Source organism: Pteronotus mesoamericanus, unplaced genomic scaffold (assembly GCF_021234165.1).
Source record: "Pteronotus mesoamericanus isolate MK-2021 breed Mesoamerican mustached bat unplaced genomic scaffold, CSHL_Meso_final scaffold_31, whole genome shotgun sequence".
Classification (NCBI taxonomy): Eukaryota; Metazoa; Chordata; class Mammalia; order Chiroptera; family Mormoopidae; genus Pteronotus; species Pteronotus mesoamericanus.
The window spans coordinates 16,662,700-17,747,276 of NW_026555312.1; the positions used below are offsets into that span (position 1 = coordinate 16,662,700).

The window sequence follows — 1,084,577 nt, forward strand, 5'->3', positions numbered from 1 at the left end:
AGCCCTAAAAATCCCTTCATCTGCACAAAACACTGTAATAATATCACCTCTCAGAATTGTTAGGAGGAGTAAGTGCAGAAAGACACACGGAGCCCTTAGCTCAGTGCTGGGCATTGAACAAGCACTCAGTGGCCATTAAGTATCATTGTATCATGTGATAAATGTGTGTCCTCAAAGAGATGGCATTGTGACTTACAGTTCTACCAAAAACTGGCTTCGAGGAGAGTGCTTCCTGAGAGGATGTTTGAGGAGATTGGAGGCACATTATAGGTTAAGTCATGCATTTGAAAGGAATCCCCTGGGGCCCCTGTTAAAGTGCAGATTCTGATTCAGTAGCTCTGGGGCAGGGACAGAGGCTCTGCATTTTTAACATTCTCCCTGGTGATGCCAGTGCTGCTGGTCCTCAGGACCACAGTTTGAGTAGCAAGGGCCTAGGGAGTGTGGGTCTCACCGAGTACAAGGTTTAACCTTGATTGCTAAAGAAAGAAATATGCCACAGAGGATGACACATATGTCATTTTCTCATTTTTAAATGATGAGTCTGACTTCATTTCTAGGCGATGGTAAAGATATTGCTTAAAGTTTATAGAAGCACTTCATCAAAACCTGAATCCAGTCTCAGTATTGAGCTATGGATATTCTCTATGGATTGTTCTCTCTCCCCGCTCGGTCACTGGAAGTGGTTTCACTATAACCTTAGCACAAGTCAGCTCATTACCAAGGACAGCTCCGTGGCAGGTAACCAACCATATGTACCCTCTCCGACCTCCTTACTAACCAGACCTAAATTTTATTCGAAGTAGGAATGTGTTCAGAAAACTTTATTTCCCAGATTCTTGTGCAAAGAGGAATGGACAACATGATGGAAAGCAGAGTCATTAGGTAGGACTTCCAGAAAAAGTTTTTATTTAAAGATGATTTTCTCAGCTGGCAGGTAAACTTCTCTTTTACTTCCAGCTTGGAACACACACATAATGACTGGAACTCCAGCAGCCATTCTGGAACATGAGGCAGACTCGAGGGCGGAAGCCATATGATAAGGATGGTGGGGATGAAAAACAGAACTGTGGCGCCTTGGTGGTGTCCCCAGTTAACTCCTAACTTTGTTTACATTAAAACAAAATCCCAGTTGTTTCAGCCACTGTTCGGGTTTCCTGTTACATGACACCAGTACAGCAGATGCAGCTTGGCAGGGCAGCCACAAGTTTAAATCTAGGTCTAAAACTGTCATCCTTTTCTGAGAGGCCTTTGTGGGATTCCCTAGTCATGTAGGCGCAAGGGGATGGCCTGAGAGTCAGAGGCCTGGGGTTCTGGGTTCCTTCAGCTCAGCCGTCAACTAGCAGTGGGATCCTGTTCCTTTAAGGCTTCAGTCCCCTCATCTGTAAAATGGAGATGACAAATGAGTGTGCAGCACTGTGCCGGCGTGCAGGACTCCTTCGCTGGTGTTGGGTGGGTGTTTCAGGATGGTGGTGACCCGTGCTGATATGAACAGCGAAGGGACACGCAGGGGTGAAGCATAGGGACAGGCAGTGACACACCTTTCGGGGCTGCCATTGCAGTGCCCACACCTACATGTGCCAAGGGCGGCAGACACCGCTGCCTCTGTTCTGACCAAAAGGGTTGAACTAAGTGACCAGTTGCCATTAATGTTCTACAAACGTGGTTTTGCTCACAGGGAGGTGGGACAGCACCAGTAGCTCTCAACTGGGCCTTGAGAACCCTGCCTCAGTATCGTCCCTCTTCCAGCTTCCCTTTAAGCTGAGGCCCGGGAGGCGGCTCAGGCAACATCTCCTGCATTGCTCTGCTGCCGAAACCCAAGTGACTCCCCCCAGCTCCTTGCTCTGGGCCAGCCAAATGGACCGAGCAGTTAACAAGCAGTGTTTGCTCTCTCCTGCTGACTGGAACTCTACAGTAAGAGGTTTTCAGCCACGGCCGAATGGTCCTCACACCTCTCTGTCCAAGTTAGAGGTCTTTTTTCTTTTTTGCTTCAAAGTTCTCAAAACCATCCTCTAAACCTGGAACCATTACTCCTTGTCCTTCCTCCCTTCTCCACCCCAATTAATTATGTCTGGTAGCCTGCAGTGTTTCAACTCATGTAGAGCCAACTGGTTCCCGAGGACAAAACCCAAGTCTTTACTAAGAACTGAAACTATCCAGAGGAGGAGCATTACCTCCCGCCTGGAGCAGGTGGGCGGAGCCCGGAACTAGGGCTGCTCGCTGGGAAGCCCTGCGCTGCCCTTTGGGGTGCCCAGCTGCTGGATGATCTGAAAAATGCCTGTGGTTCCTCACTGTGACCTGAGTTTTTTTCCCCTAGATTTCAAAATTTGATATGATTGAAATTAGATTTTTTTTTCTGAGTAGACATGTTACACACAGGTAGGTGTCCTTGTTCAGTAAGACTAAAGGCAACTGTGTGCACTTTCAATTATTCTTTTTTGAAAAATTGTAACTAAAATTTTTAATGGAAAAGGGATATGTGAGTGGGAATACAAGACAACCAGGACAAGAGTTCACAATGAACAGTGACTCTTTACACTCCAGCCCTGAGTTCCCTTGCTCAGAAGCACTTCTGTTAGCCTGAACGAGAGCATGATATTGCATGCACTTTTCCAGGAAGAATGAAGGGCAGCATAGAGCTTTTTCCTGCCCATTTTGGGGCTCTTGTCACCAAGTCAGTGAGAGAATTGAGGAAAACCCAAGATAGTTAAACCGCAACAACGGGCTCTTGTTGCCGTGTCTGGGTGCTCAGCAAGGCTGGGGCTGGTGCAGGTGGCAGTAAGCATTTTAACGTTCGCTTGGAAAAGTGTCGCCACCACCCCCACAGCAAGGCAGTGCCTCGTGTAAATAAGGCTTGCCTCTTGCCAGGTATTTTTGCTTTTTAACCCCAGGGCCTGGTAGAGCCAGCACACTGGAGCTTTTGTGAGGTTGCCAAGGACTTTGGCGTGGCTCAGGTGCCAAGCAGGCAGGCCCGGAAGTGCTCTGGCTCGTGGCGCCCCAGGTGGTGCAGCTGGGCAGGCCACAGGGATGCGGGACTGAGCCCTTCACCCTGGTACAGTCTGGGGGGGAACTTGCTGAGACGATAAGTTCAGCCAGTATGTCAAGTATTTTTACTTGCATAACTGAAGAGATGGATTTGCCCTCTTTTGGGTATGAGGTGGGGCTCTGAAATCACAGGCCTGTCATGGACCCTGGGCCCCATTTGTCAAGGTGTCAGTGGCAACAGACAGAATTTTTCTCTCTCCCTTTCACCATTTGTCTCTTGCTTTTTATTAAAGAAACAACAACAGTGATATCACCATGCAAGAATCATTGAACCGCTCAACCTTGAAGTCACATGAGATGTAGCCTCAATCCCTCATGAGGGAGAAGAGGAATGGGTGTCTGGATTCCCAGCTCAGTGCAGCATGCATCTTCGCTGGCTGTCCAGCCTGGGAGAGGAATCAGTTCAATTCTGCTTTCGTGGCATACTCTTCCTGTCTCTTCTGCAAACAGATTCATTTAACAAGGGCGCCTTGCTGTACCCTGGGTTGTTGCGCCATGAGTATATTGGGTGACCGTAGCTTGCTATTATGAAATAAGGAGAGCGTTTTTTGATTAATGACACATAAAGAGCAGAACCTTTTTTTTTTTTTAACCAAAAGTAGCATACAGGAATGCAACTGGCTGCACGCCCAACTGGCGGTCAGATGCTCTTCCTCTCTGGCATCAGGCAGCGTGCTGTTGTCTTCCTGCCTTTGGTGCAGCTCTAGGTGGGCCCCACGCTGTGCAGGTCCCTCCTGTGACATTATTTCCCTCTCAGGAAGCCATAAATATTGGCTGGCTGTCTCTCATTGTGGGAGGTCCCCCCTGCGGGGAGGCTCAGCCTGCCCACAGATGGGCAGCGCATGGAGGGGAGGGAGGAGCTGGGTGAGTGAAGGAAACAGCTTCTCCAAGCTGGAGGCTTGGCGAGAGTTGGGTCTCTTTCCTGATCTGTGGTTCTCCGTGTCAGAAAGTGATATTATCACTTAAGATGGGCAACAGGGATAACTGGATGGAAGCAGAGAAAGTATAAACTCAAAGAGGTGGAGGCCTAGCAGGGAGATTAAGAACAATGCTTTAGAGTCAAACAGACCCGAGTTTGGAAGCCACAGGTGAACGTAAAGATGAAATTAAATCGTGTGTGAAAGTGGCACAGCACAGTGCCAGGTATGTAGTGAGTGTTTATTATGTGGGAGCAGTGAGTGGTGGTATCAACAGGAATCAAGCGCCCAGAGAGCTGGAGTTAGAAATCAGGGGTGCTACTCCTCAGGTACCACAGGGGACAGCCATTCATCCATGCTATTTAGGATTTTTTGCAGGCATGAGTACCCTGGCTCCTCGTTAGAGTTCCAGGGTCCCTTAACTGAGGTCTCTCATGGACCTGTTCATGACTTCCCTCAGGACTCTGAGGGAAGCTTAGGTGCTCAGTCCCCAAGCCCCTTGTCAGCTCTGGTTGTCCCTGAGGGGATCACCACAGCACAGACACATCACAGGCCCCCTTGCAGGGTGGGAGGCTGATTTCTAAAGGGGGTTTTGTTGATGTTCTCAGCAAAGACATCAGCGGCACACAGTGCGAAGGCCTGCCCCGGAGTCCTAGAGCAGGAGGCCTGGCTGGGGGAGCCGCGCTGACGTTAAGGAAAGCCCACTGGAGATTGGGATTTTATCGGTAGGACAGTGGGGGCCATGGCAGACATCAAGCAGGAATGTGGGGTGAGCAAGTCTGTGCTGGGATCGAGGAGTCTGGCAGCAGGATTGGACAGGCGAAAGTCACAGGCAAGAAGACCATGACGGGAGAGGAAACCGTGAATGAAAGAGCACGGAGTAGCATCAAGAGCTAATTGGCAGGTGTTCATGATTAGCTGGAAATGGAAAGGAGGTGACTTCTTTTGCCGTTCCCTGAAAAAGGAAGTAAGAAGAGGAACATGATGGGGCAGAAGGGCGAGGTTTGGAGTTATGGAAACAATGGTCTAGCACATACTGAGTTTGGAGCACCTGTGAGAGAAACGTGCACATGAAGCTTAAGAGCTAACATTGACTAGGGCCTGACTCTATGTCAGACACTGAGCTAAGCACCTTACAGATATTATTTTCTCCTAACAGCCCTATAAAGTAAGTGCCATTATTCGCACTTTACAGATGAGGAAGTTGAGGCACAGTGAGATAAAGCAAGGGGACCAAAGTTACACAGCTAGTAAGGGATAGAGCCACCATGTGACCACAGGGCACATGGGCTCAGCACCATCTGCACTTAGTGTAACATCTATGCTGCATTGCTGCTCTGTGACATTTGGACACCGCGATCAGGAGCTCAGGGCAGATCTGAGCTACAGCTTTAGCTAGGGAGCCCTCGGAGCTCAGGATTGCTCTCGGACCTGTGGAGAGCCAGCCAGCAAGCACTTTGGCATCAAACTGTTTATTGGCTTAATGAGCAGGTATACATACCACATTACTGAGGTGCCCTCAAACTTGGGGTGTGGTAGAAGACAATAGGCTCTGTCTTAAGCACCACTGCTCAAGACCCACAACCCCCTATAGGGTGCTTTGCCCAGAGGAAGGGAGAGGCAGGATGAAGTCGAGCATGTGGTTGAGGGCAGCTTTAGGACGAGCTCCACAAAGGCTTGCAGGGAAAGGGCATGGAGGCACGTGTGCCAGACTCGCAGGAGGTCTGAAGGAGAGAAATGCAAACTGTGCTTTGAGAGACTGCCTTGGCAGGACTTACCTCAAGCTTATTCTTTCCTAAGGACTGTTTAGTGCTTTAAAAATCCAGATAAACCCAAGTCTTAGAAAGTTGATGCCCTCAATAATAGGGGACATTTAATTCAATGCCCTTGTTTTCCAGATAAGGACAGAGAGGCCCAGAGAAATTAAGTGACTTGGCCAAAATTGTCCAGTTAAATGTTACAGGGACACCAATTCTGTCACAGGATGGTGTAATCAGGTCCAAGGATGGACACGCCGAGTACCTCTACCTGAGAATGTGGAGCCATGACTTCTACTTCCGAAGGGGCTCCCCCTCGGGTAGAGGCCAGTTTCGTTCCCTCTTGCAAGACAGAGCCTGCTGGGGGTTCTGGCAAAGCTTCTCTTTCTAGCTCTTTCACTCTCCTGGATAAATGGAGTCAAATTCTGATGAATACATTTATTAAGTGAGAGCTCTGCGGGTGAGGAGAAGGAAGAACGAGGGAGAATCTCAGCCCGAAACTGAAATCCTTTCAGCAAACCTCTCGCCCTCTCCGCTGCAGCCGTCCCTGCGCCAGCATCCCGCAGCCTGCGCAGTTGAGCCCTGTGGGTGTGCTCTCATGCAATGTGGTGGGAGGCTGATTTCTAAAGGGGGTTTTGCTGATGTTCTCAGCAAAGACATCAGTGGTGGATGGGGTCACTCCGCTTTTCCCAGGCTGGAGGTTCCCAGGCAATGGAAAAGCAGCTCCCTTTGCATTGTTCTCTCAAGCCCTTGCTACTCGGAAGTGATTCCTGGGCTAGTGGCATCAGCATGCACCACCCCATGACCTGCACTTTGACAAGGCTCCTGGGTGATTCCCAGAAACGGTGCAGGAGAGCCATGCTGTGTGAGGTTGCCCTTTCCCAAAGCCACAATTGTATGTCGCGGGCCCCAGGACCTGTCATCAGCAATTTCCCCCACCTCGAGTGCAGCCAGAATGCATTGCAGCCCTGCTTGTTACGCCCAAACCTTAAAAAAAAAAAAAAAAGTTAGCACCAGAAGGTTACGTGATAAAGCTCTTTGTTTTGCAGGACAAATACTCAGCCTTCTGAAGAAAGGAGTCAGACAGCAGCACGCAGAGAGTTCAGTGGCAGGAAGCTCTTGCTTGGGGCAGTGACACGCCCTGAGGCACTGCGCTGAGAGGTGTCGGTATCTGATGCTACCTAGAGGGCTCTGAGTTACCACGTTAGCTCACACAGTCAGCACTCCCAGATTGCTATGGGGCGCAGAGAGTGGGGCAATGCATTTCAGACATTCTTAACACAAATGTATGGAAGAAGAAAGTCCTGGCACACAAATGTCATCTAGAAAATTAACTTCGGTGCAACAATCATTCCTTCCCCATCAATACCGGACACAGGGGATTGTCCTGTATCTCCAAGACCTGTACAGTTTTGCCAATGAGGTGACCTACCCCTGCCCCCGACCCCCTTCCCCAGCCAAGCTGTTTTGGGTGGTTGATAAGAACACACAGAAGGCAAGAAATGATTTTTTTAGATTTTTTTTGATTCGTTTTTAAAGAAACTGCATACATCATCAGAGACAAACAATAATTTAAATACCATGCAGTTTCTGTATGTACAAAACCTAGGCCATAGAGATCCAGTTTAATTTGTATTCTATTTACATTGTCTTCCTCATACAGCTGTCATCCGTTAAATTAGAACACGAGAGAGCGCTCCTATACAAAGAAAAACTATGTACAGACACCCGGGAAGCAACTGGAAAAAGCGACCGGTTTGGGGAGTAACAGACAAATGGGGAGAAAAACTCATTTAAGGTGACCTTCGCACACTGGCTGTGCACAGGGAGAGCTGGAGAGTCCATTCGTCGAAGCACACGCCACGGTTTTCATTCAGCAAATATAAATGCACGTTCATAAGCGGGAGAAAAATAAACTCAGAGGATTTTACCATGTCTACCATCACACCGTTTGGTTTCTCTAATCTGATATAAAGGCTAAAGTTTTAAAAGTTTTCCAGGGCTTTGAGGGCCGTTGGGGAGGAACCTAGCAATTTAGAAAGAGCACAGAGGCTGAGTGACGGCGCTGGTCTGTCATAGGTGCGACGGGGGGTCGGGCAACGGCTCATTTTCAGAAGGAAACATTCTGGTCGGAGAAATATCACATTTTTCCTTTCATGCTAATCCAAATGACAGGAGGCTCAACTGGAAATTTATACACAGATAATAAAACTTTACTTGAAACACAGCGTTTTCAGAAAAACGAATGCATTGTAAACCTGCTAGGCCATCGCTCTCCTCTCCGTCCCCCCACTGCCAGCCAATTAATGTCAATTTGTCATCTTGGAAAGTAACACACATATTTCAATCATCATAACAATGTGGCAAAAAAGAAATTTGGATAGATTTCTATAAAGACCTCAAGATTTCAGGAAAGGGAAGAGATGGCCAAGGGACCATCTGTGGTCCACTGAGGTTGCTGAGCCACTAACAATGGGTCTGAAATCGCCCACCTTCACGGTGGGTGCTCTCAGTGGCATGGAAGGTGCACCCCTAACTCCTGCAAGTGACTTCTGGAAAACGGTTCTCTGCAGGAAGAGAAGTGGAGCATGTGCTCAATTTCTTCCATGAACAAAGTGGACCGCAACAGTAGGGCACTTTGGGCGGAAAACCTGGACTGCTGGCTGGCTGGCTGGCTGGCTGGCTGCGGGGAAATTGATTTGGGCCACAAGTCCCCAGGGAATCTAAAAGGCCCAAGAGCCCAGGCCAGCAGAGAAGCCACTGGCCATGGTGGGAGGAGTCCAGGTCAGGGAATGAGTTCCCTTCGGACCGGCTCCTGGGCCGGGGGAAGGCCTGACCGTGCTGCCAGGGCACTGCGAGCCGTCGGAAGCACAGCTGCGAGTTAGAGGAAGCTCAGACTCAGCTCCTGGAAAGGCAGGCACCTCTGCCTAGAACACGTGCCCACCAAAGAGAAGTCAGATGAAAGAGCCCTACATATTTCGTCATATCATTTGCACATTCAGACGTCAGCAAGCCTTTTGGGAAGACAGTGCTCACAGCCGCACTAAAGTCCTGACCACACACATTTTCCCTGAAGAGTACTTCTATCCATGTCAGTAACTATTCAGATTCCACGTTCAAAGATAAAGGGGTCTAGTGGTGACATCCTCCTGGGGCTGGGCGGCAGCGTGCTCACTCCAGGTGTTGCGAGCAAAGCACGTGCAGCCTTGCAATGGCCGGTGGGCAGTGCCCGAAGAGCTGCCCGGAGCGCCGCCCAGATGTACACAGCTCCGCGGTAATGCTGGCCGTGGGAGCTGGGAATGCCTGCGGAGAGTGGGTGGCCTCCCTGATACATACCAAGAGTGACCTGTGTCCCACACGGTCTGAGGTGGGGACTGGTTACCTCTTTGCTGTGAAGGCCAAGCTGGCATCCGCCTACATCCTGGGTCTATGTGGCGGAGAGCGAACCACCCCCTGGAGAGATCATGGTAACTCTGAGGCCACGGCAGGAGGCCAGGCAGAGCCCGGCAGCGGAGAGCCCTACAGGCGGGCAGGAGGGAAAACAAAACTGCTGCGATGGGCCCCGTGAAGACAGCTGTTGGGGTTTGGGACTCGCTCTTCCTCTCACCGCACACGCTACCCTCGGTTAACAGAGCATGCTTTCCTGTGGTCCCAAGTGAGGGGGACAGTTAGGGATGCATCTCCAATCACCCTCACCAGCATCATGAAGACAAGGAAGGGTTCTCTGTGGATAAATATGAGCGGGGAGGTACAGCACAAGGCAGGCGTGGCTGGTGTCTGCATGATTCTGGCGTATGCCAAACCCTGGGGCTTTCCCATAGAGACTCTTCAGTGCAAAGAAAGGAGACTAGAAGGCCATCAAGTGGTTCTAGAGTACCGATCAGTCCATCAGTGACTGGAACACCAGCCTTTTAGGAATGGTCTCTGGCCTGCAGGCATTGGTCCTATACTCAGAAGCTATTAACTTCCAAGCCACATAGTCACCAGCCCTGGGGCACACAGAGAAAATGACACTCTTCAGCCAAGCAGAGTTTCTCACGGGAGGCTTCAGCCTTTGTGCCCTCAATATGGTCCTTATGCTCACACGCGTGGTACCATAGGCGCACCCTGGCAATGGCTGCTTGTGTGCGTAAGATCCTCTGGAATATTGGGCTTTGAATACAATGGGTCAGTTCACTTGAACTGAGCAGATGGCAACTTTCCCCTTCGACACCAGAGCTGCCTGGAAGGCAGCTCAGCCCTGTCTGAGGGGATGGACTAGGCATTTGGCATCAGGCTTGCACACCTGGAACACAAGCAACCTTAGGACTGACCAACTACAGGCTTCCCCAGAAAAAGGGCACTTCCCTTTTGCTCACTGTATGGAGGGTGGCCAGAGGGAGAAAGGTCAGGGCAACTGAGCCAGTGCACCCTCTCAGCATCCTCCTCCTAAGGGGACCCCAAACCAGAAGCCACGCCTGCCGCCAGTGTGTTTGGCCATGTCTAGAAGGCCAACCAGATCATTCGCTTCACAAAGTCCTTCCCAGCCCACGCCTACCGCCTTGGCTTTCTTTGGACTTAGGTGACAGACACTTTCGAGGAAGAGGTCCCCGGAGCCCAAGTGAACGTGGAGCCTGCCGGGTCCGGCTGGAGAGGACCAGGGCTGCTCCGAGTGCCAGAGAGTCTTCGGTGAGGCCCCGCCGGTGCTCGCAGTGCTGCCAGGGACGAGTGCAATCTGGGGTCCGTGGTTGTGCCATCAGCTCTGACCGCAGAGCAGTAGCCATCGCGTTTCGCAAACAGAATCCTGATTGTGTTTCCTTTTATTTTTCTTCTTCTTTTTAAAAAAGGCAGTTCAGAAGATTTACATTGTGATGGGGAAGTGAATAAATACCAGCACTTATGGTTCTTATAAATTTATGTTTTGAAGACAGCATAGCACTCAAGAGGAATTTGACTGTTAAGGTCGGTGAAACCTAGGAAAACAAATACTTAAATCAAGACCAAGTATCTGCCAAAGGTATCCAGTTATCCTGCGGTTATCCTGGCCAAGCTTTCCATCCTCAGACTCAGAGTCTTTGTTTCTGACAGCGAGAGGGAATTTTAAATCTCCAACCAGAGGCACATGCCCATGGAGCTCCTCAGGTACACGAGGCCCACCGAATTCACCTTCAGGTTTGAAACAGTTTAACCTGGACACCTAGGGACTAATCAGATGGCCCTGCAGTCCCCAGCCCCGACTCAGCAGTGAGGCGGAGAACTTGACTGCGTGTCTCCAAGCCCAGGCACAGTTTCTCTAAAGGTTCCCCAAAGGAGGGTGTCATAAGGATTGTCAATGGCTCTGTCACTGACTAGCCAAGTGACCTTATATAAGACCTGCCAATCTCTCTGTGTTCAGTTTTTCCAAGCATTATTACCACATAGGACCACCAGACAGGATGACATGGAATCCGAGAAGTGAACCAGGTTTGGCCTCTCCTGACTGGCTGAGAGTTGACACTGATCTTTTCTCCTCAGCTTAAGTTTTTGTAAAAACACCTAGGCTCTCAGAAGGTGGCTTTTAGGCTGGGCCTTTAATGCCCCTTCCCCTAGTTTCAGTAATTGCAGTGGGGACCAAATGCTAACCTTTCTTCATCTTCCCCTTCACGGCACCCATCACACCGCCTGTGATCCAGAAACAGACAGGTTGTTTGGAAGTAAATGTTACCATTTGAGGGGGGAGAACCACAATTGATACCAACCTTGTTAGATGTCTACTCAATTCGTGAACTTCCATTTCAGTACTTTTAAACTCATTGAGTTCCTTTCGAATGGCAGCCTGGAAGAAGAGAGGCCATGAGTATGCAGAGGAGGCAGATGGGAAGTTCACTTTTTATTTCATTTCTAACAATATCTTTTTTTCCTTTGACAAAGCCATACAAAATGCATTCTTTCACTGGGGTAGAAAAAAATCACCTGAGGTATCCTTTAGAACCTACTAAGGCTCCCCATACCCTTAAATTTAAATTGCAAATGATTTCGTATGCAGTCTTGCCCAGAACATCTCTTCCTTCCTCTCGTCACCGGGCTGTTTCTTCCAGACACCCACAGTGCATGTGCACCTGCCCCACCCTCCTGGGCTCCCAGGCACACGTTTCAATGTCAACCGCTCTTCTTCCTCAGGTACACCGTCTTAACTCATCTCAGCCACAGCAATGCCTCCCGACGGATATTTCTAGAAGGCGTGAGGACCCTCGCACCCTACACCCCCAGGTCCCTTTGATCTATAAAGACTCCGCTCTTTCATGACTTGCTTGACGCTAAGATAATATTTTTCACATTACGGGTATATGAGATGTCTTGAATAACCTTAGCATAGTCTGAGATGAACGTGAAGAACCTCGATCTTACAGCACTGCCCACTGACCTGGCTGGCTGCGAAGGCAGGTGAGGAGGGTCTGGAATACAAGGATGCCTAGGGTTGGAGGAAACTTCATTCCTTCCCCAGGGGCTGAAAGTTTAAACACGTGCCCTTTTGTAGAGCTCTTTCTGAGACTGATAACTTGCTTTGGTGGGAATATCACAGCAGCAAGAGTTTGAGGGTGGAAAAGCCTTTAGGTAGCATCAGACAGGCTCCCCTTAGGGAAAGTAAGCACACTAGTGTTTAACTGCCAGCTTATAAGCTTCTGGAAGGCACTGGGTCTTGTGCTTCTGTCCCCAGCAGCCTGGGAGGAACTGGATACGTTCCCCACCTAACGGTTCCTCAGAGCTTGGGCATGTGCATGTGCAGTCGCCTTGCACTTTCTTGTGGCATCTGCAAGACCCTTACGCTCGGTAAGCAAGCACGCTGCAGCACGAGTGTGGGCAAGAGGACGAGGGCCAGGGCCCTCTGCTGTTGGCACGACAGACACAACTGCGTCAGGGGCTGGTTGTGTCTGTGCCAGTTCCTGGGGGCGTGCGCCATGAATTCCTGTACAGGGCAGAGACGAGTGCTGTGTGTAAGAAGGGGGCAGTTTTCCACTCATCGGGGCCTGTGTTGACTCCCCTACTTGGGAGGCCATTTCTGGGAGGTCTGTGCCTCTGGCCATGCCAGTGTCCCCCAAATGCAGCAGCTTCCCTCCGCTTCTCTGCAATTCCTTGATCCAGCCAGAGTCCGGGCTGTACTGACGTCCGCCTGTCTGGCATGTAAAGAAGCCACTGGCTTCGAGAAGTATGGGGCCAAGAAGGCAGGACTCTTTAGGAGAAGATGCAGTGTACCCCAGAGTTACCTGTTGTCATGTGTACATTGGACAGTCATTATTTTAGACTGTTTTTTTTTAAAAAGGTCTTTAGCCCCCCATTTCCCCATGATGACTGGACTAGAATCACAAATCCAAGCAGAGTTTCATGGTAACACAGAGCCTAATGGACAGGTGAGAATGACTTATCATTCGCCTCCCTGCATTTCTTTGAAAACAAACTCAACTTCAGATTACTGTTGTTCTTTTTGTTTTCCAAATCAATGAGGGTTTCGTGTAGCAAGGCATGTTTTGTGGTCTGTGCTTTGTGTCTGGTTTTTGCCATTAGGTTACAAGAACTGCAAGCACAGTGACTTGGTTCCCTTTTGGTTTTGTGACTCCCCCGTTGGGCGCTGAGGACAGCGCCCTCCACACTGAACGTCTGCAGTGAGCTTGGAGCCTCCTGCTCTTGAGCTGCTCTGTGCCCGCCCAGGTGCTATTCTTTTCTCTGGGCACAGCCTCCCACACTCCTTTTCCTTCTGTAAAGCAGCACAGTGTATGTGCCCATTTTGTGCCTTCTCCAGAGCAGTGAAGAATCAATTTGGTGACCTCTGCAGATTATCTGGAGCCTGGGGAAAGGTTCTGGGGCAATGGGACTCTCTGCCTGCTCAGCGGGCACAGAGTGCTCCATTGCCGGGACCATGACCGTGGCTTTGCTGTTGGTTTCAGTACAGCATCCCAGGCAGCAAGCAAGAAGCCCAGTCTAGGGGCAAAACCAAGGTGCGGGTACCTGCTACCCCTCTCCTTGCCCCTCTGCTTACTTTGTCGGCAGCAGTGAGGCGGGTCCATGGCTTGTCGGCCCTGCGGTCATAGTCCTGAGCATCAGCCACCTCCACATAGTCGCTGAAGCGGATGAGGATCTTTCTTTCCCGAAGTTCTTCCACTGTGGGCCTTTGGCTGAGCTGCAGGAGGAAGAGAGTTGGACGCAGTCAACCAGAGAAGTTTAGAACTGTTTGTGGATTTATAGGTGTTACAGATGAGGCTCAGAAAGGCAACTGACACATCACACAGAGAGGGAGGGCCGGGGCCGGGTGGAGACCCGGGGCTCCTGACTCCTGCACCCAGGACTTTTCTAGAACTGAGAGAAGGAGAGGGAGAGATGCTATTTCTTGAGCTGCTTTCTAGCCCATCCAGGTGGACAGTCTGGCTGTCTCTTCCTTAGAAACACTGCGGTGTCTCGGCCTTTGCAAGCAGCTGGTCCATCTCTGAGTGTGGGTGTCTGTTGAGGATGTTTCCACATCTGTCTTGCTTCTCGCACCAGATGACAGGAATCTTACACAAAGGTTTTGTCTTATGTTCGATTTGTGGATCTACATCTGTGTGTCAAATGTAGTGCTCTCTGAAAGATGGGTTTGCAAATCATGTTTTAGATGTATGTTTTAGACACAAAAAAGTGTACATGCAAGCTCTGGGTTATGCCAGAGTGGGAATTTGGAGACTCTGCTCCTCGAGAAGTTCAAATGAAAGGTCAGCCCACTGAGGCAGAGCTGGGCTGTGTTTATGCCAAGGAAGCCTGAGGACGGGCCTCTGGATGGGTCTGTGGTGAGGGAATGAAGCACGTAAAAAGAGGATGCGAATTTACTTAACTATCTCCCTATGTCTCCCACTAGTGCCCTTTTTTGTACTTTAACAACATAAGGCTGATGTTTCTGTTCTCTCTTCCTGTCACTAGATGGGTTTCTTCTGGAGCAACATGACCGCCCTCTCTTTAGGATGTTGTCAATTCATGTTTGATTGATATTATCTAAAAGCAATTCATGTTTAACCAACATTATTTAAAAGCAATTTTTCCTCCATGCCTTAGACTGTATTTAATTCTATTAATAGAAAATGTGGTCAGATAGAATCTTACCACAAAGGCTGATAAAACAAACACACACAAGGGAATCCAAACACCCTGTCTTACTATGCACCTGCCACGCCTTGGCTGGTGTCAGAATGCTCCACCCTGCTGCCCTTGGGCCTCCAGCAAGAAGCATCATTAGGTGCCTGCCTGGTTGGTTTTAACTAGGATGGTGATGGGTTTGGAGAGGCTTAGGGCAGGACCAAGGCAGCTGGCCACGTGCTCTCGGCCACTGGTGGGAAGATCTGGGGATCAGAGGCCTCTGGGGCCCTGGCAGGGCCCGCCCGCCGGCCTGGACCGCTTGTGGCTCCCCCTCAAGGTGGCTTTGGTCTATCCTGAGGCAGCCCTGGCTTTCCTGGGATGGGACGTCTCGGCACCAGTGCTGGCCGGTTGCAGGAAACCACAGGCCTCCCAGGCTCCACAGCTGGGGTTTTTGTAAACAAAAATGGAGGTCTGGCCTGACTCTAGAATGTGAGTGTAGGGAGCTTTTGTTCTACCATTAAAATACACAAAACCATTTAATGTTTACCATATTTACCCCAGATAAAAAAGGATTCCTACTCAAAACCCCCAGTTCGTGTTGTTTAGGACTAGCAAGGTTTACCCCAGTGTGTTGGACAAAAGGTATTATTTTCTGGAAATCATGACCTGGGTTTTACTAATAGCCTGTTGATGGCAGAGTCTGGAGTGAACAGAAAACTGTCAGCTCTGAAGGTCAGGGACAATTTTTCATGCCAGAATCCCTTGGGACCTTAGACACGAGCTCCCCAGGTCAATGAGGCCTTTGCCCCTGTGCTGAGGGAGGGAGCGAGGAGGGGACCCACTCCTGCTGGGAGAGGCCCAGGTGGTGAGTGGGCCGACTGACCAATGGCCGCGGGGACTGCATGGGAGCGTGGGCTCCTACCCCTGCCATGTGGGGCTCAGGAGATGTCCCTGAAGCTTGTGGCTGGTTGTAGCCGTGGGGCATATGAACCCGAGGCCCCTTCTCAGATGCTCAGGAAACAATCTTGGTGGCCAAAGTTGATTTTCTAGGCATGATGGACTGGAAGAAGAGGTCGGGAGCAGGGGTTGGTAGCCCTATGTGTCAATCTATGGCAGCAATATAATTTGCAAACAAGTACTCAACAAAGAGCAATTAGTTGAGACCCAAATTTCAGTATTAATATAACCTGACCCAAGTGGATTTCCTCCCTCCCTCCCTTTCTCCCTCCCTCTCTCCCTCCCTCCCTCCTTCCCTCCTTTCCTTCCTGATTTCTTCCCATTCATCTATCCATTTAGCTAGCTAGCATTTTTTTTTTCCTTTGGAAGGGGAGGCAGGCCTTTACTAAAAGACAAAACATAATTTTTAGGAGAGTATAAATTTTGCTGAAGAAAATGACTGGTCTGTTGCTATCAGCATCAGTGACTATTCTATTTTTCTCCCTAGAACATTAAAATTAAATAGAACTGCATTGAGGGAATCCTTGGGCAGAGGGTAAGTTACTGAAAGGTAGCTGCCTTCACTGGCATCTGGTCTTGGTGTGACAAAGGCCCATGAGAAAAAGAACTTGCCCGGAGCCAGCAGGTGGTGGGTTCCCTACCTGCTGGCAGGCTCGCAGCTCTGCCAACAAAGAGAGAAGTGAAAGCTTCTTCTAGTCTCTCCCTTAAAACAGTGACCTCCCCACCCCCTACTCAAGCTCATTATTTCTAATTTCCCAAGCCAGTCCCTGGGGAGGGAAATGCTGAAATTGCAAGGCAGTGTTCCTGGCAGGAGGAGGGGCAGGAAACCAAGAGGGAGAGGCATTTATTTATCTTGCCTTGGAGACCAACGGAAAAGTTGGCCTCACTGAGGTGCTTGTCCCTGGGGCAATGCCCTCAAGGCATGGGTGTGGGCAGCACCCTCCTCCTGCCGGGCTATGCAGTTAGTCAAGTTTTCCTCCACAAAATTATATACTCTTTTTTAAAGAGATAAGAATTAGATGGATGTTTAAGTATTTCCCTTACGCTAGTGTTTAGAAACTCTAGAGTTCAGGAGAATTCTTAGGTCCTGGCAATCAACTCCGGTGAACTTTATGAAAACTGGATTTAAAAATTTTTCTGAATGTCTCTCGACCTTTGTGTATCTGAAATGAGCCTCTGTATGATAGCACAGTCATTTCAAGGTCACACTTAGAACACGCTTATGCGTCTCCCTTCCCCGCCCCCATCCTCCTCACTACTCAGTCTCAGGGCAAAGGGTGCCCCACGTCCACCGACTGGGTGGCCTTACGGATGTAAAGAATCAGACCGTGATTGGGGTGAGGGCACCTGGCTGAAGAGAGGTCACATAGCTCTTGTCCTGGTTCCCACCACGGGGACACTGGCCTGTCATTGGCCTTTCAGGCCCTTGTTTATCCTGCCCCTTTTGACTGGGACGGCATTTGGCTTGTCACCCGAAGTTTGGGATGCTCTAAGGGAGAGTGTAGAGAAACAGAAGTCATCACCTTAATAATTGGTAGGATATTTTAGGATCTTTGAATTTCTGCCTTTGTGTAGTATTTCTAGGGAGAAAAACCTGTTAATAAACCTTTAAAAAATAATTTTAATGGGACTCTCAACTGTCTGAGATTTGAGAATCTTTCTCTTAAGATGATCACTATAGGAGGCTGATTAAAACCACTCTCTTCAGATAGGATATAATATTACATCTTGTGTGTCATCAATTAATTAAACTTGTCAACATCATCCAAGAATAGCCTCAAATAAGAGTTTATTATTAAAAAGGACACTCAGGTAGAATTAAATCCATTTGGGTCTATAATGCATTGCCAAGCCATCTATTTTGGATGTGAAAAACATAAAAATTTCAGCTTTATGGCTTTTTTTCCCTAAGTGTTTTTCAAACATCTTCAAAATATTTATCAGTACTTTAAGATTTTTCCTAATTCAATACTCAAAATAGGAGTTAGCATAATAAAGTCAAATAGTTCTTCACTAATATGTAGGGAAAAGTCTCAGGGAAGGCAAGGAAAACTCATATGTTCCCAAGGTCATAGCAAATAACTTGTATTTGTACTACCAATTTTGACAATGAGTTTCCAAATGCTTGATGGGATAACAGTAGATTTTTAAAAATAAAATGTGCACTGTAATTGCAAATATAATGCACTTGACATCAAATTGCTTGGGGGAAGGTGAGGGTCACAAAATCAAGCAACATTGAATGTCACCAGACAAAAGGACTGAAGGTCATGCAGATGAGTTGACCACGGTCCCCTGGAAAGGTCCTGTAGAGTCAAGGCAGCTGCATGCTGACAGCGAGACGTGGAAGCACAAACGTCGCTTCCAAGGGGACGGGCAGCTGTGAGGCCACTGGGACCAGCAGGGGACACGGGAGTGGAAAGCACCCCCCGCCCCCTCCCAGCTCTCGGTGGAGAGTTTTCTCACCTTTCGAGTTAGCCTCCTCTTGATCTCTCTTTTCTCCTCTTGTTCCTCTTGTTCATTCCGAGCTGAAAGAAACATTGAAGATGCTTTTGATTTTGTAAACAGTGTTGCACGCAGGAGCTTACTCTGAACCTTTGCTGCTCTAGGCTGAGCACCTCACAATGTGGAAAGGGGAAGAGAAAGTATCCTACCCTGGCCATACTTCTGCCTTTGGGGGCACTTTCCAAACTGCCTGCATCGTTTCAAGGTGGTGGTGAGCAGGCTGACCATCTTATTTTGGTTTCTTTCTGTCACACGGGTTTCGGGTCTCCGAGGCAGAAACGCAGGGTGAGAAGGGTGGCTTCCGAGGCAAGGAGGGAGGTCCTAGAGCAGCGGGGATGCGCCACCAGTGACGGGGCGCTTGGGGAGAGGCACGGCTCCCTTCTTTGGCCAAGTCTTGGGCCTCCTTCCACTCTGCCTCAAGCCTCACAGTGACTGCAGGGGCTCATTGTGATGTGGCCCTTGTGTCTGGTGCACTGTGCAGAGTAGAACCCAAGGCCGGCCCCACGGGGTGCCTGTCACCTGTCCGGACACAGCGAGGTATGGCTAATGCCAAACACAAGTCTGGCTGCACAGAGAGGAATTTCAAAACGCTCACCTTTCGCAAGCCCTGACTCCATGAATTCTTTGAATCTTCCAAGAAGTCCACTGAGCATGTGTGAGGCCAGAGTGTGGGGCACAATTGCCTGCGTTTAGACTTTTAAGGACCGTCTCAGACGAACAGAGTCCAGAGCCTAAATGTTGTCAGCTTAATATGTGGGATGACTTATTCATCTGATGTTTAGAGGGCCGCAGGTAGGAGGGTCTGGGGAAGGGAGCAGAGATGTGGAGGGCAGAGAACGTGGGCTTATTCCTCCTTTCGAGATAACCGAACAACCTGGGTACATCAGTTGCCTTCCAGGCCTTGGAATGGAAGCATGGCTACAGGAATAACATTGTCTAAAACCATGGAAGTCCAAGAAGGTCCCTGGTTCTCACCCACTGGATTTAGGACGGCATGAGTGAACGGCAGCTCCTCCAGCTGATGTTGGTGCAGGGCACGCCAGGAGTACCCCGGGCACTTGTTCTCTCCTTGTGAAATCACTAGTGTTAAGCTATGTGTCAATTACTAAGTTGATATATCATGTCAGTGCACACTTGCCATTCAGTTGTCTCAGTACAGGGCAGACCTTTAAAAGAGGGAAGCCGCTGTGCATGGAAGCGGGGTCCCACCCTGCCCTTCCTCATCAGCCCTGACAGCAGGAACCGCAGCCACAGCCAACTCCCGCCGAAGGCGGCCTCCCCTCCCGCTGGAAGGGGAACACAGGTCAGAGCAGAACTCAGGCCCTCGAGCGACAGCCCCAGGGGCATGGTTTGGCTGCCCGTGGGGATCAGGATCTTGTCCGAAATGCCCACGGCTTACTGTGGGCCGAGGTCACCAGAGGTCCCCACTGCGCCCTGCCCCACAGGGTCCCAAACCACCCATGCAGGAGCGCCTTCCTTTGGGTTGAAAGATCCTATCTCCCTCTCAGAGTTCCTTGAAAAATGTAAATTTTTTTTTCAGATAAAAGCCCATTAAACTAGTCAGCCATTAATATCTTAATATGAACTAATCTATCAGAGACAAATAAGATGGGAGGCAGACGGCCAGACCCAGAAGAAGGGGAGCACCCAGACAGCCACGTCCGCAGGTGGGAGGGAGGGAGGGAAGGTCCAGTCTGCATGGTGGGTGCCTAGGAGGCAGCTCATGGCACGTGGCTAAGCTGCACAAGCTCACGGAACATTGAGGTTACGAGGGGCCTAAGAGGCCACCTAGTGTGCCACTCTCAGTTTGTAAATGAGGATGTGAAAGCCCAGGGGAGTTAAGTGGCTGCTCACACCACACACAGCTAATTAGTCAGACAAACAGCCCAGCTCTATTTTTCTCACTAGAAGACATGCCTCTTCCCCTGCCACCTTTTGCGTGGAGCTGGCCCTCCTCCTCCTCACTCCTGGTTACTGGCCTCAGACTCTCTTCGGGGATTTCTCACGCTGCAGGCCCCTTTCCATGCCATGAATGGCATTCTGTGTCACAGCACGGAACCATCATCTCCTATGTGCATTTCTTAGGTCCCTCTCAGGGGTGGGGCCCCGAGGCCATCTATGGAATCTATACCTGTAGTTCAAAGCCATTGACAAACCCAGGGTATGTTTTCTCAGGCCAGTGGAACCAAGACAACCCCATTGGGCAAGTGGGAAGAGAGGCCAGGAAAGGCCTACGATGTCATCGCCTGCTGCCTCCATCAGAGTGCGCTCATTATGTGCTCAGATGTGCACGGTGCCTCCCTGGGCGCTGAACAAAGCAAGCCCTGTCCACAGGGCCAGCGGGGTGGGGCTGGCAGGCAGACCCAGACTCCGGCTCACCACAGAGCCTGACGTCTCTGTGCACCTTCTCCAGGTGCCCCAGCGAGGTGGTGTTGCAAATGATTGAGAGCTCAGGAAGTTTTAGAACAATTTGTTTGAGGGTGCTTTCTTAGCCCACTAAAAATTTGTTTCACAATCAGATTGGGAAAATAAAAAAGAAAAACATAGTTAGGAAAACAATGTTCCAGGACGCAGGGAAAGAATAAGAACCAACAGGAAAAATGAGTTTATTTCCAAAAAGGTTTGGAATTGTGAAATGATCAAGTTGGATCCACTCAAGTAGTTCTTGAATTTGCAGCTATTTGAACGGGATAAGAAGAGGAAATAGAAGGAAACATGGAAATAATCTTTTAAGTCTCTTTGGTCTCCTGGATCTAAGACCCCCAGGCTTACTCAACTGTCTCTAGGATTTGAGTATTTTTCTGGGCAGAAATAAAAACCCAATGCAAGGGCCAGCCGTGATCTCCCAGGGACCCATGTAAGCTAGGTGAACTGGGGATTTGATAGTCCTTCTTTCCAAAACCCGTTTTTGTTGTGAGAACTATTTTCCAAAACCTGAACAATCCCCTGGAAGTTTTTTGCTTCTTTGAGTTTAGGAGTCAGGTTGGACACCACAAGTACAGACTGGCCCTAGTTCAGAGATTCCTTCAGAAGACAACAGGTCTGTGTTAGGCCTGTGGGTGGGGGTGAAGAGGTAGATGGAGAAGGAAGCATGTTTACCTAATTTGTGATTTTAGGAATAAATTGGCACTTTCTGTTTTTCTTTCTCTCTGACAAAGGAGAGTTTATCATAGATCAGGTATCAGGATGGGGCAGAAAAGGAGGCCTCACACAGGCCAAGCGCTCCTTGACCATGGAACTCATCTAAGAAAGTGCTAACTCTATTTTACAGCATCTTAAGCTTAGAAACTATAATGAGCACCCTTGGTTAAAAAATATATACATCGATTCCTAGAGTCCTAGGAAACATGTGAGGTGCACGCAAGACGGAGGAAGGCCAGTCCTAAAAAGAGCACCCACTGAGAGAGCGGAGATAGTGGCCCGCCCGGTGCAGGGAGGCAGGGTGTTGGTGAGAGCACACATCACGCAGGGGCAGGGGGGCTCTGGAGGGCCTCCCCCCGCACACCCCTCCCCCCCGCAGCCTCCCCAGGGGACATTCAGCAGCCTGCCCTGAGTGACCTCCCATGCTGATCGGGTCACAAGACCGCAGTGAGGAAGGGCAGAGAAGTAAAACCAAGAACACTTGAGTTTGGTCTAAGTGGAAATACACACCCATGCAAACTGAGGTTTCGCGTGATTGGGGCATGTGGTCGCGTGCGCGTGTGCTTGTGTGTCTGGGGCACACAGGCACAGCATGGCATTTCTGTGAAATTCTGCATAGCATCTACTTCCTTTTTCTGGAGAGAAATTAGAAAGGGATGTGCACATGGGAAGACAGGAGCGTGAATTAAACTATAAAACTATTATGTGTTGACCATCTTGTGTAAGTGGCGGTGAGAGCGGTGAGAGCAGTGGTCTTGACAGAGCTCTGAGCAGGATGTGAGCAGAGGTTTTCCTTTTTAATTATTCAATATCTCCCCTTAAACTGAGACATACTGGTATCCATGAGATGCTTGATTTCTTTTAGCATTTGATATATATATATATATATATATATATATATATATATATACACACAGAGGTGGGCAAAAGTAGGTTTATAGTTGTGAGTACATGAAACACAGTTCATTCTTGTATTATTAGCAGTTAATTACTGTATTTATTTGTATTAAAACTGTAAACCTACTTTTGCCCACCCCTGTGTATTTTAAGCACCGCCTAGATTCTCTGTACATGTTCAAATATCTTGGTCCTAAACCAAACAAGGGCCTCATTTATTTTTTCTGTCCTCAGTGACAGTTTTTCTGGAGTGAGAGCATTAGGCAGGCACACCAGCAGCCAGCTGGGGGGTCCTGAGAGAGGAACGCAAAGCGTTTTTTCTTGGAAATGCTTTCCTGGACTTTAGCTTGAGTGTTCAGAGGCAGAGGGATCTGATCAACTGCAGCCAGCTGCAATGGAAAGTGACGTGTTCTAGCCCCAGGTTTCAAACGGCTATTTTGTCTTCAGTGTAGTTTTGGCAGTTTTCAAGCCAATTCTGGATTAAAGGTGATGCTAACTCTCCTCAAAATCATTGAATACTTAAGTTCTCTCACAGTGAATTTTCGGCTTTCTCTGACTCTACAGCCCTCTACAGTAAAGGTGGTGGGACAGTCTGCAGCTGGGAAAGAGCCCTGTGGGTTAGAATCAGCCCTGTCTACGGGGGGCTCGTCCGGGAGGCTCTGACACACACGGATGAAGCCTCAGCTGTCAGAGGCGTTCTCAGTCATTTCCACACAGGCACAAGGGACAGACCTTGTAGCCTACATTAAATCATAAATGAAACCACCACAAACACATCAGGAATTGCCATGGGCTTAGTCACTTACGTTTCAAAATGTTCCTTTGCTCCAATTCCTCTGCAGTCGGCCTCTGGCTCAGACGCCTGCGGAAAAAATCCAGGAAAAGTTTCTGGACCATATCATATCCTCCTTGGGTCATTAATCCCTCTGGCCCTGGTAGATGCATGAGATGGAGCCAGTGGCTGGACTTCTCGTTCCATCCTGGGCTCTGAAAGACTGACTGTGGCCACCGACGCCTCCTCAGTTCCTCAATTTCAACCCCAGGAAAGGCAAGGCACCTCACGTCATGTCCCACGAAGCTGACCCTCCTCTTTCCTCCCCGCAGGCCCCTCCCCAGCCCTCTCCTCCACTGCCTCCAGGCAAGTAGACTTCTCTTCACAGAAGTTCCTTTCTTTCCTTGTGGCCTCCTCACTTGGGGACCTTGGCCTCTGCCTTTCTCTCTCAACCCTGAGGCTAGGGCTCGCTTCCTGCCCTGTCTGTGCAGACCCAGTTAGAATAGAATGAGGCCCATGGCCCCAGGGAGGAGCGAGAAAGCTTGTCTGTCTGCAAAGAACAATAACTACTCTTCTTGTCCCCACCCATCGCCACCCAGCCTTATTAGATGTGGAATGAGAAATGTACAGGAACAGAAGTGACACTTCTATTGCCAGGCATGGGCACGTAACTTAGTTGTAACAAGTGAAACACAGCAAGGACATGAACTCACTATGATGCAACAGCAGGGGTGTGGGGACAGACCCTGGGCGGGCCCCACATAGTGACAGAAGTCACGAGTGAATGGGAAGGGCACCAAAGGGAAGAACTCCGTGCTTGCATGCCAGTGTGCGGCTCCAGGGAAAGTCAAAGCAAACACCGTGGGCCCCAGCATTCACACAGGTATCCATAGGTTTGAAGCTCTTGGAAATTATTTAACAACCCTGCAATCATTCAGTATTCTGCATCACCCGTTGGGATGCGATATGTTAGACAACTGTGGGAGGCGTTTGAGGTTTCTTGAAGTCTTCCAGGGGGACCTACAGGGTAGAAAGGAGCACTCTCCTCGTAGTAAAGATTCTAGTCCCTCTCCAAGTGTTGGCAAGTTCTACTGTCTAGAGTTGGCAAGATCTTTACCTCATGGAATCTGAAGAAAGACCTAGACGTAAGTGTAAACATTTTAAATTCAATCTTGTCACTTGCAGTTCTTTTCATTGCACTGGGCCTGCAAACAATAGACTCTGTGATACCCCAGTATTGCCACACACTGCTGCGGACGGCTAGGAATGGGTTTCAGTGCCAGAGAAAGAATTTTTGGTCAGCAGTCTGGAAACTGCTAGAAATTGTATTTCAGAGTATTTTAAGTTTATGGCTGCACATTTGGAAATTCACAATATTGGAGGTTCTAAATTTGGACACAGCAGTCTTGAAGTCCTTTCTGAACTAGCATTCTCATGCTGTAGGAGGAAACTTGAGATCACACAACTGAGCGAACTGGTGTCATAGGTCTGGAATGCAGCCACTGACTCCACTCAGAGTGAGCTTCTCAGGGGCTTTACCTCACCTTTCAATTTATTTTCCCCAAGAACACTTGTTTCTTTTATAGGGATGCACAGCTACCTTGGTGAGCCCGTTTTGTAAAACCCAGGTGTTAAATAAAGCTAGGGTTTTGGGGACAGTATGTTTTGAACAAGCCCTCCAGATTCAAGGCAGAGCATGCATCTTGGAAGTTGGGCCAGTGTTTTGGAGTCTCATGCTCAGAAAGGGCTGCAGAATTCGCTCACTGGCTTGTGCAGAGCAGCCCATCTGTTCCATTATCAGATGCATTTGCCTGGTTCTGTCTGGCTTTTTGTTTTTCCTGTGGGTTATGTTTGGAGGGGACAAAACAATGAGTGACTCAATTATAACCAGAGAAAATTCTATTAATTAGGCAGGCTTTAAGTCAAACACACATGATTTCTAATGAGGACCACCTTTAGTTATGTTTCATTTCTCTTGAAAGGGTCTGAGAGCCTCAAGGCTAATCATAGCTATAAAATGTAGCTAAGCCCATCGGAAGGCCATGTGCTATAACTACTTGTTTTGCCTTCGAAAATGAGATTCAGTAGGAAAATGACATTGTGGCATTGCAATGACAAAGTGTTAAACAGCACAGAAGTTAGGGGGGTCTGAGTTCTAGTTCTGGTTCTGCTCTGAGCCTATTTTCCTTGGACAAAGTGTTGGATGCTGCTGGGCCTATGCTCTTTATTTCTGCGAACAGTAAATAGTAATTTAATAAGCTAATGCTGATTCAATGCCTAAAATGTTCAGGCATGCTTTTAAGAACTGCATGCATGCATGCTAATTCATTTAATCTTCATAGTAGCCCTTTGAGGTAGTATGCACCATCATTTCCATTGTACAAATGGGAAAACTGAGGCATAGAAATTTGCATATCTTACCCCAGGTCACACAGCTAGCACATGACAGAGCCAGGACTTAAATCCAGGCATTCTGTTTCTGTAGTCTAAATATTCTTTTCCCCTTTTTAAAAAGATTTTATCTATTTATTTTTAGAGAGAGGGGAAGGGAGAGAGAGAAACATCAATGTGTGGTTGCCTCTCACATTCACCCTACTGGGGACCTGGCCCACAACCCAGGCATGCGTCTTGACTAGGAATTGAATTGGCGACTGTTTGGTTTGCAGGCCAGCACTCAATTTACTGAGCCACATGAACCGGGGTTGAATATTCTTAACTAGTGTATTAGCTTCCTATTGCTGCTGTAACAAATTAGCACAGATTTAGTGGCTTAAAACAACACAAATTTATTATATTACAGTCCTGGTGGTCGGAAGTCCAATGCATTTCGTTGGGCTGAAATCTCAAGCTAACAGAAGTGTGTTCCTTCTGGAAGAAGGGGAGAATCTGTTCCCTTGCTTTTTTCAGTTTTAAGAGCCTTGCTGCATCCCCTGTGCCTTTTCCAAACCAGCAGAGTAGCACTTTCAGCCTCTCTCTGACTTTGACCCTCCTGCGTACTCTTAGAAGGACCCCTCCAATTACACTGGTCTCACGCAGGTAATACAGGATAATCTCAAGATCCTTAACTTAATCCCAGCTGAAAAGTCTCTTTTGCCATCAAAGGTTACACATTCATTGGTTTGGGGATTATAACATGGACATCTTTTGGGGGACTGATATTCTAACTACCACAACCATAATACCTTACTAGTCAGAAGCTACAAACTGATATCTGCTGGGCTGGATTCTACTCTTCAAGTCCTCCTTAGTTAGCATGCTCAGATGTTAGAATTCCCCCCCGAATGCCTTTAGAGAGGGTGGGTGCGCTCCTGATAGCCCAGTCCCCAGTATTCACACAGATAAAATGTGTGAGTACACTGACATCTGTCCTGCTTTCTTCCCTTCCAATCATTCCTGGCCCCTGTGGGCCTTTGAGTTTGAGAGCCCTGGATGAGATCACCAAGTCGTAAGAATTCCAACTTTTGTTTTCCTCCTTCTATCCACCAATTTATCTCGCATCTACAAAGGGCCCCATTGAGGACTGAGCACCAACAGTTCTTAAGGAGCTCTCACCTTAGAGGCATACAACAGTGATTAAAATTTGCATGTTAAAATGGGATCCACAATTTTCAGGAGCTGGACTATAATAAAATGTCCTCAAAATGATGTGAGTTGGAGATGATTTAGACTTTCACGGCAGTTCAGAAGGCACTACAGATTCTTGCAGCATCCCAGCTCAGCCCTCCAGAGAGTCGACCAGGTCAGTATACATGTGGAAGTAGAGCTGAGTGCACAGCAAAACTGAAGGAGACAACGTTGGAGTTCTGTCTCCACTCTGCCTCCTGGACCCTCCCCTTCTTGTGTCCCTGAAATTATGCCATCAGTCTTGCTCTATCTCATTTCCACCCAGACCCATTCTCAAAAAGAAAAAAGAAGAAGAAGAAGAAAAAAGAAATGCTATGTACTCAGCCATAATCAAATATAAATTTATTGTTTCATTTCACAAATTGTTTGAGTGCCAGTTCTGGGCCAGGTTCTGCGTTAGACACTGGGACACAGTGATGAGCAAAAACAGATCAAGTCCCTTCCCTTCTGGAACTTAAAGACTAGAAGGGGCTGGGGAGACAGTCAATAATCACATAGTCACACAACTAACTATAAGATGTAACTGTAGTAAGGGCTTCCATGGTGAGTCACCTGGGGCAGTGATACTGGGGTCTGATCAAATTAGGTCATCAGAAAAAGCTTCCCAGAGGAAATGACACTGCCCAGATCTGAAGGACAGAGGAGGCCAGGGTGCAGGAATGGAGGGAGCGAGGGGAAGATGGATGGTAGGGAACAGGGCAGGGGCCAGGTCATGTGGCCCATGTATGCTTGACCTTTTTCCGAGGAAGAATGTGAAGCCAATGAAGAGTTTAAGTTTTAGGGTGGGTGAGGAGAGGAGAGAATGAACATTTCAGATTTATAAGAGGTCACATTGATTATTGTGTGAACGGACTGAGGGGGACAAGAGGCAGTTAGATAGAGGCCTCAGAGGACTATTTGCACACTTGGTAGAGGATGATGGACACAGGCTAGATTATGGTGGTAGGTTTGCAAGTGCTCAGGAAGCCAAGTTGACAGACTATGGGGGCGACATAGCATATATGGATAGAGTGGGAAGAAGCAGGTACGCAGGATACCTCTTAGATTTCATAACTTACACAACAGGATAAATAATAATGCCATTCATTGAGATGGGGGACACTGGAAGGGAGCCTGGGCATTTTGGGGGAGAACAGAGGAAGGGTAGAAGAAAACTAAGTTTGAGTATGAATCCGCTGAATCAGAATGCTTGTGTGATGTCATCAAAGTAGAGATGTCAAGCAGGCAGCAGGATCTATTGAGCCCAATGGGCAGAAGCCTAGGCCAGTGATAAAAATTTGTGAGAAGTCTGCACTAGAGATAATATTGGAAGCTCTCAAAGTATGAGAAGAGGAGGGGGCTTAAGATGGAGCCTTACAGAATTCCAATACTTAATGCTAAGACTATGGAAGACAAACCTGCCTGGGAGTTAGAGGAGAGGCAGTGCATGGAGGCAGGATAAAAACTGTTGTTACCCCATGAAGGCTGTCCCATCTTTGTGGAAGCAAAGTAAGAAGCTCGGCATGGTCAACAGAGTGCTGAGTGCTGTGTGCTGCTCGAAGAACCCATGAGGCCTGAGAAAATGCCCACTGGGGTTTAGCACCAGGTAGGTTATTAGCAATCTCAGCGAGAGCTCTTTCGGCGGCTGGTGGAGACAGAAACCAGGCTGCAGTGGGTTGAGAAGAGGTGCGGAGAAGAACATAACAGTTACGGAGACTCTTGCATGAAGCCTGACTTTGAAGGGGACGAGAGAGCTGGAGTTGAAGGAAGCTGTAGATAGGTTTATATTTTTTAATGGGAGAAGACCAAACACATTTAATAGGAAAAAAATGCAGATTAAGTGGTGATGGTGATGGTGAGAAACTAAATATATAAGGAGGGAGAAGACTCAACTGATAGTGCAGGAGTCCTGAGAAGGCAGGAGGGGCTGGGATCCAAGGAGCAGAGAAAGTCTTACTTTCATCTGGAGGACAGACACCTCTTTGCTGCGATGGGGGTAGGAGGATAGAGGGTGCTGTATGTAGGTCTGTATGTTTGGGTATTGGAATTAATAAGGGCGTTCCCAATTGATGGCTCTTACCCTTTTCGGCTCTTACCCTTTCAAGATGAACTACAATAAAGATGACTTATTTTAGTTGAAAATATTACTTTTCCTTGAGGGATGTGTCTTTGAACAGAGCCAAATTCGCAAACCAGAGGGATAAAGCTCTAGCTCAGAATTCTAACCATCAGAATTTTAGGGGAACACCCAGGCAGCCTGCGATCTTCACCAAGCAAAGTGGCTATGTGCTTGGTTCCTATAAAGTCTACCTTGCGCAGAAGTGTTGCTTAATAGAAAGCTGAATAACAGCACAATTACTGTATTAACAAAGTGATAACAAGGAACCCAAAACTCCAAGAATAAAAGTAGAGATGCCTCTTGATGTATTCTATCTTTACACCCACCTTGCTAATAGATTTAAGTAATTGTATCTGATTTTGGCTAACATTAAATAAAAAGTCTTTATTCCTGACTATATATTTAGGCATGACCATTTCTATGCTAGGCGTCTACAGAAACCTTTTTAGGAATAACACATTCACATAAAATGAATCCAAATATTTATGTGAAATGAATCCAAAAGTAAACATTTAATATACTTTCAAGTGATCTATTTAAATGGCTTTTCTATTATACATGTGACCCTGGTTTATAAGATGTCCCTGTGCAGCCCAAATGACTTTTCTTTGCTATGGACCACAGCTAAATGATATCCATTTACTGTGAACTGAAGAAAGTCACCAAGTTTCCATTTAAATGCCACATGCCATCAATCACTACATATGAGCCTTTTATTTTCTTTCAACATTTGAGAGTGGATCTTTTTATCAGTCTGAACAACTGTTATCTACATCAGTAACCATAAACAAGCAAACGAACTAACTCTTTTCTTTTTTTTGTAAAACGATCAAACCTCAACACAAATAGCACTTCAGTTTCAGCCTTGGAAAAAGGAGAATGCAGGGAACATGTGGCAAGATGCTTTAAACATATGCAAAGCAGGGGAGTGTTGTCTTTGTGCATTACAGCTTCTCCCCAGAGGAAGTGGCCAAACCCTTCGAAGTTTTGCTGGTCTGCCTCTTGGAGGCCAGCAAGGATTCATTTTGCTGCACAGGGCTGACGAACCTTCTGCGGCCTTCAGAACACGTCACAGCTTTTATTAGCATTTGCAACTGCTCATTGCTGTGAGAGCTCTGAATTTAAAGTTTGCATCTCTGAAGCTGTATCTGCATTTCATGAAAAATAAAAGCAGAATTAACTTAGGTTTTCTGCATCTCAGCCCCGGAGGGAGGCAACTGCTCTTCAGACGGACGGACAGAAAGAGAAAATGCAAAAGTACTTGTGGGAGAATGAGAGAAAAGAAGGTCTTGTCTCCAAAGGCAGGAGGAACTGGTTTTCCAGCAGATGCCCTAAGCGGGAAGTGGACATGGCTTGGGGAGAGGTGCTAAATTTCCTCCTTTCCACTTCCTTCAGAATCTATCCTGGGAACCTGTCAGGTCCATGAAAACTGGGGCATTTCTGTCTGGCCTTTGTCTTCGCTACATCACCAGTTCCTGTGAGACCATGGAGAACATAAGAGCCGCTCATTTAGTAATTATTTAATCCAGATCCTACTGGTTCTAATGCCACACATGCTCTTTGGATGGTATCAGCAACAAGCATGAGTTCAGGTAGAACCCAGAGGCTGGTGGCTCTGAATTCTGTGCCCTTGGGGATATCATTGAGTTCCAGACCATCTTTCCAGTTGTCACCTTATACTCTCACAGGCTTAAAGGATCTCAAATGAATAAATTCGTCTTCTTTTCCTTCTGTCCAGGTAGTTTTGGATCCTACCCCCAGGGAGCTGCCCATGCCAGGAAACTGGCAATCACCTTCTCTGTACTTCCTCCTTGACAGCTGACCAATCACCAAGTCCAGACCATTTCTCACTCTATCCCTTCACTGCCTTCTTGGGAAAGCAGGCCACCCACATCTCTCCTGGCTGTTGCCAGCCTCTCCCACTCCAGTCCTTTTTCAGCCCAGATGCAATGGTCTTTCTAAGGGGTGTCTGATCACATGATCCCTGCTTGAAAACTGTGGGTCCCTTCCCAGCGTGTCAGGAGGGAGCCAAAACACCCAAAATCCTGTAAGAGTTGTCATGATCTAGACACTTGCCAAGAATCTTCCCCCATCCCGTCCTTTAGACGGATGGCTCCATCCTTGGTTCCTTCCAGATCTACATGCTCTTCCTTATATCTAAACATTCTTTCCATTCCCCTTTGTCTGGCTAACCAACGACGATCTCCATCGCAGCTTACACTTTAAATATCACTTCCTTTGTTCACTAACCTGTTGGTTCAGGTGCCTCTGCAGTGTGTGGTGGCAGTACCGCATCCCCCTTATCCTGGTGCTTATTACACTTCTTGTGTTTGTCCGTCTTGTTCCCTGGACCCCAGGGCCAAAGCTCTGACGGGTGGGGCCATGGCTGCCCCATTCAGCACCAGGGCCACCTCATGGGCATATGACCTGGAATATGCCCCTGGCCCCTTGTACAGGCAATCGTACAGGGGTCCCTGCTCAGGGGGGCCCCATGATTGGGGTTGAATGCTCTGCTGTCACTGAACCAGAAACCCCTCCTTTGCTCGCCATGGCGTCTGCAGTGCCTGGCGCCAACGTGGTCACTGAGATATTTAACGTTTGTGAAATAATGAAATGAATGCTGCCTCACAACTGTCACTCGCCTTTATCCTCCCCCTCTCTTCCAGCTTTCCCCCAGGTCAAACACACATGTGCTCATTTGAAACAAGACAAGGCAAAACACCACCATCCTCCTAACCCTATCTCCTCCTCCAGCGAACCCCCTTCTCCTAGCTGCTCTTGGCGGCCAGATCTTGCAAAAGTCCCATCACCATTTGCTTCTGTCCACATCACTCTATGGCACTGGTTCTCAACCAGGGACGATATTGCCACCTCCCACACCCAGGTATGTGTGGCAATATTAGGAGACATTTCTGGTTGCCACGATTGTGGAGGACACTACTGGCATCTGGTTAGAGGCCAGTGATGCTGCTAAGTATCCTGTGGTGCGCAGAACAGCCCCTATGACAAAGAATATCTGATTCAAAGCATCAACCGTGCTGAGGTGCAGAAACCTCGCTGTACTCAGTCAGTTCTTTTCAAGGTCATTAATGATTTAGCTGCCAAATCCAGTGGCCTCTGCAAAGACCCCATTTTACTTGACCTTTCTCTATTCTATGTCGCCTTTGATTAATAGCTACTTCTTGAACATTTTACTTCCCAAGACTTTCAGAGGCCTCAACACCTTCTTTTCCCTCTTCTTTATTTCCTACTCCTCAGCAGGTTTCATGTAGGGTAAAACCCCAGAGGTGCCCTCTCCTTCTGGGTGACTCCAGGGACAGACTATGCAGGCTGGTGACCAGTGTGAGTCCACCGCTTCCCTGGGTGGGAGCTCGGATGAGTTGACATTCCTCTCTAAGCTGTAACCTTTTCTTCTCTGGGCAGTGGAGCAAGGGGAATCTTTTGATGGCCAGTCTCTCTCAGACTTTCTAGAATTTTGGCGCCAAGAATGGCCAAAGGGAGGGACGGGGGAAGGGAAGGCCACAGCTAGATTGTTTCATTCCTCCAATAGCCTTCAGTGGCTTGCTTTGCACTAAGATTAGTCAAGTTTAAACTCCCTCCTTACCAAGCCCTCCAGTGCCACGTAACGTGGCCACCCCACTTTGTTTACCTTCACTCCCATATACACCTGGAGGTAACCTAGTCACACACCCATGTTTTAGGGAAGCTGCAGTGCCTCCCTAGCCGTTCCCTCCTCCCTCCCCTGTGTTCCCCTGCCTTGACCACTGGCCTCATTGTTATACCAATAATACCCTTTGATATGAAGATTTCCATCAGAATGTGAAGGCCTCACAGGCACAAAAGATGGCTTATTTATCTCTGAGCTTCTAACTTTAGTATAGCACTGGGTACACGGGAAGGACTTGATGGATTTTTGTAATTAAATAACATAATAATCCTTGAATTCAGGAGTCATGCCCCTGGGTATGACCAAGACTCTGGGCTTGGAGGAAGCCGATCCTGCCACCAGAGAGGTCCCCCTGGGTGGACTGAAAACCTTTTTGCATTTGTACCTCAGTTACTACACCCTTCTACCTTTTCTTTCTGTCATCTAGTCAGCACAACTCTTAAAATTGTTCACCCAGACACCCAAGTCTTTCCAGGTACTTCAGTCAATAATTTTCATATTCCTCCCTCATCATTAATCTCCTCAAGCTATTAACATATAGCCTGGCTAGTGCACAGGAGAAAACACAGAGGGGAAATGAATTGGGACCCAGAGCCCTAGCTCCTGGCCCCATCCACTATTAACCAGAAGGTCACTTGGGTACATTACGTGGTTTTTCCTCTGCACCCCAGAGTCACTGTAGGACAAATGGCCACGACAACAATCTAGCCTGCTTGCTGCCTAGGAGTGTTGAGCGGACCAAATGAGAACGAGATGTGAAAGTCCCCTTTAAAAATAACTATAAAGCATGAAATATTATTTTTGGTAACTTGAAAAAAGTCTCTTACCTCAAATAGATAAACAGGTTATACTTAAGAGAGAAATGTTTTTGGATTTATTTACTGGAGGTTGGGGGCCCCATGTGAGGACCCGTGGTATTATAAGATAATTATAATAAGGTATGATAAGATACAAAATAAGGTAATATGAGATAATAACCAGGGAAAACACTGAAGCAATGTTGGCCATGTTGAGTTGAAATCAGTTAGGGAATAACAATGGGACTGTATGTTGGTGGGCATCAAAATGTTTAAAAAAACCCGACAGTACAAAAACTGAGCACCTACTTAGTGAATACTTTCAGTGTTATTAGGATTATTCAACATAAATCCAATATTAGCGACCAGGAAGACCACACTTGGAAAGAGTATCTGAGTTGTTATAACAGAAATTAAGATAGTTAATGACATTAACCAAAGAATGTGTTCATTTCAATAAGGCCATCTTTACATGAAGAATTGATCAAAATAAATGCTAAAACAATGTGATGTGAAAAGATAAGGAACGTGGGAATTAAGAAAATGTCCACTTTTCTACTAATTTAAAGTGATCAAGGTGATTTGATCACTTTTAGTTTGATCTGTGTTAGTCCGTCCATCTACCCATCGGCCTGTGCATGCATCCATGCATCTATCTGTCCATCTGTCTCTCTGTTCATGCATCCATCAGCCCATCTGTGAGTCTATCCATTGTCCATCTATTACCTACTAGACATAGGTCTGGGCCTTTCAGAGCTAAGTATGAGAATTAACAATATTAGCAAGAATGACTGTGTATGGATGATATGGTAAAGTTCTGTCATCAAATATATAGTGTTTTATCTTTTGCCATTAACCTCTTCCCAAAACATGAAAACTAAAATTTAGCCTCTGATTTCTCTTTTTGTGTTTCTTTTTTTTATAAATCTTCCAACAGATAGCTCTACCGAGTCTCTATTTTAAAAGTTAACATTCTCCCTAGGAGCACAATATATTTTTTTAATAGCCCCCCATTAGTCTTCAACAAGTTTAATACAATCTGGCAAGAGGTCAAGGCAAAACACCGACTGAGGTCGAGCCAGTGCGTTAGTACTGGCCTAACTACCACACCTCACTAGTCTAGTGGGAACAAAAAACATCCTCCAGTTGTCACATTATTCTTGGTCCTCCTCCCATAGCATTTTGTCTATTTTCCTGATCTTTGACATTTCTGTGGTTCCTAAGTGATTGTTTTCAATCCTGCGGCACATTAGAATAACGCGTGTTACCTTTAAAACTACCACTAGCTGGGCCACACTCTTGACCAATTAAGTCAGACTATTCTAGGGCAGAGCTCGGCCACTGACACATATTTTTTTTATAGCTTCCTGGGTAACTTGACCATGCATTCAGGATTGTGAAGCACCCCTTTAAATCAGCGCTTCCGTGTGGTCCCTGGGCCGACACCATCACGTCATCTGGGAAGGCATTCACCATGCAAAATCTTGGACCCCCGGCCTACGGAATCAGCAGCTCTGGAAGTGGAGCAGTCCACGTTTTAACACAGGGGATGACAACACAGCAACTTCCTGGAGATTCGCATGCACATTAAAGTGTGAGAACAAAGGCTCTAGAGGGTATTATACAAAGGGGGGGGAGGCTGCCTCCATAGCTGGGTGAGGCCGTGGTAGGGCAAGCAGGTAGGTTACTGAGCGTATAAAGATTTGGAGATATTTTATATATCCTGAAAGGGGTTCAGTCATTGGTAATCTTACTGAACTTAGGGAGATCATTGAGCAATTAGGAGAGAAGTGAAATGGGCAAGATGTTGGCCTTCCACACAAGGGGAAGAATTGAGCTTTCTTTTTCTATATTTTGAAAACAAAAAGATTGGGAAGGAGTTAGGATATATCATTTAGACAAATGGGTATAACATTTATTTAGTATTTATTCCATTTCAATTCAATATGATTGAAGATATATCTATTGAACATTTTCCAGGTGAGGTGCCAGGCAGGTGGAAATTAAAAAGATGACTGTGATATATGTAAAAAAACTTTGTGGAGTTAGAGATGTGTTAGCCCACTGGCCTTGGGGAGCTCAGACGTAGGTCTTTCTTCGTTCAAAACTTATCTCCTTTCTTGACCACTGTATCTGAGAATCTCTCACATATCTTTAACTTCATGTCAGAAGAGATAAGCAGTCTATTGCTTTCTTGTTTCAAGACATTACTAACAGTAATCTTCACAACTCACATTAAAAAATAGAGATTCATATCATCTGTCCACTCTTGCCACGTGACGGAAGCTGCCTGGAGGTCTGTGCTGAGGAGGATTCTGAAGCATGCCTACACCTTCATAATTAGTCCTGTTGTAAATAAACCCTCTCCATTATCACAATGAGCAGCCCTCTGTTTCCTGTTGAAACCCTGACAGATGGGAAGACCACAGTGTGGAAAATCTTCCTTTTTGATAAAGCTATTCAGATGTGAGACACTGAGGAAAACCAGAGGAGGAGATACTTGCTTTAATAGTCACTTAAACATATCTACTCCAGTGATCAACAGAATGACGGCTGTCATTCTAACTATATTATCTTTCTCTTTGGAGGTAGAGGATCAAACTGGGTACAACGTGCCAACCAAGAAGAGTAAGTCAAGGAAAATATTCAGATGACTTACAAGATTCCCTGTGTTACATAAACACATAATCTACAATCTTGGCAAATTATCCCAATTATTTCTGGGAGACACCACTCGATTTTTAACAAGTCACCAAAACAAGTCTTGCTGTGACCAGATGGCATTGGCCATTTTTTCCTTGCATGGGTTAGCCCCTTCAGTGAGGTCTGCTGCCTTCACTGCTGGAAGAGCCACAGGATGACACCTGATCATCTCACTGCTAAAGGATGCCTGCCCAGCGCGAGGGCACAAGTGTCTACGTCAATGGAGCTGACCTCCCACAAGAACACAGCCCTTTGGTGGACCCAGGACATGTTCAGCAAACGTGCCCACAACTGTTTGAATCTCAGCAAAAGATGTGACTTAGGCTCATGCTGGAACTTCTGGCATGTATGGGCACCCAGATACTCTTTCCTTAACTTGAGTCTTACCTAGGTATCCCTGTATTTACTGTCCTCACTGCTTTGACGATTGCTTCTGATGAACACAGACCTCTGGGGCAGGGACAAAGAGTGATTCAAAAAAGGGGGTCACTGCTGAGTGGCTGCCAAGGCTAGTATCATGGTTAGGTTGATGTGCACAGCTCAGACAGCACAAACATGTAATAGAGCATATATTTAATTTATTCATCCACTCATTCATTTACATAATGCAATGGTTCCAGATTCCCCAATGCCTCTGCTTTGTTAGGCCTCTGTAAAAACACCTATAGCCCTTGATTGCTTTCCAAAGAGAGGCAAGCGATGAAAAGTAGGAAACGGGTCCCAGGACAGCTCCTCTCCTGCCCATTCTGACTGTGATGCACGCACTCCCTCAGGGGCCACAGAATACGCACAGGTCATGCTTTTTTTGCATTTACCTGGGCCATCAGCACTTCCTAGGGGGAGGTCAGAGGGTGGAAGCTGAGGCAGAGGCAGGGAGACAGTGGGCAGGAGTCCCCAGCCTCCCTATCCCTTTCAACAGATCTATGGCTATTTTCCCCCAGCTGCTTCCCAGGGCCTCTTCCGAGCTCTTATATCTGGAAAAAAATAACAACTCATATTCAAGTAAGAGCCCATGTTGTTTAGAAACCTGGAAACACAAAAACCCCAAAGAGTCTCAGGTGCACGAGTGGAGGGGTTTTGGTCAAATTCGTTTGCAAAGTTTTCTGTAGTTCTTCTTTATTAAGTCTCAGGTCCCTCTACCGTTTCCAGATCCATCACTCTACAATTTTAAATAGAGAGCTTCATTTTTAAACCAACAGTCCTAGAGCCCAACGGAGTGGTATAGCACAGTTTTTCTCATTAAAGTCAAAGTGCTTTCCCATGTCTGATAATCTTTCAGAAATACATTTTTCTACGTATGTGATGTAACAAAAAGAAAAGACTCCCCCTACTCATACTTTTTTTCCCCCAGCAGCACGATGGACTGTCTAACCAGTCTGGATTTGCATTTTTGCATTCTTTGAAAATCTTTTTGTTAATTCTAAAAAGATCAGGAAGCATGCAGTTCTAAAAATGGAATGGGTTTATTTGTCCAGGAAAAGATCTGCTTATGTGGGAAAGAGGAACAAGAATGGAAATGGAGCGTGACATGGGGGTTTTAAATAGATTTCACACACATTCTATAGGAAACAAATAATAAACGGCTTCTCATTTCTTGGCCTTATCCAATGCATTGGGAGATCCCTTGTTGAGAAGACACAGTCCTCTCTCAAGTATATTCCCAAAAAAGACTGTGAATTTATAGCACAAATCTACCTTAGGACTGTTAGCTTCCAGCCTGGTGAATATCAGTCCAAGTTCTCTTCCCTCCTATATAGTTTAAAAAAAAAATTTGTTCACATTCTGGTCACAAAAGATACATAGCATGCACACACACAGGCGCACACACACACACACAGACACACTCCTCCTCGCTGTCCTGCGGGTGCAATGTGACATGTGTGGCCAGAGGGAAATCAAAGACCACAGCCACATGGCCAGCGCTGAAATTCCCCATAAGAGATGTGCAGGGAAAACTTGGGCACAATCCATTAGCAGCCCCAGGCTGAGACTGTAATGTCCCTCACAGGAAGCTCCTGCAAAACCAACTCCTGAGGTGTAAATTCAACACTTGTTCAGAATTTACCCATCCTGAGGGAAATGGCTGAGTGCACAACAGTCCCCTCAGGATCAGGAGCGTCCTCTTCCTTCCAGGAGCACCTGCTGGTGGCCAGCATCAAACTGACATGTCTTTAATCAGAGGTCCCTGTGAGGCTGAGTGTGTCTGAAAGCAGAATCCAGCACAGGGCAGACAGGAACCCTCGGCTGCTCAGAGCCCTGTGAGGCATCCCCCTCAGCCAGGCCGGCTCTCGTGGAGAAGTGAGGAATGGCTGGAGGTGGTCGACCACAGCAAAGCACAGAGCTGCCTCTCAGTCCTCTCTCCTTTCTCTAGTCAGAAGACAGACATTTCTGACGCTGCGAGAGTATATAAAACACATGTCTTCTTCATGCATTGTGTACAGGTTTTGTCAGTCTCTTATCACCACAGTTTTATACACATCTGTGGTTTGGAAATTTGCTGCAATTGCCACTGTGGTGACAAGACCATTCCCCTTCACATCTGTGTGACACTTGGCTTCGGTGTCACCTGTATCACTGTCCTGAGGTTAGAGTTTTGAGGTTAAACCTGTCTTGTGCTTAAGAAGTCACGTGCCAGTATTTGAGTCTCAGGCATTACTGCCCCTCACACTAGCCCAGACCTTTTCCTGTGGGGCCTGAAATGTAGTTTGAGCATCTGAAACAAGAAGACATTTGTTACTCCTGTTGGCCTTTATTGTCAAGCGAGGCCCAACCAACATGGTGTGTGGCCTTCCTTTCCTGGGGAAAAACACACGTCTTCTGCTCAAACAATCTCTCCTGGGCCTGTGGAGCCCAGCCCTTTGCAGGGGCCGCAGCTGAACTGTGCTGCTCTCAGGGCTACCGCCTGTCCCTGAAATAGCTTTCTAATTCCTTAGGGGAAAAATCAAATTTAAAAGGCTGGACTGTAACCCTAGTATAATTTGTAAAGCAATATGGTGCTTCTGATTTGGACTAATAAGTAAAAGTAACTGAAATCATTGGATGATTACAGGAATTCGCCCAAAGAAAAACCTATTTATGTTAAGAAAAATTTAATTTATCTCCCTAATGGAGATATTTTAAGCTTATGCACTTGCTAAATGAATCCACTGTCAATACTGTGAAAGCAAGGCCACCGTCTCTAAATGTCCTCAGTCTAGATCCTTAAATATGTCATCTCTTCTTCAAAGGGTCACAAAAGTACATTAGGTTTGGGAGACCATAGGGTCTCAGTCACAACGACTCCCTTCTGCCACTATAATGTGAAAGTAGCCACAGACAACATATAAATGAGTAAGTATGTTGTGTTCCTATGAAGGTTTATTTACAAAGATAGGCAGCAGGCCAGACTTAGCCCTCAGGCTGTAGTCTGCTGGCTCATGAGGGTCACCGCAGAGTGTTGCCAGTGCCTGAAAACTCTGTTCTTGAAGCATCAGCCATTGGAGTAGAACCAGAAGAACTGTCGTAGCTTACTCAATTGTTTTGGTTCCTCAATGTGCAATGAAAGCGGCGATTCTTTAGTCATGTGCTGTGTAGTTCTTAACCCCGTAAACAATATGTAATGTGCAGGGTCCTATGACATATTAGATCAAAAATATGAGCACTGCCCAAAGGCCACACACAAAAAAAATAATGCTGGCGACTGACAACACAAATGCAAGTCTTTGATCATTGCATAATCTGACTTATGGACTGTGGGTGGCAATAAGGGAAGGCAGGGCTAACATCTTTATCCTCTCCCTCTTCATCATCATCATCATGAACAAAACATCTGGAAGATGTCATGTCTCTCATGCATCGGTTTTCTTAGTTGGCACACTGTTTTGGTAACTGCTGAGTTTTCTTTCCTTTTTATTTTTTAAAAATGTATCAACTCTTCCTATGCTGAGTTCTCATCCCTTACTCTGGCTTTGAACTTCTGTTCCTTGCTTAGGCTTTGGTCACAGGAGGAGTAGGTTTTTGGTGGCTCCACAGTCAGGTCAGAGCTGCAGGATTTGGCTGCAGCTTTGAGTTCCTTTGCTTAAGGCAGCTAGGAGCATATGCTTCTCTTACGAGGATTTATTGCCTCATTTACTAATTGGCCGTACAATGATTTATGTCCTCTAATGGGGTCGGAAGCCTGAGGGCTCTGTCATCAACTCAATACGAGATGACCGTGACATACATAAAGGAGATCAGAATCTCTCCCTTAAATCAAGCTGACTTGTTAAATAGGCGCTCTGAAAACTTTTATAGAAATGTTCGATGTTTAAGAAAATGTTCCATATATCTTTACATATCTCAGCATTTTATTATTAATAAATTAGCAAACCAATATCATGTAACACATGATGTAAATTTATGACAAATTTAAATTATTAGGTATTCTAAACCTGACACTATATATAGGCTACTTCATTTTTTATTTTTAAAGATTTAATTTATTTATTTTTAGAGAGGAAGAGAGGGAGAAAAAGAGGGAGAGAAACATTGATGTGTGGCTGCCTCTTGTGTGTCCCCTACTAGGGACCTGGCTCGCAACCCAGGCATGTGCCCTGACTGGGCATTGAACCAGTGACCCCTTGCTTCACAGGCCGGCACTCAGTCTACTGAGCGACACCAGCCAGGGCTATATAAGCTCTTTTAAAAAAAGGCTTTTTTAATTTTTGCCTGGACAAAGTTATATGAATTTACAGTTCCTTCGTGGGAAACACCCAAGCATATCCTGGCTGCATTATTTGTTGACCATGAGGTGAGAGTCAGATTTCACAGGCTATGGCCCCACATGGCTGGTCGGTTAAGGGCTGCGAAGAGAGAGGGTAACGTGACAGAGAAAGGACGTGGAGAGCCCAGGCTGTGCAGGGGAGGTACTCCAAGGATGTGCCCCCCGTTCAACTTCCATGGACACAAAGACAGAGCCAAGCCACTTACCCAGGATATGGTGAGGGCTTCCCTGTAAGGGACAGGCACCAGGCTTCTTGGGATGGAAGGTGCAGGTGGCAGATTCATTGGTTCAACCAAATTTGGGGAGGGCAGCTCCTGCATAGTATCATTCTAATATGCAGGAAGATATAGTTACCTGTTTTAGCATCTTTGAAGGGAGAACTTGAGAAGTTACAAGATGAAGATGAGCAAAACAAAGAAACATCATGGAAGTCAAAAGGAGGGTTCAATTTATGTTAGGTAAAACCGTTCAACACACCGATTACCTGTCAGTACCCACTATTTATCTGTCTGCCTGTTTTTTCCCCAAAGGAACTAACCAAGCTGCCCGCTTTGAAAAACTATTGTTTTAATGATTCAGTGGGCACAGAACATAAAATTTTCATGATCACACATCCTAAAATAGAAGTGTATTCACGTATATTTCAAAGGAATTGCCTTGAGAATCAGAGGGAAAAGCAATTTTCCAGGGTTTGTATCTTTGGATGATTTTTCCTGTTTATATCCTGTCTAAAAATGACTACTTAGTTACCATATATGCATTTTTTTTGAGGCCATTATAAAAATCTTTGCATTCTAACCACGAAGAGTGAAAAGGACATAATGGAGATAAATAAAATGAATTACTCTTATTAGCATTTTGTATGAAATTTGAAGTCGTTTGCCAGTAAACAAAGATGAAAACAACTGCATTGAAAATTTCTCAGTTGTGCTATTTAAATATTCAGGACAGTGCGCGAGTTCTACATAGGAGCCGTAGAAAGATCACAATTAAACCTGAAGCCAACTTTGGTGGGCGAGGAAGAAAGAGCACTGCATACCACGGAAATCACCACTGAAACATGAACAAAGAAATCTTAATTATAAATGATTAGAGCTTCATTTATCTAAATCTGAATAACAGAAGCACTAGAATAGGTCAACTTCAAACTAAAGCTCCAGCTAAAGAATCTTCCACAATACCTGCTCAGTTTTAAAAATTATTAATGAAACTTTCTCAGTTGTGGTGAACTATGAACTGTTAAGACGTGCATCACTCTTGCTTGGGCATTTAATTGAAATGATCTCTTAGCTAAGTGGGCTGGAGTGGGAACCAGTGCCCGTGAAAGAACCAACCGATGGGAGAAAAAAAGGCTTCCTTTTTTCACAGGCCTTTTGATTACTAAGAAAGTTTCTTAAAGATTTAATTTAAAACGTCTGCTCTAGGTCATTTGTTTTCCTTTCAGACTTGAATTAGAAAAGCAACTAAAATATATGACTTCTTGTGCTTCCTAACTAAGAGCTGGCCTGTTCTGCCGGAAGAAGGGAATACATCTCTCCCTTTCTTGAGGAATATTAATTTTTAGCACTGGCTTGGTGAAGGGGGCCTGTTTTCAAGTCCTAGTGCAGCCAGGGGCCTTGGCTAGCAGCTTAACCCCTTTTGGTCCCAGTGTCCTTATCTAAAAAATTAAGTATGTTAGAGGTGATGATGGTGAGTGTCCATTGATTCTAAAGTGCTTTAATTACATGACCTGCAGAGTGCCAGAAGATGCAATTATGAAGTGACTCACAAACGGTTTACTTGCGATGTAGGCACAAAGCCCAAAGACGGGGAGAGAAATCTCTGGATAAACTAATTTAAAAGCATTAGACCAGATTTTGAGGTAGCATTCTATGCAAAAAAATTGCCTTTCAACCAAAGATTGAAAAATACTTGGACCTTTCACAGGATGGTTTAACTCAGTTTATTCATTGCTTCCTGCTAAGTTCACAAGTGGTTTTGAGAAATTCTTTCATGGATAAAAGTATGATGGAAATGACATATGTGTGACTTTATGAGAGGATCAAAAGATTGTAGGAAAGAAAATAAATTTTATTGCAATATATTGCAAGAAAAGTGGTCTGACAATTTAAGTTGCACTTGTTCATATTAATGTATAGGCTTAAAAGAAAATAAACTCTGGACCAAATGTTTAGAATATTCAGTTCACATTATCCATGTATTTGGGAATATTTTAAGGGAACAAAGTAGAAAGAGAAATAGTCTATAATAAATTCAAACCAATGAAAGGCTGTGCTCCAAAAGGACCTACACTTTCTCAAAAGAACTTGTCATCAGCATCCCAGACTTAACAGAAGAACAGCTGTCTAGCGAGCTACCTTCTAGATGAAACCAGGTACAGGGCTGTGCACACAGTAGATTATTAATCTATGCATTCCAACAGAATCAGTTTGTAGAAGTTGGAGTTCCATGAGCCTCTTTAGTAACTGTTTCTCCAGAAAGTTAGCCCAAAACTCGTGGAAAACAAACTCATTCAGCTCAAGGTCCACCATTTCTTTTGGGATCTCCCAGTTGCACTTCAGCTAACTTTTTTTTTTTTTTTAAAGCAATGTTTACATTAGGTCTCATTTGTCTCTAATTGGGATGAATTTCCATGAGTTCCTTTGCTAAACTGGACCCGGGGAGCACTCCATTCACTGAGGCAGATCACGGGCACGTGGTGGAGCGGCCTGGACACAGAGCCCCGACCGTCCAGCGCCTCCCCCAGGTTAACCACGAGTGTGCGCATTCCAACCGACAGGAACCCAGCTCGCAAAAGCTGGGTGAAACTTTCAATCTAAGATCCAGTTTCACCGTCTTTGAGTGATCTTTTTACTAGACCGCTGCTCTCTCAAACTTTAGGGTGCAGCACAATCACACTTGTTAAAAAATGCAGATTCCTGGTCCTCACCCTCAGAAAATCAGATTCAGAGTCTGGGTCGGGCCTGAAAATACGAATTTTATCAAATTCCCAGGCGGTGCTGACATCACCGACCCAGGTGCCACGTTGTGGGACCCACTGCACTAGACCACCTTGCTGCTCACACTGCACCAGCCCCTGGAGACCCAGACCTGTGTCAAGGGCTACAGAGCTTCCTACTTATTGCGAACAATGTTACTGAAATGTAATAAAAAGCCCACTTAAGTTCAAGATGGAAAAAAATTTCCTATGACCTCTTCCTTCCATGTCTTATCTCTCCCTTGAGCACAGTGGCCCACACAAGCCTGAGCTATTGATGTAGAACTCACCACCCCGCACGATGCCTGCCCAACCACAGGTACCTGGGAGGGAAATTCTGTTCAGCATAATAACTAAACTAAACGAGCAAAAACATTTTTTATCAGCATGTTTGCCTGCAATAGTAAAGTCTTACATTTTGAAGATGTGTTTCTCTTTGCCACTTAGCTCTAAGATCATTAGTTTAGTTTCCTCGCCTACAGGATGGGATTCCCAATAGCAGCCACCTTGCAAGGCCAAGGTGAAGAGTATCAGATGAGGTGCTGATGGGAGAGCATTTTTGCCAACAGCAAAGGGCCCTAAAGCCTTCGATAATGTGATGTCAGAGCCCATAACATTATCTAAGTGGTCATCTTTATGATTTTTCTTTTACTTAGCAAAATATTCCAGAAAGGGTGTTTCCTTCTGCCATTGCTAAGACTAACAACAAACAAGAATAATCATTGCAGATTACTCCAATAATGAACAGGAGACAAATCACAGGAAAATGAAAGCGCTCCTTTATCTAACTATTTCAGGTCAAGGGGAACCTCTTAAAAATGTGGCCGGAGAGTAGCCTGGAGGATTCGCCTATTCACTTAGACTGTACCCTCTCCACCCCCTGCGCCCCGATTGTGAAATGCTGCAGAATAATCAACCATTTACAAAAACTATGAAAGAGAAAACAAAATAAGACTCCCTATTTCCCTACGATGGCACTTTTCTTTTTAAACCATTGCAAGTTTGAAACACTAAGATCGATTCTGTTCCTGCTAAGTGTAAAGCAGCCCCTTTGTCCTCCACACTTACTGTATCACTGAAAAATGCACAGGCGACCGGGGTGGTTGCGAGCCACAGACACAGCTCTGGAAGTGCCTGACAAGATGTGGCTTTGTTCCTCGACATCCAGCGTGGGGCTTGCAAACTGTGACTCCTGCACACACATTCTGTCAGGGCTCAGAAACCCGCCCTAGGAACACGGTGTCAAGAACTCAGTCTGTACTGCATTTCCTAACAGCTGGAGGCTGGGGTGAGAGGGCACGAGGCTGCAAATGTCCCTGGCAGGCTCTGAGACATGTCCCATGGCTGTGGGGCCCTGTGATCAGTGTGGCTCATGTCTCAGTGCCCTCTACTCATGTGGTTTTGAAGTTTCATTCCACCCCTCTGAAGAGCCTCGCTCACACCTTACTGGGACGACTTTCTCATCTTTCATTTACAAAACAAATACACAAACAAACAATGAATGTGCGGTTGTCCTTAACTTTCTATCAGACAGGAAGTGCTGTGGTCTTGACTCAGCTCAGCACCTTTCAGAGGATGTCAGCGTTTCTAAACGGCTTCTAAAAAGAATTTTCTATTTCATGCAGCAAAGTAATGGGAGATGTCAAAGGATCTGAAAGCAACTCAGCTACCTGAAGAGCTGACACGGTTGTTACACGAGCGCTGCAGGACTCAATAGCTATATTCAAGTCACGTTTTGCTTGTTCCATCCCTCGATCTTCGCTTGGACACTAGTATCTAGTTCCAGCTTTTTTAATGGGAGGTCTCAGAATCCACAGGAAAAGCCCACCAATCTGAGCGATTCCCATCCAGGCCTTGTGATGGGAGGATGAGCAGGTCCAAGTTCCCTCTTTTCATTTCCCCCAGGTCCCCTCTAAGCTGTGACCCACTCTGTGACGATGATGAGGGTGATGAGGGTGCGAGGGCCAGGCCTACCCCAAGGCTTCACTCACGCCTATTTTCTTCCCTTCTTTCTTTCAAGTGATTCACAGTGATGTGTGCCCAGTGTGCACTAAGTCAGTCAAAGTTGAATTGAATTCATACTGTCTTTGATTGTTATTCCTATTTTTAAAAAGTAATTTTGTAGCAGAAGAAATTACCTAACCTGGGCAGATGCCAGCTCACACCTAGCATTTGTCCTTAGATTTTCGGGGGAGATGCCATTTGCCACTTTAGAATGAGACTGGTGTGTCAGACTCAGCACCAGTTTTCCCAAACCATAAACAGTATGCCAGCTACAGTTAGAAGTCAGGGTTACTGTATTTATTGTATTTTTATGCTATGAGCATAAAACTGGATTTCAGTTTTCTCCCTTGAATATTGTATTGTGATTTAAAGAAACACAAAGTCCTCCGTACATATTATTTTATACACTGCCTTTAGTGACTATAGTGTTGAGAACACTAGGAACATAAAGTACAGATTTTCAATACCCTTTCTTTTTAGCATATTATTAATTTCTAAATAAGAAAGAACACCAGATTAGGTTTCATGGGATGATCAAGCTATAACTTGTCCACCTTCCCTCTCTCATTCACCCACCTCCTGCCACCAGAAAGACCACAGCTTTTTAAGTGATGGCAGTGATAAGCTGTGAGGAGGAGAGAAGAGGGAAAATCTGGTACTTCCCAAAGGAGGGTCCTACATCTGATCTCTCATATGGTGTTTAATGCTGGCTTTCATGCCTTAAGTATTGATTCACACTATCAAAATCACCACGTGCTTTAATCCTAAGTCCCTCTGATTCCCAGACTCATGGGCGGTAAGGAAAAGAAAGCAGTCACATCTGTTCCGACCAACTTCATCCAACCTAATGTATTCTTTATAGAGTCATTGGTAAACATTTTGAAAACCATCTGACTAAATTCCTAAAACAGAGCGAGTTGGATCTCAAATACTTTTTAGGAATATGGTATGTTGCTTGAATGATTAATCCATGTAAATAACTATGTTCAAATTAACTTAGATCCCTCAAGATATTAATCCCAAATTGCTACAGGTGTGCACAGGCACATCCTCACATTTACATTTACTACACACACGAGTTCTGTCTCACCATGTTACCACAATGTGTAGTGCACTCACATAGAACGTAGACTATGGCTAAGAAACACAAGAGCTTCCAGATCAGAGGTTAAAACCAGGGGCCCAGGCTCCCATGTAGTCCTTAGGTTGAATGGAGTCCATCAATATATTCTACTTGTTCTGTACAATGTTTACAATTTTTGGAATTTTCATTAAAAAAAATCCACATTTTTCTTCAGAAAATCTGACAAACTGGCCCTCCATTTCTACGAAACAGGGCACTGAAGCTGAAACAGTGGCAGCTCCTGTAGGTAAGGGAGGGACTTTCCCTCTCATCCCAGTTCTTACACTCCCTGTAGACACCCTTAGAACTGCCTGCTTCGCTTGTGTTCAACATCTATTTGGTCTTGAAATACATTTGCAGTTATAGCCCCTTTTCTAGTAGACCAACTCTATGATTTCCCAAATGTTATGAACTGAATTGTGTCTCCCCCAATATTTATGTTAAAGTCCTGATCCCCAGTACCTCAAAATGTGACCTTATTTGGAGACAGGACCTTTATAGAAGTAATCAAGTTAAAGCAAGTTCATTAGGGCGGGCCCTAATCCAATAGGATCGGTGTCCCTATGAGAGGTGGGAAATTGGACTCACGCAGAGGGAGAAGCGAAGATGAGGGCAGAGATCAGGAGGAGGCATCTACAAGCCAAGGAACACCTCGGATTGCCTGTAAACTGCCAGAAGCAGGAAGAAGTCGGGGAGAGAGCCTCCTTCACAGCCTCAGGAGGAACCAACACTGCCAACAGCTTGCTCTCAGACTTCCAGCTTCCAAAACTGTGAGACAGTGATTTTTTGTATGGTAAGCCACTCACTCTGTGGTACTTTATTATGTCTGCTCTAGAAAAACAATCCTTGGCAGTAGCTCAAATTAATTATCTTCCTTTGATCATTGGGAAGAATCCTAAGAGAGTGGCTTAAATCACTGGCTACGTCTCATCTACAAAAAGGACAAGGAGAAACATTCTTTCCAAAACCAAGCAGCCAGGCTTCCAAGATCTTCCCCGCAGAGATGTTTCTAATGATAAGCGGGGGCTTATGCCTTCTCCAGCTCAGGTAGGTGCCAAAAATCTTCTGACCAACCATGACTGCAAAAAGATGGTAACAGTTCACCCCTGAGTGCGTGGGGGATATTTCAGTGGTGAAGACATATTTTAGGGGAACAAGTGTGTCAGGGATGCAGAATGCCTGAATCCTCACTTACGCCTGAGCTTAATTTAGATTACATACTCCTACATATACACTTCAAGACACCTTCTGTTTTATTTTTCTTCTCAGGCTTTTCCTCCCTCTGTCTGATCTAAACATTACAGAGGGTGTTGGAGGGGCTTGAGGGAGGACTGGGCCGGATGGGTCTGAAAAGCTAGCAGTTGCCCCAGAGGAGGCCTGAGTGCACTGGCAGTTGAGTAAGGTCGTGTTTCAGTTCATGGTTGAGAGTCTTAGCTCCTTTCTTTTAAAATAAGTAGCCCTGGTGACTTACAGAATGCTTCACTGTCTGTGATATTCCAGAAACAGAAGCATTATTTAGTTTTTCTCCTGCTTTTTATTGTTGCTACTATAACAGATGTGCCCATTTCCCACCTTCACTTGGCCCACTTCTGCCCAGCTCCGGCCCCCTTCCCCCCGGCCATCTCCACACTGCCGTCTGTGTCCCTGAGTTAGGCCTGTGTGCTCTTTGGCTACTCCCTTCACCTTCTTTCATCCAGTAACCCACTCCTCCCCTCTACAGCTGTCCGTTATTCCCTTTAGTACCTGAAAACCCCATTTGCAGTGGTCCTGAGCTCCATCCTCTGGGGGATTTCACTTCTTCAACCAATCGATGTCCCAAGCTGCAAAGTGGAAAAGGGCCGGAAGACACTGCTCTGGCTGACCAAGGCAGATCACCCTGTGAGGTCACCCTAGCTATGAACATTGAGAAGCATGACTCCATGTCTAATTTTTTATTTTTTAATTTATTTTTATTTTTTTACATAATTAAAAAATGTATTTATTTTTAGAGAGAGGGGAAGGGAGGGAGAAAGGAAGGGAGAAAAACATTAATGTGTGGTTGCCTCTTGTGCACCCCCTACTGGGGACCTGGTCTGCAACCCAGGCATGTGCCCTGACTGGGAATTGAACCGGAGATCCTTTGGTTCGCAGGCCGGCGCTCAATCCACTGAGCCGTACCAGCCAGGGCTAATTTTTTAAATGATAATTTTTCAGGGGATGGTAAATTGGCTTTCAAATAAATAAAATGCAGTCATGTGGATTAAATATGACTCTGGGGGAATAAAAAGTTTGGTAAATGAAGGGAAGTAGAAGAGGATCTGATGGCTAAGATCATAGTTAGACTGACCAGTTACTAGGGTTCAGGCTGAAGGGCTCTGAGACGACATGGGGAGAAAAAGCAGCATGGTTTTGCATTTGATGGGGGACTCTGGTAGGGAGAGGAACTGTCCTGGCATCTCCACATTTCCCCTGACTAGAGGACTTCCCTGCTGGGGATGGAAAGGCATGCTTACAGGCCGTGAGAAGGGATCCCCAGACCCGTGGCCTCTTAAGCTTTTTGAGGACTCCATCAATAAAAATCTAAGCATGTTCCCCTACTTATTTCTTTATTTAGAGGTTGTATGCAAGTACTACTGCACTAATATACCATGTGCACAATAATATGAGGAGCATTGATTTAAAAAGAATGATATAAAATAACCAGACGTTCTACTATTTTCATCCCCCATACGCCCAAGTAGACGGCCTCATTCGTCCTTGGTTCTCTGCACCTACCTGAGTCCATACAGTGGTCCCCCCGTTATCTGCAGGGGATATGTTTCAAGACCCCTAGTGGATGCTTGAAACAGTGGGTGGTACTGAAACTTATATGTACTATGTTTCTTTCCTATACCTATAGACCTATGATAAAATTTAATTTATAAGTTAGGCACAGTGAAAGATTAACAACACTAATAACGAAATGGAACAATTATAATAGTGTATTATAATAGAAGATGTGAAAGTGGTCTCGCTCCCATAATATCATGCTGTACTCACTTTTTCACCTAAAGAAAGTACTTTATGGCTTCCCTTTGGCATATCTCAACTACTAAGTAAAATAAGAACTACCTGAACACAAGCACCATGGTACCTACATAGTAGATCTGATAACCAAGACGGCTACTAAGTGACCGATGGGTGGAAAGTGCATACAGCATAGGATGCACTAGACAAAGGGATGATTCATGTCCTGGGCAGGAGAGAGCAGGATAACATGAGATTTTATCACACTCTAAGAAAGGTGTGCAATTTAAAACATATAAATTGTTTATATCTGGAACATTCCATTTAGTATTTTCAGACTGTGATTGACTGCAGATAACTGAAACCACAGAAAGCAAAACTGTGGACGGGGGTGGGGGGACTACTGTATACAGAAGGAGCAGAATAATGCACACCCAGTTGATCATGTTCATGTCTCAAGGGCCGCCCGCACTTCTCGAGTGGTGGTTGGTTGAACTAGTTATGATCAAAACATCCAGATGACTTTTTGATTGAGATTTAGGAGTCTGCCCAAGAGCATCAGTGAGAAAACTTTTTTGGAAGAACAGTGTTTTTGTGTTCTTACATAGAAACCCTGCCTTAGAGCTTGATAACCTTTTACTTGACATTTCTGCTCCTCACTTGCAACATGGGATTACTCTTGGAGGGATGAAATTTTTGAATGTTATGAAAACTGTCAGGTTAAAATTATGTCTTATATCTTTCTTACTCCATGAGGACTATAGACTTGACTACATATTTTTCAAAGAATTTAAGATTTCCAGCACATGTTCGTTATTACAAATGGCCAAAGAACGCCACAGCCTTGTAGCTTCAGAAATGCAAACTTCACAACAGATTCCTACATCCTTTTAGTTACTTTTTACCATAATGAAGCTTAGTTTTTGCACATAGTGACCAGATGATTTAATCTAATCCCCTTGGTTTAGGTCATGAAGGCCTAGGGAAGGCAAACAATTACTTAGGAAACAGAAGAGCCAAAGCTGGAGCCCAGGGTCCTGGCTGCAGATAACTTTTCTCTCCACCATTGTCACTTCTAGTTTTCGTATTTGCCTTTCATCTGCTCTGGCTTCAGGATACACGCGTAAGCCCCTTGGGTGTCTATTGGTGGCTGCACTATCTCAAAGGAGACCTTAAGGTGCAGAAGTGGCCTATCCACCTGACTTTCTAAACTCTGAACAACCTTGTCAGCCTGCAAAACACTCCTCTAGGCCCAGTTCGTATAATCTGGCTAGAGATGTCAAAGGTCTTGACACAAGGAAACAAACTTCCCAGAAGAAAGAGTGCATAGAGATGACTGGACTTAGAGCAAGGATGCAGGCAGCTGGACACCTTGAACATGCCCAATAGTCCCTTCTGTACTTCTCCCTTTTGCTCCCTAGTCAGTGTGTCTTCTTCTTCTAATGACAAGGGTGACTGGGTGAGGAATCGATGTGTATTATGACAAGCCTTTAGTGGATTTTATGAGTTCTAAGCAGTATTGAAGTGTTGTTAGAAGAGGAAGAGTTGGAAAAGGGTTGATTTATAAGGATAAGGCTGTAAAGGCAGAACACTTTTTGCAGTCACAGTTGGGGTGTGTGAATATGGGTTCAGGCAGGAGAAACTGGTGGCTGTCTCTCTTGTTGGGAGTATGTTCTGGGAAAATAATGGCCTTTTTGTCAGTTACTTCTGGTCCACAGAAGATGCCAACTTGGGCAGCCAGATGAGCTGGCATCTCACATCTGCAGAAAAGCCTTCCATTTACCCATATACCTGGGGCTAGGCTTGTACTGTAGCAAAGCTGCGGAAATGAGACATGAAGGCAGAGAAATATGATGAAGGATGCCCACACTCAGGTGGTGGAACTGAACTTTGAGAAGAGGGGCTAGGATCAAGGATCTGCTCCTTCTCTCTTTCCTAGACTCCTCCTACCCCCTAAAACAGCCCTCTCTATATTAGGTATAAAACTGAACAGCTTCGGGAATCCTCCCACAACTATATCTACCCACCCAACTCACCCCAGAGAGAAGACCTGGCTATCTGCAGCAGAGGAGAAGACACTTGGGGAGCCCTGGGTCATTGTCTCCAAGTACCCTAAAGCATGCATGTTAAGAGGCATAAGGCTTTGGGTAGCTGCAGAAAAAGAGAGAATAAGACCCACAGGTGGGAGTTGCATGGACAGAGAGTTCCAATCAATAGAAGGAAGGATGTTTCATAATCAGGCTCTCCAACAATGGGACAGGCTCCCCAGAGTGCTGTGAGTAGCTGTCACTGAGGCATTAAGAGAGATGTGGATGACCAAGGTGTGGATGTGTACCATACTCGCTGACAGACGGGGAAGGGGGGCAGTGGGAATAGGGGGTTAGATATTCTCATTCTGTGATTCCAAAGACGGCGCAATGCAAGGACAAATCATCCACCAATGTTAATTATTTTACACAGTTCTGTAAGATTAAAACAACATCCTCCAGGAGAAAACCAAGTCAATTATGAGAAACAAGTTGTCCTTAAGAAACAAAATAGATCAGGTGGGAGGGCAGGATCACAGCACCCTGTTGCATGGCACCTGTGCCTCCATAGCCTCCGTAGGTACCAGTGTCCTCACTTGTACTTGTGAAGATGGTAATGAAAGCTACCGGGGCTGGGGGGTTGTTGGGAGAAGAAAATGAAACAGTAACAGATAACTGAATGTTTGCTATGGGCTAGGGGCTGTTTTAACAGCTTTACTTACATTATTTAATTCTTACAACTGCACATTTTACAAATATAGAAACATGGGCAAAGAGAATAAGAGAGTTACTCAAGGCTATAGAGCTAGGAAAAGGGAGAGTCGGATGAACCCTGGGAGATGTCTACACACTGCACCCAAACACTTAGCACAGTGCCTGGGACAACATAGGGGCTCATGTGATGACTGTTATTACAGAGAGGAAGAGCAATATCGTAGTCAAGGGGGGGTCCTCCGGAGCCATTCTGTGCGGCATTATACAGGTAACTAAAGTTCTCCATGCCTGGTGTTCTCATCTGTAAAGAGGGCACAAAGCGGCCATTTCATAGGAAGCCTCAAAGATTAAGTTATTTTATGCATGTAAAACGTTTAGAAAAATGCCTGGCAACTAATGAGTGCTCCACAAACGTAAGGTAATACCGTATAAACACGCTCTATATTACACACACACACGCATACACACAGGTATTTGGTATAGTAATATAACATACTCCATGCCTATGTCTGTCATAGCCATACAAAAAAGGCAATCACTCAAGAAGAGTCACAGTTTAGTGATGAGGTATTATTAACAGCCACTGATGCCTTCTGGTTGTACAATATAGAAGAAAGTGTGTTTATTTGATTGCTTTGTGTTAAACCAAACCACAACTCCTATGTCCAGAGGCCCTTAATGTTACTGCATAGTGCTAATCTTTCTACAGGTGGTTCTTGTCCTGCAAATCTGCCTCTCAGCTTCTCCCTGAACCGCCCATCAAATGACATTTCCCAGATTTGAATGAGTGAAGGGCAGGGCACTACAGAGACAACCCTGGAGAAGAAATGGAATGTTTTCCATTGACTTTTTCTGCAGTAAACCCTTCAAAAGACACCCAGAATTGAAATGGGGATACAGGCTGAAGTCCTCCACCAAATATCTGTAGAGCTGGTGGTCCTGCTGTCCTACCTGATGAGCTTGCTGCCAATCTGCTGCCTCAGCTCCAGTCTCTCTTCATCTGTCTGCCTGGGAAGGATGTTCTTTTCTTCTAGCTCTCGCTTGGAGGGCCTGTTGCTGAGTTTGATAGCTAAGGAGTCCTTCCTGCACACCTTCATGGCCAGGGAACCTGTGGGAGGGAGAAATAAGTTAATAATGCTGACATGCGTGTGTGTGGGCCATGAGGGAAAAGGCAGGAAGACAATGGGCTTAACACCTGAGGGTGGTTAAGGCCCCAAAGGGCACTTCAATAGAGTTCCTGCAATCAACATGTTCTATATACCACACAGTGTTGAGCATGTGAGGAGCACATGGGGAGCCTATGACCTGATCTTTGCTCTCCAGGAACTTTCAGTGTGCAGGTAAGATCTCATAAAGGAGGGCAGAGCAGTCTTGTGGACAAAAGAATGCAAAGTGGGAGAAAGGACTGCGGCCTTCAGCAACCACGGGCAGCTTCACGGAGCAGGAGGGGCTGCCGCCCGCAGGACAAATGGGAAGTGCCCAGGCAGCAGGTGGGTGAGTATCTGCATGTGGGACCACTGAGGTCACAGATGAGCCAGGTAATCACAGGAGACAAACGAGAACTGTGGGGGAGAGTGGGCAGCGCAGTGCAGAGCAACAGAGGGGGACAGAGGAATTGGGACAACTGTAATAGAACAGTTAAAGAAAAAAAGGAAGATCAGTGACCATGGAGCTGGGGCGATGTGAGGGGAAATAAAGCCGGGCAGACAAAGTGGGGTCCCTTTGGGGTGGAAGTGAGTTCATTAAAACAGGCCGTTTTGGGGGACTGTTCTTTTCAACGTAAGAGGTTCTGAGCAGCCACAGGGCAGGGCTTCCTCCCATCTGGAATAAATCCATGGCTCTCAACCAGGGGTGATCTTGTCCCTGCAAAGGGACACTTGGCGAAGTCTAGAGACATTTTTGGTTGTCAAAACTGGGGTTTGGGGGGAAGGTGCTGCTGGTATCTAATGGGCAGGGGCCAGGGATGCTACTAAATATCCTGCAGTGCACATGAAGGCCTCACAACAAAGACTCATCAAGGCCAAAATGTCAACAGTGCTGAGGCTGCGAGGTGCTGGTATAAAACATTCAGTTCTCTGGGCAGGAAACAGTGCTCAGTGGCTGAGCAGCTGCTCTTCGCACTCATGGATCATTTGGGCCTCAGGCTGCCCCTCTGTGGTCCTCTCCTCGACATGTCATTGCTCAGCAGGATCTCACCAAGGCAGAGAAAGAGACTGGGAAGCAGCAAGTTTGGGAGAGTTCTCTGAATTTTATTTAGTACTAGTGTTCTCTCTCCCTCCACTGGTATTAGAACGTGGGCTTTGCTATGAGACAGCTGGCATCAAACCCTAGCACTGCCACTTGGCAGATGTGAGGCTCTGGGCAAATCACTACCCTCTCCCTTTTCTTTCCTTTTCTGTAAAATGGGGCAATAGTGTCTATGCGCTGGGTGTTAAGATGTAGGTAACAGAATGAAAATCTTAGTACATGGCCAGATGCACTGTATATTCAGTGAAAAATTGATATAATATAAATTCATTTATTAAAAAGTTAACCAAACATCAGTCTCTAATCACTTAACTGTGTTTATTATTCATAGCCAGAATGACATATTTTGAACTTTGCTTTCTTTATTTCTTCTCTATTAGTACATCTGAAGGCCTTAAATAAGAAATTTAAATTCAGGCCTTTTAAAGTTGTTGAGGTCTGCTTAAAATGAATTTGCTGCACATACAGTGGTGATATGTCTTGAGTATTACATAGACTGGGATTGAAATTTAGGGTCCCCATCTCTTTTTTTGAGGGAGGGGTTGCAGCCCAAGGGAAGCAATCAAAGAAAGGAAGAGCCATCTAAGAAGGAGCAGGTGGTAGCATGATATAATTTTTAGATCTAAGAGGATGTGTAGAGGACATCTATCCTTTCATTTTACTAATGAAGAAACTGAGGCCATAAGAGGTTAACTGAGCCTGTGACCCAGGGCCAGATAACACCGGACCCTTAATTAATGCACCAGAGTGTTGGGCAGGTCATCAGTGCTCTTTCTATAAGCCCCTCGCCCTGGTTGAAGGGTTGGGTGCACGCACTGGTATACAATGAGCTGTCATCATCCTCGTCTTCCTCCTCCTCCTCCTCTTCTCTTGTGTATAGGCAAGACGAGTCTTCGTAGTCTGATTCATGAGGCACATTTTCTTTATTGTCATCACATTCAATCACAACAGTTGGCACTTGTCTTATTTCTGGAAGGCCCAGAGGTCCTGCTTTTGTGATACTGTCACCCGAGTGCAAACCAGAGCTGTGGTAAGAAGTGGAACAGGGGACCCGCTGCTCAGAGCTGTTTAAAGAGAAGGAGAAAAGAAGACATTCATTCTGGCTAGAGTCATATAAATGCATTGGAACCCTTTTAAAACTCAGTTGTCCAGTCCTAAGAGATGAAGGGTCTCCAGGGCAATTGAAGTCTCATTTCTCATCCTAGAGGTAAACATGTGAAGGACAGCAGAATTTTCTGGTAGCAGGATAGCCTAGGAAGTGGGACTTCTAATCCTCTGTGGACAGATGGTGGCATTACTAGCACAGCAATGTGAATGTACTCAATACCGCTGAACTACACACTTTACAATAGTTAAAATCATAATTTTTTGTCCTGTGTACTTAAAAATAAAAAATAAAAACACAAAACTGAAAAAGTTTTATTCCACAGGTTTTTCTGGTTAAGATTCATATGTCTGAGTGCCAGAGGAAAGTTCCTTTGCCACCCACATGTCTCATAGCAGGAGTGAAAGGATTAATTTGACGGAGGAGCTAGAGATCCACAAAGAGATAATGCATGAGGTTCTAGCTTTCAAAGCCATGCAGCATGACTGGCAGGGACTGAGTGAAGGACAGACTGCTTTCATGCATGGAGATTCAGGGAAAGAGAAGACGTGGGACCACAAGGCTGGGGACCCATTCATGAACATCAGGGTGGACGTGGTCAAGGATAACTTAGAGAAAGCTCTTTCTTTGGGAAGGTGTCAGACGCTCAGCAACCACAGGTAATGATAAGCCTGGTTTTTTCTTTTTTGCAGGTCAATTTTCTAGGAAGCAACAATGACGATATTCTTGGTCTTCCCTTTTAAATTAAGCCAACTCTGATAAAATGTATTTTTTAATTAAAAATGATTTGCTTCATAAATAGAAGCGATATAAGTTCATTGTAGGAAAATTAGGAAATGCAGAACATCAAAAATAAAGAAAATAAAGTAGTTATTTTCTTAATAGAGTCTACCTTAGGCTCCCAGAGAAATTTAGAATCTTTTTTATGACAGGTTCTGAATCAAGTTCAGCAAGAATAATGGGACAGAAACATATAGTTAAAAGTTTCTAATTTTTTTTCAGGTTAACTGGAATAAAATTTGTATCTTTCATTTATGGAATTACTGAACATGGAAAACTCAATGCATTTGCCTTCCAAAAGTGTTTGACATTCATAAAATAATGGAATGTGAGGTTATATTGATACTATATATCAATAAATTTTAAACTTAAAATATTTAATACAAAAGAAAAGTCTTAGCCATGACATAATGCATGATAGTCTCCTTTGAATCTTTCAATTATGCTATGAATTATTGCTATGTCTAATTTAAATTCAATTAACTTTCTCCCTTCCATTGTTTCCAAAGGGCTATTTTGCTCTTTGCATTTTTCGCATAACTCTTCAGTGACACAAATGGAAAATCTAGTTAACACATTATGAGCTATGATGTTCAAGGCAATGAATTCAATCAACTAAATAAAAACATCCCTTCAGCTACTAAGATTAAATCACATATTTAAAAATGCAGCACCTTATTAGACACCAGCAACTAAAGGGATCCATTTCCCACCTGGTTTAACACAAATGGTAATGAGAACAGGAAGGTGGAATGCAAGAATGATGGCCTGGGTGATAGATACAATGCTAACTGTAGGGTGACTGACTGGGGGAGCTAGTGTCTCCCCTCACAAGGTGGCTTTTCCTTCAGGCAACAACACGCGCTGTGTTCCATTGCTGCTTGGGATTCTACATTGGGTATTAAAAGAAGTATGGATAGAAGAGGCAAAATTCAATTCCACGGCTCATGTCTGCCCCACCCCCGCCTTCCTCTCCTGAACCCATAGATCAATTAACAACAGTTGCTACAGAGGCACAGAGCTGAAGGCAAGAGATGAAAGGCAGCCGATAGACATTCATTCATGTTTGGTGGGGAAAAAAATTGAAAACCAGAAGGTATTAGTTCCTTAAGGCAGAGGGCTCCACTCTGCCTCAAGAGGATAGAGAAAGGAGAAATATTATGCAGAGGAAGATAAACTCAGCCTCACAGGCAGCCTGTGATAAACAGGAGACTGTGGTTTCCCTTCCCTCAAAGACACAAGGGAAGTGTGAGACTTTGAGTAGATAGGATTATAAAGCAGACCTCACCCTCACCCCCTACCCAGTTGCTTAGGCAGGTACTAGGTATCATGATACCTACCAGCCCTGTAAAATATGGACCAGTCATGGCCATTGGCGACTCCCTGTTGGGGGAGCTATAGAAACAGCTGGAGACCTCACCTGGCCGATAAGGTCATCTTCCTGAAGTGCTGACTCCAGCATGTGACAGAATGTATAATATCCCATAAAGATGAAAAAGGTGTTTTTCAACCCAGGAAGCTAGGTAAATCTACCAAAAGGGTTTTTAAATATCCTATTAATAAATATCCCTTGACTGCCAAAACTCTAAGAAGAAGGAAGAAAAACACACAGATGATCCATCTATCCAGAGAAGCCCGGGAGAGCCAGAAAAGACAAATAAGAGTGAAGAGATGGCTGAGAAGGAGGCCGGGACGGTTATTATGTGACTTCGGTCTGAGGAGTTAGGATACAAATTTGAGTCCAAGTTTTGTCACTTACTATTGATCAAATTATTACTATTATTATTTTATTATTTTTATCCTCACCACAGGATACATTTTATTGATTTTAGAGCGAGAGGAAGGAAGAAAGAGAGAGAGAGAAAAACATCAACACGAGAGAGAAACGTTGGTTTTCTTCCGTACATGCCCCGACTGGGGGGACTGAACCCACATGTTTTTTGGTGGGAGGACATTCCAACCAATTGATCCACCGAGCCAGAGTGGTCAAATTATTTAATGTCTCTGAGCATCAGCTTCCTCAAGTGCAACACTGAGAGAGCCACACCATTTTGTAGAGCAGGTGCACATGAAGTGTCCAAATGGCCATGCCCTTATGTGAGATCCTCACTTGTTATCTGTAGAAATGGCCTTCCAAGTAGTTTCCAAACACTCCGTTTCAGTCTGTTTTCCACACTGTTGTTGGAGCAACTTTCTAAAACTCAGCTCTGGTCTCAGCCATAAGCATGCTGCCTGCCTGCCCGATCTACAATGCCAGTGCTTCACAAGTGACTCACGTGGAAATTCAGTTAACACATCGTGAGCTGTACTATTCAAGGCAAGAAACGAAATCAACTTAAATGTAGCACTTTATTATGTTTGCTCCCACCCCGGGTGCCTGTGGGCAGGGAGGGCAACACCCAGCTGAGTATCAGTCTTAGTAATGCTGGTTTTATAACACAGAGTTGTCACTTAGAAGGTGTGCTCTACATCAAAGGTCTCACTGCTGAAGAAAAGGGAAAACCTAGAAGAAGTCATTTAAACCCGGCATGACATACAATGCCTTGCACAATTTGACCCATAAATTATATGGGGACAGAACCCTGCTTTTGTCCCCATACAATCCACCCCTTGGTCACATACAACACTCCTGGCCTGGAATGTGCTTCTATCCCACCCTCACCTTAATTTGTTTACCTTTTAATAATTGTCTCAAGCAACACGTTGCCTATGTCCTTGGGAGATTCCTCAAGAGTAATATATAATTGCGAACATCTGTTTGCTTACTAGCTTCCCTTCCCCGGTCAGGCTGTAGGCTCCTTGAGGGGTAGGGACCATGTCTAATTCACATTTGTAGCAGGTGGCTAGCACCATGTTTGACACAAAGCGGACAGTCAGTAATTGTTGTTTTTGCTGAATGAAAGAAATATGGGCTGGGATCTCTGACATGTAGAGGTGCATTTGTAAGTGGCTGACAAATCATATTTATAGGGTATTAACTAAAAGATCTCTTTTTCATTTTCCAAAATGCATCTGGTGGTGTATTGCAAGGCCACGGGCGCCCCTGATGTGGTTGCCACTTTTATCAATGGCGTAATAACAAAAAAGGTATCCTTATCAAATAAATGGAGCTCTGAGGTTGAAAAGGAAAGGGGGGTGTGGGCAGTGAACATTTACTGAATGTGTCACCCACTGTTTTAGGGACTTTCACATCCAGTATTTCATTTCATCTTTATTATAACTCTGCAGGGGAGGTACCATTATCCTCATTTTAATAAGCAGGATATAGAGGCACTGAGAGGGTAATAAATAGGCCCATGAGGATGCTGGCAGTAAAGAAAGGACTAATCTGAACCCACTGTATCCAGAAATTGAGTTATGATACTTGTAAGATTGTGTACTTTGACTAAACACATGTCCTACTAATTGTACATGTGCAAGGTAGAGAGAACATCACGCCTTATCAACAACACATGTACAAAGCAGGCATTATTACTTTATAACTATTTTAAATCTTGCTAACCAGGGTAAGTAATAGTGTTCTCCCCTGATGTGGTCAGGCCACACCTGGGGCACGGAGTGTAAAGAATTCACCTCAGACACTGGATTATGATGGCCAGCACGGTAAGAGGAGTCATCTGCTCATCTATTGTCATAGTTAGTGGCTTTTGCACCAAAATGGCAGAGTTGAGTACTTACAACAGAGTCTTAAATATTGACTATCTGGATCTTCACAGAAAAAGATTTTTGACCCTGGTCTAAACCAGTATCCCTAAACCTTGATCATATCCACACTCCTTAGTTTTCTTTTGTTTGTGCCATATTTGAAGTCCATTTACAATACTATTTACCATATTTTGCCATATATAATGTGCTCCTGTGTATAATGTGTGCCCATGTTTTTGGCCAAAACTTCCAGAAAAAAAAATCTTTCGTCTTAATTTTTTAACTCAACTATTTATTTATTTTTTATTTATTTATTTATTTATATTTAGAGACAAAACCAATTATTGTATTTCACTGTATCCATTTTGCATATGGCTATCATTATTGCTTTCTTGAGTTACATTTTTAATGCATAAGCATAAATAAAAGAACTAAAAACATTTATATAGATACGTAATTAGTACTCCCCATGTATAATGTGCATCCTTAATTTTCCCTCAAAATTTTGGGTGAAAAAATGCACATTATAAATGGTAAAATATGGTACTTTGTATTTTTAAATCAACACTTAAAAAACTTATTAATTTAGCCTTATCTTAAGCCATAATTGTAATAATAGGTTTCATGTGCTAATTAAGTTTGTAACATGTTAAAATGAACATGACTATTAAAACTTTTATAAAAGGTTGTTCTAAACTGGCTTTATGTACCACCACTGATGTGTGTATCACCTTTGGGTTAAATGTTGGCCTAGGGACCCTCCTGACCGCAGCATGATGGCATTTTGGCCCAGACAATTTTTTGTGATGGGGGCTGCCCTGCGCATTGCAGGATGTTTACAGCACCCCTGCTCTAACCATTAGATGCTAGTGGCATCTGCTCTAGTTGTGACAGCCCAAAATATCACCAGACATGGCTAAATGTCTTTTGGGGGCAGGGGAACTACTCATTGGGAACCAAAGGCCTAGAGTTTCCACAATGGCTTCGCCATGTGCTGCATTCTCAGAGTTGTGTCACAAGCGTCCTTCGGTACTGCTATCGGGAATCTGCAGTACTAGTGGAATGACGAACTGTCCAGTCCCTTGCTCCTAAGTTTCTCACTTGCCGTGTCTCAGGCTGTCATTCCGGGGGCTGTACCAACAGTTCGATGCTATTGGAGTTTCACTAAGTTACTTGCCGCCCTTGTGTTGTCATCCTTGAGCAGCTACCCCGTTAAGGTAAGAGCTCCAAGTTGACTCATGAGTGAACCAGCTTTTCTCATTACGTTGCCCAGACTAGTGACTTACAAAATGACACTCTAGTGGCATGAGAGAATCACCATGTCTTCCAGAGTCTTCTTTGAATCAAGAGCTGATTCTGAATTACCTTCATTTTCAAGCCCCACTTTGTGCATATTTTTGGAACCAATGGAAAAGTTAACTCAGTACTTGGGTTCAAGTCTCTTGGATCCAGAGTTAAGTCATATTACATTTCTCATCATTTAATTTACTAAAATAATGATCCCTGATCCTTAAGGCCTTGCTGTTTCAGGGAAAGAATCCTAGTGAAAGGATAAATAAGGTTTTAGAAATAGTGATCTAGAGTTTTTTTCCTAAGAAGATAATCCAAAGAGATAAAGCACAGAGATCTATGCAAGGAAGAATGCCATGGTACCCACGTGCCTTCCGTCACAGGACAGTCTGTGTGAGCAGATGTAACGGAGAGAGTTTAAGCCTGTCCCGTGTTCTAGTTCTACACTCATGGTCTGTCAGGCCACTTCAGTTAGCACTGTCCAGGGTTAGGCCGCTTTGTAAGGAGCAGTAGAAGAGGTTTCTTCTTATATGCCATTCTATACCAAATTTAAATAAACACCAAAGACCCCAGATTATTCGACAGGGAGAAAAATGAGATTCTGTTCCCCATCTAGGTAGCTCCAAATAATGTAATTTTCCCCACAGGCATAATAGGGATGAGCATGTAAAAACCTAAGAGCATTCAAAACATTCACAAGATGTTGGGCAGCTGCACCATTTGGAAACTTCTATTCTGTTCCCTCCCCAGGGGGCTGCACAGCTCAGGGGGAAGGAGCAGGGCAACCCTCAGAACCATGCAGTAGCTAACACACACGGTCCTTTGTGGGTCCTGTAAAAGTGCTTTGTAAGTGTTCATTATCTCATTTAATCTTCACAAAAACTTGCAAAATTAGGAGTGGTATTGTTATCATCTTGATTTTATGGATGAGAGCATTAAGTTTTTGAGAAAATAAGTGAAGCAATCACAGTAAGGATGTAATCTCGGGTCTTCTCACTCCAGGGCCTGTGCTCTTTCCATTAAACCATGCTGTGGTTTCCCGGAGAACCCTCATTACATATTTTGTATATGTATATGCTGACTATGAAATGCAATTTGTACCACAAATTATAAAAACATGGAATATAATAATTACATGTAAAATGAAAAGCAAAGGTAATAGATGCTCACATAACCCAACTACTCTTTTACTGTGAATTTTGCTTTGAAGAGCCACAGGGTAAGAGGTTATTCAGAACACAGAGGTGGGTTTGAATTCCAGGTTTGAGCTGTCCAACAGTTTTGGTGGAGTGGCACATGGCTAGGGGTGAGTAGGTGTGCAGAGATAATAGGATATGAGCGAGGAGAGAACAGTTACCAAGCTGGATAACCCAGCCTTCGATAATGGAGTGCTGCCAATAAGAAGGAGGAAGGCGTGGGTTTGCTGTGGCCATGTTAATGATGGATTTCCTTGAGGATAGAAAAGTATCACCATTATGTCCTCCTAGTCCCATGCTTTATCTTTCTACAGTTACCTGTCTCCACTTTAAAAAATGTAACTGTTTTTCAGGTCTCTTCCACTAAAAAGAAAGCTTGTGAGAATGTGGACTTTGTTTTGTCCCCACTATCTCCCCAGAGGATGCAACGGCCTGAATGTCTTCCTTCTTGAAAAAGATGAAAGAATAAACGTTGTTTATCTAAAACAAGAGGCCTGCTACTTGCAAGAGATATACTAAAAATAGAAGCATTCAGAAAGCTTGAGAGTAAATGGTTGCCTTAAATTGGTAAAAAGGCAAGCATTTCAAACCCTCTTCTTCATCATGTCCCCATGGCCCATCAGGGAAGTGAAAAGCTTTCTTCTCGCCTCTCTGTTCTGTCTTCATCATGAATAACATTTGATGAGTCTTCTGTTTGGGAAGTTCAACTCTGTCGTTTAACTCTACTGAACCAAGTAGGAGACACGTAGGTTGAGAATACAATGGCACCTCTCAGATCCCCATTCCACCTTCCCACATTTCCCTACCATTTAAATGGTCACATTTTAAAGAAATTTCTAAATTTTAAAAATGAAGAGACTGCCTTACCTTTCATGTTTCTTACTAGTGAGGGAAAGGCAGGTTATTTTTTTAATAATTCATAAAGAATGAATACCAAGACATCAACATTTCAGAGTCAATACAACTGTTGGTCCCTTTTCAAGATTCATTACAACTTGGTAAAAGGCAGGTGCAGAGCAGGGCATGTGACTCAAAATGGGTGGGGATTACAGGTTCTCAAAAACCTTTGATGTTCTTGTAGAAAATCAGAGGCAGATTTTGAAATTAAAAACCACTGTATTTCAAATCCTTAATCTTCACTGAAACTACCTGAAAACCATTTCACCATCATTTATAAGGAAAAATGTATAACAAAGGAATGTTGCTTTCTGGCATCTGATTTCAAATACAGCAACTGTGAGAAAGAAAAAAAAAAGACATTAATCTCCTCGAAGGACATATAAAGTTTATTATCTACAAATATGACAGTGGAAATCAAGTTAAACTTCAAGAGGACCAGCTTTTGTAATTTAGTCTGCATGAGATACAAAGGGAGTTTTCAGAGGGGAGAGAGAATAATCAGCCGTTTTCTTCTTAGAGACCAAAAATGTGTGAGAAATTATGTTACAAATTGCAGTGCATGAGGATGAAAAATGACAGAAATAACCACTGCAACCCAAGAAATAATCAGCTTCATTTTAGGAAAACAGGCATGCATCATGAGTTTTATCATGGCCTAGGATTAGCCTTCTGAGATAAGAAACACAAATTTAGAGCTTTTGTTTTTTGTTGGACTTTGGAGAGCAAGAAACTATGCCCTTCTATAGACAGACTCACATTTGAGAAATATTGTCTGGGCTTGGGATGTGACAAATAAACAATAATACATGCAGAGTCTGACCAACAGCCCACCATTCCCTGAGTTCTCTGCTTCTGATGGAGGAACCACCCAGGGGTGGCTCTTTCATAAGACCTCACACTTAGACATCAGCTAACATCCTAGGTCATGCTTGGTTGGACAGTGGTGCCAGATGGTGGGAGGTGGAGTGAGGAGGCCTATGTTTGGGTCCCAGATGGGTGATTCACTAGTTGTGCATCTTGGTCTTTGGTTCCTTATCAGTTAAGTGCAGAAACCTATTTGCCCACATCAGAGGTTGTTGCGGGATTAATGGTGCTTTACGCATGTCAGCGCTGGTGGTTGCTGTTTTAGCTACGGATGTACTTAAACACTGGCAATTATCATAATCCAGTTATGATGGATATTATTTGTTGATTTATTAAAGCACTCCCTTTAGCGTTTTTATATTTTTGGCCTCCAAAATCTTTCTTGATAATGGTTTGCAAGATCAAAGAATCAATATTTATGTATTGGGCAAGACAGAGTTTCTATTAATGTAGAAATTCAAGGATTTTCCTTTGTGAAAACACATAGGAATTCAGGCACAGATCCTTTCTTTTGAAAATAAACTTTCTTTTTTGATCCTCCTAAGACGTCAGAAGATGTTAATGGTTTGTACAGTCTCATTTTAACCTTCTTCAAACCAGTCTGCTCACCAACCTCACAGGGAAGGGCTTTCTGGCTCACAGTGACAATAAATACCTTGCACTGAAACTCATCATGCCCCTTGGAATAGCAGTTAAACTGTAAAATAGTAGAGAATCAAGATGGCAGAGGAGTGAGTAGAAGTCACACTGACCTCCTCCTAGGACCAACCTGGAATTACAACTAAATTGTGGAGAAATCATCTGGAACAAACAACTGAATAGTGAGAGAGGAGCCTTATAACCGCGGACAGACAGAAGAATCAGCTTTAGCGCAACCTGACTGGTAAGGAGTGCAGTAGAGACTTGAGAAGGTGGGCGGGGCACCCACAGGCAGCAAGAAGGATTCTGAAATGGCCAGTTGGATCCCCCTAAGAAAAGTGAGGTCTAAACTATAAGTTGGGATCTCCAGCCTACAACACCAGAGCCCAAAAAGTACACAGATAACAGCCAGCTGCGGAAAGCGGCAGGGTTGCTCTCTGCCAGAGATGGGCGGCTGGAGACCCACAGAGCTGTTTAAAGGGCCAACGCATACATTTTCATTTGCAGCCACTTACGCTGGTCTCCCGCAAAGGCGGGGGCAGAGTGGGCTGGAGATGCCTGAGGAGAGACTGGGAAAGGAGGCTTTGGGGAGAGAACTGAGAGAGTAGCTGGTGGGATCCTGGTGCTGACTCATCCCCCATATGGCAGCAGCCATCTTGCTCAGGCACACCACTCCCCTGAGCACCAGCACAGTGAGGACCCAATAACCCTGCCCCCAGGAGGGACTCTGCTCTGCCCTGTGGTGTCTAGCTGGCCTGGTGAGTGCAGAGTGACTAGGTTAATGGCTGAAGGGGAAAGCCACAGGCAGTATATTTCTGGAAGTCTTGAACAGACTGCCTAAGGTCAGACAGGGTCTGACATCATCAGAGGCAGATCTAGGAAGAAAAAACAGCAGTCTCCTACCATAGAAGTTCACATCACAAAGTCAGGAAATCAAGACAGATCAATTTAAGAAGCAGAAGCAAACAAGAAGAATCTCACAAATAATGGGAAGACAAAGAAACACTCCCCAGTCAAAGGGAAAGGCGGACTCCCCAGAAAGAGAACTAAATGAAATAGAGGCAAGTAAACTATCAGATATTGAGTTCAAAACAACCATTCTAAGGAAGCTCAAAGAGCTCAGTGAGCTCAGAGAGAATTACCAAAATCTACAGGGAAACCACGAGAACTTATTGCAAACTATATCAGCATGAAAAAGGACATAGAAACTATCAATAAGAGATAAGAGGAAATGAAGAATACAATTTCTTAACTGAAGAGCACAGTGGAAGGAATCAAAAGCAGGCTAGATGAAGCAGAGGATCGAATTAGATAGCTGGAGGATAAGGCAGAAAAAGGCTCTCAGAAAGAGCAAGAAAATGAAAAAAGACTGAAAAAGACTGAAATGGCATTTAGGGAAATGCAGGACAATCTGAAACATAATAATATCTGTATAATAGGGATAGCAGGAGAAGAAGAGAAAGGGATAGAGAACATATTTGAAAAAGTAATGATGGAAAACTTCCCTAACTGAAGGAGAGAAAAAGTCACTTAAGTCCAGAAAGCACAGAGGGTCCCATTCAAGAGGAACCCAGTGAGGCCCACTCTAAGACTCATCATCATTAAAGTTGCAAATATCAAAGACAAACAAAGAATCATAAGGGAAGCAAGGGAGAAAGAGGTAGTAACATATAAGGGAGCCCTGGTACGGCTAGCAGCTAACTTTTCAACAGAAACACTACAAGCCAGAAGGGAATGGCAAGAAATATTCCAAGTCATGAGGCCTGCAATCAAGACTGCTCTACCCAGCAAGTCTCTCAATTAAAATGGAAGGTGAAAGGAGTTTTCCAGACAAAAGAAGGCTAAAAGAATACACCTCCACCAAATCAGCATTGCAAGATATGCTAAAGGGACTGCTTTAAGAAGATGAAGAAAAAGAGTCTATGAATACTCAGTTCCTTTCACAGTTACCAATACTTGATATTACCAATATTTTTAATACTTACTAATCTGATTGTGACAATGATGTGTTATTTCATTACCTTATTATTTGTTGAAACTAAACTTGTTTTTGTATACTTCTTGCCTATTTCTATTATTTTTAAAAAGCTTTAAATGACTTTTTTTTGTATTTTTTATCTATTTGATTAAATGTTTGTAGAATTTTTCCCCCAAAAAGGAAAGCTATTAACTCTTTTTTAGATGTGTTGCATATACTTTCCTATTCTATTACTTGCCCTTTAACTTTTTTTATATGTATATTACTCCATAGTCTTAAATGTTTAATATAGTCATATTGTCAATAATTTACTTTATAGCTTCTGGGTTTGAATATTTTACTTCAGGGTAAGAAAAGTATCATTTTGTACTTTCTCCTGAAACTCCTTAGATTTTACATATTGATTTTTAACTCACCTGAATATTTTTTGTATAATGTGTGAAATAGGGCTCTATATTTGTTTTATTTCAAGTAATGGAGGTCCATGCACCTTATTTGTTGAATTAGCCTTATTTTCCTCATTGACTTGAAATATCAATTTAATCATATTATATTGTTAGATACATATGTTTGTTTCTAGAATACTAATTTTATTTCATTGATCTACTTGATTATTTCTGTGCTGGTGTCATGTTGTTTTAACTGCTGAGACTTTATAATGGATTTAAATTTTTTAATATTTTATAATGGATTTTGACATTTAAAAAATAGATAAAATCAATCTGCATTTAAAAAAAGAAAGAAGGAAGGAACTCCTACCTTTTGCGACAACATGGATGGAACTGGAGAATATTATGCTAAGTGAAATAAGCCAGTCGGTGAAAGACAAATACCGTATGATCTCACCTATAAGTGGAATCTATTCAACAAAAGAAACTAATGAACAAAATAAACCACTGTCAAGGAAACATGGAGCAGACAGAAAGTGACCAGAGGGGAAGGTAGACAATGGTGGAAAGAAGGAGAAAGGACTAAACAAAGAACATGTATGAATGACCCATGGACATGGACAACAGAGTGGGAATTGACTGCGGGAGGGGGGAACGGGGTAGGATTGGTGGAGGAGGGAAAAAGGGGGAAAAATTGAGACAAGTGTAATAAACATGATTTAAAAAACAACAACAAAAAACACTAAAACAGTACCTACATGCAGCTACTTATAGATGATAAGTACATGCTTTAAAATCAAAGAACTGACCTAAAGTAAGAGGTTGATAAAACTCTGACCTTAAAAGGGTTAGGGACAAATGTCTAACCAGAACTGCATGAGATATTAAAGAGATGGTCATCAACATAAGAGAAAGGAATCTTTTCCTGAAAACACATTTCACTTAAAAACGTCTGCCATTTGTATGATGAAGGACAAAATTCTGAACTTCTACAACTATGCCACTTCACAAAAATAACATGTGTTCAGAGTTTAATTCTTTCTAGGGCACCAATGCACCTCTGCTTATCACCCTGAAACACTCTTTTATTTGCAGGTAGAAACATCATTAACATAAGCCAATGCAGTAATTATGTCAGATTGTTAAGGTGAAAAGAAATCCTGGGGATCATCTGTAGTAGTTCAGAATCAAGAATTAGTCTTTAGAATTTCCTGTGACCCTTGAAGTGACAAGAAGAGAAGTAACTGTCACCATGAAATGTACTGTACTAGGATAATGAATGATTTGTGGTCTTTGAAAGGCCTAAAATAATTATTGAATAATAGAATTGTAGAGATTGAGGGGGTTTTGGGGACTACTGACTTGAATTTTTTCTGTCCAATTTTGAAATTATTATATTTTTGATACTCTTGAAGGTGGTAATTTAATTTTCAGCTAATAGAACTGATCAACTGAATTAAGATGGGAATGAAAATTAGTGGCTGATTAGGATTTGAAGTGTAAATTCCAAGACCAATGTCAACTAGATCACAGAGCTTACTATAGATATTAAAAATAAACATTGCATACTATTTGAAATGATAAAATATCACCTTCAAAAAAGATATGAATCATTAGTGGAGAGAAAACAAATGAAAAACAACTAATTTGAGGAAAATGACACAAACAGAAGAAATCTACAACAAAATAGGATCAGACTATTTGCAATTTCTCTTTTAGGGGAACTGATGGTAAATTTTGCATGCTATATAATTCTGCTTAATATTCACTGCCAATTATTGGACACTTATTGTTTTGCCATCCAGTAAGATGACTGATTATCTTCACAAACAACTGTAGTGAGGTTGGTGGTGTTATTAACATTCCTGTTTTACACATGAGGAATCAAAGGCAACAAGAAGTGGTGTCTCTGAGACTGAAACCCTGGCAGCTGGATTTTAGAACCCACGTGCTCAGCTATGACGCGGGGGCTGCCTCTGGCTTGCCATGCTGCCTAGGGCAGCCCGTGACTTTGGGTAAACATGGAACTCTTCAGGTTTGCTTCAGCTGGTCTCTGGTTCTCCCTTTTGCGCCCCTCCCATCAAATCTGGTGAGCCAATGTTGTGACAATCTAACCATATGTTATTTTTTTTTTAATGTCAACAAGCAGGGTTCAGGTTAGGGTAATGATTGAGAACTTCATATAAATTAGAACAGATTTAGAATCATCTTGGGAGAAAATAAGCAAGAGGGTAAAGTGTCTAGAAACCATCTCAATAAATAATGACATAAATTTGGGATTATTAGCATAGAAGAGAGAAGATAGATAAAGTAAGCTATCCTCAAAGATCTGAAAGCCTTCACAGTAAAAGATAAAAAATAAGATTGGGCGGGAGTTTATACTAAGTAAAACTTTTAGCTTGATATAGTAAAGAACTTTGTAATAATCAGACCTTGTTGATAATGGATGGACTTCTTGGGACCTAGGGAGGTCCCCTTTATTGAAAAGACTAGAGGACAAATAGGAACACAATGCAATGGGTGGGCAAGCAGCCTCCAAGGTCTCTTTTCACTGTAATATGACTATTTATTCAAATTTATGGTCCAAAGTCAGATGTTAAAGCTGTTTAGTTCTTCACTCAATTCTCATGTTAACTGCAATGTTTCATCTGCTTCCGACTGCAGGTCTGGGCTAACGCCCTACAGGTGAGCTTCTGTGAGATCTCAGGGTCTCTGCTGGCAGAATGCCTAAGTGTTCGGTCATGTTTCTTCTTGCAGACTTTTTTTGGTGTCACCAGAAATTGCCAAGAGAGAAAAATAATTGTTTCCTTCTGTATTAAACTTGGTCAGAACAACAGGGAGAATTTTTTGAAAATAACATAAAGGATGACATCACTAGAAACAGTGGCAGTTCTCACACTAAAGTGACAAGTGGCCTGAGACCTTGTTCTGTTCCCAGATCCTGCCAGGACTCCCGGCAGACAGTGTGGATGCTCAGAAAAATCTCTCAACCTTTATTTGGTTTGGGAAGAAAGCCTCTCTTTTTCCGAAGGGAAACCTTCTCAAAGTGATATATGCATTAATTTTCTGTGTCCTGCTCGGTCTATTGGATCAACCCTGGGCCTTGACCTGGGATGACAGCGGGCAGACAGAGGAGGCAAGCAGAGCCGGGGGACTGCCTTGGCTCAGCTGCCAAGTTTCTGCCATCCTCCTGCTCACTCCCGCCTCCCACTGTGTCACGACATCCCCTCTCCTGCCACCCATTTGCTCTCTAGCGTTCATTTTGATGAAGAATCTGGCTCAGTTTAGGTAAAGACCTACCCATTAGTCTATAGTCAACTGAAATATTCTACAAATGCACAGAAATTACTGAACTGAGGAACACCGTGTAACTTGCTGCTTAGTACTTTCAACTGAACCTTTTCAAATGCCATGCTTTAAGTGGAAACGCATTTAGCAATATCCTCATTGTATACTGTCATGAGTATCTTTTTCAATTGAGTGAAGCTCCTGAGAGATACAAAAACTTACTGGGTATATAGTAGGAAATTGTATTGACTGTTAGGCCTTTAGGAAAGCGGTTGCACTTTAATAGAAAGAGTTCTGGATTTGCAGCCAGAAAAGCCAGGCTGGATGGCGCGGCCCCTCGAATTGCTACCTAGGGCAGTGCTTTCCAAAATGTCTATGGGAAGGGCCAGTCTCATTGGTGGCTTGGTTGATTTATGTATTTTAATTTTCAATCCTTCACAAATAGATGCTTTTGTAAAATATAATAAATATAAAAAATGAAATTATTTTTTTTAATTTACTTTTTAAATACATTTGTCTCTGCCTCCCCCCAACCTCTTTCCCTTGCCCCCTCCCACCTTCCCTCCCTCAGCTCTTCCCCTTTGGTTTTGTCCATGAGTCCTTGCTATATGTTCCTTGACTTTCCCCTTCCCTTCCCTTTCCCTGCCCCTCCCTTCTCTCTTGTCTCTGTTCTTTTTTAATGTAAGATTCAACAGATAAAATTAGCCTGTCTAATTGCTATAAAAGTGTGTAAAGGTTTGCTCCCATTTTTGTACCTTGCTGACTGCTGATAGGCACCAAGCAGTGTGCGGACCTTTCTTTGAGCAGCTGACACTGGGGAACTCAGGGCTCCTCACTTTCTGAGCTCAGTCTCCCAAGGTGGGGTGATGATTATAATAACAAAGGTGTGTAATCAACTAAAGAGTGTCATCCAAATTTTAAATTATTATTGTCCTCATTAACAACAGTAGTTGAAAATGATGAAAGTGGGCCAAGTACATTTTTGTTCTTCTGTGAAGGCAGCTATTAATGTGGCACAATCAAGTCAGACTTACTAGCGGCAGTCACTTTCTTCAGTCCTGCGTTTCCCAAACACAGAATACTCCGCTGAGCAAGAGGAAGGGAGAAAGCCGCTGAGAGTTGGGAAACTGCCACAGGAAGTTCCCGACAGTGTCCAACTTGCCTCTGGCTCTCTGCCTGGTGACCGGCTGGGACCCCATTGTGCAATTTCCCAACCGTAGGACCCAGTTAACGGAGGTCACTAAACTGGGACAGGCATTAAAGTTCCCAGCTTCATGGCAGATCACCACTTTTTTATTCTCATGCTAGGGAACTAGGTCAAGGAATATGCCTTGGAATCATAGTGGTGAATTTCAGCCACCTCTTGGGCACAAGAGGGTGGCATTTGAGCACACCCACACATGCATATGCACACATGTACACATGCACACACACACCGGAGCTATTCGGAATCAGCATGAGAGCTCTCCCCAGGTCGCGGGGAGTCAGGGTCTGTGCTGTGGGCCTGCGGGGTTTTCCTGGCAGACCTCCCAGCAAAGTCACTTAGAGCAGAGTCTAGTGAGAGAGGGGCTGCACCCATGGTTGAATATTAGAGGCTCCCATGCATCTGAGCAGACTATAGTGCTCTGCTTCCTCCATTGGCACGACCCAGGGCACCTCTCCGCCTTTCCCGTGCCTCTGGTTCTCCGCCACCACTCTGCCAGCTCTCATCTTTTCTGATTTTACACTCAAATGGGCATTTTTATATCATAAAAGTAACATCTATGACATAAAAAAATCAAGCAGTACAGAAAGATATGAAATAGAAAAACAAAGATTTTTCTCCCCATCTCCTTACTATTCATGATTATGTGTGTATGCTTTCAAAAAGTGTTAAAAGCTTACGGGAATACAATAGGTGCTAGCATATATGTTACTTTTCCTTACTGACAAATGTGATTGTTTTATAGGTTGGCAACTGACAACATTATTTTTTTCTTCCACATTTTCCTTGACATTCAGATTTTGGTCTGATTTTACCTGCAACCCCCTCCCCCCACCCCGCCTTCCCCCAGTGGCATAAACCCTTGCCCGGGACTTCACATCCCTCTGTCATGATCAGATCCCCAGCCCTTCTTCCCCTTCCCCAGCCAGGTCCTCCTCTCCAGCCCTCGCCCCCATTACCTTTCCAGCCTCTGCATGGTCATGGCCAGCGTTTTGTTCAGCTCGTCTATCATCCTGCAGCCCGAGGGGTGCATGGGGAGGGAGCCGGTGGCGGAGGGGAGATGCTGGCCGAGGCTGCCATACTGCAGCTGGTGCTGGATCTGGGACGGCAGAACCGTGTGGTGGTGCTGGGCCCCACCCTGCTGGCCACTCTTCTGAGCTGCGTAGGATGCCAGGGAGAGGTCTGGCCCCCCTACAGGCATACAGATCATGACTTTCTTTGGAGGTAGCGGAGGCGACAGTTTCACTGGCAGACAAGGCAATTTCACAGGGGCGCCAGGATCTGCAGCAGAAGGAGGGGAGAGGCAGATGTGAGTTTGGGGCATTGGAGGAACCCCAGGACATGGCATGTGCCCACCTTGGGGCTGTGGCCAGTGAGGGGCCCTGAGATAAAATGCACCCAGTGAAGACACCAGCAGGGTGAGTGCTACTCAGCAAGCACCCACCATCTCTCGCTTGCTGCCGGAGGTATGCTGGCCCCAGGGCCCTCGGGGATTCAGGCATCGGTGCTGTCTGTCACACAGCTGTCAGGCTGAGGCTCACAGCAGCAGGAAGTGGGGAACGAATGCAATGCACTCTTTTGTTCATGGAAACCCATGAACCTTCAAAGAGACCTTTGCTACGACGTACCATGGTGCCTAAAACTTGGATGCCGCAGTGTGAACATATCCTTTCAAACAGGCAAGAGATTAGAAAGCAGCCCTAGGTTCAAGGCCACTAACAGCATCTCCCTCCACAAGTGACTTTAATGTTGCCAACCTCCATTTCCTCCTCTGTAACCTGGGGACGATCTCCATATCTGGGGGATGCTCTGTGAGGGTCTGTTGTCACACAGAGGGCTCAGGTGCCCCATATGGTGATGAGCTGTGGGCATGGCATTTGGACTGGCCTACCCACTCATGTGGCATCTACAGTGGGCTGTTCAAACTGTAGCAAGGCTCCAACAGGCACTCCGGGGGCCTGGGGGAACTGGCCCACACTGACTTGCTGGTTCCATGTCAGCAGCACTGAAGCTTCCCAGAGATGCTCCAAATTAAGGAAAGTTTAGTGTTAGACCAGCCCTCATGGCGTCTTTGGGATGACTCTGCAGTCCTCTGAGTACTCCACATTCTTGGGCATCCCCTGGTACTGGTGCGGGGCATGGCTGAGTCCTGCGGGTTGCAGGCTCCCTGGGAGAATGTGGCCAGGAAGGGCAGGAGGGGAGGGGTGGACCGGCGCATGTGTGAGGGGGGTCAGGACACTTGGCTTCACGCCTGGCGTTCCTGTTGGGGAGCACTGTGGGGTTCTACTCTTGGTCTTTGAGGCCTTAGATTTTTCTCCAACACTCTGTCTGCTTTGAATGTGGCAGTTGCACTGCCACAGTCCTGGCAAAATGACATTCCTAGAGCACAAATCTGATCACATCCTTCCTCAGTTTAAAACATACCAATGGCCTGGAAATAAAGCTCCCCTTCCTGACACATCAGTCAAGGCTTCCATGGTCTCTTTGCTGTTCAGTCCATGTCATGTTTGCATCTCTCCCCTGTGAAGTCTGCTCTGGTTCTTCTTGCTGGAAATAACCGCTCCCATCTCCCTTTTGAGTGCAGTCTCACCTAGGACATGTATTCCCCCTGTCCCATGGATTTTACTTATTTGCTCACCCAAAAATGTAGTCTCCATCCTCAGCTCAGTCCTACCAGGTGGGCTTTGTCTCTCACTTTCTCTGCCAGGGCTGTTGTGCCTTCCCTGGCTCCCCACCCTCACTGAACCACCTCTCCTGTTTCACAGAGAAACCTGAGGTGAGCCCTCAAGGCGCCTCCCCCCTTTGGATTGGGCCTTTTTCTCACCATGACACACAGGCCTCCACCTTCACTCCTGAACTGCTGAGTTCCCCAAACCACCTGATGTTTCCACACCCCGGCCTTTGCTGCTTTCCCTCAGATTGGAACTTTCTCTCTGTTGTCTTTTTGATCAGCTCCTACTCTCCCTTTAAGATACAGCTCAAAAGTGACCTCTTCTGAACAATTTTCCTTATCATTACATCACTCCTCCCATTCTGCACCCACTGGACCTACTGTGGGCATGTCATATAACAACGTCAGCACTTACAGCAGGCTTATTATGTGCCAGATGTGGTTCTAGGTGCTGTTCATGTCTACCCAGTTTAATCCTCACAACAAGCCTGTGACATGGACACCACTATCACCTCGCTTTTACAGATGATGGCACCGGACTCTGAAGGCACTGAAATGCGCTTCCTGTTTACATAGCTGTCTCTTCGGGGTACAAAGACTGTGAATAATTTGTCATTATATCCTTAGTAGCTTGAACAAGCACCCAGCTCACAGAGAGCAAGAGGTTCAAGAAATGTTTACAGAACAAGCTGAAACTATGATGCTCTCGTGAGGGATGAACTTACACCTTCCCCAGAGAGAGTCTAGGAGGTAGATATGAACATAAAATGGATCAGAGTTTTGGGATCACGCAGCTGTGGGTGTATGGACACTAAATTGCTGATCCTACAACTGAGATACAAAAAGCCTAACCGTTCCAGTGAGCCTGATGGGATGGCTCTTCTGACACCAAAGTGCGAACCAACCGTAGCCACGAGGCTCTCTTATGCTCCCCCTGAAGGCTCATCCTGTTCAGCACCGTCCCCCATGCACAGGACACAGTGGTGCTAATTCCACAGTGGCTGAGATGCAGAAACTCACCACCTTTGTCCTGCTCCTGTTACTAAAGGGTGTGGTCCTCTGGCTCTTGAAAGCTTTAGCACAAAGCTAGCAATGAGTCTGGAAGCATTACCATTTTCCTCAGGGACCCTTAGTCTGTGATTCCTTCCATTGTGGCTCTAGGTGTCTGTTTGCCTGAGGCAGGCAGGTGCTACTAGGCTTGGGCAGGAGAAAGCAGAGCCAGGAGGGCAGCCAGGACCCATCTGCCCAGGAAGGCACAGTGATTACAGAGAGTTCAGCCCGTCTTGTTAAGCCCTAAGTTCCTGCACTCATTCCTCCACAGTGTTACTTCTTACACTTCCATAGCAAAATGTAGTTGTTTTCATTATTGGAAAAACAGCCATGTGTACACCAGGAGTTCTATCAGAACAGGCAAAGAGGAAATGACCAGTGGGACCAAATTAGTGGAGACAGTTACTTTTATTGTCCCAGGAAAGACCGGCTAGGGCCATGGAGAACCTGTTCTTCCTCTAGTCTGCCTGCATCTTCCTTCTGGTTGTTTCACTGCACATGAGCATAAATTAAATAGGGACAGACAACAAAACTGAATCATTTAAAATAATTTTTGGCTCAGTGGGTTTGGTGAAAAAGGAGGAGATTAAGAAAAAGGTTAAAACTAGGTGGAATTGTAGGCTTTCAGTCCCCATCTTTTTCTAGCATCCTGGATGATCTAGGTGAGCCTAGGCAGCTCAGATCTTTAGAAACTTGACAGTGCCTTATTTTTATATCTTTACGACATCTTAATATCAAGTCATTCCTTTTAACAGATCTGGAGACAGGATGTGAAGCCAGCTGTACAAGATCAGTCATTCTGAATTCTTGTTTATCTTTCTAACCCTTGCAAACCTCTCTGCTCTCTGCCCCCTTGACCATGACGCTAAGCCTGGGACCTCATCTTCTATTTTATGCGGATAAAAGGGTCCCAGCCCTCTCATCCATTCCCGCCCTGTACCAGCCATCTCCGTACAGCGCAGGTCATGCTTGAGGCCCCACAATGGCTCCTTGCTCCAGTCAACGCTGTAAGGCACAATGTAACTCTGAGTCACTCTGTCCAGTTCCTACATCTCCTTGGCTTCTCCAGTGAGGCCAGGTTCCCAATAACCACGCTCATTCCCTCAGGGCCTGCAGTCCTCACTTCCTGAAACACTGTCCCTGCTCCTGCCTGATGATCAAAATTGTATTCACCCTCCAAAACACAACAGAAGACTCAACTTCCTCCTTGCAGCCTTTTCTGCTCTGAACCCCTGCGACCCTGATAGTAAGCACCCCCATTTACTTTTGCTTGATTTTGTGCTGGTTCCTGGCAGCTCCTTGTCTTCTCTGCTAGCTCATGGGGGGCTCCTCCCACATGCATGGCAGCATTCCCCACAGGGTGCCCAGCCAGAGCCACGGTGAGGTGCTGGACTCCATGACCCAGAGCTCTGGCAGCCCCATGATTCTCAGTCCCAGGGGTACATTCGGGTCATACTGATGCAGACACCCCACAACCCTGCTCAGGGATCCTACATGAGATGGGGGGGGGGTTCAGCTTTGTATGTTTAAAAAGTCATGTCTGAAAACGACTCTTAGACTCTTACTCTGTTCTTTTTTCTGTGTACAAACAAAAGCGGCACTACTTCAGAGTTCTAGGGCCACTTGCAACTATCCCTTGGTGTTTGCTACAAGTTTCTATTCCTGAGCTTCATCTGACCCACTGAGTCAGAATCCCTGGGCCAGGTGTTTGGATTTTAAAGGCTTCCCTGGTGCTTCCCACACACAGGGAGTTGAGAAGCACTGATTCTGGGTGCTAAATTGCATGGACTATGATGCTGCCCAAGTTTGGGATATTCCAAAGCTCAGTGATCAGGATGCATCCATTCCATCCAGCCCCAGGGAAAATATCCATCCTGAAGTCATCATCAAGGTCCCGAGGTTCCATTTCTATACTCCCAACATGTTAAAAGCAAAAGACCAAAGTGCCAGAAACCAACTTATGCAACATAATTAGCCTAATATCTAGTCACCTAATGACTAGCTTGCCTAACTCTAAAGTTTGCAATTAAAGGCTTTGGTCAGAAACAAATTTGTCCAGTGACACTTTCAATTTAATTTTGTATCTATAAAAATCATTTATCATTGAACATTTTGTGAATGTTAAGATTTCTTAACTCCTTGTGAGTGGATTTTTCTATTTTATTTGCTTTAGAATACTTAAAGGACATCTTAGACAGGTTCGCCTAAAAAACCTGTCTTTAAAATTTTGTCTCAAGCAACAAATACTTAATCAAAAGTTTAGCTTTTCTGACAGTTGATTCAATGTATTAGACTCCTCTTGCCTCCTCCTTGCTGACTTTCGATTTTCCCTATGTGTACTGCAGTGTTTGTTAGGCGAATAAAGAAACATATCCCAATACTCGTTTCTGTTCAGTGAGGCGTTGACATTTCTGTAGTGAGAATGATGGAGTGAGATGAATGGATTGGTACTGTATTGCATGCCACCCACTTTTTCTTTCCAAGATACCAAATTCTTAGGGTGGTGAATTCATCAACGTTCTTAGGGGAACAGGGGAAAGGTACATTCCTGGGCCTCCCTTTCAGAGGTTCAGATTCAGTAGGTCTAGACTTGGGTTCAGGAGTCTATTTTGTAAATAAGCTCCCAGATCCTTCGGACCCAGGTGAAGACCACACTTTGAGAACGTGCTGTTAAGTTTTTACTGGACTAAGCAGCACACAATTATCATCATAATTTGTCTCACTGAAAAATAGAAGATAAACTGTCAAAACCACACATTCATTTAGCTCTGTTAGGATTGGAAAATTGCTTAAACTCTTTGCTGTTCAGTTTTTCAATCTGTGAAACAGGGATGAATATATATCTCATAGGACTATTGTGAAAAGTAAGATAAAATACATACACAGTGTAACATATGGCTCTTGGTTAATAAATGGTGACTGTAATTCTGGTTGCTCCCATTATCATCCCTGTTGAATTGCTTCCTCAGGAAGCCCATCTGCCCTCCCCTAGGTTGGCTCAGGCGCCGACCATGGGGCTCTCACAGGCCCTTTTGTCATAGCATTTCATGTAGAGTCCATTTAATCCATTCCACTTCTCTTGATTTGTTGCTGATTTCCTTCCTTTCTTCTCTCCTTCTCTTCCCTTCCCATCCTTTTTTTTTTTTTTTTTTTTTGTAGCAGGTCAATGTAATGCATTAATTGAATCACATTGGGTTTGGCTATTTCCTCACCTGTTCCACTAGCACAGTCTGGGCCTAGTTCGTAGTAGGTGCTCAGTAAACATTTATTGGTTTTCCTTCTCACCATGTCTTTAGAACAGTATGAAGAGGTAGAACTTAAGGATCTGCTTCTCTTAAACTAAGGCTCTACTAAGGCTGAAAGTGTGGTCCGTGGACTGGAAGCAGCAGAGCATGACAGATATGCAGATTCTCGTGGCCAAGCTTAGACCTCCTGAATCAGAATCCACATGTTTACAAGGATCCAGGGAACTCTCCACAACCCAGTCTGAGAAAGTCATCCCTTAAGAGACATTTGTTGGTGAAGAGGTTGTTTCTTCCACAGGCAAAAGGATAAGGGCCCTGGGCCTTCTGGAGGAAGGCGGTGCTTGCTTTTTGAGGGCAGGGCATGGACTTCAGGAAGCTTCTGCTGCAGACCTGGTAAAGTCACCACTAGCTTAGAGCTCAGAGGAGTTGGGGCTTAATCCCAAATCCAAAATCAAGAAGTTCTGTTCCATTGCCTAAGAGGTTTGGCCTTCTGGAGCCTTGGTTTTCTCATCTATAGAGAGGGCATGTTATCTACCTTATAGGTTTGCTATGAAAAGGAACTGGATGAATGTCTACAGAACCTCCATGCAGGGTGCTGAGGGGATGTGTGCACTGCAATCCGGCCTGCAGTCTGTGCTGACATGGGCCTGGGGTGACTCAGGCCCATGGCCCCCCAGGCCAGAGGAAGGGGCAGCTTTGTTTAGTTCATTCCTCCAGAGGGCACATTTTTATAATTTTACAAAGTCCCCAAACAGATTAGGAGAGGACCTGAGTATAAAATACTCCCAGTACAATCCTTAATATGTAACAGAATTTCAACAGATAAGGTCTTCATGGACTCTGAAAAAATAATATATTCTCTGCCTCCCCCATAGATGTTGGGAGGGGCAGACAAGATACTGTGGACTTGCTTTGTGAATTATAAAGCACTATATACATTTGCAGTGTTACTAACAGTGATCTTGCCATACCTGTGAGAGTTCAAATGGCCTCATGCTTTTCAGTTTGGGGTGGGAAGATGGAAGCCAAAAAAGCATTGAAGAGTATGGTGGTTCTATTATAAGTAAGTAGGAGAAAAAACCAGGTGAAAGAGAAGCAGTGGAGCAAAGAGGCTTCCAAAGGACCATCTTCGCAGTTTGCCGTGTTTGAGAAAGAACTGCAGGAAGAGAAAAGGTGGGATTGCCCAGGTTGTTTCCATGCACACGGCCCTGCAGCAAAACTAACAGCTAGCGGAGAAGAATGCAGACCAAGGGGTGAGAAAACCTGGGAAAGAGATCTAACCTTTTTTAGGACTTTGGCTCTTTTTCCTCTAAAAATCCAGGGGGGAAAATGCCTCCTTTACCTTGATAGTCCCTTAGTGAATAAAACTTTGCATGCCTCCGCTGCATGACAATTATGGATTGTTGGAGGGCTCACTTATCTCTTGCATTTCTAATGATGGTTAGGGCTGGTCCTTCTGGGCACACACAGAGCTCTCCACGTGCTGACTTAGAAATGGATGAGTCCTCTGCAGCCAGACTGATCATGATGCAGTATATTCATAAAACTGTCTCTGTTGATGGAGTGGAAAAAGCAAAACCACCAGTTCCAGAGAACAAGGAACATAAACCCAAACTGTGAGTGTCACAGAGCCATAAAACCCAAGAGGGCTCTATTTTCAAACATGACACAGCTCTGGACAAGGAGAATGAAACCCTCAGATTACTTCTTTAGCTGGCTCTCTTACCGCAGGACTGTAGAATGAGTCTGGGCTAAATGATTACACCCCTAGCCTCTTCTCATTTTATTAACACCTGTTGTGGAAGCCATTTGTAACTGCTGATGTATCAGTATTTGTTAATGATAATAGCACTTAGTGTCTTAATGAACAAAGATGTTGTAAGAATTTCTCAGTCATTTGCTGGTTCTGTTAGTGTAGGAAGGTAGATATTAATTAAAAAGGGAGCAAAGGAAATCAGATATTATTAAGGATAATCAACTAGAGGCAGGGAACCTCTGGTCCTTCCCTGCAGAGCGCCGAGGGAAAGGCTAGAACATAAAGGGGGACGTAAGCATACGCGCAGTGGAAGCCAAGATGGCGACCACAGAGACCGTCCATCTAGCCTGGAAAAAGGATAGGACTGGATAAGAGACACAACCCTGGAAGATCTAGGAAATGGATTGGTTAGGGGATGGACCCATCAGAAGCCTGTGAAAGCTTGGGAAGTTGACTGGTTATTTTGAAAAAGTGCCTGGTCCTTCCCAAGCCACAGATAATATCATCCCAGCTAACAAAGATCTCTCTCTCTCTAACATGTGGTTGCCCATTCATTTGTGCATTTTCTTCCCTTAGCAACCATATGGCCTTAGCAGCTGCACGGCCAGCAGCTGCATGGACTCTAAACAGGCTCCAGGTGGGAGCCTGGGTACAGCAGCACAGCAACAGATCGCAGCTGGGAAAAATGCTAAGCTACCTGTACAGGGCCTGAGACTGCTGATGCTGAACGAATAGCACAGAACTGCTCCTTGTCTTTTGTTCTTGATGAAGACGAGGCTGGACTTTTTCCAGGATGGGATGGATGGAGAAGAGGCATTGGGTACCCAGGGGCAGCCTTGTAATCTTACCACACCACATACTGCCACTTATGTGTTTCTTCAAATGCTTTTTTGGGGTCCTGTGAAAGAACACAATTTCCACTGGCAGCAATTCTAGTAGGTCAGAAATTTTGGTCTCCTTTCATAGCTCCAGACATTCCGTCCAAAGACATACAGGCCTATAAAAAGTGAACTAAGAACTTAAATAAGGGTCTAGTGTCACTGAACTACTGAGTCGACTCTTCCAGCTGCAAGAACGATGCTCAGACGAGCCCCATCAATTTCTTCAGGCCATCCCCGGGATTCTGCAGCAGTCTGGTGTTTCTCCCTTGGTAAGATGCCTGTGAAGGTAACCTATGTTGACTGACCCCTTGTGGTGAGAGGGATGGTGTGGAGAGAAGAGTAACAAAGGAGTTGTGTTAAATGTCCCTCTACCTGGCTTGCTCTCCCAAGGTTGGTCAGCACCCAGAGACTACAGTAAATGTCTGACATTTGTGAGGAGTATGTCCTAAGACCTTCCAGAGTCCTAAAATTGAGGGCTCTTAGAGCATACAGCAGCAGCACCAGCAACTGACTTTGCTTCAGAGCCACTTTCCACAAGGAAACACTTTTGTTTTTAAACTGACCCCTCCCAAGGCCATGTGGGAGGATGACAGGTAGAAAGGCACAGGTTTCACTGAGTGGGAGGGGCTGGGCCGTGCGGGGGTGGGGGGGTCACTCACCAACTAAGTCACTTGGGCATGTTACCTTTGCAGAACAAGCAATTAAATTAGATTTTTTTTTTTTTACCAAGTAAAATTACACATCATCAGGAAACTGCTCTCAAAGTGTCAAAACTGTAGATGTCCCTATAATCAGGAGAATCAACTCCTGTTGAAAGATGAGTATTTTGTTAAAATTCATAAGTCACCTATATAAAAACACATTATATTGTTTATTTTTGCAGTAATGATGAGTACTGTTGCCGCCCAGGGAGACTGAGTGAGGAGAGTGCCATTCTGTCGATAACTGAGCTGTTGAACCTGAGCCCCCCGTGAGGCCGGCATGTAGGGGGGTGAGAAGATCCCGGGATGGACAAATGAAAGGACTAAGATCTGGCCGTGCCTACTGGGGAGGATGGCAGTTTTTGAAAATCTGGGCAAAAATGAGGAGAAATAGAATTAAGATCACAAATCATGAAGGTAAGCATAAATGTGTTCACCTGATCTCAGGACACCACAATCCGAGGAATACATCTATGAAGTTTGAAAGCCGTAAATTTAGATCATATAAAATGAAATACTCTACAGAGCTGAGAGAACTGTTAAGAGGTAACACAGTCATGGTGAAGATACAGAGAAGTTCAAGTTAGATCCATCGGTATTATAAAGAGAGAATAAGGATGGCTGCAGTTCATCTCTGACCTTGTACCTACCTGATACACAGTATCTGTTCACTGTTGGGGGACATACTCAGATTTCTTGCATTTATACTGATGGTGGCGGCTGGTCTAACCATCTGCCATTGGTGTCTATGAGGCCATTCCATTTCCCGCTGAAATTACTAGTGTGCTCCCTGATAGGTAAGGCTGGACCACAAGTTTGACCAATGGATGGTTGTCATGTTCTACCTGCTAGCTACTTGTACAAGGGGTTGATTTTCCATCCAGATTATCATGTTTCCTTCAAGGACTACACAAAGCAACATAATCAGATTTCATTTATGGCAGAAGTCAGAGCTGGAAAACAAATATCCAGCTTTGAACTTGTGGACAAATGGACATCCAACTCCTCTTTCAGTGACAGAGGAGTCTCTTGCTCACAAGACCCCCTGCTCTGCTGCAACATGGTGCTGACCAAGGACATAGCAGGGAACAAGGCAGACCACATCCCTACCCTCAGGAAACTACTCCTGGGACATTTAAACAACGTCCAAGAAGAACTAAGGGCAGCTGCTTGGCACCCTTTGCAATTTCAGGTTGATGCTGGACACCCTGCAGTTCCATTCATTCATCCAGCATTGTTACCCATCTCATCCACAGTAACATCAAGGAGAAAAGTGTGTGTGAAATCAAGTAATCATTGCTAAAAGTCTACAAAACATGCCCACTTCCTCCTCCAAAGCAAAATCCTTGATCATGGCATTCAAAGTTTTCCACAGTTTTGCTTCAGCCCAATTCTGATTGACCTTTCATTACTTTTCTACCAGACTCCCATGTCCCTGACATGCTGGATTATTTGCTATTTCTTAAACATACTATGCCTCATCCTCATGTGCCTCTGTGTACCCTGCTTCTCATTTTACAGCAACCTCCTCTGCCAACACTACCCATCAAATTTTTATTCATCTTTAAGGCCTGCACCAAATACATTCTCCTTTATGACATATTTTCTGATTCTTCCAAAAGGACTTGATCTCCTAACATTTGAATTTCTTTAGAGCCATGTTTATATATCTTCATATTAACAGTTCTGCTATTTACAACTGCCTACAATGCCTATAGCTAATGAAAGAATACTTTTGTAAATTATGTAAGGGCTGGCAGAGTGCCTTGCACATAGTATGCCCTTAATATATAACTTCCATTCAGCTTTACAAGGGAAGGAAAACCTGTCACGTGCTACAATGTGAATAAACCCCAAGGACGTTATGCTAAGTAAAATAAGTCAGGCACAAAAAAACAAATACTATATGAATCCCCTTATATGAGGTACTTAGAGTAATTCTAGAATTCATAGAAACAAGAATTAAAATCGTGGTTACCACCCTGATTGGTGTGGCTCAGTGTGCTAGGCGTCGTTCTGCAAACCAAAGGGTTGCCAGTTCAAAGCCCAGTCAGGGCACATGCTTGGGTTCCAGGCCAGGTCCCCAGTTGGGGATGTACAGGAGGCAACTGATCGATGTTTCTCTGGCACATCGATGTTCCTCTTCCTGTCTTTCTCCCTCCCTTCCCCTGTCTCTAAAAAATAAATAAAAAAATCTTTTAAAAATGGTGGTTACCAGGGATTAAAGAGAAAAGAAAGAAAAAGAGGAATATTTAATAGGTGTAGAGTTTTAATTTTGCATGATGAAAAATTTTGGAAATCTATTGCACAACAATGTGAATATCCTTAACATTGCTGAACTGTACTTAAAAATGGTTAAAATGGTAAATTTTTCATTACGTGTTTTCACCATAATAGAAAAGTGCCAAGTAAATTAAATCTCCAACCTACAGTGCTACCAAAAAAAAAAAAAAAAAGAAAAAAGGTATTTTGCTGCAATCCTCATCCTGATCACAGTGGTGAGAGCTGAAAGCACCCTTTTAAAAGTGTTTTAGTCATGTGAGTTATTTATATACTTGGAGATCAAACCCTTGTCTGAGGTATCATTGACAAATATATTTTCCCATATGGTTGGCTCCCTTTTCATTTTTGTTGATGTTTTCTTTAGCTGTGTAGAAGCTTTTTATTTTGATGAGGTCCCATTTGTTTATTCTTTCCCTTATGTCCCTTGCTCTAGAGGACGTATCAGTGAAAATATTGCTGCATGGAATATCTGAGATTTTCCTGCCTATGTTCTCCTCTAGGACTTTTATGGTGTCACGACTTATATTTAAGTCTTCTATCCATCTTGAGTTTATTTTTGTGTATGGTATAAATTGGTGGTTGAGTTTAATTTTTTTGCATGTAGCTGCCCAGATCTCCCAACATAGTCTGTTGAAAAGACTATTTTTACTCTATTTTATGTTTCTGCGCCCTTAGTCAAATATTAATTGATCATAAAGACATGGGTTTATTTCTGGGTTCTCTATTCTGTTCCATTGGTTTATGTGTCTGTTCTTATGCCAGTACCAGGATTATACCCTAAGAATCCTGAAACACCAATTCAAAAGAACTTATGCACCCCAATGTTCATAGCAGCACAATTTACAATAGCCAAGTGTTGGAAGTAACCTAAGTGCCCATCAAAAAATGAGTGGATCAAAAAATTATGGTACACAATGGAATGCTACACAGCAGAAAGAAAGAAGGAGCTCCTACCCTTTGCGACAGCATGGATGGAACTGGAGAGCATCATGCTAAGTGAAATAAGCCAGGGGATGAAAGACAAACACCATATGATCTCACCTATAAGTGAAACCTAATCAACAAAACAAACTAATGAGCAAAATAGAGCCAGAGACTTGGAAATAAAGAACAAACTGATAGTAACCAGAGGGGATGAGGGAGGAGGATAATGGAAAAAAGAAAGGGAAGGGTCATCAAGGAACATGTATAAAGGACCCAGGGACAAAGCCAAAGCGGGGAAGGATTGAGGGTGGGAGGTGGGGGTGGGTGGGGTGGGGGAAAGTTGTGGTGGGAAAATGGAGACAACTTGTCCTTGAACAACAATTTAAAAAAAAGGAAAAAAAATAAAGTTACAATCTAATAAAATTTAAAAAAAAAGCTTTAATAGTCTGTATGTGCGCTGAAAAAACATTTCTGCATTTTGAAAAGAGAAAGTCAAGACTGCATGGAGAAATGGATATAAAGAGTAAATTTAGGTAAGTTTCCCATTCCTTCAAGGTATCAGTTATCAAGAGAGTGTGAACCTGTAACCTCTTCATGAGGAGGACTCTGGGTTACAGTTCATTAACATTTAAAAGCAGGGATAAGGTCCAAGGTCACAGTGGTCAAAACATCAGTTATCTTGGGCTGTCAGGGTAGGATACTGGTAGGAAAGGCAAGGACAAAAGTAATTAGATGATTTTGCAGGGTTGGAGAGAGAGGAGGCTGAAAGAGAAGAACATGGGTGGTGGGTGGGAGATTGGGAAGCAGTGGGGACAAACAGAATCAGAGCAACAGAGGAACAAAGTGAAATTACATATTGGAATGTAACTAGAAAAATCCATTTAGACAGTGTCCACAAAACTACCGAGACTGCTGTAAATAGGAATATTGGCTTTGGTTTGACAAGCACTGGATAGAGGATTCTCATTAGACCTGCACTGGGGCTGAAAAATACCATGTGGCATGGATGCCATTTGTCAGGTAAATTTGCAGTTACAAATAGTTTGTAATGTTGAAACTAGCAATCAACCAAGTTCTGATAATGTGTTAAGTTTCCTTTCATTTCACTAAAGATAGTGCGAGTAAGCCCTTGGTACATTTACATTAACAGAAGGACCTGCTTTTAAGGATCAGCAACAGTTTCCTTTTTGTGTTGAATTATGGCCAAATGCTCCCAATGGTATTTGCCTTTCCTTTTTTCCTTTTCTTTCTTTCTTTTTCTTTCTTTCTTCCTTTCTTCCTTCCTTCCTTCCTTCCTTTCTTTCTTTCTTTTCTTTCTTTCCTTCCTTCCTTACTTTCTTTCTCTCTCTCTCCCTTTCTTTTTCTTTCTTTCTTTCTCTCTTTTCTTTCTCTCTCTTCTTTCTCTGTCTTTCTTTCCTTCTTTTCTTCCTCCCTCTCTCCCTCCCCTTCCCTTCCCCTTCCTTCCTTCCTTCCTCTCTTCTCTTTCTTTCTTTCCTTCTTTCTTTCTCTCTCTCTCTTTCTTTCTCTTTCCTTTTTCTCTCTTCTTTCTATTTCCTTCCTTCTTTTCTTCCTCCCTCCCTCCCTTCCTCCCCTTCCCCTTTCTCTCTCTCTCTCTCTCTCTCTCTCTCTTTCTCTCTCTCTCTCTGTCATTTATGATTTGAGAGAAGGGAAGGGAGGGGGAAGGAGAGGGAGAGAAACACGATTGGCTGCTTTCTGCATTCTCCTTGACTGAGGACTGAGCTGGCAACACAGGCACATGCCCTGACCAGAAATGAAACCTGTGACCTTTTGGTTTGCAGGACGATGATCCAACCAACTGAGCCAGACTGGCCAGGGCTATTTGCCCCAATTCTTGATCCTTATAGGCTGTCTCCTTTTAGCATGCTCTTTGAAACCCAACCCAACTGTGCTCAGGTCCTTCTCTTTATAATCAAAGGACTTCAGAACATATCTTTATTTTTGAAAGACTGGATAATTTTTTTCTGTCTTAAACAGATTAAAATACACAAAGCAAAAAAGAAAAAACAAACCAAACAAAGAAAGCTAATGATTTTTGTTTTTGAATTTTAAGAATAGATATTTTGGGGGGCATGGTATAAACTAATGGTTATAAGTGAGGGCTCTGGAATTCAACAAAATGGACCTAGTCCATCTCTGCCACTTGCTAGCTATATAACCATGATCAAGTCATTTAACTTCTCTAAATTTCATTTCTCTCCATTGGGAAAGAACAGAAAAATGATGACAGTATCTGCCTCACAGGACTAAATGGTATGTTGTAAAGTTCTCAAAATCTGGCAGCTGCCATTTGTTACCACCCAAGTGTGAACGTCAGACTGTGAAGTCCACCTATCGCATAGGTTGATTATCCTTTATTCAAATGGCATTTGTGGGGCACCTAATCGCAGGTATTGGGTTGACCAAAAAGTTCATTTAGTTTTTTCTGTAAGATGCCTCTAGCAGTGCTTAGTTGTCTTTAACTTCATTCAAAATAACTTTGTTTCTTTGTATTGTGCATTTTAAAAAAATTATCAAAATTGGTGAACTTTTGTGCAGCCATTTTAATATTGAAGAGGGAAGAAGATATGCAACATTTTTGGTATATTATGCTTTATTATTACAAGAAAGGTAAAAATGCTGGAAAAAAAAATTTGTGCAGTATATACACAAGGTGCTGTCACTGATCAAACATGTCAAAAGTGGTTTGCAAAGTTTCTTGGTATTGTTGACATTTTGGCCAAACAATTCTTTGCTGTGGGGCTGTCTTATGCATTGGAAAGATGTTCGGCAGCACCCCTGGCCTCTACCCACTAGAAGCCAATAACAGGAGACAGCTGACATACTCAAAATATCCAGATCAAGAAAGCTATTGGTGAAAAAGAAAGTGGTATCTTTTATTTTATGGAAAGAACTAAAGGGACTTTTTGGCCAACCCAACACCTTATGCAGGAGGCAGGGATTACTCACACACTGTCTAACATTTGACTTCTGGAGGCAGGATGGCTGGAGAGGTGATTGATGAAGACTGAGAAAGAAAGAAGACAGTGGGTTTTTTGTCTTTTTGCCACAATCACCCTTTCCCTCTAGGGTCAGCCGTTATTCCAAGAAGCATGCATTTTGAGAATTATTCATCTCAGATCATGTTCATTATGCAACCAGCTCTGCTGGGCACTGCACCTCCAGAATGGAAGGGAATCTAGTTCTCAGCAACTCCTGGGCTTTATTATGTGTTACTGTGCACACTGGTGTTGGACAAGATGAGATGGAGAAGGATGAGAATGTGAGAAAAAAGAAGTAGTTTGGAGGACAGTAGTTTGGAGAAGTAGTTTGGAAAAAAGAAGGAGGGCTTTTCTCTATCTGGCTCAAGGACAGGGAAAATTTGTAAGAAATACAGTCTCCAAATTAATTATGGTTTTCCTGACAAAAGTGGAGGCAAATATCAAAGCAGAGATATTTCTGCCTCTTTCCCCCTGATTGTGCACCTGGAAGTAGCCTCCGTTCAGCCTCACGCTTCCTGCAGCACTCTACCAGACCATCAACCACCGTCACTCTCTCTGAGTCACGCTTGGTGTCTTTCAAATTGTCCTGTTTCTTTTCAAAAATGTACACAGAACAACAGACAATGAGGACATGCTGAAACTCCTAAATCTCAATCTAGAGTTCTAGAATTCTTAGCTTCTTAATTCCCTCTGACGTGGCCCAGATGTCTCTATAGAGTAATTAGTAACACAACAGGGTTAATACAGCTGCCTCACGGTGATGCAGATTCATTATGACTGATTAGTCACAAAAATTCAGCAAGTCTAACTGAGTTTAAACCAAAAGGATAGCACCAGAATCATAGCTCACAGGCTACTGCACCTGTTTTGTCTCCATCATATTTACGAGGCTACTGGGGACAATATGGTAAGGATGACGGGCTTTGATGTATTTTTATCCATTTTTTGATGTATTTATATCCATTTGATATAAAGGTGAGGTTTACAGATAATAGATAAAGTCCACTCTTCTTGGGAAAGGATGAGGGACGCCAGAGAGATGGGGCTAATTTACATATCTTCAGTCCCTCAAATATCAAGAGTGCTAAAGCTACTAGCCTACTCAAGTTCAAGGCTCAGAGCTGAAGCTACAAATAAATGGAGTGTGCCCTCATTAATTAGAAAACTAAATAAATTAGAGGCTGTTTTTGGCTAAGAAATTTTGTCAATACTTCTTTTAAAATGTCTTATCTCATGTTCTGTTCTCCCTCTTCCTACTGCCATCATCCCGATGCTTGTTAGCTCATGTTTCAACAACTGGAACTCAGCTCAAACGGTTCAATTTCATTCAACTAGTGATTTGGGAGAAAGAGGCATAGGGCTGACCTCAGCGGCTTCTTTGTTAGGCCTTCAACCTTCTGTTCTTCCTATTCAGTCTACACAATAAGTAACCCAGGAAAAAATTTAAAGGCTAGTTTTCATCATGTCACTCCTGTGCTCAAAAACCTCTGGCCTTCCACTGCTATAGGAACACAATCTAAATCCTCGTATGCCTTACCCAGTGAACCCTCTCTCAGGACTTCCAAGACAGGCCTCCCCTGGCTCAGCACCTCTTCACTGACCTGAACATTGCCACCTCTGAGTCTTTATCCAGTGTCTTCTTTCCTGGAATGGTCTTTCCTCACTCTCTGTAGGTGTCCTTCATGCTTTAAGGGTCAGCTCAAGGTCAGCCTTCTCCCGTAACCTTTTATCAGACGGCAAGCACTGAACTACAAGCATCACTCATGACGGTAGTCCTATTGCCGCTCTATTTTTTTATGTATTATGTATCTGGCCCTTGAACAACACAGGTTTGACTGCATGGGTCCACTTATATGCAGATCTTTTCAATAAATAACTGTACTGTGTTTGATTTGTGGCTGGGAATCCGTGGATGTGGAGGGCTCACTGTTTGTATTGTTCCACGTCATTTTATATAGGGGACTTGAGCATCCTTGGATTTTGGTATCCTCACGGGTCCTGGAACCAATCCCCTGCAGATTCTGAGGGACAACTTAAGTTTTTAGGGAGTCAACAGTTAAATGTGGATTTTCAACTGCATGGGGAATTGGCACCCCTCACCCATGTGTTATTCAAGGGTCCACTGTATAGATAAATAAGCAATTTTAATTCTAGAAACAAATTAGGGAAGACTCAAAGATACTTTCAAAGAAAAATGCATGCTGTTGAAGATGTTTGCTGTTGTATTTTCACAAAAGAGAAGATGGAAAGCCCCTAAAGAGGTCAATCAAGTAAATCCTGATCTATACAAAGCAGCTGACAAAATTGTGGGCACACAGTATCCATTAAATATCACTGTGTGCACAAAGCAGGTGATAAAAGACTATGTACAGCAGTACTTAATTTTTATTAGATACATAGACAGACAGACAGACAGCGGTGTTCTGTCAGAGGAAGGCTTATGAATGCATTTTCTCCTGTGTGGTTTTCTATGCATTTAAATTTTGGGGCACTGAACTAAAGTGTCATTAATCTGTTGAATGGTTCCTTTAGGTGGAAATTTGCTCTTTTAAACCATAAGCATCTGACTTGGATGGGTGCATACAAGGATGGAGTAGTTTGACACAACTCCATGTTTAAGCTGGACTGTAACAGAACTCATACCATGTGTCAGACATCCCACTATTCTAGAACAATGTTCACTGACCTGGAGTTGGGAAACACAGGGTCTAACTGTGGCTCTACCGCAGAATTCCTGCCAGCCCTGGAAAAGCCACTTATTTTTCTTGAACCTCACTTGTCCTATTATAAAATAAGTGAATATTCTTCCCAACCTCTATCTGCATTCTAGCTTACAAAAATGTACAGAGATCAATAGAAACTATATGAATACCAAAGATGTTGTAAAAAGGCAGTCAGTCAGTATCAGGTGGGATTGCTATCAAGGCTGGAAACAACCCTCTGAAATCTTTAGTCTCCGATATGCCACAACCTTAAATCCAAGTGGTATTCGATTCATGTAGTCATATGCAAGGAAATGCAATTTACTAGATGTCCAATTTAATAAACATAGTACATTCGTTGAATAACACTTGAAAAACAAAAATACAAGAATCATTTCAGGACAACATTCCTGAGCTTACTCTTGTTTTAAAACCATTTTTCACAATATTTTACAGCTTATTGTCTTTGCTTTTTAACATGTTTTAAAGAGAATAGCACAGATACAAATTTTGATAGAAGAAACATGTTGGGCTTCAGATCAATAATTTAAAGACAACACATTTAGAACTTTGACAAACTCATTATGAAGGCAACAAGGTACCACTCTTTATCTCTGCAAATATTTTGACATTGAATCTAATTCACCTAGATGGGCAAATAATCTAGAATTAGTCACATAAATGCCAATGTACATATTGACAGATACACATGACTGAAGGCTCTTGGCACATGACTGGTAGGTGTATACTGAATATTTCTTGACACAAACACACAAACCCAGGCCATGAATGCGTGTACCAAGACACACATGGAAACACCACATGTCCCATAGAGCAACCTCACCAAAGAGCTGCTTCAGATAAAAAGAACAAGAGAAGAGATTATCCCTTGAAGGGAAGGGAGGGCTGCATGCCTCCGCAGATGTGCTGACTCACCTGTTAAGTGGTTGGCAATCCTGGCAGTGGGTTTGGGAGGCAGGGCAGGGGGTTGCTTGAGAAGGGACAGCTGCTTCACTGGGGTCTCCTCATGGTCTCCAGAGAAAGCAGCAGGTTTTTTGGGGGGCAGTAGCAGGACTGGTTTGGCTGAAGGATCTTGGGACAGGAGGACTCCAGACTCACTGGCAGAGGGACTCTCTTCAGACACTGAGGGGACAACCACATGACACACAGGAGACATTACACAAATGCAGTACAGGTGGGGCTGGCAGGAGCACACAGGACAGGGACATGGGTTAGCGACACAACAGAGCGCTGACTGTTCCAGGTTGTCATGGAAGTGTGGAGAGTTTAAGAGGACACCAGAAATCCCATAAAGCGCGTGGCTGGCATGGGGCACAGCAGGAAGGCAGAGGCAGAAAAGGGAGAGGTGGAAGGACCGAGAGAGAGAAAAAGGAAGATGGCATTTTCTCAGAACTATCCAAGCTTTGTTACTTCAATCTCGGCATTTATAATACCAATTCTAGGGGTGCTCTAAAATGTGACAATCAACAGATGGCAGGTATAACAGATGAGGGGTGAAGAGCCCCCCGTGACCCACACCAGCGCCAAATGCCACCACCTTTCTTTAGGCCTGTTTGCCTTTTGCTAGGGAGAAAGAGAGCAGATTCTTGTTTTTAAAGCCTGTTGGGTCTCCTGTGTCCTTGCTCCTGGGTCTGGGACGCTAGGTAATGAAGACATCCTAGAGGCTGACACCAGGCGGCCCACTCGCAGTCCTGGGGTGGCTGCTCCTCAGGTTTGGGAGCCATCAGAGCCAGGGAGCAGCCCCCAGGGGTGCCCTGCAGTTTTATAGGCACCCCCCTGCCCGAGGCTCCTGTCAGCCGTGGCAAGGTGAAGGATGCTCCACGCCAACACCTTTTTGTCTTCCCCCTTCCTTTCTCCTTTTACTCGCCAGAATTATGGTTTTCTTGTTTCGATTTGCCCCACTTTCCTTTGCCCTGCATTGGGCCCGATTCTTCCTTTTCCTCATGGGGACCCCGACTGGCTCAGGCGAAGAGCTGTCTCGGGCAGTGGCACAGCCCTCCCTTCCATGCTGGCCTCCTGGCAGATGACAGACTGATTGATACTCTGACTTCACTGACTGACCTGTCTCACTATACGGATCAAATCCATCTCATTCAATGTGACAAGGAAGGTCAGGTAAAAAACACAGTTCACTGCTTTAGTTGGGAAAATCTCCAGAGCTTGACGGACAGGGGGCGGGGGGGATTTACTCAGCTTCATCTCCTCCCCTCACTGCTCCAATAAGAAAGCCTAGAAATGACTCCTCTCTGCCCTCTTCTTCCTCTCTGATCTGGGGAGCAGTGCTCCCCGCAGCATCAAAGCCCTGCAATAACCCTCCCGAGCGCAAAACTCTCCTGCCTCCAGGGACACTATTATCTTCAGTGTCGGGCACACTGATGGAGCAATGACTCACCGGTCCCAACGGGAAGCTTGGGAGCTGACTTTGTGAGACACCATCTCCGCCATCCTCCCACCTGAGCTCTGCTAATGCAGACTTTGCACCTGGTGTGGAGGAAGGACGTGGCCTTTCTACCACTCGATATTCCAGGAGGTCGCTTCCCCCAGGCTTGTCTCTGCACAACAAGGACCAGTCCTCGCTGCTGTGTGGGGCGGGGTCCCACCTCCAGGCTAAGGAGAACCCCTCTGCAAACCTCCTGAGGGAATGAGTGACCACTCAGAGGCTTTGGGCCAAAATGGGAGTGACAGTTTTATGGCATTGAAATCACCTGTTGGCAGGATACAAGTTAACCAGAATACTGTCACCAACTTAATGGCCAATGAACACACTGATCATATACAGTAAACTGATACCATTTGGAACATTGGTACAACCATTAACTGGTACACTGGGACTAGGGTTAAAGGGCATGCCAGGGCTTTACGAACAGGTGAATTAGATAGGTACCATATAGAAGTGTAGGATTCTTTAGTTTGATCTTAACAGAAATGAATGTTAGAAAATTTTTAAAAAATGTCATTTTAAATCATCACTATTATAAAAACAGGGATCTCTTTAAAGATACGAAAGTTATAAAAACAGTTTTTAAAAACTATAGAACAATAACTGTAAACATCCTCCATAGTTATATACTTAGCATGTACTAGTTGGTCACTTTCATCCCCATTTCCAGGAGATCCTTATGCTCAGGATGGTTCCCAAAAGAACCCCCGGTCCAGTCAGGCCACCCAACGCCACCCGCTGGGGACCTGTGCTACACCTTCCCCAGGGCATTACCTGTCCCGTCCATGATGTCTGAAGGCTGGAGCACCTCGTATGAGCAGGGATCTCTGGGCATCGGGACCGGCTCCATTTCGGACAGGGCAGGCAGGGACAGCTGGCTGGCACTCAGGGACTGTCCGTTTTCCAGGGAGTCGTCCTCGTTTGATGTGGAGAGCTCCCCATCTGCCAGGCAGGGAAGGAGAGCGCAGTTAGACAGCGCCTGCCTCCCAGGGAAGGCCGACATCTCCAGCCCGCTAACTGAGCTTAGGTGTTTCTGAACCATCTTTATCAAGGTCGGTATGTAATGTGTACACCTGTTCTTTTGCTTTTAAGTCATTGACTTCATTTTTAGAGGTGTGCCATCTAGCCACCAGGGCAACAATTTCCAACGATCTTCGGCAAACTGCCGGTTTTCTCTCAGCTGCCTAACCATAATCTACTATATTTTGTCTCTATTTTTTAATGAACATGAATAAAAATTAATTTTTCTTCTTAATTTTTGAGAACGTGAAACTACTGAGCAGGCCTCAGAGATTGGAAAGCCAGGATTACAGGTTCCTCCTTCAGGGAATAAAGGGCTTCCTATCATATGACAGGTCACAGGATCTGGTACCCCACAGCCCTAGAAAAACTGCTCCTGTCTTCTCTTCCCCTCTGCCCAAATCAAATCCCAGTGGAAAGGCTGCAGGCAGCCCAACAGCAAGGAAGCACCTGAGCTGTCCCAGGACTCACCAGAGATCTCTTGGCCCTGGGGGCAGGCAGACTCTGATCTCGCCTAAAGCTCAGCGAAACAAGGGGGCAGCTAATTAACACCATGGCGGAGGATCAAAGGTTCCCACACAATGGCTGTTTGTCAGATTGAACCTCCCCCCTCCCCAGTGTGATTTCATCCTGGCCCAGGGGAGTCCTAGATAACTAAACATTAAAGTGAAATTAATTTTTAAAGAGAACTGAAAGCTGTTCCAGTAAAATGAGTAAATAACTAGATGAAAGACTCTAAGTGATGCTTAGTCAGAAACAGAAACTAGCGAAGCAATTACCTGCCTTAAAACAGGAAGGAAGATTATTTACTTGTAGAAATGAAACAGCAAAATAACTCCAAGGTTAAACTTGGATAAATAATCCTTTCCTTTTGCCAGGCTCCTCTTGAGACTTTAGTTTTTATCACAACCATATGTGGTGACAAAGGACCCTCCTCCTGTCCCCCTCCCCGCAATTAGAATTGGCTCAATGAAACATATGTTCAACAGAGTAACCTACACACTAACAGGCTTTATAGAGCATGTGGTTCAAGGACATAGGATATTTGACCTGAATATTCTATAAACATAGGAAAAAATATAATGGATGAATGGCAAAAAAAAAATCATCTGAAGCATATAATACAAAACACAGACACTTGAAGTGTGTGTGCCCTCTTCCTTTTTTCATTTGGCCTTTTTGTATGCCCCAGATGGCAGCACTATATAACGGATTAGCCATAACTACCACCCCTCGTTAATGAGAGAAGAAAAGCAGCACAGACTCCAAAGCTAACGCCATGGAGAGTACACAGCTGAACTGAGAGTCTTTAGGATGGGAAGGGCTGCAAAGGAAGGGTTACTGCATCAACGTCCCATAATGTATGGTCCCCATGCCTCTGAACATGCTTTCATTTAGCAGGTTCAAATGGACACCGGGGAAAGCAGCTCTGCTTAAAGTTCCCAGTTGGTGGAATAATGGTGCAGCTGCCATTCAGTTTAATACATGTCAGAGACCACTTTGATTTTTGATGTTCCAACTGCAATAAAAGTCCTGGATAAGACAACCAGAGGAGGAGGGGTTTCAGTGCTATTGCCAAGATCTGCTTCTTTGGGGCAAAGATGCAATGGAATGATTGCTGTACATTTTCACAGAAGTACCACAGAAGCAACACTGGGAAGAAAGACATAACCACAGTCAGATACTCTGTGAACCCTGGTTTCACCAAGGTAGCTGGCTTAGTGCCAGAGGCTTTGCTACTCACAGAGTATATTACTCATAATTCCTAGGACTATTACCTCTCAAAAACTTTAGCTCCTTGCAAATTAAAAATACCTTTGCCAAGTCACAAGACCCAAACTGCTTTGGAGAGGAAACAACCTGAGGAATTCCACTGTCACATACATTCCCATGGAAAAAAATAAAAATAGGAGAAAAAAGAAGACATTGATCATATCACTGCCCTAACAGGCAGTTTCTTTTCCTGTACATGTTTTTCCCAGTGTCAGTCTTACTATGTATCAAATTTTGTTTGTTTTTTTTACTATTATAGCATTATAATTTGCAGAATTATCATCTTAATGATTATATTGTTGATAGATTAATATACTGTTTATCTGGCTATATCCATAAGGTTGGTCACAAAGGGATTTCAAATGTTTTAGGCTATTATGAAAAAAAAAGTTCTGCTGACCACCTTCTTGTATAAAATCTGCAATTAAAATTCTCCCCGTTTAGAAGAGATTCCAGCAAATGAAATTTATATGCCTTAATAATTTAATGTCTAGTGACACATACCTGGATCTTGTGAAACTGTCTTTGTAAAGGTTTTTTTTTTCTATTTACACAGCAGCAATGTACAGATCACACTAATTTCTTAGCTTTTGGTCATTTTTCAACATTAACATTGATAATCTCTAAATATGTCTATCTACATACATATACACTACATGTCTATACATATCTAGTAGAAATAAAATGATTCAATAATATAAAAATTCATTACTAATATCATTTATGACCAAGATTGGTAGTGACAAAAATAAAAAATCATTTGAGTTCATATAACATGGACATAGAATGATGTTGTCATTGTCAAGTAACTGTTATTTAAAAATACTTATGACATTTTTGAGCATACACAAAAGTAGAAACATTAATGTAGTGGACTTCATAAACACATCATCAAGTCAAGGAAGCCGCTGGGAATTCCTACTGTTTGGTAACTATAAGTTTAATGAACTTGAAGGCGATTGAGGTTCTCCATGTCCTTTTACTCTTTACCAGCATTGTGTATCAGCACTTTTACCAGCATTATTTTAATAGCATTATTAGAAAAACATTTTTTTCCAGGAAGATTTTAACTCTCCTGATTGAGTCTTCTGGATTATTTGTACCTTCATCTACCTAGCTCATCACCATCCCTTATATACAATCTTCTAAAATGATCTGTAATAAGGACTTTCAAAATGGCACACAATAGCCTCCAACCATAAGTTGTGTCCTCCCAGAACTGGTAAAGTGCAAACAGGAGGAAGGGAGAAGGCAGGGAAGAGAAGAGGTGGGTCGAAGCAGTGGGTTCCAAACTTCAGCAGCATCACAGATCCCTGAGGGCAGTTAAAACACAGATTGCTGGGTCGCACCCCCAGAGTTTCTGAGCCAGTGGGTTTGAGGTTGGCCCAAATTTGAGTGGGTTTGAGGCCAAGAGTGTGCAAGTCTAACAAATTCTTGGGTGATGCTTATAGGGTAAGTGGAGGCAGTCAGCCTTCCTCACCCAGGTGTCTGGGTAACTAAAGGAAGCATTTTCGCACAACCTTGGAGGGGTCTGATAAAGTGGTGTTCTCACAGTCTTGAGTCTGGGTCTCACAGCTTTGAGACTGGGTCCAATAAACAGTTCCCATAACATGAAGTGGGCTCAAAGGCGCAGAATCATGCTATGTTACCTAACAACTTGGCCTATAGCCAGCTTTGTTCATTCTAGTACTTCAGAAGACAGGGGTTCCTCACTGAGGGTGCAGACATAGACACGCAGGGGCAATGCAAGGGCCCGCACTGGGTGCTATGCAGAGGGGGCAGGTGAAATGCAGGGTGACACACAGCTTGCAGAGTGCGTGGATCATCCACCCTTGAATAAAGGCATGCCAGACATCCCAACAACTCTGTGAATATTTTTCTGTATGCACAGATCCCATGAACCTGTCCAGCCCTGATCGGTCGCAACCCAATGCTAAAGCTGCTTTTGCTGTTTGGGGTTCCACACTTTGAGAACCATTGGCTTGGCAAGGCAAGAGAACCTGAACGTCATCTCATAATGAGATTTAGGGCAGGGAATGCTGTTTATCTGGTGAATATGGAACAGAGGTGGTTGGTTTAAACCTCAGAGAGGACAAGAAAGCAGGAGGTTTCATTGTCTAATGATGGATCATGAATATGAACTTGTTATAAAGGACAAGAAGACTGGAAAGAGCAGTAGGTAAAGTCGAGTGCAGAAGTAAAATGTGGGTCAGATGCAGACATATCTAACAAGGGAAGATCAGGTCACAGAAGTGAGAGAGAAGATAATGCAGAAGTGGATCTCAGAGAACTGGCCTTGGACGTTGAGCCAGCCTGATTTGCCTCCTCTCGTGCAGCACAACAAATGAAGACGCTGGCAAAGTCAGGTTAATACCAAGGTAAGGAGAATGAAGGGAAAAGTGAGAGTGAATTAACTCACTCAATTGATAAACACCTGTTGAGAGCCTATAATTAACAACATGCACCACACTTCAGAAATTGCCAACCCTCACAATGGCTGTTCTATTAGCTCCTATGATACATGTAGAAACTACTGACTAGTCTGCTGCATCCAAAGCTCTGGGGCTTTACCACACCCTGCCCTGCCTCTCCTCCCCTAAGCTAGGCAGACATTGTGCCAAATGCTAAGGAGAAAACAGATATGCCTTGGGGAAGAGAGTGGGGTGAGATGTGGTTAAGAAATGCAGAAAAGCAGACGCAGACAGTAATTAGTGGGAGCCAGCTGGTGTGGGCAGGGGAGAAGGAACCAAGTGAGAAGTTAAGCCCTGAGACGTGGATGAAAAAAAAATAAGGGGTGAAGGAAGATAGACATGTGTTCAAGACTAGATGGAGACTAGATATTAGGGGAAGATCTTGTCTTGCGCTGAATAGTTAAAATGTTCTAAAAGTGTGATTTATGCAAAAGTTATGTTCCAGAAGATTGGCCTAAAAGATTCGATTTTTTTTTTTTTTTTTGGTTTGCTTAGGAATTGCATCCATCTATAACTGGATGTCACTGTTGTGACTATATTCCAAGAGGACTTTTAAAACTATTGTTATTGTTGTTTATTTTGCCTTAGGAATACTCTAGTTTTAGGGTGATTGACATCAACTTCTGATCAATTAAATTTTCTCAAAGCTTCAGGTAACTAAACTTTTAAAAAAATAAATAGATGAATGCCACCATAAAAAGGGGCAACTAGAATTCTTTCAGGCTCTTCTGGATACCTAGGTAATAACAGTTTCTACTTTTTAAAAATTGTATAAAAGATAGAGATTTTGTTCTCCGTGGGCTCAAGGTTCATGATACTTTGAAGGTTAAGCTAAAAAGTATTAATTTTAATTCTGAAAAACAAAAGTACTATACTATAAACTTAAGCTCACCACTGAATCTGATTTTCTAGGACATGCATTATGGTTTATATTTTTAAAAAACCTATGTTTAAAAATGTATTTCTAGTTGGGCACGACCTCCTTACTTAATAAATAATAGTTGTTGTAAGTATAAAGAATTGCTTTATACTTACATATCGAACCATTACTCAAAGATTGAGAAAAATAATTCCTCAAAGATAAAAAAACTAAAACTTAAAAACTAGAATAAACAGTGTAAATAAATGTAAATAAATGTGTGTGTTTAGGGCACATACATGCTCACATACTATTTATTTTCCAGGTTGTGTAAGAGAAAAACAAGGTGGATCGTTTTGACTTACTCATAAAACTTTTTGATTTTTAATTTGCCAGATACAATGCTATAAACCAAAAGAAAAGAATGCAGAAAAACAAGGAAATATGAGCTAAACATAGCTCATAAAAGAATAATTATTCCAAGTATGAAGAGTATTTGTACAAATAAATACAAATCAAGTCCCAGGTGCCACTTGTCAAGTGCACAGCCTTGCTAGGAAGGAAAGCAATGCAAATGGAGTGACCACGTGGGTGATGCAGACACCTAACTTGTGTTTGAAATAATGTCAAGTACAAAAGCAGTGACGGAGAACAGTACGTACACGTGGGTTATAAAAACATCAAAGTGAAATATGTATGCAGGGTGGCAAACTTCTGAAGTAAATCTGGCAAGGTTTAAGTTGGGTTTAATGATTATTAATTTTTTCTGTAAAAATGCTTACAGTTATAAAAAATAAAATGAAATCTGCATGCTTCTTTGTTAAGTGAAAAAAATAATAGTTTTTGTTAGGGGGAAGCCTCTCCCTCACTCCTCTGGTTTCCTGAGGAGGCATTTTCCTAAGCCTTTCTTATTTTTGCCTGGCTCCCTACCCCCTCCACAATTACTGCATCGCTGCGGTGCAGCCGCTGGTCCCTGTTTCTCCACTGGGTAGAGAGAATCCACACCGTAAGCACAGGGGATGGACTCCACATTCTCCCTCCCTTTGGACTAGTGCTGATTCTGGACTCACACTTCCCTTCTCGGTGGGCTGATTTTGAGATCTAGGCTTGTGGGAGGGCATGAGCAGAGAATGATCAGGCCCATCGATGACTGCTCCAGATTAGCCTTTATCAGTAATAAGGGTGACGTCCTACATTTTAATCTTTCATTTGTCTTATCTCTAAAATGGTTCAGAAACTGATATTGGCCACTCAAATCCTCAACAGTCTGGGGACTCAAGGGAAGAGAATGTTTTTCCATCTCAGGTGACGAGGAATTGAAGGAGGTGCTAACTGGTGATAGAAAAGATACTGTTGTAAACCACGCTCTCCTGGATGGTCTGTATCTCAGTAAACAGAAGTGTCCGCAGAGCACCCCTAGCTCATTCTCAGGAGAGCTGGGCGGGGAAGGAGAGGCAGCAGGTGCAGTGCACAAAGCCACACCTTGAACATGGGTAGAGCTGTCTTCTTGTTTTTGTCATCAATAGCTTGCAACAAATCACTTAACTCCTGGGACCTCAGCTTCTGTCCCTTGAAAACAAAAGGACTGTGCTAGATGGGGCCCAACTCCCTTTCAGATCAAAGTACTATCTGTATGATAACTGGAGGAACTAAGAATCAGCCCCCCCCAAATTCCTTGTAATTAATCCTGAAATTATAGATAAGCTAAAACAGTAAGTCATTTTTCATTTAGGTTTCCTTTTTATTGCATGGCTTACTCTCTTTGGGCATACTACATCATGAACTAGGAAGTACAATGATGGATTTTAGGTTTATTGTTAGCTAAATAAAGTTTTATATTTTTATTTAAAAAAGCTGGCAAGTGAAGTTTTAGTCTAGAGCTAGTGGCTTGTGCTCTACATGATGGGCTTCTATACACAGTAGAAAGACAGGCAGAGAGAGAAGAAAGGTGAAAGGGATGGTGAAAGAAACATTTTTGGAGAATTTAAAACATCTTCAGTGTCAAGCACTATGATGGACATTTTATATATAACAGTAATAATAGCAACACCTTAAACAATATTTGGGGAATTTATTGTGTGCCAGGCTTTTGCTCACTATAAATATGTATTATATGCACTATATACAGTATTATATATGTTTTATGTGTTTATATATAACAATACAATGAAGTTGATACCAAAATTATCCTCATTGTACAAAGAAAAGTAAACACTAGATAGTTTAAATAACTTGTGTAATATAGGTAGTAGGTACTCAGCTATTATGTGGTAGTAGGAGTGTGTGCGAGCTTATTTAAAGTGACATTTTGAAATTTTAATAGCTTAAGGATGGTAAAAGAACCACATAGCAATTCTTTATAGTTAAGACATAGTTGTCACAGTTAAAACTCAAATTCTGTTAGTATCAGTACTTGTAGAGAAGAAGAAAAACGACATCATGAAATTATGGCTACATTTATGTTTCCATTATAAAGAAATTATGTAACTGAAGTGTCATGTGACAATCTGGGGCTGAAAACATTAGGAAATGTTATCTTAAGTGCATCTTTATTGGTAATACAAATGTGTAGCATGTACATATGCACATGTGTGAAAATTCAAACACATTCTAACTTACTGATGATACCAAGAGCTATACAGTTGACCCTTGAACAATGTGGGGGTTAGGGCGCCAACCCCTGTGCAGTTGAAAATCTGTGTATAACTTTTGACTCCCTCCAAACCTAACTACTAATAGTTTACTGATGACAAGAAGGAAGTCTTACTGATAACACAAATAGTTAACACATATTTTTATTAAAAAATTTTTTTTTTAAATTTACTGATTCCAGGGATAGAGAGTAGGGAAAGAGGGAGAGGGGGAGAGAGGGACGGAGGGAGGGAGGAGGAGAGAGTTGGGGAGTGGCGGGGGGAGAGATGGACATTAATGTGGGAAACATCCATCAGTTGCCTCCCTATGTGCCTGGACTAGGGACTAAACCGACGACCCATTACCTTTTGGTTTATGGGATGATACTCCAACCAACTGAATCACACTGGTCAGGACAATGCATATTTTGTATGTTATACATATTATATACTGAATTCTTACAATAAAGTAAGCTAGAGAAAATGCCATTAAGAAAATCGCAAGAGAAAATACACTTACAGTATTTATTGAAAAAATCCACCTATGAGCAAACCTATGCAATTCAAACCCCTGTTGTTCAAGGGTCAACTGTAATTAAAGTAAAATAAAAACGTGAAGCCACCTATGTTAAAGCAAGTAATTATCTTTGTGAAGACATGTATGAAGAGCCTAATGCAAGCATTTGCTAATTGTTTTTGGCATTTGAGACAAGAATGTTGTTTAGCCTATTCCACGTTTTCATTTTAGTTTCCCACATAGGCTCTTTGACCAATAAGCACATCTTCATACTTAACCCCAAAGAGCTGAGGGTGTTTCTGGAGGACGTTCACTCTGGTGATGGTGGTCCTAATTTTAGCAAACCATGAAATAGAGACTTCATCCATGTTTGTTTGTTTTTTTTTGTGGCATTGATATATACTTTTCCCACCAGAGTAAGAAAAAAATCCACCCCTTGAGGAGTATGGCCATTATTTTGTAAATCACAAAAGTGTCATTTTAGCAACAATATACAGTCATTTGCCACTTAACAATGGCAACATGTTCTGAGAAATGCATTCTTGGGAGATTCCATCACTGTGTGAACATGATAGAGTGTTCTTATACCAACCTGGATGGTACAGCCCACTATACACCTAGGCTACATGGTGTAGGCTATTGTTCCTAGGCTACAAGTCTATATAACATGTTACTGTAGTGAATACTGCAGGCAAATGCAACACAAGGTAAGTATCTGTGTATTTAAACATATGTAAACATAGAAAAGGTATAGTAAAATATGGTATAAAAGATAAACATTGTACATGTATATATAGCATTTACCATGAATGGAGCTTGCAGGACTAGAAGTTGTTCTGGGTAAGTCGGTGAGTGAGTGGTGAGTGAATGTGAAGGCCTAGGACATCACTGTACATGATTGCAAGCTTTATAAACACTGAACATTTAGGTTACACTAAATTTATAAAACAACACAAGATTAAATCATGCAAAAGAGAAAATGATGCAATCAAGAGATGTCCATGAGACATACAAGGGTGCTGCTGACATAACCGGCATACTGTTTTACACCAATCTTTGTTTTTATAAGTAGAAAGAGTACCTACTAAGATGCTGATAGAAAACATAGTTTAGTAAATACGTAAGCCAGTAACATACTCATTTGTTATCATTGCCAAGTGTGTACCGTACATAATTGTGTGTGTTCTACTTTTATACGACTGGCAGCAGCAGGTCTGTTAACACAGCATCACCAGACACGTAATGCATTGAGCTACGATGTCACTAGGCAATAAGAATTTTCCAGCTCCATTGTAATCTTATGAAACCTCTGTTGTATGTTGTTGAATGAAATGTCAGTTATGCAACACATGGTTGTATTGAGACCAAAAGCAAAGCTGCGGTCAGGGTCTTGGGAAGGAGTGCTCAGTGCCCCCTAGGCCAACTGTGAGGATGGCTTCCTCAACACTTCCCCTGGGCTCTAGATGATCAGCAGAGGTCACCGAATTGGTTCTTCACTGCTCTGGAGAAGGCACAAGACGGATACATAATATTGTGTAGCTTTACAGGAAAAGGAATGGCAATGTGGGAGAAATGTATACAGGGGTGGGCAAAGGTATTACAGTTGTGAGTGTGTGAAACAGAGTTTATTCTCATATTATTATTTATGTATTAATAATTGTATTTATTATTATTAACCTATTTTGCCCACCCCTCTATGTGGTCCATTTTGACCCAAACATTGTTTTGTGGCACATGACTATACAGAGCTTTGTAAAAGCTATTGTTAATCCCAGTAACATTTTAAATCTTTGCAAGGAAAGCCACTAGCAGTTCTCACAGGCAGTAAAATGATGTGCCAAGCAACAGTTAGCTAAGAAATAATTTATCCAAGGATTTTATTGAGAGACTAAAGAGCCCTGACTGGTATGGCTCTGCAGTTGGGTGTTGTACCACAAGCCAAAAGGTTGCCTAGTCAGGGCACATGCCTGGGTTGTGGGCCAGATCCCCAGCTGGGGTGTATGAGAGGCAACCCATTGATGTTTCTCTGTCACATCGATGTCTTTCTCCACCTCTCTCACTCCCTCCTTCCCTCCCTCCCTCAATCCTCCTCTCTCTATAAATAAATTAAAAAAAAAAAAAAGATTAAAGAGCTTTCAACCTAGAAGTTGGACATGGTTCCCTGGTATTTGTCAACTTTCATCAAACATATTTTTTGCCTGAGTTCAGGGAGTTGATGTGATTAAAGTAAACAATGCTACAGATATTCTGTAGTGTTTTAAACATACATATAAAGCAATACTTTCATATTAAATATTGCTTATTTTACTAATTAATGTATTTGATGCTCCAGCATTTAAAAAAAAACAACCTTGAATTTAAAGTCTTTTTTGTAAGAACAAGTAAGACGTTTTCACTCTTCTGGTGCATTGTCTTCCCCAGTGAGGAAAAGTCATTCTCTGTATTCATGTGAGCATGTGTGTGTGTGTGTGTGTGTGTGTGAGAGAGAGAGAGAGAGAGAGAGAGAGAGAGAGAGAATGAGAATGAGATCTGTGTACCACAAGGATTTAAGGCAGACTCTGCAGGATTCTGTAGGAGCAGAGAACCTATACTTTCAGAATCCACAAGTTAGAGAATCTTTCAGATTTTGTTTTTGTTTTTGTCACTATTTGTAGCCAGAAGTCTTTGGATTACTCTGACAAGCTTAGATGCAGCAAAAATTTTGCAAGAGCCATGAGGTTTCTCACTGTCTGATACAGGCTCCTTTGTGACTCAGAATCTTTTTGAACCTAACTTGAAAATTAAATCTCAGAATTTAATTGATTCCATGATACTGTGGATGATTTCATACATGCAATACAATGGAATGATACAGGTTTTTGTGCTTGGAGAATCACCTTTTTAAATTGTTGCTATTGTTCTGGATTTAATATCCTATTTGGGTATTAATATTCTATCCACCCCCTCCCTGCCCTGTTTAGAGGCTTTTGCCTAAAATATTAAATATGCAAGTTGCAGTGATTTCCTATCACAAAAGTGGCCAAGACGTTGACCTGCATGCTTGTTTCAGTTGTATTTCCCTGTAGCTATTTCCTGCTGGACTTGCCAGCATTTGCAGCCTTCTACTGGACCTCATGGTCAACAAACTACTGCTCGCATGGATTCTCACCGCGTCCCCAGACACAAATATCTCGCCTTGTCAGACTGTGGTGTCTGTCTCCCAAAAGTGTTTCTTCCATCTGTCCTGGGTACCATTAAGCCTCCTCACAAAATTCACACCAAGCTCAGCTATGTTGCAAGTTTGATGGTTATGACCACTATTTCCAAATAATGGCGTCTGGCTCCAAGGTTTGTAGCTAAAAGAGAATTTACCCTCTTGTTATTTCTGGACATTGTCATATAAAAAAATGCAACTGGGACAGACACAATATAAAATGAACAAAATGTCACAGTTTCTCTCCTATGCTATCATATGATAGTGTGATTCTCATAGAATCTTATGTTGTTGTGTGAAGGGCCTTCCATAGCTAACAGGGGAGCCTGGCAAAGACTGCAGTCAGAGGTTTTAACAGTCCTTAATGGCTGCAGCTGGGGAGATAGGGGCTGGCCATTTCAAAATGTGAGCCGCTCTGTTTCTCTAGCTGAGCTCTCCCATAGGGTACCCACTGGTCACATGTGGCTGTTATTTAAATTACTTAAAATTAAATACAATTTAAAATGCAGTTCCTCAATCAGACTGGCCATGGTTGAAGTGCCCGAAAACCACATGTGGCTGGTGGCTGCTGTGCGGGCCAGCACGGGTGACACAGCATTTCCATGACTGCTGAAGATGCTCCTGGACAGCAGTGTTCCCGGTGGATGTGGAAATCACAGTAAGGGGCCTAGTGTCTATGCGAAGGTGAACCCATTTCTGGAACTGAGAGGTTAAAATGATGTTTTTAAATGGGTCCACATCACTATGAGTGGCCAGTGCAGTGAATAACATTTCCTTTATAAAAGCTGCAGTGCTGGAAAGCCTGGAGCTGGGGACTGGGGCGTGCTCCAGGGCACACGTGGATGGCGGGAGGCCTGAGGGCAGGGACACAGGCCTACGCAGCTGGAAATGGCCTTCAGAGAAGTCCAGAAGCCTTGTAATGGAATCTCAGCTGTGCCAGGAGGAATGAGGGAACGTCTAAGCTAAGGTGAAGGGGAATGGCGAGGGGGAGGTGGGCTGAGGGAAGGCAGGTGTCTAAGAAGAGCAGTACAACCTAGACGTCTGGTGGAGACCATCGCTAACCTTTATTAAGCACTTGCTCTGGGCAATGGCCAAAAAGCCCAGATTGGAATGTGTCCTTTGACCCTCCACAATCCTATGAGAGAACAAGCAGGGACGCAATGTAGTTAAAGGGTCCACCATTCCATGGGTATATCCAGAGACATTACGAGGACCACCTAGTTGGTGACAGAGGCCTTCAATCAGCACACTGAGCACTGGGAGGAGTGAGAGAGGATTAAAGGAAAGCACAGTCTTGCTGGCTGGAGCAGTCTAACTGGATCCTGCGGTTAGACTCAATCAGAAAGCAGGCTCAGAAAGAGGAAAAACTGCCTTGGACCTTGTGCAGATAAAAACTGGGACAGCTGGGACCAGAGTCCTAGGGTTGGGGCTCCTAGGCGAGTGCCATCATCTTATAGATATTTATGTGGGTTAGGGTCCCTCTGACTTGTCCAACTTACACAAATCCTAGGCAAAAGTGTGAGGTCAGGAAAGCTTTTCTGAGCCTGACCAGCCATCCTTTTGTTAGCTGCTAGCCTTCCAAAGTTTCGCTTGCCTTCTCACTGCCAATGTCAGTGCAGGCCAGTGGCCGTGGAGTGACAAAGCATCAGAAGGCTAGGGGCAGCCGTGATGCCCACCTGCTCAAGGTCCCCTGCCCTGCCTTGGTGTCACAGATGGGGTGCAGGACAGGCAGTTAGAAAGGGTGGCACTGGGGTGGATCTTCCAAGAATAAGTCATAGTAGGCAGCAGCTCTCCAGAGTTGATTGTACCTGTAACACTGGAAACAATGGTCAAAATAGGACAAAAAAAATCTAGTGGTCATCTCCAAAAATTTTGGTCAATGAGAAATGAGAGTAATTCTGGAGAGACTTTTGAGCAAGGTTTTCTTGCTCTTAGAGATCCCAAGATCTTCTGGATATAGTGTCTCATATATACTATATGCTGGCGTGAGTTCAGCCATGTTGTTGCCATGAGAGGTTGCAGTCCGAGGATGGTATTCCTTAGCCATGGTTATCAGTGAACCAACCCTGGAGCTGTCCTATCACTGAACTTTATTACGTGAGATTCACTCACTCACTCACTGACTCATTTACCCACCCACCCACCCATTCATGCAATAAATATTAAATAAGTAGTGACAAATGCCAAGCATTGCTCAAAGCATTCGGAATACTTTAGAGGACAAATCATGCAAAGATCATTAGTCTAAATTTGCATATTGCTTCAGCCTCCTTGAATTAGGTTTCTTATTACCTGAAAATAGAAGCATCTTAAGTTACATGGTACTGATTGCATATTGGCTTCACAGCTAACTAAAGAGGCTACAACCAAGCAGCATGAAAATGATCAAAAGGTCACTTCTTAGTCCTTATTTGACTTATCTGCATGTGACACTTTTGGCCATTCCCCTCTGCCCCTCGACCCAAACCACAGTCCTTTGTCTTGGCTTCCATAATCGTATACATTTATGGTTTACTTCCTATTTATTGGCCACTTTTCAGTCTTTGAGGGCTCTTCTTACTCCCAGACCATTTAAAAAAAAATTCTCAGATCATTCAGTGCCGGGGTTTCATAAGGTTTTCTATCAGGGCCACTTCTTTTCTCATCCTACATCTTCAATAAATGTCATTAATTTTTACAATTTCATGATTATTTATACACTGACAATTCCAAACCTGTGTCACCAACCCATAGCTCTCTCTTGAGCTTCAAATACGAGCATTTAGTGTTCTGCTTAGACATTTGGATATCTCAAACTCCACGTGGCCAAACCATTGTTATATTTTGTGCCCAAACTCACTTCCCTTGTGTTCCAGCTCAGTGAATGCCCCTTGTGTGTCCAAGCCAGAATCCTGAGCGTCAACATGCCGAAAACCTCTCGTCACTCCCCATCTAAGCAATTGCAGGGTCCTCTTGACTCCATCTTCTGTAATTCTCCAGCGTGTCTTCTCCGACCCCCCACATCCCTACTCCCCTCCTTCCTGCTACCTATCATCACGTCATCTGAATCCCAGAAACAGTCTGCTAACTCATCCCCCTGACTCATGTCTTGGTCTCCCTCCAAGACCTTCTCCCGTAGGCAGAATGATGAGGCTGCAAATCTGAACACGTAGAAACCCTTCCAAAGCTCCTCACTGTTCTAAGGATAAAGAATAAACTCCTAATAGAGTTTTCCTGCCTGCCCCGGCCTGCCTGCCCCTGATTTACCCCTGCCTTTCCTGACTGCCTGCTCCTGATCTACCCCGACTCCCACTCACCTTCCGACATGCGGGGCACTCTCAGTCTCTCTTTCCCCAACCTGGTGCTTCCACAGGTGTTAATCCTTCTGGATGTAACATTCCCCAGACCTGTCACACCTTCTGTACGATGATCCTCTTATTCCAGGATTCCTCTAAGACACCACTCCTTCCAGGATGCCTTCCCTATGTCTCCGGGCACGGGTGGGTGATGCTTCCCTGTGTCCCCGCACATCCTGTACCTTCACTATCATAACTGCTGAATGCCTGAACCAGTTCTCAGGACTGGAAATTCTGTTAGCCCCTTCCGGTGCCTTCAAGACAATAACTAAACAAATATGCAAGAGGTGAATCAATTTACTGGGGAATACTTGCTCATTGCTGTAATAATAATTGCATTACTTTTTTGGGGGCTTGGGATAGTGATTTTCTGGAAGAATAGTGTTGCTTACAAGAATTTTGATTACAATGTCTCTTTATTCTTTTTATTCTCTTTAAACCAGTGTGCAGGTACCCTACCAGGGAGAGGTTGTTGTATCAGGTGCTGAGGTGCTATACAAATGATTATATGCCACTGATGCTGAAAGTAAACACTCTTCGCTCAAAATCACAGCTTTTAGAAGATGCTGTTTCTAGGTGACACATCAGAAACAGCTAAAAATGTGACAAAATAACTGGCTGGTACAGATTGTGAAAAGCATTTCCCATACATTTCTAGGACTTTTAGAAGTTGGTGCTCCTTGGACACCATGTAAAGAATGAGATTTCAGAAGGCTCAAGCCTACAATATTATCTCTTCTGATACAGAGAATTTTTATTTTAATATTTAAAAAATGATGACCTTTTAATTTAAACACCAGGCTCTTCTCTTGAATCTCAAAGGGGAAAATGCAGCCTCTGCATAAAAGAGTTATCTGTTTCAGGGAGCTTCTGTTTCTGTTTATAATTAAAAAAAAAAAACCTTCTAAAATGTTGCTCTAACTCGCTTAAGGGGAGAGAAATTGCACCTTATTATTTGCTGTGAAATGTTATCTCTGATTCCCAGTACACAGTGAAAAGTGAAGTTGCTCACTGGCACACCATCAGTCCTGTCCTGCAGTGTCCCCCACCTGCTTCCCCTCCCTTGGGATTCTCTCTCCTCCCAAGGTCGTGCTGCACCGCAGCTGCAGCAGGTGAGCTGCCACGGCCTCATCCACATCACTGTGGCGGCTGCCCCTTCCAGCCTCACGCTCCAGGAGAGGGTGCCGATGTGTGCCGTGCACGGCGATGTCATCTCAGTCCATGATACAGAGATGGCCTCTTGCCCCTCCCCTCCCCTCCTGATAAGTGCCCATATATATTCATGTGCATTAAACAGACCCAAGCTCTATGAAGCAAATGGGATTGTAATAGAATTGTGGTTTCATAGGAAAACCTCGTGGTAAAAATATAGTACAATCACCTTTGTTATCCCTAATGTCCTTTAAGTGCACTATTATGTTTAGTTGTAGAGATGATTTGCAATAAGCACTAACAGCAATGTTTATTAACACCCTCTGACTACCAACAGACAATATATGACCAAGTTTTTCTGGGTTCCTATAACTTCCATATGGAGGACATGTGGTCTCAGTAAGGGCTTCAGAGTCAACATTCACTGGCTCTGTCCTCTCAGGCAAGTCAACAACCTCACTGGGCTTCTGCTGCTTCATATCTGCGTTGGAAAAATCACAATAGTAGGCCACGTGACCTCTTGAGATCCTTGCTAAATCCAAGAAATATTATCATTATTTTACTAATGGCCAAACAGCTCGCCGTTTTCAGTGTATTTTTCTCCATATCACTGTACAACCACTATGTGAAAGTAGGGTATTTAGAATCCATAGACATAAATAAACACATAATATAATATTGTCTATTTAAACAACTGGCAATGAAGTTTTATAAACCAGGAAACTATATAAACAAGGCAGGGTCAGAGTTCCCAGGGTTCTATACTTTGCTGGCATAGGCGAATAAACTAAGTCAAGCGGGCACACAGAGAGAGCCTTGGGCTCGCGTTTGTTGTTCTTTCAACAAGCGTTTACTGAGCACTAACTTTGTGCCAGGCATTGTTGTAGGCACTTGAACTACATCAGTGAACAAATGAGATGAAGATCTTGCCCTGCCTGGTGAAACTCACATTTCAGGAAGGAGAGAGAGAAGAGAAAAAGATGAACACAATAATTTATAGAGCATGTTTGAAGGTGATAAGAGACAAAAAAAAAAAAAGAAGAAGAAGAAAACAGTAGAGCAGGGACAGAGGACTAAGGATTTGGGGAAGAAGGTGGCAATCTAAATCTAGTGGTCCCATAGTAAGCTTCACTGACAAGGGGACATCTGAGCAAAGAGTTGAAAAAAAGTGAACCATGTGGATGGAGATCTGGCAGGAGAGGATTCTGGGAAGGAGTGGCCAGTGCCAACCTCGTGGGCTGGAAAGCTGGGCCAGAGAGGTGGCACTGAGAGGAAGTTACCAGGAGGTACAGCCAGGCAGTTGAAGCAACTTAGGGGTTGGAGGGCCAATCATTGAGGGTTTCACAGGTTGCCACAGGAACTTGGAATTTCTCTGAAATGTGGAGCCACTGCAGGCTCTGAGTAAGGTGATGTGCTCTGATTTATGAGAATGAAGAGAGAGGCAAATGCAATACAGAGGTTTTAATTTAAAAAACACACTGAGTCAATTTAAAGAACTTAAGAGCTTATGAATTACATTACAATTTCTTTTGAAGTAGTAGTAGGACCAAAGCACCCGCTTCAGCTACTGATCCTTCATTTAGGTCTGTGCCAATACCAGCTCCTCCAAAGTTTCTCCATGATTGCATTTGTCTAAAATCACCACTCCCTCTGACTTTGTCTCTTTAGCCTCCTGCTTTGTTTTCCTACACAGTGTTTATCATTCCTTGACAATATATCATATGTTTGTTTAATTATTCCCTGTAGTAGCATGTAAACTCTGAAAGGTGAGGATTTTGTTCTTTCGGTTATCACTATTGCTTGACACCTAGAAGACCACCTATCACAGAGTGGGAACTCAGTACCAATTTGCTGAATGAATGAACGAATGACTGTCCCAAGGGTGTAGAAGGCACCTTAAGTGTTAGTTCACAAACAAATAGATCATGAGATTGGAGGATAAATAGTTAAAAATAAACTGTCCATAAAATTATAGATTACGTTCCACTGTTAGTTGGTTTAACATTTTTATATTTGGAGTGATTATGGTTCATCTTAATGTTTACATTGTGTTCTTCATCATACTGCTATACCCATATCGTGGAAAATTTAGAAAATGGGAGAAAAAGATTTTACAACGTTATGTTCTTATGCACATCACATTAACATAATTTAAAATTTTTTTCTTCTGTAGTTTTCAAAGCTGGCCATATTCTTACATGGTCTCAGTACATCCAAAGATAAAATAATTTTCTCTGATTTTTAAACATTAGTCTAAAGCTACTTTTGGACTCTAAACTTCTGTGATTTTATATACAAACAATAAAAACACAAGCCATTGATGGCGTCTGTTCTTCATTCCTAACAGACTGTATTAAGTGAGGAATTCCGGTGCTATTCCTATAGACCTTCGGGATGACACTCCCTCTTCAACCCAGGCTCTCCTGTTGCCTGATTTGAATTTATTGCCCAGTTTAGGACTTTAACCTGCTAAGAAAGACATCAAGAATTTTGAGGAGCTTTAGCAGAATGATAAAACCTCATTAATTCTGAGTTCACTGTCCTGCCCCAAAGCTATGAATTTCAAATCATACAGTTTATTTTAATGCTTTCTGTGAACAAATAGGGTATTATTAAACAAAATCAGTAACATAAAGAAGTTGGAAGAGAAAATCTCGCCTACCAAAGATAAACTGCTGTCCACCATGGGAGCAGTGTCATGCACAGAACTGTCTGCCTGCCCCATAAATGGGCCGGCCCTTGCAGGCCGCACTCAGTGGGTGGCTGTCAGGGACCATACTTCTCTGGCGGGCACCATTTTGCTGCCAGGTGACACTTGCTAACACAGGAGTTGGTGCAAAATGGGGAATTAAGAGGCAAGCAACATGGAATGACTGCTCCAAATCTATGAAATTTATCTTTGAAATGAACAACTTGAAAAACGATGAAGGTCTCTTGGCCACTTGCTGTTCACTCAGGTTGTGAGAGTGGTTTTATTTCCTATACCCACCAGAATCCCAGATACAGCAAGGTGAGTGACATCACAGAAAGAGAAGAATGAATGACAGGAAAACAACCCATTTGGAGACTGAGGCGGGGAAGAGGGGAGGTATGAGACGGAAATTAAGTCAGGCCTCAGCAGGCTGGGTTCTCTTTGGCCATCAGCTTTGGTGATATCATTTTGAGGGGGTTACAGATCTTTGCACCTCAGATTAAAGGGGACAGTGATGTTCCCTCCTAACTACTGGGCTGACTGACACTAGGGTAAGGCATGCAAAGGGTTTTAAAGATGTAAATGATGATGATGATGATGATGATGACGACGACGAGACTACTACTGATAATGGTGTGTTAACAATTACTTCAGAGTTAATGGCGTGATAGCTACTGTTCTAACTTTATATGCTGTTATAGACTGAATTGTGTCACACCCCCACCCAAAAATCATATTTGAAAGCCAGACCCCTAACGTGACTGTATGTGGAGAAAGGATCTTTAAAAGGAGGTAATTAAGGTCAAATGAAGTCAAAAGGGTGGCCCCAAATCCAACAGAATTTATGTTCCTATTAGAAGAGAATAAGAAACAAGCAGTGCGTGTGCAGAGAGAAAAGGCCAGGTAAGGACACAGCGAGAAGGTGACCATCTGCAAGCCCAGGGGAGGGGCCTTCCTGGAAACCAGCCTTGCTGGCACGTTGGTCTTGGACTTCCAGCCTCCAGAACTGTGAGGAAATAGATTTCTGATGTTTAAGCCACCTTGTTATGGTAGTCCTAGCGAACTAACACATATGTGTTATCTCATGTAATCCTCATTTCAAAAGATACCCATGTATGCTTTCTTTCTTTTTTTTCCTGCCACACTTTCAGATAAAGAAATAGAAGCACAGAGAAGTTCAGCAACTTGGCTAAAGTTGCACAGTTAGTCAATGGTAAAACTGGAATTGAATCCAAGCAATCTGATTCCAGAGCCCATGTTCCTACCTGCTCATATAATGTAACATAAGATACCATGATTAATATCCACAGTGATACAAAAATGGATGCTTTTATTAGAAAAACCTATAGCAAATAAGGAAAACCTATAGCAACAAACTCATACATGTACTATGGGCAATGGATTTCTAATTTTATTCCCTTTCTTCTTCCTCCCATCATCCAAACAATAAATATTTTATGTAGCCCAAGCATTATTTGATGCTTTGGGACCTGGCAGTAAGCCTACGAGGTCCCTGTTCTACTGGAGTTTGTGTGCCAGTGAGGAAAAGCAGCCAACAACCAGACAGAAAGAGCAGACAGTGATAAGTGCAAAGGCAAAAATAAAACAGGAAGTGTGGCGACAGGTTGGGGCTGGCGTGGTCCTTTCTCCCACCACCGGCCCCTGGGTGCACACCATGAAACAACTGTGGACAGGACACAGTTCCCACCGCAGTATCTGGGCCTCCTGTTTCTTTCTCTGTAAAATGCGGCTTTTGTTCTAACAGTGCATGGCTTCTCTGATGAAATCAGGGTGATACTTAGGCAATGCTCACCTTAGCCCAGGCATTATGTATAATGAAATAATAATGCTATAGTCAAATGTATTCTCTACTTTAGAATAGTTCCACAGTGAGAAATACAAAGGTTGAAGAAAAAAAGGGAGGGGAAGGGATCACTTAACTGGATGTGAAGAGGCTTTAGCTGTGACAGTATTATTTACCCACTTGGATGCTTGCTATATAATATCGTTCCTGTAGTTAGATAGCTTCCATCTCTCATGGGAAGTGACTATGAAGGAGTTGGAATGACGCATGAAGGTTTAAGGTCGATATGGGGAATGGCTTGGGGGGGGTGGGTTATATAGAAAACAAGACATTGGAGAAAAGTGACAAAATTATAAATTCTTTTTCCCTGGAAAGCTTAATCAATCAGAGAAGTTGCTCTTTGGTGTGGCCTTACTCAGAAGTGGAATAAACTGGCTCACCATAGGGATTCCTTGGTCCCCGGAGGCTCAGATAATTATAGAATGTATTCTGAAATAGTACAACTTCATATCCTACCCCCAGATTCCTTGCCACTGGGCCAGGATAGAATAGAGCCTCTTCCTCCTTGTTGCATTTTAGGGCAGCAATTTGTGCTAACAGAAAGTAGTTGAACAGTGCCTCCAGGAATCCCCTTGTAGGAATGGATGCATAAAACATGTACCACAGGACTAAGCACCGACTCACCTAAAAGATGTGGAGTCAGAGAGGAGCCTGCAGGTAAAACACAACCTGCCTATGTGTATTAGAACTCAAGTGGGGCATGTGGAAGATCTACAGAAACATGGTAAACTGACTGTGTCAGAATTACAGGATCACTTTATTTTCAGGACAGATCTTTAAAGAAGAATATGTGATTTAATAATCTGGCTCACTAAATAAAACGAGCCCTAAACAAGAACCTGTGAAACAGACAATCACAAGATTGGAATCAACAGCCTGTCATTTCCCTTAAAGCTTTAAGTGAAGCGTTGGCCCTGCGAGAGAGAACAGAATGCAGTTCAAAATAGCAAAGCTCTTGGAAAAAAGGAGTAAAGAATACTTAGATTGTAGAAACCACTCCATACATTGACTTAAAGGCAGTAATTCAATAAACCAAAGACACACAATATTCATGGGCAAATACTTGTGGACACATTCACAGAACATTTGAATCACTGTAACCATTAGCATTTGAAATCATACATGTGTACAGTTATAAAATAAAATTTTATCCACTTTGATTTCTCCTATTGTGGTGAAATGAATGGCCAAAAAAATATCTGTTGGGGAAATTCTAAATGTTTGTGGATTTTTGACATTTGTCTTGGGAACCCCAGTGTCTGAAGAAGCCTAAGCAATTACATTTATCCAGCTGTGTGTATTCGAAGAGCAACAGGCTCACACCAGTACCTATGTCATTGCTGGAGCCGTGTCATTTTTCTTAGCATCCTGTGGTTTGATCCCAATGCTGAGAACCACCAGCTTCGTGCACCCCCCTCATATAAAACTGATAGTTTTATCGCTGTCAGCTACATTCTCTTTTCCCTCCAAAATCGTCTGGACTTTTAAAGCTTCAAACCCAGATAAAGTGATGCAGAAAACTGTATCCAACTCTGAGAAATAGGCACAGATTCCATGCACAGCTTTCTAGCCCGTGAAGGGTAGACCAGTCCTCTTACCTTTGTCATAAATTTCCTTCAAGACTCCTCTTTTTATCAGCTCCTCTCTGCTTTGCCGCATTGATATTTTCCTCTCCAGGGCTACAAGCAAAACACAGACAGAGAAGCAGTTGTGAATAGGTAGCAAAATGTCTTTTGAAGGGATCATATTTAAATATATTGAAATGTAATATATGGGAAAGCTTCTGTAAATTCTACTTTACTAACATAAGTTAATGACATCAGCTAACATTTTTATGATACGATGATAAGCATTTTAATCAGGTATTTCATTTAATGTTTACAACAGTGAACAAATTACTTGTGCGGTAGACATTAGTATTTCAATTTATTTCACCCTGATTACAGTTGAGGAGACTCTGGTGAGAGAAGCTCAGCAACCTGTCAGTCACAAGCTCATTGTGAAGAGCAACCAGGACTCAAGTCAGAAACATGACCTCTGATCTCAGTTTATCCTCTGTGTTATGGCGTGCTTGCCTGAGTGTGGTATTTTTTCATAGACGAGATTCCTTTTTAAAGATCTAGTTAATGTAGCTCATGTCTCACTGAGGATTCTTTTGCTCCCCAGCTAATACAAAAATGGTATGCAAATACCTCCTAAAGAGATCTCTGGATGGAGGGACCAAGGGCCAGCAAGGGATGCCTGGGGGACAGCCTTCCACTGCTGTCCTCTCTCCGCTCCAAGGTGGAGCAGCCGAGCGAGGGATGGACTGTTTCATTACCAAATGTGCCTCCACCGGGACCCACCACTCACTTGAGCCAAAAGCTCCCGCAGGTGGGAGCTGGAGGAGGGAAGAGGGAACATTTCCTTTTGAATCAGTGGGCACGATGGAGGGCAGTTCAAGTGGAGATAGAGGCAGGAGTGGAGCAGCGGGGGGTGGCACCGAAGGGCAGGCCTGCGGCCCAAGGCTGGGTGTGGAGATGAGCAGCGCCCCTGCCCCCTAAGAAAGCAAGCTCCACCAGCAGCTGACACTGCAGGTTCTGGGTGAATACTGAGTGCAGGAGGAGAGAGGTTATTTTAGTTGTTGCTGTCAGTTTGAAAATCTCCATATCCTTTCGACATAGAGTTATTCAGGGGAAAAAGCCAGTTATAAAAGAAGGAAACTGTTTTATGCATACAGATTCATATACGGATCTCTCTTTCTCTCTCTCTCCCTCACACACACACACTTACACACATATAATTTAATATGTGTGTTAATAACCCAGTATAATTTAATACAAGGAATGGCGATAAGAATTAGAAAGCAAGCAAGGAAACAGGGGCTGTGGTTCTAACTCAGTTTCCCACTAGCTATGTGACCTTAGTCAAGTCACTTCGTCAGTCTGGGAAAACATTCAGCCCCAGCTACTCTGATTTAATAGGTCCAGGGTGGGACATGTATATTGTAATAAAAAACTCTCCGGGTTATTCTCAGCTATATCAAGGCTGAAAATCACTGATGATCTATTTCGGGACTTAAATTACAATAAATTAAGGGGCACAAGACTGAAAAAGAAATGTTAGGTTAGGCTGCACTCACATAAAGCTTACTGAGAACATAATAATAAAACAGATACATATAAATACACCCCCCCCCCCCCAGAGGTGAGAGCAGGAAGGTTGTACGAAAGAACACGCATCAGCGGTGGTACAGGGACCACTGGAGCAGTGTTTGTTTCAGGGGAGGGAGGAGCTTTATGGCCCCATACCACGTGACCTGATACCCAGTGGCAGAAGGGCAAAGAGGTGTTCTTTATGCAGAGGAGGAACAACCGGAGAAGGGAGAAAGAACTGCATACAGTTAGGTTAGAAAGTTCTGCCTGATTTAAAAATAATTTGCTGAGCAGCACAATGGGAAAAGACTGGATAGGTCAGGGGAGATGGGGTGTTAGGTAAAAAGTTTGTTATGAGGTTTTCTGAGTAACATAAAGCCACCCAAAAAGCACACATGAAGACATGCTTTGCCATCCTGTATTGAACCACCTACATTACACAGAGGTGTCTTAAACAAAACGATTTCCAAGGGGCTATTCAAAACCACAGAATAAAGTAGACGGCCTGGACCCACAGTGCTAAACCAAGTACTTGCAGCAAGATGGGCAAAACCCTAACCTGGAGGTCTGAGATAGCAAGGATCAGTAGAACATAGACGACCTCAGGCCAAGTACTTAGCCATTAGCACCTCAGCTCTCTCGCTGCTGAGGGACAAGCTGCCCATGGTTAAAGTCACTCTGCTACGTGCTCGAGGTGATGGTGACCAAAGGGACAGTCTCTACCTTCATAGAGTTTACAGACTAATGTTCAATTCAGAGTCATCAAATGATATTACCTAATATATGATTACAAATTGAGATAAGGCCTCTTAAAAGAAAGGGACGTGGTTCTACCAGAACACATGATAAATAACCTCCCCCACGGGGGCATTAGAAAAGGTTTTCCTGAGGACGAGACCTCTGAATTCAGTTTGAAAGTTGAAAATACATTATCTCAGCAAAGGACAGGCAGGTATGGGCGTTGGGAAACACTCCAGACACAGCAAACTGGGTGATGGCTCCTGATAGAGAAGTCACGGGGCCACGGACAAAGAGAAAGCAAGCTCATGCAACTGCAGCCACCAGCAGCAGGTGAATGACTCAAGATGCGCCCAGTGGGGCAGAGGGGCTGGGTCATGCAGCGCCTCATGGATCATGCTCTTCTAAGGGCAAAGGGAATAAATGGTAAGAGTCGAGTATTTGAAAGATCAATGTCCACGTTAGCATGGAGAATGGATCAGAAGTAGGCCAGTTGTGGAGGAGATTACAGAAGCCTAGACAGAAGGTGATGGCAGCGGGCGAAGGATACATTCCAGACACATGAAGGAGGCACTGTTGCCACAACGTGAAGTTAAGGATTCGATGCGGGAAGTGACGAAAAGAGAGAGGGGTCAAAGGCAACTCCTTTGGATCCTGACTTGCATAATTGAACGGACGGTGGTGTCAATTACTAAGATAGGGGACATGGGCTAAGAATCAGGTTTGGAGGGATGATGGAGAGCTCAATGGTAGCCATGTCTAAGAGGGCATATCAGGTATGTGTGACGGAAATGCAGTCGGGTACTTCGCAACACAAGGATGGGAAGTTAAGTGAGACTGTGCTACGTGGTGCTGACTATGCCAGCCTCTGTCATGCACCAAACGTTTCCATGGAAAAACTCCTAATGATAAAGGAGCGGTCCCCAGGGGCTCCAAGGGTAGGACAGAGTCACCCGTCCCAAGCGAGGCATTTCTTTAATGTAGTGAGTTTCTCCTTAAGAACTAAGGTGACCTCACATAATGTATCTGCTCTTATTTAAATAAGAAAACGTCCTCCCACCGACTACCACAAATTTCTAAGTTTGACTGACATCCGGGGAAGAGACGGCGTAATTATTCTCTGGCTTTGTCCATTTCCTGATACAGAACCCTGTGCCCACAGGGGAGACACAGATCATTTCGAGAAGGGTAGAATGTCATGTAATTTAACTTAATCCTCATCACAATCCTGTGATGTATTAGCATCCCCATTTTACCGATGAAGTACCCGAGGCCCGGCAAGACTAACTTGCCCAGAGCCACATAGCAGTGCGTGGAAGAGCAGAAAGAGATGTTGATGCCTGTTTTTCACCCTATGGTGCCACATTATTGTTAGGATGGATATAATGTATTTAAGGCTCTGAAAATGGAAGGCAATTTCATTATTAGCTTGTTTATATTTGGGACTCAACATCACAGTAAAATGACATAATTACACTTTATTTTAAAGAGCTTTTTCTTTCTAAGGCACTCTCTACTCATTGTCTCTTTTAACAAGGGATGCATGATGCCTCTCTTCTAATGTTATTTTTAGCAGCCCTTCCAAAGTTAGAGCAAAGTTTAACTGCGGCCAAAGATAAACTCACCACCATTCCAGGCAGTGAAATAAGCGGGTTGTTTGGTGCAGAAGGGCGACTCGAAACATTCGACCTGGTCTCCTACTGAGCCACGAAACACTGGGGGAAGAGAATTTAATGTGGGGAAGAAATATAGTGACTTCCTTTCCACTAACCAAGGCTAGGTCCAATTTTCCCTCTCCAAGAATTTTGGGTTTGGGCAGAACAAAGACAAAAAGGAAAAAAAAAGCCAAGATACAGAAGTAACCTGAGTCCATTGATAGACAAATGCGTAAAAAAAGTTATGGTATATATATACTGGAATATTACTCAGCCATACAATAGAATAAAAATTTGCCACTTGTGACATGGATGGACCTAGACAGTTATATGCTAGGTGAAATAAGTCAATCAGAGAAAGACAAGTACCATATGACTTCACTTATATATATGGAATCTAAAAAACAAAATAAACAAAACAGAAACAAACTCACAGATGCAGAGGGCAAATTGCTCTTTGCCAGATGGGAGGTTCTGGGTGGCTGCGTGAAAATGGGGAAGGGATTAAAATGTGCACATTGTCAATTATAAAAACTGTCACACCCTGGCTGGTGTGGCTCAGTGGACTGAGTGCCAGACTGCGAAGCAAAGGGCTGCCAGTTCCATTCCCGGTCAGGGCACAGGTCAAGACTGTGCTGGTCCCCGCTAGGGGGGTGCGTGAGAAGCAACCACACATTGCTGTTTTTCTCCCTCTATTTCTACCTCTCTTCCCCTCTCTAAAAAAAAAAAATAGTCACAACCCAGCATAGGGAACATAGTAATATTGTAGTAACTACGTATGGTGTCAGGTGGGTACTGGACTTACGGAGATGATCACTTTCTAAGTTACATAAAAGTCTAATCACTATGCTGTGCACCTGAAACTAATATGTTGACTGTAATAATTTTTTTAAATTTTAATAAAACAAACAGAGGACAAATGAAAAGTTAAAGAAGTCAGAAGAAGAAGAACAATACACTGGGGAAGAGAGAAGGTGTAACATGTACTGTTCCTGCTCAAAGGATACCAGGAATGCGTCCAATAAATGAGAACCGAGTGTGGTCAGCCAATTCACTGGGGCGTGTTTGGTCTTGAGAGGTGGGCAATGGAAGTTAAAAGAACAAAACCATTCATTTCTCTCTCTTTTTAAAAATTGTTTCCTGAGGATATGTTTATTGATTTTAGAGAGAGAAATATCGATGTGAAAGAGAAACATCGATTAGTTGCCTCCTGTAAGTGCCCCAACTGGGGGTTGAACCAGCAACCTAGATATGTGCCCTGACCCCAGATGGAACCCACAATCTTTTTTGGTGCATGGGGCAACACTTCAACCAACTAAGCCACCTGGCCAGGGCCATCCATCTCTGTTTAAAAAAGAAAACTGAGAGACTGTCTTGTTAGATGTGTGGCAAAAAGTGGGTAATGTTTTCATATAAATGAAAAATTAAGTGAATAGGGACTTATTTTAAGATAAGAAAATATAAAATAAAATATAAGTATCCATCCCTCTAATGTTATTCAGTTATTAAAGCACTAGGCAGTCTAAAATCTGAGTGAGCACACGTGGAAATGCTCTGGTGTAAGCTTTTTTGTTATAAAACTGGGTTGTGGCAATGGCTGTACAACTCTAAATTTACTAAAATCACTGAGTCGTGTACTTATGAGTTAATTTTATGGTATATAAAGTATAACTCAATAAAGCTGTTAAGAAATGAAAAAAAGGAACCACAAGGAAAAATTTCCATAATGGCAAAAACATCTGTTAAAATTAGTAAATCTAGGCAGGCAATTAAATTAATAAACTTTAGACCATGCTAAGCAAGAGGACGACATTAAACTAAAAAGATTAGAATTATAGCAAGCATAAAATGGTAAATTTCTAAAAACAACATTTTAACCTTTAATATGATAGTACCAAAATCTAAAAAGCAGGAATCTGATTACCCCTAAAAATGAAAATAGAGCTCAGATAGTGTCAAACTCCTTGGGCCTGCAGAAAAGAGGTAAATTTCCAGACTGTAGTAAATGCAGAACCTTGTAATAGGTTTTCGAGATGGTCCTATGGCAACTGAAATATTAAAATAAAATTGGATAAGCCAGCAAGTGTACAAAGAGGGACATCCAGTCTAAGATTCTATGTCAACAATGAGCCTGAAGATTACAAAAAAAAAGAAAAAAAATCATTGATTTGATTTTATAGAGTGACAAAAAATTAGTTGAGCAAATCCAAACATATAAAGGAAAAAACATCACATACCTCTCTTGCCTGAAATGAGTGGGAGAGTGAATTCTAAATGACTGTACCAAAAATAGCCCAAAATGGCACCCCAAAAGCCATATTCAAAGGTTGGCAAGTCCAGGGAAGACTTTCTAAGTTTGCCACCAAACTTCACCTTAATATAAAAACCATGCAGGAAACTTTGACAGGCACATAGTTATTCGTGCTGTATTTTCTGTATTTTTGATGTGTTGACATTTTGGGCCCTGGCTAATTTTGAGGAGGCTGTCCCTTCAGGCCTAGCCAGTTCCTACAGATAGCAAATGACCTGCCTGTGAGCGCACCTTCATATGCAAACCAACCCATCCAGAGCCCGTACCCTCAACCACCTCCTCTTTCAGTTCTTATACTACAGGCCACTGTTCTCTGCCCTAATCACCAGGCCCTGTCCCTATGCCCCAGAGGCCGCTAAAATGATTCAAAGCAGCAGCTAAGTAAGCCTGCTTACCCCATCCTGCCCATTCCTTCCCATAGAAACCACAATAAAAGGCTCTTGCCCATATTTTCCTCCCACTCTGTCTTCTGACCAATGCTGGTGCTGCCCCATACGGCCCTCCACGCTGTGGCACGATCCTTTCTCTTAGGATCTGTGAATATAGCATCTGTCTTCTCAGTGGCAGCTATCTCCTGATCTGCTGGTCTCATCATACCTGAATAATTGTAAGACATACATTTTAAAAACACCTATCCTTACACTGGCTTGTAAACAAAGAAAAAAAAACTAGGAGGATTTTAATCTATTATTTTAAAATGTGTTTAGATTTGAGCATGTGCTTTAGAAATGGAAGGGCTGGTGAAAACCTGGCAGTAAATTCCACTAGAGCCCCGATAAGGATAATGGAGTGACAGTAGCTGTAGTCTAATTACTTTTGTAAGTTCTTCTGAGCCACCACTGGAGTCTATGCTACATTTACTGAAAGTCCATGCCCCATCATCTCTCCTTAATTATTTTCCTAGTCTCCTTATCTACATGGGTTTGTGTGAAGACAAGGAAGCCCTTGCTTCTTTGATACCGATGAGTTTAAAATAGGCATCTCCTTAGTCAATGCCTGAACTGCATGAATTTGTTAAAAATAACTAGGGACTCTTGCCCTGACTGGTGTGGCTCAGTTTGTTGGGTGTCGTTCCATAAAGTGAAGGGTCACCGGCTTGATTTCCAGTCAGGGCACACGCCTGGGTTGTGGGTTAGGTCCTGGATGGGGGCGCAGGAGAGGGAACCAATCGATGTTTCTCTCTCTCACACTGATGTTTCTTTCCCTCTTTCTACCTCCCTTCCCCTCTCTCTAAAAAGAAATAAAATCTTTAAAAAAGTAGGCATTCTCTTTTTACTTGTTTGCATACACACATCTGCTTTTATTTTTTATTTATGAAAATAATACATGAAAATATTTTCACTTTAAATAATTTAAAAAAAATAGAGAAAACGAAGTTCTTTTTCACCTCCCTCCTTCCATAGACCCAACTCACCAAATCTCACTACTGCCCTCCTTTGATATTTGATCTCTCTTTTCTTTCCTCCCTCCTTCCCTCCCTTTTTCCCATATATTCACACCCTCCTTACTATATATAAATACAGTTTTTAAAAACAACTGGAATCATTCTGCTCATGTTGTTCCATAAGTCTCCCCCCCCATTTATCAATATATTTTAGAGCTCTTCCCGTCAGTACATACAGAAGCACCTCCTGCTTTTTGAGTGCCGCATACCATTGCATTGGATATAAGTACCATACTTTATTTAACCATCTGAAACCAAAAAAATTTAAATTGCTTCAAATTTGGGGCATGCAAACATTGCTACTGTAAATATAATTGTTGAGGCATGTATGTGAACAGGTATGAGAATTTTTCTAGAATATATCACTAGATATACAATTTCTGGGTAGGGTAATAATGATGGAAGAAAAAACTCATGTTTTATAGGGTTCAATTATTGCTTTTTTTATTTTAAAAATGAGGAAATGGAAAAAGGTAATACTGATGCTGGACCAAGTCATTTGGTTCTATTCAGAGTAACAGAGCACGGACTCATTTAGATTTTTCTCTAGGATAATCTATCTGCTCAATTCTTTGCTCAACTACCTTTAAATTACATTTTATAGGGAAGAGAATTTTGAAGGGGGAAAAACAATTGAGAAATGATGAAACTGTCAGTAGCTTACTACAAAGTCTTATACCTTCAGTCATTGAAACAGTCAACCTGTAAGTAAAATCTGTGGCTTTTATCCCTTTAAAATTTTACAACTCCAGTGAAAGTGAATTTAGGCTAGAAATGTACAAGTGACTAGGTTCTCAAGTGAGCCTTATTTTTTTATAGTCGAAGTGAGCACTTCGACTCCCATCTGACCTCATGAAGGAGGATGAGGATGTGATGCCACAGCTCTGGCTTAGATGGACCCAAAACAAAACAACCAACCCACATTTATGCTGTCTCCAGAGGAAATGCTTGCATTGTTTCAAGATTAAATTTATATAAGGGAGCTAGCATTTGGAGAAGTGGGGAAACCAGGAGGTCTTCCATTATAAAAGATCAAATGGCAAATGCCAGCTGATCTTTAGTTTCAGAAGGAAATTAATGAGAAAAACAGCATAGTTGTCAATTTAAGTGCTATTGAAAGAGAAGGAGAAGGAAAAAAGAATGCAACTCTAAAGGTCTAGTTTCAGACAGGACAGATGAACATATTTAAGAAGTCACGTTTATCTAGAAGCAATTTGTATTGGCATCGAATACTGTGCTTTTTACTAACTCAGATGTTCGAGAGTACTATGAATATCTAAACATTTGCCAAATATGGGATAACTAGGCGAGAAGGTTTTCAATAACTTGATTATCAAAAAAGATGCTTATTGAATTACTAATTCAAGATGAGTTTTAAAAATTTATCAATTAAGGCCAAACGATTCTTAAAATCAGAGACAATGACCAATTGAGAACTTTTTTCCCTTTAAAAATCCAAACCATGTAGAAATTCCACCTAAGAGAATTTAAGGCTTAAGTGTCCTTTTCACACGGTAGTAGTCACAGATCCCGACTCCCCCACTGTTACCGTATGAACTTCAGTGAGTATCTAAGTGGAGGGAGCACATGGGCACTGCAGCCCAGCCACTGTTCTTGGGTAATGTTGCTTAGCTGGCTGGGATAAACTCTTCATGGCCCATGAAGTAGGAGATGAGATTGTTTATTTCCTGTTGCTTGTGATTATATGCAAGTCATCTAGATCAGCACTTTCTAAAGTCTGTTGTGCAGAATAGTAGCCCCCAGGGATGCTCTGTGAAAAGGATTTCGCGGACAATAATTTTGGGAGATGCCATGTACCATGGGAGAATCACAGTGGTCATTAGCACAGAAACACCTACAGTGAATAAACCAGCTTAACCCAGTTTAACCTGCTGTTTCTTTCAAATTCATTTGACATTATGACTCTTCAATGGAGTATCATGGGACCTCCACTCTGAGCAAAATCTCTGCAAGATGCTGATCTAAATACCAGGTTGCACGATGCGAAGGAACCAGATTGGTTAGTCCGTCTAACTCAGCAGGGACTTAAAGGGGCCTAATTCTTTTGTCGAGAGCTTTCTAGTAAATGTCTGAATCAAACACACCCAAAACCCCAAAGTCCTACAATATCAACCCAGCGAGGCATGACTGACCTGGAACTCCTAATGGAGCAGAGGACCAGCCATTTATGTACCTCTCCTCCTGGTAGAAACTTCAGGTAGTAGAAATTTGCATTCCAATGAGCTTCCTGAGAGGCCAGTCCCCTATACAATCCCCAGATAAGTAAAGACTAGACTTGCTTAACCCTGAGTGACATAATTTGACATAATTGATATTAAGTACTTCTTTTTGACAGTAATTCAGACAGTGTAATTCCTCTGGAATCTCCGAGCACGGGGGTAGCACCATGTCATGAGCAGAGACAGGCGATTTGTTCTGCTCAGTGCTGTGGGAGACGTGGCTGCAGCCAGGTCCCACACGAGCTCCAGCCACTGATTAAGTGATGAGGAAGAGGAAGAACTCATTTTAAGCTGTCAGCTGTGCTGCTACAAGTACATTCTCCATGGATCTGGAATGGGTGTTGGTTTGAACAAAGCATTCAAAACTGTAAACGTGTTTTGGGGTCAGTTGGAGAATTATGTATATGGACAAGGTATAAGAAAATATTTGGGAATTATTGTCAGTTTGTTCGTATTATAATGGTTTTATAATTAATTATATAGGACATTTCCCTTATTTTTTAAGAGATACATGATTAGAGAATTCAGCAATTTATTGTAAAACACTTCGGGGAAAAGAAAACAAATATGGCCAAATAAAGTAACTGTTGTTAGGTGATGGTTATGTAACTGTACATAATGACAATATTATATAATATTGTCATTATAAAATTCTTTTTAATAATTTTTAAAAATTTTATATTTATTCATGAAATTACTTTTTCTGGTGCAAGCCATTGTTTTGTTTGTTTTTGTTTTTTTTTAAATGTTCTTTTATTTATTTATTTTTTTCATTTATTTTCTTTATTTTTTCAAATACATTTGTCTCTCTTTCAACCTCTCTTATGTTTGAAAAATTTCAGAATAAAAAGTATAAGTGAATAAATCCTACAAGTAATGCTGAGTGAACAGAGCAACACAAAAGAACACGTACGATAATTCCATCTATGTAAAGTTCAAAAACTGGCAAAGTTAAATATGTGGTTTAGAGATGTGTATCTCTAAACTTTAAAACTACAAGGAAAAGAAAGGATATGATCACACTAAAAATCAGATTAGTGGCTACCTTTGGTGGGGAGGGCAAACTGCAATCGGAAAGGCACATTAAGGGGCTTCCCGGTGCTGTCGGTATTTTCCTTTGTGACTTAGGCAGTGGGTATATGATGTTACTTTATAACACCCATTAAACTGCATGTGGATGCTTGATGCATTCTCTCAATGTGTCCTATTTTCCAAAATAAAAACACGAAGAAGACATTCTTACTAACTCTGCTCTCTTTGCACCGTCGAAATAGTCTCTGAAGGGGAATAAAAAACTCAGCCACCATACAATGAAATTATGCAGTTGGCCAGCACACCAACTCCTGTTAATGAAAGAAAGCGTGATTATAAAGCAATAAAAGCCACAAGTCTTTTTCCTGGTCTTTTGTTTGAAGGGGTCAGACCAGATTGTAGGAGGGCTGCTCCTGACACTTGCAAGTCTCTAGGTAGCACAACAGAGACATGGAGTTTTGGGGGGAAAATGTTGGCAGCAAATTCTACAGGAAATTTTGCAGAAGTAATGATTTTGAATTTTGAAAATAGGATGACTGTTCTTGGAGCCTATCAATTGAGGTGGCAAGTAAGAAGCAACTTCTGGGAAGGAGTTTTGCAAGGATCAGTCTCCTCACTCTTGGCAGTACACGGAGGAAGGTTCTATTGCAATTTGCAAATTTCATTTTCTTTATCTCCCACGCCAATCTGCAGAGGAAACTTCAAATCAAATTCTGACAGAATTTAAGTATTAGTTTTCTCTTTTGTCTTCTATGAGACACAAAAGAAATAATCCCTTCTCCATTTACTGGCCCCCTCTTATGTCAACATGGTAAAACATGATTTAATAAAACTAAAATCTGAAAAATAATTTACGGTAATCCCTGTTTACAACCTTCACTTTGTCCTTTCACCTATATATCACCTATTATGACAGCCTTTTTCATTAAATGTGAAACAGATGGCCCTACAGTGACACAGAATGCAATGTGATGAAAGTGTTTATGCTAGAATTAAAGGTTTAATGCTTTGGGACTTGCTTCTGTTACTTGTAGGAAAGTGTTTCATAACACCTAATTTTTTTTGTGATTGGGCACTGAGTCACAATTCACATTTCCACCGCGTTCTCTGTTGCCTCTAACACTCCCCACCCCGCCCCGCCCCGCAAAGAAATAAAGAGAAAATTCATTGATTTAGGGCTAGTTAAGTGAGTTTTTCCTTCCAGATGTAGGAAGCATAATGCTGTACTGTATTTCATTCCAGACACCTAATTATTATTGATCACTTTATGATAGAAGTGTGCTGCCTAAAGCACTGAAGAATGGAAATCTGAAATCCTGCCCAGAAAAGCTTAATACCCCAGCTACCACCTGTTACCTGAAAGATAATAGGGCCCTTGTTCAAAGTGTTTTTGTGGTACCAACTTAATGGAAATACACTTGCTGCTTCACTATTTGTTTTTCTACTCATGGTCAGATCAACTCTCCTGCAAGAAAGTCTTTAGAAGGCAGCGTTAAGATATTTATGTTTTAAAATCTTACTTCTCTGACACGGTTGAGACAGAAAGATGGCAGCCTTAAATTGAGGGTTTTTGTTTGTTCTTATTATCAATAGTTGGAACTAATATCAGCCAATAATTTTGAACAAATATTTAAAAAATTTTAACTATGCAGAATTATGTGAGATCTCCACACAGACAATGTGTTGCCTGAAAGGGACGTTTCTAGTGAATACCTGATTTCTCCCTTCCACTGTCATGGTAACACAAATTATGCCTTTAAAAGCTAGGAATATGTCTCATATTTGTACAGCCTATCTATAAATAAACAATCATCTATAGATAAGCTATAGTGTATATATAGAACTGAAGATATATTTTTTGCTATTTCCTGGGCAGAATTTTACAGCTTATAAACTATGATGATTTCTTTAGTCATTATATTAAGTGTAGCAATAATGTAATTTTCACTGAATGAGGCTTCACAGATGAAGATGAAACACACTGTCATGCACATAAAACTCAACGATTATTTCTATGACTACCCTCCACTTCAGGGAACAGTTAAACTGGCCAGAGGAAATAGTCACACACAAATTTATATTTCGGTCTTTCTTTTATATGTACAGGCATACCTTGTTTTATTGTACTTCACAGGTGTTGCTTTTTTAAAAAATTGAAGGCAAGGTCCTGCACCAGCAAAAAGGTTACAATTTACTTTATTGCAATACTTGCTTTTTTATGGCGGTCTGGACTCAAACCTGCAATAACTCTGAGGGATACCTGTATATGGTAAGTAATGGTCATATTTAGAAGGGTGAGTATCTGCTCAGTGACTTCTCATCAGTCATTTCAGGTGGAGAGAACTATACAGGAAAGAAATGTGCAAGATTTCTATGCATTTTGGTGCCTCTCTTAGAAATAGTGAACTACATAAAGACATTTACACCAAAGCAGAACAGAAGTGCTCATGAAGAAGAAATACATAACTATTGTATGTAGTTAAATAACAAAAATTTCCAAATCTAAGTAATGTCCAAAGTCCATGTAATTTAGGAATGTCCCTTCCTACTCTGCACATCAAACACATTTTTTTTCATTTCTGTCTCAATCTTCTCCTCTTGTGTGAGAAGATGCTTCATGCAGAAATGGACTGGGTTTGGCTGTACTTCATACAAGCATTCACTAGCTAATGATAAAATAATATGGTCCAATATCCATTATCCTCAAATAGGACAAATGAATTATTAAACTGTATTGCGGGGGCAATCAGCCTTTAATACCTGGAAACCATCCCTGAACGCCCCCCCGCCCCTGCCCACCGAGAATAGCTGGTTTGTGAATCACTTATCCTAACAGCAATTGGAAAAATTGAAAAACAGAACCACTGTGAAGAAGAAAGAAGAAATCTCATAACATGTGCAATAAAGAAACAAGATCTAGCCCTAGATGAGTAGCTCAGTTGGCTGGAGCATCACCCTGTACACCAAAAATTGCGGGTTCAGTTCCTGGCCAGAGAATACACTTAGGTTGCATTCAAACACCATTTAATGTGCATACAGGAGGCAACTGATCAATAGTTCTCTCACATTGATGTTTCTCCCTCTCTCTACTTTCCTCTCTCTCTAAAATCAATAAACATATCCTCAGGTGAGGATTAAAAAAAAAAGAAACGAGGTCTGGAAGCACAGTGTTACTCAGAGCTTTGCTTGAGGCACTGCTTGTTCTCACAGAAAGCCATCCGTCCTCCCAGTTATGACAAGGCAGCAAGATGTGACAAGCAGCACACTGCTACCTTAAATGAATCCTCAGCCTTCGCCTTTCATCTTTTGTAATTGCAACTTCTGAATTTTGTTTCTGATGTGTACTTTTGCATTGCTTTGAAGTCACCATAGCACGCATAGCGGAAGCTGACAAATGTACAATCCTTAATTCACAAATAAAAACAACAGAAGTCAATTTGTTTCCATTTGCTTGAGAGTGATTATTTATGATACTGTGAATGGAACTTTGATCCATAATATTGCCCAGAAGTTTCTCAATTCGAGAGGTTTACTCCTCGTGATAGGGTGATCTGGGCCGAGGCAGCAGTTTAGAATTCACATCTGATTCTTAGTGCTGTCGTCACTTGAGTGAGAAGATGTAGTAGTATTCAATGACAATAGAACTGATGGGGATCCAGCTGATGTCAATAGTGTTCAAAGGCAAATCTGAACCCATTTTCTTTATTCCTGGCAAACCCATAAAAGGGACTGTGCTGGCCTCATCATCAAGCTAATAGAAAATCTTGCCCGAAGTTATACCAACACAGTATTACAGGACTAAGTACCAAAAATAGATCAATCAACTTGATTTAATTTTTTCCTTATTAAAACATCCTGTCACCTGACAGTTGACTAGATGAACTAATTGCTATGATACCACGAACACAGAGCCTAAATAGAAACTGACTGGATTCTTTCACCTGTTGCATTGAAACTATTAGTTCAGTGATGCCATAAGCTTAGTATTTTTTAACATTTTGGTATAAAATAAACACAATATAAAATTTACAATCTTAACCACTTCTATGTGTACACTTCAGTAATGTTACATATCTTCACACTGATGTGCAACTCACATTCAGAACTTTTTCATTGCAAAACAGAAACTCTATTCCTGTTAACTGACTCCCAATCCCTCCAAGCCCCTGGCAAACACCATTATGTAACAGAAATGCCCCCGTGGGCCTATTACTCTGGGTTCCTTTGCCCGCCACCAGTAAGAACTGTGGCTCTCAATGCCAACGTTTGGTAAAAAGGCACGGAACTATTTATTCAAGTTATACAGGTTTAGAGTAATGGCAGAATGTCACCGTTAAATCCAAAAGAACCTTTAAAACATCCACAAACACACACACACAATCCTGACTCCCCTTGCCAAACCAGGCCAGTCAGGTGTACCATACATATCTCAGGGAAATAAACAGAAGTCTGTAGCTCAGCTAGGCTCCTGTTTTTAATCCAAAACTGCGTGGTACTTCCTCATGGAGGGCCAGTGGGGGTCCTTCTTCATTCTTTCAAACCCTGTGGCCAAGACCTCCCAATGCTGCTACATGGTCAAGAGGCTTTTCCTTCCCCGGCCACATGGTCAAGAGCCCTGCATGGCTCCTACATCCTGCTTTTCTGCTTCTTTCTAAGTTGTGTGGTCAAGAGAGCCCCTCTCTCCACTCCCAAACTGCACAATTAAGCCCCAGCATAGCTGCTGCGCCTGGGTTTAAATTCTGGCTTGGGTCTTCTGTAACCCCATTTCTGACTCCTTCCACACTGGTTACATCTGCCAGTAGTCTGGTTTCTTCTGCCTTTCTCAGCTGTCGTTGTTAGTCCAGGCAAGTGTAACCCTGTGATGTAGAAGCAGCCTCCAAGCTGCTCACACAGGCGCAGGAAGCCCCTCTGGCACATTGCATCACAGGTTAGAGTGACGCCCATCTTCCTGGCTCCCTGCACAGGTACAGATTTTAACATTATTAAAACACTGGCCAAGTTCTTCAGATATGTAAAGTAGCTCTCAATGGCCCTGCTCAGTTTCCCTCATCCCGTAAATGATAGCCGTGGGGGTTTTCTCCATTTGGGGGAACCTCCTACTCAGCGCACTGTTACAATGATATGCTGTCTCTGTGAATTTGACTACTCTGGGTATCTCATGTAAGTGGAGTCATACAACATTTGCATTTTTTGTGATTGGTTTATTTCACTTAGAATAATGTCATTGAGGTTCATCAATTTTGTAGCATGGACAGGAACTCCTTCCTTTTTAAAGGTGAGTAAAATTCCATTGTATGGATATACCATATTTTATTTATCTGTTGATGAATACTTGGTTGCTTCCACCTCTTGGCTCCCATGAATAAGGCTGCTACAAACATGGGAGTGTAAATATCTCCTCAAGTTCCTACTTCGATTCTTTTTGTTATATACCAAGTAGAATTGGTGGATAATATGGTAATTTTATTTTTAATTTTTTGAGAAATGGCCATACTGTTTTCTGCAGTGGCTGCACCATTTTACATTCCCACCAACAATGAACAAAAGCTCCAATTTCTGCACATCCTTGCCAACATTCGTTATTTTCTGGGTTGTTTTGTTGTTTTTATGATAGTCATTCTAATGGGTATGAGGTTATGAGCTTAGTTTTAAGATGTCAAAACTCAGGGAAAGGAAAATTATGAGAATCTAGAGCTATAATATTTGGCTGTGAGCTTAAATGCTTTTAAAAGTTGTCATTTATTCACCTCCGGTCACAGAAATGATATCACAAACTAAAGGCCTCCTTGGGATTATAAAACTTGATTTCTTTATAGAGGAAAAGTCAGAATGGATTTTATGAAAAGGGATGAATAAGTGGAAAGGTTACATTTTTCAAAGAAAGAAGTAAAGATTTTATTGTAGTTACTTTTATTTTACTTTCAAAATAGACACATATTTCTTCATAATAAAAGGACAATAGCTTCACTGCAAATATTTGCATCTCCCTCCATTGTGTGTGCTGAGGGTCTTTAATTATGGGAGACAAAGTTTCTGGTGTATGATGAACCCAGGTGCACACTTGGTCTCTGAAGCTTCATTGGGTGCTTAAAACAATGCTGTCTATTCAAGTTTCCTAACATTGAAATCCTAACTTCCTCAAAAGCCAACATTTGACTTAACAAAGAAGAAAATCTTGGGTAGAAATCACAACCTTCATCACAAGTCACTTAACAAATTCTTGTTGTCAGTATAAGGAGATGACAGCACCCTAATTAATCAGGCTCCAAGGTAACTACCAGAAGGATATGCTTCTTTCTCAGAGGAGGCTGGGCCTCTGTCCCTCTGACACCCATGTCAGCTTCGAAGCTTCTTCCGGCACGATGACAGAGACTCTCTCCTTGACCAGGCTCTGGTCAGGATCCTCTGGGCCCCCTTGTTGACTAGGCCTTAAGATCAGACCGTAAGAACTCAGTTTCAACACAGATGTTTGCATCCAACCCTATACTAGGAGGCTGGAAGAAACACCAGCATGCATCCTGGCAGCTTGAGGCTGTGTCCCCCAGATGATGACTGTACCCCCAACGATCCCTGAATGGAAAGTTCAATGCTGGAAAAGCGCTTATGTTTTGTTCCAGTCAACACCTTGCATGGTCCCAAGCTCCCTTTTCTTAAAGCATTTACTTTAAAAAACTTGCAATAGTAAATCCTTTCTCTGTTTCTTCAAGATGTGTATGTATTGTCTAACAACCCGGGAGTGTCTTTCTCAAGGACCTGGAAGCCATTCCTTTGAAATGGAATCATCAAGGAAGAGATGAGCCTCTGTCTCCACCCCTTGGGGATGGATAGAAGCCTAACTTCAACAGGAGCTGGTTAAAAGGCAGACAGCTGAATCACACCCCTTAATGCCCTTAAGTTCTTTCCCTGCAGCACACTCCAGAGTTTAAAAGGCTTTCCGCCTCTTGTTGCCACGGAGTAGAGCTCAGGTTACACTGGGGTCTTTTTTCTACTGCAATAGTGAAAAGTTAAATTAGTGTTGCTACATTTAGCTAGTGTCCAGTTTTGTTTCTCTTTGACAGTGGTTACTGCTCCACATGGCCTTCAGGGTACACTGCTCCGTCTTTGATGCTGGAGCCCCAAGACAGACAAAACTTTCTTCTATTTCCCTTAGCATATCTTGAGATACATCACCCCTTCCAATCCCAGGAGGCCCAAGCAGACTTCCTGACTGATGCCTCACAGGGCAGTACTACGTGGAGCCCGACCTCTCCATTTCAGATTTCTGGAGAGATAGGCCCCTTTGTCTCAGCAAATGACACCAGCAACAGACTCACTCATTCCCATTCCCATCCCCTAATGCAAGGGTCCCCTGTGCAGTAGAACTACAAGTAAATGCAATACATGTACTAAGGATGCAAACCATAGGAAGGACTAAATACAGAAAACTGAGAGTTATTTTTAGTTTGGATAAGAGAGAGTGGAAAAAGATATCTGGATGGCTTACTCCAAATAATTCAACAAAAACCAGTGAAGTGACTTTCAAAAGTACATTTTATGTGGAATCTGAATAAGAATGGCTTGTGTCCAATCCAATTGACTCATTCATTTAGTCAGTCACCGAATACTAAGTATATTTATAGTTAAAACACTGAGCTAGCTTTAGGTAGTAGACACATTCCGTTAACTTGATTCCTGGGTACACCTTGACAAAGTACTTTTTATCTTACATATTTACTAAATAAAAACATAAACACAACTGTCCTGGTTGGATGGCTCAGCTGGTTGGAGCACCATCCCATACACCAAAAAGTTGCATGTTTGATCCCTGGTCAGGACACATACTTAGGTTGCAGGTTCCAGCCCCAACAACTGATTAATATTTCTCCCTCACATCAATGTTTCTCTCTCTCTTTCTAAAAACATATCCTCAAGTGAGGATTAAAAAAAAAAAAGACAAACAGAACTGAACACCACCAAACCAAAAAAAACAAACGAACAACTTCATGTATCCAGGCTGAAGCTTGCACATTAGGGCACAAAGACTGTTTACTGGTTAACTCAGCAGGTTTAACTAACTTTCCCCTAGTGCCTCTGAAAGATAGTTATCCCTCCATAATGAAACACTTATTGTCATTACTGTATCATTGACCAAAATGTCACGAATAGACGCTTGCTAAGTATTTACCCTATGCAGGATGCAGAGGTTGGTGGGAGGCCTTGATGTCTGCAGAATGTGCCATTCACAGGTGCCCGGAGAAGCCTGAATAGCTAAGGACCAAGAGATGGGGAGAGAAAGAAAGGGCTGCTGGAGATTCAGAGGAGGGAGGAGTCACCAGGCAGGTGTAGCCTGATGGGACTGGAAGGAAGGCAGAGCTCAGCCCTGTGACAACCTGAGCCAGGAAGTTTCACTGGTTAATCAGAACTAGAACAAAGGCCTCTGCCAGTTCTCCCACCAAGTTACTGCAACCCCTCCTGAGTTACTAGCTCTGAAAGGTTCTTTTGAGAGGGTTAGTACATGAAGCTCTACTTTAATAGAAGAAATTGATGCCTGGGATGTGAATCAATCTTCAAAGTTCCTTGTCTCTTTCAGTCCTGTGGTATGGGGCCATCTGAACTTCTGTTCCTGAAGAGGAAGGGGTCCAGTGCACTATTTTACTTACAAGGGTTCTTGGAAAGGATTTGGAAGAAAGGAGATTAGGGAATATCATGAAGGTCAAATTTTGAATGATATCTGAGTTCAGCTCTTTTTCTAAACTTCTGGCTTTGCAAGACCTCCTTTCTACATTATTAAAAGAATGTGAGAAGATTTTATGTTTTTGTTTGAGGTTCAGTGAAATCATTGAAATGAATCCTTAAAAAATAGTTAACAGGTCTACTGAATAGGTCTAACAGGCTGAGGAAGCTTTTAAAGTATTTAAATTATTATTTTAAAAGCAGAATGCCATGTTATCAAATTAAATGAAGGTAAAATTTCTCAAAACTTTGGGGAGGCTTTTGAAACAGGGAAATAGTAACTGAAGAAATTTAAACATAAAGCTGACCCTTGACTTATTGTGAGTTATAGGAATCAAATGATGTGTCTACATCTCTTGTAACTAAAATCATTTTTAGAGAAATACCAGGGAGGCCCTGGCAGGGTAGCTTGGTTGGTTGGAGTGTCACCCTGATATGCCAGGGTTGTGGGTTTGATCTCCGGCAGGGCACATACAGGAATCAATCAATGAATGCATAAATGGGTGGTATAACAAAGCAATGTCTGTTTTCTTTTTTCCTCTCAAATAAATAAGAATAAAAAAAAAAAAAAGAAATACCAGGGACAGACCTCATCAGATGTGCTCTATCTCAGTGGAACATTCATTCAGACCAGAGGCAGATTCTGCCTGGGCTCAGTGCCCTGAGCTTGCAGGGCAGGAAGGACAAGCAGACCTCAATTGTCTGCTGTGCTGCAAGTCAATGAGCAAATCCTGAATACCTTATCTGTGGATTTCATTCGCTCTTTCTTAAAACAATTTTTTGTTGTTGCTGTTTTTTTTAGTACTCCTATATTCTAGGCACTGGAGACAGAACACCAAATAAGACACCTAATCTGGTATTAAAATAGGGGCAAACCTGCTCTGCTTGAGTATTTTGATTCGGGAACCCCAATTTTGGTAACTGAGTCCTTTTTCTCAGTTTCATCCTTGAACTCTCTGTTCCTAGGGACTAAGATTCTGTTTCCCTCACTTTTGCTAGGGTGTTTTGTTTGGTTTTGCTTGTTTTTTATTCTAAGGATTTTTGTTAGGGAATGTAATGGATCACTTGGATCTTCAGGCCTGTCTGAGTTTCTGCTGTGCACTTCCCTGACTCTGATTACTCCCACCTAAAATGTATTCACATAACATTCCATTACTTTTTCATTCTTCTGGTGATGCAAGCAGCTAATTTCCTACACTAAATCCTCTTCTGCACTGAACTTGAGTGAAATCCCAACCAAGATGGGGAGGTTGGGAAGGAATCTGCTTTGGGATAGGGCTGGGATAAAGAAGGTGGTATTATCTTTTGAATGACTTGGACTGTTTCAATGAAAATGCCTCGTGGTCAACTGCATATACCATCGGAGAACTGACAAGAAATCAGAAGCAAACAGGCAACAAAACAGAGCTAAGTATAAAACTAAAGGAGGGAATGGGCTTACCAGGGAAATGAAATTAGATGAGAAACAACAGAAGGGAAGTTACTGAGCCTTAGAGACTACCACAGGGATGAGGCCAGAAGAAAAATATTCACCAAAGTTAGAGGGGAAAAATAAGGCTGTCGGAAAGTGGGCTTTAACAAATTCTAGGCATTTTGAATACTTTAAGTACTACAACCTTATTTCATACAAGGGTTCTGTAACTTTTTTGAATAATACCTTTAATGAGATTTACTATGTTATTCACTTTCAAAGTATAATTTTTACCTCTTTCAATGTTCATTGTAAAATTACTGTCATGTCCTAATTTGCATAGTTGAGGAAAGGGACTTTAATTTTCCAAATAAGGAAATTACACATTCAAAACTTATATGAATACTTCATTTATGAAAATTGTCTACAATTGACTTCTTCAGATATAGATGAAGTCCAGACTTCTATTCTCCTATCAAGATCCTAAAGTTAAGAAAAATTTATAGAGGAAAAAAAGGTGAAAGAAAATCCAAATTTCAACTTAAAAATTTGGGGAGGCAATTTTATAGGAATGGCTTCATTTAAAACGCGCTAGGTTTTGCTCTTTTAGAATATACCTAAAAGGTTAGTTCAAATTGCACCTGTCTAAAACCACAGGTTGGGTTAATTTCCTAATGAGGTCATTAAACTATTTTCAAGCCTCACATTGTTGGTTTATGCAAGGGTTCAGTTAAAATTTTAATTTGCCTCAATGGAATTGCAAAATTTATATTGGCTCATGGTTGCTTAGGAAAAATATGCAAAAAAAAAAAAAAAAGTCAGACTGTGAGTTCAAGCTAATGGAAGAAAAAGTCTTCCATATTGTGTCAATTTTTCCCTAACTCAAAAAAAAAAAACAAACAACAAACCCAAAAACCAAAACAGTGGAATATCAGGTGAATCAATTAAATTGCAATATGATTCTTCAGGTCAGTTAATACTTTTTCTTTATATTGATATATTTAAAATTAGGGAAATTTCACCTTTCTTAATGATTTAAAATAGATCCAACAAATTTTCTTCCTCTATATTAATCCAGCAATTACTTTAAAATACTTTCCAGAGTTTTAAGTCATCACAGCATTCATTTATCTAAATCACAGTCAAATTTCCAGCTAGCAAGAAGCCAAAAAAGCAATGCAGCCAGCAGAATGACTGGCACAAATCCACACATTAGAACTCACGTAGTGAGAGCTCCCCAGGCTCTGTCTCCTAGCTAGTTTACGTTAATTTTAGTTACAATTTAAATGGGCTTGGTAGTTTGGTTTCCAAGCCCATACCAGATTAGAAACATAATTTAGAATGTAAGAGGCAGCCTGATAGCAGAGGTAGCCCCTGAGAGAAATGGAAATGGGGAGGAGATTTTAAAGTAAAAAGACTAAATAGTCATACACTTTTTATTAGCCCTGTGAGCACCATTACTCAAAGTCTAGCATAGTAAGACATGTTTTAATAAGAACCCTAAAGCATCAAGAGAATATAAAATTAGGTCTACTATGCTCTAAGGAGAAATAGGAAAGTACATATTTTAAAGAGATGTCTATTGAAGATTGATTTAAAATGTTCTTTAAGGCATTTAAGAGAGATAATCTTTTGGTAAAATTACTCATACAGAACACCTAATTTCCTAATGTTTGATGAAGCATTGTATTTCCATAATGATGTAAACTGACATAAGTCATATGGAGACATATTTAGTTACAGAGCTATATAACACTGTATGCCTGTGCCTGATTAAAAATATCAAAGAAATTAACAATTTAATAAAGGTACATTGATGTTACTATTTTCTAAGCACTTCAACAATTTTATCATGTATTTTCTGAAATTCAGGACAACTTTCAAAGTGATGAAACCAGCATGCAGTTCTAATTCCACTCTATAATGCCCAAGAAGCCTAGTTTATTTAATCTAGATTCCTGAAGGCCAGCAGCAGTTAAAATATCTGGTGGCTGTCACTAATGCCATCTGCCATAGAGAGTCAGAGGATACCTTGGGGAAGCCACTGGGCTCTTACTTCTAAGTAGTATCCTTAGTTAAACATGAAAGAATGTAAATATGACTCCAAATAAGCCATAATTTGTATAAACAATTCAACCCAAAGATGGGGCACAAAAAAAAACACCATGGCAATCAAACATAATGAATCATCTCTACACAATACAGTATATTAGAGACACGCATGTGTTTATATCATCACATACATATGTCACTTTAATTCTTTGTTATAAATATAGCATACATGTCTTTATATTATATGAATATTTGGTAAATATCAAAGTGATATAAAATCAAACATTTTGCAAATAGAGGAAAATTCAGGATTTTCTATTCCAGCCTTCTAACAGAGGCTGAGAGAGGTCCCAATGATTCATGTGCTCAAGGTTTGCACTTGGCAAGCAAGACAAAAACTAAATTCTAGGATCCTTTCAACTAACCAAGAATCAATCTCAGGAAGGTCAGATGCATACTAACATGTCAAACACAAAACTCTTACTTTGTATTTTCACTTTTCAAGTCTTTTTATTTCCTCAAAATAAGCTGACAAGGTCTCATACAGACCTTATATTGAGAAGTCACATGGGAGAAATGGAAAAGGAAGAAGGAACTTCCCAGTGGTTAAGAGTTATAATTTCTCCAAGTAGTCAATATCTGCCAAAATTTTAAAAACTCCTAGTCAGATGATTTATTTCTACAGCCAACTTCCATAGCATGAGTCTTTAAAAATTGTGTCAATTATTTGTACTGTACAGAACACTTTAAAAATCCATTATTTTATGCCCCCAATACAGCACCTACTACATACAGAAATAGCAAATAATATGGAGGTCTATCACTCGTAAACAAAATAGGCATCTAGAAAAATGGGTTGATGCTTATGGTGAAGTTCTGGCATTTGGTTAGGAGTGTAGGTTTTGAAGTCCAACAGATCTGAGCTCAAATTACATTTCCACCATTTACTGGCTGTGTGACCTGGACAAGTTATTGAGCTTCACTGAGCCTCAGCCTCCTTGTTTGTAGATTACATATAATCATGTTTGTCACATAAGATAGCTTGAGTGTTAAATGAGCACAGATAGATAATACATGGTGGACATTTTGCTTGGATAATGTGGTTGGTGACATTTTCTGGTTCTAGGGCTAAGAGGCTTGTTCAAGGCCATTTCAATCTTTAGTGGGTGGGTCTCAGTCTCTTGTAAACCAGTTCTCCTAAAGTAGAGGGGTCCAGCATTTAGCAAGCTTCCATTAGCAAGTAGTGTTTTATGGGCATCTGTGGTATTTTCTTTCTTGCACACTTGAAGAATTAAGTAGCTAAATCCCTTCTCCTTCATTTTCACCTTCTCCCTTTTCTCTTTTTTCCAAAAGCATTTGTTCAGTACGTACTAGGTTCTAGACACATTGATGTTTATTGATACCTGAATGTAAAAGCAATAATGTATCTTCATGAATTAGTAGATTAAGATAATTTCTAATTTACATACACATACATAGACACCTAATTCAGCCATATCATTTGAACTGTGTTTCTCTCTTCTGTCTTCTTCCATGATTTATTGGATGGTCTGAATTCCAAGGAAAAAATCTTATTTAAATGAGAGATATTTAAAAATATTATTAAATTCTTATTATTAAATAATAACTGGGCACAGATGTGCAACCTGGATATCTTCCATGTGGAAATATCTTCATACAAAAGGCATTTATTTAACCCTATGTTCTATGTGATATTTTTTAAAACACAAGAACTATGCCTCTAAATATTGGGGACTTCTCATTTAAGTCCTTCATGAATTTTTAGGAATTATATATTTCTTATTCTGTTGGAGGGAGATAGATGAAGTCTTAGTGGTAGCAATTATAAATTATTTTTCAGTGGGTTTCTTGCATCGAAGGTATCATTACCAATGACTGAAAGATAAATTAGAATAACCTCAAAAAGCTGTTGGTCTTGAAAATAAGATTAAATCAGTTATTAAAAAAACTGTAATAGAATGACTGTCACTGGGGTTATTAGTTACAATCTAAGAATACAAACAAAAATTCGAGCAGAACAAGTACATAAAATTTTCAAGAAGATTTCTCCTATGAATATCTAAAACTACAACTGTAACAGAAAGTAATTACAGTCAATTTTCATTATTGTGGTAGCTGTTCTACAATGTCAGTGTGAACCCTGCACTAGTGAATGCCGCACCATCGCTCTTAGGGGAAATGTGGGGTGAGGTTCCTATGAGCCTCCAGTCCAGCATTTTTGTCAACTGATTAACATATTTTGTTTCAAGTGGTTTTTGTTTTTCTCAGTTTTACTGGGGTATAATTGGCAAATAAAATTGTAAGATTTACAGTGTATAATGTGATGATTTGATATACGTATGCATAGTGAAAGGATCCCCCCAACGAGTTAACACATCCATGACTTCATATATTTATTTAATATACAGGGTCTGGCAGAAATAAGGCCTACTTGAGTGTGGTTAGTAGGGTAATAATATGGGTGTAATAATTTATAGTTTTACCTAAACTTTGAACACTTCACCTAAAACGTCATATGGTGTCTTTGAATGTGATATTGTTCTGTTAAGGAATTACATGCTTATGATTTTGAAATAAAAGATTTTATAATAAAAAAGGCGTTATTTGTGCTGGACTCTGTATGTTGACCATTAATCTTGAACTCAAGGTCAACAGCACTGTAACTTGCGCCTGAATGAAGCTTATTGAACACATATATTTTCTTCATGGGCATGTCACTGCCTCCCTGCCCTTAGGAACACTAGATAGCACATCAGCACGTGCTTGGGGGCCATTTTACACAGAGAATCCTCCAACAGAAAACACTAGAATATTAAAAAAGTGGCACTAAATGAACTGCATAAAGGACCTTATTTACCATGTGAGACGGAAACAAGTGGGAAGATTATTGCCTTTTGTGATAGCTGGAAAGGTGCACACTGAGGGACTAAAATGTTTTGCTGCTCTGTACTTGATGCAAAAACGATCACAAAAGCACCATGACTACTGGTTCTGGAGTTACAAATACATTTTTTTTTTTTTAGCAAATAGGTAAACTGACAAATATGAAATCTATGAATAATGATCAGCTCTATTCTCATTACAAGTGAAGCTACAATAGGGATAAGGAAATTGTCCTAGTACCTTAAATACAGTACTTGATTACAGGAATGTGATTGGCAAAGAATCATGCCTTTGGGGGAAGATGAGGTCTGAATCTATATCCACATAAATATTAACACATTGGATCTGCTCTGATGCAGGATTACTTACTCATAAATAGATTACATTTGTGCAAAAATATGCAAGTCCTGCAGCAGTGACAAGGGCTTGAAAAGGAGAGATTAGAAGGGGACCGGTGACTTACACAGTAAGCATGTTCAACTGGCAGAAGGGAAATTCCTCAGGAATTGTTTGGTGGGTATAAAACTTAATGCCACTGCTTCAGTAAAAATTGGGGTCAGAAATTTTTACTAGAAAAATAAAGTCAAATTCTCAGTTGTCTAGGACTGTGCTGTCTGTTATGGGGGCCTCTGCCTACCTTTGGCTATTTAAAGTTAATTAAAACAAAATGAAAATAAAAATTCAGCTCCTCAGTCATGCTAGCCACATTTCCAGGGCACAGTAGTCACATGTGGCTAGGGGCCACTGTACTGAATGGCACAGAGTCAGGTGAGGGGTTTGCCAGCTGATGGGCGTTAGACAGAGAGCCCCTGTGTCTTGGGAAGGATCCTAAACTGTCTGTATCTGAAGTCTTTCCCACGGACTGAACACACTCCCTAGTTAGGAGTCCTCTAGTCTCCTGCTTGGGGAACATAAGCCTTGGCTGCCGGCATTCCTGTCCCCTGGGGGGAGAAGAGGTGGGTCCCAACATAGGTCAGCATGCAGTCATGTATCATGCATTATGATGCCAAAGGACCTCAGTACACCTGGTCCAGGTGGCCATAATCATTTTGGTTCCACCTCCACAAAGATTAAGCCCCATTTCCTGTGCTAGGGTTGGGGCATTGCAGTTGCTTCTCTATATGAGGTGAATGAGGGGAAACCTGGATCCAATTGCTCCCTCTATGATCTTTCAGAGAATCCACCTTTTCCAATCCCACCTGCACCCCTTTCTTCAGGGCTACTTGAAACTCCTGGGATAGTGCGACAGGACAGTCTGGCCCAAGACCTCCCCATGGCCAGCAGTTAACTGCCCCCTCTCTCTGTTCTGCTCGGTCCCTTCATCTGCTTTCCAGCTTTGGAAGTCTGCTGGGTTTTCTCACTGTTATGTTTCCTCTGATATCCTCTTTGTCCTAGTAGGCCCACGCCTCTATTCCCCTTTGATATCATTTACTGGTGTTTCAGGAGGGTGTGATAATAAAGTCATGTGTTCGGCCCACCATGTTACCTTGATTCCCTTAGCTAGCATTTCCAGATTTGGCTCTTGTCATGGACTGAATGTTTGTTTTCCCTCCTCCCCCAAATCCATATGTTGAAGCCCTACCCCCAACGTGATGGTATTTGGAGATGGGGCCTTTGGGAGGTAATTAGGTTTAGATGAGGTCATGTCTATGGAGTCCTCATGATGGGATTACTGTCCTTACCAGAAGAGGCACCAGCAGCTTCTTGTCTCTCTCTCTGCCACATGAGGACAACCCAGGAACAGGGCTCTCACTGTGACCCCACTGCTGGCACCCTGATCACAGACTTCTAGCCTCCAGAACTGGGAGAACTAACTTTCTGTTGTTTTGCTATCCAGTCTGGTATTTTGTTATGGCAGCCCAAGTTAATATGAATTCCTGTCTTTCATTAAAAGGCCCCTACAGGTATAATTGATACAATGTTGGACTAAGAATAAAAGTAATTTTGAACTGGATTCGTAGCCACAGGGCACATAGGTCAGTGGGGTACTACTGAATAGTAAACTGACAGTAAAGTGATGGACTATAATGAGCCTGCACATTGGGCTACGCTGACCACTGCACATATGTACCTCAATGCTCTCAAATAGTTTCATTTTCTAGGGAACATACATAATGATTTAATTGATTCACTTAGGAAACAAATGCAAACAGATATTTCAACTACTTTTAATGACCTGAACCCCCAACTACGGGAAGCTGTGCTCTGCGGTTCTTGCACATCCTTTGCAGATACAGGCCTGCCCCAGCGTTCAAACCTGAGGTGGCAGGGGTCTGCTGGGGAGAGGAGATGGCACAGGTGTTAGAGCACTGCTCATTAACCAGCACTCTGCAGTTTGACACCCCCAGGCCCCTTGCAACTCTTTGATGAGGGTCTTACCTAGCCTTTTAAATAATTGGGGGCATTTTGTTTCCTTGGGTTGTTTGAATATGGGAGGAAGGATCTGTCCCCTCCTGAGCTCCAGATGGCAAACTCTCCTGCGTCTTTGATACTTGGGCTGTCACCTCTCTACAAAATCTGCTGCCTTCATCTGCAAACCAGCAATTTGAGTCATTGCCCTTCAGGGCTGTTTGAGCCCTCGCCCCTGCCCTCAGACCCACCAATGCAATAATAATGCAAGCAATATCTGCTTGGCATGGGCCACAGGCCATAAAAGGAGGGGATGGGGCCAGCATTTGTAGTAACATATACGAACACAATCCATAATTATTTTCAGCTTCTTATTCTTTTATCTGTTTCAGAGGGATGGTTACAGACAAGGGCACTCATCAGAATTTCAGAGATTAACAACAACAAAGCACCCCACACATCCCCATCTCCCCTCTAGTCAGCAAGGACAGATACCTGCCCACTGGATGGAGGATATCAGTATCACTAATTTTTCCTGAGCAGAGCTGGCTGTAGAATCTACATTTAAGTGGCTTTCCAGTTCTTATTTTAAGAGGCACATGCCTTTGATAAGCCTTTAAATATTTAATGCTTTGCATCTGGGTGAGAGAACGGGGAAGCTATTAAGCTTCTCTCTCCTTGTCCTTCATTTCCTATTCTTGTGACAACCTCATTCAGTGCTCACTATTTTTCCAACTGTAAGACTATGCAGATTTGGATTCCCTGGCCATCTTAAAAATGTTCTCAATGTGAAATCTGATCTCTTGGGAATTTAGCTGTAATCTGGCCTCTCTGAGAGGAGAAATGCAATAAAATTGCCCTTTAAATCACTTTCACACCCAGGAGCTGGATATAGTCTGAGCTGGCTTTCGGTGAAATTAAATAAGAAACATTTGTCTTCAGCATCTGAACTAATTCTTTCACTTTTTAAGGATTTTTTTCTCCCTCAAAGTTCTGGAAGCCACACTTTTTGGGAAGTTTGCTAGGTTCTTGATCTTCATGTTACTTCTTCAAAAATTCATCCCATGAACCATTCCCTGAAAGGCCCAAACTTTATCTCTGGCTTTTAAGAAGATTTCTAATTAAACAAAATGAAACAAATAAATGACATTAAATATGTGTTACCATCTACTGAATATTTGTGGGGCATTGCATAATTTCACAGGTAGAAATCCTTGTTTTTTTTTTTTTTTAAAAGGTCTAAAGACAATGACCTTAGCTGACGGAGTTACTCTAATGGTAGAAATACCAGGTCAGATGGAGTAAGTTGTCCTTCCAATGGTCCTAAATTCACACCACATCCCCTTTAGGAAGTGGTTCCTCAAAATACCTTCCTACTTCCAAAAGATGAGTTCTCCTTAAAATTTAAAGAAAAAATAAGAAAGATCCAGTGTTTAAAAGTAGAGAGATTATTACAATGAAGCCCCAACTACTCATCCTTCATCTTCAACAATTGTCATGATAATTCTTGTAAGTTTGATGAATAAGTTAGCATATCTCTTGAGTAAAAGTTCTGTATTAGACTTTATATATATAAACTGTCAGGATGTCTTAACCTGCAAGCACTTGCTGATATACACATGTGTTTTTAAAGCTCTATTTCCTTTGACAAATACAAAGTTCTTGTCAGACCAGGCGAGGAAGAAGCTCACCAAACCTTTTCCTTTAGGAGAGCTAAATTTCATTTAATTACAGACATAAGCTGAATATGTATTTGGGGTTTAATCACTCATAGGTTATGCAACCCCAATTAAAAATAACTCTTAAAGTCACAGGACACCTAAATGTAAATAACAAAGTCCTTAGGTAATGAAATTCTTAAGAATGATCTTAATTGTTATTGGATTGTTTACTATTTAGAAAATGCTGGCAAGTATTCCAACACAGAGATGAGTCCTTACTGAAGAGTGGTAGCAATAGGGCTTAGGGACAGATTGCTTCTATATCACACAGAGGCAAATGCAAAAATCACATCATCAATACATGGCATATCATAATGCTACCTATAGTTTTTCTTATATAGCTCTGTGTATGTGGATATATAGAGACATGAATATATTATACATATATAGGTATACACATGTTTATATAGGCACACAAAGATATAATATATAGATATATATACACACACACATAAGCCAAGAGTAGTCGTGACATTCATGTTGCATGATACCCATTCTGAATCCAGGAAGTCCCCCACTCCTGTGTCCCTCTCTGAGTCACTGTGAAATCTTGTTCATGTGATGCATTATGTTCCACACAGCCCTGCTTTCCAAGCAGACTGCTGCAGCCCTGGTTATGGCCCATTTTATACCCTGTCTTGATTAAAAGAGGCATCTGATGTGTCTTTCTGCCACCAGTCTCATTCATTTCCACCTCTCCTTCACAGTGCTACCAGGGTTATTTTCTAGGAACCATGTCAGACCATATAAAATGTACTGTTAGGTCGGCTAGACAGCAAATCGAGGCAGGCAGGAGGAGGGAGACATGTCTCACCGTTGACCCAGCAGTCCCGAGCCTGGTTTGATAAGGCTGCTAGGCATTCTGAACAGCACAAGCAAAACTATGATATTGCAGGAGAGTGGGAGTCCTTGAAAGTCTGTGTGTATCATCTCAGTAGCCGAGAAAGAGAAAACCGTGAGCCGGTGTATTTCTCTCAAGGGCTGTAAGGGGGAAGGGGAGAGGTCTACAGCCCAAAGAAAAACCTCATAAAACACCTTTAGTTAATTGCCTGACTCCTGTCACGTATACAAAATGAACAAATAGAGTCCAGAGCACGATAAGGATTTGGGCTAACAGACCCCCATACATACCTACATTTGGGTAGTCACATCCTCCCGAGAAAGCTGGCACCACTGTTACCCATCAATCAATATGTAACTTCTTCACCCTCATCCTGTCAATATAAGTCCTCAAAACAAAGGACTTGCTCTCTTGGCTCTTTTCTTCCACATGAGGGGGCCCTGGCCAGCCAGCCTCTGCCTAGGGGGCCTCCCTGGCCACTTCCTTTTTGGCCATCCAGTCTCTGGCCACTCTGCTCTTACCACCCTTGCTTTTGCTCTTCCATTAGAACTTAGCACTAATAAACTTTGCATACATGATAGCAGGCTTGCTGATCTGTAATTCATTACTGTGTCAGCAAGAAGAACCCAGTTTCTGGGCGTTTCTCCTGTAACTGTACCTCGGGCCCTCTTCCAGCCTCTCCATTGCTTAAAGAATAAATTGACATTCATTAAATTAGCCTATTAGGCTCTATGCTACTGAACCTCAAATTATAATAGCTCGCTATCATAATATAATATAGTATATAATATTTTTTACATACTATATGAGCAATAATACAAGGTTACAATATAATAATCGTATAACATAAGGTTATAATATTGTATTATAGTGCTTATTACACCAACCCTATGAAGGAGGTACTATATTTCCATTTCACTGAGAGGAAAACTGAAACAGAGTTGTTAAGAAACTTTCTCAGGGTCACTCAGCTATTAAATGACAGAATTGGGAGTTGAACCGAGGCAGTCTGCCTCTGGGGTCTAACCATTACACATGCTGTCTCCCTTGCCAGGCCTCCCTCTCAGCACCTCCACTCCTAATCCCTTCAGCGCTCTAGCTATTCCCTTCAAGCACAATGGATTTCTTTGTTAACATGACTTCCCTTCTGGAAAATGTCTGTCTTCAGGCTGCCCAAGGCCTAGGTTAACATCACCTTCTCCTCACTTCGAGCACCCACATTTCCTGTATAATTTATCCGGTTCTGCCTTGGCTTGCTGTCAACTGCACTCCTGCCTGCATCCCCCACAGGCTGTACATTATTTAAACCCGGGAGCAGGACTTGTTCCTTATCACCTGGAGTGCTGGCATGTTAGCTCTCAACTACTAGCCACTAACCTGAATTATAAAAATGTGAAGGAATACAGAGTCTCCACATGCCACAATGCTGGATTAAACTTTTTGCCATGCTTTAAAATGACAGCGAGAACAAGGATGGCATAAATCCTTACAGATCACTCTTTGTCTTTCCTTAAACCCTGATATTCCCACACATGATTGGGCGGTGGGAGGAAGGAGGTGAAGGGTGGCAGGTCCTGTGCTGCCATCACCATCCTTGTCCTGCAGGATCAAATGAGAGAGGTGAATACAGTAGTCTATGGGAGAAGAAATGAGGCCCTGCACTCAGTGCTCAGCATGAAGAAGAAAGAAAACCAACTCTCCCTACCACCTGCCTCCTCCACCCACTCTTGTGCTGCTGGCTCCTTCTCCCCTTACCACCACACGCTTGCCCCCTGCCCCATGAACACAGAAGCAGCCCTCAGACCTTCCTGACTCTGCACTGAACTCATTTAAGGTAATCATTTTCCTATTAACTCTCCATGCCAAGATCATATCTCAGTAGTGTGGGTTTAGGACAACACAATAGGCACCTCATCATTCAGCTGCACTGGGTATTCTGTTTTCTCTGCTTATTTAAATATATTGTTTTTCTTTGTTTTAGGAAGGGAGGGAGAGGTTAGTTTAGAAAACCAGATTGCTGGACAGGGGAGAAGCTCTTTATTATATTTCGCCATTTACTTTTTCTATGTGGTAACAATTCATAAAAGATTTGTACACCCCTGAGACACTGACAAAGGAACAGGCAAAAGACATTTCCAGAAGCAAAACTAAGAAGAAATTAAGATTAGAGATGGAGCATGTGACCAAGAGCTCCTTTGCCAAGTATTTCATCAAGCAAGTTGGAGTTATGCTATTGCCAGGGTACATCTTCAGTAAGCAACTCTAATCATACAGAGGGGAGGTTTGATTTGGATGCCACTGTGCAAGCAAAAACCTTTGAAACATTTTCTTACCACTCAGGGTTTTGGTAAGTTGATTCCTCAGAGACGACACAGGCAATAATGAATGGGGAAAAGAAAAACTCCAGCAAGCTTTTCATGGGAATATCTGTTCTGCTGACACTTTAGAAGGTGAAAACCTTATGTCTAAATAACAAAACTTACCACGTACCAGCAGTGTGATCTGGGACAAGTAATTTAAACTCCATGTGACTCAGTTTCATCATCTGACATTGGGCATAATGACACCGTCACCTACTTCACAGGATGTTGTGAGGATGCAATGAGATAATGTGGATAGGAGGCTTAGAAGTTTCTCACTATTCTTTCCTCCTCCTTGAAGTTATAGTTTGTCTGCCTAGTCATTAAACAAACAATATTTTAACCTTCTTTAAATTGCATAATATATACTTACAAAAAGTATCTAAAGCATGAAAATATATTGCTTATTATAAAGAGCACATTTCTGTAACTACGATTGGAAGTAAGAACCCTGCGAGCTCCACAGAGACCCTCATGTGGCCCTCCCCATCCCAAATCCCTCCATTCTTCCTAAAATTAAGCACTGTTCTGGCTTCTGAAGTATTGTAATGCTCTCTCAAGGTGGACCTAAAAGACTTCATGGATGGTAAATGCTTGATAAATGTTGGCTGCAGTGTTTTTCTTTTTAAAGAAAATAAAAGGTACTCTCATACAATTTTCTACTTCCTTTTATCAACATTACTCTCATTTCATAATTGCACTTGCATGTAACCCCTCTGTTAGCCTGTCTCAGGGCCTAATCAGCTGGCATTTGTCATTTCCGAATATGGCTGCCAGATTCACAGCATGCTGGATTTGTAAAACTTACTAATTTAATGCACTTCTCTCCAATTTCCATCTAGAAAACTACTATCCTTAGCTTCCCCAAGAGCATCAACGAGGAACTGGAGCTATGATGATCACCTCTTGTTGATTGGCTTTGTCCAAAACTTGTCCAGAAAAACCAGAGTTTCAGCAGCATTTTTAGAGAAAAAAGTGGAGAGCTGGTGTGTCAAAAAGGAAGTATGCTTGCAGCACGGCCATCCTGGGCCCATCTGATCACACATCATGAGAGCTCCATGTTACACCAGCAGATCCTTTTCTATTTATTTGAAGTAGAATAATATTCAAAATTTAGTTTAGAAATCACTATACATACGCTATTTTGTTACTGTGCTGGTGAACCTTTCAGAATAAATGGGTTCATGTCTCTCAGACCCAACTCTGAAGTCATTTACAGCTGTGGTGTGAGCTCAGACCCAGTTTCACTGATACTGCCCCTTCTCAAGCAGACAGCACTCATTTGCATCTTCCTACTGTCTTTTACACTCAGCCCAAGAACAAGTGCAGCATGGATTTAAGGCAATGGGGACGGGAACTCCCAGTGCTCCCTGTGACAATCTTAACACACCTTTATATTTGCTTTTTTCCCTCCCTGACTCACTTGGCCTCATTCCTGTTTCCTGAGATCATTCCCAGATAAACTACCTGTATCCAAACCCTTGTCTCATGCTCTCCTTTCAGGCTTACCCAAACCAAGACGTGGGTAGAAGGGAGAAGTTGTAATCTCAGAAGGCATTCCTTTGGAGAGAGGGGAGTGTAGAATCAAGCGCCATAAAGACTGATACCTATGAGAGAGAGAGAGAGAGAGAGAGAGAGAGAGAGAGAAAGAGAGAGAGAGAGAGAGTGTGTGTGTGGCGGGGGGGTGAGGGGAGCTGTTCTCAGTTCCACCTTTTGCCAGCTGTTATGTTGAGTCAAGTAGTACTAAGACAAGTAAGAGATATACAGGTTTTCTGCTAGTATAAAAATAATTCTGGGTGAAACCTGTCCCATGTCATTATAGCATTTAACTATTAAGACTGAAAGAGGAACAAGCCTACATTAATATACTATAGAGTTCTCATGTATAAAATCAGGGCATTGGCCCTAACTCAGGAGGCAGCTTAGCTTAATTGAAAGTTCTGCTCCTGGAGTCACAGACCAGTTTGAAGTCCAGCTTTATCCTTAGTCCCTGGGTAATCTTATATAATTTTTTAAACCTCTTTAAGTCTCAGTTTTCTCATATGTAGAGTAGGTATAAGAACAGTTCCTTTCTCACAGGCATAGCTATTGGGAGTTTCTTGAGAAGAATGCATGTATGTGATTCATTTAGCACAGTGTCTGGGATATACTAAGAACTCAGTAAATGTTAGTTGTTATTATCGTGTTGATGGTTTAGAGTTACAACTTCTGGAAGATGAGTTGTTGGTTTAGAGCAGGTGTTTCTGCCTCAGCACTACTGACATTGTGAGCCAGATCACTCTGTGTTGGCGGGGGCCGGGGGGAATGGTTTACAAGATGTTTAACAAGATCCTTGGCCTCTACCTACTAGATGCCAGTGGCACTATCACACATCATCATCATCTCCTCAAATTGTGACAACTTTTATCTCCAGATACTGCCAAATAGCCACTGGGGACAAAAATGCCCCAGTTTAGAACCCCTGAACTACAGAAAATAGGTCCTAACTCTAAACCTATAGATTACTGATTCTTAAACATATGTGACAAATGTGTTTGGTACTGCTGTATATGTGTATATTTGTTTCTTAATACTTTTCATATCTTGACATTCTCATCCTCTAATAAAATAACACCTCTCAGGAGGAAGGAAGTTTAACAGATGCCCCAGATCAAGTCAGAGAAAAAGGACCTGAACCTGGAAAGACCAAGCAATTACTCCTGTGGATTTACCAACAACAAGAACTCGAGGGACAAGCTGAGACCAGATGCTCTCTCTGCTCTAGAGACTTCAATTTTGAGCGATCTCAAGGGAACACAGAGTTTGGGGAGAGGAGAACTGGAGTCTTCTCTGTTCTTGAGCCCACCCAGGAGAGCAGGGGGAACAACTCCTGGCAGAGTGAAAAGCCTGCTTCTGGAAGGCAGGGAACTGGAAGGGACCACAGGACCTGTGCCAGGCACACAGCTACCACCTTCAGGATCAGAAATCTGCACCAGGCATGGCTGTTAGTGTAATGTTTTTGCAGTTCTTTTTGATTCCATTTTGGATTTTCTTGGTATTTTGTTTTTTCAAGATTAACTTAGTTGTATTGCCTTTTCCCCAGTTGGAACCTGGTTTGTGATACTCATAGCTCTTCTTGCTCAACATTTTTATTCTTTCTAATAACTACATGCAGAGCTTTTTGTGTTTCTTAAACTTAAGCTCTCATACAATCAAACAGTGAGAGTTTGTTTATTCTCCTCCAATCCTCGTAATTTTAATATAAGTTTCTGGACTCAATATACACTTGCCAGGGCCACTAATTACGATGGTGAAATAGAAGCCTGCATAGTGGGCATCTTTGTCTTGTTACTGATTTTAAATGCTTTAAAATACTTCAGCATTAAAAATTACGCTTGTTCCTGTTTTTTATGTTTTTGCTATTGTCAGTAGGAACCTCCCTTTCTATTTCTAATGTTTCTGTCATTGTTAATTATGAGTAGGTGTTAAATCTGATAATATAATTTTTCTGTCTACTAAAATATGCACATATACTTTCTCTTATAATTTTTAAAATACAAATTATGAACTGGGTTCAATAGAATGAGGTACGGTAGTCCTTTCTTTATTCTTTCTCTGTAAGAGATGTATTCAGAATGTAATGACCTGCTTCTTGAAAGTTGGGTAAAACTTGCTTTGAAAACTCTGATGCATTCTTTGTTGAAAGAATTTTCTCTATTGATTCAATTTCTTATATGATTAAAAACTTATTCACATTTCTGTTTCTTCTTAAATAAGTTTTGATTATCTTTTTCTAAAATAAATTTTATTTAAATTTTAAAGTTTATCTACATAAAGTTGTACAGCATTCTACATAAAGTTGTTGTATCTCTTGTTAACTTTTAAAACTTTCTCCCTCTTTTCATTTCTAATCTCAGTTATGTTCATTTTACTTTTGATCTCTTCACCAGGTGTTTCTATTTATTGATCCTCTGTATTGTGTTTTCTGTTTTATTTCTCTTTTATCTCTGTATCCTTTGTTTTTTTTAAATTGTATTTTATTGATTATGCTATAACAGCTGTCCCAATTTTTTCACTTTGCCCCCCTCCACATAGCACTCCCCACTCTCACAGACAATCCCCACACCATTGTTCATGTCCATGGGTCATGCATATTAATTTTTGGCTACTCCATTTCTTATATTGTACTTTACATCCCCATGGCTATTCTGCAACTACCTATCTACTTCTTAACTCCCTCACCTCTTCACCCAGTCTCCCACACCCCCCTCCTATCTGGCAACCTTTTTCATAAGTAAGTCCCTTTAACATTTCATATGACAATGGTTAGGTGATGGTGAACTCCTTTAGTTTTTCTTTTTGTCTGGACAGCTCTTTATCTGCCCTTTGATTCTAAATGATAGCTTTTCTGGGCAGAGCAATCTTGGCTGCAGGTCTCTGCTTTTCATGATTTTGAATATTTCTTGCCAATCCCTTTTAGCCTACAAAGTTTCTTTTGAGAAATCAACTGACAGTCTTTTGGGAACTCCCCTATAGATAACTAACGTCTTTTCTCTTGCTGCTGCTTTTAAGATTCTCTATCTTTAATCTTTGGCATTTTAATTACGATGTTTCTTGCATGGGCCTCTTTGCAGCCATCTTGTTTGGGACTCTGTGCTTCCTGGATTTGTATGTCTATTTCCTTCACTAAATTAGGGAACTTTCCTTTCATTATTTTTTTCAAATAGATTTCCAATTTTTTGCTCTTTCTCTTCTCCTTCTATCACCCCTATGATGTGAATGTTGGACCCCTTGAAGTTGTCCCAGAGGCTGCTTATATTATCCTCCCTCATTATTTTTCTTTTTTGGATTCTTTTTTCTTCTTGTTCTCCTTGGTTGCTTTTTTCTTCCTCAAGTTCCAAATCATTTCTTTGATTCTCAGCTTCATCCACTCTATTGTTGTTTCCCCTTAAATTGTTCTTTATTTCAATTAGTGTGTCCTTCATTTCTGACTGGATCTTTTTTTTTTTACGCTGTTGAGGTCCTCACTAAATTCCTTGAACATCCTTATAGCCAGTGTTTGAACTTTGCCTCTGACAGATTGCTTATCTTTGTTTGGTTTAGTTCTTTTTCTGGGGTTTTGATCTGTTCTTTCATTTGGGCCATGTCTCCTCATTTTGGCAGCCTCCCTGTGTTCATTTCCATGTATTAGGTAAAGCAGCTTTGACTTCCTGCTTTGGCAATGTGGCCTAATGCAGTAGGCAGTCTATGGGGTCCAGTGGCACAGCCTCCCTTATCACCCAAGCTGGGTACTTGAGGTGTGCCCTTTGTATGGGCTGAATACACCCTCCTTTTGTAATTGAGCCTTGGTTGCTGTTGGTAAATCAATGGGAGGGATTTATCCAGGCCAGTCAGCTGCAAGGACTAGCTGTGACCACTGACCACCAAGCTCTGCCCTCTGTGGAAGATCAGCTGTTCAGGGGCAGGGTGATGGTGCTCCAACATGGTCTATAGCTGTCCACTGGGTGTGCAGTCTCTGGGGCTTACCAGGTGGTGCAGGCCAAGGTCAGCCCCTACCTGTGTTCTGCTGGAGTCACCCTGCTTTGGCTATAAAGCCATCTGCCGATGGCTGATACTTGTGCTGGGCTTGGAGGTTTCCAGGTAGATCCAAGCTGTGAACTTAGGCTAGCTGCTGCTAGTGCCAGGCTGGGGACCACTTAGCTTGAGGTATGGGGGCTGGGGGCTCACTGTGGCCAATGTTGCTTGTTCGAGAGGGTTTAAGAAGTTATGAAGTATGAGCCAAGACCAATCATTCATATGGAAAAGTCCCTTTTTAACAGCTTGAGTGGGCCAGTGAGTTGGATGGAATGGAGTTACAGGGGATCTCCAGGGTGTGGCAAACAGCATTAGTCAAGGTGACGGAGTCTCAGATATGGCACCTGCCTGCTGGCTCTGTGGCTCTGTGGGGGAAGGGTTGAGAAGAGGGACAATGGTCTTTGCCCACTTTTCTGTCTGGAAGAAAGCTGTCTCCTACTCTTGTCTTGATGTCAAACACTTCGGTTGCTTCTTGTATGACACTGGTGCCTTTCAAGCTGCTGCCTTGGTGCTGGAGCTCATAGGGACTGAGTCTGAGTAAGTCTGTCTGTGGGTTCTTTAAGAGGGACTGCTTGGGACTCCACAAGTTTCTTTCACAGACTCAATATCCACTGGTTTTTGCAGCCAGAAGTTGTTTGGGCTTCTCTTCCTGGCACTGGAACCTTGGGATGGAGACCCTGGTGTGGGGCTGGGACTCCTTGCTCCTGAGATATCCCTCCCAAATTTTTATCCACCACTCACAGAGGTGGGACCAGCCCATTCTGTGTCTCCACCCCTCCACTCCTCCTACCAGTCAGGGTGGATGTGGTTTCTTTAATTCCATAGTTTTGGACTTCCATTCAACTTGATTTCTGATGGTTCTGTGTGATGGCTGTTCTATAATTTAGTTGTAATTTTGAGGTGGTTGTGCAGGAGACGAGCTCCATCTCCTTCTATGTCTCCATCTTGACCAGAAATCCCAAGATCTCCTTGTATCTTTTAAATCTTCTACTTTCTTTAAAGTTATTCTTTTATTCTTTGCTGTTTGTGAAATTGGATGTTTTTTGTTCTTTTCTCCATGAACGCTTAAGGCTGTGAATATACCTGTATTTCACAAGTTTTAAATGTGTTTAAATTATGTTCTGTTCTAAACATTGCAAATTTCCATTGTAATATATTCTTTTGCCCAGGAGCTGTTAGATGTATGTTTTTAAGTTTCATATAACAGGAATTTTAAAATTTATCTTTTTGTTGCTGCCTTTGGTCATTATTTGCTTTACTGGAAACCTTACTTTAGCTTTTCCATTCTGCTAAAGAAGTTTTGTTCTGGTGTCAGTAGAAGGCTCTTTGTTTTTGCCTTCTTATTGCAGTGGTTGCCTTTTGGTGGGAGGGGAGCTCAAATTTTTTGTTACTTCCTGATAGCTCAACAATGCACTATAATATGACTTATCCAAGACTAATCATTTTGTAACAGGAGCATACTTCAGAGAATCAAGTCCATAATATAGCCAGAAGTGGAAATCTCAAGGTCTTGCTGTTAAATGCAAACTCACAGCCAATGATCACCTGAAATTTGAGGGGAAATGCTTATATGAAAGCGGGACACCATTACAAATAAAAAAAATTGGTCTTAAGAGAAATACATAATATATATTAAAAAACAACACAAAATGCCATAAAAATTTTCTGAGTACAAATGACTTGTATGTTATGGAAAAGAAACAGAGAATAAGAGCTCTTGAAAATGAAAAATGAATACCAAAATGAATAAATCCATATGTGAATGGGTTAGAAGAGAAAGTACCAGACATTAGAATTAAAAAAAAAAGACAGAAAATAGAGAATAAAGAGGAAGAATCACTCAATGAAATCTAACATCCAACTAGGAAAATTTTCAGAACGAGAGCAGAGAAACTCAAAAGGAGTAGTTATAAAAGAAATACTGTAAGGAAATTTCTCAGAGTTAAAGGACAAGGACCTTTATAATGAAAAGGACAACTGGATGCCAGGCACAATTAAAGTCAATGTGCACAATTATGAGATTCTAGAACCTCAAGGGTAAAGAGAACATCCCCAGATATTCTAAAAAAAAACACAGAAGCTCAAATCCAAAGGAATAAAAACCAGAATGCACTTGACTTCTCAAAACCATTCAAGACAACCCCCTCAATTTTTTATAATTATTAAAACTTAAAATTCTGTATTCTTTACAATTACTTGAGACTCTTATGCAGAGATGTAAAAGAGAAAAGATGTGGGATCCAGAAAAAGTAAAGGTTTCATGTGGAGAATAGCTATGGAAAAGAGTCCTGATGACAAAACAGTGTTCTCGAGCGTAAACAACCTTGACTTAAACAGAAGGATGAAAGTGATGGGGAGGAGCACTGGATAAACATAAAAATGCTGAAGCTAAGAAGTATATTAAGGAAGATACTGCAGGCAGAAAAGACTGTGCAAGATGAGAATTGTATTAACACAATGTCAACTCTGCAGAGAACATCATTACACATAAACAGCAACATAAACACTGCTCTCTGATTTAACTGTAACTGTATATTGACAGGATGGAGGAAGGAGGGCAGAGTATTGGAGAAGGAGTCTAACCTAAAAGAATAGAAAGTAAAGAGTAAACATCTAAAACTAGTAACTGAAGTAGCAGCATTGTAAGACCTAATTTAGAAATCTAAGTTAAAACTAGTTTCCTTTGAGTAACAGGACTGTAACGATGAGGTATGGGACACAGGATGGCTGTTTTCATTGTAAGAATATCCCCTCTTACATATTTAAAATATTTAAAATAATATTTTAAAACATGAACATATTTTAAATTGATAGAATTTAAACAAACACATGTAAATGGCTAGAGGTTATGCAAATTCAAGTACAGCAATAATAAAATAAGTGAATCAAGACTAATCATTTTGTAACAGGAGCTCACTTTCAGGTGAATGACATTCTAACAATAAGATATCAATTTTTACTTAAATTAAAGCTTTTAAAATATTTTAATATCCAATATTAACAAGGTCATAGTGATGTGTACCCCCCTCAGAGAGTAATGCTAGTTGTAAATGAATAATTTTTCTGGATGGTAACTCAGTGATTTGTGTCACTCAAATAGCTACTTCTTTTGACAGAGTAATTTCATTTTATTCTATGCAAATGTGAAAAATTGGACATTAATATTAATGTATCACAACTGGGTATATGTTCTTAAATAAATTATGGAGGATTCTTAAGTATATGATGGTATATCCATTTAAAAAAACTGTTCACCTGTCATTCAAAGAAGAACCTCCAGTTTATTGCTTTAAGGTTCTCATATTGTACATAAAGTGGTATAATATTATATAAAGGTAGACTGTGATAAAGAGGAATATAGTAAATCCCAGAGCAATAAAAAATAAAACAAGGAAATATAGCTAATAAGCCAAAAAATGTGGGGGAAAATGCCTCAATCCAAAAGAAGGCATGAAAAGTGAAACAGAACAGATGGGACAAGTGGGAAGAAGCATGAATAGTAGGTCAAATCCAATCATATTGATAATTCCATTAAAATAACATCCTAATTAAAATACAGAGAGGCATAAGTGCTATCATCTACTATGAACAAAACACACTATATATAAATACACAGACTGGTTAAAGTAAAAGGATGAAAGAAAGATATACTCTTTAGACACTAACAGTGGGAAGCTGGAAGAGCTACATTAATATTAGACAAAAGAGCCTTCATGACAAGGAATAGTGCCAGATATAAAACATGCTATGACACTGATACGAGTCAATTTTTGAAGAAGACATAGATAGCAATCCCATTCAAGAGAGTTTCAAAATACATTCATCAAAAACTGCTATTATGGAAAAGAGAAGTAGACAAATTCATAGTTATACCTGGAAATTTCAAACTCCTTTTGCAAGAAAAGTAAATAAAAACACAGTAAGGGTACACAAAACTTGAACAACACTATCAACCAGCTTGATCTAGTCGTACTTTAACCAAAAATACAAAATATCCATTTATTTCAAAGGCACATAAAACATTCACCAAGATATTCTATGTGCTGGGCTAGAAAATAAGTCTCAATAAGTGTAAAATAGCTGAAATCACACTAAATATGTTCTGTGACAATAAAATTAAATTATAACTTAAAAACAACACATTTAAAAAAAATTTTTTTTAGAGGGGGGTAGGGAAAGAGAAAGAGAGGAAGAGAAACATCAATGTGCAGTTGCATCTTGAGCACCTGGTACTGGGGACCTTGCCTACAACCCAGGCATGTGCGCTGCACTGGGAATCGAACCAGTGACCCTCTGGCTCACAGGCTGGCACTCAATCCACTGAGCCACACCAGCCAGGACAATATTTTTTAAATAATTAAATATTACCAAATTAGTACTACTATATATAAACAATGGGTACAAGAAGATATCATAAATTAGGTAATATTTGGTGGATAATAATGAAAATATAGTCTGTCTATCAAGTTTGTAAGATACAGCTAAAACAGTGCTTAAAGGAAAAATCACTTTAAATGTTTATGTTATAGAAAAAAATGACATAAGCTTCCCACTTTAAAGAAACCGGAGAAGCAAAACTTAATTGAAAAAGTAAGTAGAGAAAAGAAAATAACAAAGACTGGAAATCAATAAGAAAGAAAATAAACAAACAATAGGCAAAAATCAATAAAACTAAAAGCTGGTTCTTAAAAATATCAGTAAAAATGATGACACCCTGGCAAAACTGATCAAGAATAAAAGAAACAATAGAGAGAATTTGAAAAATTATTAACATCAGGAATCAGAAAGAGAAAAACCTAAGGGATAGCACTACAGCTATTACAGACATTAAAGGGATAATAAGAGAAACTAGGCCAATAAATTCAACAACTTACATAAAATGAACAGACTGCTTGAAAGACAAATTACCATGACTGATGCAAGAAGAAAGAGAAATTCAAATAGTCCTATATCTATTAAAGATATCGAATTTGAAATGAAACCTTTCCAGAAAAACTCCAGATCCCAATGGCTTCACTGCTGAATTCTATAAAACATTTTAAAAAGAAATAATATTTTTACATAAAATCATTCAGAAATTAGAGAAGAAGGAAACTTTTTTCAAGTCATTTATAAGGTCAGCTTTACCCTGATAACAAAGCCAAACAAAGACAGAAGAATTACAAATGAATATCTTTCATTAACATAAACATGAAAATCCTTAACAAATGTAGCAATATATTAAAAGTACAGCATGACCAAATTATATTTATCCCAGGAAGTGCAAGATTGGTGTAACATTTAAAAGTCATTCAATTGCAATCTTAACAGAGTATTAACAGAATGAAGGAGAAATACCAAATGATCACCTCAAAAAATGAAAAGTAAAAGGCATTTGAGAATATGCATCATCTATTTACACCTTTTAAAAAACTCACATAAAACTAGGAATAGAAGATTGACTGTATCTCTTCTAAAACCAGGAACAAGACAAGGATGTGCACTCTCACTATTTCTATTAAATGTCCTACTGTATTATAAAATGCACTTAAAATATCCAAGAGAGCCGGCACAATGAAGCAAGACAAAAAATATAAAAGGTACAGATTGGAAAGGGAGAAATGAAACTTTATTTGCAGGCAACATGAGCATATATATGGAATATCCTAAGGACAACATCAATACACAGAAATTATTTGTATTTACATATACTAAAACTAAATAGTTGGAAAATAAAGTTTTTAAAATTACTATTACAACATCATCACAAAAGTAAATACTTAGGCTTAAATGTAACAAATTATGAAAACATCTATAAACTATACCTCAATATTATTTAAAATGCAGAGAAAAACTATTAGAAATGCAAACTAGAACATGGACAGTGTACTCTCACTGTGTAAGATTATGGATGCTTTTTATTTTCTTCTTAATTCTTTCTATATTTTCCAAATGGTATGCAATATAACCATTTTACTATCAGAAAAAATAAATAAATGAAAAGAAATTAAAGAAGAAAAAAAAAGAATTTGGCCTTGAGTTCCAGCCAAGATGGAGGCATAGATAGATACCCTTTGCCTCCTCGCACAACCAAAAGAAGGACAACTACAAATTTAAAAACAAAAAACAACCAGAACTGCCAGAAAATTGAACTGTATGGAAGTCCAACAACCAAGGAGTTAAAGAAGAAACATTTATCCAGACTGGTAGGAGGAATGAAGATGCGCAGTCAGGCAGAGAGGATGTGTAGCAAGGCGGCAACTGGAGGACCAGGAGGTCCCACATTTGCATGCAGATAAACCCGGAGGAGCAACTGGGGAGTGACACAGAATGAGCAACCCAGGGTTCCAATGTGGGAAAAGAAAGCCTCAAAACCTCTGGCTGCCAAACCTGTGCGGGTTGTGGCAGTGAGAGAAACTCCCAGCCTCACAGGAACGTTTGTTGGAGAAAACCATAGGATCCCAGAATGTACACAAACCCACCCATCCAGGAATCAGCACCTGAAGGGCCCAATTTGCTTGTGGGTAGCAAAGGAAGTGACTGAAAGTTGGGTGAGAGCTGATCAAGTGGCATAGTTCCCCCTCTGACTCCTCCCCCACATACAGTGTCACAACGCAGTGAATAGGATTACCCCACCCTGGCGAATACCTAAGACTCTGACCCTTACAATGTAACAGGTGCACTGAGACAAAAAAATATGGCCCATATGAAATAACAGATCAAAACTCCAGAAAAAATATAAGTAAGCGATGAAGAGATAGCCAACTATCAGATGCAGTGTTCAAAACACTGGTAATCAGGCCTCTCACAGAAATGGTTGAATATGGTCACAAAATAGAGGAAAAAGTGAAGGCTATGTGATGTGAAATAAAGAAAAATATACAGGGAATCAACAGTGAAGGGAAGGAAACCAGGATTCAAATCAATGATTTGGAGCAGAAGGAAGAAATAAACATTCAACCAGAATAGACTGAAGAAAAAAGAAGTCAAAAAAAAAAAAAATGAGGAGAGGCTGAAGAACCTCTGGGACAACTTTAAATGTTCCAACATATGAATCACAGGGGTGCCAGAAAAAGAAGAGGAAGAGCAAGAAATTGAAAACTTATTTGAAAAAATAATGAAGGAAAAATTCCCGAATCTGGCAAAGGGAATAGACTTCCAGGAAGTCCAGGAAGATCAGAGAATCCCAAAGAAGTTGGACCCAAGGAAGGACACACTAAGGCACATCGTAATTACATTACCCAACATGAAAGATAAAGAGAGAATCTTAAAAGCAGCAAGAGAAAAGGAGATGGTTACCTACAAAGCAGTTCCCATAAGATTATCAGCTGATTTTTCAAAAGAAACCTTGCAGGCAAGAAGGGGCTGGAAAGATGTATTCAAAGTCATGAAAGGCAGGACCTATACTCAAGATTACTCTACCCAACAAAGCTATCATTTAGAATGGAAGAGCAGATAAAGAGCTTCCCAGATAAGGTAAAGTTAAAGGAGTTCATCATCACCAAGCCCTTATATGAAATGTTAAAGGAACTTAGCTAAGAAAAAGAAGATGAAAGTTATCAACAGTAAAATGACAATAAACTCACAACTATCAACAACTGAGCCTAAAAGCAAAAACACACTAAGCAAACAACTAGAACAGGAACAGAATCACAGAAATGGAGATCACATGGAGGGTTATCAATGGGGATGGCGGGGGAAGGAACAGGGAATAAAAAGCATAAATGGTAGATACAAAATAGACAGGGGATGTTAAGAATAGTGTAAGAAATGGAGAAACCAAAGAACTTATATGTACGACCCATAGACATGAACTATCAGCAGGTGGGGGAAGGTAATGCTGGTGGGAAGGTGGTTGCAGGGAGGAGGGGAATAAAGGGGAGGAAAACACTGGGACAACTGTAATAGCATAATCAATAAAATATACTTAAAAAATAATTTTGCCTTTGTCCTAGGAGAAAGACTGAATTCTCATAACTTTCTGAGTGGCAGCAGTGTTTTTGTTGGTTGGCCCTGATAGTTTATGCTAATGAGGTGACTTATCACAGCTCCTCTAGATAGTCTCAGAATGGTCATGCAGGAAGGACCACGCGATTAGAGAGTTGGGGGTTTGAGCCTTGATATTAACCTGACCTTCTGATCTCAGCGGAGGGAAGAAGAGGTTACAGATTGAAATCAATCAAGTGGCCAATGTTTTGCCCTAAAGAAACTCTTATAAAAATGCCACTCAGTGGGGCTTTCTGGTTGGTGAACATTGTTGATGTGCTAGGAGGGTGACACACCTCAATTCCATGAGGAGACAGACCTTCCTATATCCTGCCCTTTGCTTCCCTTCCTTTGACTGTTCCTGATCTGTATACTTTTTTTTTCTTTTAAGAGAGAGAAAGAAGACGCTACCTAGGCATGTGCCCTTACTAGAAATTGAACTGGCAACGTTTTGTTTTGCAGGACAACACCCAACCAAATAAGCCACATCAGCTAGGGTTCTGTATACTTTATAATGAAACTGTAGTCATAACTGCTTTGCTAAATTCTCTGCGTGGTTAACGTCAGAACTGAACTGCAGTATGCCCAGCTGGTGTCAGAACAGTAGAACCAGAATAGAAGAAAAATACAATATTAGCAATATTTTTTTCTGGTATAATTCTTCAGGCAAGTGAAACAAAAGGAAGAAAACAAACATATGGGAGTATATTAAACCAAAATGTTTTTGCACAGCAAAGGAAACCATCAATAAAACGAAGAGACAACCTACTGAATGGGAGAACATATTTGTCAATGATACATCTGATAAGGGGTTAATATCAAAAATTTATAAAGAACTTACACAACTCAACACCAACAAAACCCAAATAATCCAATTAAAAATGGGCAGTGGATCTGAATAGACCCTTTTCCAAAGAGGACATACAGAAGCCTAATAGATATATGAAAAGATGCTCAACATTAGTAATTGTGAGAGAAATGCAAATTAAAACCACAGTGAGGTATCACCTCATACCTGTCAGAATGGCTATTGTCAATAAATCCACATATGACAAGTGTTGGCGAGAATGTGGAAAAAAAGGAACTCTTGTTGTTGGGAATGCAGACTGGTGTAGCCACTATGGAAAACAGTATGGAGTTTCCTTAAAAAATTAAAAACAGATCTGCCTTATGACCCTGGGATTCCACTTCTGGGGACTTATCCAAAGAAACCCAAAACACTAATATGCACCCTTATATTCACTGCAGTGTTATTTACAATAACCAAGATACGAAAGTAACCCAAGTGCCCATTAATAGACAAATGGGTAAAAAGACCTGTAATATATATTTACAGTGGAATGCTACTGGGCTATAAAAATAATAAAATCTTACCATTTGTGACAGCATGGGTGGACTGAGGGTATTATGTTCAGTGAAATGAGTCAGTTAGGGAAAGACAAATACCATACAATTTCACTTACATGTTGAATCTAAAGAACAAAATAAATGAACAAAAAAATTGAAACAGACTCACAGACACATGGGGTAAACTCATGGTTGCCAGATAGGGGGCGCATTGGGGACTATGTGGAAGGTGAAGGGATTAACTACTACAAATTGGCACTGACAAAATAGTCACAGGGGTGTAAGTAAAGCATAGGGGAGACAGTCAATAATATTGTGACAAATATGGATGGTGCCAGTTGGGTACTGGAAATATCAAGGGGAACACTGTGTAAAGTATATAATTGTTTAACCAGCTGTACACCTGAAACCAATACAAAATAAAATTGAAAGAAAAAATCTCCCAGACCACAATTGGAATGAAAAATCTTGATCAATTTACAATTTTATAAAAACTAATGAACTAAAACCCAATCTATTTTTAAAATATATTTTAAAATTAAAATTCAGCCTTTGTTTTTACACGAAATGTTTGTGGCTTTTTTCTATTAATCTGAATTAGTGAAGTTTATTGAATAAGACTAAGCTGTCATATATCATTAATGTATTAGAAAAATCTCTAATATTTTTCTTCAAGCAAACAAGGAGTTCAAAAGCTTCCTATTCAATTACTGTGCCCACCCCCCAAAACAAATATGAGCCTTCTATATAATAAAAAAAAATTTGCTTTAAGAAACATTTTTATGAAAAAGAAAGGAATGAAAAGTATCAACTCAATTCAACTTGAGGTCCGAGGTAGAGTTCAGAAAAGAAAAGACATTAATGGAAAAACAAGATAAAGTTGAATAAATGTCTGGAGTTTAGTTGAATATGGTACCAATGTTAACATCCTGTCTTTGATCACACACTACAGTTGTGTTAAGATGCCAGCCCTGGGGAACCACGTATAGGCTATAGGGAGCTCTGTGCTATTTTTGCTATATCTCTGGAAGTCTAAAATTAGTTCAAAATTAAAAGTTGAAAACAAGGAAACATTTCTAACACATATTAACATTTTTAAATTTTTAAACAGTAGTATGTTTTAGAAAGAAACAAATTCATTTTAAGAAATCACTACCGGTACTGGAGTGTCAGTGAAATAGTGGTAGTCTTACAAATTGTAACACATCTTATATTTATATATAATTTCTTATTATAAAAGTAATATAATCATCATCCAAACACTGTGGAAAGTATCTGCAAATTCTCACAATTAACAAACCACTGCTAGGGTTTTGTTAGCCTCTGTCTTGCTTTTTTTGGGGAAAGAATTCAGATGCTATACTATATTTAAAGTTGGTATAGAACTCAGCTGTAGTCATGTCTAATTTATAATACGCCTCCAATTATATCTACTGCTTAATACTCATATGCTTGCCAGCAAAGCAATAAAATTAACAGCATGGCACTTTTTCCAGCAGGGCAAAGTAATTTATATAGGATGTTTCCAAGCCATATTTGTGGCAAGCCTTAATAGGTGGAAGTTATAAATTTATCTTTTTTCTTTTGATAGTATCATAAAATGAATTCCAATTATATTTGAGCCTGGGCAGGGTCCATGAAGAAACTGCAGTTTGGACTGCCTTACACTGCCAAGGGTGAGGAAAATAATGGTCTTGAACTCCTTTAACTGGCCACCTTCATGGATACAGGGCATAGAAGTCAACAGACCACAAAGGAGGCAGTGGGTCCCTGTCCATCTGTCAGTTTAGATATTATTTTAAAATGCATGCGTTACATATGAATAATATATAATGCAACATTAGTTACATTTTCAAGGTAGTATATGAGGTCTGTCCAGAAAAAGTCCAGCCATTGTTGATACAAGAAATGTTTGTGTAACATTGATGTAACCTGGTAGCCAAGGACAGTCGACTGGAATGCAAATGCATGAACAATGATGACTTCACTGTACTAGTCAGTGGGGGCAGTAGATGCCACTGAATGAGCATGTGTACTGTGTGGCTGTTGCATTCAAAATGCCTGAGCAAGCAGAGCAAGAAATCTGCATCCAATTTTGCGTTAAGCTCGAACATTCCTCCGTGGAAGCTATTTGGATGATTCAGAAGGCATTAGGTTTAGGGGATGATGCAACTGAGCGCAGCGCAGACAAAAGTGTGGCACAAATGTTTCAAAGATGGTTGAGAATCTGTTCAAAGTGATCTACATCCTGGAAGGCCTGCGACAAGCAAAATACCTGAGAATGTTGAACATGTATAGGCTACAATCAACAAAGTTAGGTGACTGACAGTGCAAGAACTAGAAGCTGATCTGGGAATTCCAAAAACTACTGCATCTGAGATTTTGATGCAGGATCTTGGCATGAAACGTGTGGTGGCAAAATTCACTCCATGGCTTCTGCTGCCAGAGCAGAAGGAACGTTACAAGGCAGTTGCTAATAACTTTATTCAACCGCCACCAATGAACCAGATTTCCTCAAGGTGTGAATCATAACTTTATGGTTATGATCTGGAAACAAAGGCCCAGTCATCCTAATGGAAGTTGCTTGGTTCTCCACACCCTAAGAAGGCACAGCGAAGATGTGGGAAGATCAAGGCAATGTTAACTGGGTTTTATGATTGGGAAGGTGTTATCTATCACAAGTATACTCCTCCAGGCCGAACAATGAATAAGGAGTAAGTACCTTGATGTTCTTCATTGGCTGAGAGATGTAATACGACGGAAGCAGCCTCTGCTATGGGCAACTGGTGACTGGCAGCTTCATCACAACAACCCATCCGCTCATGCATCATGTCTTGTGCCAAGTTTTTTGGCAAGATATCAAATCACCCAGGTGACTCAGCCCCATTACAGCCCAGATTTGATGCCCTGTGACTTCTGGCTTTTCCCAAAGCTAAAATCACCTTTGAAAGGGAAGAGATTTCAGATTGTTGATGAGATTCAGGAAAATACAACGGAGCAGCTGATGGCAATTGGGGGAACTGTGTGAGGTGCCAAGGTCCTGTTTTGAAGGGGACTGAGGTGTCATTGTCCTTTGTACAGCGTTTCTTGTATCTTGTATCTTCTTCAATAAATTCCTCTATTTTTCATTGCACATGGCTGGATACCTTATGGACATACCTGGTACACTGTTATTACACCAGGATGTTTTGTGAGCTTTTCAAAATAAGAACTGATCCTACTGCTAAATGCAGATATACATGAGGAAACATTTTTTTCTCTCAATGCAATTCTGTTTATCCTTGAGGCTACACACAGTCCATCTAGGCACCTACAATAGATATGGCCACAGCCTTGGTTGCTCTGCGATGTTCCCAAGCCCCCCCCTCAAAAAAAGACAAAAAATATACATAATTCATAATATGATTGCTGAAAACAAATAGGCTATGCTGTTAAATGCTAAAATTCTCCCTGCCTTGTATTTCTAATTACAGAGCCTATTGTGAGGAGTTACAGTTTTTATTCATTTCGTCCTTGATCCCTTGAGAGAAGAAAATATTCCAAATTGCTGAAGTATGATTTTTCACACTGCAGACGACCCTCTCCAACAAACCCAGAAACTTCCTTATTCTAAGTCAAGGAGAGCGGTTTTAATAAATCTCTGGAACAATTCGGTCAATGCTGAATTCTGACGATTAGTTTGAAACTTAATTGTACTTGCTTCTCCTCCAGCCCAATCGATAGCTCCTTCCATGGGGCTTGTTAGAAGCTGATTGTTAGATACTTGGCAAATGCTTCACCCTCAGGGAAAACAAAGAAAAGTACTGCTCTAATTGCAGAGGTACAACTCTGGGTCAGTGAGCAATACAAATTTTTCCCAGTTAGCCAAATGTTGCCAAGCCTCCTTTAGTTGGTGGGGAGAGGCTTTCTGGGTATCTAGAGAGTAAATGTCCAGCAGGACCTCTTTGAAACCTAGTGGTATTAACCCATAGGCAGTAAGAACCTCCCCCCCAACTCTCCATCTAACTTTAACCCAAGAGGCTCTTCCACTGGGTTAAGAGCTCTTCACTGATTTGGAGCAGCATCATTGAGCTACACCATTGAGTTTGTGATTGGCATTCTCACTGCGAAAGTTAAGCCCCTGTTTTCCTATCTATTCAGATTCTAATGACATCCTTTCTGCCTCTACATACACAATTAATTTCCAAGAGTTTCTCCCATGATCGTCCCTCATGCTGCTTAGATAAAGGTGGAAGCCTGCCACCACTCAATACACTGCTTTGATTTCCACACCCACCCTCCTCCGTGAGGTACATGACTAGAGGTTCCATATATCCTTGGCTATCGCTCCTTCCCTTTCAATAAGGGCTTATTGCAAAAACAGCAAGAGAGTGGGGAAAGGGAAAAATGTGTGTCAGCTGCTCCTGCTATTGGCTAGATCACACCAGGTCCTCAAAGTATGGTCAGACCAGCAGCAGCAGCAGCAGCAGCAGCATTTGGAACCTGTAAAACAGACAACTGATGGGCCCTATCTAGGATTTAGTAAGTCACACTCTTTGGAGGGGTCGGGGTAGGGGGCGGGATGTGTGCAGAATTCCTCCTTATTAATTCATAGGTGCACAATAAGTGCTTGTTAATTGATTAATTCAATTCCACAGAGAATTTCCTAAGCTGATAATCACACAACTTTGTGAAGGCAAGTCTGTTAAAATACCAACCAACCGGCTGGTTCACAGTTTGGAATTTAAGAAGCCGAGAAGCAGGAATACCAAAAGTGCCATGATAGGGTGGAAGAGGAATTCATGAATAAATATAACATGCACAAAGGTGGGCTTATGGTGTAGGGAACAGAAATTTGGAGGTGAAGGGGGGGAGCTAAAAAAGACATTTTTCCTCCAATCACTTATAGAATGGCCTGTCTCCACAGTTTTGTGACATTATCCACCATAGGTAGAAAATTTATCAAGTTTTGCTGGGAATTAAACTGTTAGCCAGGTCTTGGACTGAGGTTAGTAAGTTCACTTTTGCAAATCATAGAAAAAAGCAGTTTATTCCCAGAGTCTAAGATTTCTCATGTGACTGTTCAGAGGTTTGAAGACTTTCCTTGGCGCAATTGCCTGTGTTAACATGAGACAGGTGGAGAAGACAAAGATTCAGAACAGAAACAATTTGAAAACTTCACAACATTTCTCAGCTCATCAAGAGAAAATGAAACATTCTGCGGTCGGGTGGCTTAGGTGTAACAGTCCAACTGCTTGGGGCTACAGTCTTGTGCAATAGTGTGCAGTAGGGCTTCCTGTCCTTAATATTATTTCTAGTATATCTTCCCTCACCACCAGGAATTCACAGCACACTCACTGTTTGCTTGTTTGAATGCTGATGATTATTATGTAGTCGGGGCAGAGTAAAACGAGGCCTGGCTGTGACCTTAAATCAGCTACCTTCCTGATTTAGCAACATCCAAAAGACTTAGAAATTATAGAGACTTTCATTGGGGTAGGTGTTAATTTCAAATGTGTATTCTGTTTCTTTTCCCAATTTGAAAAAAAAAAAAGACTATAAACTATCATGGTAAAGTGAGAGCTGAAAAATGTGTTCAAGCATGAATAGCTCTTATGGAAACATTCTAAGTTAATACCCTTTTACTGGATCAATAAACTATGTTTGGATTTCAGTGGATGAGTTATCTTTCAGGACTATTTAGACATTTAAAGATTACATATTCTGCAGAGGCAGAAGGTAAAAGGGCTCACACATCTATGAGGAGGCAGCCTGAGCCACCAGAGTTCTAAGTCAATTCCAGGAATACTCTTCTATTCAAAACTTACTCACTGATTCACTCAGCAAGTATCATTGGGCAGCTGTCATGTGCCAGTAGCATGTTGGACTGAATAGACAGAGGACTCAGAGCTTGCAGTCTACTGGGGATGCCGAATGTTAGATAATCAGAATAGGAGACAAATAACGGTGAATTGAGAAGAGACCCATGGAAACACAACAAGTTATCATGAACAACTCTGACAGTGGTGCCTGATTTAAACCGGAGACTTCTGAGCAAGCGGCATTTAGAAAGACTGAAGGGATAAGTAAGAGTTTATCCAGATGAAGACTGGGAGGACATGTGCCAAGGCCTTGGTGTGGGAATGACAAGCACAGAGAAGGCTATGGGGCTGAGCATGAGCCAGGAAGGGTGGCAGGGGGCGCAGAGGCTTGCAGGCAAAGCTGGCTCAATCAGGGCCTCGTAGGCCATGCCAAGGACCCTGAACTTGAACTTTCTAAGTGTGTTGGAAGCTACTGAAATGTCGTAAAGAGGAAATATGACTACTTTTTTTTTTTTTTTTTTTTTTTTTTTGCTTTAAAACCATTGCTGTTGCTACAAGGCCGAGACTTGGTTGCAGGGAGCCTAAGAGGACGTAGGGAAACCGGAAGACCCTATTGTGATAGTCCAGACAGAAGAAGTTAGAGGCTGGCCTAGGAAGGAGGCATTGGAACTACAGAGAAGTGAATGGGTCCTACAGATAAATAGGAGTTAATAATGAACAGGATTTAGAGACTGACTGAATGTGAGAGGTGGCAAGTCAGGGAGATGACTATCCTGAGTGAGAGAGAGGATTGAAGAAGGAACCACAGAAGGACAATCAGGTTTGGGGAGGTGAATCACGAGTCAGATTTTGGCCATACTGCATTTGAGGTCCATGTGAGGCAGCAGAGATATCAAATGGGAGTCAGGAGCTTAGAAGACAACCTGGATGGAAATATAAACTTGGGTTTTATTAGCAAGTAGAGGATACCTGAGGCCATGTGCATGATGAGAATCCTCTAGAGAGGGGAGGGCATACAAAAGAGAAGGGGCTCGGGACCAAACCCACAGGGACTCTAAGGCTCATTTATTGGGGAGAGGTACAGGAGCGTTCAGGGAGGCAGAAAGAAAGGCAGAAACGTGCAATGAAACAAAAGCTGAGAGAAGAGGGAGTCAAAAGAGGGGACTGGTCAACTGGCACAGTGTCCCTGGGATGTTAAAAAAGAAAAAAACTGGAAAGAGCAACGTGGAGGGCAAGGGACGTTAAAGGAGCAGTTTCAGGAAAGCACTGAGCAACTGAGAAGCTCAGTGGGGGTGTTACAATGACTGCCCCGGTAGCCTCGGTGTCAGGGGAGAGTATTGAAAAGGTGCGCCACAGAACTTTTGGGGAGGGGAAAGGGCTAGTCATAAATGAAAACTGGAATCTAGGAGAGAAAGGAGATGGAGTGAGATTCTGACCAGGTGAAAGAACAGGATCCAGAGGGTTCTTTAAAAGGCAACGGAGTCTTCTTCATCGTAATAGGAGGATGCAGAGAACAGGTAGAGTATACGGTGGGAAGTTGGGAGCATTCTTACCTGAGGCCTGCTGTGACTAGGCTTGTAAGGTAAAATTGCATCGTGGGAATGGGAGCAGGGGATTGGGAGCAGGAAGGAGACTATGAGGGGAGGTGCTGAGATACGAGAGGAAGAAGAGTCACTGAGGATGATGGGGAAATGAGCATCCTGGGGACAGGCAGGCGGGTTGTTAAGATGGTGTGTGTGGAGGCCCCAACTCAGTGGCTGGCTCTACAGGAGCGCAGTCTGCCATGGTTCAGTGTGAATCTCGTTATGAACTACTCAGTGCCCATTACAGCCAGTTAGCCAGGGAAAAAGGGACATTCTTCAGCTTTAATCCAGTTTTCTTGTAGAAAGGTACATGTTTTCTAAGGCTCATCAATAAAATAACGTTCCTGTACTCTACCAACCAAAAACTCCCCACAAAACTCAGAATAGTACTACACATAACTCATGATTGAGTATAAAAATAACCATAAATTACTCCCAATAAGTCATTTGAGAGTACAATCTCTCCTTTATACCATTGCTGGTGGCAATCAGGCAGAAGGGGGAAGCGTGCTGGGGGGACAGGTGAGAAGGAATTAGGGAGGGCATAGTCATAGATGAATTTGCATTGACTTAGATAATATTTCCTTCAAAATAAAATAATCTTTAATAGGTACAATGCTTTCCATTCTTCAGGACAACATAAAAAGAAATTCAGTAGACCATTTAGTTTTAGAAAGAGTACTCCTTACCTGGAATAACAGCGGAGCTCAAAACCACAGAAGGAGACAGGTGGAGATGACAAAGATTCAGAACAGAAACAATTTGAAAATTTCAAATTTGAAATTTTGAGCTCAAAAGAGCTCAAACTGAACCTATTTGTTAGCCTGGGCTGCCAGGGGTTAACTTTGTTCTGCAAAAATAGTGTATGCCTGACTTGTCTATATTTGCATTTATGGGAAACACATTTCTAATTATTTTCCCTCTACCATATGAAGGCTTATGGTAATGAAGAGCCTGAGTGTTTTTCACCTTTTAATATCAGATTAGTTCTTCGCTATGCATCTAAAACTTATGCTATCCTGCCTTTCTATAGCATCTTTGTTTCCCTCCTTTCAAGCACAGAAGCAACAAAAGACCTTTTCAATATTCCAGAGGTCATGCGTGATAGCCGGGAGAAGCTACATGCTTCTCGAAACCATTCATAGACTAGATCTAACCTTCACTTGTTACTTTTCCTGGCACCTCTATATATGCAGATCTTCCCTTAAAGTAATAGTTACCAAAACTATGCTTAATAAACAAGTTTGTGACAACACTGCCTTACAGCCCAAATCCAAGTATTTTGAAGACAAGTGAACCACTAAAGCCGCTGGAGTCTGCACAGCTCCCGTCCCTGGGTTCTGTCCTGCCCTCAGTCTCTGCACTTGTTCTTTCCCCTGCACTCCATGCCTCTTTTAAATGGCCACAGCCTTGGTAGCGTCGCCGAGATTTGATGTGCTTTCCTAAGAAACTTGCCAAGTACAATTTCTCCAAGTTTAAAGAGTAAAAAAGATGACACCTGTGTAAGCCGCCTTCCATTCTGAGGCTCCACTCTTAAGACTCATCCATCTATTTTGAATCATCCTATGTATTTGAAGGACCTGAAACGTTAGCTCAAAATCTATTCAGAGGAGAGGCTTCTCCTTTACCTTTAGAGTCTTGTGAATCAGCCAGTCACTTGTTTGTTCTTAGGATAAAGAAATTAACCACCAGGGGTGTAGAATACAAATGGTCAAGTTTATTTCTCTTAATTTATCAATTTGCTTTTTATTCAGGAAATCATGTAGGCAAAGGCAAAAAAGGGTGGGGTGGGAAGAGTCACTTTAACATCCGCAGGCTGCCTGAACGCACTGGCTGGCTGTGGAGTGGCATAAAAACTCAAAAGTTCACATCGTTTGGGGGTGTGAGGTTTAAAAAAGAAGGAGCATAAAGGAAAAGAATGCCACCTCCAGTTGTGATTATTTCAGGCTCTAGCAAATGGGAGGCACACCATTAAAAGAAATGAAACATAAATCAAAAGAGACCTTCCTTCTACCCTTTGGGTTTCAAAAACTGCAATTGTTCCTATCCACTAGATTTTTCATACTTACAAGACTGGACACAAAGACATGAAATGTGACAAGCCAGTGGGTCAAAAATCCAACCCTTCCTCTTAGTAAGTTATCTAGTTATAATCTACTTGAGTTGTTAAAGTTAAGTATCAATTAGGTTTCCAAGTTAAGTTCAAGGTCACAATCCTTCCTTCTGCCACCCTTTACCTTCATTCTCCATGCATTTAAATCTTTGGATGACCTTCTTGTTGTGGGTAGGCTTATTTTTTCACTTTCCCTATTCCTGCATAGGAATGCCACAGTAAAGTTAGAATACTGTGGGTACGGTGGGAATCCTACAGCATACATTTGTTTTGTTTAATGACTGAAATCAACAAAAACCCCTAGAAGACATAGACCGTGCCTGCTCCACTTGTATGCTCTGCAGACTTAGCGGAGCATCACTAAAAGGGAGTCAAAGTGAGTGTCGAGGATACTGATGGCGACCACCACTAAGCACAATTTAAATCTCTCGTGCTGAAAGACGACATGCTCTGTACTTTGCTTATTTTATAAATTAATAGGCCATTAACGTTGCCACAGCCTCAACTGGGCTTCTTCTCTAGGAGTGATGTTGGAAATGGGAAGGTGTTAGTCTGGTCAGGTTGCCATAACAAAATACCACAGACTGGGTGTCTTAAACAGCAGACATTTATTTCTCACAGTTCTAGAGCTGCAAAGTCTGGGATAAACGTGCTGGCATGGTAGGTTTCATTCTGAGGCCTCTTCTCTTGGCTTGTGGGAGGATGCCCTCTCTGTGTGCTCACCTGACCTCTTCTTTGTGTGAACAGAGACAGAGCCAGCAAGCTGTCTGATGTCTTTTAATGGTGAAGTGGCCAAAAAGTTGATTTGGTTTTTTCTGTAAGATGGCTCTAGTAGTGCTTAGTTGTCTTTTACCTCATTCGAAACAATTTTGTTAGATTGTACGGTGACAGCTGTCATGTCAGCATGCATTTTAAGAAAACCTTATCAAAATTGGTGAGTTTTTGTGTAGCCATTTTAATATTGAAGCTGGAAGAAAATATGCAACATTTTTGATATAGTATGCTTTATTATTACAAGAAAGGTAGGATTGCAACTAAAATGCTAAAATAAAATAAAACAAAATAAAAGATTTGTGCAATGCATTGGAGAAGGTGCTGTGACTGATCAAATGTGTCAACCCAATATTAACAGAAGAACCTAACTAAAGCCCAACACAGATGGTATAGATTGAGGCACATTTTGGTCACAACCTTAAATGAATTAATTTGGGGCATAGAGGCCCCTTTTACCAGTCTACTGTCTTAGTGCCTTATTTTCACTAAGTTAGACCTATCAGTGCTGAAGTTATAGCTACTAATTATTGGTTTGGCCAAAAAGTCCATATGGTTTTTTCTGTAATAAAATTTTTTTAAAAGATTTTATTTATTTATTTTTAGAGAAGGGAAGGGAGGGAGAGAAACATCAATTGTGTGGTTGCATCTCGCGCACCCCCTACTGGGACCTGGCCTGCAACCCAGGCATGTGCCCTACACTGGGAATCAAACCGGTGACTCTTTGGTTCACAGGCCGGCACTCAAAACACTGAGCCATGCCAGGTAGGGCTAAATTTTTGATTTGGATATGTTGAGTATCGGCTCTCTCCCACGTGGTAGAATGCTGATTGTTTTCAATTAATGTCTCAATTTGATTGCCATCAACTTCAACTAGTATACTCGACTATGGAGCATCATCCAGTGAGAAATCTCCAGCATGAAACTTTGCAAAACACTTTTGATATGTTCATCAGTCACAGCACCTTCTCCATACACTGCAAAAATCTTTTTTTGTGTGTGTGTGTTACAGTTGCATTTTTACCTTTCTTTAAATAATAAAGCATAATATACCAAAAATTTTGTGTATTGTCTTCCATCATCAATATTAAAATGGCTACACAAAAATTTACCAATTTTGATAATTAAAAAATAAAATGCATGCTGACAAGACAACTGTCACAATACAATCTAACAAAACTGTTTGGAATGAGGTTAAAGATAACTAAGCCCTACTAGCGCTACGGAAAAAACAACAAACAAACTTTTTGGCCAACCCAAAACTCTAGCTTAAAATGTGTAACATGACTGCTGTCTTTCTGTCAAAGTACTTGGTGTGACAAGCTGGCTGGAATAATAATAACAGTGATAAGGCACATGATAACAGCAACTGGTTGTTTATTATTGATTGTTTCTACTAATTGGAAAGGTAATTTTTACATAACTTGTGGCTTAACTCTCAATTTATGAACTTGGATACATTTAATATTCTTCTGGCTAAATATAGCTGATTGCTAACACATTTTCAAGTTGTTGCAAAAAAAAAAATACATACGAAACTATATGGCTGGCTCAGAACATGCCTCTTCTATGCAATTTAATATTATTCCACTAAAAATCATGATAAAAACTAGGTGCTTTGGAGTTATTTATCTTACCCACAGCTCACAAAACCTACCATCAGTCTTAAAATTTGTAATGCCAATATTTTAGATACATCTTGCTCAATACCACTAAGCATTCTGTCAACCATATAAAGGCAAATAAAGTTTGGACTTACCCTGAGGGGTTCCCCAATTCATCACTGACATACATAAACAAGATCAGAGCTAAATCACCTTAGACCAGTGGGTCTATTTTAAAGTCCATCAGACAAGAATATTCCATAATCTCTTCTAGAAGTCTATTTTCTATTCTAAAAACTTTTAAAATATGGAAATGTTACTTCCCCACCTGAATTCCTCAGTCTGTAATTCACTTTGTTCTCAACGAAGATGAAAAACATTAGTCCTCACCTCATCTCTGTTTAACATCAAAGCATTAGCATCTTGCTAACAGGTAGAGATCTTTTTCTCTTTTTGTTCTATCAGGACTTCCTAAATTCTCAGTTTAGCTCTTTTACACACTTCCTTCCCTCTCAAAGGTCTCTTACGATATTCTCCATGAGACAGGAAGCTACTCAAATGCAAGGAGTATATCTGCCTTGTTTACCTCTATATTCCTTGTACTCAGGACAGGGCCTAGTATATAAGAAGTATTAAATAAATATTTGTTAAAAGAATAATATAAAAATAAATGAAAAGAGAGAGACCCAAGCTATTTTCCTCCTCTTCTCACTTCACTAAAGAATAAACTCAGTGAATTAAAGCTACAGCATTCAAGGCTGAATGATGGCTGGTCTACGATGCCATGTGGGATCCAGCACAGTTGTCTTGCATATATTACACTGGAGGGACCTCTGAGGGGATGAAAATGGACAACTTCAATGGAAGCCAATGTTATTCCCTTTTATTGTATTACTTGGCTCCTGGCATTTCAACTTATCTAATAGCTCGCTGGTGTCTACTTCGGATTCTAAATGATGCATCCTATTTGACAAAGGGAATTTATTACCTCACTATTCAGAAAAACCTAAGTTATGCAGGTGCTGCAGGGCATGTGGCTACATTTTTCTCTGCCTTCTACCATGAGTTTGCTCTACTGTGCTTACAATTAGCCACTTTTAATAGCAACAGAGTTAGCTATACAGTTTGCCAAAGCCTCCAGGAACTACAGTGACAGGCATGGAATCCACAGCTAGAAAAACGGGAATGAGAGGGATCTTCTGGACTCCGGAGGCCTCGTTTTCTATTGCTTGTCTAATGCTGACTGTATGCTATGACCATGGGCAAGTCAGTTCATTTCTCTGGCCTTGGTTTCTAAATTAATGAAAAGTTTGGGTAAGATAGATTTCAAAGGTCTCTTTAAGTTTTTACATATTGTGACTGTACCTAAAAAATGATAGTATGTCGAGTCAGAATTCTTTAGGCAAACAAGCCGATGTACTCCTGGTTGCACAGGAAGAAAAAAAAAGGAAAGAAAGAAAGAAAGGAAGGAAGGAAGGGAGGAAGGGAGGGAGGGAGGGAGGGAGGGAGGGAGGAAGGAAGGAAGGAAGGAAGGAAGGAAGGAAGGAAGGAAGGAAGGAAGGAAGGAAGGAAGGAAAGAAAGAAAGAAAGAAAGAAAGAAAGAAAGAAAGAAAGAAAGAAAGAAAGAAAGAAAGAAAGAAAGAAAGAAAAGAAAGAAAGAAAGAGAGAGAGAGAAAGCAAGCAAGCTCGCCCTGCACCTGGTACCTGAGTGGCCTCCCTTGCCAGCTCTGACCCTCCATGCAGGGTAGGATGTCTGGGCAAGGGTACATCCTGAGGCCTGCACCCACTTTTAAATCACATTCTGAAGACTGGGTACTTAAGACCACTGAATTCCCTGCCCAGATGACCAAGATCTTTCAGAAGATGAAGCCTGAGCTGGCATACTGGTGGCTGTCCCACACCCAGAGGTTTCCTGTGGTTGGATAATTGGCCTAGGGTGGGAAGAGAAGGAGTCTATCCTAAGGCCAAGGGGAGGGCAACTACATTTGTACTCATTTCCTGGCCTGACAAATGTTAGTGTGGGACACAACACAGGTCACTTTATGATTGTGCAGTGTCAGTAAAGGTGACAGGGACTGGGGTGGAGGGATAAAGCAGCACCTTCCTACCTGCGTGTGGAAAATCTAAAGTAAATTGCTCTATTTTCTGGATACTTAAAGTTTTGTATAATCCATTTAAAACTATAATCGGCACCCTCTTTTTGCAGTACTCTCTGTTAGGCTCAGAGGATACAAAGTTGAATAATAGCATGCTGTCCCTGCTCTTGAGAGCACATAGGAAGTATTTTATTGTTTATGGCACTGCAACTTCTGTCTACCTGCAGACAAAAGAGTCATTTAAATGTTGAAGTTAATGTTAGAAGGTCTTTTTCAGGATTACTATGGGGACAATTTTATGATATCCAAAGGCTCAGAATCAAAGATGGGCAAAGTCAGGGAGAAAAGAATGTTATCTATAGAAACTGGAGTTAAAACAAAGACTATTCAGTCTGTGTTTAGCAGGCTATGAAGAGCAGCTGTAGAGAGGAATTGTTCTAGATCTAAAAAAGGAAACTTGCTAAATGGGTAGCAGACAAAAAGTAAGTACATGAAATGTAGTAGTTGCTTTATAAAGGTTTGGGAATAAAATCAAATGGATCAATACATACACACATGGAGGAAAGAACCACCTCAGGAACAGATATTTGTAAAGAAGTCAAGAAACACAGCGAGAATCAAATTTTTCCTTGTGGAAATGTAAAGGGTCAGGTACTTTTTGGGTGAAATTGAGAATTGACTATAGAACCAGAATCATAGTTATGAGTGGTTTTGAGGGCTGTCGGGAATATTATATCTTAAAAAACTATTAGTATGCTTTATTACTTTTTGATCTCATATATGAGATATTGATCTTTAAATATACATTAATTTTTCATTCAGTAAACTTGCCAAACCTTCTATGTTAGTTCTAAGTCCTCTAGAGATTGTCTAGTACTATAGATTTCTCACTCTATACATAGATATCTTAGTAGCTTTTAAGGTTATAAATTTCCTCCATTTACTGCTTTAACTATATTTCATATGTGCTTGACATGTAATATATTTCCTGTCACTTCTAAGCATTTAATAGTAAATGTAATTTGCTCTTTAATCCATAAAGCATTTGGATGTTTATTTTTAAATTTCTAAACTTATGATGGGCTTTGGCTGCCTTACAGCTTGTTAACTATGTATTTTTATTTTCAAAATCCTTGGTTTTTTTGTCTGCTTGACCTGTCAATTATTAGACATATATGAATAGAATTATTTGTTTATCCTTGTATTCTGCCAACTTTTGCTGTATACAGAGGTAGGCAAAAGTAGGTTTATAGTTGTTTTTAAGGAAAAAGACATGCAAGTCATGACTATTGCATTAGCTTTGTTAATCAAAAGAATGTCACAATGCAACTGTACCCCTACTTCAGCTCACCCTGTATATTTTGAGACTATAAGGTTAGTGAGCTACATACATATCTTTTGAATTGTTATATCTCCCTAATGAACTGTTATTTTGAATATATAAAGACTCAACTTTATAGCTTCTTGACTTAAAATATATTTTGCCTGACATGACTGTAGATAAACTAACATTCTTAAAAAAACTTGGTTCGTGTACTTTGTCTGCTCTTTTATTTTAAACTTTCCTGTATCTTTATGTTTTAGGTATATTTCATAAATAGCTTATATCTGGATTTTGTCATATATTTTTAACAACCTCAATCTTTTAACTGGTGCATATGGACCATTTACGTTTACTGTAATTACTGATATATTTGGATTTATTCCTACTCGTATTCTATGCCAATTACCATGATTTTCCTTTTTTTAGAATGAGGAAATAAAGAAAGAGGTTTCATTTCTCACTGACTTACATTATAGATTCTACTTCTACTCTTCTGTTCTTTTAGTGGTTAGCCTTAAATACTTAAAATTCTTACTTAGAACTTTCAAAATAAATCTCTATCCCCACCTCCAGAATAATAACAGCAAGTTTAGAATGTCTTTACTCACAGCATACAATCCTATTTTATATATCGTTATTTAGAATGCAGGTTCTGCCCCTATTTAATCAATCTCCCAATTTCTCATAATTATTTTTATTATTTTAAAATAACCGGTACTTATTCATATTTATAAAATTTTACCATTTTCATTGCTCACTGTTTTCTGCTTTTTACTTTTTTATTGTGAGTTTGGTTTCTTCTCATTTCTTTTCGGGAATATCTCTTCCTTTTTGAAATAACTTTTAGATTTTTATTGCTAAAAATATTTTTTTCCACCAGAATATGGTTTATCCAGGCACAAAATTGTTGGTTAATAGTATTGCCCCTCGGTACTCTGAAGATAAAATTTTCAAGGTCAGTCATCTCCAGTGTGTTGACTTTGAGCAAAGTGATGCCTCTGAGAGCCATTGGCAACTCAGTGGAAAGGGCAGAAGATACTCATAATGGGGAAAAAAAGTATGGTGACATTACAATAAACAGAGATAGAAAGTGGAATAATGTGGAGTGGATGACAGAGAAAGGGATATCAGTGGCATCCCCAAAGGTCTGTGCTGAGACTTAACCATCCTTTCTTGGCCCATAATTCTTCTTTCCCTTTAAGTGTTAACATCTGTTCAGGTTCAAAAAAAAAAAAAAAAAAAGGAGGCAAGAATTTTTCCTGCAAATCTTTGTGAATTGTTAGTCAAACTAGGAAAGGAACAGTGACCAGAGGGCCATCACTTGTCATTATATTCCTAAATTCCCTGGAAGGAAAGCATACCGCTGCAGCATTTAAAGGGGCAAAGCAGACTTCTTTCTGGCTTGTTTAAATGTTTCCAGATAACATCAAACAGCTTTTTCAATGGTAGTAACCTGGAGCAGTGGCTGGGCAGGGTGTTGTGCAAAGAAGGATATTTAGTTAATAGGTAAATAGCATGTCTATCATTTCCCCTGTTACTATATTTGGGTAAAACTGAAAACTTAATAAAGTTTGACATGTTTTTCCCATATGTGTTGATTTAAAACCAGAGAATATTAAGGCTGGCAGGAGTCTCAGAGACCATCTATTCTGAACCCTTAGCTTAATTCATGAGAAGCAGAGCTCAAGAGGAGCGAATCTAGGAGAGAGCCCAATGGGGAAAGAAGGTGGGGTCATGTGAGGACTTCAGAAGCCGGCAGGGCTTCACTCATGATAATTGTTGCTATAACCTCACATTTTATTTTCCAACACTTTTTTGGGTACATGAAAAAAATGACACTCTTAGGTTTTTTTTTTTAACTCAGTGTTTTAAATACTGTACTTAGTTCTATTCTCTGCTCATATGAAGAACTAATCCATTGCCTATTCAACACATTCTGGTTTAATGTTGATGTAACAAATTGTCTGTACTCCAAGTCCTTGCTGTATTTTTTCTAAAAATATTCTCATTTTTAGCTCAGCTTGAAAATTCCTTCGGTTTTTCTGTTAGGGAAGCAAGCCATTACAAACTATTTTCTTTTCCAGAAAGTTCCAATCTAGGATGACATACAATTTAGGTGGACAAAGTTCTAACATTACTGTACTACTCACTCCATAACACCTCTTTATTTTCTTTTCCACCAGGTTTTCTCTTTATATTGTTTTTCTTGTGACATTGTTTATCGTCTTCAAGGACGATGTAAAGGAATTCAGTTTTCAGTGACAGCATTTCTGGCTCCTGATCAAAAGAGTTCTTTTCCAAGATAACTACTTCTAGACAGCAAACACAGGCAGTCCATAGTGATGAAATGCAGCTTTTATCCTATTTTGTTCACTGAGCATTTGAATTATTAGTTCTTGGAAGACCATCTATATATTCAGAAGGTTATTTTCTTTTTGAGGACTTTGCAGAAGGAAATCACGTGCACTTCTGATTGAGTTTTTAGCATCCTGAAAGCCTTATCCATCTGGACCCTGTAGACACCCCAGTTCCAATTAAGCCAGCTGGGTAAAAATTTCAATAGAGTTAATTTTGCCAGCTGAGCAAGTCATGCTCACCGAGAATGTAGACTCATTCCAGAGGACTCTGGCCCACTCTTGTCCTAAAGAACATGACACCCCAGCTCTTGACGTAACTCTTTAAAAGGTCCATAAAGAAATGTGTTCAATCTGCTAAATCAGGGGTGATGGTTGTATGGGTCAAGTGGGAAGGAGGGCAGGGAAGGTCAGGAGACAGCACCCATTGTCAGGACAAAAGCTAGCAATGAGGTGTTCTAACTAGAAGATTTCTCTGTGGCCATTTCTTACATCAAGCTGGATCCAGATGAATTTTTGAAGCCTTCCAACACACAGATCCTGTTCTTGGCTAGAGAAGCAGTGACACCGAGGGAAACTTGTAAAATGTCTTTTCTTTATACTTGTAGAGAAGAAAGCTTGGCTGCTGTCAAAAATGAGGAGGGTTTGATGTAACAGAATCTTGGAGGTGGTGTAGTCTAAGCCTCACATTTGGAAGATAAAGAAATAAGGTTCAGAGGGGTGAACTCACTTGTCGATGGCCACAGAGCTATTACTATCTAGCCAGACCAGTGATCTTGCTAGTGTATCATACTGCTACTCCCAATTTAACACCCAATTTAAAAAAGAGAGAGCAAATCACTGCACACCTCAATACTGGGAAATAATGCAACTTTCTGAAGGTCTAGTGGGAACCCTATAATTAGAGTGCAAGCAGGTACTGGGCATTTATTTCACTTGTCAAAATCCCTGGAGGTATGTTTCTGAAACCTATTGCCAGGCACAGCAGTGGCCTGCCAAGCATTCTTTGGCCTGCAATCCTAGTGCTGTAAATCTGTGCATCTCCCGCAGGGAGAGGAGTGAAAAATTAATGAGGAGCTCAGAAAAGCTCATTTGCAGGGCTATAGAGATTGGGAGGGCAATGAAAATGGGAAGCGAAGGGAAAGGTTTAAGCTATCAGCCTGAAGCTCTGGCAAATCATATAAATGAGGTGTAAATGTAAATATTCTCACACAAAAATGGAAAACCAACAAAGAGCTATTTAGGGAAGGACTGGATCTGAATTATAAACACCCAGGGCAGAGCTCTTTGTGATTCATTCATGGGCATCCGTTCATCTCTGGGATGCCCGAACCTGCAGCCATCTGACCAACACAGCACAGCCCTGGTCTCCTTGCATCAGCATTTCCTTTTCATGAGAGAAAAACCATGGATCTCGACCCAAATGGTTTTTCTCTAATCCTGCTTGGACATAATAGCCTATCAGCCTTTTAAGAATGAGGGTAAGTTTTTAAAAACCAGATACCTTAAATTTTTTTTTGCTTTTCAACAAGGTGATATACAAGTAATTCATTCTCCAAGAAGAAAAAAAAATTCAATTTGTGTTAAAAATTGTAAACTGTCTCATTGACAAAGCTTGATGTCCAAAGAACAAAGTGGGTGCAAATCACTTCCCACTGGGAACTGGATGTGGGACTGTTTTTTCACCTGAATACCCTGGGTACTCCCAGCGCAGGCGCCGGTCTCCACCTGTTCTTCCTCTCAAGCAATTATTCCCAAGTGAGAGTTCCCTAGCTATTCAGAACATGCTCCTGGCTGTGGAATCACTTTTTTTGGAACATGGTATCTGGGAGAAGGGTCATTGCTCAGAAGTGCTCGAGAGCTGGGAAACCAGGAGCATGCTGCTCACAGCAACAGCCAAGGTACTGACATTCTTTTGCTAATTAAAAATATTTGCGAGGCCAGTAAGCGGTTGTCAGCTGTCCAGTAAGCAGGCCTCAGCTCTTAGTGATGTGACAATATACACATATTTTTAATTTTATTTTTCAGTTACAGTTTACATTCAATATTATTTTGCATTAGTTTCAGGTGTACAGCATAGTGGTCAGATAATCATATACTTTACAAAGTGTTCCCCCGCCTCAATATTTCCAGTACCTGTATCATATAGTGATATTTTAAAGTCAATATGACTTGCTCACAAACCTCCAGAAGATGCGTAGGGACAGAAACTGGTTATCCTTTGAGAGCAAGAAGGCCTTCTTCTTTCTCATTTACTGTTGTTATGGTTCTAACTGTATTCCCCCCAAATTCACACAGTCAAGTCCTAAGCCCCCAGTATCTCAGACTGTAGTCTTACTTAGAAATAAGGTCATTAATGACATGATTAGATTAGGATGAAATCATGTTACAGGTAGAATGGGTCTTTAGTCCAATATGACTGAAGTTTATGAGAAGGGGACATTTGGACACAGAAACACATACAAGGGAACACTCTGTGAAGATGTAGGCAGGGATCAGCATGATGTATCTACAAGCCAAGTAATGACAAAGGTTGTCAGCAACAACCAGAAGCTAGGAGAGAGGCATCAAAGAGACTCTCTTGCACAACCTGCAGTAGGAATAAGTCCTGCTGATACTTTGTTCTAGGTCTTCTAACTTCCAGGATTGTAAGACAATAAATTTCTGTTGTTTACAACACTCATTTTGTGGTATTTTGTTATCGGAGCCCTAGAAAACAAACAGAACCTCCTCATCGGGTTAAAATGATTCCCTCTCTTTTCAAGACACAACGGAACTCAGTCTGGATGCCCTGCACTCCCAGTAGATGGCCTCTCCTTCACTGTGCGATGGGGGACTTCTGGATCCTCGCTGGCCAAGAGGATTCCTTGTCAAAAACAGAATGCCCTGGCCAGTAACTCAGTTGGTTAAAGCATTGCCCTGGTGTGCCAAGGTTGCAGGTTATACCTCTGGTCAAGGCACATACAAGAAGCAACCAATGAATGCGTAAATAAGTGGAACAACAAATTGATGTCCGTCTGTCTGTCTCTCTCTTTATCTTGCCGCCTTCTCTCTAAAATCAATTAAAAAATACAGAATGCCATTACACTCTCATCTCCCAAATTCGACTCTTGCCTATTCTAAAAAAAAAAGAAAAATAAAAAAAGTGCTACTAATCATGAGTCACACAGGGTCAAAACCTGAGAGCTATCTTTGATTTCTCCTCTTTCGCCCCCACATCCTGCCTCCCAAGTCCTGTCATTTCTACCTCCTCCGTGTCTCAAATCTCTCTTCTCCTTTTCATTCCTGATGTCACCACCCCATGCAGGCTCCAATTATCTGTCGCCTAGACTGTTACAATAGCTTTCTAACTGGCCTCCCCTAGCCAGGCTCTCTACTGTTTGTTTCCCTGGCAGTTATATCAGTAACTGTCAGTGAGTCACCCAAAGGCCATCTGCGATTATGTCACCTCCATGCTCAAGTCTCCAAAGGGATAAGAGCCCAGCTCGGGAGTTTTTACTACTTTCCATGATCTAATTCTAACACATCTGCCTGCATCTGCCTGTTGTGAACTCATGTTCCAACTAAGTCAGACTCCTAAAACACTTCTGATTTCCCACCTGTGCCTTTGTTTATACCATTTGCTCATTTTGGAATATCCTCTCCCTCAATTCCACCTGTCATAATTCTAGGCATTGGGTAAGGACTGTAATAGTGGTGCTATGCTGAAGTTTGCAGGTTCTGAAGTCAAAGGACAAGACTGATTCTGGCTCCCCGAATCACTGAGATGTGACATTGGCAAGTTATTGAACTTGCCTGCATTTCAGTTTCCGCAAATGCAAAACAGTGATGATAATCATACTTGCAGGGGCTACAGTAAGAATTAAACAAGAAAATGCATGAACCACATTTAGAATAGTACCTGGCATATTAAGGATTCAATGACTTTCACCTAGTATTCTTATTCACAAGCACTTTAGTGGAAGTTGAAAGTAATAGCACTCTTTTCTGACCTCTCCTAACATCCTCATGAATCTGTTCTTATGCCACTTAAGTTTCTTTTACAATTTTTTTTGGATATGGCTCTCCCTGAGTGACGCCTTTGCAGCATTTCTTCTGGCATCTAGAATGTCTCTTCTCCCCATAGATTATTAACACCAATTCCAAAGTCCCCGCAGAACCTCACTCTGCCTTCTTTGCTCCTTGGTGGTCTGTTGCCACCTCTATTCCTGCACCTGTTGGACCAGACCCACGGTACCTAATTTTTTCATACTCATGTCTAAGAGCCTAACCCCATGCTTAACACCAAGTAAGTACAAAATGACTGCTCACAAAACAAAGAGGAAGGAGAGTATTGAACCACTGGCAGGTGTGAACATCCCACTAGCCAGTAAGTCTATTGTGTTTTCTTTAAAAAGCGACCAGTGCTTGCATTTCCAGGTGCTGCATAAGTGACCATGTATGGACACACAGGTCAAGGGCTAAAATAACTCAAGGGACTAACATTTCCCAGAGGTGACTTTAGGTCATTTTCCTGTGCTGTAATTCACAGTTGGGACTAAATTAAAGCAATCACTTTTTTGTGTGTTTCCAGAGCACTTTGTGTATACCTCATGATCACTAATCTTGTAGCCTGGTAATTATTAGTTGCCAGTTGTGTTTCGTTCTAATAGTGTGCATTCAGTGTGGGCAGACTTTGTCTTATTTAGCTTCCAATTTTCTGCGCCTGGCATTTCGGAGATCTTGGGTAAGTATTTGTTTAACAAGAATTTGCAGGAGAAACCTGAGCTAAACAAACATGGGGCACTGTAAGCCATTAAGTAACATCAGTTAGAAAAAGAAAAATGCTCCCGTATATATTTTTTCAAATACTCCATTGCTAGGAAGGTATATCTGATCAAATATTATTGTTATTTCCATGACATAATTCTGAAAAGAGTGAAATTCTAGGCTGTATTCATCTAATCACCCTGGCCTGATTTCCAGCTAACTTATCATATATTTTGTTTTCCAAGCGAAATATGCAGAGAGTCAGAGAGCAAAAAGATCCCTTGGTGTATGACCTTGAGCTCTAATGCGTTCTGCTATGGGGTAATGAAAGGGCCCAGCCTGAGAACCTGCAGCTTACGGAAGACAGATGTGAATGTGTCCTGGCCAACCATTGGTGGGGGCTCACAGCATGGCTGGAAGGGCTAACTCTGTGGATTTCCCGTCCGGAAAGTAAAACTAGGGTTGATAAAGAGGAAGAAGGGCTTTAAGGAGCAGTTCCCACTTTTATGTAATAGCCTGATTATGGGGCAGATGAAGGCTGAACAAATTCTGCACCTGAAAAAGAGCTATCTATTGAAATAGGGGCCAGGACAACTTCAGCTTCTTACTGAAGAAAACTATTTACTGACTGAACAAAAAGAACTTCAAATTGGCTACAAGTAATGGTATACAGGTTGGTTGTTATCAAGACCTTTCTTTAGGAAACAGATTCCTGTTTTGATGCTGGCAAATCAAAATATTGACCAAAGGTATCATGGGCTGGGGTGCCAGACTTACAGAGTTCAAATCCTACCTATGTTATTTAACAGCTCTGTAATCTTGGGGTAAGTTGCTTAACCTCTCTGTGCATCCATTCCCTCATTTGCGAAATGAGAATAAAAACAGTTACTGTCTTGTGTGGATCTGTGATAATTAATGTGAGCTAATAAATGTAAAGAACTTGGAAGAGTGAATGGCACATAAACCACATATATGTTGATGAACTAAGATTAAATCAGGCCAAGATGATGCATGGCTATATACAGTTCAGAGAGAATGTATCTTTTGTAATTATTTTGTATAAAATTAACACATACCCATGGCAAGTGTTCAAATGCAAAGGAAGAAATGTGATAACATGCCAAACCTTCCTCCTTTGTCTAATCTCAATCTCCAGTTCTATTCCTCCAAAAGTTCTACACTCAAATGTCTCTTCTACATTTTTGCAGACAAAATTTTATTCAGAAACCAACATTATACAATTTATCCCTTAGTTAATAATAGTGCATTGAATCCTGGAAATTTGCTAAGAGAATAGATTTCAGATGTTTTTCATCAGATGAAAACTGGTGACTGTGAGGAGACAGTATGGTAATTAGATTGAATGTAACAATTATTTCACTATTTGTATATCAAACCATCATATTGCATACCTTAAATACACAAAAACTTTGTTAAAAAATAAAAAAAGATGGAATGTAGAAGTCAAAAAGTTAATAAAATTGACATGAATTATAGCAATACATATAGCACTCTGCCCCTTACCTTTCTTTTTCCACTTAACTGAACACCTTAAAGTTCTCTCCATATCTGAATATGTGACTACTCCACCTCACTTTTTTTTTTTGTGGCTCAATGGTACTCCATTGTGTAGAAAGAGCACGATTTATGTAACCAGGCCCACTGATGGCATTTGTCTGTTTGCAGTTTTCTGATATTATAAATAATCTGCAATGAATAACTTTGCACACCCATCTCACTATGCTTCTGCAAGCACACATGCAGGTTAAATTCCTGGAAATTACAATTCTTGCTGGGCATGCCCTTCTTCAAATTTGTTTTTAGTCAGCATCTTCTTTTCCTGGGTCTGGAATCTTCTTTCTTGCCTGACTGACCTTTGCTAGATGCGATCAACTTCAAGGTCAAAGGCAAGTGCGTTTAAAATTTCAGTTACTTTTGCCAAATTGTCCTCTAAAAAGCTTGCACTGATTCATCCTTCTGCCAACACTGTATGACAACGGCTGTTTCCCACTCTACTAGCTGACGCAGTGTAGTAATTGATTTCTTTTATCTTTGCGAAAATAAGAAGTGAAAAGCGCTATCTAATTAGTTCAATTTGTGTTTATTTCATTATGAATGAGGGTGCGATCTTTTTATACATATGGGGTGTTTGTATTTTTCTTTGATTTGCTATATCCTATCCTTTGCCCAGTCAGTTTGTTTTGAATTGAAAATATGAACTGTGCTACTTCCCTGAATCAGGTCTCTAGTGGTGACTCAGTGCCTATAGGATAAAGTCTGGATCCCTAAAATGACAAAAGGGGCTTGTGACCTGGTGTCTTCTAAGCCTCCTTTCTGGTTGCTCCCCTTGCCTCACAATTAGTGGTCAAGTAACACCCTGCTGCTGCTGCGTTGCCAGTCTTCAACAATAAAGACCAATGGAGTGCCTGGTTAGAGGAATTTCAATTTTCATATAATTCATCATAAATAAAGAACCCTAAGGAAACATTCTGCTATTTCCTTGAGTATTTTATTTTTTCTTGTTAATCCTGTATCAGAGACCACTTATAAATAATTATGTCTTTTATGGTTTCTGGTGGGTTATACTGGTAATGATATCCAGATCCTTTCCAGCTGGCTCTTATTAACATTCTCACTAAAGTTTACTTATTCAGATGGGGAAAATGTTAGACTATAAGTGGATGGCAATATTCATACCAGGACTTTAAAATAAACTGCAAAGGAAGAAATCAGTCCAGGCACAGGCCAACAGCTTCCCCGAGGAACAGACTGTGCCACGCTGGAGCAGCCTAGAAAAGAGCCCCCTCCCCCCTGTTTGATTTCTCACGGACACAAAGCCCCACTCCCCATCTCGTATTCTAGCCCAGCTGAGGGCAGCTGCCACTCGCCACATCACACCGCAGCCTTTTTAGGAAGCAGGAGTAAAAAAAAAATATTCACACCCAATGTACCCAGAACCAGGTCTCTACCCTAAAGGAGAAAGTGAAAGAGAAAAAACAGGCTGCACATGCAGATGTTTGTGGCAGGGTATTTATAATGGCACACACCCAAGGGAATGTTTGTTTAAAAATCCTCATCTGAGGATATATTTGTTTTTTTGGAGACAGGAAGGGGGAGGGAGAGAGAAACATGGATCAGTTGGCCTGCCATACATGCCCCACCTGGGGATCGAACCCGCAACCTAGGTATGTGCCCTGATCAGGAGTTGAACTGGAAACTTTTTAGTGTATGGGATGATACTCCAACCAACTGAGCGACCTGGCCAGGGCCCAAGGGAGAATTTTACAGTCATTAGGAAGGTGATTCAGCTGACTATGAGTAAGAGTTCCACTACAATGTAACGCTAAGTAAAAAAATTAAAATAAGAGAGAGATATAATTATATTTATACTTTGACTTCAACTATGTGAAGTTATTAAGAAAGAATACAAGGAAATATGTATGAATGATCACAATTTGTAAGCGTCAAGAAGAGTGATTTCTTTTGTTTTAAAACTTTAATGGAATCTATTATTTTTATTTTAAAACATCTCTCAAGTTTTCTTTTATGTTACATGGGGTTTCAGTTTGTGATGAACATGTTAAGTGACTTGTCGAGAGGTATCCAGTCACAAATCTATGATTAGAACCCAACGCACACGGCTCACTGGTCTTTACAGCACCCCCAGAAACTCATGCAACTGTGGCCACGAGGGAAGGCGCACTGTTATGAGTATCTCTGTAAATATCTGCCTAACCCAGATCTATCAAGCGATGCTCCAATCATTCATGAGGCAGGCGAAAATGATCCTCCTTGTAACGGCAAATTTTCTGGTAATGAATCTTGCCAGTTGTCCATGCATGAAATAGAGTTTTGTGCTACGATGGATACATTGTATAACTTTTTTTTTCACACAGGAATACGTTATTGTAAAAATGATGTTGCGGAATGGCAGTTTATAGTTACTTCATATAATTTTCATGGAAACATCTGGAAATGTAATCAGCATGATGCTCAAACTACTGCATTAAACCACCCCTTCTTGCATGCAGGGAGGCCTGTAAAGATCCTTTCACAGGTGCCCTTGACAACAACGTGCAGTGGTAGCAAGCGGCTTCCTGCAATTTCAGAGCATCTCACAGTTCCCAAAGAACCAGGGAATGTAAGGCCCAGCAATTGGAATGAACAGCTTTTCAGAGGACACAAAGATGTTGCTATGCCACAGAAGAGACAGGCATTCTCTTCAGAAACTCACACTTGGTTAATTTGGGGACGAAAATAGACTAATGTTACAATAGTCTTCTGTGCCAAAATTATATCTGCATCTGAACATCATTAGTTCTCCTCTCTGACTTCTCCTCCACAAAGACTTCTCACAGCAACCGCTTAATTATAACTCATTGTGATTCAACAGGCGAGTCCTTGGAGGCACTGCAGGTTATCACACGAGTCCTCCTTCCCCAGGTCAGACTGCCACTCAAAGCATGTTCTCGGTACATAATGCTTTCTTTCATTCATGCGACTTCATGAATGCCTCACACACTTCATATTCACACATCACCCCCACCCCAACTCCCTCTCCTGCTAAGAAAAGGAAGAAGGAAGACCTTTACAACTGACCTTCAAAAACTATTTGATTCATGTGTGGCCTCATGGTCTATCTTTTTCTCTATGAAGGTTACTTGATTATTTTAGTCAAATCCAAAAGCAGACGTGATTCACTGCCTAAGGTCATTCCTATATCTCCAACAACTTATCAAGGAAACCAATAACAACAAAATAAATCAATCAACCAATATACAAAGGAGATCATTTTTTTAAGAAGCAAGTTAACACGCATCATGGAGGTATCTTTCTCTGCCTAAGGGATTCTAGCATCAGTCACTGACATTACCTAGTTTTATCTCCAATATTATTTTATGGTTTTTTTTTTTAGTGAGATCAGCTTTCTGAATACGAGTGTGTTTAACACTGATCTACCTAGATACACATACATCTTAACATTTTCACTCTTTATGCTTCAACTCAAGTCATGTGTAACAGGGATATTTCCAAGCAAAGCACAGGAGCCTTTGGAGTGAAATAGCCTTGCATCCAAATCCTAGGATTTCACCATTCATCAGCCAAGTGATCCCGAGCAAGTTACTGACCGTTCCTAAGCCTCGCTATTCTCATCCAAAAAACAGTATCTATGAGTAAACGTCTCACAGGGCCATTGAGAGCTATATCACAGCTAGTTCAGTATTTGTCAGTTTGTGGGCACACACCTATTAGTAGTGCTAATGTGATAATATCAAGTTTATTAATTTAAAAACTCAAAGGGGAAAGGTCAAAGAATTCTGGGGAAAAAGGAGACCCAGATGAATGTCTATGTTAAAGCGATAGTGGAGAAAGGAAAGCACGCATCTGTAATTGGACAGGATAAGAAAATAAAATAGAGATTTGATTCAAAGGTACCCCCAAGGTGAATGATAATTCATTTCATAGATTCGGGGGTACTTCTAAAGGGGAAGCCTGTCAGGGCACAAAGGAGGCATTGACACAGACACACTTACTTGGGGTGAAAGCGCAGAGGGCTGGCCTTGAGGCTGGACCTGCCAACAGAGATGTGAGTCCAGGGATGCCATACAGGTAGAACCAGTGAATTTAATGAACTTTGGAGACATGCGCACTTTAGCTGGCATAAGTGAGTGCTCCGGGGACAGGGGAGGGAGAGAAGAAGATGGGAACTAGAGCAGAGAAAGAGAAATAAAGAAAGAAGAATGTGCTGAAAATAGAGAAGTGCGTAAGGCGAGTCCAAAGCGCTCTCCCGGCCGGCTGCAGTGAGGGAAGCAGCAGCCAGGGGTGAGCCTCCGGGAGGGCCTGGAGGTGGGGACAGACCTCTGGGCCTGCTGGCATGGAGCCGATGACAGGGGCGGTTCATGAACTTTCGAGAGTGAGGGGAGCATTGAAGGAAGGAGAATAAGTGACTGGTGGAGGAAATTGTCACTGGGACACAACGTCCAATCAAGACATGAGCTGAAATGTGGGAGAGGAGGCAGAAACATCACACAAGAGTTGGGAACAAAGAAATTCAGTGCTGTGAAGATGCTTAGGGACTCAACTACCATTAATTAATTTAAGCAAAATGGTAAATAATTGAAGTCCATTCTAATGACTTCAAGAGTCTTGGTGCCAATGGTCCCTTCTACTTTCTCTTAGAAGTTAACTGGCACTTCTTTTCTATTTGTAAAAGACAACTGTTCTCAGGAGCTGCAGCTTCTGTCCAGATGGCTCTGTGTAGAGCGACTATCCCCCCTGCCTTGCCTGACTCAGGTCTGTCTCATGCTTATCGTTCTGGCCTAAGTAGCAATGGCATCGCTTTACTCTCAATGATGTCTAGGTTTGGAAAATAGGGCATATGCTCATCCTGTGGATGTCTTTCTCTGTTTCTGGGCATCCTGACCTGCCTTAGAGCTCCCATTTTTCCAATAGAGACTTCATGCACGTTGTTTTCTCCCCCAAGAACGCCTCTTCGTGCATCATGCATATTTTTGTCTATGATGCAGCAAAGGAGAAACAGGATGAGGCACTTCCTCAGAGGCCATTGTGTTTGTTCACTTAATTGTAAATTCATGGAGAGAAGGAAATTAATACCTTAGTGAACTAACTTGTCGGTACTAGGAAAACATGGGATAGACTCCAACTTCTTGGAATTGTACGTACAGTGAGTCTAAAAAGAGGCTCCTGTACCCAGCACCTAAATAAACACCACATAACTCTGAGAGAAGCTCATCAGGGTTGTGATGCAGTGCATACACATTCAAAGACTGAAACTAAGAAATAGGGAGTCTCTTTATTCTTGGATGTTTGTTTTTTTAATGAATTTCTAGAAAAAGACCTCATGCTAGCTAAAATTTACATAGAGCTTATCCTCTGCAAGGTACTATTCCAAGAGCTTTCCAGAATTAAGTTCTTCGATCCTCACAACTTTAGGAGGTGCCAGTGTTATCCCTGCTTTAGATGAGGGAGGTGAGCAGTGAGTATGAGTAACTTGCCTGGGTAAACTGGCAGCCAGCCAGCCCAGTCTGGGTCGTAACCACTGTCCCTGACCATTCCCCGCATGTAGATCCTGCTGACCTTTGAAGTCAGTGGCCGACACACATCTAGTGATAAATGCTGTAAGGTTTGTGTCCTTTTATAGAATTAGTTCTGCGAATGTTAAGCCCCAAGTCTAGCAACCAACGCAGAAGCCTGTGTAATTAGTGTCTGCTTACCTATCTATGAATATTTTATTCCTATATGTCATATAGAAGAAGGAGATTGTGTTCCGTAGAAAACAAAAATGCAACAATTTCGAATGGTGTTTGTTTGAAGCCAGTATCAATTTATTCTTTCTTAGCCATTCATCAAATAGAATCTGCCTTGTACATGGCAATGAAATAGATACTGAGATACAAAGATGAGGAAGACGTTAATCACTGCTTTAAGGGCATTAAAGACACTATAACTTCCATTGTCAGTTTCTATTGATGAGCTTCTCTTCCTTCCTATTTTAGCTATATTCAGATATGTCAGAAGAGGAAAGCATCCTGTAATATCACTGTTAAGTGTAGAGGAACTGTATATTTTAAAGCATCTGAATTATGAGTTAAAGCATATGAATCATACGCAGGGGTCCAAAATGCAACATAAGTGATATGAGTCCAGGCTGAATTCAAATTCTAGCTCTGCCTTCTAACCAGAAATCACTTAGCCTCTCTAAGACTAGTGTCTTTACCTGTCAAATGGAGTTAATAACTCCAGGTAGGTCTGTTGTGAAATTAAAGTCAATAGGCATGGAAAGGGTCATGCATATTTCACATCCACAGAGAACGGAAGACAAGAGCAACCACTGCTGTTGACATCAATATGAGATTGTTGAAGCACATTCTACCCTTGTTTGTCTGGTCCAACCATGAATCTGGGCTGCTTCTGTGACTTGTTTTACCCAACAGGACACTGTGAAGGGAATACTGGGCCAATTCTGGACCCAGCAGTTCCCATGTTGGTGCTCCTGGAGGCCATGAGCTACCCCGCTGGAGAGAACATGGGGAGAGACAGCATGGAAAGGCTCTGAGAACACGTGGAGGAGGAGGGGGACCAGCTCTCCCCATGTCCCCATGAGTCTCAGTGACTCCAGATGACCCTGACTGACCCTGATTGCACCTGTCAATGGACACTCGACAGACACCAAGAGAGGCCAGCAGAACTACACAGCTGAGCCCGACCTGCAGGTCACAAGAGATAATATGACCAGGTTGTTCTTTTAAGCCACTAAGTTTTGGAGTGTTTTATTACCTAGCAGCAGATGACCCAAACCACGTTCTGCCCAAATAACCTGAGATTCAACACACACTGTCATTGAGTCTGACCTCTGATAAACTGAATGAAAGGCTGGGGACCTTCTGTCATGGGCTGTCCTTTTTTTCCTCAGATCTTGGTCAACAGAAGAACTCAAAAATACAGTGGGCTGACCACCCCACTCGGGGGCCCACAATGTCAGATACTCTGCTCAAAGTTGGGAGATAAAGGAGAAAAGGCAGGGTCACTGTCATTGAGGACTTTATAGTCTTGACATATCAGCAAAATGCGGGGTAAAGTTCACTTGGAGGGAAAACAATTACATTTTTACAACCCTGTCTCTAGGAAGGTACTAATTTCAATACTCTTTAGCCTGTATCATCTAATAAGAGATACAATTTAGAAATAATTAGGACCATTAAGTCTACTTTGTTGTCTAATGTTTAGTTGTTCCCTTTGTGGGTCACGGTGGGGCAAGAAGATTCTTTGCCTGTCCGTGCTTAACCTCTTTTTAAAAGAAACTGAATGCGTCAATTACCCAAAAAGAATGTGGGTTCCAGTCAGATGCTGAAAGCTATACAACTTGGTTTGACAATTTCTTATTAAAATCAGATGCTAAACGATGCATCAATTATTTGCATGTTTGTTTTTCCTAATCATGAGAATTGTCATTGCTGAAAAATGTGTGGAAATATATTTATTTGGCTTAATAGCCACTCTGCTGATTTTTCTGTTTTCCTTGGAATGCCAAAGTCATGTTAAGACAAGTTTTGGAGCTTGACACAACCCAGCTAGTCTTAAACAAATGACACCTCCCTCAAGCTCGTGCAGCCTTCTGGTGATTACTACATAATTTTCCTCCTTTCTAGCCAAATTTCTTAAAAGAAGAAGTCTACTTTCTTTCCCCTCATTTACTCCTCAATAGTAGGCTATCTAAATCCCAGAAATACAGCTTTCCTGATACTGTGTTCCCCAAGGACACTGATGACAAGTTGTCACTGAACCCACTGGACACTTCTTAGTCCCTACCATCTTCTCAAGACCTGGCAGAGGGGTCCTCCTCCTATCCTTCCTGGCTTTTCTCCAGACTCTCTTGTGGGCTTTGTCTGCCTTCTGTGTAGGCTCCGTTGTCTCTGCTCAGCGCTTACCGGCCAGCCGTCCTCAGGGTGCTGCTGCAGCCCCTCTTGCTTCCCATTTCACGTCCTATCCTTAGATTCTTCATCCCATGGCCTCAAAGATGCGCCAGGTGCCCATGATGTCCAGATCTGCATTTCCAGCTGGACCTACCCTGATCCCAGTTCTCTATGTTCAATGTCCCCTCCATCTGGGAAGTCACAGAAGCACACAAAAGCCAGCACTCCCCAATATAAATGATCATTTCCCCCATGGACCTGCTCCTCTTCAGTGTTCCAGATGTAGTGAGTGGTACCTCTCTGCCCATCCAACTGCTCAGCGAGAAACAGAAGAGTAGCTCTTTATTCTTCCATCATCCTCCACATTCAATCTGTAACTGAGCCTTGCTCATTCTGTCTCCTAAATATCTCTTGCAACTGTTCACAGTCTTAACTTCACAGTGTCAGTATTTTAGTCTAGGGTATCTTCACCTCTCTCCAACATTATAAGCAACTGCCTGCTAACCAGCTTCCTTTTTACTAGAATCAGTAGAAACACACTATTCTGTTTACAATGAGGTGCCTTCTTAATTCTATCACAAGGAAATTTTCTGTCACTCTAGACACAAATAAAAAGAAGTAGTTATATTAAAAACTTGAAACATTTGGCACCACTCCAAACCTTCTCCCATGCTATGGAGAATAATCTTGTAAAAAGCAAGTCTTCTGATAGCTTCCTTAGGATCCTGCATTAGGACAAAGTCTAGACTTCCTAACATATGGTGAAAGACCCTTTATGAGCAGACCCTCATTTCTCGCTACCTCTTCACCCTCATTTCTCACTACCCTCTCCTCCTCCAGTGATAATCCTTTCCAAACTATAGCCTCTTTTTAAACTACAGATGGCCAACCTCTCTTCTCCAGGCTCTCTTCTATTCTGTTCCTTCTACCAGGAGAGAGGACTCTCTCTCACATTCATTCTCTAACTCCTTTATTAAACACTCATTGCTCTAGGAAATCTTTGCTGGTAACTTGAAACTCAATTGGGTTTGTCTCCTTGGACCTCTTGGAGACCCTTGAAGTCTAAAAACCTAAGCTCTGATTAAGTAGACAACATTACTTTGTTAGCTTAAAAAGGTAACTTCAAGGAAACATTAAAGTTAGGGTAGAAAGGCCTAAAGCAGCTGCCCTCCAAATGCACATGTACTTCTTCGTGATCACCAATGTTTTCAACCCATCAGTTTTATCTGCTTGCCTAAGTGGGAAGAATATAAACTTCTAGCTCAAGGGCTGTGCCAGCGGTGCTCCATGGAACCCTAACAGTGGACATTCTTTGTCCATGCTGGATAAGAGGCAATAATCCCATTTATTAACAGTGATCTTCAATCTTATGCTATAAAAGGAAGTCCCGAAAAGCCTCAGTGTAAACCTTAGGGTATCTCTCTCCTCTAAGAATTGCAAATGCACTCCCCCAATCACACAGCACACTAGGGATTCCTAGTAGAGAAGCATTAGGAATGTGGGATTAGCAAGGGGACCAACCATCCGGGACATTAGGAAGAGTCTTCCTGAAGAGCCCAGCAGCCCATCATAGCAGGCCCAAAGGCAGAATCCAATTTAGACTGCCTTCATTATCCAAGGAGTTTTATTTCAAGAGCAATAATTCTGGAGATGGGTGTCCCAGGAAGGGACTCTTGAAACCTAGTGGTTGCTAGAGGCATCAGTTATTCTGGATAAATTGGTGGAAGAAATAAAGGAAGCAGAGTCTGGCCTTGAGGGAAAGAGGCTTCCAGGTCAGGGTTAAGGGGTGGGTTATGGGTTGACTCTTGTTTCATTGGGATATTTTGGGGTAAGTAAAACCTACAGCAGAGGCCAATGAGACAGAGGGGCCAAATGAGAAGGCTGGAGCTTCATGCTCACGTGAGTTCCTAAGAATCTTCTGCCCACAAACTGTTGCATCAGTGTTGGGTTGCACAGGAAACCATGGGCAAAAGCAAGTAGACTGTTCTGGGCCCCATAATACAAGGGGGACTCCCAATATAGTTCAGGCCTTGACCTTTACTATTACTGGCAGGTGGGTGGAGCCAGCACAAGCAAAGACGGATGCTCACAGGTTCCCAATTTTGTGGCCTGGTAGGAGGAATAGGCAATCAATTAATCCTATTTGAAATGTGCTGCCTTATTACAACACTTTTATTTTTGTTAGGTGGGTGGGATGAAAGTTTAAAAAGCAACCTTCGATTTTCTATGAATCAATTAAATTGCAATACTCTATTGGCCTAAGAGTATGATACACTGAAACACCTCAATATGAGAAAAGAAAACACAGAGAATCTTTCCAAGAAAACATTAATTCAGGAATTAGTTGAATATTAAAATCAAAGAGGAAAGTTCCTGTTGTTCCTTGATTGAAAATGGCAAATTAAATCAGCACAAAATTTTGCAAATAATTTATATAGGTTTTTATCTATTAGCAGACAGGATCATTGACCACATTTTAAATAATTTCCTGACTTATTCTTCCATCTCAGGAACCTGCTGCCATGATTGTAGTTTGTGTTTTGTTTCCCTTTTGAAAGTCACTAATTCAAGGATGCAGCTCTGCACTCACAAGCCCCTGCCCTGCGAGCTGGCTCTGGCAACGGCTGCCCCTGACTGTTTTAAAATTCTTTGACCTCTTTTAGGAGGGAAGGCTCCCAAACTCATTTTATGAGGCCAGCCTTATCCTAATTCCAAAACCAGATAAAGATACTACATAGAAAGAAAATTCTAGGCCAATAGCCCTGATGAACATAGACACTAAAATTCTCAGCAAAATATTAACAAACTAAATACAGCAAAGCATCGAAAAGATCATACACTAGGATCAAGTGGGATTTATTTTGGAAATGCAAGTTTGGTACAACATTTGCACAGCAATAAATGTAGTTCGCCATATAAACAAAATGAAGGATAAAAACCACATGATCATACCAATAGATGCAGAAAAAGCATTTGACAAAATCCAGCACCGATACAAATCTCTCAGCAAAGTAGGAAGAAAGGGAGCATAACTCAACATAAAAAGGCCATATATGACAAACCCACTGCCAGCATCACACTCAATAGGCAACAACTACAAGCATTCCCCTTAAGACTGGGAACAACACAGGGATGTCCGCTTTCACCTCTCTTATTCAACACAGTGCTGGAAGTCCTGTGGCTGGAAGCCACAGCAATGAAGCAAAAAGAAGAAATAAAAGGCATCCAAATTAGAAAGGGAGAAGTAAAACTGTCATTATTTGCAGATGACATGATACTGTACATAGAGAACCCCGAAGATTCCAACAAGAAACTACTAGAGCTGATAAATGAATTCAGCAAAGTAGCAGGATACAAAATTGATATTTAGAAATCAGTTGCATTTTTATATGCCAATAATGAACTAACTGAAAGGGAAATTAAGAAAACAGTCACATTAATAATTGTTTCAAAAAGAATCAAATTCCTAAGAATAAACCTAACCAAGGATGTAAATGACCTGTACGTGAAAAATGATAAGACATTGAAGAAAGAAATGGAAGAAGATACAAATAAATGGAAATGTACTGTGTTCACGGATAGGAAGAATTAACATCATTAAAAAGTCCATACTACCCAAATCAATCTACAGACTCAATGCAATTCCTTTCATGATTCCAGTTATATATTTCACACAACTAGAACAAATGTTTCAAAAATTTATATGGAACCACAAAAGACCCCACGAAGCAACAGCAATCCTGATAAAGAAGAACAAAGTTGGAGGAATCATGCTACTTTATATCAAACAATACTGTAAGGCCACAGTAATCAAAACAGCATGGTACTGGCATAAAAACAGACACAAAGATTAATGGAAAGGAACAGAAAGCCCAGAAATAAACCCACACCTTTACAGTCCATTAACATTTGACAGAGAAAGCAAGCACACACAATCAGCTAAAGATAATTTATTCAATAAATGGTGCTGGGAAAATTGAACAGGTACATGCAGAAAAATGAAACTAGATCACCTTACACCACACACAAGAATAAATTCAAAATGGATCAAAGACTTAAATGTTAGACCTGAAACTATAAAAATCCTAGAAGAAAACACAGACAGCAAAATCTAGGACATTGCTAGTAGAAATTCTTTATCAAGTGTGTTTCCCCAGGCAAGGGAAAAAAAACCTTAAAAAAATAAACAAATGGAACTACATCAAACTAAAAATTTCTGCACAACAAAGGAAATCACAAACAAAATAAAAAGACAACACAGAGAATACGAAAACTTCTTTGCTGATACATCTGATAAGGGGATAATATCTAAAATTTATAAAGTACTTATAAAACTCAATACCAAAAAAACAGCCCAATTAAAAAATGGATAAAGTTCCTGAATAGATACTTCTCCAAAGAGGACACACAGACGGCCAATAGACATATGAAAAGATGCTCAGCATCACTAATCATCAGAGAAATGCAAATTAAAACCACGAGATATTGTCTCACACCTGTAAGAATGGCTAACATCAATAAATCAACAAATAACAAGTGCTGGCGAGGATGTGGAGAGAGAGAAACGCTTTGGCACTATTGGTGGGAGTGTAGATTGGTGCAGCCACCGTGGAAAGCAGTATGGAGATACCTCAAAAAATTAAAAATGCACCTTCATTTAGACACAGCGATCCCACATCTGGGAATATATCTGAAGGAACCCAAAACACTAATGCAAAAGAACATAACCACTCCTATGTTCACTGCAGCATCATCTACAATGACCAAGATATGGAAGCAGCCCAATGTCCATCAGTAGATGAGTGGATAAAACAACTATGGGACATTTACACAATGGAATACTACTTAGCTGTAAAAAAAGAAGTAAATTTTACCTTTTGCAACAGTATGGACAGACCTGGGGAACATTATGCTAAGTGACTTAAGCCAGTCAGAGAAAGACAAATACCACATGATTTTACTCACATGTGGAAGCTAATGGAGAAACTGAACTAACAAGGAAAATGGAGATGGACTCATAGATGGAGAGCAGGACGGCAGCTGTTGGGGGTGTAGGTTAGGGGGCGAGTGCCGGGGGCGGGGGAGCGGGTACAAGGGGACAAAATGGTAACAAAAAAATACAATAAAGATTAAATTAAAAATGAAAACAGAAAAAAAATAAAATTCTTTGACCTCTTTGAAACTTAAAGTCTGCTGATTTTTCTAATCCATCTGAGCCCATTAGACTTTTCCTTTCTTAGCCAATTTAATTTTCAATACTGAAGTAGATTGAATCATGTCCCCAAAATGTCCTGTCCTAGTCCTAACCCCCAGTACCTGGGGCTGTGATCTTACATGGAAATAAGGTCTTTGCAGATATAACGAAGTTAAGGACCTCTGAATGAGATGATCCTCCTTTATGGTGGGCTCTAAATCCAATGTATGGTGTCCTTCTAAGAGAACTGGGATCTGAGACACTGGGGATGGCCATGTGAAGACAGAAGCAGAGATTCGAGTTTTGCGGCAGTAAGTCCTGGAACGTTAATGACTGCCCAGCAGGGAATCTAGGAGAGAGCCATGGGACAGATTTTCCCTCAGAGTCTCCAGCCCGGAGGAACCAACTCTGCCGACACCTTGATTTTGGGCTTCTGGCCACCAGAGAGAATAATTCTGCCACTAAGTTTTTGGTGATCTGTTGCCCCCTTTGTTTCTTTTTACCCATCTGGCAAACTCCAGTCCTAGACAGACCCAATTATCTGCTTCATCCATAACTGTACTTGGGCAGCCAAAGCTATTGTAACAAGCCACCGATGTGGTGTAGATTCACAATCATCAACCTGAAATGGCCTTAACTCTGCATGTCCACCTCTTCTTCTCCCTGGGAGGAGATGAACTCATCTATTATCCAGAGATGCTCAGCCATCAGACAGGGTCACTCCCAACTCCCTAGCTACCTAACGTGCAGCCAACCCCACTACTTCCCTCCACTTTAGAGGAGGTGTTCATTACTTCTCTGACACTAACCCTTCCGCCTGAGCTTTACAGCCTACCACTCCTAACTTCTCAGCACCCCTCCCCGATCTCTTTCGTCTCATGTATTTTCTAACTCTTCTCTCCCAGATCTTTCACATTGGCTTGTCATGCTTATGTTCCTTTCATCGTAAAAGGACAAAAACAAATCAGAAGGCACACATCCCACTTCTGATCAAAATACACACACAAGCCCCTATAGATACACATACGTTTCCTCCATCACCCATACTTGTCCTGTCTTGTTTCCCCACTTCACAGTCAGACTTACAGAGGACGTATCCTAATTTTCCCCCATTTCCTACTAATTTTTCATTCCACACAAATCTGGCATCTATTCCCAAATAATCTACCCAGATAGCTTTTGCTAAATCATCAATGACCTCTAGTAAATCAGAATCACTCAAGTCAATGGGCATTTTTCTGTACATCACTTGACTTCATAGCACTGAACACAGTTAATGATACCTTCCTTGAAACATTTTCCACTCCTGGTTCCTATCACACTACATTCCTCTGGTTTTCTTTCCACCTCTCTAGCCTCTGTCCTCTAACTCCTTTCCAGGTTCATCTTTCTCTATCCAGTCATTAGTGATGATATTCTTCCTTTATCTATTAGACCATCTTTGACTCTCTTTCTTCCTATTCTGCACTTGTTCCCTAAGCAATCTTAGACAAGGTCATTAGTCTAACAACATATATATGCAAGTGACCCAACTTAAGATAGCAAGCACAGACTTCTTCTTTGCTTTCCATATATATTCAACTGCCAAATATGGCTATCACAAAGTTAACTCATACATATGAAAACTTGTAGTCTTTTCTCCCCCTTACTCCTGCCCTGCCCCCACTCCTCCAAACCTGTCACTCTCCCAAAATACTCATTCCAAGGAAGGACTGTCATTAAGCCCTATCACTTGTTCCTTATAACTGCCCCCAAATCCATCCATTCCTACCACCAAATACTAGTCCGAGTCACTATCATCTGCACAATGACCTCCTAAGTGGGCTATTTGTAACCACTCACGTTCTTGTCTAATTTGTTCTACAGGATGCAGGCCCAGTGAAGGCCCAATCTTGGGGTATCTCTCCAGCCTCAGCCTTATTCCATACCACACTTCCAGCTCTCCACTCTGCATCCACGGGTCTTTCCTGCCTTCCCAGACCTCTCACCTGCTTCTCCTACTGCAGGGACCCTGCACAGGTTGTGCTGCTGCCTGGGGTGTTCCTTTTCTAAATTCCTATGCCACCCTCCCATCCCACACCAAACCACTCTTCCTCACAGAAGTTTCCCTGATCCCTCAGACTGAGTCAAGTCTCTCTCTCACTCTCCCAAGTACCTTTCTCTCACTGCCTTTTTCATTGCTGTAACCTCATGTTTCTTTTTGTGATTTGATCATCTGCCTCTCCATCTACACTGTATAGACCATGACCATGAGGTCACTGACAAGGTCTAGTTTCGCTCACAGTTACATTCCCAGGGCCAGGTACAGTTTCAGCATGTGATAGGCACTCAGTAAGTTTTGTTGTTGTTGTTTTCCTTCAAGGCCATAGGTATGCAGGAAAGCTTACATGCACAAAGGAAACATTTGTTTCCTTTGGCACATAGTAGTTTGCAGGGCCAACCCCTGTAGCTTAGGGTTTTCTGTTCAAAGGAAATGAAAGCATTACTTGGTGGGATCTTTACAGCTATTCCTGCCAGGTCCATTTTTTTTAAACAAATACAGTCCTTGTTTTCAAGAAATTTGGATAAGATGGCTGAAGTTGATTATTTGAGGAGGCACTGTCTTTTTTTATCTTAGGGAGGATGTTATCACAAGTTTTTGTTCCTGGGGCAGGTGTCAGGATGTGCTGTGGACACCCACTGCCAATTCCACAAAAGAAGTTGGGTACCAGGCTCATTGCTTGCTAGAGCCTGGGTGGAGCCTCTGAGGATAGGCTAAAAAGCTCATCAAGATCACCCCCTTAAGGACCTATTGCTTTACAATATGTTCTATGCATTACTGCTTTCCCCCTACTGACGTGTGATGCAGAGATGCTCCTGAGAGAAACTTCGTCCTGTAGTGATTTAACCACCATGCAGAGCTCAGTCTCTGGGTCTTAATGCTGAAGACCTTTTAAGGACATGGGCCTTCAGCTTGGAATAGAATGGATGAATGAGCTGCATTGAAACATGAAGATCTACCTTTGGAAAAGTCACATAGTAGCTGTTGATGCCAAAATTGAGGAAAATGTTGAGGTCATAATTTTCTAATGCAGTTTTTTTATTGCTATACAACTTGCAAAGCAATACTTCTGGGTGTACCTTTGAAGGTGTTGCATATACACAGACACACATGTCCCATACCTTGAGTTACAGTAAAACTACAGTAAAGCTCTTATGGTAAATTATAAGTGTAACTCATTGTGGAAAAAAAATCACAGGTCAAGTATGCACTGTGTAATGTAATTTCATGTGTACAAAAAAAGCACACAGTTTAAAATATAAACACATAATATAAATGCAATATATGGACTTATTTTTTGTATTTAAAGTTGTGGACATTATCACCCATATGAAAGGAGCTATATACACACACATCCAAGACAAATATATGCTACCAGCTAAAACTGGCCAACCAATTAACATTCTCACAATCAGTTAATCTTCTTGTGTATTTAATATTTGAATCTCATTTGTGCACAGGAAAGTTTGTAATTCAAAGTATTACTTGAACATACCTACAATTTATGACATTAAACATCTTTATGTTGTCAGCATTTTTCTCATTTGGGCTAAAAAAACTAGTACAGAATGTCTCTCCTTTCCAAAAATAAGAAATAATATTTCTGAATCCAGTTAAGTACAAAGAATACTACATTGCAAACCACTGACTTAAAAAAAATGGAGTAGTTTCAGTTACATCATGAACCCATCCATCAACTGTGATATAAAGATATTCCACAGTCTATCATTCAGCTTCTCTAATTCGGAACCTGAATGTCTCTTACAAACAAAACAAAACAAATCAAAAGAACAAAAACCGCATACAAATATCACTTTCAGCTGCTAATTTAATCAGTTTGGCCATAGACATCATAAGAACTTGATAAGAATAGTTAAAAATTAGAATGATTAAAGTTGCAACTTTGCTTGTCACATGTTTTTTAATTCTTTCCCCCCAACTTTAAATGAAAGTTTTTTTTCAGAGTTTTTATGATTCATGAGTAATTTGATGCCATTGTATTTGCATCTATCATAGGATGAGTTTCCCAAAATCTTGAAGAAGTCAGCATAATTGATCAGGTGACTTTTAGTGTGACAAACACTGGAGCTTTGCCTATGGCCTTGCCAAATGCACTAAGCAAAGCTCCTGATTTGCCAGGAAGAAGTGCTTCTACCACCTCATCGCACACGGAGTCATGCTGATAAATAGAAATATACATTTGAATCACTGTCATCATAAACCATTTTTCATAACAAAGCAAGGAAGAACATTATAAAGGACCTTGTTGAATCTTTGCTATTATTATTTTCAGAGCTTATAGAATACTTCTTTTTTTTTGGTTCATGTGTTTTATGCCTCACTTTGTTTAAAGAATGTATTTCATTTAGATTTCTCCACTCCAAAGCAATGGTCTAAGTGTCCCTTCCCTTGTCACCTCATGGCAGGGGGGATTCAGAGGAGTCATCCACTTAGAGAGTTTCGCTTGCTGGTAAATCCCTCAGTAGAGTTTGGGAACACATGAATGACCTGCAGGTACACCTTCACAGATCTGCCCAATGACCAAGGGGCCAGAGAATGCAGTCAGGTGAATGGATTCAATCAGAGGGCAATGGACAATTTAGAGATTCATGGGATTCAGAAGTTCATTCTAATCTCAGGAGTTAGTAGACAGCAGCTGGACACTGGGGCCTTCATCTAAGAAACAGAGTCAGAGTTTCTTCATCTGAGAAACATAAATTGAAGGCATCTACCATGAGGACTGTTTAAGATTTCAAGACTTTTTGCAACTTCCCTATGTTTGTTATTCTCTTTCATTCTCCCAAAGCAATTAGCATTAAAGTTATTGGATCTGTGGAACAGTGCTGGGTACAAGAAACAGATCATCTCCTATTTCATAGTTAGTTTGGGGGTGAGGAAAAGGGAGAGAGGACTGAAATGTAGAGGAGGTGAGAAACCTGAGGAGGACAGTGAGCAGGTTGACTTTTTAAGGGCCTAGCAGGAGAAGGAAATAAAAGGGCTAGAGTAGGCCCGGAATGACCTGGGCACATAATTAGCAATATCAAAGCAAAACAAACAAAAAGAATCTGCATAGCTCTTCTATCATTTCATCTAAAGCAGGGTGAAATCAGAACTCTTTCACTATACATTACCCTCTGCACACTCTTTCTCATTTAAAAATAACCACATAGCATGCCATATAAACTCTCCACAATTTTAAGTTATGTAAGGTACAATTCTTAACCCTGTTTTATAGATGGGGAAACTGAGGCCATATAATTACCAAGTATCAGAGCTGGGACTTGAAGCCAGGTACTCAGACTCCAGAGTCTCTGCTCTTAACCCCATAGCTATGCTGACTTGCCTTGAGTTCTTCTGCTCTTCACTAGGCTACAAACTGTACAATTATCTTTGTCATCAGTGATGCTTCATTTCCTTTCTCCCGTGTTTTCGTGCCATATCCAAGAGTCATCGATTCAAGACTCTTCCTCCATGAAATAACCTTTTCTGCCAACAACTATATATAACTTATTTTCTGCTGTGTGTTGATTTTTACTGGAGTAGTGAAAATAGTGAGGCAAATTAAGAAATGGGTTGCCAATGCTAGAATGAAACCATTCAGTTGTAGAAAAGGTGGAGTTCTAAGTTCAGCTATTTATAGATCATATAAAAGTGATGCTTCTTTCATTAAAAAACAACAATAACAAATACTTGAAACACAAGAAAACGCAGAATCTAAAAGCCAGTCTCTATCATATGGAATAATTATTAAAGACAAGAGCAATTTTAAGGTTTGATTTTTTTCCCCTTTGATTCTGACAACCAACAGTAATTAAAGTCTACTAATCAACATTCAAAGTTGAAGTCAACAAAAGCCCAGTGAGAAATGAAGGAAAAATAATCTTACCTGCAGATGTGTGTTTGAACTTTTCACTTTTCTTCTTCCTCCATTTCCAAGGCTTGAAAATCCTTCCCAGGTTGGCAAACTTACTCCTCCTCCGGATGGGTGGGGTATGGGTACCTGGGACAAGGGAGTCAGAACGCATCGCCGCCAGCCTCTCCACTTCCTCAGCTTGTTTTTCCCAAGAAAACGATGGAAATAAAGAGAGAGAAAAAAAGTGTTAAAATGGGAGCCTCACAGATGGCCAACGTTTTCCATGGTTACAGATAACAGAAACCACATGACTGAAGTTCCGTTTCTCTTTCTGTTTTTTGGAATGGAAGTTACACCAACATGTTCTAAAGCCTGGGGACAGTCAGCCAAACCCTAGGGATTTGGAAGACTGCAACCAAATTTGCCTAACTGTAACTTAGATTTGAGAAGGAGGAGGAGAAGGAGGTGAAAGAAGAGGAGGAGGAGGAGGAGTCTTCACACAGCAGAGACTTCCCGCAAGGCAGGGAGGGGGCATCATAAGAGACAAATGACAGTGAGTGTAACTACTGGCCCAGCAATTTCTCAAATAAGACTTGGCAGATATAATCACTATAACACTGACTGCTGAGAAAAGAGAGAGAAAACATTTATCAACTGTCTATTCCAGTGCCAACGTCTCCACCACCCACAACTCTCCTTCCTACTACCCAGCTTTACCTAGACCGGCAGAGGCGCTGGAATCTGTTGAGTGTGTGGCTCTATCTTAGGGTTACTGACTGATTTTAGATTACTCGTTATTTGTTAGATTTTCTAATTGCCTCAATTCCTCTACCCTTTTTGGTTTTGCTTTAACTTTTGAAAGAAGACTCTCAGAAACTGAAATTCAAGAGTGATTTTAGGGACCACTTAGACTAATCCCAATAACTTTACATTTGAGGACATTCAAACTTGTAATGCTTAGTGGGGACCCTTCCTTAAAGGCCACAAACACTCTGACATCTTTCATATCTTGAAATGAAACAAACTCTTTCCCATCTTACATGAGAACTTACACATCCCAGTGAAGTAAATATACTATGACTTGAATTTTTAAGACAGGAATAATCAGAGAAAATAACCTCCTGGGAAAAATCAAGGGGGGCAGGGAGGGACTCACCTTTTCAGAAAGTCAAATGGCATCTAGAGCTGGGGCTGGTCCAAAAACCTTTCTGTTAGACCTTTAACACTGTCTTTCAGAAAAATCACCAGGACAAGCTGTCCTGAGAAACTCAATCTTATAGTCTGGCAGTCTGCCTGATGTCATCTGAAATGGTTTTAACTCAAGAGATTCATTCATTCAACAAATATATTCGGAACCCCTACCATGTGCCAGGTAGTGTGCTGTGGTGACAGGGGATGAGAGGCTAGTAAAGGCTCCTGGCAGCAAGACTGCAAGGAAGCAGAGGAGTTTGAGAGATGTCTGGGAAGCGAAGTCCAGATGCCTTCGTGACTGATTGGGTGGCCTGATGGGGGGCGGGGAGGCAGATAATTCCTCACGCTCAGATTCACATCGGTGGAGTGGCACCCTTCGTTCATGGAAACAGGGAACACGAGGGAGGTACAGGTTTGTGGGTGAGGGTTTGGTTCTGCTTTAATTTTTGAAAGAAGACTCTTAGAAACTGAAATTCCAGCAACGACTTGGACAATGCATGGTGATGGCACTGAAAGCCTTTGGCTACATGGTTCAATGCACTGGTAGCTCCTCTTTTGAATCACTGTGTCAAGTCACTACTTACTACTGTGCCAGGCGCTGTGATCGTTTTTTGGGCAAGCACATGGAAGAACTGGACATGGCTGAGCACAGAGTCTAGAGGAGGAGACAAAGGGCTCAGTGTGTAAAACTACTGAATCAGGAAACCACGTCAAACTCAATGGAGGCAAAGAAGAGGGAGCAACTAGCTCTGCTTGGCCGTGCTGGAGAAGACATTGGGGACATAACGTCTAGCTAGATTTTGAAAGAGGAGGAACTGTTCTCCCCACATGGGGGAGAGGCAGAAATGCATCCCTGGAAGAAGAGCAGACCCAAAAGGAACAGAGAGGGCTGAGAGAACATGACAAGTCTAGGAACAACAAGAAACAGCGACCTGGGAGGGTCAGTTACACAGTGAGATGAAGTGCAGTGGGGAGAGGAGGTGGCCGGAGGAGGCTGGAGCCACGTAAGACAAGCTTTTGAAAGATTTTCTTAGGTGTTTGTATCCCATAAGCAAGGGGAAAAGAAGAGAATTTGAAAATGGAAATTGACATTATTATATCCAACATATATGTATTGAATGCTTACTATGTACCAGACGCTTAGGCTACGTTGGTAGACAGATGAGAATACCAAATTGTGGAGCTTACACTAGAGAGTATGGTGGGGAACATAAAATACACAGCGAAACTGAGGAAACTGTAGAGTTCATTAGAAGATACATGCTTTGGAAGAAAAATAAAGACAAAGTGGAACATGGCAAAGGAAATCAAGAGTGTATAGGTGAGGAGGGGTCCAATATTAAATAGCCTAATTGAGAAGGTACACCATCAGGACACAATTAGAGTTATTCCTAGGAATATTATTGTAACAGCAATGGGAACCTGAACCAGAGTGTGAAGAAACAACTGGCAGAAAAAGTAGGAGGAGTCATGATGGGTAGTGACCAGAATCCAAGTCGGGCACAGACAGAAGGGACACAGAGGTAAGAATGACATTCAGCCACATGGCAGAATCAACAGATCTTGGGAACTTCCTAGATAAACATGAGAGAGGACAAGGAAGCAAGAAAGGCAGAATTTTTGCTTTTTATGACTGGGTAAATAGCGAAGACTTTCTGTTTTAAAAATAACTTTGCAGAAGGAAGAAGCTGAATAGAATGGTAGATTAATGCCAAGGGCTTTAGAGCTAGAAAATGCAGGTTTTGGTTTTTGGGTTTTTTTTTGTTTGTTTTTGTTTTTTTAAACAAAGTCTCTTAAGGGGTTTGGATTTTATTTTTTAAAGGTAACAGAGAACTTCTGAAGGGAAACATGCCAGGATGCGATGGGAAGACTTGCTCTGGCCAGTAGGCTGAGTTCCAAGAACTAGCAGAATGTAAGAAATCGAAGATGTAGGAAAGAGGTGTAGAATTTATGAAAGAGGGATTTTAGGGAGACGAAAAGGAGGTGGGATCAAAAGTACATATAGAAGAGTTAGTCATTAGAAGGTTTCATCCTGAGTTACTGAAAGTTTGAACTTATGCCTCTGATCACATGTGGACCTCACAGAGATTAATCTAGCAGCAGCAGGTGAAAGATTATTGGCGGCTAAGGGAAGGAAATAACAGTTGAGGTAGCTTTAAGTAAGTCTGGGTTTCAGGGTGGCTGAGGAGAGTAGTTAAAAAAGAAACAGCTACAATGAGGAATGAGAAGGAAGCCAAATGGAGCAGGTAAACAGCCTCTGGAACAACACTGCATTTTAAAATTATTCCCTTTAAATGGTATCAGCTGCTCCAGTTGGTGCTTTTTTTTTTTCATTTATTTTTTAAATTCTCACCAGGGACGGGCTTATTGAGTTTAGAGAGAGGGGAAGGCAGGGTGAGAAAGAGGGAGAGAAACACAGATTGGTTGTCCCTTATATGCACCCTGACCAGGGACTGAATCCCCACCTAGGCACGTGTCCTGTCCAGGAATCAAGCCCAGGACCTCTCGGTTTACAGTACAATGCTCCAACCAACTGAGCCGCTGCGGCCAGAGCCAGCTGGTGCTTCTTCAACAATGCCCAACGGCTGGGTACCCACACAGGTGGTGATAGTTATGAGAAACTGCTCCAAGGAGGTTTTAAGTCCAGGATACTAGCCAGCTTGAGATGGTATGATTCCCACAAAATCATTTTCTCTTTCATATATACCCATAACCTAATCCCCATTTCTTACCTTAGTTTATAAACTTATTCTTGCTTGTCCAGACTTTGTAAGTCTCCAAACCTACATTTCTAAGCCCCGTCTTCTGCTGTCAAACCTGTATTTTATACTATTGCTAGATTACCCCTCCAGAAACCTGCTTTTCTCAGAAACTTTCAACGGCTTCCCACAGTTTACAGTAGAAAGTTCTCATTTCCTGTCTTGGCATTCAGGAACCTTTCCACAATAACCTGCCTAGAATTAACTTCTAGTACCTCTCTCAGCACTCCCTGCAGCCAAAAGCAACACTCCCGCCACAGCAGCCTCATCGCCGGCTCAGTGGGGACTGATGGACAGCAAACCACTGGACTTATGTGCAGAATTTCATGTGTGTTTGGGTGTCTGCATTTGACTGAGTTTCCATCTTTCTTTTGTTTCTCCCAACAGTGTAACACACAAAAAGTAAAATTTTAAAAATATACAGTTTGAGGCTTCTTGGGTTCAGTCAATCTAAAACATCTGCTAAAGGTTAAAGAGAGATTTTATAATCAAATCCTAAAAAAAGTTTCTAAAGCCAAGATATGAGTTATTCAAGCTTGATATTGAGTTTGCTCTCACAGTTGGTGCTCAATAATGATTTAAGTAAATGAATGAGTGCATTTAATCCAGCTCATGAAAATCAGTATCACTATCTAAGAAAAATAAACCACTAGGACAAAAAACTATTTCATAATCACATCTTTAAATTAATACAAATTATTCTGAAATTGCCACATTAAAATAATTGTAAGAAATTAGGAGTGCCTTGGAAAATGTTGGAGTGGCAAGAAGCTGAGAGAGCAAACTCAATAATTAAATGAATACTTAGTAAGTATACTGTTAAATCCAAGATGTTTAGTCCTAAAATACACTATATTATTGAGCACACAGGATCACTTTAAGTTTAACTCATTTATGTTTTAATCATCCACATGTCTTTTTTTGCCAATTATTTTGGCAACAGGGGCTAGCTCTCAACCTCCCTGCTTTGCCACCATTTTCTGAAATTGGAAGGTTTAACAGTGAGGAAAGAGGCCATTGTGAATACAGTTTGAAGAGGAGGAGAACAAAAGAAAACAAAACTGGGGTCAGAATAAAGTGTTCTCCGACTGACCGCAGGGACATAAGAGAGGACGGGAGGGAGGCAAGTGGGAGAAGAAAAGCGTACTGGCCGGGCATGTTTATAAAAACAGCCTTCTTTTCAAACAGATGATGAAGAGACTGCTTTGCCCAAGCCCACTGCTCTCAAAGGTGGCGTCCTTGTGCTGCTGAGAGGAGACAGCTGTCTGGAGAGAGTGCTCACTTAGAGATGAATCAGCTTGAATGTGAACTGCCTGGGCCGAGAATGCTGAATCAAAAGGTAGGCCGCTGGCTGCTGAGCGAATTCAGAGAGCTGAGGGAGAGCGGGCGGCCGGGCCCACATCATCTCTGGGGTCTTCCCACCACCACCCTCCAAAAATACTCTTCTGAGAGACCAGATAGTCTGGTCTTCCTTTGATGACATGACTGGGATTTACTCTATCTGCAGAGAGAGAAATGGTTGGGAGATGATGTTTCTTTCCTTTTAGAACAGCAGATGAGAAATACTCGATTTATGCATAAGTTTAATTACCAAGAACCCAAGTAGTTATGTCCTGGGCGGCTCGGAAACCCTCCCCTTGTTGTAGCCTGGGGCTGTTCCTGCTGGGCTCCTGGAATATGCAATGGGGGGTGGGCAAGGGGCACTTCGGCTAGCACCTTCCCGTTATACTTCTCATGGTTGCTTGGTTTTCAAAAGGCCTATCCAAAGAGAGCACCAACTTTGGTGTTCTGCTGGACTAGAAACTGTTAGCTATACGGTGTCCCCCGGAGAAGTTTCAAAAGAAGGAAGCCACAGTGTCTGTGCTGTCTGATGTCTAGTCAAGAACAGAGGCCGAAGGGCCAGGACATCTGGGGCCCCCACCGTAGGTCTCTCCATGTGCCAAGTGCTCCTGGGACTTTTGGAAGACCTGAGATTCTCTCAAATTAAATATTTGCTTTTCCACCCAAAGTGAACCCAAAATAGAATGCTTGTAGATCAGGACCTGATGAGATTTACTTTTCCTTCCAATTTCATTAGGAGGGGTAACATTTTCACCATATTTCACTGCTATATGGGTAGGGGCCAAAGATGGGGGTGGCAGTGAGGTTAGCTGGCAGTTAACTACAGTGCGCTGCCCAGGGGCTAAACTTGTCGCCTCTCTGCCGCAAGCAGGTTACCTTTCCTTACAATGGCAAAATGATGTCACACAGTTACATGAACAATTTGAAAATTCTCAATGACTGTGGCTTTCCCCTTTGAAAATGCACTTTATTTCACAGAGGTACCTCATGTCATGGAAACGAAGCATTGATATGAATTATCAGGTACAAGAGGGTAGTTTCTTTCCTTTTTCACTCCGTAAGTTACACCACATGCTCTCATAGAGGCCAGATCTCTTTAAAGAGTTTCTGTCCAGTGTAGGACTCACCTACATTAATTATGAGGTGTGTTTATAAAACAAAAAAAAAGGAGTGATGCATTTTTATTTTAAAATCAAGAGCTCCCGCGTCATCCCTTGAGTTGAGGAGTGGGATAAAGAGGGCGAGAGGGGACTGGAGGGGAGAAGGGCTGGGCTTTAGAGGAGGTGGGTCCCAGGGGCAAAGGGAGGCTGTTTTGCTCAGAGAAGGTTGCCTGGTTTCAGGCCACATGGAGGCCCATACTGAGCCAGGAGATAAAACAACATCGCCACATGGACCACGAAGCTCGGAGAGGGTTTGGTGAAAACACACACATGATGCCTGGAAACTCTCTGGTGTTAATATTGCCGAGTATGAGGACTTGCGGTGCTCTCACCTACATTCTCATTCTGTCCTGTACTTGACCTTCACCGCCCTTATCCAGTCTTCTACCCTCTGTGTGCCACCCTCCTCTTCCTCATCCCTTACTATCAGGCCGAAGATGGGTCCAATCTGTGTATTAGAAATAAGGTAGGAACACCGATACTGACCAAGCACAGTGTTAATGATAATAGAGCTCCATTGAACAAATGGTTTATGCATCTTAATCCAAAGTTGGCTTAATTTGGTTGGAGGAAGGGAAAGAGCTCTGATATCCCTGTTTTCTGGACACAGAGATGGCTACCTTCTCTACCTGGGAACCACCAGAAGAGATACCCGTAACATGCCACAACAAAATCACACTTCAAACACAACCATTACACACTAGCGTGATATTTGAGTCTTGCTCAACTCTACCTCTGGAGGGACATGTAAATGTTCATATTGAGAGAGTTGCTAGTCAATCTTTTTGCTACCAGGAGGGTATCCTTCATGGCGGAACAAGCAACAGTGAGTGTGACTGTACGATACAGCCCTGTGGGCTGGCAAATGGTGGGAGAAGAAAGTGGGGCTGCATATACCCAAGCCCATACTTCTCAGCATATTTGCTTGGGCACTTGCCCAACTTCCTCCTCTCTGGCTCCAGAGCTTTCTGCTCGGTGGGAGGCAATTCTACCCACTGCCGGAGCAGGTCCCAAAGGATGCTTTCAGAGGCTTGCTGCTGCCTTTGGCACTATGAACAGTCTGGCACCTTGGCAAAGGACCCAGGGACTATGCCAGCATGCAAAGAAAGGAGGAGAGAAAGGGAATTTATGGATCCATGTGGCCGAAGATGACCAAAGTCATGTTTCTGTTAATCATCAAGGAAGCAGTAATTGAAATCGAAGAGGAATATGAGAATGCTCCTCCATCCCATGGCCTGAGATGTACTGATTTTAAAGAGAGCGAATGGAGCAGCTCTACTGGTTCTTGGATCATAGGCCATTGTAACAGAAAGTGCCTATGACTAATGGGGTCTACAGAACTCTGTGGACTGTGAACAGGGTTTCCAGTTACCTTGTAATGGGAAAGGAGATTCTAAACAGGACAGTGCTTCCTTGGGCATGGATGCTAATGACAATGATGACTGTTACAATAATAATAATAATAATAATAATAGTAGTAGTAATAGTAATAGTAATAAAAGTATTAATAACAACTACTATTTTTTAGTCACTAAGTCTAAGCCAGGCACCAACCAAAGCACTTAAAGTATTACCGTATGTAATACCTACATTAATCTTATGAGGAAGTGTTAAGATTTTCTCCATTTTACATGTGGGAAAATTGAGGAGGAACTAGTGAATAGGAAGACATAATTCCCGGGAGAAGAGAAACACATGCTATTAAGAGTTGTCTAGCCCCTGGCTGGTGCGGCTCAGTAGATTGAGCACTGGCCTGTGAACTAAAGCGTTGCCAGTTCAATTCCCAGGCAGGGCACATGCCTGTGTTGTGCGCCAGGTCCCCAGTATGGGGCATGAGAGAGGCAGCCACATAGTGATGTTTCTCTCCCTCTCTTCATCCTTCCCTTCCCCTCTCTCTAAAAATAAAATAAATAAAATCTTAAAAAATAAATTAAAAAAAGACTTGTCTATTTTCATGAATATGCTCTCACTCAATGAGAGCCTAGTCTTTCAAATTTCCATATTACTGACTAAAGTAATAGGAAGGCTTCAGGGATGAGGGAACAAGTGAGCTTGTTTTTGAAAAGGCTACAAACATATGCCAATATAAATTGATAGTGCTCTAGTAAGAAAAAAGAAGTGTTATCTGCCTTATCCTAAGATGTCACAAAACATATGCACACCTGAATGTAGGTGCCCCGAAGGAAACCCTCCTTAGGTCAGTAGGGCACGTGGAACCATAAGGACATTCCCTACTATACACTCACACCACAAACTACAGTGAAAAACTCAGCAGGTACCAGTTTGGCCTGACATTGTGTCAGATCTGCTTCACTTAGAAAATGCTATACATTGTGTATAGTGGGAAGAATGTTAATTTTGAAAACAGGAGGATGCAAGTTCAGATCCAGAATCTATGGCTTAATAGTTATTGGTGGCTGAGTTCTTTTTTGGCTTCCCAGCAGGGAGCGTGGGCTTTCTAGTTTTCCTTTGGAGGATCACCCCTCCTCCACTTCCAGTTTAGGTGGTTCAGAAAAGAAGAATCTCACTCCTGATTCTAGAGGTGGGCACATGACCCAGTGCTGACCAATCTGAACACTGCATTCTCTACTAGTGCATTCTACTCATCCAGAAATGAGCAACTGAGCCTAGTCAGGCAATGAGACCCAATTCTGGGTTTTGTTGGGGCTATTGACAGACATGCTCTCCCAACTGGGTGGTAGATCAGACAGGCTCCGAGCCCAGTCATAGCAGGGGCCATAAATTCAAAAACCTTCACTCAGACTTGGTTGATATTAAAAGAATCTCTAGGTCACAATGGTAATTCATATGCTTTGAGAGGGAACAATCCTATCATGTCAAACACTTCATATTTTCTAAGTACTGTGCTGAAGGGCTATTTATAGTCTATGACCACAGGATTCAGTGAACAAACAGCATTGCTAATAGAGGAGACTGGTAGGGAAAAAGTCTCATTTAAATTTAAATTTATCCAGGTCTGTGTTGTTACATCTATTGAGATAATAGATGTTATCAGCAAAGTTCTTTCTGAGATATTCAATACAAAATTCCTGGTTTATCTCCCAGGAATGTACCCTTCAACCACAAAAATGCAAAAACACGTAATGACTACAAAAACTTATAAAGCATTCTATTGTTCCTTTAATCCACAGAATAAATATATTTGTGTTGGGAATGAAACTTGCTTATTTAAATTGTAAATGAATTCCCAAGTCTTGTGTTAATCCAAAGCAACAATCTTTAAATAATGTAGGTTCTTTGTTCATCTTAAAATCTCAGGTCCTAGGGTCTGATGCTCTTGAAGTCAATAAAGCAAACCTTTCAGTGGTTCAAATCAAGCCTCAACAAAACCTGGTTTCTCCTGCAGGGGCCAGCAAACTCTCCCTGTAAAGCCAAATCATAACCACTTTGGGGTTTATGGGCCACCCAGCTCTGTTGCAAATACTCAGCTCTGCTGCTGCAACCTAAAAGCAGCCACTGACAAACATACTTGAATGGGCAAGGCTGTGTTCAATGAAATTGTACTGACAAAACCATCAGCCGGCTCTGGGGACCCTCATCCTACAGCGTGGAGCTGCTGGCAATCTCTTTGTCACCTTGAAGGGAGAACCTGCCTGAGACTGAGACTTCATTACATCATTTGGGCCCCTGGATCCAGCCCTGCCTGAAACCTTTCTAACACTGGAGATTCCCTTTATATGAACTTATGCATTCTCTTTTTTATTTAAGCTAGAATGGGATGGATTCTCTCTCATTTGCAACCAAAAGGATTCTAACAAATTCACTGGGTGACCTTAGGAAAGTCAGCTTGCTCTCCTATCAAATGGGGGTAATACTGACTTGTAAGCATTAACAAATATGTACTAGAAGCACCCTGATGGGGCATAAAACAGGGGCTCAGTAAAAGTTATCTAAAAAATGAAATGTCTCTCCTGGCACCAGACAGACTGGTCCCTGTCCAATAAGGGCTCCACGAGGGTGAAATTCCTTACCACGTTACCCCTGGCATGCCCCTTAAGGGATTACATGGAATTTTAGAGCTTTGGAGGTTCTGAACTGTGCCAACGCCCTCCAGGCTGGTGGATCTCAAGTTTTAGTGTACACAAGAATCAACTAAAGTGTCTGTTAAAAATTTTGACCCGTGGTCTCCATCTTAGACCTGCTGACCCAGGAATGTGAATGTATAACAAGCAGCCCAGATAATTTTGATGCAAGTGTCCTGAGAATCACACTCTGAGAAACATACTACAGTATTCTTACAAAAGCCTGGAACCCTACTCCCTTCTCCCCAGCTAATCCAGAGCCTTGGGGAGGTTGGCTAAGGAGGAAGAGCCTTAGCATGGAAAACTGTCATGCTCCAGTGGTATCAGCCAGCCCCAAGCCCTGAAATCACGGGGAATCTTTAAAGATGTCTAGTGTTCACGTAGTGCTTTGTCCTTTCCAAGTGCTTTTATATCTGTTATCTCATTAGATCTTCCTAACATCCCTATTATGTAGGCAGGGTATCAAATTTCTTTTGTTTCCTCACAATTATGATTAACATACTATTTTCTCAAAGAATTGCATCAAAATGTAACCTTTTTAAGGCTCCATGAAGGCCTACAATAAGCCCTGTAAACTTTGTTTAATCCTGCATCCCCCAAACTTAATTTAATCACAGATATGGTTAGTTGGTTTTCCCTGTGGGGAAAATTTAAGGTCTTATAGTAGACCAGTGTTCAGTGGAACACAATTTGCCAAATGTCATGATAGTGTCTTTTTTGTCCCCTCCTATGGATGCAGAAATTAGACACAGAGGGGTCAAGTGACTTGCTCAGGATGTGCTAACTTATACAAAATTCAAGTGGCCCAGGGCTCCTGAGTCTAGAGATCAGTCAATCACTAGTCAGACCTCCTACACTCTGGGTAGCTTGAGAACACTCAAGACCAGGCAGTGTAGCTTTTTTTGATTCAGCCCTTTTCAAACTGTCTTTCCCTCCACAATACTGTCAAGGTTAATACATTCCTCAGCATTTTTCCTCCCTTGAGCTCATTCCAAGATTTCATAATAATAGCTACTGAGCTACCTATTGAACATAGGATGACAGAGAACCTAAGAAACTTCACATTTTATTGAAGTACCACTTAAAGCTCAGATATCTCAATTTGTTTTCTTGATGACATGACACAGTTCCTTTATTTACCTCCCATTAGTTCACAGACCAGTTTTTCAGTGTCATTTGTTATTTGTGTAGTGATGGTGTGAAATCTAAATAATCCTCCTGGAAAAAAAATTTAGCAAGATTGTTGGTCCTTGCTACAACATCCTTGTTTTCTCTCCCTTGTGCGTATAATTCCATGTGTGTATAATTACCATCAATAGCTCTAACATGGGTCAGCCTTGACCATTACTCAGGAAGTAAGGAACTCTGCTTATATATATATTCCTAGACTTTCACAAGGAATTCTTAATTTCTTTTATTTCAGGACACAGACATTGAGTTCTATTTGTCTTTTTACAGAGGTAAGTGTCCTGTTCTTTTTTGCCCTGTCAATAACTCTGTCGGGGACATTTTATTATTCTTTTGCATGAAAGATGTTCAGTTTCTAAAGAGGTTTTAGTAGGGAAAGTCATTGGTTAGTTTCTCTCCATAAGAAGTTTTAAATTAACATTGAATTAAGAGTTTATTTTTAATTCTTGGGTTTTTTCCCTAATGACTGAATATATTGACCTCAGAGCCTGTTATTTGAACTCCGAACATCAAGGGTTAAGTACCAATCAATCAAGTAGCTCTGTGACCATTTATTTAACAGCAAAATAGGGACAGTAACATTCACCTCACTGTACAATCACTATGTTAACACAGGAAAACTTTAGACTAAAATCAGCAATTAGGTGTTCACTAAATATTGCCTGACTCCAAATCTAGGGTGTTGATTGATTTTGCCCACTACCCTTTGTCTGAATTCACTCTAGGTTCCACTTGAAGCCCACCTGAGGATGTGGAAGGCTGGAGAGCATCAGAAAAGCACACACAGTTAACGACTATCAAGTAGGACTCATGCTCCCGAGCATCAGGGAAACAATGAATCACACCACTTCCAACCAGGAAAACTCCCCAGATTGCTGAAGTTGAATTGTTAGAGTTTTGGCTTATGATATGTCAACCACTTTTTCCCATTTTACTTGCAATATGGTATTTTAATTTATAAAGCATCTGTTCAGTTTTTCTTTGAGGTTACATAACAAAACTTGTCATAACTAAATGAGCTCTAATTGTGCTAGTTCCCTTTTCCTTTGCAAAGTTCCCGCACTAAATAATAAGGCATCGGGTCAAGGAAAGGAAAAAAGGGATGTCATAAGGCATAGGCTGATGTCAGGGCTTTGTCCTCATATCTGTCCCTTCAGGCCCTTGGAAGTAGCAAGGCCCATGAGCACATGTGGTTGTGATGCACTAACTCAGCAAACATTTGTTACACATTTATTGTCCAACTCAGATTATGGAAGAGGGAATTTGAGGAAAGAGAAGAAGAAATTCCTAATCTTCAAAACCCTAAAATGAAAAGTACCACACAAAAACAATCACTACTCCACTTTTAGAGAAATTTGAAGTTGATGTGGATGTATAAAATACATTTATAATGAAAGATAATAGGAATTCTTTGCTGTGTATGACAGAATAATCTTAAAGGTCATTATTTAATGCAAAAACATCATTTTTCTGGAACCAAACTCAAAACATAAAAAGAATACTAATATTCTGAAAATTCCTGTCTACCCTAGATGTATTTTAACAGGAAAAAGAACTTCATTTGCTTTTACCCATGCCTAAGAATCTCTAGGCACAATCAGGAGCTACAGTATCTAAAATGCCCTGTTAGCTTTGCATTCAATTCCTTAATGATCACTGTAACTAGTTTCCAAATGATAGAGCCAATCCCCTAAATGCAATTATCAGAAGGGCCCTTGGTCTGGAATCCTCATTATGTTACCAATAAGTCAGAATAGTGAGGACCAGGTGACATGAGCTACTGTCCCCACATTAATTCTCCCACTGTAACTACCAGGAAGCATTCCTTGGACAGTGCCTGCATTCAACAGACACTAGGCAATACTGATGGGATATTTTACTGCAGAGCTAATCAAATTTCAATATTGGGTATTCTGAAATTGGTTCTGAAAGCAAAGGAAAGCTTTATCATTGAAATGCAAGATTTGTAGAATATTCTCTCTCCCAAATTCACGTTTCTTGCTACAAATTAGTTAAAAATCTTTGTTCGAGATTTTCTCATTCAAACTGTAAATACCTACTGTGTGCAGGAGGAGTCAATGGTCATTCTCACAGCCGTGTTTTATCATTTATAAGCATTTGCCCAGTTATTATATCATTTGGTCCGCACAACAAACCAACAAGAGAGGTAAAGCAAATATTCTAATTCCCATTTTACAAAAGAGCAAATCGATGATGGCAGAGATGGATCGTTGCCTGCCAACATCCATTCTTTCTTCTTTTTAGTGAAAGCTTCTTGGTTTTATGCCCAGCTAAAAGACTGTTTCCCAGCTTCCTCAGAAGGTAGGTATGGCCATATTATCAAGCTTTGCCATCGAGCTGCAAGCTGAAGTTTTGTGAGCAATTTCTGGGAAGTCTTGGGCAGCGGAGAGCAACAGAGGAAAACTGGGACAACTGTAATAGAACAACAATGAAAAAGAAGTGGGGAAAAAAGAAAGGGATAAACCATTTCTTTAGTCTGCTTTCCCTTCATCCATTTTTCTAAAGCAGAGGTGCAATGGCTGGAAGTTGGCAGCTATTGTGAGGACAACGGCCACCTCAGAATAATAGAGGAGCTGTAAGCTAGGTAGCATCTTGATCCTTAAGAACTCTGTGGAGCCATCAGTTTTGAACAGGCTGTCTCTGCACTTTTCTCAAAGACAGAAATAAACTATCTTGTTTAAGTTATTACTATTTTCAGTTTATTTGTTTTATGAGGTAGAAGCTAATCCTAATGCAAAGAAATGGCTTGCATAAATTTATACAAACTATAATTTGTAAGTGGCAGCACATCATGTGCTAACATACATGTTCATATTCCAAACACTCTGGCAGAATTTTAGAACTTTTTATAACCTGTTTCTTAGCTTGTAAAGGAGCCAAATAGTTTTGTTTTTTATTTTAACACTTTTTTCTTTACTTTTATTGTTGACACTATTATAAATGTCCCCATTTTCTACTCCCCACTACTTTGCCCGCCTCCACCTGGCACCCACTGCCTTCCCTCTGGCCATAGCATTTATTTTTAAAAACCCTACCTATAGGAAGACTGTCTTCCTCTCTCCCCACTTACCTCCCTTCTCTATAGTACGTTGTGTCTCTCAGGCCCTAAATCAAATCATGGAATTTCCCAGGGCTCAGCTCTCCCTAGATGGTTTTGTTCACTCCCCATGGCTTTACTTAGCATTGATAAGCTAAGTACTTCTAAATTTATAGTTCCAATCTAGAAGGCTCTGGCAACTGACACAACACCCACTAGCCGTGTAACTCTGGCCAAATTACTTAACTTCTCTGGGTCTCAGTTACCACAGCTATAAAAGGGGGATAATAACAGAATCTATCTCATTGGGTTATTGTGAAACTTCGATTATTTCATACAAATAAATGACTCTGAATGCTGTCTGAACCACTACTGTTGTTGTTATTATCCTTCATCTCCAAATCATATTTCACAGGCACTTTAACTTTGCTTTACTCAAAGTGAATTATTTTTTACCTTTAATTCAATCATTCTTCGGCGATGGCAATGCCAGTTGTCTAACTGCTCAGAGAGAAACCCATGAGTTGTCTGTGACACCACCTTTCCTTCCCTTCCCCCACATCCAATTCATTGCCAACATTGGCCAAAACTGACTCGAGTATTTCTCAACTCTCTCCACTTCTCTTTTAAAAAGTATTTATTTATTTATTTATTTACTTTTAGAGAGAGAGGAAGGGAGGGAGAAAGAGAGAGAGAGAAACATCAACATGTGGTTGCACTTGGTTTGCTCCTCACTGCGGACCTGGCCTGCAATCCTGGCATATGCCCTGACCCAGATCGAACTGGCAACCTTTTGGTTCTCAGGCTGGCGCTCAATCCACTGAGCTACACCAGCCAGGGCTCAACTCTCTCCACTTCCCTCCTTAGGTTAAGCCACTTGTTCGCATCACCAATTTCTGTGTTCTTACTCTCACTCCTTACATTCAGGACCTTCACATAGGAGCCTGGGAATCTGTCATAAACATGAATTAAATCATGTCACTGCTGTGCTAAACCCACCGAAGTCACCTTGCTTTAGGACAAGGTCTCAGAGTCTTCACATGAACTCAGAGGGACAGAATATGCCCCACTCACTGGCTCCAACATGACTCATCTCATCTTTTAAAACACAGTAAGAAACACATTGTTTCTACCTGAAGGCCTTCATTCCTGCTATTCCCACTGCCTGGATGATTGTTCTTGTCACTCCTAAATGCCAGTTTCCATTTTTAACAGAGAATGCTGCACCCGTTTCTGCCCATATTCCTTTCTAACAGAACCCAGACTGTGCTCAGCCATCTATCCCTTCCCCACAGGGCCATGACCTTCTCAGGAGCTGACGCCTCCCACCCCCCCGCCCTGCCCCTGTCCCTGGCCACAGCACTAATGGGTAGATCTCTGATCAGTGATTGATTAAAGGACGGGTAGGCTGCCCTAGAGATCTGCATGGGATGCCTGTAAGAGGCAGGACTCCTAAGATGAGCTTCCTTGCCCTTAAAGACAGACACAAGAGAGAGTCCCATTTCTACCTCTGGTTACTGTGGAGTCTGCATATGAGGCCTGAGCTGTTTTAGCCATCTTCTAACTGGCCTGAGGATAGAGTCCTGAAGCCAAGGAGGGCTGAGCAGAGAATTGTGGGTTAACAGAATCAGGCTTGGAGCTTGCCCCTCTTACACATTTATGTTAAACAATAAGTGATTTTGTTGTTTAAGGTCAAGAGGCACAAGGTCTTCTATTACTGCAGCAAGAAGCATCCTAATCGACATGCTCCTATTGGACTGGTTACGCTGGAGGATAAGGACCACTGATGACACAGATAAAATGATCACTGAATATTTTTTGAATGAGTAAATATATGACTTTCTTACAAAAAGGCAGGATAGGCTCTGGCTTGGGTATGTATCATATTTCCCATCTCCTGGACTGTTCACGGTTAGGACAAACAACTTACTTGTAGGCAGAGCCCTGTCTGGAGGTGGGGCTATGTAACAGAAAAGAATGGCTGCCCAAGCCGTAGGTAAGAAACGACACAGGGAGAATTTTCTCATGTGCAAGGGAAACACGAGGGGCTGACATGTTTCTTGAAAGACTTGTCATGGATAGAAATGTTATCCCAAATCTGACTGAATGGAGGCTTTGCTTCAACTTGATCACTGGCATTTCACAAAAGTTTTTCTCATAAGCCACAAGGAGTTTGCTGACTTGGGTCAAGTTTGACATTACTAAAGGCTGATATCAAAAACTAAGTTCCACTTGTATTTTAATAGAATAAAAAGAGAGTAACTCAAATGTCCAACCATAAGGGACTGATTAACTAAATTAAGGAACCTACGTGGCCACTAAAAATTATGATGGATATTTCTCACTATTGACTGGAAAAAAGTGTCATGGTCTCTTGTCCAATGGAAAACAAGTTGCCAAATATTATGTATGTTATAATTCAATTTTTCTAAAAGAGTAGATACTCACCTATCTCTGTAGCTATGCATAGGCATACTATCTGCAAGAAGAAACTCAGCTAAATAGTAATTCTATTTGGGTCATAGAATCATAGATGATCTTACATTTCTCTGTAATTTTATTTTCCAATTTTGGTATGGGGAGAGGATTGGATTTAGTCCCATCTCTGCCACCGGCAAGCCATGGGAAATAGAGAAAATAAGAACCTATTTCTTAAGTTGCTATAAAGACTGAATATACGTAAAGTGTTTAGTACAGTATCTAGTATATTAGCTATTGTGATTATATTATGAAAAATGTATTGCCATTATTATAATATGATTATTTGTGTTTAAGTCTGACAGAGAGCTACAAATGGCAGTTGGGGGAGCTGTGGTGGAGTGTAGAGGGCAGAAAGGCATCACTGATCACTTTGACGGTTACCTCTCCTACCAGAGGCTGTCACTGGAGTATATATGATGCAGCATTTAAAAGCATGGCTTTGGAGTAAACAGACATGAACCTCATGACCTATAACAAGTTTCTTCACTTTAAAATATCATATTTATAGGGTGTTGTATTACATAAGATAATGTACTTAAATGCCTAGTACAGTTCCTGGCTATAATTAAGAAACTAACAAATATTATTATTGTTATAAAGTCACCATAAAATTATCTTTTAAATATAAATAATTGTCTTGATATTCCACCAGTAATCATTTTTATCCAGCAAATTTCTTGCATTTAAAAATGGAATTGTGAGAATTATTAAAACATAAACTAAAACAGTGCACTAAAATGGTTTGCTGGGTTAAAAAAATTCAATCACATACAACTTTTCTGGAATATTTGTCTTTAGATAGGAGATAAATTCCTATCTAAATAGTGGAGGGGGGAAAGGGAGGAGGCTCTTTATGAGAGGAGGTTATATAATAAAATAAATTCAATTTTAATTGGATGCCAAATTCATCTTTATTCTACAGAATTTAATTTGTAAGAGAATGGCACTATAATAAAAAATGGAAGTATAGTATTTCACAGACTAATAAAGAATAACAGAACTCACTAGCTGGTCTAATAAGACATAGCTACAATTAATTTTTGTCTTGAGGAAAATAAAATAACTTGGATTTTAATCTTATAGCTAAGTTGACAAGGAAAGTGGACTAATTCAAATGTATTCCTGATGTTAGCATGCGATATGTAAAGCAAACTCCATGAATACTTGGAGGGCTTTAGGGTCATGTATTTAAATGGGAATTGCCCAAGATCTGGTGTAGATCCAGGAAGCAGAAAGAAATTAGATACCATGATGTCAATATTTCCACAGGTTTTCTAATAGCACTTGGTATTTGTCTAACTATCCTTCAAGAAACATTGAAAATAATTTCTTGATCTATTTCTTGGCTTTTGCTACCCAGAAAAGTAAACTTCTGCCATTCACACTGGCTCAAATGCAAATATAACTGTTCTCTCAATGCCTATTTAAAAATTAGATGCAGTTACAGAAGTGAATGGATTAGAGAAAGATTCAACTCAGAAAGTTAAGCCAGTTTAAGGGGATCTTTATCTGCAAATAGAGAAGACATGGTCAGGAAATTTAAGTCAGAAAAATAACTCCTCTCTATGCCACATAGATACTCACAACCCCAACCCCCAAGCCAACGAGATTTTAAAAATTATCTGGAAAACTCAGGCACTGAGGGGAAAAACAGTGGCTGTCCATTTGAGATCTTTCTCAGCTCACCAAAAGGGCAATAACTGAACTTCTAAGATCAAAATAAAGGGGAGTGGTTTACAGGGGGGAAAATCTATATTAAGTACATTAACAAAAATTGCCTTCCCAAACAAACTGCCTTTTATGAATTCAATTCAACAAACATTTGTGAGCATCTACTCTCCGAGCAGCTTTGTCAATTAGACAAAGAGCCTCTGCTGTTCAGAAATATGCACACTATTGTGGGATACACACATAGTCCTCTAATGGCTTAGACAAGATATAGAACAATTTCTCAGAGTTCCTTGAAGATAGATCATGAAGACATTTTAGCAGAAATATTTCCTGAAATCATTTTTGCTCTATTATATTCAGTATATGGTATAGACAATTTCATTTAAATACCATAAACTAGCACTTTGTTTAGGGTACTCTGTGGGACAGGGAGAATTCAAATCAGCTCTTTACAGTACTAAGAAAGTTCTTTTCTAAAATAATTCATACTGTAGAAGTTGAAGCAACTTTTGTGCTAGTAGTTGGGTTTGTATGAATTAAGCTCCAAAATTCTGACAGACTGAATCAATACATGTACAGTATTTTCCTTTCTGGCTCTGAGGCCAACCAACTGAACAGGTGGAAGCAGCCTTATACGTTGATCTTAATTTTTTTTATCTGATTGCTAATAACTGTTAAGTATGGCTGTGTACAGAAAGAGTCAATGATATAATGATACATTTTAAAAGACTGTGCCCATACAAGATATGCATATGAAGCTTTAGCATTAATATTTTTGTATAGTACTATCATGATAACAGTAGCTAGAATAAATGTATGCTGTTATTAAATCCTAAAAATGAAAAACAGCCTCAAATAGTTACATGTCTACAATTTAGTTGGGACTGGAAAGAGGGAATAATATCCTTACTTCATTCTTCTGAGTCAGTTCCTGGACCAAAAAAAAAAAATGGTAAAGATTTTGCTGACATTAAAAACCTAACATTAAGTTTAAAGATGATTCTGTGTTATTCCAAATCTTTTGGAATCTTGGTAGGGTCGGGGGCACTAGTCATGAAGCCACAGGCCCTTCCTGTGACGAGAATCTGCACTGACACTATAGCTATACTCTAGTGCAGAAGCTTGAGCTAATTTGGTTGTTAATCATTGCTCTTCCCTACAGGTTTTTCTCCTTAAAATGTAGTTCCAAGTTGAGATGAACACCTTAGCACATTAAAGAAAAATAAAAGTCCAGGAAAAGATGAGAAAAAGGAGAAGTTAGGATAGTTTTCATGGCATTCAGAAAAAAAGTTTTACAATATTGAGACTTTAACTGGAAATTTGGACCAAGACTCCAAAATAAAAACATAAAACAATAACAACAAAAATATCTTTCTTGTATTATCATCTAAATTCTCAAACAGTATAAAAATTCATGATAGGGTCAGTAAATATCAGACCAAGGCATAACAGATATTCTGTATATACTAGTAAGAAGAATCTAGAAAATACTGTTGTAAACACAGCAACAATAGGATTCACTCCACTTCATAGCCACGACCTCACAAGGACTGAGAACTCAAAAGTAATAGAGATACTTTGTCATGTATTTATATAGTTCCTCTTCTGCAGTTAAATGTTATAAAATGGAAGGGAGAGATAAAGGTAAATTATTGCATATACACAGATTCGGGGAAAAGTAAATAGGCTGAGCTTTAAATAATTGTTTTGGGAAAACCAACATTTTAAAAATATTTAATACTATGGGCCACAATTATTTTTCAAGGTACTGATGTTCAGTGTAAAATGTATCTCTTTAATAAATGGTAAATATAGAATAGTCCAAGAATAATTTGCCAAAATTATTCCCAAGCTATATAATACCAGAAAAACATCTCCATGGGTAATTATTCTACAGCATTAGGTAAGAAATTATATTTATGAATTCCTCTACCTAAAGCTGAAAATTTGGTATTTCATTAGACTAGTAAATTCCATAGTTTCAGAATAGTGATATGGAAAATGATATACATTTTCTACTATAAATATTTTCTTTTTTTAAATTTTACTTTATTTTTCCAAATACATTTGTCTCTGCTTTCCCTCCACCACTTTCCCCTGCCCCTTCCCCCCTCTCCCTCCCTCAGACCTTCCCCACTTTGGTTTTGTCCATGAGTCCTTGTTGTATGTTCCTTGACTTGCCCCTTCCCTTCCTTTTCCCCTGCCCACCCCTCCCTCCTTCCCTCTTGTCTCTGTTGGTTTCTTTTCCTTTCAGTGTTGCTGGTCTTATTTTCCTTGCATCTTTGTTTTGTTGGTTAGGTTCCACTTATAGGTGAGATCATACGGTATTTGTTTTTTGCCCCCAGCTTATTTCACTTAGCATAATGCTCTCCAGTTCCATCCACGCTGTCGCGAAGTTTAGTAGTTCTTTTTTTCTTTCTGCATAAATATTTTCAAGACACAATTTAAACACTGACAACTTTCTCAGGATCCCCTATAATTTATCATCTTATTACAGCCTAAACACAGCCATATTACATGTACGCATTTGGTATAAATGCATATGCATTTGGTGTAGCCTTTGGTATAAAATCTACTATGAGGTACAATCTTTGATTTTGTTTTGCTTGCTACCATTGTATTCCTTGGGCAAATGCAGGTTAAAAAGAAAATTGGTAATTTTTAATACTTGTTTAAAGAACATAAGTAATTTATTGATGTTAGCCATTCTGACAGGTATGAGATGGTATCTCCTTGTGGTTTTTATTTGCATTTCTCTGATGGTTAGTGACATTGAGTACCTTTTAATAAGTCTATTGTCTCTCTCTCTATGTCCTCTTTGGAGAAGTGTCTATTCAGGTCCCTTGCCCATTTTTTAATTGGGCTGTTTGTTTTTTTGGTGTTGAGATTTGTAAGTACTTTATAAATTTTGGATATTAACCTCTTATCAGATGTATTGGCAAATATGTTCTCCCATTCCATGGGTTGTCTTTTTATTTTGTTGGTGATTTCCTTTGCTGTGCAGAAACATTTTAGTTTGACGTAGTCCCACTTATTTTTTCTTTTGTTTCCCTTGCCTGGGGAAACATACCTGATAAAAAATTGCTACTAGTAAGGTCCAAGATTTTGCTGCCTATTGTTTTCTTCTAGGATTTTTATGGTCTTGGGCCTAACATTTAAGTCTTTGAACCATTTTGGATTTATTCTTGTGTGTGGTGTAAGAAGGTGGTCTAGTTTCATTTTTCCGCACATATCTGTCCAATTTTCCCAACGCCATTTGTTAAATAAACTATCTTTAGCCAATTGTATGTGCTTGCTCCCTCTGTTGAATATTAATTGGCTATAAAGATGTGGGTTTATTTCTGGGCTCTCTATTCTGTTCCATTGATCTCTGTGTCAGTTTTTATTCTAGTCCCATGCTGTTTTGATTACTATGGACTTATAGTATAGTTTGATATTAGGTAGCATGATTCCTCCAACTTTGTTCTTCTTTTTCAGGATCACTGTTGCTTTGTGGGGCCTTTTGTGGTTCCATATAAATTTTTGGAATACTTGTTAAGTTCTGTGAAATACATCATTGAAATCTTGATAGGAATGGATGTGGAGAAAGGGGAACCCTTTTGTGCTATTGATGGGAATGCAGATTGGTGCAGCCACTGTGGAAAGCAGTGTGGAAATACCTCAAAAAATTAAAACTGGATCTGCCTTTTGACCTAGTGATCCTATTTCTGGGAATATATCCAAAGTAACCCAAAACACTAATGCGAAAGAACATAAGCACCCCTATATTTATTGCAGCATTATTTACAATAACCAAAATATGGGAATAGTCCAAGTGCCCATCAACAGATGAACAGATAAAATAACAATGGGACATTTACACAATGGAATACTACTCAGCCATAAAAAAGAAGAAAATTTTACCCTTGGCAACAGTGTGGATGGACCTGGAGAACATTATGCTAAGTGAAATAAGCCAGTCAGAGAAAGACAAATACTGTATGATTTCACTCATATGAGGAGTCTAATGAACAAAATGAACTAACAAGGAAAATGGGGACAGAATCATAGATGGAGGGCAAATGACAGCTAGCGGATAGGGGGGAGATTAGGGGGTGGAAGGATTGAGCAAAAAGGCAAAAGGACTCATGGACATGCACAACAGTGTGGTGATTGCTGGGGGTAGGGGAGAATAAAGAGACTAAATGGTAATGGAAAAATGTAATAAATATTAAATTAAAAATATAAAAAATAAAAGTAGTGATGTTAAAAAAATAAATAAAATAAAAACAAAAGTACTATCAGCCTTATTTTACAAATGAAATGTACCCTAAAGATAATTGAACTTGCTTCTGGTAGTATAGGCAATGTGCCAGCATTTACTTGGACAGGCATCCTGGTGTGTATGTGTGTGTGTGTGTGTGTGTGTGTGTGTGTGTGTGTGTGTGTGTGTGTATATATGTAAATAATATTCTTCTCATGCCTCCCAACAGGCCATCATTTGCCAGCCACTTAAAATGTGACACATTACTAAACCAATTAGTGATCATGTTACATGAGAAAGGCACCAAGAAAGCTTTGCCTTAGCACCAATACAGGAAAAAAAAAAAAGACCAAAAATTTATACTGATTTGTTTATTAAAGTCTTAAAAGAAAGTTGTTTCAATTAAGCTAAAGTCAGACTTATATCATTTTTAGGATATAATTACATTTAATTTCATCAACCACCATGAAATGCATCAATCATTATGTATTTGCGTAAGCAAAATACATAAGGCTAAAAATGAATGGTGGTACAGTAAAGTGCATTCAAACTTTAAGGCCTAAGCAAGACAAACATAACATAGGGATGGTCACCATATTTTCAAATTTAAGAAAATCAGCCTATGTGGGCTTCCAATTCTAGGCATACATGTTGAGTCAAGGGGTTGCTTATCTGAAATTAAGACCATTTTGAGAAATCTAGCAAGTATGTTCCCATGGGAATAAGTTATTGTTTAGGTATGTTGGAACATGAGGTCTCCAGATGCTCTTTGTTCATCAGTCTATACCAATGGTTCTCAACTGAGGGGAGACATTTAGCAATATCTATAGATATTTTTGGTTGTCACCATTGGGGGAGGGTGTTACTGGCATCTAGCAGTTAGAGACCAGGAGGCTGCTAAATCTTACTATGCACAGGACAACTTCCCCTAATGTAGAATTATCTGGCCCAAAATGTCAATAGTGTCAAGGTTGAGAAAATCTGCTCTACACCTTGGCTTAGAACAAAAGACTTGAAAGGAGCCAGGCCTAATTGGATAAATTCTGCTGTCACCTTTTGTATATAGTATTGAACAATCATTGGCTCAGCTCACATATGACTGCCCATGAGTGTTCCCAATATGCTGAACAGACTAGTCCTGACCAACAGACAGCTGTTTCGCATGTGTGACTTATCTTGTTTCGGCTATGATATAAACAGATCATTTGGAAAAGCAAATGCCTTGACTAATTTTAAAGTTCCTAGTTTATGAGCAATGGATTCCACTTTAGGAAATCACTGGTTAACAAAGCCAAGGAATTAATTGTTTCCAAATGCTAAAAACGAAGTCATTTATGTATACTGAGTGCTAAAATCTCCCCATCAGAATTCCTGTTTAATTGAAATTCCACAAGATTTCTAAGTAACTAGTGAATTACTTTACATTCTTCATTTTAAAAAAGACATTTCAACTTCTTTTCTTCTTCCTACTAGCTACAGTATATTGAATGTTTTGTTCCAGGCACTGTATTTATTACCGCACAGGAATTTTATAGTTACAACAATCCTAGTTGGTTGGGTAATAATAAGGTATTAAAATATCATTAAAAATAAGACGACCCTGACTGGTATGGCTCAGTGGATTGCGCACTGTCCTGCAAACCAAAAGGTCGATGGTTTGGTTCTTGGCAGGGGCACATGCCTGGTTTGCAAGCCAGATCCCTGGTTGGACGCATACAAGAGGCAACCAACCTACTGGTGTTTCTCTCACACACTGATGTTTCTCTCCCTCCCTTCCCCTCTCTCTAAAAGTAAATACATAAAATCTTCAAAAATTTTTCTAAAAAAATAATACAATGTTATTTTTCTTATTATTGTTCAAACTCAAGAAGTCTGAAAAAAGAAAAGGAGGACTGCAAATAAAACATTTGACCACAACACTCACAAGCATGAATTTGATGTGAATTAATTTAGTACCATGAAAAGCAAAAAAGAAAAAAAAAGCCAAGAGATGATAAACACTACTTATAATAATAATAGCCACCCCTTATTGAGTGCTTACTATATGTAGAGCCAGTGTCGTACATTTTATATTATTTCATTTAATCCTACCACAGCCCTGAGTGTGGATGCTGTTAGAGTCCCCATTTTACAGATGCAGAAACTGAGGTTACACTGACAAAAGCCTCACAGTGGGCAAGTGGCACAGCTGAGATCGATGCTCTGTTCTCTCTCTATTAGAGAGAGAGAACGCCTACACGATGGACTGGAAAACTGTGACACTTGTTCCAAAGTCGACTTGCTGCCTCCCTGGTAAATAAAATGTATTAGAACACTGCCCCGCTTTTTCATTTATGTATTGCCTATGGTTGTTTTTGAGCTACAACAGCAGAATTGAGTACTTACAACAGAGACCGGGTGGTGAAAGCCTAAACTGTTCACTCTCTGACCCTTTACAGCAAGTCTGCCAATATCTGTCTAACTTAAACACTTCTATAATAATGTCTACCTGACCGTGTGTGCTCCATATGGTTGGGCATGGGAAGTCCTTTACCATACTTCTCCAGTTAAGTAGCTTTACCTCCTTTGAATGGTCCCCTGCTTCTATTTTTGTAGCCAACTTTAGGGCTAATGCTATCCTTTTCTTTAGCAAAGAGCGTATCTGAATTATAGTAATGTTATACAGGTGAAACTTATCAAACCTGATTTCCTCACAGTCTGAAATCATTAAAAAGCAAAAACTAAATGCAAAAATATGTATTGATCTTCTCCGGGGAACAAGTTATGTACCAGGAATACAAAATGAATAAAACACAATCTTTCCCTCAAGGAACTCACAGATGAGCAGGGGGAACTGAGGTACACAGAGCAGAATGGCTTTCTAGGGACGAGGCTCAGTGGCCTAGGATTCCAGGGAAGGGAGGACCTTCTTCCAAGTCAACTAAGGCCTCAGAAAGAAGGCATGTGAACAGTCATTTCTCTGTTAAAGAAAACGATATCCATTATCTTGAATTAAATAACAGAATGGATGTGTTCCTTTATCCAGACACAGAATGGTAGAGCTAACAGGATTTAATGAGCTCAGCTTCTTCGTTTCATAGAAGGGAAAAACGAGAAACCTGCATACACTCCAAGCAGTGAGAAAAGACAAAGTTGCCCCGAGTGCCTGGGAGCTGAGCATTACTACAGTGCTCCAGAGGCTGCAGAGCTGGGCACCTTGGGCATGACTCTGGAGTCAGATTTGGGGCAAGTTTCTGAGCCTTGGTTTCTTAATCTGAACAGTGGAGATCATACTTAAAGGTCATTGTGAATAATATGCAAGTTCATATATCTGAAATGCAAAGAGCAGTGCCTGGCCCTTCGTGCCGGTGGTATGGGTACACATAATTATGAAAATTAAAAATGAGGCATGGCAATGAACTGAACTCAAATCTTTAAGTGAGCCCAAATTCACCGTGCTCCTCAGATCCCAGGCAGTCTGCCTCCCGATTATAGATAACCTATGCCCTTCCCATTGGGAACGGTTGGGAGGGGTTCATCATTCCTCTGGGCTTTGTCTCACACATAACGGAGTAATCATTTCTTCTTCATTTCTTTAGCCTTTCATCCCTGCTGTGTGGAAACATCTCTCTGACACCTATTCTGCTCTAATCATACTGGCACCGCCCTAGGCCAAGCACTGACCATCACGCCTGGATTACTTGATCTTGCTCAGCCCCACGCCACCCCAGCTTACCTCCAACCAATTTCCTGGGCTTGCTGCACAGCTGATGCTACGAGATGAACCAAAATACCATTTTCACCATATCGCTCATCTGCTGAATATGCCATCATTCTGAGTAACGCAGTCCTTTAAGTCCAGACACTTTGGTCTGTAATACCATCCTTTAATCTTACCTGACATTATTTTTAATCATATTAATACAGTAGTATTAAAAGAGACCTGATTTCAATCATAACACCAATACATACTACTGGTGAGACCCTGCATGTGGTTTAATCCCTTTGAGGCTCAGTTTCCTTTTCCACCACGCTGAGATAAATGGGACTACCTCATGGGACTCTTGGAAGGATTAAGTACATAATTCCCATCATTGACAGAGCCTGACACACAGTAAGTGAGTAAGTTGTTATTGTTAATGTCATTATCTAAAAAATAGCACACATCACTCTTCCTTTCCTGCATTTGTCTGTGTTCATGTGAATCTTCCTACTTAGGATGTCTTCCTTCCCAGCTGCTGCCAGCCAAAGTCAGCACCCTCACACAAAGCCTTCTGCTGGAACTTCGGTCCACATCGATCTCCGATCTCCCACTTTGGTGAACTCACTCATAGTTGGCAGAACCCTACCTGGGCCCTTAATCAGCGGTCTTAACCCAGGATCATTTTGCCACCCTCTCGCCTGCCCCTGCCCCCCCACCCCCCCGCTCCCGGCCAGGGGCCACTTGGCAATGTCTGGAGATATTTTCAGTTGTCACAACTGGAGGTGAATGTGTTAATTGCGTGTTTTACATTTTCTGTATTTTATGACACTCGGATATCCTGGGGCCTTGAGAGACTGCCCCTTCCAGGGCAATCTAATTCCTAGAGCCAGTAAAAAATTTGCCTACTGGCACCACATGCCATTCATAGGCAAACGAACTGATCCAAAGCCTATACCCCAACCGCCTCCTGTATCTAACTCTCACACACCAAGCTAGTATTTTCTTTGTCCTAAATCACCCCAGGGCCAGGGCCAGGTACCTGACAACAAGAGATCACCTTCATGGCTCTAAACCAGTTGAAATTATTCAAAACTATCTAATCTTAAAGTTGCTCAAACTTGCCTATTCTGACTCGCCCATTCCTTCCCTGCAAAACACACAATAAAGACTCTGGGCTGTGCTCTCGGCTCTGTCTTTCTGTCTCCTCTAAGACCCTGGTACTACCCCATGTGGCCAGCCCTATGTGTCATGGTGTGTCCCCTCCTCTTGGAGCCCTGCCATATGGTTCTGTTGGTCAGTCTGACCAGGGAAAAGGAGGGAGTTCCTGAATTCTGAATTGATTGAACAACAGGTACAATCAATATAATAGTTTCATTTGCAGTTATAGCTTTTTAAACCAAAAATCAATGAATAAATATGTTCAGCCAAGTGAAAATGTTTCTTCTCAGTTACTATGTAAAGTTTAACGCTAAGAGCTTCTGGTGGAAAGAAAATCCATGAATGAACCTCAGTGTTCTGTGTGATTCTGTATCTCTCACAACTGGGGAACATGTTCAATCAATAGAGTGTTATTTACTGGAGGATTCTGAAACAGCCCGTTAAATTTTCCTCTAGGGCATTTGTCACTTGTGATGCTCTGCCCCACTCCCCCTGCAAAACCCACTATGTGTGATAAAATAAATTTGGGTGAAGAAGTATATACACGCCCTCTCCAGGGTGCTCAGCTGCTTGGATTGTCGTCCTGTACACCAGAAGGCTGCAGGTTCAGTCCCCAGACAGGGCATGGACAGGAGGCAACCAATCGATGTTTCTCTCTCCTCTCTCCTCCCTCTCTCTCTTTCTTCCCCTTCCCCTCCCTCTAAAATTGTTGAACATATCCTTGGGTGAGGATTAAAAAAAAATAAGTATACGCACTCTGTTCTTGAAGTTTTACAGTGCACGTGACCATACTAAGGGGCTCAGAGACCGAAACAATCTACTTAACTCTGCTCAGCTCAGTTTCCAACACAGTGTGACTTTGAAAATTTTCACATACCATCTATTAGCATCTAATGGAGCAAGTGTCATGTGGAACATGTTTTGGAAACAGCTTATTAAAGTTGATAAAAATCTCAACATTGAACTTTAGAACTTGAATTATCAAGTTCCTCACACTGTAATCAGAGCTGTTTTGGGACACAGAACAGCAGAGAAGCATGACACAGTTGCCCTTTGGAAGTTGCTGGCAGGCAGAGCAGGGCTTCTGCAGTTCTCTGCTGGAATTCGGGCAGACCACATTTCCAGATGGCACAGAACTTGCCTTCCCCACCTTCTTACCATGGACTGGCTATAACAGTACAGACTGCAACATATTTAGACACCAGGCCAAAACTTATTATTTTGCCAAAGGCAATAAGGCTAATTTAAAATTTTGAGTGAGGGGGGACCAGATGATTTATGAATATGCCTTCAATATTCATCAGGAAGCAAAGCAAGGGAGCAAATTAAGACCAAAGGTAAAGGTGCGAAGTATGGCGATGTTCCTATCTACTTCCTGACTAGTCTCTATTCCACTCTAGCATCTTCTATCCCTAAATCACAGACTGATTTGTTCGTTTTTAAAACTCTGTGACATCTATGGATTGAGGTGACTAGCAGGGGAGTTTGGATTCTGAAGAGGATCTGTGCTTCCTAGAGCACTTCTGCCCCTCCACCCTTGCTTAGGAGGGTGTAGCCTTTGTCTTTGGGCAGCAGGAATGGCCATCAGCAAGGCACTCTGGCCTCTAGAATAGCCTTAAGCAGGTTGCTGTTCAGAGTTCGCCACAGCTCTCTGACCTGAACAGTCTGAAAAGGCTCGGCCGAGTATGGGAGTGAGGACGTGCACAGCCAGGAGCAGTGTAGCAGCAATGATTGTGCCATCTGTTCACCTCGCTCAGGGGATCCCTCTGCTCTTTCACCTTGAGATAAAGCAACTACCACTTTCCCAGTCCTACAGGCACTACAGGCATCATGCTGCCTCCTCGGTCCTCCATTCTCCCACCAGTCATCTCCATGAAGAGAGGAGAGCATGAGGACAGAAGAGAAAAACTCAGCTCCTTCCTCCCTTTGGAATGTGCAAGCCAGAACCATGGATAGAAAAGCATGATACCACCCTGTGTTTTATATGTTTGAAAATGGCCCAGATGCCTCCTGAATAGTCTCAAGACCCTCTGGAAAAACAAGCATGATCCTCTTCCTATCCCTCATCACTGTTCGCAAGGAGGAAAACCGAGCCCTGGCTGGTGTGGCTCAGTGGATTAAGTGCTGGCCTGTAAACGAAAAGGTCGCTGGTTTGATTCCCTGTCAGGGCACATGCCTTGGTTATGGGCCTAGTCCCCAGTTGAGGGTGTGTGAGGCAACTACTCATTGATGTTTCTCTCCCTCTCTTTCTCCCCCCACCTCTAAAAATAAATAAATAAAATCTTTAAGAAAATCTTAAAAAAGGAAGACAGAGGCCAGGCCTGAAAGACTGAGGCCAGTGTGTGCCTAATTCCCAGGGGGTGCTCTGTTTTCCTAACCCTCCCCTTGAGGCTGTTAATTCCTTCTCTCTGGTAGACACTGCCAGGAATTGTACTCTTAGGATTTTGCAATAAAAATAAGGTCTGTTTGCTTCCTAAAATCTTACTGTAATTTAGGCATGGTATTTTCAAAGTAAATTTGTACCACTTCTTTCACGGTGAATTACATACTTTGAGCTAGTAACACACACCAACCCATCTGGCATACTATGGTTTAAATAGTAAATGTCATTCCTGTTTGGTCTTCAACACTTGCTCATAGAGCCAGTGGTGAATTTCAGAACCATCAGCAATGTTAAGAAGGAAGCGAAAGGGACTACACACCTGATCTGATTTCACTGTAAGTAGCTGCCCTTATTTAAAATGTGATTATTAATGCTGGCACTAGCTTAAATGTTCCTATTGAAATAATTTGATTCTAAAACTGTTATATTCCTACTCATTTATATATGATGTGATATAAGTCTTTAGCCAATACAGCATACACATTTTCCAAAAACTAACTCTATCTTAGGTTGTACCCCCCCTTCCACACACTAAAAATTTATACTGTATTTGGCTATACATTATTTATGGCCCAAACTGCTCTATTAGAGGTTTCATCATCTTCAAAGGATTAAAATGTGGGGTATAATATCCCTGTTATGAGCTGATATTTATATCTTAGAAACAATAATCAATCCACAATACATTATATGTCATCCAAATGGAGAAAAGCGGAGAACAACTTTCCAACTGTGGTTCTGAGAAGCCCTAGGACAGTACGGCACCCCGTGAGGGCGAGCCCGCCCCCTTCGTCTGAAACAGAGCAGTCCCCCTTTTATCTGGTTGACACATGGGGATCTTCTAAGATAATTGTTTTTTTCCAAAAAATAGCTCTTGCTTTGGTTATGTTCATCTTTAATTCCATTTCTCGAATATAGATGCTCCTTTTTGTATATGTTCCACTCTTCTGCCTTCTAGAAAACCTTGGGAAATGAACCTAAGTATGCAGTTCAAGCTATTTCTACTGTCTTACCACAAGAAATCTGCATTTACGTTCGTAAGTCAATCTCAAAAACTCAGGACAAGGAGGGGAGGGCCCAGTATCTCATCATCTCTATTTCCAATGCAAAAGGCTGTTTCAGCTGCAAATATTAAAGTCTCTTCTTTTGTGTTCAGTTTTACTTTGGGTAGTGGTGTTTTGACCACAGGCTGCTTAACAATGCATGAATAATTCATATCATGGCCAGGAGGAAACTGCAGCACACTATTCTTGCTGGATATGAAAACACTAGGGTACTGGGCAAGCGGAAACAGTCACTGCGTGTTCATTTTGGGGATGATGAGCTCCTGTCTGTGGCTTAACTTTTGAGTGGGTTGGCGAACTGACTCACACATCAGTGAGTTACTAAAATTTGGAGAGGGTGAGTCTTGAATATGTAGCCGATCAGTAGTGGTCTCTGTCATCAGAATCTGCTTCTCTACACATCCTTTCGTCATGTGGAGTAGTCTGGCTTATCAGACAAGTGACAGTTTCCAAACATAGAAGTAAATGTTATCTACCGTATCTGTTGCATATGTCAGACAAATACTTGCCCATGAACAGACTTTAAATCTCTCAAGAAATAACCTCACCCTGGAATATGGCAGCCTGTCAGAGACGGAAGGCGGCTCGCTGAGCAGCAGATTTCATCCCTCCTTTTGTGCCAGAAAATGCTGATGCCAACTCACGTTGAGAACACCTTCAGGATCCAGAGGCCTCACTACAGTGCAGCTCTCAGTAATTCGAACCAACCAGTAATGCAGTTGGACAGGCTGTTAGTCCCTTTTTAAATTTTGTTTCCTATTACCATGAGAATTAAATCAGGCTTTGCTTTCCCCTTTTCTTACTTACACCTCTATCTTTCTGTTCGTGAAGCTGGAACAGTGTTACTGTTTGGAGGAAGCTGCATCCAAAGAAGCTGGTACTTCACTGTTCATTGCTACTGAACTTGAAATAACCGAAGAACTGAGGTAAGAGGGCCAGGCAAGCAGAACGTTACAGCCCTTAAAAAAAATGATAATTAAAGAACAGGAACTCCCCCCACCCCCACCCAAGAGCCACTGCTGGGTTTACGGCTTGTTTAGAAGATAACTATTCGATTTTATAATTACTTTTGTGGGTTGCAAAATAATTACTGTGGAGACAAATCTCTGTGTGCCAAAATAGAGGCAATTGTTCTAAAGTTCACATTGAAACAATAACAGAGGCAAGATGGCGAGGTCTTAGGTGGGGATTAGAAACCCAGCCCTTCTGTCAGAGGTGCCAGCCTGAAACCCACATGAAGGTCAGGGTGGGGCTGGGGACAGCAAAGATATTCCGCAATCCCAGTTCAGAGCAATGTTTCTTTTAACTTGATTTTCATTTAAAATGTGTCCCTCTGAGTCACTAGGACATCAAGTAGCCCTTTAAACAGACGGAAACTGCATTTCAGGTGAACCACATAGACATGGGATTTGGTTTTTTTCAAGTCCAAGATCAGATGTGGTGCTGACAGGAGGGATCTTCCAACCATAGGAAATTTGGTGTAGGGAAAGGTTGGCAAACACTTTTGATAAAGGCCAGAGAATATTTTATAAATTACTACATAAACATTGTAGGCCCGGAGGGCCTCTGTTGCAGCTCCTTGGCTCTGCAGGGGCGGTGCAAAGCCACCATGGCCAGCACCGTAATGACTGCGAGCGGTTGTGTTCCGGCAAAACTTGCATTATGCACACTGACACTTGAGTGTCCTGTAAGTGTCTTCTGTCATGAAATAGAATTCTTCTTTTGATTTAGCCAACCATTTGAAAGTGAAAAAAAAATTCTCAATGAGTGAAAACAGAGGGCTCTTGGGCTGCAGCATACCAACCCCTCATTTGGACAGGTTTTAAGCACCTCAGCAACATCCTCAGGGAAGAGAAGTAAGTTTATTTTACAGGTGGGAGAAACTCAGGACAGAGGTGACTCAAGTGCTAGCGCAGCACATCTGCGGTCCCTGAGGCTGCCTAATTCTAACCATATACACTCTCTGCCAGCTAACTTCTTTCACTTTTTAATAAATTGACAGCTTACTTGGGGGACTCATTTTTGCCCAAATTTTCATAAAAGAATCATTTTCAGATTTAATTAATTATTTTAAGAATTTAAACTTCATTAGCCAAAGGGGCTAGTCTTTCTTAAGGGTTCATATCTCAAAGGCATCCAGCTGTGGCTATGGAGGCGGAACCAGAGGGACAGCAAGGGACAGCAGCATGGTCAAGAGGCGGGAGAAGCCACAACTGCGCTGTTCTCTGACCCCTCTTCTCTAAAATGGGCACAATACTAATTCCAACTGTAAAAGGTTGTTCTGATAATTATAAGGAAATAGCACGGGAGTGTAATATAAATATATTTATGGAAGGTGTCTAAATTTTCTAAGCATAATGGCCTTCTTAAATGGGCTGAATTAACTCTCTTCTTGATTACCAACTCAGAACCTTCTGTTTTTCTTAAAAATCCTCCAGGGTGGCTATAATCCAAAACAAAGATAATAACAAGTATTGGAAAGGATAGATACAGATAGGGCTTTCATATACTCATTGCTGGTGGGAACTTACAATGGTGCAAGAAGTTTGATACAAATCTGGCAGTTCCTTAAATGGTTAAAAATGTTACCACAAGCTCCAGCAATTCTACTACTGGGCATACGTCCAAGAAAAATGAAAACATACAACCACACTAAAACTTGTACACAAACGCTACAGCAACATTATTTGTAATAGCCAAAAAGTAGAAACAACCCGAATATTTATCAACTGATTAATGAATACGCAAAATATATCATATCCATATAATGATTTGGCAATAAAAAGAAATGAAGTACTGATTTAAGCTACAGCATGGATGAACCGTGAAAACCTTGTGCTAAGTGAAAAAAGACAGGCACAGGATCATATGTAGTATGGGGCAAAAGTAGGTTTCCAGTTTTGAGTATGCAAAACACAGAATTTATTCTGTATTATTATTTATTAATTATTGTATTATTTTCCATACACACAACTGTAAACCTACCTTTGCCCCATCCTGTACTGCATGATTCTATTTATAAGAAATATCTAGAATAGGGAAGCCTTTAGAAACAAAAAAAAAAGTAGATTAGTGGTTACCTAGGGACAGCAGACATAAGAGAATTGGAAGGGATAGGTTAAGGGGAGCAGAGTTTCTTTTCAGAATAATGAAGATGTTCTCTCTGTGATGTGGTAATAGAGGCACAACTCTGTGAATATACTAAAAGTCATTGGATTGTAAAATTTAAATGGGCAAATTGTATGGCATGCGAATTACATCTCAATAAAGCAACTAAAACTCCAATGGTATTTTTCACAAAAACAGAAAAATGGAAAAAAATCCACCCCAAATTTGTGTAGAACCACAAAAGACCTAAATAGCCATTGCAATGTTGACAAGTGTCACACTTCTTGATTTCAAACTATACTACAAAGCTCTAATGAAGACGCTATGACCATGGCATAAACACAGACACACACATCAATGGAAGAGAAAAGACAGCCCCAAATAAACCCTGCATATATCGTCAATTAATTTACAACAAACGAGCCAAGAATACACAATGGGGAAGAGACAGTCACTTCAATAAATGGTGTAAGGACAACAGGAAAGCCACATGCAAAATAATGGAAATAGACCCCTATCTTACAACTCACAAAAATCAACTAAAAATGGATTAAAGACTTGATTGTAAGTACTAAAACCATAAAACTCCTAGAAGAAAACATAGGTGGTAAGCTCCCTGACAAGAGTCTTAGAAATGAGTTTTTGGACTTGGCACCAAAAGCAAAAGCAACAAAGCAAAAATAAACAGGTGGGACTCCATCAAACTAAACAGTTTCTGCATCCCCCCAAAAACCATCAACAAAATGAAAAGGCAACATACCAAATTGGAAAAAAAAGTTCTCAAATCATATATATGATAAGTGATTAATATCAGAAATATATAAAGAATTCATACAACTCAAGGGTAAAAAACAATCTGATTAAAAAATGGACAGAGGATCTGAATAATGCTTCTCCAAAGAAGACATCCCAACGGGCAACATGAGATGGTGCCCAACCTCACTAACTGTCAAGCAAATGCAAACCAAAGCCACAGTGAGAGATCACCTCACACCTGTTAGCATAACTATTATCAAAAAGACAAGAAATAACAAGTGTTGACAGGATGTGGGTAAAGAGAACCCTTGAGCACTGTTGGTGGGAATGTAAATTGGTGTAGCCAATATGGAAACTGGCATAGAGATTGAAGAAAAATTAAAATTAGAAGTATCATATGCTGCAGCAGCCCTCACACTTCTGGGTATATATCCAAAGGAAATGAAAACAGGACGGTGAAGAGATATCTGCATGCCTTTGTTCATTGCAGCACTGTTCACCATAGCCAAAACATGGAAACAGCCCAAGTGTCTACCCGTGGGTGAATGGAATGGAATATTATTCAGCCATGAGAAGGAAGGAAATCCTGCCATTTGCAACACCATGGATGGAGCTTCACAGCATTATACTAAGTGAAATAAGCCAAAGAAAAACAAATACTGCATGGTATCACTTATATGTGGAAGCTAAAAAAACAAGAAAGAAAAAGTCAAACTCATAGAAACACAGAGAAGAAAAATGGTTGCCAGAGACTGGGGTGGGGGCAGGGAAAATAGGGAGAGGTTGGTAAAAGGGAACCAACTTTCAGCTATAAGAAGAATGAGGTTTGAGGACCTAAAGTAAACATGATGACTATATTTGATAACACTATGCTATATAATTGAAATTTGCTTCAAAGAGAGTGGAACTTAAATGTCCTCACCAAAATAAAAATAAAAAAATAAATATGAAAGTTAATGGATGTGTTAATTAACTAGATTGGGGGGGATCCCTTCACAATATATACGTAGATCAAATGGTCATTACGTACGCTTTAAATATCTTACATTTTTATCAGTTATACCTCAACAAAGCTGAAACTGAAAAACCAAAACAATAACTAGCCTTGGCTGGTGTGGCTCAGTTGATTGGAGCTTCATCCTGTAAACCAAATGGTGGTGGGTTTGATTCACGGTCAGGACATGCATGAGAAGGCAACCCATGTTTCTTTCTTACTTCAATGTGTGTATGTGTCTCCCTACCCCTCTTTCTCTCTCCCTTCTTCTCTCTCTAAGGCAATAAAATAATGTCCTCAGGTGAGGGTTAAAAAAAAAACAACAAAAAGAAAAAAATTAAAGTTACTTAAAAATTCCTCCATAGAATCTTGTTTCCCACCATGGAGCAAATCCCACCTCCTCAGCATGGTGTCTAAAGCCCTTCATGATCCACCTGTACCCGTTCTTCCAGGCCCCTTTCCTCTCCTTCCCAGGCTTATATGTTCTACCCCAGTCTACAAAACTACTGTCCTTGGAGTCACTATAATAAATGGATACATATTAATCAAATAGATTAATCATTAATAAATTAACATGTGTATTCATATGTTGAACACATTTTTAAATGTCTAATAGTCAAGAAACTGAAAATACAGCAGTGAAGAGGAGACAGCAAAGACCCTTGCCTTGAGCGGTTTACATTTGATGCCCTCCTCAGGCCTCCTAACCTTTGTCTGCACATGCTCGTCACCCTGCCCAGTGACTCCCTCAGGCATCTTTGCCAGCCCAAACCTATCCTCCCATCACAATTTAGCTCAAGTGCCATCTCCTCCCACACGACCTCCCTGACTTTCTCTCTCAAGGAGATGGAGTCTCTACCTGCGTGTCCATAGCACCCTGAGCCTGCCTCCTCTATACACAGGAAATATGTTCCAAGACCCCCAGTGGATGCCTGAAATGGCAGATCCTAGCGGACCTATGTATGATAGGTTTATCATACATAACCTATGATAAAGTTTAATTTATAAAGTAGGCACAGTAAGAGATTAAGAACAATAACTAATAATAACATGGAATAATTATAACAGTATACTGTAATAAAAGTTATGTGAATGTGGTTGCGCGCTCTCTCTCTCTCTCTCTCTCTCTCTCTCTGTCTCTCTTGCTCCCTTTGACAGCCAATCTGATGAAGGACACAGCTAACTAATTAGCAGGCAGGGAGCATATACAGCGTAGAGACAATGGATAAAGGAATGATTCACGTCTCGGGTGTGATACAGCAGCAGGACACGAGATTTCATCACACTATTCAGAATGGCATGGAATTTAAAACTTATGAATTGCTTTCTCCTGGAATTTTCCATTTAATATTTTCAGACTATGTTTGACTGTGGGTAAGGAAACTGTGGATAACGGGGAACTATTGTATTAGATATGTTCCTTCCTAGACTGCAAGTTTCTCGAAGGGCAGGAACTCATCTTTTATCTCTGTATTTACACATCAAGTTCAGTGTAGGCATCAGTGCTTCTTGTGTAAGTAAATGAATGACCATGTTCTACCCTTCCTCTGGCCTTAGACACTGAAGTAGTAAAACTATAAAAACAACCAGCACATTATTTCTTTCATATGGTATACTGGTTGAGTGTTTCCCAAGCAGAAAATCTCTATTTTCTTTCATTTCTTTCCCAACCTAACAACTAGATTCTTGTTTAGCTCCTGGTTCTCTTACACAGAGCTTTGCAACTTTTGCCCCTCTGCTCTTCTCTTTTCTCCCTTATCAACTGTTTGGGTTCCAGGGAAGCACATCGCTTCTCCTACCCCTTGTTTTCTGGCCTTCAGCTGGCTCCCCTTTATCTCATTGCTTTCATCACAACTGCTTACTTGTCATTGACCTTGAAGCCTTTGAAGGTGACTCCTAGCTAGCTCTCCATGTTCCCTCCTTTCAGACACATGTTTAAACTCTAAATGCCTGCTGAAGTTCCAAAAGTTCTTACTTCATATTAATTAACAAACTCTAGAAATGAATGGGGCTAGGAGACAAATTTTGGTTCCTCCACCTCCCAAAAACATTTTATGTATATATTTTATCTATTAAGCTTTTAAAATCTCCTATAGACATATTGGTATATTTTAAGCTATAGATTTTACAAATATTTTTAACATTTCTTCTCCTGAACTAAGTGAGTATTTACAGATGTTGTCTGTAAAGTGTCAGAAAGATATTAGAATGGAAGGGGAAATTACTAGTAAAATTACATACGAGTTCAAAGTTAATAAGGCAAACTGACTGAATTGCTGGTGCTTGAAAGTGCTACTGGGCCTCTTTATGGATCTGTAACAGAATAGAAGAATCCTGTTTTTTTGACACTTTCTGTTCAAGGTCTTGAAAGGTGCTTCCTTGTGCTGTGAGTGGCTGTGGCACCTGGGCCCTTTCTCTTGCCTGGTCCCTGACTAGGCGCTGCCAGCAACACCATCACACAAAAACACTTGAATTTACTTCATCATAATACAGGAGTGGGGAGAATGTGGGTGATGAGTCTATAGGGGTCCATTATCCTCATCTGTATACTTCTGGCATAGATGTAAACTTTTCCTCTTTTTTTTTTAAGGTAACTTGATCACACCACCTCTGCTTAAGAACCCGTGGGCCACCTTTGGTGATCACTGGATGAAATCTGAACTCTTTCATACGGTGTGCCAGGATCTGCCCTGGCCAGGTGGCTCAGTTGGTTGCAGCATTGTCCCACACACCAAAAGTTAGCCGAAGTTCGAATCCTGGTCAGGGCACATACCTAGGTTGTGGGTTCAATCCCCAGTCAGGGCACATACAGGAGGTAACTGAATGATGTTTCTCTCTCACATCAATGTCTGTCGGTCTGTCTGTCTGTCTCTCTCCCCCTTCCTCACTTTCTAAAATCAATAAACATATCCTTGAGTGAGGATTAAAAAAATTGTACTAGGATTTTTCTGATCTCTCTCTTGCCCAGGTGGGACCAACCACTCTCTCTACTTTCTGTCTCTAAAATAACACTTTTCTTTCTAAAACACTTTCAACTTTCATGCATGTATTTGTCTATCTCCCTGTACTACAGTGTAAGGTCTTTGAGAGCAAAGACCACACTATCCTAGTGCTATTTATATTCTCAATGTTTAATGTGGCACATAAAAAATGCTTCACAAATATATTACTGGAAAAAAGAATGAATTGCCCCAACATATGTTTCCAGACTAATTCAAGTTATTTTCCCCCATATTCTGCAAATTCTACCTGCTGAATTTATACTTTTCCCCAAGCAAACCATGCTCCTTTACAGTTTAAATGGTCTGTGTATGGTGTTTTCCTTACAGAAATGCCCTTCCCTTTTTATTTGGAAAAACTCCTCTATTAGGTTCCAGCCCAAATATCCCCTCCTCTGGAAAGCCCTCCTACCTTACTCACATAATTATGGCCTCCTCCAATAATTTAGCAGTTTATTTTCCTGTTACTCTCACTAAAACACAAATTCTTCAAGGGCTTTGACTGGATGTTGTACCTCTTGTTATCTACCCTTAAGCTGAGACGGCTCTGTGCACAAAAGCTGCTAATTTTACAAAGAAACGTAAGAGAATCAACAGCTCAGTTGTTTGAGTGCACAACGCTTTGATAAAATTGCAAGAGCACAACTTCATTAGAACCTCCCTGCTGTGTACACCCCTTGCCGACATCCTGCTAAGCCCTTCTTCACTTTTCTTCCCTACTGTCTGAGCAAGGGCCTTTCTTTTCAGGGTCCCACACAATCTCTACGCTCTGCCCAAGTCAGAGCTTTTCCAGGCTTTCCTGATCTTAAGAAAGCAGTTTCGTGCCTCTGTCCTTTGCCTCAGGCCAAGTCCTCCATCCCTGTCCCTTTGACTGTGTCATATCTTCAGACCATGTAGTTACAATCCTCCAGTAACAACTTCCTCCAGCTATTAATCTTTCCTCTTCCTGCCTTGCCTGTTTTTTGATTACTCAACTGATCAAAAACTGCTTAGTCAGTGTCTCTATATATATCTATATATCCTTTTATCTAGAACAAACTGGTCATGATTGTTGAAACTTTAAAACAAACAAATAAACGAAAAAGACATTTGACTTGTGCCATGTTGAAGGGGCTCTTCCGCAGTTTCACTTTTGCTTCATTTGTTTTACTAGACATAGTAAAAACTGTAACTGTTAAAGTAGAGTAGAATAGGGTGCTTTCACCTTGAACCCAATCCAAGGAAGTTTGATTCCAGAAGAGGCGAAGCAGCACATTATAGCAGGAGGAAAAACCCAGCACAAAATTGGACTTGGCAGTAACAATACAAATGAGAGTAATCACAGCTAATATTTCTCCAGCACTTTCTCTTGCCAGGCTAAGTGCTTTGTACCAATTATCTCATTTAATCCTCACAACTCCATGCAGTAAATAAGGCGATGGTATCCTAACGTCACCCAGCTAGCAAGTGGACGAGCCATGATTTGAAACAGGCGGTGAGATTCCACGACCCAGCTCTGGGCCTTCATCAAGGGACAGGTTCTATCAGCAGCCCTGATGCCAAAAGGTGCTTGGACCTTTCGGGATTGCTCACCTAATCGACATGCACCTCAATTTTCTCATCTGCAAAATGAGGGATTTCACCCACAAAAATTCATAAAGGATTCTCTTTTAAAAGGCTGTCCTGCCGATGAACCCTATAGTCAGAGTAACAGAGAAGTATTATGACAAATTGTCATTCCAAAAATTCATATTGGAATATATTAGAAAAGATGTTAAATATTTCTATCCTCAAAACAAAATTTGGAAATTCATCTAGTGGGTCAATAAGTTAGTACATTTGTATAGGACTATTTAAAGAATAGAAAAAATATTTAGCAAAATAAAGATAATCTTCAAATATTGATGAATTATGTGCAATAAGCACTGAGTAGCAACTGCAATACATATATCTTGTTTCTGAACTTATTTATCATTTGATTATTATGTTAGTTAAGTTCTCTAGAAGCGATTTGCAATTTGAGTCTTTTCTATCAGGAGAGCTGCTATTTTAAAGGAAATACGTGCTGCTATAGAAAAGAGGCTTCAAAATATTTCTAAAAACTGTTTTAAAGCTGTTAATATGTTTTATTTCTGTTAAAAGTAATTGAAATTAAATCTTAAAATGTAATTATTAATGCTATTATCATTCTTATGACAATTTATCACTATTAAAGACTCAAAAGGATTTCAAATGAGAATAGAAAATATATATATAATTATATACAGAAATAACTGGCTTTCTAGAATAGATTTCTCCCTTAAGTTGATTTTAGTTATTTGTAAATTAAATTATATTCTCCTATTAACTTCTAATATGTTTAGTGATGATTTAACTATGTCTCTTCTAGTTTTACAATGTACATAATTTCTAATCTACTTAGCTAAAAATTTCTCTCCCTCTACTCCTACCGATGACAGCCTCTTTACCTGTAGGTAAAGCAGATAAAAATAATTAAGTATACTAGGAAATCCTGTAATTCATTCTAATTCTGTATCCTAATAAACCTGGCTTATCAAACCTACACAACTATAGAACACACTAACACAACACACTACCAAATTTTCTACATTAAATGTAGGTGCCATTAAAAAAAATACTTGATAGTAGGTGGAAAGCACCTTGCTTTTAAAGACATGTAAACAAGGATTTGAATCTTTGATGTAGCCTCTACTTGTTCCATAGCCTTTGGCATTGAAGTGCTATATATGCTCGTTTTCTCATCTGAAAATGGCTTCAGTGTTAAACCAAAAGAGTAGAGATAAAGTAAATGTAAGCTACCTTTGGCCATTAATGGTGAACTGTATTCTACAACTTCTTAAAAATTACTTAAGCCCTGACGTGTATGATCAGCTGCTTGGGCATCATTCTGCAAAGCGAAAGGTCACCACTTTGATTCCTGATCCTGACCGGGCACACGCTGGGTTGGGGGCCTGGGCCCTGTCAGGGAGCGAGTGAGAGGCAATCGAGGGATGTTTCTCCCCCTCTCTTTCTCCCTCCCTTCCCTTCTCTCTAGGAATGAATAAATAAATAATTTAAATAATTACTTAATAAAAGGTCAGCAAAGCATCTTTAATACTATTTAGTGGATATCGGGAACTTGAAAAAAAATACTCCTAAGTAAAACAGCACTTGCTAAAATGTAATTTCCCCTTTTATATCCACTCAACCATCCAGAAATATTTTTCCTTTTAGACTTCATTCTACATCAGCTAAATACTTTAAATTATAGATTGTCTTTAAAGTGCAAGTTAGTAAAATATGCCCTACCTATATTTAAAATACCTGCCATTTCTACATACAAAGAAATTGAGAATGAGAGAAACTCTATAAAATGTTAGCTGTATACAATTTCAAGTGAGGCTTTCCTACTGGGCCAGAATTTTTACTGTTGCCACTCAATGGCCTCCTAGGTGCTATATGAGGAGCCAAACACCTTGATGGAGCTGGACCCAATGTAGGTGTGCCCCACCATAAGAAACATACTTTTCTATGGCGCCTCACCAAACCTGTTCGCATTACCACAATCTTTACCACACGTTTCCTTTAAAATTGTGGGCTTTCCTGATACACAGAAAAGATGATTCAACTTAAAAATCACTTCTAGAGAACTTATCTAACGGAACATCCACTCGTGACAAACTATCATTACAAGGTCAACGCTTGCAGGGAGTAAAATTTATTTGAACTTCCTTTCCTTTTACAATGGGCAGTGCTGTGTTGGGCTCTGGCAGTAAAAAACAGAAGGGTTAAACTCCTGACCTCATTCTATTTCAGTGACTAAATGAGCACAGCACCCATTCGGAAGGGAGGATTCACAGTGTGGTGTTAGGCAAAAAGGGAGGTGCCACAACCTGAGGTCTCCCCTGCCAGAATCCTTCGGAATTAAATACTTAAGTCATATCAGATGATATAGGAACATCCATAGATAGGTTCTGGAGTGTCTGAGACTGCAGAGATGATGCAAGCAGAAATGCGTGCTGCAGGCTAAAGCATGCCTGCTTCCATTAACAGTGCACACCAACATGTTTGCCAGTGATCACGTTTGTAATTACATACATAAACACTTATCCTTGGGTGTAGACATAGACCCTTCCTTATTGTACCAACAGTTAGAGATTCTAATTTACATAAACTCCCAAGGTTGTGAAAGCAGTAGCCCATGTGGGAAGCAATTCTGTCAACAGAGTGATTCATTTAATAAATATTTCAGCCCACATCTCATGCTCTATTACATTTTATGGTAAAAGTCTGGCTTTGGATCATCCCATTAATCCATTTATATTCCATAGGTGTCAGCAGCTTATATCATAATCAAAGGACCAAACACACATCAGTAAATGTATGCTTCTCAAAAACGAATATCCTCTCCTAAGCCTAACTGGAGCAGCATTAGTGTGTTTTGTGCACGCCTGCCTTCCTCCAGTGCAGCGCCAGTTTTCCTCTTGGATGCCTAGTGCCATTCTGCACAGGCTCTCTCTCTCAGTTTAATCAAAGAAAAAGTATAATTACACTAGCAGGACGCTAATTTTGAAAAGACATTAGCCAAGCCACAGTCACTTCATTATTCTGCACTTTAGAGGCCAGCAATGAACACGAGGGATCCTAAGTATAATTTGTTCTTTCAAAGGGAGCATGAGAACCCGCCTGGTTGATCAGAAAAATCTGTCTGCCCAAGCAGGTGCAAGCGTCGAGCGAGGCAGTGAGCTTTAGGCTGGCCAGTAGCTGATACTTCCTCTGCAAAATCTGCTGCCTAAAACTTTTCCGCGACCTTCCGTGGCCCTCCCGAGTCTGCTCAGTGAGCTGCTTCGCAACTGCCTGGAGGATCCTGCGAAATGTACCACCACGGAGGCGCGTTCACATCTGCAGAGGCTTCCGCCCGGTCCGCGCGGAGCTGTCCCTCTTTCTTGGCTCCGTCTGCTCCAGTCTCTGGCAGCCTGGCACCCTTTCGCCGCCCCACTTCAGATCGGATTCCGGGGAGCTACTTGGCTCGCACACGCTCCGAAAAAGCCTCTGCATTCCCCTCCCCCCACCTCCACATTTTGACCATTAGGCATCATTCCAAGAGGGGACAGCTGTGGCACTCCAAAAATCACGGCCATGTTTTACTCCGAACAGACACCATGCCACAACTCCACAAGTCCCCAGGGCGCTGGGAACTGTAGCCAAGGCCAAACAAACCACCTCTCCAAAGTGAACCCACATCTGTAACGCAGCCCAGGAAAGACGATATCCTATCACAACGCAAGGATGTGAGAACAGCTAAGAAGCCCACAAAGCTAAGAAAGCAGGTGCAACAATCCTTTTAAATCTAATAATGTTGCCCCTGACAAACACCCTAAAATCCCACCTTCCCGGGAGAAAACCCCAGATTTACCCCTTTCCAAACCCTCATTTCAAACGCCTCGTTTGGGGGATTATATTATATATTATATATTATATATAATCAGTGGTATATACACGGACGCAGTCCGGTTTGGCTCCCGGCAGCACTCAGCGAAGTGCCGGGCGGGCGGGCGGTGTCACGCCTGTGTGGAGGGCTGACGTGCCCGCAGCTCTCCAGGCAGCAGACTCCGGCGGAGCCCGCTAACTGGGGACCAGCAGAGCCACCTCCCCGCCTCCCGCGCTCGCCACCGCCCAGACGAGCCCCGGCACTCACCGTCCCGGGTGTCCTCCCCTCGACTGCAGTTGCTGCAAATGTGTTTGATCTCCTTGCCTAGTTGACAATGGATCACAAAGGACACGTTGTTGTTGTTGGGGGCGGGCTCCTTCAGGGGCTTCATCCTCAGCAAATAAAAAGCTTTCTTTTTGGGTCTCTGGGCGCCCGAGCCTGGCACCGCGCCCTCCCTGCAGCGCGGCGAGCGGAGCGCAAACCTCCCGGGCTCCGTGGCGAGCGTGGGCTCCGCCATCGGGCCCCTGGACGCCCCGGGCCGGGCTTTGCTCCGGACCACGCGCGCTGCCACTCGCGCCCGGCCGCCTGGCCAGCATGCCCCCGCCCCGCCCCAAACCGGCGTCTCTACAGCAGCTCGACCACTGTGGGGCGGGTCGGGGAAAGCCGCGGAAAGGGTCTTGACCCCGCTGACCTCGCTGCCCGAGCCAATCCGAATTCCTCCGCTGGAGGAGGGTTTCCGGAGGGTACTACGCGGTCCTACCTGAGCCTCACGTGCACATCTCCCCTAGCCACCCCACCCCTCCGAAAACCTGAGCCCCAGCAATTGGAGCCTGCAGGTTTTGCAGCTACCTTCACTTTCTCTGGGGCTCCAGGGCAGAACGCCAGCCTCCCCCGCCCCTTTTCTTTCAGCCTCCAGCGGCCAAATGAAAGCAGGACATACCACACACAGAAGGCAGCTGCGCTGGGAGCCCTTGGGGTGCCAGCGCCTTTCCTGGGCCAGAAGGAACAAGTGACCATTCTCTGGTGGATCTAACCCGCAGTCCTTGACACTCGGTGGAGCCCGCAACCTGTTACAATGTAACTGATGTTTTCACCCTCAACAGAAATTTCCCAGGCGGAAGGGGACCGTATACCACTGTCACTAAAACTTTGAGTATTGGACCAGAAAAGGCCGCATTTGGTATACCAAAACTCAGAACCAACAACTTGCAACTTCGGGATCCCCGTGAATCTGAGAATTCCCCAGCTGTTTAGCAAAGTGAATAAGGCTCAGCGAGGCAGTGACGTCCATGGCCCCATAATAATAACAGCTACAAGTTACCAAGCCTTTTCTGTTCTGCACTTCAAAAAAATCGCACTATGTCCATACAATAATCCTGACTCAGGTATTGTGAATCCTACATTATTACCCTTTAAAGGCTAAGATTTAGAGAAGCCTCATACCGCAATCACCTTGGGTGCTTATTTTAAAAATAAAGAGTTTGGGGCCCCAAACCCTCAGATTCTGGTTTAGTAGTAGGTTAGCTTAGGGGCCAGGAATTCACAGCTTCAACATAACCTCCCCACTGACTTTAATGAAAAACTTAAGTGGGGAAATAGTTGTTTGCAGCCAGGTGTGTCTGACTCTGCGCCTGTCTCCCCACTCCCTGGGATCCACTCCCTGGGATCCACAATTCCTGCCCACCTCCCCGCCCACTGAAATAGTGTCGGTTAGAGGATGCACTATCGCTACCTGTTGTTTCCAGAAACTTCCCCAGAGTTAATTACATAATACCCTGTGACTGAGACTTCCACAAAAGGCAGGTCACTAGTAGTCTTTCCTCCAACTGGGCAAATTTCACATGCGTTGCTCACCTCACGGGTAAAAGCACCAACAATTCACTGGGGATGTTAAATTCTGTGTTATAATATGCTTTTAATCATTCCAATTCTACCATCCGTCATTTATAGTACTTATCATCTGCAAAATGTTCTGCCCAAATCAGCACATTCAGAGTTTCGTTTTCCTACTGTAGTTAGGAATATCTGGTGTCCAGCAAACCATAGCCTGCTTTAGGACGTATCAGGAGCTGAAGTGGAATCTAAGAGTTGGACTTGTGCTCTCTTTAATTAGATCACAACCAAGTCTCTCCTGGTGCCCACCAGGGCCTTCAGGGACCACTCTCTCCTTGCTGGAGGGATCAGCCAAACAAGCTACAGGTAAATCTCACTGTATCTGCTCATATCAGACTCATGTTGCTTGTTCCCTAGCTAATTAATATCCTTATCTTAGAGATAGCAAAGGACCCATTTGTTATCCTAGTGGAGTGTGTGAGGAAATTTATCACATTGTGTTATAAGCAAACATGTATTATTCTCTTTTTCTAATCCTCAGGTGTCTCCCCCAAACTCTGTTACCTCTTAACTTCCTTCTGCATTACATCTTTTCTTCAATGACTTTTTTTTTTAATTGCATGCCTACTCTCTGACTTGCAGGTCAGAATACTGGGCCTGCATAAAGCCTGTATGGTTTTATTAAAACAACTGAGCCCGCAGCAATCTTTTATTCACTCACCAAATACTAAACCAGACCTAAGGGCTCTGGGTATCTCTCTTAATGGGCCAAGTGGCATCATAGCATAGAGGACACTGACACAACCACCAGCTTAGGCTCCATATTAAAGGAAATGCCCCACAATCGTGGGGGCTCTTTACTAACATTAAGTATGTAAAAAGACTAAGGTGTACCTTCAGAGAGCTATTTCCTTGTTAGGTGATCCATCTTCCTAAGCTGTCTTCCCTGAGTTTACAGCTTTTAACTGTGTGTCCAATATAATATTCACTAGCCACACATAGCTATTTACACTTGAATTAATTAAAATTAAATGAAATTAAATTTCACTTCCTGAGTTGACCTGGCCATGGGTCAAGTGCCCTTAGTCACATGTATCAGCTGGCTAGTATGTTAGACAGGGTGGCTGATAGAACATTTCCATTGTTTCCAAAAGTTCTGTTCGACCATGCTGCTCTTGAAAGATGTATGAATGTGTGTGTCTCAGGCTGAATTTGGAAGGTGAGAACTGTTATCTCCTATTCTTACAACAGAAGGTGGATGGGGAGGGGACCTGGGTGGGAGGAATGTACAGTAGTGCTGGCAGCAGTTTGGAAGATGGTGGGTGAGTCCAGTAGGTTCCAGCACCACCTTTCCTCTGATCTTCAGTGGGCAGCTGGGCAGATGCACACATAAATCTTGCATTTTGTTCTTGACCCTGCTCTGTACCCTGAACGTTACCTCAGTGAAGACTCCTTCGGATACCCATTGCTAGAACGTCCCTATAAGCTCTCGATGCTGAGAGATGTCTTGCACAGAGTCTGTGTTTGTCTCATCCTTTAAGACAAAACTATATTTATGAGCCCAGTATTATAACTAAGAAAAAAATATTGTGAGATTCTGTTTTGCACTTTTATTTTATTTTATTTTTTAAAGATTTCATTTATTTTTAGATACAGAGGGGAAGGGAGGGAGAAAGAGCGGAAGAGAAACATCAGTGAGACAATGAGATACCATTTCACGCCAGTCCGAATGGTCATCATAAATAAATCAACAAACAACAAGTGCTGGCAAGGTTGTGGATAAAAGGGAACCCTAGTGCACTGTTTGTGGGAATGCAGACTCATACAGCCACTGTGGAAAACAGTTTGGAATTTTCTCAAAAAGCTAAAAATGGAACTGCCTTTTGACCCAGTGATTCCACTGCTGGGATTATACCCTAAGAATCCCCAAACACCAATTCAAAAGAACCTATGCACCCCAATGTTCATAGCAGCACAATTTACAGTAGCCAAGTGTTGAAAGCAACTTAAGTGCCCATCACTAAATGAGTGGATCAAAAAATTATGGTATATTTACACAATGGAATACTATGCAGCAGAAGGAAAGAAAGAGCTACTACCCTTCATGACAGCATGGATGGAACTAGAGAGCATTATGCTAAGTGAAATAAGCCAGGGGGTGAAAGACAAATACCATATGATCTCACCTATAAGTGGAACCTAATCAACAAACAAACAAGCAAGGAAAATATAACCAGCAATATTGAAAGAAAAAAGAAACCAACAGGATCAAGAAGGAAGTGGTGGGTGGGGAAAGGGAAGGGGAGGGTCAAGTCAAGGAACATGTATAAAGGACCCCGGGACAAAGCCAAAGTGGGAAAGGATTGAGGGAAGGAGGTGAGGGAGAGGGGCAGGGGAAAGTGGTGGCGGGAAGGTGGAGACAAATGTATTTGAACAATAAAAAAATTAAAAACTATACAAAAAAAGAAAGAAACATCGGTGAGAGAGAAATTCCTCTCACAACGTACCCTGACCGGGGACTGAACCTGCAACACAGGCATGTACCCTGACTAGAAATTGACTGGCCATCTTTCTCATTGCAGGATGACATCCAATGAACTGAGCCACACCAGTCAGGGATGTTTTCACTTTTAAAAGACATAGGGAAATATGAAAAGGAAGGGCAGTCCAAAACATTCTATCACTTGTAACAGGGAGCTCAACACCAGGCCTACATAGCTTGCATGGAATTTTTACCCAATGATCTAAATGGGAAAGAGACCCTGTGATCCCTTTTAGTGTCATTTAGCTGCATGGCAATCTCATTCCCATCCCTTCTTTAGGACACACTTAAACTGTAGGACTCTCTTCTTGAAATTTGTTGGAGACATAAGACCTTGTTACTCCAAGTGTTAGCCCATAGACCAGGAGATCCTGGTTCCATGGGACCTTGGAAGAAATGGAGCATTTCAAGCTGTATTCCAGAGTCTGCATTTTATCAAGACCACTGGGTGATTTAGAAGCACATGAGGTTTGAGAAGGACATCCTGGCAATCAGAGCAATCGTAGTACTAAGTGCCCACCAATGGAACGCACAGTTTGTTCTGAAGTAAATAATAAATAGGACCCCTCATCTCACACAACTTAAAATATAAAAGAGAGGGTTCAGGCCTGGCTGGCGAGGCTCAGTGGATTGAGCACCAACCCGTGAACCAAAAGGTCACCAGTTCAATTCCTGGGCAGGACACATGCCTGGGTTGTGAGGCAGGTCCCCAGTTGAGGGTGTGGGAGAGGCAAGTGATCAATGTTTCTCTTACGTATTGATATTCCTCTTCCTCTCTTTCTCTCTCCTTTCCTCTCTCTCTAAAAATAAATAAATCAAAACTTTAAAAAAAGAGAGAGAGAGGATCCACTCAATGAAAGGACATATAAGAATAACCAAACACACCCAGCTGAAAACATGTGTGCAAATTCATAATCAGGAGCAGCCATGGAGAAATGTGCATTTAATATCCGAATGGGAGCCTTGCGCGGTGGGACTTCTTAGTGGCTGATGCAGAAGAGATGGAGTCGATGAAGGGGGGATTCACTGGGGAAGTTAACTGAAGCATGAGGAGGGGAACTGAGGACTGGTGATTGTGGCGGTGGCTGTGTGGGGGGGACGCGAGCTCTTAGGCTGGATGGAGTTCAGGGCAGAGAACGGCCAAGATGGTCACTAGCCTAGTAGGGCTGTTATACCCAGCAGGACAGTGACTGAAAATTGGGCTTTGCAGAGGACACCACTGTTTTGACGATAGGAAGACAACAGCAGACCTTAAAATCCCCCAAGTCCGAATGTGAGAAACGGTGTGCAATTAACTTGGAACTAAGATTCGGTTCTGCCTTCTGCTTGTCTATGCCCTACCCTACTTTAAGTGCTCAACAGTGGTTAGGCTTAAAGGAAGTCAAAAACAAAGTTAAGAGTAGAAATTTGGAAATGCTCAGATAAGTGCTTTAACTCTTATGAAAAAGAGTAGAAATACAAAATATTAATGTCGGTATAAGGCAAAGCAGTGGAACCACTTAAGAGATGATAATCATACTTACATCAATATCACTACACATATTTAAGTAAATATTTTAAAAATATTTTTCTTCCTCAATATGTTTTTTTGATTTACCCTCAAGCTATCCATTACATTTCCTTCCTGCTTCTGTGTCCATTCTTGATCCTATCCTCTCTGTAGGGGATTGAATGACTCTCTACCTCCTCCATATCAAATCCCTGGAACATGTGAATATGACTTTATTTGGGAAAAGTTTCTTTGCAGATGTAATTAAGTTAAGGGTGGACTACCTGGGTGGTCCCTAAATCCAATTGACAGGTGTTCTTATACAAGACACACGAAGGAGAAGACAGACAAGAGAGGAGGAGGCAATGTGAAGATGGAGGCAGAGGCTAAGTGATGAAGCCACAGGAAGATGGCAAGGAATGGAATCTCCCCAAGAGCCTCTGGAAGGATTTCAGTCCTGCCAACACCTTCAACTTGGACTTTTTCCTCCAGGCATGTGAGAGGATAAATATCTTGTTCTCAGCCACTAAGTTTGTGGTAATTTGTTATAGCGGCCCTAGAAAATTAATATAAGGGGGAACCCCCACGAAATGGAATTATTTTCTGGAGCATCGGCCCCTTGTAGCACAAGCTTCCCCTGCTGGGTGAGTGTTCTAGGAACCTATCTGTATCAGTGTACCAGCTGGCATTGTTGTGAGAGGCTGCATTCAGCTTCAGTGAATTGTTTTTGAAGACTTTCAATAGGTTTGCCCATTTCACGATGGGTGATTTATGACCACACCATGCTGAGTGTTTAGTTTTATACCAAAAAACAGCATGATCCCCATTCCCTACCCTCTATTTACCTGATCTCACCCTGAGTGACATTTTTGTTTTCCTGGATTTAAAAAGTCCTCAAAGAGAAATGTTTTGCCAATGTGGAAGAGGTAAAACAAAAAACAGCAGAAGCACTAAAAGGCATCAAAATCAACAAGTTCAAGAGCTGTTTTGAGCAGTGGGAAAAAGTCTTGATAGGTGTATTGCATCAAATGAAGAGTACTTTGAAGGTGACTGAAGTTTAAACATATAAGAATACACACATAATTTTTAATAAATAAATTCCCATTTTCTTGGATCCCCTCACACACTCCCTAAGTACTAACATGTTATATTTCTAGTATAATAATAACATCTATTTGTCTCTAAGTTTGATGTAAATATGTAATATGTTAAAGCCAGAACTGTAAGCTGATGTACAAAGCACAGAGTTTTAAGTTACTTCCAAATGGTTCACAAATGCAGAATTGGGCCACACCGCTGCTACATGTGTGTATGCTGTTTTTTGTACAGATGCTGGAATAGAAGTGTGGATCGGAATGGAAGTAGACTGTCATTAAGAGGGGGATGATGCTTCCAGGCTTTTTTTTTTTTTAATTATACATTTAGGATACTGCATTTATACCCTGACAAGGAGACATGAGCAGACCTTGCTGTGAGAGACCAGTGAAGAAAAGTCTTGAGGCAACTCAGGAGTGTGTGAGTAGGGGTCCTATGCAGTCCTTGTGCCCTGGTACAGCTGTATAGATGGTTTATTGCTGGTGTCTGCTCTAACAGGTTGAGTATTGTCTCTGATTCTTGCAAGTCTGTTTATTAAATATTTTGAATGTCACTCCTGCAGCTATCTGTTAGAAAGCAACTGCACAATTGGCAAGCTTTGTTATCCTAAAAGAATGGCTTTCTACCAGTGTGTTTTTCTTTAAACTGTCTTGGAGCCTATAGCAAGTTTTTTTGGCCTTAGTTTAATCCAATCCGGCTGATTTGGGGTCAGAGCCAGGGAAAGGTCAGTGGGCAGTAGGTTTGAAGACACAATGTCACACCACTGATTTTAGAATTTGAGTTGTTAAAAATATAGTTGAGACATCTAAATGATGTAAGCATTTTTTTTCTCTTTTTGTGGGTTTGTTTTGCAAAAGGTTTGTTTTCTTCTCCCTAAAATTTTGTGTAGAAAGCAATTTTACTTCTAGATGTGTGATAATTATACTTAGTGAGGGATCGTTGTGTGCAGATTGTTTTTGCAAACACCTAGAAGAGAGCAACCTGATGAGAAGGGAGGATTGGAAGCATTTAGACAAAACAGGTGAAGAAAGAGGTGATGGAGGGAAAGCCGGCAGGAGTAAACTCCTGCAGTTCCGTGATTGCAGAGTTGTCTTGGACGTTTCTTTCTCTTCCTGCATGGACAGAAAGAGGGATGATGTGGTCTAATTCTTAAGCTCTAATGAGATGATCTTGTCCATAACAGGCCATGCTGTCAGAGTGAATGCAGTTTTTGTGACTGCATTGGAAGGAAGGTCAGGACTGGTAGGAAATTTCTGCAAGGTCTCATTATGTCAGGCATCTTTAAAGTCTGTATTGCTAATAGCCAAGGGAATCAGGCACTTCTGCACATATCCAGGAAAAGAGAGAGGCTAGATTAGATAGATGTTGAGCATTGTTAAAGATCAGTAAATGAGATATGTGTTGTTCTGAAGTAGTTTCTTTACATTTTTCTCCAAGTGATGTAATTTCATTTAAATGAGATTTATAGACTTATAAACATAGCGTTATTTTTTGTTTTTAAAACAGGTTACCTTGGGTTGATTTAGACACTTCAGGATATATATCTCATAGAAATAAAACATTAGAACATAAAGATCTTATTAAATGTGATTATATAGCCATAAAATAAAATAAAGTCTACCAATAAAGAAAAGACTGCATAAATTGCGGCATATTTATAGCATGGTGCCACTAAAAATAATGAGTTACATATAAACACAATGGCTTAGAAGATTTTCCACAATGTATTGTTAATGAGAACATTGAGATTCAAAGAACTGACTATAATTTGATTTTGTTTTTGAAAGACAAATATTGTAAGCATTAATATTGTCCTCCAAATATTTCCGATTTGCTATCTTCAGGTCCATAGTAGGATTGCAGTTGGTACAATCCTCAATTGCAGTTTGAGGGTGGATAGAACCGCATGATCAGTTCTGATCTGTGAGGGAGGAGCTGACGTTCAAGACAGTGGCTCTGCTTCCTTCTGGGTCACAGAGTGAGTTGAACCTACCTGGTGACTCACAAGGTTCATGGAGTATGAAAAGTCAACTTGTGTTGTTTTAAGCTACTGAAATTTTGGAGTTGATGTTACTAAATATTAATCTAGCCTATCAAGACTAATCCAGCAATGACAAATATGCATATGTATGTGTATATATTTAAATGTTATATTTAGTCATCACAATAACACCCATAGGATGGAACTATTATTTCCATTTTATGCTTCAGGAAACAGAAGGTCAACAAAATTAAATAAATTTCCCAGGTTACACAATTTGCATTTCATCAACTCTAAATCTGAGCCAAAATATGTTCAACAGCAAAGTGCACCTTTCCTTCTCCAACTGTCCCATTGACATGCGGAGGGCTGCCAGGTGGTTTTTCTTCAGAGGACCCTCAGTACTACTTTGGGGCAGCAGTATACGGCAACATGAAATACAATTAAGAAAGGTTATCAGACTTCAGGCACAGGACACAGAAACCTTGCCTGCCATGCACAGCAGAGCCGCTGGTGGTAGAGAACAGGGTGCACAGGTTCTTATCCATGATTTATATTGGTAGATTCCTGCCCTTTCAATCTTGAAAAGAGGCTGCAGTTGATACTCACTGATGTTATCCTTTCAGGGCTAAGACTGTGTCTAAGTGTGGAGAGCCCTTTAACAAAAGCTGTCGATCAGCTAATGATAATTGGCCATTAGCACAGAATCACAATTGTATTTGTACACAGCACGTGCAGAAACAAGTTAACAGGATAATGTAACATTGGCGAGAAGCACAAACTGGCCATTTTTCCAAGTGTGAGAACTTTAGTTATACGTGAACCTTAATGTATGTGTGTTAGAGGAGGGGGTGGCTGTGAGTAGCCAGCTTTGGGGAGATTTTAAGTGGGTATCACAGGTGTAAAAATGTGTGACATGCAAATTATTTCTTCCGTGGAAAAAAAGATGGTCTTATTCACTGAGGAGCACATTACATTATGCTCTAAGACTTGTAAAATGAATGATCAAAGGAGTATCTCTTCTTCTAACAAGCCAGGCTGTATGCCTCTTCCCAACACTCCAGAATCTTGTGATCTGCTGAGCTTCTAAAACAGATTTTTACAATAGAGAAACTGTGCTGAAGAAGGATTATATTTATTTTTATACACTAAATGTCAATAAGCTTTTCCTCTGAGACACCTCTTGTACTCATACAAATTATTGTAACAGCAGTTTGTGGCGATCTTACATGTAAAAGGAAGGTTATTTACAGGACTCGAAGGTTAAATGAAAAAGCTAAGAGAGATCATAGAGTGTGCTGTTGTAATTTAAGACCAGAGGACTAGATACGCGTGTTATGTAGATAAGGATATACTCTAAAAACCCATTTTGGGTAACAGTGATGAGTTCACAGAGGCAGCTGATCCACTGTAGGGGGGAAGTAGGGAGAGATATCCCTAGGTGAGTTGGTGAGCTTCCATGTGTCAGAGACACCCTGCTGTTTTTTTAAAGAATAATAGATTAAATATTTTAATTTATATATTTATTTATAAAGTATAATTACACATTAACAAACACCTTTAAATGAAGTGTTCTTTAATATTATACAGTTTATGTATATGTTATATGTTTAACTAAAAAAAATGATCATTTAATCCTCACAAATTCCAAGATGTGAGGGGTTCTGGCCACCACCTGACCAGGAAGAAGCCGGAGAGATGAAGGAAGTGGCACAGAGCTGTACGGTGCAGGCGAGGCAGGGCCCAGATCTGACACGGACGCCAGCCACGTTCAGGGACACACTCACTCTCACGACATCATGCTGCTATCCAGAAACTTGCCCCTGGGAAAGAGGCTCTAGTGAAGATAAAAATATCTTTCCAAGCCAATGCAGGAAGAGATTCCTGGGGGACTTTCTGAAGTGGAAGGGAAAACCCAGTTGTTAGGGCTACCCATTTACACCGCAAGTCAGTCTACCTTTCCATTTTATAAATTTTTTAAAAAGGATTGAAGTACATATCCTTTCACTCCCAACTCTTATAAGTAGTTTATTTTTTTAAAACGTGCTTTTTTTTCTTGAACCTCATCAGGTAGAAAAAGAGAATTCTTAAACTTTGACAAAATAATCAATTCTTAGGAAATGTATGAGTTATGATTTTTAAAATGAAGGAAACATTCAGTGTATGGGCACTAAATCAACATATCTTTGTATTTTACCAAACCTAATGAATAGAAACTATTTAAATGAAATACTGAAAAGACTTTAAATATGAGAAATGCCTTTTCCAGACTCCCTTTCTCTTCCTTTCCCAAAGTTGACGGTAAGTCCTGCGAGGGGGGGGGGGACCTGCAGCCCCCCCGGTCAGCATTCTCTGATTTCAGTCAGACAACCATGACCTTCCAAGCCAGCACCCCCCCCCAAAACAATGTTAATACTTTAAAGGAAAGAAGCCTTTTACTCTTCCTAATCCTAATCTCAACTTTACCTCAAAAATAAAACATTCCTATTTTGCTTATAAGAGAAGGTGCAGACATTGCTTGATAGCCTGCCTAGATCTGATGTTCCAAAGTTAAAAGGTCACAGACATGCTCAGCGGCATTAGTGCACATGAATTACAAGCATTGCTCATAAAGCTTTCTTACTAATATGCTCATGAGCCCATACAGGACGTACTAGTGTGCTTGTATGTTAGGATCTGCTAATTTTTCTTAAATGGTGCATATTAAATCAACTGTGAGTTGTTCAGAACATTTTATGCACAGTTTGGGAACTATTACCCATCATTATATTCATTTAGAATAACCTCCCAAGGCAGGCATTGCAAAACTAACCTTCGTTTTTGACAGTTGTACACAACCAACCAATAGCTGACATCGCTTCAATCTTAACATACTTCCAAACAGAGACAGGCTTTTTCATTGTGTTACTGTGTTGAAGGCATAAGAGTAACATGGGAAACAAACAAAAATCATAGGAAATGTTTTCTGCTTACATTTTTCCTCAGATTTCCTTAACTTGTAAATAACAAGAGATAGAGATATTTCCACAGGTACAATAGTATTGAAATAAAGAGAGTTGAGCTATTTTTCTATGAATAATATTCACAACTAACAATGAAAGCAGGCAGACATGCATATAATGCTTTGTAGTGTTTGCTGGCATTTTACCAGGTCAAGAAAGCAATTGGATGGCTGAGTTAATATAGCAAGCATTTTTCCTTTACTGTCGTATTTGCTAAAAGAGATGAACAATGTGCTGCTTGTGTTCTCCAAATGACCTTTGCTCAGAACTGTATAAAACAGGGCAAAGATCTGTAAGTCAGGACAGAAAGGATCTATTATGTGCAAATGTACAGTTTTGGGTGTTAATTGCAAATAAAACATAAGTTTGGTACCATAAAGAGGCTGCCCAGCCCTAGCTGCGTACCTCAGTGGGCTGGAGCATCACCCTGGTACACCAGGGCTGCTGGTTCCATCCCAGTAGGGGGCACATACAAGGATCAACAAATGAAGGCATGAATGGGTGGAACAACAGCTCAATGTTTCTCTCTCTCCTTTTTCCTCTCTCTCTCTGAAACTCAATAAATATTTTTTTAATAGACTGCCCAGAACTACTCAGATCACCAATTGTTGAAGAAATGGATGAATGAATCCAAAAATCTTCATCTTCAAATCCAGATTGCGGCTACTCTCCACGCTATTCACCTGTCAGTGTCACCTGGACCAAAATCTCAGGTTGTGGCAGTCTCACAAATGAGGGGAATTCTTCATGGACATTCTAAATGTCTTTAGGCTCAAGTATGACATGAGGGATCAGGAAACACAAAATTTTCAAACTAAAGTGAGAAAGAGGAGAGAAGACCAGAAACGAGAGCACTTCCCCAAAGTGAGGGCACATTCTTTATTGGATTTCACTTTACAGGCTGCCTGGATTGATCGATCTCTATCTATCTATCTATCTATCTATCTATCTATCTACCTATCTATCTATCTACCTACCTATCTATCTATCATCTATCTAATAATATAGATCTATCTATAGAGAGAGAGATGGTGCTTAATAAATTACAAATTATTACATCTATGTATATCACAGTATTACTTCCACCAGTGAACAACTTCTCTGGACACAGTCTTCCCCTGTTTCTTTCAAAAATCTTTTCTAAAAACCAATTTTTCCAGAAAGCTAATTGAGTTAACTTGGAAGGCAAAGATAAAAACGTCCAGATTTGTTTGCCTTCAAGGTGATCAATATATTCTTTGGTGAATAAAAAGAGGGGATTGGACTAGTAGATGATTGTTAAGGCCTTTCCAAAAATGCAATTTTTTGACTCTAATAGATGTTTAATTGCAATGATTGGAAGAGTGTCTCAAGGAGGAAAGACCCACAGAGGACTGACCGTATTGGAAGAGGAAGTTGACTCTGGGTAGAAGCAAGAGCTGTCAGTGAGCATTTTGCCTTTCTAAGATACAAATCTTGACCTACAGCTACAAGAGGCTTTATCTTCGACTACCTTGCACATGTCCTACCACTCTGTGGTTAGCTACTCCAGGTGACTCCCAGTTCCCGTAATCCTACACTTACCATGCTTCCCACAAGCTATTTCCTCAACTGTAAGAACTTCCCCTTTTCTCTCCCAGGAGCCTCTTTCTCATTCTTCATATCACAGCATTAAGAGCACCATCTTGGAAGGCTGTCTCCCTTGGGACACTTGGACAGACAGAGCTACCTGCTCAGCCCTCAGTGCCACCTTGAAACCTAGTACAAGATGAACATTTATTGTAACAGCCAATAAATGTTAACTTTTTAATTATGATATATTTCAAAGATACAGTCAATGACAGTAAATACTGTACTATTTATGTGTGCATTGATTCAGGTTTTAAAGTGTTAATGTTGTATCCTAATTGTTTTATTCTTTTAAACAATATAAAGAAATAAAAGTTACAGATATAGCCAAAGACTACCAATCCTTTATTTTCCCATGCCTTTTCCCAGAATTAACTACTATCCTGAAGTTGATGTTTGTGTATCCTATCTATGTTTTTATACTTTTACCATATATGTACATGTTTGCAAGCATTATATAATATTGCTCTGTGGGTTTCAAAGACACATAAGTGGTATGCATTTTAAGAATCATTTTGTAATAGTCTACATTTAATTCAGCATGTTTTAAGATTACTGCATGTTGATCTAGTCCATTCATATCTCCTCTTCTGTTAGTATTCCAATATAGGATTCTATAACAACTTCTTTATACATTCCCTTGTGGAGGGTATTTAGTTGGTGTCTAAGTCTTTGGCAATTACAAACAATCCTTTGATGAGCATCCTAATAAATTCCCTTTTGTATTTTTATACAATTGTTTCTCTGTAGAAAATAACTAAAATTGGAATAGCTGTGTCATAAGATACACACATTTTTAGCTTAACAAGACTTTGACAGTTTCCAAAGTGATTGCATCAATGCCCATTTCATCAACAGTGTGAAGTTCCCTTTCCACCTTGTCATCACGTGGTATCACCAATATTTTCATTTGTTTTTCAGTATGCTAGGAGTGATTTAATTGCCATAGCCTGATTACCTGCTAGAAATTCAGACTTTCTCTTCTGAAAGTTGCCACTCATATTTTCGTCCATTTTTATCAATTTTTTATGTGTTGTTCTGTTTTTGGACTTTTAAGAAATTTTATCCTGTGATGAGATGATACAACTTTCACCTATATTCTGTCTTAAAAGTGTCAAAGTTTGCTTTGCATATTTAGGCCATTAATCCACCTAGGATTTATTTTTATATATGATGTGAGCTAGAAATCCATTTTACTTTTTTCACTATGGAAAGTCTTATTTTTCCCTCAGTACTTTCTTTACTAGTACATTCTTTCCTCACTGATTTATAGAGCTACGTTTGCTGTATTCCAATGTATTGAGTTATAGTGAATGCTTTTTACATATCTATTAAGATAATTGGTTATTTTCTTTGATCTATTAATGTGGCAAAATCCTGAAGAGACTTCATAGGTTAAACCAACCTTACCTTCTTAATTCTTATTGACCTTGGTATATTACTTTCATATAGCTTGCTGGCTATGGTTTCAAATATTATATTTGGGACTTTTGCATTAACATTCATAAATTAGATTGGTCTATAAAATTTCCCTGCCATAGTATTTTTATATCAAGGGTTTCATATGAAGTTTTTATATCAATGATTATATTTCTTCTTTTTCTACTTCCTTGAACAGTATGTAAGATAGAGGTTACATATTTATTTTCTAGAACAGCTTACACTACTTAAGGCTAACTCTTTGTGAATTCTTATTAAAACTCACCACCAAAACCTTCTGGCACTAATCATTTTTGATTAGTAGATTGTTTTAGAATTGTGGGTTCAATTTGTTTTTAATTGTAGAGATTTCAATTTTCTGTTGTCTCTTTAGTCAATATTAGTAACTTACAGTTTATCTGGAAAATTCCATTTTATCTAAATTTTTGAATTTTCTTACACTAAGGTGATCATATTATCCCCTCTAAATGTTTTTAAATTATCTGTTAACTATGCCCCTCTAATATTCTTTATATGCGACTTCTCCTGTTTTGCTCTTGATGGATCTTGCCAGAGATTTTCTTATCATTTTCATAACACTAGCTTTGTTTAGTTTGTTTTTGAGTCTTCTGTTGTAGCTTGATTTTCCTTTCCAATAAATTCATCTTTAATTTCTATTTCCCTTCTTTTCTTACTTCTTGAATTGAGTGTGTGGCATATTAACTTTAAATATTAATTACTTCTTAATATATGCATTTATGGCTAAATTTCTCTCTAAGCACTTGCAAATTCCATTTACTTTATAATCAGTTTTGAATTACTGTTTAGTTCTAAATATTTCATAATTTCATCATGATCTATTTTTGACCTATGAATTTCTTAGACATTTATTGAATTCCAAACATGTTTTGAGTAGTACTTTAATATTGACTTCTAGCTTTATTGCATTTTAGAGAAAATGCTTTGTAATTAAGTTTGAAATAATTGGCTTTTTTATGAACTAGCTTGTAACTAATTTTTTAAATGATCCATGTATTATTTCAAAGAACATTTAATTTCCAGTTGTTGAAGGGCTATATTAAATTAAAAATGTTAGTTGAGTTGTTCAAATCTCCATTATACTTACTAAGTTGACCGATCTATCGGCTACTAAAAAAAGCCTGTTTAAAATCTCCATTTATAATTTTGAATTAGTCAATTTTTCCTTATAATTCTGATCATTTACCTTTTCTACACTTGGAGGCTGTTTTGTTAGCTTTTTATATTATCCTATAAGATATTCTCTTTATCATTAAGTAGCAATTTTTGTTATATTTAATAATGTTGGCTTTAAAATCTATTTTATTTGATAATGATAATTGTATACTAGTTTTCTTTTGATTAATATTTACCTAGTGTATCAGTTTTGCATTTTTTCCTCTCTGATGTTTAGCAGGGAGGTTCAATCTATTTACAATTACTGTGACTCTTTGGTGTCACATTTTGGTATTCTATTTGTCTTTACGCCTCTCAGTCTCTGATTGATATGGTTTCTTTTATTCCTTTTTTCCTTTCTGCTGGCTTGGAGGTATAGTTTTATTTCTGTTTTCTTTACATTAATCATTAAAACTTTAACATATTCTGGCCTTACATATCCAGCCAATATATCCAAACAACCTTAGAATCTTAAATATGATCCTCCCTCTCCAACTTCCACATTATTACAGCCTTGATTTTAGTTACCCCTTGTTTGTTATCACCCCATTTTAAAAAACATTCCATTTTTGTCTTATATTTGTCAACTTCACATCTGTTTCATGAATCCTACTCTTTCTTTATTGGTTCAATTTCTTTCTTTCTGAACATATGTTATTTGCTCATCTAGTGACGTTCCATGACTGATAAACTCAGGATCTGTTTGAAACATCTTTAGTTCATCATCAATCTTAGGTATTTAAATTATTACACAAGAAATGCATGTAAGTAGTTTAAAATTTTAAATAGTGCTAAAAGTAATTGTCTCACTTCTTCAGAGATAACAATTTTCAACATTTTGGGAAGAACTATTCCTGATGATATTTACCTCCACATTTTTCAATAGTGTGATTACAATACTCTCTTAATTCACTAATTTATAATATTACTAATGATCTATTATAATAGATAATAATTAACTGCTAATGATTTTAACCCTAATCCTCACCCTCACCTGTAAAATGGGGGCTAATGTTAGTACCTACCCTGAGGGTCATTATGAGAGTTGAATTAATTAATACAGAGAAGCAATGTGAACATTGACCTGGTATCCAGTAAGGGCTTAACAACTGTTAGGTATCTTATTGTTATTATCTTCCATGTCCCTTAGTACATCATATTTTTCTTCTTATTATTTCTGTAGGCTTCACTCTGAGTGATTTCCTTAGATCCTCCCGTTTATTAATTCTCTTTTTGGTTGTGTCCATTCTGCTATTTAATCCAAACACTTAGTGTTTAATTTCAAAAATTCTATTTTTTATTTCTAGATGTTGTACTTGGTTCCTTTTTTAGTCTGTGTTTTGTTTGTTTTTCATAATGGTCTCTTTTTTCACAATGGCTCCTATTTCTTCTTTAATTTTCTTATTGTAAGTGTCTATATTGTATAATAACCTTTAGATTTTTCTCTTATTTCTAGTTTTTCCTTTGTTGTGTCTGCTGACTCTCCATATTGTGTCTACTTCTTCATGTGATTTGGATTTTTAAATTTTTTTAAATTAAAAAAACTTTTTTAATTGTTCAGTTACAGTTGTCCCCATTTTCCCCCATTACTCTTCCCAGCCTTACCCACCCCCAAGAGTCCCCATTCAATCCTCCCCTCTGTTGTCTTTGTCCATGTGTCCTTTATACATGTTTCTTGACTTGACCATGATTTGAAATTTTTTATTGTAAATTTATGTTCCACAGGATAATTTTTCATTCCCTAAGAGCCATTTTTCACTTGCTTCAATCGGTATTCCAGTGATTCCAATGGCCCGGGTTGGGGGAATGTTTGCTTTCAACCTTGGAGTTCCTGACCCTGAGGGCAGTATAAACTTGAATCCCACATAAAGAGGGACACAGACGCTGCGTCAATTTCTCCCAGGGGCCTTCTTGTTTCTGCCCCGATCTCCAGAGTTTAAGGCTTCTCACTACTACCTTGCCTTGCAGGCAGAGGTGGTTGTTGTTGTTTTGTCTTGTTTTTATTTTCTTATTTCCAGGTTTAAGTATGCACAGGTCCTGGAAGAGACTTCCCTTAAGCAGGGTCTTAGCTCATTGTCTTAAGCAAGGCCAAGGCCACGTCACTCTTGTCCCTAAAGTGGGCATTGAAACTCCAGCTCTCACTGTCTAGGGTGTATAATTAGGTCAGGCACCCTATGGAAACATTACTTCGGTCCACTATGCTGCCAAAATTCCTTTTATTGTGTCCACACACTTGTCACCTTCACTGGTGAATAAGCATATTTAAGGCAAAACCACAATTTAATTTTGCTCTTCTCTGTTCTCCCAGCCTCTAGCATAGGCCCGGCACTTGGTAAATAGGAGCTCAGCAAATACTGGATGAATGAAAAAAACGGATGACTCTAAGTGAGTTTGAGATCTACTAAAGAGTTCCCTACAAATTGTCACTTGCAGCATGATGTAGAATATTTAGAAGACACATATAAGAGATGTGCCAGAGAAGACTGAAGATTGGAGAGAGACACTTGGAAGAGTCTGTGGTACCTGATTGTTCTGACCTGATATTCAGCTAGTTTTCTTCCTTACTGTTCGAAACATTGTTTAAATTAATTTATTAAAACTGTATTAAGACCCAAGAATAGCCTCCAGATGTTATATATAGCTTCAGGCTACCCAGTTATGCAGTGCAATGAAATGAGGCAAGAAGCTCTTTGGCAATTTAATTAATATCTTTTTTTGATCTTTAATTTCTTGGAAATTCTGGGGTGCTTCATTTTCAAGTTGTTTACAGTACAAGAGTGGGGCACGCTGGTTTGTGCCTCCACATCAGTCACCAGGGGATTTGGGTCAGGGATTGGAGGAGGGAAAAAGAGAGAAGAAAAGCCTTGTCTTTTATTAACCTAGAACTTGTCCTTTTCCTCAGCTTACTTTAAGTCATATTTACCTTTTGGACATGGTAAATAACAATGCATGTGGTGTCCATGGATTTTGGGATGTTAAAAAATAGTAGATACTAATAAGGATTCAAAGACTTTTCATAATAGTAACACACACATAACACGTTTATGTCATGCCACAGCTGAGTATGGCCACATATTCTAATGTAAAATATGCAAGGTTTACCACATCGAGTAATTGATATTTTCATTATTTGAGATCCTGCTTATAAGAAAGTATATTTATAAATATAAAAAAAAGAGCAAGTATATGCTGTTCATGTGATTCCCCCTCCCTGCCCCAACATGATAGTTTAATCTAATTAAACTAAGTCCATTTCCTTCTCTGTGCACACTGCTGTGTCATGGCCACTTCAGAAAATGTGCCTTGTCATCCTAGTCTCAGCTTATTCCTCCAAAGCTGGCCAGCTCCATGTGGCAACAGAGTGCTGATGAGGTGGTTTGAGTTCTCAGTTATAGTTTTGGGTTGTTTTTAAGAGAAAGCAAAAGATATAGGAAGAGCACTCTGTGTCAGAGACTAAACCGAAGAACAGAAGGGAATATTTTTAATGAAATCATAGAAATGGTGGAGACTAATCCTCTGTATTGCTGACCTCTTAAGAAAGCAGTCTTTTGGACGTGTGTTTTTGCCATAATGGAGTGAACTGTTGTAATTAATGAGCACTAACTTAGGAGTCAGCTCGTAAGTGGAAAATTTTTCCCGATGGGGCAGTCCTGTGGAGACACGTTGCTCCCTACAAGCCACAGCCGTCCCTGCGGTGTGCAGGGACCCTGTCTGCCGAAACTGTTTGAGTTACTCCAAATCAGCACGTCATCGCTGATCTCACCTGGTTTACAAGAGCAAGCATGCTGGCTCGTGGGAGCAATCTGCTAGGCAAGCGACACTCCTGGAAGGCCGAATAGACCACAGGGCTCATGACCAACCCGCAGGTAGGAGTTCTGAGCTACTTGAAGCATCTGATCAACCTCACACGCTGGGCATGGGGCGGGGTGGAGTCGGAGCGTTGGTTCTCCCAGAAGATGTTTTTATCCCCCAAAAAAGAAAACAGAGGTCTGAGGTCCAGAGGGGATTCTGGTCCAGGTCCTGGACTCACCAGTCAGATAGTTGCCACCCCCCTAGTCCCAGCCACCTGATGAGGCCTTAGAAAACTTCAAGATAAATGCTTCAAAGTGGGGCTTGGAGGGTTAGGATGCAAAGGGAATATCCTGAGACGTGGGGCCTGAGTCAGAAACCCTGGGGTTACATTGTTGCAAACAGCCCTGTGATCCCAGTAGCCTATCCAGCTGGTCTGCCAGATGTTGGTAAGACCTGCAACTCAGGTGTCATCGCCTGGATGAGATGCTTTGCAGGCAGAGTTCTTCACTGTTTCCTCTGTTCCCACAGCATTTCCTTCATGCCTCAGTGCTCACTTGGCTTTGTGAGTATGTGGTGATCTCTCTCCCTCCATCTGTGGGCTTTGAGACTCTGTGCAGAGCAATTATATCTTGTGTTCCTTTGTTTCTTCACTACCTGAATACATGGAATAGCAGTGATGTTTGGAAAACTAATGAATGGATGGCTTGTTCACCTGGAAATGAGCTTAGGTTGTCCTATTCCGTATGCTGATTGCTAATTACCATGTATAGAACACAAAGCTCTATGACAGGCATTGGATACCCTGTTAAATATTCATACTGAGTGGTTAAAAACAGTAGTTTGCTCTTTAAACCTTTGCTGCAGCAGCAGGTTGAGCAAGAAGCACACTGTTCTAGGGAATCCATATTCCTTAGTGGGCTCTGCAGAGTTAAAAAATGTACGGGAGCTTTACATTCCAGTCACACTGACCCTATCTTGCATTTCAACCCGTCTTTCGCATCCCTTATCTCTTTGATCCTTTTGAAAACCCTGTGAAATGGGTTGGCTCTTTTATTTTATAGCAAAAGAAAGCGAGACAGACGGGTTAACTAATGCATCCCTTCTCCCCACAATTCGAATATGACTCTGTTCACAAGCTCAGAGTTTTCCCCTTCTGCTTTTGTCATTGTGATGCCAGCCAAATTGTTTAACTGCTCAGCAATCTGTTTCGATCTCCTATCTAAGAAGAGGAAAAATGTACTTCACACAGTGGGGAGGTAAGATTGGGGAATTAAAAGGATGTTTCAATACTTCGCAAATATTATTGTTTTGGATCTTGGTGGTGATTTTCCATGATCCTCTGATGGACATACCATCCACATGCCTTCATGCACCCTCCTACTGATACTGTTGATAATTTGGAAACCAATGATCAAAAGGGGAGCCATCTGCTTCAATACTTCATGGTAAATATGTAACATGGCATCCAAACACTTGCAACACCCTTCTCCTACCTACCAATGGTCACTGGTGATCTGTGGGATATGATTTTATGGCACATAATACTTTGAGATGATTTCTAGGTCATCTGCAGCAATCAGTCTGGATGAAGACGATTTAATTTGGAATTACTTACGGTAATTTTTCCATCTTTTAAGAAGCTCTGATGGAAATGATGCTTTTATTCCCTGTCTTTTGCCCACCAATATGTACTGCAAATGGAGCCCAAACCATTTATTTCCATTATTAATTCACACTGTTTACTTTGGTTGCTGTCACATGGTACGTACAAGATTAGGGTTGGAGGTGGACCATTGATACCAGAGAGGTTTGCTCTTTCCTATGGCCATAGGCTGGCTAATCACCCCTTTTATAAATGCTGACCGTGGACCATCAGGGGACCTCAGCAAGAGAATATGAGTGGTTGACCCAATCCAGCAAAATGGCTGGAAAAATTCCCAACATTTACGCCCTCATGATGAGAACGGGTGTTGCCATTTTCATATGAATGTGATTCTATGGCAATTTATTGTTAAATTTATAGTTATCTTCAGGACTGTAGAATTCTGTTCTACAGTGGAAGCACCATTAACTCTTTCCTCTCATACAGCCAATAGCCAATCTTCCCTCATTTAATTGATTTAAAAAACTTAAAAATGTGCTCCCTCTGCTGCTCTGTTCCTACTGCTTCGACTGCTATCACCCCCCATGGAGAGTAGTGCTGCTCCCAGTGCCTCTTCTCGAACACGGCTGCCAAAACAGATGCATTTGCTCAAGGGCTATTTTTATCTCATCATTATGCTCCTTGAAAATCTCCCCTGGCTTACGCAATCAAGTCCACAACCTCCCTTCTGGAACAAGAAGCTGTCTTAATCTGCCATTATTTCACCTATGCATCCCCAGAGCTCATTATTTCCAAACAGAAACATTTGTCCTCACCGCTTTACTTTTGCTCACACGTTGCTTCAGCCTAAAATGTCCTCTACCCTGCCCTCTTCTCTATATAAACATTACAACTCTTTCCAAGATGAGCTCTGATACTGTCTTTCCCCAAAGCCTGTCATTAACATTCTGGTCCATAGCGCTGTTTTCTTCTCTGACCTATTGTATGTGCTGATATAACACATTTGGGAGCGGAATCAAACACTGTTTTGAATTGTTCTCCTTCATTTCAGTTAATAATGTTACTCTTCTATAAAAAGGCCTTCCTTATTTTGCATTTACCTGTAGAATAAAATCCAAATCTTTAGGATTTTGGATCCTACTTAACCTAGTCACAATAAATTATCAGCTTTGATCTTAATATTCCAAACTACACTCCTTTTAAATACATATACATGTATTTTTATTGTGAATATAGTACATTCTTATTGTAGAAAATGTGTAAGTGATATTTGGATATAAAGAAGTAGGGGAAGTCTCCCACTCCTAGGCAGCCCCACTAATATCTTGGCTGGTGCCCTTCAGATGTGTTTCCCCCAAAGTGCAAAGCCCTGCACTTTCATGCCTCACATTGTTCCCTTTTAACTATATTGTCAAATAAGTATAAATCAAGAACTGCTCCAATATTGCCTCACCTGTGAAGCTCTCCTTAAGTCACGTGCTCACAGGTAGGATTACTCCTGTTTCCCAGCTCATGGGTTTCTAACATACTGGCATCATGGTACCTAGTGCACTTGTCTTACAGGCACTGCACACACACCCCTCACGCCAACAATACGGGGAGCTCTCTGATGGCAAGGACTGTTTTATCCATGCCTGTATATTTAGCACACTGCAAAACAGAACTGGCATTAAGAAAATGTTAGGTGAATAATGAATATATCCATATTACTCTTGGCTTCTCATTGAAGCCAAGAGTGAATTGAAGATTGAAACTATACTTACATGTCATTTTTAAGTCCCATAGTAAGAGACACATAGCACTCCAAAAATACTTGTCAGTTTTTTCTGTTTCTAGAACATCATATCATATATGAGATAAATATTGCCCAATTAGGAATAAAAGGTCTGGAGCAGATTCTAGCCAATGCAATATCCATCTCCACAACATAGAATTGTGCACTTCATCTTTGTCAAGTCCCAGGAGTATCCCTGCAGGTATCACCTAGATCAAGATACCACACAAAACAATAATTGTTTTTGCATTCCTGCTGTATTATTTAGAACATAGTTTTGTTATTCATTTTGTGTTCTTTTTGATCTCATGTTCTTCCTCCTACTTCACATCTTCTTTATCACCTTTCCAAGTTATTTTCTTTTTATCATAGTGTAATGCTATTATGGTGCTTATCTCAGAATAAAGTTTCACAAAGCAAAAAAAAAAAAAAGATACCACACTTTGCCAGCACCTTAGGCGCCCCACAAATCTACCCTCCCAATCACTAACCACACCCTTCTCCTCAGTTCAGGGGAAGTTGTTTCTAATAGTATAACATAATTGTCCCTGGTTCTGAACTTTATGTAAATTGAATAATGCAATATGTATTCTAGCTTTTTCTTCCCTTCAATACTATATTTGTGGGATTCATTGATATAATTGTAGTTTGCTACTTTTATTGCTATGTGGAATACCATTGTATGCTTATATTATAATTTATCCATTCTATTCTTGATAAACATTGGGTTTCTAGGTTTTAACTTTTATGAAAAATGCTATCAACCTCCATATATATGAGGTCTGCCTGGAAAGAGTCCAGCCATTGTTAATATCATGAAAATGGTTTGCATCACGATGTAAACTGGCAGCCAAGGAGAGTGGACTGGAATGCACATGCATAAACAGTGACAACTCACCTACTAGTCAGTGGTGGTGGTAGATGCCATTGAGTGAGCATGTATATTGTGGGTCCATCACATTTAAAATGACTGAGTGGCAACATATCTGCAACAAATTTTGTGTTAAGCTTGAACAATCCCCTGCGGAAACTATTCAGATGATTCAGAAGGCCACAGCTATGAGCAGCTGGTGATTGGCAGCTTCATCACAACAACGCACCTGCTCATGCGCCACGTCTCAAGCAGAATTGTTAGGAGAAACATCAAATCACCCAGGTGACTCAGCCCTCCTACAGCCTAGATTTGGTGTCCTGTGACTTCTGGATTTTCCTGAAACTAAAATCACCTTTGAAAAGGAAGAGATTTGAGACTGTCAATGAGATTAAGGAAAATATGACAGAGCAGTTAGTGGCAATTGGGAGAACTGTGTGAGGTCCCAATGTATCAACTTTGAAGGGGACTGAGATGTTATTGTCCTATGTACATTTCTTATATCTTCTTCAATAAATGTCTATTTTTCATAGTACATGGCTCGATACTTTCTGGATAGATCTCATATATACACATATACACATACACATATTAATATGTACAAAATACCTAGCAACTAGTTTTAGCTAATATTCTATAAATGAAAGGTACAACCTGGTTAATATCTATAAAATGACAAAATCAAAAGTGGTGATCATATTGAAAGGTACTCTTCTTTGGAACACCAGAGGGGGTAGCTTAGAAGTGAGAGTAATATATGTTCCTAAAGCTAGAATTATTTATATATAATATTTATATACCCACATGTATATTTATACAGATATAAACATAAATGGAGGTTAGTCATGTCCTCCTTATAAGTAAATAGCATTATTCATAAAATGAAAAGTTTTCATTTTCCATAAATATATGCATATTTAATTTAATTTGTAGCACTTTACAAACTTCTGATGAAATAGTATGTTCAATGTAAACAGCAGCCACATTTAAATAAAAATGAACTTTATTTTTTATTGGAATGCAAATTAAAGGGAGCCACTTAATAGAATATAGGAGATTGAATTGTATCTGCTAGTAATCAATTTTAGACCTGTATTTGATGCTCTGGGCCCATGAAGAAGTTAGATATCTAGTCTCTGTAAGTTAATTTCTAATTTAGAGGTAGGATCTTAGGTTTAGATTTTTACCTGCAGAGGAAATCTGAACCCTAGGAAAATTTGGATTATTGAGAAAATTTGTATCAGGTGTGAATTAGAGAAATTATAAACAGATTTCTTTTCAAAGTGCTTCTTAAAATATCAACTTAGAATGATGATAATGCTGAAAAATAATAAACCTCATGTTCTATTAATGAAATTTCTATTTTAGGTGGTTTCACTTGGACGGAATTCCCACTGGATGTACCAGTGGAATATTGTGGTTTAGCTGACATTAGCTTAAGTGACAACCTGGCTTTGCCACATATAGAACTAGTTCCAGAGCTTGTAAATTAGAAGTTTCAAACCCAGATCTTAATTATTTTCTCTTAGTCAAATTCTGTTCTTAGAATTCCATGAACATGCTATAAAAATTTCCATTGGCTTCCTGTTTATTAAACACATAGTTCTCAAACTATGATCAATGGATATGCCAGTATTATAGATGCAGTATTGAAAGGTTTGCTTTTTCCTTAAAGCAAGCTACTTAGTTGTGTAAGCAGCATTATCTATTCTCTCTCCAAAATAATAGCAAAAAATTTAGAAACTAGTTTTAGCTAACATTCAGTAAGTGAAGGATATAACCTGGTTAGTGTCTATGAGATGACAAAGTCATGCAGAAAGTTACTCTTTTTAGGAACACCAGAGGGGACAGCTGAGAAGAGAGTAATGACATAAATTCCTAAGGCTAGAATTGTTGATTGATTCAATCCTGACATGGCACATTTCCAGAATCTGCCCTCTTCTCTCCATTACCACTATCCATGCCCGTTTGGCCTTCCCTATCCAACCTTGACTTAATTTTTAGGTGTTACTTTCTTAAAAGATTAAATTATCTCATTACCTCCAGCCTCCTCAAATACCTGCAATGGCTGTCCATTTACAAAAAGAGGCCAAAGCTCTTGACAATATGGCTCCAAACTATTTATGTTTTTAACCTAAATTCTAAATACATCTCCTTAGAAATCCTACACTCTATTTAACACTAGTCTCTTCTATATCTCCAGGACACACCATGCACTTTTGAAACCCTTGCTTTTACTTCTATAATTTCCTCTGCATGGGATGCACTTCCTACCCCCATCTCTCCATGCTTCCAAAAACCATTAAGGTCCAGTTCAAATGCCATCTCCTCTTTGAATTAGAGAAATCACATAGTTTGCCTTCATTTAAGATCTACTTCATTATGCCTTGTATTAATTTTTTGGTGATATATTTCTCTCCCATACTTGTTCATAATTTTTAAGAGCAGAAACTAGGCCTTCTTTCTGTATCTTCAGTGCTTAACACAATTCCTGTCAGCAAACATTACATTAATTTGCATTTATTTGAGCCTGCAAATTCAGAATATTATACAGGAAAAAGTTAATGGGCTGGAAATCTTGGGGCATAGGTTTTGTTCTCCGCTTTGTTGTTAACTGATTGTGGGATCTTAGGAAACCACTTCCCTGACTTGTTAAATCAAAAAATTGGTATTCATATCTTTGGGGCTGTTAGCTTCAATGATAAAATAAATAAATTTTAAAATATCTTCACTTCTATGGAATGTATCATCTCCAGTTACATAGTTATTGTGAATATATGACTGATTAATTGTACCTAGGAAGGAAAAACATCTTTTGAGATTCATGAACTGAACAAGATGAGAAAATACAGGCTCCAACTGTGATAAAAACTGGAGTTTAGACCCAAGTTGGTTGATTTCAAGTACAGTGTTTTTTATGCAGGTAAATTGTCTCAAGCGCAAACCCAGAAAAGGAGCTTTAAATACGTTAATCTTTATAATGAGTACATAACTGAAAAGCAGTAGAAATTCATCATTTATATCTCAGAGAAAAAGAACTAAAAATGGATTTAAACCATTTGTGGAAATTCTGCATTGGGGAATGGAACTTCGGCAGTTCCAGATTGAAGCATATATGGTGTGTGGTGTTGCAAAGGCAGCAGCATATACGAGAGGTCAGCTTATTCAGGGGAAGTTGAATGAAGAAGAGGCTTAAAAATAGGGATATTGGGACCTGCCAGTTAGGTGAAATGCAACATTACAGTTTATTTCAGTTTCAGTTTGAAATTTCAAATTAACATGCAAACATTTAAACTCCTCCCATAGACAATCAAGAATAGAAGAGCTTACTGAGATTTGGAGAGAAAGGGGAGAGGCAAAACAGATGTAGGAGAGTGAATTCCAGGCATGCAAACAATTTTATAGGGTTCAAGTAACTGCCAAGTTGGTTTGACTTAAACAAGACCCTGTGAATGGAATGCAAAGGATTGAAAATATATATAAAAAGTATATAAGCAGAGACAAGCTGAAGTCCACAATCAAACTACCAACTACAACTGTTCACTTTTGTATGGTTTGTACCATGAAGTTTCCTCCCTCTGTGGTGCAGGAAATTTCTGGCTCAATGAGCATTAGAAATGAACATGGGTCAAGAGAGTTATTCCATGGTAAGATTGTGAACTGGAAAACTCATAATCCTTTAACTAGAGTGAAACTGTCTAGCACTTAAATATGTAAAGAAAACTGCCTACACTTGGGGATGCTTTGTGGAATTCTTCATACAGAACTGGAATAGAAATCTTTCCCATGTGAGTTTTTCACATTCTAATAGGAGAAAGGAGGGACATATGCTATTTCTTTCAATCCAAAAGTTTTCTTCCTATTCATGGTAGAAACCAGAAAGTGCCAGGGCATGCAATAGTCATAAGACATTTGGCTGAACAATTCACATTAGTTTGCTTTGCAAGGGAGGCAGATGTGGGGCAGAAATCATTTTTATAGAAGTGTCTTCTTTCAGGTCACTTTTGTACCAATACTGTATTCACAAAACGTACTCTGAAAAGTCATAAAGTTCTTGACAATTTCAAAATTAGTTACATCAGTCCATTGAAAAGGCCAGTATTAGCAACACTTTCCAAAATGCAGTGCTTTTGCAGGAAGAAAAATCAAGTGCAGTGTTGCATGAACAAGCCTGACTGTTGCAGGCTGCATGGCTAAGGACTTCCGATTTGTAATCCCGTTTGGCAAGCAATCCCACCAGTAAATGCAGGGAAAGCCAGCCAGGTTTCTGTCAAGCAGAATGCAAGTACATCCCAGACATCTGTATAACCTGCACACGGCTCAAAAGTGGGAGGAAGAGTAGGTGGAGCTATGAATACTGATACACAAGTTTAATTTTAAAGAAATTGTGTAGGCAGATTCAGTTCTATATGGCAATTTCTGAAAAAAACTAAATTAGACCTGGGGAAATTTACAAAGGCATATAAATAACAGCAAGGACATCTTTCTCCCAGCTGTCTTTATCTTTGGCCTGCACCCGTATCTCTAGGAAATGATAGAAAGAATTGGTGAAGACTTAGGAGCTGGGAGTCTCAAATAGACAGTTTCCATTGTCATGTAGTGTGTATTTTTTTAAAAAACCTGCTCACTTCATCCTGCCCTTCTTGCCACAACCACACATATAAGATATTCTGTTTGTGACTCAGAAATGCGAATCCAAACTCGACACGATTTCAAAACCTAACTCTCTTATGCACCCAGTCCAATGTTTCCTAAATGCAAGTACTGCTCTGTGCTATCCTGGAACACGAGACCAAAGAGAGCTCACTTCCTCTAAAAGCTTACAGTGTTGAGATGATAAAACAAATAGCAGAATAACAGCCATGCAAAGGATGACTAAGATTAGCATTGTAAGAAAGACCCAAATCGTGTGTTACTAGATTGAAAAGCTTCTGGCTTGGAGGATCTGCACATGGTCCTAGGGAAGCTCATACTTAGAGACCTGGACAGGCAGCTGTGGGGAAGAGGGCATGGGAAAATTTTAAACACGGAGCACAGTATGAACAAAATCAGAGGTCATTAGGCGGAGAGCACATTTCCCTCTGTGAGAATGCATACATGTACTTCTATGGTACTTGGAAGACACCATGGCCTTGCTGCCCTGAGGTGTGGGAGTGGGGGGTGGTGGGGGAGGGTGATAATGTATTATTCTTTCAGGCTGGTCACTTTCAGGACACTGGGGAGAAGGATGTGCAGGAACAAAGGCAGTGAAGAGGCAAAATAATGAATCCTTCTAGAATTTGCATTTGATGTGTGCACACACACACATTTATGAATTTTTTCTGTAAATTTAGGGTCACCAGCATTTTCATACTCTTAGATAAGAGAGTCTGTCATATTGAGGGCTTATTCCAACTTACTCTTTTTTTTTTGGCTGGGACGCAAAACAACTCACCATAACTTGACCATGATCATGTTATCATTGTACCAGCAATAAACTGAACGTTTCTATATATTGTGAAGAAATCTCTACTTCTTGCTAATAAATCCTGCTTACTGTGAAAGCGATTTCATTCCTGTGCTACCAGAAGGGCACCACTCAGAGAGTCATCCTCAGAATGAGGCAAGTCAACTTAGCCACCAACTCAGCTGTGTTATTTAGCAAGCATTTAATAACTAAAGGATGAGAGAGCTCTTGTTATTTGATTTTATTTTAGAAAGAACCATACTGTCTTACAGGATTTCCACAACACACTGCAACATTTGTTGCATGGTTTTCTTTTGGGTGGGGCTTACTCATAAGGAAAACTCACTGCACTGGACAAACAGAAAGGGAATGTTTTTTGAAACAGTAATGCTTATATATGAGGTTCACAATGCTACCAAGTTGTGCCAGAATGACACAGTGCAAACAAGGGAGACATGCAGGTGTATGCAAGCCAGACACACACTGCCAGGCCCCATGTTGGACCACTGGGGAGCCACCGCCAACTGCAAAGGAGAGCTCAGGAGGGCTCCCTGGACCTCAACGACCTTTTTCTCTTAAGTGCATTTGCATCATGAACTTCTAAAGGTAAGATTCGCTAGCTGTTTATGTCCTTAGTTCAGTGCCTAGAGCAGCATCACCGCATTTAGAGAGGCACTTAATGGATTCAGAATCACATTTAATGATTATAACAAGGATTGAAAGATCATTGCAAAGGGAGAAAGTAGGGGCCTGGTAGAATTCTTCAAGAAATAAAAAGAAAGCAGGACTCACCCTTTCCTTCTCTCCACCTGAAGAAAGAAAAATACAAGTGTCTGGCCTAGGCAGCCATTGGTCTCAGGAACAATGTGCTCAGTGGCTGGGCTGGAGGATAGGACAGGAGAGAGCCCTCTGGCCTCACCTTTCAGGTGAGAGGTCTCAAGGCCTCTCGAGGTCTCTTATTCAACTTCTTCCAGGCAACTTTGCATTTGATTTCTCTTCCTACACAAGTGGTACACTTTAGAAGGTGGTGTTAGCCTTTTCGATCGGCTAATGTGACGAATTTTGGAATTGCCAAGAACACTGTGATTTAGAATCAGTAATCATTTTGAGCACATAAAGGACAAAACTATACTCAAAGCATTCCCACCATCTCTGCACTGATGACTACCAGGAATATTCCAGTGAAAATCTACGATTATGATCCTGATATTAAAGTAACTTGAATGAAGTCATTCCGAGTTTTTAAAAAAATCTTACTGGTTTCATTATTTCATTCTGTAAAGCTGTCAGATATACATTTCTCGAGATACCTGATACTGCTGTGGTGATTAAAGAGTTAGCATGGCATGGTTTCATTGACCAAACACTTATTCCACAACAACTATATTCCAGCATAGGGAATACAAGGACTATAAGACTGTCCTCAAGCCTTGTAGGGGGAGAGATGAAGATGCTCATCAGAGCACTAATGTGCCCCAGAAGTTAAGACACAGGTATGCACAGGTGAGTGCAGGGAGGGAAGGAGTGGCCATTTTTATTGGGGGTCCTGGAGAGACTTCACTATCAGATGATCTGGGGGCTCAGTTGAAAAAGAGAGGTATGCCAGGCAGTCGACAGAGGAGAAGGAGCAGGACAGGGCGGGGACATAGGCAGGAGAGCCCGGCCTGCTTGAGAGCAGATAGTGCAGACGGCATGATTAGATTCAGATTTTGCAAACTTCCTTGGGCAGCCAGTAGGAGAAGGACCCAAGGAGTGGACGGGACTTGAGGCAGGTAGAAGACCAGTCAAAGGGTGTGACCATTCAGTCAGACAGGATACAGGCCAGGCTTCTTGAGATGGAAGGAAACACTGTGGAGGATTTTGGGGTATATGGGCAGATTTGTCCCAAAGGCCAAGATGCTTAATTTAGGCACAGGCCTCTTTCAAAGCCCTGGAGAAAACCTTGCAGTGAGTTCACAAGGACCTTTGTTTTCCCTAAATTTCTAAAGTCATATTTTTCTATTTTTTTCTTAGAAAGACCCCTTCAAAATAAGATCTAACCCTGCCAAGAAGTACCCTATAATTTAAACACAGGGCAACTAAGGTTCAGATATTTTAAATAACAACTTCATTTGAGCAGGTCAGGCAAAGAGAAGCTGAGAGAAGCAGGGCAGAGCACCAGAGAAGTGTTGCTTTTTAAAAAAACAAAAACAAAAACAAAAACAATGAACTGGTCTATGGTATATTGCTTAAAAATGGATATCAAATAGAGACAAGGTCTGGACAAAGACTTTGTGTGAAAACATCCCCTTTCTCCAGTAGTGGCATGATCAGTCAACTTCTGTCCTTACATCAGAGCAAATTATTTCACTTTCAGTTTTATACAAATAACCATAACACAAATCCTTGCAGACCTTGTGTGACAGAAGATTTCAATGTTTTACTTTTATTATTGTAAAGCCAAGGGCAACTTCTTAATGTGCGCGCGCGCGTGTGTGCGCGTGTGTGTGTGTGTGTGTGTATGAAGCTTTTTATTATATGTAGGAATAATCTAAAATAAATGAATCCTAGATAGTTATCATTTCAAGTTGTTTTGTTGTTTAAAGGGAGAGGGGGGAGAGAGAGAAAGAAAGTGAGAGAGAGGAAGAAAGGAGGGGAGGAGCAATACAGTAATGTGCTGGCATAGAAAGAGCACTAAACAGGCTCTTAGAATATTTGAATCTATAAGCTCTGTGATCCTGGTGGACAAATCTACGATCCTTTCAAGGTCTTGGTTTCTTGCTGAGTCAAATAAGAGGGTCTGGTCTAAAAGGTCTGTTCTTATTCTAAGAGTCTAATTTGCATGTAAGTCAAATCTTATTTAATGTTCACTCATTGAGTTTCATTTTTCACCAGTCTGACTGATTCCCAAAGGAGTTACCCCTATACTTGGCTTTAGGAGAACATTCAATATTCTGTTCTCGAGAATGGCACTTCTCAAAAGAAACCCAAAGTCAGCAGTCCTTCTCTCCTGTCCTGAAATACATAATGATTGAAGCTTTCGAGTTCCTTGGCCAGCTGTCTCCTTTCTCTTCTATCACTTCTTTCTCTAGTGATTGATTGCTAAGCCTCTTGTATTTTATAGATGTTAGCAAGTTGGGCTCTCAGAAATAAACAATGGGGAGAATGAATTAAATTATCCCGTTCCTCCCACCCCACATATTTCTAAGAGCATATCTGAATGCCAAAGCTTTTCAAGGAGCAAGGGACGATCATAAAACCAAGGGGCCCATTTTACACATAGCACTGGCTATGCATTAAAGGGAAGAACCATAACAAGGGAAGGCTCTTTGCCAAACTGAACCTTCTAAACCAAACAATTAAAAATGAGCTCCTTTTTAGTTAAAATGTCATGATATCATAGCATTTTAATGTCATTATCTGAAGAATGGGTAATGAGAGAAAACTTCATTGCAAATTTTTGTAGAGTGGTGTTTGAAAAGTATTTCTAGTAAATAATACAGAGCATCCATAATTTACTAACATACCATCCTTTTCATTCTAGTCAGGATTTTTGTGAGCTCTTCTTTAATGTTTTGCTGAAAATTAATTTTCTCCTCCATACCCCTCACGGAGGCAGCATGTATATGCTGCTACACATTCAGAACAATGCCTTGTAATCTCTGGAATATTTGTGGCAAGTTTAAATAAACCAAAACATGTGACCACACTACTCTCTCATTTCCTAAGTGGCAATTCACTTCCCATACTTCTCCCATACACTGTAGCAGATGTAGTTAGCACCCCGCCCATATCCCACTGACATTTACTCCCACAATTAGAAAGCTTATCGGGAACACCTGCAACACTATACAGAGGGGTTTTTTTTGTTGTTGCTGTTGTTTGTTTATTTGTTTGTTCTTCTGACTATAGAAGATAAAGGAGCAAGAAGTACTGTAAAGACAATGTCACCCAAAGCCAATGACGAAGAGGAAGTATGTGAATAGATAGCCAGTTTCCACACCTCTAAATTGGAATAACTTGGAAATGTGCTGCATATAGTGGTAACTGGTAACTGGCTTGATAACACATTTACTGTCTTCCTCCTCTTTTCTGTCTTATCTTCCCAAACCTCTGCCAGTATTTCCTGAGTGCACCCCCCGAAATAAATTACTTGTGCTCAAAATTTTATCTCTGGATCAACTTCTTGTGAACCCAAACCAAGATCTAAGACATAGTTCCCATATCCACTAAATATTCTGGGCTTACAAGGCACTAGGACCGAAAGGCACCTTGTAGTTTTATCAGACAACCCTGACTGGTATGATTTTTTTATGGAAAATCTCAGTTCCAGACAGGCTGACCCCAAGGTCACATAAGCAGATCATCAAAACAATCATCAAAATTACAACTGAATTATAGAACATCCATCATTCAGGATTGCCTGAAATCTAGTCTTATAACCAAAGATACAAAGGAGAAGCCATATTAAGACGTAAGAGAGGTGAAGACCTGGAATGGGTTGGTCCCATGCCCATGTGTGGCAGTAAAAAATGGGGTGTATATATCAGCCTGGGAGGTCCTCCCTGAGGAGCATTTAATGGCAGAGAGCAAATATCCTGAGTCCTCCAAGATTCTATTCTGAGAGTGGAACTTAAACCTGGTTAACCATCAAGCACATTTTTGAACCAAAATACTACTTTTAGCAATAGTCTGTCATGGGATTTCAATTGAAGAATAGAAAAAGTCCATGGTGATATGCTGAACATAAAAGAACAAAAAATTAAGCAGATGATGTACTCTGTGAATGTGACAGGAGTTATAGAGAAAGGTATTATTATCATTAGTCAAGGAAACAAGAATATATAGAAAAATTCTTCGTAAGAACTAAAGGAACATCCTTCTCTTTAACTCACAAACTCCTGATATTTAATGTTTTGAATGCAAATACTTTTAAAAAATATGCCAGGGTTCCTACCTTTGGAAGAATGGGCCCTCAGAGCCCAGGACCCTTGCATAGTAATAGATAAGCCCCTTTTTCTATATTGTGATTTTGGTGGGAGGCTTCAAGGCTGTATCATGGCCTCTAACTTTGTTCTTCATCTTGTGTTATAATTTGGTGCCTTGACTTAAGCAGTTCATAGCTATAGACGTGGGGGGTAAACCTAGAGCAAAATGGATACCACCGAACCTTTAAAAAGCAAGACACTGGCCTATTTAAAAATAACTATGAGCTTTATGAAGCTCTTAATTGTCTTAAATGACATTGTAGACAAGAAAGTGTGCCTCAAAAACATTCATACGCAATATAAATATTATTCTACAGGTGTGTTTGTTCTCATTTGTCCAAACTTTCACATTCCTTTGGCATGATAATTGTGAGATCTGGACATATTAAAGTAATCCTGCAATTTATCAACTAAAAATAATATCACTAAAGGAAAATAATATTCTTTGTGACACATCAAATTTTTTATTTATTTTATTCATCTAAAGTTTTAAGGGGAGGACATTTAAAATTGAAGACAAATAGATAATAGTATTATTTGATTCTAGTTTTGATTTTGGTTGTTATGAATAAAGAGAGCTTTTGAGTTTGTATGCAAGGTCAAAATATGAAATACTATGTTTATTCCCAAACTACATTCAAACACAGGTTTCTAGAGCAGGGGTGTAGTAGGCAGAATAATGCCTATCCCCAAAAATGTCCATGTTCTAATCCCCAGACCTGTGGATCTGTTACCTTCTGCAGCAGAAGGGAGTTTGCAGATGTGACTCAAATTAAGACTCCTTAGATAGAGATTATCCTGGAATATCCAGATGGGCCCAATGTAATCACAAGGATCATTATTAAGAGGGAGGCAAGAATATCAAGTCAGAGAAGGAGCTATAATGACATCAGAAGTTGGTGTAAAACCATTGCAAAGAAGGAACCACAAGCCAAAGGATGCATGTAGCCTCTCAGAGCTGGAAGAGGCAGGGAAATGAATTCTCCTCTGGAGCCTCTAGTAGGCTTTATCCAATTCTGTCTTTATCCCAGTGAGACTGCTTTTGGTCTTCTGACCTCTTGAACTTTGTTGCTTTAAACCACCAAATTTGTGGTACCTTATTAAAGCAGCAACAGGAAACTAATACAAGGGGTATGTGTAAGTATTATTGCTGGGCCATCTACCAAAGGGTTCGACCCCATGCTGAGTATGCTCATTCACCCATTCTCGGGGCAGCAAGGTGGAACAGAGAGAGCAAAGCCTTAGATCCTACATCCCCTCAGTTCCAATCCTGCTTCAGCCACTTATTTTCTGTGCTTTTGGGCAAGTTACTTCACCTCCCTGAGCTTGAATTGTCTCTAGGTAAAGTGGTCATTGTCTGCATTTCAGATCCAATAAAATTACATCTCTATTGTGACCATACTAAACCATCCTGACATAGTCAAGGTACCAGTAGGCTTTTGTGAGATTTAAATTAGGTAATGTGGATAAGGTGTCTACACAGCATTTATTACACAGTAGAGGCTCCCTCATGCAGCAAAAGCTCTGTGTCGATGCCACAGGGAGCTCTCTAACATGCAGGTGCATGAATCTACATCATCATTACCTTCTTGCCTCAACTGGGAAAGCATCAGAACTTCTCAGCAGAATTTATAAGATGCCATTTTATTTTAACAGCTTTATTGAGACATAATTTATGTACCATAAAACTTTTCTGTTTTAAGTGTACAATTCAATGAATTTTAGTATATTTACAAAGTTGTACAATCATCATGACAATCTAATTTTTGAACATTTTCAACATCCTAAAAAGAAAACAGGTGTCTATTTACCATCACTCCTTGTTCTCCCTCTAGCACTACACAACAATTAACCTATAGATTTGCCTTTTCTGGCCATTTCACAAAACCATACAACATATGGTTTGTTTTCCTGGCCTATATCTACCTCTCCAGATTCACACCTTGTCAATCTCCTATCCCCCCACCTGAGAGGCAGCAAAACAGACTTCCTTCTAATTCTCTGAGTTTTCACAATTTACTGTCTTCTGCCTCCAGCTCTATCTATGTACATGTCCCTCTCCCTGGGACAACCTTTACATCCTTCAGGTCCCTACCGAGACTCTGCTCTTTCAAGGAAGTCCTTGTTAGGTGCCTTGGCAGCGTGCTTTTTTAGCTCTTTATTTAACAATTCATCATGCTACAGTATAATTACCTGTCTGTATTCCCTGTATGCCTCGAGACAGCAGGACCTGTATCTATCTTATCCATCATTGTATCTTTAGTATCTTTCATGGTACTTGGTACTATAGAAATTTATCAATGCAATAGATTTAAAAAGTCTCTAGTATGAACAAGTTAAGACTTCTGCAAAATTCAGAGAAGATAAACTTAGGCTGAAACTTCAGAGATCACCTGGGTCCATTTGTCACCTATATAAATTACTAATGGATATTTGATTGGTGTGTATGTATAAATGTATAATATATCAAGAAATATATATCATTATATAATATTTCATTTTCCTCAACTAATTCCTGTACAAAACATGGCTAAATGGCTTACATAGGAGTATTCTACTTAATTTGAGAAACACAGGGTGGGTCAAAGGTAGGTTTGCAGTTGTGAGTATATGAAGCACAGTTTACTCTTGTATTATTATTTATTAATTATTACAGTATTTTCCATATGAACAACTGTATATCTACTTTTGCCCAACCCTGTATTTCCACCTGGGGTAGGGTGGGAAGGATCTTTTATTCCTAAATCTCTGTTGATGGATATTTTAAACAGAAAGCACTTACTGAACTACAAAGAAAAACAAAGTAAAATTAACTTAAAATCACCATTTTTTAATACAAACAAACCGAACAAGAAAATTCATATAAAAAGCCTTCGTTCTTATGGTCCTCTTGCTTTTTGTACTTCATGGAGTTTGATTTTGCTATTTTATCCTCAGGCCCTAGAATGGCCCTGTCCAATAGAAATATAATATGGGCCACAAATGTGATTTAAAGCATTCTAGTGGCTGCATTAAAAAAATTTTTTTAAAAAGTGAAATTAATTTTTAAAATATATTTTCTTTATCCCAATTTATTAAGGTATTCTTCAACATGTAATCAGTATAAAAATTGTAAATGAGATGTTTTGAACTTTTTTTTTATGCTAAGACTTTGAAATCCAGTGTTCTTTAACACACACCACATCACAACGTGGACTAGGTACGTTTTAAGAGTTAACTGGCCACACATGGCTGGGGGCGCCACATTGGATAGTATAGCTGAAGAATGTCCATCCACAGAACTAACTCATCTTAACAGAATGCAAAAGGGACATTTCCTGATTGGGTTAGCCTAATGATTCTTGGTGTTGTTTCTGCCTGATACTGTGTATGCACATCCTTTGTTACTGTTTGTTTGTTTATTTTTATTGATTTTTTAGGGAGAGAGAGACAGACAGACAATGACTTGTTATCCCACTTATTTATGCATACATTGGTTGATTCTTGCATGTGCCCTGACCTGGGATCAACCCACAGCCTTGGCATATGGGGGACAACGCTAATAACCAACTGAGCTACATGGACAGGGCCTTGTTTGTTTTGCTTTTAATGTTTATAGTTATTTTCCATTCTCTTGTTATGGCTTATTTCCTGGTTGAAAACCCATCTATTCTAAAACATCTGGTCAATCATCAAAAGCTGAAAACAATCTCTGGCTTTTAGAATTATAAATCCCGACTCAATGATTGTCATGGATGGAATTTTTGGCATTGTTCTGTCAGATGAATTCCAAATGTGGTTTACCTTGCTTCAGGATGGAAATTTCATTTTTAAGCAAACAGACATCCATGAGCTTATTGGTCATCACTTCACAATTCTACACCAGCCTTTCTTTTCTCCAAAATAAAAAACTAGGTCTACCGAAAAGTACTCCTGAGGGGAACTGGGCTTTATTAGTCAGAACTTCCAGTATTACAGTGAACTGAAATTTAAAGGATACATTTTAAAGTTCTGATTTTTCAAGACTATATAACTTTAAAAGCTCTCCCCTTCAACTCCTCTTCCCTAAGACCCCCAACTCGAACTCTAGTCTCAGTGGTGAGAGGGCTTGGTATTCTTGAGATGAATATGGATGAACACAAAGTCCAAGGGGTTCCATCAGTGTCCTAGTGCATGGAGGATCCTCCTGTCCCCCTTCTCCCCATCCTGCATAGGTGTGTTCAGTAATCTGAGAGCCATACCCATTTCACTTTGCTTACCCCAGGTTTCTTGGCGGTCTGCTGTAATTGTAGCTAGATGGCCTGGCTAAAGTTGTCACAGTGGGAATGGGTTCCGTTCCTTGGAGGTGAGGTTGAGCAGGAAGTTTCTAAGTGGGGCAGTAGCGAATGTTGTAAGCCACAACATGGCCAGGCCTAAGTCTGTGAGAACATCTGAAGTTCAATACTGAAGAGAACACCAATAAAAGTATGATATACAAAGAGGTCAAGAGAGGAGTTCCAGGCTTCTGGGGTGAATGTTGGGGTGAAGATGAAATCAGAGAAAAAGGGGATCCTAAAGTATCTCCTCCATTTCTGGTTGGTTTGTACTGCTCGCCCAGATACATGAGTGGGTGAAGTTCACTCCAAGGGGAAAGGCAGAGCATACATAAAGGGAATCAAAATAGTGTACTGAGCTAGAAAACAAGAGCCATCTCTTCAGGGCTGTCCTGGACATATCTGCTCTATTACTGACTATTCTACTGATTATTGCTACAGTTCCAACTCATGGAGATATGGTTAAGAAGATGATTTGTATAATAATGTTTTTGTTAGTCTTAGATTCATTGCCATGGATGACCCATAGCTTAAAATGGGAAACATTTACATGGCATCAGAATTTTTAATTCTTCAAAGTCTGTCGTAATACTTCTGGCAAACAAACAAACAAAAAATGGGGTGGGTAAGAATGGCTCTTTGGTGGACTAAATGTAGCTTCTAAAATAATGCTGTACATTTAAGTTCCCTTCTTTTGAATTTGATAAAATAACGTGATACAGTTATTAGACAAATTGAGTCTGCATCCATCTGCCTCAATAAACAGGGACACAACCTCTTCTGTGTTCTTGTAGTTTTATTATCAGATATTAGGAGTGACCTTAAGAATTAACTGCAATTATTGGCTAATTATTGTGAGACGTTCAGATTCAACTAGGCTGAGACTGAAATAACTGTATTTGGCAGGCATTCCCTAATGTTTAAGTGTACAATATTTAATTACCCCAGCTACAGTTAGCACATTCAGGTACTTAGGGGTGCACTTTGCAGGTGATTCATCCAAGAAGGTCTGTCGGGGTGCAGTTATAAGTAGAATCAGATGTTCCACAGAAACAGTACTTCACATATTTATGCTGGAGACAAGTGGATTATAACATCTACTCTTAACATTTTTAAGACAAATTTTTCTCTCGATGTTTATTTTGTGTCTCAGAACTTGAACATATCAAACATTTTTTGACTATCAATGTTGGTTTACCCATAGTTATATCTGTAGCTCACCTATATGAGTAAATAGGGAGATCCTCAGTAGAGCTGAGAATACAAACCAGGTTACTAAGTTGTCATAGCTGAATGTCAACTCTGTAGACAGTAGGCATATCTGGAATCTAAAGCATTTGCCTCTTTCTTTTATCAGCAACATATAAAAAGGCACTTAAGGCTCTTATTAAAGAAGTATGAATTCACTGCAAGTGAGATGTGATTTTTGAGAGGCAGCCTAGAAACATTCACTCCACTTTCCCAGGTCAGAGGGTCTCAATGCTGGCTGCACAGTAAAATGTGTACCTTGGGTGCTTTAAAACTATCTATGCTCAAGTCCTGCCCAGACCATTTGATTTAGAATTTTTTAAAGACTATATTTATTTACTTTCAGAGAGAGGGGAAGGGGGCAGAAAGAGAAGGAGAGAAACATTGATGTGTAAGAGAAACATGGATTGGTTGCCTTTCACACACCCCCAACTGGGGACCTGGCCTGCAACCCAGGCATGTGCCCTGACCGGGAATTGAACTGGTGACCTCTAGGTTCGCAGGCCTGTGCTCAATCCACTGAGCCACAGCAGCCCAGACTAGAATTTTTTAAAAGGGTTTCCACAGCCCTGAATCTCTATTCTAAAACCTTATTTCTTCAAGTATGGTTCATGGAATAGCACCATTAGCATCCCTTTGGAGATTGTTAGAAACAACCTTGAGCCCTGGCTGGTACTCAATTGGTTAGAGCATCATCCCCGTACCCCAATGTTTCAGGTTTGATCCTTGGTAAGGGCACATTGATTGATGAGAATCAACCAATGAATGCTTAAATAAGTAGAACAAGAAATTAATGTTTCTCTTCCTTCCTCTCCTTTCTCTCTCCCCCTTTTCTTTCTCTCTCAAATCAATTAAAAAAAAAAAAAAAGAAATGACCTTGAGCCCCACTACAGACCTGCTGAATCACAACCTGCATATTAACAAGATTCTCAGGTGATTCTAATGCATTTGAAGGTTTGCAAATCACTTTTTTTTAGAAGGCTCTATCAGCTCTTTGTGTTGTCAGATTATCAAAAGCAGCACACCCTGCTGAAACACCTTCACTGAGCTCAGTTTCATGATTTTCCTGAGGATCGGAACAGTCCATTTGTGTCAGTTATACAATTCTTATCAAAGACACTTTCCCACTGTATACCCAATATTCCTTATGCAAGAACCCATGCAATAAAAGTCCTTTTATGTTTTAATGACAGAAAAATCTCATGTCACTAGGTGAGTTTAGTTACTCCTTTTATATGTTTAAAGTCTATAGACAGTCTAATTCATGAAAGTCTCTAAAAATTATAGGTATTGTTGCCCTGGTTGGGTAGGTCTGTTGGTTGGAGCATCATCCTATACATCAAAAGTTGAGGATTTTATTTCTAGTCAGGGCACATATCTAGGTTGTGCATTTGATACTCGTGACTGGGGCACATATGGGAAGCAACTGATTGATGTTTCTCTCTCTCTCACTTTCATTCTCTCCCTTTCTCTCTCTCCCTCTCCCCCTAAAATCAATAAACATATCCTCAAGTGAAGATTAAAAACTTGTTTAAAATTTAAAAAAAAACACACTAAGTACAGGTGTTCTATATACATTGGCCTGGTGGTGCTTCTACTTCATAAATTAAATCTTTGTGGTGGCCTCCAATTTATGCAATCATTCCAATAATTATGTAAACTACTTCATTTCTTTGGCCATGAATAACGGTCCACAGGGATTTTGAGAGATGGCATCCTTTATCAATCATTGAAACACATCCCCAAGTAACCCTTAGTGGATGCACCTGGAATGGCCTCAACTTACACCTGTGCTTTAGCGTCCATTTCCCTGTCACTCCCCTGCAGCAACCAGTAGTAAGATGTAGGTAGTCATTTTCCAAGTGGGGTCCTGGGACCAGCAGCATCAGCTGGGAACTTGTTAGAAATACAAGTTCTCAGATCACACCGAGCTCTACCTAATCAGAAATCAAGGGCAGGGTTGGCAGCATGTGTTTTAAGGAGCCCTCAGTGATCCTGCAATAAACTGGAATTTGAGAACTACTGGGGGCAGCAGGTGTGAGGTGGGCTCAGAGAATTTTCACTTCCAACAATTTCCCAGGTGAAACTAATCAGAGAACTTTGAAAACCACTGATGAAAAATGGTGTGAGAGAAAGCAGCATAAACATTATTTTATTTAAAGCCATTTTAGAAGTCTTCAGTTCTAAGAATCTTAGTCCATTTAAAAAGAATCACAGAAAATAAAGAGAAAAAAATTTTGTGTTCCTAGAGTCAATGGCTCTTTTGAAGCTGCTGTTTCCCAAGCTCACTTAAGAAATTATACTTTAGGTTTCTAAGGGCTAAGATACTAATACTACATTAATATTATAATTTCAGTAGAGACATTATCTCCTGAATTATCATTTAGCAAATGGAATATGGTGAATAGGGTATGAGATTTCAGGAAAGGGGATGAGTCGGAGTGGAAATGGTTGTAGCCGGGGTCACCTTCCCCTTGGGATATTTTTCCCGGGTTCCTATTTTTCTTGTGAGTGGAGGCAGACACACAGCACAGACTCCCCAAAAGGACTACAAGTCAGCTCTGTCAAACTCAGGAATCTCAGTGCCCAGGGCTCTGCTCTCACAACCCAATCCGGAACCTCTGATCAGGCATCTGTTAGCTCTTGGCAAAACTGGGCTTCCTGTTTTCAAGACATTGTTTTAAAATGGCTCATAAAAGGTTTCTTGGATGTAACTAGTCCTTGCAAAGCAATATTTTGACGATTAAACTATAAATAAATCAGAAACATATGGAATGAATTTCTCTTGGGTTTTTGCAAAACATGCTTTGGACTTTACTCTGTCCAGAATATTTGAAAGATGTTTTCGTGTGTTTGGTGAATCAAACATGGCTTCACTTTTTCCAGTTTCCTTTTTATACTCTGGCAAATTAGGAAGAGGACAAAGATTTCTTAATGTGGTGTTTTTTGTTTTGTTTTGTTTTGTTTGTCTTAGCCTTTGTTCCTAAGTTCCCAGCTCTCTATACAAATGCAGAATTTTCTTCGTCTGAGAGTTTCAGTTGACTAAGTAGATAGTACAGTTGCCAGCTGCATCAGAACTCTCTCTCTTTCTCTCTTTGGTTTCAGAACAGTTCAAGAGGTTTCTTTCTGATTTATAAAGGAAGGGTTTCAAACTTGGGTTATATCAAAGAACAGAGTCTCCCTTGTAGGCGAACTCTTTCCCACTTACCTACAGAGATTAAGCTAACGTCTATTGCACTTTCTAGCATTTGAACTCTGTGGGCAGAGGTGTTTCGATGGACTATCATGGCTCTGGAGCGCATTTCTGGCTTCTGTGTGGCCAGAAAGAATGCTCACCCTCTGGACACCTTGGAGGGGTGTTTTAGAAAGAAAGCAGGAGCCCAAGATTCTGATATAGGAGGTTTTTCCTATAACATATCGTTAACATATTTTTGAATATAATAAGCAGCTCTGGCACTTTTTTGACAAAACTCCCTTTGTCCCCAGGCACAGTACTACTAGGAGTGCTGCGGGACTAGCCCTAAGTGTCAGGGGCCTATTTATTTTCTTAACTTGTCTGGGAAATAGGCAAGTAAGTCTCAGCAATACACATTTGGGAAACTCAAAGAGAAACTTCATCTCTTTAAAATATACTTCAAAGATACTTGAAAAAGATACTTGATGTCAAATAAAAAGCAAAATGAAGACCAAGTCTTTTTATGCCTGGTGATCCAAATCAAGTATACAAATAGCATAGTCATACTTTTCTCTATTAATAAGTGTCTGTTCACAGCTGTATTAATGTGAAATACAAGGGTGATGAGGAGAACAATTCCTTTAAGCAACATGTATTAGATTCTAGAAAACTTTGAAATGTTTAACCTTTGTTATTAAACAGTACAGCATAACACAACACATCACAGCGATTTCTGCAGCTAGCAAATAATTTTAACCACCCCCCTTTGCCACTTCGAAAACAAGATAGAACAAAATGAAACAAAAAACCCATAGCCTAGGAGAAAAGAGCAACATTCCTGTGGGCGTGAAGAATTTAAACAAAAACATACAGGTAGGGAAATACATGGTGTAAGGAGAGAACAAGATCGGGGATCACCACAGTTGATGCTTCCCTTCCTCCAAGATCTCAAACCCCCACATTTCTCTGATTATAACCTCCACGGTCACTCTACCTGAGTTTAAATTTCTTGTTCTGTTATTTATAAGTAGGGTCTCCATGAACAACCCTATCTCATAGGGTTGATGTGAGGATTAAATGAGATTATTTAGCAAGAGCCTCTCAACAAAACCTGGAATACAGTGAGTGCTCAAAAAATAACAGCTGGCATTTCTGTCCTCTAGTCCCAGTGCATATCCCTGTTGAACTTGTCCTTATGCTCCCAGCAAACTTCCCGATTCCAACAGTTTATCACCTTCCTCTATACTATTTCACAGTCCTCTTGGACCCCTTCCTCCTCTCTGTCCTCAGAGGCCAAGTCCTGTTGATTCAACTTCCTAAACCCCTTAGAGCTTACCACCTCTTGCCTATTCTTCATTGCTCTCACCTGCTCCAGGCCCTTGTTCTGTCATTACAGACACACTGTGTCATTGCAGACGGTACAACATTCCAGGCTGGCAGGCTGGGTTTAGGCTTGTTGTGTAGCCTTGGGCAAGGTCCTTATCTCTCCCAGCCTTAGTTTACCTCACTGTGAAAGGGAACGACTAGGGTATTCTCCATTTTCACAGCTGCCCTGTTCTATAAAGTCACTGTGAACTGAATTAGTAAACACCGAACCATTCATTGCTCCTATGGGAATATATGGTTAGGTTCTTGTAAATCCCTGGTTATAATGTTTTCATCAACTGATCAATTTATACCTTGTCTTATGTGTGTTTCTGCTTAAAGACACCTTATTTAGTGTATATGATTGATTCATTAACCTTGAACTCACAGCCAACATTGCTTTAATTAACTCATGCCTGAATGAAGCTTATCTCACATGTATTTTCTCCATAAAGCATATCATAGTTTTCCTGTGCTGGGGAACACTAGTAGCAATTCAGCAATACAGCTGGGGAGGATTTTAAAAAGAAAAATCACCAACAAAAAGCAAAAAATATGATATATATATAGTATGAGAAAAATCGAGTGCAAAATATGTACTCGTTTACAGTATGAGAGCTCAAACAAGAGGCAAGTCTTTTCTGGTGGCAAATCATGAACCTCCAAATCAGGGCAAAATAATACAGTCCCTGACATATTGCAAATTATGTCACAGTTTTTTTTTTCCAAAGCCTCTTTCTAATAACCCAAACAAGAGCATTGACCCTTGAGGAGAACATTGTGTCCAAATAGCTTGAAGTTTGGGCAAACTAGTTTAGCCCAATAACTCATTACACCCCCTGCCTCTGAAATGGGTCCTCGTCTAAGGGGAAAACTGTCTGCTGATAATGGAGTGTGTTCTTCTTTATGATGAAACCGCACCAGAAGAAGGATCAGGAGGTACGATCATGAGGCCTGGGGAACTGATTCTTTCCTCTGTTCATTGAAGGCATACCTTATTTTTCATAAAAAAGGGCATGGCAGGGTATTTTAAAGTTAGTGTATGTGTGCTTCTTTGCTTGTTCCTCCTAATATAATTATTATTTTTTTACCACCATCAGTTATTTTAAAAAGAAAATCAAGGTACCTATCTTTGCTTGCATGAGATCCCCATTTTTCCTGTTTGGACCAAGCATCCTGACTGCAAACCGGAAGCTGGGATGTCCTCTACCAGGGTGTGCAAATGGTCTACCTAAAGGTATAACTGCAAGCGGGGAGGGGAACGGTGAAGGCAGTGAGCACACTCACCCTTACCAGTGTGCACCTGCAGATCACCTGCTCCCCCCATTACCACTTTCTCTTTCATGTCTTTTCATGTCTGTGAATTTAGTGTACGTGTCGGTTCCCCTCCACTTCCCATATTTGTGGGGACATCTCAGCCATGAGCTGGGCCTCATATCTCTTTCTCTGAAATCAAAGATCTGAAATTTAGAAAGCGATATGTAAACATCACTTACCAATCATCTTCCTCCCTTCTCACACATTTTGTTTCAGGAATAAATGAATGTGTGTGCTCATGTGTGTACATGTGTATGTATTTCAGGTAACCATGTCACTGAATACCACTGTTCATACTGCATGAGGACAGGAAGATTTGGGGACGGTCTGAAGAAATGGTGGAAAGTACGTATAATCACACCAAACATGGAGGGAACCCATACAATAGGCTCGATCCTCCACTTCCTTTAAGAGACAGAATATTGAAAGGAAGTGGGAAATAGGCTAATGAAATGCCATAGCCTTTTTGACCTCCAAACCATGTTAATTAAATCCATCCTCCCAGAACAGCCGTCACCAGGGAGATGCAACCTTGCTAAGGTCAGTCTGGTAATTCTTTGACAGAACACCCAGGTAAAAGTCAAAAAGAAATAAGTTCCTCACTTCCCTCTTAGTTGAAATATGCCAGGAAGCCAAGCTTCTCTTGAGTCTTGGGCCAGGTCTACCAGGCTACCTTCAAGGGTGTCTCCCCATGGCAATTTGGCAATATCATTTTTCTTTCCAGACCTAATAAATTGCTAAAACAAGAATATACCTTTTAATGAGGTTTCTTAATAGATAGAGGTTATATGCTGAATTGTGCTTTCTGAAAATTCTTATGTTGAAGCCCCGACCCCCAGTCTCTTAAAATGTGACTGTATTTAAAGATAGGGCCTATAAGAAGGTCATCAAAATTAACTGAGGTCATGTGAGTGTGGTCTTAATCCAAGAAGTCTGGTGTCTTTCTAAGAAGAGAAAGGGACACCAGGGATGTACACACACAGAGAAAAGAGCACGTGAGGATATTGCGAGAAGGTGGCCATCTGTTAGCCGACGAAAGGGACCCTCTGGGGAAACAACTCTGCAGACACCTTGATCATGGACTTTCAGACTCCATAGCCGTGAGAAGAATTTCTGCTCTTTAAGCCCCCCAGCTCATGGTGTTTTGTTATGGCAGCCCTAGCAATTCAATACAATAGGTATTGGTTATTCATTAGCTACGGCTTATCCTAAGTGATTTTCCTCCCTATTAGTAAGAAGAAAATCCTGTTTCTTAGTAATACACACAAGCTTTCTTGCTTTTTTGGAGTCAATTTCCTTTAATTCTATATGGTTATTAATACCTGTTTGATAGTTCCAGGTGGAGATCCTGTTCCCCACATGGTTGAGGAGAAATACCTAAGGTCCTTGTCATCCCTTCAGTTTTGACACAGTGTTTCATTTGTTCCTTTCAGCAATCCTGGGAGTAGGGCGAGAATTATTTCTATCACTTTATAAATGAGGAAATGGATTCAGCTGAATGATTTACCCGGGGAATAGCACTGAACTTATAGCCAAGACTTTCATTTCCACTCTCTCTGCTATTTCTCCATTCCTTCCTTTTTCTTTCTCCTTAGCTTTATCATACATATTTCCAAGTTTAGGGTGTTTTTGCATTTCAAAATTTGCTTCTTCATTTTCAAATTGTGTGTCTTATTTTTTTTCTATAATTCTGAGGGGTTTTTTTTTTTCCTGTTTCTCTTAATTTTAGACTCTGGTGTTGTCTTTGTGGTGGGTTTCTTAGAAGAAGACTCTACACTATTTGCTACTCTGTCATTTGATGACTAGCCCCAGGGAGGACTTTTGATTCTGTTAGTTTCCTTGATAAGCCTAGACTCTACCTGGAAGACTTTTAATGAAATCCCTTCTTTTAGCCCCTGCTCTGTAACTGGATTCTGCATTTTACAGGAAGCTGCATACCCATGTAATGTAAAAGTAAAGGCCTTTTGACATTTTTGCACTTTAGATTAATTATATGACTGTCTTCAACTTTGTAGTACAGCAGGTCCTCAAATAACATTATTTAGTTTAACATTGTTTCAGAATAGCATTGATGAGATACTTAGGAACTTGACTCTTGTTTATTTCATCTAGCCTATGGTAAAACTGGCTTTGTTATATGTTGTTTTACACCAAGTCACAGAATCTATTGATCATATAAAGCGAGGACTTACTCTCTGTGGTCTGGAGTTTGCTCTATGGGAGGCATGAAATCCCCGTGTTAGCAGACTACAAGGAGAAAATAAAAATGCAGTTCTTAGGGGGCTAGACAAGGGTAGCAGATACTGTGTTGTCCTAGTGGAAGCTTGGAACTGGGCATCATGATCACGCTCACCTATCTGCATGAGCTGGCCAAGTGGGTAAACAAACACCTATAGCCTGAGCCCAGCAGATTCAGAGCCACAACTTTTAGCAGGGTGGAAGTAGGAAAAACCAAGCCTGCCAAAAGAAGACTACATCCATGGGAAGGTGTTTGAGGCTTTCGGGAGACAAAGGCTACTCTGCTTTTGTTGGGCCAACCCTGGTGTAGTTCCCCAGCAGGGTCATCAGGAGCAGTGTGATCCAGGGGTGAGGGGGCAGAGAGTCTGTAGACAAGTATTCCCCAAACTGCTGCTGCCACTGATGTCTGTGAGGCTTAAACCAGTTCAATGACCTCTTCTGTCCAAAATATAGGGACAATGATTTCTCCTCATAAAGAATAATAGAGATGCTCATGACTTAATTTCAGAACATTTTGAGGATCAGCAACATGGATCTGAATTTGTGCAGCATATTCTTTACCTTCTGGTAGAGTAAAAGGAAAAAAATGACCCGTTTTTCAAGTATTTTGTGGTCACTAGGTCCCATAAATAATAATAATAGCAGGTATATTTATTAGGTCCTAATTATACCAGACACTATACTACATGCTGTTCTAGTCATACATTATTTTATTTACTTCCTATACAATCTATGATGTTAGTACTCTTACTATCCAATTTTACAGATAAAGAAACTGAACCTCAGAAAAGTCAGGAAACTTGCCTCCAGTGTCACTCACTGAATAAGAAGAAGAATAGAAATGCAAACTCAAGTCAACTGAATACAAAATTTGTGCTTCTAACCAAAGTATCTATATTTCTACGACGACTGGATTTTTACAAGTTGTCTTATTTCACATCTGCTGACCAGTTGTCCCATAAACTATTGAACTACCCCAGAAATGGACATCCAAACAACTGCATTTTCTAAGACTGTCCCTCACACGGAAAGTAACGCAAGAATCCTTTGTAAAGTCACAAATCCCTGTTCTTGGACAGGACAATGTGGGCAGCACGATTTAGGCTGATTACCAAATTTCAGAGAATGAGAGTACAAGGTAGTGCACTCCAAACGATTCAGAGCATCTGTTATCTTCTGTGATTTAGAAGGCACTGATAGATCTCGTAGTGTATGGTGGTCACTCTTACGAATCCCAGACCTCATTACATTACTGAAGTGCAGAAGTGCAAATTTCCAGTGAGTCTCAACTGATGGACATGTGGATAAAAGGGATTCATTGTGCTGATATTAATTATTTAGGCAGTACATTCTGAAGGATTTTATGGTCTGCAAAGGGGGCTCCCTAAACTGTTCTTTAATGTTTTGAAAATTTATAATATCATACTATCTATATATTTCAAATGTGGGCTTTAAGTAGAAACCTTATTATGCTATGCCTTGTGGCTTTGTGGTCTTTGTTTAGTTTTGTTTGTTGAGCTTCAGAAAGGATGGGGGTAACGAGGTAACAGGAGAGTTTTCAATTTCCACATGTGGTCCAGGATCTCTAAGACAAGAACCACTGATTCAAGACCATTTTTATTCTAATATCCAAATATCTTCCTACAGTGACAACTGTACCACTCTATGCAGTTGTTTATATTTGACATATCGAACTCTCATAATTTGCTCCAAATGGAAGTAATGCAGGGAAGGAGTGGGGGGCAGCAAACACTTGACTCTCTCTTTTTAGGCCTATTCCTAACATCACCATATTTTGTTTAGAGCACCTCATGTGGCCAAAAAAGAGTAGCAACTAAAATAAACTCTTCAAACTCAAGCCTAGCTTATTTCTCAGGTTCCCTAGGAGTCTGGGGTGGGGGGAGAGGGAAACAAATCCCTCGTATCATTCCTTATTCATGCCCAGTGAGCTGTTATCAGCTCCCATAGTGATTTTTAGCTCCATGCTGAATTTTATCCTAAAATGCCACAGCCCGAGATGGAGTTCCACCAAATCTATTCCTTTATGTAATCCTTTCATTCTTCCAGTTATCTTTCTTTATTTTTTTATCGTCAACTTTTTTCCGTGCCCACCTCCCCAAAGATATCAATTGCTGATTTGAGTTTTCCTTTCCTAGCTCTTTAAGTTAGAAACTTCCTGAGGTTCTTAAGCTACCTGCCTCAGCGGGTGTCCAGGACTCCCAGCAAGTCTCCATTGTGGTGAGATTTGCAAGTGAATTTCCCTGATGTGAAAAACATCACCATTTCCCAATCCACCTCCTCCCACTTCCAGGCATCTACACTGGCACCAGTGAATTCCAACACATCCCAGGAACCTATCCGAGGACTGCAAAAACAAATCGGCTAATATTGGCAACTCCACAAAGGGAAAATTCCCTAGACTGAAAAAAACATAAAACCAATACAAAATCCAATTAACAAACGCACAAAAAGCAATAAAATTATTTAGGTCTCAAATGCCTACCTTACAGATTTCCCAAAGCTCTTTGCTCACGCGCGGAGCCTCTTCCCTAGCTCTGTTTTCTGGCTCTCCAAAAACTGCTTTCTTAGACCGAGCAACAGTCTCCTCAAGTGTGGGCTCTGAAATACACATGCTACACACGCCCATACAGCCTTCGGTGCCAGGCGGCCCCTGCGCCTCCCTTCCTGCCCCGGCCAGCACGTGCCAATTCCCTAACTGCTGCCAGCTCCTAGCCGGGGTGGAGTGGGGCAAGGAAGGGGGTCAACAACTCATCATGGATTGCGTGGCCACCCATCTAGGCAGGAAGGGTCCATCTTTCCCCTTCCCTAATCTGAAGCCCCCTTCCCAGATGGTTTCTCCAGGCTCATTCAGATCCCAGCGCAAGTTGGCAGGCTCCTGCGGGCCTTCCCTGCACGCACCCCGACCACTCCGAGGTAGCTGCCCCCAGTCTGGGAAACACGGATGGGTCCCTGCTTACCTTCACAAAGCCTCAGTTCTTAAAAGCCTGGCTGGAGTCTCCAAGGAGTCATGCGTTTTACCCGACCTTGGAGGCAATCGGTTTCAGAAGCAGGGAACATTTTCAAAATGAAACAGAAAGTAAGCCGATGATCCAAACCAGACCCCCTGACCTGCTCTTGGCCCTCCGCAGCCTCTGCAAGTCCTCAGACTCTTCGGAGTCAGCCAACCCGCCCTCCCAGCTGTTCCAGCCTGGAGAGAAGTCAGAGGAAACTGCAGCTTGGAAGTACCTAACTCAAGGCCTGGGTTGCTTTTTCTTTTCTTTGCTTTCGTTCGTTCTTTCTTTAATTCCTTTTTTTTTTTTTTTTTTTGGAGTATTTGTTGAGCTTTTTAACATGCAGTTTGTCTCCTTCTGCAGGGAATTACTCAGTGAGCCTGTCACCTGACTCACAGCAGCTCCATTATATAATTCAAACTGTGCTATTTGAGTTCTGATCAGAAAGCCACACTCCCCTCTTCTCTTCCCCACCAACCTTCCCCTCTGCTCCAGTGGAGGGAGAGGCAGAAAGGGAGACACCCAAAAAACAACAACAACAAATCAAAACAACAATGACAATTAACCTTTCTTGAAACTTGGCGGAGAGGTGTTGAATTTTTGCAGTGTATTTTTATTTCCCTTCCATTTGATCCTCTTTGGGTTGAGGACCTCCTAAACCCAGTGCTGAGTTAGCAGAGATTTCTCAAGATGTAACATCTTGTGATGTAACTGTAGCAGTTTCTTGATTTTCTTTGAAGGCGGCTGTCCATAGGTCAGGTAAATCACTGAGTAAATTTTCAAATTATGGTGGACATCATCAGTTGAAAAGCCTTACATTGATTTATAATACATGTGCCAACAAAATCTAACACATAGGCTGTTTACTACTTTTGCCACACATCTAAGTACTGTGAAATTCAAGAGGGGTCGCTTGGGTCGAGGGGTCTGTAGCCAGCCTCTCTATTCTGACCTTGATCCCCATTAACCCTCTCCAACTGCCTCAAGCAAGCATAACATCCAATTCAAAACTGCATACCTGCTTTGCAAAAACCTCTTAAAGGCCAAGCCCCCAGCCCCTAATTTAACCACAGTGAAATCCCTAAGACCAATCCATGGGGATATTTTGAAGCCACCACTGTCTTGGGGGAAGGGAATAAGAATCACTTTAGTTTTTCCCAGTTTCACTGTCTTAGCTTCTGTCACCTGTGTCCAAATGATACATATAGAGGGGCAAGCATGTCCAAACAGAATTGACCCATGAGTGACATGCCCTTGCAGAAACTTAGGTGGCATAAATGGGCATCACAAAATACAAAATACTTTGTTAATAGTTGATTATGTATTGAAATATTTTGGATAGATTGGGTTAAGTAGAATACACTACCAAAATTAATTTCACCAGAATTTTTTCCTTTTTTAATGTAACTATCAGAAAACTTAAAATTATATGTATGGCTCATATTAAATTTCTATTGGTCTAGGAATTTAAAGCATCATGAAACATGAGGATCGACATAAAATATTCCAGCCTGGTCACTTTTCCATGTCAGAGCTGGGATGAACTGTATGCAGAGGGGCTCTGGGCTCCCATTCTCCCAGCCAGTGGATCCTTGTGGCTGAATATGGGAAGTATCAAAAAAGACTGTTAAAGTCTGTGGGAACAAACGCTAATATCGATCAACCTTCTTGTGGTTTTACCCAGCCTGACCTCCTTTCTTCAGCATTCTCTGTCCCCATATCAACCAAGGGAAACCACCTGATCTTCCTGCCCGTCTCCAACCTTATAAATAATATTTGGTGCCATTACTACATTAAACCATGTGACATTAGGCTGATGTGGTGCCCTAAGAATAACTTTCAAAATACTTTGTAACTACCCACATATCCCCCTGAAGGGATATGAGATAGTTACTATTCTCTTTATACCAACCCAAGGAAGCCAGTGACACTGGCAAACATTAGAAATCAGGTCTCCTACTCTCAGTGCCCTGCTTTGCAAAGGAAGACCCAGATGCACATAAAAAAAAATTATAAACATGTAAACCTGACAGGATGATGGCTGTTTATGCCTTTCCCTCCAGGTGTAGTAAATACAGTGTGGCGTAGCAGTTGCTATGGCAACTACTTTCTTAATGAAATAAAAATAGTAGAAGATATTAGAAAACATCAGGTGTTGAGACCTTCCTTAGTAATAGGAAGAAAAACAACAATACAAAATATAACCTTGGCCTATTTAAAGTCATCAGATATTAACATTGTAAAACTTGAATTTCCTAGACCAATAGAAATATAATGTGAGCCATACATATAATTTTAAGTTTTCTGATAGTTACATTAAAAAAAGGGAAAAAAGGAAAAAGGAAATTAATTTTGGTAGTGTATTCTATTAACCCAATCTATCAAAAATATTTTGATACGTAATCAATGCAAAAATTATTAACAAAGTATTTTGTATTATTTTCTTTTTTGTATTATTTTCTTTATTCTAAATCTCTGAAATTTACACTTATATCACATCTCAATTAGGAGTAGCTACATTTCATGTACTCAATGGCCTTATGTGGCTAGTGACTACCATATTAGATGGCCCAGCCCCAGACTATATTTGGTCATTTTTGGTTTGGAAATTTTTCTTTGAGTATATTTGCCTATCTCTACTTGAAAGTTTTAGAAAAATAAGTTTCATTCATTTGATTCTAGCCTTCTGGCATAATTCAAGTGGCACTTTCTTGAATGGAGCAAGAAAATATCAAATAAGCTTAGAATGGAAATGGTACCAAGGATCCAGCTCCTTTCATGCCACCAAAGAATTATGAGGATTCAAAATAAATCTCTGGTGTACAGCAAATTCCTTCCTTGGGTTGCCCCAGTCACCGAAGGCAGGGACCTCAGAGACAAGCTTGGTTGTAATTCTGCACACCCTCTCTCTGCCCTCCCCTTGCAGTTCACCTAACAGACCAATAAGTCTTCTCAAGTCTACCTGTCACCTTTTCTCAAGACCCAGGGCCTCTGCTACAGCCCACATGATCCCAAGAACCCTTGTTGGGGCTCCCGGATTCCACTGTCTACCCATGCAAGTTCACTCTCTAGCCAGGCTTCATCGTGAGCATGCATTGAAAGCAGACATTTAATTAAGTAGCTTTGCAGCTTAAAGCCTCTAATAGCAAAGTGCTGACTTTCAAATAAAACCCTTTGCCATGATCCGCTAGGCATACTCTGGCGTGATCCACCAGGCAATCCTGAGCAGGCCTCTGGGCAACTTTCTGCCCCATCTTCTGGCTACACATTTTAAAAATTTTACCCTGATCTTCATGCTTGACTGCGACGTAATTTCCATGACATCATGCCTTTGTTTAAAAGTCTGTTTCCTCTTGCCTGGAATGTCCTTCCTTAAAATGCCTACCCTTCACCGAACAGTGAAATCCTTCCTAGCCGGAACATTTACTGTAGCTCACAATCAAAATCAACAGTCCTCTCATCTGTTATCACACCACTTTTATAAATTGAATTATAACATTTATCATTTTCTATTATAATTATATGATATTCTAGACAAGAACTTCCTCAAGAACAGGAACCTCATACCATTTGCCTTTGAATTCACTTTGGGAAATAGTATGGTCTCAATAAATGTCTGAGGAATTCCAATACTCTTTCATTTCCATTTCTTTTTCTTCCAATTGTCTAACCACTTGGTACATCATTACCATCATCACTGTCACCATCGTTGCACAGTAGCCAATGTCTATTAGCACTACTCTGTGCCAGATACTGTGCTAAACATTTTACTTACATTTCACTGAATTCCAACAGCAAATCTGCAAGTTAAGGAACTTACAATATCCTTAGAGTTTAATAGCTGTGGCATCTTTAATACTGTTTCCTTCTTTCTTTTTTAATTTAAATTTTGTTTTTCAATTACAGTTTACATTCAATATTATTTTCTATTAGTGTCAGGGGTACAGCATAGTGGTCAAACAACCATATACTTTACAAGTGTTCCTGCCATATTGCCAGTACCATTTCTTTCTTTCCACAAGTGTTGCTGTGTTTTAAAGTCATTCTTATGATGCCTATTATGACAAGCTGAGATGTAGTTATTATGCCTACAAAGAGTGCAGAATGTCATACTTGTTTGTTAAGTCATTTGTTAACAGACTCATGCATGTGTCTTTGTTTTATAGTTTTAGTGACTTCCTCTCTTTAACACTTCTCAGTGGTCTGGGATAACAGAAAACTTAATAGTATTTTGTGCAGAGGAAGAGTATGGTGGCTTTGAAGAAGGGCAAGAGAAACCTTGCTTCACGAACATCGCAGGATGTGACATTTAGTTTTGCTGCTCAGTCGTTTTTCGCTCTTCAGTTGTTTCCACATAACTCAGTTCAGCAGCACTTTAAAAAGTAGAGCGACCAACACCCAATGCTGGCGAGGATGCGGAGCCGCAGGAACTTGCATTCATTGCTGATGGGACTGCAAGGTGGTGCAGCCACTTTAGACGACAGTTTGGTAATTTCTTAAAAAACTGAAAATACTTTTGCCATACAATCTTGCAGTTATACTCTTTGGTATTTACCCGAATGAACAGAAAATTTATGTCTGCGCAGAAATCGGCACATGGACAAATAAACTGTGGTACATCCCTACAAAGGAATATTACTCTGTGCTAAAAGAAATGAGCTATGAAGCCATGAAAAGACATGGAGGAAACTTAAATGTCTATTACTAAGTGAAAGAAGCTGATGGGAAAAGTTTCCATACTGTATGATTCAAAATATATGACATTCTGTAAAAGATAAAATTTTAGTGACAGTAAAAACATCAGTGGTGCCAAGAATTAGAGGGAAGGAGGGATGAATAGGTGGAACACAGGATTTTTAGGACAGTGAAACTACTCTGTGTGATACTATAATGGTTGCTACATGTTGTTATATATTTGTCCAAAATTAAAGAATGTACAACACCAAGCCCTGGCCAGGTGGCTCAATTGGTTGGAACATCATCCTGGACACCAAAAGGTTTCAGGTTCGATCTCCCTCTGGTCAGGGCACATATCTAGGTTGTGGGTTTGATCCCCAGTCAGGATGCATACAGGAGGCAACCGACTGATGTTTCTCTCTCACATCGATGTTTCTCTCTATCTCCCCCTTCTCTCTCTCTAAAATCAGTAAACATATCCTCACATGAGGATTAAAAAAAAAGAGAACATACAATATCAAGAACGAACCTTTATCTAAACTATGGACTCTGTGTGACAATGGTGTGTCGATGTAGGGTCATCTGTTGTAACCAGCGTAGTGCTCTGGTGGTGGATGCTGGTGGTGGAAGAGGCTGTGCTGGAAGCGGGAGGGGTGGGGGGATCTGGGAACTCTGTACTTTCTGATCAGTTTTGCCGTGAAATAAGGCTTATATTCATTTATTTATATTTTAAATTTTTATTTATTTATTTATTTTTTAAGTGGGGGTCCAGAGAATGGCTTGCTCATGGGTGCCCAGGGATTGTGCTCAATGGGTTCTGGTACAGTGTACAAGGTGTTTTCCAACTACGTTGTCAGTTGCTCACGTTTATTGTTTTTTCGATTTTGTTTCTACACCACCACCAAATGAAGGCATTGTATGTACTAAGGGATTAATTAATATCCATTTAAATGAAATGAAGAACTTAATGCTTCATGTAATAAATACATAATTCCATATATAATTCCACCCACATAAATCCCATGATAGCCTTAGTGTCAACAGAAAAACTGATGCAGTTTCTGAAAACTCTGGAGCCTGGGACAGCCTCAGACTTGGAGGAGGGGTTGTGCTAGGAGACCTGGCTCAGGACTAGAAGAATAGCCGGGTCTTGGGAAAGCATTAACTCTCTGACTTGATTTTGGAAGAACCCTCTGCACCTGGGGATCAGCCCTTGGCCACCCCCTGCTGGACTTACAATACATAACAGAGCAGAACTGTCTGCTGGGCTAGGTGCTCACACGCTGGGAGCCTCAGTCTCCTCATTTGGAAAAAGGGAAGGACAATATTGTGGGCATTACATGAGATCATGTCTATAAAGTGCTTGGCAGAGTGATTAGCAAACATCTGTGTCAATTAATGAAAAATGTTTTTTCTTAATATTAAGTATTGCCAAATATTACGTGATAGTAATAAAGCATTGGCGATAGGATTAGAGGGCTCAAGTGATGCTGGTGTCTGTGTGAACTTTTCTGCCATCTCCCACCACCTTCTTTCTGCTCAACTTGCTGTTGGCACATACTAAAATTGCGAATTTTTTGTCTTCTACAACATTGTGTTTTCTTCCTTTCTTTTTTCTTCTTTCTTCCATCCACCCCTCCCTTCTTCTTTATTTTTCTTCTTCTTCCCTCACTCTTCTTGTTTCCTCTCCCTTTCCATTTATTATTTTTAAAATGAGTTTATTTTGTCCCTTGCTATTCTTGGCTGACTAACTGAGGTTCTTTGTATTGAGATTTCTTGCCAAAGCTATATTAAGCTCACCAGGTTGCTAAACTTAAACCAGCCTGTTTCTGCTTTCTCTTGGAAGGTCTGCAATACCCATAACAAGAAAGGTATGAGGTCAAAGTGGTGTTGTTCAGAGCAAAGGAGTCAGCTTCACACAGAGCTTCCCAGAAGGAAGGCAGAGCCTGAGAGGAAAAAGATAGGGGACCTCCGGCATAATCTATAACAGAGCAATTCAGGCCTCACTCCCTGCCAAGTCAATGCCACCACCAATCTCAAAGGCTATTTTTCAAATTACATTTTTGGCCAGCTCAGCATAATGTCTATGTGATAGCTTTACTTTGGGAGAACAATAGAAAAAAATAGTTTCCCAGAGGGGTAGGCAGTTTAGTTGTTTCCTTTAATTCTCTCCAAAGCACCATGTGGAATTTATGTGTTGATCTTCATTTAAATAGGACTAAGGTCCAAGAAATATACAAAAAGAAAGATGTGATACACCGTGGCCCTTATATGGGGCCACCCGAATGAGGTGGAGAGAAACCTAGGATTGAATTCTAGTTCTGCCACCTTCTCACAGGAGGCAGATTATTTTTCCTGTGTTTCTTTCTGTGTGAATGCTGATAACAATGAAGTGGAGGCAGCGGGAAGGGAGTCTGAAGTGACATTTGTAAGTCATCTCTCAGGGGGCCTCGGGTAGAGCAGGTAGGTACAGAATGACCTTGGCCAGGTAGGTTTTCTCATGTTTGAATGAAAGAAATTTAAAAATCCCTTTAATAACGTTCTTTGGTGGAAGTTAAATGAGACAACCTTCAACAAATGGTAAGTATCACATTGGATGTCCTTCCTCCCACCTCCTACTGTCCCCAAAGCTCCATGGTGCGCATTACATTTCCCAAAGATGGACACAACTGTGTCTCCCTTTCCACCTGCTTTTCTTGAACTCTGCCACACCTGTATTAAGTTTTGGCATTTAATCTCTCTCCCTCTGAATCTGGGTGGGCTTGGGACGTGCTTGTTGTAATTCCATGGGACTACGGAGGCTAAATCATAAACAGCAGTATCATCTGATGAATTACTACTTGGAATACTTGCTCTTGAAGCCGTCAGATGACAGGTAAGCGTTTGACATCATTGAGGCTGCCATGCTATGAGGAAGCCCATCCTAGGCCATGTGGAGAGACCATAGAGAGAGTTCTCAGATGCTCCAACCCTACTGCCTCCCACAGTCAGGGACTGACTGCAGTCTCATGAGAGAGAACTAAAACCAGAATCACCCAGCTGAGCCCTTCCTGAACTCCTAAACCATGTTAATGAAATGTAGATAATGAACACACAACAAAAGCTAATTGGAAGATAAATATGGTCTCAGTCACACTCTCTAGAGCACAATAACATGGAGTTCAAAGCGTAGGCCCTGATATCAGGGCGGACCAGGGTTTAAGTACCTACCTATTAGGTACTTTAGCTGTGTGACCTTTAAGAAGCCCACATGTCTGGAAAGGTGATAAAAATAATGCCTAGGTAGTGGAATTATTGTCAGGATAAATGAGGTGGTTCAGGTTAAGAACTTAGCATCAAAATGCACAGAGTAGACAAGGTCTTAAATATTGTTTGCCATCATCTTCCTCACCACTGATGCTGACGCCAGCAGCACCACCACCAACCCTATTCTGGAGTCAGTGTGATGGGCTTTGCTCCTAAGGCCTTAGTTCTGGTTGGAATATACCTCTTTCTTTCATTAATCACACTTTCTTCCTTGTAGACACTTTTCCTTCAACCCATAGTCTGTCTATAGGACTTCATTTCTCAGTCTTTATGCGAATGTCACAATAATGAGGAACTGTTTCAAGCAGTCAATCAATCTTACCTGTTTTGTACAGCTCACCCACAATCAACCATCACTTTACCCCTAGTATTCTCAACTGCCTCGGTCATCATTACCTACTAACGGCCAAATACTCTGGAGCAGAAAATCTGTTTTAACTAAGGATAAGGAGCAGAACTCTCTATTCCTAGGTCTGTTAGGCCATTCAGTTCAGTCACTGAATACCTACATTGAGCCAACAGACAAGAAAATGAAGGTTCAAAAAGGTAAAATTATATTGCAGTTTAATTTTTCATTCACTTATTCATTCATATATTCCTTTGGCCATTCAACAACTAATTATTAACAGCTTCTTAGTGCTGGGCTCTGGACATACAAAAGTGAGCAAAGCCAATGTGATTTCTGTCCTCATGAGTTTTCATACTGGTGGATGGCTTTGTCATCACCAAATAACCCTGGGTTTGAATCTGACTCTGTCACTTATTACATATTTGGATTGCTTAAACTTTTTTTGATCCTCATTCTTTTCTTAGGGTTGTTGTGAGGATTAAATGAATTAATATACGGAGTGTGCTCACCACAGCACCTGGCAATATGTATGTTTCTTTTCCCAAGTGTCATATAGCTTGTAGCCACTAGACCCAGCAGTATATGGTACTCACATTTGTGCTTTTAAAAGATTTTTCTAATTATTTTAATAGTATTTTGAGTCTTACTACTTTTGTTTCTTCCCACTAATCATTTATTCATCACTCATTCAAAAATTTTAAAAATTTCTTTTCCATGTTTTTTTTACCCTTTCTTGTACAGAAACCAAAGCAGTAAGCATTACTTGACAGGAAAATCACAAGGCAACTAGTATCATCACAGAATAAAGAAAAAAAAAGGATATTTATCTTTCTTTGGGTGATGCTTGGGAAGCTGCTGGAAAGTGTTGGTTTATGCAAAATGTCTTACCTAAATAGTAGAGCAGAAAGAACCATAGTTAATATCCAGTCCAAAAGAGCTTACCTATCCATTTGGTAATTTAAAAGTTGGAATTATTACAGAATTGCATTAATGATCTAGGGGAATGCCATTGAAAGTCCACCAGCTTTATTGCATTGTATGTAAAGTCTTTCAAGACCTCTGAGCCCTCTATTCTGTTGGACATCACCAAAGGAATTGCAATTCTTTTCTTGCCTTCCACAACACCGTTTACTCTAAGTGACTTATAAAACAACCAGTCAACCAACAAACAATTGTACTTATCTCTTTTTCTTTTCCCCATTGCTCTGTTTCTTAAATGTTGGGTTATCCCCTAAGTCCTCTCCTGTTTATTCCTCACTGAATGATCCCACTTCTAATCTTTTAATCTACTTTTCAGAAGCTTTTGCTTCTATATCAATTGCAATTTCTCTAATTCACACCTTTAGTCTCTCTCACCAGAAGTATCATACTAACCAACTGGTCTCCATTTGCAAATCTCTCATTTCTCTGAGCTTTGCTTTCCACACTTTCACCAGAATTATTTTCCTTACACCAGGCTAATCTATGACACTCCTCAAAGATTGACATTAATGCCTTACAGTATAAAGTTCAAAGTGTTTCATGGGATTCGAAGTTCTTCCTGGTGTTGTGCTGTATCCCTGTCTTCTGTCTCACTGCATCCTTCCTTGATGTTCCTTGTAACATACCTCTTGGTGTTCCATACATTTTTCATTTTCCCTACCTATCTTCTCATCAGACAATGCGCTTCCCTTATTTTCTATCTTTTGCAACATTTCACACTATATGCTCCTCAGAATACTGACCTTAGAAAATGCTCTACTGAGGGGAAGGAGCTCTGGCAAAGAGTTCCAGATAATACGATATAGCAGATTCCTCTCCCCCTTGGAGGTTACATGCATATTACAATTTCAAATGCTCTGAGAAGTCCTGCAACACATAAACCTGGTTAGCTTTGTTTAATCCAATATTTTCTAAACATTGGATTTTTATTTTCCTGAAAAACCTTAGACACTAGAATTTATTACCTATATTTTGGGAAATACTAAACTATTCAAGTCCTCTTCATTAATTTTTTCTTTATATGTCCAATACACATTTAATTGGCAAATATTTATTTATCACCATGCCAGGCATTGGAGAATGTATTGAGGGAAAAAGGAAGGCAAGATAGACACAGTCCCTGCTGTCGCGAAACTTATAGTTTTGCCTAAAGGGTACATAAATAAACATGCAACAACCACAAAGTGTGAGAAGAACTGTCATAAGGGGAAGTCACTGCACTGTAATGGGACTTAGTTTGGAGGAATTGTTGGGAGGGCTTCCTAGAGAAAGTGGCTTTATATGAGGACCTGAAGGAGAAGTGGGAGTTAGGCAGATGGAAGTCAGGGGAAGAAAGGGAAAGAGTGATATAAGCAGGGTCATCTGCTTGTGTGAAAGCCCCGAGATGAGAGAGAGCACAGGAGGACTGAATAGCTATGCAACATCTCAACCCAAAGGTCACCCTTTCATTTCCCCTCCAGACTCTTCCTCTCTCATCCTGCCTTATCTGAATGTTTAATAAATGTCTGTTGAATTGCTATTTCCCTTATATTAATTTGATCACACTATTATTTTAAAAGGAAAGATATGATATATTGAAGTGTAGAGAACTACATACCCGCCAACATGCATGCACCATCCCCAACACTCAAAGTCAAAATAAGGGAGTTATTTTTAAAAAGTGGTTTATTGTTAAAAAATGTATATGGATGTTTTTTACTAATTTTTATTTCTGATTTGTTTTTAATTAAAGAATTAAATATGTGATTGTTTAGATGATTTTCTTAATTAACTCCATTGTTGTCTAATCCTCTTCTAACATGTTTTCCACTCTTGGGTGGCTTGCTTTTGTCATCTAGCAAATAAAGAAGTAAAACTATAATTGGACACGTGGAACTAGGCAGAATTGAGTGTACGTACCTATGAGCCTAGAAGTTAGAATCAACATCTTTCCCTTTAGCCATCATACTGATATTCCTCTGTTGCAGCCTTAAGTCTTACTATACTGTAAATCCTGCCCCCCCCCACCCCATGCCTGCCCTCTGCTAATAAAAGAAGAGCCATTCCTTTGTCATCTATAGAACAACGGCTAATATCTCTTAATTAACAGAAGGAAATAGTGCAATGTAGTGAGAACATTGAAATTTTTCTCAACTAATCTCACAGGCAGTTGGCAAAGTTAATAATCCATAAAATGACCTAGGATATAAATATGGAGAAAAATCATCTTTTATCAGACATTTTTCTATTGTTCCAATAAAAGCAAGAAAATTCAAAGGCTAGGTGCATACAAGGTCTACAGATTTACAGCATTATAAATTCAATGCTAAATATAATCTCAAGTAGAAAAGAACTGTGTATGTACCGTTCAGATCTTGTGAACTCTCAAATGTTTAATGGTCTCTATAAATCATCACACATTGACACATATCAGTTCAACCACCAGTAATTAAACATTATTTGACTGAATCCACCATGAAAGCAAAGGCACTTTCCTGGGCATAGAAAAGCAGGAAAGGCATGTATCTTTAAATTTTATCAGACACTGCATTTCTAAATTCTTTGAGGATATAGAATGTGTCTTGCACATCTATGAACCCCTAAAATGCCTCATAGAACATCTTACCACAGATCTATAATACTTTTTAGAAGTTGGGGTAAAATATACCACATAAAATTTACCATTCCTGCCATTCTTTATTCCCCTTTTTTTGTTGTTGTTGCTTTTGTGTTAGAGTATTTCATGAAGGGTGAGCAAGAGACAGGATGTGGCATTGGAGCCAGTGTCCATGGGTGCTTTTCACTTAGTCACTTTGTGGGTGAGGCCTTTGAGGGCAGGACAGGTATACTTAGGGATCTGGTGTTTCCGATACCTTGGGGAGGAGCTTTTGCAAAAGGGGATATCTCAGAACTCCCTGACTGTATGGGAAGATTTATTTTTATTAATTGAGGTTTGCCTGTGATATTTTGATTGCAACTCTATATGCTAACATTTCAGTCTACTTTGCATAATTTTCTGTGCTGGTGCATGCCTTCAGCTCTACAAACATCAGATTGTATGTACATTTGCTTGTACCCTTTTTCTTGGCTTCTACTCTGCCCTGGGTTCTCACAATGCTGTATCCCTGACTTATACCTGCTGGTGGCTCACCTGTCCCAACATAATGAACAACTCTGAAGCTTCCCAGGATGCCAGAGTTATGCTTAAAGGGTTTTTAGCACCCACTTTTTGTAGGTGAGAGTCAGATTCAAGTGCAGAGACAAGAAGTGGTGAAAGAAAGAGCAGTCAACTATGCTATGCCTTGGCTTTCCACTTGTTTCTGTTCACAGTTCTAATTTGGAAGGGGAAACTTTGATCTAATTTAGAGGGGCAATTTAGGCTTTAACGAATAGTCATGAAGAGTGCCACTTGCAGTGGGCCAAGCGATAGGCATGACATAGGAGGCAAGGTAAGTAGCACATATCTGTCACTAATTTGCTACTATTCTGGGGCCACTTCTTAAAGGGTCATTTATGCTGGTCAAGTTAAGCCATTCATCAACTGAAGGTTTATCAAAATGTACTGGGACCCAAGGATGTTCTGTAGGTGAGCTGGCATGGGTGAGTGGCCTTGGCTGTGAACTTGGCCAGTAGCAAAAATTCCTCACATGGAGCTGGTGCCATAGGGAGCTCAATAAGCATTACATCAACGTGAAAAACTATTTCTTTGCTATGCAAATACTTCTTTCAATTACACTGAAATTCCTAAGGCTAATCTATGTAGACATTTTGAAACCTTCACTGTCTTCAGTGAAGGAGTAAGAATCATTTCAGTCCATCCCAATTTTCTGTCTTTGCATTTGCAATGAAAAGACAGCAAGTGTCTCTGCCCGACTGATACATATTGAGAAGCAAGCCTACTAAAACACTTGAATTGATCTATTCATGAAAAGCTGAGAAATGTAGATGGCATAAATGAGTGTACCACTTAGAGCTTTATTAAACATGTCCATGAACACCTGGTTGCTTTTTATGTGGCAGAGTCAAGATGAGCTCTATGAAGGACATGACCAAGGGAGGCTGGAGATGTGCACTTTAGTCCATTCTTGGCAACACGTAGCTCCCAACCAACAAAGCTCTGGGAGCTCTCATGCCTCCTTCCATTCAAGTTTTGATGTGCATTATGAATTCTAAACTGAGCTCTCTGGTCAGCCATCTAGAAAGTGATTTTATCTTTACTGAGCATTTCACCATTCTAAATAGCAACTCTTCCAGCTAATTACCCTGTTATTTAAATTGTTTTGAAGAAGAATCACTCTAAACCAATATATTGAGGCTCTCAGTTAAAACACCAGAACCTGTTACAACTGTGTTTATACATAAGAAATTCATCTTTTAATACCAAAAGATGGACAGGTGCTTTAAGGAGACTTAACAATTCTATCCTACACCCTGAATTATTTAACTGCGATAGCAATTCATGCACCAAGAATGATTCCTTAATTAGTCTAAACCTGAAGCATCAGCCATTGAATGTGCGGTTTGAGCGGATGCAACGGGGTGCGCCGTTGCTGTCGTGTGGCAGAGGCAGCAATGCTGCTCAGGTTTTATTTTTAAAGCTTGAGTAATTATAACTTAAACTAACAGCAGGGGGAAAGGAATCGCGTATTTGTCTCTCTTAGTACAGCTTATCTTCCCCCAAAGTCTTTGTTTTCCTGTAGCATTTATCTAGCTAGTGAGGTGTTAACCTCGTGTCCTGAGGACTTAAGCATCAGCGATTTGATCACAAATTATATAGTAAACATTTTGCGGCAGATGGTTGCCCCCCTGACTCACTTCACCATGGAAAGCACGCACTCATTGAATTCAGTACATTTGCTTGATGTAAAACTTGAAGAATCAACAAACAGCGGTTTGGTGTAGGAAGAAAAGTTCGGGGCTAGACAGCAGGAAACATGGATTTGAGTTTCCTTCTGCCAAGAACTAGTGGGGGCACCGGGACCACCCCCTGGCTTCCTGGGCCTAGGTTTTCTAAATGCTTTTTTTAGGTTGCATGCAGCTCTGAGAAGCTAGGATCCTGGTGATCAGGAGGGTGTAGCAATAGAGAGGAGCCGAGTGGCACAAGTATACAACGCACTTGGCGAATCCATTGCTTTCCTCCAATTAGTACAAGTCCTGAATCAGACTGAGAATTGGCTGCGATTTAGACTGGTGAGGAAAGAGTTCTGGAGAGGGCAAGAGATTACACATTGTTAGTAAGTGCAGGAGAGAGAGTGCAAACCAGGCATTTTCATGCTGGGTTATCTAAAGCAATCTCTCTTAGCTTATGCAGAAAATAAAAGGCATCTGAACTAAAGGCTTTACAGCTATAGTTTTCAGGGGTGAATCATTATCCTTGGACTAGGGAGGGATCACAGCTTTTGGAATCTAGTAGTTTTGGTTCTGCTTCAGAGTGATTTTGTCACAAAATGCAGCTTCTGTGCTACATATATGTATATTTAGCATATATATATATATACACACACACACACATATATATATATTTGAGAGGCAGTATTATATAATGATTAAGAGTGTGGGCCTAATACATAGATTTGTAGAGAAATGTTCATGGCAGCTTAATTTGTAATAGCCCAAAACTGGCTATTAATAGCCCCAGTGTCCACTGACCCATGAATGACAAACTGTGGTATATCCACACAATGGAGCGCTACAGCAAAGAAAAAGAATGGGCTGTTGATACCTGCAACATTGTGGATGAATCTCAAAATGCGCTGAGCGAAAGAAGTCAAACAAAAAAGAGTTCATACAGTATGAGTCCATTTATATAAAACTGTAGAAAATGCAAAGCTCATTAATAGCGACAGGAAGCAGGGCAGTGGCTGTGTGAAGGTGGGGGAGATCAGAAGGAGGCATGGGGAAATTTTGGGAGCATGGCACAGGTTCTTTATCTTGATTATGGTGATGGTTTCGTGATTATATATATATATTACAAGTTCTCAAATTGTACACTTCCTATGCAGTTTATTGTATATCAATTATACTTCAACACAACTGTTCTAAAAATGAAAACCAACTCTGTCTGTGGTCTTTGGATGGCTGGGGCTGGGGTCCCAGCACGGTCACCAGCCCTCAGGAGAGGGAGGGTGAAGCCTCTGGTGGAGGAGGTGGGCGGGGGAGGGGACTGTGAAGCCCAGCTCCATCCCCAGAACTAGGAGTGCTATCAACTGCCCCCACCCCCCACCGCTGTGGGGTGGGTGGGTGGGCGGCAAGGACAGGAGTTCTGGACATTAGAGTCACCCCTTCATCCGTCCTTGGCATCTTTGTATATGTTTTTTTTATTTTTTATTTTTTTAGCTGAAAATGGAACTGACTTTTGATCCAGTGATTCCCCTGCTGGGACTATACCCTAAGAACCCCAAAACGCCAATTCAAAAGAACCTATTTTTTATTTTCTTATTTTTTTTAAATTACACATTTAAAGGGAGACGGAAAGTTTGACTGAATCTTCATTCTGCAAGTGAAGACCCTTTCCCAGGCAGGGAAATGAAAAAAAGTGCTCCTCCCCCTACCCCACAAAAAGACAAAAGCCGCAGGAGGCCTGGAGTTGAAACCTCACCTCACTATCCCCTAGCTTGTAAACTGTGGTGTGCTATTAACCTCACGGAAAAAAGAGAGTAATGATAATTTTTACCTCATCAAGTTGCCATGAGGAGTAAATGAGTTAATACTTGTAAGGTGCTTAATAAGGACTAACTCTTATTATTTTCCTAGAACCGCTGAGAAAGGATTCTGTTTTATCCTTTGTGTCTCATTCCCATAAGACTGGAGTTCATTAGTCTCTTTAAGGACTATTAAAGAGAGGCACAGTAGTGCGGCTTCTCAAGTCTCTGCCTAGCGCCCCTCCTGGGAGCTGTTTCCTGGCTACACCCTAAACCAGTACCCCTCCCCCAGTCACTCTTTGGACCATTCCCCAGATTTGTTTCCTTTCCTAACAGTTACCACCATATGACATTATATGATATATTACAGTACACATGGCCTTACTTATTTGTTTACTCTGTCTTTCTCCACTGGAACATAAACTCCCTGAGACCAGGGACTTCGTTTGGTTCACTAATATGAACGTCGCTGAATAAATGTGTTGAATAAGTGAATAACTGTGTTATCTCCAAGCACCTTCCTTGGTGCTGGTGGCAGTATGGTGGTAGAATGCAGTATTGACTTTGTCATTGTCGTCACTGCTAGTAGCATGTAGAGGTTTATGGTCCCTTCTGATTCTGTGCTGCTCGGTCAACATACAGAAGTAACCGGGCAGGAGGGAGACCTGAAATTAGTTAAATCAGGAAAGTCCCAACCCCCTTTCATTCCTGATTCTGCAGAATTAAGATATTGGAGAGGATAAATCAAGTATTTGAAACAGTAAGAGGAGGGCCTGAGACTGTTACTAAAATGATGAAGAATAGAGAAACCTCACAGTTTAGAAAGTTGTGAGCATGATGACTTTGAAAAGAAAGAAAAAACTCTTTCCAAGAAGAGAAATTGGATACACATTGAGACCAAGGCACAAAATCACCCAGCTCTCCACTGTCCCTTCAAAGTGTGGCCAATTTATTCTGGCTTAGGTAACTCGGGTCTGCCCAGACTGTGTTTTTCCTTCTTTTTAATTTTATAAATACAAAATATAAATCTAAACCTCAAAGGATTTTTCTTGACTCGCTTCCACGTGCCTGTCTTGTCCTCCTGCTGCCGTATTTCCTGTAGATGTTACTTCTTCAAGTTTGTAGCTTCAGGAGAAATGTGAAAGGGCACAAATGCCAGTTCAATGTAATATCTTTTGTGAAGCTGCATCTAAACAGTACTCTATGAAATATGTGCTTGGACCTGCCATTGTACTGCAATCAATCATGTGAGTACATGAATTTGATATCTGTGTGTAAGCAGAACACTGAAATTTTTCTGTGTGAACCTCCCTTAGGTATCTGCAGATAATGCTTTATAAATAAGTAGCCCGGTTTCAGTGCATACAAAAGACTTCCTGAGTTAGCATTTGTCATCGTTTGTATTTTAATTATCTCATTTGATCTCTTTATTGTTGCAATTACATACTAATTTTGTGTGCAGACACTTGAGTGCCTCAGGCTAGATTAATCAATTAATGCTACAATTATTATTATGCCATATAAATAAGTGGATAGGTGGCTTGAGTAGCTCCAGATTCATTATTTTAATTTTGAATAAAGCGAGACTGCCTATAGAAAATTCTTTCAGACTATTTTGAAATAAAAAGATGAGATTCTTTATAAAGTTCTAAAGGCACATAAGGGTTTTGGCTGGGTTCTTTTGTTGTGTTCTGTTTGTTGCTATGTCAACATGCTTTTGTTGCTACAAATGTGCATAACTTTTCAAGGGGCAACAAGACTGCCTGTTTATCTTGTTTTCTATGATGCTCAATCTGAAATCATTAGTCAGTGCTGCCTGATCAAGAGATCCTAGTGAATGCGGAGGTTGAGCAGGTTGTGAGGACATTAGGAATAATCTTTTTCCAGGCAAAATGTGCAAACATATCTTGCGGTCATGGGGTGACCTTCCAGCTTAGTGCGCAGGCCAGACAGATTTTTTCAGGAGCCTACCTCTTGTCACACAAAGCACACAGCTGGCAGCCCCCGTGAATGCTGAGTTAAACACAGACTAGAGCTTGTCCTTAGGGCTTAGTGGTTAGATAGAAACAAAATGAGGAAGCCAGAGCCCTAAGTTCTGTTTCAGTCCCAGGAAAGGAACCCATGTTCCACTATCAAACTATCCCCAAACCCAAACACACAGGCACACGTGCACAGAGTTACCCACATCTACACGTTCACACACACACACACACATGCATGCCATAAATAAGATAATAAATCAATATCTGAGATGACCCCTTTCTTTTGCCTGAATGTCTGTATTGTAACATCACTATTTATATCTTGCTTTAGTTTCTTATTTATTCTCTAAACCATGGGTGTGTTTTGTTCATAATTGGATTGTAGCCACTGGTTGCACACATTGAGCCTTTGCAAGGCAGGGTACGCATTCTTAGTCTTTGTGCTTTTGTGAATATGTTTGTGTGAAAATCTGCTTTGTGAATTTCGCCCCTATTTAATTGAAGGCTCTGATGCTGATACGAACACTTCCATTTCATTCATCCATTCACACATTCACCCACCAATCTAGCCTTTAATGATGTACTCCTTGTTTACAATATGCGTAGCCTTATGGTGTGTGCTTACTTACACTCCACTTCCAGTCTGCTTCTACATTTATTTTGGTTTCCTGGATATTTACGTTAACTTGCCATGATAGAGGCTGCTGACCCCCACTTTTTACGAAGAGATCCTCCTTGAGTTTAGGTAAACATATGTGGCCATTGTACTGAAAACTAAACTTGCCAACCTTCCATGCAGCTGGGTTTGACCAGGAGACTAAATTCAGGCTAAAAGGAGATGAGCCAAAGTAATGTACATGTCTTTTGGGTCATCTTCTTTAAAGAGAAAGTTGCTTTCCAAACTTTCTTTCTCTCCCTTTCCCACCCTCTGAGAAGTGACAATGACTGGGACAATCTTGGAAGCCACATGGAGGTTGGCAGAGCCGTTCCACTAGCCCAGGACCACTCCTTTCTAGGCTATTGTTAGAGAAAAACACACTTTTGTCACATTTGAGCCACCATATTCTGGGGTCTCTTTGTCATAGCAGCGTAGCCTTCACCCAAACTAATACAATTGCCTACATGGTTGTCCTTGGCATTTATCACCTTTTTCATCTCAGGACACAGCTCAAACTTTCATGGTTAGGGTGTTGATGTATCCATTCTCATACCTAGTTACTTGCCAACTGGCCTTGCATTGGCTTTTGTTTCCCTTTCCAAACAGTTAGAGTCCAAGGTCTAGTCCCCTGTGCCTTTCTTTGTAGTAACTTACCGCCTAGAGCCCTCACTGTGGGGGACAAGTAAATGCTGAACAGAAGACCTGGCTGGCAATGCTGATACACAGATGCTGTTACAACAATGTGGACAAAGACAATGGTTAGTTACAAAGACAAATAATAGAATGATTGCTTGAGGACTGATAGCTCTCTGGCAATTTTTGTGTACTCCCCAAAGAGGGTCTCCAGACACACACATAAAATCTCTATTCAAAGGGAGCATTAGGAGGTTTAACCAACAGATTATAAAGCCTTTTATTTGCAGTATTTGGGGATAAAATATTTTCTTTAAAAAAAAAAAGCAGTGCAAAAAAAAATTTAAAGGAGATGATAGTTATGCTGGTTACTCAAAAGATGTCATTTGCATCGGCATCTTAAAACAATGATTACTCAGCTGAGGAGAGCCACACAGGCATTTACAGAAGATTGAGAGGATTATTTCTGACAAGCTAGAATGAAGGAGCAATCTCAGTTGAGGCTGATCACTTAAAAATCACTCAAGAATATCATCTAAGGATCCAGGACTTTTATTTTCCACACTAAGATAACACAGTGAAGAAATTGTAGGCTTTGGCTGTGAATAAATTGTCCTCAGAAGAGGTGAGCCTGGCAGCTGTTTATGTGGTATAACTGAGGAACAATGAGTCATTTGTTCTTCAAATATTTCTGTTTTAAGTCTGAGAGTCACCTTTCTACCTCCACTTCCTTGAATTAAACCACTGTCCTCCAAACTCTTCCAATAAAAGGTGAATGCATCTCTTGCAGACAACATTTTAGAATCCCTGTGTCGTGTGTGTGTCTGGGAAATTTTATCACCATCACTACCAATAAATCCACACTGAGTATTTGTAATGAATATTCTGAAGGACTGGGGTATCTGGGCTCAGGTGCCCTAAAGCAGAGCCCAGGTAGAGAGTCAGGTACATTGACTTGCTACTACTTGAATGCTCTCAGGAGAAAAAGAGTGAGCAGGGGCAGGTTAGGGCAGAGCAGGGTCTGAAGCAAGGATGTGATCTCAGCTGGATTCTAGCTGCAGCCTCACTCTCCTGGACCCTCTGAAGCAAGACTCACCCCTGCAGAAATGGATACCAGTGTTAGGCAAGGAGATCAGCCTTTTGTACTTCTGTGCCAGTCATGCATTCATGGACCACCCGCTGCCCTGGGTGAGGGACAAGTGGGAGTCAATGGGTGGGGGTATAACCTCCCACATGGAGCAGCTCATGTTTGCCTGGGACAGATCTCCAGAGCAGAGCATGTCAAACTTTGCCACACATTTTAAAGACCTCTTGGAGATCTTTAAAATATGCCACTATGTATCTTCCACATTCAGATACTGTGATTTAAGGAGCTTTTGCCTGAAACTTTCCGACTTCCCCCTCTTTTCCTTCATGACTCATGTGTCCTTCCTGGGTGCAGCCCTTCTTTCGTCTCGCCTTGCAGCAGTGAACACATCCATTCTGTTGTTTTCTTTGGCACCTTTGTCTCCTTTTGTTATAGAATCAATCACTCTCTATGGAAGTTGTCTTTCTATCCATCCATCTGTCTGTCCATTGGCCTGATCTCTACCTTGAGAATATGGACAGAGCTTTAGCTTGTCTAATCTGGCTCCTACCACAGTACCCAGCACGAAGGATAACATCAGGGTTTGTTTTACAAATGAATGAACAGTAAGAATTACGATATTTTAATTGAATGGTACAGACACAAATGATCCAGGAGCTCTGAACAGGAAGCAATCCCTCAGGGCTGAAGCAGGCTTTGAGGAAAAGGTGGATATTAAACCAGATTCTGAAGAAAAAAAGAAAAACAGATACCTGAAATACCATAGTTTCAGGTCTACATAGAATCCTGGGGGTTAATTCAAGCCCATTTTGGTGGTAGGGAGTGTGATGGAAGCTGGACGGATGAGGCACTTTTGTGCCCTTCCCAGCCGCCTCCCATAAGCACTAATTGTGTTTTTTTAAAAACATTTCTATTTAATTTATTGGGATGACATTGGTTAATAAAATTATACAGATTTCAGGGGTACAATTCTATAACACATCACCTGTATGTTGTATTGTGTGTTCATGTGTTCACCCACTCAAGTCTCTTTCTATCACCATTTAAGCCCCCTTTACCCTCTTCTACGTCCCCTCCAGCCCCCATTCCCTCTAGTAATCATCATACTGTTGTCTGTGACTATGAATTTTTTTCCCTTTGCTTAACCCCTTCACTGTTTCCACCCAGTCACCCAACCCCCTTCCCCTTTGACTAACCATTGTTAACACAGGTAGTGAAACCTGCTTTGGAAAGAGATCTTGCCCTTCTTCCTGGTCATTAGAAGATGATTACTCATCATCCATCAGCAGGCCTTCCTCTCAGGAGGTGTTTGTCTTCCCATTCAACGTGTTAATGAATCTCATGTGAGACAGTGGGACAGGTGGGGACAGGCACCATCACCCTGGTAATGATAGATGACTCTTCTGTCCTTCCTCATCTGTGCCTGACAGGGGGCTCCACAGCTATCACAGAGCCTGGCTGTGACTGGGACTTGAATGAGAGCCAACAACCCGGCTGAGGTTTATTACAAGTAAGAGACAGATGATGCTGGTGACAAGAGACACCTGTAGGCAGCAGTCAGAGCTTAGCACTCGTAACTCTGAGAGGGGCTTTCCTGCCAAGAGAACGATTCTTTTTTGATTTCCAGGAGACAGCTGGAGCTGAGCTTGCCCGTTCCCTGTGCAGAAAGATAACATCTATCTTTTTGCAGGGAGGCTTCAGAATGCCTCTGGGTTTGCTCTTCACGAGACTGCTTTCCACAAGGCCATTTTAAATTCTCAAAGGGTCCTGAACCCTGGGCTTTAATCATGGACATGTGAGTGCGCTGTTGGGGTAGGCGCATGCAGACCTATTCTGTTCACCACAATGTGTAAGGGCTCAGGCTCTGGAATTAGACAGGCCTGGATTCAAATCCTGCCTATGTGACTTTAAGCTAGTAACTGAGATGTTTTGAGCCCTGGTTTTATGATATGTAAACTGGAAATAATAATAATAATAATAATAATAATAATAATAATAATACCATTGTCATAGACTTATTGTAATACCCAAGTGAGTCTGTCCATGAAAAACACTTAAGAGTTCTTCCTATGACATAAGAAGGGACTTAAAATGTTGATATTATTGTTCTTGTTGTTGCTGTTTATTAATATTCTAAAACTGGAACAATCTCTTCAAGCCAGTGCAAGAGACTGCACTAGGACTTGAGATTAGAGACAAGGGAGGACTGGCTCCAAAGAGTTCACAGTCTGGAGGGGTAGACTATGAGGATGCATTCAAGGGCACTGAACTCAAGTTCAGTTTGATGCTGGGTTGCTACTAGCCTACACTGTACCTTTATGCAACTTAGGAAAATAGAAGCTCATTTCCACGGGTGGACTGGATTTTAGACCCCTTTCTTCTTAGCCAGGGATCCTTGCTTATTAAACAATCTGAACAACTGGGCATAGTGACCATAGGTGATAGGTGCTATATGTAGCAGTATTTACAAAATTGTGGTTATGGCACTTGGGATGGGAAAGATAAGTCACATGCTCTGAGTAACACTTGATCTGTATCTTAAGTGATGCCTAGATTTAACAAGCCTCCTAAGATTTGCCATAAAGAGCAGTGAAACAAAGGCACTAAGGAATGAAAGGAGTTGGTGACTTTATAGGCTAGAAGCTAGGTGGGACCAGGATGTGAAGGGTCTTGAGTGCCATCAAAAAGGGATGGTCCTTTGTCAATAAGCACTGAGAGCTCACAATCAGCTCTGTCTGAACTTGGTGCCAGCCGGATATTTGCAATACGGATTTGTAAATAGAGAGTGGAGAGAGAATGGTATTCTACACACCCTGATAAGATGAAGGAGGACCCAAGGCAGGTTGTGATGGAGAAAGAGTCAGAGTAAGAAGTGCTAACAGGGAAAAATCTTCAGGGCAACTTTCAATGGAGATTAATGAATATGAATCAAAGGTGAGTCCAAGTCATCTAGCCCAGGAGGCTTGGCGGGCATTGATGCTGCAACACAGGGCAGGGAGCGGGTTGGGCATGGGTTAGGGGCAGGCAAGGACTTGGGTTCAGGGGAACATAGAGCTTGAGGTGCCTGTGGTGTGTCCAAACAGATATGGATCTGGACGTCAGGGAGGGTCAGGGCATAGATTTGGGATCCATCGATTTATAGGGTAGAACTGAAGGAATCAAAATGGATGACATTTTCCAGAAAGAGTATGTAATTGGAAGAGAAGATCCAAGATAGTATCTTGGGAAACACTAATAAAAGTTTAAAATAAAAAAGAGCCCCAAATAATGGAGAAAATCCAGAAGAGAGAGAGTGGAAGGAGTAAAAGGGATTAAGGGCAACTATAATTCTAGAAGAAGAACAAGTTAGTCCAATGGGGCCAATAGTTGCAGAGTTCTAGCCAGGAGAGCTCTGGGAGGTAGCATTTAGGAACTCTTGGGGACCTAACCAAAGAAGTCTCAGTTCTGGGGTAAAGTCCGATGCCTCACTGCAGAGGGGATGATGTGTGAATTTAGGGGAAAATGGGAGGAAGGAATATAGACTTTTCTTTTTTCAAAGAAATGAGTGAAGAAAGGAAAAAGAAATAATGTGATAATGACTTGAGGGGAAGGCAGGTTTGTCAGGATGAGTTTGAGGATATGTGAGAGAGGTTCTTAGAAATGGGTTATGTATTTCTGCTTGGAGTTGCAGAGAAATGGGAAATCTTTTTTTAAAAAGACTTTATTTATTTACTTTTAGAGAGAGGGGATGGGAGGAAGAAAAAGAGGAAACAAAACATCTGCATGTGAGAGCTACATCGATAGGTCTGGCACTTCCCCAACCGGGGACTGGCCCGCAACCCAGGCATATGCCCTGACCGGGAACTGAAAGGGTGACCTTTTGGTTCACAAGCCAGTGCCCAATCCACTGAGCCACACCAGCCAGGGTGGGAAACCGTTTTTTGGGTACCAGATTAATAGTAGTTCTCAGGACATTTTTGTTTATTTTTGGAGTTCAATTCTGCGCTTTCTGTAGCATCAATGTAATTGCAAGATGGTTTTGCTATTTTTGTGTGTTTCTCTAGTGGGAACAAAGTCACCAGCCAAATCTAGTACTTTTGAAATAAAATATGAATTCCAAATATTAAGGGGCACAGGGAAAGTGTGCCCATATTTATTGCACATCTGTTAAATTCTACTCCATGAATTAAAAGTTTTATGTACATCATCTAATATAAACTTCAGAATAATTATGTGATGCAAGAATTTTTTTTCTCAGAACAGAGTTTCTTAACCTGAGAATACACAGAGTTCTCAATATTTTTGTGTATGTATGTATATGTGACTTGGAAGAGTGTTCATAACCTCAGTAAGGTGACTGATAGGTTCCAAACAAACTAACTGTTGACTTGGATGACTGCTCACCCCAGAGAATAACATAGGAATGAACATTTATTTTCTTTTCATTTATATTTATACATTTTTAGAACACATACTATGTTTTATATCCCTTCTGGGCCCCCATAGTCTTGAGCAACTAATAAGCTACCTGTACTTATTTATTAATTAATATGGTGTTGTATTTAAATATATTTATAATCTAGAAGAAAAAGGCATTCGAGAAATTTTCACTTTCAATCCACAGCTGGTATCACAACTTAACTGTTTTATATCAACAGGTCAGTGAAACCCTCAAGAGAAAGATGATAATGTTGTTGGGAGCTATTTGTGCTTGAAATTTGCATCACACATTTCCTGTGAGATATTTGATTGTAGATAAAATACAAATGACATCTGTTGTGTGTCCCTATTAGTAATTACTTCCAAGATAAATAAGCAACTTAGGTGATGGGTCTGAGAGAATCAAGACCAGAGAAGCAATCCACTGGCATAATGAGCTTCTCACTGATAATTTCAATCATAAATGGTACATATTGAATGATAGAGCAAGAGGAAATGGCTTGAAACTGTCTGTTTCAATTATGATCATCAGAAAAACCACTTATGCATTTTTAAGATGGGTTCAAATGAGTGTAAGCAACAGCAAAACATGATTAGGTACTACAAGTTGAGAATTTTCACCTCACTTTATATCTCATTAAGAGTTTATGGAAATTAGTGCGTTGCCAAAAGCTTGGCAAATCAGTGTTAATGGGAAATTTAACATGTTTGCTGTGGTTGCTTATAGAAACATATAATAAAACCAATAATAAGATTTGTATTTTATTTTTATATAGTTTAAATAACACAAGTATAATTATGGATCAAAAGATGTTGATGTATGTATGTATATACTGACACATTTATCTACATCTATATCCATGCAGAAATCCATGTGTATATATGTGATTATAAACATATGTACAAATAACCTAGAAGCACACAGTTTCAGTAACCTGTAATATAGGTCAATTTAACCTGAAGTGCAAGTTTTTCATACTTTAAAAATACTACCAAAACCCCCATAATTTTATTTGGTTATTATCTTTCAAAATTAAATTAATAAGTTATAGTGTTTGATGTTCAGAGTTTACTTCAGAACATTATTATCATGAACAGAAACATCTGTTATCTAAACTTCCACTTTTATAATCAGAGAAGCAAAAATTATCATAATGCAACATGTCATGTGTAAATCTACCACTTATAAAATAAGGCATCATCCAGTTACTTTCTTACACTGGTGCCTATTCAGGCCCCTCCTGTATTTGATGTTCAGTTTCTTGCTGATGTTTGATGTTATCTGACAACACAATAAAAATCAACTATAAAGAGAAACACCAATCTTATGAAGAATGTATAGTTTCACAAAATGAGTGAAAATGATGATGGAGAACTGCAAAGCTATTGAAACATGAGTTCCTGGAAGGGTAAGATCGGTTAGCAATTGAAAAAGGAGAAAAATCAACAACGATAATATGATAGATATTTCAGTGGGAAAACTTTCAATGTCAAGGGATTAATCCTGGGAAAATGTAGATCTTCACATATTTGGTAAATGTGATTCTCTTCCAGATCATACTGCAGAAGTCAGATACAATGTCCAGGATGTGGCACTATTCTATGATAATATATATTGCAAAATTATTTTAAGGAACTCATTCTTTTTGTGTGTTTTATGAATTATAACATAGTAATGTTTTGCCTTAAATTTATTAAATATAGGGTGAAAGAGCTTATATAAATTCATTTTTTAAAGCACATTCTTAGTCATACATCTTTTCTACTAGTTATTAAAATATAGTGAATTTTGGAGTAGATTCACTTCTGTGACCTTTGATAAAGACCTGTCCATCATATCTTAGATCCCTGGATCTCTTCATTTCTGAATCTCTCCTAGTTTTAGCACATTCTTAGTCTCCTTTGCATTAAAATTTGGGCTATTGGAATTCTTTGTAAATATTCTTAGCTGCAGAGATAATAGATCTGTAAAGGAAAGCTCAGTCTCTGATTCTACCTTTGTCATTTCCCAAGGACACAGTGTCTTGCTTGTAGAAAACATTCAGTAAACATTTGCAAAATGAATAAAGCTCTTTGAATTTATTCCGGTGTCCAATGCAGACTCCTGGGATTGCAGTAGGGTTGTGGGAGGAGGTGCTATTTCTTTTAATTACTGTAGGCCTAACCTAAGGCAACGTCAACCTTAATGCTTTCGGTTTTCAATAAATAGGGTATATTACATCAGAATTGCAGATAATTGCCATGTTACTAATGTTAGTGTGTAAGTTTTGTTTATTCATGTAAGTGTGATGATGGCTCTGCACAGATTAACTCACATGCTTTGCCTCATGTCCCTGGGCACAACCCCATATTCTGCAGTAGATTTCTATGTTTGTATAATACTGTAGTTTTCATATTTTGCACAATATATGGAATATGTATCATTATTCCCGTTTTACAGATGAAGAAACAAAGGATGAAAGAGATGGTATTATTCCAGTCTTGGTCTTTGGATTCCAAGTTTACAGCTCCCCACCTTGTGCTGTCCTTCCTGTCTGTCTCAGTTAGGGAGGCAGAGTACAGACCAGGGGGGTTTGAGAGGAGGAGCTGATATAGCAGGAGACACACCCAGGTATGTGCTTGGAAATGCACATGTGAGAAGCTTGTATAGACACCCTCTCCTCTTGCATGAATAAATCACCTACAAGAGCTTCTTTAGATCTGAGGGTTGTCTTGCCTGTAAGACCCATTAAAAGAGTGTAGTCAAGATGGAGAAGGACAGAATCTATAAATCTACCCAACCACAGCAATTCTCCAGTGTGTGGTTGCTGGCTCTTATCATGGACGAGAGCTCTGATGCTATTTCACACTGATACTAGCTAACTACTTACAGTTTGTTGAACACCATATGTGTAAGGATCTTTATAAGCACCATATAATGGAGCCCTCGTGAAAACCTACTGCAGTAGTGTTAGCTCCCTTTACACACTGGGATTTTGGGTCTCAGAGAGGTTACATACCTAAGAGCTGCCACAGAGCTTGTGAATGGCAGAGATAAGATTTGAACCTAGGTCAGCTGTGTCCAAAGCCTCATGGTTTCTCTGCTGTACCATTCTGTCACTTATTAGCTTGAGAGAGATAATGTAGTAAAGTAGAAAGAACAAGGGGCTTGGCCCTGGAGATACAGGTTCAACTCATCAGCTCCATAAATATTTCTTGAATAACTGAACTGTTACAATGTTAGTCCTTATTTTTAGCCAAATCTTACCTGTTAATATTTTCATTCATTGCCCTATATGGCATCATTGCTGTAAATTTGCAAATCTCTAAAGATAATATTTTTACTGATCAATGTACAATAAGACAGGTTTACAATTTTACAAACTTTTTTTAAACCCTTCTTTCAATATGTCAGTCATGTAATTATGAAATATTAGAGTATTTTGAATCCAATTCTCTCATTTAATGAACAAGGAAGCAAGTTCTTGCAAAAAGAGTCCTTTGTGAGGTCATACTGAGTCTAAAGGTGAAGCTGAAATTAGCTCCTAGGGATCCCAACTCCGAATCCACTTGGCTTTCCGTATAAAAGGCGCTCATATCAGTTCTTTGCTTTATAGTCCCACAAAGCACACCATCTCCTTTTGACACTTGTCATCATTGTGGCTTTGTGATGTGGATAGCAAAAGTACTATCATTCCCATTTTACAGATGTGGGAAATGAGTCTCAGGGAGTATAAGGTTCAGAGCTGTTTCCACTAGAGGCTGCTGGCATTACAGCCAGACGCTACTGTGATGCAGGAAATGCATGGTCCTTCCTTCCTTCCTTCCTTCCTTCCTTCCTTCCTTCCTTCCTTCCTTCCTTCCTTCCTTCCCTTCCTTCCTTCCTTCCTTCCTTCCTTCCTTCCTTCCTTCCTTCCTTCCTTCCTTCCTTCCTTCCTTCCTTCCTTCCTTCCCTCCTTCCTCTCTCTGAGCTTGGTTGAGATGTTGTGACTCATGGTACACCAGCATTTGATTCTGGAAGACGGGGACTGCCCTTTTCATCTCTGTGTGCCCTTTGCACCCAGCCCTGGGTCTTGTACTAGCAGGTGCTCACCATTTATCAAATTTATTCTCTGGAAAGCTGAGAGCGTGATTACCTGGGTAGCACCTGACAGAGTGATCAAAAACGTGAACTTTGGATCAGATCTAAAATCTTCTCCAGCCATTTTCTTTTTACTTATGTGATTGTGGCAGAGTGGGACAGGATGAAGGGAGAGAAGAGCCTGGCACGCAAAATTTAAAGAGGCATCACTCTCTGATGCCAACCCTGCATTTATATGAACCTCCTAATTAGCAAGTGCCACCTTAAATTTTGCAGCCTAGACATGCTGCTTCAGTTTAGTCCCAGTTCTGGACCTTGGGCATATTCTTCATTTTTCTAAGCCTCATCTGTAACACAGGGATAGTATCCTTATCAATATCACACTCAAAAGGTTGTCTGAAGAATAAATGAGATGTTTTGTACAGGTTTTGAAACAAAACTAATCCTTCAATAATGGTAGCAGTTAGTATTAAGGGTACTATTTTCATGACCTTTGGACTTAAAGGCATAATCTGACTCAAAGTTACTTGACACAGGAATGCACATCTTCATTTAGCCATTTTCTTCCATGCACTTTCCTCCTACTTCACCTTGGCCTGAACTTGGCCCTGTTCTGAGGGGCACTTTGATAATGACAGTCCTTTTACTTTCACTGTAATTCTGCAGCTTGTTAATTGTAGTTCAGATAAAAATTACTTTGTCATTGCACTCAGTCCCACTCCTTAGAGTGCCAGGCAGGGAAAATAACGAGGAAAAGCAAATACTCAATAATGCATCTGTTACCATTAATGAGATAATGAAAACATTCATTAACATCTCTGCAAATTCAGACTCCCTGGCACTTTATGTCTGGTGGCAGGCTTGGAAAAGCGCTTTATCTCTTCTGTTAACAGTATGAGTGACTCAAAGTGGGGAAGAAGGGAACAGCTTAAGTTTAACAGACTCAAGTGGTATGAATGTTCAAAGTAATCCTCCTAATGTGGAGTTTGAACTTTCTACAATTTATTGGGAATTTTTACTGGTCTGTGAGCAGAAAACACTTTATGCTTTGTTATAGTCATTGGCATGTAAATTGGGATAAGGACAGCAACAAGTTTTATTCTTGCCTCTCTCTCTTCCTTTGCTCAAGACTCATTAAGTTCATGTGGAAACTTCCAGCAATCATTTGAGGAGATAGGTGTCTGTTAAGAAGGATGGTGGCAATAATAATACCAACATTTCTGGAGTAATGTGTCTCAGACAAAATATTCACATATTAGCTTCTCCATCTCTCTCATTTTAATGTTCATCTTTCAAGATAGGTATTACTAATTACAGTATTTTGAAGATGAAAAAACTCACTGAGGCTGAAGTCAGGAAATGATTTTGTCAACATCACTTGGGCCATAAATAACATGTCGATTGTGACTAGTATTCAGGTTTATATGAGAGTGGTCTTTCCATTGTACCTTGTGCTTCTGCAATACCAGGCATGAATGGACTCCAGCAAAACAGCAACAGATGCTAAATATGTAGGAGTCTCTCCTTCAGTGGACCAGAGTCCAGCAGAGATAACACTGACCTTAAGTTCAGTGCATGTCTAAGGCCATCAGTGCTGCAATTTACTCTCCATGCATAAAATGATGGTTTAACCAGCATTTTAGAATTTTTTTAATGATTTCAGTGAGGAATGCCAGATGAGACAGAGCTAGAAGCCACGGGAAGCATCACAATGGAAAAGTGACCTGGAACTTTGTGTGCAAGAAAGTTAAATCTAAGATTTTTAAGGCACTTAAGTAAAATATTTATCATGTTTCTCCGAGTCTAGAAGACTACTTCTAGATCACAAGCTTATCTTATTAATGTGCACATCCAATGTGATTGTGTTTATTTCTTCCTTAAAAGGATTTATAATGTCAGTGGTGAACCCTATAAAACAATGGCATTTTGGAATCAATAAAATATTGAAATTCTTTCCTCATACTGGGATGACCACTAAAAGGTAAAAGTTGAAGCTCAAGTGCCCTGGAGGAATGACTGTGTCTACCTCAAGTGTAAATTAAGTTCAAGTGATCTCCTTCAGCAACAGACACCTGGCCCACTTCTCAGGCTCTGGTTAAAAGTATGTGTTTTGCTTCTATCTTTAGATTTAAAAACATGTCCAATGTGTCACAACAGCCTTAGGCATTGGCCAGTGATGTTATACTATGAGTCAAAATTTAGGGAACTTGCTCACTTATGACAAATAACATGTTGTTTTATGCTCAGAATGACATCACATCAATTTAATACACATTTAAAAATACAGCCAGGCAAACTCTATGTGCAAATGAAATAATAATAGATAGCTGGGGCAGCTCTTACAAAACATGGCTAATTATATATACAATAGCAGAACTAATGTCAACAAACACAACTCTAAATAAACTGTCAAAATTTGTGATTAACTCCTTTCACCAAGTGGCGATGTAATTATGTATAAAACAAATTGCATTTGCAATCTGAAGTATGGATATGTGTGTATAATTGCAATGGCTAGAGCATGAAAAGTAATTGTAGGCTGTTCAGAAAAATAAGAATGTTAAAATGTCAGCCCAGTCTTTCTGTGGAGCTGCCTGACATTTCGTCGATGAGGAGGAAAGTGTGGAGATTTGTAGCTGGGCCAAATGGACAGCACTCTAAGACTGCGGACAAGTCTTGTCTGGTGGAAACTGGTCTGAGGCTTCTGGTCAGGGTGCTTTTCTTAGACAGATTTAAAGGTGGCCAACTGTGCAATGCTTTTGTTTGGCTAGGAATACCATGGCACACAGAAGGAGAGCACAGGGTGAAAGCTGAGTGGATATGCTGTTCTTGTCATTGTACCTATATAATTATGGGTGGTGCTAGAGCTCCATATTGTAGAAGGAAGGATGGCATGTTTGTAATTCTTTTTGTTTATCAACAAGCACAAATTGGAATCTGTTTTTAGCGGTACCATCAGAATAGTGGTGCCTAGATTGCTGGTGACTACCCGATTCCTGAGTTCTGAGTTCCAGAGGACGGCTCAGTGAGTGAGGATTGGTGTCAAATTAAGAAGCAACATCCATCTTTTGGCTTGAATTGCTTTTCATTTGTGGCTTTTTCCTGGGAGTTGATCAAAGACAGTAAGCTCAAAATGAGCACAGGCAATTCTAGTATGGCATGAGTCGCTCCTTAGGGTCAACCTGAAAAGCTCTAGGTCTTCCGCTGGGCTCCAACCTGTCCTGTGCATCCTGTTATGTTGACTAGCTAAAAGAAACACTCAGGCTATGCTACCAGTCTCCTTCAGAGAAATACATTCAACACTATTAACACTCTTACTAATAGAGAGGCTGATGTGGAAAGAATAAACTGGTATGATACTTGAAGAGCTGTCCCCAATCATGGAAAAAGGAAGTGATTAAGCCAATGTAAGGATAAGTGAGATAACCTATGTGCAGCACTGAGCCAGGAGCCTGGCACACTTGTTGTTGTTGTTATTATTGTTATTATTATTATTTTAAAGATTTTATTTATTTAATTTTACATAAGGGAAGGAGAGAGGGAGAGAAATATCGATGTGTGGTTGCCTCTAGAGTGCCCTCTACTGGGGATCTGGCCTGCAATGCAGGCATGTGCCCTGACTGGGAATCAAACCAAAGATCCTTGGGTTTATGGGCTGGCGCTCAATTCACTGAGCCACACCAGCCAGGGCACACTTACTTATTATTAATGGAAGTCTAAATTATGATCGCAGGTATGGACTCTCCTTACCTCTGCTGCTCATTGCCCCCTAACCTTAAAGAGGCAATTGCACCCTTCAACTAGAAGCCATTTGGGTTTCTGAGTGAATGTGGATAAAGTGCTACAACAGCCTCAATCGCTGATATGTTGAATGTAGAAAACAGTAGTCATTTATCACTTTGACAATTTACTCTATTTAGGAGCCCAGGGCCAGGCCCTGGAATATCCAATTCTCCTGAGGTTTATTAATTATTAATCATTTTGAATTAGCAATTATACATTTACTGACTTTTACCTTATACTTTTATTGAGAGTGTGTGTGTAGGAATGCCTAAATTTATTTATTTATTTATCCTCACCGAAGTACATTTTCTCACTGGTTTGTTTGTTTTTGTTTTTTTGTTTCTTTTAGAGAGAGAGAAGGGAGAAACATTGATGTGAGAGAGAAGCATTGCTTGGTTGCTTTCCACATGTGCCTGGAGACCGGGGATCGTATGCACCTAGACTGGGGACCAAACCTGCAACTAGGTATGTGCCCCCACTGGGAATCAAACCTGCAGCACTTTGATTATAGGACGATGCTCCAACTAACTGAGTCATACCGGCCAGGGCGTAGAATCTTTATTTTGATCTATGATATTTCCCCTCCAAGATAGATGTCCTGACTACTGAAATGATATTGCTCTCTCAACTGTAGAGAAGTGGCCATAGTTTGTTACAGGGGTGCATGGTGCTCTTCTCATCATTCAACAAACATTTACTTAGTGCCTGCTTTGTAACAGACACTATTTTAAAATCTGAGGATAAATAGCTGAATAAGAAAGAGTCCCCACTCTCTAGTTTACAGACAAATGAAAGAAGCTGACATGTACATAGCTAATTTAAAATATTTCATGTTTAGCAATAAAATGAGAACAGAGGGGAATAAGCAACTGGCTTATCTAGTTGTCTGGAAAGGTATTGCTGTGTGTTGACATTTGAGCTGAATAAAAATTTTTCAGTAGAGGAGAATGAGAAAGGGTATTCCACACAACAGGGCTGACTTGTTTTGAAGGACAGTAGTAGAAATTCAGGGTTTGGTCTGTGAAATTCTGTCTTATGAGAACTGAAGATGGGGCATCATAGATGTGAAGGTTGGGAATGATCTGATTCCAAGAGGAGTTTGCCAAAGAGGGGACACAGAGGTGTTTCTTTTTTAAGTCAAGTAGCTTTTATTTTTTAAAAGCAGTTTTAAGCCTATAGAAAACTGTGCAGAGAGGATAGAGAATTTCCACATAATCCTTTTCCTCCCACAGTTTTTTCCTGTTATCAATGTCTTGCATCAGCCAATTAGCCATCCGAGGTTTTTCAGCAAGGGCAAAATAAAGATGATTTTGTTATTTTAGGAAGATACCTGGTATTTGGACTAGAGTCCAGGATATGCTGGTGGCAGGAAGACCAGTCACAAGGCTATGGCTAAAATCCAAATCCGTATGACAGCTGAGAAGATGATGAACCAAGGCAGAGGTGGTAGGGGTGAGAGAGTGGATGGCTTCTATTCTAGAGACATTTATCTGCTAAGTGGTTAGCAACATTTGGCAACTAAATGTGAGGAAGTGAGTGGGAGCGAGAAGTTTCATTTGGGTTGATGTGCCAATAATCAATTTATTACTGCTCAGCTCCAAATTCACCCTTCAGTATCTGCTCTACCATAATGCGCCGCACTGTAAGCACTTCTCCTTTACCATGTCAGTAGAGGGAAGTGGAGGGGCATTGCAGGGAGAAGGGAGCTGCTCTTCCTGGTTTGTTGTGCTTAGTTTTGTTCCTTCTTGCTCTTGCTGCACGGTCCTGCAGTGGGTGCAGATGTGTGAGGACATCCAATGGTTCCCCGCCTCAGGCTCACACTCAAAATGTGTGGCCTCTTACTCACCTCGCAGATCTGGCTTGATCTGGTACCATATTGCTGCAGCCCTCCCTGTGCATACACAATACACTTTAGGTCTGCATCTCACTGTGATGTCCCATTCACTCTGTGACCCACCCACCAGTCTGGGCCCATCTGCACCCCAGAGCGTCAGATCCTGCTGCTCGGTGACTGTCGATCACCTTTGGTCTGGACACACAGGCAACTACTGCACCATGCAGGGGGCTGCAGCCACACCTTCTCCGGGGGGATCTGTATCCTGATCCCAGGGTGGGGCACTTCTAAATTTGTCCTTCTTTGAATATTGTCCCGAGGCCCCAGGCTGCCCTTTAGAGTTCTCCTTACATCTTTATAGTTACTCCTTTATCACAGTTTGAGAATTCAAATATTAAGTTGCTTCTTCTCAGTTACTGTGAGGTTTCTGTCTCTTGACTGGACCCAGCTGATAGAGCAACTGAGACGATAGTGGCCCTGATTGAGATGAGGCAGGAAGAACATCTTTTGGTTGTAAAGATAATGAATTCATATTTGCAATTCCTACATTTAAGGTACGGTGTGACTTCCAGGTGGAGAAATCTAACAGGGACTCCGACCAGTTATACTGATGTCTTGAGTACATATATGGTAGTCAAGTGAAGTCACCCAGGGAAGACATGTACAATCTCAGAGGTAAGAAAGACCAAGAATGGAATCCTTAGGAGTCTCAAAGTTTAGGGACAAGGTAGAGTGAAGGAGTCAGCAAAAGAGGTGAGAGGTAGGATGAGAACTAGTCAAAACCCAGGAAAAAGAAAATAAGGCATCTCAGGCCATTCAACAAAATCAGTTTGTTTTCAGAATTTACTTGGAAGTTCAGGATGTTCTCAGGAATAATATCTTTGATAATGCCTAACCATCACATAGAATGTGAACTTGTCACCTCTACGAATCCTTCCCATTTGCTAAGAGAGAAATGCTATTAAGGAATACCTGGTGTAATACTGTCTTGTCTTCATCGTGAAATACATGTACAAGTTTATAGATTAGCTGATGGTGTCTCTGGACTGTAAAAATCACTCAGATCCCTTAGGATTTAGGGCCCTGAGACCCTATCTGACATGTGAAGGGATTGGGAAAACTGTGCAGCAAATTTAGCCACTCCAGAGGTCAAATTTGGTAAGGATGCCAGAATATAATTCCCCCTCTTAGGCGCTCCCTTGGACTCTGTGCTCAGTTGGCAGCCCTTGGAGTGATCTGAGAACTGTTTTATCCATTTAGACATTTCCTGAGGAGATATGGTAGGAAAGAGGGAAGCTATTAGCATTTGATCAATCTTACCAAGTTCTAAGCTGCCCAGTTCCTAACCAGCATATGTCCCTTTGGTTACATAGCAAGAGAGTGCTGGGACTTTGAGTGCTAAAATTTGCATGCAGTTTTTGTCACTTTAAATGGCTTTGGGACACAGAGAGAGCTATGGTCAATTTGCCTGGCAGCACATCTGCATGGACAAGTCATTTGACCAACCTCTGGATCCAGTGCTGTTCTGTAATCTGTGTGATCTCTTTCCATTGAAACCTAGGAAATCATCTATGCTTTTATCAGATGGGAGCATTCGATTTTTTTTATGGTTTGTTCATATGTCTACACTGGGTTTTCCTCTAGAAAACTCAGTATCTAATCTGATATGCTAAACTATGCTTCCTAAGGGATGGAGAGACACTTATGAAGCCTTCCAAGTCAGATGAATACATCCTATAAAACATTTATGGCAGTTCTAATTGCCAGGGTTTTTTGTTTGTTTGTTTGTTTGAATTTTCACTTCTTGGTAATAAGAACAAAACATAAATTATTTATCAGAGAAGACATTCTATCAGGGTAGGGGAAGTGGAAGTGATGTTGAGATGGGATCAACACACATAGACTCTGCACTTCTCCCAATATTCTTTCTTGCCCAGCACATCCTAGCTTCATAGATGTGCACAAAAATGACTGGCCAGCAAAACCTTTCAAAATGAACATGATTCTCTTTTTGGGTAAGATGATTTGTGCACCACAGATAATGAAATAAAATCCCTTACATGGACCTGCTGATTTGTTTTAGAAATGGGGTCCTCTAAAAGCCTGTCCTTGTCAACACTTGAGATTAAAAGCTGTTGGCGAAGTACAACAATCATAAAATGTATCTTTGTCCTCGATGTTGTATTTTCCTTCAACTTTCCCCTCTCGTGTGTTGGTTTTCAGGCAGTTAAGTTAACAGAGCTTTCAGGCAAGGATTTCACAGTTGGTGGAAAAGGTTAGCTGCTCTGAATCATGTTGAGGTTATTTTGTGAGTCTGTTTGGAAAAGGGACAAAAGCAATAATAAAGGTGTCCACTATAAGTTCACTGAAAAATAGCAAAAACTCAAAGGCTGCTGCTTTCAGATGAGATGCCTGTTGGCACTGTGAACTTTTTTTTTTTAAACAAAGAACCATTTGGGTATCCCATAAGCTCTAGCTCTTGCTTTTGAACTAAGACAAAACAAAACAAAGCCAAACCCCCCCCCCCAAAAAACAAAACACCCCTCCATGTTATCCCATAGAGTAAAAACCACATTATTGTTTAACATATGTTGCCCTCTAGCAGATGACTCAATATTGCAAGCATTTTATTCAGAAAGTTTTTCTTACCAACTCTATGGCATATAACAGAGCTGGTCTAAGAAGACGTGCAAAGGGGAACCGGCCCATTCCTCTCTCTTGGCTGGCCTGGGCCCCTGATGCGTTCAGTACAAAGGCTGGACTGAGCTCTTATCTATGCAGAACTGAAGAGCAGATGGGAACATAATAAGGAGCTAGGCCAAGTGAGATTAAGCAGCTTCATTCTGCATGACCAAGTTGCCTGTACAACTGCCAGAGTAGGGGTGCATGGATGCTGAGGGCAACTGGAATCTTAGGATGAAGGGCTTAGGGAGATCACAAATGGTTGTTCTGTTAGAAGTAGGGAAATTGTGGGAGGCCTGGCCATGGGTATGTATGAGATGTGAGCTCTGATGCTAGAGTATGTCCCTTCGGGAATTTTAAGAATTCACTGGTGATGTCTGTGGGAATGCTGTAGAATCAAAGCCTCAGCAAGACAAGCAGGATGCCCTCCTCTTGTTTTGGGCACTGGTCCATTTTCGAAGTGATTTTCATAAAGACTCACATAGCAAATGTACTGAACAGTCAATGAACTTGGAGGAGATGCATGGGTATCTACGTTGCACTGTTGTAAATGAACAAAGATCATTTCCAGTGAGTGGTAATAATCATTTCTTTAATCTACTTATTTTGAAGAGATTGCATCAGGCCTAATGCCATGCCCTTCATATTTTTTAACTCACTTCCATGTTCAATTAATATAATTGCCAAAATAAATCTAGAAAAAGTCTAGTCCTGCATATAAGTCTATATCTCATCACTTGGCATTTGCAGATAAAGGAAGCCATAGTGATTATGACAATCGTCCCTAATAGCCCGGAACTGTGACTTAATTGCTGATTAAGTTGACACTGTGATTTTAATAGTGACATTGCTATTACTTCAGGATCATTAATTACACTGTGAAGAAGAATAGGTGGCAATTAAATTAAGGTATAAGGGTTACCAGGAGCCATCAATATCATGAAAGTAACTCTAATGGTGAGGAGATGCGAGATAGTATGGTATGGAACGATGGAAAAAGTTGGAGTCTTTAGGTAAAAAAGTCTTCCTGACCATGTGTTGCACTGACATCCAGTCAGGTACTGGGTCCCGAGGACTTTACTTGCATGACAGTTTGGGCCCCCGCCTTGCCTCTCCATCTCCATTGGCTAAGTATTGCTACATATCAATAATTTTGCTTTTCTCCTTTGTCGTCTCATCCCTTCTCCTCTCTACACAACCATCTGACACCGACACATTTTACTGCAATGCCAAAACTCATCCAGTGGCTCTTGATGCCTTGAAGGCTAAGTGGTTCTCATGTTGCCAAGCAGAATTCCCAGGACCTTGGGGATGCTGCTTCCTATGTGTCAGGTACCAGCTCCTCCCTCTCTTTCCTCCTCCACCCTTGGATGTCTAGTGCCTGGCTGACCTGCAGTGCCTTGAACACACTGATCGTATCCCCACCGCACCCACTCCCCATATTTGCATGTGTCTGCACTCCTCTATGTGCAGCGTCTGCCAGGCTCTGTTCTCTGCCAACTCCCATCTCATACTCACCTGCCCAATTCCTGTCTGCCTGTCAAGCCTCAGCTCAAACACCATTTCCTTTGTCATGACCTCCATTTCCTTTCTCGAGTCCTCCAGGTGAAATTGTCTCCTTCATCGTACATGCCACACAGCATCTTGTTTTTAATCTATAAAACTGTACCTATCATATTTTTAAAATTCATTCTGATTACACATTATCTCCTTCACTAAACTGTTAAAAGGCAGCCACCAATCTTTACATCCTACTTACGGCTAGAATTTAGCCTGATCTGAAATAAATGATCTCTCTGTGATTATCAAATTCTGTTTTTGAAAATGGAAACATTTGATTTAAAAAAGAGAAGATGGAGGAAGACTTGGTATCTGTCTTGGAGGATTTGAGGGTTGGTCTATGGAAAAGAATTTGTGCTTGTTCCACCTCAGCCTAGGTGTGAAGCGTGGTCAATACATGGATACAGTGGGACAGGTAGTGGGTCAATGTAAAGAAGAATGCCCTACATGTCAGCTGTTCAAAAAGAGAATCAGCTATCTCTTGTGACAGGGAGTATCTGGTAAGTGAGGTATTTAGGCTCAGCTGGAAAATTTGTAGTAATTATTCAAGTATCTCTGGTTGCCTTTTTGTTTGGTGATATAATAATTCAAACATAATATTGATGTTTTATTATCCTATCTCTCTTTATCTCAAGGAATATAAACTTATAGTTGAAATTGTCAGGACCCAGATTTTCCTGTCACTATCCTGATGCCCGAAACTAATTATGGAATGTTAAAGATGTCAACACTTGTTTTACTATAATAATTATTAAGTATCTGATGTAATATGTATCTGATGTAGTTCCAAGGAGATATGTAATATATGGCACTTTAACATTCAAGATTCTGATTTTTGCAAATGATGTCGATTGTTTAGTGGGGTGTGTCCTAATGATTCTTGATGTTGGAACTGAAAAGAAAGTTTCCACTTTACTAAATTAATCCTATGGTCACATCAAGATTGTTATCATAGTTTATATTTTCAATTAATCATTTGATTTGGTTCAAATTGTTTGATTGAGACTTGTTTTTGCTAAGAATTAGCTGTACATTTTGAGAAATACTAAAAATTCATATTGTGACATTTAAAGTATTCCAGTACAATTCTGTGACTATTAAGATTGTATGTATTACTTCATTTTATACTGCTTTTTTTCCCTACAGTAATAGGGGATGGATAAAATAATTATGGTAAATTTGAGATCTGAGATGCTGGACCATTATGGTAGCACAAAGTTAATTGATCACTTTTCCTCTCTGTATTAACTCTGGTTTTATTGCAGTTGCCAAACCCGGCACAGGCCCAAATCAGGCTCCTTTGTGTTATACAGCCTCATAAGTATGATGTTCTATTATCCAAATAAAACCCCAGGGGAAATTTGACTCACATTAGTTTCAAAGTATCCTCTTAAAGATGACTATGGTTATTTAAAATGTGCTATTCCTGAACATGCATTTTGGCTGCAAATTAGGCAAAGTCCTTCAAATTAGGCTCAGGACATAGAAACTGGCTTCCTGAATGACGTTTGTTGCATGACTGAACAGAACAGTAATAACATTTCCCCATTCTTTTGTCAGTCAGGAAATATACCACCACTGTACCACCACCATACCAGAAAAACACCCCTCAAGACACTGAGTCTGCCAAGTCACCAAGCAGGCATCCAGCCAGGTCGTGGCATTTCATATTTACTTTAAACATGTTGACACCTAGGAACACATGGCTTCTTTGTGCCATGGTGTCGGCACCTACCAGTCTGACCATGTTCTGACCAGTCCCACCTAGTGGTGAGGGAAATCACTCAACAGAAACTTCTATGGAAGTAACAGTATGTCAAGACTTATCTTTGGGAGCCACCAGCAAGATGAGTTAAGATAGCTCTGATCTGGTAGGTGTTTGAAATGTTAAACCCTTCCCCCTTGGTGCCCAATTTCTGTATGGTTCTAAGTGTTACTAGTATATATTTTCTCATATAGTGAGTTGTAGTTCTTTATACTTCCTTTTTCATTATATCATCAATAAATGTTTATGTATTGTTTATGTAGCAGAGTCCAAACACTACTTCAGGCAGCATAACACAGATGTCTCATTGGCCAATCAGTTAAACTGGTTAAAATCCATATATGAAGAGTGAAAACAGATATGTATATTTTTAAGATCTGTCTGTCTACCTGCCTACCTACCTACCTATCATCTATTCTCCTTAAACACTAACTCTTAAGCCTAACACTGGAAGAATAGTGTCCACCTAAAGCCTATTGGTTCCATTACCATTTATAAAGAAAGGATACACCAGCAGAAGGGATATAGTAAGCAGGAGACAAATAAAAAATGGAATTAAGAAAAAAGGAAATTGACAGGTTTCTTTATTAAAGTCCTGAGACGAGAACCCTCTAACCACCTGGCCTAAGGCTCCAATCTATCCATAAAGAGGATGTGGATCCATCAGATTTATGTAACTTAACACGACTAGCCATTAAGATTATCTCACCAATACGTATTGCTAGTATTCATCTTCTACAAGCAACTTTGAGACTAACATTTGGAAGCTCCTAGAAATTTCCTCTGGGGAAGAAAAATCACTGACTGTTCCTTCTCTTTGACCTACCCTTTCAAATTATACCATTTCAAATATTAATTGAGGACCCAATTAATCTGTCCCAATGTTCCAGGCTAGAAAGTTCATTCCAAATTTACATTCTGAATGTGAATGTTGACCTCAGAGTGAAGAATGGATTAAACAAGGGGGAAGGACTGAGTCAGAAGATCAGAGAAGCATAGCCTATTAGAAATTATGAGGGTTTGCTTATGAGAGGCACAAGGGATATAAGAGAGAAGATGAGAATGGGGGGCAGGTATTAAGAAGATACAGTTAGGAGGGCTTGGTCACTATGGAAATATACATGAAGCGAGGTTTCAAGAAGATAGCCTTTGTGTGTGTGTGTGTGTGTGTGTGTGTGTGTGTGTGTGTGTGTTTGTGTGTGATATTTTGGTATTAGCCAGACTTGCAGATACTCATAATGCTTTAAATTCCTGGATCTTTAAAGCTGAGGACCAACCTTAGACCAAAGTGACCTTCCTAAGGTAGTTCTATCCTATTAGATACTATCCAAGAGCCCAGCTCCAATGTCTTTGAAACAGCAATAATTATATGGAAATATAAGATACTAACAACTTTTCATAGGAGCCTTATATAATGAAGAACACAAAAATGAATTTGCTTATAATTTTCAAACTTATCTTATTCTTTCCTAACCCTTATTGGCTTCTCTGGAGAAATAACAAACTCAAGATAATTAGGTTTAGTTTATTCATTTTTATTTTATAAAGTCATAATTCTTTTTTTGATCCACTAGTTGTATAAATTACTAAGAATTTTCACAGGCAATTTAATAAACAAAGAGAATTTTGTGATGTTATAAACTAAGTTTATGATAGAATTTTTTAAAAGGAAGAAGTGCCAACTATAAAATGTAGTTAATTTTTCTATTAGGTCTTCACTTTTTTTTATTTAGTAGAAATAATACATTTTGAAGGAGAAACAAGAGAAATACTATAATAACATGGTTACCAGTAATGGCCATCTCTTAATTTGTTTGCCTCTAATTCCTTTCTCATGGCAACTACTCTTTCCTTCTTCTTGTGGTTCTGGTCGAGCTGTCAATCATGGGTGCTGTCTCACCACAGTGGTGGAGCGAACTGTCAATCAGAAAAATCTCATTTCTCTAGACATAGTGATTGGTCCAGATTGGGCACCTGACCCAACAGGACAAGCAGAGTTCTTCTGGGGACTTGGAAAGTTCACTGAGAGGGAGTTTCCCTTTCATAGACCATGGACTGAATTCATTTTGGGGGCTTGGACCTATTGGGACCCAGCATTCCCTCCGTGTAGAGACTACTGGACAAGAAAGGCAACAAAACTGAGAGATGAAGAGACCCAGAGAGAATCTGCATTTATTCTTGCCTGAATCAATAAATTCTCCCTTTTTAAAAGTTAAGTTTGGATATCAAAGGAAAAAATATTGGCTAGTTATATGCCCTGCATTGAACTGTGCTTTTTAGCTCTGAAAACTCTTACATACAAATTATCTGAGAAAAGAAAGAATTTTAGTTTATTATCAATAGCCCTTTTCATTTAAAGATCAGAAAGCATCTTTAAACATGAGGTTTTTGAAAGGGGGAAAAATTGACCCTTGAATTAATTTAGCTCTATGATAATAAAGCATGGGAACATGGAAACAATATTAATGGATATTTTAAGCCAATTATCAATTTTGTAATGCTTTGATGTCCTTCCCAATTTCTAAATTCAATATTCTATGGTTGAATATCACTTACTAAATATGAGAAGTAGTATATTTTTAATAATTCTGACTAAATGGTTAAAATCAGAGCTGTTAAGAGGCCAACTGTCTGGGAACTAATTTTATACTCAAAACACAACTGATAGATATTTCCACTCTTCTATCTCATATATAAACAATGACGGGCACACTCACTGTCTTAATTAGCCTATTATTTAAACAGAAAAGCAGGACTAAAGTGAGAAATGGAAGCTTGTAAAATTATCGCACTGTGTTCTAGAACTTAAAGTTAGAAACAACATCAGGAGTTGTCTATTCAACCCCTTTAACATACTGCATCAGGGTATTGTCACACATTTCCCAGGGAATTTAATTAATGAGGTGTTGCCATGTAGGGATATTCTAAATCCCTGTTATCCTAATACTATCGTAAATGTACCATAGATACCTACAGACTTACACTAATAATTTTAAGGTAAAGCAATATTGGTTTATGGTTGTTATAGGAAATAGGCCCTTTTCCCACCTGTGCCGCTGACACCCTGTCTTTGGGCCTCTCTTTTTTGCCCAGCTAATTCCTGTTCATCTTTATTATCACCCTGTCTGGATGTGCTCTCAGGCCCTTCTCTCTTGAGCCTGAGTTAATGACCCTCCTCCGCTGCGCGCCTACAAGGGAACACATCACCTGGGACTGTCACTGCCAATTGTTTCTTCCACTGGACTAGGAGTAATGTGAGGCAAAGATCGTCAGCTTCATTTCTGGATTCCAGACTAGCACAGTCCTGGCACATAAATGGCCGTCAATAACTTTTATGTTTAAATGAATACATGAATGCCAATTAGACATTATGCTATTGGAGGGAGGAAGGCTCTCGGGTCAGCACGGAAGATCTATAAAAGATACCCAACACACTAACTTAAATAACTTAAATAGAGTTTAAGGATAGGAATATTCTTCAAATGTGTTTCATCATGAAAATGTGCTTCAATGGTTGTTGACCACCAAACCTGTGACTTACCAGAGGATGGGGACTCTAGGTCTTGCACACCTGTTAGTTTTCAGCCCCCAATGGTTGGTCATTAGAACCCTCTGGGGAAACTTTAGAAACATGCAGACATCTTGTCCCCATTTAAATCAGACTCCCTGGGGGTGGTTACCAGGTATCAGAATTTTTTAAAAGCTTAGCAGGTGGTGTTAACAGTTAGCCAAGGGTTGAGAGACACCAAACTAGCTAACGAGCACTCCCTACCATCAACTCTGGTTTCCTATGACCTCCTGCTATTTTTATGGATTGAGATCATAGTCTAATTAGTAACATACATATGAAATGCACTCTGTATGCCAGGCACTTCACATACATCATCTCAAAACAATCATAGCTGTCTCCTTTTATACATAAGGAAATTAAGGCTCGATGTGTTAAGAAGCAGCAGAGCCTGGATTGGGATCCAACTGTCTGAGAGGCCAGACCATGCCCTTTAATACCGTTTTAGACTGGTTGGATGAGATTCTGATTATCTCGACTGAGAAATGGTCAGTGACCTTGGAGTATATATTTGGTTCACTCTGTGGGTAATGAGCCATTTGTCCTTGCCCAGGTCAAAGAGGTATCAGGAAGATGAAGCTGAAAAGATTCAATGTTTAATGTGACTCTCATTCCATTGTTATGAGCAGTTTCTATAAAAGAATCTAGTTTGAAAACAAAAGAAAAAAAGAAAGAAAGAAAGAAAGAACCAATCAAAGCCAACACAATAAAATCCTAGCTATGGCTTTTATAGTTCACTTGCTAATTCATATGTATGTTTTATTAATTTAAAAATATAAATAAAATGTCTTCTCTGTTCCAGATGTTGTATCATGTGCTGGAAATATGAGAAAGAATAGCTTGATTATCCCCTGAACTGTAAAATGGATGTAGGTATTCTGTTAAAGTAATAAGCAAACCTTCCATTAAAAATATATTTGAAGGTTAAGAAACAGGATTTTATTTGAAAAATTTTAAGGTAGTTACCTCCTTAAAAAAGATGTTAAAATTATAAAACATGTGGCATTATGAGGAAATAAGATGAAACCACAAATCCATAGATATTACAACTGAATTGCTGACCTAGTTAGAGCCATCATTGTTAATAGGCTGAAATACCTCTTCATTAATCTCAAGCTTTTCACATCTTTAAAACTCAGCTGGTGGGAAAACCTAACTATGGCCAATGCTTAAAAACTGTATTGTTTTCATATGACCTCGATGGTATAGCCATATTTCTTACCTTGTAATAAAATAATTAAAATCCCATTTCATTGGTTTTATATAACAATATGTACTGATTTATAAGAGGGAGGGCAGGAACTTTCTGGGGGCACAGGAGAAGGAGCTGAGAAGAAAGTGGCAGGGAAGCTGGGAGGAACCAGGATCACCCTGAGGTAGGGCAAATCCAGTCCTGTTGCCCTTGTAGGGAAGTAAAATTTGTTCAGCTTTTCACTTAACCGTGGAGAGAGGTAACCTTCGGTCATGCTGACCTCTGGTTGATACATTTGCTGTAACGGTGTCTAAAGGTAGTATCTCAATATTAGTGTGAAGAACATTCGCTTCTTGGCTATTGATTCACAGCCAAAATTCATGTTTCCCCTTCAATAATGTCTACCTTCACCAGGTGGTTGTGCTGAGCACTCTCCTACGTGCATTCCTGGTCCTAACTCACTTGATTCTCACACACCTTTTAAGATATCCCCACTTTACATATAAGGAAACTGAGGCACAGAGAGGTTAAGGAGTGTGACCGAGAGCTGGGGTGGAATGCGGGGATTCTGACTCCAGCGCCTGTGTTCTACTACCCCGCACTCCATCCCTGCCCTGTGGGTGTCTGCTTCGCTCGTCCATTCACCTTCTTTGCCTCAAACGCATAAGCTGAATAGGTAGGAGCCGCTGGGGCTATCCAGAGGTTGCGCAGAAAGGTAGTCACAGGGAACCTTCTGGGTGTGCAGAAACGGGGCCCTTGTCCTTCAGAAGCTTCGTGTCCTCTGGGGGCTGGGCTGCTGGCTACTGACTTGTCGAGATGGGCAGTATGGGTTTATTGGGTTCCAATCAATGCATGAGACTATGGTGCAGGAGGAACAAATGAACACTGGAAAGAGCATACCAAGGTCTAAGCTCCTCATCCTGGGAAAGATGTAGAAAAATAATTCATAAGGAAATAAGACAGGGACCGGGACAGCTGGGACATGGTTGTTTGATGGAGCTGATACTGTTTCACCAGAGGGGAATTTTGGGGGAGAACTCATCATATAAGAGTGAATAAAAGTCCTATAAGATGAGAGCAAGATTGCTAGGAAACTGGTTACTATAGCATGGTTTCTCAGCCCCTACTGACATGTGGGGCGGTATAATTTTTGTTGTGTGAAGGGTGTTTAGCAGCATCCTTGGCTTCTACCTACTATAGCCAGTAGCACACCACCCTCCTCATAGGTTTTGACAACTGGAAAGTCTCCAGACAAGGCCAAATTTCCTCTGGGGGCCAAAGTGGCCTCCCATTTTTTTTTAAAAGCATTGAGTTCAAGTACAGACACTGGAACTTAATTTTCAAGGACTTGAGTCTGTCTAAGGTGCTGCCTCTTGTCTTTCTCAGGCTCTACAATGAGAAAAATGATATAAAACTCCTGAAATTTCATTTTTTTCCTTCCCTCTATCCCTCCCTTCCTTTACATTAGCCTCTTTTTCTTGTTTTTGTTTGTTGTTTCATTACCATTTTGGTAGGGGAGGATCATAAGAAGAGTCTCTTGTTCTTAGGTCTCCTCAATTTTCTTCACTTCCTACGAAGGCCAAGCAGCAGTTGTCTATAATGAAATTACCTGCAACAATGTGTTTGATATGTGTCCATAGATACCTTGCCAAATTACTCTTATAAAATGAAAACAGAATCCTCACTAGCCAGCAGCCCAACTGAGAGTCAGTACCTCCAAGATCTCCTTCTTTGCCTCAGCGTTCTTCACTTCCTTGCTCACAAAGACGCCAAGTGCAGGATAGCACCTGCCATGGCTCCTGTTGCTCAAACCTTATGCCCTAGGGAAGGACGAGCAAGGACGTGTGTGCTCTCCTTTAAGGTGCAGGTCATCTTTCCCCTTGTTGCCTCTATCAGTGTGTTTCTTGAATTGTCTTTTGTAAAATAAGAGAAAGAAATAACAATTTGAAGATAAAAATAGTACATAATTCTTTTCTGAACAAAGTAAGAAAAATAAGGCAAAAGAGGCTTAAGTGTCAAATAAAATGCCGAACTAAAAAAAAAAAATACACACAAGAGTCAGTGAAAAGTAGATAAAGTAAAAATGAGTTAAAAATAATTCATATACAGAGCCAAACATTGGAACTGGATGATAGCAGAAAAAATGGATAGAATATTAAATGTTAAAATAAGCAAAGACAATATAAAAGGGCAAATAATTTAAGAGAGTAGGAAACTTAAAGCTTGAAAGCCTCTTAATGAAAAGATGAGAAGGAATGAAAGTAAGGCTAAAATAGTCATTACATAAAATTATTAGCTTAGACAAAAGTAATGGAAGGGAAAGAAGTAGTCAAAAACAAAAGTAAAACAAACTGAAAACAAAGAATGGGGAAAGGATTAAGACAAGTAAAAAAAATAAAGAAAAGCATTTTTTAGAAAAAGTTTGAGCTATTTTAGGGACTCATGAAGGAAGTTTAAAGGGAAAAATGAAGTGTGTTGAAAAAGTGCAGCAAGGTGGCATCGGGAAGCCAGAAAGTGGTATGGCTGGGTATGTCAGAGATAGTGTGGCCAGGAAAAAGGAAATATTGGGTAGGTCACAAAGTTCTTGTGTTTTTTTCCATACAATGGCTCTAGTAGTGCTTAGTTGTCTTTAACTTTATTCAAAACAATTTTGTTAGATTGTATTGTGACAGCTGTCATATCAGCTTGCATTTTAAAAAAACATCAAAATTGGTGAATTTTTGTGTAGCCATTTTTATATTGAAGATGGAAGAAACTATGCAATATTTTTGGCATATTATGCTTTATTATTTCAAGAAAGGTAAAAATGCAACTGAAATGCAAAAAAAAAAAAAAAAAAAAGAAAGAAAAAAGAAAGAAAGAAAGAAAAAGAAAAAAATTATGCAGTGTATGGAGAAGGTGCTGTGACTGACTGAATGTGCCAAAAGCGGTTTGTGAAGTCTTGTGCTGGAGGTTTTTTGCTGGATGATGATCCATGGTCAGGTAGACCAGTTGAAATTGATAGTGATCAAATTGAGACATTAATTGAGAGCAATCAATGTTAGACTAAGTGGATTTTTTTGACCAACCCATTATTTCCCATTATTTGGTAGATCTGGCAATCAGGCCTTAAAGAGGCTCAGCTGGACAGAGACTTGGTTTTCTGGCTGCCTGGGCGGAGGCCATGGCGGTGGGAAGGCCGCAGGGCTGTATGCCCAGTGGCGTGGGCCCTGTTCTGCCCCCATGAAGCCTGCCTCTCAGCAGGAGAGACATAAGGCAGTGTGCAGAAAAGGGAGCGTGGGCCTCCTGCAGAATGAGCTGCACGATGCTGCAATACAGCAGCTTCCTGACCAGTGGTAATGTCACACACCTTTTTCCCTGGGGTTTCAACCACTCATTCTCATCTGCAAAGCCTGAGTTAATTGGAACCTAGAATCTGTTCACCCTAAGGCCATTCTCAGTCCATCCAGCAGAGGGCGCAGGCAAACACACGTTAATCCCTAAGAAATGTTAGCTTGTTAGTCTTCTCCTGGCTGCTTAATTACTTTAGTGTCAGAATTTTATGAACTCTTGAAAGTATCTGCATAGAAACACACCTGTAATTGTAATTTCATTCACTTGGACAAATTAAATGAACCCTATTAGTTGGGCTCTTACAATAGCTGATGACATACAGACACGACTAAAATTTTATTAACTAGAGTATAAGGTAAAGGGCTTGTTTGTCCCCTCTTCGGGGTGTGTTTTTATTACTTTAATGCCATTAAAATGATTGTTTCCATCACTATTCCTCATACCGTCCCTGAATTGGGAAAGTAAATCCATTCTGCCTGTCTTGGTATTTATTGATCGCTTATTATGTATGTCAGGCAGGTAACAGACTTTGTGGACACGTGATGAATAAGATTTGCTCTGCCTTTATGGAATTTGCGGTTTTCTTAAAGGGGGAAGACAGGGACACACAGGCCATTTCAGTCCGGTGTAATAAGTGATGTGTTAGAAGCATACACACCTGTTCTGGGTGGACACGGGGGCCCCAAGCATGGCCTTAGGGCTACGAGAGGTTTTCTGGGGACGCTGCATGTGGCATATATAGTGGATAACTAGGCAGAGCAGTGGGGTGAGATGGGGGAGCTCTGTGGGAGGTCACGTGTTTCAGGCCCAGGGAACAGCGTAGGCGGAGCTCCAGGTGAGACACCATAAGCAAGGCAAGCCCCCAGTCCTGTGCTGGCCTGCGGCGCAGAGGAGCTGTTTGACAGAGAAGGCTGGAAAGATGAGTGGGTGGGAGGTCAGGGAGAACCTTACAGAGCGTATGTCAGTTTGAGAACTTGTATTTGAAGTCAACTTTTCCACATCAGCCGCCAACCCATGTGATAGGTTTCGGGTGGAATTGACTGTGACAGCACACTGCTGGAGCAGGCCTACGGGGAACTTCAAACTTCCATCTCAAGGAGACAGCAGTGGAACTTTCGATTACTTTGAATTCCACCCTGAGCATATTGGAGATAGACACAAAACTGACCTTTCCAGTTCTCCAGAGAGACCCTCCCACCCCTACACACACACACACACACACACACACACACAGAGGAGTGATGCTGAAAAGATGAGAAATAACTACACAGATCAAAACCAACTGTGTGGAAAGAAAAATATACAAGAAATTGTCAGTTCAGTGGAGTTTTAAAACTGAGATGCTTTCTGCCCTAAAGAAACATGGTTAGAACCCTTTCTGGCACTGAAGAATGTTTCTTCGTTGTTTACTTTTACTTTTAACTAGAATCTCCTGGGGAACAGGAACTACCTCCAATGCCCTTCTCTTGTTTTTGTCCCTCAGGACTCTCAGGCATTTTGTCCCATGTGAAGCACTTAATTGTGACTTGGGGCGAAGGGTAAGTGATCTGGGCATGTTCAGTTCAGCAGGGGTTGTTTAGAAGTGTGGTACATGTAATATGAGAGCAAATGGTAATCAGTAAGGGAATTACCAAAGGGATATGTGGTCTATATTTCTAAAGAATTTGAGAGGAGAAACTCCTTCATAAATCTACCAAATGATGCTACACTACTGACAATGCATGTATGTAGTTTCCAAGTTCATTTCCTCCTACCTTACAATTGAAGCCTATTTTAATAGTCATGGTGAGTTACAAGGATAATGCCTGCTAATTTACTACATTACAGTAGAGAGATATAGTCTGTCTTTATGTACACAAGGGTATGACTGATGTGTATAAAGTCATTGTGGTATGGGCAAGCTATCTAATGGATATTTACTCTACTTGCATTACTTCTGTTATTAATCCCCTAAAATAGCTCCAAGGTGTTCCAATTAGCATGACGATGTAGAACTTTCTGCATTGTGTCTGAAAAGCTACAATGCCCATGGTGTCACTTGTTCATGTTGGGTTACACACACCAAAGAGGGCTGTCTCCCCTCTCTTGAGGTCTCCATGACACAAAATCAGTGGGCAACTCCATTGAAAGAAGAGTTTCTCCATCCTGGCTGCACATTGGAATTACCTGGGAGTTCTAGAAAAATACAGGGGAATGAGACTCACCTGAGACCAATTAAGTCAGACTCTCTCGGGGCTGGGACCCAGGCATCGTTAATTCTAAAATTTCCCTCAGTAGTTCTAGTAAAGTTCTGAGAAAGATGTGATTTTGGTCTCATGTTGATGGGTAAAATTTGCAGGGACATGGCACTCTTCTGTCTCAGAGCTTGTATTGTATTTATAAAGCACTACCGCCATTGTTGCATTGGTTTCATTATTACAATTGTTCTGATTATTGACTGTAATAATTTACTATGTCACTCTCTAGTCAAAATCATAAAACTTTGCTTACTACAGTTTTCTTAATAATAAAAATAGAAAAAAATCATACTATCCGATGAAAGTAGATTAGTTAAATAAACATGGGATAGCCTAAAATTGGGAAGGTATTAAAAGCAATTATGCAAATTGTTTATTCACATTAACTTATTTCAAAACTACTTTTAGAGAAGCTTGTGTGTGCCAAATATTGTTTTAGACCCTAGGAATATGGCAGGGGACAAGAAAGAAGCACTAACATTTTTAAAAACTTTGTTTTAAAAATTTAAAAATAGCATGTATATTATGGTTCTACTTTTGTAACATTTATGCATTAAATAAGGAAGATATACACTAAAGTGTTAATTGAGACAGTTATCTCTGTGTGATGAGATTTAATTTTCATTTCTTGTTTTTTGTTTTTTGTTTTCCTACGTGGGCATTTATTCTGCAATTTTATGTCTATAAGGTAGATACTTTGAAATCGAAATCGAAACCATCCTGTTTCTTAGATGCCCCACAACCCTAATGGGATCATGTTGAGTGACTTATATAGTAGGACACATCTAGCTTCACATGGGAGATCGCATAGCTGGGCTGAATGATCAGCTAGAGGCTGCGGAAGTTCAATGCCCTTTTAATCCCGTGGCAACACAAGCCTGACTACTGAGGTTTAAAGGATATTAAATCATAATTACAATAATACTCCTAGATTTAGTTATTCTTTACTTTTATCAGTTTGTTTTTCTGTGCAAGTGCCTGAGATAATAGGGGCTCAAAAAGTACTTGTGAACAAATGAGTGATTGCAAGGCCCTTACCAGTGCAGAATCATTCACATGCAATGTAGAAAGTAGCCTGAAGATGGCGATAAAGCTTAAAAAGTGAAAGTGAAGGGGCTTCAGTAAAAATCCCGCAACTCCTAGTGGAAGATGCATTACCCGGCAAATTGCCTGTAATGTGAGCTAATTGACAGCACACGTTATTGTCAGCCTGGGGAGGCTTCCTTCCCTTGCCCCCTGTCAGCGGAGGGCTCAGCTGGTCTCAGGTAAACAGAAATGAGGGTCCTTGATCTTTTCTCTCTAACAACAGGGCTGCTTTGCTGTGACTCTTGACTTAAAAAAGGGTTTTAGCCTTGAGTGGGCTGCCTGTCTCTGAGGGAGAAGCAGTATTTGCAGTAATGGTACAAGAGAATAAAAGAAGAAAGCAAATGGTTTCTTTGCCTTTGGTCACTCTGAGGGCTGGGAAAGAGGATGACAGGTTGCCTGCAAACTATTGGTGTCATCATCTCACAAGCTGTCGAGGCCCAGGGGACAATGGGTTACAAGGAGGAGGGATAAGGGGGTTGCAAAACACAAGTTTTTAAAAATCCTATGCAGTTGACCCTTGAGCAACACTGGTTTGGACTGTGTGGATCCACTTATATGTGAATTTTTTTCAATGAATATATTGGAAATTTGTTTTTTGTTCTTTAGATTTGTGACAATTTGGAAAAACTCACAAACCACATAGCCTAGAAATATCAGAAAAATTAAGAAAAAGTTAGGTATGTCAAGAATTACAGAATAAAATACATGTAACATAAAAATATGTTTTGATTCACTGTTTATGTTATCAGCAAGGCTTCCAGTCAACAGCAGGCTATTAGTACTTAAGTTCTTGGGGGAGGAGTAAAAAATTATGCATGTATTTTCAGCTATGCAGGAGGTCAGTTCCCCTACCCCCAATCTGTTCAAGGGTCAATGGTATATAACAACGAAGAGATCTCAGGGCCATCTTGCATATATCCGGAATCTGTCAGGGTTTAGCTAGCCCATTAGTTTATGATTTATCTTTCCACTTACTACTTTTAAGCCATTCTGTTGTTATTACTCAGGTAACAATTCCTGTGCGTAATCTGGAGAGAGGTAGCGAGAGCAGGAGATCCTTAAAGCAGCAATTTTCTACCGCTTACAATTACAAGTTTATTGAAAGATGATAGCACAGTCCTGTTTGCCTTGCCTCTGTGTTTGGATTTCAGTTTCCCAGTCTACACAGCGTCTGTGTATCTGATGCAAACAGCACAGGCTCTGGAGTCGGAGAGCGGGCGGGCGCTGGGCTTCCGCTTTGCATTTGAAAGACTATGGGACCCTTTTGACCTCTCAGAATCTCAGTTTTTTTGCCTGGGGCTTGTAGGACGAGTCAAGGAATCGTTTTTTCAAGTGCCTAGCACAGCCCAGCACACAGTAGGGGCTGGAATAATGGGATTTTCCTTCCCTTTCAGCATTGTTTCCAGCCACACTGCTGGCTGAAGAGTGTTGCCTGGACAATAGTCTTTATATAGGCACACCTCAGAGATTTATGGGTTTGGTTCCAGACCACTACAATAAAGCAAGTATCGCAAGAAAGTGACTTGTAATCTTTTTGCTTGAAGTACAACAAACTGAAGTGCAATAAAATGAATTATTCCTGTACTGTCAAGACTCAAATTTTTCTCTTCCTCTTTTGTCTCTGGAAGCCTCTATCTCCCTTCTCTGCCTTAAGAAATCCCAGCATTATTTCAAAGCCTGGTTCAGGTAGGTTTGCTTCTTCCTCAAGCCCCATCCCCCATTTGTGGACAGCCTTCTAATGAAACCTATTTTCTTCTGCTTGCACCGCATACAGCACGTATAGAACTCTTTCACTAAGTACAGGGGGTGGGCTCCATGTTTCCCACCTGCTGTTACCCCACATTGTTTGTCCCCTGAGGATGGAGATCATGCCATGTCTTACAAGTCCTCATATCTCTTGGAATAGTGGAAGGACGAATGTCCCTTACTCATCCTACCTTGTCTGCATGGAAAGGAAAACTATCTAGAAATGTGTCTAAATCAGTAGCTACCATTGCTTCTATTATGCTTTACCATCAGCTCAAGCTGAGTCAAAGGAAATAAACCATTTCAATAGGTCATATTACTTTAACAAAACTGGATCCCACAGTTGAAGATTTTGCAACTAGTCAAAAAAAAAAAAAAACCCAACAAAAAAACACCCCATGAAACTATAAATCACCACTTCCCTCTGAGAGACCCAGAAGCAGATCTATCTTGATTTGATCCAGGTGTGAAGAGCCACCATTCAGGCAAAAGGAGTTGTGCATGTGTAGTGTTTTATTTGCAAAAGGTGAAGCCTGCATTAAATGCATTAAATCACAAACGAGTTGGACACTGTCCCAGGGTTTTCTGTTTTTACCAAAAGGACAATTTTCTCTAATGCACTTCTTTGGCAAAGACTAACTTTGACAAGGAAGTTAAACTGAGTGAGACCTTTTGCCTATTCATGTCATTAAGTCTAGCAACACAAGAAGATCCCAATCTTTTAGTCCTTTATTAGGACAGGTTGAGGGTTCCTGGGGAGCACTGCATTGTCAGGTATTCATTAATGCACTGCTAACACGCTCTTTTAATGAGCAGGAGCTTCCTAGGGAGAATGTGCCTCTCTCATGCAGACTCCACATTTACCTGAGAGTGACTGTTGAAAAAGTTGATGGAAGCCGTACTGGTATTTTCTCATCCAATCCTCCCAAGAACCCTATAAAATAGGCCCTATTAAATGTCCATTTCACAGCTGAGGAAACAGGGAGTTTAAATGGCTTGCTGTGGGTTATACAGTGAACAGGTGGATGCAACTGAAGCCCAGTTTTATTTCAGAGTCAAGTGTTATGTGAGGACCATTGTAAGGCTTAGTAAAACTAGGCCCTCTTTGGTTCATTGCTCATAATCTAATCAACGGTGGGTTGTATATTTATGAAATATAGACTCTGAACAATGCTATCAATAGTGGTTGCACCAAGCGTTCTGGAACTTGGTAGGAGCAGCAGAGGGGTTGGGATGGCTTCTGACGGCTTGTGCAAGTGAGGTTATTTTTTAACAAAGGAGTTGTTGGAGTGGGCACTGGTAAGGTTTGTCCACTGATGGCTCGGATTTAGGGGGTGTCCTCAATTTCAGCGCTCCCTTTCCTCCTGATAAACAGCATCCATTTCCCACACTATGTAATGACAGCATCATTTTTGTAATAAAGTCAAGGCACTAGGAGGTTTCTGTCTTTTTGGCATTCAAGTCACATTTGAAAAACCCAGTAGAATGAGTATAGCTCAAAATATTAGGGTTAAGATAAGAGTTGAATTGAGGGACATAACAGCTACCCACTTGAGCTCAATGGCATGATCCATACAGTAAGGAGAGTAACACCAGGATTTTCATGCGGCTAACCCAAATGTTACACGATGATGTTGAAAAATGCTGACTTTTCCTCTAAGGGAAATTTGATACCACTTTGAAAATTGCTCCTTTCTCAAACATGATGAATGAAGGCTTATATTAGAATATTTAAAATGCAAAATAATTTTTTTACAATTTTTGTTTGAAAGCAAGTGAAATGGTAGAGGGAGTAAATTAGTAGTCCAAAAAAATTCTTTACACATTTTTTATTTCAAGGAATGAAAATGAACCCATACTTTGTGTCTATCCTGACTGTCTGCAGTTGGGATTCATCAGTGAGCAAAATAGACAAAGACACCTAGTCCTATTAAGCTTCCAGAAGAGAGAAGACGGGTGTTAAACAGTAAATATAGTCAGCAAATTATTAAGAAGACTAAATGGAGATAAAGTGCTGTTGAAAAAAGGACAAGCAGAGCAGGTGAGGCAGTGGTGGGCGGTTGTGCCTCCTGGGGAAGGTGAGCGGGGAGCCAGCGAGGGGTTAACCAAGCAGAGAGGGGAGATCGCTCCAGGCGGGAGAGTGACACCCGGAGCGAAGGCCCTGTGTGGGGACTTGGGGACCTATTAAGTTGCAGGAACGGAGGTTTTGAGGCCGGAGCAGTGAGTTGGGAAGGAGGGAGAAGGAAACGGGGGTGTCAGGGCCCAGATCAGGTAGGACCCTGAAAATGATGGCAGGGAGTTAGCTTTTGCTCCGAATGAAATGGGGGCCATTCCAGGGTTTGGAACCGAGGAGGCACGTAATCTGACTTCCTATTTCAAAGGCTCACTCTGGCAGCAGTGCTAAGAACTACAGGGCAGCAAAGCACAAGCTGGAGGGAGACCTGTCAGGGGAACCGGTGGCAGGAACCCAGGTGGTCACAGGGCGCCTTGGGCCAGATGGGAACGGTGAAGGCAGAGAAACTGGCAAGACTGATTTGTGGGATTTCAGGTGGGATTATGTGTTTGTAAGATCCTTGGTAGCCTGACTCCAACCGAGCTTTGCCAGTTTGAAGACAGTTTAAAAAAAAAAAGGGAAGAAAAATTAAACCAATGATTTTTGCTGTAATCAGATGTCGAATCTGTCTTTCAGTTATCTCATTTATTAAATAAATGAATCTACAAAACAAAAACTTTAAATGTATCAAAATGGCAATGCATAACATTGAAACACTGGAAGAAGGAAGATTGTTTAGCTCATCGGTACATCTTTCTTGCAGCCATCTGCTCCCAAATGCCACAGAAATTTGAGAGAAGGCTGACAAAATCACTTCAGTCCCTTTCCAGGCTTCCCAAGTGCAAGGTGGAAGACTGTTAGAGTCTGGTGTCAGATTAGCATACATTGTCAAGTATTATGTTTTCTTGACATTTATAATTCTCCTAGCATGCTTTGACTAGCATATGTTGGATCATTATATGTCTTTGAGATAGATACAGATAAAAATATAGATATAACCTTATCTAGCCAGAAAAATAGGCTTACTGAAGGCCTTGGAATTCAGTAAATATTTGCTTTCCTCTCCCAGCCCTTGTCTGTGGGAAGAGTATAACCCCACCCGATTTTGACCTTAATGTTGTGACCTGCTTTGGACAATGAAATATGGTGAGTATAACATACACCTCACGAAGGCAGAAGCTTTAAGAGGCATTGTATGTTTCCACCAGTTCTTTCATTCTTTCCATCTCATAAGATCAGCATGTTCCAGATACCTTCAGCATGGGTCCTGAAATCAGAAGAGAGGTGGAACAGACCCACAGTTGATAAGAGAGCACAGATATAACATGACTGAGGAATAAATGTTGCAAGCCGCTGAGATTTTGGAATTGTTTGTTACTGCAGCAAAGAGGACTACTACAAGTCATTCTGGATGGGTTCATTTTCCAGACTACTACAGGGTTTATTTCTTAGAGTACAAATGTAATTAAAACACACACAGTTTATTTACCAAAAATATGTTACCGAATCCATGGTCTTTAAAAAGGGTTAATGGTTAAGTAAAACTCTTTTTGATGACTTTGTTTTTTTAAAAATATAATTAATTATACAATGCTAAAGTAGATATAGTTTATTAAAATTTGAATTTCTGTTCAAAACTTTTCTATGAAATGATATGCTTCTCAAGAGTAGGAATAGTGTTATACACATCTTTGTATACCCAAGACCTAGAACTCATACTGAACTAGGCACATACTGAACTCAATAAATGTTTGTTGGAAGCACGTGGCAAATGAATGCAATAATTACAGCAAAGCGCTGATACCAGGTTCTCAGTGCTGGGGAATTTCTGCTTTGGAGATTGAAAAGGTGACATCCCGGGTGTGGACACTACTGATGACAAGGGTCAGTGATGGAGTGGAGGAGGGAGACTGTGAGTACCCAGCTTTGCTGGTGGGTTTTGAGTTAGCTGAGAAGATTTTGGGAAATGAAGAACAGAAGCATGTGGGGTGCATCCCATAGTCATAAGGACTCAGTGTAAAGCTGCAATATATTATTCTTATTATAACATTAATCCTCCCCTTCACTGTCTCCAGGCACTAGGCATTCTAGCATGAAAGCTCTTTCCTTCTTCCTGTTGGTGGATGTTCAGAAGAACAGAGAAGCTCAAGAAAAGAAGGACAGGTGGAGTTGAATTGGGGAAGCTCGGGAGGGACCTTGATTTCTCCTAGGGACTGGCTAAAGAGGCTCCTCCAGCGGGCCAAATGAGTGAAACAGCACCAAGTGGGCTCGGAGGGGCTCCAGCTCACTAAACAGAGAAGGAGGAAGGAAGAGGAGAAGGGAAAAGAGGAGAAGGAGCCCTCCTATCAGACGGAACTGCACCCTGGTCTGAGGCCAACTGCATACAGACTCTGTTGGGATCCCATGCTTGGAACCAAACTTTTTTGCTTCATGATATACATCCCCTTTTCCCTTTCCTCTACTGGTTTTTTTTTTTCGAAGGGGCAGCTGAAGCATTATTAGTCTGCATTCCTTAAGTGTCCACCTGCCTCAGCATCTTGACAGGCCAGAAAGAAAGGCAAACACCAGACCAGTGACAGAGCAAGTCTCCGCCCTCCCCATTGCCCATGCCCCCTCTCCTTTCTGAGTCGCCCCCATGATGAGCCTTGCACGGGTTTCTGTCAGTGGGTTCTCTGCTCGGGTGTGTGTTGTTTGGGTTCTGCCCTAGTGACTGGAGCCCTACATTGTCTGTGGATTGTCCTTAAAGCTAGGATTTTGGTTTATCTACCAAGCATGGCTGGCCACCTTTTCTGCATCTCCTTTTTTCCCCAGCTAATGTAAAAAATCAAATGCAGCCTTTGAGAGCTGAAATTCTGCTCCTTCTTCAGCAGCCTGGCTTTGGGGAAGTGACCTAATCTCTGTGCTTCTCTCTATTTACTCATCTGTAAAATGAGTATAATAATGCTTCCCTAAAAAGTTGGTTTGAACTTTAATATAAAAATGTATTTATAGTGGTTTGTGCCACCAAGCATTCTGTAAGAATGTTTATAACAAATTATTATTTAGACACTTGTCTCTAATACGGGAATTGCTAGCTTTGAGACAGACCTTTAAGGTTCAAGGTAGAAAATTGTTTTCTTTGTTTAGAGGAGTGTGTAAGTCTATGACATTTGAATGTGTTTTCAAGTTGCTTTTTTAGCAATAATACAGACATTTTAATGCGAGGATATCCATTCTTGTGGTCCGCTTTATCATCGTTCAACAATGAGCCAGTACCCTAAGGTCACAGCAGAATCAGAGAGCTCTTTTCCATTTCATTAAGCTTCCTTGATGACAGGATCAAAAAATTATGGTACATATACACAATGGAATACTACACAGCAGAAAGGAAAAAAGAACTACTAAACTTCGCGACAGCATGGATGGAACTGGAGAGCATTATGCTAAGCGAAATAAGCCAGGGAGCAAAAGACAAATACCATATGATCTCACCTATAAGTGGAACCTAACCAAAAATACAAAGATGCAAGGAAAATAAGACCAATAACACTTAAAGGAAAAGAAACCAACGGAAACAAGAGGGAAGCAGGGAGCGGGGGCAGGGGAAAAGGAAGGGAAGGGGAAAGTCAAGGAACATATAGCAAGGACTCATGGACAAAACCAAAGGGGAAGAGCTGAGGGAGGGAGGGAGAGAGGGGGGAAGGGAAAGTGGTGGGGGGTAGGCAGAGACAAATGTATTTGAAAAAATAAGTACATAAAAAAAGAAAGAAAATATCTTTTTTTTTTTTACTGTGTTAGAATCAGGATTTTAATAAGACTTACACATTGCATTTAAGTATCTCTTTAGATTTCTTTCTTCTTTATTTTTTCTTTGAATCTATAGTAGTTTTCATTTACTTGTTGAATATATTGAATCATTTATCCTGTAGAATTTCTCAAGTTCTGGATTTGGCTGATTGTTCTGAATGTGTCATTTGGCTGAATATGTTGTTTAACACATTCCTATTTCTATATGCCTGAATTTTCTGTAAATGAGGTCATTGCTGAAAGTTTGAGTAAATTAAGTTTCTTTTGAAAAAAAAAAAAAGCTTCCTTGGACAGGGTTTTAAATGGTCGACAGTGTTCCCCATTCGCTGTCATCAGAGGAGAGCCTCCCCTGTTCTCCATGTTATAATGATGGAGATAAAGAACAGTATCTGTTTCTGGCATAAAGCTACACAAGTGGCTGTGTCTTGTGATGGAAACTTTCAAACAATAATCATCCTGTGAAATGATTCATGAAACAAACCCTGTGAGTGGAGGCAGAGAGACAGAAAGAAAGTGTATCTTTGCCATTTCTAAAGCCAGACTACAATTTAACTTCAAAGTGAAATGAATAGGCAAAGCCCCAAACACCCTCTGCCCCAGCTTACTAGAAAACCAGTTTTCCAGATACTAGGAATTGTTGATCAAAGATGTGCAGCCATTTCCCTTTAAATGAGTCAAGAGATTATTGCCTACATAAAACAGTCAATTTAATAAATTCTTCAGCATTCTGAGAGCCTGCAAGGGATTCAGACAGATGTTTGTGGGCAACCCTCCCCGAAAACTTTCCCAAACTGCACCAGATAAAGGCGGAAAGGCCACTCTGGAGCCAGATTAAGGCATTTTTTTCTCCATGGGGCTCTCTGGTCCTGATGCAAGAAGACTCCAGGGAACCCTCCCTGCAGTCCACAGGGGTAGGTGGTGATCTTCCTCTGGTCTGTAGGTAGAAGCAAATATCAGCAGTACTCTTAGCTATGCACCGGCCCCAGGTGAGGTGAAGGGGGTCATGCTAGACTTACCAGGCAAAACGAAGGCTTTCTGCAAAGAAGGGGGCTCCTATCTGCCCTTCAGGACCCTACTTCCTTTGAGCACTGCTTAATTATCAAGACAGTTCCAGTGGCTCCTTTATCTGGCACTCCTACTGGAATATGCTAAGCCATCCTGTCAGTATTTACTTATGATTAATATTTCTTTTACAAAACTGAGTTACTAGGGAGCTGGGACTTGTGTGTGTATATGTGCAGATGAACACATACGTATTCTGTAATCTTACAAGACAGTACCTGATGAGGTCAAAGGACTAATACAAGTGAAGAGAGGAGGACAATATACAGGAAGAAGGAGGGAGCAGGATGTAGAAGAAGATATGAAACATGAGAGGAAGAGTGGGCGTGAATGCCATCCAGCTTCATCCAACTGTCCCAGTTCTGACCCCTGCAAGGGAGAGGGGGCAGCAGGAACTGAGCCTCCCCAGAGAGCTTGGGACTCGGAGAACTCATATCCTGTGGGGCCTGGAGTTTGGGGCATTTCTTTTTCTCTGTTGTGTAAAGATCCTGTACCTGTTTTTTAAAAGCTTGCCATCTTGTTTTGGTATATCTAAGAATGCAGAAAATGGAGCTGGCTCTCCCTCGGGTGAGCCGGGGTCCTCCCATCCGTCCCCGCCTCCGTAACGTTGACGTACCCCTGGGACAACCTGTGTGGACCCTGCTGCCGGCAGTGTGTGGTTCCTGTCCCGGTGCGGCAGGGGCCCGCCAGAGCAGTGATTTTCAACATTCTCCACCTCAGGGCACACATAAACTAATTGCTAAAATTCTGCAGCACACTGAAAAATGTATTTTTGCTGATCTGATAAAAATAGGTATAATTTTGATTCATTCACACCAGATGGCTATTGTTGTGTTGGCTGTTGTCACTTTTTTATATGACAATCTAAGGGAAAAAAGGTCAGTGCCCCTGACTAAATAGGTATTGTGTGTTTGAAAAATTCCTGCAGCACAGCAATGGAAAATCACTGCGCTAGAGTCATTAAGTCTCCTGCTGGTTCAACACCCCCTCCAAACAGGTGCTCTCCTGAGACTGCTGAGATGCATTAATCCCCCCAATGGGTGTGCACTGAGCTGTCTTGTTACATCTGGGATAATGAAATTAAGCTCAGGCATTGCTACACCAGCTCACATTCATTTAGTACATATTTCTAATCACCTCACAGCAGATTATTTTGATTTTGAACCTAATAAAAACTCACAAGGCAGGTAAGGGACTTGCACAATCTCATTTTCCAGGGTAGATGGCCGCCATTCCAGGCTGACATGGTGAAAGTCCCACTATTTCTCTCTCTCTCTCTCTCTCTCTCTTTCCTATTTTAACTATTTTCATCTTTTTCTAATTATTTTTTCCTTTTTGCTTGGGATGCTTCATTTTTGCCCCTAAATTGATTTAATGCAGATGACAACATTTCTTTCCATATGGCATAGGCGTTAGTATTTGTTTTATGTATTTTTATATATCTCTTCACAGGTTTGAGATTATGACTTCATGGTAATGGGACCAATTTCCACTCGTCATAAAAATTCATCGCGTGCTCTTTGGCAGCCAGTTTCATGGGTCTGCCCAGTCTCTCTGCCTCCCTTTATGGGCAGGTGTCCTCTCCTTGTCACTGTGCCTTTTTCTTAAGCGCCTTCAATCTCTCCCGTTTTCTGCCTTATTTTCTCCTACCTAGGAGCTACTTGCTCTTACATTCTTCTCCCCTGAAACTACTACCTTAGTTTTCAACCCTGTTTCCCATTCAAAAGTTCCTAGGGACTGGGCGATAGCGGTACCTGCCTGCCTTCACCATGCCTTCCCTCTCAGCCTCAGATGTGAGCTCACAGCCCAGTGGGGCCCCAGCCCCCAGCAAACACCTTGTTCTTTTATATTTCATTCTCCTTAATGCCTCTGCATGTTGAATTTTCTCCTTCTTCACCTGATACGTCTTCTGCCCTTGGTCTTCAGGACACTCTATATCTCGCTTCTTTCCCACCTCTCTGATCTCCTTTGTACTCTCTAGCTCATTCCTGCCTTCTGCATCCCAGGGGTTAGATTGTAACCTCTGCTCTTCCCTCTTCTCACCCTTGCCTATACCCAACAATAAATAAATAAATAAAGCTATTTATATTTATTGAGTTTAATAATACTCAATGCCATTTACTAGGAATACTGAGTCCTGCTATGTCCCAGACACTTTTCTAGGCCCTGGATAGTGAGGGGACAGGACCAAGCTGCTGTTGTCTTGGGGGAGGCAGACAGTGAGCAAGTAAACAGACATATTAGAATTGTGGAGAGTGGCAAGTATCATGAAGTAAATCAAACAGAGTGATGGGACAGAGAGTGCAGAGGGCCACTACCCAATCTTAGGGTGGTCAGGGAAGGCTCCTTGTAGGAGGTGACATGTGAGCTGAGCCTCAAGTGATAAGCAAGACATGGGTATCTCTTCAAGAAGAGTATTTGAAGAATGGAGCATAAATGACATCTATAAAGATGACTCCAAACTCAAGACTATGATGCATGGCTTTTAAAGAGCTCTTTTTTCCTCCCCTCAACTCCCTCCTGGCTATGACCACTATCACTCTGGGTACAGCTTGTCTGCAACCAAAGTCATCGATATCACACAAATTGGCTCTCTCTCTGCCTGGCTTCTGCTGCTCTTCTGTTAGTGACAGTTAGGCTGGCAATGTGAGAGACACCTCTTTCCAATATTCGGTGTCCCTAGTGTCCTTTCTGTGCCTCCATCCTCCAACTTTAAGGCAACTCCCCATTGCCAGGTTCTTCCCTACACTATTCATCCCATGACCCACAGCGAGATGAATAACTACCACTTAGTGTCACCTTACACTATTACAGGCACCTGCTTGACACTTCCTATACCCTGGCTCATACTATCTGCAAGCTGGTATTAACAGCTCCATTTTACAGATGGAGAAACTGAGGCTTGGTATTCCCACTTGGATCACAGGCTTCACTCGGTCATTTCTTTTATTTTTTAAAACAAAATCTCCCTGAAAAATGCCACATTTTCTAGCCTGATAAACAAGGCCCCAAACTGAACCATGACCCTCCCATTCCCTCCAACATGAAATCTCTGACCCTGATAGTCAGTAAACTTATTTTCCTTCTTTACTCATCATATTTTCTCAAACTGACCACCACATCTGAAATATCTTGGTCATTTCTTTTTGCTTGTTCAAATCTGGCTTAATCTTTGCTTCTCTCCTCAGTGATGTGTTCTCTATTTCCTTAGGTCATAAAAACATACATTAGTTATTATCTTGGTATCAGCCTTGTTGGCTTTTGATCATGCACAAATTTTCTCAGCTTAACCCTAAGCATGCCTATTTTGCAGCAGAGCATGGTGGCTTGGAGTGGGAACTCTGAACACAATCTCAGAGTCTCGATCCTGGATCTCTCCCTTAGTGACCATATAATCTGTGGGGTTCCATTTCCTCATCTACAAACTAGAGTTGATAATAACAGCACCTTCCTCACAGTGCTATTTGGGCGAATGCACACAAGCCTGTAGTTAAGCCCAGCACATAGAACATATCCATAAATATTAGCTGGTTGCATCCGAGCCTGACATGGTATTTTGGAAATATTGTGGCCTCAGTGGATATCCTTTCAATGTTGACTCATCCAAATCAGTAGATGTGTACATAACAGTCTTGTAACTACTATGAGGACAGAGAAAACTACCCATATAAGAACAGAAGAATTGCCACAGGGTACCAGATTCATCACCTATTATTTGTGAAAGAAGTATGATATTGGAGTGGAGATTGTGGAGTCTGACTGACTGGGTTCAAATCCTGACACTTTACTTCTGTATTACCTGATTTTACCACGTAAAAAATGAGGATGATAATATTATCTGCTTTAGAAAGTTCTTCAAATAAAGATAATGAATATAAAATACTTAGTACTAAACACATGCTGGCCCTTGATATTACTGTGTGTTATTGCTGACCTAGCCCTGTGTAAATCTCTGACAGGGACACAAAAGTCCAGAGGAAAGGATTACAGATTAGATTTGATAAAAATCAAGAGGAAGAAAATAATTAGAACATGAGCCTTGAAGCTTCTGGAAGATTCCAGAGGATTCTAGAGGACTCCAGAGGATTCTGGGCACCTGGGAAAAAGTTGGGGGTGGCTGTGGGAGGAAACAAGGAGTCTCTCAGGGCCTCCCACATGCCTTATTCACAGGACTTCACTGCACAGGGTTACACTTAAATGGATTGAGTGGCCTTGGACAATGAGGCCATTCTCCACTCCACCTTATTTCTCAATTTCCATATTCAGCCTGGCAAAACAGACCCAGGCTCTCCTCAAAGAGCTGAACCCTCTCTCAGGCCTCCCTTCTCTCCGTCTGCCTCCCACCCCACCCATCTCTGCCTTGTACAAATTCATAGTTCAAGTTTCTTACTCAGATGACTGCCATAGTCTCCTAAAGCCTTCATGGCCTCTAGCCATGCCTCTGTAATCAGCTCTAAACTTGAGCAAAATTAACCTGCTTGAAAAACATGACTGCAAGCAAGAACTGCATGAAAATATTGAAATTGTGAACCATTGCACACATCTCTAGACTATCAATAACCTTTTGCTCCTACACTGTTATCTCAATGTGTTAAAACAAGAAGAGGCAGAGGTAAAATTTTTAGTGGATGAAAGATGATAACATGGAACCATAAATTCCAAATAAGTCCATTAAAAATAATGCATCTCAATCTGTCTTATCCTCTTTATTCACCTCCTTCCATTTTATACAACAGTTCCAAAGTATAATACATAATACCTTCAGGACTCAGGGTAGCTCAAAAAGGAGACCAGACAACTTAGTGGTGCTAAGCAACATTCTGGTGCTCTAAATATTTCAGAAGTAATTTAATTATCAGAGCCATACTCTAAAATCCCCAGGGTAACCACATTACTAGGAAGTACTCCAACTGGGTTTGTAGGTGTTGGCTCACCACTCAGCCTTGGTTATATGAGGTCTGTCCAGAAAAAGTCCATCCACTGTTAATATGATGAGAATGGTTTGCATGACATTGATGTAAACTGGCAGCCAAGGAGAGTGGACTGGAATGCACGTGCTTGAACAATGATGACTTCACTGTACTAGTTAGTGAGGGCAATAGATGCCGTTGAGTGAGCATGTGTAGTGTGTGGCTGTCACCTTCAAAATGACTGATCGAATAGAGCAATGAATCTGCATTGAATTTTTCATTAAGCTTGAATATTCCTCCATGGAAATTATTCAGATGATTCAGAAGGCTGCAGCTATGGGCGACTGGTGATTGGCAAATTCCTAACGACGATGTGCCCTCTCATGCATCATCACATGGCATGCAGAGCTTTTTGGAGAAATGTCAAATCATCCAGGTGAGTCAGCCCCCCTAAAGCTCAGCATTCACACCCTGTGTCTTCTGGTTTTTCCCAAAATTAAAATCACCTTTGAAAGGGGAGAGATTTAAGACCATTGATGAGATTCAGGGAAATATGACAGGGCAGCTGATAGTGATTGGGAGAACTGTGTGAGGTCCCAAGGTACCTACTTTGAAGGGCTGAGGTGTCATATTGTCCTACGTACAATGTTTCTTGTATCTTTTATCTCCTTCAATAATGAAATGTCTCTATTTTTCATCTTACATGGAGACTTTCTGGACAGACCTTGTATACAGTGTTAAGTTTCTCTCAATGTCTTCCATGTTTAAGTTAGCTGAGCTTCCCCGAAGGTTGGTGAGTTCTCTTAGGTCAGAGACCAGCAGATCAAGAGGTTTATTTTTTTGTTCTGGCTCTATTGCTCATTGGTTTTGTGACCTTGGAGAAACTTCATTTTTAACTCAATTTTCCTATTTCTCTCACAGAGGTTGAATTATATCTCTCAGGCCCCGGTGAGCAACAGAGTTCTTTTAAAAGTTCATACAAAAAAGTTCATTCATCTATGCATTTGGATCAATAAGTCCATACAGCTTATTATTTTCTCAACCCACAGGTATTTTAAATATCTATGATTTTGTGGGGATCACAAAATTTTGACTTAAAAAGAGCCCTTATCCACATAGCAAAACATTAGATAACATTTTCTCTGAGAGCCTTTGCTGCTCTAACATTCAGTCATCTCTTTATATTGGGCTGGCCGAAGAGTTTGTTTGGTTTTTCCTGTAAAATGGTTCCAGTAACACCTAGTTGTCTATAACTCCATTTGAAACAATTTTGTTAGATTGTATTGTGGAAGCTGTAATATCAGCATGCATTTTAAAAAAAACTTATCAAAATTGGTGAATTTTTGTGTAGCTATTTTAATATTGAAGATGGATGAAAATACACAATATTTTTGGCATATTATGCTTTATTATTTCAAGAAAGGTAAAAACACAACTGTAACACACATAAAAGTTTTGTGCATTGTATGGAGAAGGTGCTGTGACTGATCACATGTATCAAAAGTGGTTTGTAAAATTTCGTGCTGGAGATTTCTCGCTGGACAATGCTTCATGGTTGGGTAGACCAGCTGAAGCTGATAGCGATCAAACTGAGACATTAATTGAGAACAATCAATGTCATCCCATACAGGAGATAGGCAACATACTCAAAATATCCAAATCAGTAAAGTTACTGGTAAAAATGAAAAATGTGTCTTTTATTTTATGGAAAAAACTAAACCAACTTTTTGGCCAACACGATATAATAATAAGTATTAATAAAAGGTCTCCCTCATAGACACTCCACTAAGTGATCCAATATCATAGGTAAAAAACTATGATTTAGGCTCTGGCTGGGTGGCTCAGTTAGTTATAGCACTGTCCCATGCACCAAGAGGTTCCAGGTTCAATTCCCAGTCAGGGCACATATGTAGGTTGTGGATTTGATCCCCGGTTGGGGCGCGTATGGGAGGCAACCAACTGATGTATCTCTCTATCCCTTCTTCTGTCTGTAAAATCAATAAACATATCCTTGGGTGAGGATTTCTTTGTAAAGTATGATTTTGACCTCAAGGAGCAATGGACACTAAAAAACAGCTACAGCTCAATATGATATGAGTAAGAAACACATATCTGAGACTTCCTAAATTTGAGATGCATATATCACTTGATCTCTCTTCACTGTAAAATAGATACTCTGAACATCTTCCTTTGAGGGATGGTAGGAAATGAGCCTGGGTGGGAGAAAACTCCATCTGACTCCAAAGCCTGGATTCTTGACACTAAACCAAAATTGCTCAGATGAAGGGGGTATGTTGGGCAGTGGCAGAGCTGACAGAGGAAAAAAGGTTTGGAGAGAGGTGGGGAAAGTGTCACAGGGTGGTGCTGTAAGTCATCTGATGAATGGGGAGAAGTTAGCCAGCAGGCAGCAGGCAAGCACTTCTTCATGCCAAGAAGAAGTGAGAACAAATGCAAAGCCACACAAGTGAGAGACCCCAGGTTACACACAGGGAATACCCAGAGTCTCGTGTGCTGGAACAGGGCGATGGGGCATGGAGAAGGCTGAGGAGTAAAGGGCCAGACTTTAGGACTGTGTGCATTCCAGTTCTTCCTCATACCAGATGGTCTGGTATACAGTAGGCATTCTCCATTCTTGGTTGATTAGAACTCAATGGCGTGCATCGTTCAGTTATGCAGAGTTTACCAGTACATTCATCTGGGTGATACGTCATCAATTAAAACTACTCAACCTTCACCCTAAATTGACATCTAAGCCTTTAGTGATCATATACTGAATTTCAGCAGGAAACAGCCTCCTATACCCCAAAACATCATAGGCATGACAATTGTACAACACGCATATGTGTGAGTCATTTTATTGCAGCCTGTTGAAGACTATTAGTGTTCACACTGAAGGCTTTGCTGTGAGCCTTGCCTGTGGGCACTGCAGGTTGGGAGCTTTTTTTTTTTCTTGATATAAATTTTGGAATAAATGGTTCTGAGTCTTCGTAAGATCTCTGTAGTCCTACTGTACAGTTTTAGTATTTGCATGCGTGGCCTTGCAGAATTCTGTCTTCCCTGAGAGGATAGTGATGTGTTTTCACTCCTACAGGCAGGAAAAAGCTGGAGCTTGGAGGGTTATTTTCTCACCAGAGCAGAATGCTAACTCTGAAGTTTACCAGTTGTGTGACCTTGGATAAATCTCTTACTGGATCCTTAGTTCGGCTTTCTCATCTCTAATATGGGAATAATAATGATATTAGTATGAATATTGTTATTATTGTAAACAATACATCATTGGTTACAAAACCACAGATTACAAAATGAATCTATGCTTTCAATTAGAGTGGTGCCAACCAAACTGTAAGCAGCATTTAACACTTCTACCTTGTAGGGTGAGGCCCTATTAAAAGTGTGTGCAATCCAGCTTTCACTGTGTTCACTAAGACACATGCTGTGCAGAGGGGCACCTTTTCCTAATCAGCATAAAGACACTGGATGGGCCAGCAGCACCCCTACCTGTAGGGTCATGAATGTGTCCTTATCTGCTCTCACCACTTTGCTCTCTCTATTTTGTGATCATTGAGAAGTATTTGAGAAACAGATATACTGAAAAGCTTCATTATTTTGGTTATGAAGCATCCCTAATCTTCCTATTTGTATTTTAACACCCTAGCTTTAATGTACAATAATGTTTGGCCAAGAGACACATGGTGGAACAGCCATTCTTGACTATTCTGTGCAGGATCCCTGATTCTGCTCCTTATTCACTTACACACAGAGTGGCAGCACTTCACAGGTAACACTTAGGGCACCTGTTGCTGTGTGGCCATGTTTGGTTTCTTCAGTCCTTCTCGGAAAAGCGCGAAACACGCTGACAATGCAAGCCCAGCTTATCTGGCAATTCTTCATTGATTTGAAGTAACTAAAAATCTCCAGTGCTTCATGTGAGCTCATATAGATTTCCACAATAATGATTTCTAATGTTAGCCTCAAAACCAGAATAGCAACTGAACAACACTGGGGTTATACTGGTAGGTCAAATAGGGCAGTTTCATTACTGTTATGTCAAGAATGAGGTAATAAATGGATGCTTCTTATTCAGAGCAGCAGCAGAGAACATTGAAGGGAGGCCTTGATTGGAAGCAGAAGGCTGAGCTTGGCTCCTGCCTATGGGTTTGCCCTTGGGCACATCTACTGAATGCTGCTTTTACAGCTAGGATGGGCCTGAGCATCATAATGCAGACATGGAGGGGTAGAGTTTAAGTGACTTATCAAACATAACCGAGTTAGCAGCAGAGCGGGGACTATCGCCCTTGGCTCCTGGACCAGGGCTCTAGGGGAACCACGTGCCCATTGAGGTCATGATGTGGGATAAATGATTTTTCCAGATAAATTGCAACATATACTCTATTGAACACATTAAGTGTAAAGTCCATGTATAAAGCTTCTGTGGTAATTCAGTCCTCATGTTTCTGGGTCATGTGGAGTTAACTCATCTAAATGTTATTCTTTTGAGAGCTATTAATGTCCAAAGTACCCTGTAAGCTTGGTTCTTTACGTAAGTCTTTTCTTTTTGTGTGTGTATGTGTCGGGGGTAGGGGGAGAGCACAGAAATAGAAAGTTGTTTCTTTTTTAACTAGGAGAATACATATTAGAATGCCAGAGAATTTTTAAAAATTTCAGATAATATCTGCTAAATCTGGGTCAGTTCTAATTCTCTATTTAAAAATAAATGGGAGGAAAGGGGTTGTTCCCATCTTCAACCCTCATAACTGTAAGCTGTTATAAGCCAAGAATAGCTTGAGTCATTTGAATGAGTGTTCTTATTTTACTATAATGTTATGAGGATTTTGGAATGGGATAAATGGAAATCAGCATTATTATTGTATTTGCTATGGGTCAAGGTAAGCGACCTACCAGATTCGCTCCTTTTAAGTTGTATGAGAGGTCCTTCAGTGTGGTACTGGGTTGGACCACTATATTATTGCCGCTAACAGAGGGATGCTGCTGGTGGTGGCTGGATGGGGAGGAAGGGCCTGGGCGAGCCTCTGTGGCCTAAGGCTTAGCTAAGGGGAACAGAAATAGAGACACTCGAAGGATGAATGCAGAGCATATGGGTTACAGTATAAGCCTGTTTTGAGGAAGGAGAAAGACATGGTTAATGGCCATTCAGCATTTACAAAACTGGCTAGGTAGCTCAGTTGGTTGGAGCATAGTCCTGTATACCAAAAGGTTGTGGGTTTGATCCTTGGTCAAGGCACATATGAGAGGCAGCCGATCAACGTTTCTCTTTTTCTTTCTCACTCTCTCTGCCTTCCTTTCAGTCTCTAAGAAAAGTCAAGAAGCATATCCTCAAGTGAGGATTAAAAAAAACTGTTCTTCTAAAAGCTTAAACTAGTTATAGAAACAAGGCTTTGCACCTCAGTGCATCTTAGTAAGATAGGTTGTCTCCAGAAATGAGTTCAGCCATCTCCATATTCTCAACTTGCAGATGCTCAGATGCTTTCTCAGATGCAATTCTCCATGCCATCCTGGAAGAACCAATCATAAGAATCCAGTTTTTCTACATCTTTGCCACTCAAAGCACGCTGAGCTGTTTGGCAGCAGTGGCATCACCTGGGAGCTTCTTAGAAATTCAGAGGAACAGGCCCACTCAGACCTATTGAATCAGAATTAAATAGGATTCCTGTGATTTATACATACATTAAAGTCTGAGAAATACTGTCTAGAGCAGAGGTGAGCGGACTTTTTCTGCACTGGACCAGATTGTAAATATTTCAGGCTTTGCATCCCCTTAGTCTCTGTTGCAGATACCCAGCCCTGCCATCATAATACAAATGCAGCCATAGGTCGTCTGTAAACACATGGGCAAGGCTGTGCTCCAATAAACATTGTTTACAACACCAGGCAGAGGCTGGATTTGGCATGTGGGTCTGGGAGTCGCAGGCATATGTTGTTACTGTTACAAGCAGAAAAGGAAGCCCCATCCCTCATGTTCCTTTCTGCCCCTTTATACTCCTCTGCCTTTGATCATTCACTTCTCTTTCTAAATATCTCTTCTTTTTCTCTTGACCCCAATCCTTTCATTGCCTGGGGAATCCCTCAAGTTTAACTTGTTATTTCGCATACCACCTCTTCTTGGCACTTCCTGTTCGGTGCTTCCTCAGAATTAATTTGTCCTTCCTTCTATTTGAAAAGCTCTTTACCTGAACATCTAAAGCAGTGCTTGTACTTAACCTTGAAACTCTCTTCCACTGACTTCCAAGCTATCTAAAGTCTCTGTGTGCCCTTGTTTGTTTGCATGTCTTTCCTGAGGGCAGGTATTGCATTTTACTTCTGTTTGCATATCTGCAGTCCAGCACAGTGATACAGCATATACTGAATACATTTTTTTTCATGTCTGATCTAAATTGGACTTTAAGAAACACACTTAGAATAAAAGAGGAAACTGGACCTAGAAGAGCTGCATAAACATGGAAGTACCAGGTACTTAAAATACAAAGATTTGGTCCATGTTCACATTGAGAGGGATATGCCTAGATTCAGTGTCTACAGAACCACAGTGAAGAACAAGAATGATGAAGAATGCCAGAGGCATCTTGATGACACAGGGAAAGAAGTTGAGCTATGTGAGTCACAGTATTGAAACAAGCCAGGCTTCCAATTCATTGATATTTAATAGGGGATTCTCCTTTCAGGGATGAAATACTTATATCCTGTATCCCACTTCTTTCCTTCTTGTACCAAAATATTGGGAGAATTGAATAATTAAGAGTTTGCTTTATGTACATGAAATCAGAGGGAGAACGTGCATGTGTGTGTATGTACTACCCTTTTCTTAACCTTTTTACTGTGGAGATTTTCAAACATCCAGTAAAGATAGAGTTAATAGTAAAAAAAAAAAATTCTTACATAGCTTTGGTTGGTGTGGCTCAGTTGGTTGGTGTGCTGTCCCATGAACAGAAAGGTTGGGGGTTTGGTTCCTGGTCATGGCACCTGCTTAGGTTGTGGGTTCAGTTGGTCCCTGGTTGGGGCACGTACGGGAAGCAACCAGTCAATGTTTCTCTCACACATCAATGTTTCTCTTTCTCTCCCTCCCTTTCCTCTCTAAAATCAATAAGGATGTCCTCGGGTAAGGATTTAAAAAACCATGTACCCATCATCTACTTTTAACAACATTTTCTAAGCTTCTTTGTCCATTCCTCTACAAAACAAAAACAAAAACTAAAACAAATAAAACCCCTCCTTAGTGTATTTAAAAACAAGCTAACCTGTGAAATATCACTAATAAATACTGTACCATGCATCTTTAAAACATAAAAAGTTTTCTTTTAATGTAGCACAATGCCCTATGTATTATGAGGAAGAGGGGATGAAGCTTTCATGTACCCAGAACGGGAGACTTAATGTGCTCCAGCATGCGAAGGAAGAGAGAAAGAGGAGAAAGCACTGGTGTGCATGCGTGTGTGCAACTACAGATGTGCCTGCTGTAGATCCTTAGAACACAATTCCCAGAGAATCAGGCTCCAGCATGTTTTTATTTATCCTCACCCGAGGGTATGTTTATTGATTTGGGAGAGAGAGAGAGAGAGAGAGAGAGAGAGAGAGAGAAACATCTATATGAGAGAGAAACATCAATCAGTTGCTTCCCTTATGGGCCCTGACTGGGGATCGAACCTGAAACATTTTCGTGTACAGGATGATACTAACCAACTGAGCCTCCCAGCCAGGGTGCCAGTGTGTTTTCTGAATGGTCGTAACTTTAGAGGCTGACATTTTCTAATAAAAATCATTTTACCATATCCCTCTCCAAAAAGGGGCTTAATAAAACCTCCTTGATGAAGCATGTAATCATACATTAATGGATCTTCCATTTAGGTGAATTGAATTAGGTTGTACAGCAACAGTCTGAATAAAAGGGGAGAAAATGAAAAAGAAAAGTATTCCAAATAAAATACATACTTCTCTGAAATGAGCACGTCAAAGAATCTTTTTGAATTGACAGAGCAATGTGTTATTACACCTACATGCACTGCCACAGTCTCTGACATTTTATTGCAGAAAATGTTCATGTTTTCTCTAAGCCAATTAAGGATTGTGTTGATGCATCAAGAAGCTTTGGAGTTTTATTTTGTTGTGTCCCTATTCAGTTATAGTGATCACTCAGCCAGCTAATTTGCTTCACCTCTTTCATTCTGTGCAACAAAATGTATTGCTACTGGTGCTTTGTCATGTGCTGTAGGAGCATATAAATTACCAGACTATAAAAGAAGGTCATATAAGGTCATGTCTTAATCACCTTATAACTGTAACCCAAGTTTGTCACCTTTACAATCTTGTGTGTGTGGTGGGGGGGCTGAAGATATACACAAATGCATAAACTCTAAAAATAACATGTGCTGAGTACTCCACAGAGTAAGAAGATGGAGGGAGAAATTCTGACTCAAAGGGATTCATGCCAGTGGTAAAATTTTAAGAATCAAGAGTATGGAGGACACTGAGTACATATTAACAAAGGCACTGTGGTTGGCAGGACAGATGATGGGTTTGCTACACAGTGAGAAGTCCAGTTTATTTAAAATGTGGGACATAAGGATGAATTTCAGGTAGAGTTTCAGAGGGTGGGAAATAGAGCTGGACCATCAGGTATAATTGCAGTAAGATCATAATTGTGATGCAAAAGCAGGAGGTAGGGCTACAAAAGAAGGTAAGAGGTTCAAGGGATTGGGGATGAACTGGACCATCAGGGAGAGGTTCAAAGAACTGAGACTCAGCTGGACTATTAGGGGAAGATCTAGGGAATATGAGATAAGACTGAATTATTAGGTACATTGTTTAGGGATGGGATATAGTACTGATCTATTAGGTGGAGACAGATGATGGAAGGACCTGAATGTCAAATTGAATTTATTCCTCATTCTCCATGCCCTGGGGAAGCTCTGTCAGTTTGAGGATGGGAACCTCTCAGTGCTCTATGAGTCTCTCTCATGGCTCAGGGTTATTATACCTGAAGCGCAATCATAGTCCTGAGGTGGATACAGATTAGAAGAAACATGTGGATGTCAGCAGGAAGGGACTCAGATGAAGAGGGGAGTGTGCTGGACCCTTGCTGCTGATTATAAAGTGAATTAATGAGGGCAAGTCACCCAAGACCAGGGACTTAATAGTGGACAAACTTTGGGCTGCTCTATAAGAGTTTCTATAAACTTTATAGAAACTCTCTACAACAGATCTATGGATAAAAATGAAGTTCCTGGACTTCGGTGAAGGAACGCAACATGATGGATGGAACTGGAGAGCATTATGCTCAGTGAGATAAGCCAGGGGGCGAAAGACAAATACCATATGGTCTCACCTATGAGTGGAACCTAATCAACAAAACAAACAAGCAAGGAAAATATAACCAACAACATTGAAAGAAAAAGGAAACTGACAGTGAAGAAAAGGAAGAATGGAACAGGGTAGCAGGGAAGGGAAGGGGAAGGGTTAAATCCAGGAACCTGTATAAAGGACCCATGGACAACGCCAAAGTGGGGAAGGATTGAGGGAGGGAGGGAGGGGCGGGTGGAACAGGGGAAAGTGGTGGCGGGAAAATGGAGACAAATGTGTTTGAACAATAACATTTTTAAAAAAAATATATACTTTAAAAAATATTAATTTCTCATTGTTCTAAATGAATACAATGCCTGCCTGGGGCCTGGTTCCCAGGCATGTCTTACACGGTCCTTAGGTGTGCATAAGCTGTTTCTGATTGTTCATGATCTTCCGGGGAAAGGCCAGGACATAGGCCTTTTGCTATTTCAGGGTGATAAGAAAGAATTTGACAGCTTTCCTCTCTTCTCCCTCCCCTCACCCTCTCCCTGCCCCCTTTCTTCCTCTCTCTTCCACTTTGTGTTTCTCTTCAGTATATCTGTTATCTGTCCCCAGTGCTATTTGGTGAAAACTGATGAGAAGGTCTTGATCCATATGTCTTGATAGATTGCAGACTGTCTCCCATCCCCTTCTTGCTTCACATGTCCTGTCCTCCACTTCTCTTTTGAGTTTTCCACCTCCAGAAATGTTTTTTCATGCAAAATATATCTTTAGAGTGTGGGTTCAGATTGCATTATGAAATACAAGAGAGAAAAAAGATGGTTATTACTCCTTAAGGTATTGTAGAGGTGGGCCCTCTACGTGCACTGGTTTGTACATGAATTCCTTATTCCCACCAAATGTGTTATGTGAGATGTGAACATTAATAGGTATGGCTGTGTGGCAATGTTAGTCTGCAAACACAGAGGCCTTGTGATACAGACTGTCCCATCCCTTCAACCACACCTCAGTTGTGGACCAGCTCCTCCCTCACTATTCCTTTTTGTCCTCTAATATTCTGGTTAAGTCAAGCAAGAAACAGAAGGAGGGGGGAACACTCAAATCTGTACATATATTCTTCCCCACTTGCAACTCAGGTCATTATGACTGTAAAACTCTTACTGTTGATAATTGTTAGTGGGTTCATATTTTGTGAAGAGCTGCTATAGACCAAGTGTTGGTGCTGTGATAATGGGCCAGGCCTCCTAAGTCAGGTTGCTGGGGTTAAAATTCTAACTCCTCCATTTACCATTTACTAGTAACTTGCTGCACATTGAATTTATTAACCTCTGGGGCCAGTCAGTTGCTCTCTCTCTGTGCCTCAGTCTCCAGGTAAGTATTGTTATTTCCAGATTACAGTGAACCTAGTGAAGTTTGGTTTTCCTCCGGACCCTTGAAGCAGCAGATAGGTGCACGAAGACAACTAGCAGACCTAGAAGGTGGAACCTGCATGACAGCCATAGAGGTACAAGGGTTAGGTCACCTGGGTTTGGGCCTTGACCTCAGAATCCAAGAAACCAGAGAGGTTCCAATATAGATGACCAGGCTGGTGGTCAAAAGGGAGCCCTTGCCCAAGAATACTGCAAAACCCTCAATATTGGGAGGGTGAAATTTTTTACCGTATCTAAAGCATTTTATTTGTCTTGCAAACTGCACTGTCTGTTATAACTATGTGTGCCCAGACAAGCCATGAAATTCAGGTTCAGTGCCTCCTTCTCATTTGCATACTGTCTACTTTGCCAGGAAGGTCTGTCCCTATAGAGGTCATTTGTCATCCTCAGAATAGAGGACATTCAGGTCCAGCTCTCCCTCTGTCGCTCTCTCTTTATCTCTCTACATACAGTTATGCACTATTTAACAATAGGGATACATATGATAAAAGCATTTGCAGGCAATGTCATCATTGTGCGACTATCACAGAGTGCACTGACACAAACATAGATGATACAGCCTACTACACACCTAAGCTATGTGGTATAGCCACTGCTACTAGGCTACAAACCTGTACAGCATGTTACTGTACTGAGTCTTGTAGGCAACTGTAACACAATGATAAGTATTTGTATATCTAAACATAGAAAAGGTACAGGAAAATACAGTATAAAAGGTAAAAGTAGTACACCTGCAGAGACTACCTGCTATAAATAAAGCTGGAAGCTTGCAGGACTGGAAGTTGCTCAGGGTGAGTCAGTGAAGGCCCAGACGTCACTGTGCACTGCTATAGACTTCAAAAATACTGTACAGTTAGGCCACACTAAATATATAAAACCACACAAGATGGCATCAAGCACAAGAGAAACTGAGGCAACCAAGAGACGTGGTAAACATGAGATGTATGAGGCTGCTGCATGCATAACACAGCACACCGTTTTACAGCAAACTTTTTTTTTAACAAGTAGTGTTTATTCTCTTGATAAAAAGTATAGTATAGTGAACACATAAACCAGGAACATAGACATTTACTATCAGTAGCAAGTAGTAGTATGTACTGCACATATATGAACTATACTTTATGCAACTAGCAGTGCAGTAGGTATGTTTACACCAGCATCGCTGCAGACACTTGACCAATGCTTTGCACTGTGACACTGACTGCTATGATACCACTAGGTGATAGTCATATTTCAGCTCCATTACAAAATTTCATTACATATTTCAGCTCCATTACAAACTTTGAGGGGCTGACAAGAGAATTATGTATGTGACCCATTGTTGACCAAAATATCGTTACGTTGACCATGAGTGTATCTCGATTCTCTCTCTGTCTTGCTTAGTACCCTCTGTCTCTCTGTATTTCTTTCTACATACTTGTCTTTCTCTTTTTCTCTCTCCTCTTTGTATCTATATGTCTCTCTCTTCTCTCTCTTTATCTCCATAGCTAAGTCTCCAAAGTCTCTCTCTTTCTGTCTCTCTTTCTCCACTGCCAGCTCCTAAAACCATTAGCTAAGCTCAAGACTTAGTAAAAAAGACAGGCAATTGACGGGAGGGGAAGGAAGGATAAATAAAAGCATTTTGCAAAGTGGTGCTCTATCCCAGTAACCCTTCCTTTGAAAGGTTTATTTTAGCTCAACAACAGTGATACTAGTTTGGCACCTATGGGCTGGGCCACTTGACTCCCCAGCATAAAACTTTGCACAAACACCTCCCATCTAGTGTTAGAATTTCTTTTCTGTCTTTAAAGCACAGTCTCTTCTCGACGAGGCAACGTATATAAATGTTTTATTTTCAGAGAGCAGTTAGGCACCCCTTGGAGGCTGCTCGACCTTTGTGAACATAAATGGAACATTTTGTTCCATTATTGAGGAATATGCCTCCTCAATTACCCCATCCCAACCTGGAAAAACGTGGCATGTGTGTGGGAGGAAAGAGGATTGAACAGGCTGAGTCTTTTCAGCACCAATTCTTTCTCACATAAGCAGTAGTAGTGTAGGGCTGCAGGGGGAGAACTCTTAAAACTTTTTCATTCTTTTTTGAGGAGAGAGGGGCTGACAAGAGAATTTCAGAGCTGCATGGAATGGGCCCTTCATCCAGGATGTGGGTGGAGGGGTGGGGAGAGAGGAAGAGGTTGAAATAGCGCATGAGTGAAGTTTAAAATGCAACCAAAATATTTTTCTAACTTCTTTTCTTTACCAGAAAAAACTCAGGTCCTCTAATGCATGAAGTCTGCTTGCTTGATATCCCATTTGTTCTGGATGAGAAGAACTGAAAAGTTTTAAGTCTGAAACCACAAACACCACTATCAGCTTGCATTGCTTAGGTACAGTGAAGGTGTAAACTCCTTGGTCCTGCTTATCATCAGGGGGCTTCCTCAAAACTGTCCCTTAGGCTGTGATTTGCTAGGCCCCATGCCTGTTCACTGATGATATAAAACTTAACTGAAGGAGCTGTGTATCTCTCCTTGAATCTCTTTTAGTCAGAGAGTAACTCGGAGCCCCCCTGTGGCAGTCCCTGTGGGAGAGGGCCTTTCCTAGGGTAAGGGTAAAGGAAGAAAGGCTGAAAAGTAAAGGATGGAACTAAGGGCCCAAATTTCAAGTTCCTCCATTGAATTTCATTATTGGGTCACTTGCATCCCTTGGGGAATAGAATCATAAGGATTTACAGATGGAGGAAAACATAATATCTAACTTCTATGCTAAAAATTGATCCTGCAAAGCCAACAAGGCCAAGGATATTTGTGGGGACAATGTAACAAGCTGTCTGAAAGAGGTACTGTCCTAGAAAAATCAAGAAGTTAAAACGTTTAGTTTTGTTCCTTTGCAAACTATAAAATTTGACTCGTACTGCTAGGCAGAGAGTGAGGAAACTTTCACAGTGGCACTTTATAGTTAGGCTACCGAGCCACTAGCGCACTGCCTGTAGGAATGGTGCACAAAGGTGCTCATTAGAGAGAGTGAAAAGGCCAGGGAATGGTATTTGAAAAGAGCTCGAGGAGGAGGAATTGTCTATACACATGTTGGACCCATTAAGCTCTTGCATGATATTTCACTAATAGCCTCACACTGGAATCTAAGCAGACGCAGCAGGCATGAACTTGCTGGTATTTGTCAAATCAATTTATCAGTGTGGAAGGATGTTTTTGTGCTCCCACAATACCATTATTGTCAAAGGACTTTACCAACCTGAAGTAGCAAGGTTAGTAAAAATAACATGATCAGTAGTCATTACCCTCCCTTCTCCCCTAAGTTCTCTGGCAAGCTCTCCTGCTGCATGACCAATTTATCCCGTTTGCCTGGGGCAGTGCCTGAGAGGACTGAGGTGAGTTGTTCACAAGACTGACCACCTATTCGCCCCCACCCTTTTTGCCCTTAGCTAGCTCTCGCCAGCATTAACACACCACATTTAGTTGTGCAGATAGAGGCTAATGAAGAATATTGAATCAAGAACACAAGGTAGAAAGTCAAGAACAAAGAATGTAATTGATTATAAAATGCTGGACTATATAAATCAAATCTGAAATCCTTTCCAGGGGTGTCCAAACTTTTGGCATCTCTGGGCCACACTGGAAGAAGAGTTGTCTTGGGCCACACATTAAATACACAAACACTAAAAAAAAAAACAAAACCAAAATCTCACAACGTTTTAAGTAAATTTAAGATTTTGTTTTGAGCTGCATTCACAGCCATGCTGGACTGCATGCAGCCCGCAGGCCGGGCCTTGGACACCGCTGGGTATGGAGGAAACCCACGGTGGAAACCAAGTCCTATGTGCTGGTCTGAGATCTCCATGTAATCTCATGATTTTTCATATGATCTTTTCAAAAGGAGCAAATTAGATGAAGGTATTATTACTAAGAATTTAAGTCTCAGTGTTGGAGTGTAATTTCTCTTTTAATTACATGGAGTTATAAAGAGAATCACCAGCAGTATTGCTATCACCTGGAAACATGTGGGGCAATTTTTCAGGTCCCACCCAAGACCAACTGAATCAGATATTCTGGAGATGGACTCAGCAATCTGTGTTTGCACAGCCCCTTCGGGCAACTCTCATGCATGCAGCAAATATTTGAGAAACACTGAATTAATGTATCCACACCCTGTCTTCCTTACTTGTGACTGACACCCAATGGATTAGTAAGACACACCCAAAGGATTCAGATGTTGAGTCTAGATTTTATATTATTCTATGCCAAGGACAGGCAATCAAAAATCTTGTGTATCACAACCAACAGTAAATATTTTACATTGTACAAGAATCATATAGCCTTGGCATCATGCACGACACTCAAACAATGCTATCCTCTCTGCTTCTCACTTAACCTTGCCTCAATTTGCTCACAAGTCAACCTCATAAATCATAAGTTGCTAAAGTACCAGCCTTTGCTGTGCAGCTGCTCTCAACACTTACCCCTGCAATTCTGCAGAGTCGACTGGACTTTTCATTTATTTTAGCATCACAGTGAAGATATTTTAATTTCAAAGCTCAAAAATATAACAACTACATTTTATGAAGCAGAGAAGCACCAAATAAATTATCATCCTATATTAGAAGATGAAATTGTTATTACCCAAACCCAATTCTCTTAACAGCATTTAAAAGACACATTTATTTCCTAAGAGTGCCCTACCAGGCTGTCTTCCTGTGGTCAGATCCAGCCTGGGGCGCTTGGCCTTTGGATGGAAAGAACTCATTCTTGATATTTTATAATCTCAAGTCATTGCCTTTTTTATTTTGGATTAATAAAACACTGGTTATCTTAATATGACAGCATTATGGACTACGTGTCTGTATCCCTCCAAAGTTCATATGCTGAAGCCCTAACCCCCAAGGCAATGGTATTTGAGATGCAGGAGCCTATGGGAGCTAATCAGGTGAGATGAGATCATGAGGGTGGAACTTGTGATGGGACTAGTGTCTTATAAGGAGAGAAGACCAGAGATCTCTCTTCATCCACTGTGTGAGGACATAATAAGAAGGTGGCTGTCTGCAAGCCAAGAGGAGAGCTCTCACCAGGCGCGAATCTGCCGGCACCTATTTTGAACTTCCAGCCTCCAGAACTGTGAGAAATGAATGTCTGTTGTTTAAGCCACCCAGTCTGTAGTGTTTTATTATAGCAGCCTGAGATGACTAATACACACACTATTGATTCCAACTTCATAACTTCTCTACTTACACTATTGGTTAGTAAACGATGCTGACAATGACAAAACTGTAGAGTTCGTAAAACACTTTCATGAATTATTGCAAATCCCCATTTAATGGTAAAAAACTGGGGTTCTGGGAGATAAAATGACTTGCTCCAGAACACAGCTGGACAGGAATGGTGCTAGGGTAGAATCCACGTTTTCTGAAGCAGAGATTGTTGTTCTACCCTCTGTTGAAATAGTTGTTTTGATTGCACAGGGGTCTTCCTGGTCACCTCTAGATTTGCCTACATAGAATCTTATACAAGCTTGTTTATATCCTAACATGCTCTAATTAAGTGGTAACAGAAAGTGCACAGACATATTCTTGGCTCCTTGAAGCCCCTCGATTGTCCTGATACATCAGACAAAGTGGGACCTTCTCAGTTTCCTTTCTTCCTTGTCCCAGACCCTGCTGACTGCAAAAGCATAGCGCATTGTGACCCTGCAGTGAGTGATAATACAGCAGAAATGATGGCCTAGACATTGTTGGACTTCTCAACAGTTGAGCAATAATGAGTCACTGATGACTCTCCTCAAATTTTGGGCTTGAAAGGGATGATATATGGCTCTGGAACAACTGGGTGTGTGCCAGCAACTCAAAGGACAGCAGATTTACAGTTCCTCTTTTCTCATAGTCTCTCAGTTCTAGTGCTTTCCAACAGACTTGGGCTGTGACTCTAGGGGTGACCTTTCTTTCTGGTGTTATCAGTAGGATACCCCAAGCTCAAGGACACCCATTTTTGACTCCAGATCTCCACAGGGCTCACCAGTGCTGGCCAGCGTTGGCAACCTAAACTGAATTTAGAAGTTCTCTCTCTGCCTGCACCTTAATCCTGGTGTTTCATCTGAAATACTGAGGTTAGCTCTTCTATACTCAATCCATACAGAAGTCTTTCTTTTTCCATCTTCTCTCCTTTCATTCATACCCTTATAGTGCACTGGGATTCATGTTGGCCTCTCTTACTACAATATAAGGTTCTTGAAAGTCACAAATAACTGATTCATCTGTAGATATCTCTCATTTTCACCTTCATCAACATATAAATACTTGGCTTAATACTTTACATATATATGTAAGTATATATTATATATTAGTATAGATCATATACTAGTATATATTAGTATGTATAAAGAACTGTGTATATATGTATAAAGTTTATATAAAATATATGTACACATTTATATATGTTTACAGATATGTGTGTTTATATGTACATATTATATATTTAATATTTATTTCAAATGTTCATAAAAACTGATTTAATAAAAATTAACTACAGTGGTATAGGGTCAACTTTTGTCTTTGGACAAAATGTGCATTTGATTTCTAGATTGCTAGAGAAGATAAGGTTAGACTTTCACAATTTTTATTTGTACATTGGAGAGTATGATTAATTGTGGGTTTAAAGAGATGGTAAAGAAAAAATTATGAAGGAAAACTTGTGTAAATTGTATTTTCATAAGAGAGCACAACCGCATCCCCTTTGCTTACACCACAGAGACCCTGTGCTTGTTTAGTATGCTCATCCTTCTAGGAGTGGATCACCTATTTGTCTAGAAGATCAGTGCAGCAGTGGGTAATCGTTGGCTAAACCTTTTGCTCTGCTTCTCTGTTTCTTCTTTTCAACTCATAAATTTCATTACAACTTGTTTCAACTTGAGGTTCATGTAGCGGCTGTTCTGGTCTAAGGAAGACTGAGAGTTAGTGTTACTATTATTATTTGCCTCTGTTTGGTTAACAGGACCTATCTCTACAGATATCATGATAAAATGAGATTCAGACTGGCCCGTCACAACATGCGCTGCCCTTTGTCTTCTGAACAGGAGCATTGGGAAACCATTTTCATGGGGCCCTTCTCTCAAGAAACCAGACTCACAACATTTGCCTAACAGGCAAGTTTCTGGAGCTTGAGAGATTCAGTGTGAGACAGAGTGTGCCCACTGACTTTAGTTTTAAATGTCTACACAACCAAAAATATTTATGTTTTGGAAATTCATTTACAATTTACTGAGGAAATTTTCTTCAGTCACCAGTCAAAACAGCAGTGTGTGCAAGGTTTTGGGAAGAAAGGCACAGCCCCTGTGCTGGTGTTCTGTCTGCGGACTACAAGTTCAGGGCAAAGACATTTTGAAAGTGGTCTGAAACTGTAAATTTACTTTAAAATGTTGCTTTTCTTGCCCCAAAATTGGTACAGTTTATGTACTACAACAGCAATTAATCTGGCAATTGTCAAGCAATCCTGATATAACCTTGGAAGAATGGTGCACCATTTTAAATCCACAGTTAAGAGTTTTTATAGAAAACACAGTGGTGTCTTGGTGATATTGATGCCTCCTAGCTCTGAAAGCCCTGTGTCTAATAATGCCAGCAACTTTTAAAAGGTTCTCTCTGAAAGATTTCTTGTAGATTTGGAATTAACATCTGTTTTCAAACATGTGTTAGAATCCATGTTAGCTAATAATGGTGAAAACATTGATTCTAGACAAGGCTACAAAGAATTAGCTGATGAGGTGCCCTCCTTAACCAAGAGGCGAGCTCATTTGGCATTTGAGGAACAAGCAGACTACTGGGGTTATGGGCTTATTTATAGCCCTGCGCTCTACGACTGAACATTGCATGCATGGTTCTTGAAGTGTGTTTATTCCTGCTATAAAAAGCAAAACAAAACAAAAATCCCAAATCCTAGATTACTATCTTCTCTCATTGACTCTGGATTTTTGCCTGCATAAAACTCGCCATAGTATCAGATTTAGATGTCACTTGGTAGAGCTTCACTGTATGATATTGAATTCATGAAATATAATCGAAATATATAAGCCATGGCAAAGACTGACATGTATAAAACAGGAATGAAAAGCTATAAAATACTATATATACAATATATTGGCTGTAAATTCCATTCACTATTATACAGTGGGCTTGAGTCAGCTTTTTCATAGTTATATTCCAAGTGCTATATATTTCCATAGGCAAAAGTATGTTCAGAGAGTAAAAAAAATAGTAACTTGAGGCAGTAGTGTCTAAAAGTAGCAATTATTTTCATTAACTTTTCTTTATTCCTTATCACACACATCTTATTAAGGCATTCTTATGAAAATATTTACAGTTAATAAAGTTCTTGCAGATATAGTTTTATTATTTTTATTTTTATTATTATCTACATTATTCATTATTAGTGTATACTCTGTGTCAAATACCACAGGTTTGGGAGTAAGTCAGCTATAAAACTTGGCTGTGAGTCTTATTAGCTGTGTGATCCTGAGTAAGTTATTTAAATTTTCTAAGTCACCATTTCCTTCTTATAAAATTGGAATAATAATATCTAAATCTTAAAGCTAAGGAAGGACTACATGAAAGAATGCATCGAAAGCACTTAGCAGAGTGCCTGGTTTAAACACTCAAAGAATGGGAGGTATTTTGGTAGTTAGACTTTGACCTCCGAACAAAGCTACATACTTACGAAGTATATGAGGAAGGTTTTGTCATTATCATTATTGCCATGTTTAAAATGAGAAATTAAGGCTTCAGATGTGATTATCCAATCTCTTAGGAGGTTATATGTTTACTTATAAATTGTAAAATACTACAACCTCAACCAAGAGTGAAGTCAGGAAGGTCTGCAGGGGAGCTGTCATACCTCAGTCAATCACAAAGCCCTACGGGAAGAACTCAGGTTTCCTTCCCTTCTGTGAAACAACTTCTTTTTCTTTGTGCTGGTGGATTTGCAAGGGGCTCGCCTTGGCTGCATGTACCAGACTTCAATTCTCTCTTTTTCCTGAATAAACTCTTTTGCTGGAGGAATATCTAGCTGACTTCTTGCTTAAGGTCAACAAAATTAACAAACTGGTTTTATGATTTATATATTTTAGCCATCTCAGAGTATGACCATCATGTGTTAGCATCCCCAAGCCTGATGGGCACTGGGTCTCTGACCAAAGGGAATTTCTGAGGCTTTAATGGTAAGGGTGACATGCAGACTGTTGGAAAATGTCTCACTTACTGTCGCCACATGAGGTCTTTTTAAAAGGCCTTCCCAGTCTTTCCCTAAGCTTATTGTGTGCCTTCCATGCCAATTTTTGTTTCCCCTATTATTTTAACTCTCATATTGCAGGGGGACTGAATGTATATTTCTCTACTATACAGTAAATTTATTGAGAACAGGCTATATCTTTTAGTCTTTGCTTCTCAAATGCCTGGAAGACACTTTCAGTACTAGTCTGCTGAGTGATTGAAGTAACCTGAACAAGATTACAGTGGAAAAAAAAAATGGTAAATTCAGGACTTAAACCCAGATCTTGTGACTACAAATCCCTTATTTGTTTTCACAGACTTTGGTGGAAGCCTGGTGAATGAATCTCATATCTTAAGAGTGGGAGAATCATAACTAGTCCTGAGAGGTATTAATCCTGACAAAGAGCTGGAAGATATAACCTAAGCCTTTGGTGATCAATAAAAAACAAAACAAAACAACAACAAAAAGACAAAAAACAAAACTAAACCCCGATCTCATATTGTTGATTTAGGATGACTATTTTATTACCAGTTGAGTATTATTCCTACCCAGGAGAACTTTGTTTTTTTTTTTTAATGAGTATGCAACTATATTAATCTGGTTTTATGTGCTTTACATGTAATTTATAGATATTTTTCTTAGGACAACACTTGTCCTAATTTTCATCTAAACAATGAATTCCTGTCTAACTGTGGCAATGAATTCCCATCTAATTGTGGCCAATAGGCAGGAAATATCTAATCCAAAAAATGAATACATATATCCTGTAGCATTTGATACATGAAGCATTTGATCTACTTTGTAAACCAAGCTAGTTATTGAAAAGAGGAGATTTTTTTCCAGGTTCTGTGTTTGGGCATCATACTTTCCTCAGTTGGCTGCTTTGGTCTGTTTGAAACTCAATATTCCTCAAACAGAATAATCTCCAGTTTCAACAGAGAATGAAAATGACTGATACCTTCATTTTCATAGGCTGAGAAGGATTCTGAGATTCATTACTGCTACAGGGCCCTTGTCTGTGATCCATTGCTCAGGAGAGCAAGTTCTCTGTGTCAGGCCATTAATGAAGATGAGAATACCCAGGGTGTTTCTGGATCGTTTTCAGGTGAATGCCAGTATTTTGTTGAGAGATTGTCCAAGGGAATAGCACTGCCTTTTCCCAGGACTTCTGAGAACTGGTCAAAGCAAAGAGCCAAAGCAGGAGAAATTAGGACCTTGATAGGCTACAGTCCTGGTGGTCCTTCTAATAAAAAGGCAGCAGGAAGGGGAATTCTCTGTAATCACAGGATTCTTATATAGTTGATTGATCATGAAGGAAGGTTTACATTTAGAGGTGCAGTTATTTTTTTTAGAGAATTAAAAAAAGAGTGAAGTTCTGGCATTAAACTTAAATAGGCAGTGACTAAATGAATTAAAGAAATTATACAATTATATTCCCCTTGAGACCCAAGAAGATAGGGCAGTCATTGAATGAACACAGATTAACTGAGTTTTTCCACTGGCAACCTCCCTTAAAACCATTATCATTAAAAACAGAGATTACCCTTAATAGCACTCTTATTCCAGTTTAGCAGCTTTTGATTGTGTCTATTAATTCCAAAGTTTACTATGCTCTGAGCTGTAAGGCTCTGGAATTAAGAGAAATCAGGAATGTACCATGAACTACTCTGCCAGGAAGTAACCAAAGTGACTAATTCTTAACTTGTATCCCCATTCGCATGTCAGATTGTTCTCATGTTATTTTAAGATTCTCAGCCAAATCTTAGAAAATTGGATATTCAGGAAGTTCCTGAATCAAAGCTACCCATCACACAGGGAAGCTTCCTTAGGTACACAACAAAGCCTTCTAAAAGGATTTGACAGAAACGAAGAAAATGCTAACAAGGTGCAAATATCTTTTGAGACAAGCAGGCCAACCAAAAGTACATCCTATTAGCTTGTCCTACTACCGTACATCTGAGGAAATGAAATAAAAAAGAAACATACACATTTCCATGACAAAGTGTCACATGGATTTTGAAGGATCTTTGCACTTGGCATCTCTTTGGAGAACTGGGTGCTTCCAATGTTTATTGTTCTATTTTTAATGACTTGATTAAAGTAGTATGTTGTTATTTTATCCAAAACACTTCCATTATCTCAGAAAAAGATTAGATTTCCTAACCTAAGACACTGGACTTCTTTAAAGGCATGACTCTAAGTTAGTTTTCCCCCCACTATATCCTCTATGACTGTATAACCTAGTAATAAGGAGTTATCAGTATAGCTCCACATATACCTCCTGTATGTTTTTGTTCCTGGTGTTGGTGTAGTCAGGAATGTTCATACTCAAAACATCCACCCCCACTGATTCCATACTCATTCTGTACAATCTTAATTACCTTCTCCTCCATAAAGCCGTCTCCGTTTTAACTGTGCAGATTAAATTGTCCTTTTTCTTCTTTCTCACAGTACGTTATTGAAATCTGTACTTAGCATTTAAAAAAAATTATCTCAGGCCACTGGTGGCATGCCAACAATGGTTAACAAATAGAAGAATCTCTTTTGCCTGCTTAGATATTGTGTTGAGGATTCTGAGACTGAATCTACCAATGGGAAGCGATCAAGTGGTGGTGTCTGCAAGGGACCCTGGAGCAGGGCAGTTGTGGCACGCCTACTACAGCTTTGTTGTTTGCAAAAGACAAAACTTGTTGATGCTGGAATTATTATTTAATTGCATACATTCTACAATGCCTTGTTACTTTACATTTAGTAGGTGCTGAAGATATGTCCTTCGAATACATGAATTGCAGTGAGAAGTGCTGAAGACTTACATCAGAACAAAGGATGGATTGTTGATGATCCAAGCTGATAAGGTAGAAAAGGATTCTGACAGAGGCTGTGATTTCCTGCTCAGAGATTTTAGGAAGCAGGTTTCAACTTTTTCTTGTATGATGCTTTGTCTAGTGTCTTGAAACAGGTGATAAATTTGGTCATCTCTTGGGAACTCTTCACATCCAATAGTCACTGATTTATAGAGATTGTTGCTGCTTTAGCCTGGGTCAATAAGGAGTTTGTATTCCAAAAGCAAATCCTGTAAGATTTGCATGTCGTATCTTTCTTAACTCAGAGACTTCTGAAATGTTTATGACTTTTGTTTGTAAGATTTTATTTTGTTAGCAATATTTGTTTTAATAAGGTAGGATGAAAGGAGGGGAGAAAGGCATGAGTCACCCCAGCTTTGGGTCATTGCTTAGTCACCGTCAGGTCATGGACACTTTGCATTTGCTTCTCGAGTTTCTCTTTAGAACCTTAACACTCCTTACTGTATATTAGAACATATTAATAAATTTGTTCTTAAGTAGTAAGACCAAATCTCATGATACACATGGCAAGAGAGGAAAACAGTTAACATAGAAGTACATAATTGTGTAAGATTTTTCTTTTTAAAAAATATTTCAGAGGTTAAAGTTCAAAATGCTTTAAAATAAGTATGTGAAATCTGTCAAAGTATTGAGGTGGTTTGGAAAATCAAAGTAAGATATGTGAAATATGTGTTATTACTCAGATGCTAGACTCTGTTTCAACTCAGCTTCACCATTGCTCTACATTATGAGTTATTGGGCATTTGTGTAATTAATGATAAAATGCTACTTTATTTTTTTATCGCACTGACTATTATTATGCCTGCCTTCTTCGGGAAACTTGAAAGGCTAGATTTAAGTATTCTTGGATTCCCTCACAATGATGTCTTTTGAGGCCATCACAACCCACTGCTAGTATCAAGAGTACTGTATTTCCTTGTATTACCTTATTAATGTGCTAGATTGTTATTCATTTTCATGTATGCATTATCTCCCATGCATCTCTTTAAGTAGGCTATTTAAAGTCCAAAGTTGCATCTCATACTCTTTGCATCTCCTACTCAGCACTTACTTCCCTGGTACATGGTAAGAATTCTTGTTGATCAGTCCATTCATGGGCTTGCTTGGTTTACATGAATCTATGGCCTATGTATGAGGGGGCATGATCATATCCAGTTTGTGGAATCTGGGCGAGGTAGATTTTTTTTAGATGTGTGAGTACATGAACTTTCATAGAATTAGGAATAATAATATATATTATATGAATGTCAGGTCATTGGAATACTGTTGCGGGTTTAATTATGTACCCCAAAGAAGATATGTCAAAGTCCTAAATTCTAGTACTTTGGAATGTCACTCTATTTGGAACTAGAATCTTGCAGATTTAGGAAATTTAATATGAGGTCATTGGAAAAGGCTCAGATCCAATGGGTTGAGTGTCTTTATAAGAAGGGGAAATTGAGACACAGATATGCACAGAGGGAAGATGACCATATGACTGGAGTATCTACAATCCAAAGAACACTAAAGATTGCTGGCAAACACCAGAAGGTGAAAGAGGCAAGGAAGGACACTCCTGTAGGGCTCTCAGAGAGCATGACCCTGCTGACACCCTGAATTCAGACTTCTAGCCTCCAGAACTGTGAGACAATACTTGGGATGATTTTAAGCCATTCAGTTTTTAGTGCTTTGTTACAGCTGCTCATGGAAACTGACATGAATATTGAATGAAGCGCAAGGGCCCTGGAGGAACCAATTGGGATAGAAAGTGATTTTTTTTTTTTTGATAAATTGAGGACAAATGATAAATAAAGTTCCCGCCTCCAGGCAACATCCTATAAAAAGTGAGGCAAATCCATTTCATCTTGCGGGCAAAGTTGGTTTACGAGTGGAAGGCTGCTGGGAGCACAGGCTGAGAAGGATTTTGCATCTACTTCCAATTTGATGGGAAGGAGTATAGGCTTCATTAGCGGCAACTGCAGTGAATGCGAGGAAGAAATAGGTGAATATGAGGCCAGGGCAGCAGTAACTACAGTTGACCCTTGAACAACAAGGGGTTCCCTAACACGGACTCCCTACACAGGCAAAAATCCACATACAACTTTTGACTCCCTCAAAATTTAATGGTAAGAGCTTACCATGGGATGGAATCCTTACCAATAACATAATCAATTAACATATTTGGTATGATATATGTATTATATATTATATTCCTACAATGAAGTAAGCTAGAGAAAAGAAAATGTTATTACAAAGATCATAAGGAAGATCAAATACATTTATAGTACTATATGCGTTTATTGAAAGAAATCTGGGTATAAGTGCACCTGAGCAGTGCAAACCTGTCTTGCTCAAGGGTCAATTATGTTCTTATTCAAGTAGCTTCCTGAAAGTTGTGCAGGAAGGAAAAAATCCAGTAGGGGTAGGCTTGGGAATAAGAATAGAGAATAGAGATAAAGAGGTAAAATTGGAGGCAAAATGTAAAAAGAAATTCTCGACTGTTCCAAGTTTCAGTTAAATCCCATGACATGCTGGGAAATGAGACATAGAGCACAAGAAACCTCGAGATCTCAAAGCCAGTCCAAGAAAAAGACATAGGCACCGATTTTTACAGACTGAAGTCACCCAGGAAAAATCAGTGATTCTAAGCAGGGTACTCACTTCATTTTGAATAAATATGTCTTAATTTTCTGGAGATTTAAACCTCTAAACTAATTTTGTGTCCACGAATTGTGTATTTTTGTTTTGTATTTTATGTATGCCTAGAAGTCTTGGGGACAGAGGGAGGAAGACCTTCTCACCATTGTTGCCTGGTTACCTGAAGGATGGAAAACCATTAAATATTGCACAGAATGTGATACTTATGAATGTAAGTGCTGGTGTCATAGTTGGCAAAACATGAACTATCCCAGGCCTTAGTGGCTCAGGCACAGCAATGGAATGACAGTAACAGCAAAATCTCAAAATTCATGGGCTCTTGCCCTTCCTGTTCTCGTGGAGTCTCTGGCCTTGTCCTTTATTTCTAGGAGCCTGCAGACTACCTCTCCCATCTGCTCTCAGTCCAGTCTGTCAGCTGCAATTATGTGTGCTGTTTATTACATTCTTTTCTTCAGATCTAACCTATAATCCATGTCTTCATTGGGTTTTGCCTGCAGCCCCTCTTTGCTGGAGGTTGCAGACTATTTATCATCTTCTTCATCTTCCCTCTTCCCAGTCTCAGGGCACCTCGGCTTCCCAGGGTGCATGCGTTCTTTCAGGGCAGTGCCTGCAGGTTTGGCAGACTGGATCACCTACATGGGGCTTCACCACACCTAATCATAAATGTTTTATAAAAAGCTTTGTTAAGTCTTCCAGAAAAACTAATAATGGGCAAGGCCTTCCTAGTTGGCTCATTCTCTCATATATACCCAGGGAGCTTCTGTTATTGCTCATCAGCTGGAGAAACAGTCACTTTTAACTCAGCAGTCTTGTACTACCACACGAGGGACTTCCTGCTGCACCGGGGGAATGGGTACTGGGGAGAAGAGGCATCCACATCACCTTTACAGGGAGTTGCATTGTGTAGAATGAATTAGGCACCATCTGCAAAGTAATTTGAGTTGTAGCAAAGAAGAATATTGCCTGTCTTTGAAATCCTAGCTAGAACAATCATTGCTAATTAGAGGCAGTCAGAGGAAATGGGCTTTGAGAAAAGCCAAAGAAAAAGTCTCCATTTCCTTGGCATTTTAGTGGTTCTAGTGAATGTCTTTTGATTTTTCAGCTGTTAATCCAGATTCTTATATCATGTTCTTAAAAAAAAAAAAAAGATATTTGCCGCCCTTAAATTGAGGTGAATTACCTTCTCAGGGGAGTTCATTTAGTGTTCTCTGACAGCAGAAAGCCATTTGAAAATAAGTTTAGAACCAGAAATAAAGCTATTTCCTCATTTCTGCTCAAGTTCACAAGTTTTGTTTTCAAAGTGATCAGTTAACACTGAAATGTTTATCAGGATGTGGAAGAGAAAGCTATTAAATATCATTTAAAGTGAGACGATCTTGAGACATGTTGCAAACCAATTGTCTTGAGAAACATTTTATCAGACCTTTCCACCACCTCCTTTTTCTAAATGAACTGCTATTAAATTTCCCAATGAATGACTCTACCAGGTGCATCAGATTTTTAATAGAAATGAATCGGCACCTTGATTCAGTCCAATGGAACCTAAAGAAGCTTGGGAAAGGAGACAGGAGGAGAAAAGAAAAATGAGATAACTGAACTTACTTATACTGATGTAAAATCTTGCATATTTAATATACATGTACATACATATATGTATATATGTAAGCATATAAACAGAGGAAATTGACATATCTTGATCTTCCATTGGTGGGTGATCATTTCTGATGGTAAAAGTTAAAGATGTTAACATGGCCTGATCTCCATGTGGGTTGGTTAGCTCTACTATGTTCATAACCATGGTGTGCTATTGTCCAGCCTATAGAATACATGGATTGATGAAAATCCAGGTTCATTGTCATAAGGATAACAATTATTATGGATTATATGCTATACTTTTCTCCCTTATGTATATAATGTTTAATTCTAGCATTATCTAATGACTATCTATCTGTTGTTCCCAGAAAATGTTCTCCTAACCACGTCAGGTTGAGGAAATATATCAAAGTTCAAATAAAAGGTGACATGAAGGAAATAGTAAATACTTTTAAAATCTCAATTAAATGATATCATTGAGGAATAGATTACTTTAAATAGGTAAATTTTGAGGAATGTTGTTTGTTCCTTTAAACTCACACATTAATTTTTTAAAAATCAATTTGGGATGGAAATATTTGCAAATACATTAGCTGTTTCCCTGCTTTTGGACATATAGTATCCAGAAGATAAAAACATTTTAAATAGTTTATTACCATGATACTGTGCCACTGACGTATTTTGAGATGTGTTTTATAAATTTTCTCTTGTACTAGATGGCCTCAGATTGCTTTTCTCAACTGAGGTTTTATGCTTGTTGTCATAGTTTTACTGTTTATTTCTTTTGGGGCTAGTAGATCCTAGTCTTGTCAATATCAGTATTAATCCTAACATCAATACCAATATCATGTGTTAGAATTCACATTAAGAGTAATAAATTCTCAATGCTAAAAAATAATATGATTAAGGTTCATGAGCTTTGTGTCATGTAATTTGGCTACTGAAAGGCCTTATGGTTTGTTTTCTTCTTGGTTTTGACATCTACTTTTGTCATAGATGAGGGTCTTAATCTTTGATTTACAAATCGTTGAGGGGCCATTATTTAAATTATAGGTTATCTATGTCTGCATACACACACAGAACTGATGTTGGAAATGACATCACTGAATATGATTATACCAGGTGTTGCAGACTTACCTACAACTGTGGAGACCACACAGAAACATAAAATGCTTATGACAGAAAATTATCTTTAGAAAAAGCAGGATGCTGGGTGATAGATAAACTATAGTTGCAATGACCACAAGTTCTCATAAAGAATTCTTTTTTTCCTCATAACTCATAAAGCAGTTTACAGAAAAAAAGACCAAAAAGATAGGTAAAAAAGAGGCATTCATTATTGGGTTAAGGTGATAACATTATAAATTTCTACACTTCCAAAATTTCTGCAGGGTTAATATTTTTAAATTAATCAAAGAAGGAGACCATTAGATTAAGGCAGTTCTATACTTCAGCAACTTATGAAAGGAAACACAAACCCAAGCCTGTAAATGCCTCAAAGTTAAGAAATCAAAACCTAAGGACAATCAATTACAAACAGCCAACTAGTCTCTTCCAAAAAAGCTAATCTGTTAAGCTACAGCCAATCAAATGATTTTCTTTGCTTCTTGCCTTTTCTCTATAACAATCTTTCCCCTAGCTTCTGTTTGCTGGGTGCTCCTAACCACTTCCAGCTTGGCATTGTCCAATTGGAACATATTTTGTTAAAAAAAACTGTTAAAAATTTTAATATGCCTTGGTTTATCTTTCAACAGCTTCATTTAAAAAAAAAAAAACAAGTAAATGTATAATTGAAAAGCCCCCAAAAGAGCCCAAAATCCTTGTGACACTGTACACATAAGAAATTTGATTTTGATTAGTAAGCAACATCAGCACATTCCTTGAAGCTCAGAATCTTACACTCATGGTCTACTTAAAGCTTTGTCAGTAAAAGAACATCATCCATAGGTTCACTTCCCCAGCAGTAGGGATCCTTAATATGTGAAAGGAAATAGTGCTTATTAAAGCAGAGTCCTTAGAACTGTCACGATTTGGATGGAAATTTGCAAATAATCTCAAGAGAAGTATCTGAAACGTGGCATCAAATTAAAACTTTCCATTTCCATAACATTTAAAGTTACATTTACGATTTCAGATCTCTCTCTTTCAGCCATGAACATCTATCCATCCATTCCCTCAGCAGATATTCACTAAGCTCTCACTGTGTGCCAGGCAGTATACCAGGCACAATGAACAATAGTGGAATACCAGCATGGGGCCAAAAATCACCCTTCTGAATGCAAGTCTTCATTCCACAGTGTTTAGGCCTCAGTTTTATTTTGTTTGTTGTTTGTTTTGTTTGTTGCGTGCTCCTTTCCACAGTCCTCACTTTTGCTATCCACAAACAAATTTTGTTAAACTAGGGAAGAGAGACACATGCTTATATCAAGTACATGAGATGCTTTTAGCAGGTGCATGAGGTCTGCTTAGTTTCTCAGATGAAAATTTAAGGACAACACAACAGCTCTTTTAAATAAAGGAGTCAACCTTACTCTGCAGAATCTAAGAGACTGCTGTCCTCTGGTAAGACAAATGGCCTTTCACAAGGAGTAAGATAATGAGCATTGCAGGGACACATGTGAACAATTCCACAGCAGAGCCCACAGAAAGAATTTAATAAAGCACAGAGATTTGCTACTCAGACATGGGGGAGTACACTAAATAGATGGATTAACCTCGGTCATTATCTTATTTTTAGGAATGTGTTTTGTAAACCGTACACAAAAGTCATATATACAATAATAATCTCATCACATTAGACTGTCTCCTTACTGAAGAGAAATAGCACAGCACATTATCCCCTGCTGTGCCATGGATGATGATCCTGCCATCTGATGCTGCAAAGCAGCAGAAGGAATGCTCAGTATAAGAGTTTTTTCACAATGACATCGTGGCACTCCGCTCCTCCCACTGAAAAAGAAAGAGCAATTGCCTAACAGGAGAGACTAAATGCAAAAGAGAGAGTGAGGACAATTTACAAAAGATATGGTAGCATATGTGATGGGTAACACCTATGCATAATGAGAGATTGTGAAGAAGAAAAGAGACCAAGTAACTTAGGACATTTCTTCACTTTCCCTCATATAATTCATGCAAAGATTTATAAGCACACCAAGCACATAATCACACTGTAAATAAAAATATAGACTTTAACACCCAGATAGAGCTGTACATAAATATTCCAACAAACACACACACCACACATGCACATTTATGGTTATATTTAACTTTTTTTCTCCAAAATCTTGTAGAGAATTGAAACAAAGTCATCTGCTGCATCTTGTCTTGATTGCAGTTACTTGTTTCCACCAATAGAGGGGGAAGAACATGAGGAGAGTTTTCTCTTCTAGATCTATCTACACGTGCTTTAACTGAGGTCCTGATCTTGCCCCTTTTCCTTGATTCCTCCAGTAGTACACTCTGATGTTCTCACATTTATTTCTTTCCTCAAGTATTTCTTGAATCACTGCAGGCTCTATAAGGCAGATAAACCATAGTAATTCTCTTCACACTATAGCACAGTGTATGGAATATATTAATAAATGGTATCATTTATTGAACCTGCTTATTGACGTATAAACTTCTAAGAGCAAGATCTGGTCTGCATGCTTCACGCAGTGTCCCTAATGCATAGAACAATGCCTAAAGCACAATAAAGTGCACCAAGACCTGTGCTTTGATTGCTGATCTTTATGCTGGATAACTGATTCTTATAGCTGGACTTTTGATCTTATTTTACATACAGGAATCCAGGATTCAGAGACATCAACCACTTTACAGAAGGTTACACATACTCATATCTATTCGATTTTAAAACATATTTGGTTTCTACTACTATATATTTATTCAAAGAAAGAAGAGACTTTTGTGACCATAGAAAATGTTTTACACAAATACAAGTATTAAATTGGCCTGTCTCAATGAAAGGCAAGGGGAACTTTATTTATTGATTGTCTGGCAGGTCTCATATCCCGTATGGGGCCTGTTGCCTATATTTTTTTCCTTCACTTCATATCAGGTCTTGATTAACCACTTATTGAATATCTGAAAGGTTCAGTTGCACATATAGGACTGAAATCCTTGATCTTATTCTCATTGGCATTGGGAAGAAGTTGTCCATTTATGATGCACAGCTTGGCACATCATTTACTGACACATCACATAAGGAATAATGAGTTCCAAGCAACAGATTTGCTCCTCATATTCAAAAGAAATACGTGTTTCTAGGTGAGCCCCCATCCCCAGTATAAATGCTGTCTTCCACTTTTCTTGCCCTGTTTTCCACACTTACAACCTTCCCAACCTTTTAGCATCTTTACCAGATTCTATGGTTCCCCACTTGTGTTTCTTCTTTTCTTCTGGCTCCTGTAAAATTGTCATTAAACAGGAAACAATGAAAAGAAGATATGCCGAAAGACAAGATATGAGGTTCTTGCTTTCCAAACTCTCAGAGCTGAAGTCCTTAGTATATCTAAAGAAATGACTTTTAATATCTTGAAAGTTTGACTCCAATTGATTACTGCTCTTAGCTAGCCACAGGAAAGTTGTGAATAGTCTCCTTGTTATGGGGGATTTTAATAAGGGAAAGGTACTTGAGCCATCAAGACATTATCTCAAAGTCTTTCTATATTCCAATGAACTGTGTTAAGAAATGTTTTTTTTAGATAGCAAATAAAGGATAAATAAAACAAACAGTGACCCAGAAGATATCTGTATGTGCTGGAATTTAACTTATTTAAATAATGAGTACAATACATTAATGTTAGGTTTTGAAATATTTAGAAAAAATACCTTAACTATTTAAATGCATTAATTAAAATGTGTTTTACTATTTAAAAAATTTCACAGAAATTAAATTATATTCCTTCCTTTAACAGATCATCAATGATTTATGACATTGAGCCTTCAGTCAAGCTCATACAGTCCCCTACATGAAACGTTGTTCTTACAGAAAAATATGACATACTTCTTGTAATCTATTTTTTCTCAAAAACATGGGCAAAAGTTGAACATTGGCTATGTAGTGTATAATACTGAGATAGGTGACACTAATAAGTCATGGAATCATGTTTTACATAGTTGTTAACTATACCTGATGATGCAAGTTAATAATTTGTTTGTTTTTGGAAAATTTTCAATTTCATTTTTAAGGGTAGAACAATGAACAAGAACATTTTTCCTAGTCAAATGTATTTTTTTTCACTCTTAGTTATGTATTTGTGTTTATTTCATTACTATTTCTTATTAAATGGTAGACAGACATATAGTTATCATTGAACAAAACTCCTTATCTCTATTGGTATAAAAATAATTAGTCATGATTGCTTTATCTAATGCCAGAACCCTGAAGTAGACTGTCAAGATAATAAGAGGTTCTAATGAATACTTTTTTATTTTCAAAACAAAGGTGTAAACAGCCTTAAGGCAACTCAAATAAGCTGATTAATTATGTGATAATACCATAGAAAAGAACTTTGTCAAAATCTAATGATTCCCAGAAGAGATACACCAGATTAAACAGGATAATTATCACAATGAATTTTGGTATAAAATTGAAGTGTTAACAGCACTCCTTCTTGGCCAGCTCTATTTCATTATTTAAATAAAGTAGTTATTTTTAAAGCTATTATATCTAGTCTCCCTATATGACAACTGGATGGCTACAGCAAACATTGAAATATGAAATTATTTTGTGTGACTAACATTTCTTCCTGAGCATGATGGAAATTTAACTTTATTCAGTCATCAGCATCTCAAAATTTTTCTTATTTTCCTAGTGATATAATGAAAATCTTGATACCTATTCTCAATTCATATATATCATGCTCTTTTCCTCACAACTAAGAGTGTGTAGAGCTGAGAAACTGTAAAGTCCCACCCATTTTAATCTCATCGATACTCCCAGAATTCAGCAGGTCCAAGGTAGTGGCCTGTCATATCACCCTGGTGCAAATGTTGTAGGAGCAGGACCTTTATCTTTAGGGGAATGACGTGACTGTGCAGCAAAAGAAAAAATGAAGGAAGCAACATGTTGGTCTATTGGAAAGAGCATGGCCTCGGGGTCTGAGCCCATCTAACAATATAAATATCTGACTTTATGCCACTTATCTTCTCCAAATCTCAGTTTTCTTATTTCATACCTCAAAGAGTAGTGGTGAGGATCAAATGAATGAACTAACTAAATTAAAAGAGCTTAGCATAGTGCCTACCAGGCAATAGACAGTAAAACAACAAATTTAGTTCTTATCAATTTCACTGTAACTCACTCTAATGAAGCCAGTGTACCCTCTCCTACAGTGTCCCCATGTGTCACCTGTTTAAGATCTTGTCTGAATATGCCTGAAAGAGGAACTGTGTCATCCACTAAGTCAGCTCAGCTGCTGAGTCTGTAGCGTTATTTCCTTACCAGGTCAATGCAACAAGCATTTACTAAAGGCTTCGTTTACGCATAGCACTCTTCTTCAAATCACTGATAACACTCTTGACCTTTAAAAAAAGGCAAGAAGAAATGGTCACTACTTGTGAAAATAAATAAATTTTGGGGTGGAGGGTATAGGCCTATGTACTTCCTTATTTAAAAGAGGTAGTGATAAGTATGCTGATATAGAAAATATAGGTGGATACAGAAAATCTATGCCTAACTTGTTAATAATACATAAAATTTCACTGTGTGCTACATTATAAGGTAGCGCCAGATAGTTCTCCTTCTGTGATGCATTTGTGTTTCTCTATGCGGAAAAGGAAGCAGGTATAAGCAGTAGTGTGGAGAAGGTCTCCTTGCATGTTGAAATGTCAAAGTTTACTTCTACAAGGCAATTCCTGGGCAGAGGCTCCACTAGCCCCTTTCTCATGGGTGTTTTGAGTGTTTCTCTGTTATGTTTAGAGTGTGAGCATGATGGAGCAAGTCAATGAAATGAATGGCCAGTATTTAAAGAAAACAAGGTAGACACTCCAGAATACTGACTTGACTAAAATTAGCTGTTCTGCATTTTTAGATAAATTCCTATAGAGATCTATACCATGCTTGAAAGAACTATCAAAAAGGAACAGAATGTAAATGTTTGAAAATAATTTTTAGTTAGTGAAATATAACTGGATCTTCTTGAAGTCTCCTACAGGCCACCCACATAAAAAATCTGCTCATACTTCTCATCAATATATAAATCCTCTAAACCAAGCTTGGAGAAATCTCCAGTGACAAAGCTATAAGGTAATGATTCTCTGTTCTTACTTTATAACTGTATGACACCTACATTCTTGACTTCTAGCCACAGACCATTAATTTTTCCTGCTCAGTTTACCTTCACCGCATCTGACCAATGTTAAGCACCTGGAATGTTACCAGCTGGTCTTCCTCCTGTCAGTTTGATTTAATAAGGTGCATATCATGTGATATGGATAGACTCACTATCCATCAAAATGTGGACATTTGGATGTTTTAGCTACTGGTATTTTACTTCTATTAACTGCATCAGGAGGCCTGAGGAAACAAAGGTAATCTTGGTGCCCAAACTATGGGCCAATGGGACCAGGTAGAAGGGGGCCAGCCCACAGGACCCATAGAGAACTAATATGGGGCAGGCTGCCTCAGAATTATGCTGGCCACTCTGCTCATTTGCATAGGACAAGCCTGACTCTTACTGAATCCCACTGAGGACTCAGTATGGGTGAAGGGGACTGTGGATGTCCTTTCCCACTGCCCACTGCCTGGCTCCAAGAGAAGGGGTAACAGCTGGCTGTAACCTGGGTATACATTCACAGCAGCTAGAATTGGGTGAGTGCCACAAGGGCTGACACCATTTCTTGGCCACAGGTACAGTTCTTATCCATCTTCAACAAGATCGGCCTATAATATTTTGAGGAGAATACTTAGGCCCACCTTTAATCTTTTTGTTTGTATCTTAAAGTTCCTGGTCTTTCACACCAAGTTCTGACACTCTAAAATTGAACCCCTCTGTGGTTAGAATCCAGGCCCTGACATTTGTTAGTCATGTGAACTTAATCTCTCTGAGGCTCAGTTTAGGCATTTGTAGAATAGGAATAATAACAGTCTTTTCCTCACAGGGTATATTAGATTGCATATATGAAGCATTGTAGAATAACTGGCATGTAGTAAATATTAATTATCACCATCATCATCATCACCAGTAGTGCAACAGCCTTAGAATCATTAAAATCCCTACCACTGGAAGACCCTGGTTCTCAGAGACTCCAGAGAGATGCAGGTAGGCAGAACAAATATGGCCAAGCAACTCAGGATGAATAACACCTGTACTGATGCCATTCTGTCTCATGTTGGGCTGGTGGCTATTTTTAACCACTCTGAGGGGAACAAAATCGACAACAATTTCCAGCCTATTTAGTGAAATTATTTTGTAATGCCTGCATTTCGTGAGTGCTTTTGTACTCATTAGTTTAGATTCACAATTTTTCTGAACACTCTCCAAAAAAAAAAAAAAAAGGAAAAACAGGCCTCGAATGCATAAATAAACAGGAGAAAACAAAGAAGCCTTTTATTTTTATGAAAATTTACTTAACTATTAATTTTGCTGAATATAATTTACCTTGTTTAAAAACACTAGTTTTAACATTTTTCACTATGGTTTGTCTTTTCCTATTTTATTTCTATGAAATTCAAAAGTATTATCTTTAACTATCTAGACAAAGTTGATTTACTTAATTCTGTAGCATAACAATATCACAGTCAAGCACACCATATGACATTCTAGGTGAAATGTTCAAATTGCTGTCCATCTCGTGTGAGACATTCACGTACTCTACCAACAACACTCAAGCAGGTGTTACTTCTGCTCATTCCTGTATAGCTCTGTAATGCTTCCAATAATTCTGTAAAGAAGGCTTTATTACATTTTTATAAAGAGAAAGCTGATGCTTGGGGATAATAAGTGACTTGTCTAAGAATATGTTGTAATTTATAGAGAAAGCTTTTTGTGGTTTCTTGGTCTTCTCTCTTATTTGGGTCAAAATGTTCTAATTTGAATAAATGGTGTCTCTTGCTTATCTTTCACTTTTCATAAGTGGAATGAAAGATGTTAAACATTTGCTCCATTTATTCATCACATTAGATCTAATTGGACTGATGAGATAATACCTTTTAGAAACTCATTGCTCCCTGGAGAAACATGTAAATGCAGTAAATATTTGAAATAATTTTAAATGTTTTAAATTATAAGTAATTTACTGAGGAGGTACTTGCTTTTTTTGAACAATTCTTTCTTCTTTGTAACTAAAAGGCAGTGATTTAAAAAAATATACATAATTTAGACTTTAGCACTATTATACAGAAAGTATTTCAACTATCATTTCTAGAAATGGATGCCAAAGCTAAATGAGTCCTTGTCTGGGATATATAGTATCTCCTTTTATCATTCTTCATTTCATTTATTCTGGAAAATTTGCAAAGATTATAGCTTGATTAGCACCTGAAGATGCCTCTTCACATTTCAGCTTTCTAAATATTGCTGGAGACATTCCACTCTTATATTCTGCTTAAAATCCTTCATGCTGAACTAATGTTACGGCTTCCAAAAAAGGGATAGAAAAAAGGGATAAAATCCAAACAACTAACACTCAAGAGAAATCAAGATTTTGACTTTGCTTTTTTAAATTTGCCAAACTGTGCCACCAGAATTCAGATAAATTGCCTGGACATAATAAAAAGAATTATCTTGTTTCATCATTTATCCTGAAATTGAAACTGAACAAAGAAGTTGAGTTGGGAGGTGAGAGAAAGAGAAAGACAGGATTTAAAATTCAGAGCCAGGCTTTAGCCTAATATTTTAAACCGCTGTAGGACACTTTCAGGTGCCTTTAGAAGTCAGGCGAGGTTGATGGCTTCCTGATAAGTTTCAGAAGGTAATTCAAGCTCAGACAAAGGCCCCTGTCCTTAATTCATAAGCATCACAACCATTATTATTGTGGGTTTTCCAGTATTCTATAAAAGAACATTGTGTTTTATAAAGAAACAATGTAGACACACTAATGATCTAAAATTTTTGCCTCTAAAGAAATCTAAAAATTTCTGCTTTGTAGGAATTCAAAAAACTGAGGATAAAATTAGCATATGTGATATTTCATTTCCAGCTTTTGTTAACTCTTTTCTTTCCTTTATGTCCCATAAAACTGTATCTTAATCTAGATATTTCCACTAAAACATTATGCAGCCTAGGTCATGTTCCATCATTTCTCTGAGCCGGTTTCCTAGTCAGGAGAATAGATATAGTGATCGCTGTCCGATCTCCCTTTTAAGGTCTTGTCAGGCTAACGTGAAACTAGAAAGAATAAACTACTATATAAAACATAATACATTATTATTAATACTCAATATGTTCCTCAGCACTTACTTTCTTCTTCAAAATATCTTCCAAAAGGGGTACATAAAAATGTGTAACATTAGTTGGTGGGGAGAGAATTATTTCATTTGTATAGACTTTTAAAACATCTAAATTTTGAATGATAAGTATGTATGGTTTATTAAAAAATTAAGTAGATACAATTAAAGCCAATAAGCAAATATTTAAGAAGAATGTTTGCTATATTGGGCCTCCCTTCAAGGCCAAATCCTTTAGGCTTGGCTCACTGCCCTAGTTGCCTCCCACACAAAGGGCCAGACAAGGGAAAAGTCCAAACCTCCTCTACGCTACACTGGACTGTCCTGAGAGTCTCACATTCTGATATGCGCATCCCCAGAAATGTCTCATTTTCCTCTGCCTGGATTCCTTTGATGGGCTGGAAAGGAAAAAACGTCTTCATAATTTGGCCTCTCCCCACATGGCCCACCTGATCTCTCACTCCTTTAATGAGCATCCTCTTACTTCGGGCTATTCTCACTTTCAGAACACATTCCAATCGAGTTCCACTCTGTCCACAGACTCTCTCCCTATGTTTTGCTTGCCTATACCCACCTCTCTCTAGAGCCCCATGGCCCATCCAGGCCCAAGTTTCACATCATGCTCAAAGCTTTTCACCCACTCTCAACACTACCTTTTTCTGAATTCCCCTCATGGTTAACAAGTTGTTAGGCTAAAACAAAACATTTCACTCTTCTGGGGTCAAGCATACATTTTGGGGAAGGGGTTGCAAAGGTGAAGATGCTTCTTCTACTATTACTACATCATTCTGCTCTAGGATGTTCCAACTTGTCTTAGCAACTTATCAAAAATGAGTAGAAAATTTTTATGGTGTTCTGATTCATTCTGAAGACAAGATGAAGAGAACCATTATTTGGATGTATACATGCAGATTTGTTTTTATAATCTCCTTCTCTTATGACTCAGATGCCTTTATAATTTGGCCCAGCCTGATGTATGCCACCTAGCTTCACATCCTCAATATAAGGATAAATGATCTTAGTATTATATTTTGCTTGACTTAATAATATTTTTGTTTTCATTCACTGTTACAGTTACCTGGACTTATTGTGCACCAACCATATTTACATCTGTGTGAATTTTCTGTCTGAAACAGATACATTTTACATCGGGTTTATTCTTGGGTGGTTAATTTGCAGACACCTATATGTAATTTAAAGGTGTAAGTTCCAAGAAGATACCTCACATCCTTTATTTTAACATCTTCTAGGTTGACACTACTATTTCTCTCCATTAATTTAAACCCACTTAACTACCCAATCTGTATAAATTTCAAATATCAGAGCCAAACTTCACTAGCTCAGTCCTCTCCAAAAAACAAGGTTGAAACATTTGTAACAATATCAATGGACCTATTATGCCAATTAGGTTTCAGAGTTGACTATATTATTTCAGTCAAAGAGGACATAATTTTATTCTCTTCTAAAGCCTTTCTTAAAAAATTGTGATTTAGTACCTACCACATGCTTGGCACTCTTCTACCAATGCATTGATGGAAACAATAAGCAGTATCTCCTTAGAAGTTTTTCCTTGGGTGAGAATAAAAGCAGTGAGCAAGTAAACAGATACAAAAATATGATTTCAGATAATGGTCAGTTTTGTAGTGCAACTAAAACAGGATGATCAGATGAATAGCAACCAGTGGATACCATCAAGTGGGGATTCAGGAAAAGCTGTCCAAGGATGGCAGCATCCAAACTGTGGTCTGAATTACAAGGGGGACCTAGCAATGTGGTGATCAAGGAAAACTGTTGCAGACAAGAGGGGAACATTAAAGCAAAAGTCCTAAAATGATGTATGATAGACGCATATACAAAAGCTAGAGCAACTGGACATGGTAGATAAGGTCTTGAGTAGGATGAGAGACAGGCACGGGGCCAGATCATGAAGGGTTTTCTAAAGCAGGCTAAGGCATTGAGATCTTATACTAAATGAGTAAGAGGCCATTATAGGATTTATACACAAAAATGCTCACTCTAACTGCCAGATAGAGAATAGATTGTGTGGAGTTTGTGTGTGTGCACCCACACACACACAAGAGTGAAGGTAGAATTATGTAAATTATTCACATAAGAGAGATGGTGTTTTCATACACAATAATAGTAGTGAAGATGGAGAGAAGTAGATTCAGATTATGTTATTGAAGTAACCCTAGAACAGTGATTATCTGGAATATCAAAAGATACCTTATATGTTCCCAGCTTCAACACAGAAAAAAATGCAAAAAGAAAATTGCATGTGGGTAGTTACTTTACTTCATAGCATTGTTGAGGTAGAGGGGACCTTACAGGTTACTTAATGGATGAGAAGACAGTGAATCTTATAGGACACACAATTAACTGGCTCCAGAACCAAGGCTTCATCTCCTCATATCCTGTCTTCCCTACTGTATTCAGGTTCATTGCTAATTTGGAATTTGCCCTTTGGATCATATTGTAGTTGATCAAAGCTGCAAGTTACTAGAAGGAAATCTCATAAAGATTACTTAGACATAAGTACCTCAGATTTTCTAAGACTTGGATTGATTGTGATAAAAAAGAAGTCAAGTGTCCTGGCTCAGAGAGAAGGTATCTTAGAGTTTAGCATGGACAGAGATTTGACTGTCTTTCTATATTCCTGTGCCTCTCCTGGCACTTCTCTGTGCCTGATAACATAAGGGGAACAAAAATGGGTGCTTTTCTCTTCTGGTATTAATTTAAAGATCTAAAACTAAATTAGTTTATGAGGGAGAGAACTTTGAAACAAGTGATAAGGCAAATGAAATCTTAAGCATTGCACTAAGTTTAATAAAAGCTTTCAATTTTGCTTGCTTTGAGAGTTCAAAAACATTTAAGTAAAATAAGCTAGGTGGTGAAAGACAAATACCATGTGATCTCATCTATAAGTGGAACCTAATCGACAAAGAAAACAAGCAAGTAAAATATAACCAGAAACATTGAAATAAAGAACAAACTGACAGAAACCAGAAAGAGGTGGGAAGGGGGATAACTGGGGAAAGAAGGGGAAGGCTTGTTAAGGAACCCGTGGACAAAGCCAAATAGGGGTTGGACTGAAGGTGAGAGGTGCGGGTGAGTGGGGTGGGGGAAAGTGGTGGTGGGAAAATGGAGACAACTGTAGTTGAACCACAGTAAAAAAAAATAATTAAAAAAACTTTTAGATGAGATGTTATTGACTTCTTAAAGCCTCTATTTGCATCCCACTTGCCCAGGCCAGATTGAAAGAGCCCAGAAGTATTTCCTGTTGACAAGAAGTATTGCTTAACTATTTGTGACATGCTACAGCCATAAATAATTTTCTAGTGTTTGTGGTTCTACATCCACAGCTAGACTGTGATCACTGTTCTTTATTTTCATGGTTGAATGTGAGAAATGTGTTTACCTACCAAGGAGACCATTAGTCTAAAACTAAGTGTGTATTAACATAGAACTCAGTTATAGGATATATGTAGCGTAGATTATATTTCAGAATCCTAGTTTATATAACATGCTATTTCCAAGTTTTCTTTCCATAACAAATATATCCTGACATTTCAAAGTGCTTTTTCAGGTAGTGTCGGGTGAGAACCCCTAATTTTTACTGTAGTTTTGACAGAAATGACCTTAATGACCTCATTAAACTTTCCAAGGTATATTATTTTTTCCTTGGTAAAATCAGAAGGGTATCTAGATCAGAAGGTCTGAGATCTCATTCTTCTCCAAAATTAAAAGACAGCAGCTATTTTAAGAAGTCATTAAAAATTATGTATACCATAAATGATCAAGACTATACTCATGAGAAACAAATTTTCCCACCCTTAGACTTAACCATGTCTTTCCCCCCTCTAAATAGCCACGAAGATCTGCATATATTAAACCATCCTTGCATCCCAGGGATAAATCCCACTTGGTCATGGTATATGATACTTTAATATGCTCTTAAATTTGGTTTAGTAATAGATGAGAAGTTTTTCATCTAAAATCATCAGGAATATTGCCCTGTGCCTTTCTTTTAATGTCCTTATATGGCTTTGTTATCAGGGTAATCCTGGCCTCATAAAATGAACTTGAGAGTGCACCCTCATCTTCAGTTTCTTGGAAGAATTTGAGAATTATTGGCACTAATTCTTCTTTAAATATTTGATAGAATTCATGAGTGAAACCATCTGGTCTTGGGTTTTTCTTTGTTGGGAGGTTTATGATTATTCATCCAACCTCTTTACTATTATTGGTCTATTCAGATTTTCTGTTTCTTCCTGATTCAATCTTAGTATGTTGCATGTTTCTGGGAATTTACCCATTTCTTCTAGGTTGTCCAATTTGCTAAGTGGATTTAATATAATTACTGCATGAGCATTAAACTGGTGGTTTAATTTTATCATGGTTGCCATTCTTAGGTCTATCAAGAAGTGTGACAGAACATAGAACAATTGCAGACTGGCCAAATTCTCCTAAGAGGCAAGGCACACTTTAAAGTAGCCATATCAAGAAAGTACAATGTGAATTTAAATAAGAGGGCAGACATCTGGTTTATGGGCTTTGTCTTTGTATCCAAGTAGGGCCTACATATCAGTTACACAGTTATGAAATGATATACAAAATTTCCTCTTGTTTAAGGATATCATCCTTTGTTTGTAGGTCTGAGGTCCTAGGTGAAGGGTTCTTTTTCTGATTATTTTCCTTATTCTGATACTATGATATTCCCTATTTCTTGACAAAACTATTGTCTATAAACTACAATGACTATATCTACCAGTATGTATGTAGCTTTAAAAAAAATGCACCATAAATATAATGTTTATTCATTGATTTGTTCAATTGTCTAGTTATTCAATGGATATTTGTTGAGTATCTACTATGTGCACTGCAATAGATTTTTAGTCAAAAAATATAAACATTTAAATTTTATTTTTTTTCTGAGGGAAACTGAAATACAACAGTTCTTCTTTTTTTTAACTTTGTATGCTTAGATTTACATGATTCAACTTTTAAAAATGTTGTTTATTGATGTCTTAGAAGATGTGAGTCTTCAATTAGTGTTTGCTGCCAGTAGGTGATACTAGACTGGCGGTCTAAACTCCATGCTCTTCAGTCTCTCTTTCTCTCCACCAATTCATCATTTTTATTTACATGTTCAATATAGAAATTATCAATGTGAGCTTTAAATATGTTGATTCCATAAAGTGAATTTCAAGAAACAACTATCTTACTATCAATGCCTTTTTTACAGAATTTTTTTTTCTTAAGACCCTTAAATCCTATTTTGAAGGTAGTTTACAAAGAGAATAGAGTAAGATTCTGGGAAATCAGGTCAGTTGAATATCAAACTTTTTTAGTTCATTCCGTTTTTATATTTCAGTCAGTTGTAAATTAAATAAATGGTGTGTCTTTGATAAAGTGAACTAAAGACACCTTTAATTGTCTTTTACAGACTTTTATTCATCTTATCTATTCCACTTGTAAAAGTAGAGTCCAATTCAAGATCTCATCTGGTCCATTTAAGAAAATCTCAAAACCTTAAACTCATTCTAATATTGCTCCATGTCCCAAGCTATTTACTCAGGGCTGCACATTAATTTTTCTAAAGCCTAGCACTAATCTAATCACTCACCCATTCAAACACTTCTAATTCCCATCACCTCTTGCTGAAGCACAAAACTCCTTCGTCTTAAACTAAGGCTATAACGTGCTCCTCAACTCTTCTATTAAGCTGCCTGAGAGTCCCTCAAGTCTATAATAAACTGAGATACAGCTTTATGTAAATAGTTCTTTCTCTCCAATAAAGAATTTTTCTCTGCATTCTAAACCCTTGTCTTTTACTCTTTTCCTTTTTGAGAAACCTTACTCAAGCTCCTCAAAATGCCATTGACTTGCCTTGCCTTTGTAATGACTCCCCTGGGACAAAGGCTATAATGTATGCTTTGCCTCTGTAGCAAATTGCTTTTTAAAAGGGCCTGTGTCTTTTATTTTTTTAAATATTTTTATTTATTTACTTTTAGAGGAGGAGAAGGGAAGGAGAAAGAGAGGGAGAGAAACATAACTGTGTAGTTGTCTCTCGTGTGCCCCCAACTGGGGATCTGGCTGACAACCCAGGCATGTGCCCTGACTGGGAATCAAACCAGCAATGCTTTGTTTCACAGGCCGGCACTCAATCCACTGGGCCACACCAGCCAGGGTGGGCCTACATTTTTTATAATAGAGTGTTATCTTCTCCCTTCCTCCACAAATGAAGTCTCTTTTGTTGCTCTTTGCTCATTACAAAAGCAACACATAGCCATTATAAGAAAAAAAATTAGGACACAAAGTTAAAGAAACAGTGGGAAATAGAAATCATTCATAATTCTATCCATCCAGGAATAACTACAGTTGAACCACATGTATTTCTTCCTTCTTTTACAAGGTTGTTACACTTGAAAAAGTCCTCAAATGTGGATTTAAAGTAGACACCGATTATTACAAACAAAGATGAATAGAAACTCCACTATAGAACACCCTTGATTATTTACTTCACATAGTTATTTTCTTATAAAAAGAGCACAGTCACATAATTTTCTCTACACAATCTAAATTTACTTCAATCTCTTGGTTCTCATGTGTAATATTTTTTGTACTGAATGCACATAAATATGCTATAGAAAATGTACAGTCCCAATAATATTTAAGTAGGTAACTGCAAAAATCAGTGGCAATTCCTAATTAATAAGAGAGTAGAAAAGCATAATATTTCACTTGAAGCTGAGAATTTCATGATGTTCTATAAATAAACCTATTTAGCTCATCAGCAACATAAGCAGGAAAATGACAGAATGACAATGTGATAGCCTACCCACTCAGCCAACAGTGATTGGTTAAGTTTCGGTAGGTAATCAAAGCCCACAGATACTTCTTTTTATATATAATATTAGCTCTGATTAACCTGACAATCACATTCCAAAATTAAGTTTTCTGCTAGAAAAGAGAGATATTAAACAACTGACAAAAATCAACATGACCAATGAGTATCAAAAAGCCCAATTGCCAAGTTGTAATAGCTCCTGAATATTCTATTTACTGCAGGACCACCTCCCTCCCATAAGACAGGAAATAAAGCTCTTTTCGTTTTTATATAGTTATATAATGTAGTTGGAAGATTACATTAGAATCCACTTTAGCTTTTTTAAATATCACCAGTATAGTATGCTTCCCGAGGGCCAGTCTTTGCAGGAAAGATGGACAATTTTAAGATGGTTTTTGTGTTCATAAAATATTAGATTTTGGCAGCTCCAGGAATATCTCAGTCATAAAGATCAGGCTCTGTTAATCTTGGTAAATTGGATCTGCATCTGTGTAGAGATTTATGCTACAATTTATGTGAATGAAAATGTAAAGTTCTGGCTATTAACATTGACACTATGGTCATTCTCAATTAAGTCCCAGAGTAAGGTTTTCCATATACAGACTTTTATTAATGTGTATATATCTTAAAATAACTAGAGTCAAGTTATGTAAGTTAGAAGAAATGGCATCTTTGGGTTAGAGGACTTGTATGTAGGCTCTGTGAGGTCTATAAAATCTCTGAAATGATACATAAAATTTAATATTATTGATCTTTGTGCATTGTTCTGGGGAAGGGGGTCTACAGCTTTCATAATTTTCTAATGGGTTTGTGACCCCAAAAGGTCTAAGAACCCTTGTTCTATATTCAATACAGTTGAGCAATTTAATGCTTTAAAAGCTATAAAATGTTCTTATATTTATGTAAAGAAGTTATAGCAACTTTTTGGGTAGTCTTTGTATCTACAGTGATTAAGCAAAATACAGCAAAAGTCCTTTCAAGAACACTTTAGGGATTTTTGCCAATAACATTATTTCAAGATGGGTTGCTTTGCTAAATAATGAAAAGCTTAAGGATAATAAACATTGTAACAACACACAATTCAGAATGATGGCAAGTAATGAGATATCGATGTCCCAGAGAACTGCCTTTATTTAGTTGCTTATTAGGATGTTATTAGCAGCCCATTTTTATGGCTGCAAAAGTCATTAGTCCAATGGAATTTGTTGATGCTTCTGTCAGGCTGCCATGGGCAAAGACACTCATTGCATCAAAGTGTATTCATCTTCATGGAGAGTCCCTGGAGAAATCCCTGCTTTATTTTTGCTCCAAAATTAACTGTCCTTAATCCAAAAATAATTGTTCTTAATTTTCTTCAAAATTAATTGTCCTTAAAAATTTTTTTTATATTGATTTATGGACATTGAGACTTGTGCAAACCTGGATATTCTTTAGCACAGTGTTTGAGATATCTTGCAAATGATTTTTATTATCAATATTAAACTAATAAAGTTTATAAATTATGTACTTCAGAAATTAATTACAAAAGACTCTAAGATACCCTATAATTGCATCATAGCCATTTGAATTCTCATATACTTTCTTCCTGAGCAGCAGAGAGGACAAATAACAAGTAGCAAACTGGCTACTGTTGTGTCCCCACAGAGGACTGTACCTCACAGGTAAATGTCATCTATCCTGTAAGTAGAGGTGGTGAAAATATTGGGACTTGTCATTAAGTTCGATCAGGTTTCTGATTTTCTGGCCAACTATGTGAACTCACTCAGAGAAGAGTTTATGCTCATTTTGATGTTTAACCCCTTTGGCTTTACATTGCCTTCAACTTTATTTTTAATTTTTTCTTGTTTTTCTGGGGGAAACAGGTGGCACAACAACAAATTGACATTATCTTGTTAGAGATATATATATTTCTATATCTTTGTAAGCTGCTCAGTTCCTTTTCAGAAAAAAACATTAAATACATAAATGAAAAAAATGTAATAAATATGCTTACTCTCAGCTTTCTTGTTTCTAAGTCAATCAGTGAAATGTTTGGATTTTTGGAGTTAGCCATGGGGAAAAATTACTTTCGTTCTCACACTGTAGAGCATTGTAATCTAAGTGAATGAAGTGAATGTGTAGAACCATAAAGAGAAACACTTCCAATCTATTGAAACTATTAATTAAAATTCAGAGAGCCCTGGCTGGTGTGGCTCAGTGGACTGAGTGCTGGCCTGCTAACCAAAGGGTTGCTGGTTTGATTCCCAGTCAGGGCACATGCCTGGGTTTAGGCCAGGTCTTCAGGGGGCGGGCACACAGGAGGCAGCTGCACATTGATATTTCTCTTCCTCTCTTTCTCCTTTCCTTCCCCTCTCTCTAAAAATAAATAAATAAAATCTTTAAAAAATAAAATTCAAAGAGTAATTTAAACTGGAAAAATGTCTCAGTAATATAAACCTAACATTTTGAAACTCTCCTTTTAATATTTTTCCTTTTGTTTGTTATTTTTAATGCTTACCTCCTTATTAATGAAGAACTTATCCAGGGTGGTAGTGAGTTTAGAAAACTTTAATTTCATAATGAGGAGATTAAAAAAATATTGCCCTAGCAGATAAGAATGATACAAATGAACCTATAATGAAGGATGGAGCAAAAAATGGAGACAAAAGTAAACTAGAAAAAAATTAGGAGGTGGAAACCACGAGCAAGGAAAAAGTAGCTGGGGAAAGCAAAATGACCAGGAGTCTTCCAGGAGACTATCAGGGCTGAAAGGCCAAGTTCACCTAAATGTTGTAATTTAGCTTCCTGCCTGGTTGGAGCTAATAGTCCCCAGTAACCCATAACGGAAGGAAAGCAGTTCCTAGTACCTTGACTAACTGATCAAGAGGGATTTTGTTTGTTTTCTCAATGGGCAAGTTCTCCGAAAAAAGTGAAGAACTTTCATAGTTGCTCAGCTGTGGTGTTGGTTTTAGGGACAGATGGCAGAGCACTTTTAGTTCTGGATGCCATTTGTCCCTAAAGGGCCCCTCACATTTTAAATCCAATCTTTTTTCTAAATAAAGTGTTTAACTTGGACATTCATTTTTAGAAGAGAGTGTAAGTCATTCTTTTACTATTAATAAGCATGTGGGTCTGAGTCTGAGTAGTTCCCTTTAAAGAGGGTTGTGATGTAAGATGAAGTAGATTTATGCCTTTGTTTTCAAAGCAGCAGCATAGTAACCCAAAGGAGAATGAGACAGAGGGAAAGTGACTGGGAAAGGCAGCAAATAGGCGTTTGAGGTTCATTGCTTCTTTTGGATGCAAACTTATAATCAAAATGTAAAAGCAAGAATTATGGGATTTATCGCTTCTAGCACATGATTTTTCAAAGTTTAAAAGTATAGATAGACTGTATTAATAAGAACTGACATTTTCAATCATCTATTTCATTTGTAACAGGCTGATATGTTTCTAAATAAAATGGAGAAACAACAGTAAATAATGAGCTATTATTTAATTCAGAAATAAGAGTGGAGAAATAATTAGTAATAATTAATAGTGCCAATCATTTTTCTGAATGCTTTATAGATATTAACTCCCTTTGCACTCATTTTACAGATGCAAATGCAGACAGCAGAAGTTACCTGCCCAAGGTCACAGGGGTGGTAAGTAACGATGGAGCCCAGATTCAAGTCCAGGTACTCTGGTTCCAGAACTGGTGCTCTCTTAATCACTGCGCCATGTATTAGATTGAAACACACCATGTCAGATCAGGTATATTAATGTTAATATTCTGCAACTCCAGTACCCAAGGTTATGAATAGATACTATTATTACATGGTTGAGAGGGAATTACGTGTACAATGAAAACAGAGGAGGAAACAAGACATCATTATCTATTTCCTTCCCACCTCCACGCCTGCTTTCACTACCCCGTCCAAACTTTCTGCATTCCACCCTTTAGCCTTCATTGGAAGGAAAAAATTAGTAACTTTTGCTCTAATTACCTTGCACAGGTAACTTTTTGTTTCTTTTTTTTCTTGGAAAGAAAATCATGAAGAAAGCAATTCAGGACTGCATCAAATCAATACGTAGTCACACCCCAAGGGAAAAACAAATGACTCCTAATAGCTAATGGGTTTTAGCTTATATTTGTCTGCAAAATAGAGAGAAAATTGATGTGATGAATGAACTTAAGCAGTAGCTTCTAAAGTGGTAGGAAACTACTTTTGCCCCATTTTAATATCAGAGGAAATGACATAAAGACTCAAAATACATGGCGAAACTGAAGCTCCAACTGAGAAACGGATTTTGTAAAAATCAATTTGTGTGATTTGATACAACACTGTGTTCTGAACATGAAAGTGGGTCAGCTGGCTTAGACTTTCACATTGCATCCAGATCTTTAATTAATATGAAAACCTGCAGAACAAATCTGTCCAGATCCAGAGGCAGCCTGGCTGTGTGTATAATAACCAACAAAGTCTAGTTAACCCTGTTTTTTTCTTCATTCAAAAAATTTCATGTATTTTGTTGATATTGGAACAATTGAAACATTTCTTTCATTTTATTGTTTTTCAACTCACCATTCACTTGATAAATGGATGCTTTCAATTTCTTGAACTCACTGTGCTGATTTTAATAAAGTTTTATTTAAAACATCAAATTAAGTGCTACCTATGTGTCACCCACTCTCCTAAGCACTTTAAATATATGAACTTACTTAGTTTCCTCCCAAAATCTTATGAAAAAGTGACATTATACCTCCCACTGTGCAAAATTAGAAATATAAGCACAGAGGACTTCAGTGACTTGCCCAAGGCTACATGGGCGAGAGCAGGTGGCAGAGCCTCCGTGATTGAGTCATATCTGCAGATGGTCAGGTTTTGAGACTTTGCCTCAATATACAACCCTTCTGATCAGACACCAAGATGCCCATTACCACAATATTGTTCATTGTTAGTAAATCTACTAACAAAGCATCAGGAGGTTCATTTTTTGTCACTGATAAGCCACCTGTTAATAGAGGACTTGCAAACGCTTTCTATGGACTCATTACTCATCTACCTTCTCAGAGATAACAAAGCAACACAAGCAATCCTTTTCTCACTTTACACCTTGAAACTGTCTTAAACTATGCCCAGTTTGGTTTATTACCCATATGCTGAATGTGAAGTGCAGTCAAAGTCGTGGGCCAGGACTGATGCAGACTAGAACATTATCCTGGGAAAAAGAGGCCAATCTATGTACTAGTTTTCCTTCCTGACTCAAATTTCTGCCTCTTTTTACTGCCCTTGCCTCTAACTTTCTGGCACATACTTGCTAGATGCCTCTGCTCCCCCAGGGCTTGGAAAGGCAGGGCAAGAAGAGAGACATAAAGAGCAGGGCATGTTTTAGTTGCTGTGAGTTGGCATTGGTTTCTTGCAGATATGGCAGAGTTCTGAAGTCCACTCTGTCATGGGGAGATTTGTGGATGTTTGAAAGGCCTTTATCACGTGGCTGCCCTCAGAATTCACTTGGTATCTCTCCCTTGTGCCTCCCTGACCAAAATGTCTGGCTGGCTCTTTGTGACTGCCCCTTAAGTCTCTAATTCTCAGAAGTTCATTGTCCCACAGTTTTTCCCTGTTGAGGTCTCACTGCCCCTCTGGGTGGCCCTCTTTGGCAGAGTCCATTGAGGAGAGCCCAGGTCACATCTGGTCCCATGGAAACATACATCTCTGATGTGTACTTGATAGGAGAGAAGTGACTTCCAAAACTACAGAGTTCTGTCTGCTGCCGTAGCCAAATTCTTATCCTTTATTTATATATTTTTTCAGGCTCCAGACCTGCAGCAGCCTACTGTGTTGCCCTAGCACCACAGGACACATAGCAGACTCTTGTGATTTTCTGAAAGCTTCTCTTATTTGGTTTGAAGCAGGGGAATGCACATCGAACATGACTTCCTCAACCAAAATTAATGTCTACAAAAGTTTTTTTCAAGGAATTTTTTAATTGCTGAACACTATTTGCAAAGATATAGTAAAATATCTTTTGTTGAATTCATTTACTCATAGCTCTGGGTTCAAATATGGATCAACTTGGGTGAATTTTGGCAAGTCACTTAACCTGCCTTCTTTATTTGTAAAATGTGCCACTGATACCTAGAGATGATTTAACCATGGACAAACGCATGTATAAATCACTTAATGCATTATACTGTCACATAGAAGGCAGGCAGTAAGTTGTAGATATTATCATAAAAAAACTTTATTTTTTCATGAAATATCCCTTGAGTCATCCTGATTTATATAAAGTCATTTAAAGACTGGAGTCTAAAAGGGTTAGAGGTAAAAAATGCCCCAGGGTTTCTGGTCTGTGGTTTAGAATCTGAGCCACATTCACTGATGCTCAGCTTCTCATGCACTTGTCTTCCTTCGTTCGAGTATTTATCAATAAGATACAACCACATTCACTCACCACATTTTAGACCTCAGAAAGACTGTCTAGTTTACATTAATGCTCACAAGTTAAAAGTCCTTTGTGAAATTCCAGTAAGAGAATATTTGGAACTGAATTAAAAAGCTTAAAGGGACAAACAAAATAAGGCATTATGACCCTCTTTGAAGAGATGAAGAGGGCAGGTTTCTTTTTTGTATATTTTTACCTTTTTGGCTTGGTTTTTGGTGATAGTAATGATACTTTTTTCAATAGAGAGTTTATACAGTTAGTTCTCATATTTTAGCATTTGAGTTTCTGTTTTTAACCAGAAGTACATTGGGATATTTTTTAGGTTTGAAAAAATAAAGAGTTCAAATTTCAAATAAAATGTTTAGTTCTTTGATTTAAAATAAATTTCCATTTTCTCTTACCAAAGTGGAAGCTGTGTCTTTATAAATCCCCCTGGCAAGTAACCCTTCCATAAGGACAGGGAAAAAGATAGGAGATCAAAGGAAAAGCAGAGGAGGGAATAGAGGGGAGGAAAAATATACAGGTGAAAAGTGGAGGGAGAGCGTATAAAACATCTCTGCTCTGAAACAAGCTTTCATTGTCCTTGGAAACTATTAAAGACTCTTGTTTGCTATTGATATTATGAGAGAGTGAACACTCTATCAGGTATGCCAAAAGGTTAGGGAGATAATAGGTAATTTACTCTCATATGTAATAGTTGTCCCACCCCTATTCCATCCCTTCAAATATACAAGTTATTGATGTTTTTCTTTCTTTCCCATGTCTGAATCAAGTACTGTTAACGTGTAAAGTGACTACCAAGAAATGAATTGCTACAAATTTAGGCAGAAATAGGAAGCAAGTAATCCATAATTTAGATAGTGTCTAAATAACAAAGTTCAGACAGTTTAATAATCCCAAGAATAAACTTGAGTAAGGGTGATTACTGAGCTGAAATTGAGGATACCTGTCCTACAGAAATGGCTTTCTGTTCTTCAAATGATATTAAATTTATTACTTATCTTAATCTGAAAATGGTGTAATAGACTTTATGATTTATTTGGTTCTTTACTGCTTTGAACGATTATAGACATGGCCTTATTGAGGTGAACAATGATAATGATAATGATAACACCACGTTGCTCTTTATTTTATTTACAAGTCATATTTCACATACAATTTCATTGATGATCACAACAATGCCTCCTGGAATATGCAAAAATTTATATTTCTATTATATAAAAGAAGCAACTAAGATACAGTGAAGTTGTTTACATTGCGCAAATAAACACAGCTAAAAAGTGGTGAATTTAAAATTAGAACACAAGTTTTTTCCAGACTCTTACCTTATTCCATAAGTATGAAGTTATCATCTATATCAAATACTCTGTCCTGTGTAGCCGAAATACATGAGAGACCCAGAGACTGGCTGTTTAAACCGTTCTGACACTCACCAACATAGGTAATGCAGAACACGAGAGCAAATCCAATGATTCCATGGAAAGTTTTGTTTGCAGAAAGTATTGCTACCAGTTGTAAAGTTGTAATGCAGATAATTTTGCATTCACATAATACACATATATGTTTCTTTTCTCATAACCATCTTTGGATATTGAATGATAAGCCATGTAAGACCTATAAAAATCCCAATAACCCAATAGAAGAAAAACAGCCTAATATGGGAATAGAGCTGTAGACAAGACAAACTGGTGAACCTGAAAATGTGAATTTTTTTTTTTTTTTTTAGTGTAACACTTGATGTTCAGTCTTCAAGTTACAATGAATTAGAGCTGTGGATCAGAAGCTGTGAAAGGTGCAGCTGCAATTATTTGTTTGGTTAAAATGTTTTCCAAACTCCATTTCTTATAGCTAATGTCTCCTGAAAAGATATTTCTGATATTTCCTATGTCTGCATTTTCTTGAATGAATGTGGAAATAAATAACAGTCTACTTTTCAACATGTTTCCCAAAGAGTAAACAGGAGTCTGAATCATATAGAGAGTTCTGTATCAATTATTTTGGCTACAATCACATTGAAAAAGTTATACCTACAAGGGAGGACCCCTGAAAACCCAGAATTTATTTATCAAAAATTGTGTATTTATTCTTATATGTTTAAACTTCAGTCACCTTCAAAGAACTCTCCATTTGATGCAATCAATACACTTTTCTAGACTTTTTTCCACTCATTGAGAGAGTTTCTGAACTCATTGATTTTTGAGGCCTTCTAGTGCTTTTGCACTAAATAAATGTTTTAGGTTAAGTTTTGGGTGACTTGTTACATAGCAAATGCTAACTGATATACTCCCACCCCTAAAAAAATAATTTAAAAGTAAACATTTGCTTTAAATGTTCACATTACCCCCAAGCAATCTACAGATTCAATGTAATATTATCAAAATTCCAATGGCATTTTTTACAGAAACAGAAAAAACAAAAATCCTAAAACTGTATGGAAATACAAAAGATCCCAAATAGCCCATGCAAGCCTGAGAAAGAAGAACAAAGCTGGGAGCATCACACTTCCTGATATCAAACTATATTACAAAACTACATTAATCAAAACAGCATGGTTCAGGCATTAAAAACAGGCAAACAGAGCACTGGGACAGAATAGAGAGGCCAGAAATAAACTGAAGCATATATAGTCAATTAACTTATGACCAAGCAGCCAAGCATATAAAATGGGGGGATGGCAGTCTCTTCAATAAATGGTGTTGGTAAAACTGGACGGCAACATGCAAAAGGATGAAACTAGATCTTATCTTATACCATATATAAAAATGAACTCAAAATGGATTAAATACTTGAACATATAATCTGAAACTATAAAGCTGGTAGAAAAAAAACATGGGAGTAATCTCTTTGACATGAGTCTTGGCAATGGCTTTTTTGGATTTTTACACCAAAAATAAAGGCAACGAAAGCAAAAATAAACTATTTGAACTAAATCAAACTAAAAGGCTATGCACAGCAAAGGAAACCATCAACAAGATGAAAAGGCAACCTACTGAATGAGAGAAAATATTTGCAAATCATATATCTGATAAGGAGTTAATATCCGAAACATATGAACATATAACTAATACAACTCAAATATCAAAAATCCAATTAAAAAATGAACAGAGAAACTGAATAGACATTTTTCTAAAGAAGACAGCCTATGATAAATTTGACTTTGTTATGTTGTTTTGCTTAAAGTCACAGAATGTATTGATGAAGGTAACTGAGGACTTACTGTACATGAAAAATGCTCAACATCATTAGTTATCAGAAAAATGCAAATCAAAATCATGATAAAATGTCATCTCATATCTGTTAAAATTACCATAACTCAAAAGACCAGAGATAAGTGTTGGCAAGGCAATGGACAAAAGGGGACCCTGTGTACTGTTGGCGGAAATATACACTTGAATAGCCACTATTGATAATAGTGTGGATGTTTCTAAAAATTTTTTAGATAGAACTACCATCTGATCCAACAATTCCATTTCTGAATATATTTTATTTACAAAGAAAATGAAAGTAGAATATTGAAGAGATATCTGCCCTCTCATGTTCGTTGTAGCATCGTTCACAATAGCCAAGATAAGGAAAAGACCTAAGTGCCCATCAGCAGTTGAAGAGATAAAGAAGAGGTGGTACTCATTCATATACAGTGGACTATTACCCAGCCATGAGAAAGAAGGAAATCCTGCCATTTGTCAACAACAAGATAAGATTTGAAGTCTTCATGCTGAGTGAAATAAGCCAGACAGAGAAAGACAAATACTGCATGGTATCACTTATATGAGAAATCTAAAAATTTTTTTAAAAATCTTGAAACTCATAGAATCAAGGTAGAAAAGTGAGTGCAGGGTCTGGGGTAAGGGGTAGGAGATCTAGGGAGAATTTGGTAAAAGGGTACAAAGTTTCAGCTATAAGATGAATAAGGTCTGAGGACCTGATGTGAAACATGGTGATTATAGTTGATAATACTGTATTATATAATCAAAATTTGGTAAGAAAGGAGAACTTATATGTTCTTACCAAAGGGAAAAAATAAAGGTGTGGTGATTAACTAGATGGTGCTAGATGGTGGGAATCTTTTCACAGTGAAATCACTATGATGTACATTAAATATCCAACAATTTTATATGTCAATTTTATTGAATAAAATTGAAAAAATAAAACAAACCTTTTCTTATTTTTAATTAGTGGTGTTATACAATATATAGAGTCTACCTAATAGAATATGGTTTGATTTCAGTACTCATTTTTCCTAAGAAATATAATCAAAGTCTTTCAACTTATTTTTAGAAAAATTTCAAAGATTTGAAATCTCTTTTCTTACTTCAGGATGATGTGATATAACAATAACAAAAGCTATAGCTTATTGGTACTTACTGTATCCCAGCTACTGTGTTCAGTGTTTAGATGCATTGTCTCACTCTGTCATAACATTAGCCCAGAAAAATTTTATTATTTCCATTTTCTAACTTAAGAAACTGAAGCTCAGAAAGATAAACTTATCCAAGATCCCAGAGAATGTGACAGAGCCAGGACTCAATCCTAGATCTTTCTGACTTTTAACCATTTAATTCATGGCCTGCCAAGGTATTTATTATTGCTATGAATAAGTTTAAGACCATTTTCCCAGATTTAACAGGTATAAAAAAAATCTGGAAAAGATGCAGAGAACAGGAAAAAGTTTGCACAAAAGAGAGACCAAAGATGTGATGATAAACATCATCTGTTTTATACTGTTTTCTATTGCTGTTCCTGTGGTTAGGGTCACCTTTGTAAAAGAGTCTCCTATCACTACTAAAAATACCAAAAGGCAGTAAGAGTTTTTGGAAAAGCATCATCTTTAGACCATGACACAAGTATGACCAAGTATGTAAGGAGAGCAGAAAGGTGTCACCCCTGATTTCGCTGGACAGTCACACACTGACAGATGTCTCCAAACCACGGTGGAATACAATGCAAGACCTGTCTCAGAGTAATTACTTTTCCCCTGGGGACTGAACCTAATCAGGGTTTTCCTCTCCCTGACAAGAGACCCAAGATACACACCTACAGAGTTTAATTACATAAAGTCTGAAAGTCTAAAGGGAATGACTCAATTTACCTTAGAGAGAACTTCTGGAAAGAGGAGGATAAAATATTTAAGAGATGACATCCATTTTCTTTGAAACTCAAAAAGAATGGGCCTGATGAAACATCTATCGTAAAAGGGTAAGTGGTTCATACCTCTTCTGAATATATCAGGTATCATCAGGTATTTTAAAGAGATAAGTTGACAGCTTCTTCATGTTAATGCGAGTGTTCATGAATCTCCAAATTAAGAATATTTTACTCAGTTCCAGTTCTGAATTGACATAGAGTCATTTACGTAGCATTGGTGGAAAGTTCTAGAATATACATAATATTTATGTATAACTGCTGTTCACATATACATTATAATCTATCTCAGAGGGGAAGAGATGTGCTCAGTTAGCTTTTTTTCCCCTATTCAAATTGGAGAGATTGTTCCACTTGGAAACTGGGCAGAGACTATGACAACCTGCCCTGATCCTCTAGGATGGGCATACACAAGAAGAGGGGAGCTAACTTTACTCCACAGAAACCTTTAGTTTTTTATGGAAAGGCTACACACTGTTTTGTGTTTAGTTAAGTAACAGAGGAGAGGAAAGCCAGAAAAGGAAAAAAGAGACAAAAAGACAATAAAGAGAAGAAAAAACTAACTGAAGGACAGTTAAATGAGTCCCTCTTTCTCTGCTTTCCTCCAAAATCTGAACTTGGATGCTCCCTGTTTTGGATGTTAGCTGAGATTTCTGGAATTTGACTTAATTTGGGAGAAGGTGGAATTAAACAGCTATTTCTGTATCACTTCCTCCCTCCTTGCATGCAACTGCCAACCTACACTCAATAAAAAGGGAAAGAATGATCATTTATTTCCCTTTCCATTTTAAAGCACAAAGAAGTAAGAGTAACTTTATTGGCACCCACTGAATACTTGGGAACAGATTAATTTCTCATATTCGTTGCTTTGTAGCAGTGCTCTGGCTTCAGAAGAAATGATCAAAACAGGCAAGTTTGGTGTAGGGAGATGGAAAGTAGAGAAAATTCCAAAGTGTGAGGTTCTCAATAGAGAAGGGAATCTGGGGTAGCTTGGGGCGGGGGAGAGGGGTATCCCAGGGACCTAGGAATAAAGGGAAAAACATTCTAGGCACCACTGGAGGCCACTCTTTGTATTTTCCTGGCTTTGTCTTGCTCCTAGAGATGTTTTAGAGAGAAAAAAAAGTATCTACAGGTTGTAAAGAATTTCTGAAACTGCAAACAAAGCATGGGTAATGTTTCTACATTGAATTGTAATTCAAAGCAAAGCAATTAGAACAGATTCCTTGAGCATAATTTTTAATTGTTTGCATGGGAGACTGTATTACTACAATGAGAGTTGGTACTGTGATGGATAAACAAAAAGTACTGAAGCTCGAAATTAATTTTTTCATTTTGTCACAGAGGAATTTGCATCTGTGTTCAAGGCATGTGAAGTGTGTTGTCTTCTGAGGAAAACTTAATGGAGGATATCTCACAGAGGACCAAGGATTTGGTCTCCAAGCTGCATAAAATAGTCACAGCAACTCAGAGTCACTAAAGGAGAAGGATTAAGATCTGTGGAATTGAAACGATGGAAATATATTTGTCTCAAGGGACATCTGTCAAACGTTTGACTAATTCTATACAATACAGCTTTTTTTCACCATTTGTAGAACAGCTGGTGGCTGATGGTTTCCTCTGGGAGGCAATACATAAAATAACAGAGTTAGGAAAGATCTTCGAGGGCCCTATGTTCAAAGCCTCATTTTGTAGGCGAGGTAGAAGGGACTTACTCAAGCCCACACATAACTAACTAGTCAAAGCTTGATTAGGAACAAGAAGAGCAGACCCACTAACTCAATTCAGGGCTTTTTCTGGAGAGCTGAATATAAAATTTCATTTTTGCAAGATAGGTTCTGGAGACCTACTGTACAGAGTAGTAACTATAGCTGAGAGTACTATATTGTATATATAAAACTTGCTAGGAAGATAACTTATGTTAAGTATTCTCACCATAAAATAATAATAATATTTAAAACAATAACAATAATAATAATATTGGCAAGAGGAAACTGGGGGGTGATAAATGTGTTTAGAGCCTTTATTGTGGTGATGGCTGCACAGTTGAATACTGAATTCCAAACTCACTGAATTGTTCACATTAAATAAATGTAGCTTATGCATGTCAATCATACTTCAAGAAAGTGATTTAAAAAGGAAAGAAAAAAACATTTTTGGAACATCTACTCTGTGCTATGTGGAAAGTACTTTTCACAAGTATCTTTGAACCTTACAACAACCCTATGAAGATGGGGAAACTGAGGCAGAGGGGGTCTTGACTTGCTCACGACTGTATGGTTTGTGGGGAAAGTGATTGGGAAACCTGATCTGATTCCTTCCCCTCTTCTTACAACAGCACCATCAAGAGAGGGCAATTACAGGAGTTTGTATACCAGAAAGTGGCTGGAGCTCAGGTCACATGGACTTGAAACGGCTGCTTCCTTAGTTGACACAAAAGAACAACAGAAATTCCATGTGACTCGAGGAGCTAGAATTGGGGTGGAAATGCCAGAGAATGTGGCTTCATATGGGAGAAGGAAAAAAAGGAACCGAACTGGGAAGGGGTAGTGGTGTCCAGAACAGTGCCCCTGCTGAACCAGTGTTTCTCAAACTCTACCATGTTTAGGAATCCCCTGGGCATCTGGTTAAATGCAAATTCTGATCCAGTGTGTCTGAGTAGATTCTATTTCTAACAGGATAATTCTCTTTTTCTGCTCAGGAGAACTATCTTCAGTGGTTGACTTGTTTCCAGTGTTGGCCTTCATCTAGCTGCTCCTGGTGCTCCCTTCAGTCTCTGACCTGGTTGTACAATTTAGTTTACTAGTAAGAGAGAGACAGGTGGAAGATGTAAAGCAGCAGTCCCCAACGTTTTTGGCAGCAGGAACTGGTTTCGTGGAAGACAATTTTTCCATGGAAGTCGGGGGATACAGGGAGGATGTGGAGCTCAGGTCGCAATGCCAGGGAAGCTTCACTAGACAGTTCCTAACAGGCCACAGATCTGTACAAGGCTATGGTCACAGGAAGGGCTCCTAGAGCCTGCTGAGTGGCCAGCTGACCATTAAGGACTTTGGGATGGTAGAAGCCCCCTCACATGCCCACACACTGCAGATGCACCTGCTCACATTGCAGAGGAAGTTAGGATCCCGTGACTGTTAGACTACTGTTGGCTGATGCCTCAGAGTCAGAGGGAAAGCTATGAAGCAGCAGTTCCTAAACCGTGACAATTTGACAAAAGCTCTGCATCCTCATCCCAGAAAAATGCACACAAGGGTAATGTTTTCCAGACAATTGCAAAGTGTTTGTGGAACCCCTGAAGCTGGTTCATGAACCCAAGGTTAAGAATGTTTCCCATCATCTATTACCCCAGCATAATGAGACAGCACACATCTATAAACATTAAAATGAGTTTCAGTGAAGTACAATTTGTAAATATTTAAACACTTATTGAAGAAATAATTAGGGCCTTCTATTTTCATCTCTCTATGCATCATTAATACTCAAACTCCACACCAAGTTTAAATTCTTTTTTACATTTTTAAATGTTTTTACTATGTCCTAGTTGACAAAGCTTCACAAACAATTAGAGAAGTAAATTGGCTTAATGAATTAATTATCAAAATCCACCTCTGATGTTGCTGCCTCAGTGATGCTCATGCATATTCAAAGCACCCCCGCCCCGGCCCCCACACACACTTTCAGTAGCTTAAACAGAAGAGGCCTCCTTCTCTGATGATCACCAGACAATGAAGGAAAATAGTTTTGGGTCTCAGTGGGATGAAAGTTACACACCACTGAAGTGCAATAGAAATTTCTGTAGTGTTTTTAGTACCTATTTTGAGACTTGACTTAACGTGACTTCAAACAAGGGAAACCATCGTAAGGGCCTGTTAGGCCCACTCTGAAATGCTGGCTGCATCACCGATATGTCAGCAGGTAATAGAGAGACAAATGAAGATGTGAGGTAAGGGTCTTACAGGTGGCAGGGCTAACAAGACAGACAATTCATGTAGTGGAGGAACGCTGCACTTGGAGTTAACAGTGTGGGTCTCAGGGTTGGGTAGTTTCCTTGCTTTATAAACTTGAGCTAGACACATCACTTCTTTGGAACCTTAGTTTTCAAATATATAAAATTGGGATAATAACACCTATGTCTTATGGCTGCTGCTAAGATTCCATGATATTACATATGTGAGGTACCTGGCACAGTATCTGGTGCTTTGTTAGTGCTCAGAAATGTTAGTACTTTTGCCATACAAAGGAATGAAGCAGCTTGTGAATGCATGCAAGGTAGTACACGCTACCTTGTGGATGAGCCTTGAAAACATTATGCTAAATAAAAGAAGCCAGACACAAAATGTCAGACATTATATGATTCCATTTACATGAAATGTCCAGACTAGGTATATCCATAGAGAAAGGAGGCAGATTAGTGGTTGTCAGGGGCTGGGGAAATAAGACAGCTTAATGGGTACAAGGTTTTCTTTTGGGGATGATGAAAATGTTTTGGAACTAGATAGAGGTGGTGGTTGCACAACATTTTGAATGTACCAAATGCCATTGAATTGTATACTTTAAAATTATTAATTGTATCTTATGTGCATAAATAAAAATTTTAAAAATTATTGAACTTTTATTAATAAAAAAATTAGTGTTTGTTCATCTTTCCTTCTACACACCTGTGGATCAGCTTTCTCTTTCAGAAGAAAATGAAGGGCCATGGATCTGTAAGGTTCCTTGCAGTTCTGATACTCTCTGACTTATGTTCTTTATTTAAATCCAGCTGAGTTAAATCCTGTGCTGGTTGCCATGGAGATATACAGAAAAAATAAAGAATAGTGCCTGCTTTCAGAAAGCGTACTGCTAAGTAGGCAGTAAGAGAAAGACATGTGAATTATTTAAATAAAGTTACCTGATAAAGACAGACCCAGACCAGGGCTACAATAAAAAGAAGAAAAGGGGGTGTAGTGTGGGGTGCATTTAGGTCAGAAGAGCCTCAAACTAGAGAAGATTTGGTCAAGGTAGGGATGACAAATAAGAAAGAAATTATGCAATCCCCTTCAAATTAAAGAATGGTAAACAAAATAACATTCATCAAGTATACTGCTCTTTAAGTGTACAACTCAGTGATTTCTTCTTTTGTATTCTATCCTGTAGCCATCACCCATGCCAAGATATAGGACATTTCCTATAAGAATATATACTCTATATGAGTCAAATTATTAAAACCTACCAGTTATTCTCCATAATGAAACTATGTTCTCTAGAGTAGCCTTATATACCCAGGAATGCATTTTATGTAATGGTTTTCAACAAGCCCAGGGCTAGCTCTGGTCTTGAATTGATTTCTAAGATTTATTGGACTAGGGAAATTGTAATCCACTACATTTTTCAATGTTTTCTCAAACTATTACACTTCTTTCCTCCTATGATTTCTGAAACTCCCCGTGTAAGGTATGACTAGGAGTAAAACAAGCAATGAGGAGTCACCCTGTCATGCTAAATCCCATGTCACCTTATGGCTCACAAAATAATCTAGGAAATCAATCTTGTACTGAACATGCTATCAAAGGAGTCCTCAGAGCACTGGTCAAATCCATAGTCATTTCTGAGGTGTTTCTCAGACAAAGAAGCATGAGGCTGGACAATGGATGCCAAGCCATCCATTTATACTTTGGGCAGTAGCCTAATGCCCCCGCTGCTTCGTGGCATGCTTTTCCACTAGAAGGTGACTGGATGGCCAAATATGCTCTTTCTTGAAGAGTTTGCATGAGACACACAGAGAGAGACAACATACTATAGAGTAGTCCAGGAGCAAAGAAGCACAGAGAGAGAAAGAAGCAAGCAGGCGCATGACAGGAAAATGAGGTAGCAAGGAAGTCACTGGTGGGTGGTTGAGGAGGAAGATGAGAATTTTAGTGAGAGAAATGGAGTCAAGAACACCCAAGTATGAGCAGGGCATGCCAGAGCTGTTACTACTGGGTCACTATGAAGAAGATGTTGGGATACAAACATTGCCATTTCCCAACAGAGGGAACAGCCTTCCAGTTCTGTGGCTGCTGAGATCTCTCAGGGATCTTTACCTGAAACCCAACCACTGAGAGAACCGAAGTGCTTCTCCCTTTCTTGAAACTTGAAGGTGCTTCACCCAAATTCTCTCTTATATAAAATTCGTGAGACTGTTTCCATAAATGCTTTGGGATCTCAAGCGGGTATCTGGTCTTCAGGAAGAGCAATATGAATTATTTTAGGGGAAAAGTGATACATAAAAAAGACTAAATTGTCATAACATAGGGAGAAATTTAAGGAAAAATGATTCATGGACATGGACAACAGTGTGATGATTGCTGGGGGTATGGTGGACTAAATGATAATGGAAAATAATACAATAAAGATTAAATGAAAATGAAATTGATTAACAGTGAGGGAAAATGAGTTTAAAATGTATGTATCTTATAAAGAGAAAAATGATCTGGGTGAATATTTCATTTTAACCCAGACAGATATCATTTGGCTAGTTCTGTTCCATATCCACCCAATAAATGTACAGAAGACTTAAGGGACTTCTTGAGAAGCAAATATGACTAGTCAGGAAAAGGAAGTAGGCTGTTGGGATACAGGCTTTAAGGAAATTTAGTTCATTTTTCCCATATTTTAATCTAATCTGAGGGTCCTAGACCATTTTCCTTCTAAGGGTAAGGAAAATGCCAATAAGATAAGAATTACCTTAAAATATATTTACTTATTTTTTTAATTTAAGTATAGTTGGTATACAAATCTTATATTGATTATATTACTCTTGGGTGTACAATAAAGTGATTCAACATTTTTATGCCTTACAATGTGACCACCCCACTAATTCTAGTAATCATCTGTCACCATGTAAACTTATCACAGTTATTATTGACTATATTCCCCTTCCCCTTTTCACCCATCCTCCCACCCTTTCCCTTCTGGTTACCATCTCTTTGGTTTCTGTTTCTATGAATCTGTTTTTTGTTGTTTTGTTTGTTTAGACTCCACACATAAGTAAAACTGTTAGCATAATACTCTCTAGATCCATACATGTTGTCGCAAATGGCAAGATTTTTTTTCTTTTTTATATTCATTATTCTAGCCATTAGTCAGAAGTATTGTCAAATCATAAGATTTGCTATCCACAAAAGGCAATGTTTGATATATTTTAATATTTTTTGGATGGAGGGAACATTCTAATCATTAGGCTTTTCCATATGTATCTGACCTTGTAAGGACAATTGGACTATGAAGATTATTTAAAGCATTCTTTTTGTTGTTGTTGTTGTTCAAGAAACACATCTTCCCTCACATATACCATTTTATTATTCTACATTACTTCCTTGGAAATAAAAAGAAGGATTTCATAAATGGAGAAATTAAAACATTATTACATATAAAATAGAATGTAAGAAGATACTTGAATCTTAATCCCTGGAAACTGAGTTTCTTGTTTGCTTTGTTTTGTTTAGATGGAGTAGAGCTGGCAAATAAGTTTCATCTCCTGACCAAGTTGGGTGTATGGATAGTGGCTGCCAAGAGCAATGTGCTGAGGAAAACTGAGGTGTCATCAAGGTTGCTCAGGGCAAGGTGAGTGGCTCTGCCTGGGTACAAGCACCTGCTATTCCTGCCTTAGAGGGGGTTGCTTTCTTCAATGCCATAGTGAAAGAATCTTTGTAAATATCAATGATAGCTCTTATTTTTCTTATTGCTAAAGTTATCATGTCCTCTGCAGAAAGTTATAAAATATAGGTAGCTACAAATAAGACAGTAGAAATCATTACCATTCTATCACCTAGAGAAATGGCAACAAGGTTGAGAGATATTCTCTCCTTTTTTTCCCATCTAGGTATTCATTTCTGAAAAGGAGGCTGTGCTCATGTAGTTTTGCAATCTGGTGTTTTAACCTTAGTCATATCTCATGAAAATCTTCCTTTGTCACTTAAATTTTTTCTTACAGTCTCTTGTACCAGTTTTAGTAGTTTAATCACTACTCTTGTATATGATGATGGTTTCTGATTTTTACTATTTTAATAACCCCAATATCATGAAATTTTTGTAGCTATGTCTTTTGGCGCCTCCAAAATTATTATATCAGGATAAATTTTCATGAGTGTAATCACAGGAACGAAGTAATGAGTGGAACAAATGTAAATTACTTTTGGTGTGATTTATAAATAGCTCTCTTGAAATATAATAATTTATTCTCTATCAATGTTTCAAAAGTTGAAAGTATATTTTAAAATGTACCTAAGGACTGGATATAGTCTAATATTTAAGAGCCTGGTAAAGAATTGTGTTGTAGAGATTAGCAATTAGCTTTCAAAAAACTGCTTTTCTCAGATATGATTACAATCAATCATATTAATGTCATATTGGAACTATGTGGATGACAACATACCTTTTTTTAACACAAAGATGTAATGAAAGAGTACTTGCTTGTCACAAATATGAATGAAATTAATTCATTAGAGAGCTCAGGACTTGCTACTAAACTCTACTTTGAGAAGCATGAGAGAAAATGAGAAAAAGTTCCTGCAGATAAGAAGGTCAGAGTTCTGTATTGTGATCCCCATTTTCCATATGACCTGGTGTATAAATTAAAACCAGACCAATTACAATTATGAACATGGTCCTGGAAAATTCAGTCTCTGAAGATTACAATGTAGTCTATAAATCTGCTTTAAATAACCATGGCTGAGGTATGAGTATCTAATACATTTACCTACCCTACATCAAATTCAGCAAACTTCACTGAGCAGCCAAACTATGCCAGACACAGTGAATGCAAAGACTACTAAGGCATGGTTTTACCCATTAAAGCTATCACAAGGCTTTTGAGAGAATATCCAGACACATACTTGGGGAGCAGGGTAACAAGTGCTAGCTAGAATAGATGTAAGTATGTACATAACACTGAGACAAATGGAAGCAATGAGCTATGCCTGTGATCATTAGTGAGGGCTTTATAAAAGAAGAATATAGGTTTACTAGGAAACAGGCTTGATATGAAATTTTTGATCAGAGTTTCTGCAAGCTCTTTGTCTCTGTTTTAATCAAAATAGACTGCTGGGAAACTAAAATACCTGGAATCAGTACTGATTAGCAGCATCTGTCTACCCACTATCCATCCTATCTTTCTTAATTCTTTGTATTTATTTGGCCTGACATAATAATTAAAATGGAGAAGTAAACTCTCCAATGCACACTAGCATCTTTCCAATTGAAAGTCTCCAGAGAAACACTAACTCCTTAATGGAGTTAGGTTGTCAGGAAAGAAAAGAAAATGGCATCAATAAATATCATGGTTTTTTGTTTTTCTTTTTCAGTTGCTATCACACACATACAAAATTGCTTTTATCAAGGTATGGTTAAATAATCCAGCTATTATTCATTCACTCATCCATTCATGAACTATTCATTGAGTATTCACTCTGCACTTGCACTGTGTGAGATTTAAAAAAAAAGCCCATCTCTAAAAGATAATTAAGCACTGGAAAGTCTATGAAAACACACATGTGTTACATCCTCATCTTTTAGAATAAGACTATTTATGTTTTGAGATTTTGTTTGTCAAAATACTGTAGCATTAGAAGAAAAAATAACAATCTTTGTGCTTTAAACCACAACAGCTGCTTTGAAAAAGAAAGTAATCATAAAAATAGTTAAGCATGGAATGGTAATTGCTCAACTTATCATCTGATAGCTAGATTAAAAACTCCAGATTTATAATTACAGTTATCATGCAATCAAATTTATAATTCTGAAAATGTATGTCCTACTGGCTAAGAACAGTAATTTTGCCCAAGGACTTTGATGAATGATAAGTATTTTAATCCATCCTAAAGATTGTATATGTATAATGCAGATCTGATTTATTAAAAATTCATTGTTTGACTAAACAATACACTATGAGATAATTTCTAGTATTAAATCATGGTATGAATGGCAGACAGCATATTTTTTAAAAGACTTTTAAAAATCTAGTTAACATGATTTGAAATTTTCCATTAGCCACATTTCTGTTATATAGCAGACCAAACCTCTCTATTCCATTATATAATCATTCAAAATGTGTGAAATGACGTCTTCCATGGGTTCTCAGTGTACTGCAATCCTATCATATGTGTGTTACCATGTTTTTATCAATGTGTAAAGCTTATTTTTATTGTAACTGAATATATCGCAATAACATTCAGAGGGAATGTTGAGTTGAGAGGATCTGTAACAAAATACAGCTAACTTCAAGCTGCATCAAAGAAAAATCCACTCATCTGAGCACTGAGGCTAGCCTCCCATATCTTCAAGAGTGCAGTGGAGCCACACATACCCCTTCTTTCTCACTATCCACAGGACACAAAGGGGAATAGCTCACAAATAACAGTTGAAGAGCTGAGGATGCTTCCATGGACACTGAGCTGCTGGTTACTTGGAAAGGGTTTACTGTGGTTAGTGTGGACTTGAGTTGCTTTGAGTCTTTTAATCCCTTTAAACGCACTGACAAAATGTCTAGGATTCAAAAGAACTGTAAGCACAAAAATGTTGAGTGCCATTAAAGTTAATCTTTTAAGGGGATTACTGTAGTGTTTAGGTTGAAGTCTGGATGAGTTTCATCAGTGCAGCCTGCAGACCTTGGACAAGTGTTTTAACTTCCCCTGGCTTGGCCTACTTCATTTGCCAGATGGGGATGTTATGTGTTCCTTCTGGGAGCTTTTAAGGATGAAAGTGCCATTTTGCAGTGCTGGATATCGGGCAGGCACTCTTTGATTTTCCTAATTTAGAAATCGTTGCCTTGAATCCTTTCTGGTCAATCATTAGAAGAATGAATTAACCACTACTTCAATTACCCACCCAACTGCAAATCAACAAAAAATTAAAGCAAAGCTTTTAGCAGTTTGTGGCTACATTTGAAATTGTTGATTAGGCCACCATCACCCCTGTGACACAATTAGAACCTACTCTCTTCTCCTTTCCTTTTCTCTGCTCCCCCTCCCATTCCTACCTGAGAAAATTGGACCTGCGAATGTTATCTTAGATGGAGCACACACACATAGCCACAGTGGCTCAGTCTTAAAACTAAATAATACTTTAAATGAGTCAATAAATATTAACAGTACAAAATGGAATAATTAGAATTCAAATCACCGGTGTAGATAAGACAATTGGGTGTATTTAAATGGATTGGTTTTAATACTTAAATTTCATTCCCATCTGGGGAAACTTGTTTTCTTTGCCTCCAGACAAACTGCAACAGTAGCCATGAGCATTTTATGAGATAAGGCACATTTAGAAAACACAGCTTCCTGTCTCTATGATACTACTATAGGTAGATATTTTTTTCCCCAGAGATCAGACAGTTAAAATGTTTTGAAGAAAATACCACAGTATCAAACAGGCCTCTCATAATTGAATAAGCATGTGAAAATAAAAAGTGGATTATTTTATCAGAAGATTAAAGCCACTCTGCCAAATTTTAAGTGCTATTTCATTTCCCCTGATAAGATTCCAGATTCTGATGAATTACATAACTCAAAAATTAGATAGTTTTATTCATTGCTTTCAATTCTATTTTAAAAAAACAGAATACAAGTGACAAAATACCAAGATAAAGTATAAAGCAAAGTAGAACACACACACACACACACACACACACACACACACACACACTCAATTTCTCTATCCTTGAGCTTAAATCTACAAGGGGAGATTCAACGTGTGCACATAGCTGAGAAACAAGGCCGAGCTTTGCAAATTATGTGATAAAGGCACAAGAGATGGCAGTGGGAGGAGAGCAGAGAATCAAAGACTACCATACATAAAAGTCATAGTTAAGAATTTTTCAAAAAACAGAAAATACTAGCAGGGAAAACAGGAAAAGGCATTTCCTGTTCAAAAGCATTACTGTGCATCAGAATCACCTTATTAAAACACACATTGCTGGGCCTTTACTTCAGAGTTTCTGATTTTGTAGGCATCAGGTTGCCCTAAGAACCTGAATTTTTAACAAGTTCTCAGGTGCTATAGATGCTGAGGTTTAGGGACAACACTTTGAGGCACACAGTGTAAGTAGAAACACAATGATGATACTGGTGGAATATATTCAGGGAATGGTGAATTGTCTGGTTAGCAGGAACATGGGACTTAGCAGATATGGGTAGTTTAAAGTCAGGAAGTACAAGGCATTGAAGAAACTGAGGGACCACTTAAGGTTTCTGAGCAGGAGAAAGGCATGGCCATTTGGCCATTTTAAGGGAAAGAATCATTCTTTTTTTAAAAATATTTTTTAAATTTATTTTTAGATAGAAGGGAAGGGAAGAAGAAGGAAAACATCAATGCACGACAGAAACATCGATCAGTTGCCTCTTGCATACACCCCAACCATGGACCAAACCCACAAGCTAGGTATGTGCCCTAACTGGAATCGAACAGGTGATCTTTTGCTTTGTGGGGTGATGCTTAACCAACTGAGCCACACCCATCAGGGCAAGAAGTAGGCTTTAGCAACAGCTTGTAGGACAAATTAGAAGGAAGAAAAATCAGAGAGGTGCTTGCTCCCTAAGAGAGGACACAGGACATGGATTAGAATGGTGAGACTGCAAAGAAAGAGAAGGAAAGTCAGAGCCATCTCAAAAGTGCCTTCTACCTGATTTGCAACTGATATAATGTGTTGCATGAAAGAAAAAGGGGAAGTAAGATTTCCTTCTAGATTTAAAGTCTGGGTGATGGCAAAGAGGATGGTGCCCTCAATTTTCTGAGCTGCTGAAAATTGAGACCCATCTAGGTTATAAAATGGAGATCGGGAACTCAAAAGATGTAAAATTTGGAGGCAAATACTAAAGCCTTGAGTCTGGAAAGGATTTCTAATAAAGAGGACATATAGAGAGAATTGGGTCAAACATACATTGAGATAGAACTATTAAGTAGGGTGAGATGGGAAAATGGGAAATTGGGACAGGAAAAAGAGAAGAATAGAGCATTATGAAGCCAATGAGGGAAGTTTCCTGGTGGAACTATCTCAATAGTGGCAAATGCTACTTGAGACTTGTGGGAGCAAATAAGAGGCATTCAAGTTGACAATTACTAAGTCTTTAGTGTCTTTGAGAGAGTGTCATTGTAGGAGCATTCTGGGAAGAAATTGGGGACTGAGATCTGCACAGTTAAGGAAACATTAGCAAAATGAAAAGGGAACCAACTGTATGGGAAAATATATTTGCCAATGATACCTCGGACGGGGGTTTGAACTCCAAAATATATAAAGACTCAAACAACTCTGCTCCAGGAAGACAAACAATCCCATTAAAAAATGGGAAAGGATCTGAACAGACCCTTCTCCAAGGAGGACATAAACAGGGCCCAGAGACATATGAAAGGATGCTCAGCATCACCAGCCATCGGAGAAATGCAAATTAAAACCACAATGAGATACCACTTCACACTGGTCAGAATGGCCCTCATAAACAAATCAACAAACAACGGGTGCTGGTGAGGTTGTGGAGAAAAGGGAACACTGTTGGTGGGAATGCAGACTGGTGTAGCCACTGTGGAAAACAGTTCAGAATGTCCTCAAAAAGCTAAAATTGGAGCTGCCTTTTGACCCAGCGATTCCACTGCTGGGACTGTACACTAACAATCCCAAACACCAATTCAAAAGAAACTATACACGCCAATGTTCGTAGCAGCACAATTGACAATAGCCAAGTGCTGGAAGCAACCTAAGTGCCCATCTGTAAATGAATGAATCAAAAAACTATGGTACATTTACACAATGGAATACCATGCAGCAGAAAGAAAGAAAGAGCGACTACTCTTCACAACAGCATGGATGGAACTGGAGAGCATTATGCTAAGTGAAATAAGCCAGGTGGTAAAAGACAAATACCATATGATCTCACCTATAAGTGGAACCTAATTAACAAAACAAACAAGCAAGGAAAATATAACCAGCAACATTGAAAGAAAAAGGAAACCGACAGTGAAGAGAAAGAGGAAGGGGGGTGGCAGGGAAGAGAAGGGGAAAGGTCAAATCAGGGAATGTGTATGAAGGACCAATGGACAATGCAAAAGCGGGGAAGGATTGGGGGAGGGAGGGAGGGATGGGTGGGGAAGGGGAGAGAGTGCTGGCGGGAAAATGGAGACAAGTGTATTTGAACAATAACAAAAAACAGGTGGAGGTTGCTGAGGGCTGATAAGGATTGTTTGAGATGCAGAGGATATAAGCCACAATTTAAAGTGATGCAAATATTTTTCACTTCTAGAAAAGTGAAATATTTGAGGCACTGTGACCTCCAGTAAACCAGATTGCTTAAAAAGAGATTTATTTTAAAAAGTACTTCAAGACTTTGACACCTAAAAAAGAATTGTTAAGTAAATTCCATGTAATGTGTTAATTGATGAATTCCAAGTGCGATATTTTCAAGAGCACATATGAGTCATTTCCTTAGTAATAACATTCTCTGACTTAACTAAGAAGACAGCTTGATAGATTCTTGCCCCAAACTTTATCAAAAAATGTTAAAAAGCCAAATATCAAACAACCCACATATAACCAAAAAGGAAAATTCTTTTGCAATATATATTTTGAGGGTAAGAGATTGAGATTCTGAATGGCATATGAAGTAGTGATTGCTGTTACGGTATAATTTTTTAGTGAGAGACATGTAAATTAGGATAACATTTTTGAATACATTTCTATGGATTAATTATTGTCCATTTTTAGAAATATTTATTTTTAATACATGTAGGATAATAGTATATTCAATTGATGTCTTGTAAATTTGATTAAAACAATTTTTATAAAATTATTATAAGGAATTGCTTTATACAGCAAAATATTTTATAGTGGGGTCAATTATCTTCTTTCAAATCAATCTAATTTCAGCGATTTTTTTTCTCTTCAGGTAGTTAAACCCATGCAAAATGCTTTGTCACTCCTTAGGTTATGCTCCCTCCAACCACTGCAAGCAAGGCAGAACTTATGGGAAGAACTTGGAAAAATTCATGAGACAAAAGGATTTAAAAGATATTTATTTAAACATGTCAAGACTTAAAAGAGCCTCCTAGAGGTCACTGGATACAATGCAGGTCTGCTTTCTTTGACTTAAACATGAAGATCATCAGATATTCAATTGGCATTTACTTGGTTTTAAACCAAAAAAGTAAAAGAGTAAAATAGGCACAAGACAGTCCCAGCCAATGTTTTATGGGTGGTGGTGATCACTTCTTCATAACAGAGTGAATTCAAAACACATGCATCCAGGCTAAGGTCAGACTAAGGAGTGTGAAACAGGTTAAGGAGTGTAAAACTCCAGGCTAAGGAGTGTAAAACAGCTCCATTCTGATATTTTCTTTTCATAGTATTGACCAATTCTAGAATCAGGAACAATTTTCAGCCCTTCATAGGTAAGCAATTGATAATTTGAGATTTGGGATTTTGCTCCATTCCCTGGAGCTTTTCTTTATGAAGAGACTAGAGCAGTGTTCTTCAGATGGAGTGGAGAGGAAGGGGAGGAGGTGGAAGGGTGGCAATTTTGACTCCCAGAGGACATTTGAGGATACCCAGAGACATTTTTCTTGTCACAGTTAGGGAGGAGTGCTACTGGCATCTAGTGTGGAGAGAAAGTGATGTTGCTAAACATCCTGCAATATACAGGACAATGACCTCTCCCTCCAACAAATAATTACCTAGCCCAAAGGCCAACAGTACCCAAGCTGAGATATTCTGAATTAGAATATCTCCTTTAGAGCACAGTTTAGAGGAATTTAGGAAAAAGCATGGTTGAACTCCAAACACTTTTAGCATTTTTTAGTTGGATAGATGGGGGTATTTTTCTTTTTCCTATTTACTAAAACACATTTTAGACTTTAAGAGTGCCCAGTGGAGCTGCCTGAGGGTGGCATGGTTAGCATGTTTTCATGATCTTAACTTCATCTTGTTCCTTCAGGAAGGCCAACCTACTGGAGGATGTTTTCCAGTCCACTCTCTTTCCTTAATTTGTCTCCTCCTTCCCTTTCCCTGGTCAAAGTTAGAAGTGCAGGAGTAGAGGGTGGAAGAGGAGAAATGGAAAAGCCAGATCACAGCTGTAAATCCTACCAGGTCCCCTTCCAGTGCTTACATCCTAAATTAGCTTCCACATTTGGCTCAAAGGCACTAGCTCTATGAACTACTGAGTGCAGCAGTATTGACACACACACTTTCAAATAAGCAAACACACAGAGAAGTGATAAAATAATGAGGCCAAACAGAAGTGCACTTCAGCAGAGCACAGATAAGATGGCACAGCTTGTCAACAGATCACAATTTAATACCCCGGCTTTGAAAGGGCAGCCTGATCCTTCAACATGTATACTCAGTGTCACAATATAATAGAATGTGTCTCTTCCGCCCTCAAAAGCCACATATATAAGCTATCCTCACATAGGGTTTTTATTTTGCCATTCTTGACATCCAAAAGCAGGAAAAAATTGAATTTATTTTCCTTTAAAAAAAGAAGACAAATCCTCTAATTTCTGGTCACTTAAAAATTTTTTCCTTTCAGAATAAAATGAGGGGATGTTGAATGTCAGCAGCTTTCCATTGGGAAAATTGTCAACATTGAGTTTAGTGGTAATCAATGTCTATGTGTTTAAGTTTAAGACATATTTAATCAATTCTGCTACGAACATTTTAGAAGACATTTTAACATGTAAGAAAGCATTATATATCTTCTGATTAATGAGATAAGAAAACATGTGTCATGGTTTAATTGGTTTTCCCTTTCTCTCTCTCTCTCTCTCTCTCTCCCCCCTTTCTTTCTTTTTCTTTCTCTCTCTCTCTTTTTTTCTTTCTTTCTTTTGATGGCAGATAAAATAATGGTGCATCCTACAAGTGATGGCATTTGGATTCAGTGAAATAGCGTAAATTCTTTCCAAATGTCTTAGAATCACTTGGATCAGGCAGCTCATCTCTAAAATTGCTCCTCTTTTGATGCTTATATAAACAACTCTCTCTCTCTTTTTCAAAAAACTTGCTTTATGTTCAGCTTCAATTTTTATTTGCCAGCACATAAAAATGATTAATTTTATATGTAGCATTTTGTGCCTGACTATTCTTTTCTCTTATATTACTATAAATTGTGAATGAGAACTACAAACTAACGAGGGCTAAAATATTTATTTTTGTTTTTAATCTAATCATATAAAATAATATATAGTTCATTTCCCTATAGTTAAGGGATATATAAATTCAAAAGGTTATGTGAAGTTAGATTATAACACGAGAACCTAAAAATTATATTTTTTATGCAGTTCCATAAATTTGATCAAACGAAGCTACCAACATTGTATGAGTAATGCTGAACTGGGTATCAAAAGACTGCATCCAACAACAATTTATTAAGTCATTTCTCAGTCTCAATTCTTGATTTATATAAATAAAAGCATTGGCTTAAATGTTGAAAAAGGATCTCATATTCGCAGACTCTAAGATATTAGGAAAGAACTTAGGCAGAGTTTCTACTTTGCTAATAAAACTTTATTAAATAGTTCTCAATTGCAGAAGGTTTTCTTGCTTTTTATCTTGTTTCTCTAGCTTAATTTAGCCTCATTAATTCCAACCAAATCTCCAGATGATCTCTAACATGACTTACAGCTTTAAAATTCTAGGATTCTGCTAAACACTTCCTTCCTAAACTTCTACAGACTTCTTAGCTCCTTTTTTGCAATTAATTCCTCCCCCTTCTACCGTTCATGCCAAGCAGTAAGGATATTTTTTCTTTATTTTTATTCTTACACATGATCCCCTATAATTTTTTGGCCCCTTTCTGAACTTATTCTCCATGGCCTACATTCTTATGAGAATGAGATGCCCAGGCCATATGTGGTTAGGTAGGTGAAGTCTGCCAATGTCAGGTCCAAGGGGCATGTGGTACCAACACTTCTGATCAGACTATTAGTCCCATGGTCTTGCTGATCACCTCGTTAATTTGACATACAGATAGAGATTTATTGCCAAATAAGATTGTGTATTCCCGTGATTCATTTGTACTGCTCTTTTCAGTCCTTTGTAGATTCTCCTTTCTAAGCAATTATAAAAATATACTGACATGCTCAAAATCTCTCTCCAGTTACTTTACCAATATGAAGTATTAAATTAAAGCAATTTGTTACATTTGCCTTTAGCTTCAGCATTTGGGACACAAAAATAAAAGACTTTAATGAACACCAGTGCATAATTACTGCTATTACCTTTACAATAACTACTGTATTTTAAAAAATATCATACTCAAAAGAAACCATCAACAAAATGGAAAGACAACCCACTGAAAGGGAGAACATTTTCACCAATGAAACATCTGTAAGGGGATAATATCCAAAATTTATAAAGAAGTTAGACAACTCAACACCAAAAATAAACAAATAAATAAATAAATAAAACAATCCAATTAAAAAATGGGCAAAGGACTTGAATAGACATCTTTCCAAAGAGGACATGCAAATTGCCAATAGACTATGAAAGGTTGTTCAAAGTCACTAATCATCAGAAAAATGCATATTAAAACCACAGTGAAATATCACCTCATACCTGTCAGAATGGCTTTCATCAATAAATCAACAAACAAGGACACTGGACAAGGATGTGGAGAAAAGGGAAACCCTTGCGCATTATTGGTGAGGATGCAGGGGGTGGAGGGGGCTGGGTAGAGGTGGAAGAGGGTATAAGGAGGATAAATAGTAATGGGAAAAATACAATAAAAATTAAAAATGGAACTGCCTTATGACCCAGCAATTCCCCTTCTGGAAATATATCCAAAGAAACCTGGAACACTAATTCAAAAGAATATATGAACCCCTGTGTTCTCTGCAGTGTTATTTACAATACCCGAGATTCTGAAGCAGCCTAATGAGCACATCAGCAGATGAGTGGTTAAAAAAGCTGTTGTACATTTACACAATAAAATACTACATGGCTATAAAAAAGAAGGAAATCTTACCTTTTGAGACAGCATGGATTGACCTGGAGAGTATTATGCTAAGTGAAATAAACCAATCAGAGAAAAACAAGTGCTATATGATTTCACTTACATGTGCAATCTAATAAACAAAATAAACTAACAAACAAAATAGAAACAGACTCATAGACACAATCTGACAGCTACTAGAAGGCAGGGGGTTTGGAGGGGTCTAGGTGATAAAGGTGAAGAAATTAAACAAAGAGAAAAACTCATGGACACACACAACAGTTTGGTGATTGCCAGAGGGAAAGTGGGGTAAGGGGAGGAGAAGAAGGTAAAGTGGGGATAAATGGTGATGGAAGGAGACCTGACTTAGGGTGATGAACACACAATACAGTATACAGATGATATATTATAGAACTTTACACCTGAAGCTTATATAATTTTATTAACCAATATCACCCCAATACATTCACTAAGTTTCTTTTAATTCCAAAAAAATTTTTGGCTCAATTTGCTACTTAGAATATGAAAGCTGGAAGTGTCCCTGGGAATGAACTACTCAAACTAACTTTTAACCTTCTTTAATTCAATATGTTCTACATAGAACAACTTGTTCTCTTTGTTATGACTTCCCTAATGAACTACATATTAAATTAGGAATCACTCTGCTGACTTTAAGAGAAAAAACAATGGCACACAATGAGACATGAAATCAATTTGTTCAACATGAGGCTAGGAGAAGTGTGCCATAGGCACAAAATACCAAAAAGATCAAGTCAATCTCCCTGATGTGTTCCCTACTTGGTATTTTCTTCTTGGGTTGTAGCTTTTAGGTAAGATGCCCTTACTTTGAGATTTTTCTCTTGCACATATGGAATAATAATCCCTGGAATTAAAAAAATTAACTCCAGAGATTTATATCCCCTGAATTCATTCTAACCAAGAAAAGAATAAATATCCATCTTGGAGATGGTAAAGTTAAAGAGCTTTTGCCACTGCTTCTAGCTTATACAGCTGCCCTTTGATCCCTCTTAACGGAGCAATGCAAAGAAAGAACTTGGTCTTGGAGGTCAGTGACCTGGGTTCTAGTGATGTGTCTGTTGTTCATTTATTTTGGCATCAATGTATTCATCAATAAAATGGGAGCAATAAGCATGTTTTAAAACTTGCCAACAGTATTAGTAGAAGTATTAAAGTAAATAACATATGTGAAAATTTTTTGTCTACTGTAGAATAGTATAATCACACTGTAGCACTAGAGCATATAGAGGTCTGAGTATTATTACCAGCATCATCTTTAGCTATCTTTCTTCTATGTCTTTCAGTATAAATGGAGACTTGGATAAAAGTTTGCCTGTGATGAATTTTTTCAAAATCCCCTTTCCTTTATTGTTTTCAATGTCATGTTAAACTCAGGTTACCTGATGAGGAAAACATGACTGATACTTGATAATCAAGAAGTCTAACCACACAGCAGTACTGCTTAGCCAGGACCACCAAGATTACTGACACTTCAGAAACTTGTAACTTGTCAGTATCTAGTAATGAATCTCAATTAGAAGACACGGGGGCCTTCTCCTTGGGTCTCTTGACCACATACAAAAGAAATGTAGTTTTTTCATTTCCTGTGGAAACCTTTCCAATGTTGGTAAGTATTAGAACACCAATGTTAATGAGATGTTTTCTTATCATAGCAAGAAGACATCATAGTTATATTTCACTCAAGAAAAGAAACTATGAAAAATATTTTGAAGACCTAATAACTGGTTCTAGCTTTGAAAACTAGATGTATGTGTAATGCCTCATTTACACATACGTTTTGATTTGGTGATATTACACAAGTAACAAATAGAAAGATGTGAAGGTGAGTTCTCTCCAAATAAGTGTCAACTCTAGCGTGGCCTCAGCTGGACACATAGCCTCATCCTTCATCACACTCCAGGACTGAAACATCACATTGGTGCAGATCCTTTACAAACCTTTTGTGTAGGTGATTTAAGCAAAACTGAAGTGAATCACATTGTACCAAACATGCTCCCAAGAAAGGTCAAATTAAAAAATGAATATTCCTCTTCCCAAACATGACTATGGTAGAACATGACATTTAAAAAGCATTACTCAGCCTTTTCACAAATGACATAATCTTAAATCAGTGAAAAGCTTCAAATTGCTACCTGGAGACCTTAATGGAAGACAGAAAAGAAAACAATTTTAGGGTGGTAAGAATCAATATTTTTCTGAGTGGAATTCGTGCTATATATTTTGGAATGAGCAACCAATTAGAATAAAAGAACAGAGAGCAACTGCCACTGTACAGATTATGGAATGGACCAAAAATCATGGACATTTTGAAACCATGTAAATTTCTTCTAAACACCAACTACAAGACAGTAGAAAAGCATGCTCTGAAAGCTTTTCTAGGTGGCCATCCAAAATACACCCCTCCCCTAATTAGAAAACAAGATGTGCACTGTTTATGAAAAACCTTGAGAAGTAAGCTGTTGGTGCAGTCACTTGAATACTGCCTTTAAATTGGTCATTTGTTACTCAAAGTCACTTGTGTTATAACACTGTATTTACTTAAGAGTTAAGTAAGGAGTGATACCGGGGCTGTGCCTGAGCCTAGAATGTCCTTTGAATATTTACTGCCTTGTTGAATGATGACAATCTTTTGGAATCTCAAATCACTTCTTATCTCTTTCCCTAGATCTTTCTTACCATCTTAGGCAGTAGTACTTTCCACTCAACTTCATCTCTGTCATTATTTCACTGGCATCTGTTATATATGGCAGCCTTCCCCCTACCTTGCTGGTCTTATTAAAATAAACACCCACTAAAACTTCTCAGCTCTTTTCAGGGAAACCTTCTTTCCCTTCTCCTTTCTTCCTTCCCTCCTTCTTATCTCTCTCCTTCTCTCACTCATTCAATGAATATTGACTGGAATTCTGCTAAGTCAGGCACAGACAGTAGATACAGCAATTAACCCAAATCCCTTATTTTATGGCACCTAATATAGTTGTGTGTGTGTGTGCCTGTATTTAGGTGAGGGAGGCACAGACAGCCCAACAATTAACCATGAAAACAAACAGAAATAGCATTACATGAAGTAGTGGTAAGTGTCATAAACATGTAATAAAGACTGAGGGTAGGAGGAGGAGGTCACTTTAAATATGGTTATCTGGAATGATCATTCTTAAACAATTTTTTATTATTTTATTTTATTGATTTTAGAGAGAGAGAGAGAGGAAGGGAGAAAGTGAGGGGAGAAAGAAAGAGAGAAAAACACTGATTCATTGTTCTGCTTATTTATGCATTCATTAGCTGCTTCTTGTTCAGGTGCTGACAGGATATCAAATCCACAGCGTTGGTGTACTGGTGTATTGACATATTTGGATGATGCTCTAACAATCTGAGCTATCTAGCCAGGCCTAGAATGACCTTTTGATGGAATGACCTGTGATCATTGAAGGAGGGAGTGTTCTGGGTGGGGAGAACTGATGGTGCAAAGTCCCAAGGTAAGAATGAGCTTGATGTGTTGACAGAGAGAAAGGCCAGTGGGGCTGCAGTATGGTGAGGAAGGAAGAGAGAGGTCTAAGGAGAGGTTGATGCAATAGGTGATCTGAGGTGGACCAACGTCTCCCTGGCCGTGGGGGTAAAGCTTAAGTCTGATTTCCATTGCATTCCTATTCAGCTCAACATCTCCTCCACCGAAGCAATTAAATTGTTCTCTTGCATTATTATTGTTCTTCCCATTTCCTACTCTATGTAAGCTCCAAAATATTATGGAAAAGATGCTCAAAAAATTTACTGAAAGAAGTAATGAATGAGTTACCTTTCTCTTGCACATTCCATGGTTAGAGCCACTGCAGTGATCCACTTGCAAAGGGCCAGTAGAAAACAAATTTACTGATTATCAGATTGAAAATTCAATGAAGGTACTTGTTCTTGAATCTACACAACAGCAGCCCGTGAATGGATGATTTTTGGTTGTTGATCTGCGTTATACACCCTTTACCCATGGGCTATTGGAAATGCTTGGTTGCCCTTTGGCTGTTTTCAAGCTGGATGCTGTAGAATTTTCGGTGGGTTTTTATTTAATCAATCCATCTAATTGTATCTATTGCGCAAACCCTAGACCTGTCATCTCCAGTTACTCCTGGAAAGTTTTAGGTATTACAAGATCATTTCTTTTCTCTCTAGCTGGAGTTCTTCAATCATTACTCCCCCTTCTCTCTCCCCTCTCCCCCTCATCCTCTTCCTCCTCCTTCTCTCTCTCTCACACACACATACATGCACCCACAGCTAGGCTTTTTCTAGGCTTTCTTGAGTTTGATATATCAGGCTTAGGGTCTGGCTTTTCCACTGAAATACCTTGTGCCCATGAGTGAGTTAGTGTTTTTGTCTCAATTTTCTCTTCGGTAAAATGGCACTGTTGATAACTGCTCTTGGGTGTTGGTGTGCAGAGCACATGAGAATATTTCAGGAGTGTCTAAACCAGCATCTGGAACACATGCGCAAACACAGATGTTAGTTGCCTTTTTTTTTCACTTTTGCTTAAACCTTGTCCATGTCTAGGCTTGGAGCATCCCCACTGTTCATTGCCATGAAGCCCAGTGAGAGTTCTTTTCTAGGATGTTAGTCCTCCCACCTCACTTCTATCCTTAGGTGTTTGTGGAAATTCTGGACACCAAGGCTGAGAAGGTATGTTGGGAATCTGACCTAAGAAATTGAAGATGAGAAGAAAATTGAATACCATGTTTGTGCAAATCAAGGCTTCCAAGTAATTTATTGTGCAGAGGCATCATAAAGATCTATCTTGCTTAATATAGACTGTTAAAAAATGATGCTGTTCTTCAATCAACAAGCTGATATTGCTTGCACTTCAAAGTCTGTGCTGGGCACAAAGTCTCATGAGGTAGCAATAAATCAGTCCTAGCTCTTAAGCAATCTTCCATGTAACATGACCTGGGAAAAGGAAAAATTTTTTGCACAAATTATTTTATCCAAATTGGGTTTAATCATTTTTCCTTTTTATTGACTTTATTGGGGTAACACTGATTAACAGAATTATACTGTTTTCAGGTGCACAATTCAACACATCATCTGTACACTGTATTGTGTCTTCACCAATCCATATCAAGTCTCTGTCCATCACTATTTACTCCTCCATATCCTCCTCCACCTCCCTCCCTGCCCTGCCCCCCAGCAATTACCACACTGTTGTCCAAGTCCATGAGTTTTTTTATCTCTTTTTTTCTTTTTTGCTCAGTCCTTCTACCCCCTCACCTCAGCTCCCTAATAACTGTCTAAATTCAGTTTTATACATAATTGCTGTACATCATAAAGCATACAAATGCTTATTTAAATCAGAGAATACTCAAAATATTGTCAATGAAAATGCATATATTGAGAAATGACAGCAATTAAATCTCCCCACACCATTAATCTCCCAAATGCTGTTCTTTTTCTTATTTTCCCAAGTTTTTTTCAACTTAATTGAGGAAAAAACAAAATAGCTTTGTTGACCTTGCTAAAGTTTATGTAAGCTATATAGTTTAAATCTTTGGATTCCCAAGGAACACAGATGTAAATGTTGAAATTCTTCTAATTTAAAATATTAATTTTTATGTACTTAAATTCACTGAATGACTAGGAATCATTGAAGAATCTTTAATATATTTTGAGAATGATAACTTATGTTTCTTCAATAACTTGAAGATTCATTTTCCTAATATGTAAATTCTGCTTAAGGGAAGAGAGTTTTTCATCAAGAATTTTCCCTGAAAAAAATTGCACTCTTTTACAGAAAGAAAGAAAGAAAGAAAGAAAGAAAAGAAAAGTCAACACAATGGGCTAATTTACATTGCCCTCTGAAAAGTAGAAAAATAAAAAAGTATACAAAATAAAATAAACTTCAAAAACCATGATTTTACTCTCCATATAGATCAACTGACCTCTCTCAAATTATTTCATCGATATGAACACAGTGAAAATATGCCTATTTTATTGCTCTCCTCCTTCCCCGTGCTCCCCCATCACTTGGTTACATGTTACCTAGGTCAATCACTAGGATCAATTAATCATACATCCGACCATTGCAAGGACAATTATGTTACAGTCCTGTGGTTTTCAAATTATTTGTTAATCAAAATGTTTTTCCAGGAGCATTAAATCACAGACAGTTTGTGCTCAAAATGTCTTTTATTCTTTTAACATGAATAAGTGACTTTTCTCAAAAAGTGAAAAAAATTCAAATACAGGAAAATGGATGTCATGCCCATTCTTAATTGATACAGCTCATTATCAGAGAAAGGTGATTTCCAAAATGATAAGTAGTTAATTCCAGACAATAAAGTACACATGTCATTTGTTTACATTTTGATTATTAACTAGGGTTTCTCCTTTCTCTCTAGATAAAATAACCCCATACATTACTTTTTAGTTTTTATCCTTGCTACTCACAGTGTGGTCCATGAATCAGTGGAATCAACATCACCCAAGAGCTTGTTAAGGATGCAGAACCTCAGGCTGCACCCAGATCTAGGCAGTCAGAATCAGCATTTTAACAGGATCCTCAGAATATCCATGAGCACATTGAAGTTTAAGAAACAGTAGTCTATCTAGATAATTTTTGGCAGCCTCCTGAGTAATGGGCCATCTTTCATGCCTCCCCCTGCCCAGAGTGATCTTTGTAAATTACAGATCTGGTTATATAATTCTCCTACTTAGAAATGTTAAGTACATTTTCATAATTCAGCCTACAAGACCTTCCATCATTGGTCCCTGGCTTCCTCTTTAATCCCCCCTCCCTCTAGTCCCCAAGTTTATTCTCACCCGCACACACCCACATGTCTGTATCTATCTTGTCCACTATGGTAACCACCATCCACATGTGACTATTGAGCACTCTAAATGTGGCTCATGTGAATTAAAATGTGCTCTGTGAAACACACAGCATATTTGAAAAGCTATGTAGGGTGCTAGTTGGGTACTAGAAATGTTGGGAGGACCACTTTGTAAAGTACGTGTTATGCTATATACCTGAATCTAATACAAAATAATACTGAATATAAACTGCAATTTAAAAGAACTAAAAAACAATAAAAAATTTTTTGAAAAGCTTAGAATGGGGGAAAAGGACGTAAAATATTTCACTGATTTTTATATCGATATGCTGACATGATACTATTTAGATATATACCGAAGTAAAATGCGGCATCAAATAATTTCCACTGTTCCTTTTACTTTAAAAATGTGGCTACTAGAAAATTAAAGTTTTATCTATTTCTGTTGAACGTGCTACCCTATGCCCAACACATTCAGGCTTGTGATCTGCTTGGGCAGTTCCTTGTCTTGGAAGGTTCCTCCTTATCCTGTCTGCCTGGCAAATGTCATTCTTTATTCAAATACTTCCTCTGTTTTCCCTTATACTTCCTTCCCTAATGATAAAGCAAGGATGCCCTCAGCACTTCAAAAGTAACTCACTTTTATCAAATTTTATCATTGTTATCTATTTAGTTTGGTCTCTTACTAGACTGATTAATCTGAGTGTTAAATAAACAGGAGGGAATCTCACATTTAGGGTTTACTATGTGTGAAATGGGTTAGGCATTCTACAAAGTGTTATGTTCCAAGTAGACCAAATGGCATGAAGCTCAAAGAGGTTAACTTGTTTTTCTAAGGCTACACAGCTGCTAAGAAGCTGAGCCAGATTCAAACCCAAGGCTCTCTGACTTCAAACTCTGCCTCTCCCATCTTATTTATCTTTATATCTCTAGGACTTAGCATGGGGCTTGGCATTTTGTTGGTGCACATTAAATTTTTACTGATTAAATTTATTTCTGGTTCACATGAATTCATACTGTATACTCTCACTCAAATTAGTAACTGACATAGGGTAGTTTTGGAGGAAGCTTGGGGGTAGGGATATAGATTACATGGAAAATTTGGTGAGTCCTTAAATAAGAAAACAAAAATGTGAGTGTATCTCAGAAAAGTTGATTTACATTATAACATTTTCTTCTTGCCTTTGGGAAATAGAATGTTATGGTTGAAACACCAGTAGGTTGGTAATCACAAATCCCAGATTCTGATGTGGCTTCTGTCACTATATTAACTTTAAAAAGCCACTCCATTTTTCTGTGTTTGGTTTCTTAATAAAACTAGAATTCAGGCATGGGGAGTTTTCCATACCAAATTTTCATAAAAATGTTATTTTCTCTGTAATGTTGCATTTTATTTTAAACCTTGAAGCATAAAGAATTACATTAAAACTTTCTTTATGTTCAGTTGATATACAAAAAGAATGGAGAAAAGATAAAGGAACTGAAATCCTATAATATCCTATTCCGTTAAGCCTTGTCCCTTGCCAAATATCTTTCTTTAAAAAATGCCAATCATACATGCCAAACATAACAAATCTGTTTTGCAGTTATAAGATTTTATAACCCAATAAAACTAGAATCAGTGCTGTGGGAATGGTTGCCAACTCCCAAATAAGGAAACACTTGACATATATTCAAATTTGATTTTAAAAAGCACTCATGAAATACTGACTTAATAATCTCATGTTAAAGTACTTGAGAATGAAACCCCTAAGGTGAATGATCCCTAATAATTGCCCTTTTCTTTTTAATATGGGAGAAAAGTTGCTAATGACCTTGGGGAGGGAAATACAACTTTGAAGATAAAATTAGAATGACAAATCTCATGAATTTGACTGGAAGCAAGACAATCTAAAATCTAAACAGTGTCTTTGACTAAGAGGGAACTTGCTGAAAATAGCAAACATGTAGGTGTAGTCAAGTTAAAGCTTCAAAATGCCTTTGATTGCTCCTTGAAAATAGCTTATATTTAAGGTACAAATATAGTGGGAATATCAAGCTCAAAAATGTACAGCTCTACTTAATATCCCTAAATCTTGCATCTTATTTTAATGGAGTCTAAAAAGCCTCAGTGTCCAAAATAATCCTAGCTCAAGTTAACTTTTTAGAATCCCCACCAAACATTGAAATAACGTGATAATACAGACTAATTTCTCAAAAAAATATTGAAATTTTCAAAACTGTTGATAGCTTGGGAGTTATCTGCAGCTTTAGAGTTTTTGAGTATTTGAGTTTGTATTTAAGTTTTCTCAGTAATAAAAATTATTCTGTAGATTTAAATTTTTTCTGGATGTCAGAATTCTTCATTCTCTCATTTCTAAGCATAACCTATGATGCAAATATGTGAATATATAAGTATGTACATATGTAAATATACATATTTATACATATGCCTATGACTACTTTCATATACGTACATATATACTTTTGGGTCTCTGTTCAAATATCACATTATCAGAGTATTAACCATTTTTTATTAACTTTATTACCCATTTCTACTTTGTTACTTTGTATCCCTCTTCCCTTATTTTTCTTCATGACATTTATCACCACCTGCATATCATGAAACATTATGTATTTAAGTCTGCATTTCCTACTCTGGTGTAACTCCCAGAAAAGGGAATCTTTTTTCTGTCTTGGTCATTGCTATACTGAGAGTGGAAGCCAGACAAGCTAAACATAGATGTGTTCAGCCAACATGCATTGAAAAAACGAACACTTAACAGCAGCTTATTTTGTATGGGGCACTGTGCTGCTTGTCCTACGCACAGCAACTCATGTTCTCATTCAATCTTCTGAATAAAGGTTATGACTTTGGAGTATTATTATCCTCCTTTCAGAAGTGAGTCTTAGCTGAAGAAACTCTCCCAAGCTGACAACTTCAAGCCCTCCCTGTCAGTGCATTGCTCCCTCCCTTGTTTATCTCTTTCCCAAGGGTATTGGTCATGTACTTTCTTTTGCCGAAGGTCTGGTCTCTTGATTTCAGTCTGAGGACACCATGTTCAAACTTCACTGTAAAGCTTTACTTACGTCACTTCATTTGTGGAGAAGTGAGATCAGCAACAAGTTCCTGAGGTCTTAGTCATCTCTGGATATTGGGACTGATGTAATATCTTAATATCTCTCTCCATTCCAGGGACAGAACAAGGGCAAATACATCAAATTGCCACGAGAGGGGCTCCAATTAAGCATAACTTCAGCAACCTGTGGTAAGAGCTGAAGAATGAGACTGCTGAGATCCTCTCTAGTAAACATCTCCATGTCCTCTAAAAACACTCACCTCCTTCATCCCTGCAGAAAGAAGCAGTCACTCACTTTTCTGTGTCCCCCTAGAATAGGTCTTGTCCTATACATAATTCTTACAAGACAAGACTGTACCTCCCATGCACCTTGGACTGTACAGCCCAATGTGTGACATATAGTTTGTACTCAATGTTGTTTGAATGACTACTGAATAGGCTGTCTAATGTATTTGCCTGCTCATTATTTATCTTCCTTTAAAAAAATAACAGCACATTAATTTTAAAGGGAGAAATTGGTCTTTTCCCATTTGATCCAGTTTTGATAGAATGGTTTCCTCACCCACCTGTGTGCAAGAGTCAGGCGGGTGACAAATCTTGGCCAATCAGAAGGTTTTTTTTCTGGAATTTCAACTTAGATCTAAATAGATCATGATTTAGCCTGATGGCAGGGCCCTGGGGAGATGGATTCTACTCTTTCTCAAAGCCTAGTTCATCCCTTTCCTTCAGATTTTTTGAGCCATGCCATGTACTTCCAATAATATCCTCTTTCCCACAAGCTAGCCATGGTCAGAATCTGTTTATTCATTCAGCAAATATTCACTGAGTACATGCTATGTTGTCTTTTTCATTGACCAAAACAGACCAGAATCACTGGTCTTATGGAGCTTGCATTTTATCAGGGAGAGAGATGATGAACAATATAAAAATAAGAGTGCTAGGAGTGGGCAAGTACTTTGCAATTTTAAATGGAATGGTTAGAAGAGGCCTCACTGAGATAATGATACCTAAGCAAGAACTTGAAGGAAATGGAGAGCCATGTGATATCTGGAGGAGAGTACTGCAAACACAGGGAACAGACCAAAAAAAAGTCTGTGAGTCAGGAACTCACCAGTGTGTTTGAAAAAAGAAGGGAGGCCATTGTGGCTGTATCGGAGTGAGGGAGCAGGGCAATTCTGGAAAATGGGAGCAGAGGAAATAGGATCTTAGATCATGAAAGGCATTGAAGGTCCTTGTAGGGATTTTGGCTTTTACCCTAAGAGAAAGTGGAAAGCAGTAGAAGGTTTTGAGCAGAGGAGTGACATGACCTTTTATTTTTAAAAGATCACTCTGGCTTCTGTTTCGAGAGTAGATTTCCATGGGAAAAAGTAGAAACGGGGACTTTTTGGAGGCTATTGGAATAAACCAGAAGAGATATGAGGGGGCATCAGCCAGGTGAAAGCGGTGGGAGGGGCAAGGTACTAGACACTAGAAATATTTTTAAAGAAGAACAAACAGGATTTCAAGATGTAGGTGAGAAGGCAAAGGAAAAATCAAGAATGATTCCAAGGTTTCTAAAACTAAAACCAGAGAGATGGACTAGCCATCAACTGGGATAGAAAGTCTGAGAGTAGAGCAAGTTTTAATGGGAAGAAATGAGAAGTTTGGACATGTGTTGAGTATTTAGGTAGAAATGTCAAAAAGTAACACACAGTCTGGGAGAGTGGTCCAGACTCTGAAAATAAATTTAGAATTTTCTCTGCATAGATGATATATAAAATCATGAGAACAGATGAGATCACCAAGGAAGTTGATGCAGATATGAAGAGAGGGCCAAAATACCTAGCTCTGAGACACTCCAGCATTAACAGATCAGGGGCAGGATAACGGCTCATGACAGGACACTGAAAGTAAGTCATCCAGGGAAACCAGGAGAAGGGGCTGTTCTGGAATCCAGGCACATGAGGCAAGTTGTCAATGGGAGATGGGCTGGGGAGTGGTCCCTACGGTTCCAGATGGTGCTGACAGGTCTAGAAAGACAAGATGTAAGAATTGACCTTTATATATAATAGGATGGAAGGTGATAGTGGTCTTAGCAAAAACACTATCAGTGAATTGTGAAGACAAAAATGTGAAACCCAGTGATTTAAAAGGAAATTAAAAGAGAAGAATTGGGGACAGTTAATATTAACAAAGAAGAATAAAAAAATGGTGGTTCGTATTATGCAAAAAACCTCGACAGACAGACAAGTAATTTAGCTTTTTAGTTCTTAAATGACTTATTTTTTTCTCCAAATGCTCTCACTTCTTCAGTTTCCATCTTCCTTTCAAAATTTAATTCCTGTTATTCCTTCTGTCCCTGAAAGCATGCTTTAACATTTATTTTCTATGCCCTTATTCAACATTCAATCAAATTCTGCCTCTAATTTTTACTCTCCTCTTTTGTTCTATATGCTACCTTTCCTCAGAATGTTTAGCTTCTAGAAGGCAGAAACAATGCTTTTAGATATTTTTGGTTCTTATAAATGAATACTAGATTATTATAAACACAATGGGCATCAAATAAGGCCTTTGCTACTGTTTTCTGTCAGATTAATTTATATTCCCAGATAAATTAATCCTCACTTTATTAATATTTTGATAGGTAAAAATAATAACAGATATGAAATTAATATTGGTATCTTATTCCATCTAAAAATCAGAAGTGTATCAACATGAAATAAAATCTCATAGAAAATTAGAGCCCAAAATATCCTGTGTCCTGATGCAATCCTCTCATTTGTTGTATTTCCTTCCTCTCCATCACTAGAGTCTCCTCATTGAAAATATGGGATTTGGGCCCTTGTAGAGTGTCTCAGTTGTATGGAGCATTGTTTAGTGTACCCCAAAAGGTAACAGGTTCCATTCCTTGTCAGGACACATACTTAAGTTGTGGATTAGATCCCCACTGGGGCACATATGGGAGGCAACTGATTGATGTTTCTTTCATACATCCATGTTTCTCTCTCTCTCTCCCCCCCACCCCCTGCCCCTAAAAGCGATAAACATCCTTGGATGAGGGTTAAGACTTTTTTTGAAATGTGTTATTTTATATAGCATTGCTATTTTGTTAAAATTCCCTAAAAATAACTCTGAAAAGATAATATTTCTCATTTGCCCATAGTCTCTAGATTTTTGTTTCTGCAAACAAGAGAAGGGGTTTCATTTCTGCAAAGCCCACATCTTGTGAGATGGTACAAATTGAAAATAAGACTAGTTGCACCTGATGTAATGGGGAACTTGGGGAGGGAAGCTGTCTTCAGTAGCACTCAGTTTCCCTTACTTAGTTTTCCTTAGTTTGCTGTTAATGGACCCAAAGCCTCCTTGGATCCCAGGCTTAGGCCAGGGTAGAGGTGGCAGCCAGGGTCTCCAGGATTCACTCCCTTATGCATCCTGACATGTGAGCTCCAGTTGAGGAAGGTCACTCTGGGTAGAGCAGAGCAATAGGTCCTGGGACTGAAAAAGTCAGCACGCCAGCCTCATTCCTACCAGAATCCTTCAAGGAGAGGTGCTGTGATTTAAGCATTTGATTGCAGCCTGACATGTGATTGATTCTGAGTAGCATCTGCCAGCCTGTTAGGGAAGCCTGCTCTAAATTAGGACCACACTGAGCCTTTTCTCACTGCCTTCATAACCTTTGTGCAAAGACAAGTTGGCATAAACTCCCAAATATATCTTTGACTGTTTTTTTAATTGGTCTTTGGGGAAACCATTTGCTTTTGACATTTTAAAACCACTACTCAAAGGGAAAATTGGAACTTTTTTATTTTGGAACTTTTCTTGGCCTTGAATATGTAAGATCTGCTCACAAAAGACCTTTCTGTCTTTCATATTAAAGTCATGGGAAAATATTGGTGTCTTTTTCAGAGGAAGTATTTTTCCTATAGATAAAGTTTAACTGTGTAGAGTTTAAGTCATAATTCAAAATTCTTATGCTTTATACTTGTTTTTAATTGCATGGCTTCTGAATTCTAATCTATAACAATAGTATTAATATGTTCTAACTTAAAAAGACAGCATTATTAATACAAGAAACTGGTCAGTTGTTCTGGCCTTGCATCAAAGGTGACCATCAACTCTTGATTCAGTCTCATGCCTTCTCCTATCATAATTTCCTCGACTGCAGAATGAGAGGCTTATCTCTCAGCTTTCTGCTATGCTAATATTCTACAAGAACTGTCCACTCAAACCATCACTTTTTCAGTCAGTTGGAAACTAATTTTCAATTGCTCACTAACTGAAATATTTTCCGTGGTAGTACTACATCCATGTCTTAACAGCATATTTCCTAACCTCTGTGACTATATATGAAACTTATAATTTTCCTTCAGGTAAGAAGGATAGGGCATGGTGCCTGTCCCACCCTGTTTCCCGAAAGTCATTACCACAGGTGATTTAACCTGGGAGTTAAAAAACATGCAGTTTTATAGATGGGATATTTTGATACATTACTATAATTTCAAGTATGGCTTTTATGTCACTGGGGCTTAGCTAAGTGCTTCTAAAGTAGGAGAAAGAACAAAAAAAAATTACTGCTATTCATTAAGATTGCTGGTAGGCATTGAAGGACCGTGCTCTTACACTCCAGAAACAGCTGTCATTTTGAACTCAGTTTAGAACAGCAATTTCCAGATCTCCTGCTTCCTTGACACTTAAATATTCCAAATTGGTAAGACTACTAACAGTGGAGAATTTCCAGAAACATGGCTTTCAATATTTTTCCCCTCTTGTTCTCTCTTACTTGAATGCTGATTTCTGAACCTTAGGCCCAACTGTATAGCAAGCATTACACTCTGAACTTATCAGTCCCTATATTTGATGCACTGAAATTGTTAAGAAAATATCAATAACAAAATTCATGGCTAACTAAAAAAATACTTGTTCTACTCAAAAGAGTCACCCCTTAGGAAGCCATGAATTTATAATTTTGGCATTGCTCAAATATGTGCACACACACACAGCAAAGAAAAACTTAAAAGCTGCTGGTTTTGGTTCACCATCAGTTTCTGAGTAGCCTATGAAAGCCAGACACATTCCTTTATATTTGAACTTTGTGTTACAGTTAAGACACTCAAGGCTGTGTAGCCAGACTATATAACCAAGTTCCCATTTACTGAGAAGAATACACAATGCTTCCTATCCCCATGTTGATATTTTTGAGTGCCCAAAGGCAGAGTGAAAAATGACATTAAGAAGAAAAATTTTTATTTTCCCTTTGACTAGTGGTTTTAAAGTGTCAGAAGTATATATTGTTATCAACGTAGTACAGCCCTTGACCTTTGAAAGGTTCTGGTCAAGAGAGAATTCCTTTAGTAATGTGAAGTAAATATTAGCAACATGGTAGGTCTAATCAGTGAAGTATATACCATTACCTTGAAGTCAAGGTAATATTCTATACATATTTGCTGAATGAATGAATAAATAAAAGAAGTACTGATGAATGAGTAATAAATAATATGAATGATAATGATATATGTAATATATAAAATAACAAATAATGAATAAAACCATAATAGCAAAGGAAAAAGAGTGTATTCTAGCAAATTATGTAGAGTCTTAATTCAGTACTGTTGCCTCAACATAAGGAAAGAAACCGAAATCTTCTTTCTGTTTTTCTGCTGCTTTCGGCAACAAACCTGGCAGTCTTCAGTGATTAGTCAACCCTTGTACTACTCTTGTATTTTGAGACAGCCAGGCACAAGATGTAACTGCTGTCTGAGGTTTCCTTCCTGAACAAAACAAGAAAAAGCACTGTCTACCCTTATGTATATGTCACCCTAAGGCATACACTTACATTTATTACCCTGTGTAACAGCTCTGCTATGGAATGGTGATGGAAACAAGGGCAGGTAGACACAGTAGACTCTCCTGTCTCATGGCAATACATGCAGTCATAGTTGGTAATGTTCAGTGCTTATCTGTATGTCAGTTCCAATGAGTGCATCTTTTTTTCACAGTATGTCCTGTATTTCTTCTTATATTGTAAAATCCTAGGAAGATTTTATTTTTTTCTTATTCTTTTTATTATACATATATATTATATATACATACATAATATATGTGTACTTGTTTATTATCACATGTATGTGGGGATATATATATCATTGTGTGTGTATATGTATTCTAGCATATCTATCTCTATTAATGCTATCAAGCAAGTATAGAACTAATTGACCTCGTATGCTGATCTTTCTCTGAGTTTCTAGAGCAGTTACCCATATATTTATTATTTTACCTTTTTATTCATTTAACCTGATATAGTAGAGTAATATGAATTTAAACTCAGATAATCCGAATTTGAACTCTATATCTAGGTACTTAAGTTTGTCACATAACTGTCTGAATTTTAATTTCTTCATTGTGAAGATATGAGACAATAATTTATATTATATTGTATAATGGTTAGAAATACATGTGAAGCATCTAACATGCAATAAATGTTCACTGCTGTGGTAACTGTGATTTTTACAATTATGTCTCTCCAAAATTTGATCAGAAGCTCCTGGAAGCTGCTCTGGCTGGCGTGGCTCAATGGACTGAGTGCCAGCCTGCAAACTGAAAGGTCGCCGGTTAGATTCCCAGTCAGGGAACATGCTTAGGTTGCAGGCCAGTTCCCCAGTTGGGAGTGTGTGAGAGCAACTGATAGATGTATTTCTCGCACATCGATGTTTCTCTCCCTTTCCTTCTCCCTCCCCTTCTGTCTAAAAATAAATAAATAAAATCTTAAAAAGAGAGAAAGCTCCTGGAAGCTAAAAATACTATTTTGGAGTCCACAATGAATTTGTTAATCAAAACAGCAAATACATAATGACACTCTATAAATACATGTGTATTACACTGAAAAACCCATGTAGTTTGGACTATAACAAAATGAAGCTATCTCACTATCAGAAGAACATAGGTGAAGCCCATTCACATTTCCTATTTCTTTGTTACCTAACCATTTGCATCTCAGCTGTCATGGTGCCCCACATATTGCAAGCACAAAGAGAGCAAAGAAATATGCCTTTCAAGAAGCACATTAAAAATTGTTATTAAATATAATTCTTATATGTTGAACCAACACTGATCTGTAATGGGTCTGGTTTTTGTAAATGTGAGGCATTGGATCGCCACACAGGTTTTGATCAGTGTGTTCCTAGTTACCTGCAGGGATGCACAGCACAAAAGAGTCTGAGCACATGGTGTAACCCACATGGACACTGGATACAGGGAGATCACAAGGGACATGTCAGGTTCCTGATATTGAGTAAGTAATACACAAGCAAAACAATTGGCTATTGACAGCCTCTCCTTTTCAATCCACCATTCTAATGTTCTCATAACACATATAAACTGAAAGTGTTTCACTTGTCTTGCCTAAAACATGGTTAAATTAAATACAGCAGCCATAGTTTATAAGCAACATTCATAACTGAGCACTGTAAATATTTGACTGCAAAAACAATACAGGTTGAACATAAATATTTATTTTTCCTCTATTTGCCACCTGAGTTTCAAGGTGGCTATATATTTTATAAAAGAATAGGCATTATGATAATTACTATATCTACTGAGTAATTTTTCTTCTGATAGCTACACAGTCCACCATTTCCTATCATCACGGTGTCACCAGAATTATTATTTTCTATTTCTCTGTTACTCTGCCTGTCTAATTAATAGTAGTCCTCTTTATAATTCTGCTACTGGCCACTATCCAGCTTTATCAACATTCCTTAAAGCCAAACACATTTACTTTTAGTTCTTTTAAGTTGTTATTACTATTTTTGCTATTATCCCATGTGCCACCATGGTCTAAGCTCATTAAAGCTAAAATACTAGATTTAAAGGCTTAGGAGGAAAAATTTATGTTTTTCAATATTTTTATGGAAAAACTTTAGCCATATCTCAGTATTACTAAACTATATGCAAATATTAGAAACAGTCTTAGAAACTGAATTAGAAACACAAGCTGATTAAATTTTTTTTCCTTGTAAATATTCTTCTTCTGCCCCCACTACTGGAGGGGTCAGTCATGGTACTTGCCACATCTAATGTGCTCTCTGAAGATGTTGGCCTTGTCTATGTGCCCTGCTGGAGAAAGTAGCCCTAGGTGGCATGCTGTGTGAGGGCTCATATTCTGTACCATGATTTAAACCTCCAGATCTAATGAATGGACCAAGAAAGAGCACCTGACTGCTAACCTTTGAGAAACCTATGAGATGACTTGGTATGAAAGCTCAGCCCCATCAGAGTCAATATTTATTTGTTGGGACAAATACATTCTTTCACTTGGGATTTTGAAATAAATAGTCAGTTAATAATGAGATAAAAATAAGAATTTACCACCCCACTTTCCTCCAGGAAGTAGAGATGGCCAGACGCAGAGCACCGGGAAGAAGGTTCACAATCACTCTTGCTGCTATAGTGGCAATGAGATGGGAAAGAGCTCCATGGGTGCTGGAGGGCCACCGTGAAGGCGTGCAGACAGTGACCGCTGTCGGACCGCTAAGGAATGTCTGGCCTGCTAGGGATGTGCTTTTCATTAAAATAATCTCCCATGAATTAAGGTGACCAAAGTGAGCTTTTTTTCTTCCTAATAAATGAAAAACCTAGGTAAGAAGAGACATGCTTGAAGAAAATGTACTTTTGAACAGTGCAATTCTAGAATCTTTAAGTGCCCACTTTGAAAAGAGCTTGCCAAACATTTAAAAACAGCAATGGAATACTATGCCGCAGAAAGAAGAAAGAAAGAAAAGGAAGGAAGGAAGGAAGGAAAGAGAAAGAGAAAGCAAGCAAGCTACTACCCTTAGCAACATCATGGATGGAACTGGAGAGCATTATGCTAAGCAAAATAAGCCAGGGGGTGAAAGACAAATACCATATGATCTCACCTATAAGTGGAACCTAATCAACAGAACAAACAAGCAAGCAAAATATAACCAGCAACATTGAAATAAAAAACAAACTGACAATAACCAGAGGGGTGGAGGGAGGAGGGTAATGGGGAAAAGGAGGGGTAGGGTCATCAAGGAGCATGTATAAAAGACCCATCGACAAGGCCAAAGTGGGGAAGGATTGAGGGTGGCAGGTGGGGGTGGGTGGGGCAGGGAAAAGTGCTGGTGGGAAAGTGGAGACAACTGTACTTGAACAACAATTAAAAAATGAATTAAAAAATAAAAACAGCAAACACTTTTTTACTAGAGTAAGCATCGATTTCAAAATAGTTCAATCACAAAAGGCTCATGTACAGGTGGAATTAATAGTACCGAAGGAACAATCATAAATTTTATCAACAGCAGGTGCACAAAGAGTCTGGATTTTCCATCCTAAAGTTATCACAGAACAGGCAACTCACAGGGAAGCCAGAACCATCCCAGATGCAGAACGTTTGAGACAAGAAGGGGAAGATGTAGCAACCGCTAGCCTCCAGGTCTGTGTGTAGAACATAGTAGGGGCTCCAAAATTGTTAAAGAATTCATTAATTTCCTCGAAGTCCCCTCTCTCCCCTAAGAGAGTGACAAGGAACCGGAGGCCTTTACATCACTAGTTGTAATGAAGAATTTTAGTTTTTGAGTGATTTCTAGCAATTTGCCTGAGAACAGTGTGAGTGCCAAATTGTGCTTAAGGTTCTCTGGCAGCCTCTGGTAGCAAAGGGTGAAGGAGATAGAGCAGAAATATGTTTCTCCCCATCCTTTCCCCAATTCAGCTGTCCTCCACAACAAATCAGTCACATGGGATGACAGGAATGAAGCATGGGATCAGTTTGTACTCTAGTATTTCAGAAATTATCTATTTGAGACCTGCATATGTTTTTAGGGTTTTGGGGATTACTTTCCCTAACTTTCATTTCCATATGCTTAGATGACCTTAATGACTATATGCAAACACCAAAAAAGTCATTATGCATGCAAATAGAGGTACTAAGGATATACTCAAGGTTTTAACTCTAGGTAGAAAGCAACTTAGAAAGCAGCTTCCAGTGCTGTGTTCCCTCTGCAGGAATCTGGCAAAGATTTACTGTGATAAAAGACCATCATACACTAAGTAAAATTACCTCTGCAAAATGCTGCTGCATCTGACTGATGGTTACTAGAGAAGTTGACAATCGCATAACAGAGATTATCTATTTATGTAAATCAGACCCTGATGCTTATACCTAAAGTTGCTTCTGCATGCACACAAACAAAATGAAACGATTCTCTCACCCCACTGGAATGTTTCCAATACTTTATCTTCTATATTAAACATATACTTGTTAAAGATTTTAAATATTTAAAAAACAATAACAATATACTAAAATATAGTCGGATTCTTGAAGCCCTAAATCCTCCTAAGCTTCCTAATTCCTTCCTCCAGGTGTCTTCTCAGAGTCCCCTGCCACAGGTTATTAATAAATTTCGCTCATCCCTCCCTCTGTCTGGGCTAGAGCAGGATGGAAATACACCTGGACTTTCTCAAGGACCTAAACATTAAGAAATTACTTGCAGATGGCATTTAAAAGTTCGGTAACTAATAGTAATGAAACAGTATTACATAAGTCCCCAAGATGTATTCCATTTAAAATGTTCTATATAAAAAATACACTTTATTTACACTAAACTGTGAGGGTATATAGTGAGAAGAAATATATCTATATATCTATCTATACCTATATCTGTATCTATATCTATCTATCTTTCTATATCTATATCTCCCTGTATTGATGCTGAAAAACACTGCCATGGAAGGTAGTAAAAATATTTCTTTCTAGTCCTGACCATAGAGTAAATTGGTGGTTCGGATAACCAATTCCAATGTGGGAAATGGGGCTCCCTAGTGCCAACAACAGTGTTGGGGCAATAGCCAAGTGTCCTACAATTTAACGGTGACACTGAAATTAAATTAACTTTAAATCCTAGCTCTAGAAATCAGCATCTCTCTCTCTCTCTCTCTCTCTCTCTCTCTCTCTCTCTCTGCCCCTCATATGCCTAGTCTTGCCCTGAATAATCAGCAGTGCCCAAGGCAGCAGAAGACCATAGCCTGGGCCTAACTAGTGGTCAAAAGGTCTGCATCTTTGGTAGGCTAAATATAACATCTTGTTCTGAGGTATATTTCAGCTCCTGAATCCTAATGTGGAATGACCCCCTGAAACCAGACAGAGGGACACTAGATTAGACCTCAGAGCTGTCCTTAAGATCTGAAGAAATTATTTATTACTTTCTCATCTGATCTATCAGCTTTCAGCATGGCCTGAAACTCTAACCTATGGTATTCTGTGATTTTGCCTTATATAATCTGTACCCTACATGCCATCATGAGTTGGGTCTTCAGAGCATTAGCTCCTGTACTTTGGATTGGCCAGTTCTCTAATAAACTATATTTCAATACTGCAAACTCCTGCTCACACTGTAGGTAGTTAACTAGTTATTAATGAGAAAGAGAGCAATGAGAATTAGTCATTGAGCTAATGAACTGGGGAGCATAAGCCTGCTTGCTTAGCCATGAAGCTACAGTATTCACATACTCATTCACACACTCTAGAGAACTGCTGCCGAAAAGACTTAATCCTAGCAGCATAGGAAATCTCCCCAGGAGCACTGTCTGCCCTCTGGCACCAGATTGATGCAGGGGAGCAGGGGAGCGTGTTGAACATATAGGCGTTTCAGTCTAACTAGGGGGTGGACCCATCATAAGCCCCTGAAAGCTTGGGAAATTGGTTATTTTGAAAAAGCCCCTGGTTATAATCCCAGGGGAACAAAGAAGTCTCTCTCTCTCTCTCTCTTTCTCTCTCTCTCTCTTTGGCTTGCTCGCTCTTTCTCGGTGCCCCGTTCCTTCATGCATTCTCTCTCTCTTGCCTAGGAAGACATGGAACCATGTGTGTTTAGCAGCCCTGTGGACCCAGAGCAGACCACATAGGCTCCAAAGGACTAAGTTTTAATATGAAGCAGAAACTCTGTACCCTGGCTTTTATTTTGGCCTGGTTGAAGATAAGGTAGGCAGGATGGAAAGACATGGGATAGTGGAAATCCAGGGGCAGATTTCCACTGAATAAACCTTGCCACACTACAGTCTCCCTTGTGTGAGTTCATGACATGCTTTTCTTGCAATCCCGTGGAAAAACCTGGTTTCCATTGACATTAATACATTTCTTTTGGGCCAGTTCTTACAGGCATATGGACTCAAATATTTGGGTCCCAGTAACAACACTACAATTCAATTCTGACACTGTTACCTAGAGATAGATCAGATTCCACAAGTTAAGGGCTCAGTCCTACAAAACTACTCCTTTCCCCAAGTTTAGTCCAAGCCCAAGTTCACTTGTACTTCTGATCAACTGGCTGTAAACCAGATGTTCCCATAACCCACCCCCCAGGATTTGATTTATTTACTAAAGTAGCTCACAAACTCAAAGAAACATTTTACTTATTGGAATACTGATTTATTACAAAAAATATGATAAAGGATACAGATGAACATCCAGATGGGAAGTATGCACAAGACACCCTGACTAGTATGGCTCATTTGGTTGGGCATCAACCCACAAAACAAAACATCGCTTGTTCTACTCCTGGTCAGGACACATGCCTAGGTTGCTGGTTTGGTCCCTGGTCAGGGTGCTTAGGACAGGCAACCAGTTGATGTTTCTCTGTCTCTCTTTTTCCCTCCTTTTCCCTCTCTCTCTCTCTCTCTCTGAGAGAGAAAAAAAATGCATAGGGTAAGTTATGTGGGAAAGGTCATGGAGTTCCCATGCTCTTTTTGAACATGGTGTTCTCCCCAAATATCCAAGAGTTCACCAACCTGGAAGCTCTCTGAACCCCGTTCTTTTGAGTTTTTACAGAGGCTTCATTACATAGGCATGGCTGATTAAACCATCGAATATTAAATGATTCAACTCCCAGCCTTTCTCTCTTTCCAGAAGGTGGGACTGAAAGTTTCAAGTCTTAGATCACAAGGGCTGCTCACCTGGCAGCCAGCCCCCACCCTTAGGTTACCTAAGGTTTTATAAAATCACCTCATTGACATAACAAAAAACACCCTTTGGCTCTAACCACAGGAAATTCCAAGGGTTTTAGAAGTTGTGAGCCAGGAACCCAGAATGAAGACCAAATATATATGAGAATGAATTGTCATTGCATCTGAATGACCAAACAAATATTTCTTATAAATCACAGTATTACATATATCAAGAAAATAGTCTTTTTAATAAATAAAAGCTAATCAAGAAGGTTTGGGAGGACGTGAAATTAAGATTTGGCTACTTGGTCAATTATATCAAATGGAAAAAAGTGGGAAAGAGTGCAATAAATTTAGGGAAATAAGTGGAAATGGAACTCATGGGTAGAATGTGCCTTTTATTTCAGATGAGGTCACCAGGAATAATTTCCGGAGGGAAACTGCAGGGGGCATTCACTTTAATTAACTGAAGCAAATATGACATTACAAAAAGGTTTAACTGAGCTAATGAGTCAATTTGAGAGTCAGGATGTCTTTCTTTGGAAAATGAAATGAAGGAGAGGAAACTTGCTTCCTTAACTTTTTAATGTACCGGGTATGCCATATACAGTTGTACAGGTTGTCATAGCCTGAAGGCAGCCAGCCAGGGGCAAATGGGGCTGACATCCTGCCTGGCCCCTGTGTAAGCCATGAACATCAGTTTGGGGCTGTGTCTGCTGGGAAGGGCATCCTTTTCTAATTTGTACAAAAGAACAATAAGGGTGAGTAGCTAGTAGTGAACCTGCAAGATACTATGTAGAAAAATAAAACTATGCATTTAAAAGCTTTACATCACTGAATTTCAAACTTTTGTGTTATTATTACAGACTACCCTTTCATTTAGTTCAGGTTCAGAACAAGTATCACTATCTTCCAGGGCACTGGTTTCAAATTGGGGTCATGGTCACTGGAAAACATGGTCACTTGGACATGTTTTCACATTTTCTGCAAATTCTCAATAGGAATGGATTTGATTGGATGATTTTATTAGATAATAATCTAAAAATTAATATAGCCTCTTTTGTAATAGCAATAAATAATACTAATGGCCACTGTAGGAAGAACTCAGCAGTAAATGACTTATTTGCACCAAGTAAATCCAAAGAAAAAAATGAAGTCTTTACTGTGTTCTGCCAGAAAACTCTCACTCGGAACTTGAAATATATAGGCATGCTGAAATCAAAAGCCCTGTTGCCATAGCAGTTGATACCAATTCATATTTTGAGTGGTAATTTAATTTAAGAAAACAACATGTTTTTACCACATTAAATTAGTTTTGTTAATTTAATTTTAATTGATTTTTTAGCTTGTATTTGAATGTTAATTTATTTTGATTTTGTGGTTGTACAAGGGCTCTGAGTCTAAGAAGTTTATAAGCAGGTTTGCATATGCACAGGTTTAACATGTTTATTATATTGCATATGAACATAACAAAAATAATTTAAGTCAATTTCAGAGGTCCAGTAACATTTTTTTCTTTTAAAAGGATTCATACATCACTGAACCTTAGGAAAACTTCTTATACCTTCCATGCAAAACCCATGCCTTTTGAATGACTGTAGAGCCATGGAATTACTACAAGAAGACATCCCATCCATGTGTATATACCAGTTGTTAACCGTAGTCTGAGTGAACCTCTAAGGTGTTCATGCTATTATTCTTCAGATGTATGCACATGCTATTGTATTGAATAAAGAACAAATGTTTGAGTGTGACTCAATTCTTCATTTCCATTAACCAACAGATATTAAATACAAATGGTATGTGTACACCTTTACAGGGAGTGTTTACACATTTCTAACTTCAAAAATGAGTGTTTTTACTAAAAATTGAGTACCAATTACCACTCTGGAAACCTACTGGCTATTTGTTAAAAATTGTGTGTCATAACTTATTTTCTTTGTTTTAAAAATGATGTTTTGTAACAGGCTTTCTATAATGAAAAGGACCCTACATAGTTCTTTCCTTTTCAAAGAAATCTAGGAATCTTCAGTATTAGTCTATAGTCCGATATCTTATTTTCTCAATCTGTGAATGTACAAGAAGAAAGTAAATTCCAATTTGGTTACAAAACTAGTACTTGAGGTTTCTTATAGTATAAAACATTAATGAAAATAAAACCATACTTTAAAAGAATACATCCTTTCTGTTTGAGTACTCTATTTAATACTTGGATGGGATTTTACTCAGAATATGTGAAATTCCAAATGTGAAAATAGGGCCATTGAACTGATTATTACGTGCATAAAGCATTTCTGATTTTTCCTGGAACCTAAGTTCATATCTGCCCGATGAGAATCACTACACTTTCAAAGCTGAGTGGAAACCTTTTCAGGTTGGGCATGCAGGTGGCCAAGGCCACTGCAAGTGTCAGCTGGTGGATGTGATTAGCACCTGGCTTACCAGAAGGTGCTGAAGTACTGATTAAATCTTTATAAAGTAAGCTTTATCAGCAGAAGTAGAAACATTGTTTTCTTATTTCAAACTAACTTAAACTTGTAAATGTTAATGAGGAGTGTGTTAAGACAACAAAAGAAATTCTCACTTTTTTCTTCACTCTGTATGTAAACAGGATAAAGAAAATAAAGACAGTTTGGCTATATAACCAATATTTCTGTTGACATGGATGTATGTAAAGAACATACAAACATTTATAGACAAAATATGTAGAAAAACCCCTTCCGTTTATTTGATTAAGATATTGTATGTGCATTTTAAAGAGAAATAACCTTTAGATAGCTTTTCTTTTTCTTTTCAAACACCCATGAATGTTCAGACTCTGGTGATCTTTAAGATCATAAGATCCATTAGACAGGGAATATGACTATTATGTTCATCAGCATCATCACCTTTCCGTCTTCTAGCATAATGCCTATCATAGCATGAGCATTTAACAAGTGACTGCTGAATAAAGTAATTATTTGGCTTTAATTGATTTTAATATAAATAGTTAATGAACTAATTATTCCCAGAATCTATGAAAATGATTCAGAATCGCTTGTCTTCTATCAAATTTGGAGGTAATTAAGCCTGGTAGTTCAGCACATTCCAGTCAAAAGAATTGGCAGAAGAGAATCTTAGACTCTAAATTCTTCAAATACCAAGTTTCTATAAAATTTACTAGAGTTAGAGCAAAAGAACCACCTGCTCTTGGATTCCCATATGTACAAATTCCCATATGCATATGTACAAATTGCATTTCATCCCATTGAGCATGTCACATGAATTTACATATTTTCTCCACCACAATGGGTCTTTAAAACCCACAATATTAATATTAATTTGTTATTTAGCAATCAAATATAAATGAAGTGTCCCAAGATTAGCTTTTGTCATCATAATACAAATTTAAAATGTAAGTGGTGGCTGTACAGTCACATTATGTCACATGATTAATGAGTTGAATGAATGGAACTAGATTTATGTCCTCATATTGTATTTACAATATTGCTAGTTAACTATATGGCAACAGATGGCCAGATCCAACTTTCTCTAATTTTTAAAAATTAAGATACATATTTTAACTTTTTAAAAATAGGAGCTGTCATTTCCTTAGGTGTGTTTTTCAGGAGCAGAGCATTGATTTATCATAGCTTTACAAATATTAGGAAACTTATTATTTGGGTAATTGAGAAAGATGTGATATAGTGTGCAAGTTCCTAGGTAATTAATGTGTAGGGAAGGTTAAGAGAGAGTAGGTTAGTTCTGGAGAGAGAAAACAGTGAGGTCCCTGGAAACTTCCCTTGCTCATCCTTTTAATTGGCTGGCTAGTGGGGTCCAGGGGCTCTTGCTGGTTCCCTCACCTCTTCAGCACATCCTAAGTGGGAAGTGTCTTTGGAAAGACAATAGAATGTCATTGGTCCTTCAGCTGTAGGCACATTCTAAAAATGACTTGGGAAAGTCTTAGGAACATCTTCCCTTACTTTATTTGGAAATGGCTTTGCATTTTTGGGAACTAAACTGGATCTGATGCCAAGGCCTATACCTCTTTCTGAAAGCCTCTACTGAAAAGTATCAGGTGCAATGTGTCTGTGTCTATGGGTATGATACTGCTTTTAAAATCCCAGATACCTAAAGACTCAAAGAAGTTGTTGATTTGAACATATTCAAATCTCTGTGAAGTGTCAGGGAAATACAGACATGCCTCTGGGTCTCAGAGAGTTTACCTTACATTTGAGAAGATCTGAGAGCACTTTGTGATGTGTAGGGGATTATGCAAACATTAATCATGAATAATACACACAAAGATAGCTAATAATGCCAAAAATCTATGAAAGTATAAAATACAGAGCATTTCTAGTAATAAATACATTCTTGTGTTATCTGGAAGAGACAGTATTGCCACATGTTTTAAATTTTATTAACTCTCTCACATTCTGGTTTAATACCTTTGTTTTTACCCACCACTGCTTTTTATGGTCCTTTGCTTTTACCCATACTCTTTAATTTCCCAGAGTGAAAGTATTAAGCAAAAATTCTAAGAGAAAAATGGTTTTACTGTCTAGAATGCATTTTTCTAGGCAGTAAGTTTGACTATCTAATCAACATGAAATGGGTGACAAGTGAGTTCCAGCCTAGAAATGGTAAGAAGGAAAGATGAACTCAACGAACAAAAAGAGATTTCTAACTCTTGGAATGACAAAATTGGATGTTTTAAAGTTTGATATTTTAAACCATTACATGAGAAGTAGATATTCTGGTAAAGTGAAATGTCCATGTGGTTTTAAAGATTTTTAAAAAAATGCCAAGTTGAAGCCTGAAGCAAATATTCAGAGCTCAGATATTATAAGATTTGTGAAATTTGAGGTTTTATATTAAAACTTAGACATGGCATTAACTAACATTTTTCTGGTTTTATTGCACATGGTTCTTAGGACTAATTTGAGATATGTGTTTTTCAAATATCTGATTTAAAACAAGGTCATAGAATTAGTAAGAGCATTTCTTGTCTCTCTAGAAAGTTGAGAAATTGTGTAAGTCTGAAAAATATACTAGTGAGTCACGTGAGGCTGGATGGTACAAGTTACAGTCACTGGAAATTAGTTGGGGGAAGATGGAACCATTTGTCACAGCACTCTTAAGCTATCGAGCTGCTGCGGAGGATATCTATCCCTATGCACACACAAAATGCAACTCCCAGATATAAAACTTCAGTTGTAGCACACGGTTGAGAAGGCTTGGCATGAAATGGAATTTACCTGCTGAGATAACCCATCTTTTTATTTGGAGATCTAAACATCTTTTAATTTCTACTTAACTTAGGGATACTACTGCACACTAATGAGTACTTTCAAACTTATACTAAAAAGAGGTTTCTGTTCTGTTTTCAATTCATTCACCAGATTGTTGTATTCTTTTCATTATTTTAAAGGGCATATTTTCTTATTTAAAGGTCTCTTTCTTATCATGTCCATGTGGTAACATTATATAAATGTCTGGAAATCCTACCAGATTTGGTGTAAGTTTAAATTACAAATGGGAACTGAAGATAGAGTCTTTTTGTTATGATCTGTAATCAGTTCTATACTTTTTCAAGCTTAGACCACATATTCTAGAACAAACAAAAGCTTTAAACATGGACTATTGTGTTCAGGAGGGCAAGCTTTACCCAGTATATACCAACATAGATCTCTTAATTGAAGAGCCATGGTAGAATGGCATCTTTGATTAACATGTTTTTGCCCAGAAAAGAGTTGATTTAAAGCTTAAGCTTAATTAGTAAATATATTTGCTTGATATTTGAGAACAATGAGACCCCCAAGTACCACTTACGCTGCCAAATTTGAGAACAATGAGATCCCCAAGTACCACTTACGCTGCCAAATAAGAGTCAAACACACTAAAAAAGGAAACACGATTCAAACGCTATGATGATGAAAATGTTATTTAACAGATAAATATAAGAGAAAGGTCACTGAGCAGAGAAAAGTAGGCACAAAATATCTTGTCACGCTTTAAAATAAGTCTAGATAAAGGAAAATCTCCAGAGGAAGAGGATAATTGTCTATTGAATCACAATATTTTTCATAGATTCGTCATTGTTAGTTAACCTCAAGAAATCTGCCTTCTGTCCTTATAAAACAAGTGTATATGCATATTTGCAAATTTAATAAGAAATGACATTTTAAACCGGTGCACATATAATTAATGTTTGAATAATTCTGTGTCAAAAATCACTATGTGAATGTTAATTTCCTGAATTAACATCTGGACTATGCCCAGTGCTATAGGAAACATGATTGCTTCTTCGGGAAGTTTGAAGCCTAAGTAGGGATATCAGATTAGTCACACCTTTGTGAATAACTGAATAACAAAACAAAACAAAATCTCTTTTGATGTTTTTCCCATGCTGACTAGCTAGGGCACTTGTTCTCACCTTTTCTTCTTAGCCAATGAATACCTTTGAATGAGGAATCAATACTTCATTCCCCCATTTTCTCACCTTTATTCACCCTGCTACTCACTGCCACTGAGCTTTGGCAAAAGCACCAAAAACAAGGATTATGGTTTTTTTTCCCCTGGGTCTCTCCACTGCATGGGAACCTGCTGGCCATTCTTTTTCCCTTGAAAACTCCTCCTCTACCTTGCTCTTGTCTCTAACTCTGTCCTTCTGTTCCTCAGCTGCTAGTGCTAGCTCTGCTCTGCACTCCTTTAAAATGGATGTTTCTTTTGGGGGGGTCATTCCCAATCCTCTTCTGTCTCTTACCATGGTTTCTCTAGTACAGGGCATTTTAACATTCACTCATGATATGAAAAAGGATAATCAAGAAGGTTCACTAACCTTATTGTGATACTCGTTTTGTAATATATACATATATCAAATCATTATGTTTTATACCTAACATTAGTACAATGTTGAGGATAGCTATACTTTGGCACATGCAATTACTGATGATACACTGAACAAGAATATTTCACCTAGATCTTACACTTCTCCCTGGTTCCTGACCCTTGTATTCATTTCTTTATGGATCTTCCCCTAGGATGTCACACAGTTCCCCTCAAACTCACCTGTCTGTGTATAAGCTCATTAACTTGTCCCATGAGTATTTCCCTCATCCTCTATTCCCAGAACTGGTAAATAGAATTTAGTTGGCTAAGGAAGAACTTTAGACGTCTTCTATCCCTCTCTTAAATCTCTCATAGTGAATTGGTTACTACCAGGTTCTGGCTAGTCCATCTTTTAAAATATCTTGACCCTAAATCAATTTTTCATTCCCGCTATTACTGCCTCAGCTCAGGCCTGTATCATGTCTTGCCAAATGCTTAAGATAAAGTGAAGAACACCCCTCGCTGCCTCCAGTATTGGCCTTCTCTAGTCCATCTTCCTTCCTGCTGCTGCAAACCAAATGAGGCTCTGCACTGTCCTATTCTCTACCCAATCTCCTCTTTGCAATTCTCTGCTCACATAATGTGCTCCAGTTCCACCAGTTTTCCTGCTCTTTGCGGGGTGCCCATGCGATTTGCCTTCATGCCTTCACACACTCTCCTTACTGTCTTCCTGGGGGACACCGCTCATTGCCTAAGCCAGATTAAATTGAGCACTACCTTCACCATGAGCCCCCACTGGATCCCAGGGTTCTATGAGTGGGATCTTATTTTCTGTTGGCTGCTGGAGAGCTGGTGCTACACAGCCACCTTTCATAGCTATCTTCTCTCTAGTCTGAACTCCTTCTAGTCTGAAGAATGGCAGGGTGTCCATAGCAAGTTCACTGATTGCAGATCATATACAATTGTATGTATAATTTTTAGGACTATATAAAATCTTGGTGAACCAGAGTAACCTAAATGCCAAGCGCATTTTTTTGCAGAGAGTTTCCTCTGGTTAGAAAGTCCTTCAGTTTCTGAAACCATTCTCCCATGTGCCTCAACACATGGTTTCTTCGTCCATGGGAAAAATCCTATTAATCCTCCAAGGACCAGCCCAAGTGCCCTCCTCAGTCAAGAAGTGCCTTCTACCAAGCAGGGCTTGTCTCTTTATTGTGTCTAGTGATCCCTTCATTGTCTGTGCCTTGACTCTAAGTACTGCCACCTTGAATTGGAGCCATGTGTTTATTATCCCTCCACCCAAGCAGACTCAGGCTCCTGAGAACTAGGCTTGCCTACCTATCTTTGTGTTGCTAGTGTCTGGCACAGGGTCTGGGTGCAAGGGGTGCTGAACAGAGGCATGAGACAAACTAGCCATATTAATACCTAGGACTCTGGTTCCACTCTCACTCCTATGGGATCATTGAGAAACCAGGATCAAGAGGACTCATGGTAGGAGGACACACTTTGGGGGGTTTTGCAAATGAAAGGACAAGAGGACCTGAATCTGCACTCACTCATATCATGCTTCCCACGTCCTGTGACATTTCAAATTGCATAATCATCTCAAGCAGTTAGAATTATAAGTGACTAAACATTAATATGTCACATCTTTTACCTGCCTACTGAGTTATATACTTAACCCCAGAAATTGTGTTACTTAAAAGAGGCTTGAATCTTGAATCTGCTTAGTTATAGCCTGATCGATGGCCTGGGACAAGTTGTATCAGCCAAGACTCGACCTAGGGAGTTAAAGAGGTTTTCTTCTGAGCCTCTAAGCAGATGTTACACAGAAGAAGGAGCAAAGTGAAAGCATCAACTCACAGAGGGATCTCACTACTGAGCCAGCTGGCTCTGCTCTGGAAGGCTGTCTGCTGCTCTTCTCCCAGCAGGTGCTGAGTCTCTAAAGCTTATTAGTGTGTCCTGGGCTGACTGGGCAAGCAGTTCCTACTAATAATACCAGCAAACATTTGCTGAGTGCTTATTATGTATCAGAAACTCTCAAGGAACTTCACACATATGAGTATTGCTTCATCTAATCCTCACAACTGTAAAAGAAATGATATTATTGTCCCTGGTTTCTTGAAAAGGAAGGACATAGCTTCACAACTAACTCATGCTCTTATACTTAGGAGAGGCCGGAGGTGGGTGGCAAACCCCGGGTCTAGACAACATAATCCATGGTCTAATACACAAACCTCAACCCAAACCAAGATCAGAACATGGTCCTTTAATCGAAAAGGGAAAGAAGGTGAAAAAAATTTCTGGCCCTCCATGCTAATTCACCCTACCAAGACCTTAAAGGGGGTTAAAACCCAATCTTTCCTCCAGAACTTTCATCCATCACAGGTTTGATGGTGGTGATTGTTCTTCCCAGGATTTGTTCCCTGAAAAGAGTCTGATAGCATTCTGATTGTCCCTATAGAATGAGATGATGTTCTACCCAATCACATCAAAGTTGTCAAGATCAGGAAATTCCAGTTCCCAACTGAAAAGTATCTTGTCTCAATGCACCAAGTCTACCTTTTTTACATTAAGGAAAATGCCAAGCCCATTACGCAATAATATATAGGCTACACACATTAACACTTTCTGCTATTCGTATTCAGCTAGAATATGTTAAAGTAATTCAAATTTGGTGCATTAATGCTTTTTGTTTGTCTTATCATTTCTCTTAGAATTCGCCATCCTTAGGCCATTTTCTTAATTAATGACCTCTCATTCTGAATCCCTTTATACATTTTATTGTCTACGTCAAGATGCCTGAAAATGAACTAGAGAGTTTTAAAACATATCACGAGAGCAAATATTCTCATTTATTACTTTATACTGCCCTTATAAATAAGTGCAAAATTCTAATTTTGTTTCTTAGTGTATACACATGTGCTACTTTATGATTGTCAGGTGAATCACATTTTAAAAAGAAAGAAAAAGAGTGTAAAGGGGGTTGTTCAGATTCCCTATAGCAAGTCAGGTGCTCCTCTGGGAACCTCATTTCATCTACAGCTTCATTTACTATAAAGTTAAAAATTATTCAGAAAACAATAACAAAAAAAATCTCTCTACTATTTGGAAAATACGTGTGACCTGGAGATACTGAAATACAATTTTACAAGGCTCTTTTTGCAAGGCTTACATGTGATGACTTAAAAAATTTCTTTTTTATTCTGATGTAGTTACTCAATTCTGCTAAGGACAGATAAGCTGGGAGAAACTTGAATAACTGTTCCCTTCTTTCTTCAAGATGCACCTTTCCAGCTCTGGTTGGAGCAGCTCAGTTGGTTGGGTGTCACCCTACAAGGATCATGGGTTCAATTTCCTGTCAGGGCCTGCATTGCGGGTTCAGTTCCTGATTTGGGCCCATACAAGAGACAACCAATTGATCTTTCTCTCTCACATCAGTGTTTCTCTCCTTCTCATTCTCCCTCCCTTCCCCTCTTTCTAGCATCAATAAAAGAAAGAAAAAAACTTAAATGCACTTTTCCAGTTGACAAGAGTGGGATGTACATATTGCAACTGATTCAACATTTTTTTTATTGGAGCTGTATTCCAGAGTTAGTATCTTACAGTAACATTAGATGGGAAAGGTGGAAATGTTGCATAGCATGTTGGAAGGTTGACCAACTTAATCTTGGGATTGAATGAACTGTAAAAACAAATTCACTTTCATCTTCATAAGTATCCAAAATACAATGTAAGGTGATAAAATATTTTCTATGATAAAGTGTTATGTTGTATCATACATATTTATGTCTATTCTAAAGATGCAAGCATATTTTCAATAGACATGCTTATATTTTTCACCTTAGCCATATTGATTTTTCCATATTAAAATAACAGTAAAGCCATAATAATTTTACCTATCAACATGTTCCTAGATCCTTTTTAGATAAAAACTTGAATGTTAAGCTGGCAAAAAATTGGTTTATACCTTCCCTTTGATATTTTTAACATTTAATAAAACATGTGAGGCTCAACTCTGTGAAACCAGTTTTCTGAACAAAGTGCTAATTTCCATGGTGTCAATAATCTGCCTGTGGCCAATTTTCAGTGATGACCTGAATGTGGAGTTGGGAAGAGATGTGCCTAGTTAGCTTTCACAAACCTATATGAGTGGCTGGCTCTAGTACACCTCTGGAACTGAGATACTTTTAAATGTCTAGATTCTGAGAAATTTCTCTTTCACTTCTTTTTTCTCTTCTTGGGAACCACAGAAGTCTCTGAATTTTAAGGGAGCCTGAGTATGACTCCAGAATTTAAGAAAAAATTCTGTTGGGTCCAATTTACACTCTAAGAACTAGGAGATGAAAGATGGCCTCCAACACAGAACACACTATTCCTATTTCAGTAAAGTTTATTTTTATAAAATTTAGGTATAGTTTTCAGAAATATATAAATTGGGATGCTCCCATGATCTTCTCACAGTGATGTCAGTTTCTATAGTTCAGCTCGAAAAGAAAAGACAGCTTGGAGGGGACCAGTTTGTCACTTGATCTGAAGCTTCTGCTTATAGAAATTGTTAGAAGAAAATGAGGACCAGATATGTGAAAAATGTCTATAGGCTTTTTTTTTAACTGAAATATGAAGAGGAAGACCTCTCATCATTGCTGGTGGGAATGCAAAATAGTATATCCACTCTCGAAGACAGTTTGGTAGTTTCTTATAGAACTAAACATACATCTACCATATGATCCAACAATTACACTCCTTTGCATTTAGCCAAAAGAATTGACAACTAAACTAATGAGGAAAATGGGGACAGACTCATACATGGAGAGCTGGATAACAACTAGTGGTGGGGAAGGGAGAGGGAGGGATTCAGGAAAAAAGAAAAAGGACTCATGGACACGGATGACAGCAGTGATTGCTGGGAGGAGGTGGGTATAAGAGGACAAAATGGTAATGGAAAAAATACAATGACGATAAAAAAGAAAGCCTATGTCTACACAAAAACCTACACAGAGATGTATATAGACACTTTATTCATAATTGCCAAAACTTAGAAATAACCAAGCTGTCTTTCAGTAGGTGAATGGATAAACTGTGATATATAGAAACAATGCCATGTTATTTAGTGCCTAAAAGCAATGGGTTATCAAGCCATGAGAAGACAAAAAGGAAACTTAAATGCATAAAAGTGAAAGAAGCCGATCTTTCTTCACTACATACAGGCTATGTACTGTATGACTCCAATTATATGTCATTCTGAAAAGGCAAAACTATAAGGACAGTAAAAAAAGATCAGTGATTGCTGGGGTTTGGAGGGAGGGACAGATGAATAAGCAGATCACAAAGGATTTTTAAAGCAGTGAAAATACTCTATGTGATATTATAATGATGGATACATGTCATACATTTGACTAAATCCATAGGAAATACAACATTATGAGGAAATCCTAAGGTGAACTATGGACTTTGGGGGATAATGACATGTCAATGTAGTTTCATCAGTTGTAATAAATGCACCACTCTGGTGGGGGTGTTGATATTTGGGGAGACTATATATGTGTGGGGGGAGAAGACTTATGGGAAATCTCTGTGCCTTCCTTTCAGTTTTGCTGTGAACCTAAAACTGATTCTTAAAAAATAAAGTCTTTTTATCAACATGCTGTATACCTTGAGCTTATACAATGCTATGTTAATATATCAATAAACATATTTTAAAATGCAAAAAATAAAAATAAAGCCCTTTTAAAAATATGAAAAATAAATCCAACAAGTTTGGTATAAAGATGGACTGATAGCAAAGGACCACTGGCCTGAGTGATACATTTCTTCCCTTGACAAATACTTTTTGAGTACCTCTTATGGGCCATGCCTAATGCTAGGCACTGAGGAATCAGGTATGAATAAGGCAAATATGATTCCTTCCCTTGGAAAGTTTGGATTTCAGTAGACGTTGTTGTTCCAACTGATAGATTTAGTTATTGTTGAAACTGTTAAATACATGTTGAGTATGTATCAGGAGGCCTTTGATGAATGTTTGGTATGTTGATATTTAATGAAATGTCACAATAAATAATAAGTCATCCTTTCTTTTCCTGAAATTTTGCCCAGGTTTTTAAAAGAGAGTTTTAGTAATTTAATAAAATAACTGTCACTGTGATTCAAAATCAAGATATTATGTTAATAAACCAAATTAAGTATGTTTCTTGCTTGAAATATTTGAAAGGTGTTTATTGATCAGTTGTTGTTATGCCAGATGCTTTGGTTAACATCTCCCTTTCATGTAATTCTCACAATTATGCTAAACAAATATTCCTATTTTATAGCTAAGCAAGCTGAAGTTCATAAAGATAATAACCTTGCCCTAAAATTGCCCAACTGAGTCAGAATGTCAGTCCCACATCTAACTGACAAAGGCCCATGATTATCCCTCTCTGGGCAATGCTTTGGGAGCAGTCAGAATGGTCATTATGCCTTCGCCTCTGCAGAGATCCTCATTTGAACCAATAATTCCCAGAAATTTTCTCCTTCTCTGTAAGACGATATATTACAAATCAGTGGGCCCCTCAGGCAATTTATATCTGAGAAGACTAGAGTTCTACTTTTTACTCGCCACCATACTTTCTTTATCTCCTCCTAACTGTATGGCCTTTAGACTTCCCTTATAGTAAGGCATTTAATTCTAACACTAAGCAGAGCCAGGAATGAAATGGGAAAAATTATGTGAACCTAAGGCCTGAAACTGTTCTTCTACTCAGGGGAGGAAAATAATTGAACCTCAGCAACAGATTTATGGAAACTGAGGAATTATGGGGAAAAATCATGTTTTTATGAGCTTACGTAAATAACACAATTATTTTTCCTTAGGTCACTAAAGAACAAGCACAAGAGAGATGAAACCAGTTATAATTTAGAAAAGACACTACAATGCACTCAACATTCATTGTGGTTATTGGATCATATTTGAGGTTTCTAGAGATTGACAGAGAATAAAGTACACAGAGAACCAGCATAGAAAATTATACTAGCTGTAAAACATGCTAGTGTTGTTTAGTACATGTCACTACTGTTGAGTGTATTTTCCCAGTTGCATTGAATGCACTAAAAATTTGAATCAGTGCACTAGCAGCCATACATACTTCTCATTTCACACTCCTGAATGAGGAACTTGGCTGAAGAAAAGATTTTATTTGAACTTTAACATCTACTGATCTACTTTGTCCTTTTCTGGGCTTTTTTATTGTAAAATATGTGATTTTTTTTCAACTCTGTGTGTGATAACAAATTTAATATCAATACCACTTGGTATTGGTCTAAGGTTAAAAGAAATCATACTTTCACGATTGGATTATTTCCCCTCAATAATATATTTTTATTAGTTATTAATTAGCAATGTATTTTATTAATTTTATTATTTTCCTTTCTGCCACTTGTTACCAAAGGTCTTAGCAAAGCACTATGATGATTGAATTTAAATTAAATAGCCAACTAGTACTTTTAAATGAATCATGTACAATTTTGTGCAAATATGTCAGTAAGATATTGAAAGTATATTTATATTTGTGTACAAAAGCCCTACTTAAAGGTTTTCTTTGGACAAATCACCTATAATAAATGAAGCTGGAAACAGAGCAATAAGGGAGAGCTAACATTGCATCTGAGTGTTGTACCAGCCTTTTCTGTGTTGGTTAAATTCAGTCATTGTTTCCTTCCCACTTCAATATTTCCACTTCAGTGTCTTTAATAAGTAGAACAAAGGAGGAGATAGAACACAGATCCTAGTAGCTATAACTCTGCTGAATTGTTCCTGTAATTGGGTTTATGAAAGGATGCTGTAGATGATATATTTCTTTATGAGGCAACTTTACAGCAGAAATTGTTCATACATATCATATTATATGAGCTGTGACCAAGAGGCTAGTGAAGTGAGTTTAAGGCTGAGTTGAGCTTACTTTGGGTGAGCTGGTATAATTTTTATAGATGGTTCTAGTTTTCTTAGGCTCAACATACACTTCCAATTTTGTGGTTGCCATTCTATGAGACAAGTGGTTACATAACTTGACTCAGATTTTGGTGGGCAATAAAAATAAGAGCAAATCTTCTATCTCCAGAAATAATATTCTTAAGATACCTGAAAGTATATAACCTGAACAATACATACAAACATACGAGTAAACTTAGAGAAAGAAAGAATGTTCAAGTCAACTAAACAGTAAACCAAGCAAGCATCATTTACAGTGAACATTGACCATGCTGTCTTGTTGCTTCATAAAATGGGGAGGATTTTTGTGGTGAGAATTGAGTGGTACATTAAGTATAGATACAACCTTTGTCTAAAATGTCAGAAACCACACTAATGAGTGATTTATTCCTCAATATTTAAAATGAACTTCTTACATGGACAATAGGAAAACTACTGCAGGCATTTTACAACAGGAAAAAAGATTTAGTCATTGTGAAATTTTTGTCAAATTGTAACAGAGTATCAAACATTTAATTTGCTTCAAGTCTGTTAGCCAGATATTTTTTTATGTCAAAATGCAGTAAAATACACTCATAAAAATCATGTAGTATCAAAAATTGTGTATAATGAGGAATCTGTGATTAGCTCAAATTTGGTGTTATCTGCATTACTTGTCACAGCGCCAGAGCCAGATATTGGCTGAAACTATTTGCATTTATGTAAATACAATCTATAGCTCAGGAGGAGCCTCAAAACTCTAAAAGTTGAAGACAAAAAAATAAAAATAAAATAAAAATCCAGTCACTTATAATTTTGTTTCTGCCTATTCTATGTTAGTTGAACAAATTGAATATGAAGAGAATGTTTCTAAAATTGGGAACTTTTTCACACATAACGCATCTCTGAGTACTAGCCCAGAACTGCTGATAGAAGGCACTTTTCCCATTGAAATAGTTGCTTCTTAGCTGATAACACCCGGAGTCATCAGCAGTTATAGCCAGGATGTTGCTGGAAGGCAGCATGGTGTGAGGTCTGGAGTGAACACAGGGCAGCTGGCTCCACAGCTGTGCAAACTGTGTAATTCTATGGTTTTAGTGAGAGGTAGTAAACAGCCCTAGACTTCTGCATACACACAGGGGACATTTAAGGCACTCTTTCTCTCAGAAATGAAGGTGTTGCCTGAAATGTCTGGTTGTGTTTTTTTAAAGTCAAAACAAGTAAGTATGACATTTAGTTGGGGAAAGAGAGAGAGAGTAAATAAAAGGGGAGAGATTGTCAGAAAAAGAAAGGTGCATCTGGTCAGCTGGCCAAGTGTCTGTATGAGGCCAAGTTGGATTGATCTCCCACATGACATTGGCCAGGAATTCTAAGGTTATCAAGTGAAAAGTTGAAATGAGATGAAGCTGGGACTACATTAAGAAGTTAAATTTCTGCAATTATCAAACTCTCATAAAAATTCAAGCCCTTTGTCTCTTAGGAATGGATAATAATACCCTTAGTTGAGCACATTTCTTACGATGATGAGAGCTGACAATGGAAGCATGAACATAGCCTAAATTTATAAATTGGTAGATGCTGTATTGTTTTTTTGAACCATTAGGCTGTGTTGAATTTTTGGTCATGGGAAAGGCAACATTTTAGGTAAAATTAGTCTATTTTTCACATTTTCATTCTTGTGTCTTATTTGTGCCAGAGCTAGACATTTAAAGCTACCCCATTCACCTAGACCACATCTGTTTCTTGGCTATTGGCAAAGCATTTTCACATTTGATCCTTAAAGTAATAGTGAAAGTTATGCAAAGTGTTATCTGCATGCTACAGGTTTCTAAGAATCAGAGATAATTCAGCTCTTAGGTAGCAGATTCAGATTTTATATTCTCCTGGCCTATTTAGATGTCTTCACAAACTGAAAAGTTGTGCTTTCTCTCTTTCTCCCTCCCCCTTTGCTTCTCTCCCTACTTCTCCCTCTATCTCTTTCTCTTTTCTTCTTTTTATTCCCTTTGTTCAAAACACCTCCTCCAAGTTCAGAGGATTGTTGGAAAGTCCAGTAGGTTATTCTTCAACATGGCTATTTGCAAAAGATATTTCGAGGTTGGTATTCAAGTCGAGACAGAGGATAAACTATTCTTATTGTAGATTTTCTTAATGTTCAGAGTCTTAAGGTGATTTCCTTTCTTATTTTTGGCTGTTAATATTAATTCTGTAGCATAAACAAAAAGAATTGAATGGAGATGGGGTGAAATTTAACTAAGGAAATAAGTTCCATATGTTACAGTTTCTGAATTTGTAGCTCATTTGGTCTTCTAAGATGTGGTAACTAGAAGGGCATTCTTTTTTGTAGTATCTTGGAAGATAGAACAAGGGTAAAGCATACCATAGAAACACAATGGAGTTCATTCTCCACTTTGTATAAAGAACACTCATTATGTGGCCAGCATTATTCTAGGTTTTCTATGCTTAATGAATTACTTCTTCAAAACAAACCTCCAATATGGTCACTATTACAAGTCCATTTTACAGGTGAGAAAACCAAGGGAGAGAGTTAATGTCTTGCACAAGGTCACAGAGCTAAGAAACAGGAAAAAAAGTAGGGGTTCAAACTTGTTTAGTCTGACTCAAGAGTATATCATCGTAGTTACTATTCTATCTCAGAAAAGAGAATTCTTTCTCACTGCTCCTTTTCCCACCCTTTACAGAGCTGTGTATAATAACTTGTGTGTATTATTTGTTTTTCTGACTTTAAAGAAATTAGAACATTTCATGGGCATCTGTATATATCATGCACCTGGGCTCTGTGCTTACTGTACCCAATAACTAAGTTGGTGATGACCTTGGGATTCTTCTCCTTTACCTTGAGTCATGTCCAGGTAAGAGAATGAATTTCCCCTAGGGAGATAGTAGAAGTACTCAAGTGGGATTTCCTTGTAAACACTTTCTCTTAATTCAAAATTAGCCCCTAGAAACTACCAATTAGGTAATGTTTTTTAAATTATGGGTTATAAAATCATTTAGATGGATCATAGTTAGCATTTTATGACTAAAATATGTTAGAATGGAAAGGAGTGGAATGGAGGCAGGGTATCATAAAAAGCATCTGAGTAAATTTGCACCTTGAAGGGAATTTTGAGAAATACAGTTGACCCTTGAACAACACAGGTTTGAACTGTATGTGACCACTTAGAGGCTGATTTTTCAAAATAAATATGTAGAACTCTAAATGTAATTTCTCTTTCATGTGATTTTCTTTTATCTTATGATTTTTTATTTTCTCTAGCTCAGTTTATTGTAAGAATCCAGTATGTAATACATATAATACACAGAATATGTGTTAATCAACTTTAATCAACTGTTTATGTTACTTGTAAGGCTATTTTAGTAATTAAGTTTTGGGTGAGTCAAAGATAATACACAGATTTTTGACTATGCAGGGGTTTGGCACCCATAACCCTGTGTTGTTCAATGGTCAACTGCATTTTATTTCAGTTATAAATATATATGTGTGTTATGTGAGGTGATATAAAGTGCACTTCTTATGTACTCTGAATCATAACCAAATATTTTCTTAAAAATACTGATCTAGAATGCATTCTTAGTTCCACCACTTTTTTCCCTTCCCTCTTTGAAATAGCCATGATCAGCTGAAAATATGATCTCATAACAAAGCTGACACTATAAGCTTGCTCTATTGTAATGACCATTACAATAATATAATACAATGAACAATACAGTAATGAACATTAAAAATATAGATTTTGAAGTTGTAAAACATGATTCAAATTCCAATTCTTCTTATTCCTCTTATTAGCTATATTACCTTTGCTAAGTTATTTAACCTCTTTGTGATTTATTTTCTATATGGACAAAATAAAGATAGTAATAATAATGCCAGTCTCATAGGGTCATTATGAGAAATTAATGAGCAAATGCTTATAAAGCCCTTGGCACAGTAGATATTAATAAATGCTCTATATCTGTTTATTTGTTGACATCTCAAGTATTTATTTCTGAACAAGACCTCATTTTTAACCTTAGAATTGTAAAACTGCTTCTTTGGGACCTCCAACTGGATGTCTAATCGACATCTCACACTTGACATGTCCATATTTGAACTCCTGACCATTCTCTTACGCATGCCCCAAAAGAGCTTTTGTATACTTCTGGTTGCACCAGCCAAACCTTTGAGGTACTTACTCCCTGTTCCTCTCCTCTCACAACCTACATTCAACCCATCATGAAAGCCTGTTCATACAAATCTGATCACTTCCCACTGCTTCTGCTATATCATGCTGCTGAGCCACCACCAATTCTCTGGGTTACTGTAATTGCTTCCAAGTCAGTTTCTCTGCTTTCTCACAGCACCACTATGGTTCATTCTTAACATAGCAGCCCTAGTAATCCTTCAGAAATCTCTTTCAGGTTATGTTATTCTCATGCTCAAGCCTCCGTATTGTTCCACATTCTCTGATCTTGCTCCCGTTTCCTCATGAGTTCCCTCTACTGCCAGTCTCTCCTTCACTCAGTCCTCTCCAGGCACCCTGGGCTCTTTGACAGGCCTTGAGCAAACTGGAAACATTCCTGATTTAGGGCCTTTATACTTGCTTGCCCTCAGCTTTCTCCCACCCTGCCTTGCATCCCGTATTGGCATGTTGCACTCCCTCACCTACTCTGGACAACTTTGTTCAAATTTCCTCTTCTCAATGTTGCTTATTTTGAAATCCACTTCCTTCTTTGCTCCCATATGCCTCATAACCTTAGCTTGCTTTCTTTATTTTTGCTTTAATTCTTAAAATACTATACGATGTACTTAAATAGTATATTGCTTATTGTCTAGAATCTACTTATAAAAGTTAAATTCATGAGGGTAAGAAGTTGTTTGTTTTGACTACTAATGTTTCCTAAGTGTCTAAAATATGGGTTAACACATATTTAAATTTTTCATATTTGTTGAGTGAATGAACATTACTATATTATTATTTATTCTCACCTTTCTCCCACACCCCCCCAAAAAACAGGGCTCAGATGGAATAGGGATAAATTCAAGCATAACAAAGCTCTTCTTATACTTTTGATTAAACCATGATTGGATATTAAACCAACTCATTGTTAGATTGTTAGAGATCCAAAAATAATGGGCTCTCTATGTCTATAAATGGCAAATTATTATATTGATAAATTTCAGTATAGTTTCAAACCAAATTATGTATTGAATCTTCATGTCTACCATTACTGCCAAAATATTTACTGTTCAAAGATTCTACTACTGAATTGTTAGTTTAGAGTATAGATATGTGAAAGAAAAGATCAATAGAAAACCTACTCTCACCTAAAAGTGGAACCTAACCAATAATACAAAGATGCAACGAAAATAAGACCAGCAACACTGAAAGGAAAAGAAACCAAAAGAGACAAGAGGGAAGGGGGGGGAAGGAAGGGAAGGGGAAAGTCAAGGAACATATAGCAAAGACTCATGGGCAAAACCAAAGGGGAAGAGTTGAGGGAGGGAGGGAGGGGTCAAGGGAAAGTGGTGGGGGGTAGGCAGAGACAAATGTATTTTAAAAAATAACTTAATTAATTAAAAAAAGAAGAAAACCTACAGACATTTACATAACACTTGCCTTCATGAATGTTGAATAACTACTAGCAAAACCTATTACTGTTGTCCTTCAAAAATCATGCAAATCTACCATCATTCAATAAGACCATAAAGTTGATTTTGTCTTTTATTTAACTATCTTTCATTATATGAAAAAGACATAAATTAAAGCAATTAAAATATCAACATGGCTTCCTTTCCCCCTACTACCAAAGTGGGTGGGGAGAGTGATGAAACAAAATATAAAACTTCTAGAGTTCTTTTTGTACCACACAGGGGGGAAATATTATATCTATTAATAGTTCCTTTGGGCCTTTTTTTTGTATAACATAACACAGTGGTTATAATATATGTACCCTTTTTCATCTTATTAAAAGAACATATATGCATAACCCATAGACACAGACAACAGTGTGTTGATGGCCAGAGGGAAGGAGGTGTGGGCTAGGTAGAGGTGGGCAAAGGGGGAGAAAATGGGGATATCTGTAATAGTGTCAATGATAAAAATAAAGTTAAAAAAGAAAGAGAGAGATTTTAAATTCCAAATCCTTCCTCTTAGGGCTGAGATGATCAAGCCCAGAAAGGTTAAATGACTTCTCCGCTGTCTTGGTGGAAAAGATGCATTAAAATAAAGTTCTGATTCTTGCCTCACATTTCCTATCTAAAACACACATCCATGGATTTCCATGAAATTAAATAATATAGACACATATAGACAGAACAAACAAGTAATTTATCCTTTAATGTTAACAAAATAGTAAATGCAGTACTTAGATGGTAAGAAATCAATAATTCCCGGGCAAAATATCCTAAGTAAATTTAACCACTCAGCACAGAATTTGTGTTTGTTTCATAAATGTATAAATTGTTATTGAAAAAAATGACATGGTCTTTATGTTATACATTTATGATTATATATTTGCTGCAAAGGGATTCTCATTTCCTCAGGGTGTTAATTACTTACTTCTCTCTGCTTTGTTTATATTATTTATGTTATCTGGAGTGGTCTTCACTACTACCACCTAAATGCATGACATAATGAGATTATCAGGTTTGCTAGCTTTAGTGATGGTACAAATGGAGGGAAGACCCTCAGAAAGCCCCATAGAAATGACTCCTGGTCATCTACGTGCTAAACCACTTGGATTACTATGGCTACTGAATATAACAGCAAAACTTAAAAGAAGACTTTGAGTCCACAAAATAAAAGCCAGACCCATGGAATCCACTTTCAGTTTGAAACCAGTATCAACAACAAAAAAATACTGTGAAGGATACACTGGCATTTTTCAGTTAAAACATGAAGGAGAAGGCTTACCAAGACCTTTAGGTTGGTGAAACAGTCTTGGTTCACCATTCACAATATTTCGCCAATATTCACAATTTTTCCCAGGAATGGTTCTCATTGCTAAGTAATGAAAGCATGCTATGGGCTATCATGTTTCAATATCATGGACCTTCATAATTTAGCTAAAGAATTAAGGTCTTCCTCCTCAAGAAAGGTAGGAAGAAGATCTCCTGAGATACAATTTATAACTTAATCTGGTTTACCCATCCATTCTTACAGGTAGCCAGAGCAAGCCACTTTTCACTGCCACTATTCTGTGAGCCTGAAAGAGTGTAATAAGCCAATGGAATTTAGAAACAGCTACACTCGTGTGACATCAGGAACTAAAACAAATCTCAGCCTTCCAAAGATGATAAGTATGCCAAGGCTGAGCATACAAAGCAATTCTGAAATGTCAACAAAGGTTAAACTTACTGATGATGAGAACAGCAGTTACTCTTCTCAAACGTGCCCAGTATTAGATTGTGTTTTAAAGAACCCTAAATCATCAGTATGATTAGCCTTCCTTCTTTGAAAATTCCTTTAAGAGATTTTAGATGTGTTTCTTTCTACTATAACCTTACATCCATTTTAGTGTGTAATTTCAGAGAACTTTTCAGTTTCAGCACATTCTATGTATCAAATACTTTTCCATATACTGTTAATCTAATGAAAAATAGGATACACTGGCCTGTAGGGAAATATCTGCCAGATGAGTTACAACTCTTCATTGCATTCCCTTTGATGTAGTGAAAGAATGACCTCATAAGGCAGGGAAAGCTCTGCAAATGAAATGTCAGTGATGTTCATTACTAGGTGGGAATACGATTAGAAACACTTGGTATTAATAGTGTGAACATACTCTTCTCTTACATGATGTCCTTTTAATACATTTGGAATTCTCAAGTTAAAACTCTTCCAATGTTTTAAATGAAGTCTGATATGTCTGGGTAACTCTTATAAAACACATTAGACTGATTTTCTCTAGCATATATCAGTATACTATCTTCAGCAAACAATTATCTATCAATATTTGCATAATATACTAAATGCAGAAGAGAAGTTAAAAACCTAAAAAAGGGGCTCTTTTAGAAAAATAAAAGTCATGATTCAGAAAAGTGCTTTTCTCTACTGTCACAATTTAGGCTTAACCTTAAAATTAACCTCATAAATTTATGAAAGACCCACATTTTCATGCTATTCTTTGACTGACTTGGGACTGTAAATGAATGAATATATCCTGCACTCAAGCCATGGAGTTATTTCTATCATGATATTACTAAGTATCATCAGGGACAGGGTAAAGTTAAGAAATCCTTAAGAATTTAATTAGTATTCAAAATGCCTGGTTCACTTTACTTGGCAACTGTAAAAATTAGCTGAAGGGAGTTGGTGACCAAAATGATTTCATGATATGCAAGTAAAATGAGTATATGCATATTTATTTCTTTGAAGCATTATTAGACCTATAAAACATCAAACATGGGCTTATATATAGTGAAGTGGGTGTGAGAAAGCAAATATTAAACATAAATAGTTTAAACCAATAAATTTTTTTCTGGAAAGACTAAACCATAAGTGATGGGGGTTGGGGGTAGGAAAAGAGTGGGAAGAAAGGGCAGATGAAAGCTTCCTTGCTTAATTATTTCTAAATTGTTGTTCAGAGACAAAATTCTCTCTATGCCCAAATTATGTAGTTTATCTGGAGTGTGTAGGCTCCTCCGTTGAGCAACACTGATAAGGACACTAATAGTTTAATTACAACTCACTACTCAAGGAGATAAATAAGGCTGTTTGCTTTTTAAACTAGGGGTTACAATTACTTTTAAACGCCTGGGACAGAAACATCTGTAAGTAGATCTTACTATGTCAGGAAAGCCAGCAGAAACCAGCTGGAAAAGAAAGCCCCAGGAGTGAGCAGCCCGCGCAAAATTAGAGCAAAACCGCCTGATTTGAGCAGTGGAGCAGTGGGCGTAACGCGTAGTAAACAGGCGATAAACATTAAGTGGGCAGGGATAGAAAAGTTTTCGGTGGCCAGATCTTCCGCAGTTCCCGGGGAATTCCATCACGGAGAGTGAGGATCCCTCCTTCCACCCTCAAGCTTACAGTCACATTCCTGTCACAAAGTCCTCTTCAGCACCACAGAGGAAGGACAGCTCCCCTAAAGGAAGAACAGCTCTAGCAGGAACTGCCCCGCCCCTCTACTTTGCTACCCTACCATCTTCACCGCATTTTTCGTTTCACTGGCATCTTCCTGGACACCGCTTTTAGCGCTATTCTCAGGGACAGACGGAAGGCACTGGGAATTTGTTTGGCTTTTTTTTTTTAAACATCGTTTCAGAAAAACCTGTTCTTTTTCCTAGACTCCAGAGCGCAATAAAAGCGCAAGTTACTGGGTTTAATCTGGTGGCAAAATGGTTCAGTGTAAGGCGGTAGTAGTAGCTGAAACTTGAAACCCTTTTTAGTGCTTTATTTTTTGTTGTAAAATTACTAGTAGGAGATAAACAGCCTTTACTAATTGCTGCTTCAGCTCCTTTCCCCCTGTGCTAGCCAAAGCCACTAAGAGGATACACCTGAGTTTGATAGCAAAGGGGAAAACAGAATAAATCCCAATATCACTGGCTCGACAAACAAATCTTGTCCCTGAAAAAACTCCTCTCAGTTCTTTTCAAGATCCCTCACAACATTACTCTGAACCTGGAACATACACATAGAGGATTAACAGCTCCAAAGTGAGACCATAGGCACTAGAGCATACCACAGAAAGCGCCAAAGCTCCCCCCCACCGAAGCCCCCTTTTCCCCAGCCCCAAATCCAGAGGCAAACATTTCATGAGTGACAAGGAAAGGTACAATTAGATAACCAAAATCACCAAGGCAGGAAAATTACACTTTAAGAAACTTTGGCACATCCAGCTGCCATCCCTCCAGTCATAAAGATAGGGTTGCTTAGCGAGCACATCTTGTTTCTCTCTGCAGAGGTGTTTTCTTTTTTTGTCCAAACTTCTTGGTAGTATGTAAAATACTCATAATTGAAGGATCTCTTAGCTGCAGTGTGTGCAAACACACACAGACACAGACACACACACACACAGACACACACAGACACACACACACACAGACACACACACACACACACACACACACACACACACACACACACACACACACACTTTGATTCGGTTCACTTTCAAGGGCTTAGTTTCCTAGAGGAAAAAGGTATCATCTGCTTTTAAAACTTACTTTGAGAGGGTCTTCAGGAAACATGCCCCCACTCTTTTTGCATTAGAATAACTAGAATACCAAGGGACTCTAGAAAGCAAGGGACACAAGCCAGGGTGGGAGCTTAGGAGTCATTCAGAAAAGCAGCGCTCTGAAGTTAGCGGTGACCAACTTCTTCCCAGTAATAGTGACTGTCTACTAGTTATGGGGGTGTGGTCTGCCTGCGAATCTGGAGCAGTAGCAGCAGCAGTGGGGACAGCAGACACTGGGTGCTTTTCAGGTAACCCTGAGAGGTCTCAACTGAAGCAGTTTGACTCTGAATCCCTTTGTGCTCGCTTTCTTTCTTTTCTTTCTTTCTTTTTCTTTCTTTCTTTCTTTCTTTCTTTCTTTCTTTCTTTCTTTTCTTTCTTCCTTTCTTTCTTTTTCTTTTCTTTCTTTTTCTTTTCTTTCTTTTTCTCTTTCTTTCTTTCTTTTCTTTCTCTCTTTCTTCCTTTCTTCCTTTCTTTTTCTTTCTTTCTTTCTCTTTCTTTCTTTCTTTTTCTTCCTTCCTTCCTTCCTTCCTTCCTCTTTCTCTCCTTCCTTGCCTTTCTTTCTCTCCTTCCTTGTCTTTTTCTCTCTCTTTTTCTTTCTCTCTTTCTTTCTCTCTTTCTTTCTTTTCTTTCTTTCTTTCTATCTTTCTTTCTTTCTTTTTCTTTCTTTCTTCCTTCCTTCCTCTTTCTCTCCTTCCTTGCCTTTCTTTCTCTCCTTGTCTTTCTCTTTCTCTCTTTCTCTCTCTCTTTTTCTTTCTTTCTTTCTTTCTTTCTTTCTTTCTTTCTTTCTTTCTTTCTTTCTTTCTTTCTTTCTTTCTTTCTTTCTTTCTTTCTTTCTTTCTCTCCCCTCCCTTTCTCCCTTTCCCCTCTTCTTTCCTCCCACTCTCCCTTCTTCCCTCTTCTATCTCAATTACCCTTTTCACTTAATTCCACTTGAGTCACTTTGGGCACCAGTTTCAGTGAGACCATCAAATCACCTAACATGTATTCTACACACCATGTTTTTATTATTATGATCACAATGGATGCTTGCCAACTGCTTAGTGCAAGAAAAAGGTCCTATTCCCAGCTGTTAACCCCATCCCCCTCCCCCACTCCAACACCACAGTAGTGGTATCAACCCAGCAAAATCACCAGAGTCTCAATGTCACCAACAAGTTCCACCCACCCTGTAGTGGCCTCGCCAGCAAGCCTCACCAGCGGAACCCACAGCCAGCGCACCCAGCTCGCGGTTATTCCTATGGTCATTGTTTTCAGTGACAACATTCTCTTCTCTTCAAGAAGGAGAAAGCCGGCGTGTGACTCCTGGGCGAATGTAGGGCTCCGGGCACTACCCTCCCTCACCTCCGCAACGCGCGCCTGTGCGCGCGCACACACACACACAGACACACACAGACACACACACGCACGCACGCACACACACAGAGACTCACACACACCCTCCTCACACCAGCAACACAAAGAGAGCGAGTGAGCGAGCGCCAGCGCTGGGCTGGGCAGAAAGGGGGCGGGAGTGGGGGCACTGCCAGGAGAGGGAGACCAAGGAGGGGCAGGGCTCTGAGCCAGCCGGCCAGGAGGAAAGGTAGAGAAGGCAGCGTGGTGCGGGAGAGAGCGAGGCGGGAGGTTCGTCCTTACCTGCTCCGAGGTTAAAGGAAATCCTGGCCTCTGCGAGGTACGGCGTGTCGCTCTTGGAGCGGACTCTTCTGATGGGCCGCCGGTCTATATCATCCTCCGAAGATGCCGCCATTAATGTGGGAGGCAGAAGCAGGGTCGCCCGGCGAGCTGAGAGGGAGAAGGAGATGGAGAGAGAGAGGGAGAGAGGCGGAAAGGGGGAGGAGGGGGAAGGAAGAGGCTCACACACATGGAAAGGGGGAGGGGAGAGGGGGATGGGAGAGGAAGGGAAGGGGGTGGGGAGGGAGGGGGGAAAAGAGGGAAAAAGGAAGAAAGAGGGAGAGAGAAAGAAAGAGCAAAGGAGAGAAAAGGGTGAGGGGAGAGAAAGAAAATCCGTTAAGGATTTGTGGACTGGAGTAGAGATCAGGCAGGCTGTCCTTGGCTGGCGCCCAGGGTTCCCCCTAACTCCTCTCCCTGCCACAGGGCACAGGGTCAGTGCTTGGGACTAACACCCTGCCTCCTGCCCGCAGCCCCAGTTTCCAGCTCTTGGCACAGATAAGCTACTGCGAAAGAGAAGACTCCAAAGCAAAGATGCTCAGTCAGCACTGTGCCCTCTCCCGCCAAATGCACTTACTCTGCTCTTCCAGTGTACACTATAGTCTCCTTAACCCACAGATTCTCTAGTCCAGCCAGACATACCTGCCTTAGCTTTCCTTGCATGGAATAATTACTCCTGGAGTATGAGCTAGGCCCAGGTGGCCATAGAGGAGGTAGCCCTCTGCTCCCTCTTTCCCAACCCAGAGCTCAAACAGAGATGGAGCCAGATCAGAATTCTCAGCTTTCCCTACCCCCACCGCCCTTGAACCTTGGAGACGGAGGGCAGACGAAAAGTGTATACAAGGTTTAAGAGCAGTTTGGCAATAAAGTTTCTAGAGCTGGTGTTTTGAATGTAGAATAGGCATGTTCACACAGAGTTGAGTAGCTCTCTTTTACAACCATTAACTTCTATGATGTGTTTATCTTTCTATAAACACCCATTCATTTAACCTTCAACTTTCTCTTTCTCTGCTGACTTGGAGCACAGATTATAGGCCTTGGTTTGGACCTGAAGTCTTTATAACCCTGTAACATTGTTTCTGAAGGACAGGTGAAGATCAAGGGCACTTTATATTTTTTTGAATATTTGCATTATTGCCTTCATGGGTCACATAGCAGAAGGACCTAGAAAGGTTTCTGGATTGATGATTCTACTGAAGCTATTGATGGGCTAAACTCTTATACGTTTGTCTTTCTGCAGTTTCAGGCACTTGGACTTTTTGTGGCCTGATGTTTTTTCTAATTAGAGCCCACTTCGTGTACACAGATAAATGTTACCTTGTTCTCTCCCTGTTACAAAGGAAACCTCTGTTAAGTTATGCCCTTCAGTTTTAGAGGAGCGAGTGCTCCTCTGACTCTGCAAGACTTCCCTCTCCACTTCAGCTGTCAGTTCTAACTCTCATCGTGTATTTTTGCATCCTAGTATCTTCACTCTCTCTTCATTGCTCTCCTAGTTCACATATAGGTAGTAACTCTTCATCATAGGGAAAAAGATGTTTGCTCTTGGCCTTACTGCTTCCTCAATCTTTTCCACATTACTTCCTTCCTATTCTGTTGGACATTCCTCTGGATCTCTTGGTTCATTGGTTTAATATTTTTCACCCTCAATTCCCTCCTCTCATTGTTACAACTGGTTTCTATCCCCACCTTCCAATCAAAGTTATTTTAGAGGTCATTAACACCCTTCTAACAGTTAAATCCATTTCTTTCTTAGCCTCTGTAAAATATGTTGTAATCTATCCTTCTTGAAATAATTTAATTTGGCCTTTCTGTACTAGACTAATTCCCTGACCACTTGATTTCTAATTATTAGTCAATTCTCTGCAATAATTTGAAATTGCTTGTCCTGGCATTCAACGCCCTTCACAATCTGATTTCAACCTATTTTTCCAAAGTAATCTATTATTTACCTCCAGCCTGCTTAGAGTTCTCCTAACAAGTCTGGCTTACTTATGCACTTATACTTTTGCTTGTTTTGCACACCACAAATTTCTTTCCTATAAACTTTCCTTGATCTCCCTCAGGAACGTGAGATAACTGGCCCAGTAGTCTATGGCATGAACCCAGTAAACAGTAAATGCTCAAAATATTTTTAATTGAATAAAAAAGGGAAAAAAAGGGACAAAGAAAGGGAAGAAGAAAGCAAAAAAGAGGAAAAAAAGGAGTGAATGAGGGTTACATAACTATGAGTAGCTGAATTGGGGGCCAAACTCATCTGTTTGATTTTAAAACCTGTGTCCTCAACTAATATATTGATTTGCTAAGTATCTACATTTGGTTGACTAGACACATTTTAAATTCACTTTTCTATGACTCTTCATTACTATGTGCCATTTATCTCTGTTAAACATAGATTAAAAATGGACATCTCCTGTCCCAGGAGGCACAACAGGGGTATTTGGCTCATCAAATGAGCCATGACTAATCAGGCTACAAACCAATATTATGACTGCAACATTTATGTTCAGGTTTTTAAGGAATTACAATAGTAAGGAAGTAAAATCAATCAACTCTAAATACTGTATAAACTATCCCTCTCTTTGAATTAATGTGGTGCAATTTGATTGCTTAAAATGTTTGGGATTCCCTACCCCTTATATGTTTATTCATCAGCCATGTCTCTAAAATAAGTAATAAAGTCACTTGAAGGAATACAATTATGCCCAGCCTTATCTTTCCATGTGTTTCTTTGATTTTTTGTTTATTAATGATTCTTGATATAGAGAAACACATCTTTGGATTTCTCTTTCTTATTTGTTCAACATTATAGAGGATTAAGAACTTAATATTACTACCACTTCAGGTTTCTCTTTCTTCAAAGGAATTTAAATGCATTTTATATTATTTCATTATGGCCTATTTTATTATTTGTAGATGGAGATACTTAAAATTTTTTATCCTCACCTGAGGATATTTCCATTGATGAGGGAGAGAGGAAGAAAGAAGAGAAGAGAAGAGAAGAGAAGAGAAGAGAAATGGGACCAAACCTGCAACCTAGGTATGTGCCCTGAAATTAAACACACAACATTTTGGTGCACAAGACAATTCTCCAACCAACTGGTCCATATCTGGCCAGAGCAGATATATATATGAAATTTACAAAAATAACATAAAATACTACATTTGTCTTCATGTTCTTCAGTTGTTTTAACATATTTTCATTTTTTGACTATGATCTTCCTTTTTTAGGCTCTCCTGACTTACTGTCTCCTTTGTCTCATCTAATTTTTTTCCAATCCCTTTTTACATTGTCTATCTTTTCTCACATTTCACTTAGTTCTCTCTAACAGTTGCTTTCCAATGTCAGTCCCATTTCATTTACTATCTCCCTTTTATCCTATATGAAGGATTTACATTTGTGGGCTTGTTCCAATGTTTCCACATTCTTTATGCAGTAGGATTCTTTTCACATACAGTAACTCTTATTGTAAAACACCTGGCTGAGTGATATCAGGGAAGAGCCCTGCAGGGGGAATCAGTACTACCACCACCACCAACTAACATTGGACAAGCCACTTGCTTTACCAGGATGGGTCCCAGTCACCTCAGCTATAAAAATGGAAGGATCAGACAAGTGATCTTAAGACCCTACCCAGTTCTAATACTAATATTGGCAGGTATTCTTGTATCTCTACACTTTCTATCAGTGTCCACAGAGTATTTTGCCTCTTAATCTAAGAAATACATTGTTCTTTTGATTTATAACTAATCATATTTAGGAAATCACATAGTATCCATTCTTCCCTCAAGTAATTTTATATTATTCAAGTCTATTTTAGGTAATTGTGCATCCTTCAGAATCTATTTTTTCTCATGCTATTTCTGTCATGAGTCAACACCCATATGATTGTTTGTGTGTGCACATGTGTGAATGTGGGTGTGTGTACAGAAAAACGGAATTCAACTGTGACCACAACAACTTCAAACTATAAGGTTTTTTTTTTTTTTAAGGTTGCAACATGATTGCTGACTCGGCTGTGTTATACTTTTCTTTTCTAAAATTAGTCAACTTCTTAATACTGAAGATCCTTACATGCATGTTATATTCAGAGATAGAGCCAGAGAAAGAAACACAGCACAATAGGGTGCTCAAACAAATAACATATTATACATACGTCATGGTCATAAAAGAGGATGGAGGTGGAAAGGAGGAGAAGGAAGACTGCAATATTCCATTCTAATCAAGAAAACTCTTCAGATGAGTAAAGTTTATCCTTTAAAAATATTACTCAAATTGTGTTTGTAGCACACCCCTATATCAATATCACTTGGAATACTTGTTAAAATATAAATTTCCTGGCCCCAACATGGATCTATTAAATTCTGAGGGGATGATACCTGAGTGCCTAGCTAACTATGTCCACTCTCAGTACTTGTACTTAATGTTATATTTGAGATCTTGGTCAGGTCAATAAGTACAAGCAATTAAAAAGGCATAATGTTTGGAAAAAAGAATAAAACTATAATTAGTCATATATATAATGACTGTGTACATACAAGAGCCATAAGAATCCAGGCTATTTAAAATGAGTGAATTTTATAATATCATTGGATATAATAGCAATGTAAAAGTATCAATTTTGTTTCTACACACTAGCAAAATTAGAAAATGCAATTTAAAAAGCATCATTTACAATAGCATCAAAGCCATCAAATACCTATAGGTAGATCTAACAAAATATGAGCAATACTTCTACATGAAAAACTACAAAGCATTCCTGAAAGAAATTAAGACCTAAATAAATGGGAAATGTGGTGAATATATGCTCATGTTCATGACTTGAAAGACATGTTATTGAAAGTCATCAGTCTATTCAAGTTGATCAATAGATTTAATGAAATTTCAATCAAAATTCCAGGGTTTACTCTTAATTGACAAGCTGATTCTAAAATATACAGGAATATTTACAGGAACAAGACTAGCCAGGACAATCTTGACAAATAAGAAAATAGAAGATTTATGGGAGAAGATATATATCTTATATATCAACAGATATATCAACATTTATAAAAAAGTACAGAATTCAAAAACAAAGTAGAGGGATGGAAGAAAATAGAGAATCTATTAAAAAGTGACTCACATAGAAGCAGTATCCTGATTATGACAAGAGTTCCATTGCACTATCATGGGGAGAAGATGGGTTCAATACATAATGCTCCATCACTTGAATATCCTTATGGTGGAAGAATATCAACCTTAATCTCTACCTCACAACATACACAAAATTCAATTCCAAATTACCTAAATGTAAAAGGTAAACAATAAAGTTCCTAGAAGGAAATTCTTTCATAAAAAATATTTTATTACTTTGTTTTAGGTAGAACATGAAAAGCACTAAGCATAAAAGAATAAATAGGCATGTTGATGCCATTAAAGAACTTCCATTCACCATGAAACAAAAATGCAACATAACAAAATATGTGGTATGCAACTAAAATAGAACTGATAAGGGAGTTTATAGCACTAAATATTTATGTTAGGGAAAAGAAAAGGAAAAATTAGTGATCTAAGTTCCTAACTCAGGAATTTAGAGGAAAAAATAAAAAAAATAAATGTAAACCAAGCAAAAACATGAAGATAATATAAAAATAAATTTTAAAAACTCATTCTTCAAAAAAATCAATAAAATTGACTAATATCAAGATTGTCATAGATTAAAATAGAGAAGGTATGGGTCACCAATTTCAGGGATCATACAGGAGTAATCACTGTAGATGCTATATCCATTAAAAGGATAACAAAAGAATACTACAAACATCTTCCTACTAATATATTCAACAACTTAGTAAAAATAAACTATATGTACTCTTTAAATAGGATTAGATATTAGGAGAATGGAAAGGCCAGTGATAGATGGGAGAAGATATTTTCAATTTTATACATGACAAAGGACTTGTAACCAGAATATATCAAGAACTTCTAAAACACTAACAAAAAGACAACTCACCTCATTAAAAAAATGTACAAAACACATGAATAGTAACTTCATAAAAGTAGATATCCAAATGTTCAATAAGCATAAGAAAAACTGCTTAGCATCATTACTTAAAGGTAAATTCAAATAGAAATCTTAGTGAGCCCTGGCCAACTAGCTCAGTTGTTTCGAGCATCATCCCAATATACCAGGGTTGCGGGTTTGACCTCTGGTCAGGGCACAGACAGGGAACAACCAATGAATGTGTAAATAATTAGAATAACAAATCAATGTTTTTTTTCTCTCTCTACTTTCTCTCTCTCTCTAAAATTCAACAACTTAGTAAATTTGTTTATTAATTTATTGAAATTAATAAATAAAAATTAAAAAACTAAAACTATAAACCTCAGTGAGATATCATTACACATCACCAATCTGGCTAAAACTTATAAATTATTCAATGCCAGGCAATGGTGAAGATGGGGAAGACATGAAGCTCACATTGCTGGTGGAAATGTAAACTTATAAAACTCCTTTGGAAAACTTTTTATACAAACATATACATAAACATAGTAACACACATAAACCCTATTCCATGGACTAGGATGTCCATAGCAGATTTATTCATAATGTCCCAAAACTGAAAACAACCCAAATGACCATCAACAAGAAAATATATTAAAATGATTGTAATGTCTTCATACTGTGTCATACTACATAGAAATAAAAAAGAAGAAACTATTGCTAGAAGCAATAACATGGATAAATCTTTTCTTACATATTTTATTTATTTATTCATTTCTTTTTAGAGAGGGGGTGGGAGGGAGAAAGACAGGGAGAGAAATATCAGACTCCCTACTGGGGACCTGGTCCACAACTCAAGGATGCACCATGACTGGGAATCGAATCCACAGCTCTTTGGTTCACAGGCTGGGACTCTGTCCACTGAGCCACACCAGCCAGGGCTGAATCTTGTAAACATAATGTTGAACATAGGAAGCCAGACATAAAAAAATATATATTGTACGAATAGGTATGTATCCTGCTTATATGTTTAAGATAAAAGAAAGCTAATACACAATGATATAAGTTTGGCCAGAGAGACACTGTCTTGGAGGGGCACAAAGGATCCATTTGGGATATAGGAAATATCCTATGTCTTGATCTGGGTGGTGGTAATACCTTTTAGAAGAGGTGATTGATTACTTTTGTAAAATTTCATGAAGTTATACATTTTATATTTGTTTACATCACTGTACATACATTATTTACCACTAAAAATAAAATTATACTATGCTTATTTTAATAAAAATTTGCTAGTTACCATTAGCTGCATATTTCAAATAAAAATGTTATATAATTTTTGTAAGGAAAGATACAGGGGTGGGCAAAAGTAGGTTTATCATTGTGATTACATGGAACTGTTTATTCTTGTGTTGTAATTTATTATTATAGTATATATTTGTATTATAACTGTAAACCTGCTTTTACCCACTCCTGTATCTTTGCTTATAAAAATTATGTTACAGTTTTATTTGTAAATGTGGCCATTCCACTATGCTAAAATTCTGTAAGTTTTTTTCTGTCTCAGCTTTATTTTTAGGCTATCATCATATCTATCACTTATAACCATGATTTTTTGGAATATTCTGCTCCCACCATTCTGTGCTCCATTAATAATAAATAATTAGATTGGAAATGTTTATGAGGAATACATTTTAAAAATGATGACAGTGGGCTCCTTGTTATGCCAGGAACAAGGCAGCATTTTATTTCTCCCAGAAGGGGGCATGTGACAAGGATATAGGAGTTAGCCTGATGGGGTTTATATTGGTTAAATCTGGGACAATTGGAGCACAAAAGCAATTCAGTCCACTAGTAAATTATAAACCATGAATAATAGGTGTTTGTGAGTTTCAGAATAAATGATGAATGAATAAAACTGATAATAAATGGGTAACTATCTAACTAAGGAAACGCAGGAGGGGGCAGACTCTTGCTTACAGTAGAGTGCCCCAGGCTGATGAGGCAATGCATGGGGTGCTGGAGTTACAGAATCATTGTTTGGTGATCAACGTGGTTAAAATCAAGCAAGAATAAACAATAGATCCTAACTCTAGGGGGATATTTTGATGAGAAGGATAGTTCCCTGATGTTAAAATTCACCTTTGGAATGTTCCAGCTGAGAATGCATAACCTGAGCCAAACTATGAGGAAAAAAACATCAGACAACATCAAAAATAGGAAAGGCTTATTAAACCAGGGAAGGGGAAACTGTATTTTTAAAAAATGTCGGTGTTCTAAAAGACAAGTTAAGTCTGTTGAAATTTACAGATAAAAGAAAGAAAAAGAGATCTGACCCTACGTGAGACTCTGTACTGAACCCTGATTTTAGATTAAACTGACCTTAGATTGGATCCTGTCCTACAGGGAAAAAGTGCTGTAAAGGACCTTCTTGGATTAACTGACAAAACTGAAATTCAAATAGTGCATTAAAGTGTCAATGTTAAATTTATTGCAGTTGATAACTGTGCTGTGGTTATGGAAAAGACTATTCTATCCTTATTCTTAGGAACTGCCTAGTAATATATTAGGGATAAAGAGCCATGATGGTTCAAAAACAAACAACCAACAATGACAACAAAACCTAAAACAAAAAACACACACAAAGAAAAAAATACAATAAAAAATTAAAAAAACTCACACAAACAAAACTGACACTCAGTCACACACATATCTTCTCTCTCACCCTCCCTTTCTTGCTCCTCTCTGCCTCTCTCTTCTTTTCCCTTTCTCTATATAAATGCTTCTACATTCCTTTTAGGATAGAGAAAGTGGGAAGGGAGAGATACACTAGATAGACAAAGAGATAAAGACAAGAGACAGCAAATGGGGTAAAAGGTTATCAATAGGTGAATCTGAGTAAAAGGTACATAAGTATTCTTGGTACTATTTTATTTTTGACACTTTCTTATTAAGTTTTATATTCTTAAAGTTAAAAAGTACTAGTAACAACATTTTTTCTATTTAAGAGTGTTTACAAAAATAAGAGATGATGTCTCATTCTTACATTAAATCTTTCTGAAACATTATCGTTGTTAGGCATCTCCATGTACTGTGGATAAATAGATGATAGATTTTAAGGGTAATCTATCTTGTATTTATGTGAAAGGTCTTTAAATTTTTATTAATAATTGGTATAGTAGAGTCACACAGATTAAGAATGTTGGCTGTATAGATGAATTAATTATGTATTCACCATTTTGCATATCTGAGTTAAAAATATAAGAACCTTCACACCTCACAATTAAACCCAGTATGATATCATTAATTACAGTGATGTTTTGAAAATCATTCATGTAGAAAATATAAAATGTAAATGATGAGGATGACTATTAACTACAATATCAATCCAATAAAATTGCAGTAGTAGCTTGCATATATTAATAGGTTTAATGAAAATATACCAAAGAGCCTTTTGAACTTTTTATTACAACTAAATTTAGAATGTAGCTGTTGCAACATTTTTCTTTTCTATACATATGCCTACTTTCCTAGAGAACCAAGAAACTGAGGAATTGTTATTGGTACATCTTAGTGCTATCTGGCTAAACTTGTGATTAAAGGAGCTGCCCACTGTACACGTTTCTGATATTAATTCCTTCTCCTATCTCACTAATTTCATGGGGTCAACAAAGAGGAGGAAATGACTGTCTTGCTGTTACCATTGCTGCTTGGCAGTCCAGCTCCAGAGCACTCCTACTGGCTTCATTTAGGTCTTTCATGTTGCACATATTCAAGGTACATCATTCACATCATAGTCTATGTAAATAAAATTAGTGGAATTGTGAAGTCCACAATGTATGCAACCATAGCTCAAAGGTTGTAGCTTTTTGAAGAGAGGTACTCATGCCTGGGAACTCAGGCCAGCTCTGTTTTCTGTAACCATATGCGTCTAACATTTACTTTGTTCTGATTCTTTCTTTAAGGCTTGAATATCTAGCTTTCCTTAAATTGATGCCTGGGTAAAGATGAATGCCAAACCATTTAATAGATACCCCAAAACTGGCATAGTGACTTTTCCCCCAGAGAGACTACATTTTGATTTGTGTAAAATTGTGCCTAATTTAAAAAGCACTTAAAGGTATGAAATATATTAACAAGAAATAATCAAACATAGGAGCTGTGCTATTTCTTTAAAAATTTTTCTGCTTCCATAAAAACTTGTGTGTGGTGGTAGCCAGCTTCCAGAATGGCCTTCAATGATCCCCAATTCTTTTTATTTATGCCCTGGTGAAGTCCCCTCCCATACTGAATCAGGGTTGATCTCTGTGACTAGTTGAATGTGGTAGAAATGACAGTGTGTAACTTCTAAAGCTAGGTCATAAAATACACTCTGACTTCCACTTTGTGCTCTCTTTGAGTCTTTTGTTCTGGGGGAAGCCATGTGCAATGACATAGACACACCAAAAAAGCTTAAGAAGAGACTCATGTGTCAAGGAACTGAGACTCCCTGCCAAGCACCATGTGTGCGAGCCACCTTGGAAGACCCAGTCAAGCATTTGGATGACTGCAGTGTTGGACCGGCACTTCAGACCCTGAGCCAGAACCACCCAGGCAAGACACTCTCTAATTCCTGATTTACAGAAACTGCAAGATAACGCTTGTTGTTTTAAGCCACTAATTTGGGGGTAACGTGATACGTAGACTAGATCAGTAATGCATATGGGTTCTCAATGGACTCAGAACATCAACCTGAATGCTTAGATGGCATTTAGGTCTATCAGAAAATCCAAATACAGTCAAGCCTTCATTCTCAAGCGTCTTGATTCTTGAACAGTTTGGTTCTTGACAAAATTGTTCACAGAAAAAAATATCTTGGTTGTCTAACAAAACTGTGGGGCTCGATTCTCTAGTGGACAATCCTTTTATGCTGATATCTGTATGATCAGTTATGCATCTCTCAGGTGACATATGAAGGAGATTCAGTTTTCAAACAAATTGCTTCTCAAACAGTTTTTTGGGATGAATTAAGTTTGAGAACTGAGTTTCCACTGTATTAACCAGTTTGATGAATCATTTAGCATATTTTAAGACAGAAGATCCATGCCCTGACTGGTATGGCTCAGTTGGTTGGATGTTGTCCCACAAAGCAAAAAGTTACTGCTTTGCTCCCTGATCAGGGTACATGCCTGGGTTGTGAGTTTAGTGCCTGGTGGGGGCATGTGCAAGAAGCCATCAATCCATGTTCTTCTTTCACATGGATATATTCTTCCTCCCTTTCCCTCTTTCCAAAAACAAATAAAATCTTTTAAGAAGACAGAAGGTCCAAACAAAAATTAAACAAACATCATCAAATGACAGTATAAGAATCTTTCCACAAAAATACCTTTCTTTTCCCCTTCCTCCCATGTTTGCATGTCTAAACTTTGCCCATCCTCTATGGCTAAAGTGTTTTTAGTCCACAATCCGGCAAAACTGTGAGAAGGTAGTTATCTTCCTTTTTTCTTTATCTCTGTCCACCCTGGCACATTATAATTTTCACCTTGTATGAATATATACACTATAATGTGGATTATTGTTTTCCTTTCAAAGAGTAGGAAATAAAGGTTAACAGCACAGACTCTGAGGTTGGTTGGCCTTCCTGAGTTAGTATTCAAATTCCCTATTTAATTGCTGTGTGATTTCATGCAAGTCATCAACCTCTTGTGCATCTCTCACATCTATAAGATGGGCCTTACATGGTATGTATGTCTTAGGGTTGCTATGAGGATTCAAACATGTAATCCATGTAGTCTTTGGCAAAAAAAAGTCCCAAATAGAGATTTATTATTTTAAAACTATTATTACTGGCCAGCTCCAAGTAAGGCTGTCACTGTGAAATTAAACCTTGGCATAGATCCGAAGCTTAATGCTTATTAGATTTTAGAAAAAAGTTAGTGAGCTTTCCAATCTTTAGTTTCCTCATACATAAACTAGAAATAAAATCAACTCTCTCACTGGGCCTTTGGAGGATAAAATATTATATAATAAATGTAAAACACCTAACAGAGCTTGACAAATGGTAGGCGGGCAACAAATGTTCATTGCTTCCTTCTTCTCAGCTTCTTAAAGTAGATACTGTGCAGAGTGGCTGGAGGCTGGCTGTTAAAACACACTAGATGAAGAAAGCAAACTGTATTTCAGGCTTTGTATGTTGAACTGAGTTGGACACAAACCCAAACAGCTTTCTGTTATTTAAATGTTGAACATGCCTGGTTAACATATACAAGTCAGTTTTCCAATCTTGTTTAATAGTTCAGGTAATGTTAAACCTTATTTTAAATTTTGTATTTTCTACATGACTGATTTTCAATATAGTGGCTGGAATTAATGCCATACTTTAAAACCTAAACGTTCTAATATTTTTAATTCCTGTTCAATGTACAAAAGGGTGATATAAACCTGAACATATCTTTCTGTGGCACACTGTTGGGCCTTGTTACTTGAAAAGTGATCTTAGGGGAAAAAGACCATGGGCTTGAATCCCATTTGAGTCTCACATACAACAATAAAATATAGAGATATGGGCATTAGATGAGGCAATAAATAGGAGATGGGATTCCAGCTCTTGTGCTGCCTCCTTCTAGCTATTTAGTTTAGATAAGTCACCTCTTTCTAGAAAAGCAGGATATTTTAAGGGAAGGCTGAGTCAGAAAGACTCATATTTGAATCCTGGCTCCACTTTATAGTTGTGCGATTCTACTGAGCTTTAATTTCTTATAAATTGGGGACAATCATATATCTAACTCACAAGTTTGTGATTTTGAATGAAATAAACATGCATAGCTTTTGGTATAGGTTAGGTATTTAATAAATTTCTACTTTTCCTTTCTTTCATGTCTCAGTTTTATCACCTGTAAAATGAGCCCGTTGAATTAAGTCCCTTGTGATTCTAATGCTTTTTTTTTTATAGACGTTATATTGATCAATGCAACACTAAAAAGATCTGGGTACTTGTTCCTGATATGCAATAAAGTGTTGCATCTGCTTATAAGAAGAAAAACATATGGTTGCAGATAGGAGCAAAACACAAAAATCCCTAAATGTATGTGTCTAAGAGAAAGGCTGGCCCAGTATAGATTTGGTAGGTATTCTATTTGCATGCTATTGTGTCTACAGATGGCCTGATGGTAGTGATCAGATCACACGTCGTTAGTCAGAGACCCTACCTAGTAAACAATAGCAGAGCAGATCCAGGACCATTAACCTAGCTGGCAAAGTCACACTTTGAGCCAAAATAAAGCATGGTTTACCTCTTTCTTAGCCCAAACTGTGTTGGATTATTTTCTATATTGGTTAAAATTGACTACCTCGATATTTGAAGATTTTATTAATTTTTAAAGTTAAGACAGAAAATTAAAGGTAATAAATCTGAGGAGCTTGATTTAGGTTAAACTAATATGTATGTGTGTGAGTGTATATGTTTGTGTATGTAAAAAGAAATAACAATATTTACCAAGTTATAAAGAATACCTATTTTTACATGATGAATATAGTTTAGTTTTGTTGTTTGTCTATGTTTTCTAAATCTTCTATAATTGTTATATGTTACATTGGTAGTGAGAGGGAAAAACAAGTTATGAATATCATAAGAAGCTCTCATAAGCACTTAGGCAGGTTACCTCCCTCCACCCTGACCCATCCAATTCAACTTAAAGGACAGAGACCCATCATCTTATAGTGATAGTTTACCAAAGAGGTAAAAATAAAAAATGACCTTAAGAAGTTGAACCTAAAGGTGTAATTAATTACACAAAGCAACTCCATTGCCACATTACATATTATAATATTGAGACATTCTATCTTTGAATGTGTGGACATACATGAGCCATGTATGTCCATACATCTTTCCTAGTATTGCCATAATTGCCAATATAATATAGGGCTACAGTGTGGTAGGAAGAATGAAAAGGTTCAAGACTGTAATTTGGGCTTCATTTCTAATAGCTGTGTGGAGCTTGGGAGGATACTTCATTATTGGAAACATGGAATACTTCTGTAAAATGGTGATAATAATAAGTACTTCACAAATTTTCTTTTCCAGGATTAAATTAGATAATAATTACCAACCCCCCGGCACATAAATGTGAATCCTCTACCCACTCACATTTCCTTTTGCAACTTTTATACATGTCCAGGCTATTGAACTAGCATAGGATATGGAGCTAATGTAAAAATCAGCCTTGCAGTACGATGTTTGGAATGTGGTCTTGCTCTCCAGATACAAGGATTAAATTAGCCTAAGCCAAGTAGTTTTTCTCTGCCTGTTTTCTGTCAAGTTTAATCACCAAATAGTGCATAATCAACTAAATGGAATAGAAAAATCTTACTGCCTAGGTTCCAAAAAAAAGTAAGATCTATTTTTAACCAGCCATAGCTAAACCTCTCTCTTTTTATTTTTCTTCTTCCTTTGCAGCATTCTGTGACAGCCTATAGTTCTGTAAAGTGATTGAGCTGCATTGAAATTTAAAATAAAGCAAACTTATGTTCTTTAGATGGTCCCATAAATGTTAACTCAGAATTTTGTTTCTTATGAAAAAACAAGCCAGAATTTGAAATGATGTTGGTAACTTCAAATGTTTAGTTCATGTAAATATTTCAAATGGACCATTAATTTTACATACTAGTGCTAGGGAGAAAATAGTGTATTTATAGTATTTAATTTAGAAAATGTTTTTAAACAATCTCCCTATCTTTTAAATAATATGAAAGGAAAATAAAGGTCCAGTGGAACCACATATTCAGAGGCAGATAAAAACACATTAGTGAAGTTATTTTCAGAATAACCAAGGCAAATAGAACAGTGGATTTTTTTAAAGATCTTTATACCAAGCTTTATACCTATAGAACTTATTTCCTACAGGTCATATATGCTTGGATAATCTTTTTTTTTTCCATTTTAAATTCTTTTAGTTTTTATAGAGGAAAATCTCCTGTATATATTTTTATTGTTTTTCAAGTACAGTTGTCCCCATTTTTCCCTCACCATTCTCCCCCACCCCACCCACCCCCACTTCCCACTATCAATCCCACCCTCCTTTGCTTTGTCCATGGGATTTTTATATATAGGGCCTATACATGTATAGGGCCTTCAAATTCAATGTATTCTAAATTGAATTTAACTTTTTCCTCCCTCCATCTTGATTCTCTTCCTATTTCCTCTTTTGGTGAACAGTTTCGTTATCCATCCAGTGAAATTAGGGAGAACAGTTGGGAATTATTCAAAGTACTCCTTTCTCATATCTTTCTATTCACCCTACCACGGCATATCTACAAAAAATATTTCAAAGTTCCCTCTCTCCTAACAAATTCACTGTCAATTCTGTTTTCGGGCTGTCTTTACTTCTTGCTGAGGTCACTGCACTAGCTTCCAAATGGTTCTCTTTGCCTCTACTCTTACTCTTTCCAATATGTTCTCCATATTTGTGGTCTTGATAAAAACCAATCTGAAGATGGATTTCCACTGTATTAGATATTTTACTGGATTCAGTGTCAGATTTGGAATTCCTCAGCTGGGTCTACAAAGCCTTGCATGCTATTCTTTCTCTTCACTTGTCATTCCCCATATCTCCATTACACCTATCATTCTGTGACATGTACAGTTCCTCTAATGTACTCCTAATATCTTCATGCCTTATCCCATGCCATTTCACACTGCCCAGAATATTGTTTCCCTTCCTACCTATATCTAACTTAAAGGCAGATTAAAAGTAATCTGCTCTTGGACACTCTCTTGGAAAGACATCTACTTCCCTCCTCAATATACACACACATCATACACACTAGCATACCTTTGTCTGATTGGATGCTCTCATCTGTGCTTACAAAACTCCCAGTGTGTACACTTTCCCAGCATTTATCTTTTGAAACTGAAATTATTGGTTTATTTGTCTGTCTCTAAATTAGATGGTTAATTTCTTGAGACCAGGGGCTTTGTTAATTTTGAGTTTGAATTCCCAGCTCATGGTTAGTGCTTAACAAATAGTGAATGTTAAATGAATATAAACTTGGCTTTTTCTTTTACTTTATTCATTTACCACTCTGGGCTCTTTTCTTCATATAGAAAAGTAAAGATTTAGAATAGTCAATGGGTGTCAAATCCCAAGCCTTATACTATTTGCTCCAAAGCATCCAGGAGCTGCAAAAATAAAACAAACAAACAAAAAAACCCTTAAAAGATAAGAAAACTCAGATTACCACACCTGACTCCCAAAGATTCTGAGCAGTACACTTGGGCAGAAACTGTAGATTGTATGTTTCTGACATGTAATAAGTCTGGGATCAACTGGCCTAAGAACTCTCTTTCAGCTTAAAAATCCTTTGAACACTCTGTTTTCTATGAATAGATTCCAAAATTCTTTTTTTTTCAATTACAGTTTACATTCAATATTATTTTATATTAGTTTCAGGTATACAGCATAGTGGTTAGATAATCATACTTTACAAAGTGATTCCCCCAATATTTCCAGTACTCACCTGGCACCACACAGAGTTACTACAATATTATTGACTATATTCTCTCTACTGTACTTTAGATCCCTGTGACCATTTTGTAACTACCAACTTGTACTTCTTAATCCTTTCATCTTTTTTATTCAGTCCCCCAACCCTCATCCTCCCCCTGCCACCCAGCAACCATTAGTCTTGGGATCTAAGGGACTGTTTCTGTTTTGTTTGTTTATTCTTAATCTGGTGCTCAAGTTCTCTTTCCGAACTCACTTTCTCCAGCTTCAGGTATCGCCTTCACCTTCTTGTGCTTTATGATCCAGTCATACTGAGTTACTTACAGAGAGACATGTACATCATATACATGCTAGCTTTTCCCACAAGGAATGCCCCACCATCGGGTTAACTCCAGGATGAAGGTTAAGCATCAACTCTTCTAAAAAATTCTCTGACCTCTTTCTTTTCTCCTTGTAGTTCTTTTTTTTTTGCTTCTGTTTGAGCACTTTGTTGTATTAGATTGTCTGAGCTTCCTGAAGACAAAGAACAGTTACTCAATGAATGTTTTTCCTTTCCTCATTGTGGCAATATATTACTCTTTAAAATTTATTGAGACTCTACTAATCTAAATGTATTACTTTATGTCATTTAATCCTCATAATAATAATACTGCATTTGTTATCATTTTGCAAATAGACAAACAAATATTCAGCCATTTGCATAGCCAGTCACATGGCTGTTTAATGGTTGGGTTAGAATTATCTTCTGATGTTGCTTTCTTCACACTACTATGTCTTTCTTAAGAATCAGGATTCTTAAATTTTTTAAATCTTAAATTTTTTTAAATAAAGAGAAATATGATTTAAAGTGAATTTTCCCAAATCTATTTCCTCTTTGCTAGGTAAATGCTGATGTATTGAAATTACTACAAGAAAGCCACATTCTGATAAAATAGAATTTGTTGTAAATTAAGAGGAAATCAGTAGTTTAGTTAATGTTTCAAAGAGTTTTAAAAAATAAAATTCCAAGCAGTAGAACTATAAAGTGGATTCTTTTGGGATTTGTGAGCATTTTTATTTTAAAAATCTTTTTTTTTCTTTTTCTTATTCCTGTGTGTTGATTGTCTCACACTTCCAAAGGGTCTAGACCAGTGATTTTCAACATTTTTCATATCATGGCACACATAAACTAATTATTAAAATTCTGCAGCACATCAGAAAATACATTTTTGGCCAATATGGCATAAAAATAGGTATAATTTTCATTCATTCATTCTCACTAGACAGCTATTGTTGTATTGGCTGTTGTTATTTTTTAAAATTTGACAGTCTAAGGGAGAAGAGGTCAGTGGCCCTGACTAAATAGGTATTGCATGTTTTAAAAACTGTTGTGGCATTTGGTTGAAAGTTGCTGCTTTTGACATATGAGTTAGGAATAAGTGGTGACAAAAGGGAGATGGGACAGGGGTTGGGGGTGTCTCTCAGGGAAGCTGAGGCCCTGCCATTTTCCTCTAAGGCTTAACAAAATTAAAATATAATTAACATAAGAGCTAACATTTGTTAAATGCATATTACATACATGATATTTTGCTTAGTGTTTTATATTTATTGGTTTCCAAACTTTAGTTATTCCTGTATCATTTTATGAATTTTGCTATATCTGTCCTCTGCATTATTATTTACTTAATGTTTTTTCTTACAAGGACCTTTGTCAGCCTATTTTTCCTTTTTTTTAAACAGTAGCCCGTAAGTATCAAGTCTAATTATGTTTTTATATTTCAATTAAATGTTTTTGATTTATATGTTTTCTAAAACATAATGAGACAAATACATTATTAATATAATAGAGTTCATGTGTTACCTGAAAAATCATAAGTTGTACTGTAGTTTGTGAAATGCTATTTTGTTTCATTTTATCCTCAAAATAATCCTTTGGGTTAAGAACACTTATTATTATCATTTGCATTCCTAAGGGAAAAGTGAAGCAAAGAGAGATGAAATAACTTGCATAATGTCACAAGCTAAAGAGGGGAAATCATAGTGTAAATTCAGATCTGGTGCTACTTTGAAGTTCAGGCAGAAACAACTATGACATTCTTTAGCCAGTCAGAAAAGAGATTTTCTTCTCACCTCCAATTTTTCATATGCCATAATTACAACTTTGTAAAATGTGAATGTGTATGAAAGTGACTGAAAGTATTAAAAAATTAAAATAATTATGTGGGGTTGATTTTCTTTTAAATTTTTTCCCAAATGGTTTAATATTACCTTACTTTGCTTTTACCCTTGAATAATTGAAAAAAGATACATAGGCCCTGGCCAGGTGGCTCATTTGGTTGGAGTGTCGTCCCACACACAAAAAAGATTGAGGATTCCATCCCGAATCAGGGCACATACCTAGGTTCTGGGATCATACAGGAGGCAACCAATTGATGTTTCTCTCTCACATCGATGTTTCTCTTTCTCCCTCTCCCTTCCTCTTTCTCTAATATCAATAAACATATCTTCGGGTGAGGGTTAAAAAACACTTTTTTAAAGGAAGAAGACAGTTCTATTTTTAATTTTTAGAGGTATCTCCATACTGCTTTCCACAGCGGCTGAACCAATCTGCATTCCCACCAATGTGCACAAGGGTTCCCCTTTCTCCATATCCTTGCCAGCACTTGTTTGTTGATTTACTGTGATAGTCATTCTGACAGGTGTGAGGTGATATTTCATTGTGATTTTAATTTGCATTTCTCTGATAGTTAGTGACATTGAGCATCTTTTCATATGTCTATTGGCATCTGTATGTCTTCTTTGGAGAAGTGTCTATTCAGGTACTTTGCCCATTTTTTAATTGGATTGTTTGTTTTTTGGGTGTTGAGTTTTATAAGTTCTTTATATAATAACGCCTTATCAGATGTATTGGCAAATATGTTCTCCTATTCTGTGGGTTGTCTTTTTAGTTTGTTGATGATTTCCTTTGACCTAGCAATCCCACTTCTGGGAATATATCCAAAGAAACCCAAAACACTAATTCGAAAGAACATAAGCACTCCTATGTTCCTTGCACTGTTATTTACAATTGCCAAAATATGGAAGCAGCCCAAGTGTCTATCAGTAGATGAGTGAATAAAACTGGGGGAGAGGCAGAGACAAATGTATTTGAAAAAATAAATTAAAATAAAATTTAAAAAAACATTAAAAAAATAAATAAATAAAAACAACTATGGGGTATTTGCACAATGGAATTCTACTTGGCCGTAAAAAAGAAGAAAGTTTTACTCTTTGCAATGGGTGGACCTGGGGAATATTATAGTAAGTGAAATAAACCAGTGAGAGAAAGACAAATACCATATGACTTCTCTCATATGTGGAATCTAATGAACAAATTGAACCTGAACTAACAAGCACAATAGAGACAGATTTATAGATAGAGAGCAGATTGACAGCTATGGGGATGGGGGTTAGTGAGTGGAGGGATAGAGCAAAAAGGAAAAAGTTCTCATGGACATGGACAACAGTGTGGCGATTACAGGGGGAGAAAGTATAGAGGGGATAAATGGTAATGGGTAAATATAATAAAAAAGAAAACAAAACAAAAAATAAGAAAGGAAAAAAAGAAGCATAGATCTGAAAAATAACCTCTCTATTCATTCCTAGAATTCCAGAAGTCTAATTTAACCCCAACATTCTTTCAGTGATATTGTATGAGTATGTGGGTCTGATTGTTTATTTGGTGCCCTGCCACTTCTGGCTTTTCCCAGGGCTGGGATCACCTTTGGGAGGGAAGAGATTTAGGACTGTTGATGGGATTCAGGAAAGTTCAATGGGATCACTGGTGGCGGTTGGGGGAACTGTGTGGGGTCCCCGGGTGCCTGCTTTGGGGGAGATTAGGGGATCATTGTCCTATGTACGGTCTTTCTTGTGTCTTGTGTCTTCTTCGGTAGATGTCTCTATATTCATTTTAAAAAAGTAAAATAAAACCTTAAAGGCGATATTAGCCATGAGCTGATTTTGATATGCTAGACTCCCTATCTTTGCCTCTGCCAACTCAATCAGTCACAGAGGGTGGTTCTGAACATTTTGGGAGGGGGGAGCAGAACAGGTTTATTTGGGCAAATGAGAAGTGAGAATTCTTTCCTAAGCACCTGCAAACTATTTATGCTATTTTGGTCATGGTGGATGCTGACTGTGTGTGGGCTGCATCCTTAATCCACTTTCTCATATGTCTTACGTGAGCGTAGGAGTTGTTAATTGATTGGAACTATTTCATTGTATTTTCATATGCTTTTCTTCCTCTCTGTCTATCTTTCTCTCATCCTCTCTCTCTTCTCCTTTTCCACATTCATGTCCACTTTACTTACGAGCCCTGAGTCACAATGTGTGGCAAAGCAGGTGTTTGCTGGGGGCAAAGGCGTGCAGAGCATTAGGAGGCCATGTGCAGACAAATTGTCAGTGCTAAGATTATGACTTTGTGTACTGTTCCAAGGGCACACTCAGAAATAGAAGGTTGGATTTCAGGGTATTCTGCATATGGATGGAATTGGCAGGCTGGCTATCTTAACAATATTTTTCCTTTTGATCTGCCTTCACACTGTTTTTCACACAAAATGCCCCTTGTATTAAACAGCGGTGTGGGGAACTTGGGTATGAGCATTTAGAGGTCTAAAGTGGAGTGTGTGGGAGGTTGGGAAGGAAGGCTTGGTAGTTAAGCTTGTCATCCATGAGTGAAGCACAGCGTGCTGCTTCCTGGCTGGAGTTATAGAGAAAAACAGAAACCAAAAAATAAGTATTTGTTGAGGGTTATACCATAAAAACAAGGCTGTAAACTTCAGAAAAGTGTGATCTGAAGCACTTCTTGGAGACAAGGGTCTGAGAAATAGTATGATTACCTGTGAACTGCTTGGTTAGGACATCACCATGAGGAGACAGAGAGGATGTGGCTGATTTTGCTATTGCTGGTCCTAGCCAAATTCTGAAGGGCAAGTGGGAGGACATTAGATTGGTAAATAAAAAGGGTTATAATCCAATTGGCAGTCATGCCCCAAAAAAGGATCCAGTTGGTTTGCAATCACTGTCCCTGCTTCTATTCTTATGGAGCAAATTAGATGTGCAAGTCCAGATATGAGCCACATCTATGACAATGACATTAAAGTCTCAGGGGACAGACACAGAAAAGGAAAAGAACCTGGCACTACTAGCAAGACTCCTAGAAACACCAAGGCCAGGCATGCAGTGAGTGGTTCTCAAAGTTCACATCTTCAGTGTGGGTCTGAGGTAGGTATGTACAGCCATCTTCTACAGAGTCTGGGCAGAAACAAGAGTGTGAATGGTATCTGGTTTGAGGATTAATCAGACTCAAATAGTAAGAACTGGACTAGGCAGTACAGAAATAAAGAAGGAAGGGAAAAGGATTTCAACTGAGGTTCAGCTCAGAGCTAGTTTCTTGAACATGTTCAGAGCAGCTTTTGAATTGATATCAGGTTCATCAGAGCAAACATTGAGTGGTCACCTCCTCCACCGTTCTCATTTTAGGCAGAATAAAAATTCAGCCTTCATAGATTATTGCATATTAAAAATCCCTTCTCAAAAGGGTACTATTAAGGGACCTGTTGAAATCTATTTTAAAGGTTAATTCTCTTCCATAGTTTACCAATTCCCTCCTGCTACATTTTCTTGTTGCTTTTGATTTTTTAAATTCTTCTATTTTATAGGAGATGTTGCAAAAGAGTTGATGACTTTTTGCTATTTCCTGCATCTCTATGTATTTAAAAATTATTTTTACTTGTGCCTCTCTTTGGCCTTAAATAGAGGCTCTATTTTCAACTAAAGATATTAGTACTTTAGAGGTCTTAGGAAGTCCTTTCCCTGAAACCCAAGTCTCTCTTTATAATGCAGATTTAAGCATTTTCATTCCTTCAGTTCAACAGAGACATTTGATAAATCTTAATGCTTCTACTGTATACCAGGAGAGTACTAGGCACCCAGAAAATGATATTAAGGAAATTATCATGACTTAGGCAGGTAACAGACACCTAAGTAATAATAAAACAATAGCATTGACAACTAACCAATAATAATAAATAATGTACTAAACACTTTATAGGTATAACTCAATTCTTGAAAATGTCTATAGATTCAGAGCTAGCATTATATCCATTTGATTAGGACCCTGAGGCTTAGAGAAGTGAAACCATTTATGTGAGATTATGCATCTAATAACTAGCAGAAGCAGAATAATATAGATGACAATGGCTATAATGAAGGCTGAGCAGAATGCTTGTGAAGAAAGGTCTGGAAAAGTCAGGCAAGTCTTCCCAGAGAAAGTGACAAGGGGGCCTTGTCTTGCATTAAGCACAAGAAAGAAAATAGCAGGAGCTCATTCTCTGAGGATAACTATTGTCAATGATTTGCAAATAATTATATGCTACCAAATGTCTTTGTCTCTCAGGGCCCTGTTAAGTCCTGGAGGTTTAGAGTTTAGGTTTAGGGTACATTGAACTTAAAGCTAAATATGGAAAAACCAGCATTTCTGACAGATTCCACAGGGTGGGCTAAAGGTAGAGCTGGGAGGCAGTTGGGGAGTTGGAGGAGAAAATGGTTGAGAAGGGGGTTAGATGGATTCCTCTCTATTTCCAAAAACAACTTGAAGAGACTCTTAGCTGCTCACTGTGGCATTTATCAGTTGTCAAAACTGGCACTTCTCTTTGTTGAACAAGACAATGTAGATGATAGAAAAGATACATTATGATGAAGTCACAATGACTGCAGCACCAGGTTCCAATGTCAAGAGTTATTTAAAATGATAAAAGAGGGGGGATTGTGAGCAGGAGTCATAAATTTGATTGCCTAGTGACTTCAGTCAATTTGTTCTCTTTTAATGTATTTTCCATTTCGAAAGTAATTTAAATGTCCAAAGATATGAATGGTCTTTGAGAACAGAAACCTAGCACAGTGGAAAGGGCAAAGATGCGCATGGTATGAGGAGATCTGGTTCTAGTCTTCTCCTTATCACTGTAGGCTGTGTGACTTGAGTGTGTGGCTGAACCAACCACTCGGAGCTTCAGCATCTCCAGAGGTGTGATTTGGTACCTTCATTGTTTGTGGGGTTGTTGGAGTTGGATATACTTGAATTCAAATGGCTATGCTTCTAAGTGTGTAGTCTTTTATTTTAAAATTAAATGTATTGGGTGACATTGGTTCACAAAACTGTATAGGTTTCTCAAGTGTACAAGTCAACAAAATATCATCTGCACACTGCATCATGTGCCCATTGCCCCAAGCAAAGTCTCCTTCCATCCCTATTTAGCCCCATTTGCCCACCTCCACCTACCCCAACCCCTTTTCTTCTGGCTATTACCAGAGTTGTCTGTTTCTATGTGATACACACACACACACACACACACACAGACACACACATACATACATATATATTTATAATATAAAATAAATATATAATATATATTATAAAATGCACATGTGTGTGTTTTATAAACATATATGTGTTTTATACACATATATATGTGTTGCCTGTGTTTATGTGTTGTGTGTGTGTGTGTAGTCTTTTCTTATCTGCAAAATGACCATTATAATTCCTCTTTCCCTAAATTTCTTTCAGGATTAATGAATACAATGAATATGTAAAGTGCAGCATGAGATACAGAGTCCAATTCTTTTTTAAAATGTTATCCATTTGCATCTTTCCAATGGTTTAGATTCATTTAAAAGGAGATACCAAAATAGATAAGGATTCTCAGGTAAGAACAGTTGCACGATGTGCTAAAACCTCCTTTTCTATAAAATGGGAAGTCAGTGGTTCTTAGCTCTGGTTGCACATTTGAATCACTGAAGAGAATTAAAAACATTTCCAAGTGTGAGGCTCTCCTCCCAAGACTGATTTAATTAGTCTGCTGCGGTATTCTGGCCTTGAGTTTGTAAAAGCTCACCAGGTATTTCTTGTGTACAGGATTAAATCATTGCTTTTCAAACTTTAACATAAATTACCTGGAAATCTTGTTAAAATGCAGATAATTCTTCTCTAGGTCTTGGGTGGGGCCTGGATTCTGCATTTCTAACAAGCTCCCAAATGAAGGCTCTGATGCTGCTGGCCCAGGACCACGCTCTGAGTAGCAAGTGATTAATCATCCATAAGAGTGGTTTTCAACTGTTAGTGCTCATCAGAGTTACCCTGCTGCTTGTTGAAAATGCAGCTTTGGGACCTGGGTCTGGCCTTCACAAATTCTGTTTCACTTCCTTTAGGGAGGGACCAAGAGAATCACTGATCTGTAATGTCCAATTCAACATGAAAATCCCATGATGATGCTAATTTTCTGATTTTATAATGTGACTTCTGTCCTCGTTCAATTGTTCAGTAAAATAAATTACATAGTCTGAAGTTGAGTATGTTAGATATCATTGTCAGGCCCTGAAAGATGGGAGGTTTCAAGTGGTGTGATGTCAAACATAGCTGACCTTTACGCCATGTGTATCTTCAGCCACCAGAATTCCCTACATGAGTTAATGGAGTCCTTCAAAGAACTCCCTCTGTGTGAGCAGGATTTACTGCCGACAAAACATTCACAGATTAATCGGGAGAGCATCCTTCATCAAGGGGAGAGGAACAAATGACCCTGGGCTTTTTTTTTTTCTGCTCTCTGCAACACATCATGTATCTAAAGCAGAATCCCTGGAGACATGGGCTCATCTTCCTGACCATCTTCCTTCCCATCATCTTGGGATCAAACCAAGGGAAAGTGAAGATGGGAGAAAATAACAAGCTATGTTACTCAGCAAAGAAAGCAACTGACTTCTGAAAAGCTCTGGGGCTTCCAGAAGAAGCTGTCTCATAATAGAGTGAATAGCTTCTTTCCTTCTTTCTCTTCTTCTCATCTTCCTGCATTCCTCTTGTTCTTACTGGCTAGAATAATCCTCCTCTTAGGGACATACTCTTACCACTTTACAAGAAAAATTGAAAAACTCTATTAGGCTTAAAAATATTACAATCCTGGTATTATTGCTTTGGATAAGCATTTTGCATGTTATGTTAATTACATGGTTGGTTTCCAAGAAGTTTATGAATTTGTAAATAAGTTGGTATAAGAAAGGTAATATGGAAAATGAGAGAAACTTGTATTTTCTTGCTTCCCTCTTTAAAAGTATTTGTACCTATAAGAACACTTGACCAATCTGTAGAAGTACCTATATGAACTCTAGAATGGACAACTCAAAAAGGTAATCATCACACACCAGTTTAGCTGACCATGTCCTAGGCCACCCATGTTACAGAAGAAGGTCCCAAAATGTGGCCACTTGACCTTACTAACATCCCTCTGTTCCTGAATTAGGCTGACCAAATAGAGAGTTGCCATGTGTTTGTGGCTCAGCAACAGCACAAGGCCCCAGTTGCCTCAAATGCCTTTCTCAAGAGCCAGCTCTCATCCTTCCTCTGGTCCACAAGCCTCTGCCCATTCCCTTAGAGCCATTTATCAGACCGAGGGGCTTATTATCTAGGGAAGATTGTGGCATGTGTGCCGAGTGGAAGGAAGCAGCTGTGAAGGAGCTGGAGCGATGCAGTGAGAAGTCCCACATTATAGTGACAGTGAAGGCCTGGAAAGGGGACTCTGCTAGTGACCAGTCCTAGGTGGTGGGGTTCTGGGTAAGGTGTTGGAAGGAAAGGGGCTCTTATCTTCAAAGTGATAGGAAGGACTAAGTGGATAGGGAAAACCAAGACAAACTTTCATTATTTTTCAATTTTTCTGTGAGTTATACTTTGATGAGGCAAGGATATGATCACTGTGTTTTACCATTTATTTTTTAAAAATTTACCCAAAATAGGAAGTAAAACTCCTATCAGCCCACATTTATTTGCAAGGCAGTGGCTTCCTTTGACATCTCAGAGGAGAGAGGGCCTTTTTGCCAGGGAAGTTTATTTTATTGATTTGCTTAGGTATGGCATTTCCTCTGTTGCAAAAACTGTTTCAAGCACTTTCAAATCTTACCTCACTAATGCATGTAACAACTTATAAATTAGGCACTATTATTTGCAGAGGAGGGAACTAAAGATCAAAGAAGTTATTTTGCCCGGATTCTCTATGGCAGACCCAGGATTTGAACCTAGACAGTCAAGGTTAAGGGTGTTATCCCAGAGCACTGTATTATCTTGCCTCTAATACTAAGGACAGTGTTCCTGCTCTGGGGTGGAAAGAGAGAAACTGGACTGGATGGACTGTTTCTTAAATGTTCCCTAAACTGCTGTGCCAGTTAGGTCATCATCACTGGAGCTCTTGCTTAAAATTCAAACTCCTCCTAAGATTTACACCTGGATTTCTGATTCAGGACGTCTGGGATTTTGGGGAAATAGACCTAGATGGTATTTAGGGAACCTCCATTATTACTATAAGTCCAAAAGTCTTTGATTGAAACGTCATTCTTATTATCCTAAAATGAATGTCATATCAGAAAGCAGCAGTAGCTTATGCTACCACCTCCCATACATTTTCTAGTCATTCCAGCTCTGGTGTCTAAAGCTGTCACTGATGGTGACAGTTCTGACCACTCCACCCCCAGCTCCATCTGCTGACAACCACCAGGCTGCCTTGAGTCCTCTGAGACTCCCACAGCCTGCCTTTTTCCCTTCCGTTAAAAACCCAAAGCCCAGTCTCCTTAAATGTTTAAGCTGTTTCTACTGCAAGGCCAAGAGGACAAGTTTATTATCTACACTTATTTGTCACTTCCCTTCTCTTGTTCTGCCAAGTGAGGCAGCTCAGGTAGGTGACTCCACCATCCAACATTATTCTCCCATTCACATTAAATGGACGGGACCCAGCAACGTTTAAACACAGGACAGGAGATGGGACTGAGCGTTGCCTTAGCCCCCTTTCCCTTTTGTCCTCCATTCACTCTCTCCTCCTGATACCTTCTTACTTACAGACCCAGAGGACGCTGACGGTTGTGGCCAGCCTCTACCCTTCTCCTGCTTGAGTAACATTTTCGTGTCTTTTTAAGTGGTTAAGAGTAGCAATGCTAATTTCAGACAGCCAGAGGAGCAGAAAAATGAGCTATTATATCACTGTTGTGAATTTAAGCTGTGCCGATGAGTACACTGACCCAAACAGATAAACCAGATAAATTCTAAACACTTTTGACTTTAAGAAGGTTGAATCATGCCCAGAAAAATGGAAACAGAGAAGGAGGAGGCTCTCAAGGCTTCAAAGTTGCCATAAGAAATTGGCTGGAGAACAAGGTAAAACCCATTTAGAAGACACCACCACTGGGAAAGCCGCGGCAAATATTATCAGTGCTCTGAGTGAAGTACTGTCACCCCTCAAAGCGAAACAAACCAGCATTATCAAAACAGTGTTTCCTTCTCGGCTCTGCCTTGTGACTTCCAAGAACTCAACTACTTTTCTGTTTAGGAATATAGGCATTGCCCTGCTCCCCAGTGCATTAGTTGTACCATTTGGGATATGCTCATCATCAAGTTGCTTTGTCTGAATACCCTAACTCTTCCATGGGAAAAAGAAAATTTAAAATATGCTTAAAAAGTCTCCTGCCTCCCAGGAGATTCCACAACACACTCCAGCTTCTTTCTGTGTTCTAACATGGTGGGAAAATATCCTAAATGTCCCCTTGAACAGATGAGTGAAGCAAACTGGGGCATAGCTGACCATCTTGAAATATGTAATAAAAATGTACACATCAGCGATACCTCACAACAGGCATGTCCCTTGCATCTCCCCGAGTGCAGTTAACTTCCTTGAGGCAGTGACTGCATTAATCTAAAATAGATAAGGCAGCTGCAGAAGCTCAAGGCTGACCTCGGGAGCCTCTAATCCAGCTGGATTTCAGTCAGATAGGTCAGGGTGCCCCAGGTCTCTTCAAGTGCATTGCCTGCAAACTCAGCCTTTTCTGGGGGTAAAAGTGTCCCTGATGTCTTTCACACTTAAGCTTTTCTCTCTTTCTCTCATTTTATTTATTACCTTGGGCTCCTTGACTGTAGAAGAATCTTTGTGCCGACTCAACATCCAAGAGTCTATGGGCAGACTCGACATCCAGAAAATAATCCATTTTGGGATAATCCATCCTTGATGTTTCAAAAACAGAGTTTTAACACAAAATAGTCACTCGTATGCCTACAAAAGAGAAAGAAAATCTCACAGTATTTTAGACTGTCAAATAGATTTTTAAAGTCCCAAACATGCATAGATATAGTAAGTATATATGTATATACTATATATTTAAATTATTCCATTATAATAGCCCATTATTTGACCGACATATCCAATTCTAAAGGCACCCTTCAACATAGCTCTCTTACTGTATGAGAAAATGCCACATTTAACTAACATTCATTTAAAGTAATATATTCCACTCAGAAAAAAACAGATGATCCAGTCTAAAGAAAGATAGCATGCCTGTCTTTCCTTGTTGTACTAACTGGAAAACATACTGTTAAATTCATATGCTATCCATTTTCTAAAGGTCTGTCTGATAAATGGCATCATTAAGTGTCAGCTTTTCTTAATATTGATCCTCAATTGATCCAGAGAGAGAGTTCTGAGAGAATCCCCTTGAGCAGCAAGAATCGCCTGGGAATCAGAGCCTCCACTTAAAGATGCTTTGCATTTATGACACATGCTGGCATGTTTGCTGTAAAATGCTTTGAATCCCTTCCTTTATAGCAATTCCTTCCAGCACATTTTATAAAGCGCTACAGTATTATTACCTGCTTGCCCCTGACATAGGTTGCTTTTAAGAAAGAATTCTATAGAGCAGTGACAATTATTTCAGAGTTACAATTATCCCCACAATATTATCATGCACTAGTCTGTCAGGAAGCATATATATTTCACTAAAAAACATTCTGCCTGTTGGGTTCTTTCAAGCATATGCAGCCTTTCCCTGACACTTGCATAAATGAACTATTTCTATTTGTGCAGGATGCTTTTGGAAAGAATCAACAAGACAAAGTCATTAAAATCAAGATCAGAAAGCTAATCCAGCTATTTCTCTTTTTAACAGTGCACAATTTTAGTTTAAGAAACCAAGTCTGGTAAGAGGAAACTTTAATAAATACCCAAAGATACCCCAAGAACAAATCATACTTACTGCAAAAAGAAAAAGAAAATCAAGGGCTAACTGCCGGCAATAAAAGCAAGAGCAATTTCAGCCAGAGAGTCTTTGATCTCACTAAATATTCCCGGTGGAAATAAACAATTTGATTTTTTTTTATTAGAATGGCAATGAATAACGTATTCCATCCACTGGACTTGCTTTTATCAAATAAAATGGCCCAGAGCATGTTACCTTAGCAACGGAAGGTGACGCCAGCCTTAGCCTCTTTGTATCCTCCACTGTGAAGGAAGAAAATGACCAGTTTCCTGTGTAAAACTTTGGCAGAAAACCATCCCCATCAAAATCTACACGTAAGTGTCACGTGGGTCCTTTCTCCATTCCTCTGTCACTGCCCATCTCTTATGTAGAGAAATGTCATAATCAATAAAATAATGATTTTTGGTTTAATAATTTATTTTTACAGCCCCAAGTCTCAGTTTGACTTGAAATGACAACAGAATTATAAGATTAAATAGTTAATATGATAAGAAAGTTGTCTAGAAATTGTTGGGGGCACCAGTTCTTACCCTAATGCTGTCTAGGGTGGTAAGGAAAGGTCATTTTAGCTAGCACATGTTTAACATTCTCCTGTTATAATTATGACAAAGATCAGCCATCGGCATCTAGGCTGAAAATAACTCTCTTGCCTTCTGTGAATCAGTCACTGGAAGACGCTTAAAAAGCTGTCAGAAATTTCCAAGCTTTCAAAACAAGCATTATAACATAAATCTTTTGTGAGATTCCCGTACCCGTACCCCAACCCCCGCCAAAAGAAAGGTAGCCAAAAAAGATATATGAAAGGAAGAGTCTTAAAGTTAGCAGGTACTCACCAGCACTTGTTGGCCTCTTTCAATAGGACACTGAGCATAAAAGGAAACTGCACGATGCTGAGCCTACAAGCCCAAATGAACAGCTTCTAATTTTCCCTTCAATCTCAATTCAAGAGCATGAGCAGGGGAAGGTGATGGATTTGCCCATTTTACATTGTGATGAAATGCAATCCCTAAAAGAGATCTGAGTGGAGCTGCTCTTTAGAACACATTAGACTGCTAATTTAAGAAAATTGAAAGGTTTTGTTTTACTGTCTTTTATGTGTTCTCTCTGCTACCCCCTCAATTTAATTTGCATTTAAAATTATGCTTCTGTCTCCTCGGTTCTCCAAGGTGTGGAGTACTTTCTAATCACGACCGCTGCTTGGGTAGGGTTTGGTGCAACGCCACTTTTATTCTGAGCTGCAAAGCAAGGTGGGTAATTATAATCATGAGCCATATTCTGGAGTGAAATACAGAGTGCACATTTGATTTCACCCATTTCCCTTTATTCTGATCTTTCTTCTTCTTCCTGCCTTTCACTCCTTGGTCAAATCTTTCCCCCCAATCATACCAATCTGGCTATGTTCATTTGTCTCTGAATGTAGCAAAATAATCCTAACACCACAAAACAAACAAGCAAACAAACAAAAAACAAAACCTTTGCTTAGATACCTGAACTTATTCTGGTTGGATATCCTCCTGTCAAACCTCAGTAAGGATCTTTCGGCACAACACTTGATATCTGCTCATGAAAAGCATAATAATAGCCAAATATAAGCCCTCTAATGGGTTTTCTACAACCTTGTGGCACCCTTTGTTGACCAGACAGCACTGATAATAAGTACAACATGGTATGGGATATGCTGGGTTGTTAATAAAAACGAAGCTACATTTGAGAAGCCTTGGAAGGAAGACCACCAGACTCTTCCTTCCCATGTACATAGCTATGCTGACTGTTCCTGAGACAAACAAAAAAATATTCTGCTATTTCTCCTGTGGGTTGTCCTAGCTATTCAGAACAAATTAGACACAAAGTTGGTATTGCAGAGAGTTAAGTCTGATGAAAGAGCAATCTGAAACTACCAATTATAGGCCCTTGTAGGAAAAGTAAGAAGTCAACTTTGGACTCAGAATGCAGGCATACCCTGGAGATAATGGGAATTTGATTCAAGACCAGCACAATAAAGCGAGTCATAATCTTTTTGCTGTTAGTCTTGCATTCAATTTGTAAAAAACACACAAACAAATAAAAACATACAGTGTAACACCTGTAAAGTGCAATAAAGCAAAGCACAATAAAATGAGGTATGCCCATGCACAAAGCTTTGCCTAGATCCAGGGACTTAACTTTTCTAAGGTTACAATTGTATTCAGCCCCCAATGGAGACATGCTGAACACTTGACATTTACAAGAGAAAGCTGTCTTCTGGTTCCTTTAGCTTACAGTACGGTGTGGGCGACAGGTTCTGAACTCTGTATTGTGATTCTGCTGAAATTGTAATGACTCATAGGGGAGGGAAGGAGAGAAAGAGAGAGAGAGAGAGTGAGAGAGAGAGAGAATGTACAATCTACTGACAAACACTGAACACCAATTATTTAGGTGAGCACAAATGAATGTGTGATTGAAGGAGATGCTAAATTGGAAATCTGAAGAATAGAGTTGATTCCCAGGGGTTGGGGGATGGGTTTAGAAGTTAGTCACTTTAGGAGAGTTGACCAAGAAGAAGAAATCTGAAATGTCTTACATGTAATGTGAAAGGGCTACAATTTAAGAAAACTCAGAGAGAAAAATTTCAACTTAGAAGAAAGAAATGTATTTGGAAAGGGGATGATTGATTATTCATTTGCAAAAAGAGATTTCATTTTACTAAATAATTAATGACTGGGTTCTTTGAAATAAATTGATCAGTTTCTGAATTACATCTTCAAAAAACGACTTTACTTTCTGGGGAGTATAGTTGTAGTTTACATATAGAAATATCCATATGAGGGTTTTTTTTAAGTGGGGAAGCATTATAATGTTCAAAAGCCAGTGTCACAATCTAATCAGCCCAGTTCTGTTTTATAACTTTAATCTAACCAAAAGCAACATTTATAATAGCCCATTGTTTGGAGGTATAATAGAACCAGACAGAGAAGAAGGCAAGGTTAGAGCACGTATTCAGACTAACACTTATGCAGTACTGAACAATTCAGCCCACAACATCCTTGAGACATCAGTTCTAAAAGTTAACTCAGTGTTAATATCCCAGTGAGCTAGGAAAAAAATGTATATTTTTAAAAAGCCAAAGTAGAATTTTATATTTTAATCAATGGTATTACAGTATGAACGTTTAGAACTGGAAGACTGAAACAATATAAGACTATTAAAAAAAAAAAGTCCTGGCTGGTGTGGCTCAGTGGATTGAGCACCAGCCTGTGAACCAACGGGTTGCTGGTGCGGTTCCCGGTCAGGACGCACGCCTGGGTTGCGGGCCAGGTCCCCAGTGACAGGTGCATGAGAGGCAACCACGCAGTGATGGTTCTCTTGCTCTCTCCCTCCCTTCCCCTGTCTCTAAAAAATGTATAAATAAAATCTTAAAAAAATAAGATCTAGGGATGTGTGAACTTTTCTGTTCATTTTGGTAGTAAAAAGATATGTCTGGATAGAAAAGGGAGGAAGTATTAGACTAATTCAAAATAGAAGCAGCTATCAAGGTGGAATCTAAAGACCTATAAAAGTATCAGCTGTGTTAATTTATCTTTGGGGTGCACTTATTTATTCTATTGGACAGCACAAGACCCAAATGTTATGGGAAAGAAGGTCACATGATTTGTAAGTAAACAACTTGCTTTTTTTGCTCTTTTTATATCATTTGAGACTTTTATCAGAGTCAGTCTGGGCTTTTCTGTTTGCTAAGAGAAAAAGAAGTTTGTGTTATGACAATATTACAATTAATTTTACTTGTTTAATTGCCTTCATGGCCTTTTTAAAAAATTCCAGAGCTCACTAAAAGACCATGTTTTATATTTGTGTTGGACTGCATGAAGTTCTGCTCTCTACCTGCATGAAATCTTTGGGAAGTTTCTCTTTTCCCAACAAAACTAACTAATTTAATTTAAAAACATTAGAGGCTCCCTTCAAGTATGTGGACATTTTGCATCAATTGGTGGGGTAGTGTTGGGGGAAAATCAAAAAAATCTAAATTCAGGATTGATTCCAAAGAACTGACATGTAACTTTATTCAATTTTATAAGAGCTTTAATAGGAAAACCTTAAATACACAGGCAAAGAAGCTGCTCCCAGTGTTGGCTGGCAGAGGATAAATCTGCCCCCCTCCCAGGACATGGTCTCTTTTTATAGGAGGTTAATAGTAAATGTGGTGGGTAGTCACTAGACCACCAGAGATAACAATGTATTCTTAAGTTAACAGATAACATACTCTACCATACTCTATACTTTTATTAACCTCCTTCTTGGGGGACATTTATCTTTGGGCAGCATTCCGGTTTTCTGGGTAGTCAGCCAAGACTGAGGCTGTAGAAAGCTAAACAGTCCCAGAGAATTAAACAGAAAGTCCAACATTTTCCAGACACTTTTGCTGCTGGGGTCATATTGCATCAAAAGTGAGTTTCCCTATAGATAGCTAGATTGAAGATGTTTGTTATGAGTTAACTTCCTAAACATGTATAAAAACAATATATTTATTTATTTTGCAAATAGGTGACCTCAGAATTATGTTTCAATAGCAGTGGTTTTGCTCTGCTTGGCAAATCATTCTCTTATCTCTCAATCTATCACTAAAAAAAATCTCTTCTTCCTTGCTCATTAAAGCATGTCATTAAATGGTATGAGCATGGCAAACATTTTATCTGAGACTTTATTCATATTGAAATCTCCCTGGGAGAGGAAACATTTAAAGCTATCATGGGTTACTTTTACTTTAGAGTAAATGAATTTCCATTTATTTCTTGTGAGAAGTTTTTGATGGTAGTTGGAAAGCTAAAGAAGGCTGGGAGGGTTGGGAAGGCAGACTAAGAAAAAACAAGTCTCAGAGAGAAAAGGAGGCTAATTTTATTTCATATAAATGTGTAGTCACATTTTGAGGGCTTACTCATGTATAAGATGCCAGGTACTTCTCTGGCAGAGAAGGGCATTCAATTTATAATTACTTTAATTTGGACAGGGCTTGAAGCTGCCCTAAAAGACCAGGGGCGGACTCCTAAATCTTATTCAAGAACATTATTTCAAAGGAGTTTCCCCTTGGCTCACCTTCATGTAGCAGGAAGATTTTTGAAAACACAATCATTCAGCCCCTTGTTCTTGAAACTGTACTGGTGAGAGCCACACTAAAGAGAGGTAGCTATAGGCCAGTATGACAGAGGCCACAGCCAAGAGGAGTGAAGCCTTTGGGTCTACTGGCTTGCTGTCCACTTCTGAAAAATCCTTTTCCCTTTTTGTAGAAGGGCTGGTTCAGAGAGCGGAGAATAAGAGCTCAGAAAATCATTTCACCCTCTTGCCAACTGGTATCTAGTAAGTTGAGCCTGCTTACAATATGGAAATTTCTTTGCCTGGCAGAAAGATTACTCATAAATTATATCTGTATCTCAGTGTTTATCTAATTGATCTGGAAATAGGGAAATGAAGAGATGCTGAGTAGGAATGAGAAACTTTCAAGCAACTCTCTATTTACTATAACTCTCAAATCTCTAAATAGAAAGACATGAAAATGACCACTTAATGATAGAGATATTGGTTGACAGCAGTAGTTTTTTAAACATGAATATAAGAATATATAGTAATGATATTTGACTTATTCCCTCTGACAAGAAAATCATATTAACTTCAGATCTTTTGTACATGTGTATAATTTGTTTTCAATGATCCTGGAGGGGGCTGAAAATCACTAGTTGAATTGAATATCCCAGTCTTCCTAAAAATCCAGAAGGCAACCTAAAAATACCCAAAGACATGTTGAAGAAAGAATAATGGCAGTCACTGAGTTTTAATTTCCGACAGAATTATCAGTATATAGAAATTTTTATCATATTTAGCCTCATTACACTTATTGTCATGTAATAAACACTCAAGAGTTTTATCCAATTATTCAGGAGACAATACAGTGCAGTAAAGTGGTTAAAAATATTGCCTTGGCACTCCTGGTTCTGCTGCTACTAGCTGAGCAAACTAACCTCAGTTTTCATCTCTGTAGAATAGGAATAAAAATAAGAATCAAATGAGATAATCTATGCAGATGACACAGAACATGACATATGTGAAATACTTAAGTTTAAGTTTTATTTTTTAATATTTTTGAACAGCTTATAAATGCAAGGAGTTGTGGGAATAAGACAGCCCATCCCATGCACCCCAGCTGTATCTGTCTTATATATTAGTTCCAACATTATTCCCTGGGAAACAAACAAAGGAAACTTCCCAAAAATAGACAAACAAAAAGAAATATTACCTGCTGGTCCTGTGAAATCCCATTGTATCATGTCAGCATTCCTCACTTGTGTTATAGTTAATTAAGTGAGTTAATATGTGCAACCCACCTAGAATGGTTCCTGGCCTATCGTTAAGTGCCCCCAGAGTTTAAGTTACTGTAATTACCTTCCCTCACAGAGAGCTGGTGGGCTTTAGTGAGCTCTGCATGTTTTTTCTGGAGAGCCATGCAAAGTAGGGGAGCATTAAGTATCCATGCCAAGGTGTCCTCACCCAAAGGGCAGCTGTTATTCTTTTCATCACTCTGCTTTCATGAGAGATTTTTCCAACAAGGAGTTACAAAGTATAATAAACCTTTGGCCATCGTTTTGCATATGCTCATCTTTTCTTTCTTCAGCCAAATTAAATGATAATATGTTTAGATGTTTGGCCTAGAGTAGGCCCTTTATCCATTGGGTAATGAATGGTTCAGTTGTAGAGATTTATATTCTTCTAGGGTTAGGTCCACAGATGTTGTTGAATCTAAATGTTCAGTCACTAATTGTTTATTAATAATTATTTAATTGGCCAATAATTGTTTATCATTCACTATGTGCCTGGCATTGCATAATAAACTAGACTGATTCCTTTTCTCAAGAAAATTATGTTAGCTGAACTTGAGTCTCTTTACTTTTTTTCATATTACGTATACATTAAAAATGATTGTATTTGTAAATGAGTGAAGGTGCCTAGAGCAGGCAGCTTCAAGGGGGTCCAGCTGTCCAAGGCTGAGAAGGCATCTTGGCATGCCAGTTGGGAAACTTCATGTAAGGTGTTCAACTTTGAATATGTTTAATTTCTCCATGTTTTTTTAAGTTAGATGAAAAAACTACAGTGTCTAGTTGGCAATGGGGGAAGGGAGGGGTAGACACTCAGCTTGAGGTGGTGTTTAATGCTGAGTTTGCAAGTTGGCATGAGATGTCAGGACTTTGAGTCAGCAATGAAAAGAATTAAAGAGCTGACTGACATGGGAAACACATACAGAGGGGGAGCCACCACGTTTTAAACAACTAATCTTTAAAACAGTTTCAAGACCTGTTGTTTTTTAAGCCAATTGTTTGGTTTTTAAATATTATCCCACAACAATATGATGATGATTGCCTTGAGTGAGTTACCACCTGTTACAGGCTTTTTTGTGTATTTCACAAATCCCTGATGGGGAAGAAAAGAACACAACTACATTGTTTTTCACTAGCTTGAAGTTGTGGGGCCCAAAATCATTGGGAGAAGTCCATGAACATTAGCTGTTAGGGTCTTGGGAGTGACTTTTTTTTTAGGTTAGTGTATCCTGCTGTGGCAGGGTAAACATTTGTGCTTCATTTAAAAAGAGCCCCGATTTAAAAAGATGGTAGTGGTAAATAGCAAGAATTCACCATTACATTTTTCACATATCTCCAGAGGAGCTAGCATTTAAACTCTAAAGTCTTCTCATTCCCATGGCAACCAACAGAAGTAGTCAACTAATGCTACATGCTGTGTACATTAAACCTCCCCCACCTCCTGCTGCCTCCCTCCCTATGGATTCAACCTGAACCTCACAAAACTGTACACCTTGAAAAGGGCTCATTTCCAGACATAGAATTGGTTTCCAACATGCAAGCGATCAAACCCAGGAATGTAAAAGGAAGAAGTTCTCCCAGAGGAAACCTTTACAAACCCAGAGAGAAAATGTACCCCCAAATAGAGACACCGTCTGTCTGCTTCCCTGATTTGACAGGTTTGAGAGCTCCTTGTTTTAAAGCCAGACATGAATCTGTGAAGAGATTCCCTTGAGTTACAACCCTTTTTGGGACCAGCTACCATGAAGATAACATATGTGGTGAGACAGAGCCAAAAAGCACCCACTGGGCTGCTCAGCAGCTCTGGGAACATTTATAACACATCCTCAGGAAGCTGGAGTGATTAGTCATGGGTCTGGGGAAGGACCCCCTCTGCGGCTGACTGTCTCATAGGCACCAGAGGTGGGCTGTCATCATACTGCCTGTTTTCCAAGGAGGACTCCAGTGATTCTGTTCTCCTTGAGGTTGAGTGAGAACCTGAAAACTGAGATTCAAACATCCAAAGGCCAAGCAAAGACAGCTTGGATCTTGACTTTTTTTTTTAATTTCCAAGGAAGAAATAATTTTTAGGTTGAAGATAGGCTGGGATGTTCTGCATAAAATCCCACTTAGATTCCATTATTGATGAAATGTGGACAGGTCATTTACCTTTCTTCCTTTGGGAAGGTTCAGAGGAACATTCTGCATCAGAATGAAGCATGCTACCCCTGTTTGCGTCTTTCCAGAGCCAACCATTGTCCTCTGTTCATCATGATTCCTCAAGTAGGACATAGGTTTAGGGGATGTTGGGTTAAGACTCTGTCCTCAATGACTGTGTTCTTGGTCAGTGTAAGAATTGGGAGCTGGAAACCCAGGTGTTGATCTCACATCTGTTGCTCTGTTATGTTAGGTACAGTACTTTCCTTTACTTATATGATGGAGATGTTAAACTATTAAATCTCTAAGTTTAAGGTATCTTATTGCTCAAAAATCTAGAACTACTGGAACTGAATTCAATAGAATTGGGGTCTGATTAAAGCTCTGAGTTTTCCTTTCTTTTTGTAAAGTGAGACCAGAGTATTTAAAAGTGGACTACACTATGAGACCCATGGTATGGAGTCTTGCTGCTCAGTGTGTCCATGGAGCAGCAGAAGCATTACCCGGGCACTTGAGAACCTTAGAATCTTGGGCCTAACTCCAGATATACTGTTTCAGAATCTTCATGTAAACAACCTCTTCTGGAAAGGTATATATACATTAAAGTTTAGAACCACTGACACTGAGTACTTAAAAATGCTGTGTTTCTATTGATAAATTTCTTGGCAGCAAGGTGAGCTATATTAAGCACCATAATCTACCTCCCTCTCACCCCTCTGAGGTTATTATTGATTATGGTTTACATTTAACAGATGAGAAAACCAAAGTGTAAAGAGATTAAGTAACTTCTCTGTAGTTACAAAATAGATAGATTATGAAGAGGTGAAACCAAAATAGATTTAAGGCAGCCTTCCCATATGGCCAGTCAGCTAAGAGGGGAAAGGAGTATCCACTAGGCCTTCTTCAGATTGCCCACTTTAAACCTCCCTCATTTATGAACAGATAGAGTCTCCTGGCAAAGAAGTCCATTGTAGGGTCCTTACCGCCTCCCAACTCGACATAGCATTTTTGTTAAAATTCAGTATTTGATTCTCATAACAACATCGTATGGAAATCAGTGGTGGGATTATTGCTTCATTTTAGAGAAGAAATTAGATTCAAAGTCTAGAGAGCTGAAGTTAGTTCTTTGAGCCCAAGGCAAAGAACCCAAGCAAAAGCCCAGTATTATATCATTGTCTCCTTATTGTGTTTGATTCAGAATATTCATTGTGCTCCCTACCCACTGCTTTTTGAGTCCATGCTGACTTCAAAATCAGAACAATGGATAGTGTGCTTCCTTGGTGATGCTTTTACTCATTAAAATTTTAAATTATGGTATAATATGCATAACATAAAATTTACTATCTTAACCATCTTAAAGTATATAGTTCAGTGGTATTAAGTACATTCATATTGTTGTGAAACCATTACCATCATCTATCTACAGAACTCTTTTCATCTTGCAAAACTGAAATTTTGTACACATTAAGTAATAGCTTCCCATGTGCTTCTCTCCCCAGTTCCTGGCAACCACCATTCTACTTTCTGTGTCTATAAATTTGACCAATCTAGGTACATTATGTAAGTGGAATCAGAATATTTGTCTCCTTGTGAATGGTTTATTTCAATATCGTAATATCTTCAAGGTTTATCTGTGTTATAGTATATATCAGAATTTCCTTCCTTTTTAAGGCTAGTATTCATTGTACGTTATACCACATTTTGAATATCTGTTCATTCATTGATGGATTCATGAGTGGTTTCTATCTCTCGGCTATTGTAAATAATGCTGTTAAGAGAATAGGCATACAAATATCTCTTCAAGATGCTTCCTTGAATTCTTTAGGGCTTATGTCCAAGAGTGGAAATGCCAGGTCATATGGTTAATTCTATTTTTAATTTTTGAGGAACTGCTTTCCAAAGTAACCACATCATTTTACAGTCCCACCAACAGTAAAAAAAAAAAATAGTTGTTTTTTCAAGTTTAAGAAAAATTTAATGCCATTATTGGTTGTAATGCCCATTTTTCTATTTTATTTCTTTTAGTTAATGCTCTGGCAGAATGAAAGGCTGACATCTGGAGACTGAATCCAGCCCAACATTGCTTTCATTGCTCCGAAAGGAATTATACCACTTCTTATTCTTAAGCATAGACAACCTATTTAGAGGCTTCCACAATAGACAGGCAGCAAGTGTTGCTGTAATCATTTTTCACAACAACAACTCATTTTGAATACTGGTCTTAAAAAGTGGTAAATAAATTAAAAAGTCAACAGACAAGTGCTGGTGAGGTTGTGGAGAAAAGGGAACTCTAGTGCACTGTTGGTGGGAATGCAGACTGGTGCAGCCACTGTGGAAAACAGTATGAAATGTCCTCAAAAAGCTCAAAATTGAACTGCCTTTTGACCTGGCTATTCCACTGCTGGGATTATACCCTAAGAATGCCAAAACACCAATTCAAAAGAACCTATGCACCCTAATGTTCATAGCAGCACAATTTATATTAGCAAAGTCCTGGAAGCAACCTAAGTGCCCATCAGTAAATGAGTGGAGCAAAAAACTATGGTGCATTTACATAATGGAATACTATGCAGCAGAAAGAAAGAAAGAGCTACTACCTTTTGTAAGAGCATGGATGGAACCGGAGACCATTATGCTAAGTGAAATATGCCAGGCAGTAAACGACAAATACTGCATGATCTCACCTTTAAGTGGAACTCAATCAACAAAACAAACAAGCAAGCAAAATATAACCAGAGACATTGAAATAAATACAAATTGTCAGTAACCAGAGGGGAGGGGGAAAGAAAGGGAAAGGTAGTCAAGGAACATGTATAAAGGACCCATGGAAAAAGCCAAAGAGGGGTAGGATTGAGGGAGGGAAGGGAGTGGGGCAGAGGAGAGTAGTGGGGGGAAAGTGGAGACAACTGTCTTTTACCAACAATAAAATAAAATAAAAATGGAAGCATAAAAAAAGTGGTAAGTATATCAAGTATATTTTTGAGATTTTAGGCAAATTCATACTGGCTTCAAATCCAAAATGTTATTGAAGTAGGATAGAAACATTCATCAAAAATGAAAAATAGTCCTTCAGAATGGTTATGTGTTTATCTTGTTTCATAGAATGAACTATTGTTGAAATAGGTTGTTAAATGATATAAAGCATTTATCATATCATCACTTGGGCAATGCAGTTAACACAAATATGGTTCTATCCTATTTAATTTTGATTCTGGTATCTTTTCTTTAGGTTCCTGGCAGGTCTGAATTTCTCTGAAGTTGTCTTCAGAGAGAAGTATCTTCCCCCAAAACTCACTTAACCATGGAAAAACATGTCTTTCAGGGTTTACTGTTTTCTATTTTAGTTTCTTGTCTGCTCTTAAGAAATATTGAGAAAATTCTATATATAAGAAAATATAGCATAATATAACCACACATACATGCACACACTGAATTAAAAACTGTTCCTAGGAACAAACATTCTCATGTTTCAAAAAATGTATAACATTTTAATTCACTTCTCGGAATATAGTGAAGCACAGAGGTCTTATCTTGTCACTGTTAGGGTTAAATTGTTTATGCCAGAAAAACTGGGCAAATCTCCATTGTGCTATGCTAGAAATCAACTAATCAACACTCCTTATCATTTCATGAAGATTGTAAAACCCGAAAGTCACAGTGTCGCACTGCATGGTGGCTATAGGGGCGCGCCGCCGTGGGGGAGCGCCACAGAGAGCATAGCGCTCCCTAAAACCTGAGGGAAACCGGCTGGGGCCAGCTGAGGTGGGAGCAGGGCTCTGAAACCTGCAGAGACCATCCCGGGGTTGTGACGGATGAGAGAGACAAACACAAAACGTTGCAAACACTTCTCTGCCGGGAGAGCAGACGAGGGCACTTCCCTCCTAATGGAGAAGGCCGTGGCACATCCTTCTAGTGGGGAAGGCCAAGGCACATTTCCCTAATGGGGAAATCCCCATCTCCCTTTGTTCCAAGGCTTTTATTGAAAATCTTATCAGTGAGGTAGGCAACAGGAATGCATACATACACTCGTTACATTAGCATGTTAAGTGTCACAGAGAATAGATACTATTAAGAAAACAAGTGACAGGAATTCATTGATTTACATGGGTCCGAGAGGAGACCAGTATAAACAAAAGAGAATGAAGATAAGGGCAAGTGCCCTAATGATATAGGGTAAGGGGTGTAAATACTGTGAATGTCCTTCATAGCATGAGCTGGCCAGAGATCTGAGGAAAGAACAAAGTGCACTTTAAAGAAATTGCTTTTAGGCCTGATTTCCCTGGCAACCGCCAGACCTGATTTACAGCTGACTCCTGCACTGCTTCAAGACTGAGCCGGGTGTTGGGAGGGAACCACCAAGAGGTAAGGAGACTGCTCCTTACCTCTTCTAGCTTCTAGGCTGCAATGAGGACTCCAGCCAAATCCAAGCCAAGCTGAGACGTGTTTTTCCCCTTCTCCATGTCCCCCAATTTTTTATCTGCTGCCAATATCGGCCAATACCTGTCTTAGGTTGTATACCTCAGCACGAGGTAACTTACCCATCATTGGCTATTTGACCATCCATGGCAAAGCAGAGAGGCAGGGACTACACCGCTGCCCGAGGGGGACAGGCCAAGTCTCCTCAGGAGTCTGTTTCTCCAAGGCCTCCTGATTATTTCCCGCCTTGGGGTCCTCCAGCCTGTTAGCAAGGTTATAGCTCCTGAAACCAGGCCGGGCGTTTCCCAACATCACAGAGTAAATGCTGCCTTTCCTTTTGAAAAGTCTAATTCTGTTAAAGGGAATATCAATGTGAAGCAAATGAATGAGTATTCATTCATTAAATATTGAGCAATTATTAGGTTAATAATATGAAATTGCTGGTGTTGAACTTTTGGCCTACAAAAGCATTAGAAACCGGTGAGATGCTGAACATTAAAAAATGATTAGATGACTGTGGCAGCTGTGGGGGAGAACAGGGCAGGGGAGAGCAACAGGGAAAAAGGCAGGACAAATGTAACTGAACAATGATAAAAAATAAAAAATGATTAGAAAAAAATCCCTGCATTTAAAGAATTCACAGCCTACTAAAGTAAACAGACTCAAAATAACTATAAACACAAGTGCTCTATAATAAAAGCATTTGCATGGTGGAACTTTGGGTGCAGAGAGAATGGAATGATTAACTTGCTTCAAAGGGAATTTTACTGACTGCCACTCACCATTAGAGATAAAATATTTCAATAGAATAAACAACATATTCTTTTGTAGGCTCATAAATTTACTTTAATGGTAATGAAATCAACAACCTTATGCAGAATGATAAAAGAAAATTGTCTGGGAATGTTTTCAACTTTTTGTGCTCAAAAACTTTAAACTGATCTGTTTTTCTGTGCTCTTAAAAAAAAAAGTCATTTGAAATTCCTTTGGATATCAGCAAGGAGACCGTCATCAAATCATTCATTTAGAACCAACAGGTGATGTACTCCACGGGAGTCAGCTCTGTAGACAGTCACTCTCAGGTCCAAGATTCAGAGCCTTCTTCTAATTACTGAGGATTATTATGATAATCCCAAAATTATATGAGGTCTGTCTGGAAAAAATCCAGCCATAGTTAAATAGAGAATAGTTTGAACAACATCAGTGTAAAATGACAGCCAATGAGAGTGGACTGGAATGAGCATTCATGAACAATGACGACTTCACTGTACTAGTCAATGGGGGTGGTAGACGTTTCTGAGTAAGCATGTGTACTTCGTGGTCCTTGCATTCAAAATGAGCGAGTAGAGCAATGAATCTGCATCAAATTTTGCATTAACCTTGAACATTCCTCTGCAGAAACAGTTCGGATGATTCAGAAGGCCGCAGCTATAGGCAACTGGTGATTGGCAGCTTCATCACAACAATGCACCCACTCATGCATCACGTCTTGTGCAGAGTTTTTCGGTGGAACATCAAATCACCCAGGTTACTGAGCCCCACTAGGGCCCAGATTTGGTGTCCTATGACTTCTGGCTTTGTCTAAAACTAAAATCACCTTTGAAAGGAAAAAGATTTTAGACTGTTGATGAGATTCAGGAAAATATAATGGGGCAGTTAAGGGCAATTCCAACAAAGGATTTTGCAGTGTTTTGAACAGTGGAAGAGATAGTGGGAGAACTGTTGTGAGGTCCCAAGGTGCCTACTTTGAAGGAGACTGAGACATCATTGTCCTATGTACAAGTTTCTACTATCTTGTATCTTCTTCAGTAAATGTGTCTATTTTTCATAGGTGATGGCTGGATACTTTCTGGACAGGTGTCATATTTCTTGGGAGATGACTATAGTCTTTCTTGATGTCCCTGTTTTTAGCCAGATACATGATTTTACATTTGTTGGTGTTAATATGTATTATAATCTTTATGAAGAACTTTTTCACATTAAAAATTACATAAAGGAAAATAAGCTGAAGAGAATACTTTCTAAACATTTCAAAGTTTTAAACACCTACTCACCTTAAAAATAAAAAAAGCAAAAGCACACTAAACTTGCTGATGTAATTTTGCATTGATGTTGACACATTTTGGTTGTCAATTCTATTTCTGGTCACTTAATCAAAGCTTCCGATTTCTACTTATAGAACTTAGCTTAGAAATTTGCCTTTGTTTAAACTGCAATGGCTGGAAAGCCATGTGAAACACTATAAATAAAAACTCTGTTAAAACTGCCTCACTTTTTCTGACTGGATCTTGAGTTGCTTTTATGATGATGAACATGATACTTTTTATCTGGGACTAACTGTGGAGTGAAGGATACAGAGACAAGCAACCCCATTACCTAATAAAAACCACCAGTTATGCATTGAATTCATCCTAGCATATAAATATTTGTTTTTTTCTATTTGCTGACACTACATCTCCTAACTCTGATGCTGTCTAGGGAAGCTAGGCAATCAAGTTGAGCTTAAACAAGTAAATGCTTATTGAACAACAGAATGAAGTGAACAAAACCTGAATTCTTTTAGAGTCAAAGAAAGCAACATTAGTGACAACTTAGTTCTACCCATTCTGTTCTGCAATTTCTTTTAGCTGATTCAAAATAATTTGTGCTTAAATAACAAAAACAAAGAAACACGTTTCCTTTCCTAGGGCAGAAGCAGTGGGGTGGCTCTAATTTTGTTAAAGAAAAGTGTTGTAAAACAAATGACTGCAAATTAGAGTTTAAAATGCTTTAAAAGAGACATGGGACAGGGAATTCTATCAACTTGGGCTTTAGTGAGTGTTTAAGAGCAGGTGGTGTTTGACAATAGTTAACCATTAGGTCCTCATTAAGCAGAAAAATAAGGTGAAGAAGAGGGGGGCAGCCTAAGAAAGGCACAGAAGCAGGGAAGAGCCTAGCTTACTTAAGAAGGAATAAGGAGGTAGAGGGACTCCCCCAGAAGGCAGGTTCTGAAGTTGGCAGAGGCAGATATAGGGGTAAGCGGGGACTGCATTTTTTTGATGTTTTATTTTATTTTAATTTTTTTATTGTTCAAGTAGTTTTGTCCATTTCCCCTCCCACCCCTCCCGCCCTCACCTCCCACCCTTGATCCTACCTCCTTTTAGTTTTGTCTATGTGTCCTTTTTACATGTTCCTTGATTACCCTTTCTCTCCCCCCCCACCCCGTTATTCCTCTCTCCCCTCACACCTCACCCCTGGTTACTCTGAGTTTGTTCTTTATTTCAATGTCTCTGGTTATGTTATGCCTGCTTGTTTGTTTTATTGATTAGGTTCCACTTATAGGTGAAATCTTGATCTCCAAAATATATAAAGAACTCACACGACTCCACTCCAGGAAGGAACTACACTTTGAAAGATATCCTATTCTAGCTTTATTTTCTAGACTCCGGGCTGGGAAACTTGGTAAGAGGTAACTGAGAGAGTCCAGGCAAAATACAAGGAAGACTTCACTTAGGACAATGGAATTCAGTTGGAGTCTCTTTGAATTTCAAGTGTCTCAAAAATTCATTTGTAGATGCTTAAAGGGGAATAAAAAATTTGAGACTAAAGGGAAGCATTATATCTACAGGTATGGATTCTTAAATCAGCATACTTGGAAGCTGAAGCTGTGCAGACAAGTGCAATCACTTAGCAGATGAAGTGTTCTACAGGGCAGCATTTGTATCACCTGGCAGCTTGCTAGAGATGCAGAATGTCCAGCCCCACCCAAGCCTACTGAATCAGAATCTGCATTTTCTTTAGATTTGCAGGTAATGTCTGTACACACCAAAGTTTAAAAGCCTGCTTCATATGTTAGACTCCACCAGGATCATCCTTAGAAGATAATTGGGCAGACCTGGATAAACCAAACAGTACAAGCCCCCTTGTTTTATCGTCTATTGCTTTGTTGAGCTTCACAGGTGTTGGCCTTTTTTTTACAAATTCTAAAGGCAAGACTCTCCACAAGTGAAAAAATTAACTTATTTTATTGCAATACTCATTTATTTTAGTGGCCTGGAACTGAATCCACAGTATCTCTGAGGTATGCCTGTAATTTCAACCTTGGCTGCACAGTGAGAAAACTTTCCTAACTTTAAACATATACTGAAATGCAGACTTTACCCCTAGAGATTCCGGTTTATTCTGGGGTGAAGCCCAGGCACTCCCCAGGTGATTCTAATATATAGCTTTGGACAATAATCATTGTGCTAAGGAGTCTAAAGGGAAAGCAGAAATCTAAGTTCAGTTAAATAGGATTTTTTTTTAAATGATGAGAGAATAATGCTAGAGTATATTAATAATAAAAGCCTTAGTTAATGTTCAGCAGGATGGTGTAAAGGTAACTTCTGGAAGGTATCATTCATGACAAAAAATGGCATATTCTTTAGAAAACTTTTGAGTTGTAATTAAGCTCCTAATTTTCAGGAGTTTCAATTAACTTAGAAAACTTATACAACTTTTTTAAGTTACCAGAGATAGGATAAAAAGTTGTCTTATGTTAAAGTTGTTTGGGAGAGAGGGAGGGACAAGATGTCAAGAGAAGCGAGACACTTTTCTCTTAGTGGTACAAAGCTGTGTCTAAATTTGCTAAACCTTGAAACAGTGGCATTTTGTAAGACTGAAAGACTGTGTAGGTGTAAGTAGAATGTCAAGGATGAGTCAAAAATTAATACCTAAATTATAGAGTATGATGAAAATTTTATGCCTCTGTCTTTGAAATCAAGTTGCGGAGAAGGAAGTATTGACTGATTCTAAAGTACTGCTTATATTCGATTATCTTTTAATCAGATAAATCATGCCCAATTCCAAGAAAGGAGAAAGACTTAAGCCATGTATTTTTAAGTAGTTCTGCAAATTTCTCAAGCATATAGTTCATTCATTGGAAGGTTAGCTCCAACTGTGTAAAATGAGACCTCAAAAAATTTGGGAGTTTTTAATTTATGAGAATGTGTTATGTACTGATCCTAATAAGATTTTTCCAAATGCACAAATTATGTTGTAATTAAAGTGTTGTGATAATCTCAAAAGTTACCTATCAGCAGAATAGTTTTTTATGAAATATTTATAAAAAATGTTTTGGTATTCAATAGTTGCTTAAGTTCTCGAAACCATCTAGGTACCTATGAATGTTATGAAAGAATTTTAAGACAGTCTCTCTGTCCTTGAGGAGTTCAAACATTTGTTCAATAAGAAAAACTAGAGTTGTGCATCTAAGGAAAATATTTCATTTTCAAGATACAATAAAATGGCATTTAAAATCGAGAAAATCTGTAAAGTCAAAACATTCAAGGTTTTAAAAATTGAATAACAGCAATAATATTCCAAATGATAGGAGAATGCAAAATAGCTACAGATAGTTTTGATATTGGTGCAACATTTTAAAGAAATGATTCTGTGTACAACTTATGGACATGGAATACTAGTCTGAGAAGTTGTAACATTCCATAATTCTCTAACTTAGAATGCAGCCATAATTATGCGCTCACTCCAATTCTTGAAATACAGTGGATGAAAATATTGGGTGTGGTTTTTTTACCTGAACAAGTTAATTTTTCAAAGAATATGTAAAGGGAACCTATTCTGCAATATCCCCCCTACCCTCACACACATATACCTGCTCTGTTGCCTGGTATTTTGTGATGGCTACTTTTATAAGTAAATAGGCTATTGCAGATTAAAGGGAGTTGAATGTATGACAGACTTTAGTGAATACTCACTATTTGTTCCACTTTTAAATAAATCTATTTCATTTTATTCTCAGAAAAATCCTTTTGGGTAGTATTTACAACTTTAACAGATTGGGGGGGGAAAGGACATTCACAGAGATAAAGTTAATCACCTATAATCACACAAAGGGAATTTCAAACCCAGTTTTTAGATGTAAATTCCCTACAGGACGTGACATTTGTTCCCTGGGTTGTAGAACATCCCTACATGATTGAAAATGCCATAGAGTGAATGTACTTTCAAGGGAACCCAAGTGTGGCTCGAGGGTTCCTACTTTAGCAACTTTCTTTTGATCTTCAGTCTCCAGGTTTAGGAAGGATGTGGTCTCTCATTCCAATTCTGGCCCAGCCGTTTGCTAGCTCTGTGACCTTAGGTAAGTCAACTAATATGTTTTTTTTTTTTCCAACTTCAAATGTTAATATAGATCATTTTATTTGAAAATTTGTGCTTTTTAACATGTGGACTGTATGATTTATTTCACAGAGCTAATAACTGTTTTAGTAAACATATAAAGTAGTATGCTAGTCATATGGTAGGAATGAATTTCAAAGGAATGGCCATAATATAATGGCTAACCCTTTAACATGGGCTACTTCCATATCACACTATTCCTGTATTTTAAATATAATGACTTTATCTTCATTACTACTTTATAAAAATCTATTATTCCTAAATATTTATGTAAACACAACTTTCTTTTTTTTTAAATTAATTTATTTACTTTTAAAATACATTTGTCTAATATGTTTTAGTAGACCTATTTTTCCTCCTTTATGAAAACAATAAAATTGTTCTAACCTCATATGGATGTTGTGCAAATTAAATGGATAATCCACATGAAGTACTTAGTACAGGTCCTGGCATGAGGCAAACAATAAATGTTAGCTGTTGTTATCTTCATGACTTTCAAATTTTGATTTCTAAACCAACTAGCTCTTCTAAGTTGCAGACTCATATATCTTCCTGGTGATGCCAGTGAGGATGTTCTCTTGGACAGGCACAGTACTCTCAAACTCATCATACCCCAAATAGATCTCACATTTGCATAAGATAACACAAAGAGTTTGGCACAATGATGAGTTGGACCTGAATAAATGTTAGCTGTTATTATTACTATGTATTCCCAAACTGTTTTTTCTCCTGAATTCTTTTTTTATAAACAGCACATCATCTTCCAGGGAATCTCATCCAGGAAGCTAACAATCATACTAAATTCCTGTATTTTCTCCATCCAGCAAGATCCAGCCAATCACTACATCCAGTCAATTTTTCCACTTTGTAAGTTATCATTTATAGCTTTTTTTTTTGCTTCAGTTATTTGAACAAATTTCTAATAGTCTCTGAAATCCAAGGCAAGCCCACCACCCCCCAAACCATTCCCCTCAGTGATACTTGGAATTCAAACTGAGCCTATCATTCGCTTGCCTGAAATCCTTCACTAACATTCATTCAGGCTCCAACATGTGTCTCTTCTTTCTCGCCATGGCAAACCAAACCACCTCTTGCTCAAGCCTCGCCTCTTAAATGAACCAGATGTTGTAATCACATGGTCTTCTTCAGAAATTTTCTGTAGTACATTCTTATTCCTGATGACCATTGTAAATATTGTTTTTCAAATCTAAAATGGGCTTTCCTCATATGTGTAAGAAAACTTTTATCCAAAATTTGGGAAAGACAATGATTATTTGAAAACACTTTTAAAATTTCAAGTTATTTATTGTTCCTATTGATATATTCACTGTATTTATTGGTGATGAAGATGATGATGACAGAAAAATTTAATTGTAGGTTGTGAGCTTTCTGCAATAAGGAGGACTTAATTCTTTTCTTTACTCTTGGTTTCTAACATAGGGCCTCAAACATATATAGGCCAGTTTCCTGATGGGGGCCCAAAACTAGTAGCATAAACTCACCTCTCCAGGGGCTCTGCAAATGTTTCATATATAGAAGGAATGAGTAAAGCATCACAGCACGTATTTGCTAGATATTTGCCTTTCAGTTGGCTTATAGTAAGAACTGTCTATAATATGCATGGTTGGCTTTTAGGTGTGGTCCATTTATAATGGCCATAGATCCAAATGTACCTTACAGCAGGTCTGACATGTTATTTTGTATCTGTTGTATACAGTTTTGCTTGATTTCAGTGTTTGAGTAAACCTCATATTATCCTCCCTCTTTCAAGCTCATTCCTGGGAGATAAAATGAACTATAGATGAGATCCAAATGTCACTTTTGCTTTGGCAACTCATTCATCATTCATTCGTACATATTTATTGGATACTTGCTATATGACAGAAACAATTCTAAAATCAATTTTACTCCTATTACATGTTGCATTACACTTTATGATGTGGTATTATAGTTAGGGGTAAATGTGAGCCTTTGCTTACCTGACATTTAATATATATTAGATTAATAACTGAATTGATAAGTATATGAGCCAAGGGCTAAATTTGTTTATTTAGTGACTATTTAGTTTAAATTCCAGACTTAATTATCAAATAAAATAATGGTTTAGTGTATTTTTCAGTTCAAATGCTCTTTGTTCAGGTTGTTCAGGCTTTCTTTGGGATTATAAGATGCCATGATTAGGTCAGTAGTTTTCAAATATATATATTTAAAGTACTAGAACTTTGATTTCAAATATAGTTGAAAATATAGAATGATACATAGAAAAAATAAAAATTATTTTTAATCATATTGTTCAAAAGCATGCTTGGATGTCAATGGTGAACATATCACCTACTGATCACAGTTTTGCAAAACACCAGGATGCACCATTGGAACAGATTTCACCTCTGACCTGTGTCCCCTAGAGTTGTCTGACACGGCAGCCCTCATTACCTTAGTATCTTTTTAATATCTATGTGTATTTTTCTTAACATAGCATCCTGTTTTCCTGATTTATATTATTAATACAGGTGTGGCAAAAGTAAGTTTACAGTTGTGAGTACATAAAACACAATTTATTCTTATATTATTATTTTCGATTATTGTATCATTTTCTATATGAACAACTGTAATCCTGCTTTTGCAGAACCTGGTATTTTCCATATTGTTAAATTCATTTTACTAGCTACCTCTTTTTACTCATCACTGTTTAACACACAGAATTTAAACTCATGTAGCATTTGTGAGCCTCAGGAGAGATGAGTTTACATTTTTTGTTGGTTGTGTGCTCCCATCAGGAAACTGACATATAGAGTATTTCATATAATGTCAAGGTCCTATCAAAGCAGTCCTGGTTCACACAAACCACATCTTAGTCATTTGTGGCAGAATATTTCTCAGGGTGGGACGTGGGTGTAAAGATACATAAAACAAATTCTTACAGAATTAACTGCCAACAACATTATTTATGGTTATATTTTGGTTAATTTAATTCTTTTAAAAAGGAATATAGTTAAAAGCCATGGATAACTTTGACTTAGTGATACAGAGAATGATACTTTATCATAAGAAACTAATTCAACAGTAGCAAAAACTTATGCTAATGATATTCATTGCTATTCTATTTATAACATGATGTTATGGACCATTTTTCTATTTATATATTTTATCCTATGGAACAAAACAAATTTCCACATGGATGTTAAAAACTAATGTATAAATGAAAGCATCAAACAGGAGAATATTTTATATGAATATTTAATAGATATTTAGGTGAAGAAAACTTTTGATATATCAAAAAACAAAAATAATAACAAACGGCCATACTTACATACCTGGCTAAACACAAAATTTTTTATAAATAGGAGATATCATAAATAAATTGGGACAAAGAATTGATATCCTTACTATACAAAACCAATTATAACTCAATAGATAAATTTGCAAAAGTCATGAAACAAACAGGAAAAGTGATTCATAAACACATGGAGGTATTTAAAGTTAGTATACAGAAGTGCATGTTTAACAAATGGAAAGGTCTAGTATGTATGTCTCTTTTCAGTGACTACCTTAATAATTTTAACAGTTATGTTTAAACCCATTTGTCTTCATCCTACATTGAGTAAAAATATATTTGTCTCAGCCCTCCAAGGTACAAATTTTCCTGTGTTTTTTTATCTCCTCTGTATCTCCATGAGCACTGTGCCTCATAGTGTAGCGATGCGCTTCCCTCCACAACCTGGCCGGAACCATCTGGGAACCTAAGGTCTGGCTGTGTGAGGCCAGCTCTTCTGTTTATAATGGTGGATGTTATTTGTCAAACTTTTTGAGTCATCTCATCAGAGAGTTGGGAATGAGAGGAGATGCCACTCACACCAGGATTCCCAGACTCCTCTGACCTAATAAAACTTATACAATCAGAAAAAAAAATCAATACATAAAGTGTTATAATTGTAGAGAAAATATCTTGGTAGGAAGAACAATATACTCAAAAAGGATAGTGTTTGCTTGTTGAGTATGATGTTGGCTATAGGATTTTCATATATGGCCTTTATTATGTTGAGATATGCCCCTTTATTTCCACTTTGCTGAGTGTTCTTATCATAAATGGATGCTGTATCTTATCAAATGCTTTTTCTGCATCTATTGATACAATCATGTGTTTTTTGTCTTTCCTTTTGTTTATGTGGTGTATTATGTTTATTGATTTTCAAATATTGAACAGTCCTTACATCCCTGGGATGATTCCCACTTGATCATGGTGGGTGATCTTTTCAATGTATTGCTGGATGCAGTTTGCCAAAGTAGGAGGGGTCTCAATATGTGACATCAAACTATATTACAAGGCCACTGTGATCAAAGCACTGTGGTACTGGCATAAGAACAGACACATAGATCAATGGAACAGAATAGAGAGCCCAGAAATAAACCCATGTCTCTATGGTGAATTAATACTTGACAAAGGGCACAGAAGCATAAAATGAAATAAAAATAGCCTCTTCAACAAATGGTGTTGGGAGAGCTGGACAGCTACATGCAAAAAAATGAAATTTGACCACCAACTTACACCATACACAAAAATAAACTCAAGATGGATAAAAGACTTAAATATAGGTCACGATACCATAAAAGTCCTAGAGGAGAGCATAGGCAGGAAACTCTCAGATATCCCATGCAGCAATATTTTCACCGATATGTCCCCTAGAGCAAGGGACATAAAGGAAAGAATAAATAAATGGGACTTCATCAAAATAAGAAGCTTCTGCACGGCTAAAGAGAACATCAGCAAAATGAAAAGATAACCAGCCATATGGGAAAATATATTTGCCAATGATACCTCAGACGGGGTTTGATCTCCAAAATATATAAAGAACTCACACAACTTCACTCCAGGAAGACAAACAATCCAATTAAAAAATGGGCAAAGGACCTGAACAGACACTTCTCCAAGGAGGACACAAACAGGACCCAGAGACATATGAATGGATGCTCCTCATCACTAGCCATCAGAGAAATGCAAATTAAAACAACAATAACATACCACTTCACACCAGTCAGAATGGCCATCATAAACAAATCAACAAACAGCAATTGCTGGTGAGGTTGTGGAGAAAAGGGAACCCTAGTGCACTGTTGGTGGGAAGGTGCAGACTGGTGCAGCCACTGTGAAAACAGTGTGGAATTTCCTCAAAAATCTAAAAATGGAACTGCCTTTTCACCCAGCAATTCCACTGCTGGGATTATGTCCTAAGAATCCCAAAATACTAATTCAAAAGAACCTATGCACCCCAATGTTCATAGCAGCACAATTTACAATAGTGAAGTGCTGGAAGCAACCTAAGTGCCCATCAGTAAATGTGTGGATCAAAAAGCTGTGGTCCATTTACACAATGGAATACTACACAGCAGAAAGAAAGAAAGATCTACTACCCTTCATGACAGCATGGATGGAACTGGAGAGCATTATGCTAAGTGAAATAAGCCAGGGAGTGAAAGACAAAAACCATATGATCTCACCTATAAGTGGAATCTAATCAACAAAGCAAGTAGGCAAGGAAATATGACAAGCTACATTGAAAGAAAGAAGAAACCCATGGGGATGGGAGAAGGGGTGGTAGCAGGGAGGGGAATGGGAAAGGTCAGATCAAGGAACAGGTGTGAAGGACACTTGGATGAAGCCAAGGTGGGGAAGGATTGAGGGGGGGATGTGGGGTTGGGTCCTGCAGGGGAAAGTGGTGTGGGGTAAATGGAGACAAATGCATGTGAAAAATTTTAAAAAATAGAAAAATAAATTTTTAAAGATGTATTAAAAACTATTCAAGTCTCTTTTTATCTACTTTTCTCTTTCCTTTCTTTATTTCCCTTACAATTTGACTAAAAAACCCTGGTATTTTGCTGTAGATTTTCCCACAACCTGAATTTTGGTGATTGCTTACTCCTCTGTCCTCTCTCCTTCTTACAAATTGGCATCCAGGCCTGGACACTTGATCAGACTTGGTTTGATTTCTTTGGCAACAGTGCAGCATAGTGTGTTCTTTTTTCAGGACACACATTATATCTTGTTGTTTATGTTTTTGTGCTGTTAACAGTGATTGATTCTCAATGCCTAGAGTGGTTAAATCATTGGCGCTTGCAAAGTGATGATATTCTGATCTATCATATCCTTTGAATTTATTAGTTGACAACCTTGTGCAGAGCCATTTTCTCTCATCTACTATTTGGAAAGAATGGATAAATTCTTGATTCATATTCTTTAAAACTTTTTAAGATAATGACTTGGTTCTACATTATCTTTTGAAGATAATTATTGTTTTAAAAATATTATTATGAACTCAGGGATTTAAACATATTTAATGGTTTACAATCTAGTGCAATTCTTATTTTTATTGAAGATCAAATTACTTGAACTTTGGCCAATGAGGGCCTCTTCAAGCTAGATCCTGAGTCTTTTTGACATGACCCTAATACTTGTCAAGGTTTTCCAGGATTCTTGTACATATTTCCACCCCAAACATGGAGCCAGCATTTCTCCAACAAGTCCTCCCTTTTTTAAAATGGGAAATAATACTTTAAGACTGGAGTCTGAGTGCTACAGACTCTCTCTTCCTGCTGTATGTATTGTAATCTGTATTTGTTTTCATCTATGTCAAGAATCCTGGTCTACAAGGATACAGGGGATGATCAGCATAGCCCATGATTGCTCATTTGCTTTATTCAGTATCCAAGTGGTTCTCAACCAAGGCTGGTTTTTCTCCTTTAGAGCACATTTATGAATGTATGGGACATTTTGGATTGTCAGAACGGGAAGGGGTTGGACATTGGTGCTACTGGCATCTAAGAGGTAGAGGTCAGGGACGGTGCACAGGACCAGCCCTCACAACAAGTAATTACCATGTTAACAGTACCAAGACTGAGAAACCCTACGATCTCATATTATATATACAATCTCAGAATAAAAAAATAATGCTACTACAACCAACTATAATCACTAAAGAAGAAATTTTTTTTTTGCTTATGCCTATCCCCTCATACTTACCACATAATGACAGTACTATATCTACATTGTTAAATTATATACTATTACATACTAAACTCTCTCCCTTTTAACTCCCTTTTGGAAGTTTTACAAGTTGCTGTGTATTTAATACTCATCACCTGTCTTCATGTCAGTACTTCTCTAGTCATCAGACTGTTCAAACTCTCTCCTAGTAGATTCTTTTGGAAGCACTCACAAAAACACTATTTCCTTAGTTCTTTCCTAGGGACAACAGCTTTTCTATTCCCTTTGTATTTGATGTTCTGTTTTTCTGTATATAAAACCCTTAGTTCACAGTCATTTTCTTTGAATATCTCAAGTATTTGATTCCATATTCATCTGGTTAAAAGCTTTGTGTTAAAAAAAAAATCTGATCATTAATTAATTTTCTTTCCAAGTCTTTAAAGTTCAGCCATTTTCCTAGAATAAGTCTTACTATTGGTTGTTTTGGGTCAATATCCAAAATTTGTGCTCTTTCCATATGTAATCTCAAATCTTTTTTTGAATTTTATAAATATTATCTTAGATTTTAGTTTTGAGTATTCTGTTCCCCTGGTTTTGGTTTTCTTTTTCTTATTTGGTATTCTCTGTTTATTGGGTCATCTTTGTCTTTAACATTTGTCACTTTCTCTTGAGTCCTTTTAAAGATGTCTCTTTTTTTGCGTTAAAAAATTTCTACCTTTTTACTTTTTATTTCTCTTTGGGCATTATCTGTTGTGTTTATTCACTCTTTTGACCCTTCTAGTGTAGTCCTCATTTCTAAAATGATTTTCTTTTATTTGTAATTATTTTTGTGTTCTGTCACTTATTTGATGTGTTCAAATTCTTATATAGGTTTATCTTTCATTTTGAGTGTATTATTCTTAATGCCCTTTAGTTCATTTTATATGAATATATAAATATTCCTGGAGTGGTTAAATCATTGGAGCTTGCAAAGTGATTATATTTATATATATGTGTATATATATATGAAATTAGAACTTGATAATTTTCTATTGCTCATTTTTATGGAAAATTAATAATTCTGGTAGCTTTTCTAATTTTATAGAACTTCTCTATTATTCTTACCTGTTGTTAAAAAATTTCAGTGGCTTGTTTTCTAAGATTTTCTGTTTTGTTCTCCTCTGCTAGTTTGAGCTAGAACTCTCTGTCATATTCTCAGTTTTGACTTTACTTCTCTCATGTGGGTCCCCCAGGTTCAGAGGGGCTGGGCTGTTTCCACTCCTTGAGGCCTTTTACTGTGGTTGCCCCCATTTTAGAAGTGAAGGGTGTCAGAGTAAGGGAACAACTGACCATTCAGCTGCTATTCTCAAATTGGCCCTCTGTACTTTTCAGTGAATTCCTGTTGGCTATATTGGGGTTTTCCTATTCTCAGCTCTGCTGGGTGCTCTGTTGCTTCCATCTGCTTTCTCCTACACAGATGCTGAAACCATGTGGGTGTTGTGACTGTTAATGGTTTATTGTCATCCCCTTTTATTTGGGGGTTCTTGAGGCTATCTTCTCATTGAATTTTGTTCTACATGTTGTCAGTATGCTTTGGCTTTGCCACTTAGTCTCTTCAGCTTCTTTTAATTAGGGAATTTAGGAAGTTCCAAAAACTGTTCTGCTGTGTTCCCTCTTCCAATCACTCCTGAAACTCTATTACTTCAGTTTTCATTCCAGCAACTGTTTTTCATTTCTCTTCCTCTTTCCTTATCATACTTTTTTTTAGTTTTCTAAGCTCCTCTTTCTACCAATTTCTTAAATGTTGGGGTTTCTCATAGCCCTTTGATCTTCTAACTCCTTGGTCCCCTCATAGTCCTCTAGGAGTTTTTATGTAATTCCATAGCTTTCATTGCCAGCTAAATTCTGCTAACTCCAAAATATGTGTTTCCAGAGATGACCTGCCTCCTGAGTCTCAGATGTTAATTTCTAATTCTTTGCTGGATAGTTCCATTTGATGTCTTTTTGGCCCCTCAAACTCAATGTATTCATAACTGAATTAATCATCTCACCCCACTAATTCCTTCTCCTTTTCTCTGTTCTAGAGAACAAGTAACAAGCACAATATTTATCCATTTGCTCAAGTCATATATCTCTTGCTTCTTCTTTCTTATCCCAAACCAGTTAGTCCTTATAGTTATCCCCTAAGCATTTCTCAATTTGTCAGTTTTTCTCTGCTCCATCCTCCATCCTAACACAGACCATCATCATCTATTTCCAATACTGCAGTACTGTTCTAAGTGATATCCTGGCCTCCAGAATTGACCTCTAGTGACATGCTTTGGAGTTGTGATGGGTAAGGTAGAAGCACTTTTTCCTGTTATTCCTTTTTCTCCCTATTATTCTTGCCCTCTGGGACCTAGGACTAGGTTAAACATTGAAAGGAAGCCTAATAAGTGGGTGGAGCTTCGGTCCTGTGGGATTATGTCACCAGAGGCCCACATTTAGGTAAATCAACATAACTAAAAAAAGTATATATATGTGTCTCTGTGTTTGGAAGCTGTGGAGAAAAAGATATATAAATAGGTTATATTATATAATAGCCTTGTTGCCTCCTAGGATATAAAATTAAATCTGTCCAAGTACCTTAACTGATGACTAATAAAAACAGCAATAGTAGTAGATTTGGAGAGCTGGGTAACCTTCAGGTCACAAGAGCTTTTAGCAAGATAAGATCACATATTTTTGTATTACTTTTTTTCTGATCATTCTCAATAATTTGAATTTATACTTCTTCCTGTGAAAATTAAAAATATTTTTTAAACAGAGTGCTACAATTAGTTAACTATTATCCACTACCAATTCATTAACCATGTTATTATGATCAGACTATCATGAACCACAGACTTTCTCTCTTCAAAGCTGTGTTTGCATGCATTTCTGTCCAACCTGTGCCCTTCTTACATGCATACCCCTGCTGTGTTTTGTATGCCTTTCCCTCTCCCACGTTCTGCTCTTCTGCCCTCTCACCTTAGCTCTCTCCCCTTATACTCTTCACTCTGTATTGTTTGCTCTTCGGTAATATCTCTGCCTTTTCAACTTATCTCTCCAAAGTATATGTTCTCATATTTTAAAAATTTTCCTAATTCACAGCCCTTTCCCTCTTATCATCTCCTATATCTCTTTCTAATTATTCTTACCTTGCTTCATATCCCACTAAAGCCATCCTCATTAAAACTCCCAGAGGAGCTAAGTTTATTAGTTGAGAACTTTATGGACAGCTTTAACTCTCTCATGCTTCAACTCCATTTTTTGCATTTTTTTAATGGTTATTGCTATTGCTATTGTTTCTTCCTCTGATGGGATACTCACATGTCAGAGGGGGTCTTTATCATGCTTGACCATCACCCTCTAGAGTTCCTACTATCTTCTTTTTCTTATATGCCAGGTAAAGAGGATGACCTTCAAAACAGAGTGACATTTCCAATTTTACAATTGAAGGGAAAATTGTACTCATTCTTTTAAATTTTTGTGGGCAATAGAATATTCCGTTCTATTTTCCTTACTGGTTTTTCTTCTGCACACTGTGTGTTCAGCCTTTCTTAAACCATCCGTTGGAACAAAGCCTGAATTTGTTGTTGAGCAAGGGATTTGTTATCCTTTCCTAAACCGGATACTGGGAACCAGGATCCTGTTACTACAGGTGTAATGGGTTGAAGTGAACTCCTTGCACCTAGTATTTCAGTTTGGGCTGCCCACTTTGGAAGATGGCTGGGATTTGGAGTGGAAGTGGGGAGGTATGTGTGTGGGAAGAATCACGATTTAAGCTGCCTGAAACACCATTGTTGATGTCAGGGCTGGCTGTGGTGCAACTGGCCTGGCGATGAGTCTCTGCGCAGCTTGAGATTGCTGTGCCGGGAGGTCCTGCTGGGCATCTTGCTGCTCTTTGATGCTGCAGTGAAGAAAACTGGAGGCACTGACATTTCTTCTTAACACACAAGGACTTGAGCCAAGTGATGAAAAAAAAAAGAACATATTTTGAAGTGTCCTCTCTCCCTTTAGACACATGGTATGTGAGTTTTACATGTACTTTTTTTCTATACTTCTTAGTCAGATAGCACCATAGCTATTAGGAGTTGCTACTTGTCCAGCCTGAGATCCCTGCAGTGAAAGAAAGCAGGTTACAGAGAAGAAAGTCAATTAACCCCTAGCCCATTCACAGCAGGTAAGAAAGATAAGTCTACAAATCAAATACAAAAATTGAAGAATGCATTCCTGAAACAAGAGTGTGCTGAGCATTAAGAAAGTAAATTTAAATATATGGGCAAAAGACTCTGACAAACTGCCCATTCTTCCAGTGTAGACACAGCCTTCTCACCCTTCTTTTTAAAATTAATTAAATTAAATTAATTTTTTTTCATTACCATTTATCACCTCTAGCTTCATGCTAGTTTCTGTCATAACCCACAGAAAGCAGCCAAGTACGATCCCCGCTGGATGGTAAACACAGTTCTCTGAATTCATTCTAGAATGCCCAGTTCTGAGTATCAAAGAGGAAGAACATTCTTGATTTCTTACCCCAGAATTCTCTGTGGCCCTCATTGCAATTAGCTTGAAATTAGTTGACCTAATAGGAAAAGAGTAAACAATGAGCATGTGAGGAGGGGAAAAGCAATGTGTTGTAGAGGAAAGAACTGTTTTGCTATAAAACTATCCTTCAGCAATTAATGAAATCTGTTGGAGGATATGGAAGATAACTAAAAGAAAAAAAAAAAAGCAGTTCAATTAAGACCTAACTCTATCCCACCCTGTCTCTGCTTTCTTTTTTACTTTCTTCCTTGAGGGCACACAACCTCCCAGAGTTATCACCTTGATCTAGGCAGATGTCTCCAGCCTGGATGTCATACCGACACTTTATACTTTTCCATTTTTCTGTCTGACAACCTTATCTGCTGGTCCTAAATCTCAAATTGTCTAAATTTCAACCTAAAACTCTTATAAAAAACAGTTTCTCTCTTTCTCTTTACTCCTCTGTTTTCATGACCATTTTTACTGGCCTCCTGATTTTTCATGACGCTGACTTTTTCCACCTTGTCGCTCAACAATCAATTGCCTGGTTATTTTCTTCTACTTTTGTAAGAGCCCTCAAATCACTTTGCTTCTTTCTCTTTTTTTTTGTGACAGAGCTTTAGACTCTTATTTTTACTTGGATTAAAGGTTAAACCAGTGACTTCCTCCATCTCCCGCCTACCCATTTTCCCAACCACTGTAAAAACACTGCTGCCAGAATAATGTTCTCCTCAAAAGCATTCAGTGGCTCTCTATTGCTACCAAATAAATAAATAAAAACCCCAGAAAAGAAAAGCAACAAAATAAAACTTTCCTTCTAGTTTCCAGAGGATTCTGTGATCTGATCTTAACTTATTTTTCTATCTATCACTCTAAACCAAACTATATTTAGTGTTTGTCCCTCCCCTGGGCACAGAGTCTGTGCCAGGAATAAATTTGATAGGGTGCCTTATCATCTCTGTGGATGAAATGTTATTCTGTGCTCAAGACAAATATCACCTCCTTAACAAAGCCTTTCATGATCTCTTACCTGGGTATGACCCATCATCCTTTCAGCTGGCTTAGAACATCCTCAGGACTTGTGACATTTAACTTTACAAAATATGGTAATTTATAAACCTGTGATATCACCCACAGGTAGCTAATATGCTAAATCCAGGAGCCACATATATGCTTATATCTCCCATGGTACTTATCTCAGTTTTACATTAGTGATCTCAAATTATTTTATTGTCTCTTTTTATTATTATTATTACTTTTTTGCATTTTATTTTTTAAAATTAATTTCTTTTTCCAAATATATTTGTCCCTGCCTTCCCCCTACCACTTTCCCCTGCCCCCTCAGTCCTTCCCCACTTTGGCTTTGTCCATGAGTCCTTGATAGACGTTCCTTGACTTCCCCCTTCCCTTCCTTTTCCGCGGCCCATCCCTCCCGCATTCCCTCTTGTTTCTGTTGGTTTCTTTTTCTTTCAGTGTTGCAGGTCTTATATTCCTTGCATCTTTGTATTGTTGTTTAGGTTCTACTTATAGGTGAGATCATATGGTATTTGTCTTTCACCCCCTGGCTTATTTTGCTTAGCATAATGCTCTCCAGTTCTATCCATGCTGTTGCGAAGTTCAGTAGTTCTTTTTTTCTTTCTGCTGCATGGTATTCCATTGTGTAAAGGTACCATAATTTTCTCATCCAGTTATCTAATGATGGGCATTTAGGTTGCTTCCAATACTTGGCTATTGTAAATTGTGCTGCTATGAACATTGGGGTGCATAGGTTCTTTTGAATTGGCATTTTGGGATTCTTAGGGTATAGTCCCAGCAGGTGAATCATTGGAACAAAAGGCAGTTCCATTTTCAGCTTTTTGAGGAAATTCCACACTGCTTTCCACAATGGCTGCACCAGTCTGCATTCCCACCAACAGTGTACTAGTGTTCCCTTTTCTCCACACCTTCACCAGCATCTGTTGTTTGTTGATCTGCTTATGATGGCCATTCTGACCAGTTTTGATCTGCATTTCTCTGATGGCTAGTGATGCTGAGCATCCTTTCAAATGTCTCTGGCCCTCTGTATCTCCTTCTTGGAAAAGCATCTGACCAGGTCCTTTGCCCATTTTTTGATTGGATCATTTGTCTTCTTGGAGTGGAGTGGAGTGAGTTCTTTATATATTTTGAAGATCAAACTTCTATCTGATGTATCATTAGCAAATATATTTTCCCATACGCTTGGCTCCCTTTTCATTTTGCTGATGTTTTCTTTAGCCGTGCAGAAGCTTCTTATTTTTTTTCATTTTTCTTTTTCTTTTTTTAAAAAATTTTATTTTAATTTATTTTTTCAAATACATTTGTCTCTGCCTACCCCCCACCACTTTCCCTTGCCCCCTCCCTCCTTTCCTCCCTCAGCTCTTCCCCTTTTGTTTTGTCCATGAGTTCTTGCTATATGTTCCTTGACTTTCCCCAGAAGCTTCTTATTTTGATGAAGTCCCATTTGTTTAATCTTTCCTTTATGTCCCTGGATCTAGGGGACATATCAGTGAAAAAATTGCTGTGTGGGATATCTGAGAGTTTCTTGCCAATGTTCTCCTCTAGGACTTTTATGATGTTGTGACTTATATTTAAGACTTTTATTCATCTTGAGTTTATTTTTGTGTATGGTGTCAGCTGATGATCTAATTTCAATTTTCTGCATGTAGCTGTCCAGCTCTCCCAACAGCATTTGTTGAAGAGACTATTATAACTCCACTTTATGCTTCTCCCCACTTTGTCAAATATTAGTTGCCCATATAGACCTGGGTTTATTTCTGGGCTTTCTATTCTGTTCCGCTGGTCTATGGGTCTGTTCTTGTGCCAGTACCAGATTGTTTTGAGTATAGTGGCTTTGTAGTTTAATTTGATGTCCGGTATTGTGATCCCTCCTACTTTGTGTTTCTTTCTCAAAATTGCTGTGGCTATTCAGGGCCATTTATGGTTCCATATAAATTTTTGAAATGTCTGTTCTATTTCTGTGAAATATGTCATTGGTATCTTAATAGGGATTGCATTGAATCTATAAGTTGCTTTGGGTAGTATGGACATTTTGATGATATTAATTCTTCGAATCCATGAGCACCATTTATGCTTCCATTTATTTGTGTCTTCCTTAACTTCTTTCTTCAATGTTGTATAGTTTTCTGCATACAGGTCTTTTACCTCCTTGGTTAAATTTATTCCTAGGTATTTTATTTTTCTTGCTGCTGTATTGAATGGTATTTTTTTCCTGATTTCTTCTTCTTCTATTTCATTGCTGCTGTACAAAAATGCCTTTGATTTCTGAATACTGACTTTGTATCCTGCTGTTTTGCCAAATTCACTTATTAGGCTGAGGAGTTTTTTGGTGGAGACAATAGCGTTTTCTATGTACATTCATGTGATCTGCAGACAATGATAGTTTTACTTCCTCCTTTCCTATTTGGATGCCTTTTATTTCTTTTTCTTGTCTGACTGCTGTGGCTAGGAATTCCAATACCATGTTGAATAGAAGTGGTGAAAGCCGACATTCTTATCATGTTCTTGATCTTAGTGGGAAAGCTTTTAATTTTTGCTCGTTGAGTATGATGTTGGCTGTAGGTTTTTCATATATGGCCTTTATTACATTGAGGAATTCCCCATTTACTCCCATTTTGCTGAGTGTTTTGATCATAAATGGGTGCTGTACATTATCAAATGCTTTTTCTGCATCTATCGAGATGATCATGTGGTTTTTGTCTATTATTTATGTGATGTATTATGTTTATTGACTTGCATGTATTGAACCATCCCTGCATCCTTGGGATGAATCTCACTTGATCATGGTAGATAATCTTTTTAATGTATTGCTGGATGCGGTTTGCCAATATTTTGTTAAGGATTTTGGCATCTATGTTCATCAGCGGAATTGGCCTGTAGTTTTCTTTCTTTGTAGGGTATTTATCTGGTTTTGGGATCAGGGTGATGCTGGCCTCATAGAAAGAGTCTGGGAGTCTTCCCTCCTCTTGGATTTTTTGGACTAGTCTGAGAAGGACAGGGGTTAGCTCTTCCTTAAATGTTTTGTAAAATTCTCCTGTGAAACTGTCCGGCCCTGGGCTTTTGTGTGCCGGCAGTTTCTTTCTTTCTTTTTTTTCTCTTTTTTAAAAAAATTATTTATTTATTTTTTCATATACATTTGTCTCTGCCTACCCCTCACCACTTTCCCTTGACCCCTCTCTCCCTCCCTCCCTCAACTCTTCCCCTTTGGTTTCGTCCATGAGTCCTTGCTATATGTTCCTTGACTTTCCCCTTCCCTTCCTTTTCCCCTGCCCCCGCTCCCTGCTTCCCTCTTGTTTCCGTTGGTTTCTTTTCCTTTAAGTGTTATTGGTCTTATTTTCCTTGCATCTTTGTATTGTTGGTTAGGTTCCACTTATAGGTGAGATCATATGGTATTTGTCTTTTGCCCCCTGGCTTATTTTGCTTAGCATAATGCTCTCGAGTTCCATCCATGCTGTCGCGAAGTTTAGTAGTTCTTTTTTTCTTGATTACTGCTTCCATTTCCCCAGCTGTTATCGGTCTGTTCAAGCTTTCTATTTCTTCCTCCTTCAGTGTTGGAAGATTATACTTTTCTAGAAATTTATCCATTTCTTCAAGGTTTTCAAATTTCTTGGCATATAATTGTTCATAGTAGTTTCTGACAATCCTTTGTATTTCTGTGGTATCAGTTGTTATTTCTCCTCTTTCATTTCTGATATTATTTATTTGTGTCCTCTCCCTTTTTTCCTTGATGAGTCTGCTTAAAGGCTTGTTGATTTTATTTATCTTTTCAAAGAATCAGCTCCTGGCTTGGTTGATCCTTTATTTTTTTTATTTTTATTTATTTTTTTTTGTAATTTAATTTTATGGTTGATCCTTTAAATTGTTCTCTTCATCTCTATGTCATTCAGTTCTACTCTAATCTTTATTATTTCCTTCCTTCTGCTTGCTCTGGGATTTATTTGTTGTTGTTTCTCCAGTTCTTGAAGTTGTTGTGTTAGGTCTTTTATTTGAAATGTTTCTATCTTTGTTAGGTAGACCTGTATTGCTATGAGCTTCCCTCTTAGGACTGCCTTTGCTGTGTCCCATAGGCTTTGGACTGTTGTCTGTTCATTTTCATTTGTTTCCAGAAATTTTTTTATTTCTTCTCTTATCTCATTATTGACCCATTCATTGTTTAATAGTCTACTGTTCATTCTCCATGAGTTTACAAGTTTTTGAAGTTTCTCTTTGAGGTTGATTTCCAGTTTCAAGCCCTTGTGGTCTGAGAAAAAGTTTGGTATTATTTCAATTTTCCTGAATTTGCTGAGGTTTGCTTTGTGTCCTATCATGTGGTCTATCTTTGAAAAACTGCCATGCACATTTGAAAAGAATGTGTATTTTTCTTCTTTGGGATGTAAAGTTCTATACATGTCAGTTAAGTCTATTTGAATCGGTGCATCATTCAGCTCCACAATATCCTTGTTGATGTTTTGTTTGGAAGATCTGTCCATTTTTGACAGTAGGGTATTGAAATCCCCTACTATCAGTGTGTTGCTGTCAATATCTTTTTTAAAGTCGTCCAAGATTTTCCTTATATATTTGGGTGCTCGTATATTGGGGGCATATAAGTTTACAATGTTTATGTTTTCTTGATAGATTCTTCCTTTAAGTATTATAACGTGCCCTCTTTTTATGGCCTTTTATTTTGAAATCTATTTTGTCTGATATAAGTATTGCAACCCCTGCTTTTTTCTCTTGCCCATTTGCTTGGAGTATTTTTTTCCATCCCTTTTTCTTTCAATCTGAGTAGGTCTCTTGCTCTGAGGTGGGTCTCTTGTAGGCAGCATATGTGTGGGTCATGTTTTCTTATCCATTCAGCTATCCTGTCTTTTGATTGGGGCATTTAGTCCATTTACACTGAGAGTTATTACTGATAAAACCTATTTGTTTTTTCTCTTTGTATCTGTGTTTTTCTCCTTCTCAGTCTTTTTTTCATCTTAAACCAGTCCCCTTAGCATATCTTGGAGTGCTGGTTTGGTAGAGATGTATTCTTTTAGCCTTCTTTTGTCTGGGAAATTCCGTATTTCCCCTTCTATTTTAATTGAGAGCCTTGCTGGGTAGAGCAGCCTTGGTTGTAGGCCCTTGCTTTTCATGGCTTGGAATATTTGTTGCCATTCCCTTCTGGTTTGTAGTGTTTCTGTGAGAAGTCAGCTCCTAAGCGTATCGGGGCCCCCGTGTATGTTACTTTCTCCTTCTCCCTTGCTGCCTTGAAGATTCTCTCTTTGTCTTTGATAGTTGCCATTTTAATGATGATGTGTCTTGGAGTGGACCTCCTTCGGTCCCTCTTGAGTGAGGCCCTCTGTGCCTCCTGTATCCATGAGACCCTTTCTCTCCTCAAATTGGGGAAATTTTCCATCATGACTTTTTTGAGGATGTTCTCTATCCCTTGCTTCTCTTCTTCTCCTTCTGGTATCCCTATTATGCGGATATTATTGCGTTTCAGGTTGTCCTGTATTTCCCTAAATGCCTCTTCGTTCTTTTTGAATCTTTTTTCCATTTCTTGTTCTTTCTGGAAGCTTTTTTCTACCTTATCCTCCATCTCACTGATTCGATCCTCGGCTTTATCCAGTCTGCTTTTGATTCCTTCTACTGTGTTCTTCAATTCAAAAATGGTATTCTTCATATCCTCTTGAGTCTTCTTGCTAGTTTCTATGTCCATTTCCAGGTTGCTATAGTTTGCCATAAGATCCTGATAGTTTCCCTGCATTTTCTTATAGTTCTCTTTGAGCTGGCTCAGCTCATTGAGCTTCCTTAGAGCCATTGTTTTAAATTCCATATCTGATAGTTCCCTTGCCTCTATTTCATTTAGCTCTCTCTGTGGGGATTCTTCCTTTCCCTTCATTTGGGGGGAACTTCTTTTTCCTCCCATTTTTGTGAAAGTCTACTTTTTTTTTTTTTTGCTTCCGCCTCAATTGATCTGTCTAGATTTCCTGACTCTGTGGATTAAACTTCTATAGTAGTAGGCGGGTCTTTTTATTTATTTATTTATTTCTTTACTTATCTTTCTGGGTCTGCCTCTGATGGTGTCAGTTGTTGACCCTATCTGACCTTGGGCCATTTGTCTGAATCCTCCAGGAATCTACCATCTGTGTCTGTCTCCTGTGATTGTTAATCTGGTCACTCTGTCCTCATCTGTCAGGCTTAGGCACCACAGGGCAGAGCAGTGCCTCCTGATGGTGGGACTATCGTGCCCTTATAGGCTGCTGTAACTCAGGGGAGTAGTCTGCCTGAGCAAGATGTAGATTGTGGACTGGGGAAGAGTCAGCACTGGGACTCCCTAATGCCTCTGTCTACAATCTCCCCTTGAGGGTCTCTGGGCAGCTCTTTGACCTCTTCGGCCAGGGATCCACTACTCTGTGGACCGCATTGTAATCATGCACCTTTGGCTCAGGTGCCTGCTTCTGCCTCTTTGGGGGCATGGCCTGCCTGTGCAAAATGGGGAATACGGAATGGGGAGGGAGTCTGCTCCGGGAATCTCAGATAATCCTCCAGTTCTTTTCCCAGCCCTTCCATCTCCAGTCTCTCCTCAAGGGTCTCTATGCAGCTGTGTGTCCCCTTTGGCCAGGGATCCTCTATTTCTTCCAGCCAGTCTGCACTCAGCCTCCAGCCCACATGCGCAAAAGCTGTGTGTGGAGCGCGCAAAAGGCAGGTTAATTGATTCACTTATGCCTGAGCGAGATGGTAGCTGCAGAGGGGGAGGTGAGTTATGACTGGGGCTCCGCTGGCTACCGTCTCAGTTCTCTTCACAAAGTTTTCTTCACCAATCTTTCCTCAGGCACCAACCCAGTCTCTTGCCACCTCTACCCAGAGATCAAGGAAGGCAGCTGCTATTGCAAATTTTTGCGGTGGCCCTTTAAATGTCTCTTTGCATCCCCAGCTGCCTGTCTCTGGCCTGGCAGAGAGCACCCCTAAGCTTTTTGGGGTTGTGTTTTATCTGTGCATTTTCCTGGTTTCAGCTTCTGTAGTCTAGGGGTCCCTGTATATGATTCAGACCCTGTTCTTCTCAGGGGGATCCAACTGGCTGTTTCAATGTCCCTCTGGTGCTGGTGCCTGTGGGTGCCCAGCCCACCCTCTTGAGCCTCCACCACACTTCTCACCCGTTCGGATGTGTGAACGTTGATTCCACTGTATGTCCGCAGCTCCAAGGCTCCTCTCCCTATATCGTTCCATTGTTTTCCAGGTGATTTCTCCACTATTTAGTTACAATTCCAGTTAGGTATTGGGAGGAGGTTTGTGTTACTCCCATTCACTCCTCCGCCATCTTTTTCTCTCTTATTATTATTTTTAAACAGTTTGTGTATATTCCACTGTTGTGGGTTGGATTGTGACCTCAGGAAGAAAGATTGAAGTTCTTCCCTAGTAGCTGTAACTTATTTAGAAATGTGGTCTTTTCAAACATAATCAAGTTACAATGATGTCATGTGGGATTAGAGTGAGCCCTAAATCCAGTGACTGTTGTCCTTGCTGGGGGGGGGGGTGAGATACAGAGAGAGATATTAGGAAATACAGAGACACACCGACAGAGGCGAAAAGGCTATGCAAAGATGGAGACAGAGATTGGAATGATGTGGCTGCAAGCCAAGGATCGCCAAGCGTTGATGACAACCACTTGAAGCCTGGAAGAGGTAAAGAAGGGCTCTCCTCTATGGCCTTCGATGGGAGCATGGTCCTGATGACACTTAGGTTTTGAACCTCAAACCTCCAGAATTTAAGAGAATAAGTTTCTGTTCTTCTTAAGCCACCCCAGTTTATGGTAATTTGTTATGGTAACTCTAGGAAGCTAATACAAGTGCTAATGTGTATAATAATTAATTTATGAATTATATACTTAAAATACTGTACCAATGTATTATGTAGATTATAAAACATATGCAAACATAGATTTTAAAAAGTATAAGAGAGAAATGTAAATAAGTTATTATGTTTTTCCTATATTTCAATGGGCATTATTAGGTACTCTGTGGGTACCCAGGGACTGCAAGTTGTTACATGCTTAATAAATGTCTCTTTAGTTTAATTAATCTCTTAGAACTGGGTATAACTATTCTTACTTTTCATATTGAACCTCCCTTTGTTTTGTTTTCTAATTTTATTGCTTTATGATCAAAAAATATAATCTGTGTAATATTGATTCTCCAGAATTTTTTTAAACTGTCTTTCTTGCCAAATTCTTGGTCAATTACTGCAACTATATAGTCCCTCTCCTGGGTATGACCCCTTTTTCTTTATTTTTACAATGTTCAGGTGGTTTTATAATGAACTTATGGAAGCACATTAAACAGTACATAACTCTGAGCAGGGAGCCTGTTGCTCTCTGGTAGCTGTGCCGTGAGTCCTTGTGAGGTGTTTTCAAAGTGCATGAGAGTGATGTCCTGTGTTTTGATAATTTTAAATTTCTTCTTCAGGATGTGCTTTGTACATTTCTTTTCAGTAAGTGCCAAATTTGTCAGTATTGCATGTAAATAATTGTGTTTATTCTTCTGCTATAGTATAGATTCTATTACAAAATGTTTATAAAATTTTATGGCTTTTTACAGTAAAGTGTTTAAAGTTGTTTAATAAAAAACTATGTATGAAAAAAGGTGAATACATATTCCTTTAAAATATATACTTATAAATTGTGTGGCAAAGTCTTTTTCTTTTTTGTCTGCATGATCTCTCTAATCTATTTCAGAAAAGGGACTATTCAAATATTCACCTGTAAGTTGATTAATCCATATCAGTTTTATTTTATATTTTTAAGACTATTTACTTGAATATATTCCAGATGAATTTGGAACCTTTATCAATTATCCCTCTTAAAGGAAATAATATCTCTCTTTGGTCCCTAAGAATAATTTTATCTTAAATTTTATTTTTGACAAATAATAAAATAGCTATAATGTGTTCTTTTAACTCATAGTTTTTCCTTTATTTTCAAACTTTTAATATCTTTTTATTGTAAACTCGTCCCATAGACTATATTGCTGGGTTGTATTTTGTTTTGTTTGTATTGTTTTATTCTTTCATTTTAATTTATTCATTTATATTTATTTTGAATACTTTTTTCTGTTATCTGTCTTATTTACCAGATTTTCTTTTGTTTCTGATATTCTCCATTTCTACTTTCTCTTGATTAAATTGTATACATACATTCTTTCTCTCTGGAACTTCTATATTATACAGATATTTACATTTCATACCTTTCCTTTCATAGATTACATTTTCCCTCCCTCTCTAGGACTCATATTAGATTTTTTTCACTTTCTGTTTCTTGTCTTCATATCTCTTAACTTTAATAATTTTTATTTTTTTTACTCATTATTGATGGCTTCTTGGGAAGCTCTTGGAATATTCCAGATCAATAATTATCTGGCTGTACGCATTATATTAATTAAGTTTTACGGCCTTTATGTAGCTATAACATTTTTCATGCAACTATAACATTTTTCATGCCAACATCTCACCAAATGTTCTTTTTCATGATTTTTGACACCAGTACATGTTCATGATATTCTCCTTTATCTCATATTATATTATGCTTATTTTAAATTCTGGTTTTCTATGTTCCTTAATTCTACTTACTTCAGCATAGGTTTTCCATATGTGATCTAACTTCTATATTGCTTGTGCTTTGCAGATGTTTTCTTATTTTCTCTGAGTTCATATTCTTTTGGATCAATGAACCATACTGGCTGATGATGTGTCCACAGAGGGAGGGACGCATGCCTCAGCTCTAGCTCACACTGCCTCAGGCAAGTCAGGCAAAGGGGCCTATGCCCAGGCAGGAGAGCCTCTGAGGTTCCATCTGAGTTATCCACACCCAACCCTGCCCTGAAGTGGCCCTAATCCTCAGGAACCCCCAGTACTTTTGCCCCAATATGGTTCTTTTTGATGAACCTCCTCAATTATAGTTACCTAGCCAAAGGTGGAAGTGGAGTAGGAGAAGAATGGAATGTACAGAGTGTTGGCCAGATTATCTCACCATGTTTGATTGCCTTCTCTTTCAACCTAGGATCCAGAGTTTCTGTGATGTTACCCACTCCTTTACCTGGCATTCACCTGGAACTATGGTTTTTCTACTCCATGACAGCAGACAAAGTAATGGAGGAGAGAACAGGACACAAGTAAGAAGTGCTCCCCAATCAATTCCCTATCCTTACTTCCCGGCTCTTTGCTGCCATTTCTCCCATATACAGAGCAACAAAGACTCAGCTCTTTCTCTTCAGGGGTTTCCCTCTGGTTCTATGTTAATCAGGCTCTAAGATCCATCAACCTTCCTCACTGCCCTGTCGGCTGTCTCTCTTGATTCCTGAGAAGGGCCCAGCAGTCTCTGTCACTTCTCCTTCATGTATTTTTATGCTGATAACCCAGACATCCCTCCTGTAGTAGACTATATTACAATAAATACATCTTTCACAAGCATTATTTGATAATTTAGTAAACACTTTGCACAAATAATCTCAGGTTTCCAAAAGTTGTTAAAAAATTCAGCAGAATTACTTTGAAGAGTGGTATATAAATGGTCATTAAAACAGGGAATTGCTCCCACCAGTAAGTGGCATAAAGGCAGATAGCCTGTTAAAACATGTAAAAATTTTTTAAAAAACCTTGAACAGTGTATAAATATTCACAAAGAATTGTTAATGAGCTTAACTCATTTAATATTTTCAGCCAACAAGCAAATAGAACTCACCCACATTATTTGTAGTAGGAGAAATATAACAAAGGTGGGTGTTCCTACAGCCCAGTTTCAAGAAAAAACAAAGTGCAATGACTACCTGCTTTTGTTAAGCTTATACGTAAGTGTGGATAGAACTAAGGAGAGAAAATATCTTTCATCAATTTATAATATTTTAAAAAGCAAAAATGCTATATTATTAAGGGCATTTTAAAAAGACTGTTATCATTCCTTTTTAAAGAAGGGAAAGAGAAAGAAAGTGGGAAAAACATCAATGTGAAAGGGAAACATGGATTGGTTGCTTCTCATGTAGGCCCAGAGAACCCGTGATCTTCCAGTGTATGGGACAACACTCCAATCAACTGATCCACCCCAGTTAGGACTGTTGTTTATTCTTTAAGAAGATTGTCCCAACTAGTGTTCTTTGAGAGTTACATGTGGGGCTACTTAAGGATTTTTTGTTTGTTTATTTTTGCCTTCTGTTCTTCAACTGTGGAATCAAAAAACAAGTGGAATGGAGGAAACCACTGCCAGCTAACTCAGCCATCACTGGCAGCTGTCTGTCGCTGGAGCTTGTCACCTTGAAAGAGGAAGTTGTTTTTTTCCATTGCACCAGATAAAGAGCAATGTAAGCAAGCTTGATGGCAAGATTATCTACAACTAAATTAAGGGAAATATAATATGTTTGCTTTTCTTTCTTTCTAAATTGTCCTTACTGAGATAATTGGGAAAAAAAGAATGAGAGATAAAATTTCTATAATTATTTGTAAATAAAATAATTTTTAATTTTTTAATTTTTTAAAAATTTATAATTCATGTTTATTCTATTACAGTTGTCTCAATTTTTGCCCCTTTACCTCCCTGCACCCATCCAACCCCCACCTCCTGCTCCCACAATCAATTCCCACTCTTGTCCATGTCCATGGGTCATTCATACATGTTCTTTGTCTAGTCTCTTCCCCTTCTTTCCACCATTGTCCTCTTTCCCCCTCCCCTCTGGTCACTTTCAGTCTGCTCCACGTTTCCATGCCTGTGGTTTATCTTTTTCATTAGTTTATTTTGTTGAATAGAGTCCACTTATAGGTGAGATCATATGATAATTGTCTCTCATCAACTGGCCCACTTCACTTAGCCCAATATTCTCCAGTTCCATCCAGGTTGTTACAAAAGGTAGGAGTTCCATCTCTCTCTTTCTTTCTTTCTTTCTTTCTTTCTTTCTTTCTTTCTTTCTTTCTTTCTTTCTTTCTTTCTTTCTTTCTTTCTTTCTTTCTTTCTCTCTCTTTCTTTCTTTCTTCTTTCTTAAATGCAGATTGATTTTATTTACTTTTTTAAATGTCAAAATTAATTATAAAATATTAAAAATATTTAAAACCATTATAAAGTCTCAGCAATTAAACCAACATGACACCAGCACAGAAATAGTCAAGTGGATCAATGAAATATAATGGACATTCTAGAGACAAATGTATATATCTGATTAATATATGTATGATTAACTTGATATTTCAAATCAATGGGCAAAATAAGGCTTATTCAACAAATAAGGTACATGGACCACTATTATTTGAAATAAAAGCAATATAGAGCCCTATTTCATACACTAGACAAGAAATATTCAGGTGAGTTAAAAACCAATATGTAGAATCTAAAGAGTTTTAGAAGAAAATGGAACTAATATCTTTCATGACCTGAAGTAAAATATTCAACCCCAGAAGCTATAAAGTAAATATTAACAATATGACTATATTAAACATTTAACTATTTAGTAATAACATACAATAAAGTTAAAGGACAAGGGATATAATAGAAAAGTATTTGCAACACATCTAAAACATGGTTAATAGGTTTGGTTTGGTTTTACTTGGGGGAAAAAAGTTCTACAAACCTTTAATCAATTAATGGATAAGGAATACCAAAAAGTCATTTAAAGTTTTTTTTTAAATAATAGAAATAGGCAAGAAATATACTAAAACAGGTTTAGTTTCAACAAATAGTAAAGGAACAAATAAAATAACATCATTGTCACAATCAGATTAATGAGTATTAAAAATATTGGTAATATCAAGTATTGGCAACCCTGAAAGGAACTAGGTATTCATAGGAACTTTTTCTTCATCTTAAAGCAGTCCCTTTAGCATACTTTGCAGTGCTGGTTTGGTGGAGGTGCATTCTTTCAGCCTTCTTTTGTCAGGGAATCTCATTATTTTGCCTTCCATTTTAACTGAGAGCCATGCTGGGTAGAGCAGTCTTGGTTGCAGGTTTTTGCTTTTCAATACTTGGAATATTTTTTGCCATTCCCTTCTGGCTTGCAGTATTTCTGTTGAGAAGTCAGATGCTAGCCGTGTTGGGGCTCCCTTATATGTTACTACCTCTTTCTCCCTTGCTTGCTTTAGGATTCTCTGTTTGTCTTTGATATTTGCCATTTTAATGATGATGTGTCTTGGAGTGGGCCTCACTGGGTTCCTCTTGAATGGGACCCTCTGTGCTTCCTGGACTTCTGTGACTTTTTCTCTCCTCCAATTAGGGAAGTTTTCCATCATGACTTTTTCAAACAGATTCTCTATCCCTCGTTCCTCTTCGCTTTCTGGTATCCCTATTATATGGATATTATTACATTTCAGGTTGTCCTGCATTTCTCTAAATGCCTCTTCATTCTTTTTGAGTCTTTATTCATTTTCTTCTCTTTCTGGGAGCTTTTTATCTATCTTGTCCTCCAGGTCGCTGATTTGGTCCTCAGCTTCATCTAGCCTGCTTTTGATTCCCTCTCCTCTGTTCTTCAATTCAGAAATTGTATTCTTCATTTGGTCTTGTCTCTTATTGATAGTGTCTATGTCCTTTTTCATGCTGATATAGTTTGCAATAAGTTCCTCGTAGTTTCCCTGTAGTTTTTTGTAATTCTCTCTGAGCTCACTGGGCTCTTTGAGCTTCCTTAGAATCATTGTTTGGAACTCAATACCTGATAATTTACTTGTCTCTATTTCATTTAGTTCTCTTTGTGGGGATTCCTCCTTTCCCTTCGAGTGTGGTGTATTTCTTTGTCTTCCCATTATTTGTGTCTTTTGCTTCTGCTTCTTAATTTAATCTGTCTTGATTTCCTGACTTTGTGGTATGAACTTCTATGGTAGGAGAGCACTGGTTTTACTTTCTGGATCTGCCTCTGATGATGTCAGATGTTGACCCTGTCTGACCTTAGGCAGTCTGTTTGAGACTTCCAGGAATCTACTGTCTGTGGCTGTCTCCTTCAGCTGTAAATCTATTCACTCTGCAGTCAGCAGAGTCATCATCTTAGACAGCTCAGGGCAGGGTGGAGTCCCTCCTGGGGGCGGGGTTATTGGGTCCTTTCACACTGCTGCCCTATGGTGGAGGAGTCAGCACTGAGATCGGCTGGCTACCCTCTCAGTTTTCTCCCCAAAGCCTCCTTCCCCAGTCTCTCCTCAGGCGTCTCTAGTCCACTCTGCTCCCACCTTTGCTGGAGACTAGGGTAAGTGGCTGCAAATAAAAATTTTGTATTGGCCCTTTATAGGGCTCTTTGCGTCTCCAGCTGCCTGTCTCTGGCAGGTAGTAACTCTGCCGGTTTTTGCAGCTGGCTATTTTCTGTGTACTTTTTGGCCTCTGGTGCTGTGGGCTAGAGATCCCCACTTTTGGTTTAGACCCTGCTCTTCTCAGGGGCATCCGACTGGCTGTTTCAATATCCTTCTGGTGTTGCTGCCCGTTGGCGCCCCGTCTGCCTTCTCAGGTCTGTACCGCACTCCTTACCAGTTAGATTGCACTAAAGCCGATTCTTCTGTCTCTGAGGTTACAAGGCTCCTCTCTCACTATTGTTCAGTTGTTTGTTTCAGGTGATTTCTCCCCAATTTAGTTGTAATTCCAGGTTGGTCCTGGGAGTAGGTCACTGTGACTTCCACTCACTCCTCTGCCATCTTGATTCTCCTAATTTTTAAATGTCTATTTAGTTGTTGACAAAGATAGTAATGAAATTTATTAATAATAGTTATCCAGAGCATAGAATATACTTCTCAAATACTCAGCAAAGAGCAAATTATTTCAGCTTTCATTAGGAAGAACTGAGTACAATTTGAACAAATCAACATTTTCCCAAGAAATACAGTAATGTTTCTAATACCTTTCTAGAATGTAATTTTTATGTGCATTCTTTCAGTTGTGTTTCTCAAGTAGATATTGGTGATTTGTAAGCCTATACATTAGTTTCTAAAATATATTGGGTTAAACCTCAATTTTTAAAAGTTGCCTTCTTGTAACAACATTTTATTATATTTTTATAACATGCAGAAAATTTTTAAATATACAAGTTAAAAATTGTATACCAAACAATGAACATGTGACAAGATTCTACCATTGAATTTCACTATACTCAGTTCTCATATGTCTATCCACTCCTCTAGGATATCCCCCACAGAAAGCTCACTCATGTAAACTTTATATTTTCATCCACCTTAGATTTAAAAGTCACATTTTCATGCTACTTAATGACTTCTTGAGTGCATATACCATTTAGAAGTAGTTGAAAATTTACATAATCATTTTAATTTTTAAAAATAATCTGATTTGTAGACACAAAAATCAGAGCCCACATTTCAGGGAGAATCATCAGTCTTCAAACAGAACATGTCTGGGTGGCATTTGACATCACTTTGGGTGAGAGAGTTCATCTCTTTAAGAGTCGGTTCTTCCTTTGTAAAATGGAGAGAAGAGATATAAACACCAACTCAAAACTCATCCCAGGAATGTTGTGAGGGTGAGAAAAAGAAGCAGTAAAACATTCCTTAGGCATGTATAATATTCTCCTTATTTGTAGCAATCAGGAAAATTGAATTATTAATGGCATGTTGCAGGTGCAGCCTGGAAACCACTTACCTTCATAAATAAACATTATGAGCTTTATTTCCTGGAAACTTGGCAGCAACATGTAATTGGCTTAGTGTGCTATAGTTTCATTTTTCTCATTAAAGACATTCAAATTCTTGCACTGAAAGAGCGCACGAAACCCCTGATTATTTTCAGCAACAGACTTTAATAATAATGCTTATTTTTAGTGCACTCTACCAATTTTCAGGTTTTTTAAAAAAATTCTTATAAGTAAATGGGTATTTAGGAATTAAAAATACTAAGACCTTTTCCCCATATTCTGGCTGTAAGTCATTTTTAAAATTCTTGCCTCAAAATACTAAGAGAAAGAACTAACAGTTGATCTTTGACAGTGATTCAAAGCAATTTCCACCCTGCTAAATTATTCTGGGTACCAAGCACATAAAGCATTTCAGATAAAAGTCAGAAAATGAGTAAAACAATTTATTTTATTTCTCTCAAGTTAACCAAAATGCTTTTGATAAACTGAACATAGTATTACAAATATTCCATTTTTATGTTTTCTAATTATAAAATAATAACAGTTTTTATTAAAATATAAGCATTGTAGACATGCATAACTTAGAAAATAAAAATTCTTATAATTTGGTATTTCAGAGACAATTATTGCAAGTTTGTGGGGCATTTTCGTGTACACACACACACACACACGCACATGCATACCACACCTCACTTAAAGGCTAACAGCATAGAATTAGACATACCTGAGTTCGATTCCCAGCTATGATGTGTGATCTTAGGAAAATTACTTAATCTTCGTAGGCCTTAGTTTCCTCATTTGTGAAGTACAAATCTTAATAAAGTTCCAAACATTATTTATTCAACACTAATTAATGTGTGTGTATACATTGCTTCTCAGCCTTTTGGCTAAGATCAAGTGTAGTATCTGTTCTTATCAGTTTAACAAATTAATTTGTGTGTATACATACATGCACACACCTTTTAAAACAGATGGTATATTTTACTTGATATTTTTTAAACTTTCTTTTCCTTTATGATTTGTTAATTCATTATACACACATGCCATTTAAAAAAATGACTCCACAGAATGTCACTGTATAGGTAGATAAAACATACTTGTCAAACTCTGTTTCTACTATTTGAAGCCATGCTGTAGTGAAACATCATGTATCATTAAGTTCTGTGAGTATTTTTACAGGTTCAATTTCTAAACACTGAATTGCTTTTTATAAAGAATGGAAAACATAATGTTGGAAAAGATCCATTCATTGTAGGAGCAACACAAAGACTGACAGCAAGTAAACAGCCAACACAGTTCCCAATATACATTGAAGATTTAAATATTAAAACAATATTATGAAACTCTACTGAGGGACATATATGAATATATTAATGAAGGGAAACACATACTTTTCTTAGCCAGAAAGACTCAATGTTATAAATGTATCATTAATATGTAATTTAAACTACAAATTAAATTTACTAATAAGGCTGTCTTATAAATGCTCAAATATCTTGGGGGCAAGTCTCACTTAATTACTCTTCTCTTTCAGAATTTTACTGGCTATATTCCCTTGTTGATTCTTCCAGATGAAATTTAGAGTCATTTTACCAACTCCTGAAGACATTTTGTTGAGGATTTATATAGAATTACACTGAATTTATTAAGTTTATTTTTGGTTATTCTATGATTTTTCGGGTTTTTGTAGCTCCTTGTGAGGGGGTTCACCCCCCTAAATTTGGCGTTTCACCACCAACCACACTTGACATAATTTATTCCTGTTGAGAAAGCATCCATAAACCTGATAATTTTAGCAAGCAGGAGAAGATGGGGATTTTTTTTTAGCTATCATTTTGGAAGTTCTTGAGATAATTAAAATTTCTCATTGGATCTGTTGTAATCCTTAGAAAAGCAGATAGAAGGGAAACAGGTAGAAAAGCAACATCAGTAAAGGGTACTCAACAGGAATCCAAATACCTTAAGCCAATCCTGATTTACATTAACTAGCATCGACCTTGGTCTGGTATGTGGTGACACTGTGTCCTAATTTTCTTTCAGCTTTAGGGTCATCTAATTTAGCCTCTATTGCATTAAAACAAACAAACAAACAAACAAACAAACACCTGCTGAGTGTTTTATTACGTGCCAAGCACTGTATTAAGAGCTTGGAATTCAGTATCTTGAAAAGGCAACTCAGAACCTTTAAGTAGTGTGGTCTTTCATTTCCAATTTCTCACGTAAATGTTACTCTTTTTCGATATCCTAACTGGAGATGTCAGTTTACATCTCTAAATTGTGGTTTTGGAGGTTGTAGAGTGTTTATAAGTCTAGGCTGTGGTTTTCAGCAAGGAGCCTGGGTTAGTTCTTCTTTAAGTTGGCCCCTGTTTCTCCTCTGTAGATATGGGGCTTTTCCATTTAACCTTCAACGAGTCTCTAACCTTCACACAGTTTCACATTTGACCAATCAGCGGAAAGGATCAGGACCATGACATTCTCCAAGCTAGCGATTCTCATGCTTTAATGCACCTAAGAATCACCAGGATCTTGATAAGTTAGTAGGTCTGAGGTGGGACCCAAGTCTCTGCATTTCTAATAACCTCTCAGGTGAGAATTCTGCTGCTCTTCACAAACCACATTTTAAATAGCAAGGGGCTATATCAGTCTAGAAAAAAATGAGAACAAGGTGTTCCCTAAGCAGAGTAGCCTACTAGGGCAATCTTGCCACAGCTGGTCATATTCATCTAATTGAGTAGCAACAGGATTCTTTTCTTGTCGTTCCACTTGCCCTGGAGCAAGTGGATTCTTTTCTTCAAAAATAATAATTCTTTTCTTGTCAAAAAATAGTTCTTTTCTTGTCGTTCCACTTGCCCTGGAGCAGTTTCCCCCCTCCCAGGCAAAATGATTTCATACTAAAAGTTTCCTGTTGTCTTACATCTCAAAGTAGGTAATCAAAGTAAAGGTTTTTTTTTAAATTAATTAATTTATTTTTTCAAATATATTTGTCTCTGCCTATCCCCCACCATTTTCTCTTGCCCCCTCCCTCAACTCTTCCCCTTTGGTTTTGTCCATGAGTCCTTGCTATAGGTTCCTTGACTTTCCCCTTCCCTTCCTTTTCCCCCGCCCCCCCTTCCCTCTTGTCTCTGTTGGTTTCTTTTCAACCAACAGAGACAAAGTAAGGTTTTAAAACAATCATCAGGAAAGGAAAAATACAGTGGAGAAAAACCCAAACACCCACGTTTGCTGAACAGCAAGAGAAATGAAAGGGACAAGTAAGAATGTACCCTTTGTCTTTACCATTCCCAAGTTTTAACTTTTTAATTTCCCTGATATTTTAGTTGAATTAATAACATGTTTATGGTCAATAAATTGATGAGAACTGAAAATAATAAAGAATAGAGTAAAAATTATCAAAAATCCTAACAGTCAGATTTAACCTCTATAAATATCTTGGAAAACATACTTCTAAGTCTGTCTTACTACATCCCTCCACCTCACCTTACACACATGGTATTTAATGTTACATAATTACATACAGTTTTCAGGTTGTATTGCAAATTGACTGTTTTTACAAAAAATTAAGTTTACTTGTAGATAAGTCTTTATCAGCACTAGTACTTTATGTTTATTTTCATTAAATAAATTTTATGTGTAACATTGTGTAAGTTTAAGGTGTATAGCATGTCCCTTTGCTACATTTATATATTGTATTGAATGTTGATACAGAGATATTATTCATATTACCTAATTATGGTATGATATTATTGTCTATTGCTTATTATATTATGCACTAGATATCAATGGCTTATTTACTACTCATTATGTTTGTACCCTTAGTCACCATCACTCTCATCCCCCACCTCCATTCCCTAAGGACCACTATTTTACTCTGTTTTTTAAAGGTTTAACTTTTTTTAGATTCCACATACAAGTGATATACCCTGCTTGTCTTTCTTTATTTGATTTATCTCGCTTAGCATAATGTGCCAAAGGTCCAGCCATGTTGTTACTAATGGGAGGATATCTTTCTGATGGCTGTATAATATCCCATTGTGTATATACACCACATATTTTTATCTATTCATCCCCTGATGGGCATTTGGGTTGTTTCCATATCTTGACTACTATGAATAATGCTTCTTTAAACATGGGAGTACATCTATTTCATTGAAATCCTTTCCTTTGGTTGTATATTCAGAAGTGGAATTGCTGTATTTAATGGTAGATCTATTCTTTATGTTTTGAGGGAGCTCCATATTGTTTTTCACGGTGGTTGAACCAGTTTACATTCCCTACAAAAACACATAAGCCTTCCCTTCATCCCATCCTTGCCTGCAACTGTTGTCTCTTGTTTTCTTGCTGGCAGAATCTGATAGGTTACACTAGTACTTTAAAATTATTTAAAATTACACACTTTTCTAAAATTATATTCTATTTTTTTATGCTATTTCAGTTGTCCCAGTTTTTCCCACTTGGCCCCCCTCCACCCTAAACCCCCACTCCCTCAGGCAATTCCCACGCTGTTGTCCATGTCCACAGAGAAATATCATTTACTTTAAAAATGTCTATAGAACTTGCCATAGACTTCTCTGCCATTTTATTTATTTATTTTTGCAAAAATGATTGGTTTTATTTTTATTTTTTGTGGTTGTTCGAGTACAGTTGTTTCCATTTCCCCCCCACTCCTCTCCCCGCTCCCTGCCCATCCCCATCTCCCATCCTCGATCCTTCCCTGCTTTGGCTTTGTCCATGTGTCCTTTATACATGTTCCTTGATGAACCCTCCCCTTCTTTCCCACATTATTCTCCTTCCCACTCCCCTCTGGTTACTGTCAGTTTGTTCTTTATTTCAATGTCTCTGGTTAATTTTTTCTGCGTGTTTGCTTTGTTGATTAGGTGAGCTCATATGGTATTTGTCTTTTACTGCCTGGCTTATTTCACTTAGCATAATGCCCTCCAGTTCCATCCATGCTGTCAAGAAGGGTAGGAGCTCCTTTCTTTCTGCTGTGTAGTATTCCATTGTGTAAATGTTCCATAGTTTTTTGATCCACTCATTTACTGATGGGCACTTAGGTTGCTTTCAACATTTGGCTATTGTAAATTGTGCTGCTATGAACATTGGGGTGCATAGGTTCTTTTGAATTAGTGTTTCAGGACTCTTTAGATATCATTCCAGCAGTGGAACTGCTGGGTGAAAAGTCGGTTCCATTTTAATTTTCTGAGGAAATCCCATACTGTTTTCCACAGTGGCTGCACCCATCTGCATTCCCACCAACAGTGCACTAGGGTTCCCTTTTCTCAATATCCTTGCCAACATTTGTTTGTTGATTTGTTTATGATGGCCATTCAGACTGGTGTGAAGTAGTATCTCATTGTGGTTTTAATTTGCATTTCTTTGATGGCTAGTGATGATAAGCATCCTTTCATATGTCTCTGGGCCCTGTGTATGTCCTCCTTGGAGAAGTGTCTATTCAGGTCCTTTGCCCATTTTTAAATTGGGTTGTTTGTCTTCCTGGAGTGGAGTTGTGTGAGTTCTTTACATATTTTGGAGATTAAATACTTGTCTAATGTATCTTTGGCAAATATGTCCTCCCATATAGCAGGTTCCCTTTTCATTTTGCTGATGTTTTCTTTAGCTGTGCAGAAGCTTTTTATTTTGATAAAGTTCCATTTGTTTATTCTTCCCTTTATGTCCCTTACTTTAGGGGACATATGGGTGAAAATATTGCTGCATGGAAATTCTGAGGTTTTCCTGCCTATGTCCTCTAGGACTTTTATGGTGTCGTGACTTATATTTAAGTCTTTTATCCATCTTGAGTTCATCTTTGTGTATAGCGTAAGTTGGTGGTTGGGTTTAATTTTTTTGCATGTAGCTGTCCAGCTCTCCTAACACCATCTGTTGAAGAGGCTGTTTTTACTCCATTCTATGTGTCTGCCTCCTTTGTCAAATATTAATTGACCATAAAGACTTGGGTTATTTCTGGGCTTTCTATTCTGTTCCATTGATCTATGCGAAAAGACATACTTTTAAAGGATATTTTATTATTTATATACACGTTACTAATTATATAAACTTAAACAATATATTTATACAACAGAAGCAAAATATCACCTAAAATTTAATTCTCTGAAGTATCTTCTCTAATGTTAGGTAAGCAACATTCCTGAAAATTTTTCTATACACATGTATAGTCAGAAAAATAGCTAGATAAAAAAATAGATTTTTATAGAAATGAGATTATGCTATAAAATTTTGAATAAAATATTTCAAATTTAATTATAATTGAACATAACAAAGGGAGAAAAATACTGAAGTCAAACTTTATAGATTGTTTCCATACATGAAAAATGTTATTTCCAGGATCTACCGCTTAACTTTTTTGTGGGAATGTGGAAAGCTTACTTAAAATTTTTGTGCCTCAGATTTGATTGGTAGCAGAATTTATAGTACCTAAATCAGAGGATGTTGTAAGTATAAGAAGAGATTACATGTACAAAACATTTATAACAATGTCAAGAATACTGTGATTTATAATTGTCAGTTATTTCTACCTTTGTTCAATTGTATAGACTTATTTAATGGAAAACTTATTAAAAATCAAAAATGGGAGTCATCTTTTTGGGTTAGGTACACTTTAAAAAATTCATAGCTTTTAACTAAAATGGTGGAGAATTTTTTTTTCTTCCTTTTCCCTCTCACCTTACCACTCACATCCTGACTTCTTTTTTATTTTTATTTAGCTAAGTTTTAACATCTACACTCTCCTCTACATCCATAATTCCAATAGTTGTTTAAACAGGTTCTACACTGAAATGAATTCAATGCTCAGTATTCATCATTGTAGTTCAGTAATCTCCCTTTCTGAGATTGTTATTTTGATTCATCTTTTAATTGCATGGATTTCACTTTGGAGTAACTGCTTTCAGCAAAGACTTGTGGGTGCACTGCCATCTGATTGTTTGCTGATTAAGAATGTGTGCTGTGAAATTAATACTTGAGAAAAAATTTAAGCTGAGTATTATATTCTTCAGTAATGTTTTTCCTCTGGTTTTTATAAATGTTTTCATATGTTCTCCTAGAATTTAATAGCAGTTATTTTTTCCCTTTATAAGTAAATTGCATTTCTGCTGGATGACTAAAGATTTCTTTTCCCTTATAATACTTAGTGTTCACTAACTTTTTTATGACATGTCTTGATGTAGATCTTCGATTAAAATAAATCTTCCACGGAACACAAAATGTCATTGTGTTCTGCAGATTTGACTTCTTCCTGTATTGAGAAAAATTCTTCTATTATATTTTTAAAAAGTGATTGTGGAAGATATTCTATATATAGTTGCAGTTATGGGTCCCCAAGATCACCCTGTGTTTAATAATTTACTAGAAGGACTCGCAGAATGCCGCAAAGTTGTTATACTCATAGTAACACTTTATTACAGCAAAAGGATACAGGCTAAAATCAGCAAAGGAAAGAAGCACATAGGGCAGCATCCTGGACACCAGGTATGAGCTTCCAAGTGTTCTTTCCCAGTGGAGTCATGCAGACAGGGCTCAACCTATCAAAGCAATGATGTGTGTCAACATGTATGGGGCATTGCCAAATAGGAAAGCTCAATCATATTCTGGCATCCAGGGTTTCACTGGGGCCAGGCACACAGACATGACTGGCCACCCACATGGTTGACCTTCATCTCCAGCCCCTCTAGAGACCAAACTAATATCACCTCATTCAATGCCCCCAAATAATAAACACATTTTTACCAGGCAGGACATTCTGAAGGCATATGCATTATTTCTCAGGAGCTAATTCAGGACTAATCTTTTTTTAATGCTAAATATTTTTTAAATTTCTACTTTTCCCCTTTTCTTAAAAAAATCTTTTTTAAGTTAAGGTTAATCCTTACTTCACAAGAAGAAAATAGATACATATATTTAGGAAAAGGACAAGCAGATTAGGTACATAGGTAGCTAGGTATGTAGAGAGATAGATGATAGATAGATAGATAGATTTAAGAAAATTAATAAAACAAAGAACTATGGACCCAGTACTCATCACCCAGATTAAGATATAGAATATAGCCATGACCAGTGCAGCTAAGTTTGGTTTGGCTTCGTATCCCAAAGTGAGGGGTCACCTGTTTGATTTTCAGTAAGGGCACATGCCTAGGTTGCAGGTTCAGTCTGTGGTTGGGGCATGTGCAACATGCAACTGATTGATGTTTCTCTCTCATATCGATGTTTCTGATCCTCTCTTTCTCCCTCCCTTCCCATGTCTCTAAAAAATAAATAAAATCTTTAAAAAAATAGAATATATTACTATTTTAATTTTCCCAGTTGTATTACTGTTTACCTCTGTCAGATAACCACTAAAATTAAAGATAATTTAGAGAGATAACCACTACTCTAAATTTTGTGTTGGATGTTCTCTCTCTCTCTCTCTCTCTGTCTCCTTATTTACCTGCTCTTAATCTGAAAATTTGAATAGCAAGTACAATCCTACTTATGCCAGGAAAGTTCTCATTGAATGAAGAAAACATAAGCTGAACATTTTCAGGATCATATTGTTGCTTCAGCTCCCCTTAGAGTTAAAAACTGCCCCCTATAGCCCCACCTGCCAGGGTGGGGACAGGCCAAGTCTCCTCAGGAGCCTGCTTTCCCAAGGCCTCCTGAATGTTTTCAGTCTTGGGGCCCTCCTGCCTGTCGGCAGGGTTACAGCTTCTGAAACCAGGCCGGACGTTTCCCAACAGGAGATGTATGTTACTTCTGCATGGCAGTCAAGATGAGATGCTAGGCCACTTCTTTTTTGTTTGTTTGTTTGTTTTTAATCCTAGGCCACCTCTTTTTTTGTTTGTTTTTTAATCCTTATCTGAGGACATGCTTATTGATTTTAGAGAGAGAGGAAGGGAGGGGGAGAGAGAGGGAGAGAAGTATCAATGTGGGAGAGAAACATTGATTAGTTGCTTCTTGTATATGCCCCTGACTGGGGGTCAAACCTACGACCTAGGTATGTGCCCTGACTAGGAAGTGAACTCACAGCTTTCTGGTTTATGGGATGATACTCCAATCTGGCCAGGGCTAGGCCACCTCTTTTAACCTTCTATAGTAACTGTGAAAATAAGATGTTAAGAATCAGAGTGTTTATCAGCCTGGGTGCTCAGTGAGTATATGTAGCAGATATTCATCCCAAGCCACATGGGCATGTAGTGTGAGTGATAGTTCACTAAAATTTGAGAGTTAATTTGTCAACAAACAACATAGTCATGAATAGTCTGGTTAATAATTATTTTCATGGCCTACTTTTTTCTCTGAGTTAAAGGTGAATGAAGCATAATTCTGTGGTTTGAAATGAGTGTCTTTAGATTGGGCTATGGATGGGAGAGCAGGAATTTCTGCAGCACGTGGTTAAGCAATCTAAGACACCTAAGAAACTGGAGTTGACACATCCAGGCATTATGGGTTAAATAACAGCAGGGATCCTGATGAAGAGTGCTTTCTACATATTTGTTGCTTGAGGCTCATCACTTCAGACTGGACAGTTGCCTTTTAATCTAGAGCACAACTATTATTCTGATATTTCCCTTTTCCTTGGGAATTTACTGAAAATTATCTTTGTCTCTCTCCTACATTGTATGGTCCATTTCCTAGATCTATGTCTTCCTCTGTCTTGGTTTATATGCTCATTTCAAAGGAGCACCTCTGGTAGCTTCTTGTCAAAGGTACATAAAGTTAATTTTTTTGAGAGGTGACATGTTAGAAATGTCTTCCTCATACCCTCATACTTGATTACAATTTGGCTCACTATAGCATTTTAGATTGGAGATATTTTCCTTCAGAATATTAAAAGCATTGTGAATTCTTCATTGTTCTGGTAGCTGTTGAGAAGTCTGAGGCCTTTCAGTTTCCATCCCTTTGAAAGTCTATAGAATCTCTTTGTCCTTGGTATTCTGAAATGTGACAACAGTGTGCCATGTTTGCATCTATTTTCATCCATTACACTGAAAATCTAGTCAATTCTTTTTAAAAATGTTTTAGTAAAATATAGTTTACATATAAACAACTTTAATGAGCTATAATTTACCTACCATACAATTCACTCATTAAAGTGTACAACTAAATGGGTTTTAGTATATTCAAAAAATTGTGCAATTGTCACCATAATTAAATTTAGAATATTTCTTATCACCCCCCCAATAAAATCCCACACCTCTTAGTACTGACACCCCATTTGTCTAACCCAAACTCCCAGGGATAGGCATTCACTAATTTACTCTATATGTTTATATGGATTTGCCTATTCTGGACATTTCATATAAATGAAATCACACAATATGTAACCTTTTGTGACTGGCTTTTTTCATTTAGCATAATGTTTTCAAAATATATCTGTGTTGTAGTGTGTGTCAGCATTTCATTCATTTTTATTGCTGTATTGATATAACATTCCATTGTGTGGATATACCACTTTAGTTAATCCATTCATCAATTGATGGACATTTGGGTTGTCCCACATTTTGCCTATGATGAATAGTGTATGATTCACATAAACATTTGTGTGTAAACATCCGTTTTCAATTTTCTTGTTTATATGCCTTGGAGTAGAACTGGAATTGCTGTGGTAATTCTGTTTAACCTTTTGAAGAACTGATAAACTATTTTCCAAAGTAGCTACACTGGAGACATAAAACATTCTCATCATGATGTGCAAGGGTTCTAAATTCTCCACATCCTTCTCAACACTTGTTGTTGTCTGTCTTTATTATGCCCATCCTATTGAGTGTGAAGTGGTATCTCGTGGTTTTGATTTGTATCTGCCTGATGGCCAACAATGTTGAGACTCTTTGTATGTGTGTGTTAGCCATTTGTCGGGTCTTTTTTTCTATAAGGTTGGTTTCCCACTCTCCCCGTATGCCACATATAAGTGAGACCACACAGTTCTTATATATTGCTGACATTTCATTTATCACAATGACTTAAAAGTTCCATCCATGTTGTTGCAAATGGTGGGATTTCTTCATTTTTTATGGCTGAATAATATTCCATTGTAAATACATCTCACCCTTGAACAACATGGGTCTGAACTGCATGGCACCACTTATATGTGGATTTTTTTCAGTAAATATACATCATTTCTCAGTATCCCTAAGTTTCACCTCCACAGATTCATCCAACTGCAGATCAAGAGCAATAATTTCATTTGAGGTTAGGAATCCATGGATGCAGAGAGCCTGCTGTATCACATTTCTATGTGCCACTTTATATAAGGGAATTGGGCATTTGCAGATTTTGGTATTCATGGGGGGTTCTGGAACCAATCCCCTGTGATTATTAAGGAATGACTGAAGTTTCTGGGGAGTCAGAAGTCATACATGGATTTTTGACTACACAGCAGGGAAGGGGTTGGCATCTCTAAGCTCTGTGTTTTCAAGTTTCAACTGTATATAGCACAACTTCTCTATCCATTCATCAATTGACACGAGTTGTTTCCATGTCTTCGCTATTGTAAATAATAATACTATAAACATGCTGGCACAGATGTCTTTATGATTTAGTGATTTTTTTGTTACTTTGGATTTATTCTCAGGAGTGGAATTGCTGGATCATTTTAAAATAGTTTTATTTTTAGTTTTTTTTAGGATCCTCCACACCGTTTTCTATAGTGACTGTACTGATTTACAATCCCACCACAGTATACAAGGGTTCCCTTTTCTTTTTGATGATGGGCATTCTAAAATAATATCTCATTGTGGTTTTAATTTGCATTTTTCTAATGACTAATGATATTGAAAATCTTTTTATGTGCCCAGGCCAATGTGGTTCAGTGGTTGGAGCATCATTGGTAACTGAGGGGTTGTAGGTTCCATCCCCAGTCCAGGCACAAGCGCATGTGACCACCAGCCTGATGTGTAAGATCCCTGATCGGGGTTCTGGTACCCTGTCTCGGCACATAGGGAAGGCAAGTATTTGATGCTTCTCTCTCCTCTCAATGTTTCTTTTTCTCCCTTCCTCTCTCTCTGGAAACAATGAAAAAAAATATTCTCAGGTGAGGATAAAAAAATCTTTTCATGTGCCTGTTGGCCCTTTGTATATTCTCTTAGGATAAATGTGTATTCAAGCCCTTTGCCCATTTTTTCAACTAGGTTGTTTTCTCATTACAGTGTTGTACAAGGTCTTTATATATTTTGGAGATTGACCCCTGATCATATGTATGGTTTGCAAATATTTTTTTCCCATCCTGTAGGCTGTCTTTTTACTTTGTTAATAGGTTTTTCTTTTGTTTTGTTTTGTTTTGTTTTTTGTTTTTTGTTTTTTGTTTTTGCTGCACAAAAGCTTTTTATCATGATGTGTCCCTCCTACTTGTTTATTTTTTGTTGCTTGTGCTTTAGGTGTTATATTGGAAAAAAAAAATCATTGCCAAGACCTGTGTCAAGGACCTTTATTCCTATATTTTCTATGAGGAGTTTCATGGTTTCAGGTCTTATATTTTAGTCTTTAATCCACTTTGAGTTCATTTTTTGTGAGTGGTGTGAGACGCGGTTCCAGTTTCTTTTATGTGAGAATATCTAATTATCCCAGCACCATTTATTAAAGAGATTGTCTTTTCTCCACTGAGTATTCATGGCTCCCTTGTCAAACATTAGTTGACTGTACATTTTTGTCTTTCTTTCTGGGCTCATGGTTCTGTTCACTGACCTATTTGTTTGTTTTTATGCCAGTACTATACTGTTTTCATGATTATAAATATACCCTATTGCTTGAAATCAGAAAGTGTGATGCCTCCTGCTTTGTTCTCCTTTTTATTGTTTCTTTGGCTGTCCAGTGTCTTCTGTGGTTCCATGTACATTTTTAAGAGTAGTTTTTCTACTTCTGTAAAAAATGCCATTGAAATGCTGATAAGGGTTGCATTAAATCCATAGATGGCTTTTGGTAGTATTGACATTTTAAAGATATTAATTCTTCCAATCTATGAACAGGAGGTGCCTTTCCATTTATAAGTATCTTCTGCAATTTCTTTCATCAATATCTTCTAGTTTACTGAGTAGAGATCTTTAACCTCTGTAGTTAAATTTATTCTTACATATTTTATTGTTTTTTGATGCTTTTACAAATGAAATCAGTACCTTTTATTTTTTTTCAGTAAATTCATTCTAGTGGATAGTAATGTAACTGAACTTTGTATACTAACTTTGTATCCTGCAACTTTACTGAATTAATTGATTAGAGTCCCACTCCCCCCTTTTCTTTTGGTCAAATTGACCAGGGGTTGAACCCTCAACCTAGTGTGCCCTGACTGGGGATCAAATCTACAACCTTCTAAAATATGAGGTAATGCTTCAACCAACTGAGCCACCTGGCCAGGGAGAGAAAAACAACTTTTGAGGAAAATTTTGTTTTTTTGAGGTGCTGCTGAGGCAGTATGATAACACTGTTCACACTCATAGTCCACTCATTCATATAAAGACTTGGATTTAGAATGTCCACTGTAAGTTCCTGCATTACTTTTCCAGGGATACCTTTTAAAATAACCAGTTAGAGTTAAGCTCATGAAAAGTAGTGACTTTCCCCACTCCCAACCACCTAATAAGTAATAGGTGCTTGCTACCCTGCTCTCTATCTCCTGCTTGCTCAAAACCTGGGAGAGAAGACTGCTCAATTGTATCCTCTCCCTTCTGGGATCTGTAAGTAATAAATCTTATGACTCTATGTCCTTTGTGTGAGTGTAATCAACTGTGTGTACCTTGAATCAAAATGACCTTCTGAATTTCCTGTCTCCAAAGTAGGAACTCAGATTCTGGGATAACTACCTGCCATCCACTTGTGAGTGGCTTGCGCCTCATCATTCAACAGGTCATAATCTGCATCTTCTTAAGTCAATACACCAGCTCCTGCTTCTCAACAGAAGAATGGCGAGAGTGGACACTTGTCTTCTGATCTTAGAGGAAAAACTTTCAACATTAACCTTTAGTATGATATTGGCTGTGGGCTTGTGTGGGCTCTAGTTTGAGATTTTTCCTTTCTATTTTTTCCTCTTTTTGTTATTGTTTGTCTGTTTGTTTTGGCTCTATTTTTCCGCATTAGATGTTTGCTGTAAGTTCTGGTAATTGTTTATGATTAAGATGAGTTACTAAAAACTGGTGGGAAGTACTGACGTCATGGGTTGGGTTTGTTGTATTTGAGTTTCATTGTAGGGTGACATGAATGGGCTTTTGTTGACAACTTGTACAAATCACTGTGTTTAGATATGTCCCATTGGATTGACTAGTGTCCTAAGTATTTCCTTCTCCCACCTAGCGAGTAAAGATCTGGATGCCATCATCCTGGGAACAAAAATAAGGAAGAAAGTTGGGGAGAAGTAGTGATGGTCTCTGCAGGGAGCAGTAAGTGTGTGTACAGGCATTGAATCTAAATCTTCAGAGAAGAGGCCTCAAGACTCAGAATGGTGTGGGGAAGAGGACTGAGAAGGTAACTCTGCAAACGACTTTCTCTGTCATCCTCTTTATCCTGGCATCTCTTCCATTTACTCCCAGCTCTGAAGTGTTCTGAGGCTGCCAGTTTCTGTATCTTTTGAAAATGCCGGAAAGAAAACTGTCTTATCCTCGGTTTTCTTCACCACTGCCTTGTTGAGATTTGGCTTTTTCATATTTTCCAAATTACTTATCATTGGTCCATTTGCTTTTCAGTTTCCAAATTGTATACATTTTTCTCTTAATGCAGTTATTATTATTATTTACTTATAAAGGGATATTAGAATGGAAGAAAATTATTTTCATGTGTTCAGATCTCCATCCTTGCCAGGACCTAAAATAAATATTTTTGTTCTTGTTTTATTTGTTGTTATCTACCTCAGGAGTAGGAACTATCTTGATGATAGCTTGTATTTATCTATCTTTTTTTTTTTTATCTATTAACTTCTTTCTAACTACCTTGTTTCCCCATGTCCTCAACATTCATTATGATTATCTAAAAGGCTTTCCTCTTTGTCAGTAACTGAATTTTCAGTCATGCTTAATCATTCCTTAAGACTATTTATTTATTTATTTTTATTTATTAGCTAGGTAATACTGAGCTTTTTAGTTGTCAGTTTATTTCCTGCACTGGAAACAGTTTTCCCATTCTCTCTTATTACATGATTTTATTGTTTTAACATCAAGTCCTTAGTTTATTAAATTTACATTCTTTTAAAACTTTTCTATTGTACAAGGTACTGACTAGGAATTTCCACCTGTCCTCTTGTTATTTCCTTTCTTTTGTTTATGGTTAAGGTGGCCACTCTGTCCAGACTTAACTTTTGCTGATATAGTATGTGCTAACATTGGTTAACAATATTTTTAATTCATCTGAAACCAATGTAATAAGGTGGCTTCCCCTTTAACATACAGTTTAAGGGTAGTAATACTTTAGTTTAATTTGCTTTTCTGTAGTTTGTGGGGACTGAAGGATGGCAAAGGAGTTGGGAAATAATTCAGACTTTATAGAATTGTGTAGACTCTGTTCTCCCTTTTAACACTTCAGGAGGTATACTCTGTTCCCCCTATGGGGTATCTTGGGCTAATCCAGTAGGTGTATAGCCCCAATAAATGAGCTGTGGTGTTTTTTCTTGTCTATGCAGAAATCCTGTAATATTAGGTAGATGCTTTCATGGAAATTTCTCCTGAAATTTCCCTGAGTTGCCTACTTAGTGCTAGTCTGGGCCTACCTAAATTGGGAAATGGGTATTAGTGAGAATTTTCAGGATTTTTGTGACATTTTATTCACTTTTGTAACTTCCAAGAGGATAGATGTTGGGTCAGCTGATTTGAAGTCACAAAGTAATTTTCAGTTTCTTAGTTACCATTTTTTGAAAGTTTATTTGCCCTTTCTTTTGTTTGGTTGGTGCTTATAATTGTTTTGCTTAATTTTTTTTACTAGCTTAGATTTGCTAACTTTGATACATATATCAGATAAATTGTTAAGAAAACCAATGCCATTTATTCTAAAGGATATATTAAAAGCACTGAAGGAAAGATATTATTGGCCTTCTTTCATGTTGCTATTTTAACCTAGCATTTAATTTTTTTCCTCGTTTGATCACTTTGATACTTTTTCTTAGATTTTGGTTTCCAGTGGGATTAACCTTAAAACAAGAAATAGCCAAAAGATAAGCAGGTTCTCATTTTTTTTTTCATCTACTTAAGCCAAGAAATTTTAATAAATGTTTCTTGAATTGTTTCTAAAATGTATTGTGATTACTTGCTTTAACATAGTATTCTGAACACAGATTAACCTTTTATTGATCTAAAATTATAGTATTCTTTAGTATAGTGATTACTAAAATAACTTTTTCTGGGTACACCCCTCTTACCCCTACATTAAATAGGCCCCCCTAATTACTCTTTTTTTAAAATTATTTTTTACTGTTGTTCAAGTATAGTTGTCTCCATTTTCCCACCACCACTTTTTCCAACCTCACCCACCCCCGCTTCCCACCCTCAATCCTTTTCCCCTTTGGCTTTGTCCATGGGTCCGTTATACATCTTCCTTGAGTACCCTCCCCTTCTTTCCCCCATTATCCCCCTCCATTCCTCTGGTCCCTGCCAGTTTGTTCTTTATTCCAGTGTCTCTAGTTGTATTTTGCTTGCTTGTTTGCTTTGTTCATTAGGTTCCACTTATAGGTGAGATCATGTGATATTTGTCTTTGATTGCCTGGCTTATTTTCTTAGCATAATACTCTCTAGTTCCATCCATCCTATCACAAAGGGTAGGATTTCCTTCTTTCTTTCTGCTGCTTAGTATTCCATTGTGTAAATGTACCACAGTTTTTTGATCCACTCATTTACTGATGGGCACTTAGGCTATTTCCAGCACTTGGCTATTGCAGATTGCACTACTATCAACATTGGATTGCATAGGTTCTTTTGAATTGGTGTTTCAGGATTCTTAGGGTATAATCCCAGCAGTAGAATTGCTGGGTCAAAAGGTAGCTTCATGTTTAGTTTTTTGAGGAAATTCCATATTGTTTTCTCGAGTGGCTACACCAGTGTTCATTACCACCAACAATAAACTAGGGTTCCCTTTTCTCCACAATCTCACCAGTACTTATTATTTGTTGATATGTTTATGATGGCCATTCTGACCAGTGTGAAGCTGTATCTCATTGTGGTTTTAATTTTTTTTTTAGGGTTTTCAACTTTATAAATCAGGCCTTGTTTAACATTGAAACCACATACTGAGTTTTCCCACCTTTTTTTAAAATTTATTTTTTCAAATACATTTGTCTCTGCCTACCCCCCACCACTTTCCCTTGCCTCCTCCCCTCCTTCCCTCCCTCAGCTCTTCCCCTTTGGTTTTGTCCATGAGTCCTTGCTCTACTTTCCTTGCTTTCCCCAGATTCTCATTTTTATCATTTTATGTGCATAGTGCTCCCCTCACATTTTCTAGGTCTCCAATTCTTAGAATATAATCTTTAAGTCTGGAGTTCCTAAAAGAACTACTCATTTTGATATAAATGGCAGATAATAACTCAAAGTATGATTTACTCTAATGACATTTTTTGGTTTAATTCTTTTTTTTAAATTTAAAAGCATTGCTTATAATTGATAGTTTGCCAAAGTTATTCTAGCTTATTTCTCACAAACCCTACTCCTTACAAAGAGCTAGAAAACCTGGAGAGTGAAGCTTTGTGTACTTGAGATCAGACATACAGAAAGTTGATCCTCTAAAGCATTTCCCAATTCCCAAAGCAATGTTGAAAGACTGGGAAAGTGAGCAAAATTATGAAGAGACTTAGAAAGTTGTTGTAGGAATAAGGTTACAAAAATTAGAATCCAAGGTTCACCAATGTGGGGGAGGCATCATAAATATTCCAGACTTTGGTTGGGATTCCCCAAGGTAAAGGAAATGGAAACAGGGAATAGAACATTTTTTATAGAGAGTCAAGACTAATTTTAGGTCATTTTAATTTCTGATGAGAAAGGTGAATCTTGTATTGCTAGTGTATCTAGCAGAGTTGCTTGCTAGCAGCAAAGTTAAATTTTTTTCTAGAGAAATATAATATTACCTAAAATCTCAAAACATCTCTACAGTTTTTCATATGAAATGTCTGGCTCTCAATCAGAAATAATTAGGCATGTAAAAGGATAAACTTGACCAAAAATCACCAGAAAAAACATAAAATAAATATGTACAGAGATAACAGTTATCAGAGACTTCACAGTGCATCATACATGTTCAAGGAATTAAAACAAATGAGAATTCTGGAAGGAAACTATTAAAAGCATCAAATAAAGATTGTAGAATATCTGAATAAATATCTGAAACTAGAAACTCAATAGATTATTCAACAACAGATTAGAAATGGCCAAAGACAGAATTAGCAAACTTTAAGATAAGAAAGAAGAAAATATCCAGACTGAAACACAAATAAATAAAATAATAGAAAATGCAGGAAATAATAAAGAGATATAAGATATGGTGAAAAGGTACAATGCATGTATAATTGATGTGCCAGAGGAGAAAAAAAGAGGATGGGACAGTGCTATTATTTAAAGAGATAATGGCTGAGTATTTTTTATAATTAGTTGAAGACATCAAGTTATATATTCAAGAAGTGCTAAAAACTTTAAGCAGGTTAAATACAAAACATATCATTTCTACTGAAAACAAACAGGAAATCTAAAATTACTGAAGAATAAAAAGTAATGCTTACTTGTTGCTTAAAAATGTGATCATATTGCAATATAAGCCCTTTCTCAATTATATTATTCATCTTTATTTTTTCTTTTTTTAAAGAAAAACAAGATGACATAAGCATGCTATTAAGAAATATGCATTAATCTTTTCTGAATAATGCACCTTCTATATCTTTCTTTTTTTGACTTTTTTAAGTAAACATTTTATTGTATAATAGTTTTAGATTTATAAAAAAATTACCAAAGCAAACAGAATCCTCATGTAATTCCAGATTTCCCAATTGTTAACATCTTATATTAATATCTTTCAATGTCAGCATATGTAAATATAGATTATTAATTTTGATCGCTACAAGGTATTCTAATATGTGGATGTTTACAACTGATTTAACTAATCTTCTATTGATGTGGAGTAAATAAACAGAACAAACAATTTTTAGCAAAACCAAAAACAACATAAAATATTAATTTAGTACTTATTGTACCTAGTACTGTACTAAGTGTTTAACATGGATCGATTGACATTTAAGATATGTTATTTCTATTTTTATTAATGACCCTTTTATAAATATATGTATTTCAAAAATATACAAAGATATGAAGATTCACATGCATATACACACATTAAAATACTTCCAGAAGTACATATACAAACAGATGTGTTTTTGTACAGTGTTTCTGGAAGTATCTATGACCTACATTTCTGGAAGAAATATTATACTGTGATAGATTTATACAGATTCTACCAAAGTGTCAAACAGAAAATTTATGATTGGCACAAATATATGCCTCATTCAAGAGATATTTTCTGTTGGGAAAAGTAGGCCTTGTGTACCTCTAATAGTTGTTGGCCTAGGAGTGGACATGTGTCTCAGCTCTGGTCAAGACCCAAGGGGAAGACTGCTGAATGACCTTCCTTCTTAATGAAAGACAAAGCTTCAGAAACCAGGGTCTTTTGGCTTTTCTTCCTGCTCAGTATTCTCATGTAGCAGCCTGGAGCTGAAGCAGGTACCTCTCCATCCTGGGGACTGTAAGCATGGGAATAAAAAGCCACTACTCTGAAATGACAGGGCAGTAAGATTGAAAGAGAGCAGGTGAAGCAAAGCCAACAGCTTCCATCCTTCAGACAGTTTTTATATTTTAAAAAATAAACACCATTTCTCTACTCCATTGTTAGTGGGGTTTCTGTTGCAGAAAAAAACCTTTTCTACAAGTTATACCAATTTATCTGCCCAACAGCATTTTAGAAGAATGCCAGTTTCACCATATCATTACTAACACTGAGTATTTTCAATCTTTAAATTTTTTTTTCAATCCACTGGGCAAAAATTATATCTCATTGTTTTAATTTTCATTTCTTATTGGTGAGGTTGATCACTTTTCCATATACTTATATCATTTTTGTTTGTGATATAATGGTTAATATTTGCTACTCATTTTCTATTGGGTTGTCTTTAGGACCTAGCAAACACTTGGAATTTGAGGAGCAGGCTGTATCGTTTTTTTTCTCCTCTCTGTTTCTTCTGGCTGTACTAGGCATGTGATCATTTCAGGGATAATTAATGCCTCTACCAGACAGTAGGTGGAAGGAGGAAGAGAAGATCAACTCCAACCCATCCATCTGTGGTCTTGTTGCACAAATCTCACCACCCTCGCTTGCACTGCTGGAGCATTTTTTGAATTCATAGTGCAAAGTAGAATTGCTTCTTACTGAGCAATGATTCTTGTGTGACCCAAGTGTAAAATTCTCATAAAAACTGTAGAGACCAAAAGTAAAACAACATACCTTCACACAGAGTAAACAAAGAGTGTTAGTGGGTGCCTGTCATAGCTAAAGGCATATTTAAAGACAATAGACATTTATTTTCGTGCTTTCTAGTGCTGCTATGTGAAATGATTATACAATTGTGGGTATTTACGAACACAGAGAAAAATGACTTTGAAGTATAAATTAAAAGGTTGATAACATTATATTCATAGCTGTAACTTTTTGTTTTCCATTGATTAGCTGATGATGTGCATGTTATAACATGTATGAGAATAAATCGCAATGAAAAATTACCTGGTTTTTTACTTCATAGTTCTTGTTCTCTGCCATGCCTAAATTCTACTAGTCTTCTGAACATTAACCAATGATAAAACTATTCTGCATTAAGTCTTAATTTATTCCAATATTTTCTTCATGGTCTATTGTCAACATTCTTCCAACAATGTCAGCCTATTATAGAAATTAATTCTATTTATAAAAAAAACTCTTCCTTTCTCCCTCCCTCCCTCCTTCTCTCCTTCTCTCCTTCTCCCTCCCTCCAACCCTTATCTATTCAATCACCACACTTAAATAGTGTATCACCTATTTTAATATATAGATCAGTTACTTTTTCCTATTTTTTATATATGTATGTACATATATGAAGAATATATGTGTATGAAGAATATATATATATATATATTCTTTAGACCTGAGATAGTATTTTCCAAAACTATCCCTAGTTAAAAAGGGTATTGCCTTATAGTTAAGCCCTTAAAAATTCTCATGTGTAATGCTATTTCCTGAGTATTTTAAATAGTAAAGTAACATTTTGGAGAAAGTATATTTTCCAGATGATTTTAATCAATTCTTAAAGATAAAAATTAAAATGTCTTTCTGGATTGTGTGATGTCAGCGAATTTTTGTCTGTGTTTTTGCTGTTTTTGTAGCTACCTTATTGAACTTTTTATAACTTTGAATTTTTATCAATATTCTTGAATATCCTATTTTGAAAATGTTATTGCTTTCAAATAATGACAAATGTATTTTTTTCCTACTATTGATATCTTTTGTTTATTTTACCATATGATCTCTCACTTCTGGCTCATAAATAATGGTGGTGTAATCATATCCTTTGTTTGTTTCTGATAGTAATATGATAAATCAAATATTTCATCACTAAGTATAATGTGGTTTCTGGTTTTAGACTAAAACTGTTTATTATGTTTATGACATATACTGTTATTCCCAGTTAACTAATAATTTGTGGAAATTATTTTGTGCTTGGCATATACTATTTTTGGAGAGTTTTATTTGAAGTAAATTGATGTTTTTGGCTTAAACATTTTATAAATTTCTGGTGTTAATATAATAAGATAGGAGAAAGTTGTATAACTGTATTTCTTAGAATTTGTTAGAGTTTTTAATGTAGACTAGTATAAGATTCTTTTAAAAATAGTTTGAGGGCATTTAAAAAAATGATATTAACACAAATATACACATATTTATGTGTACCTACACATGTCTATATTAAATATAGACTTATTGGCTGTATGGTTTTCACTTAGAAATTGATCTTGAGACTAAAAATAAGCACAAAAGCATTTGAAGGCTGCCGTTTTTGTTCTGTGTTGTACATGTTCTCATCTGACAGATCATGCTGCATGTTTGTAACAAAGGTTATGATCATACATACAATAAAGATCTATTTGTAAACTATCCAAGGATATGATGTTATTCAAGGAAAAAAAACATTTTGGGGATTATTTTCAATGTGTTTAAAAGCAAAATGGATGTGTTACATCATGTGCAAGAAAGCTCACAGAACAATTGTCTCAGTTACTTATTGCCATCATAATCATAAAGCTCTCTTGCTGCACAGTGATGTGTGTTTATCATATGGGATCAGTCTTTGGAGTCCTTAACCAGGAGTCTCTGCTGATCTTGTTTGGGCTTAATCACTTATTTGGGGGTTGGCTGATCTAGGATGGCCATGGCTGAGATGAAGGACAACTCAACTCTGTTCAGTATGACTCTCATCTTCTGGCCAACTACCTGGGGATTATTCTCATGGGGCTAGAGAGAGGACAAGAGAAGACAAGCTGAAGAGACAAGAAACCTAGGCTCAAAAGTAGCTCATGATCACTCCACTCATTCTAAAGTCAAAGCAAGGCACATGGGATGGAGAAATAGTCCATCTTTATAGGAGAAACTCTACAGTCACTTGACAAAAGTGATTTGTGGAAACAAAAAGAGGTAAGGAATTGAGACAATAATGCAATTAATATATCCTCTGCAGGAGGCATTATATCAAATTAACCTGGCTTTCTCATGCCAATCAAAGGCACTAACCATCAGTTACAGAGGTCTTTGATGAATACAACATGGTATGATAAATTAATATTTAATAGTCAGAGTAATATTAATAAAAATATTTCAAAATGTAGAATTGATGAGAAACCATGATGAATGAACCTTCATTGTGAATACTTCTAGTGCAATTGATACATTTAATGCCAAATAATATGTACAGTCTATAAAGTAATAAATATAGTGATGTTCTTGTTCTCTGTATTCTGAAGTTCATATTTGTAGTCTGGTTTTCTACAGTGATGTCCTAATTTCCCTCCAGCCTTAGTGAGACCTAGTTTATTAATTTTGCAGGGCAAAAAGATAACACCTCTTTTCTTCAAGCTTTTTTATTTTTTTATTTTTATTATTATGTACCAGAGGGGTGGGGGAAGAACTCAGTACTTTAGGATATGGAAGACCATCTTTTCACTTACAGAGATAACAAAAAAGTTAAGTTTAATTCTTCTTTTATTTCGGAATTTAAATTCATGATAACAGATGGCTATTCATAGGCTATTATGCCTTTAGAAACTGAAATTTTCATGATGTAAGTTTTCAAATATTCTACTGAGTTCTTGCAAACAGGACAAATTAACAGAAATGCAGAGCTAGGAGATATTTATAAGCCCTCTGGACTATGACCTATTGCAGAAATCTTTTTTTTTAATTTATTGATTTTAGGAGGGGGGCAGAGAGAAAGAAGAGGATCATCAGTTTGTTGTTCCACTTTATTTATGCATTCATTGGTTGCTTCCTGTATGTGCCTTGACCAAGGGTGGAACCTGCAGCCTTGGAGTATTGGAACAATACTCTAACCACCTGGGCTACCCGGCCAGCCATTGCAGGAATCTTTTATAAAACATCCCTATTAGATGATCATCTGATCCCAATTTAAACACTTTCAGTAATGGGGAGCTCACTTCTCTAAAAAGAAAACTTCCATAAATATGGACCAATGTACAATATAGTAATCTACTACTTCCATTAATATTTCCTGCTTAAATCTAATATTACCCTCTGGAGCAACTAATCTGTTTACTTTTCTAAATGCCATATTTGGAAGCTCATTATCATGTATCTGTTCAGTCTTCTTTTTCCTAAGTTAATCATAGCAAGTTTGTTCTATTATTATACATGTGTTCTTGTTTTAGTACCCGTGCTATTCTGACAGTGCTACTCTATATGCAATTTTATTTATTAACATCTTTATTATAGATCACTATCCAGTCTAAACACAATGCCCCAGGCAAAACTCAAAGAGCATGGAATCTCGTAATACTAGTACCTCCCTTCAAATCCTAATGGGTGGCTGTGGAGAATGATTAGTGACCTGATATTTTATAAGGAGATACTAAAACCCAGAGAAACTCTATGACTTGCCAAAGGGTCATTAAATAGTTAAGTGGAAGAATCAAAATGAAAATCAAATGACTGGAGATGCAAAATCTGGTCTAGAAATCCCAATGGCAAATGTATTCTAATATACCCTTTGTTGATTTTCATGTAGGGGCCATCACTGACCAATATCATTAAAGAGACCTATCTTGGTTTCTCATCTTTGTCAGGTGCTGCTTAGACATTTTATGCTATCACCACGTTACATTACCAAAACAACCCTCAAAAGTGAGTAGTAATATGCCTATTTTGTAGATGAAGCAATTAAAATTCAGAGAAGTTAATGATTTTCTTGTATTTCTTGCTAGTTAAAAGAATAACTAAAGTTTAAGATAATATTTCTTCCAATTATTAAGTCCATGGTATTAGGTGGCTTTAGTGTCCATCAAGGGATCCACATGCAGATGACAGAAAGGCTAGAGTTGATAATTTCTGGCGTAAGAATAGACACACACAAATATATAGACATATAAATATAATATATAAATATAAATAAAAATATGTGAATATAAATATAAATATAAATCAATAAAATAGAAGAGCAAATCAATAAATGAACTCTTACATTTAGAGTCAGTTGATTTTCAACAAAAATTCAGGGTAATTCATTAGCAAAAAATTGTTTTTTCAATTAATGCTGCCAGAACAATTAGATATCTATATGAAAAATGAGTCTCCACGTCACCTCAAAACATATACAAAGAAATCAACTAGAAATGTCATTGACATAAATATAAAAACAAAAAGAATGATACTTTGAAAAGACAGCATAGCAACATTTTCCTCCTTTGTAGGAGGAAAATATTTCTTAGATACGACACCAAATATAAACCATAAAAAAAAATTGATAAATGATATTTTATTAAAATCTCAGAGTGCTTTTCAAAAGGCACTGTTAAGAAGAAGACAAGTCAAAAACTGGGAAAAATATTCATAATACACATATCAAACAAAAGACTTATTTAGAACATACAAAGAACTCCTGTATTACAATAAGTTTTCTTTTGCTAGAGAACACAGAGATGGAGTCAAGGTGGGGAGGGATTGTGGGAGGGAGGTGGAGGTGGGAGGAGCAGGGGAAAGTGGTGGCGGGTAAATGGAGACACATGTATTTGAACAATAAAAAAATTTTTTAATTGTTATTCAAGTACAGTTTTGTCCATTTCCCCCCACCGCTCCCCTTACCCCTTAACATCCCAGTTAAAATGGGGAGCAGATTTGAACAGACTCTTTACAAAAGAAGATATTCAGATGGTCAATAGGCACATAAAGAGAGACTAAAAAATAATTAGTAATCAGGGAAATAAAATAAGAGATCTCACTCCTTACCACTAGCATGGCTAAAATTAAAAAGACTGATACTACCCAATGTTGGTTAGAAGGCAGAACATTTGAAACTCTCATACATTGCTGTTGGGAAGATAAATTGATATAGCTACTCTGGAACACAGTTTGGCAGTTTTTGTTTTCATGAAATTAAATATTCACTTACAATGCTGTCCAGAAAATTCGTTTCAAGATATTTGGCTAAGAAAAGCTAGAACATATGCTCAGAGAAAAACTTTTGCATAAAGATAATTCAAAGCTTTGTTTATACTAACCCAAAGCTGGAAACAACCCAAATATCTATCATTAGTTGATTAGATAAACAAAGTATTGTGTATCTTTAGAGTCGATACTCAACAGTAAGAAGGAACAAACTCTGGACATACAGATCATCATGTTTAAATCTCAAGAAACATTATGCTGAGGGAAAGAGATAAACATAAAGGACTACAAATTGTATGATTCGATCACATGCCATTTTTGAAAAGGCAGAACTGTTATTTAAGGATAGAATGATGACCAGTGGTTTCTGGGGGTGAAGAGATTTGACTGCAAATATTCTCTCTTGGATGTTGTGGATGTTACATTAGGACACCATTTGTCAAAACACTAAATTCTACACAAATTATATGAGAATTATATCTTAATCAATTTTGAAAATCTGCTTTTTTTTATTGTAAAAGTAGTACAATCTCATAAAAAGTGTGAGAAACAAAATAGTACAAATTAAAAACAAAAACTACTACTTTACATACAGAATAAAAATATCAAAATTAGGATATATTTTTCCCTTTTTTCTGCATATGTATATTAATAGTACATGTATATTAAAACTATATTGAAATACTGGATATTTGAAGTTGTACTATATTTTGTTGGAATAAATAATGCCAGAATAAACTTTTCATATGTATGCTTTAACTAAGTTCTCAATAATTTTCAGGAGCATATTTATTGGTCATATAATATAAAAATTTTTATTGAACTTGCTATGCATTGTAGAATTTATTTTTAGAATGATTATTTATATTGACCATGTGTAAGGTATGATTTTAACTTTTTCCATGTCCTTACTATCATTGATAATATTGAATTACTCTTTGCTAAGTTAAACAAAGGCCGTTTTAATTTGTATTTTTATAACTAATGAAATTAAATATTTTCTTAAAATACATCCACAATTACTTGAATTTCTGTAAATTCTACTCAGTCTCTGTCTATTGTTTTATGTTAGGATTTTTTTTGTTTAAATGGACATATACTAGCTTTTTATCTCTTAAAGACATCACCTTTTGTGGGCCCTATTTGTTAATATTTTTTTCAAAAATTTTCTTTTGAATGTTTAGGCTTTTTAAAAAAGATTTTATTTATTTTCAGAAAGAAGGGAAGGGAGGGAGAAAGAGATGGAGAGAAACATCAATGAGTTAGAGAAACATTGATTGGTTGCCTCTTGCACACCCCCAACTCAGGGCCTGGCCTGCAACCCAGGCATGTGCCCTGACCAGGCATTGAACCAGCAACCTTTTGGTTCACAGACTGGTGCTCAAGCCACAGAGCCATAACAGCCAAGGCTAGACTTTTTTTTTAATTTTGTGTAGTTATACTTTTCAATCTTTCCATTTTAATTCTGCTTTTTAAGGTGCTAGCAACCAAACAACAGAGGAGTTGGAAATGTTCTTTTATTAAGCACATGGCAGCATGACAGTTTCAAATATAAGACATTAAAAGAAAAATAAACTGGACTCTAAATATAACACATTAAAAAATTAAACAGGGCCCTAATAGGAAAGAAAACATTGGGAGACTTTAACCTGCCTCACGCTTGCCATGACAAATATGTAGCCATCTTTTTTTATAAGAAATGTTAAGAAAAGTGAAATATGCAAAACAAAGAGCATTATATGGTGTTTTGGCATAAGCTACTCCTTATCGACAGAAAGTATGGGTAAAGAGGTAGAAGGTTAAGGTTGGCTGACATGTGTTTAGGGTCAGATGTTTGAATTGCAATGAGTTGGACATTGCTAACCTGACTCTTCCCAAGACATTAACATAAGAAGAATAACAATAAACCTGAATTTAAGATATTGTTGAACAAAACATTACATAAATTTTGAGTAATCAGGCCATGATGTGTTGTTATGCAGGAGTTTCAGGTGATATGTATGATGTTTTGTGCGTTTGAGGGAATATGACCACAAGGTCTTTCTAATCTGTGTGTGAGCACCGCCTGCTGGCCACGATGAGGACCCTGGAAAAGTGTTTCATACAGACATGAGACCATGGACAAAATACCATAGTCTTTAAAGTAGTTGGGCTTAATGGAAGTTAAAATGATGAGTCATTATGAAAAGATTTTTGCTTTCAAAGTGTATTGGAATGTGAAGTTTTGAGAATGGTTTTTCTAAGTAGAGCAAGTATGGAGAAAAAAAATATCCTCTCTATTGTTTGTAAGAGCATAAATTGGTTTAATCTTTAGAAAGTACATTTTGACAATGTGCATTGAAAATTAAATTGAACCTCCTAATTTTATTTTTAGAAATTTACACTAAACAAATAATCAGAAAAATTAACAAAGATATATTGCAAGGATCTCCTTTAGAGCATTGTAGCAGTTAAAAAAAAAAAAAAAGAATAAAACCAAACAAATAGTGGATATTTTGCCTGGCCAGCCACCACTGGGTACAGCTGCTTTGCCTGGAAAATTTCTTCTGAAAAAGTTTCTAAAAAAGATTTGTTAAGAACTTCCAGTCATGATGAAAGCATAGGCAAACATGCTTCACCTCCTTGAATAACTACAGAAAAAATTACTACTGGATCACACAAAAAAATATCACCCAGAATCATTGGAAAATTGAGCTGCATAGAAGTCCAACAACCAAGGATTTAAAGAAGCCACATTCACCCAGACAGGTAGGAAGGGCAGAGAGGTGGAGACTGGCAGAGAGGTGTGGAGACACAGTGTGGCATGGAGAGGCAGCACAACAGGTGATCCCACATTCACATGTGGTGTATAAAAATTAGGAGGGATACCTCAGGAGTGAGAGATCCCTGCCTCAGGCCAGATCACCCAGCCCAGAGTTCCAGCATCAGGAAGATAAATCCCCATAGCTTCTGGCCATAAAAACCAGTGGGGGGTGGGGTGGCAGAAGAAATCGCTGGATTTTCAGGAGACCTCTCTCAAAGGGCCTGCAAGGACTTAGGACTTACATAGGCCAACACTCTCTGGGATTCAGCACTAGGGCAACAACTTGAAGGGCACTAGTGGCATACAGGGATAAAATGAAGTGACTGGAAACAGGGCAAGTGCCGGGAGACAGCTTTCTCCTGAGTAAACCTCCAGAAGCCAGGCAGTGGCATTGTTCTATCTCCAAGCCCTCCCCCGACACACAGCCACAAAGCAGTGGAAGGGGTTGCCCTGCACAGGTGATTACCTAAGGTGCTGCCCCACGCAATTCACAGGTACCTTTTCTACAATAAGCCACACTACTAAGACAGGGAGTCAAAGCAGCTCTACTTCACAACATGGAAACAAATACGGGGAGACTGCCAGATTGAGACAAAGATATATGGCCCAAATGAAAGAACAGAACAAAACTCCAGAAAAGGAACTAAATGAAATGAAGATAACCAACCCATCAGATGCAGAGTTCAAAACACTGATTATCAGTATGCTCAAAGAACTCATTGACTATGGCAGCAGCATAAAAAAGAACTAAGCAGAAATGAAGTTTACATTAAATGAAATAAAGAAAAGTACAATGAACCAACACTGGAGAGGATGAAGCTAAGATTCAAATCAATGATTTGGAGAATAAGGAAGAAAAACACATTCAACCAGAACAGCAAGAAGAAAGAAGAATTAAAAAAAACAAGGATAAGCTAAGGAGCCACTGGGGCATCTCCAAATATACCAATATCAAAACCATAGGGATGCCAGAAGGAGAAGAGGAAGAGCAAGAAATTGAAAACTTACTTGAAAAAATAATGAAAGAAAAGTTCACTAATTTGGTGAAGGAAATAGACATACAAGGCCAGGAAGCACAGAGAGTCCCAAACAAGTTGGACCCAAAGAGGACCACACCAAGATCCATCATAATTAAAATGCCAAATGTTAAAAGTAAAGAGAGACTCTTAAAAGAAGCAAGAGAAAAGCAGAGAGTTATCTGCAAAAGAGTTCCCCTAAGACTGTCAGCTGATTTATCAAAAGAAACTTTGCAGCTGAGAAGGGACTGGCAAGAAGTATTCAACACAATGAAAAGCAGGGACCTACAACTTAGATTATTCTATCCAACAAAGCTATCATTTAGAATGGAAGGACAGACAAAGTTCTTTCCAGACAAGGGAAAGCTAAAGGAGTTCAACATCACCAAGACATTATTACATGAAATGTTAAAGGGACATATTTAAGAAAAAGAAGATCACCAAAACTATGAGCATTAAAATGGCAACAAATTCATAACCATCAACAACTGAATCTAAAAATCAAAGCAAACAAATGACCAGAACAGGAACGGAATCATAGATATGGGGGTCATTTGGAGAATTATTAGCTGGGAGGGGTGAGGGAGAATGAGGGAAAAGGTGCAGGGATTAAGAAACATAAATTAGTACTTACAAAATAGACAGGGAGATGTTAAAAATCGTATAGGAAATGGAGAAGCCAAAGAACTTACATGCACAACCTATGGACATGAACAAGAGGGGAATTGCTGGAGGGAAGGAGGGTACCAGGAAGAGGGGGGCAAAGAGGGAAAAACTGGGACAACTGTAATAGCACAGTCAATAAATACAAGATCTGGCAGAAGTAACACCTGCTTGAGTGTGGTTGGTAGGGTAATAATATGGGTGTAATAATTTATGGTTTTAATTTGAACATTTTACCTAAAATATCATATGGTGTGCTTAAGTGTGATATTGTTATATTGCAGAATTAATGCTTATGATTTTGTAATAAATGATTTTGTGATGTAAAAAGGGCATTATTTGTGCAGGCCCTGTATATTTAAAGAAACAAATATATAAATTTAATGCAATTCCTATTAAAACCCCAATGAAATTTTTAAAGAAATAGAACAAAAAATCATCAGGTTTGTATGGAATTACAAAAGACCCTGCATAGCCAAAGCAATCCTGAGATTAAAGGTCAAAGCTAAAGGTAGCACACTGCCTGACTTCAAATTATGCTAAAGAGCAACAATAATCAAAACAGCATAGTATTGGCCGAAAAACAGATGCACAGACCAATGGAACAGAATTGTAAGCCCAGAAATAAAATTGTATGTATTGGACTGACTAAAAAGTCCATTTAATTTTTTTCCCATAAAATGAAAGGCACAATTTTCATTTTCATCAAGTACTTTATTGATTTGGATATTTTGAGTATGCTACCTAACTCCCACGTGCTATAACATTGATTGTTCTCAGTTAATGTCTCGATTTGATTGCTATCAACTTCAACTAGTCTACCTGACTGTGGAGCAGTCCAGTGAGAAATCTCCAGCACAAAACTTTGCAAACCACTTTTGACACATTTGATTAGTCACAGCACCTTCTCCATACACTGCGCAAGTCTTTTTTTCTTTTTTGCATTTCAGTTGTGTTTTTACCTTTCTTGAGATAATAAAGCATAATATGCCATACATATTTCATTTCTTATATAATTTTACACTTTTATTTATATTTGAATATGCATTACATATATAACTTAAAATAAGAATTCAAAGCTATTTCTATACCAAAAAAGAAAAGTGATCTTCTTATTGCCAGAACAATAAGGTATTATCAACAACATACTTTTTTACCTGAAAATGAATCAAACTTGAAATTTCATATTGTATTTAAAGTGTCATAATAGGTTTGGTGAGTGATCTTAGTGTTTACCAAAAATTTCAAGTGAAAATATGAATCCTGAAAACCTGGACCCAAATCTTATATTTCTATCATGAAATACTCATAAAATTTGGGAGAATTGAATTCTCCAAAGAAATACTTTTCATATAATATCCATGTTTTAAATAAGAGTAAGACATGTTTTATTGATATGTATATTATTATAATCATAAGGATTAAATCTTATTTAATGCTACAAAATATTGTTTTTCTATTATATGTCACCCATGAAGAGGAAGAGATAAAGACAGAGAGGGAAAGAGGCTATAAGTGATCATTTTGGAGGTGTTGCCTGAATTATTTGATTTTTATTCTCAGTGGATTCTCATTTAAAGTTTGATGTCTGTATGTGTTGAAATAAGAAATTATCTTAAAGTTTCATTTGTGTTCTTCTAACAGGACCCATTTCACTAAATAATTTAGCAAGTCTTAGTATCTGCTCATGCCCCACACTCAAACTAGGGAGAAGAGGCAATTTCTTTAAAGATTTTCTTTTCTAAAAACTGTATGTTTACAACCAGAAGAACAACCTATTCATAAAACTATTGACATTCTTATGTATATGTATAACATTTGGGATTATATGGTAATTAAATTTTTATAGTTGAACATGTCTGTTTGAACATGTACAAGAATTGATTTTGCCTCAGTTCAAGAAAAATGATCCTAACTATTCAGGTTAGGTAGTAAAATAACTATATCACATTCCCCAAATTACTTGTAAATAATGAACAAAACCTGCATGACCATGGAAAACTAGGGAATGGCACTGCTGACTTTCCATAACATTTGAAGAATTTGTGAGAGAGATGGTGAGATGGGCCCGATAGATGAGCCTTACAGAGTGACCTGCACCTTTCCTCTTGCACAAGAGTTGTGTTCCCGAGTATGAATGGAGGAGATCCTGATAGACCTTGGCTGGCATCCAAAATCTCAGAGAAACGAGGTGGGAGACAAGCATGAACTATTTGGCAGACTTTGGACCCCTCCAGTTAAACTTCATTATAAGATGCTAAATGGATGTCAACTCACATGTAAACTCCTGTTGATTTACATTGACTGCCTGGTTGTGTTGAGTTGTGACTGGACTAAGTCTTAAGGTTGCCAGATAAAATACAGGATACACAATTAAATTTGAATTTCAGATAAACACATAAGTTTTTAGGGAAAAGTATCCCAAATATTACATAGAATATACTAATTCTACAAAATTATTTTCTGTTTACTCAAATTTAACTGGGTATCTTGTATTTCTACTTGCTAAATCTGTCCACCATATGTAGCAGCAAAGAACACACTGACATTGGTTTTGTCTTCCATGATTACTGAAAAGAGAAATGACAGCTAAGTAGTCCTAAGAAGAGGTGGGGTTTTCTCCTGTACAGTGTTCCACAATGACATATAGAAATGACAACATTGGCTGAGGGAACTGCTGGTTATGCTTTTTTCCAATCACCTAGTTCCCAGGACAGCTCAACTGATGACGTAAATGTATCTGAAGAACAATACATACCCTCCCTATTTACCTGGACCTGAAGAATTAGTAACTTAGGACACAAAGAAATCTCTCACCAACCCATCTTCACGTTGACTTTACTGTAAGTCAATATGGACAGCAAGGACTTGCTTCTGGAATGCTTACTAATCTTGGAAAATAAAAATTTCTTTTTGGTTAAACAATATAAAATTGTCATGTTTAAAATGGAATACTAACAATTTTATATGCTTTAACCTAATATGAGGAGCAGCTCTAAAGACGCAAAGCAAATGCTTCCCTCTGAAACAGATTTGCCTCAAGAAACAGTTGGGGAAAAGTTCAGTGATTCTGGCTGTGTTATCAACATGTCTTAAGGAAATTTGCATATATGAATCCCAAAAAGTAATTATGAAGTTCTAAAATCCAAATGGTATTTATAGGGATGCAAAAAGTATTTAATAAAAACCATGATGTATACAATGAATAATAAATTGAATACTGAAAATATAAAATTTCTGAGGTTGTAGAAAAACTCAAGATTTTTTTGTGAAATTAGGGCAAAAATATAGAGATAAAAATGAGATAGAGAAGAGAAATAAAAGGTGAGAAATGCAGAAAATGATCAGGAGTTCACATACATATAGAACTGAATTTCAGAGCAAAGGAGTGCTGTTGATGAATCCAAAGCAATACTTGAGAAAGAGGAAAATTTCCCTGAACACTGACTCTTACAGATGAGAAGGGCTCACCATGTACTGATAAAACAACAATGAAGACCTGTACTGGTATATTACACACAACGATGTTGGAAGATGTGCTGGGGTCTCTGTCAGTCCTGCTAATTGAATGAGAAATCAAAATAGAAAACGAGGAAATGTGTAGCTCATGGGAAATGAAAATGACAATATGCATGACCATTAAAACTGATTAATATTAGAGATACATCTAACTTACATAAATATGCACATACAACATAATAAAAATGTAAGTTCATGACAGGGAAACTATATAATATTAAAACACTAATAATTAAAGGATTCATTAATAGTAATTAAATAATCATAGTTTAAGTCTTGAATTCCAGATTATATCAAGAAGAAAAAAGATAGAAGGAGGTAACAAAATATTTTTCATTTCACACAAAAGAAATTAAAAGATTTTAAATTTTTTGACATTGAGGAGTACAGAAAAATAAGTTTAAGTAAAAACAGGATGTGACACTAATAAAGCACAAACAGACTACATGCAAAACTGAGAGAGGGAGAGAAAGAGGAGAGAAACAATTTGTTTTTTATAAGACTTAAAGAAAAAGAAATAGCCAAAAAAAATTAACAAGAGGGAACTTTTTAGAAGAGTAAATGGCTTTAACTACCATATTAAGTCTCTTAAATTAGAGGGGGGAAAATCCAGAATTCAATTATGTGGAGCCTTCAAGCCATAGACCAAAGGTACAACGACATGGCTAAGTCAAAAATGAAAATAATGGGCAAGAAGTTTCAGGTTAACACAATCAAAAGAAATATATGCACACAGAGACGTATGTATTAGGAAAGATACATACCAGGTATTAATAGAGCTTATCTCAAGGTGCAGGTGAATGTGAGTTTTTATTTTTCAACATTCGCTTTTATTTACTTATTGATATTTCCTATTTTTACACAGTGACAAGTTTTACTTCTGCCATTCAAAAAATTTATAATTAACTTTTACTTAAAAATTAGTGAGCTTAAAGAATAAAATAAACCAGACACAAAATTGCTCCATTTGTAAGGTGTTACTATCTGTAATGTTTGTAAATCAATCAGAAAAAGGTGGATGGCTCCTTAAAAATTTGAGCAAAGGACACAAGTACTTAAGAAATACAAATGTTCAATAACTCTATATGCTATGATTCTGGTTTTTATGCATAGCTAAAGCCTTGAGAGGAATATTGCAACATGTTCACAGTGGTTCTTTTTATTTCTCTCTTTGTCTATATCTGTATTCTTTGGGAATGAGCATGTATTATCAGAGTAATCATAAAATTATGTGTAAGAAAATAACCTCTAAAAGTAAAGAAAAAAATAAAAGGAATGTAAAATTAAAATAATTTTAATGTAAAATTAAATGTAAATAAAAGGTTGTAAAATTAATTAAAAGTAAGTTTGTGGAATTTGAATGAATTTTCTTAAAGGAAAAAATAAATCTGGGAATGTTCTCATCCCTCTAGTGCATTCATCTACCTTCCCTCTCTCAGCCAAAACTTCCTTAAATGCCAGATGGGCAGCGGCTTGGCTCTGTCTACCAGTTACACAATCAGTGTGAAAACTGGGATTGGAGGCCAGATGTGCTAACTCTCAAGCATGATCAGAATATATCATCCTCTTAATTTTTGGTTGTCTATATATGCTTTTCTGAGAGGTACTATTCTTGGAGCTTTAATGTGGTCATGCATTTTTCTGTCTTACATGAGAGCTCCTAGCCCTGGGACTGACTCAAGTTCCCAGTTGTCCACACACCAAAAAGAATGCAGCAGTGGTGGAAAGGGAACTTGTACCTACCCAACAATTGTACTGCAATGCCTTTTAGGAGTGGGAGACCCTACAAGACTTAGTTCTGAGTGCATGAGCATGGCTTGCTTTCTACAAAGAAAGTTGCAAATTTTTCATATGTCCAAACCCACTACCACGAATTCCAAGTTCAGATTGACATTTTTCTATTTTTACAAATAGCTAATTGAGAGCCTCACATCTAGAGCTACATATCTGTCTCTCCCCAAAAGATTTACCAGCACAGATGGCAAATAAACCAAAGATAGATGTGATCTTAGTCCTAAAGAAAGGCATGTGATTTCTGCAGCTACTTCCACTTCTGCAGTAGGCATTGCCAGAACCAATCCTGCATTCCTCACAAGTTCCTATGGTCCTTCAGGCAGAGAGAAGATGTAAGCAAAAAATCACATACACAGACTCTTTCAACTGTACACATTTTCCTCATTTCTGTATAAAATCTTAATATATATATATTAAGGATAGGTACTCATGACACTTTACCTGAGGCTGACACTTTACCTGAGGCTGACACTCAGCTTGAGTTCAGAAGTACACAAGTCTACCCCACCAGGACTGGAGACAACCAGTAAGGGAGCAGCAGAGTGGGGCTCAGCTGTAGGCACGTGATCTCTGGGTTCAGAGAAACATTTCCACAAAACAAGTAATTGAACAAAAACCAAAACAGGAGTAACTTACATTTATGTAGCATTTTATAATTTATAAAGTGTTTCACAGTTGTCTTCCTTCAGCTTCATCAGTTCTTGTGAAAAATGTTGAACCGAGTGCTCATTCCCTATTCACAGATGTGGAAATTTACTCAAGAGGTTACAGTCACTAAATGTTGGAACTTGAACTTCCTTCTAAAACATAAGAGTCATCATTCTCTTGCTAATTTATTCCTCCAGCTGAATGGTGCTGAAATTACACAATAGGTATTCATCCTGTTAGTAGGAGCCTACACTACTTAAATTCTTCTACAGATTCCTGCCTGATTGCAGGGGACGTAAGAGCGAATAGCAGAAAAATGAGTGGTATTGGAGACTTTAGCTCAAATATCCTATCCTAAGTGGAAGATTTCTTTGCAGTCCTGTGTTTTATCTTTACAATTGTGGGGTGTTTTGCAATCCCAATTTATAAAGCCATGCTTGTTTTAATATACAAATTAATATTTACATTCAAGAAGATGTGCCATATATTTCCTGAGACTTTGGATACTCTGGCAGACCAAATGTATTCCTAGGATTAAAGATAACCTGATGCAAGAAGCTCAGGCATTGTTTCTTATAAAAATTCGTATTTTGCTTTGTGGGGAGGTGCACTGAGACAAAAGGAGGTGATGGTGAGTTAATTTCAGTAGTTGTTTCTAAGACAGGTTTTGATGGTGAAATCAGGTAGATAGGTAGTACTGACATAGTTTTCACTGGAGAACAGGAGAAAAGGTGCGAGGTGAGGTTTGGAGAAGGTTAAGAAAACATTGGATAAACCAGGAGCATGATAAAGAATTTTGGCTTTTTACAATTTTATCTAAAGCCAACCCTGAGCTTATGTCTCTGATAAACATCACTCAAGAGAAAGGCATTTAAATACCTTGATGAATGTGAAATTGACTTTACTGATAAGTTAAACTGAGAAAATATCTTATCCTGAAGCAGTTAAAAGAAATTCTAATTTAGGACACTAAAAACAATGTGCTGTTGTTATCTGTAGTGATAAGTATAAGGGAAAAGGTATATAGGTACTCCATATTGTAACTATCTCAAGTTAGGCTGCTTATTAGTTGGTAACATATTTGAAATAATAATGACAGCAAGAACATATAAGACAACAAGCTATTTAGACTTCTGCAATATAAAGGCTCTTTTAAGAATTAAAATTTCTGTATCACTTAGAAGCCTACAGGAAACTTCATTGAAGTTGATTTTGGGTTTTATTTTGTTGTTGTTGTTACTATGGATTATAATAAGAACATTATTTTATAATTACATATGGTTCTTTATAATTGGGTATTTAAAGTACTAATATATTTTCCTTTGGACAGTGAAGATATCTTTCTTTTCTGGCAAAGGTGATCTGAGGCAAAAATAATGCTGTAATTATTGTAACAATGCATTACTCCTTTCCTAAATCACACATATTCATCTAATTCCTCTCATTGGCTTGGGAGCCCCCAGGACAATGGCAGCCCCTCACATGCAAGCCTGTCTGAAGATCCATCCTCACACATGTCTGGGTCATGAAGAGTTAGAACACAGATCTTCCTGGATACCAGCTAGCATCCGCCAGTTTTCTGGTTTCTTGTTATCTTGCTGCCAATGACAAAAATGACATCTCTTCCATAGATCCCAATGTAAGGCCTTGCTGGGCTGTTGATGCCTGCTCACAGTGTCTACCCTGAACCCTAAAGCTGCCTTTTCAAAGCATGTTAATTCCTGGGAGCAGAAGCCACTGAAGGCCACTAGCTGGTCCTTGCTCTCCCTTGTTTCTGCTGCCATCACTGGTTCCAATAAGTTTCCCCTTAAAGTTTTAAGGAGATTTTGCTGCAATAGGTCTTGTGGGTTTTGTTGGCCTTTCCATTTTAGTCCCTTTGTTCTAAAGGAGCAGAGTTGGAAGGTAATCTTCTCCCACCTAGAATTCTATCTCCATTGTCTCTGCATCAAAATTGTCTATCCGGAATTTAAGGATGAGAGGCCTGTCCTGGGTCTTTCACAGAAGTCAAATCCCAGTGCTGCTGCTAGAGTCAGGAGGAAAGAAACTGTAATACTACTTGTAGAAAGTATAGGTGTCTATTCAAGAACAAGGAGCATCCTCTGTTTCTCCATTCTAATGCTCATCGCTCTTTATGGTAATTATTTGCTTAATATCTGTTTTACTGTTGGACTGTAAGTGGTTTATATGAATGAACAATAGCAATAGCAACAAGAACAGCAGAGATAACTAGCATTTACATAGCATGTGTTCTACTGGGCACTGTCATTGTTGCATGTGTTGCATTATTAAGTCACTCAGTCTTTATATCATAACTCAATGAAGCAGATCTAATTATTATTCCCATTTTACGAATGACAGAACTGAGTCATAGAGAGATTCAATAACTTGGCCAAAGCCACACAGTTAGTCAATGGTAGAGCCAGGATTCTCATTTTCATCAAATGATAGTCAGTTTTTCAACTAAAACCTTAACCTTCTCAGGGCAAAGCCATATTATTGTTAGTGTCTTATCATTTCAAAGAATAACTGAGGAAAAATGTCTACACCTGGAGATCAATTAATTTAAAAATTGCTTTAATTTAAATATTGTTATTTATTTGTAACTTTTCATTCGCTATTGATTGACTGAATTAAATATATAAATGTTTAATTGTGTGTGTATATATAAAAACTTTCACATCCTACTTTGGTAGATGTAACCCAAGACCATCTCAAGTGGCCTCATGCTGCCAACGCCTCCCTATCATGGTCACAGTAGTAATTATTGCAGAGACTGTCTTATGAAGCATGCTTGTGGCCATTGTTTCGTTGTTACGCTACAGAATCATTGCTACATTTTCCAAAATTAATTCAGCAATCATTTGTCAAAAGCCCAATCGGCTAAAGGCACTGTTATCTGGTACTTCCTTGCACAAGGTGTCAGTTGCGATGCCAGAATCTGTGCAGTTGAAGCAAATACTCCCAAGCTCTGTGTGCTGTGTCGCCATTGTCAGGATGCAGGAAGCAAGCTCATCCTGCAGCTATTTCTTGGACAATTTGCCTCTAGTAGGTAAAAGGTTAAAAAATTTCTTCACATCTCAGTTGGAATGTATCTTTTTCTTTGATTTCCTCAGGTGTGAAATAATTTGCCACATGTCCCTATCTCCTAGTCTCTCTGCTGGGGTTCTGAACTCAGTCAGATAATATTTGTAAAGCATTTTGTTCTCAGAAGAAAGGTCACACTTAGAAGGGTAAACATTATCCACCTGACTGCATTAGGGGCAAATGTTGTTATTGGCCAAACTTTCCTCTGCCTTCACATGCTATGTGATAGCAATAAAGAGAAACTTACTTTTCATGTGCACAAAAGAATAGAGCAACTGTTGTGCCTGAGGGGGTCTTGGAAGGCATATGAAATAAAGCAGAAAGCGGTGGTTAGTCTTGCAAATCATTTGAATAAACATTAGACCACAATTCATGATAGTCCATAAACATGCTTTGGTCAAATGTGCTCCTAACTGTCCACATGCCACCTTTGCAAATATTTTTCCTTTTCTGCTCTCTCTAGAACTGAGGTTAAAAGAATCTATAAGACAACTTCCTGACAGCTCTTTGGATTTTAATGGTGTACAATTACAAGGCCAGTGTATCACTACATCATTATCTGCTTTTGAGAGTTCAACATTTTTTTTATTGTGAACTATATTTTGATAATCATTAGTGGAATAAATTCCTGAGATGCAGTGATAAATAAGACAATAAATCACTTTATTTATGAGATAAATAGATGTCAACTAAACAATTTAACAATTTCAATTATCTTAATAGCCAGCCAATATTAACTGTAGTAAAATAAATGATTTTTCAATTGGCTACTAATAGAAGTATAAAGTTATGCACAATGTTTGGTAGTGTTTTGTATATAAAATATGTTCATCAAATGTTAACTTCTTTAGTTTCTTCTCTAAAAAATTGGAATCATCACCATGCATTCTCTGAGTGCACTTTGTGTTTTTATCATTCTATTCCCAGTGTTCAACCAGAGTTTTTGGCAGCAGGTATGTGGTCCATAATATTTGCAGACTAAGTGAGCCTATCACAAAGTGGTAAACTGGCATTTGAAATTTTTTCTACCACAGTGTAGAGTAAGAATCTAATAAATAAGATACAACACAGGAAAGCAAATTATATTAACTTTTTTTTTAAGTTCTAAGGCATCTGTTATGTATATTTTGGCCATTGTTTATGTTTACAGTTGCTGATGGTTATTTTATCTCGTCTTAATGTTAAATGGCATAAATCTAAATTTTTTTAAAACGGTTGCCAGCAAAGACATATTTTTTACAGCTTTATTGAGGTATAATTCATATTACATACAATTCATCCATTCATAGTGTGCAATTCAATGGCTGTTAATGTGCTTATGAAATTGTGTAACTATCACCACAATCAGTTATAAAACATTGTCATCACATACTCTTTAGCCATCACCCTCAAGCCCTCCTGCCTGTCTCTCCTAGCTCTAACATTCATGAATCTACATTCTGTATCCAGAGATTTGCTTATTCTGGGCATTTCATGTAAATGAAGTCATGCAATAGGTGGGCTCTGTGCCTGACTTCTTCCACTTTAGAATAATATTTTCAAGGTTCATCCATGTGGTAGCATGTGTCATACTTCATTCCTTTCCATTGCTGAATAATATTCAATTGCATGAACATACCACATTTTGTTTATCCATTTATCAATTGATGGACATTTGGATTTTTCCACTTTTTATTGCTATTATGCATATTGCTTCTATGAACATTAGTATATAAGTGTTTTGTAGTCATATGCTTACATTTCTCACCTATGTTTGAAAAGGTATATTTGTAAATCCAAAAGCAAAACTAAACAAAACAAATCCCACGTCTTTTTCCACCAGAAGAAATGGTGGTAGAATTTTAGGTATCATGGAAAAAGCATTGACTAGCTATCTGCTAGGAGAGGGGAGCATCCTCCCAATTTTGGCACTATCAAGTCATATAGCCTTGAGCTAAGAACTTCAGTTCTGTTTTCTTGTACATACGGTGGTTTTGCCCCTGTTTCAATGGTCAGCTTTCAATACAAGCATTGAAAGTATGCAATACAATCATGGCCCAGAGTTAGTTTTTGTTAAAATTTAACCCTAAATCTAAGAGTATTCCATCAGCTAGGTCGAGAAAACTGAAAAAGAATTTAAAAAAATGTGAAGATCATCATAAAAAATAAAAATAATCTCTCAGTTTTCTCTAGAAATAATTAAAAGTTATATTAGAAAAAAGAAAAAATATGTTCTTCTCATCTTTATAAAAAACTGGTGACTACAAAAAGAACTATGTAAGTATCTATGCATACAAAACATAGGTTGGATTGTTGAACTGACTCTTACTTTCTAAGAAATACAGATAGAAATTGGATTTGCAAGCCTATATTTTTTAATATGAGGAAAACCTTCAGAAAATAAATAATATTTCATGAATACAGTGGAACATGGAATAACAATCTTTAAGAGGGAAGGTACAATTTCTTAGAGGTCTAAGATATGAAAGGGAACAAAATACATTCTCATTGCAATTTAGAGTAGGAACTTGCTTAAATATTCATTCAACCTAATTAACATCCTCCTGGTTCAATCCTAGAAGTTTTGGGCAAGGAGAGTTAAAAGAGAGTCACACAGGAGAGAGGTCTAACTAAGCAAGGCTTTGGGCTTGGAAACTCATTTAGGCCAAAGCAACAAAGCTTCAGAGTTGCCAGGACAGGATGCTACTTCAGACTTTAGTCTAGACTGGAGTGCAAAGTATTCTTTGGCTTTATGTAATTTTCTTATGAATGCTATAATTCCCAATAAAAATCTTAATACTTCATGTAAGAAAGCACAGGTGCCATCATATATAGGCAACACATATTCCCAGTTACCGTTTCCTCTACAGAGTTGTTCATCCTAAAGCCTCTATGATTTACTATGTAGAACCATCCAAAATTGTGTTCTGCTTAACATTCATTCCACAGGTTAAATCTAATTCCTGGGAAAATAAATGTAAAGGTTTACTTTACTGCAGGTCCTTGAGACATTTTTTTTTATTAGTCAGACTATATATATATATGTGTGTGTGTACACACACACACACACACACACACATATTTATTTATTTGTTGTTGTTCAAATACATTTGTCTCTGTCTTCCCACCACCACTTTCCCCTGCTCCCCTCCCCCAACTCCTTCCCTCAATCCTTCTCTGCTTGTGGCTTTGTCCATGAGTCCTTGATATACGGTCCTTGACTTGACCCTTGCCTTCCCTTTCCCTGCCCCCCTCTCCCTCCTTCCCTCTTGACTCTGTTGGTTTCTTTTTTTCTTTCAATGTTGCTGGTCATATTTTCCTTGTATCTTTGTTTTGTTGTTTAGTTTCCACTTATAGGTGATATCATATGGTATTTGTCTTTTGCCCCCTGGCTTATTTCGTTTAGCATAATGCTCTCTAGTTCCATCCATGCTGTCGTGAATATTTTGAATATGCTATGTTGATTGTAAATTAATTACTGATGTCTGGCATGTACACCATTCCAATCTATGACAGTGGAGAAATACCCTGGCCCCCATCTCCTCTTCACTTCCCTTTTTAGAGTTTGTATGGTTCTATGGCACATGTGGGACACACTGAAGAAGCATAATGACAGTGTTTTTTAAATTTATTTTTAATTTTTTAATTGTATGTTTTCCATTACCATTTATTCCTCCTATATCCTCTTCTACCTCCCAGCCACTGCTTTCTTTTAATTTTTAAAACTATTTTTAAAGTTTTACTTATTTACTAGAGAGAGAGGAAAGGAGGGAGAAAGAGAGGAAGAGAAACATGGATGTACTGACTCGGTCGCCTCTCACATATCCTCAACCAGGGACCTGGTCCACAACCCGGGTATGTGCCCTGACAGAGAACTGAACTGGTGATGTTTCAGGTTGCAGGCCTACACTCAACCCACTGTACCACACCAGCCAGGTCCCACTCAGTGCTTTTTGACAACCTAGAGCAACTTTAGAGATCATCTGCAGAGGGCTAGTGCACAATGGTAACAGAAGGGTCATCCAGTCATTTAATAACAAAAAGTTACAAAATAATCCTAAACCTCTTTAATCTTTACAAAACATCTCTCTTTCACGCACACAGGCACACACAATCACAAATATAAAATTTAAATAATCTGTTGTAATGAACTGAAAAAAATAAACCTGGAAATAACCATGAGTATCTGACATTTTTAAATTAAATTTATTGGGATGACAATGGTTAATAAAATTATATAGGTTTCAAGCATACAGTTCTAAAATGCATCATCTGTATAGTGCATTGAGTGCTCACCATCCAAGGTCAAATTCTTCCGTCATCATATATTTGACCACCTTTACCCTCCCCATCTTATTACTCTCCCCATCTCCTTCCTCTTTGGAAACCAGCATACTGTTGTTGGGGTCTATGAGTTTTTGTTTGTTTTTCTTATTTGTTCATTTATTACTTTCAGTTTTATACCCCACATATGAGTGAAATCATATGGTTCTTAACTTATTCTTTCTGACTTATTTCACTTAGTATGATATTCCCAGGATCCATCCCTGTTGTCACAAATGGCAGTATTTCATCTCTTCTTATGGCTGAGTAGTGTTCCATTGTATATATGTGCCACATCTTCTATATCTAATTATCTAACAAAAGACACTTCAGTTGTTTGCATTGGTGATATTTTTTTATATGTTAGAAGATAAAAATGAATGTAACTCTGAAATGCAATTAATGTGGTCAACATTCACATTTAACATTCACAATTTGATTTAATTGAGAATTATATCTTCATTTTTTGTTATTTAGGAAGAAAACCCAGCAATCTCCTGCTTCTCCCCAGAGGCAATCAGTGTCAACTTTTTTGAGATTCCCTTGATACTTTTGGTTGATCTCTGCTAAATAAAGTATATTTCTTACATGATAGATGAAGAATTTTAATTATCTTTTGTTTCTTTTCTGCTCCTTTCGTCTGCACAATAGAATTCTATCACATTTTTAGTTCAGTCTCTAAAATTGAATTCAATCTGAAAAATTGAAAAATTATTTTGACTACCTTTGTAAGCATCCTCTAAGATGGCTTGCAGTTATCCCCACCTCCTGGTATTCATGGCCTTGTAAAATCCCCTCTCCTTGAGTAACTTGCTTTTAACCAATAGAATATGGCAATGTAAAATAGATGGCATATCTGGGATTAAGTTACACAAGATTGTCATTCTGTCTTATATTGCTTTCTTGGCTTTGATGAAGCAAACTACCATGTTGGAGAGGACCATACAGGAAGAAAATGACGGTGACCTTGGATCAACAGCAAATGAGGAACTGGGACATTTTGTAACAGCTTGTGGGAAACCAAATACTTTCAACAATCATTGAGTGAGTGTGGAAGCAGATCCTTTTCCAGTCAAATTTTCAGATAAGACCATAGACCCTGGGCTAACCCTTTGAAGCCTGGTGAGAGACTATGAAACAAAACAGCCAGCTAAGCCATGCCCAAATTCCCAAACCATAGAATGCGTTGCTAAGTTTGGGGTAGTTTGTTATATATCAACAGATAACTAATAGACTATATCAATATTGTTTACTCTTTATTGTTTTTTAAACTTATAAATTGTTTATTTCTTGAATTTTCCACTTAATGTATTTTATTATTGTTTATTCTATTATAGTTGGCCCAATTTCCCCCTCTTTGCCTCCCCCTACCCAGCCTACCTCCTGCTCCTAGGTCAGTTCCCACACTGTTGTTCACATCTATGGGCCATTTATACATGTTCTTTGACTAATCTCTTCCGCTTCTTTCTACCATTCCCCCACACCCCTCTGGCAACTGTCATTCTGTTCCATGTTTCCATGTCTCTGGTTCTATTTTCCTTGTTGGTTCCTTTTTTTCATTAGATTCCTCTTATAGGTGAGATCATATGATATTTGTCTTTCACCAACTGGTTTATTTAAATTAGCATAATAGTCCCCACTTCCAACAATGATGTTGCAAAAGGTAGGGATTCCTTCTTTCTTTCTGCTGTATAGTATTCCATTGTGTAAATGTACCACAGCTTTTAATCCACTCATCTACTGATAGGAACTTAGGTGATTCCACCACTTGGCTATTGCAAATAGCACTGCTATGAACACAGGGGTGCATAAATTCTTTTGAATTGGCGTTGCAGGATTCTTAGAGTATATTCCCAAGAGTGGAATTTCTGGGTCAAAAGGTAGTTCCATTTTTAATTTTCTGAGGAAATTCCATACTGTTTCCCACAATGGCTGCACCAGTCTTGCCTTCCCATCAACAGTGCACTAGGGTTCACTTTTCTCCACATACTCACCAGCCATTATTGTGTGCTGATTTATTAATATAGCCATTCTGAATGGTGTGATGTGGTATCTCATTGTGGTTTTAATTTGCATCTCTCTAATGGGTAGTGATGTTAAGCATTTTTTCACATATCTGTGGGCTATCTGTATGTCCTCCTTGGAGAAATGTCTATTCAGGTCCTTTGCCCATTTTTCAATCATATTGTCTGTCTTTCCGACATTGAGTCATATGAGTTTTTATATATTTTGGAGATTAAATCCTTGTCGAGTGTATCACTGGCAAATATGCACTCTCATATAACAGGTTCCTTTTTCATTTTGATGATGGCTCCTTTAGCCATGCAGAAGCTTTTTAGTTTGATGTAATCTCATTTGTTTATTTTTTTCCCTTGATTTTCCTTGCTCTAGGTGATATATAAGCAAAAATATTGGTATGTAGGATATCTGAAATTTTCCTGCCTATGTTTTCCTCTAGAATTTTTATGGTGTCAAAATTTATATTTAAGTCTTTTACCCATTTTGAGTTTATTCTGGTGTATGGTGTAAGTTGGTGGTCTAGTTTCTTTTTTTTTGCATGTACCAGTACAGTTCTCCTAACACCATTTATTGAAGAGGCTATTGGTGCTCCATTGTATGTGTCTGCCCCCTTTGTCAAATATTAATTGACCATAGAGACATGGGTTTATTTCTGGGCTCTCCATTCTGTTCCACTGATCTATGTGTCTGTTCTTTTGCCAGTACCAGACTGTTCTGATTACAGTGACCTTGTAGTATAGTTTGATGTCAAGTATTGTGACCCCTCCTTCTTTGTTCTTCTTTCCCAAGATTGCTGTGGCTATTCAGGGTCTTTTTTGGTTCCATATAAGTTTTTGGACTATTTGTTCTAGATCTGTGAAATATTCCATTGTTATGTTAATAAGAATTGCATTGAATCTATAGATTGCTTTGGGTAGTGTGGACATTTTAGTGATGTTAATTTTTCCAATCCATGAACACAATATATGTTTCCATTTATTTGTATCTCCCTCAATTTCTTTCTTGAGTGTTCTATAGTTTTCCCAGTAGAGGTCTTTAACTTCCATGGTTAAATTTAGTCCTAGGTACTTTATTTTTCTTGTTGCTATAGTAAATGGGATTTTTTTTTCTTAGTTTCTGTATGCGATAGTTCATTGGTGTTGCACAAAAATGCCATTGATTTCTTAATATTGACTTTGGATCCTGCCATTTTGCCAAATTCACTTATTAGGTCAAATAGTTATTGGTGAAGACTACAGGGTTCTCTATGTACAATATTATGTCATTTGCAATTTGGATACCTTTTATTTCTTTTTCTTGTCTGATCACTGTGGCTAGAACTTCCAAAACTATATTGAATAAAAGTGGTGAACATGGACACAGTTGTCTTGTTCTTGATCTTAAGAGAAAAGCTTTTAGTTTTTTCCCATTGATTATGATGTTGGCAGTAGTTTTCTTGTATGTGGCCATTATTATATTGAGGTATACTGCCTCTATTCCCACTTTGATGAGTGTTTTTATCATAAATGGTTGCTGAATTTTATCCAATGCTTTTTCAGATCTATTGATATGATTATATAGTTTTGGCATTCATTTTATTTATGTGGTGTATTATGTTAATTGATCTACAGATATTGTACCTTCCTTGCATCCCTGGGATAAATCCCACTTGATCATGATGTATGATGATATTTTTAATGAATTGCTGGATCCAGATTGGCCACTATTTGGTTGAGGATTTTAGCATGTATGTTCATCAGAGATATTGGCCTGTAATTTACTTTGCTGTGTCTTTACCTGGTTTTGGAATTAAGATAATACTGGCCTTGTAAAAAGAATTCAGGAGTCTTCACACTTAAAATTTTTGGAATAGTTTGCTAAAGATAGGAGTTAGCTTTTAACTTTTTGGTAGAATTTGCCTATGAAGCATCTGGTCCAAGGTTTTTGTGTGTCAGGTGTTTTCCGACTACTGCTTCAATTTTGCTATATGTTATTGGTCTAGTCAGGATTTCTGCTTTTTCTTAACTCAGTTTTGGAAGATTGAATGTTTCTACAAATTTATCCATTTCACCTAGTTTGTCTATCTTGGTGGCATATAGCTGTTCATAGTGATTTCTTACAATCCTTTGTATTTCTGTGGTATTGATTGATACTTCTCTTTTGTGTCTGATTTTATTTATTTGGGTCTTCTCTCTTTTTTTATTGATGAGTCTGGTTAAAAGTTTGTCAATTTTTTTTATCTTTTCAAAGAAGAAGTTCCCGAATTAATTGGTTCTTTGGATTGTTTTATAGTTTCTATGTCATTTAATTCTTCTCTGATCTTATTTCCTTCTTCTTCTCGCTCTGCATTTCATTTGTTGTTGTTCCTCTAGTTCTTTTAGATATAGGGTTAGGTTGTTTATTTGAGATTTTTCTATCTTCTTTAGGTAGACTTGTACTGCTATGAACTTCCCTCTCAGGACTGCCTCTGCTGTGTCCCATAGGTTCTGGGTTGTAGTGTGTTCATTTACACTTGTTTCCAGATACTTTTTGATTTCTACCTTGATTTCATTGTTAACCCATTCATTACTTGATAACATATTACTCAGTCTCCATATATTTGAAAGTTTTTGTGTTTTTTCCTTGAGGTTGGTTTCTAACTTCAATCTATTGTGATCTGTTGTGATCCGCTTGATATGATTTCAATATTCTTGAATTTGTTGAGGTTTGTTTTGTGTCCTGCCATGTGGTCTATCTTTGAAAATGATCCATATGCATTTGAAAAGAATGTGTTTTTTGTTTCTTTGGGGTGAAATGCTCTGTAAATATCAATTAAGTCCATTTGATCTAGAGTGTTGTTCAATGCCACATATACTTGTTGATTCTTTTGTCTGGATGACCTATCCATTGTTGACATTAGAGTATTAAAATCCCCTATGATGACTGCGTTGTTGCCAATCTCTTTCTTAAAGTCTTCCAAGATTTTCCTTATATTTAGTTGCCTCTATGTTGGATGCATTTATGTATACAAGGGTTATATCCTCTTGTTGGACTGCTCCCTTAGGTATTATGTAGTCCCCTTCTTTGTTTCTTGTATGGCCTTTTGGTTTGAAGTCTGTTTTGTCTGATGTAAGTATTGCTACCCCAGCTTTTTTTCATGCCCATTTGCTTGGAATATTTTTTTCCATCTCTTCACTTTCATTCTGTCTAGATCTTTTGTTCTGAGTTGGGTCTCTTCTACACAGCATATATGCAGGAGGAGGGGATTTCTTGTCCTTTCAGATATTCTATGTATTTTGACTGAGCAATTAATCCATTTACATTGAAGGCTATTATTGATAGATATTTATTCAATGTCAATTTTTCCTTTGTACCTATACTCCTCTCTCTCTCACTCCATTTCTTCATATTCTTAAAAAAGTCCTTTAGTATCTTTTGCAATGCTGGTTTGGTGGAAATGTACTCTTTTAGCTTTTTTTTTTTCTGGGAAGCTCCTCATTTCACCTTCCATTTTAAATGAGAGACTTGCAGGGTGAGTAGTTTGGGTTGCAGGTCTTTGCTTTTCATTACTTGGAATATTTTTTCCATTCCATTCTGCCTTGTAATGTTTTTCTTAAGAAATCAGCGACTAGCATTATCGGAGCTCCCTTGTATATTACTAGCTGCTTCTCCCTTGCTGACTTTAAGATTCTCTCTTTGTCTTTAAGTTTTGCCATTTTACTTATGATGTGTCTTAGAGTGGGCCTCTTTGGGTTCATCTTACTTGGGACCCTCTTTGCTTCCTGAACTTGTGTGACATTTTCCCTCACCAAGTTAGAGAAGTTTTCTGTCCTTATTTTTTTGATCAGGTTTTCTACCCCTTGATATTTTTCCTCTCCTTCTGGTACCTCTATCATGCAAATATTGTTATGTTTCATGTTGTCCTGCTGCTCCCTTAAATTATCTTTATTATTTTTGAGTCTTTTTTCATTTTGTTGTTGTGACTGAGTGTTTTTTCTACCTTTATTCAAACTCACTGATTCGATCTTCTGCTTCATCTTGCCTGCTTTTAATTCCTTCTAGTGTATTCTTCATTTCCTCCTGATTCTTATTCATAGTTTCTATGTCCTTTTTTCATGCTGATATAGTTCCCACTGAGTTCCTTGTAGCTCCCATAAATACTATTAATTTCAGAAAGACTAAAAAGTTATACAAAAAATATAGATTTAATCGTTGAACAATGTAGGGGTCAGGGTGCCTACCCCCGACAGTGTCAAAAATCCAAGTATAACCTTAGTAGGCACTCCACATATGTGAGTTCTTACTGAGTTCCTTTAGCTTCCTTATAACATTACTTTGAAGTCTAATTCTGATAAATTGCTTGCCTCAATTTCATTTAACGCTTTTTCTGGGGATTCCTCCTTTCCTTTTGATTGGGAGTTATTTATTTGTGTCCCCATTTTAGGTGACTCTTTGTGTTTGTTTCTGAATATTAGATTGAACTGCTTCGACTCCCTATTTTTGTGGGGTGGCCTTCCCTGTATGGGGTGGCCTTCTCAGTGGTGAAATCTCCTTGATTTCCTGAGCTGGATGCCCAAGGGATGCCCTTTATGTGGTTTTTGTGGGCTCACTTATTGTCATTGGGTTTTGGTTATTGTTGGCTCATTCACTGGTGGGTTCTCCCCTCCAACTTGGGATCTGAGAGTCACAACCCCACCACCTCTTGTATGTTGTTGCATAGGTGCTGCCAGAACAAAACAAAATGACTCAGCAAACAAAACTCACACCAGCAAAAACACCCTCCAACCACAACTGCAATATCAACAACAGATGAGCAAAGATTAACATAGGTGGAAAAAGAATTGGAATATTATAAGAAAGAAAAAAATGTATATAAAATAACTCATAGAAAGAAAAATGATTTTGATAGGGTAGAGAGAAGAGAAATAATAAGAGAAGGAAATAGAAACAAGGCAAAGAAAGTGAGACAATAAAATTTACAACATAAGTAAAAAAGGGAGAAAATAAGGCAAAATGGAGTAAGAAAAAGGGAGAGTATAATATGAGGTTTGAAATAAAATAACAAAATAATGAAAAAATAGGAACAGAATGTAAGAAAAACAATCACTGAAGCATTAGCCATGACAAATGAGCAAAGATTAATAAATGTGGAAAGAGAATAAGTATGTGATAAGAAAGAAAAAAGAAAAAAGATTATGAGATATCTAAAGGAAAGAAAAATGATTTTGAGAGACTAGAGAGAGGAGAAGTAATAACTGTAAAGGTTAGAAACCAGGCTAGGAAGAGGAAAAAATAAAATTTTAAATGAAAATAAGAAAGGGCAGGGGGAAGGCAAAATGGAATAAGATCCTGTTGATAAGGATAGGCTAGTTCCAGTTTGGAAGAATGAATGAATTTAAATTTTGCAGTAGAGAAAAATAATGTGTACAATAATTCATGGGGAAATTACCTCTTCAAAATTTAGAGTGAAATTATGAAAAGTAGAAAATTTTTTCCTATCATGTCTCAAGACAGAAAGTCCTCTGCAGTCTGGCCTGCACCTCTGAGATAACAGCTTTCCACCTGGTCAGGAGATAGAAAATATTTAATATTATTAGCTGGATGATAACTTGGCTTCTACCAGCTTTCACCTTCCTGAGTACTGATAAAGGTAAAAATAATATAGCTTTTGTCTGTTGTTTTATTCCAGACAATGACAGTCTGAGTTTACAAAGCTTAGATTATAGCAGTGAGTTTCTGGATTAGTGGCACATTTTCAGGTGTTGGTCCCAGGAGAAATTCATTATAATGAATTAGGTCAAATGAAGATTAATAGATAAGAAAAAGCAGGTGTGTATGGTTCTCAATCATGGCCCTCCTAGAAAAGTCCATTTGAATCAAGAGCACAAAGTATGAGGAAAATTCCATTATGGTAAAGGCATGTTGGATGAAGCAGCTTTATACTTGAAATGTAACCAGCTGTTTCTTGAAAGTAAGAAGTCTGGCACATTTTTCCTACAGCTAAGAATTTCTATGACCTGACATAACTGTATCAACCAGCTTAGGCTAAGCCTTACTATGATAACAAATGACCCCTCTACTTAAAGGCTTATAGGTACAAAAGTTTTTTGGTCAAATTCATGTCTGTTATAATCCCTTCCTCCTGGAGGAGTGGCCTCAACTTGGGACCCACTGATTGCAGCAGAGAGGCACAGGAGCCGGCGGAACTACACTGGCTCTTAAAAGTTCTGCTCAGAGCATCATTTCTGCTCACATTCTACAAGCTAAAGCAAGACACACAGCCAAGTCTCATGTCAACGATATTGGGAAGCTTAATTCTCCCAAAGGATGGTCAAGGGCTATCTGAAAACAAAACTCACACACACCAACCAACCACACCAACTCAACCTGTAATTGGCCAGGTATGTCAATCAATGCTCTTTTGAGGAGCCTGAGTTCTGAGTAAGACTAGACTACTGAGTCTAGTTTCATTTCAAGGATGGTAAACATGACGAGATGGAAAGAGTTTGAAATTTCTTTTACATGGTTTAATTCAAAACAGCGAATAAATGCAAAAGACATATAGGAGATGAAGATGCAAATGGCTTTTCTTTATCTCCATCCTGAGTTTAGAGGCCTCAGGAACTTGTATGGAATGCCTCACTTTTAGGCCAGAGGAATGGGGATTGGTGATTTTGCTGACTTTTATACCCTCAGCTCTGTCAGTACCCAGAAACCACTCATACCGCCAAATAAGTTAATAATTTGGCCACTTGGAAAATTATATAACCTAGGCCTGAGGACCAGATTGTGAGTCTTGAAATTCTTGCTGTGCCAGCCTTCAGGCCATGTTCCTTTTATTGTTCCTGTAATGGGAGATGGCCCGGGAGTTTTCCATTCATGTCTATTTAGGGCAATTTTGACCTTAGTCTACCATACCCTCAAAGTCAAAATTGTCTCACTATAAGTGAACATACAACCACCTGATAATAAAAATTTTCCAAGTGGTCATTTTTTTTCCTTTCTCATATCTCTTTGATTTTCAGTCTGTGATCTAGAGAAAGAGGTAGAGATATTTAACTATAAGGAGTAACAACATCTATATTTTGATGAGAAGTTGTCTGATGGGACTTCATGTCCACCCTACCTCACTCTTCCCCCACTGGGATTGGAAATAGTATGTTCCCTCTTATATAATTCCAGAAAATGGAATAATTCCTTTCTCAGAAGTGATTGGAAAGAATCCCTCTGGAGCATTCGGATAACAGAATGATGAATTTCCTTCTTGAGGCATGACCTGAGAAACAAAACTTCTCTACCAAGGAACATGTCCTCTCACATGTTGCCAATTTCAGCACAGTCTTTGTGGTATATATCTTACTATATTGTTATCCCCAGAAAAGGGCATTTTAAGATTTGAGAATATTCTAAGGCAACCATCCTTAATACAGGCTTTTGAATTGTTTAGTCTTTCTGCATTTTGGTTTTCAAAATTGTGTCCTACTTTTATTGTTGTTATCGTCTGTGTTATTTTAGTCGTCATGTTTATTTAACCTTGCCACTACCAATTATTCTGTTGTAAAAGTGTCAGCTTAAAAGTTCCAAGTCAAATATGGGACTACCATCCCTTTGAAGGCCTAAATATTTTTCGGTGGAACAGCAGAATCTCAGGTTGTTTCCTTCCAGAGTTTTCTAGGTTTAAAAATTCTGAGGGAAAACTGTAGAGTCATGCATGTTTTCACAGAATTATTGAACTTTACAATGGTTTGAAAGGAAACATGTACTCATTCTGTGTAAACTCAGCATTTTTATTAAAGATTTTGCATCTATATAAAATACAATAGAGAGATAAAGATAAGCAATGGTCTATCTCTTCAAGGGATTTCTAGCAAAGATGGCACCAATGTTTACAGTACATGGCAGTATGAGGGCAGTAAGAGAGAAAAAAATGTGAAAAAAAGACACCCTTTCACCAGAAAAAATAAATCATATGGTAAAATCTCCTTATATTATAAATGAAGAATTGAAGTCTCAAATTGATTAAGGAGCTTGAATAACAATAAGACTAGTTAGTGGCAGAGCTGGTTCTTCTACTCAAATTTATTTCTACTGTCTAACAGATGGGTTAACACAGAAATGGTCCTCATGGCCAGTTTATTGGATGATCTTTTCATCACACTATGCTAATTTATGAAAGTATAGGTTTTAAAGAGTAAGACATCTTTTAAAAAATCTTATCTAAAAATCTCAAAAAATACAAAAAAATTAATGTAAAATAAATAAATATATATTTAAAAAATGAAGGAATCGAAACTCAGAAAATATAAGTGATATATGAAGTCAGATACTATCTAATAGCTGGTTTACAATTGAGGTCTTTTTAATTCTTAGCTGTGTGTAAAAATTCTTAGCTTTCTAATTCTTAGCTCTGGCTATAGCATATTAATATACAGGAGACACTGTGCAAAGAGTATTACCACAAACCAGAAAACAGACCTTTGAAGCAAACTGTTATTTTTCAGTTTTCATTCAAGTAATAAACATATTAAGCACCTGTTATATGAAGTATTTTGTGCTTGAAACCAAGGAGGACATGGTTCTTGATTGAAGGAAATCTTCATTGTTTTATTCGCCAAATAGTTCCTGACTATGTATGATGTGCAAAACATTATGGGGACAAAACGATGCAACAAACATAGTCTTTGACCTCAAGGGCTTAAAGCAATGGTAGCCATGACAAGACATATACACAAATAATTATAATTTAGTGAGGATATAGGAAACCAAAGTGCTATAGGTATTCAGAATAAGAAGCTATATCACCATGTGGATATTGTGAGGTACTTTTTTTTAATTTCTTTTTTAAAAAAATTTTTCAAATACACTTGTCTCCATTTACCCGCCACCACTTTCCCCTGCCCCACCAACCCCCACCTCCTCCCCTCAATCCTTTCCCACCTTGGCTTCATCCATGTGTCCTTCATACCTGTTCCCTGATCTGATCCTTCCCCTTCCCCTCCCTGCTACCCCCCTTCTTCACTCCAATCCCTGTCAGTTTCTTCTTTCTTTCAATGTTGCTGGTCATATTTTCCTTTCCTGCTTGCTTTGCTGATTAGGTTCCACTTATAAGTGAGATCATATGGTATTTGTCTTTCACTGCCTGGCTTATTTCACTTAGCATAATGCTCTCCAGTTCCATCCATGCTCTTACAAAAGGTAGTAGCTCTTTCTTTCTTTCTGCTGCATAGTATTCCATTGTGTAATGTACCATTGTTTTTTGATCCACTCATTTACTGATGGGCACTTAGGTTGCTTCCAGTGCTTGGCTATTGTCAATTGTGCAGCTATGAACATTGGGGTGCATACGTTCTTTTGAATTGGTGTTTTTGAATTCTTAGGGTATAATCCTAGCAGTGAAATTGCTGGGCAAAAAGGCAGTTCGTTCCATTTTTACCTTTTTGAGGAAATTCCACACTGTTCTCCACAGTGGCTGCACCAGTCTGCATTCCCACCAACAGTGTACTAGGGTTCCCTTTTCTGCACAACCTCACCAGCACCCGTTGTTTGTTGGTTTACTTATGATGGCCATTCTGACTGGTGTGAAGTGGTACCTCATTGTGGTTTTAATCTGCATTTCTCTGATGGCTAGTGATGATGAGCATCCTCTCATATGTCTCTGGGCCCTGTGTACGTCCTCCTTGCGTCTGTTTAGGTCCTTTGCCCCATGATCAAGTGGGATTCATCCCAGGGATGCAAGGATGGTCCAATATTTGCAAATCAATAAACGTGAGGTACTTTTGAAAGAGTGGTTGAGGTTGACTTTGAAAGATGGTGGGTTTTCAACAGAGATAAATGAGGACCAAGGAGACATCTATTTAATGTTATAGAACAAGCGAAGGCCTAGAAGTAGGGATACTTTAGTCATCTTTTGGTCAAAGGATGGTGCAGTTTATGTGGAATATGGGTTACGTTTTAGGAGCAATAGGCAACAAATATGGGAAGGTAGATAGGAAACTGGTGATGCACAACCTTGACTACTTGCACAAAGGTTTCCTAGTTTATTCTGCAGATCAGGGTTCTCAGGTGTTAGCATGCTTCAGAATCACCTGGAGGGCTTGTTCAAACATAGATTACCAGGCTTCACCTTCAGAGTGTCAGATTCACAGGTCTGAGGTGGGGCCTGAGAACTGTAATTCTATAAGTTCTCGGGTAGCACGGATGCTGCTGGTCTGAGGACTGCACCTGAGAAGCCCTGAAGGAGAAAAAGTGGTGTTGTTGGAGGCTTCTCCTCAGGGCCATTGGAAGTTTTGTAGCAGGAGCTATAATGGATTAGAGGAAGGAGACACTGGATTAGGGAAAAAAGATCTAGTTTCAGTGTGAGCAAAGGAGACCTAAGCTAAGGTGGTGGGAACTAACATGAGAAGGACAAAATAGACATGAGGTAGGTCCTGAGGGTAAAATTCACCCAAAGAAACTGATAAAATGATGTACTACCATGGGACAGTATTTCCAGTGCCTGTCTGTCTCTGTCTCTCTCTCTCCCCGCTTCCTCCTTTTCCTTCTCTCTCATACTTATTGGTTTAATTATTGTACAAATCCTCTAGCTGAATTACCTTATAGAAGGCTGCTGCATGCCTTTGGGCTTTAGTTTTCTGAACTTTAAATTGAGAAAGTTGGACAAAATTCATGGTTTCCATCCATTTTATTTTTTAAAGAAACAATAAGTTTGGACTGTTTTATTTGAATTGGGCCTGGCCTTGATGCATCTCCATAGAAATCAAGGGGCTTCTGGGAGCAGAGTTTAGAAACCACTGCAATCTCTGTCTTTTCCATCCTAAAATAAACTTATTTCTGAATTATAATTACAAATTAATAAAATTTTCATGCACACACACAAAAAGACATAAGCTTAGTAGCAGCCAGCAATTATGGTTGCTGAGACAAAGCTTCAGAAAAAGCATAACCAGTTTGTTAATTATAAAAATAAATGGATTTCAACATAGCTTAAAATAGATATTGCTTTGGTGTTATTTATATGTATGAAGAGCTAGAAAGAAAGGGAGAAAAGTGCAGATCAGAGCCACACTGAGAGTTAATTCTCAAAAGGTTAAGCAACTGATCATCTGCTCATCTATCCTCAGAGAATTAAGCTAAACTAGGTTTTATATTTTTAAATGGAGATTTTAGTTATATTTTAAACTTACTCTGGAAATAGGTCCTGGAAATAGCATTCTGGATTTAAATACCTTGAATAAGGAGATGAGCCTCTTATGATGATATTCTTTTATGTTTTGATTAGCAATTAAACATATATCATTTTTTACTAGTACCTAGTTCTTCGCTTTTATTTTATCATTATTACTGATATAATCTAGATTTGTTTTCTAGTAAAACACTCAAAAATTAATCTAATGTGTTTCTGTGTTTATGATTAATAGAAAGCACCCCTTCTCCTGGGAATTGACAACAGTAATAAAATTGAATGCCCAGGAAAAAAATTACCAAGCATAATTTAATTGCCTCTAACACTAAAGCTGGTTTTGAGTGCCAATAGTTTCTTTTAGAACTACAGCTCTTTTTGTGATGAAAAAAGTACTTTAGCAATAACAAGTTTCAACAGAAGCAGTAGATGCGTGGGAGGAAATTGAAAACAGGGACAGGCATAACATTTTATTGTAGGTGGATTTTTCCCTATCCCACAAGATGTCAGTTCTGTATGAACTTAATCATGGCACATTACCTTTTCTTTGGAGATTTTCATATCTTTTAAAACCCACCTGGTTGCTAATGTCAATTCCCTTTTTAAAAAAAGAACAATTGTTCAGAGTTTGTGATGCTTATTTGAAAATGTTCAAATATGCTGGGTTCAAATGGGGCCAACTGAAACTTGGTCCTAAACTTTGGCCAGAGAGATCGTCTCAGACAAATTTGGCTCACCTTTCTTCACAGACTTCCCGGAAATACAGAATTATTATCCTTTTCAAAATAACTTAGGGATGACAACAAATTTTAGACAAGAAACAAGCTTAAGGGAACAATTTTTCTCTCTTTTTTAAGAGAAATAGGAGTACAGATTCAATCAGGTTTAATTGAGAAAAACGGAACATATCTTACATAAGGATCTTCTAAGTTAAAGAGGTTATAGGTATCTGGGCACTATAGAAGGTACACAAACCTTCCACATCTCATTGAAGAAAGAGTAGACAGACAATTTCGCAAAAGGCATTGGGGAACAACTGAAAAACACTTTGCAACAAGATGATCAGGAAGTAGGAAATGCTTCACGAGGCACAGTCCTTGGAAATTGTTCTGGAATGCAGTTTCACTTGTATTAACATCATGTTCCTGGTTCAAATTCTTGAACTCCAGAGCTCAAGGTATGTTTGGCATCTTGGTGGTCCTTTGGTAGTTTATTGGTTACTCCAAGAATGCCACACCACTTCCTGAGGTTGAGTTCCAGGTCTTGTATAGTACACTTACAGGTGATCTGAGCAAGCTGCTCCATCTGAGAGGAGAATATCTCATCTAAGTCACACAGTTCCAGCAGAGGTGGTGGCAATTCCCTGCAACTAAGAGGGAAAACTGCTGGCTGAAGGGCTGGCAGCAGCATCTCAAACTGAGGTTGGATGAGCTGGAGAAGTTCATGTTTCATGTTTAGCTCTTCATGAGCCTTGATGACCTTGGGGAGGGAGATGGTATCCAGCTGGTGAATGGGTAAATCAAAGAGGGTGGTAAAGTCCTGTGAGTTCTTGTTGCCCTTCTGAGACACAATCAAAGCTACTCTGACAAGGTGGCCCAGTCGGGCAGCATCATGTAGTCAGAAATCTCTGGGTCCTCAGCATAATCTGGTTTAGGTAGATGTCTTCTGTTGCGAGCCACTGGAAAACAACATCTATTATTTTGCTGTTTTCTTCTTTTCCAAATATTGGTCACTCGACATGTGGCACAAGCCAAGCACTGCCAGCTTCCTGCCTTGGTTCTTTGTGTGGTAGAAACCCAGAATGTATCTGATTAATGGGAGCAGACAGAGCCTGTGGAAAGAATAGCTACTGCTGGTTTCATGACACTCCATGTGGCACAAAAAGGATACACAAAGATGAGACCCTGGGCATTGTCTGCACTGCTCTCTTCGTCGATGACCCCAGGCATGCCCTTCCCCATGGCTCGGCTCATTTCCTTACATAAGACTACATTGGAAACTAGAGCTTCTTTAAGATGGAAATACATGTTTCTAACTACAGCATCATAATTAACTATGATTCCATATTCTTCTAGGAGAATGTTAATACTGGTGCCAAATCTGGGTTCCCCACCCTCTCCTAGCATCACAATAATATCTCCTCAGGACCTCAAACTTAGCTGCAGTGCGTTTTCCCCTTGGCCCAGCTGTAATCCACAGTTTCAGCCCAATTAACTTCTCAGATGTGATTTCATCTTTTATCCTCTGAATCTTTCAGTTGCTCTGGAGTCTCCTCTGCATGGATTTATAACCATTTTTTTGTAGTAAATACTTTCTTCCTATACGTGTTGAAAAGAATGGTGCTCCACCTTACAGCTGTCAGTCTGTTCCATGTTTCTATGCCTCTGGTTCTATTTTGCTCCGTTGTTCATTTTGTTCATTAGAGTCCACTTATAAGTGAGATCATATGGGATTTGTCTTTCATTGACTGGCTTATTTCACTTAGCATAATAGTCTCCAGTTCCAGCCTCGCTGCCACAAAAGGTAAGAAAAGGAGGGGGGAAGTGGGCACTGGATGAAAGAAAGTAAAGGGATTCCCACAGTTAAAGAACATATATGAATGACCCATGGGCATGGACAATGGTGTGGGGATTGACTGTGGGAGTGGGGAGCAGGCTTGGTGGAGGGGGGCAAAGGGGAAAAATTGGGACAACTATAATAGCATAAACAATAAGATATATTCAAATATTTTTGAAAAGAAAAGAATGGTGCTCTGAAGCTCTTTCTCCATGGTAACCTGAGGCCCAGTGATCACCACCCTCAACTGATGTCTTCTAGCCTCCTGCAGCCAGACATCCAAGGCAGCTTAGGAAAGACAGAGGCTGAGAGGTACACTGGAAAGGTGTGAATTGGGGCTAAGCAATTCTTTTCTTAATCTATTAATGTTGCAGAAAAGAAATTGAGTTTTGAGTAAATTGCAGGCTTTACTTACAGTCACAGAACTATTTATTACAAAGGTAGGACACTATCATGCTGAATAGTATTGTTTTCAAGTGCCCACATACTGTGCTGAGAGATTGGGTTTTGCAGTGTGTCCTGTTAATGTGCACTCTTGCTGGTAAAGCACAGATAACCAACACAAGAGTGGGAAGGAAGTAGTTGTGCATAGTCTGTGTTGTTTTACATCTTCCCTTTCTTTGCCTTAAATTTTTTTTCATTAGATGTGTATGTGTACCCATGAGATGGAATTAAAAACTTTTACTGACAGGAAGACTGATGAGTTAAAGATTATTTGGAAGTAGACTTATATCAGATAATGTGAATCATCTGCCTCCTTTTCCATGGGCCACACTTTACCTCTATAAGTAGAAATCATAAAGGTGTTGAATATTAATTGTACCTTTCAGTTAATCCTTGAAGCTTGACTATCTACCTTACATAGTCTAGAATTAGATTATTTAAAATTGATACAATTAAGATACAGTAAAATTTTTAATCTGTATTCTTTTTGATGTGTTTCTATATCATTAACATTTTATTATAAATATTTTCAAACATAGAGAAAAATTGAAATACATATACAGTGAGCCCCCATATTCTATTACTTAGACTAAGGGTTAACTGAGATTTATGAAACTACAGATTTTGTCTTTTATCAAATATGAAAATATTTCAGCCATTATTTACTTATATTATTTTTAAGGGTCCTCATTTTCTCTTTTCTCTTGTTATTGGACTGCAAAAATTCTGTACTAGACCTCTTGATATTGCCCCCATGTGTTCCTGAGGCACTATTATTTTTAATCCTATTTTCTCTTTCTTCTTAAGCTTGGATAATTTTTATTTCTTTGTCTTAAAGATCAAAAACTCTTCTGTAATTTCCAATATGCTGTTAAGCTCACCATTGAATTTTTTATTTCCAATTTTGTTTCTAGTTCTAAAGTCTCCATTTGTTTTTTTTCTAGTTTCAACTTCTCTTCTATTTACTAATTTTTCCTTCATTATGAAGACTCATATACTTTAGTATAGTTGAAATAGGTACTTTAAATTCCTTGCCTGCTAATTCCAATATCTGAATCATTTGGGGGTCACCAGTCTCCAATGATTGCCTTTTCTCAAGTTAGGTAATAGTTTCATTGTATTTTATTGAATAGTTTTGGATTATATTCTGAACAAATGATATGTTATAGACACTTAAGATTCTGTAATGTTTCTGCAAGAAAAGCAATTTTTAGTGTTAGGGAACTTGACTCAAACTGCAAACTCTGTGTGGAAGCTGAAATTTCAGTTCAGTACTTTTATCCTTAGCTGGACTGTTTGAAGTCTGCAACATGACTGTGTCATTTAGGAGCTAACAAAAGGTTTAGATAAAGTGTATTCATAGGATTTGAAGTTTGGTCTCTCTTTTTTCTGGAATTATCTCGTTCCTTAGTTCCCAACTGCAGTGGTCAACCACACCTCTGCCATCTTGTTCTGCAAGCTAAGAACATGGAGTGTTTATATCTGAGTTTTAGCTGCTTTGCATGGAGTAGACTATGGTTTGTTCTCAGGTGAAAAGTCATACAAATGAGAAATTTATTTTGTTTTCATTGTGCAAGTGTCATCCACCTCCCAGTATCTGTCTGATTTAGTCCTGATCTATCTAATGCCTTTAGGCAGTTAGTTTTTTTACATTTTGTCCAGAGTTTATAGTTATTATCTGAGATGGAATGGTCTGGCAGGAGAGACTTGGTTATTACTAGAAGTGGAACCCTATCAGTCATTCAGTTTTGACATTTGTATACATGCACCCTTTTAAACTCCTTCAAAACAAAGTGTAAATCATGTCCACCTGCATAGATAACTTCTTTATGCTCCATTACAGTTCAGTTTTTCTCTCAGTCATTGTCTGATTTATATGACCATTGATTAGTTTTGTCTGAATTTGGATTTCATATAAATGGAGTCATATTAAATGCCATTTGTACCTGGCTTCTGTCCTTCAGTATAATGCTTTTGAGATTTGCCCAGGTTGTTGTGTGTGACAATTCTTTCCCGTTTATTACTGAATACTCTTCTAGTATATGAATCTACCACAATTTATGTATCCATATTCCTGTTAAAGGACACTTGGGCTGTTTTCAGTATTTGATTATTATGAATAAATCTGTGTTATGACTGTTCTTGTACAAGTCAGTCTTTCTGTGTTATGACTGTTCTTGTACAAATCAGTCTTTTCTTTTTAATCATGTTATCATTTCTCTTATGTAAATAGGTAGGAGGAAAATGGTGGCAAGTCGAACAGTTCTCCAGACTAGCTGACCATTTCACACTCCCATCAGCAGTATATGACTGTTCCAGATCCACTGCATCCTTGCTAACACCTGGTATGGTCAGAGTTTTTAACATTCTAGTGAGTGTAAAGTGGTAATTTATCGGTCATATTCCTGATGAATAATGATGTTGAAAACTTTTTCATGTGCTTATGTCTACTTGTATATATTCTTGTGAAATGTATATATTCTTGTATATATTCTGTTGAACCCCTTGCCAATATTCATTGCATTTTGTAAATTAGTAATTTGTAGTAATTCTTTATATATTCTGGATATATGTCTTTGGCCAGATACATATTATAAACATTTTTCTCTCAGTCTACTTATTTTCTTAATGGAGTCTTTTGATAATAAGACATTTATAATTTCGATAAAGTACAATTTATCAATTTTTTTCATTTATGATAGTGCTTTTTCTGTCCTGTTTAAGAAATCTTTGCAAGATTGATTTCACTCATACCACAGAGAATATCGATAGGTTTCTGAATAATTTTCCCTTCCTTGAGCTTTGAGACTTTGTATGTTATCTTTTTTATTCAGTGAAAAATATTTTTTTAAGGTAAAAATGGATATTTTTTGCAGATGTTTAAAGCTTTGGGTAGGACACTGTATAAACATTAAATAATGTTACAGACTTGCATGAAAAACTACTTAATAGATGTTTATAAAAGTAAATCAACATATACTTCCAGTAGCAAACTTTGTCCAGTAGATTTAAGATCTCTGACTTACTGCTGCAAATCTCCATGGAGATGTATTTAAAGTCCAGGAGCACTGATCTGTGTAGCTGTTGGGCTGAGGCACATAAGGCTTAGCACTGAATGTCACAGATGCATCGATTCTGCCAAAACATATGGAGAGGCACCTCACTTCAGCTCTTGCTTAAAAGATGACAACGTGTTGGGAAACGCCCTGTCTGCTTTCAGGGATTGTAGCTGCACAGACAGGCAAGAGGGCCCCAAGGCTGGAAATAATCAAGGAAGCCTTGGGAAAACAGTCCACTGAAGAGAGGAAGACTGTCCCCTTGGCAGGGGTGCAGTCCCTACCTCCCTCACATCACCCGGCTTGGCCCTGCGATGGCTGGTAGTCAATGATGGGTAGGATTCCTCAAGAGGAGGAACAACCTAAGCCAGACACAGCCAATATGGGCAGCCCTTGGGCCCCTGCAGTCCCTACCTCCCTCACATCACCCGGCTTGGCCCTGCGATGGCTGGTAGTCAATGATGGGTAGGATTCCTCAAGAGGAGGAACAACCTAAGCCAGACACAGCCAATATGGGCAGCAAGTCAAGGACTTGGAAGACACGGAGAAAGGGCAAAAAGGCCCACACCACCTGGCTTTGCTATGGCTGGAGTCCTCATTCTATCTCAAAGAATTCTCTTTATCTCTTAGCGGCTCTGTCATGCCTGCTGGCTCAGGCTTGAAACAATACCAAAGGCAGGTACAGCCCTAAACTGGATCAGGCAGTTCCCGGGCGGGGGAGACAATCAGGTCTAGAAGTAAGTTCTTTGAAGCATGCTTTGTTCTTCCCTCAAAAGCTATGATACTGGGAAGGAGATTTACATTATTCATAGACCCTGACCTGAGGCAGATCTCTTGTGTTTCCTCAATTGTTATCCATAATCTCTATTTGTTTTCTGTAAACATAGCCTTTTGACATTGATTGATGAGCTTTGCTGTATACTCCTGTACATATGTTTCTCAATAAAAATCTTTGGACATGGAGGCTCAAGGCCTTCTCCACCAGAGGGAAGAGCCTTGTTCTTTCTTCTGGCAAACAGAGAAGTGTTTGCGATGACTCGTGTTTATTCCCCCCATCCGTGACAACCCCACGACAGGACAGGCTCTGTGGGATTCAAAGCCCCAGTCCCTCTTCAGCTGGCTCCAGACAGTAACCCTCAGATCAGGAGCGCCTCGTGCAGTGCTCCCCACGACAACCACATTTTTGCCTCAATGACAATAATGTCAAGATAAAAAAAACAAAAAAAAACCATTTAACTGCATATTTCTGCTGAATGATTGGTCTCCTAACTCCATAAAGTAGCAAAACAACTTCCAAGTAAAAGTACTATGAAATACTTTTAGATTGAATGACAGATGAAATTCTGAACATGCCAACTTGGCACATGCACAATGGGTGATGAAAATTGGTATTTGCTAGGGCTGCACTGGAGTTCACAAGGCTGATTGTAAGCATGATTACTGCAGAATGACAGTTCTCCCTTGAATCTTACCTTTTACAGTGCCTAGCCTAGAAGGACCTTTTGGAAATGTACCTGAGATGTGATAGATTACAGTAGAGCAGTTCTGGACTAGGACAATGTATAATATCACAAAGTCTCTGTCATCTGGTTTCCCTGTGTCATCGTTCGGGCCTTAAATAAACTTTCTGCCAGAGAGATAGTTTATTTATTCTAAATCCCAGCCCTTTTCTGCTTGTGTACTCAACAAAATCTTCTTCCACTCTGTTTTCTGTAGCTCAACACCTATAATGCTCTCAATAATGGTTAAAGATGTATTCTAGGTACTTTTGTATATTATCTCTAGTTTTTTACATACTAATATTAGATATAGATTATTTTTTAATTAATTAATTTATTTTTCCAAATACATTTGTCTCTGCCTTCCCCCGACCATTTTCCCCTGCCCCCCTCCCCCCGCTCCCTCCCTCTCCCTCCCTCAATCCTTCCCCACTTTGGCTTTGTCCATGAGTCCTTGCTGTATGTTCCTTGACCTTGCCCCTTCCCTTCCTTTTCCCCCACCCACCCCTCCCTCCTTCCCTCAATTGTCTCTGTTGGTTTCTTTTTCTTTCAGTGTTGCTGGTCTTATTTTCCTTGCATCTTTGTATTGTTGGTTAGGTTCTGCTTATAGGTGAGATCATATGGTATTTGTCTTTCACCCCCTGGCTTATTTTGCTTAGCACAATGCTCTCTAGTTCCATCCATGCTGTCACAAATATAGATTCTTATACCCATTTTACAATTAACAAGTTCAGATTCATTAAGAAATTTCCAAAGCCACCTCACTGGGAAGTGGCTTTTTGGGGATTCAGTTTGTCTATGAGCAAAGGCTGCAACGTTTCCCTACTGTACACCACACTGCTTCCCTGGTTCAAGGGCACCATAAAATTTACTGCAATGGAAGGAAATTCCAGAGTTTAAACTATTGTCGAGGTAAGTCACATATGTTGTCTTTATATTACCTTGATACACTGCAAACAGCTTCATATATATTTCCTGTTTTTTCTATGGTACACCTTGACTTATAGGTTTATACTTTTTCTGGCCCATCCTATTGCTCCTTGCCACAGCGGGTGTTCAGTTATGTCACTAAATCACTTTTGGTGGGATGGAATAAAGTTACTTCTAGTTGTTTTATGCAGCTTTGGACTGAAAAGATTGGACAAATGGCTGTATTTTCTTTGTTTAGCCTATCTTTGGTTGAGCCTGTAGGAAGAGAAATTTAAAAAACAGAACACAATAAAACACAGAAATGGTTAGAAAGGACAAGAAAATCAGCTAATTTGGTTTGTTTTCTCAAGTTGATTATTTGAGGCTAGCAGTCTACAGATAAAGAATTTTAATGATCAAAACCTAGAAATATGTGTTGTGCTTTTTTGAGTCCGTCTCATTAAAAATAAGATTGCTGAAGGTACAAAGAGAAAGTTTTTGTTGTTTAAAATAGCATACAATATTGATGATATTTTTAAAGTTGCTCAAAATTACCATTTAACTCAGAGAATTTTATGTCTGGATACCAGAAGATATGGTGGTGTTTTTGCTTCATTTTTTATTTCTTTTTTACAGATAAAGCACAACAACACACACTGTCCACATGGCCTTTCATTATGCTGTATTTCAGGAAATTAGCTAAAGTTCTTGGAATGTGCAATCTCTCCCTGCTCAAGGTTTTTGTTTTTCAACTTTAGAGAAAGGATTGTTCTTAACATTCTACCAAGGGCACATCAACAGAGTCACTATCACAACTGATACAATACTTTCTGTTACATTGATAGAAGAGTGTTCAAAAGGATTCTCAGCCTTCTTTATGTAGTCCGGTAGGTGTTGATAGATATTTTTCAAACAAGAAATAGACATTTTATTATCCTCAGGCTTATTCTGAATGCTAGCAATTGGTAACTCAAGTTCTGTACTGGAAAAGTATATTTCCAGATCACTTGCTCACAAAGAGCTTTTTTTTGCCTAACTAATATTTAAATCAAAAATTGTGGTCTGTGCCCTTCAGCAGCATTTACACAAAACTTGTGTTCTTGGCTTCAGCACCTCTGTTATATATATATATATATATATATATATATATATATATATATATATATATCCCCACATATACATGTGATTTGCATTATCATTTATCAGTGAAGGGTTTTTCTTCAGTAACATAGGTATAATGAGCTATCTTTGTTAAAAGTGTCCTTGAGTACATAGCAACACCACAGAGCCAGTACGGTCTGAATAAATTCTTCACTCAAAATTCACATTTCCTTTAAGTAGCCAAACATTTAATAATAATAAAAAAATAGCCTCGCTTTTTCTAGAGACTAAGTCTGATAAGTGAGATCATTTAAATGAAAATATTCAGAATTATAAAAGTAAAGATAAATTTTATGTTTTTTCTATTCATAGTTCCTCTGTGTTATGCTGCTGTATTTTAGGCTTCTAGCCACGTAGGAAATGAATAACAAAGATTAGTAACCAGTTGGGATACTTGATGAGTAGGAATAAAATTTACAACTTTAGGTTTTTTTAATAATTTCTTCTTCAATTAAATTTATTGGGGTGACATTAGTTAATAAGATGATACAGGTTTTAAGTGCACATTTCTATGATACATCATCCGTATACTGCACTGTGTGTCCACCACCCAAAGTCCCATCATCTTCCGTCACCATGTATTCGACCCATCACACTTTACTACCTCCTACTCTAGTTCCCTCTTGTAATGCCATGCTGTTGTCTGTGTCTATGAGTTTTTGTTTTTCTTATTTGTTCACTTGTTACTTTCAGTTTTATATCCCACATATGAGTTCTTAACCTTTTCTAACTGAATTATTTAGCTTAACATGATATTCTCACAGTCTACATATGCTGTCACAAATAGCAGTATTTCATCTTTTCTTATGACTGATCAGTATTCCACTATATGTATGTACCACATCTTCCTTAAGATCCGCCTGTTCCCCTTCTGGGTATCTACCCTAAAATTTGAAAACATTTATTAACCAAGATACATGTACCCCTATGTTCATTGCAGCATTATTCATGGTGGCCAAGACATGAAAACGACCCAAGTGTCCTTTGATGGATGATTTGGATAAAGTAGACGAATGTGGGTTTTTAAATAAGCCAATGGTTGCTCCGCTCTCAGGAGAGTGATTCTGTGGCATGTGTTTCTTGCAGAAAAGAAAGAACAGAGATAAATGCGTGAGTAGCTGTATCCATGCATAAGGGAGACTGAGAATTAGTAAAAAATGTGAGAGATCAGTAAGGCAGAAATGGACAGATGAGAAGGGAGAGAGAAGTTAGAGCAAATATAACATTGAGGCTGAACATTTTCGCTCTTTCATTGTCCAAATTCATTTTTGGCTCTGACATGCTGTGGTGTTTCCTTTGAGTATTCTAATATTTTAGTCTAGTGAGATATATAGAGAGATGACCAAACAAGTATTTGCTTGTCACTAGATTGCTTCTTCTGACAAGTGGCTTTAATGTATTCTGAGGGAGTCAGCACAGCAGAGCAAGTACGTTCCTGGGAACATTGGATTCGGTTCTTGGGATGTATAATGGAGGCTGGTGCTTCCAACTCACCATTTAGTCAGAGTAGGTAACTCCATCCTCCTACCTCTTTAATAATAATACATTTCTTCCCCTTCAAACACTTTGTCTTCGGATTTGGGTAACTTCTGCCCACCTTAACTCCCATCAATCAGACTTTATGTAACAGCCCTGTGTTCACTTCCTAAAATGAGATATGTTCTTCAGAACAGCTATAAGTAGAACATGTTCTGAAAAAAAAGTGGATGTCAAACACTGTCACATCCTTGTTACAACTAGACTTTCCAAAGTAATACCCAATCCAATGGTAGCTGGATATACATGGAATATTTAAGTGGAGAAAGTCTAAAATTATGTAGAAAAATAAGAAGAAATTTCTCTTATACTAAGACCTAGTGTCAAAAAGTATCCCTGAAAATGGCAGACCTAATTCAATGTAAAATACTCTAAAAGTCTACCAAAATTTTGTGATTGTGTTAACTAAACTCATAGGGCTAGAGATACAGGAATTCTCATAAATAACTTAATGAACTTTGAAACCGAAATTCTTAGAAATATGTAAGGTGGTTTTCTAATTTAATTTGAAACTGGAACTGTTTCTCCCCTGCCCCTTCCACTCTCATTCCTATTGTGAAACTTGTATTAATGAGAGTTTAATCTTACGTGATGGCATTATTGGATTAGTGTGGGAACCATCATAATATCACCCATACATGCTGGCTTTTGCATTGTGTGCTCTCTGGTGAGTAAGGTCAAGTTTGTCCTTCAGTCACCAAATCTGATTAGTTAGATGGCACTATGTCCTGGACATGAGGTGGGCACAAACTGCTGCATTAAACAATTAGTGATAAACAAAGAAACTCAAACCTGTTCTGGATACTCAAAGGGAAATGATGCAAATGGCCCATGAATACAACTGAATGGCATGAAAGAACACACCTGTTTGCAAAGTTTCAAAAGCTTAATTATAATTGTATCTTTCAATATTTTTGAAGCTACATCTACTTAAACTGCACAGAGCAGCATTACACAACCAATAAACCCTAACACTTTTCTAATAAAGACCATATCCAGTTTTATTATTTCTCTGGAGTAAAAAATAAATATACAGGTATCATAGCTTTTCTTACTTATCATGATATATAATCTTTAAACCTGTGTTGTCAACTAATCTCTCTCTTTTGTTTTAGATATGTGCTTATGGTAATATTTAAATTCAGAAAATTGAAAATAATATAGAAAACAAATTTACTCTCAGCCCAAATAATAGTACAAATGCTTATAAGAGTATAAGCTGTTTATGTGTAAATCACCACTCAATTGTTGGCTAAGAATATTAATTGCCCATGAAAGGCTATTAGATTGTTAGTATAGTTCTAAATGTAAAACAAAGAATTGAATCAGTAAAATTTAACAATGAGGAATCTTAGACTCTACAAATGCACATAACATTCTAATTTTCAACTTGTTTTTTTGCTATAAATCTTTCCTGTAATATTTCTTTATTACAGGAACTATTTGTTCTGTTCTATCCTAGCTCTCAGTCAGACCCAGCCCGCCTTGGGGAAGTGAACATCTTTAAGAGGTGGAATATATTAAAGCTTATTTAAAATAAGGACAGGTTGAGAATAAACAAGGTAAGTAATAAATTATAAATAATACAAAAAATAAAGAAATATAACAAGAAATAAAGAAAAATAAGTAAGAGTAAATCAGCAAGTTTAAAAAATATTTTTTGTGTGTTCCTATGACTATTTCTATATACTCAGGGCATAAAAATGAACATAAATAACACAAAGTAGAAACCCAAAAAGAAATGGAGCAAAATTCCTAAAGCTAGAACCCAATGTTTCAGGAAAATTCCAGTGACATTGTGTCTGGAGTTCATCCTATGCATACTACCAGATTAATTTGTAGTAAAGGGGAATTTGAAGTTTTATGAATTCATTCTGTGACCTTTAGATTGAATTAAGCCTGAAGAATTTCTAAGTTTCTGCCAGGTCTGAAAAGCTCTTTGTGATAAAGTCATTAGCTTGTCAACTAAGATATCACTAAAATTTTCATGAAGAATAAGTGGAGAAATATGAGACAATCATACTTTGCATGGGTAGCTGAAAATATTTTTTAGCTTAATATAGCCATTAAATAAAAATGATTAAAGTATGGGCATTATTTCAGATCATTAACATTGTCTTTGGAAATCTTACTCCTTTAGACACAAACTAGATGTACATTGATGATATTCTACAAGATAAAATAGGATCTGACAAGATATTTTTCTGACTTACGATCTTAGTTATATAAAGGTATAAAATTATCATTTTCACTTGCTTATTTAAAACATTGCTTTTATAGAAAGAAGTAAATTTATTTGAAAGTAGAATCATGCAGAAAATAAGTGAGATATGGTTGCTGAATGAAGAAAAAAATTAAAATCAGTTCTTTAAATCATTTTTAAAATTTGAATTTTGCTTTATTTAACATTGATATTTTTTAAACAATGGCAAAGTACTTTATTTTTTTTTACATGGCTCTACTCTAAGCCAATACTTTCCAGCCCATGGGAGAAAATTATCTTTTTTCTTAATGGATATATTTCCTTTACTCTGCTTTATTCAATGGGGGTCTGTTTCTTCTCCTATCAGAAAAAGAAAGGTTGTCTACAAAGGCAGAAAACATAGGTAATTCTTTGTACTGACATCTATTTTAATATGTTTTAAGAAAATAGATACTTTTTTTAGTGCTTTTCTCCCTCCTCAAACTCTCTTCCAGTACCAGCACTGAATAAGAGCTCCCTGAGGGTAGAAGGCTGGCCAAGTTTCATACTTATATGTCCCTTTATATCTGTTACAGTGTCTGGTACATGGGGAACACTCAACACATTTTAATTGAAGGTAAATGAATGACTCCCATGGCTCAGCAGTAATGGACAGAACCCAAATGGAAGTGAGGATGTAGTGATTTTCAGGAGAGATTATTGAACTATTCTGTGGAGGTAAAGTTTTCATCATGAAATCAGTCAATTCAATTAAACATTACATTAATTTCCATTTAATTAACTTCTGAATTTTGAATTTACAAGTGAAATAATAAAAGATGAGGCTAACAGTGACCTTTTGTTTGGGTGCCTTTTTTTTTTCCCCAGTATGAAAAATTCAGTACCACTAGAGGTCACTCCAGGCATTAACAACGGAGTGATTAGCATTGTCTATCTATACCAGAGATTTTCAACTTTTTTTTCACCTCAAGGCACACATAAACTAATTACTAAAATTCTACAACACGCCAAAAATATATTTTTTGCCTATCTGACAAAAATAAGTATAACTTTGATTGATTAACAAAAAAAATAGTAACAACCTACTTTTTGCTCCAAGGTGACTTAAAAAAAAATCAGGTGCCTATATTGATGTTTGTATGTAAGGATTTCTGATACTAAGGATTAACCAGTCAGGTACAACCTTATTATGCAATGTGACCAATAAGATGCAATCAACTCTCCTATATGACCTATATATTTATAGCTCAAAATATGACACTTACACCTGACAGCTATTGTTGTGTTGGCTGTTATCATTTTTTTAAAATCCTCACCTGGGGATATGTTTTTAATTGACTTTTAGAGAGAAGAAGAGAGAGCCAGAGAGAGAGAAACAGATTGGTTGCTTCTTGTTTGGGCCTCAACCAGAAATTAAACCGAAACCTTTTGGTGCATGGGACAACACTTCAACCAACTGAGTCAACCAGCCAAGGCAAATGCTATCATTTTTTTTTTATTTGACAGTCTAAGGGAAAAGAAGTAAGTGCCCCTGACTAAATAGTCAGGTATTGCATATTTTAAAAATTCTTACGGCACAGCTGTTGAAAATCGCTAGTCTACAAGATAAGTGAGTCTTTGCAAATCCTTAAAACTTATCACCAGCAGGAGCAGAATAAAAGTTAATGCGCTCATAAATCATCAGGGCAAATATATGGTTTGCCCTCTCTCTCTTCACCATCACAGTTTGTCTACTTCTGTACCATTTTTTTATGGTCCCAGCTGGAGACTGGTTAACCAATAGCAGTCATAGAAGCGGTGTTTATTATGTATCAGGAAATATTTTAAGCACTTTGCAGCACTATCACCTTTGCTTCACATGGCAACCCTAGGAAGCCCATAAAATGTTCCTGTCACCATTTTACGGAAGGTGAAATCAAGACTGAGAGATGTCATAGCTAGTGAGGGACAGAACTGAAATTTAAACTCAGTGCCCACACATTTAACCTAGTCTGAAACTATTAGTAACACTGAAGTAAGTTTGACTCTTTCCATTTTAATACCAGGTTTCAATGTCATAACAGGAGAAAAGTTTAAGGGTGTGTGCATGTGGCAGCGTGAAGCATTTTGGCATCCCTCAGATCCTGGTGTATACACAGGTCAGGCAAATAGCCAGTTTGAGGAGGTTTTGGGAGTGTGTGTAGGAGGGGAGGGGAGGTGGTATAGGGAAGGGCACCGGAAATGAATCTAGCAAGTTAATGGTGGGATTTGCTGTTCAACATACTACAAGTGTCCAGCCGAGCAGATCCATAAGTCCATCACTTCAGAGAGATGTGACATAGAGAAAAATGTAAAGGATCTTCCCAACCCTGCCATTAAAGTGATACCACTGGTTCTGCACAGCATTTGGGTAAGGTATCAAAAGCCAAAGTGCCTTTTTAAAAACATGTTCAGAATATTTTCAACAATTTTCAGTGAGACTCATGAGCTCTGATTCACTCTGTGCTCTACATCAAAGAGGGCCCTGGTGTATAAATAAAGCATCATTTATTTTTCAAGAAATGATGGTATCTCTGTATTTACATAACTCCTGTCACCATCGTATAACTGCTCATTAGATGAGACATGGAAGTGAAGGGGATTTAAAGAAAATTTCCCCAGCTCACAAAGCAAGTGAACCCAGACTGAGTTTAGAATCCATGGCCTCTGAGTTTCCACGCAGTTCTTGGGTTGCTAGTACCCAGCTTTAAGCTCATTTGTATCAAACCTGGAAATCTCCACTGTTGAATTTCTCAACTGGATACCCTTCACCCAAAGGTGACAAAGAAATATAGTTTACACAAACAAGGCAACCATCTTAATCTCATAATGAAAACTTCTTCATGAAAACCCCCTCTGTTTTTCCTCCCAGCCCCATAAAATATCAGTAATTATGTACATATGCCCCTCATCCAAGCAGTCGCCACAATTGGCACCTGTGCAGGAGTGTGCCTTTGGAATGGAAAGTCAGGATGGTATCAAAGTTTGATATACAATAACAGGAAAAAAATTAAACAAAGGAACATTTTAAGTAGCAGTCCCCACCTCTGAGCTGTTCTTTTCCTATCTCAGCCAAAGCTCTGCATACCTAAATTCCCTTGAGAGCAGAGAACACTATAAAACCGACATTTAAGGTTTTCTTTGCCCCACAGAGGAGGAAATACAAATTGTTATAAACTTTCTCTTCTAACAAAACTTGCTGCCTTTCAGAACATTCTAAAATAGCAAGTAGACAGTTGAAAAGGATAAAAAAACTGAACTCCAATCTATGTAACTCACACATTCCAGCATTAGTATAACAAGTAGCATTTGCACTTCAAGCCAACTTCCGCATTGTAGCTTTAAGGCACAGAAAACTAGAGTAGCAGGTAAAAGACCTTACCTTGAATGTTGGGGAAATAGGATTTAAAAGAAAAAATTGGTAATATATTGTCTTATAATAACAATCTACAGTATCTAGATGAGGGGTTCATTAGTTGTTAAAAATCCAAGAGTCTCTCCATGTAAAAATCATTTCTCTTATTATGAAGGTAGAATGCATGAGGCTTTATGTAGTCAGAGATGCAGTGTTTATGGTAGAAAGTTCTCTGGAGAAATAAAAAGAACTGTCTATTAGTTTTATGCAATTTCTCAAGGCATCAGTTTCTTCATTTGTAAAACCGGGGCAACAATACCCTATTGTCCCTTTCTCAAGGGTTTTTTTTTTTGTAAAATCTTTTTTATATCATAAATATTTTATTAGGATCAAACGAACTTTTAAAGTAATATATACAGGTGTAAGAAAAATTATTATTATAGCATTTTTCAATCAAAATCTTAAAAAACTCTCAATTGAACATTCTAATTTTATCATTTGAAAAGATACATACAAATGTAGAAGATGAAGTCATGTTAAATTATTTGCCTTAAGTTCCCCCAAAAGTGAACTAGGGTCCCATCAGTGGAGTTATAATGGCCAGTGCATTCTTCTACTTGCCAGGACAAAAGCTACCATCAACCTTGGCTGCTTTCTTTCTCTTACTCTTGCTACCCCCAAGTTCACTCCAACAGGAAGTCCTTTGGTCTCTATCAGTAAAATATACTAAGAGTCTGACCGTCTCTCACTAACTCCACTGGTACCTACCTGGCTCTTACCTCTGACTGCATTACTAAACAGGCTCCTAACTGCTTCTACCTGGGTAAGTCCTCACTAATTTATCTTCAAAACAACAGCCAGAGGGGTACTTTTAAGATGCAAGTCTACATTTCCCTCAATGCAATCATTCTTGTTAATGTCACAGTTTTTATTTGCACAATTACTAATATCGTTTATTACCATTGCCTAATTTTAATAACGATTTTTATAGACATTTGTGTTTACAATTATGTTCTAAATTTTCTAATACTGTAATAAATGACCTTGTGTATGAACAAAAGATGCAAGTCAGACCATGTTCCTCCTCTGCTTGAAGCTCCCCAATGGCTCCCTCTTGCCCTCAGAGATGCAAATCCTGACATTCTGCTAACTTGTCTTTTCTGCTACCAGTTTAAGTCCTTCCCACCCGTGTGCCCTTTGCTCAGGATGTTCTTCCTCCGGATATTCTAATCTTCACACCTCATCTCATTCATCTCAAGTGCTTTTCAAATGTCACTCTTTCAGTGCAGTCTTCCTGAACATCATAATCAAAATTGAAAACTCCCTCAAACCCCAGACTTTCTTTTTCCTTGTTTGATATTTTTTCATACTACCTACCATCTTCTCATTCTCTAATCGAGTATAATTTACTTCTTTCCTTTGTTTGCTGTTTGCTTTTCTTTTCACCCATGAAATATTAGCTCTTAAATAAAAAGAATTTTATCTCTTCTCTTCTCCATTCATCCCCACACTTAGAACAGTGTTTGGCAAATTATAGGTGCTCAATAATTATTTGCTGAATGAATAAATAATACAATAGAGAGACAAATATCTTCACCTTATAGTGTGTGGCTTCTCCTAGGAATCAAGGCAACTACCATTTTACTTACCATATTTATCCATATCTCTTTGTGGAGCAGATGTTTTTTATTCAAACATTTTTGGAAAATATGAGGCACCAGGTGGCTGCTTTTTTCTAAGACACATAAACAGTTAGAGAGAAACTTTAATAAAGACCTAAACTCCTTCTAATTTTCACATCAAATTTTCTCACATTCTTTACTCCACCACCTCCCCAAAAGAACAGTAAAATTTCCAAGTTGAATCGCTGCCATTTTGTGCGGATCACGTATTTTCCACAAAGCCCATGATTTCCATTCTATATTACAAAAATATTGCTTAAAAGAATTTTACCCAAATATTTATCCAGGGTGCTTAGATTCTTCAAAAACAGTGCTATTTGCACAGGCATGCACCTTTTTATATTTTGCTTAACTAACATATTGTAGATGCTCAATTGGGTTTTCCAATACCTGCAATCAGACTAAAACATAATCTCACTGACTTTTAAATGGTGTCTCCATGTCAACTCCCATTTTAGGAAAAAAAAGTTCTTCAGACTTCAGAAGCACCTTCATATGTGGATTGATCTTTAGGAAGCTCTTTTGGACTAACAGGCCAATTAAGCACAATAAATTTATTTTTACTGTCTGTAAGCCTCAGTAAATCACCTCTCAGATCACTCAACCACCTGGATAACTGTAACCCTTTTCAAAATGACTCAGTGTACGGGATAATCCTAAAAATGTTTTTTTATTTATCTAGGCATTTGAGAATGATAGCATGCTGAACACTATCAAGATGTATCCTGTAATAATAGTGCCTGGGATATGGTAAAAAAGATGCTGTTTTTTCCTGCTGCTGTTCCCAAGGTGGACTTTGGAAAACAAAGACATCAGCTATGTAGATTCTGTGGTGAAGCAGTGGTGAAAGAAATTACTCAGAATCATGGTAGTACAGACAGAGATTTTCAGAGGTTGTCAGATCTACTTCTTCCCCTTCCAGCAGAACGATACTCACCATACAAAATGTCATAGGAGATGGCTTACTAGCTTAAGTTTCCTAGATCATTGCTGTTCTAAGTGTGACATTAACTGTCCATGCCTTGATGGGTTAGGCTCTTAATTTCCCAGGAGTAACACAGATGTCATATAACCATGAAACAATCTGGTAAGAGTTCTAAATTGTAAAATAAATTATAAAATCAAAGAAGAAAGAGTAACTAAAATGCTTGAGAGCTGGGTTGTTGTTTTTTTTTTCAGGGCAGAGAGGATGTGGAGCAATATCAAGAAAAGCATCAGACAGAATGTAATTATTTTTTTTTATTTTGAAGAATAAGTTTAATGTTTTTTGAGGGAGAGCAGTCTAGGAAAGATATTTCAGGCTCAAATTTAAGCAGAAGCAAAAGCACAAGGTGTGAAAATCATGGCATGGTTGAAGAATGAAAAAAAAAATTCCCAAAGTGTATGCTTAGAGGATAAAGAAGGGGGAAAGACATTAGAAAAGTAGATTGAAATAGATCCTAAGTAATCTTCTGTGTCACAATGAGAATTTTCTTAAGGATTTGGACTCTATTCTGAAGGCAATGAGGAGCCACTCAAGTGTTTTAAATACAGGAACAAAATTATACCATTTATCACTTAGAATGATCACTCTGCCAAAGGGTGCAAAATGCTTTGGAGAGTCACAAGAATGAGGCAGAAAGATGCTTTGAGAGTCTTTAATTCTAAACCATCTGAGAGATAAAGATGGCAGGCACTGAGTAATGATAGTAGGTTGAATGTGGAGGAGATCAGAACTGATAAATATAAGGAAGGAAGATAGAACAGAAATTTCTTTGTATAGGAAATGGGAAGCCAGAGAAAGTAAGCCCTAAAAGTGAAAAAAGTTACTTGGGAAAGCTAATGGAATGAGAAACAAGCCAAAACCTAAATTCTGGGGATCACAAACATGTAAAGGATGAATAATGATAAGATATCTAGAAGGAATACTTGGATGGATAAGAGAACTGGGAAGACAATGTTTTAGAAAGAAGAGCATTGCAGTTGGGGGGCTGGGTGAAAGAAGGTGAAGGGACTAAGCAAAAAAAATATGCACTGAAGCCACAGAAAAATGGGAGTGAGGTAGGAGGAAGTAGACAAAGAAGTGATAAATGGGGATGGAAAGAGACTTTGCTTTGGGTAATGGGCACATGGTACAGTGTGCAGATGATGTTTATTTGAGTTGTACATTTAAAACCTGTATGGTTTCATGAATTAATGTCATCCTAATAAGTTCAATTTTTTTTGAAAAAAGAAAGAAGAGCATTGCCAGAAGGAAGAAATGGTCAGCAATATCTAACAGGGCAGAAAAGTCAATGAGGAAGAGAATTCAGAAGAGTCAATGGAAGGATTAATAAAATGATTTAAGTACAGGTAGGGGAAAAGAGACTGAAGTTGTTTAATAAAAATTGTGTGTGTGTGTGTGTGTGTGTGTGTACGTGCTTTTAAAGAAGGAGAAGAGCTGATTTTTTTTTTCATGCTGAACAAGAGTTAAGGAAGAGAATGGAGACATGAGAGAAAACAAAAATAATGGTATCATAAGTTCCAGATGAGAATGAAAGCTCCAGGTCTCAGTGATTTGAAGAAAGTCTTGGTTATATCAAAGAGGAGGAATGACATTTTCTTATGAGATGACTTAAGGAAGTGGGGATATGAATGGGTGATGACAGAAGGACATTGAAGAATTTTATGATTAGTGGCTCCTCTTTTCTCTGAGAAACAGACTAGGCCATCTCCTGGCAATAAGTAGATATGGGGCAATATTGAAGGCACCAAGGGACAAAGTGGGGTGTCCAACCAGCGGCCTGCAGCCCACATGAGGCCCAAGATGGCTATAAATGCAGCCCAAAGCAAAATCATAAATTTACTTAAAATCTTATTTATTTATTTATTTTTGCTCATCATTTTTCGTTAGTGTTTATATATTTAATGTGTGGCTCAGGACAACTCTTCTTCTTTCAGTGTGGCCCAGAGATGCCAAAATGTTGGACACCCCAGGTAGAGAGTTACTCTGGGGAAGAGTGAAAGAACTGCAAGCAATGATTGGGGGTCCAAGAGAATTGGAAGTCACATTTGGCTATGTCTTGCTGTGTACTATTGCCTCTTATGAACTATTATTTATGCCTCAGAGCCGAATTTAGATGTAATTTGCTCTGGAATGTAATCTGTGGCAGAAACCATCCCTAGTTCTTGTTCAATTTTGAATCCCTACAATTAAGTTGAGTGTGCAGGATAAATGGATATTGCATGGTATTGCATGAGCTACTTCCTGAAATGAACAGAGCCAGTAGAGAAAAAAATTTATAATCAATAAAGTTAATCTTTACTTTTTCCCATTCTTCCCTTTTCTCATCTAACATGTCCTATTCCTTGTCTTTTTCATCTCTCTTCTACCTTTACCTCCCACGCCCATCAGTAGTTGTCTTCCCTTCTGAGTCATCCTTGTTCTCAGTTAACTATACTAATCTCTATCAACACACCACTTCAAAATTAATCCCGATGTCAACAACACTTAAAATGAATATTCTTCCCAAAAGTATTTTTTTCAAAAAAGGGAGACACTGAAAGTTGTCCAGATAAGCAAATGAGCTTGAATTTAAGGAGAAAATCTTGTCCCAACACTTACAAGCCTTCTCTGTTGGTGTCTCCTTTTGGTATCTCTGCTAATAGGCTCAGCTACTTTCTTGAGAGGGAAGTTGCCATCACCATCCCTTCCATTCTGGGAAAGAGCTGACTTTGCTCATTATCTGGAAAAAAAATGGAAAAAAACCCCAAAAACAAAACACTTGGCACACTGCTTAATATGGATTGTAACTAAAATGGTACACATCCATGCTTTAAAACACCAAATGCCTTTCTTCCCTGCTCCAATATAAACTCTTTCAATACCTTTTACCTTACTAGGTAGTTTTCACTTGATAAATCTTAATACTATGATATTTATTGAAGTCTATGTGAACAGGGAAACATTTATTTTGCCATAAAATGTCCAGGAATAATCTAACATATGACTTCATGAGCCTTCTCTCTTTCTCAGCAGAGACTATATGGGAGACCTGGGTGACATCAGAGGAAGGATGATGTGAGAGATCCCCATGATCTCTCCCTTTTAATTTTCAACAACCGACAGCTATATTTCAACAGAAAATTACCTGATCAATGTACAGGCATGCATGAGAGATCTTTGCATGAAAGCCTCTAAAGGTGGGAAAGTAGAACAAATAAGGGAGGCAAGAAGAGAGAAGGTCTGAGACAAACCACAGACACAGCCCTGCAGCCAGGAGCTCATGACAAGGCAAATGAGCTTGAATTTAAGGAGAGGAATCCAGTTGTGGTTTATACTCCCTTCACCTGGGAGGAGTAAAGAGACTCAGTGGGTATTCCCGCAGGAGAGAGCAGCACAAGCTGCAGCTGAGCCCAGAGACCAGGACAAGCACACAGCACAGGGGTGTGGCCATAGCTGTTGAGTGGTTGGCATTCTAAAGTGAGAAACCAAGCCACAAAACCCTGCCAGCCTAGAACCTCCACCCTCCCAGATCTTGCCTCCCTTTGTCCTTGGTGTCATGTTGTAAAGCACGTTCTCTGCAAACCCAAATTCTAGTACTACAGAATTACCCTGGGCAAAGGATGTATTTTGTGACTGGTCTCAGGATGGAGCAAAAGGCAGACCCTGCTGAGATCTGAGGTTGCCATTACCAGGACAGCAAAACAAAGAAGGGGGCAGAATTCCCCCAAGCTACACAATTCCCGTGCATCTTGGCTACACTGACAGCAGCCAGAGAGATTGTGGGGGTCAGCATTGGGATTTCAAGAGCTAAAACACGTATGATTCAGTGCCACCTGCTGGAAAATGATAGAAAGACCTCTTCATATTAATCTGCTAGAGAAGTGCCACTCATGCATAGATGCCTAAACATAGAAGGAATCCATTAAGTACTATGAATGACCAAAATAATGAGGCAGCTCAGAAAGAAAAAGTATCCAGAAAACATACTTAGACACATGGAAGTATGTGATTAAGTGACAGAGAATTCAAGATGGCCGTTCTGAAAATACTCAACAAGATGTGAGAAAATATGGACAGGCAACAAAAAGCTGGTTCTTTGAAAAGATTAATAAAATTGACAAATCCCTGGCTAGACTCACTAAAGAAAAAAGAGAAAAGACTCATAAAAACAAAATCAGAAATTAAAAATAAGTTACCACAGGCACCATGAGATACAAAGGAGTATACTAGGATATTATGAAAGACTATATGCCACCAAATTCAGTTATCTAAAGGAAATGGATAAGTTACGCAAAATAGATAATCTTCCTAAACTAAATCATGAAGAATTGGAAAATCTAAATGGACTCATCAGATTTGAGGAAATTGAAACAACTGTCAATTTGGCAATCCTCCTAAAAAATAAAAGTCCAGGACCAAATGGCTTCACTAGTGAATGCTACCAAATAGTCAAAGAAGATTTGATACCTATCTTTCTCAAACTCTTCCAAAAACTGAACAGTAGGCAATATTTCTTAACACATTTTATGAGTCCAACATAACCTTGATACCAAAACCTGGCAAGGAAAAAAATAAAACAAAATTTTAGACCAATATCTCTGATGAATACAGATGCAAAAATCCTAAAGAGAATAATAGAAAATAAAATACAATAACACATTTAAAAATAATACCTTACAATCAGGTGGAGTTCATTCCAGGGGCACAGGATGGTTCAGCATAAGCAGAACAATTGATGTAATACACCACATTAACAAGACAAAGGATAAAAACTATATGATCTTTTCAATAGATGAAGAAAAAGCATTTGTTAAGCTATGAAAACGATTTATGATTATAACAGTCAATAAAATGGGTGTAGAAGGAAAGTACCTCAACATAATAAAGGCCATGTATGACAAACCCTCAGCTAATATCATGTCTAATGGTGAAAAACTGAAACCTTTTTCTCTAAAATCAAGAATAAGACAAGAATACCCACTCTTTCCACTCTTATTCAACACAGTTCTAGAAGTCCTAGCCAGAGGAATCAGGAAGTAGAAAGAAATAAAAGACATGCAAATTAGGAAAGAGGAAGTAAAACTATCACTTTTTGAAGATGACATGATTCTATTTATAAAAAACCAAAAAGATATCACCAAAAAACTATTAAAAACAATAAACAAATACAATAAAATTGTGGGACTCAAAATAAATGTACAAAAACCACTGCTTTCCTATATACTAACAATGAAACTTCAGAAAAATAAATGAAAATAAATTCCTTTTGCAGTTGCAACCAAAAGAATAAAAGACCTAGAAAGGGTGAAGAACCTATATACTGAAAGCTACAAAATATTATTAAAATAGATTGAAAAAGATACAATAAAATGGAAAGATATCCTGTGTTCCTCAATTTGAAGAATCAACATAGTTAGTCATATTATCCAAAGCAATATACAGATTTAATACAATCCCCATCAAAATCCCAATATCACTTTTTAAAGAAATAGAACAAAAATAATCATCATATTTGTATGGAACCACAAAAGACCCTGAATAACCAAAGCAATCCTAAGGAAAAAAAATCCATTCCTGACTGGTTCTTTTTTATGGTTTCTATGTCCTTTTTCATGCTGTTGAAGTTCTCACTAAGTCACTTGATCATCCTTATAACTGTTGTTCTAAACTCTGTATCTGATAGTTTATTTACCTCCATTTCATTTAGTTCTTTTTCTGGAGATTTCTCCTATTCTATCATTTGGGACCTGTTTCTCTGTCTCTGCATGTTGGCTGAGTTTCTATGTTTGTTTCTGTGTATTAGGTAGAGCTGTTAGGTCTCCTGACATGGTAGAGTGGCCTTGTGTAGTAGGGGTCCTGTAGGGTCCAGTGGCACAGCCTCTCCAGTCATCCAAGCTGGGCGTTTCAGGTACACCTCTGTGTGCGCTTTGTGCACTGTCCTGTTGTGGTTGAGCCTTGATTGCCATTGGTGTTACTGTGAGGGAGTGACCCTTAGGCCCATCAGCTATGAAGACAAGCAGCGACTACAGTGGAGAAGCAGCTCTGCAGTAGCTGACCCTGCAAAAGAAGGCCTTGCTTCAGTGGGGCTTTGGTGCTCACTGAGTCTGCCCCTTGACTATGTTATTTATGGAGGTTGTAGGGTAGTAATCCAGTGTGATCTGAAGCTATCCACTGGTTGCACTGTCTCTGGGGCCTCATGAGAGGTGTGAGGTAAAACACACTATCTGAAATAAAGAATAATCAACAGCGAGTTAACAATAGTGTCAATGAACCTGAGAATAAAATCAATGATTTGGAATATAAAGGAAAAAACATCCAGTCAGAACAGAAAAAGGAAAAGGAATACAAAAAAACGTGGAGATGGTGTCTGTACAACCAAAGGACAACTTCTGGGACAACTTTAAGCATTCCAACATTTTCAACATCAGACTGCCAGAAAGAGAGGAGAAAAAGCAAAAATTTGAAAACTTATTTGAAAAAAAATAACTGAAAGCTTCCCTAACCTGGTGAAGGAAACGGACATACAAGTCAAAGAAGCACAGAGAGTCCCAAACAAGATGAACCCAAAGAGGCCCACACCAAGACACATCATAATTAAAATGCCAACACTTAAAGACAAAGTGAGAATTTTAAAAGTAGCGAGAGAAAAACAGTTACCTATAAGGAGCTCCCATGTGACTGTCAGTTGATTTCTCAACAGAAACTTTGCAGGCAATAAGAGAATGGCAAAAAATATTCAAAGTGATGAAAAGGAAGGATATACAACCAAAATTATTCTATTTATTAAAGCTATCATTTAGAATTGAAGAACAAATAAAAAACTTTCCAGTCAAGAAAAACTAAAATAGTTTGTCACCAGAAAACCAGTATTACATAAAATGTTAAAGGATCTTCTTTAAGAGAAAGAAAAAAAGATAAAAAATTACAAATGATAAAATGTCAGTAAACATATCGGTCAATGATTGAATCTAAAAATCAAAATAAACTAACAAGCAGAACAGAAACTAACTCTTAGATATAGAGAACATTTTGATGATTGCCAGGTGGGACAAAGATTGGGAGGATGGGTGAAAAAGTAGAAAGGGATTAAGAAGTATAATTTGGATTTTATAAAATGGTCATGGGGAACTAGAGTGCCGCATAGGGAATATAGTCATTGTATTCTGGTAACTATGTGTGGTGTCAGATGGATGTGGGAGTTTTTAAGATGTTCACTTAGGTTATGTGGTTTCTGGTCACTGGGGTGTACATCTGAAACTAGTATATAGTGTATGTCAACTTTAATTGAAAATAAAAAATGATTATAAAAAGGAAAAGAAAAAAAAAGAATCTAGCCAGAATTATCACACTTCCTGACTTCAAATACTACAGAGCAATGGTAATCAAAACAGCATATTCTTGGCAGAAAAACAGACACACAAACCAATGCAACAGACTCAAGATCCCAGAAATAAAACTACATGAATAAGGGCAATAATTTTTGACCAAGGAAAGGAAAATACAAAATGGAGAAAAGAAAACCTCTTCTATTAATTGTGCTGGGAAAATTGGTAAGCCACATGCAAAAGAACGAAACTAGATTACAGTTTGTCCTGTGTACAAAAATTAATTTAAAATAGATCAAAGACCTAAATATAAGATTTAAAACAATAAATTACATAGAAGAAAATATAGGTACTAAACTTATGGTAAACTTATGGATGTTGGTTTTACAGCACATTTTATGAATTTGACCCCAAAATCAAGGGAAGTAAAGCCAAAAATAAATGAATGGGACTATATGAAACTAAAGGTTTTGCACAGAAATAAACAAACAAACAAACAAACAAACAAATAAATAAATAAATTCCAAAAACAAAATAAAAAGACAACCAACTGAATGGGAGATGATATTTGCAAACAACAGCTGTGACAAAGGGTTAATATCCAAAATATATAAAGAACTCATACAATTCCACATGAAACAAACAAACAATCCAAAAGAATGGTCGAGGACCTGAACAGACACCTCTCCCTAAAGACATATAAAATAACCAACAGATATGTGAAAAAATGTTCAACTTCACTATTATTGAGGAAATGAAAATCAAAACTGCAATGAGATGCCACCTCATACCTATTAGAATGGCTATTATCAATAAGACAGCTAATAACCAGTGTTGGAGGGGTTGTGGAGAAAGAGGAACCTTCATTCACTGCTAGTCAGAATGTGAACTGGTTTAGCCACTATGGGAAACAATGTGGTGGTTCCTCAAAAAATTGAGTATAGAGTTACCATATGCCCCAGTAATCCCTCTTCTTATTATCTAACCAAAAAGTCAAAATCACTCATTTAGAAAGATATATAAACCCTTATATACACTGCAGCATTATTCATGGTAGTCAGGACATTGAGACAACCTAAATGTCCTTTGATAGAGGATTAGATAAAGAAGATGTGGTATTTATAGACAATGAAATACTACTCAGACATGAGAAGAGATGAAATACTACCATTTGTGACAACATGGATGCACCTTGAGAAAGTAAAGGGAACCAAATATATGGTGACAGAAGATGGTTTGACTTTGGGTGGTGGACACACAGCACAATGTATAGATCATGTTTCATAGAAATGTGCACTTGAACCCTATATGATCCATTAAACAATGTCATCCCATTAACTTTAATAAATAAATAAATAGGAGAATTGAATTGCCTATATAGAAAAAAGGCAGTCTTAAATCCAAGAATAATGAAGGCATCACTGATAATGTTTACTGAACCATTAGATTTGACATTAATTTGTGTGGTGAAAGTATTTTTGGTGACAAGGATCTTTTTGGATATTATGTAGCATTTTAGAATAATCCTGAATAATTCTCCTATACCCAGGAAACTGATACCCAGGGTTTACCACCTGGAACCAGTAAGTTAAGTGTTTTTTTTTTCCTGTAGCTAAACCATGATTTGATGGCTGTTACTCATTTTGAACATCATGAGTAAATTAACAAATGACATTTTGATTTTTCTCTTAGGAGTGTCTGGTTCCAAAGCTGGGAACCTAGGCCTTTCTTTCTACTCATTCTCCTGAGTCAAATTAAAATGCTTATCTCCTGGTGACTCTACAATTTATGTTTTCCCTGGCATCTCTGGTGGCTGAGATATACTGAGGGTTGGTTTTGCCTGAGTAATGTTGAAACTTGCTCACTTGAATGCTCTTCCCCCAAGAGTTTCCTGCCTGGTTCCATTTTTTACCTCCTCATCCACAAATCCACAAAGATAATGTACTCAAATGTGGGATCCTGGTCAGATTTGACCAGCCCTAATTCAGCTATTGCTCAGAAAAAATGCTGGAAGAAAAAGGAAGAAAACACCATAATAACTTGTAGTTTTCTGGTTTCTGTGTGATCTTTTTAAAAAATATTTCATTTATTTTTTTGGAGAGAAAGGAAGGAGGTAGAAAGAGAGGGAGAGAAACATCAAAGTGTGGTTGTCTCTTGCACACCCACTACTGGGGACCTGGCCTGCAACCTAGGCATGTGGCCTGATTGGGAATTGAACCAATGACCCTTTGGTTCTCAGGCCAGCATTCAATCCACTGAGCCACACCAGCCAGGGTTGGTTTCCATGTGATCTTTTATTTCTTCTGCTTACTACTCACTCTGTGTTATCTCTTATCCCATTCCCCTTTCCTATAAACTATTATTCATTGTATGATTATATGCAAATTGAGATTTTTCAAAGAAAAAAAACAAAAACTTTGTGACTTAGTCCTCATAGGACAAGGTTTGCAAAACAGTCACTTATGAGCTGGGACGACATGTAGAAGGAAGACTCACAGGAACATTCCAGAATTGCAACATGCTTGGGATAATCTAGGTTTGCTCTAATGTAATCATCACACCTAAAAACAGTTTCTTTTGTTAATAAAATTGAAGAATGTCAATAGATTTGGTTGAAAGAACCAAAAGAGGAAAGCTCATAGATTCTAGCATTCCATTATCTATCAAAGCCACAAAAATGTGTATTGGGAAGGAGCAAGAATTACAGGTCACAAGCTGTGTGATGAGAAAGGGTAGGAAGCATCCATCTTTTCCTCCCCAGGCAAGATGGAAGATCAACTCCAGTTCCTATCTGTCTTTTACTTATCTCAGATGAAAAGGGAACTGAGGTGAAAAAAAGTCCAGGCATGCTTTATAGAAACTCATACAGAAGAAAATTTGGTCAAGGAAATAATAGCCACTTCCAATATATTTCTTTTTCATACAGATCTAAATAAATACGCAAACAATTCTCCTCCTTCTCTCTTTCTGATAATTTCTTTAAAAAAAGGTTTTCCGATTTTTCTTTGTTGATTAGAGCCATAGTATTTAGCTCCAGATTCTCCCTATTTATGAAGTCTTCCTGGATAAGCCCTTCACCTTCCACAGTACCTTTACATCTTTTCCTTTATGCATAGGATGACCACATCATCTATTGTCAAACTGGGACACTTTTGAGAGTAAAAGAGGATACTCTTAATAATTATTCTGGGATAGGATACATAGCTAGGGCTACAACAGGCAAAGTGACATACAGTTACCCTTCTTTTAGGTATCTCCTTTGTTGACTAAATGTTTTACATTTGTTGAAGTGTGCTTTTGGAATTTTTTGCAGGTTGCTTCTTGCAGGCCAACTGGATTGCAGATTCAGTGGTTTCCCTTCTAGTATTCTTTTCCCTTGTCACTCAAACCATAGCATCCCAGCAAATGCTCATTATTTTGGAGAAAGCATTTTTAATGTCTTTTGTGACATTGAACACCTTTTAATATGTCTATTGGCCATCTGTATGTCCTCTTTAGAGAAATGTCTATTCAGGTCCTTTGCTCATATTTTAATTGAATTTTTTGGTGTTGACTTTTAAAAGTTCTTTTCTTTTGAAGAGTTTGTTATTTATTTTTAGAGAGAGGGGAAGGAAGGGAGAAAGTGAGGGAGAGAAACATCAATTTGTTGCCTCTTGTTCATGCCCTGTCCGAGGACCAAACCCACAACCTAGGCATGTGGCCTGACTGGGAATTCAACTGGTGACCTTTCACTTCGCAGTGTGAGGGCCAGTCAACTGAGCCACACCAGTCAGGGCTAAAGTTCTTTATAAATTTTGGATATTAACCCCTTATCAGATGTATTGGCAATATTCTCCCATTCCATGGGTTGTCTTTACATATTGTTGATGGTTTCCTCTGTTATGCAAAACAAACAAAAAAATCCAAAAACACCCTAAAAAACCAGTTTAGTTTGATGTAGTCTCACTTGTTTTGAAGTTCTAGGAATTAATTTGTGTGGTGAGAGTCTTTCGGCTGACAAGTAAAAGAAAAAATTGTTGCTATGAGAAATGCCCCACATTTTACTGCCTATGTTTTCTTCTAGGATTTTTATGGTTTCACGTCTGACATTTATGTCTTTAATCCATTTTGAGTTTATTCTTGCTTGTAGCATAAGAAGGTGGTCATTTCATTTTTGGGGGGACATATCTGTCGAATTTTCCTAACACTGTTTACTGAATAAACTATATCTAATCCCTGTGTTTTTGCCTCCTTTGTCAAATATTAGTTGGCTATAAAGCATGGATTTATTTCTGGGCTCTCTATTTTGTCCCATTGATCTATACGTCTGTTTTTATGCCAGTACCATGCTGTTTTGATTACTATGGCCTTATAGTATAGTTTGATATTAAGTAGTGTGATTTCTCTAACTTTGTTCTTCTTTCTCAAGACTGCTGTTCTACTTAGGGTCTTTGGTTGGTTCCATATGAGTTTTTGGGATAATTGTTCTAGTTCTGTGAAATACACCATTGGTAAGTTGATAGGAAGTTTTTTGAATCTGTAGACTGCTTTGGATAGTATGGATATTTTAAAGTTATATTAACCTTCCTATCCATGAACACATATGTTCTTCCACTTATTTGTATCTTTTTCAATTTCTTTTCTTCAGTGTCTTATAATTTTCTGAGTATGGGTCTTTTACATTCTTGGTTAAATTTATTTCTAGGTATTTTATTCTTTTTGAAGCAATTGTAAATGGGAATGGGTTTTTAATTTCCCTTTCTGAGAAGTGTAAATTAAAACCACAAGGAAATATTACCTCACACTTGTCAGAATGGCTATCATCAATAAACTAACAAACAAGTGTTGGCAAGGAAGTGAAGAAAGGGGTACCCCTCATGCATTGTTGGTGAGAATGAAGACTGGTACAACCACTATGGAAAGCAGTAGGGGTTTACCTCAACAAGTTTAAAATGTAGCTGCTTTATGACCCAGCAATTCTACTTCTGGAAATTTATCAGAAGGAACTGGAAACACTAATTTGAATGAACACATGAATCCCTATATACATTGTAGTATTATTTACAATAGCCAATATTTAAAAGCAGCCCAAGTACCCATCAATCAATGATTGGTTAAAATAGCTATGGCACATTAATGCAATGGAATGTTACTCGGCTATAAAAAGAAGGAAATCTTACCTTTTGGGACAGCATGTGTGAACCTGGAGAACATTATGCTAAGTGAAATAAGCCAGCCAGAGAAAGACACTTACCATATGACTTTACTCATATGCGTAATCTAATGAACAAGCTTAACTAACAAACAAAATAGAGAAAGACTCGCAGATAGAGAACAGGCTGACAACTTGGGGTGGAGCTGGGGAGTGGAGGGATTTTTTTTCTTTTCAAAAAAGAAAAAAAAGAGAAAGAACTCTTAGACACAGACAAGAGTGTGGCGATTTTGGTGGGGAAGGGATGGGTTGAGGTGGAAGAGAGTATGGGGGGATAAATGGTAATAGAAAAAAATACAATAAAAATAATTTACAAATAAAATAAAAATCTTTTCTAAAAAAATGTGTTTTTAAAAGTCTGAAACCTAAAAAGAGCACAGATATACATGAAAAATCTCTCTCACACTGGCCTCCTTGATCTTGGTACCTACTCTTTGAGGACTCTTTGTTTATCTCTGCTTTTTGTGGTGGGCATCTGGATAAAACTTTAAGTAAAATAAAACAAATAGAACTGTATTGTGACATATATGATATGTAGAAAAGATGCCATAAAATGTTTATGCATATTTAAAGAAAAACAATAAAAGAAATGGCCATGTACCTATCAATTAGATTAAGAAAGAGAATATGGCCAATATTTTAGAACCACCCTCCTCACCTAGTATGTCTCAGAGATCATGTCCTCCCCCATCCCTTTGTCAGAGGTAATTGCTCTTTATTTTTCTGTTAATTATTCCCAGCTTTGCTTTATAGTTTTACATGTATGTATCACTAACAAAACCTCTGCTTTTGGTTTCAGATGGTAGTTTCACGTAATAAGGAAAGGAAAGCATTGTCATTTTCCCTAGCACAGAAACACACTGTACTTTAAAAAAAAAATTCCTAAAACATGATGTGCTCTACATATACTTGACTGAGGAGAATATCAAAACACATGTAAGGAAAAAAGTTTAGGGAGAAACCCCAGTACGTATGTTTCACCATTCAAGCTCTGTCTTTGATTTCTATTTCCTTCTATTTTGTGATTAAAATCCAGCCTTCCATTACTTAGAATTTACATGAACAACTAATGTCACTAGAGAAGGGATGACTGATGTGGGATTTCCAGCCTGTGGCAATTCCGCAGGCAAGGCCCATGTTAGGTGAAATTATTAACTATACGAAGCATGTTGGCTATGGTGCCCACTAAGTTCCTGTTCTCTTTCCTTCCATGTCCACTTGTGTAGCCTGTGCTCTCTCTCAATATCTATCATCTTGTCCATCCAAACTTCAAAATTATCATTTACATTTCATACCATAATAATCCAGTGGCAAAGAATAAGATATTTTGAAAGGCCTTGGAACATGAAAGCTGTGGTCAGCACAGATTTATCAATTTTTTTTTATTGTGGGATGTATCATATATACACAAATGTATATACATCTAAAATGTATACATTTAAAAATACATCTGAATGGTTAAGGATAAGAATAAAATAAATACCTATACACCTACCACCTAGCCTTAGAAATAGACCATAATCTTTAGTTAACTGACATTTGAATTTTTTCTAGTTTGAATCTATTGCAAAGAGCACAGATGTGAATTTTGGGGTACTTGTCTTCTGGTACACATATGCAAGAACCTCTGGGTATGAGACTAGCAGTGAATTTTTGGATCATAAACTATGAATGTTCAAATTTCTAGGCAATTTCAAACTGTTTTCCAAAGTAGTACATATTTAAATCCCTACCAGATGTACATGTGAGTTTCCATTGTTCAGTAGTCTCTTTAACACATGCTGTTGTCCAAAAAAAAAAAAAAATTTTTTTTAAATCCTTATGTGAAATGGAACCTCATTGTGATCTTGTATTTGCATTTCTCGAATTACTGAAGCTAAGCATCTTTTCATGTGTTTATTTTTATTTTTTTATCCTCACCCAAGGACATGCTTATTGATTTTAGAGAGAGGGAAAGGGAGGGAGAGAGAGAGAAACATTGATGCAACAGAGAAACATTGTATCAATTGGTTTTCTCTCATAAGCACCCCAGCTGGGGACCAAACCCGCAACCTATACATGTGCCCTGACCAGGAATATAACCCACAACCTTTCCGCTTACGGGATGATGCTCCAACCAACTGAGCCACACAGGCCAGGGCTCATGTGTTTATTAAAGGCCATACGTGCTTCCTTTTCTTTGGAATTCTTGTTAGGGAGTTTTGCCTGCTTTTCTATTGAGTGGTTTCTTTTTTTTTTTCTCTCATTATTAATTGATTAGAGCTTCTAAATAATCAAAGTAGGAATGCTGATAGGCAAATTTTTTAACTACATAGAGTTTATTTACTTTTATAAATTGTATGTGAGGTAATTATCTTTTCTGACTCCATAGCTAATTATTTTCACTCTTGTAGTGGGTCTATTAGACAAAGAAAAGACTTTACTTTTAAAGTCATTGAATTCTTCTTTACTTTTTCCATCTGACTTATTTCATTTAACATACTTCAAGATCTATGATTTTACTCCTATGTGAGATATGAAACTGAAAACAACAATGAACAAACAAGTCAAACAAATAAAAACTCATAGACAGACAATAGTATGGTGGTTACCAGAAGAAAAGGAAGGTAGGTGGGTAGTAAAGGGTATAGGGGTCAAATGTGGTGACAGAAGATTTAACTTTGTGTGGTAAATACACAATGCAATATACAGATGATGTATTACAGAATTGTATAGTTGAAAACGAGATAGTTTTATTAACCATTGTTACCCTAATACATTTAATTTTAAAAAGTCCTTTAATTTTTTTTCAAGTATCTCACTATTTTTTAAAAAAATATTTTATTTATTTATTTTCAGAGAGAGGGAAAGGGAGGCAAAAATGGAGAGAAACATCACTTGCTTCTCACACTCCCCCAACTGGGGACCTGGCCCAGACATGTGCCCTGACAGGAAATTGAACCAGCAACCTTTCAATTCACAAGCTGGTGCTAGATTCACTGAACCACATCAACCTGGGCAAAAAAGTTACTTAATTTCTTAATCATTTTCTTTAGGGTTTGTGCATATTAAGTTTCATTTATACATACTTCCTACATTCTCTTTTTGAAATTGTTTTTGACTGTCACATTATTTAATTCTCCTTCAATTTGATTTTTAATTTGTATAGTGTCAGGAGGCAGTAATTTCAGTTTTTAAAATTTGAATTTAGCATTTATTGACTAGTTTATATTTTTAATAAATAGTTTATATTGATCTCAAATACCATCTTTATCATTAATCAAGTTTCCATATATCTGCAGATGGATTTCTGAGTTCTTCATTCTGTTGTTTTGATCTATTTGTTAATTAGTGTGCACCATTTCATTGTTAGTAACTTAATTAGTACAGTTTTACAATGTCTCATTATCTAATAGGACAAATTCTTATTTTCCTTTCTTAGAAGCATAATGCTTGTCCATTACTCTTTTATTCTTTCATGTAAATTTCAAAAACAGCTCATCAAATTATAAGATATGTTGTGCAATTATTACTGTTGTTGTAATTACTATTAGATCCAGTTGAAGAGAACTGGCAAATTTATGATACATCTTCTTATTCAAGAACAAGTTTTTTTCCCATTAATTATTTAACTTCAAAAAACTGTCCAATTATAATGCTTTGTATAATTTTTGCTAGATTGACTCATACATGTTTATGTACTTTATATAATGTATTGCTTTTGTAAATGGTATTTTAAATTACATTTTATATCTGAACTCTGTATCTAAGAGATTTTTTCCTTTCTTTGCAATTCTTGAATTATTTATTTATTTATTTACTTACCTTAATGGTTGGTACTTCCACTACAATATGTAAAAGAAGTAGTGATATTAGTCATTCTTGTCTTCCTCATGATTTTAAAATAAATAGTTTCAAATGTTTACTATTATTCATGATGTTTGCTCTAGAGATTTATGGATCTTCTTAACCAACTTAGAGACATTCTTTTCTACTCCTATTTTGCCAAAGTATTAACATGAATGGTTACTAAATGTTATTGGACATCTTTTTGCTACTATAGTGAAATTAAGTGGTTTATCTCTTTTACCTTGTTCATGTAGTGAATTACAATAATTCTGACCTATCATTTTCTTATTTGTTTTGTTTTTAGCTGGTTTCTGTATTGAGGTTGCACAAGTCTCATAAAATACGTTGAAGAGTGTTCCAGATTTTTCTGTTCTCTAGAACAGTTTGTGTAGGAGATGTTTGCTAAAATTCAAATGTTAGATCATTTGATTTGTTATTTCTTTTTTGTGACTTTAAACTACATATTCAATGTTTTTATTTTTTATTTTTTTATTTTATTTTAATTTATTTTTTCAAATACATTTGTCTCTGCCTACCCCCCACCACTTTCCCTTGCCCCCTCCTTCCCTCCCTCAGCCCTTCCCCTTTGGTTTCGTCCATGAGTCCTTGCTATATGTTCCTTGACTTTCCCCTTCCCTTCCTTTTCCCCCACCCCGCCTTCCTCCTTCCCTCTTGTCTCTGTTGGTTTCTTTTCCCCTCAGTGTTGCTGGTCTTATTTTCCTTGCATCTTTGTATTGTTGGTTAGGTTCCACTTATAGATGAGATCATATGGTATTTGTCTTTTACCCCCTGGCTTATTTCGCTTAGCATAATGCTCTCCAGTTCCATCCATTGCTGTCGTGAAGTTTAGTAGTTCTTTTTCCCTTTCTGCTGCATAGTATTCCATTGTGTATATATACCATAACTTTTTGATCCAATCATCTACTGATGGGCATTTAGGTTGCTTCCAACACTTGGCTATTGTAAATTGTGCTGCTATGAACATTGGAGTGCATAGGTTCTTCTGTATTGGTGTTTTGGTGTTCTTAGGGTATAGTCCCAGCAGGGGAATCACTGGATCAAAAGGCAGTTTCATTTTCAGCTTTTGGAGGAAATTCCACACTGCTTTCCATAGTGGCTGCACCAGTCTGCATTCCCACCAACAGTGGACTACCGTTCCCTTTTCTCCACAGCCTTGCCAGCACCTGTTGTTTGTTGATCTGTTTATGATGGCCATTCTGACCGGTGTGAGGTGGTACCTCATGGTGGTTTTGATCTGCATTTCTCTGATGGCTAGTGATGCTGAGCATCCTTTCAAATGCCTCTGGGCCCTCTGTATCTCCATCTTGGAAAAGTGTCTGCCCAGGTCCTTTGCCCATTTTTTGATTGGATCATTTGTCTTCTTGGAGTGGAGTCCAGTGAGTTCTTTATATATCTTGGAGATCAAACCTCTAACTGATGTATCATTAGCGAAGATATTTTCCCATACGCTTGGCTCCCTTTTCATTTTGCTGATGTGTTCTTTAGCCGTGCAGAAGCTTCTTATTCTGATGAGGTCCCACTTGTTTATTCTTTCCTTTATGTCCCTTGCTTTAGGAGACATATCAGTGAAAAAATTGCTGTGTGGGATATCTGAGAGTTTCCTGCCAATGTTCTCCTCTAGGACTTTGATGGTGTTGCGACTTATATTTAAGTCTTTTATCCATCTTGAGTTTATTTTTGTATATGGTGTCAGCTGATGATCCAATTTCAATTTTTTGCATGTAGCCGTCCAGTTCTCCCAACACCATTTGTTGAAGAGGCTATTATTGCTCCATTTTATGCTTCTGCCCCCTTTGCCAAATATTAGATGTCCATAGAGAGCTGGGCTTATTTCTGGGCTTTCTATTCTGTTCCACTGGTCTATGGGCCTGTTCTTGTGCCAGTACTAGATTGTTTTGAGTACAGAGGCTTTGTAGTAGAGTTTGATGTCCGGTATTGTGATCCCTCCTACTTTGTTTTTCTTTCTCAAAATTGCTGAGGCTATTCGGGGTCATTTATGGTTCCATATAAATTTTTGAAATGTCTGTTCTATTTCTGTGAAATATGTCATTGGTATATTAATAGGGATTGCGTTGAATCTATAAATTGCTTTGGGTAGTATGGACATTTTGGTGATATTAATTCTTCCAATCCATGAGCACAGTTAATGCTTCCATTTATTTGTGTCTTCCTTCATTTCTTTTTTCAATGTTGTATAGTTTTCTGGGTACAGGTCTTTTACCTCCTTGGTTAAATTTATTCCTAGGTACTTTATTTTTCTTATTGCTATTCAAATGGTATTTTTTTTTCTGATTTCTTCTTCTATTTCATTGCTGGTGTACAAAAATGCCTTTGGTTTCTGAATATTGACTTTGTATCCTGCTGTTTTGCCAAATTCACTTATTAGGTTGAGGAGTTTTTTGGTAGAGTCTACAGGGTATTCTATGTACACTATCATGTCATCTGCAAACAATGATAGCTTTACTCCCTTCTTTCCTATTTGGATGCCTTTTCTCTTTCTCTTGTCTGACTGCTGTGGCTAGGACTTCCAATACGATGTTGAAAAGAAGCGGTGAGAGCGGACATCCTTGTCGTATTCCTGAACTTAGTGGGAAAGCTTTCAGTTTTTACCCGTTGAGTATGATATTGGCTGTAGGTTTTTCATATATGGCCTTTATTATGTAGAGGAATTTCCCATTTATTCCCATTTTGCTGAGTGTTTTGATCATAAATGGGCACTGTACCTTATCGAATGCTTTTTCTGCATCTATTGAGATGATCATGTGGTGTTTGTCTTTTCTTTTATTTATGTGATGTATCACTTTTACTGACTTATGTATATTGAACCATCTCTGCATGCCTGGGATGAATCCCACTTGATCGTGGTGGATAATCTTTTGAATGTTTTGCTGGATGCGGTTTACCAATCTTTTGTTGAGGATTGGATTTTAGCATCTATGTTCATCAGCAAAATTGGCCTGTAGTTTTCTTTCTTTGTAGGGTCTTTATCTGGTTTTGGGATCAGGGTGATGCTGGCCTCATAGAAAGAGTCTGGGAGTCTTCCCTCCTGTTGGATTTTTTGGAATAGTCTGAGAAGGACAGGGGTTAGCTCTTCCTTAAAAGTTTTGTAAAATTCTCCTGTGAAACCGTCCGGCCCTGGGCTTTTGTGTGCCGGGAGTTTCTTGATTACTGCTTCCATTTCCCCAGCTGTTATCGGTCTGTTCAAGCTTTCTGTTTCTTCCTCCTTCAGTGTTGGAAGATTATACTTTTCTAAAAATTTGTCCATTTCATCAAGATTTTCAAATTTCTTGGCATATAATTGTTCATAGTAGTTTCTGACGATCCTTTGTATTTCTGTGGTATCAGTTGTTATTTCTCCTCTTTTGTTTCTGATATTATTAATTTGGGTCCTCTCCCTTTTTTTCTTGATGAGTCTGCTTAAAGGCTTGTTGATTTTATTTATCTTTTCAAACAACCAACTTTTGGATTGGTTGATCCTCTAAATTGTTCTTTTTGTCTCTATGTCATTCAGTTCTGCTCTCATCTTGACTATTTCCTTCCTTCTACTTGCTCTGGGATTTATTTGTTGTTGTTTCTCCAGTTCTTGAAGTTGTCATGTTAGGTCTTTTATTTGAAATGTTTCTATCTTTTTCAGGTAGGCCTGTATTGCTATGAACTTCCCTCTCAGGACCGCCTTTGCTGTGTCCCATAGGTTTTGGACAGTTGTCTGTTCATTTTCATTTGTTTCCAGAAATTTTTTGATTTCTTCTCTTATCTCATTATTGACCCATTCATTGCTTAATAGTCCACTGTTCAGTCTCCATGAGTTTGCACGTTTTTGAAGTTTCTCTTTGAGGTTGATTTTGAGTTTCAAGGCCTTGTGGTCCGAGAAAAAGTTTGGTATTATTTCAATTTTCCTGAATTTGCTGAGGTTTGCTTTGTGTCCTATCATGTGGTCTCTCTTTCAAAAACTGCCATATGCATTTGAAAAGAATGTGTATTTTTCTTCTTTGGGATGTAAGGTTCTATATATGTCAGTTAAGTCTATTTGATTCAGTGTGTCATTCAGCGCCACAATATGTTTATTAATGTTTTGTTTGGAAGATCTGTCCATTTTTGACAGTGGGGTATTGAAATCCCCTACTCTCTGTGCGTTTCTGTCTATATCTTTTTTGAAATCATCCTACAATTTCCTTATAAACTTGGGGGCTCCTATATTGGGAGCATATAAGTTTACAATGTTGATGTCTTCTTGATAGATTCTTCCTTTAAGTATGATAAAGTGCCCCTCTGGGTCTCTTTTTATGGCCTTTGTTTTGAAATCTCCTTTGTCTCATACATGTATGGCAACCCCGGCCTTTTTCTCTTGCCCATTTGCTTGAAATATTTTTTTCCATACTTTTACTTTCAATCTGTATAGGTCTCTTGCTCTGAGGTGGGTCTCTTGTAGGGAGCATATGTGTGGGTCATGTTTTCTTATCCATTCAGCTACCTTGTGTCTTTTGATTGGGGCATTTAGTCCATTCACATGGAGAGATATTACTGATAGAAACTTACTCATCTTTTCTCTTTGTGCCTGTGTTCCTCTCTCTCTCATTCTTTTCCTTCATCTGCTTAAACCAGTCCCCTTAGCATATCTTGGAGTGCTGGTTTGGTAGAGATGTATTCTTTTAGCCTTCTCTTGTCTGGGAAACTCCGTATTTCCCCTTCCATTTTAATGGAGAGCCTAGCTGGGTAGAGCAGCCTTGGCTGTAGGCCCTTGCTTTTCATGACTTGGAATATTTGTTGCCATTCCCTTCTGGCTTGTAGTGTTTCTTTTGAGAAGTCAACTCCTAGCCGTATGGGGCCCCCTTGTATGTTACTTTCTCCTTCTCCCTTGCTGCCTTGAGGATTCTCTCTTTGTCTTTGACATTTGCCACTTTAATGATGATGTGTCTTGGAGTGGACCTCCTTGGGTCCTTCTTGAGTGGGGTCCTCTGTGCCTCCTGGATCCATGAGAGCCTTTCTCTCCTCAAATTAGGGAAATTTTCCATCATTACTTTTTCGAGAAGGTTCTCTATCCCTTGCTCCTCTTCTCCTCCTTCTGGTATCCCTATTATATGGATATTATTGCATTTCATGTTGTCCTGCATTTCCCTAAATGCCTCTTCATTCTTTTTGAGTCTTTTTTCCATTTCTTGTTCTTTCTGGGAGCTTCTTTCTACCTTATCCTCCATCTCACTGATTCGATCCTCGGCTTCATCCAGCCTGCTTTGGATTCCTTCTACTGTGTTCTTCAATTCAGAAATGGTATTCTTCGTATCCTCTTGTGTCTTCTTGATAGTTTCTATGTCCTTTTCCAGGTTGATATAGTTTGTTGTAAGATCCTGATAGTTTCTCTGCAGTTTCTCATAGTTATCTTTAAGCTGGCTGAGCTCATTGAGCCTCCTTAGAACCATTGTTTTGAATTCCATATCTGATAGTTCCCTTGCCTCTATTTCATTTAGCTCTCTCTGTGGGGAGTCCCCTTTTCCACTCATTTGGGGGGAATTTCTTTTTCTTCCCATTTTTGTGAGTCTATTTTGTGAGAGTCTGTTAAGTAATTTACTTATTTATTTATTTATTTTTGCTTCTGCTTCAATTGGGCTGTCTAGATTTCCTGACTTTGTGGATTACACTTCTATGGTTGTAGGTGGGTCTTTTTATTTTTTATTTTTCCCTTTACTTTCTTTCTGGGCCTGCCTCTGATGATATCAGTTGTTGACCCTATATGACCTTGGGTTGTTAGTTTGAGCCTTCCAGGAGTCTACTTGTCTGTGTCTGACTCCTGCTTTGGGCAGCTCTGTGACCCCTTCCGGCCGGGCTGAACTATTTTTTGGGATCACTCTGCACTCTCACACCGGCTCCTTGATTGTGCTCCCCAGCGTGGCAGGATACCACGCCCGCCTGGGCTCTCGTGTGCTTGTCCTAGCCCAGGGGGCTTATTCACTACCTTGCGAACTTGTCTGGCCCCCCTGGCTGGCGAGCTCCTGGGAACTGGTCAGTTTAGGGTCTTCTATTGTGTGCTTTCCCTGCTTTTGGCTCTTTGGGTGCGTTGCTTGCCCTCACCAAATGGGGACTACGGAAATGGGCGGAAGTCAGCTCCAGGACTCTCCTGTTAATCCTTTCTCCGGTCTCTCCTCCAGGGACTCTAGGCAGCTCTGTGACCCATTTGGCCGGGATCTACTAAATTTGTGAGCCGCTCCGCAATTGCGGGCCAGGCGGGTCAATTTACGCTTGCCCTTGCTGCTCTGCACAATCCCTCGCAGGTCATATCGGTGCCAATCTGTGAGAGGCCTTGCCGGCCGGTGCAAGCGTTCGCCAGCCCACGCGGGTCACACACACTCGCCAACCCTCGCCGGTTACTCGGCGCAAGTGTGCGTGCCTGCACTGGGTGGTTTTGGGGTGCCTATGTGTGCTTTTCGGCTTTTGGCTCTTTGGGGGTGTGGCCTCTTCCCACACAATGGAGACTATGGCAAGGAGGAGGAGTCGGGACTCCCGGTTCCTCCTCCCGTTCTTTCCCCAACGCCTCCGTCTCCAGTCTCTCCTCAAGGCTCTCCCAGCCAGTCTGCACTCAGCCCCCCAGCTCACACGCGCACAAGCTGTGTGCAGAGTGCACAAAAAGCAGATTAACTGATTCCCTTATGCCTGAGCGAGATGGTAGCTTCAGAGTGGGAGGTGCATTATCACAGGGGCTCCACCGGCCGCTGTCTCTGTTCTCATTACAAAGTTTTCCTCGCCAGTCTTTTCCCAGGCACCAGCCCACCCTGTTGCCGCCACTACCCAGGGATCAAGGAGGGTGGCTGCCACTGCAATTTTTGTGTTGGCCCTTTAAATGTCTCTTTGCATCCCTAGCCACCTGTCTCTGGCAGAGAGCGCCCCTAAGCTTTCCAGGGCTGCGTTTTGTCTGTATTTTCTTGGTTTTAGCTGCTGTAGTTTAGGGGTCCCTGTTTATGATTCAGACCCCGTTCTTCTCGGGCGAAGCTAACTGGCCGTTTCAATGTCCCTCTGGTGCTAGTGCCCGTGGGCACCCAGCCCACCCTCTCGAGCCTCCACCGCACTTCTCACCTGTTGGGATGTGTGAGAGTCGAATCCACTGTCCGTGGCTCCAAGGCTCCTCTCCCACTATCGTTCCATTGTTTTTCAGGCGATTACTCCACTATTTAGTCTCAATTCCAGTTTGGTCTTGGGAGGAGGTCAGCGTGACTCCCATTCACTCCTCCGCCATCTTCTCTCTCTCTCAATAATGTTTTTAATTTGTAGGGGATTTCTGCTTCTTCTTGAGTCACTCTTATAAATTGTTTCCTACAAATTCATACACTTTTATCAGTTAACAAACTTATTTACCTACAGTTGTTCATAATACTTTCTTATTTCTTTTTACATACCTGTGGAACAATATATATTTTCTCTTTTTTTATTCCTAATCATATTAATTTTTATATTCTCTTTTTTCAATTTTTTGATATTTCTACTAGATGCTCTTTTTTCAAAAACTTTTAGTTTTTTGAATATTTATATAAAATTTTACTTTCTGTTTTATTTGTTTCTGTATGCATTTCTATTATCTCTTTTCTACTTCTTTCTTTAGGTTTATTCTGTTTTTCCTTTTCTAATTTCTTAGAATGGATAATCAGCTCATTTAACTTTAAGCCCCTCTTTTGTAATATAAGAATTGTAAACTTGTATATCTTTCCATATAAAAATTGCTTTTTTTGCAACCCACATATTTTGCATTGATATATATTATACATAGTGTTTTCGTTAACTCTAACTGCATAAGTGCTGAATAAATACAGCAATTACCTGGCATTTTATTACATCATCTGACAATATATTAAGAGCATTTAGGGCACAGAATATGGTTTTCTTAATTTCCAATGTGTGCATCCTCCTAACCAAGATATACCTCAAATAAATAACTTTATAATTTTCTTCCTCTTTTAACAGAGTGAAAAGAAAATTAGCAGTTTTGTTTTCTACATGTTCCTATATAAAGGTAGTCGCCTCTGCATTTTGTCACCTAAAACAGAGAAAGCAGAACATGACAGAGCAAGAATAAAGAATGGATGTGTTTTCAGTTGTAACTCTTTCTTATTAGGCACCAGTGCCTTTGCATGCAGACTTTTGAAGGAGGTCTAGTCTTGGGATCCCGTGAGCCTGATTTGTTTTTATATTCAAGCCTTCATCATTCTGTACCTTTAGCAAGTCCCTTAAGCAATAGAAGCCTTGGTTTCCTTATTTGGAGGTTGAAAATGATAACATCAAGCTCCCCAGATATTTTACAAAGATTTAATGAATGTGGAAGCACTTTTTAGAAAGTTGTATGTGAATATAAAGTACTCTTTTTCTTCCTATGTCAGTGTAAATCCTCAAATTTTTATACCTCAGTTCTTTTTCTCATATGTGCCTTTTTGTACTTCCTCCAGGAAGCCTTCCCTTTCCATGTCCAAAGAGGCCACATGTTACAGATTGTATCTTTAGATGTGAAAGCCCTTAGAGATCACGTATTCAAAGCTCTTCCAATTGCAGATGAAAAACCAAAGGTTTATGTGATGATTATCCTAATATCTATATATAGCAGATGTGAATTTTTTTAGTTTTAGTGCCAAAGCCTAAACCAGGACTTCTGATCTGGTGTTTTCTACAATGGTCTTACCTAATAAGTGGTGCTTTTAATTTTTATTCAATTTTGAGCATTTGACCAGTAATTAGCAACCATTTATGCTCACTCTTCCAGCCACCAATGACTCTCTATCAGCCTACTTGAGAGAAATAACAGTTAAAGGCTTAAAGAAAGCTGTACAATGTTACCCACAATGTACCTATTATAGATGAACCTCAAGATGCCTACACATTTTTAAACAAAGTAAGACTTTTTCAATCAAGTACAACCCTCCAGATGTCTGAAACCAGTATTAGAATACATAATGTGGGGCTGGATGACAACTATCTCACTGTTGTCCATTTATTTTTCTACCCTGGAGGAAACAGCCTCTAGTGACAAGTCACTTAACTTATAAGCAAATAGGCTTCATTAATTTTATATTGATTGATTTGATATCCACAATCATCTTCCAAGGTTCATTCAGTCCATTAATTTAAAAAATGTTAATGCTGTCACAATGCCCTAAGTCATCATGACTTTGGTGTACCTCATGTGAATATCTCCCGAAAGACAGTTCACTTAAGCCTGGGTAGCGGCTGACAGTTCTAATTGAAAGGATGTGGACCCAGGTGATCTGATTGGTACCGTGACCATAACAATGGCTATGGATTATCCCTTGTTCAGCCTAGCTTCAACATACTTCGTGACGAGGGAACAAGGAGGGGTCTGGTCAGTCACGTTTAGTCTGGCAGCTACAAAGAGATTTGATAGAGTTGTGGAGCGGGGTTAACAGTCTGGGCGTCCCCTGTCCAGGTCCAGCATCCCTGAATCCAGTGGCACCAGGAGTCTCTCTAGTCATTATGTACTGTAGAGAAACCAAAGAATTCGAGAGTGAAGCCTCGGAATGCCTGGCTGCCTCCCAGCTCTCTTACGAAGAAATAAATTCCATTGTTGTCTCACTCCCCCTTCCGCACTCTCAGAATCAGCAGTTACTGTACGCCAGCACCTTTCTCCCCTAAGGAGACTGCTCAGCCACACCAGGAAGCCCAGAAATCATAAGATAAACTCACAGCACTGCCCGCATTTATCTTCTGTACTTTCGTTCGTCTCTCCTGTCAGGGACAGTGGGCTTCGTGACTTTCACCATGCCCTGGACTGGCGCGTGGTCACTGTTGCCAGTGACTTTTTGAACTAGTCCCAAACCTGTGTCAGGAAAGCCGTGATGGATTCCCAGTGCCATCCTGAACAATAGGTTGGGATATCGCACCTTTAAACCGTGTGGCCTGGTAAACAATACAGCATGTACTCAGCTTCATAAACACTCTGCGTTGTTACAAAGGGCATTGCAAACTCAGTGTGATAGGACTTGACCTTAAAAGCTATAGACAATCTAGCAGAGCACAGACGGTTTCATAAAGCACAATCACTTCCTGGAATTCTTGGGTCAGTGCAGTCGGAGCCGTGCAAATCCTGTTTTCCTTGCATTGTTTCCTGCATGTGAATATCATCAGTCTAGCAGGACTGTAACCATGGCACTTGTAAATAGCCTAGGGGTGGCTTCTGATAAAGGCATACAGTTTTAAGGAGTCTTTTTTTTTTTTTAAGGCAAGCCTGAATCAAAACTTACAAATGCTGTCTGTCAACAGCAAAGATGACAAATTGCAGTTTCAAAAGTGCACACATCCAGACTCAGATATGTTTTTAAATCACCAAAGGAAACAAAATAGATGCCCACAGTATTGAGACTAGTGTGAGTCGTTTTTCATTTCTTATAATGTAAATTTACACAAATTTGTAAAAATCAAATAGATCAACATTGACCATGACAGTAAGAGATTCTTTCCATAATATGGTTCTTTTTCCACTGAACAAGGTTGTGAAATAATAACAGTTTGATTCTCCAGTTTTTCCACTTAGTAATAGGAAGAAGAATCATTGAAACAGTTTAAAACTGTTACTCCTCAGGAGTTTGACATCACTGTTGGATCATTCTACTCCAACTTTATATCGTATTTGACAGGTTGTTATATGCACTCTGAGATAAAGGGGGAGACAGACCAAAATAGGCCAGAGAAAGTGCAAATATATATTTTCCTCATTTGCTATCAATACTTCTGTATAAAAATGTGTACCTGCCAAATCAATCTTGATCCTTCAGCCTTGTACCTGATTGAAATGTTGGTTGAGCTGACCCTGTAAGTTAAAATTTTTGGCAGATTTAAAATATGATGACTATCAGGCAAAGTGTTGAAAAAAAGTGTTTTAAACTTCTGAAAAAGATTTCCATAGGAGAGAAATAAAGAAAAAAGAGCTTATAAGACTCTCAATTATGTTTTCATAGATGTCCATGTTTGATCTTTTAAGATCTAAAACTCTAAATTATTTCTTAAATAAGTCATGGGAATGTAATGTACAGTGTGGGGACTATAGTTAATAATACAGTATTGTATATTTGAAAATATATCTTAAAGTTTTCATCACAAGGAAAAAATTATTTTAACTATGTATGGTGATGGATGTTAACTGGACTTTCTGTGGAGATAATTTTGCAACATGTACAAATATCAAGTCATTACACTGTATTCCTGAAATTAATATGATGTTATATGTCAGTAATATCACAATAAAAATAAATAAAACTTTATTTTATTTTCTAAAGTTTAAGTTAAAATGACTGGTATCTGATTATTTTCCAGTGATTAGTAAGAATTATCAGTTTGATGTCTTTGAGTAATAATTGAATCTTTAATTATGCTAATACATTGTGTATAGTAAGTGCTAAAAGTCTTAGGATGGTAAAACTCTAAAAGTATAAATGTTAAAAATATAAAACATTTCCAAGTGTAATCCTTTATCTTTAAAAAATCAGTACAAGTATTTTCAATGAATTGTTTTTTTCAAAATATATCTTAGAATGATGATCTGTTTTCCTGTCCCCACTTTCCTGAAATTGCTCTGTCATACAGCTATTTTATAAAATCTATGATTCTTTTATAAAGCAAGAAAAGCTCGGAAAGCCCTTGTCTGAAACCACATAGCTAACAAGTAGCAGACTCAGGATTTAAATCTAGATGTTCATGGCTTCTGAGCAATTTTATTTAACCTCAATAATGCAACTGCATTGCTAACAGATATCAGTCACAAATGTTCTGAAGAATCTGGAGAAACAGAAAAGAATGGGACAAAAATGATGCACATGGATGGAAGCTGCATGAGTTAGAACAGGAAATAAATGGCATGATTTAGTCATGAAGCAATATAATTTCAACTTATAATGAGGTCACTTTTAAGTCAAGTGGCTAAATTCCTGCATATTTGGTTTCCTCATGGGAGACAAATAATGCCTGATTGATTTAGGTTAATTAAAAACAATAAAAGAAAATAAATTCCAGTTCCCCAAATTTTAGCTTCATAAAGATGAAAATGCAGCTTCAAGCTGATGTATTTATTACCCATACATGAACTAGTGATCTGATGCCAGTTCTCAAAAATCTGACTTCTTTTTATGGAAGTTCCCTGACCTCACGGAGAAGGTGGGGAACATTTTTTTCAGCAGCCTGTAGGCTGGGAGACCATTTCTTGGCACACCCTGTTGATAGAAACCACTTACTAGTGTCTTGTTACCATTTTGCCTGTGACCTAATAATGGGACACCAAATTTGGCCTTCTGATAAGCATGAATAACTTCCTCCATAGCCAAAGAGAGGCACATAGCATGACTTAGGAGCCAGGTTTGGCTTGATATATTGTATTTACTTTGCAGAATTCATTTACGGGCAAAGGGCAGGGAGATAAAATATCTTTTTTTCACGAGGGTCCCAGAGGATAGCAGGCATACAATGTCGCCTTCATACCACACAAACAATACAACACAGAAGACTCCTTCTGGCATAATAAACAACTCACAGTCTACAGTCTCTGTGTTCTTGACACTGACAATGCTTTTTAAAGTTAGATCAAAAAGAAGCTTGGGACTGTTTTTTAACTTGGTGTCTGTCTGAACAGGCAAAAATTCTATCCAACTGTTGGATGCAATACACCCGAAAGTCTAATGACCACAATGAATTGTGCTTTTAGCATTTTGAGGGCATTTATCCTTGAGAGCTGCAAGGTAGATAAAAATTATTTTAAGTTGTAGTTTTCACCATAATGTTATATCAATTATAGAATATACTACTTCATAATTAAGCAAATAGAGTATTTTAATAGGATTTTAAAGTTATTTTAGACTGATTTTTCTCTTTTAAAAGAAAACAAGCTTAAACATCAAGGGTTTCCAAAAGTCAGTCTCAATCTTTCTGTTTATACCTCTTTTTTTAAATTTTGAAAACCTATCATACAAAAAGTTTCCTAAAAGTATTTAAATACCATTTAACTCAGAAATTAAAACAAGGACATTTTCAGTCTTAAGATTTCATCTACAGTTATCAACATATCCCTCTACATATAAATGTGTACCTTTCTACTTAGAAGAAAGAAAATATTATTAGAAAAATATATATTCACACTAATTAACAATTCATTTACCTAGAGCATGCAATGAGTAAAGGAAAGGACTTCAAATCTGTATCCAGCCAACATGGGTATTAATGATAAAGGAGTTAGAATAGGAACACAGGCAGACTTAGACACAAATCAAAAGAGATTTCCAAAAATAGAGATGAATAAAGTGCTAAGGAAGGTCCCATTTAAATATTAATAGACTCAGAATGCACACGCAAGCCATAATGAGCACACAGTATCAGAGTGTTGTAATCCATCAGTAACTCTGTTAAATTGTTTTGTATGGAATCCCCAAGATGCTAGCTTTAGTAAGTTACCTTCTTGCAAAAACATCCAAAATTCAGTTTAAGTATGACTTATTTCCTTATGCATTATTGGCAGTTGGAGTTTCTTATAGATTTCTGAGAAACCATTTTACTCCAGTTATAAGAAGATGCAGATAAAGCATGTCTGGGCAAGCGCTACAAGAGTTTTTATGACTAGTAAATAGATTGTCCCACAAAAGGTTATAATAAGAAGCATATTATTTCAATCATAGAAATACCTCATTGATATCCCAGTTTTTAAAGAACCATTGTTCAGTTGTGATCCTGACCAATACCAGTTATATTCAAATACTTTGGGAGAGTTTTTTCCAGTTGCCTGTGTGAACAGCCAGAGCATCATTCACAGTTTCCTGAGGTATTTGATTCCAGCTTAGAGGCAGACCCAGCTCTCTTCAAAGAAGCAAACCCAGAACAACACTTCCCCCAATATAGGCAGGGAAGGAGGATTACCAGTTTCTCCTACAACATTGACCAACTCAATTCACATAAAAACAGAAACTTTCCCTGTTTATAAGCAGTGTCCCTTTATATAAGTATTTTTGTTTCTCATTAATTCCAACAGGCTGGGAACAAACAGATGTCTATTTATTAAAAAAAATGTCTTTAAGGCAAAAGCAGAGACCTCTTTGAAAATCATAGGTTGGTCATGTTATCACTGTTGTACTGTAAAAACAGAGAATGCATTGCCTCCTGAGGTCAGAGGCAGCCAGGGTTCGTGCTAGGACGAGAAAGAGGCCACTTCCTTACATCCCAATCTTCTTAGGGATTTCACCCCATCCTCAGGCAGGATCATCTTTCCAAAGTCAAAAACTGTGATAGCATTCTCTAGAGATGTTAGAATTTGGAAAAAGTTATTGCTTGGACCTCAGAACACATGTATAAGTTATAATTCTGAGACTTCAAAGAAGAGAAGACATACAAGGTCTATCCGGAAAAAGTTCAGCCATTATTAACATAACGAGAGCAGTTTGCATGACACTGATTGATATAACCGGGCTGCCAAGGACAGTGGACTGGAATGGGCATGCATGAACAATGACACCTTCACTATACTAGTCAATGGGGTTACTAGATGACATTGAGTTAGCATGTGTACTATGTGGCCATCACATTCAAAATGACTGAACTAGTAGAACAACAAATCTGCATCAAAGTTTGTGTTAAGCTTGAACATTCCTCCACAGAAACTATTTGGATGATTCAGAAGGCCACAGCTACGGGCAACTAGTGATGGGCAGCTTTATCCTGACAACTCGCCCGCTCATGCGTCATATCTTGTGCAGAGTTTTTGGCAAAACATCAAATCACCCAGGTGACTCAGCTCCCCTACAGCCCAGGTTTGGCGTCCTGCAACTTCTGGCTTTTCCCAAAACTAAAATCACCTTTGAAATGGAAGAGATTTTAGACTGTCAAGGAGATTTAGGAAAATACAATGGGGTGGCTAATGGCGACTGGGAGGACTGTGTGAGGTCCCAAGGTTGTTAATTTGAAGGGGACTGAGGTGTCATTGTCCTATGTACAATATTTCTTGAATCTTCTTCAATAAATGTCTCTATTTCTCACAGCATATGGCTGGATACTTTCTGGACAGGCCTCTTGTTTCCTGATTTTTAGACTTTATTGCTCCCCAAATGAGATTGCAGATGATTAATGGAAGAAATGGTGATTTATCAATCATAAAATTAGATCACCAAAACCATGTTTCAAAAGATAGATGGAGATTCATGAGACAGACATTCCCTGAGATAATTCCGGAACACAAATTTGGCCTTACTCCAACGGGTCTTCATAAACAGACTGGGAATTAGATAACTGAAACTGGGGATGATGAAAAGATTATTAATATTATGGTATATCATTTTTTCTAAAAGGTTTTGAGTGTTAATTCTTTTAAGAACAAGAAATACTAGTGTTCCTTCATTTCTGATTCTCTTGGTCACTTCAAATAAAAATATAGCAAAACTGTCCTTATAATGACATGGTGACAAGGTCTTCTATATAGTTTTGTTAAAATTATTGTTGCTTGCAGGCTGACAAATTGTACCCAGCTTCTTTGGGTTTGTTTTCCTTTGAACCACATTTGGAACAAGAATAAACAAATTTTGCAAAGTGATGAATTGGATTTAGTTCTGGCTGATGCAGGCCTGGGCGATGGCTCTAAAATACTTGCCTATGAGTCTGGACCTGTTGAGTTATTGAAAATCAGCAGTGCTAGGTGCTTTATGCCGGTATAGTGCAAACCTAAAGCTATTAAAGTACCCAGAACAAGAAAATATTATGCTCTGGGTTGCCTGGGGGATTAACACTTTTCAAAATGCCTGGTCCTGTACTAAAAATAAGAGGGGTCTTCAAGCTTTGTGTGACATGAAAGCTGGCTGATATTTCTGGGTGGGTTTCCCCAAGCTGACAACTGACTCCCTGGCTCTTAGTTTAATAGAGAGAAGATGAGAATTGCCCCAAAGATAAGTACTGAGCTCAAAATCCCAATGATAGTTAAGGTAATTAATCTAAATTCTCATGACTTCATCTTATTTGAGATAAGTTTGTCATCTTTGTTCAGCAGAAGTCTTGGAAGTTTGTGGCTTAAGTTACGCTTGAATGACTTTACCCACACCTTTAAAATTTTGTACGTGAACAATTTGGAAAATTTTATGAGTCTAATGTCAATTATTTTTGGTTTACAGTCTTTAACAAAAATGTATCAAACATTAAATTTATTTTTAAACAGTTTAATTCCATACACAATCTCTTGTTAAACTCAGTCACTGAAATGAGGTAAATAAACCCAGAGAATGACTCACTCTACAGGGCCTGGAGGAGGAAGTCTGCACATGTGTTGCCTTGAATAAATGTTGCATCTCAGTTATCAACCTAAAATTCTGCACAAATTTTACACTAAAATATAAATGAATAGAGCCTCATTTTTTTTCTCTCCAGTGGATCAGTTTCTCCCACAAAAACATTAAATGCCAGCCCCAAATACCTAGGAAGACCTACCAGCCTATGTTAACTAGTGTCATGTCTCACTATACACTATGCAATATACCATATACAATACTTTGTGACCTTAAGGAGATTATAAAGCTATCTTTTTCTTCTCCTCCTTTTCTTCCTCCTTATCCTTTTTCTTCCTTTATTTTTTGGGAGGAGGTGCAACAGTTAACAAAATGACGTATGATGATTGAGCATTTTAAAGACATTTTCAAATCCTGTTGCTTTTAGCTTATGAGGCAAAGAAGCAGCACTATTTTTGTCTAGAAAGTGTGGGTTAGGATCTCCAACCTGCCCCTGGGCAAGGAGTGACTGGCAGTTTCAGAGTGTACTTGGACTCACCCAGGAGGGACAAAATGCTCCTTGAGAATTCCTTCAAGTCTCTGAGGCTGCCTGTCAGATTAGGTCTGAGTGGTCTGGCTTATCATTCAGAGCTGCAGGCCATCCCTTGCTGTGAGGGTCCTTGTCACTCTGAGCTGCAAAGCCAGGGAGGCTTTAAGAAATGTCAGTGGACTTCATTCCCAAAAAGTAACACATGCCCTTGGGTAGACAGCCTCCTGAAAAACAAAAAGTCTGGGGGGTACTGGGCATGAGATAAAGAGAAGAATAGAGAGGAGGGAAAGAGGAAGCAGAGAAAAGAAAAAGATAAGGATGTGAGCAGAAGGAGATAAAGAAATGACAGGACATTTTGTAGTCAGAAATTAAACCCATTTCCATTTCAGCCCCCTAAGACATGTTCATCCAAGTGGCACTGCGTCCCTGGTAGCAAAAGCCTGCTCGACTCTTAAAGGAATTTCTTCAAGCTTGTCCATAATGAATGTCCTAATCTGGGATCTGCAAATGTTGGAAGGCAGAGTGTATGTAACATAGGGAATTCTCTGCAGGGGTTAGGGGGTTTGGCTTCTGTGACAAGAGCTGCCAATGGAAGTTCTTTCTTTTGAGTTTCATCTTGAGTAAACAAGTGCTCATGATAATTAAAGGAATGACTTATGACTCATGAAGATGGGTTGACCATTACCAAGGGAAAAGGAGAGCAACACATACAAGCTTATTTTTAAAAAGAGCTTAGTTAAAACAAAAAGGATAAGGATCACAGCCAAGGTCAGCCATCTAAGTAGAAGGAGCCTAAAAATAGAGATGAACAGCATAATGTTCATAATGGTTCATCTGCTGGGGGATCTCTGTGCTGCACAGCATTAGAGGTGGGATAGCAGGAGTACAACAAAAGAAGAGCTCTTGGGTCTGGTGGGTCTCTCTCTCTCTCTCTACAAAACAGTAGACAAAGTTTCATTTATAACCAGCCAATTGCTACTGGGAACATATGGCCTAGCCAAAGTTCAAGCAGTCACATAAAAAGAAGCCCAGATTTTGCATCAATTTTCCCATGCAGAAGTAAATTGATGAAGCAAGTTTAGAAACTTTTGCCATATTTCTAGTTTTTGATAATTATCTTTTTACTTTCCTTCTCTTCCTTATTGTCTTGCTTTTTAAAATAAAATATTTACCTAATTATTTGTTTTTCTCTTCATTTTTAAATTACACAAGAAATGTTAATGCGTTGACAGTTGAAAGATTCAAATATTATGGACATACATAGAATAAACACAAAAACTCACGTCATGCATCCCTGTATTTCCATTTCCCTCTACAGAGAAATCCCTATCAATAGTTTGGTACCTATTCTTTCAGTTATGCATGTATACATATACATACACAGTCACATGTACACATACATGTATATATGTACATACAACACACACATAAATTTACTTAGCCAGAATCATTATATTATTCTTCTGATCATAATATGCAAGAGGAAGATAAAAAGTTTGGAAATATATCATTATTTTAAAATTTCCATGTCTAGTAATACTTGGGAATAGTGAATAAAACATCTAATTAGATATATTTTTTTCAAGCATACATGCCCTCTATCTTTATGCAAAATAGTAAATGCAGGTCATGGCTAAGTTCTATTAGGAAATCATGATTATTTCTTTTCATTTATTTTTTACATTTACCAATTGGAGAGGTAATAAGACTTTGGGAGATTTACTAGAATACTCTCCAAAATTCTTGAAATCAATAATTTTCTTAGAGAATTCACTTAGAATAATTCACTTAGAGAATTCCACAGGCATGAGTTCTTACATGAACTTGGAAGTACAAAGATTAATGACCTAAACATTTCAGTTTTAGCTTCACTTCTAAAAATGGAAAGATACCCACCCATAATTAATGAACTAATGTTGGATAGGCTAGTAGGCCTTTTGTCATAGAGAAAATAATAATATTAGCTTTAAAAGCAAAATTAAGGCCTTGCCTCTTCAAGAAAACTGAGTTTACTAAATCCAAATTTGCCAAACAAAATATCAGAGCATGATATTTTAGCAATCAAATTCTTAACTTCATAAATACTTTCCCCATAATAACTGACCTCACTTACATACTTACCAAGTAATTTAATTTTTCCTGAAGTGATTTATTTTCAAACCATTAAGAATGCTGCAACTTTGAGGTATCAATCCTATTCAGAGAAGCTGAAAATTCAGTGTTTCAAAAGATGTGATGTAATCAGTCATTCAAGTTGCCCTAGCAAGACTTTCAAAATTTAAAGTTGGAAGCCAATTTCTAACCTGTTTTTATACCACAAATATGGGATGGAGGGATAATAATGGGATAAGAATTATATCAGCTTTTTAAAATAGATGCAGAGGCAAAAGGAAATATTTTGAACCTTTCCTTGTATGATATCTATGTACTGATGACTGCTATATTAGTATTTTTGGCCAGTCGTTCTTCTTTTTTTTTTTTTTTAATTCAGACTTGTATTTACAAAGGCTAAATTTCATCTATTTCCATTTGGATATCTCACAGGAATTGCAAATGTAATATTCAAAATGACTAAATTTTTAATTTCTGCCTCACTCTCCCCACTTTATAAACCTACTCTTTCTCAAAGACATCTCAATTAAAGACCCCAACATCTACCCATTTGCTCAACTAAAAAATACAATTATTCTTGATTCTTACATTTTCTTCAAGTTGCCATTCCCAATTTACCACCAAACCTTGTTGACTTCACTTCTAAATAGATCTCAAAACTTTCCACTCTTACCCTAGTCCTTTCATCTAGAATGCTGCCAGAGCTTCTCTAATGGTCTTATTTCTAATTTTTTAAATTTTACCTTCTCATCTCCCATTTTTCAGATAGCAGCAAGAGTGATCTTAGAGCCCTTGAATAACTTCCTATTTCACTTGAAATAAAGTATTATCACCTTAAAATGGCTTACAGGTAGGGTGACTATATGCCTTGATTTTTCAAAAACAGTCCTGTTTATATGACTAAGGTCTTAATCTGACCGTGCCCTTTTGTTCCCAAAGTGTTTCAGTTCAGATGAGAAGTTATGATGACTTTACTTATGAAGTACTGCATGCTTTGGTGTCTTCAACATTGAGTCAGGACATTCTGCCCCTTGTTTATGCTGCGTCAGTCATATTGACCATATTTTAGCTCCTTAAATATGATAAGGTCCTTACTACCTCAGGGCCTTCACATTTCCTGCTCTTTCATTTACTCCAGACTTGGCTACTTTTCACATTTTCAGTTTCATTTTAATATTATCCTCTGAGGGAATCTTTCTCTGATTGCCTGAACTATAAAAAGAAAATGTGTCCCAACCTGAGCCTTTCAAATAAAACCATGTATTCCATGTATTTTTTTGCTTCTAGAAACAATATGGATATTTACAGATATGCATTTATTTATGTATTTATTGGTGCAATGAAGAGTTTTATTTCTTGACAATTTTCTCCAAATGGAAAGAGAACATATGTGTGTTGTTTTACTATTGAAAACTCTGTGTAGCCCAGTGCCTGAGATGCTGTAAGCACTTAGTGTTTGTTAAATAAATGAATGAATGCATAAGTAAATGAAATGGAAGATTTATGATTATGAATTAGGAGAATTTAAGACTGTTCCAACTTTGGGTGCAATAGGAAGAAAACCAGCCACAAAATGTGAAAGCATCTTGAAAATCAGCCACAGACTTGTCTTTGATTTGTGAACAGTCAGTTATTGATTATGTCGAATCACTGAACTAGGGACTGAGAATATAAAGGTTAATAAAACATAGTACTTTCTTCAGGAGTTGACAATCCTTAGGAGAAGATACACAAAAACAAGTTATTTCAGCACAGTTGGAGCACAGAAAAAGAATAACCTAGTCTAGACTGGAGTTTGAGGAATCCTATATCAAGGAGGTGACCCCACAATTAATTGGGTCAGATGTAGATTAAGTATAACATGATTTTTAAAATAAATCTTTAAAAAGTAAATGCGTTAAGTAGGTGAGTGAACACCTGCGTTTTAGAGAGCTTTCATTGTAACCTTGAGGTCAGAAGTTTACAAAGCTTTTGATCTCACTGTTAAAAATGATTGAGGATCCCAAGACATTTTTGGATTACAAAAATTACATTAACCTATATTTACTATTAGATATTATAATTGAGGCATCTAAAAACATTTATTAATTCATCTTAAAATAATAACTTTATTACATGTTAACATAAATAACCTGTTTTTATAAAAAGCAATTTAATTTTTCCAAAACAATAATCAAAGTTAGTGATAAGATTGGCCTTGCTTTACATTTTTGCAAGTCTCTTCAATGTCTGGCTTAAGAGAAGACAGTTGGGTTCTCATATCTCTTTCTGCTTTCAATCTGATGTATTTTGTTGATTTTTTAAAGTGTATTTTATTGATTATGCTATTATAGTTGTCCCCTGTTTTTCCTCCCCTTTGTCCTTCTCCTTCAGGAGCCCCCATTCTGTACAGCATTCCCCTCCTTAGTTCATGTCCATGAGTATGAGTACATACAAATTCTTTGGTTTCTCCATTTCCTATATTATTCTTAACCTCCCCCTGACTATTTCATACCTATCAATCATGCTTCTTATTTTCTCTACCGTTTCCCCCATTTGCCCCTTCTCCTCTCTGCTGATAAACATCCATGTGATGCCCATTTCTGTGATTCTGTTCCTATTTTAGTTGTTTAGTTTGTTTTTTGTTTGTTTGTTTTAGATTCAGTTGATAGTTGTTTTTTGTCATTTTGCTGTTCATAGTTTTGATCTTCTTTTTCTTAGATAAGTCCCTTTAACATTTCATATAATAGGGGCTTGGTGATGATAAACTCCTTTAACTTTACCTTGTCTAGAGAGTACCTTATTTGCCCTTCCTTTCTGAATGACAGCTTTGCTGGATAGAGTAATCTAGGTTGTATGTCCTTGCTTTTCATGACTTTGGATATTTCTTGTCAGCTCCTTCTAGCCTGCAAAATTTTTTTGAGAAATCAGCTGACAGTCTTATGGGAACTCCTTTGTAGGAAACTCCTTTTCTCTTGCTGCTTTTAAGATTCTCTCTTTATCTTTAATATTTAGCATTTTAATTATGACGTGTTTTTTAAGCCTATAATGAAAATCCAGTTCATAGACATGAATAGAAAAAGTGAAGAATTCACAGACCACCTGAAAGAGAATTGATACTATAGTCAAGAGCTTCTGATTAGATTTTGGCTGCTGGGCATTAAGCAGAGCAGTGAATTGACCTATTTGTATTTTAGGTAGATTAGTTTAGCAGCTATGTGGTCAGCAAACTTGAATAAGTGAGACTAGGAGTTTCAAGGCTATTTGGCATGATAAAGTGATAAAATTAAAAGGACCAAGTCATTCTTAAATGTTGCAAGTGAGGGAAAAGTGAGAATAGGCTGACTTGGAGAAGCTAGAACAGAGGTTTCTTTTTGGAATGGGAAAGACTACAATGTCACTACCAACTATGATAAGAATTACATCTGAAAGGGAGAGGAGATGGCCACCAAATAGGTGGAAGCTGAGTCTACTTGCTCTTGTCCCCAACTCAGATTTTCAGCCGATCTTTTGAAAAATAAATTGATCATTCAACAGAATCTTAGCTGATACGGAGTTTGGAAGCCAAGGTGTACAGAAGATGCTTCACAAAGGGTGGTAAGGAGGTTTTGTAAGTTGAAGGGGAAGTATCCCGGGCTTGGCAGCAGAACCATGTCAAAGATCGCAACTCTGAGGCTCCTGCCCTTCCCAGGGCAGAGAACCTTCAGACCCAAGCCAGGAGTGACTTAGATACACAAAGTTGGGGAGATCCAGGCTATAAGCTCAGCAAGCAGCACATTCATAGATGCAGCAGCACATGCCAACAGGGAGGGTGCCAGAGAGAGAGAGGGACTCTATTTGCATCTGTGTCGGGTCGGGGAGACAGGCCACAGCCAGCTGTGACTGTGAGGGACTTTTGGCTTTTTGGAGAGATGGTAGGTGAGGAAAGCTGGACAGTGGCTCAGTGCTGCAGTGGTAATGCCTGAAGAGACTTTTTAAAAGGGGAGCTGAGGCATGGTGGGCAGGGACCCCACCTGTAGAGTCACTGCCAGTAACGGGAAAGCATTAAGGGCACAGTTTGTTCCCACTTGGTGGAGGTGGGCAGATTGACTAGAAGGGTGCAAAGTGAGAGAATATCTTGGCCCCAGCCTGGCCAAGCTAGCAGGCCGGAGGCTGTGCAGAGTAGAGAGCTCATGACTGTGTCTGTTCGGAGGGCAATGGGCCAGGAATGGGACAGGTGGGAGTGGAGCACCTGAGATTATTTATAGCCAGACAGAACCAAATTCCCCAGGGGAGACTGAACCTTGGGGAAGAGAAAGACAACCCCCAACCTGCACCTCCTTGCAGGATTGCAAGCAGGAGAAGATCAGAAACCCACTGCAGGGTGCATATTTGCAAAAGAATAACAGAAAGAGAAATGCCTAAAGGATCCATTTTGAAATTCTCTCAGGGAGACAAAATACACTGAGGGCCCTATTCCTCTGAGGCCAGCAAAGTAGGGAGATGAGAAATTAGGGGAATCAGGGCCTTGCACAGCCTCGGCTCACACACAGAGCTGCCCTCAGCACCAAGCAGGAAAGAGCTGACTCTGTTATACGGATTGGCTCCTCCCTTGAAATGGACAGCTAATTCAGCAGAAACAATACATTATTGGAAATAAACGGGAACAGACCAAGACAGATGGTGCAGTGGCAGGGGAAACACAACCACAATTTTCCCAGAAGGCTGAACAGTGTCTCTCAGGGGAGACCAAAGGGCTCCACCCTCTTGATCACAATAGAAGTCCCCTCTAGAGGCAGGGGAGGGTGATACAGGTGGTGCTGCCAGAAGATGGACAACCCACCCCCGATCTTGAGCTGATAAAAAACAAAGGCAGATCTAGAAAGAGAAGACAGAAAGCAAACACCAGACTCTGCTGAGACAAATTCCACCTTGTCCCGCTTTGTTCCAGAGGCAGACCCAGAAAGAGAAACTAGTAAAAAATCCCATTTACTATAGCAACAAGAAAAATAAAGTACCTAGGAATAAATTTAACCAAGGAGGTAAAAGACCTGTACTCAGAAAACAATGGAACACTGAAGAAGGAAATTAAGGAAGATAGAAATAAATGGAAGCATACACCATGTTCATCGATTAGAAGAGTTAACATCATTAAAATGTCCATACTACCCGAAGCAAGCTATAGATTCCATGCAATTCCTATTAATATACCAATGGCATATTTCACAGATTTAGGACAAATATTAATATGGAACCAAGAAAGACTGTGAATAGCTTTAGCAGTCTTGAGAAAGAACAAAGTAGGAGAGATGAAAATACCTGATATCAAACTATACTACAAAGCCACTGTAATCAAAACAGTCTGGTATTGGCATAAGAGCAGATACGTAGATCAATGGAACAAAATAAAGAGCCCAGAAATAAACCCATGTCTCTATGGTCAATTAATATTTGACAAAGGGGCAGAAGCATAAAATGGAGTAAAAATAGTCTCTTCAATAAATGGTGTTGGGAGAACTGGACTGGTACATACAAAAATTAAAACTAGACCACCAACTTATACTATACACCAGAATAAATTCAAGATGGATAACAGACTTAAATTTAAGTCATGACACCATAGAAATCCTTGAGGAAAACGTAGGCAGGAAAATTTCAGATATCCCACATAGCAATATATTTGCCAATATATCTCCTAGGGCAAGGGAAATAAAGGAAAAAATAAACAAGTGGGCCTATATCAAACTAAAAAACTTCTACATAGTTAAAGAAACCATTGTCAAAATTAAAAGGGAACTGACCATGTAGGAGAACATATTTGCCAATGACACCTTGGACAAGGGTTTGATGTCCAAAATTTATAAAGAAATCATAAGACCCAACACCAGGAAGAAAAACAGTCCAATTGAAAAATGAGTAAAGGGCCTGAACATACACTTCTCCAAGGAGGACATACAGAAGGCCGATAGATATGAAAAGATTCTCAACATCACTAGCCATTGGAGAGATGCAAATTAAAACCACAATGAGATATCTCCCCACATCTATCAGAATGGTTATCATTAATACATCAACAAACACTAAATGCTGGCGAGGTTGTAGAGAAAAGAGAACCCTAATGGACTGTAGATTGATGCAGCCACTGTGGAAAACAGTATGAAATTTCCTCAAAAAACTAAAAATGGAACGGCCTTTTGACTCAGCTATGTTACTGCTGGGAATATACTCTAAGAATCCCAAATCGCCAATTCAGAAGAACTTATGCACCCCTATGTTTATAGCAGTGCTATATACAATAGCCAGGTGCTGGAAACAGCCTAAGTGTCCATCAGTAAATGAGCAGATCAAAAAACTGTTGTACATTAACACAATGGAATAGTACACAGCAGAAAGAAAGAAGGAGCTCCTACCTTTTGTGACAGCATGTATGGAACTGGAGAATACTGTATTAAGTGAAGTAAGCCAGTCGGTAAAAGACAAATACCATACAACCTCACCTATAAGAGGAATCTAATGAACAGGATAAACTAACAAACAAAATAAAACCACAGGCATGGAAACAAGGAAGAGACTGACAGTGACCAGAGGGGTGGGAGGAGGGGGATAATGTAGAAAGAAGGGGAAGGGACTAGTAAAGTCATATGAATGACCCACGGGCATGGGCAATGTGTAGGAACTGACTGCAGGAATGGGGTGTGGGAGAGGCGGAGGAGGGCAAAGAGGGAAAATATTGGGACAACTGAAATAGAATAACAATAAAAATAATAAAAAAGAAATTTGAAGAGTACATTGCTCTGAGGTACGAGAAAGGAGTAAAACGTTTTATTGTGAATATGTTGAGTGTGAGTTTGTATAGAGTATCCAGATAAAGGTGTCTGAGAGACTTTTGATTATATGAATCTGAAATAGATTCTCATGGTGGATATAACAATTACAAATCATCAGGAAACAAGCGGAGGCAAATATCTGAGAATAGAATAAATTCTCCAGAAAGAACAAATAGAGTGAGAAGAGTGAGCAAGAACAGGCACCAGGGAACACCAACAATAGGATTGGATGGACATAGAGAATCTCACAAAGTGACTAAGAAAGGGAATCACCAAGTAGCTAAAATTCAGAGAGTAGAGGGATCATGAATATTCTGGTTAATGGGTCAGCTGCAGCAGAAAGATCAAGCAAGATAACAAGAGGGACATGGTTACTGGTGTTCTTAGAACCCTATTAGAATAGATTGAGCAAGGAGGTGGTATAAACTAGATGCAGAGGGTTGAAGATTAAATTGGAGGTACAAGCATAATAAGTAAAAATAAGTTTTTCTTAGAAATTTGTCTGAGAATAGGATGAGGAATACTGCTATAACCAAGAGAGTCAAGAAAGATTGATTAGCATGAAGGAAACTTGAACATGTTTTGGGGGTAAGACAGTGAAGCCAGTTGAGGGAAGAAGTTGAAGACATGGGTTATTAATCATCACAGAATATTCTGAAGGATAAAGGAAAAGATATTATTAACAGGGCAGATAGTATATCTCTTTCTTTCTTGCTTTCTCCCAAACATCAAAGAATGTTGATCTTTCAGAGAGAATACAGACAAGTAGTAAGACTAAGAAATTTAACAATAAACAACAATTCATTTTTGTGGTTACTAAAGGAAATATTAATAACTTCTCTACATTTAGTAACATTGGATGAGAAAATAAGAGATAAATACTCTACTGCAAAAAAATAAAAAAGGATGGACAAAACCAGTGACTAGGAGAGAGAAGGAGAAAAATAGATAGAATAGCAACTATTCCTTTACCCACTGGCTACAGCTTATTACCTGCATTTTAAGAAGAAGAGGCTAGCTGAGATACTAAAGTCCTTCTGGAGAGTCAACTGCATGTCATTCTCATTATAGAAAGCAGGTGTGGTTTTTCTCAGCAAATTCTTTGTCTTTAAAAATAAATAAATTAAAGAATAAACTCCTTAGGAAAAAAATTTTAAATTGTGCTCCTTGGAGCATCATGCCCTTTAAAATGTTAATAAATCATTAAAAATAAAAGGTGACAATGGTCTACAGGCAAATTAGTTTGGGAAACAGTTTTAGGCTAAGTATATTTCTTAACAGAAGGGCCTCTCAGAATCATTACTGTAATTACACACACTGGGAATTATTGAATATAATACATTAGGCACCATTTCCCAAACTTACTTCATCATTGTTTTCACTGAATTGTTTTTTATTCAATAGTTACTGACTTCTTGCCAGAAACCAGTGTACCAAGGAGCACACTTTGGGAAACACTGCTGTGCAGCACCAACCTGATTAATTAGGGTCATGATTCTTGTGTCTAGAATAGTTAAGTTGGTAAGATACCCCCTTTAAAGAAATCAGTCTTAAGGCTTATTTCCAAGTAAGTGCACTAAAAGTCATATTAACCCACCACAGTGATTTCCAGTTTGGATGTTACTATGTTCTCTACTTGCTATTGTAACACCTACCCACTTTTGAAATATAGCCCATGGACACAGTAGACTCTCAATAACAATGTTTTGGTTGATTACTTTATATTTTAGATAAATTTTAAAGTAATTTTGTCAACAGTGATATCCAATGTGAAGGGAATACAAGAGGAAATCATCACCAGGAAGAGAAATGGTGTGTTCAGCACATCTGTGAGGACCACATACAGACCAACAATTGCAATGCCCATCCAACAAGTTTCTGTCATTTGGTTCCAAGAAGAACAAGATGACCTTGTGGGAAATGCTTCATCTTGATTTTTTTTCCACATGGTATTTATAACAAGAATATCATATTTTTTATTCATTTGAAATTCAAAATTTGTTTGAAATCCAGTTCAATCAAAATGCTGTGGGGGTAACAAAAGAGTAAAAAGCATGACCCCTGTCCTAAGTGAACTTGCAGTTGGCTCAGGTAGATAAAAGAATAAATTAAAAAATATATATATAGGGTTTGTGTTACACATTAAATATGAAGCATCATGAGGCAATACATGATTAATAGAAAAAAAGATAGACAAGGTAGAGTGAGTCACATTTAAGTACATATACATATATGAGTTGAATTACCATCTACATATACGTGTATTCCAGAAATGTGCTATACTAAGTTAAAGTTCCACCAAGACAAGGAGGGCTGCTTCTGTGTTTTGGGATACAGAGAAGACAGGTGAGGAAAACCTGCTCTTTCCACAAGTCAGCAGATAGCTGAGAACACAACACTATGCCTGTGTCACTGGAACACCCTAATCTCCATATTCACATTGGCTTAAATCTCAACAAGTTTAAGTTAAGGTCTGGTCTAAAACAGAAATCCTCTCCTTCAGTCTGGATCTCAAGAATACAGTCTGACAACCAAACCAGACATCTGGTAACATCGGGCATTCCTGACATGGTTGCTTGATGAGTCATTTTCAGAATCTCAAATTTGTGAAGTGTACTGATTTCTTTTCTTTTTTTTTAAGCTAGAAAAGCTTCATGATGTTGTTCTTCCTGTAAAAACATGATTAATATTCTGTCCTTGATTAGATCCAAAATTCTACAGACAGTGATAAACTGCTTGTTTTGTTCTTTCTCTCCAGATGAGAATTCAAGGAAAGAATGTCATTTAACTTTTGTTTGTTTGTTTCTTTTTACCTCAGGAAGATTCTTTGTGACTTTGTCCACTGGGTTATAAACATCACAGGGATGTACCCGGTGCTTTCAATGCAAATTTGCAACTGAAATTTCTTTTGAAATGGGCCAATAAGAATACATACCAAAGAGATGGCAGGTTTGGGAGAGTTCAAAGATTGTATTTTCCAACCAGCACCTCAATTTAATAGCACTTTACTTTATAAAAATTGTTAAAATTTATTAAAAATGTATAAAAATATGGACTGGAGGGATTTCTAATTGGGCTAGAAGTTTTAGATGTACTTGAACTACTATGGCCTCAAGACATATTTAGAACATGATAGGTCTAGACAAAGTAAATTAAAAGGAATTGACATATGAGAGGATACTATTCACTGATATATATTTTAGGCACCCAATTTCAACAAAATATTTTCAATTGTGAATTTAGTAGCATAAGTCATATCCTGAACACAATAAATATCTTGATTATATGCTATAAATGTCTTTCCCATACTACTTTATGACTCATATTTTATTTATTGGACTTATTTGTGTCTCACTCTTCCAAAATATATTTGCAACTATGAAGTTTAGTTAACAAATGACACTGTAGAGTGGAGAAGCTCAACAGATAGTACCTTAATGTTCAAGGTTAATATCACCAACAACAGCAATGTTCCCTCTTATGTGATCATGCACAAAGAAGATAATAATTTCCGCAGTATCTTTTCCAAAACATATAAGCTCAACCTAATTATGAGAAAATATAAGAAAAACACAAATTGAGGAACATTTTACAAAAGTAGTTGACAATTATTCTTCAAAAAGTCAAGGTCATGAATGACAAGGAAATACTAAGGAACTATCACAGGTTGAGGGAGACTAAGGAGACATGACAACTCAATGCAACATGGGATCCAGAAAGAAAAAACATTAGTGAAAAAACTGGTAAAATCTTAGTTAATTTCTCAGTTTTGGTCATTGATACATTGTTATGCAAGAGGTTAACGGTGGAGGAAGCTAGGTGAAGGATATTTGATAACTCCATTCTCAAACAGTAGAGTGATGTGACAGACCCCTAGGGGTTTCCAACTAATGGCAAGACCATACATGATCTAGACCCATCTTACCTCTGTGAAATCATCTCTAAGTATTCTGTTTTTTATACCCCCTTACCTTGTGGTTTTTATGCTTACTCTCCTTTTGGCTGGAGAGTCCTCTTTGAGACCCCAGATCTCAGCATGACTGGCTTTTAAATTCATCATTCGGGACTTTTCTCCAGTATCAGTCACCATCCCAGACCAGCAATTTCTAACCTCCCTGCTAACACAGCAGCTGCATCCTGGCCATCAGTCATTCTCTACTTTTCTATTCTTTGCAGGGAGTAACATTTTCTTAAATGCTATTGTTTTTCCATTTGTTCATTTTATGTCTTTCCCTATTAGAATGTAAGTTTCATAAGAGCAATTTTCTTGTCTGACTTGTTCATTGACATATAGATATATAGGCCCATAATATGAGGTTTGTCCAGAAGGTATCCAGCCATGTACTATGAAAAATAGAGACATTTATTGAAGAAGATACAAGATACAAGAAACATTGTACATAGGACAATGATGCCTCAGTTCCCTTTAGAGTAGGTACCTTGGGACCTCACACAGTTCTCCCAATCACCATTAGTGGCCACACAGTACACATGCTCACTCAGTGTTGTCTAGCGCCCCCACTGACTAATACAGTGAAGTCATCATTGTTCACATATGCACATTCCAGTTCACTCTCGTTAGCTGCAAGTCTACATTGATATCACACAAACCATTCTCTTTATATTAACAATGGCTGGACTTTTTCTGGGCAGACCTCATATATTACGTCCTCTAAGATATTCAGAAATAAATTAACAATTTCTTTCCTTTTCCTCAGGAACCTGTCATGCTTGTTTTTCCATGCTTCATTCACACTGAGGCATTAATCTTTAAATGTGAATAAATAATTATATAAGCTTTATTTTATTGAAAAGGGATTAATAAGTAGTATAGACAAAGGACATGTTATTAACTATAGTCTAGAAAATAGTTCTGATTTTTAAATTCTACTATGACAATAGAACGTGAGTACTGGAAAGAAGCTTAGTGTGGCAGTATATATAGCATAGTAGTAAAGCATTTGGGGCCTATCATGGAATGAAGCCTACTTTCCAAGTTACCACCATTTACTTATTGTTATTTTGGGCAAGTTAATTACTATGCTTCAGTTTTCTCACTGATAGCAACAATGTTAATAATAACAGTTTACATATTAGAATTTTATGAGAAATAAATTATTTTAATAGGGTAGACATTAGATTAAAAATGATAGTTCTCTTTAAGATTTTGTTCTTTGACATGCTTTCATCTAGAGTTTATGAATTCTGAGACTCAAAAGAGTTCATTGCTTTTACTTTGTGGATAGTTAACAATGGAGTTATGAGAGATACCCAGATAACAATATCTTCATGTGTTACTCTTTTAAACTGAAGTGTTAAGATAAAGGATTAGATAATTTCTAAGATTCAGTCTTTGATCACTGGGAAATAGAAAGAATTGGGGGAGAAAGCTTATTTCCCAAGGTCTTGGATTGTTTTCATGTTTCTTTGGAACAAAATAGAAATACAAAATTGGGTAACAAACCTACATATAAGTCAGAGTGTGGTTAAGAACGATCCAGGGAGATTTTTTTCCCCATTGTCCAATGCCAAGTTCAAGACAGGTACACGTTCATGGTAATTTCCTCAATATGTCCTATATGTCTGTGGTAGTATTTCTAGTTCATCTTGCTATATCATGTTCTAGTACTTGTTAACTGATTATGAACAATTCATTTCCATAAATGCACAGAAGCCGTCTTTTTCTTCAAAGTTGATAGTGCGCTCCAGTGTCAGAGATTATAACTTTATTGTTAATGGCAAGCTTCTTGACAACTGGAGTACAAAACCTTTGTAAACTGACCTGAAGCATGTGTAGATCAGGAAAGTATTATGTTAGCTCAGCTGGATAATATTCAGGCACATCCTTCCCCATGGTAATAACCTTCCTTTTCTTCATTGGATGTTTTATGAAACCTAAGCATCTGAATTGCAAGGATAGTTCTGGAGAACATTGTCATCAGTTTGAGCTATCATTATTGAAACAGCTTCCAACTACCAACATCTTTGAGGTGAGACGTGTAAGGAAGAGTGGGCCAGGCTTTCCTTTTTTCCTGCTGGTGTTTGTTTTTGCCTCTGATGGTATTCCCTGCTCAGTAATATATGCTTTGACTTTGTGACCTGTCTTCCTGCAATAATTCTTTGGTGGAAAAATCCAGCAACACAGCCAAGAGTTAGTTTTTCCTCTGGCCCCACGTGCCTGGCACAGAGATCACAGATTTTCAAGTTAGCAAACACATCTAGCCAGGTTCCTCTGTTAGTCATTCAGAACTCTTTCTCTAATGCTTGGTTAATGAGGCATCACTCTGTTTCCATGGTCAAGATTTCAGTTGATTTATGGGTAGCGGGGGATGAATGCAACCTGCATGAATAACAACCAATGAACTGGCATACAAATCTTTTATATTTTTGGAGAATAAGTTTAGATGGTGGTGCTGGGGAGAGCAATAGCAGAATTGAGGAACAAGGGGGAGATTTATTCTTTCAAAGAGTAGAAAAATTCATTGGCTAAAATTATCACTGAGACACTAACAGAGAAAATCAAACTTAGTGATGATAGCAAATAACATTTGTATTGCTCGCTTTACTTGGGGCCTTGATTCAGTAAATAGAATGATATAGGGCACCAGATTGTGTCATGAAAATCTGCGGGCCTATTCTATTCTGCCTTGTATTATCTGTGAGGCTGCAGCATATGTTTTGGATTCTGCATGTATAATACTATCAAGTATTTAAGAAAATTTAAAAATTAAGCTTGACCCTTTGTGCACTGCTGTTGAGAACATAAAATGGTGCGGCCACTATGGAAAACAGTATGGTGGTTTTTCAAAAATTAAAAATAGAATTACCATATAACCCAGACATCCTGTTGCTGGGTATATATTCAAAATAATTGAAAACAGGACCTTAGAGAGATATTAGCACACCTGTGTTCACAACAGTATTATTCACAATAGCCAAAAGGTAGAAGCAACCCAAGTGTTCATCAACAGATGAATGGATAAACAACTTGTGGTATATATAGGCAATAAAATATTATTCAGCCTCAAAAAGGAATAAAATTCTGATGCATAGTACAACATAGAACTGGGAAGACACTATGTTAATTGAAACAAACCAGTCACAAAATAATACTGTATTATTCCACTTACATGAAGTATCTGAAGTAGTCAAATTCATAGAAATAGATTAATGTTTACCAGTGACTGGGGATGAGGGCAGAAAAGGGGATTTATTATTCAATGAGTACAGTTTCAGTTTTGAAAGATAAAAAGTTTTGATGGTCTGTTTAACAACAATGTAAACATACTTAATATTACCAAATTGCATATTTAAAAACAATTGATATCATATATTTTTATGTGTTTTTACCATCAGAAAACGAAACACATTTGCAAAATGATGGAAAGATCCCCTTCCTGCCAATCTAATGGGATTGATGTGAGGATCAGATAAGGGTAGTACATACATATATAAGACAATGCATGGCCAAGGATAATTACTGTAGCTTTAATGAAATAGCAAATATTGGAATCCATCCAGGGTTCATCAATAGAGGATGATTTACACAAATGGTGGCATATCCATGTAATGGAAGACAATATAACTATGAAAATGAATGATGAGGAAGTTCACTATGTGCAACCATTTCCAGGAGGTTAGGAAAAATAAAGCAAACTGCAAAGGTATTATGTATAGCATGATACTTTTTTGTGTAAGATACAGGAAAATGTGAATATATATTTGTATATTCTTGTATTTTCATAAACAAATTCTAGAAAAATACCAAGGAAATTCATAAAATATTTATATTTAGTGAAGAGGAAATGAAATGGATGGGGCAAGGGTGGCAGAGTTTTCATTGTTTTCCTTTTTAGATTGCTTTGATTTTTGAAACATTGGAATGTATTGACAATTATTGGATAAGGTAGCATGTGAAGAAGATTTTAAAAGCTCTAAAGCATTATATGTGTAAAGGACATTGTTATCTTTGATTATTAACAAATATCAATAATAATTTTGTACTTTATAGACATTTGGTCAAGCAATACATATCATTCGAATCTCTTTTCTTTAGGTGTGCTATACCTAAAAAAGAAAAGATTTAATTTAGCTACTCTTTATCAAGCTCATGTAAAATTGGGTGGCTTTGAGTTGGTATACTCTGATTCATCTCCCTTCTCTCTCCCAAGATCTCTTGTACTCAAATAGTTTGACTCCTAAATTTCAGTTGGAAGTGACTCATGCCACTCCATTGACAGCCAGAGCTGGTATAGCCAATGAATTTGGCAGGCAGTTGTCTCCTTCTTCCTCCGTGGCCCGTCATTCCTCCCCTAGCAGCATGGTAGGTAAGTGGGAGGCGTCAGCACTCCAGAGGGCTGCTGTTCTTTGATCAGATTCATGGCTGACCTTAGCCTAAGGCATACTACTTCCTAGGACAATGGTTCTCTATGGGGATGAGTGATAATTTTGTCCCCCAAGGGGACATTTGACAATATCTGGAGATATTTTTGATTGTCATTACTAGGGGGTGGGCTGTACTGGTATTTAGGTGTAGATGCCAGAAACGCTGCTAAACATCCTACAGTGCACTAGATAGCCACCCAGAACAAAAAACTTATCTGCCTCCAAATGTCAATAATGTTGCTGACTTGCTTCTTTTCTTTGAGCTGAGGTTGAGCAACCCTGTCTTAGGAAAAAATGGCATTTTACCTGTGGACTTTTAAAACCCAGAAAGTCTGTAAGATGTGTAGGTACTTCACAGTGCAATGTCAGGACCATGGCAATTGTGAAAGAATATCTCTGGCCAGGGATCCTTTATGGTTCCTTTAAAAACATATTACTGTGTGTCAGTACAGTCCTCCTATTCTTGATGTGTCTCTTGCTCACAGGAAAATGTTGATTAAAGGATTAATTTGTTTCATTTGTTATGATATAAGGCATGCAAATTCCTAACAGTGTGAGTCCTGCTTTCCTAAAGTGTTCTGCCACCTTCAATATGATAACCTTCTAGGTTCTTCCCATGCCTGACCACTCTCTTCTTTGTTCCCCTTGCATGGGTCCTGTTTATGGGTTATGCGTCTGTCCTCTCTATTGTGTTGTAAGCTCCTTAAGTGGATAGTCTCTGTTTTCCTATTACTTCACGTATAGTAAATGCTCAGTAAATATTTGTTGAAGCAATAAATGAACTCAGCTTTTATAGAAAAAAATCCTATTTCAAAAACCATACCATACATTGATTGCATTGTTAATAAACCATTCTTTTGTGTGTACACATTTTTTCTCAATAGAACATAGTTAATCTAAAAACAGTCCCGCTTTAAGAGGAAGAAGCTATGTTAAGTTGTTTTTTATATTCCTAAGGGGAATGTCCTCTGTTGGCATTAGTTATCGGCTTTGCAGGTTTTGAAAGTTTTCTTCATTAGAATTTTGTTTAGCTCAAAATAATGGAATGCCCTTCTTATACAAGGCACTGTATCACGTGCTTTAGAGATACTAGGAAGCATTTTACATAGTTTGTAGAATTTTAACTGTGGTTGAAAAGGTGAAGAATTTCAATCTTAAACAGTTGATAAATAATAAATAATAAAGAGCATATAGAGAAAAAGTAAGGATTGTAAATGAAAAATCTTTTGACGTTTAAAAAGAAGTTTCCAGTAAGAAAAGGTTGTCTTGTAATTGCTGTTATAGGATGGTTGGGTTCCAATAGGTAGAGTTCCTTCTTCCCTGGGTGGCAAAAATTATTTGAGTAGTAAGAAGGAAAAGAAATCAACAGAGACAAGAGGGAAGGAGGGAGGTGGGGGCAGGGAAAGGGAAGGGAAGGGGAAAGTCAAGGAACATATAGCAAGGACTCATGGACAAAACCAAAGGGGAAGAGCTGAGGGAGGGAAGGAGGGAGGGGGCAAGGGAAAGAGGTGGGGGGGAGGCAGAGACAAATGTATTTAAAAAATAAATAAAAAAAATAAAATTTAATTGACTGTTAAAAAAAAAAAAAAGAAATCTTTAAGTATGTTGGGGAATACAATGAATCAACCAATAAGATTGAACTGCATTAAGGAAGGATATAATAAATATACTTTATGAAAACTATGTGGCCATTACCTCTCCACATTGGTACCTTCCACTGTGGGCTGGATCCACACAGGAAATAGCCTGGAGTCTTGCATTAATCCTGTGGAACTGATTAGTTGCAGTTACTGCATTGTCATCAATCTATATGGAAGGATGCTTTAAGAAGTGAATTTGGGAAATTTGGCCTAGTGTCTACTTCAGTGATTGTCTGAGTGTGGCCCCTGAGCCAGAAGAATCAATATCACTTGGGAGCATATTAAAAATACAAATACTTGGGCATGTCATTGGAAATCTGAGTTTTAACAGGTCTTCCAGCTGATTCTGATGCATGTTAAAGTTTGAGAACCACCGGTCTGTAGTAAGTATATCATTAGGGATGTTATTTTTTACTTACCCAGTGCCACCTTTATTAGGAATTGGGTGACAAGTTTCTTTCTGGTATACTTTCATGAGCATTTAAAAAAGTCATAGGAAGGCAATACATTATGTAACTATTTATTTTCTTTTTTCTCATTCACTGCTGAAGAGCTGGGAGTCACATCAGTGTCTTCCATAAGAGAGCACATTATGCCATATATTGTTTAATTGGCTTCTCTCTTAGTTTTTATATTCCTATCTTTTTCTCATGTATAGTTGCTTTATCTATCTTATTACATTCTGTATCCCTCTAAGTTATTCAATTTTTTATAAAATATAGAATATAAATATTTTAGTACCAAAGTGTTAGTATTTACTATATATCATTTAAGGGTAGCTAGGACTAGGATATTTGACATTATAGTAGCTATTAAAATGTTCTTTCCCTGTTCCAATTCATCCCTCATCTTTGGATTAATTGTCTGTGAAGCAAACAATTTTAAGTTGGGTAGTTCTTAGGCTTTCTCTGACCTCCAGAGTTTGAAAGAGTCCACATTCTTTGAAGGTCTTTGGGAACTCTAGTTCCCAACACCCTGAATCACTCCTAAAAGTTTATACCAGGTGGCTGCTTTGCCTACCCCATGATCATTTCAGAAACATTACCTCTCTTACACAGATCTATTCCTAAAAAGTTATATATAATTTGAACCATATTTACACCATACATCATATTTAAATAACCTTACAGTGACTTCTTCAGTACTAAAAAGAATTAGCCTTGGCTGCAAAGTGTCTGTTTTGAAATCAGGTTTTCTAGTATCAGCATTTAAACATCGTGAGATTTGCCTGCATATGGCTTATGGTAGTCTAAACTTACTTTTACTATAAATTATGGTAGAAGGGTTGCCTCAGTTTTGAAAATGGGAACATTTCTTATAAAGAGTAAAGGAAAAGTAAGAAACAAAATACCAAAAATTTAATGAGGTGATGCCTTTACATTGGTGAAAGGTTGAGTTTGGTAACAATGGAGTTTTTGTGAAAGGTTCAATAAGCCAATATTTTTTTTTGTGAAAATAAAATTAAGCCAACTCACACCACAACATACTAGGAATTTTTGAAAACACAGTAGAACATTCCAAGATAAAATATTAGGTCATTTCAGGGCTTGAGGTGGAGTAAAGTGAACTAAATTGGTCCTCAGATTGTTAGGTGTCTTTTTTTTTTTTTTGAGAGCTAAAATATCTCTTAAGTGAGAAAAAGAATAAGAAAGAGCATTAAGAATCATAGACCATTTATTCATTTCATAAATATTTATTGCATGCCTACTGTAGGTCTTCTTTCTGTCCCTTTTCATTGCCTCTTCATTTCAGTCTTGTATGAGGGACAATAAAATTCAAGAAGGTGAACTAGAAAAGTCAGAGTTAGTGCAGGGAAGGAGACAATGAACTCATCCAGTTCTATTTTGGGGAACTGAGTGGGAATAGAACAGGGGCGTGTTCCAATTTCAGAGTCAATTAGCACAGAGAGATGAAAAGCCAACACAACTTAAGTCTGTGTTATCCTGAGAATTCTCTGGGTTCAGGATAACAGCAGAGGGCCCAGGGAAATTTCAGGTAGGGCCTGCCTTTTCCTCTGTTGATGTCCACAGAAATAACAGGTTAAGGAGACCTTAAAGAATCGTCTAAACATAGATGCTATTTGTATTGGTAGTCATAACGGCATGTAAGTTAGTCTAGTTAAAAGAGAACTTCTCTGACTTTTAAAGACTTCAGAAAAGTGATGAGAAGGATAATAATAACAACTTTATCCATATATTGTAGTATTAAACAATTCTCTATATTGCAAATCTCATCCTCTAGGTTGACCTGAATATCCCATTTTATAATACCCTCCTATTTTTTCTGCCCTTTGTTTTACTGACTAAAGAAAAAGGAGCCACCATATATTTTCTTTCCAATTAACCATTGTACATTTTACATCCTTCTTTGAAAACAGTGCTACAACTATACTTTGGTAACCTAGAAACAGTATGGAGTTCACTGCAAACCTCAAATGATTTTCTCCTGCCATGTTATTTTCCGTATGTGTGCATTTGCTGGAATACATCCTTAAAATCTTCACTAAGTTCCTCGCCCACATCGAATAAAGTCATTCGGAATTTTAATTTTCTCTGGGTCAGCACGGGGTCATCTATTAACATAATAAACACAAATATGTTCTCGGTGCCATTCCTGAGTCATTGTTGAAAATATGAAACCCCTACAGACCTAAGACCTCCCCAACAGATATCACTCCCCCACATTATCACATTTCCTTCCTGGACTCATTTGCACTTTTTTAGCTCTCTTGCTCAGGCATTACATTGCTAGTCCCTAAGGCTCTGGACATCTGTTTTTTTAACATTAATTTCATGTTCTTTTTCATATCCCACAGCTCTTTCTCGCAAAGGATACGCCTTGGCACCAGGGAGTACAGTCCTTGGGATGAAAGCGATTGTTTGAAAATGCTTATTCTCAATCCTTTCAGAGCTTCGTGCAAACCTCTTAAAGTTTGTGCAAATATCACTGATTTGCAGAGATTCACTCGGGACTTGTTACATAGCCTGCAAGCAACTTCTGCACAGGGAAAGCACATTGTGTTACATTTGTGTCTCTTATAACCCAAGAGGATGAGTCAACTTTACATAATACTTAATAAAAACAACAATTCATTAGAGAGCAGTTACTTCTAGGCAAGAGTATCTAGGAGACCATTTTGATTTTTGCCAAATGGAACAGAATGCTTTGCTTTAGATTGCTTTGTTTTAGATAGTAGCTCCCTTTTGTCAGATCTTACCAGGCTGACAAGTATGAGACAGGGTCAAAGACAACAGTAACCTATCTAAGGTTCCTAGTTAGGTAGATGGTGCTTTAACGGGCGCCTAGACCTGTGCATGACTGCTCCCATTTTGATAGTAACTGAAAGATTTCAGAAATGTTCCTCTCATTTCACACCAGCTTTAGAATCCAAATAGAAGTCTTAGACTTACTTCAACTGACGCAAAATTAGGGGCTGTTCAAACAGGAAAGTAGCCTGCCGACTGGAAGACATTAAAATCAAGGCACAATGGAACTTAAATATATACAATGAGTTTTCAGGCAACCTAGGAAATGAATTCAAGTTTCTTATCTCATAATACACAGCTTACCATCTCACTAACATAGAATGTCTTAGAAAGAAATACCTCTGGGTTCACTTGCAGATAATGTGACCTTAGGTAAACCATTTCTCTGAGCTTCTGTTTCCTTATCAATAAAAATGTAATAAAGCCTCTTTCAGAGAGTTTTTGTGAAGATCACTGAAGAAATGATATAACATTAAGACAGAATGTGGAACATAGCTGGGTGTTCAATAAATAGTAGCTATCTAGTAAACACATTTACTACTTCTACTTATTTTCCTTAATTATTCCAACTTCAAAATAAGTACATAAATAAAGGAACCCCAAGCATTGCTGATTAGCTTCCAGGTATCTCATACTACATACACTAAAGAGACAGGGGCTATTGAGCAGGGTACTGTAATTTGAACAGGGGACCTTGACCCTGGACACAAGTTCAAGACACAAGAAAGCAAACTTCTGGATCTCTCTCTCTCTCTTTTTCCATATTTTCATATCCTGAGTTTAGTAACTACTCATTGCTGTTATTGTATTGTTATACTTGAATATTCTCCTATCACATATTTTATATATGCTTTTCACATCTTATGTCTTCTTCAGTTTCTCTGGTTCACTCCTTGCAAATACATCAAACCATAAAACTGGTATATATTTCATTGATAAAGTCATTATTTGGGAACTACATATTCTAGGGAAGTATTTCATACAATTTCCTGAAATAAAGAGTTATCTATTAACAATCTATATTCTTGGGCTCAAACCCATATCTAATGAGTCAATCTGAAGTGAAGGGTGGGTGGGTGAGGATATTGGGAATTTATACCTTTAGCAAATGCTCCAAGTAACCCTTCTGATATGACAGATTTGAGAAACACTTCTCCTTGTGGCCAGGTAGCTTACATGGTTTCCTGGCCCCCAATAACCAATATTAAAATAGTGAGTCTGAGAGAGCTGGGTGAGATAACGTGTAAGAATCTATACCCATTCATGCCCTTTCTGAAAAAGTGTGTTCCTAATGCATATCCCAGGGGGCTGGGGTTGAAAGAATCTTTTTATTTATCAATCAGTATGTTGTGGAAGCTTTAGAATTTATACACAATAATAAAAAAATTATTTTTTACATTGAAATGTAATTATATTATTAAAGATGACTAGCTTAAACAATAAAAATCAACAAATTATTTTTTCTAAAAATTCTGCTAAGTCCCTGTTTTGTTTTGCTGAGGTTGCTCAACTGAAGATGGTTTATATCATTCTTTCCAGTTGCTGAATCCCATCTCTTCTATGGAAAGAAGCTAGTTAAAACATAGTGGGTACAAGTCAAATTTATAATTTCAATGTCTTGTAGATTTTTGTGGCTAAAAATCTACCAGGGTGATGATGGCAATTTGTAGCCTAATCTACCCATACCCAATTCTTATGAAATAATATATTGTTAGGGGTATATTCAAAGATCTATTGCAAAGTTGTCCATCACATTTTTTTTTCCAGACACATAAGGATCCTGAACATTTTGTAAAGTTAGGTTTCTTGCTTTATGTCAGAGCCAAATATTGTAACACTCAATTTTAAGGAAAAAAAAATTAACTGCTCTTTAAATAGGTCAAAGTGGATTTTGAGAGATATCCTGCCTTGTGCGGAACATGCTCTCACCCTAGGTTTACCTCAACAGTTCACTAAAGTCCCTCATGCCACTGTAGAACCTCAAAACGAAATTCACTACCCAGCTACTTTTGATGATGGATAACTAAAAGGGGCTTTCAAAGGCTATTGTCATAAATTGGTAAGGGTCAACACAGAGAAGCAGCAAGCCAGTTTGTTTAGCCAACACAAGCTATGCTGACTTAACCTGTTCTGCTAGGGGAGCGGCAACAATAAAGTCACCCCGTGGGGCAGGCCACACACACATGATATGAGATGTGTGCAACTCAAGGAGAGTCTCTTGATATGTGTCACAAAAAAAAAGGATCTTTAACTTTGAATGTTTCTAGAAATCAACCTAAGGCCATTTATTCCAGTGGGATGGCAATCAGCCATACTGGAGAATATTAAACAGTTCAAGCCAGTCTCAACAGTCGCTTATTGTCTCAGCATAAAAACATTTGTTTAAATATTAAACACTGAAATCTCGTCTGGTCATTAAACTCATAAAAAAAAAGAACAGGACGGAAATTGGTTAATAATCTCAGACTTTGGCCAACTGAGTGGCTGGAATGCCATTTGTCTTGGTGGCATGTCACCCACCCAGAGGAAGCCCTGTGCATCAAAATTCCAGCTTCGTTCTCACACAATGTTTACAGCATGTTCATGATACGTGCTTTTCTTCTCATAGAATGTGTGGATGCTGAGGAAAATCATTTAGTTTTCTCAAAGGCTCTTTCAAATAACCATGAGAGTCTGGATTCTTAATTTCTATGTACCACATATAGCATTTTGATCTAGAAAAGACAGACTGAATGAAAATGCTTCGTAAATTAAGTGCAAGTCAGTTAAAATTTACTAGGACGCTTCGCTGGCCCCCTCACCCCCCAATTTAACTCCATTCCAAAGTATTATTAAACACCCACAATAAGATTACCTTCTGTCACTTCTGGGAGTGGGAAGTCAGGAAAGAAATTTTCCCTAACACGTATGCCACATTATTACCTGACCAGAGCAGACACCCTAGATAATGTCATTCTATTCCTGATAACTTTCTTCTGAAATTGCTTTACTACGATAGCCATCCATCACTGATATAATCCCAAGGGTCTTACAACTTCTGTAAAATACAGGGTTAAGTAAAGAAAGGCATCAGGCTGGGCTTTTCAATCAGTGACTTACCCAGATTTGTAACTCTTTCTCGAAAATGGGTGTTATACTCAGTAGAAGGAAATACTGTCATCACTTTATCAGTAAAAACTTTATGACTTCTATAAAGACCTTAAAGGAAGCCCATAAATAGATAGCATATTGAAGAGTGGTGGCTATTCTATTAAAAACACTTTATTCTATTACATCATAATGTGATCATTTGGTTTTAGTATAAACATTTCCTTAACAAACTTTCAAAAAACATTGAGTAGTATCCTGTTAGCAGTGGTATGAATTTATTTTGTAGTTCAGACAAAGTTAGATGTCCCAGTTTTCTTTATTTAAACAGTTATTTATTGAGCACGTACCATGTGCCAGGCAAAGTTCTACATATGAAGTATGACAAAACTAAAGATCCCAAGAGTGTGGCATCCTGAGGCCAAGGGGAGAAGGTATATCAAGGAGAATAGAGCAAGCACTTGTAGGTCATGTGGCATAAGGATTGAAGACTAGCTGTGGATTATGTAACAAGGTCTTTGCTGACCCAGTTGAGAACAACTTCAGTGGAGTAGTTGGAGTGCATGTGGAAGTGGGAGGCCTGACTGGAAAATATTTAATAGGGAATAGAGAAAAGAACTTGAAGAAAGTTCTGAGGAAGTTTTACTTCAAGGAGATGTTAAGAAACAGGACCAGAGAAAGAAAATACGATCAAGAGAAAGCTAGTTTCTTTCTTTATTTTTCCTAAGTTGAGAGAAAATAAAAGCATGTTTGTAAGCTAATGGAAATAAATCAGTAGAGAAAGAATTGCCTTTTATTTATATGGTTATTTTAAGAATCAGAGGTAGAAGAATGCAAGAACTAGCTCACAAGCTAAGAAAGAGAGATATGTTGCTCAGCATGAAACCACTAAAAGCAACAGAAATGAAAGTATATAAGTGTGGGATTATAAAACAAAATTAAAACCTAAACCATGCTTTCTTTTTTTTTTCATTTTTAAATTGTATTGTATGTCTTTTTTCTTAAATTTATAAATCATGTTTATTCTATTACAATTGTCTCAGTTTTTACCCCTTCACTCCCCTCCACCCACCTCACCCCCACCCCCCATCCTACAGTCAATTCCCACTCCGCTGTCCATGTCCATGGGTCATTCATACATGTTCTTTGTCCAGTCGCTTCCCCTTCTGTTCACCATGTCCACTTTCCCCATCCCCTCTGGTCACTTTCAGTTTGCTCCATGTCTCCGTGCCTGTGGTTTATTTTGTTCATTAGTTTATTTTGTTGAATGGAGTCCACTTAATAGGTGAGATCATATGGTATTTGTCTTTAATCAACTGGCTTATTTCACTTAGCTTTATATTCTCCAGTTCCATCCATGTTGTCGCAAAAGGTAGGAGTTCTCTCTCTCTCTCTTTCTTTCTTAAATGCAGATTGATTTTATTTATTTTTTTAAATGTCAAAGTTAATTATAAAATATTTAAAAAATTTAAAACCATTATAAAGTCTCAGCACTTAAACCAACATGACACCTGCACAGAAATAATCAATTAGATCAATGAAATGTAATGAGCTTCCTAGAGACAAACGTATATATCTGTCTAACAATGTAATATATGATTAACTTGATATTTCAAATCAATGTGTAAAATAAGGCTTATTCAACAAATAAGGTGCATGGACCACTATTACTTGAAATAAGACAAATATAGAACCCTATTTCACACATTGTACAAGAAATATTCTGGTGAGTTAAAAATCAATATGTGGAATCTAAGGAGTTTTAGAAGAAAACAGAACTAATATTTTCATGACCTGAAGTAAAATATTCAAACCTAGAAGCTATAAACTAAATATTGACAATATGACTATACTAAACATTTAACTATATAGTAATATACATATTTTAAAAAGTTAAAAGACAAGGAATAGAAAAGTATTTGCAACACATCTAAAACATGGTTAATAGGTTGTTTTTGTTTGTTTGTTTGTTTGTTTGTTTTAGGGAAAAAAGTTCTACAACACTTTAATCAATAAATGGATAAAGAATACCGAGAAGTCATTTAAAGCTTTAAAAAAAAAAAATAGAAATAGGCCAGAAATATATTAAAACAGCTTTAGCTTCAACCAATAGTAAAGGAACAATTAAAATAACATCATTGTCACAATCAGATTAATGAGTACTAAAAATATTGGTAATATCAAGTATTGGCAACTCTGAAAGGAACTAGGTATTCATAGAAACTTTTTCTGCATCTTAAAGCAGTCCCTTTAGCATATTTTGCAGTGCTGGTTTGGTGGAGGTGTATTCCTTTAGCCTGCTTTTGTCTGGAAAACTCATTATTTCGCCTTCCATTTTAATTGAGAGCCCTGCTGGGTAGAGCAGTCTTGGTTGCAGGTCTTTGCTTTTCAATAGTTGGAATATTTTTTGCCACTCCCTTCTGGCTTGCAGTGTTTCTGTTGAGAAGTCAGATGCTAGCCATATTGGGGCTCCCTTATGTTACTACCACTCTCTCCCTTCCTTGCTTTAGGGTTCTCTGTTTGTCTTTGATATTTGCCATTTTAATGATGATGTGTCTTGGATTGGGCCTCATTGGGTTCCTCTTCAATGGGACCCTCTGTGCTGCCTGGACTTGTGTGACTTTTTCTCTCCTCCAATGAGGGAAGTTTTCCATCATGACTTTTTCAACCAGGTTGTCTATCCCTTCCTCATCCTCTTCTCCTTCTGATATCGTTATTATACAGATATTATGCTTCAGGTTGTCCTGCATTTCCCTAAATGCTTCTTCATTCTTTGAGTCTTTTTTCCATTTCTTGTTCTTTCTGGGAGCTTTTTTCTACCTTGTCCTGCAGCTTGCTGATTCGGTCCTCAGCTTCATCTAGCCTGCTTTTGGTTCCTTCTACTGCGTTCTTCAATTCAGAAATTGTATTCTTCATTTCCTCTTGTCTCTTATTGATAGTTTCTATGTCCTTTTTCATGCTGATGTAGTTTGCAGTAAGTTCTTTGTAGTTTCCCTCTAGTTTTTTGTAATTCTCTCTGAGCTCACTGAGCTCATTGAGCTTCCTTAGAACAGTTGTTTGGAACTCAATATCTGATAGTTTACTTGCCTCTATTTCATTTAGTTCTCTTTGTGGGGATTCTTCCTTTCCCTTTGATTGGGGGAGGGTGTTTTTTTGTCTTCCCATTATTTGTGAGACTCTTGTCTTTTGCTTCTGCTTCTTAAGTTGATCTGTCTTGATTTCCTGACTTTGTGTTGTGAACTTCTATGGTTTGAGACCACTGTTTTTACTTTCTGGATCTGCTTCTGATGATGTCAGATGTCGTCCCTGTCTTACCATAGGCAGTCTGTTCGAGACTTCCAGTAATCTACTGTCTGTGGCTGTCTCCTTCAACTGTTAATCTATTCACTCTGCACTCACCAGGCCGCCTCAGACAGCTCAGGGCAGAGTGGAGTCCTTCCTGGGGGCGGGGTTATTGGGTCCTATCACAGTGCTGTGTATGGGGGAGGAGTCTGCACAGGGATCCCGCTGGCTACTCTCTCTGTTCTCTCCCCAAAGTCTTCATCCCCTGTCTCTCCTCAAGTGTCACCTGACCTCTCTGTGTTCCTTTAGCCAGGGATCTACTGTCTGTGACTGCCACTCTGCACTCAGCAGGCAGCTTAGACAGCACAGGGCGGGGTGGAATCCCACCTGGAGGTGGAGCTATGGGGTCCTTTGATGTTGATGCCACTCAGAGAGAGTGGTCTCTGCCTGCTCAAGATGGCTGCTGCCGTATGGGGGCTAAGTCAGCATCCAGATCCCACTGGCTACTCTCTCAGCCTCCATCCCCAGTGTCTGCTCAGGCGTCTCTAGCCCACTCTGCCCCCGCCTTTGCCAGAGACCAGGGTAAGTGGCTGCAAATAAAAATGTATGCGTTGGCCCTTTAAACTGTTCTTTGTGTCTCTAGCCCCCTGTCTCTGGCAGAGAGCAACTCTGCCGCTTTTCTCAGCTGGCTGTTTTCTGTGTACTTTTTTGGGCTCTGGTGCTGTGGGCTAGAGATTCCAACTTTTTGTTTAGACCCTGCTCTTCTCAGGGGGATCCAACTGGCCGTTTTAATATCCTTCTGGTGCTTCTGCCCGTGGGTGGCCCACCCGCCTTCTCAAGTCTCTACCGCATTCCTTACCAGTTAGATTGAGCTAAAGCTGATTCTTCTGTCTCCGAAGTTACAAGGCTCCTCTCTCGCTATTGTTCAGTTGTTTGTTCCAGGTGATTTCTCTCGAATTTAGTTGTAATTCCAGGTTGGTCCTGGGAGGAGGTCAGTGTGACTTCCACTCACTCCTCTGTCATCTTGATTCCTAAACCATGCTTTAATATGAATAAATTTGTTGAGTCCACAGTAAGTATGTTGCTTTTAACTGTCGCAATTTGAGCTTTATACTTGAGATTGTGGAGTATTTTCACATTAAGATTTTATTGATCCATGAAGTTTGGGGACTAAGATATTTTAACTAAGTGAAGTTTACCTAAATTAAGTTTACCTAAACTAAGTTTACCTAAAGTAGATTTGAGTGGTGTAAAATATACTTAACCCTAAAGCTGCATCAAGTAGACTTGAGACTTTTATGATTTAGATAATACTTTAAGAAGTTGCAAGGTGTCTCAGGGTTCATAAGAACACTGTCAAATATTGAGAGAAAGTACTAGTGAATAGATAATTTCAGCCGTGGGGGACATATGGTTTCTGTTAAAGCTACTCTACTCTGCCATTGTAGCTTGAACATAACCATAGACAATATATAAAGGAATGAGCATATTCCAATATAATTTTATTTTTAAACCCAGAGACAGGACTGAATTTGGACCATGCACTGTAGTTTTCCAACCCCTGTCCTAGAGGAAGGTTTACTGAGAGAAATTCTTTAATATTAGATAATATTATATCATGGTAAGGCTTTATCGCCTTAGGTAACTTTTGGTGTCACTCCTTTTTGAAAGTTGTGCATCTGACATAAGTAAAACCCTGACATAAAAAAGTTTTACTATATTAAGCTCTCAGATTTTGGAGCCAGTGAAAAGTGATTTAGGATGATCTTGTATAATTCACTTAATCTCTTTAAATATTAGATTCTCATGTGTAAAATAAGGATAACATCTATTTCATAAGGTGGTTGTAAGAGTTATGCATTTTTATTGCTGGGTACTTATTTTACTTATATTACTTAGTTTTTCTGGGTTTTGGCTCTTTGTCATAAATGGTAAGTGTAAGATTCTAACAGAGTTTTTCTAATGTGTTTTATTTGGCTACCATACATATGGAAAGTTGTACATCTTTTACAGAAGAGACATCACCACTAATTTCCACCTCCCAAAACCTCATTCTACTTTGATCTTTTAGGTCAAATAACAATTTTTGTTTTTAATGCAAAAGTTTCTCACAGCTAGTGTTAATATCTTTCAAAAAGTTTAATCAGTTTCACTTCTTTGGTTTATTAATATGGCAAACAATTAAAATACTAATTGGAGATCTTCCTTAGCGTGAATTACTATCTCAAGATGTGGCAACTTGAGATGAAACCACGGAACATAGGATCACTTTTGTAAAAGCAATACCAACTTTTGTTGGTGTGTGAATTACAACTGCCTTCTTTGCATTTAGCTCTGTCTGGACTAAAACACTAGACAAATGAATATTCTCATGCCTTCTAAGATGGCTGGAGGTTTGGTGAGCCACATTCTGCCCAGTGCCTGGTTAATTGAAGTCGGTTTCCATTTAACTGGACAGAGCTTGCCATATCTGTGTCTAACTTAATACTACAAAGTGATTGTTAAAAAGCTGCAGGGAGACAGTCCTAACAAATGAAGAAAACCTAACTCCACTTTCATTCTTATTAAGGATACCTACCCCATTCAGCCTTGGGAAGTTACTGCAACTCAGAGAGCAAATGGGTAATCTCCCTGAAGTTGCCGGATCAATGATGAGATACAAGTGGAAAGCATAGTCACCTTAAACCAGAATACAATTCATGAGATGCTTTTGCAGGAAACGCTTTTTGCCCCTAAGTTCCAGACAAGGCAACTGAAATAGGGGGAGGTTATGGATCTTCCCAGGTTAAGGATACTTAGCTTACTTTGTGCTCAAGAGCATCCCCTTGAGGTCACTGCTTCCTCTTGACTTCCACAGCATTTAGAGAGTGCATTGCAGATGCCAGTTTCCTTGTCCTGGGGCCTAGCAGAGTATCTCATGCTTAATATAGAGAGAGGTTCCATAAACTTTTGATGAATATGCAAACATGGCTGAAAAAGAGGCCACATAGTAAACCTGACAAGCTCAGGGGAGGCCTGCATGGTGGGCCTCACAAACTCAGAGACCTAATGTAACTATATAGGATGGTCTGAAATTAAAACTTTCTAACTAAAAGTGAGTCATGAGTTATGGCAGGTAGTCATATTGAAGGTCAATATGTTTCCTGGCAAAGGTCAATCTTGCCTTAGCTGGGTAGCTCAGTTGGCTAGAGTGTTGTCCTGATGCGCCAAGGTTTCAGGTTCTATCCCAGGTCAGGGCACATACAAGAATGAACCAATGAATACATAAAGACGTGGAAAAACAAATTGATGTTCTCTTTATCTCTCAAATCAATTTTTTTTTTTTAAAGAAAAGGTCAATCTTTACCTTAACTGGGCTTTTCTATTGTCTTTTGGCACTTATGATAACATATCTTTGGAATGTCAGGGTAATTTCCTTTTTTCCGGACCCCTCAGTTCACAGAGCAGAGACCACAAAACCCCTCATTGTTATTGTTATTGTGTTAATTGTAAAAGAAGTATGTGTCTGTTCGTTTTACATTTTATCCAATTCCAAATATTTCTCTGCTTTGCTTTCTCTGCCTCCCTAGTCTATCATCAATGGATTTCTTGTAACCCTTTAGCCTCCTTTTTTGATTGTAATATAAAATAAAGTGCAAAACCGCCATTCTCTGGAGAATTTTCTTAATCCGTTGAGATTTTTGCTTCCTGGTAATTGTCAGCGTGGCTCAAATAAACTAAAAAAAATTCTCTACATGTTTAAATGTTTCTTATGTTCTTATTGACACAAGAAAAAATATTATCAGTTATTAAGTCAACGTATTTATGCAAGAAAATTCTGGCTGAAACAATATCTAAAATAATGGGGAGGTCAAAATGGCAGAATAGGTAAACACAGCTCACCTCCTTGCACAACTGCATCAAAATTACAATTAAATTATAGAACAGCCACCACTCAAAACCATCAGAAATTGAGTTGAATGGAAGTCTGACAACTATAGAATTAAAGAAACCACACCCATCCAGACAGCTAGAAGGGACAGAGATGTGGAATGGGCTGGGTGGTGGATAAAAATTAGGGAGGGATATCTAGGGAGTGAGAGGTCCCAGTTCCTCACCAGCCTCCCCCCCAGCCCAGGGTTCCAGTGCCAGGAAGATAAGTCCCCATAAATTCCAGTTGCAAAAACCAGTGGGGCTCAGTCAGTGGAAGAAACTTCTGGAGTCCCAAGCAGTTCCCCTTAAAGAACTGATGCATGGATTTACTCATATTTACTCCCTCTGAGCTCAAGCACTGAGGAAGCAGCTTGAAAGGCACCAGTGGCATACAGGGAAGAAGTGAAGTGTCTGGCATCAAGGCAAGAGCTAGGAGACAACTTTCTCCCAGAGAGAAAGGCCATTGTCCCTTTCCTGAACCTTTACTCTATAGAGCCACAGAGCCAGCAGGCTGGTGCCTTATCTAAGATTCCATTGACCTGGTTAACACAGCTTGCCCCACCCTGGAAATCACCTGACACTCAATCCCAATTTACAGGCCCACTGAAGCTGTTAACAGAGATTTTTCCATATAAATGGCTGGTCTTGGCTCATGTTTCACAATTTCCTTAATCTTCTCAAATAAGCAACAGCCACCCCCAACCCCCATACCCCTTCCTTAGGGGCTCCAGACACTGCACCAGCAGAAGCCATCCTAGATTCACAGCTTGGTTTCACTTGGGAATCTACAAACCCAGCACAAGTAGCAATTGTCTTAAATTGCTTTATAGCTCAGGCACAGTGGCCCGGGGTAAAACATAGGTGAGGGCTGACCTTGGCCTGCACCACCCAGAAAACCCCAGAGCCTGCGCATGCAATGGACAGCTATAGACCATGTTGGAGCACCACCACTCTACCCCTGCAGAGCGGATTTGCCACAGAGGGCAGAGGTTGGTAGTCAATGGTCACAGCCAGTCTTTGTAGCTGACTGGCCTGGGTAAATCCCTCCCATTGACCTGCCAACAGCAATCAAGCCTCAATTACAAAGGAAGAGTATACTCAGCCCTCACGTAGGGCACACTCTCCAGTACCCATCTTGGGTGACAGGGGAGGCTGTGCCACAGGATCCTACAGGACACCTAGAACATTAAGCCACTCTACAAAGACAGAGAATCAAAGTAGCTCTACCTTAAACACATAGAAACAAGAGGGAGGCTGTTGAAATGAGGAGTCAAAGAAACATGGCTCAAAGAAAAACATCAAAACTTCAGAAAAAGAACTAAACAAAATGGAGTTAAGCAGTCTATCGGATGCAGAGTTCAAAACCCTGGTTATAAGGATGTTCAAGAAGCTTAATGAGGACCTCAACAGCATAGAAAAGATCCCCTCAAAAATGAAGGACACTCTAATTGAAAAAATAACAATTTATAGGGAAACAACAGTAGAGCGGATAAAGCGAAGAATAAAATCAATGATTTGGAACATAAGGAAAGAAAAAAAAAACACAAAAAACCAAGCAATCAGAACAACAAGAAAGAAAAAGAATTAAAAAAATAACAAAAACAAGGATAGTGTAAGTAACCCCTAGGACAACTTCAAGCATTATAACATTTGCATCATAGAAGGAGGAGAGAAAGAGCAAGAAATTGGAAAGCTATCTGAAGAAATAATGAATGAAAACTTCCCTAATTTGGTGAAAGTAATAGACATACAAGTCCAGGAAACACAGAGTCCCAAACAAGACTGATGCATTGATGCCCACTCCAAGACACATCATAATTAAAATGCCAAAAATTAAAGAGAGATAATGTTAAAAGCAGCTAGAGAAAAGAAGTTAGTTACCTACAGGGGAGTTCCCATAAGACAATCAGCTGATTTCTCAAAAGAAACTTTGCCAGCTAGAAGGAACTGGCAAGAAATATTCAAAGTGATAAAAAGCAGGGATCTACAGCCAAGATTGCTCTACCCAGCAAAGATATCATTTAGAATCAGAGGGCTGATAAAGAGCTTCCCAGACAAGAAAAAACTAAAGGGGTTCATAATCACCAAACCATTATAATGTGAAATGTTAAAGGGAACTATACAAGAAAAAGAAGATCAAAACTATGAACAATAAAATGGCAATAAATATGTATCTATCAACAACTGAATCTAAGAAACAAACTAAGCTAACAAGAACAGAAACAGAATCATGGATACAGAGAGCGTTTTGAGGTTGCCAGATGGGAGGAGGGTATGGGGGAATGGGTGAACAAGTGAAGGAATTAAGACAAATAAGTAGTTACAGAATAGCCTTGGGAATATAAAGTACAGTATAGGAAATGGAGTAGTCAAAGAACTTACATACATGACACATGGACATGAAACAATGGTGTGGGGATTGTCTGAGGTAGTGGAGGATGTGTGGTGGAGGAAGGAAAAGGAAAAATTGGGACAACTGTAATGGCATAATCAATAAAATATAATTTAAAAATGGTTAAGATGGTAAAAAAAATAATAGAGAACACTTATTCAAAGTCATCAATATGTATACATTAAGTGTATACAGCTCTTTTGTATGTCAATCATACCTCAATGAAAACAATAAAATACAGTGTAGGCATTGCTGTGAGGAGTCATTGGTAAACTTTGTATTTTATTTCAGTTGTATCCAGCACTCTGCCATCCCACTTACAGCATAACTCCGTTACAGAAAGTAAAATAAATAAACTCAGTAGGATGTCAAAGAAACCAGAATAGGGGTCAATAGGGAAAAAACTACCCCAAATGTTTTTGCATTGTTCATTCCTCCTTTATTCATTACTTTTTTCAAGTTACTTCTCTTTCCTAGGAAATGAGCAAAGATACTCATCACATTTCCCTTCTGTTGTTCCTTACCCACATGAGTTGTAATCCCACCAGACAAAGGTTGTGTCTACCCTTTACAAACCTTTCAAAAATACTTACATTATAGGTGAGGGCCACCTTGTTAACCAACCTGACCCACCCGAGAAAAAGAGCAAAAGGTCTGGAGGAACTGACAAGCCTCCACTGTACTTGGGTTAAACTTTCCACCCCGATACCAGACCACAAAGAACACAGTGCCTCAGCAGCTTCCTGGATATTGGGCAGCTCTGCAATGACCTTGAGGCCCTGTTGCCTTGGAGACTGTTGTAATGTGTTGGAATCACAGAGTCTTGGAGCTGCGTGTCTGTTGTTGCTGACCTTACCAAAAGGAAGGGCAAGGTCAGGAGGCTTCGCAAGAACCAATTTTGTGTGACACATTGATTTAGGCAAAAATGTTTACACATTAAACCTCTTTTTTTAGTAATTCCATGTTCCAAATAAATGATATCCTCTTCTAAATTATAGCATAGTTACTACTGTTTTCAGAGAAGGCCTGTGTTATGCCAGATGCGAAGGAAGGGCTGCTATGATTAAAAACTGGGTGTTGGACAGACCTAATTCTCCCTACATGAAAGTTAGGTATTAGAGAAGTGATCAAATGTCAACAAGAGAACCTGGCTTGATTTCTTTTTATGCCAAGCCAAGACTTGTGTCCTCCACTGCTTTCCTTCCAGGCCATTAAAAGAAGACTGCTTCTTGTCACAAAGGTACGGCTCTTGGATCTAAAATTCTTCTTCCCTTGCCCCTGCCTCAAACAAAACCTTGGAAATCTCAGCCTAGTTGGCTGTAATGTGGACCCTTAGATTCTTATTATTTATTCTTAAGGAATAAAGAAATTTCCATTTATTGGGTAGTTAAAAACACCCAAACTCCTTAAATATCATTTTTACTATAAGGGAAACACTTGTCAGCTTCCCAGTCATTTCAGATATGGTTCCAGAAAGGAACATTCTTTCAACTTTTTTTCCCTACAGGCATAAACATTCTGCATTTTAAACTTGAAACATACAATGTTATCTACTTCTGGTGTCTTATGTAACTTTTCAGGAATGCTGCGAGAGTTTCCGGACTCCGTGAGGTTGGGAATGGGGAAAGGCAAGAAGGGGGCTGGCGGTATGGGGGGAGCAGAGGGAGAAGAAAAAATCAAGTATTTCCATATACCACTGCACTGGCTATTTGTGACGAGAGGTCACTGCAATTAAGATACAAGCCAGATGTGTGGGCTAAACAATCTCAGCTGGTATCACAGGCATTTATTAATGCCAAAAACTTGGAAGAAGGGAAATAACTGAAAATTGTTGTCTTTACTGGTTTCTTAGGTAAGAGGACAAACCGTATGGATTAATCAAAAATTACCCCACCTTATCTAGAAGAAAACTATTTATTTTACGGTAAAAGGAATGTTTCTGTCAAGTTTTAAGTGTCAATCTTCTAGTTTAGGGCTTTATGTTATATACTCCACTATGTAATCGTATTGTCTTGCTTTAAACAATCATTTTGGATTTGCTAAATGACCTGATAAACAGACCCAGCTATAAGAATAAGGAATACAACACAGGAGCACCCAAATAGGTAAAGCAAACCTTTACCTATAGACATAAATAGATAGACATAAAAGGAGAGATCGACAGAAATAGTCGGGGATTTTAACAGCCCATGACTTCAATGGATAGGTCTTTCAGACAGAAAACCAATAAGGAGATAGTGGCCTTAAATGACACAGTAGAGAAATTGGATTAAATTGATAGCTTTACAGCATTTCACCACAAAACAGCAGAATATAAATACTTTTCAAATGCACATGGAACATATTCTAGGACAGACAACATGTTAGGACACAAAACAAGTCTCAGTAAATTTAGAAAGATTGAAATCATATCAACCATCTTCTCTGACCATAATGCTATGAAACCAAAAATCAATTACAAGAACACTGAAAAACACACAAAGACATGAAAACTAAATAACATGTTATTAGACAATGAATCGGTCAACAAAGAGATCAAAGGAGAAATCAAAATATATCTTGAAACAAATGAAAATGAGAACACAGCAATCAAAAATCTGTAGGACACAGGGAAAGCAATCCTAAGGGGGAAATTCATAGCATTACAGGCCAAAACAAGAAAAAGCTCAAATAAACAATCTAATTTTACACTTAAATAAACTTTAAATAAACTTGAAAAAGAACAACAAATGAAGCCTTTAGTGAGTAGATGGGAGGAAATAATAAAGAACAGAGCTTAAGTAAATGAAAGGGAGTCTAAAAAAATGATATAAAAGATCAATGAATCCAAGAACTTGTTCTTTGAAAAAATAAGCAAGGTTGACAAACTTTTAACTAGACTCATCAAGAAAAAAAGAGAAAGGACCTAAATAAATAAAATTAGAAGTGAAAGAGAAGAAATAACAACTGACACCAAAGAAATACAAAAGACTGTAAAAAAATATTATGAACAACTATATGTTAACAAACTGAACAACCTGAACAAAATGGATAAATTCCTGGAGACATACAATCTCCCAAAAATAAATCAGGAAAATCAGAGAATCTTAACAAACAGATTATATTTATTGAAATTGAAGCAGTAATCAAAAAACTCCCAACAAACAAAAACTCTGGACCTGATGGCCTCACAGGTGAATTTTACCAAACGTTCAGAGAAGAACCAATACCTCTCCTTCTCAAATTGTTTCAAAAAATTCAAGAGGACGGAAAGCTCCTAAGCTTAGTTTATGAGACGAGCATTATTCTAATTCCAAAAGCAGAAAAAGAGACTATGAAAAAAATTATAGGCCAATATTCCTGATTAACATAGATGCTAAAATCATCAAAAAAAAACCTGAATACAAACTGAATATAGCAATACATCAGAAAGATCATACACCATGATCCAGTGGGATTTATTCTGGGAATGCAATGTTGGTACAACAATTGCAAATCAATAAATGTGATTCACCACAGAAACAAAATGAAAATAGAAACCACATGGTCATATCAATAGATGAAGAAAAAGCATTTGATAAACTCCAGCACCACGTTATGATAAAGACTCTCAGCAAATAGAGGGAAATAGTTATGTTCTCTCTATTCCTCAGCAAAGTGGTAATAGAGGGAACATAACTAAACATAAAGACCACATATATGACAAACCCACAGCCAGCATCATACTCAATGGGCAAAAAACTACAAGTGTTCCCCTTAAGATCAGGTACAAAATAGGGATATCTGCTTTCAACTCGCGTATTCAATAGAGTACTGGAAGTCCTATCCATAGCAATCAGAAAAGAAGGAGAAATAAAAGGCATTCAAATTGGAAAGGAAGAAGTAAAACTGTCATTTTTGCAGATGACATTATACTGTACATAAAGAACTCAAAGGATTCCACCAGGAAACTACTAGAACTGATAGATGAATTCAGCAAAGTAGCAGAATACAAAATTGACATTCAGAAATCAATTGCATTTTTATATGCAAATAATGAACTAATGGAGAGTGGTTAAGAAAACAACCCCATTCATAATTGCTTCAAAAAGAATAAAATACCTAGTAATAAACCTAACCAAAGATGTAAAAGACCTGTACTCAGAAAATTATGACACTGAAAAAAGAATTTGAAGAATATACAAATAAATGGAAGCACATACTGTGTTCATGGGTAGGAAGAATTAACATCATTAAAATGTCCATGCTACCCAAAGCAGTCTATAGATTCAATGCAATTCTTACCAAGATTCCAATGACATATTTGTCAGAACTAGAACAAATATTTCAAAAATTTACATGGAAATACAAAAGGTCCTACAGAGCAACAGCAATCCTGAGAAAGAAGAACAAAGTTGGAGGAATTATGCTACCTAATATGAAACTATACTTACTATAAGGCTATAGAAAACAAAACTGCATGGTATATACATAAAAGACACATAGATTAATGGAACAGCATAGAGTGCCCAGAAATAAACCCACACCTTTATAGTCAATTAATATTTGACTAAGGAAGCAAGAACATACAATGGGTTAAAGATAGTTTATTCAATAAATGGTCTTGGGAAAATCATACAAATACTTGCAGAAAAATGAAACTAGACCACCTTATTACACCACACACAAGAATAAATTCAGAATGTATTAAAGACTTAAATCTCACATCCAAAACCTTAAAAATAGTAGAAGAGAACAGAAATAGCAAAATCTTGGACATTGCATGTAGCAATATTTTTTTTCAGATACATCTCCCCAAGCAAGGGAAGCCAAAGAAAAAATAAATGAATGGGACTAGATCAAACTGAAAAGCTTTTGCACAGCAAAAGAAAATGTCAACAAAATAAAGAGACAACCCACAGAATGGGAGAATATATTCTCTGATAGATTTGATAAAGAGTTAATATCCAAAATTTATAAAGAAGTTAGAAAACAACACCAAAAAAACAAACAACCCAATTAAAAGTAGGCAAAGAGCCTGAATAGACACTTCTCCAAAGAGGACATACAAATGGACAATAGACATATGAAAATATGTTCAACTCACTAATCATCAGAGAAATGCAAATTAAAACCACAATGAGATACCATCTCACACCTGTCAGGATCCCGAAACACCAATTCAGAAGAACCTATGCACCCCAATGTTCACAGCAGCACAATTGACAATAGCCAAGTGCTGGAAGCAACCTAAGTGCCCCTCAGTAAATGAGTAGATCAAAAAACTATGGTACATTTACACAATGAAATACTACACAGCAGAAAGAAAGAAAGAGCTACTACCCTTTGCTACAGCATGCACAAAACCGGAGAACATTATGCTAAGCGAAATAAGCCAGGGGGTGAAAGACAAATACCATATGATCTCACATGTAAGTGGAACCTAATCAGCAAAGCAAGCAGGCAAGGAAAATATCACCAGCAACACTGAAAGAAAGAAGAAACTGATGGGGACGGGAGGGAAAGAGGAAGGGGGTAGCAGAGAGGGGAAGGGGAAGGGAAGATCAAGGAACAGGTATGAAGGACACATGGACAAAGCCAGGGTGGGGAAGGACTGATAGGGGAAGGTGGGGTAGGCGAGGCAAGGGAGAGTAGTGGCAGGTAAATGGACACAAATGCATTTGAAAAATTAAAAAAAAACTTTAAAAAAAGAATGGCTATTATCAATAAACAACAAACAAGTGCTGGCAAGGATGTTGAGAAAAGGGAACACTTTCGCATTGATGGTGGGGATGCAGATTGCGGTAACCACTGGGGAAAGCATTATGGAGATACCTTAAAAAAGTGAAAATGGATCTGCCTTTTGACCCAGCTCTTCCACTTCTGGGAATATATCCAAAGGAACCCAAAACACTAATTCGAAAGAACATAAGCAACTGTATGTTCATTGCAGTGTTATTTACAATTGCCAAAATATGGAAGCAGCCCAAGTGTCCCTCAGTAGATGAGTAGATAAAACAACTACAGGACATTTACACAATGGAAAGTACTTGGTGGTAAAAAAAAGAATATTTTACCCTTCGTGACAGTATGGATGGATCTGGAGAATATTATGCTAAGTTAAATAAGCCAGTCAGAAAAGGACAAATAACATATGATTTCACTCACATGTGAAATCTTTTTTTTTTTTTAAATTTATTTACTTTTTAAATACATTTGTCTCTGCCTCCCCCCCACCTCTTTCCCTTGCCCTCTCCCACCTTCCCTCCTCAGCTCTTCCCCTTTGGTTTTGTCCATGAGTCCTTGCTATATGTTCCTTGACTTTCCCCTTCCCTTCCCTTCCCTTTCCCTGCCCCCCCCTTCCCTCTTGTCTCTGTTGATTTCTTTTCCTTTCAGTGTTGCTGGTCATATTTTCCTTGCATCTTTGTTTTGTTGGTTAGGTTCTGCTTATAGGTGAGATCATATGGCATTAGCAGATGATTGGATCAAAAAATTATGGTACATATACACGATGGAATACTACGCAGCAGAAAGAAAAAAAGAAGTACTAAACTTTGCAACAGCATGGATGGAACTGGAGAGCATCATGCTAAGCGAAATAAGCCAGGGGGCGAAAGACAAATATCATATGTGAAATCTAATGAACAAACTGAACTAACAAGGAAAATGGGGACAGACTCATAGATAGAGAGCAGGATTACAACTAAAGGGTAAAGAGAGAGTAGAGGATGGAGGGATTGCACAAAAGAGAAAAAGGATTCATAGACATGGACAACAGTGTGGTGATTGCTATGGGAAAGGAGTATAAGGGAACTAAATGGTAACAGAAAAAATACAATAACAAATCTGTAAACAGAAAACAAAAGAATAAACAAAAAACTTTCAGAAGAGATTATAAATCCTTGATTATGTGGGCTACTTTAGCCCAACAAAACCTGAATTGCTCATTGGGAAAATAGGTAAATGACCCCTCTAGACCTAATGAAGTAAGATGGATTTCATTTGAAATCATGCTATTGTCAGGCAAGATATTATCAGGAAATAGGTTTAAAATGTTCTGGAATGTGCTTCGGAAATGCAGTTGTAAGTTAATAAGAATAATTGCTGAAAAGAAGAAGACTTGAGGCAGTAGTTTAAGAGTAAAATGTAAGAACAAATTATTTTTTTCTTTTTTCTTTTTTTTAAATTAATTAATTTATTTTTTCAAATACATTTGTCTCTGCATTCCCCCCACCACTTTCCCTTGCCCCCTCCCTCCCTCTCTCCCTCCCTCAACTTTTTCCCTTTGGTTTTGTCCATGAGTCCTTGCTATATGTTCCTTGACTTTCCCCTTCCCTTCCCTTTCCCTGCCCCCCCCTTCCCTATTGTCTCTGTTGATTTCTTTTCCTTTCAGTGTTGCTGGTCATATTTGCCTTGCTTCTTTGCTTTGTTGGTTAGGTTCCGCTTATAGGTGAGATCATATGGTATTTGTCTTTCGCCCCCTGGCTTATTTCGCTTAGCATAATGCTCTCGAGTTCCATCCATGCTGTTGTGAAGGGTAGTAGCTCCTTTTTTCTCTCTGCTGCGTACTATTCCATTGTGTAAATGTACCATTGTTTTTTGATCCAATCATCTACTGATGGGCATTTAGGTTGCTTCCAGCACTTGGCTATTGTAAATTGTGCTGCTATGAACATTGGGGTGCATAGGTTCTTTTGAATTGGCGTTTTGGGATTCTTAGGGTATAGTCCCAGCAGGGGAATCACTGGATCAAAAGGCAGTTCCATGTTCAGCTTTTTGAGGAAATTCCACACTGCTTTCCACAGTGGCTGCACCAGTCTGCATTCCCACCAACAGTGTACTAGTGTTCCCTTTTCTCCACAGCCTCGCCAGCACCTGTTGTTTATTAATCTAGAACAGATTACTTTAGATAAATTCTAAGTGGAGAGAGAAAAATATCTGGAAATATTAATATCACGCACAGGGAAACACAATGATAAAGTAGAGAGAGGGCATAGTTTTCAGAAGGTAAATTCCAAGATCTTTTACTAAATAACTATATGCATATGAAACAAGCATTAATAATTAGACATCCACCACATCTTCTTTGCCTTTTTGAAGAAAGTGCTTTGGAAATGACCACATTTCAGATTTTTCTTGGATGAGCACAGCAGCATGTTCATAAATCATCCTCTATAGCATATATTGAAGTCAGATTATCACCAATGAAACAAAAATTCGATCAGGATGGTTTCTTGAAGAGTACTTATTTACAGGAAAAAGATTGGCTGATTGGATTAGAATCAACGAGTATATGAACTAATGATTATATAAAAGGTTAAATATCTAGTTGGGAATTTTATCAAACTCAAAATAGCCCAATTCTAGTCTGCATCAGCTCACCTGTTCTCTAGAAACCACTCTGGTAAGTTGTTTGTGTTGGAATTCTTACTGAAATTACAGTAAGAATTCAAGTTGCCTCTGAAAGACCTTCCTTAATAACTGAGGGCCATGAAATTCAGACAACTGGTCCCAGCTTTAAAGATTTAGGTAATTTTAGTGTCAATTCTAGTTGCAAAGCAGCCCATGCATAATTTACTTGAGTCATAGAAAATTATAATGCCCTGCTAGAAGATGAAAGGCATACTATCAGAAACAAATAGTTAAGCTCTTTTGGTCCCTGGAGAAGTCCTCCTAGGAAGGCCCTCAGTAGAGAGGGCCTGTTAGTGCCATCTGCTCTTTGTGAAAAATAGGAATGGCCTGTCCTCTAGTTTAGCTTTCCATCTTTCCATCAACAAGCTCTACTCAGGTAGCCAGATATAGTATTCTGTCTGGACCCAGCTCACAAATATGTTTGTATGATAGATCATATGAAGAAAATATCTTTTTTTTTTAGGTGTAAAGAGATTCATGTGTGTTGTAGACCAATCAAAAGACCTAGTAACTGGAACATTTGATACTTCACACAGTTGCATTCTGATGAGGTCCTCTGTTTCCCTGGCAACCAAGGCTGTGCAGACAAAAACCCCGAATTCCCTTTACTGTTGCAGAGGAGAACACATAAGCGACCATAGAGAGGTTTTTGTCTGAGGCTGTTTACCAAATCCTCCTATATAGCTCTCCTCTTACTAGGGAAGAAAGGGAAAATTTATATATTTTTTCAGACATAGGACAAATAATTGAAGTTTAGAGGCTCTTATCCCAAGTATTTCTATCCTATTATTCCTAGAGTGTCATTAAATGGTTCTTATGAAGGATTCCAAAAACAAAATAACCATTAAATGGGCCAACTCATTAGTGTGACCCCTGCCACTGGTCAGTTATATGTGTGTACGCACATACATTTATAGGTATATTATACTTTTTGGGAAATTTAGGGAAGAGAAGATTCTTTATCTTCCATTCTTGCACTTAATACAATTTCTAGAAGAAAAAAAAAAAGTCAATGAAGCACAGCTTCTCAATTCTTCCCACTCATCCCACTACTTACCACTACTCAGAATTACATGCATTACATATGCTTTGTTTGCCTCCTTAAACTCTATTTTGGAATCTATCATTTGCCTTTATTCTATGCAGAGTTCATCATGCCTGCAGCTACTTTTCTCTAGCATCACAGGATATAAAAATTGGAAGTAACCTTAGACACTATCCATTCTAATATTCTAGCCTATCTGAAGTAGGGCTTTTCTCTGCCGCCCATCACTTTGGGTAGACATAAAATTGCAGCATAATCCTGCAAATGGCAGAGAATCCCTGTTGAGCAACTTTAATTTTAAGAGAGATCTTTGTGGCAACTAAGTTTGGTTCTCTGATGTGGAACAGAATGCCTGTCCTTTCGTTCAGAGCAGGCTTTTAATTTAAAGATGTATTGTAGACAGTAGTCCCTCTCCTCCTTTTAAGTCCAATGTGCTATCCATTGTGCTACGGAGCCACCTCCTCTCCTCCTTTTGTATTACATGTTCCCTTGACAGAAGTTTCTGATAATGACTAGACAAGGCCAATTATACAGGCAACTGGCATAATTATATACTTGCTTCCATTCTCATAAATGATAGCTAATGTAACCGAGTGTTGCATCACTCAGGTTAGGGCAACAGGAACAAATTAAATTACTCTTTTTTTCTAATGTAAAGAGATAAACACCACCTCATCTACTAAAGGTCTACATGGTGTTCCTTGCAGTTTAGGTGTAATAGTTAGAGTAATAATAGTAATAATGCGGTTTGTCAGGTCAGTCCTTAATTTATGTGCTTTGGCAGCTCAGTCGCTTTCAGGAATTGCGCCGAGTAACTGTGGACTGCCTGAGTGCAACTCAATGCCAGCTGATGGTAGCAAAAATCAGTAATGGCATCAGTTTAGACTAAATGTAACATCACCACCTAACTTGAATTTACCTCTCTGCTCCCCACTGGGGGAATTCAATCCCAGATAAGCCATGTAAGGAGGAGCCAGGAAGTGCTGTCAGAAGGACCTGCAGAGATAAGCATGCTCCGGAGAGAAACCCAGTCAGAGCCGCAAATTTCCCATTACAATCAGGAGGGCCACACAAGAGTTTCCCCCTGGACAGAAACTCTGCTGTGGACAAAAAGCCAAAGGAGAAAGAATTGGAAACCTCTAAAACTGTGTTGCATGAGGTTTTATTTATTTCAAAGAGGTATATCCTTTGTTTAGGAGATGTTTGTCAGTATTATCCATTAGCAAATGTGTAAGTGGAGTGTTGTGTTCTTGCTTGCTTTTTGACTACATGAATTTACTGATACATCCAACACTGATTTCATCTGTCAAGAAAGGGAAATCTATATCTCAAGATAAAGATATCCCCTCTACCTTGACGCACCCAGGTAAAAAAAGAGTTGTTTCCTCCTCTGCGCTGCATATTGACATTTTTGCAAGAGATTATGACTATGCCTCTCGTACTGGAGTTAGTGAAAGTGTTTCTTTTCCCTCCACTAAACTGTCACCGTCTGTGTTAATATTTTGGTAGCATCTCTTAGGAGTTTCCTAAATTCCCTCACATATAAGCATGATCACTGTCTTAGAATACTTTTCTTTCAAAGACCAGCAACTTTCTCTAGAAAAAGCAGTAGTGGATTCCAATCAAGGGTAATGAGAAAAACGTACCTACCCAGAACTGAGGGCCCAGGATGGCCCTAGAGGATCCAGTCTATATGAAAAGAGAGGTCCTAAAAATGTCCTTGGATGTTTAAAGAGGTACTTGGTTAAATAAATGCACCATAAACAGGCAACTAATTAAGGTAAGAGAAAGTATTTCACAATTGTAATACAGCACAATGAGTTTTGATTTTTACCAAAAATTTAAAATATTACGTAGTTAGTGGCCTTCCAATGATTATATGTAATTTTGCATGCCTAGAAAGAGGACATACTTAGGAAACATTTTGTTTTCTTTCCATATGAAATAGGTCAGGAGAAAAAAATAGATTGATATTTTAAAAATATGAAACCTATAACATTTTATATTAAAAATATCTTGACTTTTGATGTGTAGGTAAACTTATAAGCTAAAAAAGCAAAAGTGTAACAATGAACACATTCCCTAAAGTAAAACAGAAAACAAAAAACCTTATACAGATAGCCAAGATTGGAATCAGAATGATTCTACTCCATTTTTCTGTAGACTGCACCTAAATCCAAACCCAAACAGTTGTAACCTCAACAAGTTCCACCCTCAAAGACAGGTTGAATTTTCCTCTGAAGAGCTACCATATCTAAAGGCATGTGAGAATTGTCAGGTTACTTTAAAATTGGACCTCATTAGTTTGATTATCCCATCCCTTTAGGCACCAGTGTGTCTATGGCATTCTCATGACAAGCCCATACAGTAGCTAAAATGGAAAGTGTATTGTCTAACAATGTTTCCAGAAATAAACTTTAAATATGCAGGCTCCCCAATATCCTACAGGTAAGTGTAATCAATGTTATTTTGGATCTTTACCTGAGCCACTGACTCCAGCAGAGAGGCCCCCAGCAGAGCACATGTATGAAGGTAGAACAGAATGTCAAACATTTCTATTAATGTTCAAAGCAGAAAACAACCGCACACAGAAAAAAAAATCTGCTACAAAAGTCTATATTTTGTTTTCAAAGATACCTGTGTCTGATTACATATTTATCTTTACTTATTTAATATTTATATAATAAATATAACATAATATTTAATATTAGTTCATCTCTATAATCTATGAGAAGGTATTTTTTCATTCAAGCATTTGATGTGCAGAATTGTTTTTTTACAAAAGATGGAAATAAGAAAAATAAGAAGGATTTATTTTAAGAAATCTCCATAATGATTCTGAACTAAGAGTTGCAGAATTTTTGGCACTTTTAAGAATAGGTATAACCACTTATCTTAGCTTGGTTTCTTAGCATTGCAGGCACATTTGCCCAAACCATGATTATGAAAGAGAAGCTACAAGAACACTTATGCAAGTATTCTTACTTTGAGGAATTGTGGTTATTTATTTAATAGCTAACATTTGTTTTATAATTTTCCTAGGATGATTATAAATATCAAATTAGATAATATATGAAAAGCAAATTTGCAAACTAAAAATATGCTGTACTATTGTAAGTAGAGGTTTCCCGGTGTCTGATTATCAGTTTGACATTTGGTGAAACCTAAGTTTACTACAATACAGAAATCTGAGTAGCAGTTTTTGAAATCCATTTCTAGAATTATCTTGAGACTAGACTTTCAAAATCTTTTCAAAAGGAAGTTTATGAAAGAAAAAAGAAGTCATTCCCTTATGTTCTTTTGCTCCATCCTTACCCCACCAAAAAAGGTAAGACATTTCTCAAGACATATCAGTTTTAAAGTCCCTAATGGCTAGCTGCCAAGTTTGAATTTGTATAGACCAAATTCTCTGATACTGACAATATTAAGCATAAATTTACCCTTAATAATACCCATTCCCCTCTCAGTTTGCAATACTTTATTCCAAAATATTTTTATTTCATAGAGTTTACTTTCTCATCAGTCTTCATGAGATCAGCATTAAATATTATCACCTTTTGCTTAGGCGAGAGGAAATGTATTGTACTCTGCCAACATAGTTACACAATAAAAATTCAACTTTTCCAAAAACAAGGCATTGGGAACTAGGGACAAATGGATTTCTAGATGTCTTGAGAATATAATGGAATACAATGAGAGAAATATGTTTTTTTCCTGTGTCATAGTTTATTTTTAGAATAATTTGAGGTTTAAAAAATAATTAAACAGAAGTACAGAGAGTTCCCAGATACCCTCTTTTTACTGTATTCATTTCTCCCTATTATTAACATTGGCAGTATTGTGGTATACTTATTATAATTGATTAGCCAATATAAATACATTATTATTAACTAAAGTTCATAGCTCATATTAGTGTTTACACTTTGTATTGCACATTCTATGGGTTTTGACATATGTAATGACATGTATGCATCCACTCTTTTACAGAGTAGTTTTTCTGCCCTAAAAATCTTCTGTGTTCCACCGATTATTCCTCCTTCCCCTTCCCCCCAACTCCTGACAAACATTCATCTTTTTACTGTCCCCATAGTTTTCCTCTTTCAGAATGTCATATAGTTGTAATCACACACTATGTAGCCTTTTAGATTGGCTTTTTTTAATGTAGCAATATGCATTTAAGATTTCTACATGTCTTTTTATGGCTTGAGAGGTCATTTCTTTTACTTGCTGAACAGCATTCGATTGTATGAATGTACGAGAGTTTGCTTATCCATTTACCTACTAAAGGACATCTTGATTGCTTCCAATTTTTAGCAGTTGTGAATTGAATACTATGAATTATGAGTTTAACAATTATAAATATATAAAGATTTGTGTGAAAGCATTTATACAAACCTAAGTTTCCAATTCATTTGGGTAATACTTAGGAGTATGATCGCTGGATTTCATGGTAAAATTATATTTAGCTTTGTAAGATACTGCCCAACCCTCTTCCAAGTGACTGTATGAAAATAATATTTTAAGCTATTTTTGGAAGTATCAAAAAGACATATATTGTATGATATGGGTTTATCATTCATTTATATTTACAAGATTTTGAAGATAAATGAGATAATAGAAAAGTCTATGTTTTTTTATTTCCTGTATTAAGGGAAAGCCTAATATGATTACTACATGAGGAAGATAAATATATATTATTTTAATTTACTACATAACCCTCTATTTAACCAGTTAATACCATTGTACAAACAGCCTCTAGAAGAGTACCTGGCACATAGGAGGCCAATAATGAGTGATTTTTTTTTTGCAAATATTATTCTTGCCCTTGTTTTTTTCTTATCCCATGTCCTTCCTGGGTATAAAATCTTCAGCCTCAATTCAAAGGCCCCAAAGAGCTCCCTGGCATTATTGTGGCATCAGCCCCATCTCTGCCAGAGTCATGAGAATAATAAGTGCACTGGTGATGCATTCTGCACTCTTTTTCTATTGCTGGCCTGTATCCATGTCCTTGACCTAAGGCAAAATCATTCATGCGGCTCATTTCCACTGTTGTTGCTGTGAGAATCCATTCTTGGGGGTTGTCACAGTAGGTAGTAACCCTCACTGCTTTCTGCAACCACACAACTCCCATACTAACCCCTCCAAAATAAATATCCACACATTTCCTGGGGACAGAACTTACTGTCCGCCTCCCTCCTTCCATTTTACTTTCTTCCATTAATTTATTGAGTGTGACTTTGCAGGGTAATTGACATAGATAAGATACTGCTCTGTCGAAGAGCCTAAGTTTCATAACCATGAAAGTGCAGGGCCATGCATTGAGTGAGATGATGACCAAAAATGCTCTCAGACTACAAAGAGGCACTGAAAGTTTTTCTAGGGTGTCATGGGGCAGGTGTGTGTGTGTGTGTGTGTGTGTGTGTGTGAGAGAGAGAGAGAGAGAGAGGTTTGAGTTGAGCTATTAAGTGTGTGTAAGAAACTTAATGTTTAAAACAGATGAGAGTATAGGAGGGAAGCTAGAGAGAGAAGTGAGTCCCCCTGATTAACATATTCCTACAGACAAAGTTGAAAGGTAGTTGAGTAGAAAGAGCTGATAATGTGGAAGAAAAAATAAATGGGTCTAAACATTCTCACAAGGCCTTCTCAAAGGAGGAGAGGCCAGCACAGCTGGAGGTTACCAGGACTGGCCAGGCTGCCCCTGGTACCCTCAGTACCTTGAGACGTGTATTTGTCCATGTGTGAGGGTCACTGGCTCTCCAAATTTTTTAAAGCAGGCCCTGTTTTCTGTGATAACAAAGTCTTAGTCCTTTGCATAGCTCACAATTAGAAATAAGGCAACCACTTGCTGGAAATCAAAACTAAAAAGGAGAATATCCTTCATTCTTCAATTTAAAGACAAAATCAGTTAGGTTCCTGGACCAGCAACATCAACACTTGTTAGAAAGGCAAGTTTCTGGACCCCACCTCAGATCTTCTGAACTGGAGACTGTGGAGATAGGGACCAGCCATCTACTTTTTAACAAGTTCTCCAAGGAATTCTGAGCCTGCTAAAGTTTTGAAACTGCTACCTTAAACAGCTGTAGTGGTCAATGGGAGGAAGATTGCAATTTTAATCAAGATTTTGTTTCTATCATTAAATGAACCAGGGTCTAACTTAAAACACACACACACACAACTCTAAGAAAGTTTCAGGATTTGAGTGCAACTGGTACTGAGTAATATAGTTACAATAATCTAATCTATTTCTCTTGAGATAAAGCAAATCTTCTAGACCTAGGCAAGAATATAAAAAGCATAATAAAGGTCACTAAACTGTAAACATGTACAGTGTTTTATTTATCCATGTTGACAGTTCAGTTGTAAATGTTTATAGCACCTCATAGATCATATGAGAAAACACATCAACCCACATGGAAGACATAGCAGTAATCAGGGTTTGAGAAATGTTGCCGGGGGCTAGGGGCTTACCTCAATAAAGCCAGAGAAAGGGGACTCAGGGCCAAGTTGTACTGATAAATATTTAGAAGCGTATCACTGAAGAATAAGAGAGGTTCTGTTATAGTTGAAAGGCAACAGGTCATTTTTGAATAGTGGCATCTGAAACTGGAAACAAATTTGTTGCTGAAATACAAATTGGAGGAAATTGCTTTTGTGGGAAAACATTTCCTCTCCTCAGTGGGTTTCTCTTTTGTGTTCTGCCTGTTCTGATCATAGAATTTCAGGGGCAACTGTGATCTCCTGATAGGGGACTGGTTTCTGTTCCAAGCTCCCCCCATGGTGGCCTAAGGCAAAGTGCCTTGTCCTTTGTGTCTGCTTTTTCTCATCAAAGAGATATACCTCACATCCTAACTCTGTGTCAAATGCTATTGGATCTTCAGATGATTGTTTCTCAATACAGAGCATTTTAATAAATGAGCCTAGGAAGCTCACTGTAATCATCCCAATCTTCCCCTTCGTGCTTCCCTGTGAGTTCATAAATCTGAAGATTTTAAATTGTAAATTGCGGCCTTAATCTTGGTGCTGTTAGGAATTTTTAAACATAGAAAGGAATTTGTGTCTCTGAAAAAAGTGAACAACAGGAAACAAAGACAGCTGTCCTTTTCTTCACATAATAATAACTATCAAACACTTGTTCCATGTACAGGGGACTTTTTAAGTGCCTGCTGAGTCCCCCTCTCTGGAAGTTATATTTCAGGGGTCACTGAAGCAGAGCTTGAAGAGTGATCTCATAGAGTGAAGAGGCATGGAAATGGAAGAAGGTCCCTTATGTTGCCCGTGTCATGTTGTGGTTAGGCTAAGAGTTTAGAAAATGTGACAGAACACAGATCAGGGCTCTCAAAAGTTAGTGTATGAAGAAAAACTAACCACAGAAGAACAAAATGTTAAATTAAACTTCATCAAAATTTTAAAAATTTTGCTCTTCTAAAGACACTATTAAGAAATACAAAGACAGTTTAGACTGGGAGAAACTATTTATAAGGCATATCTGATGAAGGATATCTGGCATCCTACGTATATAAAGAATTACAACTCAATAACAAAAATATAAATAACCTGATTTAAAGTGGCAAAAGATTTGAATGGACACCTTACAAAAAAAGATATTTAAATAGCCAATTAGCATGTGCCAAAAGTGCTCAAAATCAATACTCACTAGGAAAATAGAAGTTAAAACCACAATGAGATTGTCACTAAGTATCTTTAAGAATGCTTAAGATTCAGTATAAAAAGCTGACAACACTGAATGTTGGTGAGGATGAGAAGCAACCAACACTCCCAATTATTGTTGGTGAGAGTTTAAAACAGTACAACTGACTGAAAAAGAGAACTGGCATTTTCTTATGAAATTAAATGTACACCTACTTTATGACTCAGCAATTCCACTTTGAAGTATTTATCCAAGAAAGATGAAAACCTGTATCAACAAAAAACCCTGTACAAAAATGTTTATGGCATCTTTCTTCACAATAGCCCCAAAGTGGAAACAGCACAGGTATCTATCCATATGACAATAAATAAACAAATGGTAGTATATTCATAAAATTAGATGAACTCCTATAATTCATATATTGTTGAACAAGAAGAGACAAACTACTGATACATGAAGCATTGAAGACATAACATCTCAAAAACATTCTGGAATAAAGAAACCTTACCAGAAAGTGTATGTAATAAGTGATTCCTTCATATGAAGTTCTGAAACAGGCAAATAAATCTATGTTGGAAAAATATCCTAACAGTGGTTATGTCTGGGAGGCTGAGCATGTCTGTTTACTGGGAAGGAAGTTTCCTTCTGAGGTAAATTAACATACATAGAATGGACTCAAGTGCAGATCTACAAACCTTTGACAGATGCATAGACCTTTGTAATCCAAACCCCTTTAATATATAAAATATTCCATAGATTGAATGTTTATGAAACTTCCTAGAGTGATGGTAATAATCTGTCTTAGTTCAAGCTGCTATAACAAAAATAACACAGAGGGGATGGCTTCAAAACCAACATTTATTTATCCCAGTTCTGGAAGCTTAAAAGTGCAAGATCAAGTATGGTAGATTGGGTGTACAGTGAGGGTCAGATTCCTGTCGTGTACACAGTCAGCTCCCTGTTGTGTCCTGTCACGGCAGAGAGAGATACCATGTCTCTTGTGGAAACTATTCCCATTGATGAGAGCTCTGCCCTAATACTAAAGGCACCACCTCCAAATACTACCACATTGGGAATTAGGCTTCAAAATATGAAATTTGTCAAAACATGGACATTCAATCTATGGCATATTTTATTTATTGATGGGGTTTGGATTACAAAGGTCTACGGTTCTGTCAAGTTTGTAAATCTGTGCTTAAGGAGTCCATTCCATGTACATAAAATTACCTTAGAAGGATATAAAAGCAAAAGAAAATGTTGAGAAAAAATTTGCAATTATCTCATTTATAAGAGGAATCTAAAGAACAAAATAAACTAATGAGCAAAACAGAATGAGAGACATGAAATTATGGAACAGACTGACAACGATCAGAAGAAAGCGGGGAAAGGGAATGGTGAAAATAGGGGGAAGGGACTAGTCAAAGAACATGTATGAAAGACCCACGGACATGGACAAGAGTGGGCACTGACTGGGGGAGGCGGAAGTGGGATGGGAGGAGAAGGGCAAAGGGGGAAAAACCGGGACAATATAATAGAATAAACAAGAATAATAAAAATAAAAATAATTTTTTAAAATGTACGTGTGAATCACCTGGAAATCTTGCAAAAACATGCTTTCCCTAATCTTATCTCCAGGTTTTCTGATGGTGGAGCCCAGGAACCAGTATTTTCTAAGCACCTCAGGACAACCATAAGCAGCTACCGTGAAATGTATGCTGAGACCCAATTTCCATACCGCATGGTTCAGGTATAGGTTTAAAATGTGAAATTATCCCATTGCCATTTCCCCCACTTCACAAACCAATCCCAAAGGGTAATGACTAAGTAATAGATTAATGATGAAAAAATTAATAACTGAGTAAACATTGAAATATTTTATGCATTACAAAAATAATCCATTAAAAAATGGTATGGTGTACTTTCAAGCAATAGATATTTAACTTCCTCCAAAATATCAGAGTGCTGTGCTAATGACCTTTGGAAACATTTTTTTTTTCTTTGTGGCTGCCCATTCTATAGGGCTGATATGCTTATTTTTATTTTTAAATTTTTTATTTGTTTTTTAAGTTCTTTTTACCCATCCTCCAACACCTGAGGCATTAGTTCTTTAAAGCTTACTATAACTTGGTAAGGTAGCTTTCATCATGCCTATTTTGCAGGTGAAGACACTGAGACTCAGAAAATTTAGGTGACCTTTTCTTAGGTCATGGAGTGACCTTAGGAGCAGCTTTGTTGGCTCTAACTAGTGTAGCTGCACATGTTTTCACCACCCCTCTCCTGCCACCCCAAGGGTCCTATTCTTAGAATCAATGCTCTGTGGTCTATTTCTGACATTTTAATTATTTTATCATTGAATTTTTTATAGTGAATTTCAAGGAACCATTGGATTGCCAAGAATGGGAGGCACAGTTTAGAAGTGGTCCTGCCTTTTATCACCTATAAGATACCATTGGCCTTCTCCTATTTTCTTATCCCTATAATTGCCTTAGCCTTATGGCCCAGGCAGTGACTACTTACAGTGGGAGACCTGTGTACCACTGTTTCTGGCATCCCCCTGGGGGGGCCTGGGCACACACATAGGGAGAATTCAGAGTCTTTGGGAGGGCTGACAATGCCATGCCACATTTGGTAGATGTTTTGGTTTGGTTTTGATTTTTTGTTTTTTGTTTTATTTTTCCTAGCAAAATGGGTTTATTTGGGAACAACAAAGAATTGCAATTCAAGACATGTGGTTTAAATGGAAACCATGCATGAGGCCAGAGAAACAAAAGAGAAGACGGCTGTTTTATGGATTTGGGAGGGGCTGCTGTAAATGAAGAGTTCATTGGAAAAGGAAATTTCCAAATATAGTGATGTTTCATTGTCTGAATTATGGCAGTCTAATCTAATTGGTGGAGCTGATACTGGGAAAGAAAGGATCATTTTTACTCTTCCTGCTGAGTTATTAAAGTAGTATTGTTCTCTGTAGGAGTTGTTAGGTACATCTTTACCTGTTGGGTGAGTAGTGTGTGTTGAGTGACACATGCATGAGGGTTCTCCTTTCACGTCCCCCGACTCCATTTTAATGAATTATGTGTTAATAATTTTCACAGGTATGTGATGGCAAGAGCTTCTTGTCTTCCCCCAATCCAGGTACCAATCCCATCCCAGCAAGGAGATTGCAACCACTTGGAGAATGCTCATCTCTGTGGGTTGAGGATATGGCCCTATGGGAAGGGGAGATTGACTTCCCCACCCCTATAGGGGATTGCATTTTTATTTTTCCCTGGCCCATGAAAATTATGTAACCATCACTGCTTAGAACTAATAGGTGAGAGACTAGGCTTTCAGTCCAAGTCTGCCTTACTTCAAAGCTCCTGCCTTTATCCACAGCTATGTTTAAGGCATTGTATCAGGTTCTAGAAAGTATACAGATGAGAATTAATTGTAGCTCCTTACATCAGGAATTTTATGATGATGAACAAATTATAATCCTTGCCCTTAACATAAATACATGTTAAAGAGGTAAAGAACAAGTCAAAATCAAATTGCCATACACAGTGTGACTAATGTAATGATGGGAATAAGTAGAGGGCATCATGGAAGAATAGTTGTGGAGCATCTAACCTAATTTTGGAGGACAGGAAAAGCTTCCTAGAGGAGTTAATATCTCAGCTTTAATTTAACCAATGAAATAAACAAAACTAAAGAAGAGTGTAAAGGGCAGCAGACAGCAAGGACTGGTGAGGAAGAGTGTGTTTGGGGAACACAAGTAGGTCTCCAGCTTGTAAATGAGAACTGGATTTTGGGGAAAGGGTGATAAGAATGAAGCTGGACAAATGGTGGGTGCCTCATTTATCAGATGATAAAGGGTTTTGTGAAACAGAGGCGGAAGTTGGAAAAATTGCCAAGACATTTTAAGAGGGAAAATGATATGTTAAGACTTACATCTGGAGGGAATCATTCTGTTGATCAAGACAGTGAACTGAATTGAACTCGTCTGCCAGTCTCCAAGAGTGTTAAACAGCAGAAAAGATGATAGAAGGAGAATAAGTCAATCATAACATTAGAAAACAAGAAACAATATCACTGATAGACCTGAGATTTTGAAGAATTCCTAGAGAATTAGAAAGCATAAAAGAAAATGTGCCTAGACTCTCTTATGTCTAGCATACACTTCAGGGGGAAAAAATTTCTCCAGAATTTGGGGCAACTTAGAAACTCCAAGTGCAGAGTCAAAGGACTCAGAAAGGAAGCATCAGGGAGCTCATTTGGGGACTGTGGTCAAAACAGCTGGAATGGCCCTCCCATCTCTCCCTTCTTCATTTGGGCTGTACAGGAGCAGTCATGATGTATACCCGACACTGAGCCAGTGAAGGTGGGCATGGCAGCCAGGAAGATAGGGTAGCATGCCAGGAAGACACTGGCCTCTCAGAAAGACAGGACTCTCTCTTTCTGGCTTATTTCACTTGACATAATGCTCTCCAGATGCACCCATGTTGTCACAAATGGCAGGATTTCTTTCTTTTTATGACTGAATAATATCTCTATATAGATATGACACTCTCATTATCCATTCACTTGTCAAAGGATAAGTTGCTTTGATATCTTGGCTATTATAATAATGCTGCAATTAATGTGGGGTACAAGTATCTCTTTAAATTCTAATTTCAATTGTTTTGGATACATACTCAGGAGTGAGATTGCTAAATCTTATGAAAGTTCATTTTTTAATATTTTTGAGGAACCACCATATGGTTTTCTATGATGACTGTAGTTAATAGTATGTTATTGATTAGTTGAAAGTTGTTGAGAGTAGGTCTTCATCATTATCACAATACACACACACACACACACACGTTACCTATGTTAATTACTGAGGTCTTAGATGTGTTAATTATCTTGATTTCAGTAATTATTCTATAATTTATATGTATATCAAATTATCACATTGCACGCTATAAACATATACAATTGTATTTGTCAATTATTCCTTATAAAAGTTAAAAAAGAAAAGGACAGGACTCTTTAAAAACCAGTGGTGCATTTTGCCATCATCCCACCCTCACCAGAGCTGGGTGATAATAAGTCAAAAGGAGCCAAACAAGGGCTCTCTAATATAAAACATGAAATGTAAGAAGTTAGGAGAACAACAAAGTTATAAGATTAAAACATAAATAAACTTCAAATTAAAACATTAAAAAGTTGGATGGAGCAGGGGAGAGCAATGGTGGGGAAATGGGGACAAATGTAACTGAGCAACAATAAAAAAAATAATTCCCCAAATAGCAGAAATGAGTAATTAAAAATGTACTGGAAGAAAAAAAAATTTTTATGGTTGCAAAAATAAAAACAGAAGACCTACTAATAAATCCAAAACTATACAAGACACTATATAAAACAAAACCGTAAAAATACAGTGAAGGACATTTAAAAATACCTAAATAATTATCCATGTTCTTGAATAAGATTTAGTGATGCAAAATAGTTGTCTTTTCCAAGGAAGAGATACAGAGGGCCCAGAGGCATTTGAAAGGATGCTTGGCATCACTAGCCATCAGAGAAATGCAGATCAAAACCACCATGAGGTACCATCTCACACCGGTCAGAATGGCCATCATAAACAGATCAACAAAGAAGAGGTGCTGGCGAGGCTGTGGAGAAAAGGGAACCCTAGTCCACTGTTGGTGAGAATGCAGACTGGTGCAGCCACTGTGGAATTTCCTCCAAAAGCTGAAAATGGAACTGCCTTTTGATCCAGTGATTCCCCTGCTGGGACTATACCCTAAGAATCCCAAAACGCCAATTCAAAAGAACCTATGCACCCCAATATTCATAGCAGCACAATTGACAATAGCCAAGTGCTGGAAGCAACCTAAATGCCCATCAGTAGATGATTGGATCAAAAAACAATGGTACCTTTACACAATGGAATACTACGCAGCAGAAAGAAAAAAAGAGCTACTACCCTTCGCGACAGCATGGATGGAACTGGAGAGCATTATGCTAAGCGAAATAAGCCAGGGCGTGAAAGACAAATACCATATGATCTCACCTATAAGCAGAACCTAACCAACAAAACAAAGATGCAAGGAAAATAAGACCAGCAACACTGAAAGGAGAAGAAATGAACAGAGACAAGAGGGATGGAAGGAAGGGGGAACAAGGGAAAAGGAAGGGAATGGGAGGGTGGGGGAACGTGTAGCAAGGTCTTATGGACAAAACCAAAGGGGAAGGATTGAGGGAGGGAGTGGGGGAGGGGGCAGGGGAAGGTGGTGGGGGGAAGGCAGAGACAAATGTATTTGAAAAAATAAAGAAAATAAATTTAAAAAAAAGTAGTACAGAATAAGACAAGAGAGGTACATAATAAATCACTTGCAGTAGCTCTGAGGAAGAAAATGGAATTTAGGATAGAGAATGTGTAGGGAAATGATATGAGACGGGGAAGAAAGACAATGTTTGTATAATTTAATGTCTGAATTTGTTATAGTGAAAATATATTTGTGTATAATGTATTATTGTATAATACTTACTTGTAAAAGTGAAAGGTTCTTAAAAGAATTATAGCTAAGACACTAGCATGGATTTGGTGCTACAATGGGATGATATGGCTAAACAAAACTAGAAGTGGTGAGACTATTTAGAAGTGTAGATCAAAGCTAAGGTGAGATAATGATTGCCTAAGGTTGGGTAGACGGGTGGGAATGGCCACTACCCAGGGACATTACTAGTAAAGTTTTACTATGCAACCTTGCAGTCTTTCACTATACTTTCTATGCATTTACACAAACGCCTGTATACTTACACAGATTTTTTCTTTTTATTTAAATGGGAATTTTACCCTGTATATTGTTCTTTAAGCTGATTTTTCACTTAATAATATACCTTGGAAAATTGTCTGTCTATCCATCCATCTATCTATCTATCTCTACCTATCCATTCATATCTATCGAAACTTTGGATTCAGAGAAGAGGGCACAAAACAACAAACAACCTATTAAATGACTGAGGCTGTAGTTACAGGCAAGGGCAGTTACCTCAGACCTTACTACAAAGCCAAGAAGAAAAAGGCAGCAAAACCTTACGAGCTTGGTTTAGTTACCACACTGTGAAAAACATGTGGAAATTTTTTTACTGCAGCTTATAATTTACTGTCAGGTGATTATATTCACTATCCAAAAAATGCAATACATTCAACAAATATGTTCCTATGTCATATAATCTTCTTAAGCTACCTGTGGCTTAAGCTAAGTACTTCCATTACTTCCTATTTACTCAATTAGAAAACAATTATTCAGGCTTTTTTAGTGTTAGTCCAACACCCCTTGATGAATTACACATGGTAGGAAGAACATACATTTGATTTTCTCCTTAAGTGTTCCTTTGTTTCAAGGGTGACCTATCTACTTTAAGGAAATTATGATGTTTTACTTATCTTACACCATTTATGGAATAAGATGTTTTCATTTCATTCCATTATATATCTTTAAGCTTCACAGTGATAGCAGTTTTTATCTTTTGTCTACAAGCATATTCTATCTTTGTTGGGAAGCTGTCTGCATTGTAATTTGGATGATATTTCGGAGAAATATGATATATCCATTTTTTATTTTTTTCCATCTTCCATGTGATGTTTCAACCCTCTGGTTATTTGCTTTTGTCTTTACCAGTCTATCTCACATATTTCTAAATTCTGCTCAAGTTAATGAGACATTATAAACCCCAATTTTCTTGAATTCCATATTAATTAGCAGTCAGCAATACTCTGTGCTCCCCAAAAGAAGAACTATGAGGATTACCTGGGTACTTTGTTTAAAAGTCTCTTTTTAAAAAAGTCTCTTTTTTAATCCCAGTTTTATGGACTCTAGTCAGAACAGTTGCTGATGATAATGGGTTGACTTTTGCATAGTGAGGTTGGTTATATTTACCAATACAGATGTAACATATGTAAGTTTAATGTTCAGTGTACAATGATAATGATAAACTACAGTTTAATTTCCTGAGGAAGTTGCTTCCAAATTTTCCCCCATGGATTCTTTAGGATCACTGAGTAAGAAGATGAGAACAAATGTGAAGGGATTCTGACATGTTGTTGAAGACATGCGCTCAGTCTTCCTTTTTCATTTTCTTCTAATGCTTCTGTCTCTGATATTTTTCTTTCTGCTTCACAGGTGCTACTCACAAGTCTTTCCTCTTTTTAAAATTTTTCTTCAACCCCCCCATTTCTTTTCCTTCTTCACCTTTTCTATTCTGTCCCTTTCTCTTCTATACTGTCCAATACTCTTTGCTGACTAGAGTTTGGCAGACTACCAAAAGGTTTAAAAAGAATTTTGACAACTCCATAGAATGCTGGATTCTTAAAGAAGCAACTAAAGTTTGTACTATCTCAATGTATGTATATACATTATAAACCTTAAACATTTAGGTCTCTATCTATTGCTATCACAATGCAAAAATTTTTTGAAGTGTGGTTTACAATGTGTTCTGAAGGCCAATAAAACTTTTTTTGTTAGACTAAGTAAAAATCAATTTCAAGGAAGAAGCTTGCCATCTTGTCTTAGACAACATAGCTATCTAATTCCATGAATTTTAAAACCAAGAATTATAGGATACCTGACAGGGAATTTTTTCTTCCTTTAACTTCTCAAAAATCCACAGAATTTCACTATACCTGAACAGCATTATTTTACACACTTATCACATAATCCTTTATCAGTTAAGATGTTGCATTCAGCGAAGGCCAATTTGTGTTTATGGATAAAGACTCAGATTCAAAAGTAAACTCTGCAAGAAAAAGAATGGATATTTTTGAATGAAAATTCTGCTGAGTTGAGTAAGGCTCTAAAAAAATCAGTTCCAAAGATGTGGGAAATAAGGTCAATGTGTTCAGAACAAATCATCTCATACATTTAACAAAGTCAGAATTAGACTTTAATTATTTAATTGTAAATTATTATACAATTATAAATTATTTAATGGTAGCCAAGCATTTTTATATGTAAATACTTAAATTAAATTAGGTTACATACAACAAATAGCGAAAGGTTAAAGAATCATGAGACACACAAGTTCCAACTCTCCTGTTGCTTTAGCCTTCAAGCATCTTTTAGGAACTTGTATGTTTGCATGACATTTACTGCTGCTGACCTCATTTCTACTGATTTTGTACAATTAATCACTTGCAATGCCAATGGAATCTGCCAATTAAAAGCATTTTCTGCCCATTTTCTCTGTGTGTATCCCTGCCATGAGAGCTGTGTATGTGTATAAAGATGTTGTGGAGGGTTAGCAGAAGAGGTACCAAAAGGCAATGCAAGTACATCAAGGCAGAAACACTTTCCATGATAGTTGTAGAGAGGACATTCTTATGCATGAAAGAAGAGAGCAACTAAGTGGTAAAATAAATGGCACTGACAACCAGTACAACTGATCTTTCAAGCTGAATGACTGAAACAGTCTGCAACCTGGAATCCACCTCCAATCTAGCTTTCCTGCATCCTTTGTGCTTCTTTCAGAGAGTTTTGTGAAATAGGCAACTTCCCATTCTTTAAAAATTTTCATTCTCCCTTCACTCCCTTGAGGATAAGGCCCCACCTATGTAAAATAAGCAGAAAACCTTGAGGACTTTACATCCCTTATCTTTCTCAACTTATCTGTTGCTTTATCCCTCTGCACCAGCCCTACCCAAGTTCCTGCAGCTCCAAACAAGCCAGGATGCTTCAAGCTGTTGTGCCTTCACATCCCATGTCTTTGAGGACTATCTAACCCACCACTATCTACATTCACCCTACTTGACAGACACCTACTTAGGCATACAAGGTACTTGTGTGTACAGGGTCAGGTTCATGGTGTCTTCTATGTTAAGTATTTTCTGGACTGCACCACCTTGACCAAGTTGAAATGACCTTTGGGTCCCCTCTCTGGCTTTCAAATCCTCTTACTCTAGCATCTGTGATATATTATTCCTAACTCTTCATGTTATGCTGTAAATCTGTTGAAGTACTCATGTATCTTCTTTGTCTCCACAGCAGGGTAGCCTGCATTCTAACAATCTCTTCACCTGCAAAATAAAATAACAGCCAAAGAGTTGTTGAAGGAGGTAGTGCTTGATCTGGATCTTGGGTCATTGGTAGGATTTGGACAGGATTCTGGGCAGGAAGACGTATGAGCAAAGGTAAAGATGTATGTAATAAAATGTTGCATGAGAGAGGGAGGAAAAAAGGAAGAGTCAGACAACTGGAAAAGTGGAACTCACGTTTTAATATGTAGCATATAGCACAAAACTGCATCCTGAAACCCGGAGAAGCTCAACCTTATGTATTATGCGAAGGCTGAAGAATCAAATTATGTTGATTCTGAGTGCAGGAACCCTCTGATCTCTTTTCTCCCTATATGCCATATCCCTTTAAAAAATCCTATTGCCAGTAGAATTAATATGTACATTAGAATTTGATGATGTGTTAAGTTATTGAAAAATAGTACTATTAAAGCACATTATATCTAATGCCTTTGACTAGACTTATAATAAATATATTTCTATTCCATCATGAGCAATTTGAGTATCATCTTTTGATGATTAAATCCACTAATAATAGGTAAAGTTAGTTACCATAGTACCAGCGAAGCCTAAAATCTAGTTGGGGTTGAATGGATAATAGGGGGCATTAATGCTATAACATCTACTGTAATCCAGGCACCAAAAATTTCATACAGTTTATCTGATTTAATCCTCATGACTGCCCTGAATCATAGGACTCATTAGCTTCATTTGTATCTATAAAGAAACAAAAGTTCAGAGAATTGAAATAGCATCCTAGCTGTGAGCAGAGGAGCTTTTATTCAGCTCTACCCCACAGCACTTGAAAATGAGAAACAAAAGTCATCTTTTTTAGCATCCTAGCAAAATTGCTAGAATGTATCTTATATCAAAAATATTTTAGTATTCTAGTTATTAGGAGAATATTTCTAAATTCTAATTCTAATTAAGTCAATTGTAAATTATAAAAAAAATTTACTTTTTAAGAATAATGTACAAATAAGGGTTTGAAGTGAGGGGAAAAATACACTTAAGTGACTAGAAATGCAGATTAAGCCAGTATTTTGCAACCCCTAAAATATTTTGTGAAATTTAGTTCTTTCAATTAATTTAGTTGCTTCATATTACACAATCCCTCCAGTAAACTCTCTTAGTACATTTAAGAAGCTCAATGTGAAAGTCACATGGTTGCTTTTAAAATTAAGGTGCAGAATTGTTCTACAAGCTCTAAAGGAAGACTGGGCGTGTGGCATTCTTTAGTGAGGTGTCCTTCTCTTAGTGCCTAATCCTTCTCAACCCACCCCTGCAGTAACATGTAAAATGACTAAAAGTATCTGTACTCTCAACACCATAAATCTTCCTGTAAAATAACACACAGCTTAGCAAAGACAAATAGCAGAGTTCTTGGGTATTCCTTTAGTAAAGCTGTGACTATTTCTAAACCATTGGCTGTTTACTCTTCTTGCTCAAAGGTATAACTTAATTGAAATAAAAGATAGTCTGATGAATTTAGTGGATGTATCTTTAACTGGAAAAATTGATTCTATAACTAGCTTTCTGTGTCATACTGAGTATGACTTTTGCAATTCTTTGTAACTCAGCTATATAGTTCTTGATGTGTTCTTATTTCTTTGCTGTAGAAACCAAGAGTTCTTAAGGATTCATTGCTGTGACTATTTGAATAGCATAATTAAATTACTTTACAAATCTACATAATAAAATGGGAATGTCTATGGTAGGTTATAAGCTATTCAGGTAGCTTACTCCCAAGAAAGCAACTTTTAACTGTGTTTCCAATTTATCATTTATGTCCTTTACAATATTTCTTCTTAAAAAGATATGTCCTTAAATAATCACAATGTTTATTTCAAAGAACTATGTGGTAAACAAGTTGGTTTTAAAATATAATTAAGCTCCATTGATGTTTAAACTGCGTATAATTATGCAGTTTATTATAATAATAAATGTCCATTTAATTTTTCTGAGCAAGAAGTTTGGGGTAGAATGGAGGACAAAAGTTGGATTGTGGACGCTTTCTTTTTTTCCTGTAAATGTGTGTGACTCTTTCTAATATCTCATCATCCTGGCAGGGCAGAGTTTATAATGTTTGTGACACCTCTGAGTGAACTCATTTAACACAGATAAATTCCACAAGTAGCTAGGAAGTGGCAGCTCCATTGATAAGCTTCCCCAGTTCACAGAAATTGAACCATAACATTCCCATTAACTTTGTTTGGAGCAGTGATTAATGATAAAGGGTAGAGACAAATCCAAGGTAATATAGATAGGGAACTGTTATTTTCCTCATCCTCCAAAATTTGACTATCTCTGGATAAACATTTCCTTCTGTGGAAGCGATTCTTCTCCCCACATTGGTATGCCAGCAATGCTGTGGACACTCTGTAGGAGGTTTCAAATTCTATTCTTGCCTGACCCTTCAAAGCAAGTATTCCCTCTTCACTATTATCACCCCAATTTTCCCAAGGTGCACTTCTAATCCCAGAGCACTTTTGCTCGCATGGCTTCTAAACTTCCCTAGAACAAAAATACAAGAGGACCATAGGAATTTGAAACAGGCAGTTTTTACATGGTGTCATCTGGGAATTGCCTCCAGGGGAGCCGATGACACTCTGACAAGACAAGAGGACCTTTGAGGAGTAACCCACCACATACCTGAGTCTGACTTTCAGCCCTGTGGACTCTGAAATGGGATCTTGGTAAGGCAATGAGAGCAGGCAGACTCAAATTCACCAATGAAGAACATCACTTATGTGTATCCAATGTATTAATACATTGTCATAAAACTGTCATAAAACTGGAATGCTCATGCTGGTATCATTAGTGAAATCTCTCCCTGGAGCCAGACCTACATGGGGAGACAAATCACAATCAGAATTTGCTTAGACCCAGAACATGAGGAGTTTGACAAGCTGAATGCTAAAATATATCAAACTCTCAATAGAGAAGGTCTGAGCTTAGCAAGGATTTCAGTATTTAATGATGTATTTACAAGACTCTCTAGAACTTTTGTTGAGGCATAAAACTTGAATTAGATTTAATTGAGCAATTGTTTTCTGGTTGGTATAACACAGAATGTTGCCAAGACACAGTTTCAACTAAGGATGATCCCTGAGCAAATAAAGAAAAGTTTTCAAAATGCTCATGGTCAGACAGAAGAAAAAAATCCAAATACAAATCAATCCTACGGGGAACTAACAAACCAGAAGTTAACCCCCAGGCTAGGTCCTGCCAGTTGACTAAGAGTTGCCCTAACAACAGCAGAGCATCAAGGAGAAATGGAGAAATATTGTTCATTCTCCTGTCCTCTGCCAACCAGAGTAATAAAGTTCTAGAAATGGCACATGCAAATGCCATATAAATATAGTAATAAATAATAATCATGGTTTTCATATCATATGGCTTTTATTCCTACCTATCCTTACCACTATGGGATTTGATAGATATTCTCAAGTGGGCATTTCCATTTGTCAAAAGAATATAGGAAAAGAGCAGGAAATGTTTACTCTAAAGGGCACTTTCCCCAAGAAGTTAACTACCTGAAAATATAGGCTTAGAAATATACTTCCTGAGATAAACCTTAGCATTGCTCTTGCAGTTTACATCATGTGTAATTATTACTTCACATGCCAAAAAAATAAAATAAAATAAAATAAAACAGAAAATAAAAAGTTGACACTCTGAAGTTGTTGAACAGAATAGGCCATTGCATGCAGCCTAATCATGGCTGCTGCTTTCCATGGTAAAATCAGGCACCAGAAGTATCAGAAGGTGGATGTGGGGTTTTATGCCCATTATTTCTACATGCTTATTCATATATATGGAAAATTCTCCCTGGCCACCACCAAAAATGCTTTCTAAAATGTTTTGTAATACATGGTTGCTTGGAGACATTTTATTTTCAAAATAAATAGTTCTGCTTTGTCCAAAATGTGTACAAGCTGCACTAAACATAGGCATTTGGCATTCTACAAATCTCTAATGATTGATGTTGCTTTTTTGGCAAAATCTAAATCCTTCCTTATTTTTAAAAGAGTGACGTCGGAAATGTGCATGCTATTATCCCTAAAACACATCATAAGCATATAAAGAATTCCTTTCTCCTGACAATACTGTAGGATTGCTAATCTGGGTGTAAGGATGTATATACGAACTGTCTACCAAAAACAAGCAATGAATCATCCACCAAGCACTTAAGTCCTATCCCTTCTGTCACTTATAAGATTCTGAAAACTGATTAAGGGGCAAAATTTCATGTTTTTCTAGTAATCAGTGTTACCACTGATGATAAGTTGGGATTATTTTGCTACTGTGTCACGGCACAGAAGCATGCCCAAGAAGCTATGCTTAGATCTGACATGTCCACTGTCTTAACCAGAAACAAATTAAAATGGGAACTCAGAATGTCTCAAGAGAAATACACATGGATGAGTCTAGGGCTGGGACAGGTACCTGGGTATACTTATTGTCATTTGGACAAAAGAAAAGGACAGTTTAAGTATATCTACCAATTTCTATTTCTGTACAATTATGCAGGGAAACTACAGGGCATAAAAATGACAAAGTATTACAAAACAAACTGTGTTAAATGGATATTTGGTCTAATCTTTAAGACACCCTTCTAGCCTTATGTATCTCACATTCCATACTAGATGAAAGACAGGTAAACTGTTTCCAGCTTATCTAAATTGAAATGATTTGTCTTGACACTAGATAGAGTTTACAATTGTGGTGTTTTTCTGCCATCTCATTTCATTTGGTTTGTCTTGTCACTTTTGTCCATTCCTATTTGGAAATTCTTTTAGGGGATTGAGAATGAAGATATTAACACGGTTTTCCTATTTACTAGGAACTATTTTCTCTTTCTTTTCCAGTGAAATTAAATCCTCACTGGAGGATATATTTATTAATTCTAAAGAGAGAGGAAGGGGGAGAGAGAAAAAGAAACATCAATCAATTGCCCCTCAGAGCCCTGACTGGGAATTGAACCTGCGACACTTTGGTTCATGGGATGAAGTTCTGACCAATTGAGCCACACCAGTCAGGGCTGAAATACAAATTTCAAGAGCAGCAAAAACATGAACATTCTCTGTTCATCTCTGCACCCCATGGCCTCATTTTGTCAGAATCTAAAAAAGCCTAAAATAATTGCATAATATGAAATCTCTGGCTGATTCAGAAAATGAGGAAGAATATCTGTAAAACAGGCAAGCCACATCTACTTGTGAGCAAGTTTGCCTTCCTACTGGGATTTCTGTCTATGAGGCTCATGCATGGTTAACTACCAACAGAGACCTATTTAGAAATTCAGTTTTTCTTTATCTAATGTTCTGAAAGTTCTTGGTTTTCTCATAGATAGATAGATAGATAGATAGATAGATAGATAGATAATTTCAGAGTTTACATTTATACCAATGTCTTAGTAATGAACTGATTTTAAGTTCTCTTCTTCAATCTTTGGAAGTTACGCCATTTTGATGCCTCACTATTATTTGCTTGCCTACAACATAAATGTCAGAAAGAAGAAAGTCTTCTGTAGCACCAAGCCATGGCCAAGCACTTAGAGTTCATGTAACATGTTTCTTTTAGGTTCACAAAATGCGATCTTATCTCAAATCCATTTTTTCAGGTGAGTTGGAATTTTCAATGATTCTAGAGGTGCAGCTGCATTATTGTTTTGTCATCTTCATGTTCAATAATCATAGCCAAGTTAGTTGATGGAGGGCTTCACTGAGTGAGATGGTGCTAAGATCTGCCTCCTGAATCAGGTTGACCAGGCTAAGGATATCTGCCTGTTTATTTGTTCTCTATGTGACATTGTACAAGTCACTGAAAGTCAGCTTCAGCTTCCTCCTTTGTTAAGTGAAGAAAACTATCTGTTTTGTATCTATTAAAAGTCATTTACAGGAATCACCATCTCTACATGGACAAAGTGTGTTATGTAAAAAGAGAAAAACATCTTTTGGATAATGCTTGATTAAATCCAAATTAAAGTTGAACAGGTCTCCTTATTGCAGATACTTGATATATAATTTGAACCTCCAGAAGAGGTATGAATTACACACCCTTTCCAGACTTATTTGGAGACCCACAGAATACATACATATTCAAGAGTTTATCCAATTCCTAATGCTGCTGTGTCAATTAAGCATAGTAATGTACATTAAATTTTTAGCTCAGTATCTCCTGAATTATAAGGGCTAACAATTACTGACCATTTCCATGTGCCAGGTGCTGCCTCTGTCACCATGTCAAATCCTCACTACAATCCTAGAGGTAGGTATCTCCATTCTCATCTTCAGGTGAGGAAACTAAAGCCAGAGATGTTGACGAATGGCCCAGGGTCATGTGCAAGAAAGTGGAAGCTTGGGGCTGTTTGACTCCACAGAATCTGTCTGATGATATTTTAATAAATGCCGGTTTTGTTTCTTAGCTATCTGTAGGGAAATATATTCTAATGCAAGCTAGCAGCAGCATGGACATCAAAGTCAAGGTTCTTCTGAAGAGGGCTATTTTCCTTTATAGCATATCTAGAAAAGTTGGTAGAATACTTCAGGCTCTACATTCATTCAGTCATCCCTTCCTTCAACAAAGACATATTAAATGTTTGTATACCAGATACCGTTCTAGGTAATGGGGATGTGGCAGTGGATGAAGCAGACAGAAATTCCAGCTCTCATGGAGCTTACACTCTAGCATAAGACAGACCAAAACAAGTAAAACAAGAAAACAAAAATCATAGTAACAGGTGTTATGTATAAAAATGAAACAGGGGAAAGGAACAGATGCTTTTTGTGGGGAGGGAGCAGCGGCGGTGGTTGTAATTCTAGGGTTATGCAGGGAGGCCCAGGTGAGATGGTATCACTAGAGCAATGATGTGGAGGAAGAGAGGGATGAACCCATGGCATCATCTGGGGGCAGACCTTCAGGCTAAGGGAACAGCAGCAAGTAGAATGATTCTGAGGTAAGTGGGGGCATGCATGCTGTGTTCAGGGAGTGGCAAGAGTTTTTCCTTACCCTAATTTGATTTCAAGGTGATGCTAAGGCTTGTGGGTGTGCTGACATTATTCAGACAATTTTGTAACCCTGCCTTCCTATGCTGCGTGGAAGTTAGAGAACCACGTCATAGAATTTGTTATTTACCCAAAGCAGAGCTATTTCTTGGGAATATAGATTTTAAAATTATTGTGAAAAATAAATTTAAAATGCAAGACAATTTTGTGGTATGCTTTTTAATGTGATTGTACTTGAGGATTTCTGGTAGGCCAGAGTTATTTCAGAACTTAATAAATTTTATAGTGATTAATCAAAGGTCATTTATGAAAGTATTTTTAAATTGCTAATTAAGCAGGCAGCAAACATGAGGGATCATTTTTATTCTTAAAAATGAACTTTAAAATTATCTGCTATGTTCCCCAGTTATAAATTTTAAATATATTTTTAAATTTCTAGCATTTACTACTAATTTAAAGATGGCATACTCCTTTGTCCTTCATTCACCCTTCATTTTATCAGAAATGAAAATGTTTCAGTATTTTGTCTTTAAGAAATGTTCTGTTTGCCATAATATAAATTTTCACAGAACTATGACCAAATTAAAGAAAACTAAGTGCATTCTCTTGCTTACCTTTATAATCTTCTGTTGGGTTATAAAGTGGCACAACCTTCCTATTAAACAATTTGGCAATATGTGATCAAGAATTCTAAAAATAATTTCTACCTTTTACCATGTAATTTCACTCCTAAGAATAGCAAGGTAATGATAAATAATAAGGAAAAAGATATATTTGCAAAGATGTTTTATATAGAATTATTTATAATAAGAAAAACTGCAAACAACCTTGATGCATCAATTACTACATGGTATTTCCATGTAAAATGGATTCATTTATAACAATGATCTTTACGTAGAATTTTAATAACATAGGCACCTACTTATGACATAAAGTGGACTAAAATTAGGATGCAGAATTGTGGATAAATATCATTTAGTAGAGATAAAAAGTACAATGCATAGCAAAGTATGTCGAAATGGAGAAGATTAAATTATGGTGCATTATTTTGAACCTTTACAGTTCCCTAATGGTGGTGACAATAATACATTCAACAAAGGCACAAATTTCACCCTCTGTTATATGATCTCAGTAATATTTCACAATTGTTGATATAACCATATATTAAAAATTCTTTTCTATGTGCCTGTCAACAAAGGATGACATCAGTGAGATGTCTTAGCAAACAAGGAAATTGATAATCAGTTGTCATGACTAAAAAGATAAAAACCATGACCAGAAAAGAACATTTGCATTATAATCTTAAAAATCCCTGAATGTACATATTTCAGTACCAATATATGCTTACAAGGTGTATTTTGAGAGATTTGTGTCCTCATTTTCCAGTCTTTTTAAAAGCTACTAAAGAGGATAAACTTCAAAATGAAAAAATCGCATGCCTCCCTGATTATGTTTGCTGTTACAACATAACTTTAAAAAAAGTTTGGGGACATATATTATAATAGACCAGCTAGCTATTGTACTTGAGTTATAAAATATGTAATAAGCAAATATGCCCTGAACTAAGATATCTCCATCCATATTTAAAAGTAGACCCCATTTAAGGTCACTGAGTGCTATTATTTATTCTATTCTTAGAAAGCACCTGAACTGCAGTATATTAGGACTTCATTGGAAATTACTTACAACTACTTAGCAAATCAGCCTTTGCTTTGCTTCAAAGTCATTGTCTAGAATGTTCTTGGGGAAGAGAGGCTTCACCGAATGAACAAGGCTGAAGAGGTCATACTCTTAATAACAATTTCTCTTTTTGCCAACTTATCGGTTTTTTTACAGTTTTCTGGAATAATGACAAATGTGTCTCCCCACCAGAAATAGAAGCTACAATGTAAGTCACCCAGCCAAGACCATGCAGTAGGCAGTAATTTATATGTCTTTAACAGTATTTGCCACATGCCTTCAAAAAAATCTACTATTCAGTTCTTATCTGGCAAACTACAGAAATAGGAGTTTTGTTTCCTGTTATTGCAGTGCTCATGGAGTCGGAGAAACGCTCTTGATTTCCTTTCATAAAGTTTTCTTTCTGAAACAATCAGGATTGTAGTAAACACTGACCCAAAAAGGAGGGTTCATTTCATGAATTTCCAGTAATGCCTGTGCTCCAAGTACTGTTTTGTGTTTTTTTTGTAAAAGATATGAAAGTTTAATTATGAAAGTCACAAGGACATTTCATTTGTTTCAATTGCTGATATTTTCACCAAAGGTTTCCTGTATCCAGGAGACTGCTGTGTTCCAGGAGAAATAGGCGGGCAATGCTACACTTTTTACCCTATGCCCCCTGAGCCTAAATCAACCAATTTTCAAATGATGTAACCAAATTTTATCTCAGTATGAAGTAATCCTGAGGTAGTAATACTGAGGTGCAGCTTCCTATGATCCGAAAGCACTGAAGAATTTTAAGTATTCCCTATTTTGTTTATTTTTGATGGGGATTATGCCCACTGATCACTGTATATTTTCTTTTGAACTCAATCTGAACTTTCTTTTAGTCTCTTAAGTCTCTCAAGAACCTATATCATTCCTACTTCAAAGCTCAGGACCCCTCTTTTGGATCTAGGCTTAACTTGTCCTTGGTGTCTCTTAGTAGACATGAGGGTTCCATGGTCTTATCAGATTTCAAATCAGTTAACTAGCTGAGAAGGTTGACTCTCCATCATGATTTACACTGTCTAGTTGGGAGCTTTGTTAGTCCCAACTGCCTTCCTCCCTTTGCTAATACTGAGATATTTTTGTGAACACTTTGACAAAATTGTGATACTCTACATTCAGCTAATTTCCAGTTCTCTGAAGAGCCAGTCTTTGTTTTTTCTTATGGTTTTACCAAAATTTCCTCTATTTATTTGTAAATACCTTACAATTTCACAATCTCATCCAACTATTCCCTCATGCAAATATTACCATATCTTTTCTAACACAGTGCTTAATATATGCTTTTCTTTTTCAACAGTGGGGCTCAGGTGACAGGAAAATATTCATAATCATTTTACTGGGAGAAAAAATTCTACATATTTCTTCCCTCCAAATCCTACATTTGCTGCTACCATTTTAATCATTATATCAGAATTATCTTGCCCATCCAACTGGCCAGGCATTCCAAAGCCAATCAAGTTAGTCTTAATTCAGCCCCATCTACCCTCACTCCTTATTTCCAGGAACCTGGGACAGGAGACTTGAACTGCTGTCCTATAATCTGATGTTTCCAAAAGTAGGGTTTCATTTAGACTTCATGGGACATCCTTGGAAACTTCCAACTCAAAGAATGGTGTGTTTTTCTCACTGCCACACACCCCAAACACAAACCCGCAGGCAGCCAGGCTGAGATCCATTTCTTGACACCATTGTCTTTTGCTGAAGTGCTCCATCTGCTGGTCTGGAATCCTCCTCAGCACCTATGGCCGTCTCTGCCTACTCTCCAAGTGGGCTCTATCCAGGGACATGTTCAGTCTTCAGATTCTGACCCTTCTCTCTGTGTTCTCTCTAAGTGCCAGCTGAGTCTTGGTTTGTAAAAGTTCTGTCTTGGCCTTGGGATTCACTTGCAGACTGTGGCTTTAGACAAGTCTCTTTACCTCTTGAGCCTCAGTTTCCCTTCCTACTGAGAGAGAGGATGTTTTCCTAAGTGGTGAAAGGTCTCTATCAAGAATGATTGTGATCTGTGTAAATTCTATCAGAATCTATATCCTGGAACAGAGACCAGGTCTTCATAGATAGAGGAATTATCCATCTTCATTATATGAGGGGATGATGGCCATAAAATTCTCTTATTGATGAATCACATCTCCAAAACGTCTACCATTAAGCTTTTTGGGCAGCAAGTCTGAGTTTCCCAAACATTAATCTTCGTCAAAGACTGCTTTGAGATGAAACATTAATTCAGGACATATCAATGAATTTTCAAAAAGATAATTTTTAAAATTCAAAGAATTTTGTTTGAATGTGAAACAAGCCCTTTCCAAAGTTTTTGATATTCAAATAGCCTTTCTTTTATGAAATTTTTGTTATATTAAATCGTAGTTTTTGTTGTGGCTATTTTTAAGGCTTATAACTTACCAAAATAAAATGCTTAAAAACCAGTACTTAACTTTCCCCCCTCCACTCCCTTACATGTCATTCCCCTCCTCTTCTCACAATGTTAACGGATTGCTTTTCTTGAAGTATTAGTAGTATCTTGCTTGGCAGTCAAGATGGTGGCATGGATAAATGTGGTATTTGTATCCTCCTAAAATCACATTATAATTTCAACCAAACTACAGAAAAATTATCATTCAGAACTGCCTGGAACCTAGCTGAACAAAAGTCCTACAACTACAAATATAAAGAAGAATCCACATGGAGACTGGTGGGAGGGTGGAGACACATAATGAGCTGGTGCCACACTCACATGTGGTGAATAAAAATCAGAAGAAATATCTTGGCTGTGGAGGTCCCCCTTGAACAGCGAGGGGTCCCAGTCCCACACCAGACCCACCAGCCCAGAGTTCTAGTGTCAGGAAAACAAGCCTCCCTAACTTTAGGCTGCAAAAACAAATGGTGGTTGTTGCTGAGTGAGATGCAGGGCTTCTGAAGTTCCAGGAAATTCCTCTGAAGGGGCCTGCACATGGACTTACTTGGACTCACTCCCTCTGAGCTCCAGGACGGGGGCAGCAGCTTGAAAAGAACCAGGGACTTATGTGGAGGAACTGAATTATCTAATATCAGGATGGAAATCAGGGGTAGCTTTCTCCCAGAGACAAGCACTGGTAGAGGCCATTGTTCCTTTTCTGAAGCTCTTCCTCACAGAGGCAACAGGAGGGCTCTATATCTCAGTGTCCATCAACCTGGTTTACACTGTTCACCCCACCTTCATGATTCCCTGAGACCCCACCCCACCCAACTTGCAGGCCCACCCAAGCTGTTTCCATTGGCTTTTCCATACGATAATCTGTCTTGTCTCATGTTTCAGACTTTCCTAAAACTCTGTCAAACAAGCATCATCTGGCCTTGGCATTCTCCATACCTCTTGCTAAGTAGCCCCTGGCCTGGCACTAGCAGCAGCCTTCCTTGGTTTGCAGCTTGGTCTCTTCTGGGCACCTCCAAGCCCAGTGCAAGTAATAGCCACCTACCTATCCCTTTGTAGCTCAATGCTGGGTGGCCATGCACATAACACAAGTAATTGTTGATCTTGGCCTGCACCTACCAGGGGGCCCCAGAGCCAATGTACCAAGTGGATAGCTTCAGACCATATCAAAGCACCACCACCCAACCACTTCCACAAGCAACACATTCAAAGGGTAGACTCAGTGGGCACCACAGCCCAGCTAAAGTATGTTATGTTTTGTGGGATGGGCCCTGCACAGCAGATCCTCCACAGTGGTCATAACCAGTCCTTGCAGCCAATTAGCCTGGAGGTGAATCCTTCCCATTGATGTGCCAAGCAATCAAGGCTTGACTGCAATAATATAATATATACAGCCCATATGCAGGAGCACAATTGGAGTACCCAGCTTGGGTGAATGGGGAGACTGTGCTACTGGACCCTACAGGACACCTACAATAGAAGGCCACTCTAACAGCTCAAACTAATACATAAAAACAAACACAGGGAATCTGCCAAATTGAGGAGACAAAGAAATATGTCCCAAATGAAAGAACAGAACAAAACTCAGAAAAAGAACTAAAAAAAAAAAAAAAAAATGGAAACAATCAATTAACTAGATGCAGAGTTCAAAATATTGATTATAAGTATACTCAATGAACTTAGGGGAAGAGTAGAAGAACTTAATGAGAACTTCAACAAAGAGATAGGAAATATAAAAATGGAACTAGAAAACATAAAAAAGAACAATTCAGAAACTAAAAATACATTAACTGAAATGAACAACTCCACTATTGAAGCAGAGGGTCAAATCAGAGATTTGGAATATAAAGAAGCAGAAAATACCCAATCATATCAGCAAAAAGAAAAAAAAATCCAAAAAATGAGGATAGTATAAGGAATATCTGGGACAATTTCAAGCATTCCAACATTTGCATCATGGGAGCACCAGAAGGGGGAGAGAGAGAGCAAGGAATTGAAAACCTCTGTGAAAAAATAATGACATCAAACTTGCCTAATATAGTGAAGGAAATAGACATACCGCACCAAGAAGCACAGAGAGTCCCAAACAAGATGAAACTAAAGGGGGCCCCGCCAAGACACATCATAATTAAAATGGTTAAAGACAAAGAAAGAATCTTGTACACAGCAGGAGAAAAGCAGTTATTCACCTACAAGGGAGGTTCCATAAGACTGTCAGCTGATTTCTCAACAGAAACTGCAGGCCAGAAAGAATTGGCAAGAAATATACACAGTGATGAAAAACAAGGACCTACAACCAAGACTACTTTATCCAGCAAAACTATTATTTAGAATCAAAGGATATATAAAGAGTTTTTTCAGACAAGAAAAAGCTAAAGGAGTTCATCACCGCCAAACTAGTATTACATGAAATGTTAAAGGATTTTCTTTAAGAAAAATATTTTTAAAATGAATAATAAAATGTCAATAAATACACATCTATCAACAACTGAGTCTAAAAAATAAACAAATAAGCAGAACAGAAAACATCGTGACAGTTGCAGATGGGAGTGGGGTTGGAGGAATAAGTGAAAAGGGTGTCAGAACTAAGAAGTACAAATTGGTAGTTATAGAACAGTCATGGGATTTTATTTATTTATTTTTAGAGACAAGGGAAGGAAAGGAGAAATGGGGATGTAATGCACAGCATAGGGATTATAGTGAATGATATTGTAATAACTATGTATGGGACCTGGTGGGTATGAGATTTATTAGAATGATCACTTATATAATGTCTAATCAGTGGGTTGTACACTTAAAACTAATATAATATTGTAGGTCAACTGTAATTGAAAAATAAAAAATTATTTAATGTAAAAAGCATAGTATCTTTTCTGTTAAATAATATTTATTTTAATTTATATTAATCATCAATTTCCCTGAAGTTTTTTACAGTTTAAACCACAAGGCAAGTCATTTGGGAAGGAATAAGGGATAGAATGTTTATATCATTACTTAGGTGTGGGACATCAGGGCTGGATGTTTTGAGAAGTATAAGGTCTTTGGCGGGCAACGAGTAGAAAGGGAAAGAAAATAGGACCATATAAATAAGAGGACCTAAATGTAACTGAAGTCACAGTCTTACCCAGGACTAGACCAACCAGCAAAGTACAATGAAATTATTTAAAATTGAGTGTGCTAAAACTTAACCCACAGCTCTACTCTCCAGTTTGCATCATGACTTATACAAACCTCATTTAAAACCCACTACTTCTCTAAGCACTGAGAAACTCATGATCTCCTTCAATGAACAGCCCATCAAGGTCTTCCCATACATGCAGTGGACATAATGTTTTTCTATGTTTCTTACACTTCCTTAAGGAACTACCTCTCCCTCAATCTTGGTTTTAGTCTAAGTGAATCAGATGATTTCCAACTCCCCATCTTTATCCAATATTACCACATACCTACTGGTCATAGGAATGGACACTTGGCTCCATTCTGACCACTCATTTTCCTGGTCACAAAGATTAATTTAGGGATAGTCATTTGATCCAACTCAAGCTAATTAGAGCCCTCACTTTGCTGAAGATATTGGAAAAGATTATAGTTCTTCCTCTGAGATCAGAAGTTCAAAGGTCTATGTAGGCTCAGTGTTGCTGGGGAACTATGTATGAATGTAAGAATAGAATAGGCCCATACACAAATGAGGGCAGACTTCAAATCCAGGATCCAATCATATCTATCCTTACTTGCAAAAAGTTCCTTCTTGCTTTTTTTAAAAAAATTATTGTATTAAAGCTAGACTGAATTACATTTCTATACCTAGTTACCAAAAATCTCAGAGAAGTGTACAGTTTTGGGTATGAAGACCTTTCCTCTAAAAGATGTCTTGCCTTACAAAAGTCAGATCCCTGGAGATTGCAAAGAACATTCTTGATTAGCTTGCTTCCATGTGTGTCTTTCGCATGCTTACTCTCTTGGAATCCAGTCAGAGAGGACACAGGGGAGCAGAGTGTAAAGAAACAAGTCTCTCCCAGGGACTTCTTCCTTCTCCCTTGCCATCCGGTTTAACCAAGAAGGAAAGTCCTGTTAGACCAGTATCTCAGAGGACCTGTTAGAAAGCTGGCTGTGTGTAAAACTCATGACAAAGACTATAAAGAGACTGTTTTTCTTTTGTTCTCTCGTGTTATTTACAACTGACAGCAGAGCTATTCTCTCCCTACTAAATGCCAAATCCTCAGTTGGAATGTATCCAGCCCTCTCACTGGAGATTTCCCTCAGAAGGCGAAGGAGCCATCATGTGAGGAAAGACCCTGTTCTAATAGAACTCAAGTTGAAACAGTTCTTTCCCCACTGACAGCTATCTTTCAGTAAACAGGGAAGATGGCCCCAGTGTGCAGATGCCTTGTTGCTTGAGAGTTGGAAAACATTGCTGTTAACTGTCTGAAACATTCAGGTGAATCTTTATTGGCCGTTACATCCCAAGAAAGAGTAGGTCTTAACCATAGTAATACTTAGTCTCCATCAAGAGTTTCTTAAATGCTTTATCCAAGATCAAAATGAATGAAAAAAGAAAAACCTGAAGGAAAAAGTGAAGCATGAAATCTAACATTAGGATATTGTGTTTTGGTGTCAACCTCTAATATATGGTAATTTTCAATCACTGACAAATGAAATGACTAATTTAGGAAAGAACGAAAATTGTTTACTCATGGCAGCAATGGACAGAAGTTAGTTTACTGAAATGTTTTAAAAGGGATATCAGGGTGTTTTAGCAATGAGGAAAACTTTACTTGGAAAGTAAAACAACTATAATCTTGAAATCTAAAGTACAAACACAAATGCATAATCAAAAATTAAACTTTTAAAATATGTGTAAACATGTCCTCAAAGAGAGGTTAGCATTCTACTCACTTTGCTTGTATCTAAAATTATTTAAGGACACACTAACAATGTGGTGAGAAGAGGAAGATGTCTGAGAGGAAGATAAAAATGAGGAAAAGCTGTAGAACTCTTAATAGTGTTTATTAATACAAGAAAATGTATTACCTAGAATTTATAAGCATGAAAGCGTACTCCTTAATATATTATCTTGATTCACCCTATTAATAATGCCTAAGAAGTATTTCCAAAATAGTAATAAATTGAAAATAATAAGCATAAATCTGGACTGCTTTGGGCTGGGGCGTGTTTTTTGTTGGGTCTACCTTTAAGCTGAATTGCTTCCTCAGTGAATAGGACCAATATCAAAATCTAACACCTGGGCCATGAAAATCCAAACCTTCATATTTAAAATCTGACTATTTTTTTAAATATTGTATTTATTTATTTTTAGAGAGAGGTGAAGGGAAGGAGAAAGAGAAGGAGAGAGACATCAATGCGTGGTTGCCTCTCACATGCTCCCAGCTGGGGACGTGGCCCACAACCCAGGCATGTGCCCTGACTGGGAAATGAACTGGCAACCCTTTGGTTCACAAGCCAATGCTCAATCCATTGAGTCACACCAGCCAGGGCTGAAAACTTGACTTTAGCATATTTTTGTTTCATAGTCTTCAACTTGACACTATACACAGTCTCTCACATTTATCTCTTTTACCAATTTTATTTTTTCCAAACCAAATTTCATAAAGCTATAATATAATGAACAGATTGTTTTATGCTGAAACTCCTAACAAGAGAGTGGTGATGACAAGGTTTCCTCCTCTCCTCATCAAACCACCATCCAGAGAGGGGAAAATCATGACTCCAGCCATTGTGGTTCCTCTATCATAATTCTTCCTGGGTTGTATTTTTTAAAATATATGGGAGTCAGTAACCATTCCTCTCCTTGTCTATTCCCTTTAAAACAAAACAAAACTATGATTCAAGCTAAGACAGCTGTAGAGATAAAAATTAGAGAGTATTATTGAGGATTGGAAAAAGTATCTCTATTTCTTTAAGCTCTCAGAGGAGAGCTGTTACGATGTGTCTCCTTGCTCATTTTATTAGTTTCTCCCATTGTCATAGAATATGCAGTGTCTGTACAAGGTCTAGAAATATTTTCTTCATTCTAAATAATGTTATACCTCTGAATCTTCAAATGCTGCTGCCCCTGACTGCCTTGTACATATCAGATTCACTGAAACCAAATCCAAGATTGCACATAGAAAACAATGAGTCTGGAAGTATGATGTTTCTCCCAACACTGCTGACAGATTTTTTTGTTGTTGTTAGTACATATATGTAAATGTAGTTGTCTTTAACTTTATTATGCATTTTCATGTTTATAACACTGTAGATAACAGAATCGTTGATATTCTCTTTCATTGTATGAGATATGGAAATATAGGACAATAAAATTATTTGGCTAAGTTTCACTAAGCAAATTTACTATGGCATGACCCTCAGTTAAACCTGTTTGCACAGTCCCCACACTCTTTTTACCTGAGTCAAGAAGAGAACCATAGGCTCCTTCTGTCCTGAGAAATGTAGAATTAAATGAGGAAGAAAGCTGATATAATTATGTATGGTTCTCGGACATATCAGAGTAAGTGAAAACTTGCAAGTAAATGGGAAATTAACTCAGAATGAACTTAAAAGAATTTGGGCTTTATGACTTCATTGGCCAACTTGAAGAGTCACCTAAATGCGCAGAGAACTGCTTACTTTATGAAGTATTTTCATAGTTGTGAAAATTGATACTGTGTCACTGTCAGGTCTAGTTTTGTTTCCTGTCCTGGGAGAAAGGTCATCTCCCTCTTTCTTATTAAATTTGAAAGATAAATAACCACTGGAGTATCTCAACAGACTTAACATGTTTATTTTACACTACAAGAATGTGAAATAAATGGGCAATATGTCATGATGGGGAAAGACCAGGAGAACAGCTTATTGTGTTTAATAAATCAACTTTATCTGCTGAAAAGATGGTTATTGACAGTTATATATCTTGTTCGTGAGTACAGACCTAAAATTTCATCAGGAGGAAATAAAAATATTCCAAGTTTCAGCTGATGAAACAGCTTTTACTGCCTTAGGGCAATAGCTTCAAAGAAAAATACAAATGTTTGAACTTCCCATGCATTTGTTATTGGAGAGGGGAAGAAGGAAACATTTCACAGAGATAAGCTGCCTTGTTGAATATTAAAAGAATTTAAAAGCAAAAAATATCAGTATTGACACAATTACAGATTACTTTAGAAAACATTTACCCCTTTTATTCTTTGTGGTTTAAGGAAAAAAATTTCTTTGCCCATATCAGCCATCCACATGCATTAAATATAAGATGAAAAAACTTCTCTCTCCTCTCTTCAAAAGCTAAGACTATTTTTCTTAAAATGTAACCTAGAATGGTTGTTGCCAGGCTTGATAGTTGGGGAAAAAGGGAGACATTGATCATGGGGTACATATAAAGTTTAAGTGAGGCAGAATGAATAAATTCTGGAGACCTAGTGTACAGCGTGGTGCATATAGTTAATAGTACTGTACTGTGTACTTGAAATTTGCTGAGAGAGTAGATTTTAAGTGTTCTCATCACACACAGACACACACACATGATAACTATGTAAGGTGATGGGTATGTTAACTTGAATGTACATTGTGATTGTTTCACAAGGTATGCATATAGTAAAACATTGCATTGTACAACTTAAATATATACTTTTTATTTGTCAATTATACTTCAATAAAGCTGAAACAAAAAATAAAATGTAACTTACCTTTTATGATGAGTGAGGTTGAGTAACCAAGGAAATCTTAAGATGTAACTTTGAAAGAAATGATCACTAAATCTCTAATGTATAGATGACTCACCTAAGATGAAAGTTAATCACTATTATTAATTATAATTATTATTTTAAGTCTGTGTTTTGAGGACCTTTCAGAGAGTTCTATTTCTGACAGCACCTGTCAGAGGGAGGTAAGTGGGAGTAACGTCTCTAAGTCACCAAGTGTTTTTGTGGTTTGTCATAGGTTACAAAGTCCCCAGGGTGACTGGAAGTGCACCTACCACTTCTCTCCAAGAAGCATGTACTTCAGCTGTGAATGCAGACTTAGTCACTCAAGAGAGGTGAGCACATCAATAAATTCAGTTTGAAAAAAAAATAGAGAAATGAGGTAAGCAAACTGGGGCACAGATAGGATTTCAACTGATACCAGACCTGTTACCCTGAATGTGATTTTCTGACAAAATACCAGTTTGTAGACTGCTTATCTGGAAAAGAAAAAAAAAAAAAAGCTGCTGTCCATGGGTGACAAATGGCTTGGTGACTATACTAGAAAGTTGAACTACTGCTTTAAGAGAAAGAGCCAAAGTCCTTGGGTGGTTCAGTGGGTTGGTAGATTGTCCCTGTCCCATATACCAAAAGTTTGCAGGTTTGATTCCTGGTCAGAGCACATACATAGGTTGCAGTTTCAATGCCCAGTCAGGGCATGTATTGGAGGCAGCTGATTGATGTTTCTCTCTCACATCAATGTTTCTCTCTCTCTCCCTCCCTTCTCTTCTCTCTAAAATCAATAAACATATACTTGGGTGAAAAAAGAAAAAAGCCTCAGAACCCATATGGAATTTTCCTATTTCAGGAGGAAGCTTCCTGTAATTATTAGTTCAAATCCATAAAACACTCCCAGTGAAAAACTACTGTCATTGAAGGTATTTTATAGTTTATAAAGTACTTTCACCAAAATAAATCTGCTCCTTTCTCAATCTTCCATAAAAAATAAAATGACATTGAGTTAGAGACTAAGTGAAACCTAAGACAAACCTTAGACTTGAGCTCCTTCAACTGCAGTGCAGGAAAGAGTTAAAAAAAAATTTACACAGCCATGTTTACAGCAGGGCATGGCGCAATAAACAAAATAATAACATTAAACTAATGTCATTTATTACTTAGACAATAGGAAGAAATTTCCTCTAAGTTTTCCGAATACAATTTCATTTTACAGAGGTATAAATTGTTGTTCAGATGTCAAAGTAGGTTTCCTAAGATCTTAGACTTAAGAAATGACAAAGCTCAGACTGGAAACCAGGTCTTCTGTATCTAATTTGGTCCAGTTTCTTCTTTTCACTGCATAGACATCAATTAGTAAAACTTAACCCTTTGGGAGAAGAGACATTCAAAACTCTTATTTGGTTGTAAAATGTTGAGGAGATGTATCCCAAAGTTAGTGGATTCCTCTTTAAGTATGCATGAATGTATGCATGCATGTTATTTTTACTTTTTAAAAAAGCTCATAACTTGGTCCCTTAATCTAGTGGCATGAAATCAATAATGCACTATGGGTGGTGTACCCAATTTTATTCATTAAGGTGGGACTTAATAGAGAGAATTAGATTTTGAAGACCATGGGAGGTAAAGCCATAACTATTCAGGATGGTGTTTCATGACAGCATTTACCTACCTCCATGTTCATTAGCATCTTCATCAGTAGCTGAGAAGGTAGTCAGAAACTTTAGGCTATGATTAATATGTACACATGTCATAGGTGCATGTAAACTTCTGCCACCATTATAAGACACAGGCAATAACTATGACAGAAACTGATTTTGTTTCTTATCCCTCTCCTTGAAAATAATCCTAAACAACCTTTGAAACAGCCTGTCCTACAGGCAGCCCCTATGTGCTACCTGTCTACTGGCTTTCAGAGTCAACTTTGTCTAATTTTACTTTCCCCCACATTTTGCTGTTTCATTAGATCTTTATGCCATCTTCAGTAATCTTACCTTCTTCCCCATCACCACTGTAGTTATAAACAACAGTTTATAATCAGCTCTCACTCAGATGATCAAAGTCCTATGTAGCCTGCCTTTTTGCTTCTTTAGTTGAAATGCATTCTGGAGATAGCTACTAAAATAATTTTCACCAAATGTTACTCAAATATTATTATATACCTAGTCTAGAAACACCAATGGTTCTCCATTACTTTTAAGAGTAGAGCCAAGTTCTAGATTATGAGCTGGTCCCTCCCTGCCCTTCTCTTAATACTTACTTCTCTCTCTGATGCTTATGCATTTTTCCAACATGCTCCCTTCAACAGCCATGCTCAGTAAACTCTAGTCCATGTGGGTAATAGGAAGCAACATGTTATTAATTAGAGTTTATTCTCTCTTGCCATTCTCACCTGTCATCTGTAAAGATGCTAGTGACAGCAGAACTGTCACCCTTTGCCAAGTAACACCATCCTCAATAAATTTATAATCTTTTTTATCATCATCAAAATCCAAACCTCTCCACCAATTCTTACCTCAATTTGAGTAAAATATTTATCAACTGCCAAGGTTTTGGAGCCCTTTAATGGCCTTACTAGAAAACACATACATTACACATCATCATCATCAATTATTTTAGGATTATTTCTTCTTTAAAGCTAATTTTGAACATAGTAGACATTCAATAAGTTTCTATTGATTTAATTCATAGAAGATCAAGAGTATAGTAAAATATAATAATTTGGTTACCTATAGCAAAGGTCAATCTGAACTGAAAGCTTAAACTGTAAAATACAGCACAGCCAGTGCTTTCAAAGACATATAGAATGCATTAAATAGACCTAAGGGCCATGCCAAATGGCAGTCCTCCAGATTTCTATTTTGATGAAAAGCTTAGAAGGATTCATAATTAGAATACTAGTTGGAATGAAACTCATATCTTAATGTTCTGGAAACATTTCTCTGAGTTGTTTATTCCATTCACTTCTTTGGCAAATATTTTCTTCTTAGCTGGAACAAAAGTAACTATTGTGCAGTCCCTGTTCAAATAACCCCAAGTGTCAATGGGATGGGATAGAATACTCAGGTTTCATTATCCAGGTCAAAGGATGAAACATTTACCTGCTATAATATTCACAATAGCCCTGATTAATTTTAATAGTTGGACAAGTTCATTTGCCTCCAACAACTAGTCAAATTACCTTACTGTTTTTTTAAGACCTGGTTCAGAAGAACTTAAAACAGTACTACCTGAAAGTGATCTCTCCAGTGTGCAAAGGGTTCCACATCAGCAAGCTGTTCCTGTTATTGTCCCAAAAACATTCTACCTCTTTGCTTTTACCTGGAACATATCTGCCTTTTTTTTTTTTCATATTCAGTCTTCACTCAACTTTCAAAGAGAAAATCAACTTTACTTCCCCCTTGAAGCCCTCCATGATCATCATGGTTTAAGGGTCTCTTCTTCTGGGAGCTTTAGAGGCCTCACTCCTTTGAGTACTCGGTATTTACAAATAGTTGTAAACTCCTTGAGGAGGGAGGGCTCCTTTGCTTTATTTTTGTGTAATTACCAATTCAATCAATATAAAAATATTTTTTCTGTAGACTAGATTCATATTTAAAAATGATGGAAATTCCCCATTGTTGTTTCTAGGACCCTATAGCCCATTTTAGAAATAAGTGAATCAAGTTTGATAGATTAAGTTGACTTTGTACAAAATTAAGTAGTGGAGACTTGAGTGTGAAAATGTTGCACTACTCATGTTTATCAAAACTTTCTTCCCTCTTTATGACAATTATGACTGTTGTTGATCATTGAAGTTTGAGCCACTGCTTTTCATTCTCTGAATGTCTTTAGTCTTCCATCTCTGTATTAGTTTGCTAGAACTGCCGTAAACAATCATCACAGAGTAGCTTAAACAACAGAAATTTATTTTCTCCATTATGGAGGCTAGAAGCCTGAGATCAAGGTGCTGGACATGGTTGGTTTCTCCTGAGGCGTCTCCCCTTGGCTTGCAAATCGCTTCCTTCTCTCTGTGTTTTCACATCTTCTCCCTTTATGTGTCAGTGTCAGAATTTCCTCTTCTCATAAGAACACCAGTCCCTATTGGATTAGGGCCCACCTTAATGACCTTGTTTTAATGTAATTACTTCTGTAAGACCCTATCTCCAAATATGGTCACTTTCTGGGACACCTGGGGCGATGACACTAACATATGAACTTTGGTTGCAAGGGAGAGACAATTCAGCCCATAATGGTCCCTTTAAGATATTTTTCTTTCATTTACTCTGCAGTGCAGGCTTTACAGTACTAAAATAAACCTAAATTATACAAATGGTGCCCCCTCCTTCCAAGTCAGTTTAGTATCAGGAGCTAACTTGTGCCAACAAGTTTATTTTTCTTAAGAAGAAAATAAGTCCTTTACATTCTAATAGAAATGGCAGTGCTCTTAGAGCTTTGAAAAGTCCTCTGGCATTTTTAATATCTGCTGAGGCTCCACCCACCTTCTTATTCATACAGTCCTTGATGCTTAGGAGCTGTGCCCCTGCAACTCCCCACACTGAGTCCACTCCAAATAGGGCCAAGTTACAGTTGGTTTCTCGTCATAGCTAACTTTTTGTTGGTCCATCAGGATATTGTCAAGACATGTCAAAAAATATCTGTCAGGTTACTTCAGTCTACACTCAGTCAAGCAGTGAAATAGAACAACTTTGAGTCATTATGTAAAATTAAAAATAAACACACCTCAGAGACAGCCCTTTCTACTCAAGAGCTTTTTGACCAAATGACACTACAAATAGGTTTTTCCCAAAGGTGATGGAGGCAAAAATCTGTGGATCAGATGTGGATGAGATGCCATGACTCTGAGTTTTAAGTATAAGACTGTAGAGAAATTGAATATAATTTTGTTTTTTATTCTACATAATCTCAAAGGGCATTATGTGACTGGGTATTTTTACTTTCCAACTTAATTATCTAATTTAGCTTAGGTAATATGTCTGTCTTATTCTGTCCAGGAGGCCACCATGACAGTCAATACCATAAGAGAGGAAGAAGCAGATGTGCACTGACCAAAACTACATCAGACTGTCTAAAAGAGGGACAAAATCATTGCTGACAAAAGCGGGGGCACAGCAGATTCCCATGGGCATTGGCTCAAGTTCAGGATTATTCTCTAGTCCCTTTCACTGAATTCTCAATGTAATTATTAGATTTGTGGTAAAATGAGAATAAAGAGATAAGAATGTGTGTGTCATAAATGTATGTATTCATTTAATATAGCATTCATTCAACAAATAATTACTAAATGCTCACCATGTGCCTGACATTGTGCTCATAGAATTCACATTGATATAAATATTTTTTGTTTCCCAAGGTCTAAACTTCACTTTGATCAGAAAAGGTGGAGGAAAAAATGCTAATTTTAAGATAATAATAGCGAACATTTAGAAAGGGCTTCCTAAGTGCCAGGCACTGTTCTAAAGATGTTTTCACATATTAACTCATATAGTGCTCATAGCAGCCTCCTAAGGTGAAAACTATTATTACCTCCACTTTAAAGTTGGGAAGTGAGGCATAGGAAGGTGACGTGAGCTGTCTATGGTCACTCTGCTAGTAAGTGGTGAAGCAAGGATTTGGACCTGGACAGTTTGCTTCTGGAATGAATACCTTTAACATTTATGAGGTAAAAAATTCCACTTACAAAGTTAGGTTCTTTGATGCCAGAATATAATTTTATTTATTTTTTGTTTATTCATTTATTTTTGGTCACTAGTTTAGTGGAAAATTGCAATGGGAAGCTTTCTAGCAACCTCAAGTTATATTGTGTAAGAATGTTTATACAGGTCAATGTTAACATTGTCATAGATCACAAAGACATATTGTCTAAGCATCTAAAAATTCCAGAAGCCAAAAGGATTCATGTTTTTATCAATAAGTGAGTGGAATAAGTTAAATTCAATTTATTTTTAACAAGCTAATCTTTAAAGTTATATCAGTTTTTGGAGGGTGAAAGTATAACCCACTGAAACTTTCAGTGTCTGAATAAATTCTGTGCACTTGGGGTTTACAGGATTATTATATTTCCTGGTTTGAGATGGGGAAAGTGAAATAATATAAAAAATAAAACAAAAGATAAGAACTTGCATTTCAGAAAGCAAATATTTCTACCAGAAAACAAACAAACAAACAAACACTAATCAACTCGTATTTATCTATTACTAGAAAGAACTGAATTGGACCAATTTCTTTTCTTTGTTTCTTGTATTCTTCGGGTATCCTTTTGCCATCATATAGCCTTTACCTCCATCTGTGCCCCTTAGTTGTCCAATGCCCAGCTCAAGAGCTTCCTTCTCAACGAGAAGAACAAGTGGCCTTCCTTTTGGTTATCCACTTATACTGGTGTTTTCCCATTCAAATCAATACTTTAAAAAGACAATATCTATTTCTCTTCTAAATTTTCTTTTTATTCAGTATATTTCGAAAAGGCCTTCTCCAATTGGTTTTCCATTTGATTGCTAACTTTATTAAAAGAAATTTACTTTAAACTTAAAGCCAAATAATTAAAAGGAATGGGAAAGCAAAACAACTATTTTAACACTGATTAAATAAAGTAAATGTAGCTATATTATATTCAAACAAAACTAGCCTCATAATAAGGAAGATTATCAGGGATAAAGGATGAACCTTAATGTATGGAAATTTAAAAAATCATTTAGTAAGTTAGAGTATCCTAGGATAGAATGCATACTGTGGCAAAAAAAAATTATATTACACAGATACTACATGAATATATATGTCTCAATGACATATGAATATATATTTCTCAATGTCTAATTCCTTTGTTAATAACTAGTTAACGGACTATGGTAACAATGCTTTTGTAAAATATCAGGATGATGTGTATTTGGTATACAAGAAATAAAATAAAGATTTACTACAAGCAAAAAAAAAAAACAAACTTCAATTCAAATAGAAATTTGTCACTTTAGAAAATAATGACTTTTATATTATCACCATTGTATGTTTATATTTATAAAAATATTAACCGGGAAGTGAATCCAACTAACATCATATAAATAAAGATTGTATATTATAAATGTAAATTCATATTACAATGTTCCTTTGAGAGGCCTATAACATTTCATTTATATAATTTGGCATGACATGAACATTAACTTTTTAAAAATATGTGTGTGATTAGGAGACGATTCTCAACGATCAGCTCATGTTCTGCACTTGTGAGGAGGGATATCGAATGCCTTTAATCTGGACTATGTTTTCAAAGATTGTGCAATGAATAGCCTTTGAAGATAAAGAAAGTCACTTCTCTCTGGAGCAAAGGACAAAGCACACACTGTAAAAGATTCTGATTCCCTAGGCTCAGGGTTCCTATCTTGTAATGGAACCCACTGTGTGTGCAGATGTCACCTGCGGCCATGGAATGGCCCAAAATATGCTAATACTTAGCTTATTGTTATTCGTCTGAGTTGCAAAGTTCTTTGACTTCTAACCAAGAGTCTCATATCTTCTGCCAGTGTCTGTGAAGCGATGACAGGCTAAGTTGTTCACTTCTGAGTAAGGCGCAACCTTAGATACATCACAGTTTCTGACATACGGAATATGTAAAATTATTTCATTTAGGATGGGTACTCTTAATAACAAACCAAACATGAAATATTTCCTCTGTGATATTATCTGTAAATGAGACCTATGAATATTTTATTTTAAATCATATTCAGAGAAGAATGAATTTTTATCCCAACAACTCAGTAGTTAAATATCCCTAAAACCAGTTATTTCTGGAGGTAATAAAGGGAAGAAGGGGATGATGTAACCCATAAAAGTTCTTTCTTGCATGTCGGCTTTAATTTTCTTTTGATAAACTCTCCAAAAGCAAGTACCATGCCACCAAAAGACAATCCCAGGCATTTCGAAGCGGTGGAAGTCACAATAAACAGGACAGGACTAGCTGCAGATACTTTTTCAGATTTCTAATCATTGTATTAACATAAGTAGGATTTGGATCAAATGTCAGATAATAAAAGAGAAAAAGGTGGAGATATCAGGACTAATCAAAGAGGTAGTCATCCCACTTGATGATCTTTTGATTAGAAGAATCACGTTCATGTGCAGCTGTTAATAATTAAGAGTGGCATGTATTAACTAAATCTCCACTTTTTTTTCCCTTGCTCACACAGCAATCAAAATTTGTCTTACTGAGGCTGCAAGAGAAAGAAGAGATAGTCAACAGAGAGTGTGTGGTCACTTGGAGAGTCCCCCTCCAGGTAAATGTACTGCTTCATGTGGGCCCACTATTTTACTTGACCCCATTAGAATGTTTCCTTCTGCTCTTATTCTCTGTCAGTCAAGAGGTTTATAACCCCTTGAAGTCATTTTAGTAACCAAAGATTCTCTAATGGGGATAAAGAGAAGAGAAGCGGAAAAATGATGTTCACATCATTCATATCACTTTGGCAGGACTGACCCAGCTTCGTACCTCTAGCCTCTCTTCACTCAGGTCACTCCCTCCCTGACTAGTTGTGTCCTGGAAAGAACTGCCTCACCAACATCTTTATTTTTTCGCAAATATTGGAGAGACTCCAAAAATCATCTCAAGAAAATAATCTTAAAGATATGGGTACAAATAAGGTAATGCTGAGTAATAGGCAAAATTTACTGGCTCACTGCATCTACTTGCGCAATGAGGACCTCACCCCGCTACCACAAACACCTCCCAAGTATTTCTGGGGTTTCCTTGGTTCTCATATGTGCTCACCAAGAGTCCTCTTCTCTTGGTCCACACTGGCCCCTGTGATGTCCACTCTGTCCTTTGCCCATTAGCACCTGGATCCACCGCTAGAGTATAAACCCCGAGTTTCCACTGGCTGCAGGCCTGTGGGCACCTGCTCTGTGCTGTTTGCATCCCCTTGCCACATAACCCTGTCTCAAGTACATGCTGTCCCTTGTCACTGAGCCCTCACTGCAGCTCCACAAGAGCCTCTGTACCTCTCAGAGTCCCCTCTTCAGCCTCTATCTTCAGTTTCTCTTTTGTGACAGCTCTCACTGAGTCCATGGGCCAGGCTGGGAGAGAGGCATGTGCTCCCCATGTCCAGCTCTTCTCCACTCCAAGCCTTTCTGTGTAAACTTCCTCCTCAGAAGCCCTTCCTTTACATGGAAATCAGTAGGCAAATAGGCCTAGTGGCCACTTCACCAATAATTCAAGCACAGCTTCCCTGAAACCCAAGACAGTATTTTGTAGTCTATGTCCTTGGCAGCAACCACCACCAAGTTCAGAATAACAGTCAAACAGCATAAGACCTAGTGAATATCTGCAGCTGGGTAATCTCTACTAAGAAATTCCTCTTCTAATATTAACACTCAAGAATTAAAGGTAAAGACAAGACCTAAATTAGAAAAACTTGGGCACCCAATGTGAACACTGATTGAGCAAAAAACTTCTTGGGGTCATTTTATTGATTCTAGAGAACAGAACAAATTTGGATTAATCAATATGACACAGAGAACTTTTTTGTCAGTGAAATGAGCACCATGCTGCTGACTGGTTCATTCCCCCAGCCCCCAATCCAACTCATCTGAGTCATCCCTGCTTGTACCAGGCAAGGCATCCTGATTTTGAGATGCCTGCCTCTTCATGTATGGGCAAGCATTCACTGGTTGTCTTACCTTCATCCAAAGACACATTTCAATTGGGTGCTCAATAGTAAACATGGGCCAAAGGGGTAATTCTGATAGTGGTTATATCAGTTTCAACTATTTAAGGACTTCTGGGAGCAATGAGTCAGGAGGTTGCCAAGGCAACAGCAAAATGCTCTTTCTAGCAGGTTGTCTCTACTTCAGGCCCAAGAGGAGTTATGAAAGAATTGCAGCTTAGAGAATGAAGTCGTTCCCCTCCCCCCTGCTTTTTATGATGTTAAGGCTTTTCTAGTCATGCAAGGAAATAGATATCTGAAAAGGAAAGTTAAGGAATTCTACTCTAAATAATTTGAAAACAGGAAAAATGGAAAAAAGGATACATTAAACAAGATTATATACGTTTGGAAAAAGTTAGGACAAAACAAAGCAAAACACTCCCTTCATGTCGACCCTTTGCGTTTATAGGAGTGAGTAGAGTTTATTTGACAGGTTTTTGGTAGCACAGTTCATACAGTTTAAGAGATTACTGCAATTATCATAAGTAAATGCAATAAATTAAAGAGAAAAACATTGGAATATAAAGTACAAAGAGATCTTTTGAGTCTACAGCTGATCATGTAAATAAAAAGCTAAGAGTAAATCTAGTTTTCCCAAGTCACGCAGAGAATGTCACAAAATACTGATATTAAAAGACAGTGCAACTTGCTGTTTTCAAACACTTGGTTTTGTTTTTCAGTGTATAGACAGATAGGTAATGTCTAAGAGTCAACTTAAAATTTTTTAAAAGTCTTTCTCTCATTTCTGGTCTCTGGTTTGATAATCTTCCCCTACTCCTTAGCCAGTTGAAATAAACAACATAACTTAAAATATTGAATAATTTATTCATTCAACAGTAATTTATGGAGCACAACTATCTGTCAGACACTACTGCCAACCCTGGGGATACACTCATGAACAACATGGCTGAAAAGCCCTGACCCTGCGGAGATCTTTGTCACAGGGCAGGGTGGGGGTGAGACAGACAGTAAGCAAACACATAAAATATGTTGAGATGGGTAAGTGCTGAGGAGAAAAATAAACAAGGATAAGAGAGAGTGTTGCAGGAAGGTCCATCTTTAAATGTGGTGCCTTTATCCTTCCGCTCCTCAGAAAGCCTTCACAAGTAGGCATTAGCTGAGCAAAGACTTTACAGAAGTGCGGGAGCAAAACAGGTGTGAATCTGGGAAAACGTCCAGGGAGAAAAAGAGAAAGAGTAAAGATGTGGGGTAGGAGTAAGCCTAGTTATTTCAGACCAAGCAAGTTGCTAGTGTGGTGGAAGTGGAACAAGCTAAGGAGAAGAGATGAGGTCAGAGAGTGACTAGGTGGGGAGAAGTAGGAAAAAAAAAATGTGCAGGTGCTAGAGCTATTAAGTCATTTTAAGAGATTTGCCTTTCACAACTGGTCAGGGGTGAACACTAGTAACAATCTCAGTGGTTCTAATTATGTCCCATGGACTTTGTTCTACGATTGTGCTAAATTTTCGCATGATGACTCTGGTTGTTAAATATTATTACCCCTACTTCGCAGATGAGCAAACTGAGGAGCAGAAGGATATAGGGACTTCTTTAGGATTGCACAGTTAATAAAGAACTGAGAGTAGGACCTAACGCTGTGTAGTCCTCAAATGAACATGCCTTGTCCTATGCAATCCATCTTGCTAAGGTTCACAACTTAATGGGGAAAGAACAGATTACTTGGTAAATATTAGGGTAGTTAATTTGCTATTTTAAAACATCAATTGAGCTCTTAACTCACACAGGGATTAGAATAAATTCCAGATGTATTAAGAAATTAAATATAAGTTAAGCCTTAGAAAGCTAGGAGAAAATGAGTGTATGTTTAGCAAATTGCAGGGCAGAAAAAATGCACTAAGATTAGATGTGATAGAAAAAATTAGAAAGGAAAAGTGTGATAGATATAACTATGTAAAAACTTTAAACTTCTCTTTGTACAAAAAAGTAATCAAAATTGAGGGGTATTACAAATTCAGATATTCACAAATAAAAGGTCAATTTATTTTATACAGAGTTTACATAAATTATATAAAAAATATTGGTGAAAATTCAACTAAAATATGCAAAAGATATGAACAAAATTTTTAAAGGTAGAACTATAATTTACAAACATGGAAAACCAATTAATTTTACTAATTAAAGAAAATAACTAAAATATTTTTTACCTATAAAATTAACAGTCTTTTATGGTAATACTAGCAAATTCTAGCAAAGGTGCATAGAAGAACAGTTTAACTTCTGTTATTGTTGTTAGTTATGTAGATTATTAACATCTATGTTCCAGCTATAATCTCTCCTTGGCAAAGGCTTTTGCTTTGCTTTAAATGGAATTCAAAAGGACTGTTTAAGTACACAAGAATTTTGTCTGTGGCAAAACCAGCACAATGTAATAAAGCACACCTGGAGCTCCTGGACGGCCTTTTGCTGATGGGTATTCTTGATTGTGCTTATTTCCTCTTCGCAGAGATGTATACATACATTGAAAAGATCCTGGAGACAATGCATTCCTAGGGATAACATGAAAATCTTTGCCATCCCTCTAATGGCAAGAGCTGACCATTTTGTGTTTCTGTGTCAATTGGCAACTAGGAAGGAAGGTCTTTTTTTTTTTTTTTTTGGTGTTCATTGTTTGTTTTTTATTGTGGTTTGTATTTGGGCTAATAATTCATATTGCTTTCCTTAAATTATTACCCAAATGTCACTTGTGACCTCCTGGAAGCCTCATCCCTCAGGTAAACATGAGGTTCAGAGGATGAATTTTTTTTTAGCATAATGAATAAAATATATTTTTAAAAAATAAATGTTTATAGAGCTCATCCTTTGTGTAGCTTTCTCCTCTGGTATTATTCTACAACTTCTTTTTTTTTTTCCAAATACATTTGTCTCTGCCTTCCCCCCAGCACCTTCACCTGCCCCCTCCCCCTTTCCTCCCTCAATCCTTCCCATTAGCTTTTGTCCATGAGATCTTGCTACACATTCCCCAACCCTCCCAATCCCTTCCTTTTCCCCTGTCCCCTGCCCCGCCTCCATCCCTCTTGTCTCTCTTCGTTTCTTCTCCTTTCAGTGTTGCTGGTCTTATTTTCCTTGCATCTTTGTTTTGTTGGTTAGGTTCCGCTTATAGGTGAGATCATATGGTATTTGGCTTTCGCCCCCTGGCTTATTTCGCTTAGCATAATGCTCTCCAGTTCCATCCATGCTGCCGCGAAGGGTAGTAGCTCTTTTTTTCTTTCTGCTGCGTAGTATTCCATTGTGTAAAGGTACCATAGTTTTTTGATCCAATCATCTACTGATGGGCATTTAGGTTGCTTATAACACTTGGCTATTGTAAATTGTGTTGCTATAAACATTGGGGTGCATAGGTTCTTTTGAATTGGCGTTTTGGGATTCTTAGGGTATAGTCCCAGCAGGGGAATCACTGGATCAAAAGGCAGTTCCATTTTCAGCTTTTTGAGGAAATTCCACACTGCTTTCCACAGTGGCTGCACCAGTCTGCATTCCCACCAACAGTGGACTAGGGTTCCCTTTTCTCCACAGCCTTGCCAGCACCTGTTGTTTGTTGATCTGTTTATGATGGCCATTCTGACCGGTGTGAGGTGGTACCTCATGGTGGTTTTGATCTGCATGTCTCTGATGGCTAGTGATGCTGAGCATCCTTTCAAATGCCTCTGGGCCCTCTGTATCTCTTCCTTGGAAAAGGGTCTGCCCAGGTCCTTTGCCCATTTTTTGATTGGATCATTTGTCTTCTTGGAGTGCAGTCGAGTGAGTTCTTTATATATCTTGGAGATCAAACCTCTATCTGATGTATTATTAGCAAATATAGTTTCCCATAGGGTTGGCTCCCTTTTCATTTTGCTAATGTTTTCTTTAGCCATGCAGAAGCTTCTTATTTTGATGAGGTTCCCCTTGTTTATCCTTTCCTTTGTGTCCCTTGCTTTAGGAGACATATTGGTGAAAAAATTGTTGCATGGGATATCTGTGAGTTTCCTGCCAGTGTTCTCCTCTAGGACTTTGATGGAGTTGTGACTTATATTTAAGTCTTTTATCCATCTTGAGTTTATTTTTGTGTATGGTGTCAGCTGATGATCCAATTTCAATTTTTTGCATGTAGCCGTCCAGCTCTCCCAACACCATTTGTTGAAGAGGCTATTATTGCTCCATTTTATGCTTCTGCCCCCTTTGCCAAATATTAGTTGCCCATATAGATCAGGGCTTATTTCTGGGCTTTCTATTCTGTTCCACTGGTCTATGGGTCTGTTCTTGTGCCAGTACCAGATTGTTTTGAGTATAGTGGCTTTGTAGTAGAGTTTGATGTCTGGTATTGTGATCCCTCCTACTTTGTTTTTCTTTCTCAAAATTGCTGCGGCTATTCGGGGTCGTTTATGGTTCCATATAAATTTTTGAAATGTCTGTTCTATTTCTGTGAAATACATCATTGGTATATTAATAGGGATTGCGTTGAATCTATAAATTGCTTTGGGTAGTATGGACATTTTTTTGATGATATTAATTCTTCCAATCCATGAGCACAGTTAATGCTTCCATTTATTTGTGTCTTCTTTAATTTCTTTCTTCAATATTGTGTAGTTTTCTGCACAAAGGTCTTTTACCTCCTTGGTTAAATTTATTCCTAGATACTTTATTTTTCTTGTTGCTATATTTAATGGTATTTTTTTTCTGATTTCTTCTTCTTCTATTGCATTGCTGGTGTACAAAAATGCCTTTGATTTCTGAATATTGACTTTGTATCCTGCTGTTTTGCCAAATTCACTTATTAGGTTGAGGAGTTTTTTGGTAGAGTCTACAGGGTTCTCTATGTACACTATCATGTCATCTGCAAATAATGATAGCTTTACTTCCTCCTTTCCTATTTGGATGCCTTTTATCTATTTTTCTTGTCTGACCGCTGTGGCTAGGACTTCCAATACAATGTTGAAAAGAAGTGGTGAAAGCTGACATTCTTACTGTGTTCCCAATCTTAGTGGGAAAGCTTTCAGTTTTTTCCTGTTGAGTATGATGTTGGCTGTAGGTTTTTCAGATATGGCCTTTATTATATTGAGGAATTTCCCATTTATTCCCATTTTGCTGAGTGTTTTGATCATAAATGGGTACTGTACCTTATCGAATGCTTTTTCTGCATCCATTGAGATGATCATGTGGTTTTTGTCTTTCCTTTTATTTATGTGATGTATCACGTTTACTGATTGCGTATATTGAACCATCCCTGCATGCCTGGGATGAATCCCACTTGATCATGGTGGATAATCTTTTAAATGTATTGCTGGATGTGGTTTGCCAATATTTTGTTAAGGATTTTAGCATCTCTGTTCATCAGTGAAATTGGCCTGTAGTTTTCTTTCTTGTAGGGTCTTTATCTGGTTTTGGGATTAGGGTGATGCTGGCCTCATAAAAAGAGTATGGGATTCTTCCTTCCCTTTGGATTTTTTGGAATTGTCTGAGAAGGACAGGAGTTAGCTCTTCGGAAGGAAGGTCTTTTAGATTGTCATTGAAGGTTAGGACTTCTTACATATATGGATCCCAAACTCAATGTCTGTAAAAGCTCTATTACTGGTGCCAAGTGGTTCTTCCATTTGCCCATGTATGACTTTACCACACAGCCTCCTTTGAGCCTGGAGAGTGGTGCCCAAGGAAACTCACATGACATGTTCAAGTCACGATGTGTCCTGACAATTCCTACAGGAAATATCATTTCAGGAGGAAAAAAAAGGTTTTTTTTTCCTTATGTAATCTGCTGTCTCCAATTTGCACATAAGGAATTTTTTAATAGTGGTTTTGAAACATCATTTGGAATATCTATATTATTCTGATGAAAGTTCTAGGGTTTTGCTTGAAACTAGTACCAGGCAAGTTAGCTTTGGCAAAGAACAGCTTTTTGAGTTGGGACTGTGGTTGTTTGGAAAGGGACATTTCCTAGAAACTACAATAATTATCCATTTGATTGTCATAATAAACAATTTATTTCACCTAAGAAGAGTTTATGGCCCCTTATATAATACACACTCAGCATATGGAGAAAAATTTCCTTATTAGGGAAAAAAATACCCACCAGATATAAAGACGACTCACTCGTTGTTGAAGGTTGTTGGACCAAAATCTGCACTTATACTTTGGAGTAGACTAAACTGCTTCAAAGAAATAAAATGCGAAAATGTTTCCATAATTCCTGGGTATAAGAAGACTCATCAGTAAAAAATTGAGAAGACCAGATAATATGCCCCAAATAAACAAATAAATGAACCAAAACCTTTAAAATTGTGTAGCCAAATTTGTTTAATTATCATATAATCTATTTTATGATGAATTAAATTTAAACCTAAGTTCATAAAAAAGTACCTTTCAAAATAATGTTACAAATAAAATGGTGAATACAAGAAATTTCTCATTCTTATGAATTTGTATATCTGATTATGTAATGAGAAATAAGATTCTGGATGAGAATTCTAATTTTCACCATAAGAAGTATTTTAGTGTCAGTTACATTTTTCAAAACCAGTTTGGGAAATGGAGATGAGAAAGAGAAAAATTAACATTTTAAAATTACCCAATATATGTCACAAAGTGTTAGAGGCTTTGTTTCATCTTAAGCCTTTTTTTAAGTCTTGCAAATTAGTTGTTTTCCTCAGTTCACATGAAGGAATATGTTGTGCAAGATTATACATTTGAAAACCTCTGTTTTTGTTTCCTTTTTAAAAAAAAAATATTGTTTATGCTATTACAGTTGTCCCACTTTTCCCCCTTCACCCTCCCTCCATTCAGCCCATCCCCCACTTCCATAATTTTTTAGACTAAAAAATTCCATATAATTTCCACTATCATAGTATTTTACAAAGTATATTCTAGTAGAGTACTAATGTGTGTCCAAGATAAATACACACACATTCAGAACCCCCAAAACCCCCAAATAAAAACTATTTCCACAGTTATGCACATTTAGTAAGACTGGAAGACAAAGATAAATTAATTTTTTCCAGAAACATCTCCACAATTTTAACATCTAAATTAAGATTTTTGTTTAGTAGTAAATGTTTAACACTGATTCATTAAATTTTATTTAAATCTAATCAGGTCTGATTGACAACATTTACTTATTGCCAATTGCCTGTTTCCATGGTATCAATACCCTAAACATAGCAGTTTCAAGCTACTAATGTGAATTTTGGGAGCATTGTGCACATTCGGCTCTTGTAAGCCAGCAAGAGCTTATTCTCACACACCACTAAGTCATTTTATTGTTTTGTTGAACCTAGGTATACTTATTTGACTAAATGTCTCTTAGATTTGGGGTTCAAAAGAATACACTTCAGGAAACAGGAAATTTATAACAGAAATCTGTATCAATCAGATCACTACTTTTTAAATATAAGATTTGAGTTCAAATGATGATTAACTAACTGTGTAAACATTGTGCATACACAGTTGTTTGATTTTTTTAAAAATCCATTTCTAGAAATGAAAGTCTACATTAACTGACCTCTTCTGAGTTTTGGTTGCAGGTAACTGGTACACATTTTTATTGCAATTGTTAAGCTAAACTTAAAAAAAGATTTATATTCCCACTTGGAATCAAGTGAGAGAATGGTTGCTGGTAGAAGAACAAATTGCCATCAGCTGTGATGAGGAAGGCTACAGAAAAAGCAGATTTCTTGGGATGAGGTGGGGGTGCCATTGAAATTTTAGTTTTCAACAAATTGTTGAAAAATGTTGAATTTGTACTTATAATTTTCAACAAAAATGTTGAATTTGTACTTATAATTTTCCCACAGATATGGAAGAGATGACTACCCTGCTCTTGAATCAGTTTCAGTTCATTTACAGTTTGTTCAATCAATTATTCATGAAAAAAACAGCTATTAAGTGCCTATAATGTGCAGCCACTGCTCTAAGCACTTTTGGTAGTCACTGAGCAACACAGATAAGCATTCCAGCTCTTAAGGAGCCTACATTCTAGCCGAGGAGGACACAAACAAAATAAATGTAATTAATAAGTAGATTATATAGGATATTTAAAAGATAGTAAGTGCTATGGAGAGAAAAGAAGTACATCAATAGAGGAAAAAAGAGTGTGTTAATGGTGGTTGGTGAACAGTATTCTGTGTTAAACAGGATAGTCTGTACTGAGAAGTCTCCTGTGTTTAGGTAGTCTTCATTGAGAAGCTGACATCTGTAGAAGACTTAAAAGAGGTAAGCATATTAACCACATAAATAGCTGGGGAAACGGTGTTCCAGGCAAAGATACAGCTAGAGCTAAGTTCCTAAAGCAGAGTATTTCTGCCTTCCAAAATTAGAAAAGAGGAGTGTGACTGGAATGAAGCAGCAAAAGTAGCCGCAAGAAGGAACAAAGGGCCATAGGACCCATTTTAAGACTGGCTTTTATTCTTCATACAATGGAGAGATATTCTGCAAGTGGTTGAGAAAAAAAGGATTGATATGATAATGCCACGTTTGAAAAGATTACTCTGGCTTCCTAGTAGGAATCAGGGTAAAATTCAGGAGGCTTTTGTACTAATCTTGACAAGGAATGACAGTGTTCAAACCAGAGTGGTAGCAGCAGAGGTGGTGAGAAGTAGTCAAAGGCTCAAGTAGTGTAAGATTTCCTAGAGGATTGGATGGGACCTGTGAGAGGACGAAGAGTGAAGGTGACTCCGAGGTTTTGTCTTTGAGCAACTAGAACAAATTCTTATCTACAGTGATGGGGTTGACTACAGAAAAAGCAGACGGTGTGGAGTGGGATGGCATTTTAGTTTTAGACATGTTGAATTTGACATGCCAATTAGACATTAAAGGGGAGGTGGCAAGCAGTCAGCTGTGGACTCAGTGAGGCTGGAGCTTAGGAAAAAGTTGGTTTGGGCCTATATAATTGAAACTGTTAGAAGATAAATGGCATTTAAATCCATGACTTTTAATAAGATCACCACAGGACTGAGTAGGTAGAGGAAAAATTTGATGACTGAAGCTCTCGACACTCCAATGTTCAGTGCCCAGGGAGAAGAAGAAGGACCCACAAAGGTGAGAAAGGAGCGAGCAGTTAGTTGAGTAGAAGAAAAAGCAAGAAAGTGGGGCGTCTAATAAACTAAGTTAAAAAGTTAATCAAGGAGAAGGGAGTGACAAACTGTGTCACTGATGATGGCGGAGAATTGGCCATAAGATTTCACAACTTGGGGGTCAGACTGCAGTTTCAGTGAAGCTATGGGATGAGAGCCAACCTGGAGTTAAAGAAAGACTAGAAGGAGAGGAAAAGGAGACAGTGAGAAGAGACAACATTTTAAAGGAGCTTTTCTGCTAACAGAAACACAGAAATGGCTCAGTAGCCATGGGGGAAAGGAACCAAGAAGAGGTTTTTAAATTATGTTTGGCTTTGTTTTTATGACAAAGATTCAGTAGAGAGTGAAAAATGGATTCTGTACAGATACAGGGTTGGTGCAGGGAAAATTTTGAGGTAGGTGCATTTTATGTTTGGTACTATAAACCCTTCTTTTTCCTTTTTTTTTTTCCCCACAGCAACTCAGGAAGATAGGAATTATTATTTCTATAGATGAGGAAAATATGGTATAAAAAGAAGTTACATAACTTGCCTGGGGTGCACTCTATCCAATAGCCTTTGGCAGTACCATCAATGCCCTGCCCCAAGTGCACACACACTCCCGCAAGCTCTGTCATTTGCACAGGTCATTTAGATCTGCCTCCTCTACTTATGGATTTCTTTTTCCATCTGCCATCAAACTTTTACAGCCAATTACCCCTGCATTTTAAGCCAGATAAACAATTTCTGTAGAAGGTGTGAATGTGTTGCTCCTTGAGGGAAATTTATATTTTGATTTGTTATTCCTAGAGAGAAAAGAGAAAGCTTCTTCCAGAGCTCTGGGTTTGAGTGTTGGGTGTACTGTTTCTAGCTGTGGAACCTAAGGCAAGTAATTTAACTGCTCCAAACTGTAATTTGGGAAGAAGAATTACCTTCTTAGAAAGGTAATTCCACTTAGAAAGTACCATTGTGGGTGTTACATAAGTTATTGATGCTTTCTTCATCATTAACAGTGGTTAAACCAAAAGAATATCTCTTATAGTAGAACAGGAAAATATCATGACGTGTGCATGAGGGAAACTCTTTGGACAAGGAAATCCCCCAGTTTCTTCAAATTCTGTCACATAGCAGGTGTGTTGAAAGTCATCTAAGATCTAAAGCCCAATTGCCCTACTTTTCAGATGTGGGACACTGGATAAGGCACATACCTTCTTTGAGATTCAGTTTCCTCCTCTACAGTGATAGAAACATTACGTAGTGCTTTGTAAATATCAAATGGAGTGAAGACAACGAGTGGAAGAAGATTATTGGAGGCTTATTCAGAATTAGCATCTGGGTTTAGATATCACCTCCATCTGTCTAGGTGTCCAAAACACCCAGCAATTACCTTTGGACAAAGTGAATTTTGTGAACAGGAGATAGAATTAGCTCTGAAAATATCCTCTAAATGAGCTCAACTGATCATTCCAGGAAGGCTCTGTGTATTTTTAGATTCCTGGATATTATCAGTCAGCCAATTGTCCCTGCCCAAAGACAATGTTCCCTTCCATTCCTTTTGCTGAGTGTGTATAACTTTTTCAGATAAAGAGAATACTATACATAGTTCAAATTCACATATATTCATTGCTTTAGATAAGGCATTAGACTAATGTCTTATAGCACTTTTTATAGTATATAAGAAATTTACCTTGCTCTTATCTTTTGAGGTTCCATGGCAAACACTAGGTAGTTAAAACTTAGTATTATCAAACCTTTTATTTCCAACATTTAATATCAGGCCATTTCTGTTAATAGATGTTTCTGGATCTGTAGAGCTCAAAACTAATTTAGCTGGCATGAACAATATAAAAGTAAGTACTAAGTTGAATTTTAAATTTAAAATAATCTTTATTTCACTATAATCTGAAATTTGTGGCCTTCTCTAGGTTAAATTACTTAACAAAAAGTACTCCTTTAAACAGCTATTTAGTTCTTATTTCTTAGTACACCTTATACATAACATTGGCCTAAAGCACTCGCAGAGAATTTGGAGAGTAAGTCAAGCGGAAAGAGTTGGAGATGGAAGTGATAAGTAGGCGAAAAAGTACCATGAATAACTTGGCATATCTTTTTGAGAATAGTGAATTCCTGAAGGTCATTTACCTCCTAGTAAGAAACAATCAAACTCTTTTACTCCCCTTTTTACCAACATAAATTTTCAAAAAAAATTCTTGTGTGGTTGTTTCATGTTTTTTTGTAGTTACATACATATTTGTGAAATCTTTGGCTCTCATTCAAGAGAATAAAGCTGCCAGTTCCTAAAAAGTATCCCCAAATACTGCAAATATGAAGATGTTCTTTGTAGTGTGACATATAATAGCAAAAACAACTTGATAGAAAATAATTCAATACATGATAGTATTTTAGTAAGACAGAATGTTGCCTGGTAATTTAAAATTATGTTTGTAAAGAATCAGTGATTACACCAGGAAATACTTAGAGTAAGTAAAAATAAATAGATATTAAATGATTAACAAAATTATCTGAATTTTATATGCACATAAATGCACACATAGCTCAATGCACATGTATACATTTCTCTGTGTGTGTGTGTATAATATAATAAGAACACATATATTTTAAAAGTTTGGTGGGAGCCCTGATTAGTGTGGCTCAGTGGATTGAGTGCCAGCCTGTGAACCAAAGGGTCACTAGTCCAATTCCCAGTCAGGGCACATGCCGGGGTTGTGGGCCAGGTCAGGTCCCCAGTAGGGCACACGCGAGAAACAACCACACATTGATGTTTTTCTCCCTCTCTTTCTCCCTGCCTTCCCCTCTGTCTAAAATAAATAAATAAAATCTTTAAAAAAATGTTTGGATGGAAATTAAGATAAACATTTGTACTAGGTTGTGGTATTAGAGAGACCTGAGTTCATCTACATATAATTTTAGATAGTTAAGTCTATTGCAAAGGTTATTAACATGTTATTCCAACTAATTTATGTATATATGTGTATTACTGTCCTGCCTTGTTGTTAAAAAAAATTTAAAGTGCCTAGTTTTAGGTCACTAGAAGAATCTAAATTGAGCATCCTAAAATTAAAATGTTTCATAAACCAAAAGGAAAAAATGTTTTCCAGGCTTTCGGTGGCCACCATCTAAGTCCCCTCTCCCAAAACACATACACACACAACCACACACACACACACACACACACTCAACATTCACAACATATACAATTACATGTGCTCTCATAGAATCGGCAATATTCTGTTCTAGGGGTGTAGAAAACAACTGGCTATAGTCCAAAACCAGCCCAGTGCCTGTTTTTATTTATTTATTTACTTATTTACTTTTGAGGCTTCATGAACTAAGAAGTTTTATACCTTTGAAGTGTTGTTGGAGATGGGAAGGAAGAAAAGCAAAGCAAGAATATGCAAGAGACAATCTATGGCCCTCAGACTGTAAAATATTTACTATATGCAAATCTTTTGCAAAAAAAATTTGCCAGTTCTTGTCTTATTTTCCAGCATACTTCTGGAATTTCCGCTGCAAAACCTGGAAAAGGCCTTTGCCCTGGGCTTGGTTGAAAGAAAAAAAAAAGAGAGACTGAGAAATGGAGTTCATAGTACAAGGGGGACCCCAAAACACCAGAATTATCTTCTGGAGTGTGAGCCCCTTGTAGAACAGGCTTTCCCCAGTAGGTTAAGTATTCTAGGAACCCATCTGTATCAGTGTACTAGCTGGCATTGTTGTGAGAAGCTGTGTTTGGCTTTGGTGAACTTTTATTGAAAACTCTTTTAACATGTTTGCCTCTTTGATGATGGGTGATTTATTAGTGCACTTGCTCACACAGCCCTGAGTGTTCAGCAGTTTTTGACCAAAAATAGCATGACCCTTATGCCCCACCCTCCCTATTCACCAGATCTCACCCAAGCAACTTTTTTTGTTTGTTTTCCTAGATGAAAAAAGTATTCAAAGGGGAACATTTTGCTGATGTGGAAGAGATTAAACAAAAAATGGCAGAAGCACTAAAAGGCATCAAAATTAATAAGTTCAAGAACCATTTTTGAGCAGTGGAAAAAACATCTCAATAGGTGTATTGTATCAAATGGAGATCACTTTGAAGGTAACTAAAGTTTAAATATGTAAGAATGAATATACAATTTTTTATAAGTGAATTCCAGTTTTTTGGGGTCCCCTCTGGTATAGAGTGTCAATACTTCTCCCCATCATTGTATTATGATCTTTCCATTCAAGGCTAAGGACTGTAGAAGGTTTCACTTGGGTTAGTAGAAGGAAAAGACAGTATAAGACAGTTAAGGTATGAATTACAGATATATTTTAAATGAGTTTTTATTATTTTCATACATATAAGGTAATATTGACACATTTAACAAAATGTATCCAGATTAAGTTTTATTCCTGACTGAAGAAAATGACACCTGATTAGAAGGGCTCTTTGCTTTCAAACAATGACAATGTGTTGAAATTTGTTCCCTTAAGTAGATTCACTATTTCTTTAAACTATTTTATTCTTAAAGTTTATTTAGGAAATCTCATATTCACAGAGTGTAAAGTTAAATGGTGGATTTAATTGCCAAATACACATAATGTAATTCAACACAGAGACCCACATAGAACATGTTACACAAAGAAACAGATAAGACCATCACAGTCATGACTGGGAAGAAAGAAAGTGCACATGCGATACAAAGTGCTCAGGGTGACGATTTGAATTACAAAGTTGTATTATATATCAAAATAGAGTTAGTAGCAAAACAAACAAGTACACGTCATTCTTACAGGCACAAGCAACATTTTGTTTCAAGCTAGAGGCAGAAAAACATGCATGCAGAGAGATTATCTGTAACTTATCAAGAAAACTAGATGTCTTCATTGACTCCCACACTAAAATGACAGAAGAAAAATAGGTTATGTCCAAATGAGTAAACATCCTTAATCCTTGCCTTGCAAAACTATCACCCTGCCAGACCTGTCACACTAACAGATATGGCCTTAGATTTCCTTGTTGAGAGAAAATTTCCCCAACCAACTGAAGAGGGAAAGAAAACTGTAGGGACTCATCCACTAAACACTTACAGAAAATGATAAACTTAAAAGAGAACAGACCCTAATTAATTAAATCAAATCTAAAGGTATCCTGGAATATGTCAACAACATCAACATGATAAAGTAAGAGTGTTGGTAAAAGCAAAATCATACATTAGGAAATGCATCTGATCCTCCTGATAGAATTTTCCCATGGAGACCCTTGAGTTGCATCTACAATACACCATCATTCATTACTTTGGGTTTTGCCCCACACTGTTGTTTAATGTCTGAGTCTGACTAAAATGGCAAATCAATTGAAGATTAATTATTCATCTAACCAGCCATTCTGTGGAAATTTATTTATTTATATTTCTTCTTTTTTAAAGTAGATTTTATTATGTTATTACAGTTGTCCCATTTTTTTCTCCCCTTTACCCCTCTCCATCTTCACTTCCCCTCCCTCCAGCATTCCCCACCCTTAGTTCAGTTGTACATATAAGCTCTTTTGTTCTTCTATTTCCTGTACTATTCTTAACCTCCCCCTGTCTATTTTTTTCCTACCAATTACTCTTCTTATTTCCTGTACCTTTTCTCCCACTCTTCCCTTCCCATCCCTGCTGATAATTTCCATGTGGTCTCCATTTCTGCAATTCTGTTCCTGTTCTAGTTCTTTGCTTAGTTTGTTTTTGTTTTTTAGGTTCAGTTGTTGATGGTTGTGAATTTTCTGTCATTTTACTGTTCAGAGTTTTGATCTTCCTTTTTCTTAGATAAGTCCCTTTAACATTTCATGTAATAAGGGTTTGGTGATTATTAACTCCTTTAACTTGACCTTATCTGGGAAGCACTTTATCTGCCCTTCTATTCTAAATGATAGCTTTGCTGGATAGAGTAATCTTGGATGTAGGTCCTTGCTTTTCATGACTTTGAATACTTTTTCCAGCCCCTTCTTGACAAATATAGTTGAATACATTTAAAGGGTACATGATGATTTGATATACATATACCTTGTGAAAAGACTACCAAGATAATAAACAGTCTCACCTCACATAGTTAACATTTGTGTGTATGTGGAAGTACATGTGTGATGAGATAGTTAAGATCTACCCTCAGCAACTGGCAAGTATATAATACCAAGGTATTAACTGCAGTTATTGTGCTGTACATTGGATCCTCAGAAATTATTATTCTTATAATTGAAAGTTTGTATACTCTGACCTACATCACCCCATTTTCTCCTTCCCCCAGCCTCTGGTATCCTGGAAACCACCATTCTATTCTCAGTTTCTACGAATTTTGTTTTATAGATTCCACATGTAAGTGATATTACACATTATTTGTCTTTATTTTTCTGGCTTATTTCACTTAGCATAATGCCCTTGGATTCATTCATGTTGGAAATGGCAGGATTTCCTTCTTTTTTATGGCTAAGTGATAATCTAATGTGTGTTTATGTGTATGTGTGTATGTGATTTTTGATAGCCATTCATCAGTTGATGGGCTCTTAGATTGTTTCCATAGTGGCTGTACCAATCTACATTCCCATCAACAATGTAAACGAATTTCTTTTTGTCTACATTCTCACCAACATTTATCTCCTGACTTTTTGATAGTAGCCATCTAAACAGATATGAGGTGATATCTCATTGTGATCTTAATTTACATTTCCCTGATTACTAATACATAGCATCTTTTTATATACCTGTTAGCCATTTGTAGGTCTGTGAAAATTTTTTTTTTAAAGATTTTATTTATTTATTTTTAGAGAAGAGAAGGGAGGGGAAAAGAGAGGAAGAGAAACATCAGTGTGTGGCTGCTTTTCATGCACCCCCTACTGGGAGTCTGGCCCACAACCCAGGTACGTGCTCTGACTGGGAATTGAACTGGTGACCCTTTGGTTCACAGGCTGGCACCCAGGCACTATGAGAAGTGCTATGATGGTGGGAATTACTACATTAAAGTATTACAAATGTACAAAGTGCTACATGGTTATGAACAAGAGGAACACAGCCATTTTTTTGGGGTAAGAATCAATGGGAGATCACGGTAGAGCATCAGTAAGTGTAGAGTTGTATTTGAGGTTTTCCAGTTAAAAAGGTGTGACCTGAAACAAGACAGGATGAAAAAAAGTCAGATATTTCTAGAGTGAATAATTGGGAATAACGAGTTATTTTAGAAAGAAGAAATAAATCTGTGTATGCAGGGAATTTTGGAAGAGCATGACAAGGCAGTATTCAAAACTTAAAGTTCAATTTTCAAAAGGACACTTGGTGGAATTCAAAATTATTTTGATAATAATCCTAATACTTTGCTGCTGTACTCCCATTGGTGTGAGAATGAGTGAAAGTTGTGGAGTGTATGTTCAACCTTTACAGTGGTGCATACTGGGTGTGTGTTACTGTATGTGTTTATAAGAAAATTTATGTGCCTAAAAGTAAAGATCAGATCTTTTTGTCCTAGATATAGAATAGTGTTGTACCCTATGAGAGAATGTTATTTGTTCCCATCATAATGGCTTTCCAAATTTAATTGAATTAAAACTAGCAAAATACAAATCTATGCAACAGTGTTTGCCTGTATAGCAGGCAAGAAAGAGCTAATGCTTGGCTCTAGACCCAGCTAGCAGACTGGGTTCCATAGAAGAGGGTATGTGTCTGGTTTGGAGTAGTGTTTAAAATTGGGAGCAAGGAAAAGCTATAGAATAAAAATCTGTGCTTCACTGGAGAGCAAGTCTCATGCTGCCTGACTACAAAGAAGCAATTTCTTTCTGCTTAAAAAGATAGCCTTCCAGCCTGCTGAGGGAAGTCAATGGAGCCACAAAGACCACCAAGATCTAAGAGTCAGTATGTGGCCACCAGGATCCTGAGGCTAAGTTGCTCAGAACAGACTATTTTTGGACAGGCTTTGGAGTGAGAGTCTTCTTAGTGGGACTGGGGGCCAGAAAAACATCTAAAAGCAATCAGGATGGACCTGCAGAGAAGTAGGAATGTAGTGGCATCCCTCAGAGACTGTAAGTTTAGGGACTTTCCCTTGTAGTACCAAAAACCAAATGCAGTCTTTGGCACAGAGAGAAATGTTGCGCAAGGCGCCATCGTGACTGACACAGAATAACACAGAGCTCACAAAAGGCACCTCTCAATCCAGGCAGCAACATAGCATCTCACAGAGAGGACAGCATATAATTACAGTGAAAATATCAGGTTCCCAGCCAATTCCAAAGGTGCAAAGAGCACTGACATCAAAATAGAAAGAACTAGAGGAGTACCCAAGGAGGTGGCAAGGCAAAGTCAAGGTGCCATTATCAAAGAAGCTGATCAGGGGTTCAGTATCTCAGCAGCCCGGCTAGAAATACCCTGTTTCTTTGTGATGGAAGATGGGCTGGGAAGGGGGAAGAGAAGAGAAGAGAAGGAGAGAGACTTACAGGAAAAAATCAAAGGATAAAAGTCATAAGTAATTAGCTAGCATTATACACAAAAATAAATGAGTATAACTCTGCATTGTAAGAAACAAAGGACCTGAACTGAGAACCCCCCAGGTGATGCAGCCAGCAGGGAGCTGATGTCCTCAGGGAGACCACATAGAATTGGCACCTAGAGGCCTGATGAGACACAAACAGAGTCTGAGCAGATGCCACTTTGATCTGGCCAAAAGCCCTCAAATCCAATACCACGTCTCACCCTGTTGTAAAATTACACTAATTCTTAATCTCTCTAGATGTCAATTTCTTCTTTATGAAAAAGGAAAGTCCAAGGAAATGATGAGGTCATACAAGCAATGGGGTTTAATCAAGGAAAAAGTAAAAATATCCAACCTCTATAACCAGGTTAGTGCTTAACCAGGACTACTTAAAATGGACCAACAAATGCACAGATTAATTACAATCCAGAGAGTCCAAAATTATTTTATTTCTTCTAACTGACTTATTTTCAACCTTTCACATGCAGACATCCTTTTTAACTAATTAACTTTGAATATAGAGCACTAGTTTTTTAATTCCCAATTTACAATTTACTTACATCATTACATCTAGTCATGCAACTAAATTAAGTAGGGTAAAGAGTTTCCAAGCACGGACAGCAGCTGATGGGAAGAATAAGAGAATAAGACACCAGAAAGGTAGCTTTGATTAGGATAGGAGTTCCATTATTTTCCAAATCTGTCAGCCTCACAATGTGGTGTTTCAGTAAGGGTTGAGTCATGACTCCATTGCAGTTACTTCACAAAAGAAAGAAAACTGTACGTGACTGCAGACCATGAATACTCTATAGCCTCTAAATCTACCAAAAGAAAGGACAGGAGTTGTGAACTTCATCAGTGATGTAGTAAAGAGCACCCAAATGTTTGAAAGCCACTTTCTGTGAGTATGTGTCTGAGTCTGTGTGTGTGAAAGAGAGGGAGAGGGGGATAGAGGGGGGGACATGGAAAGAGAGAGAAAAGAGGGGAGACTAGGTGGAGAGAGAAAATATAGAGCAATGAAAATGAAGTAAAATCAATTCTGGTAACATCTAAAAGACACATTGTTACTGGTGATCCTATGTCATTTGCTGAGGGGAGATGATAGTAATGATAATATTAGTATATGAACAGAGGCAAATGACTGGATGTTGAGTAAATAAAACTATGAGACAATAAGTGTTGGTGTATCTGACGAGGTGAATAAACTGCTCAGAAATTAGGGTTTCTACAGTCTATAGACTATAGAGCAGTTAGTTTTTCTTTTCTTTTTATTGTTGTTCAATTACAGTTGTCCGCTTCCCCCCCCCATTACTTTCCCCTGCTCTACCTACCCCCTACCTTCCACATTCAATCCTCCCCTCTGTTGCCTTTGTCCCTGGGTCCTTTATACATGAAAGAATGAATGTTTAATTTAGGCAAACACTGTTCCATGAACAAGAGTTTGCACTAACCTACGTGGTTTAGATAATAATGGCAACAAATAAAAACTGAAAATTTACAATATTTCTGGCACTGTTTTTGGCAAGCAACTATAATGTGGGAACTGAGTGAATTCCTTGGGGCTGCTGTAGCAAATTACCACAAACTCAGTGGCTTTAAACAACAAAACACCTCACAGATCTTGAAGCTTAATGTGTAAGACAGTTTCGTTGGGTGAAATCAAGGAGCCAGCAAGGTCACATGTCCTGCAGAAGTTCTGGGCACCACCCACCCCTTGTCTCTCCCATATTTTGAGATTCTGCAGTCTTTGGCTGTGGCTGCATCACCTCAATCTCCATCTCAAGGGTCACACTGCTTCCTCCTCTCCAGACTCTACCTTCTTTTGCCTCCTCTGATAAAGATAACTGTGATTGTAATTAGGGTTCATCCAGAAAAATTTTTAAATTCTTTTTTAAATTTTCTTATTATTTATTGATTTTAGAGAGTGGGGGGAGAGAGAGGAAGGGAGAGAAACATCAATTTGCTGTGCTGCTTATTTATGCATTTGTTGCTTGATTCTTGTATGTGCCCTGACCAGGGACAGAACGTGTAACCTTGGGGTATCAGGATGATGCTCTAGCCAACTGAGCTACATGGTCAGGGCCAGATAATTCTGAAGTACCTTCCCATCTCAATATCCTTAAGTCAATCACACCTCAAAGTCTTTGCCATATAACCCTTGCTGGTTCCAAGGATTAGGACATGGACATCTTGGGGGGATCATTATTCAGCCTATCACAGGTGCTATTATCATTATGAGGCTATATCAGGTTAACCCCAGTAACAGGGTCTCAAAGCCCCCTGTTCTGTTCTATTAATTCATATTTCTAACCACAACTATATTAAATAATTATTTTCTTGGTTATTTATTTAATATTTCCCACCGCTAAACTAAATTTCTGAAAACAGAAAAATATTTGTCTGCCTGTCATGTTTACTACTGCATCTCCATCACCACCCCTCAATCCAATCCAACCAACACATAGCAGATGCCCGTTTTAAAGGTAAGGAAAGACTTTAAAATTGTTAGCTCAAATTCAAACAGTAAGTGGCAAAGCAGGATCCTGACACCAAAACCCATAGGCTCTATTTTTTCCTTGAGGCGAGTCTGACAGTATTCATTACATATCTTTCTGGCTCTAAGATTTTGGTTCTCAAATCTCACAATATTTTCTTTTTTTAAAAAAGAAACTTCCTTCTGCTTTATTTTGAATACAAACTTTGTGTAATACAATAATGTAGGAATGCATTTAACTTACCCAAAAATAAAAGGGAGGCTTAATGAGAACTTTGTTAGATATACTATTCCATATGAAATAACTACACAAATCCATTTTGTGGTTTCTGTCAATTCCCAGGCCTGCAAGTGTATGCCTAAAGACCTTGATATAAATTCATGTTCAGCCTTGTCATACATTCTCAGAAGCTGGCTCTTTTGGTATTTATTTCTGGAAACTATAAAACCAAACCATCCTCCAAACCCGAATTGTAATAATTTAAAAATCTCTTTTTTCCTAAAGTGTCACAGGTATTCTAAGACTGCTTATGAAACTAACTAGTCCAGCTAATGCAGAATGAATAGTGGTATTTGAAGAAAAAGACCACTGGATCTTTCTGTCAAGTCTCAGATCAGCAACTAAGATTTTGATTCTCATCCCCTCTGTGAGCTATGCCTTTGAGAAAACATGGCTACTTTCAAGAGTGTGTCAGATTCTTTTGCTATGCACACTGCTGTCTCTAAGTATGAAGTGCTAACTAAGGGGCTGAGTGTTGATGGAAAAAGTAAAAACTTGTATGATATTTTTAAAAACTTGATTATAGTGTATTCCTTCTGTGGCAAAATCTTGGAACTTTTCCTCCTTTTTCTAGAATATAAGATTACTATTTTATGATTTTTTTTTAAAATGAGGGAGTCTTTAAATAGAATGTTTTCATATGTTTGGCTATATAAAATATGTTCATATGTAAATAAATAATATTCATAAGAATGTAGTCCCTAGGAACCAAGATTTGAGGACTAATTAGTCAAAAAGAAGCTGTTGGAGGAATAATTGAGCAAAAAAGTCCCCAGTGAGGATCAAAAGGGCTTCTAGAAAATATAGAAAATGCCCCATTGTGGAAAGGAAAAAAGGAGGCACTGGATCAGAAAAAAATTCTTAAATTATTTTTTGTCACCAAAAACTTAAAAACAGTTCTAAATGTGTTATAGGAAAGAAGACAAGTTCTTAATAGAAATAAACATATGGATGACTACAGTTCCTGAAAACAGGAAGTAGAATCCATTACACTTCTTTTTATATTATGAGACTGTATCAACTTGGATTTTATGAATCAGCAGCCACTTTCTTGACTCCCATCACCAGGAAATGGAGAGAAGTAGAGAAACTCAGTGAATACTTAGGAAGTATTAAACAGAACATAGGCAATGGGTTGAATGTGCAGATGTAGACAAATTGATGATAACTCTTTAGCTTAGGTCATGTGGGTAGATGTGCCATTTGTTGAGATGGAAAAATTCGAGATAGTACATTTTGGTTTGTGGAGAAAGCAAGCTTTTAAATTTTTCAGTATGAAATAACTATAAGACATTTGATTTTATAAACCTAGAATTCAGAAGAAATGTTTGAAATAGAGATGAAAATTGGAAATTGTCAACATTCAGGTGGCATTTGTGCTATGGGAGTAGGTGAAACTGACCAGGTAAAGAGAAGACTGAGAGAAGAAGACCCAGTCCAGAGCCTTAAAAAACACTGATATTTAAAAGTGAAATAAGGGGGATGAGGTCTGCAAAGTGGATGAAAATGTTTCTGAAAAGAGGAGGTGGTGTCTTGAGAAAAACAATGAATGTCTGCAGGCAATGTCACTTAGATTTGAATCCCAGCTCTTTGTTCATGTGGGGAAATTATTTAGCTTCTCTAAACTCAAGTTCACTTTTGAATTTGGAGAATTAATACAGATATTCAAAAGACTCAAAATGAGCCACTTGTAATTTCCTGAGTCATGTACAAAAATGCAAAAGCAAATTCCTCTTTTGATTTGATTAAAATAAGTTCTTAAAGTGTGAAGAAATTGATGAGACAAATAATATATATCCATAGGTTTTTATATCATGCTCAAAAAAATTTATTCCTATTTTTAAATATTTCTTTCTAAGGAAATGATTGACATATTTGCACAATAGGAAGAACAAGTTAATACCTAGGTGGATTCATCTGTTCATACCTAAGAGTTACTCTCCTTACCTGAGGCATTTGAGATACCTAGTTCACCAAATCTTGAAGAATTTTAAGAATTTCTTTGGAAAGGACAACTTGTCAGCCAAGCGATGTCTCAAATGATTTTTCAATTAGTTCCTATTTGAGGAGGAAAATATAATGCATTTCTCTGTTACAGAAGAAAAAATCACCTAATCATACCTAGCCATTAAAAAACCCAACAAATTTATGAATTTATCTTGATTTCTGGATGAAGTTCCAAAGCTTTTAAAATACACGTTATATTTGGAGAACAAATTTTTTGTCCAGAAAGGAATTTAAAGTGCCTACTCTTTTAGGTTTGAATGACTCCTGACTTCAGCCAAGTTTTAGACTCTTCCTTCTAATTGCATTTAACAAGTTGATAATGAATCTTTAAAAAATCCTCATTATTGCCTCTCTTCATTTGATTAGTTTGATACATACTACTTTAATTTATTAATGTATGTTACATTGAACAGTAATATGAGCTGCCAACAGTGGATGATCTATCTACATTAATTTTTATATGCAGTCTCAAATCCCATTAGAGTTCTCATTATGCACTCAGGATGGTTTCAAAAGCCACCAAAGAAGTATATTTTATTCATATGGAAATAGTAACAATTTACTTTTTAATATTAATGAAATTCATATAAGTATCATTAATGGAATATAAATCACACTTAGATGACTTCATGGTACCGTATCTTAGATTCAGTGTTCCACTGGGGACTCTCAGTGCTTTAGAGAGGATCATTTATACATTTCTTTCAAGGAATATATATATATAACTATATATAGTTTAGAGAGGATCATTTATACATTTCTTTCAAGGAATATAGTTTTATATATATATAGTTTTCACCTTGTCTGTGAAATAGAAATGATGCATTCTTGAATTTCAATTTTATTCTTCTTGAGACTATAATTCCTTATTGGAAAATAATGTATGTTTTGTTTGGAGCAATTAATACTGATTTTTTAAGTTCCAAGTTTAAGAGAATATTCTTTTAAGCCTATAGTCGTTTGGTTGGAAGTAACTGATATTGAATTAAAAGATATAATTTTGCAATATAACTGGCTAAAATAAATGAACACATCCAAATTAAAAATAAATGAAGAAATTCCTACAAGAAGATTGAATTACAAACTCATCAAGTAGATCAGAATTGTGAAAGCTCTTTTCAAGTTAAACCTCTCCTTCATATGTTTTTTTTCCCTTGCTTGTGCCTTGATTTTCTAGGAAATAGCAAAGGTGGAGTGAGGTGGGCAGAAAGGATACACAATCAGGTTGCATCCACTCTGAACACCTCAGCAAGAAGGAATTCACTACCTCCCTCTCTTGTTAAGATGGCTTGAGTGTAAGGAAACTCTTCTTTACAGTGAAGTGAAACTACTTCCCAGAACCTCTTAGATATTAGATCTAATTCTTACACAATGGTACCTACTATCTTAGTAGGCTCAAGGTTCTACAAGAAATACCATAGACTTGGTGATTTAAAAAACAGATATTTATTTTCTCACAGTTCTGGAATCTGAGAAGTCCAAGTAAAGACACCAGCCGATTGAGCTCTGAGTGAGGGTTCTCTTCCTGACATATACATGGCCACCTTCTCTCTGTGTGCTCACATGGCCTTTCCTTGGTGTGGAGGAGAAAGAGAGAGCTCTTGTGTCCATTTCTCTTCTTACAAGGGCACTAATCTCATCATAGGAGCACCACTCTCATGAGTTCATCTAAACCTAATTAACTCCCAAAGGTCCCATCTCTAAAGACCATCACATTTGGGGTTAGGGTTTCAACATATGAATTGGGGGAGATACAACATTCAGTCCATAACACTACTATATACCAGGCAGTTTTAATACCTGTCTTAATCCTCTCAAAGTGGACACAATTGTTTTCCCTTGACAGATTACACAATTACAATCCAGGTAGGTTAAAAAAAAAAGTGTCCATCCCTACGCAGCTGGAAAGTGCAACAAACCCAGTTCTTATTTCTAAAGCCTTGTTTTTTCCTGTCTCTTCCCTGTCACCTCTCTAAGTCAAAGAGCCACATAAAATAAGTCCTTCTTTGACATATTGGCCCACCATATTGTTGAGCATCTTATATTCTTTCCATACCTTCTCTCATGCAAGCTACATATTCTGAATTTACTCAGTGTTCCTTAAAATGACTCGATTCTGAATCTTTTCACTATTTTAGTTTCTCTTCTCTGGATACACTCCAAGCAGTTAATGTCTTCTTAAAACATAGCACCCAAAATTGAGCCTACCCTCTGAGAAAACTGTAAGATGGATCAGAGTGAAACCAATACATTGTTATGAGAATTCTACTTCTTTTAATGCAGACTAAATGTAAATTAGCTTGTGCAAAAATTACAATGTATCTTTTCCATAAACATATTATAAGAATTAGTCAAATGCCTTGCCAAAATTCAATATCCAAATCATATCAGAATATTCTAGGTATCTACCCCAAGCTAAGCTTATTAGCTTTATCATTTTTAAAGCTCAGGTTAGGTTTCAACTTTCCTGGCGGTAACACAAAATTCATTTTCTTGCCTCACACATTCCAAAGCATGGGCAGTGATACCATCCACAAATTGTTTTCACTCTGGGGAGAGTCACCTTCCTGATGTAAGAAGAAGTACAGATTCTGTTCCTTGTTTTATAGATGAGAATGATCAAACAGAGGGAGATGTAAGTGACATCCTTGCCAACTATTGTTCTTTGTTCTTTTTTTGATAATAGCCATTCTGACAGGTGTGAGTAAGCTCATTGTGGTTTGGGTTTGCATTTCCCTTATGATTAGTGATGTTGAGCATCTTTTCATGTGTCTGTTGGCCTTCCTTATGTCTCCTTTGGAGAAACATCCATTTAGGTCTTCTGCTCATTTTTTAATTGATTTTTTTAATGTTGAGTCCTATGAGTTCTTTATATTTTTTTGGATATTAATCCCTTATTGATTGTATCATCTGCAAATATCTTCTCCCATTCATTAAGTTGCCTGTTCATTTTATTGATGATTTCCTTCATTGTACAAAAGCTTTCATTTTGATGCAGTCTCATTTGTTTAATTTTGCTTTTGTTACCTTTCCCTGAGGAGACATATCCCCCAAAATCTATATATTGCTAAGGCTGATGTCAAAGAGTTTATTGCTTATGTTTTCTTCTAGGAGTTTATGATTTCATGTCTTATACATATAAATCTTTAATCCAATTTAAGTTTATTTTTATATATGGTGTAAGGAAGTTGTTCAGTTTCATTTTTGTGTGTGTATCTGTTCACTTTTCCCAAAACCATTTATTGAAGAGACTCTTTACTCCATCGTATGTTCTTGTCTCCCTTGTTGTGGATTAATTAGCCATGTAAGTGTGGGCTTATTTTGGGACTCTTTATTCTGTGTCATTGATTTTTGTGTCTGTTTTAGTGCCAGTACCATACTGATTTGGTTACTATAGTTTTGTAGCATAGTTTGAAATTAGGGAGCATGTTATCTCCAACTTTATTGTTCTTTCACAAAATTGGTTTGTTATTTAGGGTCTTTGTGGCTCCCTGTAAATTCTCCCTGGTCACCAGAGCCAAGTGATTTAGGGATGTTTCCTGTGTAGGTTTCATGAGCCCTCCTGTTGTGAAAGCGTTGAAATTGCGTCAGGCACACTGGTGAGCAGCGTTAGCCCCCAGGCTGACTGGCTGCAGACATGATGATGGTTAGGGCTGCTCCCCCGCCCATTGTCTGTGAGGCTCTGCCATGGGTGTGCTTGTGGGTGTGCTTGTGTATGGCACAGGCTTCTGGGGCAGCTTGAGGTAAGGTTTGGCCTTAAATGTTGAGAGTATGCCAGTGTGAGTGGGCTGGTCCTGTTAGGAGAGATGCCAGTGCCAGTTAAAGTCATCCATTAGGTGTGGTGGCATGCAGACTGTTCTGGAGAGGCACTGATCAGGGTGGGCAGGTTGGGTAGGGCAAGCACTCAAGGACACACCAGGTTAGGATGAATGGTATTAGCAAGTTTGATAGAGAACGTCACAGATGGTGTTTGCCAGTTCTGAGTCAGTTAGGTGGAAGGAGAGTTTTAAAAAAGACACCCACCAGCACTTTTGTTCCCAGAGTAAGTTCCAACAGATCCCTGCCCTTCCAGCACTTGCACTAAAAATAGTCACTGTGTCTCCATTCCATATGACCTAGGTGCTTTTCAAACTCCTGCCTTTGCAATAGAACTCAGAATGAGTCTGTGTGCAAGTCCTTTAAGAGCAAAGTCTTAGTTTCTTACAGCCATTCTGCTTTCCTGGACGTAAGCTGAGCTGGTTTTTAAAATCAGATGCCATGTGAGCTCTTCTTTCTGGTGCAGCTTCCCTGGCTGTTTCCCTCATTCCTCAGAGGCCCGCCTCATTGTGATATTCCTCCCACTGGTGGGATGCCATAGTGGGGGTGGGCATCTTGACTAGATGGCATCTCTGCCCTCCGTACCCATCTCAGTGTAGCTTTTTCTTTATATTTTTAGTTGCAGAAAATCTGTTCAGCTACAGCTAGTCTTCAGGTCCTTCTCAGCGATAGTTGTTTTGTATGTTGTATTTTTGGCATGTCCATGGGAAAATGTGAGCTCAGGATCTTCCTACTCTGCTATCTTGACCATTTTCCTCAGAAATCATTTTATTAAATAAGCCATTAGTTCACATGGCAAATGATTTTGACAATAAATAATTACTATTTCACTTACTCAGAGATGCCTAAAGAAAAAGATAAGGTTCTGGATTAACATCTCACAAGTTAAGACCAGTTATCTTCAAGAGACTACCAATCTCGATGATTATTATCAAAATAATCTTGAAATAAAGTTAATGGTTTTAATGTATATATTCTCAAATGATAAAAATTAAATAAGATTCTAGCAAGAGTTCTAAGTCTGTGTCAAATTCTAATAAACAATGCTGCAACATGAGAGCAATGCCAGTGAAGCCAATCCTTCTCTATAACGTACTTAGATGCCAGCCACAACATTCACTCTAGAAAATTTATCTCAGGAAATTGCCCCTCAGAGACATCTTCTGTATTTACACTGGGACAGATAATGTTTTTTGAAATATATAGGAAGATTACAATGGGAAAACGTTCACTCCTTTAAAAAGAAAAGAATAAAAACAATCTAAGGATTAGATATCATGTTGCCAATCATGCAAAGGCTTCTTTGGAGTTAACGTGCAGCCTGTCAGCACCATGTACCCAGAGTACATTGTCTCAAAGCTTAATCTGGCTGTTCTGTTCTAAAGGAACAGGAAATTCTTCAACACTATGCCCTATAAGATGCCATGATAACATCAACAAGCAGAGCATTGAATACATGTACAACCCAGTTGAAAGGGTAATAAAGGCAGGAAATCTGTGTTCTCATCAACAATAACAACAAAAAAACACTAGCATCACACAAGAAGAATAATGAAGATAACCTTCTTGGATGCTGAATTGATGCATAGATGGCAGGGGGAGAAAGCAAACGGTTATTGTTACAGACAGGAGGAATAAAGTTACAAGGAACCTCTGCAATTTGTAAAGCAAGGTATGTCCACCATGCCACCTCTCTCCCTGGCTACTTCTTTACCAGCCTCTCCTCTAGTCCCAGGAAAATAGGACTTTCTTTCTTTCTTAAAAGGGGGTGCATTTTAAGGAATAATTTTCTTTTTTTACCTAACAGTTTCTTAAAACAATAATTAGATATATTAATCAGTGTTAGTATTCAAAGAAATGATTAAGCAGTGAAGATCCAAAAGAAAAAAGTAGACAAGCAAAATCTCTATAAACTATTCACAAATCACCATTATTTTTTAATAATGTAGATACATCTATTTTTATCCCTTTAAAAGAGAGATACACTTGCCCTGATGTCTGAACTGCAGTAGAATAGAGAATTACCATGGACATAAGACCTAAATCTGACTCAGTGTTGACAATGTGATCTCCCTTACTTGTAAGCATTATCATATTTGAATCCTGATCACAACTACCCTTTTTTTAAAATTATATTTTGTTGATTATGCTATTACAGTTGTCCCAATTTCCCCTTTGCCCTCCTCCTCCCAGCACCCCCCACTCCATCATTCAATCCCCATACCTTTCTTCATATCTGTGGGTCATACATATAAATTCTTTGGAGTCTCCATTTTCTCTACTTTACTTTACAACCCCATGAGTGTTCTGTAACTACCAATTTGTGCTTCTTAATCCCTTCACCTTTTCACCTATTTTCCCAATGCCCCCTCCCATCCAGCAGCCATGAAACCATTCTCCGTATCTATGATTTTGTTTCTGTTCTGCTTGTTTGCTTAGTTTGTTTTTTAAATTCAATTGTTGATAGATATGTATTTATTGCCATTTCATTGTTCATAGTTTTGATCTTCTTCTTTTTCCTAAATAAGTCCCTTTAACATTTCATATAATAATGGCTTGGTGATGAACTTCTTTAGCTTTTTCTTGTCTGGGAAGCTCTTTATCTGCCCTTCTATTCTAAATGATAGCTTTGCTGGACAGAATAATCTGGGTTGTAGGTCCTTGCCTTTCTTTTCTTTTCTTTTTTTAAAAATTGTTCCAATACATTTGTCTCCATTTACCCGCCACAACTCTCCCCTGCTCCACCCACCCCACCTCCCACTGTCAATCCTTCCCCACCTTGGCTTTGTCCATGTGTCCTTCACACATGTTTCTTGATTTGACCCCCTTCCCCTCCCTGTTACCCCTCTCCCTCCCTTCCTCCTGTCCCTGTCAGTTTCTTCTTTTCTTCAATGTAGCTTGTCATATTTTCCTTGCCTGCTTGCTTTGCTGATTAGGTTCTACTTATACGTGAGATCATATGGTATTTGTCTTTCACCCACTGGCTTATTTAACTTAGCATAATGCTCTCCAGTTCCATCCATGCTGTCACCAACGTAGTAGCTCTTTCTTTCTTTCTGCTGTGTGGTAGTCCATTGTGTAAATGTACCATGGTTTTTTAATCTACTCATTCACTGATGGGCACTTAGGTTGCTTCCAGCACTTGGCTATTGTAAATTGTGCTGCTATGAACATTGGGGTGCATAGGTTCCTTTGAACTGATGTTTTGGGATACTTAGGGTACATTGCTTTGAATAATTCTTGTCAATCCCTTCTAGCAGGCTAAGTTTCTTTTGAAAAATCAGCTGACAGTCTTATGGGAACTCCCTTGAAGGTGACTACTGGCTTTTCTCTTGCTGCTTTTAAGATTCTCTTCTTATCTTTAACTTTTGGCATTTTGATTATGATGTGTCTTGGTGTGGGCCTCTTTGTATCCATCTTGTTTGGAACTCTCTGTGCTTCCTGGGTTGCATGTCTATTTTCTTCACCAAATTAGGGAAGTTTTCTTTCATTATTTTTTCAAACAGATTTCCAATTTTTGTTCTTTCTCTTCTCCTGTGGCACCGCAGGATGCAAATATTGGTATACTTGAAGTTGTTGCAGATACTCCTTATACTATCCTTGTTTGTTTGTTTTTTTTTTCTTTTTTTTTTTTCATCTTACTGTTCTGGTTGGTTGGTTGTTGCTTCCTTATGTCCCGAATGATTGATCTGATTCTCAGCTTCATCAACTGTACTTTTGATTCCCTGTAAATTGTTCTTTATTTCAATTAGTGTATCCTTCATTTCTGACTAGACTTCTTTTAAGCTTTTGAAGTGCTAACTTCCTTGAGTATCCTTATAACTGGTGTTTTGAACTCTGCATCTGAAAGATTGCTTACCTCCATTTTGTTTATTTCTTTTTCTGGAGTTTTGATCTGTTCTTCCATTTGGGTCATGTTTCTTTGTCTCTCCATTTTGGCTGCCTCCCTGTGTTTGTTTCTATGTATTTGGTAGAGTTGCTATGACACCTTGTCTTGGTAGCATGGTGTAATCTAGAAGGTGTCCTGTAGGGTCCAGTGGCACAGCCTCCCCTATTACCCAAGCTGGATACTTGAGTTATGCCCTTTGTGTGGACTGAGTATACCCTCTTCTTGTATTAGAGCCTTAATTGCTTTTGGAAGGTCAATCGGAGGAATTTACTCAGGCCAGTCAGCTATGAGGTCTAGCTATGACCACTGACCACCAACCTCTGCCCTCTCTGGAGGATCACCTGTGCAGGCCCCACTCCACAGAGCAGGGCTTAATTAGAGCCCACTTGTGTTCTGTCTGGGGCCACTTGACCTAAGCTATAGGGAAATCTGCAGCCAACTGCTCTTGTGTTGGGCTTAGAGGTTCCCTAGTGAAGCCAGGCTGTGAACCAAGGCTGCTGCTGCAAGTGCGGGGACTGGGGCCACTTATCAAGAGGTATGGGGGCTTGCTGAAGCCAGCTGCTGCTTGTTTGAGGAGATTTAGGAAAATCAGAAGCATGAGCCAAGGTGAACCATTTGTATGGAAAAGCCATTCTTAACCACTTTGGTGGGCCCCTAAGTTGGGTTGGATAGAGTCTAAGGTGGGGCAGGGCAAACTGTATGAGCCAGATTGGTGTAGTCTTAGAAATGGTGCCCTAGGCACCCTGTGGCTTTGTAGAGGGAAGGCTCAGAAGAGGAACAATGGCCTCCTCCACCAGTTCTGTCTTGGTTAAAGCTATCCCCCAGCTCTCACCCTGATGCCAGACACTTCAGTCCCTTCTCTTGTGCCATTGTTGCCTTTCAAGCTGCTGCCCTGGTGCTGGAGCTGCACAGGAGTGAGTCTGAATAAGTTTGTGCACAGGCCCATTAAGAGGAACTGCCTGGGAATCCAGCAGTTTCTTCCGGCATCTCATTCTCTACTGGTTTCTACAGCCAGAAGCTATGGGGATTTATCTTTCCTGTGCTGGAACCCTGCGCTGGACTGCCAGGTGCAGCGCTGTGACCCCTCACTACCAATATATTCCTTCCCATTTTTATCCACCACACAATTGTGTGGGTCCAGTCCATCCCATGTCTTTGTGTTTTTATGTCTCTGTCCCTCCTACCAGTCTATATGGATGTGTTTTTTTTGTTTTTGTATTTGTTTTTTAATTCCGTGGCTGCAGGACCTCCATTCAATTCAATATCTGCCAGTACTTGTTGGTGCTTTTTCCATAGTTTAGTTGCAATTTTGATGTGGTTGTGTGAGAAGGCAAGTACTGTATTTCCCTGGGCTGCCATCTTGAATACCTCCTCCTGAACACTACTATCCTTTATATGTACTAACAAATGCAGCAAACCTGTAGATTAAAGTAAGATAGTTAGCTAAGATTTGTGCTATAAAGTAACACCAATATAAAAAGCCCAAAGGAGTATTGATCTCATAATTGTGTTAGTTTCCAAGGGCTGCCCTACAAATTATCGCAGACTCGGCAGCTTACAACAGCATAAATGTATTCTATTACACTTCTGGAAGCTAGAAGGCTGAAATCAAGATTGTTGGTAAGGTTATGCACTCTTGAAAGCTTTACTAAAAGAGTCTTTTCTTGCCTCTTCTAGTTTCTGGTGTTTACAACAATCCTTGGTGTTTCTTCACTTGTAGATTAATCACTCCAATCTTTGCTTCAGTTTCACATGGCCTTCCCCATTGTGTACCTGTGTCAAAATTTCCTTCTTGTTATAACATTATCAGTTAATCCAGTCTGACCTCATCTTTACTTGATTACATCTGCAAAGACCCTATTTCCAAAGAAAGAGTCATATTTGCCGATTCCAAGAGTTAGGATTTCAAACTATCTTTTGGGGAGACACAATTCAACCCGTAATAGTCTTCATTTGAACTGCTGACTTTCTTACAAACTACAGTCAGGAGTATTGATGTATCTTTTGGGTGCCCATGGAGGAGGGAAATAGAGAAGGAGGCAGATGGCCCACAGAGAACAACCATGCCATAATGTGTTTTTGTGTATCAGGACCATGGACAGTAGCTCTTGTTTCTGCCATTGCTTCCCCATGGGACCCAAATATTGGTTATGCTTATGCCTATGGAAAGACATCCCTTGCACTAAATAAGACTAATAAAATGACTATTAGATTGTTCCCCTACTATTTATAAACTTGTAAATCAATTTATCTTACTCAACGTAACTTTGCCTAGTAAGGTGAAAAGTTTATAGTAGTAGAGAACAGTTTGCTGGCTTATAGAGGTTGCTATCACCTTTCTTCATTCAAGGGTTCCGTATTATTGTAAAGTCATAAAACTTTAATACTTACCTTAGTAAATGATGATTTGGTTAAGAAAAAAGGCTTCTACCATTTAAACTTATTGGGAACCCTAGTACACTGTTGGTGGTAATGCAGACTGGTACAGCCACTGTGGAAGGCAGTGTGGAGTTTCCTCAAAAAGCTGAAAATGGAACTGCCTTTTGATCCAGTGATTCCCCTGTTGGGACTATACCCTAAGAACACCAAAACGCCAATACAAAAGAACCTATGCACCCCAATGTTCATAGCAGCACAATTTACAATAGCCAAGTGTTGGAAGCAACCTAAGTGTCCATCAGTAGATGATTGGATCAAAAAATTATGGTACATATACACAATGGAATACTACGCAGCAGAAAGAAAAAAGAACTACTAAACTTCGCGACAGCATGGATGGAACTGGAGAGCATTATGCTAAGCGAAATAAGCCAGGGGGCGAAAGAAAAATACCATATGATCTCACCTATAAGCAGAACCTAACCAACAATACAAAGATGCAAGGAAAATATGACCAGCAACACTGAAAGGAAAAGAAATCAACAGAGACAAGAGGGAAGGAGGGAGGGGCGGGCAGAGACAGGGAAGGGAAGGGGAAAGTCCAGGACCATATAGCAAGGAGTCATGGACAAAACCAAAGGGGAAGAGCTGAGTGAGGGAGAGAGGGAGGTGGCAAGGGAAAGTGGTGGGGGGGAGGCAGAGACAAATGTATTTAAAAATAAATAAAGAAAGAAAAAAAATAAACTTACTCGGAACTTGTTCCAGAAAATCTATAAAATTATTGTAAGATACTTTTATTGTACAATGATTAATATTCATGTTGTTTTTATAATATGATTTATGTTAAATAAATATGTAAAGAGATAAAAATAGATTGGAGTCACTATGTCCTAGAGTCAGAATGGGAGGATGAAAATGGAACATGTGAAAGGAAGTGAATAGAGTGGCCGTATCAAAGAAGGTTGAATACAGAAGGCTTTCTATGCCCTTCTGAGGAGCCTGGACTTTTATTGGACAAAATGAAGAGCTATTTATGGGCTTTAGGCAGACAAGTGATATGGGTAAATTTGAGGTTTTTTTAGTTAATTTGTTGATTGTGTAAAGGATGATCTAGAAGTTGGAAAGATTAGAGGCAAATAGAGATATTGAATCAGAATAATATAATAAATACGAGATTGGAATGGATTTGAAGGATATACAGGAGATGAAATAAGTAGGTCCTAGTTGCTAATTAGGTATAGGAAATTATATTCTGCTTTAAATGACTTAGAAGAGGATGTAGTTTGGGGGGCAGTGAATAATGAGTTTGGTTGCTGATGTTAAATATGAATTGTCTTTGAGAGTCAAAATCTGTATCCTTATAGGCTCTGCTGCAGAAACATTGCCCGATTTCATAAATCCCTGATATCACTACTTCACACTGTTTCTTCGTCTTTAGATCCTGAGATCTGTGAAGATTATCTTCACATGACTGACCTTGTATCACTTAGGGCCTGAGAAAGCACTTGCTTGCTAGACATTTCATACCCAAATCCTTTATTGCTTTAGGTAGAAAGACTGAAGAATTTATTTTGACACCTGATGGATTCTTACTGTATTCAAGCAAAGAGAAACTCTCAGGTGTGTTTTCATCTAGTACAAGAACTTTCTTCTTAGGATATTAGACAAAGAGAAAGGCTGAGAGCATTGGGTTTCTTATAGTTACTAAATTATTGACAGCATATTAAAGCATATTTTTGAAACAATTTACATGTGTGCTGTGACTCATCAGGTTATTTGGTTTCTTGTAAATGTCAGAGATTAAGACACCTCTCATTATACCATCCTCTAGATGATCCAGGACCTGCTGAGAGATGGAAGGATGTTTATACCAGGCTTTTGTGCTTTTCAATATACTCACATATGCTTTTAAAATAAATTTGCTATTTTCTTTCTTGCCTTTGGGTTGTTGCTTATTGCTACTATCAGCGAAAATGACTAACATTGTATCTTTCTACAGTCACTGTTCCTATTTTCTGTTTCAAAGCTGCTATGAGTGTTGCAATAAGCTAAACTGCATTCTTCAAAATTCATATGTTGAATTTCTAAACCCCAGTATCTTAGAATGTAACTGTATTTGGAAAGAAGGTCTTTAAAAAGATGATTAAGTTAAATGAGGTCTTAAAGGCCATAATCCAATGTGACTGGTGTTCTCATGAAAGAGAAGATTTAGACACAGACACATGCACACACAGAGAGGAAAGGCCACGTGCAGACAAAAGTAGAAGATGTCCATCTATAAGCTAAAGAAAAAGGCCTCAAAGTGAAACCAACCTTGCCAACACCCTGATCTTGAACTTACCAGTCTCCAGAACTGAGAAAATAAATATCTTTTGTTTAATCCAATTTTGTTGAATCAGTCTGTGGTACTTGTTATGGCAGCCCTCACCAACTAATACAAACAAGAAATGAAAATAGCTGGTTTTTAGAGCTGTGTATGAAGTGTGAATAAATACATCTTGAAATGGGGCTTGTGAATGAGTCAAGCTCCTAGGCTGCAGTGCATAAACACTGTGATATCAAGTCTAGCCTGCTCCAACACCTTTGGTTTATTTTATGACTCTGGGTTATATCCTAAATGAAGGAGTTACAGGATAGGTGCATTGCAGATAGGTTAGGTCATAATTACAAAAACAGTAATTACAAAATGTATACCAAATTGTCCTTTTAAGACAAAAGTGGTTTTTTACTTAATTAGGATGTTGTTCTGATATGTCCTCCTAGTGCACTTAAAATATGATTTGATTTTCCAAACCCTAATCTACCCATACTATTTTAAGAACATACCAGCTGTAATTTTCATAGCACATGCATATATGTCATTTTTATTTTCTTCTCCCAGGCATGATAGTTTTACTATTCTATTTCTAATGCCTAAAGTTACAAATAAATGTTAAAATGGGATCTGTGGAAGTTCAGAAATACTGACCAAAGTACACTTGCAAATGAGTTTGCTCTCTCTTTCTTCTCCAGGACTGCCTCAGTATTTTAGATGGAAATCAGAGCCCTCCCTGCAGCAAGGGAAGGATAAATGCAGTAAGTGCATTTCCACAGTAATAACATACACCATTAAATAGACCCTAGTAGACAGGAAAGCCCGTATGGATTTCAAAAATAGTACCCATCTGTCTGAGAACTGGTAAATAATGAATTTTAGACCTTGGAATATAGCCCTGGAAGCAAAATATGACTTAGGTTCTGGAAAAGCTATATAGGAGCTCCTCAGAGAATTACAAAAACATGTACCTTTTGCATTCCAAGAATAATAATCGGGCACAGAAGGACATTCAGTGCCAAGTTTCACATTTAAATCAAGCAGCACACACAGAGTTGAGAACTGAACTTTGGCCCTTCCCCAGCTGAGTGCTAGTAAAACATAATTCCTAGGTTCAAAGGCTAGAACTTAAAAAGGTGTCTTCACAAGACACCTCAGGCACAGAAACATGTATTCAAGACATAAATTAAGCATAAATGAATAAAATTTATAGTTTAAATTATATATAGTTTATTGATATACATACACATTTATGAAATTTAAAAATCAAAAGAAAAACATATTGGCTGGGTTTGACAGAGTCAAAGGCATTATTTGAGGGAAATAGATAACCCTGCAATGTTTTATCAGAAATGAAATGCCATCATATTTCTATTCTTGGCAATTAAAAAAAGAAGAAAACATTACATTTTATATCTGTTTTGAAAAGGATACACAGTGAAAAACAGTGTTCAAGATACTGTTCCAAGTCATTTGCAAATCCAAACTTCCTTCAATTTTGTTATCTCTCACCTTCATATACAGAAATAGGAAGCACCATATCTATTTTATGAGGTGTAAAGTTTACTGGAGACAAAATATCAGAATTTGTATGTTATGCCTAATGATTCAAAGTTTTTTGATGTGGCAAACATCCAGGTAACAATTATCTGGCTATTTACCATGCTATGAAAAAGTAGAATAAAGTATAATTTTCTAATAAAATAACATGTGAGGCTTAGAGGATATCTTTAAAGGCAAATTCACAAAAACATTTCTCCATTTCTCATGTCTCCTATGTGGTAATAAAGTGTATGAGAAGTTACAGCAAAGCACAATATAATAAAATGCATTTCTTGCTTTTAAAAACTTTACAGCCAGATATTAAAACCCCTACGTGAACATACATAATAGGAAAGGAATTATGACCAGGTCAGAAATGAAAATGTAAACGGCATTCAGCTATTACGGTCTGAATATCTAAACCCTCCAATCACTGGCAGTTAGGCCCATTGGGACTTTATATGGCTTGGTTAAAAGCCTGAAAATCTCCAATTATTTTATTTATTAAATGATAAAAACATAGACCATGTTTATTTTGTTCACTGTAGTATCTTAAACACCTGGCGCATTTGATAGTGCATGAGAGGTCCACTATAAATATCATTGAAATGAATAAAAATAGATTCTGAGATGAAAAATATAAAACCAAGTAATTGATACAATTGTGTTGAGAATGTGGATTGAGAAAATAGATCAGCTCATAAGATGCTTTCTCTATCGGGAGTCAATTTTCCATAGGTCTCTCACATTTTTGTATGTCTTGAGAGCAGAGGCATTAATGGCCTTTGTTCTGGACCATCTCTTCAAGGACATTTGTGTAACAAACAAAAGAGAAATAGTGTCTCCCTCCACAGCAAAGGGCAGACACACTTACTGCCCATTATAAAAGATTTAGTTTCCTTAAACTGAAGGTTGCCCTGTAATGACCCTCTGCATGTGAAGGTATCACCTGGCCCTTTGCTTATTGCCCTATGGAAACTGGTGCTTGGAAAATGGGCAGAAAAATTATGATATTCAGCATACTCTTATTGCTATGGGTAACCAATAAACCTTTATATGACTCAGGAAGCTCATCCTTTTGCTGGCAAAAAATAAAATGGAAGCAGGTTACTTAGTTAATTTGAAAGTAAGGTAAAAATCTTAAATTCTTCAGTTTTCAGTTTCATACAACAAACAGATACTGATTTGAAGTTTTGAATTCAAATAATAAAGAGAATTGCACTTCTTTCTAGGAAACAGAGTAGCTTCCACTCTTATAACAAGAGAAAGCTGAATAACCTGCAGTATAACTTTTCTTGTGCAAGGCTACTAGCAAGGCTGAAATCTGAAGAGAAACAGGCCCCTACAAAGAGAGAATATGGATTGACATAATAATGGCTTAAAATTTTTCAAAAATACAAAGATATCAAACCACAAATCCAGGAATCTCAGAGAACCCCAAGCAAAACAGTCACCAAATGCTACAAACATACACATGTACCTAAACACTTAAGAGCAAACTTTTGAAAACCAAAGATGAATAGTAAATCTGAAGGAAAAGAGAGAAAAAAGGAACATTACAGAGGAATGCAGATCAGAATTACCACAGACTTCTTATCAGAAACTATGCAAACAAGGAAATAGTGGAGAGAAATCTTTAAAAGATTGAAAGATAAAAAACTGTCTATCTAGAGAACTTCCAGTCAAGATGAAGGACAGGTAGACACACTTAGCTTCCTCATGCAACCATAGAAAGAATTACAACCAGATCTCAAAACTAATAACACCCTGAACCATCAGAAAATTGAGGTGCATGGAAATCCAAAAACCAACAATTTAAAGAGGCCACATTCATCCAGATGGGTAAGAGAGGTGGAGTCACGGAGATGGACAGAGACTCAGCAGTGGCAGTGGTGGAAAAGATGGTCCCATATTCACATATGGTGGATAAATATTGGGAGGGATATCTTGGATGTGAGTGATCCCAGTCCCAGGCCAGACCACACAGCTCAGGTTTCCAGCACCGGGAAGATAAATGTCCATTAGCTCTGACTGTAAAAACCAGTGGGGGTTTGAGTGGTGGAAGAAACTGCCCAATTTTCACTGCGTAAAGGGCCCACCAGGGCAGGGATTAACCACCTGGGCAGCAGTTGGAAGGGCACCAGTTACATATGGGAAGTGGTTGAATTGATTGGCAATGGGCAAGTGCCAGCAAACTACTGGAAGCTAGGCATTGGCATTGTCCCCTCTCTGAGCCCTCCCCTGACACAGAGCCACAAAGTGGTGAAGGGGGTTGTCCCACCCTGGCCATTACCTAAGGCTCTACCCCAAACAATTTATGGCTGCCTTTTCTACATAGGCCATGCTACTGAGATAAGGAGTAAAAGCAGCTCTACCTCTACATAGAAACAAATATCTGGAGGCTGCCAAATTGAAGAGAAAGAAATAGGGCCTGAATGAAAGAACTGAACAAAATCCCACAAAAAGAACTAAATGAAATGGAGATAGCCAACATATCAGGTGCAGAGTTCAAAACATAGGTGATCAGGATGCTCAGAGAACTCATTGAGTATGGCAACACCATAAAGGAAGAAATGAAAGTTACGCTAAGTGAAATAAAGAAATAACCACAAGGAATCGACAGTGAAGGGAAGGGAGCTGGGATTTAAATCAACAATTTGGAACACTAGGAAGAAATTAACATTCAAACAGAACAGAAAGAAAAAAATGAATTAAGAAAAAATTAGGATAGGCTTATGAACCTCTGGGACAAATTGAAACACACCAAAATCCAAATCACAGGGGTGCCAGAAGGAGAAGAGGAAGAGCAAGAAATTGAAAACTTATTTGAAAAAATAATGAAAGAAAACTCCCCTAATTTGGCAAAGAAAATAGACATACAAGTCCAGGAAGCAAGATAATTCCAAACAAGTTGGATCCAAAGAAGCCCACACCAATACACACCATAATTAAAATGCCAAAGTTTAAGGTAAAGAGAGAATTTAAAAGCAGCAAGAGAAAAGAGAGTTACCTGCAAAGGAGTTCCCATAAGACTATCAGCTGATTTCTCAAAAGAAACTTTGCAGGCAAGAAGGGTCTGGTAAGAAATATTCAAAGTAATGAAAAGCAAAGACCTACAACCTAGATTACTCTATCCAGCAAACTTATCATTTAGAATGGAATGGCAGATAAAGTGCTTCCCAGATAAGGTAAAGCTAAAGGAGTTCATCATCACCAAGCCCTTATATGAAATGTTAAAAGGGCCTTTCTAAGAAAAAGAAGATCAAAGCCATGAACATTAAAAAGGCAATAAATTCACAATTATCAACAACTGAATCTAAAAAACAAACAAACAAAAACAACAACTAAGTAAACAACCAGAGCAAGAAGAGAATCATAGGTATGGAGATCATTTGGAGGGTTATCAGCTAGGAGAGGGAAGGGGGAGAAAAGAGGAAATGGTGCAGGAATTAATAAGTATAATTGGTAGGAACAAAACAGACAGGGGGATATTAAGAATAGTATAGGAAATGGAGAAGCCAAAGAACTTACGTGGATGACCCATGAACATGAATTAAGGGGGGAAAAGTAGGACAACTGTAATAGCATAATCAACAAAATATACTTTAAAAATTATCTATCTAGAGTTCTTTACCTACTGAAAATATCTTTCAAAAATGAAGGCAAAATAAACACTTTTTCAGACAAACAAAAACTGAAATGGTTCATTTTCAACAAACATGGATTACAAGAAAGGTTAAAGAACATTTTTCAAGAAGCATGATAACAGATAGAAGTTTAGATCTAAATAAAGAAGGGAAGATTTCTAGGAGCATGTAAAATAAAGGTTAATAATATAAAAGGCATTTTTTCTTATTTCTTATCACTCTAAAAGATGTTACTATATAAATGAAAAGTAGCAATCTACTGTGGGTTTATACCACATAGAATATAAAATATACGACAACAACAGCACAGGACATGAGAGGTGGAAACTGGTACTACATTGCTGTATGGATTTTACCCCCATACTTGAAGCAGTATATTATTATTTGAGAGGGTAAACTGTACTTGATTAAATACATATATTGTAAATGCTTGGCAGCCACTATTTTCTTAAAAAGACCTATAAATAAGAAGTCAAATATGATGATGAAATTAACATAAAAATACTCAATCCAAGCCCTGACTGGCATGGCTCAGTTAGCTGGGCTTTGTGCTGCAAAGCTGGTTCAATTCTGATCAGGGCACATGCTTCGGTTTTGGCTTCAGTCCCAGGTCGGAGAACATAGGAGGGGCAACTGATAGATGTTTCTTACATCTATGCTTCTCTCCCTGTTATTCTCCCACCCTCCCTCTTTCTTAAGAAAAAAACAAACAAAAAATCTAAATCCAAAAACAGGCTGAAAAAGAGAAGAAAAAACACAAAGAATAGCTAAGACAATTAGAAAACAAATGTTAGTGTAATAATTTAAATCTAATCATATCAGTAATCACATTAAATATAAATGCCCTACACTTATCAGTTAAAAAACAGAAATTGTTAGATTAAACAAAAAAGGAAGACCCATCTATGTGTTGCCTACAAGAATCTAACTTTAAATATAAAAACAAAAATAAGTTAAAGGTAAAATATTGTAAAAGACATATCATTACAACCCTAATCAAAATAAAGCTGGGATGGCTACATTGATATCACACAAAATAGATTACTAGAAAAGAATATTAACGGGAATAAAGAAGATTACTCCTTATTGATAAATGATTTAATTAATCAAGAAGATATAAATATGCTATATGCCTAGTAATATATTTTAAAATAAATGATAAAAACTGATAGAACTGAAAGAGGAAAAAGAAAAATATGCAATGATAGTTGGAGACTTCAACAGTTCTCTCACAGTAACTAGTAAAACAAGTAGAAAAAATTTGGTAAAGATATAGAAGACCTGAACAACACAATCAACCAATTTGACCTAAATGATATCTATAGCACATTCCAGCCAAGAACAGCAGAATACACATTCTTTTCAAGCTTATATAATATAAACCATAGATCATATTGTGGGCCATTAAACACATTTAAAGAATTTGAAAGCATACAGAATACATTTTTAACCACAATGAAATTAAACTATAGTTTAAAAATTAAAAAATCCCCAACTATTTGGAAGTTAAACATCACGACTAAGTGGCTCATGGGTCAATAAAGAATTCTTAGGGAGAAATATAAAATATTTTTTATTGAATAAGCATGACAACACATTGTTCCAAAACATAAGAAATACAGGTAAAGCAGTGCTTAAAGAAAATCTGTAGCAATAAAGTACTAATATAAAAATAGAAGTTCTTAAATTGATCGTCTAAGGTTCCACCAAATAAAATTAAAATTAGAATGCTTTAAGGCATTTTAATTTTTAATTTTAAAACAATTTAATTTTTAAATTTATTTATTGAAACATAGCTTATAAATATAGTGTACTAATCTTAAGTATACAGCTCAATGAATTTTTACATGAGTATGCACTCAAGTAAACACTGCCAAGATCAAGAGATTAAACATTTCCAACTCTTTGTGCCCCTTATTAATCAATATTCCTCCCCTCTTTTTACCTCCACACAGAAAGGTAATCAGTACAATGTCAGAACCTTTAAAAATCAGTTTCAAGTGACTTATACACTTATTCCACCCTGCGGCTAAATTCTTCATTGTTATTAGGTATTACTGAAATATTTTCTTCAAAGTTAAAACACAATTTAAAATCATATGGAGTCAATCTGTCCTTAATAATTCAAAGCCTCAGCCACCGAAGCATTTATTATTTCAATAAGTGTCCTTATTTAGGCAATATAATATTTGGCCTAAGAAATTTTGGAGCTATCTAGACCTGGGTTTAAATAATTTCCCTGACACTTAATTACTAGGTCACTTACCTGATGTTGGTCTTCCACCTGCCTTGTAAGATTGATATAAAGATAGAATGAGATTACATAAATGGTTAGGAGAGGCCTCTATAAAAGGAGATGTTATTAGTATTAGTATGAACACTATTTTTATGGAGTTAATTATACACTTGTGCTACTCTCTTTGTCTCTCTATTTGATAAAATGCTAATCCCTCAACTTATTGATCAATGCAAGAGGCAATGATAAAGTCAAGGCACTGGTGCAAGAAATTTAGTACTTGATCAGGCTGAGTAACAAGGCCTTGAAAGCAGGTGTCCAAGCATTTCTGTTCAAGATTCTTAGTCTGTGGATCAAAATTCCCTCATATGGCCCTGGGTCTTTTGAAATGACTGCTGAACCTCATTATAGAATAAATCTCTAAAGCATGCCAGGAATGGTCTCTTTTTCTCTCTGATGTGCTATGCCAAGACTGTGGCCCAGGGCACCACTGTCATCACTGAAGCATTTGTTGAGGAATGGGTTGTTCCTGTAAAATGTTTGGACAGAAAGACTGAATTAGCTCAGGCCACCTAAACAATATAATAGGATTACTTATAATACATCAAAATCTATGTGGCGTGCACTTTGTAATAAATAATGAGGCAAGTTAAGACACTATGAATGCATCTCATTTTAAACTAATAAAATCTGTACAAACACAAATCTAAGTTGCCAGATGAGGAAAGATCAGGCAGTTTCTAGGGGTTGTTTTAGAAATGCTTTATGTGTTATTCATTGTGAGACTTGTTCTTGATAGATCTTATTTTCTGCTAAGCTTACTTTAAGTGCTGCTACCAAAAAGAAAGCAGTTATAATTTGTGTATAGAGCAATCAAATTCCAAATACTGTGCCTCAATCTACACCAGACATAGAGGAACACAGTACTGGTGAGAGCTCGAATGGTCTATTTGCAACATGCCCTCAAGAGGCCCGGTAGGCCTGAGGATGGCGTGACACTTTTTATATGGAGGATAGATGCCCATGAGTTTGTGGTATTCTATGAAATGACAAATTAGCATGGCAAAGTTTCCTTTTTTCCCCATAGTACATTAAATGAAAAACATTAATGTGGGGGCTCCTACATGCAGAATTCTGTTATACATGCTGAGGGAATATGAAAGCATAGTTTCTGTGCTCATGAAGCACAAATAGTTTAGCCACATAGCCAAATATTTAGCCAAATATTTTGCAATAAAATGCAAAAAATTAACTAACAATGCAGGGAAGCTCATAGTAAACCCTACATTGGCAATCTAGATAGTGTCTGTTGTAGACGGCAAAAAGAGAACTCTGAGTTGAAAAAAGACACCCTCCAAATGTTAAGACCAGAGTTGGTCTTTTAAGATGGGAAGGCAGAGGGAGTTAAGATGAGTATTTAGAAGCAAGCAGCAGTTTTAACTATGGCAAAAAATGGGAATGAACTAACCGGGAATGAATTCATGTCAACTTTTCACAACATCTTGTAAATTTACATAACTTCAAAGTACTTGCATACATTCCGAGCGACTTTGTATATATTCCACTGGTTTGCACACATTTCAAACTCATTTTTTAAACATTATATTTATAATATTTTATTTACTTAATGTATTTTATGTGTATCCAGGCTCATTTCAATAAGGACTTGAAGTAGATATATCATTTCACACTCATAACAACACTATACGGAATTATTACTCTCCAGTTTTTACAGATGAAGAAATTGAAGCTCAAAGAGATTAAGTTACTTGTTCCAGGTCACAAAAAGTTGATATTGGAAGCTATATCTGAAGCTAAAGAGGATTTATGAAAAGGAAGACATGACTCTTTTTTTTTTCTCCTCCAATCTCTCCACCACACCATGCTTGGAATTGAAATTGAAGCTGAAGTACAGAAGATGTTTGGAAGTGGTGAGAAATAAGAGTGATCACCCAGGATAGCACCAGGCATGGAGGCCCTTGAAAGGCAAGTAGAACCATTTTCCTGTAAATGAAAGGAAATGGCAATCATTACAGACTCTTAGTGAGGTGGACATGATAGAAGTATTTTAGGAAGACGGTGGAGCTGTCCTGGGATATTATAGGAAGGGAGGCAGATAGAAAAGTTAGAAAGTTATGCAAAGAGTGACAAATAATAACACCTAATGCTGACAACAGTGTTTATAATGGAGCAGGACTATTCTAAATATTTTCCACATATCAATTCATTTAATCTTCCAACAAGCCTATAAGATGGATACCATTATTATCTCTATTTGACAGATGAGGAACATGGAGAGGTGATATGACTTGTTCAAAATTACATAAAGTAGGTTTTGAATTCAAGCAGAAGTGGCTAAGTCCCAGAGCCTGTGCTAACTAGGCACAGGAGATTAAAGGCTGGGGCCAAAGTGATAGCAGTACAAAGATCAGCAAAAGAAGCCAGTATTGTTGGAAACAATGTTGAGTTCAATTTCACAACATGCCTGGGTTATAATTATGAAGCATAATATCCAAATGGCACTGTTCAGAAGGTTGTTGGAAACAAAAACTTAAGCTGATAAGACAAGTGAGGATAGTAGGAAAGAAGAGTAGTCAGACAGAGCTACAGATTTGGGGATTATGAAACTATGGGATATTTGAGATTCCAGAAATAAAGCATAAAACATAACAGAAGGCCAAATTCTGAAATTTGGAAAGGGCCCATAGGAATAGATATAGACCCAGGGAAGGAAAAAGAATGACCATAATTAACTTTCCAAAGATAGGAGAGTGCTTCATAACAAGGGATGCAATCAACAGTGTCATGTCAAATATAGCAAAGAAATTGGGCATTAAATTTATTGTGCCTGTGTTACTAAAGGCCTTCAAAAAATAGCTTCTGTGGAGAGGTAGAATCTGAATGTAAGGGGTCACAAACGTAAATGGATAGTGAAGAAATAAAGAAAGTACCATAATATCAAGTGATTATTTTATTATACTTCACAATATAAAAGAGTACTTGACCATCATATCAGGTGGATAGAAGCATAAATGTAGATAGATATTTTCTGGGCTATACAGAAGACATGAGTTAATTCTAAAGGCTCTCTAACTTGCTATCGCAGTCAACTAACTCAGGCCCAACTTGCATTCAGTGCTCTTAATTAAGTTAGTAAATGAGATTCATGCTGCTACTGAGTTTTTACACAAAGCTGCAGGGATGAATGATACCTCAGGACTCTAGAGTAGCTGTTTGCATTATCGTTACTCACTCTTGGATTGCTTACTGAATGAACCCATTTTATTTTGTTACTCCAACCATTACCTGCAATCACCCAACTCTCATAGCTACTGTCCTTAGCTCCAGGCTCATAATCCCATCTGCTTTAGACATCTCAAACTGGATGCTTTATTGGTACCTGAAATTCAAAATGTCCATAACTGAACTAATCATTTTATCCCCAAACCTGCTCTTCCCCCTTTGTTATTTTTCTCATCAAATGAACCTACAATTACCTATTGACCTAAAGCAGAAAACACCTCACCCACCTCCAGTTATTACCAAGTCATCCTTGATATCCTCTTCCTGCTGTTCATCTCTACAGCTATTGCATTGATCTAGGCATTCCTTACTCTTTGTCCACTTCTACTCAGCTAGGAAGCCTGCCATCAAGCACATGCATACTGAATACTTACCATGGCAGGCACTCTATGAGTTGGAGGTACAGGGAAGAAAAATACAAGGTTCCTGACTTTATGGAGCTTACACTGTAGTTAGAAGGCAGATACTTAACATATTAATGTAAAATATTGGGTATAATAAGTGCTTAAAAGAAAGTAAGATAAAGAAAAAGCATGTTACTGACTGGTGGCAGGGCATTTTAGCCAGAAGGAAAACACCTTAAGCAACAGTATGTTCAGTGAGTTCCAGAACCAACAAGCAGGCCCGTGTGGATAGAAAAGTGAGCAATAGAGGGGAGAGAGGTCAGAAAGGAAGTCAGAAAGCAAAGCAGCCAGGGACCTCATCGAGTACAACCTTGGCGAAAAAAAAAAAAAAAAAAAAGAATTTTATTCTAAAGATGAAAGAAAGTCATTGGAAAACCTTGAGGAAATGAATTGCATGGCCAAATATAGATGATGGTGAAGGGGTTACTTTGGTCACTGAGTAAGGTTGACTCTAGGAAAGCTAGGGTTGAACAGAGAAATCAGTTAGGAGGTTATTCTAATAGTTAGGGCAACAGACATGGAGCTCTTGACTAGCAGTAAAGGTTGTAAGAAGTGCTCAGTTTCTGGCTATGATTTGAAGGCAAAACTAACAGAATTTGTTGACGGATTGGATAGATAGTGTGAGAGAAAGAGAGTGTAGAGTAATTCCTAGATTTGCAATCAGGGCATCTAGGTAAAGCAGGTACCATTTACTGAGATGGGAATTTAGGGAGGTAAACACGGTGAAGACTAAGGAGAATCAAGCATAGATTTGGTGGTGACTGAGACACTGAGAACTTGGCAGGTGTCCTATCAGGGGAGTTTAGGAAAGTTGACCTGACTAGAGTTGAATAAACAGTTCAGACATCACTACCTTCAGAAAGGTTTGTCTATATCCAAACCTCCCACTTCTCCCTTCAAAAAAAACAAGGATGTGCATACCCCTCACACAGTCATATACATATACATATACACCATATACACCCACAATGACATACCAGTCACACACACACATACCTCACACACACCTCACATTACATATACACCACAATACCCATACCATGTACATACATGCACACAAAACCTCACACACACACTTCATTCAGTATGAATCATATACATCTCCACTGTGCTACCTGAGCACACTGAGCTCCTAAAAATATTTCTGCCTTAATTCACTATTTCCTGTTGGTCACCCACCCCAAGGTAGCTGCAGGGCCCAGCTTCAGGGGCAGCATTCACCTAGATTGGAGTATGACTGGTGCCATTAGATTTAAGCTGTGCGGGTTCTGCCTCTACATGATCATCTGCAGTTTCAGGAGAGACACTGTGTTCATTCATCTTTATATGCTCAGCACCTAGCCAATACAGGAACCTAGGAGAATATTTATACATGATTGTTTTAAAAACTATTAGATAAATTTGATGCAATCTGTATTTCTCCTTCCATCTCCCATATTTAGTATGGATCCCAAAATACAAAAAATAGTATCATGAAATTCAACAAATAAAAATACTCATATACCATATTTTGCATAGCACTCTATTAAAAACACTGTACTACATGTTTTACACACTTTATTTAATTGACATTACAAGTTGGGGTGGTACTTGAGGATGAATAAGATCTCAGGTATTCATTTATGAATTTGAATCCAAATCTAACCGGACAAAACAAACAGTAGAGTGAAACATCCATAAACCAGTGCTCAAAGTAGATGCATGCAAACCTATTTACTGCAAAGTAAGTATTAGTAAACCAATTTACACTTTTGAGTAATAGAAAAAATAAGTGGGGTGAAGTGAGTGGATTTTACATCACTAAAATTCTTTAGGCACCACAGGCAAGGTGTAAAAGATGACAAGACCGCATACTCTAGCAAAGACCAGTTCATGGACACCCATAACAGATGCAACTATGTGATAGATGGGTCTTCCCAGTAATCTTCTGAAATTTCAATATGCATAGACATCCACAAAAGCTCTTGTTCAAATTCTGATTTTCATTTAGTGGGTTTGGGTGAGAGCTTGAGATTCTGCATACTTAACAAACTCCAAGGTAATGCTAATGATGCTGGTCTAGGGGCCGTGTAAGTAGCCTAAGTAAAGCAACTTCTTAGCTCTCAACCTAAGTGTTATTGTCATTTTTTATTACACACCAAAACTGTTTCAACAAACTGGTGTTCATTCTTTTCATGAGATATCACTTTACAGTCACCAACTCGAGGAGGCAGGAAGGTGTATGTGGAAAGGACAGATTTCATCAAGTTAGCTCAAATGAAGCCAAGAGTTTTCCTCTAAGTAAGCATGTTTGGAAGGAAAAAGTGGACTGCATTTTCTTCAGAATGAGAGGCATCACCTTTGTAAAAGTGGTCTCTGGTCAGGACTGGCTCTAATCACATTTCATGCTTAAACCTATAAGCATTTTTTAAATAAGTGAAATTGGCCTATGTAGACAGCCTCCCTAGTGGGATTTCCAAAAGTTCTTGGCTTCAGCCAAGCTCAAGTATGTTCTGATGTGGTTACATGCCTTGCTGAATTAAAATAGAATTTTTCAAGGGATGAGTAGAGATCAGCTGAGGTGGAAACATGAGGTAGAGAAAGAGCTTAAACCCATAAAAAAAAGAAAGAAAGAATAGTAAGTGGAAATTGGAAATTGTTGGGTGATAGTTAAGAAGAATTAAGTGGAAATAATGACAGTAACTGTGTAATATAGGGAGATTAATAATACCTCACTGGGTTTCTCTGAGAACCCAAGTTGATGAGATTTTGGAAATGCATTGAATATTTTAAAGAACTAGAAAGATGTTTAGAATTAATGTAAGAGCATTACCATGTACAAATGCTTTGATTCACTCCATATTCTCCAAAAAGGGAACTGCAAGGCATAAAGCATGATTGCAAGACTTGCAATTGGAGGATCTGAGTTGACATTGCTCTATTATTTAGCCTTTTGGAGACCAACTTCCTTTGTGTGCAAGATGAGATTGTAATATCAATAACAGAAAATATACATTATATATTGTTTCTATGTAAAATCCTTACAACAAGCTTAAGAGGAAAGGGTGACCACATAGCAATGTTTGTCTGCAAGAAAGAGTATTCGTGACTAACAGAAGCCTAAGTAAGTTGTGGGTGCATGTTCTTCTCTTACATAACAGTAAATCAGGAGGTCAGCTACTGCTAGAGTCAACTCAGATGCTTGGGAATTTCTTGCTGGGTTCAGACTCTTTCTGTATTTTATTCAGCTATTCTTAGTACATTGAACATTATGTTCTACCTAATGGAATATTATGTCAACTCAGACACAACATGGTTTTCACACTTTAGATTATAGCAGTTGGATAAAAGGAATAGAGAGGGAGAAAATGGGGATGAGAAGAGGAGGCACCAGCTATGTTTGTGCCATTTTATCAGAAAGTATATGTTTTCTAGAATTTTCTACCCCTCCTTAGCAGACATTATTTACTTCTCAATGGGTGCTTATAGCTCTGCTTACTTACTTGCTATGTAATATAGCCACCTCTAGTTGCAATACTGGCTGGAAAACTCATGTTTAGCTATTAATGACTATAGTAGAGGTAGGTAAAGAAAAAAGAGAATGCCAGTGAGTGTAAGCCAATACTATCTGCTGCAGAACAGAAGGAATTGTTAGCATTTTACTTTGAGTGAAAGCTAGTAAATGACTCACCTAAATGCACTGAATGAAGATGGAAATAGGACTGTGCTTTTGGAATCACAGTAAGTTAAAAAGATGCCATGGCCTACTTTATTTATTTTTTTAAATAAAAATTGGTATATTCATACTGTAAATATTCTCTGAGTACATGCTGTGAGAAACATTGTAGCAATTGCTAAAATACCATAGTAAAAATTCAAGGTAAAATTAAACTAAATTACAATTAAAGAAAAATATTAAGATTAAATTTATGTTCTTTCTTTTTTTCTTATTTTTTTTTATTGTTCAAATACAGTTGTCTTCATTTTCCCACCACCACTTTCCCCTGCGCCGCCCATCCCCACCTCCCACCCTCAATCCTTCCCCACTTAGGCTTTGTCCATTGTCCTTTATACATGTTCCTTGACCTACTTTAAAACATGGCTTTACAATGGGGAAAACAGTATGGAATTTCCTCAAAAAATTAAACATGGAACTGCCTTTTGACCCAGTGATTTCACTGCTAGGAATATAACCTAAGAATCCTGAAACAACTCAAAAGAGCTTACATATCCCAGTTTTCATAGCAGAGCTATTTACAATAGCCAAGTGTTGGAAACAGCCTAAGTGCCCATCAGCAGATGAATGGATTAAAAAACTGGTACATTTACACAATGAAATACTATGCAGCAAAGAGTAAGAAGAAGGAATTCCTACCTTTTGTCACAGCATAGGTGGAACTAGAGACTGTTATGCTAAGAGAAAGAAGCCAGTTTGTGAAAAACAAATACCATATGATCTCATTTATAAGAGGAATCTAATGAACAAAATAAACAAATGAGCAAAACAGAACCAGGGACATGGAAAAGAGAACAGGCTGAAAGCTACCAGAAAAAGAGGGGGACTGGTGGAAAGAAAGGGAAGGGAATAGTCAAAGAACATGTATGAATGACCCGTGGACGTGGACAGTCGAGTGGGGATGGACTGTGGGATCGGTGCATGGGTGGGATGGAGGAGGGCAAAGAGGGGAAAATTGGGACAACTGTAATAGAATAAACAAGAATAAAAATATAAAAAAGTCAAAAAATAATTTAAAGGCCAACAATAGATAAAAAAACAAATATGTGAAGAGACCACTCCCCCAAAAAACATAGGTGAATATTTATTTGATTTCAAGAGGAGCAAGGGCTCTTCAAGAGTAAAAGCCAAGAAATAAAGTATAAGGGGAAGGAGTGATAGATTTGGTTACATCAAAATCATAAATATTTTATGTAAACATTTAAGTAAAAATAAAATGATAAAAAAGTTAAAAGACAAACAATCTGGGTAAAATATTTACAACACATATGATTTACAATGGTCAACTATTCTTAATATATAAAGAACACTAATAATCAACAAAAATATTAATGTCTTGGCAGAAAAAGAAGAAAATGGTATGGATAGACAATTAAGAAAAATTGACACAGTCAATAAAAATCTGAAAAAAATTTTTTAAAAAAGAAAAAACCTATGGCTTTAATTTTAACTTACAATTTATGAGAGTACTTTGTAACATGTCTGCTATTATACGATAATTTTATTTTATGCTTAATTTTTACAGGAAAATAGATGATAGAAATATTCTAAACTTAGCCAAAATCATTTTTAGGACTTTGTACAATATTCTTCCAGCACATATTTAATTAAGGAAACACTAAGTAAGTCATTTGATTTTCTTGGGTATAAAACTTGGCCCACTAATGTAGCCATAGCACCTGGGATAGTACTTGGAACCTGATGTATGCTGAATAATATTAGTTCACTTGAGTGAATACAAACCAAACCCCAAACATATTATCTTTCTTTTCTTGATACTTTTTTTTTCTTTTGGAGATATACATGCTGGAATTCTTCTACATCTGAGGTACTGAGTGTAAGAACATGATGGCCCACTTCAATAGGCAAATTCTTGTTTACCACTGCTCATGTATGATTTCACAGTGGCTCTCAAAATATGGCTGACACCAATGAAGGGAAGCAGGTGGTAAGTAATATGAGTAAAGGTCCAGAGAAGCAAATCAAATCTCATATGATATTGTTCATTTCCCAGTATTGCAAGCCATGTGCATCTTCCCTGATCTTGTCAGGCAATGCATAATTTAAATGACAGTCAATTCTTTAGGATAGTGATTTTCCCACAATTTTTTTTTATTGTGATAACATACTCATAACATATATTTACCATCAAAACCATTTTAAGTGTACAGTTAAGTGGTATTAAAAGCATTAATAATTTTTTACTATCATTACCATCATCCATCTCCAGAACTGTTTATCTTGTAAAACTGAAAATCTATACCCATTAAAGAAACACTCCTTGTTCCCCCAGCCTCCAGTGACTTCTCTGGCTCTATGATTTTTCTTACTCTAAACCCCTTATGTGGAATCATACAATATTTGCCTTTTTGTTACTGGTTTATTTTTCCATTCTGCCAATCTCTGTTTTTCAGATTGGGGAGTTTAATTCACTCACATTTAAAGTAATTACTGATTAAAAAAAGACTTATTTCTCATTTTGCTATTTGGTTTCCATGTCGTACAGCATTTTAGTCCCTCATTTCCTGTATTACTGTCTTCTTTGTGTTTAGTTGATTTTTTAGTGATACATTTAAATTTTTTCCTCTCCTTTTGTGTATATTTTATAGCTATTTTCTTTGTGGTTACCATGAGAAATCTAAAGTTCTAATACTTTAATTTGAATTTGTACCAGCTTAGTTTCAATAACATACAAAACTCTGCTCCTTTCCCCCTTTCAGTAAACGTCACAAAATTTCACCTTTACACACTGTGTGCCCCAAAACATAAACTAATACTTCTTTTAAATCAATTAATCTCTTAAATTATGCAGAAGATAAAAATGTAGACTTATGAATAAATGTTTGAATTATTTTTAATGGATTAATCTCATAAATCATGCAGAAAACAAAAAGTGGAATTATAAATTGTTATCCTATTACTAACTTTTATAAGTGCCTTCACTGAGATCTTAATTTAGTCATGCAGCTTTGTGTTACAGCCTAGTATCATTTTATTTTAACCTGCAGAATTCCCTTGAACAATCTTTCAGGGATGGTCTAGTAGTAACAAACTGTCTCAGCTTCTGTTTACCTGAGAATGTATTCTTTACTTTTGAAGGACACTTTTATTACATACAGAATTCCTGATTGACATCTGTTTTTCTTTTTGCATTATTGAATATATTGGCTCACTGCATCTGGCCTCCAAAGTATCTAATGAGAAATCTGACTATAAACTTATTGAAAATCTCTCATATGTGAGCATCACTTCTCTCTTTCTGATGTCAAGATTCTCTGTCTTTTAACAGTTTGGTCATAATGTGCCTGGGTGTGGGTCTCTTTGAGTTTATCTGACTTAAACTGTGTTGAGCTTCTTGAATATTTCAATTAATATCTTCATCAATTTGGGAAATTTTCAGCCAGTATTTCATCAAATATTCTCTCTGTCACTTTCTCTCTTGTCTCCTTCTGAGACTACAACAAGGCACATGTTCTTTCATCCCTACTGAATTTTTAATTTCAATTATTGTACCTCTCAGTTCTAGAATTTTTTGGTTTATTTTCAAGTTTTCTATATGTTTATGGATATTTTCATTTTGTTCATACATCACTTTTTTACTTTCTTCACATTAGTTATTTGAGCATCTTTAAGACAGTTATTTTAAAGTCTGGTTGTCTTCAGCCTGTAGCTATTACTATTCATGTTGCCATGATCAACCTAGTATAGGTGGTCCACTCTTTTTGAAAGTTCACTTTATGCCTCTTTACTTTTATGAAATATAATATAGATTAGTATCTGTTTTGGGTAAGCAAAAAAAAAATCCAAAGAGGATTTTTGCTTCTATAAAAAAAGGCAAAAATTGAAAACAGTATTCACTGTTTGGCAGGGAGTAATTACAGAAGCAGTGGGTACCCCTAGCAGCAAGAATTACCCTGTTAAGATCCTTCCCCAGGAACTACACTCAGCATTTCAGCATTAAGCACCATAGCTTTAAACTGGGTCTGTGAGCACCTATGCTTTATCTTGATTCATTTTGTGTTCCTGTTAGCAAAATGTGACCTAAGGTATCAAAAAAGACTGAGAGAACTTGTAAGGGTGTTACCCTTAGTGTAAAATTGGATGTAATTAAGTGTTTCAGTTATAGTGTTTGAAGTAAAGACGTGTGCGCATTGAAAAAAAAGTCTTTGTCTAAAAAGAAGTAAAACTGTCACTATTTACAAATCACATGACACTATATATAGAAAACACTAAAGAATCCACCAAAAGTTAATAAAATTAATAAAAGAATTTAATAAAGTAGCAGAGTACAAAATATTCAGAAATTGTTGGATTTTTTATCCTTATCCAACAACATTTTTTTATTGCTTTTAACGAGAGAGGAAATGGAAAGAGAGAAACATTGATGTGAGAAACATTGATTGGTTGCCTCTCATTCATGACCCAGCTGGGGATCAAACCCACAACCTAGGTATGTGCCCTACTGGGAATCAAACCTGCAACCTTTCAGTGTATAGGACAATGTTCCAACCAACTAAGCCACAGTGGCCAGGGCTGTTTGGATTTTTATACACCAATAATGATCGGAAGAAGAAATTAACAAAACAATCCCACTTACAATTGCATCAAAAATAATAAAATACCTAGAAATAAATTTACCAAGGAGGTGAAAGATGTGTACTTCAAAAATTGAAGATATTGAATAAAGAAATTGAAGAGGACAAAAATAAATGGAAGGATGTGCTGTACTCATGGATTACTATTGTTAAAATGATAATATTACCCATAGCAATCTACAGATCCAATGCAATTCCTGTCAAAATACCAATGTCATTCTTCTCAAAACTAGAACAAATAATGCTAAAATTTATATGGAACCACAGACTACCCCAAATAGTCAAAGCAATCTTGAGAAGGCAGAACAAAGTTGAAGATATTACACTCCCTGGTATCAAACTGTATTACAAAGCTATAATAATTAAACCTGGCACAAAAAAACAGACACATAGATAAATGGAACAGAGTGGAGAGTCCAGAAATAAACCCTTGCTTATATGGTCAACTAATTTATGACAATGGAGGTAAGAACATACATTGAGTAATGACAGTCCCTTCAACAAGCAATGTTTAAAAAATGCACATATAGATGCAAAAAAAAAATTGGATCATTCTCTCACACCATTTTCAAAACAAACTCAAAATGGTTTAACTACTTAAATATGAGGCCTGAAACCATAAAACTTCTGGCAGAAAACATAGAAAATAAACTATTTGACATTAGTCTATATCTTTTTGGATATATAACCTCAACTAAGGGAAACAAAAGCAAAAATAAACAACTGAGACTTGATCAAACTAAAAATCTTTGCACAGCAGATGAAAACCTTCAACAAAACAAAAAAGAATATATGTACAAATGATATATCTAAAAAGGGATTGATATTCAAAATATATAAGAAATTCATATAACTCAGTAAGAAAAAATAAACAATCCACTTGAAAAAAATGGACAGAAGACACAAAAAGACATTTCTCCAAAGAAGACATATAGATGGTCAACAGACATATAAAAAGATGCTCCGTATCACAGTCAGGGGAATGCAAATCAAGACCACAATGAAATACCACCTCACACGAGTCATAATGGCTATTATCAAACAGTAAACAAATAACATGTGTTGGCAAGAATGTGGAAAAAGGGAACGACTGTGCACTGTTGGTGGAACTGCAAATTGGTGCAGCCCCTATGGAAAAGAGTATGGAGATTCATTACAAAAAGAAAACATGTAAAAATAGATACACCATATGACCAAGTGATTCCATTCTGGGTATTTATGCAAACAAAATGAGAACATTAAATTGAAAAGATATATGCATTCCTATGTTCATTTCAGCATTATTTACCATAGCCATGATATGAAAGCAACCTAGGTGCCTGTTGATAGATTGTAGATGAATGGATATATATAATGAAATGTTACACAGAATTAAAAAAAGGATTGAAATCTTGTCATTTGCAACAACAATGATGGATCTAGAGGGTATTATGCTAAATGAAATGTCAGTCAGGCAAAGTCAAATACTGTATGTTTTCACTTATATGCATAACCTAAGAACAAAACAGAACAAACAAATAAAGCAAATCAAAAACAGACTCATAGAAACAGAAACCAAAGGGATGGTCACCAGAAGGGATGGAGTCAGGAAATGGGTGAAAATAGAAGAAGGAATATAGTCAATAATATTGTGATATGTTTATCACAAATGGTGACAGATGATTACTAAAATTAGTGGGAATATCACAGTGTGAGGTATGAAAATGTTGCATCACTATATTATATATCTGAAACTAATATTATCAATATAATATTGTATACCAATTATATTTAAATAAAAGAAAAATTGAAGTCTTTGTCTAGTAGATTTGCCATCAGTTCTTTTTCGGTCTGAGGTATAAACTTAAGGTTCTCTCATGTCTTTTCTGAGCCTGTGCCTTTCCCTAGGCATATACGGTGACTTTCTTTTTTAAAAAATAATTTATCTTACTTTCCAGGTTTATTGAGGTATAACTGATGTACATCTCTGTATAATGTATACAGCATAATAATTTGACATATATATATTGTGAAATAATTACTATAGTAAGTTTAGCTAACATCCAACATCTCATATAGCTAAAAAAAAAAAAGTTTTCCTTATGATAGGAATTCTTACGATCTATTTTCTTAACAAATTTCAAATATACTGTACAACAGAGTTGACTATAGTGATCATGTTACATTACATCCTTAGAATTATTTATCTTATAACTAGAAGTTTGCACATTTTGGTTGCCTTCATCCAGTACTCCTTTCCTTCCTCATCCCCAGCCTCTGGTAATCACATTTCTGATTTTTTTCTCTGCATTATTTCATTTAGTATAGTGCCCTCAAATTCCATCTATGTTGTCACAAATGCCAGGAATATTTTTATGGCTGAAGAATATTTTGTTGCATATATATACATATATATGCAGATAGATATAGAGATAGATGCAGGATTACAACATCTACTGCAGAAATAGTGGATCCCTAGCCGAAGGGGTCACAGAGCTGCCCAGAGACCCTCAGGGAAAGACTGGAGACAGAATTAATCAAACAGTCCCAGAGCTGACTTCTTCCCCTTTCAATAGTCTCCATTTTGCGTGGGCAGGCCATGCCCCCAAAGAGCCAAAAGTGGGAAAGCACACAATAGAAGATCATAAACTGACCAGTGCCAGGCACGCTCGCAGGTGCCTGGCAAGCTAGTGTACGCACCTGTGCAGGCCAGTGAGGGCGCCTGCATGGGCTGGGGTATGTGCTAGAGAGCCGGACTGCTAATGCAGAGCGGTCTGCAGAAATATGGATCCCTGGGCGAAGGGGTCACAAAGCTGCCCAGAGACCCTTGAGGAGAGACTGGAGACAGAGGCATTGGGGAGTCCCAGTGCTGACTCCTCACCAGTCCATCATCTACATCTTGCTCAGGAGGACTACTCTCCTGAGTGACAGCAGCCTATAATGGCACGATAGTTCCGCCATCAGGAGGCACTGCTCTGCCCTGTGGTGCCTAAGCCTGACAGATGAGGACAGAGTAACCAGATTGACAATCACAGGAGACAGACACAGATGGTAGATTCCTGGAAGGCTCAAAAAAACGGCCCAAGGACAGGTAGGGTCAACAACTGACACCATCAGAGGCAGGCCCAGAAAGAAAAGTAAAGAAAAAAATAAAGAAAGAAAAATACCCACCTTCCACCATAGAAGTTTAATCTACATACATCTAGACTGATCAATTGAAGCAGAAGCAAAAAAAAAAAATGTGGACTTTCACAAAAACGGGAGGAAAAAGAAGTTCCCCCCAAATGAGGGGAAGGAGGAATCCCCACAGAGAGAGCTAAATGAAATAGAGGCAAGGGAACTATCAGATATGGAATTCAAAACAATGGCTCTAAGGAAGCTCAATGAGCTCAGCCAGCTCAAAGATAGCTATGAGAAATTGCAGAGAAACTATCAGAAACTTAAGGCAAACTATATCAACCTGGGAAAGGACATAGAAACTATCAAGAAGACTCAAGAGGATAAGAAGAATACCATTTCTGAGCTGAAGAACACAGTAGAAGAAATCCAAGGCAGACTGGATGAAGTCAAGGATCGAATCAGTGAGATGGAGGATAAGGTAGAAAGAAGCTCCCGGCATTTAGGGAAATGCAGGACAACCTGAAACGCAATAACATCCGTATAATAGGGATACTAGAAGGAAAAGAAGAGGACCAAGGGATAAAGATCCTCTTTGAAAAAGTCATGATGGAATACTACCCCAATTTGAGGAGAGAAAAGGTCTCACGTGTCCAGGAAGCACAGAGGGCCCCATTGAAGAGGAACCCAATGAGGACCACTCCAAGACACATCATCATTAAAATGGCAAATATAAAAGACAAGAAAGGAATCCTAAATGCAGCAAGAGAGAAACAGGTAGTAACATACAAGGGAGCCCCGATACTACTAGGAGCTGACTTCTCAACAAAAACACTAAAAGTCAGGAGGGAATGGCAAGAAATATTCCAGGTAATGAAAAGCAAAGGCCTACAACCAAAGCTGCTCTACCCAGCAAGGCTCTCATTAAAATAGAAGGGGAAATAAGGAGTTTCCCAGACAAAAGAAGGCTAAAAGAATACACCTCTACCAAACCAGCATGACAAGATATGCTAAAGGGACTGGTTTAAGAAGATGAAATAAAAGAGTGAGAAAGAGAAAAACACAGGTACAAAGAGAAAACATGAATAAGTTTCTATCAGTAATAACTCTCAATGTAAATGGACTAAATGCCCCAATCAAAAGACACAGGGTATCTGAAGGGATAAGAAAACATGACCCACACATATGCTGCCTACAAGAGACCCACCTCAGAGCAAAAGACCTACACAGATTGAAAGTAAAGGGATGGAAAACAATATTCCAAGCAAATGGGCAAGAGAGAAAAGGCCAGGGTTGCCGTACTTGTATCAGACAAAGTAGATTTCAAAACAAAGGCCATAAAGAGAGACCCAGAAGGGCACTTTATAATACTTAAAGGAAGAATCTATCAAGAAGACATAAACATTGTAAATTCATATGCTCCCAATATAGGAGCCCCCAAGTATATAAGGAAATTGTTGGATGACTTCAAAAAAGATATTGACAGGAACACACTGATAGTAGGGGATTTCAACACCCCACTGTCAAAAATGGACAGATCTTCCAAACAAAACATCAACAAGGATATGGTGGACCTGAACGCCTCACTGAATCAAATGGACTTAACTGACATATATAGAACCTTACATCCCAAAGAAGCAAACTACACATTCTTTTCAAATGTGCATGGCAGTTTTTCAAAGATAGACCACATGATAGGACACAAAGCAAACCTCAGCAAATTCAGGAAAATTGAAATAATACCAAGCTTTTTCTCAGACCACAAAGGCTTGAAACTGGAAATCAACCTCAAAGAGAAACCTCGAAAACTTGCAAACTCATGGAGACTGAACAGTAGACTATTATACAATGATTGGGTCAATAATGAGATAAGAAAGAAATCAAAAAGTTTCTGGAAACAAATGAAATGAAAATACAACAGTCCAAAACCTATGGGACACAGCAAAGGCAGTCCTAAGAGGGAAGTTCATAGCAATACAGGCTTACCTAAAATAGAGAGAAACATTTCAAATAAAAGACCTAACACTACAACTTCAAGAACTGGAGAAACAACAACAAATACATCCCAGAGCAAGTAGAAGGAAGGAAATAGTCAAGATCAGAGCAGAACTGAATGACTTAGAGACGAAAAGAACAATTCAAAGGATCAAACAATCCAGGAGCTTGTTCTTTGAAAAGATAAATAAAATCGACAAGACTTTAAGCAGACTCATCAAAAAAAAAAGGGGAAGTGGACCCAAATAAATAATATCAGAAATGAAAGAGGAGAAATAACAACTGATACCACAGAAATACAAAGGATTGTAAGAAACTACTATGAACAATTATATGCCAAGAAATTTGAAAACCTCGATGAAATGGACAAATTTCTAGAAAAGGATAATCTTCCAACACTGAAAGAGGAAGAAACAGAAAGCATGAACAGACCAATAACAGCTGGGGAAATTGAAGCAGTAATCAAGAAACTCCTGGCACACAAAAGCCCTGGGCCGGACTGCTTTCACAGGAGAATTTTACAAAACATTTAAGGAAGAGCTAACCCCTGTCCTTCTCAGACTATTCCCAAAACTCCAAGAGGAGGAAAGACTCGCAGACTCTTTTTATGAGGCCAGCATCACCCTGATCCCAAAACCAGATAAAGACCCTACAAAGAAAGAAAACTACAGGCCAATTTCGCTGATGAACATAGATGCTAAAATCCTCAACTAAATGTTGACAAATTGCATCCAGGAGTACATAAAAAAGATTATCCACCATGATCAAGTGGGATTCATCCCAGGGATGCAGGGATGGTTCAATATATGTAAATCAATAAACATAATACATCACATAAACAAAAAGAAAGACAAAAACCACATGATCATCTTGATAGATGCAGAAAAAGCATTCGATAAGGTACAGCACTCATTTATGATTAAAACACTCAGCAAAATGGGAATAAATGGGGCATTCCTCAATGTAATAAAGGCCATATCTGAAAAAACTACAGCCAACATCATACTCAACGGGCAAAAACTGAAAGTTTTCCCACTAAGATCAGGAATACGACAAGGATGTCCGCTCTCACTGCTTCTTTTCAACATCGTATTGGAAGTCCTAGCCACAGCGGTCAGACAAGAAAAAAAATAAAAGGCATCCAAATAGGAAAGAAGGAAGTAAAGCTATCATTGTTTGCAGATGACATGATAGTGTACATAGAGAACCCTGTAGACTTTACCAAAAGACTCCTCAACCTAATAAGTGAATTTGGCAAAACAGCAAGATACAAAGTCAATATTCAGAAATCAAAGGCATTTTTGTACACCATCAATGAAATAGAAGAAGAAGAAATCAGAAAAAAAATACCATTCAATATAGCAACAAGAAAAATAAAGTATCTAGGAATAAATTTAACCAAGGAGGTAAAAGACCTGTACCCAGAAAACTATACAACATTGAAGAAAGAAATGAAGGAAGACACAAATAAATGGAAGCATAAACTGTGCTCATGAATTGAAAGGAATAATATCATCAAAATGTCCATACTACCCAAAGCAATTTATAGATTCAACGCAATCCCTATTAAGACACCAATGACATATTTCATAGAAATAGAACAGACATTTCAAAAATTTACATGGAACCATAAATGACCCTGAATAGCCGCAGCAATTTTGAGAAAGAAAAACAAAGTACGAAGGATCACAGTAGCAGATGTCAAACTATATTACAAAGCCACTATACTTAAAACAATCTGGTACTGGCACAAGAACAGACCCATAGACCAGTGGAACAGAATAAAAAGCCCAGAAATAAGCCCAGATCTATATGGGCAAATAATATTTGACAAAGGGGGCAGAAGCATAAAATGGAGTAATAATATCCTCTTCAGCAAATGGTCTTGGGAGAGCTGGATGGCTACATGCAAAAAATTGAAATTTGATCATCAGCTAACAACCATACACAAAAATAAACTCAAGATGGATAAAAGATAAATATAAGTTACAACTCCATCAAAGTCCTAGAGGAGAACACTGGCAGGAAACTCTCAGATATCCCACATAGCAATTTTTTCACCGATATGTCTCCTAAAGCAAGGGACACAAAGGAAAGGATAAACAAGGGGAACCTCATCAAAATAAGAAGCTTCTGCATAGCTAAAGAAAACATCAGCAAAATGAAAAGGGAGCCAACCCTATGGGAAAATATATTCACTAATGATACATCAAATAGAGGCTTGATCTCCAAGATATATAAAGAACTCACTCGACTGCACTCCAAGAAGACAAATGATCCAATCAAAAAATGGGCAAGGGACCTGGGCAGATGCTTTTCCAAGGAAGAGATACAGAGGACCCAGAGATATTTGAAAGAATGTTCGGCATCACTAGCCATCAGAGAAATGCAGATCAAAACCACAATGAGGTACCACCTCACAGTGGTCAGAATGGCCATGGTAAACAGATCAACAAAGAACAGGTGCTGGCGAGGCTGTGGAGAAAAGGGAACACTAGTACACTGTTGGTGGGAATGCAGACTGGTGCAGCCATTGTGGAAAGCAGTGTGGAATTTCCTCAAAAGGCTGAAAATGGAACTGCCTTTTGATCCAGTGATTCCCCTGCTGGGACTATACCCTAAGAATTCCAAAACGCCAATTCAAAAGAACCTATGCACCCCAATGTTCATAGCAGCACAATTTACAATAGCCAGGTGCTAAAAGCAACCTAAATAAATGCCCATCAGTAGATGATTGGATCAAAAAACTATGGTACATTTACACAATGGAGTACTATACAGCAGAAAGAAAAAAGAACTACTAAGGTTCGCAACAGCATGGATGGAACTAGAGAGCATTATGCTAAACGAAATAAGCCAGGGGGTGAAAGACAAATACCATATGATCTCACCTATAAGTGGAACCTAACCAACAAAACAAAAATGCAAGTAAAATAAGACCAGCAACACTGAAAGAAAAAGAAACCAAGAGAGAAAAAAGGGAAAGAGGGAGGGGTGGGCGCAGGAAAAGGAAGGGAAGGGGCAAGTAAAGGAACATATAGCAACACTCATGGACAAAGCCAAGGTGGGGAAAGAGTGAGGGAGGGAGGGAAGTAGGGTGGTGGGAAAAGTGATGGGGGGAATGTGGAGACAAATGTATTTGAAAAAATAAATTAATTTAAAGAATTATAATCCAATACATCTTATCTATACATATGCATTGAATTAAAAAAATTCTTTCCTAAAAACAAACAAACAAACAGAAAAAAATTATACACAGAAAAATATACAACACTGAAGAAAGAAATTAAGGAAGACACCAATAAATGGCAGCATATACCATGTCCATGGATTAGAAGAATTAACATCATCAAAATGTCCATACTACCCAAAGTAATTTATAGATTCAATGCAATCCCTATTATAATACCAATGATGTAATTCACAGACATAGAAGAGACATTTCAAAAATTTTTATGGAACCATAAACAACCCCAAATAGCCACAGCAATTTTAAGAAAGAAAAATGAAGCAGGAGGATCACAATACCAGGCATAAAACTATATTACAAGACCACTGCAATCAAAACATTCTGATACTGGCACAAGAATAGACACATACATCAGTGGAAGAGAATAGAAAGCCCAGAAATAAATCCAAGTCTCTATGGTCAATTAACATTTGACAAAGGGGGCAGAAGCATAAATATGAGTAAAAATAGACTCTTCAACAAATGGTGTTGGGAGAGCTGGACAGCTACATGCAAAAAATTGAAATTCAACCACCAACTGCCACCATTCACAAAAATAAACTCGAGATGGATAAAAGACTTAAATGTATATTGTGACATAATAAAAGTCGTAGAGGAGAACATAGACAGGAAACTCGCAGATATCCCATGGAGCAACATTTTCACCAATATGTCCCCTAAAGCAAGGGACATAAAGGAAAGAATAAATAAGTGGGACCTCATCAAAATAAGAAGCTTCTGCATGGCTAAAGAAAACATCAGCAAAATGAAAAGGGAACCAACCATATGGGAAAATATATTTGCCAATGGTACACCAGATAGAGTTTTGATCTCAAAAATATATAAAGAACTCACATGACTCCACTCCAAGAAGACAATTCAATTAAAAAATGCACAAAGGACCTGAACAGACACTTCTCCAAGCAAGAGACAGAGAGGGCCCAGAGACATATGAAAGGATTCTCAGCATCACTAGCGATCAGAGAAATGCAAATTAAAATCACGATGAGATACCACTTCACAGCAGCCAGAATGGCCATCATAAACAAATCAACAAACAATGGGTGCTGGTGAGGCTGTGGAGAAAAGGGAACACTAGTACACTCTTGGTGGGAATGTAGACTGGTGCAGCCACTGTTGAAAACAGTTTGGAATGTCCTCAAAAAGTTAAAAATGAACTGCCTTTTGACCCAGTGATTCTACTACTGGGATTATACCCTAAGAATCCCAAAACACCAATTCAAAAGAACCTATGCAGTCCAATGTTCATAGCAGCACAATTTACAATAGCCAAGTGCTAAAAGTAACCTACATGCCCATCAGTAAATGAATGGATCAAAAAACAATGGTACATTTACACAATGGACTACTACACAGCAGAAAGAAAGAAAGAGCTACTACGCTTTGTGACAGCATGGATGGAACTAGAGAGCATTACGCTAAGTGAAATAAGCCAGGGTGTGAAAGACAAATACCATGTAATCTCACCTTTAAGTGGAACCTAATTTAAAAAAATGGTCAAGCAAGGAAAATATAACCAGCAATATTGAAAGTAAAAAGAAACCAATAGTGACATGAGAGAAGGAAGGACGGAGTAATGGGGAAAGGAAGGGGAAGGGTGAAATCAAGGAACATGTATTAAGGACCCATGGACAAAGCCAAAGTGGGGAAGGATTGAGTGGGGGAGGTAGGGGTGGATGGGACAGGGGAAAGCAGTGGTGGGAAAATGAAGACAAATGTATTTGTACAATAAAAAAAAGTACATTTCTCTCCACTGCCATATTCAATTTGGTCTTCCCTTAAATATCTTGCAACTACTTGTATAAAATAGAATGATTTAGATTATAACATTAGTGTCAAAAATGAATCTATTCTGGTGCAATTTCATACCTATGTTTCCTGTGGTATCCTGGCAGTCAAAGTGTTCTGAGTCTCCTAGGGTATGGTAACTTAATCTCTCTGCTGTTGTTCTGTCTTCCTCATATCCTCAAGTACTGAGGTGTTTGAATATCTGTCATTGCTATAAATTAATCTCTTGTTTTTTATGGTTTATGTTTGGTAGTAAAATTTTGTATTGTCCTAATTGTAACTCTTTAAAGTCAAGAGCTATGACTTCCATTTCCCATACAAATATCTCCATATAACCAAATAACAATCAATGTAAGAGATGGTGTTGACCAAATTACTCATCTGGGGATGAAATTACATATTAGTTTAATGCATCAATTAAAATAATATTTATTTCAGTTTCTTGACAATAGTTCATTATAACTTTCCTGAGTTTTTTCTCCTGCTTTCTGATTACCTGAACCAAGTATCTATAATTAAAAACTTACTAAAGAAAAAGAAAGCTATTCCAAAGAAAAGAGCATATGGCATTATGCAGATAAATATATCTGAATAGCTGACTAACATTTTTTTGGCTTTCATTATGTGATTTTCATCATTTCAACATAGTTTTTATTAGGTAATTTGCATTATTTTCCACACTAACATGATTAGTTCCCCTTTCCTTTCATTCTAAGAAATAGAGGCTGTAAAAGAGAGACATCTAAATAGTCTTCTTAAGTGATGAGTGTGAAAAAAATTATTGGGATCCTAATGCCCTATTTGGCTTGCTTTTAGTTCATATATTCTCCTTGTACATTCTTACTTCTCATTTTCTTTTTTCTCCAAATTAAATGTTGCATTCATGGTGGGGTATATGGAGACCAATATTATCATAGCTCTGTGCTCACGTTTGCAAGCCAGTTTTGAGATCCTTGATTAAAAGTGCTATTGCAAGTTCAAAATACTTTTCTTGTGTTACTAGGCAACACAAATTAAAATTATTCCAAAGAGTCAGAGAGATTATAATATAAATGCATAGGCAAAAAAAGAATTTATAGATGGGCAAATTTGCCCCATTCAGGGTTCATTGAGAGTCTCAAACCCAATTTTAAAAAAAGACTTCTGTATTAAAAATGAAAAAGAAAGAAAGAAAGAAAGAAAGAAAAAAAGAAAGAAAGAAAGAAAGAAAGAAAGAAAGAAAGAAAGAAAGAAAGAAAGAAAGAAAGAAAGAAAATAAACAGAAAGTCACATTTTTGGCAAATGTAAAGAAATTCAAATCCTGAACGGTGGTCAACATGTTGTATTTACAAAAGCTAAATGGGGTCTAAGACTGGAAACATGCTATTTGAGCTCCTTTACAAAGAGGGAATAATAAAAAAACAAAGTCATCTTAGACATTAAATAGACTTTTTTTTCCCAAAATAAAGACTGATGAGTTATGTGTAAAGGAATCCGAAACACAATGATTAAACTTTCCTTAACAAACATAGGTTTAAATATGAAAACTATTGGCAAAGTCTGTTAAAAGCTTCTCTCAATCTCAAATATTTGCAAAAAAAGAGCTTTTATTTTTCAGAATACCACAAGTTTTCTGTGCCTAATCTGAAGGTATCATTCACTAGAAATTAACCATCCATCTAGTATTTTTCTGGACCCAATGCACTTGCCATTTGCTTTCTGTTGCTTGTCTCCCCCAAATTGTAATTGATTGTTCTTTATGCCAAGCTAATGTCTGTTTACAAAAGCAGACTCTTAGAGCAGCAGATAGATCCATATCCTTGAAGTTGGAGCATGTTGTGTGGCTGAACAGCATCTATAAGCATTACCAGGTACACCTTTTAGGCACTGTTTCCAGAACAGCCATCTCACAATACTTCCAATGCTTCTCCAACCACTTTGGCTGAACTGGTTTTATTTGTCATTCACTCTAGTCTTGTGGAAGGCTGTTTCTTCTCTGGCAATGGGTGACATTTTCCTGGCCCAGCAATCACATGCCTAGGAGGTTTCTTCTTTTGCATGGAGGCAAAATCTGGCCAAAGGAGCCTGGCTGACATGCTGGATGCTCAAATCCTCCAGACACACAGAGCATAGACAGAGCAACTGGCGCCACACTGCACATCCCACCCATCTTCAGCATTCCCGGCACATTAGGGTGAGGCAAAGGTCTTCCCTTTGTTTTCAACAAATGAAAACAGAACTCGAGGATCTAAATGCTGTGTTAGAGAAGAAAATGCTGTGTTAGAGGGGATGGGAATACAATCATATGAATTAAATATAAGTTAAATAATTAAAACAGTGTGTTTCTAACTTGTCTGTGCATTGAAATGGTCTAGAGATTTTTTTTTTTTAAATATTGATGTCTGGGTCCCATACCCCAGACATTCTGCTATAATTGTATTTAGCCTAAACATACAGATTTTTAAAAGCTCTCCAGATGATTCCACTGAGCAGCCAAGGTAGAAACCTCTCAACTAGAGCTTCAGGGTTGATTATCTTCATGAAATTTAAGCACTGAAATAAAATTGTGGTAATGAAGCCTGGCTGCATATGAGAATCACTTGAAGTGACATTTATACTACTAATACTAATGTCCAGACCGTACTCCCAGAATTTCTGATTTAGTTATATAATAATCCCAATGTCTCCTCCCACACTAAATCAAGGTTGATCGGTGTAACAAATGGAATACTGCAGGAATGATGATGTATGACCTCAAGGCTGTCATCAAATGCATTGCAAGTCCCACCTTCGTCTCTTGGATCACTTGCTTTGGAGGATATCAGACATCATGCCATGTAGGTTCCCAAGCAGTCCTGTAAAGAGACCTTTGTGGAAAGAGACTGAAGCTTCCTGCCAACAGTAAGTGCCATTTTGTCATTCATGTGAGTGAACCACCTTCAAAGTGGATACTCTATCTGTATTCAAGATGTATACACCAGATGACTACTGCCCGGGCTTGAGAAACACTGAGCTGCAACTTCCCTGCCAAGCTGGTCCTGCATTCCTGCCCATAGCAATCATGAGAGATCCTAAGCCACTAGTGTTTCTGGTGATTTGTTGTGCAGCATTAATATGATACTTTATTATTCCTATTTTATAGTTGAGGAAACTGAGTCCCGGAGAAGTTAAGTAACATACTTAATATTACACAGTTGCAAAGAGTATATTTGGGAAGTAAATTAGGTGATTTGTCTACAAAATCTGTGCTCTTAAAAATGATGCAATGAAGTTGCTCATGCATATTAAATATCACTTGATGAGAAGTTACAATGGCAATAATAAGCCAAAGAAAGTCAATTTATGTAAACATCGTACATGTTGTGCATGTACTGTCAGTTGTTTCAAAATTATTAGACCATCAAAATGCTATCCCCCCCGAGCCCCCCTACTTCTATTACCTCTTAGCACACAGTTTTGAAGGAACTCTCAGAGCATCACCCACTCCAGCCCTGTGAGTTTTTATCAATGTCCCAAAACACAAATTATGGAGTCCATGTTGCAGATGGGTCAACAAGTATATCCTTATATCTAAATTTTTTTCTGCTTTAAGTTAAACCTTCATCTAGGTTTTTGCGGTCTTTGAGAACTAAGCAGCTGTTTATATTTTAAAGAAATCCTTCCGTGTGGTATAGGAAAAGATCATGTGTTTAAGAGGCAGAAAAACCTCTGCTCTGTCTTGGCTCCATGACTTTGGGCAAAGCATTTGGATGCCCAGGTGCCACTATCAGAAATTCTAATTAAACTGTTCTGGGATGGGGCCTGGGTATGGGTCTTTTCAAAGATTCTTGTGTAATTTAATGTGCAGCCAGAATTGTAAACTGATGTAATCTTGCAGTCTGTTTCCTCACTTGTAAAATGGAGGTAATAATACTGAGCCCTTTGTATTTTTGTAGTGTGAAAGGTAAGTAATTAAGACGAAATTCTAAACATGATGTTTGGCACATAGCTGGTACACATGAATACCATCTATTAGTATTTATGGTTTGTTTTAAAATTTTTAATGTTTTATACAAGGGTTTAATACTTACTTAGATATACCCATTGATTTATTTTCTTTAGTGAGTCCTTCTAGTGCTTTTATATTTAGAAATTCCTTTCTATCCAGAGAGCAAGTACACAGACATCTATTTTCTTCAGGTCTGTTATGATTTTATCTTACATTTTGCACATCTATCTGGAATTTATTTTAGTATATAATGCAAGGTGAGGCTAGGGACAGATTGTTTTCCTCAAAGAGCCAATTTTCCTCCTGACATGAATTGAATTAATTGCTTTCCCAATTTATTAGTAATACCTTCTTAGTTCTATATCAGGTTTTTTTTTAGCTATATACTAGCATCTATTTCTGACACAAATTCATAAATGGATTATTTCCTTATTCTTATCCTAATGTTTTTAAATGCTAGATTATTAGGGCATTTCAATGCCCAAATATCTTTTGGGTAAATTCAAATATTTATCATTTTTATTTTAACAAAAAGTTCTTCAATATTCTTGTCTGCAATAATGCTCTAAATAATCAAGTTTTTACCCTGCCTAAGATCTTTCAGTAACCCCTTATCAACGAACTGAGTAACTTAATTTCTTCACTAAGGTGCCCGAAATGGAGAGAAAAATAAATTATTTAGTCAGGATCAGAGGTATGATCCAAAGCCACCCATCAGAAGGGCAATATGGCACTTAAGTCTAATGTTTTATCTTTCAAATCCTAGCAAATTCACAATCTATTTTCCAATACATCTATTTTTTCAAATAGATTATGTTAAGAGCTATTTAATATTTATAGCAAAATTGAGCAGAAAGTACAGAAGTTTCACATATACCCTCTACCCTGACACATGCATAACCACCTCCATTATCAATATACCCCACCAGACTGGAACATTTGTTATAATTCATGAACCTACATTGACAAGTCACTATCACCCAAAATCTATAGTTTACATAGGGCTCACTCTTGATGTTGTACATTCTATAAGTTTTGCCAAAGTGAAATGATATATATCCACCATTATGGTATCATACAGAATAGTTCTAATGCTCTAAAATCCTCAGTGCTCTGCTATTCTTCCCTTTCTCCCTTCTGATACTTGGCAACCACTGATCTTTTTATTGTCCCATAGTTTTGCCATTACCAGATGGCATACACTGAAAACATACAGTATGTAGACATTTCAGTTTATCTTATTTCACTTAGTAATGTGCACTTAAGTTTCCTCTGTGTCTTTTCATGGCTTGTAGCTCATTTCTTTTTAGTTTAACATTTTTATTTCAAATAAAATTGTGCTGGAATAGACGTGATGTGTTTATACTGTTGCTTTAAATAGCAGTTGCCCCTTGTGCCTATGTGCCCTGGGAGTAAGTAGCTCAGTTTGAAAACCAAAAACCTATTGAAAAAATGCAAATGCTGTGTTATCACACATGAGACCCTTTTTGACCTATCTTTACAGATTCATTTTCTTTCTTTCTTTTTTTTTGTGGTTATTTTATTGACTATGCTATTACAGTTGTCCCAGTTTTTTCTCCCTATATTCCCCTCCATCCTTCATTCCCTCTGCCACTAGCATTCCTCCCCCCTTTTAATTCATGTCAATGGGTTGTACATATAAGTTCTTTGGCTTCTCCATTTCCTATACTATTTTTAACCTCACCCTGTCTATTTAGTATCTACTATTTATGCTTCTTATTCATTCCCTGTACCTTTCCCCCCCATATCCCCCCTCCCCGTCCCCATTGGTAACCCTCCATGTGATCTCCATTTCTGTGATTCTGTTCCTGTTCTAATTGTTTGCTTAGTTTGTTGGGTTTTTGTTTTTTAGGTTCAGTTGTTGATAGTTGTGAGTTTGTTGTCATTTTACTGTTCATAGTTTTTGATCTTCCTCTTTTTCTTAGATAAGTCCCTTTAACTTTTCATATAATAAGAGCTTGGTAATGAGCTCCTTTATGATGACCTTATCTGGGAAGCACTTTATCTGTCTTTCCATTCTAAATGAGAGCTTTGCTGGATAAAGTAATCTTGGATGTATGTTCTTGCCTTTCATGACTTTGAATACTTCTTTCCAGCCCCTTCTTGTCTGTAAGGTTTCTTTTGAGAAATCAGCTGATAGTCTCATGGGAACTCCTTTGCAGGTACCTTTCTCCTCTTCTCTTGCTGCTTTTAAGATTCTCTCATTATTTTTAATCTGGGGTAATGTAATTATGGTGTGTCCTGGTGTGTTCCTTCTTGGGCCCAGCTTCTTTGGGATTCTCTGAGCTTCCTGGTCTCCTGGAAGTCTATTTCCTTTGCTAGATTGGGGAGATTTTCCTCCATTATTTTTTAAAATAACTTTTCAATTTCTTGCTCTTCCTCTTCTACTTCTGGCACCCTTATGATTCAGATATTGGAAGCTTTAAAGTTGTCCCAGAGGTTCCTAGGCCTCTCCTCATTTTTTTTGAGTTCTTGTTCCTTCATTCTGTTCTGGTTGAATGTTAATCTCTTCTTTCTGCTCCAAATCATTGATTTGAGTCTGGGTTTCCTTCCCTTCACTGTTGGTCACCCTGTATATTTTTCTTTATTTCACTTTGCATAGCCATCACTTTTCACTCCATTTTGCAACCATACTCCACCATTTCTGTGAGCATCCTGATTACCAGAGTTTTGAACTCTGCATCTGATAGGTTGGCTATCTGTTCATCATTTAGTTCTCTTTTTGGAGTTTTGATATATTCTTTCATTTGAGCCATATTTCTTTTTCTCAGTGCTCCTGTTACGTTGGAAGGGGCAGAGCCAGGATGGGACAACCCACGTTACTGCATTGTTACACAGTCTGAATGAATGTTTCTTCTTTAACTACTTGGCTGTCAGACTTCTATACAGTTAAATTTTTCTGCAAGTTCTGGTTATTTATTTTTTTAAATTTGTTGTCCTTTTGGTTGTGCGAGGAGGCAAAATATATCTACCTACGCCTCCATCTTGGCCGGAACCAGCCAGTACTTGCTAATTTACAGGCTCATTTTCTATCACACTTCACATGCACCCAAAAACCAGTACTAAAGAGCAACTTGCAGTTCCCCAATGGCACTGCTATGAATAATGGCGATGATTATGATGATACAATGGCTAATGTCTTTTGTCATGTAGTCATATTAAAATAAGTCCACAAGTTCTTTGATACTCCTCTTTTCCAAAGGTGGGGTCTAATAATCCTTCCCTTGAGTGCAGGCCACAGATAGGAAATAGCTTCTAATAATTTGAGAGGAGCAGAAGTGAGAGTGGGAGACCTTCAAGATTTGGTCAAAACAGAATTGCAACTTCTTCCTTGCTGTCTTTCTTAAATCAGATGGAAGACAGACATCATATTGTTAGGATACTAAAGCAACCTCAGGAAGAAATTCACAGGGCAAGAGATTTCAACCTGCTTGCAGGAGCTAGCACTGACTTGTCAGCCACAGGAGTGGTCATTTTGGAAGCAGATCCTCTAGCCCTAGTCAAGTCTCAGATGACTATTACCCAGATGACATCTTGACCACAACCTCCTAAAAGACACTGAGTTAGAACCACCCAGCTAAACCACTCCTAGATTCATCACCCACAGAAACTGTGTAAAATATTTATTATTGTTTTAGCTGCTAGATTTGGAGTAATGTGATGTATAAAGAATATCCTTCACAAGAATCTGTGAGATATGTAACATGATTAATTCCCATTTTACAGAAGAGAAAACAGGCATAAAAAGATGAATTTACTCGTCCAAAGATACCCACTCACCAACACAAGGAAAGTGGAACCTAACCAACAATACAAAGATGCAAGGAAAATAAGACCAGCAACACTGAAAGGAAAAGAAACCAACAGAGACAAGAGGGAAGGGGGGCGGGGGAAAAGGAAGGGAAGGGGAAAGTCAAGGAACATATAGCAAGGTCTCATGGACAAAACCAAAGGAGAAGGATGGGGGGGGGAGGGGCAAGGGAAAGTGGTGGGGGGGAAGGCAGAGACAAATGTATTTGAAAAAAATAAATTTAAAAAAATACAAAAAAAAAAAGACTTGAACCCAGGTAGTCTGAGTGCAAAGGCCTCATCTTTACCCCTCACAAGAATTCCATGACTCTGTGTATTTTCCGATAGTGAGTCTTCAGACCAGCTTAATTCCTCCACTTTCGTCCAACCTTAACAAAGATTATAGAGAATGCAAAAGAAAATGATCAAGATTGCTCCATAAATGGGAATTAAATTTATTTGAAAAGTCAAAGTAAGTGTGCTGTTAAAGCCTAGCAAGTGAGACTATATGCAGGTCATTTGATTTTAGCCTCATATTCAATTATAAGAAATTATACCCACTTTTAAGAACTTTTCGGTGCCTGGTAATTGGTATATTCAGCACATCTAATTTTTACTACAATGTTAGCAGATACTTATTCTTACCTTCATGTTACTAATAAGAACACTGAAGAATGTTAATATATTCCACACACAAGGAAGAAACAGATTTCATATAAAGACCCTATTTTAAAAAAATGAAAAATAAAAATAACAGTGCCCTAGAAAAAGTAACAAAAGTTAATAAACATTTTTTGGGGAAAAACTCAACCTCAGTATACAAAGTAGTGAAAATTAAAACAATCCCTTACTAGTCAAATTAGCAGACATTTTTGAATAAAAATTCTGAATGCTGGGATACAGCTCTGAAAAGGATCCTTTTAAAATATGTCTGGTGCAAGTAATAAATTGCTACAACATTTATGAAAAGCAATTTGATAACATTTTAAGGATATTAAAACATTTTAATATCCTTTTATCCAGTAACTCTACATATTTATCCTAAAATGATAATCCAAAAGTAGAGAAATATTTGCATATCCAAAAGTAGAGAAATATTTGCATATCAAGATGTTTATCATAACACTAGGAAAAAAGAAAAAAGTTAAAAGATGGAAAATAAACAAGTGAAGTATCTTACAGAGAAATGACAAAATAAATTACTGTGTCCACAAAGCAGATTATATTGTCCTTAAGGAAGACATTTGCAAATGTCTTCCTTAAAAATAAATATTTTTTAATAAAAATATTTAATGGATAGTGAGACCAAAATATTAAGAGCCATTATAATGAGATTGCCAAATTTAATGAAGTTTAATTCTAATTCTAGTTTATCTTCACTTAGGGATCAGGAGAGGTTTATTAGTTCCCTAAGGGTATTATATAAAGTATCACAAACTGGGTGACTTAAGACAGCAGAAATCTATCCTCTCACAGTTCTGGAGGCTGCAAGTCTGTAATCAAGGTGTTCCTGAGCCATGCTCTCTGGAGCCTCTAGCAGAAGATCCTTCCTTGCCTGTTCCAGCTTCTGGTACTCCTTGGCTGCATCACTCCATTCTCTGCCTTCCTCTTCACATGGCTTTCTCTCAGTTTCTCTGTGTCTTCACATGGCTCTCTTTTTAAAAAGACACCAGATATATTGAATTAGGAGCCAAATCTACTCCAGTATGATTCAACTAATTGCATCTGCAAAAACCCTATTTTTCAAATAAGGTCACATCCTGAGGTGCGAAGGGATAAGACTTCAACTTTTTTTTTTTTTTTTTTTTTTGCGGGAATTGAGGAAGGACACAATTCAATCCATAACAAGAAGTGAAATGTAAGATACATGACATAATTACACACCTTGGTTCACTGAAGGGATTTGATAATAGGTCTGTGTCCAGGGATGTTGTCAATTGCCTCTTACTCTGGAATGATTGCCCTGTATGAATCTGGGTGGCAGGCAGCCCAGCTATTAAAAGACATTCAACTCCTTTTATAAGAGTGTGGTATCAGTAGTTGCAGTGCAACTAGGCTAGCATCTGTGTACTTCCGTTGCCTCACTTTGGATTCTTGATATCTTTGTTTATAAGCCTTTGAACCCTGAGTTAATTAGATGAGAATGTGGGACAACACCTCCACTTTAATTTCAAGTCAAGGAAAGGATCCATACCCTTGCCTATCACCCTTGTAAAAAATGAGAGATTAACACACATTGCTAGCATCTCCATCATATTGCAAACATTCCTTCCTCACTGCACAAATTCTTAGCAAATATAAAAACTTTCATATAGATGAAACCATTTTGTCAACTAATATCCTATTTAAAAGAAGGATCTAAAATAAGCAAGCCCTTCCCTTGTTTCCATTGTACCGAACAGAGGAGATCTGAAGTTGTTCATAAACTGAAGGGTCCATTAAACCATCACAGAGTGTACCCTGATTAAAATGGGTATTATTTTTCTTACCATGGATAGATGTTTATCTATCACACACAAAGTTAAAATAATCTATATGTACCTTTGAGAATGCCAAGAATGATTATCTGAACTGAATGAGAGTGAGAGCAATGTTTCACAAAACACATCGAGAGCCAATAAATTTCAAAAGCTCTTTGCTTTAGAAAGCATGGTGTAAGTAGGGGCTTTCAGATGAATCATCTTACTGAAACTTCACAAGGTACTATCGTGCCAAAGTAATCAGCAAATATTTATTGAGTTCCTCTAACCTATACAATAATCATACATTTAATATATTGCATATAGTAGTCAAAAAGCTTCTTGAACTTTAAGATGCTTCTTGTGTAATATTGGAAGAATTACTTGCTTTTCATTGTATGCTCTTCTTGAGATTGTTTTGTCTCCATTATTCCCTGTTTTAGGACATAGAGAACCATCTCCTAGACTCTCAAATGAAAAACCTTGAGAAGAACTTAAGAGCTTCCAATATCTTTTATACGCTGGCCCCTACTTGACTTGTATGCCTCATTTCCTACCATTTCCCTTCTTCATTTTGTTGCTCCAATTTACAGAATGTTTTATTATTTCTAAAACAAGCCATATGTCATATGTCCAATGTTTTTTCTCAAACCATGCTTTCTGCTTAGAATGACCAACCTTTTATTATGTCTAAGGAGAAAGAAAGTAAATTACCCATTAAAATGAAGCTTGTGTTACATCTTTGTAAAACTTTTTATGATTTCCAAGAATTTGCCCTTTTTTATTATTTTAATTTTTTATTGTTCAAATACATTTGTCTCCACCTTCCCGCCACCACTTTCCCCTGCTCCCCTCCCTCCCTCAATCCTTTCCCATTTTGGCTTTGTCCATAGGTCCTTATGTCCTATTTTTTTAAGTTAAACATTTTAGAATGGGTCTGAATGAAAAGTCTTCCACCAGCTTTTCTCATCTCCAGACCCATTCTCAAGAGATAATCATTTTTTAAAAATTTTGTCTTAAGGTCTGTTGTTTATTTCCACATTTCTAAGTAAAGCTGATTTGTCAGTGTTCTGCATTCTATTTTGACTACTGATATGAAAGAGTAATATTTAGTTCTTATGCTTTTCCCCACCTTCCTAATACTCATAAAATTTTCAGTTCCATTGCTGCTGTTTCTTTTTAGGTACATCTACTATTTTTGTAACTTTGTAATTATATTACTTCCATAATTTATAACTATACTACATAACAATATATATAAAACCTCTAGTTTAAGTCCCAATAACTTTAGGCACTAAATCTTGAAACCTAGTTTGTAAAATGAGGAAATTATGACTCATATACTCACATATCTTTTATTTTTCCTTCACTTGCCACTTCCTTACTACTTCTTTCACGGAAACCATTACTTCCATATTATTTTTATAATATTTGTATTGAAGATATAGTTCAGTTTCTAGACTGTAGTATATATTTTGCCTCAATTAAAAATTATGGTAAGTGAAATAAGCCAGTTGGTGAAGGACAAATACCATATGATCTCACTTATAAGTGGAATCAATTCAACAAAATAAACTAACAAACAAAATAAACCACAGGCATGGAAACATGGAGCAGACTGAAAGTGACCAGAGAGCTTGGGGAAAGAGAACAATGGGGGAAAAAAGGGGAAAAATTGGGGGAAGGGACTAGACAGAAAACATGTATGAATGACCCATAGACATGGACAACAGAGTAGGAATTGACTGTGGGAGTGGGGGTGGAGGTGGGATGTATGGAGGAGGGCAAAGGGGGAAAAATTGAAATAACTATAATGGAATAAAAATGATTTAAAAATTTAAAAAAATTGAAGTACACATATGAACACTATAGTGAAAAATAAGTGTGATTTAAAAATAAATTTCATGGTCTAAAAAAATAAAAATTAAAAGTAATAAAAGAGAGCTCTGCTTCTAGTAATGGCATCCTAGGTAATTTTTATACCTAAGAACATAAACCCAGCATCTAAGACTGTTTTTCCATAAGAAGTAGCTTCTAATTCAAGTATAAATTGCTGAGAAGCTAAATGAGCTAAACTATTCCAATAGTCTTACCAAGCTATGGGATAAAAATTAGAGTTTAGGACTCGCAAGCCAGATGAACCCTAGTAAACCACTGAGACTTTGACTTGGGACTCTAAAGGACTACACCATAGAAAACCAGTGAACCAGAAATAGAATAAAACTAAAGCCCAGCTCTGGAAAAATCTGAATCCTTCAAAAGTGGACATAAATTCTTTCTAGAGAATTTACTACTGTAGACCTCAAATTAATTCTAATTTTCATAAAGTGTGTCTAGCACTCAAACAAAAATAACTGGGAATAATGAAGACAATAATTGATAAAAGAAGGAGAAGACGGAGAAGGAGAAAAAAGAGAAGAAGAAGAGAAAGTGTGAAGAGGAGGAGGAAAAGGAAGAGAGGAGAGAGAGGGGAAAAAGAAACAGCATACTCTAGATGCAGACCCACAAGGATTCAAAAATAGAAGCAAACTTTAAAAAACTATGTTTAATATGCTCAAAAACTTAAAAGATATGACTGAGAATCTCAGCAGAGAAGTGGAAACCATAAAAAGGAAAATCAATAAAACACAAATTATTTTGATTGCAAAATATTGCTTACTGTAAAACCAACTAGTACGATTGAAGATAAAATAAATGCTAAGTCTTTATTTGTGCCATTCAAATTGAAAACGTTACAAGAACAAGAATAAATAAAATCTCTTTTCTTTGACCATATGTGAATTTTTTCAGCACATGTGAATTTCTCCAAACCATGCCAAATGTTTGTTTGCTTCATACTCAGATTATAATTAGCTTATAAAAATGTAGTTGTTTTTCTTTTAGTTTCTGACTGCCATTCTTTTTTGTTTGCTTTTGCTGAGAAAAGAAATAAGGCAACTTTGCCACATGAAAAAGATATCCCAGCTTGTTTTTTCTCTTTTCTTTTTAATTTTTTCTTTATTTTTATTATTGACACTATTACAGATGTTCCACCTTTCTCCCTTTTGCCTGCCTCCACCTGGCTCCCTTGCAACCGCTTCTTCCCTCTGGCTATCACCACGCTATTGTCTCCGCCCCTGGGCTATGCACCTCTGTTCTTTGGCTAATCCCTTCACTTTCCTACTTTCAACTTCCCCTCCCTCCCTCCCCTCAGGCAGCTGTCAGTCTGCTCAATGTGTCCATTCCTCTGTTTCTATTTTGTTCACCAATTTATTTTGTTCATTAGATTCCATATGTAAGTGAAAGCATATGGTATTTACCTTTTTCTGACTGACTTATTTCACTTAGCATAATAATTCTAATTTCTTAATTCCAGCTTCTCTTTTATTGTTATTTATATATTTAGTATTTCAGGTACTCTTTTTATAATACATTTGGTATTATTCTTTTTTGGCTTGACATTTTTTTAAAAGTTTTTCTTATGGCTTTTCGAGTACAGTCGTCTCCATTTCCCGCCCCCGCCACTGCTCCCCCACTGCGCCACTTATCCCCACCTCCCACCCTTGGTCCTATCCACTTTCGGCTTTGTCCATGCGTCCTTTATACTTGTTCGTTGATGGCCCTTCCCCTTTTTTCCCCCATAATTCCCTCCCCCCTCCCCTCTGATTACTGTCAGTTCTTTATTTCAATGTCTCTGATTATATTTTGCTTGCTTGTTTGTTTTGTTTGTTAGGTTCCACTTATTCACATCATTCAGTTAAATGTATGTTTTCATTTTGAAATTTTTTTTAACCAGAAGAACAGATCTGTATAGTGATAATTTCACTTTCCTTCCTAATGTTGGCAATTTAGTAGTTTTCTCTCTCTCTCTCTCTCTTTTTCCTAATCAGTATTGCTAGAAGTTGATAAAATTGATCGATATTTTTAAAGAATCAGTTTGGGGCTTTGTTTATTTTCTGCATTATTTGTTTTCTATTCCACTTATTATTATTTCCTTCTATTTAGGTCGGTAATTAATATACTGTACTCTTTTTCTAATGATCTAGAGCTATTTCTCTTTGAGCAGTATTTTAACTGTACCCAAATTTTTGATATGTTTTATTTAAATTTTCATTATTTTTAAAAATTTTAATATCTGTTCTCTTTTTTTGATCTATGAATTATGGATAAGTTGCTTAATTACCAAACATTTGGGGGTTTGAGAGACCTTATTATTATTGACTTCTAATTTTATTCTCTTGTAATCCATCAACATATTCTACCTGATTTTTATCTTCTTTTGGTATATGGAAACTTTTCTTCTGCCCAACATATGGTCAATCTTGATGAAAATACCATGTGTACTAGTAAAGAATGACCATTCTGTGGTTATTGAGTATGGAGTTCTAACATACCAAGTAGATCAATGTTGTTTATAGCATTTAGATCTATATCTTTACAGATTTTTTTAAATAGAATAGTTTTTTGGCTTGTTTTATTCATTTTTTTGTAATCAATACCAAACAATGTACATGAGTTATAGTTAAAATTAATGAATTAAAATCTAAAAGATAGATAAAAAAGAGTAGTTAAGTAATTTTCCCACAAGCTTTCTAAGAGCATCAGGATAAATGTTTTCGGCAAATTAGGTATACTAAATTCCAGATTATCTTAAAACCTATCTCTGATTATTCCTCTTTTTTCAGGTTATTGGAACATGAAGTATAATTTAATTTAAATTAAAATTATATGCACTCTGTATTATCTTCTTGAAAGATATTTCACCTCCTATAATTAAAGCCTGCACTAAAGAACAAAGATGATTTTGAGTTATTACATTTCTGTTCTAAGGAGAAAATGCCCTGGCAGATAGCTTGCTAAGAAATGGTGTCTAAAAGTATCAATACAACCAGAGCCTCCAGAGTGTCTATTTTTTTAAGTTAGAAATATAAAAAATAAAAATATTTTGTCTTATTTACATACTCTAATTCTTACATTAATTTTAATGTAAAAGACTATCTCCAAATATATTAAGATGTATTTAGCAAAACTTCATGAATATTGTTTCCTAAATTATGTAAGTAATCTCTATTTTTTTCATCCAAGTGATTTTAGAAGTTTAGGGTTGTTCTTAATGGGCATATAGGCTCATGCTTCAGAAAATCTAGGTACATAATTTTATCTTGGGTAAATAAGATACCTGTATGTACATTTTTAAAGGATTTATGATCATAAATTTTAATAAGAAATTTCAAAAGTCTCACTAAAATATTAAAGCTTAAACTATGCACTCTACTGTTCATAGCAGTGCAGTTGACAATAGCCAAGTGTTGGAAGCAACCTAAGTGCTCATCAGTAAATGAGTGGATCAAAAAACTGTAGTACATGTACACAATGGAATACTACTCAGCAGAAAGAAAGGAGAAGCTACTACCCTTCATGACAGCATGGATGGAACTGAAGAGTATTATGCTAAGCAAAATAAGCCACGTGGTGAAAGACAAGTATTATATAATTTTACCTATAAGTGGAACATAATCAACAAAACAAACAAGCAAGAAAAATTGAAACAGAGACATAGAAATAAAGAACAAACTGACAGTGACCAGAGGGAAGGGGGATAACAGGGGAACGAAGGGGTAGGGTTGACTCAAGGAACATGTATAAAGGACCTGTGGACAGAGACAATGGGGTTTGGAGGGAGGATTGAATGTGTGTGTGGCAGGGGGGTAGGGCAGGGGAGAGTAATGAGGGAAAACAGGGAAAACTGTAATTCAACAACATTAAAAAACATTTTTTAAAAGTATATAGTTAGTCATGCCTGGGTGGCTCAGTTGGTTGGAGCATCATCCCATTCACTAAAAGGCTGTGGGTTTGATCCCCGATCAGGGCATGTATGGGAGGCAATGATCAATGTTTCTCTCTCACATCAATGTTTCTGTCTCTCTCTCTCTCTCTTGCTGTCTCTCTCTCTGTCTGCCTCTCTCTCATCAACAAACATATCTTTGGGTGAGGATTTTTTTTAAAAATGTATACAGTTGGAAGGAGTAGACTTGAAAGAATGGAACCTGAAACACTCTTGCTTTAGCCATACAACATCCCATTGCACTACCTTAGGTGAGGCTCTTATCTGTACTATTCATTAGTCACCAGGTAGGTGTTTCTAGTACTAGTCTTGTCCTTTTCTGCCCACTCTCTTATTAGCTCACTTTCCTACTTGAAAATCTGAACCCTCCCTGTGAAGTGTGAGGGAGTCACAAATTAGATACAGAACAATGTATAAGCCTTGGATTTGGACCAATAGTTCTCAAACTCAAGCACGCATCAGGTTCACCTATAAGATTTGTTAAAACGCAAATTGTCCCTCTCTTCCCCGAGTTTCTAATTCAATAGGTCTGGGGTAGGCCTCAAGAATTTGTCTTTCTAGCCTGCTGTCAGGTGCTGCTGCTGCTGGTAAGGGGCCACATTTTGAGAACCAGTGCATTAGAATTCTATCAATGTGACAGATATAGACAACGGCCAAGTGTGAAACATTGCCTCTATGATCCCTGAAGAAATGACAGATTTTTAGTAGGCCAGTGTATATAATGATTAGGAATTAGAGAAAAAGATCGAGTTTGGAAATAAGAATTTAAATGTCAGAATATTAAAAATACTCTAAGTGAAGCCATGGAGAAAGATAAGATTGTTCAGGTAAATGTATACAGTGAGAAAAATTTAGGAGAGAAAAAAAACTATCTAATTTTCCTGAAAATCATTTTCATCATGCCACTCTTTTAACAAAAATTATAATTGCTTCCTATTTTTTGCTCAGTGATTCTCAAACCTTATTATCCAATATCTACATTTTATAGCGTTCTTTGCAAATACTATAAAATGTGAATTCATTTAATTAGGGTATACTATTAGGGACAGTTTTAATGCTATAAAATAATCATAGCTGACACCAATTGATTTCTTCTTTTATGCCCAGCACTATTTTAAAAACTATATATATGTATTTATAGTTTATATACATATATAGTTTTATGTATATAGTTTATATATATAAAAATATGTATTGTACTATGTACAGGGTGTGGCAAAAGTAGGTTTACAGTTTGTATGAATAGTAATACAGTAATTAATAAATAATAATATAAGAATAAAATCTGTTTTGCATACTCACAACTGTAAATCCACTTCTCCACATCCTGTATACATATTTAATTCTATGAAGTAGGTATTATTACCATCATCATCACCCACATTTTGTACGTGAGAAAAATGAAACAGAAATAAGTGGAATAATTTCTTCAAGGTCATTCACTGGTAAGAAGTAGAGCTGGGATCCAATCCACTCTAACCCCAACACTGAGGTCTATGTTCTTAGTTACTACATTGAACAGCTGTCATATCTAATAGTAATAAATATATGTTACAAAAATATTAAAGCCCCAAGCACAAGCCTCCTTTAAACACAAAGCAAAAAGCAAGATATCACATTTCAAATGACTGAATGACTCTTTCACTCCTAACATGTTTTAGAATTAAGCTATAAAACAATCATCAACAGTCACCAAAAATTTAAGAAAAGTTGTAAGTTAAAAAAACCTAACATCACTTAGAATTATATACTTTTATAATTTACTTCTATAATTTAATTGACCAAAAATATTTTTTTACTAATAGTGAAATACCTCATTCAGTTTGGGATTGTCCAGAATTCCTCAGGATTATACGGGAGTCAAGCATCTGTCATATCACTATAGATTCTTCTTCCTAAATTACAAAGCCCACCATCACCTGGCCTCACCTTGGCTATGGATTCACTTGTGTCCACTATTCCCCAAGGATACCTCTGCTCCAGTCAGGAAGGTTTTTGTTTGTTTGTTTGTTCTGGTTGGTTGATTGTTTTGTTTGTTTTGGGGGTGTGGGGATACCACCATATTTTTATTAAATTTATTTTTTATTAAACTTATTGGGGTTATATTGGTTACTAAGATCATATAGGTTTCAAGTGTACATTTCTATGGTATTAGCTCTGTATATCGCCCTGTGTGCCCACCACCCAAAGTCAAATGCTCCTTTCTGTTTCTTTGTTTAAGTGATTATTTCTCATTGGCCATGAACACAGGGTCTCTTTCCAATATTTGTTGCCATCAAGCCTGTTCAGAATGAAATTCATCTCAAAGATCACTTCAGGTTCTACTTTCTCCTGAAAATTCCCTCATGGCTCTGACTCCCATTTATATATCTCTTCCCTAAATATTAGAGCTCTGAATTACTCAAGTTAGATCTTGCTGGTTAATTAGGTCACTTGTATGAATCTTCTTTCTCTAGCAAGATGGAAAGCTCTGTTTGGGTCTGGACTAAAAAGATCAGTTCTTCATGTACAAAAGAGTAATTAGCACCAGGCTCAGTATGTGCTGTACAAATAATTGTGAACTGTTTAATTTTTCCCCAAGTGGATTAAATTGTGTGCTTATTGTCTGTTGATTTTGCTTTTTTCTGCTTTGTTCAAAACATGAGGACAAAAAAAATGCTATTGAAATTCCATTACTTAGAGAATAAATTTAGTGAGTGGGAAAGCTCATCTTATCAATTCTAACAAAAAAGTTAAAATGATTAATAAGTCAAGCAAAAACTATTATTCTATCATAAAACTAGTTTATAACAAATATGTGGGTTATAAACAATACATTATGTTATTTAAAAATGTTTTCAAGAATAAGAAATCTACCAAAAATATATAAGTGTCCTCAAAGCCATTTTACTTTCAAAATGAGAGACTAAATATTGTTCATTTATTTAATTTTAACGGACTCTTAGTCATGTTTTGTCACTGAATCTGAATTATTTAAGGGTCACTGGAATTTTATGCTAATAGAAAATATGGCACATATGGTAAACAGAAAATCAAGAAGTTTTATGTTTGCCAAATGTTACAAAATGCAGAAATGCAGTCTCGTCCCTGCAATTCTTCTTTATTATTCACATCATATTAGTAGGAACCACACTAGCTGTTCTCAACAATCTCAAAATGTTGTAATCATTATCCGTTTGATGATACTGACCAATTTGCCTCCAGCTGTTTCTTCTTATTTTGGTGACTGTTATGTTGAAAACACTCAAGCTGAAACTGAATGAATAAAACCAAGATGCTGAATCATTACCAAGATTCTTGAGGATACAGGTTGTCATTAAACAACTTGCCTCCCCCAACCCTGCCCCAAGCATTTCTCTTTCTAAATTCTAGCTGTCCTGAAAATCTGCTCCTGAGTTATCTTCTGTGCTCCTGCTTACTTCTGTGATCTTCTGAGAAATACATGAGGCAACAGAGGGAACTATTATTCTGAGTTGATTTCTGATTAACCACAAATATATGATTAAATGGAAGGAGTAAGAACACACGTTAAAAATTTCTTCAAAGAGTACAATTCAAATTTAACTTTTTAAAATGAACTATTTCCTCCGTATGATGGCCTCAGATGTTCTCTGCACAATCTGAACCCCCACATCACCAGTAAATTTGGGGGCAACAGTTTGCTATTTAAAATTTTATTTTTTATCTATCTATACCTTGTTTCTTCAATAGATATTTCAGTTCAATGGAGGTGTGGGTAATGTCTTTAGTTTCCTGCTTTCCAAAATGCTTAGTATAGTGCCTTATACATCATACACTCATAATAAATACAATTGATTAGAGGGTCGTAGACAAGAGTTTCATTTCAGTCAACAAATATTCCCACAAATTGGCATGTATCTTGAAATTTTCTTAATTGAATTATATGTTAAATATATAAGGCTGATCTTATTTAAAGGAGTCATAGAAAGAGTGGGTTTTAGAGAAGGCATTAAAATTCAACTTTTTAATGTTGACCTGACCAAGTGGCTCAGCTGGCTGGAGTGTCATTCTGTACACCAAAGGAGGTTGCAGGTTCAATTCCCTGTCAGGGAATATACTTAGGTTGTGGGTTTGATCCTTGGTCAGGGCATATGATTGATGTTTCTCCCTCATATTGACGCGTCAATAAAAAACATACTCTTGGATAAGCGTTACAAAAAAATCCATCTAGTGTAGTTTCCAACCTATATAAACATACGCCTCTAGAATGTTCTTGGAAATGGGCGTTTAGCCTCTGTTGAAAACCTTCAGTGAAAGAAAAACAGCTATAACATGAGGGTCTAAAAAATTCTTATCCTCCTTTTGTGAATGTTGCATAAACAAGAGCATTATTTTCAATCTACTTCTCAGAAAGAATCCGTATTTTCCTCACATTTACACTAGTCCCTCCTTATCTGTGGTTTTACTTTCCATGGTTTCAGTTACCCACAGTCAACCTTGGTTCAAAAATATTAAATAGAAATTCCAGAAATAAACAATCTATAAGTTTTAAATTGCACACTGCTCTAAGTAGCATGCTCAAATCTCAGTCTTGCTCTGTCTTGCCTGGGACATGAATCATTCCTTTGCTCAGGGGCTTCACGCTGTGGGTGTTCCCCACCCGTGAGTTACTTAGTAACCATCTCCGTCATCAGATTGACTGTCCTGGTATCACAGTGCTTGTATTCAAGTAAACAGTATAGTATTTTTATAACTGTTCTATTTCATAATTAGTTATTGTTCTTAATCTCTTACTGTGCATAATTTATAAATTAAATTTTATCACAGATATGGGTACATATGTACAGGAAAAACATAGTATATGCAGGTTTTGGTATCATCTACAATTTCAGGCACTCAGTGGGAAACGTGGAACGTATCCCTTGAAGATAAGAGAGTGACCACCATATATAAATCTAACCCTTCCTGAACATAGACTACATAATACCTGTGCACAGGCTATTCAATCAAATTGGTTTTCCTGAAACATGAAACAGTTCAAAAGTCCTTTGAATGACCAGAGTTACAGTTAGCAGTGTGAGAATTAGCCAGCTCTAAGACAATATCTGCCACAATCTGGCAAGTGCCTGTAGCCTCTAGAAGTGAAGGAACAATGTCCTCTCTTGGCAAGGAGTCTTGGTCAGCTCTGTGGAGCCACAGGTAGAATGCAAATTTGGAAAGTTGTGTCGCCAGCATGCTTCAGCTGGAGAAAAGTCTGTCGTGAGATGCTTATCAGACATCCTTTTATTGTCTCCCTAACAATGGAGAGCTATTCCACAAGCAGTCATTTTGCATGCCATTCTAAGCAAAACAGAGGTCACCAAGTAGTAGTAGTGATAAGAATACTGGCATGCACAATAAGAGGGTACCCAGCAGGAAGATGACCCAGAGGTATCAGGGTCAGGATGAGATGGTGGAGACGGTGATTAAGATGTTATCTAGTTTGCACCCATCTTACTTCCTCTATTTATTTTAAATTATTTGAAATAAGATCTATTTGAAATGTATTGTATTAAGGACAATGAGCCACCCTAAAAGGTTTCTTCATTGCTGTTATTGTTTTGGCTAACAATTTGCTTACAGGAATCTTGTGCCAACCACAACTGTTCTATGACAACTTGTCAGGAAAGCTAAAAGAGAAAAATGGCACCTGGGAAGATAACTCTCCAATGAGGATAAATTTTGGTTTTGATAGCTGTGTGGTACTCAAACATCAAAGGCCCCCACTTCCCATTGTGTTCTGGTGTTATTAGGGACTGGATGCTCTCAGCACTTCTTGTCAGCTCACTGGGGGTCTCTAGGTAGTAATGACCTGTTAGCCAACTTCAAACCCCATCTCAGCAGAAGAGAGACACGCTAAGCCACAGTAATCATGCACTTAGTTGTTGTACCTTATTGCCAACATTATAAATATAGGTCTCGCATGAACTGCTATCTTTCTTGCTCTGCCCATAGTAAGGACTGTCATCTACTCTCAATGGTCACAAGAATAGAGAGTAAGTTACACATGGCTTCTAACTTAAGAATTTTTAATCCTTCAGGCAAACAGCAAAATTCTTTGTTTTGCTGTATTTTATCAGAAGACTGCTCAGTTCTTTTCAAACAATATTTCTTTTTTTCTGGTGTTGTTTTTCTTTTAAATATTTCATTGATTATGTTACAATATTACATTTGTCCCAATTTTTCCCCTTTTGCCCCACTCCACCCAGCCCACCCCCCACTCTCACAGTCATTCCCCACACTGTTGTCCATGTCCGTGGGTCATGCATAAATGTTCTTTGACTAATCCTTTCACTTTCTTTCAACCAGTCCCCACCTCCCCGCACCCCTCTTATACTTGTCAGTCCATTCCATGTTTCTATGCCTCTGATTCTGTTTTTGTTGTTAGTTTATTTTGTTCACTAGGTTTTACTTCTAAGTGAGATCAAATGGCATTTGTCTTTGACTGGTCTGTTTCACTTAGCATGATATTCTCCAGGTCCCTCTATGCTGTCACAAAAGGCAAGGGTTCCTTTTTTCTTTCTTTCTTTTTTTTTTTTTTTTTTTTTTTTTTTTGCTGCTCTGTAGTATTCCATTGTGTAACTGTACCACAGTTTTTTAGCCACCATCTACTGATGGGCACTTAGGCTGTTTCCAGATATTGGTTATTGTAAATAATACTGCTATGAACATAAGGGTACATGTGTTCTTTTGAATTGGTGTTTCAGGGTTCTTAGGATATATTCCCAGAAGTGGAATCACTGAGTCAAAAGGCAGTTTTATTTTTAACTTCTTGAGAAAATTCTATACTGTTTCCCAGACTGGTTGCACCAATTGCATTCCCACCAACAGTGTGCTAGGGTCCACTTTTCTTTACATCCTCATCAGCACTTGTTTGTTGATTTATTAATTATAGCCATTTTGGTAAGTGTGAGGTGGTACGTCATTGTAGTTTTGTTCTAATTTGCATCTCTCTGATGGCTAGTGATGTCGAGTATTTTTTCATGTCTATAGGCCATCTGTATTTCCTCCTTGGAGATGTGTCTATTCAAGTCCATTGCCTATTTTTTAATTATATTGTTTGTCTTCCTGGTGTTAAGTCATACAAGTTCTTTATATATTTTGGAGATCAAATCCTTGTCCAGTGTATCATTGACAAATATGTTCTCCCATATAGTCAGTTCCTTTTTCATTTTGATGATGGTTTCTTTAGCTTTGCAGAAGCTTTTTAATTTGACGTAGTTCCATTTGTTTATTTTTTCCTTTGTTTCTCTTGCCCTAGGCAATTTATCAATAAAATATTGCTACATGAGATATCTGAAGTTTTCTTGCCCATGTTTCCTCTAGGATTTTTACGGTATTATGGCTTATATTTAAGTCTTTTATCCATGTTTCAATTTATCGTGGTGTATGGTATAAGATGGTGGTCTAGTTTCATTTTTTTTTTTCATGTACCAGTCCAGTTCTTCCAACACCACTTATTGAAAAGACTGTATTTCCTCCATTGTATGCTCCTGCTTCCTTTGTCAAATATTAGTTGACCACAAAGACATGGGTTTATTTCTGGACTTTCTATTCTGTTCCATTGATCTATGTGTCTGTTCTTATTCCAGTACCAATTTTTTTTTGTTACAGTGGCCTTGTAATATAGTTTGATATCAGGTATTGTGATCCTTCGAACTTTGTCCTTCTTTCTCAGGACTGCTGAGGTTATTCTTTTATGGTTCCACATAAATTTTTGTAATATTTATTATGGTGTCCTTGTAATATAGTAATATTTGTTTTAAATCTGTAAAATATGCCATTGGTATTTTAATTGGAATTGTGTTGAATCTATAGGTTGCTTTGGGTAGTAAGAACATTTTAATGATGTTAACTCCTCCAATCCATGGACATGGTATATACTTCCACTTATTTGTATCTTCCTCTATTTCTTTACAGGATCCTATAGTCTTCCAAGTATGGGTCTTTTACATACTTAGTTAAATTTATTCCTAGTTACCTTTTTTGTTGCAATATTAAATAAGATTTTTTTTCTTAGTTTCTCTTTGTGATAGTTCACTATTGGTGTATAAAAATGCTGTTGATTTCTGAGTATTGATTTTGTATCCTGCTACTTTGTTGAATTCATTTATTAGGGCTAGTAGTTTTTTTGGTGGAACCTATAGGGCTTTCTACCTATAGTATCATGCTGTCTATGAATAATGACAGTTTTACTTCCTCCTTTCCAATTTGGAAGTCTTTTGTTTCTCCTTCTTTTCTGATCATTATGGCTAGAACTTCCAGTACTAATCATTAGAAGAAGAGCTAACATCACCCCTTTTCAAACTATTCAAAAAAATTCAAGAGGGAAGACTTTCAGGCTCTTTCTACAAAGCCAGAGTTATCCTAATTCTAAAACCAGGTAAAGACACAACAAGAAAAGAAAATGATAGGCCAGTCCCTGATGAATATTGATACTAACATCCTCAACAAAGTATTAGCAAACTGGATCCAGCAATACTTTAAAAAGGTTATACACTGTGATCAACTGGGGTTTATCCTGGGGATGCATGGTTGGTACAATATTTGCAGATCAATAAATGTGATACATCACATAAACAAAATGAAAGATAAAAACCACATGATCCTATCAATAAATGTGGAGAAAATATTTAATAAAATCCAACAAAGTGGGAATAAATGGATCATACCTCAACATAGTAAAGTAAAGGTCATTATGAAAAACCTGCAGCCAACACTATACTCTATGGGTAAAAACTAAGAACGTTTTCCTTTAGATCAGAAACAAGCTCTGGCTGGTGTAGTTCAGTGGATTGAGTGCTGGCCTGAGAACCAAAGTGTCACCGGTTTGATTCCCACTCAGGGCACATTCCTGGGTTGCAGGCCAGGTCCCCAGTAGAGGATGTGTGAGAGACAACCACACATTGATATTTCTCTCCCTCTCTTTCTCCTTCCCTTCCCCTCTCTCTAAAAATATAAATAATAAATCTTTTTTTTAAAAAGAAGATCAGCAACAAGACAGGAATGTCTGCTTCACCACTTTTAACCAAACAATTATTTCTTAAACGTACTAGGGACTGGGCCCTGAAATATAAAGATGAATAAGTTGGTCCTGTGCCTCAGTGGACTAGTGTGTTTCCATGAGAAAGAGATAATTTCACTCTTACACAGCATGTGCTGAAATAATGTATTTTCAGAGGGAGCTCGGCAAAATGGGTATGAAGCTTATCACCCAAATTAGGGAGAGTGCACTTAGAGATGACTTACTATGTTGACAGCCCCTCTTTTTCCAATGCTAAAGAGTTAAGGTAAAAGACAAAGAGGACAGAGATTCTAATACGAGATATAACAAATTTTTTACTTAGTAAAATATTTGTCTCAGCCCTTGCTCTCATTTTTAGATCAACTGCTTACCATCTTTCTCTTATACCTTCTCTTCTTCCTCTTGGATTTCTTTGCAAATTGCTTTTGCTTTCTTCTCTCTTCATCTTGTGGAGTGGAGGCAACCCTAAACTAAAAAGCCTGAGATAAAATAAAAGGACAAAAATAGAATGTTCCATCCAGGTGACTTAAGGAAGCGTCAATGTGTGCTTTAGATTTCCTTTCTCTTGCAGTGCACATTTCTGTAATTTTCTCACTAGTAATAATGTGTAGTTGCTTAGAGATTTATTGGGGATATGAGAAATGACTGTAGTCACAGATGGAGTGAGACAGTCGCAGAATTGGGAACATGACTTCCCATGTTCTGGGTGTTGTCGTGTGTGTTGATAGTTTGTTGCAGTAAAAATTAACCTTGTTCCAAATTCTGACTCTAATGTTATTTAATCAAATGGCACAAACACATGGGAAAATGCCCAATGGGCACCCTGTTGGTAAGTAGGGCTGTTGACTTGTTCTCATTTTTTTCAGGCATAGGGAGAGCTACTAAAAGAATGCTGGGCCTGCCTCCATGCTCTGGGGGTTGCTGCCAAGACTGTGTGGAGCAGACATGTCAGTCCTTTCCTCACCCATAGCCCCTAGGCATTCCATCTGTATACTGTATGGTTAGTACACATGGAGGTAGAGGATATGAAAGGCATTGGAAGTTGTGCCTCAAAGAAACACTGCAATGGAACAAATGTTTGTGTTCACCCTAAGTTAATATGTTGAAAGCCTAATCCCAATGTGGTGGTATTTGAAAGCTACCTTAGGAGGTAATTAGATCATAAGGGTTGAACCCTCGTGAATGGGATCAGTGCCCTTATAAGAAGAGGCCAGAGAGCCGGCTAGCTCTCTTTCTACTATTTGAGGATACAAAAGCAAGTTGGCAGTGTGCAACCCAGAAGTGGGCCTCACCAGTCACAGGGTCTGCTAGCACCTTGATCTTGGACTTCTTAGCCTCCAGAATCATGAAAAATAAATTCAGTTGTTTATAAGCCACCCAGTCTATGGCATTTTGTTATAATAGCTCAAGCTGACTACGACAGAGACAAACAGAGGAATGGACATGTCAATGACAGACATCAGAGTGGAGAGCCACATAGGCTGATGTCCATGCTGTCTTGGGCTCCAGAAAGCACAGACATATCTGGCCTCTTTTCTTGGATGTCATGTGATTCTGTCTCTCCTATAAATGTGTACAGCCCTAGAATGAAACCCTCACCTTAGCCATCTTTGACTAGCCTCAGTATCTAAAGTTTAACTAAATAACTGGTTAAGAGAGTAACATAAACCAGGGACTTCCAACGTTGTCTGTAGTGATACACCAAAAACAGTAGAAACTTCAAGGTGCTGAACATAGCATGACAGACAGACATGGAGATACATAATTACAGTATTAATGTGTAATCTGTACTAGAACACATGTTCAGCCGAAGTGACTGGAACATGTACTGGTTTATAAGGAGTTTGTGGATTAACCTTATAGTCACCAATTAAATGTGGTCTCAAGCTCCTTCATTTATTTTTCTTCCTCTTTTTAATTTTTTTTTATTTTTATTTTTTTAGTATTGCATGCCAAGAAAGTGGTTCTTGGTTTGGGACAGTGGTTGACACAAACCAAAATTAATAGAGAAAAGTATATAGCAAACTAAGCCAGATAAGTGAATAATTGCTTTAGAAGAGAGGGTGAGGGAAGAGCACACAGTCATGGGCACACATGCTCTTTTGGTCTATGAGAACCACTTAGGGTCAAGGGGGTTAGTGCAGATAAGCCACTGCCATGTGGAACCCGGAGTGCCCCAGGTGAGAAAAGATGGCCTGCTACTTAATTTTTATCTTTTCAGTTTAGAAACAAACACAAACAAAAACCTCACCTATGAATACTATTCCAAAGTTAGGTCCCAATTCTTTACCCGTCAAGCCTCAGAATTGAACAGTCACTGGGCCCAAAAGTGATTTCTGTGTGATAAGCCCTCTTGCAAATGTCTTTTTACAGATCCTGTACATTGAACCATTGTAAAAGATAGTACTATTTTTATAATGCCCATTTTATGGTTGAGGAAAACTGAGGCACTGCTAATTTAAGCCACTTGCCCAGTTACTTCCTTATAGCCAAAGAGTATAAGTAAAGATGTGACAGAGGTACTTCTGGATCAGCCCAGTTTTTCCCCTAGGGAAAGTAAATCTGAATTCTTTGTTGGCCGTCCTTCGACAGACAGATGGAGGCTGTTGGTAATAGTTTCCGGCTTGAATGCAGACTTCAACCCTTCCACCGGAGCAGAACCATATCTGAGAAAGAGCAATCCTGTGATTCCATGGAATCTGGGCAACACCCCTAGTCCCCAGTATGACTGCAAATCTGTCAGGGGACATGACCTTCTCTGCACCACTTGAGGAAAACATGAAAATGGCAATGCCATTCAGAAAAGCAGGGCAACCTAAGTTGATACTCAAGTGTCAGGAGAAGATCAGCATCTTTTCTGAGAGTGAGTTGGGGTAGAAAGGGAGTCAAAAAAACCTTGAGAAGCTCAGAGAGGCTGCATGGAATAGAGAGGACAGCAGGAGGGAAGGGGTCAGAAGACAAACCTCACAAATGTCCAAAAGCACCAAGGCCTGACTCATCCTGACCATGTAGTCTCAGCAGTCGGTGGGAGGGGGGACCTTGCAGAGAGCAGAAGCAACCAGGGGCGCCCTTAAGTCTGAGTTCTAATTAGCCTCAGAGCCTAGCCAACCATCCAGCAAACACGCAGCTGGTGCCTCTGCCCATTGTCATCTCAGTGCCCATAAGATCATGAGGCCTCCAGACTGCTGCTACTGTTGTCCTGATTCTCTCCCTGTGTGGGGAGACATGTGAATTGTCAGGGCCAGATGACATCTGACAAGTCAACTCATTTTTTAAAAGAAGGGTTTTTTGCAAAGCCCTTTCAGATGTTGAAATTAATATCCTCCACCCCATTACATAAATCAGAGTTAATTCTTAAACTCTCTGAAGGCTCAAGCATCATAGTGCCTGCCTAATGGTTAGGATTCATAGATTTTCTTCTTGGTTCTAGCTAGGAATTTTCTCATAATCACTAATTCCCTGAAGATGGAGGCTCTTCATGACGTTCCAACATCTTCTCTTTGTAAAATTCTAAAACTCCCCCTTTATTTCTGTGAAATATGAACACATAATTGAAAAGGAAATTCTTTCTCAGAGATGAGGAATGACTTGCTACAGAAACAAAAGAAAAAGCATAAAAAAAAGAAAAGAAAAGAAAAATCACCAGAAGAAAAAAGTACTATCACTATCATGGCATATCCTCTACAACCAATCGTCTATTTCTGTCACTATTTATACCTTGAGGGAGAGGTAGGTGAAAAGAAAAAAAAAAAAGAGCAAAAAAGAAAGAAAGAAAGAAAGAAAAGCTTTCTGAGTTTTTGCACTCTTCAAAAGAAGTTTCTTCATCTGCCCTCGGTCCCCAAGGCCAATGTTCAGAGGCCTTGCATGAACCAATGCATCAGATTCTTTCTTATTCATTTTTACACTTTACATGGATCAAGAGTCCCCTAAACTCACAGGAATGGAAAGGGTTAATCTGGGCCATTGGTGGATCTGGGGCAGAGCATTGATTCTAAAAAGAGAGCCTTCCCCTACAATCTTCCAGACAGTGCAAGGTCATAGATTTCTATTGTACATAAAGTCAAACTGCTATTATTACAATTTATACAAATCTTGCAATCATAAACCAAGAATAGCCTATTATTGGATTTTATTGAGGACTCTAATCTGATAGTCTATTAAAATATTGAGCTTCATGGCCATACTGCTCATACCCTATGGCATGGGTGTTCATGCCAAGATCTGAAATTCAATCATTTTTGAGATGGTGGCCATTAGATCAGTGCCTCATCATTTTTGTATTTGTTGGATGCAGTTTTCAATGGCTGTCATTCTGGCCTCTCAGTGATAAATTACTCTTGATTTAGCTTCATTATTACCAAATTAGTTTGGTGTACTTTATTTGATTGACCTTGTAATGTATAGTGATACATTTTTTGCATCAAGTTCATTTTTGGCCTATAACTCTCAATTACTAAACTAAGATATATGTTTGTTATGGTTTAAATAGGACCCACCCACACCCTGTGTTAGAGCTGACATAAGCCCTCAAAATGTACTTGAATGGTAACACCTCCATGTGATGTGCCATCTATAATTTTTTTAATATAAGTAATTTGCAACTTACTAGCAAGAACATAATAACATTACTTGCTTGGTTTTAGGTTTACATGACTTGGCTTTATAACCTGAAATCATATGTATAGGTCCATATTCTTTTCACATACAGTAAGTGATAATTTTACTAAAACATTTTATTTTGTTTCTCTCCAATTTTATGTGATGAATGGAGAGTGGAAATAGATAGTAGTCTATAAGAAATCATTTTTAATCTGTTTCTTATAAAGTTTACAATTGACCCAAAAGACTAGAAATACTGTATGTAATAAATCTTCAGAGTGTCATCCTCCTCTGTTCCCACTGCTGTATCCAAACTTAAGGTCTAGAGGGCTGCCCTACATTTTCACCTTCTTGTGGCTATTCCAACAGCATAGTAAAGGAAGAAATCAGAATTTAACTTTACATAATATTTTTGTCTCATTACAAAAATAACGTATGTTCTACTAAACTTCGCGACAGCATGGATGGAACTGGAGAGCATTATGCTAAACGAAATAAGCCATGGGGCGAAAGACAAATACCATATGATCTCACCTATAAGTGGAACCTAACCAACAATACAAAGATGCAAGGAAAATAAGATCAGCAGCACTGAAAGGAAAAGAAATCAACAGAGACAAGAGGGAAGGAGGGAGTGGGGGCAGGGAAAAGGACGGGAAGGGGAAAGTCAAGGAACATATAGCAAGGACTCATGGACAAAACCAAAGGGGAAGAGCTGAGGGAGGCAAGGAGGGAGGGGGCAAGGGAAAGTGGTGGGGGGTAGGCAGAGACAAATGTATTTGAAAAAATAAAAAATAAAATTAAAAAAAAGACACACAGACACAAAATAACATATGTTCATCCTCAAAATTTTGAAAAATACAGCAAAACCCAAAGGTTGTGTTAATAACACAGTCATTTTACCACTGACTCAAAATGTTAAAGTATTTCATCTAAATCCTTATTTTAAACAAATATAAGTGTAAACATAGATTTTTGTTACAAAATTAGAATCATTCTGTATACTCTCTTTTATAATGTGTTTTTCCTCAGCAATATATCAAGAACATCTCCCCCAGGTTATTAGATGCTATTTTCTAAACCACATTTTTTATGATTCCAAAATAAATGATGATATATTTGTATACCATCATTTACTTAAACAGTCCTTCCTGTGTCCTAGATGTCGTTGATATAAAAACAATGCAATGCCATCCTTGTGGCTAAATCCTTACCCTCATCCATATTCTTTCTTGATGATTAAATTCTAGGACTAGAATCATTGTGGTAAAAGTCATAAACATTACCCAACTTTTCAAATGTGTAGTCAAATGCCCTTCAAAAAAGGAATCAATCTTTGTGCATGCACGTGCAGGCACGCGCACACGTGTGTGTGTATGTGTGTGTGTATGTGTGTGTGTGTGTGTGTGTTTTATAGCATGTTGAGTGGCAGAAAGCCCAGTTTCCTGTCTCTTTTGGGAAGTCTGTCCTATGGTCAGGCTGAGTAAGAATTAGCCAGCCTTCTTTGTGAAGGCAACTCTAAATAATCCTGTCATGGCCTTGAACTATACAAACTGCCTTTACTTCATACCCATTGTTAGGAATCTAGAATGCAGTGGGAAGGGTACTGGGCTTGGAGACAGGGTGTCTGAATTCAAATCCTGAGCCACACACTAAGCATATGACAAAATTGAGATCATCTTAGTGCCTTTGGGCTTTGTCTCCTCACCTGTAAAATAAAGGATTTGTTCTAGATTATCTCTATAATGTCTTACAACTCAAAAATTACATATTTCTGTAATATATTTTAGACAAACCATCAATCTACCCACCAACACACATAACTTTGTAGACCATACGCTTAATCTCTGGAAGTTTCCAAGTCTAGGTCCCCTAAAATTGTTGATCATAAGAGAGGACACAAGATGACCTTCAAAATAAAAGTTGTTTCATGTTTTATAAATGTCGTATGAATTTTATCACCTCCAATTGATGATGTTCACAAATGACCAGACTAGGATACTCATTACAAAACAACTGCATAATTGTATGGACTTCTTCTGTCATGGGACACTTTAAAGGCTACTGCATGTAAACATGCAATTTTATGCTGTTCTTCAAGATTATGACCTAAAGTGGATGTGAGAAGCCATTCCAGCCAGTGAGTCGTCCCAAGTTAGCAGCCAACTTATTCACCCTAAACAGAGACAGCATGCTCTTTAGTTTTTCAACTGGAAGACAGCCCAGAAATGATACAGCTTCTTAGCCAGATGGAAGTGGAACTTTGAAGAAGGTGAATATGAGCCGAGATCAACTTTTATTTTTTGCTATCTATGCTAATTTATTATTCTTACATAACATGTAGATTCTCAAAGGTGGATAAGGACAAAGATGTAACCTGCTCAAACTTGAATGGATCTCCCCATTGGCTTATAGCCATCACATGGCTTGTTCTGCACTTAGGCTTCCTAAATTGAGCAGAAGGGAAAACTGTTTAATTTTCTTTTAACCATGAGAAGAATTATTTTCTGAGAGCTTACTATGTGTCAGGGGTGGGGCTAAACACTTTATATACATTAGCTGATGTAGTGAAAAAAAACTTCATGTGTAAAGTACATTTATCCCAATTTTAAAGAGAAAACGACTGAGAAGAAAGAGGTTAAATAATTTCCCCAAATTTGCAAGCACAAGGAATGGTAGAATAGGAATCTGTATGCAGGTCTGACTTCAAAGCCAATAATCAGTTTATGAATATTAAAAAGAAAGGACTTATGAAAAGTGCCACATATCCCAAGGCAAAAGATGTTGATGTCTGTCAATGAAATAGAATGTATTTCATTTCTTCAAGATTATTATATTTGTAATGCTTTACTCTGGTTTTTCTGTGCAAATCTTGCCTTGCTTCAACCAGATATCCATATGGAATCAGATCTCCATAATAGCATATAAATATTTTAAACACTTTAACCCTAAAAGTAACATTTGATCCTTTAGGCCAATATTTCACAAAATAGTTGACCTCTGAATACAGTTAAAAAAGTTTTTATATTGATTCAGTACACATTCCCATGCACATATGTATAAAACAGAATTTCATGAAGGAATATTTCCTCTTACTACACAGAGCACACTGTTTACGCTTTTGTTCTATTTTATTTTTTAATGATAATTTTGATGCAATAAGCTGATTCATCACCTACTAATGTGACCAATAGTTTGACACAGTCTGCTACACAGTAAGCATTTGATTGATAGTGAACATTTGCTCCAGGGTTAGTGGGCAATTCCTTCACTATTTTCATTGCTCTCCATTCTTACTCTTTCTACTGCTCATTCACCAAGAGGAAATCCAATGCTTCATATCAAATACTTTAATTTCTCAAAACTCTCCTTCATTTTCTACTCCAAGGGAAGTCTGCCCTCTAATGATGCAAAAGCACTATTGATTTGAAAGGCTCATCTCCTAACAAATGCAGCAAAAGGGAAATTCTGAATGTAAGAGGGTTGAATAGGATGTTCATATTCCCTAGATGAAACTTATTTAAAGGTAAGGGAATGTGGGGCCCAGAAGAACAACTGCCCCACTCTCAGGGGGGATGGCTGTAGATATAAGGGGGTGATGTCTACATCCCAATTTGGACTAGGATGTTCTGTGGGACTCTGAAAACTTTCTTAGACCTGCAGCACTGAATAGGGAAGAGGGTGGTGGAAAAAAAAAAAACCTAATCCATATCTTAAGTCCCAAAAATTTTGGACTTAAGGGAGCAAAGCAGGAGGATGACTCTAGCCTTGATTCTGAATATTTTAATCAAAATTATACCAGACAATTCTTGCAAAGGACTCCAAAAAGTAAGCTGATTAATTACTATGAAAACAATAACAAGAGAACACTTACTCTGCCTTCTAGTGGGGAAGGGCCAAGGAGGGCAGAGTGCCAGTAAGAGCCTCATCTTCCTTGTCTTTCCACTACATGCTGCTACAGCACCCTGCCCCTCGCTCCTAGTCCTTTTCAGTTTCTTTTCAGACTGTGTTGTAATTGTCTTTTTATCTGCCTGTTGTACTTAAACAACTACACCATTTTGTGTGATGAAAACAACCAAGTCCATCTTATTAATTATTACATCACCAAGTGCTTATGTAGGTTTTTCTGGTGAATGAATGTCTAAGATGCCTACATTGTGATAGGGATGCTTGGAAATGAACTTTCACCTGCTTATTTCCCATCCATCTTTCAAGATATAGCTTAAAGATCATCTTTTGTATAAACTAATTTTCAACTTGCCCAAAAAGAATCAGAAATTGTTCTACTGGGCTTCCTTTCTACTTTGTGTAAGCCTTGCTTATAGCCACTAGATTATTCAGGCATTTTTTCACTTTTTGTTTGATCGTCTAACATTGTGAAGAATAAAGGGCAAATGTAAATCAGTGCTAAGTCCAGAGGCAGAATTCAGAAGTTGCTCTTATAACCTAGAGAGCTAGCAATTCACAATCCAGATCCAGTCTCTAATTGGCTTACCCTGTTCTTCTCTTGGGTCACTGGGCTGCTAGGTGTCCGAGTCTAATTACAAGGAGAATAACTTTTATGTATATGTATATATGTATATAATGGATAGTACCATGTAGAAGGTAGAGTACCTGAACTAGCCCCTAAAAATGATTTTTTTTTTAATTATAAAAACTGTCCTGGGATCTTCTCAGCTGTTCTTACTTGATTTGGAACAATGGACACTCTTGAAATAGAATTTGTCAGGTGCCATTCTAATTGCAGGTATGGGTGCATAAAGGAATGTCTTAATAACTTAGGGGAAGGGACATTTCTCAGTACAATCCTTGTGAAACTGATTTAACTGAGAAATATTCCATTGTGTGGCATCTACAGTCAATCTGACCCCCCTTGACCCTTGCACAGCAAGAACTTATCTATCCCCTTCCCTGATAGAGCCTTAGAAAGGCAAAAGGAATTCAGTATTATCAATGTGCTGTTTATCAGATATGAATTCATTTGTTTTTCTCAAAATGACTTATCAGCATGAACAGAGCTGGCTGGCCCAAGTGTGAATTGTGCTCCAAATACCCTGTCTGAGTTCCCTGGGGCTCAAGAATGTTTTATCTCTCAGTTTATTTCCCCTGTTTGTTTGTGTTTTTTAACTTCTTACCTATTAAGGTGCATTTCTGGGTCAGGATTCCTGTAAAGACACAAGGAATTCACTGAGGCTGTCTGGTGGCCAGTATGCCGGGTAGAATTTCAGCTCTTATGGGAAAACACTGGACAGTTGGAAGTGAGATGAATTGCCTGGAGATGGCTCCCAGGGCCAAGCATCTGGGTCCCTGCCTTGTACAGCCATTGTCTTCTTTATCTGGGCACAATGGGAATGTCCAACACGAAAGGCAGGGCCGCAGGCCAGCAGGCTTGTGTGTAAACCGACACACCAGGAGAAAGAGAAGGGCTTCCTTGAGCCTAATCCCATTACCTGCCTCACCTCACCTCTGAGGGGTCCTGCACGTTCCACAGTGGGTTGATACAGGGAAGACTTGCCAGGGCCTCATCCTTTCCAGACTCTTTGATGTCTGATGTTGATTTATCTTGTCCTCTGTTTTCAAGACCTGCTCTCATCTTGCACCTTTCTGGACCACCGAGTCAATCTTTGAAAGGCTTCACAGCTATCTCTTTCACACATATGTGTATGGGGAGACTTCATTCAGAAAGTCCTGACTTTTTTTTTTTAGTTCCTTCATTAAAAAGCAAGATACAATAATTTATTTTAAATTTATATTTATTGTTATTACTCTCAAGACAAAACCATTTATATAAAAGTGAATCAAGTGGTCATATATTTCTCTAAAGATGAAACAAATAATACAGAATGTCAATTTAGATTTCTTACTACAAATATCTAATAGTTTGAGGATAAATGAAAGTTTTTCATTTTTATGGTTCTTGCTTTGGTTTATATCACCATAATTCCACATTTCTTTTAGGATTTGTGAGACTTGCATCCACACATACATGACACATCTCATATGAGGGGGACCTGAAATTTTCCCCAAGATGAGGTTATCAGGAAATTTTTGCAACCCACAGAAGTTCTCCCTTTCTAGCAAGGCACAGTGTAATATACAATGTTGGTGAGGATCATAGAATTATTAGGATGCCTCTAGGTCCAAGACCAGACTCATATATCTAAGCAAGTTTATTCAGGCTTTCTTATGAAAACTTCCCAAGGAAGTGACTCCACAAACTTCCCTAATGAGCTCTTACAGTGGTGTGGTGTCTGAGAATGGCAATTAGAGAAGGAAATCAAAGCCAAGGTCAGAACTAGCAAACCTAACAACTGTAGGAGAGTGCAATTCTGGCTTAATGCAAGCACAAGCCAGATGTCAGAAGTTCAGGTGATCAAGGTGAAAGATGCACAGCATATAGAGTTACCGGAGATCAGAGAGGAACAAAGGTAGGAATTCAAGGTGATTAGTCATAGGTTATTGGGAAGACAGGCATTTGAGATCTGGGCAGAGGAAATGCTAAAAAGCTAAGAAAAAGTCAGGTAAAACCACCTGCAAGTAGACAATGCTGTTGTGAAACATTCTTAGACAAGGTCAATCACAAACGATTGCTTCTATGGTCCTTGATGTAGGGCTTCATCAGGACAGGAAGGGGAAGCATTTCAGAGGGGTCACCCTGAACCCTCTGTAGAAGGGCAAGGACCATAAATACACCTAATTACAAACACCAAGTTCACTGGAAATGTGAAAGCTGCTTTGCCTATTTTAGCCTGGTGAGAGGACATGCTCCTCAGTTTTCATTTCTCTGAGCTACCAAAGTCATTAATACCCAATCCTCTTGTACTTAGATGTTTCTAGGATCATGGCTCTCCAAGTTCACAGCACCCTTTTAGTCCACTAGGCTGTGAAACAGAAAAGCTCAACAGGGAAAGATATCAGGTTGTCTTAGCTGAAACAAAGCTCCCTTCCCCACATTAAAATGCTGAGTAGATTTGTTTTCTTGAAGTTCACTTTTAAAGAACAGTAAATTTCTGGTGAGGGCTAAGGTGATCCCTCCTCAAACACAGCCAAAACTTAAATAGTCTTTTCTTATTTGAAAGCTCAAAGTCTGTGTTATAGATTTATGAAAAAGTTTTTATAGTCCATATTGAAAACATTGTGATAATTCTTTACATTGCCAAAAATTAAATTGGGTACTTATTAGCTCTTGATACTACTCCCTGAAAGGGGATAAAAATGATGAAAAAATTCTGTATGTGTCCTTTATTTTTATTTTCACAGTCACCAAAATATAAAGAAATCTTGGTTATTTTCTGTCATATGTTTTGATCAAAGGAAATAAATGTTAACGTCCTATGTGTTAAATGTTAAGGAGTATGATGATTGTTTCCCTGTGATTTTTAAAGAACTTGAAAATAATCTAGAAATTTTCTACACAATTCATGATAGACTTGGAGCCCTTGGAAAACACTAATAGTTACTGCTGCTGGAGGCTGACTGGTGGCCAGTTGGTCGAGTAGGATTTCAGCTGTCATGGGAAGTGATTGGACAATGAGATGAATTACACAGAGGTGGCTCCTAGCTCCGAGCATCTGGGACCCTTCTTCATTGTTTCTTTCTCCATCTGAGAACAGTGGAAAATGTTCAGCATAAAAGATGGCACTAAACCCAGCAGCTCTGTGTACTAAGCCAACATAGATGGAATCAACTACTGTATCCTAATTCACAAAGTCATCAGTGCACCTATCACTTTTGTGACATTCCTTTGTGTCTATGTCTATCCTTAACCTGTGTCTCTAGCATCTCTTCTGGAGTCTATTACTACTTGGTGACTGAATGAATTCTATAACTGCACACATTTCAACATTTCTACAGGATAATATCTAAGCCTTTTCCTTTGGCATTCTAGGTTTCCTTCCTCTGCTAAATGGATCTGTTCACTATGCTCGGAACATACCTAATAAACTTCCATCTCTAGGTCTTTACTCCTATCACTATCCTGCTAGGTATACCCTAATATTTTCTCCAGTTATTGAAACTTTACTCATTTTTCAATACACAGTTTAAATTCGACTTCCACCAGGAGGTTGTGCACCGCAGGAGTTCATTAGAATTTATCCGTACCATCTGTGTAATATATACTATTCCATGTAAATGTTTCCACTAGATTGTGTATCGTCTCCTCACTTACATTTTAAGATTCTTAAGGATGAAGACCGTGTTTGATACTCATTTTTAATTCAATCTTTCATTTATTTATTCATTTATCTGATTAATCTTTTACTGAGCATTGATCATGTGCAAATAAAATTTTTTAAAGAAAGGAAAATTAGATAAAGCCCTTAGCTTCAAAGATCTTAAAATTAACAAAGAAGCTCTTCCACATAACAAATTTCAAAACATAACAATTGCTTATTGATTGATTACCATGAAAAGGTATTAACGAATAATGTAGAGGTATCTTGCATCAGGATCACAAAGACAAGATTATATTTTTAAAACATAATACTTGCATGATATCATAAAAAGTTGAATTTTGGTCAATCCAACAAAACTACCAAAATAGGCTCTATATCCTATAACTAGCGTCTCTATCTGAGAAAAATAAAAAACAATAAGAAGTAAGGCAAATTATTCAGCAGCCCATTGATAACTTCATTGGTCAATAAGAATTTCTTATATATAAGAATCAGGTGCTGCACAGGGTCCTTTTAGGGCAAATGAAAAGTAACTATGTGGCTCATTTTGCAGCTATCTCAGTTGTGTGCTGGAAATGTGTGACTTCAGGAAAGTCCTGCAAATTGTGTGTGTGCAACTGGTGATAATTAGTGCATGACCTCTTTCTTGAAAGCCTTCCTTGCTGATAAAAGAGTGGTACTAACAGAGAAGAGGAAATAACTTAGAGGTACCATCATCCTCATGAGATCTTATTTTCTCCATTACTTTTGGGCCAGAATTAGACTGAGCCATAAGAGAAGGAAGTATCTGTGTTGTCCATTCCCTTTAAAGTGAGCATTTTCTGTGAAGTCTGGTAATAACTCTGATTACATTTCTGGAGAAGTTCTTTATTTTCTACTGATAAAACCTGCTTATCAATCATCCACTGAGGTCTCTCCTGTTCAAAAAGTGGGTAGGTTATTTTGTAAAATGGGAATTTCTCCCAGTGCTCACTGCTTTCTAAAGTTGATGCTACTCTGATGCTGTTTAACTTCTCTACAGTTATCCATAAAATGTTTTTTTTTCTCAGTGGTTTTGCCTCATTGTATTGCTTCCTAAATTATTCTATGGCACCACTGTACTTTATTTTTCCAAAGATCTGTGTTTTTATGACTCCACAGGCAGTTTTTTTCTGGCTACTTTTCTGTGGCAATAGAGAATAAATGAAGTTATTATTTGAATCTATATTATTTCCAATTCTGCATCCATGAACTTATCCTCTCTAAGGTCTCCATAAAAAATACTTAAAGATGATCTCATTTTTTAATTCAATCTTTCATTTATAAATTGAATCATTTACCTTAGATTTTCTCTAAGTATTTTCCACAATGAGTCCTTTTAACATTCCAGATAGTTTTATCAAAAGAGAATTCTTCTAAATATAGTTTCTGGAATTTGATAGATGCATAACTTAAAAATTAAATATTTTTTATGTTGAAAGTGCAAATTATTTCTGATGAAATCTTTTGTTCTTTTCTCAATATGATGCATTAAAGAACAGTATTGAGCCCTTTAAGAAAGTCCTGGTCCTTGGGTGAACCTAACCTCCCTTTCCATATGTTATATTGGGTCAGCCAAAAAGTCCCTTTAACTTTTTTCATAAAATAAAAGACACATTTTTCATTTTTATGAATAACTTTATTGATTTAGATATTTTGAGTATATCAGCTATCTCCTGTGTGATATAATATTGATTGTTCTCAATTAACATCTTTATTGATCGTTATCAACTTCAACTGGTCTCCCCAAACACAGAGCATCATCCAGGGAGAAATCTCCTGCATGAAACTTTGTGAACCACTTTTGACATGTTCAATCAGTCAAAGCAACTTCTCCATACACTGCACAAATCTTTTCATGCATTTCAGGTGCGTTTTTGTCTTTCTTGAAATAATAAAACATAATATGCTGAAAATGTTGCATATTTTCTTCCATCTTCAATAATAAAATAGCTGCACAAAAATTCACTAAGTTTGATTACAAGTTTTTTTTTAAATGCATGCTGATATGACAGCTGTCACAATGCAATCTAACACAATCTTTTCGAATGAAGTTAAAGACAACTAAGCACTACTAGAGCCATCTTATGGACAAACACCAAATGAACTTTTTGGCTAACCCAATAAAACTACAATGCTTAAATTGTATAATAGTCAAAATTATAACTAACTTACCTTTTAACTAACTTTAAAGAAAACATACAATATATTTGTTTGCTTACTTATTATTGTCAACAAATATTTATTAATTATGTGCCACACAGTGTTCAGGCATTAGAGCTGAATAAATAAACAAAATGTTCTGCCCCCATGAAGCATACATTCTACAGGAGGATGACAGGCATAAATCTGATTAATGAAATAGTATGTTGGATTATGATGAGTGTCTGAGAGATAAATAATGCAAGGAAAAAAGTTAAGAGTGATTTTGAAGCCCAATAAAGGCCTCACTAAGAAAGTAATAATTGGAGAAAGACCCAAGTATGTCAGAGCATCAACCATGTGCAAATCGGGGAACAGCAAAAGCCCGAGGGAGGATCTGCCTCACATGCATGAAAAGCAAGGAGGCTAGGCAGGGGAAGCAGGATTTGTAAAGGCAGGGAGAATGTAGTTGAAGTTGGGAGGGTAGGAGTGGGTAGAGATCCTGTAAGACTTTGAAAGCCATTGTAGGAGTGTAGACATGAGGAAGCAGTGGAGAATATGGCATGGGAATTTAATGTGCTTTGTCTTAATTTCAAAATATTATGACATTAAGATGAATTTGGCCTGGTATTTCCATTTAAAAAAGGAAAACAGAAAAGAGATGCTATTGGAATTACAAGAAATTCTAAAGAGAAAGTTATAGGAGAAAAGACAAAGAAAAAATTCCTTTTTTTCTCATTGTACAATGATTTTTAAATGTTTCTGATATGTTTGCATAAGAACATAATGCTCTTCTTGTTTTCCTCTCAAAAGCACAATTTTTAGCATCTATTATGGCAACTTATTCCTATCAATACAAAAGTACTGAAAAGAGTACGTCTGTAATCCCTTGACCTTCTTTCAGTCAGTCCTCACCACTCCAATCCCCTCTGATAGCCATCAGTCTATTCCATGATTCTATGCCTGTGGTTCTACTTTGCTCATTAGTTTATTTATCAAAAGTCATATATGAAGGACCCATGAAAATGGACAATGGTGAGGGGACTGATTATGGAAACTGGAGGCCGGCTGGGTAGAGGATGGCAAAGGGGGAAAAAAGTAGAACAACTGTAATAGAATGAAAAATAAAATGTTTAAAAAATACACTGGCAAATGCACAGTTAATTATTTATAAATTATATATTTATATCTATATCATCTATCACACCTATAAATAATAAATATTTAAAGATAAAATAGAGTCTCCTGGTCAAGATGGAGGCATAGGTAAACACAGCTTACCTCCTTTCACAATCACAGCAAAAATACAACTAGGCTACAAAACAAATATTACCCAGGATCATGAGAAAATTGAGCTGTACAGAAGTGTGACATCCAAGGAATTAAAGAAGTCACATTCATCCAGAGGAATAGGAAATGTGGAGATGCTTAGAGAGGCGTGGAGGCATGGATACAGAATGAGCAGTCACATACCCACATGTGGTGAATAAATATTGAGAGGGCTACTTCGGGAGTGAGGGATCCCAGCCCCACACCAGACTACCCAGCCCAGGGTTCCAGTGCCAGAAATATAAATCCCCATAACTTCTGTTTGTTAAAAGCAGTGGGGGTTGGGATGGCAGAAGAAACTGAGGGATTCTCAGGAATCTTCTCTTAAAGAGCCTTCAACAGACTTAGGACTTATGTAGACTCACTCCCTCTGGGCTTTAGCACTGGGGCAGCAGCTGGAAGGACACCAGTGGCAGATGGGGAGAAATTGAAGTATCTGGCATCAGGGCGAGTGCCAGGAGAATGCTTCCTCTTGGACAAAACTCCAGAGACCATGCAGTGGAATTATCCCCTCTCTGAGCTCTCCCCACATAAAGCCACAGAGCAGTGATACCACATCAGAGACTTCATCGACCTGATCCGCATGGGTTGCCTCATGCTAGTGATTGCCTAAGGCTCCACCTCATCCAACATAGCTGTGCACTTTTCTACAATAGGTCATGCTACTAAGAAAGGGAGTCAAAGCAGCTATACCTAATATATAGAAAGAAACACAGGGAGGCTGCCAAAATGAGAAGACAAAGAAATATGGCCCAAATGAAAGAACAGAACAAAACTGAAAATGGAAAAGAACTAAACAAAATGGAGATAAGCAAACTCTCAGATGCAGGGTTCAAAACATTGGTTATCAGGATGCTCAAGGAGCTCATTGAGTATTTCAACAACATAAAAAAGACCCAGGCAAAAATAAAAGTTACACTAATTGAAATAAAGAAAAATTTATAGGGAACCAACTGTAGAGTAAATTAAGCTGAGAATCAAATCAATCATTTGGAACATAAGGAAGAAAAAAATATTCAATCAGAACAGCAAGAAAAAAAAAGAATTCAAAAAATTGAAGATACACTAAAGAGCCTCTGGGTCAACTTCAAAAGTACCAACATTCAAACCATAGGGGTGCCAGAAGGAGAAGAGAAGGAGCAAGAAATTGAAAACTTATTTGAAAAAATAATGAAAGAAAATTTTCCTAATATGGTGAAGGAACTAGACATACAAGTCGATGGAGCAGAGAGTCCCAAACAAGACTCTCTTTGGATGCAAAGAAGCCCACACCAATACACATATTTAAAATGACAAAGTTAAAGATAAAGAAAGAATCTTAAAAGCAGCAAGAGAAAAGCAGACAGTACCTACAAAGGAGTTCCCATAAGACTATCAGCTGATTTCTTAAAAGAAACTTTGCAGGCAAGAAGGGACTGGCAAGAAGTATTCAAAGTGATAAAAATCAGAGACCTACAACCTAGATTACTGTATCCAGCAAAGCTATCATTTAGAACTGAAGGGCAGATAAAGTGCTTCCCAAACAAGGTAAAGCTGAAGGAGTTCATCATCACCAAGACATTATTATATGAAATGGTAAAGGGGCTTATTTAAGAAAAAGGTGATCAAAACTATGAACAGTAGAACGGCAATAAATTCACAGTGATCAACAATTGAATCTAAAGAAACAAACTAGGCAGCAACCAACTGTATGGGAGAACATATTTGTGAATGATACCTTGGGCAAGGGTTTGATGTTCAAAATATATAAAGAATTCACACACCTCAACCAGGAAGACAAACAGTCCAATTAAAAAATGGGCAAAGATAGTATATTTACATAATTAAATATTACTTGGCCATAAAAATGAAGAAAGTTTTATCCTTTGTGACAGCATGTGTGGATCTGGAGAACATTATGCTAACTGAAATAAGTCAGTCTGGGAAACACAATTGCCATATGATTTTACTCATATGTGGGATCTAATGAACAAAGCAAAACTAACAAGCAAAATAGAGACATATTCATAGATAGAGATAGACTGACAGCTCTCAGGGGCTTGTGGGAGTGGAGGGATTGAGCAAAATGGGAAAAAAAAAAGAGAAGAACTCATAGACAGGTACAACAATGTCGTGATTGCACCGAAGAGGGAGGTAGTTGGAGGTAGAAGAGGGTATAGGGAAATAAATCATAATGGAAAAAATACAATAAAAATAATGTAAAGAAAAGAAAACCTATTTGAAAATATAATTACAGATAACTTCCCTTTCTTAGTGAAGGAAATAGACAAGTCCAGAAAGAACAGAGAGTCCCAAACAAGATGAACTTCAAGAGGCCCACAGAAAGACACGTCATATTTAAAACACAAAATGTTAAAGACAAAAAGAGAATCTTAAAAGCAGCAGGAGCAAATGTATTTGAAAAAATAAATTAAAATAACATTAAAAAAAAAAAGCAGCAGGAAAAGTCAGTTGGTTACCTACATGGGAGCTCCCATAAGACTGTCAGCTGATTTCTTAATATAAACTTTGTAGGCCAGAATGTAACGGAACTCCTGGGTTCTATTATTCTGGGTTCTTTTTGCTTGCTGCCAATAAGAACTGTGGCTCTCAATGCCAGAATTTGGTGAAAAGGAAAGGAACTATTTATTCAAAAGTTATACAGGTTTAGAATAATGGCAGAATTCTGCCATTAAATCTCACTCCCTATAGAAACAAATAAACACCCAAAAAACACACAGTCCTGCCAACCCTTGCCAAACCAGGCCAGTCAGAGGTATCATCTCTCAGGAAGAGAAATAGAAGTCTGTAGCTTAACTGGGCAGATTTCCATCTGTATCCTGGCTTCCTCCAGTGTCCATGCTCAGCTAGCTAGGCTCCTGCTTTTAATCTGAAACTGAATCCTCCTGGTGGGCCAGGGGATCCTTCTGCATCTTTTCAAACCACATGGCCAAGACCCCCACACTGCTGCTACATTGTCAAGAGGCTTCTCCTTCCCCAGCTGCATGGTCCAGTGAGAGAGAAGTAACAGCCTCTCATGGCTCTCTTACTCTCCTTCCCATATCGTCCAGAGCTCTAGCATGGCAGAGAGAGAGAGTGGCTAAGGGAGAGAGAGGGAGAGCTCCCTCTCTGCTCCCAAACCGCATGGTTAAGCCCCAGCATGGCTGCCAAGCCTGGGTTTAAATCCTGGCATGGATCTTCCTCTGTAACCCCATTTCCGACTCCTCCCACACTGGGTTATACCTGCCAGTGGTCTGGTCTCTTCTGCCTTTATTGACTGCCATTATCAGTCCTGGGAAGCATGGCCCTGTGTGTGCGCAGAGCTAACCACCTTCCTGCTCTCCTGTAGGTGCAAGAAGCCCCTGTTAGAGTCACGCCCATCTCCCTGGTTCTGAGCAGGCACAACCTTTAAGATTACTAAAACACTGGCCAAGTTCTTCAGATATGCAAAGTAACTCTCAATGGCCCTGCTCCACTTCCCCCATCCCCGAAGTGGTAGCTTTGGAGGGTATTCTCCATTTTGGGGGACCTCTATCTCTGTACTCCATTACAAGGAGGGATTGGCAATGAAGATTACTCTACCCAGCAAAGCTATCATTTAGAATTAAAGGACAGAAAAAGAGCTTCCCAGACAATAAATGCTATAGCAATTCGCCACCTCCAAACCAGTATTACATGAAATGTTAAAGGGCCTTCTTCAAGAAGGAGGAAAAAAAAGATTAAAAATACATGAACAATAAAACAAAATAATTAAACAAGCAGAACAGAGACAGGCTCAGAGATACAGAAAACATTTGAACAGTTGCCAGATGGGAGAGGGGTTGGAGGAATGGGTGAAAAAGGTGAAGGGATTAAGGACTACAAATTGGTTGTTATAGCACAGTCATGGGAATGTACTGTATAGCATAGGACACTTAGTCAATAATATCTAACAACTATGTATGCTGTCAGGTGAGTATGAGATTTATAAGAATGATCACTTAGTAAGTTACATAATCACTGGGTTGTACACCTGAAATTAATATAATAATGTGTCAACTGTGACTGAAAAATAACGAAAGACTTAAAAAATGGAAAAATAAATAACATTGATATAAGTATAAATTATTAATCTGTTATCTTTTCTTTTTGGTTATAGTATTTTTTATTAAAAACTTGTTTTTGTTGGCTTGCTTATATATACTAAGCTCAATCTAACAATACAGTTATTTTTTTCTGAAAAAAAATAGGCAAAGGATCTGAATAGAACTTCTCCAAGGAGGGCATACAGAGGGCCCATAGACATATGAAAAGGTGCCAAACATCACTAGCCATCAGAGAGATGCAAATTAAAACCACAATGAGATGCCACCTTACACATGTCAGAATGGCCATCATTAATAAATCAAACAACAACAATGCTGGTGAGGATAAGGCTTTTTGTGGGAACCCTAGTGCACTGTTGATGGGAATGCAGGTGGGCTTAGCCCCTGTGGAAAACAGTATGGAATTTCTTCAAAAAGCTAAAAATGGAACTGCCTTTTGACCAAGCAATTCCGCTGCTGGGAATATACTCTAAGAATCCTGAATCACCAATTCAAAAGAACTTAAGTGCCCCTATGTTCACAGCAGCGCTATTTACAATGTTCAAGTGCTAGAAACAGTCTAAGTGCCCAAGGATAAATGTGTGAATCAAAAAACTGTGGTACATTTATGCAATGAAATACTACACAGCAGAAAGAAAGAAGGAACTCCTACTTTTTGTGACAGCATGGATAGAACTGGAGAATATTACACCTAGTGAAATAAGCCAGTCAGTGAAAGACAAATACCATATGATCTCACCTATAAGAGAAATCTAATGAACAAAATAAACTAACAAACAAAATAAAACCACAGTCATAGAAATATGGAACAGACTGAAAGAGACCAGAGGGGTGGGAGGAGGGGGATAATGGCGGAAACAAGGAGAAGGAACTAGTCAAAGAACATGTATGAATGACCCACAGATGTGGACAACAGTGTGGGAATGGGGTGTGTGGGGTGGGATGGGCAGAGTAGGGTTTGAGAGGAAAATTGGGACAACTGTAATAGAATAACAATAAAAAATGATGTAGTATAAGATAATAAATAAAATCATTTCTAAATTAAGAAAACAAATATAGCAAACAAGCAGAACAGGAACAGAATCATAGATATGGAGATCATTTGGAGGGTTATCAGCTGGGAGGAGAAAGAGGGGGAAAGGGAGAAAAAGTGCAGAGATTAAGAAGTACATATTGGTAGGTACAAAACGGATAGGCAGATGTTAAGAACAGTATGGGCAATGGAGAAGCCAAAGAACTTATATGTACAACCCATGGACATGAACTAAGAGAGGGGTTGCCAGGGGAATGGGGGGTACATGATGGAGGGAGGCAAAAGGAGAAAAATTTGGACAACTGTAATAGCATAATCAATAAAATATATTACAAAAAATAAAGTAGAAATAAAATATATTTGAAAGTAATTTTTATTTCTTATTTTTTCTTTATTTCTTATTATTACAAAACTATTTTGTTAATAGTTTTGTATTTATTAATGATTCCAAAGTTGTAGCTCCCACCTAAAATATGATCAATAATATTTTAGAGTCTTAGATTTTAAATGTTTTTCTAATTGGAATGGTTGATATTTCAAACCACAGATATACATCCTTAGATGAGATTCATTCTTAATTATAATGACTTTAATTTTTTTCATAATAATGATTTTTTTATTTTTTTAATTTTAAATTAATTAATTTATTTTTTCAACTACATTTGTATCTGCCTTCCCCCCACCACTTTCCCTTGACCCCTCCCTCCCTCCCTCCCTCCCTCAACTCTACCCCTTTGGTTTTGTCCATGAGTCCTTGCTATGTGTTCCTTGACTTTCCTCCTTCCCTTCCTTTCCCCCCACCTCCCTCCCTCCCTCCTTCCCTCTTGTCTCTATTGGTTTCTTTTCCTTTCAGTGTTGCTGGTGTTATTTTCCTTGCATCTTTGTATTGTTGGTTAGGTTCCGCTTATAGGTGAGATCATATGGTATTTGGCTTTCGCCCCCTGGCTTATTTCACTTAGCATAATGCTCTCGAGTTCCATCCATGCTGTCGTGAAGTTTAGTAGTTCTTTCTTTCTTTCTGTTGCGTAGTAGTCCATTGTGTAAATGTACCATAGTTTTTTGATCCAATCATCAATTGATGGTCATTTAGGTTGCTTCCGACACTTGGCTATTGTAAATTGTGCGGCTATGAACATTGGGGTGCATAGGTTCTTTTGAATTGGCGTTTTGGGATTCTTAGGATATAGTCCCAGCAGGGGAATCACTGGATCAAAAGGCAGTTCCATTTTCAGCCTTTTGAGGAAATTCCACACTGCTTTCCACAGTGGCTGCACCAGTCTGCATTCCAACCAGCAGTGAACTAGTGTTCCCTTTTCTCCACAGCCTCGCCAGCACCTGTTCTTTGTTGATCTGTTTACGATGGCCAGTCTGACCGGTGTGAGATGGTACCTCATTGTGGTTTTCATTTGCATTTCTCTGATGGCTAGTGATGCCAAGCATCCTTTCAAATGCCTCTGGGCCCTCTGTATCTCTTCTTTGGAAGTGCCTGCCCAGTTCTTTTGCCCATTTTTTGATTAGATCATTTTTCTTCTTCGAGTGGAGTCAAGTGAGTTCTTTATATATCTTGGAGATCAAACCTTTATCTGATGTATCATTAGCAAATATATTTTCACATAGGGTTGGCTCCCTTTTCATTTTGCTGATGTTTTCTTTATCTGTGCAGAAGCTTCTTATTTTGATGAGGTTCCACTTGTTTCTCCTTTCCTTTGTGTCCCTTGCTTTAGGAGACATATTGGTGAAAAAATTGTTGCGTGGGATATCTGAGTTTCCTGCCAATGTTCTCCTCTAGGACTTCGATGGTGTTGCGACTTATATTTAAGTCTTTTATCCATCTTGAGTTTATTTTTGGATATGGTGTCAGCTGATGATCCAATCTCAATTTTTTGCATGTAGCCATCCAGCTCTCCCAACACCATTTGTTGAAGAGGCTGTTATTGCTCCATTTTATGCTTCTGCCCCCTTTGCCAAATATTAGATGCCCATATAGATCTGGGTTTATTTCTGGGCTTTCTAATCTATTCCACTGGTCTATGGGTCTGTTCTTGTGCCAGTAACAGAATGTTTTGAGTATAGTGGCTTTGTAGTATAGTTTGAAGTCCGGTACTGTGATCCCTCCTACTTTGTTTTTCTTTCTCAAAATTGCTGAGGCTATTCGGGGTCATTTATGGTTCCATATAAATTTTTGAAATGTCTGTTCTATTTCTGTGAAATATGTAATTGGTATCTTAATAGGGATTGCATTGAATCTATAAATTGCTTTGGGTAGTATGGACATTTTGATGATATTAATTCTTCCAATCCATGAGCATGGTATATGCTTCCATTTATTTGTGTCTTCCTTTATTTCTTTCTTCAATGTTGTATAGTTTTCTGCGTACAGGTCTTTTACCTCTTTGGTTAAATTTATTCCTAGGTACTTTGTTTTTCTTCTTGCTATATCGAATGGTATTTTTTATTTTCTGATTTCTTCTTCTTCTTCTATTGCATTGCTGGTGTACAAAAATGCCTTTGATATCTGAATATTGACTTTGTATCCTGCTGTTTTGCCAAATGCACTTATTAGGTTGAGTAGCTTTTTAGTAGAGTCTACAGGGTTTTCTATGTACACTATCATGTCACCTGCAAACAATGATAGCTTTACTTCCTCCTGTCCTATCTGGATACCTTTTATTTCTTTTTCTTGTCTGACCGCTGTGGCTAGGACTTCCAATACGATGTTGAAAAGAAGCAGTGAGAGCGGACATCCTTGTCATATTCCTGATCTTAGTGGGAAAACTTTCAGTTTTTGCCCTTGAGTATGATGTTGGCTGTAGGTTTTTCATATATGGCCTTTATTACATTGAGGAATGCCCCATTTATTCCCATTTTACTGAGCGTTTTGATCATAAATGGGTGTTGTACCTTATCAAATGCTTTTTCTGTGCCTATTGAGATGATCATGTGGTTTTTGTCTTGTCTTTTATTTATGTGATGTATTACGTTTATTGACTTGCGTATATTGAATCATCCCTGCATCCCTGGGATCAATCCCACTTGATCATAGTGGATAATCTTTTGAATGTACTGCTGGATGCAATTTGCCAACATTTAGTTGAGGATTTTAGCATCTATGTTCATCAGCGAAATTGGCCTGTAGTTTTCTTTCTTTGTAGGGTCTTTATCTGGTTTTGGGATCAGGGTGATGCTGGTCTCATAAAAAGAGTCTGCGAGTCTTTCCTCCTCTTGGAGTTTTGGGAATAGTCTGAGAAGGACAGGGGTTAGCTCTTCCTTAAATGTTTTGTAAAATTCTCCTATGAAGCAGTCCGGCCCTGGGCTTTTGTGTGCCAGGAGTTTCTTGATTACTGCTTCAACTTCCCCAGCTGTTATCGGTCTGTTCAAGCTTTCTGTTTCTTCTTTCTTCAGTGCTGGAAGATTATACTTTTCTAGAAATTTGTCCATTTCATCGAGGTTTTCAAATTTCTTGGCATATAATTGTTCATAGTAGTTTCTGACGATGCTTTGTATTTCTGTGGTGTCAGTTGTTATTTCTCCTCTTTCATTTCTGATATTATTAATTTGGGTCCTCTCCCTTTTTTTTTTTTTTTTTTTTTGATGAGTCTGCTTAAAGATTTGTCGATTTTATTTATCTTTTCAAAGAACCAGCTCCTGGATTGGTTGATCCTCTAAATTGTTCTTTTTGTCTCTATGTCATTCAGTTCTGCTCTGATCTTGACTATTTCCTTCCTTCTACTTGCTCTGGGATTTATTTGTTGTTTTTTCTCCAATTGTTGAAGTTGTAGTGTTAAGTCTTTTATTTGAAATGTTGCTATCTTTTTTAGGTAGGCCTGTATTGCTATGAACTTACCTCTTAGGACTGCCTTTGTTGTGTCCCATAGGTTTTGGACTGTTGTCTGTTCATTTTCATTTGTTTCCAGAAATTTTTTGATTTCTTCTCTTATCTCATTATTCACTCATTCATTGTTTGATAGTCTATTGTTCAGTCTCCATGAGTTTACAAGTTTTTGAGGTTTCTCTTTGAGGTTGATTATCAGTTTCAAGGCCTTGTGGTCTGAGAAAAAGTTTGGTATTATTTCAATTTTCCTGAATTTGCTGAGGTTTGCTTTGTGACCTATCATGTGGTCTATCTTTGAAAAACTGCCATGCGCATTTGAAAAGAATGTGTAGTTTGCTTCTTTGGGATGTAAGGTTCTATATATGTCAGTTAAGTCCATTTGATTCAGTGTGTCGTTCAGGCCACCATATCTTTGTTAATGTTTTGTTTGGAAGATCTGTCCATTTTTGACAGTGGGGTGTTGAAATCCCCTACTATCAGTGTGTTCCTGTCAATATCTTTTTTGAAGTCATCCAACAATTTCCTTATATACTTGGGGGCTCCTATATTGGGAGCATATGAATTTACAATGTTTATGTCTTCTTGATAGATTCTTCCTTTAAGTATTATAAAGTGCCCCTCTGGGTCTCTCTTTATGGCCTTTGTTTTGAAATCTACTTTGTCTGATACAAGTACGGCAACCCTGGCCTTTTCTCTCTTGCCCATTTGCTTGGAATATTGTTTTCCATCCCTTTACTTTCAATCTGTGTAGGTCTTTTGCTCTGAGGTGGGTCTCTTGTAGGCAGCATATGTGTGGGTCATGTTTTCTTATCCCTTCAGATACCCTGTGTCTTTTGATTGGGGCATTTAGTCCATTTACATTGACAGTTATTACTGATAGAAACTTATTCATGTTTTCTCTTTGTACCTGTGTTTTTCTCTTTCTCACTCTTTTATTTCATCTTCTTAAACCAGTCCCTTTAGCATATCTTGTCATGCTGGTTTGGTAGAGGTGTATTCTTTTAGCCATCTTTTGTCTGGGAAACTCCTAATTTCCCCTTCTATTTTAATTGAGAGCCTAGCTGGGTAGTGCAGCCTTGGTTGTAGGTCCTTGCTTTTCATTACTTGGGATATTTGTTGCCATTCCCTTCTGGCTTGTAGTGTTTCTGTTGAGAAGTCAGCTCCTAGGCGTATCGGGGCCCCCTTGTATGTTACTTTCTCCTTCTCCCTTGCTGCCTTGAGGATTCTCTCTTTGTCTTTGACATATGCCATTTTAATGATGATGTGTCTTGGAGTGGACCTCCTTGGGTCCCTCTTGAGTGAGGTCCTCTGTGTCTCCTGTATCCATAAGACCCTTTCTCTCCTCAAATTGGGGAAATTTTCCATCATGACTTTTTTGAGGATGTTCTCTATCCCTTGCTTCTCTTCTTCCCCTTCTGGTATCCCTATTATGCGGATATTATTGCGTTTCATGTTGTCCTGCATTACCCTAAATGCCTCTTCATTTTTTTTGAGTCTTTTTTTCCATTTCTTGTTCTTTCTGGGATCTTTTTTCTACCTTATCCTCCATCTCACTGATTCAATCCTCGGCTTCGTCCAGCCTGCTTTGGATTCCTTCTACTGTGTTCTTCAATTCAGAAATGGTATTCTTCATATCCTCATGTGTTTTCTTGATAGTTTCTATGTCCTTTTCCAGGTTGATATAGTTTATTGTAAGATCCTGATAGTTTCTCTGCAGTTTCTCATAGTTAAGTTTGAGCTGGCTGAGCTCATTGAGCTTCCTTAGAACCATTGTTTTGAATTCAATATCTGATAGTTCCCTTGCCTCTATTTCATTTAGCTCTCTCTGTGGGGAGTCCCCTTTTCCACTCACTTGGGGGAAACTTCTTTTTCTTCCCATTTTTGTGAGAATCTGTTAAGTAATTTACTTATTTATTTTTGCTTCTGCTTCAATTGGGCCATCTAGATTTCCTAACTTTGTCAATTAATATTCTATGGTAGTAGGCAGGTCTTTTTATTTATTTATTTGTTTGATTACTTATTTATTTATTTTCTTTAGTTTTCTTTCTGGGCCTGCCTCTGATGATGTCAGTTGTTGACCCTATATGACCTTAGGTCGTTTGTTTGAGCTCTCCATGGTTCTACTGTCTGTGTCTGACTCCTGCTTTGGGCAGCTCTGTGACCCCTTCAGCCAGGTATCCACTATTTCTGTGGATCGCTTTGCACTCTACCCCGGCTCCCTGAGCGCGCTCAGCCACCCGACAGGATATCCAGCCTGCCTGGGCGCTTATTCGCCCAACCTCGCACACTCGTCTGGCACCCGTGCCCGGTGGGTGCCCCCGGACTGGTCAGTTTAGGGTCTTCTATTGTGTGCTTTCCCTGCTTTTGGCTTTTTGTGGACATTGCTTGCCCTCGCCAAATGGAGACTATGGAAATGGGAGGAAGTCAGCTCCAAGACTCTCTGGTTAATCCTGTCTCCAGTGTCTCCTCCAGGGACTCTGGGCAGCTCTGTGACCCCTTTGGTCGGGACCCACTATTTCTGCAGACTGCTCTGCACTCGCGGCCCGCGCGGCACTGGTTTGTGCCTGCCCTTGCCGATCTGCGCACTCCCTTGTGGGCTCCATCGACGCCCACCCTGTGGTGGGCCTTGCCAGCCCACCAGAGCCCTCGCCAGCCCGCACGGGTCCACACACACGCTTGCCAAACCCGGCCGGCCACTTGGCGCGAGTGTGTGCGCCTGCACTGGGTGGTTTTGGGCTGTCTATTGTGTGCTTTTCAGCTTTTGGCTCTTTGGTGGTGTGGCTTATTCCCGCACAATGGAGGGTACGGAAAGGAGAAGGAGTCGGGACTTCTCGATTCCTCCTCCCATTCTTTCCCCCGCGCCTCCATCTCCAGTCTCTCCTCAGGGGTCTCTGGGCAGTTCTGTGACCCCTTCGGCCAAGGATCCACTATTTGTGCGGACCGCGTTTCAATCGCGGGCAATCTGGTTCCCGCGTGCCGTGCTTCTGCCTCTTTGGGGGCGTGCCCTGCCTGTCCAAGATGGAGACTATGGAATGAGGTGGGAGTCGGGACTCTCCGGTTCCTCCTCCCATTCTTTCCCCAGCACCTCCGTCTCCAGTCTCTCCTCAAGGCTCTCAATGCAGCTGTGTGACCCCTTTGGCCAGGGATCCTCTATTACTTCCAGCTTGTCTGCACTTAGCTTCCCAGCCCGCACGCACACAAGCTGTGTGCAGAGCACACAGAAGGCAGGCAGGTTAATTGATTCCCTTATGCCTGAGCTGGATGGTAGCTGCAGAGTGGGAGGTGAGTTATCACCGGGGCTTTGTCGGCTGCTGTCTCAGTTCTCTTCACAAAGTTTTCCTCACCAACCTTTTCCTAGGCACTAGCCCACTCTGCTGCTGCCTCTGCCCAGAGATCAAGGAGGGTGGCTGCCATTGCAATTTTTGTGTTTGGCCCTTTAAATGTCTCTTTGCATCCCCATCCGCCTGTCTCTGGCAGAGAGCACCCCTAAGCTTTTTGGGGTTGCGTTTTATCTGTGTGTTTTCCTGGTTTTAGCTGCTGTAGTCTAGAGGTCCCTGTTTATGATTCAGACCCCATTCTTCTTGGGGGGAGCTAACTGGCTGTTTCAATGTCCCTCCGGTGCTGGTGCCCATGGGCACCCAGCCCACCCTCTCGAGCCTCCACCGCACTTCTCACCCATTGGGATGTGTGAGAGTCAAATCCACTGTCTGTCCGCGGCTCCAAGGCTCCTCTCCCACTATCGTTCCATTGTTTTCCAGGTGATTTCTCCACTATTTAGTCACAATTCCAGTTTGGTCTTGGGAGGAGGTCAGCATGACTCCCATTCACTCCTCCGCCATCTTCCTCTCTCCTGATTTTAAATCCATATATTAAATAGTCTTCCTGATTCTTTTTTGAATTCTCTATTACTTTGACTTTTTTTTTATGTTGATTCAGAGATCTAATCAGATCACTGGCGGCAGGGTAGGGGGTGGGGGGAGTAAGGAGGGGTCATAGGAGGAGACGATGGTAAACAATTTAGGACCAGATTGGCTGAGAAGATGAATGCCTCCAGAGCTCATGGAATATTGGGCCAAAAGATTTAAAAGAAAAAGAGGGCAGACACTGGCTGTCCTCCTCGAGGATGCCTGGATGATTGTGCTGCAGCTGCCTGCATTTCCCAAAGGACGGCATTTTGGATGGATTTTGGGTGGGAGAAGAAACTCTAGGCATAGTTTAGGATCAGGCTGGCTTGGCAGAGGGTAATAGGGTTATTCTTTGGATGTTCTAGAGGGGACGAGCTCTGAGGCAGAGGCCTGCCATTTTACCAAAATTGTGTAGCTTTTGTCTCTTATATTGTTTTAGTTTGTAAACTAATCCTATAAAAATAAGATAATTAAAAACAAATGGTAGGAATAATAGGGAACTCAGGTGTTAAAGATTTTAGCCTTAATTGATAGGCTTAAGTGATTAAAGCTGTAAAGAATTTAGATTCCAAAATTGTGTAGCTTTTGCATAAAGACTCCATTCCTTTATCACCAAACCTTTGCCTCTGGAGTTTTGTCTGGAAGGTGGCAGCAGGCAGCAGGACCCACTTGCTGTTTGTTAACAATGTCACTTTAAATACTATTTTGTTGCCTCCTAATTTTGCTTTTTAGAATTTATGTGTAATGCAGGAGAGTCAGCACCACCTTTATTTTTCCTTTTTCCAGAATTATTAGTATTCTCTTAATTGGTGATCTTTTTTTCAGCCATTTATGTATGCCACTGAACCGTGTTGTGAGATTTAATTTACAAAGCCAGGTAATATAACCTTCAATCCATTTAACTGGACAAACATAAATAACAATATGAGTCCCTATGCTGACAAATGACTGTCAGTACTCCAGTAGACCATTCCCTTGGAATTCTTCATGGACCATGTGCGTTAAAGTACCTTTTGTCATTTGAACTAAAGGTAACAGTGTCAAGAAATAGAATAGAGAGTATGTAGTTTACTGTTTATTTCTCTTTAGGGGAAACATAAATGAAAACAGTAGTTCAATATTATCTTCCCCTGATGCCAAAAGACTTCCTTGCTTACCAGCAAAAGTAGGAATATCCCAGCTCAGAGTCACCTGGATGAGGAGTAGAAGTGCTTCTGTTGGTGGACTCAAATGTTAAAAAAATTTTAGTTTCGGGTAATAGCTAATAAGCTTAGTAATCAATGTATATAAAAAGCTATTGTTTTAGGAAGTGAAGGTATGACCCACCCTGACTCCCAAAGAACACAAGCAGTTCCACATTTGTGCCCCAGGAAGACTGTAGGCAATCAAGATGGTACCTGAGCCACTGTGCTCCAGGGTGAGACTATGGCCCAGGACACAGATAAAGAATCACTGGTCAACAAATGAAAGAATGTTGCAGCTTTTTATCTTATTAAATTTCTCCCTGAATCCCAAAACCATTACCTACACTTTCCCCCTCCTTATAAATGGAATGTAAGATGGTCTGTTAGGGTACAATCCCACCATCTTCTCAGATTGTGGACCATCTGAATAAAGCGCCCGTAAAGATTCAGTCCCTGCTGATTGGGCCTGATAGGTGACAGGCAGCACAAATGCCAGCTTTTCCAGTTTCACTTCCAGGTGCAGCAGCCTCGTGCACCTCATGTATATGACAACATTAAACTTAATGATAAGGGACTGTGTCCTTGGAAAATAGTATAGAAACACTAGCCATAAAAGACAAAAAAAATGTGGATATCATACCATATTGTTTGGGAGTTAGAAGGCTATATGTGGGGACATTCAGAAAGTTAAGAGCTGGGTTTCAGAGTGTTAACAAGATCTGACAGCCATGGCCAGGTAGCTTATTTGGTTAGAGCATCATCTTGATACACCAGGGTTGTGGGTTCAATGCCTGTTCAAGGCACATACAAAAAGTAACCAATAAATGTATAAATAATGGAATAACAAACCAATGATTGTCTCTCACAAAATTTAATAAAAAAAAAGAAAAAAAATCTGACAGATGATTATTGAAGTGAGAAACCATGAGGAAAGGCACAAAAAATAGGAAGCAAAGGTCCCAGAACAACGGCCTTAAATCATGTGAACCCAGGAAAAATTCAGGTATGTCCAAATCTGTTTGGAGGCCCAAGTAGCCTTAGGAAAAATACAGTGACTAGACACTTGAGGCTGAGGGCTACAGTCCAGAAACAGAGCTCTCCTGGAATAGAGGCTACTCCTTCACATCCAGGCCTGGCTCTTAAGAGTCAGGATGGGGCAAGGTGGCTGAGGCTGCCTCAGGGCTCTAACTACAGTGTGGGGCACAACACTCAGATTATCTTCCAGGCTGCCCTCAAGGTGAATGGACTTGGCGACTAGAGAACTAGGGGATCTTAAAGAAACAGGGACTGGAATGCCGAATTGCTGAAAGAACAGTGGGAAACTAAAAACTCGATACAGTTTGGTGTCCCAGGGAGGAAAACATGAGGTTATAATCTTTCCAGTTCCGTAAGGCAAGAAGAGCCGCGAGGGTCATAGTAACATTATCATCGATGAGGAAAGTGAAAGAGAATGCCAACTGCATGGCTGGCTGTGAATGAAGCACTGGGAAAAGCTGAAGACCAGAGGCCCACGTGAAGGGGTGGGAGAAGAGAGGTGGAAAGACACGGAAGCCCCTCACAAAGAAAAGTTTCTAAGAAGCCTGGTGTGGACCCTAAGACGTGAGATGCATTTGTTGTGAACCCTGAGAAAGGATTTATCTGTTGAGATGGAGTCCCCATGGTCAACCAAGAACCCGAATTTCATAAATAATAAAATCCTAATGTCCATTTGCAAATAAGGTTTTTTCCATACTCTGTGTACCAGGAAAAACCTCAGACTGAACTCTCAGGTTCCCATACTATGCCCTGCCTGTTTACACCACCCTGGTAACCACTGCAAGGAATCCCTGGTTTTTGTTTTCGACCAATGGACTGAGCCATGCCCCATCCAATCAGAACTGCACAGTTTGAATGCCTCATTTACATTAAGTGTACCTAGTTGGGAACCTGGGCAGGCACCTTTGCTATAAAAAGCATCCAATCTCCCCTTTGTCTTCAGGAACACAATTTATGTTGCTACCTGAATCTTCGTCTCCTAAGCTGCAGCCCTGTTTGCTCAAATAAATGCTCGTTATGCTTTATTACAGTCTAAAGTTAATTTAGGTTTACAGTGAGATTCTAGTGACCTACTAATGGATGATAAACCATAGGTTTCTGTTTTATTGCTCTTATTTATCATAATCCTATCAAACCTCAGACTGTTGTGACTCAGGAAACTACTTGAATGAGGCTTTTCTGTAACGGAATTTACTCCAGTTATTCTGGAGGATAGTCTTGTAAGGAAACTTAATGAATATGTAAGTGTCCCTCTCTTTCTTTCTTAATTTAAATTTAGGATGGGGATAGAGAGCACATTTGGTCCAAACTAGATTTCAGAACTCTGGATGCAGTGTAGCAGAGAGGTTAGAAGCAGGTGCCTTGAGTCCAACAGACCCAAGATTAAACTGTTCACAAGCCCTGAAACTGAAGCCAGGATAACCTCTCTAATCTTCAATTTCCTCAATAGTAGAATGGAAGTTAGAAATATATAACGCTTCAAATAAATTGGGGATAATAAATAATATGTCCTCAGTATACCTACTACACAACCCTACAGAGCATACAGAGAGCCAGTAACTAAAAGGGGCAGCCCAGATAAAGAGTATAATTCCAAATATTGCAAATCAGATTTTATTCAGTGCTAAGTAAGAGCAGCCCCAGGAAGTCAATAAGCAGACTAAATAAGCCACAAACCTGGCAAGTCTACTGCCCTGTGCTATCCACAACAGATCTTCTACTCTGCCCATTAAGCAGTCCATCTTAATCATCTTCAGAGCAGACTCCTAAAATGCTACCCTCTTTCCAATCCCTTCAACTGAACCACTAACAGATAGGCGCCAGTGAAAGGAGTATGCCTAGAGCACACAGTGTGTTTGAGGAAGAACTGAATTGTCCTACTGCCAGCCCCTGAACCAGTGCATGTTTGTGCATGCACACATATGCCCCTGTGTATACATGTGCTCTTAAATACATCAGCATGTGTGTGTTGCTGGCGGTTGGGGGGGACATATTTCAGCGAGCATCTTTAATAGCCTTGTTTTACAATCTAGACTAATCTAGGTAATCTTAATCCCTGATGAAATATAAATAGAAGAGAATGATTTCCTCAGATAAGACAAAAATTAATAATTAACTAGGATAGTGTATTAGAACAAAGCTGTAAACTACCAAGGAATGGATGATATACCAGCAAACAGATAAATTCTCTTTGGTATAGGAATGCAAGCCAGAAATCTAAGATACTTCCCACTGGAGTTCAATTTTCCACAGTTCTCACTTGAAACTTTGATAAAGTTACAATGCTGGCTCCACAATGTTTTATGTTTCTGTTATCATGATTAATTTACTTTTGTGTTTTGTTCTGAGTACATTTATTTGTTTTTGTAGCCCCTTGTTAGAGTGGAAGCAGTAATAAGACTCTCCCAGAGAGTGGTTCCTCTCATGGAGTATTGTGCGTGAAGGAAAGGAGGCATTGGCCATTTCACAAGACCCCAGCACGATCTAGCAGGCTCTTGCCTTCCACATGGGTTAGAATAAACACACAAACTTGTATGCATTCTGTTAAAACAAATTTGAAAGAGATTAATTGAAAAATGTTTCTAATCACATTGGATCCTAAAAATACATACTAGGTCCTGCTGTACAAGGAGCCCATGTTTTCTGTAATCTATTTTTCCTGTGACTTCTCAGACCCAGTAAAATCAGAAGCTTCCATTTCATTAATTTTCCCAGGACAAAGGTACAGTTCCTGAAAAAAAAAATCAGGAGAGGCTTCTATAAAAGTCAGAGTAGATTAAAATATGCAGTTTGGAGAAAAAGAAGTGTACAGAATTATTATTTTGCCAATTTTAGAGAAACAAAGACAGGACCTAATTATCTAATTAGTGCTTGGCCCACTACTGTAGATCAGAAACATCTGCTCTTTGTAGCAAATATGAGGCCTACTCTTCCTGTCCCTACAATTTTAGTAGCCCCTTCCCTCTTTGTCATTTCTAAAGAGTTATTATATTGACCAAAGTGAGAAGTAGGCAGCTCCCTAAAAGTTAAAGAAAGAATTAAGATAATTTGAAATTTAGATGTGTGGATATTTATATTCCGTAAAAATTTTAAATAAAAATAAGACTCATCACACTTGGATTTCCATGAAATACCAGTCCAGAGAATGAATGTATTGTTTTAGGTTTGAGTTCAGACCATGGTAGCATTTGAACACTTACAGCCTTATTGTCTCTACTGAAGATACCTTGGAATGGACACCATTCAAATTCTGACCTCAAAACTAAGCCCCTAGGAGAAGGCATGACTGAATAAAGGATTTTTGTGAAAATGCAGTAATTTCTTACTCATGATGGTTATTTTAATTCAACACCTGAGAAATGATTCAGACCTGAACAAACTGGTAAAATGAGTCAAGAAGGCAACTGTCATACATGGACAACCAGGACGATGGCATAATTCAGACCTGGAATTTAGCTACCAAATTTGGACACATCCAGAAGGAAACTGGGGAGAAGGGAGATGGAATCTGGGTGGATGTGCAACTACAGTTAGAGCTCTGCCTCCCAGAATGTCCCAAGTGTCACGTCCCCAGTGCAGTCTAGCCTGGTGAGCAGCAGGCAAAGAGTGCCTCCATCATGGGCAAATCTCCGTCAGCTGGAATGAAGCTGCAGCTGCAGCAGTGGACAAAGAGCTTCTCCAGGGAGAGGTTCATGGTGTGAGCCTGCAGAGCCAGGGCACACTAATCCCCCTCCCACATCTCTATGCAAACAGATGTGAAAGCATTCCAGATGTGTGGAGGCTGGTTATGCTTTACACATAGAAGTCTGTGTTTTCCTCACTGGAGGGAATAAAAACACCCTGGAGTACCTCCCCCAGGGAGAGGGAGGAATGCCTGGATATTTCTCAAGACACCATGTTCTATATGATTCTATGTCATTTGCATCTGGTAAGCAATCCACACAGCCTCCATTGACCTCTTTTGGCACTGTAGCAAATTTAAAAGAGAAAGAAAATACTCTGAATGTTGGGTCTGAAAGGACATGTGTCCTAGATGAGAGCTATGGCCATGGTGTTAATTCCACCTCTTTTTTTCAGGGGCCTTTCTTAAATATACAGGGAAAATATTGATGGAATAAATGCCAGGGTCAGTGGAGAGTTTCCTGAAAAGAAAGAAAAATGAGGGACTGGTTGGCCTAAGAAGATGCAAACAATGATATCAGCTTTAAATTTTGAGTTAAATTGCTGAGTTACAGGGAGCATGTAACTCAGCAAGCAGAAGATTGTGTCCTGTTCTAGTACATGTCTAAAAAATGGTAACTGAAAATATTAAGACAGAAGTCACCAACTGAGGCCCTGCAATGTTCTCTCCTTCATTGACGGGGGTCTGTGAGAGGGTGACCTGCTGCTGATGCCTAGTGCTGCAGCCTGCTGTGTAAATCAATGACCCATCTAGCATTTAAAAAATGTTTTATTTATCAATGTTAGAGACAGAGAGACAGAGGAGGGGTGGGGGGGAGGGAGAGAAAGAGAGAGAGAGATTGATTTGTTGTTCTCATTTATAAATTCACAGGTTGATTCTTGTATGGTCCCTGACTGGGGATCAAACTTTCAACCCCATCGAATCAGGACAAAACTCTAACTAAGCTACCTGGCCAGGGCCCTCACTAGCATTTTACAGAAAACTGGAGTTCTACATTCTCTATTCTGGGCAGCAGATCACCTCCATTTTTTCTGTTATCATGTTAGGAACACTTAACTTGAGAGCTACCTTTTAAACAAAATTTTAAGCACACAATACAATATTGTTAGGTATAGGCACAATGTTGTTCAGCAGATCTCTAGAACTTAATCATGTTACAGATGTAAAACTTTATACCCTTTGAACAGCAACCTCTCATCCTGCTTCCGCCAGCCCTCAGCAATTACCATTCTACTTTCTCTTTCTACAGGTATAATTATTTTAGATACCTCATATAGCTGGAGTCATGTAGCATTTATTCTTCTGACAGGTTTTTTACTTAGCATAATGTCTTCCAGGTCTACCTATATTGTAGCATTTTATAAAATTTCCTTTTGTTTTTTGTTTGAATACTATGTGTGTGCGTGTGTGTGTGTGTATCACATTTTCCTTATACATTCATCCATTAATGAACATTTAGGTTATTCACAGAATGTGGATATTGTAAATAGCATGGTGATGAACATTGGAGTACATTTATCTCTGCAACATTTTTATTTCAATTCCTTTAAATAAATGCCCATAATTGGGATTAACAGAACAGATAGTAATTTTAGTTTTAGGTTTTTGAAGAACCACCATGCTGTTTTCTGTAGCGGCTGCAGCAATTTACATTCGTAAAGTGCACAAAGACTTCAATTTCTCCACACTCTCACCAACACTCATTAACTTTTGGTTTTGTTTTTTTCCCCCCTACAATAGCCATTCTAAAAGGTGTGAAGAATCACCTTCAAATTTCACCACACATGTTTTCCACATTGCTCTAAAAAATCATTATGACACAGAGTAAGGACACATTTTACAATAGTCTTCAGTAGACAATAGAGCTTTAAAACTCAACATTTTGTACTAAAAATTTAGGGACCGGTAAGATAAGATGGTATAGAGAGAAGAGTCACACACACACACACACACACACACACAACACCTCACACACACAACTCAGATTTGATCCAAGTACTGCCATTTAATAATTGTGTAATATTTGACAAGTCACATCCTCACTGACCCTCTGTCCCAAAGTGCTTATAAAAATTATAAGGGAAAATGTGTACAGGAGGTTTTTGGAAACTATAAGACAGCATAAAATGGAAGAATGTATTAATACTATTGATAATATTTGAGCATGTTAAAGTCAATTGTATCTGGCTATGAAAAAAACTTCTCCGTTTTTCCACTTATGTTTAACTTTACCTGACATTTAAAGGGTACTGCTAAAAAGGGAGATTGGATGTGAATAAGCTATGAGAGGAGAAGAATATACCAGGATGTCACATCAATATCTGGCCTGAGTAACTTGGTATGTCATATGTCAAGACCTGGAATGCATTAATAAGAAACATTTTGAAAGGAGATATAAAATACATGTCAATCAGGGTTCTTGCAGAAAACATGGCATACTCAAGTAATTAAGAGGAATTTGGTAGAAAACCTAATTACAAAGTTTGTGTGCAAAGTTTAGGGAAGCCAGCAGGGGTGGTGCCTTATTCCAGCACAACAGCAGGGACCATTGCCACTGCTAGACCCAAAGGAGACAGAGAGGGAGTAGTTCCTAGAAGTCAGAGGGTCTCCTAATAAGAACTAAGCTTTAAGTACAACCGTGCAACCTACTTCCTTGATGGAAGCAAGGGGATAAATGCTCTGACTTCACTCTCTCTTCTTGCCCTCTGGACTCCTGCTGGGGCCTCCTATTGGCCAAACCCAACAAGAAGGCAGAAGTTGGAGATGCCCACTAATATAGTTCATAAAAGTTACCCTTTCTGTCCACAGAGCAAGAGGGGCAAGAGTGGAGAGTGGATTCAATGGACAAAATTAAATTTTCTTGTTCTTTGCATGAAAACATTATGATGCCAACACAGGAGACACATGCAATCCTAGCTGTTGCTGTGTCCTCTCAAGATAAATTCAGTCATAATTCCATTGGAAACTTAAAACATTAGTCACTGACAATACTCTTCATATATAGTATAAGAAATTAGGGTGGGTGGAGAATCAATTAATATTAAATACAGCTCTACTTTCATAGCTGGTCATGAGATCAAGTTGATAAGCATGGCCCCTTACAGTCACTGGCTTGACAGGGTTCTCTACAAGGATGCGACTAAACCTTCATTATTTTGTGGGATGTGAGTGTTTATCATCCTATGTTTATTGAGTCACCACAGTTTTCCTTTTACCAGAACTGCTGGACAAAAGAACTGTATTCAGAGGTATCCCAGTGAATCCATTAAGTTCCAAGCATGGCCCTTCATGCCCTATTGTGTAGTAATGCAGGGTGATGGGGGAAAGAGGCTGGAGATCCACGGGGTAGTTTATCTTCACTACCTGATTATTGAAAGTCTCTAAATGTCTCTGGACATTTAGGTAAGACACAAATATCTACCTATTTTGGGAATATTCTAAAAGTTCAGTCAGCTACTATTTTCCCCAAAACTTTTGCACAAATATTTGAAATTTTTTAAGTTCTTATGCAGCAGATCCACTCATCAGTCACTGCCTATGAATGAATGTAGGTCCATGGCAGGCCATCATCCCCCTTCCACATGAACTGGACTAGATGTATTGTATAAAGTTTGGCCCTCTGGGAGGCTCTCCCATCCCTATCCATCAGGGATAGCCCCACATAGGACTACAATGTAGCTGCTGTGTAGATAACATCTGTAAACCAGACTCACATTATTTTCTCCTCCACTGGCCGCCCATGACTATGGGTCAAGGCAGAAGTTCCAAACCAGTGGGGGCAGGTACCAGAGTATGAGCTGTCTACTTGCACAGTGTACTTGTACTTATACTCAGGTCCTGTTTTGTATATACCATCTCCACTAGAAAATGTAATGCTACCATTCTGTGAATCAGCTGACATCCAGTTCATTGACAGAAGTTGGAGTCACATGGTCATTTCTCTTCCCACACAATCTGGCATTGCTTTTCAAATGAACAATTATTGGCAGAAGGGGACATGTCCTCCTTACTCTAAAACCTAGAAATTGTTCTTTAAGTCTCCATTTAGGGCTTTTCAGAGACTTCTAAGAACCACTGATATTTCCAATACTATTGGACCTGGTGGGATATGCGACCCAAGTGCCAGGACAATTTGCAATACAGCATGAACTTGTTTTGGAGACTTCAATTCTTCTGGACCCATTCAAACCCAGCATTTTTATGGGTTACTTGATAAATAAAGCAGCATGCTTAAATGTGGTTTATTTTGCTTTTAAAATCCAAAGAAAACTATCCATCATGTGCATTTTTCTTTAGTCGGTGGTGCAAGGTTTGACGTTATCTCACTTTGGAAGGGATATCCCAAATGCCCCCAAGAAATTAGACCCCTAGAAACTACAACAATATTTCAGACTCATGAAATTTTGTGGTTATTTACTCTCCCCTTTGGGCACTCTTGTGTTTTGTAGTCATTTAGGGTTCTTGCTGCTTCTAGGAACCAGTTCCTAGAATCATAATAACACCGAATGCTGTTTTGAAGCATATCAGGTACCAGGTTCCTTTTAGACTGTATTATGACAGAGAGCAGAATTGACATAGCCCAAGGCAAAGCAGTAGAACAGCAGTGAAATGCTATCTCTGCCATGTAAATGCAAATTATTTCCCACTCTCATTTCTGACTAAAGCAGGGGGAATAAAAGCATTTTTCAGACTGCATACCCATTTTCAGGTACTTATTTACTCCAGAAAAATAGGCCATCAAGTAAAATTTAGTATTTGATTAACTTTGCAAAAATTTACAATCATTTAAAATACATCTGGCTTTTTCACTGGCTAAATAGGTGCGTTCAAATCTTTGATGGTGGCCCTGACCTCTGTATGTCAGACTACTTTTGCATTAGTATGTTGGCTAGGTGATGGGCCAGTTCCAAGGGCTTTGACTTGATCTTTTCTACTGCAATAGATTTCACTGTAAGAGCTGGGAAACCAGTGTGGTAATTTTTCCATTAGTAATCGTATCTATACTCATTTCATATTCTGTGACTAAGGAGATAACTACAGAACATTTTTTTGATTCTTCTTGACACTGTTAGACAAAACTCTGTCACCTGATCCCTTTAAGCCCCATTCTGACTAGTGGATCATGGTAGTAATTTTGTTTTCCAAGGATTAGCATCAATTTGCTGCCAGTATCTAATAATCTTAAATGATTCAGGTATTTCCCTTTCCCAATGCAGAGTTTGTCATGATAAATGGTATTGGAAAGATTTGTGACCTCACTGCAAAATCTTTTCTTAAAGGAACTTGGTCTCTCAACTGACATGTTCAAAATCTATGGACCAGCTTAGGTTTAAGAGCTGATTAAGAAGTTATAACAACTAAAGTTACATTTCTACCCACCAGATCTAGTGTACTGTCCATTAACATCATTCCTAAGGATCAGCCATTACCAGAGATCCCTGTGGGCCAAACACTTTAAATATCACTCTATTCTTTTGCATTATTGTGGTAATTTAACACACATTTTCTGAGAACAGAACACAGTCACCTGATCTCCATCACTTAAGAATTTCACTTCCCATTCAGATTAGAAAATTCAGTTCCGCAGCAGCATTCCCCACAACCATCTGTTCTTCGTAGTAAAACCACCAGATAGCTTTCTGAGAATGCTGTTCATTTCTTAATGCCTTGGTGAAGGAAGTGTCCTCCAGATCCTATGAGGGATTATGAATAAGGAATGACTGCTCAGGTTGCAATAATACATTTATGCCAACATTCCTATCTCCCTTGCCTACACATTCTTTCCTCTACCACTGTGATTCTTGGTCAGGGAAAACATGCCCTCCCCCTAAGGGACATTTGACAATGCCTGTAGACATTTATGTTGTCATGACTGGAAGAGAGGCACTACTGACATTTAGCGGGTAGAGGCCAACAATGCTGCTAAACATCCTACAATACCTAGGCAAGGCCCACTCCCTCAACAAAAAATTCTCAAATTCACAATACTTGAGGGTGGAATCAGAGATGCCAGTGTGATATCTGGACCTGCGCTTGAACCATGTAAGGATGCTGGACACTTAGCTTTACCACATACACAGGAGGAGAGCCTGAAATATAACCACCAATAAAACACATTATCTGTGGGGCTAGAGACTTAAGCAACGACAGTACTGTCTAATGGAAAGAGAAAAATCCACAGAAGGTAATTCTTAGACTCCAGAAAAGACCCAAGTAAGGTAAGAACAATGAAAGGCAGTCAACTAAACCAACAAACTGAAGAATCTCTAAACTTATTCATCTCATATAACTGCCACTTTGTACACTTTGACCAACATCCCCTCATTTCCCCTACCTCCTGGTCCCTGGTAATTACCATTCTATCTATGTATTCCACTTTTTCAGATTTCACATATAAATGAGATCATACAGTACAGTTTTTGTCTTTCTCCATCTGGTTTATTTCACTTAGTATAATGTCCCTTGGTTTCACTCATGTTGCTTGTAAATGGCAGGGTCTCCTCTTTAAGGCTGAATACGTATACTACAATTGCTTTATCTATTCATCTGTCAATGGGCACTTAGGTTGTTTCCATATCTTGGCTATTGTGAATAATGCTGCAAAGAACATGTGACTGTAGATATCTCTTTGACATACTAATTCCATTTATTTTGGATATATATCCAGAAGAGGGATTCCTGGAGCGTATAGTGGTTCTATTTTTAGCTTTCTGAGGAATCGCCATACTGTTTTCCCTAATGGCCTTACCACCAACAATGTATAAAGATTTCATTTTCTTACACATCTTCACCAATACTATGTTTATTTTGTTAGAAAATAACATAAAACTAAGTATGTAGGTAAAATTTAAGAATGATTATTACAAGGGTCAGATTATCAAAATTAAAATGTATGCATCAATTATGTAGGCAAATATATGGAAAGAAAAACTGTTAAAAGGTAATTAAAACAGTATTTGTTGAAACATAAAAGCATTACTGTAACAAAGATAAGAAATAAATTTAAAAATGAAAGGGTAAAAAATAAAGTAGAAAAGGCAAAAATATATTGAATTAAAAAATAAGATACAAACAAAAACAAAAGCTAATTAAATGCAAGTCAGATAGATAAAAAGAAGAGCCATAAATAAGTATAGATAGTAATAAAAAATTTGAGTTATCTAGAAGAAACTAAGTAGAGTTTTAAAAATTGCTAAATATCTAATTTTTATTGAGGATTTATTTTATTCCAAGCGCCATACTACACACTTTGCATGTGCTTGCAAAGACTTTGTCATTTTATTCCTCATCTCAAGGAGAAAGTGTTTAATATCCAGTATACAATATAATATCTGCTGTACATTTTTTCTGTTTACATATTCTTTATCAGTCCAAGGAAATACCTTTTTAATTATAGTTTGCTAAGGGTTTTCATTATATGCTTTTCCTGTGCCTGTTAGGATAATCATTAATTTCTCTGGTGTCAATGTGGTAAATGTATCCAACTTTTGGTATGGTGTATTATCCTTCTTAATATCACTGGATTTGATTTGCCAGTGTTTTGTAAAGAATCATTGCATGTGTGTTCATGAGGGAGATTGATCTGTAATATCCTCTGTTGTAATGTTCTTGTTAGGTTTTGAAATCAGTGTTATGATACCTCATAAAAAATTCTCAAATCCACAATGCCTGAAGGTGGAACCCCAGGCGCCAGTGTGACATCTGGACCTGGACTTGAACCATGTAATGATGCTGGGCACTTAATTTTACCTCGTGTTTTTCTTCTCTTTTATGTATTTTATTAATTGTGATATAATTTACATATAATAACATGTACATATATTGAGCATTCAGTTTGATATGTTTTGACAATGGTATTAACTGGTATTAATGGTATTCAGGTATTAGCCTGAAACAAGATACAGAACATTTCCATTACTTTGGTAATCTCACTCGTACCCCAGTCCCACCCAGAAGCAACTACTTACTAATTTTTAACAAACACATCAGTTTTGCCTGTCCTTGATTTTTACATGAATGGGATTATATAGTATATATTCTTTTGTGTAGAGATCTTTGCCTCATATAATGTTTATGAAATTCATCCATGTTGTTAGATATATCAGTGATTCATTTTTTTATTGCCATGATCTAGTCTATTGCATGACTGTATTACAAATTGTTTATTTATGCTCTTGTCCACAGACATATATTTTAATTGGCTATTATGAACAAGGTTATTCTGTACAAGTCACTTTATGAATACACGTTTCTATTTTTCCAGAGAAATATCTAAGAAAGATATTGCTGTCAGATGTTCAATTTTATCAAAAACTGACAATCAGTGTTTCAAAATGTCTGTACCATTTCATGCTCCCACCAACAATGTGTGAGAGTTCTAGTTCCTCCAAATCTTTGCTAATGTTTGGCATTGTCAATATTTTTTAAAAGCCATGCTTGTGTCTATATAGTTGTCTCTAGCTGTGATTAATTTTGTATTCCTCATGATAAATGATGTTGCACAACTTCATATTCTTTTTGACCACTTGTATAACTTTTATAAAGTTTATTCTCAGGTCATTCCATACTTTTATTGATGTTTAAATAAATTTATAGGATTCATTAAAGAGCATATCCTAATGGAGGGGGCCTAATATGTGGTGATGGAAGATGTTTGGACCTTGGGTGGTGAGCAAACAGTGCAATGTACAGATCGTGTACCATAGAAATGTACACCTGAAACCTATATGACTCTATGAACTAATGCCACCTCCCAAAAACAGGGAAAAAAAGGAAATGCAAGCATTGTACCATTGTATGGCCCCAGAGTATGGGTTCTTTTTGTATTGCAGCCTCTTCCATGGACTTCTTTTTCTTGCAAGAGCATCCACCTTCACCTTCCAGAGAAAAAGATTATGACTCAATCCTGCCTCCTCAATACCCTTGTTCTTCTGGCAGAGCTGTACCTTCATTCTGTGGCCCTGTCTTCATTTTAGCAGACAATGAGTGGGTTACTTCTCTTATTTGGGGAACAAAACCAATTGTTGGTTAAATATTCTTCCACCATTCACTACTTGTGTAACCGTGAGCAGTAACATCCAATCTCTGAGCCTCAGTTTTATTGTCTGCATCAGGTTGTCATAAACTTTATAATTCATAAACTATAGAATTGTACACTCAAAAGTTGTACAGTTTTACTAAGCAGTGACACCCCAATAAATTTAACATTTTTAAAAGAATATATATTATATATTCTATATAAAGTGCAAGACTTTTGTCATATATATGTATTGTAAACATTTTTTTCCTGGCTGTTGCTTACTATTCACTGTTTTAAAAATCCTCACTCAAAGATATATTTATTGATTTGAGAGAGAGAGAGAGAGAAACATCAGTGTGAAAGAGAAACACCAGTTGGTTGCCTTCCGTATGCACCCTGACTGGGTATCAAACCCTCAACCTAGGCATGTGCCCTGACCGGGAAATGAACCTACCACCTTTTGTTGTAAAGACAACATTGCAACCACCTGAAATACTTGACTCAGCCACTATTCACTTTCTTAATATCTCTTGTGTTGAACAGAGTTTTAAATTTCAATAATATCAATTTTATCACTTTATTGTTATAATTAGATGTTTTGTATTCTAAAAAATTTTACTTCTTTTTTTTAAAACTTTCTGGAATATTGTATGCCACGTTAGTATAGTTTCATTCCTTAATATTTGAATTCAGTGATGAAATAACCTGGGCCTCTGTTTTCTTGTGAAAATGTGTTTAATAAATAATTCAATTGTTTGAATGGGTATAGAACTACTCAGATTTTCTCTTTATACTTTATAACTTTATTTTTGATGATTTTTATATATTTTATTCAAATTAAACAAATTATTGTAATAAAATTGTACATAACATTTTCTTATTTTTTAGATGTGTCTAGGATCTGTATTGTCTTGTTTTCATTACTGATAGTTAAAACTTCTGCTTCCTGTCTTTTACTTGATCATTCTTTTTTTACTGTACTATTAAGTATATTTTATTGATTATGCTATCACAGTTGTCCATTTTTTCTCTCCTTTATCTCCCTCCACCCTGTACCCTCCTGTCCCATCAGCATTCCCCCCACTTAGTTCATGTCCATGGGCCATACATATAAGTTCTTTAGCTTCTCTATGTCTGATACTATATTTAACCTCTCCCTGTCTATTTTGTTGCTACCAATTATGCTTCTTACTCCTTGTACCTTTTCTCCTATTCTACCCCCTCTCCTCCTCACTGATAACCCTCCACGTGATCTCCATTTCTATGATTCTGTTCTTGTTCTAGTTGTTTGCTTAGTTTCTTTTTGTTTTTTAGGTCCAGTTTTTCATAGTTGTGAGTTTGTTGTCATTTTATTGTCCATAGTTTTGATCTTCTTCTTTTTCTTAGATAGGTCCCTTTAACATTTTATATAATAAGGGCTTGTGATGGTGAACTCTTAACTTGACCTTATCTGGGAAGCACTTTATCTGCCTTTCCATTCTAATTGAGAGCTTTGCTGGATAGAGTAACCTTGGATGTAGGTCCTTGACTTTCATGACCGAATACTTCTTTCCGGCCCCTTCTTGTCTGCAAGGTTTCTTTTGAGAAATCAGCTGATAGTCTTATGCAAACTCCTTTGTACGTACCTCTTTCATTTTCTCTTGTTGCTTTTAAGATTCTCTCCTTATCTTTAATCTTGGGTAATGTAATTATGGCATATCTTGGTGTGTTCTTCTTTGAGTCCAACTTTTTGGGACTTTCTGAACTTCCTGGATCTCCTAGAAGTCTATTTCCTTTGCTAGATTGGGGAAATTTTCCTTCATTATTTTTTCAAATAAGTTTTCAATGTCTTGCTCTTCCTCTTCTCCTTCTGGTACCACAATGATTTGGATGTTGGAACGTTTGTCCCAGAGGTTCCTAAGCCTCTCCTCACTTTTTTTAAATTTTACTTTTTTCATTCTGTTCTGATTGAATGTTTATTTCTTCCTTCTGTTTTAAATTGTTGATCTGAATCCCAGTTTCCTTCATTCACTGTTGGTTTCCTGTATATTTTTTCTTTATTTCACTTTGTATAGCCTTCGCTTCTTCCTTTATTTTGTGACTACTCACTCACCTCTGTGAGCATCCTGATTACCAGTGTTTTGAGCTCTCCATCTGATAGGTTGACTATCTCCTCATCGTTTAGTTCTTTTTCTGGAGTTTTGTTCTGTTCTTTCATTTGGACCATATTTCTTTTTCTTGGGACACTTACTACATTGTAAGGGATGGAGCCTCATATATTCACCAGGGTGGGACAACACACTTTGCAGCACTGTGGTACTGTATGTAGGGGATGGGTCAGAGAAGAAATGATGCTGCATTCTTGGCTCTCATCCTACTTTCAGTCACTTCCCCTGCTACACACAAGCAACCTGGGCCCTTCTGGTGCTAATTCCCGGGAAGATGGTTTTGTGTGCATTCTAGGACCCTGTGGGTCCCTCCAGTGGACTCTCCTGTGAGACTGGGAGTTTCTCCTGCTGCCACAGGTTTTTAGAGCCAGAGGTTTTGAGGCTTTATTTCCCTGCATTGGAACCTTGGGCTCCATGGCCTATCTCACTCCCCATTTGTTCCTCCTGGTTTATCAGCATTCAAATATGGGACTACCCAGTCCTCCAGCTACTTCCTTGCCGTAAGTCCTCTCTACTCACACTGTCTGTCTCTGCCCCTCCTCTAGTCTAGGTGGCTATTTCTTCTTTAACTCCTTGGTTGTCGGACTTCCATACAGTTAGATTTTCCAGAAGTTCTTATTGATTTTTCTTTTTTAATTGGTTATTGTCCTTTTTTTGGTTATGCAAGGAAGCAAAACGAATCTACCTGTGACTCCATCTTGGTCAGAGGTCTATTTAATCATTCTTAATAGGATTTTATTAATACTATTATCTATTTTTCTAATAACCAACTTTTGTTTCTGTTGATTTTCTCAATTTTTTATTTCTTTTCTATTTCATTTTTACTCTCCCTTATCTTCTTCTTTCCCTCTGCTTTCCTACCTTTAGTTTGCTGTTATTTTTGTATTTTCTTGAGGTAAAAACTAAAATCACTGATTTTTAAACTTTTTATTTTCTAATATATGTACTTCAGGGTATTATTTTTCCTCCAATACCTGTTTAAACTGAATTTCTATAGGTTTTATGAATTGCATTTTTGTTACCATTCATTCAACATATTTCACAGTTTCTATTTTGATCTTTTCTTTCACACATGGATTATTTAGAAAAGTATATTTAATTTCCATGCTTTTGGATTTTTCCATTTATTTCTTTTATTTTATTTTTAAATCATGTTTATAATGATACAGTTGTCTCAGTTTTTCCCCCTTTGCCCTCCTCCATCCATCCCACCCCCCACCCCCACTCACACAGTCAATCCCCACTCTGCTGTCCATGTCCATGAGTCATTCATACATGTTCTTTGTTTAGTCCTTTCCCCTTCTTTCCACCATTGTCCTCCTTCCCCATCCCCTCTGGTCACTTTCAGTCTGCTCCATGTTTCCTTGCCTGTGATTTATTTTGTTTATTAGTTCATTTTGTTGAATAGATTCCACTTACACGTGAGATCATATGATATTTGTCTTTCAAAGACTGGCTTATTTCACTTAGCATAATATTCTCCAGTTCCTTCCATGTTGTCACAAAAGGTAGGAGTTCCCTCTTTCTTTTTTTTAAAAATGCAGATTGATTTTATTTATTTATTTGTTTAAATGTCAAGATCCATTATAAAATATTAAAAAATTTAAATCCATTATAAAGTCTCAGCAGCTGAAACAACATGACACTAGCACAGAAATAATCAAGCAGATCAATGAAATAAAATGAGCATTCTAGAAACAAATGTATGTATCTGTGTAATAATGCAATACATGATTATGTTGATATTTAAAATCAATGGGCAAAATAAGGCTTATTCAACAAACAAGGTGCATGGACCACTATTACTTGAAATTAAACAAATATAGAGCCCTATTTCACACATTATACAAAAAATATTCACGTGAGTTAAAAATCAATACGTAAAATCTAAGGAGTTTTCAGAGAAAATTCAAAATAATATTTTTCTTACCCTGAAGTAACATATTCAAACCCAGAAGCTATAAAGTACAATATTGACAATATGCCTATATTAAACATTAAAGAATATTTAGTAATATAGTTGTAAAAAAAGTTAAAGGACAAGTAATAGAATAGGAAAGTATTTGCAACACATATAAAACAGGGTTAATAGTGTTTTATTTTTTTAGGGCAAAAATTATACAAACCCTTAATCACAAAATGGATAAAGAATACCAAAAAGTCATTTAAAGGTTTTTAAAAATAATAGAAATAGGCAAGAAATATATAAAAACAGGTTTAGTTTCAACAAATAATAAAGTAACACTTAAAATAACACATTGTTGTCACAATCATATTAATAAGTATTAAAAACATTGGTAATATCAACTATTGGTGACTGTGAAAAGAACTGGGTATTCACAGACTTTTTTTTCTTAATCTTCTTAAAGCAGTCCCTTTATAGCATATTATGCAATGCTGGTTTGATGGAGATGTATTTCTTCAGCCTTCTTTTGTCAGAGAAACCTCTTATTGCACCTTCCATTTTAATTGAAAGCCTTGCTGGGTAGAGCAGTCTTGGTTGCAGACCTTAGCTTTTCATGACTTGGAATATTTCTTGCCTTTCCCTTCTGGCTTGTAGTGTTTCTGTTGAGAAGTCAGCTGCTATCTATATCGGGGCTCCCTTGTATATTACTACCTCTTTCTCCCTTGTTTCCATTAGGATTCTCTGTTTGTCTTTGGTATTTGCCATTTTAATGATGATGTGTCTTGGAATGGGCCTCACTGGGTCCTTCTTGTATGGGACCCTCTGTGCTTCCTGGACTTGTGTGACTTTTTCTCTCCTCAAATTAGGGAAGTTTTTGATCATTACTTTTTCAAACAGGTTTTCTATCCCTTGCGCCTCTTCTCCTGGTATCCCTGTTATATGGATATTATTAAGTTACAGGTTGTCCTGCATTTCTCTAAATGCCTCTTCATTCTTTCTGAGTCTTTTTTCATTTTCTTGCTTTTTTTGGAAGCTTTTGTTCTACCTTATCCTCCAGCTAGCTGATTCGTTCCTCCGCTTCATCTAGCCTGCTTTTGATTCCTTCTACTGTGTCCCTCAATTCAGAAATTGTATTCTTCATTTCCTCTTATATCTTATTTGTAGTTTCTATGTCTTATTTCATGCTGATATAGTTTGCAGTAAGTTCCTTGTAGTTTCCCTCTAGTTTTTTTGTAATTCTCTCTGAGCTCACTGAGCTCATTGAGCTTCCTTAGAACAGTTGTTTGGAACTCAATATCTGATAGCTTACTTGCCTCTATTTCATTTAGTTCTCTTTCTGGGGATTCCTCTTTTCCCTTTGACTGGGGATGTTTCTTTGTCTTCCCATTATTTGCAAGGTTCTTCTTTTTTGCTTCTGCTTCTTAAATTGATCTATCTTGAGTTACTGACTTTGTGGTGTGAACTTCTATGGTAGGAGACCACTGTTTTTTCTTTCTGAATCTGCCTCTGATGATGTCAGATGTTGACCCTGTCTTACCTTAGGCAGTCTCTTTGAGACTTCCAGGGATCTACTGTTTGTGGCTGTCTCCTTCAGCTGTTAATTTAGTCACTTAGCAGGCCAGCTTAGAGACACCACAGGGTGGGGCAGAGTTCCTTCTGGAGGTAGGGTTATTGGGTCTTCTCACACTGCTGCCGCTCAGGGCAGTGGTCTGCCTGAGCCAAATGGCTGCTGCTCTCTGGGGGAGCAGTGAGCACTGGGATCCCACCAACTACTTTGTCTGTTCTCTCCCCAAAGCCTCCTTCCCCAGTCTCTCCTCAGGCGTCTCTAGCCCACTATGCCCTCACTTTGCCGAAGCCCAGGGTAAGTGGCTGCAAATAAAAATTTATGCGTTGGCCCTTTAAACAGCTCTTTGTGTCTCCAGCTGCCTGTCTCTGGCAGAGAACAACCCTGCTGCTTTTCACAGCTGGCTATTTTCTGTGTGTTTTTTGGGCTCTGGTGCTGTAGGGTGGAGATTCCTGCTGATGGTTTAGACCCCACTCTTCTCAGAGGGATCCAACTGGCCTTTTCAATATCCTTCTGATGGTGCTGCCCATGGGTGCCCCGCCTGCCTTCTTGAGTCTCTACTGTACTCCTTACCAGTTAGGTTGTGCTAAAGCTGATTCTTCTTTCTGTCCGAGGTTGTAAGGCTCCTCTCTGCTGTTGTTCAGTTGTTTGTTCTGGGTGATTTCTCCACAATTTAGTTGTAATTCCAGGTGGGTCCTGGGAAGTCAGTGTGACTTCCACTCATTCCTCCACCATCTTGATTCTCTGCTTTTATTTTTTTGTTATTGATCTCCAGTTTAATTCCATTGTGGCAAAGAAACGCACTAAACAATATCAATTTTCTGAAATTTGTTGATACTTTCTTATGGCCTAACATATGATCAATTTTAGTAAATATTCTGTGTGCCCTTGAAAATGTTAATTCTATCATTTTTGGATGCAATATTCTCTATTGTCAATTAAATTAACTTAGTTTATGCTGGCATTCATGTATTCTTTATCTTTACTAGTTTTATTTTCTTTTTTTATTGTGTATTGAAAAAGAAGTCTTAGTGTCTCCCTTACGTTTTTGGATACTGATACCACTTCTATAGAAGACAATTGCCAAGATTATTTCTTCATTCAACAAATATTTATTATTATACCACTATGCTATTTGTACCATGGGTGCTCTGAGAGACGTTATAGGATAGTTCAGAAAACAATAATTAAATGATCACCTATAATAAAATTTAATAAATTTAATAAATTTAATAAGAGGGCCACAGATAGATACTACAGTAACATCAGGAAAAGTATTCTAGAAGACATGATTTTTAAGCTGAATCCTGAAAAGAAGAAATTAGTTGAATATATGAATCACTCCACTACCCTCCTCTCCCTGGCTGTGTATCAGGAAAAGGCACATTTCCCAGGCCTTTTCTACTTTGACTTTAATGTAAATTCAGCCAGTGAGAAGCACTGAGAGACTAGACAGTGGGAGGAAGAAAAAGTTCAGTACTTGTCCCTTTCTTTCTTTTTCTCTCAATAGAATCCCAAGTGATGGCTTCATCTCCTTCAGGGCTCCAAGTCTCATGAGATATCTCTCTCTCCATGGTCCAAGCTTCTGCTTTGGTTTTGGCATCTACCTGGTTTCTGGGATCAATTAACACCATCTCCTCAATTTATCCCTCCAAGCCTAAGGGAGATAATTATTTCTTGTTCTTGGCAATCACTAGGTTACTCATTCCTTGCTAACTTTCTCAGTTCTTCCACCATCCATGTGACCAATTCCTTGTATTAAATTTCTTTCTGTCTGAAATTTTACAGAGGTTTCATTTTCTTGAGTGGACCTTAACTCATACATAAGAGAAAGAGGACTAGTGCTCCAGAAAGAGAGAATAACATAACCTAAAAGTTAGTCTAGATAGAGGGAAAGAAATGTAATGGGAGGAGAAGAGAGAAAGGGGAAGTGCTAGGATTCAAGATCAAGTGTTTTCAGGTGAATAGATTCACTGATGAGATTTTCTCCAGAATCTTTACCTCAAAGGGAGACTGTAAGAAGGGGGATCTGGTCAGGAAACTGCAGAAGTAACTTGGGCAAATAATAATAGTAGATAGTGGCAGTGGAGATACACAGTGAATAGACTGGAAGTGTATTTAGGAATAAGTATGAGTAGAGTCTGATGCTTAATTACATGGAAGAAGAGAGAGAAAAGAATGAAAAACCACGGCTTTTTATTTTTCTCTATTTTTTAAAATGTAATTACATAGAGTGTGTTACAGAATAGACATTTTCCCAGCACTCTCATTTGGGGATCTCCCATTGAGTCCATAAAACCCTGCACTAATAAAACAAGTGAAACATTAGGGAATTTCCATGAGCATTTTCAGGTCTTTGATACCAGGGCTCATGAGAGAGATTACCATATTAATTCATGTCTGACACCTGAAGTAGGTTAGTGCTACTGTGCCAGATTTAAATGAAGTCTCTGTTTGGCCCATCAGTTTATTGAGGTTGGTTATACAAAGGGATCCTTGTATAGTCCAGGCAAATCCATATCAAGGAAAATGCCAGAGTCACTACTACAAAGCTCAATTAAAAAAAAAATTATTGCTGTGTGTCCAAACCAGTTTCTAATCATTTATTGAAATTATTCTGGGAAATTTTAGTAAAATGTAAAAAAATAAAAAGAAATTTAAGTAGATAAGAGTTATTCACAGTCCAGTTAAGAAAGGAAGGAAAAGGGGCACTCTAAAGAGAATGGGCTATAAATCATCATCAAGCTTCTAAAGTTTGAAAGCTGAAGGTCTGTTGTTTACAATTAGTCTCCCTTTCATAAGGAACTGTTGAAAAGAGGTAGTCTGGAAGGGTGAAGGAAGGACAGGGAGGAGTGGTCAGAAACCACAGAAATCCTGATTTTCCACTGTAAATCAGCTAGGCTTTTTTACTATTTTGAAGGCTCTTGAAGGTCTAGTCTTCTTCCTGCAGTGACAATGCAGTGAGGTACTTAAGCACACAACTCTGGAGTCATGCTGCCTAAATTTAAATCCTGGCTTCACCATGAGTACTAGTAGGAAAAGTCCCTTAACCTCTCTGTGCCTTATCATCTATAAAAGAGGATATTAACACCAAGACTTTTTAAAAAATCCATTTACAATAGCGTCAAAGATAACAAAATACATAGCAACAAAGTTAACCAAGAGGGAAAAGACTTATACACTGAAAACTGCAAAATACTGTTGAAATAAATTAAAAACACAAAATATGGAAAGACATCCCATGTTAATGGATTGAAAGACTTATTATTGTTAAGATATCAATATTACCCAAAGTGAGCTATGGATTGAATACAATCCCTAAGAAAATCCCAAAGGCATTTTTGCAAAAATAGAAAAACTGATCTTAAAGTTGATATGGACTCTCAAGAGACACCAAATAACCAAAACAATCTTTCAAAAAGGACAAGGTTGGAGAGCTTACACTTCCTGATTTCAAAACATTCTACAAAGCTAGAGAAATTAAAACAGTGTGGTAATAGCATAAAAACAGATATTTAGAGTAATGGAATTGACTATAAAGCCTAGAAACAAGCCTGGAAGTAGAGTCAGATGATTTTGACAAGGGTGCCAAGACCATTCAATGGGGAAAGGACAGTGTCTTCAACAATTAATGTTAGGAAAACTGGATATCCACGTGCAAAAGAATGAAGTTGGATCCTTACCCTACACTGTGTAAAATAACTTAAAATGAATCAAACACCTAAATGTAAGAGCTAGAACTATAAAACTATCAGAAGAATAGCAATATTAATGCATGTGAAGCTCTTGGAGCCATGCCTCGAACCAAGTAAATGGCACCATCTCTATCCATGTTATGTATGAATGGCTCCATGGAGCAAAGAGTGGGCTGGTTACTTTATTCAGCAGTGCAACAGAGAGAAGAGATGATTCTCTACAGTATTAAAAAGAACACCAAATAACTGAACAAGAAAAATGGAGAAGTCTAAAGATACATAAACCAGCCCTGGCTGGTGTGGCTCAGTGGGTTGAGTCCTGGCCTGAGAACTGAAACGTTGCCGGTTCGATTCCCAGTCAGGGCACACACCTGGGTTGTGGGCCAGGTCCCCAGATGGAGGCATGTGAGAGTCAGCCCATTGATGTTTCTCTTGCACATCAATGTTTCTCTGTTTCTCTCCCTCTCTTTCTATTTCCTTTTCCTTCCCTCTAAAAATAAATAAATAAAAACTTTAAAAAAGAGATGCAGACATTTGTAAAACCAGTGGCAGTTAATTGAATCAGACCTTGTAGTTTGTGTTAGTGGTGGGAAGTTCCTCAACATCTAAAAAAAAATTTCAGTGAAGCCTGGCTAGTGTGGCTCAGTTAGTTGGACATTGTCCTACAAACCAAAAGGTTAAGAGTTTGATTCCTGGTCAGAGCACATGCCTAGGTTGCAGACCTGTTTCCCATTTGGGGCACATATGGTAAACATTTCTCACTCTTATCAACATTTCTCTCCCTCTTTTTCTCCCTCCCTTCCCCTCTTTCTAAAATAAATAACATTTTAAAAAATTCCAGTGAAGGGAAAATTTCTATCCCACAAGACAACCCACAAACTCTTTGAAACTCTAATTGTTTATTTCTCTTTTTTTAATCCTTATCTGAGGACATATTTTAATTGGTTTTACAAGAGAAGAAGGGTGGAAGAAAGAGAGACAGAAAGAGAGAAACATAGATGTGAGAGAGAGACATCAATGGGTTGCCTCCCCTACTCACTCTGATCAGGGATAAAACCTGCAACCCAGGTATGTGCACTGAACCTGCAACCTTTTGGTGCAGAGGGAGATGTTCCAACCAACCCAGCCTCCCAGCTGAGGCATAATTGTCTGTTTCTTCATAGCTACCCACCTCTTTATGGCATCAACTATTTCTCAGATAGTTTTAACATGTATTTGGAAATATCTTTCATGAATCTTTTCACAGACATCTCCCCAGTCCCAGCCACAAGGAGGTGGTCTTAGCTAAAAGAAGATCTGGACTATGTGACAAAGCTGGTAGCAAAGAAGCTAACAGACAATGAGCTTACTTTATTGAAGGTACAAAGGAAATAATGGTCCTTCTGCATTCTGTATATTTCAGAAAATAGAGCATGGTTTGAATAAGTGATTGTCTGATGAATAAATGAATGCATGAAGGGCATCTAGCATGAGAGGTCTAGAACCATATACAAAAAAACAATCATTTACATTCCAAGTATACAAAATACCATTAAGTAAGACAGGTCTTAATACCTTTGTTTAGATGTGCAAAGGTTTGTTGGATTGTTGCTGGTAAGGAGTATAAAAATGGAGAAACTAAGAAACATATGTAGAAGTTAGAGTGATACAGACATAGGCTCAAATTAAGAAAAACTTGTTTTAAAATTAGAACCAATAGAGAACGACTTCTCCCAAAGATCTGAGCTCTCCATTCTTCTCCAGCTTTGTGGGGATACTGTCTAAGGAGGACTGCAGTAGGTGAGACCATCCAGTGTGGAGATCCTATGGCATTTATGAAATTTCAAGGCAGCTTCTTCTTCAGCTTTGCTAGCAAGGTGCCTTATTGAATCCTTATCAAACTCCTGTTCTTTGAAGGTTATCCTAGAGCCTACAAAATGAATTTCATTCCCTTTTCCTAGAATTTAGAACTGAATAGCTGAAGTACAAGTAGAGATGTCTAGTGGCTTTAATCACACAGAATATGCCATTTCCAGACATCTTAGAGAATTCTAGACCGTGGAAATGTGAACAAGATAGACAGTCTTATTAAAGGTTTCCTTTTTCCACATAGGAAAAAGTTTAAATAATTCTGTGGCATTGACTCAAGCATTGTCACCAAAATCATAGATATGCATCCTTTCTGTAATTATCACCCCAATGCCTTCTGGCCATTTCCCTGTTTATTGTTCTATAATGTGGAAAAGCTGGCATCACTAATTCAGCAGCATACACAGCCCATCAGCAATTCTCAGCACCAAGGAGAAGGTCAATGGTAACAGCTGATTTTTCAAAATGAAAAACTAAACAAACACCTGAGGCAAACACAAATATTCAGAATGTATATGCTTTAAATAGCCTTGAGATTCTGTCATGCCTCATTTAGAAAATTTAAAGAAAACATAAGACATACATCATTTGTAGTGAATTTAAGAAGAAACTGTATAACTGTGTAAATTGAGGCCTCTATTGGGAAAAGAAATTCTCTGGTCCTATTCCCCTACCCAACCTTCCCACCCTAAGGTTGTTTAGTGACTTTAGGTGATAAGTTAGTCCTTCTATACCTTAGTTTTCTCAAGAGTAAGGGAGACAATGTTTTTCTCCTTGCATTCTGGGCTTCAGTGAGACTGGATAAATTCCATATCTCTTAATCCCACAAAATTACTTCAGTTAGGCTTTCCATGGCCTTGTTATCTCTGACCTCTGCACCATCCATGAGAAATCAATAGGACTTTTTGTGTGTTCATAAATTAAACTTAAAAATTTAAAAGATTTTTGGTGCCCTTACCAGCAAAGTCCCAGATTTGGCAAAGGAAGAGATTGTGCCTTTAGCAAGTTAGGGCCTCTGATATGGTATCAGGTTATTAATCAATCAGCTCTAAGGTCTTCTCAGTTCCTGAGATTTTTATAGAATTTCTCTGTTGATTATTTGCCTTGGTGCTATCTTAGCGAGCTGCAGTTAGCTGAAAAGATAATACAGGCAAACTGATCATTCAACCTTTTATTGATAGGAATTGGGTGACTTCCTAGGCAATGCAATAGATTTTCCAAGTGTTTTTCCTCAAGCTCCGTTTTTAAGAAGGGCTCTGCATCTCTTGAACTAGACCAGACTTCTTCAAAGTTTATTTTAGAAAAAAAGCCAAATAAATCATGCTGTAAGGTACTCATAGATTCTCTTGTACCTCATGGAAAACTTTGAATTATTTTCACTTCTGCTTCTTGATTCATCTGAAATAGAAAAGTTGATGAAACTGGCCAGGCTCTCCTGTTGTCATTCACTCAAAAAGTATCTATTAGTTTCCATCTCTGTGTTAGACACTGTTCTAAGTGTTGAGTATAATTTACATAGAACAAGATAGATGTAGTTCCTGGCTGCTTGGCACTTTAACACTAGAAGGAGGGACCATTGAGAAAACAAGAAAACAAATAAATAATTATTAACTATGATAATCCTAAGAAGTCAGTGAACAGAACATAGTGATAGATAAAATTACAGAGGAAGAGGGTAGAGATTACTCTGTTTTGGGTGGTCAGGGGAAAACTGAAAGACAGAAGGATGAAAGCACCTTTGCTGAGGATATCCCGGGAGGTAGTTCCAGAGAAAAAGAGAAGCCTTTTCAGGAGCAGGAAAGTTTGACCCATCAAAGAATAAGAGAACCTTATTATTTGCCACTTGAAGTATCATCTGCAGACCCGCATTACCAGTGATCTCTTGGAACTTTAGGAAAATGTAGAATCCCAGACCCAACCCCAGACCTGCTGAATCAAAATCTTCATTTTTAACAAGATGCCCAGGGAACTTGCTTTCACATTAAAGTTGAGCACTGTCATAAACACTGGTTCCAACTTTGACTGTACTTTGGAATTTGCTGGGAGCTTTAAAAAATTCTGATGCCTCGCCCTGATCAGTGTGGCTCAATCTGTTGGGCACCGTCCTGCAAAACAAAAATGTTGCCAGTTTGAGTCCTTGGTCAGGGAAACCGATCAATTGTTTCTCTGTCACATTGTTGTGTCTCTCCTTCTCTTCCTTCCTCCCTTCTCCTCTCTAAAAATAAATAAATAAAATCTTTTAAAAAATTCTGATGCATGGGTCCCTTCCCCAGGGTTTGGTATGGGCTATGAAACAAGCACTGCAATTAATTTTAAGCTCCCCATGGAATTCTGAAATGCAACAAAATTTGAGAATCATTTATCTAAAGTACAGTACCTGGCACATAGCAGGCACTTGATATATAGTCATGAATCACGCTTGACCCTTTAGCTTTCCCAGGGATTCCCGCAAAGAGGCAGCAGGCAGACAAGGACATTACCTCCTCTGACTTAGAGCATTAGAAGTGCTACTCTCCCTAGCAAGACAAGCCAAATCCTGAACCATTTAGACAAATGAGTACAAGAATGACTATCCCGGAGAGCCATCCAATTCTTCCACATGCTGGATAACTGTTAATTTGGGCATTTTTGTGAATTTCCTAGAATCATTAAGAGATCATCTAACTAGTGGCTGGACACAGGTGAGGAAATGAAATGCTGAGTTGATCTCAGTATAAAGACAGCACTATGATCAGATTCTCTACACAATCGAGGAGAGCCCACACCAGAGAAAAACTTCTTTGAGGTGGTGTGGTAACATTCTTGACTAACGAACTTGGAACAGAATGCTTCCACCTTGACATTATCAAGGAAGACTGAGGGAGATATGTGAAGAGGGCACAGGATGTGATCTAACAAAATGTGCATAATCAGAGCTTGTGGGGAAGCCCCCTGGGTACTTCCTGTGCCTGGTAAGAAATATGCAGCCAACAACCCAAAAACCCCACATCATGGAAAATTTAGTTGCCAGAAACACAGCTTCCCATTACCTAAGAAGGGTCCCATGGCCAGGGAGAATTTAAAATGCACAGAGCAATCATAGGAAGTTGCAAAAGATTTTTGAGAGAATAAAGTTCATTCATTTCCTTCTTGTTGGGGCCCTAAGCTTCTAAGAACTCTTTCAAATAATTCTGTTCCAGGTAAAGGATAGCTATGCACAGTTAGTAATAATGTTAAGTCAAATGCGGAGGAAGGGACCAAAAAAGAAATTTGGGTTCCACCACAATATGTTTTTAAAGACTTCTTCAACCTTAAGGGAGAAATAAAAAGTTTCAGTTGGAATATAAAATAGGCAATATTTTGATATAGAAGAAATATGAAAGCCCTAGAAATAGCTGTATTAACCATTTCAGGCTCTTCAACAAACCACTGAGTCAGCAAAATAAACAGATTTCCAGGAGGGGGCTGCCAATTCCAAAGCATAGGCACTAAATAAGGTTGCCATGTTTAAGGAACATGTAAAGGTGTAGGTAAACTTTGAGTCTAAGAAGACTTGAAGAATAACACAGGTGAAAAAATGTGTAATGTATATCCCATCACCAGACATAAATGTCTTTGAGAATAGGAATTAGACTTCAAATGTGAACAAAATACCAAGAAAATGGCATGTTCTTTGGAAATAAATAATTTCCTATAATGTAAATAAATAATTTCTGTCCAGTGTAATTGTTTCTGCGAGTACCTTACAAAAGTGGCATGTCTACTCTTTCCACAGGCTATGTGCACATGGTTCCAAACCATGAATACAACCTAATGAAGTACAACTCTTGGCCTATTCCATACCTACACTTGGATAGCTGAAAGGCACCAGAGGAAAACACACTAATGTGCTGCCTGGTCCTATGGTAAACTCATGACCACAAACCTCAAATGGACCTTCCTGCTGTCGGGCACTCTTGTATGTGCAGATGTCATTTCCTCTCCTACTCTCCTTGATGACTATTTCCCAACTTTTCTCTTCTGAAACTTTCCATCTCTTCTCCTTATTTATCTCCCTATGTTGATAACAACCTTGCTTCCTATTTCAGCATTTTAAGTAGCAATCAGAAGAGAAATTCCCCATTCTCTCACCATCACATCTGCCCAACTGCTATCTATGCATATCCACAAACTCTGCTTTCTCTACTTTCTCTAAGGATAAGCTGTCATTGCTGCCAACCAAGGCCAACTGCAATGCTTATGCATTGAATTGCATATTCTCTTGTAATCTCAAAGATCTCATTCTCTGTCATCATCATCATCCTTATCATCATCATCGTCATCGTCATCATCTTGTCTCAGTCCCATGAATATGCACACATTCTATAACTTCTTCCATCTTTTTAACCTTTTCTTGACACTCATCTTTCTCATCTCCTTCCATGACCAACTAATTTTTCTGCTACTTTTTAAAGCAAAACTTCTCAAAGGATTTTCAAAACATTTGTTCCTGCTGTATCTCTAGCATCTAGGACAGAATCCGGAACATAGTAGGTGTTAAAAATTTGTGAAATAAGTGAATGTACAACTACAGCCAATTTGGCCATTGCAGCAGTGGAAAATATCAAACAAGTCAAATCAGTTTTAACATCAAAATGTTTGTGACCATTAGCATAGGTAGTTCCACAATATTGACTAAGAATCAATTGTGTGCTAAGCATTGTGTTATACTCATATAGCATTATAGGAAGATGGTGATTGTATTTTACTCTTCCTTTCAGCAACCTAAAGAGAGCAATAGGATAGGTAGTATACAAATGTAAACCAGGTGACATATTCAAGGAAAATATCATAGCAATTCTCACCTGTAAGGAATTTAATAGCATAAGTATTTATGAAGGTCCTGCTGTGTTGTGTTTCTAGATGACATTTATTAGGTTTTTATAATATGCCAATGAGTGCTTCACAGATATTAACTCATTTAAAGCATACAAGAATCTTATGAAATACTGTATGTAGCATTTTTTAATCCTCACATGAGAATGTATTTATTGATATTAGAGAGAGACAAAGAGGGAGAGAGAGAGAGAACAATCAATGTGAGAGAGAAACACCAATTGGTTGCCTCCCGCATGTGCCCCAACTGGGGATCAAACCCAAAAACTTTTGGAATAGGGGACAATGCTCCAACCAACCAAGCCACCTGACCAGGGTGAAATGAATAATATTTTAAATCTCATTTTATAGAAGAGAGAAGTCAAGTGACTGATCCAAGGTAGCACAGCATAAATGTAGTATAATTAGATAAATAATAAAGCTATAAATATATAGACTAAAAAGCAGAAACAAGCTGGACCTACCAATCATCAAAACACACCTCTTTGTTTATCAACTACTGGTCATTAGGTACTATGTGAAAACAATCCCTAGTAGAGTATGTGGACTCCTCCTTCCAGCAGTATCACTAATGGAATAGGAGGGCCTCATACCACTGTTTCTCAAACTTTAATATGAGTATAGGTCAACTGGGGATCTTGTTAAAATGTAAATTCTGATTGAGCAGGTCTGAATAGGGCCTGAGATTCTGCATTTATTACAAACTCTCAAGAAATATGGACTCTGCTGGTTTGGGCTTGCTACTTTGAGTAGCAAGGACTTAGACAAACTAGAACTTAGATATAAGTTAAAATACATTGACCAATCTATTAACTAACCAGTAGAGAAATCACCTCTAATGAGTGATACTTACAGATTATAGTAAAAGATAAGCTCCTTCTGTCCATTTTGACCATCTACCAAGAGAAAGTCAACATTTCTTGAAAAATACCTTTTCAAGTGAATGATTGTTGCCAATGTTTATGTCACTTACAATTAAAAAAAAAAAATAACTCAGAGATGAAATTGGTTTAATCCCCAGCCCTTTAATTTATCTGTTGTTCCCACTCACCTAACAGCTACCTCTTAAAAATACCCTTTTGGTTTATCTTTAACGCAGAAGAGTGGGTCTTTTCTTGGTCTTTGGCTGCCTCCCTGCTTCCTGAGCCTAAAGAGAAGTCTACCCTGCTGTGGTCACTTTTCCTGCTTATTGCTAAAGGAATTTTAGGAAAACAAAAGTATAGAGTCCCCTAGTCCCTTCATGCACCATCCAGGAGGCCTTTTTTCTTTGAGCTTCTGCTGTTTGGCTCCACAGGTGAAGTTGCCCCAGGAGCAGAGCACCTCCCTTCTTACTTAACAGGCATAACAAGGTTAGAAGGTTAAAGTAGCCTGTCCTTCAAAGCATTTTGCAGAGATTAGCTAGTCAGGACAACCAGCCTCTGGGAGGGCAGAGGAACAAGAAATCTACAGTTACAAGGGGAAGCTGCCCCAGGCAGTAAGGGGGCTGGTATTTCTACAGACAGGAGGAAGTCCCAAGCATAAGTTGGACAGCATCTCAGAATTGTGTACGTGTAGTATGTGTGTGTGTGTGTGTATGTGTGTATGTATGAGATATAAATATATTACATATAATGTATATTTTATATGTTTATTTTTATATATAATAAATCTTATATATACGTATATAAGACTACTCACACATAGATACACACACACTGTTATGGGCTGAATTATGTCACTCCAAGATTGATATTGCCCTGGTTGGTGTGGCCCAGTTGGTTGGAGCATTGTCCCATAAACCAAAAGATTGTGGATCCAATTCCCAGTCAGGGCACATGCGTATGTTGTAGGCTCAGTCTCAGAGGTGCATACAAGAAGCAACCGATTGATATTTCTCTCTAGCATCAAAGTTTCTCTCTCCCTCTTCCTCTCTCCTTCCCTTCTCCTCTCTCTGAAATAAATTAGCATGTCTTCGAGTGAGGATAAAAAAAAAAGATTTATATTTTGGAGTCCTAACCCTTAGTATCTCAGTATGTGGCTGTATTTGGAGAGGTAAATTAAATTCAAATGAGGTCATATGCATGGACCCTAATCCAGTATGATTGAGGTCCTTGTAAGAAGAGGAGATTGGGCTACAGACAAGTCACAGGAGTAAGATCATGTGAGGACACAGCTATGTGTAAGCCAAAGATGACACTTTGATCTTGAACTACTAACCTCCAGAAAAAATTAATTTCTGTTATGTAAGCCACCCAGTCTGTGGCACTTTGTTATGGCAGCCCTAGCAAACTAATACACATAAACACACACACACACACACACACACACACACAGGGTGACCATAAAGTCTGGAAAAACAAACATATTTTAAAAGATTTATTATTATCACACTACAATAAATGAAAAAAATAATATTATCTAAAAGTGAAGACTTTATGGCCACCATCTCTAGGTACAGACATCTTGCCTTATCCATGCACTAGCGAGAGAAAGGAGTGTGAAGTTAGTATAATGTCAATTGATAAAACTAGGAAAGGACTTAAGAATGCTAGCACATAACTTTCTGCCAGATTTGGGGGAGGAGGATTTTCTTTCTAAAAAGTAACTTCTTTGGTTATTTTTCATCTGATGGTCCCTGGGTTTTCTTTGACTTTGTTCCATTGGTTCATTCAAACACAGGCCTTCACTTGGCCTTTAACTAGACACCCTCTGTTTTGCCTTGGACTTCTTTGTACTTTGTGAGCATTCTTCCCACACACACCCCAGTGAAGTCTTAGATTCAGGAAAAGTTATGCCTGTCTTGGGATGGTTAATCATTACCAAGAATTTGGAAATACTTTGACTACCATTATGCACAGAAACTGACATGTCAGAATGAAAACAAAACCCTAGACATTAGAATAAAGAATGACTGAAAAGAAAAGAACTCAGCATTACCAGTCCAGCTCTGGAAAATATGTGGTACTGGGGGGAAGTGACACAGCAGTGATTATAAAAATAGAAGTGCCACTGTTTCATTAAATGAGGAAGTCCAAAAATAAGTATTTTAGACTGGGTTAACAACTTACCATGACAAGTCACTGAAAGGGAAGGAAGGGGAACTCATATATTTAAAAAGATGTTATATATGACAGAAGCTTTCTATAGCTCACTTGAGGTAAAGTTCACCAATGACACAAAGTAGATTTTATTATCTTTATTTCATACTTGAAGAACTACAGAGAAAGTATAGATGTAGTTTGTTGAATGACCCAACAGACATGACCAATCCATTTCTCTCTTGCTGTCTTTCTCTATGGAAGATGGAAAAGGTAAATATTGGCTTTCTCTGCCTTCTTTGCAGCTAGCTGTAGCCTTACTATATGACAAAGTTCTAGTTTGTTAATGATATGTAAACATATTCAGAAGACTCTGAAATTTATTTCTCAGTCTGGACTTCTAGTCTAAATCCAGACTTACGTATCCAACTGTGCACTCAACATCTTTAGATGGGTAGCTAATAAGAATCCCAGTGTAAGGTGTCCAATCTGTCCTTCTGAACTTTCTAGCTGTCTCTGCCCTCTGTAAGTCTTGACCATCTAAGAAAATGCCAACTATGTTAACCCCAGTGCATCATCCATATCTAATCAATCCTCTTGTTCTGTAGATCTACTTCCCCCACTGCAGCTAGTCTGCTCCAAGTTACCAGCATCTCTTGCTTAGAAGCCTCCTGATGGGTCTCCATACTTCCATCTTACCGCCTCCTTCAGTGTAGTCTCAACATAGCACATAGACAAAATAAAGGAGACAATGTCCTTCCTCTTCTCAACAACTGTCCCACAGCTTCTTGTCTCACTCAGAGAAGCCAAACTCAATACAGAAATCCAGAAGTCTCTACATGACCTGGCCCCCTTACCTCTTTGATCTCTTGTCTCACCCTTTTCCCTTGGCTCACTGTGCTCCAGCTACACTAATCTTGCATCAGACATTTGTGTTTGAGAGACCCCCTCTCTGGAAAATTTCCTCCCCAATTTATGTGCATGGTTTACTCCTTTAACACCTTTTTGTCTTTAATAAAATATTCACCTACTCAGTGATGGTTTTTCTGACCCACTTCAGTGATTTTTTTAAATGTTTTTTTTATTGTTCAAATACCTTTGTCTCCATTTTCCCACCACCACTTTCCCCTGCCCCACCCACCTCCACCTCCCACATTCCATCCTTCCCCACTTTGGCTTTGTCCATGGATCCTTTATACTTGCTTCTTGCCTTGACCCCTCCCCTTCTTTTCCCTGTTACCCTCCTCCCCTCTCCCCTCTTGTTACTGTTGGTTTGTTTCTTTCTTTCAATGTTGTTGGTTATATTTTCCTTGCTTGTTTGTTTTGTTGATTAGGTTCCACTTATAGGTGAGATCATTGGTATTTGTCTTTCATCCCCTGGCTTATTTTGCTTAGCATAATGCTCTCCAGTTCCATCCATGCTGTCGCAAAAGGTAGTAGCTTACCCGCTCTTTCTTTTTCTTTCTTTCTTTCTTTCTTTCTTTCTTTCTTTCTTTCTTTCTTTCTTTCTTCCTTCCTTCCTTCCTTCCTTCCTTCCTTCCTTCCTTCCTTCCTTTCTTCCTTCCTTCCTTCCTTCCTTCCTTCCTTCCTTTCTTTCTTTCTTTGGCATTCTGTTGTGTAAATGTACCATAGTTTTTGATCCACTCATTTACTGATGGCACTTAGGTTGCTTCCAGCACTTGGCTATTGTCAATTGGGATGCATAGGTTCTTTTGAATTGGTGTTTGGCATTCTTAGGGTATAATCCCAGCAGTGGAATTGCTGGGTCAAAAGGCAGTTCCATTTTTAGCTTTTTGAAGAAATTCCACACTGTTTTCCACAGTGGCTGCACGAGTCTGCATTCCCACCAACAGTGCACTAGGGTTCCCTTTTCTCCACAGCCTCTCCAGCACCCATTGTTTCTTGATTTATTTATGATGACCATTCTGACCAGTTTGAAGTGGTATCTCATTGCGGTTTAAATTTGCATTTCTCTGATGGCTAGTGATGCAGAGCATCACTTCATATGTCTCTGGGCCCTCTGTATGTCCTTGGAGAAGTGTCTGTTCAGGTCCTTTACCCATTTTTCAGTTGGATTGTTTGTCTTTCTGGAGTGGAGTGATGTGAGTTCTTTATATATTTTGGAGATCAAACTCTTGTCCAAGGTATCATTGGCAAACATATTTTCCTATACGGTTGGTTCCCTTTTCATTTTGCTGATGTTTTCTTTAGCCGTGCAGAAGGTTCTTATTTTGATGAAATCTCATTTGTTTATTCCTTCCTTTATGTCCCTTGCTCCAGGGGTCATATTGGTGATGACCTAGTTCATTTAAAATGCAATCTCTCCTCACTACCAGCAGCTGAAACATTCTACCCTCTTTCTGGAGTTATTTGCTCTATAATATCTATCATTATCTAGTACTACATATTTTACTTATTTATCTCATTTACTCTCTATTTACCTTCACTCAAATGTCAGCTTCATTTGGACAGAGATTTGCTCTGTTTTGTTAACTGCAGGAGCACCTAGATAACACATGACCTGAAATCACTGTTTAATAAGTAATTGTTTAATTAGTTCATTAATGGTAGGGGAATTTGGGGGAGATAATTTGCTTCCCTATATGAAGAACAAACATCAGAGAAGTCATTGCTATCTTTAAAAAATTCTGAGAATAAGTGAGCGAAAGGATAGAAAAGTCTTATATCATGTTGAGCCACTCACAAAGCATCTTCTGCAATCCCTTATCTTTAGACATCTAATATTGTGAGGAAAACTTCACTTTATTCACATTAAACAGGTGTCAGCAAACTGTGCTCCACAGGCCAACTTTGGCCTCCTGCCTGTTTTTATAAAGAAAGTTTCACTGGAATTGAGTCATGACTACATATTTACATAATGTTTATAGCAGCTCTCATCCTACAACACAGTTTTAAGGCCCACAAAACCCCAAAGATTTCCTATCTCTCCCTTACAGAAACAGTTGTTCAACTTTTGACGTAAGCAACTGTTGAGTTTTCTTTTGTTTTCAGTCAAAAGCTCTGTGGTAGCCACATGCTGGTCCGATGTCCTGCTGCAGGGAGCATAACTGAATGACAAACCCAGGTGGTGGCCTCTGGGTCCACAACCACATACTGGCAAAGCAAGCTTAGGCAAACTTCCCTTACCCAATGGCCAACCACAGATGTCATTCCTGTGAGATGCAGGGCTCCTTCAATAGATGACTTAGGCTCAAGGACTCCCATCAACTTGGCCAACACTTTCTTGCAACTGAATTTGTTGCAAGTCACAGTACAGGTAAGAAGTAATTTTTAGATTCAAACCAACAATGGCCTGACTCAAAAGCTCATGTTTTCTCAACAGTGCTCTACTATCACTATTCCTCTATATACTTGTTTTGCTTCCCTCTTTATATTCATTCATTCTATAAACAATCCACAAAACCTTTATGGTCATGGATTGTATTTTACTCACATTTATAGTCTAACACCTAGTAGAAATAGTCAAAAACAGTTTGTAACTTTATAATATTGGTTGGAATGATAAATAAAAAATGAGCAAATATTTATTAACTACTTAAAGTGTATAAATTTGTTTTAAAGTTTTACTGTATTTACAACCTAGTTGAAGCAATGTTATACAAATGGCAATGTACAAGAAAGAGCTACTCAGTCATGTTGCCTAAAATGTAAAATGTAATAGGTAAGAACCTGGAGATAATGGGATCAGGAATGAGGTTACTAGAATAATAATGATATGATGTAATAAGGAAGTGAACTTGGATGCACAATGGAAGTTGAAATAAAAGGAAAATGAGAACGAGATCTTTAAAAATCAATAATCAACAGGCCATTAATTGGTCATAGCAGTCAAACAAGAGTAAAGAGCAAGATGGCTCAAATGTTTTGAGCATGGGTACCTGGAAAGAAGGAGTCCCATTTGCAAAATAAAGGATTTTAAGAAGAGAGCTGGAGGTGGGTGGAGATTAGGGGATGGAGGAATTGAGCAAAGAGGGAAAAGGACTCATGGACATGGCCAACAGCATGGTGATTGCAGGGGGAAGAAAGATATAAGGAGACTAAATAGTAATGAAAAAAAATCAATAAAAATGTGTTAAAGAAAAGAACTAGTTAGTTAAATAGGGGTTTGTGAATCCTGTTAGGGAGTGAAAAATTATTTTTAAAATCATTTAAAAGATATTAAAGAAATGAGAGTAGCCCTTAGGAAGGGCTGTCAAGGCCAGAGACAATCTTGAAAGTCATTTCACTCAGAAACTATTTGAAATTATGACAGTGAATGAGTTCTAGGGTGAAGAGTGTGAAATGATAAAAGTAAAATCAAATGTGATCCCTGCATTTAAGAGGTGGGAAGTGAAAAAAAACACAGGTCAAAAAATGTAAAAGAAGTAGACAAGAAAAGATGAGAATCAGAAGTTACGTGATTCAGAGACCAAGGGAAAAGAGAATTTCAAGAAGAGAGTGCTCATTGATAGCAAATGATGCAGAGAACTTAAGAATTTTGGGTAATATGGTTTAGAGATTTGGAAGCAAATGAAAGAGATTAAATGAGTAAGAGCTTGAAGGGTCAGCATGATCAACCATCAGCCTATTAGTTTGATTTTGTTTGTGTGTGTTCTCTTTTTTTTTTTTTTCCCAAGGAAAGTAGACTATTAATGTTTTCAGCAGAGAGTAGAGTCTACATGGAAGTTAGAAATTGAAGAGAACTTAAAAAAGAGGAAGACATATAGCAAGTTCCTAGAGGAGTTGGGATGGGGGAGAACAGAGAATAAAAATGAGGAGGCTAATATTGGGAAGGATGATGAAGCGACTCACTTTCTCCAAGCCAGAAAGAAAGGATAAGACCATCTGAAGACAAATTCCCCACACCATCTTTCGTGATGTCAGACCTGAGCTAAATTCGGAGTGTTACTTGGCATCAGAGCTCCACTGTAATTTAATTCCTACATTTGCCAATTCTGAAAGAAGGTGGGAGCCAAACTGAACCAATCTTTCACCTATATGAACTTATTCAACCATACTTCCATAGAGCTTAACAGACATATCTTTCTTGTGTATTTGATATAATGTGTACCCTTGGTAAAAACATAATCATCATCCAGCAAAACTTACCTGACTATCCAGACAAGAGTGATAAAATAAAGAAAAAAGCAGTCATCACATGGGAATGAAGAAATTGCTCTGATTCTCTCAAAGGAAAGCTATGGTAAAAAGCAGTAGGAAAATGACTAATTTCAGCCCATCTGGATAATGAATTTCTGAGAAAGTCCTTCACATTTTCTTCTAAACGAATTTTATTTGGGCCATTAAAAACAGATATTTCATTCAATGTCTTAAATAGGTCTTGTACATTTCAAGTTACCATTATAAAGAGTCTTGAAGTCATTTTAGTTGGGCAGCTTATATATTGCTAGAAGTCTTAAGCTAGCTTGCAAAGATCTCATTAATGCCCTTTCTCAAGTAAATATTTCAATATACATCAGTTTCTTCAGTAGTCTTTTCTGACTATTTTTTTCTTATTTCTGTGGTTTATTGAATTATTATATTTTAATGTGGGAGTGTGTCAGAGTGATGCCTCAAAACCTGTTAAATCAAAAGTATCAACTCAACTGACAGGTTTCATCAGTAGGGGGATGAGGACAGGCTGGTGAGGGGGGAAATGAAGAAATAGACCTGAAAGAACTCTTGGCATTGTTTATTCATATACAGAAGAATTTGGAAGTGTACACTTCACCCTCCTAGATACTTTCTAATGTTTCCAGTCTGTGGAGCTGTTCTAATGAGTTGAAATTTAGATTAAAGCAATAGCTGCAACTTTGATTTCAAAAGCTCTTGCCAATAATGATGTCTCCATTTGAGGGAGATGAAGTGGAACAAACTAGAGGTTAGGGATCAAAACACTTGGATTTAATTCCTGGCTTAACCATTTATTTACTCCCGTGTAACATCAAGCCAGCAGTCCTTCCCAGGCATGGGTACACTCCACATGCTTCCCAGAACTGAGAAGAGCACCCAGAGGCACTGCCTCAGGCCAGTCACTTAAACTTTGTAAAATTATATTACCTTAACCCAGTGATTTTCAACTTTTTTCATCTCATGGCACACTTAAATTACAAAAATTCTACGGGACACCAAAAAATATGTTTTTTGCTGATCTGACAAAGAAAGGTATAATTTCAATTCATTCATACTGGACAGCTATTGCTGTATGGCCTGTTGTCATTTTTAATTCAACAATCTAAGAGGAAAAAGGTTAGTGCCCCTGACTAAGTAGTGAGGTATTATGTGTTTTAACATTTATTGCAGCACACAGGTTAAAAATCGCTGCCTTAACCTATAAAGAAGGCATGTGCTTCACCAGGGAGTCTTAATTCTAGTTGCATATTAAAAACACCTGGGGCATTTTATTTATTTATATTTCCAGTAACTAGTTTATTTTTCTTCTTAGATATCATTCCTTCTTTCTTTTTTTCTTTTTTTATTGTTTAAATACCTTTGCCTCCATTTTCCTGCCACCACTTTCCCCTGCTCCACCCACCCCTACCTCCCTCCCTCAACCCTTCCCCATTTTGGCTTGGTCCATGGGTCCTTTATACATGTTCATTGATCTGACCCTTCCCCTTCGTATCCCTGTTACCCCCTCCCTTCTTCCCTCACTTTACTGTTGGTTTCTTTTTTTTTTTTCAATGTTGCCGGTTATATTTTCCTTGCTTGTTTGTTTTGCTGATTATGTTCCACTTATTGGTGAGATCATATGATATTTGTCTTTTACCCCCTGGCTTAGTTCGCTTAACATAATGCTCTCCAGTTCCATCCATGCTGTTGTGAGGGTAGTAGCTCTTTCTTTCTTTCTGCTGTGTAATATTCCATTGTGTGAATGTACCATAGTTTTTTGATCCACTAATTTACTGATGGGCACTTAGGTTGCTTCCAGCACTTGGCTATTGTCAATTGTGCTGCTATGAACATTGGGGTGCATAGGTTCTTTTGAATTGGTGTTTTAGGCACTTTAACAAAATAGTGGTACAGGGCCACACCCCAGACCAATAGAATCAGAATATCTGAGGATGAGTTGCATGTGCTGCTGTTTCTTTGGAATGCCCTAGGCATTCTAATGGACAACCAGAATTCATGACCACTACACTGATCTTTAGGCTCTTTACCAATCCCTCAGCATTCTAAGAATTTCGAACTCACTCCAAGGTGCAGGTGCCTAGGAGGAGACAAGAGTCCATCAGATAGCTTTATGCTTGCAGAAAACCTTCAGCCTGGGTCCTAGAGATCTGTGCAAAGTTGATCCTTGGGATTTCTAGGCCTAAGAGGACATGCCCAAAGCCAAGCCTTTATACTTTGCTTTCTTTCTTACCAGTTTTTCTTTTTAATTAAAAAATAACCTTTTTATTGAGGTATAACATTTTTACAGTTTGATGAACTTTTATGTATAGACTTACCCAGATCAAATGAAGAACATTCTGAGCCCCTCTGAAGACTGGTCCTACTATTTTAGGAGGACATAGTAGGTCTACACAGTCTGGCAGGTGCCCTGTCTCCAATATCTGCCATATTATTTTCTCATTGTATTGCTACATCATAAAATATAAAATTGAATGTCATTCTCCCATTTCTTTTGCCACTATTTGTAAAGGTATCACACATGCTTTCTTATTCCTTTGATAAAATATGTACCTAATTTTCTCTTTATTTCCAAAGGATATTAATTCTATTAGCCTACTCTACACTGGATTTTGAGAGCAAGGAGTGAGTCTGTCTTCCTCACTCATCAATACAAAGCCCTTATGTGCTTACAAACATTTGTTGAATGAATGCTGAATAGAATAGATACATGATTTTGGGGTGGAGAGAAGGCATAAAAAACAATAGGGACATGTTCCAACTTCAGAAAGTTTTCTATCATGCTGATGGGTTGAGGGGAGTTTTGTTAAGGTACATTCCAAATGTACTAGAAGTACTTTATGAGTAATTATAAAACAAATCTCATCAGTGCAAAATTTTTTAACATTGATTCAAGCTTCAGTAGACTAAAAACTTGTAAGGACCAGAGGAAGCAGAGGGAAGAGGTAATCAGAGTGGGAGCCTAATTAGAGTAATTTCCTGGATGAGGAGTTCCAGTTTTGAGAGATGCAGAGAGAATAGGCAAGAGATTATGCCAGGTTAGGGGAAAGATTCAAGTGAAGCCTAAAGAGAAAACATCTAGCCAGTCTTGTGAAGTATAAGCATATTTTCTGAGTTGAAAATAAAAGATATGTTTGGGAGAAATAAGAGAGGAGGAAGAGAAGTAAAAATAAAGCCAGTTGATAGAGGGCCTAAGTAAAAATGGGCTGGCATTTTTATTGTACCAATGAGTATATTGCAAAGACCATTTGCCGAGGCCTGTACTGACAGCTGCATGGAGGGTAGAGAGAAAGGTTGAAAGCAAATAAAATGATTAGGAGCTGCTTCCACGATCCAGATATGAACCTTATTTTGTTTGGGTGGTTAGTAGTAGTGATCACAAGCACAGACATGCATCTAAGAACTATCCCAAGGCTTTAGAAGGTAAAGGGGGCCTGGTGTTCAAAATCCCACCTGGGATTAGAGAAATGGGGAGTTTGGGACAGGGTGGCCACCTAGGGGAGAAACTGATGGTTTTAACTTACTGTTCTGTTTGGTATTGGGCAGGTTTTGCATCCGGTATTTGGGCAACACCAAACTCACATTTGAAATGACTAGGTCACAGAGAAGAAGAGAGGTGGGTAATCCCACCCCAGGAATACTTTCAAGCAGTAGAGACTATGTGATCCACACTTGTTATCTTCTAGGCACAGTTGATGTATTTATTCGTATGCCCTCCAGAAGTATAAAAGAGACAATTAAGGATGAACCTGGGGAAACTGGTGGGGCCACCATTTTCTGGTCAGGTGAAAGGAGCCTCTTCAGCTGGAAGGTTTGGCTGAGCCTTTGTCTGCAAACATTTGAGTATCCCTGACTTGGAGCCACTAAAGGAAACACTAGAATCTCCCACAAATGCACATCAGACCTCAATAGTACCAAAAGCTAGACAGTAGGATGATTGTGTTTCTTTAATAGTTGCCAGATGATTAATATCTGTATTTATATCTTATTTGTGGATATGCCAGAAAAGAGAGATACAATCAGAACACATTCTTCAGGGTGGGAACTGATCACAGGCTGGAATTTATAAAATCCTCACATGCCATGAACTGCATTCATTTTGTAATTCTCTGGGTATGTAACTGGTGGTCTCTTTTCCCTAAACCATCAAACACTGAACATTTCCGGAGGCAAAATAGAACTGAAGGAGCAATAGCAAGGTCTGGCATGACCATTTTTAGACAGAGTGGGAGAGTGCAAACTACCTCTGGAGTAAATAGCTGACCATGGATGTGAAAATAATACAGCCCGACCAGGCCTCACCAGGCTCCTGAGGGTACATCATGTTCTCACAGCAACAAAGAAGGGAATGTGGGAGTTAGGTGGAAAGAACTTCTGCCAGGAACTTTTCCAGTCAATTGTTCAGGTAATTTATGTCACCGAACTATACAATTTGTCATCTCCCAGACAGCAAAAAGCAAAACAGAAACGTATCCCAAAAAAGAAAAAAGAAAAGAAAAGAAAAAGGAAGGAAAAAATAATCAAAATGGAGCAAGGAATAATGCTTTTTGCAATATGGGACTTTAAGTGCAAAGTGTTGCCCATTTTTTTTTTTGAAAATGAAATGAAGGATTCCCAGTATAATATACTTGTGCCCATTCTGCAGATGTTAAAAAAGAGAAATCTTCTATTGTCACTAAGATGTTAATGTATTTTTTTATGTGGCCATGGTGTTTCATTTTTCTGGTTTCTCCATAATAAATGAAGCCCATAATGAAGTTAAGAGTTGTTGCTTTGCTGCGATTACACACCATTGCCAGACATCCACTTTTGTGTTGAAAGATCCTTGGATCAGCTACATTGATTAAATGGTAGTGGTAACTCAAGTTCACAATAGATTATTAATCTTAACCTAGACATGAATTTAACCCAAGACATGAAACAAAGAAACTTGAAAAACTATTAATCATAATCAGGCCTGTTTGGCCTTGTGTAAGTCAACCTTAGATTCCAGTTGGTCAAAAATTGTTACAGCTTAAACAATATTGTTGTGAGAATTGGCACACACACACACACCCCTATAGCAGATGCTGGAGAAATCCAGTGAAGTTTTTTTAAGTCAAAACTAATATGACTAAAGTTGGAATTGGCTCTAAGAAACATTGTGAAAGAGGCAAACTGGGTCCTTGTGCCTCCCTCCTTTCAGTGAACATTATTTCCTGGACCTCCATTCATCTTCAGATCACTTTGGTCTTGACCATAGGCAAGACATTAAATTCTGATAACCAGAGCATAACATTGGGACATTTCTCTCCAATGCTGTGAGAGGGGCAGGCTACGCTCCTTCTAACGGAGAGCAAGAAACATGATCTTGACCATATGAGTGGCTCACTTGTGAAATCTGGCAAGCCAAGCAGTGTTTCCTTGCCATGGAAAAGAAAAGGCTGAAAATAAATTTTGAGTTTTTTTTAAAGCTGAGACTCTCAATATTCTTATATATGTGGTAATGACCACAAAAGACCAATATACAACCACATATAACTGTGGATTATACGTGTTATACATTAATACAGTAATAATATTATACATTAAGTGGAGCTGTGGCAAAACAAAGAGTTTAATTAAAGAAAAGAGATGGTCACTGTGTGTATTGGGAGTATGAAGAGTGAGAACAAAATTTCAGGGGTGCTTCACAGATGGTAAGGGGCAAGGAAAAGACGATCAGTAGGCTGTTCAGAGGATCATTAGAAGGGAAGAATTAAAAGATAAATCACAAGGCCTGCTTGCCAATCAGGATAAATTATAGTCTGTGTTTGCAACAACAAAGGATCATTGAGAAGAACAACAAAAACAAAGAAGAAAAGCACATGTAGCCATTCATGTACACACACACTCTATTACTCTTTGTTCCCAAGGATCTTTGCTTCCTCTTTCTGTAGAGAGATTATTGAAATAAAGGTGGGGAGGAATGTGTCCTTTGAGCTTGAAACTACAACAAAAGTATTTTCTCCCTCTGGTATTCTCGACATCCCTTGCACTGCCATGGGATTTGTTTGGGGTAGTTAGACTGTGTAAAAGGGCATCGCTTCTTAAGCCTGGGAATCCCTCCTCAAACAGTGAAGCCAGAGTTGACCTGCGCTTAGGGCAAGTCTATTGTTCTTTGAGTTCTTACTGTTCAATAAGTGAAGACAAACTAAAATTATCTCTTCAACTAATAAAACACCCATAAAAGTAAAAATAAGTGACCAAACCTAGTTTATAGTCAGTGGTATGCAAATTTCTTCAAGGAAAAGCACTGAGCAGCAGATTTCAGTACTTGCCCATAAATTTAAGGTCGGGAGAAATGTCCTAGATTACACTTGCCCAAAGGGTACATTAGGATATTAAGAGTACTGTAATTCAGAGATCCTCAAAACTCACATCAGAATACAGAGTAGCTCCCTGACCTCAGCTAAGGTCTAGAAGTTTGTGAGTTCTAATCCTACACTGCTAAATGCACTCCTATTGCTCAGTACACTACTGTGCTGCCTCCCCAAACCTATCCTACCTCTCAAAACCTCATCCACAGTCACACATTCTTTCATTGACTCATTTAACAAATATTTATTGTGACTCCAGTATGAGCTAGGCACTCTATTATGCTTTGAGGGTATCAAGATAAAAAGACACAGAATCAAGTGTGGGAGGCACATGTAAATCAACAATTAGAGTGCATTGTGATAACACATTGTGATGGAAGCATGCCCAAGGAGACCACACATGTGGGGACACCTAGCTCAGTCTGGAGGCAGCAGGGGGAGCTGGGGTGTAGCAATTTAGGAATGAATGGACACAATACTTTCAGATCAAGACTTTCAGGAGTACAAGGAAAAGCAACAGGACATGAGATTGTCTAGGTTAGGGGATCTTAAAGACCCCTGTCTTCAAGTGTTTCCTCATTAAATTGATGCTTGAAATAGTCTCATCCATAATAATTTTGAATTAAGGTTCTGTTAATACTGAAATTTTTTTAAAAGATTTTATTTGTTTATTATTTTTAGAGAGAGGGGAAGGGAGGGAGAAAGAGAGGGAGAGAAATATTAATGTGTGGTTGCCTCTTGTGCACCCCCTACTGAGGACCTGGCCTGCAACCCAGGTATGTACCCTGACTGGGAATCTAACCGGTGACCCTGTGGTTCTCAGGCCAGAGCTCAATTCACTGAGCCACACCAGCCAGAGTCTGAAATGTTTCTTTAAAAAAGTAAAATATCTGAGTATTAGTTGCCATCAGCATTTTAGCTTAATTAGCAAGCTCCAAGAGAAGGGAACATTAGACAAGAAAGTGTCTAATGAAAAAAAGAAGAAGAAAAAAGGAAAGTCAAAATTAACCTAGTCATAAAAGGTTTATCTATAGGACACCCAAAGTCAGGGAAAATGGTCCTGGGTGCTGGAAAAAAATGTGTGCCAACAGGGAAAAGGAGAGTATAATAAAAAAGCAAATGTGTGTTACCTGCCATTGAGTCAGATCTGACTCCTGGCAACCCTGTAAGTGAGTGATGTCCACAATATGTTATCTTCAAAAGCTCTACTCAGCTCCTATAGACTCATGCCTATGGCTTTTTTTATGGAAACCATTCATCTCATACTTGTTCTTCCTCCTTTCCTGCTGCCTTCCGCCCCGCCAGCATTATTGTTTTTTTTGAAGATCTCTGCCTTCTCATAATACGCCTGAAGTAGAACAGCAACATCAATATCGCCAGCTCCTTTAGATAGATGTCATGGCAACAGAACGTCCTTGCCATAGCCAGAGAGCTGTTGAGGGAGAAGCACTCTTCTAAAAGGTCTCGCCTATTCTGTGATATCTGAACACGGGGTCACAGTCACTGAATAGGCTTTCTTCATTCCACCCTGCCAGTGAAGCAGTCTCAGTCAGTGCTTCTGAAATTTCAGAGGGCATATGGATCACCTGGGAGATCTTGTAAAAATTTGGATTCTGGTCCAGTAGAACTAGGGTGGAGACCTGAGAATTTGCATTTCTCACAATTTCCCGGATGCTGCTGAGGCTGCTGGTCCAAAGGCCGCCCTTAGAGTCACCAGCGTCTAAGACATTGGCCTTCGCATTTCTTACATCTCTCCTCTTGCCCCCATAGAGTTCAGGTCCTCTATGCCTCTCCCGTGGAGAATTACTTTGCAGCTCCATCCATTCTCCACACTGCCCTGGCTGATAATTTAAAAAGTGAATATGACCATCTTATGCTCCTGCTTAAATCCTTCGAAAAGATTCCCTTTCCAAAGAAGCTCTTTTAAAAATTCATTTTAGTTGAACTCTTAATACAGAAGCTTTTCTGAAATCCAGCATTTGAAATGTATGAAAATGGCACTGCTCTGGGGAGGCTAAGAAGAAAGGCCTAGACTCTCTCCTCACTTGCTCAGCTCCCCCTGACTCCTGGGAGGAGCTCTGGGAGACCTCTATGTTATCCTGACTCCTGATGAACCAGGGGCCTAACAATGAAGTCCAAAGCCATTTTAGGCCAAAACCATTATGTAGCTTTAGAGAGGTTACTTTCATTTTCCTCCTTGGGTAAATGAATATAAAACTGTCTACTCAGAGAACAGTTTTGAAGATTAAATCAGACCGTGGGCACAGCATGATCCCTGGGACATAGTAGGCACTCAATAAATGCTGTTCCACTTCTCTCAAAAGTTTGCAGTCAGATATGCTTTTCTTTGACTCAGAGATTTTGTCCCCTAATGAGCACAATAATTATGCCAATATTATTGAAAGAAGTAACATGTTGGCCTTTTTAGTGTGAGTGGCCTTGATTTAGGCTCTTTCCCATTGAGCAGGCGCTGTTTGGCAGTCAGGATTGCTTGAACAGCTGAAAAGACAGCACCTGAGCAACTAGAGACGGGATGAAGAGCTGACCAGACGGGTGGATAGATGCACAAAATGTGGGGCTTAAGCCACGGAAAGGTGGGGGGTGTGAGGTATTGCATACTAGTGCTTTTCACCAGTCTGATGGTTTTCATATTAATTAATATTGAAGGCTAAGAAATGTTGAAAACGTTGAAACTAATCAGTTTCAACTGATTATCCAAGGTGGCATGCACACTCAGGGCATCCTGCCTCTAGTTCAGTCCTGTTTGCCTCACTTGGGCTATTTGTGATAGCCACAGTCAGGGGGAACTATATTCCCTAACCGCCAGCAGCATTCTCTTGGACTGGGTGCTGTCCCTGTGCTAAAGTGCTCACTACTCAAGGGCAAAGCCTCTCCCTTTTAGCCTCTCTCTCCCACTCTCTCTACCACTTTATTCCTTTTCCTCGACCACACCATTCTCTCCCTTTGATCCCCTGACCCTTTTGACCCCCGAGTCCATGCGGCATCTGCCCCAAAAGAACTCTCGATACACAGTTTCAGCTAACTGACTTTGGACATCTTTCTAGAATTGTTCTTCCCTTAACTCTCCACAACGAACAGGTTGCACAACAGGTTGCAAGGTGTCCCCAGGCAACCCAGAAGAGTGGTCCAAGATATAGGTGAACAGGCTGCTCATTTTCAACAAATAGTACAGCTCTGTGTGAAACCTGAACCTTGTCGCCAAAAGGATTTTGGCTGCTTAAAGTTCCTGGCATTAGATCAGGAAGCCAGACTGAGGACAGGGTGCTCTTTCTGACCTCACTGCAAAGCATTTCCTCCTCAGGACACCAGGTCCATCCCAGAGTGGGGTCGGGGTGCCATTCTCTGGGGTCCTCCAGGAGAACAGCCTCAGGTCTTATCAGGCTGCAGCATCTCCAAGCCCCCTGCAATGCTATTAACACAGTAAGATAACCTACCCCACAGAGCTAATGATTAGTTCCAATCAGTGAAAAGCCAAACATATCCCCAGCTGCAGTGGACAAGAGGGAGATTGAAATACCAGCCAGCTAGGGGTTTGGCAAAGCAGGTGAAAGGCAAGTAAGGCATCCACCCAAATCCGCAGACCCTTGAGGTTGTAGATGTCAGGACAGTTGCATTCATACCACAGACACTGTACAGTCTCTCGCCCACCCCCTCCACTGGAAAGTGTTAGCAGCTAAAAACGTGCAGTGACAAGAAGTATGACTGACAGCATCTTTTCACACAATGAGACTGATTGCAACAATGCCCTCGGGAACCCCCACCAGCAGTGGCTGTCTGCCTCACCATCCTTTTACAAACACACTGAAATCAGAATGAGTGCACATAGAAATATTTAAAGGAAAGAGAAGATGCAAACAGGCTTTCCTGATATTCTTCTGACTCTTGCTTCAGACAATACCCCATCTGAATAGCTAACATGACACATCCAATAACCCTAAATGCACCGTCCCTCAAGGGAGATGCTTTTGTGTAAAGTGGTAAGAAGCAGCATGGAACTCAACATCATTTCCAAAAAACACATAGATGCCCTATGCAAGTTTTCTAGTTTGGAGGTTAATTCTAACAATTCCTCAAAGAGTAAGAAGGGTACATTCTAGTCCTGTGAGTTACAACTCATTACTGTCCTGGATAATAAACTTGTCTTGACGTGATGTAAGGGTTGTACTTTAAAGACTGCTTTCACAGGTCGTCTCCCACTGGCCACATAGTACCTGAGAGAGAGGCATGCCGGCCTTCTGCTGTAGCCAAGGAAGACAAGCATGAAGATGCTAAATGGCCTGAACGGATGTCTCTGTTCTCTTCTGTCTGAGCTGCTGTGATTCTGTTCAAAGGAAGGCCAGGAAAATAGGGAGTGGCGCTGAACAATAACACAAAACCCTGACGTGAGCACAAGCGTTGAACCTCAGGTCGCAAACCATTTGTCAGAAGCAACATGAAGGAATTTGAAAGATGCTAGTAAACATGTAAAAAGGAAAAATAGCAGTTTTATTTTTCCCCTTTTGATTTTGCTCTTTTTGTAGTTATCAGAAGGAGACTTCAGAAAAACCTCAAATTACGCCATGAAGTGGCTTCCATTCTATCAATGGAATTAACAGGAGTACGAATTTGCCATTTGTTCCAATGTGTTTTTCATATGGAGCCAAAGCAAAAGGACAGTGGAGATTTTTAGAAGCACTGGAAAGTATGTTTGGGAAAAGGTAGTATATCTGAGAGCATTTTATAAATTGCAGAGAATAATCTATTATTGAAAGACAATAGAACTTGAAAGCTTCTTTGCCAGCATAGTGTTTTCAAAGGACTAAATAATAGCTTCTAGAGGGTTGTTTTTAGTCCACTCACCCCATCACACCTCACCCTGGATTTTAAGCTTCAAGGCTACCAACCAAAGATCTCAGCCCTACTCAGCCTCAAGGGTCAGAGACTCTCCTCCACCAAAACACTGCACCAGTACCTCCCCTCCTCAAAGCTGCATTGATCATGGACACAGAAGACTCTCAGCAGATGCTAATGTATATGGAATTCATCTGTAACAGTACATTCATTTAAGAACAGGTGCTGCTGGGATGCTAACTCAAAGATGCAACTATTCCCAATGCAGTCCTGAGGGGCAGGGAGAAAGTGGTGTCTTCTCTCAGGTGTTGGAAAAACCCTCAAATCAGCCTCAGTGAGTGTCACTCGTCTTTAGGGTAAATGGGGGTAAAGGAGCCCTTTCTAAGTACTTAGTTATCCATCGAGGAGAGCCGAGACTGTAGGAATGGGGAGGTTTCCAATTCCATTTGCAAAGTTAGCTATAAAGACCATTTCAGCTCTGTTATCTAACTGCTACCAATTCAGTGTAACTTACAAACACAGAAAGGTTTCATTCATTTGTACCACGGGAGAATGAAGTAGTACTTGTAAATGAAATTTCCAGACAACTGAAATATTTCCCCTGAATGACCAGCATTTTTATATTGTCATCATTTTTATGACATTTTTTCTGAACCATATTGCACAGGTTCCTGTCTTATTAAACAGAGGTCAGCAATCATGAGCTGCCTTTACATGATGGCTATTAAAATGGTGGTTTCATTTGTGCTTCACTAGACACAATGCCCACATGACCAAGGAGAGGTATGAGACCTCTTGTCTGGCTCCTCAGTGGCTGCAGGTAGCTGTGCCTTTTGAATTTTCCTTCTGGCCTGCTTGCTCTGGAGTTGTCCTTTCCCTCCCTCTTAGCTGTTACTTCTAATCTGCCCTGGGCTGAAAAAGGAAAATCCCAGGCTTGTCCCAGTTGTGCCTGACATGAGTGGGTCAGCCTCCAAGTAAAGAACTGAATAACTGAATACAGCCTAATGATGTCAAAAACATGAATGATTTGATGGCATCAACTTCATACATTTGAAAATGTTCTTTCTCCCACCTCCCTTTGGTGTGGTTGACATTACCAGACAAACCGCCTTGGGATCGATGAAATGCTACTGTATGTTTCAGCTGGTGGAACCAGTTATTTAACAAGACAGTATGCAAATCACTAAAAGCAGTGAGAAGTGTTAAGAGCCCCAGGTATAATTATGAAAGAGAAGGCTTTCTGTATTCAGCTGGCATTTGAAGAACCTGAGGTTCACATGATGTGCCTCTGGGTTTCCTCATTGCTAGAAGGGGAGTGGTGAAGGAGGTGGCACCCAAGGGTGTCCAACCCCAAACAGGACAGAATGGTAGAAGTTACTGTGCATTTCCTTAGGTTAAAAGGGAAGGGAAATAAAATACAAAGCTTGTCACTCCAGTAATTTTTGTATAAATTTAAAACAATTAAAAACAGAACTTGCAGCTTTAGGATAGAGTACAACTCCTTAGACAATTCATGGTCCACCCCTTTTCTAAGCCTCCATTTGCATCACTTCTCCCAGCTAAAATAATGCCACCCCTCTTCCCAGGTCCCCGCCCCCCACCACAGCCCCTCCCTTGGAGCCTTTTCCCCTTCACCCCACAGTAATGTGCTCTTCCTCTGGGGTCACAGGTTCACTGTATTTGTGACGGATGGATAGTTCACATCCTGCCCTGAAATTGCACATACACTTCGCTGGTCCCCTTTACTTTGCGGTTTGAAGGCAGAAACTGCTTCTCATTCATTCTCCGACTGTAGTGCCCAACCCAGTGCCTGATGCACAGATGCTCAATTAACATGGAATGAATGAATAAATTCATTTTTTATTTGTGAAAGCAGCCTGAGGAGAATGTCTGGAATGAAGATGGGCCAGTCTTCACAGCTTTATCCCAGGGAGGGTGGCAGGAGGCACCCAGGGAGGAAGTGCTTGTGGTTTGCAGATCAGATATAAGCCTAGGAAGGGATGGACAAACAGACACTCCTCCTTCTCCATGCAACTCCCCTGAGTCATTCCACAGTCTCTGGCAGGCCCCACTCCCCTTGCTAAACCTATGATTAGCTTGCCTTCCCATTGGTGGGAAAGAGTTAAGTTTGTAAAGAAATTGTTACAGACAGAGAATTTTTTAAAATAATTTTCTTGTTTTCCAATTACAGTTTTTCAGATGTACAATCAAGTGATTAGACATTATATAACTTACTAAGTAATCACGCTGATGTATCAAGTACCCACCTGGCACCATACATAAGTTTTATAATATTATTGATTATATTCCTTATGCTATACTTTTACAACCATGTAACTACATTTTAACTATCAATCTGTACTTCTTATTTTTTATTTCTCCCTTTTTTCCCCCTCAACCATGCACCCCACCACCAGCCTTCTCCCCCTTAGTTCATGTTCATAAGTTGGGCATGTAAGTTCTTTGGCTTCTTCATTCCCTATACTATTCTTAACCACCCCCCTGTCTACTTTGTACCTACCTATTACACTTCTTATTCCCTGTACATTTTCCTCCTTTCGGCCCCTCCACCTCCCCGCTGATAACTCTCCATGTGATCTCCATGTCTATGATTCTGTTACTGTTCTAGTTCTTTGCTTAGTTTGTTTTTGTTTATTTAGGTTTAGTTGATAGTTGTGAGTTGTTGTGTTGGTTTTTTTTTTTTTTTGTCATTTTCCTATTTGTAGTTTTGATCTCCTTTTCTTAGATAAATCCCTTTAACATTTCATATAATAAGGACTTGATGATGATGAACTCCTTTACCTTTACCTTTACCTTTACCTTATCCGGGAAGCACTTTATCTGCCCTTCCATGCTAAATGATAGCTTTGCTGGAGAGTAATCTTGAATGTAGGGCCTTGCTTTTCATGACTTTGAGTACTTCTTTCCAGCCCCTTCTTGTCTAATAAGGTTTCTTTTGAGAAATCAGCTGATAGTCTCATGTGAATTCCTTTGTAGGTACCTCTCTCCTTTTCTCTTGCTGCTTTTAAGATTCTCTCCTTATCTGTAATCTTGGGTAATGTAATTATGGTATATCTTGGTGTGTTCCTCCTTGGGTCCAAGTTCTTTGGGACTTTCTGAGCTTCCTGAATTTCCTGGAAGTCTATTTCCTTCATTAGATTGGGGAAGTCTTCCTTCATTATTTTTTCAAATAAGTTTTCAATGTCTTGCTCTTCCTCTTCTCCTTCTGGCAGCCCTATGATTTGGATGTTGGAATGTTTAAAGTTTTCCCTGAGGTTCCTAGGCCTCTCCTCATTTTTTTGAATTCTTGTTTCTTCATTCTGTTCTGGTTGGATGTTTTTCTCTTCCTTCTGCTCCCAATCGTTGATTTGAGTTCGGTTCCCTTTCCTTCACTGTTGGTTCCCTGTGTATTTTTCTTTATTTCGCTTTGCATAGCCTTCACTTCTTCCTTTATTTTGTAACCATACTCACTCATTTCTGTGAGCATCCTGATTACCAGTGTTTTGAACTCTCCATCTGATAGGTTGGCTATCTCCTCATCACTTAGTTCTTTTTCTGGAGTTTTGTTCTGTTTTTTCATTTGGGCCATATCTCTTTGTCTCTGTGCACCTGTTACATTGTAAAGGGTGGAGCCTTAGGTATTCACTAGGGTGAGGCAACCCACTTTGCTGCGTTGTGGTGCTCTATGTGGGGGAGGGGACAGAGAGGGAACAATGCCTCTTGCTCAGCTCTTGCCCCACTTTCAGTCACTTTCCCTGCTACCCACAAGCGAATTGGGCCCTTCTGGTGCTGATTCCCAGGTGGGTGGCTTTGTGTACAGTCTAGGACCCTGTGGGTCCCTCCAATGAACTCTCCTGTGAGACTGGGAGTCTCTCCATCTGCAGCAACTCCCACAGATCTTTTTATAGTCAGAGGTTTTGAGGCTTTAGTTTCCTGAGCTGGAACCCTGGGTTGCACAGTCAGTCTCGCTCCCTATTTGATGGTCCTAGTTTATCTGCACATGAATGTGAAACTGCCTGGTCAATCAGTTGCCGCCTCGCCTGCCAGGTCTGCCAGCTGCTGCCTTGTCCTGTGTCCTCACCACCCCTCCTCCCTGTTTCTGCCCTTTCTATCAACCTGAATGAATGTTTCATTAACTCCTTAGTTGTTGGACTTCCATACAGTTTGATTTTCTGGCAGTTCTGGTTTTTTTTTTTTTTAATTGGTTGTTGGCCTTCTTTGAGTTGTACAAGGAAGAAAGGCATATCTACCTAGACCTCCATCTTGGCCGGAAGTAAAAATCTGTATTTCTTAACCTCTTCACCTTTTTTACCCAGACCCTTAACCCCTCTCCCATCTGGCAACTGGCAAAATGTTCTCTGTGTGTATGAATCAGTGGCAGAACATTTTCTAATGCTGCTTGCATTTCTGATTTATGCTATCTTCTTTTGTGTTATCTATAGGGAATTTTGAGTCAGTGTTGTTGTTTTCTAGTATTAATTGATTTAGTTTAGGGATAGCTTAGATAGTGTAAAATGCAGTCCCAGGTATCTTCATGTTCGAATTCAATGAGTTTTAGTAAATGGCTAAATCAGTGTCACCTACACCCCTAATATTTTTGGCACCCTAGAAAGTTTCCTCTTGACCCTTTCTAATCAATCTCCCCTGTAGGGTGATTTTGTTATATATATATATAAATTTTGTATTGTAGGTTTTGTTTTATATATGTGTGTGTGTTTGTGCATATTAAATGCTAGTTCATTTGGAGCATGGATGCTAGGCAAAGCAGACTGGCATTACGCAAGTGAAATAATTAGAAATCAAGATAATATATTGCATGATCTAGCACTAAATGAAACATTTCAGTTTACCACCATGACATGGATTTAGGGAAGCAATATGTATTAAAATATCATCTGGGAGTTTGTTACAAATTCAGATACCTGGGCCCAGGCAGTACCATAAAATCACAATTTCTTGGCAAGGAATCTCAGAATATGTATTTTAAATAACGCCCCCCCCCCCAGGAATTCTGATATGCAGTGAGGGCAAAGGGTGGCATAAACCACACTCTAAATTAAGGTGATGAATGGGTAACCCAATGCAGGAGAAGTTTAGTGGGGTATTCAAGATCACACAGTCAATTCGTGGTGTGGCCTGCATTTCTGGGAGAGGAGTAGGATAACAGCCATCTACACTGACCCCCCAGTGGGGTGTCCACAGCCCAGGGCCAGCCCCAGGTCACAGTGCAACCAAGGCAACACCCTGCTTAACAGTTCTAAGGGCCACACAGGGTTGGGCCCTGTGCATGAGAGAAAGCAAGAAAGAAAAAGTACTGGCTTACCCCCTTCAGCCATGGGGCCTTGCAGACCCACAGCTCTGAGGACTCATTGGTGACAACAAAGTCCACCCCACCCAATTCTTCTGTCTTGACCATGCATTCCAGCAATTGAGCTGCTCCATGGGAGGATGGCGGGATTGGTCCACAGCACATTACCACTCAGAGGGATGCCTCCTTCCCATATGCCAAATGAACAAGTAAGTCAGGTGTCAGGACAACTGACACGACTGACTGATGGCCCAGGTGGGGCGTGTCTCGTCTCCCAGCCTCCTTGGCTCCACTGCCATGCAAGCAGCATTTTGGTGGCACCTCAAGCAGAACTGTCCTTTCTTTCCCACATAGACAAACCCAAACAGCTGTTAAATCACCACAGTGAACTGCATCCTGATGAACCCTTGATCTTCCCAAGTGTCAACTTATCACCAGTGAGTGGGCCTCCACTGATGAGGCTGTGGAGAGAGGAAGAAAAACCAATATTCTCCAGAAAAGAGCAGAACCTCTTCAGCTCTCTATTCCTCTCCCCTCAAGGAAAGGTAACACTGAATGACCAGAGTCCTCTGGCCTGCATGGAGAGGGCGCCAATCCCGAATCCAAGGTTGGACAGAACTTGAGAGCAGCCAAGAGGCCTTTACAGTGCCTCCAGGTGAGAGTGTGACATATCTAGGCAATGTACAAGCGTCCTCCAGTCTCTAGTTTCTATTCAGCTCCTACCACAGTCCCTGACAACATCCTCTACTCACAATTATGGATCAGTGAGATGGGATTCTCTGCAGGGGTCTCAGGTTCACCCCAGTAATGCCCGAGAGCCCAACTGTGAGAGGAGAAAGACGGTGAGGTGCCTCCAGCCTCTGTTGGGGTCCTGTTGTACCATGACCCTGGGTGAGCCACTTCATCTCTGGGCATCAGTTTCCTTATTTGTAAAACAGAGGTTAAAACAAGTTGCCTTTCAGTTCCATTTGGCATTGTGGGTTATAGTCCGCCCCTCCCAGGCCAAGAACCTTGAATTTGTTTTGTTCTATTTAGTACTGGGTACAGATCCATCCGTCAGGCACAGAGCCAAGAAGGGCAAAGTTCTAGTTGTCATTACAGGTAGGAAGGGAGACACCTGTTGTAAGATTTTAAATGCTAAGGCTTTTACCTTGCTTATCTTTGCATCCTTAGGATAACATAGATGTTCGATACATGCTTATAAAATGATTATGCAACTCATTCCTGACTTGCTATTTTATTCAGAGAAACACAGTGTACCCACCAACATAAATTAAAAAGTAATTGCAATCATTACTGCATATCTTGACAAATTTTTAAGGAGGAAGGTCTAATTTACAGCCTTCAGAAATCCTTCTTAAAACTCTTGTTCTCATTTGTCCAGCTCCTTTACACACCTATTGCTACTCACATACCTTTTGCACTTTCAAAGCCTTACTCTTACCCTAACTGGGGTAGCTTAGTCGGTTGGGTGTTTCACTGGAAGGTGAAAGTTCACCGGTTCAATTTGTAACAGGGCACAGCCAGGGCCCCCCCAAAGTGTATTTGTAACAGGGTCCAGAGATTGGGGTGTCCAAGAAAAATATATTCCCCACCCCAGGGCGGGCCACCATGGGGGATGGGAGCCTTGAGGAGGGCCCTTGAGAAATCAGTTTGCATGTCAATAACAGGATAGCTTCATTCCTCCTTTGCAAAGAGGATTATTTGGCATATCACTAAAGCTAATCAGGAAGGTTTAAAAGACTTAATACAGAATGTGAGAGGGGGAGAGAGAAAAAAAGAGGAGAGACAGGGGCCTGCAGGAGAGACCAAGGGACACAGACTCAGGGGAACAGTGTGATGACCACGCGAGAAGAAAGAGGGGAGAAAGGACTCTTGCTACGAGGCCAGGAGAAGGTGCCACATGGTTATGGATTAAGAGCTGGAGATCGCGGCGACGCAGTGGATGGTGTGGAGACCCGCGAGAGGCCTGTCTAGCCAAGCCCCGGACTTCTGTTCTTTTCTTTCTTCTGAAGGACAGTACCCCTGACTGGCCTGACTGGCCCAACTGGGCAAAGGGGGGAAGGCAGGACGGTGTGTGTGCTGGTGGTTGTTTTGAAGGGATTTTGAGGTTTAAGGGTGACATTTAGCCATTAATCAAACCTGTATAACTTGTGAATAAATAGTTCCTTTCCTTTTCACCAAACTGCCATTCAGAGCCATAATTCCAAGGGCAGCGGGCAAAGGACCTACAACCAAGGGGTCCCGGGGAAGGAGGGTGTCATTGTTTCGTTAATATCATCTGGCAACCCCACCCCCCACAGATCCTTTCATTCGGTAACAAATTCTCCCTCCTTCCACTCTCTCTGAGAATAAATAAATAAAGTTGTTTTAAATAAACAAAATAAAGCCTTACTCTCAACTCAGCATCCCAGCTCTCTGTGCACACAGCCTCCTCTAGCCCTACCTTTTTGGGTTCCTTCTCCTTTCCTCTCTAGACACTGGCAGTTTTCTGTCTCAGTTCCCCTGTCTCTCCCTCTCTCTCTGCACTTTCCCTACTTTACATCCCAAAAGCTAGGTGTGAGCAGACAAACACTGAATTTCCTTTATTGTCATGGAGGAGTAAGAACTGAGAGCAAAAATACTTTCTAGCAGATCAGGGCTAAGGGAAGGAATGGAGGGAAGAACTATAAGAAGAAAAATGAATGCTATGGTTCTCTAATGTTCCTTTGAGCTTGAATGGTCCACAAAACTCTAGGTTTTGTTGGACTCAAACTAGAAGCTACTTAGGTGAAGAAGGTAAATAAAAATGTGCATTCGCAACCAGAGTTTATATTTGACAGTATCTGGAATGGAAGGGGTTTCATTAAATGCTAGATTGATTATGTAATTCATCAGTTCTAACTGGGAAGAGAAAAATATATGAAATAGAACTACACAGGAGGAAATAAATATTCAACACTAAATTAGAACTGGCAAATTCCTCACTTCATCTGTCAACAGACAAATTCTTCTTGTATGAAAGTGATAAGGACAAGCTTTTATCAGCTGGCAACTGATACCGCAACACTGCTCAGGTGAGAGGTGAGGATGAAGGTCCAGAGATAATCCCTATATTCTTCCCTGCTGTGTTCAGAGCTATCTTTATGGCCCTAAGCAGGTGAAATTTTGTTGCCTGCAATAGCTTCAAGGATTGTTTATAGATTCTTCCAGGTTCAAGGCCAGCAGGGCTGTGTGACTGCAGAAGCTTTTTGTTGTTGCTGCTGTTACAGCTACTAGTAAAAACTTCATTTGTTTGTTTGTGAGCAGGTGTATGAAATCATGTAAACTCTCCACCAGCCTCTGCCTGAAGGACTCTGCAGGGACGGGGCTCACGCCACGGTCTCTGACCCACATGGAAAATCTGGACATGGCCTTTCCTCATTCCATCCCAAATAAACAAATGAGGAGCAAACAAACCAAAGAGGAACCTATGGAAGCAGCAAAGACTAAAAGATTGACCTGAGAAAAGGGGACAGTTAGGAAATCTGGGCTGTTGAGAAAAAACAAAAGCTCTGAGTTCATTGCAGAATAGCTCAGATTGCATCCCCTTCCTGCGCAGGGGGTCTTGAGTGAGATTGGCATGGCTCACACCTGCTTCTCCTGAGGGGGTGACCCTTGAGGAGCGCAGTTAATCAGTCTACTAAGAGAACCCTGGGCACCCAGAGGGCTTGCTTTTTCATGATGAGTGAAGTATTTTAAGGAGCCTTGCAGGACTCTGATAAAAACCCATTATCAGCCCCTGCTGACTAACCAAATTTCTACTGTCAGGAAATAACGGGGTTTAGGGAGGTGAACAAGAGCTTTGGAGTCTGCAGAGCTTCAGCTATACCTCTTTTTATTTAGCAGTTATGAGAGCTAGGGCAAAGGATTTAACTTTGCTTAGGTTCTCTTTTATTACCTGTGAATAATGATAGATTAATAATAGCAATAATAATGGGTGTGATGCAGGGCTATTGTGAACACTGAATATAAGATAACAGGAGAGAGGTACTTGGCACAGTGTCTAGCCCAGGATAACCCTCCATAAAAGTTACCTATTAATCACCAGTTAATAAACTGGCCCTTTCAGTCTGGCCCTTCACCTCCAATGTCCTTACGTGTGCAAAAACTTTTTGGTTGGTCTTCCAGAAAGGAAGCAAATCTACCAGCCTATTAGCATTTCTGTGGTTAAGTAAGTATGTTACTCACTAAAAACATAATGCCTACCTACACTGGAAGCTTTCCGGTTGCTCTTTGGAATTACAAGAATAATGTAAGAACTGTCATAAGAAATAAACAAACAAACCAAACAAATAATAGAAACCTCTAGGGTTTTCTTAGTCACTTCCAAATAACTGGAAATACCTGAACATTAAATATTCAATAACAAGAACTAGAACGCAAAGGCTGGAATTTTCTTTGAACTTTTTAATGAATACTTTATGTTAAATCCTATACTTTAAATTCTAAATGCAGCAATTCCAATACACACGAAGTTAAAAAATGAGGCATAAAACAAACATGACTTGAAGTAGGAATTATTTTTCTCAGAGGCCAAATTACTAAGGAATCGTTTGATACTTTTTAAAGAATTAAAGATTATTTCCTGGAGGAATGTAACGACCAGTTTTTATTTTACCATTCACAATGTCATTCATTCATTCATTCCTTCCTTTATTCATGCATGCATTCATGCATTCATACAACAAGTGTTTAGTCTACTTCAGGCACTGTACCAGTTATAGGGGATACAAAGCTGAATGAGACAGGAATTAGACATGGTTTCTCAACTGAAGTGGTTAGGCCAGCGGTGTAAAGGCACATGCAGTAATGCAGGGGATGTGATAAAATGGGACAATGGGCATGTAGGGACATTGCTGCAGGAGCTGAGGTGAGAGGAGGTGCCCTCTAACAGAGGGCATAAGGAACAACTTGATGACACATGAATTGGTTCTTAAAGAATGAGTAGGGTTTGTGAGATGGAAAAGAGGAAAAAATAAAAATCCAAGCACAGGGAACAATATGAAGTGTATGGTGAAATAGATGTTCTAGATATAGCGATGGTAGAGGAAGTATATTATATGTGTATGTGCCAAAGGGGACATGGGGCTGGGAACCTGGGGAGCTGGAACCCACTGTGAGAAATTTAGAATGCCATGCTAAGAAAGAGAAAGAAACAAGTATAAAATGCAAGCTGTTAAGACCAACTAAAGGAGAAATTTCTCTCAAGACAAAAATACTTGGACATTAGGATAATTAGGAAAGGGGACATCTAAAACTATAAATCAATTCTTGATGAGCTCCAGGACCAAAGATAAATTTTGCTATGCATTTTCTCAGCCTTCCTTAGTCTTCCACATATGCACTTATGAATTTTTAAAGAGGTTGAAAGTTTAATAGCAAGCACAAGAAAGTCAACTAAATTGGGGAGAGAGGCTATGTTTTGCCAGGTGTGAGATGTAACAGAACAAGTGCATACTTTTTTTCACTTTGGCTTAATTATTAAAAACGTGTTTTTATTTTTTCTGATTTCAAGTCACGCGAGTTGTTTAAAATATGTAAATGAAGCCTTAAAGAAGGAAATAAAAGTTTATTATTCTAATATAGTACATTTAAGGTGCTGTTTTGTAATTGACTTTCTGCTGTTGCTTTTGTGCTTAGAAATAGTTTCCTTTTCAAGAGATCAATAAAAAATTACCCTCTTATATTTTCTTGTAACTTATGTTTTCAGCTTTCATATTTAATGTAAGTCTATATTGAATTTATTTTTATGAATGGTCTTAGGTAAGGTAGAATCATGGTACATTTATGAGTGTGAGCCTCTTTTTTTCCATGAAACTGCTCATTCACGTCTTCATCATATTAATCAGTTTTGTCCATTTTCGGTTCTGTCATTACAAAGAGTAGGCCACGTGTTTTCTGGGTGGTTTTCTTGCAGTCATAAAGTAACAAGTCTAATCTCATTCCTTCTACTCTTGTTATTTCTGTCCAAAACTGGCTAACAGGGCTTTGCCTTTTTGCCCCACTGGCCACATCCTTAAGTTATTGAGCTGTTTCTAGCAGCTTAGTATGGCTTGTAGAAAGTGCCCCCATTTGGGTTCCTCTGGGGATTTTCAACAAAAGCCAGGCATCTATTTGACACATTGTTTGCTGATCTCCTGAGGACCTTCCAAGCTGAGGATAGGGTGGAACTATCCCAAAAGGTTATCTCACACACACACACACACACACACACACACACACACACACACGTGCACGCGCGTGCACCCTCCTTAAGTAATACAGTCCTTCATTCATTTCTTAAGTAAACAGTGTGCTCCAGATACAGGGATGAATGAGGCGCAGTGCCTGCCCCCAAGGTACTCATTCATCCTTCTAGAATGCTCCAGAGGAGCTGCTGAATAGAGCTACCTCATGAAAAAAGACCTCATGGGCTGACATCATGGGAATCTACCCAATCTCATTAAATTTACTCAACAAATATTTGTTAAGTTCCTCCTATTTGCCAAGAGCTGTGCTGCGAGCTAGGATATAAGACTTCAAGGAGCTGACTGCTGAGTAAAAAACATTAACAGATGGTCACACTATAGTTTGATAAGAACTAAAATAGGTGAAAGCTTAGGCTTTCAGATGTTAGGGGTTCCTGGGTTATTCATCCTCTCCTGCCAAAGACTTATCAGTTACAGTAACAAAAAAACATTTCTTTTATATTCAAAGTAATAGCAAAGTTAATTATAATCTAGTTAACCTGAGACTCTTCAGAGTTCTTTAAACTCCCTTCAGACCCAACTTTTAGAGTTACAGAGGAAGTCAGCTGTGGTTGATGAATGAATGGATTAGTAAATGGTTCAAAGAATTAAAAGAAGTAAGGGTTGAGTGAATGATTTGGTCTTCTCAACCAGGAACTTCATCTGGCCACTTGGCCTCATAGCAGTCAACGCCAAGAGCAGCAGCCTGGGAAGAGACAATACAAGTCAGGCACCTCCGAAATCTCTTTTCCTTTTATTCCAGTCATCCAAATCCATGGGCCCCACTGATGTTTGTTTTGGTTTCTTTCCTCTGAAGCCTACAGCAGTTCATGTGTAGTGGACTATTTATTTGACAAATCTTTTAATGGATGAATTAGCAAGCTTCTTATGTGGTCATCTGATAGGTCAGACAGACTTCAGCCACATACACACAAAAATTGGAGAATATGACTTTCCCCCACCTAAAACTGCAAACAACTAAATTTTGATCATACTCTAATAAAATCTTGTGATAATCTGAGCACTCTCTATCTGTTCATTTTTGTATTAGGAAAGGGAGAGAAAAGACACCAAGTAAAATTAGGCTAACAATCTTCCAAGCAGATTTGCTAGAAGAAATTAAAAAGAGGTTCTGAGATTGTTGTGTTTTTGTGTGTTTGTTTTTTGCATTTTGATATCCCTTCCTTTACTCTGTGCCCTTTGATGATGAGTAATCAAGGGTTGGTTTTAGAACAGATTTTTGTTTTCTTATAATCCCCTTGAGATTTTCTCTTAAACTTCTCTCCTTACCAAAATATGTCCCCTTATGTTTGATAATTCACATTTCTTAAACAGAGACTATTGTCATTCTAACATGATTCAGGTAAGATCAGGTGCGGGAAATGATACATGCATACATTGCTACCTTGTATGCTTTCATTAATTTTTGAAATTTTAATTCATTCCCTTAACTCTAAACTGCCATTTATTAAAGTACAATGTCACACACTACTATATTGTCCAAAAAATCATTAGAATCCAGTTATTATAGCTTTTCTACTTCCCTTCAATTCATTGCTGCTTAGAATAACTATCAACTCTACTCAAGGCTGCATATCAGCTTCTGAGAGAGGAAATAGCACCGAAGACTGTTTCTAAGCATCAACAGTTCTAGATTTACTTAGCGCTTCCCAAGCCTCAGTTTCTTCATATGTAAAATGGGGGTAATCCCTACTTTACAATGCTACTGTAAGAACTGGGGGTAACATGTGGAAAGAGCCCCCATATAAAGCATCCTTTGGCTAATAAGATTTACTTTCCCTTTAAGGTAATGTAGAAACCATCCAAAGCCATCCATTGTTACTGGAGTATGATTTTGCAGTCTTACTCCCTTACTCCAAGCAGCTCATCCAAACAAAGTTTTTTGGGGTTGTTTAGGGTTTTGTTTTTTTTTTGGTTTTTTTGGTCTCCCAAAAAATATTCTGCTAGTCAAACTCTTCTACATGTAACCACACCTACATCCAGCATATATTCCTTTCAGTCTCATATTGATTTTGTTTGTTCATGGCAATGTCTTCCAGCAGATGTAAATTTCCTTACGGGCCTTCTTGCTTATCCCCATACTTTTAACGTTAGCACAATGTCTGTCACGTAGCAAATATTGCTGGATTAGAACCAAATGGACTGAAATCAATATCTTACTATCTTTTGATGAACCGCTCTATATAGATTTGGGGCTGATGGGTTGATGCTTTCTCTACGTTTTATAAACTCCATGCAAACTAAGAACCCAGGAATTCAAAGTGGAGAGACAGAAGTTTAATTATCAATGGTTCTTGCCTGAGACAGTAATAAAATCATCTTGCTGTTTCTCTTCCTTCTTCCCTTCATTCCCGAGTAGTGTGCGCAGGTTTCTGAGTCTTCCTCTTGCCTTGCCAATTAAATCGCCTGCAGTTTTCTCAGAGGAGGGGAAAAATCTTAGTGTTCCATGGAGAATGGAAACTTCTCAGAGGTGGCGATCTAGTCTTTCCATGTTCTATTCAGCACTTGGTACATGTTGCTCTTGGTACCACTCCAGGATATGCACTTTTCCTAGCAATTTGTCTAATCACACTGAGCAGAATATGGATGAATTACCTAATTCAGTAGGTCCCCCTGATCTACAGCATCTGGTTAGGCAGCTTTGTACCACTAACTATTGCCAACTGGCTGTCATGTGCTCTACTTTCCCCACCTCCCTGTCAACATCTCCTTCGATGCAGAGTTGGGAATGGAGGAAAGCCACAAGGCAGCAGCATAAAAAGCCAAAGAGCAGAACCAACACGCAAGTTCATCTGTGAGACGGAGCTTTAACAAAGCAAAATGCAAAGTATAGCAGATCTTTACCTTCTAGCCTAATCTATATATAATGGCAAATGTTAAAACCCAGTTTGTCAATGTTACTATGTATGTTTTTTATATTAATTAAAAAATAAGGAACTTCAACAAATCATCAAATTCTATGGCAGGTAGGTTATGAGCTACATGAGGGTCAAAGGCCAGGGTAGGTGCTGACTTAACTTTTCTAAGTGAATGAGTAAATCATCCCTTTTGTGCTTCCTCAAGGCTGGCTTTATCTTGCTAATTATAGAGAAATTATGATTCATCATGTTCTTCAAGATAACCTGGGAATAAAATCTCACCATATTCTTTAGTCTTAACGTCAAGTGCCAAGTAATTGTTTCTGCCACAAGCTTATATGACTCTCCTCTAGCTCTTAGCAGCTACCATGTTTGAAGACTGTCCTATGGCCAACTTAATCCCATTCCTTTTCCTTAAACCACTTTTTTAAAAAAAGGAATACTTCTAATTCCATAAAGGGAAAAAAAATCCTAATTAACTGCATGGATTCTGAAACAAAGGCTTAATGAGGGAGCACTTGTTACCGCCCCCAGGATGTTGATGTGGTCCCTCCTCAGCTGTGAATCTCCCACCAAGAGCTGGCAGGTCTCCTACCACCCAGAAGTGATAGACAAATCCACTTTAGATGCCTTGCCCCAAGGGGTACTACAAACTGAGGAGATAAAGGCAGGCCCACCTCCAGAGCAGTGAGTTAGCCTGATAAACTGGGGGGTGGAGGCCGAGGGACCTCCCTGTCCCTGTTTATCCTAACCACAACCTTTCTGGAGAAGCAGAGGAGAAAGGTGAAGTCTCAGTCAGTCAACTTAAGTACTCACCATATATCTGCTGACCTTATCTCCATGGTAATCACACAGTAACAACTTGAAGGGCAAATACCCCTGTTCCTTAAACCAGAGTAGATGAGAAAAGAGACCAGTATGGAGGAAATGTAACTTGTAATAGAAGACATATTGAGTTGGGCTTCATTTTTCATTGGCAAGCTCAGCATTCCTAAGTTCAGGTTTTATGAGAAATAAAAAGGAAATTATTTCCCCACGATTTATGACAGAGTAGATGCACTGAGATGAACAAAGATTCCAGCCTTTGCTTTAGAGATCATCTCTTTTAAATTCAGAATCACACAGTCCTGTTTAGCAAGTGGGTTCTCGGCTGAATAAAGGGTGTTTGCTGCACTGAAAGCAAACACAGCCTGTGGCCTCTCAAAGATAACTGAACTAATTCCATTCTCATGAATCACACCTAGGGCATGCCTAGTCCCTGAGCCCCACAGAAATAAGCCACTAAGCACTGTGCGCCTTTCACTCCTTTGAACTTCTAACCACAGACTGGCTGCATTTAAGATGGGGTTTCCCCCTTTTAACTTATATGGCCACTAACAAGACCCCATTCCTGGTGACCTAACTGGAAGATGAATGCAGAGCATGATGTCGAACAGATGGAACTGACTGGGGTCCAACCTCAAGGTGAGTTTGATGGGAACAGGCGTGTGGTCCAAATATTCACCTACTTACCTATGCCTGGGACATGGTAATGTCATGTCATTATCCCTCAACCAGAACCCTGAAAACTACAGTAACTTTAAAAAGGAGCCTACCCCTGACTGACGTGGCTCAGTTAGTTGGAGTGTTGTCCCATAGACCCAAAGGTTGAGAGTTCAATTCATGGTCAGGTACATGCCTAGGTTGCAGGTTTGGTCCCCTGTCAGGGCTCATATGAGAGGCAACAGATCGATGTTTCTCTCAGATGTTCCTCTCCTTCTCACTCTCCCTCCCTTCCTTTTTCTCTAGAATCAATGAGCATGTCTTCGAGTGAAGATAACATTTTTTTTTAAAGAAACAGAGTCTAAATCTCATAATCCCAGGATATCTATATAAAGATCAAATGGATAAATAGGGGGGGAAAGTTAAAGGGTTATGAAAAAGATGAAGAAAATTTATTTCACCCATTAGTGCAGTTTTCACTATTGTGCTTAAAAAAATTTTCAAAGGAAAGAAAAACTGCTAGAATTTTCTCATATAATGCAGAGCACAAATATACATGCCAACACATACACACAAAATGTATTTAAATCATTTGAATTGGAATATATTTGAAAAACATTTCCTCACTAACCATTCAAGCCCCAGTGAAGAAGCCTCAGGACTCAAGCATAATAATAAGTCATCCATTCAAATGTTTGCATCGGATAACTAGAGCAAAAATAAAAACCAGCAACCCATAGCAGCATAACTCACAGTATTTCTCTGGATAAATTGGTTGTAAGATGCATCTTGTCTCCAAAGATGGTAAAACAAAAATGCTCAGTTTCAGCAAGTGAGTTAAATTTATTAAGACTACAGCAAACTTAGCTGTCTCTCTAATGTTTCAGAACTTTCAACAGTATTTGAGGCTGTGCTTTCAGAATAGCCATGATTATAAAATATGACTTTGGTGACTCGTGGATACATGCTTTTCTGCCAAGCACCTACAGCAAAGGAGCCTTTATAGGCAAAGCCCATGCAATAGTCAACATGTCACCTTACAGCCCAACACAGCTCCTCACAGTAGTGGCCAATAACAAGTACAGAAGTGAAAGGATGGTTTTGAAAAACAACCAAACTCAGTGAGAAGATACTTAAACTAGATAACTTTAGAAAGCAGAATATAACTTTTAACTCCTGGAACACATATTTCAAATGTTCTAGTCCTTTAACAAGTCCTGGAATGCTCAGGGAAGGCTTCACAGAAAAGGCCTATCAAATAGCAGGTGACCTCTAAACATCATTCACTGAATAATTCATTCACATTCAGTAAACATTTATTACTGACCCTGCTATGACAAGTCATTGTGATAGGAGATGTAGCCAAGTGTAAGATCCACTCTGCCTTCCCAGCATTAGGAAGATAAAACATATATTCTTCCTTTCCCTTTCACTCTGTTTTCTCTCTCCTTGATAGCCACCACAATTTACTGCTGGAAAAACAATGACTGAATCTGCAATGGATATTTGTTCACGTGACCTTAATTAGAACAGGGTATCACAGCCTCAGCACCTTTAACATTTTGGACCAGATAATTCTTTGTCATTGAGGAATGTTCTGCTCATTGTAGGCTGTTCAGCAGGATCCCTGGTTTCACCCCACTAGGTGCTAATAGCACTCTTTCCTAGGCAATGACAATCAAAATTGTCCCCTGGGGAACAAAAACATCCCTATTTGAGAACTACTGACTTCAAAGAGATGAACAAAAGAAGATGATATGGATGACTGTGTAGGGAAATAATTAAGAGAAACTTAGAATATAGACAGTTTAAAAAAAAAAATGGGTGGTGTAGAATTTCAGTTGCCTAATAATTTTCAACCCCATTTTTAGACAATTGCTTCCTGTTAGGATATAAAAAATAGCAAGAGATCATTGCGTCCACCTATACAACAAAACAAATCCAGACATGCTATATAATTATAGTTTTAAGAAACTCATCAGGCACTATGGAGCAAGAAAACCTAAATGAGATGAATTTCATGAGAGAAAGCTTATGACTTCTTTCAGCCCTGGCCAAGGGTGGGGAAAGGAGGAGTTCACTGTAGATGGGATGAGGAGTCAGCTGAACATCTGATGGACTTTTGATGCCTCCTGGTCAGCTAGGTGGAGCCCTAACCACAGGTTGAGTCTGCACCCATTCTCCGAATTTTTTTCCTGTAGGCCTTCATCAAGGACACAGGGGGTGGTACACAGAAGGCTGGGGACAGGGCAGAAGTCCTAAGATAAATTCTTTCAAGGTACAGCAGGCTTTCACCAAGGGCAAGCAGTGACTGCCTGTCTAGGGACAGGACGAAAGGGAAAAGAAAGACCTCACAAAGTGCAAAACAGAGGAGTGACCAGACAGGAAAACTGGATATAAAAATCCAGCAGCCAGACTATAAAGCAGAGAGAGATACCCCAAGATTCAGAAAGCTGAGTTTTGAAGAATCTCTGGAGTCTCGCTGCTATTCATATTCCAGTCCCAGATGAATTAAAAGTCCTGATCCCATCTTAAAAGGTGGGAGCCAATGGCAGATGGAATCTAACAAATTGTGCCAGCTGCCTAAACCTGGAGGGAAAGCAGAAGAATTAAGAAACTGTCCCATCCTTCAGGACTAACACCAAACAGCAGGGAGTGGCAGCCTGTGACTGGGAAAGAATGGGGAATTCTGAGGAATGCAGGAGTGCCATGAGAAGGCAAAAGAGAACTGAAGGAAATTTTCCCACCTCCAGAACTTACACAGTACTAGGCGGCAGCAGTCCACAATCTGGGGGGCACCCGAGCACTGAGAGAGACCTCCCTGAAGCAGAGGTACGTGGGTCTGCCTAAGGCTGAGGGTGGAGCAGGAAAACCAAGAGAACTCACCCTGGCCTCTGGACATATCTAAATATGAGCCACCATAATCTACCTGGGCAGGGGCGGGACAGGGTTTCCGAGAAAGCCACAGCTGCTTAAGACCTGCAGAAGTGGGTCAGAAGAACCCAGAGAAACGCATACAAAGTGTCAAAATGTGGCAGTCTGCCACTGGGAGGAGGGCAGAAATGCTGAAAGAGACCCCTCCAGACAGCAGGGCACACAGTGCCTACTGAAGTCAGGGTAGGAAAGAAGATCTGAGGGACACTGTCTGGCCTCTTGATACTTAGACTATCTAGGAGGCTGCAGAAGTGGACAGCTGGGTAAACTGGAAACTTGTGTTCTGACATACCTGAGGCAACAACAGTGCTCAGCCCACCTCCCATACAAATGCTACTGATCAAACGTCCATGAAAATTTGACAGAAGACGAGACATGTCCTTTTTCTGGATGTAAATAAGATTTGTTTCAGTTTTTACTGCTCTTTGTAATTAATACACACTATCTGGAATTGAATCTAAAATTAATAAACATATAAAATAGCAAGAAAACTAACAAGCAAAACAAAACAACAACAAATATTCACTATAACCAGACCCAAGATAGCCTATCTATTGTTTTTTTCAGAAAAACAATAATAACATGACTTATTATAACAAATAATAAGTCATAACATGACTTATTATAACAAATAATAAGTCATGACCAAGTAGAGCTTATCCGTAAAAGCAAGATTAGGTGAAACGTGAGGTTAAATCAATGTAATCTGACATATTAGGAGAATAAAGAAGAAAAAATCATCTAAATAGAAACAGAAAATGTACATGGTGAAATTTAACATCAATTCATGATGAAAACTATCAGCAAACTAGAAATAGAATAAAACTTTATCAATCTAATTACAAGCTAATATTCAAACTAATACCAATGAATGTATTTCATCTAAGATTGAGAGTGAGGCAAGAATGTACACTCTTAACTCTTCTATTCAGCAATATTCTAGTAGACACAGCAATTCTATAAGACAAGTAAATTAATAAAAAGCATGAAGATTTTAAAGAAAGAGACCAAACCATTGTTATTCAAAAAACAATTTTGTACCTAGAAAATGTTATGGAATCTGCACAGATTTTATTAGAATTAAAAAGTGGGTTTAGCAAAGCTTTAGGATACCAAGTCAGTATACATTATACATTACACACTGGTGATAAAAAATTAACAAATAAAAATTTTAAAATATCATTTATAATAGTATCACCAAATTAAATAACTAGGTATTAATATAAAGAAATATGTGTAAGATCTCTGTATTTAAAACTATAAACATTATAAGAAACTAAAACTATATAAATAGAATAAATAAATACCATTTTATAAATTAGAAGGCTCAATATGTTGAGATGTCTATTTTTCCTAAATTGATAATAAATTCAACCCAATTTAAATAAAAAATCCAGCTGACCTTTTTTTAAAGTGACAAGTTGATTCTAAAATAAATATAGAAATCCCAAATATTAAGAATAACCAAATAATCTTGATAAAGAAAAAAGTTGGAGGATTCACAGTAACCAATTTTAAGACTTTCTCTAAAGCTACAGAAATGGGGATCATAATCTATGGAGCTGAAGAAAGTCCAGAAATAGAACAATGGAACAGAAAGCACCAATAATCCGGCAGGCACACACATACACTCTAACTGATTTTCAACAAAAGCACCAAGTCATTCTAATGGAGACATAGAGTCTTTGAACATATACTGCTTGAACACCTGCATATTTGGAGAAGAAATGATATTGACCCCCTATTTCATACCATACCTGAAAATTGATTGGATATGGATCATAGAACTAAACATAAAAACTGAAAACATAAAGCTTCCAGGAGAAAACTTAGGAGCTATCAGAACCTTTGGAAAGGCAAAAGTTTCTTAAGCAAGACATAAAAAGCCCTAACCATAAAAGAAGAAATTGCTAAGTCAGACTTCATGAAAATTAATCATTTCTGTTCATCAAAAATCAGCATTAGAAATGAATTGTCAAGCCACAGACTGGGAAATATAAATGTAATATATATATTTGACAAAGAATTCATATCTAGAATATATAGAAAACTCTTAACAATCAATGATAAAAATGCAAACAATCCAGTTTGTAAAAATAGACAAAAGATTTGAACACACATGTCACAAAGGAAGAACAAATAGCCCATGAGCTCACAAAAAGGTGCCCAGCGTCACAGAACATCAGGGGAGTGCCAACTAATGCCCCAATAAGATGCTAGTCACACAAACCAAAATAGCTGAAATTCAAAAAGTGAAAACACCAGATGTTGGCATAAGTAAAATTAAAATATTGACAATACCATACATGAAGCAACTGAAACTCTTACACATTGCTAGTAGGAATATAAAGTGGTATAACCATTTTGGAAAAATTTTGGAAGTTTCTTATAAAGTTAACCATATGTATACTTACGCAATTCTATTTACACAAGGGAAATGAAAAAAAATGTGCACAAAGAGACTTCTATGAGAGCGTTCATAGCAGTCTTAATAATAGCTCCAAACTGGAAACATCCCAAATATATGCATACAGGAGAATTGGTAAACACATTAAGATATATTTATACAATAAAATACTATTCAGGAATAATGTGGAACGAACAACTGATATGCACAATGACATAGACAATTCTCAGGAATAGTCTGTTGAGAAAAATTAGCCAGATATAAAAGAATACATTATTGTATGAATCCATTTTACATAGGCAAAGTTAATTTCTGAGGAGAGAAATCAGAACAACAATTTCCTTTAAGTTTCATTGAGGGTAGCATGTGGTGAGAAAGTGTGTGTGTGTGAGGAAACTGACTGAAAAAGGACATGATGATCAATTTGTCTGGGTGATGGAGATGTTCTACATCTTCATTTAGATGGGGTATATAATTGTCAGGTCTCACTAAACTGAATAATTAAAGTCTAGGCATTTTATTGCATATGACTTGTACCTCATAAATTTTTTATATAAGAAAAACTCAAAATTGATAAAACTGCTTGAAAAACCAAAGGTAAAACATCTGAAAACATTTAATGGAGGAAAAAATCCTAAGACCAGTTGCCTGCCAGCACTATTGCAACTTAACAAAAGGCTGACTCTTTACATCTACTTCCTGTGTACTTCAGCACAAGCTTTTTGGTGTTGCAATTGTGTCTGGCTTAGTAGAGATGCAAAGTTCTTCTGGCTCTGGGTCAGAAAGTCATGGAATTGACCAAATGGAAGGACAAGTGGAATTAACCAAAAGAAAGCAAATGCTCAAGTCAGTCTAAGTCATGTGTCAACCAACACACAGGTACTACCAATCGATGCTCATCATCATCGTTTGTTTCAGGTCACAGGTGGAGAAACAGCTGATAGGGAGCCTACTTCTGTCAGTGAGTTCCAGGAGTCAAAGTCTCCGAGCTTCTCAAGGCACTAAGCCACAACAAAGGCCAGGCTATCCGGATGCTCTTTCCTTTCCTGGATATATTTGTTAATGGGCATGAGCAAGCAAAAAGAGCTTAGAATGAAACCCAAGCATTAGTAAGAAATTAGAATTGACACATCAGTGTGGAATGGGTGGGAAAGGACAGAGTGGGGACAGCATCTCCCATGTCACATATATTTCCCACTAGTTACAATGCTTTGTATTCTCTGATGCGTCCTTTCCCATGGAGGAAGTTTTGTGTGAGAGAGGGGGAGGTAAGCTAGCTCGTGGGAAAAAATGTCTCTCAGGCAGTGAGCGGTAAATTGGCTCATGCCCAAGTAATGTCCTCAAGGTGTGCCATGAGAGATGAAATCACTTGGCTCATTTTACCATCTTCAGGATAGTGTCAAGACTTGACAAAGCCAGGCAACATGTACAACTGAACTGATCTGAGGCAAGGAAATGGCTCTGGAGGAGCCTTTTGTATGCAGCAGAGGTGGGGACATCATTCAAGGAAAAGTGCTAAGGGGGCCTTTACTCCAGAGAGAAAAACTGGGTCATGGAACAACAGTGAACTGAACTCAATCAAGTGAAAATGCACATGTGATGCCCAGGCAGACCGAGACATACATGCTCCTGAGGCATGCTACAATTCTGGCACCTCTTCCAACTCTTATTCTGCACATATTTGTTCAGCATTTATTTATTAAAGAAAGGAAAAAGCTGCTTTTTGAGAGGGGGAGGTACGCTTTCTTGAAATATAACACACATACGGAAAAGAGCATATATAATGTAGAGCTGGAAGAATTCCCACAGAGTGAACACACCCATGTTTTCAGCACCCAGACTAACAAATACATGGAACACCAGAAATCCTTCAGGCTCTGCCAGTCACGACCACCTCCCAGAGGGAGTGACTCTCTTGACTCCTAACATTAAAGCTGCTTTTTTATTCACAAAGTTATAATGCTCTTTATGTTTACAAATTACTAAATGTATCCTTTAAACTCCTTTGGAATTATCTTTGATTTTGTGGCTTCTTTTGTTACCCATGTCCAGAGATCAATTTTTACTCACACTTTAAGTGGAGGTTAGTCACATACACATAATTACAGAACATCGGTCCCTGGAAAGAGCACATCATCATACTTCATTTGATTTCAGAATGTCCGCTGCCTATTACAGTTGACTTTGGGGGATTGTCAGGTGGCTGGACTCAGAGATGGGAGCAGGCTGTCACTGTGCTAATGCACAAAAATGGCAGAGATTGGTCTATGCGAGGCCGGTTTTTATTTCTACTCAAGGGAACTATCTCCTTGGCAGATTTCTATTTTGCCAGTAATAAAAGGAGTTGCACATGGAAATCTCAGTTAACAGGCATCATTTTTCTGATTTATTACACTGGTGTGTTCACACCATTTTTAGGAGACTGGTATTCCAGAGAGACATACAGTCTTTTATCAGATACACGCATTATAAATATTTTTTTTTCCTGTCTGTAGCTTGACAGACCTTACTGTCTTCTAGCCTGAACCTTTATAGGACTCTCAGTTCAGGCTTGTGTGTATGTTTGAAGCCAAGATGGGAGAGATTCCAATCATTCTCCTTGAAATACAGGGTTGGGGTTGTCATTTCACTTACCAGTCATTCAAAGTGTGCCTTCTCTAGATGTTGAGGACATGAAGATAAAAAAGACCCAGTCCCTCTGCTACAAGAGCTCACTGTCAAGTGGGGAATTTGACATGTAAACAAATACCAGAGGAGAGACACAAAGCCCTACTGCCTTGAGAAGTGCAAGAAGACCCCATACGAGAGGAAACATTTGAAAGAAGCCTTGAAGAATAAATAGATTTTCACCAGCAGAATCATGAAGGAAGGGCATTTGCTCTGAGGAAGCAGCATATGAAAATCCAGGATGCAGAGAAAGTTCACAGCAGGGTGAGAAACAGCTAATGTAATTTTTTTTAATTACAATCTAAAGAACACCTACCTAAGAACCACCTGGATGCTTGTTAAAACAGTTTTCTGCGTCCCACCATGGACTATATCATAATTTCTGGGGTTTGTGGCTTGGGAATCTTCTTTTTTGGCACACTTCACAGGTAATTCTATTGCACACAAAATTTGAGAAATAATACCTAAACAAAGGTAAAAGTGAAGGGTGAAGATTAACACAGGAAAAGTTAGTTGGAGGTACACAGTGAAGGGCTTATGGGATGTACTGAGGGCTGCTCTCTAAGAGTTTTCTGTAGAATGTTAATCTTTGTAATCCTACTATGTGGTAGGTATTATTCTCTCCATGTTATGCATGAGTGGACGGAGGCTCAGGAAGGTAAAATAGCTTTCCAAAGGTCACATAAGTGGTGGACTCATAATTTGAATCTAGGTATATCTGAACTAAGTGACTATGCTCTTCACCATTTAACTGCATCTGGGCCACTTTCCTTCACACACTCATGCTGACCTGGCTCCCCTTTCTTCCCACATTCTCCTTGTAAACAAAGACTCTCTCAGTTGGGTGCAATGACTTGGATAGACTTGGACCTCACCCTTGGAAATCCATTCCTGCCAGGGAACAAGGCCAGCTAGAGACCTCTGTGCTCCTGACTGGTTCGTAAGGGGCCCAAAGGTAAGTCCAATTCCTGTGCTACAGACCTTTGTCCATTGGTAGCACAGTGAAGATTTGATTCTGACATTCAAAATTCCTAGGGAATTGTCTATGCCATTGCAGTGCGTGCCATGTTTCTATTTATCAGATTCTTAGTGCTACTTTGCCTAATATTAGACAACCACAGTATATAGTTCTATCAGTTACAATTTCAGTTATTTTTTAAAGTTTTAGCTTGGTCCCAATTTTACTTCTTCAGATTGAATCTGACATCTTCTGGGCCAGTGATTTTCAGTTTGGGATTCATATCACTTACCTATGGAATTTTATTAACATCTAGACCTACAGAAACTCTTCATTTGATAGTTGATAAACTTGCATATTCTAACTATAAGTTTGGTATACAATATTCATGAAAGATTGTCAGGATTATTACAGTTACATCTGAAGATTTTTTTCATCTGCAAGGTAATGTCCATCTATTTTTATAAATTAGATGTAATATTCATTATTCTTGAAAATAGGGGTAATTGTTATTTTATGATTACTCTGTTTAAAATTTTTTGGATTGACTTTATTATCTTTGTTTTGCATGCCACATAAACAACCAAATTTCTTTGTCAGTTGCAGTATTCTTGTAATGAACTATCATCAGATCTTAAACTATTGAAAATTATCAGTAAATAAATTAACCAAAGCCATCTTGTCTTTTGTCGCTGGCAGATAGTTTTGTTTTTGTAATACTCTGATGTTTCCCTGATAGCTCTTGCTACAGGCCAATGTTTCATTTTCAACATGGAACTACCGTCTCAGAAATCCATAAAAAAGGACTATGCCAAGTACTTTTAGGTACAGAGTTCTGGTGGCATCACTTAATTTTGAGATCTTACCAGTGGACTGAGTCAGGATCTCTAGAACTCTAGCTGAGAAACAGATGGGTTCATGATACTGCCAACTCCAGATTAAATGGAACGAGATTTAATTACATAAGGCTGAATGAGCTGATGAGGAATGACTGTTTTTCTGTTTGGAGTATGGTTTTCCTAATATTCCATTTTCTTCATATATAACATAGGCTTTTCTTTTTCCTCTTAAGATATCTATGTGGATAATTCAGTAGACTCTGCTTTCATAAGCTGAAATGAAACATTTGTAAATAATGTCTTATTTTCCTTGTCTGACTCCTCCAAAATTCAGAATTCTTGCTGAGTATTTTTATTTTCATGGCAATATTTTTGCATAGATTCAATGAGAATCTGTCCTTCTTGTTACTGTGACATATGGGTCATGCAACCAAGGCTTTCCCTGGGATGTCATATATGAGAATGATGCTCATTTAATTAAATATGTCCAGAAATTTTTAAGGACTGAAGTGTGGCTTTATAGAGCCAATGCTTACAAGGCTCTTGTGGGCAAATAGGCCCAATACCTGGTTTACAGATTCCCAGCCTTACCAGTGAATAAGAAAGGTGACTTCTTGATAGGTCCATGAATCTCAAGATATTCAGGAGACCTCAAGAAGAGAAGAATGTTCCCAAATTTATAACTAGTACACTGAAATCTGATAGTTCTCAGCTTGGCTCCCTAGCCTCAAGAAACTTTTTAAAACATTCAATCTGAAATTTCTTATGAAAATTTCCAGAAAGCAAATTTAAAATGGTAACTATATGGATAGCTACAATTCTCATGATAACTATCTAAATAACTGTGTGAAATTTAATTAAAACAGCCTTATTTTAGAGTCAAGAATAATCTTTCTTTGAGATTATTTTTGATCAAAAGCAGGGTGAATATAAAGAGACATTTTGTGTTTTGATAGACATCTACCTATACATCATATAACATGTCCTTCCAGGTTATCAGATTCTAGCCCTGTTCGTTGCCTTTGAGCTATTTTAGGTATGTTTTTAAATTGTGGATAAGCTGATGAATATGCAAACTCTATCTTGTCTGGTGGTTATTTAATCGACTTGCTCCCCAACTATGGAAAAATCAGTTTGGGTAGTTATCTGTAAATTGGACTGGCTCCTAGTACCTTCCCAAATTGTCAATCCTTATCAAATTTCCAATCTTTTCTGGCTCGTTAATGTAACCTTTTCTATCAACGTTTCTCTTGTTCATTTTAGGCATCCTTTTCTAGGCGGTCTGATCTCCAGGACCATAAAACCACTAACCTTTACCATCATTTCCTTTCAACTGGTTTCCCAGAAGATAGATTCCTTTAGAAACTATTTCTGGAACCCTGATTCACCCCATTCATAATATTTAAAATCACAGCTGAGTTGTTCAATGACGAATGATATTCATCTTGAACACAAAGGTGGGACTGACAATGTCGAACTTGATCTGAGCCCTGCATTCCCCAGAAGAAAGGGTCAAGAAGTTCCCTCCCCGCTTTTGTGTTCTAAGAAATGGCTAACCCCAAAAGACCACTGTGCTCTCACAGAATCCCCTCCATTCTTTCTCAAAAACCCAGAAAAGACCATCTCCACTTTTCTTCACGACTCCCATAAGACTCATAGGCAACTTCTTGTCTCCTTGCCTCTGTAAAATCCCAGACCCCCTTCTTTTGCTTGAAATATGCTTCAGTAGTGATCATTTTCTTTATTGTAATATCCTGAATAAAAATCATCTCCGTAATTGTCCTGTGTATTTTGTCTTTCACCGAATGGAGCGACACCACCTATGGCTATTGAGCAGAGCAAAATAAACCAGGTATGAGAGAACAAACCAGCGAGCAATGTTTATAGCAGAGTGATTGGCATCTTAGCAAATTCCTGAAGAAGATGTTTAAGCTGACAGGTCGTTGAGCAATTTCTACCTGTATTTCAAGTGAGAATTCTTGACATGTTGAAAGTATATTTGGGACCACGTGGCAAATAGGAAATGGCCAGAACATTTGAACTACAAAATAATTTTATACTTGGTTAAGTAAAGAAACTTTCAGTGGAATTATCCCATCTTATTAAATACAAATTTGGTTAATTTTTCTAAATTTAGTCAAAATGTGTTAGAATTGCTTCTCTTTTATTTTTAAAGGCATGTCCCAAAATTTCAATGTAATCAAGGACACTTGAAAATAAGAGTTCTGTTCCATTTGCTTTTGTTGTTGTGTTTAAGATTTTCAACATCATTAAATTAATTGCCCTCCTGGGTTCTAGCAGGATAATTTACCTTCAGGGCTAGTGCTATCCTCTCTGCTCTAAGGAAATTTAAGGAGAAAGGGTCAGGGGTCTTGAGTTTCAGTATTGCTACTTGTCTGATGGCAGAGTCTGGACAATTCACTTACCCATTCGGTAGGTCTGTTTCCTTGGCTGTCAAATGGGTATAAAAATATGGCCTCTACATCCCCAAAAGATTGTTGGAGGAGGGGGTCGACTAGGAGAAGGGTTGTGAAAAGGCTATGGGAAATTCAATTCTGTACAATGACAAGGCATCACTGTTAGATCATAAGGTTATGAGAACAGCAGCATTCACTTGCAGTAGTACAGCTTGAGTCCTGTACCCAGGACCCCAGGAACTGTGAGTGCAGAGGTGAGAGAAAGCCAAGGCAGGAGGAACTCCATGGAGAACATGGGCTTGAAAATAAGCATTTTCAAGACTTGAGACAGAATTCAAAAACACTGCCTTGCACTAGAATCAGCAAACTGACCAAGAGAATTCCCCTTCACTCATGTTATTTAAGGATTATTTGGTAATGAAGCCCTAAAACATAATAGTAATTAAAAATTTCTACCTATATTCTGTTTTATCCTGTAGGAATTCACTTCATGATGCCATGCTATTTGAAAACCTCCTTACATCCCTTTTTGCTTACCCTACATTTCTTCGCTTTCATCCTGTGAGGATGCATCTGGCAACCATAATCTGGGAGGTTGGAAGTCAAAGCTTTTAAAAAGAGGGATTTTTTTTCCTTTACCACCCAAAACCCTCCATTAAGCTTTACTTGGATATTTGTCTCCACTGACCTCCAGGTGCCTCTGGGGGAAACATCCGTGTTCAAGGATTCAGGTTCCAGAGATGGTATGGCTTGCTGTGTGATCTTAGGTAGTTCACTTTCCTCTTTGGGCCTTTGCTTTTTTACCTGGAAAGACAGTATGTTGCTCTTTGTTAATGTTACCCATGGTCTTACTAAGGGAGCTCTAGCTTAATATAATACCCTGATTGCTGAGAACTCTACTTAGTATGTAATACCCTGAGTATTTCAGGAAGCTCAGGCAGAATTAAAGCCAATCATTTCCATCACAAAAGAAGACATTGCCTGGGGTGAAAAATGACATATCCATTAGTGGGCCCCTTTCATTCCACCAAACTGTCACTACTCTCCACCCAGGATTCTCTAGTTCTTGTAGTCCTGAGATCAAAGCTCTGCCTGGCTATTAATGTGAAGAGAGAAATCTGTCCTAAGTGGGCTTCCAAAAACTAGCCTTTACTGAAAAAATTGCAGGAAGTATGATAGACTACCCCAATTCAGTTCACAACTCAAGCCGGTATGGGCCTTGAAATACTGAATCTTGCCTCTACATACTTGAAAATATTTATTTTCTATGAACCTTCCAATTTATTTTACTACTGCCACTCACACCCGTGGAGAGTGGCTTCATGCTTTTTATTTTTCTTGCCCTTTACTCAAGCAGGAAGCATGGTGGGGAGAGGATTTAAAAGTCCAAAATTTTTGTGGGGGAAGAGGGGGAGAATAGAGGAAGAAAATTTTATCACCTTTGCTTGTTGTGTTATTCTTTACTCAGTGGTTTCTTCCCATCCCAACTTCCTCTTAAATGTATTAGACCAATGTCCTCTAAGCTCAGACCTTAACTCTTCTGTGCCAACACAACTCCTTTTGATCTCAGCTTTTCTTGAAGCTGTTTGAGAAATCCCCACACCCCATCCCCCATCCCCTTTAACCGATGAGGAAACTCAGAATGCAGGGGGATTGAATGGTTGCTGAAGATTAAATAGTGGCTAAATTCAGGCCAAGTCCCTTGTCAATATGCACAAATTTTCAGTTTCCTTGAGAACTATGCACTGAGAAACAGTTTGCTATATAAAGCAAGCTTTATAAGCAGTTCCACCCAAAACACTAGACTGTCCTTTAAAAAAAAAAAAAAAGAAAGAAAGAAAGAAAGAAAGAAAGATGAAACAGAATGCCAATAAAGATAGAAACTCTGCCCGGGACACTGATGAAGCACACCTGAAGGCTGTTATTCACCATCCTTCAGATGCATCATTGTTTGGACAACAGTGATCACTGTGAGCTAATATTTGTTGAATACCAGACATTCTTTCACACACTATTGGAGAAGGGTGACGAAGATTCTCATAAGCTGATCAAGCTCTTATGGGCTTCTGTTGGTAACAATTATTTGCAGTATTACTCCCTGCAATGGTTCGCAAGGCCAGCCAAGGCAGAGGCGGGGAGAAAGGGGGTGCTGTGCTGCAGGAAACCTGGAATCAGCATTTGGTAGCTCTACCTCCAGGGACATGTGGCCAGTCCTGGGCTATCAGGAAGAAGCGAAGGTACGCAGTGTTCCTGAATCAACAGATTCTTAATCTGAGCAAATAAAAAGTCACTGGCAGCCCCTGACTGGCTCGGAACAGGCCATTTTCTCAAAGCAACTCCGGTGTGAAACTATGTATAATTGGACGCATTTTGGGAGGTCGCCTTGCCATTGCTTCCTTCAGTCCATTAAAGGAGAAAGCACCTCTCACCACGCCATCAGCTTAAACTGTTGGATCCTGTCTAATAGCCGAAGCAAAGCTAATGAATGAAGGCCCTGGAGAGTTTTCAGGTGAAGGGGAAACAGAAGGCTGCTATGTGGGAAAGACAGAGGAGTTAAAGCTGGGTTTTGTTTTGTTTTTACACTAATGCAATCCAAAGGCAACTTTTAAGATATAGCTCGAGCTCTTTTTTAAAAATAGCGAAGACTACTTTTCTTCTAATTGTCATCTTTTTAAGAAACCATCTTTATCCTTCCCCTTCACAACTGCTACCACGTTGGCCCACTTCTTAGGAATTTCAGAAATCAAAACCAGTACAGCAGGGAAAAAAAACATTTATTTTCTAAAGTCATTACCTTGACAGGCAAAAAAAGCATTTTCTCAATTTCATTCAGAAATACATTTTTAAAAAATACATAGACCAATATGGCCTGCCCAGACATACATTTAACATGGTAAATATAAGGAATAAATTGTTTGAATATAAATATCTATAAAAAAATAAGTACATCAAAATTTAATCCAAACTCTTCCATTTGCCAGTTATGTAAGGGAAAATAATTTTACTGCTTTAAAGTATAACCAACATTTACTCTTCAATGCCTTCCATAAACCAACCCATGCTACTGTGTTTCCAAAAATCAAGGTAGGGGAATCTCCTAATTCAATGATCTTTTTTCTTATGGATCAGAGCTAGTAGATTACCATGAAACATTAGACCAGACTTCTGTGAGGCTAGGGTTTAGTGTGGAGGTTCGGGGGAGAGGGTAGCAGGAGGGCGAGGAGTTTGGGAGGCAATAATTAAAGGTCGGGGAATGCTTCTGCCAGAGTGCAATACAGGTGAGGTAGAGTCATACTTATGAAACATCCTGATTTACAGTAGTAACAGTTTCAGTTTTGCATTTTGTGAATTAAAAAAACAAAGTCTTTTTTTTTTTTCCAACTCGAGTATGTTTTCAATTTGTGCATTCCTTAGAAAATCTCTTCCTGGACTTTGCAGTTTCTCCCTGAAATGTGCCAGGCGCCTGAGTGAGACACAAACACTCCCTTCAGACCCCCTTCAGGAACCCCACCCACGTGGCATCTCCTTTCCTCCAGGTGGAGACTGCCACCAGCATTTGGAAGTCATTGTGTCTCTCTGCTTTCTCTGAGTGGTCCACTGTCACCCCAAAGGAGGAGAGACAGAAGGAGTTACCACTGATGGAAGCAAATGAAGACGAGTTGGGGGACTCCTGAACTGTTCTTGGAATGTTTAGAAGGAGGACACTGGTCCTTCGCCAGTCTGGAACAAGAAATGGTCTAAGCAGGAAGGATGCTTTTGCTCTGATCCAGGCCAGTGTGGTGAGAGTGCCGAGGCAGCCACACAGCACGGCTCTCTCTGTGGAGGAGACGGCTTGAGATGGGACTATCTGTAATCAGTGCGTTCGGTTGTGGGTCACTTCCTTCTCTCTATAGAGCTTGGCTTTCAGCTTTGCAATATGGAAAGATGTTTTGATGCTGTTGCTGATGGTTTCCAACCTATTAAAACAAGACAAGGGAAAACAAATGTTATTATTTTTTTTTTAATCATTCCTGGGCAAAAGAAACATCTAAAATTAGAATCTGGCACAAAGAAATTTAGGTCTGGTTCCTGAACTTTCACAACCAACTGCAACAGCATGCTACTCTTTGCTAACCTCAAGTGAAAATAAAGTCTGCCCTTTATGTCTAAAAATGGCAGGGTGGAGGGGGGTGGTAGAGAGGAAGAGTGATATGGTCATGCCTAAAGGAAATTGGGCATTAAATGCAATTTGAAAGTACAATTTTAAGGTAAACTACAAATGTTTTTTGGTTTTTTGTTTTGTTTTGTTTTGTTTTTTTGCAGCCCCATTCCACCCACCACCTCCCTTAGCAGGAAAGAAAGAAAAAGGTATACACACACGCCCAAAGCAAATGTTCTATGGCAATCAAAGCAAACTTTGTTGTTGTTGTTGTCATTGTTGTTTTTGAAGGAGAAAGAAAGAGGGAAGAGCTGTAACATTAATAGTTGATATAAAAGAAATTAAAAATTTTTTTTTAAAGTCCAGGTCAGCACAGAAACTGTGGTTTAGGAAATCCTGGGATCTGAGGAAGCATCCATGACCCAGGATCAGGACTATGAAAACTGTGCTGGCAAGTGTGAAGTCATAGTGAGCTGAGGTTGTCCCACACTTAGGTAGAAAACGATCAGATGTGGTTCATGACAGCCACGCCTGTACACTGAACTGAACACTCGGATCACAGAACTTCTTGCCACTAGATTTCTAAGAAAAGTTTCTATGGACCCTGAGAGGGAAATGTAGAACATGTGACAGGTCTGAAAGCAGGTCTCCTCCCTCCAGGTTGTGAATTTCAGCGTGTTTAGGATTTGAAAGGGTCATCTCTGTGGAGCTGCTCAAAGCAAGCCTGTGGTATTGCCTAATTCTCTGCCCCAGCCCATGAATGACAAGAATGAGAGAGCTTCTTGGAATAGCACTGGGTCTCACCAAATGTATTTCCCTATTGAAAATAAATAAATAAACCCAAAAAGCAGCATGTTCTAACTCTCACCAACCTTACCTAATGACTTTATTCTCCCTTTGGCCATTTGAATAACTGCTACTTTTTGAAGAACTTGATCATACATGACATCTTGATTTTAAAAAAGAAACAAGAGATCTCCCTGAAATGACTTTTAGGTTCTCAGGGAAAGCAGTAAATATACTGACTCAGTGAAGCAAAGGCTGGATTGATCTAATGGCAAAAATGTTTTGAGATGTACTTTGTTTAGGAAAATCAACCTTCAGACTAAGGTGTGTGTGCTAACGATCACCAAAATGTGCAGCAGTCTGCTTCAAAGGCTTCAAAAGAATATTTGAGGGGGATTCCGTTGCTCTTTTTCATCTATAGAACATAAAGATCCCCTTTGTTATTGTCTTCTAAACCTTTCTCCCATCAAGGTAAGAATGACTGGGAGACCAGTCCATTGGCATTGGTGGTGGGGGCTAGTTGTTACTAAGAATCTCTTACCTTCTTATTTTTCTTCCTTCTACCAGCTGCTGATGAATACACTTCTTTCCAAGCTTGGAACAATCTTTTTCTTTCTTATGATTATTCCAGTCTTTCTCCATAGTGTCTTGGTCCCTGTTAAAATACACATAAGGAAAAACATTTTAGCAGTGGTACCTTCAGTTGCTCTCGATGTCTCTGTTAATATCATTTTTTCTTAAAAATATTATTAAAGTATAGTTGGCATGCAATATTAGATTAGGTTCAGGTGTACAACATAGTGATTCGATATTTATGTACTTTAAGAAGTGATCACCGCAATAACTCTAGTACTCATCTGTAACTGTGCAAAGTTATTATGATATTATTGATTTTTTTCTGTCTTGTACACTATATTCTCATGGCTTTTTTATTTTTATTCTGTAAGTAATGCCTCTTATTTGCAGCATTATAATAGGAAGAAGGTTAGAAGACCATAAAACTACTTGAAAGCAAAGGTATTCCTATTCACCTGAGTTCTCTTCCTGTTTGGCAAAAATTCCGGCACTTCTTGTCTTTTTGGCTAGCACATTGGCATCTGTTCCTCTGGTCTGTTGCTTTTGTAGGAAATGAATTCTTTAAGGATCGCTTGGACCTCGAAGGGCTTCCAAGTCCATACGGAACAATGTGCCTATTATCAAAAGAAAGGAACAAAAGATATTAGCATAATTAATAGTCTTCAGAATGATGCATTCTATGGGGTAAACTCATTTCATTGGGACACGTGGAGCTCACCGCATGGTATTTTGTAGCAAAACTTAGGAGAGTGAAGAGTGGCCAGTCAGGATCACGTGTCTGTCAATGGCCCTGACTGCGTATACCCGACCAGGAGAAACCAGTTTTTCTAATTCAATTAAATTCCATTTCAATCCTTAACCAGTTTTAATTTCTTCTGGACACAAGCAACATTGCTTTTTGTCCAAAATTATGACATCTCTGCTTTGGTATCTGTTTCATATTTTCTTCCTTTTCTAATATTCTATTTAGTTCACAGATATGGGGAGGGGGATAGGGACTTCAAAACCATGCAAAACCATGACTCACAAAATCTGGAAAACCTATTTTCAATTCAAGTCATATGATAATGCTCCAAGTGCCTCCTGAGGGGGCGAGAGGAGACACACTATGCCCAGGTTGGCACATCTCCTGCAATTTGGTGATATGACTATAGAAGGAGTCCTTGATAGAATGCTCTCCAGTGATTTCTAATATTTGTTTTGATTTTTCACTTAAGAAATAAAGTCTTCCTCTTGGAAGAATCACCCTACTAAGTTTAAGGCTTGTGGTGGATTTTGTTTAGTTTGATTTGATTTTGTTTGGATTTTGGTCATCCTCACTATACTGGGACCCTGCAGGCACAACAAATGTGGTTTTGTTTATGACTGCTTGGGATGGGTGAACTCGTTTTCAGGGTGAGAGGGTGGGGGAAGTGCCCTCTTCATTCTGGAGGGAGAAGGGAAATCTGTGGACCTTGTTTCTATTACTGTCTTGAAACGGCCTTTTCTAATGGGAAAGTACAGAGTCAGGACACCCAGGCTGTAAGTCAGCATTGCCCAAACTCATCCTTGCATGAGTGACTTCAACATTCTGTGTCTCAGCTCTTCTATAAGTAAGGTGAAGGGACTGGATTATAAATCTTTATAATCTCTTCTGTCTCCTAAATCTCTAACGTCCCATGAGAAGCAGTATGACCTCAGCAACTAATTCCCCAGCTCCCAATCCTCAGCTCCTCATGCAGCTCCTACTGAGAGAACATTCCCCCAAGACTCCACACTTAAAATTTCTCCTCATAAACTGTGTCAGCCTCCTGCTTGCCATGGCTTTTTCCATCTGTCTTGCTGTGATGAGTCTGAGCCACAGTCCTCAGAAGACCCTCCCGCTGTTGCTAAGAACCAAGCTGTCTTGTTCTTTTCAGAAATGGAGAGGCACTGTCCCTACCCAGTAAGGTACTTCCATGTTGTCAGAAGTGCTACCTTCAGAATCCAAACCAGCAGCTTCCCGGAAAAGTAGCTAGAGTTACTGGGCTCCCACGTCTGGTGAACCCAGAGCTGAGGAATGACTAGAGTTACAATGCCCTCTAGAGACTCACCCAGGAGTGTTGACCCAAATGATGTCGAGGTGGCAGAAGTAGACACACTCTTTATCCATCAAGGAAGAGCAGGAACAGCGCTTGGAGCGGCGGGCTGCACTGGGAGAGGGCTTCTCTCCTCCACTGTCCACCCCTGTGCTGAGCTCAGCACCCAAGACAGCTGTGGAGGGAAAGAGCAGGTCAGTGGGGATGTCTCTTAGGAGGGCAGAGCCACGCTAAGTCACAGATGAAGCTACAGCCTGCCTTCAGCAAGAAACATGGAGGAAAAGAGATCTTCATGTTTTCCCTCCTTAACATGACTTCATGTTTACCCCCACTGCCTTATCGACCTTCAGAGAGGTTATACAAGTGCAGTTCAACGACCTGGAAAAGGATTTCCCAGCCCCTTTGAAGGAAATGGGTGGAAAGGCTGCCTGCTAGAAATCTGTGGCTTAAAATTGACTGATAACCAAAAATCTAGGACTAAATAAATTGCATTGCCCCCTCCTAGGTTTGGAGCCCCTTCTCATGCAGAAGGACTTTCTGTTTGGGAGGGTACCCAGCACTTCACACCAAGTGCGAACATAGGGCAGGGAGTGGCCCAGAGGATTTATACTCCTTGAAATGAGGTGGAGGTCAAGAGCTCTGGGGAGATGATTGGAAGGAAAGAAGAGAAATCAAGTCCTCAATATCCATTCCAGGAGGTCAGCTCCACAGAAACCACTGACCTAAGGTGAAACTGAGCGGCAGCTCAGGGGACCCTGTCAAGGTCCTGGGGACATCGCATTCAGAACCCCCAGCGCGGCCTGGCGTGTGTGGGATAGCCGCCTCCCCCTCCCGCCACGGCACTGGCTCTTCTTCCTGACCAGTTAACCATGCAGCTTATCTGCCCGGTTTTGTACATTTCAGATGATCAGACACATTCCAGGGTTTTCATTCCCTTGACATCCTTTCTCTTTAGTCGGGGTCATGAAAAGACAAAAGAAGTGCATTGACCCCACAAGAGGGAACTGGGTAGATGCACACGTCCTATCTGAATCCTTAAGCAGCCAATTTATCCCAGTTCCCCTCCCAGGACAGGTGAATAAAACTGAAAATAGAGCTCACACTGTCTTGGGTGCCAAAAATCTGCCAAAAGAAACCTAAAGTCAATAATGACAAATTTTAAAGAAAACATCTGCTTTGCCCTGAAACCGCCTGGGGGGGTTATTCAACAGACTGTTCTGCAGGTGATTTTACTGCTCAAATATTGCTTGAAAGACTTGAATAAAATTCCTTGGCTTCAAGCTGAAATGTGTAAATATTTTACACATTAACACACTATTAAAACAGTAATCATACAAGATATATGCTCCTATGCATCCTATGACCTGTATGAACACATATATTGCAAATATACATTTGGCTAAATTCTATCTTGTCTTTACCTTTCTTGAGTTATATTGTTAAAAACCAAGGACATACACTATGCAGTAATAACACTAACAATAATTTTTTTTAAATGCTACAGGAGCAGTTGTATTCAATAGTGGAAATTTTTTCCCACTAGGAAACTTTAGCTTTGGGTAATAATTCCCAGAGACTTAATATCTGAGCTGCAGAAACAAAAAGGGAAAGAATAGAAGCAAGAAAAGCATTAAAGTGTATAAGAAGACATTAACATTCAGAGATTTACAAGCGAACGTGCCTACCTGTCTCTGGAGCTCCTTGGAAAGCCACAAACAGCAGAGACAAAATCACGGGAAAACAATCCATTCTGAAAAAAGGGATCAAAATTCCTCCCCTGCGAACTAAACCCGAAGGAAAAACGAAGAATAACAGCTTCGGTTCCCTTAAAGCGCTTCTGGTTATTCTGATCTCAACGTGATCCGTCAGCCTAAGTGCCCTTTAATGGGGAGAAAAAGCAGCTTCTGCCGGGAGAGCAGGCAGCAGGAGCGGTCTGCGGGCGCGCGGCTGGAGGTCCGCGGGGCGCTGCGGAGACCAGGGACCCTCGCTGCGCTCGCCCCAGCCAGCGCGGATGCAGAAGCGCGTCTGACCTGGACAGCTCTCCGCCGGCTTTTTATATTGAACCCCTATAGAGTGGGGGTAAACAGCTCCAACTTTATTCCAGCCCCAGACAATGTTATTGTGTTATTAGTCACCAACAGGCAACGTGCAGCTGGAGATAAGGCCAGGCTCTAAAGGAAATCACTGCTGACTTCAGAGGCAGACGCCCGCCGTCTGACAATTCAGGGGCAGGGCTAAGGAAAAGAAAATACCCATTGGAGACCTTTGGTAAACCTGCCCGTGCAGCGCTGGAGTCTGCTTCCCCTTTGCAAGTTGCCAGCCCCGGAGTTCAAGAATCCAAAGACGGACTCCAGAAAAGTCATACCATTGGTATGAAAAGTATGAGCTACAGTTTAAATAGATTGTATTGTGTGCGGGGAATTTTTTTAATTGTTGTTCACTTCATTTTCCTTTTATGTCTCTCCGATCTCTTAGTGTTGATCAAACAAGGGCACGCTCTCCCTCATCACTCCCCCCTTCCTGGGGGTCAAATTATTTTAAAGATCATCGTATTTTTTCCCTCTTAATTCAAGCCTCTCCCCTAAGTCTTTTTTGCTGAAGTTCTGTAAGTCCACGGTGAAAAAGATCATGGCAAAGAATAAACTTGTTTTTTTTTTTCATTAGAGCCCTTTCAGACACATACTCAATACTTTGAGTAGTATTGATTAGAAGCCCCCACAATGTTTTTTCTGTGCCTACCCTTCTTCCTCTCCCTCGCACGCCCCACTTTCAGTAGCACCAATCTAAAGAAATAGCAGGAGAGGGACGCCAGGGGGAGACGAAGAGCTACAGGGGCTAATGTTTTGTGAGAACAAAAAAATAAAAGCCTTTGCTTCCAAATGGCATAAGAAAACGCCACTTGAGGTGGGAGCTGATGAAGGGCTGGCAATGGAGCCTCAGATGAGAAGGGAGGATGCCCCTCAGAATATGCCATTTACTTCCTACATAGGGATATCTTTTCTGTTTTTGTTTTTGTGTTCTTTTTCTTCTTCATTTAGGGCAAAGTGGTGTTCTTGTACAGGATTCAGTGAATGTGCAATGAGGGTGGTGTTGGGAAGGAGGAAATGCCGTGCTGAATAAGAGGATCAGATAATGCCTCCCATTTAATAATGTGTTTACATTTTTAAAGCAATGTCTTATTTAACCTTGAAATACACCCCTGAGGTATCCACAGGGCAGTTATTGAAGAGGTGATAACATGCTGTAATGTACACATCAAAACATAAGTGTGAGACATTGGTATGTTCAATTAACTTCATTTTTCAAGTGACAAAACTGAAGCATCCAGAATTTCCATCCTCCTCCAGATTTCTCCCAGTGTGCTACCTAAGGCCAGTGGGATAAATTTAGAGCATCTTAGCACAGGAAAAGGATGAGTCTACATCTAGCTAGCACTTAGGGAGGCCATCAAATAGATGCATCCTCCACTTTCTCGTCATGTTTTACTCCAATTTACTCACCTATGGGGGGAGGGGGAAGAGAACAGGGGAGGATTCAAACATGAACCCATTTCCAATACTGAAGGGGAACCCATGAACCGATTCTTCCTCCTTCTCTCTGCTTGCCCCTCACCTCTTGAATCAAAAGGACAGATTTCACCCCAACACCAAATTTGTGGACGTAAGCACACCTGGGTCCCCTGAATGTCCCTGGAAGTCCCCACAGTTGGGGAGGCAGTAACAGTAGCAGTATCAGTGCCATACTAAGATCTGACTAAGATCTGTCCCCTAAAAGAGCCACTGAAGCGAGAGCTGGAGATGGGGGAAAGGCAGGAACCCTCTCTCCCACACCCACACCCTGAAAGGCCTCTACCCAACCCCCAGGGACCTCTGCCTGGGTCCTCTGCTTCCTCTCAGTGCTTACCTCAGCCCAGCCCCGCCCTGGGAGCATGGGAGGGCGCAGCTGCCCCTAAGACTAAGTGGCATCAAGCAGGAAGCCAGCTCTGCGCCTGCCAACCCTGGCAAGTGTGTCCCAACCTGTCTCCCCAGCAGACCACAGGGACAGCAGAAGAGAGCTGATGTCTCAATCATAGGATCCAAACTTCCCCCATGAAGGGAAAATTGGCATGGGAAATGTGCCTTGGCAGGGGAACCCCCCCCCCCCCCCCACACACACACACACACACGCGCGCACCCTTTCTTTAACTTCCTGGCAACTTTGACAAAACACTGGTCCCAGTCAGGACCAACCTGTCCTAAGCCCCTCCCCGGAAGTGACCGTCCTCACCCTTCCCAGTCCCCCTGGGTCCAGCCTGGGCTACCCTCCAGCAGAGAAGCCCATCTCTCCACAGCCACCCCCACCTTGGTAAGGCTGACCTTGCAGGTGCCAGCAGCACCCAACAGTCAGGTGGAGAAGTGAAGCAAAATGACACTACCCACACGCCTTCCCACAGCCCTCCCTCCTCTCATCTCCTATCTGTGTCACCCTGTGACATCCTGTGAAAGTATTTTAATTATAAAAACAGAAAGTGGGTGCCAGTGAGATCCCCTAACCCCTCACCCTGGGCCTTCTAGGGCTCTGCTAAAGTAAGTGCACAGGGTTTCGACCTGTGCACTTACTCTAGCAGAGGGTCCCATTTGTCCTAGGACGATCTTGGCCCATCTCTATGAACCCTGAGTTTCCAACATGCATGCAAGTGTGTGTGTGTGTGTCCACTTCTCTTGCTTTGTGTATCATGGTGGAGTGGTGGTATCTGCCTTCTCTGTCCATCTCCGGTCTCCACCCCACTGGATCCCCTTTTTTCCTACTGTAGAAGGAAGGGGAAGCCCCTTTCGAGCCCAGAGAAGGCAGCTATGGTACTGTCAGGCAGCTGCCCAGCAAGTAAGTTTCCCAAGAAGCAAGAGAGGAAGGGAGAAAGAACCCCAACCAACCAGTTTTACAAGCTAGATGTTCCCACCTCTCCTTCACTTAAAGCGTTGCTAGTGAGAAAGGTAGGAGAGGAGGTTAAAATTGCTGGCCAAAGGAATAAACACGCAGATCCCACCTCCCTCCAACCGCCCCCCGCCCCGCCCCACTCCTCCAAGATCTAGGAAGGAAACAGCTCTTTGTAGCTGGAGTCCACCTCAGAGAGGAAAGGGAAGGGAGAGAAGAGGAAAAGAAGATGGCTTTTCCCCCCAACAGAACAGTTTGCTGTTATTGCTCCTCTTTTGTTGTTACACTTGAATACTAGAAACTATTTGATAAAAGCATTTTTATGTTTCTTTCTGTATCCCTTGCTATGTATTAATAGATATCTATAAATAAAATGCCCCAAATACAGATATTACATAGTAGCAAACTGTGCCATTTTTAGCACTCCAGCTTTGTTCTTTCTCAACTTTTGCGTAATAAAATTTGCAACTTTGCCAAGCCAATAATTCTGGTGTGAGATGTTGCATTTAGCTCAGCAAAAAGAACTACCATTAGGTTACTTGATGACAGCACAAAGAATGGGAAACTAGTTCACTACAGGCACGGTGAAGCCATTCCCGCCACAAGACCCAGTTCAATTGTATAGCATTGACTTCTTCACGTTTCTACTTTGCAACGACTGTGCAGAACAGACATTACTTGGGAGTCATAAACAAACACAGCTTCTCCCCACAATCTACAACAGAATGGTTGATGTAGCACAGCAACAGGATGATGCTCAGGATAGATTTGTCTCATGCACTTAAAAACATACAACATATGCAATTCTACTGCCTTGATGTTTTCAGCCATAAGACAATAACAGATAGCAAGTGTTTAGTTTAAAAGCATGTATCCAGATCTTTAATGTAGTATTCCTCAAACTTCATAACTTTGCCATATTTGTGTGTGTCATTCATATATTTTTACTGAATATTTTTCCATCTGTCTGACTTCCTTTACTTGAATAATTTTAAGGAGACTTATTATCACTACTATCCTAAACAATATACATGACATCATGGTTTGTATGGTTAAATAATATACATAAATCATAATATAATACAATACATATTAAAATGAACATAATTGTGTGTTCATTAAACTATTGGAAATAAAAAAATATTTGACAATGTACCTTATGAACAAACATCAGCATGTTTACCACTCATGGGGAACACTGTTCCTTCCACCACAATGTCTTACACCTTATTATGTTAAAAACTCACCCTGGCTGGTCTGGCTCAGTGGACTGAGTACATGCAGGCCTGTGAACCAATAGGTTGCTGGTTTGATTCTTGATCAGGGAAAATGTCTGGGTTGTGGGCGGGGTTCCCGGTTGGGGGGGTGTCAGAGGCAACCTATTGACCTATCTATTGCACGTCAATAGTTCTCTCTTTCTCTTTCTCCCTCCCTTCTCTAAAAATAGGTAAATAAAATCTTTAAAAAAATTAAGCCCTGGTTTAATTTTTCTCTCTGACTTCTACTTTCCAAGATAGTCCCTAACTATTCTACATCAAAACTGTCATACGGATGCACCTCAAAGAAACAGAAGTTCTGACACCCAATATCTAGAAAAACAAAGAGTTTATAAATACAAAAAAAGTTTCTAGTTGATACTTCCTTTTGGCTTACCACTTCAATATTTTGGCAGCTATCCTTTATTATATTTTCAAACCTCTTTCCTGAATTTAAATATTCTTTATAGTGTTTTCACTGACAACATGCACACATACAAACATACACACAAACACACATAAACACCCCCCGACACACACACATCTGAAGCTATAGATTGGAATGGGAGCATAATTGTGATATGTCATACTTCACAGAGAGACTGCAAATATGTGATGGCCAGTAGCTGCCTCTTCTTTATTATGTTATTTACTTATTTATATTTTAGAAAGAGGAAAAGGGAGGAAGAAAGAGAGAAACATCAATGGGAGAGTAAAACATCAATTGGTTGTCTTTTGTCTGTGCCTTGACCAGGACCAAGCATGTGCCCTGACTGGGAATCAAAATGGCAATCTTCCATTTTGCAGGACCATGCCTGACAGAACCACACTGATTAGGTCCATACTTTAATTTTAATTCTATGTAATTTATAGCATGTGGAACGAAAGGGATTCAGATACAAGGGTCTAAAAAATGACCACTTGCCCTGAAAAATGTGGCTCAGTTGGTTGGGCGTCCTCCTGACAAAGTGAGAGTTCACCAATTTGATTCTCAGTTGGGCACATGCTTAAGTTTTGGGTTCACTCTCTGGTCAGGGCATGTACAAAAAACAACCAGTTGATTTTTTTCAATGTTTCTTACATCAGTGTTTCTCTTCTTCTCTTTCTCCCTTCCTTCCCTCTCTATAAAAATAACATTTTAGACTTTCAGTAAAGATTGAAGCATAGGTAAACACGGGTCACCTCCTTGCACAGCCACATCACAATTACAATTAATATTTAGAACAACCATCACTCAGAACCATCAAAAATCAAGTTGAATGGAAGTCTGACAACTACAAAATTAAAGAAACCACATCCATCCAGACTGGTAGGAGGGGCATAGATGCAGAACAGGCTAGTCCCACATCCATGTATGGTGGATAAGACTTCGGGGGACTATTTTAGGAATGAGGAGTCCCAGCCCCACACCAGGCCCCCCAGCCCAGGATTCCAGTGCCAGGAAGATAAATCCTCATAACTTCTGGCTGCAAACACCAGCAGGGATTGAGTCGGTTGAAGAAACTTCTGGAGTCCCAGTTTCTCTTAAAGAACCCACACATGGAATTACTCAGACTCACTCCCCCTGAGCTCTAGCACTGAGGAAACAGCTTGAAAGGCTCTGGAGGCATACAGGGAGGAAGTGACATGTCTGGCATCAAGGTGAGAGCTGGGAGACAGCTTTCTCCCATACAGAAAAGCAGGCGGATGCCTTGTCTCTTTTCTGAATCCTCCCCGCAAAGAGCCACAGAGCAGTCAGGCTGGTGCCATATCTTAGACTCCATCAACCTGGCTAACACTGTTTGCCCCATCCTGGAGATCCCCAGAGACTCCCTTCTACCCAGTGTAAAGGCCCACCCAAGCTGCTTTTCTATATGAACAGCTGGCCTTGACTCATGCTTCACAACTTCCTAAATCCTCTCAAACAAGAAACAACCAGCTTCAGAGAGCCCCTAGCCCCCAGTGCCTCTTGCAGAGTGGCTCCGAAGACTAGCACTAGCAGCAGCCAGACTAGATTCACAGCTTGGCTTCGCCTGGAAATCTCTAAGCCCAGCACAAGAAGCAACTATTTCAGACTGTTTTACAGCTCAGGCAGGGTAGCCCAGGACAAAACACAGGTGGGGAATGACCTTGGCCTGAACCACCCAGGAAACCCCAGAGCCTGCAGACCCAGTGGACAGCTATGGACTACTTCAGAGCACCACCTCCCTGCCCCCGCAGAGCTGATCCTCCATGGAGGATGGAGATTGGTGGTCAATGGTCATAGCAGTCTGCAGCTCACTGGCCTGGGCAAATCCCTCCCATTGACTTGCCAACAGCAATCAAGTTTCAACTACAAGAGGAGGGCGTACTCAGCCCACATGGAGGGTGCACCTCAAGTACCCATCTTGGGTGATAAGGGATGCTGTGCCACTGGATCCTACAGGGCACTTACTATGTTAGGCTATGCTACCAAGACTAGGAGTCATAGCAGCTCTACCTAATACATAGAAAAAAACACAGGGAGGCTGCCATTATGAGGAGACAAAGAAACACGGCCCAAATGAAAGAACAGATCAAAACTCCAGAGAAAAAACTAAACAAAATGGAGATAAGCAACCTATTGGATGCAGAGTTCAAAACATTCATTATAAGGATGCTCAAGGAAATTAGTGAGGACCTCAACAGCATAAAAAAGATCCAGTCAGAAATGAAGGATACACTAAATGAAATAAAGAACAATTTACAGGGAAACAACAATAAAGTGGATGAAGCCAAGAATCAAATCAATGATTTAGAACATAAGGAAGCACAAAACAACCAATCAGAACAAGCACAGAAAAAAGAATACAAAAATATGAGGATAGTGTAAGCAGCCTCTGGTATGACTTCAAGCATTCCAACATTCATACCATATGGGCACCAGAGGAAAAAAGAAAGAGCAAGAATTTGGAAATCTATTTGAAAAAATAATGAAAGAAAACTTCCTTATTTTGATGAAGTAAATAAACTTGCAAGTCCAGAAAGCACAGAGAGTCCCAAACAAGATGGATTCAAAGAGGCCTACTCTAAGATACATCAAAATTAAAATGCCAACAGTTAAAAATAGAGAATTTAATAGCAGCAGGAGCGAAGCAGTTAGTTACCTAAGGGGAGTTCCCTTAAGACTGATTTCTAAAAGAAATTTTGCAGGCTCAAAGGCATTGGCAAGAAATATTCAAAGCCATGAAAAGCAGGGACTTACAGCCAAGATTGCTCTACCCAGCAATGCTATCATTTAGAATCAAAGGGCAGATGATTAGCTTCCCAGATAAGGAAAAATACAAAGGAATTCATCACCACACCATTATTGTATGATATGTTAAAGGAACTTCTCTAAGAAAAAGATCAAAACTATGAACATTAAAATGCAATAAATCCATATCTATCAACAACTGAGCATGAAAAACGAACTAAGCAAACAAGAAGAATAGAGACAGAATCTTGGATACAGAGAGTATTTGATGGTTGCCAGATGGGAGGGGATTATGGGATAATGTGTGAAGAGATGAGGGGATTAAGAAGTACAAATAAGTAGTCACAGAATAGCCATGGGCATGTAAAGTACAGTATAGGAAATGGAGTAGCCAAAGAACTTATACACATGACCCATGGACATGAACAATGGTGTAGGGATTACCTGAGAGAGTGGAGGGTGCTGGGTGGAAGGGGGCAAAGAAGGAAAAGTTGGGACAGTTGTAATAGTATAATCAATAAAATATAACAAATTAATATAAATAAATAAACAGATGATCACTTGAAAGGGTGAATGGAGTGCAGTCATTTCATTAAACCTAATTTATGCAGTCATTCTAGGCAAGCTTCCCTTCCACATGCTTGAATTGGATGGTAAAAGAAACTAATTCTTGAGGGCAGGTGTCATATAAATATGCCTGCCTTTATGTTTTTCTAAGCTAATTGTGTGTTTGTGACATTCAATAAGCTGACTCTTGTATTAAGTCCACTGCTGTCAGACTCTTTCCATGACTTCATTTAACTCTGTGCATTTCTTCCTTGTTCTTAAAGAGATTGTTCCTTTTTTTTATCCTAGGTTGCCATGGCACATTGTATGTTTTTGTTTTGTTTTGTTTTGTTTTGTTTTAGAATCCCAAAACACCAATTCAAAAGAACCTATGCATCCCAATGTTAATAGCAGCACAATTGACAATAGCCAAGTGCTGGAAGCAACTTAAGTGCCCATCAGTAAATGAGTGGATCAAAACACTATGGTACATTTACACAATGGAATACTATGCAGCAAAAAGAAAGAGTTACTACCCTTACAATAGCATGGATGGAACTGGAGACCATTATGCTAAGTGAAATAAGCCAAAGGGTGAAAGACAAATACCATATGATCTCACCTATAAGTGGAACCTAACCAACGAAACAAACAAGCAAGGAAAATATAACTAGAAACATTGAAAGAAAAAAGAAACCAACAGAATCAAGAGGGAAGGAGAGCAGGGTGGCGGGAAAGGGAAGGGAAGGGGCAAGTCAAGGAACATGCATAAAGGACCCATGGACAAAGGCAAAGTGGGAAAGGATTGAAGGAGGGAAGTAGGGGAGGGGAGCAGGGGAAAGTGGTGGCAGGAAGGTTGAGACAAATGTATTTGAACAATAAAAAATAACAATAAATAAAGAGATTATTCTTGTTGTTATTAGAATGGCGGTTACCAAAGGTTAGGGAAATGGGGAGATGTTAGTCAAAATTCCAGTTAGAAGATAAATAATTTTTGGTTCTCTTATATTCAAGATTGTGAATATAGTTAGAAGTACTGTTTTATATACTTGAAAGATGCTAAGGGAGTAGATCTTAAATGTTCTCACCATAAAAATGAAATGGTAATTATGTGATATGATGGAATGGTAATCATTTGCACTACATAAATATATCAAATCAACATATTGTACACCTGAAACTTATACAAAGTTATATGTCAATTATATCCCAAAAGAGTTGAAAAAGTAGTTTTTTTTCCTACCTCATATATAATGGCAAAGATTAAGCCAAGGTTCTTAGCTCTTTCTCAATGTCCGCGTAATGGAGGGTCTTTGGTGTCCTGCTGAAATTTAAAAAGATACCCTAGGAAAGTAGCAAGAAAATGATTCACCTGAAATTCATTTTCATATTAAAAATCTGAAACCAGAAAGCTTCTATTATTCGATTTCTTTAATTTCATGTGCATCTATGTTTATTGAGCCCCCAGGTACTTATTCACAAGTCAATATACCTACATGGGATTAATAAAACCAACATGAGGGAGGAGGAGAGGATAATCATCGAAGCGAGGAAAGATTAGGTACCTACAAGGAAGAGAGGGCCATGATAATATTCAGTACTAAATCACTCAAGGAATACTCTTGGAATGAAAGAGGCCTAACAGAGTTTTTAAAGGACAGCGGGAAAAATCTTCAAAGATGAGGGAAATTGGGAGCTCTGGCCAAGGATAGGAAATGGCTAAGAGGGGCAGGAAATTTTAAAGACACTTTGGTTATTGGGTTTACAATTTCAGTGGGACCAGATGGCTAATGATTATGTAGGTGACATATGCGATTAATATTTCCAATATCTCTGTAATGTGCCAATAGAATGTAGGCTGTCTACAGTTTTCACACTGTGATTTCTGAAGTTCTAAGGATAGACATGAGCCACTAAAAGGAAAAGCCATAGGAACCATGAAGAATTCTTCTTAGTACATAAACTCAAATGATTTTGACAGTTCATTGTGTAGATTATGTCACCGTTAGAAGGTCTGGATTATATTTGTATTAAAAATATTAAATGAATTAAAATTATTCCCACATTTTGCAAATCTCCTTTTTGGACTCAGTCATTTGCAAGGGAAAAAACTCTACCACAGAGCTTTCTAAAAGTTCTCTGGCTTTCTATGTTTCTTCTCATCTCTCTTCCTTCCATGAGAAATTTTAATCCAAGCATTAATTTTATTATACCTACCTGCTGCCCACCTACAAGTATTTCAAACCTTCCTCTCTAGGCTACGATTTTGAAAAGAGGAAATTATTCTTCAAGTAATAATTTTTTCCCAAACATGAGTATGCAGAAAAGAGAGAGAGAGAATATTTATTACTGGTTGTCATCATAAGAAAAAAATTGGGGGAAAAGTGGGTTATTTTTTTAAAGGGACATTTGGATTCATTTAAAAATCCAAATGTAATTTCACAAGCTCCAGGATATATTTAATGCTAAGGGTTTTGTTTGGTTTAGCATTTGCACTTTTTTCCAATTGTCTTTTCAGATGGAAAAAAACCCCAACAAATTTTGGAGTGGTTGTAAGAATAATTTTCCTGGAAATCGGTGTTTTTAAAATTATTTTTCTGGTGAAGCTTAAAAAAATCCTGTATATCGTTTGTTAATATTAATATGTATTGACTATTGTCTTTTGCTAAGTGTAATTTTTACTAAGAACAGTGAGATAAGTCAAAAGGCATTGTAGTACATTTCTTTCGTACATGTAACTCAAAAGAGCAAAGAATGTGGAGTGGTGACATTGTGTTTGTTGCTACTTTATATTGATTTATTTTAGAGAAATATGGGCAAAGAAAAACAAAATGAGAGGAAGGAATACAGGAGGCATCTGCTTATGACTGAGCTTAGGCCACTGCAGGACTTCAGACACAGCAGTATTGAAGACCCACCTTAAACAAAGAAAGGGGAGGTGGAGAAGGTTTGGGAGAGGAGACAGAGAAGGGGGTGAGGAGGGAGATGAGGAGGAGGGAAAGGATCAGACATAGAGTCCTGGTCCAGTTCTTAGCCCTCCTCCTTCCTGGGATGTGAGGGAAACTGAGACACATGAGCTAGAGAATCTTGAAATTGATAATGTTCATGTGAAGCACATTATCTTGCTACAAAGTGGGAAAGATCTTGTGAACTATAAAGTAGTTTGTCTAAATAGTTTTTTTCCAGAGTTGTTTCAAGACTTGTTATGGAGGGCTAACATTTTCTAGATAAAGCATTTTACAGCATTGTTTCTTTCTGACTCTTCTTTCTCCCCCAGCATCTATTCTATTTTTGTATGTTATCTGGAAGAAACTATCTTTTTTGGACTACTGACCAGGTCTCTGCACCAGCAGCCTCCTTTTCCCCAGTTCTCTCCCATACCCCTCCTCTTTCCAAGAAGCATTTTGCCATTTGATGACTTGGATCAGACAGCATGGGGCAAAGATCACAGGTTTTCAGCACAGGTAGAAACTTCCAACCAAACACCCACCTTCCCTCTTTGATTGGCTAACATCTACATATGTAGATGAAGACATGTGTTGCTTTCCCCTTTCTCTCAAAGGCTGTCTGGGGAACAACTAGGATTATTTTAATCCTAATTATGCTTTTTAGTTTCTTTCAATCAAATATATACTTACTTGATTCCTTTCATTTAAAGATGATATAATATTGGTTGAAAAGCCTAGATACATAAAAAATGATAAATAATAAATTCTCAGTAATTTTTCAAGAACTTTGTTCCCCTCCAGGGAACCCAGAATCTAAAAAGGGCAGTCACTTTTGGAGTAGCCACCACTCAACTTAAGAATGAGAACAAAAAGAACATTTGGGAAAAATAGAGCTAGGGAAAGTGACCCATTCTATATTTTAGCCAGAATGTCAAATTACGCAACACCCAATTCTTAAGAAAATAAAACCCTTAATAACGATGAGGTCCAAATATAAGTTATATGAGTTCTCAGGAACTGGTGCCAACTAATTAAATGACCCCCTCACTCAGGCAAAGTACATAGCCTCTCTCTATCTGCATTTCCTCGTTATAAAACGAGAATATAGCATCCATCTGCTCCTTGTTCAAGATGTATAAATGAAAGTGGTTAGTTGAGGCTATATGTCAAAGGCTGGAAACAACCATGTCAACTGGAAAAGTTTAATTAATGAAATATACAGAGATACACATGCAATCCTTTTTAAGACAAGGATACAGGGAGGGAAAAACGGAAAATATAAGACACTCCCAAGTAGAGATATAAAATAAATATAAAGAAGGACCAAGGAAAAACAGTTTTATAGACATTCTATTGCTGGATGTTGTCTGGAAGAAAATGCTTAATATCAAAAGTTTAAGGAATGGCAGAGACCCTCAATTTGAAAAGCGAAAAAACAACAATAAACTGAAACACAAAGGATTGTATAACACATGTCTGAAAGAGGAAGGGGTAGGCCATGACGAGGAAGGCACAGTTCTGAGGCTGAGCACATCAGGTCTTCCTAATTTTAGCTGAAAATGTAAGACTCAAGCTATGCAGTGGGCAGTGGAAAACATGTAGCTTATAAATATCCAAAAGAGAAAAAAAATTATCTGAACCAAAAAGTTCCTTTCACCTTAATTGACTATAATTGGAATTTTTTTTTAAATCTGGGATGAAATTTGTTATAGAAATTTTCTATTGGGCTTTAGAGATACTAAACCAATCATATATAATGCAAAACACTAAAATGCCTTAAATAACAAAATAGAGAAAGAAGAATTTCAATTTTCCAATGTATGACCATGTTAAGGAGAAAGTTGTCAAATATGCAATTCATCAGTGCTGTTAAAGATTAATATGAAGCGTAAAATTACTATTAATTTTAAAAAGAATATGATATAAACAAGACTAAGTTGCCACAGTATGTAAAGGAAATTTTCTCTCCTAATTGCATATTTTTATATTGTTAAAAGTCACCTCCACACTGAAAAAGCAGAATTGGTGCCGCTCATGTTCACTGAGAACATAAAGCTCCTTTTATTGCCCTGCTTAATTTTTTTTTTTTTTTTTTGCAAGCTCAGTTCACTCTAGAAACTAGTTTTTCTTTTCTCTTATTTTATTGCAAAACTGTTTTTTCACAGATATATTAAAGCCATCTTTACATCTGTACTTGATTATATTCCTTTCCTCACATTTTTTCATGTAGGGTTTTTACAAGCAATTGTAACAACACTTCTTCCTGCTTTTTTGTACAGCTTTCTATCTTTTTCTTCTTCATCAAAATTGTTTTTGATTGGATTTTTTATAGTTACACTTTTTGAGTCGCATTTTAGTTTCCCTTTCTTTTTGAAGTTCCCCTTTCACAATCTCTAAAGGTTTATACGTAGTTTTTACTGTAAATTTTGTAATTTGCTTTCTAGGATTCTATGGTGTCTGCTTTCGTTCTCGATTTTTCTTCTTTCATTGTTGAAAGGAATAATAGGTCATAGTTTCATTTAAGTTTCTTAATATTTTCATTTCTCCAGCCGGATTCAAATGTTCCTAATGAAATCTTTGTGAGAAATGACTGTGCAAGAAAATACCACTGCTGAGCAAAAGCATATAAAATAGTTGCTATCCGAAACCAGCCTGACCCTGCTCTCCCTCTGACCGCCGCCCCCATCCTTCCTTGTGTGGGTGCCGCGTTAGCTCCTGGCTTGTTGTATAAGCTCGTCCATCCTACTTCCCAACACTTCCTCCCTAGTTCCCAGCTCCTCTCTGCCTTTCAGGCTCATGGCCCCGCTTCCCCGCCCTGCCCCTCCCCAAACTGATTACTCTATAGCACACATCTCTGGGTATTTTCTAGCGTAGACAAATCTCAAGCCATTCCCACCTCCTTTTCTAGGGATCATGTTCATAGGACACACATCCCCTCCTTTCCTCTAGTCCCTGAGTGTTGTAGTGAAAAGAGCACTAAGCTTCAATTACAAATCAGATCTGCACTGCTGAGTAAAAAGATACCATCCCTGTCTCCTTAGATCTTTAAGGTAGTGGGAGAGACAGCCAAATAAGTAAACAGAGAAATAAACAAATATTGACAAGCCCTGCCTGGGGCTATAGGAGCTGGGGCTGTGATGGTTTTCGGGCTGATAAACTGAGAATTGTGCTGCAAGCACTGCCAGAGAAGAGAGGAAAAAAAATAAAAGCATGAAATTTCAGATGGCAAGGCAGCGTTCTTTCAAAACAAAACAAAAAAAAACAACAACAAAAAAAAAACCCCAAAAACAGGCCAAGTGCTAAACTCCATAAAGTACTCCAGTTTCCAAGCTGGCTTTCAAAAGAGATTCTTAAATGTAAAATTTAAAGGAAAAGTAAATGTGATATAGTATATGTGACAGATTCAAAAAAAGTAAGTGTATGGTATACATGTCTTATATGAAAAGGTACCTGTGGCTGTGACTAGTTTAAGGAGGGACAGTGGCCGGGCCTCAGGGATGGGAGCTGCCTCCGCAGTGTGGCTGTAATCCCGCAGGATGACAGCGCCTTCAGGGGCTGCTGACGCAATTCAAGAAAAGGAAGGAAAATGGCGGTACCCAGTGGCCTGAGACAAGCAGAGGTCCCTGAGAGCTCACGTCACTTGCTGAGGTGTAAGCCAGGGAAAACATTCAATGAGGTTACCTCAGCAGTTATTGTTAACAATAAGGGTTGTCAACAAACTTTGTGAGCTGTAAGCCATCCAGGTAACTATCCCAATGTAACGGGGCACCGCCAGGCACTCCCCTCCCCCCCCTCCAAAGGGTATTTGCAACACTGTCCAGAAAATAGGGTGTCCAAGAAAAAATATATTCTCCTCTCCCCAGGGCGGGCCGGCATGGGGGATGGGAGCCTAGAGCAGGGCCATTGAGAGTCATCTTGCATGTCAATAACAGGAAAGCTTCATTCCTCATATGCAAAGAGGGTTATTTTGCTTATCACCAAGGCTAATCAGGAAGGTTTAAAAGACTTAATACAGAATGTAATTGGGGAGGGAGGAGGAGAGACAGGGGCCTGAAGGAGAGACAAAGAGACACAGACTCTGGGGAACAGTGTGAAGATCACGAGGGAAGAAAGAGGGGAGAAAGGACTCTTGCTAGTGGGCCAGGAGAAGGTGCCACATGGTTATGGATTAAGAGATGGAGATCGAGGCGACACAGCGGATGGTGCTGAGTATCACCGGGAGGCCTGCCTAGCCGAGCTCCGGACTTCTTTTTCTTCCGGAGGACGGTACCCCTGACTGGCCTGACTGGCCTAACTGGGCAAAGCGGGGGAGGCAGGACTGTGTGTGTGCTGGTGATTGTTTTAAGGGGATTTTGAGATTTAAGAGCAACATTTAGCCATTAATCAAATCTGTATAACTTGTGAATAAATAGTTCCTTTCCTTTTCACCAAACTCTGCCATTCAGAGCCATAATTCCAAGGGCAGCGGGCAAAGGACCTACAACCGAGGGACCCCGGGGAAGGGGGAGTTGTTGCTTCAGTAATAGCATCTGGGCACCCCCTACCCCGGGCCCATTTGTTCAGTAACACCACCAATGAGTATTTGGGGGATAATTGGCTAACTGGGGCCTTCTGCTTCTCCTCCTAGATACTTTTGAACTAGTCCTTAAGGGAGAAAAAGGAGGAGATAGAATTTAAATCAGTTAATTTTCTAACTCATTAAGTGCTCCTGTGAAAAATTACATACAGAGGAATTAGACTAACAACAAGCAGTCTAAGAATAGGAAAGCCTAAATTTTAACTTATAACCAAGCCCCAGCCCCTCATTCCTTATCATTCCAGGTCACTGAGAGTCCAAAAGTGAAAATCATGTGTCTGTCCTCCAAACTGCCTTAGTGACAAAGGGGCTGTGGACCTGTGGGATGAGCACAGCATCTCAGACGCCAGTGAATCCCAGCTCTACCACCTCCCAGATTCTGTTTCCTCATCTGGAAGAGGCAGGTGGCAATCCCAACCTGGAAGCCCTTGGCATCTGTCACACCACTGTCTTCTGAGGTCTTCAACCTCTTGGGCTACACAACTCCATCTCTTTTACAGCGTCCTGTCTTCTGCCAACTCTGGAAATATTGGAATTTCCCCAGGTTCTGCCCTTGGCCCTTTCCTTTTCGAACCTAACAGTTGCCTTCTGCGTTATTTTATGTGCATGTGTGGGGTGTGTGCGTAAGATCTCTATGAACTGACCACTCCCAAATTTGTTTCACACTAATTATGTAACCTTGAGCAAGCTACACTTACCCTTCTTCCATTTCTATTTCCTCATTTGTAAAATGTGAAAAAAAAAGTGATACTGACATCACTGTGTTGGTGTGAGTACTAAATAAGTTCATCTATGTAAAGCCTACAGAATAGTATCTGACAAACAGTTAGTGCTCTGCAAATGTTAGCTATTGTGTAACCACCACCCTCCTGGCTTCCCAAGCCAGAAATGCACAAGTTGTCCTTGACACCTGTGCTTCTTCCTCCTCTCCTTCCTAATTGTATCAAGTCTACCTCCTAGAAGCATTCCCACTGTTGGATTGCTCAACCACCTCATGACTAGTCTCCTGCCTCTAGTCTCTCTTCAAAATTCATTCAAGACATTGCAAGACAATTAAGTGTATTTCTAACTTACTAGAAATTCCAATAAAAAGTTTCATAGGGAGGTAGACTAACAACCAGCATAATAATGGGGAGATCTCATAAATTTCCATTTATAGCAAGGTCCCTGTCTCTCATTCCTTATCATTGCAGATCATCAAAAGTGCAAAAATAAACAAATGAAAATAATTATGTCTTTATTCAAAATGCTGACAGATTTATTTTTGGAAAATGCAAACTAATTCTATTTTTTCCCCATGTTAAATTTTGCACTGCTTTCCTGTAGTCATCAAGATGAATTTAAACTCTTTAAAATGGCCTTGCCCCCCAGCCAAATGTATTCCAGCAGTGTCCTTGAACTTGTCAGGCTCGCTCTTGCCTCTAGCAGCCTCCTCCTGTTTTCCCTCTTCTTGCCATGAAACTGTCTCTACACTTCTGTACTCATGTTTCAAGACCCCAGGTGGATACCACCTCCTCGGGGAAGTCATTCTAAAGCCCCTCCTTACACATATTTGCCAAGCGTGGTCTAACTGCTTTTACGAAGGCTTGTCATCCTTTGGCTAAGATTAAGTGTAGGTGCCCCTCCTAAGTGCTCCTGCATAATAACTCTGTGCAGACTTCTTGCATAACACTTATTACACCCAATTATAATCACTGGTTGTTCTCCTGCCTCACCTTCTAGACTATAAATTCCTTGGCGTAAAGGAATGTACTGTATTCATCTTTGTTTTACAGCTCTGCACAGTAAATTACTTTTAGAAAGTACTAAGTAAAATGTATTTTTAAACATAAGTTGAATTCATAATGCACATAAAGTTCCCAGCACAATATCTGTACTAACAGTCACTTAGTTTTCTTGCTTTTTCCCTGTTAGAAAATGTCAGCTGGACAACAATTTTCCCGCCTAGGAAGAGCAACATCTTTGTATAAATAACAAAAATCTGTGTGTGTTGGAATTCTTCTTCTTCAATTGTGTACACACACACACACACACACACACACACACACACACACACAAGCCACGCCCCCTCACGTCCTCACTTTGCACTCTAACCATCTAATTAAGAAGGAAGATTTGGATGCAAGTCCTCTGCCCTTTAAATGTCCCCTATGACTCCCCAAAATAGCATTTGTTTAGCCTACCTGAAAGTGTTTGCCCTGGATCCTGTTTGAAGAACATGGGGAATTTTTTATTTATGTGATAAGTTATCTTCATGGTCAAGTTCAAAGGTTGGGGGAAACTAAATTTTGGTTACAGTAGAGAAGAAAAATACTAATTGCAGATCTGCTGCGTCAAGTGAAAAATGTCTATTTTAATCAGAGTTTTATAACAAAAGAAATATGTGTAACCAGGCCAAGTCTCTCTTTTCAAGAATCCATGCCAAGACTCCTTCCCATCCCTCTCCTGAGTGAGCAGCGGCTTCAGGGCCAAAAATTACTCATCAGGACACTATTTTTAAGTTTGTCCATGTGAGCTGTAAGGAAGCTTGTGTGCGAGGGAAGGAGCAGAGTCTCCAGCAGCAAGTGGCCTCATAAGGGGCCCTGGGACCTAAGCGCCAACATCTGAGCAGAAGCCCTTGGCAGGACCCAGCAGGTACCGTTGGAGGCGCTCTTGGGATAGAGTTTTTTGAGGTTGCATGGTGTCCTGGTATATCACTAAGCATTTGGATCTGGAAGGAAATTGACTAATAACTTACCTAGATCACATTATGGATCTTTGGGGATACATGCCAACTGAAAGAAGAAAACATGCAAAAATTCTGTATCATCCAGAACCCAGTCCTCCCAAAAAAGAGCCAGAATTATTCCCTAAACCCAAGATAAACAGAAATATTATTGAGAGTGAAGTTAGAAGGCCTGCGTCAAATCCCAGATCTGATACTTAATAGCTATTTCTTTTTTGGACAGTTAATTAGTCTCTCTGAGCCTCAGTTTCCACAGAGGCCAACAGGATACCTGACTAGCTATGATGAAAGTCAAATGAGACAACAAAGCACTCAACACAGTGCCTCCACCAAAATGGGTGTATAAGTGATTTGAGTTCATTCTGGAAATACTTATGTTGAATCTCTTATGGGCCAGGTAGTATTTTAGATACTGGTAATACAGTCATGAACAACACAGTTCCTAAGCTCATGTTCTTAAATTCTAACTGGGAAACAAGCACAAGAAATAAGAATTTAGGCTGAAATGTAATTAACATTTTGGAAATAAATTGCCACTTTTTCCATCAGAGAACTATCTTCTTTTACTGGGGACTTTCCAAGGTTTATTAAATATGCCCAATGTATATCAGTTACATCACAGGGCTCTGCACTGATATGCAACCAATTTGCTCTTGTACTCAGTCGGTCTCCATTGCAGTCTGCCAAAGAGTCTTAGAATCTTTTATTAGAAGTTCTTATTGCTAATTGCCTCACAGTGCTCCAAGTTTTAGTACTTATCTATATCTAAATGAAATCCATTAGAATTAATTGCATCTCAAACTCCAATTTTATCTGGCCTAATACCTCTCATGGGGTGCAGTATACATATTTATAATTCACTGGTCAAAAGACAATGTATTTAATCACAATGAAAGTACACCAAATACCTGCCTCTAAGAGCAGAAGGTTGATTTTTTTTTTTAATATAGCAGTGAAGACCAAGTGATAACAGGTGATGTTTCATCCAGATGAAGTACAAGTCAAGTACAACACGTGCATAAGAAATAACTGCTCCTTATCTAGTGCCCCAACTCCACTGTTCAGTGATATTTCTTAACAGAGACTACTCTTCTTACACTTCACACTTCCCATTAAAGTTGCTAGCTCTTTTTTTTTTCATTTTCCTCATTAAAAGATTTTCTTCATAGCTCTTGTCCTCCCCATTTTTATTGTATTTTTTCCATTACCATTTAGTCCCCTTATACCTCCCACCCTGCCATATTCACCACACTGCTGTCCATGTCCATGAGTCCTTTTTCTTTTCTTGCTCAATCCCTCATCCCTACCCTCCCTGTCCCCCTACCTGCCATCCACTCCAGTTCTCCAGCATCCTTGACAGAAAGGGCGCTAACTGAAATTCCAGGATAGCACAAGCACATCACTTGAACAAGTCCACTAGTCTTTCCTATGGCCTGGTGGCCTAGGGTGATCAGTTCCCTAAAATTTGCAAATCCCTGAGCTATGGTTAGAACCAGGAACATTGCAGCTGAGCCATAACTTTAAACCATACAGTCTTGCCTACAATTCAAGCTGCATCTCTCACTAGTGTTTAATCCCATTCCTTTAAAAGAAAAAAAAAACCACATTGCTAAATTTGGTATTGTCTTAAATTATCTTTATTGTAATAGCTCCTAGTTCTATATAAACCATCCAGATGATTCATAATATGCATATACGTTTTACATTTTTAAGTTTTAAGAGACACAGTGGCTCTCTCCTCTTGCTCTCCCTCCCCACCACTGAGGAAAGACCACAATTCAGAAATAGTTTTATACTCCAGCCATAATAACCTACCTATAGTTCCATGAGTGGATTATGCTCTCCCTTCTCATAAAATTTTCACATGCCTGAAATGCACCCCACCTCTTTATTTGCCTAACCCCCACTTTCTCTTAGGACTTGGGAGGATATCACCTTTTCCGAGGAGGTCTCCTATCCCTGCAGCAACAGGCTAGGTTCCCTTCCCTGCTCCCAATGCAAAACATGTATTCTCTTCATAGAACTTATAACACATTATTTTATTAACAATTTATTTCTCAGTGCTCATCACTGAGCTGAAAGATTCTTGGGAGGTTGGGCTGTGTCTTTCATGCCTGGATTCCCATGAAATGAATGAGAACATTCCAGGGCATTTAGTAATAACTGGAATAGCCCCACCCCCACCACATTTTTCCTCCTGCTCCCCTTTATACCTTTCCCCATCTCCTCAAGCTCCCTTTGGCCATCCCTGACATTCAATTTGGAGCTTTTGGGATATCTTTTCCACTCCGTTTCCCTTTCAAATTTGTCTCTGGCACACATTCTACAAAGGGTACAACTCAATTATTATCTAGCTCCCTTTTCTTCCTTCATGTTTATTCTGAGTTATTTTGTACATATAAAAATGTCGGAGGCAGTCACAGGCTTAATTTTTCCTGAGCCAGCTCTTTGGCCTCCTTTCCTCACCACCAAGGCCCAAAGTCCAGCCTCCCCTCATCATCACATTCTTCAGCCCACCCCGTCTCATAGCTGAGAGAATTAACTAAAATGATGGCCTTGGCATCTGCCTCTTTGAATACTAGTGAATTCTCTGGGGAAAAATTCTGTGACCAGTGTCTGAGTCATTAGAAAAGGGTGGCGGAGGCTCCCTCAGTCTTGTATCACATCGACCTTACACCATCTCAGTTTCACCATTCATGTCAACTCTTGTTTCTGTTCCCCATCCACGTATGACCATATTTCTCTGACTTAATTTTCTCCTTTCTCCCAGTTTTGTCATTTAGGACATTTAGAAAAAAAAAAGTTGCTACCATGGGAATAGACAACAAATATAACTGAGGCACAATTGCCATCTGTGAGCTATTAAAATGAGAAGGGTAGCTTAGTTTACTACGGCTGCCATAACTAAGTACCAGAGATCGGGTGGTATAAACAACATAAATTTATTGTCTCACAGTTCTGGAGCCTAGAAGTCCAAGATAAAGAGGTCCACAGCTATTTTTTTCCTGAGACTTCTCTGCTTAGTTTATAGAGGGTCACCTTCTCCCTGTGACCACACATGGTTATCTCTTCATGTATCTTAATCTCTTCTTTTTATAAGGACACCGGTCTTTGGGTTAGGGCCCACCCTGACAACCCATTTTACTTTAATTACCTCTTTAAAGGTCCTGTTTCCAAATACAGTCCCATTCTGAGGTATTGGGCATTAGGGCTTTGATATATGGATTTGGAGGGGACACAATTCAGTCTGTAACAGGTAGATTCTTATTTTCATTTCCTCAGAAATTATTACATGTCAGTTCAGACACCTTGCCTGGCATTGGACATGGTTTGATACAAAGCTCCCTATAACTGAGTCATATCTCCCATCGCTGTTGGCAACCTAGGAAGCTTCCTCCAAAGCTCTGTCCTTGCAGCCTGCTGCAATACCTCCCTCCCATGCTCTTCTCAGCCTCTGCAATCCTATTGCATTCGTAATGGGCCTATGGGCACGGCCCTCTACAGTCTCCTTGTTCCCTGTGTGTTAGACTTGTCTCTTCAAACAAATGAAGTAGAGATGGAGCAAAGCTGAGAATATGGTTCATAAAGGAAATCCCGTTAAGAAATCAAGTGCTATAAGAGGTCAAATTCTGTTTAAAAGATACCATTACTAATGTTATAAAACACGTGGGAAAAGAAGGCTGCCTTAATTACTCTTTGCTTTCCTTCAAGCCTGCTACTCTCCAGATCATCTTCCCTCTACTTCTCCCATCTGCCATGTCTGAGGACACTGCCATGACTTAAATCTAAAGCTCCCTGTCCTTGGTAACCTTCCTTCCAAACAATTCACTGAATTTAAACAAGAAACTCAAATAACATCTCCTGTTATATATTCTGTCCTCACTTTTGGGAAAAAAAAAACCCAAAAAACTGGTTACCGTGTCTTTCAGGACTCTCACTTGAAATCCATTTGTGTATACCTCCATCTATCACCTACACATACTGACGTTCAGAGAGGTTAAGAAATTTTTCAGGTTTTTACAGTTATGGTAACAATAGGTTCCATCACACGTTGCTCTCATTCGAAACCCCACGCTCCTAATCCTGAGCCCCTCCTCCTAACCATTCTGCTTCAGATGCCTGCATTTCTTCTCTCTCGCAAGTCATTGGAATCTTGGTGAGAATATTAGTACTATTATCAGAGCTTACACATCTTAATTTTGCATTAGGAATTACTCTTTATTCTTTACTCAGTAGAAACTCATGAGTGTTACATGTGAAAATAGTTGTATGGGATCTATTGGTAAATGACGTTTTGTTTCCTAATGAAAAATAACATTAAATGTTTTAATGAGGTTCAAAAGAAAAATAGTTCAGCTAGCTCAAACTAAGTTTAAGAATAGTTAGACCTATATGGTCACTTTCTCTTCCACTCATTCTAGAAATCAAGACGAGAGAGTTATAATTTAAAATCCAAATGTCAGTTCATAATGATAAATTCTTAGAAACACATTCTTTACTTTTTTTAACAAGGGACTGGAAAGGATAGAGAAAATGATTACACTGTAATTAAGAAGCTGCTGAGAAAAGGAAAACACAGGAGAGAAATATGAGGAGAAGGTAACTCTCACGAAAGATGTCCAGAATAATCCACTTAACCCTCTCTTCCAAGACCTCATAGTGTTTGTGTAACTTCAGGCCAAGCATCAATAATGGCCAAGTTGATTTATGGCGGTGAAAGATTTTTTCTGTGAGAACTCTGATGGTGGAAGTCAAGTATTAGAAAGATAGAAGCTTCCTTGCAAACCCAGAGTGGTAGGCTGGACAATGTCAATGGGGTGAAAAATGAGGTCACTCTGAATGTCCAGAGCATGGATGAAGGCAGGGGTAACACACAGAACTTGGGTGTGTTTCTGTTCTCCATCAATTACTTGCCTCTGTGCATCCTTTGTAACAGATTCTTTTTGTGCTAATCACTCCAGGAAATTCTTTCCACTGGTTTTTGTAGATGTGGTTATAGGTATAGGATACAGAATAAGATTTCTCTTGAAGACTGGACAAACTCTGTTTGGTAAATTTATCAAAAAAAAAAAATTGTATTTAGCAGGTAAAATTCAGAAATTCAAATGCAACTGATTAAGAATCTGGAATGAGGTCCCAAGCCTCAGCATGTTTACGTTGTTCTGCACCTTTTTTCTCAGAAAATGCAATACTTTACTATCTACGTGAAACATTTCTCAAAATTTGGGCCATGAAACCACTAGAAAGGGTATTAGCTCCAAGCTGCTAATAATTATAAGATGATAAGCCTGTCTTCATGGTTGTACGGTCTACTCTAAAGAGTTTTTGCACCCAACGGCTGCTTTAATTACGCAGAAATAAGAAAGCACAGGTAAACATATGCACTTCCCACAACCCCACCCACTTTGAATTATGCTTGGGTTAAAAAATAAACATCTGGGGAAGTGAGAAAACAAAACGTCATCAGGTGGATAATTGAAACATTTGTGTGTCTATTTCTAAAGCATGAATCCTTTTTGTTCCCTTTTTTGGCATTCCTTCACTAATTTACTCTTAGCCCTTTCTTTGGTCCAAAGTCAAAGCCATATCTGGGAGATTTTTGCCTTAATGAGGGAGTAAGGTTCATTCTGCTAGGAAACCAGATAAACACCTTCGTCCACACAGACTCAAAATTTAGCCAACATTTTACATAATCCCCAAATGCTCCCACACCTGTCTTGAGCAAATACTGGATTTTCAGTCTTTTATTGGTGCACTTCAAACCCGCTCTCATCTGTGCTTTTTGTTTATATGAACAGATAATCTTAAATCCATCTTTTTTACTGCTTCATTCTCCTTCAAAGCATTTATTCAAATTGCTTAGCTATAGGGTTTTCCCCCATGACGTATCTGCGCATGAAGTCAACCTTAAAAATTCCGATAAGCCTAAGGCAATTAGGTGGACCTGAGGTATTAGAAACAATAGTTTGTTGAGACATTTTCACAAGTTCATTCCAAAATTTCAATGTAATCCTGAGGCTGTCAGTTCAGTCTATCATTTCTGTTCATGCCTTGTATCTCTACCCCTCAATTTCCAGAATTTCTCATCTTGAGGATGGCTAACCTTCCCTTTCCATTCAGATTACCAAATGGCTCTCCCTCACATCCTTCCCTCTGACCCTCCTTTAACCCTAGCCTAAATTATGCTCTCTGGAAGCCCTGCTCTGCTGCCTAGAAGTTTTGGAAACTTTTCCTCAAGTACATTATCGTCTGCCTCATCCCAGCTGAAATCTGGATTTCCCCTGATGACATAATTTCCCTTGTAATTCTCCAGGTGAGTCTCATTCCCCACACACCCTGTTGTCAGAATCTTAGAGCCTGAGCTATTGTTTGTGGCTTCCCTGTGAACTTTCAGTCTTTCTCCAACACCTTTTCCCCTCCTTGTCAGTTTCACATAAGGACCTAACTCCTGACACCCATTTATTCACAGCTGTGCTCCTCATTGCTTGGGAGTTTCACTAGCAACATTAAACTTAAAAATGAGCCTGGCTGGTGTGTCGCAGTGGATTGAGTGCTGGCCTGCGAACCAAAGGGTCATTGGTTCGATTCCCAGGTCACGCGCCTGGGTTGCAGGCCAGGCCCTCAGTAGGGGGTGCATAAGAGGCAACCACATGTTGATGTTTCTCTCCTCTTTCTCACTCCCTTCCCCTCTCTCTAAAAGTAAATAAATAAAATCTTTAAAAAAATAAAAAAATTTTAAAATGAAATCCTTGTTATCCACCTGGGGCATGCATGTTACATAGGCTTGCCCATGGAAGCAGCTACTCTACAGTAATTCAACACTTGCGATTTCACTGTGTGCATACTTGTATCCTTCGACTTGCAGATTACTTTGCCAGCAGATTGTTCTGTCCTCCTCTTCTCGATGGGTGTCAAGTGGCTCAGCGGGTTGACAATCAGATGGTCTTCTTATTACACCTCAGTTTTAGCTGCTTGAAGATGGCCATTTCTCTCTCAGTGTTTCCCCAATGTAGACTTCAAAAAGTGTTCCGCTGATAACTTTTAATGACTCCAGAGTACTCCATCAGCTCGTAACAATTCACAAATAAGCAGACACTTAAGCAGATACTCGCAATCTTTTTGTTACATTACCATTGCAGTGATTATCCTTGCACATAACTCTGGATACCATCTCTGGTTCTTTTCTTAGATAAAAAATTCGAGAAATAAAACATGGGGTCAAAGTCTCTGTATGTTTATAGCTTTTGACACATATTGACAACTTGCTTTCTAGAGTGGGTGTAATAATTTACACTCTACCATCACTGTTTGAGTGTCTAACCACACCTTTTCCTTCTATATAATCTTTAAATAAATCTTTGCAGTGCAACCAGCCCATATTGGAACAGAAAGATCTAGGATCCTAGGAGGAGGGGTCTAAGTCCAGGAAAAGATTTGATAGCATGCCTGACGTAATTAAAAGTTTGAAAAAGAAAACTTCATAATATGATAAAGGCAATCAGTGCTATTAAAAAAAAAAAAAAGGTAATAATAAACTGAGGGGACCAGAGACAAAAAAAACTGTAAAAGACATATAATCGTAAAACATTACCTGGTTTTGCAGGTAATGATGGTTAATTACATGGTCATAGTAACATAATTATTTAACTTTAAAAAGTGATATAATTGCATGGGTTAGAAAGGAAGAGGAGAGGAAGGTATGCTGTAAGTTTCATTTGCTGTTGCAGAGACCAATAATTAAGGCATAAAAGTGACAAAAATAAGGAAAGCAATTTAAACTTGTTATTTAGAGATATGAACAAAATATGAAAAGAAACAATTAAGTACTTGCCTTCAGAAAGCAGCATTCAGGGTAAGGAGGAGAAAGGAAGAAGCCTATTAATTTTAATTATGAGACCCTTTTAACCATAAGCATTTTAACTTTGATAAAAAATTTTTTTTGACAATATCTAAAATGTTGATATTATTTGTCTTTATCGACTTTTGAAATTTTTACTACTTTGAATTAGAATTTTTTGTAAGTCTATTGGAATTTCCTACTTCTTTTGTAACTTGTCTGTTCAGGTACTTTATTTATCAAGACATGTTATTTTTTTATTGATTTGTAAGAACTTTTTATATATTTGTCTACCACATTTGCCAGGAAACAGTTTACTCAGCTTGATTGCTTTACATTTTGTTTCTGGTATTGGATAAAATATAGTCAAATGTATTAATTTTTACCTTTTTGTATAAAAATTCTTAAGTTTTCCTGTTTTCTTTATTTCTACAGGGTTGGTTTATTACATTCTGCTTTAATGTATCTTGACATCTTATGCTTTATCTATTTAACAAACACTTACATAAAGTCTACTATGTGCCAGGCACTGTTGTAAGCTCCTCTTAAATACCAATTCAATTAATGGTATCTGAGAGAGAGGAGGCATTTATTGTTTCTCCCCAAAGAATTCATTTTCCTTATGGTGTTTATCACAAATACTTCCTTTTCTATAGGGTTAGGTTCTATTTCTGACAATCTATTTTGTTTCAAATCTGTATTTTCAATTTTTTTAGTAAAATTATATTGTTTTACAAAATGTTACTCTATAATAAAAGCTGTGGCAAAAGTAGGTTTACAGCTGTTGGTATGGAAAATAATACAATAATCCATAAATAATTATACAAGGATAAACTATCTTTTGCATACTTACAACTGTAAATGTACTTTGCCCTACCTTGTATAGATTACATATGAAAGAGCAATTATCTTCCCATCACTTTAATATTTTTAAAAAAATCATAGCCAATTTGCCCACTTCTTCTAGCTGATCTTTTGATGTTTTTCATTAAGGTCCAAATAAATTCCAACAAATTAAGAAGTATTTATGCCTTTACAATGCTAGTTTGTCTCTTGCTAATAAAAAGTTATCTCTTTCTAATTATTCAAACCTTATTTTGAAACTCCCAGCTACTAAAATTTCAGGATGCTAATGAACTCTCACTAAGTTAAGAATATTTCAGTTGCTGCTCATAGGTTTTCTACCATTATATTCATGTCATCTGTAAATAATGATAATTTTATTTTGTCCCCCTTTAGGAATTATATTTCATTTCTATTTTATTATTTAATACACTACCCAGAACTATTTTCAGTAGAGGGATACTGGTTATACATTTTGAGGGAATATCTAATGGCCAATGTTAAAAATTAAAATTTAGTCAAAACCACAGCAAAACCAAATATCATCAACATAGAACAAATTGCAGAAATACGTTAATATAAAATTTTACATTAAAATTGCTATGTCCTGGCTGGTGTGGCTCAGTGGATTGAGTGCCAGCCTATGTACCAAAGGGTCACCAGTTCAATTCCCAGTCAGGGCCCATGCCCTGGGTTGCAAGCCAGGTCCCTAGCTGGGGGTGTGCAAGAGGCAACCACGCATTGATGTTTTCCTCCTTTTCATTCTCCCTCCATTCTCCTCTCTCTAAAAATAAATTAATAAAATCTTTTAAAAAAATAAGATTATTGTTGTAATTTATTAAAATATTTAGTAGTCTTTTTTTTTTAATTTTGATATTATGGTTTAAGGCTACTAATTCCTCATCCCTACTGTTCACTAAATTGCTCTTGTGGATACCACACTGAACACTGATGACATTAAATAAATGCTCGGTTGTAGCAATGTGGTAAAGGACAGAGAATTTCTGGCTCATTCTACCAAAATAAGTACTGCTGATGGACATGTTGCCACCAGCTTTCCTTCCTCTCTAACAGTAACAAAGAAACAGAAGTTAACCTTCCCCTCAGCTCTTGGCCTTGAGTATTTAGATGGTGATGACATGATTTCACTGCAATGATCTCACCAGTTTAAGTTTCGTGCTCTGCTGGGATAAGATGCTTTCTGAAAAATTTCAGATTTTTACTTTTGCTTCTAGTATATTTTGCATTCAAATAAAGCATTTGATAAAAACCTCTTTCAAGCCTTGGGTCTAAAAATGTTGAGATGGAATGCAATCAGCTTTCAGGATACCACAATAATTGATGACTTCCCCTGTGTCTCAGCTCCCACTGCCTGTAAAGTGTTCACAGCATCTTCTCTGGAGTAGAATGAGAGGAGTATTTTTATACCAGGAATTGTGTAAGAAATACTCTTGACACTTGTCAGTTGGATTACTAATTGAACAGGTTCCAATGAACAGACTTTGTCCTGCTGGACCGGTACCTTTATCTGTAACATGGAGTACTGAGGCTTTATTTGGTTCAAGCAGCCTTCTTACACATTTTTTTAAACATGGCAGGCCAGTTCCAAAATCCCTTGTACATTATGTTGTTTGTCTCTGATCAAAGAATAAGAAGAGTCCTATGATCTTATTTCTTGACTTGGCAATCCTGTTAAAATACACTGTGCTAGACAGAATTAGTTTCCCAGAACAACTGAAAGTATAGGTAAAAAAGCATATGCAGGATTCCTGTCATTCATAGTCTTCATCACGTCTGTCCATTGTTGACAATAACTACCTTTACTGATTTTCCGTTCTATAAATATTTCCCATTCAGATCCATTAGCTGTGTTCTCAAATCTCTCAGCACATAAAAGAGAAACGCAGCTACTTCATCATGAACCCACCATGCTGTGAAACCTAAAAGGACTTCTGCTGGGCTCTGCCTGTCCCAGTAACTGAGACACAAGTCGTAGAAATAGCACATCTAATAACTCTAGTAACCTCTTGTGCACAGGAAAATGGAATTCAGGAAAGTAATTTTAGGCAACACGCACACAAAGAATGGACTTTGTACTTAGGATTGTGCAAATCTGAATTACCTTTCGTCTTTGACTCCTGAAAATGTTTGCCAGTCTGTAGCAATCATTTCAAGAAGCATTCTCGTTGAATCTCTTTTTTGAGGGTAGATTAGTGACATCAGCTGTGTTTTCAATTCCTCATTTTTCTGCTACACTCTTTTTCATACTCTTCATTATACCAGCATACATCATTGAAGTTTTTGTTGTACATGATTTTACTTCCTCCTGAAAATTTAAGGTGATAGTGTCGACATTCTGCTGTTAACCCATGGTCACGAGATGTAAAGAATTCTCAAGCAGCACATTTTCTCAAAATACCCATAGTATTAATAAACTTGAATAACTGAAGATATAATGCAGCTTTATTTTATTTCATGATACGAATACTAGTATGCAAACAATCCTATGAAGCTTGCTCGCACTACATAATCTAATTCTAACAGACTCCTTTTATTGTTATTTAATGTTTTTGAGAGAATTCTATATTTTAGCTTAGCAGATACATCACAGTTTTCCAAGACAATTGCACCAATTTGCACTTCCATAAAGAGGGAATTAGTCAATCTGTCTGACAGATCAATCAAATAGTACATTAGCCAGTCTTGTGGTGGTGTAGTTTAATTGACATTTACTTGATATCTAATAAGCCTGAACATATTTACTTATGTTTTCTGACCATTTGAATTTCTTTTCTCTTTTTTTATAAAGTGACTTTTCATGACTTTTTGTGTTATTTTGGTTGTTTGACATGCAGTAAAGTATGTCAGGTGCACTAATCCTAAGTATACAATTCAAACATTTTTTGTTTTCTTAATCTATATGTACATCCAGATCAAGATATGGAATATCCCTAGCATTCAATGATTCCCTATTTTTATTCCCAGTTATTACCACCTCCTGTTTTCCCAGAGATAACCCTAATCTCATTATTATTGACATTAATTGGGTATTTTTTCTGAAATATTTTATCACTATAAAAAATCAGTAAAACACATGTAACATAAAATGTACTATCTTAACCATTTTAAGTATATAGTCTAGCAGTATTTATGAAACTTAGTTGGTTTCAAATGAATATTGTTATGTCACAGACTCAGGCCAACCGCAGCCAGTGTCACTGAGTGCAGAGGAGAGCTCACAGGGAGAAAGTTGGAGGATTTGTACCCATTCTCTTGGCATCTCGGGGAGGAACATGCCTTCCCTGGTCACAGCTGCATGCACCCCAGGGGCTGGGTCCCAGCAGAGGAACCCCAGGCCTTGTTTCTCCCTCTTGTTTGCAGGTGGATGGCTTACTGAGGAATGGAGGTGAGTGGTAGGAAAGAACACTGAGTTCAGGTGCCAGGCAGATTTGATCTGTTCCAGCTTTTTAGGAGCATGCTGGAAACACGGGTTCTTAAGCACCATGGTAAGAGAGGTTGCAACTAATACAGACCCTTCCTTTCCACACATCCTGTAAAAATTTCTGGTTCATTTCTGTGACGTTGCTGCTTATCTCCACAGATATAATGTCCTCCCTAAAGCTATTAACATCCTCTCTCAATAGTACTAGACTAAATCAAAAGAAATGATTAATATTTTTATTTTTGACCATCAAACAAAAATGAAAATTTTACAGGGCTTAGGTCAATATTAATTGTCAATGATCACTGATCAGATGTGATGGTCCTCTACATAATCATGATTTTTGATGAGGCAGGGTCTTAGGGATGCCAAAAATCCTCCTAAAGCAGGCATTTATCTACTTAGTCTTTCACAACCAAAATCAAAGCAAAAATATACTAGCAGATTTTGGTCAACTATAAGCCAAAACTTCAGTTCGGAGCATTCCTAGGTTTCTTCCTAGTTTTAATGAGAGCACTTCTGTTGTTTAGCCTTCAGCTATGCATTAGCAATTTGAGTAAATGTTCACTGTGTTCTTCTTTTCTAAGAAATTGTATTCAGAATAGTGTTGAAATGGTTTTATATGTTTTACTATTTTTTCTCATTAGCTCCATTTTTGTAATATGCTAACCTACTACTCCCATTAAGTCATTCTTGAATTCCAGGAATTCAAGATACAGTACATCCTACTTTGATGCAGTGGGTGACTTATTAAGGTGCTGTTGCATTTGACTGTAATTATTTTAAGGAGTTCAGATATATTCAAAGATGAAATTGCTATTTAATGCAGCAGTTTTGAGTTACTCAGCCTTTTTGAAGCAGAGTCATTTCATCACACAAAATTAATTTAATAGATTTTAAAATACTGTTGTATACTATGGAACAAGTTATGTAACCAAAACGACCTGCTCCTTGAAGATATGAAAGCTGTAAAGCTATCAAGCTTATTAGCCTTTTTTAATGTAATTATTTGAGAACTTTTTCCATTTCTTTTAGATTTCTGAATTATTAAGATGATTTTGTCATTCATGTTTATCCAGGAAATTTTCCCTTTTAATAAGGTGTTCTAAATCCTAAGCATAATATTAAATGTCCTTGATACTTGTTTTTTCTCATATGAAATGCTTTGGTTGTGTGTTTACGGTTCCTCTCGATTATGCTTGCCACAGCTCTAGGCACTTTATTTTTTGCATGTTTCTTTCCAAAGAAACACTTGTCTTTCTGCTTTCTGATTTGTTTGGTTATCTTTTTATTTATTTTACCTTGGTTGAGTCCTTTTATTGATTTACTTTGGCTTTTTTATTATTATTATTGCCTGGGGTTATGGCCCATAGGTTCATGGGGTTTACAATGTAGTTTTGTTTGCAGACATATCAACAAGCTATTGTAAAAAAAAAAAAGTGGGAAAGGTGTTTTGATAGGGGAAGTTCAAGGTCCTAAAGGAACACTTCCAATGGGAGCTCAACTAGATCTGTGAGAGATGAGTCAAGAAAAGCTTACAAGTAGAAGAGGTGCCTAGTTTAGAGTAGTGATTGGCCAGGAAATGGAACATGGAAGGAGAGGGGAGGGTACCAGGCAAAGGGAAATAGCCTGGGCCAGGGTCTCGGGGTGAGAAAGAGCCTGATGCAGTTTTTGGCAATTACCAATGTCCACCTGCTGGATGTAAAAAGCAACAATAATGATATCAGCCAAGATAAATTCTAAGAATCAAACTACAAAGGGTGATATTAAGTAGTCTGGAAAATGGAATGCCAATGGTGTTTTATGCAGAAAAATGACAATCATTTTTTAAAATGATTTTGCATTTCAAACATTTAAGAAAGGTTGCTTTGATCTACCCGTATAGAAAGATGACTTTGAAAGATTACTTTGATCTCTGTGGAGAATAGACAAGAGGCAGGGAAACCAGTTTCAAAGTTGTGGGAGAGCCAGATAGGAGGTGGCAGGGCCCTACCTGAGCAAAGCGGCAGTGAGCGCGGGGCAGGGCGGGGGGCGGGGCGGGGCGGAGGGGAACAGACTGAGATGTATGGAAGAGGGGGAAAAAGAGAATTTAGAGGCTGACAGATCGGGTATGTGGAACTGCAAAGAAGGGGAAGTAAAAAATAATGCCCAGGTCTTAGGCTTGACTTTTGGGGCTGTAGGGCCACACCCTGAGTTAGGGAGGCAAGAGCAGAAACCTAGTCAGTTGAAGAAGACTCATTTTTGATATGCTGATGTTTTATGGACAGTAGTATGAATTGTTCTTTTGTCCTGTTTCATGCTATTTACTTTGATTTCTATTTTATCTAAGAAATAATTTTTCTACTTTGTTTCATGTGTGCACATGTGTATAAATAAGTGAAAATTATCAAACCCTTCTTTCTTGTTTGAACATAAGGAATTTATCACTCTTTTACTCACTTCTATCCTTTTCGATCCAAACTTCAACTTTCTAAATAAAATCTTAGCTTTGTGTCCAAATTATTGCTACTGTTTTATTTCATATTATACATTATTAAAATTTGTATCTTGTTTATTTTCTAATTCCCCTGCTATAATATAATCTCACTGTCTATAACAGTACCTAGCTTATTAAAGGAAACTAATAAATATTTGTCAAAATATTATGTATTTATTATGTATCTTCTCCCTCCTTTTTTGACAGTTGCATTTAGTTTTTAAATCACTCATTTCCATTGCTCATTGATAGTCTGTTTCTCACACAATTTAAGCTCCTCATTTTATTCAATTTTTGATTGGCTACAGTAAATGTTCAAACATTTTCTCTCCTGAAAGAGGATGTGGGGTGTGTTTCTGATCTTCACCTCAGAGGCTACAGAGTGTGACTGGTCACAAATTTTTCTCCCACAATTCTGTCAGTCACTTCATTGTCTTTGGCATTTAGAGTTTAAAAAAAAAAAATTCTGAGGTTTTCTGGATTTCATTTCTTCTTGAGTGGATTTTTTTTCCTCCTTGAATGCAAATTCATCTTTGTATACCCAGTATCTTGCAAAACATATGGTCTGTAGTAGGTTTGGAATGAATGCTGAATGAATATACACATGAATAAAGACATAAATTAAGTTTAGATAAAGCTGTACCACTGTTTCTCTACCTTACTATCAATCCCAGATTTGACTGACATTGATACAACTTAAGGGAAGTCAGACATGCCACCTTACATAAGCCACTATATATATATATATATATATATATATATATATATGACCTATATATTCATAAATTTTAATCATGTGTTTTTCAGAATTACCAAAACATGAAAGTTCTGAAAAACCATTATAAAAATGCAGAAAGCTTCACCGCTATTAGAACCCAACCCCAATTAGTCATTCTTTCAATGTCTTTATTATCTAGCAAACTTCAGAGCTTTACTCAAAACACTCAAGTTTTTCTGTGGGGAGTTGATATGATAAGAAACAGAAATGGAACTTAATTGTTCTCTTTTTGAATGATTTGGATAAAACAAAAGCATTGCCAAAGACATAGAAACAAAATTACGTGTAAAATCAATATATCTCCTTTTTTCTTCTTTCACATTCTTCCCTTGGCTGCCTTGAAATTGGTTTCTGTCAGTGGGAACAGCATCCCATTGGAATTTCAGCAGCAGTCATTTATGGTCACACAATATACCAAGAATTTCGTGTCACACCCAGATTTTGGGAGCCAATGAAACAGAACGATGCAAACTGAACCTGCCAAGCAGTCACAGAGCTTGCTTAGATGGTGGCAGGGACAGGCACTCCCTAGGTTATGCAACATAAAACTTTTTCAAAATTCAATCTTACCCTAGTATCTCTCATGGAACATAAACTTTTAGCAATGTTGAAAATTTCTACTCATTGATAATGGCAAGAAAACCAGAAATTCAAAATTATGTGGGCAAAGAGATGAAGTGAGTTTATCCAGAAGACCTTGCTGCATGTCAGTCATCCTCCCAAACTTTTTCCACTGGCGATAGGTATAAAGGCCTGTTGATAGAGGGCCAATCCTAGGGTCAAATCTAATTTACAAAAAAAAAAAAAGGAACAAAAAAATACAGAAAAAGATATCACCTTTTTCCAACTTAGTCCATCGGCAACAAACGTGACAACGTATTATTTCTAACATTAAACAAACACTCTTACTTATAACTCTATAAAACTGATTTCTTTTGTATATTTCAAGGGATCTGGTTCAGTAAAATTAGGTGAATAAGCACATTTTTAAGGTAAAAAATGCTCCTGAATTTTAATTTATTTTGCTAATTATGATCTCTTACCTAATATGCCTATATGTGTTTATGTACATTTACATACAACATGAAAGTGTACAAGTGATTACTTCACGTAGGAGTTTTAGCCTTCCCTTAATCCCAAGAATTTCCTTGTTTCACCCACAGGCGAGCCTGGTTCAGGCAGTCCCTGGGAGGAGAGAGGTTCTGAGTAGACCAGAGGGGTATAATCAGCAATGGGAATTTGCTTGTCATAAATCACAGTGAACTAAACAGTACACCCACATACTTACCAAACCTGCAAATAAGGACTCCAGCTGTACTGGCCCTTGACAGACTTTTCACTCCAGGAGGCACCCAATCATAAAATTACAAAGCAAACCTTCCCAACTGTTTCCTAAGCCAATCGCTCATCCCATATGAATGTGGCTATTTGTAAAAGAACAGCGCTGCTAGTCTTCAGATGAACCATATGTTCTCACTGGCCCTGACACTGTTAACTTTGTCTTGTCTCCAAATGCACAGAATTGTAGATCCACTAAATGAGGATGTGTTGTTATATATCACTGGAAGATACTTGACTTCATCTTAGAGGATCCACTTGCCAGAAATCAACAAGTCAATAAGTATTAAGCACATATTTGTGTCAAGCACTTGCTGCTCAAATCATTACAATCCCTATAAAGTAGTTCTTCGAATTGCAAGGTTTTGAACCATTTTTAGAGAGGAATTCTGATGTACTGAAAAATGAAACAACATCACAATCTCACGTGATATTTGATCCATGGAGAAAACTATTCCTTCAATATTCAATCTAATACACAGTATACACTTGACGGCTAAATCAGCAGCAGCAACATAACCTGAAACTGAGAAATGCAGAAGCTGGGACTCCATCCACAATCCACTGAATCAGAATCTGTACCTTAACAAGCTCTTCAGGTGACATGGAGGAACATTAAAGGTTGAGAAAAACTATGATAGACTAACTTTGACTCATTTATGTCAAATCACTTTATTATTTGTGCTCAACAATGAGAAGACTGTAGCACCAAACTTTAAAAAGATTAGAGGTTACGAATTAAACATGAGGTCCCAAATTCAGTCTACACACTTGTTCTAACCTTTCTAACTCCGTGTTGTATGTAAAACACAGCTTTTCCACTCTCCCAAAGAATCATTTCCCTCTGCACATATTCTAGCAATACCTCCTATGTGTGACTTCAACTGTCAATAACAGTGATGTGAGCAAAGCTGATTTGTCACAACTAACTTTGGAAACATTGTTTTAATAAAGCCTGATGCAACAGAAAATCATAGACTTCATAGACATGTGGTTTTCAGAAAATTTCACAGGCTAACTGAAATAACCTACACCTTTTCACACATCTGAAGTTTAATTCACTGTACCAAAATTATTTTAGGCCAGGCAGGTCAAAGAGCTACTCTCTACAATCTGTAGCCATTCAGTGGACTGTAGCTCCTTTGTTTCCTCTTTTCCATCATGCGTGGACCACAAGGATATTCAAGCATATACTCCCAGTCCACTCCTGGGCTGCCATGCGCCCTCGTGCACAGGATGGAGCCAGGAGCTATGCCTGTTAGGGTAACGACTCAGGAGTGAGCCAGAGAAACCAATGGGAGAGGAGGATTGTATTTTCAGCTTCCGCTTCCATAATGAAATATCACTCACTGGATATGTACAGGGTGGCTTAAACAGCAGAAACTTATTTTCTCACAGTTTGGAGGCTAGAAGTCTCACATTAAGGTGCCGGTGAAAAAGGTCTCCTGTGAGAGGTATGTTCTGGACTTGCCAACAAACGCTTGATCCATCCTCAGGGGGTCTACCCTCTGAGGCGTACAGTGTGTATGTGGGGGGGGGGGGGAGGATGAAGAGAAGTTTGGAGAGAGAGACAGAGAGACCTCTGGTGTCTCTTCCTTTTCTTACAAAGACACCAACTCCACCAGATCAAGGCCCCACCCTTTACCTATATTAACTCCTTGTAGGCACTATTTCCCAAACACAGTCACACTGGGAGCTAGGCCTCAACATTTCGAAAGGGACACAGTTCAGTCCATAACATTCCACCCTCTAGCCTCCCAAAATTCATGTCCTTCTCACATGCAAAATACATTCACTTCATTCCAATAGCCCCCAAAGTCTTAATTCAGGCCAGCATCAACTTTAAAGTCTAAAATCCAAAGTCTCATCTAAATATCATCTAAATCATATATGAGTAAAACTCATTCTGAGGCAAAATTCCTCTCTAGCTGTGAACCTGTGATATCAGATGAGTTATCTGTTTCTAAAACACAGTGGCAGGACAAGGAGAGGATACACAATCCCGGGCAAGTCAGGGAGCCAGGACAACTGGAACAGGGAAACTGAGACAGACACTTAAAGGGCCAAGCAGTTTACAGCCATCCAGTGAATGGTAAAATCCTATCTTCCCTAACCAAGGATACTTAAAAGTAAATGGTTTATACTTCTCCTCAACCAGACGGTAAATAGAAATAGTTTAAATCTCCCTACTTAGGGAGATAGATAACAGAAATCCAAATAGAGCCGTTTGTACCAACCACACCCAAGGATGGATAAAATCAGGAGAATAAATCTCATTTTGGTACATCAACATAAAGCTGATGAATATTCTATTGACGTCCTCCCCTAAAACCTCCACTAAAATTCCTGCTTTCGAAAACAGGTAAGAATCTGCCTGACAAAGACTCAGCTCCTGCTCTCTGGAGCACTTCCATGCCTTTCTTCTCTCTCAGGCGTGCATCTGGACTTTTCTCTCCTAAATTCAAAGGGTCTCCATGAAACTTGCAACAAGGGGATCAATGGGCAGTAGCAACTCATCGCAGGCTTACCCCCCAGTCCTGTCTCCAAGGCCCTGTTTCTCTGAGTTTTCAAAGAGCTGACAACAGCTCCACCACAGCTCACTTCTAGGGAGACAAAGCAAAGTACATCAGCCTAGGCTCTCTCCTATTGCTTCTTCTATCCTAAGCTCTTCCTTTTTTTTCACTGTGCTCAGCCTTAATAAATGTGCTCTCAAATCACCTGGAGTTGTGCTGGGACACTTTCCCTGCACAAAGTCAAGAACCTGCTACCAAACAGTGATTGGGGTCCTGCTGCCCGCTGCCACCCGCTAGGCAAAATGCCAGACACAAAGGCTTGGTGATAAAGGAAAGGAGACTTTATTCAAAAGCTTTTAACAGCTTTGGAATTGAAGCTTACCACTTGCTTTAGTCACTTAAGCCTATCAATTAAGGCTAAATTCTTTAACACCTGAGTTCTCTTATCATTCCCCGTTAGTTTTAAATGATCTTATTTCTATAGGGTCAGTTTACAAACTAAAACAGAAGATACAAAAGCTACACAATTTTGAAAGAATGGCCAGCTTCTGCCTCAGTGGCCATCCGTCTAGAGCATCCAAAGAAAAATAACCCTGCCACCTTCTGCCAGGCCAGCCCAACCCTATGCTGGGCCTGGAGTTCCTTCCCATCCAAAATGCCGTCCTTTGGGAAACACAGGCAGCTGCAGCACCATCATCCAGGCCTCTCTGAGGAAGAAGTGAGAGAGCCAGAGAACCTGAGAGCCCAAGAGCCAGTCTGCCAGCGAGCCAGCCAGAAAGCTAGGAAGCCAGCCCTCTTTTTATTTCCACGCGCTCTGGAGGCATTCGGCTTCTCAGCCCATCCCATCTTAGACTCTACCATTGCCTGGGCAAACTCCCCCTGTGGGCGCTTCCTACTTCTCCTCAGTGATCCGATCAGATCTCTCTGTATCAAACCAACCTGCCCAAGGCAAACCCGCTCCAGGCCCAGTCCCTTTTTGGTGACAATCCAATTCCAAATGGACAAATAGAAAAGTAAGAAGGACTGACAGGTCCCAAGCAAGTTTAAACCCTAGCAAGAATCTCATTTGATCTTAAAGCTGAAGGTTGATTCTCTGTGGCTCCCTGCTCTTCTTCCAGGCCTACTTGGACAGCAGTTTCACCCCACAACACTGCCTTGGTGGTGGCCTTGCCCCTGAGGCTCTGGGCAGGGGTGGCCTGGCCTGCTAATACCAAGAGATGGCTCCACCCTTTGAAACCTAGGAGAAACCAGCCCTGCTTCGTAAGCCTATGTGGGAGTAATAATCCCAATGATCTCTGAATCACCTTTCGGGTCATTCCCTTTTCTTGAAGGATAATGCATGTTTATAGCTGGATAGCTCTAAAGGTCCCTCTTACAGAATTCCAGAAGTCTGACAGCCTTTTTTCATTCTATTGTTTTCTCTCTTTCATTTAGCCCAAGGTGGAAGTGTGTTCTGATGGTGTAATCCCTTCTCTATTCTGGGTTTCTCCTAAAATGATTGATTAAATCCATGGCTCACCCCCATACTTCTGTCTTTATCAAGTGGGTAAGAGCACCTTTAGTGTTTTCCTCAGAGTGCAGTTTTCATTTTTTGCAACATGGATAGGCTGATAATTTTCCAAAATCTTCACGTTCCATTTGTTTTGTTTTGCATTCTTTTGTTTCACTTAACAATTCCTTCAATTTACCTCTCTCCTCTTGCTTTTTACTAAAAGGGATAAGGAACAACTAAGCTACCCCTTCAACTTTGCTTAGAAATCTCTTTAGCTAAATATCCCATTGTATCACTCATGAGTTCTACCTTCCACAAAACTAGAACAGAATTCAGCCAAGTTCTTTGACCCCTTATAATGAAAGTCAACTTTCTGTTTCTAAAAATATGATTCTTATATCTGTCTGAGATCTCAACAGAATGACCTCGAAGGTTCACATTTCTCCAACAGCCCTTTCAAGACAATCTCAGCTTTTCCTAGCATGTACCTAAAATTCTTCTCACTCCTGCCCATTACCTAGTTCCAAAGCCACGTCCAGACTTTTAGGTATTTGTCATAGTAACACCCACTTCCTGGTACACAAATCTGTCTTTGTCTGCTCAGGCTGCCTTAATAAAATATCATACACTAGGTAGCTTAAACAACAGAAATTTATTTTGTCATAAATAAATATGCTAGAATAAAAAAGCATATTTAAATAAGCTGGGAGTCTCAGACCAACTAATTTAGTTCCTGGTGAGAGCTCTCTTCCTAACTTGTGAGCAGACACTTTCTTGACCTGTCCTCACATGGCCTTTCCTCTGAGGCACATGAAGGGAGAGAGAAGAGGAATAAATGGAAAGAGAGACATGCACATCTGGGTCTCTTCTTCATCTTGTAAGGACATCGGTCCTATATAATTTGGGCCCCACCCTTATGATCTCGCTTAACCATAATTGCCTTCTTATGGGTCCTATTTCCAAACACAGTCACATTGTGGTTTAGGGACTTAACATGTGAACTTCAGGGGGAACACAATTCAGCCCAATATAAGGGTATCAATAGGAATTCTCCATAAGAATGCTTCTAAAATTCTTTCTTTTACTGTAATCTTGGTATTTATTGTTGTTTCTTATTTGATCTGGAACACACATGAAATTTCCCAGACCAATAAAATTCCCAATGCCAATATCTGTGTCATTCTGTGTTATATGAGAATGTGTTATGAATTTATAAAACCAGCCCTCTGGGGACCAACATTTGCCCTCTAGCACCAGCATTTACCCACCAAAGTGCAATCTGCTGGGCAGTAGGGCAGATCCACAAAGGAGATGGGATCATGGAAACCAAGCAGATGCCTGGAAAAGATCCCCAGTAACCCCAGTTGTGGCAGGATCCCTCCTGCTCATAAACCACACACATAGGAGAAGGTCTTGGAGTGCTGCCCACTACTAGAATCATCCACGAGAAGTATAATGAAAACATTTGTACAGTGCTTTTACAGTTTATAAAACATTTCCAAATACAGTCATTCATTGAACAAATGTTTATTGAGCACTTGCAATGCAGCAGTAACTCTTCTAGGAACTGAAGTAAATAAATACTATGTCAAATAGTGCTACATATGAGCAATTGATTCTTACAAGGATTTGTAAAGCAGAAAGAGCACTATTATCCTCAGTTTAAGACAGGAAACAGAGGCAGAGAGAAGTTAGCAGCTTCGTATAAGCTCATAAATGTCCATAAAATAGGGCTTAAGTCTTCTCGCCCAGGGTCTAGGGCTCTTTCTTTCAACATGCTTTCGACCCTGTCCAGGTTTTATATCACCTTTCACCCCAAAGAACTCGTGCTCCTAAACTAAGAACACTAAGGCTAGAAACAACAGAATCAAGGGAAGGGAGTCATGAGAGTCTGTAAAAGGGGTGGGCAGGGGAATAGGAAAACCAGGTAGTAGCAGAATAAACAATTAAATCCACTACTCAGCCTTGACATTTACACTAGCCCCAAAGAGCAGGCTTGCACATTCTGCTTGTTTGTGCATGCCCGTAGCTCACCAATGGCTCACAGGACAGGGACTTTTGAACTGATTGATATTCTTGGCACAGAAGAACAATGCCATTGTAACTCACAGGCAAATTGTTGTCTGAGAAAATGGTTTTCCACCCAGGCAAGTTTTTCTCAAATGATTAAGAAGTGATTGCATCTGAGCAATGTGCATTCTTGTGATTCTTCTTTGACCCTGAACCATCAGTACAGTAGGAGGCCTCTCAGCGGCTGCCCGCCCACCAGGTGGCTGGAGTCAGGAAGGCTCCCATCAGAAACACTTCAACTCTACCTTCCATTTAAACCCTGTGCTACAATTTAAAGGGCTGAGGGCACAATGCAAATAACAAGAAAAGGAGAAGGGTATTTTCAAAAGGAAAGGATCTTAGGACAGGGACGAGGGGGGAAAACAGTTGCTCTTCTCTACACACAATTGGAGTTTTTTGTGTTTTCTTTAAGGATCTTCCTCTGCCTCTGGGAGGTAAAATATGGGTCACATAAATACAGCATTGTTATGGCAATTACTCACTGGTGACATGTAGAGAAGATTCTGTTACCTGTAGCAAGCTAGTAAATAGGAACATGACATTTTAAAACTGCTTCTGCTACAGGAACAGAGGCTCACATTTCGCTCCTCTTTCACTCATCACAGGTCCCCACCCACATCCTCTTGCCCTTCAACACATTCTAAATCTCCAAATAATATCCCCAATCACTCACAAGTCAATGGCCATAGACTCCTTAGCCAAGCTTCCCCCACCCTGGTTCCAAAAGGGAAGGAAAAAGTACATTTGTACTTTCAGAATTAGCAATTCCAGAACATCGGGGGTGGAAGGCTTCATCAGCTGAGGGTGTTCCTCTAAGTCTTGGATTCCAAATTTAGCAAGTGATTTAGCCCTGACTAAGGAAATTTCTATCTTTCTAGGGGTTTCCATTTATTACTAGAAATGGCACCTGGAGTAGCTCTCAGGAGTCACACTTTCCCTTCAGGATTTTAGTTATTTTGCAAATGCAAGCTTGGGGGTTTCCAAACTCTAGAGTTCATTGGAATTTTCTCTTTTTATTCGAGTGAAATATGTTTTGCTGAACCTGGATGGACCAAGTGATTCAGGGTGATAAAAAGGGAAACACATTGAATTGTGAAATAGGAGAGCCTCTCTGGCTGGATCCCCAATTTCCTCTTAGACTAAGGGTGAGTCTCAACTCCAGCGTTCCTCACCTGTAAATAAAGATGCTATCAAGTCCTGTGTAACCACATCACAGACATGTTTTAAAGTTAAAATGAAATGATGCCTGATACACCTTTAAGAAGAAAAGCTGGAAGGGCATTCAAATAGGATTTTGTAGTTATTCATTATTATCATTGCCTCCCCTTAAATTCTGAAATGTTTTCAGGGGTACAGATTTTTAAGAAGACATTTTGAGACTGCTTTTTACATTAATAATTATTGATTCAATATCTCCTATGTGTTGATCTAAACTCCAATCATCATAAACTTTTGTAACATTTAGCTCTTGATTCATTTGTTCCTGGTGGGATAGAGAAGGCAGAAGATGTGCGCCATTAAAAGACTAGTGTTGTAAATTTCACCCATGTTATGTCAATGAGTCTTAATTTAATATTAGAATGCCCTATTACAGTGACTCTCAAAGGTGTTCTGACTCCCCCTGCATTCCCTGAGATCTTTTTTTGGTCCATGAAAGCAAAACTGTTTTAATAATAATACTAAGGTGTAATTTTCCTTTTTCATTGTGTTCATATTTACAAAAATTGTGCAAAAGCAAAAGGGGTAAAACAGCTGCTACCAATGGAGACAAGGGTTCCAGCCTGTACCAGCCATCTCTGCGTTCTTTTTTTTCTTTTTTTTAGATTTTAGATTTTATTTGTTTTTTAGAGAGAGGAGAAAGGAGGGAGAGAAACAGAAATTGAAGCCCACCCCCAACCAGGGACCTGAACTGCAACCCCAGCATATGCCCTGACCAGGAATCGAACCAGCAACTTTTCAGTTCACAGGCTGGTGCTCAGTCGATTGAGCCACACCAGCCAGGGCAGTCTCTGTATTCTTTACTACCATTTTGGGAAAAAGGGAAGCAAATAGTTTTATTTCCTCTGTTGGAGAACAAAACTTTCTCCACTCAACTTCTCCTGGGTGCTTTAAGAATTAAATTGATGTAACAAACAAGTATTGGTGAGCACGTGGAGCAAAGCAACCCCTAGTACACTGCTGTTGGGAAGGCAAACTGACTGGTGAAGCCACTGAGGAAAACAGTATGGAGTAACCTCAAAAGACTAAAAATGGAACTGCCTTTTGACCCAGCAACTACACTTCTGGGAATATATCCTAGGAATCCTGAAACACCATTACAAAAACATATATGCACCCCTATATTTATAGCAGCATTATTTATAAGAGCCAAGATCTGGAAACAGCCTAAGTGTTTATCAGTAGATGAGTAGATAAAAGAGCAGTGATACATATATACAATGGATTACTACACAGCAATGAAAAAGAAGGAACCCTTACCTTTTGTGACAGTATGGATGGATCTGGAGAACGTCATGCTGAGTGAAATAAGCCAGTCAGTAAAAGACAAATACCACATGATCTTCACTTATATTTAGAATCTAATGAACAAAATAAACTAACAAACAATATAGAAACAGAAGCATACATACACGGAACAGACTGACAGCTGTCGGAGGGGAGGGGAGGGACTAGATGAAAGAAGGTGAAGGGGTTAGCCAAAGAACATTTACGCATCACCCATGGACATGGACAATGATATGGGGACCGACTGAGGGAGGGAGGGGCTGGGGCTGGGTGGAGGTAGGCAAAGGGAGAAAAACAGGGACAACTGTAAGAACATAAACAACAAAATAAAAATAAATAATACAAAATAAAATAAAAGATACTTGCTAGTAAAAAAAAAAGAATTAAATTGGCATAAGACAGATTAACAGGAGAAAATCAAGTTTAATTTGGTGCATATGGGGAATCCACATGACGATGAAAGATTCCAAAGACAGGCAAAATGAAGTATACATGGCATTTTGGACTAGGGGGAAGAAAGTAAGCAGGAGTCTGGCATTTCAAAGGGAAGGAAGGCAATTCACAAGAAGAACGAAGAGAATAAATGTTAAGTAAACAAATGTTTGCTAGGCCATATAGAAACCAGGAGACCCAGAGAGGAATTTTCACAGGCTTTGCTAGGTTTCTCCCAGTCTACCTCCCCTAGGTTACATTGTACCATAGCTCTCTGTGAAGGTGGCTCCCCTCCTGGAGCTGGTCCTCTATCTAAATTCTTTTAGGCTGTTAGAGGGGAGGTCAGAGGTTCTTCCTGGGTCTTTTGTTCCTAAGAAATAATCAGCCTGAAATAATCCTCATGTCAAAGAGACACACCTTGGGGTGGCAAATTTTGTTTCATTATAACTCTATAAAACAGGAAAAATGATTAATTTTAGTTAATTTTAACCTTTGACTAGCTGTCTTTTCAATATTCTATGTGATAAAATAAGAAGTATGCATAAAGCACTTCACCACTCTACATCAGTATATTTACAATTGTTTGAGTTGTAAGCAGAAATACCTTATTTTCTCATGGGATACCATTTTTCTTTGAAAGACAACTGAGAGTAAACTATTGTTATTTGAATGTGGCTATTTAAGAGACTTTTTCTTGAGATTGTATAAAGAAAACTTGTCACTTGAAGGAAAACGACAGACATTATTTGCTGCTACAGATAAAATTTGAACCTTCGAGCAAAATTTAAAATTTTGAAAAACTTGCATCTGTTAATGTAAACCTGATAGTCTCCAATGCTTAAAGACTTTTCTAATGAGATCAATGATATTAAGAAGAATGATTTTTAAAATATTATGTACCCAACATTTGGAAGGTCAAGTTTTCACTCAATGAATCAGTATTTTCCCAATGAAAAATGTATTTTATAGCAAAAACCATGCTTAGGCATTAGGAAAATATAATTAATTTCATTAAAATTAGTTATTGTTGCTAATGTGTACTGAGTTTATCGGTTATTTAAAAAAAATAAATGTTTTTAGTTTTAATTTCATGAAAGCTGGTTATTTTATATTAGTGTCTTGTTTCTCATTGTCATTTTAAACAAATATTTAAAATATTCCTTTGTTTTCTTTTTATATTAAATATAACTCACATAAACAAGAGCTTCTTGGGATCCTCAAAAGTTTTTAAGATATAAAGAGACTTTGATATCAAAGCTTTCAAAATCACTGTCTACAAGTTTTATGTTTTTTAATGAAATATTCCAAACATCAGAAGAGAGAAACTTTTTGTCACACGTAAATATATAATTTCTTAATCAAGAGAGGAAAAAGATAATATTCATATAAATAAAATTATATTCAACAAAAACTCTCTAAGGAAATAATAATATATATTTTCAAACCAGAATGTTGTATTTCAGTGAACTGGATTTGAATCATTATCATACAATTTACTCATTCGTGTAACAAATACATTGAGTTCCTACTAATTGCTGGTACTCTGTTAGGTTCTTGAGATACAAAGATAAATGAAATATGGTTTGCCTTCAAGGAGCTCATAGTTTATAAAACCAGCAGAAAAGGAAATTCTTCTCACACTCATTTTATTTATATTTATTCATCAGATATTGAATGTCTGCTCTGAGCCAGATACCAGCATAGACATTGGACTGACAGAAACAGGCTCTGTTTTACCCTTCTCACCACCCATGGCCTCTCAACAAAACTAGGGACACCTGCACAATGAATGCTTCACTACAACAAGGACACGTGCTGTGGAACAGAGGTACAGAGTGCTCTGAAGGAGAAAATAGGAACTTAGGCAGGCCCGGGAGGACAAAGGCAGCCTCCCCAAGAAGGTGACTTTTGATAATAGTAGTTACTAAATGCCATTCTAACCAGAGGAAATAATATAAACAGGCTATTAAGAGAGCTAGAGAAACTGAAAGTAGGTGTGGTAAAAGCATGGACAGCCAGAGGAAGGCAGAGACAGAACAGGCTGGCAGGGTAAGCGGAGATCCAAGGTCAACTAGCTGGTGAGTAGCAAGGTTGAGATTCAAATCTGGATCTAACTCATTACAGTGTTTAACTAGTACCTCCCTTACTCCACTTTAAGAAAAAATTATAGTCTAGTATTTATAATGGGCCAAATGCCATGGATATGCCTTACATTTATTTGCATCTGTCTCTCCGAAAACCCTGTGAGGTAGGTACATATACATCCTCATTTTATAAATGAAATAGCTGAGGTATAGAGAGGTAAAATAACATGGTCAAAGATACACAGTAAAGAAGTAGTAGAAGCAGAAGTGGAACCAAGGCAATTTGGCCAGAGTTTACATTCTTAACCACTCACTGCACCATCTCTCAATCCATACAATTAGTTGGCGGCAGACCCAGTACTCACAGTCTGGGTCTTGGTTAAGTCAGGGCTCCTCACCCTTCTCCTTCATGACCCTTTCCATTGCCTGGATTGGAAATCAGCCTGGTGAGGACTTGTTGTGAAATTTCACTATCTGTCAAGGAACACCTTTGATACCCTTCATGATTGCATACCTCCAGAAAACCCTTGGTATAGGATAGATGGGGGACTCCAGGCACAGCTTTGTAGCAAAAGAGGAATATGCTGTTTAGAAAAATGTTTCAAAGCTCAGTCTTTCCTTTCCTCATTCCAGATAAATTATATTAGTGCATAGCCTATTACCTAATGGGGTTGGGGTTTAACTTCCTTCTCTCAAGCCTTATATGGGAAAATAGTAAAGATGGAGACAGCCCACATAATGCACGCTTTATTGTCTTAGGAGAAATTCCCAACACCACACCTTTGTTTTCTTTGGTTTATTAAGTTAAAATTTATATCAGGCATGTATGCAAATTGGCAAAAGTTTTGCAAAAGTTGTTGAAGATAAAGTTTTGCTGGGGAATGTAAGAGACTGGAAACAATGATTGAGTCTTCAAAAGAGTGTTACTCATGTGAGTGCCTCCTATTAAAATGAGTAAGAGAAGAAAAAACTGGTTTCAATCATAAACTACATCGAGTTTCTGAAGAAAAAAAACGGGTGAGCAATTATATTGATGTATCACCACAGAGCAGTAAGAAATCTCATAAGGGAAAAATGTAGGGCCATGAGTTTATTGCAAATAATTTTTATAACATAAGCACTAGCCTGCAGAAACCTTACTGTGCCAATGACTCCCTTTCTTCTTCTCCTGAGCCATCTCTCCCACTCTGATTTCTAGAGATATCTGCTTACAATGCATAGCCTCAATTTTCCGCAGTGAAAATACTTTTCTAGAGCAGTTAGGATCAGGTGTAATTGAGAGTGATTGAAAACTCAAATTAAAGTGGCTTTTAACTTGATGAAAATTTGTATAACCATGTGAACATAGCTGATCCAGGGCTGGAGTGATGACTTCACCATTATTCTTGGCACACAACAGGACCCAACACCAGCTATCACACCTGACTTCCAGGCTGTGGGACACACAGAAAAAGGAGTCAGGATAAGGCCATTTTATCTCCTTTGCTGATATTTCCTAGATATTGTAAACACCACTGCTACTTAATAGCCCTTACTTCTTCCACTAAAGAAGAAAGAGGAGAGTAAGCATTAGAGGACAATTATGTCTCCCAGCCATCCAAGTATCTCTGTGTAAAGTTCCATTTTATGTTTCAAACACATTCAACCCTCTTCTCCCAGAGGAAGATAACATCCCAAAGTTCCATCAGATTCACCCAAGTTCAAGATTTTCGGATAATACTTAGATGCCTTCATCTGGTCTGGGTGTGATTGCTCATGCTATGGACCAAAAAAAAAAAAAAAAAAGAAAAAATCTGTGTTATCTGATATAACATACTCAGAAGTGCAATTAGAACAAAACAAACAGCAAACATTTTTCCCATTCATAAAAAAAAGGGGGTGGGTAAGAATCACACAGTGGTCACTTATCCCTAAAAATGATTAGATCCCTCTAGACAAAAAAAAAAAAAAAGGAAAAAAGTCCAATCTTCTGGTAGAACATCATTCTGCTCAGTGAGAAGGATTCCCTTTTCCCTTGTCACTTGCAGGCCCAGGCTCACATTTTTGGGAAATGTTTTTCTTATCCATGATACTCGAAAGTATACACTTTCCTTTATGCCTTCACAGCTTTCAGTATTGCTGTTGGTGCTGGCTGGGGCAGTAGGATCACCATAGGGTTGAATGGTCAAAGGCTTTTGTAGGTCAGGTTGTGGCCTTGTGACAACAAGTTTTTGTACTGACAAGTACAAAACTTGGTGGGCTCTGATCAATTTGAATCAAATCTGTTATCAGTTCCTCTTATAAGAAACTGCAAAGATCTTGTCTGAACATAGTTTTATGCCTAATATCTTTGTTTTATTTTACCTTATAACTTCTACACCCCACCAAATACTCTCTCTCAATGTAGGCTCCTTTGGTTTCCTCCACTCTTTTTCAACAGACGGTTTCTAGTGTGCAGTCCAAGATGGCTCCTCCAGCTTAAGCCATCATATCTGGGTTAAAGGCAACAGGAAGGAGAAAAAAGGCAGAAAAAGGCCTGCCCCCAGCCCTTAAAACACCCTGGAAGCTGTATTCATGCCTCGGATCCATTAACCAAAGCTTAATCACCTGGCCACATCTAGCTGCGAGACCATGCTAAGAGCATGTAGTTTTTCTTCTAGGTGACCGTGACTCCACTAGCATTTAGAGCCTTTATTATTAGCGAAGAAGGAGAACATGAGCATTCAGGAATAACCAGCAATCTTACTATATTTATATGTATAATTTTTGGTGACTTTAGAGAAATAAAGTAACTATAGGGATTGAGGAGAGGAACAAGCCCTATTGAGACAACATTTTGAAAGAGATGCTGCTTACCTCATTTGCCTATTCTGAGTCCAGAATTTTTACAGCAAGAGTTGATTGTGGTTCTTCAGCCATCATGCAATGAGGTCTGCCATGTGCTAGGGTGTGGTACCAGAATGATAAGCAAGTTAAGGATTTTGCCATGCATCTGTCTAATTCATTCTGAAGAAGCTTCTAAAAGTTGGACTTTTATATAAACTACTAAAACATCAGTTGGGAATGATTAAACTCATGCAATTGATATGTACAGTTTTCAAATAATTGACCTTATCACTGTGTGTATTAATCTAGAAATGATAAAGAGTATGGTTCTAATGTAGCTTTTGACTCATGTTCCCCGGGCAATTGGGAACCTTTAGTCAGGTGGAACTGATGGAATTGCCTCATTGTGCTCTTTCATTTTCCTCTTTGATATCACTTCTGTGCTTATAATGGTGATTTCCTCAGGTCAAGGCTTGCAAACTGATTGCAATGGATGATTCTCAATCTCTCTTCCTGAAAAGCTAGATGTCCGTACTCTAACCATGGTTTACATCAACCACAGTTTCCAGGAGTTTGTTTTCCTCCAAAAAGGATATTTGGCAACCTGAGGCTTATATTGGTTAAGTCTGAACAAAGTTTTCTCTGTATACATGATCTCAGCTTTCTGACAAATGCTCAGACAAACTTCCTCATGGCTCCAAGTGTCACCGAGTCTAGGGCACTAGACGCTAGTCCTGCAGCGCTGGATATTCCCTAACCTAGGGTGCTGCAGTCACTAGAGTGGGAGTGCAGTGCGTAGGGAGGGGCCTCCACTTCCTCTACGTGGGCCGTCTGACACAGGCCTTGAGAAGTGACCTCACCGAGACACCGACTGGTTTTACCATGGAGTAAGTGTGCCTTTGAACCCCAGCGCAACTTCTACTTCCTCTCAAGTACAAACTCCCCTGAAAACCAAAGTACAAAGAAAGAGAAACATGAACTTAATTTGTTTTTTCTATAGCACTTTGGCTTATTTTAAGGGCCTGAGGTTGATTTCCACTTATTTGTCCTTGAGTGCATGAGAAATGCTCATTCTCGGGAAATGCAGTTTTGGGTTTTTAAGTCACTTTCTGGAGTAGGGATGATTTGTCTGCACCAATGACAAATGGGTATGAAGAATTCTTCAGTTAGAGCTCTGGTTCCCTGGCCTGCATGTCACCATCATACAGTGTAGACAAGCCCAGAGTAGCAGGCCAGCCTATGTTCCCGGTTCAAAAACCTCAGTCACATTGAGATAGGGTCTGTGTCAAAACAACTCTAAACAATAAAAGCTACAGAAACTGTCAAGAAGAAAAACCACCCCTTCCCCACCAGATTTATGGCTTAAAACTGGCAAAGATCAGCTCAATCCAACATGGTGACTAATTTCACCTAAGGGTGACTCTTAGCCTTATTATATGCTCATTGCAATACATTAACATGCTAAACAACACGCCCCCTGCTGCCATAATCAGAAATGGAAAGCTCATGTAAGGACAGAAAATGGTCAACGGTTTTCCTTTGGGAAGGATCCTAAATATTCATTCCTCCCCCTCATTGAGTACCCAGCCCTCAAGTAAATGAACCTCAGTAAAGGAAGCAAATCCTGCTAAATGGGGGCTGCTCTGTCTGTGGAGTAGCCCACTGTCTGTCTCACTGCTTCATTAAGAAACTCACTTTCACTTTAAACTCTACGTGGGTTTGTGTTTAAATTCAAGACAGGTGTCATATAAGCATTTAAAATTTTGCTAGTTGCTTTTTTAAAATTCTAATTCTCCAAATTAAATATTTTAGGAAAAATACACATATATAATGCCCTATTTTTAGGTACAGAATGTACTTATTAAATGTTTCACATCAAAAATATTCATTAACTGAAGACATTCTAAGATCACATTCAAATTTATTCTGTAATTGTCTGGAAAAATCTACAGAGTGAGAAAATATTTTCTTTCTACTTGCCACCAATGAATAAGCTCTATTCCCATGCAATTAAACAAAGATCTTTATCTCTTATTTAGTGTGAAACTAAGAAAAAATTCAGTTATCTTAAAGATAGAATACATTCACAAAGATTGATATGCTGTTATTTTTATGAAATCATGTTTTCTAGAAAAACAACATAGAGAAACAATTTTGTACAAGTCTCCTGATAAAGCCAGTATTAAAGATAGCTCTGTTATGAAACATGCTTGACATCTTAGAGAAACCACAACATCTGCAACAGAAATATGTGTTATAACAATGTTATAGAACTGTACTGTCCACTATCACACCGAGCCACATGTGGTGACTTAATTTAAAATTTAAGTCAATGAAAATTAAGTAAAATTAAATATTTAGTTGATCCATCTCACTAGTCACATTTCAAATGATCAATAACCACTTGTGACTACCAACTACCACATTTCAGAGCACAGGTAACATTTTCAACATTTTATAAAGTTCTATTGGACAGTTCTGTTCTAAAGTCTACTCTTGTGTAGATCATCTATTAAAAGAGTGGCTCGGCAAGTAGTGATCCCGAGTGAGATATTGCAAGTGAGTGCACAGGAAGGGGAGTGGGAGAGGCTTTGATACCATCAGTCTCAGTGTCAGGTACAGTACTAGCTATCCAAGAGCGGAAAATCCACAGCACTCCTTCCTCTTTTTATAGTACTCTAAGACACTTTTTATATTTCTTTTTCGTGGATAGAAAGGAGCTAGGAAGTCACGAGCTATGTGATTTTATCTCCTTTGGAAACACAGAGAAGACTATATCCCCCATCATAGTCATTATAAGGTCATTGTGATTCCACAATGAGCAGCAGATTCAGTTGAGAATAGGAAGGAAGCAGGGGCAGGGCAGGCTTTCTAAAGAAATGGAGAAAGCTGAAGTTTCTGACTCATATATTCCATGTAGTTGCATTACACACTATTATAGAGCCATCTACGTTTTAGTGAAGTTCAACCCTCTATTCTACAAATGAGAAAACTGAGACCCAGAGACAAAAAAGTGCCCAGCCCAAGCATACTCACAATGTCTCTGGAACAAGCCCAGCAAGACCTCCTTTCTAAGAGTATTTCACTCACATTACTACCACCTACCTCAAATACCAACCAAACAGATACTCCAACCCTCCCTTTAAAGCAAACCATATAATAAAATAGTTAGTTTTTTAAAAAGATAAAATGTTATGGCTCAGGAAAACACTATTATTGTACAAGTAGATATTTGTCAAATACCTCTTCTTGGCTTTGTTTCTCCATGTAAAGATTTAGGGTCTGATCACTTGCTCAGTTGCTTTCTGGCCCACTTTCAAAAGCCAGAATGACTTCCTCACCTCTGGTCACTTCAGAAGGTAGATGGACACCAATGAAGTGCCAACCTATGGATACAGACTTTCCCAACCAGGTCAACCACAGAGAGTGGGTCACTTTCAGCACCCTGAGGGAACTTCAGGTAAGATTCTAGCTGCTTTTGATTTGGTTTAGAGCCACAGTCACTTAGGAGAACTTGACATGGGCCCTGGTCTTGGACTTGGTCTTCGTCTCAGGAATCAGCAGAACAGTGATTAAGAGCAGAGACTTTGCTTCAGGAGGGCTTGGTTTCCACCAAAACTCTCCACTTATGTGTGGCTGGACAACCAGGTGACCTCACACTCAGTTCCTAGCTTACAAAGTTGAAATAGTAAGACTTTGCGGTTTTGAAAGGATTAAAGTGGTTGCTACATGTGAATAGCATTGGGTCAGAAACATGAGACTCCATAAAAGGACATTATTGTTAACTGACCTGGGAACCCCAAGAAGCAGCAAAAAGACACTTTGGGGTTTCTTCCTTCCAATCAGCCACTCGGGAGTCAGTTTTCATATTGTGGCTTCTCTGCCACCAGCTGAGGGAGCATTTCCATCTTGAGCTCTCACATTTTGCCACTTTAATAAATGCATCAGACCACAAGGTGGTGCTTTATTCTTAAGTTTGAAATTAGAAGGCTTTTCCAGCCACAAAAAGTGAATAGCAAAGGGCATTCAACATCTTTATCAAGTGCCAACTTCCTAACCCTAACGCAAATATCCAGGTGGACTCCTGACCTCTGTAACTAGTAACCAAGGAGCACAGACCACATATGGAGTATCCGTTCCTCTTGGTTATTCTGCTCTCCAAGTGGAAGGAGGTGGAAAGAGCCACAACAAAACTGAAACCTTTATTTAGTTCCTTTTCTATAAAGCGTTATGTAAACTCCTGTGAAACCAAAACACACACTGTGTGATTTCTCTGTTTCTGTTATTCAGTCTCCCAGTGAGCAATGGTTCACAGAGTGCAGTGATGAGGAAGAGAAGGAAGATGTTCTTGTGACAGCTGCCCCCAGGTGGTGACAAGTCCACTTCCCCCTCATAATGCAATGACTGAAGCCTGAGCTATGAGTACGGATCATGGAATTCTGAGTATAAAGCCAATGCCCACCTCTCTTAATGTTTGAGTTGCCTACATGCATGCCACAGTCTCACTGAGGTGGCATCACATCAACAGCAGCAATCTTGCCTGTTGGGTTAACTACCTGAGAGGAGTAGAGCAGCTCAGACTATCTAAAACAGAGGTCGCCAACCCCGGGGCCACCAATACTGGTCCTTGGCCTATTAGGATCTAGGCTGTAGAGTAGGAGGTGAGCAAGCGAAGCTTCATCCTCCTCCCCATTGCTCACATTACCACATCTCCCCATCTTCCATGGAAAAATTGTCTTCCACAAACCCAGTCCCTGGTGCCCAAAAAGTTGGAGACTGCTGGTCTAAAGGACTTTGCAACCAGTTTGTAGCCATTATTGATGAGTAATGTAGAATTTGCAGTCCTGAGTCCTAGTCCTGGCTCAGTCACTACCTGGCTGTGTGACTTTCAGCAATTCCATGAATTTTGTTCTCCTATAAGAAGATGGGGAAAGAAGACAAGTAGAGCAGATGAGTTTTAAGGTCTTTTCTGATGCTAGTTTTCTATCAGTTGGTCTCATTCTTCCCTCAGAAGAGAGATCTGCATTAGCTAAGATCTAGGTCATTGTGTAGGCTAGGAGGACTTTAGGGAGAACCAGGTAAAACCAAGCAAAGACAGTAAGAAGACAGAGAGAGGCAGGAAGAGGACAGAGGTAGGAAGGGCTAGAGACCAAGTGGGTTCTGAGAAAAAGGGAGAGAGCAGGAGAGACAAGAACTCAGATCCTGTAAACTTGGGCTAAGACAGGAAGGCAATGTAAGAGGGTTTTTTTGTGGTAAATGGCTTCTGCAAAGGGAAAGGAAGGAAAAACAGGTAAAGGGTTTTCTTTGTATCCAGACAGAGGGATTAGCTCTAAGATTCTTTTTCCAGCGGATCCTTCCATAACAACTTTTTAACGGCTTGTAGTGACTTCCCTTCACCAAGTTCTTTGACCTTTTAATCCTTCTGAAAGTGACCTGCCCCCTCTTTCTAATGAGAACAGAGAAAAATAGAAGAAAGTTTGCCAGCAGTCACTCTAAGAACATTCTGTTGATTTTCTTATTGCTCTTAAGCCTGCACCTAACAACCTTGCATTATAGAATAATTAAAAGGTCGATACAAGAGTCAAGACAGCTATGGTCAATCAACTACCACTAGATCATATCTTACAGCATTTTCCTTTAAGTCTATTAATATTTTGAGTGAAAGAATCAATTAGCATCAATTAAGATCAACTTCATTTTAACACACTGAATTTCATTTTAATTAAGAAATCCATAATTTTTTTTCTTCTAATAATGAAAACAAGAACATTTGGCAGAAGGCAGAGGGGATGAAAGATGAGCTTGACAGCACCAGGCTGCTTGGCTCCCAGAAAATACAAGACAAGATTGCTGCATTCCACAAATTACTGAATTCAGAGGAGCGCTGCATTTGTCCTTTTAGAATGATCTGACTCAACTCCTTAAAATTTTATGAGAACTCTGGTCATGCTGTTTGAGAATCATATGACCCTTATTTATTTGACTCTGGACATTTTATTATCTGCTGAAAAAAATAAACTCAGTTACTAAAAATATGAACTGACTTCCCATATGGTAATCTAAGATGATAAATGTTATTGTTGGAGATTGTGATCATATTAATAGAAGTTTAGATATATTTATAATCATAATTTATATTATTATAATATATTAGATGTTACATTTCAAAAGATTATATAAAAATTTGGAGAACTGCTATTCCTTGGGAAAAAAGTATCAACATTTTACCCTTCCTTTTATTTAAATCCAAATGCTATTGAGTGTTTAATTGTTTTAAGTCTATGGATCTTTTGTAAAACTTGTTTTCATCCAAATTCATCATTGAATACATCAGATTTTTACAAGCGATAAAAGCCCACCACAAAGGAGTTACTATTGGTATTTTGAGTGACATCTCTGAGTAAAAACTAAAGGAATAAATCAGATAAGATCATATTCCAAGAAAACACAGTTAGTATTACAGAGCCTTTAAATTTCACCCATTTCCCTTCAGTTTCATAAATTAAATTTATAGCTTCAGCCTACAACCTCACAGATAACTGTGTGTTTTCTTTTGCAATTGTTGTCTAATAAACCACTGAAGTATTTTCATTTTGCTTCTGCTCAGAGAATGACCTTAGAAGAATCTAAAAGTCAAATTATAGTTTAGGTCTAGTCATCTTTTTTTCTAGTCAAACTTGAGCAGCAGATGTGTGTGGGAACATATACACAAGAAATAGATGATTGAATGGAATTCACTACATGATTTTTCCATCAGTTTTCCCAATTTGCTGCATTCCTTTAAATCAATGATGTTATCTGTTCCCATTAAGTATGGATTTGACTTTAATTCATCAAGTTGGGGTTTTGATGGATGATTGGTCTTTAAAATTAAAATGTCAAGCAAAGAACATGGCTCTCAGAAGCCCTTGCACCCTGTGTGGGTTAGCGGTGCAGGTGTTCAATCACCCACCTCGCAGGAAGTCCGTGCTGCTGTGGAGGCAGGAGGGCCAGCATGTGATGGCTGGAAGTTCGCAGCAGCTTCTGGGCTGTTTAATTTCATCATGGCTTGTTGTCTAGCTATAAGTCTATTTTTTATTAAGATATAATTACTCACACATGGTGACAAAGCTTGCATATTTATGACAAGCTATTTTTTACACTAGGAAAGTTGCAGACAGATTGCTGGAGAAGCAAGGACCTATACTTCTCTACTTTAGATAAGTTAGCTACTGTTCCATGCTGCACCTCTGACAAATCGTTTTCCCCTGGGTATCCACAAAAATGCCCAGTTCTTTCCTCTCACCTTTTTTTTTCTACTGTCTGCAACAGGCCTCCATCACTTCCTGGAGAGGAACAAATATAGGCAGATCTGCCTTATTTGCAATCTCAAAATCAATACTCCCAGCACCTTCATGAACATGTAGATAGCATGGAAAAATATGAGTTACCAAAACTCATGTTCCCAGCTGAACAAGATGATGCTCTGCTTTCTTGTTTCAGCTGTCAAACATAAATTAAGTGTCCTTCTTTTTACTTAATGCCACATTTTCACATTTCTGTGCTTTTGGGGATAATTTCACCATTTCAAATGGCTCCCAAGCATCATGATGAAGCACAAAACTGTGATGTGCCTATGGAGAAAATGTGTGTGTTTTATTCATTCTATTCAAACATAAAGTACAGTGCTGTTGGCCATGAGTTTGATGTTAATGAAGCAACATTATATATTACATAAAGAGTATTTCAGTAGAAACACACATAAAACAAGGTTAGGTATTGATTGATTGATGAAAATGTGACCAGAGGCTCATAGGAACTTAACCCTTTTTCCTTCTAGGAGCAATAGTTCAGTGTTTTCTAATTCAATATTCACAGTGATTTTATAGACATAACTACCAATAATAATGAGAATGAACTGTAATAAACATTGGTAGCTTTTCTGTTTTGCAAAATGCATATTCCAATTTTTTTTTTTAAAGAAACTGAAAATGAGAAACTTCAGAGAAAAGAAATTTTTATTAAGAGGAAAACAAATTCTAGGACAAAGGGTAAAAGGAGCTGAGGTTGGTTGAGTTTGCAGAAGAGGCATGTTTTGAGCCTTTCTAACCCCCATCCCAGCAGAGGACCAAAGAAGGGAGAGGTGGTCCCACACTAATGCAGGCGAGGTTGAGCTTAAACATGATGCAACTCTGGAACATGGAGTTCCACCCCTGGAGACCTTTAAGAAAAGAAGAGAGAACTGCCATTAATTTATAAAATTGCTAAATTGAATTTAAGAATTCCAAATCAGGCACTCAAATTGGCATCCATCCACAGGGGACTCTGCTAAACTGAGAGGCAAGGTCTGTGATCGTGGAATGTTTTCCCCGGCATGAAACTGACCCATCTGAATAAGCCCATGTATGGATTAGAGCTAGGCCACTGGCCACATTCTGACCAGTATTTTCCAGGCTGCATTTTCTGGAAATCTAGGTTTGATTTTACTACTGTGTGCGTTTGGTGGTGTGAGGTGGGCAGATAGAGATGAGGAAGAAGAGTATGTTTGGGTGTGTATGAAATTGGTGATTTGTCTTTTTTATGTTTATGTTCCAGTTTTAAGTAAAAACATATTTTTCAGCATTTTTCTCTTCTCTCTGTGGTGCAAGTGTGTGGGATTTAGAATCACCCAGATGTGAGTTTAAAACTGTGTGGTCTTCAGTAAGTTACTTAACCTCCCTTAACTTCAGTCATCTTATTTGTAGAACTGAGATGACTATGCGTGCCTCACAGGGCTTTTTAGAAGATTCTTCTCTCCCTAGGTCAAGTGGTGTTCTGCTTCTCCTGCTTCTTGCTTGCTCCCAGCCCGTTCTCTCTCTGCTCTACTGTAGGATCCACCAGGGCACATACCCTGTTGCCTCTGGCCTCTCACCCAAGCCAACGCTTAAGAAATGTGTGTTGCATAAACTTCTGTCAGAGGTTAAATTTCCAGGTTAAAATTCTTCAGTTCATCATTGCCCATTGAATGAAGTCCAAACTTCTCAGAGGTCCAAAAAGCTGTTTGTGCATCTGTCCCTGCTTACAAATCTAGCGCATCCCTTGGCATCTCCTTCCTCCATCCTAGCGCTGCCAGGCTTTGCTGGGCAGGTGGCTCCTGGACAGGAGAGAAATACAATGTGCAATGTAGAGACTCAATTGTCCTGGAAGGAGCATCTCTTTTCTAATTGGTTGGCAGAGTGAGGACATCCAATCCTGTTTCCTAATTTGCGCAAAGGCCTGTGAACAGCAGCATCTCTGAGCTTGGGGCATGCAGTACCCAGTTCCCTGGGGATGTACTGGGGATGTACCGCGTGGTCTTGCCTCCAGACCTGAAAAGATGTTGCCCTGCCTTTACCTGGATAAACACCATTTCCTCTGCAGGTTTTGGCTTACACATCACTTCTTTCCCAAAGCTTCTCGGACCCCCAGGATAGAGTTAGTAGACCCTCAGCCCTCCATGCTTGCTCCTGTTTCAGTTTCATTCATTTACTCACTCACATATTTAGCAATTATTCATTAAATGCCTGCCAGGATGATGTACCAGTGTAGAGCAGTTGGTAAGATGAACACAGTCCTGTCTCTTGGAGCTATCAATGTATCAGGAGAAATAGCTATTAAACAAATCACCAAACAAGATAAGTATTTGGTTTTAATTTTGAAGACACTATAGGATGTGGTGGTATGAATCAAACTGGAATAAGAGTCACATTTTTCAGACTGTATGGTAATTGCCTGATTTCCTTTTTTCTTTTTCATTTTTTACTTTATTGTTTACATTATTACAGATGTCCCATTTTCCCTCCCTTTCCTTCCCCAAACCCTTGTCCCCACTTCCCTCTGGCCATCCCCACACTGTTGTCTGTGTCTGTGTATCATGAATATATGTTCTTTGACTAATCCCTTCATCTTCTTTCATTGAGTCCCCTTACTCACCCCCTTCTGACAGTTGCCAGTCTGTTCCATGCATCCATGCCTCTGTTTCTATTTTGTTCATCAGTTTATTTTTCCATTAGATTCCATATATAAGTAAGATCATATGGTATTTGTCTTTTACCAGCTAATGTATTTCACTTAGCATAATAATCTCCAGGTCCATCCATGCTGTTGCAAAAGGTAAATTGCATGATTTCTTGTCTGCCTTCCTACTAGACTATAGGGTGTTTGAGTTCTAAATCTCAGCTTTTCTCAAAGTGGAAGCCCCAGAATTAAGTACAAGACACTTAATATGCACTCAGTAAATATTACCAATATAAATACTATCATTTTGGGAACAATTCTATAAGGCTCTGCATTTGCTCGTTTGTGACAATATGGGCTTTGGAGAACTTCTGTCCAGTTTCCATGTGTCTCTGAATAGACAGAAATAAGTGGCACAGGTGTCTTATAAGTGGCACAGGAAAAGTCATGTAAAGCTATGGCATTTGTTTTCAGAGCATCTGAGCCCCGCTTCTTTCTCTCTCCTCCTTAGCAGGTGCTAACCTTCTGCACCCCTACCTCCCAAGGGTCTTTCCCTTCCTCACCCCCACCACAGAAACACTGAGCTGTCACCATTTATGCTTTTCCTGAAGCTCATTCATACCGACATGTCAATTCTCCCTGGCAGCTTCATTCTAGCCTTCTTTTCAGTGTCTAGCATGAAAGCTTGGGTGTTCTATAACAGGAATTTCAGGTGATTGTGAAAAGTTAGGGGGAAGCAAGATACAAGGCCCCCCAATGAGTGTGAATTTTGTGCCCCCAAGTATTTATGTTATCATTGTGACAAAACTTACACAGGTTACATATAGTCTTTTGTATGACTCAAATACTACAAAGAATAAAACTATCAAAATTAGGACTCTTGGAGTCCTGAAGGAAAACTTGATCTAGCTATTTCAAGGTAAAGCTAATTTGGATGTTTGGGAGTCCTGAGATGAAGACACTAGAGTAAGAGGGTTAGTTCCCCACCTTCCACTTTTCATCTTCCCTCTTCTCTAGGTCTCAGACACTCAGGGCTTGGGACTTGGGGTCCCTGTGGAATCTGTCCTGTTCTGTGCCCCTATCTTTGTGTCTGAATTTGACCTTCACTCTTGTAGCTTGGCATGCCTATGTGGTGCCCTCAGGCTACTGACAGCACCTCTCGATTCCCAGATCTCTGGGGAGAATGAACTCTGAGGGACTGGTGGGGTATGTGTGTGTGTGTGTGTGTGTGTTGGGAGTCACATACAATAAAATGGGTGTGGTGGGAAGACATGAACAGATGTGGCGTCACAAAGAAGAACATTTTAGGACTAGGGAACCTCAACTATTGGTGGCATAGAATGAGGATTTAATAATCTATCTGCTCCTGGGCTCACTTGGAGTCAAAATTATTTTGGACATTGGTACCAATCATAGACATCAGAGAAGTGATAGGAAGAAAGGAGAAAACATATTGTTTATTTGCATAAATGATCTACATATCAAATACTCATCACAGTGAAGAAACTTCTCATTTGGTTTGTCTTCCTTCCTGGGGAGAATCTTCCTGGAGGGCTTTTCAGAGGTATGTGGTTTCACCTCTTTTCCCTTTATCCTCAGTCCCCAGTCCCTCCTCTCTATATTTATAATGCTAAGAGTCAGTGAGCCAGGAACAATGTCAAACAATGGGTAACTTCAGAGGCTTGAGCCTTTAGTGGGAAATATCAGATAGAGAGAAGGGCTCAGGGAGTAAGCCCAGCTTCAAAGGGGAAGGGCAATGAGAACAAGAGATACACTCTGGTGCTATCGTTACCAGTTGAGGAAGAAAAATCACAGTAGAAGAGAGAGCCCACCACAATGAAGGAAGGCTACAGTCCATAGAAAATATGTTTTTACATGTATGAGACAAGGATTATGCACTTGTAATTCTGCACATATAAAAATAAGACATAAAAAATATGTAATTAATGCAAATATAACACTAATTTTAGTCCTTTATGAAATTCCTCAAAAATGTATGCTTAAATAACATGCAGCACACTCTATTTATTTACAGAATGTTGATTGTGTGCTAGGCAGTGTGTTAGGCATTGGGAAATAATGATTGGCCAAGCCAGACATGGGTTCACATCCTCAGCTCTAACAGTTCAGGATCCTTGCCAGTGTCTAACCAGGGAACTGCCAGGAGAGAGCTCGAGGCTGCATACTTAACAGATAATTCCATGGTACTGAGTATCTCTGAGTGTGACTTGCAATCTTGGGAAGGGTAGAAAAAGATCAGGAAAATCTTCCTGGGGAAAATTACATTACTTAAGAAACAAAATTGTTGTGGTCAGTATGACTATCCTATGTCATAAAAGAGTTTATGTTCCTTGGCAGTTCCAATAAGCAAGTTGGAAATTCATTGGAAATGTTGGCTTCTGGCTTCTTACATATCCCTAGATATGATGTCTGGATGAAGATATGACTTCACTACTTTATTTTTTCTAATCACATTATATGCAATGTCTGTTTTTTAATCATTTACTTATTTATTCACTCAACAAATGATTTTAGCCCTAGACATATACTAGACCCTGTGTCAAGTGTTCAGAGCATAGAGGTTTGTTAGAGATACCAGGTAACAAGGATGTGTATCAATGAATATATGATTATGAATTGTAGTGACTATTTGTCTATGGGTAAGGGTTCTTAGTTACAGACACCAGGATCCACTTTAAACAATTTAAGCAGAGAAGGATGTATTAAAAGATACAGCTAGCTCCACATTCTAAAGAGGCCTAAAGAAGCAGACTCTAAGCAAACATTCCAGGCTCAGTGCCCCAAACCATATTGCAGAAATAGGCCACCAAGGGAGCCACTGTTTTTGTCAAGGTGAGAATTACATGTCCTGTGCCTGGGCCACAGTCAGCCAAATACACTCCTCTACCCGCCTGTCTCTGCTCATGCAAAAGCATGTTAGAACCACCTCCCTCATGTATGTCTGATAAGCAGAATCTGAACCACTTCCAGAACCCAGCTCCAAGGAAACCTGGAAAGGCAATTTTAGTCTTAGTTTCTGACTTTTGAAAGGAGACCAGAATGCATGCTGAGGAAGCCCACCCAGTCAGCCATAGTCACAAAGAAAAAGAACAGAGAATTATCACAAGCAATAGCATGAGAGATCTGCTTTAGATTGGGTAATAGAGAAGGCTGTGTGAGAAAGCTGCCTTTGGAGCTTGAGTGTTGAGGAAGGAATAGGATTTAGGCAGTGTATGCAAAGGCCCTGAGGTAGGCATTTGACAGTAACAGCAAACAAGAAAGTAAAGAAGAAACCTTGGATAGGAAATATAAAGTAAGGCCTGAGAGCACTTGGAGGGGTGGAAGGGTTGGTTGTGCAGGGGCTGTGGACCAAGGAGACGACTTTGTACTTTATTCTACACATAATGGGAAGCCCTGAGGGACCTATAAAGGGGAGTTGTGATTATGCATTTCATTAATATAATTCATAATAAACATGTTGTCATTTACTGGTAATGCTCTCTACTGCAAGAAACAAAATATCTGACAAGAAGGGACTTAGATAAGTTCATATTTCCAACTGACAAGACGCTTAGAAAGAGGCAATCCCAAGATCAGTTCATTGCTTGGTGATGGCCAGGATCTGGGTCAACATCTTTGTGATCTTTGGGCCTGTTCCCAAGTGGTCACAAGACAGTGACTGCAGTTCCAGGTATCATATGTTTCTTCCATGGAAAGAAGAACAAAAAGAAACATCTCCTCAGAATTAGGAAAAGAAAGATGTTTTTCTGAAACCTTCAAGTTTCTTTGGCCAGGATTGAGAATCATGGCTCTGCTGAGCTTCAAAGTACACCAGGAAAATGATTGTCTGCCATTTTCAGAGGGAGGCAACCTCTACCAAGAAAGGGGAAGAGAAGAGTAGTTCTTGATAGGGAGCAGTGACAAAGACCAGTTACATTTTATTACAAGGGTAATACTCCACACATAGTCATGTCATTCTCAGAGAATGAGCATTTCAGAATTAGAGCTGGCTATTAGAGCAAGAGTGATGTTATCCTAGACCTCCTGACTAAAGAATACTGGAAACTCTCTAAGGCATAGAATGGGATGTATACCCATGTATAAATCAATCATTTTTCCTGTGTAATTGTTCTCTTTAAAGCTTTGTTCATAAATTTTCCGATAAGCATATCTACAATGCAATGCACACTATTGATACAGCGCTTGTAATACGCTATGCCTGGGCAATAGACATGAGACTGGGCAGGCCTACACTTAAATGTAACCATGTGTTACCTGGGGGCTTACACATGACTTCCCTTAGTCTTCTTGGATTGCCGTTTGACCATTTGCTCACATTCGTATGTGCCAGATGTCCTTTCCCCTTTCTGTCTAACAGGATGACAGTGTGAAAAGATTCTACCTAGATGATTGTACTCTCTGCAGTTAGGTGTCATTAAAGATGAATCTTTTTTCTCTTTTTCAGGCTAGGAACAGCATTTTGACCTCCTCATTGAGCTCCATTCTTTCATCATGTCAGAACAGTTCCAAATTTCTCCCTTCCTCATAGGGGCAGGGTGCTAAGTCACATTTTCCAGGTGTTGATTGCCTAAGACAAGATACAGACAAACTCACCCCCACATGCATGTTATTTTCTGTTGCTTTCTTGTGCTCATTGGAAATATGCTAATGCTCTCTCCCAGCTCCAAGGCAATGACAAATCTGGAATGCTGCACTCTTGCCCACTGTGATGGAGAGGTGAATAGTCATCTGCCTCTTTTGTTCTCATCACAGATTTTGCCTAATGTATTCCCAACTCCCTCTACTAAATCCCCACTCCGACTGCTCTCCATCTGGGAGAGTGAGGCTTACAGCTGTCGCTCAGACTGACAGTGTAGTTCTGTGACTCCAACTGCGAACGGGGTTTATTGTTAAGTGGAATACTGGACTCCACTCCAGAGACTTGTTTATGAAATGTCTAGCAGAAAGTGTAGAGGAAAGGAGGGAGACTGAGGGGTAGATGAACAGAAAGGATAATTTCTATAAAGCCCTTCAACTAAATTAAAGATAAATTGTAGAGAATCATAATATGTTTTTAATGTTAAAAAGTAAGTGTTAATTCCCCTGCTTTCTCCCCTGTTGCTGCAATGCAATTTAGAGCTTCAGTGTTGAAATCGATGACCCACACCCTCTGTGATTCCAAAGGCTGTATGAAAAATGAAGTGGGGGTAGGAGGAAGGAAAGAGAAACTAAAAGAGAGATGAGTAAAAAGGAAGATAGATATGGATAAAAGAAAAAAGAAGAGAAAAATAACAGGTTCACAACTATAAGTGTAAGTGATTGGATGAAATTAGGAAAATCCCCTTGTATAGTACATCCGAATGACTGCTAAGTAGCAGGCACTCTGCTAGGCACTGAATATACAGTGATAATCAAAGAAGGCAATATCCCTGCTCTCATGAAGAGTACACTCTTGTAAGGGAGACCAAGAATAAGCAAAAAGACAAGTGTAGGATATAATATCAGGAACTGATAAGTATCATGAAGAAAAATAATGTAAACAGATGTAGAGTGATGAGAGGTAGAAGGAGGCAGAGGTCTCTCTAAGGTGATATGCTAAAATAAAAACAAAACAAAATAACGAGGGAGCAAGGGACTGAAATGTCTGGGGGAAAAGCATAGCCTGCTTGGAAGAATAGAGAAAGAAAATGCCCCCGAGGCAGACACGAGCCGGTGAATGGGCAGCGGAGCAGGCAGGGAGGCAGGGGAGAAAAGAGGAAGCAGGAGCAAGCCCTACTCTGGGTGTGGTGAGGGGCCACTGGGAATTTTCACCAGGAGAAAGACATGCTTGGATTTTTGTTTGAAAAAGATCACCGTGACTCTAAAGAATGGCGGGAATTGAAGTGAAGGGTGTGAAGTGAAGTGTGGATGTGGAGGAACTAGAATCTTCATACCTTATATGGGAGTGTGAGTTGGTAAAGCCATTTTAGAAAACCGACTTACAGTATCTACTAAAGCTGGTCACAAATACTTTTTGTGCATATATCTAAAAAACAAAACAGCTTATGTCCACCAAAAAAAAAAAGGCACAAGAGTATTCCTAACATATTGATTAATAATAGCTCCAAATTGGTAACAACCTAAATATTCATCAATTGTAGAACTGATAAATGAATGGTGATATATTCACACAATAGAATAATACAGCAAGGAAAAATAACAAGATACAGCTACATGCAACTGACCTGATGTGAAGGCGAAACAGGCCAAGCATGAAAAGGTATATTCAGTGTTTCTCCATTCATATTAAGTTCAAAGAGCAAAACTAATCCATCATGATAGACATCACAGGAGTTGTTATATTTGGGCATTATTGTCTGGGGTGCTGGAAGTGGCTTATGTCCTCACATAGGAAGTCCTTTCATGGGTAAAAATATACACATGTCAAAATTGAGTTGAATACTTAAGATTTGAACACCTTAGTAAATGTAAGCTATACCTCAATGAGTATTTTTTAAAGGGGAAAGGAAACAATAAAACATCAGTCTGAAGTTCTTTAAACATACTGTAGGGTTAAGGGTGGAGGCAGAGAGACATTTCAGGAGGCTACTGTAGTAGCTTGAGAGAGAGATAACAGCTTCAACTAGGCTGGTAGTGAGAAAGTTCCTGAAAATGGGTCAGATTTAGGAATATTTTAAAATTTTGGATGACAAAACACGCTAACAAATTGTCAATGGGATATGAGAGAAAAATAAGGACTCAAGGATGACTTCTAGCGTGTGGTCTGGGAAACTGAGTAAAAGGTAGTGCTATTTGTGGACAAAGATAAGACTAGGGAAGTGGGTTTATGGCAAGCACAATCCAGAATCTGTGTTAGTTAAAAGGGATTGTAGATATACTCTTGGGAGTTACCAGAATCTCAATGGTATTCAAAGCCATGAGATAAATGAGATCTTCGAGGCGGCTGATTATACATAAGGAGGAAGAGAGGTTTGAACCCAGTGGTGCTTAAACATTTAAAGGGCAGGAGGAAAAGAGGATCCAGAGACTGAGAAGAAGCCATGGTGAGGGGCTGAACGACCAGGACAATGCCTTGAAAACCAAACAAAGAAAGTCAAGTTGAGCTACATATTCTAGGCTGAACTAGCAGAACTGACTCCAAAATCCACGTTTTAGACCTGCATCAGCAACAGAGATCCTGCCTCTGCCAACATTAAGAGACTCCTGGTTCAACTATTGCAGGGAGCTTGATAAAAACTGGGAGCTGACCATTAGATTTGGTAACATGGAGATTATCGATGGCTTGGCAATTGTGGTTTTACTGAGTGAGTCAAAGAGATAGGAGTGAAAAAGTGGAGATAATCAGCTTAGATAACTCTTGGGGAGTTTACTATAAAGCAAAGCAGATAACTGAGGAGATGGGAGACAGGAACCTGAGACATTTCTTTTTTATTTTAAGATAAAAAATATTATGGCATATCTGTATGCTAATGAGAAAGATCCAGCAGAGAGAGGAGGAGGGAGAAAATGGTGCAGGAGAAATGGAGAAAATTAGAGTAGAAAAGCCATTAGTTAGGCCAGAGAGAAGGGATACGGTGACTCCGAAGAGAGGTTGGCTTTAGACAGGACCAAGGACAGGTCACCTGTTTTGGTGGTGGGCAGGCAGAGTGTCTGGCAGGAGGTGGGAAAATGCAGAAGTTCTCCTCTGATTGTTTTATACTGTGAAAGGAAAAACAGAAAGTTTGTTGTGTGAAAGGAAAGAGGGAAGGTAGAAGTGAAAGAAGGAGTGAAAGAGTTGTCTGGGAGGGGGAACCGGCTAGGGAAGTGAGGCTGGATGGCCTGGCAGCATTGAGGGTGCTCAGGAGGGGTGTAGTCACGGAGGTGAAGTGGGTCCCTCAGCAGAGTTGTGTTATCCTCTAGGTTAAGCTCAGAAGGAAGAGCAGAATAATAAGAACTGGATTAAACCAAGGATGGGGTTTTTCTAGGGAGAGTAAAGACAGGAAGAAAAGGCGGGTTGGTCACAATACAAAGAAGGGACTAATTTTCTTAATGGGTCAGGAAATCTGAACTGGGTAAGAAAAGAAAGAAGAACTCAAACTGTTTAATGGGAAGAGAAAGGTGCGATGGAGGGAATTGGACATCACCAGAAAATAAGAAGATGGGTACATCCTAGAGTATGACCATTTCTCCCAGAGGAAACGCATATGCCTGGGCATAAGGAGACATGTCCAAAAATGTTCACAGCAGCAGCATGTGAAATAGAAAAACAAACTGGAAAACTAAATGTCTATCAACAATAACATGTTTTAAATAATCACAGCAAATTCACATCATAGAATAACATGACAGTGAAATGATGAAGCAGAGTTATGGGCCAACAAGAATGACTCTCACATAACGTCAAGGGGAAAAACAAGAAGTCTTTAAAAAATACAGTCATTATGATAACAGTAACCTGAACTTCAAAAGCATGCAAAACTAATCAACATTATAGAGAGGGGTATACAAATGAAAGAATGAGGACATGCAAGGAAATGATAGGTACAAAATTCAGATAGTGTTTCAATAGGGGTTTGCGCTTGGGAAGACAATGCAGTGGGGTTAAATGTTATTGGTAATGATTCATATCTTTAGTTGAGTGTTAGGAATGAGTATGAGTATTGTATTATCTTTATACTTTTTAGTATGAAATGTGTTATGATATATTTTTAAATATTAATAATAATGAAATAAGAGTAAAAAATAAAGTAGTACAACTGTTCACGCTTTGAAATACATCTTTTTACCTAAAACTTAAAAAAAAAATGACAGAAGGCCAATAGATTAGCAGTCTTTTTTTAAAAATTTTTCTTTTTGATTTCATAGAGAGGGGAAAGGAGGGAGAAAGAGAAGGAGAAAAACATTGACTTGAGAGAGAAACGTCGACTGCCCTTTGTATGCACCCCAACCGGGGACCGAACCCACAAGCCAGGCATGTGCACCCACCAGGAGTCCAACTGGCAACCTTTCAGTTTTCAGGACAACGCCTAGCCAACTGACCCACACCATCCAGAGCTAGTATCAGCAGTCTTTAGGGACTCAAATAATTGTTGGAGTGAGCATATTAGGGGATATAGGTTAGAAAGTCTGGAGGTGGTAAGCAGGGAAGGGGGCAATTGCAACTGGACATTCGAGGTAGTGCTATGACTGGTGCGCGAGGCCTAAAGTATGACATTGAGAATAGACAGCAAGGTGTGGTAGAGCAACTGATTATTGGAGGCGAAGGGGTCTAGGAACTGAGAAGTCAGAATTTTTTGTGGAGAATCGATGTCGGTGTCAAAGGATACGAGTAATCGGGCCAGAGGTACAGCATTGTTTCTTGAATATAGCAAGTTTACAATGAATGTTTCCTGAAATGAACTGAACTTCCCAAAATAAATAAATTATTAATAATCACTTTATTCCATGCCTAGAAGTTTTTTTTCAGTGTAAAGTATCAATGGTATGTTGGGTATTTTTCTGTTGAACACGCACACACTCACGCACACACCCTCCCCCCCATCTTATAAGACCATTTGTGTCCTTGGTAAAAAAAAACTCATAAATAATTTTACTTCCACAAAAGAAACAGTTGCACATATACATGATTTTATGGCTGATCATCACCTGCATATTCATGTCTACAATTTTAATTGCCAAAGGAAAGCATCTTGAATCAAGAGAGAGGGACATCGTGACAAGTGATTCTGCTGGACTATTTGTGCTGACCACAGCATCCCTACTTACAGGACAGGAACCCACAAGAGCATTGTGGAGTGGGGGAGGGGAGAACTTCTGTAGAACTACATCTTAGAAGGCACTTTATACCAAAAGAAAACATTCAGAGGGAGATAAATATAATTTGTATTCAAAGTCATGAATAACAAGTGGCAATTAAGTTTTAAAATCTGAAAATTCTATTCATCAGGTAGTTTTAAGCCTAAAGAAGCATCCTTTTCTGAAGCCCTATTCCACTAGTCCATGCCTCACTGCCAAATCTGGAAACATACATTTTTACCTAACATAAAACCCAGCACCTAATACACAGGCAAGCACAGGTCAGCACACTTTTGAAGTAGTAGGAAGGGATTGCTTTGTACCTGTAAAAAGCATCCTTGCTGACCACCAGCAGCTTCTCAAAACTATTGCTTCAGGGAGCACACTCCTTGTTGAGTTTGATCTGTCTGTGATCACAGAAAGCACTATTGTAAACACCAGAGATGAAAAAACTTAAAAGCTTTCCAAATTGATCTCTGTAGCCTTCAGCTGCATTATGTATAAGATGAAAGAATCAACTTATTTGTAAGATCTCTTTTAGCTTTAAAAAATTAAATTCCAAAAATCTAACTGAAGGTACTATTATTGAATAATGCAAGAGATTAACATATCATATATATGGCTACCTCAAACATATAAGTATAGTCTCATAATATAGGGTAGGAGGTGACTGCTAAATTAATTTATGTGTAAGTACCTGAGAATTTATGAATAATGCTATTTGATATAAATCTCAATTTTATGTAACAATTTCTTGGTAACATTTATACTAGTTTTAAAGTTATAGTAATCAAAACAGGATAGTACTGGCACAGAAACAGACACATAGACCAGTGATTTTTGACATTTTCCATCTCATGGCACACATAAACTAATTATTAAAGTTCTGTGGCACACCAAAAAATATATTTTTTTGCTGATCTGATAAAAAATAGGTATAAATAGGCTAGTGTTATGTTGGCTGTTATCATTTTTTATTCAACAATCTAAGGGAAAAGAAGTCAGTGCCTCTGACTTGCACATTTTAAAAATTCTTGCACCACACTGGTTGAAAAGCACTGACATCAATCAATAGTACAGAACAGAGAGCCCAAAAAGTAACCCATGCATACATAGCCAGTTAAAGTGTGGCAAAGGAGGCAAGAATACACAATGTGGGAGAGATAGTCTCTTCAACAAATGTTGTTGGAAAAACTGAACAGATACATGCAAAACATAAAATTGGACCACTTTCTTACACCATATACAAAAATAACTCGAGTGAATCCAGGAGTTAAATGTAAGACAAGACACCATAAAACCCCTAAAAGAAAACAGACAATAAACATTTTGACATTGGTCTTAGAAATATTTTTTTAGACACGTCTCCCTGGGGCAATGGCAACAAAGCAAAAATAAACAAATGTTATTACATCAAACTAAAAACCTTTTGCACAATGAAGAATATCAACAGAACAAAAAGACAAACTACTGAATCTGAAAATATGTTTGCAAATAATATATCTAATAAGAGGTTAATACCTAAAATGTATACAGATCATACAACTCAACGTTTAAAAATATCCAAACTATCCAATTAAAAAATGAACAGAAGACCCACATGGACATTCCTCCAAAGGAGACATAAAAATGCCAATAGACATGTAAAAAGATGCTCAGCATTACTAAACATAAGGGAAATGAAAATCAAAACCAAAAAATATCACCTCACACATGTTGGATTGGCTATTACCTAAAAGGCAACAAATAACAACTTTTGGCAAGGATGTGGAAAAAAGGGAACTCCTGTGCACTGCTCATAGGAAATAGTTTGGTGGTTTCTCAACAAATTAAAAATTAGAATTACCATATGATCCAACAATTCTACTTCTGGGTATTTATCTGAATAAAATAAAAACACTGATTCGAGAACATATATACACTCCTATATTCATTGCGGCATTATTTACAATAGCCAAGATATGGAAGCAGCCCCAGTGTTTATTAATAGATGAATGGATAAAGAAGATGTATATAGACACAACAGAATATTACTCAGCCATAAAAAAGAATGAATTCTTGCCTTTTGCATCAACGTGATCAATGTGATTGGACCTATAGGGTATATGCTAAGTGAAATAAGTCAGAGAAGGACAATTATGATATAATTTCACTTATGTATGAAGTCTAAAATAACAAAACAAATGAAGAAATAAATAAAACAAAACAGAAACAAATTAATAGATTCAGAGAACAAACTCGTGGTTGCCGGAGGAAAAAGGAGTCAGAGGAAGGGTGGAAAAGGTGAAGGGGAATAAGAGGTACAAATTTTCATAAAATCACAGGGATGTAATGTACAGCATATGCAATATAGTAAAAAATATTGTAATAACTATGTGTGGTGTCAGGTGGGCACTAGACTTATCAGGGTGATCGCTTTGTTAGGTATGTAAATGTCAAATTACTATGTTGTATGACCGAAACTAATGTAATATTGTATGTTAACTATGTTTTAATCTGTCATTTATTTTATTCTTAAGTTTATTTTTATTGTATTTTTTCCATTACCATTCACCCCTTATACCCCCTTCCACCTCCACCCACTCTCCACCCCCTGCAATCACCACGCTGTTGCCTGTGTCCATGAGTTCTTTTTCTTTTTTGCTCGATCCCTCTACCCACAAACATCTCCCGAGAGCTGTCAGCCTGCTCTCTATCTATGGGTCTGTCTCTGTTGAGCTTCTTAGTTCAGTTTGTTGGTTAGATTCCACATGTGAGTGAAATTATATGGTATTTGCCTTTCTCTGACTGGAGGGAGGGTGGCAAGGAGAGAGAGATATGAGAGGGAGAGAGACAGACAGACAGACAAACAGACATCGATTTGTTGTTTCACTTCTTTTATGCATTCACTGGTTGATTCTTATATAGGCCCTGACTGGAGATTGAACCCGAAACCTTGGTCTATTGGGACGACACTCTAACCAGCTGAGCTACCTAGCCAGAGCTGTTAACTGTATTTTAATTTAAAAATTTATTTGAGAAGATTTTCACATATATACGTGAAATAATATAGGTTACAGAAATTACTTTGTGTGATACCTCTTAAATAAGAACTAGTTTTTAAAAAGGCAAAAATTCTTCAGCAGCAACCAAACAAGGAAAAAGCATAGCATTGTGCCATGAACATTAAAACGTTATGGTCAGGAACAGAAGCAGAAAGTTCTGAAGTGTCATGGCTCTTAAGAATATATACCTCCATCCCCAGAAGAAGTACTAAGGAAAGAAGATAATTGCAACACTATAATTTTGAGAAAAGTGAAGTAAGGGTGATAAGATAGTCTTGAGACAAAGCAAGAAAAAATACCTAAGGAGCTCAAATTTTCCAAAAGTAAGAAGTCAATCCAGAGTCTATAACTAAAGTACATAGTTAAAAATACAGTTATAAAGTATCCAATCTCAATGAATTTTATAATTTTTTCTTAAGTTTAGAGAAATTTTTGTTGGTAAAGAAATGTTTAATGAAGGTCAACAAATAGTTTATTTTTCTTCTGCTAAGTTTAAGTAAAATTGTAATTTTAACAAATATAGGATTATTTTATTTTGAAATAATTATTTATATGCCGGTTATTTTTCCACAGACCTACCTATGCATCCAACTATCGATATAATATCAGTCAGCAGGTTACTTTCCATATTTCATTTAATCTGCACAATGTTTTCAAGCAATTTTGAGAAAAAACTTTAAAATTCGAAGATTTGAAGTACAAACACATGTCTCACTTCTTTTAATAAATCAGAAGGTCTGACAGCACTGGGGCCACATGCTCACTTTACAACAATCTGCTCCACCTGAGAGACACCGTCCCCTCGGCCTGGGACATTTCTCCCCAGTCTGTCCCAGTCCTTGCCACTCCCCATACGTCCCTGGCAATGGGGAGAGCTTTGGCCCCTATTCATCATTTCACTTGCACTTTGACTTTTCTTAAAGTAGGGAAATATTTGTTAACATCCATGTGGAAAATCCTAAGGGAGACAGAGGTTGAGTGAGTTTTCTTAAACCCAGGGCATCTCCATCAGCAAGGTTCCATTTGACTCCAGAAGGCACATCAGCCTGCCATTGAGGCTTCGAGAAAGAGAGATGCAGAATGATGTTCACCAAGTGCCACTGCTGACTTTTTTTCTTTGGCCATGTGATTATATGTGAGTCATTGCTTTTATTTTTTGTACTTTTCTGCATTCTGTGACTTTTCTTTTCTGCATTCTTTGACTTAAACATGAAAAATGCATCATTTTTATTTTAAGAAATCAGGAGTTATATTTGAATATAATATACCTACATAAATATACATATATTCATACATAATTACATGTTTATATACATATAACTGCTACAAAGAGGTAAAGGAAAATGATACATAGTATTCTTATAATGAAGAAGAGTGCAGACCCTTGGACATAGTCTAAGTACTTTCCCCTGATTGAATCAGATGGATTTTTTATTATAATCTTCAGACACTTCAGGGAATCCTCTTTCCTAGATATAAAGGTAAATGGAACTTGTATATGAAGCATTTATTTATCAGGCTTTAAGACTCTTTAGGATTTTTAAACAGCAGAAGAAAAATATATTTTTAATACCACAAAAGAAAAACAATTTTCAAAAGAAGGTCAAGTCAATTCCAGAGAAACCACATTCAAATTAGGGAGATATTTCTTTTTCTCTCAATACTGACAAGGATCTTAGTCTGACGATATAATGAGGTTTTAGTTAAGTTATATTTGGCTAATTGTCCTGATGGTTGTGTTTAACTTACAAAGTCATATTATTTCCCCTTCAAATTATTCAATTCCGTCCCCGGGGTTCTAACCACCATACTGTTCTCCAGAAGATGATAATGTGCACTAGGAGCAGAGGCAGCACTTGTCCCCCTTGATATGCTTCCAAATTACACTTTTTTCTTATTTAAAAACCTAACAGAGGTATTGATGTTTTTTACATTATAATGGACTTCAGTAAATATAAACTACTCTAAATATGCTGAAATAACCATCACAAAACATAAAAGCAACAGAGATTGAAATTGTGTATTTCAAAAATATTTTCTTTCAAATTATACCAGCAAATGAAATGGCATTTCCTATTTTGATAGCTATAGTAACAAAGGTAAGAGTTCTTTGGACAATGGCATAATTTTATACTTTTTAATTCAGCCTTTGTATTTTGTCTCTGCATTTTCTATTTTGCAGACTATGTTGTGCCTCCTCCCTCTGGTCTCCTAGGCCAGACCCTGCTTCACACAGAATCAGTGCTCAGCCTTTGGGATCTAGTAAATACCAGTTCCCATTTTCCATCATCTCCTTTTGAGAAGACAAATATTTCTTTGTCTAGAATCAAGTTTTCCCTTTATCACCAACTCTTTGACTTTGAATGAATTCCTTAGTCTATTTCTCACACCCCCACAATATGCAATAGAGAGAAAAATGTCAATTTTTTTACCACACAGGAATACTTTGTTTGTATGCAAGAGGCAGTTATATGTTATATAAGATTCAATGTATTAAATATGTTTGCATACTTAATGAATCATTACATGAAAAGGACTTAATATTTGGCACACGCTGCTCAATGCATGTTAACAATTAGTACTGTTTATAGGTTCATTGAACAAATATTTCTCGAGTGTCTACTATTCAATACATGCTGAACACTGTTTTAGTACTGATCATAAATCAGTGAATAAAATAGACAAAATTCTTTTCCTTCATGGAGCTTACATTCTAAAGGTGAAGTCAACCAACTAAATAAGTATAATATATAGGATGTTTGGAGGTGATAAGCACTATAGAGACAAATGAAGCAGTAAAGAAGAATAAAGAGTATTGAGGGAGGGTAGGAGGTGGTTGATTTGTAATTTGAATAAGGTGGCCAGAGAAGGCATTGCTGGGAAAGTATGATTGGAACAAAGGCTTGAAGGAAGTAAGGGAAAGAGCAAGAAAGCTATCTGGGAAAGTGTGTTCCATGCAGCGGGAAGAGCATGTGTGAGCAACAATGAGGTGGCCGAGGTAGCTAAGCACAGGGACCAGGGGAGCAAGTAGTAGGATTTCATTCTGTGAATGAAGTAGTTATATAAACCCAAAACCCACAGTATTAGATTGCTAGGGCTGCATAACAAAGAACCACAGCTTGGATGGCTTGTACAATAGAAATGTATCTCCTTACAGTCCTGGAGGCTAGAAGTCTGAGATCAAGGTATCAGTAAGGTTGGCTTCTTCTGAGGACTCATTAGTAGAGTTGGTTTCATCTTGGCTTGCAGATGGCCATGTCCTCCCGGAGTCCTCACATGGTCTCCCCTATGTGTTTGTCTGTGTCCTAACCCCTTCCTGTTGTATTAGTGCCCTCTCCAATGACCTCATTTAGCCTTAATCACCTCTTTAAAGGCCTTATCTTTACATGTAGTCACATTCTGAGGTGCTGGGGCTTTGGACTTCAACATATGAATCTGGAGAAGAGAACACAATTCACATAACAGTCCATAATACCCACAGTAATTTCCTTCATGATCACACATACCGTGGTGAAGCCCCTTACAAGGACAAAGTTTCCTTCCTACTTCAAAGACTGGTTATGGGATTCTGGTGTCAGATAATTCCATTGCTTCCCTTTGCATTTATGGAATTGCTTACCAGGTTTGGGAATGTTCCCAAGGTTCACAACAGGAACAGTTTTGCATTATGAGTCGGCTATGTGAAATGAAGCCATTTCCTCCATGGAATACGTAGGAAAGCACAGAGACAACTGCTAAGAGAAGAGAAAGAACATAGTCATGAGGAAAACAGCTACTTGGAAGTTTCCTAATTTCTCTATTTTTAAGGCTGGTACTCAAAAAAAAAGTTCTAACTCAATAGCCATAAATTCAACAGATGGGCAAACTACTTGGTAAGCATTTCTCTTCTGAAAGGATAACAAAAGTCAGTCGTCTCAAATTCCATACCTCCACACTCTCTCATGCTTGGCGGAGCCCAGGAGTGCTCACTGATTAAGAGTTCTAGCTGAAGGATTGTTTTCACCCTGTTACTGGAACCCAGAGTTTATGCTCCAGAACAAGCTTAATCACTTCATTCTTGGGAGACATTCCTTCCCTTCAGTTTGGGATGAACCTTTGGCCCAATTGAATGCCATAGGCAGAATTTATGTCTACCTGAAAGTTCTGCTCTTGACTGCCACACCTTCTGAGTTTGCAAAACTCTTTTTTAATTGTCTTTTTTTTTTTCTGTCTGTACTGTATCCTTAATTAGAAAAATCCTCACTGCTACCTTCACCTGACACATTCAATGTCTCAAGGCAAGTCAAACTAAGCTAAAAGGAAAAAGTGCTAAGTATGTAAATCATTCTTTTGAAATTTTTGCCCATATTTTATTATATTCTAACCATGAATAAAAAATTTTTAGTAGAAAAATTTTACTAAGTTTTACTAAAAATTTCTTAGTAGAAAAAAAAATTTTTTTATTCATGGTTAGAATATAATAAAATATGGTAAAAGATGCATGTATTTATGAGGCCTTCAAAGCTCCTCTGGGCTCTGATGTTTTGCCACTTACCCACTGTGCATGACCTTGAGCAGGGTACCTCAGCTCTTTGTGTGTTGGTTACCTCACCTGAAAAATAAAGATAGATGTGCCTAATCTTAGGATGACTCAGGAGAACATAAAGAGTAAATATATGCAATCTAAATTAGTGACTGATCCTGGCAAGGACTATAGAAATGTTTTTTGTCATTATCTTCCTTATTCTCTTTTCCTGGGAAATTGCTCAAAAGACAGAGGGACATTTGGTGCTGCAAAGCAAATATCTGGGTTAATGAAATGTATAAATCAAAGAATTAGCAAAATTAATTACTACTACTTCTTCTCCTAGTGAAATAAGAATATTAATGAAGCATTTATTTAAATAATTATTATGGACTTTCCTTTTTTGTAATCAGCAATTGCTCTCAAGAAGAAAAAATGTATTTTTTTAATTATTACTTTGGGGGGAATAGCTCCCAAAATAATAAGATATCTCTAAAAATGTGAATCAGTTAATAACAGCTTGTAGTAAGTAATAACTGCACCGGCTTCCATTTGAAGAGCACTTGTTCAGTGTCAGGTACTCCATTTACTATCTCATTTAGTTTTCAAAAAAATCCTTATAGAGCTATCATCGTCTTTATTTTACAGTTAAAGAAATTGAAGCCCAGAGAGTTTCAATGACCTGACCAATAGCTGGTGGGTGACAGAGCTGATTTCAAATCAAGGTCTGTAGCCCTCCACACCTATGGTCCTTAAATTTAGATTCTTGATTGCAAAGGGATGACATTACTAGACAATGGGTCAGGCCTTCAGTTGGTAGTGCCAGTTGGCTTCAGAGGCTGTACCACAATAGTTACAGGGCAATGTACCAACTATTTCTAGAAGAGTGTGCAAACTGTAGTAATTCACTGGAAATTCTTAGTTTTTTATTAACTTGAAAATTTAAATAATCTATGCGAAGAGATCAAGTTTGAGAGAAAATATTGTGTAATAATAAAAATTATACTTGATAAATCATTCATATACCATTGCTCGGCACAAATAAAAAATAAAGACGCGGTCCCTACAATGTCTTTTTAAAGAGAGCACAGTATGGTAGAATCCATCCCTGCACTTTACCTTTCACTGTGCATGTTACAAAAATCATTTGCTGGAATCATGACCTCAGGCTGAAAGGAAACCACACAATGGGCAATTAAAATGAGGAGCTGCACCAGACTATCCAGGTGCCAGGAATCTGGACTCATCAGTAATGATTTGCCTTACTTAAAAAGTCAGCAGAACCAGAAAAGATTTTTTTAAATGCTTCTGATCCTTTGATGTGACATTTTTCCCCTGAGATCCAGTTTCCTCACTTTTCTTGATCAACGTTGGCAACTCACTAAGTTTATTAACAGGAGGTGTTGACAGGTTAATTACAGGAGGAAATTAATGCACATCAGAGACCAAGGTGATCACTCCTACTTTCATTTACTTTCCATTGTAAATGATTTGCTACAGCTTTTCATTCACTTCATGGGCAGTGTTTGGAAACAATGAAGTTGCAGGGAATTGTGGACTCTAAGCTAGGACTGTGCTTTTACTAGAAACTTGGCAAGGACTCATTTGTATAGAATATTAAAGATAACCTAAACACAAATTATTAGTTTTCTGGGGCTTTCATAACAAAGTACCACAAGCTGAGTGCTTTAAACCACAGAAATCTATTGTCTCACATTTCTGAAGGTTAGAAGGCCAAGATCAAAGTATCGCCAGGGCCTTGTTCTCTGAAAGTTACAAGGGCAGAATCTGTCCCAGGCGTCTCTCTCAGCTCTGGTAGGCCCTTGGCTTGTGGCAGTGTAACTCCAATGTCTACATGGTGTTCTCCCTTTCTGTGTGCTTCTGTGTCCGAATTTTCCTCTTTCTGAGGATACCCTAATGACCTTATTTTAACTTGATTCTATTTGTAAAGACCGTATCTCCACATACAAGTACATTATGAAGTACTGGGGGCTAGGACTTCAACACGGGAATTGGGAGGGGGGATTCAACCCATAACACGTAGTATAACTATCCCATTAATGATGTCTCTAGCAGCTGAGGTTGCTGAGGGAAAAGGCAAGTTCCTTGTTATATGGTAAAAGGTGAGCTTCAAGGTCACACAGACCTGGGTATAAATCCCAACCTTGTCATTTACAAGTTGTGGTCTTATGGAAGTTACTTGTATTAATTGTAAAAAAGTAGGTAATATCTACTTTGAAGTTATTTTTTTAAAGTGATCCTTTAAAAATATACTTATTTTATACATTTAATAAATGTATAGTTTATAAATATTAATTTATATAATCCTTATAACAACCCTAGGAGGTAGATACAGTGGTCACATAGAAGGCATGCAAAAGTTAAGTAACTTCCCTCAGTCATACAACTAGCAAGAAGCAGAGACACATTAAAACTGGCAGCCAGGCCCAAGACCTAAGGGTTCCACCAGCAGCGCCAGTTCTGTTTACCAAAAGTGGTCCACCAGGCCTTTGCATTCCGTGCAATAGATCATGTCTTGTTTACCTTATATCAAAATATTTTACTGGCTTCGCATCTGACTCAGAACAAAAGCTAAGGTCCTTTACTATGTCCTACAAGCAGTTGGAGATCTCAACTCTGCCAGCTTTGTGACCTCATCTCCTATTCTCCCCCTTAGTCCTTCTGCTCCAGATATGCTGCAGTTCTCGAACATTCAGGCATTCTGACTCGGCCTTTGCCTTTGCTGTTCCCTCTGGCTGTAATGCTTTTCACATTGTTTCCAAAAGACTTGCTCCAGTTCTTTGTGTAAAAGGCACCCATCTCTCTACTTGGCCACCTTCTATGCACCTTATGCTGCTGGGATTTTTTTCTCATGTCACTCATTATCGTAATATATGTTTCTTGTTTGTTTATTGCTTCTCTCCCTGACCTTCGTGAGGATAGGGACCTTTCTTGTTTGTTTGCTGCTGTAATCTCAGTGCTTACTGAAAGACATATGCTCAATAAATATTTGTGAATGGAGAAATGAATCAATGAATTAGGTAACAGTAAGGCCTGATTATGTTTAATAAATAATAATTGCAATTCTTTAAATGCAGAAACCAAAATTTTTTGAAAGTGGTAGAGAACTGAGTTGAAAATCAAATGATTTTGGTCAGTGGATTTTTTTTCTTAGTAATTAGGAGGATGCATTGCTCCTGAAGTTCACCATGAATCAGGCTTTCCACATAGTGCGTGGGCATAGTGCCTGGGATGTGAGAGCACTCAGTCCCTGAGGGTTGAGGAAGAAGGAGCATGAGGAGAAGAAAGAAAGGAAAGGGCAGACGGGGCAAGGGATGGTATAGGACAGCAAAAAAATAAAAAAAGGTAAGGGAGGACATTTGAACAATTACCTATGCTGAGCACTACGCTTGTGATAGTGTTGGTGACAGATGAAAAACCAAGGTGGGCCAGTGAGAAGCTGTCCTGTGGTAGATGGTGCATGTGGTGGTCTGGTTGTCTGCAGGGAAGCGTGCTCTGAGTGCCTCCGTTCTTTGTTTCTTTTTTATGAAAAGAAAGGGTTTTCTCAGAATCCCTGAACACCACTTCTCTCAGCCACACAGTCATGCCAAGATCAGCAGTGAAACTTCTTAGACATGCAGTCACCTGCAGAAGCATTTTCTATCCTCAGTCGCAGGGAAAGTTGCTCAACCTCTTGTCAATGCATTTCCTTATTGGCTTGCAAAAGTCTAGATAAATTACGTTCTGAAGGGCTTTTCTGTCTACCGCTGTTCTCAGCAAAGCAAACAATAGCTTGCTAGTGAATCTGTGTGCCTGTGTCTATAGCAATAAACTGACACACTGAAAGGCTAGCAGAGGCAAATGCACTCCAAGGGAAGTGCGTTTGGCTTGCAATTCCAGAGGTTAAAAAAAAAAAAAAAAAAGGCCTAGCCTAGGTCATGTCCATGACTAATGAAAACTACCAGCCACCACTATTCTCTGGTCTAAAACAACAACCAGTGTTTATGGATAAGTGTGCTACAGTGATCTTTCCTCGGCCCAACCCCAGCATTCTCCTGTGAAATGTCCTTATCAGCCTTAATAGTCACCACATTCCATACCGATCTTTCTAGCAGGGGCTTGTGAAGCGATGCTACTATATAAGGTTATTTCCAGCTGCCAGTGGTGCTTTCACAGACAAAACTTCATGTTTCAGACCATTCTCCACCCAAACCAAAGGTAAGATGGAGAGACTTCTTGGAAGGGCTCCTTTGGGTGTGTGACCACAAAATGCAGAAATGTGCTGCTGTTAATAATGTCTCACGTCACTGTGCAGTCAACATTCCAAAATGTACTCCCTCTGCCATGGCCAGGTGGCTCAGCTAGTTGGAGCATTGTCCCATATACACTGAGGAGTTGCAGATTCTATTCCTGGTCAGAGCATATACCTAGGCTGCGGGTTCAATCCCCAGTAGGAGAGCCTTTGAGAGACAACCAATCACTGTTTCTCTCTCACATCGATGTTTCTTTTTCTCTTTTTCTCTCATTCCTCTCATTTATTTATGAAAAAGCAATAAAAAAAAGTGTCTTCAGGTGAGGATAAAAAGAAAAAAAGAAAAGAAAAAGAAAATGTATGCCCTTAATTGGAAATTTAGAAAGACAACTCTTTGGGATCACAGTTCACCAATGTACATTCTGCACTGACATTCACTGTATAGATTTGGAAGAGTGCCCCATGATTACTTCATTTTCAGAAAATGGAAGGAGGAGAGAATTCTGATATCCAGGTAATTTTCTCATAACTAAATTTTCTGATATCTAACTCAAAGTTCACACTGTAGAAGATGGATCAAGGCAGGACAGAGAGATCCAGAATCCATTTTATTTGATGAAGGTGGTAGAGTGGGATGCATTAACTGCCTTTGGAATATATATATATATATAAATTATTTATATATTTAGTTTTTCAAATACATTTGTCTCCACCTACCCCCCCACTGGAATATATTTTTAAATTTAACATTACAATGTATTTGAATATTCTGGATATGCACAAATTCTTCTTTATTCAACCAACACTTATCTGCAACACACTCTGCTGACATAAAAGTTGTGAATAGAAAGGGAGAAGATGTATAAGGAAAGTATGATCCAGAAATGTCTTAATTAAATTATGGGGGATAATGAATACTTAAATAATGTCAATAATTTTGTATTACTGAAAACAGAGAATGAAAATAAAAACATACTTCATATTATGAAATGAAATAAATCTTTCAAAAGTAATAAAAAGAGTCTCTATGATAAAAAAAACAGGTAAAAGTAAAAATTGTCCCCTGTAGTATTTAAAGTTGTTTGAATTTATTTTTACTACTAGGCATTACTAGAAAATGCTGATTGAGATCAAAGTGTTTTTCCAAACCACTGAATTATAAAAAAATAATTTATTAAGTGTAAAGAGGACCATTTCTGGTAGAACACATTTGGATTTTCTTCCCATTTCCTTTTTTTAAATTCTCTAAGTCAGCAAAAGCTTGTGTTAGTATTATTCTCATGAGACCCCTCCACATAGCCATGAAACCAATCTATAGAAAATTAATCAAAAAATGTCTTAGAAAAGGAACAATGAAAAAATACTTTTTTAAATCTTCTTTTGTTGGACTTCTCTTATACACATAAGAGTTGTTTAGTTGTTTTTTCCCTCCACAAAATACAGTTTCTTGAAGTTACCATAATGCAGAACTGCCTCATCCAATCGGGTGAAGGCCTTACAAAAAAGACTGGCCTCCTCTGAAGGACAGCAGACCACTTCTGCACTCTGACTCTCAGACTTCAGCTCTCCCCCACAGCCTGCTGGCCAACCCTGTTTTGGACTTGCCAGCCTCCAAAATTGCACAATGCATGGACGCATGCACACACAAGTGTGTGCACATGCAAGCACACATACATTTTAACGGTTCTAATTCTCTGGAGAATCTTGGCTAATATAGCCTCTAACAGCCTGCCCTCAACTCAGTCATCACAATGATGTTTTAACAAGATTTGTCAGGTCTTGTTCCTTCTGGTCTCTGGTGGATTCCCATCTCAATCAGAGACAAAGTCATGCTCTTTGCAGGAGCCTACAAATTTCTACAGGATCTGTACCTCTCTGGTCTAATCCACCATCCCTGCCCCACCACCATTCCTGCTGTAGCCACACTCCTTAATATTCCCTGAGGCTTGGGTTATTTGCTCTTACTATTCCCCTGTCTAGAACATTTCCCCCCAGATGTCTGCGTGACTCTTTCTTTCATCTCCTTCAAGCTTTTGTCACCTCCTCAGGGTTCCTCCTTAGTCACTGCTTAAATCACACATTTAAACTCTCCACTAGTGCCCTGACCTCCTTAAGCAGCCTTATTTTTCTCTATAGCACTTGTCACCTTCTAACTTGCTTACTTCTTGCTGCCCCTCTCTTGTTACCACTAGATTGTAAGCTGCATGAGGGCAGGAACTTTTTCTCTCCAGATTCCTATAGAGCCTTAGTAAATATTTGTTGAAATGAATGAATGCCTTCTGCTCTCTTTTGAATCTTTAAACTTTCTCCTTTGGCTCTTTCCCCTCAGCACTAGAAAAAACAAAATTTCTTCAAGAGTATCCATATTAACAAAACAAAACAAAAAAGACCAACCATGAAACCTTTCCTCTGGTCAATTCTCAGTCCTCTGCTAGTCTTGCTCTACACAGCCACTGAGTCATTTCATCAAAATCCAGATTTCACCTCTAGCTGGTATGGCTCAGTGAATTAAGCACTGGCCTGTGAACCAAGGGTCACTGGTTCGATTCCTAGTGTAGGGCACATTCCTGAGTTGCAGGCCAGGTCCTCAGCAGGGGGTGCACGAAATGTAACCATACACTGATGTTTTTCTCCCTCTCTTTCTCCCTCTCTTCCCCTCTCTAAAAAAAAATAAACAAAATCTTAAAGAAAAAATTCAGATTTCAGTCATGATATACAAACTGACGACATCCATTTGCATCCCAACGTCTATCCCAGCCCAGTCTTCTGGAGCTGCAGGTCCTGTAGGACAAACATCTCAAACTCAATATTTCCAACACTGAAGCCATTATCCTTCCCCAAACCTACCCTTCTCGTGTATCCCCTGTATTTGATATCCTTGTCTACCCAACATTCCCTTGTACCTCCTCCTCCTTCCTCAACCCCACTTACACATTTTCATGAAGTTCTTTCCATTTTATCTCCTAAAGTACTCTCAAATCCATCATCTTTTCAAGATCCTAGTTCAGACCCGCATACCTTTTTTTCATATTACTACCTAACCCCTCAATGGTCCTTCCGTCCTCTTGTTTTTTTCCTGCTGCTTTAATCCTCCATGGTTGCCAGAAGGTGTCCCTCCAAAATGCAAATCAGATTCTATCACACCGCACCTTAAAATACTTCATTGCTTCCCCACAGCAGTAAGAAGAAAAATATGGTCTTGGCCAGGTGGCTCAGTTGATGGGAGCATCATCCTATGCACCAAAAGTTTTTGGGTTTGATCTCCAGTCACAGCACATACCTAGGATGTAGGTTCAATGCCCGATGGGGGCATTATAGGAAGCAACATATCAATATTTCTCTCTCATATCAATGTTTCTCTCTCCTCCCACCCCCCCCCCACCTCAAATCAATAAACATAACTTCAGGTGAGGATTTAAAAAAAAATTTAAAAAGAAGAAAAGTCTAAAATCTTTTATGATCCACAGCCCACCTACCTTTTTCACCTGGTTTGCCCCACAGCCCTCCTGATCTATACTTTCCCTGTGGCAAACACAACATGTCCCCTCATCAGGCCTTCTTGACCTTATTCATGCTGACACGGGGCTTTTTATCTGCACAGCTAACTTGTACTTATTCCTAAAGCCTCACTTTGTGTAATGCCTTCAGCAGGGTGATTTAGATACTGTTTGAGTGCTCACGCCTTCACATATATACTTCTACTAGCATCTTTCACCTATTACTTTGAATCAAAGTTGTTTTCCTTTTCTTCCATCTTTCTAAACTTAACAATTTTTGAGGGCAAAGAATTTGTCTTTATACATTTTCTTATTCTTCATTCTTAGCTCAGTTGCTGGCATAAAATAACTGTTCAATGAATCTTACTTAAATAAAATGGCTGATTTCCTTGTCAGTTCATAGCTCAATAAATCTAATTAAATGAAATAAATAGACTATGACACTTGGACAGCTTGAGATTAACTAAAAGAGTGAAGCTACTTTCACCAGGAGCCTAGGAAAAGTATTGTATTATTAATGGAATGAAGATTACTTGTGTATTTCCACCAATGCAATGTATCAGAAATGGAAAGGGCGATTGAGGTGGCAAGTGGCGATGGGGGTGTGGGGAGAGAAAGGAATGATTTGGAACAGGGAGTTATGTCAGTGTGACAGCAACTAACCCTAAAGTCACTCTAATGTCAGTTCCCATTAACAAGAAGAATAACAAGGCAGTGGAGATATTCTAAAGTGGTTGCATAGAGAGAACAGGACTCTGCAGCTGAAGAGGAGACCTTGAATGCTTCCCAAGGAGAATGCTTGCCCACACTCAAAAATCCTTTCTGGAGTAACGATAGGAATGAGGAGGCTAAAATTCTCTTGATTCTTTCTTGAGGACTAAATGATAATGTGCACATAAAGGTGCATGGATTAAATGTCTAAATACAATGGACCTTTCTTAGGAATTCCATTGAGATCACTTCTTGTTCTACTAGAGGAAGAAGAAGTTAAAAAAAGGATATGTGTAAATAGGAGTGTATATGCTAATTGCCCATGTGTAGGAATTGGTATAAAATTGACCAGCTAAAAATGAGAATGTCATTGGCCACATTTTTAAACATAACATATAAGCTCTATACCACATGTATTCCTTTTAGTTTCACATCAATTCATTAATTCACAGTACTTGGGGCCAGTGGTTCCACATACTACTAATTGGTCAGATTGTACAATCCAGCTTGAGTTGCAAGAGTACTTAAAAGCAGCCTTATCAGATGACCAGCTGAAATCTGATTATACTTTTTTGTTTGTTTTATTTTAAGATTTTACTTACTTTTTTTTTTTTTTTTTTTTTTTTTTAGAGAAAGGGGAAAAGAGGGAGAGAAACATCAATGTGCGAGAGATGCATTGATTAGTTCCCTCTCACATGCCCCCAACAAGGGATCTGGCCTGCAACCCAGACATATGCCCTGACTGGGAATTGAACCAGCAACCTTTTGGTTCACAGGCCAGCACTCAATCCACTAAGCCACACCAGCCAGGGCTGATTACACTTTCTTTATGACATTGGATTATAATGTTCTGCAAGTTTGAATGGATGGCCATGTGGATAGGTCTCTGAACATTTGTTTCACCCAGAATAGCTAGAAAATTCTACTAGGAACTTCTTCATATATTTAGATTCAGGTTATTTCACTGTTTTTTTTTTTTTTTAAATGTATAAACTAGTTATCTATGGCACCAATAAATTTGGCACTTTGGTTAAAAAGAATGCATGAGCATTCTTATCGTAAATATGCTTGTTCAAAGTAATCATTTCCCTTTCCAAGGACAACTAGTAGAGTGAAAATAATGACTTGGGAGTCAATAGATGTGTTCTGTGTACCAACTATTCTGCTTACCAGCTATATGTATCCTATGAAAATTATTTAACTTCTTTGAGTCTGTTTTCTTATCTGCCAAATGTGTATAACATCAACTAATGGTGTTATAGATTAAACTAGATCTAAAATACTTAGAAGAATCCTGGCACATCATGAATATTTTTTAATTAACCCAGTCTAAATTTTTTTTTAACTATTAACATCTTTTTCTTTTTTACATTTTTTAAAATTTGTTTTTAAAGAGAGAGGAAGGGAGGGAGATAGAGAGGGAGAGGAACATCAATGAGAGAGAGAAACATCATTCAGTTGCCTCTCATATGTGCCTGACCGGGGACTGAAACCACAACCTGGGCACGTGCTCTGACTGGGAATTGAACTGGTGACCTTGTGTTTTGCAGTATGACACCCAACCAAAACAGCCACACTGGTCAAGGCTCAACTACTGATATCTTGTTTGCATAATGCACGGGTATATATACAATTCAGAATTCTCATTTTCTTTACTTAGAAGATCTGGATATTTTTCCCTTTTTAATTATCTGACAATTCTACGTTGTCTGTTCATTTATTCTGCATATATTTATTGAGCACTTACTACATGCCAGGCAATACCTTAGGCACTGAGGGTACAGCAGTGAATAAAAGAGATCAAGTCCATGCTCTCATGGAACTGATAATCTAGTAACTAAATAGGTTCCAATTTACAGTAAGTCAATTGCCAAAAACTACTGATGACTTCATTACCCCGAAATAAAATTTGTCTGCAGTTAGAGACAAACACTTATTTTTAATACCTGAATATTCTCAAATGTTTCCTTTTTAATCTTGAATTCATTTTTCCCTTGAGATTCTGTCTCTCATTTCCAGACTGAAGATCATTCTTTTTTTATAGAAAGAAGCAAAATAAGAGTTACATAATTCTATTTTCTCTGTCTCTCTCCTCTTCTCTCTTTATCTCTCTCTCCCTTTCATATAGTCAGGTTTTCTAGGCAGTATTGTCTCCCTTTGCTCTTCTTTGCATCCTGGACATAGTTTTCAAAGCAGCTTTGCTTATTCTAGCTCATTCTATACAAGAGCCCTGAGAGTAGCTGGTTATGCTCTTTTGTGTTTGCCTTTTGTATTAAGTCCTTTAAAATCTGAGTTTATGAATAAATTTGTAAGCCCATCAGAGCCTTTCTGGCTGCCACATTGGTTGCTGACTTCTACTCTCTCTCTTTTTTTTTTTTTTTAAATTAATTTATTTACTTTTTAAATACATTTGTCTCTGCCTTCCCCCCACCTCTTTCCCTTGCCCCCTCCCACCTTCCCTCCCTCAGCTCTTCCCCTTTGGTTTTGTCCATGAGTCCTTGCTATATGTTCCTTGACTTTCCCCTTCCCTTCCCTTTCCCTGCCCCCCCCCTTCCCTCTTGTCTCTGTTGATTTCTTTTCCTTTCAGTGTTGCTGGTCGTATTTTCCTTGCTTCTTTGCATTGTTGGTTAGGTTCCGCTTATAGGTGAGATCATATGGTATTTGTCTTTCGCCCCCTGGCTTATTTCGCTTAGCATGATGCTCTCCAGTTCCATCCATGCTGTCGCAAAGTTTAGTACTTCTTTTTTCTTTCTGCTGCGTAGTATTCCATTGTGTATATGTACCATAATTTTTTGATCCAGTCATCTACTGATGGGCATTTAGGTTGCTTCCAACACTTGGCTATTGTAAATTGTGCGGCTATGAACATTGGGGTGCATAGGTTCTTTTGTATTGGCGTTTTGGTGTTCTCAGGGTATAGTCCCAGCAGGGGAATCGCTGGATCAAAAGGCAGTTCCATTTTCAGCTTTTCTGAGGAAATTCCACACTGCTTTCCATAGTGGCTGCACCAGGCTGCATTCCCACCAACAGTGGACTAGGGTTCCCTTTTCTCCACAGCCTCGCCAGCACCTGTTGTTTGTGGATCTGTTTATGATGGCCCTTCCGACCGGTGTGAGGTGGTACCTCATGGTGGTTTTGATCTGCATTTCTCTGATGGCTAGTGATGCAGAGCATCCTTTCAAATGCCTCTGGGCCCTCTGTATCTCCTCCTTAGAAAAGCATCTGCCCAGGTCCTTTGCCCATTTTTTGATTGGATCGTTTGTCTTCTTGGAGTAAAGTCGAGTGAGTTCTTTGTATATCTTGGAGATCAAACCTCTATCTGATGTATCATTAGCAAATATATTTTCCCATATGGTTGGCTCCCTTTTCATTTTGCTGATGTTTTCTTTAGCCGTGCAGAAGCTTCTTATTTTGATGAGGTCCCACTTGTTTATTCTTTCCTTTATGTCCCTTGCTTTAGGAGACATATCAGTGAAAAAATTGCTGCGTGGGATGTCTGAGAGTTTCCTGCCAATGTTCTCCTCTAGGACTTTGATGGTGTTGCGACTTCTATTTAAGTCTTTGATCCATCTTGAGTTTATTTTTGTGTATGGTGTCAGCTGATGATCCAATTTCAATTTTTTGCATGTAGCCATCCAGCTCTCCCAACACCATTTGTTGAACAGGCTGTTATTGCCCCATTTTATGCTTCTGCCCCCTTTGTCAAATATTAGATGTCCATAGAGAGCTGGGCTTATTTCTGGGCTTTCTATTCTGTTCCACTGGTCTATGGGTCTGTTCTTGTGCCAGTACCAGATTGTTTTGAGTATAGTGGCTTTGTAGTAGAGTTTGATGTCCGGTATTGTGATCCCTCCTACTTTGTGTTTCTTTCTCAAAATTGCTGCAGCTATTCGAGGTCGTTTATGGTTCCATATAAATTTTTGAAATGTCTGTTCTATTTCTGTGAAATACGTCATTGGTATCTTAATAGGGATTGCGTTGAATCTATAAATTGCTTTTGGTAGTATGGACATTTTGAGGATATTAATTCTTCCAATCCATGTGCACGGTATATGCTTCCATTTATTTGTGTCTTCCTTAATTTCTTTTTTCAATGTTGTATAGTTTTCTGCATACAGGTCTTTTGTGTCTTTGGTTAAATTTATCCCTAGGTACTTTATCTTTTTTCGTGCTATATCGAATGGTATATTTTTCCTGATTTCTTCTTCTTCTATTGCATTGCTGGTGTACAAAAACGCCTTTGATTTCTGAATGTTGACTTTGTATCCTGCTGTTTTGCCAAATTCACTTATTAGGTTGAGGAGTTTTTTGGTAGAGTCTACAGGGTTCTCTATGTACACTATCATGTCATCTACAAACAATGATAGTTTTACTTCCTCCTTTCCTATTTGGATGCCTTTTATCTCTTTCTCTTGTCTGACCGCTGTGGCTAGGACTTCCAATACGATGTTGAAAAGAAGCGGTGAGAGCGGACATCCTTGTCGTGTTCCCGATCTTAGTGGGAAAGCTTTCAGTTTTTGCCCGTTGAGTATGATATTGGCTGTAGGTTTTTCATATATGGCCTTTATTACGTTGAGGAATGCCCCATTGATTCCCATTTTGCTGAGTGTTTTGATCATAAATGGGTGCTGTACCTTGTCAAATGCTTTTTCTGCATCTATCGAGATGATCATGTGGTTTTTGTCTTTTCTTTGATTTATGTGGTGTATCACGTTTACTGATTTGCGTATATTGTACCATCCCTGCATCCCTGGGATGAATCCCACTTGATCGTGATGGATAATCTTTTGAATGTATTGCTGGATGCGGTTTGCCAATATTTTGTTGAGGATTTTAGCATCTATGTTCATCAGCGAAATTGGCCTGTAGTTTTCTTTCTTTGTAGGATCTTTATCTGGTTTTGGGATCAGGGTGATGCTGGCCTCATAGAAGGAGTCTGGCAGTCTTCCCTCCTCTTGGATTTTTTGGAATAGTCTGAGAAGGACAGGGGTTAGCTCTTCCTTAAATGTTTTGTTAAATTCTCCTGGGAAACCGTCTGGCCCCGGGCTTTTGTGTGCTGGGAGTTTCTTGATGACTGCTTCAATTTCCACAACTGTTATCGGTCTGTTCAAGCTTTCTGTTTCTTCCTCCTTCAGTGTTGGAAGATTATACTTTTCTAAAAATTTGTCCATTTCATCCAGATTTTCAAATTTCTTGGCATATAATTGTTCATAATAGTTTCTGATAATCATTTGTATTTCTGTGGTATCAGTTGTTATTTCTCCTCTTTCATTTCTGATATTATAATTTGGGTCCTCTCCCTTTTTTTCTTGATGAGTCTGCTTAAAGGTTTGTCCACTTTATGAATCTTTTCAAAGAACCAGCTTCTGGATTGGTTGATCCTTTGAATTGTTCTTTTTGTCTCTATGTCATTCAGTTCTGCTCTAATCTTGACTATTTCCTTCCTTCTACTTGCTCTGGGATTTATTTGTTGTTGTTTCTCCAGTTCTTCAAGTTGTAGTGTTAGGTCTTTTATTTGAAATGTTTCTATCTTTTTAAGGTAAGCCTGTATTGCTATGAACTTCCCTCTCAGGACCACCTTTGCTGTGTCCCATAGGTTTTGGACAGTTGTCTGTTCATTTTCATTTGTTTCCAGAAATTTTTTGATTTCTTCTCTTATCTCATTATTGACCCATTCATTTTTTAATAGTGTACTGTTCAGTCTCCATGAGTTTCCAAGTTTTTGAAGTTTCTCTTTGAGTTTGATTTCGAGTTTCAAGGCCTTGTGGTCTGAGAAAAAGTTTGGTATTATTTCAATTTTCCTGAATTTACTGAGGCTTGCTTTGTGTCCTATCATGTGGTCTATCTTTGAAAAACTGCCATGAGCATTTGAAAAGAATGTGTATTTTTCTTCTCTGGGATGTAAGATTCTATATATGTCAGTTAAGTCTCTTTGATTCAGTGTTTCATTCAGCGCCACGATATGTTTATTAATGTTTTGTTTGGAAGATCTGTCCATTTTTGACAGTGGGGTGTTGAAATCCCCTACTATCAGTGTGTTGCTATCTACATCTTTTTTGAAGTCATCCAACAATTTCCTTATAAACTTGGGGGCTCCTATATTGGGAGCATATAAGTTTACAATGTTGATGTCTTCTTGATAGATTCTTCCTTTAAGTATGATAAAGTGCCCCTCTGGGTCTCTCTTTATGGCCTTTGCTTTGAAATCTACTTTGTCTGATACAAGTATGGCAACGCCAGCCTTTTTCTCATGTCCATTTGCTTGGAATATTGTTTTCCATCCCTTTACTTTCAATCTGTGTAGGTCTTTTGCTCTGAGGTGGGTCTCTTGTAGGCAGCATATGTGTGGGTCATGTTTTCTTATCCATTCAGCTACCCTGTGTCTTTTGATTGGGGCATTTAGTCCATTCACATTGAGAGATATTACTGATAGAAACTTACTCATCTTTTCTCTTTGTACTTGTGTTCCTCTCTGTCTCATTCTTTTCCTTCATCTGCTTAAACCAGTCCCCTTAGCATATCTTGGAGTGCTGGTTTGGTAGAGATGTATTCTTTTAGCTTTCTTTTGTCTGGGAAACTCCGTATTTCTCCTTCTATTTTAATGGAGAGCCTAGCTGGGTAGAGCAGCCTTGGCTGTAGGCCCTTGCTTTTCATGGCTTGGAATATTTGTTGCCATTCCCTTCTGGCTTGGAGTGTTTCTGTTGAGAAGTCAGCTCCTAGGCGTATCGGGGCCCCCTTGTATGTTACTTTCTCCTTCTCCCTTGCTGCCTTAAGGATTCTCTCTTTGTCTTTGACATTTGCCATTTTAATGATGATGTGTCTTGGAGAGGACCTCCTTGGGTCCTTCTTGAGTGGGGTCCTCTGTGCCTCCTGGATCCAGGAGAGCCTTTCTCTCTTCAAATTAGGGAAATTTTCCATCATTACTTTTTCGAGGAGGTTCTCTATTCCTTGCTCCTCTTCTTCTCCTTCTGGTATCCCTATTATACGGATATTATTACGTTTCAGGTTGTCCTCCATTTCCCTAAATGCTTCTTCATTCTTTTTGAGCCGTTTTTCCATTTCTTGTTCTTTCTGGGAGCTTTTTTCTACCTTGTCCTCCATCTCACTGATTCGATCCTCAGCTTCATCCAGCCTGCTTTGGATTCCTTCTACTGTGTTCTTCAATTCAGAAATGGTATTCTTCATATCCTCTTGTGTCTTCTTGATAGTTTCTATGTCCTTTTCCAGGCTGATATAGTTTGCTGTAAGATCCTGATAGTTTCTCTGCAGTTTCTCATAGTTCTCTTTGAGCTGGCTGAGCTCATTGAGCTTCCTTAGAACCATTGTTTTAAATTCCATATCTGATAGTTCCCTTGCCTCTATTTCATTGAGCTCGCTCTGTGGGGAGTCCCCTTTTCCACTCATTTGGGGGGAACTTCTTTTTCTTCCCATTTTTGTGAGAGTCTGTTAAGTATTTTTGTCCTTTACTTTTCTTTCTGGGCTTGCCTCTGATGATGTCAGTTGTTGACCCTATAGGGCCTTGGGTTGTTTGTTTGAGCCTTTCAGGAGTCTAATGCCTGTGTCTGACTCCTGCTTGGAGCAGCTCTGTGACCCCTTCGGTCAGGGCTGGGCTATTTTTTGGGATCTCTCTGCGCTCTCACGAGAGCTCCTTGAGCGCATTCCCAGCGCGGCAGGGTCCCCCACCTGCCTGGGCTCGCATGTGTTTGCCCCAGACCAGGGGGCTTATTCGCGACCTCCCATGCTCATCTGGCCTCCCTGGCACGCGAGCTTCGCGGCACTGGTCCGTTTAGGGTCTTCTATTGTGTGTTTTCCCCGCTTTTGGCTCTTTGGGTGCGTTGCTTGCCCTCGCCAAATGGGGACTATGGAAATGGGAGGAAATCAGTTCTAGGACTCTCCGGTTAATCCTGTTTCTGGTCTCTCCTCCAGGGACTCTGGGCAGCTCTACTTATTTTGTGGGCTGCTCCGCAATCGCGGCGGGTAGGTCAATTTACGCCTGCCCTTGCCCCTCTGTGCAATCCCTCGCAGGCCGTATGGGTGCCAGTCTGTGTGAGGCCTTGCCGGTAGGTCCAAGCGTTCGCCAGCCCGCGTGGGTCACACACACGCTCGCCAACCCTCGCCAGTCACTCGGCGCAAGTGTGCGCGCCTGCTCTGGGTGTTTTGGGGGTTTCTATGTTTGCTTTTCGGCTTTTGGCTCTTTGGGGGTGTGGCCTCTTCCCGCGCAATGGAGACTTCGGCAAGGAGAAGGAGTCGGGACTCCCCATTCCTCCTCCCGTTCTTTCCCCAATGCCTCCGTTTCTAGTCTCCCCTTAGGGGCCTCTGGGCAGTTCTGTGACCCCTTCGGCCGAGGATCCAACCCCTGTGCGGACTGCGTTTCAATCGCAGGCAGTCTGGTTCATGCGCGCCCCGCTTCTGCCTCTTTGGGGTCGCGCCTTTCCAGCCCACAACAGAGACTACTGAACGGGGAGGGAGTCGGGACTCCCCGGTTCCTCCTCCCATTCTTTCCCCAATGCCTCCGTCTCCAGTCTCTCCTCAAGGCTCTCCCAGCCAGTCTGCACTCAGCCCCGCAGCTCACACGCCTACAAGCTGTGTGCGGAGCGCACAAAAGGCAGGTTAATTGATTCCCTTTTGCCTGAGCGAGATGGTAGCTGCAGAGTGGGAAGTGCGTTATCACCCGGGCTCCACCGGCCGCAGTGTCAGTTCTCTTCACAAAGTTTTCCTCACCGGTCTTTTCCCAGGCACCAGCCCACCCTGCTGCCGCCTGTACCCAGCGATCAAGGAGGGGGGCTGCCGCTGCAACTTTTGCGTTTGCCCTTTAAATGTCTTTTTGCATCCCCAGCCACCTGTCTCTGGCAGAGAGCGCCCCTAAGCTTTTTGGGGTTGCGTTTTGTCTGTATTTTCTCGGCTTTAGCTGCTGTAGTTTAGGGGTTCCTGTTTATGATTCAGACCCCATTCTTCTCGGGGGACGCTAACTGGCCGTTTCAATGTCCCTCTGGTGCCAGTGCCCGTGCGCACCCAGTCCACCCTCTCGAGCCTCCACCGCAATTCTCACCCGTTGGGATGTGTGAGAGTCGAATCCACTGTCTGCGGCACCAAGGCTCCTCTCCCACTATCGCTCCACTGCTTTCCAGGTGATTACTCCATTATTTAGTTGCAATTCCAGTTTGGTTTTGGGAGGAGGTCAGCGTGACTCCCTTTCACTCCTCCGCCATCTTTTCTCCGAGCCTTCTACTCTCTTTACTAAACTTAATTACATGATGCATTCTGTCTCTCTTTCTCTCTTGAGTCATATACCCTTTTACATCTCCAGCGAAAGCACTGAAATTTGTAACAGCCTTCCTAAAATCTAAGATCATAATGATTCTTTAGACTTATACTGGCCAACTAGCCATATATACTATTATAAATTTTCCAGAGGTCACATTTTAAAAAGTAAAGTAAAATAAAACAGGTAAAATTAATTTTAATAGTATGTTTTATTTAACCTAATATATCCAAAATACTAGCATTTGAAGATGTAATCAATGACAAATTATTAACAAAATATTTTACATTTTTTGTTCTAAGTCCTGTAATCAGGTGTGTATTTTATATTTACAGCACATCTTATTCAGACTATCTCCATTTCAATCATTTGATAGGCCCCTGACCAACATGTTGCCCAGCACAGCTATAGACCTATCATGCAGGAGCTGTTCATGCTATTTATTACTTTCTTTTAGTATTAAGCAATTCCTTTACTTAATACATTTAGTTTGTAAAAACTTTGACAAAGGGTAAAAGTGTTTTAAGTTCTGAAACTGAGTCACTTGGAAGGGATTTTTACTATATTATGAGCTCGAGTCTTACAACTTTTGCTTCCTCTTTCTCATAACTTGCATATTAACGTATCTGACAATATCATTTGAAATAATCATCACCTTAGTAGGTGGTCACTAGTCATTTCTGTCTCTGTTTTCCTCACCTCCACTCTCCATTGCTTTTCATCCTCAGTGTTTTACTTTGTCATGAAAACAAAAAAGAATAGATTAATCTTGTTGTAAAAGATATCAGGTAAACAAACAAATTGGAAAATGTTTGTTCTCATTAATAAGCAAATAAATGCAACATGAAAGAACAATTGGGAGCTATTTTTCCTATTAAATTTGTGACTAGCTTTTAAATTAAATGACAACACCCAGTGAGAATGAAACCTTGTAAACTGTTTCTCACATACTATTAGTGATATTGTCACATCCTTTGAGGAAAAACCTGAGAATATGGGTAAATGATGTTAAAAATATTCATTCCATTTGATCCTACAATCATCCAGCAGGGAATCTGTCTATAGAAATTATCAGAGATATTGATCATAATATTCACATGGAATGTTTACTTCAGAATTATTCCTGAGATCAAAAAGTGAAAACAACCTCAATATCCAAACAGGAAATGGAATAACTAACCTACCCTATGTTCATTAAGCAACATATTAAATATGTATTAAATTATGATTATGTAAAGCTTTCAAGAACAAAAATACAGGAATATGTTAAGTGAAAAGCATAGAATGAAATTATATATGTATATAATTCTATGAAACATGTAAGTCAAAAAAAGATACTAGGAAATTACAAACAAAAATAAAACAGTGGTTCTGTTTCAGTAGTGGGATGAAAATGACCTTTTCATTGCTGTGTAATTCATGTTTTCAGCAAAAACTTTCACAATTTATTTTAATAAATAAAACTGTACATTTTAAAAGTCATTAGTATGGTGTTAAGTTGTTGCAGAAGCAAATTCAGGCATGTCCAGTTGCCCAAGAAAGGACCTGAGTCCTGATCCTAATGAGCTCTGAGTCCTAAGCACAACTTTATAAGGCTTCTTGGCCTCAGCTTTCTTATCTATAAACATGAGCAACAGAAGTACATGTAAATGACATTATAAATTTTCCAGGATAAAATTTTATGATTTTACAAAAGTATGAACCAAAACGATCTCTACTAGATGTTATAGTGAGAGTGAAATGAGATAATGTTTATGAAAGCAACTTAAAGTATAAAAAGCAGTATACCATTTTACATTGATATGTACTACCAATAAAATTTATCTCTGTAACTACACTGTGTGTTGGACTTTGGCAAAATAATAAAATTTTGAATGTCAATTTATGTACATATTTTACTGTTTCTTTTTTTGATTGGATATGGAAGGTGTTGCAACAAATTGATGGAGATGAAACAGCTTCCTAAACAAGTGTGGTTACTCTACATTTTGCATACAACAGCTTACCTCTTGCTTAATTTACTGCTATAGGAAACCACATTCTTACACTAATATACCAATCAGCAAGACATTTATTCTAACTCATTTTAAAACTTTTCATTTTCATGCATAAATTAATGTATTCCACAGATGTATATATTCCAACCAAGCTGAAATGTGTCAGGCACTATATAAGCATTTGGCCAAAGAATAAAAGAGATATGATACCTCAGAGTTAATGCTTCTGGCCATGATGCAGGCATAGGAAATATACTTTGCCTCCTTGTACAATCAGAAGAAGGACAACAAAGTTAAAAACAAAAATAACGAGAACTGCCAGAAAATGGAACTGTATAGAAGTCTGACAACCAGGGAGTGATGGATGAAACATTCATCCAGACTGGTAGGAGGGGCAGAGATGGGAAGCTGGGACAGAGGGGATGTGTGGCAAGGCAGTGGCTGGAGGAATGGGCAGGTGAGGCAGCTGGCAGATGGGGCAGTCAAACATTTGCATGCTGATAAACCAGGAGGAAGAGCTGGGGAGTGAGACAGACCACGCAATCCAGAGGTCCGGGGAAGGAAAAGAAAGCCTCAAAACCTCTGGCTGTAAAAATCTGTGAGGGTTGCAATGGCAGGAGAAACTCCCAGCCTCACAGGAGAGCTCGTTGGAGAGACCCACTGGGTCCTAGAATGTGCACAAACCCACTCACCTGTGAATCAGCACCAGAAAGGCCCAATTTGCTTGTGGGTAGTGGGGGAAGTGATTGAAAGCCAGCCGAAAGCCGAGCAAGCAGCTTTGTCCCCTCTCAGATGCCTCCCCGACACACAGCATCACAACACAGCGAGCTGGGTTGCCCCACCCTGGCAAACACCTAAGGCTCTGCCCCTCCCAACATAACAGGCACACTGAGATGAAGAAATACGGCCCAAATGAAAGAACAGATCAAAGCTCCAAAAATAGAACTAAGCAATGAAGAGAGCCAACCTATCAGATGCAGAGTTCAAAACACCGGTAATCTGGATGCTCACTGAATAGGTTGAGGATGGTCGCAAAATGGAGGAAAAAATGAAGGCTACACAAAGTGAAATAAAGAAAAATGTACAGGGAACCAACAGTAAAGGCAAGGAAACCGGCACTCAAATCAACAATTGGGAGCAGAAGGAAGAGGTAAACATTCAACCAGAACAGAATGAAGAAACAAGAATGCAAAAAATTGAGGAGAGGCTTAGGAACCTCTGGGACAACTTTAAACATTCCAACATCCAAATCATAGGGCTGCCAGAAGGAGAAGAGGAAGAGCAAGAAATTGCAAACTTATTTGAAAAAATAATGGAGGAGAACTTTCCCAATCTGGCCAAGGAAATAGACTTCCCAGAGAGCCAGGAAGCTCAGAGAGCCCCAAAGAAGTTGGACCCAACGAAGCACACACCAAGGCACATCGTAATTACATTACCCCAGATTAAAGACAAGGAGAGAATCTTAAAAGCAGCAAGAGAAAAGGAGACCGTTACCCACCAAGGAGTTCCTGTCAGACTATCAGCTGATTTCTCAAAAGAAACCTTGCAGGCAAGAAGTGGCTGGAAAGAAGTATTTGAAGTCATGAAAGCCAAGGAACCTACATCCAAGATTCCTCTATCGAGCAGAGCTATCATTTAGAATGGAAGGGCAGATAAAGTGCTTCCCAGAGAAGGTCAGGTTAAAGGACTTCATCATCACCAAGCCCTTATTATATGAAATGTTACAGGGACTTATCTAAGAAAAAGAAGGAGATCAAAAACGATGAACAGTAAAATGACAACAAACTCACAACTATCAACAACTGAACCTAAAGAAAAACAAAAAAACAAGAATAAAAACAAATAAACAAAAAAGAAATCTATTTTTGGACCTTGTCATGTAGAGAAGTCAGAGAGAAAACAATTCACACAAAATATCAGTACCATCATCCCCTCATTCTGTTCCTTAATATTTCCATTTCATTTAAAGAAAAGAAAAAATTAGCACAAAAAAGAAAAACCAGATATATGAAAAATCACACTCAGAAATTGCTTTCACATGTCACAAGGGTGTGAAACAAAAAAAAGAGCAATCAGTGCACTGATCACAAATCTAGCTGATTACTGTCAACTCTACGAGGTCTGCTGTTCTTCTGACTAGTAGCAAAAGTTTTGATCATGTGTCAGCTAATATGGAAACAGATATTTTCACATATTTGTCAAATAACTTTTTCACTTTAATTCAGGGCTGAAGAAAATGCCTGTTTCTTCAGAGGTAAAAGATGAGGTAGTGAGTGGGTTGAGTCCTGGACCAGGAGCCACATAGTATGTGGGTTTTCCCTCCAGTTATATCATCTGCCTTCTTTGTGACTCACTGTCTTTGATCCTTCATGTTTTAATGCATGCCTCAAAAGAGGCTTGTGAGAACGATCCCATCCATGAAGAGGTTACTAGCATCATCTAATAAAATAAACAGTACTGTACAAGTAGGTGTCATTATTGAGATCAGACTTTCCTTGTGATTGCTAATGATCATGATATCTGAACATAGAAAGAGACCTAATTTTTAAAAGTGAAGATGCAAAAACAATGCCAGAGACCAAACTGCAATGTATTATCAATGGGAGACTGTGTCACAGTATATTTAAAAAGAGAAAGTTTATGTATTAAAAATAAAATGTACATTCAACTAGAATGGCTATGAGAGATGGTTTTTAGAAAATTCCAGGAAAACAAACGAAACCTTAAAAGCATACCGACTCTAATTTAAATCACTTTAAAAAGCTGGAAAACTTGAGAACAAATGAATTCATAAACATTGTAAAACAAAGCTGTTCTTTTTACTGTTCTTAATAATTACTGTGGCATTGATCAGATACTTTAAACACTCAGGTGAGCTGAGGCAGAGTGAGAAAAAGGGAGACAGACATTGAAAGAGTATGCCTCTTATGTGGAGAAAACTGGCTTCAGCACACTCTTGTGTTTATTAAATATTTTGTGCAAAGTCTGGGTTGCAGGCTACATTACCAGAGTTCTTGGGAAATGTGCTCTATAGTGATCTTTCTGATAAAAGCCCTTACTTTTTAGATGAGAAGGATGACTGAGATAACTAAGCTTCAATCATTTAATTTAATCTTGTCCTGCTTGGGTTAGAATGCGGACATCCTGATTCCTAATCTTCTTGCTGCCTTTTCATCATTTTCCACATTTACAAGATACAATCATTTAATTATTGGGCAGTTTTTCTAAACTCATTTTTGGGTACTGTCTAGCCACCACCACTCAAAATTATGACACATATTTCCTATATATGGACATGAATCAAAATGAATTATATCTTGATAATTTTGTAATATTCCTTGAGATTAGAGATACAAACAAAAGAGAGTAGAATCTATTCTTATGTTTTTCCATGTGAATAAAAAAAGTTTAAAATGTAAATTGCTAAAAAATTAATTTTTTAAAATTGTAGATTATTAAACTCAGTATTACTTTAAGAAAGTATAGCAGCAGGGATTCAAGACTAAGTGACATTATTAATATTAATAGATAAAGGTAGACAGATACATAATCTTTGGGAGAAATATGAGCTATTTCTCAGAGTTTAAAAAGGGACTGTTAGAATCTTTCTGCTAGGTCACTTTCACTTGAGGAACATTTATCAATGGTATTGGATTGCCTTTTTTGGGGGCTTCAAGAGACCATAGGCAGAATGTTTTCAGCAAAGATCATAATTTTGGATCCCTCAAACCCTTTATTGAGAATGCAGATCATGTATTTGTCACTACTTCATGGGCTGATCTAAAATTTTCTAGAATGTTAGCTACAAAATTTAGACACTAATCCCTGTAATGACACTTAGCATAGATATAAAAAAGTTTTCCTTATCATAACTTACATTTATAGTGTCATCACACTAAATATAGCCTCAAACTTCTCTTCGTTCCTCTATTCCAGAGCTATGCACGAAATTATGTTATGATCTGCATTCATTGCTATCTATAATTGTGGCATTCACAAACAATCCCACTATAACAAACTATACTTACATTTTCATTTCATTATAATCAAAATAATGAGGCTATTGATGGATTTTTCTATTTTCCCTTTTAATAGCTTCTTAAAATTGAATTGAGGCCCTTTTATACATCAATCTGTCTTCAGAGATGAAACTTTTATTAGCATGCATTTTCAGTTTCTATGAAGCAGTTAAAATTGAAAGTCACTTCATATTTGTAAGTTTAAATTCCATTAATTATAAATATGGGACAGGGATCCAAGGTGGCAAAGAAGTAAGTAGAAGCTACACTAACCTCCTCCCAGGACCAATCTGAAATTACAACTAAATCATAGAGAAATCATCCAGAATAACCAACTGAACACTAGCCAGAGAGAAGCCTTATAATCACAGAGAGTCAGAAAAAAAACACTTCACCAGAGCATGACTGATAGGAAATGCAGAGGAGATATGACAGGTCTGAATGGACTCCCATGGGCGGCAGTTGAAGTGCCAGATGGATATTTCAGTGGTGGGAGGGATCCCCCAGAGAAGTGTCGAGTTTAAACCCTAAACCGGGCTCTGTAGCCTACAGCACCAGAGCCAGAAAGGAACGAAGATAGCATCCAGCTGTGAAAAGCAACAGGGTTTCTGTCTGCCAGGGATTGGTGGCTGGAGATGCAGAGAGCCACTTAAATGGTCCAAGCAGAAAATTTTGTTTGCAGCCATATACCCTGGGCACCAGCAAAGGGAGAGCAGAGTGGACTGGAGATGCTTGATGAGAGTCTGGGGTTGGTGGTTCTGGGAAGAAAACTAAAGGCACAGCTGCCAGGATCCCTGTGCTAAATCATTCACCATACTGCAGGAGCCATTACTCTTAGACAGAGCACTCCTCTCTGAACGGCATCAGCCTGAGGGGAAACAATACTTCTGAATGCAAGAATTACTCTGTCCTGACCTGTGGTGCTTAAGCCAGGATGCTGGTTACAGCTTGATTAGCTCAACAACTGATCAGTTTTCTGGCTGATTAGTTTAATAGCTAAGGTGGAAAATACAAAGCAACCAAAATGGGAAGACAAAGAAACAGACTCCATATGAAAGAACAAGTGAATTTTCCAAAAGAATAGATGAAATGGAGGCAAGTGATTTATCAGATAGAGCGTTTAGTGTAATTATTATAAGGATACTCAACAGCTTGAAAAAAGACATAGAAACCATAATAAAAAAAACTTGTCAGATAAAGGATGCAATATCTGAAATAAATAATACACTGGAAGGAATAAACAGTAGGTTAGGTGAGGCAGAGGATAGAATCAGTGTTTTGGAAAACAGGGTAGAAAAAAACACCTAGGCAGAGAGCAAAAGGAAAAAAAAATTAACAAATGAGGAGAGCTTAAGAAACATCTTGGAGAACATGAAGCATAACAACATCCACATCATGGGAATACCAGAAGGAGAGGAGAACAAGCAAGAGATAGAGAACATATTTGAAGAAATAATGACCAAATTCCCTAATCTGGTGAAGGAAAAAGTCACACATCCAGGAAGCTCAGAGAGCTCCATATAAGCTGGACCCAATAAGGCCTGCACCAAGACACATCATAACTAAAATGATGGGGCTTAAAGACAAGAAGAGAATTCTAAAAGCTGCAAGAGAAAAGCAGGGTGTTAACTACCAGGGAGCACCAATTAGACTGGAATCTGATTACTCAACAGAGACATTTCAGGCCAGAAGGGAGTGGAGTGAAAGAGTCAAGGTGATGAAAAGCAAGGACCTAGCACCAAGGCTACTTTACACAGCAAGGCTATCATTTTAAATTGAGGGAGAAATACAGAGCTTCCCAGACAAGGAAAATCTAAAGGAGTTTGTTAACACCAAACCAGTACTGCAACAAATGTACAAGAGCTTGCTTTAAGAAGAAAAGGAAAAGCAAAAGAAAAAAAAGGAGAGGAAAATGGTCTAACAATAAAATGGCACTACATATGTATCTATCAACAATCACCTTAACTGTAAATGGCTTAAATGATCTGACCAAAAGACAGAAAATAGCTGAATGGATTAGAAAACAAAACCCATATATATATATGCTGCCTCCAAGAGACCATTATCAGATCGAACAATACACACAGACTAAAAGTAAAGGGGTGGAAAAAGACATTTCATGCAAATGGAAGAGAAAAAAAAGCTGAGGTAGCAGTACTTGTATCTGACAAAACAGACTTTAAAACCAAAACTATAGTAAGAGATAAAGAAGGACACTGCATAATCACAACAATCGAACAAGAGCATATAACCCTAGTAAACATTTACATACCCAACATAGGATTACCTAAATATGTGAAACAAATTTTGATGGACATAAAAGGAGAACTCAAAAGAAGTATAGTCATAGTCAAGGATTTTATCACCCCATTGACTTCAATGGATAGATCTTCCAGGCAGAAAAAATCAACAAGGAGACAGTAGCCTTAAATGACACACTAGATCACATGGATTTAATTGATATCTTCAGAGCATTTCATCCCAAAGAGCAGAATATACACACATTTCAAGTGTACATGGAACATTTTCTAGGATAGAACATATGTGAGGATACAAAACAAGTCTCAATAAATTTAAGAAGATTGAAATCATATCAAGCCTTTTCTTTGACCATAATGCTATGAAACTAGAAATCAATGATAAGAACACTGAAAAACATGCAAAGACATAGAAGCTAAATAACATATTATTAAACAATGAATGGTATAACAATGAGATCAAGGAAGAAATCAAAAGATACCTTGGAACAAATGAAAATGAAGATACAGCAGTCCAAAAACTATGGGACAGCAGGAAAGCAATTCTAAGAGGGAAATTCATAGCATTACAGGCCTATCTCAAAAAAAAAAAACAAGAAAAAGCTCAAACAAATTATTAACTTCACACTTAAAAGAACTTGAAAAAGAAAAACAAATAAAACCCACAGTGAGTAGTAGGAAGTAATAAAGATCAGAGCAGAAATAAATAAAACAGACTCTAAAAAAAAATGATACAAAAGATCAATGAATCCAAGAGCTGGTTCTTTGAAAAGATAAATAAGATTGACAAACCCTTAATTAGACTCACCAAGAAAAAAAGAGAAAAGACCCAAATAAATAAAATCAGAAAAAAAGAGGAGACAGAACAGCTGACACCAAAGAAATAAAAAGAATTGTAAGAAAAATATTATGAACAATTATATGCCAACATACTGGACAACCTGGATGAAATGGATAAAATCCTAGAAACATACAATCTTCCAAAAATAAATCAGGAAGAATCAGAGATTCTGAATAGATAGATTACACATAATGAAATTGAAGCAGTAATCAAAAAAAAAAAAAAAAAATTCCTAACAAACAAAAGCCCTGGACCAGATGGGTTCATAGGTGAATTTTACCAAACATTGTGAGAACTAATGCCTCTCCTTCTCAAGCTATTTCATAGAATTCAAAGAGAAGGAAGGCTCCCAAATTCACTTTATGAAGCCAGGATTACCCCAATGCCAAAATCAGATAAAGATACTACAAAGAAAGAAAACTATGGGCCAATATCCCTGATGAGCATAGTCACTAAAATCCTCAACAAAATATTAGCAAACTGGATATAGCAATACATCAAAAAGATCATACACCATGAGCAAGTGGGATTTATTCTAGGAATGCAAGGTTAGTACAACATTTGCAAATCAATAAGTGTGATTCACCACATTAAAAAAGAAGGATAATAATCATATGAGTATATCAACAGATGAAGAGAAAGCTTTCAATAAAATCCAGCACCCATTTATGATCTAAACTCTCAGCAAAGTGGGAATAAAAGGAACATATATAAACATGATAAAGGCCACATATATGACAAACCCACTGCTAACATTCTACTCATTGGGCTAAAACCACAAGCGTTCCCCTTCAGATCGGGAACAAGACAGGGATGTCCACTTTCACTTCTCTTATCCTACATAGCACTGAAAGCTCCAGCCACAGCAATCAGACAAGAAGAAATAAAAAGCATCCAAATTGGAAAGGAAGAAGTAAAACTGTAATTAATTGCAGATGACATGATATTGTACATAGAGAACCCCAAAGATTCAACTAAAAAACTACTAGACCTGATAAATGAATTCGGCAAAGTAGAAGGATATAAAATTAATATCCAAAAATCAGTTGCATTTTTATATGCCAATAGTGAACTAACCTAAAGGAAAATTAAGTAAACAATCCCATTTCCAATTGCTTCAAAAAGAATAAAATACTTAGGAATAAATCTAATTGAGGAGGTAAAAGATCTGTACTCAGTAATTTATAAGATACTGAAGAAAGAAATACAAGATACAAATAAGTGGAAGCACATACTGTACCATGTTCATGGATAGGAAGAATTAACACTATTGAAATGTCTCTACTACCCAAAGCAATCTATAGATTCAACACAGTTCATATCAACATTCCAATGACATATTTCACAGAACTAGAACAAATATTTCAAAAATTTATATGAAAGGCCACAAAAGGCTGTGCATAGCAACAGTAATCCTGAGAATGGAGAACAAAATTGGAGGAATCATTCCACCTAATATAAAGCTATACTATATATAAGTCCATAGTAGCCAAAATAGTCTGGTACTGACATAAAAACAGACACATAGATCAATGGAACGGAATAGATAGCCCAGAAATAAACCCACATCTTTATAGTCAATTAATGCAATAGGCTAAATATAATTTATTCAATAAATAGTGTTGGGAAAATTGGACAGATATGTGTTAAAAAATGAAACTAGACCACCTTACACCACACACAAGAATAAATTCGAAATGGATCAAAGAGTTAAATGTTAGACTCAAAACCATAAAAATCCTAGAAGAAAACATAGGCAGCAAAACTTCACACATTGTTTGTAGCAATACTTTATTGAATATATCTCCCCAGGCAAGGGGAACAAAAGAAAAAAATAAACAAATGGGACTACATCAAATAAAAATTTTTGCACAGGAAAGGAAATCACCAACGAAGTAAAAAGACAACCCACAGAATGGAAGAATATATTTGCAGATACATCTGATAGGGGGTTAATATCCAAAAATTTATAAAGAACTTACAACACTCCACACTAAAAAAACAAACAACCCAATTAAAAAAAGGGACAAAGGACTTGAATAGACACTTCTGCAAAGCGGACATACTGATGGACAATAGACATGTGAAAAGATGCTCACTGTCACTAATCATCAGAGAAATGCAAATTTAAACCACAATGAGATACCATCTCACACCTGTCAGAATTGCAGATGACATGATATTGTACATAGAGAAACGTAGATTTATCATCAATAAATCAACAAACAAGTGCAGGCGAGGATGAGGAGAAAAGGGAACACTTTTGCACTGTTGATGGGAATACAGACCAGTGCAGCCACTGTGGAAAGCAGTATGTAAATACCTCAAAAAATTAAAAATGAATCTGCCTTTTGACCCAGTGATCCCACTTCTGGAAATATATTTGAAGGAACCCAAAACACTAATTCAAAAGAACATGAGCACCCCTATGTTCATTGCAGCATTATTTACCATTGCCAAGATATGGAAGCAGCCCAAGTGTCCATAAGTAGATGAGTGGATGAAAACAACTGTGGGACATTCACACAATGGAATACTACTCAGCCATAAAAAAGAAGAAAATTTTACCCTTTGCAACAGTATGGATGGACCAGGAGAATATTATGCTATGTGAAATAAGCTAGTCAGAGAAAGACAAATACCATATTATTTCATTAATATGTGGAATCTAATGAACAAACTGAACTAACAAGGAAAATCAGGACAGACTCACAGATGGAAAGCAGGATGACAGCTAATTGAGAGGGGAGGTTAGAGAATGGAGGGATTGAGCAAAAAAGAAAAAAGACTTACGGACATGGACAACAGTAGGTGATTGCTGAGGGGAAGGGCCGTTAAGGGGACTAAATGGTAATGGAAAAAATATAATAAACATTAAATCAAGAAGTTAAACGTGCAAAATTTGGAACAAAAAAAATAGGAAATGAAAATTTTACTTAATGGGATGTATAGCAGATTGAAAAATACAGAAAGATGTAACAGTAAGTTTAATTCAGAAAATCTATATTGAACACAGAGAAAAAAGATTTCTTAGTAATTAAGTGACCTGAGAGTCCCTTCAAATGGTAGATATATGTGTAACCAGAGCCACAGAAAGAGCATAGCATTTCATTTCAGTGGCTTTCCGTTGCACGCACAGTGAAACTCAAACTTCTCTCCAGACATCCAAGCCCTTCTTGAACTGGCTTTTCCCCATTTCTTCAATCACATTTTGTTTCTTCGTCCTCCTAACACTGAAGTTTCCAGCAATACTGAACTACTTCAAGTTCTTGAACAAAGGAAGAGTGTCTGTGCTTGCTTTCTGCCTGCAACTCCTTCCCCCAGCTCTATGTGGCTTCCTGCCTTTATCCCTCATTCTCTCAGCTCTGGTGGTCATTTACTCAGAGACCCCATCCTTAACCATCCACTTGGAAATAGGGTCTGTGTTTTAGTAGTCATTTTTTGTGGCAACTAATTTTTTCTATTAATACTTATCACATAGTGATTTGGTTTCATTTTTTTTCTTTTTTCTTTTTTTAATATGTATTTTATTGATTATGCTATTACCATTAGCCCCTTTTTTTCCCTCCCCTTTATTCTCACCCACCCTGCACTGCCCCTCCCCCCAGCATTCTCCCGTCCAGAGTTCGTGTCCATGGGTTATACATGTAAGTTCTTTGGCTTCTCTATTTCCTATATTATTCTTAATCTCCCCTTGTCTATTTGTACCTGCTATTTATCCTGTTTATTCCCTGCACTTTTTCTACCATTCTTCTTCCTCCCCCTCCCATCTGATCTCCATTTCTATGCTTCTGTTCCTTTTCTAGTTGTTTGCTTATTTTGTTTTTATTTTTGTTTTTTGTTTTTCTTTAGGTTCAGTTGTTGATAGTTGTGAGTTTGTTGTCATTTTACTGTTCATCGTTTTTGATCTCCTTCTTTTTCTTAGATAAGTCCCTGTAACATTTCATATAATAAGGGCTTGGTGATGATGAAGTCCTTTAACCTGACCTTCTCTGGGAAGCACTTTATCTGCCCTTCCATTCTAAATGATAGCTCTGCTCGATAGAGGAATCTTGGATGTAGGTTCCTTGGCTTTCATGACTTCAAATACTTCTTTCCAGCCACTTCTTGCCTGCAAGGTTTCTTTTGAGAAATCAGCTGATAGTCTGACAGGAACTCCTTGGTGGGTAACGGTCTCCTTTTCTCTTGCTGCTTTTAAGATTCTCTCCTTGTCTTTAATCTGGGGTAATGTAATTACGATGTGCCTTGGTGTGTGCTTCGTTGGGTCCAACTTCTTTGGGGCTCTCTGAGCTTCCTGGCTCTCTGGGAAGTCTATTTCCTTGGCCAGATTGGGAAAGTTCTCCTCCATTATTTTTTCAAATAAGTTTGCAATTTCTTGCTCTTCCTCTTCGCCTTCTGGCAGCCCTATGATTTGGATGTTGGAATGTTTAAAGTTGTCCCAGAGGTTCCTAAGCCTCTCCTCAATTTTTTGCATTCTTGTTTCTTCATTCTGTTCTGGTTGAATGTTTACCTCTTCCTTCTGCTCCCAATTGTTGATTTGAGTGCCGATTTCCTTGCCTTTACTGTTGGTTCCCTGTACATTTTTCTTTATTTCACTTTGTGTAGCCTTCATTTTTTCCTCCATTTTGCGACCATCCTCAACCTATTCAGTGAGCATCCAGATTACCGGTGTTTTGAACTCTGCATCTGATAGGTTGGCTCTCTTCATTGCTTAGTTCTATTTTTGGAGCTTTGATCTGTTCTTTCATTTGGGCCGTATTTCTTCATCTCAGTGTGCCTGTTATGTTGGGAGGGGCAGAGCCTTAGGTGTTTGCCAGGGTGGGGCAACCCAGCTCGCTGTGTTGTGATGCTGTGTGTCGGGGAGGCATCTGAGAGGGGACAAAGCTGCTTGCTCGGCTTTCGGCTGGCTTTCAATCACTTCCCCCACTACCCACAAGCAAATTGGGCCTTTCTGGTGCTGATTCACAGGTGAGTGGGTTTGTGCACATTCTAGGACCCAGTGGGTCTCTCCAACGAGCTCTCCTGTGAGGCTGGGAGTTTCTCCTGCCATTGCAACCCTCACAGATTTTTACAGCCAGAGGTTTTGAGGCTTTCTTTTCCTTCCCTGGACCTCTGGATTGCGTGGTCTGTCTCACTCCCCAGCTCTTCCTCCTGGTTTATCTGCATGCAAATGTGGGACCACCCAGCCATCCAGATGCCACCTTGCCCAGCATCCTCTCCATCCTGGCTGTTCATCTCCACCCCGCCTATTGGATGAATGTTTCTTCCTTCTCTCCTTAGTTGTCAGACAGTTCCATTTTCTGGCAGTTCTGGTTATTTTTTGTTTTTAACTTTGTTCCTTCCTTCTTTTGATTGTGTAAGGATGCAAAATGTATCTACCTATGACTCCATCTTGGCTGGAAGTCCTTGGTGCGTTTCCAAGTTCCTAAAATAGATTTCTAAATATCTGCTTTAATCAGCATCTTAAATTGCCTTTCTTTTTTATGATAATTTTGTTCCCAATTGTTAATACAGGAAGCACTTGAGCTTTGGGCCCCTGGTGAGGCAGTCTAATCCCCGTACTTTAGGAGCTGTAAATAAACTACAGAATTACTAGATATGGATATCTGGGG

At 38.7% G+C, this 1,084,577-nt stretch overlaps 2 protein-coding genes and 2 pseudogenes across 6 annotated transcripts; 1 reads left to right on the plus strand and 3 right to left on the minus strand.

Moving 5' to 3' along the window:
• Positions 1 to 7,263: 7,263 nt before the first annotated feature.
• On the minus strand, positions 7,264 to 521,922 carry PHACTR1 (phosphatase and actin regulator 1). Of its 5 annotated transcripts, none has more exons than XM_054591889.1 (14): positions 521,820 to 521,922; positions 493,386 to 493,532; positions 207,929 to 208,093; positions 116,808 to 116,888; positions 94,478 to 94,645; positions 92,179 to 92,385; positions 72,990 to 73,311; positions 55,569 to 55,816; positions 53,457 to 53,613; positions 23,080 to 23,135; positions 18,197 to 18,258; positions 13,710 to 13,850; positions 11,434 to 11,510; positions 7,264 to 10,668 (listed from the first exon to the last, which is right to left on the minus strand). In XM_054591889.1, the coding sequence occupies exons 1-14, from the start codon at positions 521,920 to 521,922 to the stop codon at positions 10,653 to 10,655; spliced, it is 1,950 nt and encodes a 649-aa protein (XP_054447864.1). In that variant the 3' UTR covers positions 7,264 to 10,652. The 5 variants fall into 5 exon arrangements, with proteins under 5 accessions (XP_054447864.1, XP_054447865.1, XP_054447867.1 ...); XM_054591890.1 differs by lacking the exons at positions 493,386 to 493,532; positions 521,820 to 521,922 and adding exons at positions 252,852 to 252,908; positions 253,434 to 253,479; XM_054591892.1 differs by lacking the exons at positions 493,386 to 493,532; positions 521,820 to 521,922 and adding an exon at positions 303,814 to 303,861.
• Positions 521,923 to 570,950: 49,028 nt separating this feature from the next.
• On the plus strand, positions 570,951 to 571,047 carry LOC129085800 (uncharacterized; annotated as a pseudogene).
• Positions 571,048 to 627,650: 56,603 nt separating this feature from the next.
• LOC129085778 (intraflagellar transport protein 52 homolog) lies at positions 627,651 to 629,485 on the minus strand (annotated as a pseudogene).
• Positions 629,486 to 969,498: 340,013 nt separating this feature from the next.
• Positions 969,499 to 976,103, minus strand: EDN1 (endothelin 1). Its single transcript, XM_054592076.1, has 5 exons — positions 975,768 to 976,103; positions 974,098 to 974,257; positions 972,481 to 972,639; positions 971,991 to 972,104; positions 969,499 to 970,481 (listed from the first exon to the last, which is right to left on the minus strand). The coding sequence occupies exons 1-5, from the start codon at positions 975,829 to 975,831 to the stop codon at positions 970,379 to 970,381; spliced, it is 600 nt and encodes a 199-aa protein (XP_054448051.1). The 5' UTR covers positions 975,832 to 976,103; the 3' UTR covers positions 969,499 to 970,378.
• Between the last annotated feature and the right edge of the window lie 108,474 nt (positions 976,104 to 1,084,577).

What these genes read in the sequence shown, in the direction of transcription:
- PHACTR1 (XM_054591889.1), bottom strand. Translation starts at nt 521,922, where the DNA reads ATGGATTATCCCAAAATGGATTATTTTCTGGATGTCGAGTCTGCCCAT. An exon ending in GTTCAAACACACATCTGCAG is followed by an intron (nt 116,889 to 207,928) that starts GTAAGATTATTT and finishes TTTTGCTTGTAG; the next exon opens with CCCTGGAGAGGAAAATATCA. An exon ending in ACCATGCAGAGGCTGGAAAG is followed by an intron (nt 55,817 to 72,989) that starts GTAATGGGGGCG and finishes CTCTTTAAACAG; the next exon opens with CTCTGAGCAGCGGGTCCCCT.
- EDN1 (XM_054592076.1), bottom strand. Translation starts at nt 975,831, where the DNA reads ATGGATTGTTTTCCCGTGATTTTGTCTCTGCTGTTTGTGGCTTTCCAA. An exon ending in ATTTGGGTCAACACTCCTGG is followed by an intron (nt 972,640 to 974,097) that starts GTGAGTCTCTAG and finishes TTTTGATAATAG; the next exon opens with GCACATTGTTCCGTATGGAC. An exon ending in CAAACAGGAAGAGAACTCAG is followed by an intron (nt 972,105 to 972,480) that starts GTGAATAGGAAT and finishes GTATTTTAACAG; the next exon opens with GGACCAAGACACTATGGAGA.